The 1,153,433-nt window shown below is 41.3% G+C and overlaps 8 protein-coding genes and 3 pseudogenes across 41 annotated transcripts; 5 read left to right on the top strand and 6 right to left on the bottom strand.

Moving 5' to 3' along the window:
* Positions 1 to 19,503: 19,503 nt before the first annotated feature.
* Positions 19,504 to 34,323, top strand: PNOC (prepronociceptin). The gene is made up of 3 exons (XM_022594966.3): positions 19,504 to 19,987; positions 30,446 to 30,897; positions 34,242 to 34,323. The coding sequence occupies exons 1-2, from the start codon at positions 19,862 to 19,864 to the stop codon at positions 30,848 to 30,850; spliced, it is 531 nt and encodes a 176-aa protein (XP_022450674.1). The 5' UTR covers positions 19,504 to 19,861; the 3' UTR covers positions 30,851 to 30,897; positions 34,242 to 34,323.
* Positions 34,324 to 37,115: 2,792 nt separating this feature from the next.
* ZNF395 (zinc finger protein 395) lies at positions 37,116 to 88,745 on the bottom strand. 5 transcript variants are annotated; one of them, XM_089912761.1, is made up of 12 exons: positions 88,569 to 88,745; positions 77,117 to 77,312; positions 76,725 to 76,825; positions 53,360 to 53,606; positions 51,771 to 52,003; positions 49,272 to 49,381; positions 44,761 to 44,996; positions 44,205 to 44,305; positions 43,215 to 43,494; positions 41,778 to 41,870; positions 40,800 to 40,903; positions 37,116 to 40,575 (listed from the first exon to the last, which is right to left on the bottom strand). In XM_089912761.1, the coding sequence occupies exons 3-12, from the start codon at positions 76,760 to 76,762 to the stop codon at positions 40,464 to 40,466; spliced, it is 1,554 nt and encodes a 517-aa protein (XP_089768887.1). In that variant the 5' UTR covers positions 76,763 to 76,825; positions 77,117 to 77,312; positions 88,569 to 88,745; the 3' UTR covers positions 37,116 to 40,463. The 5 variants fall into 5 exon arrangements, with proteins under 5 accessions (XP_089768887.1, XP_089768888.1, XP_089768890.1 ...); XM_089912762.1 differs by lacking the exon at positions 88,569 to 88,745 and adding an exon at positions 87,975 to 88,288; XM_089912764.1 differs by lacking the exons at positions 76,725 to 76,825; positions 77,117 to 77,312; positions 88,569 to 88,745 and adding exons at positions 68,078 to 70,001; positions 70,628 to 75,831.
* Positions 88,746 to 109,546: 20,801 nt separating this feature from the next.
* Positions 109,547 to 160,782, bottom strand: FBXO16 (F-box protein 16). Its single transcript, XM_022594985.2, has 7 exons — positions 160,658 to 160,782; positions 152,447 to 152,482; positions 143,240 to 143,446; positions 138,379 to 138,543; positions 134,189 to 134,421; positions 128,547 to 128,649; positions 109,547 to 111,169 (listed from the first exon to the last, which is right to left on the bottom strand). Exons 1-7 carry the CDS (start codon positions 160,754 to 160,756, stop codon positions 110,990 to 110,992), a joined length of 1,023 nt encoding a protein of 340 aa, XP_022450693.2. The 5' UTR covers positions 160,757 to 160,782; the 3' UTR covers positions 109,547 to 110,989.
* A 16,862-nt stretch (positions 160,783 to 177,644) lies between these two features.
* Positions 177,645 to 268,215, top strand: FZD3 (frizzled class receptor 3). The gene is made up of 6 exons (XM_022594962.3): positions 177,645 to 179,112; positions 198,819 to 199,015; positions 205,061 to 206,078; positions 246,618 to 246,766; positions 250,808 to 251,041; positions 257,308 to 268,215. The coding sequence occupies exons 1-6, from the start codon at positions 178,924 to 178,926 to the stop codon at positions 257,519 to 257,521; spliced, it is 2,001 nt and encodes a 666-aa protein (XP_022450670.1). The 5' UTR covers positions 177,645 to 178,923; the 3' UTR covers positions 257,522 to 268,215.
* Positions 268,216 to 269,617: 1,402 nt separating this feature from the next.
* On the bottom strand, positions 269,618 to 279,549 carry LOC111185438 (ubiquitin domain-containing protein 2-like; annotated as a pseudogene).
* Positions 279,550 to 360,839: 81,290 nt separating this feature from the next.
* Positions 360,840 to 424,330, top strand: EXTL3 (exostosin like glycosyltransferase 3). Of its 2 annotated transcripts, XM_022594958.3 has the most exons (7): positions 360,840 to 360,986; positions 378,263 to 378,355; positions 379,945 to 382,573; positions 395,439 to 395,566; positions 403,131 to 403,275; positions 408,846 to 408,974; positions 421,227 to 424,330. In XM_022594958.3, exons 3-7 carry the CDS (start codon positions 380,426 to 380,428, stop codon positions 421,434 to 421,436), a joined length of 2,760 nt encoding a protein of 919 aa, XP_022450666.1. In that variant the 5' UTR covers positions 360,840 to 360,986; positions 378,263 to 378,355; positions 379,945 to 380,425; the 3' UTR covers positions 421,437 to 424,330. The 2 variants fall into 2 exon arrangements, with proteins under 2 accessions (XP_022450666.1, XP_089768878.1); XM_089912752.1 differs by lacking the exon at positions 360,840 to 360,986 and having other exon boundaries at positions 361,100 to 378,355.
* Positions 424,331 to 436,359: 12,029 nt separating this feature from the next.
* On the bottom strand, positions 436,360 to 545,660 carry INTS9 (integrator complex subunit 9). 7 transcript variants are annotated; one of them, XM_089912753.1, is made up of 18 exons: positions 545,526 to 545,657; positions 513,973 to 514,100; positions 506,461 to 506,521; positions 502,684 to 502,746; positions 498,824 to 498,963; positions 496,760 to 496,846; positions 480,875 to 480,995; positions 479,637 to 479,771; positions 467,018 to 467,129; positions 464,385 to 464,565; positions 460,464 to 460,524; positions 457,117 to 457,288; positions 455,450 to 455,596; positions 454,098 to 454,222; positions 451,895 to 452,062; positions 440,000 to 440,098; positions 439,161 to 439,298; positions 436,360 to 437,101 (listed from the first exon to the last, which is right to left on the bottom strand). In XM_089912753.1, exons 1-18 carry the CDS (start codon positions 545,532 to 545,534, stop codon positions 436,886 to 436,888), a joined length of 2,163 nt encoding a protein of 720 aa, XP_089768879.1. In that variant the 5' UTR covers positions 545,535 to 545,657; the 3' UTR covers positions 436,360 to 436,885. The 7 variants fall into 7 exon arrangements, with proteins under 7 accessions (XP_089768879.1, XP_022450667.2, XP_089768880.1 ...); XM_022594959.2 differs by having other exon boundaries at positions 436,360 to 437,062; positions 545,526 to 545,656; XM_089912754.1 differs by lacking the exon at positions 502,684 to 502,746 and having other exon boundaries at positions 545,526 to 545,660.
* LOC111185388 (forkhead box protein N3 pseudogene) lies at positions 481,974 to 483,987 on the top strand (annotated as a pseudogene).
* Positions 545,661 to 546,041: 381 nt separating the features above from the next.
* On the top strand, positions 546,042 to 720,931 carry HMBOX1 (homeobox containing 1). 9 transcript variants are annotated; one of them, XM_089912760.1, is made up of 12 exons: positions 546,238 to 546,333; positions 607,619 to 613,803; positions 629,344 to 629,423; positions 636,348 to 636,824; positions 644,480 to 644,565; positions 673,196 to 673,306; positions 683,769 to 683,922; positions 714,738 to 714,820; positions 716,434 to 716,529; positions 717,411 to 717,505; positions 717,712 to 717,783; positions 719,435 to 720,931. In XM_089912760.1, the coding sequence occupies exons 3-12, from the start codon at positions 629,401 to 629,403 to the stop codon at positions 719,570 to 719,572; spliced, it is 1,335 nt and encodes a 444-aa protein (XP_089768886.1). In that variant the 5' UTR covers positions 546,238 to 546,333; positions 607,619 to 613,803; positions 629,344 to 629,400; the 3' UTR covers positions 719,573 to 720,931. The 9 variants fall into 9 exon arrangements, with proteins under 9 accessions (XP_022450662.1, XP_022450661.1, XP_022450660.1 ...); XM_022594954.3 differs by lacking the exons at positions 607,619 to 613,803; positions 717,712 to 717,783 and having other exon boundaries at positions 546,042 to 546,333; positions 717,417 to 717,505; XM_022594953.3 differs by lacking the exons at positions 607,619 to 613,803; positions 717,712 to 717,783 and having other exon boundaries at positions 546,042 to 546,333; positions 717,414 to 717,505.
* KIF13B (kinesin family member 13B) lies at positions 693,459 to 924,315 on the bottom strand. Of its 15 annotated transcripts, none has more exons than XR_016393487.1 (44): positions 924,161 to 924,297; positions 905,805 to 905,898; positions 861,831 to 861,843; positions 857,110 to 857,170; positions 854,879 to 854,971; positions 853,880 to 854,060; positions 849,583 to 849,670; positions 846,248 to 846,382; positions 844,173 to 844,285; positions 842,891 to 843,002; positions 836,069 to 836,281; positions 834,377 to 834,487; positions 829,039 to 829,173; positions 821,879 to 822,009; positions 818,299 to 818,385; positions 816,592 to 816,782; positions 815,838 to 816,048; positions 814,787 to 814,949; positions 813,145 to 813,291; positions 811,585 to 811,734; positions 811,168 to 811,296; positions 806,085 to 806,255; positions 804,670 to 804,827; positions 803,228 to 803,360; positions 798,782 to 798,928; positions 798,131 to 798,160; positions 796,396 to 796,495; positions 795,681 to 795,807; positions 794,870 to 794,925; positions 793,176 to 793,300; positions 791,743 to 791,919; positions 789,187 to 789,279; positions 784,812 to 784,964; positions 783,989 to 784,066; positions 782,773 to 782,826; positions 777,899 to 777,937; positions 771,965 to 772,076; positions 764,589 to 764,722; positions 747,445 to 747,507; positions 742,947 to 743,829; positions 739,235 to 739,299; positions 734,678 to 735,173; positions 726,195 to 729,532; positions 693,459 to 721,156 (listed from the first exon to the last, which is right to left on the bottom strand). XR_016393487.1 is itself a non-coding variant. In XM_089912749.1 (41 exons), exons 1-41 carry the CDS (start codon positions 924,213 to 924,215, stop codon positions 739,013 to 739,015), a joined length of 5,733 nt encoding a protein of 1,910 aa, XP_089768875.1. In that variant the 5' UTR covers positions 924,216 to 924,297; the 3' UTR covers positions 735,455 to 739,012. The 15 variants fall into 15 exon arrangements, 4 of the variants coding, with proteins under 4 accessions (XP_089768875.1, XP_022450651.2, XP_089768876.1 ...); XR_016393488.1 differs by having other exon boundaries at positions 693,459 to 710,697; XR_016393486.1 differs by having other exon boundaries at positions 693,459 to 726,328; positions 729,330 to 729,532.
* Positions 924,316 to 1,033,018: 108,703 nt separating this feature from the next.
* Positions 1,033,019 to 1,035,361, bottom strand: LOC111185381 (uncharacterized; annotated as a pseudogene).
* Between the last annotated feature and the right edge of the window lie 118,072 nt (positions 1,035,362 to 1,153,433).

Genomic DNA, 1,153,433 nt, shown 5'->3' with positions numbered 1-1,153,433 from the left:
TTATGTTGTTTCCCCCTATTTTACGCTATAAATATTACTGTAAGAACATGAAATAAAAGTTTGGAAAGAAGGAAAAATCACCACGCTGATTTCTTTCTTGTTTCCCACCGCCCCCCCCCACCCAATCTGTGTCCGTATCATTTTACCCGGTTGTAATCACCTGGCCTTCCTTTTAATTCTCTCTTCAGAATCTATCAACTCATTCATTTAAAACCCTCCGGAATCTATTCATATCTGGAGCATGTTCTGCTTTGTGTTCATTCTAAATGCATTTTTCAAGCTTTGACAGTTACTGTGTGCTAGAGATGGGATTTTGTCTCCTTCTTGTCTGTGTGCCCAGCCCCGAGAACAGTGCCAGCACAGAGGAGGTCAGTAGTAGTCCGTGTTTGTCGAATGCATGAACAGGAATACGGACAGTTGTGTTGGCGGGGGAGGGGATGGTCTGTGTGTGTTTAGACCAAGCACACATGCAAAGCTATGGAATTGCAAATGAGAACGTTTCCACCCCAATCCTGAGCCTTGACTCAGAGCCCTCTGGTGTCTTTTGTCTCCAAGCTGCAGGGAATCCAAGCAGAAAATTCACTATTAATGGTTCCATAAAACATTCAGGTCCTGGATGCAGCCCCGTGGAGGCCACGTGGCAGCCTGGAATACAGATATGCCGGCTCAGGAGGGAGTCCCATTCTCATTTAGTCTTATCTGTCATTAGGGCAGGAGACTGAGCCCCGAGCCAGGCCTGGGAAACTCTTCACCATCGGAGGGTAAAACGGAGCCAAGTTTTGGCCAGCCCCAGTTAGTGTCTGGAATAGTTCACCTCCTGGAGGTCTGCACTGGGTTTTGTTATATACGACACAAGAGGCTAATCTCCTACCTTTCCCTCAGAGGAACAATTCCATTACCTTAACCGACCATGAGGCTTTGGATTTTTTTAGGCGCTGTGCTTGTGTGATTCAACGAGATACATTTTGCGAGTAATTCTGATGGCACCAGCTCATGTGGGTGCTTGGGAAAAGCTCTTTGATTGTAATGATGGCAGACAGAGCTGAAGGTACCAGCTGTGTGCAAGTGAGTGTGGCCGGCAGAGGCCCAGGGCGGGTAGAGGACGTGAGGGAGGGAGACAGTCACGACGAGGTTCTTAGGAAATGTCTTTTTTTTTTTTTTTTGGCGGTATGCGGGCCTCTCACTGTTGTGGCCTCTCCCGTTGCGGAGCACAGGCTCCGGACGCGCAGGTTCAGCGGCCATGGCTCACGGGGCCAGCCGCTCCGCGGCATGTGGGATCCTCCCGGACCGGGGCACGAACCCGTGTCCCCCTGCATCGGCAGGCGGGCTCTCAACCACTGCGCCACCAGGGAAGCCCAGGAAATGTCTTTTAATTGATGCAGTAAACTTGGACTTAGAGACCTATTATTTCATTTTGCAAAGAATGAAAACAATTTCCTTTCTAAAAAAAAAAATATATATATATATATCTGTTTTGTATTCTCCTCTCCCGAAACCATGAAATAGCTTTGGGAAGATAGTCATCTTGTGTGAAAAACAATACAATTTCGTGAAATGGCATTCTGTGAACTTTGGGGAGAGGGAGGAAGAAGGGGCCCAGACACTCTCCCGCTTTCTCCCAATCAGTAAGTATTTCCCGTCTGCCCTAACCTAGCGCTCCCCAAAGACTGCCTTGAGCCTCTCACCCCCTGAGCAAAAACTCTCCATGTCTTCCGATCGCCAAGACAGAACACAAATCATTGAGGCCACCATTCCAGGCCTGCGACTGTCTCACCCAGCCGGCCTGTCCAGCCCCTTCTCTGACCGCCCTCTTCTGCAAAGCCTCCTCCACTGCAGGTGAGCTGGCCTGTTCGCTGTAACCCACTTTCTCGCATCTCCATCTATCCGGATCTCACCCATCGTCCAAGAGCCGGGCCAAATCCTCCCTTTTGGCCAAGTCTTTCCCACCACCCCAGCTGGAGGGGGATCCATCACCCCTAAACACCCACGTATCTTTTGTAACAGTCTTATGCATCTTTTTCCATTCCTACAGGTCATCTTCCAAGCCAGACTGTAAGCTCTTTGAGTGCAGAGATTTTTATTATAGTTCACTGAATCTCTTGCTTATTCATATGTGCCTTGTGTGAATCAAATATCTGATGCTCAGTCAATGTACGTGGGATTGGTTGACTTCAGTGTGCTTGACACTGTGCTCAGTTGGAGAGGAACAGGAGAGAATGTAAGCGCGTCCCTCGAGTGGTTTACAATCCTCCTGGACAGGCAAGATGTGACACCGGAAGAGAACAGCAGGGGGCGCACCATGCAATGCAAACTGCAAATCTGAATACCACAAGCAGTTGTCGGGGAAAAGGGTTAGGGAAGCTCAGGAAAGAAAAAGGCCAGCTTTTAATTAGTTGTAAGAAGTGGTTGTGCTCGAGATGGTCTTGAGGGGTAATTATATTTTGTAGTATTTGTGTGGTACCTTAGTGTTTTCAAAGCCCCTTCACTTACACTGGCTGAATAAATGTCACACCGCTGTTGTTAGGGATTACTATTTCAAAGAATAAGAGGACAAGGTCCTGGAAGCAGGAGTGATTTGGCCAAAGTCACATGGCAGGGTAGGGGCAAAGCTAGGACTCAAACCTGGGTCTTTGGAGTTCAAGTTCACTGGGCCCCCACTGCCTTCCGACTCTACCATCCTTTGCCTTTAAATTCGAATTTTGGAAAAAGGTAGTGAAGCAAAATGAAAACGTCACTTAAAAACATGTTGGGGGCTTCCCTGGTGGCGCAGTGGTTAAGAATCCACCTGCCAATGCAGGGGACACGGGTTCGAGCCCTGGTCCTGGAAGACCCCACATGTTGCGGAGCAACTAAGCCCATGTGCCACAACTACTGAGCCTGCGCTCTAGAGCCTGCAAGACACAACTACTGAGCCCGCGTGACACAACTACTGAAGCCCGCGTGCCTAGAGCCCGTGCTCCGCAACAAGAGAAGCCACCGCAATGAGAAGCCCACGCACCACAACGAAGAGTAGCCCCTGCTCGCTGCAACTAGAGAGAGCCCACGCGCAGCAACAAAGACCCAACGCAGCCAGAAGTAAATAAAATAAATAAATTTTAAAAATATATATTGGGCACAGAAACAGAATCACGGACATAAAGAACAGACTGGTGGGAGGGGGTTGGGGGAGGGATGGAGATGGGAGGTGGGGTTAGCAGATGTAAGCTTTTATATATAAACTGGATAAACAACAAGGTCCTACTGTGTAGCACAGAGAACTATATTCCACAGCCTATGAGAAACCATAATGGAAAAGAATATTAAAAAAAAAGAATGGATATGGGGCTTCCCTGGTGGCGCAGTGGTTGGGAGTCCGCCTGCCGATGCAGGGGACACGGGTTCGTGCCCTGGTCCGGGAAGATCCCACGTGCCGCGGAGCGGCTGGGCCCGTGAGCCATGGCCGCTGAGCCTGCGCGTCCGGAGCCTGTGCTCTGCAATGGGAGAGGCCACAACAGTGAGAGGCCCGTGTACCGCAAAAAAAAAAAAAAAGAATGGATATGTATGTATAACTGAGTCACTTTGTTGTCCAGCAGAAATTAACATAGCATTGTAAACCAATTATACCTCAATATTAAAAGTGATAAAAATAATACATTTTTAAAAATAAAAAATACTCGGCAACCTGCTCTGTATAGGATAGATTGAAGTCGGGGGGGCGGTTGGGAGCTCTGACAAATGGCAATAAAGATGAAATGATGACACTTGATAACACCCTGGTTACAAAGGCTAGGGAAAGAAGGGGGCGGAAGACGACTCAGGTTGTAGGGCTGAGTGGATGTGAGGATGCTGTTCGTGACACTGGAAAGGTGAGGGGGGTGGGCTAGAGTAGATAGGACAGCGTCCCTGTGGGCATCGAGGTGACATTCGTGAGAACTCCTGAAGGCACTGGCAACATGGCACCGGAAGTCCAAGGGAAGCTTTGGGCTGAGGGAGACCTAAGGGTCCCCCCAGTGGGTCAAGGAAGTAAGCTCACTGATGAAACTTGTGCCTAATTTAACAGAGGGACCAGCTCGAGAGGGGTTTCGTAGCATTTATTTACACGAAACGATGGAACATAAGGATGCAGGAGCCACGCCCCGGCATTCAGATACTGACCTGAAGTGGCTGGAGGCCTTTCCTCTGAGCGTGGCACCCTTTACGTTTCCACGATCCTCACATTCCAAGTTTCAGGATACACCTCCCTATAAGGATGGGACTCTAAGACAGGGCCCTGAGAACGGCACGGGTGCCGGGCGCACCATGATACGGCAAAGCAGGACATGAATGGTCAGGGGTTGGTGTCTGGGGCTACCAGGGTCTGGGTCTGGGGGTCTGGGTGGGGGGCAGGGGAAGGAACCCACTGTGCACATGAGTCACCCGGTGTCCCATGGTGACCTTTAGTTCCCTTTCTGGGGCTTTATCCCCATTATCTGATGGACACAGTATCATTTCCCCCATTACAGGCTGAATCGTGCTTTCACATCCCCAAAATGTGTATGTGGAAGTCCTAATCCCCAGGACCTCGGAATGTGACTGTATTTGGAGAAAGTGTCATTACAGGAGGTGATTAAGGTGAAATAAAATCATCAGGGTGGGCCCTGATCCCATATGACTGGTGTCCTTATAAGAAGAGGGGATGAGGACACAGACACACGGAGAGAGAAGACCACGTGAAGACACAGGGAGGAGAATACAGAAGGAGAGAGGCCTCTGGAGGATGCAACCCTGCTGATACCTTGACCTCAGATATCCAACCCCCGGAACTGTGAGAAAATGAATGTCTGTCGTTAAGCCACTTGGTATGTGATGCTTTGCTGTGGCCGCCTGAGCAGACCAATATACCCCCAATCCTGATACCCAGATTGAAGCCCAGCTGCCCCTTTTCTACCCACTCAGAACCTGCAACTGATCCTCAGCTTCTTAACATTTCGTTCAAAAAATAAGACAGTGCTTCCCTGGTGGCGCAGTGGTTGAGAATCTGCCTGCTAATGCAGGGGACACAGGTTCCAGCCCTGGTCTGGGAGGATCCCACATGCCGCGGAGCAACTAGGCCCGTGAGCCACAACTACTGAGCCTGCGCGTCTGGAGCTTGTGCTCCGCAACAAGAGAGGCCGCAACAGTGAGAGGCCCGAGCACCGCGATGAAGAGTGGCCCCTGCTTGCCACAACTAGAGAAAGCCCTCGCACAGAAACGAAGATGCAACACAGCAAAAATAAATAATTTATAAACTCCTACCCCCAACATCTTCTTAAAAAAAAAAAAGACAAATATCCTGTCTCTCCCGTCTCACCCGAACTTTTCTCTCACTTCCAGGCAGATCTGTAATTAGCCCCTTATTACGTGCGCTCTCATTCTCTCATTTCTAAGCCACCGGAGTGTGTGCTGTCCTGTCCCGCAGGCTCACTTCTCAAGGGCGGGACAACTGAGTCCATCTCCCTTTTGCTCTCCTGTCACCTGGCGTAGCACTGGGCTGAATGCTCTGGGTCACAAAACCTACCCTTGTGACAATAACAACAGGCTCTTTGCCTTGACATTGGATTTGCCTAACTCTTCATTTAAAACCATCACCACTACTCAACTTGCCCCCAATACCCCAAAAGCCCATCCATTTGGGGAAGCAAGGTTGGGGAGAAACAGGGGAGTCTCTCGATTTTCAAAATCTATCTGTGTTCTGATTTAGGGTGTTTTACAGTGTGAAGAGGGTTTGCCCTCTTTGAAAATACGAAGCAGCGTTTCCAGCTGGGACCCTGCTAGCATGGTTACTAAGGAGACCAACTGGCCTAGGTGCTGTAATTAATCACTAAATTCTGAGCAGCCAAATCCCCGGTGATGAGGGCCTCTTTCCTTTGAGAGCGACAAGTGCTGGGCAGGTGGAAGGTCGAGGAGTTCATGGTGGAAGCCCAGCTCTGGCTGTCCCTTCCGCCTGCACTCCCTCCACCGAAATTTGCCAGCGGCTGTTTTAAGAGCTTCTAGATCTGCCTCCAAACTTACCTGTTAGAACTGAATGAACAATAGATATAGGGACTTCCCTGGTTGTCCAGTGGTTAAGACTCTGCACTTCCAATGCAGGGGGCCCAGGTTCGATCCCTGGTCGGGGAACTAAGATCCTGCATGCCGCAACTAAAGATCCCGCATGCGGCAACTAAGACCCAGTGCAGCCAAATAAATAAATTTAAAAAATTAAAACAACGACAAAAATGGAATAGATATATGTATATGTATAACTGAATCACTTTTCTGTACACCTGAAACTAACACAACATTGATAATCAACTATACTCCAAAATAAAATTAAAATGTTTTTCAAAAAAGAACTGAATGGAGTCTAATGCTTGTGGCCACCCTGGCTCGGGCCCCTTGACTGCAAGAGGATGGGGAGCTGGGATGGGCAGAGGTGACCTTTCCTCTCCAATGATTTGAATAAGTAGGTGCTGTCAGTCAGAAGAGCAGAGGGCAGCTTGCTTTTCCAAGACCAGGTCCCACCCCCGAGGGAAGCCCACAGGCCTCAAGGTGTCTTGATTCAGCCACCAAGTGCAGAGGAGAAAGACTTTAAGTGACCCTGAGCACCCAGTTTGCACCCACAGTTGGCACCACTGCTAGTTCACTCCTGCTGTTCCGAGAGGCAAGCTTCTCACACACACCCCCACACACACACACATACACAACTGTGGCCGTAAACTCCCTCTGGGCTCATTCCTGCCCTCCCCTCCAGGCGGTACAGGAAACAACACCCCACAAAAGGCAGCTTCATTCAACCCAAGAGGAACGTCTGGCTCATTCGGTTCAACGCTTCCATTTGGTAAAGGAGCAAAGAAAAGTTCAGAGAAGTTAAGTGGCTTTTCACTCTTACTTTTTCTTTCCCTCCACTGCAAGGACAGAAAAGCATCTGGTCCCCCAACACCCAGGGAATGATGAGATGCTTAAGGGCAGGGAGATCATGGAAGATGCTTTTCTACTGCGAGTAACAGAAAACCCAAGAAGGGTTTAAACAAAATGTGGTGGTTAAAGTTAGCAATGGCTCCAGTGAACAGCCTCGGTATAGCCACCCCTCTGTCCTCTGACCCTGTGGTCTCCACCCAACCTGGCTCTGGACTGGCCTTGGGATGACCTTTAGCCAATAAATGCAGCCAAAGCAAAGGGAGTGCCAGCGCCAGGCTTAGGCGTCCAGGGATTCTATATGCTTCTGCTTGGCACCTTGCTTGATTGTACTTGCTTGCACTCGCACCTCAGCCTTGCTATGAGACCGTGCCAGACCAGGCCTGCTGAGGGGATGTGAGAAACACAAGAAGGATAAGACCCTTGGGAGAGAACCAAGGTGCCTCCAACCGACAGCCAGCCAACGTGCAGCTGACTGCAGATTCACAAAGGTGCCTGAGACCAGGACTTCCCTGCTGATCCCAGCCTAAGTCGCCAATCTGAAGGATCAGGGCCAAATAAATGGTTTGTTGTTTAACAAAGCCTCTGACTTTGGTGTGGTTTGTTATGAAGCAACAGTGAACTGAATCCTGACATTTGAAATAAATATTTGAGTCTTTTCTCTTAAAAAAGTTGGAGGTTTCAAATCCAGGATTGGTGTGGCAGCTCCATAGTCAACCGGGACCCAGAATCCTTCTATACTGATGCTCCACCATCTTTAGTTCATGGCTTTCATGCTCAAAGCTGTCTCATGATCCAACATAGCTGCTGAAGCTCCAGCCATCACATTTGTGTTCCAGGCAGGGAGGAAGGAAGAAAGGCAAATAAGAGGCCTCTTCTAGCTGAACTGGTCCCCTTTAAAAGAGTTGGAAGCCCCACCCAATGACTGGCAGCTTGATTCTTATTGGCTACCCTTGGCTGCAAGGAAAGCTGGGAAAGGTAGCCTTTTAGTGGAGCACATTGCCACCTAGAATAAAATCAAGTATACTGTGTAGTAAGGAGGAACAGGGGAATGGGTGTTGAGTAGGCAACCAGCGACATCTGCTGCAGCGTGTGTAAAATCAAGCTCCAGGCCCCAACATACATCAGGATGCAAAACTGACCACATGTCATGCTGATTTCTCAGAGTTCATAGTGGTGGCTTTGCCCTGTAGTAACAAAGTGTAAGATTTGGGCAATAGACATCTAAGTGGAAAATCGTGAGTGTGCCAGTCTCCTGGGCCCTTCTGTAGTGAATACAGATGGAAGAGAAATTTGTTCTTAGAAAGTGTTGCTCTTAACCTGGGGCAGGTGTTGCTTGCTTGCTTGCTCTCTTCCTCGCTTTCTTCCTGTTTTGTTTTGTTTTGCTTTTACTGAGATAGACTTCCCATAAAATTCACAATTTTAAAGCATACAATTCAGTGGGGTTTCAGTATATTTACTATGTTGTGCAACCATCTGCACTATCTAATTCCAGAACATTTCCATCACCCCAAAAAGAAACCCCATATCCATTAGCAGTCAGAGCAGATGTTTTCTTTAATCCTTCTCCACCAAGTCTCAGGTCCATCAGAGAGCCAGACTCGCCACATGAGAGAGTGCTGAAGATCCTTGGACCACTTCAAGCCCTGGGATTCTAGAATATTTTGTGGATCTTCTTGGGAGGGTCAAGGAGGAGGTCATGTTGTAATTCACCTACAGCTGGGAAAGGAGGGGTCCACAAGGACGCTGCAGAATCTAAACATTCCCTGCCTGGGCTGACCCTGAGGCTACCTTCCCACAGGGAAAGGAAGGGGAGGGAAGGAGGCTCCACGCTGAGGGGTGGGTGCTTAGTGGTGACACCCTAAAGTAGAGCAGCAGCTTTAAAAACACTCTATTGTGATGGTAGATGTTGGGAGAGGAGTTTCAGATTCAGTCGGAATGATTTATGTGAAAGGATGGAGAGGATGCCAAACTCGCATTTATTAAATGTCTCAAAGGTTCCAAATACAAACAGAATCTCGTTTTTCTACCCACAACCGTCCTGGGAGATATTTCACCCCTTTACAGAAGGAGGACCTGAGGTTCACACAGAGAACTTGCTCTAACCAGAATTTCAGACACTTCATGCTGAGTCTAAAATCTCAGCATCTTCCATTGTGCTGCGGGGTGGGCACCTGTGAGGCATCTCTGGCCCCGGCCCATGGCAGGTGGAGCCACTCCCTTGAGTGGCCTAGTTGTTGCTGCCTGTGGGGTGGTGACAGCAGGAGGGGGCTCATCTGAGCTCAGCTCTGGGCTTCTCTGTGCCGGTGGGAGCTCCCCCCTTTCTGCCCACTCCCTGTTCATTCCTCAGGCACAAAGGTTGCTCAAGGAGACTCCAGGACTGGGGTCTGCCTTGTCACTGTCACCAGGAGGCTTTTTTTCTTCCTGACTAGCCAGAGCTCCCCCTCAGTCTTCGCAGCGCCTCTGGAAGCAAAGGGAAGGCAGCTGTGGGATCCAGGCTGAGCAGAGCCCAGGTAAAGCAGGCTTGGGAATGGACTGACGGGGAGGTTGGGATGTCACAGGTCTGAGCACAGAGCCAGGGGGGCGGGGAACAGCCAGGAAGGATGGTAGGTTCTGCTGCTCGCTTGATTAAGGGGGTCAGCGTGTGTCTGTGTCATCGAGGTGGGCAGGGAAGGGGAGGGCTGTGTGGGGCGCGGTAGGGGGGGGGGAGCGTATATATGCTGGTGTGGCTGATACCGAGGAGCCTCACATCCGAAGGAGCCTGGCTACTGACAGCTCCCAGGTAGGCGACTGCAAGCAAGCCCCAGCCCCAAGACACGCTGCTGAGAGCCTGGGGAAGTAGCCGGGTGGCAGGGCTTTCTCCCCAGCCCCTCTCCTTTGTCCAGTGTGGATGCTGCTGGCCTCCTGTGAGATTATCCCTTCATTCGTCTTCTTTTCTGGGCTCGGATGGGGGGTGGAGGGGAGGGCTGAGGCTTTTATCCTGAAGAGAGATGCCGAAGAAGAGCTGAACTTGGAGATGAGGAAAAGTTTTGATTCCCCAGCTGTGGCCCCTACTTTGTCACTGCTGTCTGTGGCGAAAAGGTGGTTATAGGTGTGAGGTTAGGGGAGCGGCAGGCACTTGGGGGTGGGAGTGAGGGCTTGCATTTCAAGGCAACCCTCCAGAAGCCCCCAGCCCTCCAAGCACCCTTGTGAGTGATTTCTCTCTGCGCCTGACTTCTTTTCATAGGGCGTGCAGGCTGTTTTCAGCATGTCACTCAACTTGATTCAGATTTGGGTTTTTAATCCTGAGGGAACCCTGCTCCCCTAGGCACCGAATACAAATCGCTAGTAATGATGCGGGGGCAATCAGACCCTGTCTTGTGCTCCACCAGTTAAGTGGCTGATCGCGGTAGCTGTGTGTGAATTCCGCGTAGATTTCTGCAAGGTTGACCTTGGTCTCCAGACGCTGAATCCTTTGGAGGTCTCTTCTCTTCCTTTGCATCTTTCTTCCTCCTGCCCGTCTCTCCCACCTAAAGGTCTCTGCCGGGGTCCTGTGGAATACGATGTTCAGAAGTCATCCAAACTCTCTCCGGCTCAGCCTTTTTCCTCCTTCTCTCTTTGTGCGGCTCTCCCTTTGCGTCTGCCTTCCCCTCCCACCGCTACCCATCCCATCCTCCCCCATCTCATTCTGAACATGGACAAGTTCTGGGGGAATTTCAAGTAAGGCAGGATGATTCGGGAAATGGACTATTTAAAGCAAGCAGCTTTGGACTTGAATACCCCGATCCTGGGCTTCAACATCTGTGTTTCGTTTCCTTGAGCAGCCCATAATTGTCCCAATTATAACCAATAACATTGGTTGGCAGACTAACAAAAGATGAGCTTTTCATGGCATTCGCCAGCAAGCCTAAACCGGAGTTTTCAACATAGAGGGGGGAAAAGTGCTTGGCTTCTTGTCAAAACCTCCCAGGGAAACTGCTGCTCTCTCGCTTCCTGGGGGTAGCTACTGCAGACACACTCCTCTTTCTCATTTATAAAGTGTGGCAGGGAAAAAGTCTGCACGCTTCCACCGCTGCTGTGATACCGTTCACAAAAAGCATTCGTGTTCCTTTGGCCTTGCTGAGTCTTCTGCAGGGGAGGGTCCCTGGAAAGACTGCCCCCAACCACCATCTTGGTAAAAGGAGCAGCTTCCACCGTTCCCTGTGCTGCCCATCGAGGGCGCTGTGGTGCAGCCTGGGGTCATTCAGGGGGTGCAGTTTTGTTCTCCCAGGTGCGGCAGCCCTGGCTTTATCAGCTGAAGGCTGAGGGTACTGGGGGATTTAGAGGTTGCCGATTTTGCATTGTCAACGAAGGGAATAATTGCAGGATTAGGCGCAAACGGGTGCTCTCTGGAGCCCAAGACAGGAGCTGTCACAAAGCTATTCTGTATTCAGTCAGGTATTTATCATCTACACTCCACCAGGCAGGGTGGATCCAACAGAGGTGATAATAACAGCCCTTTACACTCATACAACGATTTACATCTTAGCGCTTTCACACCCACTAGCCCTGGCAACAGCCGTGAGAGATGGTATCATTATCTCCATGTTGCAGCTGAAGAAACTGAAGCTGAGAGGTTAAATAATTTGTTGAGGACGTGGCAGAGAGGGGACTGAGTTCAGCCTTGCTGGCTCCTTTGCATCCCCCTCTTCGAGCCAGGGGTGCTTACAAACTAACGGGGTGGGCGCGGGGCAACACACACAGTGAAACAACTCGTGGATGATGCGAGGCTGGGTGTAATTAAGTCCTGAATTGCGTGGTCCAGACAGCAAGTGCTGGAGGAATTTGGGGGAAGGAGTCCTTGCTCAGAGATTCCAGGGATTCGAACCGGGCAGGGAAGGAGGTAGAATCTGGAAGAGCCAAGGGCTTTGGAGAGGGAGGTGGCAGCCGGGACAAGGGCACAAAAGGAGGTCAAAGAAATGAACCTTTATTGGAACCTACTATGTGCCAGGTAGTGAGCTAAACTTGTCTACATGCCTATTTCATGCTAACACACACACGCACAGTAGGGATGGGAGGTTTAGGGTGAGTGTTCTTATCCCCACGGTTCAGTTAGCCTCACGCCCCCAGCCCCAGAGCTCCCATGAAGGAAATCTACCTGATGTGAATCTGGGTGGAACTGCTCATCAGATATCCTAGGGAGGGGATGGGCCCCTCCCAGAGAACAGGAGTCACAGTGATGACAGCCTGCGGTGGCTCGAATGGCTGGGAGTTCATTGGGCAAACTGGATGTTCTAAACACTTCTATGTAAATACCTATAGGTCCTCCACCTGCTGCTTTCCTTCTCACCACACACTGGCCGTGAGATTTAGGGCACACCAGTTTGGGGGGCAAGCCGATTTTCTGGGCATCTCCCTAGGATAGCCAGTGATCACGTTCGGTCTTGATTTTCCGCGATCCTGTGATTGTTCAAATACTGGTTGCTGCCTCAGTGTTGCAGAAACACAGCATCGCCAGCTCTGAAGGGCCTGGCTCGGCATGTGACTTGTGGAACTGGCCCCCGAGGAGTCCTGGGTCTCAGTGAAAATGTCAGCAGATCACCAGCACACACCCAGGTCTCTGCTTTGCAACCAGGGCTCAGAGCCAACCTCCCCTCAGCTCACACTTGTCCTGTGCTCCTCCCCCACCAAGTCCCCATTCATCCTTTCATTCATTCAGCCGAGAAACGTGCTTCGCTTACTGATAGGAGCCCGCAGTACCGAGTGCCAGGAAAACAGACCTGGCAGCCTGTCCTCAGAGCTGTGGCCAATGTCACTAGATGTTAATGAGTCTAGGCCAAGTGGTCTCCAAAAGGGGCGTGGGTGCCCGACAGACCACTGGGCTTTGGGAAACTGAGGCTTAATTTTCTATGTGGTTATCTTATCTTTCTGAATTTGCACTTTAGTGGGTTTTATATTGTATGTAACTTTTCTAAGTAAATTGGGAAGGTGAGCTCAAGACGGTCTGATTGCTAGAAGTATAAAGTTAAAGAAGTTTGAAGATTATTGATCTAGATCCATTGCTATTTTGCTTAACTGTATTTTCTAATCTTTTTGAAAGGAACCTTAAGAGGCTTTATTGTAAAAGTAAATAAAAGCTTTGAAAAATCCATTTAAGTTATTTTGACAGTATATGTGGAACCGTGGGCCAGAATCAGGAAGATCCAAGTTAAGAGCGATGACACCTTTCCACTTTTGTGGCAACCCTGATAGAAAATGTGTCCCTTGGGACTTCTCTGGCAGTCCAGTGGTTAGGACTCCTCGACGGGGCCCCGGTTCAATCCCTAGCAGGGGGTGGGGGGAGGAGGGTGGGAGCAAAAATTAAAAAACATAAAATTTTTAAATAAAATAAAAACAAAGACTTAAAAAAAGAAAAAAGAAAGAAAATGTGGCCCTCTCCTGAGCCCCAGCTGGGCTACTGTAACAAATATCTGGCCACTTATAATATCAAAAATATTGACCATCTAATCTATTATAACTGCCTCTTTTTGGAGAAGGGGAAACCGAGCCCCAGAGAAAGAAAGGGCCTTGTTCAAGATCCCACAGGTGAGGGCAGAGCCAGGCCTCTGGCTTCCAAGCAGAGGGCTTTTGTTCATTCATTGCTCACCAGCTCCAGGCACACCCGGTCTGTGCAGGGCGGGGGCGTGCTTTGCCCTTCACCTCCTCTGTGCCCATCCTCTCCTCCCAGGTGGAAATTTAGAGCAGAAGAGGGACCTTTTTGGATGTAAGTGTATTCGTCAGAAGAGGAAAAGAAATAAAGGGGCCTCAGTCATAGCTGGTGAACAAGCGAAAGCTCAGTGTAGGAGTCACGTCTGCGTTAAAGAAATGGGGCGTGTGGAAGACAAACCCCCGTACTGGTGGGCAACGAAACACTCCTCCAGGAACTGGGGAGAGGCAACAATAAAGAGGGTGTCATCAGAGACGGGGAGCCCAGAGTTCAGGACAAAAGGAGCTCCTTACAATGAATTCATGTACACGAACACAGAAAACTGCCTAAATCTTTTTTTTTTTTTTGGCTGCGGCATGTGGGATCTTAGTTCCCTGTCCAGGGATCGAAGAGTCCTAACCACTGGACCACCAGGGGATTCCCCTGCCGAGATCACTGAGAGGTCTGGTGAGAGCGTGAGCTTGCAAATCAGACGGGTTGTGTTCTCAGCTCTGCCACTTCAAGTTATTTCTCCTCTTCAAGCCTCAATATCTTAACTGTAAAATGGGGACAACAGCATTTACCCCATAGGGTGGATGCTTATAAAGCAATCAGCACAGTGCCTGGCACAGAAGATGCTAAATATAATAATAATGTGATTACTATTAAATGCAAACAGAGACCATCCCAACAAGATTCCACCAGAATTTGCCAACCTTTCCAAAGCAGGACTAGTGTGTGGAACTTATGGTTTCCCAGAACACGTTTTAGAGTCAAAACACCTGAGTTCGTCTGGTTCTTGTATAAGCTGGATGACCTTAGGCAAGTTGCTTAACCTCTATGAACATATGTTCATCTCAAAAGGGGGGATAATATTAACCCCAGGTTATAGGATTGTATAAGAATATAAAACTCTTTTGTAACCTACAAGAACAATATTTATATATGTGGTTGATGAGAAGGATGGGAACTGATATACCTCTAGCAGAAAGGCATATCTGTCATCTTCTCTTCTCCACTAGAAGCACTAAAATTACAGGCTTTCTCATAGGTCATAAGACAAAACTCAATTAACTTTTAGCTTTGGCTAAATCTTCATATGTAATCCTCCAAACAGATAAGCAACTAATGACATTGCCCTTGGAAGCAAGATTACAAGCAAATAGATTAAGCTAAACACTGGTATTTTATCTTCATAAAGAGTGAGGCATGATTAATTTATGAGGTGTTATTACTGAAATAAAAGGTAATTAAACATTTCTTTACTCAATACAAGATGTCCAGACCCACAGCATCCCCACATAGAAGGGTTAGCTGAGTTTGGTTCACTAAATGAATACAAGCCATGTAAAATTCAAACACACTTAGGGTAGTTTTATTTGCTGATGGTCTCTATTGTACAATTTTGAACAACAATAACAACAACAACTATTGTTACCCCCATTTTGCAGGTGAGAAGACTGAGGCCCTCAGAGGTGAAACAACTTGCCCAAAGTCACACAAAGTGCAAAGATCAAACATAACTTGGGAATTAACTAATTACTCACCTTGATTTTACTTCACATTAACTGATACACAGAGCAACAAAGCACACAGATGTTGTCAAGTCTTCTCAAAAATGAAAAACTTCTATTGAGTTTTCAAGAAAGTTTAGTCTTAATCTAGAACACAATTGTTCGAGGGTTGTGAGGAGTACCAAAAAGGACAAAGCGTTGTCCCCTTTATAAGGATTATTACATATATTTTGAGCCTTTATTTATATTCATCTCATTTAAATATCAGAAACCATCTTTGAGTTGGACTGTGTGGTGATTCCCATTTTAAGGATTCTTTGAATTGCAGAGGAGAATGAATAATGTTGAGTAATGACTGGTTTTTAATTACTAGGTGGAGTCACTAGTTAAAAGCGAGGGGTAGAAATCTCCGTCTTCTGGCTTCTTTTACAGGCTAAATGCCTACTGAAATTCATCAATCTTTCTGTTTCAGTGTGACTGGAACATTGTTATGAAAAAGAAATAAAAACTTTAGCCTTCAGCATCAACTACTCTTTAAACCCATGCTAATTCATAAACAAGGATAATAACCAGCCATGCCTCCCCAGCACTCAATTGCTTCCAAGTGTTTTTCATTAAATCTAAGTGAAAACACTTCCCACGATGCAATTTTAAGGGAATATTATTAATCACACGCCTTGGGGAACAGAATAAGCAAATTGGCTGAATAAAAATGACTTTCTTCTTTCTGAAAAAAATACAACTTTAAATTTTAAAATTTTAAATAAATAGAAGTGCGGGGTAGGACGTGGAGGGATAGGGAGGTCAGAGATGGGAAGAGAGGTAAGTGTACCATGGACCAGCAAGGAGGGCCAGGCTAATGCCAAGTGGATTTGATAAGGTTTTCCAAGTGCCAGACCAACAAAGGCCCACATTTTACATGCAGGAAACGTATCAAATGGAACACATGCTCAATGTCCCAGGAGTTCATCTTCTTTCCTCAACTCATCCTAAAAACCCATTTACCCAGAATTTGAGATAACAGGAGCAGTCAATCCATCAAACATTTCTTGAATGTGCAAGTTGCCACGGTTAACGAAGTTCATGAAAAACCTCGGCAGGAGAGCACTTCATTAACATCTGCCACAACTTATCAGCTCAGCCCGTGCAAACATGTGTTGCAATTTTGTATTAGGAAGCAAACAGTCCCTTTTCTCCCCGCCTTTCCGTCTTCTGTGAAGTACAGACACTGCCATCATGTGGCCATAGAGAGCATAGCATGCTGGACAAATCCTACAAAACCGTCTCCCGCCTAGAATGAAATTGAGTAGAACAAGAAACGTAAAGGCAATCACCAAATTAAACAAAAGATCTAGCCAAGCGGTCCTCAGTTTAAGACCTTTGCTTATATGGTGGCTGTCTGGAACTCAAGATACGTGTTCTCTTCAAAAGAGCCTGTAAGTGGTGATGAGTTTCCCTGGGTTGTCTACCAACACGTTGCACCAGTGCAAACTTAGCGCGTAGCTAGCCATTCCAACCATACCTCCCGGCCACTGGCAACCAGTCTTCTTCCAGAACGGGCATGGGGTTCCAGCTTAGGATGGCATCTTGCCTTGATCTGGAGCAAAACTCATTCCCACCCCTCCCCGTCAACCCCCACCCCCACCCCCGCCAAGCTGAACAGTTAGCTACTGGACCCTTTGTCAGTGACACAGGTCCTGAAGTGGCTCCTGTGCCATGAGCATCCCGGGTCCCCGGGGGGTCGGTGCTCCCAGACACTCCCTAGTTCTCCATTTGTGAAGGAGAAGGGAGAGGGCTCCTGAGATACTCCACTGTCACTTATCAAACTTTCTTGAGCACCTCCTAAGTGCCTGGCCCTGTGCTGGGTGCTGGAAATTCAGAGAACCATATAGAACAGAGATCTCTGCCCTTCAGGAACTCACAGCCAGTGGGAGACATAAACACACAAGTCCAAGCTTACCACGTAGAGTGCTAAGGGCCGCGCGAAAGACAATGATAGTATCACAGAGTGAAGGCTATGTCCTAGGCTCTTTCTCTGACAAGCTTTTACGTTGTACTTGTTCTGTGCCAGGTGCCATTTTAACTGCTGAAAAACATCAACCCATTAACCGTCCAATAAGATAGGTACTACTATCATCCCAGTTTTACAGATAAGAACCGGAGAGGGTGACTTGCAGACGTGGGATCTGAACCCACGTCTTTAGCGATCAGCAGATGAGAAAACGTGAATCCCAACAACCCCGTCTCGGAGGTCTGTTGTGCCTATTTGACAGGCCCCTGGGCCTCGCTTGCTTCCCTGTGTGATGTACTGCTTTGCGAAGCCACAGGAGCAGAGGAGACTCATCTAACCCAGACAAGGGCTTGGAGAGGGCTTCCCAGAGGGGATAATTCCTGAGGTGTGTATGAAGTATGTGCTGGAGGTGGGTATTCTGAGCAGAAGACACAGCAAGGGCCAAAGCGCAGTAGGCGTTAAGGACCCGATAGAGCTGGGAATTATGCGTGATTCACTAGGAATGGAGGAGATTCAAGAGTGAGTGACAGGAGCTGAAGCCAGAGAGCTGGGCAGGAGCAGTGCTGACTCCCACTGGGGGTTACAGAATTATTTTAAGCATGAGTAACATCATCACATGTAAAGATGGCTTGGTCGGGGAGGTGGATCATTAGGCAGACTAATTAGAGGGCGAGATCACAGTAACCAAGGCAATAGATCTCAGCTAAGGCACTAGCCCTGGGGGTATAGGAGGAAAACGCATTTGAGACATATTCATCTGAATAGATGTTCAAGTTCCTTGTTCATTAACCCCAGACATCCCAATCTGTAGGGTAAAAGTCAGACCCTTCAGGATGGCCAACATGACCCTGTTTCATCTAGACGAGACGCTTTCTCTCTTAGCAAGTGCTTCCCTTAGGGAGGGGGCCCCAGTGCAGCCGCCTGCTCACCCCCCACCCCCAAGGCTGTGATCCCTATCCCAACAAGCCTTTGAAAAGTTGGAGTCACTAGTTAAAAGCGAGGTAGTTCTGTGTCTCTCAGACGCCCTCTTCTCTGTCCTCTTGGCAGACTCTTCCTCATTATTCAAAAGCCATCTCAAATGTCACCTCATTGACTTAACAAACATTGATTGAGCATCTTTCATTCGACATCCTCTTGGTATGAAATGCTTGGATAATGCCCAAGAAGAGCTGGGATGGTCTCCCAACATGGCCACTGGCACTGGATACCCCTCCTTCTCCAATTAACTTGCTCCATTTCACATGCATCTTCTATCATTGCTTCTCAAACTTCATCTTCTATCATTGCTTCTCAAACTTCAGCATGTGTATGAATCCCCTGAGAATCTTACTAAAAAGATCCAGATTCAGTGGTTTTGGGGTAGGGCCTGAAATACTGCATTTCTTACAAGATCCCAGGGGATGCTGCTAATCTGAAGACTGCGTTTGAACAGCAAGGCTTTTACGTTCTCTCAGTACAGTCTGATGAAAAAGCAATAAAGGCAATGATTTTTGCTTTCCTATGCTCAACTCTTATTAAGGTAAAATTTACGTACAGTGAAATGCACAGAATCTAAATGTACAATTCAGTGGGTTTTTGGCAAACGTATACACCCCTGTGACCTACACCTCAACCAAGAACATTCACATTTCCAGAAAGTTCCCTTGTTCCTCTTTCCATTTAATCCTCCAAATAAAGATGGTTCTACAGGGACCCAAAGCGATGTAGTCCAAGAAAATAGCTTTCTGATTCAGGAGGCTCGATCACAGGAAAAATTTAAAGGGAAACAGGAAGAACTGTACATCTTTGAGACAATCCTACATAAAGAATATAAACAACTGATCTAACTAATAACCAGTAGAGCTATTACCTTAGAATAGTCCCTTTGTTCATTTTTTTTTTAAGATTTTTTTTGATGTGGACCATTTTTAAAGTCTTTATTGAAGTTGTTACAATATTGCTTCTGTTTTATGTTTTGGTTTTTTGGCTGTGACCTATGTGGGATCTTGACTCCCCGACTAGGGATCGAACCCACATCCCCTGCATTGGAAGGCAAAGTCTTAACCACTGAACCACCAGGGAAGTCCCTCTTTGTTCATTTTTCAATAGATAACTCCAAAGCCTGGTTCTGCAAAGCCTCATCTTGTGCTTTGCACGGATTAGCAAGGTGAACATATTAGCTCTGTGCTCAGGAAGCTGGCTCACGTCTAGCAGGAGAAACAGACAAGGAACCTAGCAGAACCCTCCTGGAAGAGTGAATTCTGGGCCTCGGGGCATTCCTGGCAGAGGCAGGGGAGTCTGGGGAGGATCGGTCACACATAAATCTATTTTACACATCTCACTCATCACCACACTTTGCAAAACGTCCCTTATGGGTCTAATCTTTGCAATAGCCCTGGGACAAGGTGGGTACCACTATTCCCCTTTTAGAGTTATGAAAACTGAGGCTGGGAGAGGTTGTCTTCAGGCCGTACACTGGTAAGTTGCAAAGTGAGGCCTTTAGCTCCCTGGAAGGGTTCGTGCACGTGGAGGTCAGCTGAGTGGCAGGAACCGCAGGGGTGCTCCCCCCAGGAGCCCAGACACCAGCCCTGCATGAACATTATGCCTGGCAGACAGGCCTGGGCCACCTGTGCTCTCAACAGTCCACTCCCTCCTGGGAGGTGGAATCTCAGGCCCAGCGGCACTGTCCCCTCAGAAGAGTGTCTTTCCCGCATCCCCTGTGTGAGGGTCTCCAGCCCCTACTGGCCCCCACAGAAGGGCTGTGCTAATTGCCACCCGCCCTCACTTGTGTTTTAGCATCCTGCTTCCAGCTCCTGCACCATGAAAATCCTGTTTTGTGACCTCCTGCTTCTCAGCCTCTTCTCCAGCGTGTCCAGCAGCTGTCAGAAGGACTGTATGGCCTGCAGAGAGAAGCTCCGCCCCGCTCTTAACAGCTTCAACCTTGAGGTAGGTCCAGGAGCAGGCCTGTCTTCCCCTCCCTCCCCCCAAGGTCACGTGACTCTCCTAGTGTCAGACGGTCTGTAGGAAACAGATGTGAACTTGAGCATCTTCTGAAAGCAAACCCTGTCATCTTTCCACTTTACCACGTTCATATAAAGACCCACCCATGCTGCCATTTTGTTCCCATCATTAAAATAATGCATACTGGGCTTCCCTGGTGGCACAGTGGTTGAGAGTCCGCCTGCCGATGCAGGGGACATGGGTTCGTGCCCCGGGCCGGGAGGATCCCACATGCCGCGGAGCGGCTGGGCCCGTGGGCCATGGCCGCTGAGCCTGCGCGTCCGGAGCCTGTGCTCCGCAACAGGAGAGGCCGCAACAGTGAGAGGCCCGCGTACCACAAAAAAATAAAAATAAAAAAATAATGCATACTCATTCTAGAGAATTTGAAAATTTCCAAAAACTATAAAAAAAAAAAATTTAAATCACCTTTAATCCCACCAGAGAAAGAATCCTAGTTTTTTCACTTGCTATGTTACACAAGGATAATTTTCCCGTTACTAACATTATTTGAAATTACTTCTTCCCATGAATACAGTATACTTTGCTTAACCAATCCCCTCCTGTTGAACATGTATGTTGCCCTTCAGTTTTGATATTATAGACAGTTCTACAATGAACACCTAAATGCTCTCTCGTATTTTAAATTTTGATTTGAGCACTAAATTTCTTTTTACTAAGTAAGCTGCTTTGTCAACTGCTTTCATTATAGTTTAGTTATTCCTCTCCTATTAAATCCAATATAACTCAATTACTTTTTCTTTGTAGTCAAGTAAACTCTTTTCAAAAGATGCCATGTTTGAAACTCCTCAACCTTTAAGAACAAACTTTCGCCTACTGTTCCTTAAGGCAAGTGTACAAATATAGGAACCAAGTACTCACGCTGGGATAACACCCTAACGTGAGCAGACACGGCCCCCGACGCACCCAAACACCAAGCTCCTCCTATGCCAGCTCAGTGGTTTCCAAGTCTGTTTTTCTGAACAGTAATAACCACCGAATCATGAAGCGCATCCCCAGAGAACCCATTCAAAGTTCATCCATCCTCCTCATTCAGCCATCATGGGTTTCCTGAGCACCTACTATGTGCTGAGCACTGAACTAGGCCAAGGGCCCTGAGGTGAGCGGATGGATGGCTTTTGCAACTGGTGGGAGAGAAGAACCCCCAATCCCTCCATGAGCGTAATTACTGAGCCCCGGGGAAGCAAGAACAGGGGACCCCAACCTAGTCTAGAGGGGCAGAGGGGGCTTTTGGAGGAACTAAGTCTTTAAGGAAACCGAAAGAAGATCTGAGGTGAAGAGGCAGGGAGGGAGAGCCCCAGGTGCCCAGGTAATGGAGGGAGGCGTGGGGGAGGGGAAGGGGGCACACGTGCAAATGCCTTTCAGGGGACTGGAGCGGCAATTAAGGAACTGAGAAAAGCTGAGTTTGACTAGAACACAGAAGGCCCACCTGCCTTTTCTGTGCAACCCAGAGAGGCTTAAAATTTCACCCAAAACCAAACCTTTCCCTTGGTCTTAGTAAACAGAGCAGACAACTAGTTTACACGTAAACCAGTGAAGGAGTTGATTAAGCAATAATCTCATAATCGCCACACTTTTAAGGCTCTGAGGTTGCAGCCTAGACAAGACTGAAAGTTGTGAACAATTCCTGAATCACGAGCTTTAACTGCAACCCTTTATCTCCCACTCAAAAAAGCATTAGGACTCGAACAGATATTCGTACATCCATGTTCATAACAGCATTACTCACAAGAGTCAAAAGGTAGAAATGACTCAACCGACCATCGAGAGATGAATGGATAAAGAAAATATGGTCTATGCATACAGCTGAATATTATTCAGCTTTAAAAAGGAAGGGAATTGTGACACATGTTACGGCATGGATGAGCCCTGAAGATGTATGCTGAGTGAAATAAGCCAATCACAAAAGGACAAACGCTGTATGATTCCACTTACCTTAGGTTCCTAGAGTAGTCTGATTCGCAGAAACAGAAGGTAGAATGGGGGTTGCCAAGGGCTGGGGAAAGAGGAAAGGGGAGTTAGTGTTTAACCCGTACAAAGTTTCAGTTTGGGGAAAGGAAAAAGTTCTAGAGATGGTTGGGGGAGGTGATGGTAGGACAACAATGTGAATATATCAATACTTAATACCACTGAGCTGTACACTTAAAAAGGGTTCAAACGCTAAATTTGATGATACGTGTATTTCACAATAGAAAAAAAAAGTGTTAGGACCTCAACTGTAAGGATAACCCTAAGTCTGCTCTAATTTATTTTTTACAAAGTAAAGCATTCATGGATTTAGGTGATTTGTTTGTAACAAACATCGCACCTGACTGGGAAGCGCTATGATTCTCCCACTGCCGGGACACCTTGACCTTGGGAGCCCTGTTCTGAGACAACAGAGGCCACCAGGGACAGATTCTCTCCAGCCTCCTTATTGCCATCTCAGGATCTGTCCTCCTGCCCTTCCTTCCTTCTTCCTTTGTACCACTGATTTTCCTGCTGGGAGTTTCTCCTTTTTCCCCTCTCCCACTTGCTCTTTCCTTCCCTCGTTTTGTCATGTTTTTGAAAGAGTATCTACACTTGTGACTTCGAGCCCCTTGCCTCTGCCTCACTCCTTAGCTGCTCTCGGAGGTCACCAGCAGCTCCTAACCACAGAACCCCCAGCAGATGTGCAGGCTTCCTCTCCTCGTCCCCTCTGGGTGAACCCGGCTCTCTTCCCCACTATGACTCTTCCTTTTCTGCCTCCTGTTGCGGTCCTGTTCCTTTTCCTGCCCCCTGAACATAAGCAATCGCCAAGATTCCCTGCTTCTTACCTCCTTCTGAGATGCCGCATCCACTTTCCAGGCCGTCCGCTCTACCCCAGACAGCAGGTAACGCCCAAAGGTACACCCCTCACCTCCTCTCTGCTGGGCTTCCATCACTTTCCATAGTTTCCGGGAAATCCAGGCTTCCCTTCCCTTTCCACGGCTCCACGAACCTGACCTGCTATCTTGCTCATGGCTCTCCCTCCTCCCCCAGCCAATAAATCCTACTCATTCTTCAAAACCCAGGTTAGGTTCCACCTCTTAGGAGAATCTTTGCTGACTCTCCACCTGGCCCCAATTGAGCCAGCCCCTAGCTCCTTTGCTCTCTGATGATAACTTGCATCGGCTGGTCTCTCACCACCAGGTATGAGCTTTCTTTGCTGATTATTCTGGGTATCCCCAGCATATTGCAGTGTGTGCCACAGAGCAGTACTCAGTTAAGAGGTCCCATGGAAATTGTAAAATTGCAAGACCTTTAGTCTCCTAATAGGTGCAGGCACTGCACAGTTTTTACACTGGTGTCTTTCAAAGCCAGTAAAGAAATTGGAGCCTGTTTCCATTTCTTCATAGCATCTTCAATCTCTGGGGTCCAGACAACACTCAGAAAATGGCCAGTTCTAGCCTCACAGTGAGGGATAATCCCTACCAGTGCCTGCTGACCCCCAGAGGACCTGGCCGCCTGACTGTTTGGTTTCTAGCTTGTATTCACTTTTAACCTATTTTTTTTAAAGTTTTATGAGATGCCTAGAATTGAGGCAACCACATCTCATTTCCAAATCTTTCAACCCTTGAGTATATCCACTCTGTGAATGATGGGGGACTCAGATACTTAGGCAAGGGTCAGCTCCCCAATCCCTCCACCAAACGGTGTAATCCTGACCTATTCCCAGGACCCTATGGACCCTTGGCTTCATCAAAAATTTCTTTATTTCTCATTCCAGGGCAATGGTCCAAGTATGGTTGTCTTTTTGGTAGGCTATCATTTTGGTCAGTAAATGATTCACACCCCCCCAAACCATTGCAATGTCCTGGGCTTTCAGCTGAACTGTGAATGGTACTTACACCATCAGCTTAAGAAGAAAAAAACTAGATTCACTGAGTTGTTTCAGAGACAAAGAAGAAGGTGACTCCCAAGAAAGGTCTGGGGAAATTTATTTAAATTCCCTAAAACTCTATTAAAAGCAGAAGAAACTACCTTCTGCTAGTAGTTTGTCTTCATTACGTGGAAATTCTTAATCGTTGACTTGCAGTCGGAGTTCCTAATAAGTTTTTCTTTTGTACTATCCCTCTGCTGGCCTGCTTGCGTTGGCCCTCAGGTATTCTGGCAGAACCTCCTAAAGCAAATAGATCTCAAATGTCTCTCTGTCAGAAGTGGTTGGATTCCTTAGTGGCAGAAACGTGACAAACTCAAGGAGCTGCTTCTTTTCCTTCCAATGGGCTCGTGGGCCTGTTTCCCTAATCTTCGATCCCAGACATCCAAATGGCCTTTTGCTCAGTTTCCTCCCAAGCCCAGCTTTACAGATCAATTTGGCACCAATCTGGGACTTTCCAGATGCTCCTTGGCACTGTGGCTTAATATAGCAATGTCATCAGTGTGGGCTGTGAAAATGTGTCCAGCTCACTTAACGGGCCATTAACCCATCTCTGGAAAGAAGCTGGTGGGTCCCTCAGACCAGAGAGTTTAGGCATTAAGCTCATATGCCCATCTGGTGCTACAAATGCTGTCGCGAATTTGGATTCCTCATTTTTGCCCAAAACCTTCTCCTAAATCAAGAATTGAGACAATTTTGTTAGTACCTAATTCATCTAATAGTATGTTGAGTCTCGGTGTGGGCTCTGCATCTGGTTTGATGGTAGAATTTCATTTTCTCTGATTGACACACAACCTAATTACCATCTGGGCTTAGAAACTCAGGGGCTCACAGGAGATCTGATAGCCTCTGGGCTTAACAGCTTCCACCTGTTTCTGTAAATGGACGGAGCAGAACGATACAGCAAGCACTTTGAGGCTCCTATTCTGTGAGGATCCCACCGAGTGTGCTCCAAAGGTCCATTTCACCTCTACACTTCTACACTTCTGAAACCGCACAACTCAGATTGGGACTTGAAACACTGGGGCTGGGACTGGAACCCACGGTCTTTTAATTGAGATCACACACCTGGTCTCAGGACTTAATGAAACTCAGATTCTTTATGTCTCATCACAGAAAGAATTCAGTAAAAGACAAAGTGAAAGGTAGGAAGTGGATTTATTTAGAGAGATACACATTCCATAGACAGAATGCAGTCCATCTCAAAAGGTGAGAACGGCCCTGGGAGAAACACACTCCACAGACAGATTGTGAGCCATCTCATAAGGAGAGAGGCCCCGAAATATGGGGTGGTTAGTTTTTGTGGGCTGGGTAATTTCACAGGCTAATGAAGGGGAGAATTATTCCAACTATTTTTGCAGAGGGGGAGGAGACGTCCAGGAATTGGACCACCACCCACTTTTTGACCTTTTACGGTCAGCCCTGGAACTGTCATGGCACCTGTAGGTGTGTCATTTAGATGTTAATGTATTACAGTGAGTGTGTAATGAGGCTCAACGTTCCACTGGAAGTCGAATCTTCCACCGTCTAGGACCTAGTTGGTTCTAACCTGTTTATGTCATATATTCTAGGGCTGTGTCATTCTTTGAGAGGTTATGCCCTGCTCCCTTCCCTCCTGTTTCACTTCTACTGGCTTTCCCAGTGCTACCTATGCTTTCCTGTTATCTCCTTGACTCTGTAGTATAGGGTTTCTCAGACTCATCACTGTAGATATATTAGGCTGGATAATTATTTGTTGGGGAGGAGGGGGCTGTCCTATGCATTGTAGGATGTTTGCTAGTGTCCCTGTGAAACAGAGCAGGACTCTGTGGGACCCTCCTGGGTACAAATCCTTTCTGTGTCCCCCGTTTCTTTTTTTGTGGGAAATAGGCTTCATCCAGCCTCCAGAACTTTCCCTGAGTTCCAAAGGGTAGGTTCAAACAGTTGTTAATCAGGGGCAAGGGAGGAGCAATCAAACAATAGTGCAGACTTGGGGCAGGGTTCCTCCTCAAGGGATACATATAACAATACCTCTGTGTTCTTCTGTGGGAACTAAGGCCCTCATCCTTAGGAGGATGGTAACTCCAGGCTGAGCACAAGATTCCTGGAGCACCTGTTACCTCACCACCAACACATCAGAACAAAGTCACACACCCTGCAGCCTTCACCCCAAATCTTGCCTATTAAAAACCTCACCACCAACACATCAGAACAAAGTCACACACCCTGCAGCCTTCACCCCAAATCTTGCCTCTTAAAAACTTCTCCCCGAAAACCATCAGGGGGTTTGGGATTTTTGAACATGAGCCACCTGTTCTCCTTGCTTGGCCCTGCAATAAACCTTTCTCTGTTCCAGACTCCAGTGTTTCGGTTTGTCTGGCGTCACTGTGTGTCGGGCACACAATCTTGTGTTCAGTAACAGCTGACCTCTACTCACTGGATAGCAGTAGCATCCCTGCTCCCACCCACTGTGTGACAACAAAATGTGTCTCCAGACATTGCCAAATGTCCCCTGGGGGGCAAAATGGCTCCCAACTGAGACCCACTGCTGTAGAGCAATAACCCAATAGGATGATGATCTAAAAGAACAAACTACAAATTGGTTCTACTCAGTTTCCTTCAAAGTGTTTCAGGAGCAGGCGTAGTGCAGACCCAAGTGACTCTCTAAAGGAGTCCCCAACCACCATGTTCCATGATGGTTTCTTCCTCCTCAGAGCCAGTTCCAAAGCAGGGTTTCTCAAAGTGTAACCCAGCCTCAGAATCGCCTGGGATGCTTGAAAATGCAAATTCCTGGACCCCACCCTCAGCCTACTGCATCAGAATCTCCAGGGGTATAGATTAAGAATTTGCATTCTAACAAACCCCAGTAGGGGTTCATAAAGACCACTCAGGTCTGCAGCTCCATTGTTCTAGAGTCCACCCTCCCCATCTATGGAATTTGCCCATCATTCTTTCTTACCCAGTGAGTTTGTGGGTGTGAAAAACTGGTTTCTCTATGTATCTCACTGAGTTGTCAGCATCTCTGAGGAAACTCTAAATGGAAAAGACATGCTCGAAAAAATCTTGTGTATCAGTAGGGGCCAATCTCAGCACCTCTGGCCAGCAGGTGGTCTGGGCAAAGGTGTTCCTTGGAAACCTTACCAGTGAAGGAGAGTAACAGTAACACTCCCACTGGGTACCGCCTCTTTCTTCTCTCTGGTCCAGCAGAAAATGAGCAATTTCCCCATCAGAACCTTACTTTTTGGTCTCATAGAATCCTTATTTTCCCATTAGTTTCCACCAATTCATATTGCAAGCACAGAGAAGTCGCTGACTAGGAGGTGTCCTGGGTTGGGACTTCAAACATTGGAGTTCTGTTCAGGTTATACTGTTATTTCACCATGTAGTTTTGGACCCATTACTGAACCTCATTATAACATGCGAACATGGACCACACTGGTCGTTTCCAAACCTGGGCAAATCTCACAGTTACCTGAGCTTTGTAAAAATAAGCTTTAAACCCTGGTTCTATTCCTCAGAGATTTAACTGGGTTATGAAATTCTGTGTTTTAAAAAGTTCTACAGATGATTCAGATTCACACCCAGGTGTAGGACCCATTGGACCAGGTGGTGCCCAAGGAGTCTATGCAATGCCTTGATGATGCCCAGGAAGAGTTGAGGCATCTCCCAGTGTGACCATTGGGCGACCTCAGCTGCAGAACCCCTCTTCCTCCTCTTGTTTCTCTTCATTTCACATCCTCACTATGGACTCCACTTTGTACTCCAGCTATGAGATGCCTGGAATGCATACACGTTCTCCCTACAGCACAGCTAGCAGCCAAGTGAAGAGGTCCTAAGCCTGGAGTCCACGGATGCCTGTCCATGGCTAGGCTTTAGAAGATGTATGAACCCCCTAAAATTATACGCAAATGTGACATGAATGTGCAGTTATACAGTGAAAGGGAGGGAATCCCTTATGGAGAATAATTAGATTCTCAAAAGAGCCCATGACCCAAAAAAAGGTGAAAAACCCTGGTCTAATGGGACAGACAAGACAAAGAGCTGCAACAGGGTGACAAGCACTACATCAGAAGCATGTGCTAAATGCCAGAGGAGTTCGAGTCTGGTTGCAACTAGCTACAACTCCTGTTCTTCCAGTGACTCCCTTTCTCATCTTTTTTCTTTTCTTTTTTTTTTTTTTTTTTTTAAGTTTTCCCTTTGTCACGCTTAGCTAAATATAAAGTGAATTCTTTATTAATACAGCTCAGGGTAACAAACCTCTACTTGAAACCCTCCTATTTACTGGATGGAGAAGATTCCTCCATGAGTAAGATGTGGTCCCTAACTTGTCATATTCTGTCTTGTAAGGTGTTACAATTATACTAAGCATTCAAATTTCCACAAGTGGAAAACAAAGTTCTGTGGGAGCACAGAAGCAGGAGAGAGCAATTCCAGCCGGGGAGCCAGAAGCAGGTGTCATTGAGGAGTAGCTCTGTAGCCTGGCTGGCCCCAAAGGATAGATGGAAGGAGGTTATTCCATCAGAAGGAACAGAGTGAGAAAAGACATGTGGGGAAGGCGAGGGAGCTCGCTGTGTTTGAGGCACTAAGAGCAACCTCATATGCCTGAAGCAATGAGGGGTGTTGAGAGGAAGATTCAGAAATAAGACTGAGGGACTTTCCTGGTGGTCCAGTGGTTAGCACTCTGCAGCTACAAAGGAGGTTGGGAAACATATATGTGGCCTTCAGGAAGAAAACAAGTGTTCTCTCTCTTTTTTTAAAAAAAATATTTATTTATTTATTTGGTTGCACCTGGTCTTAGTTGCAGCAGGCAGGCTCCTTTGTTGTGGCATGCGAACTCTTAGTTGCGGCATGCATGTGGGATCTTAGTTCCCCGACCAGGGATCGAACTCATGACCTCTGTATTGGGAGAGCAGAGTCTTAACCTCTGTGCCACCAGGGAGGTCCCAGAAGTGCTCTCTTAGTAAGGAAGAGGGGAGATGGGTACAGAATGGGCAGGTGGTAGCCTCTGCCCCAGAAGAGAAGGTGGGCTTTATTCTTAACAAATTGTACTTAACGTGTTGGTCAGACATTTTGATGGAGATAGAAGACACGGCAGGTGGACTATCAACCACTGCGCCACCAGGGAAGCCCTGGGTGGATGTTTTTGCTCCCCAGGTAGGGTCGATGAGGCACACACACATCTTCTCACGTCCCACACCTGCCCAGGCAGAGCAGTAACTCTTGATGCCCTGTAAGCCAAGCAAAGACTCCGAGGTCTGACGAAGGGCTCTGCCGCTTCCTGCTGACCATGACGTCAAGGTCAGGTTGAAAGGCGGTTTCCATCTGGCTAAGGCCAGAAACACAGAGAGGAGCATTCAGGGTGAAGTCAAAACAGCAAATAGGAAAAAAAAAAAAGTTGGAGGCAGAGGCTTCCAGGAGACCTAATCGGAGACCGGAACGTGGAAGGAAAGGGCCAAGGCCAGGACCAGTCAGGAGGGTGGGAGATATCATGGTCAGGTTGGTAGTCTAGATGAGAAATGGAGATGCCTGGAGAGACGGAGAAGCAGCAGGAGTTCCTCGGGGGCTGGCGGGTCTACTGGATTGTGTCCGATGTTCCCCGAATGCCCAACCTGCCTACATCCCAAGGTCTTGGCCCCCATTTTCTTTTTTTAAAAATTTTTTTATTGAAGTATAGTTGATTTACAATGTTGTGTTAATTTCTGCTGTAGAGCAAAGTGACTCAGTTATACACATATATACATTCTTTTTCATATTCTTTTCCATTATGGTTTATCCCAGGACATTGAATACAGTTCCCTGTGCTATGCAGTAGGACCTTGTTATCCATCCATTCTATACGTAATAGTTTGCATCTACTAACCTTGAACTCCCAATCCGTCCCTCCCCTACTCTCCCTCCCCCTTGGCAACCACAAGTCTGTTTGACCACCATTTTCTGTAACTGATGCACTGATGGTGACGACTAGTGTGTGTGAGGTGAAAGATGAATCACACCAAGGTTGATCTTTACCTGGTGACCTTAAAATAACCATGCAGATTTAACTACGTGACTACATACTACATACTACATACTTAAGAAATCCCCAGTTTCTTAAACCGATCTGGCCTCTCCTAAGCTTGATAAGAGAACAAAATAAAATTCTTCTTTACGGGTGACCCTGATGAGCTGTGTTTGGCTCCAAAAACCTGACGAAGGCTATAACGCGGTGCAGATTTGGTGCATTCATTCTGTTAACTAGCTGTGTCACCTGTGGTGAGTTAACCTCACCTCCCTGAGCCCCAGTTTTCTTTGTGAAATGACAGAGCCGGGCTAGTTTTCTGCTTCTTTCCAATTCTGAAATTCTACGAACTTAAATAACTGCATGTAAAACTGCTGCACGGTACTTGATAAATGGGTGCTTCAGGAGCACTTGCATTGGCACCAAAGTAGACGACAGAAGGACTGGATCTCCTTGTGGGCTTGATCTCCTCATTGCCTTGGACCAATAGCTGTCCCTCGTCTTTCTCCCTCCTCCACCTCCATCTTTGCAGGTGTGCATCCTTGAGTGTGAAGGGAAGGTTTTCTCCGGCCCTCTCTGGACTCCGTGCACCAAGGTCATGGCGAGGGGCTCCTGGCAGCTCAGCCCTGCTGACCCAGACCACGTGGCAGCTGCTCTTGACCAGCCAAGAGCCTCTGAGATGCAGCATCTGAAGAGAATGCCCCGTGTCAGGAGCCTCTTCCAAGCTCAGAAAGGGACAGAGCCCGGCATGGAGGAGGTGGGGGGCATGGAGCAGAGGCAGCTGCAGAAGAGGTTCGGGGGTTTCACCGGAGCCCGGAAGTCGGCCCGGAAGTTGGCCAACCAGAAGCGGTTCAGTGAGTTTATGAGGCAGTACCTGGTCCTGAGCATGCAGTCCAGCCAGCGCCGGCGCACCCTGAACCAGAATGGTAATGCGTAGCCAGAAGGGGAGCCCCTCCCAGCTGTACCGTCCACTTCAACCCATGAGTGAGTGGGGCCCGAATGAGCTGGGGGCAAAAAGAAACCTCCTCTACCCCTGCCTTAGCCATCCTCCCTGGCCTGGGGAAGCACGCTGGCCCCCAAACACATACACACACCCTACACCACCTCCAGGGGTTCAGCTCCTGGGAGGTAAACCCACCTCTCTACCACCTGCCCACCTTCTCTCTGGGAGCAAAGATTTTCCTGGGAGTGCTCTCGACACTGACCACTACCATTAAGAGACTGGTTACCATGGGGATAATAGTGTGTTGAGATAACTAATTCCTCTGTAGCTCTCCAGGAGCTTAGTTTCTATGGGGACAGTTAAGTGGACCAATCCTCCTATCTGGTTGCCATAGAAACCATTCACTCACCTTTCCTCCGAGACTAAGAACGGAGAACTGGACCTACGCTTAGCCATTCGCAGAGAGTCTGATTTCTGTGGCTGTGATGTTGCTATTTCACCTTCAAAGATGGCTTAGCTGTCCCTTCCCTTCCCCCCCTGTATCTCAAGGTGACTGGCTTCCATGGAAACCATTAAACTTTCCCAATCTCCCCCAGTCAAGGAGTTCTAGTTAGGACCAGTTCTTGTCAGGACACTTTTCTGCTTTTCTTTCTTCCACACATCACTTGTCCATCTGACCACTTGGCCAGAGACGGGCTGATTCTTTGCAGCCAATGGAACCTGAGCAAGGCTTTGAGAATCTGGCCCAAGTGACCTGAGTCGCTTTTGGAAGAGGGACTAAGGGATCATCATCTCTTCTCAGTTTTTGCCTCTTTCCAGGTGCCATTTTTGTTTTGTGTTTGCTTGTCCTTTTCCTCTCTCCCTTCTGGTATGTTCTTACCCCCATAGACATGTTTATACATGTACCTATAATGCAGACCAGATGATAAACATCAGAGATGCTAATTTATTGCCCAGGCATTACAATCTAGCTTTCCTCAGCCCATCAACTTATACGTAACTTTGAGTGGCACAGGGAACCAGCACGGTGGAATTGTCTGAAAATCTAAGAAAATCCCAACCATCAAGCATATATGCCTTAATTCATGTGTGGGAATATGATTTATCTGCAGGATCTCATATCTTTCCTTAAACAGTCTAAAGACTTCCCCTAACAGAAAGAACTAATCAGTTGGTCAAAAACTTTCCCCAGACATTGTTACCCAGGTGGGGGCTTTTCCCTGACTCGGAGGCATAAGAGGAAAAAATCTGCACGTGCTGTGTTATTTTGCTTCCCGTAAGTCAAAGGTAGCCAGATTGTTAAAAATCTTCTTTCAAAGTATATGAATACACGTGTGAATCTTTGGCATCCACACTTTAGCAGGGAGGCAGCCCACGTAGTGCTTTGCAGGTAGGCTGGCTTGTTTGCAAAACATCCATTGCCAAATACGGGTATGTGTATTAAGTTGTGAGCCGAAGGCCGCCGTGTTTATTTTAGCAGAATGACTAATCTCCGAAGGCCCTGAATTAACCTGCACTGTTTCTGAAGTCATATTCTTGGATCCTTAACAAGCATTCTATTTTTCCTAAGCCATTCCTGCACAGGACCTAACGGTAAATCTTTCAGAGCTAGCATGGATTGAATTCTTTCAAATCTTAAAGATATTCTCCTTTAAAGGGACCCTCAAGGAACACTGCAGACATGTCTAACTCTGAACTGCAACCATTTTCTTTACCTAAAGACAGTTCAGAATCAGTCACATTAGCAAGAATCAATTTATTTAAAAAAACAAAACAAAAACTATTTGAGCCCCTATTCGGGTAATTGGTTTTTCTAGTTATCTATTAAGCTTCCAACTGAGCGGCACTGAAACATAACTGGTAACCAGCTTCTGTCTGTGGCTTTGCTCAAGATGTAAAGTTCTTGATGGAAACACTGCAGATATTAACCTGCTCATTTGGGTGTTATTGATTGCTCTCCTCCTGTGACCATCTCACTCATTCTTTTTTCCACACATTCATGGTTGCTGAGTTCCAGTGCAAATGTGTATTTATGAGTCCCTTAAGCCTGTCTTTCTTCGCCTATACATACTCCAACCAGCCCCACACATGCTTGAGATTTCTCCACGGCTGGGGGACTCCTGTTGCCAGGCTGTTCTGGACTCCTGAGACATCCAACACCAACCTATATTTAGAAGGCTGGAGGAAATGGCGCCACCTAACACACGGGATAAAGAGCCCTTGTTCAGGGACTTCTCTGGCTGTTCAGTGGTTAAGACTCTGCGCTTCCAACGCAGGGGGTTGTGAGTTCAATCCCTCGCCGGGGAACTGAGATTCCCACATGCCACACGGTGCGCCCAAAAAAATTAAAAAAAAACATCAAAACCTTATTCAGAAAGTATAATTGTCACTGGGTCTAAGCTCGGCCACACGACAGGCCAATAACTGAGAGATGAGTTGTTGGGACAAAGCATAATGACTTTATTCGGGCAGCCAGCAAACCGAGAAAACGGTGAGCCAAACCATCTTGCCTGAGTTAGAATTCAGGCTCCTTTTATACTAAAAGGGGAGGGAGTAAGGTCCAACATTTCCTGGTTCCCATCAGCCTCCAGAGGGGATGTGTTCATTTCTTCCTCCCTGAAGTCATTCACAGGTGGGCCTGGTCAGGATGTTTCCTGTGAGCTAAACCAAGGTATTTTAGCTTAATGCTCATTACCTGGGAAGCAGAATTCCCAGAGATGGGCCTTTATGTATAACTTAAGCTTATAGGCAACAACCCTTTAGTGATTAACATGTAATAGGATACAAAAGTTCTTCCCTATTACATAATGATGTCCTAGAAAGGAAGGACACTGAGGTGCAGGACCAGTTCTAGACAGACCTGTGAAAAGTGCACAACTGGTCGTGGTATATACCCTCCCTTTCCCTGGCCCTATACTTCCCTCCTCTCTTCTGCTGTCCCTGGCCTTGAACTTCTAGACAGTGGAAAGTAAGCAGATTCATTCCTGGTGAGAAATTGGTGAAGTTAGCACTTGTATTATAAAAGAGAGCCATAAATGAGGGCTCTCTTTAGCCTGAAGAAATGAATTACCACACACAGATTCCAAACTCCAGGGATGAGAGAACTGCTTCTGGGCAGTTCTCTCCTTCTGACTTTGAAGCCCTAGCCCACAGACTTCCCTTCATTCTGTTGGTCCTGCCACTAGACCGGGGAGGGGGGCGGGTGACAACAGGAAAGCAGGTATGTAGAGGGAGACAGGAAACCCTTCTTGTTGCTTTTGGGACTAATTATGTGAATGATAGCTTTTCTTTGCCTCCTGTCTATTGCTCAGGCACTAGGGAAAACAGAAGTGAAGGGTCAGAAAAACTGTCAGATTTGCCACTGTAATCATTTCTGTCTCCCCAGGTGTCCGGGTGATCCACAAATCAGCATGTCTCCAGCCCCAGACCTGCCGACTGGGAATCAGGATTCCTTCCTCCCCAAGGCCCTGAGGCAGGCCTTGTCTCCAGGCCTCCACCCACAGGGCCCAGCCCCATCTGGTCGTCTTTCCCTTCCCCCCTCCTTCCTGCCCCTCCCCCCATGGCATGTTTCATGACAAGCCTGTTACATCAGAGTGTATTTTTGTAATCCTTCCAGCTAACATTTAAACAGCCCCATCTTTCCTTCTCACCCACCTCTTCCCTCTTCTAGGGGTGGGTTCAAGGAACAGGAAATCAAGAGTGGGGTTTTGACTCGTCACTGCCATAACTTGTTTGTAAAAGAGCTGTTCTTTTTGACCTATTGTTTTAAACAGATATTTCTCCATTAAACTTATACTGAGCAAATGGTTAGCAAATTGGTTGGCTGTTTTTTTTTTTTCTTAAAAAGTGAGCATTTTTATTCTTGAAGAGCCTTTAGTGAGAGTAAAAACAGGGACAAAAAGGGACTTCCCTGGTGGTCCAGTGGTTAAGACTCGCGCTCCCAATGCAGGGGGCTGGGTTTTGATCCCTAATGGGGGAATTAGATCCCGCATGCATGCCGCAACTCACACCTGGCACAGCCAAAATAAATAATTTTTTTAGAAGAAAAGACAAAGAGAAATGTTTAAATCCAGAAATTACCCAGGAATATGATCCAAAATGCAAAGTGCATTGGGTCTTCGTTGCTGCGCACAGGCTTTCTCTAGTTGTGGTGCGCGGGCTTCTCATGGCGGTGGCTTCTCTTGTTGAGGAGCATGGGCTCTAGGTGCGCGGGCTTCGGTAGTTGTGGCATGCAGGCTCAGCAGTTGTGGTGCATGGGCTTAGTTGCTCGGCGGTATGTGGGATCTCCCCTTACCAGGGCTCGAACCAGAGTCCCCTGCGTTGGCAGGTGGATTCTTAACCACTGCACCACCAGGGAAGCCCTTGTTGGCTGTTAAGTGAAGTGAGAAGCACAGACGCCGGACACACGGTCAGAGCTGCCTCTCCTGGGAGGCAGAGGCAAAAAGAGAGAGGCTCTGCTTTATGTAAAGTGTGACGGGCGAGATACATGAGCAGAAACAACGCGACTGTGCTGGGTCCCCAGATGCAAGCCCACACACAGCTGCGTGATTGGACCGGGCGGGATGGCGGAGGCCAGGTTGCTGGGCACCACCCCCAGTTTCTGACTCACTAGAAATTTGCATTTTTAACAAGTTCCAGGTGATGTAGAGCCTGCGGGTTTGGGACCCCCGGACTGGGTCGCAATTAACACGAAACATGTTACGATGTGTAGTCATCAATTCAGCCAAGAAACCTCGGGTCCACCCAAACGGAGTGCCTGCAGAGAGTCAAACATCTACAGAAGTAGACGGGCCTGTGAGAAATCAGTAAGGGAGCGAGGATAAGGCGCTCTGTTGGGGAACTGGGGGGCCCTGGTGAGGGATTACTGGAACCCAGTGAGAACTGTAGCTCCCTCTAGCGGTCAGTAGGGAAACGGCCACTCACTGTGCAGGGCAGTAAAGGTCGGCGAGATTCAAATACCCCAACTCCTCTCTCCTTTCCCTTCCAGCTCCAGCCTGTTGTCTCCAGTTGGTCAAACCCAACTGGAAGCCAGAAAGTTAGGGAGTCCTCGGATGCAGCCACAAAGGTGGGCCTGGGAGGGCCCAGGGCCGCAAACGGACAATGTCCAGCCCAAAGGCAGTAAACTGATTTAAAGGAGGGATGGGGGAAGGGGGTCAACTGCAACAGAGCAATGATTCTATTGGGGCTTTCTTAGAGAAGTGGGGCAAGGACAAGGGAAGGAGGAGAAAGGAGCCCTCTGTTCTACCCCAAGGTGAGGAAAAGGCCAAGGACAACCTCCTCCACAGGCTGCTGAGCTTGACGGACTTCGGCGGTAATGTAGTCCCCTGGGTCTTCTCCAAGTGGCGCCTCACCGTCCCAGAAATGCCTCCAATTTCGTAAAGCAGCCCCTGAGCTACCAGAACGAGACATAGCTTTCTGCACCAGCTCCCCTCCTACCCACGCCAGCCCTGCACCAGCTACGTGGGCAATCATAGGACACGGAACCCATGAATTCAGGAAGCAGCCCATGTCACTCCCTAGGGTCAGAGCTCACTCCATAAGCAGAATGTGACTCATTTTCTCCTTAGTCACTTGCCCACTCCCCAACAAACTCAGGTACACAGCCAGGAACATCTCCCCATTGTCAATACAAGCAGGAGAGAAAATGGTTACTTCCTAAAGCAAGAAAGTAACTGACATAGAAAGTCAAAGAATAGTGGTTGCTTTTATGCAGAAGAGAGGAGTGGCACTTTGCTTGAGGTACAAAGGCAATTTCTGGAATGCTGGCAATGATCTGTTTCTTCAATGACTGGTAGATACTTTGGTGTTTGCTTTGTGATAAATCATTAAACTGTAAAAATAAAAATTGGAGATTAAAAAGAAAAAAATAAAAGAAAATGGTTACTTCCTAGGTTATAATCCTAGTGCCATTATTTCCCAGATGATGACTTTGGTCAAGTTTTTGTAACCTCTGGGCCTCACTCTCCTCATCTGTAAAATGGGAATGATGAAAATAAATTAATAAAATAAATTTAAAAAATAAAAAATTTTTAAAATAAAATAAAATAAAAATGGGACTGACGATAGTAACTCCTTCGTGGGTTATTCAGGTAATCCATGAAAGCAATTGGCTGGGTCCCTAATAATGTTGCCTGTTGTTATTATAAGCAAATGAGTGTGTACGCTTCGCCCCCAGGGCTATCACTTGTTTAACACCAAGGACAATGATAATCTTATCTTTTGTAGGGGGGAGAGGGCAAAGGGACAGGCACACACTAAATCAGACAATGTACCATTTTATTCCTTATAAAATATATTTCATATTGTTGCTGTAAAAACATTACATTTCACATTTTTAAAAAAATTTTTTGACAGTAAAAATAATACTTGGAAGACAGCTGGGGGAAAAGGCGCCAAGAAGACAAGTTCACAGATGGGATTTGTCTCCCTCTTCTCCTTTTTTTTTTTTATTTGCCCCTGGTAAAGTCAGAACCTGGGAGGACCAGAAAGTAACAGGACAGATTTCTTCAAACAAATCGGAGTTTCCACATCCAAATTCATTATGTCCTCCAAGAAGTCCAGCCGCGCGGGCCGACTGCAACAATGAGGACGTCGCTCAGAATGCATTCTGAAATTACACAATTGCTTTCACAGCCGGCTTAGAAGTCAGATCATTAAATCCAAGCCATTTTACTAGCACGTTGGTCCTTATGCTTTGCACCTGTGACCTCATTTGCCCACAGCTACTATTCGCCGGTCTCTCTCTGCACTGAATGCGCAAGCACGGGTGCAGATTTGGTATCATTAAGGCTGTTCAGAGCAGGCACCACAGACTCCAAAGGTACTTCCAGAAATATTCTGAATAAGGGAAACGTCCCTGGAATAGTTTCCCAAGACACCTGCTTTTGCCAATCCGTCCTGTTAGTTTCCAGTGCGCACCTGCGGCCTCTTACCTCCTATCAGATTCTGCCGCCCGGGTGGGCCGGGAAGGAGGGAGAGATACAGAGATGAAGAAAACAGGCGTGATCGCGGGATCAGTTCACAAACCCCCACCCCCACCCCCGAGAAGAGACGAATGGGACAACCCCGGGACAGACCGCACGTCAAGAACCAACACGATAGCCACAGATGGGGCAGCGGGAGGAGGGCGGCCAGAGGAGGCTGCCGCCACCACCAGAAAGGAGGCAGGAGCAAATGCTGATGGGGAAAGCCGCACCAGAACATTAAAGGAAAAAACAAAAAAGAAAAAAAGACCTCAGTTTTTAAATCGTTGCATCAAGTTCTTCTCTCTTCCTTTTCTGCCCTGTGCACCAGTGACATAAGAAGCCTGCCTTACTTAGAGAAAATCTTTATACCCAGTTATATCTACACGGTCCAAACTGAGGGGGAAATTAAAACAGCTTTTCTAAAGGCGAGACCCAGCAAGAGCTCCGATTAAGCAGGGAAGGGAAGAGGCTGCTGGGCTGAGCCTCCCCCCACCCCCATCTCAGAAGCCCCTCCCCCTCGGGGAGGACCTGCAGGTGCACAGGGTGGGAAGTGAGGCGTCAGCACAGCAACACCCTGCATTAGCTTTTAATCAGGGAGCTTGAAGGGGCAGCAGGGAGAACCCAGGGCACCTCTTGCTGGCCTGGTGTCAAGCTTTACCAAGGGACAGAATTCCACATACTTTTTTTTTTTTTTTGACTAAATTATAAAAATATACCCCATCACCACCAAAAACACTCATGCATAAGAGTGTCTTTCCCTTCTGTCACCAAACCCAGGTCACTATCACCCTTCACAACATCACAGCCCTATTCTCATGTTTGCAACACTCGGAAACCTGCACGGTTGCAGATGTGTCTCGGACTGAAAGGCATCTGCACGGTTCCTGCTTCAGCAGCCAGATGATCCCACCTGGACCAGGAGGACAGCCTCGCTCACAGCCAACGGCTGGACGCCGCTGTGCAGGCCCCAGAGGGGTGGCCTGGTGGGATTCCCTGAGCCCCTGACATCTGGGACGCAGGCCCTGAGGAGTCCCCAGACCAGTCCCGCTCAGAACAAAGGTGAGGCTTCGAGACAAAAACACGCCCTCCCCTCCGCCCAGCTCACCCAGCCCTGATCCGTCACTGGCTGGCACGGCGCGGAACCCCCCTCTCCTTCCTCCTCAACAAGAACAGCTTGGCTTATTTACCTCCCAAGCATCGCAGTCCGGGCTCCCCTCCATTCCTGAGGTCTCCAGAAGCGCCAGCAGCTGCGAAATCAACCCCGGTCCCCCTCACGTGACCTCCTCAGGATCCTAACTTCTTGCATCCTGCCGGCAGGCAGAAACGGCGCTCAGCAGGTATCTGGGAAGGTGACACCGTTATCAAAGTGACCCTCCCCATCACACTGACTGGACCAACCAGAAGTCTCCTGCACTGACTGAAGAGTCCTGTCCTACTTGTCACCTCAGGAAGGAGACCAGATGGTCCCCAAAGGGGCAGGTGAGCCAGTGGACCCTTTGGGGACCACTCAACACCCTCTCACAATGGGGGAAGCTGCCACCTACCTTTCAGTCTGTTCTCTCCGCCAGCCCAGCCCTGCGGCCTTGGAGGGACATGGGAAAATCCCTGGTGAAACCAGAGACAAAGAGGAACCTACCTCAGGGCAGGGTCTCTCAGCCAAACAAAAGGGATCTTTAATCAGAAAGAGGCTTCTGAATACGCCGTAACAGAAAACAAAGTGTTTCTGGGGTGTCTTCCAGAGCTGGCGGGGAGTGGATTCACTCGGGGAACAGGGGAGAACTCTCACAAATACCATATATACCCTCTGGTCTCTCCTCAAGGAAATAGGAAAGAGTGATCAAGGTAGTGTTTAACTGCCACGCCGCGCAACGTGAATTCCTTTGAGCCTTTTGGCTCAGCTATTTGGGGACAGTCTTTACAAACCTACGAGTCTGGGCTTGGAGAAGAAGCCATACAATATCGGTTGGGCTGCAATTCAACGTCAGGGAACCCGGATTCAAACAGTCATCACCAGGAAAATGGTTTGCCCTCGACTTCCATGGAAGCTGACGGGTGAGGACAAGGTCTCCCTTCTCCCACATTCGGGCGGAGAAGAGGGCCGGCTGCACCTTACAAAGCCCCCAGATTCCCCCCACTCTCCCCCGCACCAGCCTTAGCAGGCCCTGCTCTCTGAGTCATCAGCCAGAAATTTCTTTTTTTTTTTTTTTTTAAAGAAAAGTAAATCCATCTTGCTTACAGTCCCTTCTGGAAGAGTGGAGAAAGCAAAGAATTCACCACCTCAGCAGGAAACAGAATGAGCTGTTCCTTCTTTCTTTACGGACAAACTAATCCCCTAGGGAGACGGGCCGGGGGGAGGGGAGCGGAATCAGTTCTTTGGTCTCCGGTTCGCTGCAGAATACCCTTGGTCAGTTTTGGCTCTCTTCTATTTTAGGGGGGAAAAAATATTTTCATGGGTTTTTTTTGTTTTGTTATTTTTTTAAATAAAACGTTCCCGTGAGGGAGGGAAAAACGTTTTAAGTATTAAACCTTAGCCAATAGAGCCCAAACTCCCAATGTCCACGCCTTAGCTTTTAGGTTTCTGCTGAGGGCTTAGGAGGCGTCTGCCTTTGTCCTCTGGCCGTCGGGCAGGGCTGCTGGACAGCTCAGTCCAGGAAGCGCTGGCAGGCCTTCTTCCAGCGGCAGGCTGTGCACCACTGGTCCCGGTGCTCGATGCCGTACACCTTGCGGCACTTCTTAGCCTCCCCGCGGGCTTTCCTGCAAGACGGAGCGACAAGGGGACAGTCACGCACTGGCTGGAGCGCGGCCAGGCCCGAGGCTGAGCGAGAAGCGGTGGCGGGAAGGGGTGGGACCCCCCGGGACCAGAGGACCAGCTGCCTCTCCCCCGCACCCAGGGTGGTTCCCTGGGACTCTGACCCTGCGGATGAGGGTCGGGCGGGGACCGAAGCCAGAAGGGAGGCCTCGGGAGCAGAGGGTCTCACCTGGTGCTGCTCTGGGCCCGGGGTGAAGAAGTGACAATCAGGTGAGATTTCATGGCGGGTGGAGGCTGCTGGGGCTCGCTGAAGCTGAGCGACCGGCTCCGGACCTGGGCACGGGGTGGGGAGGGGCGTGAGCATGAGGGCAGACGTGCAAGGCGAGAGGACGAGAAGACCGTCCCCAGGGACAGCCGGCCACACCCGCCTTGTGCCAGGAGGCCTTCTCTGGAAGGACATTCCAGGCAGAGGTGAGCAGAAACCAGCTAGGGAGGGGAGGTGGAGAGGGACGAGCCGGCCTGGAAAGCCACATGCCCGCTGGGAGTAGGGGCCACGGGCAAGGGGGAGCCACTTGGCCTGGCCACCTTGCGGCCTGCTCCCTGCAGATCTGGATGGAGCCACCATATGTGGGGCAAAAGGAGGCACGGCCCTGCCTCAATGGCACCTCCAAGGCACGTTTTACAGCGTGTGATGCCTCCCTGCAGGAGATGTTTCAGACTGGAACCCACCAAGCATGGTTCAAAAGGACTTCCGATTTACTTTAGTTCAGAGGCAAGCCACCTAAGGCGCTGGTCCCCAGTGGCCTGGGGATCTCTGATCCACCCGCACAGCCCACCCACAAGCTCCTCTCTCCTTTCTCACCCGCCCTCGTCCTCTCCAGCTTTCCCAGGTTCTCTCCCTTCTCCTCTCAGCATTAAAACCTTACCAAGCACGCACAGACGCTCGCGGCTAAACAGGGCGCGGACCCCGCCTGGCCCCGTGATCTTCTTGGCAATCAACTTGCTTGATCTGGGCGCTCCTCTGCAGGTGCACCCCTCCCACCTTCTACAGGAGCCTGTGACCCGCAGGGGGTCGGGGGGGGGCGAGCTGGGGGGCGAGGGCACAAAGACCTTCGAGAAGCTGGGGCACAGGAGGCGTGCGCGGGGAGGCGGCCTCCGGCACCGGGTCCCTGGAAGTGGTGACGGGCTCAGAGCTGGGCACACTCACCGGAGAGAGGGAGGAGGCCGTAGAGGGGGCAGCGGCCCAGCTAATACTGGTGTAGATGTGCGGTGAGACGGGGATCTGGAAGGACGGCAGGGCCTGCCGGAGATCAGAGAGCGTCAGCCTGGGCCGCAGCTCAGGAAGCTTTCGGGGCCCAGCCCTCCCCCCGTGACCTCACGGGCTGCAGCAGCAGGTACACCTCGGACTAGGGAATTCTGGGACACCCCGAAATGCTCTTCCAAAGAGAAATATGAGAGTACCGACTCTGTGGGGTCGCCTGAGTCTCAGGCTCCAATCTTCTTTTGGAGCCCTTCTCTCGGAGCTGGTGTACACGCCAGCCTCATGACTTAATCATCTCCACGGATTAACTTCTTGGCTGGATCACCCACCGAGAACACGCTCGAGGCAGTTTCCCCCAAGAAGTCCAAAAGCCTTCCGAGTGGGAGCTTCTGGGGCTGCGCTAAGGGTCTGGCGTCCCCAGGCAACCGCGTGGAAGCGGCACGTCCAGGTTGAGGGTTGTTTGTAAAAACACCAGCCGCCCTCTCCAGGCCCCATCTCACAGAGTTGGCCGGCTGCCCGAAGGGCCACCTGAAGTTGGCCCGACATGAAATAGCTAAGCAGCCACTCATTCTAATGAGCAGAAGAGGTGGCTCGATCTGTAAAGGCTTTCTGATGGAAAACACTGCTTTTTAATTACAAACTTGCAAATCAGCCTAGAGTCGGATAAAACCAAGCTGTAGGCATACAAGGATTTTAAGGAAAACCGACACGTGGCAAGCAGGGTGTTCAGTACCTACTACGTGCAGTAAAGTCCATCCTAATGCCACTCCCTCCACGACAGCTTTACCAACCCCATAGGCATAGTAGCTTGGTCTTTCTGTACCCACAACAATTTCTTATGCCTCCAGTAAGATACTTTGATTACTTATTATAATTAACCATAGTTACCCATTCATTTCTCTCTCCAGCTAAAGCATACAACTCACAAGGTCAGGAACTATGTCTTATTCTATCCGTAAAGCTTAGCCCGAGGCTTAGTAGGTATTCGAAAAACTGAGTGCCAGATTACTTCTTAACACAATTCTGGGAACTGGGGATTTGCTTTGGGAAACCCAACTACACTCTTCTATCCCCTTTTATAGCCAGCGATGTACCAGTTCCCCAGCCCAAATCCATCAGCCTGGTTACCCGGGGATCCATCCAGATTTCTCAAAACCGCTCAAGATGGCCACTGAGGTAGAACTCTGGAATCCCCATATTTATCGAGTATGAGGTCATTTTTCTTTTCTTCTTTGTAGAAGTCAGAGATTAGTAATGCAGCCAAAGGACTCAGCCTTCAGCCGGGGTGGTCAGTGGCCTGTGATCAGGCTGACCAGTGACAGTCACACGCTGAAAGTCCTCACGGCCACCAGACTAAGCTCCCAGCAGGTCCCCACCCTATACCTGGTATGCATGGTCGGCCTGAATGTGCCAGAAGGAGCCAGGAGCTGACTTGCTGAGAGCACCAGAGGGCAGGTAGGACTCCAGGCCAGGGTGATCTGGGCCTGAGGACTGGGCTTTGGGAGGAGGCGGAGGGAGAACGGCAAGGGGCGGGCTGGTCACGCTGGGGGTGGGAGCCGGGTCGACGGTGGAGCCACCAGCGGCAGTAGCTTCCTCCTTCATCTGCACCTCTGTGTAGTAGAAATCCTCCTCCCGCTTGAACTGGTCGGAGTCCACGGTGTCCCTGCGTGGGAGGGAGACGCACTGATGACCAGGAACATGCTGCCTTGGTCCAAACACAGGGGAGAGTGAGGCGCGAGGGGAGCAGTTGCCCAGGGCCACCTGGCGAGTCTGGGAAGAAGGCCAGCAGGACACCCAGGAGCCCTGCTCCTGACGTGGGCTCACAGGGGATTACATGCTGGCCCGTCAACGGGAATTGTTTTCCCCATCACTGAAGGCTTCTCTTCCCGCAAGATCTGACTCTGATCTCCACCCCCGGGTCCTCTCCGGGCCCCACCCACTCGCAGTTGCTCTCCTTCAGGGATAGGGCTCTGAGTCAGTTTCCTGGGCCATAAGCTGCCCCAGCTCCAGGGGGTCAGTGCAAAGGGAGCCCTGGCTTCCCCAGGGGAAGCAACAAGCTCTCACCAGTCGCCCTCTATCTGTCCAGAACTGAAACACCTTCCTTCCTACGGTGAGGTGAGAGGACACAACGGTAGGGTGGAGAGAGCTCCCTTCCCATCAACAGCATCAGCATCCACTACTGCAGGAGGGGCCTCCCTCCCAGCAAAGATCTCTTTCCAAGGGACTGTTTTGCAGGGCACAAGGCCAGGGACAGGTGGCATCCTCAGCCAGCCAGTTTCTCGGAGGCATTCGGGACTGTGGGTCTCGGGGAATCGGCAGGTGGAGGACGCCTGAACGGCACCCTCAGCAGAGGGGCCCTGGGCTAGTACCTACCCCAGGTGGAGGGCTTTGACGTGGCGCTTGATGCCCACGATGGAGCGCAGGACTTTGCCACAGTTGGGCCACAGGCACTTGTACATCACCTTCACCGAGTTCTGGGGGAAAGGAAGACGGGGTAAGGGGGACGTGTCCTCCCCTTCAGCCCCCTCCCAGCCTCACCCAGTGGGGGCTTTAGCTGCCTTCGAACAGAACCCAGCAGAAGGCCGAGGAAAGGGTTTCCCAGGGACCAGAGACACTGACAAGCAGGGGCACAGAGCCTGGACTCGGCAGCTGGTCCCGGGGGCCGGCATTGGCACCTAGAGTGGGGATGGTTGGTGGGGAGGAAGGAAGGCCTGCCAGAGGCCTCTGCAGGAGAGCAGGAACGAAGGCAGGGCTGGGGCAGAGGTGAGAAGGCCAAGGACGTGGCGTTGGAGAGGAGGAACAGGCTCCTGGGAATGCCAGGAGGAAAGAGAAGCAGCAAAGGAAAGCTGAAATGGGATGGAGCCTGAGAAGGCCCAGGACCCGGGGGCCCGTCCCCTCCATGGCCGAGCTCCCTGCTCACGCCGTGTACCTTTCTTTTGCGGGGAGCTGGTTCATCCAACAGGAAAGCGTCCGGGTCGGTCTCAAATCCGTTATCAGTTTGGGGAGAGCCAAAGGCGTCCCCCAAATACTTGGGGCTGGCCTGCGGGTGGGGGGGCGAGGGGGTGGAGACGCCGCTGCTCCCACTCCAGTGCCCGCTGGTGGTGCTACTGCCGCTGTCCGACACGTCGCCGCTCTCCTTCCACGGGTCACAGGCCGCGCGGGAAGCTGGGCAGAGACAAGACAGAGGATGCTCAGGGGCCTGTCCCTGGGCCCACTCCGGATTCCGCATGGACAGCCCAGGGCGGAAGCCAGGAAACTCTAGTTTGGAGTCTGGGTTCCCGCATCTAACTCCTGGCTCTGGCTTGCCTGACTTTGCCACTCCAAGGGGGAAAAACAAAAAGACAAAAAAATGTTGCCCCGCCCCCCAACAAGCCCCTCCCCTTTCTGAGCTTCGGTAAAAATGAGGACTGGGTCCATTCATTGCAGCGCTGTCTGTGGGTGGCCCTGCTCTGCTGTAGCGGACACCTCCTGGCAACAGCCATGCTGATAATCTGACCGCCAGACACGCTGCAACTGCATTTTGTGTGCGGGTGTCCCCCACTTTTCGGAAGTTTGCTTTACACCATTCCCCTTTGATGAAAGACCCACAGTCGGCCCTCCGAATCTGCAGTTTCCGCATCCAAGAATTCAACCAACCGTGGATTGAAAATATTCAGTTAGAAAAAATTCCAGAAAGTTCCCCAAAGCAAAACTTGAATTTGCCACACACCAATTAAACATTTAAACAGCAACATTTAAAAGGCATTTACATTGTATTTACAGCTATTTACATTGTACACAGCATTTACATTGTTTTAGGTATTAAAAGTAATCTAGAGGTGACTTAAAGTATACAGGAGGATATGCGTAGGTTACATGCAAGTACTATGCCATTTTATACGAGGGACTTGAGCATCTATGGAGTTTGGTATCCGCAGGGGTCCTGGACCAATCCTCCACAAATACCAAGTGACAACCATACATTAGTATCTGTTTTCATCAACTAAAAGAAATCTGAGGAGGGTTTTCACTTTATGAAAAAAGGTGAAAATAGCGTTCGATGTTGGTTTTGCCGCGAGCTGTGACAGAGGCAGTGCGCACCCCAAGCAGTAAGAGTGGCCCCACTGAGCTCCTTCCTGGGAACCACACTCGGCGCCTCAGCACCTAGCGACCATAGCTTTGAACTGTGTCTGTGAGCATCCGTGCTTTATCTTGATTTATTCTGTGCATCTGTTAGCAACATGTGTCCTAAGGTAATTGCTTCGCTTTGTACCATTTCAGCTTTCACAGAAACGTTCTACTTTCAGAGAGCAGGGGAAACCTGTATTATTAATGGAAAGATAACCTAATTAAAATGTACTTGTCACTTTAAAGGCAGGGGGAGAGCGGGGAGAGGGGAGGGGCAAAGCCTCTCCGGCCTCCCTCCCAAGCACAGACAAGCGGGCTGGGTACCACTTGGGAAGCTTTCCCTGCAGCAGAGTAGGACGGAGAGGCCAGGTTAAGGGCCTGTTAACCAGGCTTTCTTGAAAAATGCCTGTTTGATCATTTAAACCCAGGCAAGTACATCAAAACCGGCGTCTGAAAAGAAACCATCCAGCTAGCTCTCGCAGCTGTCAGGAGGTGTAGCCTTTACCAGAGCCAGCTGTGGCCCAGGTGGCTCCTCTGTTATCCACAGGGAACACGCTTAGAGAAGGAAAGACGAGCTCTGAGAGCAGTTCAGACTCATCACAAGATGACAGGAGGCCCACACAGCCGACATGGCCTAAACCCGCTGCCCTGCTCCCAGCAATGCGTCTGAACAGGAAGGTCACAGGTGAGTCATGTCAAATTTTCAGTTTTTAAGCTGCCTTTCTTCGGGCTGCTTTAGGCCGGACCCAGATTCTTCCATGCCGAGACCATAAATCCGTATTAATTTTTACTATAGGAGAATCTGAAATTTTGATATGTGGAAATAGCAAGGGGGGAAAACTGTGACACATGCAGGTATGGTGGCCTTGTCCCCAAAAGCCCCAACTCCCAACATGGGCAGCATTCCACGGAGCCTCCTTACCCTGGATTCTGAGATGGTCTACCACATCCCCTGTGGCCAGGATAAACATCCCACTGCTTTTCTCTCATCCCACTCCATATTCCAAACCCCTTCTAGGCTAATCTAGACACCCAGCATTTCGTGTTTCCAACGCAGGCTCTCCTTAATTAAGTCTCACACGCTAGGAAAAGCCCACCCAAACAGAAGGGGACAGATGAACTGTGCCCTTCCTAAGTGTCACTGTCAAGTCTCAAAGCAATGACTTCCTGGAAACCAAGAATTTACGACATCTACACATGGGGCTAAAAATAGGGTAGCCCTTCAGGAAAGATCTCAGGAGCCGCCAGCAGGTCAAGGGTTCACACACGTCCACTCAAGAAACCTATCAGGGAGAGAAGGGCAAGGGAGCAGAAGTGCTACATCTAGCAACAGGACAGAAGAAGAGAGCAGGTCAAACGGCAGGCCCGCCCTACAGTACAGCAGCCTTCCACCGAGGAACCATTCAAATGGCTCAACAATGACACTGGCACATTGGCACACAAGGACAAATACAAAACAAAGCAAAAAGTGAATCTCATAAATTAATCTATACCTTGTAAGAGGAACATAAATCGCTCTACCTTAGGTCATAAGATTTTCTAGGGCAGGGTCAACAGAGCATGAAAGCAAAGTGCTCCCCTGCAAACACATGGTGGACTTCTAAGAAATCCTTGTAATCCCCTCTGCTCTCTACATGCCCATGCAGAGCCATCCTAACAATACAGAGACCAGAGGGAATGGGTGGATTCTGCACAAAGAGTATCCACGATCAGAGCAAGGTTCTGGTTGTTGTAGAGACCTCACCTTGCAGAATACGTCAACATAATTAGCTGCCAAGGGGGCCTTATTTCTCCACTGACGTCAACGTCAGATCAGAAATATACTGGAACTTCCCTCGTGGTCCAGTGGTTCAGGCTCCACACTCCCAATGCAGGGGGCCCGGGTTCGATCCCTGGTCAGGGAACTAGATCCCACATGCCACAACTAAAGATCCTGTGAGCGGCAACTAAGAGCCGGGGCAGCCAAATCAATCAATCAATCCACAATGTTTTTTTTTTAAAGATATTGTAATGGGGAGAAAAGTCTTTAATGGACAATGAAAAATGTTTATCAAAGGGGACTTAAGATATCATGGCATATTATCAGTTAAGATGCGTATATGCTGGTGTTGGGATGTGTGTATGAACATATGTAGATGGATTACACACACACACACACACACACACACACGCAACCTAATGGGAATTGCAGTCAACGATTTTCTTTCCCTTTATGACACTTTCCTGGGTCTTCTTCCTGTTGACCAACCTCCTGCATCTCCTAAACTCGTAGAGTTTCCTAAGAACTTAAGATTGACTCCTTTCCTCCCTGCGTTGCCTGTGTGGCCCCCAGGTGCTCACAGAGCAGGTGTGTGATGCTCTGCCTCACAACTGGTACCGTCAGACTGCAATAGCTTCCTCTAGCAGCCTAGCCATTGACGACAGGCCTTGGATGAAACAAGTAAGTCTGCCTATCACCCCCTTAAACTGATTTTCTAGGTAGGGAGATTACTTATGAGGGATGCTTATAAAGGCCACTTTCCTCCTGGTATGTGTTCAGAGCTGACTCCGTATTTTCCTATAAGCTTTTAAGAAGCTCGCAATTCAGTTAGATCTCACCAATGAAAAAGTTGTTCCCTGGGAGTAAGTTAGGTCAGCCTGATGACAAGTTTCAAAACAAAACCCCTTCAGGTTCACTACCAGTTTTATCAAGCTACTAATATCCAGCAACCCTCCTTCCTCCCATATCACTCGTGATATATTTTGGGGGCTGTGCTAGAATTTTCTTTTAATTTATAAATTTGCTGTGAAGTCTATCAATTTACTATCGATAGTAATCGATAGTGAATTACTATCGATTACTGTGAATTACTATCGATTTGTATTACGCAATTAGATTTATTTTAGACTTCAGCTCATTTGTTCCATCCTAATTTACAAGGCTGAATCAGGCACTTGTAACGGGGGAGTGAATCGGCTGAGGCCACTAGGGGACCATTTGGTAAGTTTCTACCTTTAGAACTCAATGTTCCTCCACTGGCCATGTTCAGCCCCACAAGTGCCTCGCTCGCTTACTCCCATTGAAGAACTTACTCAAGTGGCCAGTGTGGCTCAGTCCCGTGCTCAATCATCTTCACAATGCACCAGGAAGCTTCTCCCCAGAGGAGGAAACTGAGGAAAAAGAATGGAAGCGGCTAACTCCGTGTCACTCAGCCACTCTGGGATGCCAGGGAGAAGAGACTCCAGAAACCCTGCTGCCAGGCCAGCGACTTAGGCAATTATCTGCCCAAAGCAGAAGAGGTCGGTCGTGGGCCTCTGCCGCACCCAGAACCCACCCGTGCCCCCGTTCCTCACCAGAGAAGTTGGTCTCGACCCCAGGAGGACTCTGCACCACGGGGCTGCAGGACAGGGACGTCAGCACCATAGCTGCCATCATCTCGTCCATCTCCACTGCATCCGACTTCCTGGATTCAGACGGGTGAGAGCCAAAAGTTACTTCCCTACACAGCTGGTCACGTGAGCATCTTACATTCCTAGATTGTCCCCTCCACGCCTCGACTCCAGTCAGTCAGTGTGTGCTCAAGTAATATTGTTAAATAAAGCATGCAGACCTCTCTTCATTCTTCATGGAAAAGACTCAATTCTGAGCTACAGTGATAATATCAGTCAACCCCCGCAGAAGCAGGCTGGTCCCCATCCCACTGCTGACACCCGGAGGCAGTTCCACTCTCCCTTGAATTCCCTTCCTAAGTCTGCAGCTTAAAATCAGGAATTTTATTTGGGGGAAAGGAAAATGAGTCCAAGCAATGAAATAAAGCATGGGCATAAAAGACGGCCAGCTAGAATTCAAAATCACCAAAATTACCTTCCTTTCCTCGTTTTATATTTAAATTTAAGAGGGAACAATTACACTAAGCAATTCCTTCCCCTCCCCCCAAGATTAATGATGAGGTATTGTGATAGCTTCTGAATGTGAACAGAACCTGGTACGTAAGCCAATGAGCAAAACACCCAGAAATACTAAAATAAATCTTCCAGTGAAAATCTCAATGCTTTATACAGCAGAGTTCTATAAAATTTTACACATAATTTTTTTAATCCATATAAAGTTACATTATTTGGAAATAAAATTAAAGTTATCTATAAGTTAATGCTAAAGTATGAAAAGTCCGTCTGAAATAAATTTCTAGGTGGCTCCTCTATTTCAAAGGACTGTATTATACAATTCATTCTTTACAATTCAGATCGACTAAAATATACGACTGGGCTTGAAGCAGCTAAACGAAAACTAGTAATGTATTAAATGTGTCAGCATCCCCCTTTTTATATGATTATTTGTATTTTTATTTCCACAGAATGGAAAGACCAATTCTTTGCCAGTATTCCATTGAATTGACAATCACAAATGTTGTTGCTCTGGTCTGGTCTCAAGACACGGGGTGTACTGTCAATAACAATAATACTCACAGACAAACACAGATGGGGCAGGGGGCAGGGCTCAACTGCTTACACATCCTGTATATAAGAATCTCATTGGCAGGGGCTTCCCTGGTGGCACAGTGGTTAAGAATCCACCTGCCAATGCAGGGTACACTGGTTCGAGCCCTGGTCCAGGAAGATCCCACACGTCGTGGAGCAACTAAGCCCGTGTGCCATAACTACTGAGCCTGCGCTCTAGAGGCCGCGAGCCACAGCTACTGAGCCCACGTGCCACAACTACTGAAGCCCACATGCCTACAGCCCGTGCTCCGCAACAAGAGAAGCCACCGCAATAAGAAGCCCGCGCACCACAACAGGGTAGAGCCTGCTCGCTGCAACTAGAGAAAGCCCGCATGCAGCAACGAAGACACGACACAGTGATAAATAATAAATAAAAATAAATAAATTTATTTTTTAAAAACAGAAAAGAATCTCATTGGCAGATTTTCTTTTTTAATCTTAAAATATCAATGTGCATAAAGTATATAACATAGAAATTAGAATATACATATTCTCAGGGAAAAAAATCATGTCATAAAATTCTAAAGCAGGGACTTCCCTGGCGGGTCCAGTGGTTAAGACCGCGCTTCCACTGCAGGGGGTGCGGGTTCAATCCCCGGTCGGGAGCTAAGATCCTGCATACTGTGCGGTGTGGCCAGAAAAGTAAAAGTAATTTAAAAAAAAAATTCTAAAGCAAAGTAAGCATACTTCATTCAGCATCAATAGTTTTAAATATCTAGCCCGGGCTCTGCAATCTCTAGACTGAGCCTTCTGCCTGTTTTAGCCTGGCTCACAAGCTAAGAGTGGCTTAACAATTTTTAAATGGTTTTAAAAATCAAAAGAAGAATATTCCTTCTTGACATGACACATGGAAATGACATGAAATTGAAATCTGAGTGTCCGTAAGTAAGGTTTTATTGGGGCACAACATGCCCGCCTGTTTACATACTATCTGTGGCTGATTTCACGTGACCACAGCCAAGCAGAGCAGCTGTGACAGAGACCATTTGGCCCACAAAGCCTACGTTATTTACTCTCTGGCCCATTCTGAACACGTTTGCTGACTCCTGATCTAAGCCATTTTTCTCTCTCTCATCATGAAAAACTAAGACCTAATTTTAGTTTGAGCATGAAAGGAGAAAAAAATAGCCCTTAGCCAGACAAAGCTATATCACCCATAATAGAGTTACAGGGAAGAAAAGACGCCCTTCTGGGTCTTTTCAAAAGGATGCCCTCTCACTGTATCCCATTTGTCCGATATCTTGACTATTAGACACCTGGTTGTTCCACATTCCTTCCCCAACACAAGACATCCCAAAACCCCATACCTCACCACCCATGTGTCTTTCAGAGCCCAGGTTCTGTCACACAAACCTCTTTGGGACATCAATGTTCCTGGAGACAGGCCTGTAGGCTGGTGCCTGGGTTCCCTGCTCGGGAGGTGGCGCCTGGGGGATGGGGCTCTGCAGCTCGGCCGGCCACACCTCCTCCACTTTGCAGCAGATTTGTAACTTCTGGTCCAACAGCCAGACAGTCACCTTATCCTCTGCCCAGCTATGCCGCTCCACCAGTCCTGTACACTCTTGACCTCCATACCACACACAAACCTGGGGAGAGAAGAGCAGCAGCCAGTGGTCAGCACTTGGGAGTTCTCACTCCATATGTCCCCAGTTCTGGGAGCCGGGAGCCGTATGCCACAAACTGCATTCTCCGACTCATCTTTAATTCAAGCAAATGCTCCCAGGTACCCGCTTCCCACCTGAACACCCAGACTAGCCACAGTGGATTGGTTCTTCCCAAAACAAATCCTTATAAATTCTCTAGATGGAGAGAGCAAAGGTGTCAGTTTCTAGGATTTTTTTTTTTTTAACTTGGAGTCTATACGCAATTAAAGTTAAGTTGTTATCATCTTAAAAGAGACTGTTATAACTATAGGATGTTTTCTGTGAGCCTCATGGTAACCACAAAGAAAAAACCTCTAGGAGATACACAAAAGATAAAGAAATCAATGCACAGGACTCCAAAAAAAAAAAAAAAACCAAATCACACACAAAAAAAGACAGCAAGAGAAGAAGAAAGAAACAAAGGAATTACAAACCAGTCAGAAAACAGTTAACAAGATAGCAAAACCAAGTCCTTACCTATCACTAATTACTTTAAATGTAAACGGATTAAATTCTCAAATCAAACGAATTTGGAATCTGTGTCCCTCCCTCCTGATTTCTTGCCCTGACTAGCCTCTGAAATCCTATATATCTGCTGGTCCCCAACTATCGCCTTGAATTGCTCACACCCTGCATTTTTCCCTTCAGAGAATCCTGAGTCTACCTGGGAGCAGGATGGTAGTGGTGAAGAAGTAGGCTGACTACTTTCAAGGGTGCCTAGCAGTTGCCAGGTGGCCTCACCTCATGGGAAGAGATGTCTGGACGACACAAGCCTTGAAACAGAGGCAGAAAGCAGAGCCATAGAGGCTCTTGAGAAGGCAATGAAGGAGAAGCCCATGCATCTGGATCTAGTGACAACATCAGGCACAGGTGATGCCTGAGCCCTGCCACAGGGGAGGAAACACTGGAAAAGGGACTCCAAATGGCATTCCAACTAAACAAACACCTTCATCTCTTGCAAACATCTAAAGGTAATTCAAAGATGCAATCTTATCTGTCTCCTGTAAGTCTGAGATTCTTTCCCTTGTTTTTATAAAGTTGCAAACTGAGATAGATTAAGAGAAACAGCTCTGGCCATGCTTTGAACTGAGGCTCTGAACAGGCCTGAGCCCAGAACTGTCGTGGAGGAGCCCTGGGGCTGCTCATTCCCTTGGGAAGCCTGCTGCCCAAGGGCTCATATGGCTGCAGGGAAAAGGTCTGTGCTAAAGCCCGTGCCCAGAGTTTCACTCAGGGCACCACTGGGCCGCCAGACGCAAGCCTGGAGAGATCAGACATTTGTCCACTCAGGGATCAACCTACCTTCTGCCCAGGCTGAAAGGCCACCTGCTGGAGGCCTGAGGTGCCTGGAGCCTTGAGGAGTTCCTTGGTCTGCTCCTGGCAGGACGTGTCCTTAGAGGCAAGGAAGGGCTGGGGAGCCGCCCCCTCAAGCAGCTCTGCCTGAGGCTCCAAGGGTGGGGCAGCCCCGGGTGGCCCCAACACCCGGGCGCCCAGGAGGGACCTCTTGCCAAGGCGCCGGGACAGAACGCTGGCCATGCTGCTGCCTTTCCTGGGAGGCAAAGGGGACACAGAGTCCTTTATCCCGTATCTGGAGGCATCAGGAGGCCCTACACGCAGCCGGAACCCGTGAGTGTCCGTTAAAAAGGATGAAACATTTTAAAGTAACTTTTACAACTTTTTTCTTTTTACAAAAGTAACACCTGTTACTAGTAGGACATTTAGAATGTACTGATAAGCACAAAGAAAAACAAATCCCTCAAGAAGCCGCCTCCCACAGATACCCATGTTTCCTAAAGCATTCCAAGCTTTCTTCTACACACAGGTTTATACATTTCTATTTCTACAAAAATGGGATCATGGTTTGGTAAACTGAATTTACACTTATCCTGTGTGGGTTATACTGCATCATTACATGTTATTCTACAATCATACTTTTATAAGTCACACAGTGTTTTCTTAGGCGGATGCATCACTGCAAATTTAACAAATTCCTTATTCTTCTTCCTGAGGGCTGTACCCAGGGCTGTGTTGCCGAAACTGCTCTGCCCGCAGGGAGCATCTCAGCACACACACCAACGTCCGCTTCCCGGGTCAGGATGCTATTACAACAGCACTAAGTCAGAGCGGGAGGGGGTCTGTCAGACACTCAGATTCTCAAGCTCAGCTGGCTTCAAAGTTGCCAACAGCCACAGAAGTGAGCCGTGCTAACTATTCCTTGTTTTCCACTTGAGGGAACTAATGTGGGGGAGCTTAAGCGACTTATTCCTGGCGGTACAGGTAGTTGGTGTCAGAGCCTGAACGAGATCTGGTCTCCTGACTCCAAACCCAGGTCTTCTCAGCGCCTCCCAACTGCCTGCACCCTGCCCCCGACAGGCTCCGGGCTCAGGCCACTCGAGCATTCAGGGCTGATGGAAACGCAGGGCCACAGCCCTGACATGGACCAAGGAGAACCATTCCAGGCCTCTGCACGGTCACCCCACGATGGACAGGAGCTGCTCTGGAAACCGCACCCATCATTTCTGCGTGCTCAGAGGCATCAGCTCACCCCCACGCATAATACTCCAGAAAGCAGGGCACTGGGGAGCGCTGTCCTCTGCATTTTATAGGGAAGAAGAGCTAGGAAGGAGACAACACCAGAAAGCTTGGTGTGATGCTCCTTTAGTCAAAATCCTCCTGCCTGAGAGGCGGGCTTCTAACGAGCCGGCACTCTCTGAGCCCCAGGGCAGGGGTGGGGGTGGGGTGACACCCCTTGACCTTCAGGTGCCTACACCATTCCAGAAAAGAGGAAGTCAATCTGATGGGACCTCAGAGATTCAAAACAGTCAACGAGCTTGCTCTTGGGAAATCCCACCCCTGATCCACAGCCTCCCCGCTAAGCAGGATGCAGGGAAAACACAGCAGATCTGCCTCAGGCTGCAGCGTGGACCCCACTCAGAGCCTGTTTCCTCATCTGTAAGTCACAATGCTAATACTCCCCTCATCAACCTTCAAGGAGCAATGAGAACGTTCCAGTAGAAGCCCTCTGGACACAGGCTTCTAAATAATTCTGTATTAGACTAACCTTTCATGTTCTTAAAGATGATGAATAATCCCTTCCCCCCTCCCCCGTTAGGTAATAAGATATAACCCCCAGGTTATCTGGACAGCTCACCTCTTAACACCTCATTTATGTGTAGACATTGTATTCATACCTAACGCTGAAGAGCATTTCCTATGTGCTAGACTCTAAGTGCGGTACTGGCATTCTCTCATTCCACAGGTACCATTAGTGTCCATCCTTATTCTGTTCTCAAAAAAACAAAGACCCAGAGAGATTAAAAGACTTGACCAAGGTCAGGGTAAAAGGCCAAATCCGGGCCCCTCAGGACCTACTGACTTCAAAGTCTGTGTCTTTTTAGGACACCATGCTCCCCCTCCTCTTTCCAAACACCCTCTGCCTGGGGCCCATGACCTATGGCCTCTACTTCCCTATTCTCACCTCCTTGGACTCCACTGACTTCCATCTCTGCTGTCCATGTCACGACCTGGGTCACAAGGTACTGCCCAGCACCAGAGGGTCAATCTCTGTGCTCACAACCCCAGGCATACCCTCCTCCCTGGTTCCCTCCCCCGGTCCTCAGGCTACCGGTTGCCCTTGTCAGCAGCTTCATTCCCACCAACTCCTCTCCAAGAACTGACTTCCACTGGTCACCCAACAACAGGTCAGAACTCTGCAGTCCCTTCACCCCCAGAAACCAGAATCCCTCGCATCCGCACAGGGCTCGAGGGGTGGATCGCTATCAGGGGGCACAGCTGCTCCCAGGCCTGCTGGGTCTGCTGGCGGAAGGGGAAGAATCAGACCTGGCACCCTGCGAACTCACGCTGCCCCTTCTCCAGAGCGCTCGGAGCTCCTCAGCCATCCTGCGGCTCATTCCCTCTCGGTACCCTAGCACACTCCGAATCTCTGCTGCCCCAGGCGCTCTGTTCCCTCGTAACTCACTTCTCCAGTCAGTATTTAGTCGAGGAACTGATTTGTACAGAGCATATCCCCGGTGCTGTGGCAGGTGTAAAATACTAGGATTTTCATGGACTCAATACCAACACTGTTTCCCTACCTGGAATTCCCATCAGGCTAACTCCACCCCTGTCTATTAAGCTTGGCATTTCCAGAGACTGTTCCAGCGGCCTTTCTCCTCCCTCCCACCCCTCTGCCCCTGGCCGCACCCATGCCAGGAGAAAACTGCACCACAGCTATGGGTTCAAACTTTCTTTGAATAGTTCCATAAACCTTCTTTACTTTTCACCCTTGTCCAGAAGTACCTCGGGGTTTCGTTTGGGTCCCATGCCATCTTCTCGTCTCCCGATTCCTGGCCTCCTTCCCAACCATCCCAGCAAAGTATGCTCGGCAAACATCTCCACAATAACAAAACGTGAAGGGTAAAAATAAGTTTAAAAGATAAGAATAAAGTCGCAAATACAGAGGAAAAGGGTTTGGCACATTTTTATCAGTGTTTTACTCAGAGCTTCAAGGGCTAGAATCAGAGAGTATGGTATCTCCACCATGAATTCCCTAGAAAGCAAAGAGATAAGAAAAAGGTCAAAATCGCAGCATCCTACAGAGTTCCTCTCTAGGTGTCTGGTGACTTTATATTTAGTAACACTCTATTGGAAAGCTTTACTATGTATGTCATCAAAAGGAATAAAAACGTAAGGAGTAAATTCTTTACCACTACCAAAAAAAATGTCCAAGCTGATTTGGTGCTAATTTGGTTTTAAAAACTCAGTCACCTACCACCATCCTCGAAGCCTCAGGCCAGAAACAAGAATCTCAAACCCTCAGTTTAATATCGCTGAGCTAGAAGTGAAGCCACAGTGCCACTTAGAGACATCAGATGGCAGCATCCATCCAGAGAAAGAAACAATCCTGCTCTTGACCCAAAAAAAAAAAAAAAAACAAAAAGAAAGAAAAAAACACAGTGGCCACCCCCACTTTCCACAGCAGGAAGTTTGAGGTTTCTACCACTGAAATGAAGAAAGGGTAGTATTTCCAAAATTCCTGGGCTTCCAGACGGAGCCTGAAATATTTGGCTAACAGACTCTGACGATGTTTTTGTTAAGTCTGTTTTTTTTTTTAAATGTAAAGAACGCTTTTTATTTGCTTTGTGAAGCTGCACCTTCCAAAGCCTGCTGGATTTGCACAGTTGGTGAACCTGCCCACTTCCGGCTTCTTCCCACATGCATTCTCTGGCCTTTCACCTTTAACTGGCCTGAATTCCACCCTGAAATACCTTTTATTATTTGTTTTATTTATAGTGCGCCCAAATCTTAATTTTTAAAAGCAGAAGAGAAAGAAGGAAGGGAAACTGCCTTTATTAAATGCCTAATAGCACCAGCTTTCGCAAATTGTATCTAATTTAATCCTCAGAGCGACTTAAGATAAACATATGGTCTTTTATGTCTGATGAAGAAACTGAGCCACTGAGAGGTTAGGTTGCCAAGGCTACACAACCAGGAAAGGCAGCCACTAGGGACTGAACTCATGTCTATCTGGTGTCAAAGGGCCTGATCCTACCATTATTCCAATAGGTGTGAGATCTCTCAAAATAAAACACTCAAGTTGCTTTTCATCTACATGGTATTTTTTTCCCCTATGTCAGTGAACCTCTACAGGAAACAAAAAAAAAAGAAGCAGAAGCAAAACAAAAAAACAGCTCCCAATCCTGCAAGTCTCCTTGTGCGCTTTTTCTTTCCTTGAAAACCCATTCTCCACTTGCATCTTAGCCTCCCACCTACAAAATAAAGGCCAATGCTTTCCTCCAACCTTGTTCAACAGTCCAGGTCACTGTTAATCATTTAGCAGTTTGGGAAGACCTTTATACACAATATTGCCCTCTGAGAGGGTGGAGAGAGATAATGTAATCAATCCCAAAAGTTAAGGGAAATCTTAGCCGAATTTACACTGAGGATTGATAGCATGGAAGTGAAAAAACATGAATCTAGATTAAACGTAGGCTGGGCAGGATGGCCAGGTGCGTTGATCAGCATTACATTAGGAACATGGCTCAACAGATAACACCATCCCTCAAGTCCTTCGGGGATTTGGAAGTGAATTCAAGCACCTACAGAGGTCTGCCATGCAGGCAGGAAGAGGATCCAGGTTAATGTAGACTCTAGAGGGACTTTCCAGGACGGCCTGTTACTTTATACCTTAGCTTGAGGGTCCCAACCCCCTCCCAGCATGTTTCTACCAATGTAACCACCGCTTCCTTCAAATCTTTCTTCCCTGATCTCTACTTTCAACTCACCCCCCTATTGGTTTCTTTCTTGGGAGCTACTGATGGTCCATAATAACCAGCCAGCCCCTAACTTGCCATATGGTTCAGGGTCGGCAAAGAGAAATCAAGAAACATCTTTTTCAGGGTAACAATAACAGTGTTTCAACACACAGTCAAATCCAGCTTTACAATGTTACATTCTCGACTTACGGAAGTCCTTGACCGAAACATAAACTCATGCTAAAAAAGACTTCCTGGCTGATGTACAGTTTTAAGATATCCCGAGTCCTCTTTGCTTCTCACCCCACCACTGTCACCCACAGGGAGGGGTTGGCTACCCGAGAAGATGTATTTTGGTCCATGTAAAAGAGGTTAGACCTTCTCCAGGCTCAGCAAACATCTTCTGATGCGCTAATAGCCCTTAATGAGGACATCTGCCATCAGTTAAATAACTGGGACCGACAGAATAGGAAAACAAACCCTCTCTGTGGTTCTAAGTTGCAAATTGCCATTTGACATGTCACTGTTGCCGGAGAATCCCAGGTCTCAGCACATCCATGTGTGTGTGCGCGCGCGCATGCACTCACGCTCAACGGGTGCTCTCTCCTACCTCCCATGGCAACGGGCCATGACATCACCGAGTAGCACTTCCAGGACACAGGTCATAAAGTCAAACTGATTCATTACACAACTAATGGGGGTTTTGGTGGTGGGTGAAGTTTGGGGTAAGACTCCCCTTTGCCAAAACATGGGTGCTTTGCTGCCTCTCTAATGAACAATTTAGGGACCAAGGTGCCGGGCATTACACCTCTTCCAAGAGTTTCAGGTTCTCCACTAACCTTAAGCTTTCTACTCTATGATCTCCCCTGGTAACCACCGCACAGAACATCGATTTGAGTTTTGGGTTCTTTGGCTAATATTTTGCATATCATTCTTAATCTTTTATCAGAAAGTTGCTAATGTTTTCTTTTTAATTTTATTTATTTATTTATTTATGTCTGCGTTGGGTCTTCGTTGCTGTGTGCGGGATTCCTCTAGTTGCGGCATGTGGACTTCTCATTGCAGTGGCTTCTCTTGTTGCGGAGCATGGGCTCTAGGCGCACGGGCTTCAGCAGTTGTGGCGCACAGGCTTAGTGGTTCCGCGGCATGTGGGATCTTCCCTGACCAGGGCTCGAATCCGTGTCCCCTGCACTGGCAGGCGGATTCTTAACCACTGCGCTACCAGGGAAGTCCCTAATATTTCCTTTTAAATCTGTAAAGTTTTAACTTCATTTCTTTTTCAATGTGACATTCTAAGCTCATGCAAAGGTCAAAATGTTACAGCACACCACATCTTTTATTTTATAACAGAACTCAGTGGAGAATAGGACAATTCATTTGTCCAAAACAATTCTTTTTTAGCAATTCTTGGCCAGGGACGATCTCTGTTGAGAGATGCCATGTCTGTCCACAGCATATTGATGACTATATGCAAATGCGTCTGTGGTCCTTGCTATCTGAACCTTGGCAGAAAGAGGTAAGCTGTCATACTCCACCATCACCACCCAAATGCTGCCTGGTAGTTTCTTAAGCCTTATTTTCTTCTGGGGTGTCTTCTCCAGAAAAAGTAAAAAAAAAAAAAATTCACTTCACTGAGCATATATTGACCGTTTCTTCCCAGAGGATTTTCTTCCCAGCCTGGCTTTGGACAGAAAAACCTCCAAGGGTAGCCAAGGGCCTGCACTAAAACATCTAGGTCTCTCAAGTTATACATCAGGTCCTGTTACACCATTTTTTAAATGTGTGGTATGCATTTTAGGTTTTCATGATATGAGCTTAAGATCACAGCACTGAGCACATTAGTAATTGATTCAATACCAAGATTTCTAAATCAGCTGTTCAGAGAATGACCATTTGGATTCTCAGGTCATTCTAATTGTTGTCTTCTTCTGAAGTTTTTTTTTTTTTTAATATTTATTTACTTATTTATTTATTTGGCTGTGCCGGGTCTTAGTTGCAACATGCAGGATCTTCGTTGCCACGTGCAGGATCTTTAGTTGTGGCACGTCTGAAGGTTTTTAAAAACTGGATTACAGGGCTTCCCTGGTGGCGCAGTGGTTGAGAGTCCGCCTGCCAATGCAGGGGACACGGGTTCGTGCCCCGGTCCAGGAGGATCCTACATGCCGCTGAGCGGCTGGGTCCGTGAGCCATGGCCGCTGAGCCTGCGCGTCCGGAGCCTGTGCTCCACAACGGGAGAGGCCACAACAGTGAGAGGCCCACGTACCGCAAAAAAAAAAAAAAAAAAAACTGGATTACACTGCCTCGATGTATAATAGTTTAGACTACCATCATCTGAGTAATAGATGTAACAGAAAAATGGAAGGAGAAAATAAGGGCCCCAAATAGCCGTGCTATTTTCATATCCCAGCAGATGGGCCACAGAAATAGGTCACCTGATCTGGTTACACTGAATTTTCTCCAGCAAATAACAAATGACCCTGATCAACAAATACTTTTGTCGGTCTGACTGCACAACAGCCAATCAATCAAGTAAAAGAGACCATTCTGTTTGCACTGCCGGCAGGGAAGGAAAGCATTTTCACAGTTCAGCCCAGAACTACACTTCCCCTTCCTTCACACCTAGCTCCCCATTTGCTTTCAAAACCACCAGTGCCCTTTATTCATTGCTCTGCTGTGCATACACTACTCCGTATGAAACAAGACAATTCTTAGCACAGTACTGGGCACACAGGGCTCAGTGATCTGTAACTACTTCTATTAGTTCCGACGGACTGCATCTCCCTTAGACGGCAAGCCCTTGCTTATCCCATCAAATTTATGATTTTGAACAGATGCTATTCCCACAGGTGAGGAGAGCCCCGGATTTAAAAAATAATGTGTTGTAAGAAATAAGACCTGCTGCTCGCCTAAAAATGAAGAACAGTCATAGCGTCTTAGTAGCGCTTCAGTGTTTCAGACTCGGTTCTAAGATAGCAGTGTTTTCTTGAAAACAGGTAGAGAATGCTTTATGAGGAAGCAGGGATAAGTAAAAGCATGCCTACAAACGTGCCACGTGAGAGGGAGAGATGATCCAGCACTGTTTTCGTACATGCACGGGGCATGCATGCATGTGTATACATGTGGGTGCCTGCACTGTGGTTAAACCTGATTTGGCTGTACCAAAACTATGTGAGACGCAGGAGGCACGGAGATGTATGACTGCTGACTCAGCATCCTACCCAGAGCCAGCAGGAAGGAGGGAGCCAGCCAGGAGCTGAGTATCTCCGCAAGAACAAGCCCCCGAGAACTGACAGTTCCCTGCAGCAGTTTGCAGGGTAAGCTTCCAACCTGAACGTTAACCGCCAACGATGGCATTTGGGTTTACAGTCACTTTGATACACACATTCGAGGCTTCCTTTTTTTTCTGACCTCCTGGCAACTCAAGGAAACAGGGAGGGACAATTTAATCCCAATTTTACAGCTCAGAAAACTGAGGGTCCTCCAGAAGGCCACTGATTTGCCCGAGCTAGCCAGCTGGGGTGTCTGCAGCTTTCCCGGCCCCTCCCTGGACTCATTCTCTCTTCCCCTCAAGGGGAGACCCAGCAGCAGGACAGGGGCTCGGGCTGGAAGGGCTCCAGAGTTCCCAGCCCCAATGCCTTCACATGGCCTTGTCTGATCCTCACAATGAACGCTGTGAGGGAGAAAGCGTGAGTTTCATTGGGAAGAAGGGATCTATTAGAGGCACTTACAATAATGAAAAGAGAAAGCTGGCAATAAAAGAACCACCCCCCAAAATATAAAACACAGAGGGGAGAATTTAAAACGCCTAACAGTCCAGGACCCATTAGTGTAAGGCCCTGAGTGGTGGACACGCCAGAAAAGCTCTGTGATCATGATGCCTGAGGCGCCAACCCCGAGATACAAGAAAAGGGCCCCTTATGTTCTCCCCACTTTGAAGGCAGAGAAATGCAGGCGCTCTCTCTCTATTTTTTCACTGAAGTGGTTAAAGCAGAAAAACTTTGCGGAACTCAACAGTCATTTGAATGAATAATCACATTCCCTGACTATGCTAAATAAACAGACGGTGGGGGGGGCGTCAGTTGTAGGGAAGGTGAGAGCCACCTGGTGACTTTCCCGGCTGGAATCAATAGGTAATAAAAAGGCAGCAGCCCTCTACAGGGGTGGATAATCAGAGCACACAGGGCTGCAGGTGCCCAAGAAAGGAACCACCTGGTCCGGGGGCTGGGCCAGGAGTGGGAGATGCAAAATTATAGATGAGAAACCATGCACACGCAGACAGGATGGGCCAACTAGAGACACCAAACCAGAAGAGAGAAACAGGTATGGGAAGGGATCAAGGTGCCCAAAATACCCCTCCAGAATCCAAGTCTCATCTGGGAGCCACCAGTGCCAAACCAGCCAGTGGGAAATAAAAGTGTAATCTTGGCAGTTATAAGTCACAAGATAAGAAACACGTGCTGTTGGGATGACAGAACATTCTAGTGGCTGATAACATTTAAAAACCTGAAATAAGAGCTGGGTGCCAGAATTCGTTCCAAGACCAGGATGGCTGACCAGCCAAGGGAATAGATGTGTCTAGCCAGAAGGGCGATAACAGGCTTCCACAGATCAACTTTTAATCCAACTTTTCCCTCCCTTCTGACTTCCCGGCTGACTGTACAGGCTTTCTGTTTCAGGATGGCAGTGGCTCCTCAGGCTGTCACTCTATCACCTTCTCCCGGGAGACTGCTCTGATCTCCTGGGATTGGAGCATCTCCCCCAGTACCAGCGGGAATGCTTCCCATCCCCCAGGAATGCTGTGGCTGAGGGGGAAAAAAAGTCTGGATACACCTGAGCAACTAAAACTGGCTCCTCAAAATGGAAACAGAATGTGCAAGAGAAGCTAACCCCGGGCACACTGCCGAGGACGCCTCTCCAGGAAAAGGGCTCGTGGCAGCCCATCACCTTGACCTGTGTGACTTTCGGCAACAAGCCACCACCTCGGAGCCTCAGTTTCCTGCCTTGCCATGAAAAATGAGAACAGTGCCCAGCATGTGAAAGGATCTCAACAGATGTGTTGCCTCCCCTGTTCCCCGATTTCAGACCAGCACTAGACAGCTAAATGACACGGTGGGCCACTCGGAGAGCTTAGGAGCCACTGGCCCGCTGGCACCTGGAAACTGAGGTTGCAAAAGGATATTCAACCCGAACCAGTAACACAACTGACTCTAAAGGGAATCAAGAAGTTGACCACGGGTGAGCCGCTGATTAACTGAAATCTCAACAGAACTGATTTCGGCAAGACAGGGGAACCGAGAAATCCAGCATATTCCATTTAGAGGCCAGCTGGCCACGGTGAAGCAACCGCAGGGCTCCCTGCTTCGAGAGCTCAACACCCAGCCGGCCGGCTCTGCCCTGTGGCTCAAAGCAGAGCCCACGTGACCCGGCCCCTCACCTTGCTCTCAGCACACAGGTCCCAACCCTGCCCTCCTCTTCCAGCTGAAATCTCCATCTTGGTGCCCTGCCCAGGGTGGCTCAAGGCCCACTGGCAGGCCTCCCCGAGGCGGAGCATGACCAGCCTCTGCGAGAACTCCCCAAATCTGACGCTCAGTCCCGGGTTCCAGCTGTCCCAGATCTGGATCCACATTCACCCGTGCAGACCTACACAGCACACAGGGCAGCACCGACCGACTCACCAGAAACCCAGGGCAAGGGGAGCCGCAGAACCAAAACACCAGCGTTCTAAATAATCTGCCGGTACTCGACACACGTGCAGGCTCTTGCCGATGAACTGAACAGAAGAATGACGGAGCCTCAGCTTCAGACCCTGACTTTAGAGAACTTTAGGCCTCGCAGAGCTTCTCCTGCATCAAACACCCAGCACTCGTTTATTAAGGCACTTAATACGCTCCAGAGTGACATTCATAGATCTGTGCTGTATAATTAGTGTGAGGCCACACTTTGTATTCTAAGGACGGACGGAGAAGAATCAGATGCGTTGGAGATCTCCAGCTAGGGAATGAACTGGGTTTAGAATTGACCATCCAGAGTCCACCACCGCTGCTCATCCATCCAGTGATTCTTCTCCAACACGCAGGCCAAAGTCCTCAGGGGGCCAGACAGAATTGACTATGGGGCTAAGCGGAGCCCTTCCCAACACCCAGCCAAACCGTGTCGAAGCATGGGGCCACACACTCGCACACCCTAAAGCCTGCCCCATTCTTAGAAAACAATTGCTTCGTGTCTGAGCCCACCTCATGTATGCCTGGCCTGCGTTAAATCTAAGCTTGGAACTGACCTTGTAATGGGTCTTCATTAAGATTTAAAATTAATGTACCCTGTTCCCTAGCAAGTCCCCTTTCTCAGGATCTACCCTAGAGAAACACTGACGTGTGTGGCAAAGAGGCATGTACGGCCATGTTTATTGTAACAGCGTTTGTAACAGCAGAGGATTTGGAAATAACTTAAATGGCCATCAATTAGGCTAAATCAACCAACAGTTTAGCCTTCTGATTCTAAGGAAGGCTATGCAAGAGTTAAACAAAATCAATAAGACCTATACATATTGACAGGAAGCCATCCCTGAGATGTAGTGGGGTGGAAGGGGCCAGCACACTACTTACTACTCCCGGTGCACTTAGCTTCTTTTAAGTTCTTTAGGTATAAATGCAAGTATGTTAAGCATTTGGAGAATACCAACAAACTCGTAACAGTGGTTAACCTCTGGGGAAGGGCTGGGATTAGGAGTGGTTATCAAGGAAGATTTTGTTTGCTCTGGAAGGTTTGCATTTTTTTTTTCCCCTACAGAGAATGTGTTCAAGTAGTACTTGTGTAATGAAAATTTCATTTCACCATGTAATTTTTTTTAAAAAAGAAAGAAACTGACCCTGCTCCGTACATTTCAGTCACGTGTTTGGGGGCAATTTCTACTCCAATCTCACACACGCTTCCTGGGAGGCTGAGCGCTCAGCAGTGCAAAGCAGTGGGCTCTGCAACACAGATCTTGTTTCAATATTAGAAACCCAACTCTGTGACTCTGTGGACCGTTCAATTTATACACTAGTTCAAGGAAGAGGCAAGAAAAAAGAGAAAGGCCTGTCAGGGGACTTCTGGGTAATTCAAAGGGATGTCCTAGGAGCGATTTCAGTTCTTCTAGTTGAGCATTCCAGCTCTCCAACACCACAAACGCACACACGCACGCACGCACATGCACACGCATGCGGACTTGCCAATAATGGCAGCCCTCGCCCAACCACACGTAATCCACACCAGGCCTAGCCGTCTGTGCCTCAGACTCTTCCATCCGGGAATCAGGATTTCTAACATACATTCAGATCCTGTGGGCTAATGAGAAGGAAGACTCTGACCACCACATTAGAAAAGCTCCAAAATATCATTTACTCCCCCAGGGCCACCTAACCACACAGAATGCTGACTTTTCAACACAGACACTCCTCCACCTCTTCAAGACACCACGTGAAAAGTCCTTAGAAACACAAAATTCTAATATTAAGGACCTAGGGTAGGCAAAACTAACCTAGGGTGATAGACATCAGAGCTGTGGTCCTTCCAGTCGGGGGTGGGGGGGGGAAGATTCACTGGAAAAGGTCCCATGGAACACTTCGGAGGTGACGGAAATGTTCTGTCTCAAAATGCATTTGTCAGAACTGATCAAACAGCACATTGCAGATCTGAGCATTCCACTGTATGCAAATTACACCTCAATTTAAAAAAAAAAACAAAAAACAAACTACCCCAGTACAGTTTCTCTGCTAGCTGCAGCAGAACTTCGAGCTGTCGTATCAGACATCTGAAATCTCTGTTGTGCTATGTAAAGAGCACAAGTACCATGGCGACAGTCACCATAAAAATAGATAACAAGATTAAAATGGATAGAGGACACAGGAATTTAAGAACGGCGCACCAGGAGCAATTCGTTTTCGGCAGAAGAAAAATAGAGGACAGGGAGTTTTTCATTCCCCCTGCACTTTGAAAAACAACGATTGAGTGTGGTTGTTTTTACTAAAAGAGTTTTATGGCTTCCCAGTACTCAAAGGACAAAAAAGGCTGAGAGCTGTTACTTCTTAAAATATTTTGCCTTAAAAAAAAAAAAAAAGTATGATACCCTAAAAGTTTTTCCCATACCCACTGTTCTGTGGCCCAGGGAGCCGATTCACAGCAATGCGACAAAGCACAGATGATGTGCCACATACACTGTGTGAGGTCCAAACGATACTGAGATAAAGGCGGCCTGGGCCCTTTATCCAGTGCACAAAGACTTCCAACTTTAGTTCCAATTACCAAGTTCCGCCTACATTTTTTACATACATCGAAAACTGACGCCCCCTAGGTGTGCACCCTGAAATTACTCCACATGAAGACAGCACTTTCTTGCCCAATACTGACTTTTTTCAAATGCCAAAATGTAGGCATGAATCACTTGGCGACGGAAATCTTGTGTTCTTCTCTAAAAGATGAGATAAACCTCTGTTCTCCTTGTGGAGTTTCTCCAAGAAATGTTTGCTAAGTGACTTAGCCCTTGCAGTGTCCCCAGCAGCAAAAGAAGTAATCCAAAAATATCAGGAAGAAAATCTAAAATTTTTAAATAATCAGGGTGGATTCTAAATAAACCATATATTTAAGTAAAATTTAGGCAAAATTAAACTTCCACGTGTAAGCTACAAATAATAAAAATGCAAAAACAAAAGAATTTTTCATTCAAATCACAAATTTACTGTCGGATAGCAACTAAACATATGCATTCCTGGAAAATCCCACACAAAAGTTTCTTTAAATCTGTCTCTTGTTCCCTCTGTCACTAAGCCTACAGAGCAATCATAAGGTTCAGACTTGTCCCTGATGTTGGGATGGTTTTTAACGTGCTGCACCTGGTGATATAAATCTGCAGTGGAGAAAATGAAGGAGGAGATGGTCAAGGACACTCCCAGATCCTCCACAGCCAAGCAGAGGACCCAGGAGTCAGTTAAAGGTCCCCATCTTGATTCATTCATTATACTGAATACAACCGGCCAATAAACATATTAGTCTTCCATATGTTGATCTGTTTTATTTATTGTTATTTGCCATTTTCCACCCTACACCCACCTTCTTGCTTTTCCTAAAGACAAAATTCCATTTTCAGCAGCCCTGGGGCCACAGACTGAGTCCTGACCCACCTTGGAATAGTTCTCTTCCTCCTTTCTAAAATAACCCCAGAAGATCTCTTGAAAATGTTAGGACCCACTTATTAACATTTTTTTAAAGAGCTTAAAATGATGATTTGACCCCAGTACTACACACTAGAGGTATATTCCATATTCCACATTATCTTTCAGCTTTGACAAGTCACACAATAACCCAAGAATTAGAAAGGACTATGGAGGCCAGCCTAATTCCTGTTCTCTTCGATAGCACCCCGAATCCACAGCATTCAGCCAAACCTGAATACCTTCAATGATGGGGAGCTCACTACTCCATGGGAAGACATTTCCACTGTTGGTCAGGCCTGCCAGCTAGAAAATTCCTTTTCTGATAGAACTGAAATCTGCTCTCCCAGTCTTTAGGGTTAAAAGGAACCTTAAAGCTCATCACCTTCGTGTAATCATTCAGTGGATAAGGAATCATGTAATGCAATCATTCTACAGAAGAAGAATCTGAAGCTAGAGAGGATAAAGCAGTTGTTCCATCCATTGGTCATACTCCACCACCAGAGCAGAAATGAACAAGTCGACTCTTTCCTATACCTCATAAGCACGAAAATATTTGAAAAGTGCCATTGTGTACCCACCGCATGAATGTACTCCGGTCATTCCTGATCCCACAGCATCCTAGTCTCCTTCCTGTGGGTGAAGTCTTATTTGTTCATGTTTCTTTTAAATCATGGCTCCCCAGTGGTCCGAATGTCACATGACCAGCAGAGGTCATTAAAACTAGGCCCTGTGATTGGACTGATGAATTTCTGATCCAGTTATGAATGGGATTCAATTTCTAAAAAGCCTCATCCCACTCAGGGCTCACATTTAACTCATGAACAGAAGAATCTCAAAACTTTTTTCCCGGGCTTCTCTGGTGGCGCAGCGGTTGAGAGTCCACCTGCCGATGCAGGGGACACAGGTTCGTGCCCCGGTCCGGGAAGATCCCACGTGCCGCGGAGTGGCTGGGCCCGTGATCCATGGCCGCTGAGCCTGCGCGTCCGGAGCCTGTGCTCCGCAATGGGAGAGGCCACAACAGTGAGAGGCCCGTGTACCGAAAAAAAAACAAAAACAAAAACAAAAACCTTTTTCCCACATGATCTGCCCCCTCCTCAGCACCTGGAGGACCACCAGGGTTACACTGTGCTTGTCTGTTTACCTGTCGGTCTCCCCCTTTCAATCAGATCATCAACTTCAGGTCAGGGACTGAGTCTTCTTTTTTTGACTCCAGTACCTAGTCAGTGCTTGACACACGCAGGTAAATACTCAAGATTAGTCACTAAATGAATCATCTACCTTTACCCATCCTGTCCTTGAACGATAAAATGTTTTTAAAGTAGCAGTGTTCAAGAGAATGAAGAGACAAACCAGAGGCTGGGAGAAAATATTTGCAAAAGACACATCTGATAAAGGACTGTTATCCATAATATACAAAGAACTCTTAAAACTCAACAATAAGAAAACAAACCACTCAATTTTAAAAAGGGAGCCAAAGACCTTAACAGATACCTCACCAAAGAAGACATACAGATAACAAAAACAGCACATAAGATGTCATCACAAATCATTAGGGAAATGCAAATTAAAATGAGATACCACTACACACTTAAGAGAATGGCCAAAATCCAGATAACTGACAACACCAAATGCGGGTGAGGATATAGAGCAACAGGAACTCTCATTCTTTGCTGGTGGGAATGCAAAATGGTGCAGGCACTTTGGAAGACAGTTTGGTGTTTTCTTACAAAACTAAACACACTCTTACCATATGACCCAGCAACTGCCCTCCTTGGGATTTATCCAAAGGAGTTGCAAACTTATGTCCACACAAAAACCTGCATACGGGTGTCTATAACAGCTTCATTCATAATGACTGCCAAAACTTGGAAGCAACCAGGATGTCCTTCAGTAGGTGAATGGATAACTACACTGTGGGACATCCAGATAATGGAATATTATTCAGTGCTAAAAAGAAATGAGCTATCAAGCCACGAAAAGACATGGAAGAAGATTAGATGCATATTACCGAGTGACAGAAGCCAATCTGCAAAGACTATATACTGTATGATTCCAACTGTATAACATTCTAGAAAAAGCAAAACTGTGGAGGCAGTAAAAGGATTACTGGTTACCAAAGGTTGTGGGGAGGGAGGGATGAATAGGCAGAGCACAGAGGATTTTAGGGCTGTGAATGTACTCTATATGATACTATAATGGTGGGTACATTTGTCCAAACTCAGAATGTACAATACAAAGAGTGAACCCTAATGTCACCTATGGACTTTGGGTGATTATGTCGTGTCAGTATAGGTTCATTAATTACAACAAATGTACCATCAGGTGAGGGATGTTGATGGTGGGGGGATGTGCATGTGAGGGGGGCAGGGGGTATGTGGGAACTCTCTGCACCTTCCTCTCAGTTTTGCTGTGAACATAAAACTGGTCTAAAAAATAAAGTATATTTTAAAAGATATACTTACATATATGGTAGTGTTTTTTCCACTGTGATATACATACACACTATAAGAAATACAAATAGTAAATTTAAAATGTAAAAAAAGAAAGTCACTCAACTCATCCATTTAGAAGTAACCAATATTAGTATTTTGGTATTAGAATTTTCAGCGTATTTCCTTCCATTTTCTATGCACTTTGTTTCTTTAAGATTTGAAATCATATTGTAGATGCACCTTAACTTTTAGCAGAAACATCTGTCCATGTTATTTTAAAATTATTCCTAAACATTATTTTTAATGGCCATAATATTCCACTATTACGGAATATTAGTGGAATCACTTTCGGATTACTTCCAGCCCAGTCACACCATTGGATATTTAGGTTGTTTCCAATTTTCCATTACAGTTTAAGGAAAAAAACAAAAAACAAAAAAAAAACCTCTAAATAATCCCTGTGCACAAAGCATCATCTACATTTTGGATGTGGTCTCCAGAAGTGGAATTATCTTACCAGAATGTATGAACATTACAATTCAAATTTTAAAAACTAAATCAGACTTTACATTTACCCCTTACTGAATTTCTTTTTTAAATTTGGGCCCTCATTCTGGATGTCTTTGAACCTTGGTTTATCTACTAAATAAGCAATTCCTCCCACCTCTACGCCATCAACAAAGCTGACAAACATACCTTCTGTATCTTGATCCACGACACTGGAATAAATGTTGAACAGCTCAAGGCCAAGAATAGAACCCTATGGCACTCATTTTCAGACCCCTTTCCAGGCTGACTCGGTGCCACTAATTAACAGTTTTTGCATATGACTATCAAATTAAATTAATAACACCATTCAGCCCACATTCTACCACTTATTTAATATGGACCTTCATATCTTCAGAAATTGTTAAGTACTTTACTAAAGACAAAGTGTACTATAGCTGCTACACCATTTCTCTGACCCAGTAACCATCATATAAAACAGGAAATGGGTTCAATTTGATACGATCTGGCTGACTTCTGATTATCCCCGCATCCTAAGGGCACACTTTTTCAAGCAATTAAGCAAAAAGCATTTCAGTTTCTACGTTTTTTCCCCCAAACCTGTATTTTAAAATAATCAGACTGCGTACCTGTATAAAGCAGGGTGGCTCTTATTCAGTCCCTGTCACCTGTGGCTCCCCCAGGGAAGGGCTCTGAATCACAGGTAGTTATGGACCCCCAGGGTAAACCAAACTGTCTCCAGACCACAGAGATCTGAACTTATTCATTTCAGCTGGTCCCAAATCAGCCTAGTTTTCCAGGAATCATTTGCATTCACACCTTGAACCAATTATCCCGTGGTCACTACGAATCCTGGCTTCTCAATCTCTGGATCCTGGAAGCCTACCCCCGGGCCCATCCTAGGAAGAAGGAAATAAGAAGTGACACAGCCCCTCTCCTTGCCGTTCCTTTATTACTGACTCACAGAACCAAAGCTCCTGAGAATCTAATGTCTTGCGGCACTTGGCAGCCATGACTCACATATCACCAAGTTATTACCCCGACATCGTTCTCAGAGGATACGTGCCAGGAGCCACCAGCTAACCAGGTCAGCCTGAAGTGGAAAATGACAAGGCCTGAGAGATCTTGGGGTCGCTAGAAATTGGCTTCACCATAGAGAATACAGCCCAAAGCCGTCTCTAATTAGTACCATTCCAGTCATCAGAAAAATATTTCACAGTGCCAGCCGGCAGCAACTCAGAAAGTGCTCCTCACCTGCCCACCTGCCCAAAACAAATCATTTGCACACAAGGCTCTAAGATTCCATGTCACACTCCTACCCGAATCCCTGCGGTGGCCACCCAGAGCCAGGGACGCGATCCCAAAGTCCCTATTTGGCCTTCGAGTCTCTTGAAAACTCAGGTCACAAACCCAAAGGCCTGCAGGGCTGAGCAGGGAATTGACTTCGACTGGACTGAGGCAACAGAGAGAACGGGAACTGGGACGGCTGGGGGCCCCGGGCCATCTCCCGCCCACAGCGGGCAGCCGCCACTCAGCTGCACAGACCTACCTGCTCTGACTCTTTACCAGAGTCCCAACTCCAGAGGTTTTCTGGATTGCTCCTAATTTTTGAAGACCTTTGCGTGGTCCCAATGACAACTCATCTGAAGGTTTGAACACATTCTTCGGGCCTCCCGTTTACAACCCTTCCACTGCCCTTTGATCCTAACCGACCTTTCCAGCCTGACGGCTCCCTCCTCTCCCAAGGACCTCTGTTCTTCACTCTTCCGCACACTATGTACACCCCTAACTCCAAGCTGTGGCCCGTGATACACACCCCACCTGTGTGGCACCATGAGACACCCCACAGGGTTCTTCCCAGACTTCCTTCCCTATTCCAGAAAGTTTTTCCAAGCCAAACAAGCATGGCTCCTTCTCCTGAGCCCTACGGCTACTTATTTTTCATCTTGGCCTTTCGTCATCTCGCCTTGCTCCTTAATCACAGGTGGATCCTATCTCTCCTATCCTTCAATCCCTTCCTCATGCTTCCTTCCACCTCCAGCACGACTAAGGGTAGCTCTGCCCAGGTGCAGCTTCCTAAGTACTTCCTAGATATGAAAATGCTCTATAGCTGTTTTTCCAACTGTGAGTTACGATCCATTACAGACTGGTTACATCGACTTAGTGGGAAACAATAAGCATTTTTAAATGAAAAATAATGGAATAGAAAATAAAAGTACCAGAGGAGACTGCACCAAGCAAAAGAGGTAGTACTCATGAACTTAAATTAGATTTTTACATACATGATTGAGTATACTAGGTCATGATGTAAATTTTATTTCCTAATGTAGGTCATGGTCGAAACAGTGTAGAAAACAGTGCTCTCTAACGAGTAGATTAGCTCCACCAGTGCTTCACGCAACGTTTTTTTTTTTTTTTTGACAGTCATATATTCTCTAAAAAGAAAAAAATATCTGACTGCTACCTCTCCCCACACGAGTCAGCTTCCCCTGCCAGTTCACTGATCCTGCATCTCAGAGAAACAGGGAGGCTAAGTAACTGCAATTACATTCTCGCTCATTCTGCAACTTTTTGCAATCACCCTTCAAATTCACCAGCCCTCAGATGCTGCAAGTTGAGGCTTAGGGAATTTGTTCAGCAAATCACCCTAAGTCACGCTTGCAACAGGAGAGCAGAATTCAGAGCTCAGAAGAAACCCCAGCTCCCACTCTGCGGGCTGGTCGCTGGCTTCCTGGGAACTGGCAAGGGCTCTCTCTGGTTAGGAGGGACCTGGCCCTGGGAAAGGCACTATCCCTAGGCCCAAAATCTCCTTCCTCTTTTAGATCATTTTGCTGCCCCCTCATCTTGTTGCTTCCCCCATGCACATCTACAAGGGGACAACAGCACTAGACTGAAGGTCTCAGTGGAGAGCAAAATTCAACGTCATTTCAAAGCCCAGCAATGTATGTGCTTAGTGAATTCTATTCTACTTCCCTCCAACCTCCAATCCCACCCTCCTGGTTAGCGGAAGAAGTGGCCCATCCTCCTTGGAGCCTCATTTCCTCCGAGTTGCTTTACCAAATGCATGTTCAGGACCAGGTGGTATCTTCTGAATGGCAAGACAGAACAGAGCCTTCCAACTCAGACCCCCAGTCCCCCTCACGAGCATCCTCTACTGCCCCCCACCCCATGACCAAGAAGACACTCCTCGGAGTGCCTTCCCTCCCCGGCTTTGGCAGCCTTTTCCACCCTACACACCCTGGTTTCCCACCAACCTCAGAGCCACAGCTGCTAGCAGGACACCTATGTTTCGACGTCTTGGCAAACACAAGAAACTTCCCTGCAGCCTGAGTGTCAATTACTTCTCTCCAAAACACACATTTCCGATTTCTCAAGTTACCAACTACAGCAGCTCCAAGGCCCTGGCGTGTAATCAATTTACACAAAGAATTAATTTCCATTCATCTCCTTCCTTCACCCTGCCCCTGTCAACAGATTATTTCAACAGTAATGCTTCTAAAATCCACCCTGTCTTCCATTTCCAGTTATCCCAGTCCAAGCCCTGGACACTCCACAACTGTAACAGCCTACTAACTGATTTGTCTCCTAACATTACTTTTAAAAATCTTCCCAAATACCCTTTCGTTACATCAGTCTCTGGCTCAGAAACCTTTACTATCTCCCCAGTACACACAAGGTAAAATGCAATCCCCCAGTCTGGCTTTCTAGGACGTTCACAACCTCAACCATTGTTCCACTCTATCTTTATCTCCTACTGTTCAGGAAACATCCCCTGGTCTGGCCAAGGCCATCTCCTTGTCTCTCAGGAAAAGTCATGTTCATTTGCACCTCATGGCCCATCTCAAAGGTCTCACACTCCAGAAATACAGTTTTGGTGATTCCTACCGTATTCCTTCTCTGAACGCCAACAGCACCTATCCTACACCTCGCAGTTTGCCAGGTCATTGTGCCCTATCTTGAGGTCTTATTTCCCGTGCTCAAGTCTTTCTGTCCCCCCGCCCCCCGAGGTTATAAACCCTGGAGGGAATCATCTCATGTACCTTTTGCATCCTCCTCACTGAGATAACTGTTTGAACCTCTTCTCCTCCATAGTCCCTTTCTGACCTCTCACACCGGTTACTTCTTCCTCCCGTGCCTTTGGCCTTTGCCGGTTATCCTTCACGTGCATAACTTATTTCCTAACTTAGGACTCTAAGTCCATTCCCCAACCCTGACCTTGCCTTTGACAGTCCCCCTGTCCCCCAGCATTTGCAATCACTTACGCAGTCTGTGCACATTAATTTGAACTTGAGCTCTCAAATCACTTCTACCTGGTCAGTAGGCTTTCTGAGGCCTTAGATTTCTTGAGTGTCTTTTATCTCCCAGAGAACCTGGCATGGTGCTGAGAACGCAGCAGCCCCCCAGAGGTACCTGTGGAGTTGAACTTAATTGCTATGTTTCCTGGTGTTTCAAGTTCCCTGAGACCCAGAACCTCTGTTTACACAACATCTTAGGAGGGTGTCGAAAAGGCCTTCAATACCTGTTGATCACTCACTTCCAGGCAAAATGCACCAAATACACTTTTCTAGAAAAGGGGGTGTAAAGAACGGACTGGTGGCCTGTAGGTAACCCCTGCACCTGGCCGCCTGGCATGAGAACGCCGGCCTGCGAGAAGCACTCCAAAGCCACCGAGCATTGGCCCAGGCTGCCTGCAATCAAGGAGGCAGCGGGACCCCTCGCCGCCTGGCAGGTGGGCTTCTTTAGGTTACTGCGTCCGTCCCAAAGTGAAGGCGCTGAGCCCTGAATTCCCAGGCAGAAACGAAAATGCTGCCTTTGAGATTGCACATGACAAACTCCCAGTCCAGGCCCCCACCCGGGCACCGCACATGCCCACAGTGCCAGTACTGAGGAGGGTCGGGGCCGCCGGCGAGGAGAGGCAGGGTGAAGACGCACAGAAGCAAGCGGGGGTGGACAGAAGGGCAGAAGGGGACCGGGAGGGTGGGGGCCAGTCCCCGAGGTGGAGGGTGTGTCGCGCCGCGCGTCCCGGAGCGCGGCACTCGCCCGTCCGGCCGCTCGGCGGAGCGGGCAGGAACGCGCGGGGCGCCGGGAGAACTGGGCCGGCGGCCCGGCCGGAAAGGGTCAGGGAGGGGGCAGGTCACCCTCCGGCGGAGAGGCGACTCCCGGCCAGCGCTCAAAGTTGGGGAGGGGATTCCTCGGCGAGCGCCGGCGGCGGGCGAGATAAACAAGGCGGCGCACGGGAGGGCGGGCGGCCACCCTCTCCCGGCCGGCGCGGCCACTGCCGCAGCGCCCCCGCGCCCCTACCGGCCGCTGCCCCGGCGGCGCCCGCCTCCTGGGCCCTCCTGTCGCCGGCCCGGCCCCCACGGGCGTGCGGAGCGTGGGAAGTTCCCGGGCCGCCCCCGTCCCCGGGCTGCAGCGCCGCGAGGTCCCCGCGCAGCTCACCTCGCCCCGCCACGAGCGGTGGCGCGGGCCGGGCAGCTCCCGCTCGGACAGCTCGGCTCGGCTCGGGGCTGCGGCTGCCGCGGACCCCGCCCGCCCGGCGCGGCCCACCGCCCGGCTCCGCTCCGGCCGCCCGCCCGCCGAGGCTCCGTTCGCGCCCACCTGGCCGGCCTGCCCTCCCTCTCCGGCACACTGCGCTCACGTACGCGGCCGCGGCCACAACCCGGCCCGGATTCCCCGCCCGGGAAGGGAGCGGAGGCGCGCGCCAGCCAGCGAGCGCCGGGGCGAGGCGGGGGACACACCCCCTCGCCGCCCTCCCTCCGTTGCCCCCCCACCGCCCTCCGTCCCCCGCCCCCCTCCCCCGGCGCCGCGCGCGCACGCCGCCTGCGCGCGCCTCGCCGGCCACGCGCGCCCGCGCCCCCCGCCCCAACACCCCCCCCAGCGCGCGCCCGGCGTACACACCCCCGGCCGCTCGTAGACAGTGGGCGCTCAATAAGTGCCCGAGCGACTCCTCCCGCACATGCGCACTTGAACCTGACCGAGTGGTGACGCCCCCGCCCCCACCCCCAAATCGGACCCGGCGGCTGCAGCCCCGAACCAAACTTGAGTCTTAGCCTGTTTTCACTGAACCGGCCACCGAGCCAAAGTTTCTTGCTGTTGTTTTTCCAGGCCGGGCTCCGGGACAGGCTTCTCCGAGAGAGGCCGAGCTCGCCCCAAGGCGGGAAATGCCGCCAGCGGGCTCCGGGCGCCTCCGACGGGCGCTTGGCGGGGGCGATCGAGACCCAGGCCGCGCCGCCCCGACCCGCCGAGCGTGAGCGAAAGGCGAGAGGGAGGGAACGCTGGAACCAACCTTTCCATCTTCCTTTGCTTTAATGTTGTCTTCTCCATTTTATGACATTTTACTCGATCTCACTCGTTTGTAGTTGTAAAGTGAGGCGTTATTTGCTGTTTCTGGAATTAACGTGAGAGAAAGTTAACTATTAGCCTTCGGCCCTTATGTAAACAATACCAGTTGCTTTTGGCACCGTTAGGCTCTGGCTTTTGTATAATTTGTAACAAGGAGAATTGAAGCTGAGCCATTGTGTTGCTCTGTGTTTTTCAGAGATAAGACCAGAGCCACACGGTAGTGAGAAGCCCCAGTACCGATATGTGTGAGCATATAGAGTCATATTCAAATAAGTTTAATGGATAAAAGAAATAAATCCCCTCCCCCCAGAAGTTTTAAAATATTTTTGGACATACTTGTTGAGTTTGCAGTCAGTTCACCTTCAATTTGAGGTATGCTGTTTTTCCTGCAGAGAGGCAGTGGGGAGTGTGTAGAAAAGGACTAAAGGCTTTGCAGTCAGACAAGCCTGGTTTGCAATCCTGATTTTACTGCTGAACTAGTTTTATGATCTTCAGCAGGTTCTTTTATCTCTCTGAACCTCAGCATCTTTATCTGTAAGATGAAATAAAAAACATAGGTATAGTGCCTAGCTCACACCAAATAAACACTAGATATTATTTCCCTTCCCCCACCGTCCACCATTTGTTACAAAAGAAAAAAATCTAAAAAAAAAAAAAAAAAATCCTATAGGACATTAGTTCTCAACTGGGGATGATTTTGCCCCCAGGAGACATTTGGCAATGTCTGGAGACATTTTTGATTGTCACAACTGGGGGTAGTGGTGCTCCTAGCATCTAATAGGTATAGGCCAATGATGCTGCTAAACGTCCGGCAATGCAGAGGACAGCCCCATACAACAAAGAATTACCTGGTCTGAATTGTCAATAGTGACATCGTTGAGAAATCCTGCTATAGGCTAATTCTGCCATCGAATAATTCACCAAAGACTGGTTCTACCTTTTAATTCTCATCCTCAAGGAAACATTCTTGTTTTGCATTCGAGAGCACAAGAATGAAAGCATTTGGGGGACCACAGCAATTATATTAATATGCAAAGCCTGCCCTTAACATGAAAATGCAGATTCGAATTTTACATTTTATTATTAAAGGAATATTTTACCTAATTAACAACTGATGTATGTGCCCTAATTATTAAGGTATCTTATGATATATTATGTATTACTACAAGTCACAAATAGCTTTTGGTTCTGTTTCCCTTTCTCCTCAAACAGTGGGTGTTTACTCACTTCCGCAGATTCAGCTCTCTGCTAAGTCCCTCACCTATCCTGAAGTTTATAACATAGTCCCTGCCCCCAAGGAATATCCAGCCTAGGTGGAAGTAGATGAATGCACATGCAACAATTAAGGAACAATACAAGATAGCATATAATTAAGCTTTAATTGCAGCACCCAGACTAAGGTGGCACAGAGGCAAGGGAAATGAGTTCCAGCAACAACACCCAGTGCCGCCTGGCTGAGGTGTTCTGTAAATGTTTGTTGAATTAAATGAAATAGCAAAAGCTTTTGACATGAGATAGGACTCCAGCTAGTATATAATTCCATTCCAGGATTTAAACTGCTAGACTCTGTAAATGGATGTTGGTGCCTGGCTGTGAGTTTATTTTTCTTAAAACATCCAGTTCAAACTTGTAACCCAACCTGTATATTTCCTAAAACGATCAAACTTTAATAAAATGGAAACAATCATTCGTTTGACAACTATGTGAGTGCCTGCTGTGTGCAGCGTGAACCAAAAGAGTCTCTAAATTTGAACAGAACCCAGAGCTTGTTCTGTCTGAGACAGGCCATCAAAAGGCACGTGCTCTCTTACAGCATATATTGAATGAATATCCCCTTTGACTGCAGGTATGTACTTGTCAGTATGCATTCCACAGTTTTGCACATTAACACAGACTGAGAACTTTCCCTCACAAGCATCCATTCCCAAACACACACCCAGCGCTCAGAACCTCCACAGGGACTCCAGGCCCTGTCCTAAACACATACTGCGCAGCACACAGGACATAAAGCAGGAGGTGCTTAGAAAACTGTAACTGGTTGGTTTCCAATCTTGGCTCCAGCCCCACCCCCCAGAGTAGAGCTCGCCCTCCCTGGAGGCTGTCCCATCCTAGAACTGCCCCTTACCTTGGCCCCCTATTAAAATGTAGGCATCTGGTACCTCCTTTCCATCAAAGTCATTAGCTTCTCAGAGAGCATCTCCCATTAAGCTGGGGTTCAGCAAAGCAGACCCAGGCCTCGTCTCATGTTATATGGACACATTTAGAGGAGATTTTCAGGGCACCGTGAGTCTGAAATTGCCACAATCTCCCATCCCCTGATGTAACACTTTCCAGGCTTGCCTCCCTCCAATCCATGCTTTGCACCAGCCTCTTTCCTCTGCTTCAAACTCCTCCAAGGCTTCCTGTAGCTTTTATAATAAAGTCCCAGCATTGCTCATTAAGATCCTTCATGGTGGGGCTCTTAATTAGTTCTCCAGCCACTACTTGCGGCTCTCCGGCTCCAGCCCCTTCACTCTGCACTCCATACATGCTAAACTGAACTTCTGTCCTTTGCCTGAACAGACGTTTTCGTTGCTTGACCCATGCTCTTCTCTCCGCCCCGAACACCCTCCGCCCCCTCTCTCATGCCTTTATCTGGCTATCCTTCAGAGTCAGCTTAGATAGCACTTTCTCTCGTCTCCAAGGCTGGATTAGGTGCCTCTCCTTTAAGTCCAGTAGGACCTATACTCACTCCCCCGCCCAGTGCATTGGACCGAAATCTCCCTTCCCTTGTCCTAATTTCCCACAACACTGAACATCCTAGGAGGACAAGGAGTGTGTCTTGTCTCCATGGAATACCCAACATTTGGCAGAGGGCTGGGCGTGGGGTAGGCACTTGATAAACACTGGTGAGTAATGAATTGCTGGTTGAAACCTGGGGAGTGACTAGAGCTTTTCCATCCACGGTCCAGGCAATCCCTAGTTGGAAGCGTGCCTCATGCTGAGAAGATGTCAGGGCTGGTGAAGACTTTCTAACCACTTATTTAGAACGGGACACAGCCTATGGAATGAACTGAGTTTTCAGGTTCCACCAGAGCCTCACTTTATACCTAACCTGGCTTCTTGAACACCAATGATCTACCTAACACCTCCACTTGGATATCAGATTGGATCTCAAATGTCGACGTCCAAAGCCAGAGTTTGATTTCCCTCCCAAATCGGCTTCTCCCTATCTCGGTAAATGGCAATTCCATTTTTCCAGTTGCTCAGGAAACAAAGAAACAAGAAAAACTTGGAGCCCTTTCTTTAATCCTTAACTCCTTTCTTTTTCTTTTACTACACATCGAATCCACCAGAAAATCCTGTTGATTCCATCTAGGAAATATATCCAGAATCAGTGACATCCCTCCATTTCCAGCCCTCCATCACTAGGTGGACCACCATCTCTCTGAGCTGGATTTCCACAATAGACTTCTACCAGCTCTCCCTGCTTTTTCTGTTGCCTCCTTACACTCTGCTCAACACCGTAGTGGCCAGAGTGATCCTTTTAAAACCTAAGTCAGATCACATTACCATTCTGTTCAAAACCTTCAACTGCTTCCCACCTCCCTCACTGCAAGGCCCCCCAGTCAACTCTCTGGTCCCACCACCCACCACTCTTCCTTGGGTCCCCCAGTGCCAGCCACACTGGCCCCCTTGCTCTTCCTCAGACCCACTTCCAATTCAGTCTTTTCAAGGCTGTCCCTTTGGGCTGGAATGATCTTCCTCCAGATATCCACATGGCCAGCTCCGTCACTTGACTCAGGTCCCTGCTCAAAAGCACTCTTATGAGAAAGACATTCCCTCACTAACCTATCTAGATAGCACCACCCAACCATCCCTTGGCCCAGCTTTATTTCCCTTCTTAGCATTTATCACCACCTGACAGCCTGTTTCCACCCACTCGACTATAAGTTCAAGGATAGCAGAGACTGTAGTTTTGTTTACTGTGTATCCCCAGCTTCTAGAACAGTGTCTAGCATATGGTAAACATTCAAGAAATAATCACGAGGGACTTCCCTGGTGGCTCAGTGGATAGAACTGCACGCTCGCAATGCAGGGGGCCCGGGTTTGATCCCTGGTCAGGGAACTAGATCCCACATGCATGCTGCAACTAAGATTTGCATGCCACAACCAAGGAGCCCACGAGCTGCAACTAAGGAGCCTGAGAGCCGCAACTAAGACCTGGTGCAGCCAAATGAATAAATATTTTAAAAGAAGAAAGAAAGAATCACGAATCAAGGATCTGGTTAGACTACCAAAAAGTTATCCCTGAACAGGTTCCTATCCACTGCTTTAATCCCAACTAGTCCCTCCAGAATTTAGCTCTCCTACATTAGGGCATCAGGATACCAGCAGCCCAATCGCCTGCCACTCTACTTCTCATCCACTTAGACCAGGGACATCTATTACCTCCGTGATACACAGTTTGAAACACAGCTTCCATATCACAACCTCAAACCAGGCTATGAGTTTCAAATGAAAAGGATAATACTGCAAATTTTGCATTTGTAGCAGACTTTATCCTTTTCTTTTGATTTAGAAAAAGTACAATGTGTCCTAGTGACCAAAACAGACCCAACACCTAGTTTAAGCTTTTCATTCTAAAAGGCACAAGACTCAGGAACTCAAAAGAGAAAATCAGGGACTTCCCTGGTGGCGCAGTGGTTAACAATCCTCCTGCCAATGCAGGGGACAAGGGTTTGATACCTGGTCTGGGAAGATCTCCCATGCTGCGGAGCAACTAAGCCCGTGCACCACAACTACTGAGCCCACGTGCTGCAACTACTGAAGCCCGTGCGCCTAGAGCCCAAGCTCCTCAACAAGAGAAGCCACCGGGATGAGAAGCCGCAAAGAAGAGTGGCCCCCACTCGCCGCAACCAAAGAAAGCCCGCGCGCAGCAACGAAGACCCAACGCAGCCAAATAGAAAAAAAAGTTTTAAATAATAATAAAGAGAAAGTCGGTTGCAGTTATGCCTGAGGCAACTGGCATCTTCTCTCTGATCTACCCAATCTGTAAGGCTTTCCTGGAGAAGGTGGGCTTTGCATTTCATTGAAGAGATAGGATTGACAGGTTGCAAGTAGGCTGTCCAAAGCTTAAGGGTATCCCTGGAGTAGCTGCTTACATCTGCACAGCCATATTTTTAACAAACAAGCTCCCACATGTGTAAGGATACTCACAGACACACCCCAGTGCATAAACACCCAGATCCTTGCTTACTTCTTCCTAGCTCTGAAACTGGGAATACAAGAAACACAAGGGGAAAAAATGAGCTGACTTTGGGAAGACAGACCATAAAGCCCTATAACTCTGGGTATGAAAGAATGTGTAAGCCCAGGCAGGCTCTCTGTGCACATCTGGTTTTTCCTTTTATGCTTCTGTGATTTCTATGACACAGGAAATCCATTCTGGAACAACCCTGTCTGCTTTCTAGTGAGGACATAAAAAATGAGGATTAAAAGTATGTTCATCTCACTGTTCAGGGCAGGAAGATAAAATCCAGAACAGTACCAATTTGAGGGTGGACCAGCTCCAACTTCATCCTCCATGGTGCCCCAGGGGAGATGCTAGTAACTGAGACACAGGAATGAGAGGCCTAGGAAAAACTTTCTGCCCAGGCTTAAGACTATCTAGGCATGGCTCTCACGCTGAAGCATACCAGGTACGGGAAAATATCACGTGGTGAAAATACCAGTTCCGTCAACTCAACAAATACTATTGGAACCGCTCCCAATCTCACTGGGAGTCCTTCTCCATTCGCCTTCCCCAGTGTAACCTTTGTAAAAACAGTCTTCTCATAGAAAGTCCTTAAAATGGGCTGAAGCAGCCAGCTTTCCCACTCCAGGAGATAACACAGAGCTGTTTCAGAGATAAGCAACATTAAATAAGGTGGAAAAAGACAGGAAAACTTAGACTGTGAAACTGAAGAGGACTGGGTCACACCCCAGTGGGGTTGGGGGCTGAAGTCATCTCACCCCCGAGGTAACAAATGTGATGAGAAAAGCAGATTGGGAGAAAAGAGAGATAAGTAAAGGCAAAACAACCAGTAAGAAGCAAAGCAGTGCCAGAAAAGTGTGCATTGTGAATGCACCTCCATGCCACCCCTTATTTTAGTTTCTTAGGTTCCAATCAACAATAATTACTTTTCTGGGACTTTCCTGGTGGTCCAGCGGTTAAGACTCCGTGCTTCCAGTGCAGGGGGCGAGAGTTGGATCCCTGGTCGGGGAACTAAGATCCCACATGTGGCATGGCCAAAAAACCCCACAAAAACAATAATTACTTTCCTGCCCTGTGTTTTTTGTCATGTGATTTTGCTCTTAAGCCTTCTATTTTTGTTTTCCCTCCCATGGCAGTAGTATTCTTCTCACTCCACAGCTTCCCAGAGACGGGGCTGGTGGCCTTTTCTCTGGAGAACTTGCCAGAGTTTCATTTTGCCAAGCTGTTAACCCCCTCAAATACTAGCCCTACATAAAGTCTGAAACTTAGCTTCTCCTTCAAATTTAATTTTTTCAAACTGAAATAATTTAGTGACAAAAAATTTCTCCACTTTCCATAGACCTGCCTAAACTAATTTAGATGAAAAGGGTGAGCCTTCCTGATCTTTGGTTTTCTGAAGAAAGTCAGTCAAATACTTGCCCAGGAAACCCATAATCTTACCTTGATAATATATCCATATAGTCACCATGGGGATTCTTTTTTTTTTTTTTTTTTTTCACGGTGATTCTCTACAATTCACCTAGCTTTAGGCCACATCCTGCCTTAAGAATCCTTATAATACATTAGACCAGGGGCTTCCCTGGTGGCGCAGTGGTTAAGAATCCGCCTGCCAATGCAGGGGATTCGGGTTCGAGCCCTGGTCCAGGAAGATCCCACATGTCGCGGAGCCACTAACCAAGTGCACCACAACTACTGAGCCTGTGCTCCAGAGCCCGCGAGCTGCAACTATTGAGCCCAAAGTGCTGCAACTACTGAAGCCTCGCACCTAGAGCCCGTGCTCCGCAACAAGAGAAGTCACTGCAATGAGAAGCCTGAGCACCGCAACAAAGAGTAGCCCCCGCTCACCACAACTGGAGAAAGCCCGCGCGCAGCAATGAAGACCCGGCGCAGCCAAAAATAAATAAGTAAATAAATATTAAAAAGAAATACATTACAGTAGAAATCCTGTGAGTTAACAAAATCCTGTTCAATTATCCTTTTGCGTTACCCACCTGGGAGCACTCCGATTTGCCAATACTTGTTTTCGACATGGCCACTCACAATCTTCTCACTTATAAATTGTCGAATCACCAAATCCCAACTTTCTCCATCTGACAGTGTAATTGATTGCGTCTCAGATCACCCCTGATAAGCTTTCAATGATTCCTGAGGGCAAGAGAAGTGGCTAGCACCTCACCTAGGTTTTCAGCCATTTAGCATCCAAACGTGGGAATGAAGATCTGCCATATATAGGAACCAGATTTCTATCCAGTCCCAGACCACCCTAGGTTGTTATTTGTCGATATTTCTCTTCTTCCTTCATGGCTGTCCTCCCAATCCAAACTAATCGCCGAAAGAGAAAATTCACTAGCCAATAACCTGCCAAGCTTCTTTGACATGAATACTAAAAGCCAAAATGGCTGGGAAATCATTACTATCACATACTTTGGCATCCACTGGTCCCACGGCCAACACGCTAACCCACCACTTGGTAAATGAAAATTATCATCGTCAGTGATTTCTTCTATGCATTGGGAAAGGTGCAGGAGGTGAGATGCTATCGCACCTTTAGTGAGTTAGAGGGGTGATGAAATGCTGATAGCAGACTTGTGAAATCTGGGTGACACAGCCAGGAGAAAAACCAATTCAGTTCAATAAAAGCCTTAAAAATAATATGTCTTTGTTGACGTTTTCTTTAGGAGGAAAGCCAAGAAGGAATTTCATCTCACTACACATAACAAAGCTTCCAAAAATCCTCTTTTCAAGCTTCTGTCCCCCCAAATCCTACCCCCATTCGCAGCTGTCTCTCTCCCCTCCTCCTCCTTCTGTCTTCCACTGTCCTCACCTTGTTCTCTTTGTCTCCTTACTACCCCTTTCCCTTTTTCTCCTCCTTCTTCAAATGGATAAATAGCCTGCCCCTGACTTCTGTCTCTGAACTTTGTCAAAGACCTAGCAGCTGACTGAGCCAGCCAAGAATCCTCCCCATGGAAGCCAGGGAGTGGCAAGGGATTGGTATCATATATATTGAAATTTTAATGTTTTTCTTTTCTGCTTCTCATGACAACAGTATCAGTATCAGACCAGTTCCAGTCTCTCAGGTTCCTCTATAGTTTTATCCCCAGACCCTTAGAGTAGCTGAAAAAGTATGTGAAGGACCTGCTCATCCTTCCCTGCTCTCCTTGGACCACTGACCACATTTTGCCCAATGGCCTACCTAGCTGTCCATCACCAGAATCATTCAGGAAGAAGAAGAATGATCTGTCAGGGACTCCATCTGCCTCTAAGATCCCGTGATGCCTAAGGCCGCTGCTCCTTGTAGTTCAGTGTCGTTTTTCATTGCATCTCTGAAACTGACTGGTCCCCTTCCCATGCTTCAGCTGGAATCCACTAATAGAGTAGTCGTTACTGGACCCTCTTTCTTTATCCTTTCACTAAAAGCCTTCTAGTAATCTCATCTCAAAAATCTCAGTCTTGGGCTTCCCTGGTGGCGCAGTGGTTGAGAGTCCGCCTGCTGATGCAGGGGACACAGGTTCGTGCCCCGGTCCGGGAAGATCCCACGTGCCGCGGAGCGGCTGGGCCCGTGAGCCATGGCTGCTGAGCCTGTGCGTCCAGAGCCTGTGCTCCGCAACGGGAGAGGCCACAACAGTGAGAGGCCTGCGTACCGCAAAAAAAAAAAAAAAAAAAAATCTCAGTCTTATCCTCTTCGTGATTCAGGCTATTACAATAGCCCAAGGTTAAATGTTATCTATCCAACTTCTAATTTGAGTTTGTTGGCTGGTGTCCTGTTTACCATACAATACTACTGAGGAAGAATTCTATTTTCTTCTGTCTACCCATATCCATGGGACACTTGGTATGACTCATGGGAACTAGAATACTTAAGAAGTGATAGTTGTGGCCAGCACCCAACTTCCATTATTTTCTGAGGGATAAAGAAATAATTCTGTGCCAAACTTATTAGTCAGCCCTCTCTTTGGAGACAAGTGACAGGAACTGAATTCATGCTAACTTAAGCAAAAAAATGAATTTGTTGGCTCACTTAACTGGGAAATCCAGGAGTTTATACTGGCCACAGACACAGCCAGACCTCAGGTTTAAACAAAGTTGTCAGGGTTTGTGCTCTAAATCTCTCCTTTCTGCTTTGCCCCCTTTTATGAGTCCCCTTCTCTCCTATTTCAAAAGAACCACCCCCCCCGCGCAAAAAAAAGAGCTTCCTTCATACACTTGGGAAGCCTGTTGCTGGCAACTACCAACTATGACATCCCGATTTAGCAACAACAGCAGAAAACAAAATTCTCTCTCTCACTATTCACATATTAGTTCCAGGGAGAGACTAATTGATTCTGCTTAGTTAAAATGCCCCACTTTGGACTACTGTTGCCAGACGGATGGGTTACTATGATTTTGAGCCTAAGTAAAACCACAGGGAATAGAGGACTGATGTCCCAGAGGAATGAACGCTGGAGAGAGACATCACATATGTCCGCTACGCAAACGGGAGGGAGGAAAGGAAGGAGAGCATCTAGGAGTCAAAGGACTCATGTTCCTGTGCTCTTTTACCAGCTGGGTGATTTCGGACATGCCACTTCGTCTTTCTGAGCCTCAGTTCCTCAGGTATGAAATGGTTACATGGTAGTTACTAGTACAGTATCAAATTATATATGACAATATCTCTGTATGGTACCAGGTGATTTTTCAGATAATGGAAAACTGACTTAATTGAGGAGGGCATTTTTTACGAATACATTATGGGGCACTTTACCAAAAGCTTTTTCATCTACCGTGCAAATTGGAAAATGAAGTTCAAGAGGCTGGAATGCCTAGCATATAAACTAACTTATTTGTGTAACTGTAGCCACACGCAGACACGCAAAAATATATGACGATCCTGCAACTGAATCATTTCCTGGATTAAGAAAAGTGGCAGAGACCCACTCCGAGACAACACGCACGCAGACATCCACCTCGTAAGGCAGGAGTCCCTACGAGCACGTCTGCACAGCCCTTTCCTCCGGGGAGGGGAGCCCATTCTAGGTTTAAGGAATTTCAGGGCCGAAAGGCTTGCGGGCGAGTACCCTTCACCAACTAGTGTGTGTGTGTGTGTGTGTGTGTGTGTGTGTGTGTAGGCGGGGGGGCGGCGGGCGCTGTACAGGCTAGATTTAAAAACCCCACACACCAAAAAAAACAACAAAAAACAAAACTGTCCTGGGCGTCTTTAGCTGGACCCTTCCAGGAACGCAGCGGCCTTGGCACCTTCGCTGCCGTCCCGCCTTCCGCCCCTCCTCCGCCCCACTGCCGCTCCGGGAGCTCGCAGATCCAGCTCCGTGTTTTCCCAGCCGCCCTCCCGCCCTTCGGGTTAAAGCTCCCCCGCCAGGAGTAAACAAGCAGCCCGACAGGCAGCCGGTAGGACCGGCCCCCTCTCCCCGTTTCCTGCGCCAGCCCCAGCAACAGGCCCTGCCCTTCGCGACAGGCCCCGCCCCGTACCGCCGGCCCACCACCTCTCCGCGTCCGTCGGCCTCGGCCGGGTCCGGGCCGCCGGCCCAGTCCCCGGCCCGCCCCCGGTGCCGCCCCCCTCAGGACCCCGCTCCCCGCCCGCCCGCGAGCCCCCAGCCCGCGCCGAGGGAGGGTGCGTGGCGCACACGTGACTCGTATTGTGGGCGGAGCCTGCGTGGGCCCGGGCGGCGAGGGCCGCGGGGGCCGGGAGGGCGGGTCCGGCCTCGCCTCTCTCACTCCCGCGAGCCCGCCTGGGCCGCGGCCTCCCGCCAGCCCCTCCTCCGGCCGGGCTGGGGCCCCGCTCTGGCCCCTCGCCCGGCGAGCGCTTAGGCCTCCCAGTGACTTTGCCACTGTGACTACTCCTCCTCGCGCAGTCTCCCCCTGCAGCCCGGCCGCTGGGCTCGCTCCCGACTCCTCGCCCCCAAGTCCCCACTCGGCAGAGCCTCTGAAGTTTCCTGCCCCGTCTGCGGCGCCTTGCGTACTCACAAGCCCCCTGCTGCACAGACACATCGCCTTCCTGCTTGCACCCGCAGAGAAGTCCTCCTGCACACACAGAGCTGTATTGTACCGCCTTCCGACACCTCTCCATTCATTACCTATCCCGGCCCAGCTCCCTTTCCTTTCTCGTACTTTGAAGGTGGGGAAAACTGAGGTTCAAAAAAGTGAAAAGATTTCCTAGATCCGGAACCAAGACCAGACCTCCTGTGGCCAGGGCCTTCTCTGCCCTGATCCTTTCCTGCAATTCAGGGTCAAACTGACTACCCTGAACCGGTAGTTCCAGCCTTGGTTATCAGTTAATACCCTCTAGATCTCCCCACACACACATCCCCCAGGGAAAATGTATCCGCCCTCTACCTTCTGTCCGTCTCAGGGTACCTCAGGAAATAGATCAGAGCTGGCAGAAAAGAAAACCTTTACCGAGAGACAGTTTCATCTCGAGGTTGGGAGCGTGGACTCGGAACCAGTCGGCCTGAATTCCAGTCCTAGCTCTTCCCCCTACTAGGTATCTTGGGCAAGCCATGTGCCTTCTCTCTGCCTCTAGTTCCTCACTTGTAAATCGAGGATAATGACACTACCTACCTCATAGAGTTGCTGTGAGGATTAGATGAGTTACTATAAGTAGAGTCAGGACAGCACCTGTCATATAATAAAGCCATCAAAGAAATCACTCTGGGCTAGCCGCTGTGCTGGGTTTCTTTACGTCCTCGCTCTCTTTCCTGATGCCTCCCTCCATGTACTGCAGGCAGATTAACCTGTCAGGCCAGACTCGGCTTTAGCGGAGTGACTTCAGGCTCCAGCAGATTGTGACTGGAAGGGCCGAGGCAGGGGAGCCATGTTGGCTGGGGCCTCCCCGGGTTGAGAGCAGCACAGCTGACTTCTGAGGAGGGGAACAGGATGTGTGGCAGAGTGAGGACAGAGGCAGGGAGCTTCTGAGCTCTCCCCTTGTAGGGTGTACATGGTGGGGTGCTGGAATAGGGGGAAAGCTGGGATTCAGAGGGGGGATTCAGACAGTGCAGTGGGGAGACAAAGGCCACTCCCAGAGAGAATGTCAGATAGATACTCCACCAGTTGCTGACCTTTTAGCTCCTGACCCCTCATTCAATAAATTCCGCGAGTGAATATGTGCATCTAATCCTCCCTTGTAAATTTCTTGAGGGCAAGCTCTGTGTTTTGGTCTCCTTTTTTCATCCTTTAGCACCTATTTCAGTGCTTTGGAAATAAGTGATCAACAAATGTTTGAATGTTTTTAAATGAAAGTATAACACGCCTATCACTGAGTTGGGCCTCCGCCGAAGGGTCCTGATTTTAAGAAAAGGAATCTTAGAGTTTCCCTATCCAACCCCCTCACTTCTGAGTTAATTTGCCCCGGGGTTATACAGAAAGTTAGAAACAGAAGCCAAGTGTCTGATGTTATTTCCATGACATTGCACTGGACTTACAACGCAATTGGAAGGAAAAACAAACTCCCTAAAAGCTATAAAACAAAATAAGGCAGTGTGTGGTTAATTCCTGAATGCAGGGTTCAAATGGGAGGAGTGGTAGGAGTTGGGAGGACTGCAATCCCCAGGGCCTGGGATCAGTCAGAAAATGCTCACTCCAAGAGAGGGGACTGGTCCTAAAGAATGGGTAGGATTCAGGACTGTGGAGAGGAGAGACAATTCCTGGCTTTCCCTGAGGCCGTGGTGGATATTTAAAGGTCAGTGAAGAAACCAGTCTGGTTAGAAGACAGGTTTGGGTTGGGTTAAGGCGGTGGGGGGGAGGGGGGGATGCTAGAAGGTTAAGTTGAATCCTTTTTTTTGGCCGCACTGCTTGCGGGATCTTTGTTCCCCCCCAGCCCCCTGCAGGGATTGAACCTGGGCCCTCAGCAGCCAAAGGGCGGAGTCCTGACCACTGGACAGCCAGGGAATTCCCAGAAGGTTAACTTGAGATGTGGGGAAATTTCAAATACCAGGATAAGGAGTTTCAGCCTTGCTCTGTGGATGATTGGGAACCCCTGAAAATAGACACTGAGCTAGGCGCTGCACCAAGGCAAGACACCAGACAAATATCTGCCAGCTTGGTCTGATTTGCATCTTTCGTAGACAGTTGCTTGCCATATATGTGCATTTACTTAATTTACCCACACAAGAAGGGAAACACCACCAACCAGCTTGTCTATATTTGTTTTGTCTCCAAATATACATGATATCTGTGTGGGAGCAGAGGAAAGAGAGGGAGATTGAGTGCCTGTGCCTGCTGCAGACCAGGGAATTTCATCTGTGATATCTCATGTAACCCTCACAATCTTGTGGGGTGTGGGTTTTATTGCTCCAGTAACACCAGAGATGATTGCCCAGATCACAGAGTTGGAAGTGGTGGGGCCGGAATTCAAACTCAGCTTTGATGGCAAAGCCCTTTCCAGTCCCCTGTCACAACTTTCCAGTGAGAGGATACAGAAATTGCCTTCCCACTCTCAGGTTCCTTCTTACAGAGGGTCAAGTGTGGAGATGACCCAGCTAGGCTCACATTTCTAGGAGTGCTTTCACATCCCTGGTTTTCTATTTTTATCTTTCCATTCTTATCTTCCTATTCTTATCGTTTCTAGTCTTATTCTTATCTTAAGCATCAGGACCCCTCCTTGCATAGGCCCCTGGCAAGCCCTCTACCCAGTTCTGAACCCCTAATCATGCATTACTGTCTGTACAGAGAACTTCAACAATTGTATAAGCTTCAGGTCCTGTGAAACCTGGATCTGCCTCATCTGGATGACCTCCATCAAGTTACTTTCTGAGACTTAATTTCCTTGTCTATATAAAAAATCATCCTAGACTCTGGCCTATCTATTTTATTTCATTTTTTTCAGGCCACACCGTTCGGCATGCAGGATGTTAGTTCCCCAGCTACAATCACGTACTCATGAAATTTGTGCACCTGTGGGGCTCTGCAAACTTCTCAAACCTTGGAATCAGAATGTGCACAACCACCCTCTTTTCCTTTTCCCCATCAATTTACTTTTTAACACAGCAGCCGCAAAAAACCCAACTCCATAAACGCAGGATGTCATCAAAACTAATGTCATGCAACCTTATGTTGAAATTGTGGATTTCCTTTAACTAGTAATGCATACAGTGTGGAACCTGTGTTACCCATCAGTGTGTTTCCCTCAACAACGTAAAATATCCCAAGGTGCCCCTGTGAATTTTCTGCAGCACCCTGGGGTGAGATGGCACACAGTTTGGGAACCTGGGACTGAGGACTGTTGTTAGAGACTATTTAAGGAAGCCGCCAGAGGGCAGCAGAGTTCTCTCCCAGAGAATGGGGGAGGGGTGACTCACTTATACCCTTATTCAAGTTTTGTCACAGTGTTATTACTCAGCTATCCACAGGGAATTTTCCAGAAGTTGCCCTTCCTGCTGCCTCTCCACTCTGCCTTGTGGCTATTTACATGACATTAACAATGCAAGGAATGATGGTGGTTTGTTGGGAGTCCTGAGCTCCAGTTCTAGATCTGCCCCTTGAGAGGTCCAACACCTTGACCATAACCTCCTCTTTCCAAAGTCCCTTCCAGATTTAAGTATGTATGAATCTATGAATGTACCCTCAGGCTTTCTCCTGAGAAGCCAAAGTTTCTAATACACTTGATTTTAACTTGGCCTCGAGACTAGGAAGGAAAGAAGTAGCTCTCTTTCCACACATGCTGCATGCAAGGAAGCTGGGGAATATGCCATCTTTAAATCAGATAAAAATCTGTTTTCATGTCAGGCAAATTTATGAAAAGAGGGAAGAAAGAACAACAAGAAGCTCTATACAGGGGGCCTTCTGGGGTGAAGGAAATGTTGTTTCTTGATCTGAATACAAGTAACTGGGTGTGTTCAGTTTGGGAAAGTTCATCAAGCTATATAGACTTTTGATATTTGCATCTCTCTGTACAAATAAATAAATAAATAATTTACAAAAAGGGAGGAAAGCAAATCGCAGAATTGAAGTGATATATAACTTACATAAACACAAAAATATAACACAAACAATGCTTTTTTAAAAAATATTTATTCATTATTTATTTTCTATTTTTTGGCTGTGTCGGGTCTTAGTTGCAGCACACGGGATCTTCGTTGTGGCATGCGGGATCTCTCGTTGCGGTGCACAGACTTCTCTCTCGTGTTGTGCGGGTTTTCTCTCTCTAGTTGAGGTGCACAGGCTCAGGAGTTGTAGTGCGAGGCTTAGTTGGCCCACAGCATGTGGGATCTTAGTTTCCCGACCAGGGATTGAACCAGCGTCCCCTGCATCGGAAGGTGGATTCTTTACCACTGGACCACCAAGGAAGTCCCCAAACAATGCTTTTAAAATTAAAAACAAAAACAAAAAAAAACCTGACAATAAATTGTAAACGTGTTAGTATGCTGTATGTTTGTGTTAAGGTTTCAAAATAAATTTTAAAGCATTTGAAAAACAAAATAAAATAAAAGTCTTGCCAGCTCCAAGGAAGCTTTAAGCCTTGGGCCAGGAGTAGGGATGCTCCTTTCCTTCTGCATGAAAGAGTGGGATTTTTGAAAGGTCCTCTTTTTTCCCTGTTCTTTTTCCTGTCATACTACTGAGGGTCAGATGCTGAGCCAGTCCAGTGCAGACCCATTATGGGAATTCCCTGGTGGTCCAGTGGTTAGGACTCTGCGTTTTCACTGCTGAGGGCCTGGGTTCAATCCCTGGTCGGGGAACTAAGATCCCATAAGCCTCGTGGCACAGCAAAAAAAAGAAGAAAAAGTTTATCAGGATATTCTGCAGAGTTAATATAGGCAAAATCCACATTGCTCAAGAATTCAGGATTGGCTAAGCAATCATCTCGAGTAGCCAAGAGACAGAGGCCTCTGCTCAATCTAAGGGCGTTGATGGGTTACCTGTTTTCATTGTGAAGCTAGTTCAGGAGAGCCTGAATCCAAGGAAACAGTCAGTGATCAGAGGCTGCAGGAAAGAGCATGGGATGCCTGTGTCCTAGCCTTGGTGACTCAACTAGCAGAGTGGCCAGAGAGTACCTCCTCTTGAAAATGATGAGTAGACACTGGATAAGGTCTCTTCTAGCTTGAAGATTCAATCATTTTGTGAGTTAGTGATGCTAAGAGAATGGTTAATTGTCTTAAGGAAACCCCAAAGAAGAAGTAAGCAACACATCCACTCTGGAAAGAATAGTTAAAGCAGTCTTTAAAAACATCACAAGGGGGCTTCCCTGGTGGCGCAGTTGTTAAGAATCCGCCTGCCAATGCAGGGGACACGGGTTCGAGCCCTGGTCCGCGAAGATCCCATATGCGGCAAAGCAACTAAGCCCGTGTGCCACAACTGCTGAGCCTGTACTCTAGAGCCCGCGGGCCACAACTACTGAGCCCACGTGCCACAACTACTGAAGCCCGGGCGCCTAGAGCCCATGCTCCGCAACAAGAGAAGCTACCGCAATGAGAAGCCTGTGTGCCACAGCGAAGAGTAGACCCCGCTAGCTGCAACTAGAGAAAGCCCGTGTGCAGCAATGAAGACCCAATGCAGCCAAAAATAAATAATTTATTTAAAAAAAGAACATCACAAGGCCAGTGGCCCAGATGGGAGATGCAAGGCAAATACCTGAATATAACTAACTTCAAAGGTAAGGCTAACTAACTTCAAAGGTAAGGCCAGAACAGGAGGCTCTGGGTGCAGGAGTGAGCTGAATTTATGGGGCCGGGAATGCAGGCCAGCTTAGTGGATAGAATATGGTAAAACCACGTGATGACAAATTTGCAGCCAAATAGAAGTCAACATGAAAAGTGGTTGCTGCAGCTTTGTGGTTTGATCCCATCAGTGCTGTACTATGATTGGGTTGACATGGTACACAAGGGTTTAGAAGTTAAGAAAAAGTGCAGATCTTGTTCATATTCACTCTCTCTCTACCCCTTTGCAAAGGGGTAAAAGAGAAAGCAACACATGCTATCCGTTACAGAGTATCAAGGAATCAGAAAAGCCACTCTGACTTCAGTTTGCTCATCTGTAAAATGAGGGCCATAATACTACCTTCCTCAAAGGGTGACTATGACCTAACACTCAGAGCATGCAAACTCATACTCAATAGAGTGGCTATTATTATTTATTCTATTATTATATATTATGCAATGCCAAAGCTCCAGAAAGTCACCCAGAGTCCCTTCAGCAGTCCTGAATGGAGAGGCACTCAGTTTTCAAGATTTTTTTTCTCCCCTCTTGGCATTTTGCATTCACCTTTATTATAGCACTTGTCCATTTAGATTTTAATTCTTCGTGGAATGAGGTGAGAGTGAGGTCATTTCTGTGCACAAGGTTGCTTCTTTTCTCTCTATTTTATTCTCTAAGTTCTCCCGCTATATGGGGACTTTTTTTTTTTAATTGAAATACATTTGACATATAACACTGTGTACGTTTAAAGTGCACAGCATGTTGATTTGATACATTTGCAATATGATTACCACTGTAGCATTAGCTAGCACTTTGATCATATCACATCACAAAACTATCATTTCATTTTTGTGGTGGGACGAATTAAGATCTAGTCACTTAACAAGTTTATAATACAATACTGTTGTCTATGATCCCTGTATTGAGCATTAGATCCCCAGGACTTATTAGATCCAGTCTGCTAGTTCCAAGTATGGGTCATTTAGTACCCTTAAATGACATCTCTCCTACTCCCCCAGCCCCCAGCCCCTGGTAAGCACCATTCTACTCTCTGTTTTTACGAGTTCAGCTTTTTATAGATTCCACATGTGAGTGATATCATACAGTATTTGTCTTTCTCTGTCTGACTTATCCCCCCTAGCATAATGCCCTCAAGGTCAAATTATATATATCTGTTATCTATGTGATATATATATATCCCACATCTTCTTTAGCCATTCATCCCTCTACTGGTACTTAGGTTGTTTCTCAGGGATTCCGAGAATTCTTAATAGGAATAATTACTTAACACCTGAGCTTTGACTTCTTATTGGCCTGATCCCATGGGAGCCACTGCATCTGTTAGCAGGCTGAGACCCTGAGGAAACACACTGAAGTAACCTCACTTGGAGGCAGGAGGGCAGGGTTCTAGAAGAGAGCCTTCTGGCTGATTTCCCTTCCATCTTTAAGATACTGATTGGGTGGTATCGTTTCAAAGCTTTAGGGGAATAGAAAATGATGGGGGAAACTGAAAAACAAGAACTGGCCAAAGTCCCCAATAGTCAATGTCTGAGTCCAAAAGTCTTTGAATTTTTCTTTACATTTTTAACGAAAGGAGGCAGGTAGAGCAGAGGTTTTGGGTGGAGGAGAGATGGGGTTACCTGATCAAGGCCCTGGTGTCTTTCTCTGATCAACACATACCGGTGCACTAAGACTGGCCATTCATTCAGTGCGACTGGAAAAATAAATTAGTACAGTCTTTGTGGAGAACAATTTACTATTAAAGAATCAGGAACTTTAAAAATATTTTTATCCTTTGGACCTTTAAAAAATGAAAATGGTTACATTTCATTTTAAAAAATGAAAATGGTTACATTTTACGTTAGCACAGAAAATATGTTCAAGGAAATGGGAAATGTTTGTAAGGCTATTAAGCACAAGAAGATAAATAATTTGCACAGAATTATCAATTATGTAAAGAAAAATATACACAGCCTCATATGAAGAAATATCCCCATATGTCAAGTGTTTCTTGTGGTTAGTGGAACGATGGGTGCTCCTGTTTTTTTTGTTTGTTTTTTTTCTTTTTGGTCAAATTAATTTACACTTCTGTAACTATGGTGGCAGGCTGAGGTTGAAACCGACCTCAAATCCTCTCAGTTTCCTTCCCAATTCTTTGAATCAGGTTAATTTCCTCCAGGTTAATTTCCCCCTCTTAAAAGTGTTGAAGCCCCCAGCAGGGTCCTTCAGGCGAGCCCAGCGAGGCTGGAGAAAGAAGATTCGAGAGGCCGAGGCGAAGCGGGGAGGGCGGCGTCGGGGGAGGGCGGGCTTCTGCACGTTCCTTCCCAGATGCGAGCACCGCCGGGGCGTCCTGCCTCGTGCGTCCCGGCTCGTCAGCGCTCGGAGGAGCTGCGCCCGGGACGCCCCCAGACCACGCGGGGCGACGGCTGCCAAGGCCCTGGGCCGCTCGGCGTCCCCGCTCCGTCTCTGCCCGGGCACAACGCCCAAGCCCCGGCTGCGGCCGGCGGAAGCGCCCGGGCCCGGGGGCAGCGCGAGGCCCCTCCCCGCCAGCTCAGCCTCCGGGCGCGCGGGGCCAGGAGGGCGGCGGCGCGGACGTGCCTCGGCCCACGGAGGCCTCCCTGCGCCGCTCGGGGCGCGAGGCCGGCGGGCGGGGAGAGCGGAGGGGACGCGAGGAGGAGCGTGGAGGCCGGGCAGCCCCGCAACCCGGACGCGCTGCCTTCCCCGCGGCCTGCGCGGCCTCTTCGTCCCCGAGTCGTGCTCGGCCCGCGGATGGGAATCGCGTCCCCGGGCCGTGCGCGCGCTTCTGCGCCGGGGTGGCTGGCCTCTCCCCGCCCGCGCCCCGCCGTCTGGTCCTGCGGGCTCTCCACCAGCCCGATCGTTAAGGCCCGCTCAGTCCTAGGCACCAGACGAGGTTTTAAGGCAGCGTGTGGCTTGTCCTCAGTCTGTCCCCTCACCTTTTTGGCCTTGGCTGTCTTTCTACCTCGATTTTCCTTCCGTCCCGCTGCCTGACCAAGGCTAAGTCTGCCGCCCCAAAGGCCTTGAACCCATCTTTCGCCTTTTCTGTAAATCCACCCTCACTCGGCAGCTTCGGTAATCTCCTCCCACCATCCACTACCCTTTCGCAACACACATGCCCAAGGCTAAGTGAAATTTGACCTGCGCTTTGCCCCTGGGACAAGGTACTGACCTCTCTCTGTCACCTACACATATTCCCAAAGAATAGATTACACTTGCGGGGCCACTCAGGAGCAGCAAGGTCCAGTGCAAAACGAAAATGCAGGACCTCTTGCTCAGAAATTAAGAATTTCAAGAGCATTAAACCAGGCCTGCGACTCTTCTAAGCGCGGGAACCTGTGTGCCTACACAGGTGGTAGCCCCAGGACGGCGGTCTTGTCAACACCCTTTCTATCAAGCCTGTGCGCTAACCATCCCCCCGCCGCCACCAAAGTTTGTCGGGTGCATACAAGAACAGACGGATAATGTCTTCCTTGTGGCTGGTTATCAGAACTAGGGGTCCTTCCTTGGTCAGCCGTCTCCTTTATCTACTTTGCAGTACTCACATGGCTGACTACTCTTCCGTACAAAACCCCCCTTTCCTTTGGTTTCTCTGACGCGGCACCATTGGATTTCCCTCCCTCTTTGATGCATTCCTTTAGGTCCTTTGCGGGCTTCCCTTTTCCTTCTGTACCGCATCTGTGCGCGTTCCCAAAACTGAGGTCCCCAGTCCTTTTTCTTTCTCATTCCCTTGGAGAGATTATCTTCCCCGTTTCAATCACCACCTTTGTGCATGTAACGCCCCAGCCTTTATCTTCAGCCCAGATTTCACTCCCAAGCCCTAGCCTTGCTCTTCTAACGCTTAGGTGTCCAGGCAACTCAAAGGTAACAAGTCAAAACTTGAATGCAGGGAATTCCCTGGCGGTCCACCGATTAGGACTCCGAGCTCTCCCTGCCCAGGGCCTGGGTTCAGATCCCTGGCTGGGGAACTAAGATCCCTCAAGCAGCACAGCCAAAACATAAATAAATAATTTAAAAAAAATTTTTAACTTGAACCTCTTTGCCCCTTCCTTCTCTCCCTCCTTCCTTCCTTCTTTGTGGGAACTGAGCAAAAAGTAAACCAAACCTGGGACCCTCCTAAGTGCAGGGCCCAGTACAACTTCATTGGTGGCACTGCCAGGAAGCCAGCCTTGTCAGCACTGTTTCAAAGTATCTCTTCACTACATATTTTAGTAATTAGATAGGGAGGGTGGAGTCACTTTACCACGGCGAAAACTGGCAGATACCATCTTAATCAAACTAGGAAAGTTAACATAAGTAATGAGATAAATCACTTTGTTGATGCAGTGAGAATACGGTCACTTATGTGACAGTCCGATCAGAGGTGCATCACCTGGGTCTAATCTGGAGGAAGCAATACACAAACCCAAACTGGGGGACAAACCTACAAAATGGCCTGTAATATTCAAAAAAGTCACAGCCATGAAAGTAAAGGAAAATCACAGCACTTTTCTAGATGGAAGGAGATCTGAAAGACGTGACAGCTGAGCGCGCTGCGTGGTCCTATTTTGAACCCTTTTGCTGAAAGGGACATTATTGAGACGGGTGAAAGTTGAGTGAGTTTCTGGGTAAAGGGAATGTGGTAGTTATTTTGTACTACTCTTTTGGTATAACTTTTCCCTTAAGTTTGAAATTATTTCAAAAGAAAAAGAAAAATGAAAATTCACCATTACAAACCCCCCTCCAAAATCGCTTTTCCTCTAGGGTTCTGTTAATAGCAATAACATTCTCTTAGGTGCCCAAGTTGAAAAACTTTGGGATCACCGTTGATTCTTCTCTTCCCTGCCATCCCTTCCCCCACCAACCTACCACTCACTAAGTCCTGTCAATTAAAAAAAATATATTGCTCACATAACCACCTTTTAAATTAAATGTCCACTCTTTTTTTGTTTTTGTTTTGTTTTGTTTTTGCGGTACACGGGCCTCTCACTGCTGTGGCCTCTCCCGTTGCGGAGCACAGGCTCCGGACGCGGAGGCTCAGCGGCCATGGCTCACGGGCCCAGCTGCTCCGCGGCATGTGGGATCTTCCCAGACCGGGGCACGAACCCCTGTCCCCTGCATTGGCAGGCGGACTCTCAACCACTGCGCCACCAGGGAAGCCCCTGTTTTTGGTTTTTAATGACACTTCCTCATATAATCATTTTAAGGAGTGCCTGTGAAAAGAATGTGTATAACATAAAGTAGGGTAAATATAAGGTCCTATTACTCCATCTCCAGTCTGGATTACTGCTGTTTACGGATCTAATCTCCTAACTGGTCTTCTTGTCTTTGGTTGCTCCCTTCAACAACCCAGCGTGTATACAGTTACCAAAGTAATCTGCTTAAAAGCACACATTTATCCTTTCAGGTCCTTACTTCCCACGGTTGACAGTGGGACTTAATCCATATTCCCTGGGAAGTCTGATGTTCTATGAGCTGAACCAAGGTGGTCTGCCCTCGTATCAAATATCCTTGACCTTTCCCCAATTCATAGAGAAAATAACATTTAACAGGTAGAATTTCCTCAACTTGTAAGGGTTCCCCGCCCCCCCCGCCCTGATATTTGTTTTTCTGTAGTAGTAAGGATCCAAACTTTTATCTGCTCGCATTAGCAGATGACAAACTAAATGAACCAGCAGCAAGTAAATAATAACAAAGATTCGACAATTGCAGATCGTATTTATTTTAAAAGCTTGGTTTCCTCCTGGGCACACGTGCTGGTAGTAGTGATCATTATGCTATTAAAGGTATAGTCATCTTCTTTCTTAAAATTGTTTCTCTTTGGGGTGATGGCAGGAAATATATCAAAATTTTATCATGAACACGTTAGAGAAAACACTGCACTCCTGAATAAATACCGTGGCCTCTTCTTCAGGGTTTTTCCAGTCTTATCACTACTACTCCCCTTCATGAATCCTTGACTTCAGAAAAAGTTGTCTAATCTCTGTTCACATTCGCTTTTTTTTTTTTTTTCTCCTTTGCATAAACAATTTTATCTCCCTGGCACTCTGTCCTGGCCCACACCTCTCCATACGAACCCCGTCCAGCCTTAAAGGAACAAATCAACTATCTACTTGGTGAAAACTTCTAAAATCATAATAATCTCTTCTAACTCACTATGTTACTGCGAAAAGTGCATGGGGAAGGACAGAATGGTTTGCAACAGTGTTCTTCAAACATCAAAGTGCATGAGAAACACCTGGGAATCTTTTGAAAACAGTTTTTTGTTTTGGTGAGAACATTTAAATTCTACTGTCTTAGCAAATTTCAATTATACAGCCCAGTGTTATCAACCATAATCACCATGTTTTACGTTAGATCCTCAGGTCTTTTTTATTTTACAGCTGAGTTTGTATCCTTTTGCCAACCTCTCCTATTTCCCCCATCCCCCCTCCAGCCCCTGGCAACCATTTTTCTACTCTGTTTCTATGAGTTTTGACTGTTTTTTTTTCAGATTCCACATATAAGTGATATCACGCAGTATTTGTTATTCTTTCTTTGCCTTATTTCACTTAGCTAAGGCCCTCAAGGTCCATCCATCTGTGGTCACAAATGTCAGAATTTCCTTCTTTCTCATGGCTGAATAATATTCCATGTGTATATACACATTTTCTTTATTCATCTGTTTACAGACACTTGGTTTCCCTACCTTGGCTATTGTGAGGAATGCAGACATCTCTTTCATATTCTGTTTACTTTCCTTCAGATACATACCCAGAGGTGGAATTCTGGATCATATGGTCGTTATATTTTAAATTTTTTGAGGCAGCTCCAAATTGTTTTCCACAGTGGCTGTACCAATTTATATTTCCACCAGTAGTGTGTAAGGGTTCCCTTTTCACTAGATTCTCCCCAACACTTGTTACTGCTTGTCTTAATGTCTTTATGATGGTCATTCTAACTGGTATGAGGTGATATCTCACTGTGGTTTTGATTTGCATTTCCCAGATGATCAGTGAGGTTGAGCACATTTTCATGGGCCTCTTGGGCCATTTGTATGTCTTCTTTGGGAAAATGTCTCTTCAGTTCTTCTGCCCATTTTATTTTATTCTTCTGCCCATTTTCAAATTAGATTTTTTTTTGCTCCTGAGTTGTATGCGTTCTTTATATATTTTGGATGTTAACCCCTTATCAGATACATGATTTCAATTATTTTCTCCATTCTGTAGGTTGCTTTTTCATTTTCTTGATGGTTCCCTTTGCTGGGCAGAAGTTTCTTAGTTTGATGTAGTCCCACTTGTTTATTTTTACTTTTGTTGCCCTTGCTTTTGGTGTCAAATCCAAAAAATCGTTCCCAAGACCAATATCTCACCTTCTATGTTTTACTTATTTTGTCGTATCATTTCTCCATGCAAGAACCCACAAAGGCTCCTTACTGCATCTTGTTCAGGTTTTGCCTACCCTTAGCCCCACACTCCCCATCCGCCCTTCCTCTTCTGCCCTCACGGGGTAAGGGTCAAGCCTTTACACCCCTCCTGGTAGCAAACTTTCCTGCCTCTGTCCTCACGCTCCTACTGTTGTCTCCTCCTCTCTGTCTATCCAAGCCTCATCCTTCCTTTGGGGCTTGGGGCAAGATTCACTGTCACAACACTCTTTAATGATCCCAGCCCACACTGACTATATTCTCTGAACTACAACTGTGCTTAACACCTTTAAAATGAAGACTAGAGTTTTGAGGCCCTCCAGTTGTTTCTTTTCTATAAGAAACCTTCCTGCTACATTGTAGTTTCCTTGATTGCAGGGATCCTGTCTTACAGCCTTTAGAATCCTTTATGGAATCTGGAAGAGAAACAAGTTTTTTGTTTTTGTTTTTTTTAGTACAAAATGCTGCTATCTTTGTTAGATACACTGATGACAAGTGGATGGGGGTCTCATGAAAAATCGCTTATTGGTGTTTCAATGATATTAGCAAGGGAGTATTTATTTGGGCTTTTCTGTAAGATTGTCTTATAATAGAGCCACGATTCTCAACTCAGGGTGCATGCTCTCCCGAGTTCTAAATCACATTCATTACACACCCCGATTTTTATGCACTCTCCCAGAATCATCAGTACAGAGAGCCACTGATATAATAGGAGAGTCATTTCCCTCAAGTGTTTTGGGGTTGAGAACCACCATGACAGAAAATTGAAGGTATTGGTGGTATTTACCAAAATAAGATTATTTCGATTGTACTGGGTTAGAATTGCACTTTTCTGAGAGTATATCAGTTCTTAGTTCCTTGACAACTGTTGAGTAAAAGACTCTGCTAGACAAAGTGGGGAAGAATATGCCAGATCTAGGAATGACATGTGCTTCCATGCCAGCAGGCAGGGCAGACCACCCTGACAGCGCACCTGCTCATGTACAAGCATCTCTAGACCACCTGAGATTCCATTTGTGTGCGATGTGCACTCAGGAGAAGGCACGGCCTCTCATTCCCTGCTCTGCCACTCCTTGGCACCTATATATTTTACCTTACTTTTTTTTTTTTTTTAATTCTTTGGCTGTGCTGCTTGGCATGTGGGATCTTAGTTCCCCGATCAGGGATAGAGCCCGTGACCTCTGCAATGGATGTGTGGAGTCTTAACCACTGGACCACCAGGGAAGTCCCTATTTTACCTTAGTACACACACACACACACACACACACACTCAGATATTTTTTCTTATTCCTCACAGATAGGATTTTGGGGAAGTAAATCTCTTCCCCAATAAAGAAACTGAGACTCACAGAAGTTAAATGATCCCCACAATCATGAGGCCGAGTGGGGCAGCCCTGTCAGAAGTGTCTAAGATCCTTCCTGCCTCATTTTGTGTTTAAGAAATAAACGAGGGACTTCTCTGGTGGCACAGTGGTTAAGAATCTGCCTGCCAGTGCAGGAGACACAGGTTCAAGCCCTGGTCTGGGAAGATCCCACATGCCACGGAGCAACTAAGCCCGTGTGCCACAACTGCTGAGCCTGCACTCTAGAGCCCGTGAGCCACAACTACTGAGCCCACGTGCCACAACTACTGAAGCCTGCGTGCCTAGAGTCCATGATCTGCAACAGGAGAAGCCACCGCAATGAGAAGCCTGCACACCACAACAAAGAGTAGCCCTTGCTTGCTACAACCAGAGAAAGCCCACACAGCAACAAAGAGCCAATGCAGCCAAATAAATAGATAAATAAAAAAGAAATAAATGAAACATCCTTGGCTGCGGAGTATGAGGTACTGGCAGAACATCCAAAGCTCAAACACCCTGTAAATCTGGGGAAAGAGTGAGATTAAATGAGGGAGGGTGGTCTGCTTTGGGAATAGAGATTTGGGGGTCATCATCATAATCTGGTAAAGTAGACACAGATCTGATGACCTCTAAAGCGAGACCACAACATGTCGATAGAGTAAACAGGTGGCTGCTACAGACTCAAGGGACCGACCACAGTTAAGGGATGGAGAAGAACCAGGGCTGGAGAAGCCAGTAGTGGGTAGAAGTCAAATGAGACAGTAGCTAGAGGAGAGAACAGACTTCAGCAGCAGTCACCAAGATGGGGACAGACTTCTAAAAAGAAAAGAACTCGGACTTCCCTGGTGGTCCATTGGTTAAGACTCTGCGCTTCCACAGCAGGGGGGCGCGGGTTTGACCCCTGGTCGGGGAACTAAGATCCCACATGCTTAGGGGCCAAAAAATTAAAAAAAAAAAAAGAAAAGAATGCTCGTCTAGACCAAATGCTACAGAGAGGTCAAGTCGAATGAAGACACAGAAAAGGCCATTTGATTTGGCAATGAGGAGGGTCCTGGTAACCTATGTGCTATGATCTGAATGTTTGTGTCCCCCCCAGAATTCATGTTGAAATCCTGGGGTTATTAGCTGGGGCCCTTGGGAAGCAATTAATACATGAGGGTGGAGCCCTCATTGGTAGGATTAGTGCCCTTATAAAGGAGACCCCAGAGAGCTCCCTTACCCTTCTGCTAGGTGAGGAGGACACAGGAAGAAGGTGCTTGCTGTGAACAAGGGAGAGGAGCCTGACCAGACACCGAATCTGCCAGCGCCCTGATCTTGGATTGCCAGCCACCAGAACTGTGAGAAATAAATGTCTGTTGTTTTTAAGCTGCTCAATCTATGGTATTTTGTTTTAGCAGCCCAAATGGACTAAGACACCGTGAGAGTACAATTGCCACGAGGTTAAGGCCGAGACCAGGTTAAGGAGAGTTATTGAAGAACAAAAGACACACATGTAACTTGCAGGAGAGTGTTTAGTGAAATGAAGGAGAGGTACAAGGCTGGGTCAAATGATAACATTTTAAAGACCAGTGGTAAATTGTGGGGTGAAAAATGTAGGCACCCGAAAGATGCTAAACTGAGAAAGCATGGTCCCAGGAGACCAAAGGGGATGGAACCAGGAGCCCAGGTGGGTGGGACACTAGTCTTAGCAGGGGCCATATTCAGAAACCTTGGCTCTCTCCCTGACAGACATGGCAATGCACGGCCATGAGGTTCTTCAGTACTCTAAGGCACCTTGGTAAGAGATAAGGTTGTATATGAAACAGGGCTTAAAGATACATCTCTCTCAGTCTGGGTTTGTTTGTTTGTTTTCCTCCATCTCTAAAGGTATGCTTTAGTAGAATTAAGTAGATTTTTGTTTATCCATTCATCTGTCAATGGACACTTGGGTTGCTTCCACCTTTTGGCTATTGCAAATAATACTGCTATGAACATGGGTGTACAAATCTCTCTTTGAGTCCCCACTTTCAGTTCTTTGGGGGATATACCCAGAAGTGGAAATGCTGGATCTTAGAGTAATTCTGTGTTTAACTTTTTGAGGAACCACCATACCCTTTTCCATAGCAGTTGCCATTTTACATTCCCACCAGCAATGCAGAAAGCTTCCAATTTCTCCACATCTTTGCCAACCTTTGTTATTTTGCATTTTTGATAATAGCCATCCCAATGGGTATAAAGTGGTTGGTTAATTTTTAAAATAGATGTTTCTTCCTTAGACTATAAGTTCTTCCAAAACTGACTATGTGAATATTTGTTTGATTCAAATGGAATCAAAGACTTGAGCTGAGTAAATATTTCCCTAAGTGTGTCACTATAAATATTCAAAATTCCCCAAAGTCTCTCCCCAGTAGTAGTAAAAAACATGTTTTCACCAACGTCAGTCGTGTCTAAGTTTTCAAGAGAGACCTGAAGGGGCAGAAAAGGTGCAGCTCCCTGAACTCAGATAAGAGGGGAAGGAGTGCCCTCTTGTGTCCTTTCTGTGCCAGTGTCAGTGAATAAAGAAGCCAGCTGAGAAATGATCATTTCGGATCTTCTGATGACACTTCCAATGACAACAAACTCCACACACATGCCTACTGCATAAAAGAAAATGTGAAAACTCGGAGAGAGTGAAACTAGGATCTTCTGAAGAATTCCCAATCTAGAAGGGGGATGGGAACAAAATCCATGCAGAAATAACAATAGAAGACTAAAAGCAAAATGGATTAGATTACTGTAAGCAAAATGAATAGATTATCTATTAAGACTCCACAGGAGATAAGATTCGCATCAAAATGTAAACGTGGCTGGTTACGAAGGAGCTTGAGTTGGCTCTCAGGTTTCTCTTAAGGCTCCAGTTCCAGGGTCCTGGAGGGACTTGGGAGGGCAGCCTCCATGTAGGGGCCACTTACATGGCTGTCAGGTTTCCAGAGCCCCTTCTGAGGTTTAGACAAGCTCACTGTGCACTCCCATCTTTGAGAGGGAGGCCCTGGGGACTCCTCCCGTGTTCCTTTCTTCCCTGTAGTGTCCTGCCCATGGCTTACCTATCCCTTGAGTTTCATCCCCCCACCCCCCACCCCGCACAATCCCTCCCTCCCTAAACAGACTGTTGACGGGCACACTGTCTCCAAAGCTTCGTCTGGCCTTGACGTTCACAAAGATAATTATACAGGAAGTATGGCTTTCAGAGTTTTGCAGGTATCATCAGCATGGGGACCAGTTACGGAGGATTAAGAAGCTCTCTTGCAAACTCTGCTCCTGCAAGCAGCCTTCAGCTATCCTCTTAGGGCCCTGAAGGAGGTAGAGCCCTTACTTTGGTTAGCATCCTTCTCTCTCTTTTATTTATTTATTTTTTTGGCCATGCCAAGGCACGCGGGATCTTACTTCCCGGACCAGGAATCCAACCCATGCCCCCTGCGGTGGAAGCGTGGAGCGCTAACCACTGGACCGCCAGGGAAGTCCCTGCATCCTTCTCAAATGCTGAATGAAGACAGAATGAAGGCATGGCAGTAGATGTGACCACATATCCAATCGGTAGAGACTAGTGTGCTAATTAGGGAAGCAGCATGGTGGAAAGAGCAGTTCATTTCTTCAGAGTCAGACACAGCTCACTGTAGATAGAGCCCAGCTCTGCCGCTCTGTGGCAGTGGCCCCGGGGGCATGCTACTTTATCCCCATCCGGCAATTCTGAAATGGGAATAACAGTCTCCACCTACCTCCCTCGTAAGATTCTCATGAAGCTTAAAAAAGATGGTGTACATAAACCTCGAGGGAGAATCTAGTGTCATAAACACCCCTCTTGCCCCAGACTTCCCCCTTATATCCCGATGTTCCCATAAGCCTCCTGGCTGTATGGACCCGAGATTTCTGGGGCAGTTGCACAATAACAGAGATTTTAGGTCAATAAGAGCTGTGTGGGAAGCAGAAGAAGGGCTGCTTTGTTTGTATTCTCATGTCAGGTGCAGTGCGGAAGGTATTTCCAAACCATCTTAGTGACTTCCCAAGACTTTTTCCAGTTGCCCAAGCCAGAAATCTGGGAGTCATCCTTGATTTCTCCTTCTCTCTCACCTCCCACACGTATATTTCTAAGTTCTGTTACTTCTCCTTAAGACACTCTGAATCCTCTGGGTCTCTCCGTCTCCCTCCATTACTTTACTTTAATTCTCCATCTCTGTTCCCTGGAAAACCACCATGGCTCCCTGACTGGCCTTCAGTATTGTCCCTCTTCTACATCATCCAGCAGATAGAGCTCTTTCTAAATACAAGTCTCAGCAAGTTGCTCCCCTATTTAAGATCACTTATGGATGGCTCAACTACTTCCAAGAGAAAGTCTTAACTCCTGAGTGTGTCTCACTTCCTTTTTGGGCTCCTCCTACTTTTCCAGCGTTTCTCCCACCAATCCTGTGGCAACGCCCCCTCCTCTGTGCACCAGCTCTACTGGACTATTTACGGTTCCACGGAGAAGGCACAGTGGCCAAGGCGTTTTCTGGACATGGGACTTTTAGTGCTAAAACCAGGACAGCCCTGGGCAAACCAGGATCGTGGTCACCCTAGTTCTACCTCAGGCCTCCGTGTATCTTCTTTCTTAATCCCCTTGTCTGTCCCACCCAGTTTACTACTCAATACTTCTCATCCTCGGTTTCTGCTTGGACATCACTTCTGCAGCCTCCACGGAGCGGTATATTTGTCCCTTCTAGGAGCTGTCACAGCAAGCTCTCCTGGCAGCGATCACTGTATTGTAACGGCTGCTCTGTCTCCCTCGCAGTTATAAACTCATTAAAGACAGGAACAGTTTTTTTCTCCTACCTGTATTCCCAGAGCCTAGTAGAGAGTCCGGCACAAAACAGGTGTTCAATGAAGTTTTCTTGAATGAATGAATATCAATATAAATTTATCAAGTGTCATCTATTTCATATCACTATGGGGGATGTTAGGGACTGAATGTGCCCCCCCCAAAATTCATATGTTGAAGTCTTAACCCCCAGAGGGGCTGTCTTTAGAGATGGGGTCTCTAAGGACATAATGAAGGTTAAATGAGGTGATAAGGGTGGCGCCCTGATCTGATAGGATTAGTGTCCTTATAAGAAGAGACACCAGGAGAGACATGTCTCTTCCTCTCTCCCTTTGCTTCCCCCTCTGCAAAGGCACCAAGGAAAGGTCATGTGAGCACACAGTGAAAAAAGACAACCCAAGGAGAGCTCTCATCAAACACTAACCCTGCTGACACCTGGATCTCGGACTTCCAGCCTCCAGAGCTGTGAGAAAATAAATTTCTGTTGTTTAAGCCACCCAGTCTATAGTATTTTATATGGCATCCCAAGCAGACTAACACAGGGGATGTACCTAGTTCACATAACTATGCTGTGACCAATGATGGGTACGGGTCACACGGGTACCATCCTGAGGCAGAGATTTGGTTTCTACTCCGAAACAGCCATAATAATATTTCCCATCCCACGGGTTCTTCCAGAACCTTGCAACTCTCCTCAGTCTACAACCCCTCTGCTTGAAATTGGACAAGCCTCGTGATCACCAGGGGATGATGGAGTGACTTGGAGCCTTCCAAGGTCCGGCCACTCAATATGGCTGTTCTCTTGCTCTCTGTACATCCCCTGCCCGACCAGTGCCTGCTTCACCTATATCTCACACCGGCGGCCCCCAACTTTTCTGGCACCAGGGACCAGTTTCACGGAAGACAATTTTTCCACGGATTGGAGGGGGCGGGACGGTGCAGGCGGTAACGCGAGTGACGGGGAGCAATGGGAAGCAGCGGATGACGCTTCGCTAGCTAGCCACTCACCTCCTGCTGTGCGGCCCGGTTCCTAACAGGCGGCGGACTGGTACTGGTCTGTAGCCCGGGGGTTGGGGACCCCTGCCTTAGACACACGACTGACCTTCCTACGTACTTGCCTCTGCCCCAGCTGATAATTTTCTTATTAAAGAGTTGGTGAGGGGCGTGCCCCTCTGCTCCTTTCCCTGGAAACCAATGAGCCCACCTGACGTCAATTCTCCTATAACTGGTAATCTCCACTCCCCCCACCCCCCCACCCCCCGGTCCACCCCGAAAGAAGACTGCCGCCGCATCCTGCCTGCCGTCCACCCCACACCGTGAGGTGTTGCTCCAGGACCTTGGTCCAGATGTGTAAGCTCCCCCATCCATTAAACCACTGATGTCTCTGTTGTTGACTTTGGACTCTTTCTTCAGTCTTGAAGTTGGCAAGTACAGGCCTTGCAGGCCTGTGGGGTGCAGCCCAACGCCAGGCTAGGATAAAAATGTGATTCAGTTTCCACCTGGCTCTCTTGGGACTTTTGTCCTTAGAACCCACCCCCCATGCAATGAGAATCCCAGCCCACGTGGAGAGGAACAGAGGCCCCCAACCCTCAGCCCTGTTGAGTGCCCAGTGGACGGCCAGGACCAACTTTCCAGCCATGTTCCTGCACTATCTTGGAAGCGGACCTTCCAGCCCTCTGCTGGGGGGAAGATGCCGTGTGGATCAGAGACAAGCTCTCCCCCAGGCCCCTCCCAAACTGCAGATTCAAAAGGAGAATAACAGACAGCTGTAAGCAACTAAGTTTGGGGTCGGTTTGTTTCACAGGAATAGATAACCCAATACAGCTTAAGACAAGATGGAGCCACTTCTACTGGACAAGCCCTTTTTTCTCTTGATTATGTCCTTGCCCCAGGATATCCTAGTTTACTCCAGAAAGGGCTGGGGACTTACTCCAGACTGGCCCATTCAGACATAGGCCTCCAACATGACTGGTTCCTGACATATTCACAGGAGTTCACTGGGACAAAGCGGGGCAGAATCCTGGAGCTGCAGGTCCCCCCACCCCAGCTTACACAGCTGCCCCTGGCTCCTGGGGGCTGACCATGAGGGCTCAGGCCCCAGGAAGAGGAAACCCTCAAAGCCATCTGCTTTGCCCATGGGAAGAACACAAGGTCTCATTCTGGGTGTGTCTTCTTTCTTCTCTGCCTCAGAGCCACATATTGGCTTCATCCTGGGTGATGCCAACCAGTCATTTCTAAGTTGGTCATGTTTTGTCCTCCACCGATCACTTGGGCATCCAAACCACTGTATCTTGGGCCATGCTGCCAGGTCACCATTTTGAACCATTCAAAAATACCTACATTACAGTATATAAAGTAAGAACATAAGTGTTCAACATGACAAGATTGACAAACATAGTTGTTTTTCTACCATTCTGCTTTACTTATGCAAATAAGTATCCTAGAATGGTCACTTTTGGGACCTGGAAATGGTTACATGAGCAGGTGGTTTAGTTTAGAATGTACGACTTATATTTTTGCAGTTAAGTAGCATTTTCTGTTTTCCAGTAACTCTTTAAAGCCCATTTACGTTGCCTGAATATGCATCATAATTCCTCCTTTGGAAATGTCTATGTTTCCACCATCGTGTTGGTGATTCTTCATCGTCCCACCCAAATCCTACCCCTCCCCGCCCACTCCTGGCCACACCTGTCAGCCTGTTCCCTGGCTCAAAGGCTGACACCTACGAGCTGCATCCCCCAGGCTTCTCTGTTCTCTGACTTCCAGGTGGGTTTGACCAAAGGGAAGTGCTGTTGGAGTGTGAAGAGTGGCGAGAGAGAGGGGTGGGTCTTCTCCCTCCCTCCCTGCTAGGCCCTGGTCTCCATCATGGCTGCGTTCCTCCACCATACACCATAGGCTGGGCAGTCCCTCTCCCGTGGCTACAGCTCTCACTGGGTTCTAGGAATAGCATGCCCTTTCTCTTTTGCTTCTTCAGGCGAAAGGATGATAAAGGCTTCTGCTGTTGCTAGTTTCCAGGGGCTTCACCATCTCGTCTTGATTCTCTTAACCCCATCCACAGTGTGGGTTAAGGGCTGAACTGTAACCTCCCCACACCAATTCCTATGTTGAAGTCCTAACCCCCGAGACCGCAGAATGTGACTGTCTTTGGAGAGAGTATCTTCAAAGAGGTCATTAAGGTTAAACAAAGTCATATGGGTGGGCCCTAATTCAATCGGACTTGTGTCCTTATAAGGAGAGGAGATTAGGACACAGACACACACAAAGGGACGACCGTGTGAGGACACAGGGAGAAGATGGCCATCTGCAAGCCAAGGAGAGAGGCTTCAGAAGAAACCAACCCTGCCCACACCTTGATCTTGGACTTCCCAGCCTCCAGAACTGTAAGAAAATAAATGTCTGTTGTTTATAAGCCACTCGTCAATGGTATTTTTGTTATAGCAGCCTGAGTGGACTCAAATAGCAGTAGTTTGTCACAGCAGCCCTAGAAAAAACACTCCCATCATTAAACTGCTCAAGTAGCCTTGGGAATGTGCTGGCCTTATCCTTCTGGGACCCTGCCTCACACACCCAGTCTCACCAACGGTGCTATCGTATGTCCCTTTATCAACCCCATGGTATCTATCATCACATTTCTATCTCAGTTTGTAAATACGTCAACATCTGTGCCATGAATACCTTTTACCGAAATACTGTAGGACTCACTTTCACAATAAGGTACCTAAACCGTTTCTAATAAAGGAGCCAACTAACATCCAACTCTCCATGTAGAGCAGCCTGTCATTTCTAGAAAAATCCTTTCACATTTTTAAATCAACTTTGGCTGGAAGGCCTGGGGTAATGATTGGAGCCCAGAGTGTCTCTGGAGATGCTGCATGAGAGTTTTCGTTGCTGCTTCAGTGGCTGGGAGCCCCACTGGTCGATGTGGAAGCCAAGCGAGATGAGCTGGAATGTGTAGGGGGTTGCTGGGTTCTGCACTTAGGGATATCTAGGGAGGAAAAAGATATCACTAGAGTGAGAGTCGTTAAAACATCCAAAAAAGCTATATAGTTAAAATTATTTAAATGATAAAAAACGATTTTATAAAATCACCGGGCTGGATGGGATGTATTGAGTTTCCCAACTTCACCACCTCCCCCCCACCCCGGTCCCCACCATCTTCACCTTGAGTTACTAAGTTCCTTAGTCTCCAAAGTGCTCTTACAACTATATTTCATTTGAATCTCAAGAAAATTCTGCGACGTAGGTAGGGAGGTATTAACATCTCCGTTTTACAAATAAAGGAAACCGAAGGACAGGTAGTTTAAGGGCCAGCTCAAGTTCATGGAGCTAAAAGGCATTAGAGCTAGATCTGGAGACTTGTGATTCTTAGACCAGGTGGGTGTCGGTAGAGTTCCCATCGTTTATCCTCCCTACTAACCTGGGCATGCACACAAAAGGCGAATGTCACAGGTTGACACTCCAACCAAAACTCACAGCGAGAAAGGATTTCTCCTCGACATCTGGCCGTGAGCGGAAAGAGGAAAGAATGGAGAGAACAAGAGAAAGAAATAATACGAGCTGAGCTTGCAGGGGACGGGAGGGACGTACGCTCACCCGCATCTTGGCCCCGGCTGTGCGCAGAGCGACATAGGAGGGCTGGCAGATGTACAGATGCTGAACTTCCTCAAACACTGTCCCCCTCCCCGTGCACATTCAGCTGCCAAGTCCCAGCAGTCAGCTCATCCACTACATCCCTCTAATGCTCTGACAGCTATGTTTGCAACGCACAGGGTTTCTATTAATCCGGGGAAAATCCTACTTTAGACTGTCATTGAATCAGAAATTGCTTCCGCCGTGACTGCTGTCTCCAGCGAACCAGGTGCCTCTTCCTCCACAGAGATGTGCCACACGGGCTGGTCTCGCCCACACCCTCCGCCTGCCTCAGGTGCTCTCTTTACTCCTTCTCTAAATCTGTCCTTGGAGGCCCCCCTTCTCCTAGAAGCTTCAGTGTATTGACCCTCAGGGATTTCTGCCCTCAGCTGCATTCCTGAAGCCATTATTATCCAGACCCCTAACTTAGCACTGAACGTATGCTCTCGGGCGTTAGTACCCGTTTCTGAATGTATTGGGTTGGCCAAAAAGCTCGCTCGGGTTCTTCTGGAACATAGATAACCTGAACGAACTTTCTGGCCAACCCAATAATTATTTGTCTCCTGATGAGACTGTCAGTTCCCTGAGAACAAAGCTGGAGTCCCACACCCTATTGAATCTACAGTCCTGCCTTTAGTAGATCCATCCATGTTTGCTGGTGACTTTTCTGGGAAAGAGTAGGCAAAACTGGGGTTAAACAAAGCCAGTGGTTCGAATCCAAGAGGAAAGGGGGACAGAATGGGAGTAAGTCATCTTCCCATGTTTGAAGTTGTCAGTGTTGTTTCAAGATCAGCGTAGTCAGTATTTTTGTGTTGTTCTAAGATCAGCATAAGGTAAGAGAACAAACAGAAGCCTTCCTTTGTGTCATTTTAGGAACAATGAAAATAAAATAATACCTGTTGAATGGAGAAAAAGCCTAGCTTTCTGTGATACAAGAATGGGCTAGTAACACCTCATCTGTAACAGTTGCAAATTTAATCCTATTACAGTGCAAAGCATAATTTATCACTGTACTTGAGGAACCCTTTCTCCTAAGTCCCCCAGGGAGATTCACAGGCCCAGGCAGGCTCCCCTCAAGCTTTCCTCTTCCACCCTGGCACGTCCCAGGGACTCCCCCGCCCCCCTCCTCTCCTCCTAGTAACCGTCACCACCTACTCAGACTGTGGGTTTCTCATCCCTCCTAGATGGGTTCCCGAAGATGGTCTCGTTATGTCCACCTGTTGGGCTGCACCCCGCAGGCCTATGGGCCCTGCACTTGCCGGGGTTCAAGACTGAAGAAAGAGCCTGAGGTCAACAACAGAGACATCAATGGTTTAATGGATGGGGGAGCTTACATGTCTGAAGCAAGGTCCCCCCATTTGCAGCAAGCTGCAGACAGGATATGGCGGCAGTCTCCGCTCCCAGGGCGGTGGCGGTGGCGGGGGCGGGGGGGGCGGTTACCAGTTATAGGGAAAATGACGTCAGGTGGGCTCATTGGTTACCAGGGAAACCAGCAGAGAGGCACGCCCCTCACCACCCCTTTGATAAGAACAATCACTAGCTGGGGCGGAGGCAAGTACATAGGAAGGTCAGTCACGTGCGTCAGATATAGGTGACACAGGCCCTGGTAGGGCAGAGGACTTACAGAGAGCAAGAGAACAGCCATCTTGAGTGGCCTGACTATACAGGCTTCCTTGCTGTCCCTGAAAACAAGTTTGCAGACCCTTTTCATTTTAAGACTTTAATGTCCATCATTACAAGAGAAAAGACAAGATATAAGGGCAAAATATGGGGAAGTTATATAAAAGGGTACAAATCTGACAGTCTTGGGTCCTGGTCCAGCGCATCTGATGATCTGGTTAAAATAACTGGATATTTCTTTTACACTAACATTGGGTATTATAAGCAGAAAGGGCAGGGGGTCCCCGGAGAAAAGAGAAACAGGCATGGCTTGCTTGACACAAGAGAACCCATTTTGACCTAAGCCATTTTGTGATCTAAGCCTGGCCACAATGCTTGCCCTTGAACAGGTCTCAGTAATTAATGATCTTAAGGGAACAAAAGAAAAAGCAGTCAAGAAACAATGGTTCTGTGATAAAAGAGTCCTAGATTCTCAAGAGATATATGTAGACGTAGAGAATGGACTTGAGGACACGGAGAGAGGGAAGGGTAAGCTGGGATGAAGTGACAGAGTGGCATGGACATATATACACTACCAAACGTAAAATAGATAGCTGGTGGGAAGCAGCCACATAGCACAGGGAGATCAGCTCGATGCTCTGTGACCACCTAGAGGGGTGGGATAGGGAGGGTGGGAGGGAGACACAAGAGGGAGGAGATATGGGGATATATGTATATGTATAGCTGATTCACTTTGTTATAAAGCAGAAACTAACCATTGTAAAGCAATTATACTCCAATAAAGATGTTTTAAAAAAAAGAGATACATAACAATCTGATACATATCGTTGAGTGCATACATATCTCTGGGGGCAGAAAGTAAGGCCGCCACCCAGGTGGAGGATGGAATGATGACGTTGACCTTTTCAGACCCTCGTGACTTCAATCAGTTGAAGCCTGCACTCTGTCAACCTTCACCCCAATTCTACACTGAATTTTCCACTGCTTAAGACCCTTCATGAATATGCGTGTATCCTTAGTTTCAAACTTCCCCAATTTTGCTATTCAGGGAGGCACAGCTTGGGAAAGATCCCTGGTGTTCTCCTTTCTTTTGGCTGCGCTGTGAGATCTTAATTCCTTAACCAGGGATTGAACCTGGGCTCTCGGCAGTGAAAGCATGGAGTCCTAACCACTGGACCACCGGGGAAGTCCCTCTCCTTCCTTGCTGCAAATAATAATTCCTTTCCTTCCTTCTCCCATTCTTTGGTTTGGCCATGTTTCTTGGCTCGACACCCACCAAAAGGCAAATCCAGTTTTTTGGGTAACACATCCACACCGGGAGGATGACACACCCCAACTTCACGGGGACAGAGGCTCCTGTGCTTGGGACCCTCCCAGACCTCGCCCTATGTGTCTCTTCATCTGGCAGTACGTCTGTGTCATTTATCACATCCTTTAATAAACTGGCAAACGTGTTTCCCTGAGTTCTGTGAGACGCTCTAGCGAATTAATCAAACCCAAGGAGGGGGTCGTTGGAACCTCTGATCTATAGCTGCTTAGTCAGAAGCACAGGTGACACTGGTGACTGCAGTGTGGGGGAGGAGAGCGGAGAGCAGTCTTGTGGGACTGAGCCCTTATCCTGTGGGCTCTGACGCCGTCTCCAGGTAGATGGTGCCAGAACTGAGTTAAATTGCAGGCCACCCAGCTGGTGTTGCAGAGAACTGCTTGGTGTGGGGAAAACGCCCACACCCTTGGTGACCAGAAGTGCCAGAAATGTGTGTTTTGTGTGAGAAGTAAAAGAAGCACTTAGGAGATAGACGGGGCTGAGGTTTTTTCGTACAACAGGAGGGAAAGGCTAGGGTTTTCCTTCACATTGGGGCTCATCAAACCTTTTACTTCCTATTCATCTTTGGCTGCTGCCTTGCTGTGAAACTCCGTCTCGGTCCTTCCCCCAGAAAAGTCCATTTCTTCAGTGCAAAGACTTAACAAGGACTATCTTAGCAGGACAGTTGAACCCCTATTTCAAGCGGTTTCAAGAACTTTCACTTCTGAGCACTTGGAGACCAGGCAAGACATATTTTACTACACTTCTATCCTACATGGGATTCTTCCCTTAAGAGCTTTTGCCTACAGCTCCACTGACTTTTTTTCCTTTTCTCTCTTTTTTAAAATAATTGTTTATTTTTGAACAGGTTACTTTTCTACATAGTTGAGTATTGGAAAGATACAAAAAGGGACAGTGAAAAAAAAATCTCCCCCACTCACCTCCGAGTCCTCCAGTTCTCTTCCTCAAGGGCAACCAAGATGATCTTTTTTTCCCGTGTATCCTTCCAGAGATATTTATACATTGCAAGCAAATATACACATAAAATGCAAATATATTCTCCCTCTCTCCTTTTTCATACAATTGGTAATATACCATCATTTTTTGTTCACTATATATATGAGAGTATGCGTATGTGTGTGTGTGTGTGTGTGTGTGCCTGCATGTATGAACAGTACTTAAAGAACTTCCTTGGGGACTCCCCTGGTGGCACAGTGGATAAGACTTCGCTCTCCCAACGCAGGGGGCCTGGGTTCGATCCCTGGTCAGGGAACTATCCCACATGCATGCCGCAGCTAAGAGTTCGTATGCCACGACTACAGAGCCTGTGTGCCGCAACTAAGGAGCTGGAGAGCTGCAACTAAGGAGCCCTGGAGCCACAACCAAGGAGGCTGGCTGTCACAACTACAGAGCCCATGTGCTGCAACTAAGGAGCCCGCAAGCTGCAACTAAGGAACCCCCCTGCCACAACTAAGACCCGACGCAACCAAATAAATAAAATTTTAAAAAGAAAGAAGCATAAGGGAACTTAAAAATAAAAACTTCCTCAATCTTTCAAGGGTTGTATTATAGTCCATTTATAGATGAGCCAAATTTATAGCTATTTGAGCTGTTCACAATCTTTTGCTCTTAGAAACGATGCTGATATAATTTTTTTTTTTTTTTTGGCTGTGCCACACAGCATGCAGGATCTTAGTTCCCTGGCCAGGGATTGAACCTGCGCCCCCTGCAGTGGAAGTGTGGAGTCTTAACCACTGGACCACCAGGGAAGTCCCTGATATAAATTATCTTTACATATATGCAGGTCTGTCTGCCGTCACCTGTTTTCTGATGGGCTAAGGGTGTCGACAGTCATGCAATCTACCAGTAATTCCAGTACCGGAGCATCTTCACATAGAGTATTCCTTTCCTCAACCTGCTCCTAAAAAGACAGAATCGGGTAATTTAAATGTATATTTATTTATTTATTTTTTATTTTTTGTCGGTACGCGGGCCTCTCACTGTTGTGGCCTCTCCCGTTGCGGAGCACAGGCTCCGGACGCGCAGGCTCAGTGGCCATGGCTCATGGGCCCAGCCGCTCTGCGGCGTGTGGGATTTTCCCAGACCGGGGCACGAACCCGTGTCCCCTGCATTGGCAGGCGGATTCTCAACCACTGCACCACCAGGGAAGCCCCTAAATGTATTTTTTTCATCAGTTGAACTTACTGTTCTTTTTCTAGAGATATTTACACAATAGTTTCTCTCCATGTTGCTGTCACGTTTTTAAATGGAAGGACATGGGAGAAGATGCATGGAAAGCCATGCTTCACACATCAGAACTCTCTGGGGTTCTTTTCTTAGCCCACTTCCTGGGCAATCAGTGCCTAAATCTTCAACTGCTGGATTTATATCTCTCGCCCTGCTCTCCCCGCCAAGCTCTTGACTCATACATTCAGCTCCCTTCTCAATGTGCCTACTTGTCGTCCCGCAGGTACTTCACACCAACCATGTCCAGTCTCAGTAGGAGATGGCATGAACCTTTATGCAATCGCCCAATCCAGATACCCAGGAGTCATCCCTACGCGGCTGGAGCCTGCCCCTCAGCCTGTTAAGTCCCTCGAGGGCACGAGGGCACGACTGGGTCTTGTTAGGGTCACACATCCCTCGAGCTCCCTCCAGTGGCTGTAAGATACTTGTTGGATAAATGAATACACATACGAACGACTTCTTCTCTTTCATTTCAGGGCAATGGCTGAAACCACCTTGCAGGGGAAATATGAAGCAGGGAGAGAAAATTCCTATCTTCTGGCTGGATGTCATTTTATTGGGCACAGAGAAGGGAGTGAGAAAGGCAACAGGCTACTGAGGCTGAGTGACCCCAGAAAGAGGGGGGCTCCTCAGGAGGCTAAGGCCCAAGAAGGGCTGTTACAGGGAAAATTTGCATACCAGTGTGTATACTATACACCTGTGTCTGTCGCTCCCCAGTTGAATTTTTTTTGTTGTTCTCCATTTATGTTATTTGCAGACATTTGCAAATGATCACTGATACAAACAACACCATTCGATAAACCCATGGATCCCTTAAGAGAATATATCAGGTAAAGGAGTACTGTAGGTGGGGCTTTCCTGGTGGCGCAGTGGTTGAGAGTCCGCCTGTCGATGCAGGGGACACGGGATCGTGCCCCGGTCCGGGAAGATCCCACATGCCACGGAGCGGCTGGGCCCGTGAGCCATGGCCGCTGAGCCTGCGTGTCCGGAGCCTGTGCTCCGCAACGGGAGAGGCCGTAACAGTGAGAGGCCCGCGTACGGCAAAAAACGAGTACTGTAGGTGGATATGGAAAACAGATAAATAGAATCACAACAATGATAGCCCTGCAGGGTGCCAATCACTCTTCTAGAAACACCACCACCAACAACAATAATAATTGCAAATATCTGGCTGCTGGGCATTATATTACTTCATTTAATCTTCCCAAGCCTGTGATGCGGTAAAAAAAGCTAAAGAAGGACTTCTCTGGCGGTACAGTGGTTAAGACTCTGCACTTCCACTGCAGGGGGCGCAAGTTCGATCCTTGGTCGGGGAATTAAGATCCCACATGCCTCGGGGCCAAAAAACCAAAACAGAAAGCAGAAGCAATATTGTAACAAATTCAATAAGGACTTAAAAAAAAAATCTGCCCTCAACACTTTATGATGACTCCCAGTTCAGGGGTGATGTGGTAATACCATATGTAAATATGGATTATTGCGTTTGAAAGTCATAAAATCAGGAGTTTTTCATTTTAGTCATATCAAAAAACAGCTTCGACTCACCCCTGTAAATTGCCTAAGCGTAGGCTGGGAGCTGAGTGACAAGTAACGGCCACTGGTGGGGATGAAGATGTCTGGGGAGGACCCCTCCCCAGAAGGGTTTCCTTCCAGGAGGAGAGTCTAAGCGGGGTGACTGCTCATCCTGGCTTCAGCTGAGTGGATGCTTCACCCCCGGGATGGAGCTGCTTCCTGCACTTTTCCATCTGGGGATTCTGTGCAGAGGACCCCTGCTGTCCTCTGTCTGCCTACGAGCCCAGAAGGCTGAACAGACGGCCTGATCACCCCTCCAGGTGACACCGACGAAGAGGGTGCTCTCTTTTCCTCCTAGCTTACTCTGCTTCTATGAGAAACAGAGGAAGGTATGAGGGAGAAATAATCAACACAGCTTTAAAGAAGCCACAGGCCTGTCTTTGTTCTTGGTTTGTCTTTAACTTGGGGTGAAACTGTCAGCTGTGGAGGAAGGCTAGGCAGAAAATTCTAGCCAGGGTTTTGAAACTTAAATCCATGATTTTGTGGGACTTCCCTGGTGGGCCAGTGGTTAAGACTCCATGCTTCCACTGCAGGGAGCGCGGGTTCGATCCCTGGTGGGGGAACTAAGATCCCACAGGCTGCACAGGCGTGGCCAAAAAATTAAAAAATAAAATAAATTAATCCAAGATTATGTGATGGCACCATTCAGCCTCCCAAGTAGGTGGCATAAAGTAGGAATGTGTTCCAACACATTCCAATGGTTGTTTGTTAGTAGGGATCATGAATTCATATTTCAAAACATCCATGTCTTAGAATATTGGCTTCTACTGTAGTTTGTGGTAAAATACCGTATTACAAAATGTTTTACACGTGCACATACATATATACTACATATACACGTATATATTTTAAACCCCAGTAATAACAGTGATTAAAATACCCGTCATAACTAATATGTATATAACTAAAAGTATCACATAACTCATAAACACGGTTCTTCTTTTCTGGTAGATCCTCAAGAGAAGCTCATTTTTGTCAAATACTTTGTGTTTAACTCTTCAGCAAAAAGAAGCAGCCATTTGGCCCCAGGGCAAGAGAAGCAGGTAGAATCACTCCTGTTGGAAATGCCAGGGTAATTTATTATGGGTAGCATGATCAAACCAGAGGCTACAAGACAGAACAAGTAAACTATGCTCCTTCAGAGGCAAAGGAGAAATGCAAAGACTCTAAGCAGTGGCCCTTCCTGAGAGTTAATTTTGCCCCCAGGATTCTTAGCAATTAAGCCTTTTGGTCTTGTAGGTATCAGAAATTAACAAAAGTCCATATTGTAGTTAGTAGGCGGCACAGCGGCACAAGACAGAATTCACAGCGCTGAGTTTAACACACGCTATTCCATCTGGGAGCGTGGAATCAAAAACCCAACACTGGTGACTTCCCGGGTGGTCCAGTGGTTAAGACTCTGCGCTCCCAATGCAAAGGGCCCAGGTTCGATCCCTGGTCAGGGAACTAGAGCCTGCATGCCGTAACTAAAAATCCTGCGTGCCACAACTAAGACCCGGAGCAGCTACATAAAAAAGCAAAACACAAAACAAAAAAACAACCCCACACAGATGAGGAGTAATGAGCAGGCAGAAGATGTTATGGAGGCCAGGCAGGAAAAGAAAATATATGGCTTACATTTCCTATAGCTCTGGCTGCAACTATTCTTTACACAGAGGAAGCTCAGCAGCGTCTCAGCAGCTGCTCGCCATCAACACTCTCACTGGTCCCTGCTGCCTCCATGATGATTTGGTGTGACTCTGACAGCTTCTGCTAGTTACTGAAGCTTACTCTGAGCTGAGCACTGTTGTTACTAACTCTATTCTACAGACGAGGAAACAGAGCCTCTGAGATTGCTAACAATTTGGCCCAAATCACTGAGCTGCTAAGACTGTGAGATCAGGCATTGAACCTAGGCTGTTTCAGTCCCTAGCCTGTGCTCTTGTTCAGCAAAGTGAAAAATAAGATGGTATTTAATGGGGGAGAACACGAACATGTATTGAGTACTTAATATATACCTGGCAGCATTTAGTCCTCGCCACAGTCCTGCAAGGGAGGTATCATTATTCCCATTTTATAGATGAAGAAACTGAGGCTCAGAGAGGTTAAGTAACTTATCCAAAGTTGCGCTGTTAAGTAAAAAAGCCCAGGTCTCTCAGACCGCAAAGCCCATACTCTTTCTTATTCTTCCTTCCAAATGGAATTCTCAGGAATGTCACTGAACTAAATAAATAAAAATCTCTCCTCTAGATATTTTTACCTCTGCACATCCAAACCAAACAGACATTATAAAACGAATACCTGGGGGTTTCATCAGAAATTGAAAGGAATCTATTAAAGATTGCCTGCAAGGAAGCCACTGCATAAACTGTGTTTTGTAAATTCTTCTGTTGTAATTAATTAAGTTTTCTAAAGTTCAAGAGAAAGATGGAAGACAGAAATCAGTTTTTATTGGTTTACAATCAGAATTCATAAATATACTGGCTTCTTTTTTGGTATAAGGAGAGAGCAGAGAGTAAATGTGGTAGGAAACTATGGGGGTCCACAGATCCAGAATTTAGCCTGGAATGGACTTTAAAGATGTAATTCAAACTTATAAATGGGGAAATGAAAACTCAAATAGCTTGAGTGACTGCTAGTTAACAGTAGAGCTGAGGCTAGAAACCTGGGTGTCCTGATTCTTAAACCATTATTCTTTCCATGACATGAACCAGGAATCACTTTAGAGAATATTCCTTTTTCCTCCTCTTTTGACCCAGACAGGGATGAAAAAGTGAGAAAGCTTAACAAAGCATTAAGGATCATACACCATGATCAAGTGGGGTTTATCCCAGGAATGCAAGGATTCTTCACTATATGCAAATCAATCAGTGTGATACACCATATTAACAAAATGAAGGATGAAAACCATATGATAATCTCAGTAGATGCAGAAAAAGCTTTCCACAAAATTCAACACCCATTATGATAAAAACTCTCCGGAAAGTAGCCAACATTGTTCTCAATGGTGAAAAACTGAAACCATTTCCTCCAAGATCAGGAACAAGACAAGGTTGCCCACTCTCACCACTCTTATTCAACATAGTTTTGGAAGTTTTAACCACAGCAATCAGAGAAGAAAAAGAAATAAAAGGAATCCAAATTGGAAAAGAAGAAGTAAAGCTGTCACTGTTTGCAGATGACATGATACTATGCATAGAGAATCCTAAAGATGCTACCAGAAAACTACTAGAGCTAATCAATGAATTTGGTAAAGTAGCAGGATACAAAATTAATGCACAGAAATCTCTTGCATTCCTATACACTAATGATGAAAAATCTGAAAGAGAAATTAAGGAAACACTCCCATTTACCACTGCAACAAAAAGAATAAAATACTTAGGAATAAACCTATCTAAGGAGACAAAAGACCTGTATGCAGAAAACTATAAGACACCGATGAAAGAAATTAAAGACGACACAAACTGATGGAGAGATATATCATGTTCTTGGAATGGAAGAATCAACATTGTGAAAATGACTCTACTACCCAAAGATATCGACAGATTCAATGCAATCCCTATCAAACGACCAAGGGCATTTTTCACAGAACTAGAAAAATTTCACAATTTGTATGGAAACACAAAAGATCCTGAAGAGCCAAAACAATCTTGAGAAAGAAAAATTGAGCTGGAGGAATCAGGCTCCCTGACTTCAGACTATACTACAAAACTACAGTAATCAAGACAGTATGGTACTGGCACAAAAACAGAAAGATAGATCAATGGAACAGGATAGAAAGCCCAGAGATAAACCCACACACATATGGTCACCTTATCTTTGATAAAGGAGGCAAGAGTATACAGTGGAGAAAAGACAGCCTGTTCAATAAGTGGTGCTGGGAAAACTGGACAGCAACATGTAAAAGAATGAAACTAGAACACTCCCTAACACCATATACAAAAATAAACTCAAAATGGATTAAACACCTAAATGTAAGGCCAACACTATAAAACTCTTAGAGGAAGATATAGGCAGAACACTCTATGACATAAATCACAGCAAGATCCTTTTTGACCCACCTCTCAGAGAAATGGAAATGAAAACAAAAATAAACAAATGGGACCTAATGAAACTTAAAAGCTTTTGCACAGCAAAGGAAACCATAAACAAGACAAAAAGATAACCTTCCGAATGGGAGAAAATATTTGCAAACGAAGCAACTGACAAAGGATTAATTTCCAAAATATACAAGCAGCTCATGCAGTTCAATATCAAAAAAACAAACAACCCAATCCAAAAATGGGCAGAAGACCTAAATACACATTTCTCCAAAGAAGATATACAGATTGCCAACAAACACATGAAAGGATGCTCAACATCACTAATCATTATGTGATTAGAGAAATACAAATCAAAACTACAATGATGTATCACCTCACACTGGTCAGAATGACCATCATCAAAAAATCTACGAACAATAAATGTTGGAGAGGGTGTGGAGAAAAGGGAACCCTCTTGCACAGTTGGTGGGAAAGTAAATTGATACAGCCACTATGGAGAACAGTATGGAGGTCCCTTAAAAAACTAAAAATAGAACTATCGTATGACCCAGCAATCCCACTACAGGGCATATACCCTGAGAAAACCAATTCAAAAAGTGTCATATACCACAATGTTCATTGCAGCACTATTTACAATAGCCAGGACACGGAAGCAACCTAAGAGTCCATCGACAGATGAATGGATAAAGAAGATGTGGCACAGATATACAATGGAATATTACTCAGCCATAGAAAGAAATGAAACTGAACTATTTGTAGTGAGGTGGATGGACCTAGAGTCTGTCATACAGAGTGAAGTAAGTCAGAAAGAGAAAAACAAATACCGTATGCTAACACATATATATGGAATCTAGAAAAAAAAAAGTGGTTCTGATGAACCTAGGGGCAGGATAGGAGTAAAGATGCAGACATAGAGAATGGACTTGAGGACACAGGGAGGGGGAAGGGTAAGCTGTGGCAAAGTGAGAGAGTGGCATGCACATATATACACTACCAAACGTAAAATAGCTAGCTAGTGGGAAGCAGCTGCATAGCACAGGGAGATCAGCTCGGTGCTTTGTGACCACCTAGAGGGGTGGGATAGGGAGGGTGGGAGGAAGACGCAAGAGGGAGGGGATATGGGGATATATGTATACATATAGCTGATTCACTTTGTTATACAGCAGAAACTAACACAACAATGTAAAGCAATTACACTCCAATAAAGATGTTAAAAAGAAAAAGAGTAAATAGGCATAAGGGATCTTATTGGGGTTTTAAAATGAAATGTTTTAAAACTGATTTATGTTGATGGATACACAACTTGCTAATTTCACTAAAAGTTATTGAATTGCACACTTGAAATGGGTGAATTAAATGTTTTGTAAAATATGCCTAAAAAAACCCCCCAAAACTATCAAGACACTAAGAATCAGGTTATCCTGGAAAGAGGTCAAGAAGGTAACTGCAGAGGCTGGAGCTAGCAAAGCACAGGAAAAGATAAGGTCTTATCTAAAGCAATTAACAGTAAACCGGCAATTAGAGGATTTTGTTACTTGTGTTTAGCTGAATGCTGTGAATAGCAAGCTTTTTGAAATTCTTGGCCAGATCAGAACCTAGAAAGTGAGGACTTCTAACCTCCGCTGAGTGTGAGACAAAAAGGTAGTTGTTTTTATACTTAACTTGGTAGAAAAAAGAAAAACAAAAACAGACGAGAAACAAGATATCAGCTGGGGTCCCTGGGGTCCCAATTCCAGGCCCTGGGAAGACCAAAGCTCACCCCCTCGGTTTTTGTGAATTGTCCTGAAGGGCTCTCTAGGTTTCTAGACTTCTTTTTTTTCTTTCTAATATTAGAAAGTGAAGTCATCCTTTATTCCTCTTTTCTTCACATGCCACATCCAATCTACCACAATGCAGAATATGATCACTCCTCACCAATACCACCGCTAACATGCTGGTCTGAGCTACCAGCATCTCTCCTAACTTCTTCCCCTGTTTCCATTCTTGCCTGCCCCCCCCCTTTTCTTATGGCCGTGCCACACGGCATGCGGAATCCTAGTTCCCCGACCAGGGATATCGAACCCGTGCCCCTGGCAGTGGAAGTGTGGAGTCCTAACCACTAGACGACCAGGAAAGTCCCCGGTTTCTAGACTTTTGAGACCCTGCTTCCATGTGTAAATTGAGTAGAATTTACTAGAGAGATGGAAGGCGGGGTTTAAATCCCAGTAATAGGGAATAAATTTGATAGGAATGGATGGGTTACTATCCAACACTAACCTGGCCCCTCTCCCCTTCCCTGTCTCAGCTTCTCTCCATCAGGCTGGCTTCTCTTTCCTGGTCTTATCTCTCTCCTCCCCTCTCTCTGCTCCCCCTCCACTCCCCTTGCAGGAGCAGAAGCAACAAGGTCTTCCTCTAATCTCCAGCCTCGGCAGGCTTTCCTCCTCTGGAGCCCAGGTGCCTGCAGCATCCAAGCCCTCGAGGTGTCATCCCTCCCTACAAGCCCCTCAGCGGCTTTCCCCCGAGGAGACAGCTCCCTCCTTCCCCTTCCCAAAGAGGAATCGTGGGGTCAGCTGTTAAGATTTAACAAAAAAATTTTTTTCACATCTTTACACAAGATCGGAAAATCTCTGAAGTTTAAGATGGTACCCGGCTGTCCTGTGGTGTTTATATTTTTTCATTGCTTTGTTCTGTATGGAATTTTGTTATAGTAACTAATGGTAATGGGCATTTCCTGATATTTATATAACTTTGATAAACTACCTTCAAAATTACAAAGCGTTAGTGATCGGATCTAGGCTTTATTCCCATCTTCTATCAGTGATTCACTCTAAAAGGTGGTTCAATGAAGCAGCTATGATGAGGCAGTGCTAGAATTAAAAGGGAAATCAGGTACCCTTGCAGGCTTTGAGAACACAAACCTAATGATAATAGAAAACATCACCAACTCACAGCAATATACGTGGATTTGAAACTGTTTCCTGGAGAAGGTTTCCGATATGGGGGAGAACTCTCACATTTGAAGGCTCTAAGTAATGACAGGCAAAAAGTGAAAATGTCTCAGTGGCCTGACAGCCACGCCCTGGAGAGATGGCCTAAGGAATATTCTTTGTACTTTACATCCGTGCTTTTTTTTTTTCCTTCCAACTCTTCCATTTAAAAAAAACCAAAACATTTATTTATTTATTTTTGGCTGTGTTGGGTCTTCGTTGCTGCACACGGGCTTTCTCCAGTTGTGGCTAGTGGGGGGCTTGTTGCGGAGCACAGGCTCTAGGCGCACGGGCTTCAGTAGTTGTGCCTCGTGGGCTCTAGAGCGCAGGCTCAGTAGTTGTGGGGCAAGGGCTTAGTTGCTCCGCGGCATGTGGGATCTTCTCGGACCAGGGCTGGAACCCGTGTCCCCTGCATTGGCAGGTGGATTTTTAACAACTGCGCCACCAGGGAAGTCCCCAACCCTTCCATTTCACAAAGCTTTAACTTCTCCAAGTATCAAATACCCCTTTGCCACTTAGAGGGGCAAGGAATACTCCAGTGTTCAGGCCTCAGGCCCTTCCTGGGCTTTGGTGATCTGTCCTTCTCATCCTGGCTTTATAACGTGTTCCCCTAAGTTTGCCTAGTCACCTGTTTCTCGAGTTCCTCCTGAATCTTCCTAGATAAACCTGTCTAAATGATGCAAGGATTTTCTATCTAATGAATACGGGATTTTCTCCACTGCAATCACACCCAGGCTGTGTCTACCACACTCTCTCTACAGCTGCACTTGTTGGAGTTTTATTTACTCCCTACTTTTCTTATGTCCCCTAATTGAATTTCCTCAATACCCATTTCCTCTCCTCTCAGGCCCCACTGCCACTACTTCTTCATTTTCACAATCACCTTGCCTCATCTAGGAGGTTGCTCTTTTCCTCTGAGGGATGTGGTGGGCAGTGGGGCAAACTGGCACCTGCGGGGAGGGGGCCTTAGCCGCCTGCAGCCTGTGGTCCAAACAGCAGGCTTATCACGGACACCATTACAGAGTCAAAAATCCTAGCTCACTTTTGGAGGGTTTAATTATGCCTTGTGCTCCTCAGAACTAAGCAGAAACAGGGATTCTCTTTTTTTTTTTTAACCTTTTTTTTCTTTTTTTTTTTGGCCTCGCCATGAGGCATGTGGGATCTTAGTTCCCCGACCACAGATCGAACCCGCGCCCCCTGCAGAGGAAGTGCGGAGCCTTAACTACTGGACCAGCAGGGAAGTCCCCAGAAATAGTGATTCTAATTAGCATATTTACAGAAACAATACAAGTAGATCGATACAATTGTACACTTCACTTATTAATAGCTTAATGGTTCTCCATCACTGTTTAATTTGCCCTGGCTTCCCTTTCAGCTTTAATTAGCACAACTTTTGAAGTTGTTAATTTATAATGACTATTTTCACTTAAGCAAGGCCTGCTAGTGTGTGCCAGATGGTAAACATCAAAAACCCAGAGGGAAGGTTTCTGTTTAGCCTTCGATTTTTGTTTTGTTTTTATTAAGCCAGAGAAAGCTTCGATTGTGCTGATAATTTGTAAGCATACATCACCAACTTTTATCTTCCTTCAAATTCCCGGTTCTCCCCCAGATATGTCTTCTAATTCTGGCCTAGGAGGGGCCAGGGAACTAGGCAGAAGCATGCCTGAATGGCTTGGGTGATAAGCCTCATAAAGTTATTTTTCTCAATTAATGGTTTTCACTGACAATTTTACTGCTCTATTTTAAGCTTCCCCATTCCCTTGGGCATCTGTACATATGTCTGTGATAAGCCTCATCCAGTCCAACAAAACTGGCTCCTCAGAATACAGACTACCCTATCTTAAAAAGCTCATCTCTCTTTTTGGAACATAACACTTGAAAATGCATTTAAACAGAAAGTAATTGAGCTTTAAAGGAGAACTATAAAAGTGACTTATTCATGAGTACACACTTATTCCTCTCCCAATTGACACCCATTTTATATTAATTTTCCTTGAGTGTGTATCCGCAGCCTTTTTCTAAATGTTTACTACTAATAGAAACTGTTTATTCCACCCTTATTCCCTTCAACTTTGCTCCAAAGATTCTCATATGTGCTGAAAGGGATCTATTGGGGGTACAGAACCACAATTTGGGAAAGTCTGCTATGAAATAATAATGCTCCCTAGTCATAATCACTGACTTTTATTAGGTAGTCAATTAGCTATTTTTTAATTAGGGAAAGAAAAGAAAATTCTTAATTCATTTTTTCTGAAGTTATTTGAAATGCACTTTTATAATCATGTTCCACTGGTGGCAGGAAAGCTATGAAAATCATGCCTTTTTCTTAGATTAGTGGAACCTTCACTCTACAGATAAGTAATTTCTATAGAGAAATTTCTATAGGCTCTCCTCCCCCCACCCCAAAGGACTCACAGAAGAAGAAAGAACCAATGATAATAATGCTCCCTTTATACTGTACAGTTTTCAAAGCAGATTCATACACATCAGTTCATCCAAGCTTTTCTCTCTCTTTTTTTTTTTAAACAGGTGGGAAAACAGAGGCTCAGAGAGATAAAATAAAGGGCATCTTCAAGGTCACACAGCTAGTCAGTCAGTGTCAGAGACTAGGATTTAAACCACCACTTGATGATTCTGATTAAAAAAAAAAAATTCAGGGACTTCCCTGGTGGTCCAGTGGTTAAGAATCCGCCTTCCAATGTCTGGGACGCGGGTTCGATCCCTGGTTGGGGAGCTAAGATCCCACATGCCCCAGGGAAACTAAGCCTGCGCTCAGCAACTTCTGAGCCCACACGCTGCAACGAAAGATCCTGCAGGCCGCGACAAAGACCCTGCATGCTGCAACCTACACCTGACACAGCCAAATAAATAAATTAAATAAATAAATTTTTTTTTTTAAATTAAAACAAACAGAAACACCAAATTCAATCTTGCGAATAGGATTAGAGATCCAGCAATTATCATTAACATTATGTTGGGGAATCTTTTGTAAGAAATACTTACCAGTGACTGTGCTTTTCCTAGTTTAGATCTGTCCTGTGATTTATTTTTCTTATCACGTGACTGTCGGTTGAAATCTGGAGTCATTTCGTGTCTTTTCCTTCTTCTGTAAATTGGAAAGCATTGGAAAAATTATAAATATCATTTTAAAGCTTTGGTGGTTGGCATAGCTGTTTGTCCATTTGATTTTGTTGTACCTGTGGTTTAAAAGATTGTCTTCACTCAACTGGAAACAAGCCAAATATCTATCAATAGAGAATGGGTACAATAAACTCTGACACATCCACACAATGGAGGACTGTGAATTGTAAAAAGGAAGGCAGAATATTTCTTTATATAACTGTGGAGTGATCTCCAGGATATATTGTTACATGAAAAAAGAAAGGGGGATAAAGTGTTATGTATTGTGTGACACCATTTCTTTCAGAAAGGGGTGTGTGTGTGTGTGCGTGTGTGTGTGTATTTGTTTATATATTTTTTAATGGAAGGACTGCACCACGACATTTTGAAAACTAGTTACCTATCAGCAGGATTCCTTTGTGGTCCAGTCAGGAACAGGGAACAGTATGGAGGGGTCGGAACAGAAGCTAGACTTCTCCAAATACACTTTGTTTTGTGTATCTGACTCTGGAACCATATCAAAATTATAAAATAAAATGAAGGAAGGAAATTCCCAAAAATCTAAAAACAAAATGAAATAAATGATCTTATCTCTCCAGTTGGTGGCATTACCCCACATAAAGGAATTACTTCGTGGGACTTTAACATAGTAATTTGTCTGAATAGTCTTAGTAGAATATATCCTAAGGACAAAAACACAGGCAAAGAAATTTTAAACTGTTTTCAGTAATCCTGTTGTTTGTATTAATACTAATATTTGTTTTCTAAAACTATTGTATGTAATAGGACAAAATAGGGATCCACAAACTACAGCCCAGAGGCCAATGCAGACTCATGCTTGTTTCTGTAAATAAAGTTTTACTGAAACACAGTCATGCTTACTTCTTTCATATGGTCAATGGCGATTTTCAGGCTGCAGTGTTGGAGTTGAGCAGTTATGACAGAGATATACCCTGCAAAGCCTAATGTATTTGCTGTTCAGCCCTTCCCGGAAAAAGTTTGCCTAAAATAATGGACCAAGGCAATGATCATCAATGGCCACTAACATCACAAAAAGAGAGACAAACAGAAACCTTGTGGCTCATGATGGAAGTACCTGAGCATTATATACTCAGGCCTCCAGATCTGAAGACTGGTACTTGTACAGGAGACAGAGGAACATGCTGGGAGTACAGTCCCCAAAAACCAGAAGATGAGAAGGTCTGTAGGATAAATGACCTGATTTCTATAACAAACAAATTGCAAGGGGAAAAAAAGGAGGGCAGAGAAGAAACCTATGGATCAAAAAAACCCAAAAAACTTAAGTGACACATGGACCAAATGTAATATGTAGACCTTATTTGGGACCTGATTAAACAAATCAACTGTTTAAAAATATCAAACCCTTATGAGACATTCAAGGAAACCTGAAAACCGACTTGATTCTTGATTGATTATATTAAGGCATCATTCATTGACTTAGAAGTGATATGGTATCATCTTATGATTTTTAGACAGAGTCTATCTTTTAAGGAGAGGCCTTGAAATATGTATGAATGAAATAATATGACATTTGGATTTGTCTCCAAAGTAACCAGGGGGAACAGCAGAGTGGGTGAGGAATGAATGAAACCAGACAGGTCATGTGTTGAAAACTGTTAATGCTGGATGGTGGTTATAAGAGGTTCTATTCTCTTTACGTTTGCATATATTTGCATTTTCATTATAAAAAGTTTTATTGGGACTTCCCTGGCAGTCCAGTGGTTAAGACTCCATACCTCCATTGCAGGGGGCCCGGGTTCAATCCCTGGTCGGAGAACTAAGAGCCCTCAAGCTGCGCGGCCAAAAAACAAAACAAAACAAAACAAGACCAGCTTTGCCCAAATATTTCCTGATACTTAATTTTCAAAATTTTCCACCAGCTTTTTTTTTTTTTTTTTTTCCGTACGCGGGCCTCTCACTGTTGTGGCTTCTCCCGTTGCGGAGCACAGGCTCCAGACGCGCAGGCTCAGCGGCCATGGCTCACGGGTCCAGCCGCTCCATGGCATGTGGGATCATCACGGACCGGGGCACGAACCCGTGTCCCCTGCATCGGCAGGCGGACTCTCAACCACTGCGCCACCAGGGAAGCCCTCCACCAGCTTTTAATTAAGAAATTTCAAACATACAGAATAGTTGAAAGAACAGTAAAGTGATTACCCATATACTCTCCAACTAGATTCAACAACTGATAACATTTTGCTATTTTTGCTTCATCTCTGTGTATGTGTATATATATTTTCCCCTCCCCTGGGCCATAAAAATGTAAATTGCAGACACTTCATCCCCAAATACTTCACTCATCTCCTAAGGTAAAGACATTTGCCTACCTAACCACACTAGTGCCATCATACCTTAGAAAATGAGCAGTAATTCTTTAATGTCATTTTAATATATGGTCCATATTAACTTTATGCAATTATCCCGAATGCCCATTATAGTCTTTCTTTTTTGAACCAGATCCCGCCTAGATTCCAACTGCATTGGTTTGTTATGTCTCTTATGTCTAGAACATTTTCCCCCGCCTCTTTTTTCCCCCTATGGCACTGACTCTTGGAAGAGTTCAAGCACCTGGTCTATTTTGGTGAATGTAGCACATGCACTTGAAAAAAAATGTTTGTGGAATTGTATGTTTATCTTTTAAAATCTTTCAGATTTTGCTTTCTGTACTTTTAGGCTTTGTAATTACGTACATATGCATTGCAACAGTTATGTCTTTCTGTTTAGTTTATAGATCCCTGTATCATTATGAAATGTCCCTCTTTTTGTTTGGGAATACTCTGTCTTTATGTCTATTTTAACTGATATTAACGGTCATTCTAGCCTTCTTATGCTTCCTCTTTGTATGGTACATCTTTTTCTACCACTTTATTTTTAAGCCTAACTGTGCCTTAGTATTTAAGGTGTAGCTCTTGTAAAAAAGCATATAGTTGGTTCTTGCCTTTTTTACCCATTCTGATAATCTCTGCCTTTTAATTGGAGTGTTAAGTACATTTAATGTAATTATTGCCTTTCACAAATAGTATTTGAGTCTCACAGAAAACTCAGGAGACTATTGGTTTTTCTCAGGTTAATGTACCATTCATATGCCTAGGTAACTAAATTTGCCTCTCTCTAATTTACCAACCTAGTCCAGACTAAGGGCCACATACAAACTTAGACACTATCCTCAGGCATACACCGACCAATACACAGTTAATACATTCACAGTGGTTCCAAATTCAAGAGTTCAAAAGGATATACAGTGAAACTTTCCTATCCATCCTTGTCTCCAACTTACTGTTCTCCTTGAAGGCAAATGGTAGTATCAGTTTCTTGTGTTTATTCCAGAGATATTGTATGTATATAAAAATATGAATGTGTATATATGTATCTTTCTCCTCCACCCATTTAAATGTAAACAGTAGTATTTCTTTCAAACTCTGTTTTATACCTTGTCTCCCCGCCATCCCCCTCGAACTTTCTAAATTATCAGCAAACTATTTAGACTTTTTCTGATACAACTAGATGAATGTGAATTTCATGAATCAAAAGGCTACACTTCCTTTGAAATCCACCATTTAATGAGTATTGCAATGATAGTCAGTGGTAACAAAGATGAGTAAGGCATAGTCTGTGCTCTCAAAGAGCTCAATTCTTGCTTAATTAGGGATACCACTCTCATCTCACCTCCAAAGGATCCCAATGTAATTTGAATGTCCCTAAGTCATCAAGCCTTCTGGGATTACCCTTTCCTTTTTTAGCCAAATAATATCCTTTTAGAAGCCATCCTACTAAAAAAAAAAATGCTTACTTACTATGAGTCAGGCACAATTATAAGCATGCTACATATATTAATCCTCACAGTGATCCTGTGACTTGGGTATTACTACTATTGCCATTTTACAGAGGCGGAAACAGGCACAGAGAGGTTAAGGGACTCCCCAGGGTCACACAGCTAGAAGTGTGGGAGTCTGGATTTGAACCCATGCAGTATGGCCCCTGAGCCTGTACATTGTCACTATCTTATGCTGCCTTGATGTTAATCTGTTGAAATAGAACCTAAAACTATGAAAAATGTATTAAAACATTTTTAACTTTTGTTTCCTTAATTTCTTGTTTATCCTGTGTGCGTGCATGTGTGTGTGTGTTAACAAATGAACAGATACATATGTACATACAGATGTATATTTACTTACTCTCTTTTCTTTCTACATTATGGGTAGGATACTAGAGACACTCTTTTGCAATTTGCTTTTCTCACTTAACTATGTACCCTGGAAATCACTCCTTACCCGTTCATAGAGATCTTCCTCATTCATTTTTACAGTTGCCTAATACTCCATTGTGTGAATGGACCATACATAGTTTATTCAACAAACACTCTCCTATATATGGGCACTTAAGTTATTTCCAATATTTCAAAGTCATAAACAATACTGCAATAACTATCCTTGTGCTGATGTACTTTTGGTATTTTCAAGGTTGATTCCTAGAAGTGGGATTGCTGGGTCAAAATAAATACAGATATTTTTTGCTGGATGCTGTACAATTTTTCTCCACAAGGTTTGCGCCGATGTATATTCCCACCAACAGTGTATGAGGGTGCCTGCTGGCCCACAGCCTCACCAACAGAATATATTGTCAAACTTTAAAGTTTTTGCCGATCAGAGAGTTGAAAAATGGCATAGTTTGCAACGTTGTGCAAAAAGCAACACTGGGAGGATAAACCAGAAACGCATGAGATTGGTAAGTGGGAATGGAGTGGAAAAGATGAGTGTGAGGTAGAGTGGAGGAGATGGAGGGGGTGATTCTCTGAGTCCACCTTCTGTACGCTTTTTGTATAGTTTTACATAGTTTTAACTCTAGAATCACATAACATACTCACATGGGGAAAGGGATATTTAAAGAAAAGAACCCACATGACTTTTGAACACAGTAGTATGAGTATATACCCAGGCTAAAGGCAAAAGAACCAGAAACAAATATTGAATTCTAGTTAGTAGATTTGTTTCGATAATGATATGAGTTAGCAATTCTGAAATTACTTTCAGAATTTGTTAAGTAAATATATACTCTGTGTATGTACTATATATAATACATTTTATATAAAATTATATATGTACATATAATATATAATCAAAATTATATATGTATATATATGGAGATATGTATATGGAGATTACATATTTGTATATCCCTTCCTCTGTCACAGAAGGGAGATACAACTGTGGAAAAGGAAAAGGAAAAGACTAGAATGAACCTTATGGTACTGGATTGGAATTTGAGGTATTAAAATATTAAAAGAAGCTGTAAGGAAAGCATTACAGCTACAAAATGCAAACAAATCCTAAAGAACCGGACAAATTTACCAATAATGGTTCATTTACTTTTCAATTACTTTTTGCTTCTACGTAGTGAAAAGCATTTGTATTTCACAGTAAGTTCTGTTTTCATCTTTTCATAGACTGAAGTGCCAGTAGATTGTTTCTAAAAGCAAAAGAAGTGGAGAAGGGCATGACTCTCACCCTTGCCAGCTTTGCTCAATGGGGTCACAGTTGTCCAGGTAATTGAAGCGAATGATATCAGTTGGATGTTTGTCAGAGGATCGCCAGGGTGGGAGTTCTTTCTCCCCTGGGTGGTTCTTCTTTCTCAAAGAGGAAGAGGACCGGAAAGCTGATGAAGGGGATGGCTTTTCCCCTGGAGAACTGCTTGTAACTGGTTGAACATCAGCGATCACAAACCCATCTTTTGGAGGTGTCTAGAAGAAGAAAATTAATTATTTCTGTTCCCCAAATACTATAATAATAACAGAAGTAAAACAAAGAACATCATCATCACCGTGATGGCAATGATAACGGTGATGACGATTATAGCAGCCACCAACCCAGGACTACTTGCTATGTGCCAGGCACTGTCTCAGAAGTGTTCATGCGTTACTTTATTTAACCTTCACAATAACTCTAAAAGGTAATTGTAACGACTCCCATTTTACAGAAGAGGGAACTGAAATAGGATAAACTAATTAATTTGCTCACTACTACTACATAAGTATTGACCCAGGGTCAGAATTTGAATCCAGGACTATCCTGCTTCAAGTCCACACACTGAACCTCTCTATCCTGAACTGTCCCCTCTCCTACAATATCATTGTACAGTTTTCCACAACTGCAGTTAATTTATTCATAAAAATATACACATTCTAAAAAAAGTACCCCAGCCCTAAGTATACCTAAAACAGACAATTTCGATTATGTAGGGGTAGACTTCATAGATTTTATCAGTTATCAAAACTTCAGCCATTTGCAAAGAATACTTCTCCTTTTTTTTTTTTTTTTTTTTTGCGGTATACGGGCCCTCACTGTTGTGGCCTCTCCTGTCGCTCCGTGGCATGTGGGATCTTCCCGGACCGGGGCACAAACCTGCGTCCCCTGCATCGGCAGGCGGACTCTCAACCACTGCGCCACCAGGGAAGCCCTGAATACTTCTGCTTTAATTGCCCAAAATGAAAATCTATTTTTGGTGTATAAAATTCATAAGGTTTTTATGTGGTTGTAGCCTAAGGGAAGTGGTAGTGGTATGCTGAGAAGCCATTAAAGGTTTAATTTTTGTTCTTCAAGAGATTAGGGAAGCTTTGCTCAGTAAATTGGTTTGCTTGACTTGTTTGTGAAAATTTAAAAATTCCCCAGTCCCTCCAAGCAGAGTCAGTTAATTTCTTATCCTTGTTTCAACTGTTCTTTGTATATATTTCTACTACCAGATAGCACTTAGTATTCAATGTTGTAATTATTTGCTTGTTTGTGTCCTGGGTCACTAGACTAGGCTTCCAGAAAGCGGGGTTAAGACCATTGTACTCTTAGCACCTAGCACATAACAGTATTTAATAAATATTTACTCATTTAGTGAGTGATTGCAATTAATAGAGTAAGAAGACATTTTATATTTATATAACTGATGGCTCATTACTGGTTTAGTATTCAATATTTTGTGCAGATCTCATTTTAAATGGACATTCAGGGAATTCCCTGGTGGTCCAGTGGTTAGGACTCTGTGCTTTCACTGCCTAGGGCTCGGGTTCGATTCCTGGTCAGGCAACTAAAATCCCAAGCCACACAGCGCAGACAAAAAAATGAAATAAAAAAAGTAAATAAAATGGACGTTCATTTCATTTCTCTGAGTTCATATTGAATGAAATCTGTCTGTTTTTGCTGGAAGAGGTCTTGTTTAACACCATTGGGAATAAATAATACAGAATAATAAAAAGCAATTTCAGGGAAGAAAATTTAGGCGTGCATGCTACTAACTATATATAAATAAGCGTCATTAATTCTGAAAAGTACACAATATTTGACCCATTAACAGAATAGGTAATAAAGAAAAACTGATGACTTCTCTGTTAAGTAAACAAAAATCTTATTCCCTTTACCCAAAGTCTTTTTGAGAATTTTTAAAATCGTGAATGTTGAAAAAATTTTGAATGCTTTTGTTTGCATATATTGAAATGACCATACATCTTTTCTCTTTTATTATGTGAATTACATGGATTGATTTTTGAATATTATGCCAACTTTATTCTCCTTGGATACATCCCACTTGGTCATCATTTATTATTCTTTTTTTATATATTACTGGATTTAATTTGCCAATATTTTTAAAGGATTTTTATGTCTGTGTTCATGAGGGGTATCGGTCTGTGGTTTTGTTTTGTTTTCTTTTAAAGTCTTTATCTAGTTTTGATATAAAGGTTATGAGTTGGGCAGTGTTCCCTCTTCCTCTATTTTCTGAAAGAGTTTATGTAGAATTGGTATTAAAATTGGTATATTAAAAAGTACTACCTACAGAAATTTAATACTAAGCAAAGATGTGGCAATTTTCTTGCATCAGAACTATTCATTATTTTAAAATATAGTTATGCATAAATATTTTGTGGAGAAAGAGTTATTGCTGAAGACGAAGCATTAAAGTCAGTGTTATATATAATACTCAAAACCTTTTTTCATTCTACAAGTTGGTTAATCACTTTTCTCTCCTCTGCCTCAGACCAGCCCATGCTTCAGCCATTGAATGCCATTTCCTGCCTACAACTGAGAACGAGAGTCAAGAAGAGCCTCATGGGGACTTCCCTGGTGGCGCAATGGTTAAGAATCCGCCTGCCAATGCAGGGGACACGGGTTTGAGCCCTGGTCCAGGAAGATCCCACATGCCGCAGAGCAACTAAGTCTGTGTGCCACAACTACTGAGCCTGCATGCCTAGAACCCGTGCTCCACAACGGCACGGCAACGAAGAGTAGCCCCCGCTTGCAGCAACTAGAGAAAGCCTACGTGTAGCAACGAAGACACAACGCAGGCAAAATTAAAAATAAATAAAATATTTTTAAAAAAAAACAAAGAAAAGTGTTTTGATAAAAAAAAGTCATAGCTATTGTAATTTTTAAAATAACTTGTCTACCAGTTCAGTTTAAAAATTTCTTTTTTTGGCTTCCCTGGCGGCACAGTGGTTGGGAGTCCGCCTGCTGATGCAGGGGACGCGGGTTCATGCCCTGGTCCGGGAGGATCCCGCATGCCGCAGAGCGGCTGGGCCCGTGGGCCATGGCCGCTGGGCCTGCGCGGCCGGAGCCTGTGCTCCGCAACGGGAGAGGCCACAACAGTGAGAGGCCCGCGTACTGCAAAAAAAAACAAACAAAAAAAATTTCTTTTTTAAAGAAATCCTCATGGAGAACACCAATTATTGAACTCAGAAAGACTAGTTTTATCATTGCAATTATAACAATATTAATTATGCATAGTTTATTACTCTACTAAATGTAGATGGATTCTTCTTCGAGCAAACAATAGAACGAAACCTAAGTGAGCACGCTAAACAGTCAGCTCAGGAGCTGACTCTTCATATTTCAAATGGATTCTTCAATTTGAAAAGGATTCACTGCAGCTTTTTTACAGAAAACCCCTGTGGTTTAAAAAATGATTAAAAAATTTTAATTTACACATAATTTTTCAGGAACTCATGTACTGTACAAAACAATGCATAACTCCGTAAGTATATATTAGATCATGCCATAAAGAAAAAGCTCATAAAAATTTCCCATAAGTTACCTAATTAACTGTGACTACAAGAATGAACATAAACATTGGTTATAAAGCATGCAAAACCACTAGAAAATATTATGCTCAGATTATTTACTTTTTATGATTATATGTACATGCTTTACATTGCTAGTTTCTAGGGTAAAAAGAACTTTAACATGCCCATATGCCCTTCCCTAATTACTAATTTATTGCAAAACTCTTCTTTATAAATGATACAAAAATTAACTTCAGCTCGTCTGGTAGAATCATAGACAATTTGAATCAGTTACGTAAAGTGTGATGACCCATAGGTAATAAGGACAGCACGCTCCCCCAGAATACCAGTGTCAGAACTCTGTGGTATAGGCGCCAGAGACACAGAAATCCAGGAATCTGAAGAGTGAGGAGCTCCCAGTCCTAACCTGGGTGGAACTGTGGTTTGGCAGTGTCAGGTGACAGTTCTCAACTCACATGGATACCTTGAAAAGCGCCATCAAGTTCTCAGAAAAGGAGAATTTTAAAGTCACATCAATAGTATATTTCCTTTGAGTCAACTGCCTTCCCCAACTTCAAGATTGATCATTTAGTCTTAGTTCTAGAATTCCTACATAGTGGATGTTTGTAATTTTGTTGCTTCTTTCCCCAAATTTACCTTGGGCTTGGTAACATGGAGTTCTTTCACCATTTGAATATAGTGTTTCTTCCATATACCCTGCTCAAAGGGAGTTGGAGAGAAATTGATGTACCAGTTAAACCGTAAACATTTGAGCATCCAGAGCTGATCCAGTTCCGTTAAGTTCTTCCAATGCCAGCTCACCTGGAAAAACAACAAAAATTTTAAAAAAACAAAAACTATTCAGTTTACATGCTCACTTTCTCTAGGTTTTGAGCTGTCCCTTTCCACCAAATCACAGCTTAGTTACCTACTGCCTGAAGTGCTGCCTAGCCAGGCAGAAGGATTTTTTTAATGTTAATTCAGACTTAGAATCAGAGTCAACTAATGTTTATTGAGCACCTATTAACCATTCTCATAGCAACCTAAGGAGGGAAGTATAATTATTATTCTCATAATGCAAATGAGGAAACTGAGGCTCAGATAGACTTTGGAACTTCCTAAAGGTTCCTGAAGGTCTCCATATGAAAGTTATATGAAAGTTACAGAAACTCCGGTTGGCACATTGCTTATTCTTTTCATGATATGCTTCCTTTTTTCCCTCCATTCTTATGATTTAACTAAATATAAATTTTATGAAGGGAACACCATTGCTAATACTATATTGGAGTGTCCTAAATAGCCTTTAAGTTTCAATAGAGCATTAAGTATTTGTTCTATACATTCCATTTCCATAGCTTTAGTGTCAATCCTACACATCCAGCAAATAGTGGAGGTGACCCTAATATGTGTAGTAGTACTTATAATAATTTACTCCAGGTTTTGAGTAAGTCTTGTTAGAAACTAGAGTCGAGTCCATATATAAAGTTGAGACTAGGCATTCTATGTCTCTTATCAAGAGTTGCAAAGATGACAGCTAACCTTCAAACTCAAATTTCATCCTTGGAAAACTGGCCTATTTTTCAAGATTAACTAAATAAAGAATAATGTTTGAGTGCCCCCCAAATAAGCAGAACACTCTATAATGGAACTTGCTACCCATCCATCCATTTATCTATCCCTCTCTTCCTCCCTCCTTCCGTCCTATCATGTCTAGGATTGTTTTACGCACTGAAGATGAGACGTGCAGGAGAGAGGCATGCCGGAGAGGGCACAATTAGAAGTAATGACAGGTTCAGGAGCTGGAAGGAGGAAAAAGCTTAGAGGATCTGATAGAGCCCTGCGGGCAGAAACAGAAATCACATCTACTTTGTTCAACCAGACATGAAACTACACAGACCTTAATCTCCGTATGGTTAGTTAACTCAATTCAATCGAGAGGTGAGGTTTGGGAAGGAGGGGATGGGGAGAAAAGTTGCTCAATTCTCACTCTTTTCCTCTGAAAAGAGGAACCTTAGATCTGGTTTAGACCTGGGTATTTAAGTTGGGGGTCCCCCCACCGGGGTAAATAAAGTTTTCTTTTCGTTGTTTTTTGTTTTTTAAACTAAACAGGAATGAGGAGAAGGGTAGGTAAGAACTTTCAAAACTATAAGACAGGGACTTCCCTGGTGGCACAGTGGTTAAGAATCCGCCTGCCAATGCAGGGGACACAGGCTTGATCCCTGGTCCGGGAAGATCCCACATGCCAGAAGCAACGAAGCCCGTGCGCCACAACTACTGAGCCCACGTGCCACAACTACTGAAGTCTGCGCGCCTAGAGCCTGTGCTCTGCAACAAGAGAAGCCACCGCAATGGGAAGCCCGCGCACAGCAATGAAGAGTAGACCCCGCTCACTGCAACTAGAGAAAGCCCGCGCGCAGCAATGAAGACCCAATGCAGCCAAAAAAAAAAAAAAACAAAGTTAACAAAACAAAACAAAAAACTATAAAGCATCCCCCACCATATTTTTAAACAGCTCATAGCTCATTTTGGTGCAATGACTTTACTGTTTACTTTAAATCTAGCTGAAGAACAACTGCTTCACAGTCAATTCTGGGAATAAAATACGATGCTGAAATCTTGCAAGACTGACATATGGTGCACATAGATGAGAGGATTAGTTAATTTAAAATAACATCTCCCTGGAATGATAACATTCTCATTGTGAAACACTTGGAAAATTCTGAGAAGCTTGAAGAAAAACAATACCCATAACCCCATCGATCAGAGATGACCATTATTAACAACTTGGTAGAGTTCTTTTCCTTGCCATCTGTTTCCTAGGCACATACAAAACAAAACTGGGAAACTCTGTATACAATTTAAAATCATGCTTTCTTCATTTTACACATAATAAGCATCTCTGTTCTTCCAAAACATGTTTTCTAATAGCTGCATAGTAATTCATCATATGACTGTATGATACTCTCTTATTATTGGGCATTTAAAATGCTATGTTGCGGACTTCCCTGGTGGCGCAGTTGTTAAGAATCTGCCTGCTAATGCAAGGGACACGGGTTCGAGCCCTGGTCCGGGAAGATCCCACATGCTGCGGAGCAACAAAGCCTGTGTGCCACAACTACTGAGCCTGCGCTCTAGAGCCTGCGAGCCACAACTACTGAAGTCCACATGCCTAGAGCCAGTGCTCTGCAACAAAGAGAAGCCACTGCAATGAGAAGCCCATGCACCGCAACGAAGAGTAGCACCCGCTCACTGCAACTAGAGAAAGCCCGGGCACGGAAACGAAGACCCAACACAGCCAAAAATAAATAAGTAAATAAATAAATAAATGGTTTTTTTTTTAATGCTATGCTTTTTTTTTTCTTTTTAAATATTTATTTATTTATTTTCTTATTTGGTTGTGCCGGGTCTTAGTTGCGGCAGGTGGGCTCCTTAGTTGTGGCATGCATGTGGGATCTAGTTAGTTGCCTGACCGGGATCGAACCTGGGCCCCCTGCATTGGGAGCACGGAGTCTTAACCACTGCACCACCAGGGAAGTCCCGCTATGCTTTTTTTTTTTTTTTTTTTTTTCGATACACGGGCCTCTCACTGTTGTGGCCTCTCCCGTTGCAGAGCACAGTCTCTGTACGCGCAGGCTCAGCGGCCATGGCTCACGGGCCCAGCCGCTCCGCGGCATGCGGGATCTTCCCGGACCGGGGCACGAACCCGTGTCCCCTGCATGGGCAGGCGGACTCTCAACCACTGCGCCACCAGAGAAGCCCCCGCTATGCTTTGTGACCACCTGGAGGGGTGGGATAGGGAGGGTGGGAGGGAGGGAGACGCAAGAGGGAAGAGATATGGGAATATATGTATATGTATAACTGATTCACTTTGTTATAAAGCAGAAACTAACACACCATTGTAAAGCAATTATACCCCAATAAAGACGTTAAAAAAATTGTTTCATTTTTGGAATAAGTAATATGTGTACATTAATGCTAAATTCAAAGATACCAAGGGGCACACGGTAAAAAGAAGTCTCTCTCATCCCTATCATCTAGCCACTCATTTCCCTCCCTGGATGTAACCATTGTTACCAGCTTCTTGTGTGTCATTCCAGAATATTAACAGATATGGATATACTCTTTTTTTTTTCTTTCCAAAATGGTAGGACAACTCTGCACTTTTGCTTTTTTCACTGATGATATATTGTGGAGATGGTTGCAACCGGTCCCCTATTAGCAGACACTTCCATTGTTTCCAACATTTTGCTACTACAAACTATGCTGCAACATTCTTACACAGACATAATTTTTGCATGTGTTAAAATATGCCCATCAGACAAATTCCAAGAAGTGGAACTGCTGGGGCAAAGGGAATCTTTATTTAAAAATTGAATACTACAAATTGTTCTCCATCATGGTTGCATCAATTTTTCTACCAACAATATATGAAAGTGCTTGTTTCCCCACACCTCCACCAATATAAAATAGTATCATTTAAAAAAATGACTCAATCCATCTGAGTCATGAAAGATGGTATGATAATGAGGCTAAACATTTTACATATTTTAGAAATATTTGCTTTTCTTTCTGTAAACTACTTGTTCACTTCCTTTGCTCATTCTTCTGCTGGGTTTTTTTTTTTTCTTAATGTAGATTTATAGTAGTTCTTTAAAAAATAAGGAAATTAGCTCTTTGCTGGCCATATGTTTTTCTCCCTGTGTACTTGGGCCCCCGGCAGTGAAAGTGCAGAGTCCTAATCACTGGACCACCAGGGAATTCCCTCCTTTGAGTACTTTAATGGTTTCCTTTAATTTCATATCAATCTTTTATCCTTCTAGAATTTTTTTCCAGATAGCTGCCCAATTGTCTCAACACCATTCGTTGAATAATTCATATATCCTACTGCATTCATTTTCTTAATCTTAAAAACTAAAGTTACCATGTTACATGTATGTGAATGCAAAGTAATAGGTAATTTCTGGTCTTACGAGACTATGGAAAGAATCAACAAAATGACTATCAGTTTTATATCTTAAATAATATACTTTAATACACCATGGAATTGCTTGTAAGAAAATAATGGTCCGATCCTTTCCCAACCTCACCCCTGTGAGCACATCTGCCCACTCTGAAGACTTTTAGTCTCATATTCTTTTGTAATTATTGCATAAGCACCTTATTTTAAGCTTTTCTATTTGTGAATGGCCCGCACTCTACAGTTTGGGATTTTACTGTAGTTCTGTGCTGTGCAATATAAGACTATTTTGCTGATGAACCATTACGTACATGTGTATTTGTTTCCCCAGCTAGTTAATACTGTTTTGTGGACACTTAGTAGTGTCTTACACTTTTTCCCCGCTCTTGAGCACTAAATGCAGAGTCAGACACAAAGGAGATGAGGGATAATTCAAACTGTACAGACTAATCATACTGAGCATCTCATCTACTTCTTGGTTTTGTGTACGTGCTGTTTTTCTTTCTCAAGTTTCAGCGTTTTGTCTTTACAAGATGCCATACACCGCTTCTTTGTCTTTACCTGTGCACAACGACAAAGGCTTCGGGGATCCAGGAAAGAAAAGATATATAAAGATAACACCCTTGGAAGCTTGGTAGTAAAATCCAGAGCTTCTGCTGGAATTTTTTCCTGAAGCTTTCGACAGCAGAACTTTTGCTGTGACAGGGAGCAGCGTTCTAACAGCCCTGTCAGGATTCTTCTCCTTTGAGAGTCAGTCCATTTGTCAAACTGGGGGAAAAAAAAAAGGAAAAGAAAATTTAAAAAGCTCCAGGTTTAGTCTGACACCAGAGATGCATTGTAAAAAGAAGAGATAAGAATGGCATAGAAAGTGAGTTTAGTAATTTATTCCTAATGAATAGCATGTATTTCTTTCCCTAACTAGTAAATTCCACGTTTTGCCACTTATCTGCCCTTTCTCATGTTTGCGTGGGTGAGCCCATGCAAGACTGGGGTGTGGACACAGAAGTGCACTTGACCTCAAAACTTGGAGTTACATAAAAACAGTAAGTTGACAGCTGGCCATATTCATAAACTGAGAATATATATACTTATAAAATACAGATCTTCCTCAACTTCTGATGGGGTTACGTGCCGATATACCCATCATAAGTTGAAAATATCATAAGTCGAAAATGCATTTAATACACCTAACCTACCAAACATCCTAGCTTAGCCCAGCCTACCTTAAACGTGCTCAGAACACTTCCATGAGCCTACAGTTGGGCAAAATCATCTAACACAAAGCCTACTTTATAATAAAGTGTTGACTATCTCATGTAATTTATTGAATACTAGACTGAACGTGAAAAACAGAATGGTTGTCTGGGTACAGAAGGTTGTGAGTGTATTCGCTGTGTATCCTCATGATCGCGTGGCTGACTGGGAACTGTGGCTTGCTGGTTGCCCAGCATCATAAAAGAATATCCTACTGCACCCAGCTAGCCTGAAAAAAAACCCCAAAATTTATAATTTTAAATATGGTTTCTGCTGAATGTCTATCATTTTTGCACCATCATAAAGCCGAAAATTCACTAAGTTGAATCACCCTAAGTCGGGACCGTCTGTACAACCTCAAGAGAAGACACTTGGGCAGCCTCTCTCCCCCAACAGTTTCTCTGTTAACTCGTTAGTGATTAAAACTCCAGGACGAGAAACGAACCTTTGTGTTCACAATCGGAGATAAGGTATAGCAAGCAAATATCCCTGAGAAGGGGAATATACAAGGTTAAAGTTCTACTAATATGTGAATGATTGATATGACTGCAAAGGAAAAGGTGATAGGGGGACCTGGGAAAAAAGTACCAGAGATAGGAAGTAGATGCCAAAGCCATCTGGGGCATGCCAAACAAGAGCTTTGGTTACTTCACAATTTTCCTCAGAGATAACCCCAAACCAGTCCCAAGATCGGTGACTGATCAGAGGTAAGAACTTGAGGGCTGGCCAAAACCAAAAGAAAGCCTCTTAGGGGAACACCTAGCAGCTGAAGGGGCCATTACCAGGGTCTAAATCTCTTTTCTTCTTTAGGCCGTTAGAGAAGAGAAAACAGGGAAGTTTGGGGCTACTTGTATTTTGTATACTATTGCATTTAACATATAGAGGTTTATTAGTTATTATAAAGTAATCAGAATTTTATAATAAACTTTAGTTGTAATCATAAAATACACTGACCACCTAAAAAGGCATATAAAGTAAAAATGTATTTTTTATAAGCCTTATGACAAGTCAACTTCGTTATAATCATAGGATGTATCTTTTTAATTAGTAGGAATACTTCTTGATTAAAACTATTCACTGTTACAGATCTATTCAGTGACCCATGAATCTCACTTTGAAGACTATAATTCATGTGCAGGGGGTAGGGTTGGGGGGATGGGGAATCCTAAAATGAAAAAAAAAAACACCCCCAAACCTTAACTTACAAATACGTGAATAAAATGTATTCACGTGTGAGTGTTCCCAGATTTCTTCTGTGTTTGTTTCTGCACGGTCCATATTTCCAACTCCCATAAAATGAGACTTCTTTCCTTTGGGGTTGGATTATTAGAATGAATATAGAGAAGCTGGACCAGAATGGCCAGGGCCAGCGGAAGGGTCAGGCCCAAGAAGCTGCTTTCATCTATAAAATAAAGAGCCAACGGGGAGGCATACGGAGATAGAAGAGCTGCAGGGCTTGGGCTTGTAGGGAGTTTGAGGGGTTCAGACTGTAATTGTCTCTGCAGCAGTTATAGAGTGTGAGAGAACTGGGGAATGAAGGAAGGAGATGTGCGAAGTATTGTTATGAGTTTTGAATTGGATCCCCTGTGATTTTTCTTTGAGAGACCAAATGAATATTGGTATTCATTTTTAAAATTACTTTTGGGCAGTGCTATGTGGCTCTGTAGAAACTGAGCTACGTGGGGACCCAGGATGATTATGCTTACAAAATAATTTTTATGGGATATTATTAGCACTGCAAGAAATCAGAAATAACCCCAAATGCCTAACAAGAGTGGATCAGCTCAGCAAACTAATATATCAGCATGATAAGAGAAAGTATGGCATTACAGATGGATGGTGGATTTGGGAATGAGGCCATTTGAGTCTGACTAACAACCTCTTAATTTCTTCATTTACACATTAAGAATAATTATATCTAAATTGTAGGATTGTCATGAGGATTAAATAAAATATGTATAAAATTCCTAATATGGCGCATGATTCGTAGTCATGGCAGTTAATATTATAAAGTATCACAGTGATGTTAAAAATAATAAGTATGTGGGGTAAATCAATGTAAAAGGAATAGATATGCAAACAATTAAATTACAAAGCATAAAATTACCAGGTTTGTACATTGACAAGGACGGGAAGTACATTTCAAATGACTGAGGTTAGCTCAATTACTTTCCTGGATGCCCACAAAAAGAGAATGAGCTCAGATTGAAGAACAAGTGATTTAGAATGAATATAAAAGAACATTAGGATTATAAAATGCTGAAGAAATCTATAAGAGAAAACACTAAAACATTTTCCTCTAGAGATTAAAAAGATCATTACATTGGTTCCTCATTTATTTCCCTGATTACAACAAAGATAATTTATATTTGGCTTTGATCGGTGTTCTTTGCCTTGAGGGATTTTTCCTTTCTAATTGTGTTTATTTAGGCTAAAAGAAAACTAATTTGCATTCCTTGAACTCCTACCAATTGAAGGTGGGTAGATGACTCAGAAGAATGCTTAACAGTTGGGGAAAATCCCTTTGGAATTTAAAAGGTGCTAGGAATAATCCAAAAAGTAAATAATCCATGGAAGAGTTAACTGTACAGGAATTTGGTAATCTCCCAGTATCTCTTTTTTAATTTTAATTTTTTAACTGAAGCATAGTTGATTTACAATGGTTTAGGTGTATAGCAAAGTGATTGTTTTTTATATATATATCTATGTATAGATATATAGATTCTTTTTCAGATTCTTTTTCCATTATAGGTTATTACAAGATATTGAATATAGTTCCCTGTGCTATACAGTAGGTCCTTGTTGTTTACCTATTTTACTTATGGTAGTGTGTAGCCATCCCAACATCTCTTGCATCAACTCTCAAGAAAAAAGAGCCATAATATTGTAGCCAGGGATCTAATGTGTGAGACTGGGGAGCAGCTAGGGTCACTTTCCTATCCTGGTAGGTACCTCACTTCACAGTTAGATCCTTTTTAACGTTATATATTATATGACACTATGCTATATTACATTATGCTATAATATCTTATATCATATCATATTATATTTTATAATTATTTTAATGCCTTTTTATAGGGCTTTCTTGACAATAGAATTGTGAAAATCCTATTTTCAGAGTAGTTGTTACAACGATTCTTGCTGCACTTTCAGGAAGTGAGGACAGTTGCTAGAGTGTCAGTGCCGCTCATCTTAACACCGAATAGCAAGGAAAGTTCCCGGGGAGTGAGGGGCAAGATGAAGACGGAGGCTTTGTTATTTTTTGCTTACTGGTTATATTATCTTAATCTGCTTGAGTTTCTGAATCTTATTATCAAACACTTAATTTCACAATAAAAACATGAATACATTATTATTTTAAAAGTTTCAAATAGGTACTTGCAGAATTAAACATGAAAATCCTCTTTATTCCTTCCCATCAAATGTCACTCCATTCCCCAGTAATAACCACTGTTTACAGTTTGATGTTCATGCATTTCTATGCATTTACGTATACATACAGCCATCAGTAGGGAAGCAGTTGAAACAACAAGGTCCTATTGTGTAGCACAGGGGACCATATTCAATACCCTGTGATAAACCATAATGGAAAAGAAAAAATATATATGTATAACTGAATCACTTTGCTGTACCGCAGATTAATACAACATTGTAAATCAACTATACGTCAATAAAATTTAAAAAAAAATAGAGGGGCTTCTCTGGTGGCACTGTGGTTAAGAATCTGACTGCCAACGCAGGGGACGTGGGTTTGAACCCTGGTCCGGGAAGATCCCACATGCTGCGGAGCAACTAAGCCCGTGCACCACAACTACTGAGCCTGCGCTCTAGAGCCTGTGAGCCATAACTACTGAGACTGCATGCCACAACTACTGAGGCCTGCGCGCCTAGAGCCCGTGCTCTGCAACAAGAGAAGCCACCGCGATGAGAAGCCCATGCACTGCCACGAAGAGTAGCCCCCGCTCACCACAACTAGAGAAAGCCCACGCGCAGCAACGAAGACCCAAAGCAGCCAAAAATAAATAATTAAATAAACAAATTTATTTAAAAAAATAGGGAAGCAGTTAAATAAATTAGAGTATACCCACCCCATGGAATACTACACAACAGTTTTAAAAACAAACAAAATATAGCCATAAACGTCCAGATATGCAATGAACTTCAGAGCATGATATTTTCTCCAGTCATTCATAGAAGTACACATATGCCATGATCTATTTATTCAATATACTACTGATACCATTTAGGTTGTTTCCAAAACACACACACACACACACGTGCCTACACACACTGCAATATTCTTGTGCACGTTTTTTCATGTCCTATGTCTATATTTCTCTAGTCCAGATAAACAGAAGTGGAATTATAGGTTCAAAGATTCTGCATTTAAAATTTTAATAGATCCTGTCAAATTGTCTTTAAAAAGTCTTTATTATTTTACATTCCCTCTAATTGTGTTTTAAGCATATCCTACTACTCCCCAATGAATGCTTACTTATGCTGGATATTATTTATCTCTTCAATTTTTGCCCCATAGACCAAGAGAGGGGTTGGGAATCTCATTATTTTAATTTGCATTTCTCTAATTTTAGTAAAAAGAACATAGTTTCCATGTGTACTGGCCACATATATTTTTGTGTATTTCTCATTCTTCTATTGGCCCATTATTCTGTAGGGGTATTTGTATTTTTCTTATTGATTTGTAGTAACTTTATATATCTCAGCTATTAATCTTTTTTCAATTTTTTTATTGACGTATAGTTGATTTACAATATCGTGCCAATCTCTGCTGTACAGCAAAGTGACTCAGTTATAGACATATATACATTCTTTTTTAATATTCTTTTCCATTATGGTTTATCACAGGATACTGTATATCGTTCCCTGTGCTATACATTAGGACCTTGTGGTTTATCCATTCTAAATGTAATAGCTTGCATCTACCAACCCCAAACTCCTAGTCCATCCCTCTCCCTGCCACCTCCCCCCTTGGCCACCACAAGTCTGTTCTCTATGTCTATGAGTCTGTTTCTGTTGTGTAGATAGGTTCATTTGTGCCATACGTTAGATTCCACATATAAGTGATATCATATGGTATTTGTCTTTCTCTTTCTGACTTACTTCACTTAGTATGATGATCTCTAGTTGCATCCAAGTTGCTGCAAGTGGCATTATTTCATTCTTTCTTATGGCTGAGTAGTATTCCATTGTATGTATGCACCACATCATCTTTATCCATTCATCAGATATTAATCTTTATCAAGCAACTTGCAAAACATTTTCCTGTTTCTCTTTTGAATTTTAACTCTGATTATGGTTGTTTCCAGCAAGTTAAAAGTGATGCCATCTACTTTAATCAAATTCTTTATAACATTACAATTATTTCTAACAACATAGCAGAAGCTGAGAAAAAGTCTGAAATACTATCTTCTCAACTGAAATACTTCTGCTGGTGTTTTCTGTCCATTGGGAAGTAGTTGCCTTTTCTAACAGGGATTGAAGGGCAGAGAAGATTTAAGAGAAAATGGATTAAGTAATAGCATGGAACAGCAAAGTTGAAGAGCTTTCTTTCAGTTTCTCTTAATCATTTTGTTTGTAACTGTACAGAACATCAGACATTTGCCATGTGCAAATGTATGAACAAAAATGATATTCTATGGCTAAATATAAAATACTTTTGAATTGTTTATCATTGATAGGTCTCATATTAAATCTTGCCTCTTACTATCCAGATTGTTTTAAAAAATGACTTTATTTCTAATACTAGATGGACCTTTAAAACCAATACTTAGTCCCTACAATGAATATCCCAAGTAATGTTATGTTTAAATCGACATCCTTATTTCTCCTTTCTTTTTTTGGAAAATGCATTTCTTATGTTATCGATTTCTTAATGTTGTTTGTAAAGTACACAAACAAAAACCCTAAAAACTAAAATGGAGAGAGAAAACTGAATTAAAGTAAATTGGAGGGACTTTCCTGGTGGTCTAGAGGTTAAGACTCTGCACTTCCATCGCAGGGGGCATGGGCTTGATCCCCGGTCGTGGACCTAAGATCCCGCATGCCACAGGGCGAGGCAAAATAAAATAAAATAAAATAAATTGGAAATATCCCCTTGAAACTTAATTGATGTAGCTTTCGTGGGGGTATGAAGATTACTATGTGATCTAGTGAATTTAAGGAATAAGTTTGTTGTTAGGCAAAAGAGAAAAACCAGTGAGTGTCATTTAGAAAATATTTATTAAATGTCTGATAGCATCAAGGAATGTATAACAAGGAGTATGATAGAACCATGCCGACCCCCTGTAGTTTAGCCAACTGCAGTAGATAGATAATTAGTGATCTCTGCAAATATATGTTTCTATTAGTTATGGTAAAAGAAAAGAATAAACAGGACCTTTTAAAAAGTTTGAAGACCTTGAACTTCATCCAGGGTGATATTGAAAATATTTAACAACTGGCAATGCTAACAACCAATCAAAACAGACAGTAGCTGGTCAGCCATACCACTGAGCACTGGCTGAACATTAGCCCTGGTTATATTAATTTAGGGATTTCCACTAATAGTAAGTGGAATGACAGTGCAAATACAGTCATTCTAAATAAATGTCTTTTTTAAGTTTCTGGTAACAGATGCAAAGTTAGTTTAAAAACATAAATAGAATATGAGAAAAACTTAGCTAGACTGCAGTATTTTAAAATTAATTTTTAGTGAATTTATTTTAGAATATATATATATATATATATATTTTTTTTTTTTTTTTTGGCCCACACCGTGTGGCATGTGGGATATTAGTTCCCTGACCAGGGATTGAACCCATGTCCCCTGCATTAGAAGCACAGAGTCTTAACTGCTGCACTGCCAGGGAAGTCCCTTTAGTGAATTTATTTTATAAAATTTTAGTACTATTTTGAATAGGTAATACATTCACATGATTAAAAACATTCACATGGTTAAAACTTCAGAAGGTACAAAAGACTATTCACCTAAAAGTGCAGGTTTTTGCATAGCCGTGTTTTCAGTTCTCTTAAGTGAAGAGACTATCAGGTGAGACTGCAGAGGAATTTGAGGAGTAGTACGCATTGCTCAGAGATGGGGACTTTGATCATGATGGACAATAGTCACTGAGACCGTGTTTCCTTTGAGGAAGAGTGTGAAAGTCTCTGTGCTAAGGATGGTCATATCTTGTTAGGTAAAAGCATAAAGTTGTTACAGTGTTCCTTTGGAAGTTTAAGCATACGTAGAGGGGTGTATATGGATGCTAAGGAGTTAAGTGGGTGAGCTGTGCTGGTTTCTAAGCTATCATCTCTCAGATCCAAACCCACCCCGTATTCTGTGAATATGGAAGGCTAGGGCTCCACAAACCAAATTTCTCCTTTGACGGCGGGCTCCCTGTTAAATACTGCCAATGGGGAGGGGTCACTAGAGGGAAACTGAGGGAGAAGAACCTCACTCCTTTCTGTTTCCTTGCTGTTCCTGGCACTTATCACCTTAGCTCTTCACCCTGGCAGTAGCAGTTGATTCCTGAATCCTGTTTTTTCCACACTCCCAGAACCATCATGCTTCCTCAGATATATCTGAATCAGCTGGCCATGATATCCTCTATTTTATTCTGTAGACGTCCCCTACAGGGATGGTCCCAGCTCCAGAGTCCTTTCTTTGGGCTCCTGAGGTATCAGCGAAGCTGGTGGTAGCTACTTCCTGCATCTCTAGCTCCACGGTACCTCAGTGTTCCCTTTTTGTCTTTTCTGTCTTCTAGTATTTATTTAACCAGTTCTATTTATTAAATTATGTCTGTTAAAATAACTGGCATGATTTCTTTTTTTTTTGACTGAACCCTAACTGATACATACAGAAAGTACCAGTCAAACTTCTGAGGGAATGAGCAATCGCTCATTACCTTATGTCCAAACTGAATTCTTTGGGCTCCATGATAACATAACACAATATAGAAGTAAGTATACTTTTTTTTTTTTTTTTTGGGCAGTGTCACCTGGCATGCAAGATCTTAGTTCCCTGACCAGGGATTGAACCCACACCCCCTGCAATGGAAGCATGGAGTCTTAATCACTGGAAGTCCCACTTTTTAATTTTTTTTAATTATTTTTTTATTGAAGTATAGTTGATTTACAATGTTGTACCAATCTCTGCTTTGCAGTAAAGTGACTCAGTTATACATATATATATCTGTATTCTTTTTTTTTGTATTCTTTTCCATTATGGTTTATCCCAGGAGATTGGATATAGTTCCTTGTGCTATACAGTAGGACCTTGTGGTTTATCCATTCTAAATTTAATAGTTTGCATCTACCAACTCCAAACTCTCAGTCGATCCCTCTCCCTCCTCCCCTCCCCCTTGGCAACCACAAGTCTGTTCTCTATGTCTCTGAGTATGTTTCTGTTTTGTAGGTAGATTCATTTGTGCCATACTTTAGATTCCACATATAAGTGATATCATATGGTATTTGTCTTTCCCTTTCTGACTCAGAAGTAAGTATACTTTAAATAGTTACCCATTTTCCAAGCAGAGCTCTTCTTTCTTCAAATACCTACAATAAATAAAAAAAAGAATGGAATGATTTCATATTTCACTGTTCAAAATACCCATTACAAAAAAGACATCATTAAAGTATCAATAAATATTGACAGGCTTTTCATTATATCTACTGAGTATAAAACAGATTTTGTACCTGAAAAGGTACTTTACTTATATTTTTTTAATATTTATTTTATGTATTTATTTGGCTGTACCAGGTCTTAGTTACGGCATACGGGATCTTCGTTGCCGCGTGCAGGACCTTTTCTTTTTTTTTTTTAGTTGCGGCATGCGGGATCTAGTTCCCTGACCAGGGATTGAACCCGGGCCCCTTGCATTGGGAGTGAGGACTCTTAGCCACTGGACCACTGGGGAAATACTTTTACTTATTTTTAACTTGGGTAAAGCTTCTTTTTTCTCAGTTTCTCCATGTGAAATAATTCATCTTAAAGAAGAAATAATTTTTTAAAGGCAAGAAATAAGAAAAGCTGGGAATTCCCTGGCAGTCCAGTGGTTGGAACTTCGCGCTTCCACTGCAGGGGGCACGGGTTCAATCCCTGGCTGGGGACTAAGATCCCACAAGCCACTCGGCATGGCCAAAAAGAAAAAAAAGAAATAAGAATGGAATTGCGAAGTGAAATCATTTTTGGAATTTGAAAGGAGACGAAAAAACTGACAAAGGAAAAACAGGAAAATGGAGAACCTCCCCCAAATATTTCAGCATCAATAGTATAAGAACCTGTGAAATTTATGAGTGAGTGGCTCTGTTTTTATATTTCCATGAGTTCACATATCAGGGGGTTGTACATGACTTATATGTTTGTAGGATTAGAAACTTGCATATGTGCGCCTCTGGGCTTACAGCTCAGTGTTTATCTGTATAGGTTTGTCGTTATATACTACTTAGGATAGAAACCATGTCTTAGTCACCTTGCAGTGCAGTGCAGAGTGCTGTACAGGGCATATTACAGGGACTCACGTTTGCCGGACTAAATGAATGTGATCGTGACAAATGAATATCCTTATGGATGTATCGGTACAATGTGAGTGTATTTCTAAACTGGTTTTTCTGAGCATCAGTCATTTGTATATTTGAATGAGTGAGGAAGGGACAACTAACGTGAGAATGTTTGGCGGAGGAGGGAGTTCTGGGGAGAGGAAGTAAGAGACAGCAGTGAACAGATGTGAATGTCTCTCTCACTCCTACACTACACCCTCTGTCAGCTTTCAAAATTGGGCCTGATGTTTTTCCCTTCCTCTTGGCACTATCTAAATTCTCTCGCACTGTTAAGATCGTTCCTATTTGGAAAGTAGCACAGGCCTATTTCTTCCCTTTTGTGGAGGAGGATGAGGCGCTGGCTTCATTCTTCCAACAGATATGCTTTCCTTCCTTTTTCAGACTTTCAAACTCTACTTTCAAAGGGCATACGACACAGAGATTGAAATAACTGGTTCAACAACAACCTCAAGGCCTGTAAAATGTCATCTTTGCTACTAACCACGGAACCTCATACATCACAGGCAGACATTTTTTATACTTTAGAGAAGAAGAAAAAGAATACCATTCTCGGGCTTCCCTGGTGGCACAGTGGTTGAGAATCTGCCTGCTAATGCAGGGGACACGGGTTCGAGCCCTGGTCTGGGAGGATCCCACATGCCGTGGAGCAACTAGGCCCGTGAGCCACAACTACTGAGCCTGCGCGTTTGGAGCCTGTGCTCCGCAACAAGAGAGGCCGCGATAGTGAGAGGCCGGCGCGCCGCGATGAAGAGTGGCCCCCGCATGCTGCAACTAGAGAAAGCCCTCGCACAGAAACGAAGACCCAACACAGCCAAAATAAATAAATTAATTAATAAACTCCTACACCCACTATCTTCTTTAAAAAAAAAAAAGAATACCATTCTCCCTTTCCCCCTAATTAACTGCTACCTGGGCTACTAAGGCCCTCAAATAACGGCAACAGATAAACTCAGAATTTCTAAATGAAAATAGAAGAGCGGACTTCCCTGGCGGTCCAGTGGTTAAGACTCTGGACTTCCACTGCAAGGGGGCGCGGGTTTGATCCCTGGTTGGGGAACTAAGGTCCCGCATGCCCCAGGCGTGGCCAAAACAACAAAACAAAACAACAACAACAACAACAAAAATAGAAGAGAACCTAGAGAATACAGAAGACTGAAAAATCAGGATTCAAATATTTCCTGAACCCTACTCTTGTGTCTAACCAAATCCTACCAATCATCTAATTCCCAGCCCAAGTCCCTGGCACCAACACGTTTCCGGCACCCGCTGACCTCACTCCTCCCAACTCCTCCTCCACTTGCAGCCCATGCTCCACCTGGACTTTCTAGGGTTTGCTATTGCCTGCCAGGTGATTCTGTTCATTTCATCTTCCCGTGTAGATTACAACCACTTTCCCTTATATGCTCCACAGGCTCCACGGCAGGCTCTCAACAAACACCTGCTGATGGAAAAACAACAGTTTCAGACGTCGTAGAATTTTAGAGCTAAAAGGAATCCTAAGATCTTTTTGTTCAATTCCCTGATTTTAGAGGGGATAAGCAGAGGCCCAAAGAGTTAATCATTGGTTCCAGACTGTCTGTTCAGCTCAACTCTATACTTGGTTCCTCCCTAGATCCCTGGTCTTCCCTATCCTGACCTCCAGCCCTACGTTCTCCTTTTTTGTTTTTTAAGCTTATATTTAGTTGGACAGATTGATACATGTGTTATTTATTTATTTTTAAAACTTATTTGGCTGTGCCGTGTTTTAGTTGTGGCATGCGGGATCTTTGTTGCGGCATGTGGGATCTTTAGTTGTGGCACATGGGATTTTTTGTTGCAGCATACGAAATCTAGTTCCCTGACCAGGGATCGAACCTGGGCCCCCTGTATTGGGAGTGTGGAGTGTTAATCACTGGACCGCCAGGGAAGTCCCAGCCCTATATTCTCAGTGAACCGCTGCTCACACTTTGGCCTGACAGTGGGAAGAAAAAAAGATTAGGTCCAAAGACCACAACCTCCTTTCAAAAGGAGGTTGGGATGATGACCATCGTGGTGTCCATTGGTAACAGGGGGCATTGGAAAGAAAGGGGCACTGACTTGAAGGGGAGAGGAGGGTCAGCAAGAAGGTGGCAGGAAAGGAACAGGGTGGGAGGTGGAGTGTTTAGAGAGCCAACAACCAAGTCTAAGCAGGATGCAAGCAAATCCAGTTCTTTACCAAAAGGCATTTAGACCCAAGTGGAAACTGATGGGAGTAAAGGGGGAGAGGAGAAACACCTGACAAACTCAGATCTGGTTCTACTCTGCCCTTGAAAAGAAATAAAATTTGGGACAAATTATTTAATTGTCAGGTCCTCAGTCAGACTCAGAATCATGTATTCTCTGGTTTGGAGCAAGTCCTCATTCCAAGGATTTGCAATCAGGTTTTTCATCTTTAAGAGCTGGGAAGGGGGTGGAGGGATAAATTAGGAGTTTGGGGTTAACATATATATACTACTCTATGTAAAATACATACCCGACAAGGACCTACTGTATACCACTGGGAACTATACTCAATATTTTGTAATAACCTGTAAGGGAAAAGAATCCGAAAAAGAATATATATATTTGTATAACTGAATCAGTTGGCTGTACACCTGAAACTAATACAGCATTGTAAATCAACTATACTTCAATTAAAAAAAAGAGCTGGGAAACTTATAGCTTCAAGTGGAAACGTTAAAGTGGGTCTCCTTTCCTTGCAGAATGCTGTCGTCTGTTTACATCACAGTTTACTCAGAGCCTGCTGTTAAGTCAAAATCCCACGGTTGTTATTTTAGTCTGTTGACACTGCAGTTCCATATTTTACCATGTGACATCATTAAAGTTAGGAATAAGACATTTCGGGGCTCCTAAATGATGACGGATATATGGTAGTTAGGTGCTTTTTCTCAGAACACCCTTTTAACGTGTACTGTACTACATGTGCGAACCATACTCAAAAAGAAATGTTGATCATTTTCAATTAAAACACTGGATGGCAAAGAAATACATACTTTTAAAACATTCCTTCTCTCAAAGTTCACAATGTCTGAATTATTTTATAATCTGTTATATTTGCCTAAACTGATGATGCTATTTTTTTTAGGTGTTTACATTTGAATTCAATCTCTATGCTTAAAGCCTGCTGTGAAGTTAAAACCCTGTGACTTTCAGTCTGAGACAGTTACGTATTTCACATTTTACTACAGAGCAGAAAAAAGGCAAAATTAAAAACCAAAAACAGAGCCTCAAAATTACGCTGATCATTGGTGACAAACGCCCTGTTTTAGAAATACAGAGTAGCCCTTGAAGTTATTGTATGGTCACCTTCTGCCGAGCTGTTTCCTTGGCCATCTATTTTTAATCCTTTTCACACAGTCAGAATGTTAGATCTGGAAGGGACTTTTGAGGTCATCTGACCCAACCCACTCATTTTCCAAAGGAAGGTAGTAAAGACCAGAGATGTAAGTGACTCACTGAAGTCAAGCAGGAGGTTATTAGTACAGCTGATCTGGAACCTGTGTTTTCAATTCTCAGAGTTTTTGTTCTTTGTTTGCTTTTATTTATATTTGTTTTTTAAATTGTTTTAAAATTTGAAATATTATTGCACTGTATAAAGTAAAAACCAAAAACTCTTCTAACAGACCTCCCTCCCACCTTCCCATGCCATCCAACTCTTTGGGGGAAACCACTATTAATAGTTTGGTATATACATATCCAAATTCCATGGGTGTGTCTATGTACATTAATACACAGACATATGGGTATATAGACATGCCAAGATTTTTAAAAAAAAATTTTTTTTGGCCACACCGCGGCATGTGGGGTCTTAGTTCCCCAACCCGGGATCGAACCCACACCCCCTGCAGTGGAAGTCCGCCAAGATTTTTTAAAATAATTTTACTCCAAACTAGAACCTAACTAAACCAAAATAAAGCAATTTTGGAATAAAATGGGAGTTCTGAACAACAAAATAAATATCTTTAGAAATTATCATGAAATTTGACAACAGCTCTTCAGGAACCAAGATAAGGCTGTGTCATGCTTGCTATGATGCGTGGCCCAGATTCCCCTCCAGGATTGAAGGATTTATTCCCCCCAACTGTTGGGAGTGCTGCTGGCTGACAGCCATGAGCTGGAGAGATCTGCCCTGACTAAGATCCCATCCACTGAATGCTCAGTGTGGAAGTATAAAGGCCAGGCCCCCTGATGCAATGCAAGACTCTGAAGGATTTTTGGGGTGTCCTACAGGGTCCATGGAGGCCTTGTTGCAACTGCCTCACAGCCTAGCTTCTTCCTCTGCCCTAAATCTACATCCTGTTCTTCCCTCCCCACACCTCCCCAGGTATGGATCTTGAGAGCCTTCCCACATCAACGCCCTACATGCCAATCTCAGAGTCTGCTTCTCCAGTAACCCAACCTGCAACAGGCAATCAGACAATCAGACAATCAAGATACATTTTCTCCATGGCTGCTAAATCGATGAAGACTTCTCATTTTTCAAAGAAAATTTCTGAAAATGAAGACATCCAACGAATACGTATTTCAATTCAAGTCACATTTTCACGTGCGTAAAACCTTTACAATTCTATGAGAAAACGTATTTCAAAACTAAACACTGGAGTTTCTGGGGGCAGAAAGCAGAGAAGCTGCTATATAAACTGTTGGAGAACTAAGAGCATTGCAAACAGGTGCTCAATAAATAATTGTTGAGCTGAATTAAAAAAGACTGTCAATAGACTTGCTTTTTGCTCATGGCTGGGTGAAGGCTGGATTTCTCTCTTTCTCTGCTTCTCCTTTTGTTTCTCCTCGTGCCTCCTTTTTTTTTTCTATTTCTCGATCTCCTTTCCTCACTTCCTTTATCTTTTTCCCTTCCAGTATCTCTCCCTTTTACTTCTCAGTATTCCAATCGCTATGTTGGTTCCTCTGTCTCTCTCCCAAATTTGCTCATGTTCTGCATCAAATGAGTAGAAACAGGAAAGTCCTGAGCAGAAGGGGTCAGGATGGATGCTCCAGCTTTGCCAGAGCAATTAGCATAGCTGTTAGTTCACAGAGGCAAAGGGTCAACTCCAGGCTAAGGAAGGAGAGACGTGGGGACAAGAAGGTCAGAGTCAATGAAGGAGGTCTCAGTGAGTACAGCTGACCTCTGACTCCATTCTTTGTGCTTCAGGAAACACATCAGGCTCTGGAGATGCAGAGAGAAAAGACAGAATCGCAACCCTTAACACATTAGGGTCGGGACTTCCCTGGTGGTCCAGTGGTTAAGACTCCATGCTCCCAATGCAAGGGGCACGGGTTTGATCCCTGGTTGGGGAACTAAGATCCCGCAGGCCACATGGTACGGCCTAACAAACAAAAAAGAAAGATCATATAAAAACACATTAGAGTCAAGTGGAGAAGTCGGTAAACAGTGACGAGAAGAAAGAAAAGCAAGGAGGATTAGGCTTCCCCGAGAAATGACATTTCAGATAACTCTTGCAGGAGGCCATGAGGAGGGCACTACAAAGGCATGGAGGGGATGAGAGAGCTTGGCCCAGATGTAGGATGAGAGGAGGCAGAGGCAGGGCTTGAACTGCGATGCTGGTTGAGTCAACTCATGAAGGGTCCTCAGTGCTATGTGTGGGGCGGGGGTTGGAATTTACCCTTCGGAGCAGCGTGTTATCAGTCTTACTTAATAGGATTAGTTTGGTACTTTAGAAAGATCATTCTGGGATCAGAAGAGAGGATGGATTGCTAGGGATAGAGGCAGTGAAACCAGTTGGGGGGGTTACTACAATGTGCCAGGCAAAGGGTGATGAGGGCATGAACTGAGAATGTGGAGCTGGAGGTACACAGTGAAAGGAGAAAAGGGGTCCGGATGAAGAGACCTAGGAGGAAGACTCAGAGCTTCAAAACGAATTGCATGTGGGAGTGAGGCAGAGCAGTGGCAGACACTCCTTCCTGACCTTCTCATCTCCTAAATATCTTGAAATGCCAGGAGTGCAAGGTCCTGACTGCCCTTTTCTTGGGCCATTACTCCAGGCTGTGCTGGCAGCAAGGAACCTTGAGGGGTGAGGTACTAACTCCCTTTAGAACCAAGAGCAGCCTTGCTAATGCTCAGTATTGAAAGCAGTGGATTCCCTGGGCTCCTTGCTCCTCACCTGTGGTGCAGACCCACTGTGTGCGTAGTATTTATCTGGGTCTCTGCGTCACCCCTGTGGCACAAGGTGGGCCAGGAGAACCTGTGCAAACATGATGCTCACGCCCCTTGCTGCACTGTAAGAAAGTTCTTTGTCTCTGACCCAAGTATCTGTTGTCTTCTACTGTGAAACAGTAGTGACTTTGCCATAAGTAACAGGCTAAGTTATTAGCTTGTAAGATGGGGAAAACCAAACCCTGGACCCAAGAGGGAGAAGGAAGATTTGCAGCTTGAGTGATTTGGTGTAAAGTGATACCCTTCCTTAGGGGGAGGAACTGGTGTGTAGGAGCAAGATAATGAGGTCAGTTTTATTGATTGTAATTTACTGTCAACTAGATATGGTCCTTGTATATAAGTATTGATATAGGAGCTCACAGACCTGTTGGGAATTCTGCCCCTAATTGAAGCAGGAGTAGAAATCCCCAGAGGTTGGCAATCTCACATGCCCACATGATACCCAGCTGTCCACACTTGCAATGCTTTTTCTGGTGTCTTCTGCTGGCACCTCCCCAGAACGCAGGTGGCAAATAAACTTCTTAGGAGAATCTGAGTAATGTGAGTAATCAGCTGACATTGACTCGTTTTATTTACTTGGTTAAATGTACAGCTTTATCCAGTAACCTCAACTCTAGCAAGGAAACCTATTTTGGGGGGAACTCCTCACACATCACCCCCTCCTCTTTCATTTCCGGTGGTTCCTGCAAAGAACCAGTGATAGAAGGGAAAAGGCATTTGGGGTGAGAGAGAGGAGGAGTGACAGTGGAGGAAAGAGCAAATCTAAGACCTTTCTTTCTAGGCAGGAACTCTGTGTCTACTGCCAACCCTGGCCATGCAGCAAGCGTTCCGTTAAAGTTTCTGAAAAAGCCCTTCATTTTGTTTTTTTATCCATTACACAGTCCTAAACAATTAATGTTTATATTTTGATAACCAAGATTTTAATACTTTTTTTTCTTTAAGGCGTGGACCCAACTGATAAAATAGCTCTTATCACTTACCCGGTTATTCAAAAGCTGATGGTTTAAGGGTGTCCAGGTACTCATCTTTGCCTGCATTTTGGGACCACCTATGTTTTTTGGAGGTGCAAATGCCATCATGAAATAACTGGATATTCTTCCATAAGAAAAACTATACCTGTAGAAGAAATGAATCATATAATCTTCAGAATACTAAAAACACTAATACCATATAATCTTTTAGTACGTTGGGACCAGGGAATGGGAGGGCTGACATTTATTGGGAACATTTTATATGTCAGGAACTTTTATGTTTGCTCAATTAAAACTCATTACAGGGCTTCCCTGGTGGCACAGTGGTTAAGAATCCGCCTGCCAATGCAGGGGACACAGGTTCAAGCCCCGGGCCGGGAAGATCCCACATGCCACGGAGCAACAAAGCCCAAGTGCCACAACTACTGAGCCTGTGCTCCAGAGACCGTGAGCCACAACTACTGAAGCCTGCGTGCCACAACTACTGAAGCCCGCACACCTAGAGCCCATGTTCCACAACAAGAGAAGCCACCGCAATGAGAAGTCCGCGCACTGCAACAAAGAGTAGCCCCTGCTCGCCGCAACTAGAGAAAATCCACGCACAGCAAGGAAGACCCAACGCAGCCAAAAATAAATAAATAAATAAATAAAACTCATAACAATCTGGTGAGGTGGTGGGTTTTAGCTCATTTTACAGATGAAGAAAATGAGGCTCACTGAAATAATACTCTCTGCCCAAATTTATACAGACAGTAAGCGGAGAACTGGAAATCAGACCCAGGTCTATTTAACTCTGCTTGATTTTCATTGAACCATGGGAGAAATCCAGAATCTCTCCTAGCTAAGAACATACCATATTGGCCAGAAAGAAGAAGTATTTATAAAATCACAGTGCAGTATAAAAACACTCTATCTTTGTCCCTTGTGACATTCTTCCTCCCCTCTTATCTTTCTGACATCTAGGTAACAAGGGTTCTAGCTTGATACCATATTTAAGAGGTAGAATGGTACAACAGATAAAGCCAAGACTTTGGATACAGACAGATTTGGGTTTAATGGGGGAAATGTGCTGTTTTTAGATGTCCAGTACTAAATATGTCTTCCTTCATTTGATTAAAGCACTCTAGTTTCCATTAGGAATTACTTCTCCCTCATTATTTAGAGTCTGCTCTGTTGGTTAATCAAGGTGGCCTCCCCCTCCCCAGTCATGAGACCAAGCTAGGCAAGTTTACTTTTTTTTTGGGGGGGGGTGCTGTACCACTCAGCTTGTGGGATCTTAGTTCCCTGACCAGGGATTGAACCCAGGCCCACAGCAGTGAAAGAGCCAAGTCCTAACCACTGGAGCTGCCAGGGAATTCCCCTAGGCCAGTTTACTGATGCTGGCTTATCCTTACTTTACAGCTGAGGTGGTCATTCAAAGTACCATAGGTGCTCTGAGCAGACTAATAAGCTGTCATTGCTGCCTCAACCTTCGGAAGCCCCTTGTCCTTTCTTACTCATTTTGTAAGCCAGCTGATACAATAAATCAATCTCCTCTTTAGCTTCCATTAGCTAGAATCTATTTCTGTTGTTTGCAACCAAAACTTTTTACCTTATACAGTTTGGATCCTCGTTCTAAAACTTACTAGCTGTGTAACTTTTTGCAAGTTATTGAATCCATCTCAGTTTCCCTATTTGTAAAATAAGGATGTGCGTATCTACCCTCAACTGCTGTTGCAAAGGTTAGAGAAAAAAGGCTCAAGCAGAATGCCTGACAGATGAGTGGTCTTGATAAGTAGAATCCCTGCAGCCTTTCTTAGAACTCCCTGTCATTTACAGAGTGCCTCAAAGCCTGTGCTTTAGAAGCCCACAACAAAATATTTTAAGGTGAAAAATATTTAAAGCAGACTGATGGTATTTTCAGTATGTATCCTCCATGTTTCTGCTTATTTGTGCTTTTCTTCCTCTCTGTAGGTAGGTTTCATGTCCAAGGAAGTGGTGCTGAGTGAGGGGGCTAGGACTTACTTGCCTGCTTGATCTCTGGGCTACGAAAATTACAGCAGCAAATACTGGACAGCTCTTTTAAAAAAAATCACTAGTGTTTAGCTGATAGAGGATTCCCCAAATGCTAGATCTGAAATTTTGAGGCTCTCACTTGACATGTAATATTCTCTCTCAGGTTTAAGTTAGAGCTGAAGATAAAGCCAATGTTTTAAAATCTCAGGGTTTTAAACAGTAGACAGTATCTTCCTACAGTTTTTTGCTGTCACCACTCCACTGGCATAAGGGGGCTCAGATCAGTCCTTATATTCTTAGCTCCAAACAGCTATGTTGCAAAAGGTGTAAGAAATGATTTCATTACAGTGTTATTAATTGGCAGCTATAAAAGTACACGTGAGCAGGCAAATTATAGGTACAAAGCATGGTCACTGAATCTAGATCTGCCCAGTTAAAAATCACATATTTCTTTTTTGTTATTGTTATTTATTCATGTTTGACCTTTCTTCTCTTTAAACCAATTGGTTTTTTCTTTGTTTTATTTTAAATTTTTATTTATTTATTTTGGCCGCTCTGTGCAGCTTGTGGTATCTTAGTTCCCCGACCAGGGATTAAACCCGGGCCCTCGCAGTGGTTAAGAATCCACCTACCAATGCAGGGGACACAGGTTCGATCCCTGGTCCGGGAAGATCCTACATGCCGTGGAGCAACTAAGCCCGTGTGCCACAACTATTGAGCCCGCGTGCCACAACTACTGAAGCCCGCGTGCCTAGAGCCAGTGCTCCACAACAATAGAAGCCACTGCAATAAGAAGCCTGTGCACCACAACGAAGAGTAGCCCCCGCTCACCGCAGCTACAGAAAGCCCACACTCAGCAACGAAGACCCAATGCCACCAAAAATAAATAAAATTTTTAAAAAAATTCTATAAACCCAGGCCCTTGGCAGTGAAAGTGTGGAGCCCTAACCACTGGACTACCAGGGAATTCCCTAAACCGATTGTTTTCAATCTTTTTTTTTCAGGGCCATAAAACTCTTAGAGAATATGATGAAAACTCCTGCTGCAAGCTGAGAAACTCTCTCTCTCTTTCCAGTTTGTGTAGGAAACAATCTGACTGATTCTAGGCGCAATTTCTGATTAGGACAAAGTAGCTTTTCTAGGGCCTCCCCAAGGCCTTACACTGGTTGTTTTCTTTGTCCTGGGTCCTCAGAGCTAGAAATTATTTGAATTAGGCTTTCTTCAAATCAACTTGAGGAAAGTTTGGTTTTCAGGAGATGGGCCAGGCCAGGAGAAAGAGACCTCTTGGTAATAGTCTTGCTGAAGCAGGCAAATGGAGGTGCCCTGCTCTGTCTTTTGTCATTATCTCTTCACAGTTTTTCCTCCTCCATCCATTCTAGAAGATGGGCACCACGCATATTTGCACGCCCACACCGGTTCACAGTATAGACCACTCAGACACTTCTATACAACATACATAAAAATAACAAGACAAAGCAAGTTGTCTTCCCTTCTTCAACATACAAAGCTTGCTGTTGCTTTTTTATGACCTCTTTTCCCCTTAATGGCTGTCGTTGCATGTTCATCTTTAATTTTTCTTTGGATAACAAGGAAGAAAAAGGGCTTATGGCCCTTGCCCCCGATGTGTGGTTCTAGTTCCATGTTTAAAGGCAAAGATAGGTCCTCTGGTAAAGTTCCAGTGGTCACGTACCTCCAATACCATCTTCTAAGCCATTCTTCACACTGTCACCATTATTCAACTGCACTAAGGACCTTATTAGGCCTGTATTAGAGGTACAAAGATGAGAGTCTTGGCTATAATGGAGCTAAAAGTCTACTGCTAGAGAGGTTTCTTTTTTTGTTTTTTGTTTTTTTGACAAATAAAAAAGGTATATATTTAAGGTATATAACGTGATGTTTTAATACATGTATACATTGTAAAATGCTTACCACAATCAAACTATTTAACATATCCATCACCTCCCATAGTTACCGTTTGTGTGTGTGATGAGAATGCTTGAGATCTACTCGTTTAGCAAATTTCAAGTATACATTATTATTAACTATAGTCACAATGCTGCAGATAGGGTCTCTAGAACTCATTCATTTTATAACCAGAGGTTTGTACCCTTTGATCAATAGCTCCCCATTTCCCCCACCCCCCCAACCTTTGCTAATCACCACTCTCCTTGGGAGGTATTTTTAAAAAATACCTGTCATTTTTCAGCTCAAAAATCTTCAGAGGCTTGATAATGGCTACAGAATATCCAGGCTTCTTAGCATGCAAATCTAGGTCCACTATGAACTTACCTCCACCTACCTTTTCAACCTCATCCTCCTTTCTCTCCCTTCACGCACTATATGCCCAGACACACTGAACTTCAGATCAGAGAACGTGGTACAAAACCGATGCTTCTTTGCTTATGTGGTTTTCTGACACTGCTCACCTGAATCCTAATCTCAGTAGTACGTACGTAATGGGTGCTCAATAAATATTTGTCAGCTGAATGAATGAATACAACAGTGGAGGGGAGGCGGTTTAAGGATTAAAACTAGTGGAAGGGAAGGATAAAACTCAACATTAGGAACTGACCACTGGTATTAAACTCAGGACGATCGGATTTTTATTTGGAGTTTACAGAGCGGAAGAGGATTGAGTTTCTATACTAACATACATCTCACCCATTGTACATTGCAGTATCATCAGAGGAGATCAGATATTATCAGGAAATTATCAGGAAAGAGGGTATGGTTAGACTTAAATATGAATTCATCTGATATTCAACTAGGTAGAAACAGAAAAACTATAATGCCGTGCAAAGAGCTAGTGCTTGATAGGCATAGAAACAATTATTTGTTGGTTGTTAATTTCAGAAATATGAAGCATCTGTCACTTGAACTGCAGCTGAAACGGAGCAAAATGTAATTCCCGGGGGGCACTGCCAAGGTTTGTGAGAGACCCAGGAGGATCTGAGAGAGGAGCTCTCAAACGAAAGCCTCCATCTTTTTCATGCACTGCCCACTGCTCTCACCTCTTTTGGTTCGTCTTTCTCTTCAAGCCTCTGGCGCTGGTGTTGCCATAGTTGCTGTTTCTTTGACTCTGTCTAGCCCCCACCCCTTCCAGTAGTCCAATCACCGTCTATAAATCTTTTCGCTGGCATCCGGGGTCTCTTAGGCAACAATGTGTGGTCTCTTGATTGGCCAGGAGATCCTGGAGGGCTGGCTCCAAAATTGGGCGCACGGATAAAACGAAAAAGTGTGAGCGCCAAGAGGGTGGGAGGGACTGCAATCTCCCAATATAATGCTAGTACGAAGATGCAGCCGATCCCGAAATAAACAGCCTTAAAAGCCCTCGTTCAAGACGTGTGTTCCAAATCAGGCCAACCTACTGAGCATGCCCAGTTACATCGTTCTGGTAGCTCCAGGGTTCCAAAATGTCAACTCCATTTCTCCGGGTTTTAAGAGTGGCCAACAGGTAAAAGAAGGTTGGAGGAAAAAGAATTCTAGAGAGGTTCAGTGAAAGAATAGCACCTGCACACAGGAAGTGGAAGAACGTGGGAAAACTGCCCAACACACAAACTCGCAAATGCTTCAACATGACTTTTAATCTATTGGATTAAAGAATTCAGGCCGATTGACAGATACACCAGGGAACCAGCAGATGGCATGCCTTAATAAGAATAGCTCCAAATTTGGGAAATTTTAGGATCGGTCTAATTTAATTAATTAAATTTGTGGAGTATCCACCATGTAATGAGAGGCGGAGTGAGAATGCAAGGATTAAAAAAGAAATCTAATGAGGAAGCCTGGAAAATGCAATGTAGAAATAACTACTGTAAGGACCACAGTGATAACTACTGTGATAGAACTATAAACAAGTGTTAGAGAAAAACAAAACATTCAACATTTCAGAACGGAGCTTCTCTGGTAAATGTAAAGCAGTTCTTATGGGCAGCAGCTAAACAAACAAACAAAAAGACTTTCTCACTATCTAATAATTCCTAAAATAGATAAAAATGTACTCCTATGCAAACAAATGTAAACTCTATGTTTGTAACGTTTCATAGTTTTGAAATAGGCAGCATTTGTATATCTCCCATTTAAAAAGAAAATGAAAAGTGAAGCTCATAGAGGTTGTTGCTTTCCGTGAGTTGACAAAGGATCAGTAACTGGCCAAACTGAAATTAGAACCTAGGTTGTCTGAATTCCAGCCTAGTGGTTTTTCCGCATGATCAGGTTGTATGTAAAATGAATAAACAAAGCCTTTTTGCAGGGCCAGAGGCCTGGGGGAGGTAGGTAGATGCAATACTAAATTACCGTGTATTACCAGTTAACATGTATGGTTTCAAGACGGGTTCATCCAGAAAGAGACCAGTTTTAACAACATGCTGGGAGAGTGCTGTGTCTCTGTGAAGTTCCCGCTCATTAAAGATTTTCTACTGGTGGTTACAACATTGAATGAAAGAGAGATGGGTTTAAAGAGAGCAGAACACTTTAACCCTGTTAGAGCTGAATATTTTTATCCATGAAAATAAGGTCCCTTTCTTCGATCCTCTCAACCAGCGCCCTCTAGACCTGTGTTCATGGTGAGCGCACTGGCTCAATATCCTTGATAATTCAACATTACTTTTAAATGAAACATTTCAACCACAAAGAAAAGTTTAGAGACTTGCCTAAGAAACACCCTTGTCTCCCCACAGAGATTTTTAAAAATGTTAACATTTTGCTTCCTGTTTGTGATTAACAGTTGAAGCCCCTTTTGCATGCTTCTCAGATCTCATTCCCCACCCTGCTTGCCTAGAGGCAACCACTAACATGAAATTAGTGTGTAGCCCACTAGTCCACTTTTCATGCTTACTGTATATACATGGTTGACCTCATAAACAACACGGCGGTTTTAGAGAGCTATCATAATTTACATATCTTGTAGTTTGGTTTTTCCACTCAGTGTTCTATTTCTGAGATGTGATCATGTTGATACATTCAGTGATAATTTCTACATCATTCCCACCTCCCGGTGTGAACCAAGATATGTTCTATGCCTGACAGCTTCAATGTGTCCGTGTGTAAATTGCATAAAAAATGTGCAAGCAGCACATCTCCAGAAGATCTGCAGGTACAAGGGATCTGGAAGTACATGAAGCAGGTCCACACAGATTTTCACAAACGCTCTTAGCTGCTTCACTCACCCTCAGTAGAGGCAGTGTTGGCTCCACAGGACACAATGACTTGCTAAGAATCAGCCTAAGGATCAATACTACTTTTTTTTTTTAAATGTTACTGCACGAGTAGTTATTTATTAACGAAATTGAAAATGTCTCTTCAGATCTCTTTTATGATGCGTTTTCCCATAGCTCATCTTCTGACATTCAACTGTATTTATGGCTGTCTCAGCTCAACATTTATTTATCATTTAGGGAACACCTTTAAAAAGATTATGTTAAAATATACGAACCAAAATTTACCATCTTAACCAAGTGTACAGTTAAGTACATTCATATTGTGGGACAAGATCAAAATATTACTTTAAGTCCTGTGTGCTACCACAGATCAAAATGATGCCTGTGAAGTCTAGGTTGAAAACGGACGAAAAGGAAGAGAAAGGTAGGTAAAATAATGTAGGCAAAAAGAGGAACAGTTTTGGCTTGAAATGAATCCAAACTCAGCCATTAAAACGCTGTGTGACTTTGGGTAATTCATTTAACCTTTCTGGACCGTTCTTTTCCGCGTCTGAAAAATGAGAGGTTGGGTTTAGATGACTTCTAAGAAATCTTTCAGTTCTAAAATTACTTATGTAGAAAAAGCGAGGAGAAACGTTTCCTAAGGAGCAAAAGATGGGGGAATGCCACCAATCATCTACAAGCTCCACCTGCCCACTAAGGTGTTGGCAAAGAAGATATGAACTGTTCATGGGCAGGTATCCTGTCTGCTCTGTTGTTTCAGCCTGGAGCTCTGCCAACAGGCCAGTTGACTACCTCCACCTGAACCCAGTGCCACCCTCAGCAGCTGGTGACCCGCCTCTTAACCATCTCCAATTCCCGGGTCCCCGGGGGCACACTGGTTCTCAAAACAGGTCCTGGTAGTCTCGCAATACTAGCATCCCAGGGTTGAGAGATGAGAGTCGCCGCGCTGTCTCAGCAGGGAAAAGAGGGATGGCTTTGCACAGGGGGTTATTTAAGAAAAACGCTTCCAGAGCTCGGAACGACTCCGCAGGGGGTAGGAGGCGCCAGCACCACCAGTGGCTCGAAACCTGGAAAAACGAGGCGAGCGGAGCGGGTATCAGGCAGCTGGGCTCAAAATGGGAACGCTCGGCCGCGCGTGCGCAGCGCGCCTGCGCCGTGCGTGCGAGCGCGCGCTCGCTCCGCTGGCCGCGCGCCCCGGCGCTCGTGAAAGCTCGCGGTGGCTTTGAGGCGCGCGCTGGCGGTCCTCCTTCGCTCCGTTTACCTGAGGGACCCGCGCCCACCCACGGCCGGCGCCGCAGCCCCCCCAGGAGCCCGGCCCCGAGGTGTGAGGTGAGTCCCGGAGCGTGCGGCTCCCCCGTCCGGCTCAGCGGGAAGAGGGCTCGGGGAGTGTGGGGATTGAGGAGGTGCTGCCGCGGCTGCCCGCTCCTCTGTCTAACCCTATGCCGAGGAGCCACCAGCAGCCCCGGCAGCTCCTCCTCAGGGATCGTTATTCTTGTCGCGGCCAAAACAAAAGCTCTGGGTGCCGGGCTGTGGCGGGGTATCTCGGGGCTTCTCGGGGTGGGCGGCGGGCCGGCGGGGCGCGGGGGAGCGGGGTTTGGGGCTGCGGGTTGAGGCGGACAGATGCCCGCGGACAGGATTAACCCTCGCGGTCCCGAGCTCGCGCCGGGCAACCTGTGCGAGTGTGGCCCGCGTTCCCTCCGCGCCGACCCCGGCCCAGCACTTCGCTTCGGTGGCGCCGCGGGGGCGTGTGGCGCTCCGGGGCCGCCCGGGGCGTGGGTGGAGGACGCAGCCGCCGGCGGGGAGGACAATGCACCGAGGGCTGCGCGTCGGGGCGCGGGGGTCCGCCCGAGACCCGCGTCGAGGCTTCCCCGGGCCCGGGCGGTGTCTCAGCATCTGACTGGCCTCCTGTTTCCAGTCCTAAAAGTTATTCCCTCCCCGCCCTCCAGTTCGCAAAGTCTGCTGCTCCGTCCTCGAGGCTTCCCCAGCTACCCGCTTTGATGCTCCGTGTGTTTGCCCTGGGGTACCGCGGGGCAGTTAATCCATAGCCTCTGAAATAAAGCTGCTGTTAAAATATTTCAAGACGTTTTAGCAGCTTCCTAGAGGCTTTTGAGGAGTTAGGTGCCTCCTCAATAAGAGAAAGAAAGACGGCTGCTTCTTTTCTTTTCTTTCTGTTTTCCTTTTTTTTTTTTTAGAACAAAAGCACATGCCACTAATTCAGGCATAGGAGTCAACTTAAAGTTGCAAAATATCTGCTGTAGGAAAGAGGTCCGGTTTTTGGCCCAGAATTAAAATGAAAATTTGAATTTTGGTTCCCTTCTAAATTTAAAAGGATGGAGCAGCAGAGCAGACTAGCAGCTATGGAAGTGAATAACTGCTATATAAAAACAGCCAAACAAGATCATATTTTATAGAAGTAGTTCTCATAGACCTGTCATGTTTATTTACAGGAATTGGGTTACTTGGCAAAGCCAGTACCGCAAGAACAAGGAAACAAAGACCTGACATTGGGGATGTTACCTCCCTCTTCAGCCTTCTTTTAGCCTTTAGCGGTGTGCTGACAGTCAAAAGAATAGATAAATCAGTAGTTTTGTTATTAAGAAGCATTTACTCCTCAAGATAATGCTTTCCATCTGTACTTTTAAGCAAATCAATACCATCTTTTTCCTCCAGGAAAAAAAAAAAAAGCATTTGCTTGAACTACCTACCAAACCACAACATAGAGGTAATAAGACAGGAAAGTGGTGTAAAAGCTTAAGGGGGCAGGCTTGCAAGGACAGAGCTGAAGATAAAAGATAATTGAGATGCAGCCCTTCTCTTACAGGGTTGCCTTTTATTTAGTGCAATAACATGTTCCTCCTCTACCCCCCCAAGGGCTTTGAAACTATCAGGAAAATAAGAAGGTAATTAGTAAAGCCTACCATCCTACCTTCTCTTTCCTCCTACTTTTTTTTTTTTTCCTCATCCACTAATATTCTCTACCTCCACATCTCTCTTGAATCTACCACAGTGTCCCATTAATAAAAGAAGAAAGGACCGTAGGCTCTTTCATTCCTTTTTTCATCTTAGCTACTATATTCCTCTGAGCTTTATTCTGTGCTTTGAACATTTAGGTGGCTTTTTCTTGGGAGTCCCGTAATTGAGATATTTGAAATAGGGAGGGTTGAGGGGAATATAAGAGTAAAGTGCACATTCTTTCTTTGTATAGTACAATGTGAAAGCTTCATCATTGGGCAAAGAGAGGGGAGTTTTTAACTCACAATAATTCCTCTGTTTCCCACTTGACAGGAAAAAAATGTCTCTCCCCAACTTAAATTTCATATTTGTTAGTAAAACTATGAGATTTTATACTGAAAACTTATTCTGAGCATATTAGTTTGTTGATGTTAGGCTGCTATTGACTTTATTTTCTTTAAGAGACAGGTGGTAGGAAACAGTTCTTACCACATCTTTACCTTCTTTCGCAGGGGAGAGCAGTGTTGGCCTCAGGTTTGTTTTTTTTTAACCCCTAAAACTCTAGAATTAGGGCTGCTTAAAGCTGCAGCTGCCCACGTAAAGAGCAACAGTGCAAATGAAAAGCAAGACTTTGAAATATGTTCGAGAGATTGTTCAGTGTAGGTTTGCGAAAAGATGTGTAGCAGGGTCTTGAGGAAAGAAATGAAGGTTTTTAATAGTGGCATTTCCATAAGGCTAGGAATAAATGTTTGAAGAGTAACAACTCTTCATTGGCTAGGAAGCAATTTTAACTGACTATTGCATCAAAAATGATGGATCTCTCTTTGAATTCCAATTTGTTATACTGAGAACTAGCGACAGTTTTGGTGGATCCAAGGAATGCACTGCAAATGAAGGTTGAGATAAATATAACTAGGCTAGTCGGCTTAAAAAAAAAATCCTGGTCCCCAAATTTTATCTCACTGAACTAATTTTATAGTCAAAGCATACAACCATGCTAAAGGGAAAAAAACAAAAATCAGGGGCTTGATATTAGACCATTTTCTGAACAAATTTTAATTGAAAAGGGAAGCCAAGGCTGGAATGTCACCTGATTTTTTTTTTTTTAGTCCAGAATCTGGCTATCTTTTAACTTTCCAGTTTTGTTTTTAGATTCATTTTAAAAGATCTTCTGCTTTCTCTAGTCTTAAAAGTAATGTATAATTTGTAAAATGGACTGGATTTTGATGCCTACCATTCATTTAAATTTTGAACTTAGATGTATTTGTTTTTCCTGTGTTTGTTTTTCTTTCTCAGCCATATCACTCAGCACACTGGAAGATTAGATTATCCATTGTAATCAGTAGATGACAAGATGAACTTTAAAAATTACAGAGATGAAGTAGGAAGGAGATACTCTGAGATTAATAGGAATCTGGGACCTATGAATTAAATATGGAGCTGCATAAATTTTCTTTTTGCAACCAGGAAACAGTATTTCGAGAATGAATTTATTTTTTAAGTAATAAGATATGGAAAACAAAAGGCCAAAAACCACATGGGTTTTAGGAAAAGGAACCTAACACTTTAGAGCAGTGAGTATGCTCTGAATGTATATTTTGCTCTCCAACAAGACCGTAATTTACTTGAGAGAAGAAACTCTTTAGAGGTAGTCATTGCTAATCCTTGTAATGCATTCTTGGAAAACTCCTCTGAAAAAAGACAAGGAATATTTCTCCTGTTCCCATTGTAGCCACCGTGTTTGAGGCAACCTTTAGATGGTATTTCTGAATTGGAAATGCAAAATGTTATCTACATTTATAGAGTGTCAAGAAAATTAAATCTAAACTGAGAATGATGAACCAGATCACTTTCTGTACAGAAAGTGTGAATTGGAATAGAATTGCTGAACATAATCTTTTGTTGCAGGACCCTCTTGACAAGCCCTCAGGGCCCACTGTTGTTATTGTTTCTTCTGGGATTCCGCCTGCTTTCCTCTTCACAGTTGCCATCTCCTGCTTTTCCCACTTGAGTTCTTTGGGTCTGGCTTTGTACCCAGCCTGGGAAGACAGTCTTCCAAGACTGCATCCCCTTTATTGCTGTTCTTCAGGACAAATACTCAACTTATTTTAAGGGCTTTTACTTTCTGTCATCAAAAGAAAACTGGTAAATTGGGTAATACCAGATTCCTGATGTTACACATTGATAAAAATTAAAGTGTATGTTTAAATGTATCTATTCCTTTTTGTTTTGTGATGAAATGATAATCAAGTAGCTTAATCTGAAATCAGTTTTCCATGTTATATTGCTCTGTAGAGAAGTGAATGTGCCTCTTTTCTCAGGGTTAGGGCATGAACAACTGTTGCCATTTGCTCACTTTTTACTGGGCCCTGCCTCCTGAGGCTGTTCACTCCAGTTATGTTAATCCAGCAGTTCCCTTTATTCAGCGGAGATTCTGCAGATTCTTATAGTAAAAAAATATAATATCAGTAAGAATGCCAGAAGGACTTTAAACCTTTATTTAATGAGTTGCTATATTTTGGCAGTATCTCTTGGGGTCCCGAATCTTCTCTGTGTTCTGCTGTCTAGAACTTCAACTTACAGCTTTTCCAAGGATGATTCTACCTTACGAAAAATGACTGGTGCTACCCATACTCACATGATCTTGATTAGAAGCAGATATTTCATTATGTTATTTAAAAGCAGTTTAGAATACATATCAAAATTTTTTTTAGGGCTTCCCTGGTGGCACAGTGGTAGAGAGTCCGCCTGCCGATGCAGGGGACGCGGGTTCGTGCCCCAGTCTGGGAAGATCCCACGTGCCGCGGAGTGGCTGGGCCCGTGAGCCACGGCCACTGAGCCTGCGCGTCCAGAGCCTGTGCTCCGCAACGGGAGAGGCCACAGCAGTGAGAGGCCCGCTTACTGCAAAAAAAAAAAAAAAAAAGTTTTTTTAAAAACTGTGTATAACAACATTTGATTCAGCTGGTAAGTGATCTGATTTTTTTCAATATTGAAAATCAGTTTTTGACTCATACTATGTTGATCATCAGTTTTTTGCTTTTCTTACTACCTACAGTAGGACAGTTTTTTTTTTTTGCGGTACGCGGGCCTCTCACTGTTGTGGCCTCTCCCGTTGCGGAGCGCAGGCTCAGCGGCCGTGGCTCACGGGCCCAGCCGCTCCGTGGCATGTGGGATCTTCCCGGACCCGGGCACGAACCCGCGTCCCCTGCATCGGCAGGCGTATTCTCAACCACTGCGCCACCAGGGAAGCCCAGTAGGACAGTTTTGTGTCCCTTGGCTTGTTGCATAATTAGCGGCCAATAAATCAGTGATTCAGCTAGTATTCTTGTCAGCCAGTCAGCACACATTTATAGATTTAGCAGAGTTAAATTATCCCATACACAAATAATATACGACAGATTTTTAAATAAAATTTTAGCATTTATAATATTTTATTTATAATTTTTTGTTTTTGTTTTTTGGCCACGAGGCATGCGAGATCTTAGTTCCTCAACCAGGGATGGAACCCTATGCCCCCTGCAGTGTGGACTCCCAACCACTGGACTGCCAGGGAATTCCCTATAATATTTTATTTTTAAACAACTGAAAGTTTTATTCTGTTCTGTATATGTATCTTTTTGACAAAAATGATATATATATATATATATGCTGTTTTGCAAACCATTTTTAAATTTTATTTTTTACTTATTACTGTCTTACCATGTCAACATGTACAGATCCTGCTCATCTTTTTTAGTGACTATATCATGTATTGGTTGTACCATAGTTTAACCAGTTACTTATTGGTAGACTTATAGGTTGCCTCTGGTTTTTATTTTATAAACAATGTTGCACTAACATTTTGGTTATACATCATGTGTACTTGTGTTTACTTTTTTTTTTAAATTTATTTTTGTCCGCATGGGTCTTCGTTGCTGTGCGCGGGCTTTCTCTAGTTGTGGCGAGCCGGGGTTGCTCTTTGTTGCGGTGCGCGGGCTTCTCATTGTGGTGGCTTCTCTTGTTGTGGAGCACAGGCTCTAGGGTGCGCAGGCTCAGTAGTTGTGGTGCACGGGCTTAGTTGCTCTGCAGCATGTGGGTTCTTCCCAGACCAGGGATCAAACCTGTGTCCCCTGTACTGGCAGGCAGATTCTTAACCACTGCGCCACCAGGGAAGTCCCTGTGTTTACTCTCTTAGAATAAATTATAGAATAGGTTTTCTGGATCAGCTTGTACACATTTTAAGGGCTTTTGATGTACGTAGCTGTTTTTTTTGAAATACCAACTAGTTTACATTCCCACCAGTAGTATTTGAAAGTGGGGAATTCCCTGGCAGCCAGAGGTTAGGCACTTTCACTACCATGGCCTGGACTCAATCCCTGGTGGGGGAACTAAGATCCCGCAAGCCACACGGCCAAAAAAAACCCTATAGTATTTGAAAGTGTTGGAATGTTGAAAATGTTCTTTTCCCTGCACCCTCTCCTATACTGTGTTCTGTTATTCTTATTTTGCCTATCTGATTGGAAAAAATGTTATATATCATGTTCACATGTTTTTAGTAGTAAAGTTGAATATCTTTTCATGTGTTTGTTGACTATTTGTATTTCTTTTGTAAATTTATGTCTTTTTCCCATTTTTCTATTAAAGTATTCTTTACCTGCTTTTTAAAAAATTCATTTTATGTATTACTTTTGCTAAGCACACAATTATGTACAAATATCCTATACTGTTAAATTACTCTATTTTAGGATCGCATTTCTCAAAATATGACTTATAGATCACCTGTAATAGAACCTGAGATAATCATTAGAATGCATATCATTTTCCAGAGGTTCCAATTTCTTAGACTTATGGGGGAATCTATGAATCTGCTACACATTAAGATTAGGGCACCTCTGATTTGGGGGAAATATAAATTCTTTAAGATTTTTACTATTCCTATTTTTCTTTTTGTCTCACGGCATTCCACTGGTTTTTTTCTTATTTATTTTAATAATCATAAACTACTCTTGATGTATTAAGATTATACCCCAGCCTAACATAATAATTTTACAAAAATGTTTTGATATGTGGAATTTTTTATTTTTTGGCTGCGTTGGGTCTTTGTTGCTGTGTGTGGACTTTCTCTGGTTGTGGCGAGTAGGGGCTACTCTTTGTTGCAGTGCGCAGGCTTCTCATTGTGGTGGCTTCTCTTGTTGCAGAGCACGGGCTCTAGGCGAATGGGTTTCAGTAGTTGCAGCATGTGGGCTCAGTAGTTGGGACACGCAGGCCCTAGAGTGCAGGCTCAGTAGTTGTGGCGCACGGGATTAGTTGCTCCATGGCATGTGGAATCTTCCCGGACCAGGGATCAAACCTGGTGTCCCCTGCATTGGCGGGCGGATTCTTAACCACTGTGCCACCAGGGAAGTCCTGATACATGAAAATTTGAATGTCGTAGTACATAAAGGAAAGCACTTTTGTAAGGTGGTGGGGAGCCTTGCTTGTAAATGAGGCAAAAGGAATAATTGAGAGAAAAACAAGTAAATAGAGTAGGCAGAAGTATAAGGGGGTTTCTCATCTAGTTTCAAAAACCCAATGAGCTGTTGCTTAGTTTCTTCCTCAAGTTTTATGTGGTAGTCTTCTTTGAACCATATATTTGAAACCCATACTGCTTGAAAAATAGATTAGTCTAAGTGAAATTTTTGAAATTTTTATTGTTATATACATATTCAGTAGGGAGCAATGTTCCCTTTAACTTTTTTCTTTTTCTTTTTTTTTGCGGTACCCGGGCCTCTCACTGTTGTGGCCTCTCCCGCTGCGAAGCACACCGGACGCACAGGCTTAGCGGCCATAGCTCATGGGCCCAGCCGCTCTGCGGCATGTGGGATCTTCCCGGACCGGGGCACGAACCCATGTCCCCTGTATCAGCAGGCGGACTCTCAACCACTGTGCCACCAGGGAAGCCCCCCTTTAACTTTTTTTAGTTGCGAGCAGATGAACATGCTACATAAGCAGCAAACTACAAAGATGGAACTTATATGGATGTTTTAATACTGTAACCAAATAAAGCTTTCAGTGGTTATTTGACACATTTAATGATATGCATAATTGTTACTGTGCTGCATGGTAATTAAGCTTAAATATAAATGACTGTGTTTATTATCAGTTTTCTTTAGCCAGACATCACATTTTTGGGACCAGCTTGAAGGAGGAAAAAATATGGCAGGCCCAGAAGCTTTTGCAAATATTTCTGGTTTAGAGATTTCAGTATTAGAGAGATTCGATGTTTGGGGACAGGTTTGCTCGTATCTTTAGTGTTCCTAATTCTGGAGGCCACAGACTTTCCTTTTCCCGTCCACTACTCAAGACCAAATACTAGGGGGAGAAATTGGGAAGATTCAGCCATTGCTTTACTTTCTCCAAATAGTTTTTTCTGCCTAGTAATTAAAGCTTGGGATGCAGAGGTCCCAGTCATTGATAGTCAGTGGACAGAGGACAGTTTCCTTCCCTGCTTAAGCCAACCCAGTTCCAGGTCTCAAGGTCTAAGCTGTCACAGGCCCTAGTATATATTTAAGTTGTCTGTTAACCCGGGTCTCTGAGAATTTCTGAACCTGTCTTTTTCATGTTTTCCCAATCTAGGCTGTCTACCGCAAACAGAAATATCTAATATCTATGAAACAAAATGAAATAAAAGCAAATTTAACATCATTATGAAACCAAATGAAAGTATGATAGCTTAGTATATGCTTTTTTCCTGCCAGACCTGCCTTCCACTCCACCTATACCCTTCCAGCCCCAAATGAGATGCATATTTTTACCCCTGGAAAAGTAGTGTCAAGTCAAAGATTCTACAACTTGGAAGAAACTATAACTGGGAATCATTCCTATTCCTGCTATAACTTTCTAGGGATGATTTCTAGTCTGTGCAACTTGGCTGTGTGTAATGAAGCATTTGTTGGTCAAATGTTTCTACATCTATGGTACTAAATTTTTGTACTGTCTAAAAGGATGAAGTAATATTGGGAAAATGTCCTGATACTACTTTTAGAATCTTCTGTTTGCCAGTTCATTATTGGTTGATAGTAGTCTTTGTATCAGCTGTTATTCAGCAATAAACCTACCTAATGTTTGACGTTGCTTTACCTTTTATAGAGTACTTTTACATGTATTACTTCATAATTCACTAATAAATCATCTTTGTTAGGGAGGTGCTATTTTCAGGAAGGAAAGTTCTGAGTTCAGAGAAGTGAAGTGACTCAAAGAGCTATAAAGAGGCTTGAATCCATATCTTTCTATTTATTTATATTTTACATCTTTCACAGATACCATCTGCCAAATCATTTAATGTAAAAACTGCACTATTAATGATTAAAACACATATAATAAAATTTAAATTAAATAACTTAGGTTATAAGTGTGGCAGATATTTAAATAAAGTTTAGGACAACAGCATACAGATTTTTCAAAATGGGTCAATTACGTCTTGTGGCAAATGAAAAATTGCCATCATAGATGGGAAATTAAACGATATGTTATATAGGCAACTGAGGGAAGAAAATTTGCCTTTGAATGCTGTTTATGTATTATGTTAGTATATCTATACCTTAAATGATAAAGTAGAAAAACTATACTATATGAAATACCCATGTATTTTATCTATTAGGTCAGTATTATATCTCTCAACAAAGATTTTTATTTTCAATTTCTCTTTCTGGTAGTTCATTGTTAGTGTATAGAAACGCAACTGATTTTTGTATACTGATTTTGTATCCTGAAACTTTACTGAGCTAATCAAAGATTTTAATATCAAGTCGATAATATTTTGAGAGGAAATGACTAATTTCTCCCATTTTTAAAAAATTTCTTTTCAGATATTTCAGTCAAGGGAAGAAATAGCTCTTCTCCTAAGATGGAATCTGTTGTTTGGGAATGTGGTTGATCAACTTGATCTGTTGGCCAAGTGGTGCCCTACGTAATAAAATGAAAAGAAGAGGCAAGATGATGTCATTTTCCCATATTGTGAAACCAAAAACAAATGCCTTTTGTGAGACCAAGTTAACAAACCTCTGACGGTGCAAAGAGTATTTCTGTTTGAAGAACTTAACAGAAAGATAGAAGAAGTACTTTCAAGCTGAGACCTGCGAGTGTATAGAGATCTAACATACATATTGAGTAGGCCTGATCATCTGATTCTCATTCAGTCGAGGAAGCATGGCTATGAGTTGGATCGTCTTCATTCTGTGGCCCTTGACTTTGTTTGTGGGGCATATAGGTGGGCACAGTTTGTTTTCTTGTGAACCTATTACCTTGAGGATGTGCCAAGATTTGCCTTATAATACTACCTTCATGCCTAATCTTCTGAATCATTATGACCAACAGACAGCAGCTTTAGCAATGGAGGTAAGACTTGATCTATTATTTGACATGTCGTAGAAAATGATTCTTGTATTGCCCTGTTAAACCAAGCTAATGAATGTGTCTGATAGACAACAGGAAAATAATGTTGTTTTTAACTACATCTTGTACGTTAAAAAGTTATGTATTTAGGTTCAAACTCTAATGGATTGAAGATTTCATGTTTGGGGAATGTTACTCATCTTAGTTTTCAGACATTATTCTTTTATAAAGAAATTTGAAACACTGGAACTTGGGAGATAATAGCCATTCAGAAGTTTAAAATTGTCCAAGTTATGATATGATTACATCTTTTCTGTTTTTGATAATAAAACTTTAAAGAACAGACTATACTAATAGTACTCATAATTCAGTTACTACATATTGAAGGTAACATGACTTTGAAAATGGGTTCTTTTGTTCAGCCTTAGGCTGGTGGTTTACAGTATCTGAATTTTCTTAAATAATTAAAATGATTTCCTGGTCTTACCATGCCCCTCTGCATGTGGGATCTTAGTTCCCCGACCAGGGATCAAACCCGTGTCCCCTGCATTGGAAGGCGGATTCTTAACCACTGGACCGACCACCAGGGAAGTCCCTCCCCGTAACTTTTTATTATGGAAAATTTCAGTTATATATTGATAGAAATGTATGGAGTGATATAATGAACACCATATACCCATCTTCCAGCTTCAAAAATTATCAACACTTAGCTAGTTTTGTTTCATTTATGACTGCACACCCACCTGGGTTGCTTTAAAGCAAATCCCAAACACCATAATTTCATCCATAAATATTTCCGTATATATCTCTATAAAGTAAGGACTCTTTCAAAATATGTAAACATCATACCTGTATCATCAGATGTACAATTAATGTTTAAATTACTCTTAGAATTTCACAGTTTATTTTACAGTTGACTTTTCAAATCAGAGATCATGCAATGCATTCAATTGATGTCTCAGTTTATAGTTTCTCTTTCCCTTACCCCTCTCCCTTTTTTCTTGTAGTATGTTTGCCCTATTTCTCATAGTTTTATTTTGCAGATTGCATCCCTGTGATGTTATTTACCATGTTCCTCTGTCTCTGTTTTTGTTTTGAAAGAATACTTCGTAGGCACATAATGTCTGCTTGTTACTCTGTAATTTTAGCAGCCATCGATCATCTCTTAGGTCAATAATTTTATTAGGGGTTTGCAAAATGGTGATATTCTAGTTCTGTCATTCTTCATTTCTCAGCCAGACTACTTTATAAACAGAAACTTCCTCTTTTTGACTATTGGACTATTAAGTTACTCTTGTGTTCAGTTTTTATAAGAAAGACAGGATAAACACTTGATTGTTTTCCTTTGTTTATTAGTTTTTAGGATAATAAATTGATTCACAAGAATCTTTCAAAAGTGACTAATGAGGTCTTTTTTTAAGTATCATTATGAACTCATGGATTTTTACCATATTTGATGTGTTTCAGTCCATTGCAGTTATTATTTTATTAGGGCTCAAATTGTTCTGTCTTTGGTAGTGGGAGCTGCTTCAAGGTAGCTCCTAAGTGTATTTGACACTACCCTAGTGGTTTCTAATAGCTTCCTTGCTTTCTGGTATGATCTAACCTCATTTCATAAAATTCTGCCTTAGACCTTGAATTATCAGGTTTTTTTAGGGAGCACTGGTTCCTTTTAGTTGGAAAGGATTTTCACGGACTGCTATCTGGGTGTTACGCTTATTGATACTAGGTTAGTCATTTTTAGGCCTTTTCATAGACAGAGCTAGGAAGTACTTTTTTAAAAAGAAAGTACATCATGAATTTATACTGATACTTGCAATTAAATCATATTGCAGAGTTTTTATTTAACAGTTTAAAATTTTAGTTTTGTTTCTCTCTTATACTGAAACCTTATTATATAGAGACATTATATAATTTCAGAATAATAGCAATATTATTACTAACAATGTAATTACTGAAAGCAGTTTTAGATTTCTTTCTACTTCTTTTAGTCCTTAGGGATGTATTTCACCAAGGATGTACAGTCAAATTACTGTGTTTTAAGTTACTTAAGTACTTCTCTGTTTGGTTTAATTCAATACACAATTTAGGTTTGTGTTTCATTTTGATTTTAAAGAATGACTTAAAATTTTTTTTTTTTGCTTAAGTTTGTTTTATAATTATGTTTCAGAACTTTATATATAGGACAAGGTACAATCAGAGAAGTCTAGTTTCTGGCCGTCTCCCCTCCACCTTATTCTTTCCTTCCGTTAGGGGGTAGTCTTTTTTAAAAGTTTTTTTGTTTATCCTTCCATTAAAAATTATAAATATAATATAACAATTATATAAAATGTTTATGCAGTGTCTATATTTATATATTCTTTCACTTTCCTTTGATATAGTGTCATACTGTTTGTTTTCTCTACCTTGCTTTTTTCACTTAACAATATATCCTGGATATTCCATAGTAGCGTTTATAGATATTCCTCAAAAAGATTTCTTTAATTATGGCAGAATATACATAACATAAAATTTACCATTCCAATCTTTTTTGGGTTTTTTTGGCCGCACCGTGCGGCCTGCGGGATCTTAGTTCCCTGACCAGGGCTTGAACCCCTGCCCTTGGCAGTGAAAGCACAGAGTCCTAACCACTGGACCACCAGGGAATTCCCCCATCCCAACAATTTTTAAGTGTGCAGTTCAGTGGCATTAAGTACAGTTGCCTTGGTATGTCATCACACTATCCTTCTCCAGCACTTTTTCAGCTTCCAAAACTAAAATTCTGTACCCATTAAACAATAATTTCCCATTCTTCCATTCCCCAGTCCCTGGCAACCACCATTCTTTCTTTCTTTTTTTCTTTTTCTCTGGATTTGACTACTCCAGGGAACTCACCAGTGGTCCAGTGGTTAGGACTTCGTGCTTTCACTGCTGCGAGCCCAGGTTCAGTCCCTGGTAGCAGAACTAAGATCCCACAAGCTGGGCCGCTTGGCCAAAAACAAAAAGAAATTGACTACTCCAGTACCTCATTTAAGTGGAATCATACAATATTTGTCCTTTTGTGATTGGCTTATTTCACTTAGCATAATGTCTTCAAGATTCATCTGTGTTGTAGCATGTGTCAGAATTTCCTTCCTTTTTAAGGCTGAATAATATTTCATTGTATGTATATACAAAACATTTAGTTTAGCCATTAATTCATCAGACAGTTGGGTTGCTTCCACTTTTTTGGCTGTAGTGAATATAAGCTGCTATGAATATGGATGTATAAATATCTGTTTCTCTGCTTTAAACTTTTTCACACCCAGAAGTGAAATTTCAGGATAATATGATAATTCTATGTTTAATTTTTTGAGGAACCACCACAGTTTTGCATAGCAGCTGCTCCATTTTACATTTCTACCAACAGTGCACAAGGGTTCCAATATCTCTATATCCTTACCAGTGCTAGTTATTTTCTGAGTTTTTTGTTTGTTTGTTTGTTTTGTTTTGGAATAATAGCCATTCTAATGGGTACGAGATTGTCCTCATTTTTTTTTTTATAAATTTATTTATTTATTTTATTTTTGGCTGCATTGGGTCTTTGTTGCTGCACACGGTCCTTCTTTAGTTGTGGGAAGCGGGGGCTACTCTTCATTGTGGTGCGTGGGCTTCTCATTGCAGTGGCTTCTCTTGTTGCAGAGCACGGGCTCTAGGTGCGTGGGCTCAGTAGTTGTGGCTCGCGGGCTCTAGAGCATAGGCTCACTTAGTGTGGTGCATGGGCTTAGTTACTTCGTGGCATGTGGGATCTTCCTGGACCAGGAATCGAACTCGTGTCCCCTGCATTGGCAGGTGGATTCTTAACCACTGCACCACCAGGGAAGCCCCTGTCCTCATTTTTTAAATTCAGTTCTTACTGAAGGACATTTGCTTTTGAAAGCAGAGCTTGCTGTTGATGTCCTTATTCATCTTTGTAGGGCCAGCAGCTAACATAGTGCCTAACACATAATAATTGCTAAAGAAATGTTTGAGTGAGTTAATGAACTTTATAAACTGTGTCTTCTGTAAGAGGTGGTGGTAGTCATGGTTGTGGTTATAGTGCTGTACCTAAGCACTTAATCTCTTGGAGTTGTAATTGATAAATAGTGATGGGCTTTTTGGCGATGGTAATGGTAATCCTCATACCAATACCAAAGATACCACTTTCCTGTGAATGCTAATATTTTACTTTGCCCTTTTTTGGCAGGGGGTGGGGGGAGTGGAGATCAAAATGACTTGAAGCTTTCAACATTGTGTTTACACTTATAAGTGGGGTAATTAAGAAAAAAATAAAGCAAACCAACTCTCATCTCTAGACCTCTCATGTTCTTTCTGCCTTAATAGTCTCATCTCCATCTTTGCCTGTCATATTCTAATGGTTGTACTTGATGCATTAATAAGTAGAAAAAAAAGGAGTGGATAATAAAACATTTCGTGTAGTATCATCCTGTTTTTGTTGAAGAAAAAAAAGCATGTTCATGTAGAGTAAGTGATCTGGAGAGATTTTTGCCAAGGCCAACAGTGATTGTTCCTGAATTAGCACAATTTATTTGTGTTTTCTATGTTTTTCATTTAATGTTTGTATCAGTATTTTCTGATTTTTCTGTAAGAAACACATTGTGTTTTCAAAATAGTAAAATTAGTACAGAAACTTTATTTTTAAAAATCTCAGCTGTCCTTTTTTGTCTACCTCCCAGTTGCAGTGTCTAAGACTTAGTATTTATTAAGTGTATTTTGATTGAATGACTGAAACTTAAGGAAGAACTTGGTAAATGCCATAAATAGGCATAAAGTGCTAAGAGGATTCAAAAGAGAAAAGGATCATATGTAGCTACAGATAGCTGCAGATCATATTTGAATTAACCTTGAAAGACAGGTGGATTTTCTGTTTGTTTTTAAGAGAATAATATACCCCTTTCTACCAATAATTAACATTTTGTGGATAGGCTTCTTAGGAAATGAAATTTCTTTGATTATGTTTATTCTTGAAATTCATTGCTTATATCTTTAGAATATATGCATTATCCAGCAGATTTACCTCTCTTATTATCTTTTGTTTAGGTTAATATTAATAAGGCGGTTTTCCCTAAGCAAACAACAATCTAGTGAATTGGATTGAGAAGCCTATTGTGTGACAGGGAAACCAACCAGGAATTAAGAAACTTCTAAATTGAAAAATGTACACACAAGTAGTGGAGAGTTAATTGCATTTAGTTATTTCTGACTATAGGAAAAAAATAGCTTTTAAAATTTTGATTGATTTTCTTGTGTGACAAATCACTTTAAAGGAATGCCTTAAAAATACTTATTTTAAATTAAATTACTAAGTGTGATGGAATTTGGTTTGTGAAGTTTTATCTTTTTTTTTTTTTTTTTTTTTTTTTGCGGTACTCGGGCCTCTCACTGTTGTGGCCTCTCCCCTTGAGGAGCACAGGCTCCAGACTCGCAGGCCCAGGGGCCATGGCTCACGGGCCCAGCCGCTCCGCGGCATGTGGGATCTTCCCGGACCGGGGCACGAACCCGCGTCCCCTGCATCGGCAGGCGGACTCCCAACCACTGTGCCCCCAGGGAAGCCCGTGAAGTTTTATCTTTTGAGACAGACCATAATTTACAACTGTTCATGATATTTGAAAAAAGTTTACTTCCTGAAGAAAAGTCAAATTTTATGGGCAGCTCTGGAAACTCCCCTTTGACTTAAGAAGATAAATATACGCCTGTGATAATGTCATCTTTCTGCAAACCAGCGCACTGAAAGAGTATTGGAAAGTATTTAATATGCTGTCATAAGACATTTTTAAAAAGTAAGATTTGTAAAAGAAAAGCAAATCTGTGGGATTAAAGGTATTTTATTGCAAACCTAGAATTTTTTTAATATGTATATATAAAGTATAATTCTTAAAGTTTTAGACCTTTTCTCATTAGGAATTTTATTGTTACAAAAAAGTTTTTAAAAGGTCTTATTTTTAATCACTTAAAATTATTCTAAAAAGTTGTTTTTTAATAATTTCTCACTCTAATTTGGATCTGAAATAGAATGAATACCATTTTTGAATTTTCAATGCCATTCCACATTTGGTTTCACATTTAGTGAATTTAGTCATAATATTCCCAAACCTAGTAGGATACAGTTTCTATGGTTATCAGACCCTTTGTAGAGTGACAAAGATTGGAATTCTGATTCTCTTGAGTCAAATTTTGGCCTTTGACTCTGTCCCCTTTTCACACTCCTTGCTAAGCTTAGGCTGTTGCTATGCTTGAGGGCTTGTCAGCTAGAAGGTTCCTATGGTAACAGGAATGGAAATTTCAAAGAAGAAAGAGAATGAGAGCACAAAGGCTTGGTTGATTTGAATCTGAACAAAGAATAGAAGGTTCCATGTCTTGCACCTTTGTTGAAGAAAGCAGAAATTTAATTTTAGAAAGTTACTTTTCAGTTTGTAAACTTTGTATACCCTGGTCTTAATTTAGTGAATAAAAGTATTACTGCTTAGGGGAGTACTCAGTAAGAATCTTTTAAAAATTTAATCAGCTAAAGTTCCTTTTTTCTCCTTTATAGAGCTTTGATAGTATTCCTTATCTTAACATATTCTCAACTTTGCAGTATTCAGCCTAGCTCATTTAATTTTGATTTTGCTGAGGTTAAAAATTGTTAGGGTTAAAATCAAGGCAGTTTGCTTATTTGAAAAATATTAATTTTTTTTGTTTTTATGTAACAGCTTTATTGAGGTGTAATTTGTGTACAATAAATTGCACCCATTTAAAGTGTTCAATTTGATGAGTTTTGACAGATGTATACATCCGTGAAACCATCACCACTATCAAGATATAAAACATTTCCATCACCTCAAAAGCTTCCTTGTGTCCCTTTGTAGTCCACCTCCCTGAGTGCTCCCTGTTCCAAGCAACCACTGATCTGCTTTCTGTCATTATGGATTAGTTTTCATTTTCTGAGTTTTATATAAATGTAATTAATATAGTATCTACTTTCTTATGTCTGGTTTCTTTCACCCAGCATAGTGATTTAGAGATTCATGCATGTTTTGTTTTGCTTTTTAAAAACACCATTCCAATTGACAATTGACTTTCTCACTTGGAAGTTGAGAATGGGAAATCAGCAGGGTTCCTCATGTCCATCAAATAGGCCTTCTGCGGCTTTATTAATTTGCAACTCTTTCCTAATCTCCTTTTAAAATGTCTTTTACTGGGTTCTGTACTCTTTTTTTTTTTTTTTTTTGCGGTATGTGGGCCTCTCACTGTTGTGGCCTCTCCCCTTGTGGAGCACAGGCTCCGGACGCGCAGGCTCAGCGGCCATGGCTCACGGGCCCAGCCGCTACGCGGCCTGTGGGATCTTCCCTGACCGAGGCACGAACCCATGTCCCCTGCATTGGCAGGCGGACTCTCAACCACTGCGCCACCAGCGAAGCCCTGTGCTCTATTTTTAAATTTAATTTAATCTTTAAAAAGTTTTTTAAATTTTTGGCTGCATTGGGTCTTTGTTGCTGCATGCGGGCTTCCTGTAGTTGTGGTGAGCAGGGGCTACTCTTCGTTGTGGTGCACGGGCTTCTCATTGCAGTGGCTTCTCTTTGTTGCAGAGCACGGGCTCTAGGCGCGCGGACTTCAGTAGTTGTGGCACTGAGGCTCTGTAGTTGTGGCTTGTGGTCTGTAGAGCACAGGCTCAGTGGCACACGGGCTTAGTTGCTCCGCGGCATGTGGGATCTTCCCAGACCAGGGCTCGAACCCATGTCCCCTGCATTGGCAGGCGGATTCTTAACCACTGCACCACCAAGGAAGTCCCTATTCTTATTTGTATGTAATAAGACCATTTTACAGAGGAAAAACCTGAAATTTACAGAGGTTACATAGAACAAATTGGTTAAGCTCAAGGCCTCTGGATAAGAATGCAGAGGTTTAACTCTTGGGACTGTCTTTGTAGTTATGTGATCTTGGGCAAGCTACTTACCTTTCTGTGTCTCATTGTTTTTCACGTGTATTATAAAATGGGATGACTAATGATAGTACCTACCTTATGGGATTGTTGAGAAGATTAAATAAGATGTGTGAGGCACTTACAACACTGCCTAGCCTGTAGTAAGTGTCAGTAAATGCTAGCTGAGATACAGCACAAGGTACTTAAAGCTAACAAGTGGCAGAAGCATAAACTTATAGCTTTAGACTCAGTGCAAGCAGCACAAAATAGTCACTCAAGTCAATTTTATAATTCATGATGGGGCTCACAAATGGAGGTTTTACTAACATAGTAATTTCACGATATTGGATTAGTTGGTATTGTATGCATTGCTGAGGACCACGCAAGTTTGAGACTCACTTAAGGCATACATATGCATATATGTATGATGTATGTACATATATCAAAATAGTGCAGAGAGATTCTTTGTACTGTACCTAGTTTTCCCCCAGTCTTCCTATCTTATGTAACTATTATACAGTATCAAAACCTGGAAGTTGACATTGGTACAATCTATAGCCCTTATCATATTTCACCAGTTTTTACATGTAGTCATTTTTGTGTCTGTGAACGCACATGTACATGTGTGTATATTGTCTTTGCAGTTCTATCACACGTATAAATTCGTGTAGCCATCACTTTGGTTAAGATACAGAACTGTTTTAGTGCCACCGAGGAACTCCCTTGTGCTTCCTTTCTCCCTCCCCCCTTTCCTATTTCCAAGTAACCACTAATTTGTTCTCTAGCCCTATAATTTTGTCAGTTCAAGAATTTATATAAATAGAATCATATAGTATATATAATCTTTTGAGATTGGCTTTTTTAAATTTAGCATAATACCCTTGAGATCCATCCAAGTTGTTGCATGTATCAGTAGTCATTGTTTTCAGTTGCTTAGTAGTATTCCATTATATAGATGTTCTGCAATTTGTTTAATCATCCATTGACAGATACTGAGTTTTTTCCAGCTCTTTGCTATTACAAATAAAGCTGTTATGAACATTCCTGTACAGGTTTTTGTGCAGACATAAGTTTTCCTTTTGGGGGGATAAATGCCCAGGAGTGTGATTGCTGGATCGTATGATAAGCATATGTTTGGATTTTTAAGAAACTGCTCAGCTATTTTCCATAGCAGGTGTACCATTGTACATTCCCACCAGCAATGTATGAGAGATCTACTTTCTCAGCATTCTTACCACCATTTACTATTTTCACTATTTTTTATTCAGCTTTTATAATATGATGTGGTATCTCATGTGGTTTTAATTTGTATTTCCCTCATGTCTAATGATATTGAACATCTTTTCATATGCCATTCATATATTCTCTTTGATAAAATGTTCATGTCTTTAGTTCATTTTTCAATTGATTTGTTTTTCACTTTTGAGTTTTGAGAGTTCTTTATAAATTCTAGATACAAATCCTTTGTTTGATATGTGGTTTGTAAATAGTTTATCCTGGTCTATAGCTTGCCTTTTCATCCTTTTAACAAGGTCTTTAGGAAAACAGAAGTCTTAAATTTTAATGAAGTTCTATTTACCAATTTCTTTTCCCTCTTATGGACTGTGCTTTTGGTGTCATTTCTAAGAACTCTTCAGCCTGGGTCTGGAAGATTCTCTCTCTCTCTTAAGTTTTATAGCTTTATGTCTTACATTTAAATCCACGATCAATTTTGAGTTAATTTGTGTAAAGTAAGTTTCATTTTTTTGGCTGTGAATATCCACTAGCTTTAGCTAGTGGATATTTGTTGAACAGACTATCTATCCTTCCACCATTGAATTGCTTTTGCTTCTTTGTGAAAAATGAGTTGGTTATTCTTGTGTGGATTTATATCTATTTTCTGTATTCTGTCCTGTTTTATCTTTGTTTCTATTTTACCACCAATACCACAGTGTCTTGATTACTGTTAGCTATATAGTAAGTCTTAAAATTGGAGAGCATGATTTTTCCCACTTTCTTTTTCAAAATTGTTTCAGTTATTCTACTTCTTTTGTTTTTTTAATATAAATTTTAGAATAAGCTTGTCTTTAGCTCCTAAAAGCATGCTGGCTTTTGACAGAAATTTCATTAAGTCTAGGGATCATTTGGGGGAAGATTGACACCCTACATGTTGAATCTCCAGTCCATGAACAGTGTTGTTATGGATTGACTTGAGTCCCCCTAATAAGCCCTAACCCCCAGTACCTCAGAATGTGACCTTGTTTGGAAATAGGGTCTGGAGTAGTGGAGTACTGAGGTACTTCTACTCCAGTATGACTGGTGTCCTTATAAAAGGGAATTTTGGACACAGGCACACATAGAGGGAAGATATGTGAAGAGGCACAGGGGGAATGCTGTGTGAAGATCGGATTTATGCTGCCACAAGCCAAGGAACTTCTAGAAGCTAGGAGAGATACCTGGAACAGATCCTTCCCTAGCACCTTTAGAGGGAGCATGGCTCTGCCAGCACCTTGATCTCAGACTTTAGCTTCCAGAAATGTGAGACAATGAATTTCTGTTGTTTAAGCCACACAGTTTGTGGGACTTTGTTGCAGCAGCCCTAGCAAACCAGTATAACTGTGTATCTGTCCATTTATTTGTATCTTCCTTGATTTCATCAGCATTTTATAGTTTTCAGCATACAAGCCCTATACATGTCTTGTTGGACATATACCCAGGTGTTTCTTTCTTTAAAAATAAATGTGATTATAAATATATTGTTTTAACTTAGTTTCTACATGCTCATTATATATAAAAATGCAATTGTATATAGAAATACAATTTTTTGGTATGTTTTTCTTGTATTCTGCAACCTTGTTGAACTTATTAATTCTAGGATGAATACATTTTTTCTTCTTTTTTTTTTAAACTAATTTAAAAGTGTTTTTTGAGATTCCTTGAGATGTTCTATGTAGACAGTAATGTCATCTGCAAATAGGGACAGTTTTCTTTTTCCAATCTTTACACTTTTTATTTCTGTTTCTTGTTTTATTGTGCTGATAGGACTTCTAGTACTATGCTGAGTAAGAGTGGTGAGAGCAGGCATTCTTCCCTTGTTTCCAATCTTAAAGGTAGGAATCCAGTGTTTCACCACAAAGTATGATGTTAACTGTAGGGTTTTTGTATATGTACTTTATCAAGTTGAGGCAGTTACTTTCTGTATGTACTTTGCTGGAAACTTTTGAAAATCATGAATGCTTTTTCTGCATCATTTGGTATGATCATGTGATTTTTTTCTTTGTTATTAGCCTGTTGATTTGGTGGATTACATTGATTGATTTTTGAATATGGAACCAGCTTTGGATTTCTGGAACAAACCGTACTAGGTTGTGGTATATAATGCTTTTAATCTATTTTTGGACTTGATTTGCTACTATTTTGTTAAGGAATTTTGCATTTTGTTCACTGGGGGTATTGGTCTGTAGTTTTCTTCCTTTGTATTATCTTTGGCTTTAATATTAAGTAATCCTGACTTCATAGAATTTGTTGGGATTAGTTCTCTGCTATTTTCTGGAAGAGATTGTGTAGAATTGGTATTCTTTTAAAATTGTTAGTTAGATTTTACCAGTGAAACCATCTGGCCTGGATATCTTTTTTAGGAGGTTTTAAACTACAGATTCAATTTCTTGAATAGTTAGAAGACTATTCAGATTATCAGTTTCATCTTGGGTGAGTTTTGGTAGTCTGGCTTCTGAGGAATTGGTCCACTTCATCTAAATTGTCTAGTTTACATGCATAGAGTTGTTTGTAATATTCCTTATTGTATTTTTAATGTCGGCAGTCTCTAGTGATATCCTCTTTCATTCTTGATATTGGTAAGTTGTGTTCCTTTCTCTCATTCTTTTTTTAATCATTGTTAATAGAAGCCTATCAATTTTACTGATATTTTCAAAGAACCATCTCTTGGGTTGAGTGATTTTTTTTTTTTTTTCCTATTGCCCTTCTTTGTTTTCAGTGTCATTGATTTCTCTTCTTTATTATTTCCTTCCCTTTGCTTTTGGTTTATTTTGCTCTTTTTGGTTATTATGAATAATGCTACTCTGATATGAACATTCATATACAAATTTTTGCTTGAACATGATTTTAAATTATTTTGGATATATTCCTAGGAGTGGAATTGCTGGATCATGTGGTAATTTTATGTTTAACTTCTTGAGGAATCGCCAAACTGTTTTCTCTATTGGTTGCCTTATTTTACATTCCCATCAGCAAATGTATGGGGGTTCTGATTTCTTACTAACACTTGGTATTTTCTGTTTTTTAGATGGGGTTGTGGGTGTGATGTTGTATCTCATTGTGGTTTTGATTTGCATTTCCTAATGACTAATGACATTGATCATCTTTTCATGTGCTTATTTGGTCATTGCATGACTCCTTTGGAGAAATGTTTGTTCAAGTGTTTTTGCCCATCTAAAAAATTGGTTTGTTTTTTTTTGTTGTTGAGTTACAGGAATTCTTTATGTATTCTGGACACTAGACCCTTATCACATATGATTTGCAAATATTTTTCACTGTGTGGATTGTCTTGTTCACTCTCCTTCTGATAGTGTCCTTTAATACACAAGAGGTTTTAATTTTGATGAAGTCCAATTTATTTTTTCTTTTGTGCTTGTGTTTTTGGTGTTTAAGAAACCATTGACAAATCCAAGGTCATGAAGACTTACCCTTATGCTTTCTTCTACAGGTTTCATAGATTTTGCTCTTACATTTAGGCCTTTGATCCATTTTGAGTTAATTTGGATGTGATGTGAGGCAATCAGCCAATTTTATTCTTATGCATGTGAATACTCGGTTGTCTCAGCACCATTTGTTGAAGAGACTATTTTCGCCCCATTGAGTGGTCTTGGTACCTTTGTGAAAATTAATTGACACACATGTGAAGGTTTATTTCTGGATTCCCAGTTGTATTCCATTGGTCTGTATGTCTAGCATTATGCTAGTACCATACTGTTTTGGTTACTATATCTTTGTAATAAGTTTTAAAGTGGGAACGTTTTGTTCTTTATTTTCAAGTTTGTTTTGACTGCTCGGAGTTTCTTGCATTCCATAAGAATTTCAGGATCCACTTCTCCATTTTGGCAAAAAAAGGCCATTGGGAGTTTTGAAGGGACTACATTGAATCTGTAGATCAGTTTATGGAGTATTGCCATTTTAACAACATTAAGTCTTCCAATCCATGAATATGGGAAGTTTTTATGTTTATTAGGTCTTCTTTGATTTATTTCAACAGTATTTTGTAGTTTTCTGTTTTGCATCACATTGGTTAAATTTATTCCTAAGTATTTATTCTTTTTAGTGCTCTTATAAATGGAATTGTTTTTTAATTTTCTCTTTTGGCTTTTTTTGAAGTTTATTTTTAATGTATTTACTACAGTTGTATTTCTATCAACTGTAGAAATACAGTTGATTTTTTTTTCTATATTGACTTTGTATCCAGTGACTCTAAATTTATTTATTTGATGGTTTATAGATTACTTTAGATTTTCTTTGTAACAACCATGTTTTGTTAGTCTGGTTCAATTAGGAGACAGAACCACTCAGTGATTTAAACAAGGGAAGTGTAATATGAAGAATTAATAAACTATTAAAGAAGAATAATTATAAGATATATAGAGAGCTCTACAGGGTTCTCTAGGGCTGAGGGACAATCTTAGAAGGGGCCCCCACCCCAAGGCTAAGACCTTAGTTGTACAGGATATAGTTACAGCTCACTAGGTAGCAGAGAACATCACAGGGTTGCTTGGGCCAGAGCTGGTCCACAGTTACCAGGCAAGCAGGACGCAACCCTTCAGGGGCATAGGCAAGTATTGGGTAAATAGAGAGAGTCAGGGCACTGCTGCGGGCAGGAGGCCTTGAGCCTACAGTGTCTATTTTGGGAGGGCTACAGGAAGGTGTTTACTAGGCTGGGCTGGGACTGTGAGGTTGATGAAGGATCATTCTAGGCACATGGGCATAGATTTCCTCACATTTACACTGCTGACTATGCAGCAGCCCCAACCAACAAGAGAAGCCCCCTTCATCCTGCAGTATTTCTCCAACACTCTATTGAGACAGCTTAAAATCATGCTCACTGTAAAGAAGAAATGATGAAAGGAATCCCATTCATTATCACAGAGCATGTGTTGAAGGGTGAGTTTGGAACTGAGAGATACAAATTTGGTAACTGGAGCACATGTCATCTGTGAATAATGACAGTTTCTTCCCAGTTCATATACCTTTTATTTCTTCTTTCTTTCTTTCTTTCTTTTTTTTCCCTGACAAAGCAAGAGACTTTATTAGGAAGGGGCTCCTGGGTGGAGAACAGCAAGGTAAGTGAACCCAGGAGAACTGCTCTCTGTATTTCTTTCCTTCTAATCCTTTACCTTTTATTTCTTCTTGATGCCCTAGCGAGGACTTCCAATACAGTGTTTAATAGGGTGGTGATAACAGGTACTTTTGCCGCATCTTTGATCTCAGGGGACGCTTTCAGTCATTTACTACAAAGTATGAGGTTTGCTGTGGTTTGCTGTATATGCTTTCTATAGGATTGAGGAAATTCCCTTCTTAGTCTGTTAAGAGTTTTCATAATAAATGGGTGTTGGATTTCATCAAATGCTTTTATTGCCTCTGTTGAATAGATTGTGTGATTTCCTGCCCTTTTTCTGTGAATGCCATTAATTGCATTAACTGATTTTTCAAATGTTAACCAGCATTGTATCCTTGGAACAAAACTTTATTTGGTGTGATATATTATTCTTTTTTATATTGTTCTGGATTAATTTACTAATTTGGGTTATGATTTTTACATCTATGGTCATGAAATGTGATTTTCCTTTCTTATATAGTCCCTGTTGGGTTTTGTTATAAAAATTATGCTGGTTTTGTGAGGTGTGAGGTGAGTTGAGAAAGTTTCCTTTTTGGGGGAAGAGTTTGTATGTGATTGCTGTAACTTCTTCCTTAAACATTTGATAAATTTTTTCTAGTGAAACCATCTTGGCTTGGAGTTTTTTTTGGGGAGATAGTTTCTAATGGTGGCTTAAATTTCTTCATAAGTGTGGATAGAAAACTAGATTTTATATTTCTTCTCTTATGATTTTTGGTAAATTGTGATCTTTTTCCAAGGAATTAGTTCATTTCATCCTAACATGTCGAATTTATTATTTATAGTATCCTCATTATATTTCTAGTAATTTTCTGTCCTTCATTCCTAATATTGGTAATTTGTGGGTTTTTTCCTCTTTTACTAATTATTGCCTTTTTTCTGCTTTCTCTAGGTTTGATTGGCCATTCTTTTTCCAGCTTCTTGAGATGGAGCTTACCATTGATTGTTTTTCAGGCTTTCTTATTTTCTGACATATGCATATCAGGTTATAAATTTCCTCTGAGTATAGCTTTTGCTGACATTTTATTTATTGTCTTTACTACGTAATTCTAAATGTAGATTATACATATATATAAACATTAAAATGTAATACATATAATATATGATTATATACAATTTAAATTTCAGTTATGATTTCCTTTGTTGATTATGGGTTATTTAGAAGTTTTTTTGTCTAATTTCCAAACAGCCAAACAGTTGAGTATTTTCTAGGGTTCTTTTTGTAATTGATATCTACCTTAATTCAATTTTAGTCATAAAACAGTCTGGTTTTAGTACTAAGAAGTTTTTTTGTGGCTTATTTTAGGACTTACAATATGGCCAGTTTTGGTAAAGATTCCATGTGTATGTTAAATAGGTTCCACTCATTGTTGGGTGCCATGATTATAAATATGTTGTTTAGGTCAAGTTTGTAATTGACTTGTTTAGATTTTCTGTTTTCTCATAGAATTTTTGTCTCTCTCTTCTTATTGAGAGAAGTGTATCAAACTCACTCTGATTGTGGATTTGTGTATGTCCCATTTTACTTCTGTTTTTTTATTAAAATAATTTAAAGCTGTGTTAAGTGGTACATATATGTTTAGATTTACTTTTTAGTCATGGTGAATTGATTCTTTTATTTTGTCTTTAAGAAATGACCTTCTTTATCTCTGGGAACATTCCTTGTCATAAAGTGTAGTCTTGTTTTTGGTTGGTTCTTTCATTGTTTATTGTTTGCCGTCTTTTTAGTTTTAACCTATCTCTGTCCTTATATTGAAAAACGTGTCTTTGTAAACGGCATAGGGTTTTTTGGTTTTGTTTTTATTTGTACCTCGTCCAGCAACTTTACTCTTTTACATTGTCTTTAGGCCATTTATATATAATGCTTATATTTAGTGATGTACTTGGGTTAATATCTACTATCTTATTACTTGATTTCAATTTTTCCAAACTGTTCTGTATTCTTTTTTCTCTGCTGTCTTGACTTCTTTTGTATTGTTCTATTTCTCTCTTTATTACCTTGTTAGTTGTGTATTCCTTTATTGCTTACCCTAGGAATTATATGTACCCTTGACTTATAATATTCTAGTAAAAATAATAACTTTGATCACTCTCCCATTAGTGTTCCTCTGACCCCCATCTTTATCATTTTATTATTACACATATTAATTTACATGTATTTTGTATGTATTTTAAGACATTATTTTCATTTGTTTGTTTTTTAAACTTTTCATATTTTTGTCTCTGCATAGGGTTTTTTAAAAATTTATTTATTTTATTTATTTATTTTTGGCTGCGTTGGGTCTTTGTTGCTGCACGCGGGGTTTTTCTAGTTGCAGTGAGCAGGGACCATTCTTCGTTATGGTGCACAGGCTTCTCATTGCAGTGGCTTCTCTTGTTGCAGAGCACAGGCTCACAGGCTTCAGTAGTTGTGGCTTGCAGACTCTTGAGCGCAGGCTCAGCAGTTGTGGCTCATAGGTTTAGTTGCTCCGCAGCATGTGGGATCTTCCTGGACCAGGGCTCAAACCCATGTCCCCTACATTGGCAGGTGGATTCTTAACCACTGTGCCACCAGGGAAGCCCCCATTATTTTTTGTTTATACAGAGAATATTTATATTTTCCCACATATTCACCTCTTTTGTTGCTTTTAATTCCTTTTGAATTTTCATCTTAGATTATTTTTCTTTTGTCTTCTAGTGCAGGTTTGCTAGTGACTAGTTTTCTCAGTTTTTTGTCTGTCTGAAAATGTCTTTACTTTGCCTTCACTTATAAAGGGTATTTTTGCTGGCCATAGAGTTATGGTGAGCAGTTGTTTTCTCTCAGCTCTTTAAGTAGTCATTCTGTTGTTTTATAGTATTCGAAAGTCCAACAACAGTTGTTCTGTTGAAGGTAAGGTGTCTTTTTTTCCACTGGCTGCTTTTAAGGTGTTTTTCTTTGGTTTTCAGCAATTTAAATGAGATATGCTTAGGTGTGTTTTTTTAATTATATTTATTCTTCTGGGGATTTGCAGAACTTTTTGAATCTGTGGGTTGTTATCTTTAATCAGTTTTGACAAATCCTTGGCCGTCATCTTTTTATGTATTGCCTCTGCTCATTCCCTCTTTCCTCTTTTGAGGTTTCAGTTATGCATATTTTAGATTTTTTTCATGTGTTTTACATGTCTGTTATGCTCTTTTCTGTATTTTTCAGAATTTTTTGATCTGTGTGCTTCTGTTTGGATATTTCCTATTGCCTTGTTTTCCATTCTGCCAGTTCTATCTTCTGACATATCTAATAAGTTCTTAATTTCAGCATTCATGTATTTCACTTATAGAATTTCTCTTTGGTTCCTCTTATGATAGATTCCAATTTTCTGGAATTCTTCACCTTTTATTTTCTTGAACATATTTCTTATATACAGTCTTGTCTACTAAGTCCAATAGCTGGGATTACCAAAACACTGTAAATTTTTCTTTTGTTTTTCAGTCACATGGTCCTGTCTCTTGGAATGCCTAGTATTTTTTATTGAGTAGTAGACATTACAAAATATTGGTGAGGTTCTACATGATGTTATATTACTACTCCAGAGAAAGCTCACCCTTTCTTCTGCTTAGCAGATAAATGGGTCTGATCACCTTAATTCAGTGAGGGACTGAGCTGAGTTGAGGCTGGGTTTCATTTTTCATAGGTCTCTGCCTCCCTGTCATTTGCCCCTGCTACTGAAGTGTAGTCACTCAGGGGCTTCCAGCTGAGAGTGTGGTATGTTCATTTCCCACTTCCCCTGGCAAGACTTGAACCTCTAATTCGTGTTTCCTCATACTGATAAAACTTCTAAAATCTCCACTCTGCTTTTCAGAGGCTTTCTTCTTAGCTTCCTAGCCTCCTTCCCTGTGTAGCTTCAGAATTTTCAAATATCTTGAAGGGAAGACTGGCTCTTTGTCAGGCCCAATTCTAGGTACTTCCCCTTTTCACCCGTTTGTTCCTTTTGTTTCTAATTTTGTCTGTAGTCTTTTTTTTTTTAAATTGGAGCATAGTTGATTAACAGTGTTTGTTAGTTTCAGGTGTATAGCAAAGTGATTCAGTTATACATATATATGTATTGTTTCTAGTCTTGCAAGACTACCAGAGCTCTGCTGGTTTCTTGGTTCTCTAGCACCAGCCTAGGCTTGATTCTCAGCTTCTTGCCTTATACCCAGATTCAACAGATACCTCCTTGGAAAAGTGGCTGCACTTATCAGGCCACCACTCCATGCTTCCAAGCTCTCTAGATTCTTGGTCTTTCTAGTTCTTTTCCTTCACTACTTCTCTAATAGCTTTAAATAGGTATTTTAAAAACTTTCTTTCCTGTATTTTGAAGTTGTTCTTGATGGAAACATTGATTTAACACAAATTACCTCTTCATACTTGGAAGTGATAGTCACATATAGTTTATTGTTATATATCAGTTATCACAGCCATTATAGTTAACTTCTTTGACACCAGTTTCTTTAAGAGACTTGGTTTTCTGACTGTGTTGTGTATAGAAGGACTCTGGAAAGTGTTTTATATCGATGTAGAAATAAGTTGATTGAGTCTTAATGGAAAGGCCTGGTGGTGAGAACATCTGTTATCAGTTCAAAATCAGCAGTGACTCTGAAACTGTTGTATAAACAAGTGGAAAAGGTATTTGGTAGTCAAAAGCCTAGATGCACATTTCTTGGGAAAATTGATCTATTCCTATGGTTATAATGATGATTTTAGTATGGTTTTATGTTTGGGGCCACTGTTTTTTCTTTTTGTTTCCTTAATATCAGCTTAACATTGTGAGGTCTGTTTATATCATGTGATTTCAGAGTTGAAAGAACTCCCGTTTTTTAAAAAGAATTTTTTTAATGTACAAAGAAAAAGAAAATGTAAGACCAAAGTGAGATCTCTTACCTACCTCCCACCCTCAAAATATGTACTACTGTGTATAACTACTTCTCTTCCTCCCCCACCCTTTCCTTTCACTTCTTGTCCTCTCTCTCCTATTGATACATGTTAATTGAAGAAAATATAGAAATTGAAATACATAAAAAGAAGAAAATTTAAATCTCTTGTAATCCTATCACCAAGCACTAATCACACTTTTGAGCGTTTGACACATATCTTTTGTGGATTTTTTCTATGTAAAATGGATCATATTGTTGTTAATGGTTCTCAGCTAGGCCTTTTCATTAATATCACCTGTAACAATTAAAATATGTGTAGATTCTGGGATACACCTCATGCTTAACCAAATCAGAATCTCCAGGGATAGGGCTAAGAGGGTTTTGTTGAAAAAACAAAAACTCCCCTTTAGAAAATTTTAATTGCCTTCAGAAATCTTTTAAAACAGATTTTAAAAAAAAGAATATTGCCGTATTATATGTAGAAAACTTTAACTTGTATGCAACTCTTTATCTAATGATTTGATTTTAACTTTCTCCTAGCCATTCCACCCTATGGTGAATCTGGATTGTTCTCGGGATTTCCGGCCATTTCTTTGTGCACTCTACGCTCCTATTTGTATGGAATACGGACGTGTCACACTTCCCTGCCGTAGGCTCTGTCAGCGGGCTTACAGTGAGTGTTCGAAGCTCATGGAGATGTTTGGTGTTCCTTGGCCTGAAGATATGGAATGCAGTAGGTGCGAAAATCATAGATTTTCATGGACCATTACTTATGTTGCAGTATATTTAAAATTATTTGTCTTCTAGTTCATCAGTTTTTAAGAACTTTTTTGAAGTGTGTATATTAGTCATAATTGTGAACAGCAGTTTCATGGCCTCAGAGCTGTTCATTTCCTTAGGAATTTGGAAGCACTAAATGAAAAAGGTGGGAAAAGAAAAATTTTCTATGAAGAAATTTTTTAAATAATCAAATTAAGAAAAACATAATCAAGATATTGATTGTTGATTTCTCTCCCTTACAGATTTTTTCTGGTTATAAAAGTAATGTCATTTATTAAAAAATTAGAAAATATAGAGAACATAATCATTTGTTACCTCATTATTAATGATTTTAATGGGACTCAAATATCTTTATGATTTAAATGTGTTAATGACTACAATAGTCCTGTCAGTTCCATTTTTGTCATGTATTAATATACCCAGACCCAGAAAATGTCAGATACTTTTCAAATCACTTCCAATATATAGATTGTAAGCATTTCCTAAAGGTTTGAGGATATTTACCAGACAGTGTTATAGATTTGTACGAGAGAACATTATTATTAGTAATAACATATACAGTAGTAATACTGTATTTCTTGCATAATAATGTTGTGCCTTTTGTATTCTTAAAGTTTCAAGGGTAAAGAATAAGATGAACACTTATATAACTCTTATTACCTAGCTTTATCCAGTCTTACTATTTTGCAATGTTTGTTTCAGATTTTCTTTTTTTTTTTTTTTGGCTGAGCCACATGACTTTTGGGATCTTAGATCCCCAACCAGGGGTTGAACCCAGGGCCCTGTCAGTGAGAGCACCGAGTCCTAACCACTGGACTGCCAGGGAAGTCCCCAGATTTCTTTTTTTAAGAAATAAAACAGTACAGATAGAGTTGAAGTTTCCTTTCTTAGTACCCATCTTGATTTCATTTCCTTCTTTTCTCCCCAGAGATGAGATAATCATTATGTTGAATTTGTTGTTAATCATTCCTATCTTTGTTTTTATACTCTTACTACATATATACATATCCATAAACAACATTAATTTTTTTTTACATGTATCTGTGTTTATATCTGTAACTCTGGTTCATTCCTCTTAGTTGCTATAGAATGGCCAATTGTATTACCATCCTATAGTTATTTAGCCATCTCCTACTGATGGTCATTTAAGTTACTTCTAGGTTTTTGCTATTATGGGCAGTGCTGCACAGAACACTTTTTTCTCCTTCATGTTTAAAATTAATTTGTTTGTCATATGACAGTAGCCCTTGGAGACAGGTGAAAGGCAGGTGTTGTTACTCTCATTTGACAGCTGGAAGAACTTAATAAAACATGTATTAGTTACTTGTAGTCAGTTCACTGGCATTTTGCTTTCTCATATTTGTCTGCTCTATTTCCCACCTATTTAACACACTCTCTTATCTACCCCATCAAACCCTTCATCCACTTTCTCCCCAAAACCTGGTAATATTTATAGTCCTGCTTTCAGAAGTTTGTAAATTTCTTGGTATTTATAACAACAGTTATGAATTACCTGGGCAGGAACCCTATTTTTGTATCTAACTCCTATTGTTTAGTGGTCTTTTTATTTTAATAGGTTATATACAAGTATAGAAGTGTCATTGTGATCTATGTTTATTTGTTTTGATAGGGTTAAATCTGTTTTATGTCCTCAGTATTGCCTGGGATTGTCTAACTCTTAAATTCTGGCAAAGCAATCTTTCATAATAACATTTCATTCTTCCACATCTCTCATATCCTTTTTCCTACTGTACCTGTTTTTCAACTTCATGGACACCCCCAGACTTTTGGGTTCCCCCCCCCCGCCCCTTATAGCTCCCTTCTTGATCTTATTTATTTTCTTACTTAGGTTAAGCTTTGTGGTCCATCACATAAAGTAATACTTTTGCTAGCAGTTTCAACTCATTCCTTCCACTGTACTTGTTCAGATCTCCAGCTCAACTAATTTCTTACAAATTAATTATGCTGCATATTTAATGATTTAAACCATAGCAACTTTTTTTTTAACTACCACCCAGATCTCTACCATTGTTTTATTATGTTTGCTTTTCACATTTGTCCATCCCTCTATTGATCCATTAATCTACCTTATTCTTTGTATTTCAAAGTAAATTAGAGACAACAGTTATTGCCCTCACAAATATTTTATCACGTCTTTCACTAACTAGAATTCAACATTTGTCTACAGTTTTTTCTTTCAGTTTAAAGCTTTACAAGGAAATGCACAAATCTAAAGATATCTGAGTTTTGACAAGTGCCTGCACCTGAGTAAGCCAAATCCTCAGAAAGATGTAGAACATCATCATTACCATTACCTCGTGCTCTCATGCTCCTTGATGGTCAATCCTTGTCTATACCATCCTCTAGAAGGAACTACTGTTTAACATCCTTCCAAAGTATCAATAATTACTTTGTCTATTCTAGAACTTCATACAAATGGAGTCATACAATATGTACTTGTTGTGTAACTCTTCTTTTGCTCAGGTTGAGATTGCCCTTCTTTGTTCTATTTTCAAGACTCATTAATATGTTCTTGTGTTCATCAGTAGTGCTTTTTCTTGCTGAGTAGTCTTCCATTGTATAAATATACTGTATTTTGCTTATCCATTCTCCTATTGATAGACATTTTAAACCATAGCAACTCTATTTGCTCTTTGTCTTTTGTCAGTTTCCAATTTGGTCAACAGGAAAATTTCTGTTCATTCTCCTCAGCACTTATGCCAAATCTATGTCACTCATTTCAAACCCATATTTCACCTTTATTCTGTATTTGACCCGTATTCCCCTCAACCTTAGCCTGTCCTCCTTTCCTGAAAATCCGTTAGGCCATTTTGCGTGAACTGTTGTGGTCTGCTACATCTCAGACCAGTCCTTTTCAATTTATTTTCTTGCATCCTCTTCCTCTTTCTGATGTTTCTTAGAGTTCTGTTCCTGTTTTTTTTGATTCTGCATGCTTTCCCTGGATAATCCCATCTCACTGATTTTAATTCTTATTCATATGCTGATGGATCCTAAATCTAAATCTGTAGCCTTGGCATCTTTCTGCTAAGTTCCAAATCTGCATATCCAGCAGCCACTGGTAACCTGAATTTGTCTCAAATACCTCAATTTTAACATGTCTAAAATTGATTTTACTCCTTGCTCATTTTTTTTATTCCTGGAAGGCATAGTCCTCCTTCATTGACCTAAGCTCCCACATCCAATCAGTTATAAATTCTGTTGCTTTTATCTAAATAATTTCATAGCTGTCTCATTCTCACTGCCTTATCTGGTTTTAGTTATGGCTCAACTGATATCTCTACTCTCATTTTTGCCCAGCTCAAGTGTCTTCCACACTCCTAGTCATCTTTCTAATTACTTGCTGAGGGCTATATGAATATATTTATTCAACTATATGAGGGCTATATGATAAATTTATTCAATTTATCATCAATTCAGCAAATATTAATTGGATGTCTTGTGTGTGCTAGACACTATTCTAGATAGTGAAGGTGAGTAGTGAACAAAACGTAGTCTCTGTTCTTATGGAGCTGAAATTCTAGTTGTGGTGGTAGTAGTAGGAGATAAATAAATAGATAATGTCAGATGATCATGAATGTTAATAAGAAAGAATAGAGTTAGGTGATAGTGATACAATATGGGGAAGCAGAAGGACTCTATTTTCTATGGAGATGTTGAGGAAGTCCTTTTTAATAAGGAGACAGTGAGACAGGAATCTGAATGAAATGAGAGAACAGGTTATATAGATATCTAGGGAAGAACAGTCCAGGCAGAAGAAGCAGAGCAAGAAGTGCAAAGGCTCTGAAGTGGAAGCATGCTGGTATATTCACAGGACACCAAAGAGGCTGGAGGCAAGTGAGTAAGGGAGAAGGGAAGGAAATAAGAGCAGAAAAGGACTGGGGGTGGGTCTTTAGAGCTCTCTTACGGAATTCGGATTTGACTGAGTGAGAAGAGAAGCCATTAGAATTTTGAGCAGAAGAGACATGATCATGAACACAGGAGTGACATGTCTTTAAAGGATCACTCTGGCTCTTGTGTGGAGATGGAGATAAACTGGAAGCCACTCCAGAAGTCCAGGGATGAGGTACTCATGGCTCAGACTGGGTGGCTGCAGTAGAGGAAATGGAAAGTGGTCAGATTCTGGATACATCGCAAAGTAGAATGACAGGAAGTGCTGGTAGGTTGTGAGGTGGATATGAGGGAGAAGGGATTTCAAGGAGGACCGTAAGGTTTTTGGCCTGAGCGACTAGAAGAATGGGATTACCATTTGTGGAAATGGAGAAACTAAGGAGTGGAAATCAAGAGTTTGGTTTTGGGAGGGTTAAAGAGTGAGGGGTGTGTATATGGTGAATTGGCAGTTGGATATACAGATACAGCCATTGATATATTTATATCAATGTTTATACATACATACACACACACACATGCACATATATTTCTGGAATGTGCTTACCTCTCCAAACCTTATCTCCTGTCACAATTCATGCACTCCTCATGCCCCAGCAATGCTAAACACACCCTGTTCAAACCTCCATGCCTTTGTTCCCATTTCTTGCTAGAATACTGATTGCCATACTGCCAATACTGGCAAATACTGATTCAGAGATCCTGTGTTGAGGGACTTAATCTATGAAGTCTTTCATAACCTCTTCCCCTGAAATAATTAATCCTTCTTTATATCATTTTTATATTTTATATAGGTTTTGATTGCTTCATATATCACACTGCTGTATTTTGTGTTGTGTTTACAAGTTTTTGCCTCCTTTTGGACTCAAGGATAGAGATCCTGGGTTTTGGGGTCTTTTTCTGTTAAAGCCCTGGCATACTGTAGAATTCCAGTAAATGCCTGCATGCAATAAGTTTCTGTCATTTGGCTTTATAATCCAAGCCCTGTGAAGAAAATGGTTTGTATTAGAAAATAAAAGATTAATCAGCTTCAGTGTAAGGTTATACATGTATATGGCAAACTTAATATCAGTGATAGTTTCTTGGAAACTATTTGATGCATATAACTGCTAAATATCTAGTTGGTGGGAGTCTGAAGGCTTAGAAACTGATGCTGGCAAGAAAATTGAAGTTGCAGGAAGTTCATGAGAATAGTACTCTCAATAGTGTATGTCTGCAGCACAGCCCTGTTTTTTCTGTACTATGGTTATGACGCTTTCTCAAGTCTGGAAAATTGTCAAAATGCAGATTTCTTTGGCCCTAACACAGGCATACTGAAACAGGATTTGAGGTGGTGAGGACCAAGAATTTGTATTTTAAAATGACCTTAAGTTTTTCTCATGCACGTCAGTGTTTGAGAATAACTGGAATAGAGAATGCAGTGGATTGGAGAGACATTAGTAGTGGTAGGAAAGAACTAGTTGACATTAGAGACCTTAGGAGGACTTTAATTAACCAATATGGTAAGCAGAGAGTGAATTTTAAATGGGAAGAAAAGATCTAAAACTAAGCCACTTGTAAGGATTTTTAGTGCTAATTTAACTCAGAACACTTTGGGCCATGCAATTAGGGAAGATTTTTAACCCTTATTTTTAAGAAAGTTCTGTTTGAGTCTAGGGTAAATTGAGGACTATATTGTAATTAAACTTTAGAAAGAAGTAACTTTTAGCTACTATTCTGTTGGAGCTTTTTTTTAATGTATATTTATTATATATATATATTTTTAAATTTATATTTTGAAATCTTACTCTAAACTGTGTATCCTAAATAAATAGTATGTAAATACACTATTTATTGATGGCTATGCCTGACTACTTTAATAAAGAGTAATCTTTTTGAAGCCAAAACAAAATTAAGTATAAATTTTTCATTTTTTTTGTCAGCTATGTAAAATCTAGTTTTATGACCCACAAACAAAATATGACCATTAGCATTATTTCTTCCACTTAATTGTAATGTGCTCCAAGGACATAAGAATAAACAACAGGTGCTAAATTTGGAAATCCAAATCATTAGGTTCCCAATAAGTAAAAATGGTTCTCATCTTGTATTTTTAGGTTCCCAGATTGTGATGAGCCGTATCCTCGACTTGTGGATCTGAATTTAGCTGGAGATCCTACTGAAGGAGCCCCAGTGGCAGTGCAGAGGGACTATGGTTTTTGGTGTCCCCGAGAGTTGAAAATTGATCCTGATCTTGGCTATTCTTTTTTGCACGTGCGTGATTGTTCACCTCCTTGTCCAAATATGTACTTTAGGAGAGAAGAACTTTCATTTGCTCGATATTTCATAGGATTGATTTCAATCATTTGCCTCTCTGCCACATTATTTACTTTTTTAACTTTTTTGATTGATGTCACAAGATTCCGTTATCCTGAAAGGCCTATTATATTTTATGCAGTCTGCTACATGATGGTGTCGTTAATTTTCTTTATTGGGTTTTTGCTTGAGGACCGAGTAGCCTGCAATGCATCTAGCCCTGCACAGTATAAGGCTTCCACAGTGACACAAGGATCTCATAATAAAGCCTGTACCATGCTTTTTATGGTACTCTATTTTTTTACTATGGCTGGCAGCGTTTGGTGGGTAATTCTTACCATCACGTGGTTCTTGGCAGCTGTGCCAAAGTGGGGTAGTGAAGCTATTGAGAAGAAGGCACTGCTATTTCACGCCAGCGCGTGGGGCATCCCTGGAACTCTAACTATCATCCTTTTAGCGATGAATAAAATTGAAGGTGACAATATCAGTGGCGTGTGTTTTGTTGGCCTCTACGATGTCGATTCATTGAGGTATTTTGTTCTTGCACCCCTCTGCCTGTATGTGGTAGTTGGGGTTTCACTTCTCTTAGCCGGCATCATATCCCTAAACAGAGTTCGAATTGAGATTCCATTAGAAAAGGAGAACCAAGATAAACTGGTGAAGTTTATGATCCGGATTGGTGTTTTCAGCATTCTTTATCTTGTACCACTCTTGGTTGTAATTGGATGCTACTTTTATGAGCAAGCTTACCGTGGCATCTGGGAAACAACATGGATACAAGAACGCTGCAGAGAATATCACATTCCATGTCCATATCAGGTAAGGGAAACCTTGTTCTAAATTTCAGAATATGTGACAGTGAAAAGAGCTAATCTTAGCTGATTGTTTTTTTATTGTTGTTATTTTGGGTTTTTTTTTTACTCTTCATGAACGACCTGTACATTAGAATTTTAAAGTGAAGATAATGAACAAATGTAGTAAGAGTGTCATACACATGTTTCTATAAACATTTTCCGTTTAAAAGATGACTTTTACAAGTCCAAGCTGTGGGCTTTTAAGCACTTTACTTCTGTTATCGCAAAAGAGTTGCTTGTTGATTATTTAGAAGTCTGCAGGTTTGAGGGGAAGTTGTTGATTAAAAGGCAGTGTCTTTCTGTGGAAATTTTACTGATATTCAGAATAAGGATTGTTTTAACAGTTTTGCAAAAAAAAAATAGGACACAGTTGTACAAACAAGTTCATCTCTTAAATACTCTTGGTTTTTCTTTTTTGCGTACTGAAGTGTTTTACCTTTGAGTTTAAAGAGATCAGATAATCATAGAATCATAGAATTTTAGATCTAGAGAGAACTTCAGAGATCATTTATTCAGGTTCCCTCTATAATTTAGAGTTCTTAAACATCTGTCTCATTTGAGGCTTAGAATTGCTAAGTGATTTGTTCACACTCCGCTTGGATTTAGTTCTAGGAGAGGAGTGGAACAAGGAAAGCAGTTTAGAGGGGTTGATGCTAAGTATTTATCTCTCTCATCTTAAAACCTCTCTAGAACCTATGCTCCTAGCTATTACCCTCTCTTCTTTCTTTTAAGACAAGTTTTCTTGAAAGAATTGCCCCCACTTGGTGTCTCATGTTCATTGTGCTCCAGCTTCCCTGTTCTCAAAGTGCACCAGCCACCCTTTCATCTCCCCCAACCCTTATGTTTCTCTAATACCTTTTAAATACCTTTATTAAAGTACTTATGCATTATAGATAACTTACGTTTACTTGTCTCTTTTCCCTACTAGACAGTGAACTCTTTGAAAGCAAGAACTTCTTTTTCATATTTTTTGAAAGCACGTTCTGTAGGTTAGTAGATGATGGCATTGAGAATGTGAATGTGTAGATGGAGAAGCAAAGACTTTTTAAAAATAAATTTATTTATTTCATTTATTTATTTTTGGCTGTGTTGGGTCTTTGTTGCTGCACGCGCGCCTTCTCTAGTTGTGGCAAGCGGGGGCTACTCTTCATTGCGGTGCACAGGCTTCTCATTGCGGTGGCTTCTTTTGTTGCGGAGCACGGGCTCTAGGCTCGTGGGCTCAGTACTTGTGGCTTGCAGGCTCTAGACCCGCAGGCTCAGTAGTTGTGGCGCACGGGCTTAGTTGCTTCATGGCATGTGGGATCTCCCTGGACCAGGGTTCAAACCCGTGTCCCTTGCATTGGCGGGCAGATTCTTAACCACTGCACCACCAGGGAAGTTTGAAAAGACATTTTTTTTTAATACATATATTATTTTTATAAATTTATTTGTTTTCATTTTTGGCTGTGTTGGGTCTTCGTTGCTGTGTGTGGGCTTTGTCTAGTTGTGGCGAGCGGGGGCCACTCTTCGTTGTGGTGCGTGGCCTTCTCATTGTCATGGCTTCTCTTGTCACGGAGAGCACGGGCTCTAGACACACGGACTTCAGTAGTTGTGGCACGTGGGCTCAGTAATTGTGGCTCGTAGGCTCTACAGCACAAGCTCAGTAGTTGTGGCGCATGGGCTTAGTTGCTCTGTGGCATGTGGGATCTTCCCGGACCAGGGATCGAACCTGTGTCCCCTGCATTGGCAGGCAGATTCTTAACCACTGCGCCACCGGGGAAGCCCCGAAAAGACATTTTTAAGAAATGGTAACAGTGGTACTGCAGACAAGGAGTGTGTGATTAGCACATAGTCAATGCTCATAAATATTTGACGACTGAGAATGCCAATTTCCCCTTTTTTATTTTGTGGTATAAATAGTCCAATACAAAATTAATTTTTATTGTATAAATATTAGCTACTGGCTTTAAAAAAAACCAACTCATAATTGAAAGACGAGAAAAAATGAATAATTGAAATTGTATTACACTTCTTGACAGAATTAATTAAAACTCTTAATGTGAGGTTTCAGACCTGAAGCTAAGTAATCAAATTTTGCCCCTAACGAGAGTGAAAGAGATGGTTGAATTACATTGTGCGCTTCTCAATATAAGGTTTCTAGGATTTCAAATATATATTGTCTTAGGGCTATTGAACAAATAATGTTTGGCTCTGAAATAATGATCTGAAACATACCAAACCTCAAACATGTAAATTAGTAAATTAGAATAGTTGGGCTGCTGCTATTTTCAAGACGTTCCTAGAATTCTTTTAGCATCTTTAGAACCAGTTTGAGTTGCACAAAAATGTGTGTGTGTATGCATCTCTTTATAGTCATAGGTTAAAAGTATTTTTTATTTCCAACTTACAGAAATAATGTTGGATTTCCAACATCCTAAAAAGAATAGAGAATGGTATAGTAACAGTAGCGTAGTTATTAAGCTGTAAAGTCTGGGTTAGGAATACTGGCTTCCTATCTAACTCTCATTATTTACTAGTTTTATAACCTTAGATCAGCTTCATCTCTCTCTACTTCAGTTCCTCATCTGTAAAATGAGTAATAGAATCTAACAGTAATGAAAGAGTAATCATATTAGATACAAATAGTAGTAGAATGTGTCTCCTAGGGTTGTATTTAGGAGTCTACATGCAAACACTTAGAAGAGTGCCTTCTACATAATAAGTGCTCAAATGTTAGCTCTGTTGTTCATTTTTTTCATTTATTGTTGCTGCTGTTATTGATATGTATACACACACACATACATACATATATAAATGTTTTTTTAAACCATCCAATACCAAACTTTAGGAAATGCTATATTTGTTTTAAGTTTTTGAGAATATGCATGCCGATATGTGCACCACTAACTTGTCCATTTTAACTGCAGTAATCTAATGTATAAATATACTGCTGTTTGTTCACTCATTATTTTGTTGATGGACAGACTTATAGTTTTCAAGTTTTTTTGCTGTTGTAATACCTGTCTTCCTTGTACATGACCAAGAATTTCCATGGGCTGTATACCCAAAAGTGTAATTGTGGAATTGTAACATACATGCAACTTCAACTCAAGTGGTTATTTTAATTTACACTCCCAGTATAGAGTATGAATTCCCCATTTCTCCCCATCTTGGTGTTCTCAGGCTTTTAGCTTTTTGCCAACCTTTGAAACAATATCTCAAGTCTATCATGATTTTTATTTCCCTTATTCCTCATAAGTATGTTTTCATATTTTTATATGTATATAAGTATATTTTCATATTTTTCATATTTTTATTGGCTATTTGGGGTTTCTCTTCTGTGATTTGCTACTGTTGTCCATTGCTCTGTTAGGTTATTTGCCTTTTGTTGTTATTGTTGTTTTAATTCTTTGTCAGTTGTTTGCATTGCAGGTATCTTATTCTGCTCTGTACCTTGTCTTTTCACTTTGTGTTTTCTTTGCCTTTTGTGTTTTAAGAAATCCTTCCCTGCCTCTCAAAGTCATAAAAATGGTCTGCCATATTTTTTCTAGCAGTTTTAAAATTTTGATGTTTTGATTCATAGCTCTAATCCCTTGAAATTTATTTTTATGTATGTGATGAGTAACATAATTTTATTTTTTCATATGAATAAGCAGTATGCTTTTTGCACCATTTATCAAATAGCCCATCTGAACTGTAATGCAACGGCTATAATATACAAGTTCCATTTTTAGGCTCTCTCTTTTGTGCACTGGTCTGTTTGTATAACCTTGTAACAATTCCACATTTCCTCTACCTTATTCTTCTTCAAAATTATTTTAACCATCTTGGCACTTTTCTATATGAATTTTAGAATAATTCATCCATGAAAAACACTGTTTGGATTTTTATTGAAATTGTTTTAGGTTTTAAATGAATCTGGGAGAATTTGCTATCTTTGTAATACTGAGTTTTAGTATCTTTTAGTTTCTTTCTTTATGTATGTATTCATTCATTTGTTCATAGGCACCGTACAGTTTTTGTTGCAATTGTGAGTGAGGTCTTTTCTGTATTACACTTTTCATTTGGTTATTGCTGGTGTACAAGAATGCCACTGATTTTTGCATATTGACCTTATATTGAGCATCCCTGCTACACTCTTCTATTAGTTCTAACTGCATATTGGTTCTCTTAGATATTCTTTGTAGAAATCCTCTTGTCTGCAAATAAGGACAAATTCGTATCTTGTTTGCTTTCCAGTTCTTATGTTTTATTTAAGATTTTTCCATCTATACTCATGAGTGAGATAGATTGTGATCATTTTGCTTTTCTTTCCCTGTCCTTTTCCTTTTTGGTGTCAAGGTTATAATAGCTTCATAAAATGAGGTTTTTATCTTCTATTCATTGAAACAGTTTTTACAATAAATAGGGTCTGTCTGCTCTTTGAAAGGGCTGGTATACCCTCCCGTAAAAACCCTCTGTCATGGTATCTTTGAAGTAAGGAGAGAGAAGTTTCATCTTTCTGAACTGAAATTCTGCATGCATTAATCAGTAACTCCCCATTCCTCCCTGCCTCTCAGCCTTTGGCAACCATTATTCTACTTTATGTCACTATGAATTTGACTACTCTGGGTACCTCATATAAGTGGAACTCAAATACTAGAATTTTTTTTAAAATAAATTTATTTATTTATTTGTTTTTATTTTTGGCTGTATTGGGTCTTCATTGCTATGCGCGGGCTTTCTCTAGTTGTGGTGAGCAGCATCTACTCTTTGTTGAGGTGCACGGGCTTCTCATTGTCGTGGCTTCTCTTGTTGTAGAGCACGGGCTCTAGGAGCGTGGGCTTCCGTAGTTGTGGCACATGGAGTCAGTAGTTGTGGCTCGCGCGCTCTAGAGCGCAAGCTCAGTAGTTGTGGCGCACGGGCTTAGTTGCTCCGCGGCATGTGGAATCTTCCTGGGCCAGGGGTTGAACCCGTGTCTTCTGCATTGGCAGGCGGATTCTTAACCACTGCGCCACCAGGGAAGCCTTCAAATACTAGAATTTTAATACTAACTTTCATTCAGAATTTTACTTTAGGGGAATCTTATATAGACTTGTGAATTGAGCATTAGAGATGCTAAATTTCTATTTGAAGTAATATCCATACATAATTGAACAAGATTTGCTATTACTGAGCATACCTAAAAGAATGCTTAGCAGGTTCTGATGATAATTCCTAATGAGAAGTTTTAAAAATGTGTTAAGCAATGATGTTATACTTGAGGTAGCCTCCTCAGGTCACTTAGAGAACGTAATATTTGAATATATATTCACTTGAAAATCAGTGAGGTTGCTTTATAGTCATTTCTTACATTACTGAAGCTTTAAAACATTTGAAAACTCAGCTTATGAGGTAGTTGATCACATTGTTTCAAAATACCAACTGGGTTTAATGTAAATCGCATGTATTTAAGTCCATAATTTGAAGAAAAATGGGCTTGTGTAAAGTATTTTAAGATATTTAAAATGAGTGTCCTTGCTGAAAACAGAAATTTGCTGTTTGGATTTTAAAATACTTTATACCAACTGTTTTTTCAAGAACAGTCTATTTAAAAAGTGCATATTAAATGAAACTTGAGACAGTAATATTTAATGCCTGAATCAAGAATTAATTGTGAAATATAGCTTGAGCTTTCAGAATAATGTATATTTTACAGTTTAAAATCAGTAAAGTTTATTCCTAGACTATGTTTCATCTTATGTGTTAATCATTTATTTATGTATTTATTTATTTATTTTTATGTGTTTTTTAAATAACACATTAGTAATTTTCCAGGTACTTAGCATTCTTTTTTTCTTTTTCTTTTTTTTCTTTAAAAGTAATTCCCTTTATTTATTCAGGGGCTTCTAAGAGGCTCAAAGCATTTTATGAAAGAGTTTACAAGTTTCAAAGTTTGTTGATATTTCTGGAAAACCATTCACATGTAAAATACTGGTTAAAAACATGGGCTTTGAAGTCCTGTCTCTAACACTCTGAGCCTCAGTTTCCTCGTGTAAAATGTAGGAAATAATATGTTAAATATAGTAATATCTACCTCATGGGTGGCAGAGAAGATTAAATGAGAAAATAAACTTAAACCTCCTACTAGAGTGCCTTGCACAAAGAAAAATTTCAGTATTCTGTTGTTACAGGTACATAATTCCTGAGGTTTAAAAAAGGATTGTTCTTAAACTCTGTACTAGAATCATCATTTTTTTTCTTTAAATATTGATTTTCAAAAAAACATGTTTCCTTTCCTAAAGTGCCCCTTCATTTTTTTTCCATCTCTTTTCATCCATCTAATCCAATGCTGTATGTCTCAAGGAATTTTGATACTAGAACCTGTGTTTCAAAATATAAATAAATGCGTTAGCATAATAGAAGCAGCCTAGCTAAGACTGTCAAATTCACATTAGAGCCATTTGTAGAATTTAAAAAAAAAATTATTTGTGTAGAAAACAAACAAAAAAACATTATTTGTATTCTTTCAGCCACACAAGGCAACCCATCTGTTGTTTATCTAATCTTGATTCAGAAACGTACAAAAATAGCAGAATAACATCAAATCTAACTTAACAATTTTAGCTTCATTTTCTGATAAGAGTGTTTCCCTTTACCAGACAATTCCAAAAGGAGTTAGCATTGTTTATGAAAGGACCATAAGGAAATGGGTATGTTTTGCAGTTCCAACATTACTGACAACAAATAATTCTGTATAAAATATATAGTACATACTACTAATCTTTTTTTTCTGCTACTAATCTTTAAAGTGGTAAATATACTGCCTGTGACTTCCTAGCACCAAATTCATTTTTCCTCAAAATTTTTTAGTGTCTGTAATAGAGGGAAAGAGTGAGAATTCCTGAAAAAATATTCTAAGTCTCTTGTAGGAAAATATTTTAAAATATTATATTTTAGAAATATAGAATATTAAAGAAATTTATTTAAAAAACTATTCATACTATCATGCACAGGTTGTAAAATGCTGTCAAATGGCACTTTTGGATAAACATTATTTTTTTTTTTTTTTTTTTGCGGTACGCGGGCCTCTCGCTGTTGTGGCCTCTCCCGTTGCGGAGCACAGGCTCCGGACGCGCAGGCTCAGCGGGCCTAGCCGCTCTGCGGCATGTGGGATCTTCCCGGACCAGGGCACAAACCCGTGCCCCCTGCATCGGCAGGCGGACTCTCAACCACTGCGCCACCAGGGAAGCCCGAATATTAATATTTTAAAACATACAAGTGGCTGTTATCTTGGCGTCTGCTAAACAGAATAAATAGCCTAAGCCGTGAGTTCAATTTAAGTCTTAACTGCAGATATATCTGGTATAAAATGGTTTACACATGTTTAGGAAAAAATTCAGTGTACTTGCCACAGTCTATAGCAGGGCACAGCAGACTTCCTCTGTAAGGTCATATAGTAAATATTTTAGGCTTTGCCAGCCATGTGGTTTTTGTTGGAACTACTCAGCTCTGCTGGTGGTAATGCACAAGCAGCCATAGACAATATGTAAGCAAATGGAAATGTTCCAATAAAGCTTTGTTTACAGTAACGTAATTGGGGCGAATTTGGTTTGTAGGTTGTAGTTTGCCAACCCGTGAACTACAGCAAGCATTATTCTCTATCACCTTTGAGAATTCCTTCATAACAGTGGTTCTCTATCACCTTTGAGAATTCTTTCATAACCTCTGGCACTTTTCTGTCTCATGGAAATTGTCACTGTCTCATTCTCATTACTGAGTTTTGAGGATCATCATTTTACTGTATCACATAATGGTATTAAAAATATTCAATAAAATCTGGTATTATATCATGATAATAAAATAAATTCTAGTACATCACTGTAATAAAGACATGCCAATAAATCTTATTTCCAGTTGTCTTTGAAGTCATCACCACACCAGTTTAAAGAAATAATTTGAGTAGTTTATGGGAATAGTAAAATAGAAGCAATAATCCGAGAAGCTTCTAGTTATTAAGTATGTACTATGTATCAGGTCCTGTACTAAGCAAATTTATACTCATTATTTCCTTTAATCCTAACAATAGCGCACTAAGTTAGATTGTATTCAGTTTTATAAATGAGGAACTGAGTCTCATAATTATATACAACCTATCCAAATTCGTGGGTTTTTTTTTTTTTTTGGCTGTGTTGGGTCTTCGTTGCTACGTGCAGGCTTTCTCTAGTTGCAGCGAGCGGGGGCTCCTCTTCATTGCAGTTTGAGGGCTTCTCATTGCAGTGGCTTCTCTTGTTGTGGAGCACAGGCTCTAGGTGCACGGGCTTAATAGTTGTGGCATGTGGGCTCAGTAGTTGTGGCTCGTGGGCTCTAGAGCGCAGGCTCAGTAGTTGTGGCGCACGGGCTTAGTTGCTCCGTGGCATGTGGGATCTTCCCAGACCAGGGCTCGAACCCGTGTCCCCTGCATTGGCAGGCGGATTCTTAACCACTGCACCACCAGGAAAGCCCCAACCTATCCAAATTCTTACAGTAAGTGCTAGAGCTGGGGTGTGAATTGTATTTCTGATTCCAGAGACTACGAACCACCTACCTGATCATGTCAAATGTGAAATCTTCCATTTTATTTCCTCTACTGAATCACAAACATTCTATCAGTGACTTTTTAAGCTGTGTTAAGGTCATTGAGTTCATTAATATTGTAAGTTTGCTGAAGAAAGAGCTAAGAAGTTTGTCTTAAAGTAGAACATTAGGAAAATAAAATACACTCAGGTTTCTTCAGACAATATGACTTCTGACAATATGTCTGAATAGGAGCATCAACAATTAAAGTCTGAACCAGTAAAATCTGGAAAGAACACACTCTTTGAGACATCACAGGTCTTACATACTCTTTGGGGAGATCTCCAAAGAGTCCTCCAGTTCAAAAATGATTATGAATTGGAACCAGCACAATAAGAAGCTAGGGCTCGTCAAACAGAGTCAATTAGGTGGATGAGACGGGAAAGGTAACTGAAGTGTGGTTGCTAACGGTGGCGGAAGTTGAGACTTAGGCCAGCTGGGAAGTTGAGAAAGGGAGCCAGAACTCCCTTGCTAGCCTAAATCATCAGGGTCATAGGCTGAAGTGTTTGCAGGTTAGTTGTACCTCCTGGCAATCAGCTGGAACAAATTCTTTCTCCAGGATTCCCACTGACTGATTAACCAAATAGCTCACAAAATAAAGACCCCAAACACATGAGAAAACAAGCCACTATGACTGAGAGTCATTGGATATAGCAACATCAAACTTAGAACTGTAGATACTGAAATTGTCAAAACTGAATAATAGAATAGATAAGTGTGTAACATTTATGGAAATAACAGATACAGTCACAAAGATTACAAGTCTACAAGAAACTACTTGGAATAGAAGATTTTTTAAAAATTAAGCATCTAGAAAGATAATTTTTGAAATATACTCAATTGATGAATTTCTGAAATATAAAACAGCAGTTTAGACTGCTGTTTGAAGAGAAATTTAATGAACTAGTAGTAGGTGAAAATAAAGGTATCCAGAATGCAGTAAGAGAGACAAGGAAAATATGAAAGTGATGTTAAGAGAAATGGAGGACAGAATGAGAAGGCCTAATAGGAATATAATTAGAGTCCCAGGAGGGAGTTCCAGGAGGAGGGAATTGAGAAAATGTAGGAGAGACAATATTTCAAGAGATAATGGCTACAAATATTCCACAACTGCTAAACCTGTGCATTCACAGACCAAGGAGGTTCTATATACCACTAGCAGGATAAATAAAAAGAAATCCACACTTCAGTGAAACTGTAGAACGCCAAAGATAGGAATCTTGAAAACAGTCTCAAAAAAGGACAGATCATCTAAAAAAGACCAACAGGTAGAATGACAACAGAGTCCTTAACAATAACAGTGAAAGCCAGAAGATGATATGTTATCATCTTGTTGAGAGAAAAAAACTTTTCAGGGACTTCCCTGGTGGCTCAGTGGATAAGACCCCATGCTCCCAATGCAGGGGGCCTGGGTTCTATCCTTGGTCAGGGAACTAGATCCCACATGCATGCCGCAACTAAGGAACCTGCCTGCCGCAACTAAGACCTGGTGCAACCAAATAAATAAGTATTTAAACAAAAACAAACTTTTCAACCAGAATTTTGTACCTTGTAAAACTGTTGCGGTAGACCTGGGGATGCATTGCCAGATGCCCTTTAAAGAAAGGCATGCTGCTCAGCTGCAGGGAGTGGGGTCAGCAGACACCCTTCAGGTGCAGAGAGCTGCTTTATCTGAGGTCAGGCCATATCTGGGGTGGCCTGCAACCAGCGATTGTTAGGCGGGCTAAGAAGGCCTGGCCATTGGCCCAGCATGGGACCCTCTGAAGGTCCTTATTCACTCCACAACTCCTTACCAGTTTGGCAAAAGGCTTTTCTGAGAATGCGCAGCAGGTCATTTTCTTCTGCCCAATCCTGCTATCCACTCTTTCCTTCACAGGTACTGTTCCCTAATAAAGATCTTGCAAACTTCATCTTTGCATATTATGGAAAACTCAGATTTGTTCTCAAAAACAAAGATGTCATAAAGCCATTTACATATAAACAAAAACTGTTAGTTTACCACCAAAAGACTTGTACTAAAAGAACTTCTAAAGGTTATACTTCAAGAAGAATGAAAATGATCTCATAGAGAGTACGAGATGCAAGAAGGAATGATGAGGAAATAAAGTTGTGAACATATATATACAGCTAAACAACTATTGTTTCTATAAAATACCAGTAACAATGTGTAATTTGGAAATACATCTAAAATCCTGTAGAAAACAAAGTACAGCAAAATGTATATATAGACCAAAATTGGGTTAATGCTATAATCAGATGCATCAGATCTCAATTGATGATCTAGAGCTCCTGACAGATGCCCTCCCCACCCCCCTTTTATTACTCTTCTCATAGGCCTCTTGTTCTTTATGGTTTTTTAAAATTCTGATTGTTTTTTAATTTAATTTTTTGAATAGGTGACTTGTAATGTTTATAATGTTAAAAATATGTATTGTGAAGCATTATTCTTACTCTTGTTCCTCATATTCTTAATTTTCGCCCCCTCTCCATCTCTGCCAGTAACCACCATATATGGTTTCTTGTATGTATTTCCAGAGTTTGTTTTTCCATAAGGTTGTTTTGAGAAGTAAGTCACAGTATAACTTAAAAGAGCCCAGGGCTTCCCTGGGGGCGCAGTGGTTGAGAGTCCGCCTGCTGATGCAGGGGATACGGGTTCGTGCCCCGGTCCGGGAAGATCCCACATGCCGCTGAGCGGCTGGGCCCGTGAGCCATGGCCGCTGAGCCTGCGCGTCCGGAGCCTGTGCTCCACAACGGGAGAGGCCACAGCAGTGAGAGGCCCGCGTACCGCAAAAAAAAAAAAATTAGAAAGTTTGGTTGTGCCTGTATTTCCTAAGATGCAAATTGTTTTATTATTTCGAGTATTGTTGAATGTGAGATTAGTTTTTTTCTTTTTTTTTTGATTCAGGTATAATTGACATATAGCATATTAGTTACAGGTATACAACATAATGATTCAGTATTTGTACTTAACAGATGTAAGATTTGCAAATATTTTCTCCCATTCAGGAGGTTGCCTTTTCATTTTGTTGGTGGTTTCCTTTGCTGTGCAGAAGCTTTTTAGTCTGATGTAATCCCACTTGTTTATTTTTGCTTTTGTTACCTTTGCTTTTCGTGTCAGATCCAAAAAATCATTACTGAGACTGATGTCAAGGAGCTTGCCACCTATGTTTTCTTCTGGGAGTTTTATGGTTTCAGCACTTATGTTCAAGTCTTTAATCCATTTTGAGTTTATTTTTGTGTATGGTGTAAGATAGTGGTCCAGTTTCATTCTTTTGCGTGTGGTTGTCCAGTTTTCCCAACACCATTTATTAAAGAGACTGTTCTTTCCCCATTGTGTATTCTTGGCTCCTTTATCAGAAATTAATTGACCATACATGCACTGGTTTATTTTTGGAGTCTCTTCTGTTCAGTTGATCTATGTGTCTGTTTTTGTGCCAGTACGATATTGTTTGATTAGTGTAGCTTGTAATATAGTTTGAAATCAGACAGCATGAATGATGCCTCCAGCTTTGTTCTTCTTTCTCAGGATTGCTTTGGCTATTTGGGTCTTTCGTGGTCCCATACACATTTTAGGATTTGTTCTATTTCTGTGAAAAATGCCATTGGAATTTTGATAGGATTGCTCTGAATCTGTAGATTGCTTTGGGCAATATGGATATTTTAACGGTATTAATTTTTCCAGTCTATAAAAATGGAATATCTTTCCATTTATTTGTCTTCAATTTTTTTTCTTTAATATCTTATTTTCTTGTTGTAAATCATGAGATTACAGGAAAATTTTGTGGAGTTTAAAAGAACTGATTTCTGAACATGGTCTATCCCCTGAATAGTTTTTCCGGGCTGAGGAAGTTGATGGTTTTTTTTTTTGCGGTACGCGGGCCTCTCACTGTTGTGGCCTCTCCCGGTGCGGAGCACAGGCTCCGGACGCGCAGGCTCAGTGGCCATGGCTCACGGGCCCAGCCGCTCCACGGCATGTGGGATCTTCCCGGACTGGGGCACGAACCCGCGTCCCCTGAACCGGCAGGCGGACTCTCAACCACTGCGCCACCAGGGAAGCCCGGAAGTTGATCTCTTGTTGTAATGCTTAGGAAAGTCTAAGCCATGTTTTCTGTTTCATTATTCTATACTTAATAACAAACTAATTTTAAAAATTTTTACTTGTTATTCTTCAGTCATATATAGAAGAGAGAATGGAACTTTTCAATATGATTTACCTTTAATTTTATCTGGTTTGAGAAAAAACAATAGTTTATTACTTTAATCCAAAAAAAAAAAAGGTTATGCTTTTCACAGATGAATGAGCATCATTATCCTTTGAATTCTGATTAAGAGTTTTCTGTGTGCATCAAGATTAAGCATAAATTCTACAGAGTTTTAAATTATTTGTTTCCCAGTTATTGCATCCATTATTGTAAAGTATATGTGTGCAGAATAATGTTCCATTTTCTAGCTATTTCTAGTTCTTAAGATTAAAGTGACATAAGAGTAATGATCATTTTTTCCCTCAATATAATTAGGATGAAAGTTCAAGATGTCCTTTGCTTAATCAAATGTAACTTCTGAAGAAGTAGAATTTTCTGTTTCATAATGTCATCAAAGCATAGGAATAGAATTGAGACAACTATGATTTCTGTGTTCATTTTAAGTTCTTGAGTGAATTTTGGCTTTAAGTCTTTTCTTACCTAATTTGTGAGTTTTCCATGAGGTTAATTAAATAGACACAATATATCCAGATGTCATGATAAATCTTTGAGATGTTAATATTCTGTGGTTATTCTTCTGAGTATATATGCTCTGTACCAATTCCTTTCTAATCAGACACGCTCTCCTTTATTTCCTGTCCATTTACTGAAGCCATTTTCTCATCTTCCCTGACTAGTCTGTCACTTGGAAAGTTGTGTGTCCCTTAAATAATGGGATAAAAATTTGTTCTTTAATCATTAAATTTTATTTTTTATTTATCTAAAAGTTGACATCACCCAGAATTTTACAGCAGTCACTGGTAAAGTTAATTAGGATCTAAATTGTTTACCTTTCCTCATTGCCATTAGCCGTTCTTGAATTTAGAAGAAAGCATTCTTTTAAGGTAGTCTTTGTGTTTGGAAAAGAAAATGAGATTATTTGCAAAATATTTGAAATGTGGAGTTTGTTTTATCATTTCCTCTATTGATTGAAGGAAAGCTTGGGAATTGAAATACCAGCTTACTATACATATTTTTCACAGGGTTACAAATAAATCAGTGGGCCAAGGATGGCAGAAGATAAACTTAGAAGTAAAGGGAAGGAAGATAGATTGATAAAGATCTAGTTAAAGGGGTGAATTACTAATTAGTTCTCTACCCTACCTAGTGCCAATTTAATTTCAAAATTATTGCCTCTCTGAAAGGAACAAAGTATTTTGAAATTATAGGAGCCTTGACTTCCTTTTTTTGTTGTTGTTGTTTTTTGGAGGTATGCGGGCCTCTCACTGTTGTGGCCTCTCCCGTTGCGGAGCACAGGCTCCGGACATGCAGGCTCAGCGGCCATGGCTCATGGGCCCAGCCGCTCCGCGTCATGTGGGATCTTCCCGGACTGGGGCACAGAACCCGTGTCCCCTGCATCGGCAGGCGGACTCTCAACCACTGCACCACCAGGGAAGCCCTTGACTTCCTTTTTGTCCTTTATTTTTAAAAGGTATTATAACTGTTTCGGATATACAGGTATTTATATGTATTTTTGTATGTCATATACATGTATATTATAAAGAATAATACATTGAACAATAGATTTATCACTCATTTAATAAAACAATAACAAAACACCAGGTCCCCCTCCCTGATTGAATCTCCCTTCTAAACTATCATTATCCAGGATTTGGTGTTATTGTGTATTTACTTATATATTTACTCATTTATATATTTACCTAAACAATATATTAGTTGAAGTATTTAAAAACTTTACAGTGTCAAAACTGTATGTATTTTTGCAGCTTGCTTTTGTCATTCATTCTTTTTGTGAGATTTATCTATGGTAATATGTACAGTATGTGTTGATTTGCTGTCTTTGCTGTTCAGTATTCTGTTGTATGAATATATCACGTTTGTTTATCTATTTTACTCTTAATGGATATTTAGGTTGCACATTGTTTTTACTCTATTATAAATAATACTGCTGTGAATATTGCACATCCATGTGAGTTTCTCTAGAATGTATAACTCATAATGGAACTGTTGGATCTTGTGACTCTTCAGCATTACCAGATGTTGCTAAATTGTTTTCCAAAGTCGTTGTCCCAATTTAGAACCTCATATGAAAGTACAGTGAGTTCTCATTGTTCTACATCCTCACCATCACATTGATACCAATTGTCAGACTTTTAAATTTTTGTCAGTCTTATTGGCAGTCCTCTTTGCTATTTTAATTTGTATTTCCCTGATTACTAGTGAGATTGAACTTCTTTTCTTATATAACTTACAATAAGTTAAATAACTTATTAGCTATTTAGATTTCCTCTTCTGTGAATTGCTTGTATATACACACATATATTCTGGATTATAATTTCTTAGTCAGTTTTATGCATTACAGATATCATCTAACTTTGGTTTTTCATTGTTTTAATGGTGTCCTTTGATGTGCAGAAGTTTAAAATTTTAATATATATATTATTATATATATATAATATATATATATTCTTTTTCTTTTTTTTTTTAAATTGTATCTTATTTAAGAAATCTCTACCCAAAGGTTGTAAATGATATTCTCCTTTGGGACTTCCCTGGTGGCACAGTGGTTAAGAATCCACCTGCCAATGCAGGGGACACAGGTTTGATCCCTGGTCTGGGAAGATCCCACATGCCACAGAGCAACTAAGCCCGTGCGCCACAACTACTGAGCCCATGTACCGCAGCTACTGAAGCCCCCACCCCTAGAGCCCGTGCTCCACAACAAGAGAAGCCACCGCAATGAGAAGCCCACGCACGGCAACGACGAGTAGCCCCCGCTCACTGCAACTAGAGAAAATCGGCGTGCAGCAATGAAGACCCAACACAGCCAAATAAATAAAAATAAATAAATTAAAAAAAATAGATGGTGGGTTAGCTTACCTTGTTAAAAAAAATTCTTTGTTTTAACAGTTTTAAAGTTTTGCTTCTCAGATTTGGATTTTTAGTCTGTAGAATTTATTTTCAGATCTGGAGTGAGGAGGCAATATCATTTTTAAAATATGTAGATGTCTAGTTAGCACTATTTATTGACTAGTCCATCCTTTCTCCACTGATCTGTAATGCTGCCTCTGTCAGACAGTATCAAGTTTCCATCTATGAAACTTATTTTGCTGTTCCACGGTCTGTTTTCTATCCTTGTCTTGATCTTCTGTCATTGTCTTAATTACTGTAGGTCTTAATTCTGATAGGTCTTTATATCTGATAACGTGAGTATGTGAGTTTTCAAAGCAGAATAACAGTAAAGGCAGATAAAGCCTATGTAGTGTATGTAATAAGGGCACAAAATTTGGAATCCAAAGACCTCCGTTCCAGAACTGTTATCACTTATCAACATGACAGACTCTGCATGAGCCCGATCAATAATTTGTATTTTTAAGTTTTTTTTTTGAGGTACGCGGGCCTCTCACCACTGTGGCCTCTCCCGTTGCGGAGCACAGGTTCCGGACGCGCAGCCTCAGTGGCCATGGCTCACGGGCCCAGCCGCTCTGCGGCATGTGGGATCTTCCCAGACCGGGGCACGAACCCGTGTCCCTTGCATCGGCTCATATTTGGAGCCATCTTTGAGCCTCCCTTTCTCACATACCTCATCACACTCAATCCATCGATTTATCACCACCTCCACTTCTACCTTAGTCCAAGCTATCTGATACTTCCACAGTGGCCTTCCAGTTCATCATCTTGCTTCTATTCTTGTTCCTTTACAATTTTTTTCCAACACAGTAGCCAGGGCAATCTTTTAAAAACATAAATGAGGTTTTGTTGCACCTTCAAACAAAACTCTCCAATATTGGGCTTCTCTTTTTAGAGAATTACTCTTAGAATAAAACCCAAAATTCTTAATGTTGCCTGCAGGGCCATATGTAATTTGGCCCCTTCCTACTTCCTTGACTTATTTTCTGCTGTTCTCCTCCTTGCATCCTCGGCTCTAGTCACGCTGGTTTCCCTGTTATTGTTCTTCAGAGACAACAAATTTGTTCTCTCAGGATTATTGTTATTGCTGTTCCTTCTTGAAATACTCTTACTGCACAGTATAGTTCAAATCACTGCTTAATTGTTAAGTCCCTGGAGAAGCCTTTCTAACCACTTTGATACATGCCCCATCTACCATACTGCATCCCAAATGCTATTCCCTACCCTGCTTTAGTTCTGAGTTTATTACTACCTGAAATTAAAAGATTTATTTCCTTGTTTATTGACAACATTCCATCGTCACCCTGCCCCCATCCCTCCCTGGAATGTAAACTCTAAAGGGCAGGGAATTTTCTGACTCATTTATAGTTACATCTCTTTACCAGGACATTGTAGGCACTCAGTATTTAAGTGACTAAATTAATTAGCTGCGTGACCTTGAGCAAATCAGTTCGCTTCCCTAGACTTTGATTCCACGTATATAAAACAAAGGGATTTGACTGTATCTATAAGATCTCTGAAGATGAGTGTTTTAGACTACAGATGATCAGTCATCTGGAATTGAAGGCAACCCCAAAGTCTTTAAGTTCAGGCCCCCTATTTAATATATAGAGGTCACATTGCTCTGGCCAGTGCTCTTTTCACATCACACAATACCTCTAATTCAGTGCTCAACTCTGATTAAATCTCCCTCTATACTTCTTTGATTACAACTTTACTAGCTTTAATTTTTAGATTCTTGACCTTGTTCCTTTTCATTATATTGTTTCTGTAAGCCACATCTTTACATTTACAAATAATTGTTTTTCTTCATTCATTGTTTTATCACTATTCATTGAATATAAGCAGATGTGATTTGAAGAATGCTTCTCAATGGTCACATTCTTCCCCTTACCTCCCTCCACTTTTTCTTTTTTAATATATATTTGTTTATTTATTTGGCTGCACTGGGTCTTTAGTTGGCGGCATGCGGGATCTAGTTCCCTGACCAGGGATCGAACCCCGGTCCCCTGCATTGGGAACCTGGAGTCTTAACCGCTAGACCACTGGGGAATTCCCCCTCCCTCAACTTTTATAGGAACTTTTTCTTTTTTTGTGAGTCAAAAAAATGCTTACAATAAAAAAAAATGTATATAATCATGTTCACATGTACATCTTAGCTAGTACTGTAGGTTTTTAAATCATGGAAAAGGAAAATAACTTTTGTAGTAAAATTGGACATAATAAAAACTAGTCTTTAATTCCCCAAGAAAATTTTTCAAGATTAATAGGATGAATGACTTTGCCTATTCCAGCCCCTTAATTTTCAGATGGGGAAATTTAAGTATATAGTGGCATAGGAAACACTAGGATAAACAAAGATAAACAGTTCCTTCAGCACTTCTCAGAGCCTTTAATATTATATGAATGTACATGTGAATCTCCAGGAGGGGGTTATAATATCCAAATTTTATTTTACCACAGACTATCTTATTATGGATTACCTTTTAGTGTCTTCTGGGACAGTAGTGCTTCATGTAGTACCACATGTTTGAGCATTTATAAGGTGTCAAGCACAGTTCTAAGTACTTTACATGTTTTAACCCATTTTACATACTATATGTATTTGTTCTTTCTTAACACTGTGTGAAAATCTATCTTTAAGAAGCACTGTGCCAAAGCAGAGAATGGAAGAAATAGCAAGAAGGTGTGTGTGTGTGTGTGTGTGTGTCAGTGCAGAATATAAGTCCTGTGCGTTGATTCATTTACAGTTAATTCATCATGTTTTCTATCTAGTTGATCATTGATCTGTTTATATAGCTTACTTTAAATATTTGTGATATTCACTGTATACTGTGTATTAAATATCAATATAATTTTTTGATAGTTTTAGGGTGATTCATCTGCAGAACATTTATTGATATCTACTAATCCAAATTTACATTGTATCATAAGCTTTTGGCATTCTGTTAATATGATAAAAGTTTTCCTGGTTAAATATGTTTTATAAATGTTGATATATATATGGTTTTCTCCACTTTAAAAAATTTCAAAATATCAGGAAAAGTTATTGTAAAAACATACTCAGAGGAAAAACACACTTCCCCGTCACTATTTACATTTTCCTGTATATTTTTGTATCATTTTGGTAGCTACTGTTTACATATGCACCCCACCCCTTGCCTCCAGCCAGTGAACCACACTTCTTGCTCTTGTGTGGTCCCTTTCCTTGAACTGGCTGGCCCTGTGACTTGCTTTTGATTAGTAGAATGCAGCAGAAGTGATTCTGCATGACCTTGAGACTAAGTCATAAAAAGACTTCAGCTTTTGCCAGGTCTGTTGGAATGCTTGCTCTGGGAGAAACCAGCCTCTAGTAAGAAGTCAGACTGCTCTTAAACCACAAGATGTACGGACTCCCAATCTAGTCATATATGGAAAGGCTGCATGAAGGGAAGGAGGGACAGAGATCCCTAACCAGCTCCCACCTTTCCAGCAATGCTAGTTAAGATGCCAGACATTTGAGTGAAGAAGTCATCTTTATATGTATGTCCAGCTCTGTCTTACATTCAGATGATTCTAGCCCCAGCTGTCATCTGATTGCAACTACATGTGAGAACCCAAGTGAAAGTCACCCAGCTGAGCCCAGTCAACTCACAGAACTGTTAGAGATAATAAATTTTTGTTTTAAGCCATTAAATCCATTTTGGTGTGGTTTCTTACACAGCAGTAGATGACCAGAACAATGCATGGTGGTATGTAACAAAACACACCAAAAAGTCATATATGATATATGTATAAATAATATGTTGTGTTACGGATATTATGCATAATCTTAAAATAAAAATGTGATTATATTTGATACAGTAGTCTACACCTAGTAGCATACTAGGGCTGGCTCACAAGAGACAGTTGAGCACATTTCTACATGACTTCACATTCAGTGATATCACTTTGGTAGCTTGAAATAGCCATGGTTGGTGTATTTATACCACAGAAAGTGGCAGATGCTACAAACCAGGGCTTCCCTTCATCTAGAAAGCTACCAATGTGTGCTGGTAAATGTTTAACAAACATTTACCAGCACACCACTGTCTGTTACTTCCTTTTTTCACTTTACATTATCATTTCTGAATGGCTACTTATTTGGATGCACCATATTTTATTTAAGTAATCCCCTATTATTAATCTATTATTTCTTTAGGGTGTATTTCTTGAAATAGAATTTCTGGATTAAATGGTATACACATTTAAACTTTTGATAAGTATTATAAGATAATGTGCCAGAAAGATTATACCAAGGTATATTCCCCCTCCCCAACAATGAAGGTATTTCCTCATATGCCACCCAACTCTTATTTTTGTATTTGGAATGCTCATACTTAAAAAAAAATATTAAGTTCTCTGTACTTTTTTGATTCTTAAAATTTTTAAAAAGATAATATATTCATGTGGTTTAAAACCCCAGAGTTACATAAATATATGGGAAAAGGTCTCCCCTCTGTTTATACCTGTATTTCCCAGTTTCCCAGTACCCTTTTCAAGGGTAACTTGAATGTTACAAGGAATTTGTGTATCATTTCAGAGATGCTTATGTATATAAAAGCAAGTAGATTCTTTTTCTTCTTATTTGTTTATTTATTTATTACACAGCAGGTTCTTATTCTATTTTATACATATTAGTGTATATGTCAATCCCAATGTCCCAATTCATCCCAACACCATCATTGCCGCCCCCCCTCCCTTTCCCCCTTTGGTGTCCATACGTTTGTTCTCTACCTCTGTGTTTCTTTTTTTTTCTCTTTTTTATTTAACATCTTTATTGGAGTATAATTGCTTTACAATGTTGTGTTAGTTTCTGCTGTACAACAAAGTGAATCAGCTATATGCATACATATATCCCCATATCCCCTCCCTCTTGTGTCTCCCTCCCACCTTCCTTATCCCACCCCTCTAGGTGGTCACAAATCACTGAGCTGATCTCCCTGTGCTATGTGGCTGCTTCCCACTAGCTATCTATTTTACATTTGGTAGTGTATATATGTCAGTGCTACTCTCTCACTTCGTCTCAGCTTACCCTTCCCCCTCCCTGCACCCTCAAATCCATTCTCTATGTCTGCGTTTTTATTCCTATCCTGCCCCTGGGTTTGTCAGAACCACTTTTTTTTTTTTTAGATTCCATATATATGTGTTAGCATACGGTATTTGCTTTTCTCTTTCTGACTTACTTCACTCTGTATGACAGACTTTAGGTCCGTCCACTTCACTACAAATAGTTCAATTTCATTTCTTTTTATGGCTGAGTAATATTCCATTGTATATATGTGCCACATCTTCTTTATCCATTCATCCAATGATGGACACGTAGGTTGTTTCCATCTCCGAGCTATTGTAAATAGAGCTGCAATGAACATTTTGGTACATGACTCTTTTTGACATATGGTTTTCTCAGGGTATATGCCCAGTAGTGGGATTGCTGGGTCATATGGTAGTTCTATTTTTAGTTTTTTAAGGAACCTCCATACTGTTCTCCATAGTGGCTGTATCAATTTACATTCCCACCAACAGTGCAAGAGGGTTCCCTTTTCTCCACACCCTCTCCAGCATTTATTGTTTGTAGATTTTTTGATAATGGCCATTCTGACCGGTGTGAGGTGATTGTAGTTTTGTTTTTCATTTCTCTAATGATTAGTGATGTTGAGCATCCTTTCATGTGTTTGTTGGCAATCTGTATATCTTCTTTGGAGAAATGTTTATTTAGGTCTTCTGCCCATTTTTGGATTGGGCTGTTTGGTTTTTTGATATTGAGCTGCATGAGCTGCTTGTATATTTTGGAGATTAATCCTTTGTCAGTTGCTTCATTTGCAAATATTTTCTCCCATTCTGAGAGTTGTCTTTTCGTCTTGTTTATGGTTTCCTTTGCTGTGTAAAAGCTTTTAAGTTTTATTGTCCCATTTGTTTATTTTTTTTTCCATTTCTCTAGGAGGTGAGTCAAAAAGGATCTTGCTGTGATTTATGTCATAGAGTGTTCTGCCTATGTTTTCCTCTAAGAGTTTTATAGTGTCCGGCCTTACATTTAGGTCTTTAACCTATTTTGAGTTTACTTTTGTATATGGTGTTAGGGAGTGTTCTAGTTTCATTCTTTTACATGTAGCTGTCCTGTTTTCCCAGCACCACTTATTGAAGAGGCTGTCTTTTCTCCATTGTATATTCCTGCCTCCTTTATCAAAGATAAGGTGACCATATGTACGTGGGTTTATCTCTGGGCTTTCTATCGTGTTCCATTGATCTATATTTCTGTTTTTGAAAAGCAAGTGTATTCTTTGTCTCCCTCTTTTTTTTTTTTTTTTTTTTTGCGGTACGCGGGCCTCTCACTGTTGTGGCCTCTCCCGTTGCGGAGCACAGGCTCCGGACGCGCAGGCCCAGCGGCCATGGCTCACGGGCCCAGCCGCTCCGCGGCACGTGGGATCTTCCTGCACCGGGGCACGAACTCGTGTCCCCTGCATCGGCAGGCGGACTCTCAACCACTGCGCCACCAGGGAAGCCCCCCTGTCTCCCTCTTTTTTACTCAGTAGTAACTACTTTATACACTTCATCTTGCTTTTGTCATTTAACAGTATATGTTAGAGATCAATACCTAAAGAGAAAATGCTTCCTTAGTGTTTTTTATGACCTCATAATATGCCACTGACTGAATAAACCACATTGTTTCTAATATTTTACTATTGCAACAATCTGTGTATGTATGAACAGATTTATATATATGTGATATAGTATCATAAATTTTTAAAAGGATTGCTTTATTAATGATTGTAATATTTTATTGAGATATAATTGACATGTATTAGTTTCATAAAAGGTATAATTTTGATAAACATTACTAAATTGTAGAGGTTGTATGAATTTCTGTTACCATCTCCAATATATGAGACTACAGCTGAGCCTTGAACAATGCAAGGGTTAGGGATGCTGACCCCCCATGTAGTGGAAAATCTCTCTATAACTTTTTAGTACTGTAGTATGTATTTATTGAAAAAATTCTGTGTATAAGTGGTCTGTGAAGTTCAAACCCGTGTTCAAGGGTCGACTGTATATTTTACCACACATTTGCTAATAAAATGGCCTATGAGACTTCTGGATCTTACCTATCTGATAGGCTAAAAAATAGAATTAGCATGTAATTTTAATTTTTTTAAACTATGAGTGAGACTGATCTCTTATATTTAGATTTCATTTTCTGCAAGCTATCGATATCTTTTGCCTATTTTTCTTTAGGTGGTGGACTTATATTTACAGTTGGCCCTCCATATCCATGGGTTCTGCATCCATGGATTCATCCAATCCCAGATGAAAAATATCTGGGAAAAAAAGTTCCAGGAAGTTTCAAAAAGCAAAACTTAAATTTGCTGTGCACCAGCAACTATTTATCAATACATTGTATTTACAACTATTTACATGACATTTATATTGTATTAGGTATTATAAGTAATCTAGAAATTATAAGTAATCTAGAAATTATTTAACACACACAGGAGGATGTGTGTAGGTTAAATGAGAATACTGTGCCATTTTATATGAGGGATTTGAGCATCTGCGGAATTTGGTATCCATGAGAGGTCCTGAAACCAGTTCCCCAAAGATACCAAGGGAGGGGACTGTATTTGTAGTTCTTTATTTATTAACAAAATTAGCCCCTTTATCTACCATAATTTAACAATATATCTTTTGCAACAATTTTTCTCAGCAATTTTATGTGAGCTTTTAAATTGTCTTTTGAGTGTTGTGGCCATGCAGAAATGTTGGGACTTTATGTAGACAGATTTGTCTATGATTACTTTTACAGCTTCTAGATTTTGTGTCATACCTAAAAAGTCATTCTCCACCCCAAGTATATAAGTGCTTTCATCTTGAACTTAATGCCTTCTTTTTTGTTGTTAATTTTTTTTTTACATTTGAATTTTTAATCTACTTGGAATTCATCTTGGTATGAGATATGGTATGGCTTCAGTGTTATTTTTTTCTAGATGCTTATCTAGAATCCGTTTGTTGAATAATTCATCTTTTTCTGAATGGTTTGAAATATCACATAAAATAAATACTAAAACTGTTTGCCTATGCCCCAGTATAACACAATTTTATTAGAGCTTAATGATCTATTTCTCTTCTCTTTCAGCATTTTCCTGTTAAGCCTTGCTTGTTTGTTTTTCTGTATGAAATTTAGTATCATCCTGTTTAATTCAGATAACTATGTTGGTATTTTTATTGGAATTGTGTTCAAATTTATGACTAAATCAAGGAGATTTGCATTTTTATGATAGTGATTCTTTCTAGCAAAGAACATTTTAAAGGAAATACGTTTTAAAGCTTCTTCAAATACATCACTCATTTTTCTTATTAAATGTATTCCTAGGTGTTTTATCTCTTTTGTTACTATGGTTGTATTCGTTTGCTAGGGCTACCATAACAAGGTTTCACAGACTGGGTGGCTTAAACAACAGAAATTTATTTTCTCACAGTTTTGGAGACTGGAAGTCTAAGATCAAGGTGCCAGCATAGTCCATCTCCTCTGTGGCCTTTCTTCTTGGCTTCCGGGGGGCCACTCTCTTAGTATTTCCTCACATGGTTTTTTCTGGTGGTCTTTTTCCTCATATGATCTTTTCTCACATGGTGTATCCCTGGTATCTATGTTTCCAAATTTCCTCTTCTTATAAGGACATCAATCAGATTGGTTTAGGGCTCACCCATATAACCTCATTTAACCTTAATTACCTCTTTAAAGGCTCTATCTCTAATAAATCACATTCTGAGGTACGGGAGTTAGGGTTTCAACATGTGAATTTTAGGAGGACCCATAACAGTGGCAAATGAAGACTTTTCTTTCTTTTACCTACTAACATATATATATATATATATATATATATATATATATATGATCGTATATATGATTTCTGTATTTTACTTTTTACCTAGTGACCTTGCTTATGATATATAATAGTTTTTACTTTATTCTCAGCTTTTTCAGGAATAAAATTATTATTATTTATAAATAATAATTTTATCTCCCTCTTTGTAGTTTTTATACCCTTAATTTATTTCTTTTGTTTAATTGCAGTCTGTTAGAACTGTTGAAACAAGGTTAAGAGTGGTGGTGGTGACCTAAATGGAAAGGAAATCCAAAAAAGGGGATATGTGTATACATATGGCTGAGGGACTGCTGTGCAGTAGAAACTAATACAACATTGTAAAGCAACTATGTTTCAACAAAAATTTTAAAAAAGAAAAAAAAAATAAGCTCACCAGAAAAAAACGAAAGAGTGGTGGTGGTAAATACTGTTCTTGTATTCCTGACTTTAATGCAAATATTTAGTGCCTTTGGTGTTCCCTTTAAGCATGATAGAATTATTTTGTCACCTTAAGGGCTTAGTCATCATCTGTATGTATTTTATTACAGTATTTAAAAGCCAAGAATAGATTCTTAATTTTGTCAAACGCCTTTTTGGCATACGTGAAAATGATTATATATATCTTCCTGTTGATCCAACAATGTGTTGAATTTATAAATCAGTTTCCTAATATTGAAGTGTCCTTCCATTTCTATATTTGGTCATGACTTATTCTTTGAATTTGCTGTTGAATTCTGTTTGCATACAAGTTCATAAATGAGACATATATAGTTTTATTGTTTTATAGAGTATGTTGAGGTAGGTGCAGTGTTCTTGCTTCTGGAATCAGTTTTTTCAATATTTTTCTGTCATTTGTTTTCATTAATTTTTAAGTTTATTGAAATGGAATTGAGCAAAGTAATCTCTTAAGATTATTTTAGTTTTGTTCTCTTTGTAATTTTTTACTTATTATCATTTCTCTGTGTGTGTGCATATATGTGTGTGTGTGTATTTGCTGTTTTCGTCCCTTTGTTGTTTTGATCAGGCTAGAGAATTTTTTTTCAAATATTGAAGTTTGGGGTTTATTAATTTGTTTTTTGGTCTTGAAATTACTTAATTTCTTCTTTTATCTTCATTACTTCCTTCCATTTCTTTTTACTTTATTGATGGATAACACAGTTAATATTCTTAGTTAACTATTAGTCTATTAATTTGACTTACGGTTTATTGTTCTGCAGAAGTTTTAAGTTTTTAATAATCAAAACTATCCATCTTTTCCTTTTTTAACTTCTTTATTTCATATTACTCTTTAAAAAGGGCCTTCTGCACCCCCCATTATAAAAATGTTCTTAATTCTTTTCATACTTCTATAATTTGCTTTTATCTCTCTAGATTTTATTTTTCTTTATTGTGCGAGGTGGCATCTAAATTGTTTTGTTTCCAGGTAGACTGCCAGCCATTTCAACGTCACTTATTAAATAGTCTATCTTTTCCCCATTTATTTGAAATACTTAACTTTCCATGTTCTGTGAAAAATCCTACTGATCTTTTTGGATTGCATCAACTTTATAGGATTATAGGATTAATTTGGGGGATAATTGAGTTGACATCTTTAAATCGTTGAATATTTCCATATAGAAATATGGAGTATTTAATCCATTTACTTCAGTTTTTTTCTATGTCCTTTGATAGCATTTTATTATTTTCTTTTTCTTTCTTGTTAGGTTTATTCCTAGGTGTTTTATAGTTTTTGTTGATATTATAAATGAAATTGTTTTCATTATGTTTCTTTTCTGGTTATTGGTGGTATATAGGAAAACATTCAGTTTTTGCATATTAATCTTGTCCAACCTAGTCACTGAATCCTTTGATTGTTTCTTTTTGTTTTTCAGTTTCTCTTGGATTTTCTGGATAGTCTTTTTGTCTCTTTGTTCCCAGTTATTATACTAGTGTGTTTTGTTTTGTTTTTTCTTTCTTTTAAGGGTATCATATTAAATTGACTAGTCTTATTCTCTGTAGCTCCAGAGGGCAGAACTAGGACAGAAGGGCAGAATGGCTAGAGCTGTTTGAACATGGAAGAGACAGCTTTGTATTTTATCATAACCACTGTACTGATTATATACATAGAACAACTAAATTAAAAGCAAATTAATTTGTTAGGTAAAAAGTAAGACTAGATGACTTCTAAGTCTAAATGATAAGTTGAAAGTATAGAGAGAATTAAGGAGTGACTTTAAGAACACCTATATAGAGGGTAGTGGGGGATGAAAGGGTAGTAGAGCAGGAGTAGGAGGTCAAGAAGAAAGGGTAATGCCTGATTAGGAGATTAAACCCGACTATGCAGTATCGTAGAAGCTGGGAAGATGAAAGTTTTGTAAAGTCTGAGATGGTCATCAATAACTGATACTATGTAGAAGTGTTTAAAAAAAGAAAGCCAACAAGAAGCCATTGTATTTGTTAATGAGAAGGTTATTTGTGATCTGCTTTAGTGATTCTTTTTTTTTTTTAATTATTTTTTTTATTGAAGTATAGTTGATTTACAATGTTGTGTTAGTTTCTGCTGTACGTCAAAGTGAGTCAGTTATACATATATCCAACTCTTTTTCAGTTTCTATTCCCATATAGGTCATTACACATCACAGAGTTCCCTGTGCTATACGGTAGGTTCTTTTTTTTTTTTGCCGTACACGGACCTCTCACTGTTGTGGCCTCTCCCGTTGCGGAGCACAGGCTCCGGACGTGCAGGCTCAGCGGCCATGGCTCACAGGCCCAGCTGCTCCACAGCATGTGGGATCTTCCCAGACCGGGGCACAAACCCATGTCCCCTGCGTCGGCAGGCGGACTGTCAACCATTGCGCCACCAGGGAAGCCCAGTAGGTTCTTATTAGTTATCTATTTTACATATAGTAGTGTGTAGATGTCAATCCCAGTCTCCCAATTTATCCTCCCCCCCCCTTTCCCCCTTGGTAACCATAAGTTTGTTTTCTACATCTGTGACTCAATTTCTGTTTTGTAAATAGGTTCATTTGTACCATTTTTTTAGATTCCACATATAAACGGTATCATATTTGTCCTTCTCTGTCTGACTTGCTTCACTCAGTATGACAATCTCTAGGTCCATCCATGTCACTGCAAGTGGCTTTATTTCGCTCTTTTTTATGGCTGAGTAATATTCCATTGTATATATGTACCACATCTTCTTTATCCATTCCTCTGTCAATGTACATTTAGGTTGCTTCCATGTCCTGGGTATTGTAAATAGTGCTTCAATGAACATTGGGGTGCATATATCCTTTTGAATTATGGTTTTCTTCAGATATATGTCCAGGAGTGAGTTTGCTGGATCATATGATAGCACTGTTTTTAGTTTTTTAAGGAATCTCCATTCTGTTGTCCATAGTGGCTGTACCAGTTTACATTCCCACCAAGAGTGTAGGAGGGTTCCCTTTTCTCCACACCCTCTCCAGCATTTATTGTTTGTGGATTTTTTGATGATGGCCATTCTAACTGGTGAGGTGATATTTCTTTGTAGTTTTGATTTTCATTTCTTTAATAATCAGTGATGTTGAGCATGTCTTCATGTGCCTCTTGGCCATCTGTATGTCTTCTTTGGAGAAATATCTATTTAGATCTTCTGCCCATTTTTTGATTGGGTTGTTTTTCTTTTTGATATTGAGCTGCATGAGCTGTTTGTATATTTTGGAGATTAATCCCTTGTTGGTGACGTCTTTTGCAAATATTTTCTCCCATTCTGTGGGTTTTCTTTTCATTTTGTTGATGGTTTCCTTTGCTGTGCAAAAGCTTTTAAGTTTAATTAGGTCCCATTTGTTTATTTTTGTTTTTATTTTCATTACTCTCGGAGGGGGATCAGAAAAGATCTTGCTGCTATTTATGTCAGAGAGTGTTCTGCCTGTGTTTTCCTCTAAGAGTTTTGCAGTAATTGGTCTTACATTTAGGTCTCTAATCCATTTTGATTTATTTTTGTGCATGGTGTTAGAGAATGTTCTAATTTCATTCTTTTACATGTAGCTATCCAGTTTTCCCAGCACCACTTATTTTTTTTGCGGTATGCGGGCCTCTCACTGTTGTGGCCTCTCCCGTTGCGGAGCACAGGCTCTGGACGCGCAGGCTCAGCAGCCATGGCTCACGGGCCCAGCTGCTCCGCGGCACGTGGGATCTTCCCAGACCGGGGCACGAACCCGTGTCCCCTGCATCGGCAGGCGGACTCTCAACCACTGCGCCACCAGGGAAGCCCCCAGCACCACTTATTGAAGAGGCTGTCTTTTCTCCATTGTATATTCTTGCCTCCTTTGTCATAGATTAGGTGATCATGCTTTTAGTGACTCTTCCTAATTTTAGTTCTTAACTATTCTATGATTTCTTTAATTTGTATTTTCATCTAGATTATCAGCTTGGTGGGAACACTAGTCAAACCTTACTTCTGTTTATAAGTCTCATGGGGCTTTTTGAATAACATTATTCTTAGAGTAGTAGATAATCCATAAATATTTGTTGTTTGACTTTTATGTAAATCTTAAAGGAATTACACCTTAACTGCAGGTTATGACTGTGGTTTAAGTTCCATGTTTTGAACTTACCAGTCCAACTATAATCATGTGCCAGTTAGAGATAAAATGTAATAAGAAAAAATTTTAAACAGAGTCAGCCTAAGAGGCAAAATAAACTAATTTGTAGAATAGAAATGCAAAATGATGACTAGAGATAAAAACAGGGGCTACTAGAATCTAGGTCTGAAGTTGCTGGAGGTGGCTAGGGCATTCATTTTATATGGGATATAGGGAGGTAAAAGTGTCACATGGGAGTCCGGACCAGAACTAGGTGCACTGGTTAAAAGTAGGAATTGGAAATGGGACTCTCCTGCTCCTGAAAGGAAGTTTGTATAAAAGGTACAACTGTTCTCTGAAGCTGTATATAGTATAAAAATGCTTAAAATACTTATCTAGAGATGTAGGAGGGCCAAACTGCAATGACTCAGTCCCTGAACCTGCAGTACCTGATAATATCTGGAGTGTGCAGTCACGAATATTAGACTTGGTTTTTAACTAGGGCCTCATGGGTACTGGTGAAGACAAAAAAGGAATGAAACAGGTGAGATATATGGAGGGAGTGAGGGAGAGAGAAAGACAGAGGGAGAACTCTCTCATGCAAGATCTGTAAACTAAAATTCCAAAGCACAATGAAACAGAAAAGCTAAACCTAGAAAGACGTCCAATAAAAACAGAAGATGGATTCACTCCCAGATGAAATAAAAGTAATAAAATTTTTTAAAGACTTATTTTTAAAATAAGTATGTTTAGGATTCTTCAAAAGATAAATAATAAAAACCACTTTAAAGGAATAAGAAATTATGATAAATTAGCAGAAATGAAATAAGAATAGACAAATATAAAAACCAATTAGCTTAGAAATGAAGTTATGGGAATTAAGTCAATAGATGGAATGAACTCTAAAGTAGACATGATTGAAGAGCGAATTAGTGAAATGGAAAATTGTTCTGAAGAGATCACCCAGAATGCAGAATGCAGAGAGACATAAAATACTCAAAATTATCTAATTATGCCATTAAGAGATATTTTAAAAATTAGGTAGAGGGACTTCAATATACATCTTACGGGAGTTCTAGAACAGGAGACCATAAGAATGACTAAGAAGTGATAACTAAAGTGCTAATGTCTTTGAATTTTTCAGAATTGAAAACTTGAGTTCTCAGATTAAATGTACACTCTGCATACTAAGCAGGACAAATAAAAACCAATCACAATGAGAAACATTCATTGCAACTATAAGACAGAATGATAGAGACAAACTTAAAAGCTACCAGAAGAAATAAATCTCCAAAAGATTATCAATTATGCAAGCTTTTCAACAGCAATCATAGAAGCTAATGAATAAATGTCTTTAAAATGCTGAGAGATGATGACTTTATCCATCTAAACCACCATTCAAGATTGAGGACAAGATAAAGACATTTTTGGGCAAAGACTAAAATAATTTATCTCTGGCATACCCTATCTGTAAGAATTTCTAAAGGGCATCCTTTAGCAAGAAGAAAAGAGAACGCCAAAGATAGGAGTCGAGTGTACTTTTTGGCAAAGTTAATTAACAATAATAATAACAGAACCAGTTCTTTTTGTAAAGGTTGTTCTGAATGTCGGGAAAATAATAACGAGTATAGGTAGCTAAAGTGTGCTAGGAGCATAATCTTGTTCAAGGAGATGGAGGTGCTGAATAATTTTTTTTTTTGTACTGCTCCACCTTGATTTTTATTCATAGCACAAACAAAATAGTACATTAGAGCAAACTTTAAAAAGAAATAAAAGCCTCAAAATCTCACTCTCTAACCATATTGTTTTTAGTTTTCCTTTTGTCTCATTTTGAAAACAAAATTTAAAATAGTTGAATCATGGTGTATGCATACATATGTATCCTGGTTACTTAAAGTAACATTACCCTATAAGCTATTTTCCAAGTTGCTACGTAGTTTCCATATTTACGATCTTTAGCGGTTGCAAAATAATCCATATTTACTTGTCCCTTTGCTGTTGTTGCTCATTTAGACTGTTCTTTTTTCTTGAATTTTATTTATTTTTTTATACAGCAGGTTCTTATTAGTTTTCCATTTTATACATATTAGTATATGCCAATCCCAGTCTCCTAATTCATCACACCACCACCACCACCCCGCCGCTTTACCCCCTTGGTGTCCATACATTTGTTCTCTATATCTGTGTCTCTATTTCGGCCCTGCAAACCGGTTCATCTGTACCATTTGTCTAGGTTCCACATATATGCGTTAATATACAATATTTGTTTTTCTCGTTCTGACTTACTTCACTCTGTATGGCAGTCTCTAGATCCATCCACATCTCTACAAAATGCAATTTCGTTCCTTTTAATGGCTGAGTAATATTCTATTGTATATATGTACCACATCTTCTTTATCCATTCGTCTGTTGATGAGCATTTAAGTTGCTTCTATGACCTAGCTATTGTAAATAGTGCTGCAATGAACATTGGGGTGCATTTGTCTTTTTGAATTATGGTTTTCTCTGGGTGTATGCCCAGTAGTGGGATTGCTGGGTCATATGGTAATTCTGTATTTAGTTTTTTAAGGAACCTCCATACTTTTCTTCATAGTGGCTGTATCAGTTTACCTTCCCACCAACAAACAGTGCAAGAGGGGTTCCCTTTTCTCCACACCCTCTCCAGCATTTGTTGTTCATAGATTTTCTGATGATGCCCATTCTAACTGGTGTGAGGTGATACCTCATTGTAGTTTTGATTTGCATTTCTCTAATAATTAGTGATGTTGAGCAGCTTTTCATGTGCTTCTTGGCCATCTGTATGTCTTCTTTGGAGAAATGTCTATTTAGATCTTCTGCCCATTTTTGGATTGGGTTGTTTGTTTCTTTAATATTGAGCTGCATGAGCTGTTTATATATTTTGGAGATTAATCCTTTGTCCATTGATTCATTTGCAAATATTTTCTCCCATTCTGAGGGTTGTCTGTTCGTCTTGTTTGTAGTTTCCTTTGCTTTGCAAAAGCTTTTAAGTTTCATTAGGCCCCATTTGTTTATTTTTATTTCGATTCCATTTTGTTTTTATTTCCATTCCATTTTGTTTTTATTTCCATTAGGAGATGGATCAAAAAAGATCTTGCTGTGATTTATGTCAAAGAGTGTTCTTCCTATGTTTTTCTCTAAGAGTTTTATAGTGTCCAGTCTTACATTTAAGTCTCTAATCCATTTTGATTTATTTTTGTGTATGGTGTTAGAGAATGTTCTAATTTCATTCTTTTACACGTAGCTGTCCAGTTTTCCCAGCACCACTTATTGAAGAGACTATCTTTTCTCCGTTGTATATCCTTGCCTCCTTTGTCATAGATTAGTTGACCATAGGTGCGTGGGTTTACCTCTGGGCTTTCTATCTTGTTCCATTGATCTATGTTTCTGTTTTTGTGCCAGTACCATGTTGTCTTGATTACTGTAGCTTTGTAGTATAGTCTGAAGTCAGGGAGTCTGATTCCTCCAGCTCCGTTTTTTTCCCTCAAGACTGCTTTGGCTATTCGGGGTCTTTGGTGTCTCCCTATACATTTTAAGATATTTTGTTCTAGTTCCGTAAAAAATGCCATTGCTAATTTGATAGGGATTGCATTGAATCTGTAGATTGCTTTGGGTAGTATAGTCATTTTCACAATGTTGATTCTTCCAATCCAAGAACATGGTATATCTCTCCATCTGTTTGTATCCTCTTTAATTTCTTTCATCAGTGTCTTATAGTTTTCTGCATACAGGTCTTTTGTCTCCCTAGGTAGGTTTATTCCTACATATTTCATTCTTTTTGTTGCAGTGGTAAATGGGAGTGTTTCCTTAATTTCTCTTTCAGATTTTTCATCGTTAGTGTATAGGAATGCAAGAGATTTCTGTGCATTAATTTTGTATCCTGCAACTTTACCAAATTCATTGATTAGCTGTAGTAGTTTTCTGGTGGCATCTTTAGGATTCTCTATGTATAGTATCATGTCATCTGCAAACAGTGACAGTTACTTCTTATTTTCCAATTTGTATTCCTTTTATTTCTTTTTCTTCTCTGATTGCCCTGGCTAGGACTTCCAAAACTATGTTGAATAATAGTGGTGAAGAGTGGACATCCTTGGCTTGTTCCTGATCTTATAGGAAATGCTTTCAGTTTTTCACCATTGAGAATGATGTTTGCTGTGGGTTTGTCATATATGGCCCTTATTATGTTGAGGTAGGTTCCCTCTGTGCCCCCTTTCTGGAGAGTTTTTTATCATAAACGGGTGTTGAATTTTGTCAAAAGCTTTTTCTGCATCTGTTGAGATAATCATATGGTTTTTATTCTTCAGTTTCTTAATATGGTGTATCACATTGATTGATTTGTGTATATTGAAGAATCCTTGCATCCCTGGGGTAAATTCCACTTGATCATGGTGTATGATCCTTTTAATGTGTTGTTGGATTCTGTTTGCTAGTATTTTGTTGAGGATTTTTGCATCTATATTTATCAGTGATATTGGTCTGTAATTTTCTTTTTTTGTAGTACGTTTGTCTGGTTTTGGTATCAGGGTGACGGTGGCCTCATAGAGTGAGTTTGGGAGTGTTCCTTCCCCTGCAGTTTTTTGGAAGAGTTTGAGAAGGATGGGTGTTAGCTCTTCTATAAATCTTTGATAGAATTAATCTGTGAAGCCATCTGCTCCTGGACTTCTGTTTGTTGAAAGATTTTTAATCACAGTTTCAATTTCATTACTTGTGATTTGTCTGCGCATAGCGTCTGTTTCTTCCTGGTTCAGTCTTCGAAGGTTATACCTTTTTAAAAATTTGTCCATTTCTTCCAGGTTTTCCATTTTATGGGCATAGAATTGCTTGTAGTAGTCTCTTAGGATGCTTTGTATTTCTGTGGTGTCTGTTGTAACTTCTCCTTTTTCATTTCTAATTTTATTGATTTGAGTCTTCTCCCTCTTTTTCTTGATGAGTCTGGCTAATGGTTTATCAATTTTGTTTATCTTCTCAAAGAACCAGCTTTTAGTTTTATTGATCTTTGCTATTGTTTTCTTTGTTTCTATTTCATTTATTTCTGCTCTATTCTTTATCATTTCTTTCCTTCTGCTAACTTTGGGTTTTGTTTGTTCTTCTTTCTCTAGTTCCTTTAGGTGTAAGGTTAGATTGTTTATTTGAGATTTTTCTTGTTTCTTGAGGTAGGCTTGTACTGCTATAAACTTCCCTCTTAGAACTGCTTTTGCTGCATCCCATAGGTTTTGGATCATTGTGTTTACATTGTAATTTGTCTCTAGGTATTTTTTGACTTCCTCTTTGATTTCTTCAGTGATCCCTTGGTTATTTAGTAACATATTGTTTAGCCTCCATGTTTTTGTGTTTTTTTCCCTGTAATTGATTTCTAATCTCATAACATTGTGGTCAGGAAAGATGCTTGATATGATTTCAATTTTCTTAAATTTACTGATGCTTGATTTATGACCCAGGATGTGATCTATCCTGGAGAATGTTCCATGTGCACTTAAGAAGAAAGTGTAATCTGCTGTTTTTGGATGGAATGTCCTATAAATATCAATTAAATCTATCTGGTCTGTTGTGTCATTTAAAGCTTCTGTATCCTTATTTACTTTCATTTTGGATGATCTGTCCATTGGTGTAAGTGAGGTGTTAAAGTCCCCCACTATTATTGTGTTACTGTCGATTTCCTCTTTTATAGCTGTTAACAGTTGTCTTATGTACTGAGGTGCTCCTATGTTGGGTGCATATATATTTACAATTGCTATATCTTCTTCTTGGATTGATCCCTTGATCATTATGTAGTGTCCTTCCTTGTCTCTTGTAACATTCTTTGTTTTAAAGTCTATTTTATCGTTTATGAGTACTGCTACTCCAGCTTTCTTTTGATTTCCATTTGCATGGAATATCTTTTTCTATCCCCTCACTTTCAGTCTGTATGTGTCCCTAGGTCTGAAGTGGGTCTCTTGTAGACAGCATATATATGGGTCTTGATGCTGAATTCTCTTAGCTTTTGCTTGTCTGTAAAGCTTTTGATTTCTCCTTCGAATCTGAATGAGATCCTTGCTGGGTAGTGTAATCTTGGTTGTAGATTCTTTCCTTTCATCACTTTAAGTATATCATGCCACTCCCTTCTTGCTTGTAGAGTTTCTGCTGAGAAATCAGCTGTTAACCTTATGGGAGTTCCCTTGTATGTTATTTGTTGTTTTTCCCTTGTTGCTTTCAGTAATTTTTCTTTGTCTTCAATTTTTATCAGTTTGATTACTGTGTGTCTCGGTGTGTTTCTCCTTGGGTTTATCCTGCCTGGTACTCTCTGTGCTTCCTGGATTTGAGTGGCTATTTCCTTTCCCATGTTAGGGAAGTTTTTGACTATAATCTCTTCAAATATTTTCTTGGGTCCTTTCTCTCTCTCTTCTCCTTCTGGGACCCCTATAATGCGAATGTTGTTGCATTTAATGTTGCCCCAGAAGTCCCTCAGGCTGTCTTCATTTCTTTTCATTCTTTTTTCTTTATTCTGTTCCACAGCAGTGAATTCCACCATTCTGTCTTCCAGGTCACTTATCCGTTCTTCTGCCTCAGTTATTCTGCTATTGATTCCTTGTAGTGTATTTTTAATTTCAGTTATTGTATTGTTCATCTCTGTTTGTTTGTTCTTTAATTCTTCGAGGTGTTTGTTCTTTAATTCTTCTAGGTCTTTGTTAAACATTTCTTGCATCTTCTCAATCTTTGCCTCCATTCTTTTTCTGAGGTCCTGGAATATCTTCAGTATCATCATTCTGAATTCTTTTTTCTGGAAGGTTTCGTATCTGCACTTCATTTAGTTGTTTTTCTGGGGTTTTATCTTGTTCCTTCATCTGGTACATAGCCCTCTGCCTTTTCATCTTGTCTGTCTTTCTGTGAATGTGATTTTTGTTCCACAGGCTGCAGGATTATAGTTCTTCTTGCTTCTGCTTTCTGCCCTCTGGTGGATGAGGCTATCTAAGAGGCTTGTGCAAGTTTCCTGATGGGAGGGACTGGTGGTGGGTAGAGCTAGGTGTTGCTCTGGTGGGCAGAGCTCAGTAAAACACTAATCCTGTTGTCTCCTGATGGGTGGGGCTGGGTTCCCTCCTTGTTGGTTGTTGGGCCTGAGGCGACCCAACACTGGAGCCTTCCCTGGGCTCTTTGGTGGGGCTAATGGCAGACTCTGGGAGGGCTCACGTCAAGGAGCACTTCCCAGTTCTTTTGCTGCCAGTGTCCTTGTCCTCATGGTGAGACACAGCCACCCCCTATCTCTGCAAGGGACCCTCCAACAGTAGCAGTTAGGTCTGGTTCAGTCTCCCCTGGGGTCACTGCTCCTTCCCCTGGGTCCCAAAGTGCACACTGCTTTGTGTGTGCCCTCCAAGAGTGGAGTCTCTGTTTCCCACCGTCCTGTTGAAGTCCTACAGTCAAATCCAGCTAGCCTTCAAAGTCTGATTCTTTAGGAAATCCTCCTCTAGTTGCTGGACCCCCAGGTTGGGAAGCCTGACGTGGGGCTCAGAACCTTCACTCCAGTGGATGGACTTCTGTGGTATAAGTGTTCTCCAGTTTGTGAGTCACCCACCCAGCAGTTATGGGATTTGATTTTATTGTGATTGCGCCCCTCCTACCGTCTCATTGTGGCTTCTCCTTTGTCTTTGGATGTGGCGTATCTTTTTTGGTGATTTCCAGTGTCTTCCTGTTGATGATTGTTCAGCAGTTAGTTGTGATTCCAGTGCTCTCGCAAGAGGGAGTGAGTATACGTCCTCCTACTCTGCCATCTTGAACCAGTCTCTAGCAGTGCTGAATAATTTTCAATGTATTTTTTTCTCATAATACGAAGTATAAGTATATATTGTAAATGTATGTGAGTATTTATTGTGCACTTAACTATGTGCCAGACACTGGTCTAGGCTCTGGGGATAAAACCGTTGGGGAAAAAAACTCCTCATGGAGTTTATACTTTAGAAGGAGTAAACTATATATTGTTTAAAAGCAGCAGTATAACCCAAACAGACTTGAAAGAAATACATTGGTAAATAGGAAAAGATACACCTTGAATATGTGCTGGTATGATGAAATAAAAAGCTGATGTGGCAATATTAATGTCACATAAAATACTGTTAAAGGTGAAGAGCACTAAAAAAGTAAATTGGGCAGCTAGAGCATTTATGTAACACGTAACATAGGCTTAAAAGTGAAAAATGACAGGATTAGAAGGAAAACTGATGAGCCCACGGTTTAGCATACCTCTATTAAAATGGATAGGTAAACAGAAAATCAGTCAGGAAAACGTGTACCTCGTTTTATTGCACTTCGCTTTATTGTGCTTTGCAGATAATGCATTTTTTACAAATTGAAGGTTTGTGGCAACCCTGTGTTGAGCAAGTTTGTTGGTACCATTTTTCCAACAGCATTTGCTCACTTCCTGTCTCTGTGTCACATTTTGGTAATTCTCACATTACAGACATACCTCAGAGATGTTGCAGGTTTGGTTCCGGACCACTGCAATAAAGCAAATATCACAATAAAGCAAGTCACACGAATTTTTTGGTTTCCATGTGCATATAAAAGGCTCTCCTTGGACCTCCCTATTAGCTTAGACACAACAATATTGAAATCAGGCCAACTAACCTTAACAGTGGTCTGTAAGGGTTCAAGTGAAAGGGAGAGTTGCACATCTCTCACTTGAAATGAAAAGCTAGAAATGATTAAGCCTAGTGAGGAAGGCATGTTGAAAGTCGAAACAGGCAAAAAGTTAGGCCTCTTGAAAACAGTTAGCCAAGTTGTGAACGCAAAGGGAAAGTTCTCGAAGGAAATTAAAAGTGCTATTCCAGTGAACACACTAATGATAAGAAAGTGGGAAAGCCTTATTGCTAATATAGAGAAAGTTTTAGTGGTCTGGATAGAGATCAAACCAGCCACAACATTCCCTTAAACCAAAGCCTAATCCAGAGCAAGGCCCTAACTCTCTTCAATTCTATGAAGGCCGAGAGATGAGGAAGCTGCAGAAGAAAAGTTTGAAGCTAGCAGACGTTGATTCATGAGATTTAAGGAAAGAGGCCATCTCTATAACATAAAAGTGCAAGGTGAAGCAGCAAGTGCTGATGTAGAAGCTGCAGCAAGTTATCCAAAAGATCTAGCTAAGAAAATTAATGAAGGTGGCTGGCTGCACTGAACAACAGATTTTCAATGTAGATGAAAGTCTTATATTGGAAGAGGATGCTGCCAGGACTTTCATAGCTAGAGGGGAGAAGTCAGTGCCTGGCGTGAGAGCTTCAAAGGACAGGGTGACTCTTGTTAAGGGCTAATGTAGCTGGTGAGTTTTAAGTTGAAGCTAATGTTCATTTACCATTCTGAATTATGCTAAATCTACTCTGCCTGTGCTCTCTAAATGGAAAAACAAAGTTTGGATGACAGCACAACTGTTTACAACATGGTTTACTGAAGCCCACTGTTGAGATCTACTGCTCAGAAAAGAAAAGATTCCTTTGAAAATGTTACTGCTTATTGACAATGCATCTGGTCACCCAAGCACTCTGATGGAGATGTACAAGATTAATGTTATTTTCATGCCTGCCTACCCAACATCCACTCTGCAGCCCACAGATCAAGGAGTAATTTCAACTTTCAAGTCTTTATTATTTAAGAAATACACTTTTTTTTTTTTTTTGCCGCGTGCTGCTCAGCTTGTGGGATCTTAGTTCCCCTACCAGGGATTGAACCCGGGCCACTGCAGTGAAAGCACCAAGTTCTAGCCACTGGACCACCAGGGAATTCCCATAAGAAATTACACTGAAGCTATAGCTGCCATAGATAGTGATTCCTCTGATGGACCTGGGCAAAGTCAATTGAAAACCTTCTGGAAAGGATTCACCATTCTGGATGCCATTAAGAACATTCATGATTCATGGGAAGAGGTCAAAATATCAACATTAACAGGAGTTTGAAAGAAGTTGATTCCAGCCCTCATGGATGACTTGGAGGGCTTTAAGACTTCAGTGGAGGAAGCAACTGCAGATGTAGTGGAAGTAGCAAGAGAACTAGAATTATAAGTGCAGCCTCAAAGATGTGACTAAATTGCTACAATCTCTGACTTCTCAAGGTGGAATCTGCTTCTGGTGAAGATACTGTGAAGATCTTGTTGAAATGACAACAGAGGATTTAGAATATTATATAAACTTAGTTGATTAAGAAGTGGCAGGGTTTGACTCCAGTTTTGAAAGAAGTTCTACTTTGGGTAAAATGCTTTCAAACAGCATTGCCTGCTACAGAGAAATTGTTCATGAAAGGAAGAGGCAATGGATGAGGCACACTTCACTGTGGTCTTATTTTAAGAAATTGTCACGGCCACCCAGCCTTCAGCAGCCACCACCCTGATCAGTCAGCAGCCTTCAACATTGAGGCGAGACTCTCCACACAAAAGGAGCACGACTCATTGAAGGCTCAATGATGGTTGGCATTTTTTAGCAATAAAGTATTTTTTAATTAAGGTATGAACATTGTTATTTAGACACTTATGAATAAATATTGCATACTTATTCAACTACATTATAGTGTAAACATAACTTTTATATGCACTGGGAAACAGAATTATCCCCATGACTCACATTATTGTGGTATTTGCTTTATTGTGGTGGTCTGGAACTAGACTTACAATATCTCTGAGGATGCCTGTATAGAAGATTTGAACAACACAACTAATAAAGTTGATCTAATACATATAGAAAATTTTGTACCCAACAAATAGAGAGTAAGCGTTATTTTTGAGCACACGAGGAATACTTTAAAATGGACTGTGTCCTAAATCACAAAAGAAGTCCCCAAAATTTAAGGTAACCAGAATCAAATAGACCACATTCTATGACCACAGTAACTAAACTTGAAATCAACAATAAAGAGAACTTTTAAAAAAACTCATCTGAATAGAAACTAAAAAACTCACTCATAGGTTAAAGAGGAAGCTTGAAAACAGCCAGCAAAGTAAACATGAAAGTAGGTAGGAGGAAGAGCATATTAAATATAAAAACAGAAATTAATAAAATGGGGGGGGAAAGATTAACACTTTCCTAATTGTATATTGTGATGACCAATGATAAGATGAGTGAAATTGGCCAAGAAGAGTATAGGTATTATTTGAGCCTCTATTCCTGTTCATGGTATATTTTCTATATTAGTAATCTTTTTCTTTAGAAGGTATCCAGTATGAGCTAATAAGAAGACTATAGAACTCAAAATATAGAACATAAATTTGTTGTCAAATTTTAAGTAGTGTGTCTTTTCCATATAATAAGAAAATTAACTATAGAACTGTGTAAGTGAAAATATCAGACTTATAGAATTATTTACTATTTATTTTATTTAAAAGATTTTATAATGGCCTTTAATAGAAAATTCTATTTATATGTGTAAGATATTTTTCTTTCCCTTCTTGTAGGTTACTCAAATGAGTCGTCCAGACCTGATTGTCTTTCTGATGAAATACCTGATGGCTCTCATAGTTGGTATTCCTTCCATTTTTTGGGTTGGAAGCAAAAAGACATGCTTTGAATGGGCCAGTTTTTTTCATGGTCGTAGGAAAAAAGAGTAAGTTGAAGTAAATTATCATGGTGTTCACAAACTTCACATTTACGCAATATCTTTGTGTTTCCTGTGTTAAAATAATTTGGATTTGGAGGAAGTATTCCAAAAAGATTGTAACCTCAGCTTCCACCAGTTATGATTAAACCTTAAATCACAGTTAAAAACTTATTCAGAAAAGATAGCCAAGTAGAACCAGGCTTAAGGCCTATTCCTTACTAATTCAGAATATTTGAGGGAAGACCAATCTTTATTTTAAAAAATCCAAATTATAATCTTCTTAAAATTAAAAACAAATTAATGATTTTATATATATTCTTATTTGATCTTCTTGACACTTCTCTGAGGACTGGTGTGTATTATCATCTCAGTGTTACAGATGAGAAAACTGAGGAACAGAGAGGTTAAGTGCCTTGGCTGAAGTCACATAGGTATTAGATTAGACTTCCATTTCCAACTGTCCATCATTCTTCCAGGTTGTACCATAAATCATTTAAAGAGAGAGCATGTTATTCCATTCTCATGAGATACACGTTAAAGCCAAAATAGCAAAATGATATTAGTAGATAAACTGGAGTATGTTAAAGAAATTATTTTAATTCATAGTTGGCCACATTGCATATTAGACTGTCATGGTAAAATATAAGATGTGCCAAAGCAGTCTTCTCAGGGCATATTTGAGGAATCTTGAATTTTTTGACCCCATAATTAATGAAACAAAACAAAACAAAATAAGACCCTGCAGTATTCACAAAGGAACAAATGACTTCAAAGTGTTTACTAAGGATAAGTCTTATATGTATACTATATTTGAATTATCGCATATTCTAAGTTAGTGGAGTCTATATTCTTATGATTTTACTTAACCTAAGTTCCATGGAAAATGGATTTGGTGGGATAGTCTATAAAACTCTTAAGATATTTAAAATGTTATTGTGTCTTGTATGGGTTAATGTACTTTTTTTATACAACTTAAAGTACTGCATTAGCAGGATCTGTATTTTCTAAAATACCAGTAATTAGCAGCTTCTGTTACATCGATTAGATTGAGATTTTTTAAAATCACAGTTTTAAAGTGTACATTTCTTATTACCATATCTGAGACTACTGCTAGTAATATCAGATAATGCATTTCCCCTTTAAATACAGTTTCATAGGGCAGAGAAGGAAAGAAGAATTCAACAACAAAAATGTATTTCCTAAGAATTCATCCTTTGAGAAAGTCTTTAATGAATGTTTACTGTGTGCTTTGAACTATATTGGGATGCCAAGGATTCAGTAGGATACAAAACAGGCCAAGTCCTTGCTTTTTGTGGAACATCCTTCCTTGGGGGATTTATCTGTATATTTTTTGAAATTTTAAAATATGTTTTAATCACAGTAAAACATAATTCTGAGGGTTTGAATTAAACATTCCTGGTCATCTCTGGACCATACACAAACAATTCTGTAATACAACAATTCTGTTGTGCTAGAAACTCCAGATGGAGCTAAGCCCAAGCTACCCTTTTGGGGAATCTTTCCAGTTATTTGGGGGATCCTGGTTGGGTCAGAATCCTTTCGAAACTGGTTAGAACTCCCAAGAACCCTTCTATTTGGTTTTCTGGAACCATGGACCACCCTCGCAACCCAACAAAGTCATTGTGACCCTCCAGTGCTCTGGGCTAGGGTACCACTCCTCAAGAGTGTGAGCACCCTACAGCCATTTCTAGCATTTGTCTGGTTGAGCCTTTGGGAAATGACTATGGAGTAATCATAATAATGGTTACCAATTAATTGAGCACACTTAATACTCCAAGCACTGTCCTAAGCATTTTACATATTATTAAATCATTTAATCCTCTAAACAACCTTGTGAGGGAGATCGTCATTTTACAGATAAGAAACTGAGGCATAGAACCAAGGTTTAATAGCTAGTGAATGGTAGAATTGAGATTCACACCCAAGCAGTCTGACTCTAGCCTGCTCTTAACCCCTCTGTTATACTGTGTGTCAAAAGACTGGCTTCTAAAATTATGCAAATCAAATTAGTGTTCTTCCTCTGAGTGAAGCCACATTTAAGACTGCGCTTATGCTAATATTTCTGACACTGATTGAAATATTTTTAGAAATTTCTTTTGGAATTATCTGGGTCACAGCACTTAATTTCTCTGGACCTCTGTTTTCTTATTTGTAAAATGAGGGGACAGACCTTCACCATTTGAAGGTGGATTAAATTTTTGGAATGACCAGAAGTCAGTTTGAACCAATTTTTAAAAATAAGTTTAGAAAACAAATTCAGCAATCCAGAGTGACTTGGGATGTATGTATATATGAATAGGGCCATTGATAACACAAGAACAAATGTTGTTTTAACTATCTTTGAGTTGTTCTTTATTCTATTTAGTTTTTGACATTTTGTTTTTATCATATACATAAACATTATGTTTTATCATTACTTTATGATTGTCTTTGAAGCCATTTAAACTTAAGTTTGATCCCCAACTGCTGTTTTCTGTTTTTTTAAACATCTTTATTAGAGTATAATTGCTTTACAGTGGTATGTCAAAGTTTCTGCTTTATAACAAAGTGAATCAGTTATACATATACATATGTCCCCATATCTCTTCCCTCTTGCATCTCCCTCCCTCACACCCCCAACTGCTGTTTTGTTGTATGACTTTTGGAAAGTCCCTTAATCCCTTAGAACCTCAGTTTCTTCATCTATAAAATGGGGATCACAATATTTATTATTAATGGATATCTAATCTTTTTAGGACTTAATCTCTATAATAAAAACATTATTAAGAAAGATTAAAGGAGAGTATATGTAAAATACCTGGCACAATTCAGGTACTCAACAAATATTAGTCTTCTTTCAGCCCTTCTACCCCAGCACTAAAACAACAACGGGATAACAACAATGATCTTTTTCTAATTCGAAAACTTAGAATATATGCACTTTCTCAATTTATGATCCAATCTTTACATGTTGGAGAGTTTTTTTTAATGAAATTGTCTAATTTTAACTTTATGTATGATTCTCATAGTCATTATTTACACAAACTGATACACTGACCTTTGCAAATATTTAATTGGCTCTTTTATTAACTACCACTTTGTTCATCATCATGAACATCTGTCTGCTTTTAACCCTTTCATAGCAGTTAAAAACTTTTGCTCTGGGGCTTCCCTGGTGGCGCAGTGGTTGAGAGTCTGCCTGCCAATGCAGGGGACGCGGGTTTGTGCCCCGGTCCGGGAAGATCCCACATGCCGCGGAGCGGCTGGGCCCGTGAGCCATGGCCACTGAGCCTGCGCGTCCGGAGCCTGTGCTCCACAAGGGGAGAGGCCACAACAGTGAGAGGCCCTCGTACCACAAAAAAAAAAAAAAGAAAAACTTTTGCTCTGGACATAATTCATCCCCTTAATTCTTTTTTCCTAAGCCTTTAATGGGTCTGGGACTTAACTGTATGTTTGCTTAAATTAATTTTTCATATGTTTTGTTCTAATTATGATCATTCATGTTTATTCCAGCACTAGACAAATGCTCTGTCATAAAGTCAACTTGTTACCTTAAAACAACTGCTCTTACAAACTAAAAAATGTGTCTGTGCCATGATGAGGCCTCTACTACTTCCATAAACCATGCAAGAAAATAGTATTTCTACTTTATAATAGTACCTTTGTAATATTTCAGTGTCCTTGAGAATGATAAATTTCTTTAGCTGAAAGGGACTTTTTAGAAATGATGAAATTGTGTACCTTCAGTTTATAGATGAGGAAAATTAAGAAAAGGGGATAGTGAGTTGCCTAAGATTACATATTTACTGACAGAGTTGGAACTAAAATCCTGATTTCCTTATTCTAATACGAACCTCTTTCTATCATACCACTTTTGGGAACAGATTGACACAGATTTTTGTTATATTCTCTCTTCGGCCAACAGTGTTACCTTATATCTGTCCTAAAGACATTATTTGGGAAGGAATTAATTTCAAGAATAACATCAGTTTGTCAAAAAAGTAGAGATGTTAGTCTGTATCTTAAACTTAGTATTTTGTTGTCTAGGATAGTGAATGAGAGCCGACAGGTACTCCAGGAACCTGATTTCGCTCAGTCCCTCCTGAGGGATCCAAATACTCCTATTATAAGAAAATCAAGAGGAACTTCCACTCAAGGAACATCCACACATGCTTCTTCAACTCAGCTGGCCATGGTGGATGATCAGAGAAGCAAAGCAGGGAGTGTCCACAGCAAAGTGAGCAGCTACCATGGCAGCCTCCACAGATCCCGTGATGGCAGGTGAGTTTTATTGGTAGATTAGTTTATTTCGTGTGCTGAATTAGAGTCACATGGCGAGTAGCCAATGTGACTACTACTATTGGAAGAGTAGCCAATTCTGAAAAAGAGGTTGATCATTATTAACGTTTTTGAACTTTCCTAGGTACAGTTGTCCCAGATTATGGTCAGACTTAATGCCAGTCAGAGGAGTTTAGAGTTTGACTCGATGCAGCAAGCAATATGGAGTCATTGACGGGTATTACTGATCAGGGAGAAGGCAGGGTGAAAGTGGTTATTTTAGTAAGATTAATTTGGCAAACAGTTATGGGATACCTACCATGTCAGGCATTGTGCTAGGCTCTGGGAATACAAAGATGATTTAGGCATGATCTTTGTTCTTAATAAGCTCAAGAAAGATAGTGTAGTCATTATTCATGTTGTGATTAAAAGCATGGAGTCTGGAATGATAAACCTCAGTTTCCTCATCTGTAAAATGGAAATAGTAATAATATTTGCCCCTTTAGCAATGTTGTAAACAATAAATGAGATAATGTACCTAATTGTTTGGAACAGTGCCCATCTCCGTAAGTGCCTGATACCAACTTTTATTATCATTATTATAAGTTAATAATTAAAGTAAAATGCAAATATAATAGTATAGTCCAGAGGTTGGCAAACTTTTTCTATAAAGAGCCACATAATAAATAACTTTAGTCTTTGTGGGTCATATGGTCTTTGTTGGCAACTATTCATTTCTGCTGTTGTAGCATGAAAGCAGCCATGGACAATATGTAGTCAAAATGGGAATGGCTGTGTTCCAGTAAAACTATTTACAGAAATAGCAAGGGGCCTCATTTGACTGGCAGACCATAGTTGGCCAACCCCTGTTTAGTTGCTTGGACGAGGGGGTGATTAATTCTGGTGGGGAAGGGGATGGGAAAAAGCTTCACAGAGAATGTTTGAGAGTGGGCTGGATGTGCTTTCCTGTTAAATTTGATGGTGGAGACACTAGAATTAGAAACTTCTTAGGAGCTTTGCATTAATTCAGCTGAGAGATGATGAAGGCTTATGGAAGAACAGTGGCAGTGGCAAGAGAGGAAGAGCTGATCTGAAGGATATTTGAAAAGAAGAAATGAAGTGATAGGAGTTGGAGATGGATTAAAGCAATTGGAGAGAAGGAATGTGCCAAAGATTTTTTTTTTAATATTTCTAGTTTGGGAAACTGAAAGAATGAAAATTATAATGCCTGAAATTCTTTGTTCACTTTGAAACATCTCTGTTTCTACAGCTGTCCTGTATCCTTCCAGTCTCATTCCAGCCTTTCTCTCAGTGTTCCCTGTCCTCCTAGTATAGGGTATGATTCCTATACTTACTGTCTTTTTAGTCCTTCTGGTTTGTCCTCTCAACTTGCTTTCTTTCGCCTTCTAACTTGGTCAGCTACCCTATGTTTTATAAAGGAGCAGCCTTTCTTTGACTATCATATATTTTCTATCTTTTATCCATTTCTTTTTCTTTTCCTTGCCAGATTTTTGAAATGAATATTTTGAATATTTCCGTTCTACCAATTGCATCCTTCATTCCTTGTATTTCTAGTTTTTTTCACCTTCTTACCCACTTCTGACATCACCAATGCCCTGTTTTTTAATCACATTCAAAGATCTTCTCTTTCCTGCCTTTTCCTTCCATTCAGCACTCCTAAATAAAAAGCATTCTTCTAAGTGCTAGGGACACAGAGATGGAAGACAGAAGAGTAAACAGTTGGTAGTAATATACTTTAATGGGTATGATAAAATCATGTACAAAGTGCTTTGGGATTCCAGAGAAGAAAACCATTTAAGTCACCATGGAAAGTCTTGTTCACAAACAGGATAGCACTTTAATTTGAATAGGATTCAGAGGAGGCAGTTGGAAATTTCAGAAAGGAAACAGCATATGAGGAGGGAAGGAGGACAAATGGGCAGTTAAGTACCAGGGCAACTGTAGGAGATGAAACATGCTGGGAAGTTTGGAGTTTTTTCCCTTACAGCAATGAGAAACTATTAGAAGACTTTGAGCATTGGGGTGATAAAATCAGATTTGTATTTTAGGAAGATCACTTGGACAACAGCATAGGAGAGGAGATTGTAAGTAAGCCCAGTTGGGAAGTTTCTAGAGTAATTTAGAGGTCTTAACTTAAGACACTCATAAAGAGGGAGGAAATAAGAGAATCTTTCAGAGTACGTTTTGTCAACACCACCCTCCATGAACTGACTCTCAGCATTATTTGATGTTTGACATTATTAGCCTTATCATTTTCAATAAGGAATGAACAGTTAGAATACAGCTCTTATGCGTGTGGCATTCTGTGTATAAAGAGATATATAGAAGAAAGCTAAAGTATAATTTCTGCACTCTAGAAGAATATAACCTTATGAGAAAGATAGGACATATACATAAGAACCAACTAAAAAATAGTGCAAGCCAGCATATAATTAAAACAGTGAGTATTAGAGATGATCAATGTTATAGAACTTCAGAAAAGGGGAAGATCAGATTGGCCCATGAAAATATCTCAGAGATAAGTAGGATGAGTGAATGGTAATACAAGATAAGTTCATATTGAGTAGAGAATTTCTGAAGGCAATTAAATATAGGGGGATTTCAGCGTCAGTAATCTGAATGGAATGGGAGTTTAGATAAGAAAGTTTATAATCTTTAATATAAGGTAGTTGGTAATTAAAATTGTGAGATAGAATTCCTTGAATCTTAATAAAAAAAAGAACAGACCAAGAACAAGACCTTGGTAAATACAGTAACGATAATAATACAATAAGAGGGACTTCCCTGGTGGCACAGTGGTTAAGAATCTGCCTGCCAATGCAGGGGACACGGGTTTGAGCCCTGGTCCTGGAAGATCCCACATGCCGCAGAGCAGCTAAGCCCACGCACCACAAATACTGAGCCTGTGCTCTAGAGCCCGCGAGCCACAACTACTGAGCTTGCACGCCTAGAGCTTGTGCTCTGCAACAAGAGAAGCCACTGCAATGAGAAGCCCGTGCACCGCAACGAAGAGTAGCCCCCACTCACCACAACTAGAGAAAGCCCACGTGCAGCAACGAAGACCAAACGCAGCCAAAAATTTTAAAAATTAAAAAAAAAATTAAGTGCCTTTAAAAAAAAAGAAATAATAATACAATAAGAATAGCCTAGCATGTGATTCAGAGAAAGTGCTTATAGACATATGAAGGAATCTATGAAAGTATAATGTCATGGAAACTAGGGGATATACTATGACCTCCTGTAATGGCCTTTCTTATCTCTGATAAATTAAAATTAAATTAAATTAAAATAAATTAAAATTTAAGGCCTGCTTGATTCCCATATCCATGGCAGTTAATTAATTGCTTTTTAATCATTCTTTCGGTGTGACCTATTTTCAATACAGTTGTTTTTCCTTGGCTAAGTTTGCAGTTTCTGGAGGATGTGAACTTGGTGACAGACATTTGTATATTCCCCTACAGTATCTAGCCCGGTGCATATTAGGAGACAAATAAATCTATCAAACAACTTTAGAAATAATGTGGGCATGCCATCTCATGGCGATTTCTTTCTGCATCAGTTTTTAAGTTTACACGTGAACACTATATTTGGCCATGGTTTTCTCATCATTTCATGGTATCTTGGCTGTGAGATCACACGTATACACACATTCCTGCTTCTCAGTACTCACTCTAGTCCAGACTCCTTGATGGATAATTACTGATCTCAGTGCTACGTAAAATAGAATAAGACTTCGGTAAATATACCTTCACATGTATGTCAACTTCAAAGAATAAGTAATTGGTTGTTAGATGAGAGGATGTAAAAAAGGAAGTGGGGGCGTCCCTGGTGGCGCAGTGCTTGAGAGTCCACCTGCCGATGCAGGGGACACGGGTTCGTGCCCCGGTCTGGGAAGATCCCACATGCCGCGGAGTGGCTGGGCCTGTGAGCCATGGCCGCTGAGCCTGCGCGTCCGGAGCCTGTGCTCCGCAACGGGAGAGACCACAACGGTGAGAGGCCCGCGTTCCGCAAAAAAAAAAAAAAAAAAAAAAGGAAGTAGATGAGTAGGTAGATGGAGTTTTGAGAAAGAGTGGTTAGCTTGGTAAATAGGTGACATTTTACTATGTAGTTGAGTCCTAATTATCCATGGGCAGGTGGTTCATATTCTAGAACTTTGTGGATAGCCATATATTTCACTTAAATAATTAGACATAACTCAATTTTTTCTATGAAAAAAAGTATTCTTTTGGTCTTATTCATTAAATTAAACTCAAAGACAGATTTCATTTTAGAAAATACTCAATTCATATTTTTAATTACCTTGATATCATTCCTAGAACACTGCATCATATTTTGCTCTTTTTCATTTGCCATATTTGTTTGAAGTAGATACTTATGAAGTCATTGAGAGGTGAAAGGTCTCCATATTGGCTGGCAAATCATATTTGGAGAAATCTTTCACTCAGTTTAGGGCAATGATTATTATGTAAAATAATTATTAACTGGAATAACAGGCTTATTATGAAATATTTTCATTTGCAAACATTGTAATTATTTTACCAAAACTTGCAAACCAAAGTTAAAACCTTTGTATTCTGAATGTGAATTCTTTTAATAAACAAGAATTAAATGCTCTTTTATAAACCATTCCGTTAACATGAGGAATTTAAAAAATATTTTAAATGTAGCTTTTTATTCTTAAATGTTCTTTTTTGCTTTATGCAAACTGGGAAAAAGACATGCTTTCTTTTATAATTTTAAAGGACTTAATTTTTAAACTCTGTGATCTAATGAAAACATTATTTGACAAGCACTGCTATAATACTAGATCAGCTCAGTGGTATATGAATCAATCTTTAAATTTTACAAATGATTCATACTGAGTCATGAAATTTGTTATAATCATTAAATGAGGGAAATGATAAATGCTTTTTGACAGCCAATAGGTCTTCAGCTGCTTGTGATTAGTTGTGTTTTTTTTGTTTGTTTGTTTTTGTTGTTGTTTTTGCGGTACGCGGGCCTCTCACTGTTGCGGCCTCTCTCGTTGCGGAGCACAGGCTCCGGACGCGCAGGCTCAGCGGCCATGGCTCACGGGCCCAGCTGCTCCGCGGCATATGGGATCTTCCCAGACCGGGGCACGAACCTGCGTCCCCTGCATCAGCAGGCACTCTCAACCACTGCGCCACCAGGGAAGCCCCAGATTAGTTGTTTTGATGACTATTTGAAAAAGGAATGGCCTGCTACCTTTTTATTTTTAGAAATACTACTTAAAGTTTAATGTGTTAATTAAAGTTATAAATTATTTTCAGTTGTTTTCTTTGATCTTTGTTATTCTAAATTAAATATTTTTTTACAAAAAGTGTATAGTATGTTTGAGTGTGAGTTTTCTTACCTCTAATGGGGGCTCAGTGAGTCAGAATTGCAACAAAAGAAATTTTAACAGCTCCCACTGGTGTCTTTCAAGGTAAGTAGAATGACAGAGAAGACAGTCAGCAATAAGCCAAGTAGCCCAGTTGACATACTCAAGCTGTGCCTTGGCTAGGGATAAGGAGAGAATTTGTTTTTTCAGGAATATGGATTACAAAGCCTTAGGAGTTTGCTACTTCTGTATTTAAGTTGTAGCTTTTACAAAATAGCATCCTCACAGCCTGAAGCCCTAATGAAAAGTAATTAAGACCATTTACAGGTAGTTAATTCAGCTGTTAACTGGGCTCTCTGGAAAGAAGCTGTCGGCACCTAGCGTCATCATTGCTTGCCAATTCCCTCACTTTTTTTTTTTTTTTTTAAGGTCACGGTAATTTCTCCTCTAATTTCATTTGCTCGCTTTTCCAATGCTACTCTTTTCGTAAAATTGGAGTTTGCTGTCCTACTGATTATAACCATTCTTCTAAACTCCCTGGGACAATGCCATATTTCTTCTGTTGCTGTTCTTCCTCTGCTGGAACCCACCTCATAACCTAAAACTTATTTGAATGAGAAAAGTATCCTTACTTAGTTAGCGTAGCTCCAGATCAGTCAGCTCTTCTTAACTTCAGCTTCTGTCCTTTTCCAAAGCATACCTTAATTCTGAGCCTAATCAGTAGATTTTCTCTCCTTTCTGTTTGGCCACTTGAATAATTCAAGAGTGTAAATCATCAAAAGTTGGTTGTTACTTTTTCACTTGTTAGTTTCCTAATTATTTCACTTGATGAGGTATTTTCATGAAAATTTTTAGTGTTATTTTCTAGTGTGTTCTGTTACCTACTTCAAAACAAACTCTCCTATATTAGGTACACTCCCTGCAGTTACAGAGGAATGGAGGAGAGACTACCTCATGGCAGCATGTCACGACTCACGGATCACTCCAGGCACAGTAGTTCTCATCGGCTCAATGAACAGTCACGACATAGCAGCATCAGAGATCTCAGTACTAATCCTATGACTCACATCACACATGGCACCAGCATGAATCGGGTTATTGAAGAAGATGGAACCAGTGCTTAAATTGTCCTAAGGTGGAAAACTTGTGTTGTTTAAAAAGCAGATTTTCTTCTTTGCCTTTGCATGACTGATTGCCGTAACTCACTGTTATGATGCTTTCAGTCAGGTGCAGATTGTGTCCATTGAAAAGTAAACTTTTGCTTTTTATATTGCAACAAACTTGTAACATCAAGGCATCCAAAATGCTAAGAATTATCGCATAAATAATTCTTATTTCTAGGTTATGAAGAAATAATTATTTGTCTGGTAAGCATTTTTATAAACCCATTTGTTTTATATTTAGAAAAATCCTAAATGTGTGGTGACTGCTTTATAGTGAACTTTCATATAATATCAACTAGTTGTGAGATAACATTCTGGTAGTTCTGTGAATAAAACAAAATTTCAGAATTAAAGAAATTTTCTATGCAAGGTTTATTTCTCAGATGAACAGTAGGACTTTGTAGTTTCCTTTCCACTAAGTGAAAAATAACTTGTTTTTAAACTGTAGGAGAATTTAATATCAGCAAGGGTATTTTAGCTAATAGAATATAAAATCAACAGAAGAATCTGATTAGTCTATTGAAGGCTCTTTTGAAATTCTATCAAAATAATCTTTATTCAGAGAAATACAGGAGCAGGATTAGCGACGGAGTAAAAGCGGAGATGGGCATTTTTCCCAGTAATTGTGCTGTTTTTATTACTTTTGTAAATATTACTTTTACTGGCTGTGTTTTTATAACTTATCCATATGCATGATGGAAAATTTTTACTTTGTAGCCATGTTTTCCCATGTAGTAGTATTGATTCCTAGAGAACTTCATGTTCAGATATGTTCTGTGGAAGCATGTAATAGAATAAGCATCACACATTATAAGGTTTTTTGTGGTAATCATAATTACAAAATGGCAAAATGTTTCCTCTGTATTCGTTGCTTGTATTTTTCTACAGTGAGATGTGATCTTGCCAAAGCCACCAGATCTTGGTATCCAGGCCCCTCCTGTCCGTGGGTTGATTGTCTGCACTTGCATTGCCCAGTAGCCAATAGGCTACAGCTTTTGCCCCACACCCTTATTTTCAGATTCTGGATCATTCTTGTTTATAGCTGAAATACATATAACCTAAGTCCAAAGAAGTGATTAATTTGGGGTATTTGAAAATCATTGTAGCTAAATGGAGCATGATTAGTCCTGCTGTGAAGTATCCTTTAATCTTAAAAATAACTCAAAAATGTTTGACATTTTGTCTTATAAAATTTAAATAATTTATAATAAAAACTGTGAAGTTTATTAGGCATGAAATTGATCGGAAGGGAAAGAAAAATTCTGGAAAATGCTGGATGTGTTTTATAGAAAAGTATATTTAAACAAGGGATCCTCAACCCTGACTACAGATAAGAATCACTTGGGGAGCCTCTGATACCGGACACCTTCCTCTCATTCAGATGACAACTGGTAGTTTTTTAAAAAGCTTTCCAGGTGATTTTAATCTGAAACCTGGCTGCAAGGTGTTTTAAACTAACTTGCCTCTGATGATGATGTGATGGCATCATGTTGTATCACGTGAAAATCTAGCTGGATTCAGTGTTATGCTTTTATATCATTACCTGGTATACAACGGGAATTCTGGATCCCACTTCTAAGGATTCTTACTCATTAAGTCAAAGGTGATGGTAGGCCTTTAAAATCTGGTTGTAAAAAGAAATATCACAGGTGACTCTTATGCAAGTATCCAAGAATCACACTTCAAAAAATATTTTAGACTCTAAAGAGGCCTGGCTTTGCCATATGCTAATTTTTTACCTTTAACAGGTCAATTTCTCTGAGCCTCAGTTCCCTTATTTATAAATGAAGACAGAAGATAAATACCTACCTCACAAAATTGTCAAATAGGTATCAGATGAAAAATCATATGAAAGCTCTGAAAATTTTAAAGTGTTATGAACTATAAGGGATTAAGATTATTGAGGATTTAAGAGATTTGTTTGAGGGCTACCATAGTACATTCCTTGACATGTGTTTAATTCATGTGTACTTTTTCCTCTCCTTCTTTAAAACAAAAAGTACCAAGAAATTAGGTGTTGACAGAAGCTTTTATCAGGCGCAGAAGTCAGTTTTCTGATAATAATAATTTGTGTATCATGTTTTTTCTTTCAAAGTATGTATTTCTTAATATTTATTATTAATTCTTCTTAAGATATAGTTGAATATTTGGCTCAAATGCTTTACTTTTTCCTCCATTTTCATCGTCTTTTCCCTTGAAACTGGAGTTAATACTCAAGACAAGTAGAGTCTGAATTCCCTCACGTCTGACAGTTAGTAACCCTTTACTCTGAAAGCCAAACTTATAACAACTCATTTATAAATAAATCAGTAATTCTTGAGGCTTTTGTCTGAGGATTTCCCCTGAGAACAGCATGAGAGACCAAAACAAACATTCAGACAAAAAAAATAAGTTACTATAGAAGGTACCAGTTTCAGCTCAAAGATGTTGTCATCCATCGCCATCTGCATTATATTATCAATTGCCAAAATGTTAATTGGGGGCTTCCCTGGTGGCGCAGTGCTTGAGAGTCTGCCTGCCGATGCAGGGGATGCGGGTTCGTGCCCCGGTCCGGGAAGATCCCACATGCCGCGGAGCGGCTGGGCCCGTGAGCCATGGCTGCTGAGCCTGCGCGTCCGGAGCCTGTGCTCCGCAACGGGGGAGGCCACAACAGTGAGGCCCGCGTACCGCAAAAAAAAAAAAAAATGTTAATTGGTTTCTTTGTGGGCCAAGTATAGACAGTTAAGTGAACATCATTATGAAAATCTTAACTTTGTGCTTCTTGATTTTTATATATTCATTTGTATCTTCTCTACTAAACTGTTGATGTATTTGTAAAGGATATACTGGCCTCTCAGTTACTTTCAGTATCTTAGTTTTGCTCCACAAAATTTACTTAATATTGTTAATGCATTGTTTTAAATAACCATATTTAGTTTGGGTTGTGTTATTTATTAAACTAGCGCTCCAAATTAAGATTTTTATTCTTTAAAGAAACAGTTGAAGAACTATAACAAAACAACAATTTCAAGTCTCAACTAGCTTAATCCAACATAAGCAAGTCCTGACAGCTTTCCTACCATATGTTTAATTTGTGTTGTGATTGGCATATGATAATGTTTAGTATTTTATTTGTTCAGTTGACAACTGAGAAAATAATAGTTCTCTCTAAAATGTTAATATATAACTGAAAGCTTTTCGAGAAGTACTCTGATTTCAGCAATATTGTATTGAATTTTTTCAGTGATTAAAGCAAACAATTCAAGACAATATTAAGCTCGAAACAGTAGTTTCAAAGAACAACTGATTAGTAACTCAACAACTAGCAGAGGGCATAGTACATAGTAGGTTTTCAATAAATATTTAAATGAATGAATAGCTCATGTTATGCAACTCACTTTTACTCCAGCAGTGAAGTCTCACTTCAAAGAAATTTGAAGAGTCTAAATTTAAACTAAGTGAAATGAAGTCTCTGCTTTACCAGAATAACCTGCGGCAGTTAGTAATATGTGAATTGCACCAAATAAAGTGTATTTCTCCTAGAGTAACAGTCCATATTGCTATTTTAATTAAAGAAATATATATACAAACTTGTACCAACACTTTATATTAATTTTAAAAGGTGATGAGCAATTCTTAGAGGTATTTAGGTTCTTGTTGGTTTTATGTGAAGTTAGATCTTTGTGTAGTGGTTGGGTAAATGAATATTCAAGTAAACCTTGATTAATGATGATTTTCTAAAAGCTGTTTCTTAGAGCAGATTTATGAAAATTCTGAGAATCTCTTCAAATTAGAAAAATTTACTACATTTTAACCTACCTCATTAGTTTCTTTGTGATAATAGCTGGCAGTAACTGAAGTTGTAACCGTATTGGTTTAGGCTATATCCCCATGAAATAAAAGGAACTACTTAAAGTTTTTTGATAAAGTAGTGGATCATTGGCTTGAGCTTAGAAAACATTAATATAGCAAAATTTCACTATGATGATATTTATATTGCTTTTGACATGCCAAAGGTATATTTACATATTATCATACTTGGAATCAAAAGACCCATAATTATGATGTAAACTAGACAGCTCATTTAATTTCTCTTGGTCTCAGTTTCTTTGATGTAAAATACGGATAAGGTAATTTGGGGCCCCGAAACCTACCTCACTGGACAGCGTGAGGATCAAATGAGATAACAGGAATTATAGTGCTCTTTAACCTGTAAGTTCCCCTACTGATAGTATTTGTTTTTGTTAGAATTTTGGGGTTACAGAAAGGAAGGATAATGGTCTTCAGTGGTATTTAGCAGTAACAACAGAATAGGCAATTAGACCAGTATTCATTTGGTATAACCTTTAAATCAGCAATCCAATTAAACCTTTAAAAATTAGGTTCTTTTTCAAGAGTGGCTATGCCCTTAGATTGTATTAGTTCTTTATTATATGTTATACCAGAATATGCTTTCAAATTTTATATGGCTGAATTTGTAGGTCACTTTCATCAGAAATTTGGGGATCTCCATTATGTTTTCTTTGATACAGAATGATATAACTACATTAGCTTGGTTTCAGTGAAATTTATAAGAAAAATATAAAGAGAAGTGTAAGCCTTATTTTTCTTTCTTTGAGGACTTTCATGTGCCCAGTTCTTTCCAATTAAGAACAATTTTTAAAATGTGATTACTGTAACTGGTTGGTTTTCATCGTAGCAAAACTTTACATTTTAAGTGATAATATTATCTTGTTTGTATATTTGCATATATAATTTTTAAACCTGCATAAAGTAAGGATTTCTCCATTCTTTTCCATACATAAGCACGCAAAAGAGCATTTTTATAGAACCTAGATTTACAAAGGAACTCATGGTTCTTTTAAACTTCTTTTATGCCTTTTTTACAACTGATTAAAATAAGAAAAAATGTTTACATTTAATTCAGCTATGTTTCTTGGTAGCTGTATGATTTTATACATTATTCTTATATCATTTTAATCTATTTTATATGAAAAAATTATGTTGACATCTCTTAATATTTTAGTTCTCTTCCCTTCTTTTTTGTTCCAATTATATGAGTTTTGAGAAAGGAGTAGGAAGACTAAGCAACCTTTACCTTCCATCTGACTATAATTAGTCTCCTGGGTTTTTTTCTAATGTAAATTCTATATTTCTTTAACAGCCAAATTGATATTGGGTTATAATTTTCTCTCAGGATCCAAAGTATTCTGAGAAAGAAAATGTTAAGGTCTATCCAGAACCAGCCATCTTTGCAGACATTCCTATTTGGTTGATTTATAAAGATTTAATATAATAAGTTAATAAGCATCTTTCTTATTCTGTGATCTCTAATTAGAAAGTAAAATTTTGTTGCCATAAAGATAAAAGAAGGTAAATTTTCACTTATATTTTAGTCAAGTCCCATACCAGTACAGCATTATTCCTATAAGTGAGAGTCATTCAGTCTATTTAAATGTATTGAAGGTTGGTTTCCTTCAGAGTACTTTCTTTTTAATAATCACTTTTCTCAGAAAATCTATTATGTCCTTTCTTGGACACTTTCATTGGTATGATAGCATTGTTCATAATTTTTTTCTCATTTTATTGGCCACTGTCACCACTTTTCCCTGATCAAGAGAAACAAGTTTTTTACCTTGTAGTAATTTGGGTTTTGAAAATTCAGTGTTCCCTTATTTTGGTAATTACCATTCGCTAGTAACATTAGTATTTATAAGACAGTGCTATTTTTCAAGCTTGTTATTTTATCATATTTCCTGAAGTAGGGTGAACTACAGCATTATTATTATTGTTGTTGTTATTGCCCTGGGGTTTTTGTGATATAAGTCAGCTTGTTTGTATTGCTAACTTGCAAGTATTTCTTTACCTGTGTCGACATGCTTACTGACATAAAAGAAAAAACTTTAGAGCTTAATAATTTCTTTTTTCTAAATTGGCAGATTTTTTTAATGCTTAGTAAAAATGCATTATGTTATTTTTAAATACCACAAAACTTTGTGTCAGAAGACCTGATCGCTAGTGTTGCCTCTGTTTTCAATGAGCTGTGTAACTTTGGAATTTTACCTCTTGGGACCTCAGTTTTCTCATCTGTAAATGAAAGGAACAAGGGGATTAGATCAGGTAGTGTCTCAAATTCCACCTGTTTCTGATTTGGTTATCCCTTGACTATTTTATAATCATTATCTAGGCTTACTTTTATTCTTGTTATTGTTCCCATGAACTGTATTTACTAGATCAGCCTGTACTGTTAATGCAAGTTATACTCAAATTAATAGGATTCAGATACGTTGCTAATTTTGTTTCCCATTCATGATTTTAAGTTATTTTATTTTATGTTTTTCGGCCACACTGCACGGCTTGTGGGATCTTAGTTCCTCGATCAGGGATTGAACCCGGGCCATGGCAGTGAAAGCACCAAGTCCTAACCACTGGACCGCCAGGAAATTCCTGATTTTAAGTAATTTTACAGGAGGAAAATTATATTACAGATAATAAAAGTAAAAGAAAGGTTACAAATAATTGACATGACCTTTTTTTCTCCCAAGGGAAAAATCTCCTAAAGAACCAGCATAAGCACCCTAAAATTGACGTACAGAAAAAAGTAACATGTAAAATTCTGTGATCTTTGTTCTCTTAAATATGAATGTAGCTATTTAGGCTAAACTTTTAACAAAATGTATTCACGGTAAAATTAGTAAACAAAGCAGTGATAGCACTGGCCCATATAGCTAATTAAAAAAGCTACTAGGTTTTACTGACATTAAAATGATTATAAAATATAAAAGGAATTTAAGAGGAATGGATTGAAATTTTTCTGTTCAATAATTATTCTTAAGCTGTATTCTTAGATTCATTGCATAAATATAGTTGCAAGATTGCCATGGGCAAGTGAATGCCCTGCTTTAAAATATTGTTAGAGATAAATGTGGTGTGTTATTTTTTATTTTTTTCTGGCTCTGCAGAAGATGTTTCTCTAAAGCCTCCTTCTTTAATAAAATGTGGAGATTCCATTAGTTCCATCTCTCAGCAGAGTTCTCTTGTAGATTTAATTACGTTCTCTGAGAACCAGGCCAAGGAGGTTCCTGTTACTTTTAAAGATCATTGTCTTTCTTCTAATTGTCTTCATTAGCTCATATCAATCTCTTGAACCCTTGGTCTATAGATTTACAGTCTAGGTATTGGGTTTGGTGTCTGATGGGTAGAGAAGAATAACGGAAAGTTGATATAGGAAGGTGTACTGGTTTCTGGTGTGATTTCTTTGGCTGTACTTGATTCCTTGTCTTTCACTGGATCAGACAACTCTCCTGACTTCCAGAAATTAAATTAGATGCCCAGCTTCTCTCATCCAGACATGCCTGTATTACAATGTTATTTTAAATGCCTGTTAAAAACAACCACTTTATTTTCAGTTCTCTGTCTCTTCATGTTTTGATATTACATTTGTTAAGCTTGAGTCTGAGGTCTAAACATTTCATTGAGTATTTTCTGGGTTTTGATAATGGGATATTCTATAAGATAGATAATCCTAGGGTGATTTAATTTATATTTATCCATCCACTATTTTTCTATTTCTCTACCTACTTATCCCCTCCCCCAGTTTTGAAAAGGAAGTTTATGTCTTCCCTGTCTCCCTTCCTTAGTCCTGCCTCAGATAATTTTTCTTTGAACTACTCTTGTTGGCAGAAAGATTTAATATGAAATAATTCTATATTTCTGAGACAAGATCAACACAGTAGTTCTTTACACTGAGCTGAGGTGTTTGTGTACTTGAAAATATTATGTTTTCTTTATATGTGAACTTGAAATTATTTTTTTAATCATGAAAAGGACTCATTTGAAAATATTAGTCTGGAAATTCTTGTCATCAGGTGCTATTTTTACCTTAGCTTGTGAATTATCATAGTAAATCTGAGTTCTTTATCATTCATCTTTTTAAAAAGTTAGTTTCTCTAAAATTATCCCATTTCACAGATCTTTAATACCAACTTCAAACAATTTTTCTGCTTTTATTTTCAGAAATGCCAAATTCTGTTTTTGAGAGTTTTATTTTTTCATTGCAGTTTAAACGTATTGCATATGTGAAGGAGTGATGCAGTTTAGAAATTTACTTTGGCATGATAAAGACAGCAACACCACAGTCCCTTACTCCCAGTCCCAAAAAGAAAAGTTCATTTGACACTCAAAAGCTATTAAATTGTCTTATTTTTATTTGCAAGAGCTATGGAAACTGTCTCTTCTAATTTAAACTTTTTAAATTAGGAAAATACCAACTTTGCTATATTTTAATCTGTTAGTGAATTTGGGATATTATTTATGTAAGTATATATGTCTACAATTTATTATAGTTAATAGTTATTTCGCTTTCTGTAATATACGATACCTGAAGCTCACATTTATTTAATGTGAGCTTTTTTTTTGAGACTTTCTTTTGTTTTGTCTTATTTTCTTAATGTTGTACAGTATTGTATATGTTAGGTTATCACAGTCATCTCAGCAGAAAACCCTTCCATAGATGGACTGTTCTTTCTGAGAATCAGCCCAAGGAGATTCATATCATGTGGTCATAGTTGGATAATATTATTCTGAGCTATGTGAAGTTGCTGGTTTTGTTGATCAAATGTTAACAGTTTCATAATATATATTCAAGAAACAACCAAACAAAGATCCTTTAGAACAGATGTAATGACTTCCCATTTCAACTCTTTTCATCAACCTACCAGGCTTTATGAAAGAGACTCAAACTACAGATAACCGTAGGTCTATCAAGAAAATTCTGCTTTGTTTTGCTTTTAAATTGCCCAGTTTTCAAAGATGTTTAATCAAAATGACTTCAGTAATTGAAGCAAATATCTTTCGGGAATACATAAGTTACATATGCCTTTCGTTAAATCTGTGTGTAGTTTTTAAGCTTTCATTATTGAAACATTGTCATACATCTAAATATCATTTAGAGGCAAAATAACTCCCCTCCCCACCCAATATCTAATATGGACTCAAATTTTGCCAGCTACAGAATTGTGTCTTCTTGATAGGCGTTCTAAAATAATGAATACTATTATGTTATGTAGTCAACAAATTTGCCTTAAAGTGCCATTTAAAGATTTTCTTTATGCATATGTTTCAGGTTGTAAGAATTAAAATATATGAGTATAAAAAAGCATGTAAAATTAAGAAGCTCCTACACAGGAAATCCCCAATTTTGTTCCAAAGTCATACTACATCTCCTCATATACATAATATTTTTGTGAATAATAAGGGTAACAGATAGCCAACAAGAGCTGACCTAGTGCACTCCAGTATTAATCTAGGGGGCTTGGTTTGGAATAAAGTGTTAGTGACTATAGCCCTTTCACCTCTCTTAAAAACAAACAAATACATTGTTGTTAGCACAGATTACTATCAGTTAGTAGAATATTAAGCTTTAAAAGTGGAAATAATTTAGTGTTGGTGGAACTATTTTGAGACAAGAGATATCATTTAGATGACCTAACTTGGGAACCTGCTCCTCTTTCCCTGAACCCATGTGATGACTGAAAGTGCTGTATATGTTCAGTGACCTTGAAGAAAGGAGCTAGTCATTTCTTTTTTATGCGTCATATGAAGTCGGGGCCTTACTGATCTCATGTTTTTCAGTTCGAAGGCTGTGTCTGGAACATCCTAGATATCTTCACCCACGCTCTTCTAAGGCTGTGTTTCAGGCTCTGTCTGCCCTACCTTCAGGTAGGCCTGCGTTCCAGCTCTGCTCCTTGATATTAAATTTACAGATGGGCACTGTCCATTCTTGTTTTAAAAAAAAGTCTTGCCTCATTTTACCGTTATCAACAATGACCACCACCTTCTCTTTTTTTCAAGAGATATAAAGGTAGAAAGGATATTTTTTTTCATTATTTTCAAAAACTATTATTCTTAAACAGGTGGCACTTAGCAATTTAGTTTTCAAACTCTAACCTGAATTAAGTTGATGAGGTGATTCTAAAATTGATTCTAAAATTTTAATCTTGCTTTATCATATAAACATCTAGTTAGAAACTTTATGCTAATAAAGACTTGTATTTTGTGGCATTAGTTCTTCATGTTTCTTTTTTATGTATTTAAAATCGTTCATTCATTTCCAAATGAGTGGAGAAGTTACTGTTGAGCTCCGTATAGGACAAGTGCGCTTGATTAGAGCATGAAATGTACTTTCACATTAGCTGGATGTGCTTTGCACTCTGCTCTTGTAGATTTATTTTGTTTACAGTAGACTGATGTCAGTTTTTGTAAATGTTTTTACTTAGCACTTTAACTGTGAGTGTATAAACTGATTTTAAATGTAGTGGTTGTATATTTTGGTTATAAATTGGAAATTTGTAATAAAATTAAATGATTTGTTCTGTATTTTGTCATTAGTACCTGACTGAGTATAGTTTTCTACCTCATCTTCTAGACTCTATTTAACATATTACACTGCTATTTTTTTTTTATTATATCACCAAATTTACTTAAGAAAAATAGATTTGAACACTTTTTTTCCCCCAGTTGACACCTTTGAGAGATGTTGCTGTTCAATGTGGCACACAATAAGGAAACATTTTGATGACGGGGCATTATATTGAAATACCCTCGCATACCTCCACCTCCATGTATAAAAATACTCCTTTGGAATTAATGCTGCTGTTGCCTCTTGAATTTAGATTCAATTGTCAGTAAACCTAAATTAAATGTAGCCACAGTCTTTAAAATGATTGCATAAAAAAGAGAAGTAGTTAAAGCTCTCAGAAACATGATACGTTACAATTATAGATATGTGTAACCAGGCTATACGAAATGTAATACTATTTTAAACATTACATTTAAACTAAATAGCAGTTTCATTTTGCCATCAAAATTAATAATGGTGCTTCACATCCAAAGTAGGTGTGGAGGTTTGATTATTTCTCATTTGAGAACAACGTAAATGCCTTCTTGCCTCTTTTCCATCTCATGGATTCTCAGGGGTTCAGAGGTCATGTGGTAGCCCCCTTCTCACTTATGGAACCAGCTTTGAAAAGGCTCCAAATTAAAAATAATCCTTGGCAGCTTTATTCCAGTCCTAGTACAGAAGAATCAGGTTATCTCACCAAATTTTTCAGTCCTCTGATAAAATCTGCAGATGCTTCTTAATTTGCCTCTTTGCTAGGAAAGATGAGAGAGGAAAATTCTCATCCACCACAACTGTAGGTAACAGTGAACTATGGAAAGCACTAAAGTTTAAAGCAACGTATCATCATTTGGTCTCACTGCCGATGTTTAAATGATGTCAGTAAATATTTCACACTAGCAAATTATAAGTTGAAATTTTTTCTAAAAGATTGAAGGTAGCCACAATTCTCCCAGGCACAGATAGAACGGGTTTTCCTTCCTGCAAATTGGGGGAGAAGAGATAATTACTTTATTATCCTACAGTGGGAACAGCCGTACTTGATTCTGTGCATTCCCTGGCCTAGTATCCATGCATTTGAGGGTACAGTTAGCTCTGAAAAGTTCTACACAGAGTAGGTAGATCAGTGAAGGTATTACATAGTAGTGACCTTGTAAGCCTGGATATGAAACAGCTTCATTATATAGACATTTCAAAATACCTATGCAGCAAGAGGAAAATAGACTTTTCAACCAAGTATCAGTTGAAAGTCAGAGATCTGAATGCACTGACTCAATTATTGCCTAGTGTTCCAGAAAGGTGCCTGCCACCAACGTGCTGGAAGGCACCAAAATTTAGTGTGAATGTAAATAAGGAGCTCAACATATGGGGATAGGGAAAGCAATACTGAAACACAATTTGCTGGTCTCTACTCCTTTATGGCTAAATATTAATTGAGCAAGGAATTAAGACCAGAAAAGAAGCGAACCTCAAGTACTGCTCCTTTCAGTTTCCATTTTAAAAAGCTCAAGTTTTATAAGTGTTATTGATGATTTCCAGAAATTTGATTTATTTTTTAAGAATTCTGTATTTACAGGTGCTTGGTTCTTCATGAATGCAGTGTTCTATTTACAGTCCAAATCATTTACAGCCATTACATAGTTGTTGGGTATTTTAAAATAAATGGTTATCTATTTCTTCACTGCCTCTCGAATTAGAAACTGTAATTACATGAGTCTCAACGGCTGGCTCTTTACGTTTTATTAATTATTTTTGTTGGTCTCCATCACAGATGGAATTTTTCACTGGTAATTCCTCCTAAGTCCATTCATATGGAATTCAGAGCAGTGAAAGTAAATTTCACACCATAGAGTAGGGAATGATAATGGTTAAAAGGAGCAGGAGGGATCTGGGGACAGCCAGCAGGACCAGTTCAGTTCTCAACTGGTGTTGGGTTTTGCAAAGGTTGGCTCATTATAACCTGTACAACATAGGCCTTTACGATCTTCATGTCTTCCAGCTTCATTTTGTCAGTGAGAGATCTGCCAGAAAAGAACTAGCGCTGACTGCCCGGTACTACTCCTGCTTGCATGTAGCCGCCTCCTCATGTGGTACAGTGTGTCTGTGCCGTGGACCACAGGGTTGAGTCCTTGCTCGTGGAATGGCACAGACGGAGCTGAGATTCATACCCAGAATTGGGTGCTGGCTCAGGAATATCCAGAGTCTCTATGTTGCTCTTTACCTCTATCATGTTGATTGGTGGTGCCACGCAATAGACCGGAAGCTGATGCCTATTCCCCAGTTCATCATAGCCCTCTGTAAGCGCACCATGTGGTAACGTTATGTTCGCACCATCAGTGATTGCCTGTGCCAGGTCATGATCGTTGCTTTCAAAAGCATGTGCTGCAGCCTTCAAGGCATCCCAAATCTCTTTACAGCCTTCAAAAGCTGATGCAGTATCCCAAAATTCGTCTCTCTTGCTGAGCAGTTGTCCGTCTGTCATGGGATAATCGCTTTTCCATTTGGGTTTCTCCTTTTTCAAAGGCTGGTCACGACCTAAAGCAACTCAGTCCCAGGGCCGCCCGCCCGGCAGGCCTGGCCCCCGTGCTGCCCTCGCCTCTGGCTCGGCCCTGCCAGACCAGGGCTGGCCCATCCCGGGCGGGTCGCAACTCCCGCTTCACCCCCTCGCAGCCCAGCACACCCACGTCCAGGTGAGTCCAGCCCCGTTGCAGCCTGTCCCCCAGGCCCCATCAGTCCCCGCCCCTAAGCTGCTGTTTTTAAATTAGGTGTCATATTTTATGTCCTTCTAATTACTAATTTTTTCATTCATAATAACAGGATCCACACTAATCTGGAATATAGAAATATATAAACACACCATTCTGTATTATAGCTCTTTCACACTTATCTTGTTGATATAGATGAGTCCCATCTCTGTTCATTATCATATCCTCAATATACACCACCACTAGGCACATAATAGGGGAAAAAATGAATACATTAAAGTGTCCATTTCCCAACAGAAAATCCTACCCACGTAAGCAAATCAGTTTTTTTTTCTTTTCACACACAGGACAGCAGATCAGGACTTAAACTGCTATTAAGTGTTTTTTGCCTAGATTGTACAGTGTTTAGTTGGAAGGGACCTTAGAAATCATAAGGTACAACTTCCAACCCAGTACAAAAATCCTTCAGAACCATCTTTTATAAGCCTCGGCTTGAATGATTTCAGTAACAGGAAGCTTACTACTCTGTAAGGCCTTCCATGTCATTTTGAAGTCCGCCAACAACCAAAATGATCAAGGAAATTTAACACTCCCCAAAAGTCTTCCTAAAGGAACTGCTGACATCTTCATTTTAGCCCTGTGAGATCCATGTCAGACTTACAGAAGATAATAAGTTTGTATTGCTTAAGCCCCTAAATTTAGGGTAATTTGTTAGAGCAGCAGTAGAAAACTAATATTCAGCCTCACACTTGCACATCTGCAAAGTGTAAGCAATGAACAAGTGAGTAATGGAAAATGGCCCAAGGAGTCCATTAGGGACCAGAGAAGTTTCAGAGAGCTGGCCAGTTGCCATGGAACAGACTGCTGAGGTGGCTGGGATAGGTTGGAGGTACTGAGATTAATAAGAGCAATCAGTCCCTGGTGCCCTTCTTCCAATTTTATTCTTCATTTTTTTTCACCATTATTTTCCAGTTTTCTTTTTATTCCCATTTCTCCTTTTATCCTCTCTTCCATCCTACTTTCCTCCTCTTTTAAACACTGCTCTTCATTTTTCTCTGCTAATCAAGCATATGTTTTTGTCAGCCCCACACCCCCACCAGCGTACCCACCCATTTGTCAGAAGGAGATAAGGAGCAGAACATGCGAGGAGCCTTGGGAGAATGTCGAGATTTTCAAGTGTGCCAAGAATTAAAAAGGTAAGGAACATAGCTTTACCACCTGGTCTCTGGGTACTCCAGAGCACCACATGCATTCACAAAAGAGGGTTATATACAAATCTATTTATTTAAAAAAAGAACACAAAACTAAGCAGGTGGGCTTCCCTGGTGGCTCAGTGGTTGAGAGTCCGCCTGCCGATGCAGGGGACACGGGTTCGTGCCCTGGTCCGGGAAGATCCCACATGCTGCGGAGCGGCTGGGCCCGTGAGCCATGGCTGCTGAGCCTGTGCGTCCGGAGCCTGTGCTCCGCAACAGGAGAGGCCACAACAGTGAGAGGCCCGCGTACCGCAAAAAAAAAAAAAAAAAAAAAAGCAAGCACTCAAAAGTCTTTTGAAAATAACAGAAGGTTTTTGCTAAGGTACTGATTGGTCACTATCTTCTATTTTGCTGCCGAAAAATTATGTTGAGCCCTTTTCACTATCTCTTAGCGCAAAACTAAAGGCCCTAAGTGGCTAATGGAAAGTCTTCATCAACTTCAAATAATATTACGTGAGCTACTGAACAATAATAAATACAATAGAAGCATTTAAACACTTCACATGAAGTGAATCAATGAAGCATGTACAGTTTTATTTTAAGAATTTTTTGGCACCGGATTTTCTAGAAAAGTGTTTGCTGAATACGGGGACTAGATCCATGACTAATATCTATATGCAAGCTTCCGGTTTCCCACAAGTCCTGGTGGCTGCAAGGGCAGACGAAGGGACATTGTTCTCTGGCAACAGGTTGGGCTTTGGTTGAGCCAGTTTAAGGGAACTGTTGGTAAGAATCCTGAGGACAGGGGTAATACCTGTGCCCTTAGCCATCAATATAGTAGATTTCAAATGAACCCTTACCACAAAGCAAGGAGAGATTCCCTTAATGATAAGCATTTCTAAAAATTCCAAAGATTATGTGGGCCATGTGGCTGCCAGAAATTGGTTTGTTTCTGGAGCCATTGCTGCAGCACTAAAATTGGTCAGCAAATTCAGAGGAGAACAAATTACACCTTTAATCCAGAAGTCCTTTTCTTCCTCTCTTTTGTCCTATCCATTGGTAGGAGTTCTTTGGCAGAGACATGGCATATTTAACTATAAACTTGTTTTAGCTGTCACAGTTTTATTTGTTTTTCCAGAGCCGAGGGTTATATTCATATTGTTTTTCTTGTCTGTTGATGAAAGTAATTTTAGAAAATGATCTTCCAAGTCTCTGTGACCATTCATTAGCATGAATTCATTCATTCATTTATTCAGTAAACACTCATTTGTCTACCTACTCCTTACCAGGTAGTGAGTAAGACCCTAGGAATTCAAAGAAGGAAATGTCATGATTTATACTCGTGTGAAGTTCACACGCTAGTAAGGAGATAAGCTTTTCAACACATGAGGACCGTAATACTGATGTGTTCAAAGTGTTATTTGAGCACAGACGTGGAAGAAGTTACTTCTGCCAAGAAGACTGGGCGTTCAGAGAACTTTCATGGAGTATGAAAGATCCAATCGATAGGAATTTATTAATCACCTATTAATTGCTGAGGTTATGGCAGGGAACAAAACAGGCAGTTCTGTTTTAGTTCTGTAATCAAAATTTTGAATCTAAAGGGAGGAGGCAGACAATAAATAAGTAAAGACGTTAACAGATAATTTCAGATAGTAATAAGTGTTACAAGACTAAGACTGTCCTGGAGGGAGAGGCTTAAAGGTCTTGGTAAAGAATATGGATTTTGTCCAAAGTGCAAAAGAGTGCCATTGAAGCATTTTAATTAAGTGATTAACACGACCTAATTTTCCTTTCTAAAAAATTATTCTGGTAGCTCTATGAAGATGGATTATGAAAATCAAGAATGCACACAGGGAAACCAATAAAAAAGCAATTGCATGAGTACAGGTTAAGAGATAATAACGACTAGCACTCAGATGGTAGTTGTAGAGATGGACAGAAAAGGGAAGATTCAGGATGTCTTAAACATTGGATGTGATAGTTGAGGAAAAGGGGATGATGAAAGATAATTCTTGGTTCTTTGGCTATAGCAGTGAGGTGGAGTAGGGGCCACTTCCTAAGGTGGAGAAAACTGGAGGAAGAATAGATGCTGATGGGAAAAATCAAGAGCTCCGTTTTGGACAGGTTAGGTTTAAAGTGACTATTAGTTATCCAAGTGAAGATGCCAAGTAAACAGTTGGATATAAGTCTAGAGCTAAGGTTGAGATTTTGGCCTGAGATAGAAATGTGAGAATCATCAAGATATAGGTAGGATTTAAAGTCATCAGTTTATATGAGATCACCTTGGAGAAGACTGGATAGAGAGGAGAAGTTGTGTAGAAGACAAAAGGTCAGGAAAGGAGACTAAGAAGGAGAAGCCGGTGAGATAAGAATATCCAGGGAACCTGTTAGAGAAGCCAGGAGAGAAGTGTTTTATAAAGGAGGGAGTCATCAAACCAGTCAAATGATGCTTAAAGATGACTTCCTCAGATGATGACTGAGGAAGATCATTTGACTTGACAACGTGGAGGTTATTGAAAAGAACAACTTAAATAGAGTGGGAGGGGGGCCAGCATGGAGTGGATTGGAGAGAAAATGGGGAACTTACATTTCCAGCAGTTGGAAGATTCGGTACTTTCAATGACCCTCCCAATGTAAGCAGTTAAAATGCTGGATTATATATAAAAATCACCTTTGTGTTTGTATTGCTGAACTGGCATGATCTTACCAACAAAAGTCAAAAACAAAGTGAAAGCAAGAAACGTTGGCGATAAAGCAGCACCAATACCAGCTTCTGCTCTAAGATTTTTTTTTGCTGAGCCCTGGAGACAGCACCATATTTGGGGGATAAGAGATTAACCCTAAGGTCAACATCAGTTGGAGAATGTAATAGATCTCTGCATAAAACTGGGACTTCAATGGGTTATACCTTCAATGTAAAGGAGAAGGAAGAAAAGAAAGTCACCCAGAACAGGACATCAAAGAAATTTGAATTCAAATTTAGCATTGGTTGGCAGGAGTATGGTGGAATTTCCCCCTGAGAATGTGTAAAGGCCCTCATGCACATTTTTTGGTCCAAATGTACACTGTGTGTGATCTGAACCTTAAGCCAAGAATATAACTCAAAGGGTTCTGGATTGCTTGCTACTTCAGGCAGTTGTCAGAAGCAAATGAAGAGGAAAGCAATTTTAATTTAGGTGCCAAGGAATTTCCACAGAGAAATTTCCAAGGGAAAGGAGCAGGTCATAGTGAAAACTAGCAAAACATACAAAAAAGAACAAGACATCACAAGTGACAGCCTATTCTCCAAAGGATTAAGATGTTAGAGTCAACACACAGTATAAAATAACAATTTAACATGTTTAAAGAAATTAAAGAAGGTATTGGGTATATAACACGATACTATGAAAAGTGACTAGGCAGATTTGAAAAAGGAGACCTAGTTGAATTTCTAGATATGGATGATTTAATAATCAAAATTAGAAACAACAGATTAAGCACAACTGATGAAAGACTACTGAACTAAAATATATGTGGTGATGTTTTTTAACTTTATTTTTTATTTTTAAAATTATTATTTTTAGCCGCGCCGTGTGGCATGCGGGATCTTAGTTCCCTGACCAGGGATGGAACCCGTGCCCCTGGATTGGAAGCACAGAGTCTTAACCACTGGACTGCCAGGGAAGCCCTGTGGTGATTTTTAAATGTCCAGAATTCTTTGATATTCTTCCTTTCAAGAGGTGGAGTTTAATTCTCCTTTCCTTAAGTATAGATTGGACTTAGTGATGTGCTTCTAACAAATTGAATAAAGCAGAAGTGAAGGTGTGTGATTTGGGGACTGGGTCATAAAAGACACTGTGCCTTCCTGCTGCTGCTTTCCCTCTTAGATCCCTGGCTTGGGGAAGACAGCTGGTCTGTCAGGAGAACACTCAGGCAGCCTGCTGAGAGGCCCCTGTGGGGAGGAACAGAGCCCTCCTGAATGAGCCATATCTGAAGCAGCTTGCCAGCCCTAGTCCTGCCCTCATTTTTTTTTTTTTAACATCTTTATTGGAGTATAATTGCTTTACAATGGTGTGTTAGTTTTTGCTTTATAACAAAGTGAATCAGTTATACATATACATATGTTCCCATATCTCTTCCCTCTTGCGTCTCCCTCCTTCCCACCCTCCCTATCCCACCCCTCCAGGCGGTCACAGCACCGAGCTGATCTCCCTGTGCTATGTGGCTCCTTCCCACTAGCTATCTATTTTACATTTGGTAGTGTATATATGTCCATGCCACTCTCTCACTTTGTCACAGCTTACCTTTCCCCCTCCCCATATCCTCAAGTCCATGCTCTAGTAGGTCTGTGTCTTTATTCCCGTCTTACCCCTAGGTTCTTCATGGCCTTTTTTTTTTTCTTAGATTCCATATATATGTGTTAGCATACGGTATTTGTTTTCCTCTTTCTGACTTACTTCACTCTGTATGACAGACTCTAGGTCTATCCACCTCATTACAAATAGCTCAATTTCGTTTCTTTTTATGTAATATTCCATTGTGTATATGTGCCACATCTTCTTTATCCATTCATCTGTCGGCGGGCCCTTAGGTTGCTTCCATGTCCTGGCTATTGTAAATAGAGCTGCAATGAACATTTTGGTGCATGACTCTTTTTGAATTATGGTTTTCTCAGGATATATGCCCAGTAGTGTCGGTGGGAATGTAAATTGATACAGCCACTATGGAGAACAGTACGGAGGTTCCTTAAAAAACTACAAATAGAACTGCTCTCATTTGATTACAGCCCCAGGGGCAGCTTGACTGCTACCTTGTGAGAGACACTGAGTGAAAACCACCCAACTAAGTCACTCCTGGATTCCTGACCCCCAGAAACTGTGTGAAGTAATAAATGTTTGTTGCTTTAAGCTGCTAGGTTTTGGGCTAATTTGTCATGCAGCAATAAATAATACAAGATTAATTTGAAGAAATTACCCTAAAGGCAGCACAGAGGAAGAAAGAGATAGAAAATATGAAATGAGATTAATCAAACATTCCAGAAAGAATAATGGGAACAAAGAAATATTTGAAGTGTTAATTGCTAGGGAATTTCTAGAATTGTTGAAAGACAATAATCACTAGGTCCATGGAGCCCAGCGAATCCTAAAATGAATACTTTTTTTAAATTTTTTTAACAGCACTTAGACATCTCATAGGAAAACTGATGAATACCAAAGGGGAAAAAATCTTAAAGCAGCCGGAGAGGGGAAAGATCCATTTCAAAGGAATGACGATTACACTGAAAGCTGATTTCTCTATAGCAATAATGGAAGTCAGAAGCCAGGAATATGTCTTAATTTACTGAGAGCAAAATAACTGTAAACCAAGAATTATCAACCAGCAAAACTGTCTCTCAAGAATGAGGTTAAAGTAGAAGCTTCTGGGTTGGTGGACACATAGAGATTTGGGGAGGGCCGATCTCGGGTGGTCTCAGCCTGCGGCAGCTTGAAGCAAAATTCCCCTGCCAGAGCCTGAAGTCAGGCTGTGGCAGTGAGAGCTCTGAATCCTAGCAGACCACCAGGGCCAGTAGCCAGTGACAAGGCCCTGGCCTGTCGGCTTTTTAGAAATGAAATTCCACAAAGAGACGGAAAGTAGTGAAACAAGTGTTATTAGGAGGAAAAAGAGTACGTGCGAACAGACTCACATGGGCGGGCTCAGAGAGTCACGCCCTCGTGATAGCTTGAATCACTTATATGGGGCATTTCTTCCCGGTTTCCTCTGGCCAATCATCTTGCTTTGCCTGGCTCTGAGCCCACATTTGGTACATCTCGGGGTCCTCCCATGTGTGCACATGCATCTCTGAGCCAAGATGGATTCTAGTGCAGAGGCCTATGGGTAGGTTGACATCACCTACTATGGGGTGGCGACCCCGCCCTTTTTGACCCCCAAGGAACCTTTCTGCGCATGTGTAGTCAGGAGGTTCTCCTTGACCTCGAGAATGAGATATATGTGGTCTCTTGATCTCTTATCTGGGCAGGGCTCAGCTCCTCCTCGCTCCTATTGTCTTCATCTTGGAGTATCTGTCCACAAGGGACAGACTCCAGCTGCTCAGTCTGGGGCCCATCTATCTCCTGCCTCAGAGTGGCGTGCTTGGAGGAGCATGGAAGCTCTGCACTGTCTCCCCATACTTTGCCCTGTGCATCTCTTCCATCTGGCTGCTCCTGAGTTATATCTTTTATTAAAAGCCAGGACTCTACGGCTTCCCTGGTGGCACAGTGGTTGAGAGTCCGCCTACTGATGCAGGGGACACAGGTTCGTGCCCCGGTCTGGGAAGATCCCATATGCCGCAGAGGGGCTGGGCCCGTAAGCCATGGCCGCTGAGCCTGCGCGTCCGGAGCCTGTGCTCCGCAACGGGAGAGGCCACAGTGGTGAGAGGCCCGCGTACCTCAAAAAAAAAAAAAAAAAAGCCAGGAATCTAGAGGCTACATATGAAGATGGTGGCATCAAATAATGGAAGGAGACACTTGATTTGCATTTCCCTGATGATTAGCGATGTTGAGTATCTTTTCATGTACCTGTTGGCCATTTGAATATCTTCTTTGGAAATATATCAATTCAGATCCCAGACCAACTAGAACTATAGGATATGCTCTGCCGCTGCTCAGGTTCTCTGGCCAGGTTTCCCGGATGGGCAGGAACCGAGGCTGTGTATTTGCTTTCCTGCTGAAGTGAGGCGGTAGAATGAGCTGGTGGGGGCCCTTGACTGGAGACTCAAATCAGGCAGAACTGCCAAACAACCGTATTCCCTGGCCGGACAGGACCACAAGCAGAGCCACTGGCTGGGATCTCTGCACCGGCGCACGGCAAGTAGTAATGCGGTCTGTGGAGGTCTGAGCACTGGCTGCTGCAAGCCTGGCGCCCTGTCTCCAATGGTGGAGCCCAGCAGGTTCCCCAAGTGATCTCTTTGAGGCGAGACCCGAACGCGTCTCCCTGGAAGCGCGTTCTGCGATACTGGGAAAGCTGGGTGTCCACTTTGGGTTCTCTTTTTCCCACTGGAGGAAACTGTAGGCGAGGGGCCCTCTTCAGGTAGTGCTGTGCCGGCCTGGAGGAGGGGCAACGTGGTCAGAGTGTAGCCACTCCTTCTGCCTTCTAATGTGGTCCTTCTCAGTCTCTGTGGTCCAGGGGGTGCTTCAGCGTCACCTCTACTTTCTGGGATTTTCTCAGTGGTGTCTTGTCTATGGACAGATGCTAATTGATCTTCTTGTGAGGGGGTACTGAAGTGGATTGAGGCATGTCTCCATCTTTTTTTTTTTTTTTTCCGGTACGCGGGCCTCTCACTGCTGAGGCCTCTCCCGTTGCGGAGCACGGGCTCCGGACGCGCAGGCTCAGCGGCCATGGCTCACGGGCCCAGCCGCTCCGCGGCATGTAGGATCTTCCCGGACCAGGGCACGAACCTGTGTCCCCTGCATCGGCAGGCGGACTGTCAACCACTGCGCCACCATGGAAGCCCCATGTCTCCATCTTGATGATGTTATTTTGGGGAGGATTCTGCCACAGGCCCAGCTGGGGCACAGGTGGCAAGCTCTTGCTGGCCCAGAAAGCTAGGTTGGAGATGGCAGGATCTGCTAGTATTGGAGGGTCTAGTGCAGAGGCGGGGGTGGCGATGGCTGTGGCTCACTGCGGGGACGAGGACACTGGGGACGGTAGTTCTGGGGAGTGCTCATCAGTACGAGCCCTCCTGGAGCCCGCCATTTTCTCACCAAGACCTGGCCCTACCCAACAGCCTGTAGCCCCTCAGAGATTTAGAGACAGTAGGTCTGAGGTAGGGCCCAGGAATCTGAATCTAGAAGCACATATGATTCCGATGCCTGTGGCCTGAGGACCACACTTGGAAAAACACTTCCCCGCATCATGGATTCTTGAATCCCTTAGGCAACAAGTAAATCCTCTTTATCACCGAAGGACAAATAAGCAGGGGATGGTGAGTTCTGAATACTTCCTGAGATTTTCCCCTTCCCTTTGTCCCCTAATTCCTCTCTCTGCAGCAGCTTGCCTGTGCCGTGAGGTGGGCATGTGTGAAGTAGGCAGACACCTGCCAGCCAGCCTAGTGGGCGCAGTACAGCTCCCGGGAGTGACAGGGCACTTCTGAGTCAGCTGTCCTAACGAGCTTGCTTGTTGACTGACTGGAGGGGAGGAGCTCATTATTCACGTTTGGCCCAGAGCCTCCTCTTGTAGGATTGCAAATGAATGGAGGCCATATGGCTCCCACCACGTTCACCCCCATGGAAAAAAGTGGAACGATCATCAAAGCAACACTTTAGTTCACCCTTCTCATTGAAAAGGGTCAGATTAGCTGGAAGGAAGCTCATGAGGCTGTTTGGCACAGACTTTTCACACTTGATCTATTCCTTTCTTCTTCCATCCATTACCCCTCCCCAGCCCACCTTGATCCCTTGAATAGGGACATTGTCTGCTCCAAGTCATCCAAAACAAAGCCTCTGTTCTTTTGAGCAATTCCTGCCTCCAGCCCCCTAGATACTTCGGAAATATAACCCCTAAGAAAACAACATGAGGTTAAGAATATCATGTCAGTATCCCTCTTCCTGTAAAAGGGCTGGCCTAATCCAGAAACTTCATTTCTTATATTATCCCTGCTTCAAACCCCCTACAGTACCTTTTTCTTAGAGCTCTTTATCTCTTGGTAGAACTCTAGAATAAAAACCCTAGAGCCAAAAATATCTATTTGGAGTTAAAAATTAAGTTGGAAGACAAGGTGGAATTTGTGGCTTTCTGGGTCAGTCCCAGCCAACACTCCAAGGAAAGGGAAGAGGCGTGGGGCAAAGGTCAGCTTTAGACACTTCAGGTTGATGGTTTCAACACAGACAGCCACCTTCTTTAACCATGAGCCCACTCTATACAGAAGTGCAAAGGGAGGCTCCTCCCCCACCCCAGAAAAGGGAGGTTCCCTTCATTCCTGCCCCCATTTCTGTAGACCACGGGTGCTGGAAGGGAGGGAAGCCTTAGCTCGTCTTTCTGCAGGCTTTGCTTCTGCTCCCCATCCATGGCATCCAGGACTCCTACTGGCCCCTGGACAGGTTCTGAGCTGACCTTGTATTGAGTCAAAAATGTCCATTACACCTATGTGAGTCCCTTCATTGGGTCTTGAGAGGTGAATAATTTGCTAAGATAACACTGCTCAGGAGGGTGGCTTCCTTTTGATGTTACTCTAGAATGACTCCTATCAATAAGTTTGGGGTTTTTTTCTCTTTTATATTTTTATTTTTTTTACATCTTTATTGGAGTATAATTGCTTTACAATGGTGTGTTAGTTTGTGCTTTATAACAAAGTGAATCAGTTATACATATACATATGTTCCCATATCTCTTCCCTCTTGCGTCTCCCTCCTTCCCACCCTCCCTATCCCACCCCTCCAGGTGGTCACAGCACCGAGCTGATCTCCCTGTGCTATGCGGCTGCTTCCCACTAGCTATCTATTTTACGTTTGGTAGTGTATATATGTCCATGCCACTCTCTCACTTTGTCACAGCTTACGCTTCCCCCTCCCCATATCCTCAAGTTCATTCTCTAGTAGGTCTGTGCCTTTACTCCTGTCTTACCCCTAGGTTCTTCATGACCATTTTTTTTCTTAAATTCCATATATATGTGTTAGCATATGGTGTTTGTCTTTCTCTTTCTGACTTACTTCACTCTGTATGACAGACTCTAGGTCCATCCACCTTATTACAAATAGCTCAATTTCGTTTCTTTTTATGGCTGAGTAATGTTCCATTGTATATATGTGCCACGACCACGGTGCTCCCTTTTAACGTGGGGCATAAGTTTAGATGAGAGAGAAGATAGGATGGGGAGAAGAATGCTCATCTTCCTTTCTTTCCTTGAGGCTCTTTCTACCCATGTCTCCATCTTTCTGCCTTGCTGGATCTTTCTCTTTGCTTTTGCTACTCTGTAGCCCTGTTTAAACCAGGAGTTGGTTTTTTATTTGGCTGCGCCACTCGGCTTGTGAGATCTTAATTCCCCGACCAGGGATTGCACCCGGGCCACGGCAGTGAAAGCCCAGAATCCTAACCACTAGTTCACCGGGGAACTTCCTTAAACCAGGAGTTCTTAACCTATGGTTCATAGATCCCTTAAATATACAAGAAAAAGTCTATTGTATGGGAAAAGGCCCATAGTTTTTCATATTGTCAAAGTGGACTGTAATGAGAAAAAACTTCAGAACGATTATTCTAGACTTTTTCTCCCTTTTCCTTTCTCTGACCCTCTTGCTGCCCCCTTAGAATTCTGGCTATTGTACTGTTAACACCCTTCCTCCCTGGCCAGTGGCTCTCCTGTCCCTTCTCTCATGCCTTCTCTCTTTCTCCATCTATCTTTGGTTTATTGCCCCATGCCATCTTTTTTTTTTTCTGAAAATTGGCCATAATACAAAAGTGAATACTAATAATTGTCACATATTGAACAGTGTTCAGTAAATAAAGGTTTAGTTTCCCTAGTTATGTTCCTAATTTTAAAAGCCACTGAGTTGGATCTTTCATATTTTTCTCTAAAAAACATTCAGGAGGGGTAGTTGTTGGCTACTTTTTTTTTTTAAGTTCTTTAAAAGAATTCTTTTATTTACTTTTGGCTGCGTTGGGTCTTCGCTGCTGCGCGCGGGCTTTCTCTAGTTGCGGCGAGAGGGGGCTACTCTTCACTGCAGCGCGCAGGCTTCTCATTGCGGTGGCTTCTCTTGTTGCGGAGCACGGGCTCTAGGCGCGCAGGCTTCAGTAGCTGTGGCTTGAGGGCTTTGTTGCTCCGAGGCACGTGGGATCCTCCCGGAACAGGCATTGAACCCGTGTCCCCTGCATTGGCAGGCGGACTCCCAACCACTGTGTCACCAGGGAAGACCCTGTTGGCTACTTTTTTGCTCATCTGTGACAATTAATTTTACCCCCTATGAACCTTCAGCTGTGAATGAGAACTTAACTTCCTGCCCTGGGTATAATCAGATGTCGGGAGCACAGTCGCTCCCCCTATTGTCACATTTTTACATTGCATGCTGCGGTAGGTGAGGAAGGTACGTCAAAAAGCAAGAAACCTAATAGAATTTGAATCCATGAACAAGATTGGTTTTCAGCAGCTTTCTGGTCTGTCTGAACAGGTGGCTACAGAGAGAAAGAGGCAGAGGAAGCAGGGAAGGGTCAGACTCTATGTCATCTGAGCAATACGAGACTCTCCTCAACCATTGGATAGAGCAGATCTTTGATCTTCAATAGTACAGACTGCAATCCCACCTTTAATCGTGAGCCCACACTATACAGAAGCGCAAAGGGAGGTTCCTTCCTCCCCAGAAAAGGGAGGTTCCCTTCATTCCTGCTCCCATTTCTGTAGCCCACGGGTGCTGGAAGGGAGGGAAGCCTTAGCTCGTCTTTCTGCAGCCTTTGCTGTCCCTGGACAGCTTTGAGCTGACCTTGTATTGATTCAAAAATGTCCGCTTTCACCTCTACGAGTCCCTTCCTCGTACCTTCAGAGATGAATGATTTGCTGAGGAAACACTGCTCAGGAGGGTGGCTCCCTTTTGATGCTGGTCTCTAGGGAAGCATTTTCCCTACTTCACCTTTAGCAATTGGCAACATGCTACCTTGACATTCAGAGACTGAGTGACAGCCCAGGTAGGGCACCTCTCATTTGTTTGTCTGAGGCCCATCTTTATGGGTAGATAGGTTTTCCCTGCATTAACACATGTTTTCTCCTCCAATTCTCTGCCCCAAACACTCTCCCCGTTCCTCCACCCTAAGTCACATCCACCGTCCTTGGGTTTCTCTGAACCTTCCCGTCTTCCCTACATCGCTCCCAGCCTCTCTATCCCACAGACGCTCTTCGCCCCTCACATGTTTCATCCAGCCTCCGTCCCAGCCCTCCGCTCCTCTCCCCAGATTGGAGGTCCCAAGTCTGCTGACCGCAGTCTGCCCTTCTCTTCTCCCGGCCTCTTCCTCCCACCTTCCCTCAGCCTGGCTCTAACGTCTCTCCTCTTGGGTTCTCTCTGGGGTATGAAACTGCTCCTGAGAACTTGGGATTTGGGATCTTTGGTCTAAAAATCCTGGCATAACCCTGCCCTTAAGATCCAAGTCACTGGGACTTCCCTGGTGGTGCAGTGGTTGAGAATCCGCCTGCTAATGCAGGGGACACATGTTCGAGCCCTGGTCCGGGAAGATCCCACATGCCGCGGAGCAACTAAGCCCGTGCACCACAACTACTGAGCCTGCATTCTAGAGCCCGCAAGCCACAACTACTGAGCCCATGTGCCACAACTACTGAAGCCTGTGCGCCTAGAGCCAATGCTCTGCAACAACAGAAGCCACCGCGCTGAGAAGCCCGTGCACCGCAATGAAGAGTAGCCCCCACAACTAGAGAAAGCCCGCGCACAGCAACGAAGACCCAATGCAGCCAAAAATAAATAAAAATTTTTAAAAAGATCCAAGTCGCATTGGTTTGAATGCCTACTGCAAAGCTAGGGGGAGTCCAGACGTTTGCCTGCATTTCTGTGATTTCCTGACTCTGAGCCCTGCCTCCACCATTTGTGTAGCTTATGGGTCTCATCCTCACCCCATAAGCGCTGTCTGTGTTCTGCACTATGTCTACCCAGAAATGACATTGAGCCTCACCTCCAATCCCACCTAAAACTGACGTACAGGAGGCATCTGTGTGAGGAACAGACTTAATTGAATGTTCAGGAGTAGGGAGTGGTCACCATGCTCCAAGGCAAACAGCTTCAAAATGGCCATCGGAAATTTCTGGGTTTGAGAGAGGATGGGTGGTTGCCAGGGGTAGGGAGAAGATGGGTGAAGGTGGCCGAAGGGCACAAACTTCCGGTTATAAGATGAAGAATATCAGCATGGTGACTGTACTTAATGATAGTGTATGTGTATTTGAAAGTTGCTAAGAGTAGATCTTAAAAGTTCTCACCACATACACACAAAAAGGTAACTGTGAGGTGAAGGATGTGCTAACTAACCTTATTGTGGTGATCATTTCACAGTATACACATATGTCACATCATCATGGCAGACACCTTAAACTTCACGTTATATATCAATTATATCTCAGTAAAGCTGGAAAGAAAAAAAATCTATTGTTAAAAGTTCCTTAGCCAGGTTGTCTGCCAGTGACTCTTGGTCATTTTTTCCCCTCATTGTTCTGGTCTCACGACATCTTCATAGCTCTTTTCACTTCCCTTTCTTCTCTCTCTCCCCCACATGCTTTTTCCCAGTTACTGGTGGGAACTACACATTTATTCTTCTCTATTTGACAGAGTAGGCCATTCATGGTAATAGAATCAATACAGAGGGTCACCACCAGGCTTTCTTTGAAATGAAATAGAATAGAAAATATGAATGTGTGCACGGTAAGAATAAGTACTGTTTTGTGAAATGTTTCAATCATAATATAAATAATAAGGGTTGTCATTTTTTTAAAAAAAGAAAAGAAAAGAAAGTCTGTAAAACACTTTCTGGCTCTAATGGGTAAACTTAGCCCTGGGCCCCCCTTTGCGTGACCAAAACCATCAAAGAGCTCAGCAGAATAAAAGGACCTGTCTTTGAACATGACACACTGTTCCTGAAGGCTGTGTGTAAGATGATTTTATTTTATTTATTTATTTTAATTTAATTTAATTTTTAAAATTTTACTGCAGTATAGTTGATTTACAATGTTGTGTTAATTTCTGTTGTACAGCAAAGTGACTCAGTTATATGTACATATATATATATATTCTTTTTCATATTCTTCTCCATTATGGCTTATCACAGCATATTCCCTATGCTATACAATAGCACCTTGTTGTTTATCCGTCCTATATATAATAGTTTGCATGTAAGATGATTTTAAAATACACCCTACACAGGACTTTTCCGAAGTAGTAACTGCTCAGCCGGTTTCTGAATATGATTGTCATAATGCAGAACACTTTGGCTGCTACCTGTTTTAGCAACTGATTTGATGCTGCTGTTTGACTTAGGAACTTCGTGACATAATTGTTTCATTCAGTAGTGTCCAAATGTAAAATTGTTGTTTGCTGTTTGTTTTGTTCCTATGTCATGTACAAAATTGACATCCATCCGGAGATGGGAGATGGACGGCATCCACGGGAGTCTCAGGGAACGAGGGAGGATATGTTTCTGAAGGTGAAAAACAACGATGGCATTAGAGGCCAAATCAAAATGCTCCTACATCAAAGCAGCTGCACCAAATTCTCACAAACCTAATAACATATGCAGTTACCAAGAGGCGGGGGGGCGTGAACCAAATCGGCCCTGCCCATATGGGGGCGGTTTCTCTTGATTGCAGGCCAAGTAGGAGGAGGAAATGAACTTACCAACTCACCATTTTTTTTTTTTTTTGGCTGCGTTGGGTCTTCGTTGCTGTTGAGGTCTGCGGGCTTTCTCTAGTTGCGACGAGCGGGGGCTACTCTTAGTTGCGGTGCGTGGGCTTCTCATTGCGGTGGCTTCTCTTGTTGCAGAGCACAGGCTCTAGGCGCACGGGCTTCAGTAGTTCTGGTACGCAGGCTCAGTAGTTGTGGCCCACAGGCTCAATTGCTCCACAGCATGTGGGATCTTCCCGGACCAGGGCTCGAACCCGTGTCCCCTGCATTGGCAGGAGGATTTTCTTAACCACTGCGCCACCAGGGAAGTCCCCACCTTTTTTTAAGGGCTGTGGGATGAGGTGGAGTGGGATGGGAGTGGAAAGGAACCAACATTTACTGAGCACCTACTATATGCCAGCTACTGCCGCTCATTTAACCCTCAAAAAAGCCCTGGGTGGTAGGTATTATCACCCCTAATTTTCAAGATTCAGGAGCTGAGAATCAGGTTAAATGGCATGCGTTTTCCATGTTCCTACCGTGGATTTTCTAAAGGGTCCCTCAATAACTCCTTGCAGAGCTGAGCCAAAAGTGGGTCCAGTTATAGTTGCCCAGACGTCCATCTCTAAAGAGTGCCCATACCTTGCTGGAAATGTAGTGAGGTGGAGAATGCTTTATTTCCAGCACTTTCTCTTGGGGAGAGTAGAGTAAGAAGCTTTAAGAAATAGTCGATGGGCTTCTGGGGATGGGGTGGAGTTATAACCCCTGGCTCCTAGTTAGCCTTCTGGAGCGTGGAGGAGGCTCTGGCTAACTCAGGGTTCTGGTTTGCCGAGGTGGTGTGCAAGGTGAGAGAGAGCTGAGTGCCTTGGGACCGTGGGGGAAAGGCGGAGCGGCTGCCCCCAGAGGGCGCCCTTCCCTCCTACCCGGCACCGCAAAGTGTCCACACCCACCGTGCAGCTCTTGTCCCCCTTCCCAATACTGAGCAGGCAGCTAAAGACGAAGGCGGGTTGAAAGGCGAGGCTAATGGTTGGTCCAGCCCTGGCTCTATCTGTGTCTTCCCCGCCTGGCCTCCACCCACATCCGTTTCATTTCTCCAGTCTTCTCCTTCCTCCCCACTCTCCACCCTCCATGCACACCCTCTCCCACTCTTTTCTCGGAGGATCATAAGGCAGCAATGAAGCAAATCTCCCCTAACTGCTTTTCCACCGCGAGACGCTTTGTCAATTATCGTGTCTATAAACTGAGGTCATGTAGAAATTCTATGTGACTTCCACTTTGAGTAAATATTTTCGGTCCTTAATAACAATGTTGCTGGAAATTGTTTTCCTCAGGGGAAAACAGCAAGCCCCTCATACTACAATTCCAACAGGCCTTGTTTTTTAACTTTTAGAGTAACAGCTACTTTATTTTTATCTATTTATTTATTTATTTTTGGCTGCGTTGGGTCTTTGCTGCGTGGGCTTTCTTTAGTTGTGGCGAGCAGGGGCTACTCTTGTTGCGGAGCATGGGCTGTAGGCGTGCGGGCTTCAGTCGTTGTGGCGTGTGCGCTCAGTAGTTGTGACTTGCAAGCTCTAGAGCGCAGGCTCAGTAGTTGAGCTGCACGGGCTTAGTTCCTCCGCGGCATGTGGGATCTTCCTGGACCAAGGCTTGAACCCATGTCCCCTGCATTGGCAGGGGGATGCTTAACCACTGCGCCACCAGGGAATTCCATGAAAACTACTTTAAAAAGCAGATTTCTGTGTGATCATGTACACGTGTGTCTAAGTTAACAGGAAAGATGTTTCATAAAACAAAATCTAGGCTTTTCCAAATTCCTTTTTAAAATGAAATAATCCGTAATGCTGTAGAAAATTGTTAGATCTTCTAAAAAAAAGAAAAGAAAATTGTTAGATCTTTCTCCCACATTATAGAGGAAAGACATTAGTGGGAAGATTGGGAAGAGAGAGGGAATCACACAGAGGGATGGGGTAGAAAAAGAAGTAGGGGGCTTCCTTGGTGGCACAGTGGTTAAGAATCCGCCTGCCAAGGCAGGGGACACGGGTTCGAACCCTGATCCGGGAAGATCCCACATGCTGCAGAGCAACTAAGCCCGTGTGCCACAACTACTAAGCTTGAGTGCCACAACTACTGAAGCCGGTGTGCCTAGAGCCTGTGCTGCACAACAAGAGAATCCACTGCAATGAGAAGCCCACGTACCGCAACTAACACCAGCCCCTGCTCATTTCAACTAGAGAAAACCGCACGCAGCAACGAAGACCCAATACAGCCAAAAATAAATAATAAATAAAATAAATAAAATTTTTTTAAAGAAGACATAGTGGGAGGAGGGCACAGAGAATGATGTGATGAAAAGGATGAAATAGGTGATGAAGAGGAAAGGGAAAGAAGAGAGGCGCGATGGGTCCTGTACCACGTGTCCAGAGTGAATTAAACGGGCAGAAATTAAAGCCCGGGTGTTAGCACTTTGAGTTTTCCTTGACTATGAGGTGGAGCGTGAGGGTAAAATTCTGAGAAAAGAGTCATAGAGAAACTGCTAATTCCACCATCTTTCTCGGGGCATATGCTCATCTTCTATATCCACAGCTGAGGAAACTGCAGAAGGAAGGTCCAGATCTGTTCCCCTCACAAGGTGTGTATGCTTCCATCTGCCAGGCTGTCTGCTTGCTTTGCACATCTCTCTCACATCATATGCCAACAGCACCCGTCGTATGCCATCCTGGCACAAACACAAGAGGATGCAGCTAAATTAAAATGTGGGGGAGAGGGATAGAGCACAGCTTGTTTTCTGTTCTGAAATTTGTGGTAATTCATGGGTTACTTTATTGTTTTTTTATTTTAATATATTTTCTTACTTTTTAAGTGAGGTATAACTTATATAGAGTAAATTGCATTAATCAGGACAACTTTTTACATGTATTGGGTTGGCCAAAAAGTTTGTTTGGGTTTTTCCATATCTTACAGATAAACCTGAACAAACTTTTTGGCTGACCCAGTATGTTAGGATTAGGTAAGCACAAACCAGATTAAGATATAGGATGTTTCTGGACTCCAGTAGGATCCCCTATGCCCCCTCCTAGTCAGCATACCCCCAAAGGTAAGCACTTTTCCCGTCCCTATCACGGTACATTAGCTTTGTCTGTTTGATGTGTACATATGGAGAGACAGATGATAGATAGATAGATAATGGATAGATAGATAGATATTTGTGTGTTTGGCTTCTTTCTTTCATCATCGTCTTTGAGATTTATCCACGTATGGTGTTGTATATAGCAATAATTCATTCTTTTTCTTTGCTGTGAGTCATTTCACTGTGTGAATATATCACAATTTATCCATTTTGCTGTTGATGGGCATTTAGTTACTTCTAACTTTTGAAGAAAGCTGCTGTGAACATCCTTATATATGTCTTTGGTGGCCATAGACACTCATGTCCCTGCTGTAAACCCAAGGGTGGAATTACTGAGTCAGAAGGATAACATATCCTTTAGCAAAGCATCTAGCTTTAACAGGTACCGAACGTTGGTTACTTTAACCAAAGTGCTTGAAAAGAGAAGAATCCTCCATGGAGATTTGTATCTGTGGTTTTCAGAAGACCCAGTAAGTCTCCAGAGAGTGAGAAGTAGCGAGGGATGTAAGGAGTAAACTGACAGGAAATTGTAAAAGAAAAGAAACAGAGAAGGGAAGAAAAGAGAGGGAAGAGAGGGGGCTCCAGCTCGAGGAATGAACTTGGCCATGGGATGTCAAGGTCAAGACGAGTAAGGGTGGCAGAGAGAACACTAGCTGTTTTGGGGTGGCTCTTCAGCATTGAATATTCTTTTGCTGATCACAAAAGAGAAACAAATGGAGAGAACAAAGCTTTTAAAACAGATTAAAATCGTTCAGAATGATGTCATTTGCCTGTAAAGACGAGTGAATTCATTTTCCTGAAGACAAAATCAAAAATAAATACCCCTGGAGTCCCATTGTGTGGCTGTCCGCTGGGTGTGATGGGGGCCTCGGTCATGTAGATCAAATTTGACATCCGTGACAGTCACAGACCATGAATTGTCCGTGTCTTATTTACTGAAAAATGTGTTTCTGAAAACAGTTTAACTTCATTATTTTAGAGATTGCATCGTAGAACAACTTTAGAAGCACATATGCAAGTAAAATCAGACATTTTCTTCATTAACCTAAAATTTTCATCTATTAACTCTGTTAACTCACTCCTGTCTTAGCAGTTAATCTTCACCCGTCAGGATGACTCGGCATCACATGTCGCATATATTGGGGGTGCCTGTTTGGGGAGGTCTCTTCCTCTTTTCTGGGTCACTCGAGCAAAGCACAGCAAAGCTTGGGTTTGTGCTGGGAGGTGAGAAGGTAGCTGTGAATATATGAAAATGCTGTCGGAAGTTTAAGAGCCACACCCCGCCCCTCCCCCACCCCCCCTCACTCTTCAGAGCCATAAATTGGTTTAGCCACCTGGGTAGGAGTCACACTGCCCTCTCTTATTTCCTTTGTTCATTTCACTCATTTATCGAACACTGCCTCTGTATAAATAACTGTGATCCTTGCTAAGAGGAGATTTAAAAAATGAATGACATAATTCTTCTTTCAGGGAACTTATAATCTTCTAGGATAACTCTAGGTGTAAAAAGTAATTATAAGATAAAATAAGTAATCTAATGGATTTATGTACAAAAGGGTAATGGAATCTGGGAAAGCCTTGGCTCACCTCAACTGCAGGAGGTCGCGGAGTTTCTGAGAAGCGGTAGCACTGTAGCTGTGCCTTAAAGATGAAGAAGTAGGATTTCAGGAGGTGGGGGATGGGAAGGAGCCAGAGGAAAGGCAAAAGATATGAAAGTGCATGGCATGAGGTGAAAATAAGGAAATTTCACATTTGCTTTAAGAAACTGGTTCTTCTTAACAACATCTGAGCCCTGGCTTGAGATAACCTCTCCCTTCCAAAATGCCTCCCATGAAAGAGGCTGTAGGACTTACATAGCAGAGCATTTGTAACAAAATTCATCTGTCTGAAAACAAACATTTGGGCTGGTCTCATTACAGAAACACATAGAACTCTATTTCCAGAGGTCTCCTGGTGGAGAGGCCTTTAGATGTCCAGACAGTTGGGATCCTCTAGAAAAGAGTTCAGGGTTTTGTGCTGAACTTGCCCACGCTCTTCTCATTTCCATCAACCTGGTGGGCTTCTGAACATCACCAGATTTCTGTGAGACAGTCTTGGGATTCAGTTAAAATGAACACTCCCCCCAAGATAAGGCTCTTTAGTTCACTTTTGGTGGTTTGGAGTTCTTTCCTTTTTCTATTTTCTATTCAAACAATAAGTATTTGTTGCGTGCCTTCCCTGTGTCAGAACAGGAAACAGCGTGGATTGAAAGATTCCTGCTATCTCACAGAGTGAGACAGACAGTAACTAAAGAAATAAACAAGAAAACTATCAGCAAGTGATATGAGCTACGCAGAGAAATAAAATAGGGTGCCAGGATAGTGAGTGAATGGGTGGCTTCTGGCACAGATCCTCTGAGGTGGCGACATCATGCTGAGTTCTAGAGGAGACCGCCAGGCAAAGGTATGAGGGAAACACATTCCAGGCAGAGGCACGGCTGGTGCAAAGGCCTTAGCACAGGACCAAGCTTGGCACATTTGAGGAACAGAGACAAGGCCAACTTGTCCTGAGCCTGGTGACTGAACAGAGAGAGCAGGCATGAGATGAGTTAGAAAGGCAGTAGGGGGCGGGGGTAGGTCATTGAGGATTTTGTGACTTAGAAGAAGGAATTTGGAATTTTTTTCCAAGTGCAGTGGGAAATCATTGGAAAGCTTTAAGCTTTGGGATAATTTGATCTGGTCTATATTTTTAGAAGGTCACTCCAGTGGGTTTATGAAGAGGGGGCAAGTCTGGAATCAGGGAGATCGGTTGGGTGGATACTGCAATGCTAAAACAAAAACTGATGGTGGCCTGGACTTGATGGTGGTGGAGTCAGAGCAGAAGAAACGGTGAGAAGAGAATGGATTCGGGTGCATTGTGAACGAAGGTTCTACAGCGCTGAGGAAGATGAAAGAAAGAGACCCAGGAACATCCCTAGATTTTTGGCTTAAGCAACTGAGTGGATTGTGTTGCCTTTTTCTGAGACAGGGATGGTTGACAGAGGAGCTGGTTTGAATGTGGGAGGGTAGAATCAAGAGTTTTCTTTTGAGCAAGCTCATTCTAATGCCTGTGAAACCATTCAAGTGTTCATCTAGAGTTCTGGGCAGAGGTCAGGGCTGAAAATGTAGATCTGGGGAGCCATGAGGCTATAGGAAGAATCCCCTAGTGCTCTTTGTTAAGTTGCTATTGCGTTTGTCTTCCTGTGCCAACATTCTCTTCTCTTTCCACATCCCTAGAACCTCACTCTCCCAAGACCATGCAGCCTCCTTTTCTTGGCCTACTGGCTCTTTCTCTTTGTATGTATGAGGATCTGGGCTGACCAAAGTCCTTACTGACCCCGATCATTTTTCCATTTAGAATAGGACCACCTTTCCATCTATTCCCATCACCCTCTACGGATGGTCATACAGTCATACACACACACACACACACACACACACACACACACACACACACACTTCTGGTTTTTGCAGCAAATACAGATGTAAATACAGATTAAGAAACGCTCATTGAATTGAGCAGTTGGGAAGGCTTCCAAAATATCAGATAATATCAATTTTTAATGACCTTTTTTTTTTGTGTGGTACGCGGGCCTCTCACCGTTGTGGCCTCTCCCGTTGCGGAGCGCAGGCTCCAGATGCACAGGCTCAGCAGCCATGGCTCACGGGCCCAGCCGCTCCGCGGCATGTGGGATCTTCCCGGACCGGGGCACGAACCCGTGTCTCCTGCATCGGCAGGCGGACTCTCAACCACTGCGCCACCAGGGAAGCCCTTTAATGACCTTTGCCCTATTTCTCAGATGGAAAAATTGAACTGCAGGTGGATCTAGGTTTTCATGTATAGCTTATCAGGGGCAGAGGCAGAAGCTAAGCCCCATTCAGTATCTCTGCTCTGGAGCAGAGCTACAGAGCCAGTGGAACACACCCAGGGATCCCGTTCATCCCCATCTCGACCTGATACCTGCAAATACTCTACCTGTTGCTGTCATTTGGACCAGAGGAAAGAGGAATGAACTGTGATTCCAGAGCCCAGGCATTGAGTTCTGGCTCTGACCCTGGGAACCAAAAGAAAGGAAAATAATTATTGAGGACTTTTATGTGGCAAAAACTATGCCAGTGCTCTGCAGGTTTCTTTCTTAATTTTCACACCAATCCTGTGAAATGATTCCTGTTATGCCCATTTTACAGTTGAAGAAACAGGGGCTCAGATGGGTGCAATGACTTCGCATTTGGGAATCACACCCAGATCTCTTGGAGGCTATTGTCCTATATTGCTTCTCCTTGTCATGTGTCCAAGGGCCAGACTTTTAACCTCTCTTGACTGGGGTTTCTTCATTTATTAAATGGGACATTAAATTTTTAATTTATATGGTCTCATCCAGCTGTAATATTCTGGATTTTAAATGCATTTCAGTGTTTACTTTTTCAGTTTTCTCAGCAAGAGTTTTGAATCATACCATAACTGAAATGCTTTAGCCAGAGTATGATTTCCACCCTTTCATTGCAAGAGAGGGTAATTGACCTCGCCTTTGGAGTGGATTTGTTACCCTGACACCCAGGAGTGAAAGGCCACTTAGACACAGAAAGGATACTGACATAGCTTCTTTGTTGCCCTTGTTTACAGCTCTTGGTTTCTTCCTTTCTTTCTTTATGTCTGGAAAATACTTCTCATTTTCTAAATCCTTGTGCTTTGAAGACCAAGATTGCCAGAGAAATGTCAAAGGAGACACGGGGTTAAATACAGAATTGATTCTGTTCGCTCCTAGCTGCAGAAGCCCCAGACACACTGTCACCCCAGACCTTGTCTTCATTGTGAGAGCAGAGGCTTGGCATTCTGGGATCATCACTTCCTTTGCCAACAGCAAAGGGCAAAGGGCTCTTCCTTAATTGCTGTTTGACTGTCTAGGTCCAGAGGAGCATTCTGATGGGAGAAAGAAAAGGCATCACCAGTCTGGCAAAGTTTGATGTTTTGGTCAAAACCTATCTTCATTGCAAAAGTTATCGTGGCATTTTAATCTCATCCCTTTTGATGGTTGTCCACTTATAACATGTTCTAAAATTCTAGCAAGGCGAGTGTTCTCTTTCTTAGTGTTCTTGACGATAATTTATTCATTTAAAAATTGTTATTATCTTATTAATTTTGTATAAATGCTATTATCATGAATCGGTGTTGAATTTTGTCAAGTACTTTTGCTGCATCTATTGATATGATTATATGATTTTTCTTTTCTAGCCTGATATGCTGGGTTCCATTAATTGATTTTTTTTTTTAAGATTTAATTGTATTTATTTTTGGCTGCGTTGGGTCTTCGTTGCTGCACGCGAGCTTTCTCTAGTTGCAGCGAGTGGGGGCTACTCTTCGTTGCGGTGTGCGGGCTTCTCATTGCGGTGGCTTCTCTTGTTGTGGAGCACGGGCTCTAGGCACGCGGGCTTCAGTATTTATGCCTCGCGGGCTCTAGAGCACAGGTTCAGTAGTTGTGGCGCACGGGCTTAATTGCTCTGAGGAGAGTGGGATCATCCCGGACAAGGGATTGAACCCGTGTCCCCTGCATTGGCAGGCGGATTCTTATCCACTGTGCCACCAGGGAAGTCCCTCATTAATTGATTTTTAAATGTTGAACTAGTCTTGCATACCCAGGATAAATTCCACCTGGTCATGGTATAAAATTCTTTTTATATAATGTTGGATTCAATTTGCTTATAATTTGTTAAGGGTCTTTGCACCTATGTTCATGAGAGATATTAGTTGGTAGTTTTCTTTTCTTGTAATGTCTTTGTCTGGTTTTGCTATTAAGATAATGCTGTCATCATAGAATGAGTTAAGAAATGTTCCCTGTGCCTCTATTTTCTGGAAGAGATGGTAGGGAATCGACATAATTTCTTCCTTAAATGTTTGTTAAAAGTCATCGGTGAAACCATCTGGACCTGGTGCTTTCAGTTTTAGAAGTTTACTAATAATCAATCCACTCTCTTTAATAGAACAAAGCCTATTCAGATTATATATTTCTCTTTGTGTGAGTTTTGGTAGAAGAGAGTTTGGAAAAATCCCTGCATCTTCAAGGAATTGACCCATTTCATCTAAGTTATCGAATTTGTAGGCATAGATTTGTTCATAATATTACTTTATTATCCTTTTAATGTCCATGGGATCTGTTATGAAAGCCTCTCTTTCATTTCTGATGTTAGTCATTTGTATTTTCTCTCTTTTCCTCTTGATTAGCTTGGCCAGAGGTTTATCCATTTTATTGATCTTTTCAAAGGATCAGCTTTTGGTTTTGCTGATTTTCTCTATTGATTTCTTGTTTTCGATTTCATTAGTTTCTATTCTAATGTCTGTTATTTCTTTTCTTCTGCTTACTTTGGATCTAATTTGATCTTCTTTAGGAGTTTCCTATAGTATAAGCTTAGATTATTGGTTTTAGATGTTTCTTCTTTTGTAATAAATGTATTCAATGCTATAAATTTCCCTTTAGGCACTGCTTTCACTGTATCTGACAAATTTTGATAGTTGTACTTTCATTTAGTTTATATTTTTAAAAACTTCTCTTGAGGCTTCTTTGACCATGTGTTATTTTGAAGTGTGTTGTTTAAACTCCAAATATTTTAGAATTTTTCGATGAGCTTTTTGTTATTGATTTCTAGTTTAATTCCACTGTGGTTTGAGGGCATACTTTGTATGTAGTTTTTTTTTTTTAATTTGTTGCGGTGTGACATGGAAGCAACCTAAGTGTCCATCAACAGATGAATGGATAAAGAAGATGTGGTATATATACACAATGGAATATTACTCAGCCATAAACAAGAATAAAATAATGCCATTTGCAACAACATGGACAGACCTAGAGATTATCATACTAAGTGAAGTAAGTCAGAAAGAGAAAGACAAATATAATACGATACTGCTTATATATGGACTCTAAAAAAATGATACCAATGAACTTATTTACAAAACAGAAATAGACTCACAGACATGGAAAACAATCCTATGGTACCAAAGGGGAAAAGAGGAGGAGGGATAAATTAGGAGTTTGGAATGAACATATACAAACTACTGTATATAAAATAGATAACCAACAAGGACCTACTGTATAGCACAGGGAACTATACTCAATACCTTGTAAAAACCTATAATGGAAAAAGAATCTAAAAAATAATATATATATGTATATATAAAAAGAATATATATAGGTATATATATGTGTATATGTATAGAACCGAATCACTTTGTTGTGTACCTGAAACTAACACAACATTGTAAATCAACTATATTTCAATTTTAAAAAAAAGGAAAAAAATTTGTTAAGGTGTGTTTATGGCCCAGAATGTGGTCTGTCTTGGTGAATGTTCCATGTGCGCTTGAGAAGAATGGGTATTCTGTTGTTGTTAAGTGAACTGACAGTAGATGTCAATTATATCCAGTTGATTGGTGGTGTTGAGTTCAACTATATCCTTACTGATTTTCTGCCTGCTGGATCTGTCCATTTCTGATAGAGGGCTGTTGAAGTGTCCAACTATAATAGTGGATTCATCTATTTCTCCTTGCAATTCTATCAGTTTTTGCCTCATGTATTTTGATGCTCTGTTGTTAGGTGCATACATGTTAGGTATTATTATGTCTTCTTGAAGAATTGACCCCTTTATCACTAGATAATGCCCTTCTTTATCCCTGGTAATTTTCCTTGCTCTGAAGCCCACTTTGTCTGAAAGTAATAGGTACTCTAGTGTTCTTTTGATTGGTGTTAGTGTGGTATATCTTCATTTCTTGGATTAAAAAAGAAATTATATCCAATCTATCACTGATGAAATTATTACTTTGAAAAGTGTGACTACTCTTGCAAATGGTATAGTAGGCTATTTTCAGTCATTCATACCTTAGTATGAATTAGTATATAAGATCCTTTCAATAAACAGGTCAAGATAATTTTATGTGGAAGGAAATGGGGAAGCTGTAAGAGATGAAGAGTCAGTAATGGAGACAGCGAGATGGAAGCCCCACAGAGAGAGAGATAGTCAGATGTAAAAGGCAAATCTTGTGCTCCTTAAGATTTTTGCACAAGGCTGATATTGCTTGAATGCTTAGGAGCTTTCCTTTCTAAGTGAATTCATTAGCAGTTGTGTACTGAGTGTGGACTTGGATATAGGGCAGGAGCTAGGAACACACGAAGGCTCCCAGGAGCACACTGGTGACCACAGTACCTAGTGGCTCTGCATAGGCTGTCTTAGAACTTGCTGTGGTTTCTGTCTCCAGGCTTAGGAAATGGAAGGGAAACAATATTGATTTACAGGCCTTATTCCCCAAGGTTCTTTTTGCTTCCTTCTTTTAGCCACGTCCTCTTTTATCATCTCAAGCCCTTTTTACTCAGACTACATCAAGGTAACCTAGTGTTCCCGGTTATGCTCAACTCCAGGAAGCAGGATGTTCTTTCAAAGCCCACTTCCTGTCAGAGTGTCTCAGTCTTGAGAGGATCTGTCCAGGTAGGACCGGCCTTTCAGCCAAGCTGAGTATGTGGTGTGTGTGATGGTGTGATTTGAGGAGTGCCTGCAGCGTTGTGACATCCGAAAAATTTCTTTCCCACTCATGCCTAAAATTCTACCCTTAATGATTCATACCAGTTATCAACACGTGGTGCCTGGAAGGGAAAGACACAAAAAGAAGATGCTGGCTGTTTACTTCCTCATTTTGCCTGGCAGTGGCCCATGTTTAGGGTCATAAAGCGACTTCTTTTTTTTTTTTTAATTTTTATTGGAGTATAATTGATTTACAATGTTGTGTTAGTTTCTGCTGTACAGCAAAGTGAATCAGTTATACATACACATATATCAACTCCTTTTTTAAGACTCTTTCCCCATATAGGTCATTAGAGAGCATTGAGTAGAGTTCCCTGTGCTATACAGTAGGTCCTTATTAATTATCTATTTTATATTATTTTTTTAACATCTTTATTGGAGTATAATTGCTTTACAATGTTGTGTTAGTTTCTGATATATAACAAAGTGAATCAGCTATACAGATATCCCCATACCCCCTCCCTCTTGCATCTCCCTCCCACCCTCCCTATCCCACCCCTCTAGGTGGTCACAAAGCACCGAGCTGATCTCCCTGTGCTATGTGGCTGCTTCCCACTAGCTATCTGTTTTACATTTGGTAGTGTATATATGCCCATGCTACTCTCTCTCTTCGTCCCAGCTTACCCTTCCCTCTCCCTGTGTCCTCAAGTCCATTCTCTACGTCTGCGTCTTTACTCTTGTCCTGCCCCTAGGTTCATCAGAACCATTTCTTTTTCTTTTTTAGATTCCATATATATGTGTAAGCATACAGTATTTGTTTTTCTCTTTCTGACTTACTTCACTCTGTGTGCACTTCCTCCTGCTGTGTTTGGTCTCCTCACCCGATCCCCAGCCCCGCTGCCCTGGAGGCTGTGTGTGGTCCCCGATTCTCACTGGGCCTCCCCACTGCCCGTGGCTCCCTGCTAGCACGGCTGCCCAGCTGGAAGCTCTGCTCCACACCCACAAGTGCTGCCTTTTTCTCTACTCCTCACTGGGATGCTCCCAGAAACGGCTCCCTGGCCACCTCCTGGCTTTGAGACTCTGAAGCCAATTACCAGGGCTTGGTGGCATGCTGGCATTCCAACTCTGTGTTCAGAGACCTTATGTTGGTAGCTTGAAATCAGCCACGGTGGAAGTATTTATGATGCTGAAAACTCGGCCTGTCTGGGCCACAGCCAAATCGAATCTCAGAGACAGAGTTTTTGGTGAAGTAGAAAAGAATAACTTTATTGCTTTGCCAGGCAGAGGGGGACACAGCAGGCTTGTGCCCTGAAAAACTGTGTGTCCAAACGCAGGAGGATTTGGTGAGGAGTTTTATAGCTATAGTTCAGGGGCAGGGTTGCTGATAAGGATCAGGCAGGGCCTGCATTACTTTAATCTGGCCTCAGGTGGTCTCCTGATGAGCTTTTTGTTCTCAAGCTTTTGTTTCTGTGACCTTCTCTCTGGAATGAAGAATGCTTCAAGTAGTAAACATCTTCCGTTTGGTGGGGGTTTTAGTTCTGCAGATGAGCTCAAAGATATTGTTATGTGTATCCCTTGAGGCAGAACGAGGACCCTGTCCCAAGGCTGCACTATTGTTTCTTGACTGTTCCTCCCTTGTCTCTGCATCCCCTCCCTTCCCTGATTAGCAACTGTTTGAAACTGCCCTTTGGAACTCAGGGAAGGTCTTGGAGGCTGAATGAAGCCTATTCCCTACAAATAAGAAATGGGGGACACAGAAAGGCTTCCATGCCCAGGAGCCCCACAGGGTTCTGCTCAGTTTTATTTACACCACAGAAATCTGCAAACACCACGAATGAGAGCTTTTCTTGCTGGAGAGCCAGTTATTTTTATCAGTACACCTCTAATTGGGCTTCTGGTTCTTTCAGAAGAATTCACAAACAAACAAACGAATCTGGAAGTATTAGGCAGGACTTCCTTCTCTCAAGAGATCTTCTGGGTCCCCATCACCTCAGAAGGCAGGGCTCAGGGATGATTTAAAGCTTCTCTTCCCACCCATGTGGTAAGGTTACTTGGGAGAGGCTGGCTCGGCTCAGGAAGACTGGATTCCACCTTCGCAGGGCACCCTCCCCAAGCTGAGGCTCTTATCGGCTTCTTGAACTAAAGCTGAGTTCTTCACAGGAGGGTGTCTGTGTGTGCTCTCCAATGACAGGATCCTGCTTCCTATAATTCTCCACCCATGGCTTCTCTGCCTTGTTCTTGAGGCTCAAATGTAAGAGATGCCGCCCTTCTTCTGGGCACTTGGACACACCCTTCTCCAAGCCCTTCCTGCAGGAGGCCAGACACATCAGATCTACTGTCTGTGAAGCTAGAGGCTACCTTATTCCATTAACATCTCTGGTTCCACTGGAAAGGCCTGAAATGTGTTAGAGGACAGAAAGAAGAATGTTGTCATCAGTTTGGTTTTACTCTAAGTTGTCATGGTTTTGATACATTTGAGACTGCATACATTATTACTATTATTTTTGTCATTGGGTGGGTGCCCTTTTCGTAAGGTTACACTTTGAATCTCAAGCTCTTGCTCCCTGTTATGGGCTGAATTGTGTCCCGTCCCCCCAAATTCATAGATTGAAGTCCTAGTTCCCAGCACCTCAGAATGGGACCTCCTGGATCTCAGACTTTGAGCCTCCAGAACTGTGAGACAATATATTTCTGTGGCTTAAACCACCCAGTCTGTGGTAGTTTGTAGCTCAAGGAAACTAATACACTCCCCAGTAAATTTACTTTTCTTTTGTGCCCCATCAGGGTTTGCAGATAAGCAAAACTCTTTAATGTCTTATCTTTGTTAAAACCTCAGAATTTTTTCTTTATCATGTAGAATGAGGGGAAACTGAAATATTGCAAAGCCATCCAAAATTAGAACTAGTACCTACAAGTTAGAAACATTTAAAAAGTTATTTAATAAAAATAAGACAACCTTAAGACATATAAAACTATTTACATTGTTCCAAAGTTTCTATTTACATTTGTCAACACATATTTTCACACAGAATCATTGGCCATGTGCTTTCCTGGGTTCTGTTTTTAACATTATTTGATAGAAATATTTCTACTTAGTGATGATGTTCACATTCTTATTTAAACAGCGACATTTTATCTTTGTGCCTTTCACGTATTTTAGTTGTTACTCTAATTTTTCACTGTGAATATTTTTGTGTGATTTATTTTTACTCCACTTGAACTATTTCCTTGAGGAAGAGAAAGTCCTGAATTACACACTTTCATAGTTTCTGTTCCATATTATTTTTATTCTCTAGACAGATTGAGCCGATCTGTGGTTTCACCAGAACTAAAAACTAAGTGTTCAGGTTTTCCCATAATCTTGATGTCATTTAGTTTTATGATTTTAAAATTACTTTTCCTAGCTTAAAAAGCTTTTCCGAGACTGAAAGTTTCTTGGTTTTTTTACCTATGTCACTACCTGGGAGAGGGGGGCCCAGGCACTTTGAAAAGAAAAGTTTGAGATGTGAACAACAGGTAACCCACGCTAGCTCGCAGCTGTCCCAGAAGTGCCCGGCCCCGCCTCTCCCTCGGCGGGTCCCCGCAGACTCACCCCGCCAGCCCGGGGCTGCTTTTTGGACGCGCCCGCCAGGGGTCAGCGCAGCCTCAGCATTGGGCTCCGGCGTCCCACAATGCACCGGGCGCTCGGGTCCGGAGGTTACCTAGCTGCGGCTAAGGCAGCCGAGCCCCGAGGGTTTGCGGGCGTCCGAGGGGCGGGGCGTCCTGGGGGCGGGGCGTCCGAGGGGCGGGGCCAGGGCCGCAGCTCCGGCAGCCTTCACTCGCAGCTGCGCCCCTCTTGCGGCCAGCCGCCCGGGCTCAGGTTGTGTCTTCCCCGGCCTCGGAGACCTGTCCACCTGGCGCTGTAGCAAGGTAGGGGGTGCTCTCCCGGACCATCCCTTTTGGGGGGTGTGAAGTCTTTTTTTTCCTAGTTGTGCCAACAGGAGAAGTCTTAACCTTGCTAACATTTAGAGATGGAGCTACCAGTTTCGCTCGGAGGAATCTATTTCAAAAGTCTTCTGTTTCCGTCCCATCCTCCCTGTCCCCCCCGCCCCCCCGACTCTGCTGGGCTTTGGGAAACCTGATTTGGGGAGTCTGTGCCAGGGTAATGTCAAGCTCTTGGTTCATCCCTCCTGTCTTGTGTAGGGATGCAAAAACTCCGGGGTGGGGTTAGAATGCGTGAGAACTTGTGTGGGTGTGGGCTGCGTGTCTTCAGAATGTGTGCCTTTGTGAAAACTCCTAAAAAATTAGATGTCCATAGGGGTCTAATTCTCGGGGTGGGTGTGGGTCCTGAGTCCCCGCTGTTTCAGGTACTCAAGTGAGTGGCGTCTGTCACATGCCCGCCTCCGCCACCCTAGAGCCATCAGGAGGTTGCTGTACTGTGATCTAAGCCAGTGGGTGTCCTCAAGTTCTACACCCCAGAACTACTCTCCAGGACAGTGCTTCCCAACAGTCCCTGAGCGCCACACCCCAGAGCGCCTCAACCCAGCTGACCCTAGTTTGGGGATCCCACAGTTCGAGCTTTTCAAAAAATAAAGTTAGGCAGATAGAAGGCACTGGAATATGCGGGCACCTGGGATAGCTTAAGCTTGTTGGGGTCTGTCCTCCTCAGCCTGTTTTCTGGGTCACACTGCATGGCTCCATCCATTCGGTCTCACTTCCTGTTACCCCAGAGCTCCCCTTGGTAAAAATGCCAATCTGAAATAATCCCCATCTGAAACTTGCGATTCTAAAGTGAATCCACCTTTGCCCACTTCTAAAGGCTCAGAAAAGCACTTTAGTCCTCTGATCCCTAGCTCCGATGTAAAATAAGTTAGTTTTAAAGGTTTATTTTTCTTTAAAATCCTCGCCCAATAAGTATCAGTTGATTGCTTTTACTTGTGAAATCCAAGCAGTTTCATTCGTTGTTTAGCAATAAAGATTATAACTAGGAAGACCATCTAAATGATATATTCTTCAGGTGAACGTGATCCTAATTAACAAATTAGCTGATAGCGCAAAAGGCAGAAGATGGGAAATCAGGGAAGCCTGGTTCTAAAACATCTCTGCCTCTGAGAAGTCCGGACGACTAAATTGCCTTTATTTTTCCTTCAAAATGTAAAATGCTGTGAGCACAGGTTCCTTTTTTGCTAGACACGCCTCTTGATTTGAGATAACAATCATAAACAAGAAAATTCTTTCAAACAGTTATCATCTCACCTATGCCCAAGGAAAGAAGGTAAGTCTAGGAGTTGTTAGGATTCTAAATCTTTGTTAAGCAGAAATTCTTAATGATCCTTAAGCCCATCTCTGGGTACTTTCCCCCAGGAGTGTCTGTTCTCCATCAAATATGAAATTATGAATTTCTCATTATGTATAATACTTTGTATTTGGAAAATATTTGTATTGTCTACATCTAACATTAATATTCATTTAAAAGCATTGTGTATTTGTGCATAAAATGATACAAATCTTTAAAAGATTAAAAGCAAGAAAAAAAATTTTCTTAGCTAGTATTCATCAGTGATTCCCACCATAAGGTCCTCGGTTGGTGGCAATAAACCCCAAAGATAAAACCACAATCTAGAAAGTCATTAATAATCACCAGTACGCATAAGAACTAGAGGGCACTGTTAGAAGCTTAAAAGGAGCCGTTTAAGGACATGTTAAAGATAACCTTGAACAGGGCTTCCTTGGTGGCACAGTGGTTGGGAATCCGCCTGCCAATGCAGGGGACATGGGTTCGAGCCCTGCTCCAGGAAGATGCCACAGGGCAGCTAGGCCCATGTGCCACAACTACTGAAGCCTGCACGCCTAGAGCCGGTGCTCGGCTACGAGAGAGGCCACCACAATGAGAAGCCTATGCACCGTAACGAAGAGTGGCCCCCGCTCGCGACTAGGGAAAGCCCATGCACAGCAAGGAAGACCCAACGCAGCCAAAAAAAAAAAAAAAAGATAACCTTGCACAGTAGATTGCAAGCATCAATTAAGGCTTCAGCTTCAAGAGATTCATATGGAAAGACACTGACACCCATATAATGAAACTTAAATACCAATTCATGGGCTCACTAAAAATAAGCAGATCAGATGATTCCCACATCAACTGTAAATACTGTATATGCACTTTAGGTTAATTTAAATAATTGTCCCATTGCTTTTACAACCTTCCAGTGCCTTGATTACTTCAAAACTGGAACAGCTGGCACTGTTCTTGCTTCTGAAGGAGGTAAATTAAGAAATTGACCTCCAGCCACAGACTGGAGTTCACAGGATTTAGCACAAACAAGCAACTCATGAGGAACTCAGTTCTTGGGCAGGTATTTATCAGGCATCTACTAAGTGCAAGACTGGACTCATTACTTTAGCCCACTCATGAAAAATAGCTTCAGGGATGATCTCTTATCAGGGGTCGTGTCATCAGGGCCATGCACGTAGAGGTCAGGCTATTTCTCAGATGCCAAGGAAGCAAAAGTTATCAGAAGAACCATGAAGACCCGAGGAGCTCAATTGAAAAACATCCCACTTATTTTAGAGGGAGAAGGGGATAGAGAAAGTACCTTGAAATATTTCCCTTTTGGCTCCCATCCTTTGTGGTGCCAGTTTTTCAAAAAAAGTCTTCATTATATAATGATACTAATTATTCTAATACTAGTCATGTAATATGAGACTTTAGAAACAGTTATCCTGATGAACTCAGGAGTTAACCTCGTGAACTATTCCAACTTTCCAATAATAAAAGCACCACCCTGTTATTCATATATATATATTTGTTCAGTAAACATCCTAGCACTGTGCTAAGGCCGGAAATGCAAAGATGTATCGTCTAACCCTTGACGTTAAGAAGCTGATCGCGTTGGGGAAATCAACCCACAGATGGTTGTAATGAAGCGTGTGCTTGGGACGGCGATAGATAATTGCTCCTGGTGCCGTGGGCCTCAAGTCTAGTCTGGTGGAGTCAGGAAAGGCCCGGAAATGTCGGTTATTAGTAATTCTAGGATGACTCACTTTTAGCCAACACTGGGGGAAGAGTGCTCCAGGTGGAGGGGACAAGCATTAAGAAGATCATGGGGGTAGAGTGGCAAGATCTGAGAAGTAGACTGAACACAGGAAGGCCTGGTGAGGGTGAGGGGAGCCACTGAAAGCCTTATCAGGAGGGACAGGATCCTGTCTGCTTTAGGAAGCTCACTCTGAAGCTGGAGTGGAGGATAGACTTCAGAGGCCAGGAGGCAGGAAGAACTGCTAGGAGATCATAGCAGAGATTAGGAAGGAAATGAGGAGAGCTTAGCATTTGTAGAAAGCATGACCCTTTCCAGCTCTCTCATCCGTTATGTGGTTTGGTTTTCATAACCACCCTTTGCAGTCAGTAGGGTGATATTCACAGCTTCATTTTCTAAGTGCTTACCTGGTGCTTTGTGTACATGATCCCTGACCTTTATAAAAACCCTGAAAATTAAGTATTATTGACCTACTTTACAGAAGTGGATCCTGAGGCAGGGTCAGGCTCAGACCCAGGTCCTGTGTCTAAAGCAGGACTTATTCTAAACAGCAGGTGGATCCTGCTTCTCTAGAGAATGAGGCAAGACAACCCTTCTGGGCAAATCTACACCCAGGAAACATCTCTCAGGAGTCAGCATGACAATATGACTGCAGTGGCCAGCTCTTTAAGCAGTTCTGTCTCTGCCTTTAAAAGTCCCATGGAACAAAACAGTGTGGCAGTTCCTCAAACTAGCAAACATAGACTTACTGGCTGAGCCTGCAATTCCACTTCTGGGTGTACACCCCAAAAAAAGTGAACGCCGGGACTCAGATACTTGTACACTTGTGTTCATAGCATTATTCACAATAGTCAAAAGGTGGAAACAACGCAGGTGTCCACTGATAGAAGAATGGATAAACAAAATGTGGTCTGTACATACAATGAAGTATTATTCAGCCTTAAAAGGAAGGAAATTCTGACACATGCTACAACATGGATGAACTTTGAGGACATAATGCTCAGTGCAATAGGCCAGTCACAAAAGGGCAGATGCTTTATGATTCCACTTATAGTCAGATTCATGAGGTGGAAAGTAGAATGGTGGTTGCCAGGACAGGTGGGGAGGGGGATGGGAAGTTGCTGTTTAATGGGTAGAGAGTTTCAGTTTGGAAAGATGAAAAGAGTTCTGGAGATGGACGGCGGTGATGGTTGCACAGCAATGTGAATGTACTTAATGACTCTGAACTGTACATTTTAAAAAGGCTAAAATGGTAAATTTTTTGTGTATTTTGCCAAAAAAATACACATTTTATGTGTATTTTGCAAAAAAAAAAAAAAGAGCAAGTGACTCACCCAGGGTCACTGAGCAAGTTCAGGCAGAAGGAGAATTCAAAGCAAAAACATGGCCTCTGCCAGACAGTCACACCTGGTAGTGACAAGGAAGCTCTTTGGACGGACGGAGGTGTGCTCTGGCTTTCTTTTTAAGCAGAAAGAGAAAGCAAGTTTTCCATTGTTATCAGCCTTACTGCCTCAAATTCATAGGATTCCAATCACTGAAGAAACATGGGTGCTTAGAACCTGGTATTTGGTTGCTGGCTTTGTCTAGGTAATCAAGGTGGGAAACTGGTGATAAGTCGGATTTTGTTCATTCATTCATTACCAAATATTTGAGGGCCTATGTTGTACCAAACATCCTCTCCAGTTTCCAACTTTTCTGTCTAGTTACAGCCATCTGCCAGCTTTATTCTAGATGCTCTGCCAGTTTCCCTTGGGCATAAAGTCCTAAGTTATATAAACCTTCCTTGATTCCTGGAAAGATCAATAGGGGGAACAGGTAGGGTTGAAGGGAGGTGATATGAGGTAAAGTGGGAGGTGCCAAATGCCTAAGAGAGTTGTGATTCCAGTGAAGAAGCTGCTAAGCGCTACAGGAGTCCCATGAGGTGTGTCCAGGGGCTGCAGGTGCAGAAATATTGAGTGCCGCTCATGTACCTCACCCCTGGCATAGACCAAGTGTGGGCACTGCCTGGAGTCTTTTTTTTTTTAATTGAAGTATAGTTGATTTACAATGTTGTGCTAATTTCTGCTGTACAGCAAAGTGACTCAGTTATACACATGTGTACATTCTTTTTTCATATTCTTTTCCATTATGGTTTATCCCAGGAGATTGGACATAGTTCCCTGTGCTATACAGTAGGACCTTGTTGTTTATCCATTCTAAATGTAATAGTTTGCATCTACTAACCCCAAACTCCCAACCCATCCCTCTCCTGCCCCCCCCTCCCCACTGGCAACCACAAGTCTGATCTCTATGTCTGTGAGTCTGTTTCTGTTTCATAGATAGGTTCATTTGTGCCATATTTTAGATTCCACATATAAGTGATATCATATGGTATTTGTCTTTCTCTTTCTGGCTTACTTCACTTAGTATGATAATCTCTGGGTCCATCCATGTTGCTGCAAATGGCATTATTTCATTCTTTTTGATGGCTGAGTAGTATTCCACAGTATATATGTACCACATCTTCTTTATCCATTCATCTGTCTATGGACATTTAGGTTGTTTCCATGTCTTGGCTATTGTGAATAGTACTGCTGTGAACTTTGGGGTCCATGTATCTTTTTTTGAATTTTTAAAAATAAATTTATTTTATTTATTTATTTTTGGCTGCATTGGGTCTTCGTTACTGCTTGCGGGCTTTCTCTAGTTGTGGCGAGCGGGGGCTACTCTTTGTTGCGGCGCGCGGGCTTCTCATTGTGGTGGCTTCTCTTGTTGCAGAGCACAGGCTCTAGGCGCACAGGCTTCAATAGTGTGGCACCTGGGCTCAGTAGTTGTGGCTTGGGGGCTCTAGAGCGCAGGCTCAGTAGTTGTGGTGCATGGGCTTAGTTGCTCCATGGCATGGGGGATCCTTCTGGACTAGGGATTGAACCCATGTCCCCTGCATTGGCAGGCGGATTCTTAACCACTGCGCCACCAGGGAAGCCCCATGTATCTTTTTGAATTATAATTTTGTCTAGGTATATGCCCAGGAGTGGGATTGCTGGATCATATGGTAATTCTATTTTTAGTTTTCTGAGGAACCTCCATACTGTTTTCCATAGTGGCTGCACCAACTTGCATTCCCACCAGCAGTGTAGGGGTTCCCTTTTCTCTACATCCTCTCCAGCATTTGTTATTTGTAGGCTTTTTAGTGATGCCATTCTGACCAGTGTGAGGTGGTACCTCATGGTAGTTTTGATTTGCATTTCTCTAATAATTAGTGATGTTGAGCATCTTTTCATGTGCCTACTGGCCATCTATATGTCTTTGGAGAAATGTCTGTTAAAGTCTTCTGCCCATTTTTCGATTGGGTTGTTTGTTTTTTTGTTGTTGAGTTGTACGAGCTCTTAGTATATTTTGGAAATTAAGCCCTTGTCGGTCACATTATTTGCAAATATTTTCTCCCATTCTGTAGGTTGTCTTTTTGTGCTTTTTTGTTTTTTGGGTTTTTTTGTGTTTTCCTTTGCTGTGCAAAAGCTTGTAAGTTTGATTAGGTCCCATTTGTTTATTTTTATTTCTATTGCCTTGAGAGACTGACCTAAGAAAACATTGGTACTATTTATGTCAGAAAATATTTTGCCTATGTTCTCTTCTAAGAATTTTTTTTTTTTTTTTTTTTTTTTGTGGTACGTGGGCCTCTCACTGTTGTGGCCTCTCCCGTTGCGGAGCACAGGCTCCGGACACGCAGGCTCAGCGGCCATGGCTCACGGGCCCAGCCGCTTCGCGGCATGTGGGATCTTCCCAGACTGGGGTACGAACCCGTGTCCCCTGCATCGGCAGGCAGACTCTCAACCACTGCGCCACCAGGGAAGCCCCTCTTCTAAGAATTTTATGGTGTCATGTCTTATGTTTAAGTCTTTAAGCCATTTTAGTTTATTTTTTTGTATGGTGTGAGGGTGTGTTCTAACATCATTGATTTACATGCAGCTGTCAAACTTTCCCAGCACCACTTGCTGAAAAGACTGTCTTTTTCCCATTTTATATTCTTGCCTTCTTTGTCGAAGATTAATTGACTGTAGGTGTGTGGGTTTATTTCTGGGCTCTCTATTCTGTTCCATTGATCCATGTGTCTGTTTTTGTACTAATACCACACTGTTTTGATTACTGTCACTTGTCTGAAGTCTGGGAGAGTTATACCTCCTGCTTTGTTTTTTTCCCTCAGGATAGCTTTGGCAATTCTGGGTCTTTTATGGTTCCATATAAATTTTTGGATTATTTGTTCTAATTCTGTGAAAAATGTCATGGGTAATTTGATAGGGGTCACATTAAATCTGTAGATTGCTTTGGGTAGTATTGCCATTTTAACAATATTCTTCCAACCCAGGAACATGGTATTTCTTTCCATTTCTCTGAATCCTCTTTAATTTCCTTTATTAATGTTTTATAGTTCTCAGCATATATGTCTTTAACCTCCTTGGTCAGGTTTATTCCTAGGTATTTTTTTTTTTGGTGTGATTTTAAAAGGTATTGTTTTTTTTACATTCCCTTTTTGATATTTCATTGTTAGTGTAAAGAAACACAACCGATTTCTGAATGTTAACCTCGTATCCTGCCACTTTGCTGAATTCATTTATTAGATCTAGTAGTTTTTGTATGGAGTCTTTAGGGTCTTCTTTATATAGTATGGTACTGCCTGGAGTCTTAACGCCTGCATGGAGGATCAGGGTGATACCCACAGCAGAAACCCCAAAAGGCAGACAAAAAGAGCAATACATGGAGACAAGCAGTGGTACAAAAAAAGAGAGTGATGTGGAAGACAGTGCAACCTGGAAGAAGCCCAACTTTTATGGAATGACTTCCCCATCTGTGCCTCTAAGGATAAAGCCTGGTTGGCTGTTCACAACTACGTGCATAAATGTGAATAGAGTCTTTTTTTTTTTTTTGCGGTACGCGGGCCTCTCACTGTTGTGGCCTCAACCGTGGCGGAGCACAGGCTCCGGACGTGCAGGCTCAGCAGCCATGGCTCACGGGCCCAGCCGCTCTGTGGCATGTGGGATCTTCCCGGACCGGGGCACGAACCCGTGTCCCCTGCATCGGCAGGCGGACTCCCAACCACTGCACCACCAGGGAAGCCCCGTGAATAGAGTCTTTTAAAAATATCCACAATATTTGGACCTGTCTGCTTCTAGGAGATATGAAGTATAGGATACGAGGTAAAGCATAACTTTAAAAATAAGGCACTAGGGTAGTTTAGTAAAACAAGCGCTAGATTTGAAATGACGTGAGGAGGAAGGGCATATCAGGAGAAGCAGGGTGCTTGGTGTATAAGAGACGCACAGTCTATTCTAGCTATTTTCAAAATATAAAACAAAAATGGTCATAGCAGTGAAGCGGAAGTAGGTCCTACTAGGCATCTGAGATGAGACATTTTGGCATGGGATTTGGTTTTAAGTTTCTTGGAAGCCATGGTATAAAAGGAAACAGGTTGGGTTACATCATTTTCTTACTCTGGCAAGATAAAGTATACAAATTCAGCTCTAGAGGAGATAGTTTTTTTCCTGGAACTAAACTCAGGGGAGGATTTACCACACGGGCTCTGTTGAATACAGTTTTGAAGCTGTGGACAATATCTTCGATAACGTTTTATAGGTCAGCTCTGAAGACATCATGCAGATGAATGGGTTTTACCTTTGGTGGAAACCATCTGGAGGCAAAACTGAACGTGTAAAGTATTTTTTGTTAGAATGCTGTAGCGGGACTTCCCTGCTGGCGCAGTGGTTCAGAATCCGCCTGCCAACGCAGGGGACACAGGTTTGAGCAGTGGTCCGAGAAGATCCCACATGCCACGGAGCAACTAAGCCCGTGCACCACAACTACTGAGCCTGCACACCTAGAGCCCATGCTCTGCAACAAGAGAAGCCACCACAATAAGCCTGAGCACCGCAACGAAGAGTAGCCCCCGCTTGCCACAACTAGAGAAAGCCCGCACACAGCAACTAAGACCCAAAGCAGCCAAAAATAAATAAATAAAATAAATTTATTAAAAAAAAAAAAGATTGCTGTAGTGGTGGGATTCCGGACAGTCACTTTCAGGAAGTTACCTAAGGATGAGTCATTAGAAGAACCTGGAGAAGTGGGCTGAATTGGACACCTGAGTAGGAAAACCTCTAACCCTCAGTTGAGCTCAGTCATTTGCATTGTTCTCATGGGGTAGAGGATCCCTTGGCAGGAAACCAGAGCTAAGTGGTCCAACAGGCGTTAAAGCTTTGCAGCAAGAATTGAATAAGGCCTGTGCTGATCTTGACACCCCATTGGCCTCACGTTTGCACCAGGGACAAAGCAAGTGGTAAGCTGTTCCAGTGCCAACATGGATGGGTAGAGGAGAGAAAGAGGGCTTGGGCTGAGCCATCTGTGTACAAGTTCTAATCTGGAGCTAGAACTTTGTGAAGCAGCTAAGAGATCTGGGACCTGTGAGCTGTTCATTTTTATGCTTTTTACTGTTTGCTTTTTGTTTTGTATTTGTTTGCTCTTCCCTTTGTGCTTTAGCGAAAATTTGCTTTCAACAATTCTAATCTTATCTAAGCTAAGCCAAGGAAAAAAATGATTGGTTCACACCTGAGCCAGGATAAAGTTCAAACTTCTTAACTGCTCTTGAGCCAGGCAGTGTCTGGTCTGGTCCCTTCTCACTTGCTTAGGCTCATCTTCTAACCTCTCCCTACACCCTGTGCTCTACTTGTGCTATGCAACCTGCAGCCCCCAGAAGTAAGCCTGTTCCATGTCTCAAGAGTTGTTTTTTTTTTAAATTTTAATTTATTTATTTTTGGCTGCATTGGGTCTTTGTCACTGCACGCGAGCTTTCTCTTGTTGCAGTGAGCGGGGGCTACTCTTCGCTGCGGTGCGCAAGCTTCTCATTGTGGAGTCTTCTCTTGTGGCAGAGCACGGGCTCTAGGCGTGTGGGCTCAGTAGTTGTGGCACGTGGGCCCTAGAGCACATGGGCTCAGTAGTTGCAGTGCATGGGCTCTATGGTGGCAGGCTTCAGTAGTTGTGGTGCACTGGCTCAGTAGTTGTGGAGCACGGGCTCTAGAGTGCAGGCTCAGTAGTTGTGGCACATGGGCTTAGTTGCTCCACAGCATGTGGGATCTTCCAGGACCAGGGCTCGAACCTGTGTCCCCTGCATTGGCAGGCGGACTCTTAACCACTGAGCCACCAGGGAAGCCCCTCATGGGTTTTTATACTCTGCTGTTCCCTCTGCTTCCCACCCTTCCTCACCTTCGCTGCCCAGAGAAATTGCCATCCTTCAAGACTCTGCTGAAGTGTCGCCTCGTCCAGGAGGCCCTCCTAACCCTTTCTGCCCATTCTGGAGGAGATGATCACGTTCGCCGTTCCACCCCCTCTGCCTCCTGTCTCAGCTTCTGTCACTCTGTATTGGCATCATTTACTGAGTCTGTGAATCCTTCAAGGTTATGGATGAGGTTATAATCTTAACTCGTCACCTTGCTTCTGGCACGTGGTAACCTAGATGTGTGAAGGCTGAGGAGAATCAGAGTACTCTGAAGGGCCAGGAGGAATGAACTTTCCAGCTTAAGAACCTGGAAATGATAAGTCAGAAGTGAGGCAGATAGGACTTCCCTGGTGGCGCAGTGGTTGGGAGTCCGCCTGCCGATGCAGGGGACACGGGTTCGTGCCCCGGTCCGGGAAGATCCCACATGCCACGGAGCGGCTGGGCCCGTGAGCCATGGCCGCTGAGCCTGCGTGTCCGGAGCCTGTGCTCCGCAACGGGAGAGGCCACAACAGTGAGAGGCCTGCGTACCGCAAAAAAAAAAAAAGAAGTGGGGCAGATAAATGAAAACCCAGGCAAGGAAGGCCTTGGATAGGAAAGTTCCCACCTGGGTTTTTTTTTGGTTTGTTTCTGTTTGCTTTTTCTTTATGAAGAATATTGAATAATTCAGTAGTAAATACCCTCAACTATGAAAGACAAAAAACAAAATGCTCTTCAGAGTGTTTACATCATACTTCTCTGAAGATAGGTATCACAAGACTACATTGTAATTTGGAAAAGACATTTCAGGAGGGGTTGCGACAGTATGGTCCAAAAACTTTGTTGAGGATGAAACTAAATATAAGGATAGAAGTTGAAAACATGGATGACTAATGTGATCAGTAGATGAGGTCTTCAAATACAGTTATCTCACATGAGCTCTTATCATTCTTAACTGAAACTTCAGTCTTGATACTGGAAAGGACCTTATCTAGTAGCCTCTTGGTATTTGGTATTTGTTCAACTCAAGGGTTGTATCTGCTCTTAAGAGCATTGTTCGGGACTTCCCAGGTGGTCCAGTGGGTGGACTCTGCATTCCCAATGCGGGGGTCCTGGGTTTGATTCCTGGTTGAGGAACTAGATCCCACATGCATGCTGCAACTAAGGAGTCCACATGCTGCAACTAAGGATCCCACATGCCGCAACTAAACGTGCCTCAGTGAAGATTCTGTGTGCCGCAACTAAGACCCAGCACAGCCAAAATAAATAAATAAATAAATATTAAAAAACAAAAAATATTGTTTTAAAAGAGCATTGTTTTGGTAACTTTGATCTCTTAATTGGGTGGTCACTGAGATCCCAAGACCTTTATTTTACGAGCACAGTTTGAGTTTGGTTTTGTGTTTTAGACCCAGATTCGTTTTCCCATTCCAGCCTTCTGAATCTTATCCGCCACTCTGGATTCTTTCACATCATTTTGTGAGATATTCCTGTGGTTTATCTCCATCAGGTTGGCAGTTTACTCTGCAGAAGAGCTGAGTGTCCTGTCAGCAAACTTAAGAGTTCCTCTTTTAGATCAGTAATGAAAATGATCCCAGTACACACTAACATTTTTTAATTTATGAAAGAGATAATTTATAAATCAGTTGCCTCATTGTGATCAAACATTTACTTTCAGATTCCATCCTTTCCTCGACGTACCAGATTTGGGGGAAACTATGGAATGGTTTCTGTCGTCCAGTGGGCCCTCGTAGCTTCCAGTCAATTCTGTGTTTTCCTAGTCCCTCTCCTGTTCGCCACGGCACAGTTTCAGACAGCTTCCATCCTCTTTAAGTCTTCCACCCCCAACCCCGCCCCCTCCACCCCTGTTCACCTCATCCTCAGCAAAGGGCCCCGCCCGCTACTTTCTGGAGAAGATGGAGGTTGTCAGACAGTCGCGTCATCGAGTTCCTGCTGCCACTGCCAGGACGCCTAGTTAATTCCGCCCGCATCCTTCTCCCTGTCGGTTTCCAGTGAAGAGGTGTCCTTCCCTTGAATTGGGGCCAACCTTTAAGTCTGTGCTTTGTCCTGTACTCTGGACCTTCTTCCTCCTCAGGGACTCCCCCAGCTGACTGTCCCCTCTCCTGTATCCTCCTCGTTAGCCTTTACACATTCTCCCTTCTCATCCATCTGAAAGCATCTCCCTCCACAGCCCTTCCCTTCAAACTCAGTGCCTTGACTTAGAATTGTTTCTGTTCTATTTCCTCACCTCATTTCAGTCTAGCCTGTACCACCACCCCTCGACTGACACTGTCCTCACCAAGGCCACCAACTACTGCCTTGTGGCTAAACCCAACACATACATCTCGGTCCTTGTCTGCCGTATCTCTCTAGAGCATTTGGCTTTACCGACCACATGCATCTCTGAAAACTCTTCTGCTGGCCCTGCAGTTTCCCGGGCTCTTCCTTTCCTCTCTCTTTCTCATTGGGCTCATCTTCCTGTGTCGCTTCTTCAGTGGTGGTTCTACCCTGGTCTCTCCACTCCCACTGTCCCCTCTCTTCCCAGGATTCTTTTGGTTCCAAGCGACAGACCCCAATTCAAATTGAACTAAACAGGACTTCCCTGGTGGTGCAGTGGTTAAGAATCCGCCTGCCAATGCAGGGGACACGGGTTCAAGCCTTGGTCCGGGAAGATCCCACATACCGCGGAACTAAACCCATGCACCACAACTACTGAGCCAGCGAGCCACAACTACTGAGCCCGCAAGCCACAACTACTGAAGCCCGCGCACCTAGAGCCCGTGCCCTGCAACAAGAGGAGCCACTGCAACTAGAAGCCTGCACAACGCAACTTGGGAGAGCCCACGCGCAGTGACGAAGACCCAATGCAGCCAAAAATAAATAAATAAAAAAGAAAAAACAAATTAAACTAAAAACCAACCGAAACACCACCACCACCAAAAACCACAACAAGGGAAATTCTTTGATTCATACGCCTGCAAAGTCCAGTAGTAGACCTGGGATAGCTGGTCCAGAGACGTAACATAAGGACGTCAGAAACAGCTTCACCCTTTCTGTCTCTTAGCTTTGTTTTCCATTGTGTTGGCTCCATTCTAAGGTGGCCTCTTTCTAAATGATGGCAAGACTTCTGCCAGCAACTCCAGGCTTATAGCCAATCCTTTTAGGAAACACAATGGAAGATTTTCTACCCAGTTTCTGAAGCTGGAAAGTCTAGGAATCATTTTTGACTTCTGTTCCCACACATCTTAATCACCAAGTCCTGTCCCATCTTCTAAGCATCTCTGCATCCCCGTTGCCAGTGTTTTAACTCAGGATACCATCTTTTGTCTAGATTCCTGCAGCAGTGCCCAGCGATGTTCTTCCTTGGGTCTTGCTGCCCTCCAACCTGTTCTCCACATCACAACCAGGGTAGTCTTTCGAAAATGTTACGTGATGGCCCTCCAATGGATAGGAAGTTCAAGACAAAACTCCTCGTTATGTTCCAGAAGGCCTTGCATGATACAGCTCCTGCCTACTTCTCTTTTCACATCATCCCTTATTCCAGGCAATTCAGCCACAGATGCCAGACTAGCCAACTCCCTCCTAGCTCTGCCTTTTTCATGCAGTGCTCCTTCCATCTGGACCATTTTCCTCCTGGCCCCCCACCTAATGAGCCTCTTCTTATCCATTCAGGTCTCACATTAGATATAACCGTATTGAGAAAATCCTTCCAGGAATTCCCTGGCGGTCCAGTGGTTAGGACTCCGTGCTTCCACTGCAGGGGGCACAGGTTCGATCCCTGGTCAGGGAACTAAGATCCCGCAAGCCGCAAGGTGTGGCCAAAAAAAAATAAAAGAGAAGAAAAGAAAAACTCTTGGCAGAGAAAATCCTTCCATACTGCATTACATACACGCTCTTCCTACAAGAATATTCTTTTTCCACCTTAGCAATTATTGCATTTTATTGTCATTGCTCGTTAAATCGTCTGTATCCCTCAGCAGACTATAAGGTCCATGAAGGCAGATATTTCCCTTGTTTTCTGAAATATCCCCAGCATCACAGAGTAGACACTTGATAAATATTTGTTAAATTGTAAAATAAAATGAGATGTGATTGTAGTAGGTGATTTTAGAATCTAGATTGATGCGCTAAGCTACTGGAAAGTCTGTAATGTCTACTGCTTTTCTTTTTTATATGCTTATTGGTCCTCTTTTAAAAATAGTAGAGTTATAGAATTAAAGAGGATCTTAGTAATCATCCTGCACTAATTCACTTCACTTGACAGGTAAGGAAGAGGGAGCTCAGAGGGACTTAGTAATTTACACAAACCACGGAGCTATTCACGGTGGTCTAATTGGACTGGAGCTCAGAGCTCCTGACTTTTAGTGCAGCGCAGCCTCCTCTTCACCATGATAGCAGCACTTCTAACAGACTAGTGTAGTGCGATTTTTATTTTATAACATTTTGCCTTTTTAAAAAATTTATTGATTTTCGGCTGCGTTGGGTCTCCGTTGCTGCGCGCGGGCTTTCTCTAGTTGCGGTGAGCGGGGGCTACCTTTCGTTGTGGTGCACGCGGGCTTCTCTCATTGCGGTGGCTTCCTTTGTTGCAGGGCACGGGCTCTAGGCACGCGGGCTTCAGGAGTTGCAGCATGCAGGCTCAGTAGTTGTGGCTCTCGGGTTCTAGAGCGCCAGCTCAGTAATTGTGGTGCACGGGCTTATTTGCTCCGCGGCATGTGGGATCTTCCCAGACCAGGGCTTGAACCCGTGTCCCCTGTACTGGCAGGCGGACTCTTAACCACTGCGCCACCAGGGAAGTCCCTGTAGTGTGATTTTTATTTTAATTCAAAGGAAGCTTATTGCCGATAGCCTCACATGTTTCCCTTCTTAAGATGTACTTGCCGATCTTGTACATCTCGGTGGATTCTGACAGTTTTTCAGGATGCAAATCTCCCTGGTCTATAGATGCCTAAGTATCCTGTAGAGTCTGTCCTCTATGCCATTGGCCCATGAAGAACCGGAAGTTACACATTTGATTCCCTTGTTCCACCGTTTCTCCTTGGAAGGGTAATTACTGAGTAGATGCCATCTGGATTTGATCTGAGGAACACTCATGTTGTATAAAAGAAGTAACAGACTTCTGTTTAACTCTTTATATGAACTACTCTTCTCTCTTCCCTCTGTGAGGCTTACTGACTGATGCCCAGTATGAGATAGGAGCTTAAAAAGAGAACTGCTTTTATAAAAACAAGTTGAAGTTTGGAAAAGACTGGGTAGGAGTAACTTTCTAAAAAGAATTATAATAGAAATGGATATGGGTGAGAAAACAAATATTGGGGAAATTTTTTAGTTAATAGAAAATAGTTTTTAGAGACTTCCCTTGTGGCTCAGTGGTTAAGAATCCGCCTGCCAATGAAGGGGACAGAGGTTCAATCCCTGGTCCGGGAAGATCCCACATGCCACACAGCAACTAAGCCCACGCGCCACAACTACTGAGCCTACACTGTAGAGCCCGCAAGCCACAACTACTGAGCCCACAAGTCACAACTACTGAAGCCTGCACACCTAGAGCCTGCACACCGCAACAAAGAGAAGCCCACGCTCTCTGCAACTAGAGAAAGCCCATGTGCAGCAACGAAGACCCAACACAGCCAAAAATAAATAAAAATTTTTAAAAAAAGTTAAAAAAAAGGAGTTTTTATATTAAAATTTTTAATTTATTAAAAAAATTTAAAAATTAAGGAAACCAAAAATGGAACCTGTCAACCAAAGCATTATGAAACTTCAATTAATTGACCTATTCTGTGCATAAATGTCTTCAAGTGTTCATTTTAAGTAAAACGTTCAGTGTATCTTTTCATTATGGTTCCTGCTTTAAACAGATTATTTCAGTTAACTGAATTGCCTACTCTTCTGCCTTTTGTAGGTGGACATGTTATATGCAGCTGAATCTTTCATGTGGTTATAATTTTGCTTTTGAATTGAATTTAAACTTCTCAAGGGCTAGGAGTGTACCTACGTATTTCATTTCCTGTAGGTCTTACCGTGGGGCCTAACTCTGCATATGCCTCCGATGATGGGGTTTTATTTCCCTAGCCAACTAGTCTTTCTCACTCTGGGTCAACGTTATTATTTTGTTTTCATCTTTACTCCTTCCTTCTTCCTAACTCACGGACATTGTTCCTTCTGAAAAGGAGAGAGAGAAAGGGAATATAAGGAGAGCATCCGCCAACCTCCCTCGGGGGCTTGCCATGTATTTGATACTAAAAAAGAAACTAAAAAGGAAGCGAAAGACAAGTTAAAAATATATTTAAAACAGATGTTTGTGCTTAAATTTAAAAATTCCAAATGCCACCCTTTGACCCAGCAGGTCTACTTCTAGAAGCCTATCCTATGGAAATAATTAAACACATGCAAAAAAGATTTAGCTCTACCATGTTCATCTCAGCCTTCTTTATAATGGGGGAGAATTAGGAACAACCTGAATTTTCAACCTTCAATTTTCAAGGACCTAACATTTAAATACAATGGAGTTCCATTTTTTAAAAAAATGCATTTAGTGACATATAAAGATAGTTATAATTTATTAATTGAAAAACAAGCTATAAAATGTGTACATCCCATTTTTGTAAAAGACAAATGTGCAAAAATGACTAGGAGGATATACATAAAGATTATATGATGGTAATGAAATAATTTTTTTCTCATTTATGCTTTAAACTTGTTTACAAAAAACTTCTGTAAAGTTATTTTTAAATTAAAAGCTACTCCCAACAAAATATTTCCTATTAATGTCATTGTTGGGTATGACTTTTTTCTTCAGAAGTAATTGATTGTAAATAAATATGTTAATAGTTGAGGTCTTAGGAAAAGGAAAACATCTCCTCTACTTTCCTGCCTTAATACCACTTTTCTTCCTAGCTGCAGTAGATTCCAAATCAGTAGTTCTGTTAAGCTGGAGTTTTGTGAGAGGGGAGGAGGTGACTGGATTTTATTTCTAGTTTACTAATTCTCTTTATCACCTTGGGACATTTACTTTTCGTCTTTTTGTCCAGTAACCCTCTCTGTAAAATGGGGAGAACTCCTTCCTCATTACTACCCCAGCAGAGGGATTAAAAACACCAGTGGGTTCCACCCCTGGCCTGGAACATGGCCAGTCTCTGCCACAAAGCCATGATACACATAATAAGTACTAACTTAACAGTAATTCATTGATTATGTAATAAGTAATAATTCACCTGGCCACCCAGGGTAACCCATCACTCTCACCCTAACTACTGTGAACATTTACTAAATTGTCAAGTGATTCTGAACCATTACTTATTCATTAATTCAACAAATAACTGAAAAATGGCAACTAGGATTCAAATCCCGGCTCTCCCATTTAACTCTGTGAGCTTGGGGAAGGAAGTTAATTTCTCTGGGCCTCAGTTTCCTCCTTTAGAAAATGACTAGTATAATACATTGCTGTTGTAAGGATTAAATGAGATACAAAATGTGTAACACCCAGCACATAGTAAGCTCTCATGTGTGCCAAATGCTGGGATTCACGTTCATTCAACATTTATTGTTTAGTACAGGTCAGACAATGTTTCAGGGGCCTGGGTTACATCAGTGAACAAAACAGATTTGCCTGTTATCATGGAGCTTACATTTCAGCAGACTCAAAGATTAATTCAGTGTAGTCCAATCCATGGTTATTGATAATAATACACTATTATTACTATTAGTGTATTATGTGCCAGCCACTGTGCAAACGATTTTCACATATAATCTTATTTTCTCATTAACCCTGTAAGGTAGGGATTTTTATTGTTACTTGAGAGTGTGGAAACTGAGCCTCTGAAAGGTTATGTACATACAACTGGCAAGTGAGTGGAGGGGCTGGTAGTTAGACCAGGTTGTCTGGCTTCACCACCACACCTTCCTACCTTTACTTGGTGAGCCATTGGTGATCGTCATTTTTGCTTACGGTTCTTTCTTTTTTTAAAAAATTTTTATTGTAGTATAGTTAGTTTCTACTGTACAGCAAAATGAATCAGCTATACGTATACATACATCCCCTCGTTTTTGGATTTCCTTCCCATTTAGGTCACTGCAGTGCATTAAGTAGAGTTCCCTGTGCTATACAGTAGGTTCTGATTAGTTGTCATACTATTTTATACATAGTATCATAGTGTATATGTGTATATGTGCCAATCTCCCAATTCCTCCCACCCCCTGCCCCACTTTCCCTCTTGGTATCCATTCATTCGTTCTCAATATCTGTGTCTCTATTTCTGCTTTGCAAATAAGATCATCTATGCTTACAGTTCTTTCTTGACATCCTTGCCAATACTTTTTGCTCTGCAGTAGGAGCTGTGAGAGAAAGAAACTTGAGTTTTCTTCATTTGTATTAAAATACTTCATTATCTCTGCAGGAAACGATCAGAGAAGGAATATATGACAGCTCTGCTTAGAGTGTTTTTTTCAATCAATTAGAAATTGCAGTTGACTCCCATCCGTGTTTAGGAAAGAGGTCTCAGTTAGGGGGAGGAGTCGAGGTGCAGCCTTAAGAGAGGAGCGTAGCTGGGGACGGGGAGACTCCCAGTGGCATGGCCTTGATGCTGGTCATCCTACCAGGCTAAGGTGAAGGCAACAGAATTGGTGCCTCCTGTGTCTCTTGGTGTTGCATCGTCTTCATCTTCTGGCTCAGAGTCTTTAGGAAACATACCGCTGCTCCACCTCTAAAGATCCCTCTTCCTTTGCTGTTCTGCAGTTGCCCAATGACCTGGAATGTTCATGTCCTCCAAAGTCATGCTGAATAATACTGCTAGAGTTTAAGAAAGTATTGTTATGAAGTATTTCAAGTATTCAGAAAAGCGTAAAGAATATCATGCACTCACAATTTAGTTTTGCCAAATATTAACATTTTGCCTTTCTGCTCCAGTTCCTTTTTTTAAATAAAAAATACAGATGTAGCTGAAACTCCCCTGTGTACCTCTTCCCAGTTTCACTCCCCTCCCTCCCTTCCAGAGGCCACCACTGTCCTGAATTATCATTACAATGCGTGCTTTCATCCTGTCACTTGCTGCCTGTAAGTGCTTGGATAAGCACCCTTACACACGGTGCTCTGAGGCACATTCTTGTACCCGTGTCCTTGTACATGTGTGCAGGAGTGTCTGGGATGTTGCTGGCCGTCGTGAATGCGCACTGACATGGCCACATTTCTCTCCAGGATGGTTGTACCAATTGATGGTGTGTGTAACAGCTTCTCCTCCATGGCCGTAGTCGGGCTTACTGCTGTCTGACTTTTAAAATTTATTGCTAATCTGATGAATGTGAAGTGGTGTCTCACAATTGTTTGTATTTTCCTGATTACTATCGAGATTGAGCATATTTTCATGTGTTTATTGGCCATTTGTGTTTCCTCTTTGTTGAATTGTCTGTTCACATTCTTTGCTTTTGCGTCTTGTTGTGTTGTCATTTTTCTCACTGGTTGAAGTAGTTCATTGTGTATTATGTTTACTCAACCTTTACCAGTCACTTACCATGCAGAGGTCTTCTCCAAGTCCCTTGCTTGTCTTTTACTTTGTTTATGGCATATTTTGATGTACAGACAAGTTTAATTTTAATGTAGTCAACTATTTTGCAATTTTTATTATTCGTGCTTTAGAGTCTTTTTTTTTTTTTTTTTTTTTTTTTTGCGGTACGCGGGCCTCTCACGGTTGTGGCCTCTCCCGTTGCAGAGCGCAGGCTCAGCGGCCATGGCTCACGGGCCCAGCCGCTCCGCGGCACGTGAGATCCTCCCAGACCGGGGCACAAACCCGCGTCCCCTGCATCGGCAGGCGGACTCTCAACCACTGCGCCACCAGGGAAGCCCTAGAGTCTTATTTTTTAAAAAAATTTCCCGACTTCAAAATCATGTGTGTTTTCCTCTATTTTCTTTCTAAAATTTTCTAAAAATTTGATTTTCACATTAAGCATGGGATCCATCTAGAATTAATTCTGTGATTGCTGTAAGGGTAGGGATCCATTTTTCTCTTTCTTCCACATAGATAATCAACTGGTCCAGCCCCTTTACTGTACAGTCTTTTCTTTCTCCACTGGTTGGTCATGTCTGTCTGATACCAAGTTTCCATAGAGCCAGGGATTTGCTTGGGGCTTCTTTGGTCGATCTAGTTATCTATTCCTGGGCTAATATCACACTGTCTAAATACTATAACTTTTCATGTACGTCTTGATGTCTCATAGGGAGAGGTGGCCTCCCTTGTTTTTCTTTTTTCAAAATTATTTTTTGTTATTCTTAGTTTTTCCATATGGATTTTAGAATCAGCTTATCTAGTACTTTAAAAACACTAATCAATACTTCATCTTGATCTTTCCTGGGCTTCATCTAGACCACCATGCTTCTGTTTGCTTAAACACTGTAACAGTATCCCTCCTGGTAAACTTTCACAACAGCTTCTAATTCCTATGTTCACAGGTCAGTTAGCACAGGTTACATTTTTCTTTTTAAACGTAATTGTGGAAAAATATATATAACGAAATTTGCCATCTTAACCGTTTTAAGTGTGTGACTCAGCACTAAATACATAATGTTGTGCATGCATCACCATTATGGCAAAACCCTGTAATCATTAAGCAATAATTTCCTATTCCTCCCTTCCACCAGCCCCTGGCAACTACCATTCTACTTTCTGTCTGTATGAATTTGCCTTTTTTAGGTTTCTCATAAAAGTATAATCATACAATGTCCTTTTGTGTCTGGCTTTTTTCACTTAGTATGGTGTTTTCAAGGTTCATTCATGTTGTAGCATGTATCAGAACTTCATTCCTTTTTAAGGATGAATCACCCATTATATGGATACTCCACATTTTGTTTATCCATTCATCTCATGTTGGACATTTGGGCTCTTTCCCCCTTTTGACTATTGTGAATGATGCTACAATAAACATAGGTGTACAAGTATTTGTATAATTCTTGTTTTCATTTCTCTTGGGTATTTATATAGGAGTAGAATTGCTGGGTTATGTGGTAATTCTATGTTTAACTTCTTGAAGAATTGCCAAGCTGTTTTTCACAGCTGATGCACCACTTTATATCCCCACCAGCAATGTCTGAGAGTTCCAGTTTCTCTACATCCTCTCCAACACCTGTTATTTCTATATTTTTTATTATAGCCATCCTACTGGGTGTGAAGTGGTATCTCACTGTGGTTTGCTTTGCATTTCCCTAATAATTAATGATGTTGAGCATCTTTTCATGTGCTTATTTATCTTCTTTAGAGAAATGTCTATTCAAGTCCTTTGCTCCTCTCCTCCTTGCCCCTGCTTTTAGAGCAGTTTTAAGTTTACAGCAAAATTGAGTGGAAAGTACAGAGAATTTCCATATAACCGCCCCCCCCACCCCCGTGCACAACCTCTCCCACAGTCAACAACCCACACCAGAGAGGTACATGTATTACAGTCGATAAACCTATATTGACAAATCATTATCACCCAAAGTCTATAGTTTACATTAGGGTTCGTTCTTGTATACACTCTGTGGGTTTTGACAAATGTATAATGACATGTATCCACCATTATAGTAGTACATAGAATAGTTCACTGCCCTAAAAATCTTCTGTGCTCCACCTACTTATTCCTCCCTCCCCTTTCATTCCCCCCTTTGCCCATTTTAAAATCATGTTGTTTGTTTTTGTGTTGTTGAGCTTTAGGAGTTCTTTATGTATTCTGTATTTCAAGACTCTTATTGTATATATGATTTGCAAATATTTTCTCCCATTTTGTGTGGGGTGTCCTTGGTGCACAGAAATTTTTAATTTGCATGAAGTCTTTTATCTATTTTTTCTTGTGTTTTCTGTGCTTTTGGTGTCATGTTTAAGAAACCATTGCCAAATCCAAGGCTATGCAAATTTGTCCTTAGATTTTCTTCTAAGAATTTTATAGTATTAGCTCTTAAATTTAGGCCTTTGGTTCATTTTGAGTTAATTTTTGTATCTGGTATAAGGCAAGGGTCGACTTCATTCTTTTGCATGTGGATATTTCGTTTTCCTAGTACCATTTATTGAAGAGATTGTTGTTTCCCTATTGATTGGTCTTGACACCCTTGTCGAAATCAATTGACCATAGATGTGGAGGTTTATTTATGAACTGTAAATTTTATTCCATTGCTCTATATGTCTGTTCTTATGCCAGTACCACAGTTTTGATTACTGTAGCTTTTTAATAAGTTTTGAAATCAGGCAGCGGGAGTCCTCCAACTTCGTCCTTCTTTTGCAAGATTATTTTGGCTATTCTGGGTCCCTTGAAATACCATATGAACTTCAGCATGGAGTTTTCATTTCTGCAAAAAACACGTTGGGATTTTCATAGAGATAGCCTTGACTCCGTATGTCAGTGTGGGTAGTGTTGTCATCTTAACAACATTAACTCTTTCAATCTGTGAACATGGGATGTCTTTTCATTTATTTAGACTTTCTTTAATTTCCTTCAGCAATGTAATATATATTTTTCACTTATCACATTTATGTTGGTTGTTTGCTGACAGTAGGAGGATAGTAGCATAACTCTAGAATACAGATAAGAGGCTTGAGATATAGAGTCTTATAAATTTTACCTATAAATGGAGAAAGCAACATAATATTTATTTTTAGTATCAGAATTGGTTTCCCTAGTCATGATCTTTTAGGATCTTTGAATAAGGAAAAAAAAAAGACAGAAATGTCTGGGTTACAGATTCTCCGGAGATTTTGTTGACCTCATCGTGCTTAGTAGGTCACAATGAGATTAGTTTACCCTATGTTGAATTTGACTCAAAAAAAGAAAAAAAGAAAATTCAGGAAGAGTTTATTGTTGAATCATGTTCAAAATGGCAATGTCTTTTCTAATTCCATCTTCTATCATCATATTCACATTACAGTCTATATCATATAACAATTCAGGGCAAAATACTTTAAGTGTTTGACTTTCTGAATTCCTGTCTTCTTTCGGACCCTAATTTAGTCATAATCCTTCAAACATTCAAATTTACTGGCACATGCCACATACCCCTCCCCCCCCATCAAGTTCAACAATATTCCGGGGGGGATTACTTAAGTTACTCAAATTTTACTAAAAAATTTGAGAATTAACATTCTCAAATTTTCTGTCTCTTTAAATACAGAGTCTGGCTGTACTCCGTCCCAAGGAAGCATGACTCCATACCTTTAACTTTAGATAATGGTCTGCATCAAAACAGTGCTTAATAAGGAAAACAGAGAACAGTTATTTAATCAGTTCTTTCAGGCTTAGAGGAAAAAAATGGCGTATCTTTGGGAGCCAAAGCAAGGTGGGAAGAGGGATGCAGATTTAGCCTCCTGGCCCTCTGCACTCCACTTGCATTTGTATATTGACCTTTGTAAGGTTAGCACGAGTCCTCTAATATTAACAGCATATATTGAAGTCCCTTAGCATCTTGGCATTTAACAATCTGTCACCTGATTTAATCTTTACAATACGTCTGCAAGACAAATACTATTCTGCCTGTTTTATAAGAAACTCAGCCTCAGAGGGATCGGATAACTTGCCATGGTCATGCAGAGAGTAAGTGACAGGGCTGGATTCAAACCAGAGCTGTCTGGTTCCAAAACCCATGCTCTCGTCTTGTCATTTTCCTAGTCTTGGCTTCATTAATCTTTTGGTACTAAAAATCCTTCTCTCTTCAATAGGTATTTGGCAAAAAAGGACCTAGGCATCATATTTCTCTTTCTACTGTGTACAAAATGATTCAAAATGGGGTCATAATGGGGTTCTGAACCAGGACAGTTGTAGATGGAGGGAAAGGGACTAAGTGGAGAGTTGCTATTGCCCAGAAACAATAGGAGTTGGTTGGCCAGAGTTGGTGGGCAGGGGTAGGGGGTGTCAAGATGAGTCAGGATGCAGGCTCATTGAGAACCACATTGCCTTTTTATATAGTAAATGTACTCATTTCAGAGAAGCACCTGCCATTAAAAATGGCATTTTGTCTGAGGCATTCTAGACCCTTGTCGTTTATAATCAGAAGGCCGGGACACATAACAGTTTGGATTTTGCTAAGGTGGAACAATCTTGAATTGTGTGTGCCCTAAGGCTGGTGTATAGGAGGGAAGCTCTTGGCTCTGAGAGCACCCAGCCTCTTCAACTCGCTGCAGGTTTGCTGCATAAAAACTTAAACATATGACTCCCGTAAAGGTCTGAAATGACATTTACATTTTTCAGTTTTACTTTGTTCCTTTTTATTGGAGTGTAGTAGCCCTCTCTTACTTTGCTTATTTCTTTTGGTCTGTTTGGCACTCCCTGCGTTCTGAGAACCGCTGCTCCTCCACTTCAACCACGTGATTCAGCTGGAGCTGCTATGTTCTTACAGCTGATTGGCCCAGGGCGGACACCAGACCTTCACTGGCCAATCAAAGACTCTTCTCAGGAGTTTTGAACTTACAACCAGAAAAAGCTTGAGGAATTCCTTTTCAGTGGTGGTTCTTGAACTCGTAATGGTCACGTTCCCTGCCACGTGGGAAGGCAATGAAAATGGCTTTCAGTGGGACGCATAAATGAGAGATGGGCACAGTCCTTATGTTGTATGTGTCCTGGGTCTTGTTTTTAGGGAAGCTTACTGCATCTCTGTCTTCCTAGATTTGGTTGTTCAACCATTCCTTGAATTCTGTCGTCCAGCACACTCCTGTTTCTGTTGTTTGGGTTTCTGTGACTTACAGTTAAAAGAGTTCTGCCTAAAGGTGGGGTGTTTTGGGCAATAGAGCTGTTCCCAAGTTTGGGACGCAGGAAGGCTTTAGGATAGATTCCTTGCAAATATCAAGGTCTACTATGTTTTTTTCCAAGCGTTGAGGGTTTGCATCTAACTTTACTGATGGTCATTTAAATAAAACTGTTTGTTAAATGGTGAGAAACAGCCTCAGCTATGCCCAAACCTACTCAATTTGAATGTTAGCGTACTTTCCCCAGGACTACTAAGGACCTGAGAAAAAAATTGGCCAAATTTCAAAATGTATTTGTTAAGTTTCTGAGATGAATAGGACCATCATCAACGTTTGGGCTTAGAAAGTGGAGGGAGGAAAGTGGTTTGACTTGCAGGATATCGAGTTTCAAATCCCAGGAGAGGAAGACAGTGGGAAGGCGCTGGCTATCAGCTGGAGAGCGTATAACGAATGGAGACATCTCTCTTTTTTTTTTTTTTTTGCGGTACGCGGGCCTCTCACGGTTGTGGCCTCTCCCGTTGCGGAGCACAGGCTCCAGGCGCACAGGCTCCAGGCGCGCAGGCTCAGCGGCCATGGCTCACGGGCCCAGCCGCTCCGCGGCACGTGGGATCCTCCCGGACTGGGGCACGAACCCGTGTCCCTGCATCGCCAGGTGGACTCTCAACCACTGCGACACCAGGGAAGCCCTATTTTTTTATTTAACATATTTATTGGAGTATAATTGCTTTACAATGGTGTGTTAGTTTCTGCTTTATAACGAAGTGAATCAGCTATACACATACATATATCCCCATATCTCCTCCCTTTTGCGTCTCCCTCCCACCCTCCCTATCCCACCCCTCTAGGTGGTCACAAAGCACCAGCTGATCTCCCTGTGCTATGTGGCTGCTTCCCACTAGCTATCTATTTTACATTTGGTAGTGTATATATGTCCATGCCACTCTCTCACTTCATCCCAGCTTACTCTTCCCCCTCCCCGTGTCCTCAAGTCTGTTCTCTACGTCTGCGTCTTTATTCCTGGCCTTCCCCTAGGTTCTTCACAACCTTTTTTTTTTTTTTCGATTCTATATATATGTGTTAGCATACGGTATTTGTTTTGCTCCTTCTGACTTACTTCACTCTGTATGACAGACTCTAGGTCTATACACCTCGCTACAAATAACTCAATTTTTGTTGTTGTTGTTGTTGTTTTGCCGTACGCGGGCCTCTCACTGTTGTGGCCCCTCCCGTTGTGGAGCACAGGCTCCGGACGCGCAGGCTCAGTGGCCATGGCTTACAGGCCCAGCCGCTCCACGGCATGTGGGATCTTTACGGACCGGGGCCGAACCCGTGTCCCCTGCATTGGCAGGTGGACTCTCAACCACTGCGCCACCAGGGAAGCCCTCAATTTTGTTTCTTTTTATGGCTGAGTAATATTCCATTGTATATATGTGCCGCATCTTCTTTATCCATTCATCCGTCGACGGACACTTAGGTTGCTTCCATGTCCTGGCTATTGTAAACAGAGCTGCAATGAACATTGTGGTACATGACTCCTTTTGAATTATGGTTTTCTCAGGGTATATGCCCAGTAGTGGGATTGCTGAATCCTATGGTAGTTCTATTTTAGTTTTTTAAGGAACCTCCATACTGTTCTCCATAGTGGCTGTATCAATTTACATTCCCACCAACAGTGCAAGAGGGTTCCCTTTTCTCCACACCCTCTCCAGCATTTATTGTTTGTAGATTTTTGGATGATGGCCATTCTGACTGGTGTGAGGTGATACCTCATTGTAGTTTTGATTTGCATTTCTCTAACGATTAGTGATGTTGAGCATCCTTTCATGTGTTTCTTGACAATCTCTATATCTTCTTTGGAGAAATGTGTATTTAGGTCTTCTGCCCATTTTGGATTGGGTTGTTTGTTTTTTTGCTATTGAGTTACTTGAGCTGCTTATAAATTTTGGAGATTAATCCTTTGTCAGTTGCTTCATTTGCAAATATTTTCTCCCATTCTGAGGGTTGTCTTTTCGTCTTGTTTATGTTTTCCTTTGCTGTGAAAAAGCTTTGAAGTTTCATTAGGTCCCATTTGTTTATTTTTGTTTTTATTTCCATTTCTCTAGGAGGTGGGTCAAAAGGATCTTGCTGTGATTTATGTTAGAGAGTGTTCTGCCTATGTTTTCCTCTAAGAAAACATAGTGTTTGGCCTTACATTTAGGTCTTAAATCCTTTAATTAGGTCTTTAATCCATTTTGAGTTTATTTTTGTGTATGGTGTTAAGGAGAGTTCTATTTTCATTCTTTTACATGTAGCTGTCCAGTTTTCCCAGCACCACTTATTGAAGAGGGTATCTTTTCTGCATTGTACATTCTTGCCTCCTTTATCAAAGATAAGGTGACCATATGTGCGTGAGTTTATCTCTGGGCTGTCTCTCCTGTTCCATTGATCTATATTTCTATTTCTGTGCCAGTACCATATTGTCTTGATTACTGTAGCTTTGTAGTATAGTCTAAAGTCAGGGTGTCTGATTCCTCCAGCCCCGTTTTTTTCCCTCAAGACTGCTTTGGCTATTCGGGGTCTTTTGTGTTTCCATACAAATTGTGAAATTTTTTCTCTAGTTCTGTGAAAAATGTCATTGGTAGTTTGATAGGAATTGCATTGAATCTGTAGATTGCTTTGGGTAGTATAGTCATTTTCACAATGTTGATTCTTCCAATCCAAGAACATGGTATACATCTGTTTGTATCCTCTTTAATTTCTTTCATCAGTGTCTTATAGTTTTCTGCATACAGGTCTTTGTCTCCTTAGGTAGGTTTATTCCTAGGTATTTTATTCTTTTTGTTGCAGTAGTAAATGGGAGTGTTTCCTTAATTTCTCTTTCAGGTTTTTCATCATTAGTGTATAGGAATGCAAGAGATTTCTGTGCATTAATTTTGTATCCTGCTACTTTACCATATTCATTGATTAGCTCTAGTAGTTTTCTGGTAGCCTCTTTAGGATTCTATGTGTATAGTATCATGTCATCTGCAAACAGTGACAGCTTTACTTCTTCTTTTCCCATTTGTATTCCTTTTATTTCTTTGTCTTCTCTGATTGCTGTGGCTAAAACTTCCAAAACTATGTTGAATAATAGTGGTGAGAGTGGACAACCTTGCTTGTTCCCGATCTTAGTGGATATGGTTTCAGTTTTTCACCATTGAGAACGATGTTGGCTGTGTGTCTGTCATATATGGCCTTTATTATGTTGAGGTAAGTTCCCTCTATGCCGACTTTCTGGAGGGTTTTTATAATAAATGCGTGTTGAGTTTTGTCGAAAGCTTTTTTGGCATCTATTGAGATGATCATGTGGTTTTTCTCCTTCATTTTGTTAATATGGTTTATCACATTGATTGATTTGCATATACTGGAGAATCCTTGCATTCCTGGGATAAACCCCACCTGATCATGGTGTATGATCCTTTTAATGTGTTGCTGGATTATGTTTGCTAGTATTTTGTTGAGGATTTTTGCATCTATGTTCATCAGTGATATTGTCCTGTAGTTTTCTTTCTTTGTGACATATTTTTCTGGTTTTGGTATCAGGGTGATGGTAGCCTCATAGAATGAGTTTGGGAGTGTTCCTCCCTCTGCTATATTTTGGAAGAGTTTGAGAAGGATAGGTGTTAGCTCTTCTCTAAACGTTTGATAGAATTCGCCTGTGAAGCCATCTGGTCCTGGGCTTTTGTTTGTTGGAAGATGTTAAATCACAGCTTCAATTTCAGTGATTGTGACTGGTCTGTTTATATTTTCTATTTCTTCCTGGGTCAGTCTCAGAAGGTTGTGCTTTTCTAAGAATTTGTCCATTTCTTCCAGGTGGTCCATTTTATTGGAATATAGTTGCTTGTAGTAATCTCTCATGATCCTTTGTATTTCTGCAGTGTCAGTTGTTACTTCTCCTTTTCCATTTCTAATTCTATTGATTTGAGTCTTCTCTCTTTTTTTCCTCATGAGTCTGGCTAGTGCTTTACCAATTTTGTTTATCTTCTCAAAGAACCAGCTTTTAGTTTTATTGATCTTTGCTATCGTTTCCTTCAGTTCTTTTGCATTTATTTCTGATCTGATCTTTATGATTTCTTTCCTTCTGCTATCTTTGGGGTTGTTTTTGGTTCTTGTCTCTCAGATTGCTTTAGGTGTAAGGTTAGGTTGTTTATTTGAGATGTTTCTTGTTTCTTGAGGTAGGATTGTATTGCTATAAACTTCCCTCTTAGAACTGCTTTTGCTGCATCCCATAGGTTTTGGGTCGTCGTGTTTTCATTGTCATTTGTTTCTAGGTATTTTTTGATTTCCTCTTTGATTTCTTCAGTGATCTCTTGGCTATTTAGTAGTGTATTGTTTAGCCTTCATATGTTTGTATTTTTTACAGGTTTTTTTCCTGTTATTGATATCTAGTCTCATAGCATTGTGATCAGAAAAGATACCTGATACGATTTCAATTTTCTTAAATTTACCAAGGCTTGATTTGTGACCCAAGATATGATCTATCCTCGAAAATGTTCTATGAGCACTTGAGAAGAAAGTGTATTCTGTTGTTTTTAGATGGAATGTCCTGTAAATATCAATTAAGTCCACCTTGTTTAATGTATCATTTAAAGCTTGTGTTTCGTTATTTACTTTCATTTTGGATGATCTGTCCATTGGTGAAGTGGGGTGTTAAAGTCCCCTATTATGATTGTGTTACTGTTGATTTTCCTTTTTATGGCTGTTAGCATTTGCCTTATGTATTGAGGTGCTCCTATGTTGGGTGCATAAATATTTACAATTGTTATATTTTCTTCTTGGATCGATCCCTTGATCATTATGTAGTGTCCTTCTTTGTCTCCTGTAATAGTCTTTGTTTTAAAGTCTATTTTGTCTGATATGAGAATTGCTACTCCAGCTTTCTTTTGATTTCCATTTGCATGGAATATCTTTTTCCATCCCCTCACTTTCAGTCTGTATGTGTCCCTAGGTCTGAAGTGGGTCTCTTGTAGACAGCATATATATGGGTCTTGTTTTTGTAACCATTTAGCCAGTCTGTGTCTTTTGGTTGGTGCATTTAATACATTTATGTTTAAGGTAATTATTGATATGTATGTTCCTATTACCATTTTCTTAATTGTTTTGGGTTTGTTATTGTAGGTCTTTTCCTTCTCTTGTGTTTCCTGCCTAGAGAAGTTCCTTTAGGATTTGTTGTAAAGCTGGTTTGGTGGTGCTGAATTCTCTTAGCTTTTGCTTGTCTGTAAAGGTTTTAATTTCTCTGTCAAATCTGAATGAGATCCTCGCTGGGTAGAGTAATCTTGGTTGTAGGTTTTTCCCTTTCATCACTTTAAATATGTCCTGCCTCTCACTTCTGGCTTGCAGAGTTTCTGCTGAAAGATCAGCTGTTAACCTTATGGGGATTCCCTTGTATGTTATCTGTTGTTTTTCCCTTGCTGCTTTTAATATTTTTTCTTTGTATTTAATTTTTGATAGTTTGATTAGTATGTGTCTTGGTGTGTTTCTCCTTGGATTTATCCCGCAGGGGACTCTCTGTGCTTCCTGGACTTGATTGACTATTTCCTTTCCCATATCAGGGAAGTTTTCAACTATAATCTCTTCAAATATTTTCTCAGTCCCTTTTTTTTCCTCTTCTTCTGGGACCCCTATAATCCGAATGTTGTGCGTTTAATGTTGTCCAGAGGTCTCTGAGACTGTCCTCAATTCTTTTCATTCTTTTTTCTTTATTCTGCTCTGCAGTAGTTATTTCCACTATTTTATCTTCCAGGTCACTTATCCGTTCTTCTGCCTCAGTTATTCTGCTATTGATTCCTTCTAGAGAATTTTTACTTTCATTTATTGTGTTGTTTATCATTGTTTGTTTGCTCTTTAGTTCTTCTAGGTCCTTGTTAAACATTTCTTGTATTTTCTCCATTCTATTTCCAGGATTTTGGATCATCTTTACTATCATTACTCTGAATTCTTTTTCAGGTAGACTGCCTATTTCCTCTTCATTTGTTTGGTCTGGTGGGTTTTTACCTTGCTCTTTCATCTGCTGTGTGTTTCTCTGTCTTCTCATTTTGCTTAACTTACTGTGTTTGGGGTCTCCTTTCCGCAGGCTGCAGGTTTGTAATTCCCATTGTTTTTGGTGTCTGCCCCCAGTGGCTAAGGTTGGTTCAGTGGGTTGTGTAGGCTTCCTGGTGGAGGGGACTCGTGCCTGTGTTCTGGTGGATGAGGCTGGATCTTGTCTTTCTGGTGGGCAGGACTGTGTCCGGTGGTGTGTTTTGGGGTGTCTGTGACCTTATTATGATTTTAGGCAGCCTCTCTGGTAATGGGTGTGGTTCTGTTCCTGTCTTGCTACTTGTTTGGCATAGGGTGTCCAGCACTGAAGCTTGCTGGTCGTTGAGTGGAGCTGGTTCTTAGCATTGAGATGGAGACCTTTGGGAGAGCTTTCACCATTTGATTTTATGTGGAGCCGGGAGGTCTCTGGTGGACCAATGTCCTGAACTTGGCTCTCCCACCTCAGAGGCACAGGGCTGACATCCGGCTGGAGCAGCAAGACCCTGCCAGCCACATGGCTCAGAAGAAAAGGGAGAAAAAAAGAAAGAAAAAAATAAAATAAAGTTATTAAAAAATTAAAAAAATTAAAAATTAAAAAGTATTAAAAAAAAAAAGAAAGAAAGAAGACAGCAACCTAACCAAAAAACAAATCCACCAATGATAACAAGCGCTAAAAACTACCCAAAAAAAAGGACAGGCAGAACCCTAGGACAAATGGTAAGAGCAAAACTATACAGACAAAATCACACAAAGTCCACCGCCTCAATTTTGGGATGATTCACTGTCTATTCAGGTATTCCAGAGATGCAGGGTGCATCAAGTTGATTTTGAGGATTTAATCTGCTGTTCCTGAGTCTGCATGGAGAGATTTACCTTTGTCTTCTCTGTTCGTACAGCTCCTGGGGTTCAGCTTTGGATTGGCTCCGTCTCTCCATGTAGGTCACCTGAGGCCGTCTGTTCCCACTCAGACAGGACGGGGTTAAAGGAGCGGCTGATTCGGGGGCTCTGGCTCACTCAGGCGGGGGGGGGAGGTAGGGGTACGGAATGCGGGGCCAGCCTGTGGCTGCAGAGGCCGGTGTGACATTGAACCAGCCTGAGGCGTGCCGTGCGTTCTCCCGGGGAAGTTGTCCCTGGATCCCGGGACCCCGGCAGTGGCGGGGTGCACAGGCTCCCTGGTAGGGAGGTGTGGATAGCGACCTGTGCTCGCACACAGGCTTCTTGGTGGCGGCAGCAGCAGCCTTAGCGTCTCATGCCTGTCTGTGGGGTCAGCGCTTTTAGCCGCGGCTCGCGCCCGTCTCTGGAGCTCCTTTAAGCAGCGCTCTTAAGCTCCTCTCCTCATGCACCAGGAAACAAAGAGGGAAATAGTCTCTTGCCACTTCGGCAGGTCCAGACTTTTCCCCGGACTCCCTCCCGGCTAGCCGTGGCGCACTAACCCCCTGCAGGCTGTGTTCACGCCGCCAACCCCAGTCCTCTCCCGGCGCTCCGACCGAGCCTCAGCTCCCAGCCCCGCCCGCCCCGGCGGGTGAGCAGACAAGCCTCTCGGGCTGCTGAGTGCCGGTCGGCCCTGATCCTCTGTGCGGGAATCTCTCCGCTTTGCCCCCCGCACCCCTGTGGCTGCGCTGTCCTCTGTGGCTGCGCTCTCCGCCGCAGAGCCGAAGCTTTCCCCCTCCGCCACCCGCAGTCTCTGCCCGCGAAGGGGCTTCCTAGTGTGTAGAAACCTCTCCTCCTTCACAGCTCCCTCCCACTGGTGCAGGTCCCGTCCCTATTCTTTTGTCTCTGTTTTTTCTTTTTTCTTTTGCCCTACTCAGGTACGTGGGGAGTTTCTTGCCTTTTGGGAGGTCTGAGGTCTTCTGCCAGCGTTCAGTAGATGTTCTGTAGGAGTTGTTCCATGTGTACTTGTATTTCTGATGTATTTGTGGGGAGGAAAGTGATCTCCACGTCTTACTCCTCCGCCATCTTGAAAGTCTCCCCAGTCGTCTATCTTAGCACTGTCAACAAATCTATTTAAATGGATTCTCAAAGCTGATACTCAGTAAAAGTAAAATTACATTTTATAGCATCTGTCTTCTTGTTTAAGCCATGGATATTTTCAGGAGGGTGAGTTTGACAGTATGCATTATGCATGTGATAGATATGTGCCTAAAACAGATACAATGTTATATGTGAATTATACCTCAATCAAAAAATAAAATCATGACAGATGTTCTGTTGAGTGCTAGAAAAACAGCTCACCATGAAGCTAAAAAAACAGTTTGGTGAAATTTGGTGGACATAGAGTTTCTGGGGAAAAAAAAAGAAGAAGTAAAAGAGTCAGTTCCCTAAGTTTGCTATAAATTTATGAATATGGGCTTTTCTAGGGATGCTTGCAAAACAGGCAGAAGCCAAATAAGTAAGCTGAAGGGCTTTAATGCCAAAATATGAGTGTTTATTTTGTAGAAGGAGCTAGCTGCACACTTTCACGTCGGATAGTCAACACCTCCATCTGTGATAGAATGACCATTTGTAAAGATGCAGTTGATGAACAGTCGATGAGAGAATGAGCAAAGAGAAATGAACCAGGATTTGGCTGAGTGCCTTAGTCTGTTCAGGTGCTATAACAGAATACCATAGACTGAGGCTTATAAACATCAGACATTTATCTCTCATAGTTCTTGAGGCTGGAACGTCCAAGATCAAGGCAGATTTAGTGTCTCTGAGAGCCCACTTCCTCATTGATGCTGTAACCTCATGGCAGAAGGGGACAAGGGATCTTTCTGGGATCTCTTTTTTTTTTTTTTTTTTTAACATCTTTATTGGGGTATAATTGCTTTACAATGGTGTGTTAGTTTCTGCCCCATAACAAAGTGAATCAGTTATACATATACATATGTTCCCATATCTCTTCCCTCTTGCGTCTCCCTCCCTCCCACCCTCCCTATCCCACCCCTCTGGGCGGTCACAAAGCACCGAGCCGATATCCCTGTGCCATACGGCTGCTTCCCACTAGCTATCTACCTTACGTTTGTTAGTGTGTATATGTCCATGACTCTCTCTCGCCCTGTCACAGCTCACCCTTCCCCCTCCCCATATCCTCAAGCCCATTCTCCAGTAGGTCTGTGTCTTTATTCCTGTCTTACCCCTAGGTTCTTCATGACATTTTTGGGGTCTCTTTTTATAAAGGCAGTAATCCATTCATGGGGGCCTCACCCTCATGACCTAATCACCTCCCAAAGACCCCACCTAATGCAGTCACAATGGGGATTAGGTTTCAGCGTACGCCTTTTAGGAGGGGACACAAACATTCAGTCTATAGCAGTGTGCCTAGGTAGCTTAAACAACAGAGATATATTTTCTCACAATTCTGGAGACTGGAAGTTGGCTATTAGAATGCTGGCATGGTTAAGTTCTGGTAAGAGCTTTCTTCCTGCCTTGCAGGCAACTGTCTTCTCATTGTGTGCTCACGTGGCCTTTCCTCAGTGAGTGGACCTGGAGAGAGAGAGAGGTGTCTCTCTCGTATTCTCTCTCTCTCTCTTTCTTTTTTTTTTTTTTTGGCCCTGCAGCATGTGGGATCTTAGTTCCCCGACCGGGGATCGAACCCACGCCCCCTGCATTGGAAGTGCGGAGCCTTAACCACTGGACTGCCAGGGAAGTCCTCTTATTCTCTTTTTATAAGGCCACAGACCCTATTGGATTAGGACCCTACTTTTATGACCTCACGTAACCTAAATTACCTCCTAAAAGCCCTACCTCCAAATACAGTCACACGGGGGGTTATAGTTTCAACATACGAATTTGGGAGGGGCACCATTCACTCCATAGCACCGGGAGTCAGAATACGGGGGTCCTAACCCAGATCCTGCCACTAAGTGGCTGTGATCCTGAGGTATATATCACTTGATTGTTTTTCTGGGTTTCAGGGCAAACATTTTTGATGCTGGGGAATGGTGACCCCTTCCATGATGATACAGCATCCTGAGTTGAGGAACAACCTGAAATTTGTTCATTGTATCATTTACTCTGGCCAGAGAGGGGACCAATATATTGAAAACCATTTTGAAAATAATAAACCCTGAAAAAGGACCAGAGATTTTAAGGCATCAGCAAGAAAATTTCAGTTTTCCAGAGAGCCTTCTGGATAACTAGGGTTCTATAGTTAACTGGCACCAAAAGTATGACAAAAAATCTATGTGGGGTCTCAGTGATTAAAGAAAGGAATAAGCCAAAATCTGAGACCAGTTTTGGTGGCTGATCTTGCAGCCAGCATCAGGGCAGAAAGAAAGGGCCAACACTCAGAGAAGAACATTGAGCACCTCGTTCATGAAATCACCTGCCGTGGTATCATGTAACCCATGTCATTCTCTCTCAGATTCTTTTCATTTTGTGTGAGCAAGCACCTGAAGTATTTTTTCAGATAGGATGAGTGTTGTAAACTGCTTGAGTTTTTACAGGTCTGAATATTGTATTTTGAATACAATATCCTTGGATGGGAGAGGAGAAGGATCTTGTCCTCAGCTCACCAGTTTAAACTGGAAGGCTTTTTCCTTTCTCAAAACTGTAGCCTGTATAGATAAGTTCATTTGTAGCCTTTTTTTAGATTCCACGTATAAGTGATATCGTATGATATTTGTCTTTCTCTGTCTGACTTACTTCACTCATTATGACAGTCTCTAGGCCCATCCATGTTGCTGCAAATGGTACTATTTTGTTCTTTTTTATGGCTGAGTAATATTCCATTGTATATATGTTACAATAGCCAGAACATGGAAGCAACCTAAACGTCCATTGACAGAGGAATGGGTAAAGAAGATGTGAAAAACAAACAAACAAAAGAAAAACAGTAGCCTGGTCCGCTCCTTCCTGCCTCCTACTATCTGGTTGATCTCCTTGGCTTACAGAAAGGTTCCCACACTCATGCATTCTGGTTACTTCTCCTGGCAGGCTGGGATTGAAGACCAGGGAGCTCTCTATAATGGCAGGCTTGCTGACTCATCACCAGGTACTCTGGGACTGCAAGGATGAGAGAGCTCTTCCAGTGTTTTCCTAGGCCCTGTCAAAGAAAAATTGCTTTGGACAAGTCAAATAGGCAAAGAAGACTTTATCCAAGACTAATGTGATAAGGTCAAGACTGTGGCAACAGGGGTGAGAGATTGAACTCAACTCTCAATACAACAGAGGTAGCTGGAGGATGTTAGCCAATGGACAGGATGAGTGGCGTCAGTGGATGGAAAATACCAAGAGGAGCTTGGTTAGATCCCAAGGGTTGTGGGATTCTTGCTAAGCTGGCTTGGCTGGATTCTTGCTGAACTGAGCTTAAGCAGGCTAAGGATGGAAGGCCCAGGACACAGCCTCATCAAGAGGAGAGCTCAGAGGAGCTGGACCAAAGTCTGGTCAAAGAAGGGTCCTCGTCAGCTTCTCCCTTATTCTACATACAAGGCACCATGAATATTTCTGGTCAATGCTGGGACTCTTGGCTTCCTGGGCAAGTGGTTACCATCCTAATTAGATTGCTAGCCCAGGCCTAATAGGATCTCTCTACCTAGCTGTTAATTTTTTTATTTGATTGGTGGTATTTCCTTAAACGTTGGTCATCCCTAGCACTTTGAAAGGCAAAAGTGTATTGTGGGGCTTCCCTGGTGGCGCAGTGGTTGAGAGTCCACCTGCCGATGCAGGGGACACGGGTTCGTGCCCCGGTCCCAGAGGATCCCATGTGCCGCGGAGCGGCTGGGCCCATGAGCCATGGCCGCTGAGCCTGCGCGACCGGAGCCTGTGCTCTGCCACGGGAGAGGCCACAACAGTGAGAGGCCTGCGTGCCGCAAAAAAAAAAAAAAAAAAAGTGTACTGTGGTTACGAGCATGTGCTTTGGAATCAGAAGCACTTGGGGTCAGATCCCAGCTCTGCTAGTTGTTAGCTCTGTGAGTTTGGGTAGGTCACTTAAAATTATCTTCTTCCTAGAGTTGTTAACTATGACGGTAATTATCATTGCCCATTAAATGGAAGCTACCATTAATATTATTATTATTTTGACCCAGATTCAAATCATCTGGATCTCCTCAAGCCAACTCCAACAGTATTCCCTATATCATGACTAATATACAAATGTCCCTGGGCCTGGCAGATGGGCAAATATCTCCTAGGTACTGGTAACCTATACCGTAGCCCTGCTTGCTCCAGAAGAAGGAGAGTCCCTGAAGCCCTCTGTGGTAGCTCTTTACTCTGCATAGCAATTTGACTTGCACTGCACGATCTATAAGGGAAGCTAACTTTATTCCAATTGCATTAAGCATCAAGGCATTGGGGCATTCTTTTTTATGGCGTAGTTGTTAAAGTAGTTACCTACATCAGTACTTAAACTGGAGTGGAGTGTTAATGTCGTAGAGCTTGTCTGCTCTTCCCTGCTTATCACATGCTTCTCTCCAAGTTACTCTTATTAACTGATTTGTCCTCCATCGCCTCTTGACTTTCAAAAGTACATCTACAAGCTTTCAGAAGTTTGAGAAGGAATGTGTGTGCTGTACAAAGTTAGGGGGCAATGAAGAGGAGAAAACCCTGTCATTTTTGTAGAGGACACATAGAAGATTCAAGACAAAGGACAGAAATGAAACAAGATCCTCACAAATCATAGAGACTGTGGGTGCTGTTTCTGCTTCTGGTATCACCTCTGACGTCTCTATTCTCGGATAGTAATAGAGAAAATTCAACATTACAATGGGTAAAATAAATGAGCATGTGTTTCCCTTCCAGCAAGTCTCAAACCTGACATCACTTCCAGGGCTGACAGCACAATAAGGCTGAAATCACCGGTGAATCATTGAATCTGAATCACCTCTACCAAAATGTCAAGTTACAGACATCCTTTAAAGGGACCTTGGTAGAGGTCGCTAGGAATAGTGCTGATTTTTAATGAAGTATAAATTAAAGAAGAAAAGAAGTGAGTTAGAAAGAGATTTTTGACCAGTGCTGTATTAGTCAGGAGTCTCCAGAGAAACAGAACCAATAGGATATGTGTATGTGTCTGAGTGTGTGTTTATATATATATATATGGAAAGATATTTATTATAAGGAATTGGCTCATGCAGTTGTAGAAGCTGAGAAGTCCCAAGATCTTCAGTCATCAAGCCAGAGACCCAGGAGAGCTGATGATTTAATTCCAGTCTGAGTCCAAAAGCCTGAGAACCAGGAGAACTGATGGTGTTAAGTTCTCTCCCAGAAGCTGGCAGGTTTGAGACCCAAAAAGAGCCAGTGTTTCAGTTTGAGTCCAAAGGTGGGAAAAGGACCGATGTCCCAGATAAATAGTCAGAAAGAGTTTCCTCTGACTCAGCCTTTTTGTTCTATTCAGATCTTCACCTGATTGTATGAGGCCCACCCACATTAGGGAGGTCAATCTGCTTTACTCAGTCTGTTGATTTAAGTGTGAATCTCCTTCAAAAAGGCCCTCCCAGGGGACTTCCCTGGTGGTCCAGTGGCTAAGATTCCATGCTCCCAGAGCAGGGGGCACAGGTTCCATCCCTGGTCAGGGAACTAGATCCCGCACGCCACAACTAAAGACCCCCGCATGCCACAACGTAGATCCTGCATGCTGTAACTAAGACCCAGCACAGCCAAATAAATAAATATTAAGAAAAAAAGACCCTCTCAGAGACACCCAGAATCATGCGTGACTAAGAAGGCAGGCTCGTGTGTGATCACACAGGATCTTCTTTGTGGCACGTTTAGTTGCGGCATCTTTTAGTTGTGGCATGCGAACTCTTAGTTGCAGCACGCACGTGGGATCTAGTTCCCCGACCAGGGATTGAACCCAGGCCCCCTGCATTGGGAGTGCGGAGTCTTACGCACTGGGCCACCAGGGAAGTCCCACCATATGGTCTTCTTAAGGCAGATCAGATGATTCTCTCCTTGCGGTAACGATCGTCAGGTATAGCACTTATACTCCAGACTTTACCAGTTCTCAAAGTGTGGTTCCTGGGTCAGCCGCAGCAGCATCCCCTGGGGATTTGTTAGAAGTAGAAAATCTCAATCCCACCCCAAACCTACTGAATCAGAAACTCTATGGGTGGGACCCAGAAATCTGCATTATAACAACCCTTCTGGGTGACTCTGATGCTTACTTAAGTTTGAGAACGGCTGACCTAGGATATTTGCAGTTAAGTTGCTTGCTAGTGATGAATATATCTTGAAATTGAGCAAAAAGCTAGAGAGGCAACAAATCATAACCCTAGAGAACTCCAAAATGGTACAGATCACATTCTTCCTTTGAGCAGGTATTTTTGGCAGTGTACGGTGGATATAAGCCTTGCCCAGTTTAGTCACAGGTCCTTTCATGTGTTTTCATCAGTTTGAAGAAGGCAGGCTCACCCACAAGTGGCATGTGTCATACCTCGGTGTCCTTTCATAGTGCACTGAAGAAGATCAGAACTGATGTTCCTCTCTGAAAAGTGTAGGACAGGCAAACCTAGTTTGCTGAATGGTTGAAACACAAGTTCTACTTCCTGTGGTCCAAAGGGTGTGAAATGGATGAGGGGAAGAGACCTCTGCAGGTAACTTCCGTATTGTGGTTCTGCCTTTTAGCATTTTCTTACCTCTGTAGGCTGACAGAGCTCCTGAAGACTGAAGAAGCTCGTTTAAGGTAGACAGTGATTAAGCACCCTTATGGTTACCGTCAGCAGCCGAAGGACTTACTGCTTCCTCAGCTCTGGTTCAAAGCAAAGTCTTCCAGGGCCTCCTGCTTACCTGTGTAGCAGCTACTGTGGACAGAGCTATTTTCACATTGTTTTCTTTTCAGAATTAAGTAGAGGGAGGGAGAATTATTTAGGAGGGACAGATATGCCTGTTATTGGTAATAACAACAATGTGCTGTTGATGTTCTTTAAAAAAAAAAGAACACGTAACAATTTTTCCTTGCAGAGTCCGAAGACTCTGCATATATTACCAAAAGCACAAGAAGATTACCCCCAAACTGAATTAGGTGTTCCCACATGTAACTCCCTAAGCTTTTCCCTCTCATGGAATTGAGTACAGTGTTAAGATTATCTGCCTACTTGTTAGTTTCCTCATTAGAGGATAAATTCTGGGAGGGCAGAGGTTTTTTTGTCTTGCTTATTGTACCCACAATGTTCCTCACGTAATGTGTGTTCAGTACGTTTTTGTTGAGTGAGGGAATTTTATGAAACCCCCCAGGGGTCGGGGCCTATGCGTGGTGCTGGCTATACAGAGGCGCATACGGCAGGCTCCTGGACATCAAGATATTGCAGTCTTATAAAAGAGACAGACAAGAGTGAGTACTCCATAGGGTAAGGAAGACTTCACAGAGGAATCGACATCTGAGTGAGCTTTGGAAGGATGAATAGAAGCTGGCCAGGAAGACGAGCTGAGGTGGGAAGTTATGCAGAAGGTGTCAGAATCGGGTGCCAGGATGTGCTGGGATACACAGTTGTGAAGCTGCACGGGCCATTCCAAGAACTGGAGGTGATTCGGTATTACTGAAATATCTGTTGTGAGTTTATGGAAGGGAGATGGATGGGAAATAGAAGGTGAGGCCAGTTAAGGGGCTTAGAAGTTAGCGTATGAACAATGGGGATTCATTAAAGGGATTTAACCAAGGAGGTCACGAGGTGGCCGCTGAAGGATGAACTGATGAGGAGAGATGAGGGCTGACAGGGCCTGCGCTGGGGCGCTGGTGGACATAGAACTGTCTGTACATGAAACTGACCGGAAGGAGGTGAGAGGAGAGTCACAATGACCATGTTGGGGGCAGAGCTGCCCTACAGCCCAGATTATTAAAATCAATATAGAGTGGGTGTAGGAGCAGATACTGGGTTCATTTTAGACATACTGAGTTTAGAAAACTGTGCACCCTTTTGGCAGAAAGGTCCAGAAAGCTACCAGCCATTCTGGGGGCTCAGAGAAGAGGCCAAGGATGGGGGGATCCTCAGATTTACTCACACCTGTGTTTAAACAGACAAATAACCAAGTCAGCCTTTGGGTGGATGAGATCACTTAGGGAAAGGATGAAGCTCAAGGAGAAAAGAGGCCAAGACAGAGCCTTGGGGAGTCAAACATGAAAGCGACAGAGGCAGGCAATCCAAGATGGTGCTTCTCGGGTGTGCCTCAGAATCACCCGCGGCGCGTGTCACAGCACAGACCTTGGACCCCCTCACGCACAGCGGTTTTGATTCAGTAGGTCAGGGGTGGGTCTGAGAATTGCATTTCCGACGTGCTCCCATCTGGGGCTGATGCTGCTGGTCTGCAGGCCACGCTTTGGGTGGCAGTGGAACGGGCTGGGATGAAAAGGCAAGGGGGGCGATGGTTGCAGGGTAGTTAGAGGTTTCTGGGGATGTAAGGACCTTGGGCATGTTTGTAGGTTGAGGTGAAGGATGTGGCAGAGACAGGGAGAGGTTGGACATCCTGGAGAGCAAGGGGATGATTAAGGAAGGAAATTCACGGATGAGAAAAGAGGAAGGGTCCAAAGAAGATGGAGGCACCAGCCATGATGGTCCCAGTAAAAATGTCTATGGGCCATGGTGTCCCCTTTAAAAACCAAAGCCCCCTTGGGTAAGATGATTTTCTTGTAGCTTCCCCCTTTTCTATTTTTTTTTTTTGTTTTTAATCTCCCACCTCTTCCAGCTGCTGTTTACTGTCACCTTTCTGACTCTCCCACTGTGCCTAGGAGGCTTTGTCTCTCTGCCAGTATTCCCTCAGTGCTGTCACTTTCGTGTACAGAGCCATAAAGAGATGACTTGCTACAGATGAATGATCAGTAATGAATAGACTTTCAGCAACACAAGGCGTTTCAAGGGTAAGGGAACATTTCAAAAGCTGTTGGATTATTATTGCTAAAATTGTGTTTCTACCGCCTTCTTGCTAGAACTGTCAAGCTGTTTGACAGCTCCCCTGGGATGTCAGTCTCTGGTATCGCAACCCTAGCAAAGCATAAAGACACAGCTCTCTCCCCTCTGCTAACCAAAGCCTGCTTCCTTGTAGCCTCAGAGCCTGCAGCCAATCTAGAAAAGCTTCAAAAATCACTTTGTACAATTTTAAAAAAACAACCACCACCCCGATTATAGCTGTGAGCAGCTATGGGCCCATGTGTGTTACACTGTTTGAGTTCAAGACAACAAAAATTTATTGAAGGTTCATCATAGAACAAGCACCACGAGAGGCACTGAGATCCAAAGATTAGAAGAATTGGATCTTCTGTTGGGATTCTGAGAGGGCCTTCATGTCCCTTTCTTTTCTGAGTCCTGAACCAGATGACAGAGGAAACAGACTGGGATTCAAATATCACCTTCTTTGCTGCTTAAGCTGGTCTAGAGGATGTAGCTGGGACCCAAGGACAAAACAGGAATCTCATTTCTTCCTGCGTGAACTGAACTTCCCCCCTAGACATAAGCTAAGTCACAGGAAACTGCTTTACCGCTACTGCATGAACAGAGAAGAAAGTATATGGCCTGTGGGATAGACATCTCCGAGAGAGAAACTCAGCAGGAGCACGGGCAGTGAGTGTGTAATGACCCTGTACCTAGTCTTATCAATCACAGAAGTAATTTTTTCTTCCTGGAGGAGGAATAAATAAGGGAAGTGGGCAAAGAATAGAAGGTGTCTCCTCAATACTGTAGACAGAGAAAGTTTCTATGTTCTTGACCAAAGCAAACTGGGGAGATGGGAATAGCCTGGTTTCTCCTTCATTTTCCAACCATTTGATCTCTTAACTCATGAGTTTTATAATCAGACCTCTGGCCCACTGAGGATGGGGCTGCCCTCCTGCGATACGTGTGTCAGGAGCGATAAGACAGAAATGCCAGGGGTTGTATTTGAGGCATCAAGGGCAGTCAGCTCCAGCTTTCATAAGACCTTTTCCTCCTGTAGTGGCTTTGTGTGCCCATCTGGGAACCAGTGGTGGGCTTCCCAGCTGTGCCTGCAGAAGGGTCCATACAGGGACAGAACAGGTACATTGATCATATTAACTCCAGCACTGTGCTTTGCTCTGAACCAAAGGTTCATTTTCGGTTCTAGTTCTCATCTCAAGAATGTCCAGCCATGTTTCGCTGTGAGCCCAAACTGTAGCGTCAAAGTACTCCAGTAATACCATGACAGCAACATAAAATTGCCTTGAATTAGAATACTCCTCCCATGATTAAATTCCAAAAAGCAATTTAAGTTCCTGCCTCAAGAAGCTCTCAATCTAATAGAATAAGACAAATGCTTAAACAAATAATTACAACCCAATCTGAGCATTTTAGGGTAAAAATAAAACCACAGTGGCTTAGAGGAGGCAGCATTAATTCTATCTGAGAGAGTGGGAAAAGATTTCACTTAACTGATAACTTTTTTAAATTTTTTTTTTTATTTTACTGTGCGTGGGCTTTTCTCTAGTTGCGGCAAGCGGGGGCGAATCTTCGTTGCAGTGCGTGGGCTTTTCATTGTGGTGGCTTCTCTTGTTGCGGAGCACGGGCTCTAGGCGCGCAGGCTTCAGTAGTTGTGGCACACGGGCTCAGTAGTTGTGGCTCGTGGGCTCTAGAGTGCAGGCTCAGTAGTTGTGGCACACGGGCTTAGTTGCTCCACGACATGTGGGATCTTCCTGGACCAGGGCTCGAACCCGTGTCCCCTGCATTGGCAGGCGGTTTCTTAACCACTGCGCCACCAGGGAAGTCCCAACTGATAACTTTTTAAAAAACTTTTTATTTTGAAAAAATTTCAAATGTACAGAGAAGTTGCAAGAATGGTACACATTAACTCAGATTCACCAGTTGTTAACATTTTGCTGTATTTGGTCTTTCTCTAGTTACACACACACACGTGTGCACACACACACTATTATTGTTGCTATTAATTTTGCTGAAACATTTTAAAGTTACAGACCTCATCATCCTTTGCCCCTAAATACCTCAGGATGTATCTCTTAAGAACAAGGACCTTCTCTTAGGTAACCACAGTGCAGTTTTCAGATTCGGGAAGTTTAATATTGCTATAATGCTATTATATAGTAAAGAGTCCATTTTCTAATTTCACCACTTGTTCCAATAATGTATTTTATAGCAAATTTTTTTCAATCTAACATCCAACTCAGGGTTACATGTTATGTTTACTTGTCATATTTCTTTAGTCTCCTTTAATCTAGAACATTTCCTCAGCCTTCCCCTTTCTTTTTTCATGATACTGACTTTTTTTTTTTTTGGCCGTACGCGGGCCTCTCAGTGCCGTGGCCTCTCCTGTCGCGGAGCACAGGCTCCGGACGCGCAGGCCAGCGGCCACAGCCCACGGGCCCAGCCGCCTCACGGCACCGGGACACGAACCCGCGTCCCCTGCATCGGCAGGCGGACTCCCAACCACTGCGCCACCAGGGAGGCCCGATATTGACATTTTTAGATTATAGGTCAGTTGTCTGGTAAAACGTTCCTCAGCATGGGTTTGTTTGATTGTTACGTCATGGTTAGATTGCATCATGCTTTCTTCTTCTTTTGAAATAATTTCAAACTTACATAAAAGTCAGAATTATATAGCTTTGTACCTTTTTTTAAGTTCCAAATGATTCTTCTCCAGATTCACCAATTTTTAACATTTTATCACATCTGCACTTGTTTTGTCATTTTCTTTTTTCCCTTTATGTGTGTTTGTATGTGTATGTAGGTGTAGACAGTAGTTTTTTAAAAAAAATCTGAACCAGCTAAGATAGGTGTCGCCCTTTAAGTAACAGCTTTTAAATTTTTTAAAATTTAAATTGTGTATACTTAAGGTGTACAACATGCTTTTGTATGCATGTACATACTGAAACGGTTATGATAGTCAAGCTAATTAATACCGTTTCCTTGCCCCAGAATAGTTAACCTTGTATTGTGGTGAAATCTAACCTCTTAGCAAATTTCCAGTATTCAATACAGTATTACTGACTATAGTCATCATGCTGTACACTGGATCTCTAGACTTCTTCATCCTACATGACGGCAACTTTGTACCCTTTGGCCAACATCTCCTTGTTTGCCCCACCTCCACACCTCTGGAAACCACCATTTTACTCTCTGCTTGTATGTATTCGACGTCTTTAGATTTCACATCTAAGTAAGATCATGCAGTTTTTATCTTCCCACGTCTAGACTATTTCACTTCACATAATGTCCTCTGGGTTCATCCATGTTGTCACAAATGGCAGGAGTTTCATCTTCTTAAAGGCTGAATAATATTCCATTGTGTGTATCCATCAATGGATAATTAGGTTGTTTCCATATCTTGGCTATTGTGAATAATGCTGCAGTGAACATGGGAGTGCAGGTATCTCTTTGAGGTACTAATTTCATTTCCTTTGGGTGTATACCCAGAATAGGATAGTTCTGTTCTTAGTGTTTTGAAGAACCTCCATATTGTTTTCCATACGGCTGGATGAATTTACATTCTCACTAGCAGTGCACAAAGATTCCCTTTGCTCCACATCTTTGGCAACATTTTGTTATTGCTTGTCTTTTGATGGTAGCCATCCTAACACGTGTGAGGGGACATCTCGTGGTTTTGATATGCATTTCCTTGATGATTAGTGACGTTGAGCACCTTTCTTGTACTTGTTGACTGTTTGTATGTCGTCTTTGGAAAAATGTCTGTTTAGGTTTTCTCCCATTTTTTATTTGGGTAGTTTGTTTTTTGCCACTGAGTTTTAGGAGTTATTTATATATATTTTATATTAACCCTTATCAGATATATGGTTTGAAAATATTTTCTCCTAATCTGTAGGTTGCCTTTTCAACTTACTGATTGTTTCCTTTGTTATGCAGAAGCTTTTTAGCTTGTTTATTTTTGCTTTTGTTGCCCGAGTTTTCGTTGTCGTGTTAAGTGACAGCTTTTGAAAAAGTTCTTGAGGGGATGAAGAAGCTTGCCAGTTGGACAGAACAACTTGGTGTGGGAAGGGAATTACAACCAGAGGGATCAGCATGTGTGGAGATGTAAGCCAATATGTATATGATGTAGCTGGTGAAGACTCAGTATTTTAGAGTAACCAGGATGGGGGAGAAGGGACAGGAAGGCAGTTGGACTTTGTTCCATATGAAAAAAGAAACGTTGAAGATATTAAAGCAAAGAGATGATAGCATCATATTATTTTCTAGAGAATTTAACTGTAGGGCATCTTGGAAGAGAAAGGGCAGAAGAGACCAACGAGGTGGATGTTGCATTAGACCAGGTGATGATGAAGACCTGAAGGAAGGGAATGCAGGAGAATCTTTGTTGAATTCCAGCTGTATGCTGGCCATTTTGCGTATGATAGCTCATTTAATTATCACAAAAACCTGAGGTCAGAGAGGTTAAGGAACTTGGAGAAGAATAGTCTTGGTAAGTTTATGGCATAGTTAATATTTGAACCCAGGCCCATGTGGCTCTAAAGGCCACTCTGGACTACCCTGGGATCATGAGGGATGGAGCAGGACTGAGAGGTGGCCATAGGATTCTGGATATCAAACTCTGATAGCCAGTTGGACACAGTGGACAAGGGAGACAGGAGGATAACAGTTGATGTTAATGATGAAAATGGGGGAATTCCCTGGCGGTCCAGTGGTTAGGACTCCATACTTCAACTGCAGGGGGCACGGGTTCCATCCCTCACTGAGGAAGTAAGACCCCATGAGCTGTGCAGCACGGCCAAAAAAAAAAAATGATGAAAATGGTTACTAGGAAGAAAAAGAATTGGCAAAGACAGAGAAAATGGTCATTTTGTTAATAGTCTCTATGACTTTGGTTTGGAAGGCTGGGTTTGTGCAATACCTAGGACAAGATGTCTAGTGGGCAGTTTGGCTCAAGAGCTCAGAAGAAAGGTCTAGGTTAAAAGTAGAGGGCTTCCCTGGTAGCGCAGTGGTTGAGAGTCCGCCTGCCGTTGCAGGGGGCATGGGTTCGTGCCCCGGTCCGGGAAGATCCCACATGCCGTGGAGCGGCTGGGCCCGTGAGCCATGGCCGCTGAGCCTGTGCATTCGGAGCCTGTGCTCCGCAACAGGAGAGGCCACAACAGTGAGAGGCCAGCGTACTGCAAAAAAAAAAAAAAAAAAAGTAGAGATTGCGCTGCGTTTACCCAGTGGGTGCTGAATGAGAACAGAAGATGGCTAAGGGTGGAACCTGAGCACACGGACACTTAAAGGGTGGTGGAGAAAGATTTACGTAGCAAAGAGAGAATAATTGATGGAGCCAGGTCTAAAGGAAGGATATTAGATCCCATTAAAAAAAATAGAGCTACTGGGCTTCCCTGGTGGCGCAGGGGTTAAGAATCCGCCTGCCAATGCAGGGGACACGGGTTCGAGCCCTGGTCCAGGAAGACCCTGCATGCCGCGGAGCAACTAAGCCCGTGAGCCACAGCTACTGAGCCTGCTCTCTAGAGCCCGCTAGCCACAACTACTGAGCCCGCCTGCTGCAACTACTGAAGCCCGCGTGCCTAGAGCCCATGATCCACAACAAGAGAAGCCACCGCAATGAGAAGCCTGTGCACCGCAACAAAGAGTAGCCCCCGCTCACCGCAACTGGAAAAAGCCCGCATGCAGCAACGAAGACCCAACGCAGCCAAAAATAAATAAATAATTAAATAATTAAAAAAAAAAAAAGTAGTGCCACTTTGGGACTTCTTTGTCAGAAGCCAGAACAGATGAGAGGAGAATCCGTGAATATGTACACAGATGTCAGCTAAAGTAGCATTCTCTTTTGAGATTTAAGTGTTGAAATCAGCTTGTCCCCATCCCACATCCATTGGGGAGTTCAGTGCCTGCTCCAAGATTTCTGTTAATTCCTGGGAGCTGATTTTATGGTTCCTTTGGCTTTTGCGTTTCTGCTTCCACTAAATTCTTCATCTCACTTGTAACTCAATTCCCTTGTTCTTATTCCTTGGTTCCACGCTGACCCAGTTGTAGAACTCAGACCCGCCCCCGATCTTTTTTTCCTGGATTTCTCTCCAAATCACTCACCTAAGGCATTTGTGCATGTGTCAGATATTACTGAAGGCGTAGGGGATTATATGTCCTTAGCAACACAAACAATGTAAAGTCCAATAATAGATATTTCTATTTTAAACCTACTTTCAGCTCTGCTGTCCCTGGAGATCTCTACCCAAGCTTTTACCTCCCACGTTGTTGTTTGAGCCCCATTTCTCCTTATCCCCCTCCCATTTCCTCTCCTTTTTGCTCTCTTTCAGTCCTCATCTCCTTGGTCTTTTTTTTTTTTTCTTTCTTTTTTTTAATGTGAAGCTCTGTTTAGCTCTCTCTTTTCTTCAGTTTTATTGTAAGTCTAGCTTTCTTCTTTCATACGCCAAGCATTGGGCTTCCCTGGTGGCGCAGTGGTTGAGAGTCCGCCTACCAATGCAGGGGACACGGGTTCGTGTCCCGGTCCGGGAAGATCCCACATGCCTCGGAGCGGCTGGGCCCGTGAGCCATGGCCGCAGGGCCTGCCTGTCCGGAGCCTGTTGCTCTGCAACGGGAGAGGCCACAACAGTGAGAGGCCCGTGTACCGCAAAAGAACAAACAAAAAAAAAAAACTTCAGGCATTCATATCAAGGTAGTTTCCTCAATAAGGCATTTTCTATCGCTAAGAGGAGCTCTGACATCAGCTGATAAAATAATAATTTTTCACCCCAATATTTATAGATAGGTTTAAAAGTGGGAAGACGGAATTTAAAAGAGATCATGTCTGTTGTTTCTGCTTTCTCTGTGAATACGAGACATGCTCATCTGTTGCGATAACGATGGGCTTGTAAAGATCTGACAGCCAAGGTGAGGGATTCTGTCAATAGAAATTTACCAGGTTTCTAAAATATTATAAAATACCATATTTACATAGGATGATTCCTTTAACTAAGCCTACAGACTTGTAGAATTGATTCCCTTGCTAGAGATGGATTCTTCCGTTTACTGAGTACTTAGGTCAATATGAGAAAAGTAGAAAAAGCCACGGAGAAGGAAAAAGTCGATGTAAGCAAACTAAAGCCAGAGTAATGGAGATCACAAGACCTCACTCATCCTCTCTCTCCCAATGTAGGCATGGATACATGTTAAGCAGTTTTGGCACTGTGTTGGGGCTAGAGAGCTGTTCATCTTGTAGCTGAAAAAGGATAAAGGAGTTGCATTAGTTATTTATTGTTCCACACATTACCTCACGCTTTGTCATTTAAAACACAACTATTATATCTCAATGTCTGTAGGTCAGGAATTCAGCAGCAGCTTAGCTGGGCCGTTCTGGCTCAGGGTCTTCCATTAGGCTGCAGTCCTCCAGAGGCTTGACTGGAGCTGGGGTGGTCTGCTCCCAATTTTACTCACCTGGCTTTGGGCAGGAAGCCTCAGTTCCCTATCACAAGGACCTCTCTGTAGTGTTGGTCATGACATGGCAGTTGGCTTCTTCCAGAGTGAGGGATGGAAGAAAGAGAGAAACCATGGTGAAAGCTGAAAAGCCTTGTATAACTTAATCTCAGGAGCGACACGTCATCACTTTTCCTGTGTTCTCTTAGTCACACACACCATCCCTGGTATAGAGTGGGAGGGGACCACAAGGGTGTGAATACCAGGGGCAGGGATCATTGGGGACGTTTTGGAGGCCTGCCAACACAGGAGTCTTTCCACAAACTTTTTTTTTTTTTTTTTGGTACAGGGGCCTCTCACTGTTGTGGCCTCTCCCGTTGTGGAGCACAGGCTCCGGACGCGCAGGCTCAGCGGCCATGGCTCACGGGCCCAGCCGCTCCACGGCACGTGGGATCTTCCCGGACTGGTGCATGAACCCGTGTCCCCTGCATCGGCAGGCAGACTCCCAACCACTGCGCCACCAGGGAAGCCCCCACAAACATTTTTTTTGAGTGTGTCTGTGTGGGCTTCTACTTTAAAATGCCACGAAGGGGGATATTTAGACAGACTGGTAGTTAGTTGACTTTTGGATTTAACGGACTAGTAAAAAATAACTGATAGTGGTAGGGAGCAAAATAGGTATGTTTCGTCATATAAGGAAGATAAAGAAAAAACTGCCATTTACCATTATCATCATTTCATAAAAACACATGTTAGCACAAGAAAAGGGAAAGGACATAATCGCAAAGGACAATCTTTTCAATTGAATAAATTTAGCTTTATTAAAAACTCACTAACTTGCCTTGGCTTTTCTCGTTTAACTGTAGACTGATGAAAACTTCATTTGATCTTGCTCTAAAAACTGTCATTCAGGGGCTTTCCTGGTGGCGCAGTGGTTGAGAGTCCACCTGCCGATGCAGGGGACGCGGGTTCGTGCCCCAGTCCGGGAAGATCCCACATGCCGCGGAGCGGCTGGGCCCGTGAGCCATGGCCGCTGAGCCTGCGCGTCCGGAGCCTGTGCTCCGCAACGAGAGAGGCCACAGCAGTGAGAGGCCCGCGTACCGCAAAAAAAAAAAAAAAAAACAACTGTCATTCAGGAACCACTGAGACAGACATGGAATGTCTTTAGAGATGACTATGAGAATCATGTAGAAACACATAATAGTCCATTCAAAGTAAGTGAAAAAGGGAGAAATGGAAATGGTTGATACATAAAGATAGCAGTTTTACAAAATTGGGCTCATGAGCTGGAAGGAAGCCGTAGAGTTGGCAAATATTTAATTTATCAGTTTTTGTGATTTTTTTGCTATTAATTTATGTGCCTACTAACATTTACATGCTTATTGTTTAAGCTAATTAAATAAGAAATATAAGGAAATATTGAGCATCATTGAAACATAGTTAAATGTACATAAAAATAATACAAATGCATGTAGTATTTGAACTTTTAAAGGATTTTCATACTTAGCATTTTTCACATATGGTTAAAATATTTTTGGATTATTTACATCAGCCATCCTTTTACTAAATAATCACCTCTTCACCTTACAGTTATGCTTTTCATCATAACCTACACAACGTAATGATGTGTGTCCCTTTGTAACAAGAGGGTGAAATAATCCGACATTATCCATTAGAGTTGAGCTTTGGTTGTTCGTTTTGGACCACAGAATTGATGTATTTGTAGAAATGTGGTCACAATTTCATTTGGTTCCATTTTTGACCTGTGGCATAGTCCTTGCAAGGCTTCTGAAGGCTTGGGTTGAGGAAGGGGTCAATGATTATTTTGTTCTGGGATTGACTGGGACCACTAGCAACATGCTCTCACTATTTAGGTTGAGAATTCATGTTTAGGAATATTTGGGAAAATAGTATTTCTCTTTAATAAAATCTTGTTGCAAACCTTATGAATTGGTTTAAAATCTCCACATTTTTCTTTTGAAAATCTGGTTGGCAGAAACTACTTAAAAAGAATACCTAAACCCATATGTTATTAAAAAGTTACATATTTTAAAAGTTTTGAGCAAGATTACATTTGGAAATTGCTCTTTCAATTTTGATTTTCCAGCCAAATTGGTTAACTAAGATGTTAATTGACGTTCTTTAAGTACCTCTGAGACACTTGGCTAATTTTCAGTTGGAATGCCTTGTTTACAGGAAGCATTTTTTTTTTTTTTTGCGGTACGCAGGCCTCTCACTGCTGTGGCCTCTCCCATTGAGGAGCACAGGCTCCGGACGCGCAGGCCCAGCGTCCATGGCCCACGGGCGCAGCCGCTCCGCGGCATGTGGGATCCTCCCAGACCGGGGCACGAACCCGTGTCCCCTCATTGGCAGGCGGACTCCCAACCACTGTGCCACCAGGGAAGCCCTACAGGAAGCATTTTTAAGTGAAAATAGTGAGCAGTTGGTTTTTTGAATCTATGAGTAACTTTTGGTATTAGGACAGTTTTGGAGTCATGGAGCTACCTACAAATGTGACATTGGAACTCAGCCATCTAGTGCTTGGCCTGACTTGTCTTTTTTCTGGTTATAGCTCTCACTGCATTAAGGTCTTCAGCTAGTCATTCATGCCATGTTGTGGCATGTTGTACCTAACTGGGCACATTTTTACTACTCACTGGCCTAATTTAGGGCAAATGTTAGGTGCCTGGATATTTGCCTTTGGGAACATTTGCATCACTATTTGGAACTTCCAAGAGCAGGCTTAGGAAATTTTGATGGCATTTTGATATCTACTGATCGTCCAATGTGACTGCGTCGGCAAAGCTGTGCTGACATGGTGAGCAGAGAATAAAAATACACAGGGGAGAAGGCTTTTGAGGGAAGAAGGGAACTTAGAGACAGATACATTATATTTGAGGGACAATAACTTTTAGAATGTTAATTGGTCATTATAGATTACATGTCTTGTGTAGACAACAGGTTTGCCTCAGGCTAAGCTTCCTGATGTGAAACTAGTATAAAACTTATTTTTCTTTTCTTAAAAAAATGTTTTATCGGAGTACAGCTGATTTACAATGTTGTATTAGTTTCAGATGTACAGCAAAGTGAATCAGTTATACGTATACATATATCCACTCTTTCGTTAGATTCTTTTCCCATATAGGCCATTATAGAGTATTGAATAGAGTTCCCTGTGCTCTACAGTAGGTTCCTATTAGCAAAACTTATTTTTCACAGCCACGTGCAAGGTAGTGAGGAAACAAGTTAAATCCTCTTTTTGACGGTAATACGTGCTTTGTTTTGGACCTCAGGTTAACTCAGAGTTCTTACTACAAATTATCGCAAACCACCCAAACTGTCCCACCTTTTGCCAGATGACAAAACAGCCTCTTTTTAACTTCAAAGCAAGGACTTTCAGACTGAGCCATTTAGCAGGCTAACGAGTGCTATCCGTGGAGCCTCAGAAGATGACCTTTTGTCTTTTTTGGCATTGATGGACCAAAGAGAAGAGTAACCTTGGAACTCTAATCTAGAAATTTTCATGCATTTTTCTAAATATAAGCCACAAAATTGCTCAGTCATATATAGAAAGATCTTGAGTAGTGGTTGTCAGCACTTTCTTTTAAAATCAAAGCATTACGGAGAGAACAAGTTCTTATCTGACTTAAACTCACTGATAATTCCTGAATCATACCTTTTGAAGGTTGCTGGGGGTCACCAATGGCTTGGTTGTGATTGAGCTAGAAGCTTTGCTAAGTGGACTGTGGGCCTGGCCATCATCATGGAACGTGACAACTGGCACCACCCTCCCTGAGACTTGCAGTAACTTTTATCATCAATTTCTCCTTCCATAGCATGAAAACTCCCTTCTCCTGGGTATTAACATTTTGGGGAAAATAGGTAATCAGTGGGGACCCGCTAAGCGTTTTGCTGAAATTTTTTAAATAAACAATTTCCTGGTATAAGAACACAGTCTTACTTAGTATAATTTGTCGCATTATATGCGTTTTATGTTTCTCTGGCATCTACAACTCAAACTGTAATTCCCTTGTGAAAGAAGTACTTACCAACTTCTTCAGACAGCCAGTTTTTAAATCTTTTTTTTTTTATCATTTCTCCATTTAACAGAATCAGATGCCTTAGTTAAATCCATTAACGCAACATGCAATTCACGTTGCCATTTTCAGCATTTCCCTTGCACTGCAGTGTAGTCAAGTTGTTAAGATTTCAGGCTCTGGGATCAGACTACTTGGGTCCAAATCCTGGCAGCATCACCTACCGGGTGTGTGATTTGCACAAGTTACATGTCCTCTCTGGGCTTCTGTCTTCTCATCCGAGGAATGGGAATCGTAATGGTACTTACCGTGTAGGGTTGTCATAGGGACTAAATGAGATAATACGTGCCACAAACAAACCTATTCACACTAATTTAAATAAGTAAGGTTTTCTTTTTTGTGCTAGTATGGTTACGTGAGCAATCTGATGGATACCCAGTGGCAGGTGGGGCACATGCGTACCAGAGCTGGAGAGTAAGCAGCCTCTGGGGCGTGTCCCTCCATCTCCCACAGGTTTGTTTGCTTCCTTCTGTGTATTGGCTCTCTTTTCTGCAGATCAACTTTCTTTGCTTATCACTGTGCATATGTCCAGAAATTCTTTGCCTCAAATCTGTGCAATTTCTTAGATGAAGCACTCTCTATCACCTGACTCAGCTTCAAAGTGTCCGGCTCCCAAGTGTCCAGGTGAGAGCAAGTCCAGTCAGCTGGGGCTGGAGGGGAGGAGGCTGTGCAGTAGGAGTGACGGCTCTCTCCAAAGGCTGATGGGTTTAGGGTCTCTAAGAAGGTGGCAGACGGGGACAGCAGTAATTGGCATCTCTAGGATAATCATAGCAACAGTGTTCAAGGGTGATTAAAGGCTCCTTGCCTTAAGCATTAATTACTTAATTTTAAAAACTTTTTAAATTGAAGCATACCATACATATAGAAAAGGACACATGAAAAGTGTACAGCCTGATGGATTGGGACAAACTGAACGCACCTGTGTAACTGCACCCAACTCAAGAAACAGGACCAGTGCCCACGCAGCCCCTTTTGTTCCCCTCTAGTAACTACTTCCTAAGAGTAGATTAGTTTTGCCTGTTTTCATATTTTCTATGAGTGGAATCATACCCTATATACTTTTTCATGTCTGTCTTCTTTTGCTAAACAGTGAGACATTCATCAATTTTGTTGTGTATATTTGCAAAGCATTCATTCTCATTGCTGTAAAGTATTCCACTGTGTGAATACACTATACCTTATCTAGTCTACCGCTGATGGACATTTGGGTAGTTTTTATTCTGTTTCTGTCTGTTTCTAGTGGTGCTGCCATGGACTGGTTTTGTTGAACATGTACGTGTTAGTACTGATTACTTTTACCACCAGAGGCTTATATACGGTGTGGTGAATTATCTTCCATTACATATAATTGTATTGATGGTCTCTTAAGGGTGAATATTGTCATGATTTTATCTAGTGATTTCTTATTTTTTAAAAAAAATAATTAGTTTATTTTTGGCTGTGTTGGGTCTTCGTTGCTGTGCGCGAGCTTTCTCTAGTTGCGGCGAGCGGGGTCTAGTTTACTCTTCGTTGCAGGGCGTGGGCTTCTCGATGCGGTGGCTTCTCTTTGTTGTGGAGCATGGGCTCTAGGCATGCGGGCTTCAGTAGTTGTGGTACGCGGGCTCAGTAGTTGTGGCTTGTGGGCTCTAGAGTTCAGGCTCAGTAGTTGAGGTGCACGGGCTTAGTTGCTCCATGGCATGTGGGATCTTCCCGGACCAGGGCTTGAACCCATGTCCCCTGCATTGGCAGGCGGATTCTTAACCACTGCACCACCAGGGAAGTCTGATTTCTTTTTATGTTGTGACTTTCATGGCATGAGGGCAGGGTCATGTTCTAGACATTTTGCATATATGAAAGAACCTTGCATATATTTTGGTAGGTGCTCAGCTACGTATTGATGGAATGAATGAATGAATGAATGGTGTATGACTCCTTTTCTGGGAACAAGCCCTATTTTTTTTTTTTTTGCGGTACGCGGGGCTCTCACCGCTGTGGCCTCTCCCATTGCGGAGCACAGGCTCCGGACGCACAGGCCCAGCGGCCATGGCTCACGGGCCCAGCCACTCTGCGGCACGTGGGATCCTCCTGGACCAGGGCACGAACCCGTGTCCCCTGCATCGGCAGGCGGACTCTCAACCACTGTGCCACCAGGGAAGCCCAACAAGCCCTATTTATAGGAGAGGCTCCAACTGCTATATTTAGACAAGGTTCACCCGCTGCTCAACCAAGGCTGATGGATCGAGGGGTGGAAAAGGGACCCAAGCCAGGCCAGTCATGTCTCTTTTCTGGGAACTTAAAATTTGGAACCAAAAATAAAGAGGCTGGGCACTGCTGAGTCCCTATGACCATGCTTTAGAGAGAAGACCCATAGGCTCCTGCTATTAGAAGCCTGCAATATGTTGTAAAAGGTCATAATATTGAAAGGTCTCATATCAGCGAAGATGAGCTTCATTGTATGTCCTGTTGTTTTGGCTTTCTTTCTTGAGGAGAGCCCCTGTGAATGTGATTGTATTTCCTGAGCCAGAACTTAAAATAGTAAGGCAACAAACAGCCCAGGAGAGGACTTGAAGCCAGGAACTAGGTGTGAGACTGCAGAGGACAGATTGTAGAGATCCTACACGTCAAGGCTTTAAGTCTTGAAAATTGATTTAACGTGCAGGTAAAGAGAGATGTCAAAGATGACACCAGGGGAATTCCCTGTTGGTCCAGTGGTTAGGACTCGGTGTTTTCACTGCCGAGGGAACTAAGATCCTGCAAGCTGCATGGCGTAGCCAAAAAAAAAATATAATGCCAGGTTTTGAGTTTTTATGTTAGGAAAGATAATGGTCACACTATTATAAATAAGGGCATTTGAGGAGAGCATAGGGGGAAGGGATAAAGATGAGTTCAGTGTGGGATACATTAAGCTTAAGGTCCTGGTAAGACAACCAGATTGTTCTGGTCAAGAATATCGACTTTGAAGCTGGGGAGACTTGGAGTTCCATCTGTACTTTGCACTTCACTCTGTGACCTTGGGCACCTTATTTATTTAGCCTCTTGACATGTCAGTTCCCTATCAGTAAGCTGATATCACCCTGCAAGGATTTAACTGAGACGATGCCAACAAAGGGTTTAGCTTAGTATTCATAAAATAGGTATTCATAGGATGAGGACGGTGATGTCTCCAGTGCAGCTGGAAAATAGGGACGGGGGCGATGCAGTGAGGGATCTGCTCCGAGGTTTAGATGATGCTAGGAAGAGAATGCGGAGAGGAAAAGAAAGTGGCCCACATCATAGCTAGAGAGATGAACTGTGGGAGAAAAGAGGCTCACAAGATCCAAAGGAGGCAGGTGCTCAGCAGCACCCAGGGCTCTAGGGATGTCAAGGTTTGACCAAATTTTGGTTGGGTATCCTTTTTCACCCTAAATCTTGAACTATTGTTGGAATCAAATAAGTCGGCGTTAGGGGCAGCAATGTTAAGTCACTCAGATGTAGAAGAAGACATTTAGGATGAGTCCGCCAGGAAGCAGCTATCTGCAGGCCCTCTTTTGTCCGCGTGGAGATGAACCAGTGCTTGGTGATGAACCAGCCCTGGCTTCTGGGCTTCTGTTGCGTCTCTTCCCACACTGCCAGACTTCTGCCTGCTGCCACAGACCTCTGGAGGAGAGCCAAGAAGATGAAGTGTGAAGAAAAAAAAAAAAAAGAACAACTTTAGGCTATTCTTTTTTTTTTGCGGTACGCGGGCCTCACTGTTGTGGCCTTTCCCATTGCGGAGCACAGGCTCCAGACGCGCAGGCTCAGTGGCCATGGCTCACGGGCCCAGCCGCTCCGCGGCACGTGGGATCTTCCCGGACCGGGGGACCGGGGCGCAAACCTGTGTCCCCTGCATCGGCAGGCGGACTCTCAAGCACTGCACCACCAGGGAAGCCCAGGCTATTCTTGATATTTGGGCAACAGAACAGTTTTCTCCATTTTCATTTCATTTCTTTTGATTTTTAAAGCATTTTGATTTTTGCTTCCCTGCCTCCAACTTTTCTCAACAAAATTGGTAAAAGTTAGAAAGGAATTTTTTTGTGTGTGATAAATTTATTTTATTTACTTTATTTTTGGCTGCGTTGGGTCTTCGTTGCTGCACGCGGGCTTTCTCTAGTTGTGAGCTGGGGGCTGCTTTTCGTTGTGGTGTGCAGGCTTCTGCTGTGGAGCACAGGTTCTAGGTGCATGGGCTTCAGTAGTTGTGGCACATGGGCTCAGTAGTTGTGGCTCATGGGCTTTGGAGCGCAGGCTCAGTACTTGTGGCACACGGGCTTAGTTGCTCAGCAGCATGTGGGATCTTCCTGGACCAGGGCTCGAACCCGTGTCCCCTGCATTGGCAGGCAAATTCCTAACTACTGCACCAGCAGGGAAGCCCAGAAAGGGGTTGTTTTTGTACATATATGACAGTGGTACGACTTTGAAGGTTTAAGTTTGCCCTTAGTAATAAAGGGAAAAGGAGAGGTAAGAGTGTGGTGAGAGGGAAGAGTAAGGAGATGTCAGGAAAGAGAGAAGAAAAGGGGGATCAGAAAAAGGAGGGGTGGATGGGTTTGGGGAGATGAAGAGTGTTCTCTGGAGAACAGGTTGCTAGGTTTTTAAAAGTTTTGTTTTGCAAATGGAAGCCTTAGCCCAAACTGTCCCATGTCAGCCTCTGGGCTCCACCAGGAAAGGTGTGTGGATGAGACAGGGCAGCTGTGGAGGGGTCTCAGGGCGTGCAGTTTGTCTAACATACAGACCACCCAAGTACGGGGATTCAAGCTTGCCCCTGCCTTGCCTCCCCAGCTTCTTCGTGTCCTGGTGTGTGTCGGGTTCCCTGGTTGGAAAACCCTGGAGTAGAAGCCCCGCCCTTTGGAAATTAAAAGCATGTTTAAAAAAAGTTGAAGCAAATTTGATCTTACATCATATTGCATTTACGGATTTTAAATAATGGCTTAAACGCATTCCTGAGTGAACATTAATAATCAGGTGTGTCTTCCAGCATTGGTGGAGTTCCTCAACCCACTCCCATCATTTCAGTTAAACAAAAAGTTTTGTCCTGACTTTGCAAGTGTGGAAGTTGACAGTGACGCGTCTCTTAGGGCAGTAGGAATATGTGCGCTTTTCCGCTCACAGGGGTTGGCTCTTAAGTATTTCAAACTGCATCGCCTTATCCTCCCAGTTTTGGTTGATCACGCCAACACGACTGGACTAAACCATTGTTTTTGCAAACCCCCGGGATTTTTTTTCCTAGGCATCACGCCGTCCGGCCTTTTCTTTGTTGTTAAATAATCAGAGTGTTTCACAACTCCAGACCATTGCCGGAGACCGGTAAGCTCACTGAGGAAGGCCTTTTCTGTGGGGATGGCTTTATTTTTAGACCTAAAGTTCACCGGGCTGCTCCAAGCGGCTGAGGTTCTGGAGTCAGAACGCGATCCAGAGCCGGCGGGAGCATTCTCTTCGCAAGCCCCGTAGAGGTTTTTCGGAAAGGGTTAGGAGCATTGGTAGGACGCGGGTCTGAGGGCCCAGAGGGGCGGGCACGGGCTTCCTCCACTCGGGCGTCTCCCACCATCCCCGGCGCGGCCGCTCGCGGTGCCCAAGGCCTTGGCGGCCCTTCGGGCGCGGTCGGCAAAGTTGCGGACGCCCCGCCCCGCCCCTTTGCCCCAACCACGCCCCTTTCCCCGCCCACCGCCAACTCCCCGCCCCCCACGCTCCCCTCGCGCCCCCACCCCCACCCCACCCCCCAGCTCGCGAACGCCCAGGTTCGGCCATTTCCGGCGCGGCGCACTTCGGCAAGTTCCGCCGACGCTGGTCGGAAATGGCTGCCAGCCTGCAGGGGGAGCTGAGGATCCGGCGCGGCCTGGAAGGCGGGCTGCAGGCGGCGAGAGCGGCTGTTGGGAGCCCGAGTCTCGCGCAGGCGGCGGTGGCGGCTCGTCCCTGAACTGGAAGCCGGTAGGACTCCTGGCGGCGGCGGGAGCCCGGAGCAGCCGGGGCGGCAGCCCGGAAGGGGCTCGTGGTAGGGATCCCGGGGCCGGCGGCGTCCGGGGCCGGCCGCTTTGGGGCCGCGGGAGCCGGCGAAAGGCTGCTGCCCGGTGCGGCGGGGGCATGCAGCCTCGGAGTAGGCCTTCTCAGACGTCTCGGGAGAGGACTTACAGAGCCTTAGCCACCAGCGAGGGGGGTGGGTAACGGGTAACGGGCCCCCTCGGGGGTTTGGGGGGGGTCTAAACGCGACCACCCCACCCCCAGACGCCCCCTATAGTCCCAGTTACCTCGCACCCACCTCTACCCCTTTTTCTAAAGGCTCGGCCTCAGCTGTGCAGCCCTCTCCCCTCCTTTCCCCCCCGTGTTTGTCTAGCTGTTTGTGCAGAGCATCTTCGGTCCACGAAGGGGCCTCCCGGACTGCCCCCCTCCCCTTTTCTGCGTGCACACACTCCCAGTTCTGCTTTCCGCTGCATTCACACACAGCCGCCAGCAGCTGCTCTTCCTCTGGCTCTTTTCACCAGGCTCACCTCCTTTTATGAGGAGCCCACAGTCAGAATAGCCACTTCCTGCCCAAGGGTCCAGGTGCTGCTGTTCTGTGCTTCTGGGGCCCTGGGGCCCAGGATCTGAAGCGGTGGGCCCAAAGCTGCTTGGGCAGGAGAGGGGCTGCGGAGTGCGCGTCTACACGACTGAAATCTTAGCCGAGTTATTCGGATTACCCGGCACGGTTCAGTGCGAATCCGGAACCCTATGGAGACCGGGCAGGGCTGCCAGACTGCAGAGAGGCTGTTTCTCTTCTCCACGTTGAGCCAGTGGTTCAGAACCTTTTTAAGTTTTTGTGGCTCTCAGAAGACTTGAATTTGATGGATTCCTCCCTCCTCTTTTCAGAAATTCTAAGGGGCTTCATCAAGTCCTCTCGGTTCCACTCCTTTGGAGGAGGAGAGGCAGAGCACATGTCCAGTTTCTTTCCCCATATGTGGATTATCTAAGAGGTCTCTTTATATTTCTTCTCCTCGCTTTCTTTCTCCAATTTAGGTAGCTTCATTTTTGAAGGCTGGGCTCCCCATGTTTTCTTACATTTTTTTAAAAGATCTGTGCATTGTAGTCACGAAGACGGCCTTTACCCCAGTTTTGCTCAGCCAGTGTCTCGCACTCTGGTTCAGTTATTCTAACTGTATTGAGTGCCTGGGATCGTAACCTGGGTGGTCCTGATAGTCTTGAGTGGAGCTCAGCGTTCTCACCAACTTTTACCAGGGGGACTTTTAAATATTTCAGGGTGAAAGAAGACCCATGTTGTTAAACTCATACTTGGTGTGTTAAAAATACCTTTTCCTGTGGGAATTTCCTGATCTTCTGCTTGTGAGGAGTCGTTAGTACTCATAAATATTGATATGAGGGAAACTGGCCTCAGTGCTTTCCGGAAGAGGATTCAAATCGTGGATCTTCAGAATACTTGAAACATGGTTTATTTAATACTTGAAGAGATGGCCACTGCTCTCCGGGGGGCATACCTACTGGACAAACGATTGCCGAGCTTGTGTCTTCAGGTCCCCACGCCTCACTTTACTAAGGCGAAGAGAACCTGCTTAGCGTGTGTAGTTGGAATCTTTTTATGATTAGGCCTCAGAGTTTTAACCTGTGAATACAAAGAATTTAAGCAAACAGGTTTGAGAGAAATGAGTCAGGGGTAAAGTTAAGCCTGAGAAGTAGACTTCCAGGGGGTGAAGGGGGGAGATTCAAAGGATAGCTTGACACCATCAGAAGAATGTATGGGGATTAGATAAGGGCCTGCCCTTTCCCTCAGGGCTTTAGGCTAGCTGTTGATTGAAAACTCACTGAAGGGTGGTACAGGAGTGAGGCCTTGGCTGCGGTGGGCTGTGTGTGTGTGGGCGTCCCTAACTGAGCCAAGACTGGTAGATGGTCCGGTGGAGGAGGGTTGGAGATACTGCCTGAAGCAGAAGGAGATTGTGGTATTAGGAGAAAAATGAAGATCCCTCCTGATCTGCTGTTGGTAGAGGCTTGAATGTCTTTGCATATAATTACTTCAGAGTGAGGCAAGGAATATGAACCTTTCATAAAGTCGTAAAACTGTGCACTAGTTTCTGCTGGATATTAAGTTTAGCTCAGGAAACTTCTGTTAACATATTTATCTTCATTTTGTTTTTTTCCTCTTAATTTTCGGCAGCTGTTCCTTTTGAGAACTGGTAATGATAGGGTAACTAAGAGGAAAGAAAGGATTTTTCATCTATTTGTAGGTTCCTTGAAATAGTGGAGCTCAAGCAGACGGAGTTCGAGAACTCGAGAGATGGGGAGGCTCACCTCTAAGCATGATCTTTTCCTGCTTGAACCAGTTTCACACTCCTTGTACACCTGGAGTTTTTCAGATCTCTTTGGTGATGTTACTAGGTGGAAAAGAAGCAGCATTAAAAATTTTATAATCTTGGGTATATAAGAGGAACATGAAGACCCCATTCAGTGACATATTTACCTCCTCTGCTCCTAGGTCATGATGTTTAGTGTAGGATTTTGCTTACGTGTACCAAAATGACCCATTAAAATCGCAGGGATGGAGCCATAGGGAAGATGAACTATGTCTCAGCATTCTGTGGTTTGTAACCTGGGAGTACTTTTATAGAAAAGTAGGCAAATTTTTTCTGTTAACAGCCAAATAATGAGTATTTTAGGCTTTGCAACTATTCAGCTCTGCTGCTGTAGACTGAAAACAACATATATTGATATATAGTACATATATACAGTATGTACATACAATAATACACACGTGCAATCCATAACTGAATGAGCAAGGCTGTATTCTAATGTAACTATTTACAAAACAGGCAGCTGGCTGTAGTTTGCCAATGCCTGCCTTAAAGTATCGCGCCTTCACACACATGTTGCTACTTTTCTGTATTTCTCCGTTTGACTGTGCCCAATACCTTTTAGGCTGATCAGTGTTATTAATGATTAACCCCCTGGATGTTTGCTTTTTTGGCTGTTTATCTTATCCTCTTATATTGTCATCATTTTAACTGTCTCCTCCAACTTCCTTTTAAACCTTTTTTCAACAAACATATGGTACTCTGAGGAATTTTAAAAAATGAATTAAATTTGGAATATGCCCTTAGCCTGTATAGTAAGAGAGATAAGACATACATAAATACATTATGATGGTAGATTACAATAATGTCTTAAATTACTATAGTTCTTGGCGATTATATACTTTCATATATTTTTTTTCTCACATAGATTTTGATCTTTATAGTAACTCTGAGAGATAAGAGGCTAAATGTTACAGTATTCCTTTTTTTGAGGGGGAGGAAGGTAGGAAAGAAAACTGAGGCTTGGGGAGGTTTAGTTATTTGACCAGATGTAGTAAGAGGCAGCATTCTTGAATTGGCTAATAACATTTACTGACCTGTCCCTCTTTGAATACAGTGATGTGAACCTTCCTGGGCAGCCCATTCTAATTTGCAGACTAGTTTTTAGGACGCTTTTCCTTATTGAGCTGCAGTTTGCCTTTCTGTGAGTGTCACCTTTTAGGGCTGTGTAGAACAAGTCTATTCCTTTTCCCTCTGACAGTTCTGCAGATGTTGGAAGACAGCCATCATGTTTCCCAAGACACGAGTTGCAAATTACTGTGCATGGATGAAGTGAGGCCTGTGCACATACCATTTGGCCACCCAACTTACACAAAGACTTACATTGGGAGCCAACTTTTAGAAATGCAGAGATTTCACATAAAAATCTCTTTTTCTGGCTTTTCTTAAGAAAAAATTATAGGCATTGGTGCTGTAGAGCTCACATTTCTGATGGTAGTAATCTCCCTTAGATGCTAAATATGCTCTCCGTTTTGCTAAGGTCTCTGCCAGCCGCCTTGGTTCATCTACTTCACTCTCAGGGCCTCTGGTCATTGAGATTACCATCCTTTTCCTAGGTCTTCTACTCCACAGGCTGTCGATCCCCATTTCCTTCAGCTGTTTCTTATTTGACAGTTTCAAATCCCCTCACCAATTTCTTAGTCCTCTGCCCTGCATTCACTTTGTTAATGTCCCTCTTAAAGTGTGGCGCTCAGCATAGTGTACAGTATTCAGTATACAGGGTCAGAGTGCAGAGTGGGGTAACTTTTACTCTTTTGTTTTTGACACTATACTTTGTTTAAAAAAAAAAAACCAGGGGGGGCTTCCCTGGTGGCGCAGTGGTTGAGAGTCCGCCTGCCGATAAAGGGGACACGGGTTCGTGCCCTGGTCCGGGAAGATCCCACATGCCGTGGAGCGGCTGGGCCCGTGAGCCATGGCCGCTGAGCCTGCGCGTCCGGAGCCTGTGCTCCGCAACGGGAGAGGCCACAACAGTGAGAGGCCTGCATACCAAAAAACAAAACAAAACAAAACAAAAAAACAGGAAAAACAGGTGATAGTCATATATTCTTGATTCACTGAAATTACAGTCAGCTAAAATCACAACTGTGTGTGTGTGTGTGTGTGTGTGTGTGTGCTGTTATTAAGCTAAATCATTTCCTTGTAGTTTTGGGATCTAAGTGCCGAACTCTGCCTTTATCTCTTTTTTTTTTTTTTTTTGCGGTACGCGGGCCTCTCACCGTTGGGGCCTCTCCCGTTGCGGAGCACAGGCTCCGGATGCGCGGGCTCAGCGGTCATGGCTCACGGGCCCAGCCGCTCCACGGCATGTGGGATCTTCCCAGACTGGGGCACAAACCCGTGTCCCCTGCATCGGGGGGTGGGGGGACAGGACTCTCAACCACTGCGCCACCAGGGAAACCCTGCCTTTATCTCTTTTAAATGTTATCTGCTTAGATATTCCAGACTGATAAAATCTTTTTGTATCCTGGGTTTTTTCCAACCTTGACTTACTCTTCCCAGCCTGACTGCCTTTATTTCTGAAGTGGAGCTGTAAAGTATAAAGGCATTGTGGCTTAAAATGGAGAAGATAGTTGGGGAGGACTCCAAATTATTATTATCGGATTCAGTGGAAAATTAAGGGGGGCCTTAAAAGAAAGCATTATGCTTGAAATTTTGGAGGTGAAACAAAAGGAGGTCTTGGGGATAGCCTTGAGTTTATTTGTTTGTAATATTTCCCTCCCCGCCACCAGTAAACAGTATGTATGTGCTTTTTGTGTGCAAGGCAGTTGTAAGTCAGCGGGGTCCTAGAATCTCAAAGGATCTTTGAGGTCATATAGTCTACCCCTTTAGTTTATGAGTTGAAAAAGGATAAGGAACATATGAGTCAAGAAAGACAGGAATTATGAAGTTAGGGGGCCTGATGAATCAGAAAGATGGTAGTAGTGATAAAGGGATGACAGAATCGGAGTCTCCAGTTGAATTCACCCATGCAGGTTGAAGTTGGATGCCTGAGTCATAAAGCTGATTTACGTATTGTTTAGCAAACTTCTACTTGAGTTTTCTATCTCATTTAGGGAGACTAGAGTCTACACTAATGATATCAATTGTATACCTCCATAGCATAAGGTGAAAATCTTATTTTCTTGAGGCATGGAAACCCTTAGAGAAATTAGTTTATGCTCTAGGCACTTGCACATCAAGTTGACTGTTCCAGAAGGATTCTTCAGCAAAATCTATCTGAATATCTTATTTAAAAAAACCTGTTTTAAAAAAAACACAAAAAACCAAAAAAACCTGTTTTTACACCTCCTCCTTCCATACAGTGGAATCTGTATTTTTCACATATTGTGAACATTTTCCCATTTGATTTAAAACGATTGAAAAGCTTATTGACAGAGAGATAACATATTAATGACAGAGTGATAATCATATTAATGACATGGATTTATCATACTTAATATTTAACCTTCCTCCTAATCTTGGACATTTAATTTATAATTTTGTTTTGCTATTATAAAGAATGCTTGGTGATTACATTTTTATATCAATAATACAAATGTTTGTTCACATAGAATGCATTCCTAGAAAGTGAAATTGCTGAGTCGAAGATATGAATATTTTAAATACTTGTTACAGATGGCAAGTTTACGTTCCTACTGATACAGCATAAGAGTACCTGTCACTGTAGCTGCCAGCGGAGTACAGAGATGTACTGTACTTTATTATACTAAATGGTTTACTTCGTAATGTGGACATTCTTGATATTAAATCTTTTTTCTCATTCATGATTCTTTCTTAAGAATAATGTCTCGAAGTGGAATTGTAGGGTCAAAGTGAAGGCACCATTTCAGGGCTTTTATTGCTTAAGGCCAAATTGTGCTCCAGAAAGGAGTGTGGGTTCTCCTTCCCAGCACCAGAGTATGGGAATGTACCCTCGTTAGTACCAGATACTGTAATTTTACTATTCTTTGCTGGTTTATAGGTGGAAAATGTCACTGTGTCTTGTTTTAAATGTACACTTCTTTGATTGCTGGGATGATTAAACATTTAAAAACGTTTAGCATTTAGGCACCTTCTTTTTGTGTAGCTTCCTGCTTATTTCCTTTGACCACTATTGTATTGCTTTTACTTCTGTGAAAGTAATGCTGTGTTGTAAATGCTTCCACCAATCTTTTCACTGAATCTCAACTGAAAAAAAAAAATGTAGAAGGCTTTGATTCTTACGTAGTCAGATTTGTTGAACTTTTATGGATTCCACTTTTGCCTAGATTCCTGTAAAAGTGGCTGTATTTATCTTGTGGTGAAATTACATTTATGTTTTCCTTTTCTTTTTGTGGTTTCATTTATTATAATTACCTCTTGAATCCATCTGGGACTTATTTTGGGATTTGGTTTGTCATGCAGGAATTCAACTTTATTTTTTTCTAAAAAGCTACTTGTCACGTTATTTATGGAAAAATCTAATGTGGTGTACTTTGAAGTGACTGCAGCAAGATAATATTTAATTATGAAAGCAATACATGCTTATTGTAAATGAACAAAGCCAAAATGAGTCTTTTAAGTAAACAAATAGTAAACACGTGGGTAGCAGGGTGCAGGTCGGACACCTGGATTTGTATCTGGGCTCCTCACCTTCTTGCTGTATGGCCTTAAGTAGGTTACCTAACCTTGGGATTCACACTTATTTTTCTGCAAAGTAGAAAAAACAAGCCTAACCCCAAGATGGTTGATATGAGGATGAAATGAGAAAGTATATGTAAAGTGTGTTATCTAGAGTGCATTGTAAATATATATATAGTTATAACAAGTGAAAGGTCTACCCCCACGTCTTCCAAAAGTCTATGATGTAGTCTGTAGACTTCCTGCATGAATAAGGTATATTGCTCTTTGACTTCCTTAGTTGTCTATAATTACATTGATTCAGATGTCATCAATCTGAGTGAGGATTGTCATCAGTTCTTTGTTAGACCAGTACTTTTGAGTTTATTGAGTAGTGTGTTCTGCATTAAAATCACTTGGGAGCTTTGTCAAACTGCGGGAGCTTGGGCCCATGCTTGGGAATTCTGATTCAGTTAATGTTTGGTGGGCCTGGGTTTATCATGTGAAAACATTCTTAGCTGAGTTGTGCATCTGATTTGTAACCCTACTTAAAAACTGACTTGTGAGACAATGTGATTTTGATTTGTGGGATGTTATCAAACTGGTGGGAAGGGAAACAGATACAGGAATTGGCATAATTTTCCAATTGAGGACTTATCCTGGGAGTTGAGACTTCTGGGTTCAGGTTTATTGCTGACTAAATGCAGCAATATTGTGACCTGGGTTAATCAAGAATGTTAGTTTGCTTGTTAATACCTATATACATTTGAGCAGCGGAAGGAACGCTTATTACTTACTGGTGAGCTCCTTTTGTGTCTGCTAGGGGCATCTGTGGAACACCTTTGGACTTAGAAATCTGTTCTTGAGACCAAGCAATATTTGTTTTTCCTTTTTTTCAAAGCCCTGTAATAAGGGTGGCTCAACTCTGTGGTTCTTTGTGATTGTATCATAATCTTGACTCGTAACTCAGTAAGTATGTCAATGCACAACCAGTTTTTCTCACCTGATTTTGGTTTTGAATTGCTGACAACTTTTTATTTCCTTTGTTTTACACCCAGGTTAAATTTATCCAGTAAATAAACTGTGGTGGTTGTATTGTGAAAAACACATGACCTCGCTCTCCTGCAACTTGTGAATTGCCTACATTCAGTTTTTACAAGTCACTTTTTAACAACAGTTAGCTTCCCTGGAAAGTGCCTTTTGTTATTTTGAACCATAAAAGAGAGAAGTCAGAGTCTTAATAGTAGTGCTAGTATTGGGAAATTTATTTTAGTTTGTTTAATTTGTTTAGCTTATTAACATCCTGATTTTTGAACTAGGTACTAGGTAACAGGCTGTTTGTCATGCCTGTGCTTAGCAGGAAATCAGGAAATCATGTTCTTTGGGGTTGTTATAGTATTTAAAGATCTCTGAAATATTGCTTTCAACAACCTTATTGAAATGATTTTCTGTACAGAACTATCTTTATCTAGTTTGAAAGGCTTGTGGCAATGGCAGTAATAGCAGCAATGTACAAACGGTTCTGTAGAACCTGCTCCTGGGTTGTAATAGGATTCTGCCTTCTTGATGGGCTTATGTAGTACTACCTGCACAGATGCACAGGTAGGTCATTCACTCTGAGTATATAGTTTTCTTGTTTTGTTTAGCAGATAAACAAATATGAATATAAGGTTGACTTTAGGTTTGGAATAGTCTTACCATGTGTTTTAATTATAACTCATTATCTGTGGTTACAGTACAGCTGTAGTAATATGGATAATTTAAAATTAATTTATGCATGATGTGCCTATGCTCTGTGTTCCCTGAGTTAACATCACAGGCAGTTTATCATAATGGTTAAGACATAGAGAGTGTGGGCCTTAGAGTAACTGAGTTGAATCCAAGTTTTACTCAATATGGATGCCCCTGGGCAAGTTACCTAAGCTCTGTGCTTTGGTTTCCTCGTGTATAAATACAGTGGGAATACTAGTAATACCTACTTCATAGGATTCTTGTGAAGATTAAGTGTGTGAAGGAATACAGTAGGTCTAACCTGGCACACAGTAAACATTCAATAGATGTTAGCTGTTATTATAGTTATTTAATATATTAAAGTCAGTTGAAGGTTTCATTTGGGAACATCTGGAAGGTGTCTAACTTCTCTGCTTCTTGCTCCATTCTCCCTTCATACGTTTCAGATGTAATGCATAACAGCAGCCCAAGTGGAACCAGCTATTTATTCCCTTCTTTCCTCCCTTCTGTTTTCTTTCTCTCTTCCATTGAGTGTTTTACTTTAGTTCAGTTTATTTATTTATTTTTTAATGAGGAAGATTATACAACTTTGTTGAAAGGCATTAAAGAAGACCTAAATAAACAGTGATATGCCAAATCCGTGATAGGAAGTTTCAATATCAGAGTGTTTTAGTTTTACAAGAAGAAAAGTCGAGTCAGTAGGATGGTTATTATATCAACAGACTCTTGAAAGCAAGGTCCTCATTGCTGGTAATGTTCCCACTGATGACAGAAGAGTTCGCTGTGGAGATAAGGAATGATAGCAGAGAAGGCGTTCAAAGAGGAGGCGATGGTAGAGATGGTAGAGGGCACAGGTGTGTTGAGGCGTAGGAGGGAGGAGATGAAGGGACAAGACAAGCATATGCAGAACTCCGAATGAGAACTCTTAAGCCCCAGATGACTTCTCAGCTTATCTTCTGGATTTTTGACTTGAATTACTTACCACTTCAGCTTTCCAGGAACATAGCTGGTTTCAAGCCCTCAAGTGAGTGGCTAACATATGAAGAATTCTACTTTCCATTTATCAGCAAGAAAATTTTGATTAGGGAAAGAGTAAAAAGTAGGGCATCAGCCATGATTTGAATGATAAATCTCTGTGCACAAGTATTTTGAACTTTTTTTCCCTCTTTGTTGGGAGAAGACACTTAACTAACATAACCTCCTTATACTCAGAGGAAGTGTACCCTTGCTGCCATTGGAACATTGAGGTGTAGATGTCTGTATTGCTGACCATTGGAAAAGAGATATCAGAAGGGAGATCAAGGTTAGAGAGGTAAATTTGAGAATCATCCGATCAGGGGGTGCTAATTGAAGGTATTGGCAAGCTCCAGTAAATGAAGATAAAGAGAGAAGAGGACAAGGGACAAACCCCTGAGGAACAACTGTATTTAAGGAGTGGCAAAAGGAACCAGAGAATGAGCTGTTGCGGTGGAGAACCGGGAGAACGGATGAGTAAATTATATAAAATACAAACTAACTTAATATGAGACATTGGGGCAGGGATGAGGATGACAGAACTATTTGATAGAAATAAAGGTGTGAATAAATGGAGAGAATGAATGTTCATGCTTCTGGATAAGATTAACTATATAAAATAACACTTCCCTACTTAAGTGCAATATAATTTAATTCTTTTTATATATTACTGAATTCTGTTCACTAATATTTGTTCAGTGTTTTTTGTCTATATTCATGAGAGAGATTTATCTGTAGTTTTCTTTTTTGGTGCTCTCTTTGGTTTGGGTAAAAGGACCGGGAATCTCCCCCCTGCCCCCACTGGAAGAGACCGTGTAGAATAGGTATTTATACTTTAAACATGTAGTAGAATTCTCCAGTGAAAGCCTTTGGGGCTGGACATTTCTTTTTGGGGAGTTTTAAAATTACAAAGTCGATTTATTTAATAGTTATAGGACCAATTATCTATTTCCTGTTGGGTGAGTTGTGGTGTTTGTGTTTTTTGAGGCATTGGTTCATTTCATCTGAGTTGTCCAATTTATGTGTGTTAAGTTGTTTATACTTCCTTTGTTATCCGTTTGATGCCTGCAGGAACTATAGTGATATCCCCTGTTTCATTCCCCATGTTGGTAATTTGTATCTTTTTGTCAGTCTTGAGCAGGTTTGTCAAAATTATTGACAAACCTCTTGGTTTTACTGATTTTTCTCTTTTGTTTTTATGTTTTTTATTTCATTGATTTCTGCTCTTTATTCTTTCTTTCCTTCTGCTTACTTTGGGTTTATTTTGTTCTTTTTCTGGGTTCTTGATGTAGGAGCTTAGGTTATTGATTTGAGATGTTCCCTCTTTTCTAATGTAAGCATTTCATGCATAAATGTTCCTCTCAGCACAGCTTTAGCTGTGTCCCATAGATTTTTTTAATTTAATCTATCGTATTTTATTTAATCCTCACAATAACTCTGGAGGTAAGTAGGGATTTTTCAATATCACTTTAGGGAGGAAATTGTGTAACATTCTTAAATTCTCAAAGTTGAGTCCTGAGCTAGAGAGTCTAATTGCAAGTCCAGATGGCCTTCTAGCCTCCTCCTGGCTGTGAAATTCTCTGTCTTTATTTTTCAGTGTTTCATTTTCCTTGAACCAAGACTATATAGGCTCTAAATCTCAAACTTGATTGAAAATGAAAATGTAAACTAAGACTTTCATCTAGTATTGTTATTTATTGAGCAGTGACCTGGAACCCAGAACTATGTGATATTTTGCAGAGGGATTTCAGAAGAGGTCAGAAAAATAGTTTCATTCTACAAAGAGTTTTTAAGTCCAGCTGGAGAGAAACAAATTGCTTAAATGAAACTAATGAACAGTTGATCAAATTCTGAATCCTCTAATACTGAATACAGTGGGAATTTAGAGAGTTCAGAAATCAAGTGTAGTTAGAGAAAACTATATGGAAGAGGTGGGACTCTAAAATGGCCCCAGAGAATAAGTGGGATAGGTGGAAAAGAGGAAGAATGCTGTTCCAAGTGTCCAGTGAGTCTGTTGGGCAAGTGAGATGGAGAAGGTTGGAGAAAGAGCACAACTTGAGCCAGCTCGTTCTTTGTGTAGGGTTGAGCTTGAAAGATTCACTGAACGTACGTGGAATAGTTGAAGTAGCGCATGTAGGTAGAGCCATCCTTGATTATAGAGGATCGTGGAAGTTTAGCAGAAGAGTGATTATGGGCAGCAGACTAATGTAAAAAAAAAAAAAAGATAAAACATTTAGAGATAGAAAAATTGGCAAAACACATGAAGTGATAGTGCATGAAAAGAGAAGTACAGATACTCAATGAGCAAAAATTGTTCGACCTCCAATAATAAGGGGTAAATTAAAACAATAGAATGACATTTTATCAAACTGTTTTAAAAAAAGGCATTTGGTTGGATTAATTAGGTTAATTAATGCTTAACTGCAGCAGCAGACTCTGAAATCTTAGTGGCCTAACATAAAAGTTTATTTCTCACTCTTCACAATTCAGATGACGCTCTTCTGTGGCTCCTCTCCAGTGGTGACTCAGGGGTCTGGGTTGCTTTTATCTTGCCACTTCATAGTTTTAGAGTTTTTTGCTTTCAGTCTCTCAAGTGGTGGGGGGAAGAAGAATCCATGGCTATTCTTAACTGCCTTGTACTGGAAAGGATACCTTACTTCTACTCACATTCCCTTTGGCAAGAACTAGTCTTAACGGCTGCAGCCAAACTGTAAGGCAGAGTGGGAAATGTAGGAGAGCAAATACATTCTCGTGGAGTAATAACCATTTCTGTCACACCATTATTGGCGAACGGATGCCCTCTGTATCGTTGGTGGGAGGATAAATGGTCATCTTTCTCGTAGACGGTAATTTTTAAAATGGTAAGATATTCTTGCTCTGACCTATGTTAAAATTTTCTTTCTAAGGAAATAACTGTGGATGTATGCAAAGATAGCTACAAAAATAGTTGTTATAGTTTTGATTATAGTGAAAAATTGGAAACAAATGTCTAGCAAAAGGGGACTGGTTAAATAAATTATGGTCTTGCTGTATTCAGTTATTGATGATCATGTAGTATAGCGTCTAATGATGTGGGGCATTACACTGTTCTTGTTATAAGTGGAAAAAATCAGATTACAAAAAAGAACAGATATCCCATTTTTGTAAGCATGTTTATTCATGCATAGACAAAAGACTGGAGGCGATCTCTGGTTTTAGGGTGTTTGCCAGTTTTAGTAATTTGCATTTTAGTTTCCACAGAGATAAGAGAAAGAGCCTTGCGCCTGTGAGTGTTAAACTGAGATACCAGATAAGAGTATGGATCTTCAAAGGGTTGAACATTCACTAAAGGAGTGGATAGACTAGAAAAAAATCTACCTGTGAGCACACACAGAGAGATGTCTCTCTTAGCAAGATCCAGAGCTGGTTGGGGAAGGGAATATTCACTGAGAACTCATGACCATGGATTTCCCTTCATATGAGTTTTGTGTTCAAATCTGCAGTACTTGTGGGATCTGGGAGAATCTCCAGACTGAGAATTGACATAAAAAGTGGTGTAAGGCTGATAGTATGACAGAGGTATCTGGAAGACACAAACTGTTCTGGAGGGACGTATCCTCAACCCAGACCACATAGATTTCCCAGAAATAAAGCACAACTAAAAATGAACTCAATACAGAATTATAAAGCATGGGAGGAAACAACCTACTATTCCTCGATGAGCAAGAATCAGCGGACAGAACAAACTAAACACCTGAAGAGAAGGAATAGAAAAGGTGAGAAAGAATAGGTGCTATTGTAAAAATAAGAGAAATTTTTAAAAAGGGGTCAATAGAATTTCTGGAAATGTAAAATAGTCATTGAAATTAAAACTCAGCGGGTAGGATAAACAACCGCTTTGACACAGAATAGAGAATTAATGAGTTAGATCAGGAGTTGGCACACTATGGCTTGTGGGGTAAATCTTGGTTGTGGCTTATTTTTTACAGCCTGCATGGAAAGAATGGTTTTTATGTTTTTGAAGGGTTGTTTAAAAAGAGAGACAAATGAAAATATTCTACATAGACTGTATGTAGCTCCCAAAACCTAATATATTTACTCTCTGGCTCTTTACTGAAAACATTTCCTGAGCCCTCAACTGGATAGACCTGAGGAAATTTCCAGATGGTAGCACAAAGAACAAAAGAGAAAATATAGAAGAAAGGTTTAAAGACATGGAGTATGAAATGAGGAGGTCTGACATATGTCTAGTCATCTAATAGGAGTTCAAAAAGGAGAGAATGAGCGACAGGCTTTATACGAATAGATAACCAACAAACTAAACAAACTAAGACTAAACAAACAAAGAAAGCAAACAGATAATGACTGAGACTTTTCTGGTTTGATGAGAGACACACATCTTAAGAACCATAAAGTTTGATGAGTGCTGAGCGTCCCCCACCCCCCAGATTCCACATGTAGACACATGCAGAATTCCAAAGGCAAAAAGATCTTGAACATAGCCAGAATGAAAAGTCAGGTTATCCACAGGCACAACAATTAGACCGACATCTCACATCTCAGCAGCAGTAATAGAATCCAGAGGATTCTTCAGTGTTGGTGGAAAAGAATTATTAACCTAGAATGGTATATCCAGCTAGATCATTATTCAGGATTTAGGGTGAAATAAAGTGTTTTCACAAGAAAACAGTTTACCACCAACAAACTCTCACTGGAGGCACTACTTCAGGAAAAAGGAAACAACCAGAGGGAAGGAATGAAATGCAAAAAGGAATGGAATTCTGAATAAGGAAATTGGTAAATATGTGGGTGAATCTAAACAAGCATGAATTGCGTTAATGATAATAAGGGCTAACATTAAGAGTGTAAAAACAAGATGGAGCCGAAATATCAGTCAATATTGACGTAAAAGTCAAGAGAGAGGTCATCATAGGTAAAGAGCTTTTATTAAGAAGAGCGATAAAATATTAGAGATAATGTTAAATTTTCAACTTAAGTCATAAATTGAATATATAACTGCCAGGCTGGTAGAGGGTTTAAAAAAAAAAAAAAAAGAAAAGTATGCCATCTCTTGGGAAAATTGTTTACTCCAGTGTTTATAGTTCTTCTAAACAGTGTCCAACACACAATAAAAAATCATAAGATTACAAAGAAACAGGTAAATATGACCTACAATCAAGAGAAAAATAGAATAAAATCCACAGGTGCCCCAGATGTTGGAATTAGATAAGAAATTTAATTCTCATAAATATGCTAAAGAAAATGGAGGAAAAGATGGAAAAAATTAATAGATGAAGAATTTCAATAGAGAAATGGAATCTCTAAAAAAGAACTTAATGGACATTCTTGAACTGAAAAATATAATACCTGAAATTAAGAATTTATTGGATGGAATTAACCTTAAACTAGAAATAGCAGAAGAATGGTTTGGTGAACTCAGAGATAGGTCAGTTGAAATTATTCAAGCTAAAGCATTATTAGATGAAATAAAAAAGACTGATTTAGAGTAATGCACAAGATAAACTGATGGGGAATGTGAGATTAGTCATAATGGTTTGTTATGGTCCAGTACTAGGTTGAAGGCAGTTGTATAAAAGGAAGGGATAAATGCAAACATTATTGTAAATTATTATTATTATAAATATATTATTACCATAATTATTATTATTACAAAAAAGAATGGATGCAGTTTGGCAGATCTAAAAATAACTCCAGGACTTGTAGCTAATAAATAGATTACTATATGCGAGATACTGTACAGGGTATTTTATCTCTGATTTTTATAACAATCCTGAACATGAGTGTTCTCTTTTACTTAAGAAAACAATGCAGCTTAGAGTGGTTAAGTGACCACCTAATAGCTTACAAAGCTGGGGTTTGATCCAGGTCTGGCTAGCTTTGAGGTCTATACTCCTTGCTGTATATCACATTGTTTCTAGTTTGTAAGACTAGAAGAGTGTAATATCATGGGCAGAACTGAAAGTTATTGGAAAGTGGGAATATTTCGAATCATGTAATGGCCATAGTGTATCCCAGGGGAGGTATCCTTTAGGGAGCTGGAAATACTGGTCTACTAGTATTTTGGGGGTACTTTGGGGGTTGACGCCATTTCAGCGAATGGATTCAGTACCAGATTATGTCAAAAGCCTTGGGGAGCACTTTCTATATGAGGTAGGAGGACGACTGGGTGCCAGCAAAGCAGAAAGGGACAATACATAAATGAAAAGATATTATGAAGGAAATCAGTAGATCAGTGCCAGAAAGTGTCAGGGGGTAAGAAAGGCTACCTTAAACAGGAATATCAAGAAATTAAGATCTGAAGGATGAGAAGGAGTCAACCAGAGAAGAGCCTGGGGAAGAGCATTCGAGACTAAAAGATCAGCAAGTATAAAGCTTCTGAAGCAGTTAAGAGCTTGGCTGGTTGAAGAATTGAAAGGAGGCCAGTGTAGCTAAAGCTGAACGAGCAAGTATGGCAGTGATGTCATATGAGATTAGCTTGGTGGTCGGGGAGCTAGTTATGAAGGGCCTGGCAGTGTAGCGGGAAAGCACTGAAAATTTTTAAGGAAAGGAGATCCCTGGTCTAACTCATGTTTTAAGAAGATGATTCTGATTGCTGTGCATAGAATGCATTGTAGGGGGCAGGCTGACAAGTTGGGCATTCAGTGCTGTGGCCGATGACAGAATTAATGAGATTTCTCCTTATCAGTGTTTCAGGTGACATTTATTTCTAGATCCTAATACCTTCATTGTCGTTTTCCAGAGAACGACAGAAGAGGTTCTAAGCATTTTCTTTTTCTTTTGTGCTTGCAGTAATTAGCTGTTTAGGGAAGAAAGTTCATGCTTTTGGGCACTGATGACACTTTTGCCTAATTTCAGTAAAAGAGATGGAACTTGATGGGGATGAATTTTTTTGAGTCATTGTTGAATTACTGGTTTCCATTAGAACGTTTGTTTCTATTCCCAGTTCTGTTCACTGTAGGTTGGTAGCATTAGCAATATTAGATTAAGTATCGTCAGTCTCCAAATAACTTTTAAAAAACCTTTTGTTTAGACTCTGTATAATTTATTTTTGAGTTTTTAATATGAGAAATGTTAAACATATATAAAAGCAGACATGCATGTATCCCCATAATTCAGTGTCAACAGCAATTTGCTCATGGCTAATCTTGTTTCACTGATATCCCAGAATACTCCTCACCACCCTCATCCTGTTTATTTTTAAGCAAATTCCAGGTAAATCCTCTATAAATACCTCAGTATATACTTCTAAAAGGTAAGGATTTTTCTACGTTTTAGCATTTTGGTTTATTCCCTCTTAGAGCTCATAAATAAGTAACCATATAGCTGGGTGGTTTGCCTTTGAGAATGCCGATTTATGCTTGTTGTCCCAGTGTATTTATTAATAGGACCCCTTTTCACTTAAAACAGTGCCTCCATTTGAGCAATAAATTCTATGCTCACCTTATATACATAAGAGAAACCTTTCCATAGTAGACAGAAATAAATTCTTTAATAGCAACTTCAGTTTTGAGTATTTTTCTAATAGCATGTCACTTCTCTATTTTCTATCAGGAGAGCAAGCCCCGGAGTTCACTATTTCCAGAAATTGTATACTGAAGTGTAATGCTACATGAGTCAGAGAAAGGAAGGACCCTGAGCCATATGGTAAGAAGGGAATGAATCAGCTGAGTCGCCTGGATTATGCCTTCTTTTTTTCCTCCACTCCATTCTGTCTTTGTTACGATTTGATCGTAAGTGCAGAGAACATTATTTTGAAACCAAAAAGAGAGATTTTAACATTTGAATTAAAAGGATAATGCTTTAGAAACTTTGACCTACATACTTTGGGATATTTGGTCAGCTGTTAATTATCAAGTTTAGATCATCCAAATTTACGCTTTTCCATGATTGATTATTTTTTGTTTTTTGTTGTCCTTATCTCGTGGTCTCCTTATTCAAACCTTTTAGTAACATTGTCATCACTTTTAATTTTTATTTAAAGGGAGAGAAGACTCTATCAAACATTTAGTAGTTATATATCCTTAAGAAAGGTAGAAGCTAGAGAGAGTGACTGAGCATCCAAAAAGTACTGCTTACTTCACACTGCCTTGTGGTAGTATCCTTGCTATTCGTTTATATCTTTTTAGGCTAAAGGAAGTTCCATGAGGTCGAGGATTATTTTACATCCTAGATTTGCCCACAGTTATACTTAGCATGTCTTAGACATGGAAAGAGTATGGTAAATACCTTTTGGAGGGAATGAATGAAGGAAATTCGGGGTATTCTTTGGCACAGAACATTATGAATTCACTTCTAGATGTATTGAATTTGAGGTGAAAGCAAGTGAAAAGCTTTTGTAACCTGTGATAGTAAAGTTTGGTAAGAGAATAGGAAATAGGACTGGGAATGCTGTTTCAAGATTTTTTAGCCTGAAGTACCCTCACATCCTCTGTCCTTTATTTTCATAGCAACACAATATATGTTGTTATCTCTGTACACTTATCTCCATTTTGGGAGATTAGAAACCTGGGGCGTGATGTCTGACAGCAAATCTCTTCCAAGGATAAGAAATAATGCCCCTCATTTCTAAGTATAGTGTTCTTTCTGAAAGACCAGGTTACTATTTATATTTTAAGGAGGAGCACATGATGTGTGCTAACAGAAGATAAATGAGAAGCAAACTGGAAAATACATTTTATCTCTGAATTACTGCACCCACTGCTTTGGTAAAGATCAAGAGAGTTCTCATCAGCTTTTTTCAACTCTGAATGTAACAAATGGAGCTTCTCACAGAGGTGTTTTTGTTTGTTTGTTTTCCAGTAGTTCAAAAGGCAACTTTCATGTCAGGAATGAACATAGATAGGAGGGTGTTTCTCTTTGTCTAATGATGATGGCTGACTCTAGAATAACAAATTGTTGTGAACATTTTCGCCCTCTGTTGAGTGTAGCTGGTAATCATTTTATAGGGCTCTAATGCTGCTCTATAGCCAATTAAATAGGAAGAAGGTGTGTATGTCTAAACACTGAAACTGTTTTTGGACACTTACCTTATCCATCTCTTACTAACCACAAGTAAAATATCCATACCAAACAAAACCTACATTGGACTTAAAATGTTATGTGAGACACACACCAATGATCCAACCGTTGTTCCATCTTATAAGATTTAAGCATTTTCCAGAAAGTTACAGGGGGAGAGCAGGCTTGTTGAACATAATGTCTTCAAGACTGACATGCTTCTCTTTCTTTTGCAGGCCTGATTGTTGGCAATGACACTGTTAAGAGGCTGGCATTTGTTTCTGTTCTAACCAGCTACTTTATAACTGTGAATAGTAACTATGCATGTGTATTGGTCAGCAAAACCAAGGAACGAGAGCTATGGCAGTTGACAAAGTCAATCTGATTCCTGGGTATCTTTCCTGGGTTCCACCATCAGGGACCTCTTCCCTTCCATCTCATCAACAATGTGGTACCTTTTACTATTTGATAAAGATTAAGGACATGTTCTTTGGTCAACAACCAGAACTTAAGATCTGCTGGAGTAGGGTCAGAGACCATTTCAATCATAGCTGAGGAAAATGAAATTTCCGTTTTATTTGGTGCCTTGTCCAGGGAGCACACTAACTCTTTCGGAAACACGGGAGTGAGAGAAGGTTGAGTCTTGTCTGATAGCAACTCATGGTTATGGCGAGTGACCCAACGTGACCAGCAGGGGCAGGAGCCACAGAGGAACTCATGACGGGCTACACCATGTTGCGGAATGGGGGCGTGGGCAACGGAGGTCAGACCTGTGTGCTGCGGTGGTCCAACCGCATTCGGCTCACGTGGCTCAGCTTCACGCTCTTCATCATTCTAGTGTTCTTCCCCCTCATCGCCCACTATTATCTCACCACCCTGGACGAAGCGGATGAGGCAGGCAAGCGGATCTTTGGCCCACGGGCTGGTAATGAGCTCTGCGAGGTGAAGCACGTGCTGGATCTCTGCCGCATTCGAGAGTCTGTAAGTGAAGAGCTCTTGCAGCTGGAAGCCAAGCGGCAAGAGCTGAACAGTGAAATCGCCAAGCTGAATCTGAAGATCGAGGCCTGTAAGAAGAGCATTGAGAATGCCAAGCAGGACCTGCTTCAGCTCAAGAACGTCATCAGCCAGACTGAGCACTCTTACAAAGAACTGATGGCCCAAAATCAGCCCAAACTCTCTCTGCCCATCCGACTCCTCCCAGAGAAGGACGATATCGGCCTCCCTCCCCCAAAGGTCCTACGGAGCTGCCGGCTGCACAACTGTTTTGATTATTCTCGCTGCCCTCTCACCTCTGGTTTCCCAGTCTATGTTTATGACAGTGACCAGTTTGCCTTTGGCAGCTACCTGGATCCCTTGGTCAAGCAGGCTTTTCAGGCCACAGCACGAGCCAACGTTTATGTTACAGAAAATGCAGACATTGCCTGCCTTTATGTGATCTTAGTGGGGGAAATGCAGGAGCTGGGGGTGCTGCGGCCTGCTGACCTGGAGAAGCAGCTGTACTCCCTACCACACTGGCGGACAGACGGACACAACCACGTCATCATCAATCTGTCTCGGAAGTCGGACACCCAGAATTTACTGTACAATGTCAGTACAGGCCGGGCCATGGTGGCCCAGTCCACTTTCTATGCTGCCCAGTACCGGCCTGGCTTTGACTTGGTGGTATCGCCACTAGTCCACGCCATGTCAGAGCCCAACTTCATGGAAATCCCACCACAGGTGCCAGTGAAGCGGAAATATCTCTTCACCTTCCAGGGTGAGAAGATTGAGTCGCTGAGATCCAGCCTTCAGGAGGCCCGCTCCTTTGAGGAGGAGATGGAGGGTGACCCTCCAGCCGACTACGATGATCGTATCATTGCCACCCTCAAGGCAGTACAGGACAGCAAATTAGATCAGGTCTTGGTAGAATTTACCTGCAAAAACCAGCCTAAACCCAGTCTGCCTACTGAGTGGGCGCTGTGTGGGGAGCGGGAAGACCGCTTAGAATTACTGAAGCTCTCCACCTTCGCCCTCATTATCACTCCCGGGGACCCTCGCTTGGTTATTTCCTCTGGGTGTGCCACACGGCTCTTTGAAGCCCTGGAGGTTGGTGCTGTCCCAGTTGTGCTTGGGGAGCACGTGCAGCTTCCTTACCAGGACGTGCTGCAGTGGAGCGAGGCCGCCCTGGTGGTGCCCAAGCCACGAGTGACCGAGGTCCACTTCCTACTACGGAGCCTCTCCGACAGCGACCTTCTGGCCATGAGGCGGCAAGGCCGCTTCCTCTGGGAGACTTACTTCTCCACCGCGGACAGTATTTTCAGTACTGTGCTGGCTGTGATTAGGACTCGCATCCAGATCCCAGCCGCTCCCATCCGGGAAGAGGCGGCAGCCGAGATCCCCCATCGCTCGGGCAAGGCAGCCGGCACCGACCCCAACATGGCCGACAATGGCGACTTGGACCTGGGGCCCGTGGAGACGGAGCCGCCCTACGCCTCCCCCAAGTACCTCCGCAACTTCACCTTGACCGTCACGGACTTCTATCGCAGCTGGAACTCTGCGCCAGGACCTTTCCATCTTTTCCCCCACACACCGTTTGACCCTGTGCTGCCCTCAGAGGCCAAATTTTTGGGCTCTGGGACTGGCTTTCGGCCTATTGGCGGTGGGGCCGGGGGCTCCGGCAAGGAGTTCCAGGCCTCGCTGGGCGGCAACGTCCCACGGGAGCAGTTCACAGTGGTGATGCTGACCTACGAGCGGGAGGAGGTGCTCATGAACTCGCTCGAGAGGCTGAATGGCCTCCCTTACCTGAACAAGGTCGTGGTGGTGTGGAATTCTCCCAAGCTGCCCTCAGAGGACCTTCTGTGGCCTGACATTGGCGTCCCCATCATGGTAATAGAAGCATGAGCCTTTTGTTTTACTGCATGAGAGAGGAATTCATTCTTAATCTCTTTTCCATAAACATGCTTTTTTTTTAAAAAAAAAACCTATACAGATTCTTACCCCATGAAATTTTCTCCTTGCTTCTATTTCATTCCTTTCAGGCCTTGCCAGTTCCCTCTCTGCTACTTACTTCAGAAATCTCCTAAGACGCTCCAGTACCGAAACTGGCCCCTTGAAGGTTTACAAAACCCTGTCACTGACCTCATGGACTTATTCTGTGTCATCACAAAGATGTTGATAATGAGAATGGTGATGAAAAGCTAACATTTATGAAGCACTCATAGTCTAGGCGCTATAATTTAGCATTTGTGGAACTTATATAATGAACTAGTACGGTTTCTTCATTTTAAATCTGTGGAAACTGAGGCTTAGAGAGGTTAATTATTTTGCCCCAGGTCATGATTAGCAATCATGGAGGAGCTGAGTCTCAGTGTGTCTGATTCCAGAAGCTGCGGTTTTAATCACCTCCCAAAGGATTTAGGAAGGAGACCTGTTTCATTTCACAGGATCGGGTACAAGTCCTCTGGGAGACTGGTGTCGGGGGTTTGATGTTTTTGGAGTTGGAGATCCTGAACCTCTTCTGTAGTCTCTTGCAGGTTCTTTCTCATTCTTTACTCCATCTGTTATGGTTAGGATGCTGTATTTTACAGGAAAAGTAATAGCCAAATATGCAGCATAGAGCTTTAGCTCTGAGTACTTTGTTTATCCACCTTCTGATGTAAGCTTGTCAATCTAGAGGGAGATTACCCATTTCTCTTAAATGTGAGGCCTTAGAGCAAATCTTAAGCCACCTGGCAACTACTTACCCTGCAGCTTAGGTACTTTCCAGAAAAAGGTAGCAAAGAAGGGCAAAGGTCTGATGGGCCATCATTGCTAGAAGCTTGCTTAAGAAAATTAGTGTAGTATTTAGGAAGAATTTGCCTAGAAGAGGAATGTTCAGGCTACACCAGTTTTTTAAAAATTTATTTCATTAAGGAACTAATTCACGTGAAATATTTTCTAAGCAGCATCATGGTATAATGGAAAAGCATGCATTTTGGAGTGATATAGACCTGGGATTAAGTAGTCATTTTGTCATCTTTGGTAAGTTAATTAACTCCTTTGACTTCAGGATTAAAGAGGAATCTAACATAGTACAAGTAAGGAATCTAGAAAGGTGCCCCCAAATTACTTGATTCCTACTTATTACTTCCTGTCAAAGGAGATGGAGGGCAGCGTGGATGTTCTGCTTCTGTTAAGGGCTCACTTCACTGATGAAGCCTTCTTGTATCTGCTATATAATTTCCCTTGTGTCATAACTGTTACCACTTTTTCTTCTCTTGTACAAATCTTTGTTTTAAATTTTCTTTCTTAGGAATCCTGCTACTCTCTTACTACTGCTGCTAATCTTTTCTTGTATTTTATTTAATTGAATTTATAATCTGAGGCTATTCAAAGACTGTAGGGTTCTACAAACTTTTGATCCCAGAATTCATTGTGTATATTAAGAAAGTGCTGAACGGGGAGATTTTTTTTTTTATTGACGTCTTCCCAAATACATTTCACTTATTTTCTTAGTTACAACTTTTGAATGTCATTGAAATTAAAAAAAAAAATTGTTCTGTGAAAGGTAGATGCTGCTCAAATAGAATAATAAAGCAGCCTTTGTTTTCCGTTTTCCTGAGTTTTCTTTGAATTTGATAGGGATGTAGAGAAGCCGATGCCACAACAGTTAACAGCGACTGAAATTTGTCCGAGAGCTTACCAGAACTAATCCTTCCTTTTAACTCTGGTGGGAAATAAGTAGTCCTCTTTGATTACTGGGTAGCTCATTGCAGCAATACAATGCCTAGTCAGAAAATGCCAGAGACTTTCCAAGTGGGGGGCTGTTTTGAATAGCTTGTTCGTATTAGTGATACACACTTTTTTCAGGTTCTTCTGAAAAAGAAAAAAACACTTTCAAGCTGGACAGTTTCACTCCATTCTCTAAATATTTGGACTTTTCTATTTAAGAGAGGCAGTATTTTTGGGCAGCAGTTGAATTGTCAACCTCTTGGGCATAGAGTCGACACTACCCAGGTATCAGGGCTACAAGGGACTGGCAGCTCTCCCCTGTGGGAGAATGGCACTGTTATGAGTGGATTGTCACAGCATCTCAGAGTGGATTGTCCACCGAGGGTGAAGACGTGACCTATCCATTGTGTTACAGTTAACAGGTCTTTGTAAAGTTAGCAGCAGAGTGGTTCCCAGGCAATCTGTCCGATTCCAGTCCTTCAGGGAAAATGATTTGAAAGGAGCATTTTGGCTAAAAGAATCAACCCAGGAACCTACATGCCATTTCAGAAAATCCTGGGCAGTTTGTGCTTCTCTTCTGCTCAGGGTGCCAGCAGCACAATGGGCATGATTGCTAGCTGTTTGTGTAAGGAAAGAGGGGTTGTCTTAGGGGGTACCTGCTGGGGTTAATATGTTAAAATCCCTCATTCTTTTCTATTACTTACATCGGGTCTGGCTTAGAGTAAATGTGATCTTCACGGCCACCCTCCTGCCCCAAATGCTTTATATAAAGAGAATTTCAGTTCAGATGGGGTAGGGCCTGGGCGTGGTGACAGCACTGCCCCCAGGGAGATGGGGTATGTGCCACCAGCTGCAGGGGTCTCTCACTTGAATGGTGTGGGACGGCTGCCCAGAGGCTGGGACAGTGGGTGACTGCTCTCTTGCCGTCTCTTGCCTGTTTTCTGAACAGTCGAATCAGGTTCCTTAGCGCCTGGAGCAGAAGACATGAATGTTTAATGGAAGTCGGATGGAGGGTAGCGTTGTGCCGGGGGTTTTGAAGGCTGTCTTCTGAAAAACTCCCTACTAGGTGGGGAGGCCACCACTTTCATGCATCTTAAAGATTTTCCATTGTTTCCAGGCCTCCATTCTTTGAAACGATATGTCAGTGATTTCTCAGATTTTTGTTTCCCTGTATGTAATGTGTTATTTTTCTCTGGCTGCTTTCAAGACTTTTTCTTTAAATTTGGTTTTCAGCAGTTGGACTGTGATATGCCTCTGTGTGGTTTTCTTTGACTTGTGTTTTGATTGGGGTTCACTAAGCCTCTTGAGCCTAGTAATTTATGTTTTTTTAAATCATATTTTGGGGAATTTTTATTCAGTATTTGTTCAGATATTTTTCTGTCCCATTCTTGCCCTCCTTTTCTTGGGGACTCTGTTCTATGTATATTAGACATTTTGATGTTGTCCCACAGTTTTCAGTGGCTCTGTTCATTTTTTAAAAATCTTTTTTATCTTTGATAATTCCTGTTGATCTGTCATCAAGTTTACTGACTTGTGTCTACACTGCTCTTAAGCTCATTGAGTCAGTTTTAAATTTCAGATACTGTATTTTCCAGTTCCAGAATTTCCATGTTTTTAAGAATGACAGTTTGTTTCTCTGCTGAGATTTCCTGTTTTGTTTTTGTTTTTTTCCCATTCTGAGTATGCTTTCCTTCATTGAGCACAGTTATGATAGCTACTTTAACATCTTAGTTAACATCTTAGTCTGCTAATTCCAACATATGGGTCATTTGAGTATTTGCTGTAATTGAGTTTTCTTTTTTCCTGAGGACTGGGTCATGTTTTTCTGGTTCTTTGTACATCACATCAAACAGTTTTGTATTAAACATTGTGAATGTTCTGAAGACTGTGGGTTTTGTTTTATTTCTCTGAGAAATGTTGAGATTTTAGTTTTAGCAGGCAGTTAATTTGGTTGGACTCAGACTGCACGTTCTCTCTCAAGTGGCAACGCAAATGTTAGTTCAGCCCTTTTGTCTTTAGCTGGTCTGCTTGCAAACAGCACCAAGCATGCATGGTTCAGGGGTGGCCCGGAGACTGGGCAGTTTATACACGGTACATGGAGCTCCCCCTATCTGGCTCTCTCCATGCTGGAATCTCCTTTCTTCCAGGGGCTGTGGCTGCCCCAAACTCTTTTCCTCATTCTTCAGGCCAGAAAGACTTGGGTGTTGTATATGCGAGTTTAAGTCTTGCATGGTACCGACTTTGGCGTACTCTCAGGGCAAAAGCAACGGTGAGTCTCCCCGTGTCCGTAATTCCTTCCTAAATTTCAGCTCCCGTTCACAATTTGTTGCCTTCTGCTCACTATCTAGTGCTTTCAGGTAATGCTTTTTTGGTATTTTTGTCCAGAGTTTACGTTACCGTCTACAGGAGGCTGGGTCTGGGTGGGGCTTTTTCAGCCATCCTGGAAGCAGGAGCCTCCAGGTGGTCTCTTTTTGGATACATGGCCCCGCCCAGAATTTTGGTTCAAGTTATTACTTTATTCTGACCAGTTAACACATCTTCTTCACTCTGCTTTATAGTCTAGAAAATTGTACTAAATAGGGTGGCCTTGTTGGAGCGTTGACTGGAAATGAGAACGTGAAAGTCTGTCCTTTTGGAGTTTTAAAACGTGGGCTGTTACGAAGGGGACGTTGTCATTCACAGTGTAGTCTTGCCCGCTCAAAACATTGCCCATCTCTACGCTACGTACTCACTTGTTTCTCAGTCTTGTGACAGCCAGGCCCTTGATTCTTAATTTCTAGTTTTCTTCTCTGTAAAGGGTACAGCTCATTTACACAGGGAGCCTGGGAGGCCCTTTTTGAAGAGGTGATGTTTGAGCAGAAGCCTGAAGGATGTGAGAGAACGGACCACGTAAATTCTGGAGGAATATACAGAGAACGACAAGTGCAACAGGCTTGTTGGGTTCAGGACATGGCAGGGGGACCCAGTGTATTGGGGGTGGAGTGATCGACTGGAGAGTTTGAGCAGGTCAGAGGAGGCAGAGGACAGCACATGTAGACCATGGTAAGGATTCCAGGTTTTATTCTCAGTGCATTAGGGTGCCAGCAGAGGGTTTTGAGCAGGGAGAAATATGGTATGTGTGCGACCGTGGGGAAAAGAGCAGGAACAGTTCAAAGGCTATTGCAGTAGCCCAGGTGAGGGGTGCCAGCGGCTTGGACGGGGCAGTCGTGGTGGAGGTGGTGATTCAGAGATAAGCTATCACGCCGCTCTGGGAGACTCCGAGGTCTCTGGAGGTGAGGCCAGAATGTGCCATGTTTCCAAAATGAAAACTGTAGAGATACGAGGTGATTTTTTAGCCCTTTTCCCTCTTTCCCAGCCCTTGATACTAGAATTGAACAAGGAGAGTTCTGTTTTGGGAACTTAATGTCATGCCAGCGTAGTTATTTTAGTACTATTGCCCCAGTAGTCTACTCAGGAAGACTGGAAGAGAAACTGGCTGTGTCGTCAGCTCAGTCATTAAGATTCAGTCTTGGGCCTCCGCCAGCTGGGCAGTTGAAGGCTTTATTTCTGGCTGGACCTCAGGCAAGAGTAGAGATAATTCTAAAGCCTTATTCTTTAGAAAGTTGATACGTTCTATTTTTTTTGTCTGTGCCCACTCTACTTTTAAAAATATTACTTGAGGGCTTCCCTGGTGGCGCAGTGGTTGAGAGTCCGCCTGCCGATGCAGGGGACACGGGTTCGTGCCCGGGTCCGGGAGGATCCCACATGCCGCGGAGCTGGTGGGCCCGTGAGCCATGGCCACTGAGCCTGCGCGTCCAGAGCCTGTGCTCTGCAACGGGAGAGGCCACAGCGGTGAGAGGCCCGAGTACCGCAAAAAAAAAAAAAAAGAATACTACTTGAATGTGTCAGATACTAATTTTCTAAATTCTAGGCAAAGCTAACAGGAGAAACCTTGTCCAGTTTCTCTAGGTCCGAGACTGTACAAAGTCTGGTGAATTCACCAGGTATTGGTACGTCTGGTTTTTTGTTTGTTTTTTTTTAATTTATTAATTTATTTATTTTTGGCTGCGTTGGGTCTTCGTTGCTGTGCACGGGCTTTCTCTAGTGGCAGTGAGCAGGGGCTACTCTTCGTTGGTGCTCAGGCTTCTCATTGCGGTGGCTTCTCTTGTTGTGGAGCACGGGCTCTAGGCTCATGGACTTCAGTGGTTCTGGCTCGCGGACTCTAGAGCACAGGCTCAGTAGTTGTGGCGCACGGGCTTAGTTGCTCTGCAGCATGTGGGATCTTCCCGGACTAGGGCTCGAACCCGTGTCCCCTGCATTGGCAGGCGGATTCTTAACTGCTGTGCCACCAGGGAAGCCCTGGGTTTTTTGTTTGTTTGTTTGTTTACAATATTTTACTTAATAATCAGGTGGCTACAGTTATAGCTCTCTTTTTCTGTTTGAGAATGGGCTATGGCTGTGAAGAATTACATAAAACAAAGTTACCAGAAATCAGAAATAAATAGCAGATATTATAGATGTGTGATATAAAGGAATTGCTGACAAGTCATGTTGCATAAATGATTTACTAACTGCAGTAAATCAGTTCTTTAGATAATGTCCCCCCTCTTAGTTTATATGTACTCTTTTTTACAAACTCAAAGTAAGGAATCTGAGAGAATTTTATTGCTTTAGGTCACCTGACTAATTAATACCTAAATTAGAACTTAGGTATTAATTCCTAGTTCAGTGCATAGTTTTCTTTTTTCACCAAATCTAAGTTTCTTGGAAAGGCACAGCATGTGTGTGTGTGTGTGTGTGTATGTATGTATATATATATATGTACACACACACGCACTCATACATACATAGATACATAGTATATATATTTTACAAATTCAAGTAGGAAGAGGTTTTACTAATCTCATGTAATTGCTAACATTTTTTGAGCATTTTCAATGTGCTAGGTAGGCACTGTGTCATGCTGTTTATATGCATTCTCTCATTTGGTGGTGAACCTGTAACCTATGCTGTTTTACCTACAGTTTCACAGGGATCATTGGCAACTTTTTCTCTTATAAGTTGAGACAGTCTTATCTCATAACCTAAAACATATACTGTTTTTTTTATAATGCATTAGACTCAAATTTAAAGTTATAAATGGAAAACCAGTTTGCTGTGTTGCCTTCTTATTCCTTTTCCTTCCTTCTTTGCATTTCCCAGTTTTTTGCCCCTACCACTCTGTTTATTAAATGAATGGGCTCCTTGAAAAATCAAGAAGTTTTGGTGCTGCTTCTTTTTCAGTTGTCTTTTCTGTTGATAACTCTCCACCCAGTCACCTCAAGCTCTGTTTCACATGGGTCCTCACAAGTAGGTACACATGACCATGTGCTTCCTCTTGGACCTCATTGTCTTGCTTTCTGAGCTCTATGATGGGTTGCTTTTTCAAGTTAGAGGAAAGCGGGGGATGGAGGACAAAAGTTAGTTGTTGTTTACCTTTATTGCCTGTAGGATGGCTTGACATAAAGTTCATTCTCAGAAATGGATTCATTACAGAAGTGTATTATGCATATGCATGTATTGTTGGAGATTGTTGGGTTTGGCTGGGCAAAATTTGATCTTAAAGAGAAAAAGGACAACATTATACGTGTGTTTAAGTTGATGAATTTAGTAGGTGGCATTATGTGTTTGTGTGGTGCTTTATAGTGTCCACGTACATTTTCAAATTTTACTACTTCTCAGATAATGTTCTACTTTTTAGTGTTTTCTGCTCTTGATCTGCTGTATGACTTAGGTTGCTTCACTTAATCTCTCCATGTCCTATTTTTTCCTACCAACTTCAGAGACATGCCTATGGCTCGTCATGAGCTGCTTTCAAAAAGATTCCATATTTAGGTAGTTCTTCTGTTTGAATCCAGATTCATTATTCTGCTTCACTTGAGCAACTATCACTTACTAGATTGTTGAAATGTTCCATTGTTCCTTGTAAATAGCAATAACTACTTACATTTTCATCCCTTAGATACTGAGATATTTGCTATTAATTGGGACTCAGACTTATCATGGTAGCTAATTAAATACTTATGATGTGAATTGATACTTGGCTAATTAATGTGGATTTGCTGATTCTGCCTGGATTTAGAAACCAAATGCCTGGTTAACACACTAGGAGAAAGGACCCTATTCGAGTAGCAGTTCTTTTATTATTCATAAACTCCAGAATTCCTCAAGAACCAGGCCGAGTGTTAATTGAAGATACTGATTGATTTTTGATCGTGCATACGCTTTATACATTTGCATATGGTAGGGTTCTAGGCCGTGCTTGTTGGACTGTTCCGTTGATGATGAGAAGAAGGGCGCCTTCATGAATGATGGTGAACAGAGAACTAGGGAGACATCATCAGGGAGTGTTGTGTGTGGAACAGGAAAAATGAGTGTTAGTGAGCACTACTTCTGGCCTGTTGTAGGTTGATGGATTTTTTTGCTATAGAAAACTAGATTAGATACTGAGAGGTTTCAGTATATCCAGTGTTTATAGTTTTGATATATAAACTTCTCAAGTCTTTATTCTGTATTCTGAAAATAGGATGGACAGGGCTAAATTAGGTCCTATTTCCTGTTTATTCGTTTATTCATTCATTTATAAAGCACTTGTTGAACATCTGCTGCATGCCAGGCACTGTGCTCTATACATTCTAGTCAGTGTCATGCCAGTATTTAAATCAGTAACTTGAAGGTCAGTCTTCACGTTCACAAGTTACTAAGCTATAATCATAAGGCATGAAAAAAATAGCCACTGTTGAGGGAGGGAGGAGTGTTGTTTTAATTTGGAAAAAAACAAAATAACATCAAAAAAAATGAGAATATTTCCTAAATGTGACATATTACTTCTGGTTGACTCATTTCTTTCACATTTGATCTGCCCTTTCTCAGATCTGCCTTTTCTCAGATCCTTAGAGGCCCCTGCTGATCTGCATGTCTGCATTACAAATATTGGAATCTTTTCCTTGTTCTGATTTTGGTGCCAGAAAGGACAGCGGTTGGTTTGCTTGGCTTTTGTCTAGCCATTAAGCACTATAGCTCTGAAGCAAATTTGGTAGAAGAAAGCTTTTACTCCCCTCACCCTTTAATTTTAGTCTGTATTTGCAAACTTTGAAAGGTGGACATCTCTTTTGGTTTATGGGGAAAAGGTGATCGTGCTTAAATTACGAGTTACATTTATTCAGAGTTTGCTTTACTGTCTCCTGGTGGTTGACTGTAAATCAGGGTGTCTCAGCAGTGGCACAGTCACATTTGGGCTGATTAATTCTGTTTCAGGGGGCCGTCCTGTGCACTGTAGGATCTAGCAGCATCCCTGGCCTCTGCCCACTAGATGCAAGAAACTCCCCCCGCCCCCCCAAGTTGTGACAACCAACAATGTCCACAGATATCGTCAAATGTCTCTTGGGGGGCAAGATCACTCCTAGCTGAGAACCACCACTCCGAATCCTTAAAGCAGACCTACTGACCACAGTTGTTTGTGAGCTAACTACAAGTAAGCTGCTGCCATACTTGATGTTGTGTTTCTCTGAATCCTTAAAAGTTTTTCTTTTATTCTGATGGATGTTGCTTCAGTTCCCTAATCCTGGGGATCTTACTGGCATCCCAGAGGAGTTGTGCCAGGATGAGCAGAGATGATGGTACATGTGATGTATTCCTGGAATCCAGAAGACTTGTTCTTAATGGACCTGCCCCTTAATGGACTTTAATAGACTTTCTCAGAAAAACTGCATGTGGAATCTAGGCCAACACATATTTGGTATGAGGCCTTCAGCTCTAAGTCTTCCAAAGGACAAGCAGGTCCTCTTGATTGGATTTACTCTGTAATTAGACAAAAAGTTTGGCTATGTTCTAGGTGTTAAATCATCATTTTAGTTTTTAATTGTTGTTTCTTGTTTTTATTTATTTATAAATTTATTTATTTTATTTATTTATTTTTGGCTGTGTTGGGTCTTCGTTGCTGCACACGGGCTTTCTCTAGTTGTGGCGATCGGGGGCTACTCTACGTCGCGGTGCGCAGCCTTCTCGTTGCAGTGGCTTCTCTTGTTGCGGAGCACGGGCCCTAGGCACATGGGCTTCAGGAGTTGTGACACTTGGGCTCAGTAGTCATGGCTCACGGGCTCTAGAGCACAGGCTCAGCGGCCATGGCTCACGGGCTTAGTTCCTCTGTGGCATGTGGGATCTTCCCAGACCGGGGCACAAACCCGTGTCCCCTGCATCGGAAGGCGGACTCTCAACCACTGCACCACCAGGGAAGCCCTGTATCTTGTTTTTAGACTAAGAGGTTTTTTGTAGGGTTGTCAAGTTTGGCTGATAAACAACTTGCATTTTTGCACACAACATGGTGCTGTGACGATTTAGCAGAGAGGTTGCTTACTTACGTTCATACTCATGACAAGTAGTAGAATTGGAATCTGAACGCAAGTTTTTCTGGTTGACTTCAAAGCCATGCTTTTTCCTCTGTACCAGCGCCTGTCAAAATTTAATGTGCATAGGACTCGGGGATCTTGTTAAAATGCATGTCGGTCCTGACTTGGTAGGTTTAGGGAGGGCTGCATTTCTGCATTTCTGGCAGAGTCCCAGATGATGCCCGTGTTGCTGGTCTTTGGATTGTATTTTGAGTACTGGAGCTCTGTACTATGTTCTTGGATTGTTAATTGTGCTGTAGGTAATCCTCCTGGTGGTTAACTCACAAAATTGGTAATCTACAATTGAATATTCAAGAATTGGATGTTTCACGGATTTTTTTTTTCTCATTTTAAGCTATGTGTATTCCCTGGTAGAGCTGAGGGACAGCTGTACTCACCTGAACTGGCAGCGTTGCAGGTCTGTGTTAAGTGAATGCTGGGCACATCAGGACAGTAACATGAATGACCCGAGGGTAGCTTGTGGGGCAAGTGTTCGAGTGAACAGCTGCCATAGTCTGCTGATTCTGGGGTGGACGTTAGTTTACATTTCCACATCTCTGAAATTGGGTGTTTCCTAAGATAGACAGCATTTTACCATCACCAAGGTTGGCATTTGTCTTCGGCTACTTCTGGCCACCCTCCCACTCTCTGAGGTAGAGCCAGGCAGATACCACGGTGAGCACGTGGCCTTCTCCCCCTTCTTGCTCCTCTCTTTTTCCTGACCCAGGGTTCAGTGCCTTTGTTCTGTCACTGCTGAACCCGAGCTTGGGAGGTCTGGGCTACAAGCCCAGGGATTTTTATATTGGTCAAAAGTGCTGCAGGGCAGGGCTTCCCTGGTGGCGCAGTGGTTGAGAGTCCGCCTGCCGATGCAGGGGACGCGGGTTCGTGCCCCGGCCTGCGAAGATCCCACGTGCCGCGGAGCGGCTGGGCCCGTGAGCCATGGCCGCTGAGCCTGCGCGTCCGGAGCCTCTGCTCCGCCACGGAAAAAAGTGCTGCAGGGCAAGATGGGTTTCTCTGCCTATTGCTTGGCTCTCTGTAGTAGCAAATCTGTTACAGATTTTTCCTTGTCTTGGTAGGAACTCCTCCAGCACTGAGGCAAAGTTTTAAAAAGCTCTTTATTAAACATTCTAAATGATAAACTATTTCACATCTTTATTGTTTGGCAGCATTTTTATTTCTTGATGGTACACAAATTAATACATTTTTCATGGGGCTTTCGTTGGATGAGATTTATAAACTTAATCGAAGTTTAGCAGAGAAGCACTGATTTGGAGTTGGGGTTATTAGTTAGAGTCTAGCTCTGCCACTTGCCAGTCGTCCACATGTAAAGTGAAAGTTGACTGATCTCCAAGGCCCTTCTGGCTCTGAACTAATTGGATTCTAAGTGTGCTAGAATGAATTAATTGAAATATGACGACTCTGCCTTAAGAACACAGAAGAAGTGATTACTTTTGACGAGGTTGGGGAGTGACAGGAGGCATCTGAACTGGGTCTCCAGGGGGAGAATAATTGTGGTAGAGGAATAGGAGAAAGAGTATTTTAAGCCGAAGGGACAATACTCGTGAGGTCATGGGAGTACCTTTGAAACCATTCATAAACTTTTAGACTCTGGATAAAATTACATTCCTTACGCTACGTGGAGGTTAGCCTCATTACAAGTAAGGTGTTTTGTTAAAAGTAAGATGACCCTTCTTGGCTTTCCAAAAAGGTGATTGCTCAAGCAGTTCTCTTTGTTTCTGGTTTTTGAGAATAAAATGATGGTTCCTCACCAGCTGGATTAATTAGGTATAGAAACCGTAAAAATAAAATGAGCTATCAAAGTACTGAGTATGTTCATCCTTGTTTATTTGAGTTATCAGGGACAAGATGAATAATAAAGCTACTACCTATGTTATAGTAAACTATGCTTATCTGAGGCAGGTTTAAATAATTTTTAAAATCATAATGTAGTTCTACCATTTGGGCACTAATCTTTGTTTTGTGAAGAAATTACTGCTTTTCATAGTGGGTCACTTTGGATAGAGATTCTTTGAATTGGGAATTTCTTTGGAAACAAAAGCTGTTAGTTTTACTGGATCAGGTACACCTTGAAAGAAAAACGTCTTGTAAGTGTAGTCAGTGTTGCAGGTAGGAATTGGAAAAGTGAAGTAATAAGTAATTAACCTCAACCGGATGGACTGTCCTTTGTTCTTTTATACCAAAGAGAAAGGCCTTAAAATTGGGGGTCAGAAATGACATAGACTCAAGGGAGTTCTGAGTTTGGTTTTAAAGGGGATTCCAGGGCTGAGAATCATAATCTCAGTTCTACTCTGCCATCTTGTGTTCTCTTGGGAAACTTATTTTTAATTTCCCTAGACTGTGTTTATTGCATACGTAAAATAATCCTCAGCTTTAGCTTGTTTCACAGAAAAATTAGCAAATGAATACAGCTTAAAATGTGAGATCTTTATACATTTGCTGAAATATGAGGCAATTTCTCTTCCTAAAAGGCGTATGCTAGATTTTACAAGTGGTAGGTAAGCAGGCGAAGTTATTCAGGATGTTTAGCCACAGTCTGCTTTGACCTAAAGGCAGTTATGCTTTTGCATTGAACGATGCAGCATTGACCGTTAAGTGTTTTTCCTTCCTCTTTACAGGTGGTTCGTACTGAGAAGAACAGTTTGAACAATCGATTCCTGCCCTGGAATGAAATCGAGACAGAGGCCATCCTGTCTATTGATGATGACGCTCACCTCCGCCACGATGAAATCATGTTTGGGTTTCGGTGAGGAGCTGATTTTCAGTTACGAAACACTTTTGTTTGCCAGTGACAGGAAACTAACTCAAAACCTGGATTAGGCAGCCAAATGAATTTCAAAGCTGATAGTAACTGAGACATCTTATTGGGCTTAGATATCCCACTTTGAGGGAACAGTACAGGTGAGGGAATGGAGTAGATCAGGGCCACTCAGAGTGTGTCCTGGACTGGTACGCTGGCCCATGAACAGTTTATTACCTGTCCACAGTGAGGTAAGTACAAAAATTGAGAGTAGGCATTTAGAAACTTTAAAATGATTTGATATTTACCATGACATCCAAGTGTGAACTTTTTTCTTATAATTCATTTTTTGGGTAACATTTATTGAATATAATTCATACATCATACAGTTCACTCATTTAAGTGTACCATTCAGTGGTTTTTAGTATAATTACAGAGTTGTGCAACCATCACCATAATCTAGTTTAGAAATCTTCATTACCACCAAAAGAAATCCAGTACCCATTAGCAGTCATTCCCCATTTTTCTCCAACTCCTCTGAGACCTTGGCAACCATTAATGTACTTTGTTTCTCTATAAATTTTCCTTTTACAGACATTCCATATACATGGTACCATATAATATGTGCTCTTTGGTAACTGGTTTCTTCACTTAACATAGTGTTTTCAGGGTTCATCCATCTTGTAGCATCTGTCAGTACTTCATCCATTTTGTATGGATGTACACATTTTGTTTGTCCATTTATCCATTGATGGACATTTGGGTTGTTTCTACTCCTTGGCTATTGTGATTAGTGCTGCTATGAACATTCATGTACAGGTTTGTATATGAACATTTCCTTTCTCTTAGATATATGCCTTGGAGTGGAATTGCTGGATCATATAGTATCTCTTCGTTTAACATTTTGAGGAACTACACTCCTGTTTTCCAAAGTGCCTGCACCATTTTATATTGTACCAGCAGTGAATAAGGGTTCCATTTTCTCCGCATCCTTGTCAACACTTGTTATTTTCCATTTTTCATTTATAGCCCTCCTACTGGGTGTGAAGTGGTATTTCAGTGTAGTTTTGACTTGCATTTCCCTAATGACTCATGTTATTGGCTATCTTTTCATGTGCTTAATAACAATTTATATATCTTCTTTGAAGAAACGTCTATTGAGATCCTTTGCCCATTGTTATTTGGGTGGTCTTTTTATTATTGAGTTGTAAGAGTTCTCTAGAACTCTTACATTCTAGATCCAAGTCCCTTATCAGAGATATGATTCGCAAATTTTTTCTCCTATTCTGTGGGTTGTCATTTCACTTTCTTGATGGTGTCCTTCAAAGCACAAAAGCTTTTCATTTTAATGAAGTCCAGTTTGTCTGTGTTTTCTGTGGTTACTTGTGTTTTTGATGTCATATGTAAGAAACCATGTGATTCATTTTTATTGTATTTTACAGAAGCATGAATAAGCCAGGGGAACATTACTTGTTTGCCACAGATAGTTTGAGAAGCACTGGAGTAGATACCCTTGGAGATCTTGTTCAAATTAAGTACAGATCCAGAATGGAGAACTCTTTTTCTCTGTGCTTTTGTTCCATTCACTGAAAGCCTGGCCTGACCCCTAGCTTTTAGGCTTCCTTTGGTTTAAGTGGATAAGTGCAGATGCTCAGATGAAAGGAGCAGCGGCTTTATTGCTGTATTTGTCTTAGGTCCATCTATAAAGAATTATTTGACATATTTCTGACAAATCAGAACATCTGTTCTTCCTCTCCCTCAACCAGCCTCTCATTTCCTTTGACTTCTTCCTCCTACTATATTATTGAGGCAAGAGTCTGTTGTTAGCAGTGATAAAAATCCCACTGGAATGTGTTCCTCTGTACCATGACAGAAGCCAGCTCTCTTTAGTTGTTTTTATGAAAGGAACAAAAGCCATGTGATGGTTCCAGAAATGGGCTTTTGCCATCACAGTTGTCGTTATTAATGGTGGTGGGGAGGGGAGGGAAGGTGGTGTATTTCTGATACAGCATGATGCAGTTTAGAGCATGCTAAAGGACTGGGAGCTGTGAACAGAGTCATGGGATGTTTACAGGAGAATTGCCAATCAACGCTAGATCCCAAGAATGATTAGATAAAGGGTCCTGCTTTGATGAGTTTGAAGCTTATTAAGATAGCTGGCACTTGCTATCTTCTATGGCTCTTGATTTAGGAAGATTTTTTTTTAATTAATTAATTTATTTTTGGCAGCGTTGGGTCTTCGTTGCTGTGCATGGGCTTTCTCTAGTTGCGGCGAGCAGGGTCTACGTTGCAGTGTGCGGGCTTCTCATTGCGGTGGCTTCTCTTGTTGCGGAGCACAGGCTCTAGGCGTGCAGGCTTCAGCAGTTGTGGCATGCAGGCTTCAGTAGTTGTGGTGTGTGGGCTCAGTAGCTGTGGCTCACGGGCTCTAGAGCGCAGGCTCAGTAGTTGTGGCACGCCGGCTTAGTTGCCCCACAGCATGTGGGATCTTCCCAGACCAGGGCTCGAACCCGTGTCTCCCACATTGGCAGGTGGATTCTTAACCACTGCGCCACCAGGGAAGTCCCTAGGAAGATCTTTGATCTTTTCCATTTGTCAACAGATTTCCAAGTGGTGAGAGAATAATAGGAAGCCTTATGACCGATGATATTGAGTATCTTTCATGTGCTCAGTGACTGTATATCTTCTTTGGAGAATTGTCTATTCAGATCCTTTGCCTTTTTATTATTGAGCTGTAAGAGTCTCCTAACAGTCATTTGAAATTTGAAGTTTAGCCTCTGGTTATGACTGGTGAATTATCTCTGGCTCGACTTCTAAACCTTTTATTGTCCTGACTCTGTTCTCATTTGTTTGGGCATCCTTTGATCTAAAAACTTTGTTTTCGAATTAGAGTTTTCATCTTTTCCAGATTAGACTTTTAAGGAACCTCCGTACTGTTCTCCATAGTGGCTGCACCAATTTACATTCCCACCAGCAGTGTAGGAGGGTCCCCTTTTCAAAGAGATACATGCACCCCAGTGTTCATTGCAGCACTATTTACAGTGGCCAAGACATGGAAGCAGCCTAAGTGTCCATCAGCAGAGAAATGGATAAAGAAGCTGTGGTATATGTATATACAATGGAATACTACTCAGCCATAAGAAAAGAATGAAATAATGCCATTTGCTGCAACCTTGTTGGACCTAGAGATTATCATACCTAGTGAAGTAAGTCAGACAGAGAAAGGCAAATAACGTGATATCACTTATATGTGGAATCTAAAAAAATGATGCAAGTGAATTTACTTACAAAACAGAAATAGACTCACAGACATAGAAAACAATCTTATGGTTACCAAAGGGGAAAGTGGGGGGAGGGATAAATTAGGAATTTGGGATGAACAGATATACACTACTATATATAAAATAGATAACGAGGACCTACTATATAGCACGGGGAACTATATTCAATATCTTGTAATAACCTATAATGGAAAAGAATCTGAAAAATTATATATATATATATATATATATATGTATAACTGAATTACTTGTAAATCAACTGCACTTTGATTTTAAATAAATAAATAAATAGAAATTCTCCCTCTGGCAAAAGATAATATGGATCTTGGCAAACTTCAGCTTACACAGCAAGGAAGGAAACAGGTATGTTCTTAAGGGGCAGATAAAGAGACCCAAGAGAACTGAAAACATATGTCTGTACAGAAGCAGTACATGAATGTTCATAGCAGCATTATTTATAAGAGTCAATGAGTATAAATATGATTCTACTTATATGAGGCATCCAGAGTAGTCAGATTCATAGAGACAGAAAGGTGGTGGTGGCTGCCTGGGGCTGGAGGAGGGCAAGAATGCCGAGTTAGTGTCCAGTGGGTCAGAGTTTCAGGCTGGGAAGGTGAAGAAATTCTGGAGATTGATGATCATACAACAGTGTGAATATACTTAATGCCATTGAACTGTACACTTGAAAATGATTAAAATGGTAAATTTTATGTTACATACATTTTGCCACACACCAAAAAAATCAGTTGTCAAAAAAAAAAACTAAAAGAAGTATAAACAGCCCAAATGTCCATCAGCTGATGAATGGATAAACAAACCGTGGTATATGCATACAATGGAATATTATCTGGCAACAAAAAGGAATGAAGTTCAAGGGTGAACCTGCTACAGCATGGGTGAACCTTGAAAACAGGCTAAGTAAAATAAGCTAGTCACATAATATATGAGTCCATTTATATGAAATGTCCACAACAAGCAAATCTGTGGAGACAGAAAGTAGATTAGTGGTTGCCATGGGATGGGGAGGGGGAAAATGGGGAGGGACTGCTAATGGTTATGGAGTTTCTTTTTGGGGTGATGAAAATATTCTGAAATGAGGTAGTGGTGATGGTTGCATAGCTCTGTGAATATACTAAAACCCAGGGAGTCGTACAGTTTTAAGCTAGTGAGTTTTATGGTATGTGATTTATGTCTCAGTAAACTTTATTTTTAAAAAAGGTGATAGTGTAAGCTGTATGAGGAGGGATGGGGTTGTGGACTGGAAGGTAGGTCTCTCTTCCTGGATCCAAGTATCTCTGTCATCTTGGCCCAGAATTTTTTAATTCCACCACTGGATCTGATACTGATCTTTTTCTCTGTATGCCATTGCTCTGCTTTGAGGTTTCTCTTCCAAAGGGAGCTAATCAAAACCTTCTTCCTTCACCATGGTTTGGTACACATTCCTTAATATTTTATTTTAGACAGGAGAAAAAGGCTTACATAATATCACAGAAACATGGAATTTGGAAAAGACTATTGTTTTAGATGGTCAGGAAGCAAAATCTCACCTTATTTTTTAAATACATTTTTTGATTATTAGTTGATTTTACCCTTTATTTTCTTACTGCATTTCAAATCGTTTGGTTCTTAATGAACCAGAGGGAGAAACATGGAAATATAACCAAGAAGGATGAGACTGTCTCTTTGTGTGACGTAGTCCATATTACTTTAATGTGCTCAATATCTTTAATATACTGATCTTTATTCAAAACCATTTGCCTAAGTTTTGAAGATCAGAAAAATCAGTTTTAAATTAAATATTAGTAGTAACATGCCTTTTTGCTTCATTCAGGTAACTTATTAAATCGTTTTGAGTCTCATAGGATTGCAAGAAAAAGAAATCATCGTTATTTAAAATAATGTAAATATTTGAGTTGTCAGGTTGTTTTTAACTTGACTATATTAATATGGAAATGATGTGCCACAGTTTGTGCCATGAGAAGGTTGAATTGATGCACTTATTTCAAAGGTGATGGTATGTAAATCTGAAATGTTAACAGAAGAATGTTAGTCGTGACTCACATTCTTCAGTGGAATGGTATCTTGATTTCGTTATTTCAAAATTTCTCTTTAGTTGTTTGGCAAAGTTGAATTTATCCAGTGAATTTTCTTTAAGTTTGAGCTATAGAATTACCTTTGAAACTTTTTCCCTAACATATTTTGTAGGTAATTGGAACATTAACACAGTTAAAAAATAATTCATTAAAGATAAGGTGTACTGGGAGTTCCCTGGTGGTCTGGTGGTCCGGATTCCACACTTTCACCTCCGGGGCCCTCAGTTACTGCACATAGGTTGAAAATACTTAGTGCAGCATAATTTGAATATAATGTTAAGGAACTGGTTATATGTAACACTTTTATACTTAAATTGATAGCATTATTTATAATTGATATTTTAACATGCCTCACTTCCCGATTCCACTGAGACCTTACTGTCTGAAAGTCCTGATGCCTCATCCCAAGGACTTGAGCCTTTACTTGCATTTGTCTGGTGCTTGTGCTTCCATGCTGATTTTTTCCTTATTATTTAACATAATTAATACCTAGTTGGGCATCGACAGCCTTTAACAAATTGGATATGTTGCCTTTTGATATCATGTAGCAAAGGATAGTCTACCTTATTAAAAACTGTATATATTGACTTAAATCAGCCAAATCTGATAATTAAAATAGTGTTTCGCATTCTTTCTTCTGCTATTTCGGGACTAGTAGGATCAATAAGCATTTGAAGAGATCAGTATCTTTAGGAGTATAGCATTTGGATATGCCATTGGTATTTATTAGCAATCCTTACATTCTGTAAATGTCAAAATGTATTATTAAAACATCTTAGAGCTTTTTAGGTTAGTAATTGGGAGTCAGTTTTAGGAGATAAATCAGGACAGAGGTAGGGATTTGGGTGGGATGTGGCAGAAAGCCCATTTAGTCAGCTGCAGAGTTGTGATAGAAGTTGTAGTGTCTCATCTGTTGGACTAGATTAGTCGCTTTCAAACTTAATAGGAGAGGAACTCTTTTGACCTGAAATCTTACGTGTTTTAGGAGTTGAAGTTCCACGAGTGATGAAGGAGTTTCTTAGGCAGTTTAAATCACCGTTGGGGTGAGGTGGAGTGGGGAGGTGATGGTCTATTGTTTATGGGACCCCCGAAGCACTTCGGCAAGGATGTAGGGTGCTGTGGAACATAAGTGCTTTCAGCTCTATGATTTTAGCCTGTGAAACTGATTTTATTTGTTGTACCTTACCTATAAATTTGAGGATGTTATAATGGTTTATCCTGGAAACGGTGAATTCTCAATTTATTTCTTGCCTTTATGAAGTCTTTCATTTGTGTGGTTCTGTAGACCACTTCTTTTCATGCTGTAGGTTTCTACCTGAGCTCTGCTCAAGTCAGGAATTAAGACTGTTGCACCTAACTCCAGGCAGCAGCCTCCTATTTAGACCAGTGGTCTCTAAGCTTTTTTTTTTTTTTTTCTTTTCCTTCTGGCTGTGCCGTGCGGCATGTGGGATCCTAGTTCCCCAACCAGGGATCCAACCCCAGTCCTCTGCAGTGGAAGCACACAGTCTTATCCACTGGACCACCAGGGAATTCCCCTCTAAGCTTTTTTTTTATAGTGTACCTGCTCAGTAAAAGAGAAGTTAAGTATGCAATACACATAAATTATATACAAGTCCTAATATGTCGTACACATTAAAAATAAACCGTTTTAGAAATTAAATAAGATTAAAAATAAATAGATATAAAAATCATCTTCTTCCTGCTTCTTAGCAGATTGCTATACTTATCCCGTTCTGGAGACCTTTAATGCCTTAGACTCCTTAGATCCTTAGGTCCTTTCTGTGTTATTCCAACTTTTTCCTTCTGTAAGGGCTGGAGAGATGCTGGCTGCCAGAAGTTAGAGGATCAATAAACAGGTACTTATTAAGGAAGCTGTGGGTGACACTGCTTGTTTGTTTATTTTTTTATGGCCATGTGGCTTGTGGGATCTTAGTTCCCAACCAGGGATTGAACCTGCGCCCTCAGCAGTGAAAGCACAGAGCCCCAACCACTGGACTGGAGGGAGTTCCTGACACTGTTTGTTTTTATCCTTTTTATCTTGTGATTGATTTGGTATATACAGTTGTTTGTTTTTTTTTTTTAAAAGAAGTTAACAGCTCAAAGAGTCAGAGTCTGCAAAATAGAGGCAATAATTTTAAACGTTTCTGATAACCTTAGAGCTTTGTACTCAGGAGTGTGCATATACTTGTGTTTTTTGAGGGTGTGGAGAGAAGCACGGGACCGCATTGTGGGTTTCCCTGGCCGTTACCATGCGTGGGACATCCCTCATCAGTCCTGGCTCTACAACTCCAACTACTCCTGTGAGCTGTCCATGGTGCTGACAGGTGCTGCCTTCTTCCACAAGGTAAGAAAAAGCTGGTAGGATTGACACGAACTTGGTAGGAGTTGAGCCTTTGTGGGGCAGTGAAATGCTGCTTTAAAGTTAGCTCTGCTAGCGCTTCTTATATATCCCTTCTCTGCTAGAATTAAGTTATTTCTATTTTTAAAGACAGTGATCAAGATGATTAGAGCAACGCTAGAATAAAAAGTCCGGATGAGAAGGCTGTCTGTATAATTGCACATAGGTCAATAGGAAAATCAGTATATCTTCCCGGGCACTGGCTCTCCCTCTGTAAAATTGAGGGCATTGGGCCAAAATGTTGTCCAGTTTCCCCACAACTATTCCAGACATGACCTGGTCAACAGAAGGCTGAACCTGGCCCTCTTCTGACTCAACCACCTCTATCCCAAGCCCCACCACAAACCTCTGTCTGTTGGGGCTCTGCAAGTTCTAGTTGATTCCTTAGAGCTTTTAATTTTCATGTTGCCTCGCATCCTGGTTTTCGTTGAAAATTCACTGTGCAAATCCTTCCAGTCATTACTTCTCTCCTGTACTGTTGTTGCTAAACTGTTCTGTTTTCTTGCTCCTGACTCATCTTCCCTCTACATGTCATCTGTTCTGTAAAGTAGCCACTGGCCACATGTGGCTACTGGGCACTTGAAATATGACTAGTCAGTGTTGAGATGTGCTCCACGTATAAAGTACGCAGCAGACTTTGAAAACTTAGCGTGAAAGAAAGAGTGTAAACCGTGTCAGTAATTTTTTGTATTGATTGTATGTGAAAGTGCAATTATTTTGGATACACTGGGTAAAATAAAATATATTACTAATTAATTTTACTGTTTCTTTTTATTTCTTAAAAACGTGGCTACTAGAAAATTTAAAATGACAACTGTGACTCTCAGTATATTTCTGTTGGTTAGTGCTGCACTATACCTTCCCTCCCAAGTCCTCCTCCTGGGTTCTGAAGAATCCCTGTTTTGAGATCGCCAAACTGCCTACACCCCCCACTTCACAGTGCACCTCCTCCATCTCCTTGATCTGATTGAAACCTGACTTGTCTCTGAGGACAGTGCTTTCCTTTTATTCCTTCCAGGGCCAGTGATTGAGGCTACTCATTTCCCCTGATTTGTACTTTGGAGCAAGGTGTAGAGAACCATTTGCACTGCTTACTGGTGACACTTCTAGACAATTACTTCTCACCTGTCATGTAAAATCTCATTTGAGGCTCATGGTGTCTGTCTTGTTGCTCCATCTGCCAGCCTCCTACTAATCATCCCTTCATGGTCATCAAAGATGTTAGCACCTGGCCCATCACCCTGATCTCCGCTCCATGCCCTCCTGGAAGACCCATCCAGCGCACTGTCTCCCTGTAATTGTTAAAGTATCACAAGGTTCTACTTCTGTCTAGCGCTCTTCTTTTTTTAATTTAATTTTTATTTTATATTGGCGTAAGTTGATTTACAATGTTTTAGTTTCAGGTGTACAGCAAAGTGATTCAGTTATATATACACATATATCTATTCTTTTTCAGATTCTTTTCCCATATAGGTTATTACAGAATACTGTAGTACAGAGTTAGAGTTCCCTGTGCTCTACAGTAGGTCCTTGTTGATTATTTTATATATAGCTGTCTAGTGCTCTTCTTACTTTGTGTTTTCCTTAAATGTTCTCTTGTACTCTCAGTGTCTTGTGGCTTTTCTTAGCATCCGTAAGCTGGTGATTTCCGTCCTTATATTCCAGCCAAGGCCTTTCCTTGAGAGCTTTACTCGTGTATTTAATTGTTTTCAGGACATCCCCTGTATGTCCCTCTGGTACTTCAAGCTGAACTTTTCCCCAAAAAGCTGATTATCTCTCCCCGCACCCCACCTTCAAATCTTTTGTCCCTCATGTATTTCACATCTCAGAGGTGGCATCTTGCAAGTCTCCTCAGTTTTACCTTAAAAGTCATCTTACTGGGAGCATTTTGAACCAGCCTTAAGGGGTCATTACACTCTCACTTTTTTTTTTTTTCTTTTTAAAATTTAATGTGTGAAGCTGCTATGCTCATCCCATTCTTGAACTTGGCTCTCATGATTATTTTCCAAACTTGTGGGCTTTGGTTGGGCTGTGAGTAGAATTAGAAAGCGTCGGGCTGAGAAACCACACCTAACTAGGAGTCATTTATTTTCACACTGGTCATTTGAGAAAGAGCCCCCAGTTTTAGCAGTGCATACTCACACCGTGAGAATTTACTTGTCTTCTGGAAAGTCTACCTTATCAAATCTCTGCTTGCTCTTTAAAAATAACAATAGATCCCTTTACTTTTTTTTTTTTTTGGCCGCGCTGCGCAGCTTGCGGGATCTTAGTTCCCCAACCAGGGATCGAATCCGCATCCCCTGCAGTGGAAGCACAGAGTCTTAACCTACTGGACCGCCAGGGAAGTCCCAGATCCCTTTACTTTTAAGTAATAAATAATTGACTTAATAAAACTTAGGTTTGTTTGTTTGTTTCTCTTTGAAAATCTAGGGCAAGGTTTACAAACTAGCTGCCCTGAAGCCTTCTGTGGTTACAGATGTTTATTTAGCCCCCTGGTGATGTCCCATACACTGCCAGGTTTTAAAAATCAGAGAATTTTACAAAAAGATCTGGACCTCAATGAAAATGGAGATCAGGTCATACTGGAGCAGGGTTCCTGCCTGGCACCAGCTGGCTGGAGCTGCATAGCCACCGTTCCCTGGAGGAGGACACGTGTGTGCTTACTTGTCCCGTGACTGTATTTTTCTTACACCCGTTTCTTTAACATGTCTATTATTTATTTGCCTTCCTTGTTTGGCCCTTGAAAGCAACTAAGTTGGTCATCCCTAATCTAGAGCAATCAAGTTTTTTTTTTTTTATCCTAAGTGCCTATCAGTAAAATACCTTGGTATCTCACAAATGTATATATTTATTTATAAATTATAATATGCATACTACTGTACTTACAGAAATTTTTATAAGGTTGAGATAAAGATGAAAGAGTTTCACAACAATATTCTCACTAAATGCTTAAATTTTAGTGAAAGCAATATGATTGAATGTGCTTTATTATTTTTGAAAATCTTGATTCGACACTGTGTATTATGGCAACTCATAGGTCTGTTTCTAAATTAAGCATGTATTTTTTAAATTTAACATCTTTATTGGAGTATAATTGCTTTACAATGGTGTGTTAGTTTCTGCTGTATAACAAAGTGAATCAGCTATATGTATACATATATCCCCATATCTCCTCCCTCTTGCGTCTCCCTCCCACCCTCCCTATCCCACTCCTCTAGGTGGACACAAAGCACCGAGCTGATCTCCCTGTGCTATGCAGCTGCTTCTCACTAGCTATCTATTTTACATTTGGTAGTGTATATATATCCAAAATTAAGCATATTTCTGATACTTGGTTTTAATCACTGCCCCTGGAAGAAATACCTTATTGCCATGCTTCCTAAGTTGTGATACTTATCCACCAATTTGGTAGCATTTTGTTGAAATTGGACTAGAATTTCCATCTTCTACGATGCGTTCAGTTTTTTTTTAGCAAACTAATGAGAAGATGTTACATTTTTATATTTTAGAGTAGGTTCTAAATTCACTGAAACTTTTCATTTAGAAGATTTTTAAACAGGTTGCAAAAGTTTTTCTATATTTTAAAAATGATTTTTGGCATGAAAAAATCACATAATAGTGGCAATACTTCTAAACATTTGTTTTCATAATGCTTTCTCCATATATTTTTAAGTCAGTTCTTTCTTTTTTCTTTTATAGTGTCACATTTCCCTTGATAAAGATATGGATTGTATTCAATTAATAAATACTCTCATTAGCTTACTGATGACAGTCACTGGCCATTTAAAGGGTACACAGATTTTAATCACCTGTCTTTTTGTAAAAGAAAAATGTGTAATTCATCTTTTAAGTTCACCATCTCTTAAGTACTTTGCCACAAGATAACCAGCAAACCACTTTTTGGTACAAAAATTTTATGATTATTTCGCTATATAGATTCTACTATTTAAGGTAGCAAGGTTTTATTAGGCACCTCACCTGTTCATCGTCAGCATATTGCAACACATCACCATTAACATTTGCTGTTTTATGGCATTTGCCCATTTCTGTGGTGTAAATATTCTTACCATGGCCGAGTTCAAGTTATCAGTATGAGTCAATGAACATGGTGTTTGGAAGAGATGGGCAGGTCCATGCCAGTTATATAGTATTTTCACCATACAGATATGATAGACATAAACAGCCTCAAGATGACAGTTAATGTGGGACATCCCTGGCGGTACAGTGGTTAAGACTCTGCACTTCGACTGCAGGGGGCACGGGTTTGATCCCTGGTTAGGGAACTAGGATCCCGCATGCCATGAGGCATGACCAAACAATTAAAAAACAAAAAAAAGATGACAGTAAATGTAATAAATAATTGTAAAATGTATTAATTAGTTAACTAATAAATGATGAGCTTTAGGTATTTATTGGCTTTTAATGTAACTTTTAGTATAACTTATTTAATTTTAAGTATATGTAACTATATTTTTAATGGCTGCTTTTCATAACAAGCTCACAAAATTCTTAAATAGTCTCACAAAACCCCTGAAAATTTAGCAGTCGACATTCACTGGCAGGTTTGAGCTAGCACAAACCATTCTGTGGGCCTTGCAGGGCACTTTAAGAACTTAGGCTTTTACTCTGAGTGAGATGAGGAGCCTTTCAGGGGTTTGGAGTAAAGGAGAGATGAGCTCAGTTGGACTTGTGTGTTTTTTTGTTTTGTTTTGTTTTGGTCTTTTGCGGTATGCGGGCTTCTCACTGTTGTGGCCTCTCCCGTTGCGGAGCACGGGGTCCGGATGCGCAGGCTCAGCGGCCATGGCTCACGGGCCCAGCCGCTCCGCGGCATGTGGGATCTTCCCGGACCGGGGCACAAATCCGTGTCCCCTGCATTGGCAGGTGGAATCTCAACCACTGCGCCACCAGGGAAGCCCTGGACTTGTGTTTTAACACGATTGCTCTGCTGTGCTGAGAATGGACTGTAGGGAGGAAAATATGGCAGCAGGGAGGCTGTTTAGGGGACTGTATGAATAATGCGGGCCAGAGGTGATGGTAGCTTGGAGCAGGGGGTAGCCGGTGCCAATAGTGAGAAGTGAAGCACGGAGGGATCGGATGTCTCATGGCTCAGTGACTCATTGAGGTCTGAGAAGATAACCAGGCTTTCCCCCTTGCGTATCCCTTATTGCCTTTGTCAGAGAGAGAGAAGGCTGTTCAGCTGAACTAGTGTCCCACCTATTTTGATAAATCTTTATATTGTTGCAGAATCACTATGGTACCAAGGAGATTACACGACATTTTGATTCTCAAAGCGGGTGATAAGGGCAATTTGGACGAGCTAATTCTTCACTGCAGAAGGTCTGCCTTGCAGGGTGTTTAGCATCCCTGGACCCGACTCCCTAAATGCCAGTGGCGCTTCTCAGTGATTGCCATACCCCACCTCCCACCACAACACCCTTCCTTCCGAGCATATTTTTGCTGAAAGCTAAAGAACTGTGGCCTCTGACAAAGTATGTGATTCTGTTTCTACCCGACAGTATTATGCCTACCTGTATTCTTACGTGATGCCCCAGGCCATCCGAGATATGGTGGACGAATACATCAACTGTGAGGACATCGCCATGAACTTCCTCGTCTCCCACATCACTCGGAAACCCCCCATCAAGGTGAGGTCCTCTCACTTACGGGACTGGGGGCACACGTGTACTTAATTCACTTATTTTGTAGTTGTGCAGTGGATAACAACCATACCTCAGAGTCCTCATCCATAAAATGGGGACGATGACGCCACCAACTAAATAAGATCGTCTTAGGGTTAATTGAGCTGTTCATACAGGGGCTCTTCACTTCCTAGGCGTAAATGGATAGAAATCAGAGGGTTTGGAACTTGAACGGGAAAAATATTACATCTTTAATTTTCACTAATCTCAAACTGGAATTTATCCTTTTTATCAGTTATGAAACAGGCTATAATTCATAAGAGCATTTGCAGTTACTGTGATCTGTCACCAGCGGAACTCATAGGTATTTTCGCATCATGTTACATTTGTTGCCACATCTCAAAGTATTGTTTATGTTCATTACTGCTTTGAAATTATGGTAGTTATTAACTTTACTGTAGATCTTGTTAACTTAATAAGATAAAATAATAAAAGTGCACACATTTCTATATTTCAGTATAACTTGTTTCCTTTGTAATCTCACGTATTTTATGCATTTAAAAGCATTTGAGGAGTGCACAGGCTTCACCAGACTGCCAAACCAGAGTGGCAGCGGTGTCCATGGCACACACAGTTTAAGAACTTCTCAGTTAAGGTGTGTAAAGCTCTAAGAATAGTGCCTGGCACATAAGTACTTTATAAGGTATTTACACAAAAGCAAAAGTACCCTCAAAATTCTAGAAATTTGAGTTCTGTTTTTTGTCTTTGAGTTGGTGAATAGATTTGACCGTAATATAACCAATTTCATACTCAGTGCACAGAAGGACCAGTTCCATCACCCTCTCTGTCATTACTGCAGATTCAGACAAGTGAAAGGTCCCCTGGTGAGGGTTAGGGTAGGCCTGGTAAAGGCCTTGTAACAATTAATACTAGAGAATCTGTCCATTCAAATTAATAGTATTTATGACTAGGCTCTGTCAGTGTTTATGCTGTGGATTCACAGCTGATATCCTTAGGTTAATGTCAAAGAGAGTACTATTTGATTTTATAAAATAGTAAGTTTACCTTCATGGATATCATTAGTCCAATGAGTAAATAATAATTGGGTGCATATTTCATTGTTCTTACATTTTGAAAGTAAGTTCTAGACCAAGTAACCACTAGTGTGGCTCAGGGTTATAACTTAACTCCTGAATTACCCCATAGTTTCTTCGACTCCTTAGCCTTCTGCTAAAGCCTCACAAAAGAAGAAGAATTAGCAAAATGATGCACCAGATTGTGGTTTGTTTTTTTTTTTGCGGTACGCGGGCCTCTCACCCTTGTGGTCTCTCCCGTTGCGGAGCACAGGCTCCGGACGCGCAGGCTCAGCGGCCATGGCTCACGGGCCCAGCCGCTCCGCGGCATGTGGGATCTTCCCGGACCAGGGCACGAACCCGTGTCCCCTGCATTGGCAGGCGGACTCTCAACCACTGCGCCACCAGGGAAGCCCAGATTATGTGTTTTTTAAAACTGTGAATGATGATAGTATTTTTTATATAAAAATAGCATGTTTTCCAGGTACAGTGGTAGATCTGATATTAAGCAATGAAAAGCACACTTCTTTGTAAACTTTAAGGTAGGGAGGCAAGGGTCTTAGAGATTAATGACTAGTGCAGTTTTCTATTCCTTATTTATCCTTTCTTGTGTAGCCAGGGACTGGACTCCAGCCAAGACGTATGCTTTCTATTTATACCTCCCTAGTAGATCAGAAAACATTATCCATGAAAATTTAAAGTATCTGAGGGATTAGGTACCTCATAATATCATCAGTCACTTGACGCACTCACAGACATGGTGCATTTGTCATCTTCATGGAAGCGTGTTTGTTATATTATTAGGCCAGTGTTTCATCAAACATCTCTTCAGTGTAGAGAGTGAGATGGAAATAATTTGCATATGGTATACATAATTCTTCCCAAGTGAAAACTTGAAAAGTAAGTAGCCTCTGAATTTTCTTGATCTTATGGAAATATAAGAACAGTTCAAGATTAGGATGACTTTTTAAAATGAAAGGCTCAATAAGTTGAGCCTGTCTTCAAATTCTGAGTTAATTCCCTCAAATTTTGAGTCCAGTTATTATTTACTTCATATTATAGAACCAGTTTAAGCTGAATATTTTCATTAACTTACCTAATTTTATCAGGTATATGTACTATTTTATGTTATAAAATAGTAATTTTTTTTGCTTTAAATACTTCAAATTGTCACTGTCCCCTCCGTTGTTATAATTAGGAAGGCATGACTTTTATATGATAGCAGTATTCTTTCAATAATGTTAATATCTTAACAATATTGACTGAATAAACAGGGAGTTAATTTCATATTATTGCTTTGAATAATGTACTGTTATCTTTTTGAGGAGGAAAAGATCTAGAATGTAAATAGGCTTCATTCAGAATAAAGGATTAAAAATTCATAAAGCATTGAGACGATAGATGGCTGGCTTAGAGGATAAGGAAGTAGAGAGAGGACGCATAGGTAAGATTCTTAATATTAATGCTGAGTAAGTTCTCAACATCTATTAATGATTTTCCTTACTGTTACTAAGCATAACTTCTCTTAGACTAAACTTACCAGGAATGTTCCCGTGTAAAATACAGTCCATGGTATTGCTTAAGTAAATAGTCAGGCTTCAACTCACAGTTGTTACTTTATTCCTCTTAATTTTTTGTATGTTTTATTATGTAATATATAAATATTAATATATATATATTTTAAATAAATACACTGGGGTTGCAATCTCAAAATTTTTTACTGATGGGTTACATGATTAAAAATGTTTATTTGGAAACCACTGCTTCAGTGAAAACAACAGTATAAAATAACTTTTTTGTGCCAAAGTGGAGTCATTTGCAGGTTAAGGGACTATTCCCCCTGAGGTTGTATGCTGGCGTCTGAGATGAGGAGGAAGAGTTTTAGGTACAGGGAGAACAAAGTAGAATACTGGACATAGATGCTGTTTGCCTTGACATCCGTCTCCTGCTTCAGTGAAAGCTGGTGGGAATAGTAGTAAGTGACTCATTGTAAACTGGAAGAGCTCTAGAGAGCTGCCGATGGGTGGGAGGGTGAAGGAAGGGGACCGGTGGGGTCCTGTGAAGGGACCTCTGGGGGTTGTGACTCCCTCAGAGTTTTGTCTCTGAGGTGTGTCCCTTGGAGCCTGGCCTGTGATCATGATCACTCCTCAGTTTCAAGTCTAGAGACCTGGCTTCTGATGGCTGATATTGGCTGTGTGTGAGGGTTATTCTTCAGCTGTAATAAACAGGATGGGCCATTCAACTTTAATGTCTTTCTCAATTTATAATAGTAATAATAATTTTAAAATTATTCAGGGAAAGACAGACATTCAGAAAGAAAACAGAACAAACAGGTTTGAAAGACCTAAATAGAACAACTGGAAATGAAAATTATAGTTATTAAAATGAAAATCTCTGTGAATGGGATAAAAAGATAAGACTTAGCTGAAGACAAAATTAATGACCTAGAAGATAAATGTGAAGAAATTTCCAAGGAAGTATTACAGAGATATAAAGAGATGGAAAATAAGAAAGGTTAAGAGATATGGAGGGGCTTCCCTGGTGGCACAGTGGTTAAGAGTCCACCTGCCAATGCAGGGGACACAGGTTTGAGCCCTGGTCCGGGAAGATCCCACGTGCCATGGAGCAACTAAGCCCGTGCGCCACAGCTACTGAGCCTGCACTCTAGAGCCCGCGAGCCACAACTACTAAGCCCACATGCCACAACTACTGAAGCCCGTGTGCCTAGAGCCTGTGCTCTGCAATGAGAGAAGCCACTGCAGTGAGAAGCCCGTGCACCACAACCAAGAGTAGCCCCTGCTCACTGCAACTAGAACAGCAATGAACACCTAACACAGCCAAAAATAAATAAATAAATTAAAAAGAGACATGGAGGCTGTAAGGAGAAGGTGTAACATAAAACCAGGAAGGGAAGAGTAGAGAGAAAGTGGGAGGGGCAGTTGAAAAATATGAGAATTTCCAGAATTTATTGAAAACCTGAATACTACAGCAAATATTACGCTGAATCGTGAAAGTTTAGAAGATCCCCATTGAAGTCAGTAGTAAGATAAGGTTACCCACTAAATAAATGGAGATAGAGACCACATCCACATTCATATCATCAGGATAGCAGTTCTCCCCAAGTCTAAAATGTCAGGGTAACTCTAATCAGGATCCTGTCAGGACACTTTATTTGGTTTAATTTGGCTTGGAGTGAAACTTGACACACAGATCCTCAAACTTGTATCGAAAGGCAAAGGACCAGAATAGCCAAGACACCAGTGAAGAAGATGTGGATTTGCCTTGTCAGAAACCATGACATGGTAATAAAATACATAATTAGGACAAGGTGATATTGGCACAGGGGTTGACAGATAAATCAGTGGCACAAAGCAGAGTCTAGACACAGACCCACGCCTGTGCGGAAACTTGCTACGTGATAAAGGTGGCATCTGCAAATGAATGCTGGGATAATTGGTTTTCTGTATGAAACAGAAATACATGTCATCATACCATACGCAAAGTAAATTCCAGATAGGTTAATCAACCAAATGTGAATGCAAGCTTTAACACTTCTAACAAAAAGTACAGAAGTATTTTTGTGATCATAGACAAAGAGAGACGAAAAGTGCAAAATATAGAGGAAAAGATTGATTGGTTTGAATATATTAAAATTCAAAACTTTGTTCAGCAAACCTCTATGTCCACAGACTGGGACGTTTACAATGCTGATAAATGACAAAGAATTAATACTCAGAGAAAGAATTTCCAAATGAGAAAAAAAGACTACTCAATTGATTCATTTAGTTTGTAAAAAAGTAGTTCAATGAAGTAGAAACCTAGATGACTAATAAACATGTGGAAAGATGCTCAACTTCTGTAATAATTAGGGAAGTGTAAGGTAAAACAATGGGGTATAGTTTATACACATCAAATGGGCAGAAATGAAAGTGATAGTAACAGATGTTAGTAAGGATGTGTTAAAATTGCAGATACTGTACAGAGCTGGTGGGTGTGTACATTGGGATATCTGTTCGGAAGAAAGTTTGATTTTATCAAGTATAATTAAAGGTCATGTTCCCCATGACCTAGCAGGAGAGGAAAGGAAGGAGGGAGGGTGGCACAAGGAATAACTCTATTTGTAATGTTTTGTTTCTTAAAAAAAAAAAAAAGGAAGAAAAATATATATGTAATCTGAAACGAATAGGGCAAAGTGTCAATATTTGACACAACTGGTGGGTTTGCTTGTTTGTTACATTCTTCCCCTTTTTTAAGCATAACATTTCATTTCTGTATTTTAAACTAGTAGCATGTGTTTCATACATATATAGTCATATGATTCTTTAAATACATACCATCTTTAAACAAAGACCCGTGGAATAAAAATGATACTGAAAATAAGGTGTAATATTTTAAATACCCATCCATTGTACATGTACTTCCATAATCCCAGCCTGCTTCTTCCTTCCACAGATAATTGCTATCCTGAGTTTTGTTTTAAAAATCCCCTCCCCCTCCTCCCTTAAAAAAATGCTTTTACCATATGCGTATTCATCTCTAAATGATCGGCATTTTTAAGCTTTATGTAAATGAAATCAAACTATAAGCATTCCTCTGCATTTAGCTTTTAAAAAACTCAGTCTGTTTGTGAGCTTAGTCAGTGTTGATGCTTGTAACTATAGTTTATTCATGTTCATTGTCCCAACGTCTCCCCCATACTCTTCTAAAAGTTCTAGGTTTTGCCCTGTTGTATTTAAATCATTAATCCATGTGGAAGTGATTTTTGTGTATAATGTGAGATAGGGTCCCAGTTTCATTTTTCTCTCCTAAGCAGTTTTTATTGCACACCTAGTTCATCCATACCCAGTGATCTGCAGTGCTGGTCTGTCATTGTTCAAATGTCTGTGTGTACGTGGATCTGTTTAAGGATTCTTTTATTCTGGTCTGTTGGTCCAGATTGTTCATGTGCCAAAATCACATTAATTGTCATATCTTTAGAATTATTTTTTTTTTATCTGCTAAGACAAATCCTCTTTAACTTAACCCTGTATTTCAAGAGTGTCTTGCCTATTGTTGGCCCTTTCTCCTCCCACATAAATTTTGGAATCATTAGCTTGTCAAGACAGACACAGACACACACAGAGTTGGGATTTTGATAGGAATTGAATCTGTAGGTGAAATGGGGAAAATTGATATCTTTTAAAAATTATCGAATATTATATAATCCCCAGGCTATAAAGTTCCACAATAATTTTGCAATAGAGGTCTCTGAACATCTTTTGTTAGACTTATTTCTAGGTATTCTGTATATTTTGTTGATATTTTAAATGGTATTTTCCAAAAGTTACATTTTCTTTCATCGTTATAGAACTATTTGTTTCTTATATCTAGGAAACTTGCTAAAACTCCATTTAAAAACTTTTGTTGATTGATATGGGTTTTCTGTGTTGACTGTCATATATCCCTCATGCAAAGAACTGTTTTTTTTCCTTTCCAATCCTCATAAGCCATTTTATTTTATTTTTTATAGTAGCCAGGACCTCTAGTACAGTATTGAATAGAAATAGTGATGGACGGGCATCTTGGTTTTATTCGTGATTTTAAAGGGATGCTTCAGATAGTGTGCTATTAGGTGTGATGCTTGCTTTACATTTTAGCTTATTGAAGTTTCTTCCTATTCCTTATTCGCTAAGGATCTTTATTATGAATGATTCTTTAATTTTATTGAGTACATTTCCTATTCATTGATACAGTCATGTGTTTTATCTTTAATCTCTTGTGTTGACATTCATGCTTTCTTTGGATAAACACATTTGGTCACAATTCTTTTTATAAATAATTTTCAGGATTTGGTTTTCTGGTATTTTGTTTGGATTACTTGAATTCGTGTTCATGAGTAAGTGAGCCTGTGATTTTTCCTTTCTAGTATTATTATTATTTTTTAAAATTTATTTATTTATTTTTGGTTGCGTTGGGTCTTCGTTGCTGTGCGTGGGCTTTCCCTAGTTGCAGCAAGTGGGGGGCTACTCTTTGTTGCGGTGCGCGGGCTTCTCATTGTGGTTGCTTCTCTTGTTGTGGAGCACGGGCTCTAGGTGCACGGGCTTCAGTAGTTGTGGCACACGGGCTCAGTAGTTGTGGCTCGCGGGCTCTAGAGTGCATGCTCAGTAGTTGTGGTGCACGGGCTTCGTTGCTCTGAGGCATGTGGGATCTTCCTGGACCAGGGATCAAACCTGTGTCCCCTGCATTGGCAGGCGGATTCTTAACCACTGCTCCACCAGGGAAGTTCCTTTCTAGTATTATTTATTTCTGGTTTTGGTACGAAAATTGTAATTAGTCTCATTATATAAGTTTGGGGCAAGTTCCCCTTTTTTTCTATTTTATGGAAGAGTTTGTGCACAATTGGCATTGTGTTTTCTAGGAGGCTTGGTAGAACTCAACCTTTGACATCTTTTGGGGCTTTGCATGTCTTTTGTGGGAGGGTACTAAACTATAGATTCAATTTCTTTAATGATTATAGAAATTTTCAGGTTGCTTGTTTCTTCATTTTCTTTATTTTTTTCAGACTTCTAAGTTGTAAAATATAATGCTCATATAGAAAAAGGCATAAAATTTAAGTGCACAGCTTAATTATTATAAAACAACCCATTAAACATGGGGTGTCAGGACCCCAGAAGCTCCTGCATGCCCCTTCCCAATCTCAACCTCCTTCCTCAGCCCCAGTTTTAATCACTGTTGTGGGTTGAATTGTGTCTCCCCCTGCCAAAAAAAAAAAAAAGATATGCTTGAGTCCTAATCCCAGTACTTGTGTATGGAATCTTAACTGTAAATAGGGTCTTTGCAAACATAGTCAAGTTGAAATGAAGTCAGACTGGAGTAGGGTGAGCCCTTAATCGTATGGCTGGTGTCCTGTTATGAGAGGTGAAGAGACCCAGAGGCACACACACAGGGAGAACCCCATGTGACGTGAGGCAGAGATGCGAGTGATGTGTGAGCCAAGGAACCCCAACGAGAAAGGCGTAGAACCGATTCCTCCTGGGCCCCTCACAGAGCAGCACATGGCCCTGCCAACACCTCGATTTCTGACTTCCAGCTTCCAGAAATCAGGACCACTGCGAGCTTGAGCCGAAGGGGACAGAGACAGGGCGAACTGAAGGAAGGAACTCCTGGGATTCTACCAGCAGGAAGTGGGCCGATAGAGCTAGTTGGCTGAGAATGTGTTACTCGCTTCAGGTGATGGGAAGAATGGCTCAGAGGCTGGTGGGGCTGCTGCGGTCACCAATGGCCCAGAGGCAGGACCACACCCCCTTGGCTCCGGAGGACGGGGCCACCTCCTGAGGGCTGCTGCGCCCCCAGTCCAGGAGGACAGAGAGGGTTGCTCTCGTGCCTTGAAACCTAAGGGGACTTGCCCTGCTGGGGTTTTGACTTGTTCGGGATGCATGGCCTCTTTTTCTTCCCTGTTTCTCTCTTTTGAAATAGAATGTCTATCTTATGCCTGTCCCACCGTTGCATTTTTGAGATAGATAATTGTCCTCTAGGTTTCACGTGTCCACAGATAGAGAGGAATTTTATCCCAGGATGGACCATATCCACAGTCTTAACCATATCCAATTTAGACGATTTAAAAGAGATTTGGGACTGAGTTGATTGTATTTGGATGAGATTTTGGACTTAGTGTTGACCCTGGAATGGGTTAAGAGTTTTAAGAGATGCTGGATGAATGTATTTTGCATAGAGGAAGGACATAAAGGGACATAAAAGGAAGGACATAAAATTTTTGAGGCCAGAGGGCAGGCTGTTTATTGTGACCCGCCAAAAGATATGTTTAAGTCCTAACCCCTGTTATTGTGACCCGCCAAAAGATATGTTTAAGTCCTAACCCCTGTTAACGTGTGAATGTGACTTTATTTGGCAATAGGGTCTTTGCAGATATAATCAAGTTGAGATGAAGTACATAGTAGAGTACTACGACTGATGTCCTTGTAAGAAGAGACACAGAGGCACAGACACTTGAGGGGAGAGTGCTGTGTGATGATGGAGCATCATCTACAAGCCAGGGAAGGCCAAGAGCTGCGGCAGTGCAGGCACTAAGAGAAGGGCGTGGAGCAGGTTGTTTCCTACAGCCTTCAGAGAGAGGATGCCCAGCTGACACCTTGATTTCAGACTTCCAGCCTCCAGAGCTGTGAGAGAGTAAATTTCTGGTTTCTCAAGTCACTGAATTTGTGGTAGTTTGTTACAACAGCCCTAGGAGATGAATACAGTTACTGTCATGTCTTTAATGGTATCCACTTCATTGTTGTTTTTCTTTACACTTTTATCACCTAAGTATGTATCCCTAAACACTATGGCTCACCTTTAAAATAAACTCTTGATATTAAAATAGAAGTTACGAAGACAGTGCAGAATTCCCATATACCCCCATATAGTTTCCCCTATTATTAACATCTTACATTAGTATGGTACATTTGTCCCAATTAATGAATCAATATTGATACATTTTATATTACCAGGGTTTATCCTTTATTCAGATTTCCATAATTTTTGCTGAGTCTTTTTTTTTTTTTTAAACTAGAATGATCAGGTAGCAAAATAACATAGAATACAACACAGAGCCGCATGAGAGAAAGCTGCGCCCTCAGGCCTGGGGTTGGGAACTCTTAGTCCCCATATTCTCGGAACACGTTCCATGATTCTCTGGGGCAGCAAGGCTGGCTGGAGCCCAAGCATCTCCCTGCTGACGGCGTAACTGGTCCAGGCCCAGGGCACAGGCTACACACGTGGAGTGAGGCCAGACAAGTTACACCTGCTCCCCGATGAGCCCTTAGAAGAGGAGTGCTGTCTACAAAGGCCCTACACCTGGCAGGGATCGCTGGACCAGGGAGAGTCAGAGGTTTAGTTCCTCTGTGGCTGAGACACATAAAAAGCCTAGACCAATCTATGCGCAGATTCTCACTAACTGGAGAGGCAGGGGAGTGAGACTGCCTCCAAGCCAGTGTTTGGTCTTTGGTAAACAAGGATAAATACAAAACATGTTCCTCAAGTGGGCTTGAGCAGAACTGGGCACAACAGGTAGAAGATTCCAAAGCACCATTTAGTGCCCGGCACAGAAGGAGACAGGGGAGGGTGTCGGGGTGGGGCGTGCTCTGCCGTGGCCTCTGCTGCCCTGGCCCCGACTCTGCACTTCTCCCCGCTTTCCGCATCTGCCCCCACTTCCCCGGCCTAACCCTCCCGGCCTGGAGCGCCGGACCCCGGAGGCCGAGGCTCTCTGCCGGGGCTCAGAACCTGAGGCTGAGCGCCTGCAGCAGGGGGCGGGCAGGGCAGAGCGTGTGCTGGGCCCCGGAGGCTGGGGCGAGGCTCAGAGCAGGAAGGAGTGCTCAGCTGCCAGAATGGTGGCTGTCTTCTGCTCCTGGATCCTTTCTGAACTTTATATAAATGGAATCATACAGTATCTCTTTCCATGTCTCTTAATCTTGCTTTCATATTTCTTTAAAGCTTTTTTTCAATATTTTCCATTCTGGGTAATAATTTTAGTACACTTTTCGTCACTAATTTTCTCTTCACCCATCCATTGAGTATCTGAGTTAATTCAGTATACTTATTTCCCCCCCGTTTTATTGAGATGTAATTGACGCACAGCGCTTTATAAGTTTAAGGTGTACAACATAACGATTTGTTACAAACCATCATGAGGTGGTGACCACAGTAAGTTTAATATACTTTTCAATTCTGTTGTCCTATTTGGTTCTTTCTTTTCTTTTTAATTTTTTTCTTTTAGCAGTGCCATGTGGCATATGGGATCTTATTTCCCCGACCAGGGATTGAACCCGCGCCTCTTGCATGGGAAGTGCAGAGTCTTAACCACTGGACCGCCAGGGAAGTCCCTATTTGGTTCTTTTTCATATCCACAAGGATTTTTTTGATAGTCCCTGTTTCTTCCATCAAACCTTGAGTAATCTTTCAGAATTTTATTGTACATATGATACACATTTATTGTTACCGTCCCTATCTGATATTTCTGCTGTTTTGCAGTGTTTTGGGGTCTGGTTCTATTGTTTCTTTCTGCAGTCTCCTTCATGCGACTCATCCCCTTTTTTGTGACTTTTGATTGTGAGGTCATATTCTTTGGGGTTTTGCTTATAGCACTTCTTTGAGGCCTGAGTCTGAGAGGATTTGTACTTGCTTCTTCCATGTGCCTTGGCTTACTACCTCCTTGAGACCTATTTAAGCTAAATTAGTATGTTGGGGCTTTTCAGGACACACAGGGGGTTATAATTCTAGCCTCAGCTGTGTGAGGGCCGGCTTCTGGTTGTCAGTTTCTCAGAGGGGATGTTTCCTCCTCCACTTAGAGCTCAGACTGAGAAGGAAATGCTGCTTCACCGCCTCTCTCTGCAGGGCTGCCTCCTGCCCTTGTGGCCTTCCATGGGGTCCCAGGGTTTCAAAAAGTCTCCAATCTGATTTCCTGACTGTGGGCGCTCCAGCCTCATGAAAACCCGAGCTCCTGGCTGTCTTGCTGGATTCAGGCCTTTTCATTACTTTGGCTTCTGAGGACTTGACTTCTTTCATTATAAGCTCAGCCAATATATTTAAAGAGACGGTTTCTGTATTTCATCCTGCCTTTTCAGGGATTCTGTGCTCAGGGGGGTTTATGTTATTTAATCTGCCATGTTGTTGATAGTGAAGCTGTTGTATTCTTCATACTTTTCTAATTGCTTGGAATTTCATCATAATAATAACCACTAAACTATAATATGACCACTTTTCCATGTCTTTAAATATAACTTTCTTAAACATCTTTTTTAATGGACATGTTGTATTTTATAATGATTTATCCATCCCCTTTTGATGGGTAGTTTTCCAGTAGTTTGCTGTTAAAAACACTGATGAAATGAACAACTTTATACCTACGTCTTGCTGTGCAACCAAGATAAATAGTAGAAGTAGTGTTACTGAGATAAGCACCACTGAACACCTCAAGGCTTTTGATATTGGTTACGTATAGGCCGTTTGGAAGCGTGTCCTTAATAATAATGTAGATCTGTCCGTGGCAGGAAGAGAGCCCTGGGCTCTGGCTCCCGACTTGCTCTGAGTGAGTGTAGCCATCGACTCGGTGTCGTCACCGTGGAAGAGGAGGCATCGGTTGGTTAAGCTCTGGGGTCTCTGTCTCAGCACCTGTGGTTCTCACTTTGTGCTCTTTCTTCCCCGCTCCCAGGTGACGTCACGGTGGACTTTCCGATGCCCAGGATGCCCTCAGGCTCTGTCACACGACGATTCCCACTTTCACGAGCGACACAAGTGTATCAACTTCTTTGTCAAGGTGTACGGCTATATGCCCCTGCTGTACACACAGTTCCGCGTGGACTCTGTGCTCTTCAAGACCCGCCTGCCCCACGACAAGACCAAGTGCTTCAAGTTCATCTAGGGGCATTGCGCATATGGGAGAGGATGAGCAGAGTGAGGGAGGCAGCTCCTGAGGTCCCTAGACGTGGAAGGACCTCAGGGATGCCCACTGGGTGGGTGGCCCAGACCCTCTGCTGGGAGAGCTGGCAGGGAGAGTGGGAGGGACAGAGCTGCCTTGCTCTTGAAATCAGCCACACTGGCCGGAGCCCTGGTCCCAGGACACCAGGGTTCCCTACACAGGGCACTGGTGATAGCTTACACTGAGGGCCACAGGGACTCTGGAGAGTCACTCACACAGTTCATAAGCCCAGGGCAGCTGGTTTGTGGTTTTTAATTCACTAACAACTACTATTATTATTTAAAAAGAAAGTTTCAGATTTGCCATTCGAGGCTTATTTATATACATGTGTATATATATACACATATGTGTATATACATGTGCGTGTATATGTATATATGCACACACACTCACATATACATATATATATATATATTTGAGGGGGAGTTTGGCATTTCTGCCCATCTCACAAAGTGAGGGACGTACCACGGTGGTCTGTATTTTGGTGGAGATGGATCCTGGCCTTCTGGTATCTGGCTCATCTTTACAGATCATCTCTGTCCTCCCCAGGGACATCTATCTGTGTGCAGAAACAAGAAAGGGCTGGGCGTGGCCCTGTTACAGGGCCCTGCCCAAGATAAGACCTGTTGCCAACCAGGGCTCTGTAGCTCGAGGTATGGGGATCTGCGCCTTTGGGGGCAGTGGAGCCTCCCTGTGCAGGACTTGGTGGGTTTGAGGACTCCCCTCTGGGTCGTGCTGTCTGGGTTCTCAGCCCAGCTTTCTCCCTACCCCGTTTGAGAGAGAAGACTGAGGAAGGACCGAGACCTGCAGACAGACCCCCAAATGGCTCTTCTTCTTCGACCCTCCTTTGAAAGACATGTTGTGCTTTGGCTACAGACTTTCCTGCAGGTTCTCTCATGTACGAGAACAGAAGCCTGGTGGGCTGCACTTCAGGTGTGGTCTGAGTGGTTGCAGGTCGGCCTACTCTCTCTGCTGCAGAGCAAACGTGCATCCTTTGATCCCCACCCGGCTGGCCGGGGAGTCACAGCAAGGCACCTGCCTTGGGATAATACCTTGGTGAAATTCACCTTCCCCGACCCCTGTCTGGACCCACATCCTATAGTTATTGGATCCCTCACGCCGGGTTGGTTCCGGGACCCCCTGAGGTTTGGTATGTGTCAGAATGGTGGGAGGATAGGATTTGTTAGGTTAAGCTCAAATCCAGCCTGAAACAGGCATTCACACCCCACATTACCACGTTCCGCTCTGGGTTCAAATTTCTATTTCCTGGGCTGAAATAAAAGTAAGCTAATTTTTTTTTTTGGGTGGTGGCAGCAGTAGGGGAACCAAAGAGGGCGTTAGTGGCTGTTGGCAGGGATTTAGCCCGTGGCCTCTACCGTATTTCTGGTCCCCACTTTCCTCCACTGAAGTCGAATCTAGGAGGTTCCCCACAACTGACTGAACAAAGGCTCAGCCTTGTCCTGGGCACGCACATGCCTTAAGCCAGCTCCGTCTTCCCCTGACCTTGACATCCTGTGCTCCTGTGTCCAGGGGGCACATCCTCCTCTGACCTGCCTGCCCCAGATGGGTTTTCTTCAAGTATCATTTTGAAGCCAGGCTCTGTCCTGTGGGTAACACCCACCTGTAGGGCCGCTTGACCTAAGGGACTCTCCCCGTCGGTGGGCAGGACCAGGGCTCCGTCCTCCGGACAGTCCCACCGGCATCTTCCCATGGTTCCCCCGCTGGGGCGGCTACCTGGGAAATTGAGCTCTGCTGCTCAGCAGCCCAGCGAAGGGGTCCAGACCCCCCGCTTCCTAACTTTCTAACTCCCCCTTCTTTGACCTTGGACTTCAGTCTTTTTAGCAGTAGCCTTCTTCCCTTTGGGAAGCCAAAGAGTGTGGTGTTGTGAGCTATAAATGTGGCTGCTATTTTTATCTTGTCTCTCTTAATGTGAGGAGCTCCTAGACTGCCTCGGAGCGGGCCTGATGAGAAAGGAGCTGTGTCAGGATCCCCTGCACTGGAGCCAGAGCGCGGGGTCCCTGAGCACTGGCGGCAGATCCAGAGCAACTGGTACTCTGCGGCTGTGGATGGCGTCACAGGGCACTGTAGGGGGGGTGGTGATGTCAGAGCACAGACGAGGGTGGCACTACTTGGACCTGAACAGGACACTGACTTGAAGGACTCCAGACAGCAGTCTCTGATGGACACTGGCCACGTTCGTGAAGGACACTCCTCATGGTGAGAGGGAGGGTGGTGAGAGCTTTTGGAGGCTTGGTTAGTTCTCCTGGAGAATGGCCGCTGCTTTTTGCAAGGCGGGTTAGGTAGAGGCCCCGGCCCAGGCTTCGAATGCCTTTGATGCCGATCGGTCACCTTGGGAAGCCCAGATGTCACCTGCACCACCTGATTGGCTCACCTGGAGCACGCGACAGCCCTGCAGCGCACGTGGGCTTCCTCGGCTGTCCCGTGAACCCCCGTTGCTGTCTTTGCTCCCAGGGCCTGGCGCGTCTTTGCTCTCCAGCTGGCCAGTTTGCTCTTCACTGAGAGGCACCCAAATGAGGGGGAGCCCCCAAGGTGCTCATCAGGACTTTCTGGGCTTTTGCACCTGTGCCGTGTCCTCCGCCTGTGTGGCCTGCACCTCAAGCCAGGGCCCGTGCGCTGGGCGTGCAGGAGTGGTCGCCTCAGGAGCGGCCTGCCTGTGTGTGTGCTCGGGGAGCTCCTGTTTGCAGTGCTGGCATTTGAAGGGGGAAGCTCTCTGATACTCATGCCATGTCCATCCGCCCCACCCCTTTTCCAGTCATGAGCACAATGGTCTTACGTTGGATTTTTTGTAAAAAAAATAAAATGGAGACTTTAACTCATGAAGCTTGGAAGTCTTTTGTGGTTTTCCTCTGCAGGACGCTAGAGTGGCCTGAGGGAAGGTGCCTGCCCGGTTCCAGGAGCCACCCGTGCACGGCCAGCGGGCCCCTCCCAGCACGACTGTACGCTGTGATTTGGTCCTGGAGCAGCCTGCGTGCCTGAGCCCGGCTGACGCTGTCAGAGTGCGTGGATGCGGGCAGCCTTGTCTGTGTCCGTCTCTGGGATCAGTCATTTGATTACATAGAGAGGAACGTAGGTGTCACCGAACTGGTTTGAGCGGGATGTGGGGTGGCATGTGGCACGTGTTGGCCACCTTTACTTTTTCACGGTAAATTTTCAGTGTGTGTGGTGTGGTGCCGGGGAGCTCAAGTGTACGTGTTCCCAGCCCAGAGGAGAGGGCTGGCTTAGAATGGCCCCGTCGGTCTGGGGGTTGTTTGCTGACTTCCAAGGAGCCACAGAAAGCTCCCGCATCTAGTTGGTGCTTAACTGTCCTTTTGATGTCTGGCTTCTGCTCAGCTGTGGGATCAGAGCCATCCTTAGGGAGCGAGCACCGAGTCACGGGCTTGGAGAGGACGGATGGAAACAGGAAGGAAGATGGAAGGCAGAGAAAAGCTGAGTTGGGGGTGCTCCTCTCCTGGGTTCTGCAGTTGGGAGTTTGGTTTGTACTAACAAGCCTGAGAATGCCTGGGACCCACAGTTCAGTGTTACTCCGAGACTAGGGTTGACAACTGATGTGGTAGGTTTGCGGCAGGTGAAGGGGGAAGATGATGGGGATGCCTACTTGGTCTGGAGCTGGAGCTGCCAGGCTCCTATTCTTGCAGCCATCCATCTCCTTGTTACCACCTGTGCTGGCGCCAGAGAGACGAAGTGACATGAGGCTGTCGAGATGGGCGTGGTACTAGACACAGAGATAACGTGTCTAACTTAGGTTCTGTTCCTGCTAGTTCTGGCTTGGACTTAGCAAGGTAAGCCAAAGTGGTCAATGTTAGCGGTTGATGTTATTGTCACTGAAATCGAAGATTCCACCATATTTTCAAAAATGTGGTTAAGAAGGATAATGCTGTGGTTAAGGATATGGACCCTGGAGTAGACTGTGGGTTTAGATCCTGGGTCACCCATTAAACTGGCGGGGAGCACGTTATATTCTAAACTTCTTATCCATAAAATGGCAAGGAGTGTGCCCACGTCTTGAAGATGTGTTGAAAGTAAACATAATAAACGTGAAGAGTCCACTGTTCGGCACACAACAGAAATGCACTGTCATTGGGGTAACATACTGGAAACTTCTTAGTGGCACTTTCTGCATTCCAGCTCATTCCAGGCTCAGCTGAAGCATTGCCTTCAAGAAACCCTCCCTTCTCAGAAGTTGCTTGTTCCCCTCTAACAGCCGCCACCGCCCCTGGCCCATCTCCTGTTACAGCAGCTGACCTGTCTTACTTCACCGCACACTGTAATGGGTATGGGTCTGCTTCCCACACCAGCTTGTAAGCCTCTTGAGAATACAGCACTTAAGTGCTAAACAGTTTTTTCCCTCCCTCTCTTCCTCCTTGCGAAATAGTTTTTTGATGAATGAAATGATTTGATGACAAAATTAAGGGGGGGGGGTCACATAGAAATCATAGCTGGCAACAAGCTGAATAGTAATCAGTACCATGGTGCTTTTGGAATACAGCTAACGTGGTATTACCAGAGTGTTGCAGGAAGTTGGCACGCAACAGCTACGAAGTATTATATTCACTATTTTTATTATTTAAATCTTCATTGACAAAGGGGGTTAAGAGAGCATGGCAAGAAGAATTACACACCCAGAATGGATTCCAGAAGAGATCATGAAGTACGGTGGGAAGGCTTGCACTAGGACCAGCCTTGGGTTGCTGTTTAATTTCACCTGTTTCTTGACCTGTTTTAATTAGGCAAATTGTTTTATCCTTCTTCATTTGTCTTCATATTGCGAAAGAGTACGAATCTTGGTCATATTGTAGGGTTGTTATGTGAGAATTTAATCTATTTAGATTTTATTTAACCTATTGGTCCTAATATTTAATTATGAAAAATTTCAAATGTACAGGGAAGTTTAAATAATTTTTATACTGTAAACCTGTATACCTAAGTCATTTTACTACACTTGCCATATAAAGCTATCTATAGATTCATTCCTCTATCCATTTTTTTTATTCCTCTATTCATTTTTTTTCATCCCTTTTATCCATCCTATTTTTGGTGCATTTCTAAGTATATAATTACTGGCATTAATACACTTCCCTCTAAATACATAAGCACACACATCATTAACTGGAGGTCAATATTAGTTTCTATGTGTTTAATGTAAAATTTCCATATTAAATTTGTACATTGAAATGCACAAATCTTAAGTGTACTTTCTCTTGACTTTTGACAAATGCATACACTTGTGTAACCAACCCCATCAAGATATAGAACATTTCTGTCAAACCCAGGATGTTTCCTCATGTTCATTCCTAGTCAATCTCCACCTCCATCCCACAGTGATTTTATTCTTTCACCTTGGATTAGTTTTCCTGTTCCTAGAATTTCATATAAATAGTGTCATACAATTTTTACTCTTTCGTGCAAGGCTTCTAGAAACTCAAGTGTGTTTCTGAGATTCATCCAGTGTTGCACGTATTAGTAATTTGTTCCTTTTACTGAGAGAGGTATTCCCTTGATTAACAACATTTGTCCATTCTCTTGATAGGCACTGGAGATGTTTCCAGTTTTTGGCTGTTATGAATAAAACTGCTAAGAACATTCATGTGCAAGTCTTCTTGTGGATTTATGTTTTTCTCTCGGGTAAATACCTAGGCGTATAATTGTTGTGTGATAAGGTAGGGATACACATGTTTAGTTTTATAAGAAACTGCCAGACCTTTTTCCATAGTGATCGTACTCATTCGTATTCCCACCAATAATTTTGTGTTTCAGTTGCTCTACATCCTCGCCAGCCTCGCCAATGGTGGTGTCAGGCCTTGTCGTTTTAGCCATTCTGATTGGTGAGTAATGGTATCTCGTAGTTTGAATTCGCATTTTCCTGATGACTAATGATGAGTACCTTTTCATGTGCTTACTCCATTTCCTTTGTGAAATTTTTGCCCATTAAACTTTGTTTTGGTTTGTCTTTTTTTAAATCATTGCTTTATTTAAAAAATACATTTTTGGGAATTCCCTGGTGGTCTAGTGGTTAGGACTGAGTGCTTTCACTGCCATGTCCCGGGTTCAACCCCTGGTCGGGGAACTAACATCCCACACACCGTGTGACAAACATTTTTAATTTTTTTGAGCAGTTTTAGGTTTAGAGGAAAATTGAGTGAAAAGTACAGTTTGTCCCCTTGCATTAGTGTGGTACATTTATTACAATTGATAAGCCAGTATTGACATATTAATTAAAGTCATAGCTTATGTTAGGCTTCATTATTTGTGCAGAATATTCTTATGGGAGTTGACAAAAGTATAATGACCTGTATCCACTTACAGTATCTGTAGAAGTTTCACTTTCCTAAAAGTCCTTTGTGTCCCACCCATTCCTCTCTCCAACCACTGGCAACCACTGTTCTTTTTTACTCTTTTTTAGTTTTGCCTTTTCCAGAATGTCATGTCATATGCCAGTTAAAATCATACAATTTATAGCCTTTTCAGGTTGGCTTCCTTCATTTAGCAATATGCATTTAAGGTTCCTCCATCTTTTTGTGGTTTGATAGTTCATTTCTTTTTATTGCTGAATAATATTCCACTGTATGGATGTATTGTTTATCTTTTTATTGTTGAGTTGTGGGAATTGTTTACCCTGGATACTAGTCCATTGTCAGATGTATGTGCTGTAAATATTTTCCCCAATTTGGGGGTTGCCTATCCATTTTCTTTATGGTATCGTGTGCTGAGCAGAAGCTTTTCATTTTGATGAGATCTAATTTAGAATTTTCTTTTTTGTCATTGCTTTCTGTGACTCAAGAACCCTGTGCTTACCCAAAGTCATGAAGATATTCTTTTAATTTTTCCACTAAAAACGGTATGGTCTAGGCTGCATCTCAAGTTAATATTTGTGTGTGGTGTGTGGTAGTGGTTAGAGTTCTATCCTTTTTTTAAAAAATTATTTATTTATTTTTGGCTGTGTTGGGTCTTCATTGTTGTGTGCGGGCTTTCTCTAATTGTGGCGAGGGGGGGGCTACTCTTCGTTTGCAGTGCACGGGCTTCTCATTGCGGTGGCTTCTCTTGTTGTGGAGCACGGGCTCTAGGTGCATGGGCTTCAGTAGTTGTGGCACGTGGGCTCAGTAGTTGCGGCTCGAGGGTTCTAGAGCGCAGGCTCAGTAGTTGCGGTGCACGGGCTTAGTTGCTCCGCTGCATGTGGGATCTCCCCAGACCAGGGCTCGAACCCGTGTCCCCTGCATTGGCAGGTGGATTCTTAACCACTGCACCACCAAGGAAGTCCTCTTTCTTTCTTTTCTTTCTCTCTCTCTCTTGTTTTTTTGCACATGAATATCTAGTTGTTTCAGCACCATTTGTTAAAAAGAATTTCCTTTCTCCACTGAATTGGTTGGGCCTTTGTTGACAACGTAATGACTGTGTAAGTGTGGGTATTTCTGAGCTCTCTTTCCTGTCATGCTGATTTGTCACTAGTACCAGATTGTCTGAATTAATGTAGCTTTCTTGTTCGTCTTGAAATAAAGTAGTATAAGTTCTACAACTTGATCATCTTTCTCAAAATTGCTTTGGATATTATAGTTACTTTGTATTTCTCTATATAAATTTTAGAATTAGTTTGTCAATTTTTTTTCTAAAAAAAAAAGATTTTCTATCCTGCTGGAATTGAAAATTAAAAATAAAAAATTCTTGTAAATTACACAGAACTTAAAATGACCATTTTAGCCACTTTTTAAAAATTGAAGTGTGGCTGATTTACAATGTTGTGTTAATTTCTGCTATACAGCAAAGTGATTCATACATACATATGTATATGTACATACATATACATTCTTTTAAAAAATATTTTCCATTATGGTTTATCATAGGATACTGAATATAGTTCTCTGTGCTAGACAGTAGGACTTTATCCATTCTCTATATAAAAGCTTACATCTGCTAACCCCACCTCCCACTCCATCCCTCCCCCAAGTCCCTCCCCCTTGGCAACCACCAGTCTGTTCTGAGTTTGCTTCTGTTTCGCAGATAGGTTCATTTGTGTCATATTTTAGATTCCATGTATGTGATATCATGTGGTATTTGTGTTTCTGACTTACTTCACTTAGTATGGTAATCTCTAATTGCATCCATGTTGCTGCAAATGGCATTATTTCGTTCTTTTTTATGGCTAATATTCCATTGTACATATGTACCACGTCTTCTTTATCCACTCATCTGTCGATGGACATTTAGGTTGTTTCCATGTCTTGCCTATTGTGAATAGTGCTGCTGTGAACATAGGGGTGCATGTATCTTTTTGGATTAGAGTTTTGTCTTGATATATGCCTAGGAGTGGGATTGATGGGTCATATGGTAACTCTATTTTTAGTTTTTTGAGGAACCGCCATACTTTTGTCCACGGTGGCTGCACCAACTTACATTCCCACCAACAGTGTAGGAGGGTTCCCTTTTCTCCACACCTTCTCCAGCATTTGTTATTTGTAGACTTTTTAATGATGGCCATTCTGACTGGTGTGAGGTGATACCTCACTGTAGTTTTGATTTGCATTTCTCTAGTGATGTTGAGCATCTTGTGCCTATTGGCCATTTGTATTTCTTCTTTGGAGAAATGTCTATTTAGGTCTTCTGCTCATTTTTCAATTGGGTTGTTTGTTTTTTTGTTATTGAGTTTTATGAGCTGTTTGTATATTTTGGAAATTAAGCCCTTATTGGTTGCATCATTTGCAAATATTTTCTCCCATTCTGTAGGTTGTCTTTTTGGTTTTTTAATGGTTTCTTTTGCTGTGCAAAAAGCTTGTAAGTTTGATTAGGTCCCATTTGTTTATTTTTGCTTTTATTTGTATTGCTTTGGTAGAGTGACCCAGGAAAACACTGGTACAATTTATGTCAAAATGTTTTGCCTGTGTTCTCTTCTAGGAGCTTTACGGTGTCATGTCTTATGTTTAAGTCTTTAAGCCATTTTGAGTTTATTTTTGTGTATGGTGAGAGGATGTGTTCTAACTTCAATTTAAATGTGGCATTTTAGCCACTGTTAAGTGTACAATTCAGTGGCATTATTAAGTATATTCACAATGTGTAACCATCACCACTATTTCCAGAACTTTTTTTGTCTTCCCAAACAGGAAGTCTGTGCCCATTAAACAGTAACTCTCCATTCCCCCTTCCTTTCAGCCCCTGATAACCTCTATTTTGTTTTTATGGATTTGCCTATTTCTGGATATTCATTGAAACGGAATCATAGAGTATTAAGTCTTTTTTGTCTGGCTTATTTTATATAGCATGTTTTCAAGGTTCATCCATGTTGTAGCATGTATCAGAATTTCATTCTTTTTTATGGCTGGACAATATTTCATTGTGTGTTATGGCATAAAATATTTTGTCCATTCACCTGTTGAAGGATACTTGGGTTACTTCCACATTTTGGCCATCATAAATACTGTTATGAACATGGATGTACAAACACGTTTGAGTCCCTGCTTTCAATTCTTTTGTGTATATACTGATCAGTGGAATTGTTAGATATGGTAACTCAACGTTTAATTTTTTGGGGAACTGCCAACAGTTTCCACAGCAGCTGTACCATTTAACATTTCCACCAGCAGTGCACAAGGGTTCAGTGTCTCCACATCCTTTCCATTACTTGTTGTTTTGTAATTAATAATTTAAAAATTATTGCCATCCTAGTAGGTGTGCAGTGATACCTCTTTGACAGTTTGATTTACGTTTCCCTAATGACTAATCATGTTCAATACCTTCTCATGTGCTTATTGGCCATTTGTATATTTTATTCCGAGAAATGTCTATTCAAGTCCATTGCCCGTTAAAAAAAAACATTTTTTTTGTTATCCACTGGGATTTTGATGAGATTGTATTGAATCTGTATATCAATGTGTAGAATTGAAATACTAATAATACTGAGTCTCTAATCCATGAATATGATATATCTCTTCATGTATTCTGATCTTATTTAATTTCTGTCATCACAATTTTGAGACTTTTAGTGTAGAGATCTTACACATCTTTTTCAAAAGTTTATTCCTGTGTCTTTTCACACTATTAAGAGTAGAACTGCTGTTTTTTAACAAGTTCTTTTTCTAATTATTTATTACTAATATATAAAATACAGTTGATTTTGTATATTAACCTTATATTCTGCAATCTTGCTAGCTTATTAATTCTATGTATGGTTTTCTATTTAAACAATATTTTGCTCATGTTCCTGGAAATCTGCTTCTCTATACTTGTGAGAAGTTTGGGAGAAACTTGTATTTTGTCTGTTATTCTGGTGAGTTAAAAGTCATCGGAGACAACACAATGCACAGGATATAATAGCTTAATAAATACTCACTGATGGCTGGAAGGGCCTATAGATGATTGGAAAAGACTTTGTAACAAAAATAAAGAATAAAGTTCTTTATTTTCAAAATATTGTGAGCAGTGTAATTAGTTACTAGATTAAAAATTTATATTAGATATTCTAAAAAATGTTATCAAACTTTTAGTTGGTGTGTTTAGTAACCCCAAATTACTGTAATGATGTGCATTAAAGTGAGTTTTCATTTGTGACTGATTTCATAGTTGTATGTCATGAAGACTTACAAATGCCTTAGATATTACTACTGTGGTTTATCGTAGAGAAGGGTAAAGGATAAATTCTGCTAACATAAGAATTATCATGCAGAGGATACACTCCTATTGTTTTCAGTGGCCTCAGATAACAATATAAGGGAGAGAAGAAATACTCCACATGTTTAATGACAAGATGTGGGCAAAACACCTTTCAAAGATCTGTGGTCCTATGACTCAAAAAATGCTTACGTTTAATACATGTAATTTTCCCCCAGTTTTACTGAGATATTATTGACGTACAGCATATGTAAGTTTAAGGTGTACACATGATTTGATACACATATACACTGAGAAATGATTACTACAATAAGGTTAACTCTATCCTGTCACATAATTACCTTTTTGTGTGGTAATAACTTTTAAGATCTACTCTCTTAACAGCTTTCAAGTATATAATACAGCATTGTTAATTACAGTCACAATGCTGTACATTAGATCCCTAGAACTTATTCATTTTATAGCTGGACATTTGTATCTCCCCATTTCCCCACCTCCTATCCTAGCCCCTGGCAACCACCATTCTACTCTATCTTTGAGTTCAGCTCTTTTAGATTCTACATGAGTGAGAACATATAGTGCTTGTCTGACTTATTTCATTTAGCATAATGCCCTTAAGGTCCATCCATGTTGTTGTAAAAGATGGGAATTCCTTCTCTTTTATGGCTGAATAATATTCCATTGTGTATGTGTATGGTAATGATTTGTGATGTTGAACACCTTATCATGTACCTTTTGGCCCATTTGTATGTCTTTGGAAAAATGTATATTCAAGTCCTGTGCCCACTTTTTTTGCTATTGATTTGTATGCATTCCTGATATATTTTGGCTCTTAACCCCTTATCAGATAGTTTGCAAACATTTTCTCCCATTGGGTTGCCTCTTCATTGTGCTGGTTTCCTTTGCTATGCAGAAGCTTTTTAGCTTGATGTAGTCCCAGTTGTTTATTTTCCTCTTGTTGCTTGTGCTTTTGGTGTCATAGCCAAAAAACTGTTGCCAAGACCAATGTCAAGGAGCTTTCACCCTACGTTTTCTTCCAGTAGTTCTAGTTTTGGGTCTTAAACATTTAAGTCGTTATTCCTTTTCAAGTTAATTTTTATGAGTGGTGTAAGATATTTTATTCTTCTGTGTGTGGTTATCCAGTTTTCCCAACACCACTTACTGACAAGACTGTCCTTCCCTCATTGAGTCTTCTTGGCTCCCTTGTCGATATTAGTTGACTGTATATGTGTGGGTTTATTTCTGGGCCCTCGATTTTGTTCCATTGGCCTGTGTGTCTATTTTTGTCAGTACCATACTGTTTTGGTTACTATAGATTTGTAATAAGGCTTAAAATCAGGAATTGTGCCTCCAGCTTTTGTTCTTCTCATGTTTTTTTTGGGGGGGGGCGCTATTCAGGGTCTTCTCTGGTTCCATACAAATTTGAGTTTTTTCTTCTGTGAAAAATGCAATTGGAATTTTGATAGGGATGGCATTGAATCTATAGATGGTAAAATGCTTCTATGATGTGATTAAACCTAAAATGGGATCCAAGAACAGTGTTGGCTGCAGCCTCCTGCAAGATTAGACATGTTTGGCTCAGTTCTACATTGCCTATCTCCATAATTTAGTTGCGACTTCTGTCAGAACTGTAGTTGGTTATTTTTACCTCATTCTAGGTTTGAAAAAGAGTAAAGTTATTTACCCATAGTTCCACTGCAGTGAATTTGGGGACATCAGAGGTTTTCTACCTTCCCACAGTATGGCATGAAAACAATGAGACAGCATTCAACTTTCCTCATGGCTGTAGGGGAAAAACTGGACTTGGGCCAAAGGAAAGTAGCTCCTCTCCAGTTTGCTTGGCTCACGTGACTATATGATCATACAGCTTTGGAGGTTTCTTCACTCTCATTTCTGTTGATACTTCACTGTACAGGCAAACCTCATTTTATTGTGCTTTGCAGATACTGATTTTTTTTATAGATTGAAGGTTTGTGGCAACCCTGCGTCAAGTAAGTCTATCAGTGCCATTTCCCCAGCAGCATTATTTTAAAATTAAGGTCTGTACACTTTTTTAAAAAAAAATAATGCTATTGCACATTTAATAGACTAGACTACAGTATAAACATAATTTTTAAATGCACTGGGAAATGAAAAAATCCATGTGACTTGCTTTATTGTGATAATGTGCTTTATTGTTGTGGTCTGGAACCAAACCAGCAATATCCCCAAGGTATGTCTATAGTTTGGAAAAGCCAACTTCTGCCTTTATAGGACAACGGTGAGGCCCAAAGCCTTCAAGCTCTCCAGGGGTCAAGACGACAAATAGTTGTTACCATTACTTAAGAAGAAATGGACGATACGCCTGAAGTCCCTTCCCCAGCTCCTGACCCCTGGTGCTCACACACGATGTTAAGGTAAGGCAGAAGCCACTTACTGGCGATGGGTTTTGGGGAAAGTTAATTGCTGTACCTCAGTTTCCTCATCCAGCGCCTTGACTGTGGCCCTGTGGAGAGATGCCCCTGAACCAGGAGCGCCCAGCTAAGCCACACCAGATTCCTGACCCACAGAAGCAGTGAGATAATAAGTGTTTGCTATTTTAAGCCACTAAATTTTGGGCTAATTTGCTACACAGCAATAGATATACTACTTTGCAGAAAGATCAAAAGAAATAAGAAAATCAGGTCCCTCCTCACTATTTTTAATGGTTTTTCAATTACTATTTAATCATTAGGCATTTGTTGGGCTTATGAGTAGAAATTTTTCTAAATGTCAGTCTCTTCCCCAGATCAGTGCGAATAGTCAGCGGGCTGCATTTCCAAATAACAAAGCCACTATGGGTGGTATAATTCTAGCGCTAACAGCAGGTTCCACCATTTCTTCTGGGTCTTCTATTCACCAACCTGGTTTGGTATCCAAATACCTGAACTCTAGGTAGAGTTATTATTCATAACTGCTCTCTCCTAATACTTGGGAGGGCCAGCTCTAGATTTCTCTGCTCTAACAAATGATTCTTTGCTTCTTCCTCTCTCTGGCTTCTGCCATGAAGTAGGTGGTAATGACAATTAAAACCGTCATCATTTCTTATTTCCTGCACATCAGTTTACGGACTATCTGCCTCTTTAGTAACCACCTCTCAAGCACCTCTCACTGATCCCCTGGGATTAATCAAGCCCTTAACAGAAATCCAACTTGGACAAATCCAAGTCATTCCTGGACGTATCATTGTTGGAACATTTAAGTAAAATAATCATTTTGATTTTTCTTTCTATTTCATACTGCTTTTGCATTTTTCAAGATGTTAAGAAAACTTAAAAAAACTTGATTTCTCTCAAGTTTTATTAGGAAGTATGCCTACATGTGCTGCATATTTACAATTCTCCTACTAAAAACAAAACTAAATTTTCATAACCATGGCATGTCCGTCTCTTGTAATGTTAATCCTCTCCCGAAGTTTATTCTGTAGACACACCCTGGGCCCCTTGATTGGAATGACCTGCACATTGGGAAACAGAGAACGGTTGAAACATTCCTGGGCCCAAGGCTGGCAAAGTTGGAGATGGCAAAAATGAAGTTGCCTTTTTCCTCCTCCAATGAAGAACTGCTTCCCACTGACATGTCCATTCCAGAGACAGAACTGACAGCCAACTCTCCATGAAACCTGAGGAAGTAGTTCTATAGTGTTACAGTTCTTGGGTCACTAAAGCCCTTTGTGACGCTTTGCTGCTGGCCAGGTTGGACTGACCTCCGACTGAATTTCAACTGGTCCGAAAAGACGGTAAGCGTCTACTTCCACTGCTGGCCAGTTCTAAGACTTGTATGCTACTCCCCACATTTTAATACTTGCAAAATTGGCATGTGTGTTACAAATGATGCTATCTCAGAGTTGATGTAATCTGGTAAATACCTGTTTTAAGCAATTCCATTATTTCAGACACAGGCATCTGAGTTTACTGCTCAGCGGAATGCGGGGAATCCTGATCATCTGTGGGAGAAGCAGTGGTGAGCGGAGGCTGTGGGTGGAGCCTGAGATGCTGGTTCAGGCCCTCCCCCAGAAGGTCAAGGTCAGTGTCAGCGCTCTGTGCTGGTGTTTCTCATACTGACACAGCTCAGAGGAAGTTAAGCACCCGTTTGTACAATTTAAGAAATATACTAATGCACATACCAAACTAAAATTTGCTGTGGTGTTTTCTAAGTTCAGTTCTGTATATTTTCATATTCTTTCAGATACTAAATGGCTATATAAATTGTAGATTTACCAGAACACAGCTACTTCTATAAAAAATAAGTTTTATTAACAAAATGAGCTCACATTGTAAAATACAGACAGATGGGTTCATTTTGCTAATTTTGGGGGACCATCTTTCTTATCAGGTACAGCACTGTAGACAATAAAACAAACTCAAAGACTAGTTCCCCTGCCCAAGGCCTGTGAAACCATGAAAAACAGTCACAAGTCCTCATCTTTTACCTCTCCGTCCACTATTAACCTCCTGGAAAGATGCTGTAGCTCTCAGCCTTCTCCTCGGCTTGTTGCCTCACCTGCCTGGCTACCTGAGAGAGGCAGGACTGGGAAGAAGACGAGGCTGAAGGTTAAAGGAAAAGCTCTTGCCTGAAACACTGCCAAGAAGCCAGACCGGGAGATTCTGGCCGTAACTCCTGAGAATGTTGCTCAAGCCAGAGACCACCACCACAGAGACCTGCCAGGCTGCATGGCCTTCCTCCGCTGGGTGCTGGGCAGCCACAGTGAAGGCCTGCAGCAGGGTCTCAGGGAAGTGGAGATGGCTTTCGTGTTCCACTCAGAACTTCTGTAGGAATTTGAGGACAAGGTCCCGCAGCCGTACCCTGAGCATCTCGTCATTGTCACAGATGATATGGGTCGAATCTTCCTCGATCTGGATGAGTGTCTCAGCTTCCTGTAGCAGGACGATATGGCCCTTGGCTGTGTCTTCCACCTTAATATCACTGAAGCCATGCTGCTCCAAAAGAAAAGGGACAGGAGGATGTTGGGTGCTCTGAAAAGCCAGAGGATATTTCAGCAACAGAGTTCTAAAATCATGCTTCCTAGAATTGGCTAAACTGAACATCCTAGAAACTGGCATTTTGGACACTCAGTACAACTCTACAGACTAATCACAGGACCAGCTACAGCAACAGAATTCAAACTGAAGCCCCTAAACATGCAAAAATCTCATGCAAAACACAGCAGAATTCCTACAACCTGCTTAAGCTTTTATCTGAGGAGCACATCTAAGCACCTGAGTTCAGGAGCCTGGGATGCCACGCTGTTCCATACCAGCCTCCATACCACGCCTGTGGTCCCTGGTAAAACTCCATCCTGTCCCGGGAAAATGCCATTCTTCACAGCAAGATACCACTGACCTTTTTTTTTTTTTTTTTTTTACGGTACGCGGGCCTCTCACTGTTGCGGCCTCTCCTGTTGCGGAGCACAGGCTCCGGACGTGCAGGCTCAGCGGCCATGGCTCACAGGCCCAGCCGCTCGGTGGCATGTGGAATCTTCCCGGACCGGGGCACGAACCCGTGTCCCCTGCATCGGCAGGCAGACTCTCAACCACTGTGCCACCAGGGAAGCCCACCACTGACCTTTTGATGTGGCAAATTCCTCCCAAGGGAGAAGACAGATAAGGCAGCATATCAAATACTTCTCCAGGGCCACCTCCAATGCTAATTCAGAATTTTCTTACACATCACATGTCAAGTTGAGAAAGAAGAAAAGAAATGGAAAGAGGACTAATTTGCCTGAAAAAGACCCAGGCTAGGTAAATGAACGTGACCTAGGGAGATTCTCCACACTTGGCTCTGGAAATCTCACGTGTAGTTTGGGGCAGCCACGGATATTCCTACTGCAAAGGAGGTGGGGCAGAAATGGTGGGGGGAGTAGCTAGGGTCGGGGCCTAGGGGTCAACTCCCGAGCACCCAGGCAGAAGAGCTAAACAAAGTCTTTCTGGGAAAGCAAGTTGTTTCAAGATTTTAAGAAACAAGTCAAGCGTGAGTCCCGTCAGCAGGGCCGGGGGGCGCAGCACGGTCGGGAGGAAGCTGGTACTGGTGTGATCACGGCACATGGGACTCCCTGGGGTAATTCCCACGGGGTATCCCCATGTCACTAGGGGCCAGGAGAGCCACACAACTCGGGGAAAGCCCTCCCTTCAGGGAAAATTAAACGACTACTGAAGAAAACAATTCCCAATAAAGAGAAAGCTTTTAAGATTTGAAAGAACTCAGCGACTGAGTTATTTAGTTTGGACAAAAGGCAGTAACTAGTTTAACAAAAGAAAGTCTCTTTTCCTGTAATGATCTACTATAGTTGCAGTTCTTCTTGCAAGAAGCAACACGAATAATATTATCTTTAGCCAATTCCTCCTCTTTTCTATCAAGGATTCTATAATTCTGATGCCAAAACAGGGATCTCTGAAGTCCTGTGACTAAAGCCAGAATTACAAAATCTTTTCAGGTTAAACTTTTTTCTTTTTACTTGTAGTCATGGAATCTGTGCCTTGCGGGGAGCAGCCAGCAGGGACAAGGGGCGGGATGGCCGCTGAGCCAGTGCAGGCACCACCATCCTCTACAATGACTGCCTGCTTCTCTCTCCTCCCACCTGGTCTGGGAATCGCTGGCTCTGCTTCCTGAGTGCCTGCGGATCTGGCATCAGTGACCCCTGTGCCCCCGAGTCTCGCCTCTGACCTGGCCATGCTAGCTCTGACAGCAAGGGGTCTTCTCATAGGAAAGTGGGGCTCTAGAGGGGGCAGACCCTTCTTTCTCCTGACCGTCCCCCTACCCCATCTGTCACAGCTACGTCCTCGAAGAAAGAAAGGCCCCTCCTTGGTCTGGTTCCCACGAGAAGTGGGGGTGGGGGGCAGCCTGGTGCTGGGGGGAAGGGGGGCCCGCTCTCCTCTAAGTCTCCATGGCCCTCGCCTGGTTCTGTCCCCGCCATGACCGAGGAGCGAGCAGATGCTGCAGGGCCAGCAGCGCAGACAGTGGAGACGCGAACAGCAGCAGCACGCGCTCCCGGGAGCGGGGCCGTGGTGCCTCAGACGGCGCACCCTACCCGCTCACCTTCTCCAGTGTCTGCACGAACTGCTCCACGGGGATGGAGCCGCTCAGCAGAGGCTTCAAAACCTTGCAGTCTGGAATGTCGTCACTGGCCCGCTTTCTCTTCTTGCCGCCTGTGGGCTGGGCAGGCCTGGGCGGGGGCTGGGTGGGAGGAAAACAGGGATCTCATCAAGGAGCCACCCGGGAGCCCAAGTGAAGCTACCCGGCCCGCGGGACCCGCTTCCTGGAAGGGCCCTGGGCCTGCGTTCAGGGTCACCATTAGCTGGGACTCCAGCTGGATTTCCACATAATGCACACAAGCTAAAGCCAACTATCCACATAGAATTAACACCTTATTCGGCAAAGATATCTTCCTTTTACAAAATCTATTCTTAATTTTCAGTTGACTGAACTCAGTGCTGTCTACGTAAGGTCTTCATAACCCGTGTCGGTTATGAAGGGGCAGCAGCTCCGAGAACACTGGCTGTGGGGTCAGATTGACTGGCTACAGTCCTTCTGTCAAGAAAATGAAGGGCAGAGAGACTGCCTCTAAGACAGTGATAGTAAAGAGAACTTTGTGAGGATTAAATAAGACAACGCCCGGTAGGGCCCTGGCCCGGGGTCCAGCGCACTTTAAGTGGCCGCTATGGGCACGTGATGCAGAGGAACAAGAGCGACACAGCCCAACCCTGAAGGGGGTTTTTCTCGGGGCGGGGGTGAAGACAAGGGCCCAAAGAGCTGCCCCCAAGGCGCACACGTGCCATGAAGTGAGGCGCGAGGCGCTGGGGGGAGGGCCCCCACCTGCACGGGGTTCTTCCCGCAGGTCCGCTGTATCTCAGGGCCCTCGCCCTCCCCGACAATACCTGGAGAATGTGCTTGTTATCTTTAGTGTGCAGCACGGCCGAGACGGTTGCCAAGGAAACGCCAGGCTTGATCTCCATGGGTACCAGTGAGTCCGCAAGCTGGGAGCAAACAGAGGGGTTTCAGTCAGGCTCCCTGTAAACTGGGGGGACGAGGGTGCTGCCATCGTGCTGTGCAGAGGCAGGGGCTAGGAGGCCACACTGGGCAGCAGTGCCACCCCTGTGCATGGCCCAGGATTGGATGGTGACACCCAGGGTCAGGGTCACCCTGGCCAGCAGGCCCGCAGCACCATGTGCCCCTGCCAGTCTGGTGGAACGGTACCAGACGTCAAATGTCAAAACAGCCTTTAGTGATCACCATTATTCGTTTTCTTTTGAATTTTTATTTACATCACTGCAGTCTAAAATGACCAAATAACTTTAAGAAGTAAAAAAACTTAAAACAATCATTTTTAATCAAAAATACATCTCTCTCTCTCTCACACACACACACACACACACACACACATACACACACACACACACACGGTTTCTCCTCACTCAAAATATACACCAAGTGCCGACTTTCACCTCTCCAGGGGACTAGTGACAGGCAGGAAGGGCAGGGACAGCAGCATTTGGACTGACTGAGCTGTCTAATTCCTGGGAGTCTGACTTCTCCCAAAGGTGAAGTACACAGCTTTTACCTGTGGGCCATCTCTTTCTCTGACACCAGAGTCTGATGTGTACCCATTCTCCTCTGCAACTTCAGAGTCCCCTGACCCAGCCATCAGCAGTGACATGTGATCTTACGAGAGGCCCCAACACTCGAGTTTAGTTGACTACTGTTCTTAAACGCATGCAGACCTCAACCTATCCAAGCCTCCTTTATAAAAAAAAATATGCAAGATGCCATTTATGTAAACATGAAGATCAGTATCAAATGGGCAGAGGAAGCAGGTGAGGATATTTGAAATGACTGGCAAGCGGATGTGAGGACTATTTCGTGAACCAAAAAACGGGGGGTGGGGGGGTGGCCAAGATGGCAGAGTAGGAAGACCCTGAGCTCACCTCCTCCATGGGCACTCCACAATTACAACTGTAGATATAGCAACCGTAGACGAGAATGATTGGAAGACTAGCAGAAAATAATCTTCCACAACTAAAGATATGAAGGAGTCACAATGAGAAGGAGTGGGACAGAGACATGGTAGAGTCAAGACCCACACACTTGGGTAGGTGACCTGGCAGCCCCACCTACCAGTGTTCCTGTGGTAGTCATCTCTACCACAATGGAAGGGCCCATGCTGCCCTCAAAGGGGGTGACCCTAGAGCATATATCTATCTCGTGACCAGAGGGGTGTGTGCTGCTGGGCCCCATAGGACATCTCCTACAAAAGTCCAGTTCTCCAAGATTGGGAAATGTAACCAACTTACCTAACACACAGAAATAAAAACAGAATTAGGCAAAATGAGGAGACTGAGGAATATGTTACAAACAAAGGAATAAGATAAAACCCCAGAAGAACTGAGCAAAGGGGAGACAGGCAATCGACCTGCTAAGTTCAAGGTAATGATCATAAAGATGCTCAATGAACTTGGGAGAAGAATGGATGGAACACAGTGAGACGTTAGAAGTTTTTAATAAAGCGTTAGAAAATATAAAGAAGAACCAGAGCTGAAGAACACAGTAACTGAAAGAAAAAATACACTGGATGGAATCAAGAGTAGATTAGTTGACACAAAGGAACAGATCAGCACACTAGGAGACAGAGTAGTAGAAATCACCCAATCTAAACAGAAAAAAGAGACTTCTGGGACAATATCAAGTGCGCTAACGTTCAAATAATAGGGAACTTGAGAATAGAGAAAGGGGCAGAGAACGGTTTGAAGAGATAATAACTGAAAACTTCCCTAACCTGGGAAACGAACAGACATGCAGGCCCAGAGAGTCCCAAATAAGATGAACCCAAAGAGGTCCACACCAAGACATATTGTAATTGACATGGCAAAAATTAAAATAAAGAATCTTAAAAGCAGCAAGGGAAAAACAACTAGTTAATACAAAGGAACTCCCATAAGACTAGTAGCTGACCTTTCCAAACGTATTACAAAAACGACCAGAAAATAATTAAGAAAATGGCAATAAGTACATGCCTATAAAATAATGATTTTAAATGTGAATGGGCTGAATTTGCCACTCAAAAGACATAGAGTACTGAATGGATTAAAAAATAAGGCCCATCTACATGTGGCCTACAAAAGACTCATTTCAGAAATAAGGAGAGACCCAGACTGAAGGTGAAGGGATGGAAAGAGATATTCTATGAAATGAAAAGCTATACTCGGACAAAACAGACTTTAAAACAAAGACTGTAATAAAAGGGGCATTACATAATGATAAATAGGTCAATCCAGCAAGAAGATGTAACATAAATGTATATACACGTAACACAGAAGCACCAAGATCTATAAAGCAAACATTAATGGACTTAAAGGGAGAAACCGAAAGCAATACAATAATATTAAGAGACTTTTAACACCACACTCACATCATTGAATAGATCATCTAGACATAAAATCAATAAGGAAACGCCTTAAATGACACATTAGACCAAATGGTGCGTGCATATATATAGATATGTATATATTATATATATATAAATATATAAAACATTCCAGCCCAAAGCAGCAGAATACACATTCTTTTCAAGTGCACATGGAGCATTCTCCATGATAGATCACATGATGCTAGGCCACTAAACAAGGCTCAGTAGATTTAAGAAGACTGAAGTCATATCAAGCAACTTTTCCAACCACACTATGAAACTAGAAATCAACTACATGAAAAAAACTTCAAAAAACACAAAACACGGAGGCTAAGCGATATGCTCCTCAACAACCAGTGCATCAATGAAGAAACCAAAGAAGAATTTCAAAAATACCTGGAGACAAATAAAAATGTAAACACAACGATTCAAAATCTATGGGACGCAGCAAAGGCAGTTCTAAGGGAAGCTTACAGTGAAACAAGCCTACCTCAGGAAACAAGAAAACTCTCAAACAAGCTAATCTTATCCCTACAGGAACTAGAAAAGGAAAAAACAAAACCCAAATTTAGCAGAAGAAATTCTAAAGCAATGAAACTAAGAGCTACTTCTTTGAAAAGAAAAACAAAATTGATATACCTTTAGTCAGAATCATCAAGAGAAGAGAGAGAGGGACCAAACAAAACCAGAAATGAAAGAGGCGAAGTTAAAACTGACACCACAGAAACACAAAGGATCATAAGAGATTACTGTGAACAATTACAGGCCAATAAAATGGATAAATTGCTAGAAATGTACAATCTCCTAAGACTAAATCAGGAAGAAACAGAAAATATGAACAGACCGATTCCAGTAATGAAACTGAATCAGTAATAACAAACAAAAGTCCAGAACCAGCTGGCTTCGCTGGTGAATTCTACCAAAAATTTAAATCAGAGTTAACACTTATTCTTCTCAAACCTTTCCAAAACTGAAGAGGAAGGAATGCCTCCAAACTCATTGTACAAGACCAGCATCAACCCTGATACCCAAACCAGACAAAGACAGCACACAAAAAAGAAAATCTCAGGCCAATATCACTGATGAACATAGATGAAAAAAGTCTCAACAAAATATTAGCAAACCGAATTCAACAATACATTAAAAGGATCATATACCACGATCAAGTGGGATTTAGCCCAGGGATGCAAGAATGGTTCAATATTCACGAAACAGTCAACATGATACACCACACTAACAAGCAGAAGAATAAAAATCACATGATCATCTTAATAGACTCAGAAAAAGCTTTGGACCAAATTCAACATCCAATCATGATAAAAACTCTTAAGAAAGTGGGTATAGAGGGAACATAAAGTGGGTATAGAGGGAACATACTAAATATAGGGCACATATATGTGCCATATATGACAAGCACACAGCTAACATCATACTCAATGGTGAAAAGCTGAAAGCATTTCCTCCAGGATAAAGAACAATACAAGGAGGCCCACTCTTGACGCTGTTATTCAACATAGTACTGGAAGTCCTAGCCACGGCAATCAGAAGAAAAATAAAAGGAATCCAAATCGGAAAGGAAGAAGTAAAACTGTCACTGTTGGCAGATGACATGATACTACATATAGAAAATCTTAAAGATACAGCCAAACTATTAGAACTAATATATGAATTCAGTAAGGTTGCAGGATACAAAATCACTATACAGAAATCTGCTGCATTTCCATACACTATCAACAAACTATCTGAAAGAGGAATTAGGAAAACAATCCCATTTACAACTGCATCAAAAAGAATAAAACACCATGGAATAAATCTAACCAAGGAGGTAAAATATCTATACTTGGAAAATTCTAAGACACTGATGAAAGAAATTGATGACAACAGAAACAAATGGAAAGATATACTGTGCTCATGGATTGGAAGAATATTGTTAAAATAACCATACTTCCCAAGGCAATCTACAGATTCAATGCAAACTCTATAAAAATACCAATGGCATTTTTTACAGAACTAGAATAATTCTAAAATTTATATGGAAACACAAAAAACACCAAATAGCCAAAACAATATTGAGAAAGAAGAACAAAGCCCAAGGTATCACACTAAGTTTCAACTATACTACAAAGCTACAGTAATTAAAACAAAACGGCAGGGGCTTCCCTGGTGGCGCAGTGGCTGGGAGTCTGCCTGCCGATGCGGGGGACGCGGGTTCGTGCCCTGGTCTGGGAGGATCCCGCATGCCGCGGAGCGGCTGGGCCCGTGAGCCATGGCCGCTGGGCCTGCGCGTCCGGAGCCTGTGCTCCGCAATGGGAGGGGCCACGACAGTGGGAGGCCCGTGTACCGCATAAAAACAAAACAACCCAAAAAAACCCAAAATGGCATTGGCACAAAAACAGACATATAGGTTAATGGAACAGAATAGAGAGCCCAGAAATAAACACATGCTTATATGGTCATTTAATCTATGATAAAGGAGGCAAGAATATGCAATGGGGAAAAGACAGCCTCTTCAATAAATGTTATTGGGAAAACTGAACCACCACATGCAAAAGTCTCATGTCTTATACCATATAAAAAATAAACTCAAAATGGATTAAAGACTTAAATCTAAGACCTTAAACCACAAAACTCCTAGGAGAAAACATAGGCAATATGCTCTTTGACGGCAGTCTTTTATCAATTTTTTTTTTTTTTTCTTTTTGCGGTACGCGGGCCTTTCACTGCTGTGGCCTCTCCCGTTGCGGAGCACAGGCTCCGGATGCGCAGGCTCAGCGGCCATGGCTCATGGGCCCAGCCGCTCCACGGCATGTGGGATCCTCCCGGACCGGGGCACAAACGTGCGTCCCCTGCATTGGCAGGCGGACTCTCAACCACTGTGCCACCAGGGAAGCCCCAATTTTTTTTTTTTTTTTTTTTTTGGATTTCTCCTCAGACAAGGGATTCAAAAGCAAAAATAAACAAATGGAACAACATCAAACAAAAAGCTTTTGCACAGTGAAGGATACTACCAACAATACAAAAAGGCTGCCTACTGCATGGGAGAAGATATTTGTAAAGAATGTATCAGATGGGGTTAATATCCAAAATATACAAAGAACTCATATAATTCAACATAAAAAAAAACCCCAAAAACCTGACTGAAAAATTGGCAGAAGACCTGAATAGGCATTTTCCCAAAGAAGACATACAGATGGCCAACAGACACATGAAAGATGCTCAACATCACTATCATCAGGCAAGCGGAAGTTGAAACCATAATGAGGTATCACCTCATACCTGTCAGAACAGCTATTATCAAAAACACAACAAATAAGTGTTGGCAAGGATGTAGAGAAAAGGGAACACTTGTGCACTACTGGTGGGATTGTAAATTAGTGTAGCTGCTATGGAAAAGTTCCTCAAAAAATTAAAAACAGAACTACCATAAGATCCAGCAATTCCACTTCTGGGTATTTACCCAAAGAAAACAAAACACTAATCTGAAAAGATATATGCACCCCTATGTTCACTGTAGCATTATTTACAATAGCCAAGATATGGAAGCAACCTAAGTGTCCACTGACAGATGAATGGATAAAGAAGATGTGGTCTGTGTATGTACGTGTGTGTGCGTGTGTGTGTATGCAGTGGGATATTATTCAGCCATAAAAAAAAAAAAGGAATCTTGCCACTTGTGACAACATGGATAGACCTAGAGGGTATTATGCTAAGTGAAATAATATAACAAATACCATGATTTCACTTATATGTGGAATCTAAAAAACAAATGAACAAACATTAAAAAAAAAAAAGAAATACACTCATAGATACAGAGAACAAACAGGTGGTTGCCAGAGGGGAAGGGATAAGGGGATGAGTGAAATAGGTAAGAGAGATTGATTTACAGGGATGAAATGTACATTACAGGAAATATAGTCAGTAATGTAATAAAGTCATATGGTAATAGACAGTAACTAGACTTAGTGTGGTGATCATTTTGTAATGTATAGAAATATTAAATCACTATGTTGTGCACCAGGAACTAACACAGCAGTAGGTCAATTATACTTCAATTTAAAAAAAAAAGGGATAAAAAGAGAAAACATATGAAACCAGTGTGAAATGTTCCCATTGAGATGCGTGTGTGCTCTGAGCTCCTGACAATGCCCATCCATAAATTTTCTTTTCCTTCCTACACTGTATTGTTCCCATCAAAGGATCAAAGGTCAGGTTGTCTGGCAGAACTTTAAAGTCAAAGAATTGGCTTGGGAGGTTTGCAGATAGCACTGTGGAAACCAAGCAGGTGAGAGGCTCTCCCTGGGCAGCCCCAGGAATAAATTCTATCTCCAAGAAGACTCTCTGAAGTGGCAGCTCTGCCACAAGGGAAGTCTACCTAGAGCTCACAAGACGACTCAGCCAGACACCTCTGCGAAGGAGGATGCATCCACCTGCCACCCCAGAAATAGAATTTTTCTATTAGCGCATGCCCATCAGGACTGACGTCAGCTCTCCCACTTTGCACCTACAGGGACCAAGAGGGAGGATTTACAAGGAAGCTGCACAGGACACACTTTCATTTGGGAGAGAAACAAGCATCCATTAGTAGTAGCAAAACCTAAAGAACAGCAGCAGATTTTAACCCCTTCATGTCCCACATGCATTTCCCAGGCAAAACCAAATGATACTTTTAGTTCTATATCTACATTCCACATACAAAGATTTATGTAAAAAAATGTTTCTGAAAGTATTATTTATAGTTTGAAAAAGCAGAAATAATAAATGTCCACCAGTAAAGGAACAGTTAAATTACGATGCATTTATGATAGACCATTATATACCTAAGATACTTTTGAAATATCTTTAATAACAATATACTGTTACTTTACAAAGATATTATACGAGGTATGACTCAAACACACACACAGAGTGAACGCACAAAGCAAATACAAAAAAATTGGACAGGAATTATGTCTGGTATTGGGATTAGGACTGATTTCTTTTGTCTTTATTTTTTTTTTCCCCCTTATTTTCCAAGTTTTCTAGAATGAACAAGCTTATTTTTATTGAAAAATGAATCTTACAACGGAGTCATAAACATAAAAGCTTGAGAAGCCTGAGGGGCCTTAAAAACAAAAGAAGACCATCCAGAGCGCTGGTTCTCAGGTGTGGTGGCAGAGACCCCTGCGGCTCCTGAGGCTCTTTTGTAGCATCGAGGTCAATATGACTGTCATTAATAATAAGATGTTTTGCCTTTTCACTCTCATTCTCTCACAAGGGTTCACTAGAATTTTCTAGAGGCTACATGACTTGTATATCAAAACAGACTGAAAGCAAAAGGGGACAGGAGAATCCAGCCGTCTTCAACAGGCAGACGTTAAAGAGATTTGCAAACATAAAACAGTGCCCTTCTTCTCTTTATCTTTTTTTTTTGAAACATTTTCCAAAAAAGACCTTTTAGGGGCTTCCCTGGCAGCTCAGTAGTTAGGAACTCGCCTGCCAATGCAGGGGACACGGGTTTGGTCCCTGATCTGGGAAGATCCCACATGCCGTAGAGCAACTAAGCCCACGAGCCACAACTACTGAGCCTGCGTGCTGCAACTACTGAAGCCCATGCATCTAGAGCCCGTGCTTCACAACAAAGAGAAGCCCACGTAATGAGAAGCCCGTGCACCGCAACGAAGAGTAGTCCCCCCCTCTCCGCCATTATAGAGAAAGCCTGTGTGGAGCAACGAAGACCCAACGCAGCCAAAAATAAATGAAAATTAAAAAAAAAATCTTTTAGTGATGTTAACGTCTAATGGATTTATATTATTTTTATTTAATAATTCATTAATTATTCATTTAAGAATTAAATATTTTTAAAACGTCTTAGTTTTAACTTCTATTATAGCAAATATCAATAGATATAACCCGCATACACAAAAGCTCTCTGGGGTTCTAATTTTTAAGAAGTCTTGAGACCAAAAAGTTTGAGGACTGCTGGCTTAGAGTACTGTAATCTAACCCTAAGCCTTCAAGCCCAGCCACTGTAAGACAGACCTTGGCCAGAAGGTAAATACCAGACAAAAATAACGCAAAGACACTGGGTCAGAGCCTTTCACTTTGAGATGAGCAAAATGCAGAGGAAATGAAAAGCACAATCATAAAAACATATTAAACAACCAAAATAACTAGAAGTGAGGATGGTTAGTGCCACTTCTTTGCTACAAACCACAAAACAAAAACTTGGCCCCTTTTTGGAGGGGAACTTGCTTTCATCTCTCCCTCCCAATCAAAAAAGAAAAAGAAAAAAAAATCCATCATCAACGCCAAACTACTAAAACGAAACAAAAAATTCCAACGCAGGCAACATTAACCTGATGGGTTAGGCAACTGGAAGTCTAAAGCCAAGAGCAATTATTTCAGTGTTCTAGCAGGAGGCTTCAGGAGGACAGCTGGTCAAAAAGAGCCCTGGCCGACCTGCAGGAAGACGGAGGTGATCCCCCAGAGACCAGCAGTGACAAACAGGTGGGCGTGGGGCAGGTCTCAAGGTCAAGGTTGCTGGTCTCTCCCACTGGACTTGAGGGAGGAGCTTCACGAAAGACAGAACAGCGTGCCGTGCACTCCCCAAAGCCAATCCCTTCCTTCTCTGGCTCAGTGTCAGAAGGCATAAAGGAGGTAGATTTATCTTTTATTTTGGTAATTTTAAATGGGAACAGACAAGCTTAATGTGGACTGTTTAATCACGGTGAGGATAAACTTGGGCATGGGAAATGCCAGAAGCTTATTAGTAAGACTGTTTCTTTGTAGATAGTAATTTTGTCTTTAAAAACTCAACATTCTCCCTTCTTTTTGCCTTTTGTATTGAAAACTGGCATATATGAAATAGGTCTCTTACACCAGTGGTCCTCAAATTTTAGCAAGCATTGGCTCCCGGGGAGGGCTGGCTGAAACCCAGACTGCTGGGCCTCACCCTGGAGTGTCGATTCAGCAGGTCTGAGGTGGGGCTGGAGAACCTGCACTTCTAACGAGTCCCCAGTGCTGCTGCTGCGGCTGGTGACGGATTACACGGAGCCCCGCACTGCGATTCCCACAGGAAGGCCGTGGGCTGGGTGCCCCATCGCCGCAGCGGCACAGATCAACAGGGGGCTCTACTCTCACTTACAGGACAAAATCCGTGACATATGTTAGGAATGGCCTTTGGGGCACAAAGGGCACATACTGGTGATCACCTAGGTTTCCTCAGGGATGGAAAAGACCAGGTCTAATTGAGTAAGTGTACCTATCTCATAAGATGGGTGAGACAGTCCATGGAAAGTGCTGAGCACAGATCCTGGCCCATAGTGACACCTCAATAAACGTATTATTTGCATTACAATTAAATGGGGGAGCCAAAGGGCTGGGCCAATGAAATATGGAGAAAGGATAACCTGGAATTCAGAGCTGAAAGAACTTTCTTCATTCTCTTGGGTCTCAGTAGGACGTGGCCTCAAAGGGAAGAGCAGAGGAGAGGCCAGTTCCCTGCTCACTGTCAGGTGTACTAAGGTCGCAAGGAAACTCCTGACACAGGTAGCCCTGGCCACCTCTCTTGTGAAGGAGCTGTTATCAGAGAGAAATGCAAGTCAGCTGCTGAGCCGAGATGCCAGGGTGTGAGCAGCTGCTCTCACAAGCGCCAACGAAAAATGGCTATTTTCCTTTTAGAGAACTAGCAGACCACAAACATCCCAATGACACTCAAAGCAGTCAACCTGAGGAACCATACATATCTCTCCACCGGTTTACTGCTTACCAATAAGCAATAAACTGCCCCTTTAAAAAAATCACCTTTATAACTTTCCCCACTTCATCTCTCCAGCCTGGGCTCACAGGCAGCTCTTCTGCCCTCTCAATCTGGCCACATGCTGTTTGCTGAGGGGACACGTGCTGTGACGGCTCCCTCCCCAGGAACCAAGAGTGAAATGAAAATGGATGTGAAACGTGAACGATCATCTACTTCTACGTGTCTTAGTGAAAAACACGACCACTTGCTAGTTTTATCTAGCAAACAAGTCTTGCTAGTTTTATCTTGCTGAATCAATTTTCTCTAAATTAGTTACGGAAATCTGTTTGGATCTCCTTTGTCTATTGCTCTATTTTTTAAAAAATAAATTTATTTACTTATTGTTGGCTGCACTGGGTCTTCGTTGCTGTGCGTGGGCTTTCTCTAGTTGCAGCGAGTGGGGGCTACTCTTTGTTGCGGTGTGCGGGCTTCTCATTGTGGTGGCTTCTCTTGTTGTAGAGCATGGGCTCTAGGCGTGTGGGCTTCAGTAGTTGTGGCATGCAGGCTCAGTAGTTGTGGCCCATGGGCTTAGCTGCTCCGTGGCATGTGGGATCTTCCTGGACCAGGGCTCACACCCATGTCCCCTGCATTGGCAGGCAGATTCTTAACCACTGTGCCACCAGGGAAGCCCCTGTCTATTGCTCTTAATTTAAAAAAGAACAACTCAGGTTAACTGTGGAAAGGACTGAATGTACTGGACACTGGGTCCCCACTGATGGCACCTGGCCTTGTTCCACCACCAGCCTTTGTTAGGGTCTTGGAAATGGGCAACATTCAGGGCCTTAGCCTTCAAAGTCCAAGATCTGGCTACTCTTCTGAGCTCCAGAGAGAATCGGGGGACACTGCTTTTACGTTTTCCTACTTCTTTTTCCTGTTTGCTAAAAACATGTTCAAGCGTCTCCGGCGGCAACAGCAAGCCAAAAGCAGCGTTCTCAGAGCTCGGCACACCATCACTGCGGCAGCTGGGCCACACGCTTCCCACTGCCCCTCCCCACACCTGTCACTCAGGCGCAACCCACCTCAGCTGTCCCACATGCACGACATGCTTTTTAACTTTTTTCCCTATTAAAACAAGCTCAGATATCATAGAACTAAAAAATATTAGACTTCAGTAGAATAAAATCTTTAAGTTATACTAAAATGCATGCAAATAGTAATCAAAGTTTACATTCCTTACTTTTTGGTTACTCTCATCTCCTCCATCTATCTCTGAACTTGGTGAAACTTGGCCCTCACTCATAAATGGGGTCCAGGAGGGACGAGGAAACCCACACCCTCAGGTGGTTAGGGACAGAGCTGACACTGGCTTACCTGTTCTCCACGCTATGGCCTGCGCCCTGGCCTCCCACACACGTTAAGCTTTAATATAAGCAGTGCTCCAGCAGGCCTGATGTTGACAGCTGTTACTTCATTACTGGAAAAATGAGGAGGTTCTGAAAATCCCACCTCTCTTCCCAGTTACTTGCTTAAGGGTCGATGTGCTTTGGTTCATCCACGTGTGATACAAACCCCAAAGAAAGCCACTGCTGGGACGGTCTTCCGCAGACTCAAGTGGAAAACCCGGTTGTGACCCTGGGAAGCAGCACAGCTCACCTCTGGCATGATTTCTATCTTCTCATACCGACGCTTGAAGGGCAGGGCGAGGACCTCGGCGCGCCGATAGGACATGGCGGGTGGCTGGCAGTCAATCATCAGGTCTAGCCGGTGGGACTGCGCTGGGGGCGGCTGGGTGTACTGCTCAGGACAGACCACGTGGAGGGGCTGAGGAACCAGCGCGACAGGGGCAGGTGGGGGAGAAGAAGGAGGAAACAAGAGGAGGCTGTGAGGCAGGAGGGGCCGCGTCCTGAGCTAAGCCTCCCTTTGCAGTGCTCAGGCTCACCACTTGGCCGTTTCGAATTCTCATCCTGTCAAACCCAAGTAACCAGCGAAGTGGGGGGAAAGAAGAACAAAAATTTCAGGGAAAAGCCCTGATCTGCAGGCCATGTTGATGAGCAAGGGATTTACTGTCTTGGTTTGCATTTATTTTTTCATTATATTTAAGTCACTTTGATGGTGACAGCCGTGGGTCTACCCTCAAATGACCTCTGAGCCCCTTGAGGGCAGTCTTCTCATCACTTCCCATCATCGACTTGGTACACTACTGGCTGATTAGCAAGAACTGTGACTTTTTGTGCTAGTTTGGATTCCTGGTCTGGATCTGCAGGTCTACTGGCACTACGCAGTGGGCAATGGTGAGGCCTTATCCTCAGCTGTGTGGGACACACTGAATCAGATAGAATTTTTTTATTTTTTAACAAATGTCTCTTTTTATTATCTTGAGAGAAAACCAATTAGTAAGCCAATGTTTACTTTGGCCAAATACCACCCAACTGCCAACTGAACGTGGCACCCAGAGAGTCAAGGCATTGTCACTGCGTTTACTGAAGAGTCTGGACCGAGCCTCAGTTCCCGGAAGAACAAGGCTTCCAACAGACCTGACGGGTTGCGTTTCAAACCGCACTTGTCCTTTAGGACTGACACCTCTCCTCCTCTTCAGACTGCCTTTCACCCTCCTTCCTGCCTGGTTAGCATCTTATAACTGTCTCAAAGCCAGTCGACTCCACAGTCACTGCCTGAGGGCTCTCCCCAGGTTCTCCTCCCCTGCAGTGGAGACCAGGCGGCCTCCTGTTTCCCTTATTCACACACCACTGAGGGGGCTGCGGAGTCCGCCATGGTTCAGGGACAGAGGGTGACATTACTCAGGAGTGAAAACAACAGGCTCTTAACTGTTTCTTCCAGCAAGTTGACAGGCACACAGTGGTGTATCAGATCGCTCATGGAAATCGGAAGTGGCTTAACTGCTCCAACCATGTCTAGAGAAAGGCCCAGCAAGCTTGGGGTCACCGTCAGCTGTTACCCCTGCGCTCTGGAGGCCTCCAGCTTTTTCTGTTTCCTGCTACCCTTCCTTAGAGTTTCCTGTTAGCGCCTCTCCTCCTGAGGTCAGGGGTTCTGTGAAGAGGAGGAAAGTGATCTCCCAGCTCAGGCCGAGAAATGTAGGGAGCCAACCACACCTCGCTCAGCGACTAGGGTCCAGGGCACCCCAGCACTCATGTAAGGTCCCAGGCACACCGAGGTGATGGGACATCAGAACCCTTCCTCTCGCCTGTTCTGAGCTGTTTTCCTCACCAACTGCCACCACCCCTCCAACCCCGAAACACGGGCCACCCGAATGATAAGTGACCCACCCAGGGCGGTGAGTTTTTCCTCCCCGTTCTCCTTCTGGACCAACAGTGCTCCTCTCGCCTAAGCTTTACCCCAACTACTCCCTCCCTTTCTCTAAGGCAGAAAATGCAAAATGAAACAAACAAACAAAAAAGCGACAACCACCAAACCAAAACAATCCGCTAACAAAAGCATAACACTGTGGTACTAACCCACGTGTGCAACAAGGGCCCAATATATGTTTCAGTTCAGCTGTCTTTCAGCTTGACGAGTATGTTTCTAGAATGATTTTTTTTGGTGGTGGGAGGGGGTAATTACCCCCTCTTTTAACTGGACGCAAATGGTCCTCATCAAAAATGAGACACTGTTTACACTTTCTTTTCCTCCCATTTTTGATTTCTTTAGAGGAGAAACTTCTTTCAGGGTGTAAAGCCCACCGGTTTGGAGTCTGGAGGGTACCGGGCTGAGCACTCCGCAGACCGAGAACGGGTGAGGAAGACAAGCAGTGCAGCTCGCCATCCTGGCCCTCACACCACAGACACAATCCGCACAGATGCCAGGACCGCGGGAGCCGCCAGCACAGTTTCCCCATTACCTGCACTTCTTTGAGCAGCTTTGACACTTGGATGAAATTCAGTCTCGTATCAATGGGGCAGTATATGCATTTCATGGCCAAGGGCTGGTAGGGAGCCAGTGCTTCCAGGTATGAGAAGTCGGGTTCTAAGGGGAGCACAAGAAAGAAAATTTAAAATGCAGGCAACAGAGGAACGGCCCAGTGAGGAAGCAGCTGGCATGGTCGAGGCCCAGCAGACGGGCAGCATGACAGGAAAGGCACTGAAGGTTACAGGAGCCAGATTCCCCATCACGGGAGAGAGGAGTGATTTACAAATAAGGAGACGGGGAGGCTGGACTGAACGCTGCAGGATGGATATGGAATTGGAGGGATGGCATGAGCGCCAGGTTTTCAACACAGATGGAGAGAGAGATGAGACAAATGAGGGGATAAATAAGTAAATGGGTGAGAAAGGAAAGCTCTTCTTTACAACAAAATGCCAACTAATAAATGTAAAAGAAGTGATGAAATTGAAAAAAAATTCATCATTTGGCAACCATCACAGTAATAATTTATTTGGACCAGAATCAATAGATGCTAAAAAAAATTAGATAAACACATGGGGAAGACCAGGATAAGTACATAGGCTCGAAGTGTCCCCCACAAGATACTGATTGACACAGAGCGGTGACTTCACAGTGGAGAAATCGGGCACAAGCCACTCGAACGGAGCGCTCAAAGGTCACCCCCAGGTAGGAGACAGACCATGTGCCTCCTACTTGACAGGATGCACGCAGAAGAAAAAAAAGAAGGATCCTGACCCCATGTCAACAAAATGCTTGTGCTGAGGCTGTGATGTCCCATCAGCAGAGCCAGTGCAGCGCCTGGGAACCGTCCTTGCCACGCTGGCTGGTTTGTTCTCTGCAGAGCCGCTCACCACGGCCAGCCTGGTGGGGATTGTTTGCTCCGCTGGAGGAAGCTGCCCACCTCGGGCCAAAAGCAGTGGCTCACTCCTGGTGTGAAAAACGACACGCAGGTTCCTGACACAGTCTGTGCCCTGCGAGGACGCCACTTCCTACGGCCCCAGCTTTCCACACACCGCTCCCAGGAACTTACTCAGTGACCTCAGGGCAACTCACAGAACTTCCAGATTTTTTAAATGACCTCCCCTGCAGCGGATCCTGTCTACCCAGGAAGAACCCAGAGACCACCCAAATGAGGCCAGCACGGCTGCCCGGGGGAGAAGCGCCTCTCTTTGTACGGATACTGTGTGAGCTACAACTCCCACAGTCATAATACAACCAGATAAGGAGGCCCAAAACCTCGCAGACATTGTTAACGACACAACTTGTGCTCTGGAAGTGAACACACCAGTTTAAATGTATACTCCTTACCCAGATGAATGTCTGGTAATGAATGCCATGGGCAATCACGAAGCCCTTGCTTTCTTCTTAGCTGGCTGGAGGGACGTTTGGAGTATAGCCATGTGTCTCTTCTGTGTCTCTGTAATACTGTACCCACCGTCACATCAGAGCCAACATCTCCTCAGAAAGAACAGGAGAGACCCCCTCAGTCCTACTACACACAGTGTTCTCTGGATGACTTCCTGCTTAGCAGAACTTGGCAATGGTGAGGCTCTGGGTAGTGTGAATCAACGTCTTAGGACCGGACTTCCTCTGCCTGTGGCTGAAAGGGGGTCTGCGAGGGAGAAGAGCAGCGCCCGATGGCTGCTCTTCTGAGCGCCCCCGGCACTCACGGCCAGGCCACGGTGGCACCCGCTTACTGGACATAAACCACCTCACATGACGCTGACATGAGAAAAGGCCACGCAGTGACCACGATGGATCAAGACAAAAATAAGACCCTCCCTAATCATGCCTGAACATAAGACCACAGCATGTCTGAACCACCAAACAAGCAAACACTGCCCTCTCCTGGCTCCATTCTTCTCGCCTTCCAGACAAGAATCACTAAGATACCCAGCCAGAGAACTACTGCTTCCTGATGGCACCCAAGCCAGAACAATGAACCCACCTCCAAAACCACCTAAGCCAAGGCCTGTAAGTTCTTCTGAACGTGCCCGGCGATGCCTCCTGCCTCCCCATGACAGTACCCCCTCACTGCAAGGAGTCAGTACCCCAACTTTGTTCCATTACTGGTGCGTTCCTGGTGGCCTCTGGTTGGTCCTCACAACAGGCTGAGCACAGGGAAGGGCCCAAGCATCCCTGACCCCAAAGCTTTGGGCATAACTAGACTCTCCTCCATGGCTCACGTCTTAAAGGTAATTAGAGAACACTAAGAAGGCTACTGGTACTTTCTCAACAGGCTTTTGTGCCAGGCACTATAAGGAGTGCTTTCTTATAACATTTCACTAAATGCACAGAGCTGCCTGAGGATGAGCGACCAACAACCCCATTTTACAGGGGAAAGTGAGGCTCAGAGCAGTGAGTAACCCGGCTGAGGTTACAGTAACTCGGACCAGATTTCAGATCAAGGTGTTTTTACTTCATTGCCCTGAGATTTTCAAATCCTAAGGCTGTCTGAAGACCGTGAATTGATAAAATAAGATAGTGATTAAGTAAAACCCCTAACTTGCCCTCATTTAAGGATTAGTTTTATTCTGAGGGGTTGGCCTCCACAAGAAAAACGGCAAGCCAGAGTAAACTATAACCAAAGGAGAAAGATCCATCTCCGTAAGTAAGTCCTAAAGCAAGTAAAGCAAGACTGATTATTAGAATTCCTGCCGTTCTTGAACAGCTTACAAAATCGTATCCAAAGTAGTTCTAGACCAGAAATCTGTCTCGGTGAAAATCTACAAAAACAGATATGAAAGCTCTGTCCAGTGCACAGTGATCTAACAGGACATTTTGCTTTGTTCTTACCCTTTCCCTTCCAGTTGCTTTATCCTTTGGTATTTACAACAGAATAGGGATCATATTTATACCTTATAACTTACTGTCAAATTCTTCCCAGCGTCTCTACCTGGTAGGTACATCCTACTAGGTTATGCAGGGATGGTCACAGTGGGAAGGGCAGGTTTTTGTTTTGTTGGTTTATTTACCTGTGAATATGACCGTGTTGAGACTAGATTTTCCCCAGAGCTCCATGAAATGGACCACGTCCCCAAATCGGAGGGAAGGGTGTCCAGTGAAAACCACACACGGCTGTCTGAAGTCGTTGCTGAAGTCTCCATGGATGCTGGGGTAGTGCTTCAGCTTGTTGGTCTGAATGAGCTAGAATACGTATCAAAAGCACATGAAGAGATGTTAGCCTACCCAGGAAGGAAGAACCACAGCATGGGACAGTGAACAAATTAAAAATACAAGATAATGCTATTAATATTAGCCAAAGATCCAAATTTTTTACCTACAATGTGACTTTCTCAAAAGATGGGACCTTTCGGTAAAATTACCAAACTTAATGGAAACTTCTTTTCAGGTTGTCATGGCCTGATTCTGTCTAACCCTTCCTTTATAGCTTCCTGACACTCCAAGCTCCAGGCCCCGAAGTCCCCAATATTAGTTACTGTTTGAAGTACAAGTTTCCCAAACTCTGTGCATCAGCGAGTTCTGTCAACAATGAACACTTCACACAGGAGAAACTGTTTACCAGCACAGGACTGCCTGAGACGGTACAGCTGTGTTAGGTTACTGCGGCGAGGGGCAGGGGACTTAATAAACACAAGAACAAACTGGCTTTCAGCAACGCGGGAGATGTGATGTCCTCGCGACAGAGAGCTAGAGTAAGAAGCAGGCCACGCACAGTCTCAAACCTGTCTCAAAAGTGAATGTTTTGAACCAAAAAGGTCTTCCTTCTAGCACAACACTGGGAACTACTCTCCTAACGCCAGGCCCGACCCAAGGCAACGCCATATACAGTTACAACAACACATGGCATCTTGTGGCACTGCTCAAAAGTTCTTCCTGCTGCCTCAGCCCTGCCCCCACTGCCCCACTCTAGCAACAAAAAGATGGCAAACACCCATACTTCAGAGACCCTAAATATCAACTAGTAGTGCCCTGAGATGCTGTCTGATGGGTAAAGAATTGGTCTGTGACCCAGCTCAATCCTGTAGCCACCCATAATGCCTAAGAAGGGAGCCCAGCCAACAACTCCAAGCCCACTGTAGTCACCCCAACGGTGAGGATGTGGCCAGAATGGGGCCGCCCACAAATGGAAGCTGACTCTCTTCATCTTGAAGATTTAATCTTTAATTCAGAGAGACTGCTTTCATTAGCAAGACTACCCTGGAGATCTTAATTAGGTGTCACATGCTTGGATGGGATATGAATAGTAAAGATGCAACAATCACTGCATTCCCACTTCCCTTCCAAGTTATATACAAATAAAACTGGCATTCTTTGTATAACCCATCTGGCCAAAATCATTACTTGCCCCAGTTAAACAGGTGAATGGCTGACTAAAGGACTGTTCTACTGTATCCATAGATGTCAAGGAGATGAATGGGATTCTAAGAAGAGCAGCAGGTCTTTGCACATAAATTAAGTCACTTTTTAAGGCAAACTGAGATTTTTTTTTTTTTGCCAATCAGATCTACTTTTCCAGCGGACTTACTACCTTTTTGACCATCCAGAATTACCTTTGTGCTGATTTAAGGTGCAAACTGTATAGGCAATGAAGCTGTAGGGTAGGAATTCTGTAGAGCAATTTTTTAAATCAGTACTAAGGGCAGAACTGTATTTTCTCATGGGCACTGGTCACATAATACCGATTATCAACTCCATCACGCCCTAATATTGACAAGTGCATTTCAGGAATCCTGATCATGCACCTATGGTCTTTTCACATTCTTAACTATAAATGGGACAAAGGTCATCCATGACATACTTGTGGGTAAGAACACGGTAACACCCTTAGAGAACACGTTCTGAAGAAAGCCTAATTGTTATTAGGGAAGAGGCAGATAGACTTTCAGTGTTTTGCTACACTTAATGTTTTGCTATACTTAAATTTCTGACACGAGATATCTAGCCTGAATTTCACTGTAGTAATGACAGAGCTTGCAAAAATCTTGGCTGCTGTAAGAGAGTATGAGGACTGCAAATAACTTCCTCAAAACCTTCCACTTGACATTCTGGTTCATGAAAGACCTGTCCTTTGGAGTAGGAAAACAGTAGTCAGATTTAAAATAATCAGCGGGACAACTGCTGCAATTTTCTTGAGCCGAATAGTTAACTGCATAGCAAATAAGTCGACAAAATCCCTATGCATAAGTACCCGCACAGACATCCCTAACTTGATGGAATTTTTACAAACTGAAAACTTCCACGTTCCCATATGCACATCAATAAACAGCATTACCAGCTCCTCAGAAATCCCCCTTTGTCCCCTTCCTGCCCCCACTGCTACCTCCAGGATAACCATTCTCCTGGCTTTTAATATCACAGATGAGTTTTCTGTGTGTTTGAACTTTTGTATAAATAAAATCACACCATATCTACTCTTTTATATCTGGCTTCATTCACTAACATTATGTTTGTGAAATTTATCTACATTGTTGCATATAATCAGAGTCCCTTCATCCTCTTTGATGTAAGGTGTGAATATACCACAAAATTCATTCACCCGTTGATGTACATTTGGGTACATTTCAGCACTATTACCAAGAGGGCTATGAAGATTTCTGTGCAGATCTCTGGGTGACACACCTGCATTTCTGTTCAGTACAGACTTTGGGAATGAAACAGCTGAGGCACAGAGGATGTCACAGTCCTAGGTTCAACTTTACTGTCAGTTTCCTAAAGTGGTTATACCAATTTACACATCCTTTTCAAAAAACATAACAAAAAACTGGGAGTAACGCTATTGTCCAATAGGAAGGGAATGGTTAAGTACACTATAGTATGTTCACATGATATGCTACGGAATATTAGGTAGCAATAATAACAGTGAGGCGCACAGATAAATGTCCATGATACACCCAGCACTGGGTGAAAGAAAAAGCAGTAGAAACAAAATTGGGCACACACAGCCATATAAAATGACTCACTGGTTCTGTGAGGAAGGGGGAATTTTTCTGTTTTCTAAACTGAAATGTTCTTATTTTCATCATTAAAAATTTATACCAATGACAGACATAACCAAACAAAAAGAAGACTTTGGCAATAAGTAAATCATTTATGCAAAAAAGTAGAATAAAATTCCTCACTCGGTCAATGAAACAGAGGTAGGCTATTAACTGAATAACATACTGGTAATATAATGTGTTAAGAAGAAGAGAAAGTAACGAATCTTGAGTCAGAGTACTTCACTGCCATCTTACAAGGGAAACAAAGGGCTATATCAAATTATCTTCGGATTTTTAAAAGCTAATGACCTGCTATATCCACCCATATCTATTTATCTACATTTTATTCTTGCTCTGACCCAGTGATTCCATTTTCTTACCTCTGCATGAGGAAAAGGCGGTTCTGGGAGATACACCTTAGTCTGTTTGTTGTGACAAAGCCTTTTGAGGAGGAAAAACAGATCAGCAGGTTAGGCAAGGGCGTACAGTGGCATCTGTTGCCACCTAGTGGTAGCAGCGCAAATACTTAATACCGAAGTTTATTTGAAATTTTCCTGTCAGTGTATCTCACTGTGAATAAAACACCAGCATTTATAGCGTAATCAGGACATAAGTCACTTGTGAGCACAGTTTTAATCTTTGAAATTCCTCAATACATTTTTTTCTTTAAAAATAAGCTTCTTATTTTGAAGTACTTTTAGATTTACAGAAAAGTTGCAAAGACAGTACAGAGTTCCCATGTACCTTTTAGCTGGTATCGCACTATGTTTGTTAAACTAACTAAGAAATAAACATTAGTACTTTACAGTTAACTAAACTCTAGACTTTACTCAGCTTTCACCAATTTTTCCACTAATGTTCTTTTTCTGTTCCAGGATCTAATCTAAGATACCGTATTGCATTTAGTTGTGATCAAAAAAAAAAAAAAAAAATTTTTTTTTTTTTTTTTTTGGCTGTACCTCGCAGCTTGCAGGATCTGAGTTCCCCAACCAGGGATTGAACCTGTGCCTGCAGTGGAAGCACAGAGTCCTAATCACTGGACTGCCAAGGAATTCCCTAGTTGTGATCAATTTTGAGGAGAGAGTGATACACTTTTTTTTTTTTGAGACATAGCTTTTCTATTTTATACATGCACCATTTCATTAATAGCAGAATTGGTAACTCAAACTGGAGAATAATAAATCTCTCCAGTAACTCTATCTTAATCTAGACACCGTAAACGTTTTAGGTAGTCTGTGTTTTTCCCTAGCCAGATATAACATTTAAAATACGGAGATTTCTGGAAAAGCAAATGTGGCAAAAGGTTAACAATTGTTAAATCAAAGTACGTGGGTGTTCTGTAGCTCTGACATTTTTAAAAGTTGGAAAAAATATATGTAGTGATTATGTTTGTTAAAGCCTGCTTCTAAGAATTCTATCAAAATAGAACTAAAGCATTTCAACAATTCTAATAGATGTTACTTTTGGCAGAATAATTTAGAACTCTGGGGCTTGGATTTTGTCTGAACTTCATTAATACAATTATCTAATTTTTCCTTCTTTAGCTTAACTCGATTTCAAAAACATTACTTTATATCATTTTTGGAAGAAGTTGTACATATGGGAACAAGATACTTTTGAAGGGTTACTTATTAATAATATCTAAACAGACAACAGTACTGTCTTTATTTCAAACTCAGGAGGAGAGACAAAAGTTCTTAGTTTAAAAGTTTAATTTCGATTGTTGCAAAGGATAATATGCTACATCACTTAGCATCAATACATAAAGCTGTAAAACTAAAATACTTCTGTCAAAAAAATCAAAGAGCTAAATGCAATGTGGTACCCTGGATTGGACCCTGGAATAGGAAACAAGCATTAGTGAAAAAACTGGTGCAATCTGAATAAAGACTGGAGTTCAGTTAATAATAGAGTGCTCATGTTAATTTCTCAGTTTTGGTACAGAACGCATGGCCATGTAAGATGTTAACATTGGGGGGAAACTGAGTGGAAGGTATATGGGAGTTTCTGTATTATCTCTGCAACTTTTCTGTGCCTAAAATTATTTACTAAAGTAACAAGTTATTATTCAAAACACAAAATCAAAGACGAAACTGGAAAAAAGTATCACAATGGGAAACAATGTCTGCAGATATAACAAAGTGTTAGGATCGTTAATACATATATAGAGTTCAAATAAATAGATAAAAGTACAACACCTCTGATAAGTAAATGGGCAAAAAAGGAACAATTTACAGATGACATAAAAATTTTTCTGGAAAGCAGTTTAGATTTGTATAATGAACATTAAAAGCTATTTATACCCTTTGTTCCAGTAATCTTATTTTTAGTAACTAACCCAAAGCAAAAGATGTAGTCATATATACACAGAATGATACTAATTGAAAATTTATCACTAAAAGGAAAAAAATTGGGAAAAGCCTGTCCACCCCTTCAGACAATAGTTAAGTAAATTATACTACATATAAATGATGATTAATGATGTAATAATGCAGTCAAGCAATAATTATGGTCTCAAAGATTTTATAATGCTCTAATCTAGTATTAAAAAATTTAAAGGCAGGATTCACAATTAAATATGCAGCACGATCCCTATACAGAAAGAAGAAATACATCAGATTCTAACAGTGATATTATTTCTGGACAGTGGGATCACGGGTTCAGTTTTTTTTACTGTTCTCTGTTAACTTGTTATCTTTTTCTATAGTAAACATGTATTACACACATATTAAAAACAAATATCAAAAAATAAAAACTCAAAAACAACCTACTCTTATTTTAGCAGTCCTGAATTCTACCCAATCAGACATTTTGACAATAAGAAAAGCATGTAATGGGTCAAGAGTGGACTTGAAGGGCACACACCCGGCTAGGACACCGTCCACAGGGGCCCACAAGGGCTTGCCCAGGAGCTTGTAGTTTTCAATATTTTTAACTGAGGATCTGGATGAAGAAATTCAGAACATGCTGATTAAATGTGCAAGTCATCCTTAGGGTGGACTACCACTTATTCAAGATTATCTTCCTGTGTTGGGGGAGAAAAAACTCTAAGCAAAGGATAAAATTCAATGGCTACCAATAAAAGTGACTTTTTATTGTTAGTCACTAACAATAAGTCAAATATAAATAACAACGAAAAGTCCTATGGACAAACATGAATAATATGCACATGGGATGGAGAAGCCTGCCTGGATCTAAAAACAGAAAAAAAGGACCTTCACCACAACTAAAACGGAGAGAAAAAAACTGTATTTAAAAAGGTGGGGAGGGGAGGGTGCACACCATAATGCTGGGATATGTTGTACAAATGACGTATGTTGTACAGAACGATGTACAAATTACTTTTTTTTTTTTTTTTTGTGGTACGCGGGCCTCTCACTGTTGTGGCCTCTCCCATTGCGGAGCACAGGCTCCAGACGCGCAGGCCCAGCGGCCATGGCTCATGGGCCCAGCCACTCCGCAGCATGTGGGATCTTCCCGGACCGGGGCACGAACCCGTGTCCCCGGCATCGGCAGGCGGACTCTCAACCACTGCGCCACTAGGGAAGCCCAAAAATTCCTTTTAAAGTAGAAGCTTCTAGAAGAATTCTGTGTCTATTAGGCTATCACACCAGTAAACGGGATTAAGCACACCCTATATATATGTATGTCACAGTCCCATCCTAAGGCACTACTGGATCCACTGTAAAAGTTAAGTTGCTCTATTTCTTCCTACCCCTGACTTTTTTTGGCCAGGCGAGTTAGATTCAAATATCCATCTAAATAATCCTAAAAAGGTTCACCCACTTCATATTGTTCAATAATTTACCCATCCTAGGATTTGATCAAACAATTTCCTGTTGTAGTAAAACTTGATTTTGCCAAATATACTATTGAAATGAAAAAATAAGCTAGTTTTTCCTATCAGATTTGGTATTATAAATTTTAGACAACATGAGCTTGGGCTTTGAACTTTTTTTAGCTTTTAGCTTTTGTAATAGATAGAGGGTAGCATGTGAGAAGGTAAGTGTATAATAGTTTTGTTACTGATTTTCAAAGTGCTGGCTAAGCTACGTCTTCGCTCTCCCACCTTCCTCCTTCCCTTCTTAATAACAATTCTTCTAAACCCTGGCAATATCACAGATTTGGCTTTCATTAATATAATCTTCACATCACAGACAGGGAAAAACAACAAAATGAAGGTTTCATAGTAATGTGAGAAAAATATAGGATTACTTCTATTTCTTTTTAAATTAAAATTAAGAACATTTTTCTTTTCTTACTGCTTGAATTACTGAATCACAGGAAGAACAGAGACATACCACTCGGCAAAAATCTGGGAAAACTCGAGTGAACTGTTAGCCACTGGGGAGATGAAGTAGAAAGGAATGCTGGAGAGGCCGGCAGAGTCAATGTACTGATACAGGCATTCCAGAAGGTCATAGATCACTCCAGAAGGGTAGCAGGGGACCAACACGTTTCCTCCGTTCCGGACTGTCTGTGCTAGAAAGGTTGAAGCCACACAACATTGTAAATCAACTATACTTCAATTTAAAAAAAACAACAAAGAAAAGAAAGGTTGAAGCCAGAGAGGGAAAAAAAGTAGTATCAAAAGAACAGTTTAACACAGGGAGAACAGAACTTTAAAAATAATATTTGCATTTCTCTCATTTCCTACATCTGTTCCTATAATTCACTTCGTATGTATAACAATTTACTTCTTTTGAAGACTAGCACCGGAGTGGGAGGATTCAGAGGCTGACTGATGATCAGCTGAGTTTTAACCAATGTCTCAGTGCCTGGGAACAAGGTGTGCAGTTAGGGGTCTGGGTTGTCAAGGTTCCCAATGGCAGATGAGCTTCAGGACAGACCCTCCAAGCTCCTTCTCTTTTTAGCTCCTGCTCAAAACTCTGCTGGATTTGTCTCTCTTCAGCCTCTGACCACTGCTGAATGACCTATAAGGAAACAGGCCAAGTTTTTTCTCTTTGACTCATTTTAGTAGCATTTTCTTTCATTAATGTTTTGGCTATAAGAAAATCCTCTATACTTTAAATACTTAAAATAAGTCATCAAATGAGGAATTGCAACTTACGGTAAAATCATATTAGAAGCTATAACTGGCTAAAAAAAGGCCAAAGATCTCTTAAGTTTGTTTTTTGTTCAGTTTCCAACATAGATTGAAACAAGCAGCGTTTGGGTACAGAACTTGAAGTCTCTGATGACTTTTATCCTCCTCCTACATGTTCCCAACTCTGAGATCCAGGTTCTCCTGGATGCTGTGCCTGGAATACTGGCCGACTTGCTATTACTAGAGTACGGAACCACGGAAAAGACCAGATAGCCATCAGCGCTCAAGAGGCCTGGCTCTAGACCCGCCTCTGTCACAAGCTATGGGACCTTAGTTAGGCCACTGTAACCTCCTGGGCCTCAGCTTCCTCATCGCTGATGAGAGGAGTGAACTAGATCAGTGGTTTTCAAGTTTTATTTTGCATGAAAACTGCCAGAACATGTTAAAAATGCAACTTTTCTATGGGTCTCTCTTACTAGGTCTGTGGTGGGGCCTCAAAATTTGCATTTTTGAGAAGTGGCCTCACTGATGTTGAGGCAGGCGGTTAGTGGACCCCACTTTGAGAAACAGTGGATTAGATGTAAAGTTCCTTTAAGACCTGAAGTTCTTTGAGTCCATGATTCTGGATTATACACAAACATAAAAATAAAAGATTCTGTTCGAGACCAGTCTGATACTTTTTCCAAGCTAAGAATAAATTACCTTTGTCTTAAAATCAGCAAAGAACAAAAAAAGACTAGGATTATTGGCAAGGGCAAGTGAAATTTCAAAGGATAGTGTCTTCCATGTAAATATTAGATGACAACCACTTCTTTCCCCCAGAGTTGCCAGGGATGGGGGGCCTGAGCGCATTAACTCCTCTTTGGCAACAGTTTTGGAGTGAAAGTTTGTGTCTCCTAAAGTTCATGTATTGAAGCCCTCACCCCCAATTAGGTATTAGGAGGGGGAACCTTTGGGAGGTACCCACATCTAGATGAGGCCATTAGGCCATTAGGGTGGAGCCCCCATGATGGGATTAGCACACTTATAAGAAGAGGAAGAGGCACCAGAACAGCTTTTCTTCACCAGTGAGACACAGCAAGAAGGCTGCTGTCTGCAAGCCAGAAAGAGGGTCCCTCACCAGAACCCAGCCATGCTGGCAACCTTCTGACTTCCTAGCCTCCAGAACTATGAGAAATTAGTATTGTTTAAAGCTTATACTAAGGTATTTTGTTACAGTAGCCTAAGCTAAGACAATACGCAACCTACACATTTCTAAAAGAAATGCAGCATTTCTAGATTTTACGGACAATTATATCCAAAGAAACATACATTTCTTCCAGGTAGCAAATACCCAACAAGTCTCTCAATTCAGTCTTCCCCCAAAAGAAGAAAAAAATTATACCAACCAAATAGTGGGGAAAAAAATACAACTGTTTCACCTGTATCACTGTTGTGAATTCAAAGTATCAATAGTCTTTTTTGTGTTATTATTTGCAAAGCAAAGATATGATTCTTTCCTTCTTTAACTTTGCTTACCCTATAAGCACCCCTGACCCACTCCCAAATCCCACCAGAAAACAAGAAGTATAAGAGTTTCTACATAAATCAAGTGGGCGAAATGTTGAGCATTTGTTGTATAAAGTGCTAAAAATTCTAATTTACTGTTATAACCACCATTCCTATTGTGCTTTCAGATTTAAGTTGCTTAAGAATTGCTTTTGTTGACAACAGTAGGCTTTGAAGGATGAGCAGAAAGGGTGGGAATAAATGGGGGGAAAGGCCGTAGTAGGGGGCATCAGAGGGTGTGAATGTGAAGGAAAGGGACAAAAAATACCACAGAATCAAGGTACCAAAAAATAAATGTAAAACATTTTATCTTGTTTAAGGTTTGCATTGAATACATACACAGGTTGCTGCAGAACTCTCCCACCATGCTGTCTGGGTTTGCGGTGGGAATCTGGGTAAGGCCTGTCAGAATGAGAACATCGCTGTTTTTGAGAGAAGCTTGGTCCATGGGCTGAAAAACCACAGAGAACTATGATTAGTAATTTAAAAAAGAAAAGGTTAGATATAAGTAGTAAAGGAAAAAGAGAATACAGTTATTGCTCTTTCCATGTCCAACTCATCATCAAATCATCTCACCTCCTCTAACGAAAAGTCTATCACTGAACAGCGGTTGCCCAACGGGGACGGGGACCCATGGGAGGGAACTTTATGGGGTGATAGTTCTATGTCTTGTTTGGTATGGTGATGACATGATATGAAAATTCATGAATTGTACATTTAAGATCTTTGGGTTTCACTATACATAAATTTTACCGCAATGAAAAATAAGCACATTATCTTATATTTCTATAATGCTTTGCTCTTTTCAAAAGGCTATCTCACACATTATCGTTGGTGGCCCTCAAACTTGAGCGTGCATCAGAATCACCTGGAGGTGGATCGCTGGGCCCCACCCCCAGAGCTTCCGATTCAGGTTTGAGGAGGGCCTGAAAATCTGCATTTCTAACAAGCTCCCAGGAGATGGTCCTGTTGCCGGTCTGGGGATCATGCCTTGAGAACCACTGCACTATACAATTTGGTTCTCAAAACAGCTCTGCCAAGTACATGAAATAGGGTACATTTTGAAAATACAGAAGTTGGGACTCAAAGAGCTGGGGTGCATTTCCCTAAGAGTCAGTGGCAGAGGAGCAAAGAAGGACACTGGATTAGGAACCAGAAATGTAAAGCCTCCTTCAATTCCATTACCAGCACTGGACCTCAGCCAAGCCTCCGAGCTGGGTTTCTTATAGAATGGGCCTATTTCTTGACCCATCTCCCTTCAGTGGCTTCTGAGAGTCTCATGTGCTAATACACATGATCTTCCCGTAGCCTATGAAGTCCTGTGGTGCACTATTGTGTGGTCCTTAGGATGATTTATTTTTGAATTTAACTTTGTTTTCAGAGCATTTCAAAAAAAATACTAATTACTTTTTCCAAATAAATCAGGATTAAAGTTGGAAACAAAAATGAAGGCCCATGTAAGGATGTATTGTACAACATGGGGAATATAGCCAATATTTTGCAATAACTGTAAATAGAAAGTAACCTTTAAAAATTGTAAAAAAAATGTAAAAAATTTAAAAAGTACTTAATAAGAGGAATAGAAAGGGAAAAAAAAAAGGCCCATGGATTGAGATGCTGGAGAGCTCATCAATGTTTTCACTTTGTAATGCATCTTTTCCTCAGTTTCATTTAACATACTCACCAGAACATCAGAAGAAAAAAGCCAGGAACACCGTTTACTGAGAAGCCTTATCCCTCTTCTTTCTGTTCCACCCAGACTTCCCCCGCCAAATTTCAAATAGCAGTGCAGCAAACACCTACCATCTGCATTGCTATCTCTGAGTATACATGCCTTTTGATGTATCATCCTTTAGCATTTTATATACACAAGGATATATGGGCTTCATTATTTTTTAAAATAACATGAGTGTGGTTATATAAGTTGCTTTATAACCTGAAAAATACTTCTTTCACACGAATAAAGGAGAAGTACAGTTGTGACAATTACAAGGAGTAGCTTCTAATTCCTATTTGCACAGATACATAACAATGCGTGTGAGAGCTTTTCTTCTCAGGCAGAACTAACCTACCTATTTGCACTTCAACAAACACACACACACACACACACACACACACACACACACACATATTCACTGTTTCCAGAGAAGGAGGAGAGGAGAAGTAAAGTACAGAGGCTTATAGCAGCTGATGTGCAATGAGCCTGGGAACGTTCATTGTGCGCACACACCAAGCAGAAGGAAACTGGAACGGTGACCAAAAGGACCGAGCTTCACTGGACAGCATATTCAGCTTAAAAGCACAACAATTTTATAAGAATCTTATTAGAACAAGCCACTAATGATTCACAGGGCTGATGGGGGATTCAGAGGGCCTAGGAACCTCCTGAAATGGAACACACAATGCTGTGTGCCTGTATACATTTTTCCACAGATTTAATTAGGTTGTCATTTGGGGCCATGACCCCCAAAAGGCTAATTAAGGACTACTGATCTAAACAAAGACTCAGTGGGGAGAAAACTCTGGCACTGAAAACATTATCTTCTCTGAACCTCAGCCATTACCACTGCCTTCCTTTGAAAATTAAATGCCCATAATAAAAAACAAAGGCAGTACTACAACATGACTATCACCGAGCTGGACACTGAGATACTTCATGATCAAGTCAGACTAGATGTTCATAGTTTTAGCCCTAAAACTTGGGAGACGTTTCTTGTGGATCCCAGGGCTACTATAAAGAAAGTAGTCTTAAAAGGCTTTTAGTGACACTCTCCAAACCAAGCTGACACCACCACCATCTCCATTTCACCACCAAAGAGCAAATGCATATATTACTGGTGTCAGTGGTCACTCGCTGAGTGCCTGAAGTGGGAACATTTTGTTTAAACACACAAAAACAGAAAATTCCACTGTGTCCAAGAATCAAATGAAAATACCTTATAAAGTTGACAGTCACAATCAAACTTGTGGAATAAAATTTTGAAAAAGCCTAGGTCCAAGGATGCTGTGGTCTTTGTGCTGGTCCTCTGCTGATTAATTTTTTTATACATATATATATATTTTAATTAAAAAATTTTTTTTAGCTGTGTTGGGTCTTTGTTGCTGTGCATGGCTTTCTCTAAGTTACAGCGTGTGGGCTTCTCACTGAGGCTCCTCTTGCTGTGGAGCAGGACTCTAGGCACGCAGGCTTCAGTAGTTGCAGCATGTGGGCTCAGTAGTTGCGGCACTCGGGCCCTAGAGGGCACGGGCTTCAGTATTTGTGGTGTGTGGGCTCTAGGGCGTGCAGGCTTCAGTGGTTGCAGTATGTGGGCTCAGTAGTTGTGGCACTCGGGCCCTAGAGTGCATGGGCTTCAGTAGTTGTGGCTCGCGGGCTCTAGAGTGCAGGCTCAGTAGTTATGGCACACGGACTTAGCTGCTCCACGGCATGTGGGATCTTCCCAGACAAGGGATTGAACCCGTGTCCCCTGCATTGGCAGGTAGATTCTTAACCACTGTGCCACAGGGAAGTCCCCTCTGCTGATTAATTTTTACTGGACACTTTGCACAGGGCATGAGAAAAAGGAGATCCAGTTTCTAGGCCCTAGAAGCTTATGACCGAGTTGAAGAGAAAACAAGTATGTATAATCAAAAAGGAGGATTTTCCCAAAAGCCATAAAAAATGTAATTCAAATTTCTTGAGTCTGCACTGAGTATCTAAGTGCCAGGACGAATGCAGACTAGAGGGCTGCACTAGGCCAGGGAAGGTTACTTGTATATGGCTTTTTGGCAGATGAAGTTTTGGTTCTAGCTTTCTTTCTCTCTTTGGCTAAGGAACTTAAGACTCAATTTCAGGCGGACTTTGGAATGGCTGAGTGACACCCCTCTCCCCCAACCCCCCCACACCAAGACGTCCCTCCTACATGTGCCCTCATGGCCTCCAAGACTCACTATCCCAGCACCAACCACACTGAACTGTAATCGCCTGTTTACCTGTCTGTGTCCCCCATGGGACTATGAAGCTCCCTGAGAGCAAGGACTTTGTATCCTTACTTCCTGGCAAGATGCCTGGCACACAGCAAACAGTAAACAAACATTCACTGAATAAATGAACACATGAAAAGAACATGCATTCTGGTAAGCAAAGTGAGAACATTCCATGCTAGGAAACAGGCACTACAAGTCAGGAACATGAGATAAGCATGTCAACAGCGGGAGGAGGGCCAGGGAGGGCAGAGGGCAGGGAAAGGCAGACTGTAGATGCCACACGGATTTATTTGAGAAAAGAAATTAGGAAAAAGAGAGAAAGTATTATTGGTTAAGGGCCTAAAAGGTCAGAATCGTGAAGACTGATAGGCTAGGCAATAAGGAGTCAATGGTCTCAAGCCGGAGGATGACATTTTTAAACAATAAACACAGACAATAGCTGAAGGAAGGGGAGTGAGACCAAACAGACGGAGAACACTTTGAAGGCAGCCCAGACAGACATAAAGGGAAAAAAATTACAACTTCATGGCATTTGAGGAGCTGGAAGAAGCAGATCTACACATCATACAAAACAATTAACAGACTTTGGGGAATGGATTGAATATACAGGACAAGGGAGAAAGCAGACTTTAACATGCTCCAAAATCTGAAGTCAGAAATGCAGTCAAAGGGAAATTCGGATGCAGTGATTTAAAAGAATAAGGAGGCAATAATAAGTCCAGCATCGGCAAGCTGCAGGTATTCTGAGGGTAGGGAAATGATTTAATCTGAGCTTAAAGATAAAACAGTGGCATGTGATGTATATGGAGATCTGCTAGGTACCTTCATCAAAGTACGTAACAGAAATGTCAGTTCATTTGGAGTGAGGAAAAGAGAAGTGGGTCTAGGGCCAAGGCTGGAGGGGCACTGTAAGGAACGTGGGAGAGGGGCAAAGACAAGAGAAGTACAAGATGCAGTGAAGAGCTTCCTACCTGTAAAACTCAGGGGTTTGGGAAAGGTTAAGTTTATGGTGCACTCACCCCGTAATATGGCAAAAGATCAGGTAGAGCAAGAAGAGGAATACAACAACAAAAAGATTGCTACAGAAGTCTAGACTAAAAAGAATGTCAACAAGAGACTGATGAATGGTGCAGCTGTGAGATGCTGTGGAAAACGGAAAAAGTTGTTTGACCAGAAACTGATCACTGTTGAGCCAGAGATGTGAAATAAATCCAGGAGGTAAAAGATGAGAAAGTAATGTTCACAGGCCGAGTTGAACAAGGTGAACAGGAGAAATCTCATCATGGTTAAGAGAGAGACTACGGCAGCAGGTGATGAGACAGTCTTCTGAAAGCCTTTTTCCATATTAAAACCCCTCCGATTTGCTTAAAGGCAGAAAAGGAGGAATCCGAGAAAAAGTTAATGGCCCAATGACCTATGCTTCTTTCATGACAGAAAGTAGGAAGTATATTTGGAATCACGAAGCACATCATACCCAGCCTTCTAAGGCCAATTAAAAGCCCACTCTTCCAAGAGGTCTCCTAATCCCCAACAGGAAGGGGTGCACCCTACTTCTGAATCCCATGGCACTTCACTGGATTTCTAATCTGAAAGGATCAATCACTTGTACCCTGGAGAAAAGTCCTGTGTGCACTCATCTTCTTTCTCTATGATAACTTGTGTAAACCCAGCACCTAACCATCTATGTTCCCCTTACAGCCTAGCGCATTTCAGTGCCCAAAGCAGAGGTTTAGGAAATACAACAGACTAGATGACAGAAGGAAGGAATGAATAAACAAGTGAATGCACGTAAGTAGCATATATTACTTTTGAGAGAAGGAAATACTCTGCAGAGAGAAGCTGTCTGCCAGAGAAGAAACAAAACAGCAAGTGTGGAAAGAAACAGACAGGAGTCCAGCAAGTTGTTCAGTCTCTCCCTCCTCGCCTCATGGTATCTGCTTACTGAGCCCCATTCTCCAAACCAACCACAAACCGTGTGTAGCTCAGCTTCCTCACCGCTCCTGCCCCCAAATACATCAAGTTTAACTTTTACTGGTTGGTGCTACGTTGCCAGTGAGGACAGAGCTTTGCTTCCTCAGGACCAACCTGAGGAGGCCGAGGCTTTGGGACAACTTGGGGCCACACCCATGGACAGGAACAAGCTTCCTGCCCACAGCCCTGGCAGATGAGGAAGGAACTGTATGCTGTGGTTTGTCCCAGACATTTTTCCTAAATAACATTTCGGGGACATGGCTGTGTCCTTTACCCAGGAAGAGTGGGCCCTTCGTGGACATATCCCAGGGACAGCTGTACAGAGATGTGATGCTGAAGAATGTCAGTCATCTGGTCTCCGTAGAGTAACTGAGGCCCAGAGAAGTGATAGTTTTCAGGTTGCCCCCTCTTGACGGGTCAACACTCAGCCCAGGCCTGGCTCTCACGCAGTGGGCTCTGATGCTACAGAAGGGAGTGCAGAATTGAAGCCCAGGTGTTCCATGGGGACCAGGTTACCAGGGGAGCAAAGGAAGCCTCAACCACCTATATTAACATGAGTTTTGTGGATGCGGGACAATGTCTTTGTGTTGACCTCCAGCCCCAGCTCTGCTCTGTGCATGAGGGTAACCATGTGATTTTAACCCCCCAGTTCTGTACCAGGGTAAGTCTGACACTCCTAGAAAATTCCCAAGGACTGAACCTCATTGACTGTAAGATCCCCATGAAGCCAGGTCTGGAGCGAGAAGTAGCAGCCTACAGGTATTTCCATCAGACGACTAAGGACTAGCTGAAAAATGCTAACATGTACATCCACACGAAGATCTGGAGCAAGTCACTGATTTATTACAATACAATAAAATACAGTAGAAAAACCAAAAAGCCAAGAAAACCTTTTACTGCAGAGCATCTAGATTAAAGAACTGCATAAACAACAGCAAAACATTTGGGGAATTCAGAGGGAAGAATATAAAAAAAAAAAAAAAAACAGAGCAAAACAACCCAAGCAACTGCCTGAGCTCTAAAAACCTGATTCAAGGACTCCAAATTTAAGATATTTTCTTTAGATTTAAGCAAAGAATCTACATTTATTACTGCCAAAGTCTTTAAGACCTCCGGAAAACAAACCAGGAGGTTTGAACTCCCTGAACTCCAAAGGGAGAAGGATAGGAAGGGGAGACAGAGTAAATATGGGCAGTGTGGGGTAGAAGGAAACGTTCTCTCATGCCAGCTACCAGCCTCCTCCAACCCCAAGGGCAAGAGGAATTCCCACTGTGAACATCAGAAGCTTCAGGGAATTGATTGGGTAGAAATTCTCAATTAATTAAAAAAAATTTATTTCTTACAAAAAAGAAGATTCTTTCCAAAGTTCTAAGTCAGGGATTCTTAACCTGATGAATAACAATGGGCTTCTGAGGACTCCATAAACTCAGTCTCCAGAAAATAAATGTAAAACCTTGTGTAGGTGTGCAGATTAAAAAAAAAAAAAAGTTCTCATCAAATTCTTACCACCAGGCTTGTGGGTCTATGACCCACAAAATGTTAAGAACCACTGTTCTAAGGCAGAAGTTCCCAAATGGAGAGAAGTTTCCTGCTCTCAAAACATCTCTAGCCTCATTCTTCCTGATAGCCACCACCCATCTACTAAGATGTTCTTAGTGGTCCATGGCCTCATAAAGTTTACCTCTTGGTGAACATTCCTCAAGTATTCTTGAAAAAATAAGAGTAAATCTCGAAGGCTTATGAGATTTATGGGAAACAAGGTTGGGAAGAAAGAAAAAAAGAACAAAGTTCACTGTGGTCTAAATACGTGATATATTCACCACCCTACGTATATTTTAAATAACATGGGACTAAATTTCTAGACCCTACTGACAATGGTGGGCAGGGGGGAAGGTGGGAGGAAGGAAGAGGAAAAAGATGGGAGGGGCAAGAGGAAGGTGTGGCTCTGGAGGGAGAGATACAGACAGTGATAAGATACTCACAGGAAGGACAAATGAAGGAATAACCCAGAAGAATAAAAATAAAATATATATGGATAACTAACAAGAATCTACTGTATAGCACAAGGAACTCTACTCAATATTATGTAACAACCTAAATGGGAAAAGAATTTGAAGAAGAATAGATACATGTATACATATAACTGAATCACTTTGCTGTCCACCTGAAACTGATACATTGTTAAATCAACTTTACTCCAATATAAAATAAAAAGTTAAAAGATATATATGTCTTCAACCTTGCAGAAGGAAATTTAGACTTCTAACAGAAGGCAAGAAAACATGGGGAAAAGAATGAAGCAAACAAAAAAACATGAAGATGGCAAAAATAAGCCCCCAATACAATAGTGATTATAAGAAACATAAATGGTTTCACTAATCAAAGAGACTCTAGATTGAAAAAGGGAAAAAAAAAATCCCTTACTATGTTGTCTACAAGGGATTCAGTAGAAAAGGACACAGAAAGAGTGAGAAAAAAAAAAAGGGGGATGAAAAACACTAGCAGGCAAGTATGGAAGGGGAAAAAGTCTCCTGGTTTTTAATGCAGTTTTGATAGAGAAAAAAAAAGAAACATCCTGATAGAAGGAATAATTGATCAATAAGACACAATGATCACATGAACATATATACCCCTGAGTATACAGCTTAAAAATATAAAAAGCAATAATCAGTAAAACTATAAGGAGAAATAGATAAATCAACCAAAAACACATCCTTTTCAGAAACTGGTAGCTAAGGAAAGATAGGAGACTTAAAAACACAACAGACTCAAATGAATAAATACATACAGAAGAAATTTTCACTCAGCACTGAATACACAGTCTTTTCCAACATATGTTGAACATTTACCGAAAATGATTGCGTTTCAAAGTAAGACTAAACAAATTTCAAAGAATCAGTATACTCTTATTATAATGTAAAAGAAAATTAGATAAGAATCCTGAAATGTAAGTATAACATGACAAAAGTCTTGTCTAACGCAAAGTCTAACCATACTGGGATAGACTAGAAACAAACAAAAGTATACTATAAAATAACCTTTGGTTATTTAAATCAGGAACATTAAGAAGGAAATTATGATATACTTAGATATGAATGACAAAGCACTTCATATCAACATTTAACAGTTAAATGATACTGAGAGAAACTGACAGCTTTAAATATACTTATTGGAGAGCAAAGAAAGACTGAAACAAATGAGCTAAGTATTAAAAGAAATGCAGCAAGGTACACCCAAGGAAGGAAATAATAAAGGGCAGAACAGAGAATAGAAATACAACAAAAACCACTGAAAGCAAAAATTTTTCTTTGAAGAAAATCAGTAATGTAGGCAAACCTCTGGCAAGTCTGAACAAGGGGGAGAAAAAAAAGACATAATGAAAAAAATTTAGAATGAAAATAGAATTACACAAAAGTTTAAAATATAAATTGTACACATATAATTCCATGTGTATGATTTTTGAAAACCTAGGAAAAATGGACAAATTTCTGCAAAACTGGCATACCTTTGACCCAGAAAATATAATTCAATAGCTACGAAAAAAATTAAAATGGTAATTTTATGGGGAATCTGACTTTCAAGAGAAGATAATCCCTATCTTGTAAATTTCTGGCCATCAGATAAAGAGGGAAAGGTGCCCAAATCATCTGATGAGACTAATGTACCTTGATTCCAAAAACAAATGAAGATAGTACAAGAAAACAATGTATGGGTCCATTTTTCACTTATGGATACAGATTATAAACGTCAATAAAATACTGACCAAATGATTCCAGGAAGGTATTTTAAAAAGAATAAATTATATGATCAAGTAAGATTTACCCCAGGAATGCAAGGATGGTTACATGCGAGAAAAGTTAACATTACAATTCACTACGTTAATGGTCTCAATGAAAGAAATCACATGATTAACTCACAGACTCAGAAAAAGTATTTGATAAAAATAACACCTATATCTGGTTTTAAAAAAATCAGAAAATTAGGAACAGAGGGGAAACTCCTTAACCTGACAAATAAAGACATGTAAGCATCATATTTAATGAAGAGACTAGGAAAGCATTCCCTTTAAAATCAGATATAAAACGATGATGCTGCTATCATCACTTCTGTTTAACATGGAACTAGAGAGCTTAGTTACAAGATGGGAAAAAGAAAAGATACAAGGATTGGAAGCTTAGTGACAAAACTCTTACTTCTTTGCAGATACTACCATCAACAGATAAATATCAGAATTACTATGAGAATTCACCATGGTTGCTGAATATTAGATCGATTTAAGAAATTAATACTGAGACGGTGTGCTCAGTAAAGGCTAGTTCTCTTCCTTTTCCATTTGGGATGCTGTACTTTTTTTGGCCTCAATTCTCCAAACATTCTTATTCAAGACCATTTTTCTTCCTTCCACTGTTTCCCACAGCTCAGTCTTTAATCCTCAGCATGTTATATATTTAAAAAAATCTGATGGCTCTCAATTTGTCTCCAGGCTTGCCTTCATATCCAGCTTCCAGCTCTGCATTTCCATCTGTCCCATGTTCTAATTCCTATTCATCACACACACCACCCCCTTCTGAAACTAATGACCACAGCCGCCTCCCCACCCCCGCCAACTCCTCCTTGTCAACTGGATTAGTGTCATTATCATCATTCTCAGTGTCGTCCAGGCATAAGATCTTTGACTTGTATTTTTCCTTCCCTGAAGACAGCGGTTATTCAAGAGATGTTTGTTGAATTAAAGATCTGCCAATGTTTCTTTAACTCACATTTCCATTCTTACTGTTACAGGCTTAATCCAAAGCCTCATTTCCATATGCTTATTAGGTCAGTATAGCTGCCCGCCACATTCTTCCTAGGTCGTGGGGTTCCATTACTAAAGCTGATCGGTGATTGGCCCTTTTCTATAAAGTCGAAAAGTATAACTGCCGTGATAGGGTGTCATCAGCCACAAACAACCCATGAAGCAAACGGGTGTGACGGTATCCCAACAAAACGTTATTTACCAGAACAGGTGGTGTGCTGACCTCTGAAGTAAAATATCAAGTGTTTTCAAACCAAACCTTTCCTTATCCCTGCTAATTCAATATAGAATCCAATTATCTGGGTAAAAGAAAATCTAATTTACTTTCTTTTTTACATACAATAGTGGCTGCCAGCTAGAAATTAAAATTAATTACTTAGGTATGCTGCTCATTACTTTCAAGACCTTATTTTCCCTTTAAATTTACAGACCTTGTAAGTATAATTTACTGGAAATTACATCAATAGTATTGCAAAGGCAGGACAAATTGGAAGAGTTGGCAGCCAAGTCATCCTTCTGTCTTTTATGGGAGAATATATCAGGAATGATAGAAGCTGCCGATAAAAAATTTGTTTCAATGAAGCAGGTTAGGATGACATTGATGGGCTTTTGATTTCAATAAGCGGGAAAGGCCCAGAATTCTGCTAGCTATAGGAAAAAATAGCCACTTGTTCCCTCTAGACCCTGAAATGAAACTTGATTATAAAAAAGGTACAAAAACAATGCAGAGTGGTAGCTCAGAAGAATCCTACTGTTCTGGACTTACAGCAGTCATTCTTTTTCCTATATTAAAATGGGACATGGGCTCCCCCAAGTTATCTATCTATCCATCCAGCCCCCCATCCACCGGCTAACTAACAATATCTAACTAACAATATCTAATCTCCTTTGCCCTCCTTTACAAACATGGAAAGAACCAGGATCTATGAAATGAGCAATAAATTCTTTACAAATACCTAAAATGGAATAACTAACATTTATAACAATATTTATGCACTTAGGTGCTTGCCAGTGTGACTGATAATGAATGACTACCTAAAACTTTCCAATAGCTTCAGTCTATACATTCAAATAAAATCCAAATTTCTCATCATGGCCCACAAAGTCCTACATGGCCTGGTGTCTGCTAACCTCCTGGACATGTCCTGATCATACTTAGTATGCTGCAATCACAATGGTCTGCTCTGCTCTGCAGACATGCCCAGCTTGTTCTGGTGTTAGGAGCCCTTCATCTGCCATGTCCCTGTAATGCTTTGTCCACAGCTTTACATGCCTCATTTCTCCAGGTCTCAGTTCCAATGAGACTGTCCCTAGAAGCTTCCTCTGACCATCCAATTTAAACTAGTCTCCATCGTTCTATATATAACTCTGCTTTGGTGTTTTCAGTACTTGTGTCAGAATCTGGAATTACGTTGCTCATTTATTTTCAGCACACCATTCTCTCTCTATACATCAACGAAGGCAGATTCATGAGAAGGGACTTTGTCTGTGGGTCACCACTGAATCTCTAATACCTAGATGAGCGCTTGACACATAGTAGGCCCTTAGTAAATATTAAGTAATTAATATTTGTTGAGTAAACAAGTGATCATCTCTGTTACACTCATCAGGCTCTGGTTATTGGAAGTGTTGGGAAATCTCTAAATCCTAGAGGTGACCTAAAGGCAGCAGGATCTTACAGAGGAACTATGGACACGAATACTCTAACTCTGATAAAGAGGAGGACATAAAGTCTCAGGTAAGCAAGATGAGTAAGCTCTACAGATCTGCTATACAACGTCGCACTTACAGTCAACAATCATGTATTGTACAGTTACACATTTATTATGAGGGTATATCTTATGTTAAGTGTTCTTACCACAATAAAAAAAAGAGTGTGTGGGCTTCCCTGGTGGCGCAGTGGTTGAGAGTCCGCCTGCCGATGCAGGGAACATGGGTTCGTGCCCCGGTCCAGGAAGATCCCACATGCCGCGGAGCGGCTGGGCCCATGAGCCATGGCCTCTGAGCCTGTGCGTCCAGAGCCTGTGCTCCGCAACAGGAGAGGCCACAACAGTGAGAGGCCCGCGTACCGCAAAAAAAAAAAAATAAAAAAAAAATAAAATAAAAAAAGAGTGTTTGTAGAAACTGAAATTAGGAAGATTTAAAAACAGCTGATGGTACTTTGGACACATTCTGAATTTAGGGTAAATAACCAAAAAGCTGAGCTGTTAAAAGAGAATTTAGAATTACCTGGGGGTGTGTGGTAAGCAAGGAGGATCCAGAGACATAAGACACTTTCTCATAATGGGATTGGATAATCCAGTTGGAGCTTCCAAGGGCATAGCCAGAGCTTAAAGGAGTCACCTGGACTGCACCAAAAAGTTCCTAGAAAAGAACCACAATAAGAATGTGTGATGAGCATTCAGCAGTACAGTCATGCCAGATAAGTTCACAGGGAAAAATAACAGAAACATTCTTCTCCACTTAGAAACTATTTTCAAGTGAACCAGAAAGTTTAAAGTAAAACAGAAAGATGATGGAAACCATTTGGGAGACACATCCGACAGTCTTTACTTGTCACATCTCTGAGAGATTCACTCTATCCACATGGCACCAGGCACCTAGGCCTCACTCATTAAAAGGCAGAGATGCTATATTATGAAACAGACCGAAGAGACAAATACTTCAGTTTTCTTCTTCTTTTTTTCCTTCCCTTTTCAGGTTAGGAATTAATATCTTGGTTGTTCTGTATTTAGTGGCTCTGGGCACAAGTTAACAGGAATGGGAACCCTTATCACGATCAGGTCAGAGCTCAAAAGTTATACTTGCCAAATTATTTCTTGATCTCTTTTATTCTGTTTCCTATTTCACTAGTCCAAAATCCGTAAAGTGGTGTCACTGTTCTAAAGTAAACAGGATGAGATGCCTTTCTCCTGATTCATTACATGCTAGCTAGCGATGGGGAATGTAAGGGTTAGGAAAGAGTGCCAATAAGAACCCGGGAAAGATGGAGGAAAACAACAGATGTTCTATCTTTTCACTATGTACTAGTACAAGATTTGTAGTGACTGAGTGGCTTAAAAAAGGAAACTAGGGACTTCCCTGGTGGTGCAGTGGTTAAGAATCCGCCTGCCAATGCAGGGGACACAGATTCGAGCCCTGGTCTGGGAAGATCCCACATGCCACGGGACAAATAAGCCCGTGTGCCACAACTACTGAGCCTGCACTCTAGAGCCCCCGAGCCACAACTACTGAAGCCCGCGCTCCTAGAGCCTGTGCTCTGCAACAAGAGAAGCCACCGCACGAAGAGTAGCCCCCGCTCACCGCAACTAGAGAAAGCCTGTGCAGCAACGAAGACCCAACACAGCCAAAATAAATTTAAAAAAAAAAAGAGATACTTAAAAAAAAGGCAGTATAGGATCCTTCCAAAGAACAACAGTATGAATCGGAAGCATTCATCAGTCACTTAAAATCATATTAACACTCACAATTTTCTGAGAATATCCCACCAGCTGGATTTTACTAAGGGCAGAGTTCACCTCTTGCATTGTATAGCATCTTCTCCAGGTTGATACTTCTACTGCATCCTTGAGAGGAGAAGGCAGCAGCCTGCAAATGTATCATAAAGTCAGTTCTTACCTATAGAGGATTCTGTTCAAGTAATTTGTCCATTTAATCTAAGTTGTCCAACTTACTGGCATATCTAAATGTTCACAGGAATCTAATTGTTTTTATTTCTGTAAGGTTGGTAGTACTCTCCCCTCTTTCATTTCTGACTCTAGTAATTGCAGTATTCTCTCCTTTTTTTTCTTGGTCAATCTAGCTAAAGGTTTGTCAGTTCTGTTGATCTTTTCAAAGAATCAACTTTTGGTTTCATTGATTTTTCTCTATTGTTTTTCTATCTTCTATTTTGTTTATCCAGCATATAGCTGGGTCTTCTTTTTGTCTTTATTTTTTTAAACCCATGTGATAATCTCTGTCATTTGATTGAATTGCTTAAGCCATTCACATTTAATGTTATTACTGATGTAGTTGGCTTATGTCTGCCAATTTAATTTTAGTTTTCTATATATTACATATCTTTTTTGTTCCTCTATTCCTCCCCTACTACTTTTTAAAAACAGTAAGTGAATATTTTCTGATATAGCCTCTTAATTCCTTTCTTGATTTGTTACTTTTTTCTTTTTTAGTTATTTCCTTAGTGGTTGTTCTGGGGCTTATCATATACATCTTAATATAGAGCATTTCTGTATGACACCTCACATTGTCTTCCCTGTTCACAAAAGATAAATGAAATAAACATTACTTGTGGGCTTGCAAAGCTATGGAAAAGAACTGGCTTAAACACAACTGAGGCTTGGCAGAAAGTGGAAAATAAAACATATTTTGCAGGTAGGCGGGGCGGGGAGAGCGCGGGGCCGGTGGGAGGACACGCGGCGCGTCGCAGGTCCCATGCCGCGCTGCGACCCCCGCGTCCCTGCCGCCTGAGCCCGTCCCTCGCGTCCTTAGCTGGTCCACCAAGCGATGCCCGCTGGGCACCTGCGAAAGTCTGTTGTTTCCCGCTGAAGGGCAGTAGCGCCCCCGAGCCCCCGCGCCCCGCTCCGGCCAGGAGCCTTCACGTAAATGGGTCCAGTCATGCCTCCCAGTGAGAAACCAGAAAGCTCAGGAATTAGTGTCTCCAGTGGGCTGAGTCAGTGTTACCGGGGCAGCGGTTTCTCCAAGGCCCTTCAGGAAGGCGATGACCTCGACTTTTCTCTGCCTGACATCCGATTAGAAGAGGGGGCCGTGGAAGATGAAGAGCTGACCAACCTGAACTGGCTGCACGAGAGCAAGAACCTGCTGAAGAGCTTTGGGGACTTGGTCCTGCAGAGCGTCAGCCCCGTCCAGGACCTGGACGATGACACGCCCCCATCCCCTGCCCACTCCGACATGCCCTATGATGCCAGGCAGAACCCCAACTGCAAGCCCGCCTACTCCTTCAGCTGCCTCATATTTATGGCTATTGAGGACTCTCCAACCAAGCGCCTGCCGGGAAAGGATATCTACAACTGGATCTTGGAACATTTTCCGTATTTTGCAAACGCACCTACTGGGCGGAAAAACTCAGTGAGTCATAATTTGTCCTTGAATAAGTGTTTTAAGAAAGTGGACAAAGAGAGGAGTCAGAGTATTGGGAAAGGGTCATTGTACAGAGTACAAAGTCTAATCCAGAGTACAGACAAAGAAAGTCTAATTCAGGCTTTGAAAAAGACACCTTATCACCCACACTCGAATGTGTTCAATACACCTCCCGCCTCTACTCAGGCATAACAAAGCACATCAGGTCCACCCCTCTGGCAAGATAGCACCTTCTTTAAGAGAAATGGAGCCTTTCTACAAGATCCTGACATTGATGCTGCCAGTGCCATAATGCTTTTGAATACTCCCCGAGATACAAGCAGTTCCTCCAAGAGTGATACAAAACGGAACGCAGGTTCAGAGCGGAGGCCTGTTTCCTGGAGTCCGGCCGTTGCCAATCACTCCCACTGGAATGACAGCAGCCGGGAAGAATGGCCTCACCAGCTGCCGGATGCGGACTGAGAGCGAGACGTCCTGTGGCTCCCTAGTGGGCAGTGGAGACCCAAGGAGGATGACAACTACAGCAGTGCCAGGAGCACCTCGCCCGCCAGTGACTCCCTCTCCTCCTCCTTGGTCAATGACCACTACGAGTTTGCCACCAAGGGGAGCGAGAATGGCAGCGAGGGCAGCTTCCAGAGCCACGAGAGCCACAGCGAGACGGAGGAGGATGACAGGAAATGCAGCCCGAAGGAGGCCAAGGATGCTCTGGGGGACAGCATCTATGCGTCCCAGCACAAGAAACACCAGCACTTCGCCAAGGCAAGGAAGATCCCCAGCGACATGCTGCCTCTCAAAAAGAGATGCACGGAAAAGCCCCCCGAGAGCGATGACGAGATGAAAGAGGCGGCGGGGTCGATCCTGCACTTGGCGGGGATTCGGTCCTGTTTGAATAACATCACCAATCTGACGGCAAAGGGGCAGAAAGAACAAAAGGAAACCACGAAAAATTAAAAACAAGTCACTGATTTGTTTTGAACTTATGGCCATTTGGTTTCAGCATGTCAGGAGATTTCTAATGATCTGTGGCAATACCAGCAATTTATTATTATTTCATTTTTCTTTTTTTTTGGTTTGGTTTTCTTTGTTTCTTTTTTTTTTTTTTTTTAAATTTCCCTCCTCCTTTGTTTTGGACCCTTAAGAATATTATGTTTAAAGGAGATTGAAGCCATAGAACTCATATTGACACTCAGCTGTTTTACAAAAGCTTTTCATTATCTGAAGACAAAACCGAAAAAGCCCAAATTACCATTGTTTCCTCCAGCTTGTCAGAAACCCGTGGCTGAATCCACAGGGACGACAACGATAATGCCACGGGGATACACATCCGGCACTTGGAAGGCACGTGTGCAAAGTAACCATTGATCAGGCCCAACCTTTAGGTTTTAAAAGGTCAGGATGTGCACCCAGTTGGGTTCGCTGAGTGAATGCCCATAAAGCAACTGAGGAGAAGGAAGGACCCCTGGTCCCCCCAAGAGCAGACCCAAGCTCGTGGCACTGGGCATCAAATTGTGCCAGGAAAACCCCTGGCACTGTCCCAAGCGTGTGATGCGGGGGTGGGAGGGTGGTCACCAGTCCTCTGTGCTTCTTAACTGTGAAGCCTAGTAGCATCTTCTGGGGTGGACACTGGACCATTCATATTCAACAGGTGTCAGTGACTCATGAGAAGAGACTGGGTCAGTTTTTAGTGATGTTGCTAATCACTGAATTCTGTTTTACATTAAATTAAGAGAAGGTTCCACAAGCCATAAGCCTGAAGGTTGGTCCTGCACACGCGCATGTGCAAACACAGACACACACACACACACAAGAGAGAGAAAGAGAGAAAAAAACTGATGCAAAAAACAAGCGTTGTCTTAACTGACCAAGTGAAAATCAAGTTCCAAGAAATTACAATAGCTGTTAACGAAGGAAAGGGTGGTACAAATCTTTTTCTGTCTGTCAAAACCATTTGATCCAAGTGAAAACAAAACAAAACAAAAAGCTACAGAACATGCCATTAGCATTGTGGTGTATTTTTAAAAGATGAAAGGCACATTGATGGACAAACTGAAGTAAAACATGGCAAAAAAGAAAGGAAAAAAAATTCCTATACTGCCCTCAAAATGGAGTTTGCAATTAATGTTAGTCAGGATTCATCTTTGTGAAAATCAATGATTTCCACATTCAGCCAATGTAGCCAGCAGAAATTTCTTTGTTTTTTTTTTGGCGGTACGCGGGCCTCTCACTGTTGTGGCCTCTCCTGTTGCGGAGCAGAGGCTCAGGACGCGCAGGCTCAGCGGCCATGGCTCACGGGCCCAGCCGCTCTGCGGCATGTGGGATCTTCCCGGACCGGGGCACAAACCCGTGTCCCCTGCATCGGCAGGCGGACTCTCAACCACTGCGCCACCAGGGAAGCCCGCCAGCAGAAATTTCTGATCCACAATGCATGGAACTGCTTTGAAAAAAATAAAAAAAGCACAAAAACACAAACTTTTTAAATTCAAAAATAAAGTTCCTGTAAGGTAAACGATGTATTTAGCATGAAGATGAATTATTTTCATGTAAATATAGAAAAGAGAAAAAAAAAACATTTTTCAACCTTCCAGACCAGCATCAGGAGCATCCATTAAAACAAACAAACAAACAAAAATGTGTCATTAGAAAAACATGTTATCATTTGCTCGAACACAATCAAGAATAGGCCTGAAGAGTGACTTCTCTGAGATTCTCTGTACAGTACAGGTGAAGGGCCTTCTGGAGAACTGAACCTGTACGTTTGCTCTGTGCTGTCTCCTTAACTATCACTGAACAACAGTAAAGGGCTTCTCTCTCTCTCTCTCACACACACACACACACACACACACACACACACACACACACCACTTCAGACAAAGAGATAAGAGAAGAGAGAATAGCAACAGCATTTTAGAAAGTGGAAAGGAAAAAGACAAATGATAACTGACTTAGCAGACCCAGGAAACTTCAATTCAAGTGACTTAATTTATACTGCAAACCCACAAAAAGCTCAGCAATTGGAAACAATAGGTATGTCTTGAAGTGAGATTGAAGGTGAGCCTAAACACAAGAAAATTCCTGGGCTTCCCTGGTGGCGCAGTGGTTAGGAATCTGCCTGCCAGTGCAGGGGACATGGGTTCGAGCCCTGGTCTGGGAGGATCCCACATGCTGCGGAGCAACTAAGCCCGTGAGCCACAACTACTGAGCCTGCGCGTCTGGAGCCTGTGTTCCGCAATGGGAGAGGCTGTGACATTGAGAGGCCCACGCACCGTGATGAAGTGTGGCCCCCGCTCGCCACAACTGGAGAAAGCCCTCACACAGAAACGAAGACCCAACATAGCCAAAAATAAATAAATAAATTTATTAAAAAAAAAAAAAAAAAGAAAATTCCTAGAAAAAACTGATTAAGAAATAGAACCTTCCAATTCTCTTCACCTATTCCATATGGCTCAGCAATTGACCCTTCCCCTCCCAGGCATGTCACCAGATTGTTTTCTGGAGAGAATAAAAATGAAGAGTCCGGACTAGGAGAAACGACTGACAATTAGAGGCAGCCACCTTAAGCAAAAGTTTACATACTGAGAGTAACAATTTTCTTCTCCTCAGATCAGAGCACCATCAGTTAGGCTTATACCCTGCAGGGTAGGAGACTAGAAGAAGCTTCTCTGAAAAATATGATCAGCACCAAAGAAAAAAACTCAACGAAAAGATACTCACACCAGGGGTTTCACAATGAAATTGCCGAACGAGATTATGCTATAGTGTATTCTATTAAGTCTAGAATATAGAAGATACAACATACAGATAACAGGAGCTCCTTACAGAAATCCAAGCAAGGGAACAGAATAATAAAAACCATAACTGTGAAATAAAAAGAAACTATACACTGAAAGGACACATTGCATACCTGAAAATACTGACCCAGAAGAATTAACACCAGATATATTCTGGGAAAATATTTATATTATAAAGAAAACAGACAAGTAAATCTTTGGCTGTGTGCCAATAAAACTTTATTTATAGAAACAGTGGCAGGCCAGATGTGGCCATAAAACAGAGACTTGGCCATAGGTGCCACCACTGTTCTAGATTGAAAGGGCCCACTAAGCTCAACACATGAATGTAAACTGTCTTTAGGTTTGAGACACCATCATAAACTTTAAGAACAAGAGAAGATTCTAAAAGTCCACAGAGAGATAAACGGGATACATATCGAAGATGTAGACTCAACAGCACTGGACTTTTCAACAGCATTTCTGGAAGACAGAAGAAAATAGAGCAATGCTTTCAAAATTCTATGAGAAAACTACATCTAACTCACATTTCTATCAGAGCGTGAGAGTAGAATGAAGACGTTTTAGACGTGCAGGGTCTCAGACAACTTACCTCCCATGCGCTCTTTCTCAGGGAGTTGTTGGAGGATGTGCCCTGCAAAATGAAGGCGTAAACAAAAAAAAGAAAGGCCCAGAAAACAGAGCTTTTAAGAGAAGAACGAGGCAAAGAAATCTTCAGGATCACAGTGGAGAAAGTCCTAAACTGAATGCCATGCCATAGGCCCAAGAGCAGCTGACACCAGGCAGGGCAAGAGTGAAGGCTCTGGGAGACGACTTTTCAAGAAGGTAAAATTGTTAGGCCACCCATCGAGTTTGAACATACTGAGGAGAGACTTAGACAAATGCGGGAGGGGTTAGAGATAAATTAGTAATATGTACACAGAAAACTAAGCAAATAAGCAAACAAGATAATTACTAACTCAAGGGAAAACAAAGAGTTGTGCAAGAAGAAGAAAAAAACTGTAACAATGTTGTATGGCCAGTGAAGTGCATGCTCCTGGTCATATAAACATGGAATAGAGATTTAGCCAAAATAGCACACAGGTCATGATGTTCCAATTCTCTTCACCTTTGTTTCTCCAGCAACAAAGTATCAACAACTCTTCTCTTTACCTTCTGCATAAACAGGTGAAGATTCTCTTATTTCACTTATCTGAGGATTTTCTTATGTCACTTATCTGTCCTATGTGTAGTGAATTGCTTTAGGTTTTACAATATTTAGTCAATAAATATTTACTTAGCCCCGACTATGGCCATAGAATTTAAGTCCTGTAAGGGATTTAACAGGTACAACATAAAGGCCTGTGCTCACAAGGAACTTAAGTCTAGGAAAAATTTTACAACAGTACAAAGCAATAAAAGAGATGTGGAAAGCCATGAGTCATCCTTGCCTGCACACTTGCCTTCACTCCCAGAAGGGCCTAAAGGATATATTGAAAATGCAAATCTACACATATACACACATACACACACTCCCCTCCTCCACTTTAACAGTGCACCATTCCATTCAGGATAAAATCCAAGACTCTTAGCAAGACTTTATAAGGCCTTCTTTATCGAGGTCCTGCCTTGGCCTACATTCTATATACTGAGCTATAAACAGCTCTCGCGGCGCCAGGCTCCCTGAAGCCTGTAACATTCCACCACAGTCCTCTTCGTCATATTTTGTGTGCACAACACTCCTGCTTTAAAATCTAGACCACCTGTCACCTTTTCTCAGGTCTTGAGATACTCGTCTAGGTCAGGTACACATCGTTTGTGCTCTTTGGGAAGATGGCCCGAGTCTCAGAGCCAGGGAAGTGGCACAGAAGCTCTCTTTGGAGGAGGTTACTGGCAGGGGCTGCTGCTACTGCTTCTCTCTCCTTCCGCACCCCTGCAACTCTCTGCCACCCACTCTGAGGAAGGAGAGGTTTCTCTCAGAGGCACATCATGGGGAAAGTGGAGGATTTACAGACTTGTCTAGGTTTAAATCTCAGCACTGCCTCTTCACCTCTGAGCCGGTCTTCTCGTTTGTAAAACAGGGAGAGTATCACTTCCTTTTTAGAGCTGTTCTGTGAGGGATAAATGATACAATGCACGTAAGCGCCTGGCACAGAACAGATGCTGAGTAAGGACTGTCTCCAACCATCTCCAATATACACAGCCATCGTGGCCCCAGAACATGCATTTTCCAACAATACTGTAGTGGACTTCAGTACAGGTGACTGTGCTGAAATCACCCAAGGTGATTTACTCTGATGAGCAGCAATGACTCTGAACTTGAGTGGCCCAGGCACTGCTCTAGAGGGGCTGAAGGAAGAACCCATATTACTCCCCTGCTTTAGCTCCTCCTTTAAATTCCTCCAGATCAGGGAGCCCCATGGCTTGGGCTTCCTAGGACTGCCCCTCACAAAAAATAAAGACTTCTACTCTGGGCTGGATAGGAGCAGAAGCGTTTACACCAGAGCTGGAAGGCTATCACGCGAGTGGCTAGAGTGGGGAGGGTGGTGAATAAAAACGCAGCCCAACCACATCTTTCACCTCAGTTGGATTTGTTTTAATTGCCCTTAGCTCTGCCAAGGCCCTGCAACTGAGACACCTCTGGCTCGAGGCTGAGCTAGTAAGTCGCACACCAGCTAGATTAGACCCACGTTCTTTAACTGGCCATAGGTGTGTGGGTTCGTTTCTGGGCTCTCTATTCTGTTCCGCTGATCCATATGTCTGTTTTATCTGAAGGGCACCAGTAAGTGTGCGCCGAGGTGCTAAAAACGCCAGGGAGGAACAGACCGGTGAGCCGGAAGAGGAAGGCCAAGCAGGTCCCAATGACTCTGGTGTCAAGTCTGACCTGCTCAGCTTAGGGTTCGGTGGCAGGCAGCTTCTGACAGGGTTCCCCAGGCTCCCCGCCTCCCATATTCACCCCCTTGCCTGGGCTCCTCCCGCTGAGTGTGGGCTGCACCAACCGGCTTGCTTCTAGTGAAGAGACTGTGACAAACAAAAGTGACAAGATGTCACTTCCAAGATTAGGTTACAGAAGACCAAGACTTCCTGCTCGTCCACAGTCTCTCTCTTGCCCTCTTGTTCACTCTGATGAAACCAGCTGCCACGTGGTGAGACGCTCTGAGGAGACGCCCATGTGACAGGGACCCGAGGGAGGCTTCGGCTACCCACCACCCCTGAGGAACTGAATTCTGCCAACCGCCGCGTGAGTGAGCCAAGAATGGGATCCTCCCGGTGGAGCCTGAGATAAGGGGAGCCTGGTGGGAGACCCAGAATTACTAATAAGTTAGGAAGTGTTCTGGGCCATGTTCTAGTACAGAGGCAGTGTTTTAATACCTCAACTCAGCCTGGGCTTTTCTCAGGTCTCATCAGTGACATTTTTACAAAATCTAATTGTACAGAACATTTGTAGAAGGTTGGTCTTCATACCTAATTTAGTTGCTTTAGTTGCAATATTCAATAATTTACCTACTCTCTTTTTTCCCTTCATATATCTAAACTGAGGGTAAAATGTTTCCTTCAAAAACTGTTGAAGACCACAGCAAATGAGAAATTACACACACACGCACACATATGTGTATATATAATATATATTATTAACATTATATATCTATGATATTCAGTGCCTATGAATTCCTCCCCTTCACTCTATGCTTAAATTCTTTGGGTATCTTATTCTGGTACCTTATATACTGACTACACTACTTTCAGATCTAAAACTAATTATTTGTCATTTCTCTCCTTGAAAATGTTAGAGGTTTCCTTTATCACACAGGTTTGGTGACTATGTTTTCACAAACAATTTTGATAAGCTTTCTATCAGCTAGACAAAAGATTTAAACTAGGAATTAGTCAAATGTATTGTTGGCTTTTCCAAAAGAAGAAACTTTCAATATTCTTTTGTACAAGGTTAGCTTTCAATGTTTTTCTCTCCTTCCTGGTGTGCACTGGCTGACTTTAACCAAGCCAGTCCCCTCTCAATCATGCCATGTTGCTATGTTTTTGCCCACAATGTTCTCTTACCTTGGAGCGATCTCTTCCCTCATTCAAACCCTGCTTAACCTGCCAAATCCAGCTTGAGTCTTGCCACTTAGTACGCAATCTCTGCTCAAAAAGCTCCTTGGGTACAGGGACTATGCCTTAAACTTTGGGGGGCATTTCCCTGAAAACTTACAATGCCAGGCACTTGGTAGTTAATGAACAAATGAGACTGAAGTCCTCTAAATTTCCTATTTATACCCCCAAATTTCTTTCGCTAACACCTTTTTTACTCTTTTGAAATATTTAGTCACTTCCTCATTACTTCCTTCTATCTCCTAACATCTTGTCTAACTCAGCTTTCCCTAAAACTCTCCTTATGCTTGAGGCCATAATTAAAGAGGCATTTACAGAGCCATTCAAAGCCATTAGGATTATTGGCTGATTAAGGATAAGTCGGATAAGGAAACCCAATGGGAACTAGTTCTGTTTTTTCTGGCTTTCCAATTTATCAAAGTCAAGTTCTCAGAGTCTAAATGCTTAATAAGTACTTTCTAAAAGATTTCATTTTTTTGTTTTGTTCTTATCACACTTGAGTGCTTAATAAACTTTTTTCCCAGGGCTTGACATCATGCCAGAGCTCTGCTGTCTCTTCTTCCATCCTACCAGCACAACATCATGTGTTTTCTTAAAAGAGCAGGACTTTTAGGTCCACAGGGACCACTTAAAAGCTTATAAATAAAACACTGGTTGGGCTTTTTCTAAGTGTCTGATGAGTGAATGACTGAACAAAATAAATATAAGAGCAGAATACAAAGAATACAAGAAGCAGTAAAGTTTCTTTCCTCTCATTACAGTGAAGTGTGCTTACTATACATGTAAGTGGGGTGGGGTGGAGATGGGTTAGCAGAGTGATCTTTATGGAATTTACCAAAAGTAAAGCCTGAAGATCAAGCACTTCTCAATACTAAACTGAAACCAGATTATAATCCCTGTTTTTTTGTTTTAGATCAATTTCTCTCTCAAAAATACAATGGCAATTGCTCAGGCTACCGAAGCATGATAGAAACAATTCTTGAGAGGGGCTAAACCATCTCTGCTTTAATTTTATGCTCATCAAAAACCTCTTACCTATAATTTGATCTCTTTAAGTGGACTTGCTGCCCAGAACAGAGAGTCCTAGACAGATGAACCACCCTAGTTCTGGAGCTACACAGATATCTCAGGATAAAGTAATTAAATGGGATTTTTGTTTCTCAGTCAGTATCCTGGGAGTTTAGTTAGCCCAAACCAGTCTTCAGAGGCTAATCAACTCTGAGTGAAATGAAATGATTAAGTTTCTGGAAGTGCAAAGCTGAAGAACTGCAAAGCTGTGACGACTCCATCAAAGTACTGCCACTCTCTGAGCACCTGCTTAAGGGCATCTTTAAAAACTATAACGTAAGCGAACTTAGAGATAGTTTAAGTCAATTCCGCTATTTTACAGAAAAGAAGACTGAGTCCCAGAATCTGAATGACACTGCTAACTAGAGGCAACAGTGGGATTAGGAAAACAATCTTCCTTCTACTATACTACTTTGCTCTCATCAGGAAAGGTAGCACTGAAAGATAAATAAGGCTGTGGAAGGCAGACATGTGCTGGTTACTGAAAGGGGGTTATGTGAACCAAGTGTATCATTAAAGGGAGAAAGGTTGTTGGTGTTTACTGAGCACCTATTGTGTGCCTGGCACTGTTTTAAGGACTTTACTTGTATTTCTCATTTAGTCCTGACAACAACCTTGTGAAGTTGCTAATATTATTTCTATTTTATAAACGAGGAAACAGAACCTAGAAGAAATAAACTTCTGCAGCTAAGAAGCAGATCTGGAAGGAACTCAAACACCAGTCTATTTGACCTCCAAGCCCGTAGCTTTAATTTTCTTCCTACTACATAGTTAGACCTGATAAATTCCTCTATAAATACCCAAGGAGTGTCAGAGCAGAGGAACTTCAAGTACAATATGCTTTTTAAAAAAATTTTATGTCTTCTGAAAGATATAAACCCACATTTTAAGCTCTGAGTACTGAAAACTGCCATAACACTTCAGCCAGGAACATATTAATGCCTAACTCCTTAATGCTTGTCAGAGGATTATGACAATACCCTGTAATGATTTATTCTTAATTATAATTGTAAATTTCTAGTCTTATACAAAAAATGCTGCCCTTATATTAAAAATACTAGAGACTGGGTAAGTTTCTTCAGTGGAATATTGTGCTTTAAATTTTCCCATTAAAAACCTAAATTTTGAAGTGCGTATGGGAATGTCAGAGGCTCGAAAATTTGTAAGGGATTCTCCTTTTCCTACCCTTCAAAAATCTCTTTTTCAAGAAGTATAAGCTACAACGTCAAAATGAGGAAGAAGGATGGCTAACTTCTTAATAAATCTCAGGGAGCAGTGTCGACTGAGACAGGGAGTGAGGCAGCTGCCAAAAAGCAAGAGTAATGGGTTTTTTTTTTTTGGTAAACATACTAATACTAAATCAAATGCTAATTCAAACTAACTTCCTGTGATTTAAAGGAGTTTGTCAGAAACCAATGAATCTGAAGGATTTTAATTCTTTTTTTTTTTAGTTGGTCTTATTCTTAAGCTACTAAGATGCATTAATTCTTGACATTTAACCAAGAGACTGCCTGTAAACGTTTAAGTATAAGTCAAAACCTGGGGGCTCAAATCCAACTCATGGAGGTGTTTTGCTTGGATCATACAGAATTTTACTTTAATGTGAGAGCCAACATTTTTTAAAGATGAAAAAAAAAATCACATTTAAAACATCCAGATTTAGAGCTTCTTTTTAAAAAAAAAAAAAGTAAAAGGGAAGATTTGGCAGTGATGCGCTCACTTTCCCATACCGCCAAAAGTCTGCTGAAGCCGTGTGTCAGCTGCCCTTTTAGAGAGGTGTGGTCACTGGTCCACAATTCCTGGCAGCCCACCTCACTCCTGTACTTACCTATAAACCCCTTCCTCACCCCTGGAGGCATCTGAGTTTGTGACCCCTATTTTATAGGAACTGGACAAGGAGAGTGCAGGAATTAAAAAATAAATAAATAAATAAATAGAAGACAAAGCCCACATCACTTAGTCACTGTACTAGACGGCAAAAACAAACAAACAAAAACACAAACAAAAAACCCCAGTGCTTCTCAATACAGTATGTCACAGCATCTTGGGACACTTGATATCAACTAGCTCATGACGGAGGGGACTTTTAAAGTGGTGTAAATCCTTCAGCATAAATGTTCAAATGCAGCACTTTTAGTATTCTGGCCCAAGATTAAATTCTAGGTGAATATTTCAAAAGAATTCTCTTATCTGATGTCAATTAAAAAATAGCTCCTCAAATTTTCCTACCACTTCTAATATTTATGCTGAGTTTCTCCAAGAGAAAAACAGGACACAGCTTTCTTGGTTTGTCTAACACCTCAGCACAATCGTTCCAATAATTTGACTCTTCTCTTTGTCTGTCAGTAACTATGGCTCATCTCACACTCAAAAGCCAAAACAAAATGCTTGACCAGGATCAGAACTATGGTCAGGATGCATGAAGTAATGAAATACAGTCTCCGACTGGCCCAACTTCTTCTCTACCAAGTTAGCTCTCAACAACTTCTGATTTTTGCCCACCTGGTGGCGAGACAGCAAATTCAAGGTTTTTTTGGGTTTTTTTTTTGCGGTACGCGGGCCTCTCACTGTTGTGGTCTCTCCCGTTGCGGGGCACAGGCTCCGGACGCGCAGGCTCAGCGGCCATGGCTCACGGGCCCAGCCGCTCCGCGGCATGTGGGATCTTCCCGGACCGGGGCACGAACCCGCGTCCCCTGCATTGGCAGGCGGACTCCCAAACACCGCGCCACCAGGGAAGCCCCAAATTCAAGGTTTTATTTCAACTAGCACCTTTGTTAAAAAAGGGCGATTTCCTAAGCACCTTAGGAAATAACTTTCTGGCCCCCTCCCTAGTCCTCTGCTCCTTCAAGTTCAACTCACCTTTTTCCCTAATATATGATGGCCCTTTTTCTGGTGAGCCAGTTATCTTGTATTTTACAAAGAATGGGAAGCAAAGAAAACTGCCAAGGACTCTGCCCAAGGTCACAGGAAAAAAAAGGCAAGATAAGGACTTGGACTTCCTTAAGACTTAGCTCAGGGTTTGGGATTCAGGAAACAGTGACCTTTGAACATCATTTCTGGTGTGCCAAAATTATTTGTGGCAGAATATTTAAGGGTATAAATTTAAAAGGAGGAAGTGAGGGAAGCCAAGATGTACGTGTTCCACAGGGAAAGAAAACAAAGTCCTCAGGTTTCTAAGGAGGGAGATGGAGAGAAGTGAGTTGAATGTGGGCCAGTGGGCACGTGGGAGAGGGAGAAAAGGGGAAGGAGGCATGCAGTGGGCAGGAGGAAGGGAGCTGAGAATAAGCACGCACAACGAGGACAGGAGGGGACCTGTACCAAGTGGGTGGGTGGACAGATCAAGGAAGCCATCCATGTGTACAGAGAAGACTCAGACAAGTGCGTGTCCAGAAGGCGTTTCCTAATGAGAAGCCAGACAGACACCATATCCCCAGTCAAGGAAACAGAGAAACAAGAAGATCCATAAAACACAGGAGAAAATGTGCACAGTTATGTTACTTCTCCCCTCACATGAGAGGGGGCTCACATGCCCGTGAGAAGCCTGTATGTGGCTGAGAAGCAGCCCAGCACAGGCGTTAAGGGCCCGGACTCTGGAACCAGACTAGCCCAGCTGCCTGGGTTTGAATCCAAATCCTACTGCCCACTAGTTGGCTGACCTTGAATAACTTACTTAACCTCTCTGTGACTGTTTTCTCTTCTGTAAAATGATAACGTTAAAGAACTAAGTGAATTAAATAAAGCACTGAGAAGAGTGTCTGGCACATAACAAGTGCTACATAAGTTAAATAAAATAAATAACACGTACAAAAAGGAATGCATAAAGGAGGAGACTCACGTGCTCAAACTCTGAGACAGTTACAGTATAAAAACCACAGCATATTCTCCTAGCTACATATTCATATCCTTGTAGAAAGAATGTCACAAAAGCCAAGACATTCTAAAGTTTAGTTAAGTAGATGGCAAACAAATCACGGACCTAGAGGGAAAGAGAACCCAGTGGCGAGGTAGCTGGAGAAGAGTGGGCTTGGGTAGGAGTGTAAGGAACGCACGTGACCTAAGAAGTCACAGACGGGCTTTTACTCCAGACTCTGGACGCCAGGCCTGGATGGCTGGGGCTGCGGTGCCGGGAGGTGAGGGCAGCAGTTGGCAGGGCTGGACCAACTGCAGTATGTTAGGGCTGACTCGTGTCCTCTGCTGCCGATCAAATATGAGAGTGGAAGTAGAATCAAGCTGCCTCCCGCCTCCCCTACTGCATTTCTACTTACTTCACCTCATCACCTACAGTCTTAGCCCAGGCCTGTGTTCTCTTGCCTGGGTTTGTGAATCAGCCCTGCCGCTGGGCTTCCCGCCCCCATCTCTGCACCCCCATCCATCCTCTCTTATGCTTCCAGGGTTACTTCCCCTAAAAAAATATGCGATCACGTCATTCACCGCCTTGTCAACCTCCCCTGATGGGCTTCCCGCTCTCAATAATAAAAAGTTCCATCTTGACACAGCAGACGCTTCATTATCTTGCTCCAATGTCCCTGTCTGGTTTTGCCTTTCACCTCTTTACTCAGCTAATTCTAACCCACCCTGAACTTCTCACTGTTCCCTAATATACTATATCCTACGGTGCTGTGCCTGGACCCCACTTTACGACCCTTTCTATCAGGAAAAGTCCTTTCCTTCCTCTGAGACCCACCTTAATTGTCATCTCCTAAGGAATGTCCTCCTCAGTTCCCTAAGCAGAGAAAGTTCTTCATTTTCTGAGTGCCTACAGCATTGTGACCAGGCATCTCTTATAACACATGCCACCCAAGATGGTAATTTAGCTGTTTAATTGTCCGATTTCCCATTAACCCCTCAGCACCTCATAGAGACAGCCAACTGTTGTACTTATTTTTAAAAACTCCCAGGGCTTCCCTGGTGGTGCAGTGGTTGAGAGTCCGCCTGCCGATGCAGGGGACACGGGTTCGTGCCCCGGTCCGGGAAGATCCCACATGCTGCGGAGCGGCTGGGCCCGTGAGCCATGGCCACTGAGCCTGCGCGTCCGGAGCCTGTGCTCCACAACGGGAGAGGCCACAACAGTGAGAGGCCCGAGTACTGCAAAAAAAAACACCTCCCAGACCTAGCATACTACCTTGCATATGGTATGGCTGCCTCTCAAATACAACGGTTGAATCAAACACAACCCTTCCATAACACAGCGAAAGGGGAATCTTAATTCTAACAGCATAAACGTTTGAGCAGAAAATACGGTAACATTTGAGACTGTTCTGCAAAGCCCCCAGCTCTACTGCCATGGTGGGTAGACGGCCTGCTGCTTACCGCTGAATATCCTTGTTCTTCCACAAGGAGGCAGACTGAGCCTTGGGCACGCGTTCAATGAAGTTCACCAACTCTTCCATGAGAAGCCTGAGTTTAAACAAAGAAAGCGATGAACACTCAAAAAGGAATCAGAAAAACATGGCACTCTTAACACTGTAGCCAAGAGAAGCGGGCTTGCCTGCCTGCCCTCCCCAGTCGTCTTTCCTCTCTCTGCTGCACATAAACGTGGGCACCATTTTACATAAAGTTGAACAAAAACCTAGCCTTTGCGTTGAATTTTCACGTTAAAAATTCTGAATGTAAATGATTTAATTCATAAGCCTGGTGTGCTTCTTGTCTCTAAACAATGAAATATATAAGCCTATGGTTTAACTCACACTCTTAAGACCTCTGCCTTTATTTATTTAGGTAATTAAAAACGCAAAAGGACAAACAGTTAAATGAGCATGAAGTACCTGATTTTGGTGGTAGCAGAGGTGGGGGTAGGATTTTTTTTAGTGACAATATTAAATGGACATTTTAAACTGGTAAAATAAGTTTTCTTCACATACATTTTAGGAATTAACAAAATTCCACATGGAAGAAGACTCGAAGGCCTAATCCTAAAACTCTAACTCAAGGACCTGCCAGAGGACAGGCTCTGCAGATCACAAGCTGGATCACCACAGAATCACAGCTGAGGGAATCTAAAAGATGCCTCACTCAACTGGATCGATGATCCCATGCTCTGAGGAATACATGGGAACAGAGCACTGATGGGGCCCTGGATGGCTAGGGGACGACCAAAAAGCTAGAAATAGACTTTCAACATCTTGAATCCCCTACATAATCCAGTACAGATGTTCCACATTGACTTAAATCCTCTCCCAATAAACACACAGACATGGCAAGCCATAAATTTATTAGCATTTGAATGCCGAACAACTTCATTTCCACTTATTTACTTATTCCTAACACTATCATCGTCTTTCATCTGTTTTTTTTTTTTTTTAAATTGTCTTTCATCTTGAAGGAGCAGTACCAGTTCCAGCATTCTAAGATCCGGGATCCAGGCTCATTATTGTTCTGGCTGTAGCTTTCTGGAGAACTGTCTGGTATGTCCATCCTCAGGCTTTAACTTTTTCAGACTAGAATCTAATGTTTTCAGCTTGTCCTCTCACCAAAACTGTTAAATCACCTTGAGTACTTTACTTTCCTACAGTGTCTCTTCCTCAGATCCTTCATGTTTTTCTGTACACACCGCAGGTAATATGGTTTGACACAAAAACAAGGACATATTTTGTTTCATTTCTGGTAATTCCATCGTATTGGACTTCAGTCAGATTCTAGAACCCAAAGCACTTAGATCCCATATTTCGGGTCTTGACAGTATTACCTTATACCATACTTCTTTGTTTGCTTCAACACAATTCTTTTCTTCTGGGGTAATTTTCTTCTCACTAAATGATGCTATGGTTACTTGAAACAACCATCTGTCCCATGGAGGCTTGGGAGGGGCAGGGGAAGAGACAGCACAGCATTCTCAGAGTCAAAGAAAGGCTCTGAGGTTTTTATTCCATACAGTCCCGAGTTTCACTATGTCAACAGTACAGACAACGTAACCACCTAATTACCCTGTTTTCTACAAGCCGTCCCCATTTATAGTCTGCACTAAACCATAAGAGGGGGGAAATTTTGAAAGCAAAGTAGTAAAATTTCTTCCTCTTTTCTTAAATATGCTGTGCTCCTTTCTCTCCCGAAGCTCTCTGCACTGCATCCTGGGGGCATCCTACTGAACGATACTTCCCCTAATTAGTATCATTTGCACAGAGGAGCTGTCTCTGCAAACTCCCTGTTCCCGTTTTTCTAAAAAAGACTAACGACCATTACTCGCAGCATCAGTCTCTAGGCAACTCCAAAGAACATTTGTTTTATCTGGAGAGTTGTCTATTCGTGCCTGTTCTCTGGGTCAGCTGCTCAGAGGGAAATAACAATCCCACCTCGCACAACACTCTATTAACAGTCACCACTGAAGGGAGGAGCTCGCCAGCCACTCTCTAATGGCACAAGAAGAAATGCTCTCACCTGCCGATCTGAACGGAGGGCTCTGTGGCATAGACCGTGCCTGTGAACCCCGTGTGCTCAGTGATGTAGGGCAGAGCCATCATGCAGTGATAGTTAGAGATGAGGATCACATCTACCGTAGACAGATCTATTAGCTCGGTCTGAAAAGAAAGGGGAGGGAATGATAGATAACTGTGCGGGGCACATAGATCAAAGTGATGGGACTGAAATATGATGTTGCCAGAATGCAGAGGAGCGGCTTTGGTACTACAGAATAATGATGGCTTTCCTGCAACACTTCTATTCTCTCATTTTAGGATATTTCCTAATGTTGACATTACGCGGCAGGACAGGATGGCTACGGATGAGATGTGCAGCCCGCCCGCCAGAGGTGCTCTGATTTTACTAAAACAGAGTTCTGCGAGTCAGACGTGTGAGGATGAACGACAACAGGACACTTCAGCAGCTGCTGCCTGGCAGGGGGAACGAGGTAACACGGAGCCGACAGCACAGTATCAGCCGTGAGGGAGAGGCACACGGAAACCAGCTCTTCAGAAGTCAAATGCGGGAGGCAACTGTTTTTGGAGTAACTTCTGACCGCTAGTGTTGGGTATAGAGCCCCCCGCAAACGTAGTGGCAGAGGCATAAGAGGAGGTTATACTCTTGTGTTCTACCCTAATCACAACCCCCGCTCTACCCTTCACTCCATTATTAAGGTCATGTGAAAAGGGAAAAGACAGGTTGGCAGGTGAGAAAAAAATGCTACCCATGTTTGGTAAATTTTTATGAAAACTCTTTTAGTAGAAGGGAACTTTTTTTCCATAAATTTAAGTCCTACCTGCCTTTTAAGGCTCAATTCTCTTCTCCCACTAAGCCTTCCTTATTTGCCCAGACGAAAGAAACCACTTCTTCCTCTGAACTGTCAAGGCACTTTATGAATATCCCTCTCGTGGCAGTTATTATTCTGTACAAAGGCAGGCAGCTCAAAGTTATCATTTTGTCCCCCCAAAACTGAATGTCTCTGAGCTCAAGAATCCTGTGTGACTCAGCTCTGTCCCCTCCCCGCTGTGGTAGCCAGGACATAACAGGCCTTGGCGCACTGTTGTTGGAGGACTGCATCGTTATAAGCAGCACCCTCTGTGGAGAAAAGTGAGATGCAGCGGTTCAGAGATATCATCTTAGTCTCTGAGCTCTCCCTCACGGAACTTACCCCGTGGAAACTGTATGGTACAGTACGGACAGCATGGGGTAACTCAAGAAAGAGTTTTAGTTAGCAGAATGGGTCACAGAGCTACTATGTCCCCCACGGAGTAGAAGTAACAAAGATGTCTGTGCCCTCTTTGCAAATAACAGAGACAGTATACCATTTTGGCTGTGGGTATCTTCTGGGTGGTGACTTTATGTGTAAAGTAAGTTGATTTAATAAACCCGCCAAGGCATAATCACCTCCTGAGGACAGCGTGGAGATTAGAGGTCAGAAGCTGCTCACCGCTGGGGCAATGGCAATCTGTGTGAATAAAATGTCTAAGGACATAACTTAACTCCATGCTGTGTACTGCACTTCCAAGACAATATCCTCACATAACAAAGGGTCATGGGACATCCTGCTGGTCCTATTCCCCACCAACTCTCTAGAAGCATTTTTAAACAAATGAGAAGATTAAGACATAGCAGCAGAGTGATACGTCCAGAAGAAAACAAGGGAAGAAGAGTTGAAGCAACAGTAAAACCCAAAAGCATCCCTACCTTCTTTCTACCTATACAGAAACTGGGTAGGAATATTTGAAATTTCTCTTTACTATTTAAGAATCAACCCATAGAGTCTAGAATGATAAGAAATTTGGTGAGGACAGCTGGGGAGAAAAAATATATATATATATATTTTCTGCTTGTATATATATCAAGAGTGCCTACATAAAAATTTTTCCCCTGAGAAATAAATTTAACACCCAAACTATGTTTATATATTCACATCTATATGTTTACTTGCATACTTTCACTCAGTGAAATCCCATAAAGACTATTTTAATTTTAAACTTTTATATACAGACACTTGGGTTCTACAGACCATGAATTGGGTCAAAACAATCATAATTTATTGGTTGCTTACTATACTGTCCTAGACTTTATGCACAGTCTACAGTGTAGACTTTGGGGGAATACAAAGATATTTAAGGTAGCTGCACTAGATTATAAATTCCATGAGGACTGGGACTTCAGTTCTGCCTGGCTCAGCCACAAGTCAGCCAAGATTGGACAGTGTAGTAAGTCCCTCTCTCCTAATTCAACAACTCTCATATTTTCTCCTGATCATACAATGCCCTGGTTTCCCTTAGAATAGTGACTACTAATAACTTGTCATAAACCACAAATTATGACACTAGTTGAAAAAACCTATATGGCTTTAGAACCCTAAATATAACAGTGCTGCTTTAGCTTGGCAAAGGTGAACTGTGAGACGGTGACTGTTTAATTTCAAAGCTTAGTAGTTGATGGAGCAAGTCAGAAAGTCACCAGAACTCCAAGCCAGGTATCCTCCACTGAGGGCCACAAGCTGAAGGCTGCACCAGTCAGTGCCACAGGCAGTAAACTGACAATAAATGTAGCACCTACGATTAGGAATCTTTGAACAGATGGGGAACTGCCCCACCAACTCCTAAATGACAAATGAAGATCACAAAAAAGATTTTATTAGCAGTTAGGGAGAGCTCAGGATTCTCAATAACTGTCTACTTTCACACTTGTTCCTACTAGTTTACCTCAAACTCTCCCTTATTTGCCAATTTCAATTACCACGTCCTTCTTTGTTTTTCTTCCTCTCTTTCACTCTGGTGTCCTAAAAGGGCACATCACCTACTTCAAAGAGAGAAAAAAAAAAGTTTATCTAAAGGATATCAAAGGAAGTTGTAGAAATGGAAAGAGAGAGAGGAAGAAAGGACAAAAATAAGGGACACAGCACTCCCAATTTCTTTTTTCTCTGGCACTGAAATGTGAAAGTATTTTCGACAGGCACTGACATCCCCTGGGCACACGGAAAGAATAGAATGGTAGCTTCTTATTGATTTCCTCAGGAACCCTGGACTGGCTACTGGCTTCCCTATACTTCATCTGTGAGCTGAGAACTCCATCTAGGCCACTCTGGGGATTAGGTCTGTCAGCTGAGATTAGTTTCCTTTAAGGCTAATGCAAACTGATCTTTGTTTCCTTTAAAACAATGAAACTGGACTCAAACACTTATAACAAGTCTCACTGTGATGATAATATGTAAGCAACAGATATCCATGACTCAGTTCAGAATCCATGAATTTCAAGCAATATTCCATATGTCATTTCAAGTCAGCAAGAATTTTTACAGTTTACTATGCTGGCTAGATAACAGCAACTCCCAATTACCCAAGACTAGAAAAAGTATGGCTAACCTAAGACACAGGCATTATCCAGTCGGCCTTCTGTATCTGTGGCTGTGAAACCTCTATTCATTGCACTCCATCATTTTATATAAAGTGCTTGAGTATCCGTGGATTTTGGTATCCACAGGGGCTCCTGGAACCAATCCCCCGCAGATACCGAGGGATGACTGTAATTACAAAATTAAAAGGCTTGAGATATTTCTTTACCTTGCTCAAAACTATGCTCCAGTGTCTGTCAATGTGGGTTATAGAAAAAGCTAGGGACGGGAAGAAGAGAGTGACTTCAGTGATTTACAGACAATATAAAAAGCTCCGAAATGATATTTTAGCTGTAAAACAAAGTGCCTAGAATAACAGATCCATTTCAATTTGAAAATAGGAAGCTAAGCCCCTGAAAATTATTTCCTGATTTCAGTTTGAGAGATGATAAGATATGCTTTGTTTCTACAACAAGATTCACTTTAACCTTACCTCTGGTAGGCAGAATTCAGGCACAGAATCCACAAATACATGACCTGAGCACTCCTTTAGCTCCTAAAAGACATGAAAAGAAAAAATTCTAGGAAGTAATATCCAATAGATACAGCGCCAAAGAAATTTCATCCCCAAACCAAACTTTCCATGAAATATCACAGATTGCTGGAGTTGGAGGGAAGCTGGAAGCTTATTTAGGCCAACTGTTCATTGTTTAAGCTCAGGGAGGCTAAATGTTTTATTTAGGATTAAAAAAATGCTGGCTGGTGGCTGACTCAGGACTTGAATGCACATTTCTTGATGCCTCTTCAAGGAAGCCATGTGTGGACACATGCTGCTTCCATAACTCATGACCCAAAGCTTTCCAAATAACTGTTAGATGGACCATGCCAGCAATACCAGAATGATCTGGAACACTGATGGAAGTAGATTCCTAGGCCCTACCTAAGATCTAAGGGATGAGAAACTAAGGATGAGGCCATGGAACCTGTGTTTATAACAAGCACCTCCAGCGATTTTGTTCTGCAATTAGGTTAGGAGTCCAGGGCATAGACAAATGATTTAGAGCCCCTTTCTCCTCCTACCAAGGTTTGAGGGGCAAATAAGGAGGGAGATGAAGAGTACAGGGTAGGGGTTAAACCACCACCACCACCATTCAAAAGAAAAAAGTGTACTTATAAAGAGAGAGAATTTAGTGCAGCTCCCACTCTGCCTGTGACCTACAGTATTTAATGTGCCTGTCTTACTTTGGATTCTTTCACAAACAGATCCTGAGAAAGGGTGTGTGAAAGCTTATAAGGGAGGTGCTAAAAACAAACAAACAACAAAAAACCCAGCAGGAGGAAGGGCAAGTGATAAATAAAGGGAAAAGCAGGTGACCGATAACGAATATGTTACAGAGCTACATACCACTGTGGGCAACAGGGAGTCACTCCCATGGGGAAACTCTAAGAAACAGTATCAAACATATACCTGGGAGTTATTCCACTCAGGGGCAAGGGACCTGGGATATTTATATAGCAACTCGTGCATTTGGGGCAGGTTTAGGAAAAAACTGTCAGGCAAAGGCATACAGGTATTGGCAGCTGGATTTATGACATAGGACACTGAAGAGACAGGAGTGGGCCACCAACAGAGTCTGCTACAATGCTCCCAGGAGGCCACCAGAGTTGCTGCCTTCCCTTGATGACACTTTATACTGAACTCTATGCAGGAGTTTTTGCTCCAAAGTTAAAGCTATCTATGACTCTATAATGAAACCACTAAAAGATAGATTTTGGTTGACAGTTTCCTCTTTCTGGAAAGAGAAAAATACTGTTAGAACTTTGTTCCATTGTGTTTTCATTAGTCACCAAACATAAATTTCTATATATTCATATATATGTACCTATATTTATATACTGGAGTCTGAATGATTTTACTCTCAATCTTTACCTGAAAATAAGGTATTAACTGTATGTTATTTTCCTTTTGAATTTTACAAGTCTCCTATCAGAACCTTGATAGAATATTTCCTCCCCTTGCCTTCCACTGTAAACTCTGGTTCCTCTCCTTATACGAGTACCATTTAACCAGTAGAGCGCTGAACCAAAAGGAGACTGAAAACCATTCTTTTTTTTTTTTTCTTTCCTTTTCCTTTTCTCTGCAGTACGCGGGCCTCTCACTGTTGTGGTCTCTCCCGTTGCGGAGCACAGGCTCCGGACGCGCAGGCTCAGCGGCCATGGCTCACGGGCCCAGCCGCTCCGCGGCATGTGGGATCCTCCCAGACCGGGGCACGAACCCGTGTCCCCTGCATCGGCAGGCGGACTCTCAACCACTATGCCACCAGGGAAGCCCTGAAAACCATTCTTAATTACAATGTACCTGCCAGCTAAAAACAAATGAGCAATTATGTTTAATGGAAGAAGACTCCCAGCTCCCTTAGGATGAGGTTAAAAATGATTAAAGACAAATCATGGGAAATATATAAGCGCTGCCTGGCCTTAAATTGACTATGTAATCTTCTTCGCCATATTGCCATGTACCAGGGTATGTGTACCTCACATGACAGAGCCTCCTCTGAGGCTCTCATCCTTCCTGGCCTGGAGCAGCATATTTGCCATTCCACGCACTTACAATGTTACTCTATTTTATTCACCACTCCCTCCTAATGAAATGCTCCCACACAGACATGCAAGTCATTTTGCTCACAATGCACAGGTAATGGGATGCTTCTGAGCCTTTCTCAGGGAACAATGATTTACAGCCAGCAGAGAGTTAGGCGGAAATTTCATCAGGTGCACAGATTCTTGATTGTCACATAATTTTTACAGTTAGCTATGAGGGAAATCTGGTTTCAAATCATGCATTTGGCTTGCACTCGAGGTTGGGGTGTAGGGACAGGAGTTAATTCTGTAAAAAGAGCACCTCTTTATTTAACAATACCAATTACAAGAAGGAAATGCCTTATTCAATTCAGATGAATCATTTTAAGGATCCTTACACTTATTCAGTCTTTCAATTCTGAAACTGGGGAGAGGAAGAATGATTTGGAGGCCTAAGAATGGCATGGATAAGCTTGACAGTTTTTAATCTTCCTTTACCCTCTGATTTTTTTCAGGAGAAAATTTGACTAGATTATAGTTTTAACATTTTTTTTGTATCTCTGGTCTGTTACGTATACGTTAAATGCCTAAAAACTGATCTGAGGAAGGAATTATTGTGAAGATAATCTAATGTTAAAAATTTAATAGCCTTGAAAAAAAAAAGTAATTTGAGTCATTTACTTTAGGCCTAGTTAGTGATTAAAGTCATAATAGGACCCCAAATCCTAGATTCCTAGAACTATGTTGTTTTCTCACAACCTATAGGAGTGTCCACTCCAGGCTACCAGGATCACAGATCACAGTCTGGAAGGCCCTTTGTTCATATTTACCTGAAAACATGCTTCCCTCCCACTCCCCCAAGAGCACACTGCCCGGCAGTTAAACACTCAGCTCCTCAGTCTGTTCTCCACATGGCAGCCAAAGCGGTCTGAGCAGAGGAAGACACTGCCCGCTGCAACCCTTGGTGGCCTCTCATCACCCAAAGAATAAGACTCAGACTTTTTACAAAGCCCTAGCTGATTTGACCCCTGACAGAGCAGTTTAAAACTCACAATGTCTGGGGGGATTTTAAAGATATTAAAAAAAAAAAAAAAAGTTCACTCCTTACAGGTGGAGAGTCAGTACAGCCTCAAAATGAAATGAGCTAGGGACTTCCCTCGTGGTCCAGTGGTTGGGACTTCACCTTCTGATGGGGGGCGGCGTGCGATTCGGTTCGGTCCCTGGTCAGGGAGCTGGGATCCCGCATGCCTCGGGGCCAAAAAACCAAGAAAAGGCAGTATTGTAACAAATTCAATAGAGACTTTGGGGATGGTCCACATCAAAAGAAAATCTTTAAAAAAAAGAAAAAAAAGAAAAAACGAGCTAGATGGAATTCTCTAATAAGCATCACCACTGAAACTCTCACTGCAATTCTAAAAATAATAGTTTTCTTTTTGTGGTGGTAAAATGTATTTGCAGCAGAAGTTCTTAGATTTTACACATGAGAAAACTGGATCTGTACCTGAACACTGAGACTCCTTAAAAGGCTCTTAAAAACAATAATTACCAAGTACTGAAGACTTTACATGGGATTTTTCAGGGAGAAGACACAGGGGAAAAAATGAGCCCATCAGTCACATTATTATCGGGCAGCTCCGGTATGACAAGATGGCTTTCCAGTGGGTGTAGATACGCTTCAGCTAATCATTACCTTGTCCAAGAAAGCATTTCCATCCTTCAGGGACCAGCCAGGAAGATTAGACAGCCTGGGACTGCAAAACAAAAGATTAAATTATCCTAAATAGATTATAATCCTCAGTGATTTCACGGTGACTGTACTGGCTCCATAAAGTGAAAAACAGTTTGAAATTACTGGCAGCAATGCCTACCCAAAATACTAATCAAAAAGATGAAAAATAACCATGTGGTATCAAGCTTAAGAATTAGTGGCAGTAGAACATTAAAAAGCCAAATAGTTTTGCGCTAAATTGGGAAAATTAAAAGAATGCTATGCAGAATAATAAAGAGAAAAAAGAATGATGAGACACTAGAGCATTGTACAGTTTTCCCATCACTGGCCCCGACTTCACCTTGCTTGTGTTTGACAACAAGCCTGAGGGGAAGGCCGAATGGGACCATTATATTGTGGATGACAAAACAGACTCAGAGGGGTCAGGTGTCTGACAAGAGCACTTAAGCTGCCTACCAGCCAGAATTCACCACAAATAAAAACCTGAATTCTGCTTGAGTCCACCTTCTGGATTCATTGCTTATAAATGAATTGGTCAACTTGTTACCCGCGGCTTGAGTTTCCAATTCTGGAAAATGAAGCTAGTTTTCCTAAGCGTTATGAAATACACACCTAAGTGAGTAATTTCTAGAAGGTGAGGTTAATTTCACATATACATTACATTAAAGAAGTCTGAATCAGAAATCATTCACTCTGGTAAGCTCAGGATTTAACTGTGTGCTATTGGTTGACCAAAACTGGAGGTTGAAAATGCAAATAACTCAGGAGAAAAAAAAAAATGCTGGTAAAAAGAAAAACTTAACGATCAAGGTGATATATGAAGAAAAGCACACAGAAGTACAAGTTGGATGGCAAAAGGATTTAGCACTTCAACACAAAATTAGTCTGTGAAGTAAAAATTAAAGGCAAAGTATGGGCGTGGGACTAAAAGACTCTATAATCAGAAACCAAGTTAACGTATAGCACTGGATCCTCTCTCTAAAATAAGTTTATCAAATTCTGACTTTGTAATTAGGTGGTAGGTACGAAAGTCAAATTGAAACATAGATATGTGAATATTTGTCAATCTTCTAGGAAAGATTAAAAACCTGAATAAAATATACATGTATCTAATTTTAGAAAAAAAGTGAGAATTTAAGGGGTAACTTTTAATTTTGACATAATTACTAGCTCATAGAAAAGCTGTAAGAATGTAAGTACAATGATGTCCCGCATACCCCTTGCCTAGATTCTCTGTTTACATTTTCCCTTTATTAATCAAAAAGTGAGAATTTTTGGATCTCATTCTTGAGAATGAAAATTACTACTAGGAGAATCAAGTTTGGTTGGCATACATTATACCTGAAAAACTTTTTTTTAAAACTCTGGAAGCTTTCCCAGAAAAATACTCTATTACCATTAGCTGTTTAATTCCCATCTCATTTCAGTCACATATATACCTTCACTTATAGACTTCTTACTTCTTAAAAAATATTATTTACTACCAGACCAGATTAAAAAACCAAGCATTCTAATAAAAGTGTAATGACGAGACAATCCGAATACTGTTCTCATTTCATGCACACTAACTCTCTAAAAGAAGTTGTAAATATCCACTTCCCTTTGCAAAGAGAACTGGATCAAAGGACATGCATCCTGTCTGTTCTCCATCAGACACACACAAGTCAACCTCCAAATTACAGATGACTGATTCAATTAGTTTTGTCCTCAACAAGTGATTAGAAATGGTACACTGCTTATGGGACTTCCCTGGTGGTCCAGCGGTTAAGACTCTGCACTCCCAATGTAGGGGGCCCAGGGGATCTGGTCAGGGAACTAGATCCCGCATGCTGCAACTAACAGCCTGCATGCTAAAACTGAAAAAAAAAGATCCCGCGTGCCACAACTAAGACCTGGTGTAGCAAAATTAAAAAACAAAAGAAGAAATGGTACACTGCTTATAAAAAAAATTTTTTTTAAGTAAAAATTTAAGGTATTGTGGCTTTAACTCTTGCTAAACATTTTTTTATAACATCAAAGCCTTCTATGAAATATCTGTAGTTATTCTGGATTTAAGAAATTGCTAGTAGATGGTACTGAGTGCTCAAAGGAGAGCAAGACCATGTTATAGCAACAGTGCCAATGATAAAGGGGCACACAAATGCGTCATCAGATGGCAAATGGATGCTGACTACAGAGATGAAAATATTTTGTTACTGAGGACCAACAAGTTAATGACTAAACCATGAAGAGTTAGCAAACTTTAAGCTACCAAAGAGGAAGAGATTTATTACTTTGTTCCTAATGATTACAAAATTTGAGAGGGAACAGGAGTTACGAGGTGAAGACAGAGGGCGATTTTCCAGAAAGAGGGACAGGAAACAACCTCATCATTTGGTGAAGTACTGAAGGAGGATAAGGTATTCATCTTCACTCATTCATTAATGAATCTTGATTTATGTGTCGAGCACTCAGCTGCTGGTGATACGACCATGAGCAAAACGCGCCTGTCCTCCTGAGGGGTTAGGGAAGACAGACAGATCAAGTAATCACACAGAGAACAAGCTGTTACGAATGATGAGGCAGCACACAGCGCACAAGGCACCACAAAGTCTCCTAACAAGGGACTCGTCTAGGCAGCATCAAGACTTCCTTGAGTCTCTGAAGAACGAGCTGACATCTGGATGGTAGCAGAGTCAAGGGGAAACTGTGTCAAGGGGCAAGGTCTGGAGGGAATAAAGAAAGAAGACAGCTACAAGGCCCAGGACTTTCCTCCAACCATTATCACCAGGCTTTGGCATGGATATCTTAAAAAAAAAAAAAGGTTATCCAAATGAAATTTCAAGGAGGGTCCTATATATACCCTCCCCCTCAACCAACTAAAATGCCTTCTCTCTGTCCTTCCCATATAGAAACTGGAGTCATAAATGATCTGAGAGAGGAACTCCTGCTAAATAGGCTAAGGGAAGGTGGGTTCAGGGAGGGGTGAAGAGGCTTCCTGGCTGAAGGAACAATCTGTGTGACTGCTCCCAGGCAGGAGATAAGACTTCTTTGAAACTGAAAGAAAAGAAAGAGCAAGATACTAGAAGAGAGGCATAAAGCCTAATGTACCAAGACTGACTTGGCATTTATCCTAACAGCAATGGAGGGGACTTCCCTGGTGGCACAGTGGTTAAGAATCTGCCTGCCAATGCAGGGAACACGGGTTTGAGCCCTGGTCTTGGAAGATCCCATATGACGCGGAGCAACTAAGCCTGTGTGCCACAACTACTGAGCCCGCATGCCACAACTACTGAAGCCCGCCCGCCTAGAGCCCGTGCTCTGCAACAAGAGAAGCCACCGCAATGAGAAGCCCGCACACCACAAAGAAGAGTAGCCCCTGCTCGCCGCAACTAGAGAAAGCCCGCACACAGCAACGAAGACCCAACGCAGCCAAAAATAATAAATAAATAAATTTAAAAGCAATGGAAAAACCACTGAAAGGTCTTAAACAGGTGAAAGATGAGATTAGATCTGTATTTCTAAAAGGTGATTTTGGAGAAAATTGACATCAAGTGCCTTCTGATAACACGTACCATCATTTGTGTGGTATTCCTACCGAAAATAGTAACCCCAACCTAATTATGAGGAAACGTGAGACAAACCTATACTGAAAGATGTTATATAAAATAATTGGCCTGCACTCCTAAAAATGGCAAGGTCATGAAAGACATAGAGACTGAAACTCTTCCAGATTAAAGGAGATTAAAGACGTGACAAAATGCAATGTGTGATCTGGATTGGATCCTAGACCAGTAAGTTATTTTTCTTTTTTGCTATAAAAGGCATTACAGTGAAATATGAACTGGTATAACTTTGGAAATGTAAATAAGGTACACAGCTCAGATACTTGTATAGTATCGATGCTAACTGATTTTCTTTATTGTACTGTGGTTATGTAAGAGAATGTCCTTCTTCTTATAAGACAGGCACGTAAGTATTTAGGTGGCAAAGGAGCACGGTGTCTATCTTTCAAATGGGTCAGAAAAAACTACATGCATATGTAATATAAAGAGGCAGTGATAAAGCAAATGTGATAAAATGTTAGTAACTGGTAAGAGTAACTGGGAATTGTCTGTAACTATTCTTGCAACTTTTCTGTAAATCTGAAGCAATTTCAAAAGAAAAAGTTACACAAAAAGAAGACTCTGGATTCAGACAGGGGCAAGAACAGAATTGAAGGAACTGGTTAGGAAGCTTTACCAGTAATGCCTGTAAAAGAGGATGATGACTACCACAGTAGCACTTAAGAGAAGTAACTGGATTCTAGAGCTATCTAGAAGGTAAAAATGACAATGCTTAATGAAAGGTTGGATGTGGGAAGCGAGGAAGGGGGCATCTAAGTGAACTCCCAGCTCTCTGGCTTTTATAACAGGGTGCCATTCCCTAAGATAGGGCAGCATGGGGGGAAACCAGGTCTGGGAGGGTGTACTCTCCTCTTCTGGACCAAGTCTAATCATAAACTCAGTTTGGGGTATGGTGAGTTCTGAAGTGCTTTCAAAGGCACATCCGAGGAGAGAAACCGAGTAGGCATTTTGGATTTATGATTATGAATGTGGAACTCACATGTGGAACTTAACTAAAAATACACATTTGTAAGTTATTGTCTGGATGGTTATTGAGGCCCTGAGCATTTATCTTTTATTTTATTTTTTAAAATTTATTTATTTTTGGCTGTGTTGGGTCTTTGCTGCCGCACGTGGGCTTTCCCTACTTGCGGCAAGCGGGGGCTACTCTTCGTTGTGGTGTGCATGCTTCTCATTGTGGTGGCTTCTCTTGTTGCGGAGCACGGGCTCTAGGCACGAGGGCTTCAGTAGTTGTGGCACACGGGCTTAGTTGCTCCGCAGCACGTGGGATCTTCCCGGACCAGGGCTTGAACCGTGTCCCTGCCTTGGCAGGCGGATTCTTAACCACTGCGCCACCAGGGAAGTCCCTCTGAACATTTATTAAATTCCCTTGGTGGAGCCTCTGTGGCCAAGCACTGAATACTAAAGAATTCTCATGTGTGATGGCCAGTTAGAGGAAAATGAATCTCCAACGTAGATAGAAGAGAAAGATTCAGAGAAGTAACGAAAACCAGGACTGTATTATCATGGAGGAGAGTGATGCTGAGTGGCTGAGGATGACAAATGCGTATTATAGCTAATGACGTGGAAGTCATTTGTGATTTACTGAAAGATGTTCTGGTGGTTGGTGGGGGCAAAGCAGACTGGGAAGGAGTTAGGAATGCTGAAGGGGAAAGTGGGGTTGAGAGAAGGTTAAAATGATTTTTTTTTTTTTTTACATTTTAAGTTAGAAGTGACAGCATAATTAAATGGGAAGGACTGAGTCAAGATGGAAAGATTCAAGATAAAGGAAAGATTACAATAGCGAAATGATGCAGAAGGAGAGAAGGGTTGAAATCCAGAGAAGACAAAGGGATTCATTCCTATGACAAATATTTACGGAGCAGCTACTGCATGCCAAGAACTCTTTTAGGCACTGGGAATACAGTGGAAAGCAAACAAAATCTCTGCCCTTATAAAACTTAACTTTTAGTGGAGAAGAAAGACAATATATAAACCAAGTATGTATATATGATGTAATGAGAAGTGCTCTGAAGACAAATAAAGCAGGATGAGGGGACAGAGAGGGACCGGGGATACTATTTTAGCCAAGTGGACCTCCAAGGATTCTGGCCTGAGCAAATGAAGACAATTTTTGTAAGGAACTGCCATGGGCTGTTAATCATCCCATTAGTATAACCTCCCTCTGAGAGAAAAACAATGACAAGGGGAAGAGAGAGTAGAATTGGATTCTGTATTCACTTGAGAATACAGAATTAGGTAAAGACAGGAATGAACAGGAAAGGGAAAACATGTAGCTAGGACTGTATGCCCAACTCAGGTTTTGAACACCTAGATGATTCATGACCCTGCAGAGCATGTAGGCCCCCATTTGGGAACCCTCGGCATACCCTGTATTTTATTTTCTTTAGTAAGTATCACAAGTATATAGCTATTTTTTGTACCACAAGTATAATTAAATCTTCAACTGTGTAATTCTTTCTCCTCTGACAGACTATAAATTCCATGAGGAAAGAAAAGTTGTCTTGTTCATGTCTGTATCCCCTGATCTAGGACACTGCAGATTCTTAACACCAAGTGAATGAACATTTTAAGCTTTGGAAGGAAACAGACAATGATATCAGGGTATTTTAATAAAAAACATGCAGTCATTTTTGTTGAGAAATATATGACACCTACAGTTCCTAAATCAACTCTAAATACATTTTTTTCCCCTTCTGGATAATATCTATGGATGGTAAAAGTATTTCTAAGTGCTGGATGTGATTATAACTGAATTTTATCATCTATGCATAAAACGTAATCTGGAATTAACTCTGACCTTGTCCCCATCACCTTACTGTATCCCTTATCTCAGAAAAAAGTCAATCGTTGATTTTTTTTTTTTCTTTGCGGTAGCGGGCGGCCCCTCCCGTTGCGGAGCACAGGCTCCGGACGCACAGGCTCAGCAGCCATGGCTCACGGGCCTAGCCGCTCCGCGGCATGTGGGATCCTCCCGGACCGGGGCACGAACCCGTGTTCCCTGCATCGGCAGGCGGACTCTCAATCACTGCGCCACCAGGGAAGTCCCAATCGTTGATTTTTAATTCTACTTTTCCTAGATGGTTCACAGGGTTATCAGTATGAATAATCATTGCACACAGTGAAGTCTTCAGCAGTGAATGAGATACATTAGATGGTTTAACTAGCTCATTATGCTTTATAAGCTCTTAAATCTGCTTTAGATAGCTTTTCTGTCTCCCCTCCTTCATGCGGTATCACTTTTTGCTGCTGGGAGTATATCTGCTTCTAAAAGTTACCCACTTCTTTTACAAAGTGCTGCTTCTAAATAACAGCAAGCTGGAAAACCAGTCTCCTAGACAAGGTCTTAGTAAGAGTAAACAGTGCTGCCTGTAGGCCTGGGGTAATCTGTCTACTTTAAGACATGGACTTAGGCTTCATGTAAGATTCTATGATATCTACAGCTGACTAGTATGAAAATAATGCATAGATACCTATCAAAAAGAAATGTCAGGCTCTATGATGTCAAGTCCCTGCAAAGGCAGTTAAATGATTCTAACACTCAATTCGTGGGGCTCATCAGTTGACCATTTATCAGCTCCTACATGAATTAGCAAGAAAGATGAAATATATATGACCTCACTTGCACTGAGTAGTTGCAGGAACATTTAACAGAAGCTCAGAAGAAGTTATAATAAAGAAGTCAATCAATAAATCAATACAACACTTTCTATCAACCCAGCCAAAGGAAATTATTTTGATGAAGAACATTTTTAAGGGAACGAAGTAAACTTAGGACAACACACAAGGTAGTGGTCATCTTGATGCTATTGTGTACCGTTTTTCAGCAAACCAAAGCTCATTTTGTCTCGGATGCATCAGCACATACCTTTGAACAAGTGGCAAAGGAAGGAAGTTGAGGGTGGAAGTCATGTCCAGTCCACAGTCCAGCATAATGGTGGTTGATTTGAATTTGAGCACATTGCATGGTAAGGTTGGGTGCCCTGACAGGCAATACTGAAAAACAAACAAACAAGCAAATCACTTTTGTCAATAATCAGTTACAGAAAAAGCCTAAAAAATAAAGTGAATTAAATAAAGCTGATCATCTTCTCTCATTAGAGCACTGTGTAAATTCAGCTAACTTTCTATATGGCTTCCTCCCTTTTACAGTGCTGGATACCACTTCCCCTAGCACTCAGCATCCTCAAAAATCTCAGATCATACCCAGTTCTTCGCGGGGTACCAACTTACATCTCAGGAAAGTAGAGTTTTGGAGGGGCCAAGGTTATTCTAAACAGAAGGTTTCCTGGCTGTAGTTTTCTGCTCCACTCTCACATGACACTTGCAAATTCTCACTATCCTGTCAGACCTAAGTACTGTGTAAAGTCAATAAAATTCTAAGCTGGAACCTCAAACTGTGCTACAGGTTAGGTTTGCTCCTCTGTAAATAAGTCGGGTGACTTTCCTCCAAGAGGAAATGCTTGGGAAGGGTTAACAAACAAGCATCAGTAAGGGGGTGATGGCTCAGCCTTGTCAGAAGAAATGACTCCAATGGACAAGTGACTTCCCTGACGTGCAGACACTAGGCAGGAGTGAGGGACACCCATTCCCAACCAATCAAGAGCCTCTTGCCTGTGGCCGCAGTCCTCAGAAGTCAAAGGGGCACAAGCCACAAAGGCGTATTCAAAGGGGAGTGATGAAGCAAACCAGCACACTGACCTCAAACATCCCTCAGGTCCTCCTCAATGGAGTGGGGATGACAGATACGCCACATTGAAAATTATTTACATGGGATGGACCCTGTGTCACCTTTCATAATTCGACTGCTGTTCTGAAGACAATGAATGAAAGAAGAGAGAAAAGACCTTTTCTCCCACTTCTCTCTTCTTCATTCCGTAGAAGCCTCCCTTGAACAGCAAAGCCCAGAAGATGGAGGGGTCAATGGTTCCCATCTCCTGACAGACACATTCTTTCGGATTTAAGCACAAGTCAGGGTAGCGCGACATCAGTGCTTGCCCCCACACGGCCACCGCAGCACACACCAAGTCTTCATTGCGCGTTGGTTCTGTCACTCGATAAATTTCCTAGTTTTCTCCAGAAGACATTACAGGAACTGATGAGTTTTTAAAACTGCAGGTTCTAAAAGGTCAGGAGCCAAGAAATTGTGAGTATTTTGCAACCTTCTTTTTTGGCCGCACTGCATGGCTTGTGGGATCTTAGTTCCCCGAGCAGAGATCGAACTCATAGCCCCTCACTGGAAGCACAGAGCCCTACCCACTGGACTGCCAGGGAAGTCCCTTTCGAGCTTCTTTATTCCAAGTTTGTGAAAGATAATTATATTTCCCAATCCATAATTCACAACTCATGGCCTGAAAGGGGACATGGCTACTTACAATGAAAACAGTAACCAAAAAATACTAAGAAGTCCAGGAAGCGTGATTTGGGTAATTATTCTTTACCTAAGTTCATTCTTTGATAGGTATCAGAACTACGGGAAAATTTTTCCTACTAATCAAAGCAGAGCTATTCCTACCCCACCCTTCTCCATCTGGTTCCCTATTGCTAGCTTGGTCTTTATCCCTATCTAAGAATTATGTATTTGTTAAAGAAAAACTATCTCAAAATGAACACAAAGCACCCTGTTAAACCTGCCCCAAACATGACAGAGGACTTTCCTATATTTCCCCTTTATAAAGAAAAAAATCAGATACTCAGAAAAACCTAAAACGAAAATAAATGAAATGTATATAATGGTTATTTCTGGGTTTAAAGATTATGGTGTAATTTTCTCCTTTCAGTTTTCTGCATTTTCCAAACATCTGACAATGAGCATTTACCATACTTTTATAATCAGAAAAAAATATGATTAAAACAAAACTGAAAATTTATCCAGTCACACTGAATGACAAAATCTTTTTTATCTTCATCTTTAAATCATGGATAACAAGTTGCAGCAGAAGACAGAAGATGGACATGTAAAAGCTTCTGCTCAAAAGATTTCAGGCAAAGGAAGTTAGCCAACAGACTTTACATTTGCTCCTATCGTCCAAGGATAAAGAAAGGTGAGGAACACTTTATAAGGGCCATAACTGAATGGGAGAAACATTTTCAGAGCATCTACTGAAAGAGCGCCAGACCTTGATCTCACTAGCTCCAATTTTATGGATCAGGAAATTGAGTTTTACACAGTTTGAAGGGCTTGTCTGAGAAGAGAGAGCCAAAGACACACAGCAAGGTCTCCTGACTCCATAGATCCCACTTGTGCTTCCCAAAGTGCACTGCTCACTTTGTGGGTCAACTCAGTCTGCTGAGACACAGAGTAACTGTCACCAGTAAATGAGGCATCTGGCAAGGTTCCCGAAGTTTCCCTGGCTCCAGTGGTGCTCTTTGCACGTTTCTAATATGCTGCCTACAGTCACCAAGCAGATTATAATCTAGCGAGAGGTAGGGACTAATACACAAAAACATTAAGTAATCATGTGATTTTAATTTTGCAATTAGAAATAAATATGACAGAAAATTTGAAAAATACCAGAAAGAAAAATATTACCCACAGCATTTCTACAGTCCCTGTCTTTTTTCATATTTGTAAAAGCTATAATTTTGGTGCACTTATTGCTCTGTATGCTGCTTTTAAGATTCATGGCTGTGTTTTGTCTATGTTGCATATCACTTCATTTTATTGGCTGCCTAAGTAAATATACCATCGCTTGTTTAATTATTCTCTTACTGTTGAACATTTAGGGTTGCTTTCAGTTGCTTTATTACAAACATGGCTGTGGTGATAACTTTAGTGCTCAAGGCTTTTTCCATATTGGACTGTTTCTTCAGAGGATTCCCAGAAGTGGCATTAACTAGGTCAAAAAATATGAGCATTTTATGGCTTTTGAAATATGCTGCCAAAATGCTTTCCAAAAAAGGCTGTGCCTATTTACAATGTCATCAGGAATATAGCAGAAGATCTGTTTCACTGCTTATTCCCATCAGCATTATGGTCAAAACCATCTAGAATCTACACCAAAATGCCTCTATAATGTTAGTACATGTTAGTAGCAGCTATCTAGGAGCAATTAAATGGCCCTAAACAGGAAATCAACTACTTGATAAATGAATTAATTTTGAGAGGCAGTTTGAAGCAATGATTTAAAGCAGGGAGTTTGAAGTAAGACTGCCTAGGCTCAAATCTTGGTTGTGTTCACTACCGTGTGATTTGGAGAAAGTTACTTAACTTCGCCAAGATTGAGCTTCCTTAACTGGAGGATGCAGTAATAGAAGCTACCCTCCTAAAGTTGTGAGGACTAAATGAATAGATACAGAACCTGACACACAGTATGTGCTCATGGTTGCTATAGTTATAAAATCATTAAGAGGCTGAAGAGGTCACCTAAATATTTTTTTTGGGGAGGGACACCTAAGTTTACAGGATTTTAGAGAAGAAATTCTATTCTGTGTGGCATTCACTAATGTTTTAGACATCTGTGTATCCCATAAGACTAGGTAAAGGGAATGAATAATTTTACAAATATTTTTCTTTTGCTAGTTTTCCCTCCAGGAAGATACAGTTACTACTGAGTACAGAAGCGAATATTGTAGCCAACATAAGGTTTTACAATTTTTATTTTTTCTAGCTTAATAAGCACACAGCAGTGCTTTCATGTTAATTTTATTTCTACTTAATAACAAAGCAGATTTTTCTGTGTAATAATTTATTACCTATATTTCCTCATGTACCTGCTGATTTCTTTTTACCACTGAATAAATCTGGTTTCAGAACTTATATATGCTTAACATATATAAGCATTGTTTATATATTTTGGGTAAAAATTTTTATCAGTTATACTTAGTACATGTATTTCTCATTCTCTTACTTTCATTTAAAAAAGTTTTATTATGGAAAATTTCAAACATACAGGTAAGCAAAATTAGTACAGTAAACTCCCGTTACTCAGATTTAACAACTATCCATATTCTGCCTTTCTCTTTGTTGCTTTCTTTTTTTTTTAAAAAATGTATTTATTTATGGCTGTGTTGGGTCTTCGTTTCTGTGCATGGGCTTTCTCTAGTTGTGGCAAGCAGGGGCCACTCTTCATCGTGGTACGCAGGCCTCTCACTATCGCGGCCTCTGTTGTTGCGGAGTGCTCCAGACGCGCAGGCTCAGTAATTGTGGCTCATGGGCCCAGTTGCTCCACGGCATGTGGGATCTTCCCAGACCAGGGCTCGAACCCGTGTCCCCTGCATTGGCAGGCAGATTCTGAACCACTGCGCCACTAGGGAAGCCCTGTTGCTTTCCTTTTGATACTGACACACTTCTGAGGAATAGCTATTATGTTGACAAACCAATCTGATCTCTGAAAATACTGTTTTCATAAATAGTCCTAAAATGATCTCTTATGCACAACTGGGACAAAAACATGAGTCCATTTTCCTAAATGTCCTTGCAGAATTCATTAAAGGCAACTCCTTTCGCCTTTAACTTATCCTTGGTTTTCAACACCTGAGTCCTTTAGTAGTTTGAATATATTTCTGAAATATCTATTCTGTCCACTGGTTTTTTGTTTTTGTTTTTTGTTTTCGCCTCAATGCTGTAAAGTTTTTACTTTGTAATATTTGAAAATAAGCTAGAATGACTAGACTTCAATTCTAAAAAAAAAGTTTTTCTAAGGATGTAAATGGAAGCTACATTTAATCTATATATTTAGTGAATGCTGCCATTTTTACTATACAATAACATTTCTCTGAGTCAGGTGCAATGCACTGCTTTCTCTTTTATTAATTTTATTTTTTCTTCCTTTACAGTTTAAAATGTTGTATTCCTTTAGCTCATAACCAACAAGTCAATTATCATTAACATAAATGTTTGCTTTTCAATTTCTATTTAATTTCTGCTCTGAGTTTTATTGTTCTATTTCAAGTTTTATCTGTTATACTTTTTAAATTTCTGCAGTTAGATGTGTAGCTGATTAAAATATGCATTCAGGTTACAGACAGCCCTGTAAGTGATGCTCTGGATATATTTTACAAGTTTACATTGTGTTTTCAATTTACCCATTTCTAAATACAATGAAATTTCTATTGTGATTTCTACTTTTAGCTACAAAAGAACTGTGTGTTGTGTGTGTGTTTGGTTTAACTTCCAAATATAAAGGTGGAAATGGTTATCTTTTGGTTACTGATTTCTAATTTTCTTGTGGGCAGGGAACAGATTTTATAATACTTTTTTGATATTTATTGAAACTTGCTTTGTAAGTCTGTACACTGTGAATAGCTGATTTTTACAAATGATCCAGTGTGCATGAAAATTGGAAATATATAATCTAATTGTTGTATACAGAGCAGGTTAAGTTTATTATCTTATCTAAATCTCCTATATCCTTACCTACTTTGAGTCTTAGGAGAGAAGAAACTGGCAATTTCTTTTTGTAATTCTGTCATATTTTGCTTTATACACCTTGAGGCTATATTGCTAGGTACATAATGGTTAGGATTAATACTAGTGCAAGGTTTACCATTATGTAATGCTCTTTGTCTTAAAATCTATTTCTAGATTTATTTCTAAATAATATAGCTACACCAATTTTTCCTTCAGTCAACAGTCTTCTTTTTTTTTTTGCGGTACGCGGGCCTCTCACTGTTGTGGCCTCTCCCGTTGCGGAGCACAGGCTCCGGACGCGCAGGCTCAGCGGCCATGGCTCACGGGCCAAGCCGCTCCGCGGCATGTGGGATCTTCCCGGACTGGGGCACGAACCCGTGTCCCCTGCATCGGCAGGCGGACTCTCAACCACTGCGCCACCAGGGAAGGCCAGTCTTCTGTTTTTTTAAATGAAATTTTACACATATACACACACAGTTAAAAATGAATCACCAATTTGAGAGGCAACTACTTTTGACTCTTACAGCTATTTCTTCTAGTTACCTCTGTATTTCTCAATAATATTGTTATCCTGTTATTTCTTGAGTTCTTGAATTTTAGTTGTTGTTGATTTTTTTCTACTATGGAAGCTATTTATAAATAGATGAAACTTTGCTATGGTCCGTAACCAAGATATGTACAAAAGGATTCCCTATCACATTTGAAGCAATGCACATGAAGGCAACTGCCAAATTCCTTGGACTGGATAAAAGAAATTTAAAAGGAAAGAGAAGTTTTTTTTTTTTTTTTTTTTTCGGTACGCGGGCCTCTCACTGTTGTGGCCTCTCCTGTTGCGGAGCACAGGCTCCGGACGCACAGGCTCAGCGGCCATGACTCATGGGCCCAGCCGCTCCGCGGCATGTGGGATCTTCCCAGACAGGGGCACGAACCTGTGTCCCCTGCATTGGCAGGCGGACTCTCAACCACTGAGCCACCAGGGAAGCCCAGAAAGAGAAGTTTGTGTAACAGATTCATGTACTGATCAACACCATCATTAAAGCAACTTGTCATGGTTCAATTCTCAGTGTTGCTTTTTCCCTCAGTGCTATGTAAATAAAAGAAAGATATGTCCTAACAATAGTACTGTAGAGTCAATTAATTATTTTACATTATTTTTCACAGTTAATGATTATTTACTATCATTTTAACCAATTTATTTGTTCACCAATCCTTCTTGTATCCCATTTCTTGGGTTCAATTCCCTTTTTCCTGAAATACATCCTTTAGTCTACTTCCTTTAAATGGTGTTCAAAATGTAAACTCTTAGTCATTATTAGTCTGGAAATTTCTTAATTTTGAATTTACTCCTCAACAGTGATGGTGGTGGAATTATAGGGTAACAAGTTACCTTAGAACGGTAAAAATACTAATCCAACTGTCTTCTGGCATCTATCATAGCTGATGAGAAATCTGCTGCCAGTCTAACTGGTAATCCGTTATAGGTTGCTATTAAAATCTATTTCCCATTGATGTTTTGATCTTTCATTAAGATGTACATTGGCATGATTTTCTTTTTTTGGGGGGGGATTATACTTTTAACATATAAAGACTCATCTTTGACAACTGTGAAAAACACTGTCAGTCATTATCATCTTGAATACGATTTCTCCTCCATTCTTCCTAGTTTCTACTAGTGGAATGCCTATTAAATACTCATTGTAATGTTTCATTTTACTCTCTGTCTCTGTAACTAAATTATCCTTTCATATTTTGCTTTTATAGCCCTGTACAGTGCATTCTGGATACTTTCCTCAGCTCTATCTTAATTTGCTAATTCTTTCTTATTGGTGTCAAGTCTGCTATTTAACTCAACTTTTCAATGACTGCTTTTCATTTCTAGAAGTTCTCTTTAAAAAATAGCATCTTGCTCTTTTCATAGGTTTGATATCTTTGTATATGTCTTTGGTCATTTTAACGTTTTAATTTTAGAATCTCCATCAGATTGTACAATTGTCTGAAGTTCTTGGGAGTCTTGTTATGTTTGCTGATTCTAACTCATGGTGGATTTCATTACTGTTGTTTTAAAATTCTGGATGGTGAGCCCATCTTTGGTGGGGCTACATCTGTGGGAATTCTATGTAGAACAGGTTGAGGCAGGTCCCCAAGAAGTATCTTGAGGTCAATCTTTAAGTTGATTTCTCAGCTTGAATATTCGTACTTATAGGGGAGCATACAAATCAGACTTTCACACTCTCAAAGCACCGGCACAAGCTCCTTGCACAGACAATCTTCCTTATTGACCTCTTAAGCAAGCAAATGGTATTTTTCTAATACTCCTTTCATACGTAGCTCTTGGGGGTTTCTGGTTACTGATTTTGAAATGTGTTTCTGAATATTACAATGATTACTAAGAATACTCATATTATGACCTCAGATTTCAGCAAATCTAACACTTAAAAAGCTGTTATGAACACAAAATGACAACCAGCCAATCCAGCCTCACAGAAATCTTCAAAAGCAGTATGAATTACTGTAAACTTCAGGAAAAAAACCCACCACAACCACAAAACACAAAACAAAACAACAACACAAGAATTTGGCAAATCAACTATATCTCATAAAAAAAAAAAAAATAAAGAATTTGGCAAGTTAGTACATTTGGTAAATTTGGCAATTTCATCATATGGCAAATTTAATTTTAGTGAATTGCCTTGGAGAAATATTTAAGTCTGTCTTTTGCAGAAAGAACCATGGACTAAAACATCATATATGTTCTTCTCTTTCCTAGTCTTATTTAAAATAATTATAATATACATAGTTATTATGATATGGTATTTATTAAATGTCAGGCACTCTGCAAGAACTTTACATTTAATTCCTTTAATCCTCCCAGGAACGCTATGAGGTAGGAACTATATTCCCATTTTACAGAGGAAAAAAATGAAGCACAGAAATTATGAGGTCCCAAAGCTGTAAAGGCTGTGCCAGGACTTGAACCCAGACAAATGAGATCCAGAGAGAGTACACTTCACCACCACAGCATGCTATGCTACAGAGAGGAAGGAATTGTCAGAGACTAAGAAAAATTTGCAGAGATGATGTGCTCTAAAAGGCCATACTTTGAGTTGATAAGAATATAGACTGAATTTATAAGCTAGTGAACAAAGAAAATTAGTTAGCTGGCTAATATAAGGTAAAGCAAAGATTAAATTATTAAATATGTCTGCAATCCATCATAAGCAGTAATTTTCTTTTGTTGAGTTTTCCCTTCCATTCAAAAAAAGAAACAAACAAACAAAAAGGTGATAAGATTCTCTCACTCTAAAGCAGTTTTACTGCTGAAACTACCTTTAAATATCTGTAATGTAACCTATAACCTTTAGGTTGAGTTAATGCCGAAAGCTGTTTAATCTTGTTCAGGAGAACTGTACACACCATAAAGGAACTTTTTTACAGGTAAGAGTGTTAATGAAGTAAGTTGTAAATGACATCACATTTTTTTCCTATTTTTCTCCTTTTTCTATTTAATCAACACATATATTCACTGTGGAGACCTATGAGCAGAGAAAAGAGGTTCAGTTTTCTTTTCTCTCTGGCAGTGGAACAGACTTTGGTTCTTTCTGATTCAAATATAACATTAAAAAGATATGTCTAGCAAATTGATTTTTATGTAATGCTTTTGCTTCCTGGCACAACATTAGAAAACCTATCAGCATAATTCACACATAAATGAATACAGGGAAAAACAAATCTTAAAAGATTCCAAAAATGTATTTAAAAAACTCAACATCAATTCAAAGGCAAAAACTCTTACCAAACTATAAATAGAAAAATATTTCTTTAATCTGATAAAGGGTTCTAACCAAATCCTACTTCATAGTTGATGATGTAGCATAAGAAACAGTTCCCTCAATGTCAAGAACAAAAGGATACCCACTATGACTGCTTAAATTTAATACTATACTGGAAATGATATATAATGCAATAAGACAAGAAAAATAAAGGATAAAATGATTAGAAGTGGAGAAATAAAATGTCACTGTCCACAGATGATATTATTAGAAGACATTCTGAAGGAAACCTATTACAACTAATAGGAGAGTTCATCAAGATTGCTAGATAAAAAAAATCAATGTACAAAAATTGAGTTCTTACATGCCAGCCATGAACAATCAGTAAAAGTAATAAGAATTAAAATGAGAATACCATTCATATGGCAAAAAATTAAATGTATCATAAAAGAGAAGTATAAAATCACATAAAAACTTTTAAAAACCTATAAAACTCTCCTTAAAAATAATGTTAATTGGAAAGGAAAATAAACTCTTGTTAAAAATAGAAATAAATAGGTAAGAGAGATTAAGAGGTTCAAACTTCCAGATGCAAAATTAATGAGTCATGGGTTTGAAATATACAGTGTGGAGGATATAATCAATAATTATATAATATCTTTGTATGGTGACAGATGGTACTAGACTTATCATGGTGATCATTTTGAAATATATAGAAATACTGAATCACTATGTTGTGTAATGGGAACTAATAGTTATACGTCAATTATATTTCAAAAAAAACAAACAAACAAACTCATAGAAAAAGAGATCAAATCTGTGGTTACCAGAGGTGGGGGTGGGGAGAGGAGGAATTGGATGAAGGTGGTCAAAAGGTACAAATTTCCAGTTATAAGATAGGTAAGTACTAAGAATATAATGTATAACATGATAAATATAATTAACACTGCTCTATGTTATATATGAAAGCTGATAAGAGAGTAAATCCTAAGAGTTCTCATCACAAGGAAAAACAATTTTTCTATTTCTTTAATTTTATACCTATATGAAATGATCAGTGTTCACTAAATTTACTGTGGTCATCTTGTGATATATGTAAGTTAAATCATTATGCTGTACACCTTAAACTGATACAGTGCTGTATGTTAATTATATCTCATTAAAACTGGAAGAAAAAAAGGTAAAAAACAAAGGGAAACTTAGCTGAAAAAAAAAAAGACTCTGAGACAAATAAAAGGTGAGAGAATTCATTGCCAACAGACTGTGTTACAAAAATGTTAAGGAAGTTCTTTAGAAAGAAGGAATATTATAATAGAATCTATAAAAAAAGTGAAGAACTCTGAAAGTGGTGAAAATAAAAGAAAATATAAAAAGCTACTTTTCTTTTAAAAATTGTTTAAAAACATATTTAACTGTCTAAAGGAAAAATGGTAACAACATATTGTGGAATTTATAACATGTATAAAAATAAAATGTGTGAGCACCACAGCACAAAGAATGGGAGGGAGGACTTGGAAGTACACCGTTGTAACGTTCTTACGTTATACGTGAAGTGAGCCAATTCCTTAAAATAAATCTCTCTACTAAAAAAAAAAAAAAAATCAGTTCTCACTAATCTACTTTGGAAATTAAGAATCATATGAGGGCTTCCCTGGTGGCACAGTGGTTGAGAATCTGCCTGCCAATGCAGGGAACACGGGTTCGAGCCCTGGTCTGGGAAGATTCCACATGCCACGGAGCAACTAGGCCCCTGAGCCACAACTACTGAGCCTGCGCATCTGGAGCTTGTGCTCTGCAACAAGAGAGGCCACGACAGTGAGAGGCCCATGCACTGCGATGAAGAGTGGCCACCGCTTGCCGCAACTAGAGAAAGCCCATGCACAGAAATGAAGACCCAACACAGCCAAAAATAAATAAATAAATAAAATTAAAAAAAAAATCATATGAAAGAGTCAAGGGCTATGATTAGCTAAAAAATATTAAATAACAATGATTAGAAAGGATTTAAGTTTTCTGGTATTACAACTTACTATAATGTAATTAACAGTAGGATGTTGCACTAAGATAGGTAATGGACCAACGGAAAAGGAATAAACAGTCCAGAAAAGAGGCACATACATGTCTAGGACATATGATAAAAGTACCATTGTCAACATATGGTGCTGGGAAAGTTTGTAACCCATTTGGAAAAAATTATTTCACACCACACAAAAAAATTAATTCCAGATGCCTTAAATACTTAAGATATGAAGACAAAAACTTTACAACTTGTAGTGAAAAATAAAACAAAAAGAGGAAAATATCTTATCACTCTGGGATAGTGGAGAATTTCTTAAGAGACAAGAAGCACAAACTGTAAGACAAAGATTCATATATTTGACTATGGTACTTTGAAAATCTTCAAAAGACACCATTAACAGAGTGAAAACACAAGCCAGAGATTGAGAGAAGATATTTCCATTACGTGTTATTAAAAAAAGCACTGGGAACCTATTCAGTATAAAAAGCTCGTACAAATCAACAACAATAAAAAGATTTTAAAACTCAACAGAAATGGACTTCCCTGGCGGTCCAGCGGTTAAGACTCTGCGCTTCCACTGCAGGGGGCATGGGTTGGATCCCTGGTTGGGGAAGTTCGGCATGCTGCACACTGCAGCCAAAAAGAAATAAACCAAAAACCAAAAAACCCCAACAGAATGGGAAAAAAAGAGTGATCAAAAAATAAAGATATAAAGAACTCAGTATCATTAGAATCAAGGACATGCAAAATAAAACAATAATTGATAGGCTAAATAAGACAATTTAGATAGGCTAAAATTAGACTAATAATACAATGTATTGGAAATATGTAGTCAAAATGTAGTATAAATTGGTACAATCATTCTGGAGGATAATTTGGCAATACCTAAAAATACTGAATATACACACACCTTAACATATACTAAACTAATAAAAGCACATATGGGTATGATACACATCAACTTGAAGAAAGTAGTAACCTCTGGAGAGGGAGGAAAAGTAAAGGTTGGGGATCTTAGCTTTAGATACAACTTATGTCAAAAGCGGGGAGGGGAGGAAGGAGATCTGATCTAAAAAAAAAAAAAAGGTAAGCTTAACATCTATTTAATGTTAGTAATGAGGCCAAGAGTGTCTTTTCTGTATGGTTATCAGACACCTCTCCGCAGACATCAGAATTATGTAACTATACCCTTCCTACTATTGTCAAAATTTGTAGTGCTCTTTTCCTTATGACAAAAGTCTCATGGTACAAAAATAAAATCTAAGAGATCTTAATGGATATTTTAGTATTAGTATAGCATTTGCTAGGTATACTTGTTAATTTTCAAGGAACTACTAATGCTAATAGTTCATGATTTTCATTTTGATACTATATTTGTCCTGATGCAAAGTGAACAACACTTACAACTACTGACATGGCAATGGAAATGAAATAAAGTGAGACTGCTACCTCATGATTCAACAAGATATTGCCTTGGAGGAAGGAAACAAAAATAATTCCCAGATTTTGTCTAAATTTTTGAGATTACGTTAGTAACTTTAATAAACTCCTTGATGCTTTATAGTCTTATGCAGTTTGGCAAAACACTTCTCTAACAAGATTCAGCAAAGCTTTTTAATTTTATGAGAAGATTTTCAAATGATATTGATAATTATCTAATTACCAGAAATGTTATATTAATATGATAGTTATATTTATAAAACATACATATTCATAAAAGTACACATCAAAGCTGACACTTGAAAGGGAATTCTAAAAATAAAAGTAGACCCTTGCTTAGAAAGGAGTAGGAATTGAAAATATCATTGTATGAATTACCTTCACTAACAATAAGAATTATTGACAAATATTTTCTATACAATATTTAATTAGCTCTTACCCCAAAACTGAGTGAAGTAAATACTATCGATACCAATCCAGTTGTCAAGGCCCAAGGTCACCCAGTTAATAACAAACTGATTTTGCACTCAAACGAGTACAAGTTCCAAATACTTTCTCTTAAATCATTCCACTAATATGTTAGAAAGAAGAAAAACTGTAACAGTGTATTATACTAAGAGCAACAGATTTGATATGGATAGAAAAAAAAAATCCAAGAATCTTAGCAATAAAAGTGACTGTAGTTTTTTCTAGTCATTTTTCTAACTTCTCCCTCAATATTGTTTCCCTGTTGAACCACTACCTAACCCCTGTTAGGTTACTTCTAAGACAGACAGCTTGGAACAGACCAAGAAGGGACAGCATTCAATTAGTTAATTAAGACCGCCGACAGTCATTTCCATATCCCTGAGAAGTTGTACGCTAGTATATTTTAACATTTAAAAAATGTGGCATTTCCTAATGATAGTCATTTAAAAAACAACAACAACAATTTGACTTGTTAAGGTGGGGGAAGTGAATTGACTTTTTTTTTAATTAATTAATTTATTTTTGGCTGCGTTGGGTCTTCAATGCTGTGCACGGGTTTTCTCTAGTTGAGCGGGGGCTACTCTTCCTTGCAGTGCTTGAGCTTCTCATTGCCGTGGCTTCTCTTGTTGAGGAGCACGGGCTCTAGAGCACAGGCTTCAGCAGTTGTGGCACACGGGCTTGGCTGCTCCGTGGCATGTGGGATCTTCCCGGATCAGGGCTCGAACCCGTGTCCCCTGCATTGACAGGCGGATTTGTAACCAGTGCGCTGCCTGGGAAGTCCCTAACTTTTCTTAAAAAAAAATATTAATTAATTTATTTATTTGGCTGCGCTGGGTCTTAGTTGTGGCATGCGGGATCTTCATTGCGGTGTGTGGGATCTTTAGTTGTGGCATATGGGAATCTTCCAGTTGCAGCATGCAGGCTCTTAGCTGTGGCATGTGGGATCCCTGGCCAGGGATTGAACCTGGGCCCCCTTCATTGGGAGCACAGAATCTTAACCACTGGACCACCAGGGAAGTCCCATGATAAAGTCATGATAAAGTTTTCTTTTTTTAATAGTTTTAGTTAGATTTTAGTTAGATCTTCTGAACATACTTAAAATTTCCTCAATAACTGAATCAAGTATCAGCTTTTAATTTAAAGTTTAATTAATTAAAATAAAATAGAATTTTAAATTCTATTGTTTAATAGTCACATGCAACTGATGGATACTGTATAGGATAGGGCAATTCTAGAAAAAGAGAGGGAAAGTTAGGCAAAGATTTCCTAGATTAAAGAACAAGAACATGAAAAGAAAACCTATAAATTGAACTTAATAAAAATTTAAAACTTCTTCAAAAGACACCCTTAAAGCGAAAGGTAACTCAGAGATTGGGAGAAAATATTTACAACACACGTATCTGATAAAGAACTTGAAAACAGAAAATTAAAAAGAATTCTTACAACTTCAGCCAAAGTAATAAACAAATAAATTGGGCTTCCCTTGTGGCGCAGCGGTTAAGAATCCGCCTGCCAATACAGGGGACATGGTTCGAGCTCTGGTCCGGGAAGATCCCACATACCGCGGAGCAACTAAGCCCGTGCGCCACAACTACTGGGCCTGCGTTCTAGAGCCCGTGAGCCACAACTACTGAGCCCGCATGCCACAACTACTGAAGTCCGAGTGCCTAGAGCCTGTGCTCCGCAACGAGAAGCCACTGCAATGAGAAGCAACCGTATCGCAACAAAGAGTAGCCCCCGCTCGCCACAACTAGAAAAAGCCTGTGTGCAGCAACAAAGACCCAACACAGCCAAAAATAAATAAATAAATTTATTTTTAAAAAACACAAATAAATTCAATGTTAATACAGGAAGGTAGTTCCCTGACCCTTGATTTCAGATTTTTGTGTTTATCAGAAGAGCCTCATTCTTCCTCATTGACTGATTTTATGGTACATAAATGTAACGATTTTTAACTTAGAAAATAAATTCACATTAATAAAGTATCATTTTTATCTGTTTTATAAAAAAAGAATTCTTACAACTCAACAACAGCATAAACAATGCAATAAAAATGGGTAAAATATGTGAGGAGGCATTCGCTGAAGAAGACATAAGGATGGCAAATGAAGGGATGCTAAACATGAGTCCTTAGAGAAATACCAATTAAAACTACAGTGAGGTACCACTACACTCTTACAAGAAGGGTCAAAACTAAAGACTGACGAGTGCTGGCAAGGATGTAGAGCAACTGGAAATCTCGAACACTACCAGTATAATGCTTTTGAGAGTCATCCTTGTTGCATATAACAATAGCCCACTCTTTTTTTTATTGCTAAGAAGTATTCCATTGTATGGATGTACTATAGATGTTTATTGATAACATCCACAACCTGATGGATATGTGGGTTGTTGTTTTCAGTTTTTGACAACTATGAATAAAGCTGCCATAAATATTCACATACATATTTTTGTAGAGCCATACAATTTCATCTCCCTTGGGTAAAAATTTAAGAGTGGAATTGCTAGGCTATATATGTTTAACCTTTTAAGAAACTACCAAACTGTTTTCCAAAGTGAAAATTTATTTTTAGCTTAAATAAACCAGAGTCAGATCTTACTGCTGAGCTGTACACCATAGTATCCAACATCTCCTTTAACCTAGTCATAAAGCATTAGTTCTAACTCTGCCTCTAAATTAGTGTTGGGCCTCAAATGTCTTCATCTGGAGACTTGACTAGATTCTTTCTCTTTCTTTTTATTTCTCTCTCTCCCACTCCCTCCCTCCCTCTCTCTCTCTCCTTCCTTCCTTTCCTTTCCCTTCCTTCCTTTCTCTTTCTTTCCCTCTCTCTTTCTCTTTCTTCCCTTCCTCCCACCCTCCTCCCTCCCTCCCTTTCACCGCACCATGGGGTATGCGGGATCTTAGTTCCCCAACCAGGGATAGAACCTGTTACCCCTGCAGTGGAAGCGTGGATTCTTAACCACTGGACCGCCAGGGAAGTCTCGACTAGATTATTTCTAAGCTCTCTTTTAACACAAAAATATTGTCTCTCATTATTCTATCATTTCACTGGGTCAACCAAAACCCTTTGGTCTTTTATATAACCAGTCAAGAAATATCTATGCCACTGTGTTCTTTTACAACTAGCTCTATGTAAATAAGAAATTACATGATTTATAAGATGGAAGGAATTCTAAGATAATCTAGTCCAAATACCTCTTAAAAATGAGGAACCAAGCTCTTCCAAGGCTTGTGAACTTTCCTCTGCACCTACACACCCGAGTATACACATTTACAGCCATCGATAACTATAGCTTGCTAGAAGACACGCCATGCCCTAACAGGGTGTATAAGAAGATTCTTAGTGTGGCAGGAAAGGGGAAAGCACACTCTGTGGAGAATCCCTGCCTGATACCACAGCATCCTGAGTTAAACCGGCTTCCACTGAGCCAAACCTGCCTAATTTGGAACTATTACCCCTGCTAAGAATTTTGGGCCAGGTCCTCCAACACTCAGAAATTTCTATAAATACATTTCAATTTTATTTGGTAATCTTTCACTTTCTTCCACTTTGTCTCTTGATTCTATCTTGCAGGAGAGCTGTTAAAGGTGCCAATCGCACTCACTGTCACACTGACTACACAGCTGGATAAAATAGAGGGATAATTTTCCACTTGAGCAGCAAATCTCTAGCATGCATGGTAAACACAGAGAAGCCACCTTCTGGTTGGAGCGTGGCTAAACATCACCCACAGCTGGGTAACTGACACTTATGGCTGCTCCCTCTTGCTTATCCTGTCCTCTGACTTGGCTTTCCATGAAAATGAGTAAAGAAGGAGAGAGTTGTCATAAAAAGCAACACCCCCCCCTGCCCCCAATAGAAGCTCACGAAGGGTGGGAGTGCTGACAGTAAATATTAAGGGTGAGGGAGGGAAAATAGGGGTTGGCTTGGGAACAAACATTGTTGGCTGTCTCTCTACGCTGAGAGAAAATGCTCTCTCCGCACACTAGCAGAGGATAAAGAAACTGATCATGAGGATGTGGGGAAATGGAAACTCTCATTTACCTCTGTTGAGTGAAAAGGAAAGAGTATCTGAAGAGCAATGCTGAATCAAAATTTAAAATGTGCATATATAGCAATTTTACTTAAGGACTTGACACTAAGCAAACACCCAGATGGGTGCAAAAAAATGTAAATAAAAATACGTTGTCTTTAGTATTGTGTGGGATAGTAGGGAATGGAAACCAAAATGTTCAATAGCAGAATAAATCCATACAACGTAATACTATAAAAAGATTCAAAATGAGATCATGAACATTCAAAATGGAAAGGCTTGTAACAGAAAGTTGTCTCATTATCTGTATTCCCCTTTGCCCTTTCACAGGAGAACCCCAAATCTCAGCTGGAATTATGGCCACCTGGAATAGAGATTTCCCAGTCTCTCTTGCAACTAACTGTAGTCATGTAACTTCATGTAAATTCTGGCCAAAAACAATATATTGAAGTCTATGTGTGCAACTCTGAGAAATAATCAAAGGGAAGGGGCATGCCTTTCCCTGTCCCTTCCTCCTTCCTGCTGTCTAGAAAAGGGATCTGATGGCCTGAGCTGGTCAACTCACATTGGATCACAAACAGTAAGGCATATATTGAAGATGGTGGGGCAGCAAGCTAGCAGGAGACCCTGGGTCTCTAATGGTCACAGACCTGGACTCTTTACCCCTGGACTTCCTTTGTAAGAGAGAAACAAACATCTAAACTGTTAAGCCATGGTTACTTCAGGCTTCTTATCACTCAGAGCTGAATCTGATCCTAACAGATTTATAGCCTAAGAGCGACTAAAGGATATCAGTGCACACATCCATCATAGGAGATTATATACCAAAATGTTACACAGTGATTACTCTAGGTGGTGAGATTACAGGTGATTTTTGTTTTCTTCTTTATATCTTTCCATTATATTCAGAAAAAAATTTATGAGTATGTACTGGTTCTATAATAGAGTTATTTTTATTTTGAGAAAAGCACTCTAAAACTTCAAGTGAATTAAAGAAACAAGTTTCCTTTTATTTAGTCCCTTTGAAGAACTCTAACAGTTTAGTTGGATGGATTTCTTTATAAAAGAAACCATGTTGTCTCAGCTGACATCTCCCATTGAATGGCAGCAGCTTGCCTAGCCCAGAAATAGGCTTTGCCAGGCTGAATATCTCAGGGCCCCCTCAAGAACACTCCAAGGAGATGGTAATCCCACAGTCACTTTGCCAGTCCTCCACCAGGTTGCTATGTACAGCTGGGTCACACAGTTTAACCAACAAGGCAACAATTTCATCCTTCAAAACTTTCAGGTCAACGAAGTGTTGAGTTATAGAAGCCAGACACGAAAGAGAACACACTCAGATGCATAACTAGATAAAAATTCATCAAACTGCACGCACACTTGAAATTTATGTTAGTTTTACTATCTGAAAATGTTATTTAAAAAAATACCCTGAGGACAGCATCACACTTTCTGGGGATTTCTCTCTACTCAACCTGTTGATGTGACCAAGAATATTCTACGCATTTAGCAGGTCTGCAGGAATGGGGCTCCCCAACTCTTTCTCAGTAAAGGTGAACGTCAAGGAATCAATGAGGGTGTCTGTTCTCTCCTTTTTCCTATCTGGGCACTCTTCTTACATAGCGCCCAACAACTGGTCCCACTGATTCTCTGGATCCCTTTCACTTTTTGATGTATTTATTAATTCTGTTACTGTTTATGAGGTCCTTGTAAGGTGCTCGAAAAATCTTGTCCTAAGTAGGTAATTCTGACTTTGATTTACTTTGATGCATTTGCTAAGCTCCCTAATGCTTCTTGTTTTGATTATATTTCACTTTTAAAAATATTTTCTGTAACTGCAATGAATCATAGTTTTTCATTTCACATTCCGAAGTTTTTAAGTGTGCAAAATACAGTTCTTCTAACTCCTTTGTCCTAGGTTTCAGAAGGGATGAATTTAAAGGCTCTAGGTGTTAAAAAATCCTTAAACTTCCCTGAAACTTTCTTAAAAAAAAATCCTTATTTTGTTACTTCTCAAACCGCTAAGTCTTATATTCCAAGTCCACCACTGTGGCTTCAATCTACCTTTCTAACTTTCGTTCCTAGTACACTCAACAAGGTCCCAACTGCAGTGAGCTAGAGCTCCAATCACACGTACTAACCTTTCAGATGTTAACAACACACATATAATAAAAATGTTGATATTCTAAAGTAATGAATTAGGAGAATGTGAGAAGACAGAAATGTGTCTATTTTTGTACACACTGCTACAGAGCAAAAAACATATAAAGTGCATATGCACGTTATGGGAAAACTGAACACCTCACTTCCAAATCTTTTTAAAAACCACTCTATTGAGGTGTGACTGACATGTGAAAAGATGTATTTAATATAAATAAGTTGCTGAGTTTGGGGATAAGTATACATCCATGAAACCATCACCACCATCAAGTTTATAAACGTATCTATCACCTCTCAAAGTTTCCTCTCACTCCTACTATTATTATTACTATTTTGTGGGGTGGGAGTGGTAGGGAAGAGGGTAGGAACTACCTGGGATAAGACCATCATGTTCCTCCTCCGATGTATTTGTCAGCCAAGGTACTTTCCAAGGCCAGCTCAAATTTTACTTCTCTAGGAAACTTTGATTCTCTGGGTGGAATTCATCTTTCATAATCCTGATCTTACTATTGCCTTTATCACAGTCTGTCACTAAAACCACATACACTCACTCACATACATCACTAGTATACACAGTACACTTATCTATGGTTTGTTGAATAGTGAGTTACTGAGAGGTAAGGTCTATGTCTTACTCATCTTTAGTTTGCTTCACAGCACCGAGGTTTTGTAGGCATTTAATAACATTCATTGGCTATACAATTAGAGCCAAACGATGGATCTGTGACACGGCTTCTCTTATCTGTTAGTTTTAACTATCACACAGTTGTTCATCAACAGTTTCTTCCTATTGGATCTACGCAGCTTGACTCAAATACAGTTTAAAATAAATAAGCCACTGCCTAGGGCTCTGAATCCCTTTTTGTTTCTACAGATTTTTTTGGTGTGGTAATTATGTTTATTTTAACAGACAATTTGTTTACATTTCTTGCCTTTATCAGGCCTGTCTCTTAAGTACAAAAAGAGAGAAACTATTTCTGGCTGTTCTGTTTTCCAAGGAAACCTTGCAATTTTCTTTTAAGGTCATAGAAGTCTTTTACTTCTACAAGTCTGCTACGTACCACCTAAGACTTTAAGTTATAAAAACCATTGTTTTCTCAAAAGTCTGGAAATGGCTTGCAAGATATAATTAACTGCCTAGAACAAACAATACAACACAAATAGATCTTCCTCTTAGAAAATAACTTACTGTTGGGCTATGTGAAAGAATCTCATTTTTAGTGACTAGAAAATTTTGGAGTAAGAAAGCAGTTGTATTATGTAAATTAAAATACACAAAAATTTCAAGCCAGAAGTCAATGTAACAGTGCCATATTGAGTTCAAGCATCATGTCCACTCACATCAGAAATAGAACACAGATGTCTACGACCACCACTGCTCTTCCAAAATATTCTGGAAGTATAAGCCAATGTAATTACACCACAGGAAAAAAAAATGAGGTTAAAAAAATTATCTGCAAAGTTATACACCTAAAAACCTAAGAGAATTAAATGGAAAGATTACTAAATATTAAAATAAGACAGTTCAGCCTAGGGCTGTGTAGAGAATGCAAAAAAGAAATACCCTTCTTGTAAGTAAACAATGTAGGAAAAGATTCCAATTACAGTAACAACAAAAAAGATATGCTTAAAAAAAGGTTTAAATAAAGGAAAAGACATTTCTTGTTCTTAGATAGACTCAATGATATGTTGAAAGAAATAAGTCAATTCTCTCCTTAAATTTTGTAAATTTAACCTGATTCCAAGCAAAATATGAAAAGGATTTTATTGGAAACTAATAATTCTAAATTTTATATGAAAAATAAAGGAGAGTAGTCTGGAAAATTCTGAAGTGAGGAACAATGAGTGGGAACAAGTACTACAAGATATTAAAATACACTCTAGTGCTACAGAAGGTAAAATAGTTTAGCAGTGTAGTATTAATAGATCAAGTAGGGGAGAAGAGAGATGAAAAGGAAATGGAAATACAGGTGCTTTTCTACACATATGAAAAGATGTTCCACGTCTTATACATAATGAGAGAAAAATAACATAAAAAAGTATAATGACATACCATTTTTTTCACTTTCCCAGGAGAAAAAAATAAGACAGCTTGATGATAACACTGTAGTGGTGAGTTGGGATATGCTGCTGGCAAGAGTGTAATCTGCTAAGTCGCGATGGGGGCATTTTGGCAATAAAATGAAATAAAAAATGCATATGCCCTTTGACATATATCCTACAGATATACTTCCAAAAATGCTCACAAAAGAGATTATCTATGCGACGAGATTTCTACACTAAAGACTGGAAACAACCTCATGCTCACAGAGGAAGGTTTGGTTAGCTAAATTACCGTATACCTAAACAACAAAACACTGTGCAACTGACTTTTTTTTCTAGCAATAGTTTGAACATATTTTTGAGCCATGCTGACACTAATTTCACATGTTATGTGTTATATTAGCAACAAAAACCATGCCCTAAACTTTAAGTAACAATGAAAGATACTCAAATAGTTGGGAGGGATATATGTGGAGGAAGGAGAACTCTACCTTCCAGCCTAACATCCATGATTCTAAACTCCTCCTTTAGACAATGAAAAGACAAAGTGTCCGTTACAAATATTAAAAAAAAATTTTTTTTGAAAGGAGTACTGAAACTATTTCATTGTTTAGAATGAAAGTAACATGAAAACAAATGACCCAGGATCTTGTTAAATGCAGACTCAATTAGGTGTGGATATTCTGTTTTATAAAATGAAGCTGTTCTAAATTTCGACATGAAATGATCTCTAAGATGCATTTCTAACTTTAAAAAGAAAAAGGAATATGCAAAATTAGTGTGGGCAGTATCTCACCATTTATGTAAAAAACAAAAAAGGGATGGAAATTACACACATGTGTATATTTCCACGGAATATCTCTGAAGGATCCACAAGAAACTGACAACTGAGATTGCTCTTGGGGAGGAAGATAAAGGTGGCACAGGATATTCTCTCTCTCTCTTTTTTTTAAACTTGTGTACAGATTTTTTAAAAATTAAACAATGTGCATGTATTACCTATTTTAAGAAACACAAAAAGATGCTCAACATCACCAATCATTAGGTAAATGTAAATCAAAACCTTACTGAGATATTACTTCACATCCATTAGGATAGCTATTATCTAAACGAACAAAGATAAAATGACAAGTGTTGACGAGCGGTGAAGATGTGGAGAAATCAGAACCCCTGTGCATCGCCAGTGGGAATGTAAAAAACGGAAAGCAGTATGTTGGTTCCTCAGAAAGTTAAATTAGAATTACTGTATGATCCAGCAATTCAACTTCTGGGCGTATACCAAAAAAATTTGAAAGCAGAGACTTGAACAGATTTTTGTACATCCATGTTCACAGCAGCTTTAGTCACAACAACCAAAAGGTGGAAACAACCCAAGTGTCTACTGACAGATGAATGTATAAAACATATGTGGTATACAAAAGAATATTATTCAGCCTTAAAAAGGAAGGAAATTTGGACACAGGCTACAACATGGATGAACCTTGATGATATTATGCTAAGTGATGTCTGGAAATGGATGGTGGCGATGGCTGCACAACAATGTGAATGTAATGTCACTGGGCTGTACACTTAAAAATGGTTGAAACAGTAAATTTTATGTTGTGTATATTTTATCACAATTTTTAAAAAATGTAATGCACAGGGCTTCCCTGGTGGCGCAGTGGTTGAGAGTCCACCTGCCGATGCAGGGGACACGGGTTCGTGCCCCGGTCCGGGAAGATCCCACATGCCACCGAGCGGCTGGGCCAGTAAGCCATGGCAGCTGAGCCTGTGCTCTGCAACGGGAGAGGCCACAACAGTGAGAGGCCCGTGTACCGCAAAAAACAAACAAACAAAAAAAAAACTGTAATGCACAAAGAGAAAATCTGAAGAGACCTATAGAAGGTAAAGGAATTGACTTAGTCATTTAAAAATCTTCCCAGAAAAGCCCAGGCCCAGATGGCTTCATTGATGAATTCTATCAAACATTTAAAGAGAAATACCAATTCTTCACACATACTCTTCTGGAATCTAGAGAGAACATTTCCCAGCTCATTCTATGAGAACAATATTACTGATACGAAAGCCAGACAAAGACATCATAAGAACACTACAGACCAATTTCTCTCATGAATATATATATATATGCAAAAATCGTCAACAAAATATCAGCAACCTAAATCCAGCAATATCTACAAAGGATTCTACATCATGACTAACTGGGAATTATGCCTGGAATGCAAGATTGATTTAACATTAAAAATTCAACTAAGTTAATATACTATATTAATATAATAAGGGACAAAAACCATATGATCATCTTGATACACAAAGGAAAAGCATTTGATGAAATCCAAGACCCATTCATGATAAAAATGGTCAACAAACCAGCAACAGAAGGGAACATCATCAACTTGATAAAGGGCAACTATGAAAAGCCTACAGCTCATATTGTATTCAGTGGTGAAAGACTGAATGCTTTCTCCTTAAGACTGGGAAGGGGAAAAAAGACTGGCACCATTGCTTGCACCACTTCTATTCAATGTTGTATTGGAGGTTCTAGCCAGTGTAATCATGAAAGACAAAGAAATGAAAACATGGAGAAATCAGAAATAAAAACTTATGTCCACACAATATTAATAGCCCCAAAGTGGAAACAATCCAGATGTCTATCAACTGGTACCTGGATAAACAAAATGTGACATATTCATATAGAATATTACTGAGCAATACATGCTACAACATGGATGAACCTCAAAAACACTACGCTAAATGAAAAGTCAGACACAGAAGACTGCATATTGCATGAATCAATTCATATGAAATGACCAGAAAGGGCAAATCTACAAGACAGAAGATAGATTAGTGGTTGCCTGGGCCTGGAGGTAGTTATGGGGATTGCTAATGGGCACAAGGGATCTTTTTGGAGTAACGAAAATATTCTAAAACTGGATTGTGGTGATTGTTGGATAACTCTGTAAATTTACTAAAAGTCACTGCAATGTACCTTTTAAATGTATGAGTTTTGTGGTATGTTAATTATACCTCAATAAAGCTATTTTAAAAATGTAGAAAAAAGCAACAATTATAATAATATCCTTTACATTATTACTACTACTTGTTTACCTGTATTTTCATACACTGAGAAAACATACGAGAAGGAAGACTTATTAAATTAGAACATCTAATTATGCCTTTCTCTATTTTACTAGAATAGAAAAATGCAGAAATACTGTATTTAAGAAAAGCCAATCTCTGCTTAGGCCATAAATCTGAAGAACAGATTATGCAAGACCTTTTATTATTCACGTTCCCCCACCCCATTCATAAGCATGAGTGATGAAAAATAAACTGCACCTTAAGGGCAAAAAGGGTGTTAGTTTTACAATTCCTATTAAAGAATGGCTTTCTTGAACATCATCTATCTGATTATCTATCCTTGAGAGAGCTAAAGTTCATTCAGCTGTGCTTTCAATAAATTAAAATGTTTTAGACCCTTAGGGCATTTCCTTCAGCTATATGGTCAATCAGGGGCAATTTAAACTTCCTGTTTCCTCACAGTAAAATTCCCACCACAGGCTGGGAATTTAGTCTTGATCACCGAGCCCCTTGGGGCTTTCAAGCTAACTCCTTTCTCCTACGGTCTTTCCTATTCCCCTTCATCTTCTGTTAGCATTCTTGCCTTTTCTCAGGATCTCCGCAAATTCTGACATCTGTCCTTCTGACTTAGCCCTTCCTGATATGCCAACTCCTAGTTTCATCTCACCGGTCATCCCTTTCCTTTCTGGGGGGCACGGAGGTCTCCTCTGCCATTTACACACACTTGACCCGGCTGCCTCTCCAATCTGCCGGACCCCATAATGCTTATAATAACAACTACTGCTCCCACACATCAGCATTTTCAAAGCAACACCAGAGGTTCTTTAAAAAATTCCTTTTAAAGATTCTCACGGCACTACTTTTTTATCTGAAGAAATCTGCTCCTCTTTTTGGTACATTTTCCCACATCCATCCATCACTACTGTAAGGACCTTTTACTAAATATAGCTGAAGTCTAAGAGACAAGAGGGTGTGAGGATTGATGAAAGAAGATGGTTACATTAGTAAGACACATAGTAAGAGTAAAGAAACAGATGGCATTCCTGGCAAGAGTGGGGAAATGTATTCTCATACATGATTGGTACAATGGTAAACCAGTGGGCAAATTGGCCATGTCTGTTACAATTTTAAGAAGGCATCTTCTAGAATACAATTAAATACATTTTGAAGCATTATATTCAAAAACTACTTGAGCCAGGGCCCAACAATATCACTACATCAGAAAATTCACGGTAATATTGTTTGAACTGCACAGTAAGCCCGCTGGACTTTACATTCCATAAAGGCAGAGTAAATCCGTTTTCTTCACTGGAATATGCCTAGTACCTTGGGTAATGCATAGCACAGAAGAGGCAGGTGTTCAGGAAGATCTGTTGAATGAATAAATTAATGATGATAACTGAAGAGCAGTTTACCCCGGACCTCTGCTGGTATTCAGCAAGCCAGGAGAGAACTTTCCATTTGGAATGCTAGGTTTTACTGAGTTCTGTGGCCATGATGCATTCTTGGCCCTTGTCCTTCAAGTACACTTTGCGGATCATCAGAGCAAATGGCAGAGGGATTTGAGTACCCAGAGTAAGCCAGTCACAAAACAAATGTGCTACTGCAGTTATAGGCAACAGCAATGCTGTCATGCTTGTTCTGTATGTCAGATTATATGTATTACATGCAAATATAAAATTTTCTTTTCAAGTCAACTGTTACTGTAAAAAACCTTGCTATGTATTTTTTTTGCCTTAAGTATAAAAGATTTAATCTTCAGGGAAACCATAAGGACTTTGAAATGCCCAAGACTAAAATAGTCGGTTTTACCTGAGAGCTCTATTGAACAATGTCTGTGAATTGGCCTCATGTCACTTTTCAGAGTTTGAGGAAAGCATTCTAAAGAGAAAAAACCTATCACACTGAGGTGGTGATGATAAAACGTGACCTTTCTAAAACTTGAAATGATATTAAATCATAAAGACACACGAGGGCACTCTAATCAACCAGCAAAGAGAAACACAGAAAAGATAGTGAAATCAGGTTGACATTTTAACAATTGTACTGAAATAGGTGAATTAAGTCCTGGTAAAATTGCGAGTGTTTGTACTTTACAGCGAGAAATTTTCTGTTCCTGATCCAAAGCCTAAGAAGCCAAAAGGATTCTGCAAGTCTGAAAATTGCAGGAAGAATTCATCGCACTCAGATCCAAGGTGAGGATTAACCACACCCCTTTCTAATGATTTGTTAAATTGACCTTGGAGCAGGATTTGCCCCTTTCAAGCCAATATTTTCTTTATAATCTACAATTCCACTTGGTGCTTTACTTGTCCTCCGCTGGAAGCGGCCCATGGATCCACTGCTTTGCTCCACCTGTTCTCCTAAGAGACATGGTGAGTTCAGTTTGAGCCTCCCCGCCACCCCCCAAAGCCAGTAGTAATGAAACAGCATTTTCATAGAGGAGCATAGACCACCAAAGAATATACCTCAAGGCCTTCTTGAGGCTTTAAATTTGTAAATAAAACTACAGCATATAATTTCCTCCATCAAATTCAAAAAGTATAACGTAACAAGCGTTTAAGTGACCTTTCTTTCAGACCTTTAACAAGTGGGCCACAAGAACTGCAGAGAGCCCTGGATTCTGAGGCAATCAGGCTCATTCACTAAGGATTGTCATTCAACTTCTTTTTTTTTTTTTTTTTTTGTGGTACGCGGGCCTCTCACTGCTGTGGCCTCTCCCGCTGCGGAGCACAGGCTCCGTACACGCAGGCTCAGCGGCCATGGCTCACGGGCCCAGCCGCTCAGCGGCATGGGGGATCTTCCCCGACCGGGGCACGAACCCGTGTCTCCTGCGTGTCCCCTGCATAGGCAGGCGGAATCTCAACCACTGCGCCACCAGGGAAGCCCCTGTCATTCATCTTAAAGGCACATTCAAATCTGTGCCTCAGCAAAATTACAAATAATTCCCTGTCATCAATCTTTGGGGTCAAATGTAATAGTTAGAATGGAAAGTATTAAAACTTTGAATGCCAAAGGTATACTGTGGTTGTATAATAAAATCTTTGTTGACTGAATAAACTAGAAGATTCTCTCCATCACTGGAACTATCTATAGGAAGTATGACACACGATGCAATCTTGAACTGCTTATCGTTTTATTCACTTTAACCTTCATCTATTTTAATGACTAAATTCCTGGCCATAATGTTTCAAATTCAATTTCTGTCAATGTATTCGGTATTTTTTTTTTTTTTTTTTGTCTCATGGTCTTTTGTTAAAGACCCAGGTGAATTCTAGTTTCTACCCTTTGCTGAATTTGGCCATCAGGGTGCACCCAATTAGGCTCAATCTATACTAAAAGCAGAACATGCTCTAAAATGTGCTAATTTAGAGGACACGTTTCTAATTTTCCTGTTCCTTTCAAAATTATTCTGATTAATTGAAGGTGCCAATTAATTTTCCTTAATTAAATAAAGCTGCCTGATATTACAGACAGTCATTAAAATCCTTTGAGCTGGTATCTCTCTAAGAAGGAGCTATCCAAGGATTACATTATATTGGCATCCAGTGTCTTCCTTTGGGTGTGTGAAAAGCCACCAAGACAGTGATGGGTAAGGTTAGAGAACTATAAATGGCATCACAGAGGCTAAATTGGGTAGTATCGACACCAACCTGGGCACTCAACTAGTATGCTCTGATATGGAGCCCTTTAGATGATCAAGGAAGTCCCCAGAGTTTAGTTTTTTACCAATAATCCTTCTTAAGATCTTAATTCAGCCAAACTCAGATTTAAAGCTAATTTAGAAAATATCCTTGAATGAACTTTCTCTCAGTCTGCACTTTGGCTTCGTTTCTGTGAGAGATAACCCAGCATGTGCTGGTCCCTGTGCAAAGCACCAGAGTCCCTGCCCTCATTAAGCAACAGACTCTGGAGGAAGGAATCTTGGGTTCAGATCCTGGGTCTACCACTCTTTTCTTGTGTGTAACTTCGAGCCACTTCATCTCCTGAAGGCTCAGTTTTTATTCTATAAAATGGGAACACTATCATCTAGATCAAAGGATAAAATGTGACACTAAATAGCAAGTACCTCCCTAGCACAACGCCTGGCACACAGTTAGTGCTCCATAAAAGGCAGCAATCATTCTTTTTCACTCCAATGGTTATTGCTTATTGTAATGTTTTGACTTCACCCCTTAATCTTTTCTCAAGAATATTAACAGACCTTGACAATCTTTCAAGAATTATTTATTCAACTACTATTTAGTGGCATCACACAATGCGTCGGGCCCTGGGAATTCAAGAATCCACAAGATGGAGGACAGACATAAAACCAATAATTACAAGTGCCATAAAAAAGGAAGTGGCCATGGAAGCACATAACAGGGGTACTTAATTCAAGGAAACCTTGAAGAAGTGCTATTTAAACAGAGATCTGAAATATATAAAGAAATAAGTCAGGCAAAAAAGAAGTGGAGGCAATGGAACAGATTTCAAGTCCCAGAGGCAAAAGAGAGTGGGGTGGGGGGCACTTCCCCGGTGGCACAGTGGCTAAGACCCCGCACTCCCAATGCAGGGGGCCCGGGTTCGATCCCTGGCCAGGGAACTAGATCCCACATGCCACAACTAAAGATCCCACATGCTGCAACTAAGACCTGGTGCAGCCAAAATTAATTAATTAATTTAAAAAAAAAGAGAGCAGGGGGAGTTCAAGGAACTGGAAGACGTGCAATATAATTGGAATGAGGAGATCAAGGGAGAGGAGGGCTGGAGAAGTTGGGAGGACCAGGTAAGTCAAGAATTGTTAAGACTTTACCCTAAGGGCAAAGGAAGCTACTGAGGGGTTTTAGGGAACGCTGCAATTTCAAGCAACTTCTGGGACACCGGGTAGAGAATGGATTGGAGGGTGTTGAGACTGAGTGCAGGGAGACCAGTTAGAAGGCCTTGTTGAAATCCAAGTGTCAAGAGAAAAGAGCCCGTACAAAGGGAGTATTAGTGGGACTGGAGAGACACAGACCAGTTCAAGAACTGCAGAATCCACAAGATGTGGTCATAGATTGTACGTGGGATGGATATTTGGAGAAGCCATCATCTCCAAAACAAGAATGTGCTTGATAAAATGTACTTCTGTGTTTCATGATATAAATACAAAATATGGCTTACTACATATTTCTGATGCAGTACACAAAGTTAAAATTTTTAGGCCATGGAGGATTTATTCCAACTCTATGGGAGGCATGACACAAAAAAGAAGTCTAACTTACTGAGTGCTAATGTGCTAATGTTTTTGAAACCACTTTGCTGTGTTGAAAGATATTCTGCATTATAAATCATCAACTACCAAATGACTTTTAGTTATGTACTACGTGGATGACAAGTAAAGAGGGAGGGAGTATAGACAACACTTCCTCTTCCTCTGAGGCATTTTATGGTTCTTAAAGGAAAAAAAGTGAGTTTCTACTTTTTTCCACGTTTTCACATCTTTAAATAACATAAGCAGGAGGAGTTTATAAGCAAACCAAAGTATATGTAAACTAAACCCTAACTCTCTGATACCCTCAGCAAATGAGTTGCTATGGAAAAAAACTGTTTCCCACTTGCCTGCCTTTGCACCAAGCACACCAATTGTGATTTATTTTTTATTGAGGGAACATGGTATGTGTTTCAACCATTCTGGTGCCAAGTTCTGTTGCTTCTATAAACTGAACCCTCTTCAAGAAGGTCCTAGCCTACTCACCCTTCTTATCAGTTAAAGAGTCACCTTTCCAAGGAACTGTCTCACACTCCCCATACACCCTCATTATCCTCTCAATCCCCAAACCCTGAACATGAACACAGTGAATTATAACTTTTTCATTACCTTTGTATCTTCTTCATTAGATTGCATGCTTCTTTAGAGCAAGGGTGGTGACTTTCAATTCTGCATTTTTAAAAGTTTCCTAAACTGACCCAGGAGCAAATTGTTACTCTCAAGGTTTACTGATCTGTGCCCTTCTCCTTACCTAAAACAGCTGTAGATAGAGACAGTTTTGGAGTTGAATCCACTTTTAATACTTTCTCTGACTTCTCAGAAAACAGCTGACACTGTGCAGAGTATATATGCCTGTAGCGTGTGTGTGTACGTACACGTGCACTTTGCAAAAGCATGCTCAAATAATTAAGAAAATTAATTAATTAAGAAAAGGAACCTTTTGTTTTTCTACAAAACTACAGAAAGTAAAGCCTGACAACACTTGGCTGCAGGAACATGAATTTTAAAAGGTTGAGAAACAGCATCTCACACCTGTTTCTCTACTCTAATTATGCTATTACTAATCCCATTAAACTAGTTAAACTAGTTAATTAGTTAAACTAGTTAAATCTGTGTGCACAGAGTAAAATGGCTCAAAACAAAGGCCTGAGCAGCTTTCCTATAAGCCAAATGTTTGAGTTTTGTGATGCAAAGACTTTTCCAGGTATCCTGGCATGCTCCATCTAACCTTGGCTCACGCAGTCCCTTACAGCTCTAGACTGGAACGCCTTAACACTTCCTCGCAGCCCATCTTACACAGGGTTTAAGATTCAAATCCTCCAAGATCACACCCTGACCTCGTCCTTCTCTTAAAAGCAAGGGCAGTTAGGAGTCTATAACGGAAAATTTAATAAGAGGTTACGCTCTGCCCAGTATTTTCTAAACTCTGTTCATATGTTAACCAAAGCCTTCTCAACAACCGTAGGAAGAAACGCTAATCAAGTGCCAATCTCGTGGAAAGAAATTAACCCATTATAACACTCACGTGGCAGCTGAGAAACAAATCAGACCTCATTAAGCCCAATGTTAGTTTGTATGTGAAGAAAGGTGACAGAGTCAATCTCTTATCTAACCAAAGGGACCCGCCAAGGGATGAATAAGACCAGGCAGTTACGGGGGGTCGGGGGTGGGATTCAAACTCCTCAGCAACAGACAGTAGCTTTCCTTAGTTTACCCCACTTTCTAGTCCCTAACTGACACCCCTCCTCCGCGACGGTTCCCTTCCCAAGGTGGAAACAACGAAGTCCAAAAGGATATGCCCTCTGACCTAGTAGCGGAGACTCACCAGTTTCATATTGGACTTTTGGCTGTTCAATACCAGTCACTCCACTCCTCAGACGCAGAAAGCGTCTTCCGGTTCAATCTCCGCCACCGGCCGGCCGAGAGCATCGCGGGACATGCAGTCTTTATTCCCTACGCCCCCCCCCCCGCTGCATCATGGGAAATGTAGTAATCTCTCCGTGCATCATGGGAACTGTGGTCGTCTTTCCTTTTCCTCCCTTTCCTCTCAGAATACCTCCTTCCGTCAGCTCAAATTCATCCCGGCCGCCAATTCATCCTCCCTCTCCACCCCAGCATGATATCATGTCCCCCTTCTGGGCCCGGGATCCATGGTATTCTGGGATGTGTAGTCCCTACGGCTTTGGCGCCCCTTTCCCCTCCTCCCTGTGGGAAGGCGGATGGGCGCGGTACTTGCCGGGAGCTGTAGTTCCCTGGGGCCTCCGGACGCCCGGTCCGGCGCCTTTACTCAAGGGAGGCAGGAACTACAACTCCCAGGGCCGCTAGGCGGCAGCAGGTGGGAGCGGGGCTGTTGATATCAATATGGCGGTTGTCAGCCAGACAAAGACAGTCAGTCTGATGTGATTGAGACAAGGGAGGTTTTCAGGGGGAGACTGGGAGATAGGGGCCTCCCCTCCCCCTTCTCCTCTTCCTGCGCCGGCCTCAACCCCTCCCCAGTCCCCTCCCGACGGGCGCCCCACGCGGAAGACACCCCTCCCCCTCCCGCTTTCCCCTCCTCCCTACCTCAGCCCTTCGTACCGGGACGTTGGGGAGGGGGCTGTGCCGGGCGGAGAGAACTCAGCAAGGATTCTTAGGTGAGTCGAGCGGTTTGGAAGCCGGACTACCTCAAGTCTCTTTCCTCACTTCTTTCTCTTCACTTTTTTTTTTTTTTGGAGGGGTTTGGGGGAGAAAGTGAGTGGGCTGGGGATGGGTCGCTTAAGCGGCCCGACTGAGTGGAGGGAGGAAGCGGGGGGCTTCCGACGGGGGCGACCCGGACGCAGGGTCTGGGGTGGGGCAGTTTGTGGGGGCGGTAATGGAAAGGCGTCGGTTGCTCCCCAACTCTTTCCTCCTGGTTGCCTCCCCGATGGGCGGAAGGTTTGAATCCTGGAGGTGGGGTCTCTTGTTTAGAGTTTGGAAAACTGTGAGGGGAATTTGAGGTGTGTGGGTTTGTTTGGGGTGCAGAACTGTGTTTGAAACTGGGTGACGTGTACTTGGGTGATGTGTTCGCCTTGAATAAATGACTCCGGAGAGGAAGTTCGAGAGCCGGAGTCGGAGCTTTTAGCTGGGCCTGGGCGGAGAGGCGTGCGCGAGGTGCGGGTCCTGAACCTCTGGGCTGGCGACGCGGCGCAGGGTGGCCGCGGTGAGCGACTCGTTTGTGTCCCACCGCCCGCTTACACTCCTCTCCGCCTCCCGGGACGCATCTCCACCCCGAACTCCGGGCAGGAGCCTTGGAGAGATGCGGGTGTGTGGAGATGGCTTTTTGCATCCTGAGGTCGGCAGATAGGTGGGAAAGGAAAAGTGTTCTTAATATTTTATTCCGGAACCGTGTTTTGGTTACACTGTTGGGGCTACTTTGAAAGGAGTCCTCCACCCACCCTTACCCCAAAACAGTAGGTGGAGGGATCTCTGTGTGGTCTTCGCGTTCAATAGATTAAACAGTACTTAAGATTCGGGGGCCTGGGGGTGGGGCTTCGGGAGTGCTGCCATGTGTACGCGCCTCTGTGTGTCTACTGAAGACACAGAATGACTGTTGTGTATCCTGAGATAGGGCGACTTATTTTCGTAGTAGGAAGAACTGTTGGAAATTGTTGGAGGTGCGGGGGGAGTAGCGGAAAGGCGCTGCTTGTATTTTTCTTATACCCCACCCTGTTCTGTCTCGCGTTTGTCTGAAAGCTGGTATGGAAGAGAGAGGAAACACTGGGTGAGTGAAGAGGAGAATGCAGTTGGCATTAAAGATACTGTACTATGGAAAGTTGAATGGTGGTATAGAGTGGTTGCTGTTTTAATTTACCCTGGAGCTTTAAAAACCCTACGTATCATATAGGAGAGAGTGATGTGACTAGTTCATTGCTCTGGGATCCTGCAGGTATAGAAACCTCTGTCTTCTCTCCCTGCCTGCCCGCCCGCCCGCCCGCCCGCCCGCCTGCCCGCCCGTCTGCCTTCCTTCCCTCCTTCTTTCCTTTCTTTCTTGGCGTGGTGCATTTCTCTTCCTGGATGGACATGCTGCCTCCTGTGCCTGTTTATTTAGTTTGTGCTACGTGGTTGCGCTTTTACTGGTTTTGTTGTAAAATGCATCATTCGCTGAAAAGGACCTGCATTTGTTTTTATTTTGCATTTCTTCCACAGGTAATTATCACATCAAGGTCGCAGTGCTTTGCATTTAAACTTATTTTAAAATTGCACAACTAAGATAGATCTAGTTGAATTATGTGTTTAAGTCAAGTTTGGCAAATTTGAATTCTGATTTTTTTTTTCTTCCGAGTTTCAATTGGAGTTATAAAGGAAAGAGGATTGCAACATCTCTTGTTTCTCACAGTCTTTAATATTTAAAAACATTACACCAGGAGATTTAAGATAATATAATTTGTACTTCTTTCGGTCTGAAATATAAGTTTTTCAATAACCATTCTTTTGTCACAGATTTTTAGTGTAATGGACTTTTAAATAACTAAAGGATTTGGCATAATTTCTCTTTTGACTGCTGAGAATTTAATGTATTTACATATTTAATGTATTTACATATTTACATATCCAAACTTATCAATTCTTGAACCTGTCAGTAAAGGACCTTAGATACCATAAAAACTGAAAGTCAAATAGTGTGTAATTTTATGGTATGTTTTATAACCTTTGATTTGAAATTTCTGCAGTTGGTCATTCACACAGATAAGCTGTCTATAAACATGAGGTAGCATATATATTTAGATTGACCTGAATAGAAAAAAAAGTTGATGTGTATTCTAAATCTCAAATTTAGAACATACAATATGTTGATATAAAGTTGAGGTTTGAGTTTGCTATAGACTGGGATTTCCAGAATTATTTGTTTTAACCTTCTATTTTAGCCTGAAATGTTACTTTGCAAAAACTGGAGAAAAATCCTGTGTAACTACATAATAGAGTGTTTTTCTGCTGAAAGATATTCTATTAGACATAGTGTTTTAAAATGTTCAATAATTATTTTAGAAATAAAAAAACTAAAATGTTTGTTAAGAGTTGGAAAAATATTAAAATATAAGAAGATTTTCTCTTCCACCCACCCTCACCTCAGATTTTCTTTTTGTTTGTTTTCCTCTACGGAAATGCAAAGTTACTTACTGGGAAAGGCGTTCATTAAACTTTTTCTGACTAGTGGTTTTGTTGAAACCAGATATATTCCTTGTATTCGATGGGGTGGGGTGCTTCTGTTGCATTTTAGGCACCGAGCATTAAAATGTTGTAAAGCCTTTACTGCAGGTTAAAGCATAATACGTTCTCAGCATGTGGAAGTCATATGGTTTACGAAAAAAGTAGAAAATCAGGGCATTGGTGCCTGTCAAGCTTAAAATTTCATCCCGTAACTGTGAAAGACATATTTATTTAACGTGACTGCTTCTAAAAATGTTGCCTGTATGATGGGAGGTTGAAAATCCAAACTGTTTTTAACCAATCTGTTGCTAGTGTACTGCATACTGTGAATCCTGTGGTTGCAAACGTGCATCAAGGAGCCTTTAGGGGTCAGCTTTATATTGAATGTCTTTAGTGAGGCTTCACTTTTCACTGCTGTGTGAATAGATTTCAGTCTTTTTAGCACAAATCCTTAGTGGAAGCGTCACTAATAGAAACTTAATTGCTCAGTATTGGTAAGTTATAAATATATTTCAACAAACCTTTCATTGTTTCATCATTACAAAGATAGAAGTGACCAATTTATGGCAATATTTGTGGCAAGTATTGATTGGTATGGCATTGCTTGTTTCAGAAGAAGTTAAACACATGGGGAGTACTTATGCTTAATTTGTTCATTTTGGATCTTTTGTTTGTTATATTGATAATAAGTCCATTCCACTTTTAATGTTTCAGATAGCTTCCATGTTTCCTGTAAAACCATGTTTGCTTTTTCGATTCATTTCTTTGCAGCTCTTCTATTATTTTTGTATGCAGATCTTTAAACTTGACTTATTTCTCTTGGGAATTAGAAATTTATCCTAGGGTGTCATTTTTCATAAATGAAAGTTGGTATACTCCTCAACTTTTAAAAGATGTTAACATTTATAGGTAAACTTAAAAATGCTCAGTGAAAATAGGTTGGGTTTGTTTTGTGTACCTGCTTTATTTAGGGTTTTTTGGCTTCCAGAATTAATTTTACAGCTCCCTTTGCTGTATGGTTAGATTATTTTCTTAACTGTTGGCTTTTACTTCTCAGTTTAGTAGAACTTTATAAAAAAAAGTTGTTTATGAGTGGAAATCACAGCTTGTCTAAAGTGTCATGTATGTACATTCACATATGCACTCACATATATAAAGCACCTTTATGTTTGTTTTTGTATGATAGTGGTGTATATCTATCAGGCATGCAACCCATAAAAAAGGAATCTGAACCACAAATAATAGGAGGCTCTAAAAAACGGCTCAAGCTAGAAACCAGAGTAAGCACCACCACATGTTGTCCACGTTGTAGAAGCTATGGAGATTTTCAGTATCACTGCAAACCATGATTTTAGCAGATTCTGCCAAAATCTGTTTCTCTCAAAAAGAAAGCTAGTTGTATTGAAATTTTTCTGAAAATAATATTAAGTAATATGTGATTAAATTCCTAGGTGCAACTTCCCCTCCCCACCCCCTACCCCCCAGGTGACTTACTGGTCTTAGGTCCCATCCTAAGTAAAGAGTATAGATTTTTCTGAGAGATAATGTGATGTAAAACTCATAGAGCCTATTTAAATATGACCCAGTGCTTTAGATAACTTGTTTTTCTTGATCTTAGATGAGACAAATTGGAAATTTACTATACATTGTTTTGGACACTTTCCAAGAGCATTTAGTTACTGGAAGGCCCTGGCTTTAGCATAGTTTTACCCTTAACAGTGGTAACAAGGTTGAAGTTGCAGTAAGTTTTTCCAGTGGTTATTATAATCCTAATGTAGTAATTTACAGATCCTTGACTTGGGCTATAAGGATAGTAGGGTTTTTTTGTTTGTTTACATTTACAGACAGAAGGGGAAAAAAGAACCTAGTCGATTTAACTTTGAAGTAATGAGTTTTACTTTTTTTGAATCTTAAAAGAGGTGTCTACAGACCTCTTCCTATAAGTGGTAAAATGATTCTAATCCATTTAAAGGGCATTTAGGTTTTTCTTAAATTTAGAGTGCTGATTATAAGAACGTTTACTAAATTTCACAGATTCTCTGTAGCTTCTCTGTCCATGTTATGTTCAGTGATGGTCTGTGTGTCATTTATTGAAAATATTTAATAGCTGTCTTTACTGTATGCATATTAAACAATTAGTGTGGAGTTGCCAAGTGGCAGTAATTGTAAGTTATTTAGTCACATTTTTCAGAGAGGAGAAAGTCAAATACTGTGGCTGTTGCTGATATGAGGATGATTTAATACTAAACCTTTCTGCTTTTGATAAAGTAATAGTATGATTAAAATGAGAAGCTGTTGGCTTGGGCCTAGTCAGTGAAGCCTTGGAATCATCCTCACTCTCCCTTTTCTAATCATAAGTCAAGTTGATTTTATATCCTCTGTATATATCTATTCAATTATTTTCATTCTATTGCTATTCCCTTAATTGAGGCCTTCATCATTTCTGTCTTTCCTCGTCAGTCTATTAACTAATTTTGAGGTTTCAGTTTTTTTCCTTAGTAGTTATTCACTCCTACCTGATCTTGCTAAAATAAAATGTGAATTTGAATATTGGTCTTCCTTTGCTTATAATCCTTCATTGGCTCCTTAGCCTTTCAGATAAATCCAAACTATCATTCCACCTGTGTCCAAATCTTGGCTCTGCCACTTACTAGCTATGTGACCTTAGACGAATGATTTAATCTGTCTGTGCCTTCGTTTTCTCATCTGTTGAAAGGGAATAAATACTCCTTATTTCATAGGATTATTGTGAGCCCTTAGAATGATGTTGAGTCCTTAGACTGCTCTTGGTATATCGTAAATGTTAACTATATAATTACCATGTTATACCAGATAGTTTATGTTCTGGTTCCTGCCTTATAATTTATCATTACCAATCCCAGACCCTATGCCTTAGCCATGTCAAAGTGCTGGTAGGCCAAACAAGCCTCTTTAGTATAGATAAGGAGGGTTGGGTGTTAATCTGTGAGAATTGCAGTTGTTAGTAATGTCTTCAAAAGCAAAGAATTGTGAACTTCAAAGTATATTGCTGTGTGAAGAATGCTTCCATATTCTCTGGCTTCTATTTTTTTCTCCCAAAGTAAAAAGTAATATTAGTTAAATTACTGCCTAATTCAGGCTGCAATTTTAAAATTCACTTTTCTAGCCCCGTTAATACATTCTTATGTTTCTAACCTAGATTTCCCCTTGTTAATCTGACTTTTCTTATCTTCTCACTAACTTCATTGAAGACCTATTAACTTTGTGTAGCTTCTTTCACTTTTTCCCCCCACAAATCTGAATCCTTGTTCCATTTCAGGTAATGTGTTTTCTTTACATTGCTATTGGAACAATTGCATAGTTGCATTATATGATCTGAAAGCCACTTTAGACAGACATCAGTTTTATTTACATGCTGATGTTTATACTTGAGATTGGGTGGCCTGACCGCTTCAGTTGATTTTCCAAAGTGGTAGATGATATACATATGCTGATTTACATCTGTGTCGCATTCCTCTCAAGGAGGAGAAAGAGTGCCCTGTTTTTACCAAACTGAGTCTCATAAGGATAAATGTTACCCAAAATGATTGTGTAGAGGAAGCAGGATGATGGCTAAGGTATCAGTTCAGACGTTAGAATGTAACTTTTGTAGGAGGCTATATTATGACTGTCTAGTTTGCAACCACTAATTTAGCCAGCATTTGTCTTCATGAAACATAATTGTTCACTGTGGGGAACTTGAAAGTAGCTATTCTGAATATTATCTTTATTTGGTTGAAAATCCATTTTCTGGAGTCAAAGATAGCCTGTGTTTAGTTTTACGTTGTAGCTGTTTAGAACCATTAGGGACAAGAATAGTTGCTGTTCACTTTGTTGTGTGAGGAAGACCTCTTTGAAAAGATGGCATGATCTTATTTGGAATACTGTGTCATGCTCTTCAAAAAACTCATATTCCTTCAAACGTGGAAGTTCTAAGGTTAAATTTCTTTTGAGATTTTTTCCCCTCAGAAAAAGTTTTTTCCTTTAAATAAAGTATAATAGTTAAAATATATATATACTGATTGCATTTTAATGCAACCCAGGCATCAACCGACCTGATTATCTTCCGTAAAACAAGATATTGTTAATGGCCACAAGTGATTGGTTACTTCTAATCTTATGTTCCTTAGTGGTTACTTCTAATCTTATGTTCCTTAGTCAACAGCATATCAATTAGGTGCCTTTACTCTGTTATTGACTGTGAAAGTTTGTGTGTATTACCTGGTTAGGTCTCAGTTTTCCAGTCTACTAAACAGGGTATTTAGGTTAATTTTTTTATATTTGTGGTATTTTTGTTATTAATTAAACTAAAAATTGTTTATTTACTTTAAAAAAAATTTTTTTATTGTGGTAGAAGTCGCATAATATAAAACATACTATTTTAACCATATTTAACTTTACAGTTCAGTGGCACCAAGTACATTCACATTGTTGTGTAACTCTTACCGTCATCCATCTCCGAAATTTTTCACCTTCCTAAACTGAAACTCTGTCTCCTTTAAACACTAACTCCCCATTCCTCCTCCCCACACCCCGGCCCTGGCATCTACCAATGTACTTTCTGACTCTATGAATTTGACTATTCTAGGTACCTCGTATAAGTGGAATCTTTAAATAATTAATGGATTCACAGGCAGTTGCAAAAATAGTAGAGAGGGCCCTGTACCTTTCACTCAGTTTCCCCTAATGGTTACATCTTACATAACTTCAGTGCAATATTAAACCCAGGAAATTGGCATTGGTACTATGTGTATGTATAGTTCTTTGCCATTTTATCACATGTGGATTCTGTAACCACCACCACAGTCAAGATACAGAACTCTTATCACCCCAGAGATTAAATAATTCCTCTTATTCATAAATTCTGTTGTTTTGTCAGCATAAGGAGAAAGATACCAATTATTGGGTCAGTAACGTCACTGCCTTTTGTAGTTTGGAAATTCTTTTGGCATATCTTGAAAGTTTTTTAATTAATTTTTGGCTGCACTGGGTCTTTGTTGCTTCGCGTGGGCTTTCTCTAGTTGTGATGAGCGGGGGCTACTCTTCATTGCGGTGCGTGGGCTTCTCATTGCGGTGGTTTCTCTTGTTGCGGAGCACGGGCTCTAGGCGCATGGGCTTCAGTAGTTGTGGCACATGGGCTCAGTAGTTGTGGATCGCAGGCTCTAGAGTGCAGGCTCAGTAGTTGTGGTGCACGGGCTTAGTTGCTCTGCGACATGTGGGATCTTTCCAGACCAGGGATCGAACCCATGTCCCCTGCATTGGCAGGCGGATTCTTAACCACTGTGCCACCAGGGAGGCTGATCTTGAAAGTTTTTATGGAAAATTCCAATTAAGCTTTCTTATGAGAATTTAAAAATTGGCAAGCTTTACTTAATTAAAAATTTACAATATTAGTATCTATTAAACATTTTAGTAAAAAGTTAACAATAATATTAAAAATGTCTGTAAATCGAATGTGTATGATTTAAATGAATTCAAGGCTTAAATGATATATTTCTTGCCAGAGAGGATGTATGCTAGAATCTGTATTAGATAAACAAAATTATTGTTATTGTGGCGTTAGTTTGGTCTTTTGACAGTTGTTGAAGCAAACTTGTTGGATTAATTTATTGTGAACTCATGTTACGGTTTTTGGGATTTGTTATATGGGAATACTCTTCAAAGAAAGTCAGTTCAAAGACTGTTTTCAGAGAAAATATCTTTAGAAGAAAAAAAATGGTAAAGATACTATTGTTAGTCCAGGTACAAGAAAGGACCATCAGTCAGGTTAAAGCCTAGTTACAGGGCTGGCCTTTGCCTCCTCTTTATCAGCTGTATGAGTTATAAAGCCTGTCTTCAAAGATGAGGCTATTAATCCAACGTACTACTGATTATTACAGACCTCAAACAACAAAGGTCTGCTTTAAGTAGGCTTACAAAATATTTTCAAATATATTAACAGAAAAGATATATCATGTGGTTTTTGTCTCTTCTGGGTTTGAGACAGTTTTTTTGTCAACACTGATAATTTGCTTTGAAAACATCAATTAAATTTTAATTTGTTTCATTGATAAGAATATGGTAAATATTGGTGGTTCTTCCTGATAAGTAAAATTCATATTTAGAGAACTTGCTGGCTATCTGAAATTTCACTTTCTTCCTGGTACAATTTTTTTTCTCTTTGGATTTATCTGTTGCCAGCTTTTTGTATATCTTGGTGTACATTCTAAAAAAAATAGTGCCTTAATCAGGAGTTGTTTGGCTTCAAGGAGAGGTTGTTGTAGGAATCTAGCTCTTTTCGGTTGATAAAGAACAACTAGACCTTGTGCAAATGGGAGAATTGTCAGGATCTGAGAAGCTAGTCTCTCTCTGCCTCTCATTCTGGGGATATATGGTTTCTTGTCTTGCCTTCTCTTTACAGGTCTGCTTCATCTACCTTTCCCACTTCTCCCTTCCACTTCTATTTGCCTTGCTATAGTTTTTCTTGGTTTCTGCTTCTCCATAACTTTGACTTGTACGTGGATTTGGTTTGCCATATTGCTGACTTGAACTGATCTTTCCTTCAGCTAAAGCTTACCTCCTAATGGTAACAATGTGTTTCTTTTAGTTCAGTTGGCGAGAGAGAAACCTGAATGCATTGCATGACCATGAGTTAGATGTCTGTTCCTATTCCATGACCTTGGTGAGTAGGATGCAGGAGAAAGTCACCTTTCATATAAGGCTAATGCCTTTGGGTGCTCTACATGAGGAGGATTCTTTTCTAGGGATTGAACAGGGCATTCAGTTAAATATGTCAAGTCTAGCAGTGCATGTGTAGGTACTCTGGGATACAAAGGTGAATTGAATGTCATCCTTCAAGGATCAAATAATTTTCAGGAAATGGCAGAAGTCTCCCAGTATAATTTAGTGTTAGCTTTTTATGTTAGTCACCTCAGGCCAACCAGAACGATGACACAGTAGGACTACAGAACTAGCCAGGATTAAGGAAAGAGAACCAGAGGGAACACTAGAGACAAGGCTTCAGATTCTACAATCTGAATCACAGATCTGCTAAAGCATGAAAGTACCTAGAAGCCCTTCTTTCAAGATCCTAGTTGCTGCTATCATGAAGCATCCCTGTTGAATAAAGAGGCTCTGTTTTCAGTTCCACGTAATATCAATAGACAGCTTTTTGGCCACCATTTGTCCCACCGTTGGGGTCAAAAGACATCTTAGAAGAATTCACTCTTTCACAATTCCAGAAACTGGAGAATTCTCACAGACCCTGTCTGCATAGTGATTAGAAAATATCTTCCATCCTTGATAAGCTTTTGCGGTAAATCAGGACAAAGACAGGACATTTGCGCCTCTTTACTTTAGGGGCAATAAACAGGAATTCAGTTGCTGAGTCTGTAACAATGAGCATCTTCTTTAACACAGATCTGGTAACATAACAATTGACATATTGAATACTGGAGAGAGTGTGGTGAAAAGGAACCCTTCTTCACTGTTGGTGGGAATTGAAAACACTATGGAAAACAGTATGGAGGTTCCTACAAAAACTAAAAATAGAGTTCCATATGATCCAGCAATCCCACTCCTGGGCATATATGCAGAGAAAACTCTACTTTGAAAAGATGCATGCACCACAGTGTTCATAGCAGCACTATTTACAGTAGCCAAGACGTGGAAACAACCTAAATGTCCATTGACAGATGAATGGATAAAGATGTGGCATGCATATATATATATATATATATATATATATCACAATGGAATATTACTCAGCCATAAAAAAGAATGAAATAATGCCATTTGCAGCAACTGATGGACCTAGAGATTATCATACTACGTGAAGTAAGTCATACAGAGAAAGACAAATGTCATATAATATCACTTCTATGTGGAATCTAAAATATGATACAAACGAACTTATTTACAAAACAGAAACATACTCACAGACATAGAAAGCAAACTTATAGTTACCGAAGGGGAGGGGGAGGGATAAATTAGGAGTTCGGCATTAGCAGATACAAACTACTGTATATAAAATAGATAAACAAGGTCCCACTGTATAGCATAGGGAACGATACTCAATATCCTATAATGAAAAAGAATATACTGAATCACTTTGCTGTACACCAGAAACTAACACAACATTGTAAATCAACTACACTTCAATAAAAAGGTAAAAGACATATTGGGTCAGTCCAGTGTCCAGTCAACACCATATTTTATTTTTAACAGAAAATCTAGGGACTTCCCTGGTGGTCCAGTGGGTAAGACTCCGTGCTCCCAATGCAGGGGGTCTGGGTTCGATCCCTGGTCGGGGAGCTAGATCCTGCATGCATGCCGCAACTAAGAGTCCACATGTCACAACTAGAGATCCTGTGTGCTGCAACTAAGACCCAACACAGCCAAAAATAAATAAATAAGATTAAAAAAAGAAAAGAAAAGAAAATCTATGATGTCAGGGAAAAGAACTAGAGCTCCCCCACCCAATTTCAGTATTGAAGTTGATATGGATTTCAGGACTAATAACTCCAGAACCAAGTCTTGATTATGTTACCAAACCAGGACTGAAATTTTAGAAATAAACACAAGTCAAGCATAGGCAATGAAAGAACCTAGAAGATCTGAGTCAATACAAAGCCACGGGAGAGAAACAGTTGGGGAGTGTTTACTTCTAACACTTAGACTGCGGCAGAGGAAGGAAGGCAGTGCAACTTTTGTGCAAAAGAATTGCCTGGAAAGCGTATTAAAATTTTAGTTTGCTGAGCTCCACTACCAGGTTCCTAAAATCTTAGATGGGCCTAGGAGTATGCGTCCTTTATAAACATACTAGATAACTCTAATAATGTGGTTCTCAGAACATTTGAAAAACGCATGGACAAGCATAGTACCTACTGAGAACCTTCTACGTGTTTGGTTCTGTGGTAGAGTGCTTGGTAATCTTAAATACCTGTTTGAAACTCGAAATGTTTTCTCCCCAACATTTGCCTGCATTATGTTAAACATTGCATGTTCATCCTCTAGAACTGTTTATATCACTAAATTGTGCCATGGGATATGCTCTGCTTAAGCAAGACTGTTTTTCTAGATGTTATACTTAATGGTTAGTAAGAGCGTATGGAAAAACGCGAACGAACTTTTTGGCCAACCCAATATTATGCCCAAACATCGAGTCTTTTATGGTTATATCATCAGTTCATTTTCTTAAACTTTTATATTTTCACATTCCAACTCTTAAGGCAGTCTTCCCTTCTTTTTTTTTCCCCAATAAATTCTCTCCTATTGTAGTTTTCTGGATCCATTAAGCAAGAGTTTTTCATAGTATGCCATTTTGAAACTCTGCCCTCACAAATTTAATTACATACTTTTTGGGGGTCTGTCATCAGTCTTCTCAGAGTCTTAATTAATCCTAGAATATTGAGCTGGTTGAGAACATGGACTTAGGAGCCAGACTGTTTAGGTGCACATATGACCTCCACCACTTACTCTGTAACTTTATTAAACCTTGCTGTGTCTCAGTTTCTCCATCCGTAAATTGGAGATAAATGTAAGTACCCACATCATAGGATTGTTGTGAGCATATCAGGCAATATTGTAAAGTGCTTAGGATAGTGGTTGGCACAGATTAAGGCACACCTTATTATTATTAGTTGGCTCTGCCTTTGTGTCTAAGGTATTTACTCCTCTCCTGTAAATAGAATTTTCATATGTTGGAAGTAATCCGTTCCTAGCTAACTTATTTTTTGTTTGTTGATTTGTTTTTCTCAATTAATCCTTTTGTAGGCCTTAGTCGCATTTGACACAAATGCCTATTTCCTTTTAATTAAAATTCCTTCTATCCAGGTCTTCTTCCTTCTGTCATCTTTTTCCTTTCTTGTTAAAATTTACCTCTGGTCTTAGAGTTCCTACATTTAAAACCTTTAAATCACCCGTTTAGTACTTTCCTTTTTGTACCTCTCTCCCTCCTCCCCCATCTAATTTATCAGCAATGTTCTGCTGATTCTTGCGCCATCATGTCTCTTAGATCATTCTCTTCCTTTTTACATCTGTAGTTGCCATCCTCATCACTTCTTGCTGAGATGATTGCAGCAGTAAAACTGGCCTTCCTGCCTTTTCCCTGCTCTATTCCATGGTGCACAGTACTGTTAGAATAATTTTCATCAAACACTTTTCATCAAGTCATTCAAGAAGTACCTTAGTTCGAATTGTGTTATATTTCAGTTTTTTATCTTTGTGCTTTTTTTTTTTTAAGGTTTTCTAACATTTTTTTCCCTCCCTTACCAGCATTCTATCTTCTTAGATGTTTTCTGTATGACATTCAGGTAAATTACCTTTCTTCCTGCTGTATGTTTTCAGCCTTTATTTCTTGGTATTTGCTACTTTCTCCATTTAATATGTTGGTATAGCCTTATCTTTCCAGTAAAAATGTTCTTCATAAAACCCATTTAAAGCCTTCTCTCTCTGAGGAGACATTTTCCAGTGAACCTTGTCACACTTGGACCAGTCATTTTCTCCGTATATGAGCTGCACTTATATACTCAGTTACTAGTTTATATAATTTTTTGTATTTACTTGTATGTCACATTTTAAATATTTTAGTTTTCATTTCATGTGTATGAATTGGATTCCTAGTTGAAGTGTAAGCCCTTGTGTCTCCTATGGGCTTATCCTTCTCTGAATTCTTTTCTCTCCCCCTTTAATTTTCATAGTTCATTTACTATGTCTCATTCATCCAACCAGTATTGATTACATATTATGTAAGACCTAGGCCTAGACTTTAGGAAGCTCACAGTTTGGTTTTGATAGGATCAGAAGGAGGACTCAATCCTGAGTTACAGATCTCAGTACTATATCTGAGTTATTCTTGATTCAGTAATTTCTCTGACTCACCCTTAAAAATAGTAATTAGCACTCAATAGATTGCTGAGTCTAAGTTCCTGACAAATATTTTTGCTATAGAATGCTGGTAGTAATGACAGTAGTTCAGAATGGTCAGAGTAGATGATAGGTAGGAATTTTAGGTTCACTGTCTTCTGAGGATAAGCTCAGGTTTTTCCTCTTTTATTTTACCAGAACAGTGGGAGATCTAGGGACTTAAAAATTGCAATTATGAAGTTATTATATAGAAAAGAATCTAAGCAATGGAAAAGTATGTATAAAATAACAAGTGTAGCTTCCCCGTCTTCTTCCCAACACATTCTACCTTGGTTCCTGTCTATTGGTCATAACAAACCTTCCTAAACCATAGTAGTTTAAAACAGCAATAATCATTTTATTATCCTTTTTCAGGGTTCTGGGAGTTGCCTCAGTTAAGTGGTTCTCACGTGGGCTCTCTCGTCTGGAGTGTTAAGTGGTTCGTCTGGAGTTATGTGAAGGCTAGATCACCCACGTGTCTGATGCCCAAGTTGGGAGAACTCACACAACTGAAGGCTGAGATATAGCTTCTTAGGCACCTCTCTCAGTCTCTGTGATCTCTCCAGTATGGTGGCTTCAGGATAGTTGGATTTCTTACATGGTACCCCAGGGCTGGCTCCAAAGGCAGATGTCCCAAAAGAGAAAGAAAGCTAAGCATATCACTTTTTATGACCTAGCCTTGGAAACCACACAATGTTACTTATCCAGGCAGTCATGCTGGCCTGCCCAATTTCAAGAGCTGGGAACACAGACAGACTCTACCTCTTGATAGGGGGAGTGACAACATTCTAGAATAACATGTATGAAGGAAATATTGTTGTGGCAATTATGGAAAATACAAAACATCAGGGATAAATGCTGTTACTAATTTGTTTTACTGTTAAATCATTTTCTTTGTATGTACAAGTCATATTTCCAACTGTCTACTTACATGATTTTATCATACTCCAACTTTTTTTTTAAAATGTCATTAGGTAACTTTGCTATATTTGACACGGACATATGTTATCCCATTACGTGACAAAGTAAATATTTAATATTCTAAGAGGTAAAACAACTTATTTGATAGATGTTAGAGTTACTGTTTTTAAAAAATTTTTATTTTATATTGGAGTATAGTTAACCAACTTATTTTTTATTTAACAACATATAATGTCATTACCTTATTTTTTTTGAACATCATAAATTAGTGAATCATAATTTGCCATAACCACTCATCTAATAGTAGACATTTAAGCTTTTTGGAGTTTACGCGTAGGAACCTCTCTTGACTGGTAGTGGATAGACCTGCAGTAAATGTTACAATAATAGGACTACATAGTTAAGAGATAATAAGCTTTTTCTTCATGCTGCTCTTCCAACCATTTGGAAATTGTTTCTTAAATTTCTTTTTTTCCCTTTGCTGCTGCTGCCTCCTTTTCCAATCCCTGGTCTGACTAATTCAGTAATTCTGTGCTTCTGTCTTGATCTCAGAAAAGATGTGGAAGAAATGGGACTATCATCATATATAAAGTAAAGCTATCTTATTTGGCACTTTACCAATTCAAGGATTGTTTTTCTTTCTTCCTGTTAAGTATAGAGAAGCCATTAATTTCACCTAGTAGTTGATCAGTTAATCAAAGAAATTGGCTATAGTAAAATCATTAAAAGCTGATTACTTAAACATTTCACTTTAATGAAAAAATATAAATATACATGTATTTATCAGTCATTTGATATAGGGTGGTGGGTCTCCATTGGGATGATTTTACCCACTGGGGATATTTAGCAGTGTTTGGAGACACTTTTGATTGTCAGATCTGGGCGGGGGTGCTGCTGTTGCCATCAAGTGGGTGGTAGAGAAACCACTCGTAGGATGGCTGCTAAGCATCTTTCAGTTCTCAGGACAGTGTTGCTTTCCACCCCCACCTGCAGACAATGAATTCTCTAGTCCAAAATGTCCATAGTGCTGGGGTCAAGGAACCTTTATCTACGGCCAAGATCTTTTCTGTATGCGTGAATTCACAGACTGGCACTCTGTATCAGATTTTCATGCATAAACCATACCCATAATGTATTATTTATGATTTCAAGTTTTGATTTCTTTTAAATGGAGGTACACCTTAAAGACACTTATTATATAATCTGTGAGTCAAATCTTAATATTTTATTATTTTCCCCATGTCTACAGTAGTCTCACGCCCACCCAATTCAATAGCATTTCTTTTTTAAAGTAAATCATTTATTATACCAAAATATCCCATCTTTTTTTTAACCTAATATTTACAGAAACAATTCTTCATACTCATATTTTGTTAGTTTAGATAAGATATAATTAAATCCCACAGTTGCAAGAACAACTGATGTAAACGGTGAGGGAGCAAACCAACCTACTCTTGGTTGGCACACAGAGGAGTATATGAGATATTAGCCTTTAGTATCCCATGTCAGTTTGTTTTAGAAGGGGAATCTAGAAGGTGTTGGTTGATTGTGATGGTTGGTTAAGTGTAGATTGGCTAAGAGCTTCTATATGAGCAATAAGAAACTGAAGAATCTTTTTGTTTATCAAAAAGAATTGTTTTCAAAGTAAGTTCACTGAAAACTAATTCTTAAACAGGCCAAAAAAAAAACCCCCAAACCAAAACAAAACCACACACATACACAGCAAAAGTAGACAAACAAAAAAACCTATGAGCATAATATAACGTTATATTACAATTGCGTTTGTCATGCCCCAAATTGGTTGGATTTATAAGGACGTGATGAGGAGAGCTGGAAGAGGCGATACCAGTAGTAGCCTTTGAAAGAGAATAATGGTCTTCACTCTTGATTTACATGCTTTAGTGGTAGGATTTCAGTGATCTTTGGTATTTGGGGTAATCAGGAAGCCTCTTCTATTTAGAAGTTATTAAATTATTTCGCTGGGTTGCAGTTCCTCTCGTGAAATATATCTAATCATATTTTTTTGTGCTTCAAAGACCAGCTGGCATTATTCTATTTAACAGATCTCTGTTTTAAGCAGGCTAACTTCCATGATTGTCTTCTGTCTTCCTAGATTACCTTCATCTGGACCTTTGCATATTAAACCCCATCAGCCAGTCTCTTGCCTTTTAGTAAAACATTTCTTATACTTCTTTAAAATACTTGAGCTCAGTATCTCAATTTTACTAGTTAATTACAGACTTGATTCTAATATATTTCTGATCTTTGCATTACTAGCACTTTTTTCAGTTTTGATTATATGGATTTTCAGAATATATGCATAATTTTGGTTACATGAACTTGTGCAAGCTGACTCATTGCCTAATAAAAATGGTGTTATTTAGAATTTAATCAGAGATTAATCAGAGAAATCCAGAAACTGGCATTTTAGATACCCTAATGAATTATCTAGTCACCTGTACCCAGTGGGAAATATAGCCTGAATAGATGGTTAATCTCAGAGCTAGAGGATTAAACTGAATTAGCATAGGATTGTTAAAGTTGTTAATTACTGTTTCTGTAGTTGTTGGGGGGAAATGTTAGGTCTTCTTTCCTGCACTTTCTGCTAATGGTGGTGATTTCTTTATGGAGAAAAACTTGTAAGAGAAGGATAAGAGATTACTTAGAGCAGCGTAACTGAGCTTAGCTCTTAGTTAATGAGATTTTTAAAAATTATCAGTTTCTTCCCCTCAAGTTTATATAAAAACAAAATTCATCGTATAAAAATGTTTTGTATATTTATGTATTGTCTTACAAGACACTTATAAAATACATTACATTTGTAAAGTACTCAATAAGCATTTTTTAACTTTGCATATCCATCTCCTCTCCCTTTTCAAGCATAATGAGATTCTTAGGAAAAACTCCTTGAAAATGATAGTTTTGAATGGATTACCAAACTAATAATTCCAAACTGATGAAGATAGTAAATTTTTTTTTTTGCGGTACGCGGGCCTCTCACTGTTGTGGTCTCTCCCGTTGCGGGGCATAGGTTCTGGACGCGCAGGCTCAGCGGCCATGGCTCACGGGCCCAGCCACTCCGCGGCATGTGGGATCTTCCCGGACCAGGGTACGAACCCGTGTCCCCTGCATCAGCAGGCGGATTCTCAACTGCGCCACCAGGGAAACCCAAGATAGTAAATTTTAAGTCAGATATGTTTTAAGTTATCAGAATTATTTGGAAAGTAATTAAATGGGATTTGGGGGGGAAATTAATTTCTTTTAAATGAAAGATTATTTTCCAAATGAACCATACACATAGGGTTCAATTTAGAAGAGGCATAGTAAACATTTTAGGACAATTTATTCCATGTGTGTGGTGATGATGTCTTGCATTGTTGGTACTTGTATCAGTAAGCTGTAATGTAGAATTCTTGAAAGGAAGGGACCAGATATAATCTGGTTTATCATTTGTGTCCAATAAGGAAATGAATAAAGATGTTCTCCTCTAAAGTCTTATTGCCAAGGTAGAACTCAGGTCACTTATCTCCTTGTTTCACACTCTCTCCATAGTTCTACCTGTTATCAAAGACAATAAACTTTCTCATTCACTTTGCTCAAATTATGCAAATTTGTGATGGGCACTTAGGGGGTTTGAATAACTTCCTTTTTATATATAGATGGGTCTAGATTTTTAACAGTAATTCAGTTTATCTCTCTTTTGTTTTCATTATTACCTCATTGTATAGTATCCATTATCTAAACAGTCTCGTCCAGGTAGTATAAAAATGATTTGTTCAGTCATTGATTTGTTTTATGCCTCTGCATTTGACTGTGTTGTCTTAGGAAGCCTTCAGGCTGCTCAACTTCACTCTGGGATCTTAGGTATAGCTACTGTTCTACTTTTATCTTGAGTCTTCCAACCATTTGCTGACCCTTACATTATGAAGCTCTTCTCCTAGAGATCTCTTAAGTAGTGTATGTAGTCATTATATTGCCTGATTTAATAATTTGATACACATTTGGGGCATCATGTTATATTCACATAATGTGTAGATATTAGTTTATATTGATTTAAATAGCATTTTTGCATTAATTTACAAATGAGCATAGAAACATGTTTCTGGTTTAGTTTGTACTTTTATTTTAAAATGATTTATAGAACCTTTCCTAGAACCATAATTTATCGAAGTTCAAAGACTAGGTTTGTTATTTTTTTAAATTCAAGCCTTTTTTAGTTGAGGGAAAGGGAAGAAAATGTACATTTATTAAGTATATATAGTTTGAAGATTTTTGTTTTTTAATTATAAACTCGAAAATATATTGATAAAAACAGAAAAATACATGAACATCTATTAAAATCTGGGTTACACAGAAGGCCTTAAAATTTGGCATTGATAAATATACCACCAGAGTTGTTGGAGCATTTGAAAGCATGTTTACAAAAACAATTTGAAAGCATGTTGAGTTTGACCTACACTGATAGGTATGATGGCCAATTGTAAAATAGTGGAAAAGTGGTACACACTGAAAAAGTCTAAACATTAAGTTTCCAGTCATTGGCTGACTGATTGTTATGGAAAATGCAGTAAAAATGAATGGCTGGAAATGGAAAAAAATAACCTAAGCAATATAGGATACAAGTCCAAATATTTTATTATCAGATTCAGCAGATATATTGTTTTGTGAAATTGCTGTTAAAGTTTCTAAACACATATTCTTAACTTCTGTAATTACCTAGTTATGGACAGTCTCAGACAGTTAACAGTACACATAGATTGGTATTGGTCTGCAGACCACATTTTGAGAAGGACTGTTCTAGAATATACAAGTATTACAAATACTGTGTACTAGAAGTCATTCCTAGACTAGGAAGCTGTCTTTTACAGGAAGTACTGCTTCTGCAAACAATACACAGGGGCCTCACCCTACAGTGCCAAGTGGCCTGCTGTGAAGACCAAAAAATGGGAAATGGGAATTTAAAAAATTTTTATTGAGGTATGGTTTACGTAGCATAAAATTCCCTTGTATTAAGTGTATATAATGACTTTTAGTAAATTTGCCAACTTATATAAAACATCACCTGAAAACAGGTGATTAAACAAAACCTTGTAAACAGATGTTCATAGCAGCATTATTCATAGTAGACAAAAGTAGAAACAGCCCAAATGTCTATCAGTTGATAAATGGATAAACAAATTTTTAGAACATTTTCATCACCTCAGATCTTTCATGCTCTTTTGTACTTAATTCCCATTAGTATCCCCATCCCCAGTCAAGCACTAGTCTATTTTTTGTGACTATAGATTTGCCTTTTCTGGACATTTCATGGAGATGTAATCATACAGTATATAGTCTTTTGTGTCTGGTCTCTTTGATTTACCATAATATTTTTTATGTTGATCCATATTGTAGCATGTATCAGTATTTTGCTCCTTTTTATTACTGAATAATATTTCATTGTATAGAAACAATACAGTTTGTTTATTCACTAACTGGTGAATATTTGGGTTTTTTTCCAAATTGGAGGATATTATGAATAATGCTTATGTGAATATTTGCATGCAACTTGTGTGAACGTGTTTTCATTTCTCTTGTTTGGCTTTTTAAGAAACTGCCAAGCTGTTTTACAGCCCCACAAACAATGTACTAGGGTTGCAGTTTCTTCACATCCTTGTCAGCATTTGTTATTTTCTTTTTGATTATAGCCATTCTTCTGGAAGTGAAGTATTATCTCATTGTGGTGCTAATTTGCTAATGACACTGAACATCTTTTCATGTGCTTTTTGCTCTTTCATATATCTTCTTTTGTGACATATTTATTCAGGTATTTTGCCTATTTTATAATTAGGATGTTTGTCTTCCTATTGAGTTGAAAGAGTTCTTTTTGTGTTTTAGATACACATCTTTTATGAGATATATGATTTTCAGATGTTTTCTTCTAATCTTTGGCTTTTTTCTTTTCTTTCTCTTATTGATGTGTTTTGAAATGAGAGTCTTTCAATTCTTGGTAAAATTGTCCCTTATTTTAAAGAATCACAGGACTCATGAAATAGGAGATCAATGGCAGGGTCTGTTCTTCAGCCCAGTTTCAGAAAGTACTTACATAATGCTGGAATTTGCTTGCTGAATGATGCTGAATAACTCAGTCACTATTTCAAACCAGATCTCCTGGTAATGTGTGTTCGGGGAGCTGTTTTGCCAACATAACATTGACATAAACATCACCTTTTGTTGTAATTCCTCAAGTAGTCAGGTTTCTTAGTTGGAGCAACAAACACTGACTCTGGCTATTTAAACTAAAAGTAAATTCATAAAATGGATGTTAGGAAGCTCTCAGCATTTCTAGGAAGACTAGAGAACCAGGCTTGTACAAGGGGAAGAGCTGTTGTGGGCTGTTCCCTGGCAGGAACCACAGCCAGGACCACACCACAGGTCTGGTCTGGTTGTGACAGCATTATTGTTGCTTCCTTACTACTGCTGGCACTAGACCAGTGATGCTGCTGCTTGACTTTTGTTGCTGCCCTGAAACTTAATCTTGCTACAACGGTCTTCTCTACTTAAGAATGTTCTTTCTGGGGACTTCCCTGGTGGTCCAGTGGTTAAGACTTCGCTTTCCAGTGCAGGGGGGTGCGGGTTCAATCCCTGGTCGGGGAGCTAAGATCCCACATGCCTCGTGGCCAAAAAACCAAAACATAAAACAGAAACAATATTGTAATAAATCCAATAAAGACTTTAAAAATGGTCTACATCAAAAAAACCAAAACAACAAAAACAAAGAATGTTTTCTGGTTGTTTGTGACACAAATTCCCAATTCAAAGTTTGAGGCAGGTACCTCTGCCAATGCTCTATTTCTAAAGGAAGCTGGCAAATGAATATTTGGCGTTTTCAAGCTTCTTAATAAGAGATAAATCCTACATCTCATTAGTGTTTAAAGTCTGAAGTGTTTAAATACTGAAGTATTTTGCATCTAAAAAGAAAAAGAAAAAAGCTCCCTCCAACCTCACTTTCTCATCTAGATTCTGCTGTATATCTCTTCTGTCCTCTACAGGCAATATGGACTATAGGCAGTTTTCACCTCCATTTCCTGACCTTTTATGGACTCCTGAATCCACTAAAATCTGGTGTACACTGTTACTAATCCCCAAAACTCTTTTCTGCAGTGTAACTAATATTCATGGACAAATTTCAGTCTTCCAGTTTGATATCTCAACAGTTTTTGTTAGGGATCATGCCTCTTTTTTGAAACACTTCCTTCCTTGGCTTCTTTGATACCTCCCTCTTTTGGTTTTTCTTCTTAGTCTCTTGGAGGCTTCTTCTTGGCCTCTAATAAAAGTTTTCAAGTTCCTCAAAGGTCTGCTCCAGGCCCTGTTTTCTTATCATTACACACTCCGTAGGCAAGCTCATCTATTCCCGTAGCCTCAGTTACCACTTACAGACTAGCCCAGACCTCTCTGTTGAGCTGCAGAGAGAACTTTATATACAGTTAGCCATTTCTTCTTGGGTATCTCAAAGGCATCTTAAAATCAACACTTCCAAAAGCCACATTCAGGTTTTCTCTTCTAATATTGCTTGTTGCTTGAAATGACACCACCAATTAAACATCTAGTCAAACTAGAAACCTGGAGACTATCCATGACTCTTCTATATCCTTCATACCACATCTTCTAGAATTCTATTTATTAAATATCTCCCGAAATTCGTCAGTTCTCTCCTTCCTGCAGTTACTCTGGTTCAGGCTGTGATCAATGGTGGCCTAAAATGGTTTACCGTTAAAACCTTCTAATAACACTCCCTGATGCTGGTCTTGCCCTCTTTCCCACAGGATGGCCAGGTGGATAATGTTATCTCCTTAAATCTTTCAGTGATAAACCCTTGCCATTAGGATAAAGTCCAGACTGTTTAATGTGCTTTATAATTGGGCTTTCCAATATATTTGGACCCACTTATCCCTAGATTTCTTTTTCTTTTCTTTTTTTTTTTGGCTGCTTTGAGTCTTCATTGCTGCACTTTCTTTAGTTGCAGCGAGCCAGGGCTGCTCTTCCTTGTGGTGCGCAGGCTTCTCATTGCAGTGGCTTTTCTTGTTGTGGAGCACAGGCTGTAGGCGTGGGGGCTTCAGTAGTTGCAGCATGTGGGCTCAGTAGTTCCGGTGCGTAGGCCCAGTAGTTGTAGCTCACGGGCTCTAGAGCGCAGGCTCAGTAGTTGTGGCACACGGGCTTAGTTGCTCCGCAGCATGTGGGATCTTCCTGGACCAGGGATCGAACCCGAGACCCCTGCATTGGCAGGGGATTCTTAACCACTGCGCCACCAGGGCAGTCCCTCTGGATTTCTTTATTTCTGTTTTTCTTCTTGCATTTGATACTTCAGTTATACTGAACTTCTTTCAGTATCCCAATTGGGCAGACTTTTTCTTGCCTCACTTATCCCACACGCTGTTTAAGTAGGACACTTTTCTCTCCCACTTCTACTTTACCATCCCATTTCCCCGCTCTTCAATCCGGCAGTGCCCACTAATTCTTCATGTTTCAATTTAAATATAATTCCCTAGACTAGGTGAAGTCATTCTTTTGCATGCTTCTGGAATGCTCTGTACTTTCCCTAAAAGGATACTCATTACCATTTATTGTAATTATTTGTCTTTCTTCCCATTAGACTGCAAACTACAAAGGGACAAGAATCATGCTTAGAGGTATACACACACACACACACACACACACCCCTACACACCTAACTCTATAGCACCCAGCATAGTGCTTGACACACAGTAAATGTTCAATAACTATATGTCAAATGAGTAAGAGACTTTGCTCAGTTCAAAGAAAGAAAGCCTTGTATATCAGTAGAACCACTTGAGAGAGGTGAGTTCTATGTACTGGCCTTAGGTTAATCTATTTAAAAATGCCTAGAATTTCATAAATCTAAATGATCAAAGTGGATATTAGAAAATTATTGGAACTTATATAGTAAAATCTATCTTTAGGAACTTAAGATTAAAACTATAATCATGGAATCAAATATATAACCTATCAAAGAATGGTCAATGGGAAATTCAACTTAATAATTAAAAGTTTAAATAACTCCCATCAAAATCACCTTTTCCCTCTTTTAACTGTGGAGAGGCACTGTTTTACAGAGGACACAAATATCTGAACACATGCTTCTCCTCTTCTCCTTTATCATGACAAACATCTGTATCAAGTTCAGCCTAGCATCCTTTGAACCACAGTTCTAAAGTCAGCCATGACAGATGATGTGGCCCTGAAACCTATTTGATATCCCTAGCCTAAGTAAGCGCTCAGTAGGGTTTGAATTAATAAATGAATATGTGGTTTTCATTTCTGTGAGAACCTACCTGTTTGCTTAGAAATTATTCTACTTTATATGAAAAGAGTATTTTGCTTTTAATACCTGTAATGGAAATGAAGTGCTTTATAAAAGTCAGTGAGTGCATTATAAACATATACAAATAGAGTGGAAGAACTACAAAGAAAATTTCTACAGAAAATATTTTTATTTCTTCAAAGGTGGCAATAGAAGAAATATTGCTGGATTAGAGTACGAGTTGGGATAGTTTCAGTTGCAAAATTACAAAATCTATGAAGATAACTTAAACTACTGAAGGAATTTATTCATTTATGTATCAGAAAAATCCAAAGGTAGGGCAGCTTCAGGCAAAAGTTGATCCAGAGGCTCCAAGATATCATCAGTAATCTTTTTTCGTGTTGTGTTGTGTTTTGGACTTTGCATTCTCAGTTTCCTAAAGCAGCTCTGTCCAATAGACATATAATGTGAGTGACATTTGCAATATTAAATATTCTAGTAACTATGTTTAAAAAAGTAAAAATAAACAGATGACAATTTTAATAATGTCCTTCATGTAACTTGGTATGTCCAAAATATTGCCATTTTAATATGTAATCAGTATAAAAATTATTAATGAGATATTTATTCTTTTTCATGCTAAGTCTTCAAAATCGTGTATATTCTACACTTAAAACACATCTCAATTGGGACTAACCACATTTCAAGGAATCAGTAGGTACACATGACTGGTGGCTGCTGTAGCAGACACCACAGTTTTAAAACTTCTGCTTTATCTTAATGCTGCTTCTCCCCATTTCTTCAAGTTGGCTACCTGCAGTCATGGAAATGTCCAGGCCTGGAGTTTTCTTTGTTGGGTTGTTTTTTTTGTTTGTTTGTTTGTTTTTTTGCGGTACGCGGGCCTCGCACTGTTGTGGCCTCTCCCATTGCGGAACACAGGCTCCGGACACGCAGGCTCAGCGGCCATGGCTCCCTGGCCCAGCCGCTCCGCGGCACGTGGGATCTTCCCGGACTGGGGCACGAACCCGTGTCCCCTGCATCGGCAGGCGGACTCTCAACCACTGCGCCACCAGGGAAGCCCTGTTGGGGTATTTTTAAGCTATGAACTCAGATTCTTTAATAACTGTTGGACTGTTAAGGTTGTTTCTTTTTGTATTTTATATATTTCAAGGACTTGGTCCATTTCATCTAAGTTGCTGAATTTATGGACATAGAGGTTTTTTTACTTTATTCTTTTCATCTCTGTAGGATCTCTGGTGATGTCCTCTCTTTCATTATCAAAAAACTGTAACTGATGGAATGTTCGTGCTTCATTTGAGTGTATAAATACCATTTTACCACCGGCACACCACGTCTAAATGCTTCCAACCTTTCACTTAGCGTAAGTGTCTAAAAGTAGTAGAATTGAGATCACTCAGAAACAGTCATTTTCTGGGACATAAGTGAACAAATAACTAAAAAAAAGGTCCACTGATGGTGTTTATGGTTATGTTATCAAAGGCATTTAAGCACCTGAATTCAGTGAAGACTACTAAAGTCATAATCCAGTTTTAAACAGCAGGAGCTTTTTATGAAGACATTATCTAAACATTGTAGCACTTTTAAAGCATTGCTGTATTCTGTCACTCTAAATTGAAAAAGTAGGGAATTAAAAAAGCAAGGAAGTTATTTTTCTTGACCAAAGTACCAACAAAGAGGAAAGTGGCAGACAGAATACTGATTGCTCAATGTCCCTGTCATAGCCAACTTTCCTTTTATGATGAAAGATTAATCCTGTAGCAAATGTAAAAGAAAGATGTAGGATATCCACAAACTGAATGACCTGTTCATAATTCTGAAAGTGAAAGTAATATATGTATTTACCTTTCTTTCGGCAAAAAACATATCCTTGAAAGGTAATAAATAATTTGAATTTTTATGTGCCAAATTTTGTTGCAGATGTCCTAAGGAAGAACAGGTAAAGCGAAAAAAAAAATCCTGTATTAAATACTTTCATAAAATGAATACTCAAAGACGTTAGAAAAATTTAGTCTTTGTTGATCTTTTAAAGTTCAAAGGTAACTGTAAATACAAATTTTGTTTAGGTGAAAGTTAACATTACCTTAATTTAAAAATGAAGGACTTCGTCAAAAAGACCTTTCAAATGTTAAATATTATAAAGAACAAGCAAAGTGTTTTTTTCAATAGCTAGGCTTAGAGATGTATTGCATACAGAATTGGCTTATGAATAAACAATTATGTTTATTGTGACAAATATAGCATTTTAAAAATATTTCTTCCAGGATTTACCATTAGCTGGGTAAACTTAACAGCAGCTCTAGCTTCAAATCTGTGTGTTAACGTTTTATTTACATTCTCTCTTCAGTCATTCATCAGGTCTCTATTAAGTTCCTACTCTGAACAAAGCACTGTGGTGGGGCCTACAGTTGTGAATAAGACAGGCTTGGTCACATCAAACTAATAAGTCTTTCATATTTACTTGTAAATTAAAATCCTATGCAATATCTGCTTAAAGTTTGAATATATTATCAGTTTAATTATTATAAGAGAATTTGTTGTGTTCAAATTCAACATTAGCTGATGTGATAAACACATTTATTTATACTCATACATATTTATTTACACTTACACACATATACATACATGTATTGGCATGTTGGAACTTTATTAACAGAGTATAACTCTGGAGTTAAGTTACCTGAGTTTGAATTCTCCATCTGCTGCATACAAGCTGTGTGATCTTTAACAAGTTAATACTGTTACCTGCCTGATAGGGTTGGATTAAAGGAGTTAACGTGGTGTAAAGCACATAGATTTAATGCCTGTTAAATACTTAGGGTGCTGTTAGTGGTATCAGGATGTTGACTAATACCTACATTTTGTTAGAAAATAAGTGATTTTGTTTGTTAATTTGAAAAAATTAGGATAAAGCCTGTGGAATCTCTGTTAGCTGCAAATGATCTATTTCCTACGTTAATTATCATTGTTATGTTGGTTTGGACTTTTTTTCTCCAATTTGAGTTGACAAGCTCTATCTCCATCTCATAGGCCAAAACTATATTACATATATGGCCACCTTTATTTTCAAGGGTGCTTGGTGACTCCTGTTGCCATTATGAACAAAATCAGAGGTTTGTTAGGAATAAAGGAAAAAAAGATTTTCAACAAGCAGTTAGCAATAATGTCTGTCATAATTATTTCTGTAGAATCATTTTTCTTTCTCTTGTTTTTATAGTTCATATCAGGAATTTCCTTTCTAAGCAAAACAATAAAGGAATTATAAAAAATAAGAGTGTTGGAAATAATTCATTATTTTATAATATATTGTGTACCATGTACCATCTTTACATACCCTTTAAATGACATAGTGATGTTATAAATACAGATTGATAGCTACTTTGTTCTAGATATTAGGTGACCTTGACTCCAGTTAAATTTTAACTTAGCCTCCCTTTTCTGGAGAGGGAAGATGGTTTAAGTACATCCTATCCTTTGTACTTGTGAGGGACCAAGTTATTTTGGCACTTCTTGAAATTTATCCCATCACTGTTTTGTGCTAACTTAATAGAAAAGACATAATAACTGTTAAGCTATTGTATGATTGGATTAGGTTATGAGCTTTATCTTTTTTAATGATTCTGTATAAACATGTATTCATTTATCAATACTGCCCTCCTATCCAAATATTTCCACCAACAAATTAATGAACGGACATTTTTGAGCACCTAGTATGCTAGAGACTGTGCTTAGGTTTTAGAGAAAAAGAATATGAATGAAGCAGAGTCCCCTCCTTAACCTTTTAAGATTTACTGTCTGATGAAAGAGAGAGGAATATAAATGAAGTGAGCCCATAATGGAAATATGCCCAAGGTGGTATAGAAGCAAAGAGAAGGAAAGTGCTCAATTCTGCTTTGATTTTTGAGAGGGGAGTCTCAGAAAAGTTTTCATCTGTCTTTTGGAAGAGTAGAAGTTCTATAAAATAATGAGTGGATGAAATAATAATAGTGAAGAACATAGGGTAAATGAAATTGCTAACTTAAGTGGATATTTATTTGATTTCACTTTCTATCTTGAATTAAAGAATAACTTAGTCTTAGATAAACTAGACTAAACATGGAAGAAAACTCTTTATGGATTCTAGTGTAATTCATAATAAATGGTTCTGAATACCTATAAGTTTGTGATGACTAAAAAAATCTTTAAAATGAACATTTCATAAACACTTAGATCATATTTAAAACAAACATTTCCACAGTTCTTTTGTCATCATTTGATGTCAAAATGATGGATTTTGACCTTTTCTTCTTACTTTGTCACACAGTGAATAGTGTTGTATAAAGGAAACCTGTAAAGGTTCTGGAAAGATTTTAATATATTTCTCTACCTGTAGGTAAAATAGACATTAATGGATAATACTAACGTAATAGTGCAGTGAAGCATTAGTAACTATGGTTGACCAAATGAAACAACATGGTTAGGAGTTACTTTAATAATGACTTTGAAAACTGGATACGTTTCATTCATTATTCAGTGTTATAACTGCAAAATTAAGATGTATACCTCATTTGAAATATAGAACATGTACCATAATAAATAAAACATGCTTAGAGTTAATTTTAAAAGACATATATGGAGCTTATAGAAATAAAATTATTATATGTTATCTTTTATATTCCAGCACTACTAAATAAGTACAAAAAAACCCCAAACCTCTGTCCTTGGGTAGTTTATCATTTATGGAGGTAGAGACCTCCTCATAACTGTTAGTGATCCAGGCTATACATGATAAAGTGTTAAATTATACTAAATCAACAAATGAGAGGTACATATAAAGCTAACTATTGCAAAAGTAATATTTAGAAGAGGAACAATAGAAAAGAGAAGTGATTATGAACTAAAGTCTTCCTGAAAAGCTTCAGGGAGGAGGCTGGACCCAAGCTTAGTCTTGAAATAATAGAGCATCACCTTGGTGGACGTTTATTTTTGAGTTCTGCTTTTTTCAAGGACTTTATCTTTGCAAAGACAAATTTATGCTTTGAGAAATCAAACAAATCATTTTGTATAATGGAATCTTTGTGGCTCACCAGTGGTTGTTAACCTGGGTACCACTGAAATTAAAAATTGTGAATTATAAAATAGAAATAGACACAAACACACACATACAAAATTTTCATGTAATTTCAAGCAGTTCTCAGACTTCTGCTTAAGAACTCACCAGGCATTAATCCTATAATTGTTTTCCTAAATTGTTCTTAATCTTTGGAACCCATAAAGTTGTGTTTGTAAAGAAGTGCCAGTATATTACTACTAAATTCTATCAACTACTACTGTGAAATTTCTTTTATCTAGAGTGTGTTCTAATAGCAGCTGCACTTTTCTGGAATAATAATCATTTATAGTTTATAAAGTGATGCCACGTACCCAGTCTCATTTTACACATGGAGTAATAATGTATAAAGGCTTGTAGGTAAGCAAGAATTATCCCCTTTTTGCTCCTGTTCGTTTTAAAAGCTATTTTTATTGTGGCAAATACATACAACACAAAGTTGGTCATTTTAACCATTTTAATGCATATAATTCAGTGACATTAAGTACATTCACAGTATTGTGCAGCCATCAGCACGGTCCAATTCCAGAACTTTTTCATCACTTCTGAAGGAAACCCTGTACCCATTAAGTAATCACTCCCAATCCTTCCTTCCCCTTAGACCCTGGAAAGGACTGATATACTTTAAGTCTCTATGGATTTGCCTATTCTGGACATTTCACATAAATGGAATCATATACTGTATGGCCTTTGTGTTTGGCTTATTTCACTTAGCATAATGTTTTCAAGCTTCGTCCTTGTTATAGCATGAATCAGTACTTCATTCCTTTTCATAGCTAAATAATATTATATGGGTATACCATATTTTGTTTATCCATTCATCATTTAATAGATAATTGGGTTATTTTTACTTTTGTCTATGATGAATATTGGTGCTATGGACATTTGTGTACAAATTTTTGTGTGAACACCTGTTTTCCGTGGAATTATTGGATCATGTGGTAACTCTATGTTTAACTCCTTGAGGAACCACCAAACTGTTTTCACAGTGACTGTACCATTTTACATTATCATCATCAGTGTGTGAGGGTTCCAATTTATCCACAACTTCATTAACACTTGTTATTTTCTTTTGTTCAAAAAAAAAAATCTAGCTATAGTAGTGGGTGTAAAGTGGCATCTCATGGTTTTGATTTGCGTTTCCCTAATGACTGGTATCATTGAGCATCTTTTCATGTGCTTGTTGGTTGTTTGTATATCTTCTTTGAAGAAATGTCTTTTTAAGTCCTTTGTCCATTTTTGTATTTGCTTTTTTGTCATTGGATTTTAGGAGTTCTTTATATATTCTGAATATTTACGCCTTATCAGATATATGATTTGCAAGCATATTTTCCTACCCTGTGAATTTCTTGTGATAGTGTCCTTGTGGTAATGATTCACAGAAGTTTTTAATTTTGATGAAGTCCAATTTACCTAATTTTTCTTTTGTTGCCTGTGCTTTTGGTGTCATACCCAAGAAATCCTTGCCAAATCTAATGTCATAAAGATTTTACCCTATGTCTCCAAGAGTTTTATAATTTTAGCACTTTTATGTTTAGATATTTGATCCATTTTGAGATAATTTTTGTATATGGTGTTTCTTTTTTTTTTTCTGTAGTTGAAGAAAGTTTAGTGTGAGGTCATGGATAACATACAAATCATCTGTCTTATCAGTGATTTTTCTTCTAGACCATGGGTTGATAAACTATGGCTCACAGGTCAAATCTGGTTCGCCATCTGTTTTAATACAGCCCATGAGTTAAAGAATGATATAATTTAAAAATTTAAAGTTAAAAACTTTTAATAGTTGAAAACAATAATGTAACGTGAAAATTTCATTGTCCACGAATAAAGTTTTAGTGGAACACGGCCACATTCATTTGTTTATGTATCATTGATGGCTGCAAAGTATATCAGGTGTTTTGCATAAGTGACTAAGAACTGAGCCCCTGAGTCAAGATTTATGTCAGATCAACCTGGTTTTCAGAGAAGCCTCTGTGCCGCTGCCGCCCAGACCCCCAAGGTTGTTCTTCTTAATCCTAGTTTTGTTCTTTTTAAACTAGAGGTGTATAGTTACTATTTAATCCTTTTTTTTGTTTCACTATTGGCAAACAATAGATTATTGCCTGCTTTCAGCTATGTGGTGGTGATAGGAAAAATGTTTTGAAAGCAAGTGGAGTTCTGTAGGTGAAAATTAAATGTGTTAAAGTACTGCAGGTTAAGCACCTTGACTTGGTCAGAAATTTTTTTTAATACATTTATTTATTTATTATTTATTTATTTATTTTTGGCTGCGTTGGGTCCTCGTTGCTGCACGCGGGCTTTCTCTAGTTGTGGCGAGCAGGGGCTACTCTTCGTTGCGGTGCGCAGGCTTCTCATTGTGGTGGCTTCTCTTGTTGTGGAGCACGGGCTCTAGGCACGTGGGCTTCAGTAGTTGTGGTACGTGGGCTCTAGAGCACAGGCTCAGTAGTTGTGGTGCATGGGCTTAGTTGCTCTGCAGCATGTGGGATCTTCCAGGACCAGGGCTTGAACCCATGTCCCCTGCATTGGCAGGCGGATTCTTAACCACTGTGCTACCCTGGTCAGAGATACTGGCTCAGCCTTGAAAGTTTGACTCAAAGCACCTATAAACCCTAACAATTTTTTGTGAAAAATCTCTCTTATTTTACGCACATCTGTCTATACTGTTTCTTCCTTATCGTGTTGCTTTTTTTCTTGCATTTTTAATAAGAGGCATCCTTTTTTTCAAAGAAATCTTTTTATTTGATCTTTATAAAGTCAGTTTTTCTGTATTTTTAAAATAAATAATTTAACAATAAACTACATGTAGCTAAATATTTTATCTCAACTGTTACTTTTGGTGACCTTGAATCTACTCCTTGTAGATACTTATGAAAAATGAAAGGTTGGAAGCAGTTAGTCTGTTGTGCAATGGTAAAAATGATGTTTATCTACTGAAATGAACTGTAAACATTTAATTAGTTTTAGTTTTTGATGCTGAGTTATTTGATTATAATAAAGTGAATCTCTGTTTCTTGCCTTTTAAAAGTTTTGGTAAAACACTTAAATATAAACACATATAGCAGGAGAGGGTTCAACATGGTTACATAGGAGGAAACCAAACTAACCTCCTCCCACTGACAAATCTACAACTACGTATGGAATAATCCCCTCTGAAAGGGACCTGAAAACTAGATGAACAGAGTCTCCAAAACAAAAAGTCAAATGACAGCATCAAGACGGGTAGGAGAAACAGATATCATTATGCCAAGGGAAAAAAACCCACATCCCAGACATGGCAATTCACAATTAGGAAGGATTGCAAAGGTACAGTTATGTTCCCCAAGGAGTGAGGGATTTGAGCTCCACATCAGGCTCCTCAACCCTTAGATACTAAACAGGAGACACAAGCCCTCAAAACACCTGGCTTTGAACACCGGTAGGGAATCCATCCAGGAAAACTGTAGAACTACAGGGAACAGAAAACCCACTCTTTAAGGGCTTGCATGCAGACTCACCTGACCAGCACAGAAACACTGGGTTGAAACATGCATGGACCATAGGAGAAAGGAACACACTTACTAATCGTGAAGCATCTGACAGAGAGGCAAGAACCAGCTGGGACACTCCCCAAGGATTGAGACACTGGTGGGAGCCATTTTTGTGATCTCAGGCTATCTTGCCAATACTGGCACTGGCAGGTGACATTTTGGGAATCTCCATCTAACTTGTTAGCACCAGTGGGTGTGCTCCATTGAGAGCCCCACCCACTCTGCACCTCAGCTGTGCCTCACAGCCTGCTGGGCAATAACCCCAGCCACTAGCACCCACGGCCACTGCTGCTAGATCCCACAACCATTCCAGAGGCTAGCTCTACCCACCAGTGTGCCGCAGCAACAACTGTGGGCCTGTGACAACAAGAGGGTGCATGTAGTTCACATAGGAGACACCCGTTGAACACTTGGCTCTGTGGCCAGGCAGGATTGCCCTTCTGAGCCCCATGGGACATCTCCTACATAAAGCCACTCCTTCAACACTGGGAGAGGTAGCTGATTTACCAAATATGTAGAAACAAACACAAAAAAATGAAGAGACAGAAGAATATGTTCTAATAAAAAGAAAAAGACAAAACCTCAGAAGAAGAAGTAAACAAAACAGATAAGCAATCTGCTTGATAAAGAGTTAAAAGTAATGGTCAGGGCTTCCCTGGTGGCACAGTGGTTGAGAGTCTGCCTGCCAATGCAGGGGACACGGGTTTATGCCCCGGTCCTGGAAGATCCCACATGCCGTGGAGCGGCTGGGCCCGTGAGCCATGGCCGCTGAGCCTGCGTGTCCGGAGCCTGTGCTCCGCAACGGGAGAGGCCACAACAGTGAGAGGCCCGTGTACCGCAAAAAAAAAGTAATGGTCATAAAAATGCTCACTGAACTTGGGAGAAGAATGGACCAACACAGTGAGAACTTTAACAAAGAAATACAAAATGTAAGAAAATACCAAACTGGAGTTATAAATGAAGTGAAAAATACACTAGAGGGGTTCAATAGCAGATTGGATGAAGTAGAAGAACAAATCAGTGAGCTGGAAGACAAAGCAAAGGAACTCATCCAGACAGAGCAGCAAAATGAAGAAAGAATTTTAAAAAGTGGACATACCTTAAGGGACTTCTGGGACAACATCAAGTGGAATAACATTTGCATTACAGGGGTCCCCGAAGGAGAAGAGAGAGAGAAAGGCCCAGAAATAATTGAAGAAATGATGAAAACTTCCCTAATTTGAGGAAGGAAACAGACATCCAGTTCCAGGAAGCCTAGAAGAGTTTTGAATAGGGTGAACCCAAAGAGGCACCAAGGCACATTATAACTAAAATGGTAAACATTAAGGATGTACAGAAAATCCTAAAAACAGCAAGAGAAAAACAACTTGTTATGTACAAGGATACATAACATAAGGATATAAGCTGCTTTTTCAGCAGAAACCTTAGGGGCCAGAAGAAAGTGGTATGACATATTCAAAGTGCTGAAAGGGAAAGAACTTTCATACAAAAATTCTCTACCCAGCAAGATAATCATTCAGAATTGTATGAGAGATTAAGAGATTTCCAGATAAGCAAAAGCTAAAGAAGTTCATCACCACTAAGCCAGCCTTATAAGATATATTAAAGAGACGTCTTGAAGCTGAAAAGAAATTGTACTAATTAATAACAAGAAAACATGTGAAAGTAAAAATCTCCCTGAAAAACTAAGCATATAAAAGGTAGTGGATCAATCACTTATAAAGCAAGCATGGAAGTTAAAAGACAAAAGGAGTAAAATTAACTAAAACTACAGTATTTAGTTAAGGAAGAAGAAGTAAGATAAAACGAAGTAAAGTGTGTCATCAGAAGTGTAAAATGTGGGTGGGGAGTTTAAAAGTATAAAGCTTTATTGTGTTCAAATTTAAGTTGCTACCAACTTAAAACAGACTGCTATTTACATAGTATGTTATATGTGAACCTCGTAGTAATCACAAGGAAGAAACTTACAGTGAATACACAAAAGAGAGAAAGGAATCGAAACATAACACTAAAGAAAACCACCAAAACTTAAGGGAAGAAAGAGAAGAAAGGAACAGATGGGAACTATAAACACAGCCAGAAAACAATTAACAATATACCAATAGGTGTGTGCCTATCAATAATTACTTTAAATGTAAATGGACTAAATTTGCCAATCAAAAGATATAGAGTGTTGAATGGTAAAAACAAAAACGGAAAAAAAGCAAGACCCATCTGTATGCTGCCTACAAGAAACTCACATCAGAAATAAGGACACATACAGACTGAAGGTTATGGGATGGAAAAAAATATTCCATGCAAATGGAAATGAAAAGAAAGCTGGAGTAGCTATACTCATATCAGACGAAATAAACTTCAAAACAAAGACTATAATAAAAAAGAAGGGTTTTACCTAATGATAAAGGGGTCAATCCAGCAAGAAGATATAACATTTATAAATGTGTATTCACCTCAAATAGGAACACCAAGATATATAAAGCAAATATTAATGGACGTAAAGGGAGAAATTAAAAGCAATACAATACTACTAGGGGACTTTAACACACCCCACTTACATCAATGGATAGATCATTCAGGCAAAAAAATCAATAAGGAAGCAACAAATTTAAACGATACATTTGATCAGATGGACTTAACAGATATATATGGAACATTCCGTCCAAAAGCAGGATGGGAAAAAGCAATAGACGAATGAAACTGAGCTGGTTCTTTCAAAAGATAAACAAAATTGACAAGTCATTAGCTAGACTAAAGAAAAAGAGAGGGCTCAAATAAATAAAATCAGAAACGGAAGAGAAGTTACAACTGATACCACAGAAATACAAAGGATCGTAAGAAAACTACTATGAATAATTATATGCTAACAAATTAGGCAACTTAGAAGAAATAGATAAGTTTCTAGAAACATACAGTCTTCTAAGACTGAATCATAGAGAAATAGAATATCTGCAAAGACCAAATGCTAATAAGGAGGTAGAAACAGTAATCGAAAAGCTCCCAACAAACAAAAGCCCAGGACAAGACAGTTTCTCTGGTGAATTCTACAGAACATTCTAGGAAAATTTAATACCTATTCTTCTCAAACCCTTCCGAAAAATGTGGGAAATTTTCCAAACACATTTTATGAAGCCAGCATTACTCTGATACCAGAACCAGTCAAGGACACCCCAAAAAAAAAAAAAAAAGACAGGATAATACTCTTGATGAACATGGATTCAAAAATCCTCAACAAAATGTTAGCAAACTATATCCAACAATACATTAAGAGGATCATACACCACCATCAAGTGGTATTTATTCCAGGGTTGCAAGGATGGTTCAACATCCACAAGTCAATTAATGTTATTTATCATGTTAACAAAATGAAGGAAAAAAATCAAATGATCACCTGAATAGATGCAGAAAAAGCATTTGACAAAATTCAACAGCATTTATGATAAAATCTCTCAACAAAGTAGGTATAAAGGGAACATAACCTCAACATAATAAACGCTACGTATGACAAACCCACAGCTAACATCATACTCAGTGGTGAAAAGCTATTAGCTTTCCCCCTAGGATTGGGAATAAGACAAAAATGCCCACTTTTGCAACTTTTATTCAACATAGTATTGGAAGTTCTAGCCACAGCAATCAGGCAAGAAAAAGAAATAAAGGGCATCCCTGCTCATGAATTGTAAAAATATTGTTAAAATTAATAAAAAAGTAATTTACAGATTCAGTGCAATCCTTATCAAAATGCCATTGGCTTATTTCACAGGACTAGAACAAATAATCCTGAATTTTGTGTGGAACCACAAAAGACCCCAACTAGCCAAAACAATCTTGAGAAAGAAGAAGAAAGCTGGAGGCATTGTATGTTCTGTTTTCAAACTATGTCTACAAAGTTATAGCAATCAATATAATATGGTACTGGCACAAAAACAGACACATAGATCAACAGAATAGAATTGAGAGCCCAGAAGTAAACCCACAAATATATGAAACTATGACAAAGGAGCAAAGAATATAAAATGGAAAAAGAACAGTCTGTTCAATAAATGGTGTTGGGAAAACTGGACAACCACATGCAAAAGGATAAAACTAGACCACTATCTTATGCCATACCTAAAAACTGACTCAAAATGGATTAAAAACTTGAATGTAAAGTCTGAAATCATAAAATTCCTAGAATAATACATAGGCAGTAACCTCACTGACATCAGTCTTAGCAATGTGTTTGTGGATCTGACTTCAAAAGCAAGGGAAACAGAAGCAAAAATAAACAGATGGGACTACCTCAAACTAAGGAGCTTCTGTATAGCAAAGGAAACCATGATAAAAATGAAAAGGCAACTTACCAGATGTGAGGAGATATTTGTAAATCATATATCTGATAAGGAGTTAATACCCAAAATAACTCATACAGCACACAACCAAAAACCAACCTGATTAAAAAGTGGGCAGATAGGGCTTCCCTGGTGGCACAGTGGTTGAGAGTCCACCTGCCGATGCAGAGGACGTGGGTTCATGCCCTGGTCTGGGAAGATCCCACATGCCGCGGAGCAGCTGGGCCAGTGAGCCATGGCTGCTGAGCCTGCGCGTCCGGAGCCTGTGCTCCGCAATGGGAGAGGACACAACAGTGAGAGAGGCCTGCGTACCGCAAAAAAAAAAAAAAGTGGGCAGATAATCTGAATAGACATTTTTCCAAGGAAGGCATACAGCACACAGGTAGCCAACATGCATGAGAAAAGATGTTCAACGTCACTATCAGGGAAATGCAAATCAAAACCTTAATGAGCTTGAATGGCTATTATCAAAAAGACAAGGAATAGGGACTTCCCTGCTGGTCAAGACTCCGTGCTTCCAATGCAGGGGGCCTGGGTTCGATCCCTGGTCAGGAAACTAGATCCCACATGCATGCTGCAACTGAGAGTTCGAATGCCACAACTAAGGAGCCCACATGCCGCAACTAAGGAGCTGGCAAGCTGCAACTAAGGAGCCCGTGAGCTGCAACTAAGATCCAGCACAACCAAATAAATATTAAAAAACAAAACAAAAAAAAGACAAGGAATAGCAAATGTTAGAGAAGATGTGGAGAAAAGGGAACCCTTGTGTACTGTGTTGGGACTGTAAGCACAGTCCCAACAGTATGGAGCCACTATAGAAAAACAATATGGAGAGTCCTCAAAAAAAAAAAAAAAAAAATTAAGAATAGAACTACCATATGACCCAGCTATTCCATTTCTGGGTATTTATCTGGAGGACCCGAAAACACTAATTCAAAAAGATATATACACTTTTATAGTCATTGCAGCATTATGTACAATAGCCAAAACCAAGATATGGTAACAACCTTTATCAGTGGATGAATAGATAAAGAAGACGTGGTGTGTGTGTGTATACACACACACACACATAAACACATATTACACACAAAGGAATACTACTTGGCCATAAATAAGAATGAAATCCTGCCATTTGCAATAACTTGGATGGACCTTGAGGGTTTTATGCGAAGTGAAATAAGTCAGATGGAGAGAGACAAATACCATATGATTTCAGTCATATGTGGAATCTGAAAAAGAAATTAACAAACAAAAAAATTCAAAGATCCTGAGAACGGATAAATGGTTACCAGAGGGGAAGGGACTTGGGGGGTGGGTGAAATGGGTGAAGGGGGTCAACTGTATGGTGATGGATAGTAACTCAGCTTGTGGCGGTGATCACTGTAGTGTGTACAGATGTTGAACTATAATGCTGTACACCTTAAAAGTATATGATAAAAATAAATATGAAAGAATTTGGGGACTTTATTGGTGATTATACATACATACCCACTCCCACCCCCAAACGTACAAACACATTCATTTAAACGATTGATGGATTAAATATATTAAATTTCTAATGTTTGATTGTACCTTTGATTTTGAGAAAATACCTCTGTCATAAAATTATAATGCTTCTGGAACTTCATGACTTATTCTAAGTCTAGTTTAAGAGGCATTCAGTTTAATTCATAATTTACTGGAGTAGACATTGTAAGATAAGGCTTTATTAATATGAGTTCAACAATCTGTTTTATTGATAATTTTTTCAATAGCAGTTGTTTTTTTGCGAGGCAGAGACAATCTTTAATCAGATAATCCATTCAAAAAATATAAAATTGCCATTGGAACAACTACCCTGATGAACTACTACCATAAACGGCTACTATTAAGAAGAGTTGCATGGTGCTATGCATGCCAGTTTGACCTATCTGGGACATCAGTGAAGACTTCCCTTGAGCCAAGATATGGAAGATGAGTAGAAGTTAACTAATCTTTGGGAGGAGAGAAAATCATTCGAAGCAGAAGCCCTGTGGTTACTTGGAGTTTTACAAGAATAAGGATCAGCCAGTATGATAAGAAAAAATCTGATGGGTGTGATACAAAATGAGGCTAGAAGGGTAGAATTGGGTCAGATTACCCATGGTCTTTTATAACATGTCTTAAAGAAATTGTCTTTCCTAAGAGCAAGTGTTCTAAGCAAGCTGAAGGATATGTTTTGAAAATTTTTACTCTGTTTTTTCCGTAAATTATGATTGTGGGAAGGAAGTGAGGCAGGATGAATATGGACTGATGTAAGAGAGGTCATAGTAGCCTGCAGTTGGATGGTAGTGATGGTGATGATGATGGCAAGTGATGGAGATAAGTGATAGATTCCAGAAATATTTAGGAGATTAAATTTACAGGACTTTGAATGGGGGAGTAAGAGAGTGTAGGGTATAAGGATAACTTCAAGATCTGGCTTTTTATAGTCTTCATGGAGGGTATTACCATTTATTGAAATAGGACAGTTGTTTTTATTGGCCTATTTATTTAAAATAGGGAAATCAGGGAGGGGAAAACATTTATGCATTCCCTTTGGACCTGTTTGAGATTCATGAGCTGTTGGATATTTATGTCTTGATCTCAGAGGAGAAATCTGAGATGGAGAAATAAATTTGTGAGGTTCACTCTGACTACCCATTTAACAGTGAAACATTACCGTCCTCTGCCCCCCCATGCTCTTCTGATTCTTCCTCCCGTGCTGTCCCCCGCCACAGCACTTATTTTCTAACATACTGTGTCATTTGTCATATGATACATATATATGTGTCCCATATTGTCTATGTTTATGTATTTTTTTTTTATAGCCTCCCCCAAATCCCAACAAGTGAGCTCCAGGAGGGCAAGAATTTTTGTCTGTTCATTTTGTCTCTCAGGTGAAAATCAGTGCCTGGCACTTAGTAGGCCTTCAGTAAATATTCGTTGAATGTTGAATGAATGAATGAGTGAATGAATGAATGAATGGAGTGAGATAGGAAGAGGGGTATTTCACTGTTTTTAAGAGATAGGAAGAAATAACAGGGTGGATGTAGTTGTTGTATGTTTTTGCTTTACATTTTGGAAAGATGTCAGAGTTCTTGCCTGATGGTTATTTTCTCTAAAGTTGTATAAAATGTCATCATCTCACAGTGGAAGAAAGGAGCATCTGTCAGAGGATCAAGGAAAATGGAGATTTGCAATAGCCATGGTGAAGTGTGGGAGAATGCTTTAACCAGAGAAATGTAGGATTGTTTCCTTGTGTGGAGGGCTCCTTTGAATTCAGCAATGATGAGTTAATAATGGAATCAGCTTGCCCTTTGAAGATCTTTCTCTAGTAGTTGCTTGGCTGCTCAGGTGCAGTCATGGAGAAAGTGGATAAAGTAGGATATCTGAGTTATTAATTTTGGTGGAAGAGCATTTTGAATGATGATCAGAGTCCAAGCTTTTACCTTGGCAGTGGATGGATAAAGTGGTGTGAAGGAGAATATCATTGGAGATGACCTGAGGGCATATCCTTGGGAAGGTAGTTTTCTTGGATCTGAATGTTATCTAAGGTAATGACAAGACTTAGGGGAAGGAGGCTGTAACCTGGGTGTCAAAGATTTAGGCAAATATGAGGAGAGACCGGTAGGTTAGGAAATGATAGCAGTGAGGAGGGGAGAGATGGCAATGTAGGTGAGAGGGCCTTGAGCATCAAAGAAATGGGTTGTTTTGTTTACTTTTTAAAAAATATGATGGTAGAAGAATAAGTTCTGGAGGTTGCGCTGGGACCAGGGCCCTGAAGGTAACTATGACGAGGAAAAGAAACAAAAAAAAAACACACGGAGAAGCGGCCACCATGTGAATGGGCTGCAAGGAAGTATTGTACTCAGGGGAGGGCCAACTTTGTTTTAAAGTAAAGAGATACAATCAGAGAAAAGCTGGAAGATGAAATTTCCTGGTTATTGTTGAAGACAGTGTCAGAGGGCACTTGGAATGATTTGGAAGGTAGAGTGAATTGGCTGGAAAGTACATGGCATCCTGGCAATAGACCTTTAACAGCATGGTGAAAGGCACTGTGGTCTTAGTTTCAGCTACTTTTTTTTTTTAATTGAAGTGAAATTCACATAACATATATTAACCATTTTAAAGTATACAACTTAGTGGCATTTACTGTGTTCACAATGTTGGATACCCCATTATCCCCCAAAGAGATCCCTTACCCATTAAGCAGTCACTTTCTATTCCTCCCTTTTGGATCAGCAGTCTTTGTGAGGATGATGGGCACCGAGCCTAATTGCAGAGAAACATGAGTCACTTGGCTGGTTGATGGTGGACTTAGAGCACACTCGTTGGAATGTGTGGTAGAGGCTCTAGAAACTGGATGTGCTGCTGTTGCTTCATCTTGTAACTCATAAAACACATATTTTGGAAACCAGACTCTTTATTACTAAAAATAGCTCCTCTCCATCTGGACTTAGGTATTTCTCTCAATTTATACCATAATCCTCCCAGCAACTGAGGACTAAGTCCTGGTAGCCTTTTTACCTCTTCCACAGTTATCACCATACTCTTATAAATTTCTTCCGTCCTTTCCATTCCCACTGCTATCACTATAACCTGGGTCCTTATTAACTTACGCCTGAACTTTCATAACAAGTCTCCCTGCCTCCAGTTTCTTTATCCTCTAATGGATGGTATGGTCCATCTTAGACACTGCTGCTAGATATTTATAACCTGGTACTCAGGGCCTTCTACAATCTACGCTTTCTCTTATGGTTGTTTTGGTGATCAAATGAGATAAGTGAAATATTGCACAGATATCAAGTATTACTATAGGTATTAGACTTCATCTTTGCCCTCACTGTTACCTTTACCAGCTTCCTGTTTCAGTCAAACTGGTCTAGTCAGTATCCATGAGCATACTTAGTGCTTTTTTCCTCCCTTGGCTTCTTTGTTACAGCAATTCCACTTCCCTGGAATGCTCTTCTCTCTTTCTTTTCACTTATATAATTCCTGCATCCTTTATGAAGTCTTTACTTGTTTGCATTTTATTAATCATTCATTTATTTGAAATTAGCTGGAACATAGAATATTATACCACTCATTTGGCATTAGGCTATTCTGCCTTAAATTATTGTTTGTTTTTAACTGTATTTTAACTATCCAGATAGTTGTAAAAGTTTTGAGGGTAGGAACATGTTACCCAGCACCTAGCTGAATATTCTGAATCTAAATTATTGACAATTGATTTGTGATTATGATACTATACGGTATTGAGAGAGTCACCAGAAATCCTTTTAGGAAATATTTGCCCTTTCTCCCCAGCTCCCTTTGTTTGCTTTTGTTTTTGTTAACACATTGCTTTTCAGCATGATATTTTAACCAGAAGTGATTTTTTTCCATTGAACCTGATACTAGTTTATAATCTTAATTCAGGTGGGGAGAGTTAAAGTTAGATCATTTTTCAAAACATAATAATTTCATATGATTAAATAATTAGCAAATGTAGGAAGTTATATAGTGACTGTTGGAAAGTCTGTTTGTCCCTCACCCACCAAGTTCCTTTGCAGACCCCTTCTTATGTAATGCTATTTTTAGATTGTTGTATATCCTTACAACCTTTTTCTATGCAAGTACATAATCTTATTTTCAGTTCCTTTTTCAACAAAGGTAGCACATTATATATGCTTTTCTTCATCTTGACAATTATATAATGGAAATTTTTTCATATCAGTACATAGAGAACTTCCGCATTCTTTCTTACATTTGTGAAGTATTGCATTGTGTGGTTGTATTACACTTTATTTACGTTGTTCCCTATTGCTCATTCCATTTAGATTTGGCTAGGATGAAGATAGCACCACATTCTTCTATTGTTGCGCTTTTAATTACTACTTAAAAGAACCATAACCAGGATGATACCTATAGAGGAAATAACAATGACCATCAGATTTGTGTTTTTTATGCACTTGACATAGCAGATTTAAATGAAATTCAAGAAAAATCATGTGTGTTGAATGCCTGCCAGATACTGTAGAAATGTTTTTATTCTCAGAAGTTATAACAACTTTTTAGAAAGGAAAATCTTTGAATCTGACATACGTGCCTAAAATATGAATTTCTCCTTTCCCTAGCGAAAAATAACATACAAGTTTTGTCGATCACGTTAAATGGAGACTGTTTCATGAATTGCTCAGGAAATTGCTTTGAGTTCAGTCATGAGAAACTGCAATACAAAAAGTGTAGTGAATCAGTCCCCAGCTGGGTCCCGAGAAATTAAAAGCTCCCAAGAAGCAGGATTGTTCTGAATAGCAGGGTCATTCAAAGTGAAGAAGACGTGGAGAAATCAGAAGGTTTTAGTTGTATGTTAGGCACTCCAACTGAGAAGAACTAGAATTTAAGGTAGCTCTCTGACTGGTGTGCAAACCAAGGCTCTGCAAACTTCCAGAAAGAGGGAAACCAGAGATAGGAAAGGAAATATGTAACAGAGAGGGAGAACTAAAATGATAAGCACTGAGGTGACAAAAATACATTTTGTGGATAAGCATAAAGCAGCAAACTGAGAGGAAAAATTCAGATAAACTAGAAATCTTTGGGAAAGGAAACTGAGACAAGGAACTTTCAAGAGGTATCCAGGAATTGATACAGATTTTGCCTATTCCTGGAAATAATGCACAATAACAAGTACCTAAATATTCAGAAGATCTAGATTAGAGTATTATTCCTGAATGAAAGTATATTGACATACTTTAGAAAGATCTTCAGTGATCAGTATTGCTCCTGTGAAACGGTTTTGCTTTAAAGTTAATTCCCAAGTAACCAGAGTATTTAGCAAGGACTCATCCCTGATCATTCTGGTTAAGTACAATTTACTGTAAATAATTGTTGATGAGGTCACATGAAAGACTTGAAATGATAACTTTAATACTGAATTTTCTTACTGAGAGTTGAATTCTGGGTAATTGTGTTTGGCTTAGTACTCATAGTGTCTCTTTTTACTTTTTTTACTTAAGTTTTTCATATATTTGCATATAAGTGAGTATCACATTTTTGTGTCCAAAGTGAATGCCTGTGAACATGGATTCCATTCTTCATCCGTTAACCTGTTTACCAAAAGCTATATAATTATGTGAAGTTTTATGCATGCATTAATTTTGTCATTAAATAACATTCATTTCCACTTTGTGATTAGTACTGAAATTAAGATACAGAAAAAAAGTACAGTTGCTCTGCTGCCCTGTGAACTTAAATAAGAGCTCCTAAGTCCAGGATGTCACATTTCAGACAACTTTAAATATTCTCAAAAATTACTTCGAGTTGCAGCATGAAATTTCCCCATGCCTGGAAATGTTATCATATACAATATAGAGTGTTATAAAAGTTACACAGTAAAACTTTTCAAGTGTGCCATCTTTATAGCATATTGTTTATTGATTTTCTGCCTCTACATTGTTGTCACATTGAGTATGTCCCCACGAAGATGGAACATCTCTCATTACAGAGTCCATCTGCCTCTCTTTCCATAATACTGTAAAGATGTTCCTGGTGTTCATGTGGGCACAGGTGGAAGTCCTTACTGAAAGACCAAAATCACTTAGGCTCCCTGACTCAGTAGTATTGGAGAGCTCCCATAGAATTAATCCTAATTCCTTATGTTGGCTTTCTTTGGAGAAAGTGCCCTCTGATTATGCCAGACCCACTTCTTATCTTAATAAACAAACAAAAATGTGCCTTGCTTTGAGACCCAGTGACTGGTAATTTGGACTGTTTTTTAAATAATGAATGTACCAGGAAATATTTTGTTTCTTAAAGAAATAGCTAAGGTAGTTGACATTATCTGATGAAGGCATGTCCTTCAAAAATATATGTTGGTATATAATTGCAATCTCTCTGTTGTGATCTGTGTCTTTTCACTATTTTCAGTTGAAAGATTGGATATTATTGAAAGAGACATTCAGAAATTAATGATTTTTTAAAATGAACTTATTATCAGCACTGTCATTTTTGTGTGGAGTGCACACGTCATTGGAAAGACCATTCAAAATTACAAAATATATGTCCATGCATAGACCAGTTTAAGAGTAATGTATAGATTAGTTTCCTAACAGTCATATATCTAACATTATAGCAGTGGTCTATAAATGTAAGCAAAGTTAATAACTCTTTTACTCTGATTGAAAATTTAACACTTTGACCTATAGCTAATCTGCTTTTTTTTCTTTAATAGATCTTTATTGGAGTATAACTGCTTCACAATACTGTGTTAGTTTCTGTAGCACAGCAAAGCGAATCAGCCATATGCATACACATGTCCCCATATCCCCTCCCTCTTGAGTTTCCCTCCCATCCTCCCTATCCCACCCCTCTAGGACATCGCAAAGCACCAAGCCCAGCTGATCTCCCTGTGCTATGCTGCTGCTTCCCACCAGCCAACTATTTTACATTCGGTAGTGTATGTATGTCGATGCTACTCTCACTTCGCCCGAGCTTCCCCCTCCCACCCTGTGTCCTCAAGTTAATCTGGTTTTTATCTTTTATTTATTACTCATTTGTACTTGTTCGATAATCCCGAAGCACTTGGGATTCACAGTGCCAATCAGAGTTGAAAGAGAGCCCTGAAATGTAGCAACTGTCGGTCAGGAACCAAACCAGAGACCCACAATAGCCCTCTGACTCCTCTATATCCTGATATTTATTAATCAACCAACAGTAACAGTGCACCCACTTTTATCTGACCTCACTTTGCAGATGCCTCCTCTATGTCAAGACAAGTTAGTACTTTAAAATGCCAGAATGCTTGAGTGACTGTTTCACCTAATGTGGCATAATTATTCTGTTGTTTAGTTCAAATGGTCTGGGAAAAAAGACACTGCATGCAGTGTTGTAGTCTCCTTTTCTTTTACTATTATATCCTGAACATTTTCCATGCCATTAGGTGTTGATTTCCAAAATTTTTCCTTAGGAATATATATTAATGAATTCTGTGTGTCATAATATTGGCTTGGCCAAAAAGTTCATTCGGGTTTTTCCGTAAATGGAAAAACCCGAATGAACTTTTTGGCCATCCCAATATATTTAACAATCATCTATTGCTGGACATGTGAGTTGTTTCCACTATTTCATTATTATAAGCAGTCTTGTAACTTAATATTTGCACATACCTGTACAGATACAGATATACTCCAAATTTAAAAGTCCTTTATATAAATATATATAATCTCATTTTAATATTTTCTTTACTTATGCCTTCACACATATGTAAGTAAACCTGCTTTGGTATGTTCTTCTGGTATAGATTTCAGTAAAAATAATTGATAATCTTATATCAGAAGGATAATTTCAATTTCCAGTCAATTATATAAGTCATACATGTGGTAATCATCAAAGACCTGAGTACTTGGGAAAGGCTTTTTGAAATATTAGTATTTACAACTGGACCTTTGTGTAAGTACTCTTGGTTGCATAATCAGTGGGTTTCTCTTCTTCCTTCCTTGCAGAGCTCTGATTTTGTTCTTGTGTAGGTTGGTGTACCTATGACACTATATGGTTTAAAAACAGTAAGACATTGTTTCTCAATGGAGATGGCAGAGTGGGGAAAAAGGAAAAGGGCTCTTTGCTAAAGATTATTGGTCTTCAATTAACTTATTCCAGAGCTGCCTTATCTTCCAGACTTCTTGTTATATGAAGTAGTAAATGTTCTTGTAGTTTAAGCCATTTTGAGTGGTGCTATTACTTGCTCCTGAAAGCATATTAGTGAAACTTTGAGAGGCAGAAGTGGTTTTGAAAAAGATGAAAAATCCTGCACGTAACATTTTCAGTGGGAGAAATCACATAAGCAAAGGTGAGAACATGTTCAAGGAGTCATCAGACTGATGGACATGTATAAGCTTCTCATGCCTTCCACCAGAAAAGGGAGAGTTGCCACATCAGACTCTGTTTTCAACAAAAGTGAGAATCTCAGTTCTAAAGAGTCCTTTAGGATTCTCAGGGAAATCTGAAGACTTCTTACCTCATTTTCTCCAGCAAGCTTGAAACTTGGCTTTTAGGTTTAAATTGTATGTCTAATTCTTCTATGAAGAAAGTTATAGTCAAAATTCTGTCTCAGGAACTCGTTAGGGAAACACTAGTTTAGTGTCGTGTGCTCACACATAGCCGTGGTCTGTAGCATAAAGTGTGAGGGTTGTGCTAGCACAGAACCTATAGGCAGTTAATGGTGACAGTTTATTACGTAGTACTTTTCTTGCGCCTTTCAAAATACTTAGTTCCCCATTAATGGGGAGATTGATCTTTCTCATCCTTTCCCCCCATGGGAGTAGGGTGAGAGTCCCAAATTAATACCTTATCTTTACACAATTAATTAAGAAAACAAATATTTAACCACCTCCTATGTGCCAGACACTGTTTAAGGACCTGGAAATATAATGGTAAACTAGCCTGAAGTTATCCTTAACTTAGATACGGCTGGGAGTTCAGATATATAAACAAGTAAATAATTTTAGATAGTAGTAAGTTCTAGAAGAGTATACGTACGTCAAGTTTATGATGTAGCATTTTAAATTACGTGGGCAAGAAAGGTCTGTCTGAGGTGACATTTGAATTGGCACCTGAATAGGAAACCAGGCGTGAAAAGAATATTTTAGTCAAAATGCAGTTAAAGACTAAAACAGGAGTGAGCTTGGGGTATTCAAGAATAAAAAGAAGGCAACTGTGCCTAGGGTTTAGGGAGTGAAGGGCAAAGGCTGAATCCTGTATGGCAGTGTAGATCATAATAAGGAATTTAAATTTTATTCTGTATACACTGGGGAGCCACCGTAGCATTTTAAGTGGGGACATGACATGATTTGAATTATAGTTTTAAAAGTTCATTTTGTCTAATGTTGAGAACGGTTTGCAAACTCTGCTTTATAAAGAGAACAGATATTAGCAGACACTAATAGACAATGTAAAGCCAATATATAAATTATGGGAAGCCCTTATTTAAGTTCTTCTACCTTATTCCCGTCCTTTTTTTAATTTTTATTTTTTTACTTTTGGTTCTTTTTAAAAGAGTAGGTTTAGCAGTATTTTAATTGACATTAATCTTCTTTATGTTTTTCCCTTATCATCAGCTCCTTAGAGGAAAATCTATTTATCTGTTTTTCTATCAGGACTGAGTCGTTTCAGTTAATTACAGACTAGCCACTTCAAAACTTGGTGAATTGAAACAACAAGGGTTTATCATTTCTCATGATTTTTTTTTTTTTTGTGGTACGCGGGCCTCTCACTGTGGTGGCCTCTACCGCTGCGGAGCACAGGCTCCAGACGCGCAAGCTCAGCGGCTATGGCTCATGGGCCCAGCCGCTCCATGGCATGTGGGATCCTCCCGTACCGGGGCACGAACCCGTGTCCCCTGCATCGGCAGGCGGACTCCCAACCACTCTGCCACCAGGGAAGCCCCATTTCTCATGATTTTGAGGGTTGACTGGGCTGCTCCTCTGTTGGTTTTACCTAGGCTTACTCACGTGGCTCCATTTAGGTGGACGTTTGGCTAAACCGAAGGTCCAAGATATCCTTACCTACGTGTCTGACTGTCAGTTGGTGTGCCTTGGTTCTCCTCTGTGTGGCCTCTCAACTTCCAATAAACTAGACCATCTTCTTTACATGGTAATTTCATGGTGGCTCTGCCAGAAAGAGAAAAGCAGAAGTTATCAGAGGCTCGAGGTTTAGTTTCGGACATTGTATGACCTCACTTCCATCACTTTCTGTTGGTAAAATAAGTCCCATCAGATTCCAGTCCTCTCTTTAGATGGGAAGAGGGGCAGAGTCACATTGCAAAGGAGCAATTATTATGACCATCTGCAAAAATAATCTGCCACAGTTCACTCTCTGGCCACTAAAATTTATATTCCTGTCACATAGAGATACACTCATCCTCTCCCCTAATTCCCAAAATCTGATTGCAACCTTACTCTCCAAGTCCAGAATCTCTTGATCTGTACCAGGTCCAGATGTGAATAAGGTTCCTCAAATTCAGTTCCTCTGAACTCTTTATTCAGAGACCTGTGAACTAAAACAAGTACCAAATCAGTGATATAGGTTTCTACTTCTAGCTTAAGAACTAGATAAAGATGAATAAATTAAACCCAAAGTAAGCAGAGGGAAAGAAATAATCAAGAACGATAATCAACGAAATAGAAAATAAGCAGGAAAATGAATGAAACCAATAGCTGGTTGGTTCTTTGAAAAACTTTATAAATTGACACACTGCTATCTACATTAATCAAGAAAAAAGGAAAAGATGCAAATTACCAATATGTGGAATAAAAAAGAGGATATCACTATAGATCCTACAAACATTAAAAGAATAATAAGAGAATATTATGAACAAATTTATGCCAATAAATTTAACAACTTAGATAAATGATCAGATTCCTTGATGGACACAAACTATCAAGGCTCACTCAAGAAGAAAATAGATAACCTGAAAATCCCTTTGCCTGTTAAAGAAATCAGATTTGTAGATAGAAACCTTACCACAAAAAAAAATCAAAACCAAAACTCCAAGTCAGATGGATTCTCAGTGAATTCTCCCAAACATTTCAGGAAGAAATGATGCCAATTCCACATAAGCTCTTCCCAAAAATAGAAGAGAAGAGGAACACTTCTCAACTCATTTTATGAAGCCAGTATTACTCTGATACCAAGACAAAGACGTGATAGGAAAAGAAATCTGTAAACCACTATCCCTCGGGAACACATGCAGAAATTCTTATTAAAATATTAGGAAATGATAAACAAAATAACAAATTGAATCCAGCGATATACTAAAAAGTTAATATATCATGACTAATGTAATGTCAAAAGATGTAAGTTTAGTTTAATGTTCCAAAGTCAATCAATGTGATTCACCATATTAACAGGCTAAACTAAGAGAACTATAATCATTTCAATAGATGCAGAAAAACACCATTCATAAACAAAAAAAACCAAACTCAGCAAACTAACAGTAAAACAAGATTCCTTAAACTGATAAGGGGTATCTACCAAAAATCTAAAACGAGCATTATACTTAATAGTGAAAGACTGAATGCTTTCCTCCTATGACTGGGAACAGAGCAAGAATTTCTGCCCTTAGCACTTCATTCAACAGTGTACTGGAGCTCCTAGCCCATACAGTAAGAAAGGAAAATAAATAAAACGCTTATAGATTGGAAAAAAAGAAAGAAAACTGTCATTATTCACAGATAACCTGATTGTATTTGTAGAAAATTCTATGGAATTAATTTTTTTTAAAGCCTCTAGAACTATTAAATGAGTTTAGCAAAATCACAGGACGTATGGTCAGTATACAGAAATCATTTTTAGTTCTGTATACCCTTATGTGGTATTAGCAATGAACATCTGGAAAGTAGAAGTTCAATAACAACGCCATTTACAATAATATAAAAAATGAAATACTTTAGAATAAATAATAAATGTGTACGAGACATGATGCTAAAAACCACAACACACTGCTGATGTAAATTAAAGAAGATCTAAATGAGATGTATGATATGTTCATGGAGCAGAAGACTCAGTTTTAAAATTTCAGTTCTCCCCAGATTGATCCATAGGTTCAACATGATCTCAGTCAAAACCCTAGGAGGATTTTTTGTAGAACTTGATTAGCTGGGTCTATAATTTATATAAAAATTCGGAAGACCTATCTGACCCATTTAAAAAAAAAGAACGACAAAACTGGAGGAATTGCACTGTTTGATTTTAAGACTTACCGAAAAGTTGTAATCAGAACAGTGTGGTATTAGCATAAGGATAGATCAGTTGAACAGAATACAGTCTAGAAAGACCCACACGTTTATGGTCAATTGATTTTTGACAAAGATGCCAAGGCAATTCATTGAGCAAATGGTGCTGGAGAACTGTTTATGATAGCCAAGACGTAGAAGCAATCTAAATGTCCATAGACAGATGAATGGATAAAGGAGATTTGGTACATATATACAATGGAATATTACTCAGCCATTAAAAAGGGTGAAAGAATGCCATTTGCAGCGATGTGGGTGGACCTAGAGATTGTTATACTGAGTGAAGTAAGTCAGACGGAGAAAGACAAATATCGTATGATATCGCTTATATGCAGAATCTTAAAAAAAATGACACAAATGAACTTATTTACAAAACAGAAACAGACTCACAGACTTAGAGAAGAACTTACGGTTACCAGGGGGAAAGGTAGGAGGGAGGGATAGTTAGGGAGTTTGGGATTGACATGTACACACTGCTATACTTAAAATGGATAACCAGTAAGGACCTACTTACTGTATAGTACAGGAAACTGTTCAATATTGTGTAACAGCCTAAATGGGAAAAGAATTTGGAAAGGAATGGATACATGTATATGTATAACTGAATTACTTTGCTGTACACCTGAAAATAACACAACATTGTTAATCACATATACTCCAGTGTAAAATAAAAAGTTAAAAAAATGGTGCTGGAGAAATTGTATATACTTATGGGGTGGGACTGAGGGAAGGAGAGTAGGGGAGGGACCTTGACCCTTGTCTCATATCCAACAATTAACTTGAATGGGTTATAGTCCTTAACCTAAATGCTGAGACTTATTATAAAACTTCTAGAAGAAGCATAGGAGGAAATGTGACTTTGCTAAGGCAACATTTCTTAGAGAAGACCCATCAAGCATGAATAAGAGAATGAATATTGATAAATTTCACTTCATCAAAATTTAAAACTTTCTTTGAAAGGGGTGATTAAAGAGCAACAAGGTCATGTATTACAAACAGACATACATCCTGAGATGGGTATAATTTGTAGCCTTTTTTTGCCATCCATCACTACAGTGTAGTGTAGAAGATAGTGCTGAGTTTAAAGTCAGGAACTTCTCATGTGTAATCCTAACTCTGACACTTGTCAGAGATGTATTTTACTAAATTATTATTATTATTTTTCTTTTTGCGGTACGCGGGCCTCTCATTGCTGTGGCCTGTCCCATTGCGGAACACAGGTTCTGGACGCCCAGGCTCAGCGGCCATGGCTCACAGGCCCAGCCGCTCCGTGGCATGTGGGATCTTCCCAGACTAGGGCACGAACCTGCGTCCCCTGCATCGGCAGGTGGACTCTCAGCCATTGCGCCACCAGGGAAGCCCTTACTAAATTATTTAGTGCTGTTATGTTCTCAAAGCCTTGGTTTTCCTTTCTTTTCTTTTCTTTTTTTTTTTTTCGTGTGTGTGTTTGTGTTTGTGTGTGTGTGTGTGTGTGTGAAATGGTCATATGAATGCCTACCTTATAGGATTACAGTGATGGTCAAAAATTAGATATAAAAAAATGGAGTGCTATTGCTGTACTTATTTAATGTGTCATCATCATCATTATTGTTATTTTTATACATATAGTTGATCCTTAATTCCTCCACTTGTAACATGGTAAGTGTGAAAGAACCTCTCTTTCTCACATAACCAACTATAATTAGATGTATAAACAGATCTATAAATAGTATAGATGTATAAATAGATCTATAAACTCCAGTTTATCCTTATGATTCTTGTTGACTACGGAAATCGAAAGTAGGTATAGTCACGTTATTTTCATTTTCTTTTAAGAAAACTGCTCACTCTACTCTTGTGTATGCCCTGTAGTTTTATGCCAAGCCAATCCTTTTTACTAGTCATATTTTAATGAGCAATTGAAAAACATTTTCTAGACATGTAGAGATGTTAAGTAATAATCATATCACTTATTATATGAATAGCCGTCATAACATTTAAATATATACTGTTTATTATATATTTAAACTGTAAAATAATAGAACCAATTGGTCATTAGTGTACTTTTTGCCTGGAAACTTTCTCCATGTACTTTTTTAGTGTAGTTAGGTTCAGCTGTCCTCTAAAACATGCAATTATCCACTGTGAGGAATGAAAGATAAGTGGTTCCCAAGACCACATTAGGTACTTTGACCTGAAAAGAGAATGATTTCATGTCAAATAAGACAAACTCCATTGCTTCACAAATCCACTTGGCTTTGGCACAGAGAAAATGAGTTTTTTAATATCTGAAAGTTAGATTGTAGAGACTCATCCATGACTCATCCATTATAAATTTAAACTTTCTGTATTACAGAGGTTAAGACCCTTTTTCTATAAAGGACCACTGAACCAGAGGGTTAAAAAATAGCGGCAACCAAGGCCACTTTCAAAAAAGCCAAATTAAGGAATTTTGGGGCAAGAAAACTAGAAAACATTACTGTCATTCTGCTTTTAAAGTACAATATCGTTTTTCATTTTATATCAAGGAAGAGATCAAAAGGAAAAAAAAACAACACTGTCTTTTTTCTGTATTTTGTATTTCCTTTCTGTATTCCTTTTCAGTTGTTGGTCCACCATGTTTGCAGTCACCCAAACTATCTTACTGGGACAAGGTGAGAGAGATAGACAAGAGGAAGGATGTAAGATTGATAGTGAAGATAGAATAGCAGAGGTGGAAAAAGATTTATAAACTGGTTCTGGAGAGTTTGAAGGGGATGTCAGTATTTCTATACAGATCTCCAAAGTCCTTTTGATTGTGGTAATAAGTTATTACTGTTTGTTATCCATACTCATTGAAATTCTGTTTTTCTCCTTAGCAGTTAATCATTATTCCTAACCTCTGTTCTTTCTGACTATATGTTACCTTTAACTCTAAGGAAAATTATTCTTATATGTACAACATTATCCCTTTCTAGAGTACTTACTATAAGCCAGATGGATTCATAAGCCAAAGGCACCCAAGTCCTTGGATCAGTCTCCTTGTGATATGAAATCTTATTCATGGCTCCTACTCAGTTCCTTGGATCAACCTCTGTGTGGCATGGAATCTTATTAATGGCTTTGAAATTTTCTGTTCTTCTGTAGAGAAAGTTCTTTCTGTTCATGAAAATTGAGTAAAGCCCAACAGATTTTCTTGAATACAGTCTAGTGATTATATCTACTGGTGTTGCCAAAACATAAATCTTTGAGACTGGAGACCTTCATATCTTCCATAATATTTTGCACAAAGTAGAGGCTTAATATATGTTAATAAAAGTATTATTTGCATCATTTAGAGTCCTCCATGTGTTAGAAAAGGAAAAGAGGAATAAATGTGTTTGACTATGCAGAACAGCGTAGATTTTCAAAGTGTGATCACCAAGAGTTTTCTTGCCGACACCTTCTGGGAGAAAACTGAAAATTTACTTTAAAACATTAGATAGTGCTATTTGAAGGTAAAGCGTGTCTCCCCTTATCTGTTCACTTTTTTTCCCTTAATATATTGTGCTGCTTTATTTTGTTTTTTTTCCCCCCCTTTCCCCCAGCCCCTCCTCCACAGCTGCTTTTTTTTTTTTTAATACCTGAGTTATTAGGTCTCATCGGGGTGCCTCATTTGAGTCTCTGTCTCTGTGTGTCATATTCTCTTTCTCTCTCACTGAGAAGACCACTTGCCTGTTTTATTACTTTCATTTAATTAAAGCCAGGATAACTGGCTTTTGCTTCAAATTATCATAGTAGAGTTCTTATGTGTCTGTTCAACATCCCAGGCCTAGTTAGTTCCCCATATTTCATATAACAGACTTTGATATCTGTTCCACTTCCTAATGATCAGGAATCTATAATGTTAAAAAGAAAGAGTGGTGTTGAAATGTGGCCTTGCACAAGTCAACCTCATTCAGCTGGCTTTATCTGCAGAATCGAGAGAATTAATGTGACCTTGAACCTAATAGAATTTGTTGTGAGTATAAAATTAAACAAAGCTTTAAAAGCTACAAGATCTCTGCAACTTTAAGATGTTATGGGGATGATATTTCTAAAGTACCACTTAGGAAAGACTGCATTAAAATAAAATATTCACACTTCTATGAAGCAGCAAGGGGTATCTTTTCAGTTTCTTCATTTCTTTATCTGTAGTAGTCTCCTTATCTTCTATCTGTGGAAATTCAATCCACCTCTAAAAGCCTAGGGCAAATGTCACCACCTTCATAAATTTTCTCTTTATGCTCTAAATTCAAAGTGATGTCACCCCCTAGAATTCAGATAATTTGGCAACTTTTTAATGGATGTAGCAGTTCCCTTATTTTTGCATTCTTGGCCACCCACCCCCTATACCTGAGTGAACCATCTAGATATTATTAAACAATTATTAGACTAGGGCAGTAGTCACTCAAACCTTAATGTGTCTGAGATCATATGGGGAATCCTGATCTCACCTTTGGAAGTTGGGGCTCAGGACTTCTGCTTCAACCACACTTCTCTTCCTTGAGTCTCTTGCATTTTACATGCCCCCTCCCACAGTTGGTCTTTTGCACATGATGTAGCCTTCACCGAGAATTAGTGTTTCCTTTCTTTGTTTGTCTTTATGATGCGTATCCTTCAGATGTGAGCTTTATCATTAATTCATAGTGAATCCTTTTCTAGGTCAGCTTTCCCACATTGTATGTTCTCATAGCACTGGGTATTCCATCACAGCACTTGTCACAAGTGAAGCTTTGCCATTTATCTGTATAATTATTTAAATGATGACTCACTAAACTGGCAGCTCCACCAGGGTAGACACTATTTATGTTCCTGTTCTCTATTATATTCCTATTGCCTGTATAAATGCCTACATTTCCTGAAACACAGTCGTCACCTAAAAAAATTGAGTAGATAGTTGAATAATAGTCCACAAACACCACTTTGACAATCACTGGACCAGAAGTTCTGGACCCTTACATTCTATCCCTGACTTAGAACTGACTTGTAAATTCGCTCTTAACCTTTCTTTGTTTTGGTGTCTAAAACTGAAAGAAACCTGTGCTGCCTTCCTCACAGGGTGTTGTGAACATCAAATGAGAAATGGGAAGATACTTTGAAAAGTATAAAATGCTATTCGAATGTTAAGTTACATTAAATAGCTAGTTATGTAAGTGAGAGACACTGTCATGAATGCAGAGTATATTAAATACATGGACCATGTTAATGTTATTTATCCTGTAACCATAAGAGTTGCGCTTCGAGATGGAGTTTAATCTCTAGTTTTTGTATATTGGGCTTCTTGCTTATCTTAGAAATTCTCTCTCTCACTCTCCATTGTTTAGGGTAGTGAATATCATTTATTTCCTCACGTGAAAATCATGTGAACCAAATTGCCTAAGATTAGCCTTCAAATTCTTTTTTTTTTTTTAAACGGTCCAGCAAGCCCTATTATATTAGTACAAACTGTACCTTTCACAAGTGGCTTATCTGTGTATTTATAATTACTTAATGCTATGTGGCATAACAGGATTGTATATGTTACTTTAACTGTGGATGAAATGGAATAGGAAAACGTCAGTTAAATAAATTGAATCGATACTTTGTTGTATTTTTGGAACAGGGCAAGATAGTCTCAATTTTTTAAAACAAACTCTCTCTGTTCAGTCATTACATAATTTTCTGTCACTTGACTCTTAAAATATATTTGTTCCCCCCTCTCTGTTTTCTGTTCCCAATTCTTCCTACCTTCACCCTTTTTCATTCCTCTAATTTTTCTTCTTTTTAACTTCAACAGTCTGGGTTGCAGGGGAAAAAAACCTGGCTCTTAATCAAGAACATGATCTCATTGCTTTCAATGGCTTAGAAAAGAAACATTTTAAAGCAGTTGAAAGATTTCACTTTGGAAAGTAGGTACTGCATAACTAAGTGTGTTGGTTCCCAGCAGAGCCTTGAGTAACCTCTTTCCAGCCATCCTCATATTTTTTCTCTTCTACTTCCTGTTCAGTGAGCAACTGCCTAAGTTAAAAAAAAAAAAAAAAAAAATCTGGTAAGACTTTCCTTTTGGCTCTCTTGCCAGAGTACTGTCTTCTGTTCTTTCACTGTTCCACATGTGCTTTTTATACTTTTGTATCATAATTGTTTCTAGGCTTCACCACTTACATAGAGATGGAGTATAAGTTTTAGTTCCCTCCTACTCACACAAACCTCCAGCCCTCTTCAGAGTTCCCTTAAGTATTTCTGGGAGCCCTTGAGTGGAATGTAACGTGTATTCAAGAACAGAAGTGAATATTATTGTCTTACAGCCTCCTTGGGAAGTCCATCCACTTCAACCCACCCTAATGTGGTACCTCATCACTGCCCCTGCTGCTGGGTCCTCTGTGAGGGATAGTAGCCACGCGAGGAATGTTGTCTTTAGTTCTTTCAGAGCAGCACTCTTCAAGTACTCAGAAGGTGTGAGGCTGAATTAGAGCCGCATTCCCCCCATGCCCCCGTCCCCCATCGCTGTACCATACTTTGTCCCCAAGTCCCAGTGCAGCAGAGTTTGTGCTCACAGTTTCACAGTCTCTGTTGAAAAGGTGTCTTATCTTTTGAATCTACCCTTTTACTCTTTCTGGGCTCAAAACCAGTTCAGAGAGCCAGATGGAAAAAGACACCATGCCATTTCTTCCATTGTCCTTATTTCATCTCACTTTCCTTGTCTCCTGCTCACCCCTCACCCTCCTCTAGGTTCCCACTGAAATTTCTATCAAGGAACTAAAAGTCCAAATGCCATATATGTGGAGAGGGGGTCCCTGCCTCACTGGTTCTGATAGTTGCTGAGTTCATAATCATACTTGGAATCAGCTCAGCCAACCTGTTACATTTTTAAAAACTGATTTTTGAATAGGTACCTACTTACCTGCTACAAAATTCAAAAGATGGAAAAATATATCTAGTGAAAACTCTCCCAGCACCTCCATGTTTCAGTTATCACGTTCCATCCCCTAGAGAATCAGTATTATCAGGTTTTTCCATATCCTTCCAGAAACACTTCATGCATGTATAAACAAATCTATATATAGTTACTTATATATTCTTTCCCACTTTTCTCCTCTTCTCGCTCCTCCTTCTCCTTCACAAGTGACGTATATGCTGTGTTTTTCCTTGTTCTTTTCACTTGGAGACTTTCATATTTGCATATAAGGAATTTCCTTATTTCTTCTTCTTCTTTTTTTTTTTCTTTGCGGTACGCGGGCCTCTCACTGTTGTGGCCTCTCCCGTTGCGGAGCACAGGCTCCGGATGCGCAGGCTCAGTGGCCATGGCTCATGGGCCCAGCCGCTCCGCGGCATGTGGGATCTTCCCGGACTGGGGCACGAACCCGTGTCCCCTGCATCGGCAGGCGGACTCTCAACCACTGTGCCACCAGTGAAGCCCTCTTCTTTAAAAAAAAAAAAAAAAAAAAAAAAAAAAAATTTATTTATTTATTAGCTGCGTTGGGTCTTTGGTGCTGTGCGTGGGCTTTCTCTAGTTGTGCCAAGCGGGGGCTACTCTTTGTTGCAGTGTGTGGCCTTCTCATTGCGGTGGCTTCTCTTTGTTGCGGAGCATGGGCTCTAGGTGCGTGGGCTGCAGTAGTTGTGGCTCGCGGTCTGTAGGGTGCAGGCTCAGTAGTTGTGGCACATGGGCTTAGTTGCTCTGTGGCATGTGGGATCTTCCCAGACCAGGGCTCGAACCCATGTCCCCTGCGTTGGCAGGCGGATTATTAACCACTGCACCACCAGGGAAGTCTAGGAATTTCCTTATTTCTTATGGCTGCGTTGTGTGATTATACCGTAACTTATTTATCTAGTCCCCTAATGGTGGACATTTAGGTTGTTTCTAATCTTTTCCTATTACAAATAATGCTGCAAAAAATAACATTGAACATAATTTATTTTGCTCATGTATGAGTATATCTGTAGGGTAGATCCCCAGAACTGGAACTGCATGGTTTATGGTTATATTTGGAACCTGCTGCATTTTCAGTTACTAAATTCTGAGGAGGTTTTTGTTTGTTCTGTTTTTGATTTCTAACTTATATGCTAGAATCCTCCTTCTAGCTTTATCACCACCAGATTTTATTTGTTGATTGCTCAGGCAGTACGCAGGCAACATAAATAAGTGGTCCAGGTGTAAGGAAAAAGATAGATTTAGTTTTTGTTTTCAGACTTTTCATAGAGATGTAAGTATAAAGAATTATTTTTCCATCATAAAACAAATCACAGTGTGAGCTGGGTAATAAACGGCAGCTGATACTTAGTGTTGAGAGGGGGCAGAGCCTGTGGTGACCTGGAGGGTGCATCCCTCATACAAGAAGGGGAACTCAATTCCAGCCAACTGTTGGCACGTGAGGGATTACAAACTCAGTGGTGATTCAGGAGGGGTAATAGATGTAGCAGTCTTTTTTTCAATAAAAGCGAAAACCTCCATATTTATATTCAGTCTCCTGACTTTTAAATACCATGTAGACCAAATAGAAGTCTATCCATGGGATTGATCCATCTCCCTAAGCCTGTAGCTTATGCCCTCTGCTATTGTGCATATAGAGGCAGCTCCTTGGTCTGTTTCTCTAGCTCTGACCTCCACATATTCTAGTCCCTCATCGTCTGCTATCAGCCAGGTACTGTCTCTAGACGTTCATTGATTCTTAAATATTCAGTTCTGCATATCATCATTGTCCATCTTCTTAAATCTTTGTTTAGAATTTCCTTCACCCTTGATGTTTTCCAGCCATAACATACAGAATCATGAGATTTAAATATCACATTTCTATTCATTTAGTCATAATATCGTATGATTCCAATAAGCATTTTCTATTTTAGAGGTGTAGACTTTCAGAATTTTAGCAGTCAGGAGCAGAAAATACTGGTATTCATTATGTTCTCTTTATGATTTCTACCAGGATTCTTTTTAGATTTTGGTCATTATTTGAAGTGGTAAGGGAAACATGATCATAGATATGAGTAAGTATTAAAATAAAGCTTAGCAAGAAAGTGTTTTTCTCTCTGAAGTCATTCATGACATTCTTTGACTGTGGTTTATCTATGAGGTATTGGAAGAGGCTTGAGCCAAAAAAGTCTCCAAACGTTGCATTATGATTCCCATTGGATCAAGAACTCTTACTTGGTGGATCTCTTCTATTGCCTGTTTGTTTATTCCATTTTTCATAATTTCCCACTGGAGAAGGGCATATGGTTGTCAGTATCACCTCTTCCCTCTCTCATGTCAGAGACTTTCTCCCACCACCCCAACATACACCCGCTGTTCCTTCAAGATGTTTAGAAACTCCTGACTTTGATGCTTTTTCTCAAGTAATTAAAGTCACTTATTTGTAATTAGAGTAATTAAAAGGTTAGTTAGAGGCACTAAAAAAACTGAATTGTGGGATAATACTTGGGTCAGTGAGTCCTTGCAGTTACCTGGGGGAAGCAAGCCTTGTCCAAGCAGTTCTTGGCAGAGAGCATCTGCCTAGCTCTGGATTTCTGTGTACTACTGAAACCACTTTCTCATCACAGTTTAGGAAGCACGTATTCTCAATATCAGCCATTGCATTCCTTTTCTGATACTCTCCTTAAATCATTTTCCCGCTAGGATGTGATAACCTTTTTGAAATATTGATGGTTTAAACTTACAAAGGGGCCAAGGGAGCTAACATTTCTGGGTGTCTACATGAGGAGCCTTTTTTACTTTATCCTGTTTAGTCCTCGTAGTGACCCTTGAAGTAAATAACATTGTCCACAGTTTGCAGAGCAGGAAACCAGGGTTTAGCAAGATAAGACATTTGTACAAGGTCAACCGCTAACAAATGGTAGAACCTGGGATTTCAAACTCAAAATAGTCGTGCTCCAAGTCTCTTACACTCTGTGCCATTCTGTCCTACTTCCAGTAGTTTTGCACTTTAGAAAGATTAACTTAACTGTGTGTAACAAGAATAAGAATGGGGGCAGGGAAGGCAGTTAGAAAAAACGGCATTAATTCAGCAGAAAGAGAAGGTCTCAAGTAAGATAGGGAAGGTCACAGATAAAAGAACCTGCTAAGGAGGTTAATTAGCATTAATTGGTTTAGCATATATTTGTGTTTTGTTTTAGTTCACCATATAAAGATTTTTCTAGCTATACATTTCAGTTTAAAATGACAACCTATCAATTATATATTGATTCTCTAACACAGTATTTGGGAATATGGCAAAAAGTATAACCTCAGAATTTTAAGACTGAATCATTCTCTGCCTTTCATAGGGATTATCTTTAATATGAATGAGTTTGACAAGTATTTTTAAATCTTTATTAACTCATATAAAAAGAAATGAGGAGCATGGGATATAGATTTAGCACATTTTTAATGCTGGTTATACATAATATAAAATAATTTAAAACAGATTTGAGTCTGGAAATTATTCCAAAGATTGAAGAAGTCTTAACGCCTATAATTAGATATAAATCTGTAGTATAGAGGGTTCTTTTTGAGAGCTGGTTGTATTTGGTAGGATACAATGAATAATTTAAAATATTAATACTGTATATTTCCATTATACTTTATGATTCTCCTTATAGTTTGAGAACTCCTGAGCTTTTCAGTAGATATCTGAGGAAAATAATTTGGAATTAGGGATCTGAAATATATGGAGACTTTAGCAGATAAAACTGAGATAAGCCATTATGATTCTGGAGTAGAATACATGATCATGCTGAAATGACCAGGTCAAGGAGAGCATGGAGGACAAAAGAAATTGAAAAAATAGGGTGGTTAACCATAGCCCCAGGTTTTTTTTTTTGTTTTGCTTTATTATTTTTTTTAATTTTTATTTTATATTAGAGCATAGTTGATTAACATTGTTATGTTAGTTTCAGGTGTATGGCAGAGTGATTCAGTTATACATATACATGTATCTATTCTTTTTCACATTCTTTTCCCATTTAGGTTATTACAGAATATTGAGCCGCGTTCCCTGTGCTATACAGTAAGTCCTTGTTGGTTATCTGTTTTAAATAGAGTAGTGTGTACATGTCAGTCCGAAACTCCCAATCTGTCCCTCTCCTCCACCCTTCCCCACTGGTAACCATAAGTTCATTCTCTATGTCTGTGAGTCTGTTTCTGTTTTGTAAATAAGTTCATTTGTATCATTTGTTTTTTAGATTCCGCATATAAGCTATATCATATATTTGTCTTTCTCTGTCTTACTTACTTCACGTAGTATGATAATCTCCAGGTCCATCCATGTTGCTACAAATGGCATTATTTCATTTTTTTAATGGCTGAGTAATATTCCATTGTATATATATACCACATCTTCTTTATCCATTCATCTGTCAATGGACATTTAAGTTGCTTCCATGTCTTGGCTATTGTAAACAATGCTGTGATGAACATTGGGGGTGCATGTATCCTTTCGAACCATGTTTTTCTCCAGATATATGCCCAGGAATGGGATTGCTGGATCATATGGTAGCTCTATTTTTAGTTTCTTAAGGAACCTCCATAATGTTCTCCATAGTGGCTATACCAATTTACATTCCTACCAACAGCGTAGGAGGGTTCCCTTTTCTCTACACCCTCTCCAGCATTTATTGTTTGTAGATTTTTTTGATGATGGCCATTCTGACTGGTGTGAGCTGATACCTCATTGTAGTTTTGATTTGCATTTCTTTAATAATTAGAGATGTTAAGCATCTTTTCATGTGCCTCTTGGCCATCTGTATGTCCTCTTTGGAGAAATGTCTATTTAGGTCTTCCGCCCATTTTTTGATTGGGTTGTTTTTTTGATATTGAGCTGCAAGAGCTGTTTGTAAATTTTGGAGACTAATCCCTTGTCAGTCTCATTGTTTGCCAATATTTTCTCCCATTCTGTGGGTTGTCTTTTCATTTTGTTTACGGTTTCCTTTGCTGTGCAAGCCCCAGGTTTTTAAAGGCAGAAGTGTGAGAAAGTTGTGTTCTCCCTAGCTCAGGTGCAGAGCCTTTACTTATGACTTGAGATACGTTTTTGTCTGTTTAGTCAGGCAATACATAATATGAGGCTCTAAAATAACTATAGTACACTGTGGAAAATGTGAAAAATAAAAGAAACTTGTCCTTGGGGTGCTTAAGTATTATGAGTATTGGGGTAAAGCATAAGGGCTCCCTGAAATTTGTTTGACTTTAACTTTTACTTGTAAAACAATCTCCTTGTCCACCTTCTTATTTTGAATTATATATTAACATACCTCCTGAGATATGGGAGATAAAACACTTCTCTGCAATGGAAAACTATGAATTTCCTTATCCTCCTCCTTCTTCATCCTCCTTTCAGCACTCACCTTCTAGTAAATTGACAAGGGGATGCTTCAAAGCTAGTCATTTATAAAAGTAGTTGATGATGCTCTCTGATGTACAATTTAATCGATGCTGGGAATGTCCAAAAATAACATCTCTCTGCTAACCTGTTGATATTAGAAATTCTACCATTAACAATTCATGCTAAGTTTCCTCTTAAATTGGGTCATCCCTAGGCTGTTGATTTAATCCCAGTCTAAACTAACATAATATTTAGTAGTTTTAACAGCAATTTTCAACTATAGGTTCCTCTTTGATCTTGCCCTCCCAGTAGCCCCCTGTTCTCTATTTTCATGTTCTACTGTGTTATCCTTTGCTCATGCAACTCCAGCCACATCATCCTTGGTGCTGTTCTTTGAACGTGGTAGACAGCTTCTGCCTCAAGGTCTTGACCTTAAATGCCCTTTCTCCTGTATCTACATGGCTTGCTTCCTAACTTCATTCATGTCTTTACTCTGATTTAACTTTCTCACTGAGTCTTTCTCTGAGCACCCTATTTAAAATCATAATCCTGAATTCTTTCCCAGGTTTATTTGTCTCTTTTGTATTTATCATGATCTGAATACTATATGTTTAACTCTTTTTTTTTTTAATTTGCCTTTCACCACAAGAATGTAAGCTTTATTTTAAGACGGATTTTGTTCATTGCTGTATTTTCCATTTCCTAGCATATACTAGGTGCTCAGTAAATATTTGTTAAAAGCATAAATGAATGAATACAAAATCCTGCAGGATTGAGGCATAAAAAGGAGTGCCTATAGGGAAAGTGAATACCAAACAATTCTTAAGATGGTATTTCCCAAAATATGTTAAATTTTATTTCTCCCTCTACAGGAAATACTTGCCTAGGTCCAACTATGGGAAACTTCTGTTTGCACATTTTGTCATAATTCTGAACTCTTAAAAAAGCTTTCAAATGATATGCATTTAAATAGACCCTAAGTTTCTGAATGACTGACTGGAATTTTTGCTTTTATTTATTGGTAAATCAGTATAAGCAGTAACCTGGGCGTCAGGGTTCTTGGCTCCAATTTTCAGAATTTTTTTTTTCTCTGTAAGCTGAGGTATTTGGAAAACATTGTTAACATCAATTCTAGTTAAGATTTTATGAGTCACCTTGTTCTAGCTTAATGAAGTATCTTATTCCAATTCTATTATTTCACTTTTAAACATTGGAAAACTGCTGAGATAGGGGAAATGCAAAATGGGAAGGAAGACATTGGATCATCCAGAAACTTGCAAAATCACAAGTTATTGTTCTGGAAATTATCAGTGTATTCATACAATCTTCCTGCAAAAAAGATTAGAGGCTTCAAAGCCACATGAGTGTTTAAGCAATAGATCAAGACATCTGGATTGGTTCTGTGAGTAAATTGTTATATTTTAACATCAAGATTTTCTAGATGTATGCCAATAGGAATATTTTTTCTGTGTCTTTGTTTTAGTGCAGGGGATATTTGAATGGTAGTCACACAGACTTTAAAATTTATTTATGATGATGATGGGAGACTCTGCCATTCAAATTGTTAAGTTTTCCTGTTGTAGTGAACTCTGGAGAACTATCATGGCTTAAGCAACATGGAGTTGTTAGACTCCTGAATTCTCAGTCCAGTATTTTTAACGCCCTCAGGGGCATCAACAGTCCTAACAGAGTTTGGTTTCAAGGAAACTGTGGATGTAAATTGTAAACTAATGACAGGATATCTCCTTGGGAACATTAGTATTACTTAGCCTGCTATCAAGAGCAAAGCTCATTTTTTTGTATCCTTAGCACTTGCATAGCATTTGGCTTATATGAGATACTTAATAAATGCTTATCAGTTGTCTTGGAAAATGTTCCAATTGCAATTAATTTTTAATTTAGTAACAGAATCTTTCGGTGTTAATTTTAAGGATCAGGACTCTTAAGATTATTTTATTTGAATGAGACCTGAAAGTAGGCATTTTCTTTTATTTCTTCAGTAAGCAAAGATTTATTTACTGCTTACACCTGAGTAGGAGCTGGAACTATAGCAGTTGATAAGAAACAATCCCTACCCTTAAGAAGCTCACATTCTAGGAGACAGATTTGTATATGAATTATAATGTAATATAACAGAAACATATTTATGGTACCCTACTAGCAGGGGGTTTTGTAAAGGGTGTTTGCTGTCTTATCAAATAAGAGTCGCTGAGACTGAGACTAGTAGAAAGGAAATGGGGAGGGAGGCATTTCATTTTGGTAGGGCTAGGAGAACTGCTTGGCTGGGGCAAGTGCTTACTAGGTGGGTGAGGAGTAGTACAGCACTTGTAGAGAGAAGACTACTTTGAGAATATTTATGAGTTGTTTTGACCAACGTCTATTTGCGTTCCCTTGAAGTGGACATATCTTAAGGTGTTATCAGATTCCCCTTCAGTTTTGAAGAACAGATTAAATTAATTTCGTTAAGTATTCAGCTTGGAATGTTGATATGGGAAATAATAGGAGATATTTTGGGTGTCGGTATGCTCAAAATTGTCTTTATGCCTAGATATTATATCTTATACAAGAGATATGGCATTGCATTATTAGAGTTCTTTCTTGTCCTCTAAACCAGTAGTTTTCAAGTAGAATTACCTCAGAAGCTGTTTAAAAATATTCGTGGACTTCCCTACTTGCAGTTATTTGGATTCAGTAGGTCCAGAGTTGGCTAGGGATTCTGTGATTCTAAAAGACATCCATGTGATTTAGATACACAGCCCAGTTTGCGAATAACTGTTCTAAACTGACATGAGGAGAAAGTGCTGCCTGCTGTCATATATTTGTACTGTAATTCAGTAAGAATGAAGTAGAGTCACGTAACAGTAACAATCCCATGAGAATAGAGAACCCTGACTTCCATAGCAGGGAATGCTAAATCATACAATATAAACAAGTAGCGGCTCCATAATTGTGTTTTGAGCTTAAATGAACCCAAAAATCTGAAATCACACCACAGAGTGTGCAACTACAACTGTAAGTAATAATGAAGCCACAAAGGAAGTGGCATCTAAACCAAGTACTTTATGGTATAAGGATGCTCGTGGCTGGAGTCAGTACAGTTGAGGCCATATATAGAGGCAGAGATGGTGGCTCAGCCTCTGACTATTCCTTAACATTTCACAGCATAGTTCAGTAGAGTTTACCAGTGACCTACTGTTAATAATAGGGAGATGTATATTTTTATTTTCAGGTTATATAATTATTTTAGAATGGAAAAACATAGGAAACATATTGAGGGTAACATCAAAACCACCACGTATCTTAAAAGTTATCAAAACCTAAAATTCCTGTATTAGACTATCATAGTAAATTCTAGAGCATATGTGGTAGTCATGGCTCTTCTGATTAAGTGTGTTTATTGATAAGGCTTCAAGATCATTTAGCAGTGAAGTATAGTAGCCTAGAGATTCCTTTCCAGAAGCCAGAAAGAGTATGAATGTTCCACCCTCTTCCATCTGTTCATGAGTTAGTTCAATAATAAACAGTGCCTGTTATGTTCCAGATACTACTAAGGAGTAGATACAGATACTAGACAATAGTGACACAGATAATAGACAAATAAAATATATATCAAATAGTAATATTTGTTTACAAGAAAACAAAAAGCAAAAATGGAACTATTTTGCTTAAAAAAAGAAAAAAAAACTTGAGTTTAGGGAGGGGAAGCCTGGGTAGAAGCCTGGATCAGTTCTGTCATTGATGTTTAATCACTGCTTCTTGAATGAATATGCAAAAGACTTTTTTGTCTACAAATTTAATTCACACCCAAAAATGACTTGGTGGTGGGAGAAAGTAATATAATTTTAGGTTCAGAACAAGAGAACTAATAGTTCCCTGTATCCTGCACCAGTTAGGCTCTCTGCAGGAGTCTTGTGTTGAATTTGGGGAGCCCCACTTTTTAAGAGAAGACAGGATAATGACAAATGAGTGAGGAAACCATGTCAAACTAGAATCATGACTGGGACTATTTAGCATGGAGACTCTTTGCAAAGATTTTACAGACATTTAAAATGCTGCCTTGTGAAAGAGAAAAGAGGAAATGTAGTCTTTATCGATTCAGTCAGCTGAGTGGCTTGAAGTTACAAGAAACAGTTTTAGAATCTCTTAAAGGAATATCTTTATCTGCAAAACTCTCCATTAAACTTCCCTGTCACTGGAAATGTAGGAAAAGCTACATGAGTATCTCTGTCTTTAAAAATTTGATAAGTAATATATGTAATAATGCTTTTGGAATAAAAATCTTTAGTTGTGAATCATACGAGTAAAACGTAATAGAAAACATCATTAATATCTTAGCGGTATGTCTGTTGCCCAACTTGTTGCATGGTACTTATCACAATTAAACATTTGCTCCAAAGAAATGATAAAAAATTGTATCCCTAATCTTATATTTTGAAGAAAGACGAAGCCTAACATAAGTACTTCAGCTCCAGTTCTAATAAGAAAAAGGAAGTCCATTACCTGATTGACCTTGGGCAAGTAGTGTCTTGTCTTAATTACCTACCTCAGGGGATTGTGAGATAAAATGAGTTTGTATGTGTAAAGCACTTAACTAGTGAGTGTCCGGCCCAGGGTAGTATTGATGAAATAGTGGTAGTTGTTATTTAGTTAGTAGTTGTAATTTATAGTTAGCTTTAAGCTGGCTATCTAGAGGCATTATTTGAGAGATTGGTATTCTAATTTAGATGAGTTTTTAATTCCTAATATCTGTGGTTCTGTTTTCCTTACATGTCACCAACCATTCGTTCTTCACCGAGAAACTCTCCATGTGCCCTTCAAATCACAGCTAAATGTGGTAAGGCCTCACTTACCTGGCATTGTTCAAGGGAAAAGATGTTTGACACAAGTGAGACACCTGATTAACTTCCTAAAATGTAAACTTTTCTTTTAACCATTTCAGTTTTTAAAAACAGATGTATCACATACTTACATGCCTTTTTAAAATGAACATCCTAAACATGACTTTAACTTTTTGTTGAGTCAGTATAATGTGTATGCATCTATTATTAAATAGTCATTTTCATTTGCTTTATTCTTTTCAGGTAGCTGTCATTGTTTTCTGTGGTAAAGCCTTTGTATACACTTTCAGTCACCTTCTAAGTTTCTATGTCTTATTTACTCTGGATTTGGAAACCAGATATTGAAACTTGCTAAGAATTGCATGTTAAAGTGGTAAGATATCTGGAATTTGCTTGAAAATATCCCTTGGAGCCAGGAAAGTAGGGAGGAGTTAATTATTCAAGCAGGGTGATTGGTATATTACTCTGCCCTTGTACATGTTTACAAATTTTCATAATTAAAAGTTTTTAAAAACTACCATTTAAAAAAGAATTCTATGTTAGATATGTGTGTACTTAGTTCTTAATTTTTATCTTTGTAAGGATTTATAGGAAACTTAATAGTATTTATCTTTGGACAGAAGGACTGAGAGCTAAGGGGGGAGGGATGTGCACTTTTTATTTGTTCTGGTGGAGTTTTATGACCTTTTTTTACCTCCATATGTTTTGTGTGTGTGTGTGTGTGTGTGTTTAACGTGTATCTAGCCAGGAAGAAGTTTCACTTCCTTATCTGTAAATTCAAAGTAGTAACAGTATCAGACTTATGGGATTGTAAGGCTTGTATATCTGTTTGTTTTTTTTTTTTTTTGCGGTACGTGGGCCTCTCATTGTTGTGGCCTCTCCCGTTGCGGAGCACAGGCTCCGGACGCACAGGCTCAGCGGCCATGGCTCACGGGCCCAGCCACTCCGCGGCATGTAGGATCTTCCCGGACCGGGGCACGAACCCGTGTCCCCTGCATCGGCAGGCGGACTCTCAACCACTGCGCCACCAGGGAAGCCCTATATCTCTGTATTTTAACACATTTTTTGTTTTACTTTAAATAGGTATTTTAGATGGATAACAATGCGTTCTGTGTGAGGTGCTAAAAGAGCAGTAGAAGGAGCTCTGTAATGGCTGTTTCAAACTTCTGAGAAGTCTTTTTTGATATCCATATCTGGACTTAAGGGTCTCACTAATTGTCATTGGCACTGTCCCGTTACCTCTCCCTTTGATGGCGTAACTTGCTGCCTGTGCTGTTATAGCTAAGCTAACTCTTCACTGTCTCTTATGCTTTGCTTTCTTTAAATATTCTGCCCTTTCTGTGTTTACCATTACTGAATAAAACAGATACACGCACAATGTAAATTCAGTTGTAAATCACCACTGACGTACGGGATTCACAATTAAGCATTTCCTGAAGGTAGAAGTATAAATTGGTCCTCTTTAGGGAGGCAATTTGACAAAGTCTATCATAATTTAAAATATGTATGCCTTTTGTCGTAACAAGGAATTCATCCTAAAGTTATACTTACATGTTCAAAGATGTATGAAGAAACTGAATGGTGTCTGAGTGGAAGAGAAAAAGGAGTTTGGGGTAGGAGGCAGACTTAACTTTTATTTTATGGCTTTTGAAATTCTTTTCCTTTACATTATGCAGTTTACTACTTTTTATATTAAAGAGAAAAACTAGGATAAAAAGAGCCTTCTTACCACCTGTGGGTAAGACAGAATTTACAGGTTCTTATTCCTAATGGATTTTCCAGATTATATTTTTTCTTCAAGGGACAGCAATGCTGACAGTAGGCTTTTTCATTGCTCAGCCTGACGTTGTGTTGGATTTTGACAACCCTAACCTAATCATTTGATAATTGAGTCCATTTCTGATAGTAGGAATTTTTATAATTTCATTGCATAAATGTGTATCTATATCTATTGCATTTATCCATCCTTCCTGACGAGTATTCCCTACATATTCCCCCGTACTTAAACCCACCTGCATTACCTGTTGACCACCTATTTTTTCTCCATGCTCATGTACTTTATGTGTGTGTGTATGTATGTATATCAATAAACACACTGACATGAGACACACACAGAAAAAGATATTTTTTTGGTTGTAGTTTTTCTTTTCAAACCTCATCATACTCATTTGATTGCATTTTCCTTTTTTAAAATTTAACGCTACAATGCGCAAATCCCACCAAGTCACCTGATACAACTCTAATTTACTGTTTTTAGGGATTGCATTGTGTTAATTGATCAAAGTATATTGTAGTTTATTCAGCCATTCCTGTATTGATTGAAACAACTCTGTTTATAGAGACAAGAAATTGGAAAATAAGTGACAATAAATATCTTTGTGTGTACTATGTGTGATTACTTTTGTTTCTATGTGATAGATTCCCAGGAGTAGGACGACTAGGTTAAAGGTGTAAGTACTTTAAATTTTAATATATGTTGCAAGATTTCTTTCCAAAAGGACTTTTCACTTAGACCAGTGAAATATGACAGTACCCTTTGAGGAGATATTATCAATCTTTGAAATTTGTGCCAAAGTGATAACTCTTTGTTAAACTAATTGTTATTTCCCTGACTTTTCTAGTAAGTTTGACTGTTTTTATAAACTTAACAACTTGGATCTGCTTTTTCTCTACATGTCAAATATTTTTTCTGATTTAATTCCTTAGTTTGTTTATGATTTTTTCATAATAGGAAATTTTAAACTCTTAATGTCTGTCTTAAGTTTCTGTTCTTTGTTAAGAATGCTTAGAAGACATGTCATCTTCTAAATTTTGTTGTAGAATGTATTTCTGTGATTTATTTTTTACATTTGTCTTTACTGCACCTGGAATTTAATTTTTTATGTATATAATGTAAGATAAAGATCTGATGTTTTTTGCTAGATGATAAGTTTTGTGAGGATTATTTTAAAAAATAATTTATCCTATCTTGTTGAAATGAAATTTAACCTTTGGCTTGTACATTTTCTTATATGTGCTGGAATCATTATTTAAGTTCTTTATTCTGTTCCACTCATCTGTGTGTCTGTTCCTATGCCAGTACTGTACTGATTTGATTAGTGTCTTTTGAATATATTCTGAAACCTGACTAGTGAAGTCCACTTCTGGTTTTCTCCTTTTGTTTAATTTTCTTGGTGGTTCTTGGACTTCCTGCGTTATAATTTTAATGTCCTATTTCTAAATTAAAAAAAAATTCTGGGCTTTTTTCTCAAGACAGTTATTTATAAATATTGGGAAAATGTTACTACTGTGAATGAAATATTTTCCCATTTTTCTAGGTGTCTCCTTCTAAACTAGAGAAAAATTTTTTAATTAATTTTAAGTGTTGTATCATATCTCTCCCTAATAATCTATTTTTTACTAACTTCAGCTTTCTTTTACTAGATAACTTACATATTTTAAGTATTCCATCCAATCATTATCAAAAAGATATATATATTTCTCTTTCATTCCGATATTTATGCCAGTTAATTCATTTTTATGTCTTACTGGTTTCCTATATCTTCAAATCAGTGTTGAATTATAAAGGGTTCAGTGGGCTTCCTGCTCTAATTTCTAATTTTATTAATTTGATTTATTGACTGAGCAATAACATTCATATGGTTAAAATAATAAAGTTTTCTGGGAACAGTCTCCTTCCCATCCCTTCCCTAATCTGTCCAGTTCCCACCCTGTACTCAAAGTAACCACCATTATTGGATCTCTTCCACAGATCATCAAATTTACATATAGAAGCAAGTTCTTTATATATATAAAAACACACACATGTATAATATATTCAATATATATATTTATTGTGTGTGCATACAGTCTTAATTTTATTTGAAATGGTTTTAGTGTTTTGCTACTTAGGACACTTGCAATTGTTCTTCTTTCCAAAAATGCTTAATTTTTTAGTATTCTTTTCCACAGAGCTTTTATTACAAGTGGCTGCTGAATTTTACCAAATGCCTTGTTAGCATCCATTGATAAAATCTTGTGATTTTTTTTCTCCTTAATTTGTTGATATATTGAATTGTGTTGATTCCTAAAAATGAACCATTCTTGCATTCCTGCAGTAAATTATGATAGTATATTATTTTTGATATGTGGCTAGACTCTATTGTCTGATTTGATTCTTTTCTCTTTAGAATTTTTACGTTTAACTTCTAAGTGAAATTGGTTTATGGTGTTTTGTGTGCTACATACTATTAGATTTGGTACTGTTATTCTGACTTCATAAAATGAAACATTTTCGGTATTTTTCTATGGTTTAATATTATTAGAACTATGTTTATTTTAAGATTAAGAATCTGCTGGGAACCCAACAGGTCTCAATGTCTTTGTCTATAGTAGATTTCTTTTTTTTTTTAATTTTTAAATTAAATTAAATTTTGTTTTTACACAGCAGGTTCTTATTAGTCATCAATTTTATACACATCAGTGTATACATGTCAATCCCAATCACCCAATTCAGCACACCACCATCCCCACCCCCCTGCGGCTTTCCCCCTTTGGTGTCCATACGTTTGTTCTCTACATCTGTGTCTCAACTTCTGCCCTGCAAACTGGTTCACCTGTACCATTTTTCTAGGTTCCACATACATGCGTTAATATACGATATTTGTTTTTTTCTTTCTGACTTACTTCATTCTGTATGACAGTCTCTAGATCCATCCACGTCTCAACAGATGACTCAATTTCGTTCCTTTTTATGGCTGAGTAATATTCCATTGTATATATGTACCACATCTTCTTTATCCATTCGTCTGTCGATGGGCATTTAGGTTGCTTCCATGACCTGACTATTGTAAATAGTGCTGCAGTGAACATTGGGGTGCATGTGTCTTTTTGAATTATGGTTTTCTCTGGGTATATGCCCAGTAGTGGGATTGCTGGATCATATGGTAATTCTATTATTAGTTTTTTAAGGAACCTCCATACAGTTCTGCATAGTGGCTGTATCAATTTACATTCCCACCAACCGTGCAAGAGGGTTCCCTTTTCTCCACACCCTCTCCAGCATTTGTTGTTTGTAGATTTTCTGATGATGCCCATTCTAACTGGTGTGAGGTGATACCTTACCGTAGTTTTGATTTGCATTTCTCTAATAATTAATGATGTTGAGCAGCTTTTCATGTGCTTCTTGGCCATCTGTATGTCTTCTTTGGAGAAATGTCTATTTAGGTCTTCTGCCCATTTTTGGATTGGGTTGTTTGTTTCTTTAATATTGAGCTGCATGAGCTGTTTATATATTTTGGAGATTAATCCTTTGTCCATCGATTCATTTGCAAATATTTTCTCCCATTCTGAGGGGTTGTTTTTTCGTCTTGTTTATGGTTTCCTTTGCTGTGCAAAAGCTGTTAAGTTTCATTAGGTTCCATTTGTTTATTTTTGTTTTTATTTCCATTACTCTAGGAGGTGGATCAAAAAATATCTTGCTGTGATTTATGTCAAAGAGTGTTCTTCCTATGTTTTCCTCTAAGAGTTTTATAGTGTCCGGTCTTACATTTAGCTCTTGAATCCATTTCGAGTTTATTTTTGTGTATGCTGTTAGGGAGTGTTCTAATTTCATTCTTTTACATGTAGCTGTCCAGTTTTCCCAGCACCACTTATTGAAGAGACTGTCTTTTCTCCATTGTATATCCTTGCCTCCTTTGTAATAGATTAGTTGACCATAGGTGTGTGCGTTTATCTCTGGGCTTTCTATCTTGTTCCATTGATCTATGTTTCTATTTTTGTGCCAGTACCATATTGTCTTGATTACTGTAGCTTTGTAGTATAGTCTGAAGTCAGGGAGCCTGATTCCTCCAGCTCCATTTTTTTCCCTCAAGACTGCTTTGGGTACTCGGGGTCTTTTGTGTCTCTATACAAATTTTAAGATTTTTTGTTCTAGTTCTGTAAAAAATGCCATTAGTAATTTGATAGGGATTGCATTGAATCTGTAGATTGCTTTGGGGAGTATAGTCATTTTCACAATATTAATTCTTCCAATCCAAGAACATGGTATATCTCTCCATCTGTTGGTATCATCTTTAATTTCTTTCATCAGTGTCTTATAGTTTTCTACATACAGGTCTTTTGTCTTCCTAGGTAGGTTTATTCCTAGGTATTTTATTCTTTATGTTGCAGTGGTAAATGGGAGTTTCCTTAATTTCTTTTTCAGATTTTTCATTATTAGTGTATAGGAATGCAAGAGATTTCTGTGCATTAATTTTGTATCCTGCAACTTTACCAAATTCGTTGATTAGCTCTAGTAGTTGTCTGGTGACATCTTTAGGATTCTGTATGTATAGTATCATGTCATCTGCAAACAGTGACAATTTTACTTCTTCTTTTCCAATTTGTTTTCCTTTTATTTCATTTTCTTCTCTGATTGCCGTGGCTAGGAGTTCCAAAACTATGTTTAATAATAGTGGTGAGAGTGGACATCCTTGTCTTGTTCCTGATCTTAGAGGAAGTGCTTTCAGTTTTTCACCATTGAGAATGATGTTTGCTGTGGGTTTGTCGTATATGGCCTTTATTATGTTGAGGTCGGTTCCCTCTATGCCCACTTTCTGGAGAGTTTTTACCATAAATGGGTGTTGAATTTTGTCAAAAGCTTTTTCTGCATCTATTGAGATAATCATATGGTTTTTCTTATTTAATTTGTTAATATGGTGTATCACGTTGATTTGCGCATATTGAAGAATCCTTGCATCCCTGGGATAAATCCCACTTGATCATGGTGTATGATCCTTTTAATGTGTTGTTGGATTCTGTTTGCTAGTATTTTGTTGAGGATTTTTGCATCTATATTCATCAGTGATATTGGTCTGTAATTTTCTTTTTTTGTAGTATGTTTGTCTGGTTTTGGTATCAGGGTGATGGTGGCCTCATAGAATGAGTTTGGGAGTGTTCCTTCCTCTGCAATTTTTTGGAAGAGTTTGAGAAGGATGGGTGTTAGCTCTTCTCTAAATGTTTGATAGAATTCACCTGTGAAGCCATCTGGTTCTCGACTTTTGTTTGTTGGAAGACTTTTAATCACAGTTTCAATTTCATTACTTGTGATTGGTCTGTTCATATTTTCTGTTTCTTCCTGGTTCAGTCTTGGGAGGTTATACGTTTCTAAGAATTTGTCCATTTCTTCCAGGTTGTCCATTTTATTGGCATGGAGTTGCTTGTAGTAGTCTCCTAGGATGCTTTGTATTTCTGCTGTGTCTGTTGTAACTTCTCCTTTTTTATTTCTAATTTTGTTGATTTGAGTCCTCTCCCTCTTTTTCTTGGTGAGTCTGGCTAATGGTTTATCAATTTTCTTTATCTTCTCAGAGAACCAGCTTTTAGTTTTATTGATCTTTGCTATTGTTTTCTTTGTTTCTATTTCATTTATTTCTGCTCTGGTCTTTATGATTTCTGTCCTTCTGCTAACTTTGGATTTTGTTTGTTCTTCTTTCTCTAGTTCCTTTAGGTGTAAGGTTAGATTGTTTATTTGAGATTTTTCTTGTTTCTTGAGGTAGGCTTGTATAGCTATAAACTTCCCTCGTAGAACTGCTTTTGCTGCATCCCATAAATTTTTGATCGTCGTGTTTTCATTGTCATTTGTCTCTAGGTATTTTTTGATTTCCTCTTTGATTTCTTCAGTGATCTCTTGGTTATTTAGTAACGTATTGTTTAGCCTCCATGTGTTTTTGTTTTTTACGTTTTTTTCCCTGTAATTCATTTCTAATCTCATAGCGTTGTGGTCAGAAAAGATGCTTGATATGATTTCAGTTTTCTTAAATTTACTGAGGCTTGATTTGTGACCCAAGATGTGATCTGTCCTGGAGAATGTTCCATGCGCACTTGAGAAGAAATTGTAATCTGCTGTTTTTGGATGGAATGTCCTATAAATATCAATTAAATCTATCTGGTCTATTGTGTCATTTAAAGCTTCTGTTTCCTTATTTATTTTCATTTTGGATGATTTGTCCATTGGTGTAAGTGAGGTGTTAAAGTCCCCCACTATTATTGTGTTACTGTCGATTTCCTCTTTTATAGCTGTTAGCGGTTGCCTTATGTACTGAGGTGCTCCTATGTTGGGTGCATATATATTTATAATTGTTATATCTTCTTCTTGGATTGATCTCTTGATCATTATGTAGTGTCCGTTCTTGTCTCTTGTAACATTCTTTATTTTAAAGTCTATTTTATCTCATACGAGTATTGCTACTCCAGCTTTCTTTTGATTTCCATTTGCATGGTATATCTTTTTCCATCCCCTCACTTTCAGTCTGTATATGTCGCTAGGTGTGTAGTGGGTCTCTTGTAGACAGCATATATATGGGTCTTGTTTTTGTATCCATTCAGCAAGCCTGTGTCTTTTGGTTGGAGCATTTAATTCATTCACGTTTAAGGTAATTATCGATATGTATGTTCCTATGACCATTTTCTTAATTGTTTTGGGTTTGTTTTTGTAGGCCCTTCTCTTGTGTTTCCCACTTAAAGAAGTTCCTTTAGCATTTCTTGTAGAGCTGGTTTGGTGGTGCTGAATTCTCTTAGCTTTTGCTTGTCTCTAAAGCTTTTGATTTCTCCATCGAATCTGAATGAGATCCTTGCTGGGCAGAGTAATCTTGGTTGTAGGTTCTTCCCTTTCACCCTTTCATCACTTTAAGTATATCATGCCCCTCCCTTCTGGCTTGTAGAGTTTCTGCTGAGAAATCAGCTGTTAACCTTATGGGAATTCCCTTGTATGTTATTTGTCGTTTTTCCCTTGCTGCCTTCGATAATTTTTCTTTGTCTTTAATTTTTGCCAGTTTGATTACTGTGTGTCTCAGTGTGTTTCTCCTTGCGTTTATCCTGTATGGGACTCGCTGTGCTTCCTGGACTTGGGTAGCTATTTCCTTTCCCATGTTAGGGAAGTTTTCGACTATAATCTCTTCAAATATTTTCTCTGGTCCTTTCTCTCTCTGTTCCCCTTCTGGGACCCCTATAATGTGAATGTTTTTGCATTTAATGTTGTCCCAGAGGTCTCTTAGGCTGTGTTCATTTCTTTTCATTCTTTTTTCTTTATTCTGTTCCACAGCAGTGAACTCCACCATTCTGTGTTCCAGGTCATTTACCTGTTCTTCTGCCTCAGTTATTCTGCTATTGATTCCTTCTAGTGTAGTTTTCATTTCAGTTATTGTATTGTTCATCTCTGTTGTGTGTTCTTTAATTCTTCTAGGTCTTTGTCGAACACTGCTTGCATCTTCTTGATCTTTGCCTCCATTCTTTTTCCGAGGTCCTGGATCATCTTCACTCTCATTATTCTGAATTCTTTTTCTGGATGGTTGCCTATCTCTACTTCATTTAGTTGTTTTTCTGGGGCTTTATCTTGTTGCTTCATGTGGTACATAGCCCTCTGCCTTTTCACCTTGTCTATCTTTCTGTGAATGTGGTTTTTGTTCCACAGGCTGCAGGATTGTAGTTCTTGCTTCTGCTGTCTGCCCTCTGGTGGATTAGGCTATGTAAGAGGCTTGAGCAAGTTTCCTGATGGGAGGGACTGGTGGTGGGTAGATCTGGGTGTTGCTCTGGTGCGCAGAGCTCAGTAAAACTTTAATCTGCTTGACTGTTGATGGGTGGGGCTCGGATCCCTCCCTGTTGGTTGTTTGGCCTGAGGCAACCCAACACTGGAGCCTACCTGGGCTCTTTGGTGGGGCTAATGACAGACTCTGGGAGGGCTCACGCCAAGGAGTACTTTCCAGAACTTCTGCTGTCAGTGTCCTTGTCCCCACAGTGAGCCACAGCCACCCCCCCACCTCTGCAGAAGACCCTCCAACACTAGCAGTTAGGTCTGGTTCAACTTCCCCTGGGGACACTGCTCCTTTCCCTGGGTCCCGATGCGCACACTACTTTGTGTGTGCCCTCCAAGAGTGGAGTCTCTGTTTCCCCCAGTCCTGTTGAAGTCCTGTAGTGAAATACTACTAGGCTTCAAAGTCTGGTTCTCTAGCAGTTCCTCCTCCCGTTGCCGGACCCCCAGGTTGGGAAGCCTGACGTGGGGCTCAGAACCTTCACTCCTCCAGTTGGTGGACTTCTGTGGTATGTGTTCTCCAGTCTGTGAGTCACCTACCCAGCAGTTATGGATTTGATTTTACTGTGATTGCACCCCTCCTACCGTCTCGTTGTGGCTTCTTCTTTGTCTTAGGATGTGGGGTATCTTTTTTGGTGAGTTCCAGTGTCTTCCTGTCGATGATTGTCCAGGAGCTAGTTGTGATTCTCATGTTCTCACAAGAGGGAGTGAGAGCACATCCTTCTACTCCGCCATCTTAGTTCCTCCTCCTTTAGTAGATTTTTAATTACCTTTAATTCGTGCTATTTGGTTCTACTCAATTCATTTCTCTTGGGTCAATTTTGATATTTTCTGTCTTACTGGGAAAACATTTTTCTCTTCGGTTTTCAAATGAATTGCCAAGAAATTGCATTTGTATTTTCTTAGCTTTGTCTTATTTTTTCTTTTCTTTTTTCTTTTTTTTTTTTGTGGTACCGGGCCTCACACTGTTGTGGTCTCTCCCGTTGTGGAGCACAGGCTCCGGACGCGCAGGCTCAGCGGCCGTGGCTCACAGGCCCAGCCGCTCCGCGGCATGTGGGATCTTCCCGGACCGGGGCACGAATCTGTGTCCCCTGCATCGGCAGGCGGACTCTCAACCACTGTGCCACCAGGGAAGCCCTGTCTTATTTTCTTAATTCTCTCCTATACTTATGATTTCTCTTTTCATTTTGACTATCGTGAGTTTTCCCTCTCACTCTTTTTTTTTTCACCCCCTTATTAGACTCTGATTCTTTAATCATGTTTCAGAGAGCTAGCTTTTGGACTTATTTATGCTTTCTATAACTTCTTTACTTTATATTAATGTCAAATAGTATCTCTTAGTTCCTTCTTCCTAGTTCATTTTGATACAGTTTGTATTTTTTCTAATTTCTTGTTTACTGGGTTTCCCCCCTGCCTCTGCCTTTTAAAAATATTAAAAGCTATTAAGGCCATAAATTTACTTCTGAATACAAATTTTGCTAGGTCACCTGGGTTTTTATTATGATTATTAAATTATAGCTATTTTTTGTTGTAGCTTACTATGTAGATCATAATTTCTCTTTTGATTTCTTCTTTGATCCAAAGATTATCTAGGTCATCTCGTCATTTATAACAAAATATTTTTGGTACCTTTTCCTAAATTTTCTATATTACGTATCTCTGAAATTAGTTTATTGTTAATATAATTTCTGTTTTTTGTTTTTTGGAACTATATTTGTCTCTTCTACAAGGTATACTGAAATAACTCAGTATATTTGTATCTTTTTTTTCTTTGCTTTTTAAAAAATTTTTGAATTTTATTTATTTTTTTATACAGCAGGTCCTTATTAGTCATCAGTTTTATACACATCAGTGAGTGTATTTGTATCTTTAAAAATAAAATTATTAAAGCTCTAATAAGTTTTGCTTTATTACCTGCTGTGTTATTTGGTATATACAACTTTATAACTCATATTGGTCATAAACTGTATATTTTACAATTGTATAATCTTTATCCTACTCGATACTTTTTTTAACTCAAACTTATTTAATTAATTTATGTATTTGGCTGCGTTGGGTCCTCATTGCTGCTCATGGGCTTTCTCTAGTTGCAGCAAGCAGGGGCTACTCTTTGTTTCGGTGTACAGGCTTCTCACTGCAGTGGCTTCTGTTGTTGCGGAGCACAGGCTCTAGGCGCGCAGGCTCAGTAGGTGTGGCTCGCGGGCTCTAGAGTGCAGGCTTAGTAGTTGTGGCACACGGGCTTAGTTACTCCGTGGCATGTGGGATCTTCCCAGACCAGGGCTGGAACCCGTGTCCCCTGCATTGGCAGGTGGATTCCTACCCACTGCGCCACCAGGGAAGTCCCCACTCAATACTTTTGACCTTGAAACTATACCTCGATCGATACATGTTTCTCTGCATTTTTTGCAGAGAACAAAATAAAAATTAAAACAAAATACTATTTTCCCCAAAAGATGCACATTTTTCTCCCAGGTGTCTTCTTGACCATGAAAAGATGAGACCTTTAGAGTACTTTTATTTTCTGCCTCTCTTCTGTTTTCCCCTCGTTCTCTTCTTTCAGATCTTGGGAGTACTTTTACTTCTGCCTCCCTCCATCTCCCCTGCCTACAACTCTTTTATTTTGAATAGACTGTTTAGTACATCTTGAATAGATATCTATTAAAATTTCTTTGGGGATAAAGTCCTTTGTTTCAAGAGTCCTTATTTATCATGTAAGTTATACATTCTTAGATATTCGGTTATTATCTAAATGTATATTACATGATATAAACTGAAAGATTCGTTACTTATATTACCCTTTCTCATCATCTTCCCTGTTACCATGTCTCTATTCTGGTTTATTTTTTCTTATTCAGAACCCTTTCTCAATTATTTTTCTCAGTTGGGGTAACTGAGAAAATATACTCTCTCAATTCTTCCATATTTGCAATTTTTTTCCTATATCAAAGTGTAAGTTTTGTTGGTATGGAATTCTTTTCTCCTTGTCCCCTGTGAATGTTATTCAACTCTTTCTTTCTCTTTTTTTAAAATATAACAGATTAGAAGTCCAATGAGGAGCTGATTTTTTATCTTTTATAACTTACTTGCTTTTTATAGCTGGGTGCTTAAATATGATTCAGCATCCTTGAACTTTTATCCCTGATACCTTTTAATGTACATTTTCTTTTATTATAATACTCTACTTTTTGCAGTAATAAAATATACATAGTATAAAATTTACCATTTTAACCATTTTTAAGCATACAGTTCAGTGACATTAAGCACAGTAAACAGTGTTGTACAACCATCACTGTCATCCGTCTCTAGAACTTTTTCATCTTCCCAAACTGAAACTTTGTACCATTAAACAATAACTCCTCCTTCCACAGCCCCATTCAAGCACCATTCTACTTTCTATTTGAATTTGATGACTCTAAATACCTCTTAAAAGTGGAATTATACAGTATTTGACCTTTTGTGACTGTCTTGTTTCACTTAGTGTAATGCCTTCAGGGTTCATCCATGTTACTATGTCAGAATTTCCTTGTTTTTTAAGGCTGAATAATATTCCCTTATATGTTATGTGTGTACCACATTTTGTTTAGCCATTCATCCATCGATGGACATTTGAGTTTGTTTCCACCTTTTGGCTTTTGTGAATATGCTGCTATAAACTTGGGTGTACAAATATATTTTCGAGTCCCTGCTTTCACTTCTTCTGGGTATACACCCAGAAGTAGAATTGCGGATCTTATGGTAATCTGTGTTTAATTGTTTTGAGGAACTGCCATACTATTGTATTTTCCATAGTGGCACCACCATTACACATTTTCATCGGCAGCACACAAAGCTTTTATTTTATCCACATCTGTGCCAATCCTTGTTATTTTCTGTTTCTTGATTATAGCCATTCTAATGGGTGTGATTTTAATATACATTTTTAATCTGTCAGTTTAAAAGAAATCTGTCTCCTATGCTAGGAGGGCTCTGTGACGTTGAACCTGAGAGTAGAGAACTCATAGCACCATGCTTGCTTGGTCTTCTGTTCTTAGAATATTTTATTTTTATAGAATATTTTTAGCCCATTTATATCTGAAATATAAATGACATGAATTCAGTGATTTGCAGTTATACAGGTCTGTATCAGTGTCTTAATCTCAGTTTCCTCATCTGTGAAATGAGGGTCTTTGGTGATTTACTTCCTAGATTGTCTGATTCAGCTGTAGCATCATTCGCATACTTACAGAATAAAGGTCAGAATTACTGCAAGGCATTTTCCAGCCCTCCATAGATAGTGGAAGTCCTCCCTTTCTACCTGTCTTCTCATACATACATGTTAAAGGCCAACAACACAGGTCTACTTATTCCCTAATCATCCTTCATAATCTCTTTTAATTGTTCCTTCTCCCTGATTCTTTCCTCCACTGATTCTAACCTCCCTTCACACTTTGGTTTGGTGGAAGTCTTATTCTAAACGTCAGATAACAGCTGAGATCTCACTTGAAGAAGTCTTCCCAGTTCTCTGTGACCTAAATTAATTTCTAAATTGTTATTCTCATAGACCTTGAATTTTTAGACTTATCACATTATGCCTTTTATTAGAAGGATGTGTGTGTGTGTGATTTTTATTTGACCCTTCCCCATAGTTTAATAAGGTTCTACACTGCTGGGACCATATCTTACTCATATTATGACGTTGTGCCTATGTCAGGGCAAGTAAGTACTTAGTATATTTTAACTGCATTTGAGCAAGAGTGGAAAAAACGTGTATTGACCAGTAATCAGTTTTGTGGCTTGGTGTTGCTATTTTGTCTAGGAAATGTAATCAACAATATTTTCAGTAGATTTTCTTTGTATTTTATATCTACCTTTTAGGACCAGTGTTTCTTAAGTCAGCAATAAAATTAACTACAGCAGGAACTTCATTAAAGCTACAATTTAGGATATGAAATATGAAAGATTTCTAACTTTACCCTGTACATTTCACATATATCATTAGTCACTGTTAGACACTTTGGTCTTGCTTTATATAATTCAGTGCTGGATGTGTATTTTAATGAGAGAGTTTTTGACATCAACATTTTTAACTTTCATCTAATTTATAATATTAACTTTGAGTTCATGGAAATAGCTGCCTCTATAGGTTATGGTTTGAAACTGCTAATAAGTTCAGTCAGTAATACATGATCTTTAGCTCCTAAACTGTGAATGGTAGATTTCACTTTTTGTTCAGATCTATGTCTGAATTGAAAGGGGTCACAGCGTCTGAATGCTGAATAAAGCAGTAGAATGCTAATCAGAAGATAGAAGTACTAGACTCACTCCATTATTAACTTATACTCTGTTCAGGAATCGACATGGGTATTGGTGTCTTTTTTAAACTGGTATTAATAGTCTCTGCTACTTGATAGTTTGTGAAGTGCTTCATCACCACCATTTAAAAAATGTTTTAAATTCTTGTGGCGTTTTGAAGTAGTTATCTATTATCCCTGTTTTATAGATGCGGAGATTGAGACTTAGAGAAATTCAGTCACTGAAGTTTTGGCTAGCAGTAAAATAAGTAATAGTCTTGGAACTAGACCCCAGGATTTACCCCACAGTTAAGACTGTTAGCTGCAATCATGCTGTGGTGTGTTTTTTTGTTTATAGGATTCTACATAAATGCACTGATGTTATTATCAACAAGTTATCTTGAATGTCACTGCGGTGTGTGTGTATATATATATTCCATTGCATGTTTAAATCTGTTTCCCTCAGTGGTGTCTGGTAACAGATTAAGCTTCAGGGGTATGATTTTCATTACTTTCTCCAAGTGAATGATTTTGAAAGCTATCAAAAGCATTTTTCTATTTTTAAAATTTTCCTTCAAACCGATGTTTCCTTTCAGAATTACAAAATAATTTTAAAATCATGATTATCTGATGTTAACTGTTAATCCTTAAGTATATAATTAAAATTTTTGTTCAATACTTGATTAAAAACTATTTCTGAATTTTCTGTCTTTATTCCACAGAATGATAAATAACGCTGATCATCTCTAGAAAAGATATTGATTCACCTCATGTAAAGTATGCTCAGTTCCTTTCCAGTGGTGTAAGTATCTAATTCTTCTCTTAATTTTCATCCTCTCAATTGTTTTAATAAAATTTAAAAATCATTATGATTATGATCCACAAATGACAGCAGGCATTTGTAGAGTTGAAAGAATTTTTTCATAGTTATGTGGTAAGGAATGAATTTTCAAATCTATCAACTTTCTCTTTTACCATTTCTGTTTCAAGTTTGAAGTCTAACATTAATTTTCAATTGAACATAAAATTACATATAATTTTAAACTGCTTAATAGCCTAGAAATTTGTGAAACAGATGGCTGGTATTAAATACCTTGTGACAAGCAGAATATTGGAAGAATGCTACCTTAATGCTGCATTTTGTATGCAAACTACTAAACACCTTAGCCATTTTCTTTACCTACTGGGGATAATAATGTAGTTAAGTCTGTTAGCTAATGTAACTGGTAGACTTTCTTTGGAGTCTGGCAAAAAATACAAATTGGATGGTGTTATTATGTAGAGAGGTTTTTTTGTGCTAGGACATGAGCTGTAACCACTAGTTCATATTAAATAGGCCTCTGAATAAAAGTATTCTAGAGTAGATAAAGTATCTATTAAGTACATCTTTAGAGTCTAGTGCAGAGTGCCTTTAGCGTAAGCATTTTCTAAAATTTGGTTCAACCAATATTTCAATTAAATTCCTTCTGTTTTGGTTGACAGTTCTATAATCCAGTAAGTAGACATTAAGATAGATTTTCCTTGTTATTTAGGTTTTTTGTTAAACTTTTTTCTTCTCTCATTGGCTTTATCATATATCTAAAAGTCTCTGGAATAGGCCAGGTGGTGTGAACTGTAGCCTGAGTTGCTGCTAAGTAGCTGTGTCCTTGGGAAAGGGAAGACACTGTGTTTGCTTTGGGCCTGAGTTTCCCTTTTTTAAAACATACAATTTATTTGTTAATGGCTATTTTCTATAGCCATTAGAATGTAATTAAGCATCATGAGGCCAGGAATTTTTGCCTAATTTGTTCCTTGTTGCATCCTCTCTGCCTTGTACATGGTCTGACACATAGGGGTCACTCAATAAGTGTTAGTTGAATGATTTTTGTCTAAATGGCCTCCTGTTCTCTGATTGCACACCTAATTTATATCTCCCTCTATAAACTTGCATGTTTTTATCAACACTAGGATTTTATTTTCCCAAATGTGTATAAGGTGGCTGTAATTTAAAAATTTCAGCCTTAATTAGTGGTAATTTAAAAATAGCTATTAAAGTATGATTGTAAATTGAATATAATCTTATTTTTCTCGAAATCTTTTTATTATGAAAAGAACATTTTTATACGATTATCTGTAGTCATAGTCTCTCTTCTCTGCGTTAGTCAGTTCTGCCATTGGTTTGAATTATAGAATCATTTTACCATACTGTGAAGCTCAATCCCCAGCAAATCTTCATTTCTTACTTATTCTCACTCTTGTCATTTTCTTACTTTAAAACTGCCTCTCCTTTGATGGTAATGATAATTGTGTGTGTAATGTGCCATAAATAGTAAGAAGGGCCTTAGTACATCTTTAGTTGGGTAATATTATGACTGATGCAATAATGTGTTAAATCATCATGGAATAAATACCATGTATGACAAACAAAACTAATACATGACTAGACCATATTTTGCCTAGTCATTCTAGATAAAAAGATAAAGACAGCAGTCAAGCTGAAGAAAATGCTGTGTTATCCAATAAGGTCTTATTATCTGTTGATGATTTACAGGTAAGGTAGTTGTGTCATTTTTGCACATATGATTTCAAGATTAATCATTTGTGAATGCTTTAACCTTCATGATTATAGGATTTAGTTTAAGAAAGTATGTTCTGGACCTCGGGCCTTATCCAAGAAGGGTTTACATATCCAAGTAGGGGTAAAATTTATTGTAAAATACGTTTACTATTATGGTCTAATAGTATGGTCTTTTAGAATGTCAGTTTATGAACTGAGGCATAATTCCTGAATTTAATTGTTCTTTTATGCTTCAGACATTGTCTGTGTTATTACAGTGTCAAAATTCTTCTCACATCATTTTCAATTACTGTTGGCCTGAGTCTGCATTCAGATTAGTAATTTGAAGTGAAAGATGTTCCTTATCCTGTGAACAGTTCTTCTGCTACATAGGAAAATTAATTCAGTTCTTACATGTTATCTTTTTCTGTTATAAAAGAATTGCTGGTATCATGGACTTAGATGACCTTTGTAGGTCATTTTAGCCATAATTTCATGATTATGCACTTAAACTAGGTGAATTATAGGAAATAAAATTCGAAAATGACAGAATGTGTACCTTTGTTTATGTTAATGCCACTGGAATATTGTTCTCAATATCCAAGAAAGCTTCTAATCTTGGCATTTTCTCAGTAAAATATTGTACCTTCAGTGTCATATGCATGATTTGATCCTGCTCATTATGCCACTATCACTCTGCTATATAGGAGTCATACATTTTATTCTAGCAATTGTAGATCTTTTTACTTAAGGTATATCTTTGTATTAGGGACCCCTCTTGGTGCAAGGCACAGACATCTAATTTAAACAAGGTGAAGCTTAAAGGGAAGTTTATGCTCTTACATAACAATATAGCAAGAAGAGCAGGAGTGGACTTCCGTGGTGATCCAGTGGTTAAGACTCTGCGCTTCCACTGCAGGGGGCACGGGTTCAATCCCTGGTGGGGAAGAAGAGCAGGGATGAGGTAGGGTCTTAGGAATGACTAGAACAAGGGATATGAACACTGTAGAACTTTCCCCTTTGCTCTGCATTTCTTAGTATACCTGCTTTAGTTTCCTATAAACTAGCTTCTTCTGCATGGTGAGGAATATACCAGACTAACACCTTCCCACAGCTGAGCACAGTTACAGTGACTGTCCATCTTCCTTCTACTCTAACCTGAATATTTTGAGGAGAACAAGGCTTGGTTTCCTTGTGTGCCCACGCTGTTGGCCAGAAGGTAGGGTATTTTGAGTGACATCCCCAAGAACATGTGATTGGAAACAATGAGGCATTCTGTGCAGACAAAATAATAGGTGCCTTCTGTTATCTCCTTTTATGACTTTGGATTAAAAATGTTTCCCATAGTCAAGGAATCTGAAATAACACAATATTACATTGCTTCAGATACTGTGGAATCTTTAGTTCTGGTAGTTCTAATATAAGCTTTAGGATGGATACTTTTCAGTTAACAGGTTAAATTCTTGTAATTTATTTTAGTTTTATGCTAATATATACAGAGTGCTGTTCCATACAGAGAGACATTTGAAGAATTATATACAGAATACTATCTGCTCTGATATAAATGGGATAGGAAAATATCATAATTGATTTTTTTTTGTCTGTATAATAAAACAGTCCTTGAAATCTCGTATCTAAACAAGGTCAGTTTATGATGAATTTTGAAAGTATGAAGACCTTCAAAGCATGAAGTTAGCAATGGACAACTCCATTTTCAAGAGAAAGGAATAATGTACAGAAACCTGAATTTACCAAATCATTAAGTTAAGAGGTAAATTATTTGGATTTCTAAAGGGATTTGGCAGCTACTTTAAAAAATTTTTTTATTTTTTATGCTTTTGCGGTACGCGGGCCTCTCACCGCTGTGGCCCCTCCTGCCGCGGAGCACAGGCTCTGGACGCGCAGGCCCAGCGGCCATGGCTCACGGGCCCAGTCGCTCTGCGGCACGCGGGATCCTCCCGGACCAGGGCACGAACCCGCGTCCCCCGCATCGGCAGACGGACCCCCAACCACTGCGCCACCAGGGAAGCCCTTGGCAGCTACTTTTAAAAAGAACTTCCTAGGATTAAGAATTAATGTGTTACTAAGCACTTGATAGAAAGGACCAAGGGCTGAGGGTTAAGATAGAAACTAAAGTGTCAAGTGTCTCTTATAAGCCATTAGGAAAATGTTTACAGAGCTTTTTCAACAAATTTTGAATGTAATATACCTACTGAAAAATGTACAAATCAGTAGTGTACAACTTGGTGAATGTTCACAGCTAATGTACCTATGTAATGTAACTAGCATAGAACAGAACATTACCAACACTGCATAGCATTTTAATAATAGAGCATTTGTGTTAATAAGCAGGGTTCTTTTGACATCAGTTAGGAGAAAAAGTAAATGAGTTACTCTGGTTGAAAGTTTTTTTTTTCTCTCTCTCCCAACTAGCTGATGGTATGTTATGGGGGGTGTGGGGGAGGGGGTGGTATATGAAGCTAACAAGAAAATTAGCAGAGTACAGTTGTAATTGCCAAAGATTTAGAATAGCTAATAATTGGCAGCCGTCCAGGTGTCCGAAATAGAATGGCTAAACAAAACTGTGGTATATTCCTACAATGAAGTACTATTCAGTAATAAAAAGGAACAAACTGCTGATACATACAACATTGTAGATGAATCTCAAAAACTTTATACTGACAGAAGCCTTACACAAAAGAGTACATAGAAGTTCCATTTAGATGAGGTTCTGGAACAGACAAAACTAATCTGTCATGGGAAAAAAATCTGAGCAGTGATTGCCTCTGAGGGAAGAGGACAGGGACTGACCAGGAAGGGGCATGAGGGAACTTCCTGGGGTGATGGTAATATTCTGTAACTTCATAAGGGTTTGAATTTCACAGGTGGATGTACTTCTCAGAACTCATAGATGGTAAACATAAGATTTTCATATTTTATTTTATCTAAATTTTACTTCAAGAGAAAAACTACCTGAACAAATACTGAGCTCTAATTAATGATATACATGTGGAAGTATTTAGGGGGAAGTGTACAGATGTCTGTAACTGATTTTGAAATGCATCAAAAGATGAGATGAATAGAGGGATGGAGGCATAAAGGAATGGATGGATATGTAGTAAAGCAAGTAAAATATTAATGGTAAAATCTAGGTCGTTAGTGCATGGGCATTCACTGTAAATTTATTTCAACTTTTCTCTGTGTTTAAAATTTTACATTATAAAACCTTGAAGGAAAAAAACTAGGCAATCAGGAAAGAATGTAATAATCATGAAAACAGGACTTTTATGATGAATAGCTTGTCACAAATGAATATTGGAAGAGGGCAAAAGAAAATGTTTATAGGTAAAAGGCAGATACTGTGGCCCATGGGCACAAATGACCTGCAGCATGTTATTTTAGGTCCACAAAATGTTTATTTTTATTTTTAATGAGCCTGTCTCTAAAACTAGAACTGTTTCACATAAAAATAGATTTCTGCCTGCTTATTTTATTTATTTTTAAATTTTATTTATTTATTTATTTTTGGCTGCGTTGGGCTCTCTCTAGTTGCTGCCAGCGGGGCTACTTTTTGTTGTGGTGTGCGGGCTCTAGGCACGCGGGCTTCAGTAATTGTGGCATGTGGGCTCTACAGCACAGGCTCAGTAGTTGTGGCGCACGGGCTCATTTGCTCCGCGGCATGTGGGATCTTCCCGGACCAGGGATCGAACCTGTATCCCCTGCATTGGGAGGCGGATTCTCAACTGCTGCGCCACCAGGGAAGTCCCGCCTGCTATTTTTAAAAGGATTTAGAAGACAAAGCAGTCATTGCAATAGAATAGAGACTCCAAAGGTAGATACAGATTTTTGTGGAAATTTTGTATATGATAAAGGTGGCATTTCATACCAGAGGAGAAGAGATGTATTACTCAGTAAAGCATATTGGACAAATGAGCTATCCATTTGGGAAAAGATAAAGCTCAAATCCTTTCACACTCATTAGGTAAATATAAATTCTAGATGGAGCAAAGATCTTAAATATAAAAAACTGTTACTAGAACCACTAGTCCATCAGTAGGTTTTATCTAAGTGGTTTAAACTGGAGATTTAAAAAAGGACAAAAGCCTGTGTCCCATATCATTTGATTCCAGTAAGTCCTGCCATATATTGGAAAGCAGAATGATGCATGCTTTTGGAGTCAGTAAGGTTTAAATCTTTTCTATGTCTTAATCAGACTTTTTTGCAAGCTACAAAAGCATTGTGGGCCTTAGTTTCCTCAACAATCAATCAATCAATATAAAACTTAAAAGAAAAACTACAGAGGGTTGTCGTCAGGAACTGAGATTATATTACATGAAACTCTTGCCCAATGCCTGCCTAGAGTGCATGTTCAATAAATGTTTAGTATAGAGGGATAGAGAAATAGATTTCCAACAGCTTAGGGGAACTGGCCCAGAGCAGAAATTTACCTGGAAAGGATGAGAAAATTCTTTGACATTTATTTCTATCAGCAGGCACTTACTGAGAGCCTGCTGCATGCCATGCAACCTATTCGGCACTAGAACTATAAAAATAAAAATAGAAGAAATTCCCACTTAAAAAAATCTTAAGAAAGTCAGGTTTTATAAGAAAGGAATTCAAGTAGTGAGAATTTTTATGATATTTGACAACTCCCTTGAACTTCATATTGTTATTGACTCTGAGACATTTTCTGGTGTGCTACAGTATCTTGTGTTAGTTAAAGGAAGCATAATGGAGAAGCAATTTCCTAAGAAAAATGAATAGTTCAGTTTGGCCACAACCACGAAAGATCCATTTCTTGGGATAACTATTAAGAGAGAATACATTACAGAGATGAAATACTCATGAAATTGCAAAGTGGTGGGTGAAATGGTGCTTGATAAATTTTTTTGTGTGCCTCTCTTACTTTTCCATTTAAATATTCTTGCTGGTTATTAGTATTTCCTTGGGCTAAGCTTACCAAACTGTTTGTCTACAGTAAATGAAGTCACAGAGTTCCTAGGTCAGTTTTGCTGATAAAACAAAATATTCCTGTTATTATAATATGATAATAATAATGTCTTAATCATTTTCAGTAAACAAGTTGATATAGAAATATTTTATCTTCTGTGCATTCTCAATACATAATGATATATTCTTTGGTAGATATTGTAAATAAAGGAACTTTAAAAAAAATTTTTTTTGTTTTAGTTTGCTGGAAACCATGTCTCACTATACAGATGAACCCAGATTTACCATAGAGCAGATAGATCTGCTTCAGCGCCTTCGACGTACTGGAATGACTAAACATGAAATTCTCCATGCCTTGGAAACTTTGGACCGTCTTGATCAAGAGCATAGCGACAAGTTTGGAAGAAGGTCCAGCTACGGAGGAAGTTCATATGGGAATACTACCAACAATGTTCCAGCATCTTCCTCTACAGCTACAGCTTCCACACAGACCCAGCATTCTGGAATGTCCCCATCACCTAGCAACAGTTATGATACCTCCCCACAGCCTTGTACTACCAATCAGAATGGGAGGGAGAATAACGAGCGATTATCCACATCCAATGGAAAGATGTCACCAACTCGCTACCATGCAAACAGCATGGGTCAGAGGTCATACAGTTTTGAAGCCTCAGAAGAGGACCTAGATGTAGATGATAAAGTAGAGGAATTAATGAGGTTAGTTCCTTTCTTATTCAGAGTCCTCCAAATGTTTATATTCTTAAGACTGATTTTGAGTAATGAAGCTGTATTTAAGCTCTTTACCTATAAGAACTGTGATGTCCCCTCCCCCTTTAGTGGTAAAGAAAAAAATAAAAATTTTTATGTTTTTAATTCAAAAACATTTAATTTTCTTCTCTACTTAAGTTCTTTCTCTTTGCTGCTTGATAAGTCTTTTCCATTCTCTCTGTTATCAAAGCAAAGGTTAGCCTTCTCTTTATGGCTCTAATCACTAACATCTGAATTTTCTGAATTTCTAACAAACACATTATAATCCTTAAATCCATTGTAAGTACTTGTTCTGATAGGTTGACTTTATCATGATATGTATACTCTTAATTTTTCCCTCCAACATGCCAATCAACAAAATAATTTTGACCATCTATTTGAAAAGCAATGTTCTTAAGCAGAAAAATAGACATGGTTTCTACCCCTAAGAAGCTAAAGTTCTAATTTTAGCAATAGATGCCATACACACACACGCACACACAAATTTAATGTTATCTATTACAAAATAAGTGTAAACACTTAGAGTTTGAAACACTGAGAGAAGAAGTCCAGTTTCAACAGAGGTGATTAGGAGAGGCTTCACCCTGGACCTGGGACATTTTGAGGGCAGCACTGATGTGCTTTCCATTGTTGTGTCTCCAGGATCTAGAACTGTCCTTAGCACATGTTAAGGGCTTAATATGTCAATTGAATGGAGGAATTTGAGCTAAGCTTTAAAGGATAGCTTCTGTTTTGAAATATAGGAGCTTTATTTAAAGTTAAGGGAATGGTAACAGGTAGAAAAGGCAAGACATGATTAGTCTTATAAAAACTGCAGATTGGCTAGATATGGTAATAAGAATAGTATATTAAGAGGCAGTACAGATTTTGGGAAGATTTGAATTCCATATACATAATTTATGTTTAACTTGGTGGAAATTAAAGGAGTTCTTACAGGTCTGTAGGAAAGAGTTGATAAAAGCATTGTTTTCAGTAGATTATCGCTACTGTAGTAGGGAGGAGAGCCTGCAGGTAGATTAGTTACAGTATATATGAAAGAAACCGTAGCAGGAATTTGTGAAATAAAATTATAACCTATAATTATGAGTTGTAGTTCTTCTGTAAGACTTTAGGACTTGAAGATAGTATAATGGTGACTTAATACTGCCATATGGAACATCTATCCTATAGTACCACAAAGGTAAAACATCTTTTGAACAAACTGTCCTGAATTTATTTTTAGGGTGGAACTGCCATATAGGGAATTCTGGGCTAAACGGACTATTGTATCTATTGTGTCAGCCAAAAAGTTCGTTTGGTTAATGAATATGTTCAATAAAGTTTTTGGTGGAAATGAAAAATGTCTTTTATTTTTACTTAAAACCGAATGAACTTTTTGGCCAATCCAATAGATTTCAACTTAATTCCTGTAATGAATAGTTTCATAGAGCAGCTACAGGACCCTATTATTTAAGCTTTGTGAAACTTAAAAATATAAAAGATCAGCTTGGCTTTTAATTCGTTTTCACTTGCTTAAACAGCTGGCCAAAGTTTAGATGTTCCTTTTGAATTTAACATCTATATCGCTGTCAAGATTAAGAGAGAGGACCATTTGGGCAAACAGAAGTTACTTTAGTAGTTAAAATGTAAGAAGGTTAGCTTTTAATTATGCTAGTAGAGTGGGTATCAACAAGAAAATTTGTTAGAATGCTAGCCTGATTTTTGTTGTTGTTGCCGTCGTTAATCAGTTTTAATGAGCTTTAAAAACAATAGTTAGTTCCCAAATGTGTGTTAGCCTAACAAGAAATTTGGGACAAAAGTCTCTGGAAGATTGTCCAGAGTCTAAAACTTGACTATAACGATCTAAAAAATTGACTATTAACTCTAAGGTTATCATAATGTTGTAGTTCAACTGTGTCCTCAAAATAAACAGAAAACCTATTTAGCCAGGACTAGGGTTTGTAGTTAAATCCAGCAATTACACACATTCAAGTTTCATCATTAGATATATATGTGTTTATAATTGTTATCAGTATTTAATTTACATACATCCTACCTTGTTGCATAGGTAGGATACTTTATGGCTTCTTTCTTAGAACTGCTCCTGTGGTGTCCTCTACTCATGTAGTGGTCTTGTTGAACCTTCTGGCTCTGTGGTCCTCTGCCATTGTGCCCTCACCCACATCTGCACTCTAACTTTGTGCCCACCTCTTGTTTTTCTCAAGTTTGCAAATAGTACCAATCCTTAGGTTTGAGGGAGAAGTTGATTACATGACTGGTTTCAACTTTTAATCATTACAACCATGCTGTGTGTGAGGTAGAGCAGAGAAATTGAGATTCACAAAAAATAAGTAATTGACCCAAGAAAACTTAAATATTAAGTGGCAGAGCTGAATTCTGACCAGTGTCTTTATTACCAGTGTGTCTGTCACTGGTATCTGTTGCCTCTGTAAATAAATTTTTCATGTGTGTAGATTTCAGTAAAATTTTAGGAATGGTGGTTAATGTAACTTAAGACAAAGCGTGAAAGCCATAATGGACTTACCCCCACTCTTCCCCCACGTGGTATTTGCCACGTCAAATCAATCACTTACTAGCCTAATGAGTTTTTATTTGGTAGAATGTTAGAGAAAGTTTTGGTAGTGAATCTTTCTGAGTACCCTGTGCCCACATAGGGCTACACTGCCCTTTGCCCACTCAGCACTGTGGTGATATAGTGGGTTGGATTTGGTGGTCTCTAGGTGGGGAGAATGGATCCCTGAATGCCTTCCTGCCTCCTTTTCTACATGTGTCATATGTAATTCACCTCTTGTATGCTTACATTCCCCAACCTCCAGAGCACTCAGCCGTAAGATAGAGCTTTCAAATTTCATAATCCACTGGGTCCACGAACTTAACTCCTAATAATTTCAAGGTATACAAAGGAGGCTTTTTTTTTTTTTGTAAAACTTGATTAATTTGTAACTGTATACCTGATTAGCTTGTTAAGAATCAGAAAGAGAGTAAATGCTACTTTTTCCATTTTTGGATTGATCAGGGTTAAAAAAAAATGAAAGGGAAACTAGAATGTGAATTCTCAGCAAATTGTTGAATATAACATTTTAGGAAGGATTTTAAAGCCAGGAGCTAGAATAAAGACCGATTTTCCATGTTAACATTTTTTAAAAGCATCTGTTAATATATATGTTTATATATAGGTGTATATGTACATCTGCTAATATAATAGTGTGTACCTATTAAAGTGTATCTGTCCTATTGTGTATATATAAAATAACAATTGAAATGAGGCTTAATCAGAATTAATAAACAATGTCATATAAAAGATATTATTCCTAACTACCCACGTACTAAATTTTCATGAGTGTTTAGCATGTTATCTAGGATCCTGAGACTTTCTTCTGAGTTGGTTATCCATATGCCTAGTAATAGCTTATTTACTTGTGTAGGTAGGGATTTATGTTCTAGAAGACATAATAATCAGTTACCATGTTGTTCACACAGATAGAATAGCTTTTGTTTTAACATTATCTTTTAAAATTCTAAATTATGCTTTATCTCCATGAGTAGAAATTAAAGTGAAAAGGTTTTTATTCATATGTGAAAGAATTTGTGTGTAATTATATTTTCCCACCTGTGAAATAGTCTGTCTTGGTAGGTATTGCTCCATCTCTGGGAGTCTTTGAGATAGATGTCTACTTTAAAGGGTCCTACAGAATGTGTAGTGTATATCAACTAAGAGAATATGGAAGATCTTAAAGCGTACCACTTTTAAACATTCAGTCTTTAATAGCGTTTGTTCCAGAAAAGGAAATATTACCGTTTTGAGCTAGTATACATAACTCTCTTCCATTCTGTTTTGGGAAGCTTAAACATATTTGATATTAAGAATTTAGAGCTGTTTTATAAATTATCTAGATCACGTTTTCCATTTTACAACCTTTTATCTTCAACTACAGATTTGTTCATTCATGGAACAAATTAAGCTCTATTATATGCAAACCCCATGATGAGTAGGACACAATCTTTGTGCTAAAGGACTTTGTAGGCTAGTAGGAGAGATAAGACCAGATCAGGAGCAACTATAATACAGAATAGCATGTAATATATTCACATGTGAGTAGTATAAACAAAATGGTAAAGTTAGTTATTGGAAGAAAAGATCTTTTTTAGCTCTGAGGATCAGGGAGAACTTCTCTGAATAGGTGGCAATTATTATTATTTTAAGGTGTCTTTAAAAAGGGTAATTTCACGAAGAGGCATTACTGAGTGTATGTAAGTGGTTAGATACAAATAGAGTGGAAGTTTATCTTGGAAATAAACTGTAGAGTCAAAGAAAGATCAGCCTACACTTCACTTTTATTCCATAAGGCTGGAGGAGCAGAAATCATGAGAAGTGTGAGATTTTATAAGATAAGGGAGGAAAAGTGGATTCATTCTCCTTAAAGATGTCAAATTTTAGATGAAGAGAGGAAGTAAGGAGTAGATGAAAGAGTTAGATTTGGAGTCAATGAAGGAGTTTTCACACCAGGAAATCGGTGACTTCACAGGGTACAGTGTGGACAACATTAGGAGAGGCAGGTCGTTAAAGAAGGTGGAATGAGTGAGGGGGAATATGTGAAAGTTTAAAGAACAGATTTAACCCAGTAGAATGGAAGTTTTTGAAATACATAAGAGAACTGGACACAGTGAAAGTTAAATGCTGTTACTATTTTGAAAATACCTAGTGTAACCAACCAAATGACACAACACTTGTATCTAAATTGACTGTGTAGAAGTCTTTTCATGGTGCTTTAAAATACCCAATGCAGATGTTTACTTCAGTCTTACGTACTTAGGGCAGATCGTTTGTTTATTCTTTTCCTGGGATTCTTTCCAGGGTATTATAAAATAATAGTCATTGTTTATGTAGTGCTTTTACAGTTTCAAAAAGTTTTACATTGAAGAATTAAAAAAATTTTTATACTATATACACACACACATTTGATATTAAACTTTGTTTAAATTTAATTTCACTGCTTGGAGAAGAATCTTAAAAGGCTTGTGGTGGGGGGTATTAATGTTCTCATTTTACCAGATGATGCAACCAGCTTTATTAAATGACTTGCCCAAGCACACTCTTATCTTTTAAGTTTTATGTTTTTCTTCAGCTTGAAAAAGCTTCTCTCTGGTAAAGCAGTTGAGTAAAGCGGTTTTTTAAAAACTCATTGTGGGTGCTTAGCAACTTGCCAAGGATCTAAAAATATAGTCTCTGAGAGAGGGTAAGTGAACTGCTGCTCTCTTGCAGACTTTTTGGGGTTCCTTCTGTCTTGCTGCAGTCCTTGGTAATATCATACTGCAGGGCTGTGAATAATTCACAAACCGGATATGCCCTACTGGAATAATTGTGTGTTATCTCCTCTTTGTGACTTAGTCTCTAGGTGAAATTGATTTTAAATAAATTGATTTAAATTCCAATTTAAATCAGTAATCAAGAAAATACCATTTAATCATTTTCCCCACAGAAGCACATTTTTATTTAACCTTAATAGATAGTATCTTAAACTCAGTTTTCATTTTCCTAGAGGGACATTCTATACATTGAAATGTAATGCTTTATTTAAACTTTTTCAGGTTAATTTTGCATCTGTATCAGAAACCAAATGATTTGGTTGTTTTATTTACATAAGCCAATTGAAATAGATACTGCTGAAGTTTATCTTGCTCTACTGATTGTTGATGGATATTTGACAGCCATATGATAATGTAGACAGTTATTTTGTTTGACATTAAAATGTATTTCTTTGTGCCTTTTTCTTTCAGATACATAATTTTTAAATGAGAATGATACTTTTCAAAGAAATATTTCAAATATAAATAAGCATTGTGGAAGGAATCTAGGGAGTATCTAGATCAGTAGGAGAAATTTCAAATATTGGATTAGGCAGTGGCCTCTTTCTTTTCTTCCTTTGGGAATCTTTTTGATTAGGATTTCCAGCCAGTAGATGAGGAGTAGACTGGAGCTCCAGGTTGGAAGCTGTCCCTACTACCACTTCTCTGCTCTTTTCCAGAATTCCTCAAAGGGAGCATGGAATTCACCAACAGAGTGTACAGCTCCTCCTCAGCAAAGGACTGCAAATCTGCTCTGAGTGAATCACAGCTGATTCTTAGGGGATAGGATACTTTCTTTCCTTGTTCCAAATAATCTGTAGAGAGACTTGAGCTCCTATAAGGAGTCTGTGGATCATTCACAAAATGATTTGTAAAGATGTCATGATCCCTTTGTCTCAGATCAGGGGTTCACAAACTTTTTCTGTAAAGGGTTAGATGGAAAACATTTTAGACTTCGTGGCCAAGAGGCAAAGTCGATATAATATAGATACTTACATACAAGAGAGAGAAAGCAAATGGTCACAAATTTTTATTTGCAAAATTCAATATAGAATAATTAATAATTGAATACAGTTTTAAAAATACAGGCCTACTAATGAGAAGAATGGAATTTTTTGGTGGGGAGAGGATAATATTTTGCTTACTTCATGTTCAAAGTTAGTATTCCCTGTCCTCAAATTGACTGTGAATGTTCATCTGTGAAAACTATTCTTAGCTCATAGGTTGTATAAAAACAGGTGGGAGGCCAGATTAGTCCATGGGCCATAGTTGCTGACCCCCTGTGTTAGACCATAAATTGCCACTCTTCTGTTACTTTTGAGCTTGAATGAAATTCCATTTATGTAATCCTTTTGAACATTCAAAGAGAAATTGGTCTTTAAGGCTTTAAGTATAATTTTTACTGAAGTATTCTGTTTGTTCTGGTGGAGAAACAGAAGTCTTGCCATTCATTGTCATTCTAGTGAATGTCTAGTCTTTTGAGAATTTGTTGAATTTTTAAATAAGTAAACATTTATAAGGCATCTAGTGAAGGAAAAATTAGGTCTATAATATGTAATCCCAAGGACACAAAATATAGTGTAGTTTTAAGTATTAAGCATTCTGTATATTACATGTACTAGGAAATTAGTGTCTTTTATATTAAAATTTTATATTCAACCCATCCTACTTAAAATTTTTTTGGGTTATTCAGGACAAAGAAGGCGAATTAAAAGGCAGAGCCCTCTTAAAATGGCTAATAATTTAGCAGTTGTGAGAATGATGATTTCTATTCCTTTAACAAAGGTTTTCAAATGAACTGAACATTATTTATGCAGTTGCGTAGTTAACATGCGAAACCACAGTCTACTCACAACTGATTTTTGTTGTTGTTGTTGCTTTTTATTTTTCTAGGATTTCTGTCTGTGTAAGATATATTCATTACCCAGTAATGAAACTTTGTATATACCATATGGCAGCCTTGTTCCTAATGTGAATTATAAACAGCATGCGATTAACCGTCCTCTGGTATGAGATTTATATCTACTGTGGCATTCACTGAAGCGTCTGTCTGATGGTGTGATGTTTTAGGACTTGAATATTTGGTGTTTCTTGGTTTGTTTTAATTTCATATTTTCACACAAGCTTGGTCTGTTTACCTTTATTTTTGTGTCCTTTCTTTCTGTGTTCTCCCCACCTCTCTGCTTCACCTTTCTTAGCAAAGATGAGGATTTCTACCTTCAACATACATTGTTGGTCTTGTCTTCTGTTTTTGTTAGGAGGGACAGCAGTGTGATAAAAGAGGAAATCAAAGCCTTTCTTGCCAATCGGAGGATTTCCCAAGCAGTTGTTGCACAGGTAACAGGTAAGAGCTGAAGAGCCCTTTATTCTGGAATCTTGTCTAGTCTCTGCCTTCTAGTGCAGATGTTGGAATATTGCTTGCATTTCTGCATTACAGTGCAGATCTGTCAGCTTAGGCATAATAATGTATGCCTGTGATTTAAAACCCATTGTCTCCGACATCTTGGAACTTCTCCAATGACTTTTTTTTTTTACTTGTGCTAGTAAATTTTACAGCATTTGTAATAAGCACAAAATTCCCTATTTTATGGCTAAAAAAGGATTCTCTGGTTTTCTTGTAATTGTGACAGAGCTTATGACACATGCACATCCAACTGCTATCTACATTTCATATTTTTAAAAGCTTCACAGTCCTCCAAATCCAATCCCTGATTTTACCAATTAAAAATTGATGCATGAGAGTAAAGGAAGTTGTGTTTTTTCAACCACTTTTCTGTATGTGAAAGCTTTCCTCAAAGCATTACTGAGAAGATAAGAATTACCAGTGTCTTCTCTTTGTTTTTTATATCCCATCCCATTACCCACCCCACCGCAGCCCCATCCTGAGTATGTGGTGTATATGTGTCATTCTCTATTCAGATTGCATTTTTATGGAGTTCTTGAATTTTGGGGTAGCATGTGTTTTCTTTGTTGGTCTGTAGTCTTCCTTTCTTGGATATCAATGATTTATAAGACCTTAATAAAATCAACTATGTCTTAGTCATGAGAGGAACCAGAAACTCTTTCAACTACATGTTGTAGTTGATACATTGTTGTGTGTTGTACATTGACGGATATGAAAATTAATTTGTTCCTCCCCTTCCTTTTTTTAACATGCCACTAGCAGCTCTGTGACTTCGGGCTTTTTAGCCTCTGCACCTCAGTTTCTTACTTCTACAATGATATAGTTGGATCTGGTCTTCAACAGTACCTTCCAATTTTAAGATACTATTTCTATTCTCTAGACATTGATACATATTGATGCTTATTTACCTAAACGGTTGTTATTGACCATTTATTTGGTTAAAAATGAAACTTGAGATTTCAGAAGTCTTAAATTTCACACCAAGAATCTAAGGTCAGCCAGTCTTAATATGTGTGTAACATATTACACTAGTAATGTATTTTTATAAATGACACTTCCGTTCGTGGTAAAAAGAAAAAAATTTAATTAAAGGCATGTCCCTTCGCCTAGAAATCTTAAACAAAAGGGCAGTGTGTGAATTTAATTTTTGTAATCTTCAGTTGTTTTTCAGTAGGATATTTAAAATAAATTGTTAGCTTTATCTTCAAGGATTAAGGCATGGTGCTAAGGGCATTGTAAGGGCAAGTTAAGTGGGTTTTACCAAAACCCACTGATGTGCACTATGGAAAGATGGAGCATTGTCTTTCAGGACTTTTGTTTCAGCCCCCAAGATTAGTAGCAATAGTATCTTCTAGCTTGTCAACCTCAAAAAAAAAAAGACAAAATCGTACTGTTATAGACAGCATTATAAAGTTGAATTTGCCCAAGTGGAAATATTTCTGAATGTCTAGAATACCCTGACTCTTGAATCATCTTGGACTTTTTAAATAATATCTTTTGAAACCCATCAGACGTTGATGCAAATTATAATAAAATACCTTTAAAAGGAATTTCTTAGCCATATCTAAAGCATTAGTTATACCATTCATCAAATCCTGCCTTTTTGGGGTTTTTGTTTGTTTGTTTTGTTTTTTCTATTCAATATTTTTCCTTAAGTTTTTTTTAAAACTTATTTTATACTGGAGTATAGCCAATTAACAATGTTGTGATAGCTTCAGGTGTACAGCAAAGGGACTCAGCCATACATATACATGTATCCATTCTCCCCAGTACTGCCTTTTGGAAAGGGAAATTAAAAGATGTTTTAGCATCTTGCTACTCAAAATGTAGTCCATGGGACAGCAGTATTGGAAGCTTATTAGAAATGTAAAGATACAGAGTATCATGCTATACCTACTGAATCAGAATTTACATTTTAACCAGATCTCCAGGTGATCTGGGTGTGAGAAGTGCAGTTCTAGGAGACTGGTAAGCTTTCCTGATGCTAATTTCAATGGATTGGCACTGTTTAACATTGCCCCAGTCAGTGACAGTCATCATGATGCCATCTCCTGTTTTTGAAAGCAAGAGTTGAAATTTTTACACAGGTATTATCTGTTATAACACATGGACTTTTCTTTTGCCACTGTAATCATAAGATTTGGTACTGTTAAAACTTCTTGCCCACATTTCTGCCTCACCCCAACTTATTCTTCCTCCTCTTCATTCCTAGTCCAAAAGCTGGTTCATTTCCCCTTGATCAGATATCTTTAATGTTCTCCATTGTCTAGCAAATGAAACGCTTTATAATCTACTGCAGCCTTCTCTTTATATCCTTCTCCTATTCAGTATAATCCCTAGCTGGATTCAGCTATGTGCCATTTTTAGTATTCTGGTCACCTGGATGCTAATAAATCATTGATTGTGTCTAGGACACCTTCACCTCCTCACCTTGGTCTTATCAATTCCTGTTTATCAACATTACCTCAGTTATTATCCTCATTCTGACTTCTTTGATCACTTTAGCCCATGTAGACCTCTCTTTTTTCTGAAATTAATACACTTAGTTTACCACCCTGAGATATTAAACCTCATTTCAGTTCTGCATTTTATAGTAGTATTCTTTAAAAGCAGAGATCTTTCTTAGACCTACTCAAAGAGTCTAGCATTGCACATACTCTCTGAAGATCTCATGTTTACCTAGAAAGGGAGTATTGGTGAAGCTAACACAAGCTACACATGTGAAAATTTATCCAGTATGACTTTGTCCAGTGGTGTTCCCCCTCTAGAAATATTAATTTGCTCAACAAATGCAGCATTAATTCCTGCCCTTAAGAAATTTGTATTTTTCTTTTATCTACTTTAATTCAATTATTTACATAAGCCAGGGGAATGAGGATGATTTATAACCAGATTGGTTCATTGTCCTTTTGGTCAGCTAACTGAATTCACGTATTTCTCATGTATTACTGTGTTACATTTTCACCCAGCCTGTCCAGCCATCAAACTAAACTCAGGGGCAGTGCTTTTCATTCCAGAAAAGACATCCGGCTAGAGAATGGTGAGTTAGAATCAGTATGAAGCTTGGCCCTCATAATTGGCCCACCTGAGAAAGAGTGGCCCGAGTGAGGAAGCCTTCCAGGTGCCCAGGGCTCACTCCTTGGGGTACCTGATTAATATATAGGCACATTTTTCTGTCTAAACAAATTAATCAAGTGTATCTTAAAAGAATGTGTACCTGATGAAATCTACCACAAAATAAAGTTTAGGATATGGTGCTCTGGAATCTGTCCTGTATTGGAGTCTCTTAAAGTCAGTTAAGTTTAACTGTAATATGTGAAATAATGAAATAAATCAACCTTGGGATGAAAATGAGAACGAGTGGTGCATAACAAAAGGAAATGCTAAATAAAAATGTGTAGTGAGGTGCAAAATTATAACACATGTGCTTGTTCCAGAAACAAAATACAGAGGCTTCTTTTTATAGATTTGGAGGATTTCTATAATAAGATAAACAAGAAGTTCATGGGTGGGGTCTGTATAAATAATATCCTACTGATAGGAAAAATGACAGTATAAACAGGATATAATAACAGTGCCTGCTGAATTTCCCAGCATGTTATTTGTAGCTTTTTTCACAGAGTCACAGCTGCTCCCACCAAGGGTGGATTTTTACCTCTGTAAGAGGTCGAGCAACTTTCTAAATTCTCACTAACAGTGGTGGGGTGGGGAACATACATAGCCTTTGCTTTAGTAATAAATACGTATGTTTTATATTCACTTTCAGGGTGAAACATTTTCTTGGGCTATTAGAATTCTTAAAACATGATTTTCTTTTTAAATGACCTCTGGGAAAAATCACGCTGGCAGAATAAATGAGTAAATGGGCAATGCTTGAGTGAGTGCTTATCAGCTAAATAAATATACTAATTAGATTCATGTCCTCTTAAAAAATAAATAAGTGAAAGAAGAAAAATTAATCATCTCTGAATTTTAAGAAATTTATCATAATTCTGTTTTCTTGAATGATAGCAGTATAATGGAAAAGTGACCATTAAACTTTTGAATCCCAAAATTCTAGTCCTTCTGTCAAATAGTCTTGTGATCCAGGACAAATCACGTAACTTCTCTGAGCCTCAGTTTCTTTATTTATAAGACGAGAGGTTTGACCAAATGTTTTCCAAGTATCTTTTCCAGTTGTCAAGTTTCCGTTCTGTTTTTAAACTGTTAAGTACATTTAACAAGTATGCATGTTACCCCTATCTAGTGACTCTCATTCCCAAAATGTAAGAATTTGTATAAAGAGAAGCTCTGAAACAGTTTCAGAAGTGTTCCAGCTGTATTCAGATCACTTCCCTTTTCTTAGTTATCTTTAAAATGAAGAGTAAAAGCACTACATATTCAATTTAATTATGATAATTTCTTTACAAAGTAGAACTTCAGACCAGACACTAAAAACCAACTAAAATGTCAATATACCTTTTTTTAAAAATAGACTTTATGTTTTAGAGTAGTTTTAGGTTCACAGCAAAAGTGAACAGAAAGTATAGAGAGTTCCCATATACCTCCTGCCCCTCCACACACACACAGCCTTCCCTACTCTCAGCATCTTGCACTAGAGTGGTACTTTATTATAATATGAACCTACGTTGTCACCCAAAGTCCATAGTTTACTTTAGGTATAGATAGTTTTGTACATTCTATGGGTCTTGAAAAAAGTGTAATGACTAGTATCTACCATTATAGTATCAGAAGATGATACTGTAGTTTAATTGCCTGAAAATCCTCTGTACTCCACCTATTCGTCCTTCCCTCTCTCTCCCCTAACCCTTGGCAACTGCTAATCTTTTTACTGTCTCCATAGTTTTGCCTTTTCCAGAATGTTATCATATTCTTTTCAGGTTGGCTTCTTTCACTTAATAATATGTATTTAAGGGTCTTTAATGTCTTTTCGTGGCTTGATAGTTCATTTCTTTTTAGTGCTAAGTAATATTCCACTGTCCAGATGTACCACAGTTTATTTATCCATTCACCTACTGAAGGACATCTTGGTTGCTTTCAAGTTTTGGCAATTATGAATAAAGCAGCTCTAAACAAGTAGAATTTATATCTATATTAGAAAAGCAGTGTTGGTAGGGCATAAGTCACAGACTATGGTATTGTCCTATTATAATACAACCAAACATAATTATAATGCTTATTTAACAAGATTTTATCAATTCCTACCTAATGAATTTTACTAGTTTTATGTAGAGCTCCACTATGAAGGCTATTATCTGTATAAAATGCACAGATTTCTGTATATGAGATGGGACTTGTGTCTCCAAATTGAAAAGGTTTAGAGCTTTAATTTCTATTAGGAGAAAACTGCTTTTCAAATATAAATGTTTTTGCAGAGTGCATTTTAGGATTTTCCCTTGTCTTGCAGCCTCTGAAGAATAAGAACAGATGTTGTCCTATGGTTCAAAAAATTCTTACTTTTATTCTCATTTTCTTCTATGTTCTGCAATTTGTTGCCAAACTGTTTTCTTGTAAACATAACACATAAGGTTACCTTTCTTTTCCGTAGGAAAAAGTCCAGGCTATATATCTGAATACCCATATTTTCTCCCTTTGATGATGGCTCTGAAAAATTGGAGTGAAAATAATTTCAGAGGACACTCTTTGTTGTTAGAAAATCAGTTTTCTACAATTCTTGAAATTTATTGTCCTACCAGGGCTTTTATCATCTCAAATGCAATGTACAGGGACATACATTTTTGGTGTTAAAAAACTAAGGAGGGTTGGTTTTCAAGTATAAAATAAGATTTCTCTTCCACCTGTATTTAAAGTAGAAACTATATTTTAAAAACTTTTATTCTACCACAAGCTTTGACAAAAGTGATTTTAAAAGGTTAGACACAGATGTGGTTTTTCCCCCTTCATTAATTTTCACTTTTGTTTCTCCCCAATTCTTGCTTGCTAAGATCATGGAGAAAAGTCTGTACTTAAGGTATAATATTCCTTCAACAGCTTTATGAAATCCGTCTTACCTAACGTAAGTTAATTTTCTTTATATTAAAAAAAGCCTACAGTGAAAAATGACAGAAAGAAGAAATACCCTAGTAAGAGTCAGAAAGTATCTGTGTCTGATAAAATAGCATAACCTAAAGTTCAGCTGTAGTCAGTATTATAAATAACAACCTACAGAAGAAGGCTCTGAAGGGAATGGAATAAATACCACTTTTTGTAAATTACAAATATGGTCTTTTATACATTAAGGAATTATTTTGTTAACTCTTGAAGTTTACTCAGGGATAGATCTTAAATCAAAGAATTTGACATCAGTTGCTACATTTATTTAGGTGAGGAACTGAAGCTTGAACTAACCAAGCTGGAGGGCCTTGATATCTGAGAGACCTATAAAATTTTGAAACAATCATTCAAATTCTTACGGCCTTAAGAAAGCTTTTAACATCAGCGTGTGTCAGCTTCAGCTAAATTTAACTACAGTTGATCCTTAGACAACAGGGATTTGAACTGTGTGGGTCTACTTCTATGTGGATTTTGTTTTTCAATAAATACATACCACAGTGTTTCACAGTCCACGGTTGTTTGAATCCACAGATGCAGAAACTGCCTATCTGGAGGGCCAGCTGTAAAGTTATACTTGGATTTTGGACTGGGCAGGGAGGTCAACACCTCTAACCCCCAGGTCAACTAACTATATCATTTGATCCTCACAAAATAAACTTTTTTTTTTTCACATGGATGTCTAATTGTTAGAGTATCATTTTTGGGAATAGTCAACAGTTGTCAAGACACTAGTCTTTCCCTATTAAATTACATTGGCACCTTTATCAAAAATCAGTTGAATGCATATGTGTGAGTCTGTTTGTGGGTTCTCTCTTGTCATCCGTTGGACTTTATATCTATCCCTATACCAATACAAAACTGTAAATTACTGTAAACTTATAGTAAATCTTGAAATCAATGTGTAATTTCTTCCAACTTTGTTTTTCTTTTTCAAGATCACTGTTGATATTCTAGGTCTTTTGCACTTCCATATCATTTTAAAATCAGCCTCTCATATACCCTGAGAAAACCATAATTCCAAAAGAGTCATGTACCAGAATGTTCATTGCAGCTCTATTTACAATAGCCAGGACATGGAAGTAGCCTAAGTGTCCATCAACAGATGAATGGATAAAGAAGATGTGGCACATATATACAATGGAATATTACTCAGCCATAAAAAGGAACGGAACTGAGTTATTTGTAGTGAGGTGGATGGACCTAGAGACTGTCATACAGAGGGAAATAAGTTAGAAAGAAAAAAACAAATACCGTATGCTAACACATATATATGGAATCTAAAAAAAAGAAAAAGAAAAAAGAAAATGGTCAGAAGAACCTAGGGGCAAGACGGGAATAAAGATGCAGACCCACTAGAGAATGGACTTGAGGATATGGGGAGGGGGAAGGGTAAGCTGGGACAAAGTGAGAGAGTGGCATGGACATATATACACTACCAAACATAAAATAGATAGCTAGTGGGAAGCAGCCACATAGCACAGGGAGATCAGCTTGGTGCTTTGTGACCACCTAGAGGGGTGTGATAGGGAGGGTGGGAGGGAGGGAGATGCAAGAGGGAAGAGATATGGGGACATATGTATATGTATAACTGATTCACTTTGTTATAAAGCAGAAACTAACACACCATTGTAAAGCAATTATACTCCAATAAAGATGTTAAAAATAAATAAATAAAATAAAGTCAGCCTCAATTTCTATGACAAAAGCATATTTGTAGTGAGATTGTGATTGGGATTGTGTTGAATATATAGGTAAAGCTAGCATCAAGAATCTCTTAATCATATTGAGTGTTCCCATCTACGAACATGGTATATCTCTCCATTTGTTTAGGTCTTCTTTATTTTCCCTCAGCCATGTTAGTAGTTTTCAGAGTACAGGTCTCACACATATTTTCTTAAATTCATCTAAATATTTTATACTTTTGGTATTACTATATTGGTACTATTTTTAACTTCAATTTCCAGTTGTTTGTTTCTTGTGTCATAGAATAGTTGATTTGGGTATATTGACGTTCTGTTTTGTAACCTTGCTAAAAATTCATTTATTTGGTACATTTTTTTGTAGCTTTTTTTTGTAAATTCTTAGGATTTTCTACATGGACAGTCATGTTTTCTGTGAATAGAAATAATTCTGCTTCTTCCTTTTCAATGTGTATGTCTTCTATTTCTTTTTCTTGCCTTATTGCATGGACTAGGACTGCTAGTTAAACATTAAATATATCTTTGCCTTTTTCTGAATCCTAGAGAGCAAGAATGCAATATTTCACCATTAAGTGTCATCTTAGCTGTAGATTTTTCATTGATGTCCCATATCAAGATGACCTTTAAGGGAAGTTCCTGTCTATTTCTAGTTTCTGAGAATTTTTATCATGAATGGATGTTCTGTACTGTGTCAAATGCTTTTCTGCATCTGTTAGTTGACCACATGGGTTTAGTTTTTTAGTCTTATTAATATGGGGAATTACACTGGTTGATTTTCAAATGTTAAACCTTGCATTCTGGGACTTCACTGAATTATGATGTATTATTCTTTTATATGGTTTGATTCAATTTGCTGATATTTTGTTAAGAGTTCTTGCATCTGTGTTCATAAAGGGGTATTGTTCTGGGTTTGTGTTGTTATTTCTATTTCTTGTAACGTCCTTGTCTAGTTTTGTTACTATGATAATATGACCTCATAAGATGAATTGGGAAGTGTTCTCTTGTATTTTTAGAAGAATTGGCATAGAATTGTGTTATTTCTTCCCTAAATATCTTTTTTTGAGACTATGCTTTTTTTTTTTTTTGCGGTACATGGGCCTCTTACTGTTGTGGTCTCTCCCATTGCGGAGCACAGGCTCCGGACGCACAGGCTCAGCGGCCATGGCTCACGGGCCTAGCCGCTCCGTGGCATGTGGGATCTTCCCGGACCGGTGCATGAACCCGTGTCCCCTGCATTGGCAGGTGGACTCTCAACCACTGTGCCACCAGGGAAACCCCTGAGACTATGCTTTTTTTATTATAGTGAATATCTTAAACTTGGTAATGACTTACTGTCTAAATCTAATCCTGTAGGACTTGTACCCTGTACTGAAATCAGCAAACTAGAATGTAGAATAGTAGAGATTTGGGGGTCACTAATACTTCAAAGATTGCCAGCACTTTTCTACATGATTTTACCCTCGGCAGAAATATTTTTCTCTTGACAGTTGGCTAGGATAGAAGGATTACAGACCACAAACTAAATTGAATTTGCTTTAGAGACAACAATAGCCCTTCCCCTGTGCCCTAGTATGCCTGAGTAAAGAACATCATTTTCACTGACTTAAGCTATGGGATTTTGCTTTTTGTGTTAGTTTTACAAATATTGACTGACCTATCTCTAAATCTGTTCCCAAACAGATCCATGGACAACATCTTGGTTTTTGGACACATTGATTTTAATGTACATGTCCAATATAACCTTGGCCCAAGGTTGCTGTCATTATTCATGATGAGAATCATAGCAGAGTTTTTTAGAAACATACTTAATGTGATCTCTTTTGAATATTTCTAGACTTTTTAAGAACTAGAATATCCTATTTTCTGAAAATTGTTTCTTTTTTCTCCTTTGTTTTAAACATACAGATTTTCTGTTGTGCAAGTCCTTCCATCGCTAGATATTTTTGGAAGGATATTCATTACCAATTTGTCTTGATTTTTGTAGGATATAAAGAGTGACTTTGAAATGTTTGAGTGCTATGTGTTAAAATAATTATCACACATAGAAAGAACTATATCTCTTAAAGCACTGTTGCCCATGCTATTTTGAGTCTTTAGCTCAGCTTTTTCATTGTGTTAAATACCTATCAGGACAGCATATAGTGCTCTGAGTTGTAGAAGACCAATTGCTCTGCTTTTTACTACTGTGCACCTTGTTAGCTACACCTGTCTTTTTGGGGAGCTTTTTATTTTTAGCTATAATGTATTTTAACACTAAGTGCTGGATGCTGTGCTGTTTTTTATATTTGAGAGGCAGGTGTTAACTTCTTCAGTTATAGATGAGAAAACTGAGGCTAAAGGAGATTGAATCATTTGCCCATAGTCACACAGCTAATTACTGTTTGTCTTGCTGCAAAGCCAGTGTTCTTGACCTGGCATTTCAGTATGTAAAGGCAATATAGTGCAGTGGTCAAGTACATGACTTTGAGAATTTAAAATATTATTTCTGTCACTTACTGGTTATGTAACTTTGGGCAACTTATTGAATGTCTTAAACCTCAGTTTCTTCTTTTGGAAAATGAGAAGAATAATGATACCTACCTAAGGGTTCTTGAGTAGATTAAATGAGTTTGTTTATGTAAAGTTTCTGGCACATAGTAAATGCCATAGAAATTGTTTATTATTATGATTATTAACCATTATACTGCTTAATGTTCAGCCAGCAATCATTTCCCCTTCATCTCTCTCCAGACTGACTTTTCTGAAGTTAAGCTTCCTGAGACTAAATATGTTAACCATAATGTTTCAAGCCTTGGACCAACTTATAATGAACTTTAAAAAATATATACCACCCCCATGTTCATTGCAGCACATTTGCAATAGCCAAGACATGGAAACAACCTAAGTGTAAATCAGTGTATGAATGGATAAAGAAAAATTTGTGACAACATGGATGGACCTTGAGGGCATTATGCTGAGTGAAATAAGTTAGACAGAGAAAGACAAATACTGTAAGATATCATTTATATGTGGAATCTTAAAAAACAAAAAACTCATAGATACAAAAAAGAGATTGGTGGTTGCCACAGGCAGGGTATGGAGGGTGTGCAAAATGGGTGAAAGGTGGTCAAAAAGGACAAATTTGCAATTATAAGGTAAATAAGTCCTGGGAATATAATGTACAGCATGGTGACTATAGTTAACAAAACTGTATTGTATATTTGAAAGATGCTAAGAGTGGATCTTAAAAGTTCTCGTTCTCACATACACACAATGTTTGTAATTATAAATGGTGATGATGTTAACCAAACTTGTGGTAATCATTTCACAATAAGCGCATTTATCAGTCATTATGTTGTACACCTAAAACTAACACAATAAAAAATTTTTTCAACATAAGTGGATTTTAATGTAACAAAATTTACATTAATGAAAAAGTTTAGTGAGTTGATTTCACATTCAGCATTGCAGCTAACCTTTAAGAATATATCCACTTGTCAAGTTTCAGTGTCGTATCAGAGAATACCACAGTTTTGGAAAAAGCTATTAATATAGCCCTTCCATTTCTATCTTAAAAAATAAGAAAACACTGTCTAAATTTCATCTTGACATTAGCATAGGGAACTTGCTTCACCATGACTAGCCTTCCACAGTTTGACATGCACAAAATTGCCTTAAAAATGTTATTTATATAATTACATCTAATACTCTGAGCAGAATTAAGAAGTAGAGAGGACAAACTCCAGCTCCCCTTGTGGCATGGTCTTCCTTCTCTCTTCCCCATAATCCTTCTGTTTGCTGACCATACCAGCATTCTGTCTAGTATCCCCATTTTCTTATTCTGAAGAACGGGAAATCGGTTGTGGTGGCTGCACAACTCTTCGAGTGTACTAAAGACCATTGAATTGTACACTTTAAATGGGTGAATTGTGTGGTATGTGAATTATATCCCAATTAAGCTGTTTTAAAAAGAGAAAAGGGAAGGAATAAATATAAAAATCATCTAAAATATTTTCTGAACAGAATAGTTCCCTAAAGTGGAATTTAACAATTTTCTGTGTATTCTTATTACTGAAATAAAAGGTTAATCATTAAGGTAAAATTTTTTAAAAATTTACATTTTGTATTGGAAAATACGTTCATGTGGTCAAACTTCAGAAGTCCATGAGGGTATACACAGTACTAAATCGCTCCTGTTTCTGTCTGTCAGCCGTAGTTCCCATCCTAGGATAGACTAATGTTAATCACTTTCTGCAGAGATATTTTATGCATTTATAAACAAGTATATCTATAGTCCTTTTCTCCTTTTTTGCCAGATAGGTGGTATGCTATATACAGTATTCTGCACCAAGCTTTTCTAACTTGGAAAGTATCCCACATCAGTATATAAAGAGTATTGTCACTGGTTTGGGGTTTTTTCCCCCCTGACAGGATTTTTGTTGTTGCTGTTGTTCTTATTGGTACATAAAACAATGACACATCTTGCAATCAGTGCTGTTGTAGATTTGATGAAATACAGTATAAACATTGATGAACATCCTGCTTGGATCGTTCTCCAAACCAGTTGTAGGCATCTGTAGTCTAACCATTGCTCTCCATCTTTGCCAATAATTGATATATTGTTAGACTTTTTCATGTTTTGCCAACCTAATAGAAGTAAAATGGTATTTCATTGCAGTTTTATTTTTAATTTTTTTATTGAGGTATAATTGATATATACTAATTTCAGGCATACTACCTAATGATTTGAATTTTGTATATATTACAAAATGATCACGACAATAAGTCTAATTAACATCTGTCACTATACATAGTTACAGAAATCGTTTTTCTTGTGATGAAGACTTTTAAGATCTACTCTCTTAAAAATTTTCATCATTGCAGTTTTAAATGCATTTCCCTGATTACTGTTCAGGTTAAACATCAGTTCGTATTTATTGGCCATTTACATGTCTTTTGTGTGAATTGCCTGTTTAAATCTGTTCTGTTTCTTCTTTTATTTTATTTTAAAACATTTTTTGAAATAAAAATTGTATATATTTAAGGTTGTACAATGCAATGTTTTGATATATGCCTACATTGTCACTGTTTTTAATTATCACCATTTTTAAAAAGTGCATTCCATCTTCTGAAGACTATAATTTTCAACCCACTATTAACATTTAGCAATTCAGTAACTATTTTAAACCATTTTTTGCCATTATCTCACACACAGACACTAACTAAATACTTGTTTAATAAATTAAATAATAAAATTTGTTTAGATAAAGATTTAGATAACACTTCAACTTGATGATAATATATTATTTTTTAATGCAGTTACTCTTTTTTATGTATAACATTTCTTTTTTTTTTTTAATGTTTATGTACACCCCCTTTGACCATGTAATTTATCTTCGAGGAATTTATCCTATAGAAATATTTGCTTATGTCTAGAATAATGAATGTGCAGGAATATTTATTGCAGCATATTATATGATAGCAAAAGGCTATTTATAACCTAAGTGTCCATCAGTAGGGGACTAGTTGGATAAATTATGGTGCATTCATATTATAGAGCACTGTTTATCGTTAAAAGAATAATGCAGCTCTATATGTGTTAGGTGGAATGAGGAAGGGAATGGGTCTTAAGGTGTGGGAGGGAGGTAACTGATTTTATTTTTAGGCACCAATTTTAAAACATATACCATGTCACAGGCTCAACAGTAATGTGTACTGGCCAGATTCAACTCAAGTATCACCTGTTTGCTCTTTGACAGCAGTCAGAACCACAACAGGATTTTGTTGCTTTTTACATAATTCTAAAGTTCATCTGTAGAAAAAATTCATAAGAATAACTAAGACATTCTTTAAAAAGAACAGAGGAAGGAGTTTGAACAAATTTGCCCTGCCACGTATTAAAATATACTATATGGTTAGAGTAATTAAATAAAGATCATATTGTCAGATTGATGTATTACTTGTACAGAACAGAGTTCATTAATATATCCTTGTATGTTGGGAAATTTAGTTTAAGTAAAGGAATTATTTCAGATCTGTAAGGAAGTGATGTTTTTCCGTTGGTTGTCTATTTGAAAATGAAAAAATAAAAATAGGTCTCAACATCACACTAGAAACAGACATCAGTTTCCATATGGAATAAAGAGCAAAATATATATATTTAAATATATATATATACTTAAGCTGGATAAAAGGCCTTACGTTACTGTTTTGAATATTTTTATTATTTTGAAGTAGGGAAGCTTTTCCTAAGTAATACGTAAAAGCCAAAAGATAAAGTTAGATGAATTTAACTGTATAAAAATTTTAAGCATATATCCAGTATAAGATACTGTAAACAAGATTTACACTGCAAGATATTTGCAATATGAAGAGCAAAGGATTGGTATCTATAAATATCAAAAGAGCAATTGCAAGTTATTATGAAAACAACAAATAACCCAACAGAAAAATTTGCAAAGCTTTCAGTATATAATTTATAGAAGATGAAATATAACTGGCCAATAAACATACAAAAAGAAAATTAAATAAGATCAACTACAAGTTAACAGGTTTTTTTTTTTACCCATTAGATCAGCAGACTTTAAAAAGATTGAGGGATACTGCTAGTTAAAAATAGTAGAATAATTCTTTTGTCCATTTCTGTCTCATCATGACCCACCATAAACAGTAAAAATAAACAAAAATTTAAAAACTTCCGTCTTCAGTGAAGCGGTAACTAGAACCTTAAAACACAGACTAAATCAAATAAGAATTCTGAATCAAAACAAAAGAAATGATAGGCATTGACACATGCCTCCTCCATCCTGGATAAGGTAACAAGTTGCCCTGAAAGTATCTTAGTTTTGAATGGTTGATCCTGGATCTTTGGTTAAAGGTAACAGTTCTAGAAGGGTGAGGCAACAAGAATAATGGGAATATTCCTATATAGAACAGTTCAACATAGAAACCCCATATCTATAAGCAAACATTCCCCAGTCCCTCATTCCCCCAGCTCCTGGCAATAACTAACTTATTTTCTGTCTCTGTAGATTTACCTGTAGACAGAATTCCGGACATTTCGTAAAACAGACTCATGCACCATGTAAACCTTTGTGTCTCCCTTCATTTCACTTAGCATGTCTTCAAGGTTCATCCATGTTGTAGCATATGTCAACACTTCATTCCTTTTAATAGCTGAATGATTTTCCTTTGTATGGATATACCACATTTTATTTATTCATCAGTTGATGGACATTTGGATTGTTTCCACTTTTTGGCTGTGGTGCATAATGTTGCTATGAACATTTGTGTACTGGTTTTTGTGTAGACAAATTCTCTTAGAATATACTTAGAAATGGAATTGTGGGTCATTTGGTAATTCTATGTTTAACGTTTTGGAGAGATGCCAAAAGTTTTCCATTTTACAAGCCCACCATAAATGTATGAGGGATCCAATTGATTTACGTCTTCATGGGGACACGAGAACTGCCAAAAGTTTTCCATTTTACAAGCCCACCATAAATGTATGAGGGATCCAATTGATTTACGTCTTCATGGGGACACTTGTCATTATTATTTGTCTTTTTAATTTTAGCCATTCTAGTGGTTATGAAGTATCTTGTAATTTTGATTTGTATTTACTTAGCAACTAATGATATTGAGCATTTTTTTCATGTGCTTTTTGGCCATTTGTACATATCCTTTGAGAAATGTCTAGTGAAATCCTTTGCCTGTTTTTTAATTGAGTTTTTGTCTTCTTATATTGAATTGTAAGAGTTATTTATGTATTCTAGATACAAGTCCCTCGTCAGATACAGGGTTTGCAAATATTTTTACATTCTTGTTACTGACTTTTGAAGTACACAAGACTCTAATTTTGATGAAGTCCAATTTTTTGTTGCTTTTGATGTCATAGCTAAGAAACCATTGCCTAATTCAGAGTGACACAGATTTATGTATGTTTTCTTCTAAGAGTTTTATAATTTTAGCTCTTATATTTAGGTCTGATCCATTTTGAGTTGGTTTTTATATACAATATAAGATAGGAGTCCAGCATCATTTTTTTTTGGCATGTGTGTATCTAGTTGTTCCAGCACCATTTGTTGAAAAGACTGTTCTTTTCCCATTCAGTTTTCTTGTCACCATTGTCAAAAATCAATTGACCATAAAGGTATGGTTTTATTACCTGACTCTCATTGACCTATATGTCTGTCCTTATGCCAGTATCACATAGGCTTGACTACTGTAGTTTGACAGTACGTTTGAAATTGGGATGTGTGAGTTCTTCAACTTTGTTCTTCTTTTTAAAGGTTGTTTTGGCAATTGTGGAATTTCCATAGGAATTTTAGGATTTCTGTAGAAAAGCCAGCTGGAATTTTAGTAGGAGTTAGATTGAATCTGTAAATCAATTTGGGGAGTATTGTCATTTTAACAATATTAAGTCTTCAGATCTGTGAAAATGAGATGTTCTTCTGTTTAGGTGTTCTTCAGTTTCTTTCAACAGTGTTTTGTAATTTTCACTTTGCAAGTCTTGTGCTACTTTTGTTAGATTTCTTCCTAAATATTTTATTGTTTTTGAGGCTATTGTTAGTAGAATTGCTTTCTGAATTTCATTTTTGGATTGTTCATTGCTAGTGGATAGAAATAATATTTAATTCGGTATGTTGATCTCATATCCTGCAGCCTCGGTATACATCTTCATTAATTCTAATAGTTTTTTGTGTGCGTGCACTTATGTGTATTTCTTCAGAGTTCTGTATACAAGATCATACCATCTGTAAACAGAGGTAATTTTACTTTTCCCTTCTCTATCTGGATGCCTTTTAATTTCTTTATCCTGGCTAATTTCCCTGGCTAGCACCTCCCCTATTATGTTGAATAGAAGTAGTAAGGGTCAACATCCTTGTGTTGTTCCTGATCTTATAGTGGTGAAGCTATCTGTCTTTTACCACTAAGTATGATAGAAGCTGTGGGTGTTTCATGGATGTACTCTATCAAGGTAAGAAGTTTACATCTATTCCTAGCTTATTGAGTGTTCTATATCATGAAAGGATGTTGGATTTTGTTAAATGCTTTTTCTGTGTCTATTAAAATAATTTCATGGGCTTTGTCATTTGTTAATATGGTATACTGCATTGACTGATTTTCATATGTTGAATGAACTTTGCTTTCCTGAGATAAATCCCACCTGGTCATGGTGTATAATCCTTTTTATATGTTGTTAGATTCAGTTTCCTAGTATTTTGTTGAAATTTTCTATATCCATATTCACTGGGGACATTGATCTGTAGTTTTCTTGCAGTGTCTTCATCTGGTTTTGGTATCAGGGTAATATTGGCCTCATAGAATGAGTTGGGAAGTGTTTCCTCGTTTTCTATTTTTTTGGAAGTTTGTGAAGGATTGGTGTTAGTGTGTGTGTGTGAATTATTTTTGAAACACTTGGTAGAATTTACCAGTGAAACCATCTGACCTTTCTTCGTGGGAAGATTTTTGACTACTGATTCAGTATCTTCACTTGCTATACATCTATTCAGATTTTCTGTTTTTTGAATCAGGTTGTTCTAGGAAGTTATCTGTTTCATCTATGTTATATAATTTGTTGGCATACAGTTGTTCTTAGAATTCCTTTATTATCCTTTTTATTTCTGTAATGGTCAGTAATAATGCCCTTTCTCTCATTCCTGATTTTAGTCATTTGAGTCTTCTCTCATTTTGCTTTGTAAATCTACCTAAAAGTTTCTCAATTTCATTGACCTCTTCATAGAACCAGTTTTTTATTTCATTGGTTTTCTCTACTACCCTGTTTCTATTTTCTGTGTCATTTCTTTTTCCTCTACATTATTTTCTTCCTTCTGCTTGTCTTGGATTTAGTTTGCTCTTCTTTTTCTAATTTTTTAAGGTGAAAGCTTAGATTATTGATTTCAGATCTTTTTCTTTTTTAAACCGGCATTTATAACAATAAATTTCCCTCTAAGCACTTCTTTAGCTTCATCTCATACAGTTTGGTTTGTGGGGTGTGTGTGTGTGTGTGTGTGTGTTTAATCATCTCAAAGTAGTTTCTAATTCCCTTGTGATTTTTTTATTTGACTCATTGGTTAGGACTGTGTGGTTTAATTTCCACATATTTGTGAATTTCTCAATTTTTTTCTATTATTGATTTCTAATTTCATTCCATTGTGTTTGGAGAACATACTTTGATTTAAAAATTGTGGAGACTTATTTCCTAACATGGTCTGTTCTGGAGAATGTTTCACATGCACTTGAGAAGAATGTGTATTCTGCTGTTGTTGAGTGGAATGTTCTATAGACGTGTGATAGGTCTAGTGGGTTTATATTGTTGTTCAAGTCTTCTATTTCTTGTTGATCTTCTGTATAGTTGTTCTATTATTGAAATCTCCCACTATTATTGTTGAATTGTCTTTTTTTCCCTTCAGTTCTGTCAGTTTTTGCCTCATATATTTGGGGCTCTGTTGATTGGTGCATATATATTTTTAATTATGTCTTCCTCATGAATTAACCCTTTTATCATTACAAAATGTCCTTATTATGTCTCTTGTAACAAATTTTGTCTTTAAGTCTATTTTGTCTAACATTAGTATAGCTACTTCAGTTTTCATTTGGTTACTCTTTACATGGTGCATCTTTGTGCATTCTTTTACTTTCAGTCTATTCATGTCTTTGAATCTAAAATGTATCTCTTGTAAACAGTGTATAGTGTGATCGTGTTTTTTTAATCCATTCTGCCAATCTCTGTCTTCTTATTGGAGTGTATAATCCGTTTAAATTTAATGTAAATATGATCAGGTAGATTTACATCTGCCATTGTATCACTTGTTTTGTATGTCTTGTGTCTGTTTTGTTTTCCTGTTGCTCAGTTACTTCTTTTGTGTTAAATACATGTTTTCTAGTGTACGGTTTAAATCCCTTGTCATTTCTTTTGTTTTTTTAAAAATTTATTTTCTTAGTGGTTGCCCTGGAGATTACCATAAATATCTTAGTTTATAATAACCTAGTTCAGATTAATACCAACTTCATTTCAATAGTATAGGAAAACTTTACTCCTTTAGAGCTTCATTCCCTACCCCCTCCTTTGTGCCAGTGTTGCCATTCAATTTACATGCTTATACATTGTGTGCCCATCAACTTAGATTTTTAATTATTGCATTATCCAGTTTTCTTTTAATTCAAATAGGGAAAAAATAAGTTATAAAGAAAAAATACATTTATACTGTCTTTTATATTTACATATGTAGTTACTTTTACTGTCACTATTTCTTCAAGTGTATTTGAATTACTGTTTAGAGTCCTTTCATTTCTGCCCAAAGAACACTCTTTAGTATTTCTTGTACAGCAGGTCTTCTGGCATCAAATTCTCTCTGGTTTTGTTCATTTGGCAATGTCTTAATGTTTCCTTTGCTTTGGAAGGATAGTTTTTTTTGATATAGGGTTCTTGTTTGTTGGTCTTTTTTTTTTTCCTCCAGCACTTTGAATATATCATCCTACTGCCTTATGACTTCATGGTTTCTGATGAGAAATCAGCTATTAATCTTTTTTTTTGAAGTATAGTTGACATACAATATATTAATTTCTGATTTACAACATAATGATTCAACATTTGTATACATTGCAAAATGATTACCAAAATAAGTCTAGTTACCATCTGCAGCTATTAATCTTGTTGAGCATCCCTTGTGCATAATAAGTCACTTCTTTCTTGCTGCTTTCAAATTTTCTTTGACTTTGGTTTTCAACAATTTATGATGGGGAATTCCCTGGTGGTCCAGTGGTTAAGATTCCACGCTTCCACTGCAGGGGGCATGGGTTCAGTCCCTGGTCAGGGAACTAAGATCCCACAGACCACGCAACATGGCCAAAAAAACCAAAAACAAAACCCCAAAAACCAAGTTATGATGTTTCTAGCTGTGGATCTCTCTGAGTTTACCCTACTTGAAGATTATTGAGCTTCTTGGATGTGTAGATTAGTGTTTTTCATCAAGTTTGGCAATTGTATGGCCGTTATTCTTCCAAGTATTCTTTCTTTTTTTTCTCTCTCTTTTCCTCCTGGGAATCCCATTATGTGTATGTTGGTATACATGGCAGTGTCCCACAAGTTTTTGAGATTCTGCTCTATTTTCTTCATTATTTTTTCTTTCTCTTTCTCATAAAAGATCATCTCAATCAACCCGTCTTCATGTTTACTATTTCTTTTGCCAGTTAACATCTGATATTGAGCTTCTTTAGGAAATTTTTCATTTTACTTATTGTACTTTTTAGCTCCAGAATTTCTATTTGATTCTTCTTGTAATTCCTGCCTCTTTATTGATATTCTGTTTAATGATGCATTTTTCTCATATTTTCTTTTAGTTCTGTAGACATTTTTTCTTTAGTTTTTAAAAATAGCTGATTTAAATCTTTGTCTAGTAAGTCTAACATCTGGGTTTCTTCAAAGACATTTCTTATTGACTGCTTCTTTTACTATGCATGTCATGCTTTACTGTTTCCTTTCATGGTTCATAAGTTTTGTTTTGTTTTAAACTAGACAGTTTAAATAATATAATGTGGAAGCTCTTGAAATCAGATTCCTCTCCACCCCTTGATTTGTTGTTGTTGCTGTTTGTTTTTGTTGCTTTTTGTTTAGTGACTTTCCTGGACTAATCCTGTAAAGTCAGTATTCTTTATGGTGTGTAGCTACTGAAGTCTCTTCCTTGTTAGCTTAGTAGTCAGGTAATTATTGGACAGAGATTTCTTTAAATGCCTGGAACCAATAAATTTCCCAGCTTTGATGAGGAGCTCTGTACATATATTGAGGCATGCCTTTAATGCTCAGGCAGGCAGTTTATAATTCTGCCTTACCCTTCACTTTCTCTTTGCACCATGTCTCAAAGTCAGCCAGAGGCAAGAGCTTAGGGCCTTCATAGTTCTTTCCTGTGATGCACATTGCCCTGGTCATGCACGTAGACCTAGGCATGTGCACAGCCCTGTGCATGCACCTGGCCTTCTAAATTCCCAGAATTATATCAGAGCTTTCCAAAGACCCTCATAGACATCTTAAGAATTCCTCAGCTTTTTAAATATTTTGTTCAGTTCCTTGTTTGCCCCAACTGTTATCATTATCACCTCAGGCACCTGCAATATTAAATGATTGCCACTGATTGTTTTCTGCAAACCACTTCCCTTCCTTCTCCCCTCCGAGGGAAAAGGCTATTCACACTGAATGAGGTCTGGATAAGGTCAAATAAGAATGAGCTTTGCAAATGGGAGTTTCCAGGGGGTTGCCAAACAGGTCAAATAATAACAGTTCTCTTAGAATGGTGTTTTGGGAGAACTCCAAACCTGTCTTTCCCTCTCCAGTGGCTAATAGACCATTCTTGGTTTTCACTGTGATTACAAGAATATAGTCTACTGCAATGCTGGGATGATGGGAATGAGTGTAGTTCAAGTTAAAATGTCATATAGCTGGTCTTAATAAAACTTAGCTTTTTTTTTTTTTTTTTTTGAATAAATACTCTTTGGATTGTTGCACACCTTTGGTTAATTTCCAGAGTTCTGAAAAAGTTGATTTTGACTTTTGCCAGTGCTTTTATGGTAGAGCAGCTTTTGCTATCATTGCATTTTTGGGGGACTAACTTTTCAGAAGGCCTTACTCTGCCACCCACTGACATCACGCCAATTTAACAGATTTTAAAGGAAAGTCTAAGCCCCCCAAAAATTCCCCTGTAGTGTTATCCTTAAAGTATAAACAGGGAAGACAAACATACAGGCATACAAGCACTGGGGAATGCAGCACCAATAAACCTGTACTGGTAAAAATTGCTTGATGAAGAAATCTTACTAACCAAAAATTAAGTTTAAAATATAAAATTTAAGCATTAAGTGAAAAGAGGACAAGGGGAATCTTTAAGGGAGCATGGAAATAATTATACACTTAAGAGCAGTGCGCTCACTGTATGTAAAATATGCCTCAGTTAAAAACAAAAGCAAAAATACAGAGCTTAGGAATGGAAAAACTGAGAAACTGTATGGTAAATCCTGAATGCATTTAAATCTACAACTATGAGTAAACAGCTATGGGAATTATGAGTCCAGGACAGAATGTAAATGTTGACTACACAAAAATATCTTCCAAATATCAGGAGTTGGGTGTACAGGCTGGGAAGGGAAATGGGGAAAGTATAGTATATGTATGTGTATTAGTTATCTATTGCTGCATAAGAGATTACATTGACCGTAGCAACTTGAAACAACCTAAATTTTTATTCTCTCACTTAGTTTTTATAGGTCAAGCAGCTTAGACAGGTCATTCTGATTCAGGGTGTCTCAGGAGGCTACAGCCATCAGCAGACTTAACTAAGGCTTAACTAAGGCTAGGGGACTCACTTCCAAGATGCCTCATTTGCATAGCTGTTAGTAGAATGCTTCAGTTCTTTGCCACATGGATTTCTCCATAGGTCTTATTGAGTGGTCTCACAACATGGCAGCTAGCTTTCCTCAGAACCAACTATTAAGAGAGAGCAAAGCCGAAACTTTTCATGACCTATCCTTAGAAGTCACCGTATTCTGCCGTATTCTGTTGTTTGCACAGACCAACCCTGAAGCAGTGTTGGATGGGATTACACAAAGGTAGGAAGACCAAGAGGATCATTAGGAATCATCCTGGAGACTAGCTATCACAGTCTGCTAATTTCCTTAGCTTTTTTAGCCAGGAGCCATTAGATACTGCCCACAAATTAGAAAACAGTGCTTCCAACCTCCCAGTGTTTTCGTATGATCCTTTTTTCTTGCTTTATTGCACTCTTAGGAACCTCATTTCCCCTGTAGAAGCATTTACTAAATTTGAGTAGATCTTTCTCTCTAGTTTATTTAGATTTTTCTTCTTGTGTTAAAATCAAATCAAACTAAACTTGGTGTTCTTACATTTAAAAATTCAGCATGTAGTATTATCTCATTTTAGTAATTATTTCTGCCTATTCTATGTCCACATATGCTTGGAGTGATCTTGTAATAAGTGCAGTTATTTATAAGTGGTAAGAATTTGGATGCTTTTTTTTTTTTTTTTTTACGGTACGCGGGCCTCTCACTGTTGTGGCCTCTCCCGTTGCGGAGCACAGGCTCCGGACGCGCAGGCTGAGCGGCCATGGCTCACGGGCCCAGCCGCTCCGCGGCATGTGGGATCTTCCCGGACCGGGGCACAAACCTGCGTCCCCTGCATCGGCAGGCAGACTCTCAACCACTGCGCCACCAGGGAAGCCCTGGATGCATTTTTTTTATTAGCTTTCCTCTTAATTGTTCTACTTTCCTCTGAATTGTGTAGAATTCTTTTTATAATGAGCATGTGTTAATGTTTACAAAAAGAAAGACTCTAAAAATAAATTTTATAAGCAGCAGTGGTGAGGATGTAGGGAAAAATTCTCATCACTGTTGGTTAGAATGTAAAATTGGGTACAATCTTCTTTAGGGGACAGTTTGGTAGTATCCATCACAAACGTAAATGCCACTCGTATGCTACGAATCAAAGTCCATTCCTGTGAATTGGCCCTAAGATATTTATTTATATACACAAAGATAAGCATAGAGTGTTCATTGCATCATTTATAATAGTAAACTGTTAGCAAGAGTTGAAATGTCTAATAACAGGTAAATGTGTAAGTGGATTATGGTATATTTCTGATATAAAATACCATGTAGCCATTAGAATGATGTTCACAATGTGATACGTGAGAAAATTCCAAGACATTATGTGAGAAACATTGCTACTTATTATGTATAGGATAACTCCAAATGTGTGTTTAAAAAAAAAAAAACCCTAAATATATATATGTACATGTTTGTGTATTAAATGCATCGTAAAGAGTTTGGAAGAATTCACACCAAATAAACAGGGATACCTCTAGCGAATGAGAGAAGGGTTAGAGATGGAGGAAGGGCTTTTTTCTCAGCATTTGTGAGTTATTTTTATGGAGAATGGTTGCATGTGTTATAACTTAAAATTTTTGAGACATATCTCTCACACTGTGGAAGGTGAATTGCAGAGATGACTACAGCTCTCAAGTAGGAAATTGAAGAAGCACATTTCACATTTTCATCTGTGAAGTGATCTTCTAATTAAAAAGGATCTGATCATGAGGATTTTGTACTTTGTGGATCTTAGATGACTTGTTCTTTTCATCAGAGTTATTTCAGTTATCTAGGCAAAAGAGGCTGAGATTCCAAACTGCTGGAATGAGGATTGGAGAGACGAAGAGAAATTTTGGAAGAGAAAAGCATATGAGAGTTGGGGGAAGGAGTAGAATGGAACATAAAATTGAGATGGGGGACACAGGAGGAAGAACAGATTTAAAGGAAGAGGATAATGAATCAAGTTTACTATGTTGAAGACCTGTGGGAAATTCTCATGAAACTGTCTAGCAGATGGTTTGAAAGACCAGTCTGGTGTTCTGGAAGTCATTGGTATTTAGATATTTTAAACCCTGATTGTTGATGGTTGAGGTGATCGAAGGAAGAGTGTGTAGAATGAAAGAAGATGCTTAAACATGGAATCTTGGGGCACTAACATGTAAGGAGATAACAAAGCAATCCCTGAGGTTGACTGAAAAGTTGCGTTGGAGAGTTGTATCCAGTATTCCAAGGATGAAGATGATGTGAGTGGGTCAGTAGTGTCACGTGCCAAAGGAAGTTGGAGGAAGAAGAGACATTTAAATTTGTAGTACTAGGGACTTTGACAAGAATGGGTTGTGGTGGAGAGCCCTCTGGTGGAAGGGAGCATAGCATTTGAGAACCGGAAGGATGGAGCTGAAGCTCAGAAAAGAATGTGAATGAGACTGGCAAAAAGGGTTTTTCATCCTTTGAACACAATGTGATCACTTTCTTATTGGAAAGAAATTAATCAGGGGTTAGTTTTAGTCTCTCAGTGTATGAAGGTTATATGTAAATTTTTCTTTTTTTCTGCCCTGTGAAAGGTAGAAAAGAGCTTTTGAGGAGCTAAAACTTGTGGAGAATGACATTGTGTTCAGCAGTGGGAAGTAAAGGGAGTTAGGAAAATTTTCTCTGAAGGAGAAGTACCAAAGCTGACAGTAAAGAGAAGCTGCAGGGCCTTTTGACACCTAGCTCAATTGAAGTTCCAAAGACATGGACTGGCCCCAGAAGGAAAAGTTAAAGGAACCCTACTGATCAGCAAGTTGCTAACGAAGAAATATCATTGTAAAATGTATTATTGTACATATTTAATTTTTTTTTTTTTTTTTGCGGTACGCAGGCCTCTCACTGTTGTGGCCTCTCCCGTTGCGGAGCACAGGCTCCAGACGCGCAGGCTCAGCGGCCATGGCTCACGGGCCCAGCCGCTCCGCGGCATGTGGGATCTTCCCAGACCAGAGCACGAACCCATGTCCCCTGCATCGGCAGGCAGACTCTCAACCACTGCGCCAACAGGGAAGCCCCATATTTAATTTTTATAGTGCCTTTTCTGGAAAAACTGCTTGCTTTATTACTTTGTTTTCGTATGAAAACTGAGATTAAGTTTACAGGGAAGAAGTTCCTTGTTTGTTTCCTCCTCTCACAAAAGACTAGATAGGAGGATATTCTTTATTACCTTCTCTCCCTTTGTTTTATTAAATTAATAATTACACATAGAGAAAATTGTAGAACAACATATATTAACAGTTAACACTGATTACCCCAGAGTGGACTTGGCCAGGGAAGGCTGAAATTAACTTCTTTTCACACTTCTGTTTTGTTTAACTTAATTACAGTGTTTATAAAGCAGCCAATAAAGTGTGTAGTGTTTATAGGGAAAGGCTAAAATAAAATAAGTTAATAAATATTTGTAGACAGATTAAGAAAACGATATAGAGGTGTACAATGGAGGGAGAGTCTGCCACTCTAAATTCGTATTGTGTATCTTTGGCTATATATGAGCTTTTGTTACTGTACAAAACAACGTAGATTATGTAAAAATATATGTATTCATTAAACTATATACTTTTCCATTTATATCGTGGGGATCTTTCCATATTGATACATATCCATTTGTTTTTTTTTTTAACACCTCAGAGAATTTTTAAAACTTTTTTGGGAAAACTTCATTGAAATACAACATAGAGAAAAGTGTCCAGTTTAATGGCTTTTACAAAGTGAAGACACACATGTAACCACCATCCAGATCAAGATCAAGAACAGTGCTGGTCACTTCATGGGCCTTTCTCATCCTACCTCCAGTAATTAACCTCCTTCCTCCTAATGACAGATAACCACTATTCTGATTGTCATCCATATACATATATCTAATTGTGTCTGTTTTTAAACTTTATGTAAATTGAATCATACAGTATTGTGCGTGGCTTTTTTACCTGTATGTGTGACTGTTTTTGGCCAACATTATTTTTGTGAGATTTATCCATGTGACTTCATATAGCAGTAGTTTACCCTTTTTCTATTTGTTGTAGTAGTCTATAGTAGAATACATAAATACCACAATTTATGCATTTTCCTGTTGATGGGTATTTGAGTTGTTTCAAACTGGGGACTATGATTAGACAATGCTCATATAAGCCTTCCAGTACGAGTTTTTTGAACATATTCTTTTGAGTATGTACACATTTCTGTGGGCTGTATACCAAGAAAAGAAATTGCTAGATCATATGGTATGTGTATATTCAGCTTTAGTAGATATTGCCCAGTTGTTTCCCAGAGGGGCCCTGACACTTTACCCTTCCGTCAGCAATATGAGAGTTTCATATATGCCCTGCCAACACTTGGAGTTGATGGCTTTTTGTTTGGTTTTGGTTTTCTATTGTTTGTTTTTGATGGGTATTTTAGAACATTAGCCTGCACAGTATCTTATTATATGAATATACCATAATTTACTCTCCTTTTGCTGGGCTTTTGCCCTCTTGCCCCACTATAGCACAGCCAGAACCTGGACACCTCTAATATCTAGTAGACTCTGTGGTTTGTTCTATGTGTGATCTGTTTGAGGAAGATTTAATACTGTAGGTAACAGAACCGATATATTTGGGTTTTTTTATTAGCAGATTTTCCTCAAATTCCCTCTGTTTTTGAGTAGTATGATACCAATGTAAGAATCCATGTAAAATGGTTTCATTTTGTTGACATGAAAATCAGTTTTGATTTCATGGTGGTACATGGTTGATTTCTTCACTCTTGTTAAAAACTCATGTGAGGGTTTCCCTGGTGGCACAGTGGTTAATAATCCACCTGCCAATGCAGGGGACACGGGTTCGAGCCCTGGTCCAGGAAGATCCTACATGCCGCAGAGCAACTAAGCCCGTGCACCACAACTACTGAGCCTGCACTCTAGAGTCCGGAGCCACAACTACTGAGGTCTGCGCGCCTAGAGCCCGTGCTCTGCAACATGTGAAAAATAGTATAATGTTTGAAACTAGACTTTTGGTGAAAGCATTGCTAAACATGGCCAATTTAATTATACTGAATAATTTGCGTTCTCTTAGAACAAGCATACAGAGATAGCTGCCAGCACCTGCATCACATAGATCTTCAATCCATTGAAAAACTGCTGTGTGAATGATTTGAGAATATAATCTCTTCGGTTTTGGAAAGACTCTTTGAATTTCACCCTTTGAAAGTGAAAGGTGTTTCCAATCAGAGAGCCATGCTTCTCAGCCCAACTTTTCTTTTAACAAAACTGCCCTCCCCCATTTCTGCAAATTTTCTTTTAACGTAGGTTTTTAAAAGTACAGAAGCTAGGGGCTTGCTTTTAATGAGTTAAATGTGATAACCAGACCTCCTGGTTCTTCTTATGTTAGGGGGCGTGATTACTTCATGATAACCACTCTTTCTGTTGTGAGTTACAGCTTTAAACAGGTGCTGGCACAGGTGGTATTCAGTACTATCCAGTTACCATAAGTAATTCCTTGGGAGAGTTTATATACTGTTAACCCTCTATGGTAGCTGAATGGTCTTTTGGAAAGTGCCTTATGGGTGTATAAGACAGTTTTATATTTCCTGTTATTCTTTGCTTTTGCCAGTTTTATGTTGAATTATTCATTTTGGAATAGCTGTAATGACCAGAAGAAGCATGTTATTCTCATACTCTAGTAAGTTTTAGACATGCTTTTTTACCTTCCACATGGAGGTCTTTCAATTTCTTATTTATTGCTTTCAAGAACTTGTTAGTAATAGCTGAAAACTACTGCTTTGTATTGTATTCAGTGTTTTGTTAAGTCTGTTAGAAGAACATCTTTACCTCTTGAGATTTCTTAAGAGGTCCTATTGTAGCATAACTCTAAAAGTCTTCCAACTGTTAGCTATCTATACTAATGAGCCTGAAAATTAATTAACAAATGAGTTAGCCTGAATGAATTAACAAATAATCCAGAAATCTTATTGAAGAGAGTATTTTCAATGACCTCTCCTTTCCCAGCCCCTCAATCTTTTTATCAGTATCAATAATGAGTAGCAAAATGTGCTGGCTTGATTTTTTTTCTTCCAAATATCTGGTAAAAGTTCGAATGTTCTAAACCAGGATCGGGGTGGTGGTGGTGATGGTGGTTGAAGGAGCACAAACTTAATCAACTTCTGACAACTGTTATTTAGATAGCTCTTCATTTATCTCACATTCATGAACCTGGTTTAGAGATTAATTTAGAGACCATTTTTAAGTCTTGGTAAATAAAATGCTTTGACCTCTTATAGATCATTTCTGAATATATCCTTGCAGTCAGCTTTTACAAGGAAGCCCAATATTAAAAGCCTTGCTCAAGTTGCAGCTTCCTTATAGAATTAACAGAGAATAAAGTACCCAATAACCTAGAACCAACAGATCCCTCATTAACTTCCCTGTAATTGCAGTATCCACAGCAGCTGTTTCTCTTTCTCCACAGGTATCAGTCAGAGCCGGATCTCTCACTGGCTGTTGCAGCAGGGATCAGACCTGAGTGAACAGAAGAAAAGAGCGTTTTACCGATGGTATCAGCTTGAAAAGACAAACCCTGGTAAATATTTTTTCCTTTTTTTATTGCATCTGAAATGGGACAAATATAAATTAATTACTTTATTGACTCCATAATTGGATTCCATTCCACTCCACAGTGTTCCTTGGTTTGTCTTCCCCAAGGTAGTTTCATACTTTACTGTTGTTCCTTTATGCCAAAGAACACTCTTAACTGTAAAACCTAAGCCATAATTGTACCAATTTTTAGCTTAGTGTCTAATATTATCTAGTCATTTTCACTACTTCCTCCAAGGTGCCTCTTTGTTTTCCAGGTTATATGACATTTCTAACCATAATTTGAAAGAAAGGTCATGATAGTCAGTAGCCAAATTTTTTTCCCTCACCTATAGGTATTGGTACATATAAGATTCCACACCTAGTTTTATATGTGTTTTTGTAAATCTTGTTTTAGTTAGTAATATAAATTTAATACTTTTATTTTGTTCATGCTATACCATATCCAATGATTTCTGCTAATGATTTTCTCTTTCTAATTCTAATTTTGGGTAATGAATGTGTCTTTGGACTTTAGGGTGAAGCTGCCCTGTTGACTTTGGGGGCAGCAGTAGGTTGGAAAATAGACTGAAATCTTTAAAAAGATCACAAAAACCTTTGTGTCAGAAGTTGCCAGGAAGAGGCAAGATCTATTGCAGGATGCTTTTAATGGTGGTATATAAGTAAAATCTGAAGTTTGTGATGGACTCCCTCAATCTACACATTACACAGACTTCGAATATCGAGTATTGAAGACTCTTAGCTAATAATAGCATTGGCTCTGAGGTGGAAATAATGTTATAGAGACATATTTGTGTGTGTGTATCTGTGGTTAGATTTTTTTTTTTCCAAAGATCACTTTGAAAGGCTCAGGCAGACAAAACAGAACAGACCGTATCAATCTCTTCGCAATGAATTTTTTAATCTACCCAGCCCCCCATTTTTTATATTTCAGATATACAGAAAAATTAAGACCAGCACAGCTAACACCTGTTTATCCTCTTCGTAGATACAATAATTGTTAACATTTTGCTATATTTGTTTTATCCCTATAAAATAAATAAATGAATAAATTTTAAAATGTATGTATGTGTGTATACAAACACATACTCTTTCTCTCTTTAGCATTCGTCTCCTGAAAAAAGGGTAATCGCCTACATAACCACAGCCCCTACAATCACATCTAAGAAAATTAATTTTAATTCCATAATAACACCTAATATTCAGTCCATATTCACATTTCTTTAGTTGTTGCAAGAATGTCTTTTGTAACTTTTTTTAGAATTAATTTTTTAATTGAAGTATAGTTGATTTACAATATTATGTTAGTTTCAGCTGTACAGCAAAGTGATTCAGCTATATATATTTTTTCAGATTATTTTCCATTATAGGTTATTACAAGATATTGAATATAGTTCCCTGTACTATACAGTAAATCCTTGTTGCTTATATATTTTATGTATAGTACTTTGTATCTGTTAATCCTGTACTCCTGATTTATCAGCTTTTTTTTTTCATTAAATAGTATGTGATTTAGGTTGACAGATTGGAATTTGTTATGTCTCTTTAGAGTCTTAAAGCTAGTCACTTAAAATTTTTCTTTCATGACATAAACTTTTTAAACCATCTAACCTTACAGAATGTCTCACATTCTGGGCTTTTCTATATCCTCTTAGTGTCAACTAACTTGTTCTTCTATAGCCTGTGTATTTCACATACACTGGAAGTTAGGATTAGAGGCTTGATTAGATTCAGGTTAAATATTTTTTGACAAGAGTACTTCATAGATTGTTTAGGGAGGACATTTACTAATGGCTGCAGTTAACTTTGAAACACATCAAGATAAAATGAATAGGGAGATGGATATGTGATAAACTAGGTATGGTAAAATATTAGATGGTATGGGTACAGATTTTCACTATAAAATTCTTTCATTGTTGCTGTATGTTTGAAATTTTTCACAATAAAACATTGGGGCAAAATGCTTTGTAGGTAATGTATACCTCACGTTACCACATGTCAAGAGGCATGTAGTGTCAGGTAGTAGCACTACTCATTTGCTAAGTTTGATTGTTTGTTAAAGTGGTGGCCACCGGATCCTATTTTTGCAGCTTGTAAATAATCTGTAGGCCATTACTTTGCTGCTGGATGAATAGCCTTTTCTGCAACAAGCTTTGCCAGTGGTCTTAGCGTCCATTGATGATGCTCACCTGAATCAGTTATTCTGATGGGGGCTTGCAAAATGCTGATGATGTAATCTAGCATTCCTTCAATATTTACTAGCTGGCAGTTTTTCTACAAAGAGGAACTTCCATTTTTAGATATTTTTCTAATGATACCTAGATATACAGGCAAACCTCTCAAAATAATGACTCTGTTGTTGCTGCCATTAGTTAAATGTTCTAAAACAGCACAGTTTAGTAGAAATATAATGCAAATGACATATGTAATTTAAATTATCTAGTAGCCACATTTTTAAAAGAAGAAATAGCTAAAATTAATTTTGATAATGTATCAATATTTATGCTTGTATTATCACTTCAACATTTAATCAACACTTCAAAAAATTACTGAGAGCTTTCCTTCTCTCTCTTCCTTTAGTCCTTCCTTTCTTCCTTTTTTTCTCTTTCTCTCTCTTTTTTTCCTTTTCTTTCTTTTTCTTTGAAATAGAATGTGTATTTTACACTTAAAGCACATGCCATCTGCAATCAGCCATATTTCAAGTGCTCAATAACCACGTGTGGCTAGCGGCTACCATATAGGACAGCGCAGTCTAAAGACTCATGTTGAGGCAACACTTCCATCTGAGCTCTAAGCAGTCTTCCCAAAGAGCTGACTTCTCCCGTGACTCACAGCAGAGCAAATCAGATGGAAAGGAACAAAAACTTGGCACTTGGTCTGTTTAATAGAGCAGCTTAGGCTATGATATTGATAACAAGAGTTGGGCTAGGTAAATAAGGAACTGTGCCCAAGGGCTTCATAAACCTGGTCACATGCCAGCAATTGGCTACCAGGGGGAGTATCAGAGGGATTGTTAAGATGTTCCAAAATATATACAGCAGAGCAATGAAGAATTTGAAAGACAAACACAAGTCCAACTGTGCCAGGTAATCAGCCTCCATAAGAGAAGGGATTTTTGTCTCTTGCATTTGGCACTTACATCAGTGCCTGACATGTAATCTAATCATAGCTGGTAAAGCTAAATTACCACACTGGATTTCAGGGCTGGACTTCAATCTCAGACAGGGACTGGGATACCAGGAAAATGAATTCATTACAAGCAGGAAGGCGGACTATCATGTCGGCATTGTTGTAGCTGATCTGACAGCACTGCCGACTGTGGAATACTACTATTGGAATCCAGTTTTGACAGGAAAATGGGAAAGGGCTAACAGCATTCATCCAGCTGTTAATTAGCAGGTGTTTTTTTCTTTAAGGATATAGTGCCTCCTCCTTTTAACAGTAAGTACCCCTAATTATATGCATTTGCTTTTCTATGAAGTTGCATTACCAACTGTCCCCCTGTAAAAGGACTTCCTATTTTTTATTTAAGAATCAAATCCATTCTAGTTCTGAGTTCTTTCTAGCTTCCTAGTCCAGTTCTTTGTAGTCTAGTTTCTAGTTTTCTGTAGGATGTAATTCAGAGTTAGCTGAAAAGAAGGGGATAAGTCTGTAATTGTCAAATTGGTCCTTTTTGTTGCATCAACAGTAATTGGATATTACCAGTTGAAATTTAATTTTTTTTAAGTTTTTCTTTGCACTTTCACCTTTATTAAAAGAGCTAATATGGTATAGAATTTTTTCTAGATAAATGCAGTTTTATTTTATTGAGTTTAAAATAACCCTTGGTTTTAGCTAAAGAATTTATTCTTATTTCATGGACACTTTGGAACTATTATATGATGATAGTTCCAAATTAATATTGTGTGATAAGATGAACTAACATTACATTAGCATCTAAGAATACCTTATCCAGTGTCTAGTCAGTATTCACTTTTATATAATACATCAGAATTTTCTTTGCAAGTCATTGCAGAGGTGATTGGAATCCAACTAAATGTCCCTCAGTTGAGAAGTGGTTAAATAAATTATGGTATATCTGTATAATGGAATACTGTGGAGGCTATATAGCTTTTTTTTTTTTTTTTTTTGCGGTACATGAGCCGCTCACCGTTGCGGCCCCTCCCGCCGCGGAGCACAGGCTCCGGACGCTCAGGCCCAGTGGCCACGGCCCATGGGCCCAGCCGCTCTGCGGTATGCAGGATCCTCCCGGACCGGGGCACGAACCCGTGCCCCCCACATCGGCAGGCAGACTCCCAACCACTGCGCCACCAGGGAAGCCCTATATAGCAATTTTTTTAAAGGTGGCTTTATATGAATTGAATTTATATGTAGGAATATCAAATTCATCAGTGAATAAAGTAAGGTAGAAAACAGTGGATATAGTATATTGCCATTTATGTAGGGAATACACACACACACACACACACACACACACACACACATATGATTATATAAACTTGGAACATCTCTGGAAGGGTATATTAGGAACTGATAAGAATAGCTCTGTGGCGGGGAACTGAGAGAAGGGGAGGATGGGAGTGGCAGGGACACTGTTAACTATGTAACCTTTTTGTGTCTTTCTAAATTTTATTCCATGCACTTGTGTTGTATATTCCAAAAATACATATAAAGTGTAATGAAAATAAGAGAGGGAGGGAGGCAAAGAGGGAGAGAGGCAAAAAATGAAATTAATCTACCTTGTTAATAGCTTTTAAGATATAAAACAACTGAAGAACCTAGGTTTACATAGTTCAGACCTGCTTTTGAGAGGCAGTTAGGTAGAGAAATAAGATGTCAGTGATTTTTATTGATAGTTCTTTTATTTCATGTTTTTTCTCTGTCCAGGACAGATAGCTCATTGGAAGAAATGTAAATGGTACCATCACTTTGCATATATTCTGAGAAAAAATGCAAAATTAAGGACTCACACGGTGAAAAAGTACTTTTTTTTCCCTCTAAATTTAAGCCTTTAGAAAAAAAACAAAAAGTATTTGTACATTCTGTGCCTTTATCCCTGGGCTCAGAGCATTTCTCTCTGTATACGTTGATTGATGTTCTTCTCTTTTTCAACCTCTTCACTCTGGATCCATTTGAATAGGTTTTTTAAGTCTCTCTTTTAGTGGACTCAGCAAGAAAAATAATAGAGTGCATATTTAGGTTATTTTTACTGATAATCCTATAGATACAGTGTAGTTCTCTGCTAAACAGACCAATCACCAGAATTTCCCAGCATAACCTAAAGCCTGCCAAGGCTTATGAATAAAATAGGCTGATGGAAACGGATCAAATACATTTTATCTTGTTTCTTATGAAAACATTTACAAGAAAATGCCTATTTTTAAAAAGCAGTGAGTACTAAATTCAGTATGGTTGACATCAAGAGCCCCTTTATTTAATCAAATTAAGCTCAACAGTCCTCTCTCTTGTCTAATTTAAACATTACTATAGCAGACAGGGTTTGATGAGTTCTTCTTGGCTCATGGCGGTGATTCTGCATATTTCTAAATTAAACAATTAAATAAAGTTTGCACATGAAGTAAATTTGGAGAGCAGAGTATGCCTCCTCCCTTCACTGTTGCAGGGAGTAGAGCCTCAGGGAAATCATGTTTATGACGTGGGGGAAGATGAAAAATTACTTTTGGAGAAGGTAGTGTCTATGAATGGAGCAGTAAAAACATGCTTGTAGTCATTCTTTTATTAGCTGATTGGCAAAGGCTCACCCAAAAGTAACCCTGATAAGCAAGAAAATGATTATAGATGCAAAGAGAACAGTTACCAAAATGTTAAAATCTATGAGCAAATTAGGAAGAGTTTTGTTTTCTCTGGGTTTAGATCTGCTAGATAAATCTGCAATATTTTGTCTTAATGGGGGCCCAGATATAATGTGGAGAAAAAAAGTTTCTGTAGAGAACACAGGTAACATGCTTCCTATAGGGAAGAAAATACTGGGTTCTTTAGCCAATCCAGAATGCCTGTATTTTACTTCAGAGGGATTTAAATTCTTACATACATTGTTCCTGCATAATTGTGAACCCATTCTTGGGTTATTCATTGCTCTCCATCTGTTTCAACCAAAGCAAGAGGAACAGGTTTCTAGAACAAATCTGTTGTAGTGTTTCCAGAGTTTTTCTTGTGTTTTTTGTTTTTTTTTTTTTTTTTGCCACGCGGCTTGCAGGATCTTAGTTCCCCAAACAGGGATCGAACCCATGCCCTCGGCAGTGAAAACGCAGAGTCCTAACCACTGGACCACCGGGGAATTAATTCCGTCTTCTGCTTTTTTTTTTTTTCTTTGCGGTACGCGGGCCTCTCACTGTTGTGGCCTCTCCCGTTGCGGAGCACAGGCTCCGGACGCACAGGCTCAGAGGCCATGGCTCACAGGCCCAGCCGCTCCGCGGCATGTGGGATATTCCCGGACCGGGGCACGAACCCGTGTCCCCTGCATCGGCAGGCGGACTCTCAACCACTGCGCCACCAGGGAAGCCCTCTTCTGCTGTTTTTAAATACTACTACATTGAAAAAGAAAAAGGAACAAGACAAAAACCTCAAAAGAAATATGATAATATTATGTTTCAAATTAAGTATGTTTACAAGTTTGAAATTATTCGGAGTTTCCACCTTCTATGCATAAATTGCCTTGATTTCTTTTAAAGTAACCAGGCCATTACTTACTTCTCTCTCTTCTTTTTTTTCCTCCTTCCCTCTCTCCCCCTTTCTTTGACTTCCTGACCAATTTTATTTCATCTAAGTTTCCTTTTTATAGAAAACCTGGACAATACAGGATATTGTAAAGAAGCATAGTTATATTACCAATAAACCCTAATACCAGGGAAGAACCATTATTATCAGTTGGCTCATTTCCTTCAACCTCATGACTCAGTTAAGATTCTTTGTATTCTTTGTTTTATTTGTGCCCATTTATCACTCTAAGAAAGCATGCCATAGTTACAGATATGGCCTACTAGTAGCAACTTACTGACCTATTTCTCACCCTCCACCCAATGAAGCCCTGAAACCCTCTATCCTTTTACCAGAGCCAGACCTTGGATGAGAGGACCTGGCTGCCTTAACCAGGTCATTTCTACCTCTGTCTTTATTAGCCATGGTAGCAAGTTTGGCTCTGTTCTGGACCTTTTATCATGGCTGTAGAATAAAGCTTATATAATCTAGCTTAGGTAGATTCCAGAGCCCTCATTATACTGTCAATCCTGCTTGCATTCCGAAAAGTACCAAAACAAGGAGTTTGAAACCCTCTAGACCCATAGTTCCTTCTTACGCCTAAACTTTGTTAACTTTGAATTGGGCCCAGACCTAATTGCCAAGTTATTTTGGCAGAATGGGACCCTCTTTCTTGAACTACCTAAAGAAAGGTTTCAGTTTAGAGTTTCATAGTGTGTAGGACAGGAATTTTTTAAATCAGGGGTTAGCAAACTCTTCCTATAAAGGGCCAGATAGTAAATATTTTAAGCTTTGCAAGCTGTGTGGTCTCTGTCACAGCTACGCAACTCTGCATTATAGTACCAAAAAGAGACAATATGTAAATGAACGAGTGTGGCAGTGTGTCAGTGTGGCAGAAGACCAGAATGTGCCACACCTTTTAAGCCAGTAGGTCTCTAATGTGTCGGTGACACACTTGCCCATTTGAGGACGAGGTCAAATATTTACTTTACATCACACATGACAGGAAATCATATATCTGTTAAGAGTTCAAACAAAAGTAAAAACTATAAAAATATTCTGAGTTATATAAAATGCATTGACCATAAAAGAACAGATTAACAGGTTTGACTGTACAAAAATTAAGATCTCGAAACATCATAAATAAAAAGATGAATGAAAAGCTGGAGAAAAATAGTTGCAATCTATATGACTAGCAGTTGGTATGGTATCTACACACCAATAAGAGGAATAACTCAAAAGAAAAAAGGACAAAAGATATAAATTCACAAGAGAAGTTAATTGTCAGAAACAGGAAAAGATGCTCATTCTTACTAATAGTGAAATCTTTGTATATTAAAGAGAATTTTTTGTCTGCCAAATTTATAAATGTGAATAATTAATAACACTTATAATACTCAGTGTGTCAGGGAATTGGGGAAATAAACAACTGGAGGTGGTTGTGATGTCTTATATTAGTTCTATATTATTGTGTAACAAATCACCCTACAGGGTAGGAGCTGAAAACAGCAAACATTTATTATCTCACAATTTCTGTGGGTCAGGAATTCAGGAGCAGCTTAGCTAAGGAGGTTCTGGCTCAGAGTTCTCATGACATTGTAGTCGAGCTGTCAGCCAGGTCTGCAGTCACCAGGGCAGGACAGTCTGCTTCTAAGGTCACTCCCATGAGTCTTGGAAAGCCCCAGGTCGTTATTGCCTATTGGCCAGAGATAGTAGGTCCTCCACATGGGCCTGGCCATTGGCTTGCTGAGTGTTCTTGCTACATGGCAGCTAGTTTTCCCCTGAGCAAGTGATCTAAGAGCCAGAGCAACAACACAGACACCACAGTGTATTCTACAGTCTAATCCCTGAAAGTGGCATATCATTACTTCTACCATATGTTATTGGTCACATAAACTAATCCTGCTACAACGAGGTGAATACCAGGAGTTGGCAATCCTTAGGAGCCACCTTGGAAGCTGGCTACCACACAACTATATTAGGGCTGTATGTCTAGGGCCTTATTTCTGTCAGCTGGGTTCTACACTTCTCCACATGGTGTCTGCTGCAGCTAGAATGTCCAAACTGACTTTTTTCCTCAAATGCCTGGCACCTGGGTGGGTTTCACAGGAGCACCTGGAGGCAGACTGGGCATCTTTCACTCCACGTGGCTAGCTTTGGCTTCCTTACAACATCGTGGTCTCAGGGTAGTCATACTTCTTATATGGCAGCTGGCTTCCCCCAGAACCAGCATCCCAGGAGATCTAGTCAGAAGTTGCAAAGCTTCTTATGACCTAGCCTCAAACTATGTCCATGTTGTCAAAAGGCGTCACAGGACCAGCTCAGATTCAGAGGCATGATTACCAGGAGGTGTGACTTATTGTGAAGGGCCATCCTTGGAACCTATCCCAGGGAATTATGCTTAGGAGAGATGATGCTGGCTTACTCTAAAGTGGTAGCAGTGAAGGTAATATAAATTCGTCTGATTCTGGATATATTTTGAAGATAAAATTGACAGGATTTGCCTGTGCATTAGATATATAGTAGGTGGGAAAAAATAGCAGAGGCAAAGGTGATTCTGAGATTTTTGAGCTGAGCAATTTAAAGAATAGGGATGCCATTTACTTGGATGGGAGAGAATGCAGGACAACAGGTTTGGAAAGGAAAATCGGGATTGGTTGAAATATTGGACATCTGTATGAGACAGTGCATATAAAGATGTAGCCATTAAGGGGACATCAAGAAACAAATCTGTGTGTAGTAAAGTAGAAATGCTACCCTTGGTATTAATTGCAAGGTACAATAAATAGAGTATAATTCCTGTTATGAAGAAAGAAATATATGCATACATGCATTATCACCAGTTCAGGCTGAGAAAAGTCTAGTCTGATTTAGTAAAATATCTCAATTGTACATTTTTTTCCATTGGTTTTATCACATTCAAGAGGTAAAAAAATAGTATAGCATTAACAGGTGGTAGACTTACGGAGATCTGAATTAGTTAATAGACTAAAAACATATCAAATATCCTCTCTTCTTTTGATGCTATATTTGACTTTTTTTTTTAAAGAGTTTGCAACAATTAGTGTTATTTTAAATTCATCTCCTACCTGCATACATTGATTAAAGGGCTCCATTTTCTCAACAACAAGAAGTCTTTTGAGTGGTAATGAAAGGTTCTGAACGTGTAGGATATATTGTTCAGAAAGCTTAAAACTGTCAAATAGGAATTTCAAGAGAAATTTTTCAGAGGAAGATACTCTGATTAAGGGTTGTCACTGGGCCAAAGACCATATGTCCTTATTCCCCTGAAGAGAGAGATTTTGAGCTTTGTTTCAAAAATTGACATAAACAAAGATAAAAGACAAATGACTAACTGAAAAAAATGACATTTAAAATAATTAATAATGGGGGAGTTCCCTGGCGGCGCAGTGGTTAGGACACTGCACTTTCACTGCTGAGAGCATAGATTCAATCCCTGGTCGGGGAACTAGGATCCTGCAAGCCACGCAGCGTGGCAAAATAAAATAAGCAAAGTAAAGTAGAATAGATGGACTTTTTAAGGAAGAGTTTTTGTCTCTTTGGATTTTTATTTTGGGCAAATAATGTTTTTAAAATATAAATACCAAATGTATTGGGCCTGCAATTTCCAGTGAAGGGGCAAAAGTTTATTGTTGATTTCATGATATATTTGTCATATTGGTTTTAGTAAATTGCAAGATATTTGCCCAAAAAAGTCTTATTTATTTCAGGAGCTACACTAAGTATGAGACCCGCGCCCATTCCAATAGAGGACCCGGAATGGAGACAAACGCCTCCCCCAGTCTCAGCTACATCTGGCACCTTCCGACTGCGACGAGGGAGTCGATTTACCTGGAGAAAGGAGTGCCTGGCTGTCATGGAAAGGTACATGTCTCCTTTTCCTAGGAGCAATCTCCCAAACTTAGGAAAGAGAAACTTAGGATAGATTTGGACACTTTTCATTTCAAACAAGTAATTTGAGATCTAGGTTTTATCTCTAAAAGTATTTTGGAGTACTATAAGTGCTGTATTATTGAAATAAAATGATCTTACCATTGAGAATTCATAAAACCAGAGTTAGTATCTGTCAATATAATTTTTGTCCTCAGTAATTTAAGAAACTTCAGAATAATTTTTTTGAGTTTAGATCTTTGTATTATGTTTTAGAAAGACTCTTTGAAGTCTTATTTTCATAAAAAATATTAAATAATTGTGTAGGAGGCCACTGAGACTTAACTTTCTTTGATAAGGAGTATAGCCTAGATGAGCTTAGTCCCAGAGGTTAGAAGTACATGTTTTTGACTTTGATTTCATATCCTCTGACTCTAGCACCAGTACCTGATCCACAGTGGTGCTTTTTTTTATTTTAAGTGTTTTTTTTACAATTTTTTTTTTTTTTTTACAGTTTAAAAAAAAATTAATTGAGTTATTTTTTTGTCTGCATTGGGTCTTGGTTGCCGCACGCAGGCTTTCTCTGGTTGCGACGAGCAGGGGATATTCTTCATTGTGGTGCGCGGGCTTCTCATTGCAGTGGGTCTCTTATTGCGGAGCATGGGCTCTAGGCGCGAGGGCTTCAGTAGTTGCAGCACGCAAGCTCAGTAGTTGTGGCTCGACGGTTCTAGAGCACAGGCTCTGTAGTTGTGGCGCACGGGCTTAGTTGCTCCGCAGCATGTGAGATCTTCCTGGACCAGGGATCAAACCTGTATCCCCTGCATTGGCAGGAGGATTTTTAACCACTACGCCACCAGGGAAGTCCCAGTACTCAGTACTTTTTAAACTTGAATTTGACCTTAGCTTCAGTTTTTCCTATTGGAAATCATATAAGTTAATTAAATGTGGTTATGAAATGTTCAATATATTTAGGGTGGATCCTATAGTATAATTATCCTCTTAGTCTCCTACCTGTAAGTAATGTTTACAGAATCTTGGTTTGATGGAGTTTATATGCAATAAGGTAGTAATTTTCTATTAGAAAAGTATTTACTTCCTAAGATTAAAATGTAGAGAAAAAGAATATATTAGGCAGAGGTGAAAACAATTGAACTTTTTCATATTGTGATTTCTCAATAATTTAAATAATAGAAAAGAGTGGAATTGAATGTTTAAAACTAGATTTAAATTCTAAGCATGTACATATTTACACTGAGCCAGCTTCACATTTTTTTTCCTATTATCTAATCTGACCAATCGAATGGTATACTGAAAAGAGCATTTGGCTCAGAGTCAGAAGACCTGAAGCCTGATTTTGGCTTTGCCATTAACCAGCTGTGTAACTTTGTTCAGGTCAGAAATTCTGAGCTTTAGCTTCCTTATCTCTAAAATATAACTTGTTCTGCACATATAAACTTCGATTAACCAGGTAGTTTTTCCCGGAGGAAGAAATCCAACTAATAAATGGAAAAAAGATGATTAGAGTATCATTATTATCAGACAATAATCATTGATAGCTGCTAACATCCCATAAAGATATACAAGGAGGTATTATGTACTTAGAGGATGTTAAGACACCACCTACAGAGTATTCTTTCTAACAAAATTGAAGCTGAATCAAATCGAATTTCTAGATCCAACTCCAGGTTTTTAGGAAATATGGAACAAAATTCTGTTAACACCACAGGGGTTTAAGTCAACCAGATTCATGGTGTGAGAGACCCTAAGAATAATAACTCAGTTTCTTCAAGTGTTTATTTTTTTTTAAATCTTCAGACAGTTGAAGAAATTTGAACACTGGATAAATAGTGATTCTTGTTTCAGTTACGATAATGGTCACTTATATGTAAACGGTGCTACACATTTATAAAAATTAGAGTTCTTGTCTTTTAGAAACATGTATTAAAATGTATAATAATATGATGAAGTGATATCTGGGATTTACCTCAGAATAACACAAGGTGTAAAGGCAGGGGCAAGGGTGTGTATAAAACGAGTGGTATCAGTAAATTACTGATTTCTATAGTTAGGTGATGTTTACCTGGGGGTTCATAGTATGGTTCTCTCCACTTTGTATGTATATTATGTGCGTGTTAAAGGATGCTCTAAATTTTGGATCAAATCACATGGAACTAGGAGAAATGTAAAGCCTTCATATATCACAAAAACTCAACTACATGATGTTATCTAATAGTAACATTTACTTAATAAATATTTGATTGTCACTGTAGTGACAGCAGTACAACAGTGAACATTGCAAACTCTCTCCTAAAGAGTCAGGTTGGAGAAACAGAAGTTAATGAAACAGTCATACAAATCAAGGTAAAATTGCAATTGTAATACATGTAGAAAAGGAAAGGTACATTGTGCTTCAAGATCTTGCATTGATAAGAGAGGATGTGGTGATTTAATTAGGTCAAAAGGAAGGGGGAAAATATTGCAGATAGAAAGGAGAGCTATAGTCATCTAGAACTGTGCTGTCTGATCATGGCCACCTGTGGCTATTTAGATTTAAATTATATAAATTTTTAATAATTTAAAATTCAGTTCCTCAGTCACACTAGCCACATTTCAAGCACCCAGTAGTCATATATGGTTACTGACTATAGTTTTAGACAACACAGATATGTAACATTTCTATCATCACAGAAAATTTTGTCAGACAGCTCTAATACAGAACAACTGTATCTCATCCCCAATAGAAAAACAGTGGTTATATTTGACCCATAATGATTTGTTTCTATTTTTCTCTTTACTCAAAATTTTAAGGAAATACAAATATAAATTAAAAAGCAAACATTAAGTACATTGAAATATTTTAGAAAATGTCCTCTGTGACCATGACAGAAACAGATAAATATTTCACTAATTCACATAACAAAAATATTGTGCTTCTGCATCCTTTTCCACATCTGGCCCTGCTTTTCAGAGTACAAGATTTAATAATTCATCGTTTATAATGATGGGTCTTTTCTCTCTAATTAGCATTCATTCATTCATTCACCTGTTCATTAAACATGTATTTTTACACATGGCATTTGTTCTCTTGAGTCACTTAATTTTAACAGTTTCTTATACATACATAAACACACATACACACACAGACACACGTTTTCCATGCTGTTTATTTGTTAAAGAGACCATGATATTTTGTCCTGTTGATTTTCCCACATTTTAGATTTGGCCAATTACATCCTCTTACTGTCTCATTACATAACCCCATATTTTCTGTAGACTGATAGTTAGATCTAGAGCCCTGATTAGATTCCGGTTCAGCTTTTTGGCACATAACTGGTACTTTGTTCTTCCTATTACATTGTATAAGGAGACGCATAATGTCTGGTTGTCTCCCATTTTTAGTAACTATAAGGTTAATCAGTAGATTCAGCGCTATCATCCTGATCCACTTATTAGAAAGGTCCCCATGTACAGCATAGTTTAGGGCAGTGATTCTTAACCTTGGCTGCATATTAGGATCATCTGGGAGCTTTAAAAAACACCAGTGAGACTATACCCCTGACCAACTGAATCGTAATCTCTGTGTGGGGGACCTAGGCAGAGGTATATTTGGAAAGCTCCCAAGTGATTCTAAAGGGCACTCAGGATTGAGAACTACTGTTTTGTATCCATTGATGATTTTTTCCTAGTCACTTTCTTCATAAGAGGTTTGCAAAATGGTTATATTCCAATTTTTTTTACTTCTTCTGCACTGATAAGCTCGAGTTCTTCTTCTATAAAGAAGAACTTTCCTCTCATTAACTCTTTAGCTGCCCAGAAATATATTTCCTCACAAACTTGGGGAGGTACTATGATATAAGCAATTATAGAACTGGGGAATGAATGCTATTATGAAAATGGGTAATTAAATTTATGGGATCATATGAGATGCCGGCAAGCAGAGGAGAGAGTCAGGAAGACTTTACCAAAGTGGTGACATTTTGGCTGCATTTTGATGGATGATGGATAGGAGTTCACCAGTTAGACAGTCATAGAAAGGATAGTATGATGTTAGGAGATTCTCTGTGGCGGAAGATAGGGTTTTTCATCAGGAGCATCTCTACTTTGATTATACAGGACTTAGTCATACTATGCACTCTATAATTAATAAGACCATGCTTAATTATACCATAGCTTTGGTGTTCAGGCTTTATCATAAAGGAGATTGCACCTGATCAGATTAGTCTGTTAGATAACGTTAGTAGGGGTATGGAAGATCGGCAAGAAATCAGCCAGCTAAGTATGCATTTGAACTTATACCAGATGCCTAAAGCCGAGGTAAAATAAATGTAAGTTGTAGTGTCTGCCCTCATATATCTTAAGATAATAATAGTTTACATTTCAGTAGGATTTTACAGTGTATAATTATTAATCTTATTGATAATTATTCTATATGATAAGTGAGCTTATTTAATCTTCACGATTCTGTACTGTGGATATCTTATTATTTATAGTTTATATATAAGAGCCTCAGAGAAAAGAAGTGACTAGCTTATATGTAAATGGGTTGAGGAGGGATAGATGGAGGCTGTTAGGGTAATCTGTGCATCAGTGATGAGGGCCCAAGCTATAATATTAAAGCAAAGGGCAAGAAAGTGGATAGAAGATAATAGATATCAGAAAAAATTTGAAGAAAAGAACAACCTAAGCTAGTCACAGATTGAACATAGAGATGACAGAGCAGGAAGTGTAAAAGAGAGTTTAGCAGTGGTGATGGTCAAAGAGCATTCATCTGGGAGACAACATCTGTACCATTAGAAAATGGTTTGACTGTGGGCAAATCATTTAGTATCTCTTAACCCCAATTACTGTATTTATAAAAAGAAGAGTTAAGTACTATGATAGAGTGAAAAGTCAGAGTCATAGAGACTTACGGTTTAGTCCCAGTTTCACCTTATATTAATCTTTAGGAATTTCAGTTTTCTGTAAAATGAAGTTGGTTATTATGAGAAGAGTTACGAGAGTTACGTGAGATAATATATGTAAAGCACATAGTAGAATGCCTTTCTCATAAACAGTATTGAACAAATGTTCCCTTTCTACCTAAATTCCTTTCACTTAGAGCTTTGACTGTGAAATCACCTCGAGATTTCTGTGCTAGGAGGTTTCAGTGGCTCTAGAAATGAAGATTTAGGAGTCGTCAATATAGTAGGTATAGTTAAAGCCATGAGTAAGAACATACCATGTTTAAATTCATCTCTTCTGTTTCTACATTTTTGCTTATACTGTGTTCATGTTTTTGCAGCTAAATATGGCTCCAGAAAAACTTAAAACCCTTCTGACTGATCTCATTTTAAATTCATGACCATGAACCTCAAGTGAGTCTTTAATTCTGCCAGACAATCATACTATACCTTCCTGGTTCATTCTTTCCCACTCTCCTAAATAATTACTTCACACTTTGTTCTCTCTGCAAACTCCCCATCCTCAGTCTCATGATGATCTTTCTTTCTATTTAAATGAGGAAAGTGAAGGGCTCAGAGGAAAATTTCACTAACTACCCACCTGTTTGCATGTAACACACACATACTATTTTCCTACCCCTTACCATCCCCAAAGCACTTCAGTAATATTTCCTAGCACATAACTTAGTGGTGCCTGCCTGGCTTACAGTAGATAGATAGATATATATCGATCCCCCTTTTTTTGGCCTTTTCCACTTCTCTGACCTCATTGCATTGTCTGTACCACATATTTGACTTTTAAAATATCTAGTTCCAGAAACATTTATTGTCACAAAGGACAATACTGTATGATTCCCTTTATATGAAATATCCAGTTTAAGTAAACCTATAGAGAGACAGAATGTAGATATGTGGTGTCTAGGGCTGGGGAGGTTAGGGATATTGTAGGGGAGGATGAAGGCTAAGGAGTGTTGGGTTTCTTTTTGGGGGCGATAGAAATTTCTAAAATTGTGATAATGTTCACACAACTCTGAATAAGCTAAAAGCTACTGAATTATAAATGGGTGAATTTGGGGGTATGTGAATTTTATCTCAGTATAGCTGTTTTTTTAAAGAAACAGTTATTTAGTACAGTATTGGGAGTTCCACATATATTTATCCTCCACATTTAAGCCTCATAACAGTCCTGGTTTCTTCTTTTTCTAATGAGGCAGCCAAGGCTCTAGGAGGTTGAATACCTTCCCAGGACCACAAAGCTAATAAGTGGCCCAGCCACATGTCAACCTTTAGACAGAGCTAACCATGGATTTGAGTTTTCCTTATTAACTAAGAGGGGTATATTTTTATTTGGGTGTACACTGTTTTTAATGTATGGACTTGACCCTTATTAACTCTGACGTCTGATGCCACTAGATTAACATGTGATGTAACCTTCTATTTGCTTAAGAACATATGGAGATTGTAAAGAGGGAAAGATAAAACAAAAATGGAAAAATGATTGATAATTGTTGAAGCTGGATAATAGGTACGTGGGGGTTCATGGGTATAGTGTATTTGTGTAGTTTTGAAATTCTCCATAAAGATTTTTGTTGTTATTATTTAAAGGGGACTTGACTAGATTTTAATGGGCAAAATAGAATTAGATAATTGACTAATTTATTCATTCAATCATTTATTTATAGAGCATCTGTTATGTGCTAGCACTGAGCTAGGCTAAACTCAAGTAGTTTACATATTCACAAGGGGAAGGAGCGACATCTATATTGTATGTCTGAAATACCTGCATGTACAAATAATATAATGTAAGACTCAAATGTGATTTTTATTCAGCAAACCTAACTGTTCCTTTGTTCATTTATTCAACAAAGTACTTACTAGGTATGAGGCAAAGTGCTAGGGATGGAGTGAAGGGATACACTTAAGGGTGAAGAAGTAAAGGATGATGATGAACCTGGCAGAACTGAATAGTCTTTAGAGTTTATGGTCAGAAGTTGTGGAGGCCTTATGGCCTAAAATCAAAGCTTCTGATGTACTCTTTCCTTTTTAACCTTTCTGCCATTCGGACTGGGTATTCTTTCAGCTTTGGAAACAGGTATGTCTTTGGAGTGTTCGGATATTTGACCAGGACACAAAAGCGTGAGACCTGGCTATTGTACCTATTCTGGTCTCAAGGGAGAAAGATGAAAGAAACCTTCGGATCGCCATATATAGGTTTTTCAGCCCAATTAAGCAAGATTGAAAGAGAAGCAACAACTTGAAGAAGGCTTTGACTAGATACAGGAATAAATAAGAGCACCTTGTGACATATAGAAGCAATAGAGTATAATGCTTAAGAGTACCCACTTTGGAACCAGATCTCTGTATATAGGTTACTTATTGCCGTTATTTTTCATCAAAGTAGCTGAATGATGAGTCTGTATCTGGGAGTGTCCAGGAAAATGAAGGCAAAATGAGTATCGCTGTGTGTGTTTGTAATTAAAACTATTTCATGGTTTTGTTTTGTTTTTTATGGAAACGGCACACCTATAATTTGTATTTTGTTCCTCTTAGATTCTTTTCATGTTCATCTTCAGTGAGCTATTATAAAACAAAATCATTTCTAAAGCCCAGAACCTTCTGAAATTATAAGGAAAACATTTTTGTTGTTTTAACCTTTGTCAATCTCCAAAACAACTCGAAAAAATTAACCCTAATTATTCTCCCCAACAAGCAAAGAATCAGTATTAAAAATTTCAGCTTAAGGGTTTCTCTTCCCCCAAAATTTAAGCATCTAAAAATACTTTCTTAGGATAAAAGTTACTCTTTATCAACAAAAATAACTTCACAACCACAATACTATAATGAACCAAAATTAAATCATAGCTCTAAATTTGGTGTCACTGCTATTAACCTGACATGTTATATACAGTTTGAATGTGTAATCTGAATTAGAGACCTGGGTCTAGTACACAAATGCATTTTATGTAAGTCTATTGTACATCCTGGAAGAATCAGCATAGAAGAGACAAATCTGTTTGTAAAGTGTGTTTCCAGAATTTTGCTTGAGGTTTCTGTAATTTAATTCTCTTGGTATTTACCACATTTTGGAATTCTTCCCAGGACAGCTTATTAGTACTTGGATTTTGGTTTCAGTCTCTTTCCTTTCTCTGTTTAACTTTCAATTTTTCAGTGAGTACTTGGACTGTGAAGGTTAAGAAGACCAATAGTTCCAGAAAGTAAATTCTATATTTAACTGCAGACTGGGTGTGGTTCAGAAACTGCAGTGCAAGCTTGCTAGTATTTTGCCAGTCATCAAAACCCTGACCTGCAGGGAACATTCCTTTTCCTAGTCTTCTGACTGAAATATGATGAATTTTGATGATATATGGTGTACACGTTTGTATGTGTAACTAAAATAAAGACAGAGAGTCGCATAGGTTCAACCTTGAAGTGGCTCTGGAAGATCTGTTTCTTCTATGTTCTTTTATAGTAGTCTCAAATGGTATTAACCTTCCCTAGTTTCATGGCGCCACTTCCCATTATTGTTTTATTACCTTTAATTACTACTGTGCGATTTAAAAATTTTTTTACACAGGAAGTATTCTCCACTTCATCTTTCTTAAGTCATGAAGCCACATTTTCTTTTAATGTTTTTATCTTGTTTTGCTTTTATATAGTTTTAGACAGTTTCCTAATTACTGTAAAAATGGAGAAATAACTGCTTGTTCTCCTAGTAAAAATTTCCCTCATTTTAAAAAAAGCACTCTTATCTCTTGAAGAGAATCCTATTACTTTGTAAAAGGGAAAAATAATCACCTTTTCTTCCTTAGCAGTATCCTTCTGTATTATTTTGTGTAGTGTAGTGTCCCAGTATCATTTGGTATCATTCATACTATACAGAAATCCATGGAGTAAGAGACTCTTCTCATTTCAGTAAGATTACACCTAACCACAAAAATATTGGAGCAGAAATGCTTATAAATGCTTTTGTAATATTGCTCTTCTGAGAGATTGAGACCCATCCAGATGTTTCTTTGAATGACAGCTTGAGCCATGTGAACAATAAAGGGACCATTTTACCTCTGTTGTACAAAAATATATAAATTGCATCTGCTGACCACTGATTCGGTTTAAGCAACATTTAAGGACCTTCCCTTGATTTCATTTACTTGTATTTGGTCACCATTTCTGCAGAGAATAAGGAAAAGACCCTAAAGATCATCTAGTTCAAACAGTTTGTCTTTTAAAACAAGAACTAAGAAGTTAATTAACTTGGCTAAACTCCAGAAGAAATGAGTTTAAGTTGCTTATTTTGAACCCATAGCCATATGAACCATAGAATTTTTTTTAAGCATAATGTTGATCTTTTCTGTTCTTCCTCTTCTTTATTTTTTGTTAGATACACATTTATTGAGTGTCTGCTATGTGCTAGGCCGTATGCTAAGAATTGGGATGCAAAGATGAATAAAAGGAAAGTCCTTATTGCATTTAACTGTCTTCTTGTCTGTGTTTCTTTATTCATCTCTTTTTTCTTTCAGGCCCTCTTAATCTTCCTTTTTCCCTCCTAAACTCCTTTCTATATCTTCCTCAAGGTTCCTCACTTTCTGTTCTTTAGTTTGCCAGAAAAATTTTTATTCAGTTTTTCTTTCTTCTTCTCACACTTTCTTTTAAGTATGCTTCCTACCCTCCCACCTCTGTTCTTCTTAGTTGCTTCCTAGTTGATCATAATGTAAAACTTCAGTATATGCTTTAGTTTTTCTTAAACTTACTGAATGAAGTATTTTTCTATTTCACTTAAAAAGCAAATTAATCAATATTTATTTTTCAAAGAATTAGTAAATGTTATATAATTTCTAAGGGCCCTTATAATTCTCAAAATTGCATTGCTGTATGATTTTAAGTAATTTCTTGTTATGTGTGGAGCCTTTGTTCCCTTTAAGACTGTGGCTTTTGTTAGGAAAATCTTCTCACCCTAGAAGTAAATCTTTGAAAAATAATTGGTGCTTTGTATAACTACATGAATGACTAGACTAACTTCAAAGAACAAAATCACCTCCATGATAACTGAGTTCTATGAGAAGACCAGTTATCTAGGACGTCATTCATATATATATATATATATATATATATATATATATATCTCCCCATAATTTATCTTGGCACCTTGTTTGGCAATCAGCTTGTACTTTGATCCCTCAATTTCTCTGTTTATAGTAATGAAATACCTTAAGGGTACTGCAGCCTGAAAATGCAAAGAAATCATTGTTCACCTACCTTTTATCAGTCTAGGTAATGAGAATTACTTCCTTTTTCCTTATAAAATGAAAAAACTAAAAGCATTCTCACTGCTGAGAAAAAAATTTGCTTCTCCTATTTTTCATTTTATCTCTAAGAGTAAAACTTTCTTTAGTATTTTACAGCTGCAAAGAAACTTAAATCTTATTTTCTTCTTTGTTATGTTGCTGCTGAATTGAGTGGACTAGCTAAAGAAAATATCTTTTTCATATCTGGGATCAGAGACCACGTGTATGACCAAGATAGTGACTTTGCATAGGAAATTCAGTGAATTTTTTTTAACTTCTTTACATTTAACCATGATAGCTTTTTAGCAAGCTGCTAAGTTATTACATGGAATGTAGTGGTAAAGTAACGGATGTGGCCTGTGTAAATTCGAAGAAAACCGTGAATGAAATAATGTTAAGCGATAGAAGAAAAATTGCATTATTACAATAATGAAAAAGGAATACACATACAAAGATAAAGATTGGGAGCAGCAATAAAGCTTTTAAATAAATGGTTTTCCCTAAATGTCAAATAGTTTGCACATTTTATGTTAGCTTTTGTCTTTCTGTTTGTTTGTTTCTGATAATATAGTGGTTAAGAACACAGATTGTTTTTAAAAATTATTTTTTTGAGGTATACTTGATCTACAACATAGTGTTAATTTCTGCTGTCCAGCAAAATGATTCAGTTATACCTATACATATATTCCTTTTCATATTCTTTTCCATTATGGTCTATCACAGGATGCCAAATATAGTTCCCTGTGCTATACAGCAGGACCCTGTTGTCTATCCATTCTATATATACTAGTTTGCATCTGCTAGCCCAAACTCCTAATCCATCCCATCTCCACCACTTCCCCCTTGGCAACCACAAGTCTGTTCTCTGTCTGTGAGTCTGTTTCTGTTTTGTAGATAAGTTCATTTGTGTCATATTTTAGATTCTACATATAAGTGATATCATATGGTATTTGCCTTTCTCTGTCTGACTTACTTCACTTATGGTAAGTGAAGTAAGGTAATATGGTAATCTCCAGGACCATCCAGGTTGCTGCAGATGGCATTATTTCATTCTTGTTTTATGGCTGAGTAGTATTCCATTGTATATATGTACCACATCTTCTTTATCCATTCCTCTGTCGATAGCCATTTAAGTTGTTCCCATGCTTGGCTACTGTAAATGGTGCTGCAGTGAACACTGGGGTGTTGGGGTGCATGTATCTTTTTTTTTTTAACTTTATTTCTTTTAAGTCTTTATTGAATTTGTTACAGTATTGCTTCTTTTTTATGTTTTGGTTTTTTGGCCACAAGGTATGTGAGATCTTAGCTCCCCAACCAGGGATCGAACCTGCACCCCCTGCATTGGAAGGTGAAGTCTTAACCACTGGCCTGCCAGGGAAGTCCCGCATGTATCTTTTTGAATCACAGTTTTCTCTGGATGTATACCCAGGAGTGGGATTACAGGGTCATATGGCAACCCTATTTTTAGTTTTCTAAGGAACCTCCATACTGTTTTCCATAGTAGCTGCACCAGTTTACATTCCCACCAACAGTGTAGGAGGGTTCCCTTTTCTCTGCACCGTCTCCAGCATTTGTTGTTTGTAGACTTTTTGATGATGGCCATTCTGACTGTTGTGAGATGGTATGGTACCTCTTGGTAGTTTTGATTTGCATTTCTCTAATAATTAGTGATGTTGAGCATCTTTTCATGTGCCTGTTGGCCATCTGTATGTCTTCTTTGGAGGAATGTATGTTTAGGTCTTCTGCCCATTTTTCAATTGGGTTGTTTGTTTTTTTGTTACTGAGTTGTGTGCGCTGTTTGTGTATTTTGGAAATTAAGCCCTTGTTGGTCACATCATTTGCAAATATTTTCTCCAGTCCGTAGGTTGTCTTTCCATTTTGTTAATGGTTTCCTTTGCTGTAAAAAAGCTTTTAAGTTTGATTAGGTCCCATTTGTTTACTTTTGCTTTTATTTCTACTGCCTTGGGAGACTGATCTAAGAAAACATAGGTACAATTTATGTCCAAAAATGTTTTGCTAATGTTCTCTTTTAAGAATTTTATGGTGTCATGTCTCTTTTTTAAATATATCTTTTTTTAATTAATTGATTTATTTATTTGGCTGCACTGGGTCTTAGTTGCAGCATGCTGGATCTTCATTGCTGCGTGTGAGATCTTCATCGTGGCATGTGGAATCTTTTTAGTTGCAACATGCAGGATCTTTAGTTGTGGGATCGTTTTTAGTTGCAGCATGTGGGATCTAGTTCCCTGACCAGGGATCAAACCTGGACCCCCTGCATTGGACCACCAGGGAAGTTCCTATGTTGTCATGTCTTATATTTAGTCTTTAAGCCATTTTGAGTTTATTTTTGTGTATGGTGTGAGGGTGTGTTCTAACTTCATTGATTTACATACAGCTCTCCAGCTTTCCCGGCACCACTTGCTGAAGAGAGTGTCTCTTCTCCATTGTATATTCTTGCCTCCTCTATGGAAGATCAATTGACTGTAGGTGTGTGGGTTTATTTCTGGGCTCTCTATTCTGTTTTATTGATCGATATGTCTGTTTTTGTGCCAATACTATGCTGTTTTGATTACTGTAGCTTTGTAGTACTGTCTGAAGTCTGCCTCCTGCTTTGTCCTTTTTCCTCAGGATTGCTTTGGCAATTCTGGGTCATTTATGGAAGAACAGAATTTTTAGTTACAAAGACTGGGGTGCTAGTCTCAACTGTCTTACTCACTAGCTGTGTATCCGTAGGCAAATTCCTTGCTATAAAATGACAGTAATAATCAAACCTATCTTATAGGAGTGCTGTGATTTAATACTGAACAATGGGGCTTCCCTGGTGGCGCAGTGGTTAAGAATCCACCTGCCAATGCAGGGGACACGGGTTCGAGCCCTGGTCTGGGAAGATCGCACATGCCATGGAGCAACTAAGCCCATGCGCCACAACTACTGAGCCTGTGCTCTAGAACCCGTGAGCCACAACTACTGAAGCCCACACGCCTAGAGCCTGTGCTCCACAACAAGAGAAGCCCGCACACTGCAACAAAGAGTAGCCCCTGCTCCCTGCAACTAGAGAAAGCCCGTGTGCAGCAACAAAGGCCATACATGCATAAATAAGAAAAATACTGAACAATGGTGCACGTGAAGTACTACCTGTGGTACGTGACACACACAGTAGGTGTTTAACAAATATATTCCTACTAAACAAATAAGAACTTTCAAAAAGAATTCTGGGTTCCTTCAAGTGGAATTTTCTGAAGAGTTACCATTTTCTGTATTCCTAAGCCTCAGCCAATAAGTGTCTATTTAGCCTTTCTTTACTCAAAAGAAAGTCATTAATCACCTGTGTGCCAATCACTACACGAGTGCTGAAGCATATTTAAAGATAAGGTAGGTCTCAGTCTAGTGGAAGAGTCGGGTTTAAAGAAACTCAGAAGAGATATGCACCAGGTACAGTAGGACATAGAGGAGAGTGGTGTGAGGGAAGACAACACCGAGGTGACACTGAAGCTGGGTCCTGGAGAGCAGTATGATTTTGATGGGTTGGGGAAAGGAAGAAAGACATGCTTGGCAGTGGAAGCAGTATATGCAAAGGCACAGAGGCATGAAAAATCAGGTAACTGGAGTATATGGTTAGTCAGGCAAGAAGTGAGGCTGGGGAAGTAGGTTGTATCCAGATTGTAGAAAACCCTTGTCTTGCCACAGTTGTAGCATTTGTCTTTCTCAAGCATTCATATTTGCATCCATGCCGAAATATGGTTGTTCTAAAAATCTCTTAAGACATTTTTTAGGTTGTTTTTGCCACTTTCCTCTCACATATAAAGCACTGATAATAGTTCTTTTATGACAGGGACTCAAAATTATTTTGGAGGGTAGAGGTAGATTTTTGTGTCTAATATTTGTAAAACATCCTGGGATTAAAAAATTGAAACTGTTTTGGGAATTCCCTGGTGGTCCAGGGGTTAGGACTCTGCGCTTTCACTGCTGAGAGGGCCTGGGTTCAATCCCTGGTCGGCGAACTAAGATCCCACAAGTCGCGTGACCAAAAAAAAAAAAGAAAGAAAAAAATTGTTTTGAAAATCTTCTCAGTCTTCCTTTTTAAAGATAGGAGCCTAAATGATATTCCCTTTTCTCTGTGGCAAGGAAATACGTTGAAATTCCAGCCATTTTCAATTTAAACATTTTTGACCCATTTTTTTCCCCTGCTGACGTGGATTATTATAAAATTATAGAATCCAATTTTCCTACTGGTTTCTGTTATAGCAGTGCATTGTTAGGAAGAAAATTTGAGCTATATCTTTACCAGAATGAATTATTTCGCCATCTGTTGAGTAAATTTTACCTGGTACTTCAGTGACGTAGTTTATGTTCCCCTGCAGACAAGGGTTTGGTTACACCCAACGGGTTCCTAGGCTAGCACAGTGCTCTGCATAAAGTCTGACATCAGTAAGCGTTGCTTGAACTTGACTGAATTGACTATTTAATAAGACCCTACAACTTTAAGAAAATTAGGAAGTGGTGTCGCCCATCTCCCCTGCCAGACATATTAGACTTGGGGTGGGGGTAGAGTAATACAGTATTTTCTAATTTTGTTAAAATTGTAAGGCCTTCAATTCAATTCAGCAAGAAACAATAATTCGATAATTTAAAGTGATCCACTCAAAATGACTCAGAAACAGCAGAAAAATTACGTTTCAAGGCCTCAATGTCGTTTTTCCTTAGCCTGATCACTGTACTATTTTTCCCCCACAAAACCCACTTTGTGGGAGTGGAATTGGGTCCTGTAAAGTCTAAGGGTCGCCTTGCCGTCACTGCAACCCCTGGCAAGCTGGTCTTCCTTTCCCTCTCTTCTGATGTCATTGCCAGCCTAGGATAGAAAATGCTGCAAGAATACATTATAAATTTTGGAATTAATGGATGCTGGAAGATGAATTTTAAAAAGAGTTTAACGGTCTTTAATACTCCTTATGGAATGACTCAGGTGGAACATAATGAACTACACCTCCTGTATCTCTGCAAATAGAAGGAAGTTCTTAACATTTATTTAAGACAGCAGGAGCCTGAACATGACCTCATTTCAATCCATTAGACTATTTGAGGAAAAAAACAACAAAACTTTCCCACTTATTGACAGGTAAAGTTATCCCAATCCATTTCTCATAGCCAGTAAGAAGATGAACTGTCCTTAAATGCATTTTAAAATTGGCAGATTATACTTCCTGGTTCCCTTTTGGTCAAACAGAAATAGCCAAAAGAGAAATTATCACCATTTTTTTGAGGCTGATTAAAAATTCTCCCCATCCTTGTATAGAAGATATGCCAGCAGTTTCATTTTGTGCAAACAACAGACCCCTCATTTCTCTAGTTCCTGAGCTAATTAAACAGGACCAAAGACCCCATGTTCCTCATGTTGTTCTGTGGCCACAGTTTACAAAGACATGAAGTGTAGTTTGGTAAGTATTGGTGTTGCATGTGAGGAGTCACCAATAAAGATATGATTCATCCCAGAAGCAGAGTTATACACGTCATAGTATAAATATTAATACTGATGGAGACCAGGTTATAGACCAACTAGAAAATCTTCACAGAAAATGAGTGAGCTTTTTCTTTTATAAACTCAACAAATGTTTATTGAGCTTCTACTTCATACCACTCCTTATGCTAGACACTGGTTGGGATACAGTGATTAACAAGACAGATATGGCCCTTATAATAGTGCATTCGGAAATCATTGTTGATAGACTAAACATTCATAGCGTGTACCAAGGTTTGCATAAGTGTTTGATGTTTGAAGATCTCAAATTAGTAGAATATGAACTTGTGGGTAAATATTCTACTTCTGTTTTAGTTGCCTTTTGGTTGAAGAAGCGTGCATGCACCGTGTAATTTCAGTGATAGAAAGCATCTAAAAGTGGTCTTTTTGAAAACCTGTGTACCATAGAAATCTCAATCATAATAGTGCCTCATCCAAATATTCTGTTTTATTGGTTCCTACTTTGTCACGTCATCCACTTAAAGGCCAGACAGACCTATAGTTCTGTTTTGAGACTATCCTATAATTATCATCTTTCTGGGGGCAGAAACCTTAGTTTGTCATCAAAATACCTTCCTTGGAATATGACTATATCCCAAATTTGCTCTTGTATCACTGTGAAGAAATTTATTTATCTTGCGCACAATTGGTAAGATAACCTTTCAGTTCTGGCAATATTAATGTAAATAGCATGTTTTTTGTCAAGTGTTATAAGAATTAATTCGACTTTTTAAAAGGCAGTTAGCAGTCATTTATGTATATCCTGGGTAGTTTGACTAAACTAAAAACAGCAGCAAACCCATAACACAGGAGATTAAAAAGTAGGTTTAAGAGAGAGTAGCAAGTACCTTTAAGTACAAGGTATTGTGTTTCTCCCTCTTCAGGGAGGTATCAGAATAATCTCCAACCAATGTACCTCTGATTCTCTAAAGAATCTATGCTGTTGGCCATGTTTGGTTTGCCATTTGTTGAGACCTCCCCCAGGAGGACAAGTTCTCATTTTAGATACAGACCCATATCCTTTTATGGTAGAGGTAGTCGTTTTGCAGAAGCATAGTATTAATCATAAAAAAAAAAACCATGCAGGAGACAGTAGATTGATTTTTATCAGTCTTGTTCTACTGATCTTCATATTATAGTAAACTGTTGGTCAGTAGTGTCAGATTGGTAAGTGGCCAGTTTATAATTCAGTGCTTTATATTTAAAAACAGGCTCCCTGCCTCAGGACAACTTGTACACCAAGTGTAAGAAACTTAATTCCAGGTCACCTTACAAATCTTTTTTGTAAACCTAATTCCTACTAGCAAAGGCTGTCAAAACAGAGGGGAGGATACAGCTGCTTCCAGCCAGAAGCAGAGGCAGCAAGGGGCATACCAGCTTTCTTGCTTTGACAGTGTAAGTTCTGGTAGATGCAGTTCACTCTCCAAGGTACCACAGTTTCCACTGGTATGAACTTCACGTAATTATCACTCACATTCGGTAGTTTCATTAGGAAACTAGGAAATCCATGGACCAGCAAAACCAAACACTGCCCTCTTGTGCATGTTCTTTTTCTTATTAAAATAAAATGGAGGGTTGAGCAAACATTTAATGAATTCAGTGGTATGCAATCAAGAGACATGCTTCAAGAGAAATACCATACCATTTCTCGGTTGTTTTTCTTTAAGGTGGTTAGAATTTGTCAGTTTTACTGTTTTGCCTGATGACTTCAAAACATTGTCTCCATTCTTCTTTTCACAGTCTTCATAGAAAGACTGATGACTAAAAGGGTAATACATATTAGAAGGAAAACTTGCTCTATATTGTCAAGTAGTAATAAAACTCACACCAAATCTCTACTGTGGTAGGACTTCATTTAGGGCTGCATGTCACTGGACAAACGATAAGCCTGTGTTGTTTCTAAGGCTTAGTGATAGGCTAAAATGTATTAAAAACTCAGTTCCTAAATTCACTGTTAGTCTTGAAATCTATTTATTAAATAGCAAGTAAGGTCTAGTGGCGGTTAGCATGCTGCAAGTAAATATAACATTTAAACAGAATCTTTGCAGTGAAGGACCTCGGGAGATGAAAATTTTGTATTAGGGCACGTTTCATACATGGTATCCATAATTGTATCGTGTATCGAATTTTCTTTTTTACATTAGTGAAGAAAGGCCATCCTGAGGAGGACTTGGAAGCTTTTTTTGGTGCTAGTGTCTGAAGAGGTCCTACTAACTCTTCTACAGTAGATTAACTGTGCTATATACATAGTCTTTAAATGTGTATGGATGTTGTGTTTCAAAGGAGAAGTCCTAGAGTTTATTAAGTTCTCCTCTGCCCAGGGAAAAAAGGTACCTCAGTGTTGTTATGGTTGTCTCCAGAGCAATTAGATTTCCTTTCCCAGGAGGAAAAAGCCCCTAGGTATAGCAGCTGTGGTCCTGGGGCTGTCATGGGTATCTTACTACTGCTGTCACATCTTTGCTTCTGGGAGCGCTTGTGAAATTTATAGGAGTTGATTTAGGTGATTGATTGCTACAGAGATTTGTGTCTTAAAGGAAGTCTGAAACAATACTATGTCATAGCTAAATAATGACCACCATTCCTGTGAGCCCTTTGAGCCAGTGAACTCAGTCAGGAAACTTGAGTTCTGGGTTGTGTGACCTTGAGCAAGTCAAGTCTCCTTTCATTCTTTGTCAGGATCTACTGTGTGGTGTATCTAAAACCATGTGTAATGAACGGTGTTATGGGATTCCATTGCATTTATGAATTGGGATTCTAAAATTCAACTTCTCATATCTGAATCCTTTAATCTCTTCATAGGCCAATACTAATTTTTCCACTTAAAGCCTTCCCTTTTCACAGGCTTTTCTATTCTATAAGATGCGGCAAAGTCTCGAAAACTTACAGCTTCTTCTATAATAGAACTCATTCATATTTTAGCTTTTACTTGGAAGGTCATGTGAACCTTACAAAAGTCTGATTTAGAGGGAGCCATTATTTCTGTAGAATTAAAAGTGAACTTTTATTTATAAAAAATACATTAGTGTAGAACATCTTTTGTTTGTCATACTTTAGTGTGTTTGCAAAACAGATGTTTAAAGCGTGAATTTGTTGCCAAAACACATTAAGAAAAACTAAGAAATTTATTATTTAAAAATAATTTTGTGCAGTTCTATTTTGTTCATGCTTTGGGACAGCAAACTTTATTTTCAAATAATGCCTTTTTAATTACAAAATAAGCACATACTTATATAAAAAATGGAGAAATGCAAGAAAATATAAAGAGGAAAATTAAAATGCGCTTAATGAGATAATCATTAACATTTTGGTATGTTTCTTTTTCGCCATTTTTCTGTTATATATATATATATGTATATCTTTCTAAGCAAAAGAATTTTGTATAAGAATATACCATAATTTGTTACCCAGTCCCCTGCAGTTGGACATTTGTGTTGACAGCTGCATGTAGCTAGCTCAGGTCCTAATTTCATAACTGCTTATGTTGCCAGTTTGTAAACAGATACAGGGATGGTAAAAGAAAGAAAAGTATTTTGAAAAGCAGTTATAAAATTAATCAGAGTTAGGTTTATGTAATATTACATAACTCAGTTTATTTTTATTTGGGGTAACATTTTTTATTAGAAAATTAATAGTAACACATTGTAAACTATTTGGAAAACAATGTATAAAGAAGAAAGTAATATTTCCATTCATAAATAACCACTAAAATATTTTGGTACATGTACATTTGGTGTTTCTATCTTATCTGTATTTTAAACACAATTAGAATAATTCATATTTGGTTTTGTAAACTTTTTTTCACTGACATTTTCCGATGTACTCTTTGTACTCTTTGAAAACATGATTTTTTAAAATGGCTCCTTCTTTTTTTTCAAATGCCTATACCATAATCATATTTAACCATTATTATTTTATTAGACATTTAAAGTCTTCCCAGTTTTGCCCTGTTAAATAGTCCTGACTCAGACAACCTTGTTCTTACCTTTTGTCTTAAGAATAATGATATGTTTGGCTATATTACCAGCTCCCTACAAAAAGCTGAATTTATTCGCATCACCAACAGTGACCTTGAGCATGCACTGCTCCTGTCACCACAGCCTGCCTTCCCTGCATACCGTAATCTTCTTAGTGAGTGAAAATCAGCTTCATTTTACTTATTTGGTAGGTGAAAAGCACTGTTTTAGTTTTGTCTACATTTAAACTTCTCTTTTTTTTTTTTTGCGGTACGCGGGTCTCTCACTGTTGTGGCCTCTCCCATTGCGGAGCACAGGCTCCAGACACACAGGCTCAGTGGCCATGGCTCACGGGCCCAGCCGCTCCGCGGCATGTGGGATCTTCCCGGACCAGGAAACGAACCTGCGTCCCCTGCATTGGCAGGCAGACTCTCAACCACTGCGCCACCAGGGAAGCCCTGGAATTTATTTTTTATTTAAATATAGATAAATCCAGTGCTTTTATTCTTGTGTGACTGCCTCCATCACATATGCTTCCTCATTCAGATGTTTTCTTTTACATTTAGCCATAAAATATTGGGTTTATAAGGTGAAGGTCTAGTTTGGTCTTATTTTCCAGATAGCCAATTCTCCCTTTCTTCTTAGATTTAAAATTCTTTCTTTCTTGCATATAAAGTTATTATATTTGTTAGTTCTGTTGATCTTATCAACAATTCTTGAACCACAGCTCTGATTATCATATAATTTCACAATATTTGACAAGAGAGAGAGCCTATTTATTACCATTTTCAAAATGTTCTTACCATTTTCATCTGTTTTTTCAGGCAAACATTCAAATAGTATTGTTGACTCATAACACTCCCACTGAGAAAAAAAAGAGGGAAGAAAAATATGTGATTGAAGTTAAATTTCATTGAAGTTAAACCTAAAAATTAATTTGGGAAGAAATGACATTGTCATATTATTCATTCTTATCTAGGAATGTGTTATATGCCTCTCATTTCTTGTGTCTTTTTTATACCTATCAGCAAAATGAGTAACATTTTTTAGTTTTTTGTATGGTTTCTATATTTTTCTTGTTAGACATTTTTATTTTCTCATTTTTCTTGCTCTCATGAATAGATGCCTTTTTTTCTGTTAGGTTGTCCAATTGCTTATTATTGATGCGTAGGAAAGTTTTGATATTTTTGTTGGCCTGTATCGTACCCAACCATCTGATTGATTACTTCTGAGGCAATTTGAATTTATCCCTTGGCTTTCTTGGTATAATATAATATGCAATTGATATTTTTGTGGCTCTCCTTCCCAATTTGTTTCTTAATTCTGTTTCATGCCTTATTGTACTAAGACTTTCAGAAAAAACATTAAATTATAACAAAAGTAAAGGTTGTATTGGGGATGGTGAGCTCTGTTGCCTTGTTTCTGATTTAATGGAGATGCTCCTAGCATCTTATCATCTTATTAATGTTACCAATTACTGTTTTCCCAAGATTTTACTGTGAAAAGTTTTAAATGTACAGCAGAGCTGAAAGAATTTTACAGTTATCACCTAGATTCTACCATAGTTTTAGTGTACTTGTTTTCTCATACATCTCTTAGCAGATTTTTTAATATTGATAATCTCTGTTGTATTACAGAAATATTTATCTGTACTTACTGTTCCAAGATTTTAAAAAGTCAACGCTGCACTAATTGTAAAGATACAGATGAATACAGCAATCTCTTAGCTCCATTATCATGAAGTAGCCAATCTAAAAAAGTTAATAAAGCTTTTAATTGGGGGTTTAGTGTGAAAACTGTTCAAATGGAGGACAGTGTTAAGCATCAAAAGAAGGATAGCAGCCCAGTTTGGGTTACAGGAGGAAAAAGAATTGAAGTTAGAATTTTTCTGTATTTGACCAGACTTTCAAAGAATGCCTTATTCAGCTGCTGACAGACTACTTACTTACAGAAATAGCTACTTATTCCAGTCTACTTGCCAGGTGTATTCTATAGTGAAATAATGTCCATCAAGTTATGATAATTGAATCACAGTATCTCTTAAGACTATCCATTCTTTTTGTACTGATTCTGTTTACCCAGAGTATTAGTTTTCTAGGGCCGACATAACAAATTTCCACAAACTGGGTGGCTTAGAACAAAAGGTGTCAGCAGAGTTGGTTCCTTTGGGAGGTTCTGATGGTAGAAACCCTCCCACACCTCTCTTCTAGCTTCTGTCAGTTGTCAGCGGTCCCTGGCATTCCTTGTCTTGTAGACGTATCACTCCAGTGTCTGCTTTCATTTCCTCATTGTCTTCTCTGATTGTGTTCTTTTTTTTCTCTTGTAAGGACACTCTCGTTGGGTTTAGGGCCCAGCGTGACCTCATTTTGATCCTTCCCAAAATTACATCTGCAGAGACCCTATTTCAAATAAGATCACTTTCTGAGGTTCCAGGTGGACATGAATTTTCAGGTGACACTCTTCAACCCACTACATCCGGCGACTTCTTTAGTAAGCAGGAGTGGAAAGAGCATGGGCCTGGAAGTTAAGGAGCTTGTCTGTAATGCTAGCCAGCTCTGTAACTTTGGGGAGCTTATTAAGTGTAAGCTTGTCATTGTCTCTATTTCTCAAATGTGGAAGTTGATCGGTGAATAATCTTTCAAAGTCCCTTATTGTCCCGAAGTCCACAGTGAATGATGAAGAGTCGTATGCATAGCTGATTTATAGCTCTGCCCCTCTTATTTCTCTCTGACCCCTGATGATTTTTCAGGGATATTTTTAGGTATGATTAGTATCAGAGGGGCTTTGAGATCTTTGGATAAAATGTAGGATATCACTGTCCAGGTGTGTAAGTGAACTGAGGATGTTCCTTCCTTAGACCTTTATGGATTAACAAAGGAGAGTTGCTGTACTTAAAGAAACTTTTCCCATTTTTTTTCATCTCTGCCTTCACTCTGTTGTTTAAAAACAACCCCCCCAAAAAAAGAAAATTTTAAAATATTTTGTTTGTTGCTGAAGATCATTTAACACATAGATGCTCTCAGAGAGGAGATGGGACAATTAGGTTCCTAAGTATTTTAGTTTAATGTTACTCTCTTTCCTGCCCTCTACCCAGTAATTTTACTTAGTGATGAAGAAATGCACACTGGATTGTAGATAGTGAGCACTGTATGACAATCCTGAAACCTTATTTTGAATTACTAAAATGGTGAGGTTTAAATATCTCTTCAGGAGGGATAGTTCACTTAGAGGCACAGAAGAAGAAAAGAAGTTCATTTACATGGCATTATCCCTTGCTTAGAGAGCCATTCCCTGCCTTCTATATGCTCACCAAGACACAATAGGAGGAACTTTCTGGCTGCAGTTTTTATAGACTTAGTGTTACTGAAATGAAGGTGCCTCAAGGACATTTCAATTTGTTACTAGCTTATGGTTTCTCATCTCATGTAAATTATTTTTCCACTTTTCATTTTAAGTCTTTGCTGTCAGCGTCTTGCAAAGCGATCATTTGGTTTCCCTCTGTGAAGATTACTCACTGATCACTCAGCTGACAATGTCCTTTGTCTATAAAAGTGCAGTGCCCTTAGGATTTATTTTATCACTCTTATATTACTACCTGTAGATTCCTGTTTACATCTGTTTCCCTTTTTTGTCTTATAAAATGTCTAGGGCTATAAACATTCTTATATGGGACAGAAGAAGTATATTTCAGAAACAGGTCCCTTTTAGAGTCTTAGAACCAAGTTCTCCTACAATTTATCCACCTGGTAACAGTAGAAATATCTATTCCTTTGACATAACTTAAGCTTAAAATGCTTGAAGGTGAATAATGAATAGTGCGTACTGTTCCTAAAGCTGTCTCTTTTGGTGATGGGGCAGGGAGGGGGTGCCTAAACCCAGGAAGCGAGGCTGTCTTGAATTTTTATTACCATCCTGAAATGTCTCTCTCGCTCTCTTTTTTTTTTTAATTTATTTTTGGCTGCATTAGGTCTTTGTTGCTGCGTGTGGACTTTCTCTAGTTGTGGCGAGTGGGGGCTTCTCTTGTTGTGGAGCTCGGGCTCTAGGCACGCAGGCTTCAGTAGTTGTGGCACGCGGGCTCAGTAGTTGTGGCTCACGGGCTCTAGAGCGCAGGCTTAGTAGTTGTGGCGCACAGGCTTAGTTGCTCCGCGGCATGTGGGATCTTCCCAGACTTAGGGCTCGAACCTGTGTCCCCTGCATTGGCAGGCGGATTCTTCACCACTGCACCACCGGGGAAGCCCCTGCAATGTCTCTAATCTCATCTTTCCTCTCTATTTCCATGCCTTAGCCTACTTCAGATCCTCTCCTCAGCTGTTACCACGGCTTCCTAACTGGCTTTTGCCTCTAGTATCACCAGAGATACTGCCCTACAAAGTAAGTTTGATCATATAAATACCCCTGCTTAAAAACCTTTGCTTCCAGTTGCCAAAAGAGTTAAGTGCAAACTCTATCATACTCTTTAAAACTGGACCCAATATTTTTCTTTAGTTTGATCCCCAGTCTCCCCATCTCATGTATATTTCGTCCACACTGAACTCCTCATTCTCGGAACATTTTAAGGTCTTTCATGACTCCCTTTCTTTTACATATTGCTTCCTCTGCCTTGGGTTATTTCACTTTATCCACCCTCTGTGATCTGTCTTCAAGAAGCGTGCAGAAATGTTGATTCCTCTCTACTCCCATATACTACATTCATACCACTAATACAGTCCATTTTACAGTGGACTTCATAATGTGTTTTGTTACATACATACATCCCCAGTGATTACACTGGGAGGCTTTGCATGGTTCATCTTTTGCCACCATTTTGCCAATTGCTTGGTATAAACTAGGACTCAGTCAACATTTGGGGGTGACTAAATGAATGATTAATTATGTCTAAATATTGAAGTCATTAGACCTATTTCCCACCTTCTTTGATAGTCTATTGGTTGTGTATAGTTGAAAAATAAACACTATACTAATGTAATTGTATTCAGCTATATCTGAATATACCTAGAGAAGACGGTGTACAGTATGGTGAGACCCCAACTAGCTTTCTCCTGAAAGAGGTATTCTTGGTTTCAGTAAAAGCCTTAACTGAAACCACTGTTTTCTGTTTTCACCTCTGTTTCCTACTTCCATTCATTCATTCTTTCATGTATCATTTATTCACCCATCTTTTGATCAGACACTTACTTACTGAATGTCTGTTACATGCCAAGCAGATTCCTTGGGCTTAGATAGCTCCTCTTGTAAGTAACTAGATAGAAACCGTAGTTATTATTTTCTTTGATTCAGCTTCCTTTGTTTTGACAATATCCAGAACACAGAGCACATGTGAAAAAGACATAGGGATTTTAGTTAACATTAAATTCAGATAAGTCAGTAATGTGATGTGGTCCTGGGGTGACCATGTAATTTATTGTCTAAGTGGGATACTTTAGGGGAATGAGAGGGGGGTTTGTTAATAATCCAGGATAACAGCACTATTTCAGGCAAACCCTACATATAATCCTTATAGTCTAATCAGATTGCATTACTAGTTGCCTTCTGTCTTCCAGGCACATCTTAGGTTTTTCTACCTTTATATTTTTGTCTTTACTGATAACTTTGCCCTTTCCTGTCCGATGCCTGGGGCCTCTGCATCCCTCAGAAGCCTGTCCAAATCAGTGAGCTTTCCCAGGTCAGCACAGTCCATAGAGATATCTCTCTAACCTGAATTTATTTAACGTATCATTTATATAGTTAATTAGCAGCTAGATGTATTCTGGTTTGTCACAGTTATACTATTTTGACCGTTTCTTTAACTCCTATTGTTTAACTTTTTTAAACCTGACGTCTTCAACTGAACTGTATATTGTTAAGGTCAGGGCCATGTTTTGAACTTACGTCTACTCAAGTACATACTCATGTAATACTTATTTGTTGCATATTTTATTTCCTGGCCTACCTTTGTCTTTCGTAAAAACTCTTCCACTTTACATCAGTGCAGTGTGTCTGTCTACCGCCCCTCCCACCATGACCAAGAAGAAAGCTTTAAGAGCTTCGTAATTTTTTTGCAAAAGAATTTTAACTATTACATTTTAAACTTAAATATTTACCATGAAGTATCTTAAAATATATCATTTTATCAGTTTAGATTATACTATCGATATTTAATTAATATTTTTTAAACATTGAAACATTACAAAAAGATGAAAAGTGGTGCTCACAGCCCAGTGTACACACCTCCAGCTGTGGTAGCACATTTTAATGAAAATTGAAATATTCAATAGGCCTACATTTCTTAATTATAAAAATAATAGGTCTTTAACAGAAAAGAAAGTATTAATTGCCAGGCTTAGAGATTTAGAACTATAGTTAGTGAATTATATTCTTGAGTCTTTAATTTAGAAGATGTTACCAATTTATTTTTATTCTGACTTTATTTTATATAGTTAAATCCTAAAAATACAAATTAAATAAGATTTTTAAAAACTTTTAAACTCATTAATCATATATGCCACGAATTACTGCCAATTCTTATTTAACTTCCAGAAATACTACGGTTTTATTCTGTTAGTCACTAGAATGGCAATCACAAACCTAATATTTTCTAGCCGATCCAGATATACTTTCCAAACATAAATTGTTTATGGAGTTATATTAATCAGTAAACTAGTCCTTAATTGTCTGAATGTTTTCCCAAAGTTCTTTTATTAAAAAGAAATTTATGAAAATAGCATATGTTCATTTCAGAAATTCAACAGAGAAGTATACAAAGCAGAATGTGAAAACCGATCTTAATTACCACCAATACTTCCCTCTCTTCTACCCACCGCCCCCAGCATTCTTGCTCCCAGGAGATAATCATCACTTGTAACAGTTTAGTATGTACCCTTCAAGACCCTGTTGCAGTAACTCTACACCCTTGATGGTCAACAGTTCATTTACAGTGACATCCATTTCTTTTGGAGGCCCCTACACTGGGCTGGTGGGGACTTTTCCATTGTTACTGAGGAGCGCATATCATCAATGAGGAGTGCATGTGGGGATGAGTCAGACTTGGCACCCTGGCCTCAGGTGGTTTTCAGTGTAGTCAGAGAGGTGTACAGTGATAACTGTAATACAAGATGAAAAAGGTGTAAGAGAGGAACAGATGAAATGCTGTGGGATTCATGGGGTAAGGAAATTATTTACCTTTGAGGTGATATTTGAGCAATGCTGTGAAAGACAGACAAGATGGTTTGGGGGCAGGGAGGCAAAAAACATATACTGGTAGGAGAAAGGCACAGAGATGCAGGGGGTTGACAAGGCTATTCCGTTTTCCTAGACTGTAGCATGCCTGTATGAGAGTAGCAGCAGATAAAGATGCAAAGGTAGTTTGGGGGAGAACTCTAAACACCTCTATAATAAATCTTGAAAAACTTTTGAACAGAATAGTGGCATGACTAGAGATGTACATTAGGAATATTAATCAGACATTAGAGGGAGTAGAGTGTCGGTCACAGGCTTTGCAGTAATTTGGAAGAGGAGTTACCACAATGAGGTGTAGTAGTAGCAATTGAGCTGTAGCTGAAACGGGAGCTCTAGGTCTTAGCAGCTACCGTATTCCATCAAACCTAAGAAGGCTTTGACTGTATGACACACCTTTAGTTTATGTACTGGGGTGGGCGTGGGTGGAGGGAGGACACTGCCAGTTAATTTTCAGACACCACCAATTATAAGATGTACCTGATTTTAGAGATTATAATAATGAGGAAATGTGCATCATAAAATCAGTGAAATAGAGTAAATTGCATGGGCACAGGGAAAAGAAGGGGTATGCAAGAAAGAAAGGAGAGAGTTGAGAAAATGAAAGAGGGAGGGTGGGGGTGATGAGATCAAAGGCACAAGTGGAGAAGTAGACCTTGAAGAGGAGCATGCATCTTCCTCTGCCATGAGACGAAGAGAAGAATGTGCAGTGGCTCAGAGATGTGTAGAACTTGAGAAGCTAAAAACACTAAGCAAACCCATATTTAATAACCTCCATCTTGGTAAAAGAGGAGGCAAGGGCATCTGCGAAAAGAATGACGGTAGTGGGTTTGAGGGCTTGGGACTTCAGAGTGGAAAGGTTTCGGGTAAGTGGGGCACTAAAGATGGAGTATTAAAGACAGTTGGCTAGAAGGACAAAAAGCATTCCCAACAGAAATGAGGGGCCCAGTTAAGGTTGAAAAGCACAGATGTATAAAGAAACCAATTGGCCCTATTTTATGACTTTGTCCAGGAACACTTGGTACCCTGCGAGAAGGATGGAAGAAAACAAGAGGAAGGTGCTTTCTGCAGGGTGGGAGATTGGCTGGATAGGTATGGTGGAAGGACAGAAAAGCTGAATAATCAGAATTTCTCCTAAGAGATACAGTTGATTCGGCTTGCCATGGAGTTCAGGCTGAGAAATGAGAGGTGAGGCCAGAAGAAGAGTAACAGATGAACAGATTTTTAAAGTTGGAGTAGGGTTTTAAAGGATTCGAGATTATAAAGAAGGTGAAGAAAAAATTATTTTGGAGAGGTGGAGTAGGTGAGTAGAAGGTTGATTGGGGAATTTCAGAATTTCAGATCATAGGGTTGAGTATTGAAGATATGTTATCATTCTCAAACACAGATGGGAGTATATCTCTGTGTGGCCTGAAAACCTCTATTTCAGGGTGAAGTCTCTACTACTCATAGAACAGGCAGGGCTTATCACAGGCTGGCCCCATCCTACTCTTCCAGACTGGTGTCTCCTCATTTCTTCCCCATATTCTAACCACACTGAACTCTTCTCTGTGCCCAGAATCCTCAAGGCTTTTATCTACCTTTTGCCTTTGCTCATGCTCTTTCCCTTGCATGAAATGTTCTTCCTTTTCTCCTCTGCCTTGCAAACTCCTGTTCATCTTCAAGACCTAACTCAGACGGCACTTCCTCTGCCAGGTCATTCAGCAACACTGAGCACACCTTCGTCTGTGTGAACTCTGCTCTGTTCAGACATCCTATGGAATTTTATCACAAGTGTATTGATTTATATGTGTCTTCAGTAGATTATAAACTCCTTGAAGTCAGAAACTAATTCTCTTCTTTACCCACAGTGGATGCATATAACATTAGGTACTTAATATCTGCTTTTGTTGTCTTTGTTGTTGAATTTTAAATGAATGAGCTAATCCAGTGCTTCTCAAACACTAATGTGCATTCGAATCACCTGGAGATCTTGTTAACATTCGGATTCTGATTTAGTGTGAAGTGGGGTCTGGGATTCTGCCTTTCTAACAAGCTGCCAGGTGATGCCCGTGATGCTGGTTAATGGAAACTAATCCATAGTGTCTTTGCCCAAGTAAATAGCAGAAATGGAGTAAAGATAAAGGTCAGTAGGAATGTGGAAGTGGAGCAGAGATTGGAAGAACTCTCAGTATGAACACGGAAGCCCTAAAAATGATAGCAGAATGTCACGTGGGAAGAGATGCTTAAAGCTTGGACTTCAGCAGACCATTTGTGGAGGGTGGTAGTTGACAAGACTGGATGATATAGTTCTATCGCTTATATTTTAGAAAAGGAAAGGCTGTTTGGTGATGGCAGCTGCTGTGTCAGGACTACAGTGAAGGATGGTCTCATGGAGAGGGCCTCAGGGGAAGGGAGTGGCATTGCAGAAGGCGGGTTTGGGGATTCACAGGAAGGGTTAGGGGCCTCCAGTGTTTATTCCCAGTAGAATGGCATTTTCACCAGTGCAGACAGAGGGTGAAGGAATGGGAAAGCTGCTTTCTGGGGGAAGGGAAGCCCCTGAGGAGATGAGAGGTACTAGAATTTAACAAGGAATCATTTCCTGATCTTAAGTTTCCAGGTTCAAAGCACAGAAAGTCCCTTTTTCTTTTTTGTCTTTTATTTATTTATTTATTTATATTTTATTTTTGGCTGCATTGGGTCTTCGTTGCTGCATGCGGGCTTTCTCTAGTTGCGGCGAGTGGGGGCTACTCTTTGTTGCGGTGTGTGGGCTTCTTATTACGGTGGCTTCTCGTTGCGGAGCACGGGCTCTAGGCGCGCGGGCTTCAGTAATTGTGGATCGCAGGCTTAGTTGCTCTGCGGCACGTGGGAACTTCCTGGACCAGGGCTCGAACCCGTGTCCCCTGCACTGGCAGGCAGATTCTTAACCACTGCGCCACCAAGGAAGTCCACTTTTTTTTTTTTTTTTAAACTCATAGATGACAGAACAGGTAGTACTAATAAGCATTCTGTTCCCACATATAGTCTCACAGATCTGATAATGCTAGGGATGGGTTCAGCAAGCCTAATTTCTTTAAGTACTATTGTATAGAAGCAATATATGCTTTTTTAACATAGGGGAAAAGGCAAAAACAAATTTAGAAATGTTTAAATTTCCTCCTACGAATCCCCTTCTCCCACAAGGAGGTAATCCAGCTTGATGTGTACCCTTCCAGCTTTTATCCATGCAAATTTAAGTACACATAGACAGGAATTTTTCAAATTTCTTAACAGTACTTTTACATGCACATTATTCTACAGATTGTTTTTCGCACTTAGGACTGTGTCATAAACATCTATCCAGGCCAGTGGATAGTTTTTCTAGTAATTTTTAAATAGCTATGTATAAATATAGATGTCCCATAATTTGTTCTGTCATTCTCCTACTGATGGGACAGTTGGGTAATTTCCAACTTTTGCTGCTACGAACGTGACACGCAAAGAGAGTCCTATTGTTACCAGTGCCTTAATAACAGAACTCTGTGATTTCAACCAGCCACCCATATCACAAGTAACTTTTTTTTTCAAGGACATCTCTTAATGAAGCCTAGCAGTGGCCAGACCTGTACTATCCAATATAGAAGCCACTAGTCACATGTAGCTACTTAAATTTAAATTTACTAAAATTAAATCAAATTAAACATTCCCTTCCTCAACCACATCAGCTTCGTTTCACATGCTCAGCAGCCACATGTGAGTAGTGGCCACTCTGTTGGACAGTACAGAACAGACCGTTTCCATCCTCACAGAAAATTCCATTGGACAGGCTGGACCAAACGCTCTAATGTTACATCCTAAAGAAGAACATCTTTTTCGGTGGGCTGGCGTTTTAAGGAGAGCACAGTTTTTAAAAGTACAAACTTTGTGTCTTAATTGGTTGCCTCTGCAGTTACTTCAATGAGAATCAATACCCAGATGAAGCAAAGAGAGAAGAAATTGCAAATGCTTGCAACGCAGTTATACAGAAGCCAGGTAAGGTAGCAAGTGCTGCTTGGCTCTGCTGGAGCTCTCAGCTCAGGTCATCATTTGGGACCTAAGTCTCTTCCTCTCCCAACGGGGTGCTCTTGGCTCCATTCCTGCCATCCTCCTGTGGATGGCCACTCCCCTGTCCTGTTCAAACAGTGCTTCTTAGGGGGTGATCACGCTACTCCAAATCAAACTTCATGTGGGAATTCCCAGCGAGTGTCCTTGCTTGAGATACGCAACCTCGAAATTATTTTTTGTGAAGACTGTGTAGATTTCTTTTTCCAAAAATACAGCATAAATATGCCAATTTCAAAATAGTTTTAAAGTCTGGTATACTTAAGCAAGGTTAGTTAATGAAATTATTAAGATAGGGTGTGTGGGGTTTTTTTGGTGTTTTTACAACTGTTGAAAATTGTATAAGTCTGTATTCCTGCTTGAAGAAAGCATTTTTTGGAGTTGGCTTCTTTCTCCTTCCTACATCAGGATGACTTCTTAGGTGGGAAAAAATGTAGGGTAATTCCATTCTGAAGTCCTGTTGTTCCTATGCAAGTCCACAGAACCCCTGAAGCACTCATACATCTTTCCTTCCAAGTGCTAAAGTGCTCTTTCATGTTTTACAGGGTTTTTTTTTTTTTTTTTTACCAGAAACCATTCTCAGTTAAGATGATCCAGTTGATCTCCATTTGGCCAGTTACTTGGATTGGCTTAAAGGCTATATATATCAACACAAAAATGTAACTGTTTTATAATAATTAAATACTAATTTATCCTCCCCCTTAGTTAGAAGCCAGACTTTTAATAATCTAAAACATACAAGCTCAGCTACAATGATACCTGTACCCTTATTTTACACAAGCCAAAAAGTCCCAGCCCTAAAGGTGTGCTGGAACTCAAACTCTTCGTGGAAAATACTTCACCCCCTTACCATCAAGGGCCTAACCTGTTTTCTGGTTTCTCCACCCAGTGTGGATTAAAAGCTGAATAAGGGAGGAGGGAAAGGTACAAGGTGGTTGCCATGTTGGTAAACATGGTGCTATCCATAAAACGTCACATGTGACAGCAAAGAAGATAATACATTTAAAATACAGTTTGAATTGTGCTATGTGTTCCAGCATAGTTACAGTTATGGCTGGTCATAGTGATCTTAATCTTCAAGAAAACATGGATAGTATTCTCTGTCTTAAGACAGCAGGAAACTAGGTAATATAAGGCCTTAAAGATGTAAATAAACTTCAGCTATCTGGAAACTTGATAAAGAATAACATATTCATCTAGAATGATGCTGATCAAATGAAGCCTTCATATACAATCATGTGAACTTTGAACCCCTAGTGGACCGAATTCTTTAATGTAGTAATATTGGAATTCCCTAATATTGTGTGGTTTTCTGAATTCAAGCATTTTGTGTTATTAGTTGCTATTTGTATGTTTATTTATATGTTTATTCATTCAGTAACTGAGTCTGTACATAGTACTAGCTCATGCTAAAAAATATTACTTCTACATCTGTTATTCTGGCAAGAAATGCAATCAAAAGAACATTTTTAAAAAGAAAAGTAGTAACCCTTAAAACTAGTCTGAGATATAGATTATCTGAATTTTATTGCATGCATTCACAGGCAAAAAACTGTCAGATCTGGAACGAGTTACCTCCCTGAAAGTATATAATTGGTTTGCTAACAGACGGAAGGAGATCAAGAGGAGAGCCAATATCGGTAATGTATCAGAGAGGCTGCTGTCTCTTTTGAGGCAATTATGGACGTTGCGTTTATTTTAAGAGTGACTTCCGTTTAGAGCTGCAGGTCTAAATGATCCTACCTCTTAAGCCTAATGAGACTTGCTTGCCCTTACGTTTTTCTTCATTGTAGTTTTAATAATGCAAAGTTAATATTAATTACACTATTTGTATTGTAATAAGAATGGCATTATTTCTGAAACTCATTGTTCTCAATATGCTAGAATCTAGAATGTCTCTGATCAGTTACTCCTGGGGTGCATATTAAAGATACTCGTAAGGGCTTGAGAGAGGGAGTGTGATACCCTTAGCGTCTTCATTACTACTGAGCTATATGACCTAGATGTTAAGAAACATGTGATTAATAAAATTGGAATAAAAGAGTCTTAATATACAAGGAACCTAGTAAAAGGCGAGATATTTATTTTTTTTTTTAAAGAGAGAGCATTTAAGAAACATGAATTGATGAGATTGGGGTGGAGGGGTGGTTTTGAGCTTCTAAAATTGTGTTTCATTTATAAACGTACTTCCTTCCCCTTCATCGTTACAATTCTCAAGTGCTTCATAGAACCCCAAGACAGGAGAGCTGTTTAATTAGTTGGTAAGTATTTATGAAGCACCTAACAGTCAGCCACTCAAATGTACATGCATAGAAGCAGGGGCTCCAGAATGGGAAACGTGTTCCTCCCCTGACCTCTGTGCCGCCGAGTTCCATCTGTCTGCAATTTAAAAGAAACAAAACATAGAGAGGAGTCTAGGTTTTTGTTTAATTACATTCTAATTTCCTCAGTACAAATTCAGTGTTTAGACCATGATGGCGATGTAACAGATAATTTAGGGATCTATTTGCTTTTTTCGAAGAAGCAGCAATCCTGGAGAGTCATGGGATAGATGTACAGAGTCCCGGAGGCCATTCCAACAGTGATGACGTCGACGGAAATGACTACTCAGAGCAGGTGAGCAGCGGAGGGGAGGCTGCCGGATACAGGGTGGGTGGGACTGTGTGACAATTCCGTGGGTGCGTTTTGTATGGGGTGGGGGAGGGGAGGCAAGCGAATGTCCCTCCACTCGGCTCCTGTGTCTAGTTAGATTTTCGTGTAATTTGAAAGTGAATTTGTGAGAAATCGTTATTCACCCACATGGATTTATTGTCATATAACAGGATACTTGGCAAGTACGCAATGGGGAGGAGGAGGAGGGAAGAAGTTCAGAGGGAGGCAGAGAAGCAGAGAAGGTAGAAGAAGAGAGGAGGATCTGATCCAAACAAGCAAGTTCCACCGTCCACCACACACACACTCACTGTCCGAGAGACACTAGGGGCTGCGGGCAGCTGTGACCCTGCCTGGACACGTTCGGACCAGCACACAGTAGAAGGGCCCACCCACTTTGGCCCCGTTGCCGTGGGAACCCTCGTGCCGAGATAGTGGTTCCTCCAGAGTCTCTGGCACATGGACACACACACCCTCTCATAAATGCATGTCTGCCCACCTCACCCTGACTTACTCTTCACTGCTTAGGGGGAAAATATATTTAATTGTAGCCACTGGATGGTATAATTCGGTAACTAAGAATGTGGGAATTTTCCCCCCACATATCTGTTGACAGAGTTCATTACATTTTTTATAGGATTTTAAACTCATTCCATTTGGAATATGAAGAGAATGTACGGTCTCTTCTCCTAGGCCCCAGCAGGAAAACATCTGCTCCTTCCTATTTGATGTACACCTTTACCTTGCCCCTCGGCCAGCTCTTTTAATAGAGTCCACTGTGGCCTTCTGCCGACCGCTTTGCAGCCCCTGTTTACCGGCTTGAGCATAGACACTGCCAGGGTACCAGCAGTTCCATGCTGATCCCTACTTAAACTAAAGGCCAGCCTGCGCGAATGAGCACAGAATTTCCCCCTGAGGACTCCAAGTCAGCGCTCGATGTTTCACTCAAGAGAATGTTCTGTGAGTCTAAGTGGAAACATTTCTGTTAGTTTTTAGTCTACCAGTGTAGGTGGATCACTTCCACTTTTTCTCCCAGATGCCCTAAGGGCAACACATGCCATGCTATTTTTCGCCCAAAGGGACTCACCCTTTTCCAAAGCTTTTCGATGCAGAGTTCCCCTGAAGATGTGACAGGTGAGAAACTTACCCCTTGTGTGAAACACCATCTTCAGCGCCTGACGAACATCCTGCAGTGCCAGCTTCCGCCACAGCTGTATTGTTTAACACATCGGCATTGCGGAGGGCGAGCTTCACACTCCCTCCAAGTAAGACACCTGCACTTCCCTTGCCCGGCTCCCTTACAGTGGGAGAGTGCCAGGCGACATTTTCTCACGAAGCCATTTCCAGCAGTTACACTTTTGTCCTGTTCTAGTTGAGAGTTTGGGGTTGGGGGGGGCGGGGGCTTGGTTTGTTTTTTACAAAAATGCATTTTTATCCGAAAGGTGTTGGTGTCTGTACTTTTGTCTAGTTTTCTCAGTTGAGTAGAGAGATACTATGAATTCTGATAATCTGTTTGTAAGAGCACCAATCCAGAATTTAAGCTCACTAGTTTGGCCTTCAGTAACTAGTGCTGTATTTGTTGCAAACTTGGAATGGTCCAGGTTTGATCATCATCCCCAGCAATCTTTCTGATAGAAGGAAAAAATTCTCAGCAAGAAAAAAACATTTTAGTGCTTTTTATTTGTTGAATCATAAAAATGCCAACCAGAAGTCTCTGGACCTATATCCATTCAGTGTCTACTTAAATACATTTCACCTCTATTCTATCATGACGCCCCCAACTCTGTTTTCTCCCACGAATGTTCTGCCTCCCCTTGCCCGCAGCATGCCTTTCTGTGAGCTAGAGAATTTTACCAGTGCACTAATAACATTTGTTTCTTATCTCTGCACATCTAGGACGACAGCACTAGCCATAGTGACCACCAAGACCCCATCTCATTAGCTGTGGAAATGGCAGCAGTCAACCACACTATCTTGGCATTGGCCCGACAAGGAGCCAACGAAATCAAGACAGAGGCCCTGGATGACGACTGATGAGGGAGGATTGGACACGAGAAGTTAACTTAGTTTAGACGTAGCACCTTAGCAGACTTTCCTCGGTCCTTAACATGTGTTCTTACAGTATAACTTGCAGTTTCTTGTATGTCAGTTAGCCGTTAGGGTCTTGTTCTGTGAAGATGGCATGGTGCCCTCAGCCTTTGCATATACTCTCAGTATTAATTCCCAGTACGTAATAACCAACCAACCAACCAACCAACCAACCAACCTACCTTCCCTCTCCCAGACCCCGAGGCTAGAAAATCTTGCTGCTCTGTCTTAGCATTCCAAGAAAGTGCTTCCAGGTATTTAGATAGCCCTCAGTTCTCAAATATTAGGCTGTGTGTATTGGGTACCTTTAGATTCCTGTAACACTAGTCTGTACCCCTTTTCCTTCCCCAAGACTGGTAGGATGCAAGCTGAGGTAGTGTGGCCCAGGATGGACAGACGCCATTTGGGGAGTACCCACAGAGTAAAAGGGACACTAGAACCCCCACCTCAGTGTGGGAAGAATTGATTTCCAGCTGCAATAAGCCGTGCCTCATAATAGTCACACTGTGGCTAGATTATACTTCTTTGGGTGCTGTGCTAAGAATGTCAGTGGAAACACTCGATCTCAGATTTTGGTTGATGTTAACATGCCTGACACAGACATCCTTTCCTCTCACAAGCTGTGTGACTTAAGTAGATAAAATACTGCCTCTGCCTTTGGGACCATGATTAAAACAAACAAACAAACAGAAAAATGACAAAAAACAAAAGTCATTTAAAAAAAACAAAGCCCAGCTTGAGAGCACTGGGAAAAAACATGAGCTGAAGGTCTAATGGATGTTAGGTCCAGTTCTCAGAACCACTATACAGTACGTGGCACAGGTACATGCCGGCCTGGAAAGGTGCTGGAGGTCGTCATGGAAGCTGCTTTGCCTCCTGTCTGTGTCCCCTTTCCCTGCTACCAAAAAAAGGCATTTCGAGGATGGAGCTAAGGTCAAAAGTAAGTGAATGAACTTCCAGTCTTTGTATCCATTAACTGAAGCCCCCTCAACATGAGAGGTTGATAGAGGACTTTATAGCGGGATTATGCTGACTGACTCTCACAAACGCAAATACTTTCCCAACTAGGAGCAGAAAAGAAGCAGGGGACGTTTGCCACTTATGTGGTGGGTCTGCGAGATACAACAGGATGTGACTGCTTTGGTGTTCTCTTTACTGTGTCCTTGTAGAGGTGTGAAAAGCTATATTGCTACAGGCAATTTATTTAATAATTGGAAGCCATATTGATAATGGATGTGGTAATATTTGTAAAGTTTAATCTACTTTAAGCGGCAGTAACTAATGGAATTTTTTTCCTTGATCACATATGTAGCACTTTTGTTACTTTTTAAAGATATTTATATTTGATAAATCTTTTTTTCATTTTGAGAACTCAAAATACCAAACAGTGAACTTGAGTTATAAAGTCACCCTGTGATCACCTTGTCGTCCAGTAGCAAAATGATGAACTATTCATGCGTCCAAGAAAAATCACATCTGCTGGCCTTGTATGAAAATCTCTTGGCATCCCGATTAAAGGACACACTGTCACTGTGGGTAAGAGGAGACAGCCTTCAGTGTAGCAGCGGAGGGTGCGTCTGAAAGAGGCACAGCTGCTCTCTATTTCCTGCCTCGTTCCCTCTCTCCTTCCTACAGACAACGAAGCCTCGTTTAAAGGGGAATATGGGCCTGGCTGCTAAGCAGGGCGTCATGTGTTTATCCATTGCCTGAAAGTGATTCTAAAATTGAAGGAGGGTGCCATTTCCTTACCTCTTCACCCTTCCTCCCCCACCAAATGTTTTCAACTTAAAACCATTGAGAGAGAGAACGACTGGCCGCCTTCATTTCTCCTTTCCTCAGCAGTGAGTTTGAACATCCGCCAGCTCTAGCTGGTCTCACTCCACCTAAGGCACACGCTGGTGAGAGCACCTCCACTGTTCATCCTGCTCATGTCAGTGTGAGGAAGCCTTTGAGAGGCATGAAGGTGCCACCTTCTGTGGGTCTGTGACTTTATAGAGCTACAGGCAGGGCCTGGGCCTGCTCTTGTCCTTGGATTTCAGGGGGAAAATGTACATATTTTTTTCCAGCTTCCAAGAATTGAAGTAAAATGGAGTAGCCTTTTCTGTTTAACTATATTACTTGAACCAACGAATTCAAGAGTAGCATTTGTTATTCTCAGGAATGATCGATCCCCCCACTCATTTTCTTTCTCGGTGTGTTTGACTTTTTATTTCTATTAGAAGACTGTGTTATCTTTCTTTCCTTTGATATTATTTAGAAAAAATACAACATATCTTTCCATTTCGGTGGAATTTTGTCTGCTTATTTTCAGTTGAATCAGAAAGAAAAGGAGAGAGAAAAATATACTGACAAGCCACATCCATGATTTATTGTAAGGAGATTATTATAATTGATAGCTTCTTTAAGATGGGATTGCTAGTATCATTTGTTCTTGCTGGTCCTTTTAAAGAAACAGACTCAAACTATAAAGGCACCCGCAGTTTCTAAAGAAACAGGGTGATTGCCAGAGAAGAGCTAAAAGGTTTCATTGATTTAAGACCTTTAAGGAAGGAAAGAAAGCTTCAAAGAGTAAAGGAGAGTATCCATGAAGGCAGTACCAGGTGCTTACCTGGAAATCTGGGAAAAGTGAAAGAATGTGTCTGCCAGTGCGGGGCAGCATTGCCTTGGGTTCAGTAGGAACTGGAGGAAGGAGCCCTGCACGCGGAGTTCTTTGATTAAAGAAGACTGCCAGTCTGCTCTAACATCTACTGCCTTACATACAACTTCTGCTTTTTCTCCAGAAGTGAAAATTTAGTTCTTTGGGGCCTCGATTTAAATCTACCATTGGTTTTTTGTTTGTCATCAGGTTTAACTCTGCTGTCTTCTCCGGGCTACCTTAGTTCTTACAGTGGCATATGGAGTTGCCACTGTCTAATCTGTAATATCTTTGGGGAGTAAATTTTTTTCTTAAGCTTTTTCAGGCTTAAGAGGTGGTATTAAAATAGAAACCCTAAACTGCTCTCTTACTGAAGGGAAAATAGCCAGGCTCTTAAAGCATCCCATTGTGTGCTTTTCGGTTTTTCTGTCCTCTTTTCTCACTTCCTGCTGTACTTTTTTCAGGCCCCCGAGGACTCTTTCAGGGGCTGCTCCTTCCCAGGTGAGGAAGACTAAACGTGTCAGGTGGGGAAACCTTGCAAGCAGTTCAGGTAACTTGTGTGTTATTCTTTTAAGACACTTTCATTGAATTATACTATGGTCACATGGGTAAATTTCCTAGCCTTCTTAAAACACAGCCTTACAAAGGGACCCTTTAAAGATGGACCATCCTAATGCCATTTCTGCCCATCTCTTGAGAATCGTAACAGCAGGTGAAGGCCAGGGAGGGCTACACGGTACACTCTGATCTGCGATCTTCCAGGACCCGTCAGTACCAAATAGACATTGTGGTTTGTTTCAGCAAAGCCTGTAAGGCCGGAGCACCCCTTAAGGCAGTTTTCTTCAAGTCTCAGTACTTTGGGTGGCCTCCTCCCGCCTGCAGAGTCTGTAGAGTTCCCACATGTTGTCGTTCGGTGGGTGGGCTCTCCCCCACGTCTCGCAGTCCTTCACAGAAAGAGAGATCCTCGAACAGGAAGACCCCTTTCAGCTCAGGCGCGGTGATCACCTAAAAGGACGTGAGGGAGGGAGCAGCCCCTCAGTATGGGAGGATGCAAACCCAGCCCCCGCGTCCTGTAGGTTTATCATGGCAGTAGTTGCTGACGAACAGCACCTTTACCTCAAAAGGGACGACTCGTGAAGAGCTAGTGATACAGCTGCTTTCGTTCTCCCTGTTTGGCCTCTGTCTTTACACACTTCCCTCTTGGATTTCAACCATCAGGCACCAAGTGTAAGTAAATAGACTTTCATTTCATCAGGAATCTACAGTCACATCCTGTCTGTCTGTGAACAACTCCTCTTCTCTTTTCCTCTGGGCTCCAAACCAAGGTCTCATCTTGAGCTGACTCCTTGCTGGAATTTTTTTATCCTCTGCAGTAGGCAGAGTTAGGTGGGTGTGGTCCATCTCTTCACACAAACACCCCTTCCTGTCTTGCAGGCCAGCTTTTTGACCAGCTACATATTCCGCTGACCAGCTACTCTCTCTGCCCACAACAGTGGAAATAATCCCTTTTTCATAAATGATACCCCACCCCCGTCCTTAAAATGTGAACGTCAAGTCCTTCTCTCTCTTTGGTCTTAAGAAGGGTTTGGGTAGAAGCAGTCTTCCCATTTAACTCGTGGCTCTGCCTTTTAAAATTGCTGTTTATCTCTTTCTGTTGTTGTTCAGAGAACCACCAGAGTATTTTTTTCCCCAATGAGTCTCAACAGATTCTTAGGCAATAATTTTTCTTCTTATTGATGACCTTGTGCGCAGTAGCTCTCTACATTCAATAGTCCTGACCCTCTACTCGTGCGTTGGTTTTCTGTGTTAATCACCGTGTGTGATTTAAATCTTACGTCAGAGTGGTGATAGAGTTTGTCATTTTGTTGTTGTGATTATTAGTAATGTTTTACTAGTGTATTCACTGGGGCTGCGTTGAGACCAGCCAAATCCATTTATAGCTTTACTGAGCCGCGTTTGTTTGTCAAGATTTCCCAAGTGAACGTTGGGCACATTGACCAGCTCCCGCTGGTGGTATCTCTGCGGGGCACAGGGGTGGGGTGGGGGGGTGCAGCGGGGCAGGGCTAGGAGCTGCGTAAGACATTCCTTTCTGTGTGCTCTCTAAATAACGAGGATGTTTACTCAGGATTGGGGGATCAGTTGTTAGCCATATTGAATTTGGCAGACTGAGCTGCATGCCCTGGAAACCCTCTTCTGTTTCTTAATCTCCATATTGTCTGGTTGCCATTACCTGGTAATACCTAAATTACCCAGTTTAAAGGTATCGCACCATAATGAGAATGGGAGGTTTTCCCCGGGAGGCAACCGTGAATGCCCAGGTTATCCTGGAAGGATTGCCCTAACGGTGGTGTGCTGTCAAAGCAGGGGCCCTTTCTTTTTCTGTACTTTGGTTGCCTTCATGATAGGGTCTTCTTTTCAAAAGATGATAATCACTTAAGAGGAAAGATTTCCTTACTGCTCTCAAGAGAACTGCCGCACTAACGTGGTGGGAAAGGCTTTTTAAACACATCAAGCCCATAAGTCCATTTCCAGTCACAGAAACCCCTCTCACAGACAGGTTATACAAAAGGCTGGTCTTAATTCTCACAGGCTAAAAGTGATAAGCTACTACTCTTGCCGTCTTAGAGGGTCGATGGTTGACTCACTAATCGCTGGAAGCTTATAAATTGAGAAGTTTCCATACCAGCTTCATTATTCTTCCTTAGTGGGGATGAGAAACAGCAGCAAAAGGAAAGCTAACGATCTTGAGAAATCTAGTTTCCTGTAACAATGGTTTTCTTTTCAAATCAAGAGGGGAATAAACATGGGAGGGAGGGGAGGGAAAATCTGGCTGCACGCGGGGATCTTGCATCCCCTTCTTATTGTCACCCGAAGACCTCGAGGACGTGGTAGGCGCCTTGGGATTCCAGGTACGCCTATCCTGGGCTTCATTTTTGTCATTCCTCCTGTGACACCTGGGGCCAGGCAGTGAGCAGAACTAAATCTGGTTCATTCCATTCAAGCAAAATCTAACTAACTAGCATTTTTACACCCTGCAGTTTCCCACACACGTCTCACACCCGTTCTCTCATTAGCCGCAGCTCCCGCACAACAAGCGGAAGGACGCCTCTGCGGGGGGCCTTTGCGCTTCCCTCCTGACATCCCTTTTCCTGGGCAGTTACGGAGCCATCTTGCCCCCGTCCGGACGGCAGCGCTGTGCCCTCCGGTGGGTGCGGGGGCAGCAGTGGCGTGTGAGCCGGCCTGGGCGCGGGCGAGTGTGCACGGCTCCACGGGCGCTTCACACCACCTCGGGACGCCGGCCCCCGTGACTCCATTTTCATTCTCTGTCTCTCTCAAATAAAAATGGCTCTATACAGCCATAATTAACTCTCAGATTCACGTTGGTGTGCTGTGAGCAAATGAAGGTTTGCCTGAATCCTTTCAAATTGTAACCATGGCGATTGAGGGGGGTGGCACAGAATGAATATATAAAAATATAACGACAATTGTTCTGAATGACTGAGTGTCCTCCTGACATGTAATTAGCTGTTTTAACAGCAAGATGTAGATTGGCATGGTCATAATTAAAAGGATTTCCGTCCTTTATGTGATTGAAAATGGCAGCTCTCCCATTCCCTGTTCCCTTTTAGCACTAATGCTCCCGAGAACATTTGGAACAGCAACTCAGTAAACTAAAATAATGACATAGTGTTCGCGTCCTCTCCTAAGTGAAAGAGAAGGATTTGGAGTTATTTCAGCTTCAGAATGGAAGCCTTTGATTACTGCTCCCCATTAGACTAAGTCACATGAAACCTGTCGCTCACATCCAGTTTCAACCTGCTCCATCTATGGCAGAAACTACAGTCAGAACCCCAAACTGAGTCACCCACTGATGAGGCCCCCAGAGGACTCTGTCCCACATGCCAACCAGCCAGGGTCGTGTGTGGGCCTTACCTGATGTTTCCTGCTTCACGAGCTCCCTAGAATTCACATTTTCCCTTGGTCGCTTGATATTTCCATTGCCGTCACCATCAGGAAGTGTTTTTCAAACAGGAGCTTACACTTGAGTTAGATAGGCTTTTCCTGAGCTAGAGCAGAAGACAAGACACGAACACAGATGAATAAACTAAAACGTATGGTCTGTAGAGAACTTTGCGGCGTAAGTGGAATACTGTTGTTTGCAATGCCCTAACGTTACTGGTGGAGAAGGACACGTGTGAATTTCACCCAGGTTTGCTCACATCTCTGGTAGTTGCCAGCTTCCTCATGTCAGCAGCCTTTGGTTACCCTGAGTTTTCCCCATTGTTCTGCTGTGTCAGTGGGCTTGCCCCCCCTTGGCCCTTCCACATCCATGTTCTCTCCCTCCCACTTTTTTTTTCTTTTCCATCCACCTTGTCCCATGGAGCACCATGTTGTCTTGACACCATACACGGCCTGCCCACAAAGCCCGTGTTCTCACCCTGGCCTCAGGCTGGACGGGAGCTGCTGCGTCACTATCTAGCCTTTCTCTAGAATATGCCTTGTTTGGTTTTTCCCGTCACTTCAGTTATATGATCAAGAGTGAGTCTACACAAATACCAGCACCCAACATAGTGCCAAGTGGCCCTTCACAAGCCGTTTCAGTCCCTGAGGTTCCTGGCTGTGCTGGTGAGCCTGGCCCCTGAGCCCTTTGTTCAGGCCTGGACACTCCAGGGTCAGGTGGCAGCCGCTAAAGAAAAATACAGCTCTTGCTTTTGTTCATACTTTCCTGCTTACCCTTTCACCCATCTTCTCCCCTCTCCACATATCAAGAGGGAATCCTAACCCAAACATTAAACTTCAGTTTCATAAAAATGCTGAGGTAGGCTGCTGCTTTCTAACTGTTCTCTCCCTTTAGCCCCCAGTACACACACACACACACACACACACACACACACACGGAATTTGGATATAAAGGTTCTGCCTTGAGATTCTTTTTTTTCCCCCTCAAAATACTTGCAGTCAAATGTATAGTAGTTGTGCTAGAACAGGAAAAATAATGCCATAAAGGGTTTTTACTCAGTGCTGCTTTTCCCACAAGATCTAAAAGTGACTTAACCCCGACTCCTGCACGCCACCTGCTTTCAAGATAGACGTGCAGTCATTGGGACTTCTTTATGGGATCCTATTGGTCATCTGACAGCTGGAATGGTTGTGGATTTATGACCCCGAAGACTACAGTATCCCATCCCTTTGCTTATTTTCCCAACTGCTGAAAGATAACTATCTCCATTAGAATCGAGAATCTGCCTTAAGATTAGCGATTCTGAAAACTGACTAGATGAGTATAATTCTGTGATTTGTGAGACATGCCTTCAGCCAGCAGAAGAACATTCTGATTATCTGCTTACATTCAAAGAAAATAGAATTATCACTGCAGTTAAAACCTTCAAACACAATCTACTCCTTTAGGGATCAAAGTATTAGATGTGCTGCTTAAAGGATGGTGCTACGTAAAAAGAACTGGAGTTGGCCAGACGTTTCCCTCCCCAGATGTTTCCACAGGCCACTTTGGTGACTCAGAAAACCCTTCACCACATATTCCTTTACCACCCACAGCCCCGCTAAAAAGAAAAGAAAGCCAGCTTACCCAAATCAGTGAAAATACAGGTAGTGCTTACCCCTGAAATATGTATTTTTTTGGAAGAAAACACCAGAAGTAACCAGAGTAAAGATGCCGTCATTCTAAATCATCATACCCCCCAAGCATTCGAAGCTCGAAGTAGCCGCTGACACTTGCTAGCTTGTCCTGTGTGCCCAGCACTGTGCTGAGTGTTTTCACTGTCTCATTGATTCTTGAAGATTCACAGACCATACTGAGCAGTACCCCCTAAATGAAGTCAAGTAAAATCTCCAGTCACTTTTCTCATCCTGGTAGAACATTAACAGGATGTCTGCCTGGCCCTGCTGAGTGAAATCTCTGTACTTAACCTGTTCCTTTTTCTCTTGGGCATTGCCGGATGATTCCCCCCTGGTGCACTGTTGCCCCGCCATCATTTCTGTGCCGACACTGGACCAGTGTCACTGTGATGATCTAGACACCAGGGCATCCTTCCTCCTTGGCCTTTCTCCTGTTATTCATGGTGACAGAAACTCAGTGAGGCTTGGCAGCTGTGATGCAAAACCTCTTGTTTCAAGTCCCCTGTCCCCATCTCTGCCTCTAGGAGGTGAATGGGAAGGTCTTGCCTTTTGCTGGGATAGAAGATCTTGGCTGTCACAGTCTGAGTTCTGAGGGGAACTCGAATATCCTAGCATTGCTTGGGGGTAGTTGCACTAAGCGGAAGCAGAGAATATTAAAAGCTCACTCTTCCTGTTCTCTCTCTATTCAGCTCTTGGAGCATTTTTTCAGTGCCTGTGTTTGGAAGTTTCGCTAAGCCATTCCAACTCAGTCCACTGTCCCTTCCGTCACAATCACGAGAGGCGGTGGGGCTGGGCCAGTGCTTTGGAGATTGGAGGCTCTGGAATGCCAGTGTTGGATCAGTGTCTGCCCCGCCGTGGGCTCTCTGGCTCGGCGTAAGAACTTTCTGGTAACCACAGTCCAGCTCAGGGGCGAGCTGCCTTGGGGTTGGTATGGCGGCTCAGTGACTGTTGTCAGGGACACGGGCTCTAAGCTGACCTGAGGACTCAGCTAACTAAAAATCCATGCGCCTCCCTCCCATTCTCCAGCTCTTTACCTCTCAATAGGTGGTTCTGCAGGGGCCGGCTCTGTCGCTTCTCTCTCTTCCGACCGCTTAGTCGTGCCCTAAGCATCCTTGAAGCCCAAGAGCGGGAACCGCCCCAGGAGCAAGGCCTCGCTGGGAGTGGCCCTGGGAGAGGGTCCCCATGTTGACCACTGGGGATTGGTGGCCCTTGTAATAGGCACCTTGTTTCATTAGCCGGTTCGTGGGGGGTTTTGGTTATCCACTCCGCTCACCCCACCAAATAAACCCACCCTTAAAGGGAAGGGAAGAAGGCACGTGTGCTTTCCACTGAGGAGCTGATCCCGATTTGGAATCTCTGGTGGCAGCTGGGGGCACTGAAACTTCAGAAGGGAGGTGTGGGCTCTTCCCGGGGAAGGCGCACGTGACTCACCAGCCAGTGTGCACGCAGAGCTGGTCCCAGGACACCTGTTCTCTCCGTAACTTCCCACTCCCTCCAGGTCAGGTCTAATCTCAGTCTGATTTCTGGCTTCCTTTGAACACGGAAACCTCTCCTTTTGCTTTACTGGAACTAAGAGCCCAGCATGAAGTTGTGACGCTTATCCTTCCACTTCATCATTCACTGAAGCTATTAAACTGGAAAGAGAACGCCATTAGTGCTGTATTAATGTAAACAGCAGCCACTCTAGTGATATTACCCTGAACTCTTGTTTTTATGCCAGATTCACGGGGGGCAGGGCAGTACGTACGTTAGGAGTGGACCGAATGAAGGTGAGGGAGCTGGGCTGCGGGCTCCTGTCAGGAGCATTATCGTTAGTTATCATTTGCCTTGGAAACCACATTCAGTATTGTTAGTTAGTGAACCCCTTAATCATTCATCTCTGAAAATGGGCACCACGAACGGAAACCAAAGGTACTGGGGGCGGGGCAAGAGCTCTCTGCCTGCACTGGCAGCTCTGGCAGGGCTGCTCTTGATTGCGCTCGGTTCCCAGAACCCTCCTCTCACAGGGGCCTCTTCTCTTCCTAGTAGTTTCTCTCGCACTGACGGTAGGAAGCCAGTCCGTGCAGCCCGAGCCTCACCCCCAGCCCAGCGGCTGCGAGCCTAGAGCTGGCCACCCGGGCACCCCGCGCGTGCTCTCCGCCCCATCTGTCCCTCCTGCTCTGCCCAAGCTAGAAGGACAGAGGCCTCTGCCGGTTCACCCAGGCCGCAAGGGGGGCCGCTGTCCCCGCCAGAAGATGCCGAGAGCATCACAGCCGCCTCCCCTGGAAGAGCCCACAGCCTTCTCTGATCCCCCGTGGGCTCCCCTCCCTCCCAAGGCCGTGGTCACGCTGGGTATGCAGCACCTTCCGAGGATGAATTTCTCTTTCTGTTTTTTAAGTGCCTACACAAGTTACAGACCTCTGGGACCCGCCAGAGAGTCGGCCTGTGCCCTGCCCTCCCTCCCCAACCCTGCCCCTGGCCCTTGGGGTGGGTGGCCATGGTGGCTGCCCCTCACCAGGGTCCCCGGGTTCCGCAGGCAGAACAACTGCAGGGGTGAGCACGCGGGCTGTCGCTCTCCCCTGTGCTGCTGTTTCACGGGCGTTTCTGTGGACAGGGTCCCGGTCCTGGTCCCAGAGACTGTAGGAGCCTGCTTAGCGAAGTCCGCAGCTGCCGAGCGAGCAAGCGGGAGAGCGAGACAGCCTCGGAGCAGAAGCCCGGGTGTCTCTGACAGCCGCCAGAAGGTGCGTCCAGACCCAAGAGGCAAAGAGTCAATCAGAGCTATAAACAGGATTATTCATTTGCCGTCATCGGTCACTGAACCCTGGCTGCCTGTCCTCGTCCTCGCTTCCTGGATTTGAGGGATCAGGGTGTCTGCCCACAAGGGCCCAGAAAGGCCGTCATCGGTAGGGGGTGAAACAAGATCAGAAGTGCATCTTTGAAAACGAGTGTGAGATTATTTGTTTGCTTCTTTTTTAAAGTACTTTAAGTCTGACCTAAACTCGGGGCCTTGATCACGTGGTGGGCGGATGAGGAGGGTTCTTCTGTGGCCGCACTGTCGACATCGTGGCACCCAGCAGCGCTCGGATGACTGGCTGGTGCGTTAGAAGGGTTTTGCAGAATGGAACAATCCATACCCAGGCACTTTATTTTCATTATGAATCCAGCATTTTTGTCCGGACAGTGGAGTAACCCATACACTGGGCATTCCCATTTAACATGTACGGCGTTTGCCAGAGGGACTGAGCTGGGTGGCCAAGGGGGGCGGTAGATGGAAGCGATGGGGTGGGCGAGCACCGCCGTGGAGGTGGCCTGTGAGGCTGCCGTGGAGCCGCTGCCCCCGTGAGCCGAGCCCCGAGCAGACCCTCGGCGCTCCAGGCGCCGGGCCACAGGTTCCACGGCGCTTGTCGGCTCCCCGTGTTGTAGTTGAAGAGTGTGAGCAAGGTTGGCGCGAGGCTGAACTGGGGGAGGGGAGAGGAGAGGAGAGGCGGGTTTCTCTCCGATCACCTGGACCGGGGGCTCACCTGGAGCGGGGGCGCTGGGGGATGGTTCCCGCCGTGGAACCCCATGCGGCTCCGTCTCCCTGGGTGTCCGTCGTAGGGTGGGAACTCGCTGGCGCAGCGAGTTTAAACTGTAAGGCGAGTTGACGGGGGTCATTTGATCAGATGCCAGGGGTGCCTCGGGTCTGCCGGAAAGTCTTTAGCATCCGCCAAATACTGGCGTACCTGCGACGGGCTGAGTGGGGCCCCTGCGGGCAGGCGGGGGAGGGGGGGTCGGGGCAGAGCGTTCCCCCTGCCTTCGCCGTCGTGTCTTAGTCTTTGTGTTTCCCTTTGGTGTCTCCGGGTCTCTGTCCCCATCTTGTGCACCATGTGTCCCTGAGGGGAGTCACACCTGTGTCTGAGTCTGCTGTAAGGTGTTCAGTCTACCTCAAGGGGTCATCATGGTCAACTCTGTCCCACAGCAATCCTTCCGACGTCGCCACACACACTGGAATGTATATCTGCCCCGGCCCCAGCCCGCCTTCCTGTCAGTAACCTCCTGACCCCATCTTTTCCTCTATCACCACAAACTCCTAGTGCAAATTGGATGCTGCTTTAAATGTGAAAACACTTGTTCAAAAGCTATAAAACCTGAATGAAAGCTAAAGCTGAATTTATAAGCCTTGTTGCATATGAGCCAAAAGTGCAAAAAGCTCTATATAATGAACTAACCTGCCACTCGTATAAATATAAATATATATAAATATATTAAAATCAGACTGTTCTACAAAATTGTGTATTTGTATTTTTGTGTACGTACAATTTTCTGCTAAGCAGAAGGAGGATGTAGTATAGGATGCTGTGAGAAGAGATTTGGTTTAATCCTATTTCTTTGTTACTTATTTTTGTTAACATCAGATGCCTGTCTTCGTCTTACGTGTAATGACACTGTTTGGAAAGCTGCAGTATCTCTCTTCCTTAGGGGCAGAGTCCATGAGAGAATGAAATGTGGGGTGGAGAGAATTGTCCTGGCCACCGAACACGGGACAGTGGCCCAGGCTGCCCGGGAGCCACTTGAGGCCCTAAGGTGGGACTGAGGGAGGGTGCAGGGAAGCAAAAATCCCGTTTCTAGACATCAGCTTCCAAACAAACAGACTGTCAGAACTAACGCAGACGCCCCACCAGCCACTGGGAGGGGACGTGGGACCTCTTGGAGGTGAGGGACAGGGCCTCTCATCTCTGGGCCAGGAGCCTGCCCGGAAAGCAGCAGGGGGCTGTGCCTGGCAGTGCTGCCCTGCTCACTGGCCCTGAGCTCCCCACCCCTCTTCCAAGTGGTCGCTGCCTTTTTCAGATCAGGTTACAAAACGCCTCCCCTCTGCCGAGCTGCTGGCGCTTCATCCCCCAGGCCTCCAGCCCCAGTTAACCTGGAGGGTCTCAGAACCCACCTTCCGCCGGTGCTAACACCCAAGAGGGGGTAGCGTGGCTGCCAGCAATGGCCAGAAACCGCCCACCGGACAGGCCGGGCCGGAGGACAAGCTCCGCGTGCCCGGGACGGCCGGCCCTCCCACCACAAAGGCGTCCAGAGGCCCTGGCCTGGGACTGCCTCTGCTGCCCACCCACCTCTCAGCCCCAAGACAGTCCCTCGTGACGTGAACCTTCTCTAGGGAGAGCGATACTGCACCTTCACCTGTGGGACTCATATTTATAACATTGTGTAATGACTGTAGCAAACAGCCCTTGTTTCTAGATGTAAATGGTCAAAGAAACAAGTGCTCTATTGTATTGATTAAAATAGTTCCAATGAGTCCTGTATCATTGTATCTCCTATTCTGGATTAGTGCCTTTTGGACAGTAGACTGTTCTGTAATTAAAATGTAGTATACTGCTTTTTTGTACAGTTTTGTTTTAATACAACTTTTTTTTAATTTGTGTTTATTTCAGTATTGTACCTATTAGAGAATAAAATGTGTAACTGAACGAAGACTGGTCGGGATTTCTTTAAGAACAGTCATTTGGGAAGTGCCCTGCCACTTCTGAGCATCTGTCCTTTCATGCTTTGAAAATGGACTGGTGCCCCAGAGACCCGAGGACACTTGAAAGGGGTTAAGGGGACAATCAAGCACTTCCTGGTTGAGGGAACGTCAGCCGTGAATCCGGCCCCTTCTCCTCCAGCCTGTGCTCCCTTCATGTCTGCCCCGAATCCCCCGGGAGAAGCCATCTCTTTGCGTAGCTTCCCCGCCCGTGATCCCCTCACTACAGGCACCATCCTCCCACATCCTAAAACCACTGGGATGCTGGAAGCTTCTCTTCCACGAGGACCACACCCTTGGACTTTGCTGAGCCGTGAACTCCCACCTCAGGCCATGCCCCGAGCACCTCATTTTCCTAGAAGAGCCATCCTTCCTGGGGCTTCACCTTTAGCAGTAAAAACACAATATGAAAGAAAGCTGAAGCTTTGTAATTTGTGTAAGGCGTCTAATGGTTGGGAGCAAATTCTTGAGCAGGACTGAAGGATCGGGTGCCAAAGCTCCCCTTTCACCCGACAGGCTAGGATAGGTTCAACGACCCCCTCTCAGAGACGCAGTCTGTTTTCTCATTATGCGTAACTAGAAAAGACTCTGCAAAACTTTAAGCTGCCCTCAAACCCTAAGTTGCCAACGTAGATGGGCGGGTTTTCGGGGGATGGGGATGCCGAGGACCATCCCCCCCCCCCGCCCCGTGCCCCTCTACTGGGGCCAGAACTGCTCCTTCTGGTTCTGTCCTTCAGGGCCCACCTGCCCCCAGAGCACCACCACCCCCGCGCCTCGTCTGCGAGTTCTCCAAACACACTTGCCTGGAGGTCACCTCCTCAACCCCCAAAGCTCTGGAGCCCCTCTTATGGGCGCCACGCTCGAGGTTCTGCGACCGTGGGACTTGTCCAGCGACACCAGGCCCGGTGCAGGACGGCGCACACATGTTCCGAGGGACCCAGTAGCGAGAGAGTGAATGAACTAAATGTGACATACCCACTAGCGCCCATTTTGGGGTCTGAGCAACCGTGAAAACCCCACAGCCTCGTGCAAAGGAGATCTCATTGAGTTGCAAGACAGTAAGTAGCGGCTCGAAAAATACGATTTACCCTAGGAGCTAAATCAATCTGAGACTCTTGCCTCAGAGCAGGACAGCTCCTGGCTGCCAAATTTCTGTCATTATTCGGCAGTGCTTATCTCTGAGAACAAGTCTCGGGCACTTAGGAATACAAACAAGTCCCGCCAAGACGTGCTCTGACTGGCGGCCACCTCTAATCAGCCCTCCCCGTGGCTGCAGCCCTACGTTTGCAAGTACCTTTTATAGCAGGCGCAGGCGGAGTGATTCACCGATGCAGGGCCACCAGCGCACTGGGCCGACTGCGTCCTCGCGGCTGTGGGCTGGACTCCTGGACCGTGAGCAGGACGGTGCAGGCCATCTCGGGAGGGCTGCTTCTCTCCCCGGCACTGGTTCAAGCCCACGCTGGGCTACAGCTGGGTGCCACGTACTCAGGATGTTGGCCTCAGGGGCAAGCAGGGCCCAACAAATGCTATCGGGCTTCACAGCCTGCGGGGACTGGACCGCCGGTGTGCACAGCCATAATCCTCCTCCCCCAAACATCTCGTTGCAGAACCTTCGAGGTCCACTCACCCATGCAGCAGTGGAAAGAAGTCCTCTGTTCCCCAGCTGCGGCGTCTGACAGGGGGCCCAGCGTGCAGGTCGAGGTGGACAGTGGAGCTGAGGCGTGAGAGCTGGGACACCCCTGTTCCAGAGAAGCGGTCTCCCGGCTAGGTAGCCCAGAAGCTCCGATTACCTTGAATGTAAGGCCATCAAAAAGTTTCTGTTGGTCCTTGGCTCCTGAGAAAGGTCTCAACCCACTGGTCACGGAGCCAAATCACAAGGAGCGCTGGGCTGTGGAGGTGTGCTCAGGGGACCTGCTGCTGCCCTGAACCTCTCTCTTCTAGTCTCAGTCCTGAAAAGCCCCACCCTGATCACTCAGAACCATGTCACAGCTGCCTGTGGAACAGTCTGGAATGAGCCCAAACACCCCTGCCTCAGGGTGGGGGAGAGGAAGGCAACCAGACGACCCAGACGTAGGCAGGAGATCAAATGGTTTTATTTAGAGGCTGTTGGTCATGTGACGGAAAGGCATATATGGTACAGAATTAAAGAGGTTTAGTTCATTATACAGTACAAATCATTAAGTCTTTACAATTCATTACAGAGTCTTTGGATTTTTCTTAACTCCCATTTCATGTGTAGCAAATCAATACAGTCTCCCAAACAAAATCACTCCTTTATGTGAACCCGTCATATTTACAGAACTCCACGCACAGAGATGCTCCAAGACTCTCCCAACACGATTAGTCAGCAGCACGCAGGAGGCATGACGGATTCCTCCGAGAGAAGGGTGCACATGGGGACAACGGGGACAGTGCAGTCAAGGGTCTCAGGCGCACAACCCATCCCGGAGAGATGTCTGTCCATCTGAGGAGCGACAGGCAGACAGATGGGGCGGTGATCCTGGGAGCTGGCAGCGTGTGAGAGCAGGCAGGCCTCAGGCAAGTGGCTCATTGTAGCCGAGAAAATATGTACCCGTGGCCTCCTGGTCAGTTTCACAGACAGGGAACTTTAATCCAAGAGGAGGAAGTAACGGGGGCGGGGGGAGGGGGGATAAGGGTCTGAACACCTCCTAGGCCTTGCTGCCTCTGCAAGGGGCCCGCTCACAGCTCACCGAGCACAGGGGCCCGACCCGCTGGCCGGCCACCCGCACCGCCTCCCACAGTCCTCTGGGGTCCGGGCTGGGTGACTGTGTGTGTACAGAGCAGGAGGCAGAGGCCAGGAGGGCTCCCGCCCAGCCTTGACCTGTCCTCGTGCGGCTGGGAGCCACAGATAGACGGTCCCTCCCCAGCGCCACGCAGCTGCCGCTCCTGCTGTCTTACTAAATCCCGGAGCCTGACCTGCTAAGAACCGCATCAGGGATCCTAATGCTGACATTTATTTAAAATTAGGTCTGTGTGTTAGTAAGGCGAGGACAGAAGACGCAGGGAAGGGGGAGTCCCTCCCTCCCCCCTCCACCCCATAACTCAGGGTGCGGGGACTGCCCGGCTCCTGGCTTAGGGACCGCAGCTCTTCCATTCACAAGCTAACGGGAGTCTGCACCAAGACGCAGGGCAGGCTTCCTTCACCACCTGGGAGCAGGACGGTCCCCGGCCCCGAGCTGCCCAGGAAGCTGGAGGCAGCAAGAGAGAGGCCGAGAGCGTCCCCAGAGCCCCGCTCCATCCACCAACACAGCGGCCCAAAGGGATGTGTGGGTCATGGAGCCAGAGGGCGGGGGTCGGGACTGCTGGCCCCGTACCCCTGCGAGGACCCAGCATGGCCCCCACGCCCTGCTCTGCTCTTCCAGGGGCCGCCTCACTGCCCTCGAGGGTCCCGGGCCAACCAGGGCCCAGAGCTGGGTCAGGAGAGCCGGGCCCGCAGCTGCCTTCTGCCAGCAGTGCTGACAGATGAGGGTGCCCAGGGCAGCCCGCGTGTTGCTCTCTGGCCGCGGGAACAGCTTACCAGGAACGCCGATGGGACGACGTGGCCTCTCTAACGCCACCAGCACAGGCCCAAACCCGATTCATTCTGAGAAAACCCCAGGCAAGCTGGGAGCTACAGACTCTAGAGCAGCGACAGTGCTTTCCTCCCTGGAGAAAGCACCACCTCTGCACACAACGGGCTCTGGCCACCGCCCCCAGTCCCGGCAGTCAAGGCCTCTAAGGAAACGCTGCTTCCCTGGGGGCAGAGATGCTGGGCAGGGCTGGTGGGACACTCTCAGGCAGGCGGAACCGGGGACGGAACCGGGGACGTTTGAAAAGCAGGCCCCGGGAGGAGGCGTAGGGGAGGCCGGGAGAAGGGGAAGGGCGCCTGAGGCCTCTCCAGACAACAGGGCTCCTCCCGGCCCGTGAGCTCCGGCCAAAAACCTGCTCAGGGCAGTGACTGGGCTGTCACCTCTTCCACTTCAACTCAACCGACAACGAAAAGAGCCCGACCCTTCACATCCCCCGACCGACCGTCCCAAGCCCGTCTGTGAGGTTGCGACGCCTGTCACAGGGCAGATGGGCCCCAGCAAGTACTTGGCTCCGTAAATGAGGGTCACAAACGCCCAAGCCACCTTCCATTTCTATGGCGTCTTCTCTCCAGTGCGCCTGGTGCGGACTTTCTGTCCCACCAGGCAGGTCGCCTGAGGCTCTGGGAGCGAGAGCCGCCCTCCCAGGGAGCGGGTGGTGCTAGCATCCACGGAGGAGAACCTCGCACTGAAGACAGGCCTGAAGGAGAGCTTCCGTGCTGGCAAGGAGCTTACGCAGAAGAGCTGGTACAGAGTTGGGAGCACTTAATTCAGGGACACGCCCGGCAGGTGTTCCTCGGAATGCCAGCTGAGGACAGGAAGGAGTACAAGTGGTGGCCCGCCACAGACCTGGGGCACCAGGTCACTGGGCCACCACCCTGGTAATACCAAAGGCACCGGTGGAGAAAGGGCTCTGGACCAGGGCTGTCCCAGCGGGGCCAGGCGATGCTCTGGGATGATTCACACCATCCCCAGCGCCATCCGGGCCAGCCTCGCCCGTGGCTCTGCGAGGCTCCCTGGGATAAACCCCGCCGGCAGCGGGGTGGGCAGCTCTCCCTCCGCCTGCCGGGCTGCAGCCCCAGGCTGGGCGGGCGTCAAGGCACAAAACCGCCACGGAGCTAAGCTGGTCTAAGGACCCTCCCAGAACCAAAACCGCACCAAGGCCACGATGCCTCTGGCCGACTTTGTCACTGGCCGCAGAAGCACAGCAAAACTCTCCAGGTTTTCACTGTCAGCTTAGAGTAAGGCCACTGTGCATCTGCGATAAAGGACGCGAGGAGGCGCGGCGTCCTCCGGGAACCCCCGCCAGGGGCAGGAGGCTGGCAGCTCCCAAGTGGCCACAGAGGCGGGCCGCGCAAGGCAGGCCGCGCAAGGCAGGCCCTGGGCACTCACATCGGGAGAATGATTGTGGCTCGCGAACAATTTCAGAGTTTGAAAAAATAAATATAATAAATATATGCCAAGAACTCTGTTAAGGGAATAAATGGCAAAGAGAAAAAACTTTCTGGGTATAAAGACCCTAGAAGACCCACAAAGAAACCTCTAAGAAACCCCGTGGAAAGGAAGAGGGAAAGGCGGGAGGGGGCAGGCCCAGGGCCCCAGGCACCTGAGGTGGGGAGAGGTGCTGGGGGCTACGGGGGTGCGGGGCGCCGTCTCCACGGGAGGGAAAGGCACGAGTAACGGTTATGCTTTAAATTAAGAGGTTAACGGCGTCACCAGCACAGAAAAAAGAGCAACAGCGGCCGCAGTCGCGGCGGCCCCAGGCCCAGGAAGACGGCGGAACCCTGCTCTCCACAATCCGGGACCACGCTGGGCTCCTAGAACCTTCCACCCGCGGCCCAGCTGTGACGCCGCCTCACTCTCTGGGGAGAGGGAGAAACAGGGAGAGATCACCAGCCCCGCGACGTGCAGAAAGCATTCCCGGCCTGTCCCCACGGAGAGGGGCTAGAGGGCCCGCCAGGGGCTGTCCCCGCAAAGGCTCGGAGGAGCCCCGCGCCCTCTGTCCGTCGCCCAGGAAGGACGGGAGGCGGCCACCCCGCCGCTCAGCTGGCCCAGGACTTGCGGTTCTCCGGGTTCCCGGGGGCGCGCTCGGCCCGCCCCGCCGCGCCCTCGGCCTTGGCCAGCGCCGCCGTCAGCGAGGCCAGGTTGGTGGCAGAGCCAGAGAGCGCGCCGCTCCTACGGCTCTCCGGGGCGCCTTGCGGCCGGAGCCCCGCGCTGCGCCGCCGCCCCGCGCACGCCGCCCTGCGCACGCGGCCCGGCCTCACCAGCAGCCCGTAGCCGGGGTTGCACTTGAAGTACTGCTTCCCGCCGATGGAGCCATCGTTCTTACCTGCGGGAAGGAAGAAAGGAAGGAAGACGTGGAGGTGGCTCCCCGACCCGTGGGACCCCTGTGCTCCCAGGCCCGCGCAGCCGGTCCCCGTTGAAGGAGCGGGGCCGGGGCAGTGGCTCCCGAGCAGCAGAGGTGGTCACTGCGGACAGATCCCGGTGGCCTCCGGCACGGCCAGGGCCTGTCATTTCTGACGCCCACGTGCCACCAAGGCAGAGCCCGCCCACTCGCCCCGCCCTCGGCACCAACCGCTGTCAGTCTGGACAGTCAAGATGCAAACCTAGAATGGATGTCGTGAGTGGAACGATTATTTTTTCCCTAAATCTATTAGATGGAAACTGGCAAATTACCAAACTGTAGCTAGTGAGATGTCACGCCTGGTGTGTCAAGATGCGGAGAAGATGCCTCCTTGGTAAAAGCAAACAAAAAATGCTTTAAGGTGAAGGTCAGCATTGGGGGGGGTTGGGAGGAGCTGATCCCTCAGTGTCCGCAGCCCATGGTGATGGGTTGCTGGGGAACGTGATCTCTGCAGCAAAGCACTCATGAACTGTCCACGCTCACGGCCTGCACCCCACAGCCTGCCTCCTCTCTTCCTCCCTCTCAAACAGGCCCACCCTCCACCAGCTCCTCTCAAGGTCAGCAGGAGTCACTCGGTCCGCCTCTCGATGTATCTCACAGGTGACCTCTCGCTCTCCCTTCCTGCCTCCCCCTCGAAGGCGGGGGCCTGTGTGTGGCCCTGCCCTGTCCCTTGGGGGCTCGCCCACCCAGCCTGCCCTCCGAGAACCCTGCTGCCTCTTGGCTGCGTGTCCAGCCCGAGGTGGCCCTCTGACTGCTCTTCTCTACCGGGCATCCACCCCGCAGGCCCAGTGCCCCTTCTGCCAGAACTCTGGTTCCTCGGGAGCACGTGCTCTCCCTGCTCTCCTCATAGCACTCACTACTATCACATTTTTGTTTGTTTACTTGGCAATTCTCTTCCCTCTAAAACTAAGTCCAGGGAAACCAGAACTTTGTTTTGCTCACCAAGGTGTCCTCAAAATCCAGGACAGGGACTGGAACGCGGTAGGTGCTTAGTATTTATTTGCTGGATGAATTCGTCTGTTCGCTAATCCCCCTTTAATTCTTGAGCTCAATTACAGATAGAGATGTCTTTCCCAAGTCCCCTTTGCATTTCAGCAGAAATGGAATTTAAAAAATATTCCAGCCTGTGCTGCACTAGTCTTCTACCTCTTCCATTTTATGACATTCTTGGCCAAAATTATTTTTAAAAACAGTGATTTCACAGCTGAGCCTAGGGGCTGAGAGACAGTCACTGTGGCCTGGGGTTCACTGAGGCCCCTCCCGCAACCCTCACTCTGCTGGACCAAAGGACAGCTCCTCACTGGCGACACCCAGCAGGCCACACAAGCTCTGCTAAAACTCGTCTCCACAGCCTCCAAGCCTCAGCTCAGGGAGCAGCTGCCCCACCCTGGGAGACGCTGGTGGGAGGGAGAAAGGCAATCAGGCTGGCCGAGCTCAGCGTGCTAGACACAGAGTGAACTCCCGCCATATCTCCTCAAGACAAATGAGTGTGTCCACGCAAAAACTTAACACACAAGTGTTCCCCGCAGCCTTACTCACAACGGCCAAAAAGCGAAGCAACCCAACCGTCCATCAACTGACAAGTGGATGAACAACGAACGCGTGGGGCATCCCTACAGTGGGACAGTATCGGCCACAAAAAGGAATGAAGTGCTGACACAGATCACAACTGGCTAAGCCCGGGAAACTCGGAAAGTGGAATAGTCACAAGAGGCCGGGTATTTATGGCTCCACTTATGTGAAAGTCCAGATTAGGACCTTTTATATCAACTTAGGCAAAAAAGTAGATTAATGGTTACCTGGGGCTTGGGGGGGTGGGTAATGTCTTGCTAACTGACATGCAGCTTCTTTTTGGGGTAATAAACCCATTCTAAAATTAGGGTGTACAACTCTGGAAATATACTAAGAACCACTGAATTGTACACTTTAAACAGGTGGATTTTTTGGTATGTAAATTGCATCACAATAAAGCTGTTTAAATCAAAAAGAATCTGCAGGCCATTTGCTACAACATGGATGAACCTAGAGGGAATTATGCTAAGTGAAGTAAGTCAGAGAAAGACAAATAATGTATGTTATCACTTACATGTGGAATCTAAAAAACAAAGCAAATGAATGAATGTAACAAAACAGAAGCAGACTCACAAATATAGAGAACAAACTAATGGTTACCAGTCGGAGAGAGGGAAAGCAAGAGGAGCAAGACAGAGGTAGGGGGTTAAGAGGTGCAGACCACTATATATAAAATAAATAGGCTACAAGGACATATTATACGGTACAGGGAATACAGCCAGTGTTTTATAATAACTTTAAATGGAGTGCAATCTCTATAAATTTTGAATCACTGTGCCATACACTGGAAGCTAATACTGTAAATCAGCTATACCTCAATTTAAGAAAAAAAATTGGGGGGCTTCCCTGGTGGCGCAGTGGTTGAGAGTCCGCCCGCTGATGCAGGGGACACAGGTTTGTGCCCCAGTCCGGGAGGATCCCACATGCCGCGGAGTGGCTGGGCCTGTGAGCCATGGCCGCTGAGCCTGTGCTCCGCAGCGGGAGAGGCCACAACAGTGAGAGGCCCGCGTACCGCAAAAAAATAAAAAAGAAAAAAAAAGAAAAATTGGGGACTTCTCTGGTGGTGCAGTGGTTAAGAATCCGCCTGCCAATGCAGGGGACACGGGTTCCAGTCCTGGTCCGGGAAGATCCCACGTGCCGTGAAGCAACTAAGCCCGTGCGCCACAACTACTGAGCCTGAGCTCTAGAGCCCGCAAGCCACAACTACTGAGCCCCACGCACTGTAACTACTGAAGCCCACGCGCCTAGAGCCCGTGCTCCGCAACAAGAGAAGCCACCGCAATCAGAAGCCTGCACACCACAACGAAGAGTAGCCCCCACTCGCCACAACTAGAGAAAGGCCGCGCGCGGCAACAAAGACCGGACACGTTCAAAAATAAATAAATAAAAATAAATAAACGAATGAATGAATGGCACGACAAAGTACATGTTTCCTTAAGTCCTGCCCTCAGTTTTTCTGAAATGATGATCTCTTGGCTTGGAGGTAGGCCATTCTATAAGGAGACTTAAGAGACTGGTGAGCCCACGAGGCTCTTCGATCACCTCGCCTTCTGTCCTCCCCCTGGGGGCCCAGGAGCCCTGGGGTGTCTTAGGAACACCTGAGGCATCTGAAGCTCCACATGGGCATTGGTTTTTGTAACCTGAGCAAGCACAGCAGACAGAGCTGCTGTGACAACTGAAATGCAGACGCTTCTGTGCCTAAAAAAGAAAAATCAGGATTTAAATTCACCAAATTAAGAGTAGCTTTCAATTAAGGTCTTTGGTTTCTGAGAAATTTCTGCAGGTTAAAAAAAAGAGAATCTGACTCTGAAAACGCTTAGGAAACTCTTATCTAGACAAAATTCTTCAATTTGGAAAGTGGCGACCCAGGGGCTCAGAGACGTGAACGATGTGCCCAAGGGCACACAGCAGGCGCTGGGCAGTGAGGGGCAGGGCCGACCACGGGGGGCACGGTGAGTCGCCCCGGGACCCGGAACCTGTCCCAAAGCAGCAGCACTAACCTGAAGGTAAGTCTAGCTCCACTCCGACCCACGTGCCCTCCTGGAAGTCAGTGGGCCCCACGTATCTCACGATGCCCGTCTTGGTGGTGCCCACGGTCACATATTCTCCCTCTCTGAGCCACTCTGGGACCTCACTGGCTTCTTCAGAATCCGAGGAGACTTCCAGCTTTCCCGGGGCCTCTGCCCCGGCGCTGCCGTCGCCCGGGCCCCCTGAGGCCAGCGGATCCTCCTCGCTCCCCGAGGGGCCGCCGGGGTCCCCGCCAAGCATGCGTGTGAATGACTTCAGCTCCGAGGTCCGCACCTTCTGGATCCTGAAGGGAGGGGCCGGAGCGGGCGGCTGGCACCGAGGGTCAGCAGGCGCCGGCGGCCTGGAGACGTCGGGCCCTGGGCCAGCGGCCGGCTTCGCCTGGGGCTGGGGGCTCTCCGCCTTCTGGGGGGCGGCGGCAGGGTCACTCCTGCCCCGCCGGTCAGGCGCGGGGGGACCTGCCGCCTCGTCCCGCTTCACCGCTGCAGCCCCGACAGGGGCCGCGGCCGCGCCGTCTCCCTGCGCCATTCGCTCCGCCGGGCCGGGAGGGGCGCGGGACATGACGGGCGCGGCCGGGGGCTCGGGTTCGGGGGTGGCCGGGCCGGGGCCAGGAGAGGGCAATGCCACGGTATCCAGGCCGGGGCCGCAGGCGTCCGACAGGGTGGCAGTGGAGACACTGTGCGAGAAGTAGCCGCTGGACGCCTCGCTCAGGGGGCTGGGCGGCCCATCCGCGCCCTCGGGGGCCGGGGAGGTGGGCGCGGGTCTCGGGGGCCCGTCGTAGGTCTTGGGCGAGGGGGCGGCCGGCAAGGCCACGGGCACGTCGGAGGCCACGCGCAGCCCCGCGCTCTCTCGCTGAGCCTGGAGCAGGGAGGGGAGAATTCACAGTTAGGCGTCCGCTCCCCAAAGCCTGGAGACCAATGCTGTTGTCAGCGGGGACATGACAGCTCCAACGGTGGGACAAGCGCAGCCGTGCAGCAGGGCGGACCCGGTTCCCACCTCAGCTCCCCTGTTCTGCCGTGCGACCTCCATGAACCAGATACGCAGGCCGACTAGGCTCCACGCTGGCGCTGCCCCTGCTGCGACTGAGGGCTAAGCAAGACGGCCACGGGTGCCCCTCATCGCCTCTCCTTTCCGTAAACTGCAGATCTTAACAGCTGCCTGTGATGGCATCATTTCTAGTAAGAGTTCCATATTTGGTCCTAGTCTTGTTTTCGGGCACAGAACTCCCAAAACCCTTGGGGTTTCCTAAGTGGCAATAACAATAAGGGCTTCTTGATACTCATAACGAGGCCCTTTCAACCACATCTGAGTTTGTTAAGGGGATGACTTTTGGAAAGCCCCCAAGGAAGGGGGCTGGTTGCCAGGGGGAACAACCATGTGACTAGAGGATTCGAACTTTCCATCCCACCCCTGACCTCTGGGCAGCGACTGAAGGCTGAACCGATCACCAATGGCCAATGATTGAATCAACCATGCCTACACAATGAGGCCTCCGTAAAAACCCAAAAGGACAGGGTTTGGAGAGCTTCTGGGTTAGTGAACGCGTGGCAATCTGGGGACAGCGCTGTGCCCAGGGAGCGTGGAAGCTCCCCACCCTTCCCGTACGCATCTCTCCCAGCTGGCTGTTCCTGTGTTACATCCTTTTATAATAAATGGATAATCTAGTAAATAAAATGTTTCTCTGAGTTCTGTGAGTCACTCTAGCAAATTCATTCAACCTGAGGAAGGGGTCATGGGACCCTCTGATCTGGAGCACACTGGACTTGGCATCTGAAGTGGGGACAGTATTGTGGGGCTGAGCCCTCAACCTGTGGCATCTGACACTGTCTCCAAGTAGATGGGGTCAGAAGCCGAGTTAACTGTAGGACACACAGCTGGTGTCCGAGAATCGCTTGGTGGTGGGAACAACGCGTACGGGGCGGCCACCTCGGCGATGCGGTACAAGGTAGGCAGACCAGGCCCTCACACAGAGCGTGGCACACAGCAGGCGCACACCTCCCAGCGCCTCCCACTTCCCTGCACTCAGGCTCAGAACTCTTGCCCCCGTGTGAACGGATCCCCCTGCCCAATACCAGCTCCACGGGGAGACTGGCAGCATCGCCGGAGGCCAGAAGAGCACTTTCCTCCTGCAAAACTGAAATGATGGTCTCACTGGAGGATCTGGAAGTGCCAGGGCACAGCTCCACCAGCTCGGGCAGGAAGCAACAACCCTGGGGCCTGCGGGCGGGGAGGCAGGGGGAAGAGGAGGAACAGAGGCTGCCTGCAGGCTGTGCCCTTCCTCTGAGAGGCCGTCTTTCAAGCTGCTGCTCAAGGCTGGTCCCATGTCACAGATGGTCCCTCTGGTCCCGGGAGACTCAGGCCGAGGAGCAGCCAGCCCGGCGAGCAGGGCCTGAGCGAGGCCAGAGCCACGCTGGCCTCTCCGCCTCACGTCACCTGGTCCGAGGGAGCCTGCAGAGACGCGCAGAGCCCCATCTCCTGGGGAAGACGACAGTCGCGGCCGCGCCGAGCTCTGCGGTTTCTGGCGCGCTCTAAGGTGTCTTGCCTTGATAACTTAAGCCATTGGGAGAAGGTGGCGGATTATCTTTCTATTCCCAGTGCACAATGACAGGGAACAGGAGACAGAGTGGGGAGTGGGTTGGGGGGCGAGAGGGGTGCTGCTCAGAAAAAGAAATGTGTTTTCAATATTTACAGAAAGATTATTTATATTACGAGAATGGCCATTTTCCATTTGAAATACAGGATTTATTTGAACTGGGAAACAGCTGAGATCTATAAGTCTCTTACAGTTACTTGGCTTAACTCAGCAATTTGATAAATCGTGCATTTTCACGTGAATTGTCATTTATATTCCTGTCTCCAGAGGCCCTCCTTCCCCCACAAGGCACACTCTCAGGGTACAAAATTAACAGCACCTCTTGAGATTAACAACCCATTTTTGTGATGGATCTCTGGGCTGCAAAATTTACTAAATCCAATAGATCAATAACTGTCACCAGCATAAATACTCTAAAAGATTAGGCAATCCTTCAATCATTTTTCTTCTGCAACTTGTACATATTTTATTTACTCTTTTCTATTTTAGTTTTAATATCACTGACTGGGCAGGGAAGAATACGCAAACAAAATTACAACAGTCTAGAATCTGAACAATAACTATGGCCCTTAAATAGCCTGTGTTCCCCACTCTCCCAGGGTCCAACCCACCATTGCCGGATCTGCTGTCTGCTAAGGGCAGCTGGGCCCGTCCGGAGGGGGACAGTCCTGCAACAGTGCCCTAGAGCTCCTTGCTGTTCCCCCATCAGCGCTACTGGATCCTCTGATGTGGGCCAGAATGTACTCGCTTTACAACACGGCCCAGAGAGGCTAAAGGATTCACCCAAAGGCTCCAGTAAGTGAAAAGCCAGGGATCAGAGGTCACGTCCACAGCGACAAGAAAAAGGTGATGGGAGGCGGCAAAAGGCGAGCCCAGATAACCCCCGTTCTTTCCTGCTGACCGAGCGCAGCTCAGATCCTTCCGCTTCGGCGCTGTGGCAGCCGCTCCCACTCGACTGGAGCTGCTATGTGAATGAGAACCTCCCTGCGTCTTTGGGTTACACTTTGCCACTGACATTCCTAAGGCTGCCAGAAAGCCCGGACGCGAGTGAGCCAGCAGGATGCTGAGCGAGCCAGCGGGATGTGCAGCAAAGCTGCGCAGAGCTCGCAAGGCAGCGCCCTTACGTAAGGGACTCCGTCTCATTCTGCCCCACCGGCCTTGGGACCCCAGTCCTGCCTCCGAGAAATAATAAACCCAACTCATAGGGGGCTGGGGGGGGCGGTGGGTGTCACAGCTCTATCTTCAGTTAAATTCGTGAACACCAAGGATGTCCTGCATTGCAAAGGGCTGTTCAGAAAGTAGTAAATTCTTGAACGTCTAAATTTTCTTTCGAATTATTTGGCCTCTTTTCCTATTGTTTTAATAAATAAAATTTTCCTATGACGATACCGCATTTCCTAAGAGGATGAACACACAGTGGGAGAAAAGAGATTTGCTATTCATAAGATCAGAAGTGCTGTTCATCTGTGGGAGATCATAAGAGACTATATTCTCCCCAGCTTAGCATCAGTCTTTTCATGCTGATATCATGAATCAGAATGAAATGTAAAACTGAGAATTTAGTCAACACTTGGAATAAGGAGATTGTTCTGTTTATAGAAATCGCCTCTACCTAGCAGTGGGCTATTAAAGCCACAGACTACATTAGCAGTCAAGCACCTAAAAGTCTAGCAATCATATAATTAACAAGTTGAAAACAGAAAAGTGTAACAAGCAAAATGTAGAGGGAGAAGACGGTGACCTACATTATAGTTCATTATCAAAACGGGAATGCTAAAATAAAAAACCACGGGTGTGGACTCAACAATTATAGCATCGGGGCCACCCACGGTATGTGGGGCAGCCACCAGCAAAGGCGCCACCAGGCCCGACTAACTCACCTCCACCATCCTGGGCGTGCCGGCATCTGGGAGGGCTGACTGCACCATGATTCGAGGCACGGGCTGAGGAAACAAGGGAACAGGTGGACACAGGGATCAGGGGAAGCAGAACAGAATAACCAGAGAAGATTTCAACTGAACAGACAGGAGGGCTGTCAGGATGACCCACACAAAGCGAACTTTTACAACTTTCAGGAATTCTAACAAGTCACTGCCTAGCAGGCCTGCCCGGGGCTGGGGTCGGGACGCTGCAGAGGAAACATGAGAAGCCGGGAACTCAGCCAGCTGCTCGTGCCCAGCTGGCAACACCAGACACGTGCTGAAGACAGTAAGGTGTGTGGTGTGCTCTCTCCACTCTCGCACGGCACACGTTAGCCAAGGGCTGCGTCTCTACATACAAGCGTTACAGGACTTCACTGGCCCGGGAAACTCCTGGTCGAGAGGATCACAGGCAGTGCCGTCACAGGAAGCAAGGGGGACAGAAGCCAGTGTGGCTGGAGCACGAGGCACAGCAGGACAGGGATGTGGACAGAGGCTCTGGGGTCTGAACTAAAGCTCCTGGGCAATGGTAAGGACCCCTGCGACGCCTGGGCAGAGAGGGCAGGACATGAAGACCGACCTGCTGGTGGAAGGCAGGCTGCCTGGAGAAACAGTGCAAGAGTGAGGCAGGCCAATCACAGGCTCCAGCAACAGAGCAGGGGTGAGTGACGAGAGCCTGAGTTAATGGGCACAAGTGACATCACAAGAACGGAGTAGGCTGCTTATGGACACGTGGTTCAAGGAACATTTACAAAAAGAGAGAGTAAAAAAAAAAAAAAAAAAAAAAGACAAAAACTAGGGGGCTTCCCTGGCGGCACAGTGGTTAAGAACCTGCCTGCCAAGGCAGGGGTCATGGGTTCGAGCCCTGGGAAGATCCCACATGCTGCGGAGGAACTAAGCCCGCGTGCCACAACTACTGAGCCCACGTGCCACAGCTACTGAGCCTCTGCTCTGGAGCCCGTGCCTGAAAACAAGAGAAGCCACCGCAATGAGAAGCCCGTGCACCACAACAAAGAGTAGCCCCTGCTCGCCACAACTAGAGAAAGCCTGCACGCAGCAACGAAGACCCAACGCAGTCAAAAATAAAGAAAAACAAAAACAAGCCCCAGGATGAGGAAAACAGACCTCAAAGGAGGAGCTGGTAGCTGCTGAGTTCACCGCAGCAGGTGGGGAAGGGCACAGAGCAGACGCGGTCATCTCGAAGAGCCCGGGGTCCACCACATCCTCCTTTATTCTCTCAACCAACGTCTGGCCCCTTCCCAGGCCTGCCTGCTCCGACACACAAGTCTGGACCTCGCCTCTAAGAGGGCTCCGTCCTGGCAAAATGAACACCTACCCGCAGTCCTGTCTCACAGAAGGAGTCAAAATTGGGTCTCGGAGTTTGTTACCATGGAGTTACGCGTGTCTCTTCTCTTGCTGGCTCACTGATCTACTATCTAATCTAAGTTGCCCGGAGATCCCTCCAGGTCCCTTCCTCTGGCCCTGAGCACTCCAGGCCCTCCCAGGTCTCTGGTGCATCTGGGGGCCCAGGGGCCTCTGCTGTCACGACTCCCCAGACAGTCTGCAGGCACGAAGGCTGACGGCCAAAGTCTTGCTTCCTACTTGGCAGCCCAGACTCTTAATTGAAGGGAGAAGAGCCCACCTGCAACAAGATGGCCCACTGAGGGTAGGTGTCGATCTGCTGTGTTCACACACCAAACAATCGCGTTTCAGCAAAGGTACCGCTACAACCAGGTATGCCCTGGGACTGCCTTTGGGAGAAAAGTGCTAGAAGGGATTAATTTTGTAGAGGTGAGGGACCAGCAACAGGATTTGGGCAAAAGCACAGAGGAGAGGCGATTAAATAGGAGATGGTAGGAGATCCAGCTAAACAGATGGGAGGACCTAGGGATAAAGGAAAGGAAGACGTACTCTACCCTGCAAACACTGGGGAATTCCTCGGGGTTGAAGGCCAGGGAGAGCGAGGATCAGACGTGTGTTTAAGAGAGCCGGTGTGAGCAGGCAACAGCACAGAATGAGGGAGGACGCCCGCTGGCGGCAACGCCACGGACCCCCCGCCCCCCGCCGGGCTCACATCACTCCCTCCCACCCTCCGGCACCTGCCCCGTGCTCCCCGCTCCCTTTCAGGGGTTCTCCACTTCAAGCACGTACCCTTCACCCTGTCTTACAGTCCTTCAGTGCACGGCCTACTCCCTTTATTTGTATTTTCCCCATAGTGTCTGAAGTCCCCCACGAATGGAAAGGTGTTCAGAGCATAATTCTCAGTAAGGAAAGAAAAAAGTTTGTTAAGCTGGAACTCCAAAATACTTACATTCTTCAGTTAGATCTTATTTAAAACCGACAAGATTGGTGTGAAACATTCTCCCTTAAGGCATAAAAAGGTAAAAATCCCACCAAGAATGGAACTATAGCCACCCAGGATGAAAGATTTTCTAAGATTCTTGTCCTCCTGAACGGAGCATGGAAACATAATTGATACTTTTCTTTATGATTCAGAGTGATTTAAAAAATCCAGTAAATGTTTGGAAAAGGATCTGCTGAAATGAATTAAAGGGCCAGCTTGACTGGGACGCGATGCTGGAATCCAGTGGACCCACGGGGCTTCCTGGTGGGGCAGGGCCCCTGGCCGAGGCTCTGTGGCTCCAGGCTACTAAGCTGAAGACTTCGAGTCTACCCCTGACCATCACTCATTCTCAACAACCACTTCTCCATCAGGCAACAGATCTGCTCCACAGAGATGCCTGCCCCACCCCCAGCATTCAGATGACATGAGAACCAGACACTGGATGATTAGACACACCTGAAAAGGCTGAAAGCCGTGTCAACAATAAGATCACATCAGGTCTGAGTGGGTCCTGAGTGCAACTTCACGGTACTTTGACCACACCCACTTCGCTTCACACACTGGTAACTTCGGGGTGTCCCCTCCAAGGGGTGCTAGGTAGCAGTGGTTGCCAAATACCAACTCTGGACAAGAGGCGACCACAGGTGGATACTTCTCCAGCAAGGGACATGCTAAAGAGGGCAGGGGCACAGACATGCAGGACTGGCCGCGTACTGCTTTCTGTGGAAGCTAGGTGCTGAGTACCTAGGGATTCACTGGAATATTCCCTCTACTTCTGTATATTTCAAATTTTCCCATAATACTGCCCTACATGATGAACTTAACTGGGGCTCTGCTTCAATGTATAAACTTAGCTCAACAAGGACTCAGGTCTCAGGCGTACAAGGCATTGCAATAGCGCCGTGGGAACACAAAGACCTGAAGAATACGGGCTCACTCGCAACAAGGCAGCAATCCAGTTTGGGGGAAGGACGGTATGCGAATAACAAAAACGTCAAGGAAAATGACAGCTATCAGAATGACAGTTTCAAAGCAGAGGAGATTCTGAGGAGGAAGGGGTCATCCTGGGACCAGGCCTAGAACACCTCCATGAGGGTGATTTCACTTGTGAGACAGGGCTTGAAGGCGGAATGGCTTTTCCCACAGCTGAGGGACACCTCGAACGTGAAGAGCGGCGTGACAAAGGCAGGCTACCCTTTGCGTCTGGCAGTGTTCCCTCCTCACTTCCCTGCCCAGGAAAAGCTACTCAACCTTCCAGGAGGTCTTAGGAGAGAGAGGATGATCTAGACTGACCAGTGCTGGGCAGAGGCAATGGAGGTCAGGGTGTGCAGAGGAGGCCTTGTGTGTAAATTTATGGTGGATTTTCACAGGCAATGAAGAACTATCAAAGGTACTGAATGAAGCGGCCATAAGAATTAGGCTAACAGGAGATTACCCCTAAAGAGGGCAGACAGAAAACTTGGAGAGGTCAATTAAGCAGCGGCTTCAATGGCTCAGCGGAGAGCCAATAACATAAGAGCCTGCACTTGGATGGTAAGAGGAAAAGGAAAGAGAAATGAAAATTTAGAGATATGAAGGAGACTCCTGAACACCTGGAAACCGGGGGGAGAGCGAAAGACAGTGCCCAGGAAGAAGGGACGACAGGGTGAGGGTGACGGTGGCCTCAGCAGAAAGAGTGTGCACACGCACCTGTGCGTGTGCACGATCATGGGGGGGAGGAGTGCAAGGGAGGGGGTACCAGCCTTCTGTATTTGGCCATAGCCTTCGGTGAATTTAGCAACCTTAGTAAGGGTACGAAAGTACCTACAAAGTGCACTGAAATCTTCAGAGTGTCATCTGTCCTTCACACGTAACAGCTCACACTTCCAAATGGTGCTGCTTGCACTTTAATGCTCTTTTACATATCCCCCGTGCGGGCTGTTGTCTCCGATCTCAAGAGCTCAAAACACTGCGGATCATAAGTTCATTAATCCTTATGACACATCTGGTAACTATTAATAAAAATGACTGCAAAGTATTTTGCAGCTATAAATATTAAGAAGTCCCACGAGGCTCACGAATATAAGTATAATTATCTACATTTCACACTACAGAAACCAAGTCTCAGAGGCATTTACCTAACGGTTAAATGCATACAGACTGCCCAGGGGGGTCAGTGACAGGGATGGAAAGGGACTGTGGCCTGGAGGCCAGCTGAACCTGCCATCGTGCTGTCCCGAGGGTGGCTCAAACCTAGTAGATGGGCAGGTGACAGGCAGAGGGTTGCTCCGAAGCATTTCGGGGAAAAGGTGATGGTCACTTCTCATACCATACCTTGTCATTTACTAAACTCTGGTTTTCACATGCCACCTGGATGAAAACAGAGCAGACTGGCTCAGAATTTCATAACTAGGCATAAAAGCTAATTTGGAGACCTCCTTGCCCCAGAATAAAGCCTTAAGTCCTTGGCATGACTTGAAAGAACCTCACCTCTCACGAGGCTGCACTTCCCTCGCTCAGCATGCTAACCCACTCTGCGCTGAACACGCCGTCCTCGCGCTGTCCCTTCCCCTAGGGTATCACATTCCACCTGGTGAAGACCTAGTCATCTTTAAGTCTCAGCTCAAGCAACACCTACTCTTCCTCAAACTGCGGGTAAAATGCCGCCTTCACTGTGTCACCCCCGACACACACATTCAGCACCTACGACATCATCCTATTTACCTGTCAATGTGTCTCGACGGGAGCCCCTCTCGACTGCAAGCTCTCTGCAGGGTAGGGGTTACGTCTCATTCATCTCATCCATAAACAGGAACTTAATGTTTGTTGAATGAATAAACAGTTAAATAAGTGAATGAATGAATTACTTAAGTGACATGAAGGCTGAATTGTACAGTTAGATAGGATTTGGAAAAATCCTATCAAAATCCTATCAAATTCCAAAATTTGGGCATAGGGGTAGGTAGAGGGCAGAAGAGATATCAGCTGAAGCAAAAAATCATCACTTTGTTCAAAAAAAATTAAATTTTCTGATGTAGTTTTTTGTTTGAAAATGAACCTTTCCTAAAAATCACCCCTTACCCTGAATTTGATAAACTCTTACATGTCATTTTCTAATGGTTCCTAAGTGAATATGATCCTCTAAGTCTTTTTTTTTTTTTTTTTTTTACAACTCTAACCAATCACTTTAATCCAAGCATAGGAAAATACAACAAGATATGTAAGATTTATTTTTGCCATAAATACTCAATAGCTAACCTTTGATATTCGTGCTGCTAAAGTGAGGAAAATATGAGGAACACCACTGAGCCGGGGCAGTGCACATAAACAAGATACTTCCTCATCTCTGAATATGTTCTGGTAAAGTAATAAACATTAGATAAAATCAGACACGTACAATTACTAAAGATCAAGAATCAGCAACAGCCTAACCAATATAAACAACTGTTTAAAGGTTATGTTAATCAGAGGCAGGGTGGTGAGGCTGGCAGTGTCAGGGAGAGCTGGCAGTGCCCCCCACGCGGGTGCGGGGACAGGCGCTCCAGCCACCGCGGAGGGGGTGCCCTCGGACCCAACCCGGCACCAGGCTGGTCTCGCGAGCAGCCTTAGGAGCTGCACTCTGGCTTTCCAGAGGGATCCAGGTGAGACTGTGCTGGCCACGATGACGCCAGCACTTTTATCCACCTGGTAGTTACAGTTCTTAGTTTAAATGAGTAACTTGGCATTCTAATTGATCCCTCAGTCCTTTGTGTAGACCTGATCTGATCACCTCTGGGTGATCACATCTGGAAGGTGGTGATCCAGACCACAGGAATTCTCTAAGCAATGCCACCCAGGGAGGATGGCGGGTGGCCACCAGCTGGTCCTCACCAGAGACACTGTTACCCTACCTGGCACATGCTCCTTCCGGTCGGTGACATTAAAGTGTCACTGTGTCAAGCGTGGGATGGTGAGTTCACTTTTCTGACCAATATTCCAATCCCTCATGAGGTATGTACATACATTTGAATAGATTCTTCCAGTTTTATTCTATTCCAATCCATCTTCCAAACTGCAGTCAGAGGGGCTTTCTGAGACACAAATTTGACCACGTCACTCTCCTGCTTTGTCAATGATCCCTCATTGCCCAGAGATAATTTTTTTAGAAAGAAATGAACAAAAAAAAACCAAAGATGGATAGATCCTACCCAGTGTATTTCCACGGCATGACTAGTTCCTCCTTCAAATACTTTATAGAGTCATTCATTCTACAAATATAATCGCTTGCTATTTTTAATCAAACCCAGTGAAATCTCTTCAGACCACAATTGTGCATTGTTTTGTTTCTTGAATATGTCTCAGTTCTGCTACTCCCTAGGCTCTGACCTTAGTTAACCCACCTGAGTCTCATCTTCCTCTCTGTCCAACTCAGTGTCTAATATCACCCTTTAACTCTGCGTGTCCAACATGGCAGCCACCAGCCACATGGCTTCTAAGCACTTGAAATGTGGCTGGTGTGACTGAGGAAGTGGATTTATTTTACTTAATTTTAACTAATAATATGTAAACTTAAAAATTAAAGCACCTTTAAGTATGTTTGGAATGGCTTGGGCATGCGGATCTATTTTTTCAACTTCATGAACTCTAAATGCAGATCAAGATTTCCGAGGAAAATTTAGTATCTAAATTGAGATGTGCTAGAAATGTAAAATACACACCTGATTTCAAGGACTGTACAGAAAAAAAGATGGGACTGTCTCAGTAAGTTTTTTTATACTGATTACAGGTTGAAATGACGATATTATGAATATACTGGGTTATGTAAATTATTTTATTAAAATTAGTTTGACCTGTTTCTTTTTACTTTTTACTTTTTTTTTTATTGGAGTATAATTGCTTTACAGTGTCGTGTTAGTTTCTGCCGTACAACAAAGTGAATCAGCTATACGTATACATACATCCCCTCCCTCGTGGACCTCCCTCCCACCCTCCCCCAGCCCACCCCTCTAGGTGGTCACAGAGCACCGAGCTGAGCTCCCTGTGCTCTACAGCAGGTTCCCACTAGCTAGCTATTTTACGCATGGTAGTGTATGTATGTCAATCCTAAATTACTTTATCACAATTAATTTGGCCTGTTTCTTTTTACTTTAAATGTGGCTACTAGAGAATTCTAAATGACACACGTGGCTCACATTTATTTTCATCAGACAGCAGTGGTGCTGAGCTGATGCATATAAAATCCCTGGCACACCAAGCACTCAGTACATTTTTAAAGTACCAAGGTCATCTAGTCATTGGGATTTCGGGTGTTGTCTTCCAAGGTACTTCTGGGTAGACTTACTATATGCACATTTTGAAACAATCAACAATTCCACCTGATGTAAGTAAAACATGGGCCAGGTGCCTACTATATTCTAAAGGTTGTGCCAGGAGATAGGGATACAATGTGTGCAACACCAGACATAGACAGGGCCCTCCTTACTCCTCAGAAAATGGGCACTCAAGGTCCACCATCTGATATTCCCATTTAATTCAATTACATGAAACAACTAAACGGCCCACTTCTTCTATCAAGAAGTCAATTGTTTTATCCGTTGATAAAAGTGAATAAGCCCATCCAAACAGACTTTTTATTTCACTCTATCATATATGTGTTAGTTCAACTTACTTGAGGCCCTAGATACAGAAAATTTTAAATACTAATATTTCTGAAGTTGTCAGGAAAGAGACTGTTCCTTATTTTTTAGGGTTTAGCTAGTTTACTTTTTAAACTTCTGCATGATAATTATTAAAATTTATTTAAGTATTTATGTGAAAAAGATTTCTATTTTTTAAAAAGAGGATGTAATATTCACTCCATCCACTTAGTTTCTCAAGCATCCATGAAGGATGAAGGATGTTTACCTGAAACATAGAATGGCTATCAATCTAAAAACTTAAAAACAGGGTCTAAATCTAGACCGTCCCCACCTCGGTGTGCCCAGTAAGCTAAGAATGGTTTTTACATTTTGAAGTTGTCGAAATAAATGAATACCTTGTGACATGTAAAAATTATATGAAATTCAAATTTCAGGGTTATAAATAAAGTTTTATTGGAACAAAACCAGACCCAACGTTTGGACCAGAACTACAGCTAGTTCTGACAGACACTGTTTGGCCTGCAAAACCTAAAATGATACTATCTGGCTCTTTACCAAAAAAGGTTCCAACCTCAGGTCTCCAGAATCATACAGAAGTATACAAGGCCCATTTGTGAAAAACAACTGGCAGACTGAGGTCTCTTCCATCAACTCCTATCCTGCCCTCAGAAACTATCTTCTTTTCATTATTTTTCAGATCAACTACTAACCCCGATTCTGAAGACAACCTGTCAACTTAGTGTCTCTAAGTATGTCAATATCCATACATTTCTGGGGCAAAGATAGATGGTAAGATGTTATGATTTCGGAAAAGAAAACAGAGATAAGAGTCTCATTTCGTAAAGTAGTAAGAAGGCCTAGGGCTTCCCTCGTGGCCCAATGGTTAAGAATCCGCCTGCCAATGCAGGGGACACGGGTTCGAGCCCTGGTCCAGGAAGATCCCACATGCCGCAGAGCAACTAAGCCCGGGCGCCACAACTACTGAGCCTGCGCTCTACAGCCCACGTGCCACAACTACTGAAGCCGCGCACCACAACTACCGAAGCCTGTGCACCTAGAGCCCGTGCTCCGCAACAAGAGAAGCCAGTGCAGTGAGAAGCTCGAGCACTGCAACAAAGAGCAGCCCCTACTCACCACAACTAGAGAAAGCCCGCGCACAGCCCAAAATAAAAATAAATAAATTTAAAAAAAGAAGAAGAATGACTAAGAATACATCCCCAAACCAACTGAACAGAAATCACTTGCCTTGAATTCTTGGGTTTTTTTGACCACGCTGCGTGGCATGTGGGATCTTGGTCCCTCGACCAAGGATCAAACCCGTGCTCCCTGCATTGGGAGCGTGGAGTCTGAATCACTGGACCACCAGGGAAGTCCTACTTCGAATTTTTTGAAAAAGTCTGTACTCTGGAAGGGCTGTGCAAACTTCCCTTTGTTAACTCAAGAAAGAGCAATATAGCATACCATATCCAAATATAAACTACAGGGGGAAATAACCTTTAAAAATAACCTGAATAGTTAAGGAAAACTCAAGGCTAGAAAACAAAGTATAGATACCTTTTCTTATTTTAGTTAGTTAAGATGATGAACCCTTAAGACACCAGGATAGGCATTTATATGGCTTGCTTCATCAGAGGAGCCCAAGTATGAAGAGCCTAAAACAGCATCTTCATGCACAAGGGAAGAACCAGTAGCTGTGTTTGTTTCTCCCCATTTTATACATGGAGGAATTGCTGACATGAAACCCGGAAGAACTAGCCAAGCATCTTTTCAACTAGGCCAGTGATGCGCAGGGCGCTGCTTTCTCTACTCAAGGCCCTGTCCATCTTCCACACTGGAAGCTGTGTTGAAACTGGAGACAAACATCCCTGAAGTCGACAAGGCAGCCATAAGCCAAGCGCAGGACACTGAAGAGGGGCAGACGGTAAAACAAAGATAGGCCGGAAATGCGGCTGTGTTTTTGATGGTGGGAATTGAATGTGAGCGTTAACTCTTTAATTCCCCAAATGAACCAAAGACGCCATTTGGAGCACCGAAGTTTGAAGTACAGAAACAGCTTCATCTGAACACAATCTTCTAGATATATGAAAAAAGCTATTATGCCACATTAATTCAATCTAACTAATTGGAGAGCAGGAAGTGCTTTCAATTATTGTATGTGCTGTCTGAGAAACACACTTGAATATGAGTACAGATTTCATTAATTGCAGTTCATTATTTTCCAGATTAGTTACTAAACTTGCATCAGAAGGTCAAAGACAGCAATTTTGTCAGCTGCCACCTCTTTCAGTGCTGTATCTTTTGCATTTCTGGAACTCAGACAGAAATTGATTACAAACAAAAACAAATCTCCATAAAAATGACAAACATAAGTCTTTACGAATATGTTCAAGCTAAATGATTTTGTAAAATATAAGAACCTTTGTTTTTAATGACTTTCTTAAAATCTTTATTTTCTTTCTTTAAATTTTTGTATTCCTCAGAATAAACTGTTAACTTCTATCTTACAAGAAAAGATCCGTGAGTCTTTTCAGATGCTGAAATCTGCCCCCCCAAATAATAGAATCTTGATCTGAGAACCTGCTGATTCCAAAGAACAAGTTAATAAACATTAATCTTTTCATTAGATTTTCACTGTGGTTGTGTGTTTGTATCTTTGCATGAGGGAGGGAATTGAACATTCTTGTTTGAAAATGTCAAGGACACTCTGATTAAAAGTACTTTTTTGATAATAATCATTCCTTCATTACACAACTTCTGCCTCTCTTCCACCTCATCTAGCAAAGAAAAGAGGGAAGAATGACTGGTAGAAACAGGATCTATTCCATTCCCCGGTTCTTAATGGGAATACTTTTATATTTTCAAAATCTTACTTTTACAAAATAGAAGTGACAGAAAGCCCTGGGTTTTTTTAGAGAGTACCCTGCTCTCTACAAATCACTGTACTCGTTTACGGTTGTTACCATTCTCTTCGTTAACTTCATTTCTGTTGTTCTGTGCCTTTCGTACTGCTGCTTGCCTGGAACCATCCTTACACAATTCTTCCCTGCCTTTGGTGTTGATATCCCCTGAATGATTATACAGTCAGCTCTCTTAGTCATTGTTTGGTCAAGCTATAAATAACTTCTTTAATCCTTCCTCATAAATCATTTCTGATGTTATTCTCTGAAATAATTCCAGTTGGTCAATGAATGTCTAGTAGTAACATACCCAGAACTAAGTGCAATGATCTAAGTGTTGTCGATGCCGGAGAGAACCCAGGTGTGGTGTTTAGGTGGGCTGCTGTGAGTGTCTTTGTTACTGTGACTCTTCCAGAGGAGTTTAAGTCTCCAAATTAACTTGGGACAGAAACAGAAAAAGGAAGAAGTTTTGAGATCTTTCATCACAGTCAGGTAGGAAATGGAGAGGGCAATGGCTTTGAAAATGATGAAAAGAGAAAGTTGGGTGGGGACAGAAATGAGAGTGTGCCTGTCTTATTCTATAGTCTGCTGGGTTACCACGTACTGTCTCTGCTGATCCATTTGGGGGTTTCTGTTTAGTTTGTTGTGCCGTCTCACATTAGAAATCTTAAACAAGGGGCTTCCCTGGTGGCACAGTGGTTAAGAATCCGCCTGCCAATGCAGGGGATACGGGTTCGAGCCCTGGTCCGGGAGGATCCCACATGCCGCGGAGCAACAAAGCCCGTGTGCTACAACTACTGAGCCTGTGCTCTAGAGCCCGCAAGCCGCAACTACTGAGGCCCATGCACCTAGACCCCGTGCTCGGCAACAAGAGAGGCCACTGCAGGGAGAAGCCCGCGCACCGCAACTAGGAGTAGCCCCTGCTCACGGCAACTAGAGAAAGCCCGCATGCAGCAACAAAGACCCAACGCAGCCAAAAATAAATAAATTAAATAAATAAATTTAAATAAATAAATAACTTTAAAAAAAAAAAAAAAGAAATCTTAAGCAGGGTTACTATTTTTTGTCTCTAAGCTTTATGCAATGTTAATACCAATATTTATCCCTTCCGGTACTGTAGAACTGATCCAGATTCCTTTTAGGCATGTGCGCTGATTTCTATTTTTCTGGGTTCTATCTTTGATGTCATTCTAAAACCTATATAAGATTTTTAGTCTGGTATTGATTATTTAATGACTATTTATACGGGCCATTGAAATTAGTGTACTAACAAGGCAGTAGTAGCCAATTTAAACCAGAATCAAGACAGAGAGCAAGCTTCGGGGTATTCGTGTATTTCTTTACGCTACACTAGACACCTCACACAGAGCTATGGCTAAGCCAGGCAGTGGGCAGGGTGGTCTAGGAACGTTCATCAGCGTGAATTTTGTCCTAGGCTTTCTGGACTGGTGATACAGAGGAAGGCATGGTGTCCCTCTATTTCTGTAATGCATCTAACAAAGCCTCCCATAATCTCTTTGCTAGGGAGAGGGGGAAACGTGGGTTGGAGATGGCAGTTACTGAACATGCAGAGCTGAAGGGTGTCGCTCTGTCGCTCTGTAACTTGGGGAGCGATCTCTAGTCACATATGACAGAGTTCTCTCTCACGCCCTAATGTTCCATATTTTGTTTGTGACTCAGATGCAGACTATGCCCTTCAAAGTTTGCAGACGGTAGTTAGGACAGAAGTAGTTTTTAAATAATTATTCAAAAAATATCTTGCTATCCTAGGGATGCTGAAACAAAATCAAGATGAAAAATTTTCTAAATGAATCTAAAGATCCTTATTTAAGTATTTTTATACTTCAACTAAACAACATAATAATAAAAAGAGAAGTGCATTGACAAGAGTGTAAGCAAATAAACAAGCAAACAAAAAAGGGGAATGTTAACTGACCAGAGCACAATGAACTAAAAATACTTGCCTTTAAAAAAAGTGCCATCATATGCCACTTCGGTAGAAGTACATTATTCAAAAGAGGACAGTGACAGTTGCATTATTTTCAAGCATAGGGGTTATAGTATCACTTCTGGGCTTCCCACTTTAAGCAAAACCCTGGCAAGACAACGGAAGAAGGATGAGGCATTTATTATAAGAGATATAGTTGACTAGTCTTCAGCTATTAGGTCTGGAGAAAGCCTAAAGGAGCCCAGAACCTTTAACTCCTGGGCAATAGCAGAAAAAAGCAGAGGCGAAGACTGGGTAGAAATAAACCAACCTTCTTCCTGCAGGACTCGGAGGTTCCACAAGGAGGGAAAAAAGTAAGAACCTCAACTTTCAGGTATCAAATCTGATTTCCAAGTGAATAGGATGCCATTAGAGTGAAGATTACTATAAAAAAATTGGGAAACACTATAAAAATCTAGCCAATATAGCATTGCTCTTGTTGCTGTTATTTTGAAATTCCATTGACGCTCAAGTGCCCTAATTCCAAGGATGGAACATCGTTTAGGTGACGGCAACTTAAAGCATATTTAAAGTGGTCCTAGTAAGGGAAACCTCTATATTGATACTGTCATTTTAAATTATAATTTACTTCTCTTAAAGCTTTAGCAGAGATAGTAAAAATGAGAACACAAGCATCTTTGATCAAATAAGTCCAAAATGATAAGCTCAAGCTTTCCCCACCTTTAAGAATAGTTCTTTAGTGGAACCTGCATTAATCTAGGAAAGAAACTTTATAAATATGTCTCGATATCTCAAATCCCCACTCAGATGTGATTCTCTCACCTCCGAACTATAACCACAGTCCTTTACACCACTGGATGACACCTGGTACAGTCAAACTATCTAACATTACAAGCTGTACAAATGTCAATGGTCAACCAACATATATTTTCCATTGACTATGCCCCTGCCCTGAAGAATTACATTCTAGAGTGGAGATAACCGATAAGCATATAAACATAACAGTGACTCCCAATGAAAAGATTAAATATGGGAGTACACTGTAATATGTATGGTAGATGCTGTTGTTTTAGTTTGGTTGGTTCAGGCCACTCTAAACTCAAACGTACTTGCTTAGAGTGGTCTTTCTTGACCATGCTATTAGCAGACCAGTCTACTAGAGACCTAGTAGCCATGCAAAGACTTTGGGAGAGAGCAGTCCAAGTAGAAGGAAAAGCAAGTGCAAAAACTCTTGAGACCAAAAGGAGCTTCATGGTTCGTGCGACAAACAATAACAACAAAAAGGCCAATATGGCTTAGCATGGTGAACAAAGCGTAAAATGAAGGGAACAGGGACTTCCCTGGTGGTGCAGTGGTTAAGAATCCACCTGCCAATGCAGGGGACACGGGTTCGAGCCCTGGTCCGGGAAGATCCCACATGTCGCGGAGCAACTAAGCCCATTTGCCACAACTACTGAGCCTGTGCTCTAGAGCCCGTGAACCACAACTACTGAAGCCTGTGCACCTAGAGCCCGTGCTCCACAACAAGAGAAGCCACCGCAATGAGAAGCCCACACACCGCAACTAGAGAAAGCCTGCGCGCAGCAACTAGAGAAAGGCTGCGCGCAGCAACGAAGACCCAACACAGCCAAAAATAAATAAATAAGTAAATAAATAAAAAATAATAAAGGGAATAAAAGATTAAAAGTCAAGAGGCTAGATCACATAGGCCACTGTAAACCACAGTAAGGAATAGATTTTATTCAAAGAGAAGCAGTGGAAGGTTTCAAGCCATGAACTAATGTAAGGCCTTGGGAGCTCACCCTGGCTTCTCTGTGAATGACAAGACTGTGTGAGGCAAAAAGCGTCAGTTAGACCAATTGATAGGCTGCTGCATAGTCAAGGCAAAAGACGATGGCATGGATGAGTGATGAGAAATGGAGACGGCGAGAAGTCACCAGACTGAAAGTGGTACCCACAAAATTTTACTGATGGACTATTTATGAGGTGAAGCAACTAGGTGGACATTTGTGCTATACACGCTGAGATGGGCATGTATTTTGTAAGTATTTTCTGTGCTGGGAGTAGACAGACTTGGGAGCTGAAACCAGGAGTAATGCTTTGAACTTGTAAAATGTGAATGTCTAATGGATTTGTAAGTGGAAAAGCTGAACAGGCGGTTAGCTCCACGAGGCCAGAGCTCAGGGGCAAAGCCTGGGCTGGAGATAGAAATGTGAGCATCGTCAATGCATAAAGAGTTAAAAGCCACAGAGCTGGATGAGATTACCTGGGAGGGAGCTCTGGAACACCTGAATATCAGAGGCTTGATGGAATAAAGGGTCCCAGAAAAGGCAACTGAGAAAGACTGAGCAGCCAACAGAAGGGAAGCCAGGCAAACTCAGCGCTAAGCGCTAAAGCCCAGAGACACAAAAGTTTCCTGCACGATTGTCAAGTCAGATGAGGACTGAGAAGTGCAGGCAAGATGGAGCTCTGGTGACCTTGAGAAATGGTCCTTCAAGGGAGTGAGGATTTCACCAACCAAATGGAACAGTTTAGCTCCACCATTGAGCATCTTTGTTAAGGCCACTTTTGTATTGACATTCTCATTTATTTATGAACTATGCAGCATTTGGGGCCACTTTTTGAAACACCTTTGCTCATATATGCTCAAAAAAAGTAAACTGAATGAACAAATATTCTTAAGATATCTTCAAAATATTTCAAGATTACCTCTCTTAAACTGGACATTACAAATTGTGATTATCCACCAATCACTAGATTTCTTTCTAAACCACTGCTGTTCCTCTCATATCCAAAGGAACCAATCACTCACTGGCAAAACAGTAAAAGTAACTTCTTATGGTAGCAGGTGATTTGACTTGCTACATCAAAAGCTTAAAGTAGCTGATAATTATAACAATGGTAGTCTGAGTCAATGACTTCTAATACCGTTCCAATTTCCTTTAACTTACGTAACTCTGTCTTCACCAAACAGCAATTGAAAAACAGTGGATATCAAACTTTAATGTGAATAAGAATCACCTTGGGTGCTTATAAATGCAGATTATTAGATGCCCCAAGGTGAGGTATGAGTTACATTTTTTTAAGGTCGGGCTGTATTTTTTTTAAAGTTACCTTTTTAAAAAGCTACCATGGAAATTCTGGCACAAACAGTAAACGAATCATACTTTGTGAAACAACGATGTAGCAGTTTAGAACAGAATAACGTATGCTATAACGAACCCGTGGCAAAATCTGTTTTGCCTACCCCCACCCCCACCAAATATTAGACTTGCTATTTCTTTTAAGCTCTCGCCATCTCAGATTCATTTTGATAACTGTCAAGCACCCGTTAGTGCCCCGTTAAATTTAAACATTTCCAAAAATCTCGATGTTTAATTTTTTTCATACAATATGTGTGCATCTATGCTGATATATATGCTCATATAATCCTAGAATGAAAAAATTATGTATCTGCATAGCAACCTTACAAAACTAATACCATCCCCTTGAATATGCACTCGTAAACTTAGAAAAGTCTTTTAAGTAGTTAAGGTCTCAGGCAAGGAGACTCACCTACATTTCTGCAACTTGAATATTTAAGTGAGTGTGGAGAAGCTGATGTCAAAAGACCTATTTCAACAACTGAACATGCACTGTATGTGTTTTTGAATGAGTATAAATAAATCCTCATTTATCATTTTCTGCTGAACTCACATCTATATGAGGCTAAAAACTGCATTTCCAACAGGCTTCCCATGCACCATCACACAAGAGCAGCTTCCTGATTATTTGGAAAACCCTTTAACATCTTCTCTAAAACTTCTTCTAAGGCCGGGTAGAGAGTTTTAATAAAAAGGGGAAATAAGACAAGTTATCACTTTTAATATTTCAGTGAAAGAACAGGTAAACCAGAGTAGAGGAAAAAAGAGGTTGAGCAGCAAGGACAGGGATGATGTAAAATTGTGTGAAATAAGAAACGAAATCAAGAATTAAAAATAGAATTACATTTTCTGTTTGGCAATACACAAACAACACTAAGTGCACTTCATAAATTTCACTATTGTTGCTCTAAGTGATATGACCATAAATCACATTAGTAGCGTACTTGGCATTTTTTAAAAGCAGAAAGGATTGAGAGCGTCAGTGCGTTTAAACAGCTCTGTTATCTCCAACGAGAGTGGAAGAAAAATTATCAGAGCTTTTACCAGGTCTGAAAGCCCAGCTCTGACGCCCCCAGTGCTGGTACCCTCTCCTTCCAGCTTCAGCACAGCGCAGAGCATCACTGCGCCAGCAGCCTGTTAGGAGCATGGGCACTGTTGCTTTCGTGACGCTTTTACCTGATGTGTGAGGGGAGATGGCTGTTTGCCCCTTTTCTCGTCGCGGACGGGGAAGAGCGACTTTAGCAGCTTCGGCATCTGCGGCACGAAAGATCTTACTGGACTCAAGTAGGAGGCTGCTAGGTTACTGAGTCCTGCCAAAAATATTGAAAGGAAAAGAGATAAGGCAAAAACAATTGGCCACATATCCTTTGTAAGCAAATCTAACAATATAAATCAAAAAACGTATCCTTAAAAAAATTTATATTAAAAGACATGCTCTTATTATAGTTACCCTGAAACACAATGGTGTTTCCTTTTCCAATTAAATAGCAGCAATCGGGGTACTTCTAAAATGCTCTAATATCCGAAGGGTAATCCAACCCCGGGCCTTGTCACTAACTGGTCAAGTACTATTGGGTTGGCCAAAAAGTGCTTTCGGTTTTTAAGTAAAAATAAAAGACACATTTTCAGCAAGAACTTTATCAAACAATGTATTCACCCTTTTGTTCCCCTACCTTCTGCCATTTTTCAAGCAACTTCATAATTCCGTCTTCCCAAAACTTTTTTTTTGTATTTATTTTTGGCTGCGTTGGGTCTTTGTTGCTACACGTGGGCTTTATTTGCAGAGAGCAGAGGCTACTCTTCATTGCGGTGCACAGGTTTCTCATTGCGGTGGCTTCTCTTGTTGCAGAGCACGGGATCTAGGCGCACAGGCTTCAGCAGTTGTGGCTCGCAGGCTCTAGAGCGCAGGCTCAGTAGTTGTAGCGCACGGGCTTAGTTGCTCCGTGGCATGTGGGATCTTCCTGGACCAGGGCTCGAACCCGTGTCTCCTGCATTGGCAGGCAGATTCTTAACCACTGCACCACCAGGGAAGCCCCCAAAACTTTTTATCTTTTTAAGCAAAGAACTGTTCAAGATGCCTTTTACATTCTTCCAGGGAACTGAAATTTTTTCCATTAAGCGAATTTTGTAAAGACCAAAATAAATGGAAATCCAAAGGTGCAATGTCTGGTAAATACAGCAGACGAATCAGAACTTCCCAGCCAAGCTGTAACAGTTTTTGCCCGGTCATCAAAGAAACTTGCAGTCTTGCATTATCCTGAAGGAAGATTATGCGTTTTCTGTTGATTAATTCTGATGCTTTTCATCGAGTGCTGCTTTCAGTTGGTCTAACTGGGAGCAGTATTTGTTAGAATTAATCGTTTGGTTTTCTGGAAGGAGCTCATAATAGAGGACTCCCTTCCAATCCCACCATATACACAACATCACCTTCTCTGGATGAAAACCAGCCTTTGGTGTGTTTGGCGGTGGTTTATTTCACTTGCCCCACAATCTCTTCCGTGCCACATTATTGTAAAGTATCCACTTTTCTTCGCCTGTCACAATTTGTTTTAAAAACAGAACGTTTTCAGTACTTTTAAGTAGAGAATCGCATGCGGAAATACAGTCAAGAAGGGTTTTTTCCCCCCTGCTTAACTTACGTAGAACCCAAACATCAAAGCGATTAACATAACCAAGCTGATGCGAATGACTTTCAACCTTGATTTGGATATTTTGAGTATGTCGGCTATCTCCCAGGTGGTATAACGTTGATTGTTCTCAATTAATGTCTCAATTTGATCGCTATCCACCGTGGAGCATCATCCAGCGAGAAACCTCCAGCAAGAAACTTCACAAACCACTTTTGACGTGTTCAATCAGTCACAGCACCTTCTCCATACACTGCACAAATCCGTTTTTGCGTTTCAGTTGCGTTTTTACCTTTCTTGAAATAATAAAGCATAATATGCCGAAAATGTTGCTTTTTTTCTTCCATCTTCAATATTAAAATGGCTACACAAAAATTCACCAATTTTGATAAGTCTTTTTTTAAATGCACGCTGATATGACAGCTGTCACAATACAATCTAACAAAACTGTTTCGAATGAAGTTGAAGACAACTAACTGCTACTAGAACCACGTTACAGAAAAAAAACCAAATGAACCTTTTGGCCAACCCAGTAACTTCTGCCCTAGAATAAAATGGGGCTTTTCATTTTTAAATCACATAGCCAATGACACACTTGTACAGCTCTCCATCCAGACTTTAACCTCTTTAAAGTCAGGGACCATATCTTATTCAACTTTAATTTTTCATGCTGTTTACTGAATGAAGATGATGAAACTGACCTTTCAGGAAGACAGTGGTGTTTGAGTTGTTTTCACAAGAGAGGGACAAGTGCCCTGAACCAACCCTGTTCTTACCTGCTCTTAATTACCAAAGGCTGGGGTCAGATGTGCAGATAACGCCTATGATATTAGGAGACTTATTAATGCTTTATTCTTTATAATTCTTTATTCTTAGTGAATAAGACTAAATTTTCAAGAAAAACTAATTCAAGTCATATGTGACTTGAAAACTGTACCCTAATTAACACTTTAAAAAGAAGAAGCCAGTCAACTTGAGGCATCTGTATATGAGGCTGCCTGAAGAGAAGCACATGACCATCCCCACCTCTACTCCACGCTGGACCAAGACGATGCAAGTTCACTGGCAATACAGATGGTGCACGGACCTGTACAGTTAAGGTTTTACCTTTTCATAAAGGACTATTAATTCTAAGCAAACTAGGAAAAGTTACAGAAGGATATTCTGTAATCATGAGCTCAATCATTAAAAAAAATACAGCAGAGAGAAAGCTATTTGCCAAGAGATAGGTCAAAAGCAAAAATAGGGATGAGAGAAACAAAAAAGAGGAGACAAGGGAATTCCCTGGCGGTCCAGTGGTTAGGACTCCATGCTTTCACGGCTAAAGGCCCCGGGGTTCAATCCCTGGTCAGGGAACTAGGATCCTGCAAGCCTCGTGGCATGGCCACCAAAAAAAAAAAAAGAAGAGACAAACAAACAAAAAGTTTAAGATGAATAAAGAGGTAGAAGATATAATCATCTAAATGCTAAGAAAAAAATTAGGAATAATCTAAAGTTTTACATGCAGTTAAACTAACATTCTAGAGTGAGGATGACCTCTAATTAAATAAATATCTAGCCAATAATCAACTAAAGGCTGCATCTATCACAGAAAAAGAGATAATCAGACATGATGTGTCTCCTAAGGGAAGTACATAAAACTACCCATTCATTTACCCTACCTTCCGTCCCTCCCTCAAATTAGCCTGAATCTGACCAAGGCTGTGGATCTAACCACCAATTTACAGGAAATACACGGGACAGAGAGTCATGTTTAAATAACCTGGTGAGGATGTCACCAGTAAAAGTAAAAATGTACAGAGTCTATGTACAAAACCTGGTCTCTTCAACAAATACAAGGCAACAGGGAAAAAAGATGAAGAGGAGCAGATAGACTAAACAGACTTAAGACACGTATCAACTAATCACAATGTGTGAACCTTACTTGGATTTTCATTCAAAATGACTAAGAGATATTCTTGATCCAACTGGGGAAATCTGAACACTGACTAGATGTTTAATGATATTTTGGAATTATTTTTCATTTTTCTTAGGGATGAAATGTTACTGTGGGTATTACTTTAGAAATACATGTACAAGTGTTTACAGATGAGATAATATCTGAGATTTGCTTTAAAGTCATTCTGAGAGGGTGTGGGGACGTAGTGGGAGCACAGATAAGTAAGCCTGGTGATGCACTGATCGTTCTGAAATCAGCATGGGGCACTCGAGGGCACATAATGATTCTCTTTCTACTTTGTATGTCTGATATTTTCCATAGTAAAAGGATTCTTCAAAGTGAGAGCAAAATAAAAACTTTAACATACAGAAGAAACAGTTTGTCACTAAAAAAAAGATGATTGCTAAAAGCGCTAATGATGGATACATAGTCACTAAAAAAGAAACTAAACTCAGAAGCATGGAATGAGCAGGAAGCAATGATGAGCAGAGCAAAGTGGTAAATATGCAAATCAAGTAAACACTGATTAGAATATTTTTCTTTAATTTACAGAATTTTTAAACAAGGTAGTAGTCTATGACCAAGTAATTTCACCCTAGGTATTTACTCAACAGAAATGTTACAAAAAGACCTATACAAGAACAAGCTTTAGTCACAGTAGCCAAAAACTGGAAAAAAACCAAATGTCCATAAACAGGAGAACTGGTTAAAAACTGATAAATTCCACTGTGATAGTGAAATATCTCTCAGCAATAAAAAAGAATAAATTACTGATACATGCAACAGTATGGATGACTTGAACAGATATGCTGAGCAAAAGAAGCCCAACACAAAAAGAGCACATACTATATGATTCCATTTAAATGAAACTGTAGAACGGGCAAAACTAATCTGAAATCAGAACACTGATGCACTGTGGGGAGTAACTGGAGTCACATAAATCTTCTAGAGCTCGACTGGGGTGTAAGTTACATGAGTAAATAAACTTGTCAAAACTCATTAAATATGACCCATAGACTAGAAAAAAGCAGTCAGAAAAAGACTAGGAGATTGGTCATGATGCTGGAGTTAGCAGGTAAGAAGTTTAAAAGCAGTTTTTATACACAGGTCCAAGGATGTAAAAAAAGATATGGTCTTAACAAATATATAGGTATGAAAGAAATATCAGCAGAGAAATTAAAACTATTTTTAAAAAGCAGCAAATGGATATTCTAGAGCTAAAAAGAATAACTGTAATTTAAAAATTCTTGGATGTGCTTAATAGAAAACTAGAAATGGCAGTAGAAATTATCCAATCAGAAGAAACAAGAATAAGATAAAAAGATGAAAAATTAAAATCAAAATAGAATAGAGCTTCTGTGACCCATAGGGCAATATTAAGCAATATAACATGTGTGCAATTAGATACTCAGAAGGACAGAAAAGGGCAGGGGAAAAATGTAATTAACTAATAGTTGAACATTTCCCAAAACTGTTCGAAAAATCTCAATGTATAGACCCAAGAACATCGGTGAAACCCGAGCAAGATAAACACCAAGAAAACTATACCTAAGCACATCACTGCCCAACTTGCTAAGAAGAAAAATAAAGAGAAAAATTGGAAAGCAAACAACGTAAACAAAGATATACCACATGTCGTGGGAAAGTGACACAAATGATGGCTGAATTCTCATCAGAAAAGAAGTGTAAAAGATAATGCAGTGTCTTTGAAGAGCTAAAAGAAAACAAGCTATCAACTCAGAATTCTCTATCTAGTGAAAATATCCTTTGAAGAAAAAAGTGAAATAAAGATATTCTCAAAAGGGGAGACCCATCTTCTCAAGGAAAACTGCACAATAAGAAATAATACAGGATATTCTTCAGGCTAAAGAGAAATAATATCAGATGAATATATGATCTTCAGGAAGGAGTAGTGACAGAAATAATAAATATGAAGGAAAATATAAAAGATTATCTATAGTTTCTTAATTTCCTTAAAAGACAAAGAGCTGTTTTAAAGAAAAAAAGAAAAAAAAAAAAACCAACCACTGTAAAATGGGTTCACAACTATAAAAGCAAAAGATACAACAATAATACAAAATAAGAGGGGTGGGGGAACAGGTAAATGGAATTACACTGTTGCAAGATTCTCATATCTGTGCAGTGGGAAGTGGTAATTATTAATTCTAAGTAGACTGTGGTAAAATTAAAGATATCTACTAGACTCCTTTAACAAAGATGTTAATAAGTAAATACAGGTATACCAGAAAGCCAAAGAAAAACTAAAATACTGCAAAATATTTTTCAATTAACCCAAAAGAAAACAATAAAGATTACAGAGGAAAAAATAAATAAATAGGCCAAATAGAAACCAACAGCAACATGGCAGAGATAACAATAATATTAGATGTAAAAGAACTAAACATGCCAATTAAAAGGCAGAAATTGTCAGACTAGATAAACAAAAAACACTAAACCTAAATATGCTGTCTATAAGATAATCACTCTTAAAGATAAATTAGGCTAAAATTTTAAAGACTGAGGCAAAGATACACCATGCAAGCAATATGCAAAAGAAAGTTGATGTGGCTATACTAATATCAAGCAAGACAGACTTCAAAGTAAGAGTATTACCAGAGAGCTAAAGGGACATTTCATAATAAGAAACATCACTATGTCAGCAAAAAATAACAATCCCAATGTGTTATACCCAGTAACAGAGTTTCTAAATGAATCATGCAAAAACTGTTATAATTAAAGGAAAAAATAGACAATTTCACAATCATTGTAGAGATTCAACACCCTCTCTCAATGACCGACAGAACAAATATGAGGGAAAAAAAAATCAGTAAAGATACAGCAGGTTTGAACAAGGTTATCAACCAACTTGACCTAATTGATATATACAGAACACTGTGCCCAAAACAGAATAGACCTTTTCAAATACACATAGAATGTTCACTAAGATAGAATATAGTCTCAAAACATTTAAAAAGATTGAAATTTTGAAGAGTCTGTTCTCTGCTCATAATGAAATTAAATAAGAAATCAATAATAATAATACACCCCCAAGATATAGGAAAATGAATTAATATGCTACCCAATAACCCAGGGGTCGAAGAATAAATCAGAGAAATTAGAATATCTGGAACAGAATGATAAAACAAACACATCGTGCCAAAATTTGTGAAATGCAGAAAGAAATAACAATCAATGAAACAAAATAAAACCAAATTTGGCTCTGTGGGAAGACTAAAGAAAACTGACAAACCAGTTTCAAAAGTATTTAAGAAAAACAGAAAGAAAACAAAAATTATCTATTTAGAATGAAAAGAATGAACATAAAAACAGATCCTATAAACATTAAAAGATCAATAAAGGAACACTGTAACATTTATGTAAATAAATTTAATAATTTTGGTGAAATAGAAATTTCCCTAAAAAACATAATTTATGAAAACTTATAAAGAAATATAAAAAGTTAACCTTATAATAAAGAAATTGAAGTCATAATCTAAAATCTTCCCACAGAGAAAATTCCAGGCCCAGAGAGTGTCACCGGTGAATCCTGTCAAACATTTAAGGAAGTAGTAATACCAAGTTCACATAAACTCAGGAAAAAAAGATGAGGAAATTTTTCTCAAGTCACTTTATGAAACCAATGTAATCATGATACCAAAACCTAACAGAGACAATGTTATGAAAAAGGTACATATATTCATCATAGAACATATGCGCAAAAACTCTATAAACAAAATATTAGCAAACAGAATCAAACAAATATAAAGGACAACACATCATGATCAAGTGGTATTTCTCACAGGAATGCAAGATAAATTCAACATTCAAAACAATGTGACTCAACACGTTATGATAAGGAAGGGGAAAATTCAGACAGGCATTAACTAGTAGGACAGTGGTTACCTGGTAGGAAATCCTGATTTAAACTACTTCTGAAAGATGCTCAAATTTCATGACAGTGTTTGAAAAAGGAAAATATAACTTACCTGGGTCAGGAGAATGGTTATTTTGGGGACAACCAGGGGGAGATGGGGCAGCCGGAGTGGTTGCTCTAGAAACGGCAGTTTGCGATACATCCTGTTGACTTTCCCACCGGCCCTATTAAGGACAAAATCAGGAATTTTGATTCATATCAATTAACAAAAAAATCTAAAGATACTGAAGAGAAATCTGTTACACATTACTAAAGCTTTATTCTTGTTATAAGACATGATAAACCTTATTACCTAAGTACTCTTCCTCTTCTTTATAGAATTGCTCTCCCTAATAATACCACCTCACATCTGGGTATCCCCTATGATTAGTGATGTTGAGCATCTTTTCATGCGCTTATTGGCCACTCATATATTTGTATATTGGAGAAATGTTTGTTCATGTTTTCTGCCCATTTTGTCCAAATAGCTAAACATTTGCCTAAGGCAGGACTGAAGCCAAATGCAGAATGAACTTCTAGGATAAAGATACAGTCTGAAGTTTTGTTTTTTTAAAAAAAGCATTTCTATTTTATTAAAAATTTTAGGTGTCAAAATTCAAGAGGTTGACAGTATAGTACAGGAATAGCAATTTCTCATGCTGTCGGTGGTTTTCCTGTACCTGCAGTCGCTCCACTGCACACTTGTGAACACTGGTGTTCACTCCCCGATGGGCTAGAGACGGGGCAAGGTGGTCATGTCTGCCAGTGCAAAGACCTGTGCCAGCGACAGTGCACCTTCCTCCCTCATAGCAGCTGTTGAAGGTAGAGACTTACCTTCTTTGCGTCCCCTAGACTTGAGGACTTGGTCAATCTGTGAGATGATGCAGTGTCATTGACAAAATCACATGAACGAAATAAACCTTGGTTTACTGCTTACTACAATTTACAGCCTCCTAATAATCTTTCTCCTATATCATGCTGCTTCTCACCACACAGGGATTTAGTAATACATTCCTCTTGAAATCCTCCCTTCCGCTCTGCTCCTTAGGCCCTCTCTGCTCTTGTGCCTCAAGATACCCTCTTTCACTTCAGATTCTCGACTGAAGCCTAGGAACAACTCTAATACAGTCAGGCATCTTCTCCTCCGCCACATACCATTCATGAAAGTAAAAACTCTAGAACAGCATATTACCAAGCCTCTCATTTTTTTTTAACAGATATTAAAGATGAGTTGCAGTTAAGCCTAAACCAAGTAGTCACAAGTTGCCAATAATGGTAGTCTCTGAATTAACAAGTCTGACTGTACTTTCAACTTGTCTTGTAAATTCCCATTAAAGAGATTTCACTGCATAATACAAAAACAATGCCAACCAGCTGATGGATTAGTTTACCTGTCTAGAGCTTGAGCCATAAAAATGGTGACAGCACCAAAACACTTTGAACATCAGTCCCATCCAGTAAAGAAATAAACCCCAACCCATACTACCAGTATAAAAACCAGTAATGAAGATGAGACATAACTCTTTTAAATGCTGTACGTTCTCTTTTGGTCTTCTGATAATCACTCTGACTTCTTTTTCACCAGAGTTTAAAAAATGGTATTTTATATTAGTTTAAGCCAGTACTCCACAGATGAGTGACCCTGACGATCAACTTGAGTCTTCATTAGTAATCGCCTGCAAAGTAAGTTCTTTGCTGCTCCTGAAGGTGGAGGGGGGAAGAAAGCCCTCTTAGGTTGCCAACATGTACTGGAAACCTATCTGCTTTTAGCAGCAACCTAAGTACTGATCATAAAATCGATAAGCCCTAAGTGATCTGGATCCTGTTTATCTTACAGAAGGCCATTTTCCCCAGGAACTCTCTCAGCACTTGATATTTTAACAAATGGTATGATGCTCAACAGTAGGAAGCTAGGAAGCGAGAGAGACATGAAGAGATGATGAGGGAAATGAACTATGAACATGTCACTGTAGGAGCATTTGTGTTACTATGAATCACACACTGATTTACATTAATGTTTCATTAACTTTTTTGCCTTTAAATTTAATTATCTGTCTGGGAAGCTGCAGCTTTGTGTACTCTGGGACGTCACCATCAGGTGACGGGACAATGAAGTCAACACTCTACTGAGCTCAGAGGAAGAAAAGTCTCACACTTTCTTTACAGGGTTTAAGCTCATGCAAGGTTGTTCTGAAGACAACATGCTTAATTTCAGAATAAATCTGAATTCATACTTTACATTTTTCTTCCTTGTTTGGCAGCTGACATAGTGGGACTCTGTCCCTTAGGAAAACTAAGCAGCAGATTTGGAGTCAGCACCTCAGCCATTTGGTGTGGCCCAGTGACAAATAATGTAGGTGTCACCTCTTCCCCAAGGCACACTCAGGGCTCTGCTAGCTTCCCGGGTAATTTTTACCAGCTGGAACTCCCACACCCAATGTTACTCCCAAATCTGAATGGAGGCAGTAACTCTTACTGTCTCATATATTCGAATATCTCAAGTGAAAACATTTGAAAGGATGCACACAGTACTTACACACAGCCTTAGCCATATCGTTAGCCCCCATCAGAGAACAAAAAACGGAGACTCATTTCATCCATCTCCCTTAACCACCATCTTAACCTTGAGGAATCTCACAGTCTCGCTAACCAGAGACGGGGACACAGAGTGTCTCAAATTGCTCTGGGACAGAACAGGCTCTGCTTCCAAGGGAACAACAAATTTGGATGATAAACTAGTATAACACTCCTCCCTCCTCTTTCTGATACCTGCAGATCTCTGGAGAAACACTCCACTGAAATCATTCACTACATTCTTTCTGGCTGTACATGTCCATTCTCTTGCCAGGAGTGGAATCTGTGGTCTGGGGTTTAGCAACACACACTGCCACCCAGGGACAAGGCAATTAGTGTCTTTCCAATACATTTCACATGCTTGGCTGGTCCAGGGTTATTCTCCCTTTACTGAAATGTTGGGGAAGAAAAAAGGAAGCATCCCAGTTAAAGGTACTTCAGAGGGAGATCAACTCAGGACAATGAATAAAAAGGACTTGGCCAGACACCAGGCCTTTCTGCTTTCTTATGAGCTCAGCTCTCAAAGACAAAGAGTATGGCATTTTTCTTTTTAAACTTCTACCACAGTAATCCACGCTCCACTACTGAAATCTGGAAAGATCAGTCTGTGATGTTTCTGACATTTTTCATGTCTATCAACCTTCAGAATCAGCCACAATGGGACTTCCCTGGTGGCGCAGTGGTTAAGAATCTGTCTGCCAATGCAGGGGACACGGGTTGGAGCCCTGGTCTGGGAAGATCGCACATGCCATGGAGCAACTAAGCCCGTGCGCCACAACTACTGAGCCCGCACTGTAGAGCCCACGAGCCACAACTACTGAGCCCGCGAGCCACAACTACTGAAGCCCCCACGCCTAGAGCCCGTGCTCTGCAACGAGAAGCCACTGCAGTGAGAAGTCCGCACACCGCAACTAGAGAAAGCCCTCTAGGTGGTCACAAAGCACCGAGCTGATCTCCCTGTGCTATGCGGCTTCTTCCCACTAGCTAGCTATTTTACATTTGGTAGTGTATATGTAAGTCCATGCCACTCTCTCACATTGTCCCAGCTTACCCTCTCCGCTCCCCATGTCTTTTTTTTTTTTTTTTTTTTTGCGGTACGTGGGCCTCTCACTGTTGTGGCCTCTCCCGCTGCAGAGCACAGGCTCCGGATGCGCAGGCCCAGTGGCCATGGCTCACAGGCCCAGCCGCTCCATGGCACGTGGGATCCTCCCGGACCGGGGCACGAACCCACGTCCCCTGCATCGGCAGGCAGACTCCCAACCACTGCACCGCCAGGGAAGCCCCCCTCCCCGTGTCTTTAAGTCCATTCTCTATGTCCATCTGCGTCTTTATCCCTGTCCTGCCCGTAGGTTCTTCAGAACCTTTTTTTTTTTTTTAGATTCCATATATGTGTTAGCATATGCTATTTGTTTTTCTCTTTCTGACTTACTTCACTCTGTATGACTGATCCTAGGTCCATCCACCTCACTACAAATAACTCAATTTCGTTTCTTTTTATGGCTGACTAGTATTCCATCGTATATATGTGCCACATCTTCTTTATCCATTCATCTGTCGATGGACACTATGCTTAAAGGCAAAACCCAACAGGGAAAAACACAGCACGCTCTCAGCTGACTTGAGGACCTGAGCGGTCCCCCTTGGGCACCTCCTGTTTTCCTGTTACCGCTCTCCAGACAGACACAAATGCTCTGGGTATTCCATCAAGAGGTCTGGTTTTGATCAGGAAAGTGACAAAGAGGTAAACAAAGAGAAGCACCAGTGACATTCCAGGTCCAAAGGTGGCTTCTTGTGCAGCTAAAGAAGAGGTGACTCATATCTGGTACCAGCCTTAACTAGTGCCACACTACATAACTGCAGTTTTCAGGAAGGTGATGGGGCCAAAACACACAATTCAGTTTTGTTAACTGAATATTCATCCAGGCTTTTGGCTACTTTTAATTGCACCATGAACTCCAATCAGAAGCTGACAAACATCTTGCTAACTTATTTAAAAACATATAATTCCATTTAAAATGTCTTTAAGTAAGACCAGTATTTTCTGTTGACAGAGTTCCGTGGATTGCAAAAGATCTCAAGGCACAGCCACTGTTTAAATGGAAAAATAATCTGCTGAAATTAATTCTGCACCTAAATATGAGTCTAATCTGGTAGACTGGTCACAAAAAGTTTGCTAAGCTTTCATTATACCTATACAAAAACTGCCTTACAATAATGATGAAATAGCCAGTAACAGTAAATAACAACATCACTGCAATTAGGAATATTTTATATTCTTAATTGAAAAGCTTTTCAAGAGTGATTTCTTTTAGGCCATAAGGTGAAATTAAAAGTTAAGAGTAGTTAATAAAATTCAATTTATCTTTTTGAGATCAATTAGCTCATCAGTTGCATCTTGGTGGAGCTCAGTAAACAATTCCAACTTTAATATGTAGCGAGCATCAATAAATAAGGCCATGCAAAATGTGGCTGGCCGAATTCCAAGTATTATAGGCCAAAGTGTGACACTGTTTTAGTACCTTACCACTTGCTCTCACCTCCCCAAGAGCCCTAATCCTATCACACTCTCTGCTCCTGCCTCCCGGACACACCTTTTAGTGTTACTTCTCTCCCGACTGACTAATCTTTGCCATGACATTAACTGAAAATTAGTAGGGAAAGGCAGACTTGAACTTACTCCGTGGCCTCTCCCTGCTTCTAAACCTGAATGTTCTGATATTAGGTGGGGAGGACACGGCAGATTCTCTGGTCTGTAACTCTGATTTCATAATCAAGAAAGAGGGATAGACACATAGATAATGGAACAGAGAACCCAGAAACAGGCCCACACGAGTTTGAAAGGTAGATGTAACTGTGATTATAATTTTCATTTTTTTTTAAATACAGTTTCTAGCATTTTAAGCATCGATTCCAGTTTAAAATTATATTTCCGACTCAACTTCCCTGTACGTTAAATACTTTCATGCAAGGAAGCCAGGATGGTCCCACTGAGCAAAGTTCTGTGGCGTTGAAGGTAGGCCCAAGTCACTTTTGCTCTCTTCTTTGCTTCTCTCCCCTGTCCCATGCTTGATAAAAGTACACCTTAAAAGTTCTCACTTACTGTATCATTTGCTTAACTAATAAATTAACTCCAACTCTTCACATTCCAGAGCCTTCTACATTCCATCAGATGCCTTCGTTCCTGGTCTCTTCTGACAGATATTTTCATAGCCCAGGTAACAAGGAACATTTGAGAGGAACTGTATATACCGATTACCAAAGTTATTTTTACCAAAGGGTAAGAGCCAAAAACTTAGTACAGTGTCAAATTTAGTCGTCTTACAAAAATATTTAAAAATGCATTCTTATTCTCAAGGTAAAAGCAAGCATGTTTTAGGATAGTAGGATAATACTTGTATCCCACTCATTAGGAAAAACCTAATGGATTAATTACCTCTCCCTGGATCTCTGAAAACTGCAGAATGAAGGAAGTCTCCAAAAGAAAAGAAGAAAAACAACATGAGTCTTTGAGATTTTCCAGAACAATTTCTTTAGTAATCTCTCCTTGAGGATTTTGCGCGAAAATTATTACCGATAAAGCAACTGAAGACCTTCTCAAACCACTACTTACTAAAAATAAAATCTTCTGCTAAAAAGGGTAGAGAATAAAAATTTTTAATTTTAATTTAATTTTTTTCAATAGGTAATTTGTTCCCATGATCCAAAAAACAAGTAATATAAAAAGGCACACAGTGAGAAGCCTCCTACCTCAGGTGCCCACATGCTTCTACTCTCTCCCCAGGCAGGTAAGTAATGGTATCTGTTTATCATATATCCTTATAGGGTTTCCTGCGTCTATGTGAGCAAATCTATAAACAGTCACATGCACCTCTCTGTTTCCCTCCTTTTACAATTCAAACGGTAGCATACTGTACTGCACTGCATTTTTAATCACTAAGTATATCCTGGTGATCTTCCACATCAGTATCTGGAGGGGTTCCTAATTATTTTTTACAGCTGTATAGTATCCCATTTACTTATGTGTGTGCACGTGTGCACACTCACAGGGAGAAAATAGATTTAACCAGACCAAACCAATGGACATTTGGCTTGTTTCCAATCTTCTGCCATTATAAACAATGTGGCAATGGGCACCCTCATATATACGTCATTTCATATGTCTATGAGCACGGCTGCTGTGTAAAGGGGTTTAATAGGACTTGGATAATTTGTATGTCAACTAGTTTAAACACTACCCTGAGGAATTCTATTACGCACAGCATTATAACAATTTTGAATTCAAAGCAATGCCATATTTGACGATATTTTTCATTGTTTCGTTTAAAAGACCAAAGGGAGGAATCTCTGTTCCTTGCTGCTATTGGTGGAGGGAAATGTTTCTTTTCTCGCTAGTAAGAAAATACAATTTTAAAAATATTTATTTTCCTTAAAAATCTTTTAAGAGGCCCTGCTTTAAATGATAAAACTACTGAGGGCCCCGCACCTGCAAAAGGGGGAACCACTTTGTGCTCCCTACTGAAGTGAGCCTGGAATCAAATCCTCTTTGATGAGTGTTCTTATCACTTTGTTTCCTAGCATCAGTTATGATCCTCTGTCACCTGAATTTCCATACTCATTAAACAGGTCCATCCATTAAATCTTAGAACAGTTTTCCTCTACCTTTCCCCTAGTGAAAAGCAAAAGGTCTCTGATTTTGGTATGTGGACATTCATAAAACCTACTGATCTGGACACAAGCAGGAAGTCAAGTGATGCCCATGGTGACAGTGATGGAGTGGATGGAATCCCAGCCATACCTGGTAACCATTCAGGGCCCATGGGGGCCAACAGTTCACAAGAAGATAAAATAATAGCTCCACAGCTGAACTGGGAGCACGTTAGTAACGGGGAGCTGGCCTTTCTGTTTTCCCTGACAAGAACTCCACCGCCCGTCAGAGGCTGGGGACTGCTGTGGTTGCGCAGGGGTGAGAGACGCCAAGTTTTGAGGAAGACTGCAAACTGCTGCAACAGGAGAAAAGGGTCCTTCACTGTTTGGAGGCATCTGACGAAAACTGAAAATACATGGTGAAATAGAGCGGACAGAGCCAGATCCTTGCTGCTGGGACGGCACCAGGACACCAGTAAAATCTGAGAGGGTAGAATTTCCTCATCTTCGCTAAGTTACCCAGCGGCCCCAGGACATCAAGATGACTGAAAAAGGAAAGGTCCTGGTAGAGTAACAAAAAAACGTGTAATTTATTTACTCATTTAATATATGCCCTGCTGGGGCGTCCCTGGCGGTCCAGTGGTTAGGACTCTGCGCTTCCACTGCAGGGGGCACGGGTTCGATCCCTGGTCAGGAAACTAAGATCCTGCAAGCTGCACAGCGCGCCCAAACAAAAATCAAAACAGGGCTTCCCTGGTGGCGCAGTGGTTGAGGGTCCGCCTGCCGGTGCAGGGGACACGGGTTCGTGCCCCGGTCCGGGAAGATCCCACATGCCGCGGAGCGGCTGGGCCCGTGAGCCATGGCCGCTGAGCCTGCGCGTCCGGAGCCTGTGCTCCGCAACGGGAGAGGCCACAACAGTGAGAGGCCCGTGTACCGCAAAAAACAAACAAACAAAAAACCGCCCCAAAACACATTCTGCTTACTTCTCCCCTATCCTCCTCCACAGAGGAGACTGCCCTGGGAAAGGCCTCCAATAAACTCTTCACTCTCACACCCAAAACAGTCCTTTCAGTCCTCATTTCGGTCTCTGAGGAATCTGGAAGGAGCTCCTAAACCGCCTTTCTCCGGCACCATTTTCCAAGCCGCCCTCCTGCGCCTCCCCTCCTCTTTGAGGACTCCGGTCCGTCATGGCCCTGGCCGGCTTCCCCTCCTGCGCAGGCCTGAAAGTATCACCATCACGCCCGCACAGCCTCGCCTCTGTGCTCAAATCCATCACGCTGTTCCAACCAGGTCCTGAGCTCCCCAATCTGTCTTCAGATCAGGCTTCCAGACCCCTGAACTGGCAGACATAACCTTTTGTCCAAAATTGACCTCAATCATTTTCTTCCCCAAACCTGCGCCTGCAACATTCACCTCTCTGCACTGTCACCCAGAGCCCACACCACCCTGTCTCCCCTGGCTCCACCTTATTCTTCATGTCGCCGAGTTCCAGAGCTTCCATCTCCTGAGCACGTCCTGAATCTCTCCCTCCCCCTCCCCGCTGCTGAGACCTCTACCCCACCTGCTGTCCCCACCCTCACTTGTGCATTGGTAACTGTACACATTTCTACTATGTACATTATTCTAACGTAATTTTATACACCACAGCCAGGAACATGAGTGGGGTTTAGGTAGACTGTTTAAAGACTCCTTCAAGGGACCCAGCTCCCCAGCTACTCCTAGGCACATCTATAGGAACTTCTGAAATAAGGCCCCTTTCTCTGGGCTCTACCCCACACTGCACCCTCTCTGCTTTACTCATGCTCTTTCCTCCTTCCACACTTCTGTTCACACTCTTGCTTCAACCCCTTCCCTGCCTTGGGTGGACCTTATCCTCTTTCAGCATTAAACTTATTGGGGGCGGGGATTCCCCCTCTCTGCAGCCTCTCTTGGTCCCTGAATAATACCTATAAAAGTGCCCACTCCCTCCTCTGGGCTCCTACTCTACCTAGGCATACTTCTATTACAGCATCTGTGTTCCTTTATTCTGTTTATTTGGTGTAGATGAAACAATTCTTTTTCAAGCAGATACTGCTGTTTTCTATTATTTTCTTCATTTAAACATAAGGAAACTAGGGTGAGAGAGAAAAGCTGAAGAAATTTTGGCTACTTTTTTTCAAGGAATTCATGATAGAGGATTTGGGTTAGATAGATTTCAAAAAAACACAGAAAGTCATGGTTTTTTCTTATATTTTCCTTAAATTACTTGAGTTATTTATAATTAACAATGACACAATTTTCCATAAACTCTGCTTTGTTTAGCTAATCACAACTATGCTATGATTATCAAGAGCTAATCACACCTGTCAGTGGACCCGTATCAAGGAGTACTAACCCTTAGCACACTTTCAGATGCATGGTAGGTGGTCAGTGAACTGATGAGCTGGGGAGCAAGTTATTTGCCTATAAACACTGAGATATATATTTTTAAGATTTAGATTACTGGTAGTTTTCCTGAAATAACAGGATATATATACATAGATACATATCTATGTATTACTTCAGGTAAACGCCTAGCAACCTAGATCTTAAAAATGAGTCTAATCGTTCATCAACTTCATTGTCTTTTTCTTAAGTTTTTTTTTTTTTCCCCTCCTTTTTGCGGTACGCGGGCCTCTCACTGCCGTGGCCTCTCCTGTTGCGGAGCACAGGCTCCGGACGCACAGGCTCAGCGGCCATGGCTCACGGGCCCAGCCGCTCCATGGCATGTGGGATCTTCCCGGACCGGGGCACGAACCCGCGTCCCCTGCATCGGCAGGCGGACTCTCAACCACTGCGCCACCAGGGAAGCCCTTTCTTAAGTTTTTATAAGGAAAATTTCAAACCTATACAGATTGTAGAATATTTAACAAGAATAGGAAGAATAGTGTAAGAATAGTGTAATGAATACCACTCAGCTTTGATAATGATTAAATAGCCAATCTTCTTTTATCTGTATCTTCTTTTACTCTGACACAACTTCCTCATGTCAGACCATTTCATATGACACTTTTGGCCTCCTCATGGGTGAAGATATCGACACAGAAAACACTGCCTGCAGCTGGCAGCACCAACATCTAACGAGGTCCCTCAAAAAACAGCAGGCACAAAACTGTCATGTGACATCCAGTTACAATTTCAAGTGTGAGCCCTTTAAGTACATGAAAATGAATTGTCTATGCTTAAAACTCTGTTGTATTGGGGAAAGCTATATTAACAAGCAAGTAAATACATTCCAGCTAACAAAATTTCTATTTGTTTATTTTTCTTCTAACAAATAATATTAACTTTTAGTCATGATCTTATTCCTCACATATTTTCAATCATTTCATCAATATTTTACTATTAAAAATCTGACATGAAGTTCCTTTTCTGACACAAACAGGAAGAATATTTTCAACAGAAGAACTTAAGCAACTAAATTGTTTTTTAACCCTTAGAAAGTAGAGTAATAATAAGGTCTCGGTAACATTATTTTAACTGGCAGATAAAAAGAAATGAACTCAACGCTCTCCAATAAATTTCACACAGTATAGAAAACTGGGAGAAAATTTGGCACGCAAAACTAGCGTGTGATATTTGAGAAGAGGAAAGCTGGAATGGGAAGCGAGTTAAGGCTGATAGAAAATAGTTACAAACACTCACCTTGTTGCTACCTAGACTGTAGGATGGAATAAGATCCTGTCGGCTGCCAGACAGCTAAACAAGAAATAAAGAGGGGGATTAGTCCTTCATGTGCAAAAGTACATAGATCTATGGTCCTGGAAATACAAGACTTTGAAAACCGAATCAACAGAATGTTGAAGTTGGATGGTATCAGACAGGCTGTCAAGACCAAAGTTACAAACTAGACTAGTGGCCTTTGGGACACTGTCAGGTGCAGTTTTTTTTAAAAAATTGGATTAACATTTTTCAAGATAGGAGGTTTGTATAACATCAGATATCCAGCGTACACTGAGGCAACAGCCGGCTGGGCCCGAGTAAGAGACGCTTCATTTGTTTATCCCCTTCTATTTAAAGGATACCAGGTTACTGGCTACCTTACCCTGTCCTAATCGGACGACTCCTTTCTCTGGGTATTGTAGCAAATGTATACACGCAGACTATTTATTTTAAACCATAGGATTCTAAATACCAAATCTCTGCACATACCAGTGCATTTTAGTAGATCATTTTCTGAAGGAATGAGAAGATATTTACGCTGAGTTAAAGTGGTATTTTTTACTGCCTGAGAATGTTCCCAATCTTTCCGTCTGAGATCATCAGTGACGTCACTCAGTCTTGCGGGGCCACATGGGCCCTCCAGCCTGAGACCCGTCCTGCCTCTCACTGGGTCCTCTCCAACACCAAGGCTAAGGGTCAGTTGCTCTTTATTTCAATGCTTGTACCATGGTTTTTCTGGGTAACAAGTTCAGACAAAGGTGTACTATCTCTCATATTCGTATCTTTATCAAAAGTAAGGAAAGTAGAGATAAATCACAGTTTATAAACCTAGTCCAGACTTCTCCTCAATTTATAAGTAATTCAGTTTGGCCTAGAAAATTCAAACAGTTTCCCTAGGCACTCGGCTAGTTTTGCTTTAGTACAACAAACACTCACCGAACAGAGTCAGTGTGCCAGGCACTGGCGACATGAAGATAAAGGAGAAACATTACAGAGGGACTCACATGGGAACTTTCCCTGTAAAATTAGGAAGGGCAGTGACAGAGGGGTGCACCGATGCTTCAGGGTAGAGAATGGGGACACTTAAATCAGTTCATAGGAGGAAATGATATCTGAGATGAGATTCAAAGGATGGGAAGGAGTTATCCAAGGAAAGAGGAGCGAAAGCAGAGCACAGAATGGGGTCCCAGCTACTCACTCTGTTCACATTTGGAGAGCTAATACTCCTCCTATTCAGCTTCCCTTTTCCTGTCAACTGTTCCTTCACTGCAACTTCCTGTCAGTCAGAGAAAATACAGACGAAAAATACACATGAGAGACACACTTCCAAAGTAACAGTATCTTAAAGCAGGCTGAGCTATGGACACATTCCTAGTTCTTTAAAGGACGGCTGTTACTTCACACGACAGAATGACTCAATTACCATCACTGTGGAATACTCAAAGTTAATTAAACAGCTGACAGGTTACCTTGATCATTCTTTTCTGTATCTACTGACGGCCCCCTTGAAGCTGGCCAGAAGTCAGTCCCAAGAGAAAGATTATTAAAAGCAGACCATTCTCCTTTATTTTTCATTAGTATTTTTGGTTAAAAAAAGTCTCAACACTGTCACATAAAATGGAGCTCAGGGTTTCTCTGAGGCTTAGGTTTACGGCTGGCACTTCTGTTTTCCCTTCTAGAGATCCACTCCAAGACTGTGGAGGCAAAGAAGGGCACAGCACTCTACCTTCTGTGACATTATGACCCAGTATCAAGGAATTTCTAAAATACCTAGCCACCAAGAGTTACATATTCTCTTCCACTACTTCCAAATGGCAACTAGATACCATTTAGGGTCTTGGAAAAAGTAACTTTCCAGTAGTTTCTGTATCTTCAAAGACTTACCCAGCATGTTTAATCTAAATTAATATGCTCCACTTAGAGGCTTCAAACGTTTAGATGTAACAATAATGTGACTTGTGGAAAGTCAAACCCAGAGTCAGGCTGGGCTGGCACCATGGCCACCAGCTCTGTCGGCTGACCTGGCGAAGTCGATCTAACGTGAGAAGGTTCTCCACTGCCAGCACGCTCCTGAGGTATTTCTCAATATATGCCTCCGAGTCAGCAGAAGCCGTGTTTTCAACATTAGCTGCCATTCTTGCTAATGCTTCTCGTTCCTCTACTCCCTGGGCATCCTGGAGAATGGAAAATTGTATATTAAAATTAAGTACCTTGCAGAAGAAAATGTTACAAAAGCTTCCTGATTATACAAATACACACAAGAGTACTGAACGAACAAATGGGATGTATTCCAAATTCCATTTTAAAGTCAGCTTTCGGAACTCAAAATGCATTTTCCCACAGAAATCATGGTATAAATGGTGGTTCGGTTCACTTGAAAGGCTGGTTAAACACAGAGCAGCTGAAACACAGCACGTTTTCAACAAAACTGTTCTCTCCTACATTTCCATTGCAAACAAAGACATTCCTGGTTAGAAAGGATTTGGTGGGCTAGCTGGAAATCTAACCACAATAGTACTTCCTGAACATATCTTGGGGGGCCAGAGGGAGGACTGAGGAGCTGGGGTAACAGCTGGATACGTGTGGGATCCAAACAACCCCTGCAGGAGACAGACACAGGTATGGAGGCTAAGAATGGAAAGAAGGGCTGGGTTCCAACCCTTTTACTAAGCAGCCTCCCACAGACTACATATTCCAAGTGTGGTCTCAATCCCCAACTCTGCAGTGACAGAGGCCGAAGGCTGGAAGCTGACCAAGAAGAGAAGTAACTAAGCAAATTCTCACTCACCCAGCTCCCTGGACATAACTGGTCCAGGCATATAAATGGGATGTTTGCAAGTCAGGGAGGGACTTTGTTAATGTAGTCAGGTATCTCAAGCTCATGTGGCTCATAACAAAGTACTCTTCTCAGGAAAAATGAGATACTTTTTTTACTGGTGAATTTGTTATAGTAACATCAAAGACTACAAAATATATATCCGCATGCCACTGCATCTTAAGATACCATCGACTTTAAGAAAAGACATATACCACTAAGGAGGGAAAAAAACTCTGCCAATTAACGTTAAGATATCATCAATTATAAGACACATTCTAACTTCAAAAATATTTTTTAAAATTTACATAAGCCTTACGGGCTTCCCTTGTGGCACAGTGGTTAAGAACCTGCCTGCCAATGCAGGGGACACGGGTTCGAGCCCTGGTCCGGGAAGATCCCACATGCCGCAGAGCAACTAAGCCCGTGCACCACAACTACTGAGTCTGCGCTCTAGAGCCCACGTGCCATAACTACTGAAGCCCGTGCACCTAGAGCCCGTGCTCCACAACAAGAGAAGCCACCACAAGAAGCCCGCACACTGCAATCAAGAGTAGCCCCTGCTCACCGCAACTAGAGAAAGTCTGCGTGCAGCAATGAAGACCCAAGGCAGCCAAAAATAAATAAATAAAATAAATGAATTTATTTTAAAAAATTTACATAAGCCTTAGAATGGATAAAATATGGAAAAATTCAGAAGACAGCTTAAGTTCACAAAACTTTTGTCTCCTACAGTAATTCGTTTGGGCCCAGGAATCATCCTCATTTTACAAATGAGGAAAGAGGAAGGTCGCATAATTAGCAAAAGAAGCAAGACTAGAATTAGGTCTCCTGACTCCTGATAGAGTATTCTTTTAACCACTGAATATCCTGATTTTCTAAGAAAGAGGATACCTGAGTTTTAAAGAAATGTATATATTATATATCCATGTTATCCACACAAGAAATAAAACATTTCCATTTCCTCAGAAAGTTCGACCCCTACCCTTCCCCCAAGGCAAGGTCGTTTCTTTCACCACAGATCAGTTCACCTGTTTTAGAAGTTCACATAAATGGAGTGACACCCTTTGGCGCCTGGCTTTTCACTTAGCATAGTGATTTAGAGATTCGTTCACACAGTTCATTTCTTTGTACGGCTGAGTAATACTCCACAGTATGGAGATGCCACAATTTATGTATCCATTTGTCTGTTGATGGATGTTTGGGTTGTTTCCAGTTTTAGGTTATTTTGAATTAAGCTGCTTTGTATATTCCTGTGCAGATCTTTATGGATATATGCTTTCACTTCTCTTGGGTAAGGACCTAGAAGTAGAATTACTGGGTCACGGGGTAGGTGTCTATTTAACTTTATGATCAGCTGCCAGTGGTGGTATCATTTTACACTCCCATTAGCAATGAAAGCATTCTAGCTGCTTTAAAAAAAAAAAAAAAAAAAGGAAGAAAGGTGAAACCATCTCTTGTTGCTCTCTGGTCTATGACTACTTCTTTTTGCTACCAAGCCCTCAAAGCTCCTGTAATATGGAACACAAAGAACTTTTCCAGGCTTTTTCATGATGAATTCTAGCTTTTAAGAAGCTTTCTATTTTATTTTGAAATAAAAAATAAACTAGTGTAGTCCTTACACTATAAGCTTTAAGTCTCACTTTTCCTTTGTCTTTATCATCAGGATTTGATAATGTGACCCTAACACTTCCCAACTTAGACATTTAGCTAATTATTAATAGGTAGCCCCATCACGTGAGGCTATGTGTTTATCTTTCCGCTGATTTCCCCACATTTCTGCCCTTTGAAAAACCGCATCACCTGAAGAATAAAAGCACTGTTAAAGAAGATAAGAAAACTACAAATGGGGGGCTTCCCTGGTGGTGCAGTGCTTCAGAATCCACCTGCCAATGCAGGGGACACGGGTTCGAGCCCTGGTTCAGGAAGATCCCACGTGCCGCAGAGCATCTAAGCCCATGCACCACAACTACTGAGCCCGCGTGCCACAACTACTGAAGCCCGCACACCTAGAGCCCATGCTCCACAACAGAGAAGCCACCGCAATGAGAAGCCAGCGCACTGCAATGAAGAGTAGCCCCCGCTCGCTGCAACTAGAGAAAGCCCACACGCAGCAATGAAGACCCAACACAGCCAAAAAAAACTACAAATGAGGAGAGAAGAGAAGAAAGATGATGCGAGAAAAGGAAAAACTGAAGATAGTTCACTACAAGTGTCACTGTTTCTCAACTGCATTCAAACCGTTTTATAGAGTTAAGATCTGAAACAACTGGAAAAAAGAGCAAACACTCAGATACAGAGAATAAACAGTAAATCTCTAACCCCACATCTAAGTATACAAAGAGGAATATATTCCAGATCCAAGATTTTGCAGCTTGTCTAACTCGAAAAGGGGCTCAATTTTTAAATGGTCAGCAGGCTCCAAATTAAATAAACAGTTAATATGTGCTATGTAAGCCTAATACTTTGAAGGTCCAGGCAAGGATTAGTCACTATTTGACATTATTTGAGAGGAAGAGTGTTCTGTGATATAAGTACTCTAAAACAAAGCCTAAGTGCTGTGCAATCTTTTCACTCTTCCAAAACCTGATCTGTCTTAAAATACATATTGTCCATCTATTGTTCAAATAATCAACAGAATCAATCAACAAGCACTGAGCCCTTGAATCAAGAGAATGAAGGCACCATGGATGGTGTGCTTAGGAGGGAGCGCTCGCCCCAGGGTCCCATTCCCATTTTCCACCCCAAGGGCAGCACAGCCTGGACCTCCCCACTCACTCCCTGATTCTGGGTAGTCAATGTGGCAGAAGGAGCCAGTCTTGTCTTTTCTGTTGGGTCCTTTTCTTAGACCCCTCACTTTTCCTACTCGTGTAAGGAAGGCCTTGTTACTAGCTATGCCAATAACCAAGTGCACAAATCTGTCTAAATCAGGAATTAAGTACTAGGAAGCACATATAAACTACATCCTCCAGCAAGCTCCTGTCAGGGGTATTTTCAGCTCTATCTGTTTGATTCCTGTGCATATCTGAATTAGCTCAGAAAGAGAAATAATAATAGTAACTATAATAATAATAGCAATTACAATTTATTGTTTAGCATGTACACAATTTGTGTATATTGTCTCATTTAATCCTTAAAAAAAACCCTGTACAGAAGGTATCACTAACCCAATTTGATAAGTGAAAAAATTTAGGCTCAAAGTAACTTACCCAAGTTCACGTCACTAAGAGGTGACAGAAACAAGATTTCTGTTTCATTCCAAAATGAAACCCTGAAACTCTATGTTATGCTGTGTTGCCTTCCTTCAAGGGTTATACCCTCTTCTGTGGGTAAAAAGGTGTTGATTTGCTTTTCAAAAGATTCTTCTTTAACAAAATACTAAAACCAAAACCTTTAAAGCCACACAAGTACATTTTACTCTGAATCAAGTTAAGATTAGGAAATTCCTCTACAAATCTATAACATTTTCCTAAATATACATTTTCATTTAACACACATTTCTTGCATAGGTGACTTTTCAGGGAGTTTGCTCTTTCTACATGTTTATTTTTAGTATATTCAAATTTCATATGATCCTTCACCTCTGGAATATTGGAGACAATTTCAAAGGTCACTCCACAGCCTGGAATAGAACTTCGATGTGACATCTTTTTTAGGAGACTCTGAGCAAAACCCTAGAGAAAAACAAAACAGAAGACATGGTTTCCCACCTCAAAAACTGAGTTTTCATTAACAAAGAGACAGCATAAACGACACCACATTCACTCTAACCAAAAAGGAAAAGAACATACTTCCAATATAAGTCAGAATCCAAATCACTACATATAAGTTCCTCAACTTTGTCTTAGTGCCCCAAAACAATTTATATGATGCCTGCCACGTGACAGGTCCCATACCGAATATATGAAAAGTACAAACCCTAAACTCTGGAACCACACTAGGCATCTGGTTCAACTCTGCTGAAAGCCTACAGAAATAAGACTGTTGACTTCTACAAGATAAAATGACCTTCTAACAAAGATGTAAGGAAGGGCTGGTGACCCTTATCCTTTTTTTTTCTTTCCAGCACGATGGACATCTTGCACTATGAATATTGACAAGTCCAGGCATTAATTCTTGACCAAAGCAGGATCGTTATGAAGAATGATTTAAGAGTGCATGGTCATTGTTTATGCTGACTGTGCTCTTTGCACGGTTAAGAATTGAACTACTGAATTAATGCATAGATGACTCATTTGAAGATGTTGCTAAGACTGAACATCCTGTAGAGGTTAAAGGGAGCACGGATGAGGGCAGAATATAATTGGTGAATAAAGATAAGAATAAGAGAGAATATTAAGCTGACACTGAACCTTTTTCCCTCATGCAAAAGCCAAGTAGGAAATAGGTAAAAGCCCCCAAACAGAATAGGAAAAAAACTGTTTGGTCTCAGAAGTACATATTTTCACAAACTTAATAATAATTCAGTGATCTTTAGTTAACTTTTTAAAAGATTTTAGCCTCTTAGAATGCAAGAGCCTCTTAGAATGCATTTATCTCATCCCTTCGCTCTTGACTCCAGACTTATAAGGTGGCACAATGGTTAGGAATCTGCTTACCAATGCAAGGGACATGGTTCGAGCCCTGGTCTGGGAAGATCCCACATGCTGTGGAGCATCTAAGCCCGTGCGCCACAACGACTGAGCCTGCACCCTAGAGCCCGCGAGCCACAACTACTGAGCCCACGTGGCATAACTACTGAAGCCCGTGCGCCTATAGCCCGTGCTCCACAACAAGAGAAGCCACCGCAACGAGAAGCCCATGCACAGCAACCAAGAGTAGCCCCCGCTCACTGCAACTAGAGAAAGCCTGCATGTGCAATGAAGACCCAATGCAGCCAAAAATGAATAAATAAAATAAATTTATTTAAAAATAGACTTCCGAGAAAAGAGAGACCAAGAAAAGAGTGAATGGGAGACACGGCATATACATACATCTACAGCTATGCCATGACCTGTATGTACTGATGCTCGATCGCCAAGCTAAAGAGCTGCAATTTTAACAGCATCACTGCCGGTCTTCATTCAAAGATTGATATCAGTGTGACATTTAGAACTAAAGATTAATTTTTAGGGGTGGAGATTACATCCAGGACTCTGTCAACCGTGACTGTACTCTTCTAAATGAAAAGATTTATTTTCATTTGTCCTGGTTTTAGCCAGTGTATTGAGAAGAACCCCTAGAATCAACCTCCAAATCGTATCATTCCAGAACCAACAGCAGAAATCCTTTATATTCTTATCTAGAAGTTTTCTACTAAACTGGTTCATACGGCACAAGGTCCTTCATAACCTAGCTGCAACTGTGTTGATGGCCACAGCCGCGGCCTCTGCAGCACACCCCGTCACACTCTGCTTCTAACGGTCCCCAAGCTGCCACGCCCTTTCCTTCCTCACCACCTCTGCATGGATATTTCCTCCTCTCGGTGAAATAGCCAGCGACTCCTCTGCCTGCCAACCACCCCTGCCTGCAACGGAGCAGCTCACATGCCCCCTCCTCTTTGAAGCCTTCCCTGACTGCACTCTCACCCTCTGAGCTGCACTGCCACAGTAGAAGAGAGTCGTCTGCTTATACACTCATAGGCCAGTGGACACTGGCTCTTTAAGGATGCAGATTATTTCTTATTCATCTTTTTACCCCAAAGCTTGACAGAGTACTCTCTCCAAATACACAATCAATGAACCGGCAGAGAGGACTGAAAGAAAAGAAAGGCACGGAAAACGAAATGGTGAACAGCACAAACAACAGCTCATCTGTGGTGAACATTCTCATCTTGTAGGACCCAGATGAAGAGTCAAAGACAAAAACAGTGAGCTTCGTCTTGACAGGGCCCTATGGCACCCAAAGGAAGGGCTGTGAGCTGTGCCTCTGCAGTAACAAAGATTCAGGGTAACAATTCAGGGTCGTCTAGGAGGAAGTCAGGCTGACGGGTTCCAGGATTGAAGCAAGCACGGTTATAGGACAGCAATAGTCAACCGAAAGAGAAAAGCTCAGAGCTTCACAGAGCCTGGGGGGACAGGAGGCCAGAGCAATCCTTCCACAGCCCCGCCCTCGTGTCTGACCCAAAGTCATTTCTTCAACTAGGATCAATGACTCACCTGCCGGCCGTGAACACTGACACAAAGGCGCTTGCGTAATACCAACTGCATGTCGGCTGGATGGCTGAGCTGGACCGTCACCCGCACGATGAGAAACACTCGCTCATCCGCGGGCGTGCCTTTACTCAGCTGAGGGCAGTTGTGCACTGCGGAGTCCCAGGAGGCTTCCGCTTTCACCTGCAGAGAAGACAGAACAGTCACCCCCTCCTCCTAAAACACAAAACCCCACAAGGAAACATCTTGGCTTAGGCTGAAGTGGAGCAGGCCACTCAATGAGTGCAGCTCTGCTAAGAGAAGTGCCCTGGGAGACCATGGGAATCCCAGGATGTGGCCTCAGGCACCTACTCGAGGGAGTACAGAGCAGGCTGTTCCTGGCCGACAGCTAAAATTTATTTATTTTGAAAAATACTCAAACGTAAAAGTCGCAAATTGAGTACAATGAACTCCTGTATTTCTTTCAGGTAGATTCACCACCTGTTAACATTTTGCCCTTTTCCCTCTCTCTCACACAAACACACACAGTATTGCTGTTGTTTTTTGGGTTTTTTTACTGAACCACTTTAGAGTAAGTTATAGGCAGGTAACTCTGCATCTCTAAATACTTCAGCAAGTATCTTCTAAGAGCAAGGACATCCTGTAACTTAACCATAGGACAATTATCATATTCAGGAATTTAACATCAATACAATACTACTATATAATACAGAGTCCATATTCAAATGTTTCAACTGTTCTGACCCAGGATCACAAACTGCATTTAGCTGTCCTGTTCTTTTAGTCTACTTTCATCTAGGCTGGTTCCCCAGGCTTTCTTTGTCACTCACGGCACTGACTTATTAAAGACGGGTGCAGGTCCACTGTTTTACAGAATGCACCGCAGTTCAAGTTTTGCATCTTCAGAATACCACTCACTATGTGATGATGTGTCCTTCAGAGTATCACGTCGGCTTTCCTTCCTTAATATATTTTATAATTTTTCCAATATGCTCAAAATTAGAAAATAAGCCCCCAGTGTATACCCATCACTCAGATTCAAACATTATCATGTGTCTTCATCTATTCTTTTTCTCCCTTATTAAGAAGTCTTCACTAAAGCATTTCGAAGTCAATCCCAAACACTGTGCCATTTTACCTCTATGTACTTCAGGAGCATTTCCCCAGAGAGTAGACCACTGCTGACCTGAACTATGAATTACTAACAAAGATCCTTCACCAGGAAAAGAAGTAAAACAGTGAATGGATGTGGTCTGATTGGTCTACTCCTTCTGGAAGTGGTTCCCTTCTTTCTGGAAATCATATTGAAAGGTTTTCATTTATATTTCTTGAGAAATGTAAGCACTGAAATGATTACCTTGCTGATTGTTTTCAAAGGCTCATGGAAAGGTTAAAGAAACTACTTTTCATCCAGTCTTCCCGAGTTATGCTTTATTTACCTCTCCATCATGCTGTTTGACAATCTGCAGTTCAAAGAACTCGTCCTCTTCTTCTCCAGTCAGGGTAGCATCCCATCCACCAGCTTCTGGGTCATCAAGATTATCCTGAGAGCTGAAATCATCAGCTAAAAGCAGAGAAGTTCCATTCAGTATGGAGATCATTTTAAAGGATAACCCCTACCAGCTAAATTTCAACGTGCTTAGTAGCAGAATTCTCCTGCCTCAAATTTCATTTGCTTTTTGGCTCTGAAATCTTACATCACACAGATGATGACCATTAAACAGTTCACGGATCTTAGAGATGGAAAACGCCTCAAGAAATTATCTAAATCCAATCTCCTACCTCCGTGCCTTATTTTACATGGAAGGCAACCGAAGCCAAGAAACCCAAGAGGTTACACCAGGTCAGCCCATAAATGGTAATGATAGCATCAGAACCCCAATTCCCCGTCTTTTAGTGTGAAGAAATGAGAGTGACAGTGATTCCAATCATCCGACAGTTAAGAAACTGAAGGGCTGCCCTGTGGCCCTTTGGTTATTCATCTCCAAGCCTGGCCCTCCCAACTCCCTATGCATCTTAAGCTTGCCAGTAAACGTCGAAAGTATTTCTTCTAGTACGTGGGCTTGTGTGGACCAAGAACGGGCATAGGCCGAACAGGGTGCTGCTCCTGTCTTGGAATATCCATACTAATAGGTCTTCTTGAAGCTTATTCTCTTCCACTTTCTAACCCTCCTACACACACACACCCCTCACCTATCTAGGAACCTCGGGTAAGAACAAGACAGAGTCGCCCTCAGTCTCCAAGGCTCAAGAGAACAAGGAAGGATAGAGTGCTGTGGCAATACATTAAAACCCCGACAGGTGGATGTACGGTGCAAGTGGCTAAGTGCTCTTCTCTGACTCCGTGTGTATGTGAAAAACTCTCACAGGTCCAAGTAAGCCAAGCAGCACGGGACGCTCAATACCTGAGATGCTGTAACGCACTTTCAGGGCAGAAGAAAACCACTGAGGACATCCCAGCTTGCCTATTTAGGATGGTTCATTTTAATACACAGTTCTTCTGCAGATGCCTTTGGAATTTAAATGCTGACTTTCAAACTTATTTTTAGCTCTTTAATCTACCTTTTCATTTTTATTTCCCTCCTCAGACAGAATATTTGTAAAATGTAGCCACTTACAAAATATTTTTGAGGGGGAAAAAATGACATTTAAAAAAAAAAAAAAAAAGGCAACGCAGTGATGAATGGCACAAGAACTCACAGATAAAGTGAGAAATTCATTAGGTAATGCTAAGAAGACACCAGATAAAAGCAACATGCTACATAAGCATCACTAGTTATTAGTCCTTTCTGGAGAGGAGTCCTCCTGAGAATTAAAGAAGAAAATATCTTAAGTGTGGAAAACATTACTGCCATCCTAAACAGATGGGAGAACAAAGCACACAAAGCAGTATGGGTTGTAGAATGAAATGTGAGAACACATCACGATGAGACATACCTATCACTGTTAAAAAAAAAATACTGTTCTTACAGGAAATTCATTCTTTGTCAAGGATTAGAGTCCTTTGGCACACATAAAACAGACCCAAACCTTAGGCTTACAGAATTGCCTAACTGCATAGTTTGTTAGAATCTAAGTGTTACTTGGACACTAATTTGTCAGAGTTGCCTTCGGAAGGCACCTCTTAACTTACCATTTAAGTCAAGGAATATAACGGGAATGTGTGTTTCCATCCCAGGAACCGGCGTCCTAAAACATAACGAACAACAGCATCTCAAATAAAGCAGCCTTTCTCAGCGGCATGTGCTTCACGACTCAGCCTTCATACATTCAGAGCAATTACAGGTCAACCAATGATAATTCTGGGTACTGGGTTAGCTATAATTTCACATCAGAGATGCCACAAAGACTTAACTGCCACTGCTGCTTCTTTTCTCTGGTGCTTCCATGTATAATTATAATTATAATTATAATTATCATACGCTCTGATATTAGAACTTAGTCAACTTAGTTGAAGCTCCCTTGTTTAAACGTACTTTCTTATAAAGTTATATACCTAAGGGCCCCATGTGGCTTAATTTACTATTTTTAATTTCTATAAAGTGGCAGAGAACATTTGCTGACAGTTCAATCTAGTACCAAAATCAAAAACACCTGGTGATGCAATTTTATTATGACTGAATAGTCTTTTAAGGGAATGACCCAAGTAATTAACATATTAACTATTTTTTTAAATGCTAAGTGCAATGGTACTAAATATTGATTTAGATTCTCAGGAATCTTAATTACTTGGGCCAAAAACAATATTACTTAATAAAACGGTTTTAGGCCACAGTTATTCCAACTCATGAAAATAATTTAACACCTCCTCTAATTAAAACAACTTTTTTCCCCACACGCTATGGTAAGTCATCCATTAATCAAAGCAGAGGCAACACACATAGAGAAAGTGGGCAGCTCCGTGAGCACAGAGAACTACAGAAGACACAGGGCAGCACCCATACCATTCTGCCGGGGCCCCTGGGATCCCACTGCCAGCTGAGGGAACCATGACTGCGTTCCTCTCCTCAGTCAGAGTCAACCTCATCTCTAGTAGTTGAGCTTCACGGTCAGCATCATCCTCTGTTTTATCTAGAACATCAAGAATGAGGATCAAATACAGGGGTCCCACTTCTTACCTGCTGTTTACGCTTTGTCCTACGTTATCCACAGGATGTTCCCATATTCCATGTATTGGTTGAGGAGGGTTCACTAGCAACTTAATACTTCCCTAATTCGTGATAAAAAGCTCATGATAAAAAACTAACTATAAGCTAGCGAAGCTGGTGTGCTCTCACAGAGAGGCCGTCTTCAGTTCATGGAAGGCCTACGGTGGAACAGCACAGGGATGATCTCTTCGAGAGTCAGAGGGCTCAAGTGCCTCTGGACCAGAAATCAAGAAATGTGAGCATCTTCCTTTAGTTATTTTTGAGGGACAATGTTTACTGCACGTACTCTATTTCCTCTTTGTTGGGGGGGAAGGGAGACCTATGCAAAGACATCCTTACAAGTGGATAACTGTCCTTTTGAAAGGATGTGACACAAATAAGCACCATTCCTATGTTCTCGCCATTCCCACTACTGATGTGTTCGTCTACTTTTATTTCATGTAACTGCAAATGGGAAGTAACAGCACACTGAATTGGGGTGGGGGGGAATATTAGAAGTTGCTTTTCATACCATGTTTACTGACAAGCTTTTGCAGTTGTTGATCTAAGTACTCCTGACGCTTTGTTAACACATTTAGCCATTTTCTACGTAGTCTCTCTAAATCCCGATCCTAGAAGCAAACAAGGGGATTATAGTAAATATAACGTCAAGACAATATATCTGAAACCGATACTCTATCTTACCTTACTCTAATATGCTTCAAAAATGTAAAGTATTATACCCTAACATTTTTATTACCACTACTAGTTGAATCCAACCATTATTCAGAATAGAAACTTTCAGAAATTAAAGCATTACTGTACTAGAGTAACACCATTTCTGAAAGGGCACTCTGATAATCCAGAACCAGTTTTTCCCTTTTTTTATTTTTATTTTTTTTGCAGCACGTGGGCCTCTCACTGCTGTGGCCTCTCCCGATGCAGAGCACAGGCTCCAGATGCACAGGCTCAGCGGCCATGGCCCACGGACCCAGTCGCTCCGCGGCACACGGGATCCTCCCGGACCGGGGCACGAACCCGCGTCCCCCGCATCGGCAGGCGGACCCCCCAACCACTGCGCCACCAGGGAAGCCCCAGAACCAGTTTTATTTCTATTGGCTCAAAGGGTAGAACTCCAAGCACTCATGCAGCTAATATCTTCTACAAGGTCTCTTTGCTGGATAAAAATCACAAATACTACTCGATAATCCTCAAATTTATATCCCTTAGAACCATCAGAAGAACTCTTCAGATTTCTTAACTACAGCCTTCAACATGTTTCACCAGTATCTACAAATCATGTAAATGCTTCTCTCCCTAGTTTCTGTTGGGTTTCTTTTTTTTTGGGGGGGGGGTGGCAGACGGGATGTTACCAACAGACTAACAACTCTACCAGTCAACACCTGACTGTGCTCCCATCTTACCTCATTTCCTTCTGTAATAAAGTTACGTGACTGGGTAGATCAGTGGAATGCTGAGCATATTGGGAGTATCTGGATTTCACTAAGGCACTTAACCAAATAGCTCATGACATTCTTATGGACAAGAAGAAGAAATGTGCAATGGATCTACTTGGAAGAAATTATAGAAGACTGAAATATCACATCCAAAGAATAGTGATTAATGGAATAACGTCAGCTTAAAAGAATTCCCTACGGTTGTGCCACAGGACTCTGTATTTAACCCTCAATACTTTTATCAGCAACTTATAGGAAAGCAGACATTTTTATCCAATTAGAATGAAGCCAAACCAGGAGGGTGACTGCACTGGCTGACATAATCAGGATCCGAAGAGCTCTGACGGTGCTAAACGATGACTAACCAGACTCACAAAATAAAATTTATCAGACGTAAACAAAATCTTGCAGGAGATTAGGGAAAGGGGGGTGGGGGGAAAAACAAAACAAAACCTGTATGACTCCAGGAAGTAGGGAAAGGAGACCTGGCTTAAAGTATGGAAAATACCTAAGGGGCGTGGCTTGACTGAAGCCAAGTCTGTAACAGCTCTTCCAGGGAAAAAGGAGAGAACAAGTGCAAGGAAGAGGACCTGAAGAATGGATCTGCAGGGGCCTGGATGGGCAGCTCCAGGTTTGGAAAAGGATAACAGTCACAAATGATTGTTCCCTTCTGTTTTAACTTGAGACAAAGCAATATTTGAATCAAAACTAATTGTGTAGTTACGAAGTAACAGTATGGCAAGACTCAGGAATGTGTAATTTAGTACTTTAATCGAGCTTATTTGACTAGGATAACACGTGCTTCATTACCTGGTAACTGTCCATGTCCTCCTCTTCCTCCTAAGAGAAAAAATATATTATGCAGAGCCGAAACAATCATTTATCCAAGAATCAGACTACGCTAAACAAGTTTGAATCTTCTCCCATACTTTATATTTTCTACTTTAACGAATACGCTTTTTCATCTCCCACCCACGCTCACCCTCACTCTGGGTTTTACAGTTTTCAGGTAGTTGGAGTGAAACCTTGAGCTTCTCATAGCAAAGTGAAGAACCTCATTTGACCTTTTCAGGGAGCTAGTACAATACTCTCCCCCTGCTGGGTTTATAGTCCCACTCCCCAGGGGAAATCAAACACCTGCTGGCAAATAGTCTTTATGAGCCAGCAGGGGGTTTCTGCAGAGGGGTGGGGGGGGGCGGAAATCAGGCACTGAGGAACTCCTGGAGGCTGAGATGTTTTAACCCTCAGTTTGCCGTGTACCAGGGAAAACCAACAAGCTGGTGCAGTGGTTCCACGCAAATGCATTACAGTTAAAAAAAAAAAAAAAAAGAAAGAAAGAAAAGAAAAGGAAAAAAGATATCCAAGAAAATAAAATACTGAAAGAATTGTTTGTGGAAGGCAGTTTTCTGACAGGTTCCAAAAGACTCTCTTGTCTGGCTGAGTCTGTCAACAGAGACTTACATGGATGGTTTCATGCGTCTTGGCCGATCTCGGCGCCCTGACTTTTACACATCCAATGCCAACAGACAATATACATTCTTCCATCAGCGGTAAAGTCCCAGACTCCTGCACAGACTTCACTTCCACTTGGACTCGCCGGGACTGCCCCTGTATCACAGACAATTTTAAGAGTTTCTCAAAATCGGTTTGATTCCCAAAAATTTGGTTTAGAGAGACCCCTACAGGCTGATGATGAGAAAAGCATTTATCTTTAGAGATGCTATCTCACCGTATCTTACATGTTTAGTAGTAAATTACAAATTCAAAAACTAATCAGGAACAAATATATGGCTTAGATATTTTTTCCAACAAAAAAAAACTTTAAAACAATCTAACAAAGGAAATACAAAAGGCTAGACAATATAAAATGTTCCACTTACTAATAAGCAAATTAAAATAAGCATGAAACACCTTTATTTTCACTTACTAAGCTAGCAATTATCTTTTAAAACGACAATTTACAATATTGCCCAAAGTTTACAAAAAAGGCAATTACATACACTGTTGGTGGGAATATAAATCGGTAAAGCTTTCTGCAGGGCAATTTGCCTTAAAAAATAAGTATCCCTTGACCCAGCAATTCAACTTTCTAGGAACCTGTTTTAAGTAACCATATATGTACATAAAGACTCTTACAGCAATGTTAAGAATAACAAGAAATTAGAAGCAAATTAAATGTGTATCATTGATAACTGCTTAAACTATAGTATATTAATGAAATATTTACATGGTCATTAAAATATTGCTATAGAAAAACATACATGATATATAAGTTAAAGAGTACAGTGACAGATGTTAACTAGACTTCTTTTACAAAAGCAGATTACCAAAGCCAGTATATATAGTATGATCCACTTCAAAAAATAAGCAATCAGAATAATAAGAATGATTACACTATCCTGAATTCACTGCTCTCATCCCAAAACAAAATAATTTTAAGCCAAGTTGCAAAATGAAGAATTGATCAGAAAGAAACTGTTCCTTCTTTAAGCATGTTTTCACAATAAACACTATGTGACTTTGAATATTTACAATGAAGTAATTTTTAAAAGAAAATTCTCAGTATCCCCAATCACTGACTTCAAAGTTGGTTTATAAATTCTAGGAATGTAAAATAGAATTTGAAAAACAGAATCTCAACATGTAATTTCAAGTCAGTTACCCTTCCCCTCTTCCATCGGATTTTAATTCCCAAGAGCTTTGTATCATCAGGAAAATCAGCTTAGGCAATGATTGATCCTATCAAGCTAGATTTAAAGAGATGGGTTGCAGATGTCTTTAATATTTTCCGAGGACCATGCATCAGATATTTTGTGCAAAGAGTTAACTCAGAAAACATTTTAATTGTCTGAAATACTTTAGTCATTTCAATTAGCTACCTTTGGTTTTCACTTTGCCTGAGACAGGAAGTGACCTATTCTGAATGTGCGCCCAAACGTGAAGGGTGAAGTACCTACACTTTGGGGGAGAATACAGGATAGAGAGAGAGAAAAATGGAGGGAAAAGATCCAGGAATGGCTTAATGCTTCACAGAAAAGCTTTGAACAGCTTTACGAATACATAAACTATTAGTGAACTTCTTGTAACTGCCGATATTTGACTATTTTTTAACTACAAAACTAGCAAATGCATGCAGTTAATCTAATCAGTTCTCCTCTGCTACTTTCCTGTTGGAGAACAACAGGTTCCAATTTTGAATTCTAATAAGTCTACCATCCAAGGCCCTCCATGAACTAGCTGCCCCAAGCCTCTATAACCTCTTCTGTTACTGTTTCTAGCTCTTCCTACAAGTTACTGATACTTTCTACCCAAACTTACCTAATTCCACCCTCTATCTTTATTCCTGCCATTTATATATGAAGAACCCTTCCAACATGATTCTTTCACCACCCAGGTCAAGATGCACATCCTTCAAAAAAGCCTCTCCTGATATACCCAAGATATCTTTGAACACTTTTAGTAAAGGTTGCCAGAAGTGTGAAAAACACTTAAATATTCAATTTATACTAAACCACAGAAAATTATCTGGTCTTGCCTTCCGGGAGATGAAGAATTTCTAAGGCATCCAAAGAGGATATATATAGTTTTAACAGATGTTCAGGAAAAGATGTTCTTCACACCCTTATGAATCCTATTTTATGTATATATCTCACACTATATTTTAAACTAATTTCCTTTTGCTTTTAGTGCCTTGTCTATACATGAATGGATTTGCTAAAATTCATTTGCTAGGGTCAGAGAACAAGTGCTTATCATTTTCCTCCTCCTAAGACATTCAGAAACTTATTTAAGCAAACTTTTTCCTTTAACCTTTTCTCATATTTTGCTTTGAATGATTTCAACATTCATTTTCTTGAGCCATTCTAATATTTTACTACTGTTTTAAAGTATGGAAACTATCACAGGCAATAATATTCTACTAAATGTTGACTTCATGTAAAGAATAGCAAACAAGAGTATTTCTAAGTCTTACATGTAAATTCTATTAAGATACTCTCTCTCATCTTTAATTTGCAGCACAGATACTACAGATCACATCTGTCTGGGGTTAAGTGACAAGTCCCACACGTGTCTCTGCTGTATTGGTTTCTGGCAGGTATTCACATCTACCTAGCTGCATTTACTTAACGTGTCCTATTTACCTAACGTGTTAAGTAAGATAGAAAAGATATTTGGTCTTTGTCCTCAGTTCCTGGCACAGAGCTCCTAAAACTCTTGGAATTTCTTTAATGATAAAGGTGATAGGTGCGTCTTTTAACGATGTGACTTTTCATTTGGTCACTCTAGGCAGATCCCTAGGTGGCTTCAGGATTGGGGCTGGTCACCAGGAAGACCAAGCCTAGATCAGAAGGTTGGAACTTTCAGCCCTACGCCAAAACCTCAGGGAGAGAGAAAAAAGGGGCTGGAGATGGGGTTAATCACCAAAGGCCAGCGCTGTCATCCACCACGCCTACGTAAAAACCTACTAACGATGGGGTTAGAGCTTCCTGGCTGGTGAACACGTCAGGTGCTGGGAAGCTGGCGCAGCGAAGGGCACACGGCAGCTCCTCATCCTTCCTCCACACCTTACCCCATGCAGCTCTTCCGCTTGGCTGTTCCTGAGTTGTATCTTTTGCAGTAAACTGGTAACAGTAAGCAAAGGGCTTTCCTGAGTTTTGTGAGTCATTCCAGCAAACTATGAAACCTGAGAGTTGCGGGAACCCTCAACTGTAGCCAAGTAGGACAGAAATGTGGGTGACCTGGGGCCCTGATACTTGCAGCTGGCGTCTGAAGTGAGGGCAGTCCTGTGTAAGTCTGGGCCCTTAAACCTGTGGAGTGTGATGCTCGCTCTGGGTAGTTAGGGTCCAAACTGAACTGAATTACAAGACACCCAGTTGGTGCCTGCAGAGAAGCAGAGAACTGGTGGGCATCAGAGGGAAAAACACTTCTCATCTCCCATGTATCAAGCACTGGGCTCCATATAGTATTTCTTTTTTTTTGCGGTACGCGGGCCTCTCACTGTTGTGGCCTCTCCCGTTGCAGAGCGGGGGCTCCGGACGCGCAGGCTCAGATGCCATGGCTCACGGGCCCAGCCGCTCCACGGCATGTGGGATTCTCCCAGACCGGGGCACGAACCCGTGTCCCCTGCATCGGCAGGTGGACTCTCAACCACTGCGCCACCAGGGAAGCCTCATATACAGTATTTCTAATCCTCACAATAACCCTACAAAGTTGGTGTTATCACCCCGCTCCACTTTACACCTGAGGAAAGGTTCCGGGAGGTGACTGAACTTGCTCACGGATATACAGCTAGGCCATGGGACAGCCAGAACCAAACCCCAGAACGTTAGACTCTGAAGTGCTTGTTCTTTCTGCCATGTCACACAGCCTCTCCTTGTCTTTATAAATGTTCTAATGCTGCTTGATACGTTTGTTTTATTTCCTACAGTTCAATTCTAAGTCACTTTAAAGCTTATCTTTTTCTTTTTTTAAAAAAAAATATTTATTTATTTGGTCGCACTGGGTCTTAGTTGCAGCAGGTGGGCTCCTTAGTTGCAGCACGTGGGCTCCTTGTTGCGGCTTGCTGGCTCCTTAGTTGCGGCATGCATGTGGGATCTAGTTCCCTTGACCAGGGATTGAACCCGGAACCCCTGTGCACTGGGAGCGCAAGTCTTACCCACTGTGCCACTAGGGGAGTCCCCAAAGCTTATCTTTTTCTTGCTTAAACTTCACAGAAGCTGGTTTTAAATACTGTAAACAGCTTTATTTTTGAAAATGAAAGAAAATACACATGAAGGGAGAGAAAACTTTAATAAGTAGTCTTGGCCAATCTAGATGTCATTATCCCTGATGTTTCTGCTAAAAGGAATCCAATATTAACCTTTACGACACCAAAGAATTCAATGTTAACATTAAAAATTTCATTACCTGCCGGAGTTGGAAGATTCCACCTGTTGGCACGTCCTTTGCAGGAATTACCTCTACAGGGCAGTATTCACCATTCTCATTCTGTTCCAAGATTTGAACCCAGAATTCCACTTTCCTGGTGACTTCGCTCCATCTAGGAAATAGTTGAAGTTCTTGGAAAATCATACATTTCTATTTCAATACAGGCAGCTTAGGATCCTACACATGAGAATTAATGATGAAAATAACCTCCAAACAGAATAACTCAGTAGAATTATCTGTAGTTCAGTGAGTAATACACAAATACATACTGGCAAATGTAATTAAAAGCAAAGTTCAACAAACAACATCAGAACTAAAAATGATGCCTTTATTTCATTCAAAAAGGTATGATAATTACAAATCTATTTCAAAGTGGTTATTCAAAAATTTAACCATTGTTATCAGAAGTACAGAAGTAGGTTGCAGTGATTAGCTTTTCATACAGCAAAGGTAGTGCTGTATGCTTTAGTGACTTGACAAGTATCTCTGCTGAGGTCAATAAGAGAATCAAAAAAAAAAATCCCAATGTCTAATTTAGTATTTGGTAAAACTTTCTAAATACAAAAAAAAGAAGAAAATCTGCTTCTCATCTATAATCAGATGCAGTACAAATATACGCTCTTTCAGTCTTTTCCTTTTAACTCTTCTGTTTAAAATCCTGGTCAACAAGTAAGCCTTCCTCCTTCCATGATTAATGCTACTTGAAAAGAACTTTGAGCTAAAGATAGAATAAGTAAGGGACTTCCCTGGTGGTGCAGTGGTTAAGAGTCCACCTGCCAATGCAGGGGACACGGGTTCGAGCCCTGGTCCAGGAGGATCCCACATGCTGCGGAGCAACTAAGCCCGTGCGCCACAACTACTGAGCCTGTGCTCTAGAGCCCACGAGCCACAACTACTGAGCCTGAGTGCCACAACTACTGAAGCCTGCATGCCGAGCCAGTGCTCCACAACAAAAGAGGCCACCGCAGTGAGAAGCCCGCGCACCGCAACGAACAGTAGCCCCCGCTCACCACAAATAGAGAAAGCCCGCACGCTATAACGAAGACCCAACACAGCCAAAAATAAATAAATAAATTTATTTTTTTTTAAAAACATGTAAACCTGAATTCCAGAGTATATCTTGATCTATTTTCTCTACAGATGATTAATTAGAAGTATTTCATAATGATAAGCAACCTATTCTCCAAAAATTCATTTCACACTTTATTCTTAACTACCGATTTCTTAACTTTTTCCCATCACTCTTCAAAGTTCACTCCTCCAAGGAAGTTTAACTGTGCTGTTAATACCGTGGACATAACACCAGCTATTACTGGAATACTGGTAATGCTCAGGAAGGGGTAACCTTTATAAATGACAATATTAATCTCTAGCAATTTTTTAAAATTATAAATGGAATCAGATGGATATCTAAAATTCACCTGTCCCGAAGGCTGCGTGTTTTTGCTTGGATAATCCCCAAATCCCACAGGGTTGGGTTTTTCCGAGGATCATTCATCTTATGGCCATAGACTTCAATTGCCAAAGCCCCTTCTGAAAGATGTTCGATAAAGTCTTCAGTGATGCCAACAGAAAATTCCTGAAAGGAAGTACAGAAGAAGAAAACACCTTCTGGTGATCTTACAATTACTTACACCTGACATATCTTCACTTCATTATGGAGAAGAGAGATAGAATGTTTTAGCCATAGGACAAAACTGTCATCCAACCCCCATAATGAATGCTCAGATGGCCCAAGGTTCTTAACTCTGATTTTTAAAAAACTTTTCACCTTGAATATCTATTGTGAAAGACCAGCACTGTATTCTATTTTGTTAGCAATATTTGGGGAGCTATTTTTGAAAGTATAAATAATTATATTAAGAATGACAACAATGATCTACGTCTTGATATAAAAGTTATTACATCCAGTAAGGCAGCAGTGTGTTGGAAAACAATTTTTTTCCAGTTTTTAGGAAGTTAACTGTCTCCAATAATGAGAGAGAAAGGAAATAAATACTGATCATCAGTGCAAATAATCACCTATTTTAAAAAAATTCTCCTACCTGTCCATCTTTGTACGATAGATGTAAAACAGCCTCTTGCAATAATTAGGATTAAGCTCTAAAAAAGTTTATTTTAAAAAGTCATAGAATCTCTCTCTCTCTCGATCTTTAGCACAACAAAAGTATTTCTGTTTTAAACAGATTAGAAAGAGACCTCTCTCGAAAAAAAAAAAATGAGATGGCTCAAGTGAGATAAAGTAGAAAAAGAGAATTTAGAATCTGACAGTCCCGGCTCTGCTAGTTACTAGCCATGGGCAAATGACCTCTGAACCGACTTCTTCAGCTAAAAAAAAGCACTGTCATCAAATACAACCGTGGGAAAGAGCAAATGAAAGAATCACAAAGTGCTGAACAGAACATTAGGGGCTCCACAATGCTAGTTCTTGTCTCCCTTCTATCTTCACTTTCTCTAAAACACTACTTTCCTAACCTTCCCAGATGACAGTTTCTCCAGTAACTCATACAAAACATGGATTCCTTCTGGAAAAGAGTAGACATATGTACATATAGTCACACAAAAGTTAACTTTTGAAGCTGGAGGAGTTACATGCACTGACACTATAGTTTTGCTTTTTCCCCCAGGCTTACAGAGATATAATTGACATATAACGTTGTGTAAGTTTAACACGTACATACAGTGTGTTGATGGCACTTTAGTCTTTGACTCCAACCCCACTCTAAGAAACTGATCCAAGACACAGACTGGTACCAAATTACTCAACAAAATATGGGTTGCTTTTTGTTTTGACCTGAGTAATTAAATGCTGCCCCAGTCTGGAAAACACACTTACATTGCATTGATCAAAGACAACCATGCACTGAGGTTCCTTGCTGACAGGAGAGGATGAGGTATCCACCTCGGGTGCAACAATTACCGGCTCCTGTTGATCCCAGAAGTTGTATTTGCAGAATACAAAGTGGGAAAGATGCTGTGGCAAGCCGGTGGCTTGAAGTATTTTAACCTGAAGGAAAAGGAAGACTGTTTTTAACTCAGAAAGTTCCAAGAAGTACTTTGAGTCAGAGACACAGGCTCTAGTGCTGACTGTGTCACTAACAGCTGGTTTACGTTGACCAAATCTCATTCAACCTGGGCTGTATTTTTGCATCTGTGAAATGTCATATTTAGTGAGAGGTTGACACAAGGTATCAGTAACCTTGACGATATACAAGTGGACATTTTAAAGCATTTACAGGCTGATGAAGAACATTTAAAATTCTAGTTTTTATATCATCATCATCTTCGGAAGAAGAAAGTTCTCAAACATCAGCACCATTCAACCACACAAACTCGGCCAACTATGGATACTATGGCCCAAGGACACAAGATTGTTAAGAATGATGAATGATGAATGAAGAATGAAAACAGTGTGCATACCAGTAAGCAGTAAATATTCAGAAAAGGGCAAAAAAACATTTATTTGATATTTTAATGTATAATAAAGAACAACGTTCTCAATTGGAATGTTACTTGCTACTAGAGCGTTTCTGGAAAACTTTAAAAGCATCAGGAATGTATACTCTGAAGATCTGGAGGGGTGAACGGAGGAGACAAAAGATGGTGACCGCTGACCATTCTCTGCAGCGATGTGTACGATGCCTCCTCCGTGCAGATTCAGGGAGGAGGGCCAGATCAAAGGAAATGTGCCCTGGGCTGCTGGGGTGTGGGGTTTTGTGATAACTATGTGCGATTACAGAAGTATGTGTTTAATCAGACCAGAACGCCCCCAGAAGAAATGCCCATAATAGACTTTAAAGCAGCCAATGGTCTAAATATTTCTTTTGGCAGGCAGTGTCAGGTTGATTTTTAACTTTTGTGATAAGTTGTGGAAGAAACTAAATCTGAAATTAACTAAGCTAAATTCTGACTTCATAATCCATGAGGCCAACCTTCAGGAGACTGCACACTGATCAGTTATCATGCTCTTCACCTGGTCGCTTCCTACATGTTGTATGACGCACTCTAAACCTCCAGTGCGTAAAATTAACAAAAACAGATTTGAGTATGTGGCAGAAGTTTACATAGTTTAGCAACCACAAATGTTCTTACTGTTTAATGAAGTATTAATAATGACACAGAAAATCATGCAAAGCAGACGACTATTTTCTTCTATAATGGGTAAGCAACGGATGGGCACTCCTGCTATTACTCACTTTTTCCTGTGATGGCATAGAGTTTGAAACATCTAGATAGCAATTCCCAGGCTATGAAAGACAGACTGACTAACACATTTTGTTTGTCCAAACCAAATATAGCCATTAGTATTTGGCAATTAATTTTTCATTAAATTTTAAAAACCATGCCCTTTTCATTAAGTGTTTAAAATGCTTATTATATTCTTTAAGATGAGGCAATGTGGTATTTGGGAAGACTGCAATATTCTGGAGTACAAAGATCTAAATAAAAATTTCTGCCACTTATTAGCTTCTGTTTATGAGCAAATTACTTAAATTCTTAGGCTTAGTTTTTCTCCTATGGAAAACAGGATAGCTACCTAATGATAGATGTGTGAGGACTAACCATACCAATGAAATACAATGAATGAAATCACTACCAGGCGTTACGTGGATGGATGTTCAATACATACTTCTTTGTGACTGAATTCCATCTGAAAGTTAATTTCCTTTCTTAGAAATCAATTTCAATTTTAAGATTGAAATAAATAAGAAAGCAAGGTTTCATATGCTGAACTCTCTCCCCTATAGGCAACTCCTCAGGAATGAGACTGCAGGAATAAAGAATATCAGGAATAAAAATATCAGGAATGATATCTAGAACATAGGTTTAAGTTTTTGCTTGCAGAAACCAAAATCACCACCAGGTGTCAGAATACCACAGACTTCAACTTGCCACTGCTCCAAGACCTACAGCCCTGAAATGTCGGGAGACAACTGATGTTGTTCGTGGTTTTAAAATACACTAATTTTATTTAATGTAATTAAAATGATCAATATGTTAATATGTGCATACTTTTTTTCAAGACAGAAAAATAAATCTAGTCTTCTTTTAAGGGCCAGTGATACTCATCACCTGTGATATCTTAAGTGTCCCCAAACTGGTATCCTTTGTTTTTTTCCCCACCAATATTTAACTACCATACAGTTTATTTGTCTTCCTCCTTTTACACAAAAGGCTATTACACACTCAGAATATGGTGTCTAAAAACCACTCCCCACTGAAAGGGATCCAGTTCCTTGGAGAAATGGTCTGGGACAAGGAATGTACAGTCTGTGCCACACCAGAGCAGGAAAGCTGGCACACTCTCTGAGGGTTAGGGTTGTATCAAAGGACTCAGGAGCCACCCGAAGAGGCCTCCACAGGCCAAAGATTGGATCGTTTGAGCTTCGATATAGGTAGTGAATACAATGGATCAAAACACACCAAGTATATTTAAATCCAAGAGTTCATAATGATACGAAGACCAAACCAAAAAAACCTCACTTGTCACTTTTGCATAATAGTAGGAAAACCAATTCATTATTTTGAAAACTAGTGAATAAAGGGAGAGAATGGAGCATTCACCCTGCCTTTTAGATACAAATTGCACCTCTGAATAGCAAAATAGTTGACAGTAGGAAGGTTCACTCTACAGAATTCCAGCTAATAAATGAAGGGATGATAGAATTATTTTTTCTAACTCCTAATGAAATACCTAGGTAATAACCATCAACGATTGCTAACAACCCCAAAAGAGAACCAGACATGATGTGCCTTCTGATGGAAGACACCTCACCCTGTAAAGGATCATCGCCCCTCCCCTCCCCCATAGGTCACCTTTATATCTAACTCCCAATTTACAGCAAATACACCTTAACACAGTAAATAATACCAACCAGCAAAATCCAGACTATGAGAAAACACACGATGACAACGCAGTTTCTACAATAAACAAATTTCAGAGTGAGAGAGAGAGAGAGGGCAAGCAGGAGGGAGCAAGCATAAGGGCCAGAGCCTAAAGATTAAAATATAAAATAGACTAAAGACACCAAGACGACCAGGGAAACTGACTGGATATTTCATGATATTAAAAAAGTATTAACTCTTGATCATGATATCCTGGCTAGGTTGGTTTTTTAAAAGTCCTCTTCTTTTGGAGATATATATACTAAACTATTCTTGAAGAAATATGATGTCTGGTATTGCTTCAAAATAATCCAAGGGAAGGGGACAGCGGAGAAGCAGCTTGTGTATATGAACGAAACAAGACTGACCACGAGTTGATAGTCGAGGGAGGATGAATGGGGGTCCATGACACTATCCTACTACTTTTCTATAGGTTTGATGTCTTCCATAAAAAAATATTAATACATTTTAACTTCATTTAAAAAAAAAAAAGCCTAAGTTACCCAGTGACAAAGATACATTTCCCAAGTGAGACAGTACCCTCACATGTTACTTCACGAATGGTAACTTTCACAGGTTGCATTTCTGGTCCATCCCCTTTAAAATGGGCCATTATGAGTCACAAAGCCTATGTCTCCCCATCTTTGATAATCCTATAACCTCAAGGGAAATGTTCTGAAATCGAGTACAGTACAAAGATTCACCTTTTAGTGAATTAAGAATACTTCCCCGTCACACGGAAGCAATGGACCGTCAATTACTAATTGAGACCTCCTAAATACATGCAAAGACCTACGGAAGGTGGCCCAACTCTAACAGCTTTAGCTGCTCCATACCTGTAGCTGATGCCTAACTTTCTCCTTTCAAAGTGAAACTCAATTCTAGAACTAGTTACTGAGCTACAAGACTGGACCTAGGATAGACTGTGAAATGAGAGCGAAGTGTGGGCTTCCTGGCCTCACCTTTGAATGGCCTCCTCACCCACACACGGTGTCTAAGCCCCTTGCTGACTTCTCGTCTTCAAAAACCTTTTTAAGTGGTTCCTGGGTGATTCTCAACCCATGGCACCCTGGCCCACTAGAGTGTGCCTGGAAATGCACGATGGGATGTTCTCCTTGTCATAATGAGTGAAGAGGCGGCCCTACCTATGCTGACCTAACACGCGCCCAGCAACCACCCGTGACGATACCACAGCCCCCTAGGGAGAGGACAGCTTTACATAACATGCTCTCCTTCCAGTTCACTCTGAGTCTCATCTTTCCAGAAATATCCCTCAGACCTCACTATGTGCATTCATTGATGACCCCTACTCTGTGTCCCAGAGCAACTCGTATCTACCCCTCTCAGAGCACACGGCGTCACACAACACTGGAGTCCTCTGTTTACCTCTGCATCCCCCAAAGGTGCACACCAACTACACGGGTTGCTCCCCTGACAGCACGAGTCCTGCCTTACTCATTTTCATATTCCCAGCGCCTGACAGTGTCTCACAGACGATACCCAACACACAGTTCAGGAACAGCATGCGTGGGAAGAGCAGAGAGGAAAGGGTCTGGGGCGAGGACATGATGGGACAGCACAAGCAAAGGCATGCTCCTGAAGAGGAAACAAGAAACATGGAAAGACAGTGTGAAGAGTGGCTTAGGCGGCTCCTTAGCAATAGGACCAGGGCTGGGACACACCTCCAACATCAGAAGAGGCCCAAAAGGAGGAGGAAACCTGTGTGAGAAAACTGGCTTCTCTAGAGAGAAGTTCAGACAAACTCAAATTCACATAATTTTAGGGCAGAACAGCCCAGAAGAAAGAGGTGACTTATCCAAGGGGTCACAGAGGAAGGGAGTGGAAATACCTGGCTACCTGGAATGTCAGGAAAATGTGATGAAATATGCTCTCTAGAACACTAAATACTAAAGATTTATTTAGAGACAGATATTTTCAAAATTTGAAAAAGGACACAGTATTTACTGTCTAAATACCCACAATCCTCAAAACCAGCTGTACTTCTACTACTTCTAAAGGAAAGTGGGCCTTACCATGCACACGAGTTTGTTCTCCTGGGTCTCCTTATCAAAGGGCGCATCTGCAGCATCATCACCCCCCGCAATTCTCTCCCCGATGTCACCACTAATGCGCATCACCTCTACGTGCAGCCGGCCTGCCACCTACAGCAGGGGGGACAGAAGCAGATCCTTTCTCCAGATTTTGTTCTTTCCTCTGTGGTACAGTCAAGTGGTTAGCTCAGTGGTATAACAGGTTCTACCAGTTACTTTTCCTCAAAGTATTTATTTGGAATAATCACCATCCAGCAGTATGGAAACACAGATATTAATAATACACATAGATAATGCTTGTCGTTATTGATGAAAAATTATAACAACAATTTACTATCACCACCCTGTTGTTCCTCGAACTGTTCTCTGCGGGACACAAGGCACGAGGAGAAAACTAACCTCTCCTTTCTGGTTGATGATTGGAACAGCATATTGTAACTTCACATCATAGAAGAGGGACTCAAGGAAGACATTAGCCATCCCAATGAGACTGTGATTTTCCTGCTCATCATAGAACGGATCTGCACGCTTGAAGTAAGACCGTATCACCTTTGGAGAGATTCGAAACATACAGCTTCAGAAAATCTCTTAAAATAAACGAATTCAACCTACCACTTTTTGATGCAGTCTAATAAAGTCATTAAACTTAGCCGAAGTATAGCATTGTATTGCATGCACGCACACATGCACACGCACACACACACACACACTCTTCCTCATTCCCGCTTAGAATGGTGGTCAGCACCCTTCACCCATGAGAGAGCAATCCCAATAACACATCATTACTTTCATCATTTCTTCTCCCTTCCATGGAAACCTTGCTGCGAAAATAGAGAAAGCATACGTTGACTAGAAAAATCAGCGGAGTGTACAAAAGTACTCTATTTTTCATTCACATCTATTCCACCTGTCCCTACCAAATCATTAGACACGCTGCTGCTAATGAGAGGTGACCCCCTTACAAGAGTGTGGTTTGCTTGTTATTTGTTGTTAATGTTATTTCATTTCTAAGTTGAAATAGGAGAGGAATACAGAAGAAAATGGAAAAAAATGTTTTAAGAAAAAAATGTCATCTAACTATAAGAAGTCATTTTTATTGATGAACTTTTTTTTTTTTTTTTTTTTTTTTTTGCGGTACGCGGGCCTCTCACTGTTGCGGCCTCTCCCGTTGCGGAGCACAGGCTCCGGACGCGCAGGCTCAGCGGCCATGGCTCACGGGCCTAGCCGTTCGGCGGCATGTGGGATCTTCCCGGACCGGGGCGCAAACCCGTGTCCCCTGCATCAGCAGGCAGACTCTCAACCACTGCGCCACCAGGGAAGCCCTTGATGAACATTTTTACAAAACAAGAGGCTAAGGAAGTAAACAACTCTATGGGGCCCTAGGACCAGCAGTGTTGAAAATATGTAAAAATATACATAATTCATACTTCTATTTTAAATAGGTACAAGCACACGGCTGACCTAAATGAGCAAACCTGAAACTTGAGGAGAGAGTACCAGAATTCAGACCTATGGCACCTGCTTTAGGATCAAAACGCCTTCAAAAAATGTTCCTAATAGTATAAATATTAAGGTACCACTGATGTTCAGTTCAAAAAACAGATGTTGTAGTTTTGTTATTTGCAAGGTTAAAATATGTTGAGAAATGGGAAGAGAGATATTAAGGCCTGAGTAAAACCATGGGAGACAGATACACGTAACACCAACAGAAGCCAGAACAAACATAGAAGATTCTACTAGAAATCCACAGAACACAAATGTGGAGAAGAGAAGATGCCAGAAAAATAGGTTATTAAAATTCTTGACTAGCTAAACAATTGACAGGATTAAAATAAGTGTTGTATTTATTAAACAAGATATTTTGGAAAAATGAACAGTTCTTCCCTAAAATGGGCAGGCTCATTCCTGAGTGGTTCCTTCTGTGACTATCAGTTAAGTAGTTTTTCTCAAGTAACTTACTGGGGTATCTTCTTCACACTCCTTCCACTCCTGATAAAGATCTCTCATATCCAATAACCTGTTGTCCAGTTTTTCCAAAGACCAAATCTGCTTCCCTTTTCCTTTTCTTCTCACCTGGATGGCAGGTTCACTAAGGAGAGAGCCTCGCTGCGAAGACAGTAAGAGTGGCGTTGGGAAGCACAGAGATATCTATGCATCGTAGACATCAACCCCAACATTCTATACCCACCAGTCAAATGTCATCGACTAAAATGGAAACTGTATCATTCTTTAATCTGTTCAGTGCAGAACTTCCCAGGAATCTTACAAGCTTAATATAACCTCTTTCTATCTAACTGCAGTCAAAATTTAAATTTAAGTATAAATCTAAATTTAAACTTAAATCCCAGAAAAGTAGACCATGTCTATGGGGAAGTCAAAAATGTTTTATTCAGGACATCATATGACCAAAGAGTATCAGTGGGTAGGAAGAGAGTCATAAGCACTGAATGGGAAGGGAAAGTTTGTGGGATGGATGGTGAAGAATTTTTACCTTTCAAAAGTTAGAATTTTAAAAAATTTCTGAATGGCTAAGTATCTTAATGTGATACAAAACACAAATGATTAAAAGAGTAAGCTGTGAAAAGTATCCTATTTACCCATTTGGAGGCAACAAATGATACCAACTTCCAAATATACATAGTTTGAATTTATTATTAAGACGGTACAGAACCAGGTAGAGATGCTGGTTGTACAACACTGTGAAGGTACTACATGCCACTGAATTGTTCACTTTAATTAATTTTATGTTACGTGAATTTCACCTCAAAAAAAATTAATAGTACTCATTTAAGTTTTTCTAGCTTAGAAAAGCAACGTGCTTTTAATGTAGAAAAATATTTAAATGTTTTGAAATCACAAAGTAGAAAATAAAAACGCCCCTGTAGATCTCCCCCAGAGAGATGTACCTATCAGATATCTAATCAACTGAGATTTACCGGAAATTTTTTTAACTGTTCTGATACGTCTACTTAGAACTTTGGAGAATTATGAAAGGCGCCAATGTTGCCTTAACATCTTGCCTATAATCAGTTCCAAAGAAACAGAATTTACATAACGAAGCAAGGGTTTTAGAATTCTGAAGTTCAAAAATTACCGTTCTCTCGCATACTGCAAAGGCCCGTCTACCTTATATTCAGCCAGGTAGGGAAACGAATATCTGAATACAAAATGCTACCTAATCCATCAAAAATTATGTACTAACATGATCAAGAGCTATAAAAGAACCCAAATAAGTGAGAAAACTGAATGGCAAGGATAGGAGACTATGATGGGACTTGCCCTCTGCATTTTATAAGGCTTCTTACATTATAAAAAAAAAAAGAGAGAATTGTGATTTTGAATACCCACATGAAACAACTAGTGGACAGTTGTGCCATGCCATCTAGTGACAAGTAGAAAATAACATGCTATAGGTAAAATGAATCCCTAACTTGGGGGGGAGGGGTGGCGGGTGGCAGAGGAATAGCATGAAGGGAAGAACCACTTGGGGTACGGGTACTGCTGGGGATGGGGGGGAGGGCAAACCCCCCACCCCGGTGTCTGAATAATATGAAGGCGTTTTATCCAGCGATATCTTTGTTTTCATTAACGTCAATCTCACCTTCCTGTTGGCATCGAGGCTGGAAGCTGGAATCTGTAGGGTTACTTTATACTCTGTCCGTTTATCCAGTTCTTCCGCAATGTAACTAGCTTCTCTCACCAACAGATTGGCCTTAACGATTTGTTCCCTCAGCCTCATCAGGCTGTTATTCAGTGTTGCTTCTCTTCAAAAAAAAAAAAGGGGTGGGGGGCAGATAACCATTAAAGCAGCACATCAGAATATTATATAGTGCATGGTACGTCAACACCAAACTGCGAACCAAGCTTTACAACTGTCTTTTGCACACAGGGAATACATCACCAACGCTGGCCCATGCACGCACTTGAATGTGGGCTACATTACAAGCACGGGCACATGCTCCTGTAAGAAGCTGGCCAGAGACTAGGGCTTGGCAAACTTGACTGTGTATACAAATCACCTGGGAATCTTGATAAACTGAAGATTTTGACTCAGTAGGTCTGGGATGGGGGGACCCAAAACACTACATTTTTATCAATCTCCAGGTGACAGAGATGCTACCTGTCTGCAGACCAAACTCTGAAGAGCAAGAGGTTAGTTAAATACGTCTGTAACCATGGATAAAACATTTAGTGCAATGCTAATTAGCTCAAATAGAGATCAAACTTGCAATCTGAATCTCATTGGTACCGTGCTTTACCTACCTGATAAACCACCTTTCTCTTTTTCCTTTTTTAAAAAAAGCATCTACCCACGCTTCAGAACCTAAAGTATAATATACAATGATAAAGTATAACTTCTAAGTACACATACTTGCTTAGTCAAATCCAAAAGCCATACAAACTGAAAATGGGGCAGCACCTAACAGGGGCGGCTTTAAATAAATCAATATAAATTGACAATTCCCTTTTTTTTTTTTCAAAAGTGGGGAGGGGAAAGACAATGCCAAGTGGTTCCTAGCTGTAACACTCTCTTTTAATGTAATTCATTTTTAAAGTAAGGCCTAGATTTTTCCGCTCCATATGTTATGCAGGTGGGTTAAAGGTGACGAGCATATGCTACGCAGGTGGCACAGGCCCTGTGCTCCACCTACCTCTCTTCCGCCCACTGCCTCAATCGCTGCTGAGCGCTGGGTGAGTGGAAGGAAAACTTGTCCGAACTACGGCAGTTCTGTTTCTCAGGAGACAGCCGTCTCCGGAGCTGCTCCAGTTCATGTTCGTACATGAGCCTCTGGCGCTCCAATGCAGACCGTTTCTCCTCTTCGTGCTGTTGTTCTAGGCTGTTCAGTATTGACTGCATGGGATCTAAACAAGTGTTGTTTTTTTTTTTTTAAGGCAAATAATAAAAGGTTAACTGCACAACACAATATACTTTAAATGTTCTGTATTATTATGTTGTTTGTCATCCTAATTAATAACGTAAGATTCTTATAGACAGTTAACTATCCTTACTCCCAATTACTGATCGTATTATCTATTCTGTCAGATACATGCCAAACCATCTTCCATATAAAAAAAGCAGGTCTATTTGTATGTTCTACACATAACCTAAGACAGAGTTAACGGTCCGGAAATCCACTACAATAATAAGCCAGTGGCAGTCAGGTCTCAAACCTGAGAAATTCTATCAATGAGAACAAAGTTTTCAGTGATTTGTGTATCAAGGCAGAAAGAAAAAACAAGTTTTTATAAGCATAATAAATTAAGGCCAAAGTCACAAAAGAATTGAGTACAGAGAACAACATGAAGATTTCCTTTGTTGCTAACGTTTAAAAAGTGTCCATTGTAAACAACTCTAACAGTCTAGCAACTCTGAAAGATTCTAAAAAGCACAACAGATCTGCTCACCGTTACTGCCCAGAGCCTTCATGGTTACCTCCATCTGCGCGTACTCGTAATTGAAGTTGATTTCGCTGGACACCTCACTGGATGAGTCTCCATCCACATCCAGCTGCTCAGAACTGGTGTCATTCTTCATGGACGTGTCTTGTTCCTCATCTTCTCCACCTGCTTTCTTTTTCTTTTTAGGCAAATTAAGTCTTGGGGAGAAAGAGAATATTATCTTTTAAAGAAAGATATGCATTTATTCATTGCATTAATTAAATATTAGCACTTGCTAGATGCCAAGGGGATACTATGTGCATATAAGGCAATTACTGTACTCAGAAGTTTATATTCTAGTAGTAGAAATAAAACACAGGCACATGCGCAAATAATGACAACAGAGAGTGTGACACAAGGCCATGTGACAAGCTAGGCGTCAGAGAAAAGCTGAGGACCACCTCACGCTGGACTGAAAGAGGCAGGGATGACAGAATAAGAAGTCATCTGAGCCCAGCCTTAAAGGCTGAGGAGAAAGCAGGGCGTTAGGACAGAGGAACAGCATGAGGAAAAATGGAAACTCTCATAGCCTCTGGAGAAATTAAAAATTACACGGAGATACACAAAATTTGTAGAGCAAAAGTTGCGTGAGATAATGGTGGAAAGATCAACTTAACCCAAACTATGAAACTTTGAACACTAAGCCAAGCAATCTACACTTGATTAAGTTTAAAGAAAAAAATGAAAAAGACTTTCCACACACTTTGTACCCCTCTTTTCTCAACAATCAAAATAGCAACTGGCCCACAAGCAAAGGATCTAGTCAGCTTGATGTAGGAAACACAGGGCCAGGGACAGGTAGAGGAACAGACCAGGATTTTAACTTTGTACCCTATCTAGCCAGTCCGTCCTCACCAACACAACACCAATTTTGTATGGGAAACAATATGCAGTCCCAGGTCAGACACTTTCCTTCTCAGCCTCCTTTGCAGCTGAGAGGCAAATTCTAGTGAATGAGACGTAAGTGGAAGGTTGCTGGGGACTCTGGGAAGACTCCTGCTTCTTCTCATCAGCACAGTCAGGACTATTCCTGCCACCCTTCAACCTCGTTTTCTTCGCATGTGCCTGAGTGCTGCCTTGATGTCTGGAGTGGCGTGGCCATCTTTAGACCACAGGGAAAAGCCAAGACAATGACATGACTTCTGCCATGACTCTTTTGAGAGGCTTAGCCAATGCCAGTAACCATCCTCCTTGGGAGTTCGGCTTTGTCAGAGAAATGAACTATCTGTTTAAGCCATTATAGTCAAGTTTGCCATTACATGCAGCTGAGAGCATTCCTAAATGAAATATTAACCTTATTTTATGGATAAGGAAACTTAAACCACTACTTTTCCAATAAAAAAAAAAAAGACAAGCATGTCAGAAAATAATTAATGAATTCTTATACCAGATGGCAAAGCAATCATCTTCCACTGGGAAATAAAAAGGAAAAACCATGTAAGTAAACACAGTATTTCTCCTGAGCGTACTTGTTCATGTGTCCCTTGGGCTCAAATCGTATAGTGAACAAGCGTATGTATAGTGAATAAATGCATATGCATAGTGAATACATACTTATGTGCACAAAACAACATAGAATACTTATAGCATTAAGTTTACTTTTTAATATATACTTTTCTATTTCAGAGTATAATCATCAAAAATCTACCTATTTAAGAGCCATGAATGTCATACCTGAAGAAGTGGTTGTTCCCCCATAATATCCTGTCCCCATGGTGTAGCTGAATAGGACTGGATACAGAGGAGCCATTTACAAATGTTCTGTGGGGAGAAGAGGTCAAACATATAAACAATGATTATCATGTTCTCTCCTTTAATTTTTCCAATACAATATAGGAAAAACAAAACAATCAATTCCCCAAAATAATATCTGCCCTTGGTGAATTTTATTACTTGTATTTCCTTCTTTGCTGATTTATTTTAAATGCTTATGGTACCAAGTATCATAGGTTATTATCCTCTACCTTTCAAAGCTCTAAATTTGTTATACAGCATATTAAGGAGTAAATATGGAACCACTGCAGCCAGTAATAAAAAGATGGTAGCAGTGTACACTACAACTAAAACAAGTATGTCCAATCTACACGGATAAAAAGAGCCAGTCAACCAACTAAACTCAGAAATATCTATAGTATCAGTAATAAGAAATGAGGCCTATGTTAAACTCTTCTGTAACTTCCTATAGCACAGAAAAATGTGCATATCCTACCAATAGATAGAAGATTTGTAAGATCCACTTGACTGCTTATCTTGACAACAGAGTTCAACAGAAGAAATGACGGGTAGAAGGATATTAAGGAAAAATTTTAGAGGGGCAGGAAATAAATAGAAAATTATGCATACCACAATAAGATTGATATTCCTGGAATACCAGTGTCATCATGCCTCTCTCCACTGAATGACTAACCTGCTTAGGTTTAGGATAAAGGTCAAGTTCTTTAACTTGACATTAAAGGCCCTGCAAAAGGAAACCCTCCTTATCTCCTTCTTTCCCACTTCTAGTGAATTCTCAACTCCAGCAAAAAAAAAAAGAGGGGGGGGGATAGGGGTGTTATGTTCTGTCCACTAAACATGGCTGACTCTTCCTCCAAAGCGAGGCTTACCCCAGTCCTATAACCTGGAATAGGGTTCCCGTTCTCTATCACCCTGAGTCTCACTCAGTTTGATTTCTCACAAAGCCCAGTTTGGTTTCTACTTCCTCTGTCACTCCAACCAATACTACCTTAGTTTCTTAACGTTCCTAAGGCACTCACCTGGCTTTGTACGGCCAGTTATTTTTAATGTATATGCATACACACAAAACCTTACTCTCCATCTAGATTTCACTTACCATGTGGGTTTTTAAGCACTAAAAGTAATTGGTCTCTATGCTCCTACAGTCTGATTATTCAAAGCACGAGCTTAAAAAATAAAGTTATGACAAGAGGGGACCTACTAAAATTAGCAGATTTTAGCCTTTATGACACGAATACCTTACATACAGTGAGGAGTTTAATTAAAGGCAAACACATACATAGGCTTATTTTTTAAAGCTGCAGCAGTTAAATAAAAGCATGACTGTAATAACAGTTCTCAACATGTGGCCTGTATGGGGTCCCGAAGATCAAATTTATTTTTATAATAACACTAACCTGCCCTTTTTCACCATGTTGACGTTTGCACTGGCAAGGAGTAAAATTGCTGGTGTTTTAGCACAAATGAAAGCAGTGGCACCAAACATTTATCAGTAGTCACTGGATTATTCACTGCCATGCACCCACAATTTCTAAAAATGTTTCACTTGAAAAGGTCCTTGATGAAGCAGTAAAACTCAACTATACGCCAATAAAATGTTTTTAAAAAATACATTTTTAAAAATAATAAATTACTACTTTTAGTAAATTTTGACCCTTGAGTAGTACACAACTTCTTAAACATTCCAGGTGACAAAATGAGAAGTACACACAAAGCACTGTGCTAATGCATACCGAAGTATAAGAACTGTCTTGAGCAGAAGACATGCTCAAAGTGGTTTTCTGGCAGACATTTTCTTGAAAATGAACAAAGCCAGCCCGTCACTTTGACAAAAACAGCTGACAGTATTTGTTGCCAATTGTAAATGTCAAGCTTTCAAGTGAAAATTAGAGTTTTGGGAAATTTGTGTCAATGTCTTCCAACCAAAGACCACCAGGAATATTCCCGTAGTTGAACCAGTTGGGTTTATTACTCACGCAGGGGGAGGAGACACCACAGGAAGCATGGGGGCATCTCAGTGAGGGGGCCCGGGGGGACTCTTGCAGGACTGGGCTTCAGCTGCTCATCCTGGGAGAGGGTCTAAGGAGGTGAGAGTTCTGTATATACCGGATACTGCCAGAGAGCAGGAGTAATTCTATGATCGGGTTTGTCAAAAATCTTATCCACAGAGGATAAAGTTGTAACTGGTGAAGAAACAGCCACTCACTTGGCCGAGAGAAGGTGTTTGGTATTTTGGGTGTGGCACAGTGACCCTGGTTTTTGTCTCTGCTGAAACAAAATTATTATGTGGCCTGCTTCATCTTATTTCATCATAGCCTCAGAGTAACCTTCCCTGGGGTTGGTATCTGTGTGATTATTTAATAGGAGAATAGCACACCAGAGCTGGGAGTGCTGGGCCAGCTTACGCTCTATTTTTCTCTTTTCTCACTTGTATCCTTTACCATGAGCTTGATAGCTTCCAAATATTTACAGACTTTATGGATGAAATTAGTGATGGTATTAATGATTTTTTGACATAATGATGAATCAACATTCGGAAGATCAATATGTCAGTTAACCATCACCTATAACAGTTATATAGCCAGTTACACAACAGGGCAATAACAGTTTCAAAGCTCAAGGAAACAAACTGACAAATATTTAATTTGTATAATGTTATGCCTATTCATTACTTATTGAGCACTTATTTATTAGTCTGGTATTACACGCTAAGGATAGAGAACCAAAAAAGAAAGGTCCTTGTCCTCAAAGAGCTCACAGTCCAATGTGATAATAAAGGCTAACAGCCCACAAGAACACAGTATGAAGTATTAACATAACAGGAAGCATAAAGTACACTAGGAAAATGTACTGGGGGCCCTTATTTTAGACCAAAGTAGACAGTGACAGAACTTAACCTTGAAGGTCAAACAGGAATTACTTAGCTGGCCAGAGGAATGGCAGATGCAGAAGAATAGGAGATAAGCAGGAGGGATGTAAGGGATTTTTGCATCAAGAATAGAAGAAAGCCATCTGGTTGTATGGTGAGTGGACCAGGAAGATTAGGGTGCTGTCAGGAGTTCCAATCAAGATTTGATGGGGGGCTTCCCTGGTGGTTGAGAGTCCGCCTGCCAATGCAGGGGATGTGGGTTCGTGCCCCGGTCCAGGAAGATCCCACATGCCACGGAGCGGCTGGGCCCGTGAGCCATCCGCTGAGCCTGCACATCCGGAGCCTGTGCTCCGCAACGGGAGAGGCCACAACAGTGAGAGGCCCGCGTACCGCAAAAAAAAGAAAAAGAAAAAAAAAAAGATTTGATGGGGACCTTATTTAAATAAGGCCACGGCAGTACGTATAGAGAGGAAGGATTGGTTTAAGCCATATTAAAAAGTTAAATATTAAGGACTTGGTAACTAACTGAATATCTTCTTTAAGTGAACATAAAAGCACACAAAGGCCAAACGTCCTTATACCATCCGCAATTAGTGTACTTTCTTCCTCTTAAAAATTACTGTGACATTAACACTAATTAAAGTACATTACCTGGTGTTCTTTTGAGGAGTCAGCATAACCTGGCCTTCTGATGTGATGTCTATGATACAATGTTCAGGAAGAATTCCCATTCCACATAGTTGGATATCTTGGGAATTTGCTGAACCTATCAGTGTATGTTCCTACAAAAGAATCAAATTCACTGATCAATAGTGCATTCTTACATGTACACAACTGAAATCATCTACTCTCAGCTCTCATACATTGATCCGTTACCTTAGCTAAAAGATTTTTAAAGCAAATGGAATGACAGAGGGAATTTCTGGCTTTCTATAGAATTCATTCTACAAGTTCTATTTCCTTATAAGGAGTAATGCACTGAGTTGAGTTATAACTTTTAAACCTACAACTACAGTTTTACATTAATGTCTATATTACATTCGTTATTTTCCATTGCAATCTTGATTCCAAATATTCTATACTACTCTCAGAGCATGGTCTGAAAACTACAGTTACTTAAGTTGTACATCACCTACCTGGTCTCAGTCAAGATGAGTCTACAAAGATAAAGAGCTATTCAAATGCAAGGATTCTGAATTATTTTATGAATTACATGGTCTCCCTAGACCTCATAAAAGATATGGTAGATGTGTTCTTCTTACCCTAAACCCCCAACTACTCAATTCTCTAAGCCCTAATCACCAGTGTCACTTTTTGGCAGGTACCTGAGAAAACAGACATAAAAATCGAACTCCCTCTTATGTGCTTCAACATTTGACTGCCCTTAAATGTTGATACTGACTGGGATGTGTCCCTAGGCCACCTTCTCCTTATACACACCTAGATCAGGGGTCAGATATGAAATATTTTAGGCTTTTTGAGTCATACACAATTACTCAATTCTGCCCTTGTAGTGTGAAAGCAGCCAGACAATATACAAATGCACAAGTGTGGCTACTTTCCAATAAAACTTTACTTATGAACACTGAAATCTGAACTTCATATAATTTTCAAGAGTCCAAAATATTATGATTCTTTTGATTTTCCTCCAACCATTTAAAAAATGCAAAAGCCATTCTTGGCTCCTGGGCCATATGAAAACAGGCAGGGGGTGAGATTTAACCCATGGAAGCAGGTTGCTGACCGTTGACCACGATGATCTCATCCAGTCCAATATGCTTTAAATACCATACACACACACACACACACACACACACACACACACACACACAATTAAATCACCAACCAGGAACTACAGACTTGAGTTCCATCATTCTCCCACCTCCACTATCACTGCCCTAGTCATAGTCACCATCATTTCTTGCCTACTGGGCACAGCTTGGATGTCTAAAGACATTTCAAAGTGAAAGGGCCAAAGCAGAACTTTTGCTTCCACCTTCCCACCACCCCATTGAGTCTATTCCCTTCTCCAATACTAATGGCACCACCACCACCCAGCTGGTCAACTAGAAAAGCTCAGATGCTATCCTGGAGTCTTCTCTCTGTCTTAGCAGTCTACCTCCAGCCCTGTGTCAATCAGGAAATCGTCAAAGACTCTCCCTCTGAAATATATCAAGAATCAGCTCACTTCCCACCTCTACTATCACATCCTATTCTCTTGCCCAGGTGAATATTAGAGCCTCCTTCTATTTCTCCACTTCTATCCACCCCACCCGCTCCCACCACAACAGCCGATCACGTGATCCCCTATCGAGAATCCTCTAGTGGCTTCCCTTTGAACTTCTAAGAAGTTCAAATTCTTACCCAGGCTGACAAACCCTCTGTGATCTGGCCCCTGCCTACCTCTCTTATCCCAGCTCCCAGCACTCTGCCTCTCCTGGAGCGTGACCCACCCACTCGGGCCTTTCATCTGTTCCCTGAGCACACTGACTGCTTCCTCTGTCTGAGGTGTTCCTCCCCTGATCTTGATATTGGTAGTTTCTTATCACTTCCACCTTAGCTTTTAAATACACATCCTCAGAGAGGTGCAGCCTGAACCAACAATCAGAAGTAGCCACCCTGTTACTCTCGTGCCTGAATTCCTTACAGACTGACTGTCCGTGGGTTTCCTGTCCATCTCCATGGCTAGCATGGAAACTCCAAGACAGCAGAGGACAGCCTGACCTGCACCACCCCACCACTGTATTCCAAGCATGTAACACAGGCCTGGTACATTTAGCCATTAGATAAATATAAAAGAAAAATAAATGAACAATCCATTCCCTTCAGACTCAGGAAGACAATTTTCTCCTCTTCTTTGCTGATATCCCTTCTAATTATACTCTGGGTTCCAATTCTTCCCATCTCTTCTGGGATCTCAACCTCAGAAAAAGGCCTCTTCCCTTCTATTATTTTCATTTTCCCTTTTCTGGGGGTTTCTTCTCTCAAGTATGCTGCAGCAGTGTTTCCAAGGAAACAAAGAGCTGGGATCAGAACTGTGCCATGGCATCCCGTTCAGTCCTCAAGGAGTATATACAATACACAGAGAGGGCATTCCAGGCAAATGTCTACTCCTTGATCTTGGCTGAGGCTTCTTGGCCAATCCCATACTTCCCTAAGCTGGAGAACAGGGCTTGATCAGGTGTAAACTACAAGTAATGCTTCAGTGACATTCAGTAGCAGGCCTAACGAATGTGTTCCATGTCGGTCTCCATTCCCCACTTCTTCCCTCTCTAACGACACCAACTACAAGGTGCAGAGAAGTTCTAAAAGGAAAAAAAAAAAAAAAAGAGTCTGAAGAGAAAAAGAGCCCAAGATCACATAAAAAAGAAGAAAAGATCCCCAAAGCACTTGGCTTAGGCCATTTCTATTATAATCCCTTTCTTCTCCCCATGAGAAATTCTAGCTGGAGTCCTTATTGTGACTTTGGAATCCTTTTTGTCCTTGGGGGTGGAGGTGGAGAAAAGCTCTGAACTACCCCCTAGATTGGAGTTTGAGTGTAGAATCAGCTCCGACTGCTGCATTCCAAGACTGCAGCAAGTACCAGGGGCAATAAGCAGAGAAGTATTCGTTGCTCTTTACATACGTAAATAACCAATAGCCCTTAATAAACGAAATCGCCCTGGCTTCACAGAACCAGGACTCTGAAGACAGCCTTTCGGGAATGGAGGTGAGGAAGGAAGGAAAGGTACCTTTCTGTCTTTTACAAATTCAAATATTACTCTAGGTGAGTCAAACTGCCTCCAACCAGGCACGTCTCACAGCCACACCGCTGTCTTATTCGTCCTGGGCCCCTTGAAGCCTGGCCCACAGCTCTATCAACGCGGAATGGCTGTGGCCCTGCCATTCTGCTGATCGCCTCCCTCCACTGACTGAATGCTGGCAGGCAGCTTAATGCCAACGGGAGCTACGCTCCCCCTAGGACTGTTCCCTACGTAAGTGTGCTTTGACACTGCTGCGGAATCACTGGTACAAATCCTGATCAAGTGTGTGTGTGATAATTTGCCCCAAGTCCTTCAGAATCACCCTTGCTTCCCCAGCCATGAGTAGCTGACTCGTGAAAAGAGTAGATCCAGAACTGCACAAGCAAAATAGCTTTCCTGAACGATTCGGTGGAGAATTCAAAGGTGTGACTGGAATTAATCACACTGTAATCCTATTTCTGTAACTAAAAAATACGTATCACTATAAATATACACACACACAGGAATAGATCCAGAAGATACAGATAAAAATATTAAATATTAACTGTGGTCTTCTCTGGCTGTTGAAATTTGGGCACTAATGCCCCTTTCTTTTTCTAATATGTTCTTATTAGACTTTTTAGAAATAAAAGTGTATTACTAGCATAACATATTTAAGGTGAGGGGAGCAGCTCTTCCCTCTAGAAGCTTGGCTTATGCTGGTATAAATCTACAAGTCTCTCAAAAAAACTAAAAACAGAACTACCCAGCAACTCTACTCCTGGGTATACACCCCAAAAGATACATGCACCCCAATGTTCATAGCAGCATTATTTACAATTGCCAAGATACGGAAGCAACCTAAGTGTCCATCAACAGATGAACAGATAAAGAAGACGTGGAATGGAATGGAATACTACTCAGCCATAAAAAGAAAAAAAGAATAAAATTTTGCCATTTGCAGCAACACGGATAGACTCGGAGGGCATTATGCTAAGTGAAAATAAGCCAGATGAAGACAAACACTATATGGTATCACTTACATGTGGAATCTAAAAAATATAACCAACTAATGCATATAATGAAAAAGAAGCAGACTCACAGATATAGAGAACACACTAGTGGTTACCAGTGGGGAGAGGTGATATGGTGGGGAGGTACAAACTATTGGGTGTAAGATAGGCCACAAAAATGTAGCCTATCTACAACACGGGAAATATAGCCAACATTCTGTAATAACTCTAAATGGACTGTAACCTTTAAAACTTGTACAAAAATTTTAAAAATAACAAATTTTTTAAAATATAAATAAATCTCCAAGTCAACCTCAGAACTGCAGGCAGGCCTCGCTTTGCACAAGAGCACAGGACTATAAAAATAATTTAGCAAGGAGATCTTAATAATCACTGGGGAAAACTGCAATAATTCTGTGACATTTAAAACTGTCCGTAAAAACATGAAGAAATCTCTTGCTGTTACAATGTACAGGAAAACGAAAGACCAGTTAAACTAGTATTTATTTAGTACACTGTCATTTAGAACATTAGAAACACTGAAATTTAAAGCAGTTTTTTCTTTGTTAAAACCTTGGCAAACTGTCATACTCCTTTCTAAGCTTCTACCATTTTATCCTTTGTGCTTTCAATGTTGCGAAGTATCTCCAAGAGCTCCTCTCATGTGAAGTGCTTTCTGGTGTCACTCCCTTTGAGACATCTGCAGTCTTCTCATCACAACCACTTTCATTATTCACATCGGTAAGTTCACCTTCACTAACTTCCTCTGGCTGCACATCTAGAAGCTCATGAATGCCTGCAACGTCAACATTATTTACTAACTCACGTTAACTGGAATTTGTGTATGATGGAACCATGCAAAGCAAGAGCTGCCTGGCTATGCAAATTAGATGCAAAATTACCTTGTGAATTACATTCTACCTATGGTTTGGCCACCATACTTCGCTTCTGCAAGTTCCAGACAGAACAAATAAATGGAGGATTCTATTCTAGAAGAGAACCATTCAAAACCTGGAACTAGAAAGAATGCTAGAGGTAATTTAATCCAGGGGCCTCATTTTATACATGGGGTGCTCAAAGTCACCCACTGACATGAGGTCATCTGTCCAGCATGTAAACCAGCTTGAAAATTTGAAAGCAAAGAAATAAAAAACGCTCGGCCTCTAAATTCCTCCAACCCACATCATGGTATCACTTTACTGAAGCAAAAACTGTTCTTGGACTGAGATCATCCTTTTGAATATGCTTTGTCATGAATATAACTTTTGTCATGGGTTTAGCTTGGGCAGTGAAGAACCAACACTGCCTCAAACTCTGCCAAAACAGGGTTGACCACACAGTCTGAAACAGAATCCCAACACCTCCATACAAGATGACCAGAAATATTTTAACTGCTCTCCAAAAGTCTTTAAATAGTTTTCTTTGTGTAATTTTTTAGTTAAGGAACAGATATGAATCAGGCTTTTTTTCTTGTTGGGTGTATGTGTTTGTGTGCTCCAATTTGAACTTCATCACATCAGAAAGAAAAAGAACTCACAGTTCTGAAAACTAAAAGGGCAGAATATTTAACTCCTATTCTAATACTGCATCTCTCCTAAAGCATATGAATATCTACAGCTGAAATTCTAACACAAAAAGCTGCCAGCATTGTTAGAAGCACAGCAAGAGATGTGCTAATATGTCATTTTTTTCAAAGGACAAGGATAATATAATAAGGTACCAGAGTATCAAATGAGAAAATGGTATGTGGAATAATTTATATGTGGATAGTGCTTCTGTTTATAAAGTGCTTCTATATGTCAAATCCCATTTAATCCTCCAGAAACCCTGTGAGGTAGCCGGACAGAGAAAACTTCCATTTATAGAGGAAGAATCTGTAGACTGTGGGGGGCAAAGGACTTGAGAGCAAACATCTGCCAAGCAGTGGTGCTGGACTAGAAACTGAGGGCATCTCCCTCCTACCCCAGCACTGCTCCCACGACACACAGCACCTGAGTGTGCACACGATTACACGCAACAAACACACAATTTAACTCACAGTGTAATAAAACATGGTATAAGATACTTATGAATAACAGGGCCTTATCAAAATATCACAAAGCAATTACCCCAGATACCTTTGATAAAAACTGGGAAACCAGCCAACGTGTCGTGAATTCTTCAGTCTCTTTAGAAGTGAAACGACACAATTCTCTAATTTTAAAGCTGCTTCCAACTGTACCAGCTCATGTCTTTACTGTCCTAGTCACTAACTTAGTTAAACCCACATAGATAGTTCCTATACTATGAGGGGAAAAATCTTCCTCCTAAATATTCATTAACCATATGTCAGAGTCATATAGTCCATTATGTAACTCATTTATGCTCTAGGGTTGGCAAAGGTAATTTTGGCAAACTCCTTATAATTTATATAGTGTCTGATATCATGCTCATCCTAAAGTTGTCTCTTGTCTTCCTGATACATCCCACAACCTATAGGTTTCAATGTATATAGATTTCAATGTATATCTGGTTTTTTCTGCTCCATACTCTAACCCTCTCAGTCTCTAAGTGACTTACTCCCTTTTTTTATAAGTTGATAATCCAAAATTTTTAATTTTCCTAAGTTACTGGAAACACAAATTTCAAATCAAGTGGTCCTAATAACTTTCTTTAAACATTTCCTCTGTAAGCTAAGAAACCACTCACCAAAAGCTGTGCTTCATAGAAATCACAAAAGCTTTAGTCTACCGATGAAACCATTTAGTTTAGAAGTCACTGTGTAAGCTTTAAAGTTATCTACTTAACTCCCTGGTTTAATCATATTAAATGATAGAAGTTAAGCTACTTAACTTGTTGGAAGTAATATCAGAATATCATCTTTCATATTTACTAGGTTGAATGACATCACTCAAAGACTACAAAGAGAAACTGATCTCAGAAACTCAAGATTTTCCTATACTCCAGCTTAATCAAATAAAAACAATTTGCTAACTCATATTTTTGAATATGTATGGTTCTCCAAGTATAAAAAAAAATACTGTGAAATACTGCTCTATTCTGTGGTAGGAAATAGTAGAAAAGCCTACTACTTCACCTTTAAGTAGTAAACCAGAAGTTCATTCAGAGCAGGATCAGCGTTGAGATTAACGAGGAAACATTTATCATCCCCAACTTTAATTCCAGAAGATTGAAGAGATATTCCAAGACTCTCAAGCTGTTTCTGCCGCTCCTGTAAAGGCGTTAGAGAAGAATTAATTCCACAGCTACTGAGGCAGCAAGATATAAAATGTCATATATTATAGTAATTATTAAATAACTTTGTAACTCAAATATGTTACTTAGGACATGGTATTATATAGGTTACTGCATTTGTTCTCTTTCTAAACTATAATGTTGCTTCGTTAGGTAAAATTTTTTAATTTCAAAAACAAAGCCATGCGGGCTTCCCTGGTGGCGCAGTGGTTGAGAATCTGCCTGCTAATGGGGACACGGGTTCGAGCCATGGTCTGGGAAGATCCCACATGCCGAGGAGCAACTAAGCCCGTGCGCCACAACTATTGAGCCTGCGCATCTGGAGCCTGTGCTCCGCAACGAGAGGCCGCAATAGCGAGAGGCCCACGCACCGCGATCAAGAGTGGTCCCCGCACGCCGCAACTAGAGAAAGCCCTCGCACAGAAACGAAGACCCGACACAGCCATAAATAAATAAATTTTTTAAATAAATAAAATAAAGGCATTACAAACAGCAACCAAATATACTAAGTTCTCATTTTTCATTCTTGAAAATATCTAACATCGTGAATTCACCTTTCACATTTAATTCTGTATATGTGAGCAAATACAAGTGTGTTTTACTCAACTATGATCTTTCTGAAAAGCCAAGTATTTAATACACTCTGCTGCTTGATATCCTCAGTGGGTCTCCAGCAGGGATAAAGGCCAAACTCCCTCAACCAAGCCCACAAGGCCCTCCAATCTGGCCCATTTACTCACCATCATCACATCTTGTCACCCCTACTCTCAAAGCCTGTACGCAGTTAGTGGAACATCTTCCAGGGCCCTCAAAGTCTCAAGAATGCTCTCTCTAGCTTAAGAGTTTTACACCTATTCCTCCTATCTGGAGCACACCTGTTCTCAAACTTGGTAACTTTTTACTCGACCGTTTCTCTGTGAGGGCAGGGACCCTATCTCTCCACTGTGTATTCCTAGCACCTAGCACAGTGCATAACACACAAGAGCACTCAAATCGTCGGTGTCATGAATTTATCAAAATAAAATCTGCATATTCAGTAAAGCCCTATTTTCATAAGAACATGAACCTTTCCTTTTCGTGCCTACCGATCTGTGAGTACATGCAACACACACACGCGTGCACCTAGGGAGATACGCATGAATCCTGCAACCGAATCGGGGCAGGGCAGGGTGTCTTTAACTATGTATAAATAGCGAATAGTGATGAGTCATCAAGAACCTCTGATTCTGAGGAAAGACAACACAAACTAAGTCACTTAACTAGGGCCACACAGTAAGTCTGCAGTATAGTTAAACTGCAGCCTTACAATTTTGCTATTTCTAGGCACACATCCTAATTTATACAGCCACTGCAACCCAGTCAATCACCCCTAGAATGATACTATTACAAACATACTGAAGGGGATATTTTGGTTCTGGGCCTTTGAATCGAGTCTCTTCTCTAACAAACATTACTGGGTTCCTTCGGAAGTGCTAAGTGGTTTAGCACTAGCCATTAGTTTTCAGCACTCAATTCTAAGCAATGATTATCCTTGATAAAGAACCATGTTCCTAAAACAAAGAAAGCAATTCTAATATATCTTGTATGGTCCCTTACTGAGGGAAAGGTCTTTTACAAAGGGATATTCGTGTAATTAAAGAATTATTCCAATAATGAGAAGAAACATTTCTCTATAAAAATGTCTTTTTTTTTGTAAACTACGAATGAAGTGGGTAGATGTTCGTGAACTAGTATTAAATTTAAAATGTAGGGTAAAACTAGTATATTAATCTGTGCACTGGGAAAACGTGGAAGAAACCACAGAGATATTAACAGTAGTTTTCTTTGGATGACTGGATCCGTTCAATTAAATCTTCTTCAAAATAATCTTTCTGTATTTTCTATAAGTAAATACTACTTTCGTAATACAATAGTTTCTTCTACTTATGTTTTTATTAGGACTCTAGTAATTTTTACTATGGAAATAATTAAAAGATTTAGAAGAAGTCTGGTTACTGTCATCTAGTGGCAAAATTTTAATTCATACAGAGGCAAAGGCAAGCCTGAAAAAGACTATACGACTTAACAAAGGTAAAGCCACTCAGAGTAAGGGAGAAGACAGGATTTAAATGAGATAATGTATATAAAACAGCCAGGATATACTTACATAGTACATAGCATATAGTAAATGTTTTAACAGATAAATCAAAATCTTTCTAGCTCCTACTGCTGAAATCTAAGAATTTTAGTTTGACATTCAAAGCCCTATAATGAATGGCCAGACTTACTTACTTCCAACCATTCCCACACTCTCCAATAATAACTCTCTGACTTTTGCTCAACATTGATAATTGAATACGGAATGAATGTCACTGAATATAGGTTTGCCCAAGGTCACTGAGCAAATCTATGCCAGAGAAAGGAATAGAAATGAATAATTGTCTAAGTTAGCAGTTAGAGTAAACTACTGTTTTATCCTACTTCCTTAAGCGTTTTCCTGTCGTTTGAGATTTTATAATGGTAGAAATACCACAAAATTTTTGTTTAAACCAAAGGGCACAGCGTTGAAAAACTGTCAATTCGTGGCTACATCTGCCACCAAAAATTTTGAAGTTTTTAATCATTAAAAAACGACAAAAGTTTGCAACATCTAGGAATCAGTTCAAAGAATAAACAAGTATTGTATGATAAAATATAGTTACATTTACTAAATATTGCTTCTGATATCAGAGATTAGTTAACTTTTTCTATAAAATGTCAAACAGTAAATATTTTAGTCATCTGGGTCCTATGGTCTCTGTCACAGCTATTCAACTGTGAAGCCATAAATAATACAAAAACGTATGAGCATGGCACATTCCAATAAAACTATGAAAAGAAGTGGCAGACCGGGTTTTTGCCCAAGGGCTTAGTTTGCTAACCCTTGATCTATCTCACGTAAGTGTACATTTCTTTATTGAGAACATAAAAGATGAAAATAAGAGAATTTGGTATCAAAGATATGCCACTGGGCTGAGAAATTAGTCAACTTGAGTTCTGACTGTTTACTCAAAAATACTACTGAGCACATAGTTTCAAAAATTAAGAGTTACAGCCTTTTTTCTTGAGAACCTTACAAACTCATTAGGTAATAAAAGTACACACAAAAAACTGAATAGTAAATAAAGTACTCATGATTTAAGGGTCAAAAGGGTACAGACAGCTTCCACAGGGTTCACTGGCAGGGACAATCTCCGGGGGCGGGCATACTAGAGGAAGATGCCACAGAACCCAGAGGACTTTGAGAGTCTGGCTGACTTAGAACAGACTCCCAAAGAGCTCTTCAAAAAAGAAATCCATTTGGCTGAGTTCACCTAGGTTTCCTCAAAGTTATCTGATCATGAACCATTTTTTTCCCTTATTAACAGTCTGTGGCTATTAACAGTGTGTTAAGACTTATTAACAGTCTGTGGCTATACTGCCAGGAATACATTTTAGGAAATGCCAGTCTGTATTGCAAAGAGGTCAATGACCAATAGACCAGTGAGAGAGGAGAAGAAAGCTCAGCAGCACTGAAGCCTGGGGGCTTGGAAAGATAAGGTGTTAAATGAGGTGTTGGATAAAATCAGGCTGTCCTCAAAAGGGGCATATGACCGAGACAGAGGACAGTTAGGTGAGGAAAGATGCTACAGATAAGCTGCATCAGCACTACACTCTCACTTAGACCTACCCTGCTTCGTATCAGAGCAAAGCAACCCAAGTACAATAGCACTTCAAAGTCAATGTTTTATTTTCAGAGTAGCCCAAAAATGCTCACATAAATTAGTTCCAAATTGAATGATAATTAGAATTAATTCTTATTAAATAAGAATTTAATTTATGAAAAACAGCAAGTGTAATATGCAATGAGAAGTAAAGTTTATATACTGGTGTATTCTCTTCTCTGTAATCTGAGGGATATGCTTTAAAATAACCCAGTGCAGGGATACAGATAAAACAAGACTGGTCTTATGTTGGTCTTTAATGAAATTGGGTAATGGGTACGTGTGGATATATTACACTCATATTTTTATTTATTTTGAAAAGGACTGTAATAAAAATGTTTAAAAATCAACTTAAATCCTAGTCTGCACTAATATAAATCTAACATCCACCTTATGCTACATAATAATAGTACTGTCCTACAACATCTGATGCATCGATTGATTCTGGACAGCACATTGAAAGATGGAATCTACTGGGTAACAAAAGAAGTAGCAAGTTCTATTTTGTTAATACAAAGAACAGTTGAAAACACAAGAAATTTTTAATTTTAGAAAAGGAGGGGAAGAGGTAGAGGTGACTCTCAATATCTGGGTAATAACAGATCCTATCTTGCAGGGCTATTGGGAGGATTAAATAAAATGCTGTATATTTAGATGTGCTTAGCATAGGACCCAATATGTACATGTACCCAATAAGTATTGGTTATTACTGTTATTATTAGTTACTACATACAAGTGGGACACTTATTCTCTTAGCTTTGGAAGAACAAACTAAGGCCAATGAACAGAAATGGAAGAATAAAAGATTTCAGTTAAATCTACCATCAGAGTTATCCAATCATAAGAAGATTGCGCAGTGTGGTACTGACCTCCACATTATCATATATATTTCTAAAACAGAGGCTGAATAAGCATCTAAGAGGAAAGTCACAGAGTAAACCCTTTACTAAGCACACAGTTGGACATTTTAGGATTTTCTCCAAATGCTAATGCACCCACTGGAAGATTTCACTACTTTATATTTAATGGTCTAAAAATAAGAGTCACCTCAGATTTAGGTATTTCATATTACTTTTACTGCGTTGTCATATGGAAGCAAGACGCTCATAGCCTAAATATCTACTACTAATAATTTTGAAGTTGGGTAAGTTCCTTATGTTTGCAAAGCACTTAACAGAATTGGGTGTTCAGAGCCAATGGCTAGTTATATCATTTAAAAAATTTTATGACACTAAAAATATATTTCTTACATAATGAACAATTAATTGTAATTATGTCTTTATCCTTCAAATGAACTTTGTAAAGTACAGACTCCTGGATTTAGATCTTATTTAAATCTTAATCTGCTAGATTTGCCATCTTCAAAGCTAAAAATCAAAAAGAAATCAGAAACATGCTCCGAGTTGCACTGCGCAAACTGCCACGACGTTTCTCTCTCCTTAAGCAGGAAGCACGAACCTGGGCAATCTCCTCGGTTTTCCTTAATTTCTCCTCCCAGGTCACAGTCATTTCCTGGATTAGCTTCTCTGATTCTTCCAGCCGGTCTTTCAGCTCTGGAGATTTCATTGCCTACAAGCAAAATGTTTATTTCATGAAATGTCTGTACAATGCCCTGAAAAAAGAATTCGCTAAATCCAGGAGGACAAGAGGAAGAACCTGACTCTTCTTAGCTCTACAGCTCACTGGGGTCCCTGACCTGCCTAAGACACAAGGACTGTCACTGACCCAAAGCATCCAGACTGTGTGGGTCCCACAGACTCACCTAGTTATCCAGTGGGTTTGAAAGAAGACTTAACCTTTTCATTTTTCTCTAACCTGTTGTTACTGTGAGATCTAATTACATTTAGGGAGATAAAAAGTTCAAGCTACCAAGGGCTTATTTTTTTAAATCTCAATAGGTCTAGACTCATATGTGTGACTCATTCTACTCTTAATTGATGACTTTGGGTATTTCTTCAAGTATATGCAGACTAAATTTGCACATGTTGAAAACTGGACGGTGTTATTGATACCAGGAAGACAGAAACAAACTTTCAAAGAATCTTGATGAACTGTAAAATTATTCCTGTAAAAACAGGATAGGATTCAACAGGCAAAAATACAATCAAGATAATTGTTTTGACCATGTAATTTACTGTTATACTACCAGAAAACAGGTCATGAGAAGAGGGCTATGGCCTCAGGCCCAAGAAAGAATCCCACAGTGCTTGGAAATAATGGGAACAGAAATGCTAATTAAAGTAGGGATCCTGAATCTGACATTTTATCCCACTTTTGATAAAAGGATAAGCATTTGAAACTATTACGTATAGAATGGATAAACAAAAAGGTCCTACTGAATAGCACAGGGAACTATATTCGATATCCTGTAATAAACCATAATGGAAAAGAATATGAAAAAGAATATGTATATAACTGAATCACTGTGCTGCATAGCAGAAATTGACACAACACTGTAAATCAACTATACTTCAATAAAATAAATTTTTTAAAATAAATCTTTAAAAATCAATAAAAAAGATTTTTGGTTAGAATTGTGTAGGTTTTGAATTCAGTAATGGAACATAAATATCATACACTATAGAATGTACAAAGGATAGTGAAACAGGGCAGTTTTAAACAGATGGCTACTTCTGCTATATTTTTTCCTATGAACATAATTAACCCATAACATGGAAAAACTAGATTATGGTGTGCAAGACCTCCTTAGGATTTCTGTTTGGACTTCAACCTGTGAACATCTGATACAACACAAATCTGTTTGATTCCTCTTCTAATTAGCCTATGCACATTCACCACCATTTGCTGCACTAGTGTTAAGTTGTATCTATTTTTGTTTCAAGCATCTCTCTTTCTCTACCCTATTCTACTGTACCTCTTTTCTCGTCAGCTGCCTGTACTGTGGAAAGAAACATTTTCTCAATTCCCCTTATTCTCTCCTCCTATTCAATCCTTTAACACCTGTAAAAACTATCTAAATTTCAACTATGACAATTTATCTGTCTTCCTTTATTACTCATCTCAAATTTCTCTTCCTATAGGAAATTCAAAAATTCTACTCATCACTTATGGCCCTGGGGGAAGAAAATTCAAGTTCTAGCTTTACTGGATTTTCCTAGACCCATAATGCTGCTCGGCTGTGCCTCATACCTCTGCTTTGGTTAGCTGCTCTCGGAGTTTTTCTACTTCTTCTCGGAGGTCCCGGATAATCCGTGCATTGGGATCCTCATTCACCACAGCGTGGTTCACGATGTTCTTGGCACGATCTGCATACCGCAGGGTTGAAAGGGTTTCGTCATAGTTGTCAGCGGCCGGACTCACAGTAGCTACCATGGCTGTCTTGCTGTTACCCCCAAGACTGTCCTGGAGGAGAAAAGAAATTGAATACCATTTTAAAGTTGGAAGAAAACATCATATGGCAACGCTGAAGCCCCATATGATGAGATAATGTCCCAAGGTCAAACACAGGTTTAAGGACAAAGCCGGGACTTAAGTACAAGTATACTGGCTCCCAGTCCCATGCTCTTTCTTCGCTGGCAAAAGCTACTTTTCTGCAAAAGGGAGCTTTGGTTTTTGAGAAAGAACTGGGAAATACAATGAAGCCCACACTTATTTCAGTTTAATAAAAATTAATTCTAAGTCAATTTGTCCTCTTTTAACAGGCAACATGATACCATAAGTCAGCAGCCTGCTCAGAATAAAAAAGGATGCTTTCTTAAGTGCCTACAAAATCTCCCTGAGAAGACTGAACAGTCGTAACAGTATTTGATCAAAGAGTGATTACCTACAATCTACTCCATAACACCATGTACCTGGAGTCTCTGTGAAGCCTAAATAATAGCTCAGAAAGTGGTGCTGTTATAATGCTATCAAGCACCTTGTAAATTTTTTAAAACATAAGGTACAATTACGGTCTTAGAAAACAAAAGATACATTGAAGGTACTTCATCGTATTCCATCTGACAGCACTTCAAAAACTACTGAAACAGGCTTCAAGTTCTATACAACCGCTTCTAGAGTTCAGACAAGGGTGCTGAAAAAAAGACATTCATCTCCATTAGAGAAAACCGCTAAAGGGACTTTAGGATGGGCTTCAACAAATTCAAAAAACAACTTCCCCTTGAGAACATTAAAAAATAACTAGATATAACTCAGGATTACAAAACAGGACTTGGGAAGTCAAGTCTACCCCACGCCGCTTCGCCACACAAAGGCTGCATGAAATCCAGCTGCGCAGGCGGCCTCTGAGACGGCCCCCAGAGATCTACGCCTCCTGGAATTCACACCACCATGTCTTCCCCTTCCCTGAGTGTGGGCGGGACTTTCTGATCTGCCTCTAAGGAAGAGAACACAGAACTGATGGCTTGCCACGTCTGAGATTAGATTATAAAAGACTGGCTTCTGCTGTGGGTGTTTTCTCTCACTCAGGGAAACCACTGCCATGAGGTGAGGCAGCCCGAGGAAGAGACCTCAGGAGTGAGTTTGGAAACACATCTTCTGATGCCTGCCCACAAGCACTCAGGTGAGCAGATCCAACCTCAGCAGCCCGGCAAGGACTGCAGCCCCAGATGACGCCTGCACTGCAGCCACGGGAGAGACCCCACCCAGAACACTCAGGCTGCACCTGCAATCCTGACCCAGAGAAACCCTGAGGTAACAAACGATGGCTGCTCCCAGCTACTGAGTTTTCAGGGTAATCTGTTGCACAGCCATAGATAACTCCCACTACACTATCTCAGGATGAGAGTTACCCAGAAGACTAGATTCAATGCCCCCTTTCAGTAGTAAAGTATCACTGAATTATAGACTCACAATATTAGAGAGAACACTCAGGCTGGCCACTAATGAGGAATTCATTAGATCACAAGAAAGCCAACTCTATCTTTGGGCTGCATTAACCAATACAAAATTCTTACTTTTGAAGATAGAAATGTTTTCCGTTATCAATATTTCTAAAATTTGCTTGAACCACCCGTGATCTATACACCTTTGTGCAGAGATTATTCAGTCCTCAGCCTTTTGTGAATTAGAGTATTAGTATCCCCATTTTACTGATGAAAAACCAGAGGTTTGTTCTGACAAAGGAGGTTAAATACTTTGCCTACAGATCCAGAACTAGTGAAGTGAAAACATTCCTGCCCAGTTGTATTCTACCTTCCAGTCCAATATGATTTCCACTCCCTCACAGCTACCCACGATAGCACAGTAACAAAATAACACCTGGCAACAGAGAGAGTTCAGACCTGAAGCCTTTCCAAATTGTTCTGTCCTAGTGCCAGAAACAGAATTATTCCCTAGGTGTTGCTAACAGTTCAATATAATCACAAACAGTACGTCCCCTTATTCATCCATTACTAAAATTTTGGTTTTCCACAGAAAACACAGCTAAGATAATTATATCATTGAAGGAAATAACTCTTCGATGCATGAAAAGGGAGGAAATGAAAGTAATCTGGGCTTTAGGAAGCAAAGGCAATTTCTGCAAAGCCTGGATGACTGCTTGCTTCACTCTACTTCCAGACACTGATCTCACATTGCTGGTGCCCAGCTTTGGCAACTTCCAGAAAGATGTCAAGAAGAATCCCATGCACGTTAATGGAATTCAAATGTCATATATCAAGATCATAGGAATTACATCTCAGGCTGGAATTCAGTTCACAAGCAGCGCCGTGGTGCACTGCTGCCCTTCCAGAACCACTGCATTCTCTTAGCCCACAGGAACAGCAAATGCGGTTGGGTAGAAGGGGATTCGTAACAATAACTACCACAGGAGAAAAGCATGCATACTGTGCTTCAATTTGTGCTGAGAAAAGGAAACCTGGCAAACAACAAATACTTGACATTTTTTTTTTAATACCTGACATTTTAAAAGCCCTTGTGCATGAGCAACAATATGCTCATATTCAAAAATGGCCTCATGCCATCAGCAAAAAGGAAACAGCAACAAAAGAACTGGCACTCATTCAAGGAGAAAGTATAATGCTTCTTGTTTACTCTTTAATTGTTTAATTAGGCAAATCAGATGAGCTTTGTTTCAAACGCAGAAACTGCAAATTAAATGGACATAAGAATTTTAGAAGTCGGAATTTTTTAAAGCTGAAAGAACTCTTTGAAGTCACCTAATCAAATTATTTCATTTTACAGACGAGAAAATGAGACCCAGGAAGATTGACAGGCTTACCAAAGGTCATAATGCTAGTGCAGAGCACAGCTGAAATTATTCATTCATTCAACTTTTCACGGAGCTTACCATCTAGAGGGCAATGCTGGTGAGCAAATACTATATGCTAAGAACTAAAGTAGAGGTAAATACAATATGGTCTGGGAAAACAGAGAAAAAGCAGAAAGCCCAGTCTTGAAAGGTTAGAAAAGACTCCCAGAGAAAGTGACATTTGACACCTAAAGATGAATAAGCATCACCTAGGTAAAGGGGATGGGGGAGGGAAGTAGGAAGAGGGATTGAAGAGAGGAGGAAGACAGTTCCCAGCAGAGTAAGAGCAAAGTCCTAGAAGTAAAAGTACTCATCACTCAGCTAGAACTGATAATGTCAAGAAGCAAAAGCTGAACACTGACAAGTAGGGAGGGGCCTAGTAAACCACAAGTCTTTAAATAACTTGGACTTTATCATAAGTGCCCCTGGAGAGTTATTGAAGACATTTAAGTTTAAGAAGAGTATTAATTTAGAAAGACAGCAACCTAACTGTAAAGAACGGAATGAACTAGGAAAGCCCAGGAAAGAAGTTTCAATCACCCAGGCGAGAGAAGAAAGCCTTCATTATTCATTAAGTAACTGGCAGAAAGGATGCAAAAAAGTAGATGAATTCCAAAGATATTCATTATTGGAGCACTCATTACAGGAAGTTACTTGATGTTAAGAGACCTATATTTAGAAAGTCACAGAGCGAAGAAAACATAATCTTAATATGAAACAGTTCTCCACTGACCACTTACCAAATGAGTAAGCGCTCAACCCTGCCGGAGAGAAGAGCAATCACATCCATCCCCATCCCCCCACGTCACACCCCCACCTGCCAAATCACCAAGTGTGAGCAGTTTCTCTGACTCTAAGAGCACTACATAATTATAATGCGAACACAATGCAAAAAAAAAACTTTAAAAAGAAACTGCAGATCTTATAAAGGATGAGCAATTTTATGAGTTGGATGAAAGTCACGGTGGAGAATACTAGCATCATACCAAGTCAAACAAGGATCAGGAAGAATTAGACTAATTGAGAATTAAAGAAGGACATAAAAGACACTTGAAAGGAGAATGATTTGTGTAGCAATGGATTCCAAAAGGCTTTGGGGAAAACTGTTTAAACCCCAGCATAGGTTTTACAAAAATGCCCCTACTTATGATCTTGTACAAAAGTCAAACATCGTAAAGAAGGTCATGTAGTTCTTCAGGAAAAATATGACAAAGATCAAGGAAACTATTCATTTTTTTAGCCTAAGAATTAACACATAGAGGTTACAATCATAGCCTAGTTTTATTAAACAGAAGATAAAGTGAGCTTTTTAAAAAAGTGTTTAGTTTTGCTCTTCAAGTTCAATTATATTCAACAGTTTCTACCACATTTGGTAAAAGTAAGGTGCGTCTCTAGTGAAAAGAAACCTTTAGTAAGAAGAGCACAGCCTAGGCAACAGAAGATGGGCAGCAAAGTCAGCCCTGGATTCCAATCTTGGTTCTGTCACTTGCAGGTTCTGTGTCCGTTGCCACATCTGTAAAATGGGAACACCACCATCTGCCTTCCAAGGAATAAATGAGATAATGTATGTGAAGCACTTTGCACAGTACCTGATTCTCCTGACCCAAGCTCTCCTGGCCTCCAGCCTATGGGATGGACAGTCAAAGATTAACCTAGGCCATTTTAACTACGTCAACTTAACAAAGTATTTATTGTTGGGTTAAATGGACTGAAGCAGCAACACTGGAACGACAGGACAATGAATATTCTTTTAAATCAGGCACATCCAGAAATCATCAGGAATGATCAGGAGATGTTTCTATGGAAAGTGTGAGGAAGAAGTATTGTATTGAGATTTCTTCTGGAAATTAAACAAATGAGACTTCAAGGTTAATTACTGACACTTGAGACAATTATTTCCTTGGTAATTAAACATTTTATAATATGTATCCCTTTAATTCAAGAGTTATTTACAAGTGGTTTTTTTTTTTTTTTTTTTTTTTTTTTTTGCGGTACGTGGGCCTCTCACCGCCGTGGCCTCTCCCGCTGCAGGGCACAGGCTCCGGATGTGCAGGCCCAGCGGCCACGGCTCACGGGCCCAGCCACTCCGCGGCATGCAGGATCCTTCCGGACTGGGGCATGAACCCGCGTCCCCTGCATCGGCAGGCGGACTCCCAACCACTGCGCCACCAGGGAAGCCCTACAAGTGGTTTTTAATCATCAAATTTTGTTTATCTTTTTGTTTTGTTTTGTTTTATTTATTTATTTATTTTTGGCTGTGTTGGGTCTTTGTTGCTGCACGCGGGCTCCTCATTGCGGTGGCTTCTCTTGTTGAGGAGCACGGGCTCTAGGCGAGCGGGCTCAGTAGTTGTGGCTCACAGGCTTTAGAGCGCAGGCTCAGTAGCTGTGGCGCACAGGCTCAGTTGCTCCGCGGCATGTGGGATCTTCCCGGACCAGGGCTCGAACCCGTGTTCTCTGCATTGGCAGCCGGATTCTTAACCTCTGCGCCACCAGGGAAGTCCCTATCCTTTTGTTTTAAATTTCTCCTTTTACTGCATTTTGGCCAAAGGAAGTAATCTACCTGATTTTCTACTGTGGCAAATTTCACTTAATAAAGCATGCTCAAACACTGTGTAGAGTTTTAGAAAGTAAAGTTGAATACTAGTAAAGCCTTTGAGAGGGTGTAGAAACTAGAAGAAAACCCTACTCCCTTTACAAACATGGTTCTCTAAACATGTCAAAAGCTGTGTTCTCTACTAAGCTGCCTGCGTTTAACTCATCTTTATATGCTCAACCACTAGCACAGTGAGTAACAGGTATTCAATAAATTCTTGATCACTGAGAAAATAAGCCATCACACAACTAAACAGGCTCACAAAATTATTTTTCCATTTTAAAAACATTTTTTAAAAGAGCATTAGGTAAAATATTTTATTCCGGGTTGGCAACTTTATAAGGAGTTAAATTGTCACTAGATTTGATATCCTCTAACTCCCAGTCCAATACCTAATCCACCACACCAGCTCTGTCAAGACCAAAGGGAATCTTGAAAGACTAGAAGAAACCTGGAAATAGTCTCTCTCTTCACCAAACTCCGATTACATGCCATTTTCTTCTCTCTCATGGAAATCACCCACTCGTGTTATAGTATTCTGTGTATACAACTTCTCTCCCTTACTAGACTGAGTGATTACAGGGCAAGGGGTGTCTAGCATTTCCTTACATCCTCCTCACAGCGCTTCATACAGGCTTTTTCTTCCTCATTTCCATTTCTCTCATTCATGCTGAATCAATTAACCAGTGAATGACTGTGTGCTCTACTCTATCTTTTAACAACAGCTTTAAGCAGCTGAAAGCAAATTAAAATGATCATGAGTAGTCTGGAAGTTAAACAGAAAGAGAAGATCCAAAATGTCCATCAAACAAAAGGAGTCTGTGAGAAGGATGCAGCAGTCCAGCTGGGTCTGGAACACAGTGGAAACCCCTTTCCTATGACGCGCTCAGCTATCAGATCAGCACTAGGTCCTGTTCTAGTCCCCAAATCTCAGAGACGACTGTGCGATTCGGTGTGCCGCAAACCCCCCTGCTTCCGGGTCCTGGTGAATCAGAAAGAAACCCATGCTTAATCCATTAAAATTAGGACTACCATGTAAGAGTCTAATGATTATAAATTTGAACACTGATGTAGGAAATTATAATTGGGAGAAATCAATAGTCTACTCTTTATTCTTCCTTTTCACCAACCACCAAGAGCATCCCAGAAAGGGGGGAGAAAAACTTACTTTGAGCAGCCAAGTGAGAACTGAGTCACGATATGGAACAAATTTATTCTTGTTTTTGCCAGCACCCTGATCTGCTAGGGCTGAGATAACCAGACCGAGGGTTGTGAGGGACCTGCATGGTGCAACAAACCGTAATAATCGTAAAAACCTGAGTGTATCAAATGTCACATTTTAGCACAAAGACTGAACATCAAGATGCCTTTGTACCAGCACGAGAACAGCACTGTTGTCAGCATTTTGCTGCTCAGGTTAAGAACACATAAACTCTAAACGCTGATATCCCTCTAATACTACTGTAAGCTATAAAACTGCTTAGTTCAATTTTTTTTTCATTTTTGTAAAAAAAAAAAAATGTAAGCTGTAAACCATTAGGTCAAGATAATGACACAAATGCCACATATCTTTAAGAAAGGATGCCACAAACACAATACGATTAACTAAAACATAGTACAAGGCAAGAACATTCATATATATATAAATAAATAATAGCGTAGCATCTGGATGATGGTATTCTATGATCTCCAGCTGGTTACTGATGACTGTCTCACTAAGTGTCCTTCTGGGAGCCACAAGGATGGAAAAGATTCCTGCCCCCAAGGGGCTAACAATATAGCTTAAGGTAAGAAAATGTATAACCATATGAAGGACTTGGTGCACAAAATATTACTTTGTAAAGTAAAACCTTGGTATAAATAAGCACCACAGCTGTCATAAAAAGCAAAGCCCGATGTAGCCAGTACACGTTATTGTTTGTTCAGACAGTGACACCCACGCCAAGATCCACAGCTGGACTCTGATACTCCGATTATCTTTGTTTCTATAGCTTAGACCAGTGGCTCTCAACTGGAGGGTGACTATGTCCCCACAGGGGGCAGCTGGCCGTATCTGGAGATAATCTATGTTGTCACAACTCGGGCTGGGGAGAGAGATGGCAAGTACTGCCGCCACCTAGTGGGTAGAGGTCAGGGATGCCACTAAACATCCTACGAGGCATAGGACCACTCCCTGGGACAAAGAACTCCCTGGCCCCGAACCTCAATAGGGCTACCCTTGGGAAACCTTGGACTTGACTGAGGTTGTGCTCCTCAGCCCCAGAAGGCCTCTCAACAAAACATAAAACAGGCTCGGGCCCTTAAAAAATATCTCTGAAAAAAAATTCTACACTATTTATTCTTTATAGCCTCAGTCATTCCGGAATCCTATTCTTTCAATAACTACAGAAGTTCCCCCTTTTGGCTACTAAGTCACTGAAGCAACAGAGGCAGGCTTCTGGACAACTTACTTGTTGATGTTGCTGCCCTCCTTCAGCCTGTCACCTGCCGCTCCCGTTTTCGTCGCTCGCTCGCTGCCGGCTAAATCAACCAAGCTCAGCTTGCCCACTTTCTCTCCAGATGTCTAGGAAGCAAATCGACAAATACTAACAAACAGTTACAGAATACAGAAAGTGATACATCTCTACCGAATGAGTCTATTATCTAAATCCTTTATTAAAGCGTATCTGTTATTTTAAAGTTAATTTGTGCTGCTACATAACAGTGTAAGAAAACTACACAATCTAGTAGTAGATACACACAAAATTATACACAACTACGAATCCAGACAGAAAACTATCTCAAAACAAAACAGTGCCCCCCAATATGGTACATTTTGAAGGGAACCCAACAAAATCTTCTTAGAGAAGTATACAAAAGCACTATTCATAAGGTATAAATTTTAATATGTGAAACCACGCTTAAAATTTCATATATATTTACCAATAATCCTGAGGGAAAATATTTGAATTTCTTATGATACAAAAAAATCTGACTTTTATACAACAGAAGGATCCCTCAAAGACCCAATGCTTTCTAAAATTTTTCATATTATTCATATAATAATTCCCTTGTTTCATAATTTCAGGTATTAAGTTTACATATTTTTCTAGTTATACATACTGACATTTTCCTTTATCAAAAATGTTCAAAACAGATAGTTCAAAAACAGATAGTTTATACTTCTGCAGCAATGTAAGAAATGTGGGAAAGCAATGCCAAAATCTATGGACTGGATCACTTTTTAAAACTTTCCTTTAAAGTATACATTTATACTTATTTCCATAAATAAACATGTTGCTAACAAAAGGGTATTAAGCTTCCCAAATCAAAAGTACTTTTGGTTTTAAAAAAAAAAAGTCAGTATGTTTTTTGTTTTATGCTGAAAAGGAAATAGAAAATAAAGAACTTTTTGTCGTTGCACTAATCTTGCTGTGATGGTAAAAGAAGAAAAATATGCTCTCAGCAAATGAAAATCTTGCCAAAATGCAGCACTTTGCCAGGGTGATCATTTTAGCTTCTGGTATTTGAAATTGATTCGCTGGAGGGTAGTAATAAAATATGCAAAAGTTCACATAAAAAGTAAGAGGGAAAACACAAATGTATGAGCCAACACAGAAGTTTTCAGTGTGATAGAAGCATACACATCTCTGGCTCTGTTACTTTTCATAAGCTTCAAGTCCAAATGCTCAAAAAATTATTCTACAAATCTAGAATCTTATAGTACAAGTTCCCCAGTATAACTGAGTCCTTCTAACACTTTGCTGTTTAGCAGAAGGTAACACTTCAAAAGAAACTCCACTAAATCAGCTAGAGTATTATTAGCTTATACAGTTTGCCATCAGAGTTAAAAGCTCAAAAAATGCTATGGCAGAGACTATGGGCCATCAGCTTGTATAACTTCTGTTCCAACTTCCTTTATTTGGAGAGGGTGGAGAGCTAAAACCTACATTTCTCAGACTCCCTTGCAGCCAAGGCTCAGGATGTGACTTAGGTTCTGTCAATCACATATTCTTGCTTAAGATTTAGAAGGCAGAAACAAAGTAGAGGTCATCCCCCTCACCCATTTTGGCTTATTTTCTGCTGGCAAGCAGGAGTGTGGATATACGAGTTTTCCTAAAAAGGCATCCCAGCTCACATTCTCCAACTACCAGGGCTCTAAGAAGGTGGCCTCACTGACTCCTGTATCTTGGATCACAGCTCTGGGGTGTGCCTGGAACTCACAGGTCTGGGGGTGGCCTCAGGGGTAGTACCATCCTCACTGGATGAGATCTGTGCTCTTCTGGAGGTTATTCCTAGAGATTTAGTCTAGAAATCACTCCTCAGAAGGTGTACCAACAACTTTGTAATCATCCAATTCCCTCTATTAAATCCCTTTCTGTTTACCTAGAGTAGCTTCTGTTTCTTGTCCTGAGTCCTAACTGATACACATGCCTGGCTAGGACTTTAAGTCATCTAACACCTGAAGGGAATAAGATAAACCATGATCCACTTTAGAAATTAAAAAAAAAAAAAAAAAAAAAGGGTCATGTATCTGAACACCTACCCCAGACTTCACATCATATAAAGTGTGTGTGAGGGTGATTTTGAAGACTGCATGTGATCGGCTGCTCTCCTCATTCATGTTGGTTGCAGCAACTGTACGAGATTTGTTACCTTCAGACATCAAAGATTCAATATCCTAAGTGGAAACAAGTCATAGACACACATTTCATTATCTAATAAACATTAAAACTCTGCTATACTACGAAATGCATTCCAAGTTTCACTACTTAGTCAACCACATTTGGAGTATACATTCTGTTTCTCGATGAACATTATGCCCCACAGAGTACAACAGCCAGCACTATCTCTGAAAACTCAAATAAAATACATTATTTACTGTAGGTGCAGAATAAAGCAACAGCTCTGACCAAGAATTAGAAAAGTTTAGAAGCTACATGTTGAAGTCCCACAAGATGGACAAACATGCCATGCCAATCCTCATCTCACCTAGAAATTTGAAAAACTTTAGCTTATTTAATTATAGTAATAGAAGTTAATTGTTAAATCAAATTAGATTGTATAAATAAACAGCAAACAAAAATCATTTGTAACCCCTTCACACAGGCATAGCATTACATCACCGCACTGGTGTATATCTTACCAGACCTGTTTTTAAAAATGAGGACATCAAGAGACTAATTTTCTGCACAGATTCACTACTTCATTGCCATTATAACTAAAACAGAGACAGCATGATACACTCGAAAGATCATGGGATCTTTGCGGTTTCTTTTTTAATGTTATAAGCTCTAAAACAGTTACTTAAGCAGTCTGAAATCTAGTTTCATAAATAACAATACAGCTATGATATCATCTACCTTACAAGGATTTTAATGAGGAACAAGAAACATACTGTACTTGTGAGAGAGTGTACTAGTTGCCTTCCTTTATCCAGCCTCCTCTTGTTTCCAGTAAAGGAACCCCATCTTTAGCTGAGCACACTGCAGCGGAACTAAGAGACTGCACTTCCCAGATGCCCTTGCAACTCAGCCTGGTGATATGACTAACTTTTAGCGAATGAGACAAAAAGTCACCTGGGAATTCACCTTAAAGGGAATAGGCACACTATCACATGCTGGTTCTGAGCCATCCTGAACTATGAGAACAAGGGCATTACTAAAGACCTGGCTCTATGTGGAAAGCTGGAAGGAATCTAGATCCTAACAGCAGCTTTGGAGTCGCCATACCAGCCCTCTCACCATTCATTCATTTGTTCACTCTAATAAATACAGAAAGCACCTACTACAAGCCAGGTACATTTTAAGATACTGAGGATACATAGGAACAAAACAGATAATAATTCATATTAAAGCACTTAAGTCCTGTTATATTATTTTCAGTTATATGCAGCCAAACATAATCCTAACTGACACATATATATGAAAAACTTTGAAAATAATAAGATTCTATTTTCCTATATAAATGAAAAAGAATAACATTTAAGGACAAATTCAACATGATACATAACAAGCCTCAAAGTAAAAATACTGCAAAAAGAGGTAGAAGTTGGCACCAGAATGGAAAAACAACAAAATGTAAAATTTACAATTTTCTAGATTTTTCCAAATCCATTTTAGATCCATTAAATCTTACAATCCTGACACTTAATGAAAAAGCTTTATTCTATTTAGCCTACATTTTTAAAAAATAAATGTTTCCTGTTTTTTTTTCTTTTAATTAATTAATTATTTATTTATTTATGGCTGCATTGAGTCTTCATTGCTGTGTGCGGGCTTTCTCTAGTTGCGGTGAGCGGGGGCTACTCTTCGTTGAGGTGCACGGGTTTCTCACTGGGGTGGCTTCTCTTGTTGCAGAACTTGGGCTCTAGTAGGGCGTGAGGGGTCAGTAGTTGTGGCATGCAGGCTCAGTAGTTGTGGCTCGCTGGCTCTAGAGCGCAGGCTCTGTAGTTGTGGTATACGGGCTTAGTTGCTCTGCGGCATGTGGGATCCTCCCAGATCAGGGCTTGAACCCGTGTCCCCTGCATTGGCAGGCAGATTCTTAACCACTGCGCCACCACGGAAGTCCCTAGCCTACATTTATTCATTGGTCTCTAATCATCTAGACATTCATTGATCTTTAATCTGTTGTCTCCTACATAAAACTCTTTATTGAATCTTTTAATTTTTTCAATAAAATGTCTTTTTATACTTTCCAATCTCTCTGAGCTCTCAAAAAAATCTTGATCTCTCTCCACTGTTGCAGAAATAAGCTCTCAAATATCATTATTAAAACAACAATACCTAACATTTATATGATACTGTAGAGTTTTCTAAGACTTTTCACATGCACTATCTCATTTGATCTCCTCCAGGAAGCTTTCCTGGATACCACCCTCCTGGACACCTACATATCCACTGAAAGCAGGTATTCCTCCTCCAAACTACCATGAATCCTGAACAATGCATCTCTCACTGCACTTAAAATCATGTTGTTTTACAATACCTTTATAACATCTGTAAGCAACTTGAGGGAATGGACCACCTCATTCATTTTTTATATTTCTTTAGCACTTAGCACAATGCCTGGCATATAACAGGTATTCAATAAATGTTTACTAAATGAAGTAAATAGTGTTTACTAAATGAAGTATCGTTGACCAAATGATAGAATGTGATTAATGAACAAAGGAACTAATGAATCTACCTCAAAAGATAGTCAAGACAATAAAACTAATTTCCATTCTAAAAATTAGGACAAAGAGGCTTGGTGAGATAGAGTAAACAATCCAGAGTCATATAAGAGTCATATGAGAAGACTGTCACCATCAACAGTCTCTGACTCTTAATTCAATGGATATTACATCACAGCTCACCCTACCCCCATTTTCCCAAGGAGGAAAGCCTAACAGATTCACACAAAGCATAACTGTGAAGTTTGAAAATGAAGAGAACTAGTAACTAAAGGTAAAAGAGTGATTCTCTCAAATTAGAAACAGGCTTTGAATTCCAACTACTCAACTCATATTTTATTTCATTAAATCAACAAAATCATAAGCAACATCATTATTTTATGTACTACTACAGAAGAAAAAAATACTGCCATTTATCATTTTAAGATACAATCGTAAGGAATATCACAATTTTAGAGCTCATAAAAATGGGAAAAATGTGTCTCACAATAGATGAATAGGTATGCCTTGCAAATATGTATACCTTCTCTCAAAATTAAACTGACCCAAAGCTTTTTAATAAAGGTTTTTGTAACTTTTTTACAAACTTTTTTGTGACTTATTAAGTGATGCTACCATAATTTTTTTTTCAGCAAAAGATCACAAATTCAACAACAAAAAAATTTGCTACAGCGAATTTTAGTAGTTCACACAAAGGATGTTGTTACCTTGTAGCCTGTGACAGCCAGTTTAGAAAGTCCATCGACATAGGGTCCCAACACACTGTGCTCTCTGACTCTTAACGTTTGACGGCTTCTGTTCAGTAAAAACAAAAGAATCAATTTTTAAACAATTAACCTGTTTAAAAGCCATGCGCAATAAAAATACATACTGAATTCAACAAAGATCCCACATAAGTAGAACAAACAGACTTGATCCCAGAAGAATTTAAACCAAAACTTAAGATCTTGACTAGTAAGAAAAACTTGATAATGTGGTAAAATCTCACATCATTCAAAAGGGTACACTGTGGGATGTCTACTACCACAAAGAATGCAGAGTCAAATAAATACAAACAATCTACTTGTCAGATCACAGAATGTGGCACAAAGAGCAGAAACTCAATAAATGTTAACTGTGCAAAAGAAAGAAAACTACAGACAAAACTCAGTCATGAATAAAGACAAACAAATATAAACAGACAAAAATAAAGACAACAGGCTGAATCTAACAGTGATTTAAAAACATAAAGTTGGACTGTCACAGGGCTGCTAGGTTGTTTTAACACTGAACAAAGATTCATGCTCTTTACCACAATGATAGACTAAAGAGGAAAAAAATATACATGATCATTTCAATAAATGATTTCAATAAACTGAAAAATGATTCAATAAAATTAAATACTCATTCATGATTAAAAAAATAAACCTCTTACAAACAAGGAACTACTAAAACCAGTAGAGGGCACCTGTCAGAAACCTAGAGCATATAGCATACTTAATGATATCAACCAAAAAATATAAAGAATATTTGATGACTGATTCTATGTCAAAAAAGCTCTTCAAAAAATCTAAACATTACAATTCTTTTTTTTGGTTGCACCGTGCAGCTTACAGGATCTTAGTTCCCTGCCCAGGGATTGAACCCGGACCACAGCAGTGAAAGTGCCATGTCCTAACCATTGGACCACCAGGGAATTCCCTAAACATTACAATTTTTAAAAAGAATATTTATTGATGGTGAGATTACAAGTGATTCTTGTTTTATGTAACTTATTATTTTCTAATGATTTGGAATCTTACAGTACCCTAGGATCAACCACCAAAACTTTACTTACTACTATAAAACTGTATATAAAATACATATAGAGGGCTTCCCTGGTGGTGCAGTGGTTGAGAATCTGCCTGCTAATGCAGGGGACATGGGTTCGAGCCCTGGTCTGGGAAGATACCACATGCCGCGGAGCAACTAGGCCCGTGAGCCACAACTACTGAGCCTGTGCGTCTGGAGCCTGCACTCCGCGACAAGAGAGGCCGTGATAGTGAGAGGCCCGCGCACCGTGATGAAGAGTGGCCCCCGCTTGCCACAACTAGAGAAAGCCCTCGCACAGAAACGAAGACCCAGCACAGCAAAAATAAATAAATTAATAAACTCCTACCCCCAACATCTAAAAATAATAATAATAATACATATAGAATATTTGACTTAGAATATATCCAAAGATCAGAACTATTACAACTTTTTTCCTTTCACATTTCCCTTTTTCTTAAAGATAGTGTATATTGCATTATCTCTTGAGTAAAACAATTATATTACTACACAAAGTAGGCAGTGAATTAATAAAATCAGTACTTGAATAAAATAACTAGGTTCTCTCAACTAATCTTTCGCTGAAAAGGAATCACCTTCAGAGTTTTTAATCCATTCACTTTGGCTCTTCAGAAACACTACAAAAATCCTCGAGAAACTTTCATGGAGACAACAACAGCTAACACTTATTGAGCACTTACTATGTGCCAGTAAATGTTCTAAGACCTCAGGTCTATCAACCCAGTCTATCTTCACAACAGCCCTCTGAGGTATTATGTAACGTTATAATCCCTTCTGTACAAGTGAGGCCTAGAAAGCATAAGGAACTTGCCTTGCCCAATAGGTAACAAGTAGAGGACCTAGATCCAGAGCCAGGTGATTCCAAAGCCCATGCTGTCAATTACTAAACTATACACAAGACAAACATATAAGATATTACTAAAGACTATTAGCAAATTGTAGATAGTAAAGTTCAAGCTATTCACATAAGCACTGTGGAATATAAAACATGAAAATGAAGTCAGCTAAGAATTTCTGGGAAGAGTAGGAATTTCTGGGATCTCAAAGAAAGTGATGCTTTTCACAGAAATGAAGGTGCAAGAAAAAGGATTCAAGGCAGAGCCAGAAAAAGTAGAGGGGCACAATTTTTAGCAAGATGTGGCTACCTAGGCCACAACCTTCCTCCCTCTGGACTTCCTTTGGTTCCCTGTTTCAACATCTGTGCATACTGCCCTTTAGCCCCACTGGACAGCTGAGTCACTTTCCAAACCTCTGATTTCTCCACACCTCCATGCTCTGGCACAGGCTGTCCCCTATGCCTGAATCGTTCCCACCCTGCTTCTCAGTGGACAAACTCCTACTCAGTACAAATTTATCAAGCACTCTCTGTAGAATCTTCCCTTCTCCTCCGGGCAAAGGCAGTCACTCCCTCTTTGCTCTCACCTATTTTGTGTGAGCCTCCTTCACGATTTAAAAGCATTATTGCATTGATTCATAACTATTTGTTTCCAAAACTCCCATTCTGTCCACACTGAGCTCTTCATCTATGACTGCAAAGTGCCTGGCATACAGTGATCACGCGATAAATGTTAAGTAAAGTTCTATATAAAAACACTAAGTGCCGGGGGCTGGGGCTTCCCCAGTGGTACAGTGGTTAAGAATCCGCCTGCCAATGCAGGGGATGCGGGTTCGATCCCTGGTCCGGGAACTAAGGGATCCCGGAGCAACTAAGCTTGTGTGCCACAACTACTGAGCCTGTGCTCTAGAGCCCACGAGCCACAACTACTGAGCCCATGCACCTAGAACCCGCGCTCCCCAACAGGAGAAGCCACCACAATGAGAGGCCCGCACGCTGCAATGAAGAGTAGCCCCCGCTCGCCACAACTAGAGAAAGCCTGCACACAGAAACGAAGACCCAACACAGCCAAAAATAAAACAAACAAACAAACAAACACTAAGTGCCAGGAATTCCCTGGCAGTCCAGGGGCCCGGGTTAGATCCCCGGTCGGGGAACTAAGACCCCGCAAGCTGCGCGGCACAGCCAAAAAAAAAAAGGGAAAAACTACTAAGTGCCAATTCAGCCTCATATGAAAGGCCTGCAGATCATTATCTTTGCTAAAGAAAACAGATGCCAGTGAGGAGCTGACAGGTTTAGTTTTCTCTTGATTGAGGGCCGCTGTGACCCACTGCTTCTGAAACCAGCTTTCCTTGATCGTCCTCCTCATCCCAAAATAACTAGACGCGCCCTCGCCATTCTCCGCGCTTTCTATAAGCTTCAGCTCACGTGGCTCTTTGACCTTCCAAATACTGCTCTTACCAGCAATAAGCCACAGGCTGTGGTTTTTATGTTTTTCTCTCCATCGTTGCACTTCCTTAAAATCTGAACTCAGAGAACTCTGTGCAATGCACAAATTTCCTCAGATACCCCTTATCTTCCTCATTAGCCTCAGTTATGACTGCAGACTGCGGACAGCATTCTTGAAGGCTTTCTAATACTTTTAAGCCACTTCTCTTTCAATGCCTACGCCATAAAATTGGACACTTTTCCCCCTTGAGAATCATGAAAATGAACTATCTTGAAGTCCAGGTTTCACTATTTCTGATTATGTCACAGCCTGCAAACAGATGAATTCCATTCGAAATTTCTTGGTTTAAAACAAACAAAAAGCACTCTACTTGATTAAGGATACCAGTTATACTGATATTCAGTAACAACTATCAATACGTATTTTTTGTTTGTGCTTTTGGATATATCTGAGAGAGACGGTATAACCCAAATACATGCTGCTCAACCATGCTTCCCTGCCCCATCTCAGCCCTAGTTCAAAAGCCCAGAACTGGCTACAGGAAACCTCTTAATATAACTAAAAACTAGAAAAATAACTCTTTACTCAAGTTCAGTATAAAACATGTCACTTGGGGCTTCCCTGGTGGCGCAGTGGTTGGGAGTCCGCCTGCCGATGCAGGGAACACGGGTTCATGCCCCGATCTGGGAAGATCCCACATGCCGCGGAGCAGCTGGGCCCGTGAGCCATGGCTGCTGAGCCTGAGCGTCCAGAACCTGTGCTCCGCAATGGGAGAGGCCACAACAGTGAGAGGTCCGCGTACCGCAAAAAAAAAAAAAAAAAAAAAAAAAAAAAAAATTTCACTTAAGCCAATTTATTAAGTCTGTTTTAGTCCATAATACCACAACATTAAAGTCTCAAAGTCATTTACCCTTTGGGATCAAGAAGGTCTCTAACTTTTTCATTGTAAATTTCCATATAGGACACTTCTACTTTAAAACTCTGCTCTTCGTTTTCCTCTTTCTGGGTTCGTTCAAAGAGTCCACTGCAAAGTCTTGGGATTAATCCAGGTTGGTCAGCTGTGCCCATCATGGTGTAAGATTTTCCAGATCCTAAAAAATGGAAATCATAGTTATTACTGTCTCCTTGAGAAGTTTAAATACACAGCCCTCTTTCCATTGCTCATAATAAAATCCTAGCACTTAGCAAAATGTCCCAAATAAGGAATATACCCAAATATAATGATGACACTAGTAAGTAGAGAAGCTTTCCAATTATACATGTAGAAGTCAGAAGTCCACATCCGTTAGGAAGAAAATAAAAACCTTCTTTAACTATCATCATACGTAAAAAAAAAAAAAAAAAAAGACCTAAAACGACTGAAAAATTGTGAGGTAGGAATAGTTTCCTAAAATTGAACTGGAAAGATCCATATGATGAATACTACGTGCCTGCTTCCAACCACTAATCATAGCATAAAAAATGTACGTTATCCCTACAGGCCCCAGAGCAAATTAACTTACTACCACTACCCTTTGGCAACAGTGTAGAAATCAGAGTCATCTTATTTTTCTACTACAAAATTATTTTCTATGTACCAAAAACACATATTCATTAAAGAAAATTTAGAAAGCATAGGAAAATAGAGGAAAAAATTAAATCACTCATAGTCCTAACAAGTCTTGAAAATATCATAACCATTTTTCCATGAAGAATAGTTTTCAATTGGACAAGTTATACAATATACCCTTATAAAAGTGACTCCTTCACTTTAAATAGATTTCTTTCCTGTTGACCACAGAGGTATAGAAGTCAAAACACTCCTTTATCAATCACAACTGATAAGATGCTAGCAATATGTATTCTTTTTGGGTTTTTTTTTGTTAGGATCTTTAAAGTTTAAAAATAAAACAGATTATTTAACAATTACCAGTCTGTCCATAGGCAAAGATACATGCATTGTAGCCATCAAAAGCATTCTGAAGGATATTCTCCCCAAGGCACTTGAAAACATCATCTTGACCTGAAAGAATGACAGAGAAAAAGGTCGGATGTTTTAAGCCAAAACTACATATGAACAATTAAAAAAACAAAAAACAAACATAACTCTCAAAAATGCACTTTTTTTCTCAGCTTGTTTATCTACCAAACAAGATTTTTAAACTTGATGAGTGCTTCCAAAGGCTTATGTCTTTCAGAAATATCTAGTTATTAGCACATAACAGAAAATGAGTGAAAAGTTCCTGATAATATGAACTTAAATCAACACCGGCCAAAAAAAACCAATGAACTGCTAATTTTATAAACAATGATTATAAATATCTGAAATGTATACTTGGGACCTAGGTGGATCTGAATTTAACTATGTACCACTCAGCCAAAGCTTTATTCAGTGTGTACTAAAGTTCAAAATAATCATATATATCAATTCCCTCTCCTTTTCCTCAATGATAATGTTTAATTACAGGGTCTACAATACATACCAGCTGGGAGAGGGAGGAAGGTCTGGGACATTTCTTCTAGCTTTCAACCATGGACATAAATAGTAGGGTCCAATTCCCCTCCACAGGCTAAATTAAATATGTCAATAACCAAACGTGGCCTTGACAAGTTATTCAACCTCTTTGGGCCCTGAACATAATATGAAAGAACTGGATGCTGTTATGCTTGTTACATTTTGAACGCTATAAACAGCATTCCATTAGGCCTCACTTTCTAGCTCATTTACAAGATCCATTCATCCTCATCACACTTGTGATTCTGAAGCAATCCTCAGAGTCATCACTGGGCCAGCCAGCCCAAATTAACCTTAACTTTTGGAAAGAGCTGTAGTACTACTGTTTTTCATGATAAAGGCCAATACAATATTTAAAAGATTGCTTAGAAATGGGTGTCATAAGCAGTTAGGAATAAAGGAAATATATGGTTATCATTGTAGTCTTTTTTTTTTAATTTGGCTGTCACTGTAGTCTTTTTTTTTTTTTTTTTTTTTTTTGCGGTACGCTGGCCTCTCACTGCTGTGGCCTCTCCTGTTGCGGAGCACAGGCTCTGGACGCGCAGGCTCAGCGGCCATGGCTCATGAGCCCAGCCGCTCTGCGGCATGTGGGATCTTCCCAGATCAGGGCACGAACCCGTGTCCCCTGCATCGGCAGGTGGACTCTCAACCACTGTGCCACCAGGGAAGCCCCTGTCGCTGTAGTCTTAAACTTGTAGTGAAAAGGGGCTTGAGACAGTCATCATTGAGGAGAATAAAAGAATAGACTCCCAGAGCAAATTTAGAGAGGATATGGCATATTCCTCTCCATTAAAGAGGGAAAAGGGGGACTTCCCTGGTGATCCAGTGGTTAAGAATCCACCTTCCAATGCAGGGGATACAAGTTCGATCCCTGGTCGGGGAACTAAGATCCCACGTGCCGCGGAGCAACTGAGCCCTAATGCCTCAACTACTGAGCCCGTGTGCCTCACCTAGAGAGAAGCCCACGTGCCACAACAAAGAGCCTGCTTGCTCTGGAGCCCAGCACCACAACTAGAGAGAAGCCCACGCACCACAAGGAAGAGCCTGTGTGCCGCAATGAAAGATCCCACATGCCACAACGAAGATCCTGCATGTCACAACAAAGATCCTGCATGCCACAACAAAGATCCTGCATGCCACAACAAAGATCCTGCAACTAAGACCCACCTCAGCCAAAAATAAAAAAAAAAAAAAAAAAAGAAAAAGAGTGAAAAGGGACACTGAAAGCCTGAGTGATTTACTGAAAGTCAGAGACAGGAGTGGAGCTTGGATTAAGCTCAAGGTTTCCTTTCCTCCTTGGCTAGAGTTCTTTCATTACACCAAGCTGCCTCTCTAGACCATATTACAAACATCTAAGGGAATCTACGTAGCTACTGCATGCCATGGTCGTGTATAAGGCCCAGGGATGCGTGTAAGACAACCTCAACTGTGTACGCTGTTAATCTAACTTTATCATCTTATACCAACAACAGTATACCATGAATCTCCCATTTCCCAATCAAAGTTAAAACTCTAATAGCAAAGACTGGAGGGAGTTCTCTATGTAGTTTCTAAAATTACACAAAATACTACTATGATACTTTATAGGAAAAACACTAAAACACCTTTCTATATTATCAGTAGTTAATAGGATGCTGGACTCTTACCTGCATACTTTTCTCTGACAGATTCATCCATAGACCAGAAACAATGATCATATGCAAATACCTGTTGAAAAACAAAAATAATAAAGTTTGCATTAAGAACAAAACTGTAACATACTTATAATGTTATAACAATGTCATGACACTGATAACATTGTTCATAACAGTGAAATAAAAACTTCCTGTCTTACAATGGAGGTTAGTTATTTATGGTACAGTCTTACAATAGGCAAGTAAGCACCCTATAGATGATATAGATCTTTATTTCACATGGAAAACTTTTCACAATGTTAAGTGAAAAGGGAGGAGGTTACAAAGCAATATGTATAATATGATGGCTATTAGACACACACACAGTTACATATATAAAAGATTACTGCACGATAAGATTAGTGATATCTTTGTTTTCTTCTTTATGCTTTTATGTATTCTCTACATTCTTTTCTCATCAGAGAAAACAAAGATTTTTTTTTAAATAAAATGTAAAGATGGTTACTACAGCATGTTGAGAACGCATATTCTTTAAATAAACTATAACATGCCCATGGTCGATACTGTGTAGCTTCAAGAGCATAGAAGACTAAGATTCATATATTAATGTAAAAGCTATGAAAGTCTGGACCATGATCTCATATCTGTACAAAAATCGACACACATAAAAAGTAGGAAGAATATACATTGGAAATATTAGTAATACATATTGCTACTTTATGGGATATCACAAACGATTTGTTTCAATCTTTTATTTTACTACTTTCTAAAATACGTTTGTTTTTTTTTTACTTTCAAAAGTCTTTTTCACCGATTATATTTTTAATTTTTTGGATTTCACGTTTTACAATTTAGTCTTTTTAAGGATTTTAAGTGTTTTTAAATTCATTTCAGTTTGCATTTCAAACTCCCACTTTTGGAGTTTGTTGCCTCACTTCCTGATGACAGGTTTCCTCTTGTGCTTTATATGTTAGTTTGCAAGTACATCTGAATTGGGAGTTTGCATTTTATGGTTTACATGATTGCCTGTTTTTTTCCTCCCCCTTTGGCCCCCCCATTACATGAATAGTTACACTGCCACTCCCAGCTACTGAAGCCCAGATCTGGGTCCTTCCAAAGCCCAATGTCTCTACTCCCTCCTACTTAACACAGAAATTGGCTCAATGTTGGTGGCCAGAAATCCTTTTTTCTTTTAATATATATACTTTTTTTTCCTAAATTTATTTATTTATTTATTTTTGGCTGCGTTGGGTCTTCGTTGCTGTGCACGGGCTTTCTCTAGTTGCGGCAAGTGGGGGCTACTCTTCGTTGTGGTGCATGGGCTTCTCACTGTCACGGCTTCTCTTGTTGCGGAGCACAGACTCTAGGCGCGTGGGCTTCAGTAGTTGTGGCACTTGGGCTCAGTAGTTGTGGCTCGTGGGCTCTAGAGCACAGGCTCAGTAGTTGTGGCACACGGGCTTAGTTGCTCCACGGCATGTGGGATCTTTCCGGACCAGGGCTCAAACCCATGTCCTCTGCATTGGCAGGCGGGTTCTTAACCACTGCCCCACCAGGGAAGCCCCAAAAATCTTTTTTTAAGCCTTCTTTCCTGATGGAGCCTCACCCAAATCAGTTTTCTCATGGTGAGCATCTCTGGTCCTCAACCCATACATAGGATCCCCTCTAGTCTGCAAGGGTTGAACCTCCAATCCTCCAAAAACCTGTGTCTGATCTCAAGGCCCAGTAAATACGCTACTTCAGCCCCAGCCTGCTGCTGGTCCCTGCAGTGACATATGTTGTTTTTGAATATAATGACATGATTTTAATATTTTTAAATGTCTTATCTGTCCCTGCTATGAGTTTGGAATTGGCAGAAGAATGTTTCTGTGTGAACTCACAAGGCTATCATGTGGACCAGAGGTCTAAGAGTTACATTTTTTTAAAGAGGAAATTAGATTAGGATGGTAAATTAAGTATGCATGCCTATATCCACCTCTACTTGAAATTAACACAAAATGATGGAGAGAGGGAGGGAAAGAGCCTAAAAGGGAAAGAAGCAGGGAAAGGAGAGCAAGTTTTTGAAATCAAGATTGCTTGCTTATACCTGGACCAGAAACTGAGAAGCCCTGAAAAACAGTTGCAATGAGACTGGTGCGGTGTGAGATGGGGACCACAGGGAGAGCACAGGCCAAATCACGGCAGGAGGAGATGGCTGCAAAGCTAAGAGCAATTCCAGGAGTGCAGCAGGAAAACAGCTCAGTGAGTGGCTAGGGGCCCTGGGGGCAACCGAAAGGGCAACTGGCTAGAAACACCTTTAGAGCAAGGAAGGATCAGAACACCCACATCTTTGTGCAAAACAGTGGCACGAGGCATTTGTTCCCTGGGGTGGGGCAGTGATGGGGAAGCAAGGCCAAAAAGGTAGGCAGAAGCCCAATGACGGACAACACCCCGGAGGAGGTGGGAACCCTGGAGCCCAGAAGCCATCCACCCAGCCTCAGCACTATGTGGTACATTACTAATCCTCAACATTTTTCCAGAGCTAAACATGTGTCTGTCAACAGTGGTGGCTCCCTATGTTAGCAATTCTCCAACAGAAAGGGGAGGAAAAGAAGAAGGAAGATGGAAGGTGGCCCCAAAGGACTGTGGACCAAAACCTCCAGCAGGGGCTGCTTTTCCAGCTACACTAGTCAGCAGGGAGAGATTAAAGAAGATGTGAAGCTCAAATTAAGTTTCTTCTGTTCTAACGTTCAGCTCTCATCTCTCAGCACTTTATTTGATTCTGCTCTTACCAAGCTTAAGTGGACACCATCCTGATTCTTTGCTTGTAAGCTTAGCTCACACTTGAACAGTCCATCTGTATGAACATCTCAGAGATCAGGCTCTAAATGGCACTCCTCTCCCTACGACTGTGGGTTTTTCCTTTCTTTTCTTTCTTTTTTGAATTCAGGGAGTTGGGCTTCCCTGGTGGCGCACTGGTTGAGAATCTGCCTGCTAATGCAGGGGACACGGGTTTGAGTCCTGGTCTGGGAAGATCCCACATGCCGCGGAGCAACTAGGCCCGTGAGCCACAACTACTGAGCCTGCGCGTCTGGAGCCTGTGCTCCGCAACAAGAGAGGCCACGATAGTGAGAGACCCGCGCACCGCGATGAAGAGTGGCCCCCGCTCGCCGCAACTAGAGAAAGCCCTCGCACAGAAACGAAGACCCAACACAGCCAAAATAAATAAATTAATAAACTTCTACCCCCAACATCTTCTTAAATTCAGGGAGTTCTTTCACAATTCTTGTTCTCAATTCCAGTAGAGAAGCTACCATTAAAGTAACCGCAACAACAGCTGATACTACACGGGAGGCCCTGGGGTACAAGGAAGTCAAGAAGCTGGTAACCTGCAGGTGGGGAGCTGGGAGCTGAACCCAGCCTTTGAGCGCTCTGTCTACTCCCCACCAGGCCCTTCACCACAGGCTGGATTCGCTCTCTTCCCCAGTTACAGGAAGGTGCCACAGCCTGGTACAAAGTTGGGAACTAGGAATGCTTAGTTCTTGTTTACTAACAACACTGAATGGTCCTCTTTAAGTTTCAGGAAGTTTGTAAATTATTACAGGTATCTTCCAGCCACAGATTTCCTAAAGCAGACAAGCCCTTTTCTTTCTAAATAAACATTTTTCCTTTAAAATTAAAAAAAAAAACTTTTTCTAAGTCACAGAGAAGAAACACACATTCATTATAACAAGTCAAATAACACCAAAACATAAGGAATAAAGGTCTCCCATTCACCAAGCGTTTTCTCCTTAGAGGGAACCACCATGTTAATTAGTGTGGTGTTGGCCCTTCCATATTTTTTACGTCAACACATTTTCCCTAAACGTTAAGATACAGTTGAATTAAATAAAACATGAATAGTTTTTAAATAGTCATGTAATGTTTCCTCACATTTTTACTGCAATCTCCAGCCTCTGTTCCATCAAAAATTAAGAAAACAAAAATAATCTGGCATCTTTTCACAGAAAAGGTAAAACTAATGAAATTAGTTCTACATATATAAAGAAGTCAGTGCCATATTAAACTTCTTTTTTTTAATCATTCAGAGTCCCAAGTGACAAGTCTATACATACTTTAGCAACAATAATAGAAAATGGAATTACAGTTCAACCACGGACTCTTAAACCAAACTCCAAGAATGTAGATAAAAATCTAAATTTCCTGGAAAATTCCAGGGAATGATCAATTCAATAATACAGTCCTTGTGCCTACTTTGGCACAACTACATTTCCTAAGAGATACAGGAACTGACCCACCCCACCGAAGTTTCTTTAGAATCTGGGCTCAAATCTCAGATGAAAGCATATTCCCTTAAGGAAGCTGTGGGCCAGGGCAGGTTTCTGTTGGCCTGAGAATGTGTCCCCAGCTGTCCCAGGAGCAACATGGATGAGTCTGCCTGCTATGGTTCTGACCACAGTATGGGACGAGCAGTTTCGAGCCAATCCACGGCGAACAGCAGGGCACAAAAGGAATCTGTGTTGCAGTTGCCAGGAGACTGGACAGAATTGGTCAAAGTACAAATACAGCTTTTCTATAAACCTCTTACACCAATAAATGGCTTTGGATTTATGAACAGGCTGACAGCTTGCATTATTATTTTTTTTTTTATAAAAATGCCAGAGAAAATTTTTATTTTTGAGAAGAAAATTACCAGTACTTCAAAAATATGCCCATAAGACCTTTACAAGCATCACATAATAAACCAAATCTCTTACCTTTGGCTGGCTTCTGAGTTCCCAAAAGAGATGTCATCAATGACATGAAAGAAAAGAGAAAGGGTTTAAAATTTTTTTTTTAGTTAGAAGATGCTTTTTGAAGGGTAAAACAATAAACATCATGTAAATCTTTATTAAGAATATAAAATATTAACTTTGAAATCATATAGCAATTTGAAATAAAGGATAAATTAATACCTATTAGCTAGTAGGATAGAATGCTAATTATAGAAAACTAACGTATCTCTCAGGTAGAAGAAAGATTATCTGAGCACCGGATAATTTTTAAAGTCCTAATATTTCTGCTTTCTACCTTTTACTTATCCTTGTATACAACTTGTAAATATTTTTTTTTTAATTCTTTACTTTTTAGCATCTGATCTTACTTCCAAGCAGTCTCCTCTGCTTTGATAAAGCAGCAGCTCACTCTCTATCTATATAGAACCTTCTGCCAAAAACCTCTGTTCTAAGAAAAAAAGGTTAAAGGAACAATTAATTTTTTTAAATTTTTATTTATTTATTTTGGCTGTGCTGGGTCTTCATTTCTGTGCCAGGGCTTTCTCTAGTTGCGTCAAGCGGGGGCCACTCTTCATCGCGGTGCGCGGGCCTCTCACTATCGGGGTCTCCCTTGTTGCGGAGCACAAGCTCCAGACGCGCATGCTCAGTAGTTGTGGCTCACGGGCCTAGTTGCTCCACGGCATGTGGGATCTTCCCAGGCCAGGGCTCGAACCCGTGTCCCCTGCATTGGCAGGCAGATTCTCAACCACTGCACCACTAGGGAAGCCCAGGAACAATTAATGTTTTGCCGGTGAGTGACCAGTTATTCACTTATTACTTATTCCTCTATGCTGACCCAGGTGCCTCCAACCTCCCTCCCTCTGAAAATGCCACTGGCTTACATCTCCTCAGGGTACAGGAATATAACTCAATCCAGTATAATTTTAAGATAGTTTTAAACTTAGAAGCTGTAAGAGAAGCACACAGAGCTCCCTTTACGCAAACTCACCAATTGTTAATATTGCCACGGCTGCTATGCCATTCTTCCCCCCCCTCCCCTCTTCTATACACACACCCACACACATTATTTTCTCTTGATCATCTGAAGGTAAGTTACAGACATGCGCCTTCAGCCCTAAACACTTCAGTGTATAACTCATAAAAACAATGATGTTCACTCACACAACCATGGGAATAACTGGCCCTTCTCAGAGGATCCAAATGCCAAGTGAAACCTGAAACTTGAAAGGAAACTGTACATGGAAATACTTCAAATGTCTGGACATCTTGTGCCTTTGTCTCATAAAATTTTCTTCTAAATTTAATATTTATTTGTATCAAATGATTTCAGATAAGAAGACTAAATTACCAAGGAAAGTAGCAAATGAGTGACACTTGTCTAACAGATTTTGGAGTAACGGCCAATGTGACTAACACATAAAAGAAAATAATTTCTCTGGGATAGGAGATATGGGGAAACTTCCAAACAAAAAGACCTGGGAAATACCAGTAGAGATGACTAACATACGCTATCATCGTTTTGTAGGTATTTATAAGCAAAGAAGAATCTCATCAGTTTCAGAAGGCACAGTTACAAGCCCAGCTGGAGGAAAGAACAGAGCCAGTATATATGAAATGCCCACATTAGGCCAGGTACATTGTATGCTACTTCATTTAACTTTCACAATAACTTTGAAAGGTGCTATTATCATTCCAGTTTTACAGATGAAAAACTTAAGGCTCAAGAGTTAAATGAGCTGTCCAAGACACAATAATAATCAGTGATGAATCTGGGATGCAAAAGTAGGTCTTCCGAATCCCAAGTCCATGTTTTCTTCCTCTCCCACACTGGTCAAAACAGTCTCGTCAAGTTTCTCCTAGACTTAAGAATCTATGAGTCATACATTAACAACTGCGCTCCTGGTAACAGAAACATTTCCCAATGTATTAATTTCCTCCATTCTAATTATTATCCAATAAAAGGTCACCACTTGGTGCTTATGCCAGTGTAAGTTTACTTATTCATTATATTTATAAAAACTCCAGACTGTCTTTTCTGAGAGGAAAAATAAGATGTTTAGCATGATATTTTAAGTAAAACATTTTTATACAAAAATCAGCTCTTCCTAAAAGACAACCAACAAATACGAAATTCAACAATATATGATACACAGCAGAAGAATCCATGGGACTAACCTGAATGTAGAACATGATAATAAAAACAGAAACAAACCAGTAAATTAATTACAGAGCTAAGTTTCCAGCTAGGGATTCTGGTGGCTCTAACAGTAATGCTCAAATAACCTACAGAGCCATTGGAAACCCAAAGATGTAATTACAGCTCTGTACAAAAATAAATAAGTAAATTAATTAATTAAACAAAACCTTTCAACTTGTAGCTGCAATCCAATACGGCAATGCCTCACTATTCCAAAATCCCTTATTTAGAAACCTCAGCTAGCCAGATCACAGTGGAGATTTAAGAAGCAGAGAAAACCAGCCCCTTGACCAATCAAAAGAGATGTCATAAAGTAGAAGCATGAGAGTCTGAATTTCTGAGTTTCTGCTGTTGTTGTTACTTAAGTTCATTTTGAATTTCCACACTTACAAAAAGTTCCAAAAACAGTACAAAGAACTCCCGTGTACCCTTCACCCAGCCTCTCAAAATGATAACATCTTATTAAAACCACAGTTACAATTATCAAAACCAGGAAATTAACCATCAACACAAGATTTATGAAATAATCTAGAGCCAACCTTACACAAATTTCTTCCCAACTGCCCCCCTGATGTCCTTTTTCAGGTCCAGGATCACACACTGCAGTTGTCACGCCTCCTCCAACTGGGGACGGTTTGTCTCTCATGACCCTGACACCTGGAGAGTCCTGGGCAGTTATTCTGTAAAATGTCCCTCAATCTGGGTTTGTCTAATGCTTCCCCATGACTAAATTCACATTATGCGTTTTGACAGGCACCAAAGAAGCAATGTTGTGCCCTTCTAAGTACATCAATACCGGAAGGCACATCACTATGGAGAACAGTATGGAGGTTCCTTAAAAAACTAAAAATAGGATTGCCATATGATCCAGCAATCCCACTCCTGGGCATATATCCAGAAAAGACAAAAACTCTAATTTGAAAGATACACACACACCAATGTTCACAGCAGCACTATTTAAAATAGCCAAGACATGGAAGCAACCTAAATGTCCATCGACAGATGAATGGATAAAGAAGACATGGTACATATATACAATGGAATATTACTCAGCCATAAAAAAGAATGAAATAATGCCATTTGCAGCAACATGGATGGGCCGAGAGATTATCATACTAACTGAACTCAGAAAGAGAAAGACAAATATCATATATCACTTACATGTGGAATCTTAAAGAATGACACTAATGAATGTATTTACAAAATAGACTCACAGACACAGAAAACAAACTATGGTTACCAAAAGGGAAGGGAGGGGAGGGATAAATTGGGAATTTGGGATTAACGAATATACACTACTATGTACAAAAATAGATAAACAACAAGGTCCTACTGTATAGCACACAGAACTATACTCAATATCTTGTAACAGCCTATAATGGAAAAGAATCACTTTGCTGTACACCTGAAATACTGTAAATCAACTATACTTCAATAAAAAAAAATACCAGAAGGTACATGATGTTGTCCAAATCTCACTGCTCATGACGGTAACTCTGGTCACTGGTTACAGTTGTATATACCAGGTCTCTCCACTGTAACATTACTAGTTTTTCCTCTGTACCCTTCTTGGGGCGGGGGCGGTGATATTTTAAGACCATGTAAGCACCCTTTCTCATCATACTTTCACCCATGGATTTTAGCATCCATTGATGAGTCTTGCCCACAACAATTACCGTTCCCCAAATTGTGATTGTCTAGTTACTGCGATGTTAACAGCCCAGGTGGATCAAGATGGGTAGATGTGCTTTTTAGGAAGGTGATGTTTCAGAAGACAACAAATGATTTGATTACATATTTTGTAGTTTTATTTTATTTTATTTTAGGCCGTGCCATGCAGCTTGCAGAATCTTAGTTCCCTGACCAGGGATCGAAACCGGGCCCCCTGCGGTGGAAGCGTGGAGTCCCTAACCACTGGACCACCAGGGAATTCCCTGATTACATATTTTGGATAGAACTGTTTCTGTGAATAAGCTAGTCACCTCCTCCTTTTTACTCACCTGGTTTAGGAGCTTGTGCTCACTTCTCTTTTCAATAATAAATTACACTATAAAATTAAGTCAAATTAAAGTCCTAATCTTTAGAATGCCACAATATGAAGAAGAAATTTAGTGATTATTTTATATAAGTTAATGATCTTTGGGAATTTTTATCAATACTTCTGACCATGACAAAAATAAAATTGATATTGAGTCCAAAAATAAACCACAAAGTACTGTATATGTGTAAAACAAAACTATATCAGAACTATGAGTTATAAATCAATTACTGCTGTCAACTACCAAAATCAAACGTTATATCCAAATATCATCACCTCTTTTAACTTTAAAGATTTAAGTTTCTGAAACGTTCACAATTAGAAATATCTGGAATCTCTGTTTTAACAAGATCCCACTCCAACCCGTTCTATAACAGATGTGGTAACATCACAAAGAGTTTATTCTAATACGGCCATACTATATAAAGATATTGTTTCCTTTTCGGACTTAAGCTGGCAGTACCAGCAACCAAACAACAATCTGCGTGATGATCGTTATTTTTTCTTTGTCACCCCTCCCCCGATGTGCTTTTCCATATAAGGAATAAAGCTGACCTGAGTAAAAATTTAGACACTGACTAGACTCACAGAGGAGATTCATCAGTCTTTGCTGATCTAGCTAACTTGAAGAAGTACAAATATCACTAAAAGCCCTGGTCACTGTCTCCCCAACATTTAGAATACTACATTCAATTTTGAAGAATAAATTTTAAAAGCATCACTGATAAAGTAGACTATCTTGGAGAATAGCATTCCAGATGCAGAGACAGATAAAATCAAAGAACTAGAAACATGCAGCCTGGACCAGGGAAGACTAAAACAAGACATGATGCCATCTTTGGTAGGATCTACTAAAGAAAGTTAAAAGAAAAGGGATAGCTCTTTAATATAAGAATAGTTAGCACTGTGTTAAACAGCCAGCTCACCATTCGTGGAATTATCTGAAGAGAGAGCAGGAAAGCATTTGAGGAGGATGTTGTAGAAGGAATGAGAAGTTACGCTGGATTACTTGTATAGCTCTTTATTTACAATGAGAAAGCAAACAGTAAGCATTCAACAAGTTATATTCAATATTTCTATCAGGGACACGTGCAGACCACTGGAACATCAGAGGTAACCCAAGCTACAGTTCGAGCATTACCTCCCACATCACACCCCTAGAAGAGTCCTCCTCTCCAGTGAGCTACTGTCCTTCCTGCATCCACACGCCGACACTCAGATGATGCCATCCCTCTAACAACTCTGTTTGTTCAAGCCCTACTCATGTGGGGAAAAGCTCGGATCAAATTCTATCTCCCTCAAGAAGCCTTCCATAAGAACCCCAACCAAAAGTGAGTTCTCCTTCCCCCATTCCCCCTCTAAGTCAGAACTCTCTACTGCTCATGCATTACCCATCATTCTCACATTATATAAACTTTTTAATATAAATGGGTCATATCCTCAACTAGACTACAAGCTTCTGAAGGACAGAGTGTGCCTTCTGGCATTTATCAGCGTCCAACACAAGGCTTTCTGATTCAGCTAATGCTGTTTAAGCTCTCTAGGTGACCTGGCCCCTCCCTCTATCTCAACCACATCTTGGACCATCTTCCTTTCACTCACTGGCCTTTTCTAATTGGCCCAGTGTACACAGTTTTCTAGTCTCGGGGCTCTCATTCATGATTTTCTTTCTGCCTTGAAATCTTGAGGCTAACTCCTACTCATTTGTCGTTTCTCAGCTTAGGTATTATTTCTCTACATGTATCTTTCTTAAACATCCAATCTAAATTAAGTCATTTATGTTATTCTCAATCACAGTATTCCTGATAGAATAAAAACATTTCTACCACCATCTCTGCTCTCTAAAATCATCTCCAAAACAATAAAGCAAACAAGAAACAAATACAAATTGAATCTTCAATGAAACTAGGAGATAGCTATAAATGAAATATATTATGTGAAGACAGAAAATGCATCCACAGAATGCCAGGAAGGGTCAGAAATGAGTGGTGCTGAGTATCCCAGAAGATGCGGAGGAAGGGGGCCTAAAAAACAGTAAGATCATTCAGGTCACTACCTCTGATATATATCCTTGGAGAAACTTCTTTAAATCAAGACGAAAGACAACTCTCTCCAATTAAAATCTTCCACCCACACAAACTACAATTGGTTGAGAACAGAGGGACATCCGAAGAATACAGCCACTGAACCACAACTGGCATATTTCACAATCAGAAAACGTTAGAAAGATGTTTAATAAATTCCATAATTTCAAGTTACCATATACTGAGATAGCATCATTCAAAGAATACACTATTAACTCAATCAATCATTTGCGAATCATCTGTCAAACACACAAGCAGAGTAAGTTTTAATTCACTGTCCACTTTCACTACAAGGAAGTTTAAATCTGACCAAAGAATTAAATCAATATTGATTCATTTGTGTTTTTTTAATAAAATATATTTCACATGATAGGTTAACAGAGTAATATGCATTCATTTTAAAAATTACATGTTAAAATAACTTCAAGGCATGCACAGAGATTAGGATAGATTATTGAAATAGTCAGATTTGGACTATTCTAACTTGGAATACTGGAGATACAAGCTTAGCATAGAGTTATTTTCATGGAATAATAACTGAGCACCAAGCACTACATTAAGTACTTTATATTCATCATAGTAATAACCCTATGAGATATCCTCATTTTACACCTGAGTCACTTAGCATTCTGAAATTAACACAGCTAGTGGAGGTGGAATTAAGATTCATACTGGTGTGTGCCTGATCCAAAGCCTACATTCAAGCTGCTGGGGGCAAACACAAGGCACTCAGACAATCACTTCCCCATTTCAAGCTATGGAGAACATCACTAATGAATCACAACACTCCTGCTCTTCATTAAAAGAAACTTTATAATCTACGGCACCCTTGGAGGGAAGTGCTAAAAAGATCATTAAATATTAAAATAATGCTGGGACTTCCTTGGTGGTCCAGTGGGTAAGACTCCATGCTCCCAATGCAGGGGGCCCGGGTTCGATCACTGGTTAGGGAACTAGATCCCGCATGCATGCCGCAACTAAGAGTCCACATGCCGCAACTGAGACCCAGTGCAACATACATACATACTTACATAAATAAATAAATATTTTAAAAAATAAAAAAAAGGGCTTCCCCAGTGGTGCAGTGGTTAAGAATCTGCCTGCCAATGCAGGGGACACCGGTTTGATGCCTGGTCTGGGAAGATCCCACATGCCACGGAGCAACTAAGCCCGTGTGCCACAACTACTGAGCCTGCGCTCTAGAGCCTGTGAGCCACAACTACTGATACCATGAACCACAACTACTGAAGCCCATATGCCTAGAGCCTGTGCTCCGCAACAAGAGAAGCCACCGCAATGAAGAGCCCATGCACCGCAATGAAGAGTAGCCCCCGCTCACTGCAACTAGAGAAAGCCCATGCGCAGCAACAAAGACCCAAACGCAGCCATAAATAAATAAATAATTTTTTTAAAAAAAGAAATAAAAAATAATAAAATAATGCTAAATATGTCAGAGAATAAAGCAATTAGAAATAAGATATTTGGAAATTACTTAGAAAATTTACAAAAATAAGTGTCACAAGATGAACAATATTTTCACTGTAAGCTTCCAAATCAAATTTGAAATTGTATTTTTAATCAATTTTAATTACACTATTAATATTAATTCCCTCCTCCCAAAAACTAACTTGGATTTAACTGCTACATGTCACAGACCCAAATATTCTACCATTTTTCTACTAAAAGTAAAACCTGAAATTTGAAAGGAAAAAAGACACCTATTCTTCACCATACAATTATGGCAGCCTTTTTCTTCTTCTTCTTCTTTTTTTTGTAAGCAGGGATTGTGTTTTACCTCATAACATTTCCCAAAAGAAAGGCTTTATGTCACCCAAAATAAACCATGCTTCCATCATTTCCATGTTTGTAAATGTTTATTTTAATAGGCAAAGGAATAACAGAGAAAGTAAAATAAACAAAAGCCTTGGTCATTTGTGGAATGAAGAAAAGAGTGAAGACATGGAAAGAGGAAAAGGATTAAGGATTAAGTTGAGGCCACTAGCAGGAAGTGGTAACATTTTACAGCCTAAGAAAAAAGCAGTAGAAATAGATATTTTGAGGAACCAAATATGCCTGCAACAGCAAAACCAGAAATCCCGGTATTAGAAAGGATTCCTTAAACTACAAGAATCTGCACAGTCACCCCGGTTTCTTTATACTTTGTGTGAACTAACTAGCCAATTGGTTAACTGAAGGTAAAACTGACCACCAATTGGCTGCTGAAGGAAGACTGAAAGAGGAGTTGAGTACTAAATAAACCACAGAGGACTGAGAGTTCAGTTAAACCTTGGCATTTTCTTAAAAGTTACCAATTCTGATGTCTTTAAAAAAGCAATAGTTTTAAAGATATAAATAATCTAATACATTCTAAATATCTGTTTATGTAGTTTTAACAATTTTATTGACATATAATTTATATACCATAAAATCATCCGTTTTAAGTGAACAATTCAATGACTTTTAGGAAATGTATAGACTTGAGCACCCCCCGTCCCCCATGCAATCTAGTTTGAGAACATCTCCGTCACTCCAAAAAGTTCCCTCAAGCCTGACTGCACTCAATCCCAGGTCCTTCCCCCAGCCCCAAACAACCAGTGATCTGCTTTCTGTCCATCTTCTTTTGTGGACATTTCCTAAAAATGGAATCATACAATATGTGGTCTTTTGCATCTGGTGTCTTTCACTGAGGCATGTTTTGAGGTTCATCCGTGCTGTAGCATGTTATCAGTTCTCTGTTCCTTTTTATTCCGGGTGAATAGTACTTCGTTTATCCACTCAGTAGTTGATAGGCATTTAGACTGTTTCCAGTTTGGGGCTATTATGAATAGTGCTGCTATGAACATTCAAGAAAAAGTCTTTATGTAGACACTTATTTTTATTTCTATATATCTATGCAAGTATAGATACCTAAGAGAAGAACTGTTGGGTCATAGGGTTAGTGTATATCTACCTTTATGGGAAACAATCAAACTGTTTTCCTAAATGTGTGTACCGGGTTACATGTCCACCATCAACATGTGAGAGTCACAGGTGCTCTGTACCTTCACCATCACTTAGCACTGTCTGCCTTACATATATATATAGCCATTCAAGTGGATGTGAAGGTGGCACCTCGCTGAGATTTTAACTTGCATCTCCATAATGACCAATGAGGTTTGAGAGCCTTTTAAGATGTGCTTATATTTCATTTTAAAGAACAGAAAAATTCTCACAATCTAGTTTCTATCCCTATTTTTAAAGTATTATAAGGATTGACAAACTCCTGATCAAATCCACACTTTTTCCTTATTTTCATTCATATTTATTTCTCTGTATCATTTCTAACTATTACTTCATTCATTGCTTTTACCTCTTTAACCACTTCTGATTTTCTTCATGTTTTTTTGTGTAGACATTCATTTTTATCTCCGTTGGACACCTAAGAGTAAAACTTTTGGGTCTTACGGTCAGCATAAATTTAACTTCACATTTACTACTTGTTTTATGATCTGTATGTGCAAAACTACCCATTTGAAATTCAGGTCAATCTTTTTAGGACCAAGCTCAGTATGTTAGATTTTATTTTAGTAAATTTTATTTAATTACCAATGCCCACACTGGATGATTCAACACATACACTTGAGTCATTATGCCAAAGTCATTCTTATTGCTTTACGTCTTGAGTTTCTAACTATTCCAGGCCTATAATCAGATGGCACCATGAACTTAACAGTTGAAATCCCCAAGAAGCTTGCAATATAGTTGATAACAAATCATTAGATATTGAAGACGTCTTCATGGCATGATGCTGTAGGGAAAACTACTCTACACTAGCAGTTAGAAACCCTTCACTCAGTTTCCCTTCTGCCTTGCCTTAGCTTTGTGATCCCGGGGGTCACTTAACCTCATCAAACCTCTCTGCTACTTCAGGAACCAGGCTACCACCTACATAATCTACTTCACACCACGCAATATCCTATGTGGTAGGGAAAGAACGTGGCTTGGGAACTAGGCAGATGTGGGTTCAAATCTAGACTCGATACAGTTTGTGCTCTTACCAGGTCCACACTATGCATTCCATGTATTATTGTCTTGAATCCTCACAACAACCCTAAAGGATAGATCCTGTTATCATCCTCATTTTACAAGTGAGGAAACTGAGGCTCAGAAGATTAAGCAACTTGCTCAAGTTGATGATTAAATATTGGATTGAGGATTCAAACCAAGGCAGAAGCAATACTCTGCTGAAGGGACACCATCAAAAACATGTACGTTAGGGGCTTCCCTGGTGGCGCAGTGGTTGAGAGTCCGCCTGCCGATGCAGGGGACACGGGTTCATGCCCCGGTCCGGGAAGATCCCACATGCCGCAGAGCGGCTGGGCCCGTGAGCCATGGCCACTGAGCCTGAGCGTCCGGAGCCTGTGCTCCGCGACGGGAGAGGCCACAACAGTGAGAGGCCCGCATACTGAAAAACAAACAAACAAACAAACAAACATGTAGGTCTTGTGAGATCATCAATACTGAGTTTTCTTTCCAGGAGCAAGCTGCTAAAGTAAATTCTGTGTAGTGGCTCACCCTTCTCTGTATTAGTTTTTCGTGCTTCTGTTTCTGTCTTTCTCTCTTTCATAAAGTCTGGTTTCCTGAATAGGCAAACAAACCTCAAGGAAATATGCTCTAATCCCCAAGTAGACCAAGTGGTACATGGGGAAGGGGGACGCAGGTAGAAAAGACTTGTCGAGCCTACCTAACAAACAAGCAAAATACATCAAGTTTTGTGCAACATGGAGTGGGGGAGGGGATGACACTTGACCTGGGAAATGGCTTAGAGCAGAACAAAAAAGGCACCTACATCCTTTGGTTATTTCATATCCCAAGATACAACCAACTAACCCTTAAGAAGCAGTATGGCTTCAGAACTTAGGGTATTCTTCAACTAAACTAAAACGCTGTGAAGAAAGCAGCAGCAATCTTTTAATGCATTAGTTTGAAGGACAAAGAAAAAAGCACTGGAAGCTTTTGAATGCAAATTTAGACTCTTGGAAATATAAAAGTAAATGAAGATATGAACTCTTAAATTTAAAAAACAATCTGCATACAACATATAGGTAACAAATACTGCGTACAGGAGGTATACTTGCAAATTAGTTTTGTACACTCACCTTCACACATGAGTGTGCCTGCAATAACCAAACAGTATACCCAAATATTAACCAGTATTACCATTTCCCAGTAGTGTAAAAGAGACTTGCCTAAGAAACTTGCTTGTATAAAACTGCTGAAATTATTTTTAAAGCATTCCACAAGTCTAAGCCTGTATTTTTTCATATCTTTATTACAAGAGAAGCTATCTTTTGTTACTGTGTGTCAATTACCTAGTACACTTTAGTTCTAAGCTTCACAACAAGCCCTACTGGTAGGTCCTACACTCTCTATTTTACAGAGTAATAGGGAAAGAATAGCACAGAGAAATTAATTAATTTGGTCAGTGGCAAAGCTGGGATTCAAACCTAAGTTTCTCATTCTAAAACTATGCTCTTTCTACTGTGCCATTCTGCCTCCCTCTCTCCATGGCAAGCGATGTGGAAGAACAAATTAAAGTCAACTTTGAATGTTTCAGGAAACTTGAGGAAGGATGCTTATTTAAAATGATCTGATTGGGGGGGGTTGTCTGTTGTTTTTTTCCTTGCCTTCAAACAAAGTAGGCAGCATATGAAAGTGGGCTCTAAATGAAGGAAACCTATGTAGATAAATATATACAGCAGGACTTCCCTGGTGGCGCAGTGGTTAAGAATCCGCCTGCCAATGCAGGGGACACGGGTTCGAGCCCTGGTCCGGGAAGATCCCACATGCCGCAGAGCAACTAAGCCCATGTGCCACAACTACTGAGCCTGTGCTCTAGAGCCCACGAGTCACAACTACTGAGCCCTCGTGCCACAACTACTGAAGCCCGCGCACCTAGAGCCCGTGCTCCGCAACAAGAGAAGCCACCGCAATGAGAAGCCCGCGCACCACAACGAAGGGTAGCCCCCACTCGCAGCAACTAGAGAAAGCTCGCGTGCAGCAACAAAGACCCAACACAGCCAAAAATAAAAAATTAAATTAAAAAAAAAAAAATATATATATATACTCTCACACAGTGATACAGAGCTGAAGCTACGTGACCCTCAGGTGCTTAGGTTAAATCTTGTTTGGGGGAAGGCTGTCCTTTCTTCAGCTCTTGCCCAATCTACGCTAACTTCCCAAAAAAAGACCTGGTCTTAACTGAACCAAGAGTGCTAAGGAGAGAATATTTTACTCCTCATCCCTGTGTACCCATGTGGAAGAACTCCAAAGAACACTCCTGAGGCCTCTAAGCCACTCACTCTGTCCTCCTGAGAGGAAGGGTGAACGATCGAGTTAGCAGCGTTCAGGAGAAGGAACCAGTACGTGGGCTCTGCACGTCCACACCACAGGGGAGGCCTGCAGTGGCCCGCTGGCCTGGCCAAGTCTGTAATGCACAGGGGAGGTATCAGGAGGCCCACTTGGCCAACAGTCCTAAAGCCCTTTTCTCCAAGAGCTCTCTCAGTACCAGAGGTGAAATGAGATGCAGGAAAACACAGTGGTAAGAGACTGGGCTCTGGAATCAAACTGTCCGATTTTAAATCCCAGCTCCACCATTTACTGTGTGACTTGGGTAACTAACTTAACCTAACCTAACCTAACCTCTCCATGCTCCAGTTTCCCTTATCTGTAAAATGTATATAATAAGAGAATCTATGTCATAGGGTTGCTATGGAGATTAGAACAGGGCCTAACACATAATAAGTAGCAGTTGTTAGTGTTTTATTTTTGATTTGTGTATTTCCTGTCTCTATCTTACTGATCCCCATGACTACTTCAGTTCAGAATTGGGGTGGCGGGGGGGAAGGGAGTATTGTGTATGGATTTCCTAAAATCTCAACAGAGAGAATCTCAAAAGTAAGAGAGAGCCTTTGGCTACGGAGGCAAGATGATGCAAATGTCTTATTCTACTCTTCGGTGAACTAGTCTGGAGAAAACTCCAGAATAAAGGCTGGTCCAGAGGAGATAAAGCACTAAGGTGCCCAGTTTAAGATCTCCACCAAAATTCATTTACAATAGTATGATTTTTTCCAGGGCAGAGGGCTGTTGAGACACATCCCCCCAAGACGGTTCATTACACTTTGCTGTATTATTTGGACCTACCACTCACTAATAATAAATGGTAAAGTTTGGTGGCTTTTTCTAATACCACCGCTCCCCTCTCCCTCTCTTTTATGGGTATCAACTGAATACCCCTTGACCTTCTTAAACTGTTTCCTATCTGAAACACCCCGTGCACCTTGGGACTTTATGAGCACAGTTACATCGTGCTTATCGGAAGGCATAAGAGAATTACAGCATTAAAGATGAAAACATAAGGTTCCCAGAATTCCTTGAACATGTTTCCTTATAACATGCACTACATTGTATCAACTGCTTACAGGTGCACTGGCAGCCGGCCCCCTCCACCCCAGCTCCTCCATCTGGGTATCTCAGCACCTAAATTTAGCCCTGTGCCCGCCAGATTGTAGGCATTCGATGAATGTTTACTGAAATGAGACACTAGGAGTTAGGTTAACCATGACTACATCCTGTTTAAAATCTCTCCTTCTAATCCTCTCCTCAGATCTCCAGATACCACTTTTCCTATGTATATTCTCTGTCAACATCTTGTCCTTCCTGTATTGTTACACATTAGACTCTAAACCACCAGTTTCCTTAAGAAATCATGATCTAAAAATGTAAAAGAGCCAGAAAACGTTAATTCTTCCTCCCTGAATTTCAGATAACAGTTATATAGGAGCAGGTCTGGAGAGCAACCACAAGACAGAAGGCTCTGAGACAGAGATCTTTGGAGAAAATTAACAGAATGGTATCCTAAGAATTTGAAAGAGAAAAATTTAAGAATATGCTAAAGACAATTAAAAAGTAAACAAAATTGCAGGAAAAATAAAAAACTATTCAAGTGAGTCACGGTCTAAAATGTGGTACAATCTGATGTAATTGATGGAATTTGAGAAGAGAATTTATTTAAACTTTGTGCTAGAACACACTCCATCAAATAGCCTATGGGTTGTGATAATGAACCCAGAGAAGGACAAGCAAACCTAACACACCGTTTGGTCTAGCACTGACACAGAGGGATAGACAGATAACTGGATGGATGGATGGATAGATAGATGGATGGATGGATGGATACATAATACATATAAAATAATGTCGACTTATGAATAAAGCAAGTGGGTTACAAAAGGGCACAGAAAGGGGGAAGGGCATGGTCTCATCTTGGTAAAGAAGGAGTGAAGAGACAATGTTTAAAGCTAATTTAATAAGATATACAGGTTTCAATATGTTCTGTAAAAATACCACAGAAATGACCAAAGAAGAAATTACAAAAATATAAAAAGCAAGCAGTAGGAGAAGAGGTAAAAAGCTTGTACATCTAAGCTAAAATCTTCATCAGGGAGTCAATGAATGTATGCCTAAGATTAATCTAGGTATGAACATAGCTGGAGTAATCTTCAAGATTTTTTTGATCATGTACCCCCCAAAAACCGCCTCATACGTTTTTAAGTTGTCATATAAAAATTTTCAAACATGAGTTTAGATAGCTGTAAAGAATATAATTCCTGAAATATTATATTTTAAAATAGAATTCCTTAAATATATTCATTAGAATCCAAGTACCATAAATTTTTCAAATTTGGATACTTATATTTTATTGCTGATACAATCCACTATTTTTGTTTTAATGAAAAAACTCTCCTTCGGTAGTCAGTAATTTCATACCTTTACTTCTTTCCTATGAACTCACCCAGTGATGTGAGGTCATATGCCCAGCATCTAAACTGACTTGAGAATTTGAAGGCAAAGAAATTAAACAAAACAAAACAAAACAAAACACTCGGCCTCTAAATTCCATTCCACTTTCCGCAAAGTATTTTATCCTAATGTAAAGTCTTTTGTTAACCACTCTATCATTCTTTTCTGCAAAAATATCCATACAGATTAAAATTTTAAATTTCTCTGGTTACTCTTCTTCTGCACTGAGCCATCAATTATTAGCAGCACATGACTGATCAGAACAAAACAAATATATTACAAGTTTTGATAAACACAGCAAGTAAAAATTGCAATGGAAAAGCATCTTATAATGAAACGAGTCCATGGGATGACTGTATCTTACTACTAAAATGAGTCGGCACTGAGTGTTAATTCTATTCCTATTTTCTTTTGTACAGAAGTAAAGCACTGAAAACCTTGCTCAAATATGTAAGAGGATTGGACTGGAAGTAGGTTTGTTATATAGTAACATCACAAAAATCTTTGCACTCCTGCCATGGTACATGCCAAAAAAAAACAAATCACATAATAACCTAACATCAAATATTATATTTAAGGATCTATAAGTTAATGAATCAATTAGGTCTCCTGAAAGCAAAAACTGAAAAGTACCTGATTTGCAAAAGGAGTTGTGACCCAGGTCATAGAGTGCCTGCTCATTTTTTCAGTTTCTTGGCTAGATGCCAAAGACTTCATCATAGCTTATCAAGTTAATCACACCTGCTATTGTTTCACTTATTGGAACTTTGCTTAACCTCTAAAAGTCAGAAAGGGTTGAGAAAATCAAATCTTTTTTTTTTGAAAATCAAATATTTTTAACTTCATTACACCTTTGACAAAAATACTATTTGATAAAATTATTTCATCTTATGATGTGCTTTAGATACATTTTCATCAAAACACTGAAGCTGCATATTTAGCTGATTCAATTTATGGAAAAGTCTGCCCTATAAACTAACTAGAATGTAGCTTTATTATCAAATCACTGTTTTACATATCTTATCAAATCTTTATTATCTTATTATCAAAATAATCAGGCAAATCAAACACATTTTCTGTACAAAGTAACCTGACCTCATTTTTAAATTCAAATATAAGTTTTAACACTCATTTCAAGGAGGTCTCTTTTATAGAATACATTTTGTAAGATAGATTACTAAAAGTATTAAGCAAGGATTTAAATTATATACATCTAGTAATTTAAAATGGATAAAAGACAAGATGGATCAATATATTGTTTCTTATTAACTGACCTGTAATAATAAAATACAATGTGTAGCTAAAACTAGAAGCTATTTACAAAACAAGGAGTATGGTAAAGATATGGTATTCCTTGGGTTAACAAGTATATAAAATGGTATTTTGAGGGTTTTTTAATAATTAAATAAGAATGAGAAAAAAGTCCATTTTTAAACATCAAGATTAGACTTTTCCCATGTATTTAAAGAAACAGAAGAGTACAGCCATCCTTCGGTACATGTGGGTTCCAGGATCCCCCCCAGATACCAAAATCTGAGGATGCTCAAGTCCCTTATATAAAATGGTATAGTACTTGCACATATACTTTAAATCATCTCTAGATTACTTATGATACCTTAATATTGGGTTGGCCAAAAGGTTCATTTGGTTTTTTCTGTAAGATGGCTCTAGTAGCACTTAACTGCCTTTAACTTCATTCGAAACAATTTTGTTAGATTGTATTGTGATAGCTGTCCTATCAGCATGATTTAAAAAAAACTTATCCAAATTGGTGAATTTCTGTGTAGCCATTTTAATATTGAAGATGGAAAGAAAAAAAGCAACATTTTCAGCATATTATGCTTTATTATTTCAAGAAAGGTAAAAACGCGACTGAAACGCAAAAAAAGATTTGTGTGGTGTATGGAGAAGGTTCTGTGACTGATCGAACGTGCCACAAGTGGTTTGCGAAGTTTCATGCTAGAGATTTCGCGCTGGACGATGATTCACGGTCAGGCAGCTGAAGTTGATAGCGATCTATTCGAGACATTAATTGAGAACATCAACGTTATACCATGCAGGAGATAGCCAACATACTCAAAATATCCAAATCAAGCGCTGAAAATCATTTGCACCAGCTTAGTTATGTTAATTGCTTTGATGTTTGGGTTCCACATAAGTTAAGCGAAGAAAACCTTCTTGACCTTATTTCCACATGCGATTCTCTATCTCTACTTAAACCTAATGAAAATGTTCCATTTTTAAAACAAATTGTGACGTGCGATGAAAAGTGGATACTGTACAACAATGTGGAACGGAAGAGATCATGGGGCAAGCGAAATGAACCACCACCAACCACACCAAAGGCCAGTCTTCATCCAAAGAAGGTGATGCTGTGTATATGGTGGGACTGGAAGGGAGTCTTCTATTATGAGCTCCTTCCAGAAAACCAAACAATTAATTCCAAAAAGTACTGCTCCCAAGTAGACCAACTGAAAGCAGCACTCTACAAAAAGCATCCAGAATTAAGCAACAGAAAACGCATAATCTTCCACCAGGATAACACAAGACCACATGTTTCTCTGATGACCAGGCAAAAACTGTTACAGCTTGGCTGGTAAGTTCTGATTCACCCGCCATATTAACCAGACATTGCACCTTCGGATTTCCACTTATTTTGGCCTTTACAAAGAAAAAATGTCAATTCCCTGGAAAACTGTAAAAGGCACCTGGAACAGTTCTTTGTTCAAAAAGATTAAAAGTGGGCTTCCCTGGTGGCACAGTGGTTGAGAGTCTGCCTGCCGATGCAGGGGACACGGGTTCGTGCCCCGGTCCGGGAAGATCCCACATGCCGCGGAGCTGCTGGGCCCGTGAGCCATGGCCGCTGAGCCTGCGCATCCGGAGCCTGTGCTCCGCAACGGGAGAGGCCACAACAGTGAGAGGCCTGCGTACCGCAAAAAAAAAAAAAAAGCAGAAGGTAGTGGAACAAAAGGGTGAATACGTTGTTCAGTAAAGTTCTTGGTGGGGCTTCCCTGGTGGCGCAGTGGTTAAGAATCCGCCTGCTAGTGCAGGGGACACAGGTTCAAGCCCTGGTCCAGGAAGATCTCACATGCTGCAGAGCAACTAAGCCCATGTGCCACAACTACTGGGCCTGTGCTCTAGAGCCCGCAAGCCACAACTACTGAAGCCCACGGGCCCAGAGCCCATGCTCCGCAACAAGCCACTGCAATGAGAAACCTGTGCACCTCAACGAAGAGTAGGCCCCGCTCGCCACAACTAGAGAAAGCCTGCGCACAGCAACGAAGACCCAACACGGCCAAAATAAACAGATAAATAATAAAGTTCTTGGTGAGGGCTTCCCTTGTGGTGCAGTGGTTAAGAATCTGCCTGCCAGTGCAGGGGACACGGGTTCAATGCCGGGTTGGGGAAGATCCCACATGCTGCAGGGCAACTAAACCCGTGCGCCACAACTACTGAGCCTGCACTCTAGAGCCCGCGAGCCACAACTACTGAGCCTGCGTGCCACAACTACTGCAGCCCTCACACCTAGAGGCCGTGCTCTACAACGAGAAAAGCCACCGCAATGAGAAGCCCGCACACTGAAACGAAGAGGACCCCCTGCTTGACGCAACTAGAGAAAGCCCACGCACAGCAATGAAGACCCAACGCAGCCAAAACTGAAAAAAATTTTTTTAATTTTTTTAATATAAAATTTAAAAAATAAATTTCTTGGTGAAAATGAAAAATGTGTCTTATTTTTACTTAAAAACCGAAGGCACTTTTTGGCCAACCCAATACAATGTAAATGCTATGTAAATAGTTGTATAATGTAAGTGCTATGTAAATAGTGGCCTCACAGGAAATTCAAGTTTTGCTTTTGGGAACTTTCCGAAATTTTTTTTTCTTTGATCCGCAGTTGTTTGAATCCACAGAAGTGGAACCTGTGGATACGAAGGGCTGACTGTATACAGAACTGTAAACCATGCTAGCAGTTCACATAAAATGTTTCTGTTAACAGTTGGCAGAAAATATTAAATATTTTATAGCTTGAAATGAGATGAGGATTGACTATAACTGAAACAAATACTTCATGATATGATTTAATTAAAATAGGTTTCAGCTACCTTACTCAATCCTTATTGAATAAGGTACATCAAAAACCTGAAAGAAATGGCATAAAAATTTTATCTGTGCATTTAGCCAATGCATCCTGAAAGAACAATTCCTATTTTCCTGCTTTGGCTGTTTGAAAGTACTTTGCCTTGTAATTAATGCCTCATCCTAGGGATAAGTATTAAGAATAAAGAAGAATTGTTTCTATCTTCCAGCCTGGAAATCTACAATTTGGTAATTGCAACTAACAATTAAACAGAAGTTTTGTATTAAGAAACCGTAGTTTAAATCATACCATTAGTCTGTCAACGTGAAAGTGAAAAATGAAAATATGAAAGTGAAAAATGATAATGTAGAGAACATATCTGAGTGACTATGAGGTTGAAAATGTTAACATTTGGTCTTGACTGACCTGAAAATCCTCATTGCTTTACGGCAGATTAAAAACAAATCAACCGTATGCTAACATATGGAATCTAAAAAAAACGGTACTGATGAACCCAGGGGCAGGGCAGGAATAAAGAAGCAGACATAGAATATGGACTTGAGAGCACAAGTGGCAGGAAGGGTGAGAGAGTAGCATTGACATATATACACTACCAAATGTAAAATAGATAGCTACTGGGAAGCAGCCGCATAGCACAGGGAGATCAGCTCGGTGCTTTGTGACAACCTAGAGGGGTGGGATAGGGAGGGTGGGAGGGAGGCTCAAGAGGGAGGGGATATGGGGATATATGTATACTTATAGCTGATTCACTTTGTTATACAGCAGAAACTAACACAACATTGTAAGGCAATTATATTCCAATAAAGATATTTTTTAAAAAATCAACGATACTTCTGACCAGAAATATCAGGATGTCTGAGATAAAGAGGCATCTCTCTGGGGCCTGTGAAAGTGAAGAAAGGGCTAGAAGGATTGTGTGGGTGAGGGAAGCCCGCCCACAGGTTCCTAAGACACGTCTGTCAAATCGATGAGGCCACCAGCTGAATCTGGACTCAGTCAACAGAAAGCTTTGTGACCAGGAACCAATCGACTTAGTTTCTCTGTAAATGCAGAATGTGGATTAGGTATGTTATATAAACTCCCATTTAGCTCTGATCATCTGTTAGGTAGAGAACTATGCACCCCGGTTATTTATCTACCAGGCAGTCACGTACAGTTCACACTTTTTTTGTGTGTGTGTGGTACACGGGCCTCTCACTGCTGTGGCCTCTTCCGTTAAGGAGCACAGGCTTAGGACGCTCAGGCCCAGGGGGCATGGCTCACGGGCCCAGCTGCTCCGGGGCACGTGGGATCTTCCCGGTCCAGGGCACGAACCCGTGTCCCCTGCATCGGCAGGCGGACTCTCAACCACTGCGCCACCAGGGAAGCCCCCAGTTCACACTTTTGAAGCTCTCTTGAATCCGTTTATTGGAGAACTCACTACACTGCCAGAAACCTCTTTTCCTGGGCCTAGGGAAGTCAGGACTGAGTGGGGTGTTTGCTGTATTTCACCTCAAAGATGAATCAATCCTACTCCAGACCCTGAAAGTACCGTCAGTCTGCCCTTGGCCTAAAGCTTTCCCTCCCACTTCTGAGTTTTCTCGAACTGACTGCTAGCAAATGGGCCAGATTCTGAATGCTTCCTTTGCTCCGACAAGGTGTAAGTACCTTTTACACCTGTAAGCTTAATCACCACACAACGTAACGTTTGCAAATCATTCCACTGGTGATCCTATCTGGACAAGTGGCTACGCGGGGTTCTCATGCAAACACTAACTGACGATGAGAATAAAATCCTGCCCATAATGAATATTCTACACTCAGGAGAGATACTTGTAACACAGGCATTCATCCAGCCATGTACATAAACTGGCTGGTAAAAAATCTCTACTCAGAAACACTGCACTTTCATTTCCTATTTTGTGGGTGTTGTCTGACTTGAGAACATAAATGTGCAGATTTCCAAGCTGGAAAATTCTTTTCATCAGTTCTTTAACACACAGCGTTCAGGCCACCTTTACCATCTCGCCAGTATCATGTTAACAGTCTCTGACCTGGTTTTCCTATCTCCGCTCGTGCTCCCGCCTAATCTACCCTGCACACTGTCACCAGTGTAATCTTGTATGGAGTCATTTTGAGTCCAGCGGAGCCAGACAGGCCTAGTTTTGACTCTGAGCAAGATACTTAATCTTGCCATGCCTGTTCCTCCCTCTGCAAAAAGTGCAAATAATAATAAGACTGCTGTGAGGATTAAATAACATGTATACACTGCTTATAACCGTGACTGGACAATTATGTCACTCACATGCAGAAGAACCTTCCATGCTTTCCCACCGTCTACTCCTACTGTCATGCTATTCTCTATACCTGAAATATCTTTATTTCTGAGCCAGACAGAACAAAGCCCTAATCATAGTTTTCTGTGATGTCTTTTTCAACCTTAAAGAATTATAGTAATTGAAACTTTCACTCCTTCTCCCCACTTTTTTCTAACACTATATCACTGCATTCATGTCTATCTAGATCCTCTTATGATACCGTCTTTGTTTTAGACAAGACTCTCTTGTCTTTATTTGAAAATACTTCTGCATAATCCCATAGCACTTCATAGCTCTCTCCTATGGAACTTTTCATACACTCCATTTGTTATTTGCACAGTCTCATCAGCCCTACTAAATTATTGGGGAAAAAAAGAAAAGAAAAGAAAAATAGCCATAAAGGCAAGTGTTAAGTTTTAATCTACATGTGGGGCTAATTTCTTAACATTTGGTATCCTAATCACAAATATACACTCCAGGGTTAACATACAAAGGATTCTAATCAAGAATGCACACTCTAGGGAATTCCCTGGCGGTCCAGTGGTTAGGACTCTGAGCTTTCACTGCCAAGGGCCCGGGTTCAATCCCTGGTCAAGGAACTAAGATTCTGCAAGCCAAGCGGCCAAAAAAATTTTTTTAAAAATTAAAATAAATTAGGCTACTTCTCTATTTAAAAAGAAAAAGAATGCGCACTCTAGTGTAGAGATTCTTAACCCCAATAGAATGAACAGGAATCTATGAAGATGGATGGGGGGAAAAGTTACACTTTTATTTTTCACTAACTTCTAACTGCAATTTACCAATTACCCTCAATTATTAATGTAGGCAATAAATTACAATATTAGCAGTGACTTCGTCACCAATAGAAATCACAGCTTTTTTTTTTTTCTTTTTAAATTTTTGGCTGCATTGGGTCTTCGTTGTTGCACGTGAGCTTTCTCTAGCTGTGTTGAGCGGCGGTTACTCTTTGTTGTGTTGAGCGGGGTTACTCTTTGTTGTGGTGCACAGGCTTCTCATTGTGGTGGCTTCTCTTGTTAAAGACCACGGGCTCCAGGCATGCGGGCTTCAGTAGTTGTGGCACGCGGGCTCAGTAGTTGTGACTCGCAGGCTCCAGAGCGCAAGCTCAGTAGCTGTGGCACACGGGCTTAGTTGCTCCGCGGCATGTGGGATCTTCCCAGACCAGGGCTCAAACTCGTGTCCCCCGCATTGGCAGGCGGATTCTTAACCACTGTACCACCAGGGAAGTCCACAGCTATCTTCTTATCACATTACAACTGCTGCAAATATGTTGCATTTATATTCATCACAACTTTGAAATTAATTACTCCCAACACTAGATCTTATTAGTTAATACAATAATAAAGAAGCACATATTACTGTATCCCACATCTTTAAAAATATTTCTGGAACTATATTTCATTACATTTGGTGTCTTTTCTAAAATATTTATTCATTCATTCATTCATTCACTTGGCTGCACCAGGTCCTAGTTGCGGCACACAGGATCTTTGTTGCAGCATGCAGGCTCTTAGTTGTGGCTTTCGGGATCTAGTTTCCTGACCAGGGATCAAACCCAGGCCCCCTGCATTGGAAGCATGGAGTCTTAGCCACTGGACCACCAGGGAAGTCTCTCATTATATTTGGTTTCTTTTGTTATCCTTTGCATTTTATGCTTTTGAAAGATTATTCTGAGAAGGTCTACAGACTTTATCAGACTGCCAAAGGGGTTCATGCAAAAATAGGTTCAGCTGTCTTTCCTTCTGATCAACACTACACAGTTCATTATTCAGCACAAGGAATGTCAGAAATAATTTTTAACTGGTAAAATGCGTAGTGTTAAAACTATTCAGACTGACTAGAAATCTTACACAGGTACCTCCATTCTTGGGAGAACAAAGTCTAAGCCTTTAACAACCCTGGCATCCTGTGCCATTGGGGTAGGGTTCTTGGCCTAGGGCTCTAGCCAGACCTGAATTCAGGCTCTGCCACATAATTCTAAGCAGAGGGTACTGAATCCTGCTACCTTGGTCTCAAGGGAAACTTTCAGGCAAAGCGCCTGAGAGCTGTGACTTCATGGAGCTCACAGGAACAAGCTGTATGCTTAATGCTGTGCCTGCGCTAACAGATCTGAGGCAGAATTCGTCAGAACTTCATGGTTGACCTACCCCATGGTAGTGTGGGATGAGGAAGAAGGCCTACAAGCTCTCACTTAGCTCTAATTGTAGGAGGTTACTAATGTCTGATTATAAGCGACCCAAATGCCTTAGACCAGTTCATAATAACCCTGATAGACTAAGAAGCTCCATGAAGCCTGGGACCAAATTTTCTTTTGTTCATCATTGTTTTCTTAGGGTCAACACTATCCTGACACCCACAGAGGGCATTCAACAAATAGTTGTTGAGTGCGTTAACAAATGTAATGTACTTACACTCCCTAACTCCAGAATGTGATTCCTTAAAAGAAGAGCAAGTCATACTTATCCTTCCCTTATCAGGCACCTTGCCAGGGCTGCATATATTAGATACCAATCAATAATTGTTGGACTTCCCTGGTGGTGCAGTGGTTGACAGTCTGCCTGCCGATGCAGGGGACACGAGTTCGTGCCCCAGTCTGGAAAGATCCCACACGCCGCGGAGCGGCTGGGCCCGTGAGCCATGGCTGCTGAGCCTGCGTGTCCGGAGCCTGTGCTCCGCAACGGGAGAGGCCACAACAGTGAGAGGCCCACGTACCGCAAAAAAAAAATAAAATAAAATAAAAATTGTTGAATGCCTACAGTTTTGCTCTAATCTCAATTTACCAATTGTATTTTTTATTTTCTTTTTTACTTTTTTTTAAAAAATAAATTATATGTTTTCAAATGTTTAAAGATAAAGAAGAAACTCTTCTGTGAAATCTTACAAGGCAGGGGACTTCCCTGGTGGTCCAGTGGCTAAGACTCTGTGCTCCCAATGCAGGGGGCCCGGGTTCGATCCCTGGTCAAGGAACTAGATCCCACATGCCACAGCTAAGAGTTCACATGCTGCAACTAAAAGATCCATCATGCCACAACTAAAGATCCCGCATGCGGAAACGAAGATCCCGTGTGCTGCAACTAAGACCCAGAGCAGCCAAATAAATAAATATTTAAAAAAAAAGAAATCTTACAAGGCAATAAGAAGCAGTGTATCTGGTGATACATGGAGTGTATCTGGCTTTGGAGACATGAGCTCATGCAAACCTGAGTTCAAACCCCAGCTCTGCCACTTACTAACTGTGATGTTGGGAAGTCATACAACGCCTTCCTGCCTCACTCCTCTTCTGAAAATTCTAATATAATCATGGTGCTTATATTTTCTATTGTAAGTACTTCTGTTGAACCTGTAGGTAAAACCCTTGCAAAGGATCCAACACACTATAAGAAATAATAATGCCTACAAACGCTATTTATCAACAATGAAAAGATCCAAAAACTAAATTCTCTGTTCACTTCTCATATTTCCATGAACACTGCCCTAGCTGTCTCTGCATTATTTACACCTTCCACGTGTTCAAAGACCTTGACCACAAGTTCCTTTGACTATAATAATAGCTCTTTGCTCAGAACAAGGAAACCAACTCTGGGCAATGTTATGCAAATTGACGTTCTTTAGAGGAAACCCACAATCCCTGAAACAAACATCTTGTACTTGCTATCTGGAGGGTTAGGAAACTACACTTGGAGCTATAGCTTGAGTCACCTAAGATTATTGCCAATTAAAAGCAAAAGGGCATGATTTGTTATTAGGAACATAGTATGATAGTTTACTACATGTCTAACCTAGCCAGTAAGTATTTACTGAGTATCTAGCATAGACCAGTGTTGTCGGAAAAAAATTACTTAAAATATGACATGTTTCAATGAACAAAATTTTTATGAAGAAAGTTGATCAGAATAAACGAATCAAGGAATAATAGCAGCTACCATCTACTAAGTACCTACCATGTACCAGGCATTTTACATAAATAACTCATTTATCCCAATAGCAATCTGACAAGATCTATATTATGGTGTTCTCACCTTGATTTTACAGAAAAGGAAACTGAAGCTCAGGGAAGTCATGTAAACTTTCCAAAGGCACACAGTTGCTAATGGTAGATCCAGAACTCAAACTCCATTCTGAGTCATACTTATCCGATGCCCTTCAACCAACTCTTGCCTTTTCCTATCCTTATAAGCAATGATGATGGCTAAATTCCACTGGCAACACCTCAATCCTAGATCCTATCTAATGCTTATGAGGTTGACAAAAGTAAAAACTAATCCACACAAGGGACTTCCCTGGTGGTACAGTGGTTAAGAATCCGCCTTCCAATGCACAGGACTCGGGTTTCATCTCTGGTTGGGGAGCTAAGATCCCACATGCCGTGGGGCAACTAAGTCCACGCGCTCTGGAGCCCACACGCCACAACTAGAGAGCCCATGTGCCACAACTACTGACCCCGCGAGCTCTACAGTCCATGCCACAACTAGAGAGAAGCCCACGTGCCACAACAGAGAGCCCGCACGCCGCAACGAAGCATCTCGCGTGCCGCAACGAGGATCCTGCATACCACAACTGGGACCTGATGCAGCCAAATAAATAAATTTTTTTTTAATTAAAAAAAAATTAATCCACACTATGAAGAACAGACCTAACCTCTTCCTAATTTTTAAGTTCAGAGTCGGGTCAAAATATGTCAGATCAACTGTAACGTAATACATAAGCAAGAGAATCCGTTTAGTATATAAACCAAGGGCATACAAAAAGGATGTTCTTAGCATGGATTCCTCAGAAAGCAAAGCCTAGGGCTTATCATGGATTACAGCCCCAGGGAAGAGCGGGGAGAGGAGCAAGGAATGAGGTGTCAGATTATGTCCACATCAAGTTGGTCAGGGTCCAGTTTGAGTTGGCAACAGCCAGGGGTGAAAAGTGATTAAAGGCTCTGGGGAGAGTGAGGCCAAGAAGACCTGAAGTGGGACAGAAGAGATGTCTAATACAGCGGTTAAAGATGAAGTCAGTGTCAGAAAACTTAAGTAAAGCTTATGGAAATGGCAAGGCACAAAGTCCTAGTTTGGTGCCAAGGTATGACTCAATCTTGAACCAGTCTCTGTCTCAGTATCCTACTTTTAAGCATCCTTCCCGATGTGAGTGGATAAAGGCTAGCATACGGGTTCAGTCCTAATAAATCTAACTTTCAGAGAAAAGACATTCACGCAAATAGTACCAAACGTATATTCAATGTCTGGTTCCCCCTATTTTATGGCAGTTTCTGATCCCCGTAAGCACATGGCAGATTGCAAGGGCAGCTATGACTCACTAGTGACTAAGTGGGAGTAATAACTGAACAAAGATCTTGCTTACATATGGGGTTTCTGTTGTGGTAACATTTGATGAGAATAAAAGCGAGCAAGGAAGTTTGTTACACATGACCAAAACATAGCTCACCCAGTTTTCTACACAGAGGAGTATGTTAAGTCTGACAAAATAATAAAAGTGCAATTATATGAACAGTAGCTACTACTACAGATTCTTAAGATGGTTTTCATTTCATAGGGTAAAATTTATTTTTTAAAACACTTGAATGGATAAACAACAAGGTCCTTCTGTATAGCACAGGGAACTATATTCAATATCCTGTGAAAAAACATAGTGGAAAAGAATATGAAAAAGAATGTATATATATGTATAACTGAGTCACTTTGCTGTACAGCAGTAACTAACACAACACTGTAATTCAACTATACTTCAATAAAAAAATTGATTAAAAAAACACTTTATAACCTTGCAAATGTTCATTCCATCTAAACAATAAAGAGGAAATGATCTGCTTTAATGCAGATTTAGATACATAAGTATAATTACATAAAACTGCTATAAAAATCCCAGTTTGCAAAACAAAAAACTCCAATCAAAACTTCTTATGCATTACAGATTCAACTTCCAAAGACTTACCAGCTACATAAAACTGACAGGTATCCTGAAATTTGAATTACTTATGAGTAAAAATAAAAATAAAATTAGTCTTGCCATCCTTTTCTCCTTTACAGTGACTGCATTCTGCTGACATCTGAAATCTTGACAGTTATCTATCTTTTTTTACTTAGGAATATTTTAAAATTTTATTAGGGACTTCCCTGGTGGCACAGTGGTTAAGAATCCACCTGCCAATGCAGGGGACACAGGTTTGAGCCCTGGTCGGGGAAGATCCCACATGCCGTGGAGCAACTAAGCCCATGCGCCACAACTACTGAGCCTGCGCTCTAGAGCCTGTGAGCCGCAACTACTGAAGCCCACGCGCCTAGAGCCTGTGCTCTGCAACAAGAGAAGCCACTGCAATGAGAAGCACGCACACCATAATGAAGAGTAGCCCCCGCTCGCCGAAACTCGAGAAACCCTGCACACAGCAGTGAAGACCCAACACAGCCAAAAAAAAAAAAAAAAAATTTATTAAAGTTTTTGATATACAAATTTATAATCAAATAATTCCACCTTGCAGACAGTAACCAGATTTTTTGTCATAGGTTTCTTGCTTGTTTCAGATCATTTTTTTGAAATATTGTTGATTTACAATTAGTAGTTTCAGATGTGTTAGTAGTTTCAGATGTACAGCAAAGTGATTCAGTTATACATCTATAAATATACATATTCTTTTTAATATATACTCTTTTCCTGCCTTTTCTGTCCCTTTAAATATCCTGGTAGACACAGGAACATCACATAACCCACCCTATGGAGAACAGACCTATCCTGGGAGTCTTATGCCCAGAGGAGCTCCTTCTTGAAAGGCAGAGCAAAGACCAAGACAGCCATCAGAACTAGCTCTCCTCAGGCAGTGGAAACTGTAGGCCAAAGCCCCTCCAATAATCAGTTAAACTATGGTTTAACTATAGTTAAAATCACATCTAGGGCTTCCCTGGTGGCGCAGTGGTTGAGAGTCCGCCTGCCGATGCAGGGGACACAGGTTCATGCCCCGGTCTGGGAAGATCCCACATGCCGCGGAGCGGCTGGGCCCGTGAGCCACGGCCGCTGAGCCTGCGCGTCCGGAGCCTGTGCTCCGCAACGGGAGAGGCCACAGCAGTGAGAGGCCCGCGTACCGCAAAAAAAAAAAAAAAAAAAAAAAATCACATCTAATCTTATCTTCTCTGAATATACTCTTGCAAGACCTTCAGAGCCTCTCCCATTTCTACACCATTTTATGAGACATATGCTAAGGACTTTCCAATCTCTTCTTAGGGCAACAGGACAATATACATGATGTTTTTCAATCTAAAAGTACTGCTCGAGCACCTGTGAGCCTAACCCTCTGCTAGATCCTAACACATACAGATACTCTATACCTATAAATACTTTGAACTGTAAGCATAATTAGTTAGGATCCAATTCCTAACCCAAAGGGATTTAAAAAAACAGTTGTAGAGACAAGACAGGTATTTGCAACTAGAGAATAAAGAGATGCGTGTGTCCTGGCTACACATACTGTTCTACCTGGATGGCTGCCAACCAAACTGGTCCAGGAATCCCCCACCCTCATTATGGCTGCTGGGACTCTCTCTTCATCCTGCCTACCTCCCTTTCTATCTCACCAAGCAAAAGCAAAACAGTTCCTCTTCTCCACCCATATCTTGCTTTAACTGTTCTATTACTCCAGGGATGTAAGGTGAGGACTCTACAGTGATGAGACAGAGTAAGCTGAAGTGGAGAGAGGAAGGAAAAAAGGTTCCCTCCTTGCTTTCGGGGTGGGAGGTTAGGGGGAGGTAAGGGGTGGATAGACAGAAAGACAAAACCGGGAGAGGGAGAGCCTTCAGGAACCTGTGCACAGCATCTGCTTTTCCAGGTTGTCTACCCACAAAGGGAAGCAGGTAGGATTATTTCATCCCCCTCTCGCCTCCAAGGAACCCCAGTTTTCTTCTCTACAACTGCTCATTCTCTCACCCCCCTAGCATCTGAATCTTGTTTGAAAGTCCCCCCCACCAAAATCTCAAATCACACCAAAATTCCATCTCAGTTCTTCAAATCCTCTCCCCACTGTTTATGCAACAAACTCTCTCTACCAAGAGCAAGAGAACAATCAGAAAGGCTTAGAACCAGGGAATCCCTGGCCCCCTATCCCAAAAGGTAAAGGGTTAAATTTCTTGGCATTCTAAGTTAGAACTCCAGATTCACAGAATTATATGCCTAAATGTCTTAGTTAAATAATGTTGTACACTTCAGAAACACCATGGATTCAATAAACTTTTGCAGGGACCTACTGTTGATTTACATGATATTGCTTACAAGGGAAAAAATGATTATGTTCTAAAATTTTGGTGAATACCTTAGACAATTCTGATTAACCTGGGCTAACACATTACCCTTTAGTATCAGAGATTCTCAAACTTTTTGGTATCAGGACTCCTTTACACTCTTAAACAACTGAGGACCCTAAAAAGCTTCTTTTTACATGGGTTGTAGCCTACAGAAGTATTTTTTGCATTAGAAATTAAAGCTGAGAAACATATTTAAGTTTAAAGTATGTTATTAATTCATTTAAAATAGCAAGATTTATTACATGTTAACATAAATAACATTTAAGAAAAATAACACTATTCTCAAAAATATTTATATTTATATAAATATAAATATATATTTACTGAAGAGTAGCAGTTTTACATTTTTGCAAATCAATAATGTGTTACACTGAACACTTGATAATTTATAAAGTCATATCAACAATTATAGAAGTCACATGGCTAAACTTAATAAACTAAAGAAAAATTGAGAACATACCATCTTCACAGTGCAGAAGTTAAGGGTTTCAAAAAGAAATGTGAGCCCCAAACCCAGGGCCAAGGTCAGGAAAGGACATGTTTTGTGACCGAAGCCGTTAAGGATCTATACCAAGGGTTGGATGGAAAGGTCCACAGGGACCAGGCAAATAACATAAATGAGGGTGTCCACCAGTTGGGGACCTGAAGAGCTCATGACCTTGTCAAGGGAGGCAGAAAGTCCAGTGATGCCAGATTTTCAGGTTGTTTAGGAAAAACTGCAAATCTGAATTTTCTTATGAAACCCCCATATTTTTAAACATTGAAACTACAGGCCAAACAAACATCTATGGGTAAATGTAGCCTACGGCACCCCAGTTTGCAACATCTATATATCACAAATTGTTTAATCTTCGGGAAATTCTTCCCAAGGAAATTTATCCTACAGTATGGTCCTAATATTAGATCACCAGGAAACAGCACACTTAAAATATCATCAATGAACAGCACTGGAACAGAAGGTTGTTGTCAAAACAAGAAAAGCAAAACAAAAGCTATGGTGCCAAGAGAGTAAACAAGAGACCAGATCCAGTGGACAAGAATCTCTCTTTCTAGAAAACCGCGCCCTATATGGTGGAGTGGATGGAAATGGCTCATCAGGCCCTACTATTGTCTTGAGAAATACTCTTCATCCTGGGACTTCCCTGGTGGTCCAGCGGTTAAGACTCCAAGCTCCCAATGCTGGGGGCCTGGGTACGATCCCTGGTCAGGTAACTAGAGCCTGCATGCGGCAAATAAGACCCGACGCAGCCAAATAAATAAATAAATAAATGCTTTAAAAAAAATAATAAAATAAAATCCAACTCTCAGACTCACAAATCACCTTTCCAACTACTAATTGGGGCAAATATGAGAACGGGGAGCTTTGGAGAACAAGCACTAACATAACAGTTATAATCAATCAAGAGACATTTACAGAGCACCTTCTGCCTGCAAAGCACTGTACGAGGCACGAAGAATAAGAAGAGGTCCCGGATTTCAAGTAACCACAGTCTCAAAGGGGAGAGGACTCAAAAGACATACGATAAAGCTAAACAGTACAAGCATTAGAAAACAGGGAGGCATGAACACATAAAAGATGTCACCCAGGCAGTGACATTTCTTAATTAGTAGAAATAATAAAGGCTCCAAATTCAAAAGACAGACTACAGGAAGCAGGAGCAGGCTTGAAGGAAGGTTCCAGAAACCATTCAGAAGGCTAAATATAAGGCAATTATGGTACTAACTAGGGTAACGTCAGAGAGAATAGAAAGGAATGTCAGGATAAAAATATTCACAAGAAAAATCAAGATTTGGCAGCTGACTAAATAAGCATAGTACATCCTCTGTAATAAATTCACTTATTAACCCATCAACACAACGAATGACCCCATTTCTTCAACAGCCAAGGAACCAATAAATTAAAAGACATATAACCCAATCACCATGGGCAGACCATATATGGATGCTCTTCAAAACAAACTCTGGGGAAAAAACTTCATGAAACAATTGGACATGTGAACACTGACCGAAACTTTGATGCTACTGCATAACTACTGTTAATTTTTAAGGTGTAGTAATGGTATTTTGGTTATGTTAAAAATAATAAAGATATATTAAAAATACTTGTGGGTAAAATGGGATTTACTTCAAAATAATGTGGGAAAAAGGAAAGAGTTGAAGATGTGGATAGGACGGTATTAGCCATGGGTGAATGGCTTTGAGGGCTGGGCAACAGGCAGCCTATTATACTATTCTGTCTACTTTGGCATATCTTTTAATTCTCCATAACAAAGAGTTTTTTTAAATTAAATGGCAAATACAACTTCTACCTACTCCATGATCTTTTGTAAATTCTTGTTTTCCTAAAAGTGGAACAAAAGCATTACTGATCTGTTTCATTTATGGGTCAATACGTGAAGGTAAAGATTATTACTACTCTTATTATCCATTCTATAGAATTTTTTATTTAATATAAGTATACATAAATTAGGTTTGGTAAAAAGTGAAATTCACCATCACACAAGATAGTTCTTTAATGAATTCTAAGGAGGTAGGATAAAGGGCTCCAGAACTCTACACTATTAACTTGCAAAAGAAATAATTTTTCATTTTTAGCTAAATATCACTCTCATAAGAAAATACACAATGCTCAAAATTAAACAATAGAATCATTTCAAATCTGAGCCTGCAAAAATGTAGACTTACAAAGTCCACAAGAGAATAATTCAACTTCCCTTTCTACTTTTCTGTTTTGCTTTGTTTTTTGTTTTACTAGTATGTTTATAGATACTGTGTGCTAAAAATAATTTCACCACAATTTAATGGAACTAAGGATTAATAAAGATTATCCTAACTTTTAGCTTGGTACTTGGCAAAGGGTTGATGTTCAGCTGCTGAATAGATCAGAAAGATTCCTAAGATATTGTGACGCAGCAGCTTTTTGGGTGGAATGGTTTCTCATGGCATATTTCCTCATAGAGTACTGCTACCTCCATCTTTTTGTGTGTGGGGGGTTTTGGTTAGTTTTTTTTGGCCGCGCCATGCGGCATGTGGGATCTTAGCTCCCCAACCAGGGATCGAACCTGTACCCCGTGCATTGGGAGCTGGGAGCGTGGAGTCTTAACCACTGGACCACCAGGGAAGTCCTGCTACCTCCATCTTTAAAACGTAAGTCTAGATCCTTATTCAACATTTTGTTTATATTAGCAACAACTCCTAAACTGGAGATTGAGACAAAGAGCCCTAAAAAAAAAGTATTGCCAAACAAACAACAAAGACAAATTTTAAAAACATCAATAGTGGGACTTGATAGTTTTACCTAAACTTTATTCGTAATTAGATGTCTTATCTAGTATATCATATGGCATCTGATAATTTTATGGTGAATCCAGAATTCTGGGGAAATTCAAAACATTTAATTCGTATTAGCTATAACTTAATCTAGTAACTAGCCACACATACACATAACCCTGCATCCTCATTATATCAAATGTTAGTATCCAAGCAGTATTTCAAGCACAGTGATAAAGACTCTCTTTTCTTGAATTAAGAAAAACAGCTTATTCCTTCTTATTGCTGTACCAATAAAAGCATAAACAAGGTAGATACATACCCAATGACAATGTTAAGATTTCACAAATTCTACTAAAACAGTCTAATTTTGTTCAGACAGGTTTACTAATATTACAGCTATCAGTTCATTTTAGCAACCTACTAGCTTTTGCTGGTAAAACTTTGAAAAATCTGTATTTATTGCTATTTGATTATGTGCTATTAACCATGAAATAACATGAATTCAACCATACATATTTTATTACCTTTTTAGCTTTTAAGAGTCTTCCTGATTCATTTTCCCAGCTACATTCAAAAGTAGTAAATGGTTTGTACACTCAATGGCCACAGTACTTTTTAAAAAGACAGGGAGGAATCCTCTAAAATATCAGAGTACATAGGGCACTGTTCTCCCCACTTTACTCTGACATAATCAGGGCAGACAGGCTCCCCGAGGAAGAGCCCCTTTATGAAATTAAAACATACCACATACTATTCTCCAGAAGAGTAAATTCTATTTGGGCAGAATTATTAGCCTCACTCAAGTCATTTCACAGCAGAGAGAATAAACCGATCTATTGTATATACCATAATTACACTTTGCATGACTTCCTTCAATTAAAATCTTTACTTAAAGTAGCATCCATATAACAGTATAGAAATTTTAAAAGTCATTATCTAATATGACCTAATGATGCCTTCTCCTAACAAGGAATTAGTCTGAAAATGACTTCATATATTTCAAAGCAATTACTGGCATTAGGCCCTCCCCTCAGCAGTATTACACAATACGTTTGCAAGAGAAATGTATGTACATGGGTCAACATCACTTAATTCTGCATCTATCTGATATATATATATTCTGCATATATTCATTCATCTACCAAGAACAGAGTACTCTGAACCTCCAAACAAGGACTGGATATACTTTGCTCATATTAGAACTCATTAATTACCTAAGGATCTTGACTAAGATCTGATGTCTGGTAAACGATTAGAAGGAATAAAAAGAGTTTTAATGACCTTTCTGACAAGTGCTGGTTAAGATCAATATCTCAGACATTCTTTGCACTAGACTGGCAGTTATAGCCCTCACACTATCAATTTATTATTAGGTTAAACATAACCAAACAGGAAGGAGTGGAAAGCCCCATAGTTTTACAAGAAAACAAGAAAAATATCTGCATATTTGTGTCATCTACAGCTAACTCCATCCATCTTGGAAAGTCTCTCCCACATGTACTAAAGAACAGGCCATTTCACAAAATACCACAGAAATCAGTGTTCAGGTTCATTACGATTTTGAAGTCTAACTCTCCAAATGTTTTTTACTTCAGAAAATTCTGGTCTTAAAAATCTTACACTTGGGGAATTCCCTGGTGATCCAGTGGTTGGGACTGAGCGCTTTCATTGCCGTGGGTGCAGGTCCGATCCCTGGTCAGGGAACTGGGATCCCACAGGACACACGGCCAAATAATAAGAGTAATAATAATAATAACAGCTTACACTTGGTGGGGCAGGGTAATAAAGAATTATAAGAGAAACTCTAAGTTAGTATATTAACGCTTGTACTGTTAATTATACACATACACACACACACACACACACACGATAGAAAACAGAGGGCTAAAGAAGAAAATGGATTAACTGACCAAGGGATTCTCAGTACAATTTATACTAAGAACTTCTTTCCCTTTCAGGTTTCAGTTCTGTTGTTTAAAGCAGCACCTCTGAACAGGCATAGCTCACTGATCCACAGTCTCTCAGACTTGGAGGTACAGTAAAACAATTTTCACTGCAACGCTTGTTTGGAATTCACTGCTAAAAATAGATGAGAAGGGAAAAAAAGCTTGTTTTTTTATTTTGGTTTTTTAAGAGGAAAAAAGGAGGAACAGCGTATTTGATAAAATATGAACAATTAGCTTTCCGGCCCAACATAAACTTGTGATATTATTTTTGGCTTCTCTTAATATAATTTTTTTTGCCTTTAAAAATCAGGCATTAGGGATTTCCCTGGTGGTGCAGTGGTTAAGAATCTGCCTGCCAGTGCAGGGGATGTGGGTTCGATCCCTGCTCTGGGAAGATCCCACATGCCGCGGAGCAACTAAGCCCGTGAGCCACAACTACTGAGCCTGAGCTCTAGAGCCCGTAAGCCACAACTACTGAGCCCACATGTCACAATTACTGAAGCCCGTGCGCCTAGAGCCCATGCTCTACAACAAAGAGAAGCCACCACAATGAGAAGGCTGCGCACCGCAACAAAGAGTAGCCCCTGCTTGCCACAACTAGAGAAAGCCCACACGCAGCAACGAAGACCCAACACAGCCAAAAATAAATAAATTTATTCTTTTAAAAAATCAGGCATTATACTTTAGTAGTCAGTCTTTTTTGAGTCACATATCTCTCTGACCCTTTACTAGAAAAAGGCATTTGTGGACACATAATATTGTGCAAACAATTTCCAAACACACATAGTGAAAATGTAAAGAAACAGAAAGATAAAAAACCAAATTCTGGAAAAGTTGTTAACTGTGGTGGAGAAGAAAGGCATTAAAATTGGAGGCTGTTCACAATAGGCTTTAACTGTATTGGTAATGATTTATTAAACTGAGTGACAGGTGCCTAAGTGTTTTATTCTTTAAACCTTTTTATACACTATATTTTTTAAAACTTTGCTCAATTATTTTGTTTTTTAATTGTAGTCTGAATGCCTTCGGGCAGGGTATACACTCTCCAATTAGCCAGAGTCACCACCATTTTCCTTACAGTAAACGAGGGTTCTTTAAAAGCCAAAGAAACCGGAATCCTCATACACTGCTGGTGGAAATGTAAATCGGTGCAGCCGCTTTGGAAAACAGTCTGACAATTCCTCAAAATGTTAAGCACAGAGGTACCATATGACCCAGAAAGTCCACTCCTGAACATCTATCTAAGAGAAACAGGAACATATGTCCACAGAAAGACCTGTATACAGATGTTCACAGCAGCATTATTCATAATAGCCAAAAAGGGGAAACAACCCAAATATCCATCAACTGATGAATGGATAAACAAAACAGAATATGATGAAATATTATTCCACCATAAAAAGGAATAAGTACCAATAAATGCTATAACATGGATAAACCTCAAAAACATTATGCTAAGTAAGAAGAAGCCAATCACAGAAGACCACAAATTGTATTTCATTTATATGAAATGTCCAGAATAGGTAAATCTCAAACCTAGAGACGGAACATAGATTAACAGTGTGATAAAGATGTCATAAAATTAAATAATTGTGCTGGTAAATATAATAAAAACCATTGAAACTGTTCATTTTAAAGGTATGAATTATATGATATGCTTATTATATCTCAATAAAGTAGTTTAAAAATAAACCAAAGACATCCATTCAGTCTAACTTTGGCTCCCAAATTGTGGTCTGAGGACTCCTGAGAGTTTCCTAGAGCTTCTCAGTGGGTCTTGAGGTCAAAACTATTTTCATAAAATACTAAGACATTTGCCTTCTTCACTGTGTTGATATTTGCATTGATGGTGCAAAAACAACAGTGGATAAAACTGCTGGCACCTTTGGCACAGTGACGCCAAAGTATATTAGTTACTGATAGTCAATGCATTCTTTATCTCCATACACGCACAGCAAAAACAAACAAGCAAACTTTACCGCATGAGTTGTGGGCCAAACTAGTCACTCTTTTTAATAGAACAGCCTTTCTCCTAGAAACAGCTGTCAATACCTATCGGAAAATGCATTCCCATTTCCAAACTCACAGAAACATAACTTTCATAACACAACTGTTTCATAAAGTGGAGGCTGCCACTCTCCATGAGAAATTACACCTCACTCCCTTTGAAAACATTTTAAGTATCTCAATTTTTTAGCCAGAGTGAGCAGCAAAGCCCTGTCTGGTGGGCAGAGGAGGGAATGAGGCAAAAGGCAGAAGATAAAACTTAGCCTAAGAAACTGTTTTGTCCTATCATGGTGACAAGCACTAGCATTAACATTTTATTATAAGATAAAATTTTAATGTTTTAAGACATAATTCAAACAAAATAAGGCTTAAAGATGTATTTAGCTATTTAAAAAGGGACTGTTCTACATCATGGTATTATTGTAACTAGTGATAAAAGGGACTTAAAGGGCTCCTAAATGTGAAGAATCACACACTGAGAATTACACTTGTAAAAATCTACTGAGAATAGATAATGAATTAGTCACTTATTAGCCCTAAAAGATGATTTGTAAATATGGTGCTGAAGATTTGGGAAAGCCTATGGACCAGTCTAGAAAACTAAATTGGTTTACTGCAAAAGGGTAATTCCAAAAAGACATTTAACGTACTACTAGTATAAGCAGTATGGCTCTGCAAGAGAAAACAAATAGATCGAATCTGTCAATGTGTATCTAGTACTATATATAGAAGAAAAAGACCCAACTGGTGGATACAAGTGTTTCAGTCCCTAGGGTGTTTGAGTAGAGTGCTGTGGAATAGAAAGAGTCTGTCCTTAATCTTCTCCATATTTAATAAAACGTCCCTTTGTTCTTACCCTATGTTCACAAGCAATGTTTTAACCTGGCTTCCCCAGTTGGCTGATACTACGGAGAAGCCCGGATGACAGAGATTAATATTTTGTTCACTGTAAACTTAAAATTAAGGGGCTATCTCTCTAACACATGGCATGTTAGTCCCTAAGAGCCCCACCAACTTTGGGCAAACTAGATAAAGTTTCTGACTTTGCAAAGCTGAAATTTTTCTAGAACTAGGTAATTTCTTGATAGGCATGTATACTCAAATACTGAATATATTTTGGTTTAAAAAATTTTTAGGGGGCTTCCCTGATGGCACAGTGGTTGAGAATCTGCCTGCTAATGCAGGGGACATGGGTTCGAGCCCTGGTCTGGGAGGATCCCACATGCCGCGGAGCAACTAGGCTCGTGAGCCACAACTACTAAGCCTGCGCGTCTGGAGCCTGTGCTCCGCAACAAGAGAGGCCGCGATAGTGAGAGGCCTGCGCACCGCGATGAAGAGTGGCCCCCGCTTGCCACAACTAGAGGAAGCCCTCGCACAGAAACGAAGACCCAACACAGCAAAAATAAATTAATAAACTAATAAACTCCTACCCTCAACATCTATTTAAAAAAAAAAAAAATCCGCCTGCCAATGCAGGGGACGTGGGTTCGAGCCCTGGTCAGGAAAGATCCCACATGCCACAGAGCAGCTAAGCCCATGTGCCACAACTACTGAGCCTGTGCTCTAGACCCCGCGAGCCACAACTACTGAAGCCCGTGTGCCACAACTACTGAAGCCCGTGCGCCTAGAGCCCATGCTCCACAATGAGAAGCCACTGCAATGAGAGGCCCATGCACCGCAACGAAGAGTAGCCCCTGCTCGCCGCAACTGGAGAAAGCCCTCACGCAGCAACGAAGACCCAACGCAGTCAAAAATAATAAATAAACAATAAATTTTTAAAAAAATTTTACTTCCTTTATGAAGTTATAGCTCACAAACATACCATGGACTACAACTTGAATACAGGCCATAATAACAGTAACAGTAAGAGTCAAAGTAATAGCTAACTTTTTACATAAGGTTAACTGTACACCAGGCACTGCCACTTTACATATTTTAACTCACTTAATCCTCATAACAACCTATAGGCAGGTACTACTATAATCTCCACTTTACTGAGGCAGAGGACAATTACGGAACTTGCTCCACATCACACATGTTAAGTAGCAGAGCTGAGATTCAGTCCAGGATGTCTGACTCCAAAGTCAGCATTTCTTAATCTCGTTAGCCATGTACGATCAATTTTCTGAATTTTAAGCATCTTATTTTTCAAAACAGTTTTGAAATTCCACATATATAGCACAGCAAAAATGTTTCCCAAATTCCCATGATTAAGCTGTTAAGCTAAAAATGGTCTTCCTCCTCATTTAACCATGACTTTTATTAGCTTTAATAAGCATAAACATGAAACTTTCAGAAGTTAATGCAAAATTAATCAGAAAAATATACAAACTACTGTTATAAAATGTATACATGTTCACTTTCAAAGTATACTAACTTAGGTTGTAAGTATACATACAAAACTAGTCATATTTTTATATTAATAGGATTGGATACTATTCTAAAAACAAGGATATTGTAGCTTTTAAAGGAAAAACATTAATTTGAGCCTTTCTGACTAGTGATTTAGACTGACCAAACCACTTTTTTTAATGTTAGTTTCAAATCCCTGGCTCTCTGCTATTGGGTTGGCCAAAAGGTGCGTTCGGTTTTTCCCTTAAGATGGCTCTAATAGCACTTAGTTGTCTTTAACTTCATTCGAAACAATTTTGTTAGACTGTATTGTGACAGCTGTCATATCAGTGTGCATTTAAAAAAGACATTAAAATTGGTGAATTTTTGTGTAGCCATTTTAATATTGAAGATGGAAGGAAAGCAGCAACATTTTTGGCATATTATACTTTATTATTTCAAAAATGTTAAAAACACAACTGAAATGTCAAAAAAGATTTTTGCAGTGAATGGAGAAGGTGCTGTGACTGATCAAACGTGTCAAAAGTGGTTTGCAAGGATTCGTGCTGGAGAATCCTCGCTGGACGATGCTCTGTGGTTGGGTAGACCAGGTGAAGTTGACAGCAATCAAACTGAGACATTAATTGAGAACAGTCAGCGTTATACCACGCGGGAGATAGCCGACATTACTCAAAATATCCAAATCAAGCATTGAAAATCATTCACACCATATTGGTTATGTTAATTGCTTTGATGTTTGGGTTCCACATAAGTTAAGCAAGAAAAACCTTCTTGACCGTATTTCCACCTGCTATTCTCTACTTAAACGTACTGAAAACGTTCCGTTTTTAAAACAAATTGTGACGGGCGATGGAAGTGGATACTGTACAATAATGGGGAATGGAAGAGACTGTGGGGCAAGTGAAATGAACCACCAGCAACCACAACAAAGGCCGGTCTTCATCCAAAGAAGGTGATGTTGTGTATATGGTGGGACTGGAAGGGAGTCCTCTATTACAAGTTCCTTCTGGAAAACCAAACGATTAATTCCAACAAGTACTGCTCCCAACTAGACCAACTGAAAGCAGCACTCAATGAAAAGCGTCCAGAATTAGTCAACAGAAAACACGTAATCTTCCATCAGGATAACTCAAGACTGCATGTTTCTTTGATGACCAGGCAAAAACTGTTACAACTTGGCTGGGAAGTTCTGATTCATCTGCCGTATTCACCAGACATTGCATCTTCGGATTTCCATTCATTTCGGTCTTCACAAAATTCTCTTAATGGAAAAAATGTCAATTCCCTGGAAGACTGTAAAAGGCACCTTGAACAGTTCTTTGCTCAAAAAAATAAAAGGTTTTGAGAAGGTGGAAATATGAAGTTGCCTGAAAAATGGCAGAAGGTAGTGGAACAAAAGGGTGACTATGTTGTTCAATAAGGTTCTTGGTGAAAATGAAAAATATGTCTTTTACTTTTACTTAAAAACTGAAGGCACTTTTTGGCCAACCCAATACAAGTATACCTCCTATAAAACCATAACTTGTTGTATGGATTAGTCATTCTACAAACTAGACGGTAATTAACCTTAACTTTGTAATTTGTGCTTTCCCTCCTATTTTTTTCTTTTAATGGAGTCAACATATACCACTGAACTGCTACATCCCAAAATTTCTGTTTTCCCTTTTCACCTTGATATTACATTAAAAGAAAAAGTGCTTCTCATGAGGTGGTCTCTTGTCATACTAGTAATGTTCTTGTTTTTAATCTGGGCGCCAGTTACAGGACTGTTCAACTTATGAAAATTCATCAAGCTATATATACTTTTCTGTATGTATAGTATGTACTTCAATAAAGAGTTGTTTTTTTAAGCAGCTGTGCTTCCTAACTTTACTTCACCAAAAGCCATTACATACCAACCTTATTGACAGTTGTCATTTCTAAAAGTTTTTTTTTTTTTATCAGACAGTACTCTATAGCACTGAGTTAATATTCAATCTCTGTTTTCAGGACACGTAAAAAAAGAGTCATCCAAGATACTCTACGGAACCAAAAAGTGCTATTTAATTCTTTCACAAATCCCTAAGATTTAAAGGTCTCTAAAGGAAAGAAAACATTTTTAAAAAAAGCTTCTATGTGCTCATTTTATTCTCACAATTACCTCACCAGGTACACACTTGTGGATGGAGCCACAACAATGCATCTCCCACCCCAAATGCTTTCCTGATTTGACACTAACTTTCCTCCACCCTAAGACAGATGAGTCTATGTTTCCTCTTCTTGAAACTGTGTAGAGCTTTATACCAGACTTGAGCAAGAAAATGTGACAAAAATGACACTGTGTGACTTCCAAGGTTAGAATATCAAAGGCAATACTTCTTCCACCTGGCTTTCTCGTGCTCTCAGGACGCCTGCCTTTGGAACCTGCCACCAGACTGTGAGCAAGTGTTCTGCCCACAGCCCCAGAAACCTCTCCAGCCAACAGATGGCACCAACTGCCAGACCCAGGTGAGCCTTCGAGTCTTCCCAGTAGGCCCCAGACAGCATGGAGCAGAGCAAGCCATGCCCGCTGCACCCTGTCTCAATTCCTGACCCACAAAAACCAGGAAATAATGCATGGTTATTGTCGTTTTAAACCACTAAGCTTTTGAGGTAATTTGTTACACAGCAACAGAAAATGAAAACACTTTACAAATAAAAAACACAGGTAGATAACCATGCCAGTGAGTGGCAGAGCCAGAATTTGAATCCATCAGCCTGTATAAAAAGCCCATATTCTTTCTACCAGAGGGTATTGCCTCCAAGTTTGTTCAGAGTCGCCCACATGGCCAAAGAAAGCCATAGTCTTCAGATTGGAAGCTCTAAGAGCAATAAACAGCCCCCAAATTAATGTTTTCAATTAACACTCAGGACAACAGGTCATTCAGTTAGTAGGCTCAAAATCCCAGCACCTTTCTTGACACATCTATACCCTTCCCACCCTAATAATGGCATATCCCAGAGATGCTTAAGAAATATCTCTACATCAATAACAATAAACCTGAACATTTACAGAACACTTTACAAAGCACTTTAACAATCACTAATTTGATCTCATAGAGGTGTGAGACAGGTAAGGCAGGTATCTTACAGATAAGGCTCAAAAAAGTTAAAAATATATACTCCAATAAAAAATAATTTTTAGGGCTTCCCTGGTGGCACAGTGGTTGAGAGTCTGCCTGCCGATGCAGGGGACGTGGGTTCGTGCCCCGGTCCGGGGAGATCCCACATGCTGCGAAGTGGCTAGGCCCGTGAGCCGTGGCTGCTGAGAGCCTGCGCGTCCAGAGCCTGTGCTCCGCAACGGGAGAGGCCACAACAGTGAGAGGCCCGCGTACCACCAAAAAAAAAAAAAAAAAAAACTAACTACAATAACATAAGTAGGGATTCTATTTCAGATTTTCTGACTCCAAGGCCAGTGCTCTTTTCAATGCAATTCAACTTGAAAGAACCTTTATGGAGTACCTTCCGGGTATATTTCCATATACAGCACTGCTCTACAAGTACTCTGAAGCACCTACTTTGTGCAAAGCATCATGGCAGGCACTATGTGTTCTCCACTTCCAGGATCGGCACAAAAACATCTCTGATAGAGCTGATCTCTGCAAACAGCCAGTCTTTTCCCCACTCTAACCTATTCTCTGCATTGCCATCCAACAGCTCTTCCGAATCCACCTCCTTAATCACAATAATTAAAAAACTGTCAGAGATGACATCCTACCCGTAAAAACACAGGCCAAATCTCACCTGCTTTCAAGGTCTTCTGTAAACTGACTCCAACTTACGTGATCAAATTAATTTTCCCGCACTTGCTGAGAAAAACCAAATTAATCTCTTCCTTCCTCCCCACATTCAATTTCTTTGCAACTTCTTGCCCTGTCTTTTCTTCATACTATCACCCAAATCCAGAACTGATGCTCAAGTATTCATCCCCAACCCCTGACAGAGAGTCTCTTCCCTCCAAGACCTTAAAATCTACTGTTAAGCTACAATTAATAATTCAAAACAATATATAATAATTAAATTAGGTAGTACAGATTATAGTTCATGAGGCCTTAAAAGAGAGGAATCACTAAGGGCTGCAAGAATGTCTTCAGGAAGAAAACAGCACTTGAAATGGGCTCTAAGTGACAGACAGGATGAGAATTGGCAGAAGTAAAAACAACACACACTGAGGAACAACCTAAAAGCCCTCCCTTTTACCCGGCTTCTTCCCGTTCACATCTTACCTAAGCCTCCAGCCAGTACCACCTCCTCAAGAAGGCTTCCTCAGTTACTTCACAATCTAACCGACACTCTCTTCTCGGACCTTCCAAAACCATTACTGCCTACAACACGCATTCTGGCACTCAGTCACTCCGTATTACAGACCTCGTCTATCTGGCAGCAATACGTCTCCACATAGTAAGCATTCAATATTTGTTCAACTGAACTCAGTTCAGCAGCCATTGTTGCTTTCCGCCATTTAAAAATCCACTGATCGTAACACTGTTTAACTTACCGGGCATCTCCTTTGGAAAGATTGGTATTTACAGGATTGAGAATAACCTTGTTTGCATCTACATCCACCACACATTTGGTATGCAAGTCAATTTCTGCAGATTAAAAAAAAGAAAAAAAATTAGTCATTTTGAAGTAATTTATGTCAGAAAAAAGCTTTTGACAAAAAATCCAACACTCCTTCATGATAAAAACTCAACTAGAAACAGAAGGGAACTTCCTCAACCTGATAAAGGGCATCTAAAATACCTGCGGCTAACATCACACTTAACAGTAAAAGACTGAACGGCTTACCCTCTGTCATCAGAAATAAGACAAGGATGTCTACTACTTTCGTTCAAAATTGGACTAGAATTTCTGGTCAGGGCAGTTAGGCAAGAAAAACTAATAAAAGGCATCCAGATTGGAAAGAAAAAATAAAACTACCTTTATTTGCACACTATATGATCTTATACATAGAAAATCTTAAAGAATCCACTAAAAACTACTAGAATAAACAACTTCTGCAAAGTTGTAGGATACAAGATTAATATACAAAAATCAGCTGTTTCTATACACCAGCAATAAAAAATCCAGAAATGAAGTTAATAAAACAATTTCATTTATAATAACATCAAAAAGATTCAAATACTTAGGTATAAATTTAAAAGAAGTACAAAACATATACACTGAAAATTCCAAGACATTGTTGAAAGAAATTAAACATTTAAACAAATAGAAAAACAACTTATGTTCATGAATTGAAAGACTTAATTCTATTAGGATAGCAATACTCCCCCAATTGGTCTATAAAAATTCAAGTCAATCCCTATTAAAATCCAAGTTAACTTTTTTTCAAAAGTTAACAAGCTGATCCTAAAATCTATATGGAAATACACAAGACCTAGAACAGCCAAAAAATCTTGAAGAACAAAATACAAAGACGACAACTCAACAATTTCAAGCTTACTAAACAACTACAGTAATTGTGGTACTAATATAAGGATAGAAGGATAGACATATAAATCAATGGAACAGAGAGTACAGAATTATACTCTCATATTTATGGCCAAATGATTTTGATGACAGTGCCAAGAAATTCAATGGAGAAAGTATAGCCTTTTCAACAAATAGTGCTGGGACAACCTCATCAAAATGAAAAATTTTGTTCTTCAAAGGACACCATCAAGAGAGTAAAAAGACAATCCACACCAAAAAACAAACAACCCAATCAAAAAATGGGCAGAAGACCTAAATACACATTTCTCCAAAGAAGACATACAGATGGCCAAGAGGCAAATGAAAAGATGCTCAACATTGCTAATTATCAGAGGAACGCAAATCAAAACTACAATGAGATACTACCTCACACCAGTCAAAACGGCCATCATCAAAAAATCTACAAACATGCTGGAGAGGGTGTGGAGAAGAGAGAACCCTCTTACACTGTTGGTGGAAATGTAAATTGATACAGCCACTATGGACAGCAGTATGGAGGTTCCTTAAAAAAACTAAAAATAGGAGACTTCCCGACGGTCCAGTGGTTAAGACTCCATGCTTCCACTGCAGGGGGCACGGGTTTGATCCCTGGTCAGGGAACTAAGATCCCACATGTCGTGCAATCAAAAAAAGAAAAAAAAAGAAAATACTAAAAATAGAGCTACCATATGATCCAGCAATCCCACTCCTGGGCATATATCTGGAGAAAAACGTGGTTCGAAAGGATACATGCACCCCCAATGTTCACTGCAGCACTGTTTACAACAGCCAAGACATGGAAGCAACCTAAACGTCCATCAACAGATGAATGCATAAAGAAGATGTGGTATACATATACAATGGAATATTACTCAGCCATTAAAAAGAATGAAATAATGCCATTTGCAGAAACATGGATGGAGTTGGAGATTATCATACTAAGTGAAGTCAGACAGAAAAGGACAAATAGCATATGATATCTCTTATATGCAGAATCTAAAAAAAATGATACAAATGAACTTATCTACGAAACAGAAACAGACTCACAGGCTTAGAGAATGAATTTATGGTTACCAGGGGGAAGGGTGCAGGGGGGAGGGATAGGTTAGGAGTTTGGGATTGCCAAGTACAAACTGTTATATTTAAATCAGATAACCAATAAGGACCTACTGTAAAAATATATATATATATATATATATATATACATAATTTTTTTAAAAAGAGGAAAAAAAGAATTCTTGGGAAAAAAACAATCCACAAAATTAACAAAATATTTGTGAATCATATATCAAATAAGGAACTTGCATCAGAAAATATAAAGAACTCCTACAACTCAATTTAAAAAATTTTAAATGAATTTTTAAAAATTCAATTTTAAAATGGGCAAAGAACTTGAACAGACATCTCTCCAAAAAAGATACAGAAATGGCTAATGAGCACAAGAAAAGATGTTCAACATCATTAGACAATGGGGAAATGCAAATCAAAACCACAATGAGATACCACTTCACACCCACTAGCATAACTCTAACCAAAAAGATAACAACTTAAACTAATATTGTAAGTCAATTATATTTCAATTAAAAAAGAAAAAATAATAAAGTGTAAATTTGATGTCAAAAAAGAGACAGGTAAGTATAGGTGAGGACATGGAAAAATTGGAAGCTTCATACATTACTGGTGGGAAAGTAAAATGATGCAGTCACTTTGGAAAATAGTCTGGCAGTTCTTCAATGGTTAAACACAGAATTAGTATATGACCCAGAAATTCCCACTCCTAGGCATATACCCAAGAGAAACCTATGTCCATACAAAAGTTTGTACATGAATGTTCATAGCAGTATTATTTGGCTACTCATAATAGCTAAAAAGTGGAAACAACCCAAATGTCCATCAACTAATGAATGGATGTGGTATATCCATAAAATGGAACACTATTTGGCTATTAAAAGGAATAAGGTACTGACACATACTACAACATAGATGAAGCTTGTGCTAAGTAAAAGAAGGCAGTACAAAGGACCACATATTGTATGACTTTACTTATTTCTAACGTTCTGAACTGGCAAACAGAGACAGAAAATAGACTAGTTATTGCCCAGAGCTGAGAAGTGACTGGTAGTGGGTATAGGTTTCTATTGGGGGTGATGAAGATGTACTAAAATTGTGCTGATTGTTTTCACAACTGCATGAGCACAATAGAACAACTGAATTGGGGACTTCCCTGGTGGCGCAGTGGTTAAGAATCCGCCTGCCAATGCAGGAGACACGGGTTCAAGCCCAGGTCCAGGAAGATCCCACATGCTGCGGAGCAACTAAGCCCGTGCACCACAACTACTGAAGTTGTGCACCACAACTACTGAAGCCCAGTACTGAGCCTGCGCTCTAGAGCCCGCGAGCCACAACTACTGAAGCCCACGTGCCACAACTACTGAAGCCTGTGTGCCTAGAGCCTGTGCTCTGCAACAAAGAGAAGCCACCGCAATGAGAAGCCCGCGCACCGCAACAAAGAGTAGCCCCTGCTCCCGCAACTAGACAAAGCCCACATGCAGCAACGAAGACCCAACACAGCCAATAAATAAATAAATAATTATTTTAAGTTTAAAAAATAAAAAACCACTGAATTGGTTGAATTATATCATACGTGAACTACATCTCAATAAAGAGAAACATGGCCACATCATGTTTATGTTCTTATATTCTTCAAAATTTCTGACCCAAAGTATGAAACTGTTTCTGTTTGCCTTATCTCTATTACCCAAAGATATGCTCTAAGGAAAGAAACTGCACTACACTGGAGTCATTTTGTATTTCCCTAAGAACCTTGGCCAAATGTCAATGTCAAACTCATAACTTTAGAGTATCTGCACTGCCAGGAAAGATGATTTCTTTTTTGTTTCCTTTAACTTATATAATTGAGACAAATGCAAACAAAAACAAAAATTTCCCTCCCGGTGCCTACCACAACTCAACCTTTCTCACATCAGTTATTCTACATTTGTTCTCAAAGATATAATCTAGAAGTACCAAAAATTTAGTGGTCTTTCTTTTAGCCAATACATTTTTCAGGCAAAGAGAAACTGAAAACATCAGACATATGTTTTACCCAGGTGTGGAAGACTAACCTGGAAAGGCAGATGTCTCACTGTGGTCAACTAGTAGGAAAGCCTATTTCTAATACTTTGTGTTTAAATCCACTCTATACTACCACAGAAATGCTGCAGGAAAGCCTCAGCCACAATGCAAAAACTTTTCAAACATGCATTTTTACTTCTTTCTTTCCTTAGGCCCAGAGCTCAAGAAAGTTTGCAAAGAGATACAGGAACATATGTATATGTATAACTGATTCACTTTGTTATAAAACAGAAACTAACACACCATTGTAAAGCAATTATACTCCAATAAAGATGTTAAAAAAATAAAAACACTTCACACCCTAAAAAAAAAAAGGTTTGCAATCATTGTACTTTGTTAATACTACCCCTTAATGACCTCTGACCATATTGTATTGGCTGACCCTGTGCAGTCAAATCTATATTATACACAAATGCTTTATCAAGGCTCCAGAAATTGTAGTGACTCAGAATCTCCATCTCACCACCCACCACAAAGTTAGATATTAGTTTCCTGCAAGAACCTTAGGTCTGAGCAAAGGAGCTGCATGTATAGTTCTGCACGCAAAAGTACTCATCTAGAATGCATGCCTGCAAAGCCGTAAATCAAATATCTCCCCCGCCCCCACTAGAGTTTTGCCTTCATTTCAGATGATCTGGAATTGAAAAAGGATTCAAACGTTTTCTTTCAATATTTGTAGGCTTTTTCCCTATACTCTTCACAGCTCCTCCATCCTGCCCCTCATGACTTCATTAGACACACTAATAGTTTGAAAGCATCAAATGGCATGATTCAGGAACCAATCCCTGAAAAATCCTATATAATTCAAAGAATCACCTAATAACTAATATATCCAACCTAAACTCATTTTGTCCTAAAGAGTACAACACTTACAAATGTCCCTACATTTAACACCCAGTGGAGGTGGCCTTCAAAATATAAACAACTATCTTCACTTCTTTATTAGCTCAGTTTTTATTACCAAACAAAATTCCCACCCCAACGCTGTTAAAAGAAGGCTTTTCACAAGACTGTTTAGAATATGGGTGGAACATCTAGGACACACACTCAAGCAAATAAGAGCAGTGAGATTTGAGGAGAGTTTAAGGGTCAGATATATGAAAAGCATTTTATCACCAAATGCCACCAATGCTTGAATGAAACTATACTGCTACAAAACTCTAAATATGACACTTTCTCCATGGAAAACTTCTTGCTCTATACTGCTTAGAAAGCAAAGCTGTGATTAAATATTAATTGACTAAATAGCAATACCAAATTTAGGCCTTAAATTTAAGGTCAATTTAAAAAAGAAAAAAAAATTTTTTAACACCTACCAAAAATCCAAAACATAAACATCTTCCTCTTAGTTTGGAACAATACTTAGATTAAAAAGATAAATACCCAGCTGCTATGCTACCTTTGCAAAAAGAGCATTAAAGTACACCCATGTTCATAGCAGTATTCACAATAGCTAAAAAGTGGAAGCAACCCAACTTTCCATCAATGGATGAACGGATAAACAGAATGTGGTATATATATTCAATGGAAGATTATTCAACCTTAAAAAAAGAATGAAATTCTGCTAAAACATGGATGAACCTTGAAGACATTATGCTAAGTAAAATGAACCAGTCCCAAAGGATAAGTTTTGTAGGATTCCACTTATATGAGACACCTAGAGTAGTCAAACTCATAGAGATAAAAAGTATAATGGTAGTTGCCAGGGGCTGGGCTAAAGGAGTTAGTATCTCATGGGCATGGAGTTTCAGTTCTGCAATATAAAAAAGTTCTAGAGATGGATGGTGGTGACGGTTGTACAACAATGTGAACGTACCTAATGCCACTGAGCTATACCCTTAAAAATGGTTTAAGATGGTAAATTTTATGTTATATCTATCTTACCACAATAAAAAATAGCACTAAATACTCATTATTATAATAAGTAACATATGGACAACAGTTTATTCTCAGTGAAGGCTAAAATTATGAGATTGGGATTTAATTAGTACTATGTCTGAAAACCAATAAAAAACCAGAGTTATCTTCGAGTTAAGTAGTGCTATAAGTTTAGGTCATGATTAATCAAGCTTTATAGTACTCAGAACCATGAATTCTTTGATGTATTCACGAGTCCTTTAAAAAAGAAAGAGAGGGACTTCCCTGGTGGTGCAGTGGTTGGGAATCCGCCTGCCAATGCAGGGGACACAGGTTCTATCCCTAGTCCAGGAAGATCCCACGTGTCGCAGAGCAACTAAGCCCGTGCACCACAACTACTGAGCCTGCACTCTGGGGCCTGCGAACCACAACTACTGAAGCCCATGCGCCTAGAGCCCATGCTCCACAAGAGAAGCCACCACAGTGAGAAGCCTGCGCACCAAAACGAAGAGTAGCTCCCGCTCGCTGCAACTAGAGAAAGCCCGTGCACAGCAACGAAGACCCAACAAAGACCCAATGCAGCCAAAAATAAATAAATAAATAAATATTTTTTTTTAAAAATAGAAAGAAAGAGAGAAAGAGAGGGAGAAAGAAAGGAGAAAGGAAAGAAAGTTAATTTAGTCCACTAACATTAAAGATCCCATATTATTTCCCAAACAGGATCTTTTTCTAGGTCAAGTTCCTCAAGGTGAATAAAATATCAACAGCTGATAATTCAGCTTACTCAGCCAGCAAATTAGTCACCTTGTAAAAGTGAACAATAATTTGAAACAAGTCTTTCTTCAATGCATAAATCAGCTATGGCTCTTTCTTCAATGACATCATAGTCAAAGATAGGTGGGGCGTGGGAGACTCCCTTTATATAACTCATATTCCATCTGGGGAAATGCATCATTCTCAGTGTGGACAAAATAATTCTGAGTTGCCCATTCAGTAACCTGCTTTTCTAATTCTCCAGAAAATTAATAGTAATTTTCAAACAAAACCTACTACTCAGAAATATAAATGAACCTCCCTTTACCTATGTCACATTCCTAAAAAGCTATAACTTACTGTCAAATTCACTAGGATCCATTTTTAAAAGGAAGATAGTAAATTATTTGTAAGATTCACATTTTAATTAAATTGCAAATTTTGCATGCTACATATGGTTCTATTTTCAACTAAATTGTGTCATGTGCCTAATATTTTTACATGTCTATGCATGCTGATATTCATAACTCATATTTCATGTATGAAGCACTTGTTTTCCCAACTGGAATGTTGTATTCTTACTTGCAGAATAGGGAATAAGACGTATAGTTCTTTACTACACTTACAAGTTGCTTGGGACCCACTGACCCAAGGAAAAAGAAAATTAGGTGACGCCACAGAGGTAAAAAACCAATTGGTAGTTTGCTTTCTAGTAAGAGATATATAAAATATCCTAATCACCTACTTTTATGTTTTTACCAGTGAACACGAGAATCTATTCAATAAACAAAAGATAAAATATAACCGAGTTCTAATACAGCTAAAGAAAAAACTGAGGAATGAAGGAAGATCCAAGACACGATGCCTGATGGGGTAATACCAAAATAATTGAAATAATCTTATGTGGCCCAAAACATAAAATGTGTATTTTCAAGAAACCAATCAACTTCAGAGGGTTAGAAAGCAGGTATTTAAAAACTTATAAGGCAAAACCAGAATAGCCAGACCAATCTTGAAAAAGAAGAACAAAGTAGAAAGACTACACTCACCAATTTCAAACTTACTACAAAGCTACAGTAATCAAGACAGTGTGATACTAACCTAAGGACAGACGTATAAATCATTGGAATAGACTTGAGAATCCAGAAGTATGCTGTCACATTTATGGTCAACTAATTTTCAACAAGGGTGCCAAGACAATCCAATGGGGAAAGTATAGTCATTTCAACAAATGGTGATGGGACAACTGGGTATTCACATGCAAAAAGACAAAATTGGACCTCTACCTCACACCACATTCAAAAATTAACTCCAAACAGATCAAAGTCCTAAATAAATATAAGAGCTAAAACTATAAAACTCTTAGAAGAAAACATAGGCATTAAATCCACATGACCTTGGGTTAGGCAATGGTTTCTTAGATATCAAATCAAAAGCACAAGCAACAAAAGAAAAAAAGATAAATTGGACCACATCAAAATGAAAAACTTTTGTGCTTCAAAGGACTCCACTGAAAGAATGAAAAGGAAACCCACAAATTCAAGACAGTATCTGCAAATCATGTATCTGTTAAGGGACTGGTACTCAGAATATACAAAGAACTCTTAGAACTCAATAATAAAAAGACAACTCAATTTTAAAAATAAGAATAGGGTTTGAATAGGGATCTCCGAAAAGATATACAAATGGCTTAATTACATGAAAAGATGCTTAATTAACATCACTAGACATTGGGGACAAGCAAATCAAAAATCGTAATGAGATACCACTTCACACCCACTAGGATGGCAGTAATCTGGAAACATCATACATTGCTGGTGGAAATGTAAAATGGTGCAATAACTTTGGAAAACAATTTAGCGGTTTCTCAAAAGTTAGAGTTACTATATGACCCAGCGATTCCACTTCCATGTATACACATACTCAAGAGAAATGAAAATATACAATAACATATATAAATGTTCATTATTCATTAATAGCTAAAAAATGGAAACAAGCCAAATGCCCATCAACTGATGAACGGGCATCAAAATGCAGCATATCCATATCACAGAATATTATTCAGCTTTAAAAAGGAATGAAGTATTGATTCATGCTACAACATGGATAAATCCTGAACACACTATGCCAAGGGAAAGCAGACACAAAAGTCCATATACTGTATGATCCCACTTATAGTAAATGTCCAGAAAAGGCAAATCCACAGAGACAAGAAGTAGATTAGTGGCTGCCAGGGGCTGTGGGGAAAGGGGAGGGTGTGCGTGTGGATGGAGAGCAACTGCTAACGAGAGAGTCTCTCTTTGGGATGATGAAAATGTTCTGGAGTCGGACAGCGCTGATGATTGCACAGCTCTGCAAACACACTAAAAGCCGCTGAATTATACACTTGTGATACATGAACTACATCTCAAAAACAGCTGAGAAGGAATGGTCCCACTGCCCTCAATGGATATAAATTATGGTTCAAGTCCTTCAACCACACTTCTAGACACTCACTACTTTGAAGATCCCAGCCAACCCAATTCTTCTTACTCTCAATTAATAACCTCACATTCTACCTCATCTAGAAAATTAAGCACTCCAGGGCTTTCCCATTATATAATTATCCTCTTTCCCCTATACTTCAAAAATTTCCGTCTCTAGGGACTTCCCTGGTGGCACAGTGTTTAAGAATCCGCCTGCCAATGCAGGGGACACGGGTTCGATCCCTGGTCCGGGAAGATCCTACATGCAGTGGAGCAACTAAGCCCGTGCGCCACAGCTACTGAGCCTGCGCTCTAGAGCCCGCGAGCCACAACTACTGAAGCCCACGCGCCTAGAGCCCATGCTCCACAACAAGAGAAGCCACCGCAATGAGAAGCCTGTGCACCGCAACGAAGAGTAACCCCCACTCCCGCAACTAGAGAAAGCCCACGTGCAGCAACAAAGACCCAGTGCAGCCAAAAATAAATTAATTAATTAATTTTAAAAAAACTTCCCTCTCTATTGGCTATTTCTATTTTTTTACAGGCTCCGGACACGCAGGCTCAGCGCCCATGGCTCACGGGCCCAGCCGCTCCACGGCATGTGGGATCTTCCCGGACCAGGGCACGAACCCATGTACCCTGCATCCGCAAGCGGACTCTCAACCACTGCACCACCAGGGAAGCCCAGCTTTTTTGTTTTAATTGAAGTATAGTTAATTTACAATGCTGTGTTAGTTTCAGGTGTACAGCACAGGGATTCAGCTATATATATACACACACACATATATATTCTTTTTCAGATTCTTTTCCCTTATAGGTTATTACAAAATATTGAGTATCGTTCCCTGTGCTATACAGTAGGTCCTTGTTAGTTATCCATTTTATTTATAGTAGTGTGTGTATGTTAATCCCAAACTCCTAATTTAGCCCTCCCCCTTCCCCTTTGGTAACCATATGCTTGTTTTCTATGTCTGTGGGTTTATTTCTGTTTTGTAAATAAGTTCATTTGCATCTTTTTTTTTAGATTCCGCGTATAAGCAATATCATACGATAGTTGTCTTTCCCTGTTTGGCTTACTTCACTTAGTATGATAATCTCTAGGTCCATCCATGTTGTTGCAAGTGGCATTATTTCATTCCTTTTATGACTGAATAATATTTCTATATGGAGCTTCTTAGAAGAATGCTCACGTATACACACTGCTTCCATATGGAAACACCCACTGATTTCTCAGCCCACTACCAACATGCCAACACCAATTCATTCATTCAGTCAAAATTATTCTTCTGCCATTTTTTGCCCTGGGCCCCCACATTACTTTCACCTGCTTTTCCTTATGCCTCTCTTCTTGGCCTCTGTGACCTCGTCCTTCACGCATGCCTTAATTTGGTGCCCTATCTTCTAAATATAGTAACAACTCCCAAATCTACACGTTTCTCTAGTCCCTTAGTTTCAGACTCCTGTACAACAGCTTTCTGCATCCATCCGCTTGGCTGCACTTCAGAACCTAAAACTCAACCAGTCTGCTGCATTTCTTCCAGGCACGTACTACATCTTAGTTGTAGGTGCAGTGCATGGCACGTGATAAGCACTGACTAAATATTGTTGAATGTCCAAGAATGGAGCTCATAATTTCCCACACCTCCACCCTAAAACCTGCTTCTCCCACGTTTCTGATCTCAGTTAATGACACCAGCACTCATTCACTCAGTTATCTAAACCAGAAGCTTTGCAGTCTTCCTATATTTCCCAAATCTCAGTTGCTTTCATACCACCTTGACAAGTTCTTGCCGGGTGTGTCTAGACTGCAAGGCCAGAAATGCTCTTTACCCCACCCACCTCTCAGGAATGTGTTTGCAGCCAGCAACCCTCAGGACAAAGAGCAGGCTTGCTTACCACGTAAAAGCAATCGAGTCCCCCAGCTCAGTGCTCCTCAGATGCAACCCAACCCACTGCCTGCACAGCATCCATCTGGACCCCTCCATGTCACCCCTGTGGGATTTGCAGGCAAAGGGAACCGCTCCTGCCACCTGCTGCACCGTAAATCCTCTGACCCAAAAGTCCTGTGTCTTCCTCCAGCATTCATGAAACAGAAACAAGCTAATGTATTAGCTTGTGAGCAAGATAGAGACACAGCTTAATTTACCTTCCTAAAGCATCACTTTAACAGTGCCACTGCTCTATTCAAAAACCTATACATTTGCGACAACACGGATGGACCTTGAGGGTATTGTGCTAGGCGAAGTACATCAGACAAACACCACCGTATGATTTCACTTATATGTGGAATATAAAAAAAAAAAAAGAACAAAACAAAACTTACAGACACAGAGGACAGACTGGTAGTTACAGAGCGGAGGGGGTTAGGGGTGGCAAATGGGTGAAGGGGGTTAACTGTTTGGTAACTGGACTTATTGTTATCGTGGTGATCACTTTTTAGAGTTACCTTGTACACCTGAAACTAATATACTGTTACATACCAATTTTACCTTAAAAAAAAAAAACCTATAGTGACTGCACTCCTCCAACCCTGCCCGAGACTCTTCTGAACCTGCCTGTACCTCACCCCTCTTCATACCCCTCTGCTCCCCACAAACCTCACAACTTCAGTGAGGCCACCTTCCACCACTCTTCTCATGCCCCACTCCCTATATTCTTCCAGCTTTTCCAAGAAAGAACAGAATTTCAGGGCTGGGGCTCTGGAGCTGAACTGCCCAGGTTCCAATCCCCAGTTTCTCCACTTGATAGTTATGTGATTTGGGGCAAGTGGCTAAGCTTGTTCAAGTTCCCATTTTCTCATCTGTAAAATGAGTTATAAATTCTTCCTAGCATTTTTGTGAGGATTAACCTAAAATAATCTAGTTCAGTGCTTGGGACCATGTCGATGCACAGCAACCTCTCTTTAACTGTTAATTATACAGATACTGTCTCCTTCCTGCTGTCTGAATTTTTACAGCTAACTTCCTCACTGTTCTTGCTTAATTCCTACATCCATGTTTTGCTAAGTCCAACAACTCATCTTGTGCACCCCACCTGCCATGCCTTCCTGTCAATTGCCTTCAACCCATGCCTCATCATTCTCAAGCCCCACCCCCATTTAATTCATAAGGCACTGCCATCGTTGCTTTGTGTACTATACTCATAACTGATTCACCTGTGTATCTTACTACCAACAAGACAGTGAGCTCTTGTGGTCAAAGATCATGACTTATGCTTCTCATATATCCTGCACATCTTTGAAAATTACGCAAGCTCAGGAATGCAACGCCCCTCTAAAGATCATCATGTCTGATACAGTAGTAAAACCACAGGTTTTAATGGCAAAATAGGTGAAATTCGGGTTCCAAAATACTGGTTTTGTAATTCTGGGAAAGTTACTTAACCTCTCTGAGATTCTGTTAAAAAGAAATTGTATAACTACCTTTCAAAGTTTTGTTTGAAGAATAATGTATAAAAAGGAATGAACTGTGTAGCTCACAAACAGAAAGCTCTCAAAAAGTAGCTATTATTTTTTTCCTCAATCAACACATGTTAAATTGAATAGGCGAATTCATTACTACCAGCTTTTAAAGATACCTACAGCTTCTGAGAGCTAAAGCCCAGGACCAATTAAGTCATGGATTTCGTGTCCCATACAGCAGTTAGTTTCACACACTTCCCTAATGACTACACTGCTTCTCTCAGCCAAGCTTTTTTAAGAATATGCTTTGTTGAACACAAGGGGAAGCTGATCAGCAAGCATAGAGATCAATAACGAACCCATTTCCCTCACTAAACAGCTCAATCCATCTGCTTAACCAATATTTTTGCCAGTGGTTTCTTCCATCTTCAGAACTTAAGAAATGGAAAAGTTGACGTTCATCATTGTTTTATGGGGGCGTGGGGGGTTAAAGTAATGCCAATTCAAACAAGTTCTGATTTGATTTGATAAACTTGTACTTTCTTCTCCAAAAGCCTCTGGCCCTATATGTATAAATCCCATTTTTCAGTTGACAGCGGAAACAAAAGAATGTTGTGATAGATGTGTGTCTCATCCTCCATGAGCATCTCAAGTAGATGCTAATAAAACAAGCATCTTCTGTTTCAGAAAATATGTCAGAAATTTCCATCCACAGTCATCCCTAATTCCAACACCAGTTATCTGAGAAGGCTTAAGAACCACCAGTGGGCTCAGGGTCAAAGACTCCTTCCTGTTTCAAACAGATTCTCCCACCCAACCCTGCACCTTGATTCCCAAGGATCACCTGTTTTCCTCACTGATGGGCCAGGGTCTTCCAAGTTTCCTCCTACTTCCTCAGTTTCAGCTGTCTTTTGATTCACGATTGCTCACTTGGTTTTGACTGGTCTCCTTAATCTTCCTATTCACATGGCTTCACTTCCACCACACACTTGTAAATGTTTTCTAGCTATACCCTGAATCAGTTACCTACCCAGGCTTTCAATCTTGCCCTGAGATCTGGCAATCTTTCTCCGTCATGCTTATGTCCAAGACCCACACGAAGTTCTCAAAAGCTAAACAGAGCACATAGACCAGCCACCCTGAAGCCAGATTTCTGGGCCCCCTGCAACTCCGCCTGACCTTCCTAATCTCAGCCTTCTCCAGTAAACCTCACGGAGCACTCCTCCCTGTGTTAGCACACGCTAATCTCATCTCTGTGCCTAAACTTGCCTGGCTCATTCCTGTCCCCATGCCTTTGCTCTCAGGCCATACTTCCTCCTCAGAGAACCAACTCCCCACCCCTCCCACCAGGCACCATAAGCTTCCTCCCTCCACAGAGAAAGAAGCCTCCCCTAATCACCAGGTTTCCAGGGATCCTTCACTCTAAATTCCTACATCTCCCTATCACTCACCTGGTACTTTTAATAACTAGCAATCTGCTGAAGGTGTTTACCTTTTAATCTTATCTTTTCATGTGACGGTCATTTCCTTATGAGCATAAACCATAAAATGCACTTTTAAAAACTGAATACTATAATACTAGACAACACTAAGAGAAAGTTTTTAGGAAATAAAATTCCCCCAACAAGATCAGTCTCATTTTTTCATGTTTCTTTCTAGTCCTTGCCCATTCCTGTTTACATTTTTAACATAGTAATAATCATAATAGTAGATTCAACCATATAGTTACACATACTGTTTTACATTCTGCTTTTTCTAACATAAAAAAGTCTTCCTCGTTAAATGGTTTTGATTTTCATTTTTAACGTCTATATCTTATCCACTGAGAAACTAGACTGTGATTCACTTAAGCACTGACTTCTTTTCCTAGTTAGACATTACATTATTCTTTGTGTCTTTCACTGTGTTGATCCTTCTCCGTGATTTTCACTGCATCAAGTACTGAAAAATTCAAAGCAAACCGTTGAGAAATACCTGTTAAAATAAATTTATTGTCCATGCTTCCTAACACCTGAAATAACCCATTTCACTGTTTTTTCTCTCTAGCTAAATTTCTAATGTAATTTCCGGTTTCATCACCTTAGGCTAGGTAGACAGCAAAGATATTTCCCAAACACTTTTTATATAGATTTATTTATTTTGATAGTTAATCTCATACATATTTAAACACTGGAAGCCCCTTGAGGGAAGGCAATAAGATCCCATACTAAGATAAGGTAGACACCTGGCAGGCGTTCAATAAATATTAAATATTTTTTAAGCCATCTAAAGTTATAAAACATCGAAGTCCTGAACAGGAGAGTGTCGCTGATCTAACTAGTGCCATCAATTATGCTTGTAAAACTTTCGGCTCACTTAATAATTTCACTGGTTAATAATGTATGAATGGGTGTTCCTTACAGTTTACAGAACACAAAGAGGTTACCTGGTGAGCTGTACAGGTCTGAGAGATGACAAACAGAACTGCAAATAGAACTCCCAGATCTCATGACAAAACAAGCTTAACCTCTTTTACTTTAGCTGTTTAAGTTCATACTTCAAATGAAGAAAAGCAAAAACAAAAGTTGTAGTATTAAAACTACGTAAAATTACATATGTATGTAAGTACGAACTGGAATGAAAATAAGAAAATGAGTGTGAATTGTTAAGGTGAAAGAATGTCAGAGACACTTTCCTTTTTATTTTTTGTCTTCTTAGTATAATGTTAAAATGTATAACAAGAAAAACATTCCCGACAAAAGCATATTCATTAGTCATTACAATTCTTGCTATTATTGAAGTAGGGCCTAATGCTGAATGTTCAAATAACTAAGTTTCCCAAGCCCACATGTAATTTAGCAAAAAAGACTGAAACACTCTTAATTCCATGATAAATGTTAAATAATAAACCAATTATCTACCTTAACACCTAAGCACAGTCAGATACTGAATCACATGAAGGACTTAATGGTACACTAGAAGCTTCTTGCAAATTTCAGATTTTCCTCGACAAGTAGCTAACGTGATTCCAACTATCAGTCTTTAGAGTAAAACTACACTATCCCAGGAACCCATTCTCATCTCATTCTCATTTGTGAAGAGTGATTTCTGAGGTTGCCTCCTGCACTAACCTGCTAAGGGAGAAACAATTATGACTGAAAGTTTACTATTCATCAGAATTGTATACTATTACTTAATCCATTAATTTTCCCGGAAGTAATAACTGGTCACAGTAATAATTTTTTTCAAAATTACCGGAAAGGGATATGACTTTGTTTTAGCCTTTTTAAGCAAACTCTACACAGCAGTATAAAAATCACTGGCTTTAGAATTCCACTCCATTGTATTCCACAAGAACCTCTAGATTTATGTAAATGACTACTTTATGACAAAATAGAAACAGAACCACTTTTAATTATCTGTAGTAATCACTAAAAAAAAAAGTCCATGTGCATTCAGGAAATGTGAGGCTAGGTAAGAGACAGCACTAAATGAATCAGAAGGCAGTATACCACGAACAACGCGCTTCTACTTATAGGGTAATGGATCTATGCATAAACCTTAATTTTAAAATGAGTTCAGCCAAAGGGACAACTAACATCTTTTCCAAAGCTAAAAGTATTATTCTAAGTACCCGTTGAACCTCTGATACTGACAACTATTACAATCTAATCAATGTCAATTTATAAGTAAAAAGGATAGTGCTTCCCCTGGAAAACTGAAACTCAAGGTCGGGGGAGGGGAAAGAGGAAAGAATTTTAATTATCCGAGATAGGTCTTTGGTGGTGGTGGGTTAGCTGCCTCTTTTTAGCACTGGCATTTCCCAAGTTTTTCGTGAATAGGAAATTTTTTTAATGTGCCGAAATCATCCTTTCAGAATCAAATCCCAGCTAAGTTGTGTTTTCTGCAGCTTGGTGTTTTGTTTTGTTTTTTTTTAATCACTGTGATGGTAATAAACTTGAAGTGAATTGAAATAAAGCTGCCTGAACACTCGAGGACTAGAAGCTTTTGGAAACTGTCAGAGTTCATCTAAGTTCTTTCATTTTGTCAGAGCATGGAATTAATGAGGCAAAAGTTGAAGACCCAAAACGTGAACTCGTTGAAAACTTAAAGTAATTAAGTTCTTAGGGAAAATTCTTGTGTCATCTTGACAGCCTTAAGCCAAGCAGGGACAGGAGGAATCACCAACTCCAAAAAAAAAAAAAAAAAAACTTCCAAGAGGACAAACCTAGAAAGCATGTTATCCTGTTTGTTGAACTGTGTACCTCAATATATACCAAAGACAGCAAAGACAACTAGAAAGCAACTCCATTTCTATACAGACTTAAACAACACAACTACAGGGTTTCCCTGGTGCCGCAGTGGTTAAGAATCCGCCTGCCAATGCAGGGGACACGGGTTCGAACCCTGGTCCAGGAAGATCCCACATGCTGCGGAACAACCAAGCCCGTGCGCCACAACTACTGAGCCTGCGCTCTAGAGCCCTTGAGCCACAACTATGGAAGCCCACGTGCCTAGAGCCTGTGCTCCACAACAAGAGAAGCCACCGCAATGAGAAGCCCGCGCAAGGCAACGAAGAGTAGCCCCTGCTCGCCGCAACTCAAGAAAGCCCGCTCGCGGCAACGAAGACCCAACACAGCCAAAAATAAATATAATAAAATAAATAAATAAACAACAACTACAAACAAAGAAGTTGCAAAAATGACTGAGAAAATGATTCTGGTACTTACACGAATGATTCGCATTAGTTAAGAGCCTTCTCAGCTGAAAAGTCATTTCCTGGGACTATAATGATCCCACTAGTATCTCCTGATATATATAGGAGGTGCTTCCAATATATCTCACTTAAAGTAACTTGCCCTGTCACGCTGCTAGTTAAGCATTAAAGCCAAGGCCCGGCCCACCTCCTCTGACTTGAGTCAGGTTTTCTCCATTACATTTGACTGTCTAAAGAGGATTTAAAATATACTGTTTATCTGCTTTCTCTACCCTCCCTGCAGAATTGAGAGAATGTCTGAAAGATACAATTTCACAAGAATCTTGGCACCTAATCTATTTATTGTTGAGAGATGACGAACATGACTTCAAGCAAAAAAAAAACTTTCTTAACAGTCAAGAAAAAGCGGGGGGTCGGGGGAGGGCAACTCCTCTACCCAAGTTCAATCAAAGGATTTACAAGTCTTCATGACAATCCAGGTTAAAGGAATATAAAGTGAAAAGCCAAGAGGAAGGACTTTTGCACTAGACTGCTTTCTCAGAAGTAACCCCAACTCCCTGCCCTTCTTCCTGCCACGGGCCACAGGAGTGCGGGGTCGGGGCGCCTGGGCCACCGACGTGGGGCCTGGGGGTCCCCGGCTGTCCCGGGCCAGGCCGGAGGGTGAGGACCCCAGGGCGGGGGCCGCGCTGACAGCTGGCGGGCCGAGAGCGGGGGCGCGGCGAGGCGCGGGACCAGGGGCCGGGTAGGGAAGGAGGAAGCGAGACAGGGGCGCGGGCGCCCTCCTAGAAGGGCAGGGAGACAGGAGGGCAAAAGGGCGGCGGGGCGGGCGCGCCGGCGGAAGGGGCAGCGGGCCGGGACATGGGGCCCGCGGCGCCCCGGGACGCGGTGCGGGCCAGGGGAGGGGCGTCCCGAGCAGGCGGGGCGGGCACGGGCGACGAGGTTTCGGGGTGCGCGGGCCGCCCCCCCACCCCGCCCAGACACGAACTCCAGGTGCGGGACCGGCCGGACCCCACACGGCGGCCGCGGCCAAGGGAAGGGCGCGCCAGGCACCTGCCGCCTCCGCCGCGGCGGCCCCAGGCGCGCTCGGCTCTCACCTCTTCGGTTCATGGGCCGGATCCGGACGGCCACTTTCACTTTGGAGTCCCCCATCCTGCCGCCGCCGAGGTTCTCGCTCGGCTTCCGTCTGCCGCGGCCACCGGGCAACTCTTCGGGGCTGACCGGGCGGGAGGGGGCTACGGGCGAGAGGGGCGGGGCCGGGGCGGGGCCTGCGGAGGGGCGGGGCCGACTCGGGGCTCCCGGCGGCGCCCCCGCTGCATGACGGGACTTGTAGTCCCTGTAGGTGGTCGCGGGCAGAGCTGCATAGGTCCGGTGCGCTTCCCTCTCTGGAGCTTGTAAATACCCCTCTGTTTCTACACAATTCTTACTTACCCTTTCAGTTAGTACTGAGACGTAAGCTGTCGATGAGCTGATATCTCACCTGAAAACAAACAGTTGAATAGATGGCACTGGAGACCTTGCGACCTCTCTCAGACTCATTTCCTGCCAATCTTAGTGTTTTATCCCTGGCTCAAATTATTTCCTCTGCCTGGATTGCCCTCCCGGCCGTGTTTGCTGAAATCAGCCTTCAAGACAAGTCAAAAGTCACTTCTGGAGATCTTCATAAATCCACAGGTTACCCTATACCAACCCACCCCCTGCCCCCCTTCCAGTCAAGACCTTGGGCTCTGGCATCAATCTGGGTTCAAACGCGCCCTTAGCACTTTCCAACTGTGTGACCAAGGCAAGTGGTTTGACCACTGTATGCTTGTCTTTTCATATGTAAATGAAATACCTACTTTATGGGATCGTTGTGAGGTTTAGTGAGTTAATGTAGGTAAACCTCTTAAAACTCCCAGGCACATAAGTGCGCGATAAAAGTCATTATTCTTGCTCTGTTATAGCATTTATGCTGCAACTATTTATGTCTCTCCTATTTTGTATTTTTAAAACCATATCTTACATGTGTAGCCTAGCCTGTAGTAGAGACCCAGTAAACATTTATTGCATGAATGAATCAATGACTCAGTGAAGCCACACTAAAATGTGCTTTTTGTTAAGCCCTAGCAGAAATGCTAACTGGTGGCCTGTGGGCAAGATCTGACCTGCAAACATGTTCTATTTGGCCCAACGTTATTGGCCAATGCATGAAAACTGGGAGATTTTTACATGCAATGCTGGGCCTACATTACATATTGGGAATATCAATAGGAAATGAGTAGCAGTGGCCACCTTTATAAGAGGCAGTTCCTCTTCGATATGTTTAAATGACAGAACAGAACTCAGAACAATTTTACAGATGAGTAAATACAGAAAGCTGGCAAGACTTGCCCTTTTACCAACCATCCTATTGTTGAAAGAGCTTCAATACAAGCAGAGTTGTCCAACAGGTTTAAAACACATTTAAGAGACTATACAGCACAGGGAACTATATTCAATATCCTGAGGTAAACCATAATGGAAAAGAATATAAAAAAGAATGTGTATATATGTATGTGTACATATATATACACATATATATATACGTATGTATATATGTATAACTGAATCACTTTGCTGTACAGCAGAAATTAACACGACATGAAATGAGCCAGACACAAAAAAAGCAAGCCCTGTATGATTGCACTTATATGAGGTACCTAGAATAGTGAAATTCAGAGACAGAAGGTAGAATGATGGTTGCCAGGGGCTGGGAAGAAGGGGAATAGGGAGTTAGTGTTTAATGAATACAGAGTTTCTGTTTGGGAAGATTAGAAAAGTTCTGGTGATGGATGGTAGTGATAGTTGCACAACAATGTGAATGTACTTTATGCCACTGAACTGCACACCTGCAAATGGTTAAAATGGTACCTTTTAGGGCTTCCCTGGTGGTGCAGTGGTTGAGAGTCCGCCTGCCGATGCAGCGGACACGGGTTCGTGCCCCGGTCCGGGAAGATCCCACATGCCGCGGAGCGGCTGGGCCCGTGAGCCATGGCCGCTGAGCCTGCGCATCCGGAGCCTGTGCTCCGCAGCGGGAGAGGCCACAACAGTGAGAGGCCCGCATTCCGCACAAAAAAAAGAAAAAAAAGGTACCTTTTAAAATATGGATTTATTTATTTTTGGCTGCATTGGGTCTTTGTTGCTGCACACGGGCTTTCTCTAGTTGTAGTGAGCGGGGGCTACTGTTCGTTGCGGTGCATGGGCCTCTCATTGCGGTGACCTCTCTTGTTGCCGAGCACGGGCTCTAAGCACGCAGGCTTCAGTAGTTGTGGCTCGCGGGCTCTAGAGCGCAGGCTCGGTAGTTGTGGCTCACGGGCTTAGTTGCTCTGCGGCACGTGGGATCTTCCCGGACCAGGGCTCAAACCCGTGTCTCCTGCATTGGCAGGCAGACTCCCAACCACTGCGCCACCCGGGAAGCCCTAAAATGGTACATTTATGTTGTGTATATTTTGCCACAACTAAAAAAAGGTAAAACATCATATCATTATGTTGTACACCTGAAACTAATATGTCAATTATACCTCAATTAAAAAATAAGTAGGAAAAAAAGGTTAAAAATAGAAAATGCAAACCCAGAAGGCCCTCCTTACAGGAAGGGAATTTCTTTTTTAGCCGCACCTCATCTGAGATTTCAAGGGGGCCTTCTCAGCTGGAGAAGCAGTAGGTTTCAGACAGTAAATCTTTTGATTTTCACAGTGCAATAAAGTGAACAAAATAAGGGGGACCAATTTAGCATTGTCAGCTTTTTAATTTTACCAAGTAAATTCTTTAAAAGCTAATGGATACAACAAATTGCTGTCTACTATCACTGTCATCCTTTAAAAAAAATAAAAGCCAGGTCACAAAAAATATATTTTTATATTGAAATCATTTGCTGGATGAAAACCCTCACTCCTACCCTTTTGCTCTTATTTAGCATTGAAAAAACTTTTGTCATGGCCCTTGGACTGTTTACCAGAGTTGGGTATTCTAGGCTTAAATGGATTTCCTATTAACCATCTCACCACATGCAGGTTATAACAAATAAGGGTTTGCAACGTGCCAAGGTTCCTGGGCATCCACTGTTCGCTTTATATCTCTTTTAGAACCTGGTAAATTTTCTTTTTAAAAGGCCTGTTCTCATGACAGCTTGAATCTAGCTTAACAGAAACAAGGCAGGCAGAAAAAGAGAAGGCTACCAGTTTCTATGTGAACACTGTATTTCCATTTAAGCTCAAATTTCCGAGAGGAGAAAGCCCCTTAGGAGTCGGAGAGGTGGGGGTGATACAATAGGGAAGAGGTGAGGACTTTCTCTAAAGTTTCAAAACCATTTAAGTGGTCCTGGAAACATTTGACTGGAAGAAAATGACAGGAGCTTCCCAAGGGACCGTAGGGGAACACCCCTGTGGGCTACTCTCCCTTTGACCTCTTATTCACACTAATCTCCCCCTTTTGACTTCTGCAATAAAGGTGAGGAGAGAGGATTCTTAGAGGAAAGAGCCAGAGCCTAGGAATGGCTTTATCTTCCCGGGGAAAATCTCGCTAATATAGTGAGAGAAAGGACTGAGAGGCGAGTTTTAACCTGCAGCCCAGGAGCCTGGGGACTTTCACACCAGGTAACTGGAGAGCTGCCCTGTCACCTGGCTGGGAGTGCTGGTTCGGACTCCAACAGAAGAGAGGGAAAGTCAGGGTTTCTCTCTTTTGAACTATTAGAGGAAAAAGAGAAAAAGAACTAGTAAATAAGGCACTCCCTTGGACCATTGTCTTGCAAAGCAAGGACTTGAGAAATCCACCAATATTTACGGTGTAGATACTGCAGTCAAGACTGTTGAATTTTAGCTGTGTTGACAAGAAGGTCCTCCTTTATTTTGCCCTGACCCTTTGCAGATCTACTCGTTCTAAAACCAATTTCTAGTTTACTTCTTTGTTGCTTTGACCCACAATTTCTGATGATCCCTGCAGAGGCTGAGGAAGACATTTTGCCTTATAATATCATCACTTAATAGAATAATCACTATGTACCAGACGCTCTCCTAAGCATTTTATGTGTGTTAACTCACCGAATCCTCACAACTAACTCTATGAAGCAGTGACCGTTACTCTCCTCACCTTACAGATGGGGAAACTGGACCTGACAAACCTACTGAAGGTGCCACGGTTGTGCTCTGACCCCACTCTCTACAATCCTTCATGACGGGAAGTGTCTCCATACAGACTGTTCAGCCCATAGGAATTTGAAAACATCTAATTCTCCGCTATTCTACTTTCCAGAATAGTTTCTAAAACCCTATTATTGTAAAAAAAAAAAAAGTGGGGACTGTACACTAAGTTCTATATTTTTAAAAAAAGGGAGGGAATGAGCTAATCACTGCATCAGGGCAAAAGACATCTCTCCGGCGTAATTAAGGATTTACCTGCGTGCCTCAGGCTTAGCTTTGCCAGAGGTCTAAGTTTTCCCAGTTGTCTCTTTCTGGCTCCCCAGCTATACTGTGAGCGCAGGAGAGTGTCTTTTTCAAGTCTCTTTATCTCCAACACCCAGTATAATCTCTGGTACTCACTAGGCAGGCACTTAATACATGTGAGGGAAGATATTAACAACCCATCACCATGATTAACCACAGACAGGTGAAGTTACTTGCCTCCAATCTACACAGAGCTAGTGAGCTTCAGGGTTGGAATGCAAACACAAATTTGATTCTGAAAATCTAGGCTGTTTCCACAAAGAAGGCCATCCCTATGGTCCTCTTATGTATTTTTCATGTTAGTGTTCTCTTTCCTATGTTGTGAATTCCTAGTGGATGTCAGTCTCCAGAGTGGCCTTTATTTTATAGGTGTTATTTATCAAGTGCTTATTATGGGCCAGGCATTGTGCTCAGCACCCCCCATACACGATCTCATTTAATTTTCACAACAATCCCATGAAGCTTGGCGATATTATTACAGCCTTTGACAGATGGGCAACTGAGACTAAATGGGGCAAGTTAACTTGTACGCTAGCCTGAGTAAGAGTTTCCTAAATGCAAATTCTGGGTCCCTGCTGTGTGCTCTTGCCCAGGCCTTCAGACCTTTGCCACCACCCCACCCTGCTTCATGTAGCCTCTGGTGCCCTGCTGGGTCCCTCAGCCTCTTCTGACACTTCATCAGCCATGGACTGGCAGGGCCACACCTGGATCTTGCCATGATCTAAGATGGCTCCACCTATGAAACTCAGTAACTCATCCACAGCCTCAGTCTCATCCAACCTGACGCACTCCCCTACTGCCAGGTACCAATGCACTGTTTTTAAGCCTCCAGTTCCTCAACTTACCCCTTTCCTCACACTCAAGCTCCTTCAGGGGCTCATTTTCTTACATCTGTAGCTTAAACCTTCCTCTTGCCCATGTCATCACCACCACTCAGGGCCCGTGAGTTCCTAAACTTAAGTCATTTTCCTTCCCTCGTTCCCCCATACTTGGTCAGTGCCATGTTGTGATTTACAAGAAATACATATTTGATAATTCAGAGGACCAAAATCTATGTCTCATATGTATTTGATCTTCATTCACAGTTGCTCTGATGGCTCATAGCTCCCCAAGCCCTTGGAATTTCCTAAGGGTTGAGAGTGATCAAGGTGTCTCTTGTTGTGTTAATGATGTGTCTTTTGGAAAACACCTAAGGCTGGGGGTTGATTGCCAATGGGACCAACCTGTGATTAGACCTCCAGGGAGGGGAGCCAGGTTGGAGTTGAAATCAACACCATTGGCCAATGATTTAGTCAATCATGTGTATGTAATAAAGCCTCCATAAAACCCCTAAAAGGACAGTGCTGGGGCCCTTTCTTGGAGTTTCCACCGGAACCATTTTCCATGTGGGCTCTGGGCCCCAACCTTCACGAGGACAGAACCTCCTTTGTTTGGGACCTAGCCCTATGTATCTCTTCATCTGGCTGTTGATTCCTATCCTTTAATATCTTTTTATAGCAAATCTAGTGAAATGTGTTTTCCTAAGTTTTGTGAGTCATTCTAGCAAATTAATTGAACCCAAGGAGAGAGTCATGGGAACCTCCAACTTACAGCCTGATGGTCAGAAGTACAGGTAACAACCTGGACTTGCAGTTAGCATACTGAGTTAGAGTGGGTCATTGGAACTGCTAATTCATAGCCAGTCGGTCAGGAGCACACGTGAGAACGTGGGCTTGGGACTGGCGTCTAAGGTGGAGGGCGGTCTTGTGGGCCTGAGCCCTTTACCTGTGGAATCTGATTCTATGTCCAGGTAGGTAGTGTCAGAATTGAGTGGAATTTCCTGTCACCCTGTTGGTGTCCAAGAATCGCTTGTTGGTGTGGGGAAGCCTACACACATACACACACACACACACACACACACACACACACACACGTTGGAACTGGGCCCAGGAACCCTGCTGGAGGAAGTCACACACCCGTGCACCTTGGTGCCCTCACAGATCTGTGCTCTTTAGTCTCAGCGTGGCCCTCAGTGCCCTCCCCCATTCCTCCAGGGCCTTTACCATCTTTACCACTTCCCCTCAACACTTAGTCCACCTCTAGTTACCTCTCTCTCTGCCTCTTCCATAGCCAAGCTTCCCCAGATAATTTACACTCACTGCCTTCCCTTCCTCACCTGTCATTAGTTAACCGACTATTAATTCAATCATGCTTTCACCACCTTCACCCCTCGAATAAAACCAGGCTGGCCAGGTGTATCATTGGTCCTCGATTTGCAAATCCAGTAGGGTGCCTTTCGGTCCTCATTTTACTTGATTTCTCTGTGGTATTTGGTGTTATCGACCAACCCCTTCCTGATGGTCTTACTTTCTATGACATCACTCTGTTCTCCTTGGGGGATTTTTTTTTTTTTTTGGCCACACTGCACAACATGAGGGATCCTAGTTCCCTGACAAGGGATCGAACCATACCCCCTGCAGTGGAAGGGTGGAGTCTTAACCACTGGACCACCAGGGAGGTCCCTGTTCTCCTTGTTTTAATTAATTTATTATTTTAATCAACAAACTTCCCCACCTTGTGCTTGGCATTACGGCATTAGGTGCTTGGGATACAAAGATCCAAAAAAGGTGGTGACTGTCCTTAAGGGCTAAGAAGTTTGGTTAGATTTCTGGAAATTTTGTAACTTCTTCAAGTTGTTTTGCTGCCTCTTTGTTTCTCAGAATAGTGTGGGAACCCCCTTTAAGGATGGTGCACTGGGAAAAGAGAAGGCTCAGTAGACCTGGCTTGGGAGATCACAGGGAAGGCAAAGCTAAGGGTACTCCACCCAATTCCAAAGCTGGGGGGAAAAGAACAGCCAATAGATGGAGCGGCAGCTAAGCAGTAGAAGAACTAGGCACGAAAGAAAGGGGACAATGGAAAGAAACACTAGTATTCATCGAAGAGTAGCTGCCAGAGCCTAAAGTGCAAAAAGCTTATATGGGTTCCTTGCTGTCAAAATCCATGTCTCTTGTACCTGTTTGTTCTATTCGCATTGCCACCATCCTATCCTAAGCCTTCTACAGTTCTGGCTTTCAAAGCTTCTGCATGACCCATCCCCAAAAGATACCTCTGGCAGAAAGTATCCCTCCATCCTGTGCATGGGGTCATGCACTTTGTGGTCATAGAATTGGGTTTCTCCTGAAAGGTAAAAGGCCACAACTGTGGGGCTCAGGAGGCTGAATGGAATTGACTTGGATTTTTGAGAGACTTCGATGATTCAAAGAGTCCACTTGGGTGCTGGAGGTTAAAGATGTCCCCTGAAGTGTACTAGGTAGGGTGCACCCCTCTTTCCCTGGGATCTCATTTGGAATGCAGTAGGGTTTATGAGCCCCAGAGAGCGAGGTGTACCTCGTAAACACGATTATTTATACATTAGTTTCCTTTTTTTTCTCTCTTTGTGCTCAACTTTTCTTTTTTTTTAATTTAATTTTTATTTTATATTGGAGTATAGTTGATTGACAATATTGTGTTAGTTTCAGGTGTACAGCTAAGTGCTCAGTTATACATATACATGTATCTATTCTTTTTCAGATTCTTTTCCCATATAGGTTATTACAGAATATTGAGTAGGATTCCCTGTGCTATACAGTAGGTCCTTGTTGATTATCTATTTTATATATAGTACTGTGTATGTTAATCCCAAATTCCTAATTTACCCTTCCCCCATTAGTAAACTTTTCTTAAACGTATGTGTATTTGACCTATGCTAGGGGGAAGCAGAGGAAGGGACTTTTGACAGAGCTTTAAAAGGGAAGAAGTCTACCTCTGAGGCCAATGTGGTGGAGGCAGTGCGGACGGGGGGGGGGAAAGACCACAACACGAGTCAAATCAGAAGTAGCGATCTGAGATCACTGGGCGCTTCATACTAACCTTACAGCCCTGGGTTTTACTTCGTTTTAGAAGGCAGCATCCCCTTACTCACCCCTCACTGCTGGACAGTCTCTCTTACCCAGTACTTCTGCTCTAGTTGCTCTCACTCGCGTTGCTAACTTCCCTAGGATGTCCTCCCTCCCTCTGCCAACTAACACCTAACCCCTCGAGCCCCGTTTTCTCCATAAACTCATCCTTCGTTCGTCCTACACACGTCAACGTTCCCTTTTGGAAGCTTCTAGCTCTGTACCGCACGAGCGTCGGTGACAGGCTGACGTAAGCAACGTGTATAGGTCTCATCTTCTCCAATTAGGTGGAGAACTCAGTAGTGGAGATGCTGTCTTCTTGTCTTTGGTATTGCTCCAAGTGACAAGCACACAGCCGACCCCATCTATACTTGGAGACTGAACTATTCCAATGTAAAAGACACAGAGTGGAAGAGACAGGAGGCATGAGAAGGGCTTTACGTTCATTGTTTTGACTGATATTCTACAGTGACAAGAAACTCCAGGAATAACATAAGCACGGATGGTGGCATGGAAGTTCTTTCAAACTGCATTTTGGCCTCTTTATTGAGGAAAGGTAAATTTCCTCCTCATCTCTAAAGATCCAGAACGAAGAGTCCTCTCCAAACACACAGATTCCACACTAAACTCCCCCAGAGTGTCCACTATCTGTACGAACATATTACTTCCCTCTTTGTTGAAAAGTGTCTGGAAAGAACAACCTTCATAATAAATCTCTGATGGGCCTAGTTCATCTCCATAAATCATTCAGGGATGGAGGTCAGGAGAGGGTATTCTTTTGGTATTATTCCAGGCAGATTGTACAGTTCAGGCCCCATTAGTGAGCACAAAAGGACATCTATAAAATATTCATAGGCTGTGGTACAAATACATTGACTGCTTGGGGGACCCACTGCCTAAGGCATGAGATTCGTCAGACCCATGGTTGCAGCAGTCTGCTCCCTTCAGCTCAGAGGTTTCCACAGCCCATCAACAAATCTGATTTAGAATTTAAAGGGATTTTTTTGAAACCACAAGAGAAAGGGTGAGGTAAGTTGGAGGTGAACTATTTTGCCCAGCTCTCCCAGCCTGAGGAGAAGCAACTGGCTTCTCATGGGGAGGGCCATCTGGTGAAGCAGCAAAACCTCCTGGGAGAAATACTGGATAAAGTTAGAGCGGGAAAAAGGAAGGAAGGAAGGAAGGAAGGAAGGACGGAAGGAAGGAAGGAAGGGGAGAAAGAAAGGAATGAAAGAAAGGAAGGAAGGAAGAAAAGAAAGAAGGAAAGGGAGAAAGAAAGGAATGAAAGAAAGGAAGGAAGGAAGGAAAGAAAGAAAGAAAGGAAGGAAAGGAAGGAAGGAAGAAAGAAAGGAAGGAAGGAAGGAAAGGAAGGAAGGAAGGAAGGAAGAAGGAAGGAAGGAAGGAAGGAAAGAAAGAAAGAAAGAAAGAAAGAAAGAAAGAAAGAAAGAAAGAAAGAAAGAAAGAAAGAAAGAAAAAGAAATCTCCTAGAAAAATACCTGGGGAGGAATCCCTGCTGTGAAAGACACCCTCCCCCCTCTATTCATTACTGCTATTTTCTATCACATACAATTCCATCTAATCCAAATTTGATAGCATATGCAATCAATGAAAGGTACTTCCCTGATAAGGAATCAAAAAGTGAGGATGACATACTTTACATTTCCAGGTTAGAATTTACTGGAAGAAAATGATGCTGTTCCAGTGGAAGAAAAAAATATCCATCAAATTCCTCCTTGGATACTGGCAGGTAACTGAGATCTTGTTTTCTCAGGGAAGTTGTTACATGTGGCAGCTGCCGGTGGCTGGGGTGGAGGCCTGAGCCTAGCTGGGGAGAGAGAAGGAACATTCTGAGCTACCCCAGATTCAGATCTAGGAGGTGTTACCTCTGCAGGAAGCATGAAGGCGGGTGGCAGTGAGGGGTGGGAGGGCAGAGTGCATCAAAATCCCGATACTGGAGGGAAGAGAAGGGCAGAGAAAATGGCTTAGGCTAGCATGGATGCCTCATGTGGTTTTAATCTTCTAGACACTGGGCATGAAGTGGTTAAAAAGAAACCCAAGGCAGCTGCAGCCCGGGACTCTGTAATAGGAAGTAACATAGAGTTCATTTTTCTATGCCATCGAGGGAGACTTTGTTTTTCAGCTGGGACTCAATCTGGAAGCTGTTCTACCCACTAGAAAGCCAGAGGCTATAAAACCCTGCCAGTGCCACAGCATGACTCAGGGGCAGCTGAACAAAGCCCAGGACAGAACAGGGCAGCTGCAACTGTCTCGCACTTTGGCACCATCTATGGAGGAGAGCAAAACCACCTTAGAAATAGAGAACGATGTAGCCATCCTTCACCAATATAACTACCAGACACATTCAAGGCTTACCTGTAAAAACCTGAAAAACTAGAGAAAAATAAGAGTGAATATTTAGCTGAGCTCAAGCAAAGAAAGAAGTCATCAGTAATAGTAAAAGTACTGAGAAACTTGTGCAAGGTCTGTAGGTGGAGCTGGGGTCTGTGCTACACCAGAGCCTTACTCTCAGCTCTGCACAGAAGTGCTTCTTCAAGGGGAAAAATAAAAACAGGTAGTTTGGAAAACGAATATTTCTAAAGTATACCCAAAGAACTCACCAAAACTGGAAAGAGTGAGCAACAAATTGGAAAGTTTTGGCAATATATGATAAACGTAAAGTTATAGTCCTGAAGAAGACATTTAAAAACAAAACAAAACAAAACAGCAAGAGACTAATAGAAGGTAACAGGCTATTTCTTAAGGAAGAAATGTGAACAATGCCTAAGATACACATATGTAATACGTTTTAAAAGGAGAGTGAAAATACAATAGGACTAATTAAATAAATATTAACCTATGTTTAAGAAAAAAAGCACAAAGACATGTTTCTTTTTCTCCCACAAAGACATGTTTCTTTTTCTCCCAATAGTCTCTCCAAAAATATCCCATAGGATATTTTTACTCTTTGTTTCCTTTTTACAATAACTTAGAGCATCCTTCTTTGCTTTCATGTGGTGACAGACTGAACATACTCAAATGCAAAATTCAGTTGATGCTTACCAAGCCCACATTATGCTAATTCCTGGTGTCAGCCTTATGTGATGACATCAAGCTAAATATTCCCTCAACAAAAGCATACTGTATGGAATAGTAGATTTTACTTACTAGTAATTGCAGGGTTTTAGACTTGTGGGACTTTGCTTCTAGCTTTCCAAAAATGTTCATCCACTTTGTATCTACAAGCTTGTTTCGGTAGGTCAGCTGTTTGTCAATAATGTCCTTTACAGCTATAAATTCATTGTATACACTATCTGTATGGAAAATGTCCATCAATTGTGAACACTCCAGAGCAGCTTGGATGATATCATGCGTTAAATTTCTCTCAGGGAAAATGATCTTAAAGCATGGATGTAATCTGAACTTGTGAAATCAAAATTTGATTCCAAGTAAATTATAGTTTTAGTAGAGGAATGAGAAAGTCCTGTTTAATTTGGTTGCCCTTTTTTGGTGACTTTTTTTGTTTGTTTTGAGTTCTGAAGCGGCCTTATTTCCAAAAACTTCCTTATGAAACTTTTTGTTACAACCTACACATAACATCAAACAATTCAAGTGGGCTCAGTCCGTCCTTAGCTAGGCTTCTTATGGCCTCTTCAAAGATCATCACACACTATTGGAGAAACAGCATACAAATTTCTTTTCTACAGTCATTCTTTTTTCCATTCTTATCCTCATTGTATTTTCAAATTAGAGAACGACAGCGTTCTTGTCCCTCATTTTGAAAATATAATTTTACAGGCAATATTTAATATCTTTTCTATGGCCAGCAGCAATGATAGCCTGTGTCTTAAGACATACGTCCTATGTCTAACAAGGTAATCTCCTTCCATTTCTATAAAGTCAAATATCTCATTAAGTGATTCTGCAGTTTTCAGAAAACTGAAAAGTGACTAAAACTTTCATAATGAAAACCTCAGCTTCACAGGTGAGCAAGTCATATTCCTCTTTAGCAGTGTGGTGTATAAGATATGCAAAACATTCAGTAGGAAAGATCTTTTTTCATTGCCTTTGGTTAAAAAATGTATAGGGCTTCCCTGGTGGCGCAGCGGTTGAGAGTCCGCCTGCCGATGCAGGGGACGCGGGTTCATTCCCCGGTCCGGGAAGATCCCACCTGCCACGGAGCGGCTGGGCCCGTGAGCCATGGCCGCTGAGCCTGCGCATCCGGAGCCTGTGCTCCGCAACGGGAGAGGCCACAGCAGTGAGAGGCCCGCGTACCGCAAAAAAAAAACAAAACAAACAAACAAAAAAAAACCGTATAGATTGAATCTGCCAAAATTTACATTTGGACCGTCTGCCAAATAGGCAGATAGATAAGCAAGGTCCAGTTGGCAGTCGGATAATATATCAACAATCTTTTATGTTTTCTGTAGTTTCATTTAAATCTTCATAGAAATCAAGAAGACAATTTGAGATTCCATTTTTCATATCAAAGTACCTAAGAAATAGAACATATTTTTTGTTGTTGGGGAGGAAAAAAACTTTTCCTCCACACTCTTAGATTCAGTATCTGAGGCTTGTGAATTAAACGGGCCAAAGACCGATTAACAGAAAAAAAAGGCACAATTTTTATTTAATAGTTACAGACACAGGAATTCACAGAAAAGAAATGAAACTCAAAGAAGCAGTTAGATTCAGGAGCTTATATACCATTTTATTTATTTATTTACCTTTGGCCATGCCTTGCGGCATGTGGGATCTTAGTTCCCCGACCAGGGATTGAACCTGCGCCCCCTGCGTTGGGAGCGTGGAGTCTTAACCACTGGACCACCAGGGAAGTCTCATATACCATTTTAACAAAGGAAAGAACGTTTGGGATTCAAGGGATGACAAATTGCAGGGAAGTAACTGGGAAATACATGGGGGGAATAGTTATTTTAATAAGGCCTGTTTGTGCAAATTCATCTCGGTGTCGACTCCCTATCTCTGGTGATAAGAGTGCTCTCCCTGGTACAAGGGGCTGGGGGTGGGAATGGAAGGTTAGCTTTCTCCAGGGGAAATTTATGCCTTGCTTTTAGGCATATGGGAGAGGGCAGAGAGTTCTTCCTGCATCTGCTGTTTCTCAAGTACCTTTAGTTCAAAATAATATGCCAAAGTGGCATATCCTCATCCCCTTCGTTATGACTAGCGTTGCTCTGATTTAACCCATCACTTGATACACTGTAGAAAGCATAATGGTTGGTAAGTTCTGCCAGAATCGGCCCTACATTTTTTTTTTTTTTTTTTTTTTTTGCGGTACGCGGGCCTCTCACTGTTGTAGCCTCTCCCGTTGCGGAGCACAGGCTCCGGACTCGCAGGCCCAGCAGCCATGGCTCACGGGCCCAGCCGCTCCGCGGCATGTGGGATCTTCCCGGACCGGGGCACGAACCCGTGTGCCCTGCGTCGGCAGGCGGACTCTCAACCACTGCGCCACCAGGGAAGCCCCGGCCCTACGTTTTAAGAGGCCAGTTTAGATCGATTTAGAAGGACTTGCCCATTTCATCCCGGACTTTTAAGATTCAGTCTCCATGTGTGCCTTTACCTCCCCTTCTGCACCATGCTCGATCCCAGTATATTTTCTGCACCTGTGTAGCATGCTCAGTTTTGTTGCTTTACCTCCCTTATCATGTACCATGTCCTTCCATCTGTCATTAAAATGTCATGGTCCTTTAGCCTTCTTTTTTCAGTGATGTCTAGGTCACGCTGGTGTTTGTATTGTAATATGAACTCTTAGAAAACACCGTCACACTACTCACAATGTTAAAAAATTAAACTAGCGTTCGGTACAAGCAAATTCTCAATACCAATACAGAACAAGAGTTAAACCACAGGCAGAGGCGAAGACAGACTGTTAAAGATTATAAGGCCCTTAAGTTGCACACCTAAGTAGTATCACACCCAGTGATGTAACAGTGGATGATCTGTTATGGGAACTGAAAATCATGGTAGACAACATCAGCAGTCAGTGACCATGCAAGGTGGGTAATCTATCCACCATATCCATTTGACACTAAGAAGAGTGTTTCCTTTAGCCCCTAGGTTTTCGCCACTATAACGAGTTTTGTACTTTCCCCCAATCTTCCACACTCATGCCGAAAACCATGCTTTCTCATGTACAGTGGAGGGTTTCCTGGAATGTGGAACTTTCAGTGCTGAAACCACGGGGGGACAGTCCTTGTGAAAACAGTACTTTCAGATATTTCTGGTCAGAAGTATATATTGGTGCACCCTTTCTGGAGAGCACTTGCATGTGAATTTCAAGAGCCTTAAACATGTGTAACCAGTCATTCCATTTCTAGGAAATTTATCTTAAGGAAATAAGTAGAGGAGGTCATAAACATTTATGATTATGGATAGCCAATTGGATTTTACTTACTGTATTCAAAAATTAAAAGCAGTTTAAAGTTTCAGCAATAGGGAAATAGTTAAACTGTGATATTTTTTACAGTGAGATGCAGTAATTAAACACCATCATTACAATTCATGTTTTGGGAGGATGTTTAATGGCGTGGAAAAGTACATTCTAATGATAACTTTGAGGCAGTTTATAGTATATCACTTTCACCTAATGTATGCATTTATACACATGTACATAACAATATACAGTAAAAGGGAAAGAAAAACTAGAAATACCTCAGAATGGTACATTTGAGTGGGAGGATTATGGCTAATTTTAATTATTTATTATAATTTTCCCAATTTTCTGTAATCAAAATTTTTCCTTATGATTTTTTTGCTATTGTAACATTTAATTAATTTATTTTTTTGAATCACATATTTTAATGACAAAAATAGCATTATAAAAATAAGAAAACAAACTTCTCTATACCATAACAAAATAGCAGTTTCAAGGTATGACTGGATTTCTTGACTAGCCACTGTCGAGATGAAAAGGTTAAAAGAGAATTCTGATAGCCATCATCCAATGCAAAGTGAATACCAAAGGACCCAACCCAACAGATCACTTCATTTAGCTAATCGGGATACATTTGGCATGAAGTTAAAGCTGGTGTTCATTCAGAGGCTCCTCTCCTCCAACTTGGAGCCAGTGTCTCTTTTGTGAATGAGGCAGACAATACAATCATCCTTCAGACCCTCTCTTGTAGATTTGCCTGATGGTTTTTTTTTAAATAATCAGATAGAATGTTTTAATACTGTCTGAAAGTCGAGCAATTGCCAAGTATGAATGTGAGTTTTCTGGAATTAACATAATGTAAGGAAATGACTTTTTTCTTGGACCAGTATGAGATGCTGATGATAAAATAAACCATGAAAAAATAGGAGACTCTAGAAAGAAATTTTTCTAAGCTTTCACCAAGATGTAGAGAAGAAATTAATATCAAAGCACTACTCCAGGGGACTTCCCTGGTGGTGCAGTGGTTAAGAATCTGCCTGCCAATGCAGGGGACAACGGGTTCGATCCCTGGTCCAGAAAGATCCCACATGCAGCAGAACAACTAAGCCCGTGTGCCACAACTACTGAGCCTGCGCTCTAGAGCCCATGAGCCACAACTAGTGAGCCCATGCACTGTAACTACTGAAGCTCGCAAGCTCTAGGGCCTATGTGCCGCAATTATTGAGCCCGCGTGCTGCAACTACTAAAGCCCGTGTGCCACAACTACTGAGCCTGTGCTCTAGAGCCTGCGAGCCACAACTACTGAGCCCACGCACTGTAACTACTGAAGCCCGCAAGCTCTAGGGCCTGCGTGCCGCAATTATTGAGCCCGCGTGCTGCAGCTACTGAAGCCTGTGCTCCTAGAGCCCGTGCTCCACAACAAGAGAAGCCACCGCAATGAGAAGCCGGAGCACCACAATGGAGAGTAGCCCCCGCTCGCCACAACTAGAGAAAGACTTCACGCAGCAACAAAGACCCAACGCAGCCAAAAAATAAAAAATAAAATTAAAAAAACACTACTTCATATTATTTATGGCTATGATTTAAGCTAACTAGAGCGTAAATTGTACCCAGTTCTCATCCCATAGTGTGTATGTCTTATTCCTGATGAACATTTTAGTTGCCTTTAAAGTCTTGAGCGTAAGAACTCCTTGAAGCTTCTACCAGGTAGATTTGTGAACTATATATGCCCTCCACTGACAACTGCAGAGGGGATGCAAGTGCCCAAAGTGAGCTGATGTGAGATCCAGAACCTCCCTCTTCTAAAATGGGACTTTCAGCTTAGTCCTGCGTGACCCAAAGCAAGTAGGGAAAAAGTGACAAATCTCAAGTCTATTGCAGGAGCTTTAATTAAACAGCAAGGTCCTTCCAGATTAGTGATACAAACATTCTGTGAAGGACCTGTATAAATACTGACCCGTTGTCCCCTGTAAATTTCCCTCTCCATAGCCCTACATGGGTTGATTTGATTCTGAAATCTTATTCTCACTCTGACTGTAAACATAATTCTGATTTCCTATCTGGGATCCATGTGCTGTGCGTGATAAAAGGGGGAAAAGGAAAACCAGATGAGGGAGTAAATAAGGAGCAGAAACCATGATATTAAGATGGGAAGGGGTCTTCCCTGGCGGTCCAGTAGTTAAGACTCCGTGCTTCCAATGCAGGGGGCGCAGGTTCAATCCCTGGTCAGGGAATTAAGATCCCACGTGCTGTGGGGAAGTGGCCAAAAAAAAAAGGTGGGAAGGATTGTGGTTGTTGACAGTCTACTAGAATTCCCTATGCATTACCCTCCGGTTCCTAAAATCCACAAAAAAGGCAAACTGTGTTGGATAACCCTCCAAACTACCCCCTTCCACTTTCTCCGGATTAACCAGTTCCAGACTTATGTTTTCCTTGTTCAAGGTTCGGCTTATCACCTAGTTCTCTATAAGAAAAGTAAGTGGAAACCGGCCACCCAAAAGGCACCAGCGTCCAGGATTGGGGGCTGGGATGGGGTTAGCACTGCAAGAGGAAAGCTAAAGGCTGTAGAAGCTCCGAAGGCTAGGACCTATCGTGGTAGAAATCAGGAGGCAAAGCACTAAATGCCAAAGAAGTAATCAATTCCTGCTAGTCTGGGATAGGGGAGGAGCCCAGAGCACATGAGAGTCTAGCTCCAGCCAAGGGGTGAATAGGTCACTGCAAGTCAGAAACTGGTTTTCCATCCAGGATGTTATCAGTAGACCATAAACCGGATCAAGAATGAGGGTGAGTCAAGGTGTGTTTGTGGCCTGATTTGAAGACAAGGCTTATTTGCATCAGAAGGTGCCTCTTTACAAACCCTTCGGGGTAGGAGCTCGTGTGACTTGGGCCTATACCAGGCAAATTTGGGAACAGGAACAGCCAGCTGACAGCAAGAACCTGAAAACTGTGTGGTTGCAGGTGAGTTGGCATGAAGGCTCTACCAGGTGTGACAAAGCAGAGGGGGCCAGGGGGCCACTCCACACTGGCTGCACAATAGACTCACCTGGGGAGCTTTTTCAATCCCAATGTCCAGCCACACCCCGGAAAAATTAGATTGGAATTTCTGGGGGTTGGGTGTTGGGAGTGCTTTAAAAAGCTCCCTGGGCTATTTGAATATGCAGCCAGGACTGAGAACCCCGGATTAAAGGTAGGTTCACAGAATTGTTCCCTATAAGGTTGATTCTGATAGAATCATTTTCTTGTGACCAACTAGTAATTACAAAACAAGCTTTATGAAAGTAGTATTTAAAGAAACATTTACACAATAATAGATGTGTTTTGAAAATCGAGGTAAATCAATACCTGCTAAAGCTAAGGGGTTAGAGTTTCATCCAACCAGGAGGATTTTGATCCGAGAGTGATATGACACAAGTGACAACGTAGGAAGAGTAATTGGACAGTGATGTGTAGGGTAGAGCTGGTTTAGTTCAGCAGACGTTCAGTGACTAACTATGGTCACTAGCATTTATTGAGGCAAACACTGCAACAGTCTTACTCAATCCTGCCAAGAGTCCCACAAGGGTGGGTAGTTTGGGTACCATGTTTTATAGATGGAGAATCCAAAGGTGAGAGAAGTTAAGTGACTTGCCCAAAGTCACAGGTTAGTAAAAAGAGAAGTGTCAGAATTCGAATCCAGAACTCCCTTCACAACCACCTTGCTGCACCACCTCTCATGTCATGAATGACTGTGCCAGTGTATTTTTGGGGGACACACAATGAATGTCACAGTCCTTACCTTCAAGAGAGGGCAGACAGGTCAAGAAATATCCACCATGCTGAGTGATAAGTGCGTAATGGTGTTCTGAGAACACAAATGGTCTGCCTCAAGGAGTGATGCTGGAAGAAAGCCAACAGTAGACTTGTTCTGAAAGGAGAGGAAAAGAGTGGAAATGGGGAGGCCAGTTAGAAAGCCATTGCAATCATCAGGTCAGGGAGCTGGGATGTGGCTGTGGGGATGAGAAGGAAGTGTCAACAGGGTAGGACTAGGCTGAGTATCTTAGTCTACTCTGGCTGCTATAACAAAAATACCACAGACCGGTGGCTTATAAACTATGGAAATGTATTTCTCACAGTTCTGGAGGCTGGGAAGTACAAGATCTAGGTGCTGGCAGATTCAGTGTCTGGTAAGGGCCCACTTCCTGGTTCATAGGCAGTCTTTTGTTCTCACGTGGTAGAAGGGGCAAGGGAGTGCTCTGTGGTCTCTTTCATAAGGGCACTAATCCCATTATTGAGGGCTCCACCCTCATGACCTAAGAACCTCTCAGAAGCCCCACCTCCTAATACCATCACACTGGGGGTTAGGACTTCAACATATGAATTTTGGTTGGGGGGGGACACAAACATTCAGTCTATAGAAATGAGGCAAGGGAGGTCCCTAGTATGCAGAGCTTAAGGAGGCACCCACTCTCAAGGCTGTTCCTGCACTTGTGCTACCTGGAGAGTTGTGCCACCTTAAAGGTTGTGCCACCTCAGTTTGCCTCACCCTAGGCGCCTTGCTTCCTCACCTAGTTCTGGCCCTGAGGGTCTACCTAGAGAGAGCCCTGCTAAAGGAGGACCCAGGGATTCAATCACCTGGAAATGAAGAAATCAAAGGTAGTCTGTGGTGTCAAGCTTAGATTATCAGGAGAATAACATAGCAGATAATGAGATAATGACAGGATATCAAAGTGGAAACATGCAACCAGCACTTAGAATACAAGTGGATCTCATGACTGATCAAGACTAGGGATGCTGACTTGGGGGTCATGGGAACAGATGCTTCACAAGCAATGGAGGGACTTCCCTGGCAGTCCAGTGGTTAAGACTTTGCCTTCTAATGCAGGGGGTGTGAGTTCGATCCTTGGTTGGGGAGCTAAGATCCCACATGCCTCGCAGCCAAAAAACCAAAACATAAAATAGAAGCAATATTGTAACAAATTCAATAAAAACTTAAAAAATGGTCCACATTAAAAAAAAAACTTAAAAAAAAAGATATTAGGTCACTTTCTCAATTCTCACTGACTGAAATGTCAGTAAATATTCCTTGTTTTAAAAAAAAAAAAGCAATGGAATAATTGGAGGTGAGAGCAGAAGGCTGAGGGTCTCCCACAGGTAGGCTAAGATTTGCCCAAAGGAAAACAGCTTTGCACATGGCTCTTCAAAAGACGGCAATAATGTTGACAATAAAGTTACTCCATAAAGCTTGACAGTGAGTGCCAACACAGGGAACACAAAGTGTTTAACACCTTTTATACTGTTACTGAGTGTTTCCTATAATCAATAAACTACTGCTATATAAGCAATTTCCTATAATTGCTACCAAAGTTTACAATTACAGTTGAGTCCTGAACAACTGAGGTGTTAGGGCCACCAGTACTCAGGCATCAAAAATCCCCATATAACTTATAGTTGGGCCCCCATATATGTGGTTCCTCTGTATCCGAGGTTACACATCTGCACATTCAACCAACCAGGATCGTGTAGTACTGTAGTATTTACTATTAAAAAAATCCGGGCTTCCCTGGTGTCACAGTGGTTGGGAGTCCGCCTGCTGATATAGGGGACACGGGTTCGTGCCCCGGTCCGGGAAGATCCCACATGCCGCGAAGCGGCTGGGCCTGTGAGCCATGGCCGCTGGGCCTGCGTGTCCGGAGCCTGTGCTCCGCAATGGGAGAGGCCGCAACGGTGAGAGGCCCGCGTACCGCAAAAAAAAAAAAGAATCCATGGATAAGTGGACCCAGGCAATTCAAACGCATGTTGTTCAAGGGTCAACTGTATAAACAATTTTGTTAGTAGTTTCCCTCTGATCAAACTGAGCCCAGAATATAGAACTAGCTTAAAGATTGTGCAAGTCGTCTGATTTTCTAAGCTACATATTCAGTAAAGGGAAAGCACACATTTACTGAGCACCAGCTATGATCCAGGCAGTATTCCAGGCCCTGACATGTGCACCATCTCATTTAGTTTAATGACAGCCATTAGCACTTTTTCATATCTTTGGGTCAACTGTAAATTAAAACACATTGAGGGAAATTTCCTGGCAGTCCAGTGGGTAGGACTCTGTGCTTTCACTGCCATGGCCCGGGTTCGATCCCTGGTCAGGGAACTAAGATCCTGCAAGCTGCTCTGTGCGGCCATAAAACCCCCAAAACCAACCAACCAAACAAACAAACAAAAAACCCATTGAGGAGAAACCAATCCCTGGGAAGGCAACAGTTAATTTCAAGCCACCTGATCCCTGAATGAGGAACTGAGGTTTCAACACCTTGACTTGGCCTTTTAGGGAATGAAGTTCTGCTCTGCGTTTGAGACAACTCATTATACAGCAGTGAGGGGTGGAATGGCACCATCTACACGCAAGTGTGTCTGGGGAGAGGCAGACTCTTGGAGCCAGACAATGTCTTTATCAACGCCAACAGCATACAGATCACCCCGCCACTTGCAGCTCAGTTAAACAACAGTGGGGTGGCAGAATCTTGGACAGACTCCACCAACGGACCCCAGGGTCACCCAGGAGAACTCCTGCCTTCCCACTGTCTCCCTAAGTCCTAAGCAGGTACCTGATCTTGCGGGTCCCCTTACCGGTAACGGCTGGCCTCAGAGAAGTCAGAAATCTGAGGACAGGAGACTTCACCTTCCTGCCAGGAAGGTGGTCTAGGTCTGATCCAAAGCCACACTGAACATAACACTTTCCCAAAAGCTAATGTTGCTATTGGCTCAGAAGCGCGACTTGCTTACAAGCAATCTGAGGCCTTCATCTTTGCTCATTCCCGGATGCATACTTGGTGGCGTCTGCCTTGGAAATTGGCTTCCCACTCAGCTGATTGAGTTACATCTCTTGTGCCTGTGCTCTCCTGGGTGATTTTCCTTTAAAAAGGCTTCTGATTGTGGCAAAATACATATAACACAAATTGACTATTTTAACGCTTTTAAGGTTACAGTTCAACGGCATTAAGTACCAAAAAAAATTTTTAAGGGGTTTTATATCCTGAGCCTTAAGAATATTTAACGACCTTTGTTCTGCCTAGTACCAAAAATGCTGCTCTTAAGAGCTCAAAGTCATTCCAGAACCAAAGAGTCCTGCCATCAGAAGGAAAATTTTTTGTTTTTTGACATCTATGCTGTCCTGAGAGGGAAATTCCACTTTTTTTTGGAATTATATAAAGTATTTATAGAGGAACCATTGATTCTCTACATCTGTTAATAATCTCTCATCTATGAAAACAGCTTTATTTTTAGATTTAATATGTTCATCAATTGCAACAAAAAAAATGAGCCATAATGTAAACTGTGGATTTGAGTTAATAATAATGTATCGATATTGGTTCATCAATTGTAATAAATGTACTACGTGTGTGTGTGTCAGGGGGTAATATGGGAACTCTTTGTACTTGCTGCTCAATTTTTCTGTAAATCTAACACTGCTCTAAAAATAGGCTATTGATTAAAGACATAACTGAATTAATTCCTAAAATAAGTCTTTCCAAATCCTCCTTTCTCTTTTTTTTTTTTGGCCACTCCCCGCAGCTTGTGGGACCTTAGTTCCCAGACCAGGGATTGAACCCGGGCCTTCGGCAGCGAGAGTGCAGAGTTCTAACCACTGGACCACAGCGGAATTCCCTCCAAATCCTCTTTGACATACTCTGTCATCCTTAACAGTTTCCAGCTGTGCCCCACCAGGAATAGTCTGCCTCTGGCCTTCCTATCTTACCTAAGAGGGAAAGAAAATATTCATAAATACTACATTGCTTAATAAAAACCTACTTCCAGCATTAAACTTTCCCTTTCCAAACTGACATTCTCTTTCCCTCCCATTTATTTCTTCTTTAACCCAGTCCATATTTCACCCTCCTCTCCGAGGTCTCATTAACTCATGCTGGGATCAGTCGCCATTCTCTCTACGGCACAGGCTTTTCTGTGATGATATTTATTATCCCTCCCCTCTTTGAAGGAAGGAGTAGTGGTTTCACTGTTTATAAAAGTTTTTTTTCTTTTAATACTTTTTTAAGTTGATATGTTGTATTTTCATTTTTATTCAGTTCAAGAAATTTTCTTTTTCTTTGTTTTGGCCACGTGGCGTGTGGGATCTTAGTTCCCCAACAAGGAATCGAACCCATACCCCATGCAGTGGAAGAGTGGAGTCTTAACCCCTGGACCCCCAGGGAAGTCCCTATAGAAGTTCTTTTTTTTTTTTTGCGGTACGCGGGCCTACTCACTGTTGTGGCCTCTCCCGTTGCGGAGCACAGGCTCCAGACACGCAGGCTCAGCGGCCATGGCTCATGGGCCCAGCCGCTCTGCGACATGTAGGATCTTCCCGGACCGGGGCACGAACCCGCGTCCCCTGCATTGGCAGGTGGACTCTCAACCACTGCGCCACCGGGGAAGGCCTCCTGTAGAAGTTCTTAATCCCTTCCTCTCTACACTCTTGACTTTCTGATTCCCCAAATCCTTACAGCTGGGTTTTAAGAGACTCCTGTATTGATTTCTCCCACTTTCCACTTTGAAAGCAAGCTATTTCCAGCAATCTTCCAAAGTAGGTGGGGGGCCTGGGTTCAAAATGAAATGCACCTAGTCAGAGCCAATGTAGTTGTGGGCCTGAGACAGTGGACACAGGCAGGCCCTCCTGAAGAGGACTCGGGGAATCCAGGGCCAGCACGGGGGCTCACCACACCTACGGGCAGTTAGGTCAGCCTGGGCCAGTGCAGAGCATGGATGCAGGTGAGGTCCGATGCCAGCTAAACCAGGGTCCAAGGTTTCAAACTGGAGGGGCCTCTCGAGACCAAGGAGAATATCCAGGCAAATGTTTATAAGCCTCCATCCAGCCCTGCCACATCTGAAAGAGAGAGCCCGGTTCCACTGGAAGGGAAGGAGATCTTACTATCAGCAGATCCCAGACAAGCAAGTGGAATCTAGAGAAAAGGCCGAAACGGTTTGGTATTTTTCCATCACATCACCTTTCAGGGGTGTAGAGGCAGCCGTTGGTTGGCGTACAAGGTTTTTCCTGGTTTCAGGTCTCTCCTCTTCAATCTCTGCCCGGATCCTTTCCACCTCCGTCCTCCCCACGGGGTCCCAGCTCCCTCCTGGTACCAAGTGGAACTCCTGAGCTCCGTTCAGGGATCAAAGCAGAATATCTACAAGAGAAATAAACCATTTCCTTGCTATGTTAACCTTTCAGGGCATCATTTGTCATGTTTTTCTTGAGAAAAGATCACATTCCCACCAGGAAGGGAAGAAATAGAGTGAGGACAGAAAACTATCTTTGTGCACACTTCAACGAGAACATACCTTTGAATCCTGAGTGGAGGAAGGTTGGGTGCTGTCCTGCCCCCTCCCCCCTTCCACACACACGAAGAGCAGGACCCTTTAGGTCCTAAAGAACCAGGATGAATTACAGGAAGGGTGGACCTGACCTACATTCTCTAAAACTTTTCTGTATTTGGCTGAGGGGAGAGCTACCGCTCTTCAGGTATCTTTGGGCTAAACCGGGGCCAGGGGAAAGGTCAGTCCCTGACACTGATGGGTTAGGTGGGCGGTGGGAAGATCCCAGCTCATCATCATAGCTTGTGTGTTTGTGAGTCAGTCACCCTCCTGGCCAGTGCACAGGGCAATCTAACCCACCACTTGGACCAATAACTAGGTCGGTATCGTGCCCACGTGTCTGTAGTATTTGATTTTGGGTTTGTCCCCATTCTCATATCTCATACCACCACTTAAATTATGCAGTTCTCATCTGATCCTTAGCTTTTCTTTTTTTTCTTTTCTTTTTATGCCTTGCTGCAGCATGCGGGATCTTAGCTCCCCGACCAGGGATCATACCCACACCCCTGGACTTTCCTGGTGGCGCAGCAGTTAAGAATCCGCCTGCTAATGCAGGGTTCACGGGTTCCAGCCCTGGTCCGGGAGGATCCCACATGCCATGGAGCAACTAAGCCCGTGCGCCACAACTACTGAGCCCATGTGCCTAGAGCCCGTGCTCTGCAACAAGAGAAGCCACTGCAATGAGAAGCCTGCGCACTGCATCAAAGAGTAGCCCCCGCTCACCGCAACTAGTGAAAGCCTGCGTGCAGCAATGAAGACCCAACGCAGCCAAAAATAAATAAATAAATAAATAAACAAACCCCCCACACCCCCTGCAGTGGAAGCTCGGAGCCTTAACCACTGGACCACCAGGGAAGTCCCTCATCCTTAAATACTAGTCCATGATTATATTTCTTCTGATTCTTTAAATATATAACATGCCTATCATTTACTTCCTTGTAAGGATATTATCTTTCTGATACTTTCCAATCATTCTTCAAGGGACCCTGATTTCTCAAAATTTTATTTCCACCTAGGCAGGAATTTTAAAACAATACCCTATGTCTAGTTTTCTCTTGTTTTATTGTGACTAAAATAGAATGCTAAGTTGTAAAAGAGTTCTTCTTTTATCATTTCTAGTCACTCTATTTTCAGTGGCAATTTTGTAGCTGTTTTAGGCTATGTCACCCTACAGGCTGTTAAAATCAAATGCGGTGATATATATGAAAGCACTTTGAAAAGCATAAAGGCACTACTCAAAAAGACTCTCATTGGTGTTGTTATTCCAAATGGCCTTTAAAAAGTTGTGGCTTATGGCACAGGGAGATCAGCTTGGTGCTTTGTGATCGCCTGGAGGGGTGGGATAGGGAGGGTGGGAGGGAGGGAGACGCAAGAGGGAAGAGATATGGGAACATATGTATATGTATAACTGATGCGTTTTGTTGTAAAGCAGAAGCTAACACACCATTGTAAAGCAATTGTACTCCAATAAAGATGTTAAAAATAAATAAATTTTTTTAAAAAAAAGTTGCGGCTTTTTTTTTCAGGACCACACCCATGATTGCTCGGAATTATACAAAACCTAACAAAAAACAGCTACTAGAAACAACTATCAGTTTTACTGTTTTTCTTTTCACAAATATAAATTTTTTATTGACATCATTCCAGAAACTTTTTTCTCTTTTTTTAAAAATTTTTATTGGAATATAGTTGATTTACAATGCTGTGTTAGTTTCTGCTGTACAGCAAAGTGAGTCAGTTATACATATATCCACTCTTTTTTAGATTCTTTTCCCATATAGGTCATTACAGAGTATTGAGAAGAGTTTCCTGGCTATACAGTAGGTCCTTATTAATTATCTATTTTATATATAGTCGTGTATATATGTCCATCCCAATCTCCCAATGTATCCCTCCCCCACCCCTGTCCCCCCTGGTAACTGTAAGTTTGTTTTCTACATCTGTGACTCTATTTCTGTTTTGTAAATAAGTTCATTTGTATGATTTACTCTTTTTCTAATGATGATTCCTACATTTTTCATAGGATACTTTTTCTGTTTTATTTCTTTTTCAATCTTTTTCTTTTTAAAGACTTCATTTTTTTAAAAAGAGCAGTTTTAGGTTTATAACAAAATTGAGAGGAAGATACAAAGGCACAAAGATTTCCTATCTACCCTCTGCCCGCACACATGCAAAGCCTCCCCCATTATCAACATCACTCCCTAGAATGGTGCATTTTTACCAAGGATGAACCTACATTAACACATCATAATCAGGACTTCCCTTGTGGCGCAGTGGTTAAGAATCTGCCTGCCTAAGGCAAGAGACACAGGTTCGAGCCCTGGTCCGGGAAGATCCTACATGGCGTGGGGCAACTAGGCCTGTGGACCACAACTACCGAGCCTGCACTCTAGAGCCCAGGAGCCACAACTACTGAGACCGTGTGCTACAACTACTGAAGCCTGTCACCTACAGCCTGTGCTCCGTGACAAGAGAAGCCACCACAATGAGAACCAAAGAGTAGCCCCTGCTCGCCACAACTAGAGAAAGCCTGCGTGCAGCAATGAAGACCCAACACAGCCAAAAATAAATTTTAAAAAAAATTTTTAATTAAAAAAAAACCACATCATAATCACCCAATGTCCATCGTTTACCTTAGGATTTACTTTTTTTTTCTTAAATGTTGTATTTATTTATTTATGTCCCCTGCATTGGCAGGCGGATTCTTAACCACTGTGCCACCAGGGAAGTCCCAGGATTTGCTTTTGATGTTTTACTTGCTGTGGGTTTGCACAAAAGTATAATGACATGTATCCATCATTATAGTATCATACAGTATTTGTCTTTCTCTGTCCTCTTGCTATCATAAGGGTTCATGGACTTCCTAGAACAATGGTTAAAATCTTTTGAGGGGGCAGAGACCTTTAAAGAACTGAACAAAGAACTATGGTTCTTCTCTCCAGAAAAATACATATGCAAAGTAGATTTCGCAGATAATTTCAGGAGATTCATGTCCCCAAAAGCCCATCCATGAGACCCTTGGTGGTTAAAAACTCCTGCCCTCAAAGAGGTCTGTGGCTCAAAATAAGGCTAAAAAACCATAACAGGGCTTCCCTGTTGGCGCAGTGGTTGAGAGTCTGCCTGCCGATGCAGGGGACACGGGTTCGTGCCCCGGTCTGGGAAGATCCCACATGCCGCGGAGCGGCTGGGCCCGTGAGCCATGGCTGCTGAGCCTGCGCGTCCGGAGCCTGTGCTCCGCAACGGGAGAGGCCACAACAGTGAGAGGCCCGCGTACCACAAAAAAAAATAAACAAAAAACCATAACTGCAAGGTATTCCACAATATCTCTCTCATTTACCAAAAGTTGGACTGTCCCTTGGGAATCATACACTCCTGGATTTGAGTCCTGCTTGCTCCACTGGCTAGCTGTGTGACATGGGGCACGTTCCATAAACTGAACATTGGTCTTCTCATCTGCCAACCGGACATAATAATACCAACCTATTAGGTTAGTATGAATGTTCAATAAGATGTAAGTGCAAAACACCTTGCAAAGTACCTGGCCCGCAGTAAAGGTTCCAAAACTGAACACTCACTCCCTCCTTTCCTTCTTATTACTTATTTCTGCTTTTTATCCCATCTGGTTCTCAGAGATTCTTAGTTGGAAAGGACCTCCAAGGTCATCCACTGAGGACTATCTCCTCATCTCTTTTTAAATGACTGCATAAAGCCCCTCCCTTTCTGTCCTCCTTGCTGTGAGCACTGATGCCTCGAGCAGTTCTCAGACTCTTTCTAGATCTCAGTGGAGTGGGCCCAGGAATTGCTCCTCATGGGTGTTGTTCCCATGCTCTTCTTTACCCTCCCAGCTGTGATGTTGACCTGCAATGCACCCTTCATTCCCTCTGATCAAAAGCTTAGTGTTTTTTGACCTTTCTTTGACCCTCGGCCTACACCTACACCTGTCCCCTCGGCTCCAGAAACAGTTCCCTGTGGAGCCCTTCTCTTAGCAGCCACTTGCCTGCCAGTTCTAGGTGAATCAGCTCATCTCTACCCTTTAAAAGCCACTCAACCACAACTCCCTTTCTATTCTGAAATGCTTCTTGGAAGTGTCTTCAACATTCCTCAAAAGAAGTAAGCTATTTTCTCTCCAGAACCTCTTATCTCTCATGGCTTTCTGAAGCTGGCCGGGCAGGTAATCTAATCTTGTAGGAGGTGAGCATGAGGGGAAACCTTAAATCCATAACCCTAGCACTTGCATAAATTTCATAAATGTGAATACATTTTTGGAGAAAATGTAGAATGCCATTTGAGAATGCTGAAGGGGGTATGGGTCTTCTTCAAAAGTTATCTTTCTCAGTGGGTCAATGATGAAATCAAAGAGGAAATCAGAAAATACCTCAAGACAAACGACAAACGACAATGAAAACACAACCCTACAAAATCTATGGGACTCAGCAAAAGCAGTTCTAAGAGGGAAATTCATAGTGATACAGGCCTTCCTCAAGAAACAAGAAAAATCCCAAATAAACAACCTAACGTACCACCTAAAAGAATTAGAAAAAGAAGAACAAACAAAACCCAAAGTCAGCAGAAGGAAGGAAACAATAAATATCAGAGAGGAAATAAATAAAATAGAGATCCAAAAACCAATAGAGGGGAAGGATAAATTAGGAGTTTGGGATTAACAGGTACACACTACTATTTATAAAATAAATAAGCAACAAAGATTTACTGTATAGCACAGGAAACAATATTCAATATCCTTTAATAACCTACAATGCAAAAATAATCTGAAAAAATATATGTATAACTGAATGACTTTACTGTACACCTGAAACTAAGACAATACTGTAAATCAAGTACACTTCCATAAAAAAAAAGTTATCTTTCTCTTTGAGTGAAAATTCAGTGAGGCCTTGACCAGAGAGATACAAGTCCATTCACCTCGTGCTCTTAGTTTTTGTTTGTTTTGCTTTTTTAATTTATTTTTTATTTTTTGCCCACACCGGGATACTTAGTTCCCCAAACAGGGATCAAACCTGTGCCCTCTGCAGTGGAAGCACAGAGTCCTAACCACTGGACCGCCAGGGAAGTCCCTCACCTCCTGTCTTAGGACCACAATGTGCCTCACTGGACTCACAGTGGGTTGATGGCATGAGTCAAACAAAGCCCCAGCTCCCTTATTTACCTTACACGCCTGTGATATGGGCTGCTCCTTCAAAGCCCAGCCCTCATACATAGAAAACAACAAAGTCTCTCTCATTCATTCATTCGAACAACCATCATATACTGAATGTGCCTACTATGTGTCAGGCACTACATTAAGTCCCCTACACATGACTGAGTTCCATTCCGAGAGTGCATTCATAAGTTCAATTTGTTCCTAAGTCCAACAAAGTTAGCCTAGGTACCCAACTAACACAATCGGCTATATCGTACTGTACTGTAATAGATTTATAATGCTTTTCACACAAATAATACATAAAAAACAGGGCTTCCCTGGTGGCGCAGTGGTTGAGAGTCCGCCTGCCGATGCAGGGGACGCGGGTTCGTGCCCCGGTCCGGGAGGATCCCACATGCCGCGGAGCGGCTGGGCCCGTGGGCCAGGGCCGCTGAGCCTGCGCGTCCGGAACCTGTGCTCTGCGACGGGAGGAGCCACAACAGTGAGAGGCCTGTGTACCGCAAAAAAAAAAAAAAAAAAAAAAGTAAATACATAAAAAACAAACACAAAAAAATAAAGAAAACATTTTTAATCTTACAGTACAGTACCTTGAAAAGTACAGTAGTATCGGCTACATCACTGCTGATTGTACTCTTGCTTCTGGACATCCTGGATTTGAAATAAAGATACTGTACTATTGTACTCTGTACAGTACTGCACAAAGTACACAAAAGCACAACCACTTGTAGAGGATGCACGCACGTGACAGTATATGCCAGTCATGGGAACCAACTTACATGATTGGATGTGCAAATGCACATTCGCATCTTTGTTTTTTTAAAAAATATTTTACTTATTTATTTGTCTGCGTCTAGTCTTAGCTGCGGCATGCGGGCTTCTCTAGTTGCAGTGCATAGGCTTCTCTCTAGTTGTGGCGCGTGGACTCCAGAGCGCTCAGGCTCTCTAGCTGTGATGCGCGGGCTCTAGAGCTCGCGGGCTCAGTAGTTGAGGCATGCAGGCTTAGTTGCTGTGCTGCATGTGGGATCTTAGTTCCCTGACCAGGGATCGAACCTGAGTCCCCTGCCTTGGGAGGCGGATTCTTAACCACTGGACCACCAGGGAAGTCCCTCGTTCGCATCTTTGAAAGTTTGCAACTTGAAGGTTCGTATGTAGGGGACATCGCAGAGGACATATGGCCACCAACAAATCAACACACAATGCAATTCTGGTATGAAGGAAAATAAAGCAAGGCTCTAGGATGGAGGCTGAGGGGGATGAGCTATGTCAGAGGAGGTGGTAAAGAGCAGCCACTCTGAGGAGGGGATCTGGGAGTGCAGATGTGAAAGAAGCAAGGGCCTGAGCCAGGTGCAAATCTGGGCTGTTAGGGTACCAGGCAGAAAAGAGAGCAGAGGCAATGGCTCCAGAGGGAATGTTCTTGGGAAGCTCAGGGAACAATAAAGAGGCCATGGAAGTAGGAGTGTTGAGTGAGGTCACTTCTGCTGTGAAGGGCGTCTACCGTTGCGTGTGGAAGAGAGGCTACAGGTGGGGCTGGGAGCCCTTTTATGAGCCCACGTGGGAAGCAGCCCAGGACAGTGACGGGGGCCATGGTAAGAGGTAGTCACCTTTAGGATCTATTTTGAAAGTAGAGCTACTAGGCCTTAACGATGAATTAGATCTGGGATGAAAGAGAGGCTTCAAGGGGGACTCTTGGCTTAAAAACAATTTTTTTTTATTGTGGTAAAATAAACAACAAAATTTACCATTTAAACCGTTTTAAAATGTGTAGTTGAGTGCAATTAAGTACTTTCACATTGTTGTGCAACCATCATCACCATCCATCTCCAGAACTTTCTTCTCTTCCCAAACTGAGACTCTGTCCCCATTCATCAACTCCCCATTCGCCACCCCCAGCCCCTGGCACCCACCATTCTACCCTCTGTCTCTGTGAATTTGACTATGATGGGTACCTCATGTAAGTGGAATTCTACAGCATTTGTCCTTCTGGCTTGCTTCACTTAGCATAATGTCGTCCCGCTTCATCGAATTTGTAGTTCTTCTGGGTTTTGGTTTAGCAACTTAGAGATACCATTTGCTGAGAATTGGAACTCGAAGTGAACAGCTTTTCTACTCAGTGGGCGGTGAGCGCCCCCTTGAGGTTAGAGGCTGACAGTTCATCCTTATATTTCCAAGGGCCAAGTATCAACACACAGCAAGTGCTCTGTAAAATGATCGTTGAATGAAATGTAATTGTTCATTATATTTTGGCTTTTTAAATGGGGGTAGACAGGACTTCCCTGGTGCAGTGGTTAAGAATCCACCTGACAATGCAGGGGACAAGGGTTCCAGCCCTGATCCGGGAAGATCCCACATGCCGCAGAGCAAATAAGCCCGTGCGCCACAACTACTGAGCCTGCGCTCTAGAGCTCGCGAGTCACAACTACTGAGTCCGCGTGCCACAACTACTGAAACCCGCAAGACTAGAGCCTGTGCTCCACAACAAAGAGAAGCCACCGCAATGAGAAGCCTGTGCGCCGCAATGACGAGTAGCCCATTCTCGCCGCAACTACAAAAAGCCTGTGCACAGCAACGAAGACCTAACGCAGCCCAAAAAAAAAAAAAAAAAAAAAAAAAGCAGAGTCTTTACAAAATAAATAAATAAATGGGGTAGACAAAGATGATCCTGAATGTGTGGATCTAGGAAGAAAAGTAGATAAAATTATGAACTTTCGACAAGGATTGAGAAGAATTTCTTCTCCTTAAAATGCAAGGTCATGGAGAGTCGTGAACAAGTATAGAGTATTTAATACATTCACCTGCAGTGACCGTCTCAAAATACAGCACAGAGAGGCACTTCAAGCAAAGCTCCTGGCAACTTGAACTGTAAACTTTCTACAGGATTTTCTTCTAGAAGCAGTTCCATTCCTATTGCAAGACTTCCATATCTGTTAAGTTACCCTGTGAAAAAGTAGGATGCCATGGGGAGCATGGTGAAACTTGTTGAAATATTTGCTACTTCTTGTAGGGAGATTCCAAGGATTAAAAATTGAAAGCATGGGGCTTCCCTGGTGGCGCAGTGGTTGAGAGTCCGCCTGCCGATGCAGGGGACGTGGGTTCATGCCCCGGCCCAGGAAGATCCCACATGCCGCAGAGCCGCTGGGCCCGTGAGCCATGGCCGCTGAGCCTGGGCGTCCAGAGCCTGTGCTCCGCAACGGGAGAGGCCACAACAGTGAGAGGCCCGCGTACCACAAAACAAAACAAAACAAAACAAAAAAATTGAAAGCACACATGACGATTTTCTTCTGAAAACGTTGCCAATCCTGATACGATTAAAACGATCCAGAATACTTTGTTCTCTCATTGACAGGGATGAAAAGAGAGGGAACCACGGCAAGCAGCACGTTCAAGCACACTGAATGAGTGTTTTTCTTTTCTCATCCTGTGTAACTGATGAGACAGTATTTCTGATGCTGCTGTTACGTCTAACGTGTTAATGAGAAATTTGAAGTTACTGGCGGTCTTCATCTTTGCCATCTTCAGCTCCAACTACAGATGCTGACACTTTTAATTGCGCAAGGGATGTTTTGGAAAAAATTGGGTTAAGAAAAAGTTTAGTGAATTCCTATGAACGGCATTTGTATTCATGGATCTCTCTGCCCTTTCCTGCCATTAATTTTTTATGGTCTTTTCTGGCTATTTTCTTTCCTCTTTTGGGTTAAAAAGAAACAAACAAAAAAACTCTTTCTAATGTGGTATAGAACAATGTGTATGATAATATTTTTATACAAATACAAAAATTAGTACACGTAAATAAACTGGCATGCATAAGTGCTATTTTCTAGAAAGACACCAGAGGTGCTTGGCAGAGAAAAAAAGTTTGCTTTTTATTTTATCTTGTAGGTTTTTTCCTTTCTTTTTTTTTTTTTTTCTTTTTTTACTATATGCATATATTTTATTTTTGGTCAACATTTTTGGGTGATGGGATTCTGAGTCTTTTAAAATGCTTTTCTGTATTCAAAGGTTTATTTACACACATACACACACACCCACGGCTGGGGCAGTTCCCCGGCCTCCCTGTTCTCTCTGTCTCTGTCTCTCCTCACCTGTGACTCATCTGTCCCTCCTCTTGCCTGCAGGCGTCACAATAGTCTTTTTTTTTTTTTTTTTTTTGCGGTACGCGGGCCTCTCACTGTTGTGGCCTCTCCCGTTGCGGAGCACAGGCTCCAGACGCCCAGGCTCAGCGGCCATGGCTCACGGGCCCAGCCGCTCCACGGCATGTGGGATCTTCCCGGACCGGGGCACGAACCCGCGTCCCCTGCATCGGCAGGCGGACTCTCAACCACTGCGCCGCCAGGGAAGCCCCCTTTTTTCTTTTTGGTTGTTGTCCATACCTGTTGTAGAACTGTGAAACGTGAAGTGAAAATGTGCCAGAAATGACTCAGCAAATTGTTCTCTTGCTGTTGCTCAATTTTATACATATTCTCACCAGTCCACACCCCAGACAGGCCAGAGAAGTCATGATAATGAAGAGAGATTATCAGATGAAGCCACTGGCCCCTGCCTTGCAGGCTCTCCCAGTCCTTTGAGAGAGATGGGTAAGGTTCCTCAGAAGATGAATTACCATATGGGCCAGCAATTCCACTTCTGGGTCTGTACCCAAAAGAAGAGAAAGCAGGGACCCAGACAGAAAGTTATACACCCGTGTTCGCAGTAGCATTATTCACAGTAACCAAAAGCAACCCACGTGTCCACCGACAGATGAAAGGATAAACGAAATGTGGTCTATATGTTCAACGGAATATTATTCAGCCTTAGAAAGGAAGGAAATTCTGACACAGGCTACAACATGGATGAAACTTGAGAACATTATGTTAAATAAAATAAGCCAGACACACACATGAAAAGATGCTCAACGTCGCTAATTATTAGAGAAATGCAAATCAAAACTATACTGAGGTATCGTCTCACACTGGTCAGAATGGCCAACATCAGAAAGTCTACAAATAACAAGTGCTGGAGAGGGTGTGGAGAAAAGGGAACCCTCCTACACTGTTGGTGGGAATGTAAATTTGTGCAGCTACTATGGAAAACACGTATGGAGGTTCCTTAAAAAACTAAAAATAGAGCTACCATATGATCCTGCAATTCCACTCCTGGGCATCTATCTGGAGAAAAACATAATTTGAAAAGATACGAGCACCCCGGTGTTCACTGCAGCACTATTTACAACAGCCAAGACACGGAAGCAACCTAGTGTCCATCAGCATGAATGGATAAGGAAGACGTGGGGGGGCTTCCCTGGTGGCGCAGTGGTTGAGAGTCCGCCTGCCGATGCAGGGGACATGGGTTCGTTCCCCGGTCCGGGAAGATCCCACATGCCGCGGAGCGGCTGGGCCCGTGAGCCATGGCCGCTGAGCCTGCGCGTCTGGAGCCCGTGCTCCGCAACAGGAGAGGCCACAGCAGTGAGAGGCCTGCGTATCGCAAAAAAAAAAAAAGAAGAAGTGGTACATATATACAATGGAATATTAGTAACAAAAAAGAATGAACTAATGTCATTTGCAGCAACATGGATGGACCTAGAGATTATCATACTAAGTGAAATAACCCAGACAGAGAAAGACAAATACCATATGATTTTGCTTACATGTGGAATCTAAAAAAAATGACCATATGATTTTGCTTACCCATGGAATCTAAAAAAAATGATACAAATGAACTTATTTACAAAACAGAAATAGACTCACAGACATAGAAAACAAATTTATGCTTACCAAAGCGGGGGAAGGATAAATTAGGAGTCTGGGATTAAAATATACACACTAATATATATTTAAAATAGATAACTAACAAGCACCTACTCTATAGCACAGGGAAATATACTCAATATCTTGTAATAACTTACAAGGGAAAATAATCTGAAAAAGAAAAAAATATATATAAATGAATCACTTTGCTGTACATCTGAAAATAACACAACTATATGTAAACTATATGTAAATCAACTATATGTCAATAAATTTTTTTTAAAAATACATGATAAATTATATTGATTAAAAAATGTTTAACCATCCTTGAATTCCTAGAATAAAATCCATTTAGCTATGAAGAAAAAAGAAAAATCCAGACACAAAAGGACTAATACTGTATGATTCCACTCATAGTAGTCAAATTCAGAGAGATGGAAAGTAGAATAGGGGTTGGCAGGGATGGGGGGGCAGTGGAGAGAGGGGAGTGGGAGCTGTTATTTAATGGGGACAGAGTCTCAGTTGGGAAAGATGAAAAAGTCCTGGAGATGGATGGTGGTGATGGTTGTAGTTTGTTTGGTTAGTGAATACGTTGTTCAATAAAGTTCTTGGTGAAAATGAGAAATGTGACTTTTATTTTTACTTAAAACCGAATGAACTTTTGGGCCAACCCAATACAACAATGTGCATGTACTTAGTGTCATTGAACTGCACACTTAAAAATGGTTGAAAGAATAAATTTTATGTTATGTATATATTTGACCATGGTTTTAAAAGAGAGGAGAGAGAGAGAGAAGTTACAAACAAGATCAGTGTGTTAGTTTGGAACAAGCACAAGACACTTTAGCCAGTGAGGGGGAGAAGCACTTAATTCTGCCCGAAGCTGCTGAAGCTTCTCAAAAACAGTTAATTCTTCACCACGTGGGGAATTCTTTCCTCAATCTACCTTCTTCTCATCCCATCAGTTTTATAGGGCCATGCACTTTGGAAAGTTCCCCGTGTGTGACCCTTCCTGAATTCAAGGGATCACCAGGCAGCTATAAAGGGCACTGGTGCCTGAGTCTCATTCCCAGAGATTCAGATGTATTGGTTTGGAGTGCGGCCTGGCATTAGGGAGTTTTGACATCCCTCTGGTACCGGTGATGTGCAGCTAGAGTTGAGAAGCACAGGTTCAGGCCAGGATTCCGCAAAGACCTCCTGCCTGCAGACAGTCTCCCTGCCTCTCCCTCCCTTGCTTCCCATCTGCCTGGTCTTTGCAGCCTGAGGCATTTTCCTGAAATGATTAGGCCCATGAGTTTCCCAGGAGTCGGCCACCTGTGGCAAGTGGAACAAATCTGACCCATGGCCAAATTCTGCCTACTGCATGCTTTTTAAGTCATAGGAAAATATACATAAAATTGACCATTTAAAGGCACATTTTACTGGCATTAAGTACCTTCACATTGTTCTGTAACTGTCACCACCATCCATCTCCAGAACTTTTCATCTTCTCAGACTGAAACTCTGTCCCCATTAAACACTAACTCCCCATTCCTCCCAGCCCCTGGCAACCATAGCTCTACTTTCTGTCTCTATGACTCTGACTACTCTAGGACTTCATATAAGTGAATCCTACAGTATTTGTCCTTTTGTAACTGGCTTATTTCACTTAACATAATGTCCTCAATATTCATCCATGCTGTAACTTGTGTCAGAATTTCCTTTTTTAAGACTGAATAATATTCCACTGTATGTACAGATCACATTTCGTTTATCCATTGATCAGTTGATGGACTGGGTTGTTCCTGCCTTTTGGCTATTGTGAAAAATGGTAAAAAGTTTCTCGGGGTATGCAAATATCTGTTTGATTTCCTGCTTCACTTTTTTTCACTATATACCCTGATGAGGAATTGCTGGATCATAAGGTAACTCTATTTTTTTTTTTTTGGCCGTGCTGCACAGCTTGTGGGATTCCCTGATCAGGAATTGAACGTGGGCCACGTCAGTGAAAGCCCAGAATCCTAACCACTAGGTCACCAGGGACCGCCTTGGCAACTCTATTGTTAATTTTTGTTTTGAGGAATTGTTATACTGTTTTCCACAGCTATTGAACCATTTTTTAAAAGTATTCATTTATTATTTATTTTGGCTGTACCTGGTCTTAGTTGTGACACATGGGATCTTCGTTGTGCCATGCGGGATCTCGTTTTTTTTTTTTAGTTAGTTATCATTTTTTTTTGGTGTTGCCTGTGCTTTTGGTGAAACCGCCAGGAGAGCATTGCCAAAATCCAATATCACGAAGCTTTCCTCCTAAGAGGTTTATAATTTTAGCTCTTCCATTTAGGTCTTTGATCCATTTTGAGTTAATTTTTGTCTATGGTATGACGTAAGGGTCCAGCCTCTTTTTTTTTTTTTTTTTTTTGCGGTACGCGGGCCTCTCACTGTTGTGGCCTCTCCCACTGCGGAGCACAGGCTCCGGATGCGCAGGCTCAGCGGCCATGGCTCACTGGCCCAGCCACTCCATGGCATGTAGGATCCTCCCGGACCGGGGCACGAACCCATGTCCCCTGCATTGGCAGGCGGACTCTCAACCACTGCGCCACCAGGGAAGCCCCAACCTCTTTCTTTTGCTTGTGGAAATCCATTTTTTCCAACACCGTTTGTTGAAAAACTCCTTTCCACATTGAATGGTCTTGGCACCCTTGCCGAAAATCATTTGACCATATATGGGAGGGTTTGTTTCTGGGCCACTGCATGTTTCTGCAAATAAACTTTTACTGAATACAGCCATGTGCTTTCATTTAAGACCCCAGGATTGGCAGAACCTAAACTATTTACTACCTGGCCCTTTACAGAAAAGGTTTGCCGGCCCTCACGCACTGGAGTGTAAGACCTGCAGAGTTAGAAGCACGTGGGAGTTTGCTCTCTCTTTAACACAATCCCCAGGTAATTTGTTTGCAAATTAAAGTTTGAGAAGCTTCATTCTTAGAGGATGCTCTTGCGCAAGGTAAAATTGGACTCCGAAGCTTGGGACTCCTCTCCTCCGAGGCTCCTTCTGGCTTCTGTCTTTGGGTCCAGCCATTTCCTCACAATTTCCCACCTTTTAGCCAAGCCCACCTGCTCTTGAGTTCCCTGTGGTTTAAATTCTCTTCCCTTTCCTATCACTTGGACACTTGGTTAAATGCCCCCTCCTCCAGAAAGCCTTCCCTGAAATCTTTGGGCTGAATTAAGTGTTCTCTCCTCTCTCACCATTAAAGGGCCTTGATCTACTGCCATATATAACACATTGTTCTTGTGGTTTGTAACTTCCTGTCTCTCCTGCAGCCTTGGGAGAGCCTGCGAGGCAGGGGCCAGTGGCTTCATTTGTGAATCCCTCTATAGCTAACCAGAGCCTGGCACACAGTAGGCGCCCAAGGTATAAATTGTCTCATTGATCAAACTGAACAATCTTGGGACTTCCCTGGTGGCACAGGGAAGTGGTTAAGAATCTGCCTGCCAATGCAGGTGACACGGGTTCGATCCTTGGTCCAGGAAGATCCCACATGCTGCAGAGCAACTACGCCCGTGAGCCACAACTACTGAGCCCGTGTGCCACAGCTACTGAAGCCTGCGTGCCTAGAGCCCGTGCTCTGCAACAAGAAAAGCCACCACAATGAGAAGCCCACACACCGCAACAAAGAGTAGCCCCCGCTCGCCGCAACTAGAGAAAGCCCGCGTGCAGCAGTGAAGACCCAACACAGCCAAAAATAAATAAATAAATTTACTAACAAAACAAAACAAAACAAATTGAACAATCTTTGTCAAAGCTTGGGCCCACTGGTTCACAGGATGGAACAGTCCTGATTTGTTCAGAGAAAACAAATTTTTTTTTAAAGTTTGGCTGGTTTAAAGCTTTCTCTGACTTCATTTTTGCTTAAGAATTTAATAGCTGTGACCCATCTAATTACAACAATAAACAATACAGGGTTTCTTTTTTCCAAACAATGGCAAAAATACAGCTTTTGCAATGTGCTAAGTGCAATATAAGGTGCTTTATCTGTGTTTAATTCACTTAACCCTCACAATTCTCTGATGGGCATTTTAGTATCCCTAATGTACAGATGAGGAAACTGAGGCACAGAGAGGTTAAGTAACTTGTTCAAATTTGCATGAGCGAGTGACAGAGCTGACCCTCGAACCAGGCAGCCTGGGCCCAGAGGCTGCGTTCCTTCAGCTACTATGTTATTCCACCTTAGCGTCTCAATAACTCGTAGTAAACATTCCAACCATGAGCATTTTTCCCTGTGGAGGCCCCTCCCGGGTCCTCACAAAGGGGCCCCCTTCCAGGGAAGGGCCCATCGGCCCCATCTTCTTCGCAGAAGTTTGTGGGAGAGGCTGCACAGGCAAAGTGGAAAGAACATCCTCTGCGGGGAAGACGTGTCCAAACCGCAGAGCCACCACCAGTCAGGATAGTCAACCTCAGCTTTCCTCAGCCTGAAATGGGGCTGTCATGGCTTCTTTCTGGGGCTACTGCGGTGAGGGTTGAATAAGGCACGGCTCAGAGCAGTCGTGAAGGAGCCGGATGTGTTCAGAGGATGGTGGCCTTGATGGGGTGGGGAGGGCATTTGGCTGAATGGGGGCCGTTCATTTATTTGGCTCCAGGTTTGAGATTTTATATTTACTGCAGATTCAACTCTGTCAAATTGGGTCTAGCCAGTTGTTGCTGCCTATTTTGTATCTGATAAACTTCTCTGCTTTGTGGTATTAGAAACAGGGTCAGGGCTGGTTGAAAGACAGAGCTTTTTTTTTTTTTTTTTTGACATTTTTAAAAAATATTCTTTTCCATTATGGTTTATCACAGGATATTGAATATAGTTCCCCGTTGAAAGACAGACCTTTTAACTCACCTCTGGAAACCTCCCTCCATCTCTCGCGTACGCATACTCAGACCTCATCTCTCTCCTTCCACAAGGAATGAGACCTTGACCATGTCTTACTGATGACCCCATGGAACAGAGAGAACCGAGCCCAGGTGGGAAACACTTCACCTCCTAGCTGACTGATCCTGCTAGAAATAGGAAATGAGCTTCTGTAAAATGTGTGTCCCTCTCTGTCTCCTCTAGATAAAATCAAACTGCATCTCAGATGAAACCGACGGTGAAGAGTCTGGCTGTAACGTTATCATTCTTCCCATTATTATATTTGCTTCTCTTGTCAGTTTTTGTAATTAAAACGAATCTGAAGGTCGTTCTGTCTCACCAGTTGAGAGCAACGCTCAAGGACTCACCTGAAGAGGAGACTTCAGCGGAGAAGCTGACGGTAAGGCAACAGCGCCACCTGGCGACCAATATTTTTCCTGGCACCCCAGTAGTGGATCTCCGTAACGCCACGCGAGAATACACACAATATTCTTTTTCAAATCCTCTGAATTTCATCGACTGTTAAAATCTTAACTTGAGAATTAAATACCGATCACATGTCTAATGAATATATAGTACACTGACCATTTCTACATATACCTTGAGTCATAGACTCTGGAAAATGGATGCTCTTTATTCATCAGGGGCTTCTTAACACGTTTTGGGTTTTATTATTTATTTAAATTTATTTATTTATTTATTTTTGGCTGCCTTGTGTCTTCTTTGCTGCGCGTGGGCTTTCTCTAGTTGCAGCGAGCGGGGACTACTCTTCGTTGTGGTGCGCAGGCTTCTCATTGCAGTGGCTTCTCTTGTTGCAGAGCACGGGCTCTAGCCGCGCGGGCTTCAGTAGTTGTGGCTCGTGGGCTCCAGAGCGCAGGCTCAGTAGCTGTGGCATACGGGCCTACTTGCCCCGCGCATGTGGGATCTTCCCAGACCAGGACTCGAACCCGTGTCCCCTTCATTGGCAGGCGGATTCTTAACCATTGCGCCACCAGGGAAGCCCCACGTTTTGGTTTTTAATGCGTTATCATCCACTCATTTATACTGTGTGCCAAGCTCTGTAGTGGCATTGGAAGAAAATAAATGACCTATAGTATAGAGTCCCTGACCTCAAGCATATTACAGTCTGGTCAAGATGATCATATTCATCTTGCCTTGAATTGGCCTGTTGTCTCTTCCCTCTAAGCTTATGCCACCAAAATGTAGGTAGATACAAATTCAAAATACCACCACTTCACCTCCAAAACGTTTGTCATTGGCCAAGAACATGTGATTAGATGATTACCTGAGCTAGAAGATTTCTTTAACACATATTTAGCCCTTCCCCAACATAGGATAGATTAGGAAGCTCTATCCAAGAAAGAATGCCTGTCCTACTTTGAAAAGGAAAATGGGACTGTCCTACCTTGCCTCCTCTGGCTAAAATTGGTGTTTCCCAAAACCAGAACTTCTGGATCCCAAGGGAACTGGGAAGTCATAATGGTTCTCAGACTTCCTCTCTTACTGTTTTCCTTTCTCTCTTTTTTCCTCCCCTCCTTCCATTCCTTCCTTCTCTCTTTCTTTTTAATTTTCGGCGTTTTAATAACTCTTCTTACATTTCTCTCTGAGAAGGCCAACTAAAAAATACTTCGGGGGTGCTGGAATTTTATAACACTGGTTATCTCAGAGTGATCTGAAACGTATGATGGCTACTGTTTGTGCCTTTTATAAGTAAAAATTGGAAACCCAAGTTGATATTTCTTAATAAATTCAGTTCGTTTGGCAAGACAAAATATCTCAAGTCGGTTAGTCTTTAGATGAAAACGGTGGAAATTCTGCTTTAGGTAGTGGTAAGTGCTGACCTCTAGTGGACACATGTTAACATTACAACCTATGAATGCGGCTCAGAGAAAAGTTGCTTGATCACTTGCTATTGAATATCTTCTGCAAAGGGTACTCTTGTTCGTTTATTTGTTTGTTTTCTTTTGAGGATTCCTTGGGACCCTGAAAAATTCTCCTTAATCTCCTGAACCACCTTCTACATCCCAGGAGCTACAAAATACCTGCAGTTCTCTGGTGGATAAGCTACCAAATCTAGCTCTTATAACTAGCTCCTTCCCTCTTGCCTATGTGTGGCCTGATTACAATGTTCTGTTCAGAAAGCATCTAGGTATCCCATTATCCAGGGCTCCTAACAATTCTACTGCATGTCCATGTCTTGCTGCTGGGGCGGGAGGTGGAGAAAAAAGGGTAGAAAGGGACACTGTGCAACTTTTCATTGTGACTATCAAGGACTTCTCTTGCAGAAAATATGCATTACTTCATAACGTGTACAGGCCATTTATACAAAACATGTTAGTGAGCAAAACTCAAGAAGGCATTAGTTCTGCCTTAAATAGCAAGGGAGGTGAGGTTGAAGCAGTGTAGACACTTTGCATAAGGAAACAAACTAGGTTTAGGTCCTGGCCCTTCCCAAATGCCATGGGGCACAAAGTCTCAATCCCTCAGTTCCCCAACTGTAAAATGAGAGAGTTGGATAATGTGAGCTTTAAGAATAAGTTTAGGGCTTCCCTGGTGGCGCAGTGGTTAAGAATCTGCCTGCCAATGCAAGGGACACGGGTTCGAGCCCTGGTCCGGAAGATCTCACAGGCTGCGGAGCAACTAAGCCCGTGTGCCACAACTACTGAGCCTGTGCTCTAGAGCCCATGTGCCACAACTACTGAAGCCTGCGTGCCTAGAGCCTGTGCTCCGCAACAAGAGAAGCCACGACAATGAGAAGCCTGCACACCGCAACGAACGCTCGCCGCAACTAGAGAAAGCCCACGCACCGCAACGAAGACCCGACACAGCCAAAAAAAGAATAAGTTTAGCTCTACTTTCCTATGATTTATGCTGTCTGGACCCTTCTTGAAATTGCTATTCAAAGGTATCTCCTCTGAGGATTTAGTTCTTTGTGTGTGTATACCGATGCTCAGGAAGTCATCTCAGATAGACCTGTCAAATATCTGACTGCCTTATATTAGTGGTGTGTATTGGTTCTCTACTGTGAAACACATTATCCCAAAGCTTAGTGGCTCAAAACAACAACATTTGTTATCACACAGTTTCCATGGGTCAGGAATCTGGTCGTGACTTAGCTGGGTTTCAGGTGTCAGTTGGGGCTGTGGTCTCACCTGATGGCTCAGCTGGGGGAGGATCTGCTTTCGTGCTCATGTGTGGTAGTTGGCAGACCTCAGTTCCTCATGGGTTGCTGGACAAAAGGCCCCAGCTTCTTCTCATGGGTTTCTCCATAGGGCAGCTCCTAACATGGTAGCTTCCTTCATCATCAGAATGAAAAAGTGAGATGAGCCAGAGGAAAAGAGAAAGAGAGAGAGGAAAGTTAGTCTTTTGTAGTTTAATCTCAGAAGTGACACCCCATCACTGTTGCTGTAGTATTATTATTTATTTATTTAGTTTGGCTATGCTGGGTCTTAGTTATGGCATGCAGTCTCTTAGTTGTGGCATGCAGACTCTTAGTTGCAGCATGTATGTAGGATCTAGTTCCCTGACCAGGGATCAAACCCAGGCCCCCTGCATTGGGAGCACAGAGTCTTACCCACTGGACCACCAGGGAAGTCCTTGTTGCTGTATTCTGTTGATTAAAGTGAGTCACTAGTTCTAGCCCAGTCCCCAAAGGATGGGCTAATACACAGAGTGGTGGTTATCAGGAGTCGGGAATCTTTGGGAGCCATTTCAGAAGCTGCCTTTCATACTATGTGACTTCAGGAAAGGCAGTGTCTTTGTACCTCAGTTTCTTCAGTTGTAAAATGGGGATACTAATGCCTATCTCGTAGGCTTCTGGTAAGAAACAAATGTAGAGTACTGGGAACCTACTAAGTAAGAACTCAATGACCATTACTTCCCATGTATTCCCTATAGGAGGCCTTCCATAAAAATAACTGCAGAATTGAATTACCCAGGCTGTTTCATGTTTCCTCCCTGAATAGGCTTTGAGCTCTCTGAGGAATAGTAGCAAATGGAAAAGAATGAAGACACAGTGATTTATCTTACCCTTAAAATTATAAATCAAAATAATAAAATAATCTTTAAGCCACCAATTACATCCAGGAAAGAAATTAAATAGTCATTGGAGTGCTGGTTTCTGTATTTCTCACCATTGTATTCCTAGCACCACAGCATCTGGTTCATGGCAGACACTTAATAAATATCTCTTGAATTGTGTACTGTTTTGTTTTATAAACTGTTTCCCAAGAAAACTGACATAATATGTTGCTTTGACTTAAAGGGACAACAAGCTTCTTGATACCACAGGGAACATTATTTAAAGAAAGAACCCAGACATCATTGTCTTATCCTTGTTTAATGCTAGGGATTTCTAGATGGAACACCATGAGATTTCTGGTACTTTAAGAAGAAAAGTTCCCAGGGAAGGATAGTTTGTATGATAACCATAATCTGAAGCACAAAGGGCCATATATTTAGGGTAAGGATGGACTGGCTCTCCAAGGGATTTTTCCTCCAGGTTTCTGCCATCTGGGTAGCTTAGGAAACCTCAGGCAGTGCCTGGACTGGTGGTGTCTCTACACCAGGCAGCAGCAAATGCAAATCCCTTTGGGGGAAAAGAAGCTTCATCTGAGGCCTCAAATACTTCCTATAAATAATTCCTCTAGTACAGTTGCAGCACACAAAGATAATACATGCAAAAGGGGAATAGAACTGTGATTGAGAACCAGAAAAAACAACAGAATGAGACCCGCAAAGGCACAAGCTATTGGAATTGTCAGGCACAAGTAAACAACTGTGCTTACTTACTTTGTTTATATAGATAAAAGACAAGCTTGAATATTATTGCAGGGAAATGGAAATCAACAGCAACAACAAAGTTAATTGGAAAGAACAAAATAGAGCGTCTAGAAATAAAACATACAATAACTGAAATTAGAAGCTCAGTGGATTGGGTTCACCACCAGATTAGACATAGCTGAAGAGAGGATTAATCATCTTGAAGAGAGGTCTGAAATTTTTTCCAGAGGGGAGCACAGAGAAGGAAAAAGATAAAAAATACAGAAAAAGTTGAGACAGAGTGAAAAGGCCTAACATATATTTAATCACATTTACATAAGGAGAGGAGAGTAAATGGGGCAACAGCAATATTTGAAGAAAGGTTAAGAATTTTCTAGAAATTTCTAAAAATGTTTAGAGACATCAACCCAGAGATGTAAAAACCCAAGAATCACAAGCTGGTTCAACAACAACAACAACAGCAACAACAACAAAGTCCATATTGAGATTACAGTGAATTTTAGAAGACCAAAAACAGAGAGAAGATCTTAAAAGCAACCAGAGACAAAAGATCTTCAAAGGAGTGGTAGCAAGACTAATAGCAGACTTCTCAGTAGCAACCGTGGAAGCCAGAAGACAATGGAATGATAATGTCAATACGTGAAAAGAAAATACCTGCCACTTTTTATACAGTAAAGGTATATTTCAAGAATGAGGGTGAAATAGAGATTTTTCACATAGACAAAGAGAGAGAGAGTCTGCTATTATCAGAATTTCAATAAGGCAAATCCCAAAGAGTATATTTCAAATGGAAATAATGTGATACCAAAATAAGAAACAAATAAAGAAAAAAGTGGTACATAATCTAGACAAAATCTAAATTAATGTTGATTAGATAAAACAATAATAGTAGCTTGTAAGATTTTAAATAAAATTAAAATACATGACAATCATAGCAAATATGCTGGAGAGAGGGATAAATGAAGCTAAAGGGTTCCAAAGATTTTTTTTTTTTTTTTTTTTGTCTCACAGCAGCTTGTGGGATCTTAGTTCCCCAACCAGGGACTGAACCCCTGCCCTCAGCAGTGAAAGCATGGAGTCCTAACCACTGGACCACCAGGGAATTCCCCTAAAGAGTTTTAATTATCCAAGGAAAGGATAAATATTGACTAACTTTAGAATTTGGCAAGTTAATTATCATATTTTAATTTCTAGGTATCCATTAATATAGAATCAGAATTATAACTTAGCAGAAGGAAAGACATAAACCATAATCAAGTGAAAAAAGGGAAGGAAAGGGGAAAAAGAAACAGAATACATGAGATAATTAGATTCAGGCGTACCTTGTTTTATTGTGCTTTGCTCTATTGTGCTTCGGTGCTACTGAGTTTTTGTTTTTAACAAATGGAATGTTTGTGACAACCCTGCCGTTGGGCTGCACCCTGCAGGCCTGCAAGCCCTGTAGTTAGTTGCCTAGCCTTGAGACTGAAGAAAGAGCCTAGAGACAGTGACAGAGACATCAATGGTTTAGTGGACAGGGGATCTTGCACATCTGAAACAAAGGCCCTGGAGCAACACCCACCATGGACAGCAGACAGTGGGCTGGACATAGTCTTTGTTACTTGGGGGAGAAGGAGGCTACCATTTATAGGTGGAATTGACATCAAGTTGGCTCATCAATTACCAGGGAAACCAGCGGCTGGGGCAGGGAGCAAGTGTGTGGGAAGTTACTAATTAAGCTCTATAATTAAGAAGATTGGATAGTCATGTGTGAGAAGCAAGGCCTGGTTGAGCAGAGGATGTACAGAGAGCAAGAGAACAGTCACCCTGAATGGCCTGACCATACACTTGTGTTGTTGGATGATGGTTAGCATTTTTCAGCAATAAAGTATTTTTTAATTAAGGTATGCCCAGTTTTTTAGACACAATGCTATTACGCACTTAATAAACCACAGTATAATGTAAACATAACTTTTTTATGCTCTGGGAAACCAAAAAGTTCACGTGACTCCCTTTATTTGCTTTACTGTGGTGGTCTGGAACTGAACCCGCAGTATCTCTGAGGTCTGCCTGTACTAGATGTAAACCAAATATATGAGCAATTAATATATATACTAATATGAACATTAAATATTACTGGACTATATATTCCAGTTAAAAAACAAAGGTCGTCAGACTCTAAGAAAAACAAAAGCAAAATCAAATCACATGCTGTTTACCAGAGATGTTCTTAAGAATACAATAATGAAAGTATGAGTAGAAGGAGAGTGCATTGGTTTCCTATTTCTGCTGTAACACATTACCACAAACTTAGGGCTTGAATGATACAAATGAGGTCTTACTGGGCTAAAATCAAGGTGTTGTCATGGCTGCATTCTTTTGAGGCTCTAGGTGAGAATCCATTTCCTTGCCTTCTCCAGCTTCTAGAGGCTGCCTGCATTCCTCGGCTTATGGCCCACTTCCTCAAAGCCTGCACATTGGGCTAAGTCTTCACACTGCATCATTCTGGCCTATGCTCTTCTCTCTGCTGCTTTTAACAATCCTGCTAATTACATTGGGCCCATCTAGATGATGCAGAAAAATTTCTCTGAAGTTCAGCTGATTTTAAGCAGCCTTCCTCCCACCTGCAACCTTCATTCCCCTTTACCATGTAACCTATCACATTCACAGGTTCTGAGGATTAGGGATGGGCATCCCTAGGAGGTACCACAGGTGGGAAAAGATATACCAAGCAAATATTAACCAAAAAGAAAGCTAGTATATTTCTATCAGACAAAATAAACTTTAAGAAAGAAATAAAAGAAAACCTAAATAAATGGTGATATATGCTCTGTCTGTCAACAGGAAGACTTAGTTTCATTAAGGTGCAAATGTTCCCTAGTTTGATCTGTAGTTTAAGTGCAGTTCCAAACAAAACCCTAGCTGGAGACTTTGTAGATAGACAAGTTGAATCTAAAATTTACATAGAAAAGGGTAGGAAATAGAGTAGTCAAAACAACTTAGAAAAGGAAGAAAATGTTGGAAGTTTCATATTACCTGACCTTAAAATTACTATGAAGCTACAGTAATTAGGACAATGAGATATTGTGGGAAAAGATAGACTGTAGGTCTATATGTATGTGAGATAGACTCCCACAAATATGGTTAACTAATTTTTAACAAGATTATAAAAGCAGTTCAAGGGAGAAAGAATAATCTTTTCAACAAATAATTCTGGAACAATTGGACAGTCATATGCAACCCCTCAAACAAACAACCCCCCCTCAAAAGAACCCTTAACCCTTACCTCAGATTTTATATAGAAATTGACTCAAAATACATCATAGACTTAAATGTAAAACCTAAAACTATAAAACTTCTCAAAGGAAACACAGGAGAAAATTTTTGTGACCTTGAGTTAGAGAAAATTTTTGGATATGGCACTAAAAGCATGATCCTTAAAAGAAAAAAGAAAACTTATAAATGGGTTTTCAATAAAATTTAAAACTATTGCTCTGTAAAAGACATTGTTAAGAGAATGAAAAGACAAGCCACAAACTGGGAGAAAATATTTGCAAATCACATTATATGGAAAAGGGCTTGTATTCAATATATAGAACTCCCAAAACCCAACAACAATAAAAATAACCACATTTTTAAAATGAGCAAAAGATTTGAACAGGTATTTTCAGCAAAGATATATGGATGCAAATAAGCACATGCAAAGTTTTTCAACATCATTGATCATTAGAGAAATGCAAGTTAAAAGTCCAATGAGATACTACTACGTACCTAATAGAATGGCTGAAAGAAAACAAAACAGGAATTCCCTGGTGGTCCATTGGTTAGGACTCCATGCTTCCACTGCTGGGGGCCTGGGTTCAATCCCTGGTCAGTAAACCAAGATCCAGCAAGCCTTGTGGTGAGGCCAAAAACAAACAAACAAACAAACAAACAGAAACCAAATGATACCAAGAGCTGGCAACAATCAACAAGGCAGAGCAATGGGGACTCTCATCCATCGCTGGTGGGAGTGCAAAATGGTGCAGCCACGTTGGAAAACAGTTTGACAGTCTCTTATGAAGTTAAATGTACATTTATCACATTACCCAGTAACCCCACTCTCAAGGGAAATAAAATGTTCCCTGGAAAACCTGTATGTAAATGTTTATTGCAGCTTTGTTCCTAACCACAGAAAACCTGGAGGGAACCCAAGTGTTCTTCAACTGGTGAATGGATAAGCAAATTTTGCTACAATCAGACAGCGGACTACGCCTTAGCAACAAAAAGAACAAATTACTGATACGTGCCACAACATAGATGATTCTTGAACTAGTGCTATGTGAGAGAAGCCAGACTCAAAAGACTGTACACTTAATGGTTCTATTTATATGATATTCTGGAGAAGGGAAAACTGTAGTGATAGAAAACAAATCAGTGATAACCAGGGATCAGTGGTAGGGTACCTACAAAGGAGCAGAACAAAAGAATTTTGGGGGTGATGGAATTGTCCTGTATCTTGATTGTGGTCATGGTTACACAACTCCATGCATTTCTCAGTAACTTTTAGAATTGTACTAAAAAGAATAATTTCATTATTTGTAAAATAAAAACACCAAAGGACTTTAAGGCAAAAAGCAATACTAGACGTAGAGAGAGTTACATCAAAATGATAAAAGGTCAAGCCATCAGAAAGATTTTTTTATCTCTAAACTTGTATTTACCTAATAACCACTCACAGAATATAATGAAAGATAATTTGACAGAATCATAGGAGAAATAACCAATCCACAATTATCCCGGAAGATTAAAAGAAACTTTAACTCTCAATAACTGATAGAAACAGCAGCAAGAGTCACACTGATCCCAATAACTTCAGAATAACATTTTCTTTTCCTTTTTCCTTTAACATCTTTATTGGAGTATAATTGATTTACAATGTTGTGTTAGTTTTTGCTGTAAAACAAAGTGAATCAGCTATATGTATACATATATCCCCATATCCCCTCCATCTTGTGTCTCCCTCCCACTCTCCTTATCCCACCTCTCTAGGTGGTCGCAAAGCACCAAGCTGAATCTCCCTGTGCTATGCAGCTGTTTCCCACTAGCTCTCTATTTTACATTTGGTATTGTATATATGTCAATGTTACTCTCTCACTTCATCCCAGTTTACCCTTCCCCCTCAAGCCCATTCTCTACGTCTGTGTCTTTATTCCTGTCCTGCCCCTAGTTTTTGTTTTTTTTTTTTAGATTCCATATATATGTGTTAGCATAGGGTATTTGTTTTTCTCTTTCTGACTTACTTCACTCTGTATGACAGACTCCAGGTCCATCCACCTCACTAAAAATAACTTAATTCGTTTCTTTTTATGGCTGAGTAATATTCCATCGTATATATGTGCCACATCTTCTTTACCCATTCACCTGTCATTGGACACTTAGGTTGCTTCCATGTCCTGGCCATTGTAAATAGAGCTGCAATGAACATTTTGGTACATGACTCTTTTTGAATTATGGTTTTCTCAGGGTATATGCCCAATAGTTGGATTGCTGGGTCATATGGTAGTTCTATTTTTAGTTTTTTAAGGAACCTCCATACTGTTCTCCATAGTGGCTGTATCCATTTACATTCCCACCAACAGTGCAAGAGGGTTCCCTTTTCTCCACACCCTCTCCAGCATTTATTGTTTGTAGATTTTTTGATGATGGACATTCTGACCTGTGTAAGGTGATACCTTACTGTAGTTTTGATTTGCATTTCTCTAATGATTAATGATGTTGAGCATTCTTTCATGTGTTTGTTGGCAGTCTGTATATCTTCTTTGGAGAAATGTCTATTTAGGTCTTCTGCCCATTTTTGGATTGGGTTGTTTGTTATTTTGATATTGAGCTGCATGAGCTGCTTGTAAATTTTGGAGATTAATCCTTTGTTAGTTGCTTCGTTTGCAAATATTTTCTCCCATTCTGAGGATTGTCTTTTCGTCTGGTTTATGTTTTCTTTTGCTCTGCAAAGGCTTTAAAGTTTCATTAGGTCCCATTTGTTTCTTTTTGTTTTTATTTCCATTTCTCTAGGAGGGGGTTCAAAAAGGATCTTGCTGTGATTTATGTCATAGAGTGTTCTGCCTATGTTTTTCCCTAAGAGTTTTATAGTGTCTGACCTTAGGTCTCTAATCCATTTTGAGTTTATTTTTGTGTACGGTGGTAGCAAGTGTTCTAACTTCATTCTTTTACATGAAGCTGTCCAGTTCTCCCAGCACCACTTATTGAAGAAGCTGTCTTTCCTCCATTGTATACTCTTGCCTCCTTTATCAAAGATAAGGTGACCATATGTCTGTGGGTTTATCTCTGGGCTTTCTATCCTCTTCCATTCATCTATATTTCTGTTTTTATGCCAGTACCATACTGTCTTGATTCCTGTAGCTTTGTAGTATAGTCTGAAGTCCAAAAGCCTGATTCCTCCAGCTCTGTTTTTCTTTCTCAAGATGCTTTGGCTATTCGGGCTCTTTTGTGTTTCCATACAACTTGTGCAATTTTTTGTTCTAGCTCTGTGAAAAATGCCATTGGTAGTTTCATAGGGATTGCATTGAATCTGTAGATTGCTTTGGGTGGTATAGTCATTTTCACAGTGTTGATTCTTCCAATCCAAGAACATGGTATATCTCTCCATCTGTTTGTATCATCTTTAATATCTTTCATCAGTGTCTTATAGTTTTCTGCATACGGGTCTTTTGTCTCCTTAGGTAGGTTTATTTCTAGGTACTTTATTCTTTTTGTTGCAATGGTAAATGGGAATGTTTCCTTAATTTCTCTTTCAGATTTTTCATCATTAGTGTATAGGAATGCAGGAGATTTCTGTGCATTAATTTTTTATCCTGCTACTCTACTGAATTCATTGATTAGCTCTAGTAATTTTCTGGTGGCATCTTTAGCATTCTCTATGTATAGTATTATGTCATCTGCAAACAGTGACAGTTTTACTTCTTCTTTTCCGATTTGGATTCCTTTTATTTCTTTTTCTTCTCTGATTCCTGTGGCTAAAACTTCCAAAACTATGTTGAATAATAGTGGTGAGAGTGGGTAACCCTGTCTTGTCCCTGATCTTAGAGGAAATGGTTTCAGTTTTTCACCATTGAGAATGATGTTGGCTGTGGGTTTGTCATATATGGCCTTTATTATGTTGAGGTAAGTTCCCTCTATGCCTACTTTCTGGAGAGTTTTTTATCATAAATGGGTGTTGAATTTTGTCAAAAGCTTTTTCTGCATGTATTGAGATTATCATATGGATTTTAGCCTTCATTTTCTTAATATGGTCTATCACACTGATTGATTTGCATATACTGAAGAATCCTTGCATTCCTGGGATAAACCCCACTTGATCATGGTGTATGATCCTTTTAATGTGCTGTTGAATTCTGTTTGCTATTATTCTGTTAAGGATTTTTGCATCTATGTTCATCAGAGATACTGGCCTGTAGTTTTCTTTTTTTGTGACATCTTTGTCTGGTTTTGGTATCAGGGTGGTGGTGGCCTCATAGAATGAGTTTGGGAGAGTTTCTCCCTTTGCTATATTTTGGAAGAGTTTGAGAAGGATAGGTGTCAGCTCTTCTCTAAATGTTTGATAGAATTCACCTGTGAAGTCATCTCATCCTGGGCTTTTGTTTGCTGGAAGATTTTTAATCACAGTTTCAATTTCAGTGCTTGCGATAGGTCTGTTTATATTTTCCATTTCTTCCTGGTTCAGTCTCGGAAGGTTGTGTTTTTCTAAGAATTTGTCCATTTCTTCCAGGTTGTCCATTTTACTGGCATATATTTGCTTTTTAATCTCTCATGATCCTTTGTATTTCTGCATTGTCAGTTGTTACTTCTCCTTTTCATTTCTAATTCTGTTGATTTGAATCTTCCCCTTTTTTTCTTGATGAATCTGGCTAATGGTTTATCAATTTTGTTTATCTTCTCAAAGAACCAGCTTTTAGTTTTAATGATCTTTGCTATTGTTTCCTTCATTTCTTTTTCATTTATTTCTGATCTGATCTTTATGATTTCTTTCCTTCTGCTAACTTTGGGTTGTTTTTGTTCTTCTTTCTCTAATTGCTTTAGGTGTAAGGTTACATTGTTTATTTGAGATTTGTCTTGTTTCTTGAGGTAGGATTGTATCGCTATAAACCTCCCTCTTAGAACTGCTTTTGCTGCATCCCATAGGTTTTGGGTTGTTGTGTTTCCATTGTCATTTGTTTCTAGGTATTTTTAAATTTCCTCTTTGATTTCTTCAGTGATCTCTTGGTTATTTAGTAGTGTATTGTTTAGCCTCCATGCGTTTGTATTTTTTACAGATTTTTTTCCTGTAATTGATATCTAGTCTCATAGTGTTGTGGTCAGAGAAGATACTTGATACGATTTCAATTTCCTTAAAATTACCAAGGCTTTATTTGTGACCCCAAATATGGTCTATCCTGGGGAATGTTCCATGAACACTTGAAAAGAAAGTGTATTCTGTTGTTTTTGGATGGAATGTCCTATAAATATCAATGAAGTCCATCTTGTTTAATGTGTCATTTAAAGCTTGTGTTTCCTTATTTATTTTCATTTTGGATGATCTGTCCATTGGTGAAAGTGGGGCATTAAAGTCCCCTACTATTATTGTGTTACTGTTGATTTCCCCTTTTATGGCTGTTAGCATTTGACTTATGTATTGAGGTGCTCCTATGTTGGGTACATAAATATTTTCAACTGTTATATCTTCTTCTTGGATTGATCCCTTGATCATTATATAGTGTCCGTCTTTGTCTCTTGTAATAATCTTTGTTTTAAAGTGTATTTTGTCTGATATGAGAATTGCTACTCCAGCTTTCTTTTGATTTCCATTTGCTTTTCCATCCCCTCACTTTCAGTCTGTATGTGTCCCTAGGTCTGAATTGGGTTTCTTGTAGGCAGCATATGTACAGGTCTTGTTTTTGTATCCATTCAGCCAGTCTACGTCTTTTGGTTGGAGCAGTTAATCCATTTACATTTAAGGTAGTTATTGATATATATGTTCCCATTACAATTTTCTTAATTGTTTTGGGTTTGTTTTTGTAGGTCTTTTCCTTCTCTTGTATTTCCTGCCTAGAGAAAGTCCTTTAGCATTTGTTGTAAAGCTGGTTTGGTGATGCTGAATTCTCTTAACTTTTGCTTATCTGTAAAGGTTTTAATTTCTCCATCAAATCTGAATGAGATCCCTGCTGGGCAGAGTAATCTTATTTGTAGGTTTTTCCCTTTCATCACTTTAAATTTGTCCTGCCACTCCCTTCTGGCTTGCAGTTTCTGCTAAAAGGTCAGCTGTTAACCTTATGGGGATTCCCTTGTGTGTTATTTGTTGCTTTTCCCTTGCTACTTTTAATATTTTTTCTTTGTATTTAATTATTGATAGTTTCATTAATAGGCGTCTTGGTGTGTTTCTCTTTGGGTTCATTCTGTATGGGACTCTCTGTGCTTCCTGGACTTGATTGACTATTTCCTTTCCCATGTTAGGGAAGTTTTTTACTATAATCTCTTCAAGTATTTTCTCAGCCCCTTTCTTCTTCTCTTCTTCTTCTGGGACCCCTATAATTCGAATATTGGTATGCGTGATGTTGTCCCAGAGGTCTCTGAGACTGTCCTCAATTCTTTTCATTCTTTTTTCTTTATTCTGCTCTGTGGCAGTTATTTCCACCATTTTATCTTCCAGCTCACTTATCTGTTCTTCTGCCTCAGTTATTCTGCTATTGTTTCCTTCTAGAGTATTTTTAATCTTAGTAATTGTGTTGTTCATCACTGTTTGTTTGCTCTTTAGTTCTTCTAGATCCTTGTTAAATATTTCTTGTATTTTCTCCATTCTGTTTCTGAGATTTTGGATCATCTTTACTATCATTACTCTGAATTCTTTTTCAGGTAGGTTGCCTATTTCATCTTCATTTATTTGGTCTTGTAGGTGTTTACCTTGCTCTTTTGTCTGTAACATATTTTTTCTTGTTTTTTTCTTTTTCTTTTTTCTTTTTTGATGTGTGGTGCTGTATTCCTGTTGTACTGGTCGTTTGGCCTGAGACGTCCAGCACTGGAGTTGGTGCTGAGATCCAGCCAGGTCTTGGTGCTGAGATGAGGATCTCTGGGTGGCCTCACTCTGATTAATATTCCCTGGGGTCTGAGTTTCTCTGTTAGTCCAGTGGTTTTGACTTGGAGCTCCCACCACAGGAGCTCAGTCCCAACCTCCAGCTTGGGAACCAAGATCTTGCAAGCTTCGTGGCATGGTAAACAAAAAAGAAAGAAAAGGAAAAAGAAAGAAAAAAAGGAGCAGTACAATATCAAGGAATAAAAAATAAAATAAAATTATAAAGATAGAAAATATATTAGGAAAAATAAAACTATAATTGAAACAAGTGCAACAAGGCAAAATAAAGCCACAACAGAAAAAAAAAAAAAAAGGGGGGGAGGAACAAGCCTAAAGGAGAGAACAATAACAAAGTATAAGGAATAAAATAAAATTAGAAAAATAAAAGATTTATTAGGAAAAATAAAAATATAAAAGAATTAACAACAATGAATCAACAAGGTAAAACAGAACCCCAATCTAAAAGAGGAAAAAAGAAAAAAAAAAAAAAAAAAGCCTTTATGATAGGGGTGGAACTTAGGCAGGGGCGGGGTTTAGGGTGCGGTGGGACCTAGGCAGTTGGGGGTGGTGACGTTTGAGCATGGGGCAGGGCCTCTGCTTAGGACCTGCGCAGAAGGGGAGAGGCAGCACGTTGGAAGGAGCGCCTCTGGAGCACGGAGTTCAGGAGTTTGGAGGTAAGGCCCTGAGTGAGCGTGGGTGGGTGGGGTTTAGGCCCAGCGTGTTGGAGGGGTCTCAGAGGGGGTCTCTGAGTGTAGAGGTGGGGCCCTGGTTGGGGTGTAGGGGTGGGGCTTGGGCTCTGCACTGCAGGAGGGAGGCTCCGAGGGCAGAGGATTAGGCTTGGGGGCCGAACAAGCTCCGGGTGCATAAGTGGACAGGGAAAGCACTGGACCCCATTCCCTTTTATTCCTTCGTGCCCCTCTCTCCCATTTCCCCAGGATCTCCCCCATCCTCACTGAACCCCTAACCGAGGGTGGGTCCTGCTGGGTGTAGGAACTCTTCCCCTCCCCCAGCTGCCCCTCAGCGGTGCTGGTCCCATAGGTCTGGCCTTTACTTTTGCTCCCTCTTCCCTCCCTCCCACTCCCTCAGGACCCACACGACTGGAGGGGGTCTAGGTGGTCAGAAGATCAGGCCTGGGATCTCAGAAGGTTCCTGGGGGCCCAAGTGGGCAGGGGAAACCTGGCCACGCTCCTTTTTGATCCTCTGCCCTGCCAGTGGTTCCCCAATTTCCCCCTTCGAGCGTGGGATCCCTTCCCCTCCCCCAGCCGCCCCTCAGGGCACCAGTCCCGTCCCACCTCCACTTCTCCTCTGCCCCTCACTCCTCCCACACCCCATGTCCTACCTGGTCGCTGGGGGTTCCTCCTGTCCCCTTAGGTGTCCGTGGTTCCCCACCGGTGCCTGGTAGGTGCCCTAGTTGTCAGAATAACATTTTTTTGAGTGCACATTTTATATTTTAAAAATTTCACTATGTTTTGGGCTGCAAGTAAAAAATGTTGAAGTATTGAAATCACACAATATTTATTTTTGAACAAAATAGGATTATGCTAGAAATCAATAATAAAAATGTAACAAAATGTCTCCATAAATTTGGAAATTAAAGAACTGTATCCCTAAATAATAACGAATGTAGGGACTTCCCTGGTGGTCAAGTGGGTAAGACTCCATGCTCCCAATGCAGGGAGCCTGGGTTCGATCCCTGGTTGGGGAACTAAATCTCACATGCATGCCTCAACTAAGAGTCTGCATGTCACAAACTAAGAAGCCCACGTGCCGCAACTAAGACCTGGCAGAGCCTAAATAAATATTTTTTAAAAATGCAAAAGGAAATAATAATGGAAATTTTAAAACATTTTGAATTGAATAATAGAAAACATTACATTTCAAAACTAGTTGTTACAGCTAAAATAGTACTTAGTGGGAAATTTATAGCTCTTAACAGATATGAAAGAGAAAAGACTGAAGAAATGAGCTAAGCATCCTTCTTAACTAATTAGGAAATAAAAATAAAATATAGAAAGCAAAAAGAAGGAACAGTTATGATAAAAGCAGAAATTAGCAGAATAGAAAACAAATCCACAGCAGAGAGTTTTGATATACCCAGAGTTGTTCTTCCAAAAAGATTAATAAATTTGACAGACCTTTGGTGAGACTGATCAAGGAAAAAAGAAAATGTTACAAAAATGCAGGAGTGGAAAGGGAACATAACTTAGATACTGTAAAAATTAACAATATAATAAGATATTATGAACAACTTTATGCCAGAAATCAGATGGAATGGACAAATTCCTGGAAAAAAAATTTACCCTAAGTGAATCTGGGTTCTAGAGTAGGATTCTGGTTATAGTTGCGCAAAAAATTATGTACTAAAAGTTGTTGAATTGTACACTTAAAATGCTTGAGTTTGATTGTATATAAATTGTACCTCAGTAAGGTTATATGAAATGAAAACTGACTCTGGAAGTGATAGCAAACCTGAAAATTCTTATAACTCATTGGAAGAATTGAATTAGTAATTAAAAATCTTCCTGCAAGCAAAATTCCAGGGTCAGATGGTTCAGTGGAAAGTTCAACCTGATATTCAAGGCACAAATAATTCCAGTCTTACACAAACTTTTTAGAAAATAGACAAAGAGGTTTCTTCTAATTCATTTCTGAAGCTGTTATAACCTTGATAACGAAATCTGAAAAGGATAGTAGGTGAATAGAAAAATATAGGTCAATCCCACATATATACAAAAATTCTAAACAAAATATTAGCAAATAGGATCCAGCAATATATAAAAAAGGATAATATACTATCACCAAGTTGGTTTATTCTAAGGTTGATTTAATATTAGAAAAACAATTAATGTAAATCACCACAGTAACAGATTAGAGGGGAAAAGCTTATGATCATCATTTCAAAAGATGGAGGAAAAGTATCTGATTAAATTCAATGTCCTTTCATGATAAAAATTCATAGCCAAATAGGAATAGAAGGAGACTTTTTTAACCTTATAAAAGATATCTATAAAACAAAACACAATCAGACAAAAACAGAGCTTCAAGAAGCAACACAAAAATGAAACCTCACTTTCTCTTTGAGATGAGAAACAAGAATCCAAGATAATAACACAAGAAAAACAATGAAAAAGGAGAAACAAAATTTCCATCATTTGTAGATTATCTCATTGTGTACATTACATTCCATAAGAATTTATAGTTCAAAGGTTAATGTTCATGAATGTTTAGCCAAGTGACTGCCTACAAAGATCAAGGTACAAAAATAAGTTATATTTCTAGACTAGTCATAAACAGAAAATGGAAAATATTTAAATGTAATTTATAATACCATTAGAAATATGAAGTACATGAAAGTATCTGTGCAGTGCCTTTACCGAAATAAATAAAAAACTTTACCATGAGATATTAAAGCATATCTAAATAAGTGGAGAAATATACCATATTTACAGTATGGAAAGCTCAATATTATAAAATGGCATTTCTACTCAAATTTATCAGTAGATTCAATGCAATCCTTGTCAAAAATTCAAACAAATTTTTGGTGAAACTTGATAATTACAAAGTGTATATGGAATACAAAGGGCCTAGAAGCGTCAAGACACTCATGCAGAGAAACATGGTTGAATTAGCTATTTTATAAGTTAGCAAAAGTATTATAAAGTTATAATAATTAAAACTATGGTATTGGAATAAAAATGAACAGATAGATGATTGGAACTGAATAGATACCCAGAAACATTTATGGATACTTGATATTGCTAGAGTTGGCAGTGCAGAGTAGTGGAGAAATAATTTTTTTTCAGGAAATAGTATTCAGATGAATAAGTATCCATTTGGGAAAAAAATAAAGTTGGATTCCTATTTAACATCATTTATAATAAAACGTTTCCAGGTGGATAAAATGAAAGGCAAAAAAGTTAGGAAATATTACAGGAGAATATTTAATGATCTTGGAATATTTTAAATATTTTTACATGAGGCATACAAATTTCCTGACCTTATGGTCAGGAAAAGCCCATATTTTTGACTATATAAACACGAAGAATTTCTATTTATCAAGACTTTACAAAAAATTTTAAAAACCCACAGTAAAGAAAATGATATTTGTTGCAGCACATATAATTTATGAAGGACAGGTATCTGGAACATAAAAAGAACCTCTGTAAATCAATAAGGAAGACAGCTTTCCCCAAATGACCGAAACGCTTGAATAAAAGGAAATCCAGAAGTCCGACAAACATATGAAAAATTGTTCAACCTTCTTAGTAATCAGCGAAATGCAAAGTTAAACCACTTGAGATACCAATATACATTCATGAGTTGGGAGAAATAAAAAGTTCAACAATTATCAAACATTTAAAGAAAAATTAATACCAATTCTTTACAAACTCTTCCTGCTACAAAAAAAACCCAGAAAAGGAAGGAACGCTTCATTTTATGAGGGTAGTATTATCCTGATAGCAAAAACAGACAAAGATATCACAAGAAAAGAAAACTACAGACCAATAAATGTTATGAACATAGACATAAAAATCCTCAACAAAAGCCTAGGAACTAGAATTCAATAATATGTGAAAAGATTATACACTGTGACCCAGTGGAATTTTTCCCAGGAGTGCAAGTTTGGTTTAACATTCAAAAATCAATTAATGTAATACACTGAATCAATAGAATAAAGGACAATAATATGATCATCTCACTACATGCAGAAAAAACATTTCACGGGACTTCCCTGGCAATCCAATGAATAAAACTCTCTGCTTCCACTGCAGGGGGCACGGGTTTGATCCCTGGTCGGGGAACTAAGATCCCACAAGCCATGCAGCACAGCCAAAAAACAAAACAAAAACATTTCACAAAACCCAGCACCTTATCATGATAAAGGCACTCAACAAACCAGGAATAGAAGGGAAATTCCTCAATCTGATAAAGAACAACCATGAAAAGCCTATAGCTGACATCATACTTAATGTGAAAGCTTTCCCCCTAAGATCAGGAACAAGACAAGGATGTCCATGTTCACTACTCTTTTCAACATTGTGCTGGGGTTTCTGGACATGACAATAAGGCAAAAAAATGAAAAGAAGGCATACAGACTGGTAAGGAAGAGATAAAACTATTTGTAGATGGGATGATCTTGTATATAGAAAATCCTTGGGAATCCACTAAAAATCTTTTAGAACTAATAAATGAGTTCTACAAGGTTGCAGGATACAAGGTCAATATACAATGATCATTTGTACTTCTATACAGTAGCAATGAGCAAACCAAGATTGAAATTAAGAAAACAGTTCCATTTGCAATAGCACCAAAAAGAATAGATACCTAAGAATAAATTAACAAAGGCAGTGCAAATTACACTGAAAATTACAAAACATTGTTGAAAGAAGTTAAAGAAGGCCTAAATAAATGAAAAGACATTCTATGTTCATTATTGAAAAGACAATATTTTTAAGATGGCAATACTCCCCAAATTGATATACATATTCAACACAATCACTATCAAAATCCCAGTTGAGTTTGCAGAAATCAGCAAGCTGATCCTAAAATTCATATGGAAATGCAAGGACCCATAATAGCCAAAACGATCTTGAAAAAGAAGGACAAAGGTAGACTCACACTTCCCAATTCAAAACTTAACAACAAAACAAAACAAGACTTACTGCCAAGCTACAGTAATCAAGACAGTGTGATACTGGTATAAGGATAGAGATATAGATCAATGGAATAGAATTTAGAGTCCAGAAATAAGCCTTCACAATTACAGTTAATTGATTTTTGACAAGAGTGCCAAAGCAGTTCAATGGGGGAAAGAATTGTCATTTCGACTAGTGGTATTAGGACAACTGGGTATCTACATGTAAATAGATATCCATGTGGAATGAGAGTGGACTCACATCTCACACAGTACACAAAAATTAACTCAAAATAGATAAAACCTTAAATGTAAGAGCTGAAACTATTAAACTCTTAGAAGAAAGCATAGATACAAATCTGCATGGCCCTGGATTAGGCAATGGTTTCTTAAATATGACACCAAAAACATGAGCAATAAAATAAAATATAGGTAAACTGGACATCAACACTTTAAATTTTTGTGCTTCAAAAAAAGGATACCATCAAGAAAGTGAAACCTCTATATTTAAAATGGATAACCAACAAGGACCTACTGTATAGCACAGGGAACTGTGCTCAATATTATGGAACAACCTAAATGGGAAAAGAATTTGAAAAAGAATAGATACATGTATATGTTATAGCTGAATCACATTGCTGTACACCTGAAACTAACACAACATTGTTAGTCAATTATACTCCAATATAAAATAAAAAGTTAAAAAAATAAAAAAATAAAGAAAGTGAAAACCCAGAGTACAGAAGAAAAGTTTTGCAAATCATATATCTGGTGAGGTAGATATTTATGTATATCTTGCAACTCAGCAATAAAAGGACAAATAGCCCAATTAAAAAATGGGCAATGGATCTGAATAGACATTTCTTCAAAGAAGATATACAAATGACCAATAAGCACAAGAAAAGATGCTCAGTATCATCAGCTATCAGGGAAATGCAAATCAAAACATAAGGTGACATCAAGTCACACCCAGTGGAATCGCTATTATGAGAAAGACAGATAGTAACAAGTGTTGGCGAGGATGTGGAGAAATTAGAACCATCACGCACTGCTGGTGGGAATGTAAACTAGTGCAGCGGCTTTGGAAAACAGTTTGGCAGGTCCTTAAAAGGCTAATTAGCCGTAGAGTTACCATATGATCAGGACCTCTACTCCCGGGTATATACACAAGAGATTGAAACATGTCCACACAAAAACTTGTCCGTGAATGTTCGTAACAGCAGCATGTTCGTAATAGCCCAAAAGAGGAAGAACCCTAATGTCCATCAACTTATTAGTGGATAAATAATAACAGCCATACAATGGGATATTATTTGGAATAAAAATGAAATATTAATACATGCTACAACATGGGTGAAGCTTGAGCAATAATGCTAAGTGAAGGATGACAGTCACAAGGGTCCACGTACTGTATGATTCAACTTACGTGAAATGAACTGAACAGGCAAATCTATAGAGACAGAAAGTAGGCAACCATTGTTGCCTAGGGCTGGGGTTGGGGGGGTGAGCAGTGGTGTCTAACAGGTTTGGGTTTCTGTGGTAATTAAAATGTCCTAAAATTTTCAAAATATTAATTCTTCTTTTTTCAGCTTTATTGAGGTATAACTGACAAATAAAATTGTAAGGTATTTAAAGTGTACATTGTGATGATTTGATATATGTATATAAAAATGTTCAAAAGTTGATTGTGACGATGGAAGCACAACTCTGTGAATTTACTAACAACCATCAAATTGTACACTTTGAAAGGGTGAATTGTGTGGTATGTGATACAAAACAAAATTAAAAAACCTCTGACAACACCAAGTGTTAAGGAGTCTATAGCGCAACGGGAACTCTCAGGTGCTATTAATGGGAGTTGCAAATTCACGTAACCACTTTTTATTTTTATTACTTTTTTCTTTTTTGGCTGTGCGCCTTGTTCCCCGACCAGGGATTGAACCCGTGCCCTCGACAGTGAAAGTGCGGAGTCTTAGCTACTGGACCACCAGGGAATTCCCAGTGTAACCACTTTGGAAAGATGTTTGGCAGTACTATCTTGTAGTTGAAGATATGCACCCCTAAGATTCAGTCATTTCACTCCTGTGTGTACCCCTAGGGAAAATTGTATACACATGGCCCAGGATACATTTATAAGAATAACAGCATTACTTGTAATAACTCCAAACTGGAAACAATCCAAATGTCCATCAGTAGAATGTGTAATTTTATTGTGGTATAGTCATATAATAGAAACCTATCAAGAAAGAGAACGAATGACTTAGAACTATTCTCAGCGAACATGGGTGAATCCTAAAAACTTAATGTTGAGGGGAACAACAAGACACAAAAAATACAGACAGCCCATTTACACAAAGCCTGTTTACATAAAGTTCAAAACCAGCTCAAACCAAAGTTTAGCACTTAGGGGTATATCCATAGGTGATAGAACATTTTAAAATGCAAGAAAATGATTATCTCAAAAGTCAGGAGAGTGTTTACCTTCTCTTTGTGGGGAAGAGACACAAGCGATTTCTCTTTGTGGGGAAGAGACACAAGGCTTCTTCCACATGGTGTGATTACATAGTTGTAGGGTTAATGTTATTCATTAAACTGTACATTTATATTTTTTGTCTTTTTCTGTATGTAATAATATACAATAAAAAGGTCAAGGAAAAGTTTGAAGACAGTTTTGGAACTAATAAAGGGAACATTTTGTTAATATTTCAAACCTACTTTTTATTTATTATTTATAGGTATTTGGAGTGAAGTGGGGAGAATTATATGTGCTTCCGTAAATATAATGCTGCCCTCCTGACCCAGAAGTCGATATATTGCATTATAAACAAAATAACTCATTACCTGTAGTGCCTGGAGTGGGACAGTATACTGAGGTTCAGGAGGGGTTTAGATGAATTGGTGGAAGGAAGATCTCAAAGGGTGATACATAGTATAAATTCCTAACCTTTTGAATCGGGTGTCAGAAAGGGTAATTGGATTCTCTTCAACATGCTTCTTGTTGCTGCTGTCACATAGAAAGATACACTAGATAGATGGAGAGGCTGACCCTGGAAGTCGAATCTCATCTCCTTCCGTAACAACAGAAGGCACAATTCTCCCCCAGAGGATCTCAGTCCATGCCCTGTGCCCAGAATGAAGGTCGCAGCTGATCAACCAGTTTGCCGTGCAATGTAGGACTAGAGTAGATTCTAGGTCCCAGTTTTTGCGTAATTTACAAGCTGACTGGGGAGACAAAAGTGACACCCCTAAATAGGAATTTTAAATTTTGAATTACGTGGCTTTAATTATAAGCGTATTAGGAGGGAAAATATTTGCAGATGCCATGCCAGAAAAATGTAGAGATCAATAAGAGAAATATAACAACCTAACAGAAAAATGGGCAAAGGACCTGAAGAGGCAGTTCACAGAAAAAGAAATTCAAACAGCAATAAGCATATGAAAAGCTGCTTGCCTTCACTCATAATTAAAGAACTGTAGATCGAAGTGACAAGGTATTCCTTACCACCTATCAGATTGGCAAACATTTACAGGTTTGAAAATCGCCAGTGTTGGTGAAGATGTAGGGAAAGAAATGTTGTTTGTTGCTTGTAGGAATGTAAATTAGTATTTACTACGCCCTAATTAGTATTACTAACCACCTAATTAATATTTACTAATTATATCAGTACAATCTTTTTGAAGGACAGTTGGCAGTATCAACTACTAAAAAACAAAACCACATACACTTGGACTCAGCAATTTGAGGACTTGGAATTTAGCTCTTGCATATTCTCTTAAAAATATGGCAGTATAGACACAGGTACGAAAGTAGTGACATCAGTTGCCTCCACGGGGGGGAACTGGGTGGCTGGGGACTCTGCAGGAAGGATGGAACGAGGATTATAGGCAAAAACGGAGGCTTTTTACTTTATACCCTCCTGTACATTTGGATTTTGAATCATGTGGATGTGATACTCGTGTTTTAAAAATAAGACTTTAAGAAGGGCCTTCAATATAAGTTCATTGGGACAGTATTATAGCAGAGAACTAAAAATTACCCAAAAGTCCACCAAAAGGGGCCTGGTTAAGTAGATATACATATGGTGAAATATTATGCAGCAGTTTAAAGGAGAGAGGCAAATTCCATAGAGAATATCTCCCAGACGCACACAACGAAATCAAGCTACAGATATGCATACAGGGTAATTCTATTTTGTAAGTGAAAATGTCTATATACAGATAATCATTGGGGAGAACTAAATTGGGGAGGAAGATTTATCTTTGTTTTGCAATTTCTATATTGTTCGAATATTTTGCATTTTGTACATATGATTTTTTTTTAATCTTGAAACATTTTAGGAAAGATCTTCAGGAGATCATTAATTCAGCAAACACTGACATTGACTGTGTTCCAGATTCGGTGCTAGGAAGAAAGGATGAAGATATGAAAAGACAGCATCTTTCCTGGAAGAACTCATTCTGATTGGAGACTGCAAAAGAATTTATAGTAAATATAATAGAATGGGACAAGCCCTACTCAGAGAGAGTGACTAATGCTGTCTGGAGACTCTGTAAGGGTTTCCTAGGCAGAGAAGGGAATGTTGCCCTAAGCCAGGCAAGTGATGATCAGGACCCAGCCTGGGGCAGAGGCAGTGGGGATGGAGAAGAGCTGATGAGTTGGAAAACTGTTTCGGTAGAACTGACCCAAGTTAGGTGATTCATGGAGTGGGTGGAGCTAGGGGGAGAGGATCGTCAGTGGGGCTAGGGGCGTCCCTAACCCATGTGATTGGGTTAGGGACATCAACTGAATTTGGGATCATTTTCAGAAGTAGCAGAAACTGTAATGCATATGCTAAGCACTGGGATGTACAACAAGGTCCCTACCCCCAGAGTGGGTTAGAATCTCATCAGTAAGAAAAATATTATTGGCTCCCACTGACCACTGGTCTAAGCTGACACTTCAATTCCTTTTACTGACAACCACTCAACCCCTCCCATGCAACATATGGCAAAGAACACCATCAGTGCCCTCATCATGCAGCTTTGCCGCTCTGGAGTCACACTGTCTGACTTTGCCATTAGGCTGTATGATCTTAAGCAAGTGACCCAAATGCTCTATGCCTCACTTTCCTTATCTGTAGAATGGGCATGATAATAACACCTGTGTCATCAGGCTTTTATGACAAATGATAAAGGATGTCATGCTCAATAAATGTGATCTCGTATTGTTTTATAAAAATTTTGGGGGCAGGAATTCAGATCCTCCTCAGCAAAACTCCTAAGTATTTTAAGTTGTGAATAGGCAACATTACTTGAACTATGAAGATTAAATATATACATGCAGGGTTTGGAAATAAAATCCACAACAAAAGTGTCCCGACCCTCTTAGAGTGTGTTTGTTATTGTGCTATATGGTAATTAAACATAAACAGCAAGCCATTCATGTAAATAAAAATAATGAATGTTATTTTTACATAGCCAGGCTGAGCACTTCTGGAGTCAGCTACAGGAGGGAGGAGCTTAGACTGATGGAAGGAGAGAAAGAAGAAAAGTTTGTGGTGCCAGCATTGGCAAGTAATGGGAAGATGTTTACCCATTCATCTGTTATAGACATTTTTGTTGCTTCCGCCTCTTGGCTATTGTGAATAGCGCTGCTATGAACGTGCGTGTGAAAATACCTCTCTGAGACCCTGCTTTCCATTCTTTTAGATATATACCAGGAAGTGAAATTGCTGGATCATACGGTAATTCTAGTTTTAACTTTTTGAGGAATCACCGTACTGTTTTCCATGGTAGTTGCACCATTTTATAATCCCACCAATTTCTCTACTTCCTTGCCAACACTTATTATTATTTTTCATCGTAGTCATCCCAATGGGCATAAGTTGGTATCTCATTGTGGTTCTGGTTTACATTTATCTGATATTAGTGATTCCGAGCAGCTTTTCATGTGCCTGTTGTATAATCATCTTTAGAGAAATGTCTATTCACGTCTTTTGCCTTATTTATTATTTTTTAAAATTGATTTCATTTTTTTGGCTGTGTTGGGTCTTTGTTGCTGCGCGCAGGCTTTCTAGTTGCAGCCAGCAGGGGCTACTCTTAGTTGTGGTGCACTGGCTTCTCATTGCAGTAGCTTCTCTTGTTGCGCAGCACAGGCTCTTAGGTGCGCAGGCTTCAACAGTTGTGGCACGCAGGCTCAGTAATTGTTTTTGCCTTATTTTTAATTGGGTTACTTGAACCTTTTGTCGTTGAGTTATAGGAATTCTTTATATATGCTGGATATTGGTCTAGGTACTTTTGTCATAAGCATCTTTGCTTTAGGCATCTTTGCCACAAGCATTTTTGCTGCATAACTGATTGGCTGTAAAGCAATTTTGCCATAAAAGATAAAATAGTGAAAAATAAAAGAGAAACATTAAAAAGGACATAATGAAACATGAGAAATGAATAACAAAATTAAAGACTTTACTGCAAAATACAAAATATTTGAATACATTGAAAATGTATGTATATTCATGGCAATACTGCACAAATAATGGATTTTAATTTTGTGGGCTGTATCTAAGCCCTTGTCTTCCAAGTCTTGCATCCATTGGGTTCTACACTTTTTTTTGCTTGTTGATTCATTTCCTTGTTCAGCATGGCACTTTTTCTTTTTTGCTAACATTTCTTCCTTCTTTAAGAGAGGTATCAGTTTCTAAACACTAGGATGCATATCTGTAACTGAACTTTGTATTGCCTTGTGAAAACCTCTACACTGTTGTGTGTTCTTGGCACGCTGTCAAATGTCCGCTAACAGACGTTCCAAAGTTCTGCGGGAAATGTGGGTTCAACTCCATGCCTTTGAAGCCCTCGGCCTCTTCTTCCTCCAATGCAGTACGTTTCAAACTAAGAAACCAACTCTTGGGGCAAATCATGGTCATCTGTCAGCTCGGTAAAGCCAGCGATAATGTTGCTAACTGGGAGAGATGCTAATGCATTTCAGCTATTTGAAACCAAACTGTCAAACCCAAAATTGTCAACCAGTTATTTTGTCATTCACAGCAAAATTGCCTTACGGCCAATTAGTTATGCAGCCAAAATGCCTGCAGCAAAAATGCTTATAGTGAAAATACTGAACAGCATGTCCAGTATTTTCAGATGTATTATTTGCAAATATTTTCTCCCATTCCATAGGTTGCCTTTTCACTCTGCTGATATCGCCCTTTGATTCACAAGAGTTTTGAAGTTTGATATAATCTCATTTGTCTTTTTTTTTTGTTTTGCAGTACGTGGGCCTTTCACTGTTGTGGCCTCTCCCATTGTGGAGCACAGGCTCCGGACGCGCAGGCCTAGCAGCCATGGCTCACGGGCCCAGCCGCTCCGTGGTATGTGGGATCTTTCCGGACCGGGGCATGAACCCGCGTCCCCTGCATCGGCAGGCGGACTCTCAACCACTGTGCCACCAGGGAAGCCCCTCTATTTTTATTTTTGTTGCTTGTGCTTTTGATGTCATACCCAAGATGTCAGTGCCATATCCAATGTCATAAAGATTTTCCCCTATGTTTCTTCTAGGAGTTTTATAGTTTTGGGTCTTATGTTTAGACATTGATTTTTTAAATTTCCACGAGTCCTGGTGAATAAGTAGAATAAAGCTTAAAAAAAAAATTAGGGGTAGAAAGAAGGTTGGAAAGCCATCATTTCTAACCTCCAATGTAACAGTCAATTCAGGTAAGGATTGTTGATGGATAAATAAGTTCGTTGAGGGATAAAATATTCTCATGGTCTCAAAGTGTCACTTCTCAGAATCTTACCAATTACCAAGGGCAATTAATTAAGGCTGTGTCTTTAGAGTGGAGAGAGCTGGGAGTCATCACCTGGACTCAGGGATTAAATTTAGCAACACTAATGATGGGACACCTTGACATTCTGTGCCCCCTTAAGTGACAAGAGGAATGCAACATCACCAAGGATGTGCTCTTGTCAAAAATGTTTAACTTGAAATTAAGCAGGAGGAAGGAATCAGACAAATCCAAAATATGAGCTATTCTGGACAAAATATAAGACAACTGGACAAGTGGCCTGGTCTTGTCAAAAGATATAATATACTATAATGCTAATATCTAACTTAAAAGAGAGCAGAAAGACATCATAATAAATGCAATGCATGATGCTTGATTGGATCTTGGATAAAAGTCAAAACAACAGCAACTATAGGAAACATTCTTGGACAACTGCAGTTCCTAGAGTGGTTCCTAGTACATAGTGGGAATCTGGGAAATGTTTGTTGAGTGAATGATTGATGGTCGTAGTTAGTGGTGGTGGGTTGGGTGGATGGGGGATTTGGTCATAGCTAAATACCAAGAAATGGGGGTTCATTTCACTACTCTTATAATAATAAATAAAATGCAATAAGAAGAAAATGCATTGCTAATAAACACGAAGAATAACAAGGGAACTTTTTGGTAGAGAAAACTTAGCTGGGGTGAGGACCTAAGGAAGAAGCCCAGAGGCTCCAGGACAATGATAAGGGGCTAAAGCCAAAAGAACATTAAGTGTGTGATGAAAGGAGAGGGATTTCTGGAGGAGGAAGGAGTATTGAAGCTAAAAAAAAATCCAAAAGAAGAAATGGAGGGCATTGAAAAAAATGAGTGAGGCTCTGGTGGGGTATGTTGATGGTGGGGAGGCTGTGTGCATGTGAGGGGGGCAGGGGGTATGTGGGAACTCTCTATACCTTCTGCTCAATTTTGTAGTGAACCTAAAACTGCTCTAAAAAATAGTCTATCAAATAAAAAGTAAGGGAGAAGGGAAGGATAGGGGCAGGCAGTGACCTTTTCCTCCCCGTAAAATGTCTCTTCAAAGAAAAAAGCATCTATTGATGAGCTGTAACTCGTTCCTCTACTTGACATTTGGAGATTGTATGAGAAATCCTGCCACGAGGTATCTGGGGGCTGCACGCTAAAGCCTGCTTAATCCCAGATGGCTGCAAGGGGTGGGTTTCTTTCCTCCTGACTTCTGGGCTGAAGATGCCTTTCAGAGGAAGATCCCTTGGCCTCATAAGAACACACACTGAGGGCTTCCCTGGTGGCACAGTGGTTGAGAATCCGCCTGCCAATGCAGGGGGCATGGGTTTGAGCCCTGGTCCGGGAAGATCCCACCTGCCGTGGAGCAACTAAGCCCGTGCACCACAACTACTGAGCCTGCACTCTAGAGCCTGCGAGCCACAACTACTGAGCCCTCATGCCACAACTACTGAAGCCTGTGTGCCACAACTACTGGAGCCCGCGCCTAGAGCCCATGCTCCGCAACAAGAGAAGCCACGACAATGAGAAGCCCGTGCACCGCAACAAAAAGGAGCCCCTGCTCACCACAACTAGAGAAAGCCCACGTGCAGCAACGAAGACCCAATGCAGTAAAAAAAAATAATAATAAAAAATAAATGTATAAAAAGACACACGCTGAAAAGTGAGCTTCCCCAGATGCACAAAGGCAACGCTGGGAGGAGTGGTGGGCGTGGGGTCCTGATGCAGGGTGACCTTTTGCGGTGACCTACGCCTCCATCGCTATGAACATCTTCAGATCCCTGTTGACACGTGTCCATACAAATACCTTTTCATCTCTGCAGATGTCCATTCGGCAAGAGCAAGTCCATGTGCCAATGTGTGTGCTGACCCACAAAAACTGTCCATCAAAAATAGCAAGCTGGGGGGCTTCCCTGGTGGCGCAGTGGTTGACAGTCTGCCTGCCGATGCAGGGGACACGGGTTCGTGCCCTGGTCCGGGAGGATCCCACATGCCGTGAAGCGGCTGGGCCCGTGAGCCATGGCCGCTGAGGCTGCGCATCCGGAGCCTGTGCTCCGCAACGGGAGAGGCCACAACAGGGAGAGGCCCGCGTACCGCAAAAAAAAAAAAACAGTGAGCTGGCCATAAAAAGGAATGAAATTGTGCTATTTGCAGAGACGTGGATAGACCTAGAGACTGTCATACAGAGTGAAGTAAGTCAGAAAGAGAAAAACAAATATCATATAATACCTCTTATATGTGGAATCCAGAAAAATGATACAGATGAACTTATTTGCAAAGTAGAAATAGAGACACAGAAGTAGAGAACAAACGTATGGATATCAAGGGGGAAAGGGGGTGGTGGGATGAATTGGGAGATTGGGATTGACATATACGCACTACTATGTATAAAATAGGTAACTAATGAGAACATCCTGTATAGCACAGGGCGCTCTACTCAGTGCTCTGTGGTGACCTAAATGGGAAGGAAATCCAAAAAAGAAGGGATAGATGTATACATTTATCTGATTCACTCTGCTGTAGAGCAGAAACTAACACAACATTGTAAAGCAACTGTAGTCCAATAAGAATTAACTAAAAAAAATAGCAAGCAGACCCTTGTGTGAAACCACCCTCTGAGAAGCAATATGCCTTTCTTTCTCTTGTTTCTCCTGGGGAAACCCCTTGACCTACAGGTAGTCTGTGTTTCATGCAGAGGGGCTGCAAGAGGAGGAGAAGGAGTTGGAGGGTTAGTTTAGAGTTTATCGAATGAGAGTGATCATGCTTTGTTTGAAAATCTTTCTATATTATTGGCCCTCTTAGCAATATTTGCAGTCCATTCATCTATTAGGATTTATAGTCATACTGCCTGACGCCTATGAGCTTTTATTTTATTTTTTAAAATTATTTATTTATTTATTTATGACTGTGTTGGGTCTTCGTTGCTGCGCGCGGGCTTTCTTTAGTTGCAGCGAGTGGGGGCTGCATTGTGGTGCGTGGGTTTCTCATTGCAGTGGCTTCTCTTGTTGCAGAGCACGGGCTCTAGGCACGCAGGCTTCAGTAGTTGTGGCATGCAGGCTCAGCAGTTGTGGCTCTCAGGCTCTAGAGCATAGGCTCAGTAGTTGTGGCGTACGGGCTTAGTTGCTCGGCGGCATGTGGGATCTTCCCGGACCAGGGCTCAAACCCGTGTCTCCTGCATTGGCAGGTGGATTCTTAACTACTGCGCCACCAGGGAAGTCCTGCCTATGAGCTTTTAAAGAGCTTAAAAAATGTTTGAGACCTTGAAAAAAAAGTCTATCTCCAAAATTAAGAAAAAAAGAAAAAGTTAAATGAACAGATGTTGAAACTAAATATTCACAAAATGCAACTGCATATCAATTGAATGAATTATTAAATTTATTGTTCATAAAATTTCATTATATTAAAAAACTATCACCAAGGGGGAGGGAGGGAAGAGGAGGGAAGTAATGGGAGTTTGGGATTAACAGAGGCAATCTATTATATATAGGATGGACAAACAACAAGGTCCTACTGTATAGCACAGGGAACTATATTCAGTATCCTATAACAAACCATAATGGAAAAGAATATGAAAAGTAATATATACACGTATAACTGAATCTCTTTGCTATACAGAATAAATTAACACAACATTGTAAATCAACTATAGTTCAATAAAAGTTTTAAAAATAAAGAAAGAAAGGAAAACAAAAACCCATCTGTAGATTTGATTTTCTCACTTCACAAGAATTCTGGTATAAGCTGAATGCTGAGAATTCATAGGTATTTTAAATGTGTTCCTTGGAGCTAAACAATTTCAAAAGCAACTTAGAAAAATCCTCTTAATTTTTTTTATAGCAAAACCATATTAATGTGAGCTTGAGGTATATTTTATAATGTTTGATGGTGATGTGGGGTGAGGCTGTAAGGATGGATACAGTCTATGAGATCTTAAAGCAGATCATCACAGTGTGGTTTTCCTACAAGGGTGTTCATCACAGGTGTGCTTTATAATAGTAAATAACTCAAAGCAATGTAAATCTCACCAAGTAGGGACTAGCTTAACAAATGATAGTACCACAAAATGGATACTAGATGATCACTGAAAATGAAGTTGTAGGAGAATCTTTAATGATCTAGAAAGATATTTAAATATAATACAGCTTGTACAATATGGTTTTTTTTTTTTGTAATAGAAAAAAATATTCTTAGGAAAAAGACTGGCAGGAGACATTCCAACACGGTAATGATTAGTGGTTATCTCTGGAGGATAGAATTACAAGTGAGTTAGGTTTTCTTTTTAAAAATGCTCAGAGTTTCTTGGTGGCGCAGTGGTTAAGAATCCACCTGCCAATGCAGGGGACATGGGTTCGATCCCTGGTCTGTGAAGATCCCACGTGCCGCAGAGCAACTAAGCCCATGTGCCGCAACTACTGAGCCTGCACTCTAGAGCCTGCGAGCCACAACTATGGAGCCTGTGCTCTAGAGCCTGTGAGCCACAACTACTGAGCCTGCGTACCACAACTACTGAAGCCCACGCACCTAGAGCCTGTGCCCTGCGACAAGAGAAGCCACCGCAATGAGAATCCCGCGCACCACAATGAAGAGTAGCCCCCGCTTGCCACAGCTAGAGAAAGCCCATGCACAGCAATGAAGACCCAATGATAGACCCAATGAAGACCCAGTCAAAATAAATAAAAATAAATAAATTTAAAAAAATTCTCTTTAGTTTCTACTATGAACATTTATTGGTTCTGGAAAGCAGACAGGTAAGATTTATAAAATGGGAAAGCCTTTATAGATGGTAATTAGTAAATTCTAACCAAAGAAGCCTATGTATGGGCATGGGTTGAATGGAAATTGCTGACATCTCCTGCTCTTATGTCTAAGGTTGAACACCACAGAAACATTACTTAGACACAGATTTTTGACTGAATCATGACAACAAACACTCATGTCACAACCAGTAGTCAGAATAAACCATCTTAAAAATAAATTGAATTTTGCAGTACTTCAGTATCTCCTCCTTATACTTAGGATAAGATCTTAAACCTTTATCACAGCCGTCCCCATCTCCCCAACTCTGTCCACATCCCCAGGGTCATCTTTAGCTCCTCACAGGCTCCAGTGTGAAAATCTGTCATCATAGAAAGATGTCCCCTATCACACTGGCGAGGAAAAAGCAGATTAAGACGCATGCATGGCTTATCCCCATTTATGAAAAACGAACACATGTATTTTAGTCTATATATATATGCACGGCACTTTCTGTAAGGAGATACTCAAAATGTTAAGTGATTACCCCCAGGTGATGTCATTTTGAGTAATTTTTAAAAAATACATGGCTTGAAACTCTTACAGAGATAGTGTCATTTTTACAAAAAGGATCTGTGACTCTGAACATTGTCTCACTCACTCTCGTTTCACTTTAACAGCTGAGAGGAAAGAACAAATTAAATAAGATCCCAAAGTTAATTTTTAAAGAAGGAAATAGTTCTAGGGTAGTAGGATGAAGTGGGACTGCTGAAATATTTGGTTTCATTCTGTGGGCATGTGTGATTGGTCTTGAGGCTGAAGTGACCACTGAGCATGTTATGAGGGGGACAGAGGTATTTGTTGATCTTTTTTTTTCCCCCAGGCTAAGGGCTCAGGACATCAACACTGCTGAAGCCACTGGTCTTCCCTAGACAGGTACAGGGTCATCCGCCTTTAGGCAACAATCATAAATGTGCCCAAGGGGCCCGCTGGCTTGGGGACGGTGCCAATTTGCAGGCCAAACACGTGAAAGAAGAAAACCACCTTCGAGAGCTGAACATTCAACAACCAATTTAAAGCGTTGTGAGAGGCGCTGTAGAAAGATGGTTGACTGGAAGGATCTAGGGTCAGAGAGGCTCTGTCCCAAGCCTGCCCTACCACTCATGACTTGTGGGACCTTCTCAACATTCCAGACATGGTGATGGGCAACTCAGCTCCTGTGTCAGTGAAGGACTCGCTGGCCCAGCTTCTGGAAGTGTGATCAGCAGACTGTCTGCAGGCATCAGCCCCTTTGAGGTCTGCCTCAGCTGCAGAGCCATGTCACCCAAAGTCCACCCTTCTGGGGGGTCCCATGTCCCATGACTGACTGAAAGGGAGTATAGAGACCTGGTCCTCCCACCTCAATTTGACACAACTCTGAAAGGTCGGTCATTCTATCTCCAAAGCTTCTGATGGGTTGCCTGAGTCCAGCGATGGTTTGCATCAGAGCTCAACTTCTCCTTCTGTTCACTCCAGTCCCCATGCCCTCCTTCCATGGGTGTTGATCTAAAGGGCGCTCTCTCTAAGCCATGCAAAACCACCCCTGCTCAAGGACACTCCCTAACAAACACGCTGCCCAATAATCCAGTCTGCTTTCTGGGGAGCTCAACCTGGGACATTTAAGTCATTGAATTACTCTGAGCCCCCATTTCTTCATCTATAAAAGTCAGGATGATAGTAATAATGCCCACTACATAAGGTTGAGAATTACATGAGATCATGTACATAAAATGCCTGGCACATGGTAACTATTATGACTGTAATTAAAAAAGAAGTAGCCTATCCTTGACCACTCACCATCATCAAGTGTATCAGATAGTTTAACCTCAAAGAGAAGGGTCTTGAAGACATGGACATAGGATAAATCTAAGTTGGTGGAATACAAGAAGGTTTGGAGCGAGAGGTGTGATGAATGAGGGCAGCATAAAGGGGGTGTCTCCTAGTAAGAGTCAGCCAATAGACATCTGGTTTACCAGTGAATCTCTTACGAGTTTGCTCAGCACAGCCCCGTAGGATCTGGCCACTTCTCAGCAAACGGACCAAATGGAGGTCCTGGCCAGTGATGCTGAGAGGAGGAGCTGCAGTGTCTTCTGCAAGATGGAAGCACTCTAGACATATCTGACACGGGGGATGGCAGCCCACACTCCAGGGCTGTGTACATAGTAGGACCGTAGATATGTGTGAGGCCGGGTCCTCACACTCTAACAAGGAAGGGAGAGAAAGTGGACCGTGCTGATGGGAGAGCATACGCCCTCCCTACTGTTGCCACTGTCTTCTGCTGACCTCCGCTCACCCCGCGCCATTTCCTGGGCTTTGGCATCTGGCTCCTGGTCTTCCCCACCCCCATGCCTGCTGTCACACTGCGCATGTGCCGCTCAATGCTGAGCTGCAGAGCGATCAATGACATTAGAGTGACTGGGACTTTTTGTTCCCTGGGTTGTTTTTGTATTTGCCTTGGCTGCATTTTCCTCTAGAAATCTGTGTCCTGGGTATAGATTTGGCTTTGGGAGAGCTGTCCATCTGGATTTGATTGTAAAGTGCTGTCTTGTATTTAAAGCTATGGTTGTCCATGATGAAGCGCAGACCCGTGGATGTGGTTTTCTGGTCCAGAGATGGCACAAAGCCTCTAGGGCTTAGACGAATGCAGGAGGCATGGGGTCTGTAAAGTCATCTGGTGTTCTGAGACACCTGATTTGTCCCCAGGCTCTGGCAAGGGAAGCTTGGAGCAGCCTTGGGCTGCCAATCTCTTTATACAGAGCCTATAAATTTTAGAAATCTTACTTTGAAGGTATCATTTAGCTAGCACATAATTTTTCTGATGGTTTATTGACACACAAAAATAATGTTTGCAATACTCCAAGTTTGGACTAGTGTGTTGATGGTCTACCATCTGGCATTATTGGGAAATAAGGTAATTTTCTCTCTCTCTCTCTGAAAAAAAAGAAATCCCATAAATAGAGAAATCACTTTCAAGGTAAATCTTTCTACTATATAATACATACTACTCCACCTTTTTTCAAAAAAAATTCGTCTCATTATTGAATACTAATTATCTACCAGCCTTTTACAAACATTATTGCATTCAGTCCTTAACAACCCTGCAAAGTACATATTATTATCACCATTTAGCCAGTAAGAAAAACGGAAGCTCAGAGAACTTATGTAACTTGGCTAAAATCACATGTTGGGTGAGTGCCAGAATGGAGATTTGAATCCAATTTTTTCCAACTCCAAAGCCTACGTTTTTGCTATCACACTGTGATAACTCTCCCACTTTTTACAAATTAGAGATTATAAGCATCTTTTTCACCTTTACTTGATGTATTAGAGGCAAAATTATAAAAATCAGTGATAATACAGTGCTGAAATAATGACTTAGGTGAGACCCCTGGTTGAGGTAACAAAAATCCAGTGGTGCTTGCTCAAGCAAAGAAAGAAAGATTTATTGGAAGACAGAGTGCATTGCAAGATGTGAGGGCACTGTGCGATCAGGTCTCAGGAATGAGCTGGGACTTGAGACGCAAACTTCTCAGACTTTCTCCATCCCTCATCTCTGCTCTACTCTGTGCCTCTGTTTCTGTCTTCTTTTTTCTCTTCCCACCAGTCTGGAGGTAGGCAGTCCAGGGTTGGTGCTGTGGTTCTTCAATACCATCAGAACCTAGCTGCCTCATAGCTGGCTGCCTGCCCTGCCTTTCTTTTGCTATTGTTCTCATTATCAGAAGGTGGTTGCCATATCTGCAGACATCAGATTCTTATTCTAGGCTGGAATACAGGAAAGGTTAGGGGCAATAGGGAATTTTCCTTTTCATTCAGGAGATGCCCCAGTAAACAGTCATAGATCTCTCCCTACTTTCAGAAAGCTTATAATCCTTCAGGGAAGATAAACAAAGACCAGTTAATCACATAATCAAAGACTTCTGTTAAGAAGATGCAAGAGTACCCAAGAGAAATGAGCGCCTATGTCTGAAAGACAGCTGTAAGAATATCCATATAGCTTTATAATAGCACCAAACTGCAAATAACCAAAACGTCCATCAACCAAAGAATGGATAAGTAAATTGTGGTATATTTATAAAGGGGAGATTACTTAGCAAAGTCCCCTCTGCCCCCCTCTTCCCAATAAAAAGCCCCAAACCACTGCCACATGCAACAACATGGATCAATCTCACAGGCGTAAGGTTGAATGAAAGAAGCCAGACATATTCCATTTATATGAAGTTCAAGAAGAAACACTAGATGTCAGAACAGTGGTTGCATCTGGAGGGGGGTTATTGATTGAGGGGAGTCATGCAGGGCCTTCTTGAATGCTGGAAATGGTTTGCCTCTCACTCTGAATGCAGGTGTACAGTATGTAAATTCATTAAGATGTACTCTTATTGTGCTCTCTTTTCTCTATTTATATTAGACCTCGATTATTTTAAAAATTTATTTTATATTGGAGTATAGTTGATTTACAATGTTGTGTTAGTTGCAAGTGTACAGCAAAGTGGTTCAGTTATACATATATCGATTCTTTTTCAGATTCTTTTCCCACATAGGTTATTACAGAGTACTGAGTAGAGTTCCCTCCACTATACAGTGCAGTACTATATATAGTACAGTAAAAATGCTCACACTCAATTTTTTAAAAGGTAGGTATGCATGGCACTTAAAAGGGAATTTTCAATCTTTCCCCAAACAAACAAATAATAAATAGTCCAGGAAACTTGTAATTGGACTTGTAGTTTTCACTGTCAGCTCATGATCGTGTAACACAGTGATTCTCAATCTTGGCTGTACGTTAGCATCACCTTCCTTCTATTTTAATTTTGTTGATTTTAATTTGGTTTTTGACATAAGCAATCGATTTAGCTGGTTTAATATTCAACAGATTTTAAAAGGTACACAGTGAAAAGTTGCCCTCTCACCATAACCCACCAGCCACCCAGAGGCAACCACTGTCCCTAGAGTCTTATAAATGTTTCCAGAGATATTTTATGCCTAGATAAGCGAAGACATGTGTACATTATCATCTCCTGCACAAATGGTAGCATATGGATGTATACCAACTTCATTCGTATAACACTCTGTCTTGGAGATTTTTCCTCATCAGTATGTAGACAACTTCCTCAGTCTTTTAAAAAAAAATGATTACATAGTATTCCAGTGTATGGGTGTACTATAATTTATTTGAGTCCTGAGGACTTTTAAAACATGCTCATGTTCTAGGTTTTCCCTGGATCTAATGCATTGGAGGTGACACCTGGGTATGATGTGCAGACAGAAGTGGGAACCGCTGGTGTAGCTTATGGGTCTCTTTCTTCTTCAATCTAAGACAGGAATGATGCTGGTTTCCTAGAGCTCAGAAAGCTGGTTCAGGGTTTTGGAAAGTCAGATAAATTCCTTCCTTCTGTCGAACAGAAAGCAATCATAGATAAGACTCTCATTAGCAAGAGACACAGTGACAGGAAATTGAGAAAGGCTGGCCGCAAGCCCTGGACCTGTACACAAGAGTAGGGAGGGGGGCTGTGCGGAGCAGCCTCCAAGCTTGCAGACCTTGTAGGACTTATCAGGCAGAGAGAACACAAACTAAGACGCGTAAGATGGGGGAAGCTCTTTTCAGATTCTCTGGGCTGCAGCAAAGCAGCAGATTAGTTTCAGGATGGGTAAGTGAAAGATGGGATATTGAGAAAAATAATAATCCAAACTATACTTGTAGTTCCTTGGGCTAAAATATGTCTTCACACAGTATGAGACTGTTCTCTGAGCTTATCAGCTTCCAGTAGCCAAAGAAGTTGACTACAGGTAGGGCCCAATCAGGAAAGGTATTATAAACTCAAGGGGAAACATTGTCCTACTATCATAAAAAAGTATTGTGTTTTTCAGTCTGAATTCTATGTGGAAATTTGATCAACAAATCTCAGAAAAATATGCTAGGACTCGAGAAGGGCTTTAAAACCGTTAAAGGAATGGGCAAGGATGGGAATGAGAAAAGAAAGTATTTGGGCTTTTGAAGATGGTAAAACTGATGGCTGATACACTTATTTAAAAAAAATAAAATAAAATAACTTCCAAATTGGAAACAGCCCAAATGTCCTTCAGTGGGTGAATGGTTAAACTGTGCTACATCCATACTGTGAAATACTATTCGGCAATAAAAAGAAACAGACCATTGATATGTATAGCCACTTGGACGGATCTCAAATCTCAAAAGGTTACATACTGTATGGTTCCATTTATATAACATTCTATAAACAAAATTATAGAGATGGAGAACAGATTAGTGGTTGCCAGGAGTTACAGGCGGGGAGGGAAGTCGCTGGATCTATAGAAGGGCAACATGAGGGATCTTTGTGGCAGTGAAACTGTTCTGAGGCTTGACTGTGGTAGTGAATATACGAATCTACACGTGATAAAATTGCATAGAACTAAATGCACACATACACACACAAGTGATATTTCCTAGTTGCGATACTGTACTGTAGTTACACAAAATGATACCATTAGTAGGAGATTCGGTGAAGGGTACATGCAATCACTCTGTATTACTTTTCACCGCTGCATGTGACTCTGCCATTATCTCAAAATCTAATTAAAAAAAATTAAATAAGCCTAGAATGTTAGTGCTAGAGAAAAGTAGAAATAGACAAAGCTACATTGACACTGATTTTTATCCAGTTCAAAAGGGGCAGCTCTTGACCTTTAATACAAGTAGATTTAAAATCAATAGAACTATGTACCTTTTCATACATTGAGTAATGAACTTATGAAATACGTTCACCTAAGAGATGTAAGAGGATAAAGATATAAATATACTTTTAAAAAGCAAGAATGGGTCTCTAAGACACCTTAAGACATTTTGGAAACTCTCCTAACCTTGGAGCTTGACATCACAAAGAACCACGTACTTTCACAACAGGGTCACAATGTGAGATTTAAAAATTAATCCAACAAACATTTGCTGAGCTCTTCCCATGTGTCACGCACTGTCCCAGGTGCCATGTGTTAGAAAAGCAGAAGACACGGCACAGCCCTCTCCTCCAGAAGCTCATTACCCAGAGTCCTTCTGTAACTTTGTACATGTTCCACTGTTCAGGAATTCAATGCTGGTGATATTATTTATGGAATAGAAGTGAATGTCATCCTGACAGATATTATTTTTAATGATATCCTGATTAATAGTCACACTTGAGGCTATTTTAAAAATGGAAGCAGTCACCATGAAGTGTGATAGGAATTACCCCAAAATAGACCATTTTATCCTCTGTGAATAATTTAGACCCTGGCACTCTGAATGCAGTGGAGAGCATGAGGATTGTGAAAAAGCTGATTGGGAGCTTTTAGAAAGTAGGGCCCGTATTTTATTGTCTCTGTATCCCAGGACTTAACAGTGTGTGCTTGGTATCCACCAGGAGCTCGATAAATGCTGAGTTGACAACCTAGAGGCTCTTTTTCTTGTTTTATATGAATTTAGGCCAGAAGGAGCTGATGGGGCTCTGCCATTCATGACTGGGAATCGATTTTGACTAGTGTCAGGAGGATCTGGGGTGGGATATAAAAGAAAAGAAAATTAAAAAACTGAATGGAGACGTAAAAGGCCATTGGCACAGGGCTGACTTGTAACTGTACCTGTGAAACGCCTTTGGCAATCAGAGCACTCAGGTCTGCAATAGCTCTGCTACTGTGGACTTGAGATTTACTTCTGGGTAAAGGAACAGAATCCTACCTGCTCACTCCTTTCCTTTCAAAAGTAGTGTGGAGGGACTTCCCTGGTGGTCCAGTAGTTAAGATGCCATGCCCCCAATGAAGGGGGCCCGGGTTCGATCCCTGGTCAGGGAACCAGATCCCGCATGCCGCAACTAAAATGATCCCACGTGCCACGACGAAGATCCCACACGCTGCAACTGAGACCCAGCGCAGCCAAATAAATAAATAAATAAATATTTAAAAAAACAAAACAAAACTAGTGTGGGGATGCACCTTGATTGACCATTTAACTTTCACGTAGATATTAGCCCAGCATCATGAACATTATAAAAATGATACCATGGCAATGGGAAGTCATTCTGAATATTTCTTGGTGGTGAGCTCCCCAGTAAGACAATTATTGGAGAGATATGGGAGAAAATGAAGATGGTCTTTAACATCCTTGGCCATCAGGGGCAGTGTTTACTTTGACTTGTAAAAAAAAAAAATAACAAATACCTACCAGTATGGTGGAGACTATGTAATGATAAAGAAGTTTATCTCTGTGGTTTTTGGCAGAAGTGGATGTTTAGATCAATGCTCAAGGATTAAAAAACACCATGTGCTTATTCTTTTGTTGACTGTAACACTTTTTTTCTTTCTGCCCCCCTGGAGTCAGAGAAGACCTGGAGCATTGTAGAGTGGTGATTGCACCTCACGGACCTCTAACTAGAGGGATCATAATTGACTAAAGACCCCCGGTACTTCGCTCTGGAATCCATTGCAGTATTTGTGCTGAGTCCATGTTTCCCACCGGGAGCTGCCAACAAATGACTAAGTGCGCAAGGATACTAGGACTTCTCTGACGGTTGGCTTTGGCTCCAGCACTCCCTGATGACCTTGTAGAAACTTCCTTAGACTTCATGGCACTCTAGCATGCTTCTATTCAATTCCTTCCTTCCCTCCCTCTTTCACTTGGGGTCAGACTTGCTTTGAGGTCTGACATGGCTCTCCAGCCTTTTGGGTTCTCTCCCCATTTGCTTTCCCACAGGCATAGAATCTTTGCGTGCTTAATCCCTCCTTGGTGTTTGCTTCTCAGAGGACCTGGACCAACACAAGTGGTACTGAGAGTAGTCTGAGAGAACAGGGGGCAAGTTGGGGATGTGGGCCTGGATTACCCACCACCCAACACATGAAGAGGAAGGTTAGGAGGTGGAACATGGATAGTCTCTGGCACAGCAGGACGGCCCAATTGCTAAAAACTTTACTGGTGGTGACCTGGGAAATGTCATGGTGGAGGGGAATTCTGTGGCAGGTGTGGTGATGCAGAAATTTGAAAAATATGGGGAGAACAATGCCTACAAAGACAATGGAATTCACTGTTTACTGCAAAGTTGTGCTGATGCCCTGCAAAAGGATAATGAGAGACCGAAGGCTATTAACAAGAAGATAAGGGCTAAGTGCAAGAGCCAGAATGCCCTGGTGGTAGTTCACAAAGAGGCCTTGCTACCCAGAGTGCAGAGGCAGAGATACTTGAGCGGCAGGCTGAAGACCTCATTGTGAGTCACAGCTCCAGAGATGTTCGAATGCTCAGCTAAGGCAGGTCTGTTATGCAAAGGACAGGGCCATGGGAAAATCTGTACTATGGAGTGAACTGTGGTCCACCCAAATTCATATATTGAAGCATTAATCCCCAATGTGACTATATTTGAAGATAAGGCTTTTAGGAGGTAATTAAGGTTAAATGTGATTATAGGGGTGGGGCCCTAGTCTGATGGGAATGTGGCCTTACAGAAGAGGAAGAGCTTTCTCTTTCTCCCTGCCATTCCCTTCCCCCATGCCATGAGGACACAGCAAAAAGGCAGCCTTCTGCAAGCCAAGAAGAGAGATTTCACCAGAAACCAAATTGCCTGGCACCTTGATCTTGGACTTTTGAGCCTCCAGAACTGTGAGAAAACAAATGTCTATTGATTAAACCATGCAGTCTGTGGTATTTTCTTATGGCAGGCCTAGCAGCCTAAGACAATCTGGGACCCTGAAACATGGGACACACCTTATAGCTAAGGAAGTGCAGAAGTGGGTAATTGTATCATATACCACACCACCTTGAGAGAGTTGGCCTCATAGAATCCTGGAGTGTCCTTCTAAAGAAGCAACTGAAGTGCCAGCTTGCAGGAAATACCCTGAAAGGATGGGATATCATCTTTCAGTGCCCAAAGACCTATATATGGCCTGTGTTCCTAAAATGAAAAACACATAAGTCTGGAATCTGTGGAATTAAAGAAACTCCAATAAAAAATTGGAGTTGAGACAAGCTTGTAGGGGGAGACCTCATGCCCTGCCATGCATTGTTAATTATTCCAAACAGGAAGAGATGTAGGCCTATATCTCTGACAAGAAGATGTTGCCTACTTTACTGTTCATTGGGAAGAAGTAAACTTCTCTCTACCCCATGACAGCCCAGACAATCAAAGACTGTAGTAGTACAACCAATGAGAAACCTCCATACTTTGGACTCCCAGATTCCTCCAATGGACTCTTTGGTTATTATAGCCCCTCCCAGCTCTTCCCTTTTCCCTTTAAAATCAAGTTCCCCTTCCTTGTTCTCTGGATTTGCCTATGATCCATCATAGTCACATATCCCAAATGACATTCCTTTGGCCATTCCCAAATAAACTTGCTTTTGCTGGTAAAATAACTGGCTATTTTTATTATTAAAGTTGACATTTTTGGTGTCAGAAGTGGGATCCAAAACTCCAGAAATGATGGCCCCCTGGAATTGAGTGAGGTACTCACACCAATCCCCTGTGCTCATTGCTTCCATGAAGGCCTCCTGCTTTCAGTTTCGTGAGTTTTCCCTACGATTTCAAGCTTTGCTCTTTTTGCATTTTGAGCTCTCTGACTTTATTCTGGATCTGGAAAGGCTTTGTCCTGTCAGGGGAAAGATTTCATCTTTTCCAGTTTAAGGCTTTGTCGTTGGTGAGTACTCAGTTGTTTTCTGAAATGCAAGGTAGCGAAGTTCTCTTTGGGGGATCAGACTAACTGGAATCCAAGTTGGGTTTTTTTGTCTGTAGATTCCTTTTGGGATTCAGGCTAGCACTCTAGCAACTTTCTTGTGTTTTCAGAAGAGCTTAGGAAAATGGGATTCCCGCCATCTAAATGTTCTAAAGGCAGCCCTCCTTTGGAGGCTCAGGCTCATTTTATGTTTAAAAACTGTGACTTCACACATGCTCATTTTTAAACTAAGTGGTCTGACCAAACTAAAAGTGATCTAGAATTACAATGGTCATTATGAAGAACTTTTGATTTCACGAAGTTCAGTTTTCTTAAGATTAAATTGGAGTACTGCAGTTCTAAAATTAAGCAGAACAAATGGTATATTTATTTTCATTGGTACCCAGAAGCTTCCAATTGTGCACAAAACTATAAAGTTGCCTCTTTGCAAATGCCATTTCTACATTGGCTGAAAAAACTAAAAAACTAGAAAAGAATTAAATGACTTCTGGGGACTTCCCTGGTGGTCACAGTGGTAAGACTCCATGCTCCCAATGCAGGGGACCCAGCTTCGATCCCTGGTTGGGGAAATAGATCCTGCATGCATGCCACAACTAAGAAGCCTGCATGCCACAACTAAAGATCCCACATGCTGCAACAAAGATCCCGCATGCCGCAACTAAGACCCGGCACAGCCAAAATAAATAAATTTTTAAATAAATAAATAAATACATGGTTTCTGAAAACTCATGTTTCTTGTGCTCCCCTCCCCTTTGTTGTCTCAGGTGCCATCTTTTGTGTCTTCCCTGGCAGCCATTTTGTGCTCAGACTCTGCCCCCTGTGCCATCTTCCTCTCTCTTCCTCTGTGAAAACCTGCCCCTTTACTTATTTTTTTTAAACTTAAAAGTATATTTATTTATTTATTTTATTTTTTTGGCTGCATTGGGTCTTAGTTGCAGCACTCGAGATTTTCGTTGAGGCATGCGGGATCTTTCATTGCAGCACACGGGCTCTTCATTGTGGCACACGGGCTTCTCTCTAGTTGTGATGTGAGGGTTTTCTCCCTCTAGCTGTAGTGCATGGGCTCCAGGGCGCATGGGCTCTGTAGTTTGCGGTACATGGGTTCTCTCATTGAGGCGTGCAAGCTCAATAGTTGTGGCGCACAGGCTTAGTTGCCTCATGGAATGTGGGATCTTAGTTCCCCAACCAGGTATCGAACCTGTGTCCCCTGCATTGGAAGGGGGATTCTTTACCACTGGACCACCAGGGAAGTCCCAAAACCTGCCCCTTTAAAATTGGACCCTCTAAGGATCCAAATGCTAACCCCCTAATTACTGTTTCTAATTTAAGTGGAACAAAGAAACAACTAGAAAGAAAGATTAAAGTAGCAATCGCCCTAGACTTTTTTTTTTTTTTGGCTGCATTGGGTCTTTGTTCCTGTGTGAGGCCCTTCTCTAGTTGCGGCATGTGGGGGCTACTCTTCGTTGTGATGCGCTGGTTTCTCATTATGGTGGCTTCTCTTGTTGCAGAGCATGGGCTCTAGGCACTCAGGCTTCAGTAGTTGTGGCTCTTGGGCTCTAGAGCATAGGCTCTGTAGTTGTGGCTCACGGACTTAGCATGTGGGATCTTCCCGGACCAGGGCTCAAACCTGTGTCCACACTGGCAGGCAGATTCTTAACCACTGCGCCACAGGGGAAGTCCTAGACTTTTGACAATAGACAAATATATTCCAAAACTCCTAGGAGAAAACTTGCTTTCTGTTTCTGTCTGTTTGTTGAAGCCTTTTGGTAAGTCATCCATCTTGTTCAAAAGGGGGAAATTTTGTTTTAAATAAGTCCACCTAAGGGACACCCTTAAAAGAGAGGATCCCAAACCTCTCGGGAGACAATGAAATGCATTCTTTGATTGGTATGCAGGAGTTTCTAAAAGACAAAGAGATGCCCAAAACAGCTAAGATAGAAAAGTATCCTTACAGCATGCAAAACAAAACAAGCAAAAAACTTTGGTCATTTGAGCAAGTAACCTTAAATTAGTCCATCTTCCAGAAAAATAATTTAGATTCAACTATTCTTTTGAGTTTGTATCTGAGATATGGCTAAAATCTAAAACAAAACTACAAGATCGCTGTTTGCATCTGTCTGTATGCTCTTCTGTATCTATATATGTGTGTTGTAGATGCATGGTATTCTTTACCTCTGGATGGTATTGCTAAGATTAATTGGTAAAGAGCTCTATTTAATCGGCTTAAAAACAAACATGTACTTATAAAAGTTAAAGAAATATTACAAAAACTGACCCCAAATGTCCTACAGGTTCACATTATCTATGATTAAATTTTAGTAAATGAAAGCTAGGCTAAGGTTGTTGTTTTCATTAAAACAAGCATGTCTTTGAATTTATCGATGCTGAAAGTAATACAGGCATATAACTTTCATTCTGTCTGTCTTTACTGGTCATATAAGTTCATGTTATCTTTGTTACACAATTTGTCAGCAAGAAAAATAACTTAAGATGATGGTTAACTGTTTTACTATCACACAAAGCTTTGTGAGTAATCTAAACACAATAGTTGGGAACAAATGATTTAGATGGATGAAAATGGGATAAGAGTTTTTGGATGAAATAATTATGTTTTAAGGTATATATGCTTGAAAAATAACTTCCCGAAACCTTTTGGTAACTTGAAACTTTAGAGGTTTGCTAAGTTAAATTAAATGATGGATGATCATTAAATAGCTAGCTCACTTCCAAATAAGATGAAATACTGAAACACTACAAATATTGGTTCATCCACTTTTGCTTTCCTTTACATAGGAACTGAAGACATTTGGGTCTCCTGGTAAACATATTTTGTGCCATATTGGAAAATTACTATGAGGAAAATATACTTTTACTATTGGCCTGCTCCTGATGGGAGAAAGTTTTTGTTTCTGTTTTTTTGGGGGTTTTTTGTTTAACCTATTAAGTAAACTGCTTAGAACACAAAGGTTTGTGTTTTATCCAAATAATTTCCTGTACTTCATGTGGTCTTAATCAGGTCTTTGATTCCTAAAGAAGACTGAACCTTCTCAATATTGAAAGAGCTGAGTTTTACCTACAACTATGTAACCTTTTGGTATTTGCCTTTGGAATCTTTGTTACTTTGGTCAAATAGATAATTAAGTATAATTTCATAATGATTTGTGGTCTTGTTTGGTCAAATGCCTAAAACGTTTTCATATTTTTGACAAACTTACCCAAAATATTGGGTTCTAACTGAAGTCTTCTTGACTTTGAACTAAATTTGAGTTCTTCCAGAGGACTCCTGGAGAATTTCAAAGCATTTATCTCTCATTTGGTAAAATGTTAAATGAATCAGGTTTATTTGACATATTAAACTAAATGAGAAGCCTGCCAGATAAGAAGGAAAACTAAACTTTTTTATTTGCATAGGGACATGTTAATATAAGTGTTCCAAATTGTGTGAAATTCCTGAAATTCTAAGATGTTCTGATATAATGTTTTCCATCATAATTTTAAAATGTATGTCACAGAAATAAGCAGATCCCCTTGTCAATCCAGTTATAATGAACTCTCATCAAATCTTTAATAATGGGCATTTTCAAGTCTTTTTGTCATTTATAGACAGTTATTACTTTACCCAGATACTTTTGCAAATGTGCTTCATCTTCAGAGGAACTCATGGAAAGGACTCTGACAGGTACACTGGAATACAGGTCTTTGATAACTTTAAGATCATAGCATTGAACTGGGTAAGAATTTATAAAACTCTAATGGAAAACCAAGTGCTTTGGGGTTTTGTTTCCCAGATGTAAAGGACCACCCTTTTCTATGCTTCTTTAAGCTGTCTATAACTTAAAGCAATTTGCTGAAGTGTATCTTTGCAACCAAGGTTGCAGCATTTATATTTTTCTCCCTACCTGATCCCTCAAGGGTTCTGAAACTCTTATTTAAAATTCTTATTTTTCATAAAAATGTATGTGTTTGCATAGGTTCAATAGGAGTCTGCTCTCCTTGTAACAGGACACCGAATGCACTGGCCTCCTGCTTCTTTTGCTCCACAGCTGATAAAGGGATACATACTTCTCTATTGTAAAGACCTAATTGTTTCTGTTAAAAAATAACCATGCCCTGGTAGGATACTCTTTTTGCAACACACTCCTGGGGGACAAAGACCCCACACATTACACCATACAACCTGGAAATTTTGTGTACTGGAAAAGACCCCTTCAAAAGGACTCTCTCCAGCCTTGCTGGATGAGTCCCTATCAGGTACTCTTAACTAACCGCTGTGCCACCAAACTCCGGGGAGTAGACCCCTGGATCCACGTGTCACACCTAAAGAAGACACTAAACTCCAGATGAACCTGCTCACCGTCCAGCAACCTGAAGATAAAGCTCACTAGGATCTGAAGCAGATGACATCTGAGGCTGACAGCTTTTCCAAGATATCTGGACCAGGCCTGTATACCTTATTTTCAATATTGTCTCTTACCTTGTTTTCCTCCTCCCTTCAGTTGAAGAACAAAGCCCCCATCCATATTTCCCAATCCTTTGCAAAAGAGGGAAACCTCCCTGATTGCTGGATTTGCCATCAGAAACCTCAGTCAGTCCAAGATAGGAATGGTCCTTAGGTTCACTCTATAAGTAATTTTACTGGGGTTCCAAGTACTGTTGTCTGTCCAGATTGTTCCATGGGCCCATTTTATAGAATCAGAGGGCTAAGCTCACTTAAAATTATTTCTTGCTTCAATTTGACCCAATCTTGTTATGGGAAAATAAGATCTTTTGAATGTTTGTATGAAACCTCCTGTGGAGTTGGCAATACAAGTTGGATCATTTATAAATTTGCTGACATATCTGTTTATCTAGGTAACCTCTTGGTGTGTAAAAACATAATGTCTGAGCTTTGGTTAAATAATGCTAACACCTTTATGGCAGTGAATTAATCCATAGATATTATGACTTATGTGGGGGCCTTATGTACACACCATGGTTACACCTTCACGTGTGGAAGTTTTGGCAGTGGCTTTTATGCTTGAGCAACTCATCAGTTTGATACCTGGAGAATACAAGGACAGCATGCCCTTGCTGTATTCACTGTCCTATTCTCCCTACATAACCGAACAGAAGCCTTTCATTGGCTCATCCCATTAAGCCTCTATAGCTTCTGTAAGTGAGAACTTACAGGTAGTGTATGTGAGTCTGGCTTTGCCTCTGTAAGTAGAGCTTTCTTTCCATGGATCAGAGTGAGCGCCAATGAACGAATGAACAGGAATCCCTCTCTGATATTAGGATAGTTAGCTGACTCTGTGGCTAACACATTTTCAGCTCAGCAATACTCACTTAACTCATTGGCCACGGTGGTTTTGGATAACCACGTACCCCATGATTACTTACTCACTGAGCAAGGAGGTGTCTGTGCAATAGCAAACACCTCTTGCTGCAGGTGCATAAATGCCTCCAGGGAGTTAGAGATCCAATTATATAAAATTAAAGAGCAAGCACATTGGTTACAGCAAATTTCACTTGGCAACCCACTATCTTTTGATTTATTCAGCTGGCTACCATCTAGTATGGGCTCCTGGTTTAGAATCATCTTGCAAACTGAGCTTATTATGTTGTTTTAAATTCTGCACTGTATACTGTGGTTAAGTTCTGTACCTATTGCTTGTCTTTTTTTTTTTTTTTTGCGGTACGCAGGCCTCTCACTGTTGTGGCCTCTCCCCTTGCGGAGCACAGGCTCCGGATGCGCAGGCTCAGCGGCCATGGCTCACGGGCCCAGCCACTCCGCGGCATGTGGGATCATCCCGGACCGGGGCACGAACCCGTGTCCCCTGCATCGGCAGGCGGACTCTCAACCACTGTGCCACCAGGGAAGCCCTATTGCTTGTCTTAACATTTATAAAAATGACATGCCTAATAACATGATGCTAACTCAGTGCTTGGAGATAATTTCTAGCACTTAGGACATTGACTAAATATGGACTTTTGAAAGAAATGCCTGAGAGTTCTCCCTACTACCTTTCCTTGCTAATCAAATGCAGCCTAATGAGGTTTCTGATTTGTGTACTTTCCCTCAAATGTGAGACGTAACAAACAGAGAAGGGTCTTCCTGGCACTAAGGGACCAAACACTATATGCAGACATCCTGACTTTTGATCAGCAATGCTTTTGAGGAAAGATCTTGATCAAAAGGGGGAAATGTGGAATTAATTAAAGAAATCTCTTTAATTAAAATTGGAGCCAGAATAGGCTTTTATGGGGAGCTCTCACGCCCTGCCATGCATTATCAACTATCCAAACAGAAAGAGATGTAGGCCTACATCTCTGACAGGAAGGTTTTGCCTACTTTACTATCCACCTGGAAGAAGAAGAAGAACTTATCTCCCTCTGATGACAGCCCAGCCAATCAGAGACTGTAGCAGCCCAATCAATGAGAAGCCTCCATATTGGATTTTCAGCTTCCTCCAATGGGCATTGGTTATTACAGCCCCTCCCAACTCTACCCTTCTCCCTTTAAAAGCAAGTCCCTCTTCCTTGTTCTCTGAATTTGCCTATGGTCTACCGTAGTTCACATACCATGAATTGTAATTCCTCTGGCTATTCCTGAATAAACTCACTTTTGCTGCTAAAATAACTGGCTGTTATATTATTAAAGTTAATAAAACCCAAAGGTAGAATCAGAAGTGACCCCACTTACATCACTCTTAATGACCCACTGGGCAGATTTTTTGTCTCATGTTCCTGCAGCTCTGTGTTCTGCAGGGTTTGAAGTCCTGGTCCCAAAAGAGAATATACCCTTGCCAGGAGACACAGCAAGAGACCCATTGAACTACACATTAAGGCTGCCACCAGGACACTTTGGAGTCAGTGGGTGAAAAGGGGGGTCATCATATTGAGAGGAGTCATTGACCTTCATCAGCAGGAGGAGGTGGGAGTGCGGAAACCAGGCAACCCACTGGGGTGCCTCCTGGCTCTCCCTTGTCTCACTGTAACTGTGAATAGACATGTGCAGCCACTCCAAACTGAGAAGGGTACAATGATCAAGAATTTAGACCCTTCAGGAATGAAGTTCAATACCAACAGGTAAGACACTAACACCTGCCAAGTTGAGAACAAGGGTGAGGAGGGTTTAGAATGAAGAGTGGAGGAGGGATGAGGATGCTCAGTTGTACTCCCAAGATCAACTGCAGTGGTGGAGGCTGTTGGCTTATCCTTCAGGGAAAAATGTTCAATGGAACCTTGAAGGAGCTGCTTCCTGCAACTTCCAGTGCAGCCCAAAGGGTGGACTGTGGTGGTAATAAGAATGTGCCCCACGGACAACCAACAGCAAGGGCGATATTAGCCAGGGCCCTGGCTGCTGGGCTCAGAAAATCATTGCCATATTTTCACTGAGGCCACACTTCCCATGGAGTGCTCCTTATAAATGACAGAGTACTACAGGGATACTTAGGTTGGTTCCTGGGAGACCTCCAATGATGGCCGACTTCGGCTCAAGGACTCTCCAACAGCCTTGCAGAACTGTCCTTCAAATGCATGTATAGTTTAGGGTGCTTCCACTAGCTATTCTTCCCTCTCTCCTCCCTCACTTGGGGTCAGACTTGCTTTGCTGCATGACTTGGCTTTCCCAGCCTTTCTTGTCCCCCTTCCCATTTTTTTTTTTCTCATACAGATGCTTTCCCGAATAGAATCCTTACATGTTCAATCCCACCTTGACATCTGCTCAGTAATGCACTGGTAAACCAATCTCCAGAAACAAAAGAACACATCTGTAGCCCTGACTGACTTCCATGGTATAAATACTCCTGCCACGGTAGACTTCTACCAGTGCTTCTTACAAAATTCCTAAATAGCTCTCATGAGCTGGAATGAGCCACCCCAATGCTTCACTTCATCTGACTCTGGGGACTGAGGGGATCTGGACCAACACCCAAAGGATGGACCTAGAGGGGAAGATGTTGTGATTCAAGGTAGGATGAGTCAAAATTTGGGGTGGGGGTATCTGCCGATTGCCAGCATCCGACTTCAGTAAGGTGGTATCTTCTCCATGCTTGAAAAGTCTCTGGTGTTTCTGACACTTTTTCAAACTGGAATTATAGACATCTGACATGTGCCCCATCCTTAATGACATGTCATCCACAGTTCTAGTCATTTGTCCCAGCTCCCCTTAATCCATTCATCCACCTGCTGTCAGATGAGCCTTCCTAAAGCAAAACTCTGACTATGTCAATGCCTCTGCTCAAAAATCTCCAACAGCTCTCTTGTCCTAGAGAGGTGTTTCTCAACTTGTGGAACACCCTCTTGGAGGATGTTAACAGGTGTTGTGAGAATCCAAGGGTAGCGTGATCAGATGAGTTTGGGCAACACTAAGTTAAACAAAATGAGTCAGGTTTCTTTACGTCAGGACTTATACGGCATTGTAAATTGCCTATAGGGCTATGCAACATCTCCCAGACTTATTCAACTAGGGTTCCCTTCCCCTGCTTTTTTTTCCCCACAGCATCTCAGGTAACTAGCCTTCTGTGGAACACACTATGGAAATGCTGGATATGCTGGCTTAGAGGACAGAAGCCAAAGCCCTTGGTCTAGCCATTGAGGCTGTGTTGTCTTGGCTTCAACAGCTATTTAACCTTATTTTCCTTCCTGAACACTTTGTTCCAGGAAACTTAAACCTAACTCATTGTGCCTACCTATCGAAGCTTCACTGCCCTTGGACATTTCATGTTCTTCCTTCTGCCTCTAATGTCCTTCTTCCTCTTCTTTACCTATTGAAATTCATCTGCCCTTTCAAGCCCAGCTCAGTGCCACCTTTTCTAGGAAGTCTCATCTGAAACAACATGATATTTTTAAAAATTGTGTGTGTGAGAGGGGCAAAACAGAGGTGGGGGAGTGGGAGGTACAAACTATTGGGTGTAAGATAGGCTCAAGGATGTATTGTGCAACATGGGAAATAGAGCCAATAGTTTTTAATAACTGTCAATGGAAAGTAAGCTTCAAAAATTGTATGAAATGTTTTAAAATTTTTTTTAAATTGTGGTTAAAAAATATATAAAATTTACCATCGTAGCCATTTTTTTTTTTTTGCGGTAAGCGGGCCTCTAACTGCTGTGGCCTCTCCCGTTGTGGAGCACAGGCTCTGGACGCGCAGGCTCAGCGGCCATGGCTCACGTGACCAGCCGCTCCGCGGCATGTGGGATCTTCCCAGACCAGGGCACGAACCCGCGTCCCCTGCACCGGCAGGCGGACCCTCAACCACTGCGTCATCAGGGAAGCCCCATCATAGCCATTTTTAAGTGCACAGTTCAGTGATATTAAGTATTATACATACATATTATTGTGCAACCATCACCACCATCCATCCACAGAACTCTTCATCTTGCAAAACTGAAACTCTGTACCCATTAAACAATAACCCATATTACTCCCCCCACCCCCAGGCAACCACCATTCTACTTTCGGTCTCTATGAATTTGACTACTCTGGGGCCTCATGTAAGTGGAGACATACAGTATTTGTCCTTCCGTGACTCTCTTATTTCACTTAGCATAATGTCTTCAAAGTTCATCCATGTTGTAGCATGTGTCAGAACTTTGTCCCTTTTTAAGGCTAAGTCGTATTCCATTGTAGGTATATACTGTGTTTTCTTTATCCATTCATTTGTTGATGGATTCCTGGGTTGCCTTCACATTTTTTGGCTGTTGTGAATAATATTGCTATGAACATGTGTGTACAAGTATGTGTTTGAGTTCTTGCTTTCAATTCTTTTGGATTTATACCCAGCAGTGGGGTTGCTGGGTCTCATGGTAGTTCTGTTTTTTAATTTTTGGGGGAACTGCCATACTGTGTTCCACAGTGGCTGCACTATTTTACATTCTTGAAATTACATGACCTTTTTACAGCGCTCTATGTGCTTTCCATTTTGTTTTTAGCCACTTATACATAAGTCTTCTCTCTCCTGTATTATAAATTCCTAAAAGGTAAGATCCATGTCCCATTTTTCCATTTCCTCCCAGATGTCTATATTAGTGCCTTAATGTTGTGCCCACTGATGTTCGCCTCAGTGCTGTGCCCCACTGATTGTTGAAGGGCTGAATTTCTATGCACACTGACATCCTACTAGCAATGCATAGGTAGTCACACAAACGGTCACATCATAATCTTTCTACTCTTCATCATGGTAAATGAAACCTCTATTAAAGCAGCGCAAAAAAAAAAAAAAAAAAAAAAGCAGCTCTCCCCAACCTTTTTGACACCAGGGACCAGTTTCGTGTAAGACAATTTTTCCACAGACGGGGAGTGGGGGGATGGTTCAGGCGGTAATGTGAGCGATGGGGAGCCATGGGGAGCGGCAGATGAAGCTTCGCTTGCTAGCCTGCCGCTCACCTCCTGCTGTGTGGCCCAGTTCCTAACAGGCTGCAGAGCCGGTACCAGTCTGTGGCCCAGGGGTTGGGGACCCCTATATTAAAGGATCTCAAGGGAAATCAAGATATTTATTTGCACCGAGAATATTGTCCTGATGCACCCAAGTGCCTGGAAACACTGAGTGGAGATGGTGCTTTTCCACAGTGTCAGCTACTTATTACATCAGAACAAATCCACCCCATAGACAGGTTCACAAAGATGTGCTATGAACTGGTTGCGTGTAACCCTCCCAAAAATCCATATGTTGAAACCCTAACCTCCAGTGTGTTGATATTTGGAGGTGGGCCCTTTAGGATATAATTGGGTTTGGATGAAGTCCTTGGGGTGGGGCCCCCGTGACGAGATTGGCACCCTTATAAAGGGATGAAGAGACCAGAGCTCTCTCTCTGCCACGTGAAGACACAGGAAGAAGGCAGCTGTCTATAAGCCAAGAAGGAATTCAGGAACTCACCAGGAACCGAATTGACTAGCACCTTAATCTTAGACTTCAAGCCTCTAGAACTGTGAGAAATAAACATCTGTTGTTTAAGCCACCCAGTCTATGGTATTTGTTCTAGCAACCCAAATTGACTAAGACAGGATGCAAAACTGGAAGGCCTCCAAGTAGCTCCTGATCTAGCCCCTCCAAGGTCAGGTTTGGTAGATGCTTCCCTGTTTCCATTCTCTTCCTGGCATACAGCTTCTCTGAGAAATGAAGATGTTGAAAATCTCCATCTCTCCTACCTGGGAAGGAAACAAGTTCCAATGGGCAATTTTCCCTCAACATCCTAAATCCCAATCTCCACCCAGCAGGCTCGTCTCTCTGTTTTCTTTGGGAAGAAAGACATCCACCCAGCAGGCTGGTCTTTCTGTTTCCTTCTTCATATTTCTCTCCCATGGCTACTGTCCCTCTATCCTCAGGTTAACATTTAACTTGGGGAAAAAAAATCAGCTACTTAGAATTTTGAGCAAATGTTAATCACCACCAGCCGTCTTAATAATCTGCTTTTACCATTTCTCCTGAGGTGGGCAGGCTAATTTAGCTTGTCAGTGGAGGCTCTGTCTGCTATTAACCTCTTCACCTCTTTGTCTTTTGCGAGTCTAGTTGCTTTTGCAGAGTTTAATTGGATTAGGGTTAGGGTCTCAGGGACTTTCAGATCTGGAACCTTCATTAGATGAGACAATGGAAAACAGGAGGTATGACGGGGAGGGCAGTAATTCAATGCCTGGCTCATAGGAGAGAATTAAATCCAGAATTAGTGAGACTTGGGGGCAGGGCCTCTCCATAGGGATTTCCTTTAGGTCCCAAATTGCTCTACGTCAAGGAACCTCTAGGAGAGGTGAGCATGGGCATTTCTGGTGCTTTTCTCCCTTTTTTGTTTTTTAGGGAGGAGACAAGACATATTGGTGCCTTGCTAGGGAGAGAGCACAGTAAGACAGAAGCAGTGTGGTGTTGTGAAAAGCACCAAATGTTATGCAGTTGGTTAAAAAAAAAAAAAAGGTAACAATTTATGGTCTCCATACCAGCTTCTGTCATACACTAAACTTGGGTGCTGAAGTGTGCTGGGTCCTTGTCTTGAGGGTTAGGAGAAATGGTCAGCATTTCAAACCACAGGACTCCAGAGAATGTGATGGACCCTGTGCTGAGGTTTTTTGAGGAGGGAGGATGTGGGAAGAAGATGCCAATCTGGTAGATTGGAGTCCAGAAATAAGATATTCTACCAGAACCTCCAGTACACGGGGTATGCACTGCACAACTCCAGATGCACCATTCACAGGACATTGGCAGTAATACATGTGATATTACATGACCAGTACTTATTTCTAGGCAGCTGCCCCTCCCTCCCTTCCACGGTTACCATGGGAGCTCCATGCACACATCTAACTCCCATTCGACCAATCAGGGTTTTCCATCCCTTTGGTCAAGTTGATTGGTCCAGGGGTGGGCACTTGACTTAATCTGGGCTGTGAAATGTAAGGTCTGGGAAATGCCAGTGGGCATGTTTCTTGCTGTGTGGGCCTGGGAAGCAGAGGCCAGTTCAAAGAAACAGAGAAGAATTAAATATGTGCAGAGGGGAGCAGACGCTAGAGAAGTAGAGAAGGATCTTTGAGTCCATGTTTCCAGCTGTCCTTGAGTAACAACTGGATTCCATGAGATGATAAATTCCCCTTCATGTTTAAGCTGGTTCAAATTGGGCTCTGGGCTTCCCTGGTGGCGCAGTGGTTGAGAGTCCGCCTGCCAATGCAGGGGACACGGGTTCGTGCCCCGGTCCGGGAAGATCCCACATGCCGCGGAGCGGCTGGGCCCATGAGCCATGGCCGCTTAGCCTGTGCGTCCGGAGCCTGTGCTCCGCAACGGGAGAAGCCACAACAGTGAGAGGCCCGCGTACCGCAAAAAAATAAAAAATTGGGCTTCTGTCACTTGAAATCATCAGAGTTCTGAATAACGTGCTAGAGGTCAAGGTCAGGGATGTGAGAGTACTGCTGTTTTAAGTCCTTTATCAGGTTTGGAGTAGGAGCCCTCCAGAGAGCAAGCCTAGCTCTCAGGAATTAGAGGCAGGCAAGGGGTAGGAAGCGTTTCAGAGACTCACCCAAGGAGGATGGTTTGAGGATTTAAGCACAAACTGTCAGGAGACACATGATGAGCAGCCGGCATGCAGCTGACCAGGGCAACTACCTGATACTAGTCTCAGGACAGCAAAACACTACTCAGGGGGTAAAGGATCGATACTTCCACTCCATCTGACAGACCATCCTCGGCTTTGCCAACATAATTGTCACAGTGACAGCAAAAAGCAAATAACCTGATTTAAAAAATGAGCAAAGGACTTGAATAGACATTTTGCTAAAGAAGACATACAAATGGCCCATAAGCATTTGAAAAGCTTCTCAACATCACTAAGCTTTAGGGAAACGCAAGTCAAAACCACAATGAGATATCACTTCACATCCATCAGGATGGCTACTAAAGGCAAAACACAAAACAACCTCCCGGCTCCGAAACGAGAAAATACAGTAAGTGTTGGCAAGGATGTAGAGAAATCTAAACTCCTGTGCATTGTTGGTAGGAATGCAAAATGGTGCAGCCACTATGGAAAACAGTATGGCAGGGCCTCAAAAAATTAAAAATAGAACTCCTATGTGTTATGGACTGAATTGTGTCTCCCCCCAACCCCAGCTTTATATGTTGAAGCCCTAACTCCCAAAGTGATGGTATTTGAGATGGCAAATGGTACTTGGAAGGTGATTAGGTTTAGATGAGGGTGGGGTCATCATCATGGCCCTTATAAAACCAGACTAGAGCCCCCTCTCTGTCTCTCTCTGCCATGTGAGGACACAGCAAGAAGGCAGCCACCTGCAAGCCAGGAAGAGAGATTTCACCAGAACTCGACCATGCTGGCACCCTGATCTTGGACTTCCGGCCTCCAGAACTGGGAGGAAATAAATTTCTGCTGTTTAAGCCAGCCAGTCCGTGGTATCTTGTTATGGCAGCCTGGGCTCACTTAGACACTATATGATCCAGCAATCCCCTCATGCAATCTGGCTTCAAACTTTCTTTCTGCTATAGTGTCATTATACCTATGCGTTGTCCTGCAAACCCTCCTCACGCCAGGGATGGTGCTGTTGCTAATCTTACCATATAGGCTGCTTCCCTCACCCCCAAATTCCACCTGCCTCCTGAAGTCTCCCTAACCCTCTCACTGGAGAAGGTATCTCTTTCATTTGAACTCTTCTAGCATTTTGACTGTTGCTCTTGTATGACATGGACCACACTTGGATTTGTCATAATTATTTATGTATTTGTCTTATTTTTTTCTACTGGATTCTAAGGTTATTGAGGGCAGGGAGGGAGGGAGTCCTATGTAGCCACAAATTCCTCCTGGCCGACAGCAGTGTTTGACGAACAGCAAGATTTCAATAAAAGTTGCTTGCAAATGAATCTGGAGAAGCTGAGAATATTGTAATCAACAGCACAAGAATTAGCACAGGGGTAAATTTAGGGTGTCCCACTCACATCTACCTTCTCCCATATGCAGTTTGGTCTGTAAATAGGAACAAATGTCAGTCACAGGTGTGGCCACGTTAGTTCTGTCTTTCCTGCTGTACAGATGTACCAAGTTCATGTTTCCAAGAATAACCCTCCACGAAAGCCTCACTATCCTTGCTCCTTACACACATGCACGTAGCAAAATAATCCTGGAGATTCTGAAAGCCTTCCTAGAGTTACAGTTAGGGAAAGTCAGGGAGATGTTTCTGGCAAATGGCCTCATCAGTGACTGTGAAATTGTACCTGAAGGGGCCCTGGAGCTGCTGGATGTGGGCTCATCTCACAGGCTGTGCATGGAGCAAACAATGGGCCTGGCCACCAATTTGGAGTCTGAGGGAAGAGAAGGAGCTGTTCCCTATTCCCATCTGGAGAGAGGTGGGGCCCCAAGTAAATGGCTAGTAAGTGTTTATTGAGCACTTACTATATGCCAGGCATTATGCTAAAACCTACATTGCCTGATGGGGTAGCCACTAACCACACGTGGCTACTGAGCCCTTGAACTGTGGCTACTGCAATCGAAGAATAGGATCTTTGATTTAATTTAAGCTTTAAAACAAGTACTCTATTAGGTTATTGAAAAATATTTAAGAATGGTTGAAACTAACTTGGGTGTGTGAATTTCTTTCTTCAACTATAAATTTTATGAAATCTAGTAGGAAGCAAGTCTTCCTGTTGAAAATTCAGTATCTGAATTGGGTTGCATGGTAAGTGTAAGATTTTGAAGATTTAGTCTGAATAAAAGAATGTTAGACATCTCATTGATAATTTTTATGTTGATTAATGTTAAAATTATAATATTGGGGGTTATATATATATTGGGTTAAATAGAACATATGATTAAAATCAATGTTACATGTTTCTTTTCACTTTTTAAAATGTGGCAACTACAGAGTTTTACATTTTGTACATGCTTGCTTTATATTTCTATTGAAGAGTGCTTTGCGCTCTGCTAAACATTTTAACGTGCATTATTTAATTTATTCCCCAAACAACTCTATGAAGTAGATAGCATTATTATCATCACCTTTTTACAAAGGATTCTCAGAGAGATTTAGCAACTTACCCAAAGTCATACACACTGTGCTATGCTCTCTCCGGGGACTAGGGGCTAGGCCTAGGCCTAGGCGGCTGTTTGTGAGTCTGGCCTTCTGCCTGGGTGCCAGAATGGCAAAGGGCCTCATATGCAGACTTTTTGATAATATATTTGAAGATGTTATACATACAGTATAGGTATAGTAACATACAGTATAGGTATAGTAACATGTACATACAGTATATATGTATATATGTACATATATACAAGTATATATGTACATACAGTATAGGTATAGTAACATGTACATACAGTATATATGTATATATGTACATACAGTATAGGTATAGTAACATGTACATACAGTATATACAAGTATATATGTACATACAGTATATATGTATATATGTACATACAGTATATATGTATATATATACATACAGTATAGGTATAGTAACATGTACATACAGTATATATGTATATATGTACATACAGTATATATGTATATATGTACATACAGTATAGGTATAGTAACATGTACATACAGTATATACAAGTATATATGTACATACAGTATATATGTATATATGTACATACAGTATATATGTATATATATACATACAGTATAGGTATAGTAACATGTACATACAGTATATATGTATATATGTACATACAGTATAGGTATAGTAACATGTACATACAGTATATACAAGTATATATGTACATACAGTATATATGTATATATGTACATACAGTATAGGTATAGTAACATGTACATACAGTATATACAAGTATATATGTACATACAGTATATATGTATATATGTACATACAGTATATATGTATATATATATACATACAGTATAGGTATAGTAACATGTACATACAGTATATATGTATATATGTACATACAGTATATATGTTTATACATACATACAGTATAGGTACAGTAACAAAAATGAAAGCAGATATTAATCATTTAATTTCAAATTCTTAACTATAAGCACATAAAATACATCACCATTTTGGTAACCCTGCTTTGGCATTTCTTAATTTTGTAATATCCTGGAAGCCTCAAGAAATGGAAGAGATCAAATCCCTCCAGACTTCTGAAAGGCCCTGGTATCACATTAGATAATTTTCCTAGCCGCCCCAAATGCTGCCAAGGACAGTTTTTAGTCAGTAGTATGAGGAGTGATTCAGGAATTGGGTAAGGCAGGTTTATCGAAACAGGGGTGGGTACGGGCTGGTGGCGAGATCACGCTCCTAACCTCTCGAGCTATGCTGTCGCTGTTGATTAATCATCCAGGCGAAGGCCGCAAGACGCTGAGGCGGAAGGGAAAGAGGGGAAACCAGGGAGAGACTTTCGACATTTTCCAAGACCAAGTTTTCTAAGAGGCTGGTGGGAACCCGGGAAGGCTCCGTCATGATAGGAACGTGCTGGCCTCGAGCCCACTATATAAAGTCACAACCCACTCTGCTCCTCGCCCTGCAAGAACCTGCTCTGAGTCCTGGCTTTGTATCGTCTGCAGTGTAGATGCGGCATGGGAACGGATGCCGTCAGGGTGTCAAGGAGATGACGGAACTCCGCGTAGGCAAGGGAAGACTGACTAGGGTGAGGAGAGTAAACAAAACCAGCGCAGGGATGCACCAAAGTCAAGTGCTTCACCCTGCAGGCCTACGACGCGTGTACTTGCCCAGCTTCAAGACCGTAGAAAAAGCCCAGAGTCGGCGACAGAGGGATCAATAGTTAATGCATGGGGAAACTTACATGTCTGAAGCAAGGTCCTGGAGCGACACCCCACCGTGTGGAGCAGGACATGGCGGCAGTCTTCCCTGGGGGTCGGGTAGGGAGGTTACCAGTTATAGTGGGAACTGATGTCAGGTTGGCTCATCCGTTACCAGGGAAACCAGCAGAGGAAAATGCCCCTCCTCTCCTTGAGCTATCAAGGTGAAGATGTTTCTGATCTAAAGATTAGAACAATCACCACCTGGCGCCGGGGCAAACATGTAAGAAGGTTAGTCATGTGATTAGGGTGTAGGTTAAGCAGGTACTGGTTGAGCAGGGGGAGGTACAGAGAGCAAGAGGATAGCCATCTTGGGTGGCCTGACCGTACATTATTCAATTCCTAGGTTCACCTGGAATGCCTTTGAGTCTTCTTTGAGGTACTGTAGTGAACTGGGCTCATTGGGTCACATCGTCCAGTATTTAATCAAATAATTAAGTGTGATTCTTCATGGAACAATGAAATCAGAATTCACAATTATGCAAAGTGACATGAACGGTCTGGCTTTAAAGATGGTGGCTTTAACCTAGACTGAAAGCATTTAATATGCAAAAATCACAGGTGTCTCTGTTAAAGGCTCAGGGTGCTCCTACCAGCCTTCAATTGGGAGAGGAAACCAAAGAGGATTCACCTGAGGTTCTTGAAATGTGTTTTCTTATTAACTGGGTCATATTGATATGTTCAGAGCATCAGTAAATCTGGAAGGAAGGAGTGAGGATGCTATCCTCACACAAAAAACAGGGAAGTTGACATTATTCTCCCCCCTTTTGGATGCTTTTATGAGAAACTCCAACCTTTAGATTCCACTTGTTATCTAAGTGCCTCTTCTAAGATGTAAATATCTCTGGGAAAGTTGAGACTAAGCAATTCACATGTTTATGTGAGATGGCTTAACCTCACTGCTTTTCTCCTAACACCTCTTGACCATTGAGAATATAGACATTTTCAAGGGGCTGGGGGAGGAGTGTAGAAGGAAAGAGAAATTGATATTTATTTATGGCATACCCCAGTTGGGAAGACCTTGGCTGTGATGTGAGTTGAGGGTGGTGAAGGGAAAGATTTGAGTGTAGGGGTTACTAGAAAGGAAAACAAGTGCTCTACAGGGAAGATAGAAGGGCTCAAAGGAGAGTTTTTTACTCTTAGAATTTATGTCTGGGACTGGGCTTGTATGTCATCTCTCTACCATGCGTGAACTGTTTGAAAATCAAAGTCTGCACACCTGGATGAGTTAAGCAAGACTGGGGCTAAGGGATGAACCAGAAACTTTTTTTTTTTTTAACATCTTTATTGGGGTATAATTGCTTTACAATGGTGTGTTAGTTTCAACCAGAAACATTTTTAAGCCCCTTCCTTGCCGATGAGCCACTCTATCTATTCTGTGTCCAAGAGGCCTTAATGCATAATTGTAGCTTTTTTTTTTTTTGCAGCAAAAGCAGAAGGGCAGATGCTGCTAATTTAATTACAGCCAATCTGGGTGGTATTTATTGAACCTTATGTGTAAGGCACCTTCTTAACAATGTCCCAGCCTGACACAACACTTGCCCCTACATCCTCCCTAAGAAAAACCTGACCATAGGATTCCCAGGCCCGAATGAAAGCCTCCGGCCTCCTCAGCAGAAGGGGCCAGGCCTCCGGGGGGCAATGGTATGCCTCAGCCAAAGCCAGCTGCTCTGACATTTTGTTTCCTCTCCATTCAGTTCTGATGCTGACACGAGGCAGGTTTGCTATAGAACTCTTCAAGGTAGTAAGAGCACATTAGAGCACTTAACGCATTATTTCAAAATGGGGGAAGAAAGGAAAACAGACAAAGAAGGATCTCCCTGCTGTAGCTATGATTTTTACTTTTATTTTTCTGTTTCCAGAGCACCCGTCATGGGAAGTGCTTGCTTCCATATATCAATGAACACACAAATAAAACGAGGCAAAAGAACACTTTTCCTTTCTTTCTTTTTCTTTTCTAAGGCTATTGCCCCCACTTGCGACAGCTCCACATGCTAAGGAAGTAAAGCAGAAGCTGCTTCCAGGGCATCCATGGGAGAAGAGACAAAAGCTTCCCTCTTCATCTCCGAAAAGGGTGCCTTTTCCAAAGCGCTTTTTCAACTTTCCCTCCTTGAAATATGAAATGACGCGGTCCAAGCACTCCGTGTGAATCGACGGTGTTACACATGTGTGCTAGCTCTCCGATCGGCCCTGGCTGGGCTTCTGGGGAGGGGGGGGGGGGGCCTCGAGGCTGAGGCCCCACGCTTTCTTCTGATTGAAAAGTGCCGCTCCAAAAATGGCTCCAGAGAAAGCAAGCCCAGAGGTGGTGAAGAGGGGGGGAAAACTTAAATTCTCTTTTTTAAGAAGTGGGAATTATTTACTTCAACTGAAAAGGAAAAAATCTCCCTCAAAAGGGGGGGAGAAAAAGCCTGAAAGTAACCACTCCACTCCCCCGGCCCCAACTGGGCTAAGTGCTGGGACAAACAAACAAAATGACTGATGTGCTCAGTAAATCATCTTGGATGGGGGAAGGGTTTGAATAGAGGCAAGGAAAAAAAGCAGAAGCCAGGCCTAGTGTTTGCTGATTCCAGCAGAGACAGTAAGCAGCAAGGGGCCCGGGCTATGGGATACATAATTGGCTAACGAATAATAAAGCCAGAATTGGATATTAACAGCAATTAGTTTCTGTAGAGGCACTGGGGAAAAAAGCTGTAGAAAACCCCTTTGAGCCTTAACCGAAGCCATGAGAAATTAAACCAGTGTCTCAATTAAATGGGAATAAATATTGCCACATCAATCTGGGTATGTGTGAGGGGCTGCAGGGAAGCCCCCCTGTGACGTCCAGGTGCACCTTCCCGCGTGTCACAAGCTTTCCGAGGCACGACCTTTGTCAGGCACCTTCTGCTCCTGACCTGTGTGTGTGGCCTCTGGAGGCTAACCGGCCCCTTTCCTTGGGCACGTGACCTTGAGACCAGTGCTCTGAAGGTTATTTCAGGGCACTGGCCTGTTAATCCAGGGGAGGCTTGCATCAATAACTCTGCACCCTGGTGGGCCCAGCAGCCGAGGGATAGGAAGAGTTTAGTTCTTTTTAAAACAGAAACCAGGTCCAGTGGACAGAAGGGCCCTATCTCCTTCGGCCTAGGACGGGGGCGGGGTTGGGGCTGGGATTTGGAGGTTCAGGGAGCCAGAAAGAGCAAGTCAGGCCGGCTTCTCAGCGGCTCGGTCCCCTCTGGCGTAGGATCTGGAACCAGCGCTAAGTCTGAAGGAGAAATGTGTCGTTTTCCTTCTGGGTTGAGGATTCCGCTGTTGTTTTGGCTTCTTTAGAGTGTGTGTGGGAGTGGGGAAGGAGGGCGTTTGGGGATGGGAAGGAAGGTATCTGGGGAGGGCGAGGACATCGCTGGGGGTGGTGAATCGCTGGGTCCTGGGGGGAGAAGCCCAGGCCATGAGTGGAGGATGGAGGAGGGTGGTAGGAGTAAAGGGGAGTCAGGGAGGATGCAGTGAGGTGGAAAATGTCCCCCCCTCAAAAAAAACCCAAAACAACAAAACCCTCGCGAAGGGCTTTCACCCTTGCGCTCTGCTGGTGGGAAGTAAAGGGGGTGCTAAGAAGTGACTTTCCCGCCGGGTCCTCTCCCACCCTCCTCCCATGTACCTTACGGGCCGCGCCCGTCTGCCGCTCTTTCTGGCTCAGTCCGAGGCTTTCCAGAGTGTGGGATGAGGTTGTCGGGGCCGCAGGGCCCGGAGTGGACGGGAAGGAGGCCCAGATGAGGATGAGGGGAGAGGGACCGAGGCGGGGGCAACTGGCGGTCCCGGCGCAAAGGCCAGGCCGCGAAGTGCTGGGCAGCTGGGAGGAGAGGATGCTTCACCTACCAAGGCCTTCGGTTTGCCACGTCCCATTCTTCGAAGTTGAATATGTACCCCCGCCCTGACCCGCGCCCCATTCCTACCCCGGACTCCGTAATCATCTCTGCGGACCGTCGTGTGCCCATCTGTGAAATTGGGGGAGCGGAGGTGCGTGGAAAAGGTAGCCTCTCTGGGGACTGTCCCTCCCGTTGGTGGCCCCGTGCCGAGGGTGCCCTGTCCTCTCCGCGTCTACACGCACCTTGGATCAGTCGGAAGCTTCGGGAAATGAGGGTTGACCTAGGTCTTTGGGGCCCCAAGTTTCTTGGTTCGGGCAAGAAGAGAGAAAAAAAAAAATCACAGCGGGGAAAACAGGAGCAAAAAAAGAAAAGCAAAAGGAAAGCAGCCCTGTTCGTCTTCGCTTTGCTCGATTTAGGTGTCATGGGCGCATGAGGAGAAAAAGAGAAAAGAGCAAGCCTCGTGCGCGTTGGAAAGCGGGTCACTGGGAGCCCCGGGGCGCGGGGCCGCGGGCCGGATGGGCGGCGAGGCCTAGCCCGGTGCCCCGGCAGCAGAGCCGGCCGCCTGGGAGCACCCGCTGGCCGGCTGCTCCCTGCGAAGAACCGCCTTGAGAACGTTGCACCAAGCAGCACATGGAACTTCCAGCGAAAATACTCCCTCCTAGGTCCTAGGTCTCTATATTTGTGTATGTTTAAGAAATAATTAGATTGGCTTTTAATTTAAAATAAACCTCCCTCCCCGCTTTAATTTGGAGAAAGTCCCCAGTGATCCTGGAGGTTTATTTGCGGTGTGTGTGTGTGTGTGTGTGTATGCAAACCATGACCCAGGTCCTCATTTCTCGGGTAACATTTCCATTTTAAGACAAAAGAAAGAAGGATTAGAAAATGAAAAGGTGACTCTATTGAGAGTTGCTGACACTTCATTTCTGACCTGGAACATTCCTTGCTCTCAATAATACCTGCTTTTTTTTTTTCCGAGGCCATCTGAATTGGATGCAGCTCTCTCCAGGCCCCCAGCAGTCCCCATACGGTGGCCCAGAGCAAGCACACGTGGACCGGAATGCATCCCATTTGAAGTCTTTTTCTTGTCCTATGTCTACACTGGAGATGCAATTAAGTATTAAATGTTTTTGTTGTTGTTGCTGTTATTGTTTTTTAAACTGAAGTCAAATTGAGTAAGACTTGGCAAAAACACCCAAATAAAAGAACTCTAGATGGGACTTGGAAGAAAAAACATTTTTATTAGGTATTATAATTCCCATAATTTTTATTGACAATAATCAGGCAAGCCTCAAACACAAACCACCAGCACAACCCTCAGCCTGTGTTGACTCACTAAACCCACCCACAGACTAGATGAGGAAGGGTGGTTCCATCTGTCCTGGGGAGAATGCTTTGCAGCTGCCCGCAAAGGACTCCATTCTAAGATTGGAACAAGGGGTGGGGGAATTATGTAAGTTCAGTAGAGGGAAAGAGAAAATTATTTCCCTGCGGAGATAGATAGGAGATGTTTTGTATGTGTGGTTAAATGCCTTCCTATATATACTAGCAGTGGATATGATCGTGCAAGAAAATCTATGTATATATGTGTATATGGGCATATGCCCGCTGAGAAATTACCCCTCCCCCTCAATCTTTATTTCTTGGGTTAAGGCTCCTCATGCGCCCACAAAAACTGTCCCCCCTCCCCACCCCGCTGGGGAAAGGAATGTAGAGGCCATACAAGAATTTACCTTTGCCTCTGTTAAAGGATCAGTTTCTTTTCCGCTTAAACAGAGATCTGGGCCTGGGCCATCTCTGGCAGGGGAAAGAAGAATATTACCAAGTTTTCCTTTGATACATTTCTAAATCCATCTTAAAGTAGCTGGTGCTGTCACCTTGAGAAACCTATGAGCTTCCATCACCATGAGGACCATAATGATGGTGGTGTGTGAACCAACGGGGGTCTTCATAGCATATTCGGTCAGCAAACTGCACCCAAACATGTCCTACATTTTAAAATTCATATCGTTTTTCCTTCATTTAAGCCACAGCTTGTAATTAGAGGGGCTCAGATAGAGAGATAGGGGTGAAGATGATGTTAAGGGTTAAAGAAATGCCTTGAAAGAGCAGAAATCATCAGGTTTCTTACATAAATACCGCTGGGCAGAAATAGGCCCCTAATAGAGCAGAAGATAAGAAGCTAGGACTGATCTTCACCTTATACCTATATTTGGTGAACACAAAAGGGGCCTTGAAATTACCCAGGGGTCAGAGTGGTGCATTCATCGGTGCCATTTTCAGCCATTAAAGCCCCCCTTAAAACCACATTTCATAATGAGACCTGGCGAACACTGGAAAAGCCCCGGCAAACCCAGAACACTCCCACACACATTAGAGCTTTCTGGAACAAGAGTTTAAATAAGTAATAAAATAAGAAAACACGCCCTTCCCATCCTAATCGTTGGCAGCAGGAACCTGGCAGGCCTCGTCCATGGTGCCTGCGGTTTAAACTCTCAGGGAGAAGCGTGTTAGGTTTCCACCTCAAAGGGGCGTTACTTGGGGAGGCATCTGGAGATTGTACTGGCGGCAGGCACATCAGCGAAGGGCACAGTCATGTCTGATGGAATTACGGGGAAGCAATTACGGAGATGAGGCTCATTAATGTGGACAACTGTGGGGTCGAGGGTTGGTCATCGGAGGCTTAAGTCAGGCCCCAAAGCACTGTAAGAGCAGCGCTCAGAGGAGGGGCGGGGGAGGGCCAAGGAGGGACCATTTAGAGGGAGGACTGTTTTGAAGGCAGTGGCTGCCGGTCCCTCTTAGGACAACCCTGGCTAAGGCTAAGGGATGAGAGAAGCTGCTTTCTCTTCTGTCGTCCAGCCAGGCTTGCCTTCTGGGATGTGAAGAAGAGCCCTGCGCCTGCAGTTTGCACGATGTGAACTGCATCCTTCTCTCTGCAGGGGTGAGTAGGTTCTGGCACATTTCTGCCAGACTCAGAGAAGGTTCTGGGAGTGTCTGGAATGGGGCACAGCACGCTTAACCTCACCTGACTCCAGACACTCCCTTAGGAAGGCAAAGGAAGAACTCAAGATATAATAATTACACAATGATCGGCACATAGTAGGTACTCAGTAAATATATGGGAGGAGATGAGGCTAGGTATCCATGAATACTAATTTATTTAGTGGGCTATACTGAGGCTTTGGAGAAGAAAGAGCGCCTCAGTAAGCTTCAGCTGAGACTCTTTTAGGCCTTGATTACTCTTGTCAGGAACCAAACTAAAATTGTAAGCATCCCTTATGGCCTTGGTCTTGCAAAGACGGGCCTCTGCCAGGGTCAAGGAAAGGGATGCAGCAGCCTTCCTGGGTGGGAAGTTCCAGTTCTTGGCCTCCTTTCTCTGCAGGGACCTGCCCCTCCTCCATTTTCTCCACCTGGAAATTAATGAGTTTAGGTCTCTCCACTGCAGCTCAGGGTCGGGGGTTGGGCTGTGACTGTGGAGCGCAGGGGGATCTCTAGGACCAGCTGCTGCACTAGGTCTGCCGATGGGGAGGAAAGGTGATTTGGGTAGCAGGTTCTTCAGGATGAGGGAGGGTTAACCCTTACCATTCCCTGAATGGCCTCTTTCAAAAACAGTCTTTCCTCAGACCCCCACCTGTGCACATTCTGTTTTTCCTTCTGTTCAGATTTTAAAAAGGAACGCACCGCCTCCACCCCCTCGGGTGCATGTAGGTTACTGCACCTCTCCCCTCCTCGGCATCTCCTGGATCTCTGCCTGAAACTGCGATTACAGCCGCCAGGAGGAAGTGAGTTTCTCCGGAGAGCCCTGGCCATACTTTCAGCTCTGATGGAGCTTGTGGTGAATGGTCCAGGAGTTTGGTGCTTCTTCCCCCTGTATCTCAATGACTTCCTTCGGCTTGTCAGGTGCCCACAGCGCTACAGCAAAGAGGGACAAACACCTCCCTCCTCCCTTCCTACTGGCTGCCCTCCCCCCACCCCCCAACCGACAGCAGAACCCAATATATCTGCAGTCCCAGCCCTGACACAGTCTGCCGGTCTTCTGGATGCCAGATTATTTGTTTAAAGGGTAAACCAAAAGCTAAGACCAGAGCAAAAACACAGCCACGAAGAAAGGTGTCGCCCCGCATACAATGCACCCCGAGCCCAGAGAAAAATCTGCACACGGAAGCACTCCGCAATGCGCTCACAGCAACTGCCTCCCCGCTCCACACTCCCCCCACCCCCAATCTGGGCTTGCACAGATCTGTGTTTCTGTTACAGAATCAGCTTCTGTTTCTCTCTGAGTCTGTTTGCATCTCTAAGCCCCTGTCTGTCACAAGCCACACGCCTCCCCAGCCCAAAGGCTCCGGTTGGGGCAGCCCAGCCAGCGAGAGCCCGCGACCCCTCCCGCCTGAAGCCGCAGCGCTGAGCTCTGCGGAGGGCAACTCGGCTCTGTGGCTCCTTCCTCGGAGGGCCCTCCCGGACCGACGGTGCACAGCCAGCCCCATTCTTGGCATTCACCGCGTGCCTTAATTGTATGGACATTTAAATCAAGGTCCGCTGTGAACACGGAGAGAGAGGCCTTTCTCCTGAGGAAGGAAAGGAGGAAGGAAAGGTGGAAGAAAGGAAGGGGGATGGGGAGAAGATGGAATGAGAAAACAAGGAAAAACAAGTAAAAAGCGGCGCGTGTGCGTGCGCACTGACAGCGGGGACAGGCTTGGGGGTGGGGGAGCGCAGGGAGAAAAGGACCACAGCATCCTCCCTACCGCAGCTCTCCCGATCACACAGACAATGAGATAACAGCGACGTCTTCCAAAGGCTCTTTGTTCTCCCCCATCCTTTCGGATCCAGGCTTTTTCCTGCAAAGCGGAGGGGGTGGTGGGTTGCGGGATGTGGGTGGAAGTGGGAAACGGAGGGGTGCCTCCCCCGTGTTAATTACCCCGACTCCCCTGGCCCCTTCCGCCAGCCTTGCCTCCCCTGCAAGCCCAGACAATGAAAAAAACAAAACAAAACAAAACAAAAAACACCACCAACCCCACCTCGCCCCAGCGCAGCAGATCCTACCCACCGACCTCACCCTCAGCTTTGCCCAGGAAACTGAGGGGGGCCAGGAGGGGGAAGACGAGGGCAAGGAACGAGCAGGGCAGCAGGAGCTCTGCAGCGGCTGCCAGGGCAGGGCAGGGCGCGCGGCCGCAGCCTTTACCTCGCTCGCCGAGTCCAGGAGCAGCCGGGCCGGGCGTGCCGCAGGGGCTAGCTGCCGGGGTCCGGGGCCAGGATCTGGGGAATCAGCCTTCCGGAACTCGGCTGCTGCAGTCCTCTCGCTCAGGTCCCAAGTGGTGGAGGGGAAAAAGAAAAAGGGGGGGGAGGATAAAAACACCCATAAGACCGAGGCCCATCTGGCCCCTCATCAGCTTTGTCAAGTCTTGCATACGCTAAAATGCTAATGACCTAGATAGCTCATGCAAAATGCAGCAGGGAGGGAGGGAGCGAGGGAGGTAGGAGGGAGGAAGAGAGTGAAGGGGGGGCATAGAGAGGGAGGAGGAGACGGAGGGGAGGGGGAGGGAGGGAGGGAGGGGGAGAGACGGAGGGAAGGGGGGGAGAGAGAGAGAGAGAATATCTATGTCTTCGAAACACCCCTACCACTCTCCCCACCCCACCCCAAACTGTCAGCGGGATTTACCAGGTGAAGGGTGGGCACAGATTTAAAAGTCACTCTTGCCTAATGTGCTGGATCCCTGGGTTTCTCCCCCACCCCCGGAAAAATAGGGGGAGAGGGCCAGAGAATGAGAGTCCCCAAAACCAAAGGGATAATAAGACATTATTTTCAGCCCCTTCCCTCCATGCCCTCCTCTACCTCTCCACTCTGTTTACACACAAATCCAGACGCCTCCTTAAGTGTGTACATGGACATATCAATTTTTCATCAATTTCTCAGAGCTCCCATCAACAGACATCAGTATGCTCAGCCCCAGCAAAACCCATCCTGTGAACCCAAAGGGGTGTTAAAACAGACCCTTGCTTTTCACCCTCCTCCAGCTGGCCCATCACCACTCACGTCCCCCTCCCGCCACTATTCCCTTAGCCCTCCAGGCATCATCTCCAGCTTCTACTCTTTTCTAAGCCTTCTGCTCCCCAGTCTCCTCTCCAACACCCGGATCTCCAGAGGGTGAGGCAGGTAGCAGGAAAGCCAAGTTGAGTCTACCTGATCTCCCACAATTCTGCTCCCATTCCCAGAAAACAGACAAACAAGCAAGCGCAACTCCTCCCCAACAATGACACAGTCCAAGCACACCAAAAGGATAAATAAAATTCAATTCGAATACCCTCAGAGGTCCGCACGCCGGGCGGGCCCCCTACCGCACGGGAGATCACTCGTATTCCCGAGCCAACGCTCCCGCGCATCCCTTCTGGCGAAACCCAAAGTGCTTTGTCCGGGGGGTGGTCTATTCAGGGTCTTCTTCTCTCTGTTCTTCTTTTTAAGAGACTGGTCGCAGTCCGCAGCGTTCCAAAGAAAGGCAGTAGATCTACTGGAATAAAAGGGATCAAGATAATGTACAGGCAGAAGAATGAGGGAGGGATACGGAGAGGCAAAGGAAGTCCGCATCTAGGGAGCGGCCGCCGGGGCCCAGCCCGAGTGGCTGCCTTCGCTGGGGAAGGGGCGGGCGGAGAGAAGGCGCTGGTGGTCGCTCCCCTTGGCAGGAGGAAATGATAACCATGATAAGAAGCGTCATGGTGATGATCATGAGCATGATAAAAAAAATTCAGAATCTCCCTTCGGTGAGCCAGAGCATGCGTGCAGGAGGGACTGCACTGCTGGCGGCGGCGGCGGCCGGGGGGAAGGAGCGGAGAGCAGAGCAGGAGGCAAAGGTTGCAGCGGCAGCACCCTCAGATGAATAATAATAACGCGCAGCGCAAGTTGCGGTTTAGCCTGGAAATCCAGCCCTCCGCGTGAACTCACGTCGAGGGCGGATTGCAGGGGATGGGGAAGAAGGGGCGGGGGGACGGAGGAGGAGGGAGGGGCAGCAGGGGAGAGAGGAAGGCAGAGAGGGACAGAGAGAATTTGGAGCCTTTTAATTTATCTTACCAAGCCCCAATCTCGCTCGCCATCCTCTTCGGGTGAGGTCCTTTTGAAAAATTATTTTTCCTTTAACGGATTATTCAGCTAAAAGAAGCCACATCTGCTGACTGTACCGAAAACAAGAGGATTAGAAACCGGTCCACAGAGCCGGGCCCGCAGCCCCCCGCCCCCTCTCTGCACCAGCACACGTCATTCTCACTGCCCCCGGGTACCTCCCTCTCCTGCTTGCTTGGGGAGAGCTGCGCCAAGGAAAATGCGGATTTGGGGAAAGTGACAAGTGGGAGCGCTCGGAAGGGCGGGAAAACCAAGGCGGGAGGTGGCGATTCGCACCCGCACATTCACACGCGCTTCCGTTTATCCGTTTCTATCCTGGGAGAAGGGGGCGCTTTCACCGTGCCCACACGCGCGGCACCTGCAGTGGTCAGTGCCCTCCCTCCTTGACGTAACCCGCACCGGTCCCGGGACGACTCCGATCAGCGGCCTGGGCCAGCAAACCCACACCTGGTCCTCCGCCCCGCTACCCTTCCTCCGCTTCCTACCCAGAGGGTGGTGCACCCCCTGTCTCTCCTGCTTTGGCAAATGGAGTGGGGGGGTGCTTAGGGCACCGCACGCCTTCTGCTTCTAACCCCAGGCCGGAGGCGCGGGACGAGTGTTTCCGCGGGACGCGGCTCGGGCGAGGCCCGGGGCGGGGTGGCTGGGGGGCTGCGGCGGAGGCGGTTGACATCACTGCGGAGAGCGCGCGGCTCTCCCGCCGCTGCGGCGACCGGAGGGCCTTTGCGCCTCGCCCCCCCTCCTCTTTCCCCGAGCCGGAGCCTCTGCGTCAGGGCAGGACGGCGGCGGGGCGCGGGGGGAGAGGGGTTGTCGTGAGCCAGGGGGTGCGGGGAGGTAGTCCCATCCCCCGCCCCCCTGCAGTCAAGGTGAACGTGAAGGAGAGCGGGCGCGCGTGCCCGCGCCTCTGGGTACGTGCGCGCGCCCCTCCTGGCTCCCGGCCTCGCTGCCCGCGGCGCCCTCCCGCCCGCCCGCGCCGCGCCGCGCCGCGCCGCGCCGCCGGGGCCAGATGGACGCCCGAGATTAGAGCGCACACAAGTGCGTCTCCACGTCCGGCCGCCACCCGTCCCGCGAACGTTTAGACTCACTTCGGGAGGCGCCTTTTGTTGTGCTGGTGTGTGCCCCGTGTGGAGTGTTTTTCCGGGAGCGCGGGGTTAGCTTGGCCTTAAGGAAGGACTCAGAATGAATAATCTGCCCATTAGATCAAAACCCCCAGACACTCCCCGACCCGACCCCCCAACACAAACCCAGCGCCAGCAAGGAGAAATCTTCGGTCTTTCCCGGGAGCCGGTTCAGCAGCCGCGGGAGTCAACCCTCACCCCGGCGATGTCCGCACACGCAGGGCCCATCTGCTTCCCCTACTCAGGCTTTTCTTCTTTGATGACTTAAAGAAAAAAGAAAGAAAGAAATAGAGAAAGAAAAGAGAAAGAAAAATCTAAGCGTTCCTTAGGCAGCGCTGGATTCAGAGCAACGAGCGATGGGTAGAAAGAACAAGCCCCTGACAGCTACAAGCAGCTCCGCAAATCAGATGGCCCGCGCGCGGCGGCCGGGAGCCGTCCTGCGGGGTCATCGCAGATGCGCGCCCACCGTGCGGGAACCGGCCCAAGGAACGGTGACCCTGGGCTCGGCCCTGCTCGCTCCCAGGCCATTTCGGTTCTTGTTAATTATTGGGTGTTTGCCTCATTAAAAGAAGAATAGCAATCACACAACCTCTTAGCACTGGGTTTTTGCTTCCAACAATGTACCACGAGAAGCTTAAAAATAAGCAGTTTTTGTAAATTCCGAGAAGCGGAAAGCTTCGCTTTAGATTGAGAGAGAGACAGACAGGGAGAGATAGAGGAGAGGAAAAGAATATAAAACATCCCTGCAGTAGATTTTTAATTTCTGACGACTGTAGTTTGTCTTTCCAAGATCCCCGGAAAGGGATCTCTTTCCGGGGGAAACTTACCATTCTGATAAGGTTGCTCGCAAACTACAATACTTTTCTGGTGGAAAAACTATATTGGCGGTCGCTTGGCTCAAGACTGCCACCATTTTGATAAGGGTTTTAGATTCAGGACTATGTGTTTCCTATTCGCTAAGGACTCCTTAAGCAAGCAGTCCCTGAACACCTTCTACGTGGAGGCATGGGGCTGCGACTGGAGCTCTAGGTTGCTTGACTGAAGGGCAGCAGGACACTGGTTTTTCCTTGGTTTTTCTTAAAGGCCTGGTTTTGTTTTACTTGAGGACGGTTTCAGTGCGGTCCTCCTGCGCCACCGCTGCAATGCAGGATATCTGCTCTCTCATCTTGCGGCATGGGGGGAGGGGAGCAGAGAGAAGGTTTTGTAACAGGCTCTGCAGGCCTGAGTAGGAACGCCTTAAATGATGAGCCCCGGGTTTAAACAGAAAAGAAAAGAAAAGGAGAGAAAAGAAAAAAAACCAGCTGATGTTGAATTAATCGTTAGAGCATACCCCTGGGGTTTTCTCCAACGAGGGGGTCACGAGTCCTTTCCCCTCCCCCAGTCACAGATTTCATATCTGTTTTTAAACAGTCTGATCAGATGCTGGGACATTTGTGATGGCTTCTTAAAACCTAAACCCTTGGGCTTAAGAGCTGTCTATACTCCTGAACAAACTCACCCCAAATACTAACACGTTAAGAAATTACATTGTAAAACCTCCCCAAATCCGATTGACTGGGCTGCTTGGGGCCCATATGGCTGGACAGCTGTGCTGCTCCACGTGAAAAGACACCACTGCCCCTCGGATGGTATAAAGCAGGGGTTCCCCAGAGAGCTCAGACATGACCTAAGTATTAGCTTAGCCTGGGGTGAAGACTGAGTTAAATCTCTCTCTTCTTGGAGGTTAAAATAAAGACAACAACAAAAATCACAAGAGGTGCTCTTTTGAATTCACTGTAAATTGCATGCCTCCCGCTGGTCCCACCAAAGGAAGGGAAGAAGACCAGAGAAACAAACCCTCTCCAGCTTACCACAAGCATGACGTTAGGCAAACTGAAGACACGGGAGACTGGAAAGAAATATATTATTTGCCAAGCGTACCATGTGTTGGTGACATTTGTGGTTCCCTGTTCAGAGAAGCAGGGTTCTGACCTCAGCCGATACCTCAGTGTTAGCCATAAAGAACAGTCATCAGAGCGCAATTTCCATGGTGAGAAGATGAAACCGTGCTTTAAAAAGGAAAGCCCATTATGAAATGCAGCCGGATTTAATTTTTAATATGATGGCGGATCCTCTAACGCGTTCTTTGCTGGTGTTTGCATTCAGGAGGAATGATTCATCCTGTGGCAGAAGTCAAAATAACACTCTGCAGTACTTTGAAATGGGCTCCTCGCTTTTAAAGGTGTCCTGAAATAGAATATTCTATAACCTTCAAGTTGTGGCTGGAGAAACTGAATACAAAATTCGGTCCCTACTGAAGTGTTCAGGCTAGATAAGAAACAGGCCTGTTCTTACTTCTCTGTGTGTGCATTCACATGCTGCGTCCTCCAGACTCCTACTTCTCTTCAGGCCTTAAATATTTTAAAATAAGGAAGAGGGAAAAAAAAACAAAAAACAAAAAACCCCTCACAAATCAACCTGGAGAGTGAAATGGGGGGAAAAAACATACTGGTTAGAGGATTAGATTCATAAGCTCTGAGTCCAAAGTCAGTTAACATTGTTTTGGAGAAATTATTTCAATAGTGAAACTACATCCTTTGAAAGCTTTACATAGATTTAGCAGATACTGAAGTGTTCCTTTACTGTCACTTCACATCTTTGGCAATAGCGACAGAGAGTTCTGCAGTGACTGTGGCTTTAAAAAAATAAAGCAATTTTGGAGACATTATTTGAATGGCATAACCAATGAGGGAACCCTGGAGATCATTTGGTTTCCTTCTTACTCGAATAGAAGAGGAAAACAAGGCCTAGAGAGAAGGAAAAATTGCTTCTACATATCATGTGGACGGTTTGTAGCAAATTCAGTGGTAAAGTTAAGAACAAAACCCATTCATTTTTTTGCCTGTATGTTTTTCTCGTATCATATTTGAACTTTAGGTTTTCTTATGATTTTGAAAGTAAAAGCCCATCTACCCTAGCAAGTCCATTTAGTGTGTAGCTTGGATTTAATTTTGAAATGCAAGTTTTTCTATTTAGATTTCTCTAGCTTTAGGGATATTTCAGAACAAATTTAGGAAAATACACACTGCCAACCTCTTGTGGTGGCTCCGGAAGGATAGAACAAAAGCTACACAAAAGTTTCTGCGCCTTTGGTAGAGTGAATTAAGTGCTACAACATGCCTAGAAGATAATCACATGAAAGGCGGAGCTGGAGGTTTTGAGGAAGGACCCCCAGGACAGAGGTCTGGTAAACAGCATCCTTACATAATCATTTTGGGGATGAGGCACGTGGCAGGAGTCTCTGACACAGATCCAGTTTATCAGGTGGCAGTTACAAAGTCAATTTGTTTTGTTTCTGCATTAGTTAATAAATTATTCATATTGTCCAAAAAAGGAATCTTGGGGAAAAAAGAAACCCCAAAAGTAAAATAAACTGTGGCATGATGAAGATGACTCTTATGACCTTGGGCAAGTTAGTCACTCTATCGTACAGGACATGAAACCTCTTCTTCAACAGGAGACGCTTGGAGTAGTTGATTTCTAAAGTCCCTTTCAACACAAAGAGTGTATGATTCTGTTGTTTAAAAAAAAGAAAATCCACATGTTCCTGAGTCTGGAAGATACTGTTTTCCTTCTAAGATCTACCTGGCAAATACTGTTCAGGGCCTGAAAAGTTGAACACAGAAAGCTTCAAGAAGTGTTGTGTGTGTGTTTCAATGACATTCACCTGAAAGTACAACCCTCTTTATTCTTGATGACTCCCTGGGTCAGGAGGTCCCTGTATCAGGTGAAAGCATTTTTCTATCGCACTTAGAATCCCTCAGCACAGTGGAACTGTCTGCCCCTTGTGCCTTCACAGAAGCAGATCCACGCTGAGCCCTGTAGCAGATTTAAAAGCCCTCCCCTTTAGCTCCATCCTGACCTAGATTGTAGGAAGAAGACTAATGATTCATTTGCAATGCTTATGATGGGCATCTACGGCAGGGTCCTCCCTCCCCCTTGTTCAGAAAGAAACCCCTGTTACCCTTATCGTCTGATATTACCACAAGTAAATATTTTTGTTTAAATTGCTACATGGGGCATGAGGCTATTTCCTAATGAATTACCTGCCCCAGGGAGATCTATAACTTCCCAGTGCTTCAGGCAATTTTTAACATGTGTCAGATTGTGTTTGCATTGGAGAATTTGGACTGTTTTTTTGTTTTTTTATTTGGTGCGGGCAAACTATCTGGTGTTTCTTTCCGTCTTTATGCAGAGATATACAATTCAACATACCTTTACAAAGAGAAAAGCCTTGTTTGTGTTTAAGAGTCTGACGGGAGCACGCAAACAGCGTTCTTACACGTAAAGGATCAGATCATGGAGAGGAAAAAATGTTGGTACTCATAGGTTGGATACTGTTTTAATGCAAACTGGACAAGGCTTTCTTTGAGTTTCATTTAGAGGCAGCTACCCTGTACTATAAGTTATGAAACCCGTGTGTTACCCTTGGAAAAATGGTCCTGACTAATAAATAATGAGATACCAATTGGTGTGTTCATTACATATACAGATTTGAAGCAGAATTAGTAGAAATTACTGAAATGGAAATCTTGTCAATCACAAATGAGACAGCTGACAAGTCAGAGCAAAAAAAAAAAAAAACCCAAATGTGATTCATATCTTGTAGGATTCTGTCTGAGGATGATTTAAATAAATTTGGACATTAGGTGGTGATAAGACAAAAATGAAACATAGCATCCAGTTGGGCAAAAAGACTGTGGTAGGCCTGGGGGAGTGTGAAAAAAAAGAAAAGGAAAGGGGAGAACGTGGGGGTCTCTTGTTTGTAATGACTGAATGAAGAGATGAAATCTAGAATATTTATTTCCCAGTAGCCGACACTCAGGAGACATTCAACTATTTTTTATAAAATAAAATCAGTGTCCCTTCTGTGTTGAGCAGCATCAAACAGATTATCTGCATATATAACTCTGCTGGGAGGCCACAGAATCGTCAGCTAGAAGTGCAGTGCAAAGTCGGTTTACTTCCCATCTTTAATTTCCAAATGTGGTAAACAGGCATTTAAAAACACTGTATGTAAAACAAAGAGCCACTGCATACCAGGCAGCTACGAGCCAGGCACAGTGCTGTTTAGGTGTTTTCCTTATGTGATCTAAATCTCACAGCCTTACTAACTCCATATTAAAAGGAGAGGCGACTGCTTCCCCGAGTGGTTAAACGACTTTCTGAAGTGCATAAGCTGGAACTGGAATCCAGTTATGACCAGTCTCAAAGACTCCGTGCCGCAGGCTTCCCAAAAGAAACAAGAACAACGTTATATAATGTAAAGTTGCTATAAAAAAAAAAAATGGTAAGCGTTTGTCTTGCCTCCTGTACCAAGTTGAAGCGAGCAGTGTGAGACTGACAGAGCAGATGAGAAACGCCACTCAAGATAATTTTTCCTGCTAAACTCTGTAGTACACTATGCAAATATGATTGCAAAAGTGGAACGTTATCAACACTTTAATGCAAGATATCTTTCAAAGATGATACTTAGAGTAATCAACATAAACTTAGTATACTGTATCCTAAATAATAAAAATGTTGGCTTGCATCATTCTGACATCTTAGTACAACCTAGAAAGCCTATCTGGATGATATGTAGTGATAATAACATTCTACATTCAAACAGTATCTTAACAGTCACAGCGTTTTGTCACCTGGGCTGGGGTGGGGGAGGGGAGCCGGAAAACAGAGAAGGACTTAGGGGCTCCTTTGGGGGCAGAGTGCCCGGGGAAATTCTTGGGATGGAGGATGGTAAATCAACGTGAACATACTTCCATTTGGTCCTGGTAGGTCTCCTGCTTCCTGTCTCTCCCAAGGCAGGACTGATAAGCAAGACCCCTGCTCGGCAGAGATGTTTCCTGTTTTTGGTGCATGATTAGATACCCTGAGCTGGTCCTAAGCAACAACAACAACAAAAACAAAAAAAAAGGAAAAAAGGAAAAAAGAAAGAAAGAGAAAGGAAGAAAAAAAAAAGCCACATGGGAGGGAAGAGAAAAAAATGATGGGAATTGAGTTTTTATGGGATTTGTTTCTCTGTTTAATATACATATTTAAATTATTGAGCTGCCCCAGGACAGGAAACGATGGCATTTTATTACAAATTCCTCAGCTTGTCATATGTCAACAACCACAATATCACCAAGAGTTCCCTGTCTGGTAGAGAAGCTAGCATGCTCGCAGAATGCTGCCTGCGCGGGGTGGGCTACTGGCCTGGGAGCCAGGAGGCCTGGCTTCTAGTTCTGGGTTTGCTGCAGTGACCTTGGACAAGGCCCTTTCCCCATGGAGGGTGCAGGGGTTGGACCCAGAGCTCCAACTTTCCTTTGTTCTGTTCCCTGCTCCCCACTCATAAGGCTCTCTCCTGATGCTAGCAGGACAAGATCCCAACTCTGAAACTGTCACCACACTATATTTATTCTCCTCAGGGAATTTTAAAAGGCTGTAACATCAATTAACAGCATTTCAGGAACCCCTAAGCCAGTGAGGGATGGTTGGGGGAGACAAAGGAGGCTTTCCTGGCGCTTCTGAAATTGTGCTGGTTTTACGTGGGACCTTGTCCTCTTCTACTACAGAGGGTGGACATCGTAGGAGAACAAGCGGGGGTCTTGGGGCCAAGACAGACGCCAGACCACATACCAGCTTCCGGCTCCACCACCTACCTGCTCGGTGACTTCGACTAGTTTTTCACGTGCAATATCAGGAGGATGTTAATGCCGACCTCACAGGGCTAGTGGTTACTGAGAGAACACCCAATAAACGCCAGTTTTGTGCTTCTCTTTCTGCCTTCTCTCTAAAAGGGGGGCCAGGGATGGTCCCTGCTCTGTCATCCCCTCCACCTCCCCAGTAAAAGAGGATGCAGGGATGTGGGCAGGGAATGTGCAATGCCACGTGCTGTGGGATCCATGGCTGGCACCAGTCTGAGCAGAAGGGGACCTGGGGAAGGATTATTTTATGACGCATCCTGCAGGTGACCCACAAGATTCTGACTGAACAAGCAATGAGAAACAGCATATTGTGAAATAGGGAGAAATACAGCTATGAACTCCTCCTGAATCCTGGGGGGACGTTTTGGAATCTTGAGGGTCTCAGAAGCTCCCACAGAAATGGAGCTTGAGCAGGTGGGGGACATTGCCTCCTTGACCTGACCGGCAGTCTTGGTTCTGTTGTGTGTGGAGCGGTCAGAGATGGAAGAGAAGCTTAGAGCTAGAAGATGAGGACATTGAGACCCAGAGGATTGAAGCACCTTTCCGTGGCTCCCCAGTTACTAGGTGGTTGGAATCAAAGAGAAAAGGGGGGCAGAGGAGGGTCCAGAGGAGAAGAGGTAGAATTCTATGCTGGGGGAATTTGGAGAGTCTGCTGACTTGCTTTCTCACTGGGCCTGAGCACAGCTCTGACAGAACCCCAAGCTTCTGAGGTTCTCTTTTAGATGGATAATAGCTATACCTACCTCAGAGTGTGGTCACCAGGATAAAATGGTACAGTGCACAAGACACACAATACAATGCCTTGTCATAGTAAGTGCTCAACTATATTAGCTGAAGGCTTTTTTTTACCTCAAAAAAAAAGGCAGCCATGATGCTATTGGCAAAGAAAAACTGTTAGTGTAATTGGCTTTCTTCTTAGTGAAGAAACCAGAGAAGCTCCCCGACGTCTGTGGTAATGACATCATCATTAATGGCAGAGGAGGCCAATTGTAACCACATTTTCCAAGGGTCAAAGTGACTCTCTTTCTTTTGGAGAACCAAGCCTTAAAGTTAGGGTCTGTTTTCAAGGAAGTGACAGCCTGCAGTATCTACTTTATCATCATTTCACTTCTGGTACAATCTATTAGCAGGAACACAAGCAGACATTGAAGACTTTAGCTGTGGATGTGAAGTTCTTTGGGGATGTCTGGGAGAGACAAGATGAAATTTAGGACTTGTTTGATGTGATGGAACAGCACAGACTGAGTGAGAGAAAGAGTCAATTTTTAACATTCTAAGGGAGACATTGCAAAAAGCATTCACAGACCTCTTCTTAAATAGCAGGGTCTTAGACCCTTAATTTCTGGCAGTAAGAAACCTGAAAACCTCCTGGAAATGAACACCTAAAAATTTTAGATAAGGTATATGAATATTCTTTTAATTGCATAGTAGAGCTTGAAGGAAATAAATATAACTGGACAAGAAATAAAATCTAGCTATATGCTCTTCCTAAGAGTTGCATCCAAAACATGGAGCAAAAAGACTAAAGGAAAAAATGAGAAAAGAAATAGTAGGTAAATACTAACCAAAAGAAAACTGAGGTAGTTTATTAAAGTCATATGAAATAGACTTGAAGACAAAGACATTATTAGTGATAAAGATGGTCTACACATGATGAACAGTTAAAAAAGGACAATTAAGAAGAAGAATAATTCTAAACTTGTGTGCCCCTAGAAACATAGCTTCAAAATATAAAAGCAATTTTAGGAAGAAAATGACAAATTGGAAATGATAGTAAGAGATTTTAATGCATCTCTCTTGGCAATTGATAAAAACAGTTGGAAAGGATCTAGAAGATTTGAACAACACACTCTCAAGCTTGCTTTAATGGACAGGCTTGGAAACACCTTATCAATAATTAGAAAAATCATGTTCTTTTTGTGCATACATGGGACATTTACAAAACTTGATCATGTACTAGCTCACAAATGAAGTCCTAACAAATACCATGATATGATGTCATACAGTTTGTGTTATTTGGCCACAATATAGTTGAGTAAGAAATGATTAGCAAAACAAACAAATAAACAAAAAAACCCACCTGCTTCTCTCCATGCATTTGGGGGAAAAAACATTTCTAGATAACTCACTGGTTCAAGAAGAAAGCATATTATAGTTAATTAATTAATTAAAATACTACATATCAAGATTTTGGGTCTTACAGTTATAGAAATACCTAAAGGAGAACTTATAGGCTTAAAATGCTTATATTAGTAAAGAAGAAAGACCAAAGGTTAATGATCTAAGTGTCCAATGGAAGAAGTTAAAAAAAAAAGAAAAACAGAGTAAGCCCAAAGAAAGGAGAAGAAAAAAATAATGACAGGGAAAAAGGGTGGTGAGATTCAGACTCTAATACCATCTGGAATAGGTCCATGGCTATTTTATGGATGAGAAACACCCCTCCACTGCAAATACCTATCCCTTCCAGCGGAATATATTCTCTCTCCTCTGAAGGCCCTTCTCACCACATCTGCACCATCTTTGCAGTGAACTAAAACTGTGTTTTGTTCTTCTCTGTAGGTTTTACATCTAGCATAGGTGCTCAGCAATTCCATTCAATGACTTTTCCCTTGGAGTAATTTGCTTATTTACCCCCTTTGCTAGATTGTAAACTCTTCGAGGCAGAAACTGATCTTTCTCTTCTCTGCTCCTCCACAGCATGTGAGCCAGGACTTGTGCAAAGGAACCACCTGATACTGAAATGTGTTTGAAGTTGAATTGAGTTTGTAGACAGAGCATTAGCTTATAGGCTGGAAGAGAAATGGAAGAAGGAAGGTGGGAGTGATTTCTGATTCTTCCAGACTTGGGAATCTGATTGTATTTAGAACAGGCTACTGCTGACCTTCAGCACAGAAAGAAATTTCCTGATGCCTGGGTGTGATTCTGAGACTTCTTAAGAAACTTAAAAAAAAAAAAAAATCCTAAACTCTCCATTGGAGAGGGAACACATTCCTTTCTTTTCTTTTTTTTTTTTTTTTTTGCTGTGGTACGCGGGCCTCTCACTGTTGTGGCCTCTCCCGTTGCGGAGCACAGGCTCCGGATGCGCAGTCTCAGCGGCCATGGCTCACGGGACCAGCTGCTCCGCGGCATGTGGGATCCTCCCGGACCGGGGCACGAACCCGCGACCCCTGCATCGGCAGGCGGACTCCCAACCACTGCGCCACCAGGGAAGCCCCACATTCCTTTCTGATTCCTGTCTGTGGTGGGGATGGATGAGTGATTAGGGGTAGAAGGTTTTTAGAGTTGGATGCTACCTAGGTTTCAGATCCCCTCTACTTTTTTTTTTATTGTGATGGTAAGATATCCATAACATAAAACCTACCATTTTAGCCATTTTAAATTGTACAACTCAGTGGCATTAAGTACATTCGTAATGCTGTGCAACTACCACCATTATCCACTTCCAGAAGTTTTTCATTAATTATCCCGAACAGAAACTTTGTGCCCACATTTTTTAACTGTGCAATTTTGCCAGTTTCTTCACCCGCAAATCAGGGCTCATCATATTTTCTCCTGAATAGGATTCTTATCCGGATTAAATGATGTGATGCATGAAAACTGCTTAGCACAATGTCTAGCACTGTGTTTTATTGGGTAAGTTCTCAACAAATGTTAAAGAAAAGAGCAAGGAGAGAGGAAATTCAAATCCTTTAGAGCTGACAGGGAGGCTCGAGATAAAGCGTACGTAGTTCATGGAAAGCATGCTGGACAGCGTATTGATGGGGCTAGTCTAGAACCATACCTGTTGGCAGATAACCTCTCCGGGCTCAAAGCTGTGGGACTGGAGGAAACTATCTCTAAAATTCCTTCCATAATTCAAAAGGAGTCATGTACCGAAATGTTCATTGCAGCTCTATTTATAATAGCCAGGACATGGAAGCAACCTAAGTGTCCATCAACAGATGAATGGATAAAGAAGATGTGGCACATATATACAATGGAATATTACTCAGCCATAAAAAGGAACGAAACTGAGTTATTTGTAGTGGGGTGGATGGACCTAGGGACTGTCATTCAGAGTGAAGTAAGTCAGAAAGAGAAAAACAAATACCATATGCTAACACATATATATGGAATCTAAAAAAAAAAAAAAAAAAGGTCATGAAGAACCTAGGGGCAAGATGGGAATAAAGATACAGACCTACTAGAGAATGGACTTGAGGATACGCAGAGGGGGAAGGGTAAGCTGGGACAAAGTGAGAGAGTGGCATGGACATATATACACTACCAAACGTAAAATAGATAGCTAGTGGGAAGCAGCCGCATAGCACAGGGAGATCAGCTCGGTGCTTTATGACCATGTAGAGGAGTGGGATAGGGAGGGTGGGAGGGAGGGAGATGCAAGAGGGAAGAGATATGGGGACATATGAATATGTATAACTGATTCACTTTGTTGTAAAGCAGAAACTAACACACCATTGTAAAGCAATTATACTCCAATAAAGATGTTAAATAAATAAATAAATATAAAATTCCTTCCCCCACCAGCACTACACCAGGCATGTCACGGGAACTCAAGAAATGCTTGAATAAATGAATGAATGAACAGGTACATAAACATTTCAACGCTCACAGGGAGGACAGAGCTCACTTAGTCTTAGTTGTCAGTTTATCAATGAGAAGACTGAGACTCAGAAAAGTAAAGTAACTGATTCCAGATCACACAATTAGGGGTAGAACTGCATTAAAAAGCTAAGGTTGCTAAGCTTATGGTATAATCTTAACTTGAACCAGAACCCAGAAAAATAGGAGAAAAACCTGAGAACACACGAAAGGCCCATGCAGTGCCTAATTTAGAGTCAAAGTCTCCAAATGTTCTATGACATTTTCCTGCTCCGACTACACATTTGATCCAGAATGTTGCAGATAATTGCTTTTCGTTAAGGAGAGAACATTTCCTTCCATTTCAAGGGCAACGGTCATTCTGGTAAGGAGGATCATAGAAAATAACTATTTTTAAAACCATAATTCTTGGAAGAACTAGGAATTTTTAAAAGGCCAAAAATAGCTCGCACATTTTAACCTCACCCAGCCTAGTTTTACTTGTCAGGTATAAATAATAATACCTCACAAAGCAGCGGTGGGAATTAAATGAGATAAAGAATGTGACGGTCACTTGCCCAGCGCCTGGCATATGCATGATTTCAGCAAATATTTGTTCCAAGAAAAGGGAGCTATTATTGATGAAGCATATACTCTCCAGCCCTACCAAGAGCCCACTTGACCCTGCTGGGAAGATTTGCTGATGCTCCACACGCTTTGCTTGCAGTGTGACCCAAAGAATAACCTTGAGGGAGAAGGTAGCCATTAGGACTGGAGCAATTTGTAGCAAACAAGTGCTGCTTTTTGCTGCTGTGCCTCAGGTAGCAGTTAGTCAGAAATGAATTCCCGTGTTTACTGGAAACATCGAGAAGGGTCTCGGCGACGCTGATGCTGTGGCTGCAGTTTTCGGTCTATTTCCAGGGATACGTGCCACTTGGCATAGAGGTGGTCATCTTACACCCAGATAGAGCAGTGGGAAGAATCCTGCACTGGGAGCCAGGACACTGGCTTCTAGACCTGGCCACATATTAGCTCTGTAATCTCAGGCAAAGGGCTTCACTTCTCTGAACCTCGGGATCCTCTTCTGTGAAACAAGGGGCTCGGAATGCATGATTTCTCTACCTTTCTCCATCTTGACAACACTACGTTCTATTTATTTATTCCACGCACAGCTTCCCAAGTATTGCTGCTCACTGAAAATAAGAATGTCCATACACGTGTACAGTCACACACACATACACACACACACACGCACGCATCCTCTTACACACCAGAATCTTCACCTAGGGAAATAGCACAAAAACCTAACACCCCAGTGAATAGCCATTTTACTCACCACCTTTAGAGTGACATAGCCCAGCTGCTTCTGGACTAGAACATCATCTTCCTTGTGACCCGACGCTTCTGCTGCCAGATGATGTAGAAATGGTGCAATCTGGTTTCCACCCCCTAGAGCAACTGCAGCTGTGGCTGCTGCAGCCGCCCGCCTTTTCCACCATGGATGCTGCCTCAGCACAGAAGTGCTGAGCACAGCACATTTCTGAGTGTCGGGAGGCAGACTGCACTGCTGCAGACGGAAGTGGGTTTCCATTCTTCCAAGGGCTATTTCTACCCAGCGAGTTTCAGTGGTGGGAAGAAATTCAACATTGCAACCCCCAGAGGGATGAATTTGAGAAACCTTGGCTTTTGCCAAGATCAGGCCCCCCTTGTGATGTCAGACTCAAGCGTCCGGGATTGTGATCTTGCTTCCTGCTCCAGATATACACTAAGGCGACACTGGTATTTGTTGATGGGGATAGTGACAGGGTCTTTAAGCATCCCTAAATGCCACGGGAAATGCCTGGCTTCTTTCTTAAAGGGTGATGTTTCTGTGGGCTTCCAGGGTTCCAGGTGACATCATTCAGCCTGATAGGACGAGATGTGTTTTGTGGTGCCGGCTTTCTTGGCATAATCTTTGGGGAATAGAACAGGGCAGAGCCTGGGACTCATTTGCTATGGGTGTGGAATTTGCTTTGTAATTTCCACAGATGTCTCCCTGAACTGCTCACTCAGCTTTTGGGGTGCCAGTTTTATTGGTGGCTAGTCTTTGCTTCCACATAAATTCTGTAGCTGATGGGCTCTGGGAGTTTTTGTCATCCTGACTTTCAGTTTCCTTTTATTGTTTCCTGGGTTGCATTGGGTCTGCGTTGCTGCGCACGGGCTTTCTCTAGCTGCGGCGAGCGGGGGTTACTCTTCGTTGCGGTGTGTGGGCTGCTCATTGTGGTGGCTTCTCTTGTGTGGGGCACGGGCTCTAGGCAATCAGGCTTCAGCAGCTGCAGCACGTGAGCTCAGTAGTTGCAGCCTGCGGGCTCTAGAGCACAGGCTCAATTGTTGTGGTGCACGGGCTTAGTTGATCCGCGGTGTGTGGGATCTTCCCGGACCAGGAATCGAACCCATGTCCCCTACATTGGCAGGCGGATTCTTTAACCACTGTGCCACCAGGTAAGTCCTCAGTTTTCTCCTCTGCAGAGTAACACCACCCACAGGGTGATCACGAAGAATTTACATGACTTATGGCAACGGTCTGTAAATCATTTTGAAAATGCTCTCCATCAGTAAAAATTTATTTGCGTGTGTACCTCCAGTGTGTGTATATTTATGTATTTGTAAATTATATAACACACATGTCCTTAGCTAACACCTCAAGTCAAAAAATACGCTAAAGATGAGGTTCGTTACTAATGGTAGTGGATGTTAAAGGATATTTCAAACACTTGTGACAATTTCAAAAAACCTTGGCCAACTTCTTCTTGGATCTGAATGAGTCATCATTGTTTTGATCTTATAACATGATTGTGAATGTGGTTGTAATAGGGTTGAGCTCTTACTAGGAGTGGAAGTGTCAGCTTCACCTTCTCTTGTTGCTTATGTTATTAGTATTCACTTTCATTTGGGATTTCTTCACAGGAATCTTTCTAAGCCAAGCATCCACTCTGTGAGTGTGTGGGGTTAGTTTAATGAAAACTAAGATAGTTTGCTCTGCAACTCCACTGAACTCTTCCACATGGGGAACTCTCACTCTTTCCTCAGGATAACATGTTTCCTGTAAGCAACACCTGGGCTTCTAAAAGTCATCAATGTCAATTCATATATCAGATATTAATAAAAATTCATTTCTTTCTGATATTTAAGACAAAATAGAGGTCCTGATACTTTCTTTCCTGCACTTCCGTGGATGCTTCTGCATATCCCCTGGCGTACTTATTTGTGCCCTTTTTTGGAAACCCCTGACCTGATGGATGTAAATATGCTGTGTAAGCTGCAAGAAGTGACTACATGAAAACCACGGTAAGGATGCACATTCGGAGAAGAATGTCTTCATAGGCAGACCTATTGTTACGTAAAAGCTCTAAGAATCTCTGAACACTTTTCCAAGAAGGATCAACCCATCGATGCTCACAGTGAAAACAGGCTTAGTCATTCCTCCTTTAGAACTGGAGTCGCAGGCAAGTTGGGCTGGTTTCACCTGGATCTTTTTGACTCCAGCTGTGCTTCCTGCATGAGTATTAGGAACACCTGAGCATAGTTCCCAATTCTATATTCTCTGGATTAGAGACCCAGGAGAATGCTCTGGAAGAAGAAAGTTTAGCGTGGGTTTAGCGTGGCTGTAGGATTATAAATGAGAAGAAAGGAAAATGCTTTTGCACCGCAACTTCAGAAGGCTTTGTTGGGTTTCAGAGAACCAGAACTATCGGTCCAGTTCTAGGATTTTGGACAGAATACTTAGAAATTGTTTCCTGGGCCCTGAAAAATTCATTTCTTTCTTCAAAAGCAGTTAGGTTACAGGATTCTGATATGGAATAAGTGAGGTCTGGTCATATTGGGCATTGAGCCGGAAGAGATGCCGCTTAGCAGCAGCCAGACTTTGGGAGACAGAGATGGAATATTCGCAAATTGTGACTTCAGTGAAACTTTCACCTGAAAAGTCTCTGTAGCTCGCCCTGTGATTACATACATGGGAGCTGGGGGTGGGGGAGACTCTTAAGTCATTGTGCCTTTCAGGTTTTGTTGGGCATGGAGAAACTCTAGAACCTAGGCTTTCTCTAAAACAGAGTGATAGTCTCTGAAAGTCTCATTGATAGTTTTCTGGTCTTTTCAAGGGCAGGTAAGAAAGACTGCATCCAGAGAGCAGTCTGGCTTGACCGCTGTCTTGGAGGGAGCAGTTCTCTCTGGAGTAAATTTGACTTCAGGAAGAATCATAGGATAGAAGAGATTCAAGGAACATGTGTTATCCAGTTCCAAAGGAAAGGATAAAACAGGAGAGAGAATTAAAAATATATATTCAGTGAAAAATAAATGGCAGCTCAGGGCCTTCTTTCCTAATATGTTCTCTCATAGTAGCAGAATTGTAGCTTGTTACGTATTTCACGGCAAGCCTACTGTTCCCATCTTCCCTTGCTATTAGGTATGGCCATGGAACTTAGCTTTTGTCAATGGAATGTAAGCCACCTCCAGTTTTGTTACTTAAGGTATTGATGTGTCCCCACCATGCTCTCTCTATCCTTCCCATGACATGAACCCAGATGTTATTGTGACCCAGCTTTGGACATGTGAATGATGCTGATTCTATAAGGGATGGCCAACCAGTGACTGTCTCTCTAAGTAACCATGTGGAATAAGGGGGCTGCCCGGGCTACTGGAGTGGATGCTGTGGAGTGCTACCTAGATCTCCTCCTTCAGGCCATAAGCACTCTTTCCTCCAGATTCTGGGAACATTGGCTGCTGAAGGTTCACATTTGAAACCTTTTTCAGCAATTACTCTTGGCCAAAGAGAGCTGTCCCACCCGAAGTTCCATTTCCTTCTCCAGGGACAGCCCACATGCAATGACTGGTCAATGCCTGGTCAATGAAAGGCCTGACCCCTATGCCTCAGTTTTGGACAACTCTAAAGGGCTTCCCAGCTACAGAGCTCCCTGTGGTATCCGCTGATGCTTCTTTGTAATTCCAACAACCTTCTGCCCAGCTGCTCTTCCAGAAAGCACTCCTCAGTAAACCTCAGCCGTGCAAGTCTCCTTAACAGTCTATTTCCCAGGGAATCCAATCCAATATACCGCTCACACTGTGACTGTTACATGAGTGAAGGAAAGCCCTCTATTCTTTAAGTCTCTGCAGTGTTGGGTTTATTTGTTGCAGCACCTCAAACTTCACCTTAATTCAATTATCGAGTAGTGAGAAATAAAAACTGACGTGAGAATTAGAAGACCAGAATCCTAGTTCTGTTTTTTTCAGGAACTCTTTTTTTTTTTTTTGACTTTGAACTTCACCTTTCTTGGCCCTAATCTTATCAGTAAAATGAAGGTGTTGGATTAGATCATTTTAAAGGTCTCTTCCAACTTGAATAATCTGTGGTTCTCTTCTTTCTAAAAAGTATCTCCTCGTGAAGCTACAGCGATATCCAGTGGCAGTTGTATTAGCTGAAAATTACCACCCAAGCAAAAGATTTGGAATGCGACCCTCCATCATGACCTCTCTTTTGCTTCTCCTCGTCCCGCCTCCTTTCCCTTCTGCCGGCACCACCTGTCCTCTATTCCTTTCTGATTCATCTCATCCACCAGCCAGAGAGTAGGTCCAGAAAACCTCACTCATTTCTTTGAGCTCAGCTGCTGCTGTATACTTCCAGCTGAAATTCCATCTGGAGCCAATGTTTTAGGCCAACTCCTCCTGTGAGAGCCGTCATTTTTCCATTGCACCTTTCTGCCCTGCACCCCAGGAGTGGCTTGGGCAGAACTGGCAACTGAGGATAAACACTGCATTTTTTCTTCTCCAAGTCAGAGCTCTTTTGGAATCAGAATGCTCTTGATAACCCTCTCTGGGAACATGATTCTGGGCTAGGCACTGTATCCACGAGGAGGACCCAGCCTTGGCTTCATGGCACTTACACACAAGTTTAAGTATTATCACTCAGTCAGAAAATGGTTAGCTTTTTATTCAATAGTGCTTTGCAGTTTAGGAAGTGTGTTTTCGTATGATCTCAATTCATCTCTAAAATAACTCAGTAAGTCTGATATCATTATTTTTCTCATTGGACAGATGATTCTTTTAAGAACACGCCATAATTGGCAGAATTAGGACCAGAACCCACATCTTCTAACCACAAAACCTGCACTTTTTACCTTTTCCCTTTTATTAACCTAATAAACATCTTCTCTAGGCCTATGCCTAGACCCTCCAGGCAGGTCTCTGGGCACCCATGAAACTTGGCTATGTGTTGGTATATAAATGATTAGTTTGCAGTATGCCACCCATCCCCCCAACTAGATTGGGAATGCCTTGAGAATAAAGCCTGTGTCTGGGTCATCCTTATGACTAAATATTTCTGCTTTATAAGAAGTTAAATGTGTGTGTTTTTTTCCTGTAACACCAAAACCTTTCACATTGTATAATGACAATAGTAACAAGAACTGGTTATACGTAGAGACAACAGGAAGTTTGCCTATGCATGTGATAGGCACATCACATGTGCCCTTCCTTATTGCCGCCCAAATATCTTTCTTAAATGGCAGTGTAACCTTTCATTTCATGGCATGTAAGGTTTCAGATGAAGTCCCACACTGACTTAAATCCACTCTAGCTTGTGATAGATTTCTCTCAGACTCTCTTCCAAGATTGGGCTTGGGAAGCAGGTTGTGGAAGAGCTGCAAATGAAACGGGGTGGGGGTGGGGGCGGGGAGGAAGAATCACAGATAGAGGAAATGGGACATGAAAAGTGGATTCTTGGGAGTCACATGATCTGACCTGGCAGTTTGCCTGGTACTGGTCTCAAGGCTTCAAAAATCCCTTTCCTGGGCCTTCAAGAAGCCGGCTTGAGTGATGAGAGTAAAAGTAAAGGTGGTTATTTAAGGCATTTTGTCCTAGTTCTGAAACAAGCAATTCCAGGGTCCAGGGCCGTGTGACTCCAAAGCGCAATCAGAAGCGGAGCCGCGGCATCGCCCTTGCTGCCTCTGCGTGTTGCTGGCTCCAGGCTGTGCTACTTCAGCACCGAAGACAGCGCCTCGTGAGACCCCCTCGGAAACTGAGCCGGGACTCCGTGGCTATTTACACTGGGGAGTTCTGCATGTTTGATTCGGTGTCCTTGGCAAGCTGTGCTGGAGATTGGAACCTGGGGTCTTAAGGAAGACTCAGAATCTGAGGGACTAACCCAGATTCCTTTAAAGTGTGTTCTTTGGGCTCCCTTTTCTTTTTCTAGCTGCTTGAGGCATTTATTTAATCCTTTCTGCCCCATTCTATCAGAAAGAAGATGGAATCCTGTGGTATCTCTTTCCCCATCCCCATAACTAATCTCATTCTTTTTAGTCTAAGTATGCTCTTTCTTTCCTTGGACCCCTGGGTCACTGTTTTCCATGCAAGAGTTGTCTAAACTGCCCTGGATTTCAGGGGAAGCACGGATGGGTACTAAAGTATAATTGACAGAGAGCGGGATGCCCATTTCTTTTCCACTTTCCCAGGCAGTACGTGGACCTTTTGCAGTCATGGTGCCTCAGATCAATGGGCATGTTCCCATTGAGTTCAGGCTCAATTTTAGGCCAAGGTAGAAGATAGTCTCTAAGAATCTCCAGGGCCTCAGAGATGCCACAATTTATGCAACAAAAGGCACGTTGATATTCTACCTCTGTGAGAGGCTGCCCTGGTTATAGTTCTAATTCTTCACCAACTGTGAAGATTAGAACAGTTCACTCAACTTCCTTGAGTCTCAGTTTCCTCAACTGTAAAAGGAGATAACAACAAATACACATCTTAAGTTAAAGTTAATGGGATCATTTATGAGAAATTGTTTTGTTAACTGTAGAGTGCTACCCAATAATTAATAATAACAGTTCCTACAAAACCATTGATGGGAAGATATTGGCATTTCTGGTTTCCTAACTACTGTGGGCCGTGAGAGTGTCAAACCATATGCCCATCAGAGAGGTGCACATAGCGACGCTAGGACAATTCAAAGGGATACTTGTCATCCTGCCTTGAGTTGGCTGAAGTCTGTGAACTTGGCTTTTTAGTCCCTTCTGTATCTGAAAACAAATTTTTTTTCTTCCATTAACTTAATAAGCCAGGGACACTCACACTGACACCCTTGATTTATCAGTCACGTGCTGCTGGAAACAGCAGGTGACACATGCCCTCCTCCACCCTCATTTCTCACTGGCAGCTAGGCATTGCAGAACCTTGCAGAAGCCTGTGGGTTTCGGTTAGTCATTGCCCACATGTTCCCATCCATCCCTCAGCTACCTTCATGTCACTTCCATTCATTGCTGCCATATCTTTTGCATGTTTTGACCCTCCTATAGAGTTCCTAAGAAAGACTGCTTTGTATTGTCTCTAAGAGAGGGTGAGCCCTCAGGCTGTGCATAATGCAGCTCCTGCCCTTGTGCTCATATAGGCGTTCAGCCCTTGCCAGTCATTCCATTGTGTCCTAGGGTGGCTTGTGCAATGATAATGCTTGGTTGTCTACACAGCCTCCACTTCCCTAACAGAACTCCAGTTGCTTTCACGTGTCTTCCATTCCCCACGTAGCCACATGCCCGTGGAAAGCTGACCTTGCCCCCAGCTCCAGAGTAGGTCTGATTGAACTCTCCCCTGTGCCAGTGGTTAGGGCTGCGAGGTCTCTGGAAGAGGCTTCCTTGCCCCTGAGGGACGGTGAAGTGTCCGGATGAGATGCTGAGAACTTTTGCTGCCAAATTGCTACCAGCCTAATATTAAAGCCAACACCATGGATGACAGAGAGATGAAAAGAACTTAGGTTCTTGGTGATATTGCCAAGCTACTGAATCAATCACCTGAAACCTGCATTTCCTCTGGTCTTCCTGTTATGTGAGATAATCAAGTTCTTTATGGATTGAGAAGGGGTTTCTGTTACTTGCAGCTAAAAGCATTCTAATACACTCAGCTGCTGGTCGGGAGGTGAGTCTAGGTCATTTGTCAAAGATACGGTGCATACTTGACCTGCTATTGAGCTCCACAGACAGTGCTGTGGATTGATCTGCTGAGCTTCTTAAACCTACTCCTGCCATTCTTTGCCATGTGCTTCTAATGATGTAAGCTGGCAGGAGTTAGGGGACATATTCTGCAAGTTTGTGGATTCTATTTTGTTAGACATTCAGATTCATTCTTAATCATAGATGGTTCTGTTTCTTCTAGGTGCCAAGCCTCATTTTCTAACTTAATTGCTTGACTTATGTAGTTTTGTTGGTTTTGGTAGGAAGAATGTCCTTTGGTTACACAGAACAAGGAGCCTACCAGGGAAGGAGATATTTGTCAAGTAGCAAGACTCTTTTCCTCCTTAGAAGCCAGTTTGGAGGCCCAAGATTCTGTATATAATGGGTTTCTGGAGGCCATGTTTGTTAATCTTCCTCAAAGGAACATAGTGAGAGGGTATCACACCCACCCTTCTATGAAAAACTCTCTAACTGATGATCTGTCAGCTGGAATGATGATTTCTTCCTCTCAGCTCTGGTGTATTGTCTGACTCACAGGGGTGGGAGAAAGTGGAGGAAGACACTTTTCAAGACTGATTCTTTACACTCATAGATACATGACTGATGGGCCACTAGATGGAAATTAGGAAAGAAAGGACAGATGGGGGAACAGAGGGACAAAAGAAGCTGTAAGGAGATTAATTTCATACTCCCAACAGATGCAATAAGAAAACCCAGTCAAGAAATCATATTGAGGGCCTCCCAAGTGCAATGTTTTTGGGAGGGGCACTGAGATACTTTCTCTGTCCTTGGGGATCCATAGGCTAGTTGAAAGATGATATAAACAAGCAAAAAGTTACTTTTAACTGTAAAAGTAGCTGAATAGAAGATCTGAATAATTGTTCCAGACAACAATAGGAGAGCTACCACAGAAGATAGATCCTTAACTTTTTCAAATGAACTGTATAGACAATAATCTAGAGAAGAAAGGAAATTTGGGGCTACAATGGACTAAGAAACTATGAAGGATATGGAAATAATTTCACTACCATCACTGTCATAATCACTGTTACTACTGCTGCTCTGACAATAAGAAATTCTATTAATTGAGTATCTACTGTAAACCAGTGCTTGGTACTTAACTATAGTCACTTAGCATTTTAAGGTATTATCTTCATTTTGTAATAATGAAATTGAGAATTAGATGCCTAGGAATTTTCAAGACAGTTTTTTTGAGGTTTAGTTCACATACCATACAATTCACCCATTTTAAGTATAGAGTTTGATGGTTTTTTAAATATTCACAATGATGCAACCATCACCACAATCAATTTTTGAACATTTTCATCACCCGAAAAAGAAACCCCAAGTCCATTAGCCCCATTTCTCCACAAGACTTTTGTTTAAGGATTTTAAACTCAGGCCTGTTGGGCACTGAAGGATTTGTGAATGTTTACAACTCTGGAATTATTGGAATATTACTTAGCCCTCCAAGCCCTACTAACTTTGAGACTAATTCTGACAAGACAGGTAAGTAGACAGTTTAGTTTAAATATAAGGATGAATTCCTGGATGAATGCTTTCTAAATAGTGCCTAGAGTGTTTGATTTTCCAATGTACTGACTGGGATAGGAAGTTCTAGAATTGCACTTTTAGACCGCTTCTCTCCTCTATGTTTATGTGCTGCCCAAGGCTGAGACTGTTGGAAATTTCAAATAAAAATTTCCTTGGCAGTTTGGGCTGAGAGCACTGATTCATAGAAGACTAAACAAACAGTGCTTAACACCCTTGGCCTCACCTTCAAACTGGGAAATTGCTACTGAATAGCATGCTCTACAAAAGCGAGGGCTCTGTCTCTTCTCCTCTCATCAATGAGTGGTTTAGCCAGGTTGGAAATTATGTGTTTCTGTTATAGAACTCCCAACAGATCCCTCTGTATGAGAACCGGTCCACAAGACTTAAACCATAGTGTCTAAATATAAAAGCTTGGAGAATTGGAGATGTGGAATCCAAAACTAAAAGTTAAAAACATTTGAAGTGCAAGCACTAGAATGTTGAAACACAAAGCAAGGACCTGGAATCTTTTGATACCTTATTTAAGTAAACTAGGACAGGGAATCAGAGTGTTGGACTTCGAATGGCCCTATTCAGACTGTTCTCAGCCCTGAGATTGAGAGAATATTAAGTAACTTGCCTAAAATCACACAGCTTTTCAGTGGAGGAAGAGCTGAGCTTTAAACAAGTCTGCCTGATTCCAAAAGGCATTTTGTTTCCACTATCCCAAGGTGCTAAGAGCAAGTAGTCGTGGAGGAAAACCAAAGAACCAAAAAAGTGAGTGGTAAACAAAACATACCCCGAGCATCCTCAGGGGGGTGGAAATTGCTTCTCCCTGGCCGCAGGAAAGGTGGTCCCAACCCCTAGAGGCGATTTTGAAGGTGGGTAGCTGAAACTAGTTCCTTTCAGTTCACTTAATCTCTCTGGGCTTCTGTTTGCTCCTCTGGAAGGTGCCAGATGCGTGCTTGGTGTGTGTGGGGGGAATGGGGCTTGGAACAGTAATAGTCTCATCTCCAATAGTCTCCAAACCGTGCAGCTTATTGATTTATTTTATTTATGGCTGCGTCGGGTCTTCGTTGCGGTGTGAGGGCTTCTCATTGCAGTGGCTTCTCTTGTTGTGGAGCACGGGCTCTAGGTGCATGGGCTTCAGTAGTTGCGGCACGTGGGTTCTAGAGCGCAGGCTCAGTAGTTGTGGCGCACGGGCTTAGTTGCTCCGCGGCGTGTGGGATCTTCCCGGACCAGGGCTCGAACCTGTGTCCCCTGCACTGGCAGGCAGATTCTTAACCACTGCGCCACCAAGAAAGTCCCTATTTCTTGATCTTTTAAACTTGATGGGACAAACCATGGGCCTCACATAAATTCCCACTTTCATGTAACATTGCCAGTAGTGTGACATTTTTATCTTTCATGCTGGCAGGAAAAAAATGAAGAGGACCAAGTTCAGACACATGGGCGGGGGCGGTGAGCTTTCTTCTAGTCTCACCCCACAGAGAATTGTCTCCGGTCTGTTCTCTGGTCTCTTTCTAAGGTCCTGCGGAGAAGAATGAGATCATGTCTGAAAATGGAACTGAGCTCCTTGGAGCAAGCAGCTAAGTAACTCTAATGCCTACAAGTGCCATTATCTGTCTTCCATTTCAAAGCCTGATTCAAGGACCAGATTGAGTTTATCTTTTAAAAGAACTGGTCAGCTCTCAAGTCAAAGAGCTGAGTCCTCTTCTTTTCCTCTTCTGGGTTTTTGAATGGTGTCGAGAGCCCCTCCTGCCATGGCAATGGGAGCTGTGGAAAACTGAACCCGGAAACTTGGGATGGAAAGGACCCTGTGGAGATGGCAGCCTCTGAGGGACAAAAGAGTCATCATCCTGAAGTAGACGGAAGCTGGTCCTTTGCACCATCCTGACGTTGCCCACTGCGGCTAGGATTTTAGGGAGGTGGCGTGACAGGGAGCACAAACATTGGCTCTGTTGTCGTGCAGCCCTCAGTCTGAATGCCAGTTCTGATACTAACTGGCTGTGTGACACTTGGCAAGCTGATTAACCTCTATGAGCCTATGTTGTAGGACAGTTGTGTGTATTATATCAGAGGATAAATCACTGGAAGTGCTTGGCACCTATTAGATGCTCAACAAATAGAAGTCATTGTGGCCTGTTTTAAGTGTTAGTTTCTTAGCTGTTGTTCCACGTGTTCCATTGGCTGCTTCTAAAGATGTGGTTTGTCCATTTGGAAGTGTATGGGTGAAAACAAGCTCCTATATGTCAGGCTTACTCAGATCTGGGAGCATCAGGAAAACCCTGCCTGGAATTTTCCTTGTATATGTGGCTCTTCTCTGCTCAAGATGTGATGATAATGGAGGGGAGAGAAATTTGCAGGTAGAGAACTAGGAACCAGAAAACCTGGATTCCCACAGCCCCGGCACACAGAGAAACTCTGGGCCAGTCATTTCCTCTCACTGGCTTTGGAAATCTGCTCTGTCACATGGGTTACTGAGGACTGAAACCCTACTGCCCGAGCCTCCTCCCCTGGGGTAATACAAATAGGGTGTTGTCTGCCAAGCCAAGTGCAATCTCTGGATGAATCACCCAGCTCACCATGCCTCTGGGAAGGTTGGGAAAGGACCGCTGTGTGCAAGGGTGAGGAGGGACAAGAACATGGAAAGACAAAGCTGCAAGATGCCGGTGCATCCTCTACCTTGGGCATTTTTGCCAGGAGCTGGGCCATTGGCCACCTGTCAACAAATCCCCATGAATCAAGAGAGAGGCTAGAGGGACCTGGGAGCTCACGCCTACCTTTGGACAGGTCACTCCATCTCACTGGGTCCCAAAGTTTGTATGTGTAAAACGAGAGGGTTCAGTCCTCTCAACTCTGCCGCTCTGATTATGTGCTCGAATGGGAGGATGCTGCCCTTGGTTCCAAAGGTCCGGGGGCAGCAGCCAGGAGCTCTGAGGTGGGGCCTCTCGGTTCTAGCCTCTCTGCTGCTAGAAGCCTGCTCAGAGGGAAAGGCAAAGCTCATGGTGAACTGAGGTTTTCTTTGCCTCTCTTGTGGTTTTATTCACCTCTCTTACAAGCCAGTAAGACGAGAGAAAGAGCTGACAGGGAGAGGAATTCTGCAGGAAGTGGGTGTGGTGTATTGAAGGGAACCCCTCTCCCTTTCTCGTTTAGCATTATTTTATTTTCTCAGTAAATATTTATTAAGCACCTACGGTGAATTCGGTACTTGTTCACATCAGTGTACAAAACACATAAATCCATGTCTTTGCAAAGCATCTGCTCTAGTGCAGGGAGACAGACAGTAAAAATAAAAGTGGAAAATCACATCTTAACAGTGTTTCTTGCTGATAAGGTCTAGAAGAGACACGGGATCAGGGTTGTGACTGTGGGGTTTTGATGGGGGGCAGTGGTTATAGTTAAAATAGTTGACTTTTGAAGGAAGATTGGAAGGATACTGGCTGGCCACAGGAAGAACATTATTTAGAATATAACTACATATGAATATTCACAAAATGCTCTTTAATAATGATATTCATTAGTGTTATTTGTTTGTTAATAATGAATAAATGAGGCATCCTCTGTTCATTCTTGTGTTGTTGTTGTTTTTTTTCTTTCAAAAAGGCTTCTGCAGCTTTGTGTGTCCTCGGGTGTCCAACTTTTTTCTCTTTGTCTCACTCTTCTTATGGTTGTTCTTGCTTCTTCCCCGGTCACCTGGGATTTTTCCATCCCGGATCTTCCTCCTGCCTCGCCCCTCCCCCCGCCCCTCCCCCCTCGCCCCTCCCCCCGCCCCTCCCCTCGCCCCCGCTCTGCTGCAGCTCCCTCGCCAGCCCGTCGGTTTCAGTCCGCTGCGGGCAAACCGAGTGGAACAGCCAGGCCGACGCGGGCGAAGAGGAAGGGAAAGCCTTGAGCAGTCAGATCGCATTGCGGGTGCACCCGCCCCGGGTCTGGGCGGAAGTTCCGTTCAGCTCTCGTTTCCAAAGTGTTTGGGGCGCTGGGGACAGCGCTGGCTGGGGGAGGCCCTTCTCCCCTTTCTGATGAAGCGGGCCACCTGGAGGAGAGGCGCTCCACCGCAAGCCTCTGCTTCTTCACATTGAGAATAAGGGTGATGATACTATTATTCATCACACTAGCTCAGGGTTCTTGCAAAAGTTGAATTTTAAGAGTGTGTGACAGTGTTTTGGCAGGTCCTGTGCTAAAACTCAAGATATTATTCACCATTCGGGGCTGGAGGCCCTGTGCTGGGTTCCTAGGGGGAGAGCAATGACCAGACCGCCCTGTGGCCTGCAGGAGTTTGTGTTTCCCCATGGGGGAGAGAGATAGGTGTGCCACTTGCTGTAGCAGAATGTAGGCTGTGATAAAGCCAACTGGGAGCTCTGTCCTGGCCTGAGGACTAGTGACCGCCCCTTCTTGGTATCGCACTGGAGTCAATGTAACTGTGACCAGTATATGCTCATGTTCAGGTAACGACTGGATTGAAAAGGTGCAATTTAAGGACATGTGTACATACGGGATGGGACTTCAGTTTCACATAAGGAATTTGGTGACCTGTCATGCCAGGTATCGCTCAGAATGCTGAGCCTGGCGGGATGAAGGCTAAAGGGCTGAGGGTGTGTTAAGATGCTGGGGTAAAGCCCACTCCCTGCCCAAAGGTCCACTCCTCACTGATGATCATTACAGATCCTCATATAGCTGGTCCTTCAGACCCCTTGGTGAATAGGGTGTATTCTTACCTTCTGTTCCAGCAAAACACTTACAGGCAAGCATGTTTGTCGTTTGTATTTGTTTCTGAATTACCTACTTGTGCTCTGTACCCATTTTCCATTGCTTTATTTGTATTTTTTCTTTGTTGGGGCACTTAATATAACTAATACTCCTTTATCGGCTTGCTGCCAGTAGTTTTTCAAGTTTGTCATATTTTTTCTCATACCTTTTGGGGGTATAGTTGGTATACAATAAAATGCACATATTTAAAATGTTCAACTTTATGAGTTTTGAAATATGTAAAAATCAGTGAAACCACCATCACAATCAGATTAACATGCATTTTTTTTTTTTTTTTTTTTGCTGTACGCGGGCCTCTCACCGTCGTGGCCTCTCCCGTTGCGGAGCACAGGCTCCGGACGCGCAGGCTCAGCGGCCATGGCTCACGGGCCCAGCGGCTCTGCGGCATGTGGGATCTTCCTGGGCTGGGGCACGAACCCGTGTTCCCTGCATCGGCAGGCGGACTCTCAACCACTGCGCCACCAGGGAAGCCCTAGATGCACTTTTATCACCCTCCAAAGAGTTCTTGGTAACCCCTCCTTTCTCTGTCTTCATCCCCAGGCAACCTCTTGATCTCCTTTCTGCTACTATAAATTAGTTAACAATTTCTGGAATCTTATATAAATGGAATTATACAGTATGTGCTCTTTTTCATCTGGCTTCTTTCACTCAGCATAATGATTTTAAGATTCATCCACGTTGTTTCATGTGTCAAATGTGTCAAGAGCGTGTTCTTTGTTGCTGCATAGAAGTCCATTGTATGGATATACCACGATTTGTGTATCCATTCACCTGTTGATGGACATGTGGGTTGTTTCCAGTGCGTGACTATTAAATATTGAGCTGCTATGATGATTTATGTACAAGTCTTTGCATGTCGAGTAGGATTTTTTTTTTTTCTTTTTTTGCTGTACGTGGGCCTCTCACTGTTGTGGCCTCTCCCGTTGCAGAGCACAGGCTCCGGACGCGCAGGCTCAGCGGCCATGGCTGACGGGCCCAGCTGCTCCACGGCATGTGGAATCCCCCCGGACCGGGGCACAAAACCGTGTCCTCTGCATCGGCAGGCGGGCTCTCAACCACTGCACCACCAGGGAAGCCCTCGAGTAGGATTTTGACAGCTAGAGATGAAAACATATTTCAGACAGAAGGAGTACATGGCCACAGAGAGGCAAAGACAGGGTATGGACAGGAACAGGGTTGTAGCAGTGGAACAGGGGTAGCTAGAATGCAGGACATTCACTCAGAGGGCAAGGGGAGAAGAGAGCAGGTTGGGGTAGGATCTCAAAGGGCTTTGGAGGGTATGCCTTGGGCTTTATTTCATTCTATACACAACGAGGAGCCATGGAAGTTTTTCTTTTTCTTTTTTTATTGAAATATAGTTGTTTTACAGTATTGTGTTAATTTCTGCTGTACAGCAAAGTGATTCAGTTATACATATATATACATTCTTTTTTTAATATTCTTTTCCATTATGGTTTATTATTATTATTTTTATCATCTTTATTGGAGTATAACTGCTTTACAAAGTTGTGTTACCAAGTTCTGCTGTATATATTATTATTATTTTTTAAGACAGGACAGACACAATTGGAATTCCAACCCTGTTCAGATTAACGTCCCCTCAATTCATATTTTGCTGAATAGTTAAGCTAAATGGTCAGTTTGCTTTCTTATTTTTTTGGCCGTGCCGCATGGCATGTGGGATCCTAGTTCCCCAACCAGGGATTGAACCCGTGCCCCCTGCAGTGGAAGCATGGAGTCTTAACCACTGGACTGCCAGGGAAGTCCTGGTCAGTTTGCTTTTAATGTTAGCTTTGGGAAACATTTACTTAAGCTGAAGTTCGGAGCTAGCCAGTAGCAGAGTCTCAATATCGTGGGGGGAAAGGAAAGCCCTCGTCTCCTATGTTCCCCACTTGCATAATAAAATAATTGTAATGAACCCTTCCTTGTCCAAGTATCCCTTAAGTAGTGGAATGTATATACTCTAAATGTTGGTAAAATGTAAAAATGGATTTCTGGTAATTAAACTCTAATTTCTTATTCACGTCTATTAAAAAATTGGAGCTGTATTATGTAGAAAAATGCCTCCTTATAAAGTGAATTAGTCAGGGTCCCAACAGGAAAAAGGCAGCACCCTCGATATGGGATAAGTCAAAGGGCCTTAAAGAAAAAGAGCTCTTTACAAAGGTGTGGGGCTGTAGAGCGGCCACAAGAGACAGTGACATAATCAGAAATGACAAGTGGAGACAGTGTTACCGGAGCCTGAAGGGAGAGCTGTGTAGAGTAGGCCTTCCTTTGTGGAGGGACACATTCAGCTCGAGATGACCAGAAAAATAAACACCTTGACCACATTCTCATCTTTGCCAATGGCTAACCCCAGCTAGCAGCCAGAGATCATGGTAAGCCTTCGATACGGTCCATGCAAGTAGAAAGTAGGATGGAGAAGGGTGAGAACTTTTGGGAGGTGTGTGAAGACTTCTGTTACATTTGCCTCCCCACCTCCCCCACCCCCATCCTGACCCACTCTCCATCCTTCACTGCTTTGTGCCTCAGGGTCACCCATGCCCTCTGGTTTCTGGTTAAATTTGGCCAACAGGATGCACCGCCTGGAAGAGTGGCAGGGTGTTTATTTCCCTGGCTTCTTCCTTGCTGCGTTGCTATGGCTGGCTGTGTCCCTGTACCAAAGGCCACAGCTGCTATTAGGGAGCATCTCTTTATATAGCTACTTTCCTGCAGGCAACCCATACTTCCTCTTCTCCTTTTGGCTCCAGGAATGGCAATGGGTTCCCAGTGTTGCTAGCTCTGGGGTACCATGCCACCCCTGGTTAGTTTCTTCTAATCCTGATGATTCCTTTATAAAACAGTTGCTTTTTTTCTTTCTCTTCTTTTACCTGGTTTGAGTTGCCATTCATTTCCTGCCAGGACTCCGACTGATAAAAAGTCAAAACCACGTAAAATTCCACCTGGCCGCCTCGGTGTGTGAGGTGATTCTGTGCACCTGGGTGAACTAACATGGCGCCTGGAACAGCTGGCCCATTCCACTATCTCTCCTGGCCACTGGGGGCCTCAACTCTCCCTACAGACTGTACTAGAGCCCCAGGGACTCTCCCTCGTCTGCCTCCTGCACCTGACGGCTCCATCTTACTTGATCACTGCTGGGAGCCCTTCACTTCAGGCCTGATTCTTCCACACCCAGCCCTGTGCTTCCTTGCATAGGACTAGAGACCCTCAGTTCCCCTTTGCTTCACGCTTGTCGTCTACTCCAGCCCATTCCAACTCGTGTTGTGCAGAGCCGAGAACTTTCCTTGCAAGACAGGGGAAGGCAGGCCATATTTTAAAATAAGACTTGTTATTACGGTTTCCCAGATCCGTGTACCAGCCGATAGGCACGTAAATTGCCTCGGCCATGTTGACTAAAGATCGTAGAAGAGGGATGGTGGGGGGAATTCCCTGGTGGTCCAGTGGTTAGGAGCCGGCGCTGTCACTGCCAGGGCCGCGGGTTCGATCCCTGATCGGGGAACTAAAATCCCATAAGTCGTGCGGTGAGGCCAAAAAAAAAAAAAAAGGAGAGGAATACTGGATCAGTGGTTGCATACCTGTTCTAATTTATCATTTGACAGGTGGCTCCATCTCTAATTCCCAGTCTACTTTTCTTAATTGTGCTGACATGTTCTTTGCTGCAGAATTTTTGTTCTCTTCGGAATCCATGAGCTTGCTTCTCACCCCATCCCTCCTCACCCAGGGCCCCCCGATATTCCTGGTCTGGGTTAGGCTTCTGGTAGAGTTGTACAACAGAACAGTTTCTTTTGTGATCCCTGGTTTTCATCAATTGATGGAGGGGTTAGGAAAGGCCAGATGTTGATTTTTTTTTTCTTTTGGCTGCGCCACGGGGCTTGTGGGATCTTAGTTCCCCGACCAGGGATCGAACCCAGGCCCTGGCAGTGACAGCACCAAATCCTAACCACTGGACTGCCAGGGAATTCTCGAGATGTTGCTTTAATATTAGTGAGTTCATAGTCCTTGTGAGGCCAGGTATTTTACACGAAAAATACAAACGACAATGATAAAAGTGTTAAAGCGATTTGAACATGAAAATGAGTGTAAAACAGGAGTATGTTTATTTATTCAACAGATATTTATTGAATACCTACTATGTGCCAGGCATTGTTCCAGGTACCAGGGAGTGAATAGTGCCTGTGAAGCATTTATTGCCAGCCTAACGGTGCTAGTAATAGGCCGGTATCCATAGGCATAATGAGATATTAATGGCTTATTAATGCATTAGTAAGTCCACTAACCAATTAAGTCATTAATTAAATTAGGGACCGTTTAGCACATACAGTGGAGGTTTATTACGTTTGGTTAGATTAACTCTGAGGAATGTCGGTCTGTTGCTGCAGTTTATTTAGAACCCCAACACCTGTTGGATCTGCAATCTAGCATGTTATCATGAAACCTGTGTTCTTAGGAAGACAGGCTTTGTAGTTAGAGAAGCTGGTCCTCAGAGCTTGACTCCGCTACTCATTACCTGTGTGATTATGGGCAAGTGAAGTAGCCACTCTCTACCTTAGTCCCATTGCTGGTCCATCTTATTTTTGTACACTTTGCATCTCCTCTATCAGATTGCATGTACCTTGTCTTAATCCCTTTGTGCTGCTACAACAGAATACCATCGACTGGGTGGCTTATAAAAAAGAGAAATTTGTTTCTCACTGTTCTGGAGGCTGAGAAGTCCAAAATCAAGTTTTCATCAGACTCAGTGTCTGGTGAGAGCCCACTTTCTGGTTCACAGATGGCAGTCTTCTTGCTGTCTTCACATGGCACAAGGGGAGAGGGAGTTCTCTGGGGTCTCTTATAAGGACACTAATCCCATTCTTGAGGGCTCCACCTTCATGACCTAATCACCTCTCAAAGACACCACCCCCTAATACCATCACATTGAGAGGTAGGTTTCAACATATGAATCTTGGAGAGACACAAACATTCAGTCCAGAACATACCACCAGGGCAACTGTATTTTTCATGGTGCTTAACATAGGTACTTGACTGGTGATTATTGAAAAATGTGAAATAGTTGCTAACACTTACCAAGTGCTTACCACCTGTTAGGTGGCACTGTCCTGACCCTTGACGTAGGGAAAGCCCTATGAAGTAGGAGCTACTATTTATTCCATTTTTACAGTTGAGAAAATTAAGGAGTGTGTTAAGGAACTTGACTAAGATTATAGAGAGAGTAAAAAGCAGCGTCAGAATTTGAACCCAGGAATTTGGTTCTAAAGCCCACGTGCTAACTACTGCACTAAACTGTCTCCCAGAGAGGTCTTTAATGGAGTCCTGTACTGGGGCAACAGGATACGGACATAGGGATGGGTAAAGATGGCTACACAGGACCTCACATTCTCCACATGGGGGAGGGGCCCAACTTCCTTGTGTCACTAAGGCTTTTCATTCATTTGGCTCCAGGGCAGGTTCAGTGGCTGACATCTACATTTGAAGAAGTTGCTACTGATTCCTTAGAGGAGATTCTTTTGTTCTTTTTCTTCCAGTCTGCCCATCTACCCAGTCTCTCTTACAGTCTCCCTTATGCTTTAGAAAATATTCAGAGCTTAAATTACACAATGGAACAGAGTGAGTCAAACTAACTGAATATATGCCCATGATCTTCTAAGTTCTTGTCAACTTCTGCTCCAATCCCAGGAGGCTCGCCAGCTTGAGAGGCAGTGGTCTAAGGCTATGAGCTGGGGCCCAGATACTTGACCTTCTCTGTGGCTCTTTTTTCACTAGCCAAGGGCTGTGCACAAGGACTTCCACCTCTCTGAGCTTCATTATCTATTTGTATAATGGAAAGACCTTTCCCAGCTTGACGCTTCTGATTTCATGTCATTTCTGTCCTACTTGCCTGACTGTATTCCCCAAACATTAATTTGGGGACTATGTCCTAAGCACAGCTTAGTATAAGTGAGATATGATTTTTCACTTTAAAGAACTCCTGGTCTGGTGGATCTAGAGAATTGATATGACGAGAAGGGGAAAAATCAGGCACCAGAATAAGCTGAGGTGCCAGTTAAGAATGCAGATTCCTGGGCCCCACCTCCAATGTATTGAATTAGAATCTCTGATTCTTATTGCACAATCAGGTGGGGAATTCTTGCTGTGCTGCATTTGGATGATGGTGGTGATGGACCACAGATGGAATGCCCAGCAAGAGGTAAACGCCCCACAGAGGATGGCATTCATCCCTGTACCACCTTCATGTTCTTTGCCATAACTCTGTGAGCCTGCTCTATTATTTTCTTAATAATTTTCTTTAAATTTATTCATTTAAAAGATCTGAAATATATTTATTGAAAATGAAAACTTTATGCCAGAAATGTCGATGGTAAGCAAATACTGCTTCATAATAGAAGGCAACTGTAGAGGGAACACAATGGAAAGAAAAAAACGTTATGCAATGCCAGCTAGATACTGCTAAGGGCTATCGCCCACAGTTTCCCAGTTAAAGTGGGAAATTAGCAAGAGTCGGAGAGATGGGCACTTATGCTCAGAAACAGAAGCCTAGTCACTGAAACGGAGGTCAGTTTTATGTCGTTAATGCTAAACACTTCAATGTTGAATAAGAAGAGAGATTTTCAAATTGATTTTCTTGACCTTCCCTCAGAAAACATCTTACATAAAGAACAGTGTGTAAAACAGATAAAAAGCAACAACAAGAAAACAAAAAACAAAGTAGCTGCTCCAAAATGAGCCAAGGTAGGGGCCCATTCCCTGCTATGTCAGACCCCAAAGCAGTCAGTCTGCACTTTGAGAAAACACTGGCTCTTGGGAACCAGGGGGTCCTGGAGGCCTTGCTGAGTAAGCAGAGTTTGAGGACTTGGGCACAGTGACAGGATTCTGCAGGCTTTGTGGCAGCAGGAGCATCATGAAGTAGGTGAGGGAGAATATGTAAAGAGGTTGGCCATACCTGTAGTGGGGAGAGGTTATGAGATTTCTAGCCTGACCTAGGAGTGAGGCTATTTTATTTTACTGTGCTAGTTTCTTTAAGTCTAAGGAGATGACAGGACAGTGGTCTCCTGGACTAGAGCAAATAGCCCTTTAGGTCAGGTGGGACAAGGAAATCCCGGCATAGTGGTTAAGAAAGCTGAATCTGTATTTCAGAGTATTTGTAAAGGAAAAAGTTCCTGGAATTTGGGGTTATCTCTGGCCTGGCTCCTGTTCCTTCACTCTGGTAAATCAGGAAATCATCTAAGCCCAGAAAGAAACATCACATGATCATTCTCAACACATCTTGGGAATCCTTTATGACAACTAATGGGAAGCCTTTTTGACTCTGGGAAAACATCTAGGGTGAATCAGTGTGCTCAATTTTGGAAGAAAGCCAGAGTTAGACTAAGTTGTAATTCTCACCATGAGAAATTTAGTCAAGATAGTAGCCAACTCTCATGGATACGGTGGCATCCCACCTAGATCCCCTTTTGGGGGCTGATGCTCCAACCCTGGTCACCGGGAACACTGGCTTTGAAGGGCTCAGAATTGTGTCTTTTGCTGAGATTTGCTCTGGCAGCAAGGAACTGCATCATTCCATCCTCCTCAGGGAGCAGCCTGCCCCATGGCTGGCTAATACCGGGTTACAAAGGCCGGGTCCCTTGCCTTCAAGTTGGGACAACTCTGAAGGGCCTTCTTAGCTCCAGAGCCCTCTGTAGCATTGATTCAGGTTTTAGTTGCCATCTCCTCTTGCGTTAGCTCCCATCTTCCTGTATTCTTGGTGACATCATGATATGAAACCAGACAATGGAATTAAGTAATATTAAGTTTCCAGGAAAGTGGAATCTCCTGAGGAATAAAGATGTCTCCATGAAACAAAACTGCTCAGAGATGCAGAACCTCTCTCCTAAGCCTCCTGTATAGGGTGGCTCTTCCTTGGGGACAAATAATAAAGTCTGAGTCAATACAGGTAACACCTGAATGTGTAATGCACACACACACAGACAGACACACACACACACACACAGTTCAAATATAAAAGTAGCATCCCCATGACTAGGTGTTCATCTGTGTGTACATCTGTTCCAGACCTGGTTTATATTCCTCCCCGATTTGCTCAGCCTCACCTACCCTCTAGTTCTTGGCTGTCTGATCAATGAAGAACCCCAACTGCTTCCTCTGTCACCTCATCTCCTAATACTGCCATCTGTCTCGGCCTCCCCTGAGCGAGGGCCAGACTTTGGCAAGGCCTCCATAGCGTCTGCTGTAGTGGTAGCCACAGCGGCTCCAGTGCCCAGGGATGACCTGACACACCTACAGAAGCTTTGGTTTTAGGGGTAGTCCCAGATCTCCACATGAGATTCGGTTTTCCCGGAGGAGGTGGATAATATATCTTGCAAGTTTGGGGGGTTGTGATGTCCCATTGGCTGAGACAGGAGACAGGAAAGAACAACAAATAAATGACTCCTTTCTTCTCCCCCTCCTGGACTGTTCCAGGTGCCCTGACTCCATATGGTCTTTCTGGAGACTTCCGGTGTGACTGAGCAGCTGGCTGTCTTGTTTTGTGAAGCTGCAGCCAGCTTGGTAATTACCACTTTGCATTTGTCACCATCCTTCCCCGCCTCTCTTCCCTCTCCCCCTTCACCCTGGTGGCCCTGGGATTGCATCGCTGGTGGTGTGTTTGCACCTAAGATTTGACGCAGACTGCTTTCTCGGGGACCCGAGGTAAGGCGGTATCTGAAAGCTTTCCTGTGCATTTAAATGAATATGTTATATTTCAGTACTGTGTTTAGCATCCAACTCTGAAAGTAAGTACCAACACGCGCTTAACAACTGAGCTGAACGTGTGTGTCACAATTGAATGTGTGTGTTAACATCTGAACAATTGTGGGAAAAGGCTAAATTGGTATCCAGAGCTGTAGGGTCAATCCGTGTTAAAGTTGGTGTATTAGTTATCTGTCGCTGCATTACAAGTCGCTCCAAAATACAGCGGCTGAAAACAGCAAATATTTATTATCTGACAGTTCTAAGTGGGTCAGGAATCTGGGAGCAGCTTAGCCAGCAGTTCTGGCTCAAGGTCCCTCACGAGGCTGCAGTCAAGTTGTCAGCTGGGGCTCCAGGTTCAACTGGAAGTGACTCTGCTTTCACACTCACTCACGTGGCTGTCGGCAGGCCTCAGGGCCTGGCCACGTGCGCCTTTCCACGGGGCTGCCCCAAGCGCAGCCCGCAGAGGAAGCCATAGTCTTTTTATAACTGAATCTTGGAACTGGCATACCATCACTTCTGCCATACTCTATTCATTAGAAGTGAGTCAATATATACAGCCCACACTCAAGGGGAGGGGATTACACAAAAGTGTGAATACCGAGGGTGGGAATGATTGGGGGTTATTTTAGAGGCTACCACATGGGTATACTATTCCGATGGTAACTTATACCAACTGTCTCTGCTAAGTCTCGGAGAAATCCCCTCCTGTCTTATCCCAAGAGCTTCTTGGATTTATTCTAGAAATCATTCTGATTGAGCTGAATAATTTCGGCTGTTTGTGTTTCCAGTTGTGTGGGAGCTGAACATCTGTGTTGGTGATGGTATTTCGGTCAAGGCTGGGAGAAGCGTGGCATTCATGTGGGAGCAAAGATGAACAGAGCCCTGGAATGCCACAAGGACAAGTCATCCTCAAGTGTCCTGAGAGTGAAGCCACGGGCCTGAGCAATGAGTACTGGACTCTGCAGGCTGCACCACCAATCTCGCCTTTGTGTTTGGGAAGGAGAGAATTTAATGCAGCACCTCTCACCAAGACCTACTGTCTCAGTATTGCCGTGGGTACCGTCAGGGATGCACAGATGAGTTAAGACAAGCTCTGTCCTCACAGAATTTATTTATATGAGCTTAGAGCTCAGGGGGGGAGGTCAAGCCTACTCGCATAAATTTGGAAAGCATCAAGCTATAGGAACACTATAGAGGAGTGAGTGTAGATAGAGCCCAGAGAGGTTGAAGATAGCACCCGGGGCACTCCAATACTTAGTGACTGATGAGAGGTGGAGCCATCAACACAGAAGAATGGGAGGTCTCATCTTATTTGTCCCTAAGTAACATTTGACCCAGCCAGATCAGTGGTTGGTTTGGTTAGTTCCTGGTTACAAGATTGCCTCTGGGGGCTTCCCTGGTGGCACAGTGGTTGGGAGTCCTCCTGCCTGGGCGGGGGACACGGGTTTGAGCCCTGGTCCCGGAGGATCCCGCATGCTGCGAAGCAACTAGGCCTGCACGCCTAGAGCCCGTGCTCCACAACAAGAGAAGCCACCGCAATAAGCCCGCGCACCCCAGCGAAGAGTAGCCCCCGCTCGCCGCAACTAGAGAGAGCCCGTGCGCAGCAATGAAGACCCAACGCAGCCAAAAATAAACAAATAAAAATAAATAAATTTATTTTAAAAAAAGACTCAAAAAAAAAAAAAAAAAAAAGAGACCACCTCTGGTTCCTCCTGCAGCCAACTCCAGGCTCCCAGACCCCCGGTTCAGAATAAGCACGGAATAAGGGAGTTCTCAGCAGCAGTTTTTTTTGTTTTTTTTAAAATAGGCTTTATTTTTCAGAGCAGTTTTAGGTTCACAGCAAAACTGAGCAGAAAGTACAGAGAGTTCCCACGGACTGCCCCTCCCACCGCCCCCTGCATGCCTCCCCCATTACCAACATTCCCATCAGAGTGGCACATCTGTTATAATTGATGAAAGTACATTGACACATCATTATCACTCAAGGTCCAGTGAGTTACATTAGGGTTCATTAGGGTTCTCTCTTGGTGTTGTACGTTCTGTGGGCTTGGAAAAATGTCTAATGACATGTATCCACCGTTATAGTATCATACAGAGTACTTTCACTGCCCTAAAAATCCTCTGTTCAGCAGTGGTTGGTTTTTTTTTTATAAATTTATTTATTTATTTATATTTTTTATTTTTGGCTGCATTGGGTCTTTGTTGCTGCACGCGGGCTTTCTCTAGTTGTGGTGAGCAGGGGCTACTGTTTGTTTCGGTGTGCAGGCTTCTCATTGCGGTGGCTTCTCTTGTTGAGGAGCATGGGCTCTAGGCACGCAGGCTTCAGTAGTTGTGGCACTCGGGCTCAGTAGTTGTGGCTCACGGGCTCTAGAGTGCAGGCTCAGTAGTTGTGGCGCACGGGCTTAGTTGCTCTGTGGCATGTGGGATCTTCCTGGACCAGGGCTCGGACCCGTGTCCCCTGCATTGGCAGGCGGATTCTTAACCACTGCTCCACCAGGGAAGTCCAGCAGTGGTTTTTAAAACCTCTTTTTAAGAGCAAAGTGGAAGGGCTCAGGGAAGTAGAGGAGCACCACCCTGCTTGTGGCTTCTAGAATAATCCCAGATGTGGCCCTCAGTCTCACAAAGAACACTTTGAGTGACTACTGTCTACTGGAGTGGAGTTCCCAGCTGCCACTGCTGCCCCTGGACCCTGAATCCAGCAGCTGTGGCTTCAGTCTTGCTCACACTCACCCTTGTTTTTTTGTTCCCTCGATAGCACGTGGGGATGTTTATTGGCTTTTGAGTCAAGCTATCCATGTTTAAATGTTTTCTAAAAAACATGTTATCTATCAATGCTATGAGTTGGAGCAGAAAGATCCACCAAATTTTGAACTTATTGCATCATCTTGACTGCAAGTTTCTGTAAGGTCTTTTTTTGGAGCCAGATTTGCTTTCTTTTGGGTATGAATGATTCCCAAATCTCAGATCCCAAGAGTTGAGCCTGATAACAGGCACGGGAAGTCTGGATTTTATTTAGGTTATACCAGAGGCAGGTGATCCTTATGGGTGAGAGAAGATTGATTCTTGATTGTGAAATAAGAGAAATAATATTTTGTTTTGCGTTGAGTTTCAATGAAATAATAATGTGATGATAGTCAAATGCCCTGTGAATTATACTTGTTACTAAAGAAGGTCATCGACAGGGAGGGGCTCTTTGCATGGATTGGTTCACAGAAACCTAGTGAGCTCATGCTAACTTCTTCAAGCAGAGCGCAGCAAGCCGAGCCGTGGGCTTAAAACACGCACGTTCATTTCCCATTCATCCTCCCCTTAGGGTCTAGTGCTGTAACCAGATATGGACCCAAGGCCATGCCAAAATGAAGGGAAAACATCTGGCCAATTTAATCAATTCAATAAATGCATCCTTGCAGACTGGTCCAGAAATCTGGAGCCCAGACCTCTAGGTAAATGTCTGGCTAGATTTTTTGATTCAACTGATGTTTTGGGGTCGTGTAGACACTACTTAAGAGATCAAGGGTCAAGCAGCAAGTGGAGAGTCTAATTGGGATCAAAACTTGGAGTCCTTGCGTTGAGGGAGGCTCAGCTCACTACCTGGTTCCTGGGTGGTGCCACTGTTGGGTGGAAGCTGCGGAGAGAGAGATGAGACCTGGAAGGGGCACATCCAGTTCATTCTTCTGGGCATTAGTCAGGGAACTCCTTTCTTTTGGTCCCTGCCCTCTGACTCTTCCCAGCTCCATTGTAAATGTCACGAGTGATGGATCACTTCCTAGGGATGCCCTTTCCTTAATGCACCATTCCCTGGGGAACTGTTCTTTCCTTCTCTTCTCCATGGAAGTCTCCATTTTGGTCAAGGCCACCCTGGGGGATCTCAGCCTATCGAGACCAATCTCTTCTCTTTTCCAGAATCACTTTATGACTGAGACCAAAGACAGGCTCACAGGCCTCACACAACAGGAAGGAAGCTCAGGAAATAGAAGCCAGGATGATTAGGGGAAAACTAAGAAAGGAAGGGGGGAAAATGAAGAGACTTCCCCGTAGCATATTATCTCTATTATGATTATTATTGTCATCTGAATCTCTCATGGCCATTTATTCCTTTTGACCTCTGAAATCTAATGAGATAGTGGATGCAAACCTCCTAGCATTGGACGTGACACAAGTTGGTGCTCAAGGAAAGTTTTCTTCTCTGTATGTGTCTTCTTCCAGGATTCTCTGTATTGCTCACAGTGCCTCGAAGGAGGCCGATGCTGGATTCAATCTCTTGACTGAATAAAGAAGCTTCATACTAGTTGACATACCAGCAAACAAGCTGTTCCAAAATGGTTCTCAGTTAAGAGCAGTCTTTGCCAAGGAAGGGAAACCACGGCCACTCACGTCACTGCATGGAAGGGTAGCATGGGGCTGGATGTCTGCAAAGACAAGCATAGCCCTTTTCTCCTCACCTGGAAATCCAGGTGGATGTAGTCTTCCTGGATTTTTCAATGAGTGGTGACAGCTGCTCCCTGCATAACATCTCCATCCACCTACCTCTACCCCTAATCAGTTGCCCTAAAAAATGTCACTCAGAGACCTCATAATACCTAGTGGCTAAGCAAGATCCTGACCCCTTTTCCAGAAAGCTGCCTCTCCAGACCTGCTTCCTGCCGCTCCAGGGCCTGAGGTATAAAAGACCCTGAAGCTCATGCAGTTGAAAAGACTTACCCAAGTCAACCAATCAACAGAGAAGCACAGGGACTTCCCTTGTGGCACAGGGGTTAAGAATCCACCTGCCAATGCAGGGGACACGGGTTCAAGCCCTGGCCCGGGAAAAATCCCACATGCCGCGGAGCAACTAAGCCCCTGTGCCACAACTGTTGAGCCTGCGCTCTAGAGCCTGTGAGCCACAACTACTGAGCCCGTGTGCCGCAACTACTGAAGCCCACGTGCCTTGAGCCCATGCTTCGCAACACGAGAAGCCACAGCAATGAGAAGCCCGCGCACCGCAGCAAAGAGTAGCCCCCGCTCGCCACAATTAGAGAAAGCCCGCGTGCAGCAACGAAGACCCAACGCAGCCATAAATAAATAAATAGATAAATAAATACATTTATAAAAACAAAAAACAAAAAACAGGGCTTCCCTGGTGGCGCAGTGGTTGAGAGTCCGCCTGCCGATGCAGGGCACACGGGTTCGTGCCCCGGTCCGGGAAGATCCCACATGCCGCGGAGTGGCTGGGCCCGTGAGCCATGGCCGCTGAGCCTGCGCGTCCGGAGCCTGTGCTCCGCAACGGGAGAGGCCACAACAGTGAGAGGCCCGCGTACCGCAAAAAAACCCAAACAAACAAACAGAGAAGCACAACTGCAATCAGAATCCAGGACTCCAGACTCTCCATCCAGTGCTTTTCCCATTTTACCTAACCTAGTGCCCCTCTTCTTTTCAAAATATGTAACCCACAAGAGGTTCCATTTCCTTTTGTTCTTAGATGACTATTAAAAAGGGAATGAATTAAATTAACTTCTAACAAACTCAGCATAAATGACTTCTCCCAGAGATATGGCCACTTTTCAAGGTCCCCTCAACATGGTAGGTATCTCAGGTGCTACACCAGGTTGGACGTGGCGGGCGGTGTCTTTTGAGGAGGAGAATTCTTCCTGAGGGGTGAGAAGAAGCTGTGGGACAGCTGGGAAGCTGGCCAGGGATCGGTGGTAGGTGGATGGGCTCCAGAATTGAGAGCCCGGCTCATTTATCAGCAGGCCGCCAGGCAAGGGTGTGTCAGAGCTTTTGCTTCATCATAGTTTAGGCTGAATAGCCCTCTCCCCTCAGCTAATCTGCAGTAGTTTGATCTATTTATTGAAAGTGCAGGTCCCAGAACTGACCTGCTTGAACATTATTTTTGATCATTCCTTGGGTCCCATCTCTGGAGGTAGAAAGGCCTCATACAGACCACATTAAGGTGGGACAGGAAGAGCTTTGGAATCAGACAGCCCTTGGTTCCCATACTGGTTCTCCTGATCTGCCAGCTAGATTAGCTTAATAAGGATAATGGTACCTGTCTTGCCGGGTTGTTGTGGGATTACATGTACTGTATGTACATACTAGGTGTTTCATAAATGGTAGCTATTATTGTCATGAATATTGTTAACTATGTAATCTTGGGCAAGTTACTTAACCTCTCTGAGCTCCTCCTCTGCAAATTAGGGATAATTTTAATTTTAACGTAGTCAAATTTATCATCATTTTGAGGTCATGAAGATTCAAGCTTCCTATTACTTTTTTTAAAATGTTTGTTAATTTATTTATTTATTTTTGGCTGTGTTGGGTCTTCATTGCTTCACGTGGGCTTTCTCTAGTTGCGGCGAGCAGGGACTACTCTTTGTTGATGTCTGGGCCTCTCATTGCGATGGCTTCTCTTGTTGTGGAGCACAGGCTCTAGGCGCGCGAGCTTCAGTAGTTGTGGCACGTGGGCTCAGTAGTTGTGGCTCGTGGGCTCTAGAGCACAGGCTCAGTAGTTGTGGCGCATGGGCTGAGTTGCTCCGTGGCATGTGGGATCTTCCCGGCCCAGGGCTCAAACCCGTGTCCCCTGCATTAGCAGGCAGATTCTTAACCACTGTGCCACCAGGGAAGTCCCCCTATTACTTTTATATTGATGTGTACCTTTCTTGTCTCAAAAGTTCTTTATAGATATTAGCATCACATTGTAATCCAGAGTTTTGCTTGCATGCTTCCTGTGATGACTGTGAAATATCCAGTGTTTGTTCTGGAACCGGATGTGCCTGTGTGTCCTGTATTCTATGGGAACCATGCCCAATAGGTTCACATCATGTCTATGAAATACGTGTGCTAGAATTACTTCATTTTATAGATTAGGAAGTTGCCTCACAGTGGTTATGTTTTTTGCTTATGGCAGACATGTTAACTTCTGCCTTGCATCCTTTGACTACAAAAGGGTGAGAAAGCTAAATACTCATTCTCCCAGCCTCCTTTGCAGCTAGAAGTGGTCATCTGACAGTACTGGCCAATGAGACCTAAATGAGGATCTCTGGATGCTTCAGGGAAAACCCTTGTTTTCTTAATAAAATGGACTACAGTGACATCCCTTCTCCTTTCTATCTTTCTTGAATGCAGATGTGATACCTGGAGCAGGTGCAGCTATGCTGAGACCATTAGATGACAGAAAGCCAACAAACTAAGGAGGGCAGGATGGAAAGATAGACCTGGAATTCCTGGTGGCATCACTGAGGTCTAAACCCGTAGAAATAACCATCTACCTCTAGGTGCCTAACACTCTAAAGTGAAAAGCTATATGGACGTCTTGGGGGGAGTTGTGAGAACCCTCCTTAAGCCAAGAGAGGGTCGCAGAACTTCTTGGCTGTGTCTCAGGGAAGACAGAAAGGGGCAGCTGAGCATATGAGCAAGTTTGCTTTCTTTGCCTTACTGAGAGTTTTGAATGCATTTCTAGGACAAGCTCCACAGAGGGCCCTGCTATGAGCTGTCCGCCAGGGTGGTGCTGATATTGGATATTACGGAGCCTAGCTAGTGCGAAACCCGGGCGCTGTGCCTGCAGCTGCCACAGCATGGCAGCAGCCAGGAGAGGACAAGGGGTGTGTGTGTGTGTGTGTGTGTGTGTGTTTCTCTCTACCATTCCAGTGATTCGTCCCTGACAACTGGGAGAATTCACTGCCCATGGCATTTCCAAATATTCTTCACTAAGAAGAGAGAACAGGAATCTGGTGGGGACGGAGGGCTAAGGGTTCTCGTGGGGCCCCAGGTCAAGTGTGAGAGAGCCCAACTTATTTTCCAGCCCGTTTGGTTCAATGTGGGATACCACAGGGGGTCTAGGAAGACTGATCCCGTGGTTTCATTCTGATTTTCAGGTAGGTGATGAATAAAATTCTGAAGTATCTCAAGGAACTGTCCCACCAGGGGCTTTCTGGGGCACACTCTCCTGAAAGCACATATGGATGCCACGGATGGCCTTCAGGCTCTGATTTTTCTTTTCAGGACCCCAAAGATTGGAGCCTTTGCTCATCTTTTTCCTGTCCCATCTTGTCACAACCTTGCCAAACAGGACGCAGTACATATTTTTCCCCCCTTACTTCTCATCCCTCAGTAAATGCACAGTCCTAAGGATTTTTTTTTTCCTGATAATAACTACAGAGAAACTGACTTGGATAAAAACAAAACAAAAACAAACAGGTCAGTTGCTAAGTTATGTGAATTCTTAGAAGCTTTTGAGAAATAGCTTGTACTGATCTTGGTTGAAATCTAATGGGACTTCTTTTGACTCTACTTAACCCCTTTCTGACCCTTTCACTGGCCCATCTCTTGTATTTCTTTTTCATCCCCTGAACTCTCTTTTGATTCATTGGACTGGTGCTTCTGTATCTCCCAACCGCCTTCTCATTCAGCCTTGCCCTGTAGGAAGGGGACATTCTACTTTATAGAAAGTGTGAGGTTCTGAGGATGATCTTAGATGGCTTTTGGGAAAAGGAATATGCTTGGTCCTTATCTCCTCACCCTGGGCTCTTTCTTGGAGCCCCATACCATGCTTATAAATGGATGTATCTTTTTATTTGGGCGTCCATGACTTATGCTTGGTAACTTAAAGAGAGAGTCTTAAATAGCTATACATCTGGATTTAATTTTGTTTCCCTTTTTTACCTCCCTTTCCAAATCACCAAACTTTGCCCATCTTTCAATTTCCCATTCAAGTTCCATCTTTTCTGTGAAGGCGTTCCAAGAAGTCCAGCCCAGAAGAACAGCTCCTTTTGGCACTTAGAGTCAGGATATGCAAGGTCACTTGGTTAACACTAAATTGCTTGTCTATTACATTGTTCCCAACCAGAATGTCTCTCTACCTAGTTAAGAGTTCACAGATGCCCCTCAGGTAATTGAATTAACAGAATTTTGAAACATTCTGGATACCAGCACTACAAATCTTCAGATGAAAAAAGAAGGATTTCATTGTGATTTAGGTACACTCTCCAGACTTTTGGTGCTCACTCACCCTTTTTTCTGTCTGTCTCCAAGGTGCTGTCTACTAATCCATCTACTCTCTCCTTATCAGTCTTCCACTTGCTTCACTTGACCCTTGGGTCTTAGATTCTCTTGTAGTCACCAAGTTATGTGTTATTATATCTTTCTACAGATCCACTTTCCTCAAAGGCAGCACTCTATTTCCTTTCAAGGGTGGGTTGCCTAACCACTGGGCTTTCTTTACAGAGCTCATTTCTCTGGCACCCAGAGAAATTGTACTCCACCAGATATCTGTGGGGTGATCTTCCAGTCACAGTCTGTTTGGGAACTTCACCTTTTGTGGAACTCCAGATTGAACAAAAGCTTCATTAGTGGGTGATTATCCACTTTACAAAGGATTCCTTTAGATAGCAAATTCCCAGAATGGGCTTAAAATAGGTTTAATTTAACCCCAGTTCAATTGTACACCTTGTTCAATAACACACTGATCGTTAAAGATGAGGTACAGTTCTGCTTACTTATAGACTAATTGCTTCTTTGTCCTTTTAAACCCCCTACTTCTTACCTAGTAGATCACACTTCTTTTTTCAAAGTCTTCAAGATTCACTTCTGTGGGAAGGCTATTTTCTGATGAAAAAGAGTGCCTTGGGGGAGCCCCAGCTAAGTCCCATTGTCACTGTTGGCCATGATCAAACAGAGGAAATTACCTCCACCAGACCCCCCCAAGACACACAGCCTCTCCCATCTCTCTTTTCAGATTCTCTATCTCTGTCTGTCTATCTCTGTCTCTGTTTATGTATCTCTCAGCATAGCCAATCAGCAATTTTAAAGTTCACAATTGATTTTAGTCTGGGTCTCCGATTCCCTACTACCAAGGTAGTGTTCACCCCACATATGGCGTTTGAGAGAGAAAGTCTATGGTCTCATTGCCTATATCCACTAGCAAAACTAGAGAAAGGAACTTTTCCTCCCTCTTCTGCTGAAACTTTCCCTGAAATTCCACAATAGATACCACTGCATATTCCAGTGCACATGACCTGTGGTTCTCATGCTATGGTTGTGTCTATAGCATTCTGGCTAATCTGGTGGGAAATGAAGGTAGTTTGAAGAAAAAAACTCAGCTTGTCTATACAAGTGTTGCTTGAGTGTTTCACTTATCAGCTGGATGTTTTGGATGAGGGTCTATCCAGAGGTGTTTGTTAAAGAGCTGTTTCAAAGGATGGTTTAACAAGTCGTTGCCATAGCCTCCTAACTGGTCTTCATAAAGTTTTGTCTCTCTTTTTCATGGAAATTTCTCCTTTTTAACTGTGCATCTCAAACTTTAATGTGCATATGAATCACCTGGGGACGTTGTTAAAATGCAGATTCTGGGACTTCCCTGGCAGTCCAGTGGTTAAGACTCTGCACTTCTACTGTAAGGGGCACGGGTTAGATCCCTGGTCGGGGAACTAAGATCCAGCATGCCGGTGGCTTGGCCAAAAAAAAAAAAAAAATGAAAAAAACCAAACAGATTCTGATTTAGTACATTTGGGATGGGAATTGAGATTTGTGGGGTGTTTTGTTTTGTTTTGTTTTTTTCTTTCTAACAAGCTCCCATGTGATCTTGATGATGCCAGTTTGTGGACCACGCTTTGAGTGGCAAGGCTGCTAGAGTGAACATTCTGAATGTGAACCTGATCACGTCACTTTCCTACTTGAAATCCATCAATAACCCCTATCACTTCCAAGGTTAAATCCCAAATCCTCAGATGGCATACAAGCGTCTTTATCTTCAGCTCCTTGCCTGTCTTTCCAGCTTTATCTGTCACTTGTGTTGTTTCCAGAACTAGTCAAGTTCCTCCTCACTTTGGCACAGGTTACAGACCCCACTGACCTAGCAGACTTCCACCCACCCTTCTAGATTCATCTCAGTTACTAGCTCCAGGAATCCTCATTTGTCATCTCGAGGTCTCTGTGCTACCTCAGTGTTCCCCGAGTACCTGTTGTGTACTTCAACTACATATTGCATGCCTGGAAAGTTTTGTCTATGTTTCTTTCTCCCCATTAGACTGTCAGTTCCTGTGGGAGTGTCAGTTATATTCCCTTAATCTCAGACTCTCCATACCCTAGCACAGTGCTTGGCACACTTAATAAATATTTGAGTGGATGTATAGAAATGAGCTCGTAGGTTTGTCTTCTTGTTCCCTGCATGGTACTTGCTCAGTCAAGGTCAACCTGTCTCTGATTCTTGTCTGCCAAGCACTCATTCTCGGAAATCCTTGTTCAACCTTCTGTCTGGGGGAGATGAATCTGATGCCTAGGAGTCATGTCTAATTCCATGGTCTGAACATTAGCAGCAGTTAATTCATTGCTGTTGTTTGGAAAATGCTAATTAATGAACATGATTTGTCTGGCGCTCAAGGGAAAAAGTCAAACTGCTTTAAAAGCAGCATTTACCTCAGGTAACTGAGCTCTGTTAACTAAGGCAGTAGGTCTCAACCCAGGCTGCCCATTGGAACCACTTGGGAATCTTTCAAAAAATACTGATGCCTTGGTCCGGCCCCCAGGAATTCTGATTTCATTGGTCTGAATTGGCCTGGAGGTAGAGTCTGGCATCAATATTTTAAAGAACTACCACTGAAATCACTGTACCAAGTTAAGCATCATAACTCTTTTCTTGATAAGGAGTTATCACTTATCTGATGGATTATCCAACCATTGTTCCTCCTGAGAAACTCTTGATTTAAATTTCTTCTTGACATAATTAGCAAAAGTGATAAAGTTCTTATTTCAACTTATTCAGTAGCTCTCACTTAGTTATGCAGTCTATAATTTTACTAAGAGGCCTTTTGAATTAAAACCCTTTCTTATCAACTCTAACTGGGTTTGAATCAGAAAGAAGGGAAATCAGCTTCGGGTTGTTTTACATCACCTCTGGAGGTGTTCACTGCTTATCTCTCGAATGGACACAGGTAAGGGAGGAGTTCAGGTGAGGGCAGGGGTACAGCTTTTAAGCTTTTCCTGGCTCAGTTTGGATGGGGTGATTTCTCTGAAGCATTTTGCAGTCTTAGAGACCCCAGATATGATTTTGGAATTAGCTATAATTTTGAAAAGTAGCTGCTAATGGTATTCCTCTCTTGGCAGAGAATTGACAATAGTGCTTATAAAACATTACCGTGGAACCTTGCAGAATCAGAGGTGCTTTCATAGGGGGTCTGGTTTCTCTTCAGAGGGGATGGATTTTAATGGCGTCAGGTCTGGGAAGGTCCCCTTTACCCCCCTGCTCTCCTCAGTTGGCATATATAGGTCAACAGGGTCCTGGGAGCTACCATCCCATAAAGGGGCGTTTGAAGGAGATCCATAAACAGCGGTGGAGAGCGCTCTTGCATGTTTCCTAAGGCTGTAATGCTTTCCAGCATCAAACCCATTGGTACAAAGGCTCAGTGTGAGGGAGAGGACATAGGCTGGTAAACTCTTGGTCAACAATTGGTAGTTTAAAGTCACTCCTAGTGCCTAGTCTGGTTCCAAGGAGGGTTAGCTTTTAGGCTCATACATATTCCTGGAAGAGTTCCCGCCTGTGACTTATAAAGGTGACTCCTGAATAAGATCAAGGGTTTTAAAGTGGTTTTGACTCAGGCTGGTAACACCTTGATAATCCCAGAAAGCAAGTTGAGAATTTTTTTTTCCTGGTAAATTTATAGGGAAACTTTAAATGTAATCTCGCTAGATATAAGTTCCTTGAAGGTAGGGGGCTATTTTGTTCTTTTTTTGCATTCTTCTCTCTACCCCTTCCTCACATTGCCTTGTATATTATGGATATGCATAAATGATAGTAAATAAATACAGCTAAAATTTTTGAGCATTTATTATATGCCAAGTACTTTGTATACACCCTCTAATTAAATCTTCCCAGTCACTCTGAGAGGTAAGTAATATTATCATCCGTTTTACAGATGGGATTATTGAGGCTCATTGAAGTTAAAGGACCCCGAGGCCATACAACTAGTGAGTGGCAGAAAGAAGATTCAGCCTGGATTTTATGTTTATAAAACATTTGCTCTTAATTCACCTGGTGTATCTTAAATGGTCCTGGGAATATCTCAGAGTCATGGGGTGGGGGAGGTGATTTGTGGAAATGCAGAATTCTGGGCTCTACTCCCACAAAATGCTGATTCAGTTGGTTTGGTGTGAGAGCCGGGAATCGTCAGTCCCGTGCTTGTTGAATTGCTTGGCACACCAACCCGGCTCTCTTGATGAGTAGGCATCCCTGTCTTTGTCTCATGTGACTGTTGGCAGGATACCCCAAATGGTTCAAACCTTGCAAGCCCAGACTTTCCTTAGCAACATTAAGCCCTCTACACAGCAAGAAGAGTTCTTGTGTAATGCAAACACATTTCATCTCAGTCTCTTATAAGACAAGTAGCTTCACCTGTTTGCTGAAGTGGGCCCCCCCCCCATCTCACTCACATCGGTATTAATGTATAAATGACATACAATGAGTGAAAGCTCTTGGAATATATCAAGAAGTTCCTCAATACCTCTATCACTGTAAATTGTGCTCTTGTATGTTTTTTTCAAGTGTGGCATTTCCGTCAGCCTTAAATGTTAATTCTGCATCGCTTTATAAAGATGTTGGTTCAAATTCTCAGGTAATGTGAGCTTCTTCCTTTCTGTGAGTTCTAGAATGTGACTTAAGGAAGAATCTTAGACTCGGAGCAATGGAAGGAAACCCTGGATCCTTTCCTGACCTCCCACCTGCCCTGTGCCTGCTGGAGGGGAACGGCTGTACTTGTCTGCTCCATTAGGGGGCGCTCACCCTCTCCAGAGCCTGTGGGTACCATTGGTTGACAACTCTAGTTAGGCTTTAAAAAAAAATACGTACATACATATATATATATATAAATTCAAACCGTGAAATGTATCATACACATAAAAGTGTATAAAATGTGTTGTGTACTGTTGAAGAATAATAGTAGAATGGACACTTGCATATATCCCTTTCCAGGTTAAGGCATAAAACATGATCAGACCCCGAAAGCTTGGCCTGTGCCCCTCTCCAATGAATTCCCTGCCTTCCTTCCTCCCAGAGGGGGTCTTCCTTCTGGAGTTTTGGTGTTAACCATTTCTTGAATTTCTTTATATGTTACCACTTACATGTGAGTCAAGCTCTTTTTATTATAGAGTCTCAAGACAGAGGTCACTAGCACAGACTCAGGAGCCAAACTTCCTGCATTCTCATCTCACTTGCGCAACACTGGGAAAGTGAGTTATCTTCTCTCTGCCTTGGTTTCCTTATCTGTGAGATCAGAGGAGTAATAGTTTCTGCCTTAAAGGGTCGTGAGAAGTAAATACATTTATGTTGCAAGCCTTTATAACAGGACCTGTTAGATAATAAATATGATGAGAATGTCATTATTTGTTTACATTAAGCTGATGTCTACCTTCCTGTACATCAGTGCTTCTCAGTCATCTGTGGTAAAGGACTTTAAAAAATTCCAGGACTTCCCTGGTGGTGCAGGGGTTAAGAATCCGTCTGCCAGTGCAGGGGATATGTGTTCGAGCCCTGGTCCGGGAAGATTCCCACATGCGGCCAAGCAACTAAGCCCATGCGTCACAAGTACTGAGCCTGTGCTCTAGAGCCCGCGAGCCACAACTACAGAGCCCGTGTGCCACAACTACTGAAGCCCACACGCCTAGAGCCCGTGCTCCGCAACAAGAGAAGCCACTGCAATAAGTCCCACGCACCACAACAAAGAGTAGCCCCTGCTCGCCACAACTAGAGAAAGCCTGCTCGCAGCAACAAAGACTCAACACAGCCAAAAATAAATAAATTTATAAAAAAAAATTCCAATCCATTGTGGACTGATAATTTTGTAAAATATAATAACATTGAATAACTGGAAAAATGGAATAAAAAACCCAAACATGAAAATTCAAACTCCAATTTTTTATTATTAGAGTCAACAGAAATAAGATTACTATGTCAAATTGCTATAAGTGTTTTTAAATGATTACTTGCAATTTCTGTACTGACTTGCCATGAACCGGTAGCAAACAGCTTGTGGACGCCCACCAGCTCACAGATGCAATCCAAGGTGCTCTGTTCCAGATCTCTGCCCACTGATTTCTGCCTAGTCCTGCAAGAGGCCCATTCCTTTTGCAGGAAGCAAGTTTTGTCAGCCTTTCATTGGATGGTCCACAGAATGTTGTTTTTTTTCTTTCCTTTTTTATTTTTCATTTGTATTTTTAAAAATCGAAGTATAGTTGATTTACAGTGTTTCAGGTGTACAGCAAAGTGATTCAGTTATACATATAAATATATCTATTCATTTTCAGGTTTTTTCCTTTACAAGTTATTATGAAAAATTGAATATAGTTCCCTGTGCTATACCGTTGGTCCTTGTTACCTATTATCTTGCTTATCTATTTTACATATAGTGGCATGTATCTGTTAATCCCCAATTCCTAATTTATCCCTTCCAACATTGTTTTTCTTATAGCTGGCTTTCACCTGCAAGAAACAAAAATGATTTTAAAGTAAACAACCATACTTAATAAGTGCAGATTATCACCAGAGACCACAGTTTTCTTCTTTTTTTTAAGTCAAGGTATAACTTCCGGTGTTAAGGAAACTTCCCCATAAAGACAAGCAACTATAGGAGAAGTATAGAGCTAGATTCTGAGTTTTCGGACTCAGGAATAAGACAAGAGCAAATTTTTAATTTTCTGCATATTGAATTTGATTGTAAACTCTTTGAAGCCGCCTGTGTCCTTTCCCTCCCCTCTCCCCTGTTGTGCCTTAAGTCCTTGTGGACACAGTGGGCATTCACATGACAGCTCTTAAGAGACTCATGAATGCTATGACATTGAACCCTGGGAGCTTGCCAGCATTCTACCATTTTTGATTATAAGAAGGCAATTTCGTATTGTCCAAAGGTAATTTCATCTGGGGCCTCTCCCTGCAGATCTATTGAGTAATCCTTTCCTGGGAATGGAATCTTCCCATTTCTAGGAGCTCAGAGAAGTCTTGAGTCCTGGGTAGGGAAGCACGGCCTCATCTTGCCTCTGCAGCTGAGCTTTTCACAGCTGCTGCCCGAACCCAAGTCCAAGGACCAGCCCTCCCTCATCCCAGGTATCTGTCAAGGAAGAGTCTGTTTCAACTTTCACAATGGATAAATCCTGGCTGACGTGTGAACAGTTAAAGGAGAATTACTCATGACACTTGTTAGAGATGGTAAGGAAGGCTTTGTTCAGAGGTACTACCAGAGTGGGGTTTTACAGTAGGATAGAGAGATGGGGCCCACCTCTGAAAACAAGAAGGAAAAGTGGAGATTTCTAGCCAAGGAGCAGGGTAAGGGTCCGTGGATGGGAAATTACTAAGAGGAAACATCGGGAAGAGCTGCATTCTTGCTAAACTGACCCAACAGGATTCTTGCTGAAGGCAGGCCAGGGTGAGCTGATGCCACTCAGGGGGGCGTTGGTGGGGACGGGGAAATTTGATCAGACATTGAGGGTGAAGATTCACTCTAAACTGACTTAGCAGCATTCTTGCTAAAACTGGACTCTGCAAGGACAGAGGTAGAAGCCCGAGGTTGAGCCTAGCTGAGCAGAGAGCTCAGAGAAGCCTGGTTAAAGCTGGTCAGAGAGAGACTCTTTGTCTGAACGTAACCGTGTAACCGTGTTGATTGAAGTCTGGGGTCCAGGGTTCCTTCCCAAGCTCCAAGCTCCATTGTGAATTTCAGCTCGAGATGTCCTGTCTCCTAAATACAATATTTCTATAGCCACCCCAATACATCTACACTTGACTAAAATCAAGATTTAAATTGGACAGCAGTTCAGAGCTTCTTTTGAGCTTGAAAAATCTGATATATATGTATGTGTGTATATATATGTGTATGTATACACATATATATGTATACATATATTTATTTATTTATTTATTTGAGCAGAGAGAGGTTTATTTCAGGGCCAAGCAAGGAGAACCGGTGGCTCATGCCCCAAATCTGACATTTATTTTTAAACTATTAATATTCACACAAGACTAGGGGTCAGAGGCTCTGTCCATCTGATGTGAAAATAACTGTTCTTACTTCTAGCAATTGATCAGTTCGGGACGGGGTGGGGGGCGTGGGTAAAAATCACAAAGGCTGTTTGAATTTCAGTCAAAAATCATCGATCTATTGACTGTGGATTAACATGGGTGTTTTCTGGAAGGCCCCAAGAGATGAATTTTCATCGTCATCCCATATGAAAGAAGGGACATGTCAGTTTCTGCCTGCCGAAATCTGCCTTACAAAATTCATGCCTGCCACTGGCCCTCAAACTACAGGACAAGCCACCAGAAGCTGTCCCAGGTTACTGATCCTGTGATCAGAGATGGGGGCCTGAGAGCCCGAGCAGGGCCACTCGATGGGAACCTCAGCCTCTCTCCTTTGTGGGCCTTCTGCACACACATCAAACTTGTACACATGTAGACACAAGCACAGAGATCACCCACAAACATATACAGACCCACACTCACACCACGTGCACTGCCACATACCCCACTGCTAGCAGGAAGGTAGTATGAACAGAAAGACAGTTAAATCCAATCTCAGCTTAATTGGTAGACAATTCTCAAATGGAGTAAAAGTCCGGGCAGTGGAAGATCTGAATCTACAGTAGCTGTGTGACTTTGGGGCAGTCACTTCACCTCTCTGGTCTTAGTTTTTCTATCTGTAAAAGGTGAGTGTTGAAATAGCACAATAGTTCTCAGACTTTCACTTGGGTCAGAATCACCTGGAAGGCTTATTAAAACAGAATGCTGGGCCTCACCCCAGAGTTTTTGACTTAGTCTGTGTGGGATGGGGCTCCATAATTTGCACTTCTAACAAGTTTCTAGGTGATGCTGGTGGGGGGACCACACTTTGAGAAGCGTAGGAGTAGAGGAACTCTCTTGTTTTTATTAGGTCTGAAATTCTTCAACTCCCGGGCAGACGTTGGGACTAAATATAACTCTAAGTTGTTGCGGTTCTCAACCAAAGCTGATTTCGCCCCGCAGGGGCCATTTGGCAAGGTCTAGAGACATTTTTGATTGCCTCGAATCAGGGCGTGTTGTTCCCAGCATCTAGTAAGTAGATACTAGATCCCAGAGATGCTGTTAAACATCCTACAGTGCACAGGACAGTCCCCACCACAAAGAATTACCTGGTTTAGAATATCACTGTGGCTGAGGCTCAGAAACTCTGCTCTAAGTGATCTCATTCAGCCGGGTTTGAATTTGTATAAGAACGGTAGACATTGGAATACACTGCGTGGTAAGATTGATGTTGACTTTTCATTTCTGGGAAGGAAACGGCCCACAAAAACTACCCGACATTCTCTGAGCTAGGGTTTGCTCCTTGCTTCTGGGCCTCACTCAAGGCTGAGCAGGACAGTTTTGACTCTCGGGAAGCTTGCAGATCTCAGATCCCAGGGAAGCCGCCCAACAAAGCACAAGGGCTGGCTCCCAGCAGGGCATATTCCCAAAGCAACATCCATCCAGGATCCGGCAAGCCTTGCACTGGATTAGGACAGCACTAGGTGTTGATTGCATTGTGTTCCCTTTCTCTGCTTCCAATCCATAGGCTAGCGAATGAGGGCAGCCCTTGTGGGTTCTGATTTAGGGACATATCAAGTCCCTAAATTTGCAGAATATCATAAGCCAGAAAGACTCTGTGTGTGTGCGTGCGTGTGTGTGTGTGTGTGTGTGTGTGTGTGTGTGGTGAGAACCACATATTCAAACCATTCCCTATTTCTGCACCTCATCCTGCCAATTACAATCTGCTTGGTGGTGTGAAACTGACAGCCGGCAGCAGTGATGGAGACAGGAGAACGATGAACAAGGGCTTTGTGCATTCTCAGCTTTAGAGAGAATGTTCAGTGGGGCGGACAGGCATGTAACTGGCAGGCTTAGGAATCAGTAAAAACCAAGAACTGGAAGTCCTAATTTATCGTCTGTTTCAATACAAGGCTAGACACAGGCTATTTAATATAATGCATTGTTTACAAGTGGAGGAGAGTGGAAGTTATTGATGCATTACAAATGCAGGCAAATGCATCTCATAAGCCAATGGGTAGGTAATAACAATTGCAGAAGACTAAATTTGACTTTAATCCCCTGAAGAATGGCATGCATACAGCTTAAAATGATAAAAGCTGGAGGGGGTCTGGGGAGAGGGAAAGAGGGAGGGAGGAGACCAAGGGAGACTGAGGGAGACAGAAGGAGACAGAGCGGGGGAGAGACAGAAAAAGAGGAATGAGAGCTGATTTTCTCCTGGGATTATGCATTTCTCGATTAGGAAATAGAGTGGGAACTGAAAGAAAAGATTTTTTAAACGTTGTTTTGATAAACAAGCATCGCGCTTAGCAGGGTGTTTTCAGTAGCAGCCCTGGTGTCGTGGTCAAGCAGCTCGGTCGCTTGCCAATCCCTTGGATAATCCTAAAAGCAGAAATAGAAAACAAGTCTTCATTTGATTAGTGCATGTAGGCTGTTCTGTGTCCCCTTCCCAGGGTCGTTCGCACCATGGCCACACTGGCTGGGTGTAAACAAGTTTGCCCAGGCTTTGTGGTTAAAATTCCCCACTGTTGACACCTAGTGCCTGATGCTTTGGACATAGCAGGCGTCCCGTGAACATTGGCTGAGTGGACATGGGGTGATGCAGATGCCCACAAAGAAACGATGTAGCTGGACTTCAGATTTCAGAGTCTCAGCAGGGAAAGTGGCTTTGGAGTAAGCAAAAGAGTGTCTATTTCCCACCCAAGCTGAAATCTCTGCAATATTATTGACAAAGGGGTCCAAATTCTGAGTGAAAAAGCACATGACAGTGGGCTGAGGTAGCCCACTCCTTCATTGAATGAGATTAAGAGCAGTCAATGTTTATTGGGTGCTTACTACGTGGCAGTCACTGTGCTAAAATCTCCATGTGGTGTATCTCTATGCGCATCTCCAATTTAGGAGGTAGTAAGCAACATTTCTTTTTAAAGATGTGGAAATTGAGGCATGGAGAGTTTTCACAGCTGGTGCTGGTGGAGGAGGCTGACTCTGTAGGGCATCCTCGTGACAAGTGAGGGTGTTCTTCCCATGTTGACCTGAAGCTTGCTTCCCATTCCCATCCACGGTCCCCGTGGGCTGGTGTGCCCAGTGCTGGATTTCCATTATCAACATACTTCACATTTGCTTGGTTTATGGATGTGTTTGCATTGTACCATCTGCCTTTTCCGGTGATCCAGTGGCAAACAGAGGGAGAAAGAAGATTGGCACTGGAAGATCTTTCTATGACAGCTTGCTGAGTTTGACAGCCAAGTGCATCCAGCCTGGGTCATGGAGCACAGAGAGTCCCTGGTCATCACCGCAAGAAGCCACTATTCATGGATCACTCGGAGAGAGACAAATGAACTTACTCTGGAGAACAAACAGTGGTCTCAGTGACCCCATATGTGTGCGTAAGCTGGTTGAATCCTGTGGGGAGCCAGTAATGTCACCTCTCTAGGCGAACCCCGATCTGGTAGGCCCTGAGTAAACATTTGCCTGTGTCCTCAGAAGGGCTAAGCCTGGAGAAAGAAAACATTTTTTATTTGGGAGAATGATCTTGACCATTTGTCTATGACTTTGGGTAATTAGACCTCACAGTCTGGGGTCCTATTCCCTTGCAGCTGGCTTGTATTTTTGTGCTTGGTGTCTTATGGGTGTTTGCCCTTGAGGCACGATGGGGGTCTTTGCTTGCCCCTGGTTTCCTGTGGGAACCTGTGGACAAGTCACTTCCTCTCTCTGGGATATGTAAGCCTTCCCTGGGTGTTTCAAAAAGAGAAGCTAAACCATTCCATATGCCCCAACCATTTTGATAATTTCCTTTTCTTTCTGAGAGCCAGTTCTTCTTTTTTTAAAAAATTTTTTACTGGAGTATAGTTCTTTTACAATGTTGTGTTTGTTTCTGCTGTACAGCAAAGTGAATCAGTTCTACATATACATATATCCACTCTTTTTTAGATTCTTTTCCCATATAGGTCATTACAGAGTACTGAGTAGAGTTCCCTGTGCTATTGACATATACACACTACTAGACATAAAATAGATAACTAATAAGGACCCACTGTAGAGCCAGTTCTTCTAATGGCAACTTTTTGCAGTCAAACAGGTTTGAAAATGTGGAGGAATCTTTGTCCTTGCTCCTGACTCTCACACATCCAACCAACCGCCCATCCTAGTGACTTTATCTCGGAAGTGTCTCCTAGGCCAGGTCAGGTCTTCATGATTGCTCATTTGAGCAATGGCAGGAACCTCCGAACTGGTTTCCTTGCCCCCAGCTGTCAATCTGCTTAGCCCCTGCACAGGCAGAGAGAACTTCCAAACGCAGCGTTTACTGGTGATGATGAGCAGAACACCTTTTACCGAGGAATGGTGAGGGAGGTGCGATGGAACTGTGTGACGGTATTGTTGTGTGCTATGGGATGCAGACATCATGGTCACTGCCATCATTTAATGAGCACCTACTACGTGCCAGACACTGCTTCACATGCTAGTCATACATAATTTCTAATCTTTTTTAACAGCCTTGTGGTACTGATGCCTGTATTATCATCTCTATTTTGCAGATAGACAGCTGGGTTTCCAGAGAGAGCCAGAGCTACAAAGTTGGTATGTGGCAGGGCCAGGAATCGAATCCATCTTTCCGGCTTTAAAGCCCATCCCTCTTCCCCCTCCCCTTTTGCCACATCACTGTCGTTCCAGAAACAGAGTCAGAGGTGGAAAAAGGAAACAAATGCAGAATCATTTGCAAAGTTATTGAAAAAAAAGGGTAAGGACTTTATTTTAAGAACTTATTTTCATTAGGATTTCATGTGGGATTTATTTTCATTTCAGCTGCCATGTGGTCATGAATATATACCTTATTTAAAGTTGATATCGTCAACAGTTATAAAATTGGTAATGTGGGGACTTCAGAGATCTCTCTTTAAAAGTGAAAATATGTATACATATATCTTTTATCCCTTTTGGGTAACTGGCTCCTCCTAATTCCTCATTCCTACTCAGTTCGGTGAGCAGAGTATTTTCAGAATGGAGAGCGGTGGGCAGGGTGTGGGGAGCCCCAGCTGGACGGAGGTCCGAGAGGCAGAATGGTACCCAGCACTGCTTCTGGGGTCACTGGCTTCAAACCAGAGAATAATGCTGCTGTGTGATTTGTCATGGGCAACTGTGTACCATGCATTTGTCTATAGCCATGAGAGTCTACTCACCTTGAGAGTAAAACAATAAGGCATGACGTTTTTAATTTTGCAGAGCTGAAAAGCCTTTTAGGAGGGTTGTCCAGAAGGCCACGAAAAAGCATCAGTGATTTTTTTTTGTCTCTGAATGTTCAAATCCTGGTAGCTGAATATTACGACTTTTCTATATTCCCAATGCCTAGGTATTCTTTATAGGTTGTTAAGATCACGTGCAGCTAATTTAAGTCATTTGGAAACCATTTCAGATACAGGGCCAGATATTTTGGGGGAATATTAAAAATTCTCACTTGGAAATGAATTTTTATGTCATATTTTAAAAGATTGTGGTAAACTCTATATCACATAAATCCCACCATTTCAACCACTTTATTTAATGCAGTGGCATTAAGTACATTCACCTTGTTGTGCAAACATCACCACCATCCATCTCCAGAATGCTTTTCTTCTTCTCAAACTGAAACTCTGTACCCTTTAAACACTAACTCCCCGTTCCTCCTTTCCCAGCCACCAGCAGCCCTATTCGACATTCTTTCTCTATGAATTTGACTACTTAGGTACCTCATATAATTGGAATCCTATAGCATTTGTCCTTTTGTGACGGGCTTATTTCACTGACCATAATGTTCTCAAGGTTCATCCATGTTGCATCATGTGTCAGAATTTCATTTCTTTTTAAGGCTGAATAATATCCCATTGTATGGCTAGACCACACTTTTTACCCATTTATCTATTGATGGGCACTGGTTGCTTCCACCTGGAAATGGCTTTTACAACAATGTTTTAATTGAGAACTCATAGAGACAAACTCTTAAGCTTGCTTTATGAGACCATCAGATACATTTTGATAAAAATCCTATTTTATAGACTCAGCGTCCAAACATTTCCTTTAGGACTGTAGTCAGGTTGCTCGGATTTATATCTAAACCAAATCAGGGGCAACATATCCTGTCATTTGGTTACATTTTTTTTTTTTTTTTGGGATACATTTCATTGCCAGGTATAGTTTCTGCCTACGGTCACCCACTCTCAACCAAACCTTAGAAAGTAAAAATGTACAAAGGCAAAAAAATATGATTATTTTTTAAAGCTCATGTATCCTTGAAACTTTTATGGTCTTAATTGAGTTCTTGATACAATTACAGTGTTTTACTAAATGCAAGGAGAACCCACTTTAGTTGGGGGCAAATTTGGCAGGTTTGTTCTAACACAACGGAGGATGTGAAATGGTTAAAGGATCAAATCTAGGGCTGCAGGCAGGGAGAGTGTGCCAGAAGTAGCAAGCCAGCAATGTTTTTGCAGAGGTGGGGAAGAGAAACATTTCTATTTGGATTTGTAAATTATTATTCCTGTCAAAAGGAGCAAGTTTATAAATGCCCTATCTTCCTCTAGGATTTTCGGGCAACCCAGAGGCTTCAGAGATATTCAGGGAGAGGTAGAAAGCCACGGTCATGTAGGAGAAAAAGTCAGTCCCAAGGTGACAAATGACTGGCAAATAGACATTCAACAGAGAGCGCTGGGAGAAAAGCAAGCACTCTTCTGTAACTACAATAGATGAAGACTCTTTTGAAAATCTGAAGCTAAGAGACAGACATTTTCTGAAATTAGTGATAATGACACTGATATCAGGGAGTAACCATTATGGCACAGAATGGCATGTAACAAGAACAGCCTGGGACACAGAGGATCGGTGGAACCTGGGTTACATGAGAATAAAATAAATCCCCACAGGACCAGACAAAGACAATTCCCCACCACCTCTGACTACATCTTTCCACCAGTTCCCCAAAGAGGGGAGATTAGAAGTTAACGTCAGAGCCTGCTGTACATTTCTTATTGTTGTCAGTTGTATAATTATGTTTAAGTTAACTGTACATTAAACTGTATGTAGCTCTCATTCCACAGGGCAGATTCCAATCAATCTCTTTGTCGTCTTCATAACGCCCTGAGTTAGAGAGCCTCTTCAGGTGTTCTTGTAGATTGATTTGTGGACCAGCTGGAACCCCCTGACTTCTGCAGGTGAGATTCTGGTCCAAGCATTGTCCTTATGGAAGATGGATTTAGCCTGAAGTATTCCTATCTGCCTGCGCTGACCTTGCCGGGCCACTGTTTACCGAAATGACAATTAGCGGCAGTTTCCTGCCTCAATAGATTTCTGTGGTCTACTATTTTTTTTTCCCAGCTCTTTCTTTCTTTTTTTTTTTTTTTAAATATTTATTTATTTATTTGGCTGCACCGGGTCTTAGTTGCAGCATGAGGGATCTTCACTGCAGCGTGAGGGATCTTTAGCTGTGGCATGCGAACTCTTAGTTGCGGCATGCATGTGGGATCTAGTTCCTTGACCAGGGATTTAACCCAGGCCCCCTGCATTGGGAGCACGGAGCCTTAGCCACTGGACCACCAGGGAAGTCCCTCCATCTCTTTCTTGATGCTCCTAAAGATCTCCAGAGATGCAACGCAGGAGTGGGGAGACATACACTGGATCAAGAACTGAGTTCCTCAAATGGTTTTGCTCTTGAATAGGAAATAAGAAGGGGAAAGGCCAGGTGGGCTAGTAATTGCCACACTGACTCTGGGAAGTGGGTAGAGGCCATTGGAAATGATAATGCAGCAGCCTGAGCCCAGGGCAGAGGACATCTGCAGCTGGCTGCTGGTGAGCAGCTCCCTCTTCAGGTACAACCCTTAAAGCTTATTAAAGCAATTAGTCTTCTGAGTTGTCTAAACCTTCCTCCTCAACACCTGTTTACACACCCTGGTGCAGAGCAATTGCTCAGCTAAGGTAACTGGTCCCTTCGGCAGGGCTGTCCTGTGCCAGCCCGTGTTCTCGTGGGTCACTGCCTCAGAAGCCAGCATTCCTTGGTGGTTTCCATATACTGAATCACTTAAAATTATGTTTCTCCCCAAATTATTATTATTTTTTTCTGGGGAGGATCAGGGGTGGGAAAAAAGGAAGATGGATGAGGGTAGGCTCATTTTCCCTAAAGTAAGAACTAGCTCCCTTTTATTTTTAGTTGATTGCTCCCGGGCCTGGCTGCTGGGACAAAATATGGTTTTCGTCCATCAAGTTCTGAGTCACCGTTGGTTGATCACCTCAGATGGGACCTCTTCCTTAGCCTCTGTTTTTTGTTTGTTTGCTTTGCGGTACGCAGGCCTCTCACCGTTGTGGTCTCTCCCGTTGCGGAGCACAGGCTCCGGACGCGCAGGCTCAGCGGCCATGGCCCACGGGCCCAGCAGCTCCGCGCGGCATGTGGGATCTTCCCGGACCGGGGCACGAACCTGTGTTCCCCGCATCCGCAGGCGGACTCTCAACCACTGCGCCACCAGGGAAGCCCTAGCCTCTGTTTTGACATCTGTGAATTGGAAAATTCCAGGTCCTATTTTTGTATACTTCATAGGGATATAGAACAACCAATAAGGCTGTGTTCTATACAATCAGTATTTGGGGGAGAAGAGTCTAAACTCAATTTTCTGTGATGTTTTTCATAGATGCGAAAGGCAACTTGAGAACATTTACACCTCGGCACCCTCTATTACATGTGACAGAACTACAGTACAGGACTTGACAAAGGTCCTAGAGGGCTTCATGGCAGGCTGGCTCTCTAGGACTCAAAGCTTCCAATTCTGAAATCATGCCCCCCCCATTATACTTTGCGCTTTCCCCATTGCCTTTGTTTAACGTACCTTGTCAATTCTGAAATCCTAGACCTTTAGGCTCCTGTGTGCATCGCTCAGAAACGATTCTTGTAGATTTGAATGTAATTAAACTTGCTTTTCCTTAACAATGTGGTAAGATTGACATTTTTAGCAGCTTAAGTCCTTTTTTTTTCCTCCCCTGACAGATTATTTTCTTTATTCAGAGAAAGCCTGCATTCTATTTTGAATGCTGGGAGAAAGCAGGTTTTTTTTTTTATTATTTAGAGTTTGAGGCAATTAGAGCTACAGATTAATTTCTCACATTAAGAAGAATGTTTTGTCTTTGGATCTGCACCTGCTCAACCCCCATTCCTGGAGATTTGTAGGTGGTCGTACTAAAGAGGGAGAGGAAATACTTAGCAGGGCCAGAGGGAATCACTAATGGCTAATCAATAATGGTGGAGTACTTCAAAACTCTACAGAGACGTTGCATAGTGTTGTGGAAAATGATGGGGCCACTTAGCTGCGGTTTCGCTTGTGTGGGGTTACCGGAAAGAGCCAGAACTGACCATCAAGCAGCAAACGTCTCCACCTCTATGTCTTTTAGTCCCTTCAAACTCAACAACAAATTCATGTGTGCCCCTTACCTCTCTGTGCCATCCCCCAAACTTGCTTCTCCTCTTGTACTTCCAGTCTTTGTTTTCTTTTAAAAAAAATTATTTATTTATTGTTTATTTGGCTGCATCGGGTCTTAGTTGCAGCACACAGGATCTTCGCTGTGGCACGCAGGCTTCTCTCTAGTTGTGGCGTGGGCTCCAGAGCGCGCAGGCTTAGTTGCTTCCGCGGTATGTGGGATCTTAGTTCCCCAACAAGGGATCGAACCCACGTCCCCCTCGTTGGAAGGCGGATTCTTAACCACTGGACCGCCAGGGAAGCCCCCAGAATGTTCTTTTCCATATCGACCTCTGTCGCCCCCCTGCTCATCCTGCTTGCACCCCCAAGCATTCTCCTCTTCATTCGGTCCCCAAACCTTTCCCCCTTAACCCCCGGTTAAACTCCACACTCCCTTTTTCCACCACGATAACTTCTACTTTGGGACCCAAGCTTTGCCTCGCTGCTATCCCTGGTTTACCTGCCTTTCGGTTCTACCAGAGGTGAACTCTCTGAGGGCCAGGACTAGGTGGTTTTCATCTTTAGAGCCGGAGCTTTGCGGGGCACACAGGGAGCTCAGTCGCCAAGTGTGAGTACACGCATGAACTCATCGGAGGGAACAAAGGCTGAGAGGCACTTTGTAAACCTTAAAGTGCAGCAAAGATGGAAGCGTATTACCACTATCTAATAAAATGGAAAAATCTAGAAAGTCTTCACATTTTACTTCCCTATGACATCTATCTTGATGTTCCCCAAGACAGAATCAATGACTCCTTTCTTGAGACTCTCTCAGTAGGCAGTGTTTGGCACTTTTTCCAGGTTGTTTAATGTAAATTACCAGTTCATGCACCTGTCTCCCTCACTAGCTGGAAAAGTCCTTTAGGAGAGGGATGTGACAGCTTCAACCCCAGGGATCCTGGCTTGGACCCACCTCAGCGTTTTGACCATTAATATTAGTGGATTTCCTGCCCTGCTTTCTCCCCGGGGCAATATCTTTATCTGCAACCATCTTCTTTCCTTCCTTGGTCTCAGAGGAAGAAGGGAAACCTATTCAATTCTCCCGTGGCCCTTGGGAGTTGAAGATGTAGGTAGATCTAGAGCTTTCTTTAATCACAGACAGCTCGTGTGTCCACAAGTCAGATAAAAACAGAGGCCACTTTACCTCTCTGGAGAGGCCTTTATGCACATGACTTTCTTAGCAAAAAGAATGAAGAGAAACCAGGGACCAGGGCTGGGGAGGAGCAGGACAGAAAAGAGATACTGGGCTGTGTTGAGGAACGGACTTCGCTGGCACAGACCTCCTGAGTAGCCGCGGGAACTGAGCGAGGACCTGCGGGTTGTCTGTGCAGAGCCAGAAGCATCCTTGATGGAGGAGGGACTGGGGCCTGGGATTGCCTGGACTTAATCAGATTGTGCAAAGCCTTGTAGGAGCAGCCTCCAAGCTGACCTCTGTGTCTAGCCTGAGATTCGGTGCTTGCCTGAGATGAACATGAATAGTGTTACCCTGTTTATTGATCCCGCCTGTCCGTGGTGGGGAGGCTGCTGTTCTCCTCAAGTTGGAGGCCTGTGAATGGATGACCAGCCCAGGGAGGAGGCTGGGAGAAGGGGAGGGGCCAGGGCTGCAGCCACAAACAAAGCCGGAAGGCTTGGGGATGGCAGATGGAGCTGGCCAGCGTGGTACGGATTCACAGGATTCTGGGGGAGAAGAGAATCATAGAGATCACACAGTGTATCCTTTAATGTACAAGCGCCCTTAAGATGAGGTCCGGAGAGGTTAAGTGACTTGCCCAAAGTCATTCTGATGAGCAGAGCTTTAATGAGATTGCAGGTCTCACAGCTGACAGGCTAGTGCTCTGTCCACGCTACCACAGATTGGACATCTGGGTACCACAGGTTGGGTATGGAGGTCAAACCAAGGACAGTCTTTCATCCTGAAGACCTGGGAGCCCATGGATGGGTCAGGAGAGCAGCTGGTTTGGACCAAGGAGATATGAAGGTGGGGCAGAGAGTGGAGCGTGACATCTCTCAGCCGGCCCTTCTCTGCAGTGATAGATCTTATCTGTTTTATCCAGCAGCTTATTAGCTCAGCTCTACTACTACTTGCTAATTGTCTACTCAGGATGAATAAGGCTGATTTACTCCTTTCTTCTCCCCTTCCCTTCTCCTTCTTTCCCTCCCTCCCCCCCTCCCGTCTTTCCATCCATCCTTCCTTCCTGTGTTTTCCCTTCCTCCCTGTCTCTCTCCTTCTGTCCCTCCTTCTTTCTTTCCTGAGCACCACGCTCGCATTGGACATTGTGTACTGTCGATCACAGGTGGAAAGGATCAGTTTCTGTCCTACATGAGCACACAACACAATATAGAAGGGAAGAGATGGGCAGGGGTTGGGTCCTGATGGGGGATTAATCTTTGACCTCAGGGCTCCTGTACATGGAAATAATAAAAGAGAACTTCTAAGATAACTCTGGAAATAAAACAAAATGCTCTTAAAGGCAACCCTCACAATTCGATGTGAGAATCACTCACATACGATTTATTCACATATGTGTTTCCCTCTCTTCCCTGATACCTCCATGAATTTATTTATTCATATTTGACCTTCATTGACCTTTCACCTACATCCATGCATTTTTACAAACAACAAGCAAGCTGAAGGACCACACACACAGATACACGGTTATGGAGTGACAGCCCTACACAAATACACAGCCCTCCACCAATATTCATGGGCATAAATGTATACAAGTGTCAGCTTAGGTAGGGACATGTACACACAGATACAAGCAGAACTACATAAATGTACATACATACATACAGGAAGAAAGCTGTATTAGCATTTGCTTAACAGTGTTGTGGTCGAGAAAAAGCAGACCAACGAGAAAAACAACAACACAACAAATTTGAAGAAAGGTGGCCATGTTTCAAATGATTTACAACTTTGATTTCCTCGATCTCACAGCAGCGCTCATTTGGAGAAAACACTTCGGGAAAATGCTGGGATCCTTTTAAAAGAAGCAGTAGGAATCTGGTTTGTTCTCTCAGAGGAGAGGAACCCAGTGTGTGCACAGCTTTATCCAGGCCCCCTCAGCACCTGGTTCATGTCTCACTAGAAACCCGTTCTCTGCTGTCACCACTGGCTACCTGATTTGCTTCTTCTACTAGACTGTGTTTCTTAAGGCACCCACTGTCATAGGCATCTTGGTGTTCTGAGCCCCTAGCACAGAACCTGCTTCATAGAAGAGGCTCAATAAATATTTGTTGACTAATCAACGTGAGTAACCGAAAGAAAATGTGATACACACACACACACACACACACACACACACACACACACACAATGGAACACTATTCAGCCATAAAAAGGAGGGACTTCCCTGGTGGTCCAGTGGGTAGGACTCTGCGCTTCCAATATAGGGGGCCCGGGTTCCATCCCTGCTCGGGGAAGTAGATCCGCATGCATGCCACAACTAAGAAGTCTGCATGCCGCAGCGAAGATCCTGTGTGCCGCAACTGAGACCCGGAGCAGCCAAACTAAATAAATATTAAAAAAAAAAAAGAAGGAAAGGCTGGCGTTTGTGACAACGTGGATGGACCTTGAGGGTATTATGCTAAGTGAAGTAAGTCAGACAGAGAAAGACATATACTGTATGATCTCACTTACTTGTGGAATCTAAAAAAGCCAAACTCATAAAACAGAGATCAGATTTATGGTTGCCAGAGGTAGGGGGTGGGGGAATTTGGTGAATGTAGTCAAAAGGCACAAACTTCCAGTTATGAGACAAATAATTCCTGGGGATATAAGGCTCGGCATGTTGACTGTAGTTAATAATACTGTATTATAGGGACTTCCCTGGTGGTCCAGTGGTATAGAACCCACCTTCCAATGCAGGGGACGCAGGTTCAATCCCTGGTCATGGAATTGAGATCCCACATGCTGTGGGGCAACTAGGCCGGCGCGCCACAACTACTGAGCTCGTGCACCTCAACTAGAGAGCCTGTGTGCCGCAACTACAAAGCCCACGGGCCACACTAGAGAGAAGCCCACATGCCACAACAAAAAGCCCGTGTGCCACAGTGAAAGATCCCACGTGCCTCAACAAAGATCCCATGTGCCACAACTAAGACCCAACGCAGCCATAAAATGCCATGAACAATTTGTCTCTTACTGGGTTGGAAGTAATATTTCTAAGGTCCCTGCAAGCACTAAGATCTATGGATTTTTTTTCCTCCTTAACTACCATGATTGTTTTGAAAATCAAATGGTACAAATATAGGCTGAACATATATTACATTTATTTCATCATGACTTGGTTAAGGAACGGTATAAAAAGAAAAGAGAAGGAATTTTATTAAAATCTTTATAAGCACTATCCCAAGTGTACTGCTCTAATATGTGCCATTATCCTACATTATCCCCTTTAAAATGGATTTTCCCCTACAAACCTGCATAAATTTTGCTTTATAGCCATTTGCCTTCTATTATCTATATATCATTAAAACTTTATTGCTTTAATACAAAATTGTATGCGCCTTCTGATTATAACCAAGCAAAATTATGTGTGCACGTGGACAAAAGCCAGAAGAGGATAAGTCTTGAGTGAGAATAACGAGACTCAGGGTAGTTCTTGTTTTTCTCCTTTGAATGTTCCTTGAATGCTATTATCTAACCTTTATACAAGACTATAATTTCCTATTGATTCGATTTGAAAATTTTTTTTTTCTCTAACTAAGAAGAGTTTAAAACCCAGCAGAGCAACCCAGAGAGCACTGACCCCTTCTGGGTGCTGCCGGGTCTCAGTGAAGCAGGCTGAGGGGTGCCCTTGCATGTGCTTCACGTGCTAGAGGGTGCAGAAAGGATTTACCTGCCCCAGGTGTCCCAGCCTCCGGGGTCCAGGATCTCAGCTTCAGAAGGGCCTCAGAACTCCCTGGAACTGGCCTAATTTTGGGAAAGCATTGGGCAGGGAGGGCTAGGCAGGCTCAGTGGTCATTGACTGGTCAGTGACTGGTCAGTCACTTTTATTTGTGGTATGTGGGATCTGACCAGGGATCAAACGCAAGCCCCCTGCGTTGGGAGCGCAGAGTCTTAACCGCTGGACCGCCAAGGAAGTCCCTATAGTTGTTTTTTTTTTAACATATTTATTGGAGTATAATTGCTTTACAATGTTGTGTTAGTTTCTGCTGTATAACAAAGTGAATCAGCTATACATATACATACATCCCCATATATCCTCCCTCTTGCATCTCCCTCCCTCCCACCCTCCCTATCCCACCCCTCTAGGTGGTCACAAAGCACCGAGCTGATCTCCCTGTGCTATGCAGCTGCTTCCCACCAGCTATCTGTTTTACATTTGGTAGTGTATATATGTCCATGCCACTCTCTCACTTTGTCCCAGCTTACCCTTCCCCCTCCCCTGTGTCCTCAAGTCCATTCTCTACGTCTGCGTCTTTATTCCTGTCCTGGCCCTAGGTTCTTCAGATCCATTTTCTTTTTTTTTTAGATTCCATATATATGTGTTAGCATACGGTATTTGTTTTTCTCCTTCTGACTTACTTCACTTTGTATGACAGACTCTAGGTCCGTCCACCTCACTGCAAATAACTCTTGAAGGGCTTTGTGTATTCGCTTATTTGTGCCTCATTTCATTTCATAAAGAGTTTGAGCCTTCGTCTTTGCCCTGCTGCTTCCTTTGCTGTGAATAATTCCCTTCCTTCTCTTCTCCATCTGGTGAACTCCTACACATAATCTAAGAGCCAACTCACTTATTACCTGGTCTATGAAACCTTCCCCAGCTCACCTGAGGAGAATGAACTCCACCCTTCCTAATGTATGGCTGTCACATTGGATTGTTAATAGCTTCTACTAGATTACAAACGCTCCGAGGTCTCATTTATCTCTCTATCCCCAGCATCTAGCATATAGAGCCTGCAGAGTACATGAAGGACTGAAGCACAAAGCACAGATGAATGGACGGTCTCTTTCTCTGTGTTTCAATGTGGAGGGACTTAGAGTAACACTCTGGCCTCCCCTCACCCTGCTCCCTCCCTCATGCCTCCTGTGGGAGGACAATGACTCCTCTGATAGGCTTGGGCTCCTTGGTCAGCCTATTTTGCAGGCCATCAGCCTTGACTGGGTGGAGAATTTTAATTCTGGGGTGGAGTATGAGGAGGTTCAGTGTGGCCCCGAATCTGAACCAGCTGCTGTCTGTAATAAGTCTGATGAATTGATCTGTGTCTGGCTGACTCCCCGTGTCTCTCAACATTGGTGACTGACTCAGGAGTGGAAGAGGTGCATTATCTATCCCTCCCCTGCTAAGCCCCCAACATCTGACGTTTGTACAGTGCTTTTCAGTTTACAAAGTCCTTCCGTATCCATTATTTCAAGGGCTGTAAATGAGGTAACGAAGGGCTATGGGAGCGTTGGGAAGGAGTGATTAATTTCAATTGGGGAAACCACGTGGATCTGCCTGTTGGTGAGCCTAGTTCAGCAGAGATGTTGGGCTGGAAGGTTCCTGAACTCTGCCCCTCCCAAGCCCTTACAAAAAGAAGGGAACCGGCAGAGGACATCAGCCCATTTCCAGAATTGGCCTCAACCAAAATCTAGCTTGCTTTTCTGGTCCACTGCCTACCTAGTGCATCTTCCCCTGATTTATGACTTCTATTGGTTATGTATTGGCATTTCTGATTCTTACCTCAGGAAGTCCTGTCTTTGTCAACCTCTTTGGACATGCTATTGTGACATGTCCTGGCATCCTCTGTGGGTCAGGACCTGAGGCTAACTCTCTGGATCGTGCTCTGTGACTAACGTTCCTTTCCCCTGTCACACCCTCCCAAAACACACCACAAATCAGCTGACACCAGACACCTTTGTGCTCTAATAGACTATCATCTTCGGACTTAATAACCTTAAGGCAACTGGGTCTCTTTGCTCAGTCACAGAAAAGGCTTCATGACATCAGAGGTATTGTCACACTTGAGGCACACACCTGGTGACTTTGTAGTCACCCTCAGTTTCCTTAGGATATGGGTCCACCAATAGACACTGCATTGATGTGAATGTGTTAAAACGTATTTTGGAACAAACAGCTTCCATAAAATTGCCAAATTCTAACTGACATTGTTTTTCAAAGTGTTAGAGTACAAATAGAATTTCAAGGCAAAGGGAAAAAATTAGAATTGGAAGTCAAGAAAGGGAATTTGCCAGCAGAAATGAAGCAAGTCAATCTAATTTCAAAGCCTGTCCTTAATCAAGAGTAAAATAATAAACAGCGTTTGTGAAAAAAGAGAATCTAATATTTTTATAAGGAGTTCAACATCTAAGGGATGATAAATGGCACTTGAGAGGAAATGCTGTATTAGATAAATTCTATCTTGACACCGAACCCTTTTACATGCCTGTAGAGCTTGTCTTGTACATCTGTTGTGGCCCACATACAAGTCTGTCCCTGGTAGTAACTGAAGGGTTATTTTGCTGAGAAAAAAATCTGTTTGACTTAGAAGCTAGGAGAAAGGAGAGGGAAGCGCAGAGATTGGAATCCAAATGAGTAATAGAAAAATTTCAAATGCCACCACGATGGGGAAAAGAAGAACAAGTCTGTGATCATTGACACCTCTTCTTACATTCAATTCTGTTCTATATGATCTCCCCCCCCAAAATTCTTAGCCGGGATTAACATCATTTAGGTCTATTTGGAATCACGATAGAGAATGTGACAAAGGAAATCTAATCAGTGAAACGCATTGTTGGGTGAAATTACCTGTGGAGATACAAACCAGTGGAGATGGGACACTGGTGGTCCTGAGCATCTGTAGCCCTTCCCTGATAACGGGTGCTGATGGGGCAGAAAGGATGAGGAGGGAGGGACTGAGGCCCAAGGCGGGAGTGTATAGGTTTGGGTGGGTAGGGAGTAAGGGGCACATACATGTGCTGTATGTGTGTGCACACCCATGCACGTGATCACGTGTAGAGTGAAAATCAGAACCTGAAAGTTGGGGTGAGCTGGTGCGTCAGGTGAGGTTCTGGCCAGTAGTTTCCACTGCAGCATCTCCTTTCTTTGCTTCACGATTCAGCTTCCTTTGCTGGTGATTCCCCTTATTCATTAAAGCTTCAGAAGAGACGTATAAAGCAATGCAGTCTTTAGAAGTGCCACTTGCTGTTATCAATTAATGATCAGTAATGGCTGCTCAACAAACAGGCATTTACGATGAGTACCTCAGTGTGAGGAGGTGGACAAAATGATCTCTTGGGGTCTTCCCCGTGGATGTAATCGATCTAATCAAACCTTTAGACTGAGTTGGAGCAGAGTGGAGTGCTTATCCCCTGTTTTGAACTGTTTTGGGGGAACACATCTTATCTCCCCAACTGGGAGGGCAGAGACAGTTACTTTTTATCCATCTCCATAGCAGAATGGAGCACATAGTAGGTAGTCAGTAAACACTAACTGACTAATTTAAGATCTCGTGACTCCAGATGTTTATAATACCAGGACACTTAAAGTTGGGTCAGATCAATGAAGGACTTTAAATACTAATCTTTAAGGGCCATTATAAAATAGATTGAGTGCACTCCTCAGGGAAGCTCCACAGACAACATCTACTACTTTAGATCTAGAAGCCATTTTTATTTTTGTTGTTGTTAGAATGGACTTAAGTAAATGAATAGGTCTTTTTTCTCAACTCTGATTCTGTATTGGTCTCAACCCTGACAATGTATGATACAGAAATGTGCCTTTGTCCCTAATAAAGGGAGTTTCTTGAGTTAGAAATACAAATTAGTTTTAGCAGATTTTAGAGATGGGTGACCCAGCATTAAAATTTTTAATGATTGGGACTATGGAAGACATCTTGGTACAGAGGGCAGAGTGAAACTGGATCACAGAATCTTCCTCCCACGATACCTAATGAACAAAAACATTCAAAAGTAAAAACTAAATAAAACACCAAAAATTAAAAAAAATTACTAGCAGTATTTAAACAAGAAAAATTGTATCATCTGATACCACAAACATGTAAATATTACAGCTAAGGGAGGAGGTTCTGGCATAGAGCCTAACCTTGATGCTGTACAGTTGGCCTTCTATATACATGGGTTCCACATCCACAGATTCAAGTAACCATGGGTCAAAAACATTATTTTAAAAATTCTGGAAAAGTTTAGAAAACAAAACTTGAATTTGCTGTACCAGCAACTATTTGCATGGCATTTATATTGCATTAAGTATTATAAGTAATCTACAGATGATTTAAAGTTTACAAGAGGATGTGTATAGGTTATATGCAAATACTATGCCATTCAACATAAGGGATTTGAGCATCCTGGGATTTTGGTATCCATGGGGGTCCTGGAATCAATTCCCCACAATTCCCCACTGTTGCCGAGGGGCAACTCTATACATCCTCCCGAAGGTGATGCTATAAACTGAAACATGCTCAAATCTGGAGATAGTCGAATTGAGGGGGCATCTTTATACTATTACTGGGATCAGGGAAACAGAGAGAGAAAGGAAGTGAGCAAAAAGGCTCAGTCTAACCATTAGGTATACATCCCAAAACAAAACAGGCAAAAAGTTCTGCCCTTGTGGAGCTTCCAGTGTGGAGGAGAAAAGTACAACAAATAAAGCAAATAAGTATTTTATGGTGTTCTTGAAGGTGATAAATGCTGTGGAGAAAACCAGGGCAAGAAAGGGGATGACAGTGTGGGAGCTGAGGGATGCCGTTTTCAATAAGCTGATGAGGGAAGGCGTCATGGAGAAGGTGATGTTTGAGTGAATACTGGAAGGACATAAGGAAGCAAGCTATGCACAGAGAGCACATTCCATGCAGAGGGAGTAGCAGGTGCAAAGACTGAGGTCGGAGGCTGCATGGCTTGTTTGAGAAACAGCAAGGAGACCAGCATGCCTGAAAGTGAATGAACAAGGGAAAGCATAGCAGGAATTGGGGTTAGAGAGGTAGTAAGCAGCTGGATGAAGGAGGGTTCAATTTTATCCAATTCTTTCTCTGCACCTGGGAAATTATTATTTGATTGTTCTCCTTTGATTTGTTTGTTCTCATAATGTAGAGGATTATGTTTTTATATTTGTCTATGTTAAATGTTCTTACCTTCCTGGGCTAAGCTAAATTTGATCATGATATGTGACTTTTTTATAATCTAAATTTAGTTTGGTAATTTTTTTCCAGGATGTTTGCATCTATGTTCTTAAGTGAGTCTGGCCTGTAATTTTATTTTTAATACTGCCAAAGTCATGCTCGCCCTCATGGAATAAGTTGGAAAGTGTTCCCTCATTTTTCACAGAAATTATTAGCTTGGATTTACTCCTGTGTTTATCGATTTCCTTGTTTTCGTTTCCTTGCATCTCACACCTCCCTCCTAGGGTTATTTTCTTTCTTCCCACAATACATATTTTAGGGGTCCCTTTAGTAAAACACTGCCGTTATGAAGTATCACACTTTTATTTATTTGAAAATGTCTTAATTTCATTTTCATTTTTGAAAGATAGTTTTGCTGGGTATATAGTCCTCAGTTGACAGTTATTTTTCTCTCAGCACTTTGAAGATTGTATCAAACTTTAAATATGATACGATTCCAATTTTGTAAACAGACTGGGAGTAAACACACAAACAGTCATGAACATAGCACCCACATGATTGAACTTATCTGTCTGTCCCTCCTCGATCCTACTACATTACCTCCCCAACCAGAAGGCAACTCTCTTGAATCTTGTGTTTACCATTCCCTTACTTTTTAAAAAAAGTTGTAGAACTAAGATCAAACAACTATGAGAATTATGGTGACAGAACAGAATATAGGTATTATTACATGTATTTCCACTGGAAAGAAAAATAATATAGCCAACAAAAGTAAGAAGTTGAAAGGAAATATGAGAATGCCATTTTCCTTAACTTTCATTAGAGACAGTATTGCTTTTGTCTAAAATTAAAACATATATAGATCTTAAATGAAATGACTCCAACCTCTTTTTTCCTTAAACTTTTTTCCTTATGATTTCATAAAATATCCCTAGTGGTGAAAATTATTTATCTAAACTTCAGCAATTCCTTACATTTCACTTTATTTTCTATTCTTTCTGCAAAATTAAATGTAATGCTTTTTAATAAAAATAGAACTTATGATCCTATTTTTATGAAAATATTTCTTCTATTTAGTTTATATATGATGGAGAGCTGCCTGGAATGATGTGCACTTTCATGTTAATAATGATTTATTTCATGTAGTGGTATTTGGGTTAAAATATAACTTTATCTTTGTGTGTTCTATGTTTCATGAATTCTTTGCTACTTGTATGTGTCATTAAAAAAGTCATTTAAAAAAATGCAGCATCAGCAACTTCACAGGACATTGCATATTTAGACAAATTCCTCCTCCTTATCTACTCCTGTACTCATTGCGTTAACCCTCAGCTTCACTTCTTTTCTTACTTTGGAGACGAGTCATTGTATGCACAGCTAATTATATCTGTAGAATTTCATATCCTCCAGGTTCTGCCCTGCAGTGTTGCTATCGACAGAATGTTTGTGACCCTGGAAATTCATATGTTGAAATCTTGACCCCCTATGTGATGGTGTTATTTGTTGGGGCCTTTGAGAGGTGATTAGGTCACGAGAGTGGAACCCTCATGAATGGAATTAATGCCCTTTATAAAAGAGACTCCAGAGAAATCCCTCACCCCTCCCGTCATGTGAGGACACAGTGGCTGGCTATGAACAAGGAAGTGGACTCTCACCAGACACTGAATCTGACGGTACCTTGATCTTGGACTTCCCAGACTCCACAATAGAGAAATAAATGTCTGTTGTTCACAGGCCACCCAATCTGTGGTGTTTTTGTTATAGTAGCCTGAACGGATGGAGGCAGGTGTCTAGTCTGCCCTAAGCTGGACTTCTGGCTGCCATATTCTTAATGTTGGAGTTTTACATTGTTTCTGCTGAGGTTGGTGATTTTAACCTGCCATCATTGTTCTTCTACATAAATCTTTGTTCATAACTTTGATTAGATCTTGGAATAAAATCTTAGAAGTAGGGCCAAAGCATACGACTTTTTTTTTTTAATGCTCATGATTTTATATAGCCAAATTGATTTTCAGAAAGTCTATACTGGGGGCAGAGTCAAGATGGCATACTAGGAGGATGAGGAATTAGCATCTCCTCACAATTAGGGCACCTACAGGCACCGGTGGGGGACCACGGGAGGAACTCCCAGCGACCAGGTAGGACGTGGGGTGTGGGGGGAGTGAGGAGGGAGGAGAATTGGAGGCGGGACGGGACTGGTGCCCCTGAGGGGCAGCTGGGGGAGGGGAAGGGATCCTACGCCCGAAGGGAGAAATTGGGGGACGATTGGGAGGGCAGAGGATCAAAAGGGAGCGTGGCCAGGTTTCCCCTGCCCACTTGGGCCCCCAGGAACCTGCTGAGATCCCAGGTCTGATCCTCAGCCCACCTAGACCCCCTCCAGCCGCGTGGGTCCTAAGGGAGTGGGAGGGAGGGAAGGGGGAGCAAAAGTAAAGGCTGGACCTATGGGAACAGCACTCCTGAGGGGCGGCTGGGGTAGGGGAGGAGTTCCTACACCCAGCAGGACCCACCCTCGGTTAGCGGTCCAGTGGGGATGGGGGAGACCCTGGGGGTGATGGGGGAGGGGTACGAAGGAACAGAAGGGAATGCGGCCAGTGCTTTCCCTGTCCACTTAGGCACCAGGGAGCCTGTTGGGCCCCCATACCTAATCCCGTGCCCTTGGGATCAGGGAAACAGAGAGAGAGAGGAAGTGAGCTGTGTAGAACCCAAGCCCCGGCCCTACACCCCCACCCAGGGCCCTACCTCTACACTCGGAGACCCCCCTCTGAGACCCCCGCCAAGGTGCTCGGCCTAAACCCCCCACACACACACACCCTCACTCAGGGCCCCACCTCCAAACTCCAGAACTCCACACTCCAGAGACCCTCCTTTCGAATTGCTGCCTCTCTCCTTCCATGCAGGTCCTAAGCTGAGGCCCTGCCCCACGCTCAAATGTCACCCCCCCCACCCCCCTAGGTCCCGCCCAACTCTAAGCCCCATCCCTGCCTAAACTCCACCTCCATAGCCAAGGCTTTCTTTTTTTTTTTTCTTTTTTCCTCTTTTAGATTGGGGTTCTGTTTTACCTTGTTGATTCATTGTTGTTGATTCTTTTATATTTTTCCTAATAAATCTTGTATTTTTCTAATTTTATTTTATTCTTTATATTTTGTTACTGTTCTCTCCTTTTGGCTTGTTCCCCCCCCCCTTTTTTTTTCTTCCTTTTTCTGTTGTGGTTTTATTTTACTTTGTTGCAGTTGTTTCAATTGTAGTTTAATTTTTCCTAATAAATTTTTTATCTTTCTAATTTTATTTTATTTTTTATTCTTTGATATTGCACTGCTCCTTTTTTCTTTCTTTCGTTTCTTTTTTTTTTTTTACCATGCCACTAAGTTTGCAGGATCTCGGTTCCCAGGCTGGAAGTTGGACCTGAGCTCCTATGCTAGGAGCTCAGAGTCCAAACCACTGGACTAACAGAGAACCTCAGACTCCAGGGAATATTAATCACAGTGAGGCCTCCTGGAGGTCCTCATCTCAGCACCAAGACCTGGCTGTATCCAACAGCCTGCAAACTCCAGTGCTGGACGACTCAGGCCAAACAACCAGTAAGACAGGAATACAGCACCACCCATCAAAAAAAAGAAAAAATGAAATGAAATGACAAAAAAAATGTTACAGATGAAGGAGCAAGGTAAAAACCTACAAGACCAAATAAATGAAGATGAAATAAGCAACCTACCTGAAAAAGAATTCAGAGTAATGATAGTAAAGATGATCCAAAATCTCAGAAACAGAATGGAGAAAACACAAGAAATATTTAACAAGGGTCTAGAAGAACTAAAGAGCAAACAAACAGTGATGAACAACACAATTACTGAAATTCAAAATACTCTAGAAGGAATCAATAGCAGAATAAATGAAGCAGAAGAATGGATAAGTGAACTGGAAGAAAAATGGTGGAAATAACTGCCAGGGAGCAGAATAAAGAAAAAAGAGTGAAAAGAATTGAGGACAGACTCAGAGACCTCTGGACAACATCACACATACCAATATTCGAATTATAGGGGCCCCAGAAGAAGAAGAGAAAAAGAAAGGTTCTGAGAAAATATTTGAAGAGATTATAGTCGAAAACTTCCCTAACATGGGAAATGAAATAATCAAGTCCAGGAAGCACAGAGAGTCCCATACAGGATAAACCCAAAGAGAAGCACACCAAGACATATATTAATCAAACTATCAAAAATTAAATACAAAGAAAAAATATTAAAAGCAGCAAGGGAAAAACAACAAATAACACACAAGGGAATCCCCATAAGGTTAACAGCTGATTTTTCAAGCCAGAAACTCTGCAAGCCACAAGGGAGCTGCAGGACATATTTAAAGTGATGAAATGGAAAACTTTACAACCAAGTTACTCTACCCAGCAAGGATCTCATTCAGATTCAACAGAGAAATTAGAATCATTACGGACAAGCAAAAGTTAAGAGAACTCAGCACCATCAAACCAGCTTTACAACAAAAATACTAAAGGAATTTCTCTAGGCAGGAAACACAGGAGAAAGAAAAGACCTACAAAAACAAACCCCAAACAATTAAGAAAATGGTAATAGGAACATACATATCGATAATTACCTTAAATGTAAATGGATTAAATGCTCCAACCAAAAGACATAGACTGGCTGAATGGATACAAAAAGACCTGTATATATGCTGTCTACAAGAGACCCACTTAGACCTAGGGACACATACAGACTGAAAGTGAGGGGATGGAAAAAGATATTCCATGAAAATGAAAATCAGAAGAAAGCTGGACTAGCAATTCTCATATCAGACAAAATAGACTTTAAAATAAAGACTATTACAAGAGACAAAGAAAGACACTACATAATGATCAAGGGGTTGATTCAAGAAGAAGATATAACAATTGTAAATATTTATGCACCCAACATAGGAGCACCTCAATACATAAGGCAAATGTGAACAGCCATAAAAGGGGAAATTGACAGTAACACAATAATAGCAGGGAGCTTTAATGCCCCACTTTCACCAATGGACAGATCATCCAAAATGAAAATAAATAAGGAAACACAAGCTTTAAATGACACATTAAATAAGATGGACTTAATTGATATTTATAGGACATTCCATCCAAAAACAACAGAATATGCACTTCTCAACTGGTCATGCAACATTCTCCAGGATAGGCCATATATTGGGTCACTAATCAAACCTTGGTAAATTTAGGAAAATTGAAATCTTATCAAGTATCTTTTCTGACCACAACACTATGAGACTAGTTATCAATTACAGGAAAAAATCTGTAAAAAATACAAACGCATGGAGGCTAAACAATACACTACTAAATAAACAAGAGATCCCTGAAGAAATCAAAGAGGAAATAAAAAAATACCTAGAAACAAATGACAATGAAAACACAGCAAACCAAAACCTATGGGATGCAGCAAAAGCAGTTCTAAGAGGGAAGTTTATAGCAATACAATCCTACCTCAAGAAACAAGACAAATCGCAAATAAAAAAACTAACCTTATACCTAAAGCCATTAGAGAAAGAAGAACAAAGGAATCCCAAAGTTAACGGAAGGAAAGAAATCATAAAAATCAGATCAGAAATAAATGAAAAAGAAATGAAGGAAACAATAGCAAAGATCAATAAAACTAAAAGCTGGTTCTTTGAGAAGATAAACAAAATCGATAAACCATTAGCCAGACTCATCAAGAAAAGAAGGGAGAAGACTCAAATCAGCAGAATTAGAAATGAAAGAGGAGAAGTAACTACTGACACTGCAGAAATACAAAGGATCATGAGAGATTACTACAAGCAACTCTATGCCAATAAAATGGACAACCTGGAAGAAATGGACAAATTCTTAGAAAAGCACAACCTTCTGAGACTGAACCAGGAAGAAATAGAAAATAGAAACAGACCAATCACAAGCACTGAAATTGAAACTGTGATTAAAAATCTTCCAACGAACAAAAGCCCAGGACCAGATGGCTTCACAGGCGAACTCTATCAATCATTTACAGAAGAGCTAACACCCATCCTTCTCAAAATCTTCCAAAACATAGCAGAGGGAGGAACACAGCCAAATTCATTCTATGAGGCCACCATCACCCTGATACCAAAACCAGACAAGGATGTCACAAAAAGAGAAAACTACAGCCCAATATCACTGATGAACATAGATGCAAAAATCCTCAACAAAATACTAGCAAACAGAATCCAACAGCACATTAAAAGGATCATACACCATGATCAAGTGGAGTTTATCCCAGAAATGCAAGGATTCTTCAATATATGCAAATCAATCAATGTGATAAACCATATTAACAAATTGAAGGAGAAAAACCATATGATCATTTCAAGGGATGCAGGAAAATCTTTCGACAAAATTCAACACCCATTTATGATAAAAACCTTCCACAGAGTAGGCATAGAGGGAACTTACCTCAACATAATAAAGGCCATATATGACAAACCCACAGCCAACATCGTTCTCAATGGTGAAAAACTGAAACCATTTCCACTAAGATCAGGAACAAGACAAGGTTGTCCACTCTCACCACTATTATACAAAATAGTTCTGGAAGTTTTAGCCACAACAGTCAGAGAAGAAAAAGAAATAAAAGGAATCTAAATCAGAAAAGAAGACGTAAAGCTGTCACTGTTTGCAGATGACATGATACTATACATAGAGAATCCTAAAGATGCTACCAGAAAACTACTAGAGCTAATCAATGAATTTGGTAAAGTAGCAGGATAAAAAATTAATGAACAGAAATCTCTTGCATTCCTGTACACTAATGATGAAAAATCTGAAAGAGAAATTAAGGAAACACTCCCATTTACCATTGCAACAAAAAGAATAAAATACCTAGGAATAAACCTACCTAAGGAGACAAAAGACCTGTATGCAGAAAACTATAAGACACTGATGAAAAAAATTAAAGATGATACAAACAGATGGAGAGATATACCATGTTCTTGGATTGGAAGAATCAACATTGTGAAAATGACCATACTACCCAAAGCAATCTTCAGATTCAATGCAATCCCTATCAAACTACCAATGGCATTTTTTACAGAACTAGAACAAAATACCACACAATTTGTATGGAAACACAAAAGACCCCGTACAGGCAAAGCAATCTTGAGAAAGAATAACAGAGCTGGAGGAATCAGGCTCCCAGACTTCAGTCTATACTACAAAGCTACAGTAATCAAGACGGTACTGGCACAAAAACAGAAATACAGATCAATGGAACAGGTTAGAAAGCCCAGAGATAAACCCACGCACATATGCTCACCTTATCTTTGATAAAGGAGGCAAGAGTATACAATGGAGGAAAGACAGCCTCTTCAATAAGTGGTGCTGGGAGAACTGGACAGCTACATGTAAGAGAATGAAACTAGAACACTTCCTAATACCATACACAAAAATAAACTCAAAATGGATTAAAGACCTAAATGTAAGACCAGACATGGTAAAACTCTTAGAGGAAAACATAGGCAGAATACTCTATGACATAAATCACAGCAAGATCCTTTTTGACCCACCTCCTAGAGAAATGGAAATAAAAACAAAAATAAACAAATGGGAGCTAATGAACTTTAAAGCCTTTGCACAGCAAAGGAAAACATAAACAAGACGAAAAGACAACCCTCAGAATGGGAGAAAATATTTGCAAATGAAACATCTGACAAAGGATTAATCTCCAAAATATACAAGCAATTCAGGCAGCTCAGTATCAAAAAAACAAACAACCCAATCCCAAAATGGGCAGAAGACCTAAACAGACATTTCTCCAAAGAAGATATACAGATTGCCAACAAACACATGAAAAGATGCTCAACATCACTAATCATTAGAGAAATGCAAATCAAAACTACAATAAGGTATCACCTCACACAGGTCAGAATGGCCATCATCAAAAAATCTACAAACAATAAATGCTGGAGAGGGTGTGGAGAAAAGGGAACCCTCTTGCACTGTTGGTGGGAATGTAAATGGATACAGCCACTATGGAGAACAGTATGGAGGTTCCTTAAAAAACTAAAAATAGAACTACCATATGACCCAGCAATCCCACTGCTGGGCATATACCCTGAGAAAACCATAATTCACAAAGAAGCATGTATCACAATATTCATTTCAGCACTATTTACAATGGCCAGGACAGGGAAGCAACCTAAGTGTCCATCAACAGATGGATGTATAAAGAAGATTTGGCACATATATACAATGGAATATTACTCAGCCATAAAAAGAAATGAAATTGAGTTATTTGTAGTGAGGTGGATGGACCTAGAGTCTGTCATACAGAGTGAAGTCAGAAAGAGACAAACAAATACTGTATGCTAATACATATATGGAATCTAAAAAAAAAAAAAAAGTGGTTCTAAAGAACCTAGGTGTGGGACAGGAATAAAGACGCAGACGTAGAGAATGGACTTGAGGACACAGGGAGGGGGAAGGTTAAGCTGGGCTGAAGTGAGAGAGTGGCATGGACATATATACACTACCAAATGTAAAATAGATAGCTAGTGGGAAGCAGCCACATAGCACAGGGAGATCAGCTCGGTGCTTTGTGACCCCCTAGGGGGGTGGGAATAGGGAGATGCAAGAGGGAGGGGATATGGGGATATACGTATGCATATATCTGATTCACTTTGTTATACAGCAGAAACTAACACCATTGTAAAGCAGTTATACTCCAATAAAGATGTTTTAAAAAATAAAGGCTATACTTTTTGATGCTTTCACTAGATGTATTTATAGAAGTGCCTCTTCCATAACTCTCTTACCAACAGGAATCATTTTTTTCTTTGACGTCTGTGCCCATTTGATAAGCAAACGTGATATTTAATTGCTGTTTTAATTAGCATTTTTATTATTAGTGAGGTTGAATGTTTTTCATATGAGGATCAAAGTTTTCAAATTTCCATGTAATTTTATAGGTGGGCAGACAACACCATCATATTTATTTTCTAGAGCTGTAATTTGGGTGAGAGTGTTGCAAGTGGGTGGCTGGAGGAGACTGATGTCAGGAATACCGAAAGGAGACCTCGGTGATTGTCTGCTAATGAATGATGAGGGCCTAAACCAGGCAGGGAAGCAGCAGATCTGAAATCATTCCATCTCCACCTCCGACTTTTCAGGCTTCCCAATTCCCTGTTACCTTTTCCACTTTGAAAAATTAGCACAGCAGTCATGCTTTGACCCAATTAATCTCACGATGCTCCCAATCTATTTAAATTTGGGGGCAGATTTTATAATTCTCATGAGAGGTCCATTTCTTCACTTCCCAGCTAGAAAATCAGTAATATTCAGAAAGGAGCTTGCCTGCAAGATGATGAATTTTGTCCGCCTATGATTCCTACACTGGGAAAATGGAAAGGGATTCTGTGGATCCAAACACACTAAAGAAATACATTGATCTGCTACTGGCTTTTGCTAGTATTGGTTAGTCTCTTGGCTTTGACTTTAAAGTCCTTACATGTTACACTTTTAAAACAGAGAAATGAAACACACATAGTCAGGTTTTAGCCAAAGCAAACCCTGATGAAAAAAATGACCAGCCCTCTGTAATTCTGAGCTGAATTGTAAATCTTTGTTCTCTGCAGACTTCAGATAAAAGGATTCATGTGGGTTGGTAGATAGAGTGGTTTTAATTTGGATCAACTGGACTTACTGCTGGATTTTACACCAGCCATGCTGAGAGGCAGGGTCTTTGTTTTCAGCAGTTATCAAACTAAGCCTAATTAAACTTGCTTGGCTTTGATGTGCTGTAATGTTTTCCATAATTTTATATTCTGAACCATTTTCATAAGTCCTTGCTTGAAATCAAGGATAGACTATGGATTCGTTTTACATCTGCCATGCCGTGATTTCGTATGTATCTAATCAGGTTTTAAGATGCTTACTCTGGGTTGTTAGACTTCAACATTCTTCTTCTTGTGTTCTTGCAATTTGGATGCTTGGAATTGTTTTAAAATAAAATATGCTAATATATTAAATACAATAGATATATGTGGAAGCAAAGTGCAAAGACTTTCAATCCTACCAATTAAATAAAGATCTTAAACCCTAGAATACACTCTTCAATCTTGTAAAATGCAATTGATTTCCCTTTTTGTTGTGTTGTTTCTTAAGGGGACTCTTTTTTTAAAAAAACAAGCTCATTTGGCCCAGTTGACTCCATGTATATTTCTTTTGTGTAGATGAGTTAAACAAGGTACTTCATTGTCTGTTTTGTATTCACATGTTGTTCATTACCCACTTAGTGGTGCTTCCATTAGATCTCTCTTGCTTTATGGGTGCTAGCATAGAAGATGAGTGTTGTTTAGAGAGAATTTTTCTTCACCATCAAATAGAAATAATTTAAAAACACATTTACTTCATTCAGTTAGTACCCTACTTGGGGTTCTTGTTAGCCTCCGTGCTCTTTGCTGCCTTTACAAAGGGACTAGCTGTTTTTGTTACTTTACCCTAATTTCCTGTGGCGTTTAGCCTGTCAGTTGGAATGGGCAAAGGCTACAAAACCTGATCAATTATGTGGCATGAATTCCTCCTTAAGCCCACATGTGAAGGGGACTTTGATATGAAGACCCTTTTAAGCATTTTTGAACAAAGTAATGCCTCTCTCTTTGAGATTGGAGAAGTATTATTTTTATCTGTTTCAATAAAAAAATCAGAAAAACTTGGAGCTAAATTATTATCAATGTTAGAAAAACTTTGTATTGCTGGGCACACTTTGATAATATGTTTGTGTTGAAGTATAATACACATAGAGAAAGGGCATGTATTGTAGGCCCACAGCTCAATGTATTTTCATAAATTGAGCATACCTGTTTAACCAGTACTCAGATGAAGAAAGAGAACATCACCAGCACCCCAGAATATCCCCCCATGCTCCTAACCAGTCATTGCTCCCCCAACCCACCCACGAGTAACCACTTTCCCGACATCTAACAACACAGCTTGGTTCTGCTTGCTTTTGTGCATTATGTATTCAATATATGAATTATACAGTATGCACCCTTCAACGTCTGCCTTTTTTCATTCAACACTATGTGTGTAAGATCCATCAGAATTGTTGAGTGTAGGTGTAGATGTTCATTCTCATTGCTTTGTGGTTTTCTACTGTATGACTATACCACAATTCATGTATCTATTTTCCTGTTGAAGGACAGTTTTACATGGTAGGAGTGGGGGTGAGAAGGCACGGGAAGAGGGGTCAAATGACTGCATGTTTAATATCCTGTACCAGTACCCCATTAGCGGGAATTATAAGCGAGCTAAATAGATTTGGTTCTACCCTTTAAGTGTTTGTTCATTCTACATAGTAAAAACCTTGAGGACCTGGACCAGCTTTGTTTATCTTCCTCCTCCCCACTAACTCAGCACCTCCTACAAAGGCACTCTAGTGAAAGCGAATAGGGTTCAAAACAGCTTGCCCAAATGGGGAAATAATAAAATGCAATTAAGAGGATGTAAAACATGCGACATGAAAAAAATAGTGCCCCATATATACAATGGAATATTACTCAGCCATGAAAAGAAACAAAATTGAGTTATTTGTAGTGAGGTGGATGGACCTAGAGTCTGTCATACAGAGTGAAGTAAGTCAGAAAGAGAAAAACAAATACTGTATGCTAACACATATATATGGAACCTAAAAAAAAGAAAAATGGTTCTGAAGAACCTAGGAGCAGGGCAGGAATAAAGGTGTTGATGTAGAGAATGGACTTGAGGACACGGGGAGGGGGAAGGGGAAGCTGGGACGAAGTGAGAGAATGGTATGGACATATATACACTACCAAATGTAAAATAGATAGCTAGTGGGAAGCAGCTGCATAGCACAGGGAGATCAGCTGGTGCTTTGTGACCACCTAGAGGGGTGGGATAGAGAGGGTGGGAGGGTGACGCAGAGGGAGGGAATATGGGGATATATGTATACGTATAGCTGATTCACTTAGTTATACAGCAGAAACTAACACAACATTGTAAAACAATTATACTCCAATAAAGATGTTAAAAAGAAAAGAAAGGAAAAAGAAAAAAATAGTGCAGGACCTTCCAGAAGGAGAGCCCACTAAAGGACAGAGAAAATGGAAGAAGCTATGACATAAAACAGCATAAAACAAACTTATTTATCTTGCTGTCACATAAATGAGCCTAATTAAATAGACTTCGCAGGGCTCTACTAAATCCTCTGATAAAATGTATAAATAAAACAGGGCTTTGGTTTGCTGTTTTCTTGTTCGCTGCTGCACAGTAACTTCCCCGGTCCCCCATCTTTGATCATTTTAAATGTGTGTTATTCAATTCACATGATTTTTCCTATCGATCCTTAAAGTAGCATCTGAATGGAAGAAACCAACAATTGTGTAAAGTTGATGTTCATCACAGCAATGTAAATGTTTGGTATTTCAGTCAGTTTTGCTTTTCTAGTTTGCTTTTTGTCTCAGGCTTTACTGTGGATTCTACAAATTCTAGGTTTTTTTTTGTTTTTTTTTTTGTAAAACACATAACTTCTATTCTTTTTTTCATTTCTTTTATTGACTTAATTGAAGTTGCTCCACAATCTCAATAATCAGTACACTAATACATGAATAATTGTTGCCATGTCCCAGCAAGTGGTAGTAAGATAATTGTAGAGCTGATACCAGTGCAATACATAAATTATTCATTAAAGCACATAGTGCCTATTCCAGTGTATTGCTGCACTCTGCTAGCAAAAGCATCAAATGCTTTATTGGAGTCTCTCATTTTGATTAGAAAAAATTAAGATGGCCCATTCTTTCTGACAATTTTTATATCTTATTCTCTTTGCATTTTTTTCTGGTAAAATATTTATTAAAAAACCATAGTTATAGAGAATAATCAAACACTGGAAAACACCAGTAAACAACACTGAGTAGTATTCAAATAATGTAGTATTTGGATATCCTAGTAAATTTAACCGTACTGCATAGAATCATGTGTTGGCATTGCCAATTTAAGAACTTAGTTTGCTTCCAAAACTTATTTCTTAGAATATCACTTGTAAGATTTATATAATGTGTCCTATGTATTCAAACTTGGTAATAGTCATTTTGTTTGCAAGAATGATCTACTGTTAGTAGGAGACCAGTCCCATGAGCACACACTTATAACAGGGCAACTCTGGGCAGACTGATGACAATTGTGATCATTTTCCTTCTGCACATCCTGTCCCGGTTCCCAAAAACGTCAACTTGATCGTGGACTCTACCTGTCAGCACTTCCTGCTCTTGCTTTTAACTTGGTGTCAGTGGATTGCTTCAAACCAGCACCTTCCTGTCTGATGATTGTTAAGCATTAATTCTCACAGGAGAAATCCCATTTTCTTGACTTTTTTGACTGACTTTTCCTCGGACTCACAAAAAGGGCCCTAGCATACTCTCAGGAAGGAGCTCTTCCTCAAGGCAGGCAGGCACACTGGTTGGGCCTTAGAATGACACCTTAGTATTCAGAGCGCTGGGATGCTTCTGAGCACAGCTGGAACCTCTCTTGGGAGTGGTCTTCCAGCTCGGCTCCTGTGGACTCTGAGTTCCGTGGAGAGATGGGGCTGAAGTAAGAACACAGGGGACTGTCTTCACCGTAAGCTCTGTAGCATAGTAAGTTCTGCAACACTGCAGGACCAGTGGTGGGAGGTGGGGCCGGCATTTTATGAGCATCAGGAGACAGTACACATGGTACTGACGTTCACCCTCTCTTAGTGAGCCCCAGGGGTAGAGGCAGAAGGGAGACGTTAACTTCATGTGGGCTTGTGAGTGGCTAGGTCTGGGAGGTGGGTATCTCTACTGGATCAGAAAAGTATGAAAATGGTAGCTATGCTACTGGTATTGGGAGAATTTGCTCATTAGAATATATGAGACACCTGCAATATACGAAATTCCTAGCAATAACTAAAGAGGTTTTGAGAGGCATTGGAAGTTTTATAACAGAGGGAGAGAGAAATATGATTGTGAATATGATCACTGATCACTCCCGGTGTCACCATAGCAACGCGTGACTCAGGAAACTGAAAAGAACAAAACCATGCATAATGAATGACTATGACCCTTGGCATACAGGGCTCTCCTCTTCCTTTACTAACAAAAGGCTGTAATCAGCAAGCGGCTGACCATCTCAGTGCTATCACATGTGCTGGGTATGAAAATGCCAGAAGAGGCAATTCATGCTTCTTTGCACAGACAGAAAAGGATCAACTACTGCATTCCTCAAAGGTGTGAGATGAGACTAGCACCACTTTGAGTCATCACAAGAAGTCTATGATAATCTTGAAAGACCTCTAGGATGAGACTGCAAAATATTTGGGGACACTTGACCAAGATTTCGGTGTAACTTTTTAAAAAGAGTTGATGCCTTGGGACATCCCTGGCGGTCCAGTGGTTAAAGACTCTGCCCTCCCAAGGATATACAATGGAGAAAAGACAGACTCTTCAACAAGTGGTGCTGGGAAAACTGGACAGCTACATGTAAAAGAATGAAATTAGAACACTCCCTAACACCATATACAAAAATAAACTCAAAATGGATTAGAGACCTAAATGTAAGACCAGACAGTATAAAACTCTTAGAGGAAAACATAGGAAGAACACTCTTTGACATAAATCACAGCAAGATATTTTTTGATCCACCTCCTAGAGTAATGGAAATAAAAACAAAAATAAACAAATGGGACCTAATGAAACTTCAAAGCTTTTTCATAGCAAAGGAAACCGTAAATAAGATGAAAAGACAACCCTCAGAATGGGAGAAAATATTTGCAAACAAATCAATGGACAAAGGATTAATCTCCAAAATCTATAAACAGCTCATGCAGCTAAATATTAAAAAAACAAACAACCCAAACCAAAAATGGGCAGAAGACCTAAATAGACATTTCTCTAAAGAAGACATACAGATGGCCAAGAAGCACATGAAAGGCTGCTCAACATCACTAATTATTAGAGAAACGGAAGTCAAAACTACAATGAGGTATCACCTCACACCAGTTAGCATGGGCATCATCAGAAAATCTACAAACAATAAATGCTGGAGAGGATGTGGAGAAAAGGGAACCCTCTTGCTCTGCTGTTGGGAATGTAAACTGATACAGCCACTATGGAGAACAGTATGGAGGTTCCTTAAAAAACTAAAAATAGAATTACCATATGACCCAGCGCAGCACTATTTACAATAGCCAGGTCATGGAAGCAACCTAAATGCCCATCGACAGACGAATGGATAAAGAAGATGTGGTACATATATACAATGGAATATTACTCAGCCTTAAAAGGAACGAAATTGGGTCATTTGGAGAGATGTGGATGCATCTAGAGTCTGTCATACAGAGTGAAGTAAGTCAGGAAGTGAAAAACAAATATCGTATATTAACGCATATATGTGGAACCTAGAAAATGGTACAGATGAACTGGTTTGCAGGGCAGAAATTGAGACACAGAAGTAGAGAAAAAACGTATGGACACCAAGGGGGGAAAGTGGCAGGGGGTGGTGGTGGTGGTGTGATGAATTGGGAGATTGGGATTGACATGTATACACTGATGTGTATAAAATGGATGACAAATAAGAGCCTGCTATATAAAAAAAATAAATAAAATTAAATTAAAAAAAAAAGATTCTGCACTCCCAATGCAGGGGGCCCGGGTTTGATCCCTGGTCAGGGGACTAGATCCTGCATGCCGCAACTAAGAGCCCACATGTCACAACAAAGAACAAAACAAAACAAAAAAAAGAGTTGCTGCCTCCCAAGAATTATGCCAAATAGTCCACCATGTTTTACCTTTATAATTTTTTGGCTATAAGAGTCTGTTCAGAAAACAAGGCACAGTCTGTACCTTCTGACTTCATTAGAACAGTTACCAGAGATGCTGTACATAGTGTAAGCAAGATGATGGAGAACTACTTTCAGGAATGATAGGATGCTCACCTCGTACAAGGCAATGTATGGGTAGTCATGTTGAAATCTTGTGAATGGTTTAATTTTCTTAAGCGGTTTCTCATAGACACTCATCAATATTTTCCCTCCGCATTAATCCTTCAGGCTTCATCAGCCTGAAGAGGAAATGACCTATGGAGGTGACACATTATAAGCCAGGGTATTCAATAGTAAATGATTCAAGCCATTCATATTCATATTACTGTAGACAAGCATACAGGTCTAAGTACTAAGCAAACATTTCACCACTGCATATGTAACTCACACGTGGAAGGAGGCATGAGAGAGTAAAGCAGTTAAACCCCATGGGGCAGCGGGTGGCTGCTTTTAACTCTAGTTGCAGTGAGGGAAGAGTGTGGGCGCAGTGAGTAAGGGAAGTTTCATGGTGGAGACAGGGCATAATCATAGGAAAAATGGCTGCTGCGTGATGGGGGAGTCTTTCAGGCTGCACTTGGAATTAAAAGCCATTACACCATCTAAGGACGTGCAGAGGCTGTGCAGAATGAGGGCTGGTAGTAGAGTCCTTCGGCATTGAAGGGGAATTACCTCCATAGCATTTTCTACATTTCTTGGTTTTGTGAAAGGCAAACAGGGACAGAAATCACTAGAGCAATAAAAATGCTCTTAATGTTTTTGAGGCACAAATCAGGTAGAGTGAATTTAGAGCAGTTGCAAGTAGATGGCAACTAGGAGCACTTTGAAACCAGAAAGCAAATGGACTATTATAAAACCTGCAGGGAAAGCAGGCAGCAAGACACATCTATCCCCCAGATGCCCAAGCCAGACCTGGAGACACTGTCCACTCCTTCAGTTTCCTCCTCTCGCCCTCAAATGAGTTGTTTCTAGGTTTTTTCTCTTAAGAACTGTGTTGCTATGGATATTATATACATATCTCCTGGTGCATTTGTGCAAGAATTTCTATAAGATGATGCCAAATTGTTTTCAAAAGTGATTGAGCCGACATAAAAACCAGACACAATGCATGAATCTTGAATTAGGGGGAAAAAATGTAAAAGACATATTTGGGACAATTGGGAAATTTTGAATATGGAATGAGTATTGAGTGATACTGTGGAATTATTGTTAATTTTAAAAATATGAATGGTATTGGAGTTATGTTTGAAAATGTCCTTTACTTATTCTTTTTAAAAATAAATTTATTTATTTATTTATTTTTGGCTGCATTGGGTCTTCGTTGCCTTGCGCAGGCTTTCTCTAGTTGTGGCGAGCAGGGGTTACTCTTCGTTGCGGTGTGCAGGCTTCTCATAGCGGTGGCTTCTCTTGTTGCGGAGCACGGGCTCTAGGCACGCAGGTGACATGCGGGCTCAGTAGTTGTGGCTCGCGGGCTCTAGAGCACAGGCTCAGTAGTTGTGGTGCACAGGCTTAGTGGCTCCGTGGCATGTGGGATCTTCCCAGACCAGGGCTCGAACCAGTGTCCCCTGCCTTGGCAGGCAGATTCTCAACCACTGCACCACCAGGGAAGCCCCCTTTTCCTATTCTTTAACAATATTTAGGAGTGAGGTGACAAGATATCTATGATTCATTTTCTTTAAAAAATTTTTTTTAATTGAAGTACAGTTGATTTATGATGTGTTAATTTCTGCTGTAAAGTGACTCAGTTATACACATGTATACATTTTTTAAAATATTCGTTTCCATTATGGCTTATCACAGGATACTGAATATAGTTCTCTGTGCTATACATCAGGACCTTGTTGTTTATCCAAATGGTTCATTTTCAAGTGGCTCAGCAAAACAGTGTATATATGGAAAGAGACAATGAGAGAAGAAGAGAGAAAACAGAGGAGAAGAGAGAAAATAGAGGACAGAAAGAGAGAGAGAGAGATTGAGGGAGGGGAGGAAGCAAATGTGGCAAAACGTTGGTGGACCATTTACATATGCTTAAAATTTGTCAAAATAAAAGGTTGTGAGAAGAAAAGGAAAAAAATGTTTGAAACAGGGTCTAGTTAGGAAAACAGAAACCACTCTAGGTATTTCAAACAGTGAGACGTTAACACAAGGAATTGGTTTCAAAGGCATTGGAAGGGGTGGAAGAGCAAAAGGAAGGAGGTGGGACTGGAGGACCAAAAGGGAAGAATCAGTGAGACCCAGAGATCAGAAGATGCGGGTGCCCTGGAGCTCAGCCCGCAAGCCAGTGCTGGCTGCGGTGAGACACTATGGCAATTGGTTCTGGAACCAGAAGAGGCACTACCTCGAGCAGAGCTGGGACTGCTGAGAGCAGCACTGCCTGTGCCCACGCTGCTGCCATCCAGATCACCCCCTCTCCATTGTCACCACAGCTTCATTAGTAACGGCCCCCAAGGGCCAGAGCCAGAAGCAGAAAGCTGCCCTCTTCCTCCTGCCTTCTGCTCTCCCACCATTCTACTACCTTCTGTTTCCTGGTTGCCCTTTCTTGTCCTTCGGGCTCCATTTCATCCTTGTCATCAGGACCACTGTGTCCCTGCCTGTCCTCTTCTCACAGAACACACTGCTTCCAGGGTGACCTCATCACAGCACCATTTCTTTCTTTCTTTTTCTTTTTTAATTTTTATTGGAGTCTAGTTGATTTACAATGTTGTGTTAGTCTCAGATGTACAGCAAAGTAAGTCAGTTATACATATACATATATCCACTCTTTTGTTTAAAGATTTTTTTCCATATAGGCTGTTACAGAGTACTGAGTAGGGTTCCCTGTGCTACCCAGCAGATTCTTATTAACTATCTACTTTATATATAGTAGTGTGTATATGTCAATCCCAATCTTCTAATTTATCCCTCCCCCCCTTAATCCCCTGGTAACCATAAGTTTGTTTTCTACATCCTTGACTCTACTTCTGTTTTGTAAATAAGTTCATTTGTACCCTTGTTTTAGATTCCACATATAAGCAATAACATATGATATTTGTCTTTCTGTGTCTGGCTTACTTCACTCAGTATGACAACCTCTAGGTCCGTCCATGTTGTAAAATGCACAGCACCATTTCTAACGGCAAAAACACGATTCTGAAATGACTCAAGGGTTCAACAGCACAGCACTGGATAAATATAGGTTATTCTTTAGGTGGAATATTATGCACCATTTGGTGAAAACTGCACTGTACATCTGTTGACATTGAGAGACATTTATTGTATTGCTTAGTTAATAAACCACGTTATAATATTGCATGTATAACGTGGTCTCATTTGTGTAAAAAATAAATATAAGTGACACTTGAATGAATGTTCACCAAAATATTAACAATCTTTATCTCTGGGTGGCAGAATTCTGTGTGATTTAAGCATTATTTCTGCATGTCAATAGTTGCTAGTTTTTCTACAAGGAACATGTAGTTCCAGTGAAATGAAAAAGAAATATACATTGTATGAAAACCATTCTCTTAGGATATGTATCCCAGTCAGCCAATTGACTGCATAAAACTCTGCAATAAATATTTAACCAATCACTTCAGGTGCAGAGTCAGCTCCGCTCAGGGAAGGAGCCCATGCTCAGTCGCCTCCCAGTCTTTAAAGACAGATATTTAAAAATTCTGATAGAAGTCCATTTCTTTTTTTTTTTTCTTTTTTTCCTGGAAACTTGTGCTACAGAAAAGTAATAAACAGATAAGGAATGATCAGACCTTGAATATGGCATTATTTCATTGTTGCAATTATTGTAAGGGCCAACTTCACTGCAGAGTGTGGGATGCATTCAACCCATGGGAAGGCACAAGACACCAAAGCTCTCACTTTGAACTGCTTGTCCTGCCCCTGGACATACGGAACAGGTACCAGAGTTTAAGCACTTAGATGAATGTTCTTGAAGCTGTGTGTTCAATGAGGTTATTTTTATTCAAAGCCTTTTTGGGGAAGTCTTTTTTTGATCAGCAATAATAGCTGTCATTTGGTAAGCATGGGCTCTGTGTGACTTTTCTATATGTGTTTTCTAATTTTAACCATCCTATGAGATTGATGACGATCTGATTTTACTGAGAAGGAGACAGGCTCAGAGAGGTCAAGCCACTTGCTCAAGGTCAATTAGTAAGTGACAAAACAGATTTCAGAACCTTTCTTCCTGGCTTCAAATCAGGCATGGAAACTTGTCCAAGCTGTGTCTAGATCCACCAGTCTACAATCTATCCTGTATCTTTATGGCCAACCATGTTTTGACCTAAAACATTAGTGCCCAGTTTAATCACCTGCTTTATTCTCCATGTTCTGCTCAGAAAGACCTCAGCGTTGAAGAGTTGCCACCAGAGGTAATAATTAAAAGAATGTACATCAGGGGATTTCCCTGTCAGTCCACTGGTTAGGACACCGCGCTTTCACTGCAGGGGGCATGGATTCCATCCCTGGTGGCAGAACTAAGATCCCGCAAGCTGCACAGCGCAGCCAATAAAAAAAGAACATACATCAGGTTCTGAAGACCTGAATCTTTGAAGAAGCATCCCCAAAATGAAACGAAGAACAGCCAATCCTCAGAACTGCTGTTTAACCTGCTAAGAAATAGCTGTGAAGAGCATCGCCTATTTGAACAAGTAATTCCAAGTCTTCTTGTGAAAGACAATTCGTTGTTCTCTTTAACACTCATCACTTTTGAAACTAACAAGACGTTGTAAATCAACTATACTTCAATTTTAAAAAATCCTCCCCCCCGCCCCCGCCAATTCTATCACTTTGAGAGTCTGAATGGAGTTTTTTAAAAATCCACAGCTTTGAATCAGAGACGTTAGACTCCGTCCCTTAGCTGTGTGATCTTGGGCTTGTCACTTACCCTTTTTGAGTCTCAATTTCACCATCTTTGAAGCAGGTCTTGTACCAACTTCATTAGGTTGTTTCAAGGATTAATACTGGGACACCCAGTCTTTCTCACCTGGCCTATGGAGTCATTCTTCATGCAGCACGAGTGCTGAGAGGTCCTCCTACTATAAAGTAGTTTTGACCATCTATGGCTGATTAAATCACAGAGGTAGCATATTTTAACATAAGTTTTATATACGAAATGAGGCGCCAAGTTAACAGCCCAGGAAAACAGAAGGCTTATGTTTTTCCACATAATAAACTGTGAAGAAATGAGTAGGGCCAGCTTTACAGCCTCTCCAGGAGCACGGTGTGCCTGGAAAACACCACGGACACGCAGCATCTTCTTTATGATATAGTGTTGCTCTGACTGAGGAATGGAATGCTCCGGATCATCTAGAAATTTGCTTGAACCTGTAGCTAAAATCCAAAATAGCCAGGTCTGTTCAGTTCAGCACTTGCACGGGAATTTTATTATGTGCCAGACACTGGGTATTAAAGGTTCAGAAATAAATAAGACCACTGTCCCCACCAGAGTCCTCAATATGGGGGAATGACAGAGGCACAGGCAGATCCCTTTAACTGTCCGTGGCAGAGCCAGGAGAGAAGATTGCCCAGGATGTGCTGCGAGCCCAGAGAGATGTTTAACTGATTTGCATACAAAGAGTGGAGTTGACAAAGATCAATGTTATCAACAGCAATACAAACCTCAATGAAACTCCCAAGAGGGCTTCAAGAATATAACACAGACATAAGACAGGGAGCAAAGACTCCTAATTTCTCCAGAGAGTGAGCCCCATCTCCATAGCTACCTTCCACATGGGTGTCAAAGGAGCTGCTCAGCCAACACAGGGCAAGGGCACAGCTCTGGGGATCTGAGGAGGAGAATAAGTGCTTCACTTCTTCTGAAGCATCTGCTATAAGACAGACCCTGAAGGGGAAAAGTGAGCACCGCATGGCCTGCCTTCCAGAAGCTTACAGTCTAGTGGAGTGGGTTAGTTCTCTAGAGCTGCCGTGACAAATTACAAGCTAGATGGCTTAAAAACACAGAAATTTATTCCCTCACAGTTCTGGATGCTAGAAGTCCAACAAGGTATCTGCAGGGTCATGCTCCCTCTGAGGCTCTAGGGAGATCCTTCTTGCCCCTTCTCAGCTTCCGGTGGTGGCCAGCAATCCTTGGCATTCCTTGGCTCGAGCTGCATCAGTCCAATCTGCCTCCGTCAGTCCATGGCTTTCTCGCCCTGTGTCTTCATGTCATCTTCCCAGGAGCACACTAGTCCTATTGGATCAAGAGCCCATCCTACTCCAATGTGACTTCAACATATCTAATTACATCTGCAAAAACCCTATTTCCAAAGAAAGCCACATTCGGAGGTGCTGGAGATTAGGACCTCGATAAATCCTTTGGGGGCCCTCAATTCAACCTTTAACAGGGAGGTAAGGTGAATGCACAAGTATGAGGGTGTGTCATCACTCCTCCAGAGACCTGCCTCTTCCCTCCCTCTCTGTGCCCCTTCCCCAGCTTCTGTGTGCCCGCAGGTGCTCTGCTTACATTTTCAGAGCTCCCTGTCATGCCTGGGAGTTCACATCCCCCAGAGCAGCCCTAAGCCCCTTGGTCCAAGAGGAACAAACTCAGGTGTAATTTAGACTCCACTGGGGAGTGGAGGCTGAGACTGGGACTTGCCTGCAATTACACCTTGTGTGGCTTCTTCTCCTTCCAACTCCCAACCCCCCATCCCCTTCCTTAATAAACCAAGTGCAGCTGAATCCTCACCTAGGGGTCTGCTTCTGGGGAACCCAACCTACGACAACAAATAAGTGTAACACTAGGCAGAACAGAGCCAGGCCAGACAAAGTGCTAAGGGGCTTCAGGGGAAGGAGGGAAAGAGCATGTTTGGATGAAGGAATCAGGAGATTGCCTGGTAAATGGGGTTAATAATGCCTAAATTACAGGGCTGGTCTGAGGAGCAAATGAGCAAAACATATGTAAAGACCTTCCCAGCACATTAGTAGGTGCTCAACTAATGTTAGTTTCAGCTCTCACTCTTTTCAAAGGAAGGATGTTGTGGATGGGCCTGGAAAGGCACAGAGAGTTTGGCAGGTGGAGGAAGAAGGAGCGTAGAAGGGAGTGTGTGCTTTTTTGGAAGGGAAGCAGCCTACTTTGAAGTGAGCATGGCATCCCCACCCCCTAGCATTTGGAAGAGCCACTGAACAGTTTCCAGTGACCTCTCCAAATGCATTTCTCTGGTTGGATCTGGGAAGCCAGGGAGTTGGAGGGTAGGGGTTTTCCTCTATTTTTAGGGGGGACGGTTCCCTAAGGATGTACTATTAAGATCCACCCTGTTGTGTGGTGTAGAGATGGAAAGGCCTAGGATCCTGCCCTACTCAATAATGCTGCTTACCTCTTGGGCTTGTGTCTTGCATCAGTGAAATGAGGTGGTGGGGCTACTTGCCTTCTCTCATGTTCTGAGATCTTCAGTGAACTCTGCTCCCTCGACTGAGCTGGACTTTGATGTGCATAGTAGAAATATTGCCCTGTATAGTCCTTTTGTCTAGTGGAGAGCACTGTATCACCTTTTGAAAAATTATTATGTTTTATCAAGTTTGTCGTCCAACTTTTACTCTACTTCCCCCACCCCACCTTTTGGCGCCTCCTTGCCGTCCTCTTTAACCTCCTCCTCCAGCTGGAACCAAAAAGAATCATTTAGAATTGCCAATCAACCGTTGATTACTCTTCAACGTGAAGGAATTTAGGTTAATTTGTTACCTATTCTAGACATTTGAAAGTAAAGCCTTCTGACTCTGTGTGCCCCCTCTTAAAGGGATTTAAAATATCCACAAGCAGGCAGGAATTTCTTTATTTTTAATTCAGGAGATTTGCCATTATTTCTAAAATCACCCTTTGATGCTCATCAGAGAAACCTGAGGTTACACCAGGCTGAAGCCTACTGGGACAGCTGAAGCTGGGAGAGGCAGGATGGGCGGTTCCACGCCCTCTCCTCTGTGTAGAGGCGGCAAGTTGCTGCACCTTTGATGGTCTGCAGCCCAGACACCTGCTTGTGGGGGAACAAGTGCTGGGGCGGCAGAACCCAGCTCCCATCTTGCTTGGGCTTGAGGTGGCTGGCCGCCCTCTCCCTCTGAAGCCTCCCTTGCCTAAGCCCTGCTCCTTGTCTGAGCTCAGGGGCAGACCCCAGCCTTTTTCACCACCTCTACACTCTCTGATTCCAAGAATGTAGACAGAGCCTTTCTGGATTCTCTCTCCCTCTCCATGCCACTAAAGCTGGGAAAAAGTTCTCTCCATTTCTGGGGAGGCCACCCATATAGCCTCCGGGTCCCAAGTTTCTGCTGCCGCAAGCCCAGTGCCACTCAGGACACCACGGAGAGGAAGCAGAGAGCAGCTGACTCTGCTGTCTAAGGACATCTCAGGTAAGAGGGAGGCCAAGGGAGGTACAGAAAAAGCCTCAGTTCTGGGCACCTGGGAGACCACACTGCCTGAGCTGAATCCTGTACCTTGTATGAAAATAAGGTTCTCAATATTGATGCTGACTGTAGTGGCAATAAAGTAAGGAGATAACAATTATAAAAATATGTGCTGACTGGAAGAATAATCCTACTCATGGCCGTTTACATTACTATCATTCAGGTTACACCAAAGTGCCCATAGAACATAATAATACTTAGGTATATATAATTTTTTTTTCTGGAATCGGATAACTTATTTGGTATATATAATTTTTTTCTGGAATCGGATAACTTATTTGTTTTATCTTTATTGAAGTATAGTTGATGTACAATATTATATGTTACAGGTGTCAATATAGTGATTCAAAATTTTTAAAGGTTATACTCCATTTATAATAATAATAAAATATTGGCTATATTCCCCATGTTGAAAAATATATCCTTCTAGCTTACTTTATACCTAATAGTTTGTACCTCTTAAGCCTCTCCCCCTATCTTGCCCCGCTCCCCCTTCCCTCTCCCCACTGGTAACCACTAGTTTGTTTTCTGTATCTGCAAGTCTGCTTCTTTTTTGTTATATTCACTATTTTGTTGTATTTTTAGATTCCACATATAAGTGATGACATACTTATCTTTGCCTTTCTCTGTCTGAGTTATTTCACTTAGCATAATACCCTCCAGGTCCATCCATGTTGTTGTAAATGGCAAAATTTCGTTCTTTTTTACTGCTGAGTAGTATTCCATTGTGTGTGTGTGTGTGTGTGTGTGTGTGTGTGTGTGTGTATAGTCATCTGTCGATGGACACTTAGGTTGCTTCCACATTTTGGCAATTATAAACAATGCTGCTATGAACATTGAGGTGCATGTATGTTTCTGAAGTAGTGTTTTGTTTTTTTTCAAATATAAACTCAGGAATGGAATCACTGGGTCATATGGTAGTTCTCTTTTTAGTTTTTAAGGAACCTCCATACTGTTTTCTATAGTGGCTGCACCAATTTACATTCCCACCAACAGTGTACAAGGGTTCCCTTTTCTCCACATCCTTGCCAACATATGTTATTTGTGTCATTCTGACAGGTGTGAGGTGACATCTCATTGTGGTTTTAATTTGCATTTCTCTGATGATTAGCGATGTTGAGCATCTTTTTGTGTGCCTGTGGCCATCTGTATGTCTTCTTTGGAAAAATGTCTATTCATATCTTCTGCTCATTTTTTAATCAGATCGTTTGTTTTTTTGATGTTGAGTTGTATGAGCTCTTTATATATGTTGGATATTAACCTCTTACTGGTCATGTCATTTGCAAATATTTTCTCTGTAGGTTGTCTTTCTGTTTTGTTGATTTCCTTTGCTGTGCAAAAGCTCTTAAGTTTAATTAGGTCCCATGTGCTTATGTTTGCTTTTATTTCCTTTGCTTTAGGAGACAGATCCAGAAAAATACTGCTACAATTTACATCAAAGAGTGTTCCACTTATGTTTTTCTCTAGGAGTTTTATGTTTTCTGGTCTTACGTTTAGGTCTTTAATCCATTTTGAGTTTATTTTTGTGTATGGTGTTAGGGAGTGTTCTAATTTCATTCTTTTACATGTAGCTGTCCAATTTTCCCAGCACCACTTATTGAAGAGACTATCTTTTCTCCAATGTATATTCTTGCCTCCTTTGTCATAGGTTAATTGACCATAAATGCATGGGTTTATTTCTCGGCTCTCTATTCTGTTCCATTGATCTATGTGTCTGTTTTCATGCCAGTAGTATACTGTTTTGATTACTATGGTTTTTTTACCAGAGTCTGAAGTCAGAAAGCATGATTCCTTCAACTCTTCTTTTTCAAGATTGTTTTGGCTATTTGTAGTCTTTTGTTTTTCCATACAAATTTAAAAATTATTTGTTCCAGTTCTGTGAAAAATGCCCTTGGTATTTTGATGCGGACTGCGTTGAATCTGTAGATTGCCTTGGGTAGTATAGTCATTTTAACAATACTAATTCTTCCAACCCATGAACACCGTATATCTTTCCATCTGTTTGTGTCATCTCCAGTTTATTTCATTAATGTGTTACAGTTTTCTGAGTACAGGTCTTTTTCCTCCTTAGGTAGGTTTATTTCTATTTATATATTTATATAAATATTTATATTTTAAATATTATTTATATAAATTTCCTATTTATATATATTTTTTAAGTGTTTGGATTAATATGATTTACTCTTAACTCTGTATATATATTCAGCTTTCTGTTACCATTCAATTTTTTCTCCTAGCTTCATTGAAATATAATTTACATACAACAGTCCTTCAAGATATAGAGCATTTTCATCACCCAAAAACTGTTCCTCCTGCTGCTTTGTAGGCAAGCCCCTTCCCCAGTCTCTGGCCCAAGACAACAATGATCTGCTTCTGTCACAATAATTTACCTTTTCTAGAATTTTGTATACTTAGAATCATACCGTTTTTAGTTTTGGTGTCTCATTCATTTTATTTAGTAGAAACTTTTTGAGACTCATCCCTGTTGTAGGATTTAATAATATTTCTTTTTTACAGTAAGTCCCCTACATACGAACCTTCAAGTTGCAAACTTTCAAAGATGTGAACGTGTGTTCCATCAATGTCAGGCGTGAGTGACATTGCAGCTTGCCCTCTGTCTCCTACTGCTGATGCTTCTTCAGCTCTACCATCTCCCCGCTCCTCTCCCTCTTCCAGTCAGTAACTCTTCTTGCCTGTTCACTCGATGCCAGCCCCTGGATGTCAGCTGTTGTCTGTACTACTGTACTTTCCAAGGTACTGTACTGTAAGGTTAAAAATGGTTTATTTTTGTGTTTGTTTGTTTTTTTACGTATTATTTGTGTGAAAAGTATTATACACCTATTACAGTATAGTACTATATAGGCGATTGTGTTAGTCGGGTACCTAGGCTAACTTTGTTGGACTTACGAGCAAATTGGACTAATGAATGTGCTCTTGGAATGGAACTCATTCGTATGTAGGGGGCTTACTGTATTTCTAACTAATAGTCCATTTTATGGATGTATCACAATGTATTTAATCCGTTTATCAGTTGGTGGATATTTGGGTTGCTTCCAGTTTGGGGGCAACGCACATAATACGTGAGCAATGCACATAATACATGTACATGTCTTTGTGTGAGTATATGATTTCACTTCTGTTGGGTAAATACAGGGCGACTTCATGGGTGTGCACCATGGGCATTGGCCCTCAGAAGGGCCCTGCACTTGGTTTAGTGTTCCGCTTTGCTGTCTTGAGCAGTTGTACCGTTTTGCATCCCCACCAGCAATTTATGAGAGTTCCAGTTGCTCTGCATCTTCATCAATTCCTGCTGCTTTCTACCATAGTCATCTCTTCAAGCCTTTAAAACTAGAGGAGGAGTTAGTATGTTGCAAGGGTCTTATTGCTCATCCATGAACAACTCCCACCCTCCATCTCTCCTTTGGACTTGGGCTTCCATGAGTTCATAAGACACTAAATAAACTGGTGGGGATAGGAATAGCAGAATTCACAGAATCATGAAGTTTCACAGTCATGGTCCTCTCTTTGTTCTCAAGCCGACATTGTCATGCTGTCTAATATCAACAGTTGTACATTGGGAATTTAGGCACAGGAATGTTTTCCAAGCAAATAGACCAAGAGGATTACATTGCTTTTTAACTGTGATCAGCAGCCACTTTGGAAAAAGTTATTTGAGTTGTGCTGTAAGGATAATGTATGTTTGCCATATGGCTGTTGCCTTTTAATTTAATAAATAAACAAAGAGTTAAACAGATAGCCCCGTTTCAAGTACAAGTTCTCCAACAATGGAGTCAGCATCAGACTATGTTTATTATATTCTTTGTGTCAGAATCATATTCATTAAGAATAAAGACTTCCCCAAATTCAGATGCTTCACATATAATTCTTTACCCTCATCTGAAAGTCAGCTATCCTGCTCCAGAAGAAAGTAGATTGATCTGACATCCTGGGCTCTTCAAAAAGCACATTTGCTGCAGTCACACTGTGATTTTGTAAGTATTTCCATAAAGCAACAAAAATATAATTTATAAAATGAGTTGTTTCTTCATAAGAAAAGATGAACCCCTACATTTTTCTCTATTTTCTGTGATTTCTTAAAATACCATAATAGAAATACTTCAGTTCTTTAAGTGTCACTCTGGCTTGCACTTTTGGACACATTTTAAGTGCAGCAAAGCTGTCGCAAAATAACAGTGAATGAACTTAATAGACCCACATACAGAAAATGCTGTAATTCACTGAGGCAGGAAAAGAAAAAAGAAGAAATGGAGAGACCTATCACTTTCATGGATAGGAAGACTGAAGATGTTTGTTTTCGCCAGGTTATGACATAAAAATAAAAAGATTCCAATCAAAACCCCGAAGGATTTGGGGGAGCAATTGACAAACTTATTCAAAAATCTGATAAGAATGAATAGGGAGAAGAACCAAAATAATTTTGAAAAAGAATAATAACAAAGGAATACTTACCTTATTAAATGTCAAAATATTTTATAGAAAGTGCTTGGTCTCATGGAGAAATCTCTATTTTTTTTTATCTCACCATGCAGGTTTAATAAAGACAATAATAAATGTTTGAGCAGAAATATGGGGAAATAGGTATATATTTTTTTACTTTTGAACATTTCAATAAGGGAAAACTGAACAATAGCCTGTTCTGGTTGGGCTGAGGGTTTTTCCCACAAGGGTCAAATTCATTCCAATACTATCCTTGTATGGACATCATCCTTTCCTTTTGGATGGTCTCTACTGATTGCCTGAAAGTGACATGGACCTTTTAATGTTAATAAAGGGGCTTAGTATCTTTCCATTAGTGCATTCCTTATAATGCAAAGATGTTCCGATTGGTTCCAAGAGCAGATGTATACTGAGAGCATTTAAATGATTGAAAAATAAGTGTATTGTTGATACCTAGATTAACAGACAGACTTGGTGAATCACAAGAGCTGCATCCATAAGCATCCTTCATAATTTCTGGCTACTCATTTTCATATTAACTGGAATGATTTTCTTTTCAAATATACAAGATGGAAGATGAGAGGGGAAAATTGACTTATTGATAGAAGGGAAACAATCCTCCCCCTTCAAAGAATTAGGTAGCTTTTTAATTTAAAGTTCCAGTAGATGAATAAGGTTGATATTTCCCAGGAGTGACCTTGATTGGAATTTCCCCTCAGTCTGAGGTAGCCAGGAAAAGACAGAGGTGAATTTTTCATAGCTCCATACTGGCCACTCTCTTCCCTCCTCACGTTCCGTCTCGTCGTGCTGGTCGGGTCTGGGGTTCAGTGCTCCAAACAAGGGTGAAGTTAAGAAGTGACAGCTTGCCCTGGCCAAGAGTGACTCAGCATTCTGACTTCTGGTGTAGGATATTAATGCAGCCGGACATACGCTTGGTGGAAATATTTATTTTTAGAACTATCCATAACTTCCTGAATCCAGATCTTCACCTCGCTCTGGGTCTCCCACCAGTCACTGGACCCCATTGTCATTTCCAGGCGCTGTTCTGCAGAAAACGCTAGGCTGGCTTCCTCCTATTCAGCCTGCCAGGTGATCTGTACATAATCAGGTGTATATAAGAATGCATACTTATTCATTTGACATTTACTTATCACACCTCTTCCGAGGTGGTTATCACAATATCTTGGCCAGGCTCTATCTCATTACCCCCGAACAAAAAAATATTATAGGAGCACTTTCTGCCTAGGGAGGTCTGAGAAGGTTCCTGAGAGGCTGTGAAGTTTGGGTAGAATGTGGAAAGGTAATAGGAATTTACAGATAGATACAAGGGCAAGATTATCCTTGGTCAGGGATAAGCTCTTCCTTTCCCATGGCACTGATGCTGATCGGTTCCACATTGATATCTCCAGCCCTGATGTCTCATCGTATTTCAGATCTGTACCTCCTGCTGCCTATGGGACATCAGTTCATAAGCCAGAAATCTGGGAATCATCCTAAATTCCTTTATATATCTAATCCCTTATATCCAAGTCACAAAGACCTGTTTATTCTACCTGTTAGAGATTTTCTCAAATCCATCCCCACTTCTCCACCTGTATTGCCACTAACTTCATCTGGAAACCATCATCATGTCTTGCCTGGAGTATATTAAATGCCACCTACCTGGCCTTCTAATTCTCATCGTGTGTCCTTTCAACCTGACAAAGTGAGGGAAAAGGCCCATCTCTTTTTTTTTTTTTCACATCTTTATTGGGGTATAATTGCTTTACAATGGTGTGTTAGTTTCTGCTTTATAACAAAGTGAATCAGTTATCCATATACATATGTTCCCATATCTCTTCCCTCTTGAGCATGTGCTGTGCCACCCTCGGAAGCCTGTGCTTGCTTACTGACCGAGCTGCAGCTTTCAACACTCTGTTCACAACGTCCTCTCTGGCCATCCCGAATTACCTGCAGATCCCCAAATATGACTTGTGTTTTAACACGTTGCACTGTGGCATAGGTCCCCATTAAACGGAATGGTCTTGGCCTTGTGATCTGAAAATTCCCATCCGCTCTTCCACATTCTGTCCCAACTTCACAACCTCTCAGGAACCTTCCAGGGCAGAATGTGCTCCAATAACACTTTTCTGTTTGAGGCTAATGAGATGGAGCTAGAGGGGGCACGCTTGCACCCTGGAAAGCAGACTCTGTCTCCTCTTTGCTGTCCTACGGAAGGCTGGCAGTGGAGGTGGTCTTTGGCTAAGTTAAATGAGCACCTGAAAATTTATTTACCAACCCTGGGGTCCCCATGTCCCTACTGTGATCCACCTTGGGGCAACATGGCCTTAAGGGTCATGCATGACCCAAAGATATGAATATTGTTGGGTTTTGCCAAAAGTAGGAGACAAAGTTACATAACACACTTATAGCTGCATTATTTTGTTAATCATTATTTTGAGCTGATTCCAAAATGAACTTTGACTTTATTTTTTGGTATTTTGTGTATTCCGGGAGGGAATAGTGCCCATTTCCTTGTGTCCAGTGTGGGATAAAAGAGCCCAGGGAGGGTCTTCCTGTCTCCAACTCAGCACAGCTAATATAACACTTAGACTTTGTATTTGTTCCCATATCAGTTTGCCTGTATTCCCTGAGAATACGGGAATTGCATTGGTTTTTCTAGCCTATGAACACTGCCTGGCACATGGTGGGTGCTCAATAAACCTTGTCTTATTATACAACTGTAATAAAATAATATAGTTTCTCTTACTCCATCACCCATAGCCTTCATTACGTTGCTCTTGATATTAATGTGTCCCTGAGGTGAAAATCATGACAATTTCTCTTGGGTTTTTAACACCTACACGTTACTTAGGTATCATGTCATCATAACATCTCAGAAGAGACACAAGAAGAAAATAGTGCTCGCGTCTTTTGGGCCATTAGTTGATGTTGTAGTTACAAGTGAAAGCCACCAGATGGCTTAAGGAAATGAGTTTATTTCCAATTGAGATTTTAGCGGAGAAATCTAGGACTGAGAAGTAAAGCATGATTGGAGGGAGCTCAAAAGGCTCTCTGTAGTGAACCCCAAATAACCCACAAACCCTCACTTACCAGTGTCACCACCTGACTTCAGAAATGGGTTTGTAGAGGCTTTGCAACCATCAGAATGAAAAACACCAAACTGTGTATCATCCTTCCAGCGTCTACATGCTTTAAGAATTACAGAATAGTTACTGAAATTCAATTTAATTCCACAAATATTTATTGAGTGCCTAAGTCCCAATTACACCTTCTGAGAGGCTTATTGAAGCATATGACACAGAAAGCACAGCTTACTCAAGACGGAAAATGTGCAGGAGACTAGAAGTGGAAATGGATGTCTTTTTCTCCTTGTGTACACTAGTGCTGGTTACAGTTTCAAGGAGAAATGCTGGCAGAAAATAATTGTGACCTAGAAAATGTTTGCATATTATCTGTGGGCAGAATAGGTAAAAGACAAATGAAAACAAAGCAAAGCAAAACTTTAGATGACCACAGTATTTCTAACTCAAAGTGTATTTTATATGGTATTTGTATATGAGAACCAGAGTTGAAATTGTTAGAGTAGATTGAAACATTTTAATGAAGTAATTTAAATATAAACCTATATATAAAAAGATCTGGGAGGATGTATACCAATGGTAGAATAAACCAAAGGAGATACAAATCTAACTTAAGAGGTAACCCAGTATTTGAGATTAAAAGAAAAAAATTGAACTGGCTAAGATAGTTCACTTACCTTTTCTTTTTACCAATCTATAATTTATCTTTGCTGTAATCATTTTGTGTTAAATAAACTGTTTACTTTCTGATTGAAAAAGTGATACATGTACAGTCTAGAAAATTTAAAAATAGAAAAGTATAAAAGAAAAAATAAAAATTACTCACAGTCCAATTACAGAGAGAAAACCGCTGTTGGCATTTGGGTTACAGGCACACCTCGGAGATACTGCGGGTGGGGTTCAGACCACCCAATAAAGCAGATATCGCAATAAAATGAGTTGCATGAATGTTTTGGTTTCCCAGTGCATATAAAAGTTATATTTACACAATATTGTAGTCTACTGAGTGTGCAATAGCATTATGTCTAAAAAAGCAGTGTACGTATCTTAATTAAAAATATAACTATACCCGAATAAAAAGTAAAACACCCTGTACCCATTAAGTAGTCACTCCCCATTCTCCCCTACCTCCATCCCTGATCAACTGTAAACTGCTTTCTGTCTCTGTTTTCCCAAATCTATGGATTTGCCTATTCTGGATATATTATATAAAAGAAATCGTGCAATAAAAAAAATATTGCTAAAACATTCTAAATATTATCTGAGCCTTTAGTGAATTGATATCTTTTTGCTGGTGGAAGGTCTTGTCTGGACGTTGATGCTGCTGACTGATCAGGGTGGTGGCTGCCAAAGGCTGGGTGGCCGTGGCGATTTCATGAAATAATAGAGCAATGAATTGCCACGTTGATGGACTCTTCCTTTCACAAACGATTTCTCTGCAGTGTGCACTGCTGTTTGATAGCATTTTACCCACAGTAGAACTTTCAAAACTGGAGTACAATCCTCTCAAACCCTGCCGCTGCCTTATCAACTAAGTTTATGTCATATGTTAAATCCTTCGTCGTCATTTCAATAATCGCTTAAGTTGCCGTCTTATATGGGCGCAGTTCATGGTGCCTCAAAACAATTACAATAAAGATCACTGATCACAGATCACCAGGACAAATATAATAATAATGAAAAAATTTTAAATATTGTGAGAATTACCAAAGTGCGACACAGAGATACGAAGTGGAGCAAAGGCTGTTGGATGCACGATGTCACAAACCTTCGATCTGTGAAAAAAAGGCAATATCTGCAAAGTGCAATAAAGGGGGAGACAGTAAAATGAGGTATGCCTGTATTTTCTTTCGTTCTTTTTTCCTATGACTCTAAATATGACATATATGTAACTGGATGTTGAGGGAAATCTCACTTGTTTCCCTGGAGCTGGCAAACAGGACCCAAAGCTTAGGACAGAGAGCCATCAAGACCCTATGGTAGAAAGAGATCTTCAAACAGTTGGGGTCTTAACTGCTCATCCAGAGCTTATTAAGGATGAACAAACCTTTCCAGTGTATATAAGCAAAAGGCTGATAGAGGGTGAGGGAGATGCATCAGAGTCTAGAAACGTCTGCCCCATGGGGAGGACTCCACTATCCCTCCCTCCAAAGCTAAAAGGAGTATCAGCACTTTCCCCCGGGGAAATGATGCTAACACCCTGTCCTTGTAGATGTGCCCTGTACTTTTCCTAGCAGGGAAAAGGAGAATGGAGAGATGGCAGAGTTGAGAGAGGAGTGGTGCCTCTGTTTGGCAAGGAGAGAATGGATGAGCTCTTATGGGACTAAAGGACAGCTTGGAAGGCAGCTTAGCTTGATTCAACTTGTCTCTACAACACCCAAGAGGGTTTCCTAGTGGCCAGGGAGTCCTAGCAGCCACACATCGAGGACTGTACCTCCAGGCCAGGAGCTGGAGAGCATTTCCTGGCCACGGAGCTCCCACGCAAAATTCCATGCCGTGAAGATGCTCACTTGAGCATTTACTTGGAGTGTCTGAGCGACACTGCTCCCCAGTGGCTTCTATGCCAGTGGGCGTGAACCTGAGAAACCAGTAGAGAAACCTCAGGATAAACACAGTGCGGTCCACTTGAGGAAAGTGTGTCCCGTTTCCCCCATCCTTCTTCCCAGTCCCCAATCCTAAAAGAACTTGATCCCAGAAAAAAAGGGAGAAGATAGAAGAATAAAAAGTGGATCCCTCACTGCCTTCATGCCTTTTGGGAGGGAAGCCAGGTTTGTTCTGGGCTGAGAGTGAGAAAGGGAGTGAGTATTAAGGAGATGTGAGTGAAGTCTCTAAGTATGAACCAAGTGGACTGAGGTTTTAATAACTGGAAATGAGCAGAAAGCTCAGGGAACCCTGCAGACATCAGACAGGGCTGGGAAGGAAGATTTGGGCTAATACATTATGAGGTAGGATATGTCTTCTCCTTTACACTTCAGTTTTCTTCAAGGAACTGTATTACTTTTACCATTAGCTAGCAAAGAAAGTTAACCATGCTTATATCCCCTAAGTTCAGACTATTCAATCAATGAGTTATAAAGCAGTTTTATTATTTTTTTCTAAGTAAAAACTACACTATAAAAGGATTGCAGAAGAAAATTTAAATTGCCTATATTTTTGCCATCCAGAGATAACTACTGTTAACACCCCAGTGTATATTCATCCAGACTTTAAAAAAGCACTCTCAAAAAGGATAGAAAATAAAAGGTAGAGCAGCAGAGGTTTTTGGATTATAGTCATGAGTGAGTAATAATTAAAAAGACAAACAAACCCAGGTTGTAAAAATGCACTTTAGAATCTATTAGGAGACAAGAAATGCTAATTTTGCTAAATTCTGGTGAGGGTCGGTATAAAGTTACCTTGGGTGGCACTACAGGTAGCTAACATTTTAAAATATGATAAACTAAATGGATTAAATAAAATTTGTCCCCAGCCTTGTAATTTTTTTTTTCAGCCTTTTAATTTTAAGCATTAAATTCTCTGGGTTTCTTGAATGACAGTGGAACCGGAAGTCAGCAATTTAGTCATGGGTCAGACAGGAAAGAAAAAACAAATTTTTTTTTTAATATTTATTGGAGTATAGTTGATTTACAAAGTTGTGACAAATTCTTTATTTACATGCACAAACACAGAACAAAACAAATTTGCAATTATCACATGGTTACTGTAGGGTGTGTCTGAAAATGTTACTGCAAGCAAGGAACAGAGAAGTAGAAATTAACTGAATAGTACCCATGACTAATTAAAGATTTATAAAATGCTAAAAAAAGTTCTCTCTTACACACACACACACACTTAAAAATAATAAAACTCTAAAATGACTGTATTTTGTTAAAATAACATGTTGAAGAAAAAATATGTACTGTGCCCTGGGTCAAAAGTGTCTCCAAGAAAGATAGGTTTAACTGACTGAATTATCTTCATTATCTTCATTAACTGAATTATCGTTGATAACGAATAGTCAAATAAATAAGTTATTTGAGAATTAAGCTTTAAAAGCCTATGTAAATCAGCTTTAAATTAGATAACACTACACCATTCACTATTTCTTCATTCAACATACACTTACTCTCTGTGTGGCTAGAAGTGTTGTTTTCTGGACTATGAACCAGACGGTCAAGTTTATCAAACCTGGACAACTTGGCAATATCCCCTTTAGATTCTGGATGAACTTGATGAACTACCCATCGATGGACAGGTCTGCCTAATACCGTCTCAGCTTAAAAAGTTGGTGACTCAGTGCATTTCGAGAAGTTGTGACTTCTCTCCCCTCCCCCTTCAACTTCACGGATGACAAAAACTAAGAGACATTATATAACTAGTCAAAGGCCACAGAACTAGTTAATCCAAAACTAGGATTATAATGCAGCACTCCTCTTTTGTACCCATTCACTTGGCTATTTATTCATTTAATCTTCAAATGTTTATTGTCTCTCCAATGGCAGTCCAGGCCTCAGGGCTTGTCATGTCCCATAACAAGGACAAATAATAATAATAGCTATTAGGCATTAGGCACTATATTAGGTACTTTCACTTGGATTATCTTGTTTAATGGTCATATAATCTTAGCAAGCACTTAGAGAAGAAAAGATAATGTTGATAAATTACAGTATCCTTAAAAAACCTTCTGGAGGGTCAGGGTTGGGGGAGGTAAGTAGGCAGAGCACAGAGGATTTTTAGGGCAGTGAAAATACTGTGTGTGATATTATAGTCATAGTTATATGTCATTATACATTTGTCCAAATCCATAGACTGTACAACACCAAGAGTGAACCCTAAGGTGAACTACGGACTTTGTGTGATTATGAGGTGCTAATGTAAAAATCCTTGGTAAATAAATGTACCGTTGTGGAGAGTGATGTTGATAATAGGGGAGTAGCCTATGCTTGTGTGGAAACAGAGGGTGTATGGGGAATCTCTGTACCTCTCAATTTTGTTGTAAACTTCAACTGCTCTTTAAAAAGTAAGTCTTATAAAAAACATCCCAAAGAGATATCCTGGCTATTCACAATAGCCAGAACACAGAAACAACGGACGTTTCCCTCAGTGGATGAATGGATAAAGAAGATAGGGCATATACACACAATGGAATGTTATCCAGCCTTTAAAAAGAGAGAAATCCTTTCATTTACTACAACATGGATGAGCCTGGAGGACAATATGCTAAGTTAAATAAGTCAGTCATAGAAAGACAAATACTGCATGATTCCAGTTATATGAGGTACCTAAAACAGTCAAACTCATAGAAGCAGAGAATAGAATGCTGGTTTCCAGGGGTTGAGAGGTGGGGGTAATGAGGTGTTCAATGTGTGTAAACTTTCGGTTATGCAACAGGAATAAGTTCTAGAAATCTGCTAGGGCTAACAAGATGGTATTGTGCACTTAAAAATTTATTGAGGGTGTGTCTCATGTTGTGTTCTTACCACACAAAAACAAAACAAAACAAAATAAGACAAAACAAAGAGACATCAGAAATTTTTGGAGGTGATGGAAATGTCTGTTACCTTGATTGTGCTGCTGGTTTTACGGCTGTTTGCATGGGTCCAAATTCATCAAGTGTATCCATTAAATACGTGCAGCTTTTGGATATCAGTTATTCCATGGTAAAGCTGTTAAAACAAACAAGCAAACATACAAAAAAATTCTACCTGCATCCTTTGGGTGACTGATGTGTGTGTGTGTATGCATGCATGTGTGTGTGTGTGTATGAAGTGGTTTAATTTATCTACTAACTGGAGAACACTTAGATAACAAAATAAGAGATAAGTCCTATTTGCAATCAGGACCTATCAGACATCGAAAAGTGGTAAGGAGGGACTTCTGGAGGGAATTATGCAGTTGGTTCAAGAGATGCTATGCTTGATTCATGCATTCATTCAGCCAACATTGGCTGAATGCTGACTGTGACCTTGACAGGCACTAGGATACAACAAAAAGCAAAAAATGGACACAATCGCTGCCTTCCTAGAGCTCGCAGCCCTAGTGGAGGAGGACAGTTTCCCAACAGTCACCCAAATAACCGTGTATAATAATCATAGCTAATATTTACTCAGGTCTTCTTATGTGTCAGACATGATTTCAGCCACTTTTCCTGTATTAACTTATTTAATCATCACAAAGAAAAAACAAAATTTAAAAAACCTGTGAGTTAGGTACTACTATTATTATCCCCAATTATATTTAAATTATATGGAGGAAAGATTTGTGGTGATATGAGATCATTCCTTGGGGAAACTAACCTGGCCTGTGGGTCGACCCCAGGAAGACTGAGAAAAGATTGTCAAAGGCTGCCCTACCTTGTGTCCAAGGTGGGCAGGGTACTCATCAAGAGGTAGGAAAGTGCTGGAAGTGTATTGGTTTGGGACATTGGTGAATTGTTGGCTGAAGGTGAGAGAGTGAAAATGAACATTTATTAAGTACTTACTACTTCTTATACGCCGAAGTCTGTGCAGTACTGAACCCTGTCCCTGAATTGTTCTCTGACCCAACTTGAGGGTTTTGATCCTGAGTTCCTTAAAGGCCGGGGGTTGGGCGGGGGTGGGGGGGGATGGCGATGGTTCAGAAATGAAGTGCATCAGGTTACCCGTAGGGGAATCTAATTAAAACGAGGTGACCCCTGAGCCCTGGGGAGTGGCAGCTGCATAGGGTTGGCAGTGTCAGATGCCCTGATGGTGGCAGCAGGAGAGTGGCATCTGTGGTGGCAGAAGGGGGCACACCGGTGGCTGCTGAGGTGAACTCACAAATCACCTGGGACCCTGCCAGGGAAAAAGCTCAAAGTTACTGCTTAGTGGATGCTCTCAAAGGCCATCACGGTTTGGGGAAGTGTGAGTTACACACCTGAAGGTTCCCTGCTTATTCTCTTACAGCATCTTTGATGCTTTCTGGTTTCCAAGCATTCAGATTGTTACTGCCTGTGCTGTCTGCTCAGCACTGATGCCACTCAAAAGTTTACGATTCCCCCATGGGAATCATTTCCATCTTCAAACATTGAGCTGTTGCTTCATGTGCTTCACCCCCTCTGCAGCTTTTGATCCTTTTCAAGATGTGCTTGGTGTAGGAAGATGAACTACTGAAAATTAGGGCTTAATTTAATTTGACATACAACAAACACACGCGGATTAACGTTTTTAAAGATCCAGTTATAATTCCTAAGAATGATGGATTATTACAAAGAGAAGTTTTGAATTATCTCGATTCCAGAATCCAGCTTTTGAGGGTCCAACGAATTCAGATGCCATTGGATACACCGTATTTCCTGCTCTCTGTGTGATTTCTGGTATGTTCCAAATCTCTTTAGATTCAGCACTGATAGCTGTAGACAAATTAACACTGAGCTTAGTTTTAGTTTGGGATTCAGTGTGCGTGCTACCTGAAGTGGGTGAAAGCAGTTGAAAATGTTAGATTTCAAACACAAGAGGCGTGTTTATGGAGGGCTAGGACAATGGGTGTGCGTATTGGCCAGAACAGTGGTGCTCCAAGTTTGGTGCCTGGACCAACAGTGTCAGCATTCCCTGAGAATTTATTAAAAATGCTAAGTCTCAGGCCTCTCCCAAACTACTGAGCCCGACATTCGGGGTGTGGACAGCAGGCTGTGTTTTAACAAGCCCTCCAGGTGATTCTGGTATATGTTGAAGTTTGAGAACCGCTAAGCTATTCAAAACCGTAGCAGCTTAAATAAAATCAAAGTTCATTTCTCACTCATGTACTAGCCTATGAATAAGCCATCTAGGGGTGAAATGGCAGCTTCATGATGCCGGAGACCTAGGGTCACTCCACCTGGTCACTCTATTACTCTCACAATGCGGCATCCAACACTTGGTTTGCAGTGGTTACTCCAGGCTGCCTCTCACACCTGCGTTCCAGCTAGCAGGAGAAGGGTCAGAAGGAGAGCGTGGCCTGGGGATTGTCACTTACTGTGGCTGTAACTTTTGTGGCTTGAGGTGCGACAGCAAAACTTTCTTTTTCCTTCTTCACAATTTTACGGGCCGAAGATTCGTTCTTACCGAAGATCTTTGCAGCCTCAGCATACGAGTTTTTTCCTTTCTTTGTTAAGTCGAGAACTTTCACCTTTTCACTTAAAGGAAGTACTTTATGGCTTCTCTTTGGCATATGTGAATTGCCAACATCACTAGTCTTGCTCTTTGGGGCCATTATTAAGTAAAATAAGGGTTACTTGAACTCAAGCACTGAGATACCTTGACAGATGATCTAATAACGGAGTCGGCTACTAAGTAACTAACGGATGGGATACGCTGGACAAAGTGATGATACACATCTCTGGGGGATGGAGAGGGATGGCGAGAGAGTTCATCGTGCTACTCAGTACAGCACAAAATTTAAAATGTATGAATTGTTTATTTCTGGAATTTTCCATTTAATATTTTCAGAGCGCGATTGACTTAGGAAATCGAAACCTTGGAAAGTGAAACTGTGAATAAGGGGGGGACGACCATATTGTTATTGTTATTTCTATTTTTCCTCTTAAAACTCAGTAAAATAATCTCTGCAGTAAATTAGCATACTTAAGACAGCTCTGAATCTTCTATAGATAGACCATAAATAAGGCCATGTGGTTTTAACTCTGCCAGTGTAAAGGGGCGTATTAAGCTCTCTATTCTTCATTTATAAGGGTGTCTCTGCCTACTTAAGTGGATTTTTATAAAAAGACCAAAAAAGCCTTATTTCAGGTTGAGTCCACCAGGACGTCCCTGCAGTTATTCATGGTTTGATAAAGAATGGAGACAGAGCTGATATGCCTCTTGGAGGGGACAAAGCCTCACCCTTTGCATCATTGGTCCTTGAGTTCATTTTCCACACCTGTGACAGCTCTTTTTTCAACCCTGGAGCACGGCCCCCCATATCCACAACCTGCAACCCTAGAGGTTGAGGATCTGTTGTCCTTCTCGAAAAGCCCCTCAGCCCTTTGTGTCCAGGGCTCTGCTGTGGAGTAGAGTGAGCACCCCTGGTCTGCCGTTTGGTGCCAGGGCTGGGATGTCTCCCTACTGCACTGAGGCCCTTGGAGTCCCTGAAAGGCTGGACTCTTCCGTATGCACCACCTGGTTGGTGTCTTGCATATGGTGTGAGTTCAATGGTATTTACTAAACAAGGGAGGGTTTCAGCAGAATCTGCATGTAGGGGCATTGCAGAAAGCACATTTAAAGCAATACATCAAAAAAAAAAATCATTTAACATATGTAACTGAGAAGCAGGTATGTTCTCAATAACTTGGCTAAATGTCATACCCCTACCTTATATAACAAGTCATTTCCCAATTCCTACTAACTGAAAATGTCTTCATATATTATCTGAATTTTCAGAGAGTATGTTTTTCTTCCTTAGTGTTTTTTTTTAGTAACCCTGACACATAGTTTTATGAAAGAAAATTAATTAGCAAAATAACTTGGCACTGAAGTTTCTAAGTTTATTAAAGTTTTCAGTATGTAATTAGGCTCATTTTATCAGCGATGTATACAATTTACTATTAGGATGGAGCTTAGAAATTGAGGGGTGGCACAATCTGATAAATTCTCTGGAGAGACACCTTTGCTTGCCCTCCTCTTTGTTGAGCACTAGTCTCTAAATCCTCAGATTCTTCCCCAGTCCGTGAGGATGTTTCTAAGACCCCCATCCCCACGTGCATCCGAGGGTGGGGGGAGGGAAGAGGATGCTTGGCGTGCTCTCTCATGCCTTAAATCATGTCTTTCACTCTTTATAGTCTACCTGGGGAGAGGCAGCTTGGAACAATGTGTGGTTAGGAAAGCTGAGAGGGGAGGACAAGATGGAGCCCACGGGAAAAAGAGCAAAACTACTTATTAGGGGCTGATCTTTATGCAACGGGAGTGGTAACGGCTGGGGGGAGGATGGGAACGTCTACTGATGGAGTGACTGCTCTGTGTCAGGAGCTATCACACACATTACCTCGGTGGTGCTTGGATTTCAAGGGTCAGCAGGATTGGACCAAACATTTTGGTTTTCCACGTTCGATTTTGCCAGATGAGGGCCTTAGAGGAACAACTGCCGTCTCATCACCGCCATATGAATGTGAGAAGGAAGGACATTTCGACACCAGAAAAGTCAGAGTATATTATTGTGGAATAAAAGATAGCTTTTCAAATTGAATATATGTTGCTTATGAAAACCTTAAGACACTATCTTTTTTCTTGTATTTTGCCATTTAGTATTAGATTGGTACTGTACAAGGTTTCATTTGTTTACGTGATATCCCAGGAAGCAGGTAGCATCCCTACTCCTAGGCAGGGCAGCTACCACTCTGCATGCTTTGATAAACCCCATGTAATGAGGCCAAAATTTAAACAATGACTCAGATGTACAGAAAATGTTAACTGCCCTGTTTTCTATAACTGATCTCATCTTGCTCTTATCGTTTCTAATGATGGAGGAAAACACTTGATCTTGACAAATCAAAGTGTCTTCTTGGTGTCTTTCACTTTTAAATAGCCTATTCGGGTAACTGGTCAGTCTTTCGGGATTCTCTCTAGGGCCTTCCCTACTCCTTTCAAGGCGCTATCTGTAACTGGAAGAGCTGCGTGTGCTCCTGGTCTTGTGTTCTCCCACTGAGGTGTCTCTCAGCCTTGGCACCTGTCCTGAGCATGTGCATTGGTGTAGCTTGGACTCCGGGCCACCTGGCTCCGGCTCAGCTGAGACACAGCTCTTCCTGTCCATCCTTCGGGCGTTAGGCTGGCTCCTGCGCCCAATAACTGAGGACCTTGCTGTTGCACCTGGTCACACGTTGCAGCACTTGGGTCTCCTTACTCTAACTCCAGGCTTTATCAGGGTCATGGGTTCTCTCTGTCCTTCCACACCCCCGCCCCTCATGGGAGACCTGGCAATGCCCTCCTTCTTTCCCCACACCCAACACAATTGTGCAGGATCCTGTGAGGCTGCCCTCTGGTCTGCCAGCCTTGGCCCTGCCCTCAGTCACTGCTCCTCTGCACACACACAGCATTGCATGCCTTGCTGAATGCAAGAGCCTTCGAGAATTTATAGGCTCTTTAGACCATGGCTTTCAAACTTCTTTTGACCAGGAGCTACACTAAGAAATATATTTTAAGTTTAGACACGGTGTATGTACAACACACACGTGTATGTAAGAGAAATAAAAAATTCCCCCAATTATGTAGATCCTTCCTACTTGTGGATGCACTCTGATATTTCTAATCTAGTCTAAGTCATTAAAAACCACATTGTTCGGGCTTCCCTAGTGGCGCAGTGGTTGAGAGTCCGCCTGCCGATGCAGGGGACACGGGTTCGTGCCCCGGTCCGGGAAGATCCCACATGCCGCGGAGCGGCTGGGCCGGTGAGCCACGGCCGCTGAGCCTGTGCGTCCGGAGCCTGTGCTCCGCAACGGGAGAGGCCACAACAGTGAGAGGCCTGCGTACCGCAGGGAAAAAAAAAAAACAAACACATTGTTCCAGTCTACTACAGTGATATATATAGATATAGATATAGATATATTTCCAGGGCTCCCTGCATTGGGAGCGTGGAGTCCCAGCCACTGGACCACCAGGGAAGTCCCAAGACTGTTTTCTTCATGCCCCGATGGCTCACTGTCCTAGGATATGCCCCAGGAAGTGAAGCACTGGCTCCCAAACCTTCAGATTCTTCCCCAGTCCATTTGGAGGTTTCTAAAAGTCCATCCCCAAATTCATCCCAGGGTGGGAGAATAAGATAAAGACGTTTGATCTTCTTTCTCATCTCTTAAGTCATGGCCTTTACCCTTTCTAGTCTAGGGTTTATTTTAAGGCCAGTCCTCTAGCTTTGGTTCTTATTATGTAAAATCAGTTGTGGGAGTTCCAAGAAAATCCTTTCAATTCTGATAAGCCCTGTTTTCAAGAATATTGTCTCCTTATCTCACCATGAATTTTAAAAACACTTTAAAAGAAACAACAAGTATTTTTTTGTCTAGTGGTTTCTGTGGGTCAGGAATTTGGAGGCAGATTAGCTGGGTGGCTCTGGCTCAGAGCCTCTTATAAGGTTGCAGACAAGATAACACCTGAAAGCTTTATTGGGTCTGCAGAATCTGCTTCTAAGATTGCTTACTCACCTGGCCGTTGGCAGGAGACCTCCTTTCCTCACCATGTGGGCTTCTCCATTGGGCTGATTGAGAATCTTCATGATGTGACAGCTTGCTTCCCCCAGAGGGAGTGATCCAAAAGTGAGCAAAAAGGAAGCTGCCTTGCCTTCTATGGCTTAGTCTCAGAGGTCACACACCATCACTTCTGTCTTATTCTATAGAAACAAACATTAAGTCCAATGAAAATGTCAGGGGAGGGAAACTGGACCTTTAAAAGAATTTGTGGGAAGGCGGAGTCAAGATGGCGGTGTGGGAAGACACCAGGTAGCATCTCCCGGCAACTAGGGCACCTGCCGGTTGCTGATGGGGGACCCTGACGCCCAAGGAGACGGGAGGAACCCCCAAGTGAACTGGTAGGATATGGGGGGACAGAGGGGAGAGGAGAAGTGGAGGCCAGACAGGATCGGCACCCCTGAGGCCGGGGAGATCAGGAGAGGCAGGCAGGAGGGGCCGTCTGGAAGGAGCAGGAGAGGAGTGGAGGGCGAGTGCCCTGCCCACTGGAGCCCAGGAAGCCTACTGGGCTCCCAGGTGAGGTCCCCTGCCCTCTGAGAACAGGAGTGGGGGGCACGCCTGGGGCTCTTCTGTCCCTTGAGCCTAAGCCCCCCAGCCCCCCAGCCCCCAGGGCCTTTTCCAGCCCTGTGGGTCCTGAGCATTGGCCCCACCCACTGCCCAAACCTCGCCCATGCTTAGGCCCCGCCCTCCAGCCGAGGCCTTTTCCCCGTTGTTGTTTTTTTTTTTCTTTCTCTTTCCCCTCCTCCTCTTTTTTACTGTGGTGG

Source organism: Delphinapterus leucas, chromosome 6 (assembly GCF_059928025.1).
Source record: "Delphinapterus leucas isolate spDelLeu-1000000601 "Yukka" chromosome 6, BTC_Dleu_Yukka2, whole genome shotgun sequence".
In the NCBI taxonomy this organism is placed as follows: domain Eukaryota; kingdom Metazoa; phylum Chordata; class Mammalia; order Artiodactyla; family Monodontidae; genus Delphinapterus; species Delphinapterus leucas.
Note: the sequence above shows the minus strand (reverse complement) of the source record. Positions and strands in the feature narration are given on the sequence as shown.

Excerpts from the sequence above, each read along its gene's own strand:
- EXTL3 (XM_022594958.3), top strand. The coding sequence starts at position 380,426 with ATGACGGGCTACACCATGTTGCGGAATGGGGGCGTGGGCAACGGAGGT. Across the intron at positions 382,574-395,438 it reads ACATTGGCGTCCCCATCATG|GTGGTTCGTACTGAGAAGAA; the intron begins GTAATAGAAGCA and ends TCCTCTTTACAG. Across the intron at positions 403,276-408,845 it reads GTGCTGCCTTCTTCCACAAG|TATTATGCCTACCTGTATTC; the intron begins GTAAGAAAAAGC and ends TCTACCCGACAG.
- HMBOX1 (XM_089912760.1), top strand. The coding sequence starts at position 629,401 with ATGCTCAGTTCCTTTCCAGTGGT. Across the intron at positions 644,566-673,195 it reads AGTTGTTGCACAGGTAACAG|GTATCAGTCAGAGCCGGATC; the intron begins GTAAGAGCTGAA and ends CTTTCTCCACAG. Across the intron at positions 683,923-714,737 it reads TGCCTGGCTGTCATGGAAAG|TTACTTCAATGAGAATCAAT; the intron begins GTACATGTCTCC and ends TTGCCTCTGCAG.
- INTS9 (XM_089912753.1), bottom strand. Across the intron at positions 479,772-480,874 it reads TGGGATATTCTCAGAAAATT|GAACTTTTTGGTGCAGTCCA; the intron begins GTGAGTGTTAAT and ends GTTCTTTTCTAG. Across the intron at positions 455,597-457,116 it reads CAACACGGTCATATTCACAG|ATGTTGGCTCTGATGTGACG; the intron begins GTAAATAAACCA and ends CTTTCTGAGGAG.
- PNOC (XM_022594966.3), top strand. The coding sequence starts at position 19,862 with ATGAAAATCCTGTTTTGTGACCTCCTGCTTCTCAGCCTCTTCTCCAGC. Across the intron at positions 19,988-30,445 it reads TTAACAGCTTCAACCTTGAG|GTGTGCATCCTTGAGTGTGA; the intron begins GTAGGTCCAGGA and ends CCATCTTTGCAG.
- KIF13B (XM_089912749.1), bottom strand. The coding sequence starts at position 924,215 with ATGGGGGACTCCAAAGTGAAAGTGGCCGTCCGGATCCGGCCCATGAAC. Across the intron at positions 804,828-806,084 it reads TTGTCTTTGATCAATGCAAT|GAATTTTCTGTTGGCATCAC; the intron begins GTAAGTGTGTTT and ends ACTTCCTTTCAG. Across the intron at positions 794,926-795,680 it reads CCAGGGGCCCCGGCAGAATG|GACGCCGGTTCCTGGGATGG; the intron begins GTATGGGTGCTG and ends GTTATGTTTTAG.
- FZD3 (XM_022594962.3), top strand. The coding sequence starts at position 178,924 with ATGGCTATGAGTTGGATCGTCTTCATTCTGTGGCCCTTGACTTTGTTT. Across the intron at positions 199,016-205,060 it reads GAAGATATGGAATGCAGTAG|GTTCCCAGATTGTGATGAGC; the intron begins GTGCGAAAATCA and ends TTGTATTTTTAG. Across the intron at positions 246,767-250,807 it reads CATGGTCGTAGGAAAAAAGA|GATAGTGAATGAGAGCCGAC; the intron begins GTAAGTTGAAGT and ends TTTGTTGTCTAG.
- ZNF395 (XM_089912761.1), bottom strand. The coding sequence starts at position 76,762 with ATGGAGAAGACAACATTAAAGCAAAGGAAGATGGAAAG. Across the intron at positions 44,997-49,271 it reads GGTCGAGACCAACTTCTCTG|CTTCCCGCGCGGCCTGTGAC; the intron begins GTGAGGAACGGG and ends GTCTCTGCCCAG. Across the intron at positions 43,495-44,204 it reads GTCAAAGCCCTCCACCTGGG|GGACACCGTGGACTCCGACC; the intron begins GTAGGTACTAGC and ends CCTCCCACGCAG.
- FBXO16 (XM_022594985.2), bottom strand. The coding sequence starts at position 160,756 with ATGATGGCATTTGCACCTCCAAAAAACATAGGTGGTCCCAAAATGCAG. Across the intron at positions 152,483-160,657 it reads ATCAGCTTTTGAATAACCGG|GTATTTGAAGAAAGAAGAGC; the intron begins GTAAGTGATAAG and ends TATTTATTGTAG. Across the intron at positions 134,422-138,378 it reads TCCATGTTACCAAGCCCAAG|ACACCTCCAAAAGATGGGTT; the intron begins GTAAATTTGGGG and ends TTCTTCTTCTAG.